Source organism: Schistocerca gregaria, chromosome 5 (assembly GCF_023897955.1).
Source record: "Schistocerca gregaria isolate iqSchGreg1 chromosome 5, iqSchGreg1.2, whole genome shotgun sequence".
NCBI classification, from domain to species: Eukaryota; Metazoa; Arthropoda; class Insecta; order Orthoptera; family Acrididae; genus Schistocerca; species Schistocerca gregaria.
This window is the reverse complement of record NC_064924.1, coordinates 402,409,009-403,439,807: the sequence shown is the minus strand read 5'-3', so window position 1 is coordinate 403,439,807 and position 1,030,799 is coordinate 402,409,009. Positions and strand designations below refer to the sequence as shown.

General features: G+C 42.8%; 1 protein-coding gene, 1 long non-coding RNA gene, 1 other non-coding gene and 2 pseudogenes across 4 annotated transcripts; 2 read left to right on the top strand and 3 right to left on the bottom strand.

Annotated features, from left to right (window-relative positions):
• Positions 1–92,238: 92,238 nt before the first annotated feature.
• On the top strand, positions 92,239–971,622 carry LOC126273015 (C-Maf-inducing protein-like). The gene is made up of 14 exons (XM_049976389.1): positions 92,239–93,467; positions 518,024–518,152; positions 823,842–823,892; positions 876,718–876,789; positions 901,014–901,103; positions 916,946–917,137; positions 929,447–929,550; positions 953,095–953,259; positions 953,993–954,085; positions 956,549–956,705; positions 956,853–957,107; positions 957,508–957,702; positions 957,963–958,068; positions 970,846–971,622. Exons 1-14 carry the CDS (start codon positions 92,817–92,819, stop codon positions 970,968–970,970), a joined length of 2,385 nt encoding a protein of 794 aa, XP_049832346.1. The 5' UTR covers positions 92,239–92,816; the 3' UTR covers positions 970,971–971,622.
• On the bottom strand, positions 282,915–282,991 carry Trnas-uga (transfer RNA serine (anticodon UGA)). Its single transcript has one exon. It is a non-coding gene; the product is annotated as a tRNA-Ser (tRNA).
• Positions 616,525–616,642, top strand: LOC126274362 (5S ribosomal RNA; annotated as a pseudogene).
• Positions 727,101–727,217, bottom strand: LOC126274504 (5S ribosomal RNA; annotated as a pseudogene).
• LOC126273016 (uncharacterized) lies at positions 959,700–985,096 on the bottom strand. Of its 2 annotated transcripts, none has more exons than XR_007549294.1 (3): positions 984,994–985,096; positions 966,378–966,422; positions 959,700–960,009 (listed from the first exon to the last, which is right to left on the bottom strand). It is a non-coding gene; the product is annotated as an uncharacterized LOC126273016 (long non-coding RNA). The 2 variants fall into 2 exon arrangements; XR_007549295.1 differs by lacking the exon at positions 984,994–985,096 and adding an exon at positions 981,498–981,583.
• Positions 985,097–1,030,799: the final 45,703 nt, after the last annotated feature.

Genomic DNA, 1,030,799 nt, shown 5'->3' with positions numbered 1-1,030,799 from the left:
CCATGATGCCGGGTCTTGGCCCTGTGTGCCTCGGTCGTATGCAGTCCTGATTGTGGCGCTCACCTGCACGGCGCCAAACACGCATACGACCATCATTGGCACCAAGGCAGAAGCGACTCTCAGTGCTGAAGACGACACGTCTCCATTCGTCCCTCCATTCACGCCTGTCGCGACACCTCTGGAGGCGGGCTGCACGATGTTGGGGCGTGAGCGGAAGACGGCCTAACAGTGTGCGGAACCGTAGGACAGCTTCATGGAGACGGTTGCGAATGGTCCTCGCCGATACCCCAGGAGCAACAGTGTCCCTAATTTGCTGGGAAGTGGCGGTGCGGTCCCCTACGGCACTGTGTAGGATCCTACGGTCTTGGCGTGCATCCGTGCGTCGCTGCGGTCCGGTCCCAGGTCGACGGGCACGTGCACCTTCCGCCGACCACTGGCGACAACATCGATGTACTGTGCAGACCTCACGCCCCACGTGTTGAGCAATTCGGCGGTACGTCCACCCGGCCTCCCGCATGCCCACTATACGCCCTCGCTCAAAGTCCGTCAACTGCACATACGGTTCACGTCCACGCTGTCGCGGCATGCTACCAGTGTTAAAGACTGCGATGGAGCTCCGTATGCCATGGCAAACTGGCTGACACTGACGGCGCCGGTGCACAAATGCTGCGCAGCTAGCGTCATTCGACAGCCAACACCGCGGTTCCTGGTGTGTCCGCTGTGCCATGCGTGTGATCATTGCTTGTACAGCCCTCTCGCAGTGTCCGGAGCAAGTATGGTGGGTCTGACACACCGGTGTCAATGTGTTCTTTTTTCCATTTCCAGGAGTGTATATCAGTGGATGAAATATCTCTAATGGCAAATTTAACATATGACAGCATTTCTGACAATGTCATTGGCTTCAAGGACTTGTGGTTTACACGCACTGAATATTTCTTCCATTATTTGGCAGCTGCTTGTCCCATTTCGAATAATGTATAGATGAACCTCATACTAATGCCAACAGGTGATGATAATTAAAACACAGCAGGCCTACAGAACGACAAATGAGGCGTCGATCCCTTTTCCATGTAGCGTTATATGTCTGCGCTTCTTATGTGTGAATCTGTGTGTCTATATTCCTTTGGTATCAACATGGTAAGTTGCAGTTCTATCAAACGACTCAAGTGTTTCTTCACGAATGTGTCTTCACAAATGAATTTCACCTGATAATCAGTCTGATTCTACTGACAATACTTTTTTCATTTCATGTTGGAGCCACAATGGAATGTATTTCATAGTAAGATATTAAACACCATACCAGAATGAATATAAATCCACTTTACAAATGTAGTAGTGGGAAAGTAATTTAGCACACTCATGTTGAACAATTGAGACTGCTGTCTCACTGTTTTATTTAACCTTTCATCATTTGCTACACACTTCTATTGTTTTTTAATATGAATTGGTTATTAAAAAGAAATTTCGTAAGTGAATATACGTATTGCAAAGGTACTGTGTATGTCCCAAGTTTCTTAAATAAATGTCTGCAAGGTGATCTTGAATGGGCTCCAACCGTTATTCTGATAACATGGTTTTGTGCAATGAATACATTTTCCATTAATGATGAATTACCCCAAAATATGATTCCATATTAACACAGTGAAGGAAATAGGCATAGTAGGCCTATTTAATAATATGTTTAAAAAATTTGCAGTAACCCTAATAGCATAAGTAGGTGAACCTAACCATTTCAGCAGATCATAAATTCATTTCTTCCAGTTCAATTTCTCATCGACGCAACAACCAGAAATGTTGAATATTGTGCATTAGTAACAGACTTCTGCTCAAGTCTATATTTATCAATGGTGTTATGATAATAAATGTAAGAAAATTTATATACTCTGTTTTCTCAAAATTTAGTGAGAGTCCATTTTGCAAAGAACAAATTAATAATATTCTGAAAGGCATTATTTAAAATTTCCTCAGCTAATTCTTGTTTGTTGGCTGTGATTACTATACTCGTATCATCAGCAAAAAGAACTAGCTTTGCATCTTCACCAATACATAGCGGCAAGTCATTAATGTGTATTAAGAACAATAAGTGATCCAAGACAGACCCGTGTGGGACATCATTCTTGATACATCCTGAGTTAGATGACTCTGGTGATCTTTGTAGACTATCTGTACTGTTAATTTCAACCTAAACATTTGCATGCTGTTCCACACATACCACAATACTTAAGCTTATCTAGAATCCTTTAAGAGAACACGAAATATAGGGTGTATGAAAAAGATTCATCCGATTTGGCATGCATATATTTCTGAAACTAATAAACATATACAATGAATTAAGTTTTTGAACAGGAGACTCGAAAAGGTTTTTCACACCTTACCATAGTTGCTCAATATGCCCTCCTTGAGGTACATGACATATGTGAATGTGGTATTCAAATTGTTCCCACACTGCAGCGAGCATGTCTTGAATTACAGCTCAGAGGCACATAAACAGTGTCTTTTGTAAACCCCACAAGAAATAATCACATACAGTCAGGTCCTCTGACCTTGGAGGCAGTAATGTAAGGCTGAATCATTTGGTCTAGTGCAAAGAATCCAGTGTTTACTAGTCCTTTGATTTAAAAATTCCTGCACTTCCAGATGCCAGTGCGGCATTGCCCCATCCTCTTGGTAAATGAAGTCATTCGAATCAGCCTCCAACTGTAGGAAAAGTAAGTTCTCAAGCATATCGAAATAGTGCTTCCTGTAACAATGTTCTCGCCAAAAAAAATTAACCATACACTATTTCATGTGAAACTGCACAAAACACACTAAATTTTCGAGAGTCTCTCAAGTTTTACAACTTCATGTTGTTGTTCTGTACTCCATATTCGCACATTATGACAGTTCGCCTTTCCATTTAAATGCAATGTTGCCTCGTCACTAAACACGAAGCATGGAAGGAAACTGTCATCCTCCATCTTGCCAAGAACAAAATTATGGAACTCCACATACTGTTTTTATCACCTTCACAAAGAGCTTGCAGCAGACGAATTTTGTGTAGTTTCATGAGAAAACGCCGACGCAACACATGCCAGAGGACACTGGGGGCATATTGAGCTGCTGAGGTAGACAGAGAATTTCTGCGGTCTCCTTGTGAAGGTAAAGCAGATGCGCCCGACATCTCTGTGAGATACTTGGGGACGTCTTGGCGATTTGCCTTTCCTGTTGCCAACCTGTTTCTCGGAATTGTTCATGTCATCATCTAATGCTCTGTCCTATAGGAGGATCCATAACATACCTGGTACGAAAGTCACGCTGAACAGTTATTACTGACCCACACCTCGCAAAAGATAGAATAAAAACGCTTTCTGTTGTCCCGACTCCATTTTTACTAGAACTGAAGTGGGTGCACACTACTGCTATCTAGCAGGAATCATGTCTAACTAGAGAGTTTGCTCTTTCCAACAGTATATTGTTCACACACTTATCTCAAATACCATAATAGTTATGATTTTTTAAACCACGTGATTCTTTTTGATACATCCTGTATTCTAACGGGTGATGTTCTGTTATTTAGAGCATTTAATATTTGATCAGTGGAAGGATAATAGGTTTTTCTGTTGAAAAGCCTTTCTGAAAATCAAACTAACATTTTGTTAGTATTTAATTTTTACAAATATGTGAAACCACTCTTAAATACATTACTTTTTCAAGAATTTTTGGTAGAGCTGACAGAAGTTGCGATTGGGCAGTAGTTGTTACCATCAGACCTATTCAGTCTATCTGGAAAAATGTGCTGTTTCAGTGAGCTACGACATAGGTGGCTGACCAAGCTTTTAGTACTCCACTTGAAAAGCCATCATTTCCATGCAAGCTTTTACTTTTGTGTGAATTTATTATTTTCATAATTTCAGTAGAGGGGGTGTATTGAATTTCAGTTGTATCAGATTGCATAGGAATTGCCTCTTCTATATACAGCCTTGCATTTTCTAATGAGCAGCCGGACCCTACTTTCTCTGCAACACTTAAAAATTATTATTAAAAATATTTTCTACTTCTGACTTTTTATTAACAAACTTTTCATTGAGTTTGATAGAAATACAGTGTTCCTGTGCTCTCAGTTGCTCTGTTTCCCTTTCAACAATTTTTCAAATTGTTTTAATTTCATTATCAGAGTTGCTAATCTCAGACATAATGCACATACTAATGGACATTTTAATAACTTTTCTTAATACAGTACAATTGTTTTTGAAATGTTTCATTGTTTCTGGATCATTAGTCCTTGTGGCTATAAGATATATTTCCCTTTCTCTTCACAAGTAAGCCATTGATTTTAGATGGTTTCTTACAATTATACAGCGTGTCCAAAATGTCTCTCTGCAGTGCTGTATAATTGTTAGCCTTGTGTGCCATATGCCACATTGAATATACCGAAATGAAATTCCGCGAAATACAAGTTATTAATTTACTGGATATTCAATTTTACTTACTAATTTTCACATTAAATGTTGAAAGTGTTCCCCCTGTTGCTGAATACACAATTCAATTCGTCAAATCATGTTTCCCAACATCAGCTGTAACATTTCTAATGTAAAAGAAGCAGTGAAAATAGATATTGCAGTTTTCAACTCATCGATGGATTTTGGATTGTTTTTATAGACAGTTGCTTTCGCTGCACCCCTGAAGAAAAAGTCATATGGTGTTAGGTCAGGCGATTGTGGAGGCCAAAGTCCCTGTGAAATTATGTGATCACCAAATATCAGCAAGCAGTGACACTGTAACGCAAGCTTTATGCGCGGTTGCACCGTCTTGTGAAAATAACAATTCAGTATTTCGCTTAACCCAAGTTCCTCTATGAATGGGTACAGAATATCAGTGAAGTATCGTTGTAAGTTTATTGTTTCATTGAAAAAATACGGGACCCACAATCCAACATCTAGAAATTGCAATCCAAACTCCTATTTTCACAGAATGAAGTGGTTCCTGATGAATACACAATGGATTTTCAGTACTCCACATACGAGCATTTTGCGAGTTCATGTACTCGGATAAATGAAACCATGCCTCATCAGTGAAAAACTTTTCATTTAGAATATCCCTTCCATTTTGTTGAACGAAATTTTGAACCATAATGCAGTCTCTTGCCATGATTAGAATCTTTCGGTTTTTGCATGACTGTCACTTTGTATGGGAAAAGTTCTAATTTTTTCCTTACAGCTTGTGTGGGCCGTTACGACTCTAACATCGATATCCTGGGCGAGTTTTCTTATTGACTTGTTCCGACTCATGGACATTTTATCGGAAATCTCGAGTAGTTATCCTCAGACAAAATGCTAGGACGAACACTTCTCGGTGCATCTGTCACTGAATCCGTACTTCGAAATTTGTCAATCAAATCTCGCACAGTATCGCGATGCGGGATGTTGTCTCCAGAAAAACTGAATTAAATGTTTGACAAACTGAAACTGTGTATTTACTGCCAGCTTTGAACACTTGTTCGACTAAAAACACACGTTCTACAATGGTTAGCATTTTAGCAGTGACAGAAACGAAACAAATGAACAAAGAAACTAAACTTAAATGTTCACGTCAACACGTAGCAACACACACCAACGATAATACTGATGCTGGCTGAGATAAATGAAACAGTGGAATGTTGGGAGAGTCCATTTGAAGAGAAGTAACCCAGGCAGGCAAACAATCATACGGCATGCACGGCTAACAATCGTACAGAACTGCGGAGAGACTTTTTGAACATCCCGTATTTCACTGTTTTCTTAGGGAAACTGCTTTCAAATATACGCACAAAGGTATCATGAAATAGGATAAATTTTAAATTAGCTTCAGGTTCCCTGTGCACCTCATCCCAGGTCTAATGGTTGCAAACTTTCCCTAAAATTGCAACTGTTAAATCGTTAATTGTACACAGTATTTTGAAGGAATGTTTTGCATTACTGTGTGGAGCTATGTCATATACTGTAACTAGCTGTGTGTAAAAATCAGACAAACTATTCTTTACAGGAAAAGTTTTTATTTGACTGAATTTATCTTGGTCTATAAAAACATTATCTTTCAGTGTGCTGCTTTCCTGTACCACCCAAGTAGGAAAATCAGTAACTGATATCAAATAGAAAGCACCAAGTAATACTTTAAGGTCGAGCTTTCTATCGGACTCTTTCAGGAAATCTACATTGACATCCTCACAAACAAGAATTTTCTTCCCTCTGTCGGACAGGCAGCACTACAAAGAATCCAAGTTGTTCAAAAATCGCTAAAAATTCTCCAGTAGGGACATATACACAGCTACAATTATAAAAGTACCTCTCTTTAGTTTAAGCCCTCATGCACATGCTTCTATCTATTGCTCTATACAAAATTTTTTAGTTTCTAAATTTTTCACACTATGATAAATATGAACATACATGACAACTCCATCTCTCTGCATAGTGTCTCTACTTATATGTGCTGAAAGCTTATATCCACCTACATTTACCTTTTCCATATCATTGACTACATGAAGTTCAGGCAGGCATAGTACATCTATTTCACCCTCAGTTTCCTAGTCTTCTAACCAAACAAGAAGCTCATCTACTTTGTTTTTTAATCCTTTAATATTCTGATACAATATACTAACATTATTTTTCACCGTACTTTATGAGAATCTGATGACATACTAACATTATTTTTTATTGTACTTTTATGAGAAGCTTGTTATATTCTAAGATCTCAAGTACCTACCTTCCCGAGCTTCTCATGAAGCTTAATTTCATTAGTTTTGAATCATTGGACGACACTGGTCTTACCCTTAAAAAACAAAAAAAAAAAACAAAAAAAGAAACAGGTACTCCCCTGAGTTTCAGTGCACCCCTTGAAGATTTTGCTATCATCTCAGGCAGTTTATCTTTCCCTTTTCTATTGAGAGGCAGGCCATGCCTCGCGAAGTCGCATCTACCAATAGCATAAATAGGAACCAAACCTATACCTGAAAAGTAGCTGCCTGAAGCAGCTGATCTAGTTCCATATTGACTCTCCTGGCAGAGCCATTGAGTTGGGGCTGACCATACCACAAGAAAGCCGGAATCAAGCCAACATTTGTATGGTTCATTGCAGATGATATTTTTACCAGATCAGTATTGTAGCTCTAATCCCATTCAATACTGGTTCCTGCTCTAGCCATTATCACAATATGAACCTGGTTTGTAAAAACCTTGCACAATGACCCTACATCCTCTATCAGTTGGCCAAGACATACACTGGGCTTGAAAAAACTTGTCACCTAGTACCTGTCATCTTAGTATTAACTACACTTCATCTACCTGCGCCTCTTCCTTAGTTCAAAAATGGTTCAAATGGCTCTGAGCACTATGGGACTTAACATCTCTGGTCATCAGTCCCCTATTGCTATTTTTAGGTCGACAGATACTATGAACGTGTCTTGATTTTTTCTGTACTCTTGCTTCCATTGTCAGTTTCAACATCAGAACCGCCTCTCTGGTGCCTTTACCTTTCCTAAAGCCAAGCTGATTATAATCTAACAGATCATCAATTTTCTTTTCCATTCTTCTGTATAACATTCTTGTCAGTAATTTGAATGCATGAGCTATAAAGCTGATAATGCGATAATTCTCGCACTTGCTCTTCCGGCTATCTTTGGAATTGTGTGGATGATGTTTTTCTGTAAGTCTGATGGTGTATCTCCTGTGTTATATATGTACAAATCAAAGTGAATATTCCTTTAGTTACCAATTCCCCCAACGATTTTATAAAATTCGATGGTATGTTATGTACCCCTTCTGTCTTATTTGATCTTAAATCTTCTAGAGCTCTTTAAATTCTAATTCTAATGCTGGATTACTTAAATCTTCTCTGTCGTCTTCTGTTTCTTCTTCTGTAATATCATCAGACAAGTCCTTCCCCTGGTAGAGGCCTCCAGTGTACACTTTTTACCTACACACTCTCTCCTCTGCATTCAACAATCAAATTTCGATTGCACTATAAATGTTACTGTCTGGGAATTTAATTTCACCAGTGGCTGTTTTGACTTTTCTGTAAGCTGAGTCAGTTCTTCTGACAACCATTTTTCTTTTGCTCTCTTGACATTTTTCATGCAGCCATTTCGTCTTAGCTTCCCTGCATTTCCTATTTATGTCATTACTAAGCTACTTGTATTTCTGTATTGCTGAATTTCCCAGGACATTTTATATTTCCTTCATACATCTCTCATCTGAAGTGTATCTATTGTTACCTGTGGTTCCTTTGTAGTTACCTTCCTTGTACCTAAGTTTATCTTTCCAACTTCTGTGATCGCCATTTTTAAAGCTGTTCATTCCTCTTCAGCAAAACTGCCTACTGAGCTATTCATTATCACAGTATCTATAGCATCATAGAACTTGAATTGTATCTCTTCATTCTGTAATACTTACATAGTCTACCCACTTGTTTGCGAACTGATTCTTTTCGACTAGTCTCTTAAAATTCAACCTACCCTTCACCATTACTAAATTGTCATCAGAATCTATATCTGTTCCTGGAGATGTGTTACAATCCAACATTTGATTTCAGAATCTCTACCTGGCCATGATATAATATAACTGGATTCATCATGTATCTCCTGGCCTTTTCAAAGTGTACCATCTCCTCTTGAGATTCTTGAACAGAGTGTTTACTATTACCACTTGAAATTTATTGTAGAACACAACTAGGTTTTCTCCTCTCTCATTCCCGCAAGCAAGCCCTTGCTCTCCCATGACCATTATGCGAGGTGTCTGTGTTGAGAAGTGGACATGCCACCGAAATTCATTAAAGAAATCTGCCTTAGTTATTCTAATACTCCAGATCCCAACCACTTTAACTACTATAGCTCCTTAGTTCCTATCACACAACAGACAATTAATGGAGGAAACTTGTTATGGGCCTGTTTGTCGTCGGTTTAAGACTTGCGCCTTCGACATAGTTCTACTTAATTTAATAGCAGATCACTCATATCTGGGAAAGGGCCCTGATAATAAAAGTGAAATTCAACTACTAAATAATACAAAGATTTTCGTATCACAAAGTGATATATTGCGAGAATTCCAAAATATTACAAGACTCAAATATTGAATTAAATACAAATAATAACAATGTAACTTGGATAATGATATGTTGACTGAATTTTCAGGCATCAACTGTCATGTTATAGAGCTCTACGTGCTTTGCGATACATTACCCCTGACAATTACAAACAATGTTAATTGGGAATGAGAGCCCTTGATACAGATCACACATGCAAGCTGTGGCTGTGTACGCTCAAAAGGCGACAAAGTAAGCTAGGAGGGGTAAAATTAATTAGCCTATTGCACCAGTGCAGTGAATACATTACCACCTGAAACAGTGACTGCATGCCGACAGCTTGGAGCACAGGAATGATGTTGCAGCTGTCCGCAGTGGCGGTCTGTGCCTGTGGATAAAGCCCCGACTGAAGTAGTGCAAGTTCTAAATGACAGACAACACCAATTGCTGTCAACAAGTGGTAACAGAGAGTCTTTGTACAGACTGCAATGGCACTAATACTTCTGACTCTTGCAATCACCTCTACTTAGGCTGACCAGAAGTGAAGAACTCAAATGTTCAGTCTGACCATCCAGAAGCTAAACATGATCCAGCTCTCTGCCCATCCAGAAGTGAATCCTCTCAACTCTTCACTTCGCCTTCACACCGGGTAGCGCCTTGTCTCAGCCGTGCAGGAAAATTGGAAGAAAATTGGGAGGACACAGAAACAGCTACCAATCAGACTCTTAGACTGTGCCACAACTTACCCCTCCAATCCATTACAACAAATTTTCCTCCTATCGCATGTCGTCCTGCCAAATTCGGTGTGTGCTCTTTTGTGTCAGTACACGACATACTGGTCCACCAGTCACAAAGCGTTTTTCGGTCTTTGTGCAGACATTAAAATTCTCCATATTAACACAGGCAATGCAACCGTCAGGCGTCATCTGATAGGCGAGCGGCGGGACCCATTGTACTAAACTGATTTGTGAGGCGCCGGCCCCTACGCCGCCCACGTTCTGGACAGCCTGCTTGCCTCACTACAAAGGGCGAACACTAAGGTCACTCCATTTGATGCGACTCTGTTCTTGTCGCTCAGGGAGATGTGCCACCACACAGTATCCCTCACCTAATAAAGTGTGCCAGCCCTGTCATCCAGTTCCTATCTCAAGAAAAACAATGCTCTCAATCCTGATTTCGTTACTCCAATGGCCTAAACTGACTGTCACCACTCGGGAACTCAACGAGAAAAAGTTGAACCAAGGCAAAAAATAAATAAATAAATAAATAAGTAAATGGAACCAGACAAGCTGTGAAAGCTTGACGTCATCCAAAGCCCCACAAGCCAAAAGATTTTGTTTTATAGTGACTCGCTCACTTAGGGTATTGTGTCATTTACATAAAACAATCTGAGAAGTAGGAACTTACATTGCGCCTTAAACAAATCAGAGAAAATCAGCAGGGACATGAAGGTAGGTGGAAGAGTTAACAATGCTGCCAACTTCTCACTCAACATAGACTTATGCTCAGGGATACCACACAAACCAACGAGCAAGTCATCCACACAGACAAAAGTTCGGCACTTGCCAGTTGGACATGCTGTTAATTATAGGACCATTGGTATCTGCAACTCCACTGACATTCTTAAACAATTTAAAAGCCACTTTTTGTGTACCTAACACAAACACATTCCTCAACCTCCAAGAAGGCAAATATCCTGATTACAATAGTTTAACATTCAGAGTTGTTCTGTTGACACACACATAAATACAGTATCCCTTACCAAATGAGGACTGTACACTGAATGCATGTGAACAATGGTCCTTTCAACTGACAGTCAACACTTGAGACAGAAAATTTGCAACAAATATTCAGCGCTGGTAGTCCCGGCAGCACAATGAAACATTATCAGTGTTTGTATGATATCTACATAGAGTGACATTTTGTATGCAGTGATAGACAATGATATATCGCATTATATGAGACAATTCAAAAAATCAAAACGACAACATCACAACAAAATACCCAACAGTATTAAACATGTTGTCACAGTGACATCAAAAATATGTAAAAATTTTACACTCCCTGAGTGAAACACAAGAAAGAAATATCATTTTACAGTAACTAAGTTATTGACAGCGAGTGTTGTACGAAATTCTCTGACGGAGGCTACAAACTGAAAGAATCCCTCTTAACTGAATTAAAGTTAAAAATAGAATTAACTTGACGAATTATTTAAGTAAACATGATAAACTAACAAATTAAAAAGTAGTATTTAGATGTTTGAGAGGCACAGAAAGTTATCGTGTATCCATTGCCTCTACTCGTATTACGTAGAAACTAAACAAGAAAAAAATAATAAGACATTGAAAGGTTAGCAATACCAAAACAGTCAAACATTACAACACACTGTTCGTAAGGTCTCAAGACTAGGGAATGAATAACTTGTCTTGACAAGGGGGGGAGGGGGGGAGGGGCGGATACGTTTTGCAGCACTATGGTCTGCCATTGGTAGTATCAAAATAAAGAACACATAACACACTTACTTTACCCTTCCAATCACTTCACAAGGGTCGTCTTCTTCCGTGACAGTGACCTAGGGATGTGGGTTGGCGTCGGTACGATCACACTCTCAGGAGAAGGTGCGGATAGTGACAATGGCTATCAGCCAGATGTCCCTCGGAAGACGCAGCCAGTACTGGAACCTACCAGTCGTCAGCACCAACCATCCTTCCATATCAACAAAAGTACCAGCAGCCAGACCAGGTGGCTTACATCACGGCAAGGCAGCTCATCACAGACAGACTGTTCTATGGGAGACTGTGTCTGACATCACAGGAAGCCTCCACAGGTATCTCAGTCGTGACTGAAACATGGCATCTGCCTCATTCCCTCTGTGGATCTCACTTCATATGGGCTAATGACAGAAAATCAGACAGCTGTCTGTAGAGAGGAAAGAAGATGGTTAGTACAGGACTAAGAAGGAACAGGTGGCCTGAACAGGGTGATAACACTGATTTGTTAGTCAGCAACAAAGACCTAAAAGCGGGTTCACCGATCGAGTCATTTGTCGTCAGTCGCTCTATTTTAGCCTCTCTAGGAAAAGAGAAATTGAATTAGGATAGAACTGTCCACACCCCTTGGCATGAGCTGCATTAAGCTGGCAGTGTGGCCAACTGCATGAGAGACTGAAGCATGAGGAGAGTGTAGTGTTGTCAGTGCATGTCATCAGTGTGCACTGGAGATACTGATTCTATAGGGCGATGCTGTTGTCATCAAACAGGTGTGTCTGCTACTAGTCGTTTTCTCTTACTGTGAAGGAGAGTCTTAGAGAAACCTTCTTCTGCAGCCTGCTGACAGCTGACACGGGCCCAGGTATAACACTGCCGTCCAGTTAGACCTCTTGCCTTGTTCTTCCATGTGCCACTAAGCCACTCTGGAATTTGGAAGGGCCTCGATGTTCACTCAGTGGGATGTCTTTCAGCACACTGACCCTGCCCCAGCTTTTCCCTTGAGCCTGGTGACTCCAGAGTTAGGATTCAGCATGTGACGTGCAGCTTGCCTCACTTCATCTGTACAATGCTGATGGGTTCCCTGTCAGTCATTGTCCTCGATATTGTCACAATACAACTTTACAGGTACATTACACAGAAACAAAACAAAAGACAGTCTTTACTCTGGCAATATTAATCGCTAATGTTCAACTGAATCTGTAGTGTTGCCATTATCATGATTGAAAAATTTATGACTAAATTGCTAACACTAAACTATACTTATTTACAAGACTTTGGCCATCTTACATACTAACATTAACGTTGCGCAACATAATCCTGTAGGGCCCAACCAACCTAAAGTAGTGGAACAAAAATCGAGCTCTCTTATGGCCTAAAAAAACTTCAATCAAACCAATAAGCAGATGCAAGCTCAAGACAGAAAAAAGGTACTTGTGCCATGATTAACGCTGTTCCCAGTATACATTATTCTAATAGTACACTGAAATCCAGCTTTTGTCCACCATATGACTGTCCGTCCTGATAGCTGAGTGGTCAGCGTGACGGATTGCCGTCCTACGGGCCCGGGTGTGTCGGGGATTTTCTCCGCTCAGGGATTCGGTGTTGTGTTGTTTCATCATCATTTCATCCCCATCCGGCCCGCAGGTCGCCGAATGTGGCGTCGAATGTAATAAGACCTGCACCAAGGCGGCCAGACCTGCCCCGTAAGGAGCCTCCCGGCCAATGACGCAAACACTCATTTCATTTCACCATATGACTAATTGTCCATTATACTAACTATGGCTTGACTACCTAAGACGCTATGCCTTGCTGGTGATACCATCCTCGATGAAGACTCCTGTCACGTCTGAAAACCATATGTGAAGTCACGGTATAGTACATACCACAAAAAAGAACACAAGTAATCATCCTTAGATAATAAAGATCTTAGTGATCATAATGCGGCACTTAGAAGTAGTAATAATGAAACATTTTGAAAAATACCAACATACTAGGCAAATCGATATAGTTACCAAATGGCTCAAATGGCTCTGAGCACCATGGGAATTAACATCTGAGGTCATCAGTCCCCTAGAACTTAAAACTACTTAAACCTAACTAACCTAAGGACATCACACACATCTATGACCGAGGCAGGATTCGAACCTGCGACCATAGCGGCCGCGGGGTTCCAGACTGTAGCGCCTAGAACCGCTCGGCCACCGCAGCCGGCTGATATAGTTACCACTACCATGACTGTTGCACTTGTGATCAGCTGGGAGGTGAGTTTCCCCCACTGGCTCTTTCCTCCGCCGCCCCCACATATTGTACACTGTAACTGAGTGACATGCTTTTAAGGAAGACAAAAGTTCTTGATCTATCACACCCCACACATTCTCCTTCACCTTCTCTTGTGCGCCACATGTGCATTATGTTAGTTTCTTTATTACGTGTGTGGTCGTGACTTCACCTACTCATAGACAAGATTTGGTCGAAAAGTTGCTGCTTACGCCCCTTGCACTGACTGCTCAGTGCTGGCGTGTCGAGTTCACACGTCCACCGAGATGACATTATTGCTAGAAACTCGCTACTCCCAAGAGGACGTACCCAACACTACAGTGGCATGGGCGGGCTCGGTAGCCAACATAGCATTATATTCCAGTGAAACTCCATGTAAGAGTGGTGCAACGCAATCAGTGGCGTGCCCATACTCCAACGAAAAGCTCCTAAAAAAAATGGTACAATGCAACCAATGGCGCGTCTATACTCCAACGAAAAATAAGGTGAGCCGCTTCCCATCCGCATCCATGGTACAAAATCGTCCAGGTTTCGACACCCACAATTAACTACTCTCACAACACGAGTCTCGGATGGAAGGTACTGCGCCCCTCCCCCCCCCCCCCCCCCCACACACACACAACAGCAGTGACTTGCTTGTTGTTAAAGAAAAGGAAATCAGTTACATTTCATTCACACTCAGTTAGGTCGCACAAGATAACATCGCCTGTCTGGTTTACTTTATCAGTCTACACAACAACAAATAACTTGGTCAAAAATTATTCTACACGTTCCTACATTTACTTTATGTACACTTCTGTCATAAACAATGTAACCTAAACTTACTCCACAGGCGTTCGCTACCAAAACTAACCTGCAAAAGGTTCGGTATGTTGCAGTTCGCCTCGCTAGCCTAGCACGGTTATTCGTCGCTCCTTTGGTGACTGTCGGTTCTACCCTAACTAAACCAGCCTCCCTCTTTGCTGCTAACGAATTCTGCTTAGCCTCGGCTACTAATCTACCCCGTCATTGTCAGGCGGTCATCGATTTTCTCAAGTTGATTCGCCCCCTTTTTTCTACCTCCTGACGCCTCTTTTCCGTCTCCTCGTGTTTCCTCTCTAATTCTTGCAATTTCTCTTTTCTAGTTCTTCCTGCTTCTTTCATTTCTTCCAAAATCTGGAACAGCAAATTCGGTTATTGCTGGCGCTAAGGTCCACCCATTGGTGACACGACACTCTATTCTTGTGCACTGTTACCTCGTCCTGGCAAGATTGGCGTTTTGATGCTTCCGTCTTTTTCATTTCCCACACTATCACATTCACTGCTACGCTCGCGACAAGTCAGAGTGTCTATCATCCTGTTCCGTGGGAACGTGAACCATCTCATCCGCTGGCCCGTTTTCGTTCATAGCTTCCGCTCTGTCCATCACTCCACACCCTTCGGACTGACTCCCGTTACGTCTCAAGCTAGCCTTACTTTGTGTTAACATTCAGGCGAATAGACAACAAACCAAAACATGTACTGCACGGCATTTAGTAAAACTTTAAAATTAACCCTACACTTCCTAGTCTCCTGACAAAATCTGTCACATCGATTTTCATTTCCATTATTATCTGCTCCAAAACTGATCCACAACGTTGTTAGCAATACCGGAATAGTGAGACAAAGTTTGTTTCAGAACAGTTCGTTAGTGCGGCTAGCCTACATTAGGGGCAAGTATGCATTCAGGGGTAAACCTATTGTCCTCTTTTGATTGATAGGTCCTTAACCTATTGTACTTCTAACAGGATTATGACACCCTGGGGATATTCTTTCCTTTCGATTGACAGGTCCTTAACGTAGTGTTCCCGCACCTCCCCTCCCCCAACACCTCCACCTCCCACATCCCTCTTGAAATGCCTTCGCCATTACAAGCACCCTTTTGATATCAATTTGATTGAATAATTAATTAAATCGATAAATTAACTAACACCCCTCTGGGAAACCTCCCAGCCCTTCCTCTCCCTTCCCCCACCTGGAAATTGGCACAGTTTGATGGAAAATCGATTGCAGTGTATGAAATATTGCTTCAACAATTAAGACAAGGTATAGAATATTGTTTATTTAATTACGGCAGTGTACAGATATACAGAATATAGTTCATTTATTTATTTAAAGAATTTGTTGGGAATCGATTACAGTGTATAGAATACTGTTTAAACATTTCAGACAATATGTGGAATATTGTTTATTTAAACAATTTATGGGATATAAGGCAGTGTTTGTAATATAGTTTATTTATGTAGCTAAAGAATTTGTTGGGAAATTGACTGCATTGTATGGAATACTGTGTATTTAAACAGTTTGTGGTGACAAGGAAGTATGAAATATTTAAACAATTACGGCGCTTTTTTATTCTGACAGCGCATGCAAACGCTGAACGGGCTTAGTTTAAATTTGCAGCCAGAATCAGGGAGATTAAGGCTCTTACTTTTTATTTTCCTCACTTTTCGAAGCACACTGGTGTCTGCTGAGCACATAAGGGAAAATCAGAACAAATACGTATCTAACCGTTCGTGACATGTTTCGAAACCCGCCGCCACTTCCTGTAGACGGAAAAATTTCGAAAATTTCAGAGGCGAACTATTTAGAACAGATCGAGAAACATACATGCATATTGCACTGACAGTTAAACCTTGCAAAAGTGGTCTACAGATCATGAATGGAAGGAAGTGCAGTATAGTGGCCACCGTTCGAGAACTCCCGCGCGCGCGCGCGGGTGTGTGTGTGTGTGTGTGTGTGTGTGTGTGTGTGTCTGTAGTCAGGGCGCCGCCACAAAGGTCAAAACAGCCCAATGTTCTAATTACAGATCACGGTACTAAATACCACCGACAACGGATCGAATATCGGCTTCCTTTGATCTCGCGCCCACGAAACAAAGCATCAAGTGTTTGCTTTCTGTTGATCGACAAATTTCAGACTCGCTTCATGTCTCTGTCTCTCTGAAGAGGACACTCCCTGCTTGTCTGTGTGAAGCAACGTCTCCAAACACGAAGAAGAAGGTTTTTGTCTCTCCTCAGAATACTGTGTTCTTATTGCCTAATGCTGGGGACAAAGGGAAAGCTGATGCAATTTCGACATAAAAAATATAGTGAAATAATCTATCTGCACTACCCTGTCGCATTAATTGTTTAACAGTTTATACGAGTCAAATAGATCGCTTAAATCACCCATCTCCACCTTGCGATGATCCTTCTTCATAGTAAAACATATTTTCAATGTTTGAGTATCACATGCAAGCTTAAGGCAAATCAAGTAATGAAACTTCTGTCACAAACAGATCGTAGTGCTAAATTAATCTGAAGTCTTGGTCGTACAGGCGTTACAGAAAACATACACCATCCTCCGCCACGACGTTTCCACTAAGCATATCGGGCGAAGAAAAAAAATATCCTGCCGATCACTGAAATTTGCGATCACGAAGCGTGCTGTCTGCTGACTGTAGTGTAGTTCTGTTGCCCTGGCCCGGAGAGGCAGACCCCACACCTGCGCCGGCCATGCCCGTACGTACCAAAAGCAAGCGTCCGCGCAGTAGGTTTTTAAAAGTAGTATAGATTTCCTAAACTGAGTCTCTCCGGTACATTCGGAAGGAGGGAGGAAGGTTCTTACTGCGTGTCAGAATAGAGACAACAACAATTACAACTGCAAGACAAAGCCCATTGCAATATGTGGAGAAGCCCTAAACACGACACACACTTAAACCGAAGTCCAGTCGGTAGTAATAAGCCATTTGTAGCTTTATGTCAGACACTGCAATTAGTCGGGAATCTGACGTCGCGATTGGGTTTTAAAGAAATATATAGCTCCTAAGCTGCTTGTGTCTGCTACATTCGGAAGAAGGAGGAGGAGAAAGACCTGCTGCATGATAGGATAGAGACAACAGCAAATACCAATGCGAGACAGAGTCCACTGCAGGGTATAGAGCAGTGCCAATCACGACACACTTAAACCGTGGCCCAGTCTGTAGAAGTAGTTGCCGTGGGTAGATGTCGGAGACCCCTGAAACACTCGCACATCCCTCACACTCACGTCCCAGACATCCACACACAGCGCGCCAAACCTCTCAAATGCTGCCGGCACCAACATTCGGGGATCGGAGGAAACTACAGCGACGGCCACAGCCGCAGTCGCGGACACACGTGTACGCCAGAGTGCGCCAGCCCTAGCCATGGAGGGCATCCGGGGATGATTGAAGTGGTAGGAATTCAGATGATATCAATAGGTCCAGCGCAAATATACATCATTTTGGATCTTCTCTCACGCAACACACACTCGTCCACTTCTGTCGCACTCACCCAGCACACTGGTCACTTCGCCAGCGCTCGCTGCCGCGGGCAAGCTCAGACAGGTCGGCGCATTCTTTGTACCAGGCCCAGGCTTAGCTAATCGTCGTTTCCAGTTCACGACCCCTCGTGACTGCCGATGCAGCCAGCCTCAGCGCACAGCGAAATAAGCAGCTGCAGCTTGGACATACACAGTGGTTCTAAACAGTTCCACCGTAAGAAAACCTACTTTACCCAATCCGAGGTAGAGATGTTGTTGACCATACACCTCGAATTTCTCACACGAAATATAGATTCCGCCCGTTTATATGAGTTATTTTCGAACATAGAAGAAATCGGACAATACACACATTTTCACATCTCTTAAGTATCGTTACTTGTTGTAAAACTCCTATTCAGGACTGTATTCCCTCTAAGTATTTATCAGGTAGAAAAATATCTTTTATTATCTGACACGTCTTGCATCACAGGACTAGAATATTAAACTCACTTTTGGCTCATGTTGGGGTGCTAAGAGTGCCGGAAAAACCTGAGTTCTACGGCAAAGTACAGTTATCCAATATGGCGGCGATGACGACATCGAAAATGGCGGCAGTGACGTCAATCAATATGGAGGATTTTGGCGGGAAGTTTGAATTTTGACAGGAAAGTGCAACGCTCCTCTCGCCCACAAAAAGGGTGCGAAGTTCAGTTTCCAACATGGCAATGCCTCACACCGCAGTTATCTCTACTAAGCAAAGAAAATGGCGGGAAAAAGTACTTGACTTTATTATTTAACCAATTTTAAGCACATGTATTCTCCACTGGGTCCGGACTCCAACTGGCTTAGTTCATATCGGTCCCACCAGAGTGCGCCACCATGATGTCAGATCATGCCTCAAGTACCGTCATTCAATATGGCCGCACCTGGTATATCCACCACGAGCTCCAGAGCCCAAGTGGCTTAGTTCATATCAGTGCCACCAGAGGGAGCTCTCCTGAAATCAGATGACGCAAGTACCAGTATTCAAGATGACGGCACCCAATGTGTTCACCACGAGCTCCGGAGCCCAACTGACTTAGTTCATATTGTGGCCACCAGAGGGCGCTGCTGTGAAGTTGCTTGATGACACAAGATCCTCTGCTTTCTCTCGCATTGTGCCCCTGGCCTGTGGGCGTCCGACCGTTTGAGTCACACTCCCTCGGCGGCCACCTCCATACTCGTGGTGGACATAGTCTTCTGTAAGTATGCTAACTAAAGTAACACCCACATCACTCATCTAACCTATCAATTACCTAAGTACTTAATTCCATTTCAATTTTAATCATATTCAATAAGTCAATTTACAATTTCAATATTCAATGATCAAATGAGAATTTTCACATTTTCCCATTATCAGCGTGGTGTTCACTCATGACCTAGCACACCCCACCCCTAGAATGCTGCACTCCTGTTGCCTACTGCATTACAGCTATAAGTGTTTGTTTAAATGAAATGTCTATGTGCTGTTGGAGGGAGGGTATGGATTTGACTTGTAGAACTGTGATAGCGAAGGGAAGAGTATGTCTAGTCATAAGGAAGATACAGGTAGTTCCAGGGCTTAAGCGGTCAACAGAGTGTATTACCGATACTTTGCTCATTACCGAATACCGCTCAGTTGAGACCACAATCGTAACATTTAATAGTAAGTATGATGGTAGAAGATATATGTGAGGGATTTTCTATAATATGTTCGTGTATGCAATATCTGTGGTGGTATTGATTCGCGTTCCCATGTTAACGGAAGCAGTCTTCCGAATACAGAGGCCTGTTGGACTGTAGGAATGTATCAGAGTTAACTTTACCATCTTCTAGACGGCCGAATAGCTAACTAATACTTAGTACGTGTTGGGCGGCTTTCGTGATCAAGTGTAACTTTGAGAAGATGGTGCGTTTGCGATGGAGCGTTATTCCCTCCCATGAAAATTGTTTGGTCGACTGCTTCTGCACATTTGGCGCCTTTATTTGGTTGAGGGACTGTCGATTGTGGTGTGTTGGACACATGTTTGCCTGTTCTCTAGACATGGGAAAGACCTTAGTTGGCTTGCAAACAATATTGATCATCTGCAATCTGTTACATCACCGACTTTGGTATTCGAGAGTGGAATTATCAGTTTACTCTATATGTTTCTAATTGCTCAGTGGTCTACAGGGCTCTCCACATAACTAAAGTTTCGGCTTTGTACAGAAATAATTTCGAGTCTATATCTTGTGAATTATGTTGCGTGAGCGATCGGGAGGATGCTGCTGTGTGCTTGGTATCGCGAAGTACGGCGATAATGAAATAATATTATCGTGAAAATAAGTGTGTTCTTGTAATCGACGAGTCTGCAGATGGGTGTAGAAATGCAAGCAAGCAGACAGGTCTGAGCTAGAAACAGTAGGGCGTTTGTATCGATGGGGAAAGGAGCATGTCTCTGCACATCAGTTCTGAGAGTGACTTCAGTTTGCTGATGTAAAAGGGATGATTTTGTATAGTGGCGGATATGAATTGCATGTTTACTAGATAGAGACGGTACTCGGTGATATATTGCCGGGATGGAGAGCGGTTTCACGGTCCAATATCCTTACGAGTCTCGTATGTATTTGGTGCTCTGTTGACAACTTTGCGAGGTTTAGTTTTCGGTGCTATATGGTGATCAGTGTTAAATAGTTTATTACTGCTGAGTGTTGTGTCTGTAGAATGACAGAAAAGAACTTTAATTGTAATATTTAATTGTAGTTATACTGGTAAATATCTTCCTGGCTTCGAATATTCTTGTGAGTCTAGTATGTATTTTATGATCTGTAGATAGCTTTGCGGGTTTAACTGTCGGTGTAAAATAGTGATCAGTGTAAAACAGTTTATTACCGCTGAGTGTGGCGTCTGTAGAAAGAAAGAACAGGTTGGTGGCGTGTAGACTGAGGGAACTGTCGGTGCAATTTAGCAATCTGTGCAAAATAGCCATAGAAAGCCCCAGAAAGAAAAGGTGGACGGTGCTTTGATACCGGCGGAGTTAGCAATTCGGCTGATAAATTCGAAAAGAGCGAATGAGAATGCTAGATTGATTGTGGTGGGATATAGGAGAGGTGAGAACATTTGTGTATGTTGTGAGCGGGGAGGTTACCATGTTATGTCCAGGAGGAAGACTGAATTCGGCGATATTTTCATAACAGGTTCTGTTAGGGCAGGGATTTTCGCACATACAAGCTGAGACGACAAGGAAGCGAGTGTTAGCTATTTCTGGCGCATTATAAAATTATGAAGAGCTGGACTTGGCTGATATATATATATATATATAAAACAGAAAGAAACTTCCACATGGGAAAAATATATTAAAAACAAAGATTCCAAGACTTACCAAGCGGGAAAGCGCCGGCAGACAGGCACATGAACAAAACACACAAACACACACACAGAATTACGAGCTTTCGCAACTGGCAGTTGCTTCGTCAGGAAAGAGGTAAGGAGAGGGAAAAATGAAAGGATGTGGGTTTTAAGGGAGAGGGTAAGGAGTCATTCCAATCCTGGGAGCGGAAAGACTTCCCTTATGGGAAAAAAAGGACAAGTGTACACTCGCACACACACACACATATCCATCCGCACATACACAGACACAAGCAGACATATTTAAAGGCAAAGAGTTAAGGGCAGAGATGTCAGTCGAGGCGGAAGTACAGAGGCAAAGAAGTTGTTGAAAGACAGGTGAGGTATGAGCGGCGGCAACTTGAAATTAGCGGAGGTTGAGGCCTGGCGGATATCGAGAAGAGAGGATATACTGAAGGGCGAGTTCCCATCTCCGGAGTTCGGATAGGTTGGTGTTGGTGGGAAGTATCCAGATAACTCGGACGGTGTAACACTGTGCCAAGATGTGCTGGCCGTGCATCAAGGCATGTTTAGCCACAGGGTGATCCTCATTACCAACAAACACTGTCTGCCTGTGTCCATTCATGCGAATGGACAGTTTGTTGCTGGTCATTTCCACATAGAAAGCATCACAGTGCAGGCAGGTCAGTTGGTAAATCACGTGGGTGCTTTCACATGTGGCTCTCCCTTTGATCGTGTACACCTTCCGGGTTACAGGACTGGAGTAGGTGGTGGTGGGAGGGTGCATAGGACAGGTTTTACACCGGGGGCGGTTGCAAGGGTAGGAGCCAGAGGGTAGGGGAGGTGGTTTGGGGATTTCATAGGGATGAACCAAGAGGTTACGAAGGTTAGGCGGACGGCGGAAAGACACTCTTGGTGGAGTGGGGAGGATTTCATGAATAATGGATCTCATTTCGGGGCAGGATTTTAGGAAGTCGTATCCCTGCTGGAGAGCCACATTCAAGGTCTGATCCAGTCCCGTGAAGTATTCTGTTACAAGTGGGGCACTTTTGGGGTTCTTCTGTGAGAGGTTCTGGGTTTGAGGGGATGAGGAAGTGGCTCTGGTTATCTGCTTCTGTACCAGGTTGGGAGGGTAGTTGCGGGATGCGAAAGCTGTTTTCAGGTTGTTGGTGTAATGGTCGAGGGATTCAGGACTGGAGCAGATTCGTTTGCCACGAAGGCCTAGGCTGTAGGGAAGGGACCGTTTGATATGGAATGGGTGGCAGCTGTCATAATGGAGGTACTGTTGCTTGTTGGTGGGTTTGTTGTGGACGGATGTGTGCAGCTGGCCATTGGACAGATGGAGGTCAACATCTAGGAAAGTGGCATGGGATTTGGAGTAGGACCAGGTGAATCTGATGGAACCAAAGGAGTTGAGGTTGGAGAGGAAATTCTGGAGTTGTTCTTCACTGTGAGTCCAGATCATGAAGATGTCATCAATAAATCTGTACCAAACTTTGGGTTGGCAGGCTTGGGTAACCAAGAAGGCTTCCTCTAAGCGACCCATAAATAGGTTGGCATACGAGGGGGCCATCCTGGTACCCATGGCTGTCCCCTTTAATTGTTGGTATGTCTGGCCTTCAAAAGTGAAGAAGTTGTGGGTTAGGATGAAGCTGGCTAAGGTGACGAGGAAAGAGGTTTTAGGTAGGGTGGCAGGTGATCAGCGTGAAAGGAAGTGCTCCATTGCAGCGAGGCCCTGGACGTGCGGGATATTTGTGTATAGGGAAGTGGCATCAATGGTTACCAGGATGGTTTCTGGGGGTAACAGACTGGGTACGGATTCCAGGCGTTCGAGAAAGTGGTTGGTGTCTTTGATGAAGGATGGGAGACTGCATGTAATGGGTTGAAGGTGTTGATCTACGTAGGCAGAGATACGTTCTGTGGGGGCTTGGTAACCAGCTACAATGGGGCGGCCAGGATGTTTGGGTTTGTGAATTTTAGGAAGTAGGTAGAAGGTAGGAGTGCGAGGTGACGGTGGGGTGAGGAGTTTGATGGAGTCAGGTGAAAGGTTTTGTAGGGGGCCTAAGGTTCTGAGGATTCCTTGAAGCTCCGCCTGGACATCAGGAATGGGATTACTTCGGCAAACTTTGTATGTAGAGTTGTCTGAAAGCTGACGCAGTCCCTCAGCCACATACTCCCGACGATCAAGTACCACAGTCGTGGAACCCTTGTCAGCCGGAAGAATGATGATGGATCGGTCAGCTTTCAGATCACGGATAGCCTGGGATTCGGCTGTGGTGATGTTGGGAGAAGGATTAAGGTTTTTCAAGAAAGATTGAGAGGCAAGGCTGGAAGTGAGAAATTCCTGGAAGGTTTGGAGAGGGTGATTTTGAGGAAGAGGAGGTGGGTCCCGCTGTGATGGAGGACAGAACTGTTGCAGGCAGGGTTCAATTTGGATAGTGTCTTGGGGAGTTGGATCATTAGGAGTGGGATCAGGATTGTTTTTCTTCGTGGCAAAGTGATATTTCCAGCAGAGACTACGAGTGTAGGACAGTAAATCCTTGACAAGGGCAGTTTGGTTGAACCTGGGAGTGGGGCTGAAGGTGAGTCCTTTGGATAGGACAGAGGTTTCGGATTGGGAGAGGGGTTTGGAGGAAAGGTTAACTACTGAATTGGGGTGTTGTGGTTCCAGATTGTGTTGACTAGAATTTTGAGGTGTTGGGGGGAGTGGAGCTGGAAGTGGGAGATTGAGTAGATGGGAGAGACTGGGTCTGTGTGCAATGAGAGGAGGTTGAGGTTTGTTGGGAAGGTTGTGGAGGGTGAGTGAGTTGCCTTTCCGGAGGTGGGAAACCAGGAGATTGGATAGTTTTTTGAGGTGGAGGGTGGCATGTTGTTCTAATTTGCGGTTGGCCTGTAGGAGGATGCTATGTACAGCCGGTGTGGATGTGGGAGAGGAAAGATTGAGGACTTTGATTTGGGATAGGAGTTGACGGGTGTGTTCATTGGCCGAGTCGATGTATAGGTGAAGGATTAGGCGGGTGAGGGCTATGGATTGTGCTGTTTGGAACTGGTGTAAGGACTGATGGAAAGAAGGATTGCAGCCAGAGATGGGAACTTTAAGTGTGAGGCCTTTGGGAGTAATGCCAAATGTCAGACAAGCCTGAGTAAATAAAATATGGGAGCGTAATCTGGCTAGGGTGAAGGCATGTTTGCGGAGGGAATGTAAATAAAATTTAATGGGGTCGTTGTAGGGATGTTGTGAGGTTGACATGGTATTGGTAGGTGGAATGGGTAATATGAGGTTAAAGTGAAAGTAAAGAGAGATTTATATAGGGAGAGATAAAGGTGTGAAAAAAGTCGAAAAAGTGTTGGTTTGAGATGTGCTATGTTGATCATGTGCTGAACTTAGGTTGGTGAACAACAATGGGTGCAAAGGTTGGGTAGTTATGTTGTCTCCAGATCACGTTAAAGGGTGGGGAAATTCAAGAAAATTTCGAGAAATTCAAGAAAATTTCGACAAAAAAAAATTTTCGAAAAAAGTTTCGAAAAAATAATTTGCGAAAAAATAAAATTCGAAAAAAATTTTCGAATAAAATCTCGAAGAATATGTGTGTAAATGTATTCAAAGGACTGGTTATGTACTGGCAGGTTATGATAATGAGGCTAACAATTGTTTGATGAAGAAATAATAACGTGTAAACCTGTGGGAAGCTGCTAAAAAATGATCGGTTTTGTGGGAAAAACGTGAATGGAAATAAAACGAAAGTTGTTGGAAAAAAAACTGAGATGGTTGTGTAATGGGTGAAAGGAACTGAAGCTGTGAAATAGTATTCACGAGTTTACACGAAATGTTTGTAAACTAGGAACAATGGATTTTATAGCAGCCGTTATGTTGAAAGCGTTGAAAATTTTAGGTTATGGTTTGGAAGTAAATTACGTATTATTGAGTATAATTAGGCAGGATAAAATGTATGGTAGATTACGGAAAAATGGAAGATGAATACAAAGTGGAACTTCTTGTACAAACGAAAAGAGAAAGTAAGACGATAGAGAAGATTTCGAAATGCAACAGAGACAATAACAAACGTAATTGTTGGGTTCAAATTAATGACGATGTAAATAAAACAGAAAGAAACTTCCACATGGGAAAAATATATTAAAAACAAAGATTCCAAGACTTACCAAGCGGGAAAGCGCCGGCAGACAGGCACATGAACAAAACACACAAACACACACACAGAATTACGAGCTTTCGCAACTGGCAGTTGCTTCGTCAGGAAAGAGGTAAGGAGAGGGAAAAATGAAAGGATGTGGGTTTTAAGGGAGAGGGTAAGGAGTCATTCCAATCCCGGGAGCGGAAAGACTTCCCTTATGGGAAAAAAAGGGCAAGTGTACACTCGCACACACACACACATATCCATCCGCACATACACAGACACAAGCAGACATATTTAAAGGCAAAGAGTTAAGGGCAGAGATGTCAGTCGAGGCGGAAGTACAGAGGCAAAGAAGTTGTTGAAAGACAGGTGAGGTATGAGCGGCGGCAACTTGAAATTAGCGGAGGTTGAGGCCTGGCGGATATCGAGAAGAGAGGATATACTGAAGGGCGAGTTCCCATCTCCGGAGTTCGGATAGGTTGGTGTTGGTGGGAAGTATCCAGATAACTCGGACGGTGTAACACTGTGCCAATCTCCCACTTCCAGCTCCACTCCCCCCAACACCTCAAAATTCTAGTCAACACAATCTGGAACCACAACACCCCAATTCAGTAGTTAACCTTTCCTCCAAACCCCTCTCCCAATCCGAAACCTCTGTCCTATCCAAAGGGCTCACCTTCAGCCCCACTCCCAGGTTCAACCAAACTGCCCTTGTCAAGGATTTACTGTCCTACACTCGTAGTCTCTGCTGGAAATATCACTTTGCCACGAAGAAAAACAATCCTGATCCCACTCCTAATGATCCAACTCCCCAAGACACTATCCAAATTGAACCCTGCCTGCAACAGTTCCGTCCTCCATCACAGCGGGACCCACCTCCTCTTCCTCAAAATCACCCTCTCCAAACCTTCCAGGAATTTCTCACTTCCAGCCTTGCCTCTCAATCTTTCTTGAAAAACCTTAATCCTTCTCCCAACATCACCACAGCCGAATCCCAGGCTATCCGTGATCTGAAAGCTGACCGATCCATCATCATTCTTCCGGCTGACAAGGGTTTCACGACTGTGGTACTTGATCGTCGGGAGTATGTGGCTGAGGGACTGCGTCAGCTTTCAGACAACTCTACATACAAAGTTTGCCGAAGTAATCCCATTCCTGATGTCCAGGCGGAGCTTCAAGGAATCCTCAGAACCTTAGGCCCCCTACAAAACCTTTCACCTGACTCCATCAAACTCCTCACCCCACCGTCACCTCGCACTCCTACCTTCTACCTACTTCCTAAAATTCACAAACCCAAACATCCTGGCCGCCCCATTGTAGCTGGTTACCAAGCCCTCACAGAACGTATCTCTGCCTACATAGATCAACACCTTCAACCCATTACATGCAGTCTCCCATCCTTCATCAAAGACACCAACCACTTTCTCGAACGCCTGGAATCCGTACCCAGTCTGTTACTCCCAGAAACCATCCTGGTAACCATTGATGCCACTTCCCTATACACAAATATCCCGCACGTCCAGGGCCTCGCTGCAATGGAGCACTTCCTTTCACGCCGATCACCTGCCACCGTACCTAAAACCTCTTTCCTCGTCACCTTAGCCAGCTTCATCCTAACCCACAACTTCTTCACTTTTGAAGGCCAGACATACCAACAATTAAAGGGAACAGCCATGGGTACCAGGATGGCCCCCTCGTATGCCAACCTATTTATGGGTCGCTTAGAGGAAGCCTTCTTGGTTACCCAAGCCTGCCAACCCAAAGTTTGGTACAGATTTATTGATGACATCTTCATGATCTGGACTCACAGTGAAGAACAACTCCAGAATTTCCTCTCCAACCTCAACTTCTTTGGTTCCATCAGATTCACCTGGTCCTACTCCAAATCCCATGCCACTTTCCTAGATGTTGACCTCCATCTGTCCAATGGCCAGCTGCACACATCCGTCCACATCAAACCCACCAACAAGCAACAGTACCTCCATTATGACAGCTGCCACCCATTCCATATCAAACGGTCCCTTCCCTACAGCCTAGGCCTTCGTGGCAAACGAATCTGCTCCAGTCCTGAATCCCTCGACCATTACACCAACAACCTGAAAACAGCTTTCGCATCCCGCAACTACCCTCCCAACCTGGTACAGAAGCAGATAACCAGAGCCACTTCCTCATCCCCTCAAACCCAGAACCTCTCACAGAAGAACCCCAAAAGTGCCCCACTTGTAACAGAATACTTCCCGGGACTGGATCAGACCTTGAATGTGGCTCTCCAGCAGGGACACGACTTCCTAAAATCCTGCCCCGAAATGAGATCCATCCTTCATGAAATCCTCCCCACTCCACCAAGAGTGTCTTTCCGCCGTCCACCTAACCTTCGTAACCTCTTGGTTCATCCCTATGAAATCCCCAAACCACCTCCCCTACCCTCTGGCTCCTACCCTTGCAACCGCCCCCGGTGTAAAACCTGTCCTATGCACCCTCCCACCACCACCTACTCCAGTCCTGTAACCCGGAAGGTGTACACGATCAAAGGGAGAGCCACATGTGAAAGCACCCACTTGATTTACCAACTGACCTGCCTGCACTGTGATGCTTTCTATGTGGGAATGACCAGCAACAAACTGTCCATTCGCATGAATGGACACAGGCAGACAGTGTTTGTTGGTAGTGAGGATCACCCTGTGGCTAAACATGCCTTGATGCACGGCCAGCACATCTTGGCACAGTGTTACACCGTCCGAGTTATCTGGATACTTCCCACCAACACCAACCTATCCGAACTCCGGAGATGGGAACTCGCCCTTCAGTATATCCTCTCTTCTCGATATCCGCCAGGCCTCAACCTCCGCTAATTTCAAGTTGCCGCCGCTCATACCTCACCTGTCTTTCAACAACTTCTTTGCCTCTGTACTTCCGCCTCGACTGACATCTCTGCCCTTAACTCTTTGCCTTTAAATATGTCTGCTTGTGTCTGTGTATGTGCGGATGGATATGTGTGTGTGTGTGCGAGTGTACACTTGTCCTTTTTTTCCCATAAGGGAAGTCTTTCCGCTCCCGGGATTGGAATGACTCCTTACCCTCTCCCTTAAAACCCACATCCTTTCATTTTTCCCTCTCCTTCCCTCTTTCCTGACGAAGCAACTGCCAGTTGCGAAAGCTCGTAATTCTGTGTGTGTGTTTGTGTGTTTTGTTCATGTGCCTGTCTGCCGACGCTTTCCCGCTTGGTAAGTCTTGGAATCTTTGTATATATATATATATATATATATATATATATATATATATATATATATATATATTCACAAAGCCATGTGACATAAGAGTAATATTGAGAATGTTTTAGATGTCGAGGTGTCAGTCACGCTGGGGGCGGGTACACCCCGTAGTAGTGTCAACACGCTCTGTGCTATTCTGCCTTCAATGATAAAGACAAGTGACGCCTGAGGATGCCTCGAATATGAGACTTGTGTGAACGCGCTTTGGAACGCTGTGACGTCAGTATAACAGTGACTGTATGGAGGTATGCAGCTCTCACCGGTGTTCGACGACGCCAGCTCGGGGACTGTGACGGAGTGCAAGGGACCCGAGCTGGGGCCGCCTCACTTCGCGCGGCCCTAAATGGACGCCACTGTGTGCTTTGACGGCTGACGGCCGCGTCGGCTGCATATGTGCGCGAACGAGATTCTAGCGTTTGCACTCTGTAACTATGTCTTTCCTCCCACCTGATCGCTTCATCATATGCGTCTAGGTGAACACGTATTTGGATAGGAATTTCTCAGGAATGAAGTATGAATGAGATACCGCCGCTTGCACGACCCGGGCTGGTGCCTGTGCGTGGTTTGCCAGCTGAGAGCCACGACACGTCCTTGCGGGCTTGTCTGTGCACTCTACTGGACAGTGGTTGGCGGAGGGTGCTTGCGGGCGTTGATTGAATTATTTTGAGAAAAAGTTTACGAGTACTGATCGTGTCCAGACATACCTCAGCCAAATTATTTAGGAGGATTAGCGAATATCTGTAATTAAATTATTTGCGTAAACTAGGAGTTGTTTGCATGTCTGCAGACTGTGTATTGTGGGCGCAAGCATCAGATGGAGAGTGTATTCGTTCAAAAATGGTTCAAATGGCTCTGAGCACTATGGGACTTAACATCTGATTTCATCAGTTCCCTAGAACTTAAAACTACTTAAAAGCTAACTAACCCATGGACATCACAGACATCCATGCCCGAGGCAGGATTCGAATCTGTGACCGTAGCGGTCACGCGGTTCCAGACGGTAGCGATTAGAGTGTTTTGCCTGAGTGTGATAAATATATTCATCTCTAAATAAAATGGTCGAAAGTAAATAGAGTGGACTCCTGCCTTTCTCTCCCCAGCAGATTAGCGCAGCCTGAGTAATTGTAGCATAATTCTCGCCCATAGAGACCACCACCTGGGATTAGGTCATAGGAAGGATGACAGTACGATCTGATGGCAGCAACGTGTACCATGCCAGTTGGAAAGTAAACCTTGTGGTGGAGACACTGCCTACCAAATAAAGACTTGTGTTCAGATCTGTTTTCTTCTCTCCCCTACAGACCACCATCTGGAATTAGGTCATAGGAGGGATGACAATACGACCTGACGGCAGTAGTGTGTACTATGTCGGTTGGACAGTAAACCTCATGGTGGAGACACCGCCTGCAAAATAAAGACTTGTGTTCAGACCTGTTTTCCCGTCATTTCGCCCCCACCATCTTGGATGACGTCATGTGCTGTGCACACACATTAGTACAGGATAGTGCACGTTAGCGCAGGTTAGTACAGGTTAGTGTCCGTTAGTGCAAGTTAGTGTACGTTAGCCCATCAACATGGGTCATTAAGGGGGCATGGTGCTCGGTTGAGGATCGTGGTGAAGACTTTAAATATTTGATTCCTAGTCCAGTTGGGTGTGGCATTAGTGAAAATTGATTCCAAGTCCTAGGTTCTATGAAGTCGAATCACATGACTACTGCAGTAGCCAATAGGGGTGCAGAATTCTAGAGGTGGGGTGTGCTAGGCCATTAATGAACACCGTGCTGATAGTGGGAAAATGTGGAACTTCTCATTTTATCATTGAATATTGAAATTGTAAATTGATTTATTGAATATGATTAAAATTGAAATGGACTTAAGTACTTAGGTAATCAATAGGTTAGATGTGTGATGTGAGTGTTACTTTAGTTAGCGCATTTAAAGAAGACTATGTCCGGCACGAGTATGAAGGTGGCGGCCGAGGGTGTGTGACGTAAGCGGTCGGACGCCTGCGGGCCGGTGGTGCAGTGCGAGAGAGAGCAGAGGATCTTGTGTCATCATGCAACTTCACGGTAGTGCCCTCTGGTGGTCACAATATGAACTAAGTCAGTTGAGCTCTGAAGCTCGTGGTGAACACAGTGTGTGTCGTCATCTTGAATACCGTTACTGGCGTCATGATCTGACGTCAGGAGAGCGCCTTCTGGTGGCACCAATATGAACTAAGCCAGTTGGGCTCTGGAGCTCGTGGTGGATATACCGGGTGCAGCCATACTGAATGACGTCACGGTGGCACTCTCTGGTGGCACCGATATGAACTATGCCTGTTGGAGTCCAGACCCAGTGGAGAACACATATGCTTGAAATTGATTAAATAATAAAGACAAGTACTTTTTCCCACCATTTTCTTTGCTTAGTAGAGGTAACCAGGGTGTGAAGCATCATCATGTTGGAAATTGAACTTCGAGCCATTTTTCCAGACGAGAGGGACGTGCACATTCCCGCCAAAATTCAAACTTCCCGCCAACATCCGCCATCTTGACTGGCGTCACCGCCGCCATATTGTATACGTCATCGCCGCCATCTTGGATAACTGTACTTCGGGGTAGAATGCAAGTTGTTCCAATACTGCTAAGATCTACCACTGTCACAGGATGCCTACTCACTTTTGGACTCTCCCTTAAGGTAACAGCACAGAGATGTTTTAAATATAAGGTTTATACTACGTATCACTTTATGAATTCGGTAATATATCTGATTTTATTACGATGGCCGTCTCTCCCTGTGTAGTAGGGAGATTCAAATTTCGTTGACAGATATCGTCGCAAGGAAAAAAAAAAAGAAAAGCGCCAAGTCAAGAATCATATCCTTGGTGCCCCAGCCACCCCGGTCACCTGCCAGGTGATATAATTCATAGGCTAATTAAATAAATTGATCATGAGAGTCACTTTGCATGGCGAGTATTTGTTAGCCGGTTTACACTCACAGCAAAACTCCAACTTGGCTTTAGACAGTACCTCTGCATTTTGTAACTGTTCCTCAGTCTTTGCCCCTCCCTTCCTGCGGCTTCGTCTACGTGACCATCCCAGTTCAAGTTGAAACTGAACACAAGTCGGAGAGCGTTATATGTACTACATTCTGGACCCAGTGGAGAAACAGGCTGAGCTGAGCTAATGCGACAGGACCTTTTTTTTTTTACCACTCCGTGGAAATGGGGAGATTTTGTCGTAGGCCCGCCAATGGTGTACGATTTGTAAGGCCAGCGTCAAAAAGAAGCTTTCTTCTGCAACACGACGTAGTATAAAAGACAGAACGGGAACAAAGAAGGATGAGGATTTTGCTACTGAATCGCTGTGCATCTCCAAACTACTTACAGGTACTACAGTGCGAAGGAGATCTGCATCCCTCCAGGAGCATTCACGTCCGTCACCTGAACATTCTCTGTATCGTCGTTATTTTGTTCCATCCACTAGAAAAAAAACCACGAACTATAAAAACTCCGCTAACTTCATCCGACAGAGAACTCGATAAGATATACCAAAAATAAATACTGTCTGTGTGCTGGCATCGAGGATATGTGGCGATCCTGTTCAATACACTCAGTGATCGAAGTCGCTTGCTCATTCCAGTGCAAAGTTTCATTGCCTGTGCTGTAAGAGGGCCATACCCCATAGACTACCAGTCACAAGAGAGGGTCGCTATGTTGTTGTTTGATACTTTCTTTTTTTCTGTTGTAACACATCCAAGCAGAGTATGACACAGTTCTTACACTACTATAAATCTTCTTTTTTCCACTTCGAGACCTGTGTCAAGTTCTAAACTGACATTAAAGCGTTCTGATCCATTGGCTCTGACTTAAAGCTGGACACTGCACAGTGTAAATTACGCTGCTGTTCCCACAACATGTACACATACACATACACACCCACAGTAGACCCTAGTTAGTGTTTGAGTGTGGATCCACCACACGTTATATCCAGAGCGATGTTGGGATGCGGATCCACAAAATGTCAAGTCTGGGATAGGGTTTGAAGGTGGGTCCGCTGTGCATTATATCCACAGCGACGTTCAGAGGCTGATCCACAACACGTGACATCTGGGACTGGGCTGGAAGGTGGACCAACTACGCATTACGTACAGAGATGTGTTCCATGTTCAAAGTTGGATCCAGCAGCGGGGGCACTGGTTCATGGGAACCGTCTGCGACACATGCACAGACACATTCATACAGAAAACAAAGCAAATGCACTGCAACTGTAGAATATGCGGCTGGATGACATTCGAGTACAGTGCTGTACTATGCTGTCCGACCAGAAAACTGTACATTTGCGCTAGGTTTTGGCAATTGTACGACATTTACAAGCAATTTTAGAATACGGAACGAGAAGTGAAGTCATGATCGCGTGGGTAGAAGTGAGATGAAATCTATAAAATTACGGAAAATACGTATAAATTGAGGGAAAATACGCTGAAATGTGGGGAAATTCAGGGAGTAATTGCATGTCTTCTGCTGGGTGTGGGGTAATTCTAATACTTGGGAATGAGTATACGACAGCAAGAGGAGTACGAGAAAATGTTGACATGGAAGCACATGGAACCAGGGAAACAGTCATTTTTCGTCAGCAGTGATAAGACGATTGAAACAGAATCTTTAACGTGGATAATCACCAAATGTAGATAATTAATTTGTATATGTCGGACCACAACCCAGGTGTGGCCCAAAAGCTGTCGGCAAGCGCCTTGTAAATTTTTATGAAGTGTCCTTTGCTGAAGAGCTTTGTATTACCGGTTTGGGTGACTGCAGTACAGAATGGATCGCGTGTTTGAGCCTGTGAAAGACTGTTTAGATGTTTTAAACCATAACAAACAGTATTTGCATTCTGCTTCTCTGTACTCTCCGTCAACTACTATTTTGCCGAGTCAGCTAACAAACAGTTACTGTATGGCAACATTCTACTGTACGTACTTTGAGGTAATAGTGATACATGTGAGTTGACTGCTGTCTTTGATGCTTCCCTGGAAGAAAGAGAACCACCTGCCTCTAAACTTTCATGGACCTGAGTTAAAGAACAACAGGAGGAAGACGGAATGATCAGTTGACAGGAAGAGAGGGAGATGTTGCTGCAGGCCGTTTATCACGCATTTCACCATTTTTTCTGTTGTTCTCTTGGGGTGCATCAGTTAGGTGGTATAACCTGCGATCGACTAGTATACTAGTGCGTGTTCTGTGTGCGACTTAGAGCACTATCTGCATGTGGTCGTTAACAGCAAGCCTCTCCAAACCACAGTCATCAGAGGACTTCCAGTTCATGTCTGATGAAACATGTACATCGATGGAGAACCTGTTTTGGTACCCTCCTCTAGACGAACGAAGATGTATGCAAAGTTGGCCACTTCTCTGCCACATCTTGGACGTAAAACAAGTCTTCAGTTTCATATAGGTACGAAACGAATGTTACTAGACTTTTCATGTTCGTCCTGTCCTAAAGGCGTGCAAGTATATCATCGGGGAGAGGGAAAGGCAAACTGATTTTTTTAGTAGGGTGCTGTATAAGAAGCGCAGATATTATCATAGAAAATTAAACAGCACATGGGTATGTCAGCAACATGAGCATATGCATCCAAAAACTGTGGAAAAACGTGGAGAATGACATAAAATGGGTAAAATTCGAAGAAAACCTATTAAAATCACTAAAAATTGATTAGAGATAAGTAATAATTGAGGGAAGTAACTTGAAATACGTAACATCGCGAAAACACAGTAAAATGATGGAAATTGCTTGAGAATACATAAAACTGGAGACAAGTACCATGAAAAGAGCACTGAGCAAAATCAATAAATATGTGTGTTCTGGAGAAGGAGAGTGATACCACATATACACATCTTAATAGTGGAGAGAGGAGGCATTCCAGAGACGTTACGTCAAGGGGAAACTGCAGTATTATCCCGCACATGAGCAATATAACCAAACATCGAACCATGACCTCTGTGTGCAACAGGGATGTTACCAGGGTCGGTGGCAAACTGTGGTGAGAGTGTTTCATCTCTTCTGGCTACTGATCATAGTGTTTATTTCCTACTAAAAATAACTGATGATGGTCGAAGAAGAGAGCATATAAAATGTAGACTGGCAATGGCAAGGAAAGCGTTTCTGAAGAAGAAAAATTTGTTAACATCGAGTATAGCTTTAGGTGTCAGGAAGTCGTTTCTGAAAGTATTTGTATGGAGTGTAGCCATGTATGGAAGTGAAACATGGACGATAAATAGTTTAGACAAGAAGAAAATAGAAGCTTTTGAAATGTGGTGCTACAGAATAATGCTGAAGATTAGATGGGTAGACCACATAACTAATGAGGAGGTATTGAATAGAACTGAGGAGTTTCTGGCACAACTTGACAAGAAGAAGGGATCGGTTGGTAGGACATGTTCTGAGGCATCAAGGGATCACCAATTTAGTATTAGAGGGCAGCGTGTAGGGTAAAAATCGAAGGGGGAGACCAAGAGATGAATACACCAAGCAGATTCAGAAGGATGTAGGTTGCAGTAGGTACTGGGAGATGAAGAATCTTGCACAAGATAGAGTAGCACGGAGAGCTGCATCAAACCAGTCTCAGGACTGAAGACCATAACAACAACACAACAACATGTCACTGTTTCTTCGTATGCATTATCGGCTGTCGGCAATCATTTTATAGGACTGTTCTGCATAGTTTCCGAACCGTAATCGGGCATGAACTGCGTAAACAGCAGGCGTCATACCCGTCTGGAAATCCATGTAGTGTTTGTGCTACACAGAATCGATGTCTTCTTTGGTGTGCAGTGCAGTAGTTTTATCATTTTACAATATTTCACCATAGTTATTTTAGAGAAACATACATGGAGAATGTATGTCTTGCACTGGGGCTACATTTCTTACATTGGAAAATTAGCAACGGTGCTTCCGCACGACTAATAGGTCGGAAGCCGCACGGCTCTAGCGCTATAGCGTGTTTTAAGTGCAGAACCGTGTAGCCTTAGGAATATGTTTATGTTCTCTCTCACCAATACCTTCTTGGTACTGACCCCAGACATTAGAACAATGCTTTCATCTACATCTACATGGAAACTCTGCAAATAACATTTAAGTGCCTGGCAGAGGGTTCATCGAACCATCTTCACAATTCTCTAATATTTTCCAATCTCGTATAGCGCGCGTAAAAGAATATGAACACCTCTATCGTTCCTTACGAGCTCTGATTTCCCTTATTTTATCTTGGTGATCATTCCTCCCTATGTAGGTCGATGTCAACAAAATATTTTCCCATTCGCAGGAGAAAGTTGGTGCATGGAATTGCGTGGAAAGATTCCGTCGCAACGAAAAACGGCTTCCTTTTAATGATGTCCAGTCCAAATCCTGTATCATTTCTGTGACACTTTCTCCCATATTTCTCGATAATACAAAACGTGCTGCCTTTCTTTGAAATTTTTCGATGTACTCCGTCAGTCGCATCTGGTAAGGACCCCACACCGCGCAGCAGTATTCTAAAAGAGGACGGAGGAGCGTAGTGTAGGCAGTCTCCTTAGTAGGTCTGTTACATTTTCTAAGTGTTCTGCCAATAACACGCACTTTTGTTTAGCCTTCCTCACAGCATTTTCTATGTGTTCCTTCCAATTTAAGTTGTTCCTTATTGTAATACCTAGGTATTTAGTTGAGTTTACTGCTTTTAGATTAGACTGATTTATTGTGTAACCGAAATTTAACGAGTTCCATTTAGCACTCATGTGGATGACCTCACACGTTTCGTTATTTAGGGTCAACTGCCACTTTCGCACCATTCAGATGTCTTTTCTAATTCGTTTTGCACCTGGTTTTGGTCTTCTGAAGACTTTATTAGTCGATAAACGACAGTGTCATCTGCAAACAACCGAAGACGGCTGCTCAGATTGTCTCCAAAATAGTTTATATAGATAAGGAACAGCAAAGGGCCTATAGCACTGCCTTGGGAAACGCCAGAAATCACTTCTGTTTTACTCGATGACTTTCCGTCATTTACTACGAACTGTGACCTATCTGACAGGAAATCACACATCCAGTCACATAACTGAGACGATATTCCATAATCACGCAATTTCACTACGAGCCGCTTGTGTGGTACAGTGTCAAAAGCCTTCTGGAAATCCAGAAATACGGAATCGATCTTAAATTCCTTGTCAATAGCACTCAACACTTCATGTGAACAAAGAGCTAGTTGTGTTTCACAGGAACGAAGTTTTATAAACCCATGTTGACTGTATGTCAATAGACGGTTTTCTTCGAGGTGGCCGAGAGTTTCTAGGCGCTACAGTCTGGAACCGCGCGACCGCTACGGTCGCAGGCTCGAATCCTGCCTCGGGCATGGTTAGTTGGGTTTAAGTAGTTCTAAGTTCTAGGGGACTGATGACCGCAGAAGGTAAGTCCCATAGTGCTCAGAGCCTTCTGAACAACTTTTTTCGTTTTCTTCGAGGTAATTCATAATTTTCGAACACAATAAATGTTCCAAAATCCTGCTGCATATCAACATTAACGATATGGGCCTGTAGTTTAGAGGATTACTCCTATTACCTTTCTTGAATATTGATGTGACCTGTGCAACTTTGCAGTCTTTGGGTGCGGATCTTTCATCGAGCGAACGATTGTATATGACTGTTAAGTATGGAGGTCATGCAACACTGTACTCCGAAAGGAATCTAATTGGTATACAGTCTGGACCAGAAGACTTGCTTTTATTAAGTGATTTCAGTTGCTTCACTACTCCAAGGATATTTACTTCTACGTTACTCACGTTGGCAGCTGTTCTATATATGCGAATTCTGGAATATTTACTTCGTCCTCTTTTGTGAAGACATTTCGGAAGGCTGCGTTTAGTAACTCTGATTTGGCAGCACTGTCTTGGATAGTATCTCCATTGCTATCGCGCAGAGGAGGCCTTGATTGTTTCTTGCCGCTAACATACTTCACATACGACCAGAATCTCTTTGGATTTTCTGCCAGGTTTCGAGAGAAAGTTTCGTTGTGGAAATTGTTATAAGCATCTCGCATTGAAGTCCGCGCTAAATTTCGAGCTTCTGTAAAAGATAGCCAATCTTGGGGATTTTGCGTCTGTTTAAATTTCACAAGTTCCTTTCGTTGTTTCTGCAACAGTGTCTAAGTGTACTGTCAAATCGCTTGTTTAGTTGTGGAGTATCTTTGCGGGCAGCCGCATCTAGAGAGTCGTGAACGGGACACGGAACTGTTATGTTGTGTAGTGTGTAGCTCTGCATGTAAGAAGCATTGTTAGTATTCAGGTTGAAGTGTTGCTACAAGTGTTATTAGAGTAAAATGATTAAATATGGAAGTAATTCAGAGGAAAGTGCGTCAAGATGTAATTGAAAATGAGCAGTGCCGCCGATAACGTATTTGTGTATCCTCTCGTTGCATGTTGCACAGTATCAATCATCCGCGCCGTGTTCGGTCTCCCAGAATGAACTGATGCTAATCAGTAGAAATTAGATGCCATAAAAGAGCGCAGTCAAGTGCCAGTGTCTAGTAGCGAGCGTGAGGACGTGCGTTAGATCATCGCGTTTCCGCATTATCAACAATCAGCCGCGCCACGACGGTTACGTGTACGCTCGTATGAATGATCTTTTGGACTGTTAATCATCAAGATTGTTAATTGTGATAAACATTTACGATTTGGAGAGTAAACACTGCAATCTGTGGTTTCCATATCGTTTCAGAATATAGATGTTCAACCAGACATAGGACAGTGCTGTGTTTTAACGTTGAGTGGCTCCCTTAAACCCGCTTGCATATTTCGATAGATAATTTCAGGCAAGCCACCAGCAGTGTGGAGCTGGACAATACGATCGCCGCGGGATTATCAGGTACGTGGTGTGGACAGGGAGCACGGCCAAGGAACGACAACCAGCTTAAGGGTCCCCCACCGGCAGTTGTACTCCCGGGCGTGTTACAAGTGTTCTAACCCGTTTTGTGTACCAAGGAGGATCAGCTCCGTCGTTTGTTAATTTATTTGGTATAAATCTCTCACCTGCTGCCGACACTATTTCTTTGAATTTAAGCCACATCTGGTCTACACTTATATTATTGATTTGGAATGAGTAGAGATTGTATCTCAGGAAGGCCTCAAGTGATTTTTTATCTGCTTTTTTGAATAGCTATATTTTCGCTTATTTTTCGAGGATTTGGGTATTACAATATTCAATCTCGTTACGACAACCCTGTGTTCACTAATCCCTGAATCGGTTTTGATGGTCTTTATTAACTCAGGATTATTTGTTGCTAAGAGGTCAAGTGCGAAATGCGGCAGTAGTGAGATGTATAAACACAAGCTCATTGCACGTAAGTTGTAAATAGATTATCTTGCTATTTTAGTCCACTTTTGTAGTGTGTTTTAGTCTTTGTGTGTGTGTGTGTGTGGGGGGGGGGGGGGGGAGGGGGCTCCTCTGGTGTCAATACGTGTATGTTTCAGATTCATGTTATTCTTTTTATGTTTCATTTATCATTGTGATTAGTGTGTCCTTGTACACACACGAATTTTAATGACCTTCTTTGTAGGCCCATGTTGTGTAATGATCATTGTCTACTGGATATTAGTACTAGTTTTCGACTGTGGCAGACATGAGTTTGGAGAGGCCAGTCACGAGACTAATCAGCAATTTTGGTACCCCAAAAAGGTAAAACATCATATATCGTTCCATTCTCAATTTTAGAATTGTGTTTACTTTTAATTGCGTGCCTTATCTTTGTGGGTATGTATGTCAGATCCTAAACTGTCTGGCTGTTATGGTTTATTGCGAATACGCGGGATTTATTTGCTATAGCAGACAGAGGATCTATGCCATGTTTCAGTGAAAGTGAGAGGAGACAATGCACCAGGTGGAACTTTGTCGTCGGGAGAATGTTTTGAGGCCTTTTCGTATTGTTGCGCATGTAATTTCTGCCTTCCATCTGTAATGAGTTTTGTACTTCGTCTGGGAAGAGGCTATTCCTTAGGAGATTTTACACCGAAGAGCAAAGAAACTGGTACACTTGCCTAATATCGTGTAGGGTCCCCCTGACCACACAGAAGTGCCGCAACACGACGTGGCATGGACTCGACTATAGTCTGAAGTAGTGCTGGTAAGGGAATTGGCACCATTAATCTTGCAGGGCTGTCCATAAATCCGTAAGAGTACGAGGGAGTGGAGATCTCTTCTGAACAGCAGATCGCAAAGCATCCCAAATATGCTCAATAATGTTCATGTCTGGGGAGTTTGGCGGCCAGCGGAAGTGTTTAAACTCAGTATTGTGTTCCTGGAACCAATCTGTAGAAATTCTGGAAGTGTGGGGTGTCGCAATGTCCTGCTGGAATTAGCCAAGTCCGACGGAATGTACAATGGAAATGAATGGATGCAGGTGATCATACAGTACGCTTATATATGTGTCACCTGTCAGAGACGGATCTAGACATATCTAGGGTCCCATATCACTCCAACTGCACACACCCCACACAATTACAAGCTCAAATAGCTTAAACAGTCCTCTGCTGAGATGCAGTATTCGTGGATTCATAAGGTTGTCTCCATACTCGAACATGTCCATCCGCTCGATACAGTTTGAAACGAGGCTCGTCCGACCAGGCAACATGTTTCCAGTCGTGAACATACAACGTCAGTGTTGACGGGCTCAGGCGAGGCGTAGACTTCTGCGTCGCGCAGTCATCAAGTGTATAAGAGTGAGCTTTCGGACTCGAAAGCCCATATCGATGATGTTTCAGTGAATGGTTCGCAAACTGACACTTGCTGATGCCCCAGCACTGAAATCTGCAGCAATTTGCGGGACGGTCGCAATTCTGTCACGATGAACGACTTTCTTCAGTCATCGTTGGGCCCGTTCTTGCAGGATCTTTTTCCAGCCGCAGTGATGGCGGAGATTTGATGTTTTACCGGATTCCTGACATTCACAGTACACTCGTGAATTCAGAAGGTCAGATATAGCGCTCTCCGACTTCCGTACAGGTCAGACTTAAACTGGGACGATCACATGGACTAAGCTGCAGGTAGGGCGGGGCAGAGATTTACGAGCAGTTACAAGATGCAGAGGGACTGTCTACAAGCAGCGCTGGAGTTCTTGGTGTGTGGGACCCTTTGCAGATAGGTTCGAAAAAAAAGGGTGACTCATTTTGAGATACGAGAGTGGCACGAATATGATTCACCAGTGGCTGTAATCATTAAAAGACGTCTCCACGCGATCCAACGCAAATATATGGTTGAACTGATAGACTTGATTCCCAACTGCGGACAGAATTTCTGCCTGAAAGCGCAACATTATCAGCGGCCGTGTGTGCCTGGAAACTCAAGACCACTTTTTATGCAGAGTGATGGTAACATAGGCGTTATGAGCGTGTTTTTTAATTGCAAGGTCCTTCAGCGAAATGTCTGTTGTGGGTTGTAGAATTCCTCTATGGTCAGCTTCAGATGTCATTTCTCAATAGCGTTCCTCGAAAAGAACGTAGTGTCCTCTCCATGGATTCCGAGTTGTCCTGCTTGGCGTGTGTAGTCCGCCTGCTGAAAAAAAAAAAATTCTCCATACAAAGTGATTCTCATGATCAATTTAATTAATTAGCGTATCAAATTGATATCAATGACGTGCCGCCTGGCAGGTGGAAGAGATGGCTAGGGCACCACGGAGTGATACTTGACAAGCGTTTCTGTTTTTTTTTTTTTTTTTTTTTCGTTGCGGCGATATCTCTTAATGAAATTTCAGTCTCACACCCACACAGGGTGAGATACGCTCTGACGATTTGTTTCATTGGTGAAAGAGGACCTGTCATAGTGCACAAAACTGCTACGTTCTCTTGAATTATAGCTTCTTGTTGTCAAACGTTAAATGTATGTGTTTTCTTCCGATGTGTCATGCCAATGGCATGATAGATTGTGTGAAATGTTTGTAATACGCACGTGCATGAGAGTTTATTTGCAGACACTGAACATGAGAGACGCTCTCAGATCGTGTAATTTGTTCAACAAGCTGGAAGAAATTCCTTAATACAGATTTTTTTCCTTTGGAGTTTAAATTCTCGCTTTTTCTTTACTCTGATGACAGTTTCGAAATAACGAGGATCGGTAGTCCTCACATCATAATAGTCGAACCTTTTTTTCCTGATTTTACGCAGGATGGGGAGGTCTCTGCTGATCATTTGTGATTGGTGGCGGTACAGTTCGCTGGACGTCACGAAATAATGAGATGCGAGTGCAGTCGAACATAAAAACAATACCGATTTTGCTCATAACACTAAAAGAAAATGGACTTTACGTATTTTCGTGGAAAGAGGACATTTATTATTGTTGGAAATGTGTTTTGCTTTTTTTAAAATAGAGGCTTGGTTACAGATGCGTTGACGTCAAATGCAATTATTCTCCATCGCCGAATGGCGGGCTGCTGCAGGGGAGGGGGTGGGGGAGGGGGGCGTGTCTGCTGTGGTGGTCGCCGGACACAGTCGCTCTCTGTCTGAGGGGGCGGTGTGTATGGTCTCTGTCGCTATATTTTAGATGAACAAGCTGCACTTAAGCGGTCGTCCTTTTATCTCCTATTGCTTAGTTGACTATACACGCTACTGTGCTGGCGCAGGAGCCGCCCCAAGGTGGCGGACAGATGGTGGAAAGCCGAGTGCGGGCAGCGGCCTTAGAGGGTGGTAGTGGGGACACAAGACGCTCGGCGGAGCATCTGACCGTTCCCCGGATGGGCGAGACTATGCTACTTAATTTCCCTGAAGGCATGCCGCATATCGTGAGTGACTGCGGAGGCCCTGCAGCCATACGTGGGTTGTCAGAAAATCAGAAAAGGGCGGGCAGTGGGGGCGCGAGACGCTCGGCAGAACATCTGGCCGCGTGAAGAAGCGTGTGTCCTTTGTGGATGGATGGAGGGAAGGGGGGAGGTGGAGGTGTGAGGGGAAGTGAGAAGGCCTTGGTTTTCGGCAGATTGTAATTGTACGTCGAGAATAACGCACGTTAAACTGTCACCCCCTTTGCAGTCCTTTAGGACGACGATTTTCCCCAGTACTTGTGCTGCATTATGCCCCTTCCAATACGAGTGCTGTTTGTTTTTTTCATGACAATTTCGAAGTGTAATTAGAACTGTGACGATTTTTTTCCCCATCAGTTGTGGTAGCGTGTATTGGCTTCCATTACCTGGGCTGGAGGATGGTTTTTGAGCAGGCATCTGTAGCGAACTCTGACGTCAAACAGCGATAGATACTGTAGGGTTACAGGTAATACACTTTTTAAACTCCTCTCTTTCCAACACGAGCATCTCGTCAGGTGAGCATTGTTCCTGCCAAAAAGAATAAAGATAGTACCTTACACCCCTGTCTTTTCCCCTCGAGCTTGTAGATGTAGGGTAAAGTCTGGGTGTGTCTGTCACTAGTTTTGAGGGGTACTGCGAAATTTTTTCCCAGCAGGATAATATCAGTTGTATGGCATCGTCAGTTTTTGAGCTATATTGCGCCTTTATGCCGTCCTTGTGTAGCGCTATGCATATAGTTGTGTATTTAGGACCGATCTTTGTGATTAATTGCGTAATTAGGATCGATCTTTGCATCAATTTCCCAACCAACATAAATAAAGTACACAAACCCAACCTTCCTCTTCCGCATCTGGACAGTTTCCACGTGTTGGGGGGGGGGGGGGGGGAGGAGGAGCACTTGGGCTTTCAATACAGTAGAATCAGGGTTCGAGTCCCGGAAAGGGCACAGCCATTTTTAAATCCCATCAATTTCAAACGCCTCTGGTAGTTTAATTGTGTTAGAGGAGGTACACTTGGGCTTTCCACCCAGGAGGACCAGGGTTCGAGCCCCAGAAAGAGTACTGCCAATTTGAATTTCCTATCAACTCCCAGGTGGAGGTAGGGGTGGGATGTCAGCACAGCCCTGGGACAAAGAAATTCCCGCCAAAATTCGAAATTCCCGACAAAATTCAAAATTTGGGCGAGGGGAGGGGTTAGGGAGGGGAAGGAGGGGGCTGGGGCACACATGCAGCTGAGAAAAACAGCTGAGCTCACCTGCGGCCAGGGGTGGGAGCGGTCGGGGGCAGGGGTGGGCTGGGGCGGGCATGGTTAATTGATCAGTTTCATCAATTTGATATCAAAAGTGTGTTACATACGTCTTTAGACTTCTACTGACCGCTACGTCTTATTCTGCCTGTTTACATACCTTTTCATTTGAATACGCATGCCTGTGCCAATTTCTTTCGCGCTTTAGTGTATTACACAGTGCAGTTAATGCGTGTAGCATTTCTATCCGTCGTTCAAATGGTTTTGTTGCATCAAGGCAAGGTTTCAGTGTGTTTCCCTCAGCAACTCTGAATTGCGGAAGTAGTTCCTCATGTTCACTGCCAAGCACTACGTTGACATAAAATGACGATACCAAATGTATCTGTTAAACATATGTTTTATGGGGATATTAGTCTTTATACTTTACCTTTTCGCATGCTGTGTATTAACCAAATTTCTAATTTGGTTGTTGTTTAATTCATTATTAAGAAGTTTATTAATGCAGTGCCTTTGCTTACCATTTTACTTTAAAAATTTTACTTTGCGCGTGGTTCTAAACAGCGAGACCAGTAACTACACTACTGGCTATTAAAATTGCTACACCACGAAAATGGTGTGCTACAGACGCGAAGTTTAACCGACAGAAAGAAGATGCTGTGATATGCAAATGATTAGCTTTTCGGTGTTGTCGCCGGTGGCGAGGCCTACAATGTGTTGACATGAGGAAAGTTTCCAACCGATTTCTCATACACAAACAGCAGTTGACCGGCGTTGCCTGGTGGAACGTTGTTGTGATGCCTGGTGTAAGGAGGAGAAATGCGTACCATCACGTTTGCGACTTTGATAAAGGTCGGATTGTAGCCTATCGCGATTGCGACATTGCTGCTCGCGTTGGTCGAGATCCAATGACTGTTAGCAGAATATGGAATCGGTGGGTTCACGAGTGTAATACGGAACGCCGTGCTGGATCCCAACGGCCTCGTATCACTAGCAGTCGAGATGACAGGCATCTTATAGGCCTAGCTGTAACGGATCGTGCAGCCACGTCTCGATCCCTGAGTCAACAGATTGGGACATTTGCAAGACAACAACCATCTGCACGAACAGTTCGACGACGTATGCAACAGAATGGACTATTAGCTCGGAGACCATGGCTGTGGTTACCCTTGACGCTGCATCACAGACAGGAGCGCCTGCGATGGTGTACTCAACGACGAACGTGGGTGCACGAATGCTAAAACATCATTTTTTCGGATGAATCCAGGTTCTGTTTACAGCATCATGATGGTCGCATCCGTGTTTGGAGACATCGCGGTGAATTCACATTTGAAGCGTGTATTCGTCATCGTCATACAGGCGTATCACCCGACGTGATTGTATGGGGTGCCATTGGTTACACGTCTTGGTCACCTCTTGTTCACATTGACGGCACTTTGAACAGTGGACGTTACATTTAAAATGTGTTACGACCCGTGGCTCTACCCTTCATTCGATCCCTGCGAAACCTTACATTTCTGCAGGATAATACACGACCGCATGTTACAGAACCTGCACGGGCCTTTCTGCATACAGAAAATGTTCGACTGCTGCTCTGGTCAGCACATTCTCCAGATCTCTCAACAATTGAAAACGTCTGGCCAATGGTGGCCGAGCAACTGGCTCGTCACAGTACGCCAGTCACTACTCTCGATGATCTGTGGTATCATGTTGAAGCTGCATGGGAGCTATACCTGTACACGCCATCCAAGCTCTGTTTGACTCAATGCCCAGGCGTATCAAGGTCGTTATTACGTCTAGAGGTGGTTGTTCCGGGTACTGATTTCTCAGGATCTATGCACCCAAACTGAGTGAAAATGTAATCACATGTCAGTTCTAGTATAATATATTTGTCCAATGAATACCAGTTTATCATCTCTTCTTGGTGTAGCAATTTTAATGGCCAGTAGTATAGAAAGATATCAGGGTTGTAGAAAGTTGAGAGAAGTTGTACTTTACTTGTTCGAGTTTGTGTTTACAGGCTTAAGAGACTGTAGTCTGAGGTAGGCTGAGTGAAGTGGCCCCACATCTGATGAGGGCGCCGACACGAGCAGCTGAGGGCAAGCGCCTGTGTACATGTAGTTAATCCTCCGCCGGAACCAGCCGCGGAGCAGGTGTTTGATACTCACCTTTAGGCCTGTAAGCCTATTAGCCATCGTTACCAGAATTATGGGTCTGACGGCGGTCCAATGCTCTCGCCGGTTTGATGCACAGAGTCGCCATGTGGCGCTGCGCTCGCTGAAGTGGATTCTTTTTTTGTTTTGTTTTTTGTTTATCACACTTGTACATATACACAATTTGATTAATTAGGCATTCCCTTTCGTCTTTAACAACAATATACACTGTGATGCCAAATTATTCACAAATTTAATCTTAGGATATTCTTGTTTCTAAAGAGCCAATAGGGCTCATGTTAAATGATTTAGTTTTAGTTTTCTTTTTGTTTTATTAGCTTCCTCATTATTATGTTTTGTCAAATGAGGTAAACGTGTCTTTGTGTTATGCACACAATTTTATATCACAATTTTCTTTATTACATTGCAGTATCTTTTTTATTCATGATCGTAGAAGCAATGATCTTAAATGTTACTTATAGTTTGCAGGTTGTTCTTTCTTGCACAAAACTGGTCCAAGCAACATTAACTCCTAGGAGAGCTCATCCAGTTTACTAAAGAAATTTTATTTTTTTATGTGAAATTACGTTTGAAACTTTGCTAATGAAAGTAGAATCTGTGACTATAGCACTATTTTTGTTATTTTCGCTCATAGTACTTGGAGAAAGTTCTATATCCTTTTTAATGAAACACATGGACTGAGTTCCATATTTTTAGTGTGAAACATGAACAAATATCGATTGTTTTTATTACGATTCATGGACTGAGTTCCATATATTTCCTTATTAAGTTCCTGTTGGAAGAGTGTTTGTTCATTTTATTAGGGTCTATTTTTGATATTAAATCTGTTGCAATGCCACTAAGCAGTGACAATTGAGGGCTTAGCGACATGTGACATGTGACGAACCAGTGTGCTCACATCGATCTTTCCTTCTTTCCTCTCCCAATATTGAAGGAGAGAAGCTCCCTTGATACGTGTACTCAATTGTCAATGGCGTTCTACAGATCCGAGCGTGGAATGTCAGATCCCTTAATCGGGCAGGTAGGTTAGAAAATTTAAAAAGGGAAATCGATAGCTTAAAGTTAGATATAGTGGTAATTAGTGAAGTTTGGTGGCACGAGGACTTCTGGTCAGGTTAACACATGGTTATAAACACAAAATCAAATAGGGGTAATGCAGGAGTTGGTTTAATAATGAATAAAAAACAGGAGCGCGGAAAAGCTACTACAAATAGCATAGACAACGCATTATTGTAGCCAAGACAGACACGAAGCCCACGCCTACCACAGTAGTACAAGTTTATATTCCAACCAAAATTGTTCAAATGGCTCTGAGCACTATGGGACTTAACATCTGTGGTCATCAATCCCCTAGAACTTAAACCTAACTAACCTAAGGACATCACACACATCCATGCCCGAGGCAGGATTCGAACCTGCGACCGTAGCAGTCGCGCGGTTCCGGACTGAGCGCTTGAATATTCCAGCCAGATTGAAGGAATGTATGATGCGATAAAAGACCTTATTCAGATAGTTAATGCAGAAGAAAATTTAATAATCGTGGGGGATTGCAATCCGATAGTAGGAAAAGGAAGAGAAGGAAAAGAAGTAGATGAATATGGACTGGGGTAAGGAATGACAGAGGAAGCCGTCTGGTAGAATTCTGCGCAGAGCATAACTTAATCATAGCTAACACTTGGTTCAAGAATCATGAAAGAAGGTTGTATACATGGAAGAAGCCCGGAGACACTGGAAGGTTTCAGATAGATTATATAATGGTAAGACAGAGATTCAGGAACCAGGTTTTAAATTGTAAGACATTTTCAGGGGCAGATGCGGAATCCGACCACAATTTATTAGTTACGAACTACATATTAAAACTGTAGAAACTGCGAGAGGGTGGTAATTTAAGAATACGGTACCTGGATAAACTGAAAAAACCAGAGGTTGTAGAGTGTTTCAGAGAGCATTAGGGAACGACCGACAACTGACAAGAACAGGGGAAAGAAATACAGTAGAAGAAGAATGGGTAGCTTTGAGAGATGAAATAGTGAAAGTAGCAGTGGATCAAGCAGTTAAAGAAACGAGGACTAGTAGAAACTCTAAGGTGACATAAGAGATACTGAATTTAATCAATGAAAGGAGAAAATATAAAAATTCAGTAAATGAAGTAAGCGTAAAAGAATACAAACATCTCGGAAATTAGATCGACAGCAAGTATAAAATGGCCAAGCAAGAATGGCTAGAGGACAAATGTAAGGATGTTGAGGCATATATCGCAAAGGGTAAGATAGATATTTCCCACAGGAAAATGAAAGAGGCCTTTGGAGAAAAGAGAATCACCTGATGAATATCAAAAGCTCAGATGGAAAGGAAGTTCTAAGCAAAGAAGGTATAGCAGAGACGTAGGAGTATATAGAGGGTCTGTACAAGGATGATGTAGTTGAAGGCAATATTATGGAAAGTGAACAGGATGTAGATGAAGATGAAATGGGAAGTATGATACAATGTGAAAAATTTGACAGAGCACTGAAAGACCTATGTCGAAACAATACACGTGGAAATAGACAACATTAGATTACAACTGCTGATAGTCTTGGGAGAGCCAGCCATGACAAAATTCTACCGTCTGGTGAGCACTATGTATAAGGCAGTTTAATCAGTCACGGTTGAAAAATGCTAACACGAATTATTTACACACGAATTAAAAAACTGGTAGAAGCCGACCTCGGGGAAGATCAGTTTGGATTCCGTAGAAACGTTGGAACACACGAGGCAATACTGACCCTACGACTTGTATTGGAAGATAGCTTAAGCAAAGGCAAACCTACGTTTCTAGCATTTGGAGACTTAGAGAAAGCTTTTCACATCGTTGACTGGAATACTCTTTTTCAAATTATTCAGGTGGCAGGGGTAAAATACAGTTAGCGAAAGGTTGTTTACAATTTTTATAGAAACCAGACTGCACTTAAAAGAGTCGAGGGGCATGAAAGGGAAGCACTGGTTGAGAAGGGAGTAAGACAGGGTTGTAGCCTATCCCCGATGTTATTCAACTTGTATATTGAGCAACCAGTAAAGGAAACAAAAGAAAAATTAGGAGTAGGAATTGAAATCCATGGAAAAGAAATAAAAACTTTCAGGTTTGCCGTTGACACAGTAATTCTGTCAGACACTGCAATGGACATGGAAGAGCAGTTGAACGGAGTGGACAGTATCTTGAAAGGAGAATATAAGATGAACACCAACAACAGTAAAACAAGGATAATGGATTGTAGTTGAGCTAAATCATGTAATTCTGAGGGAATTAGATTAGGAAATGAGAGACTTAAAGTAGTAAATGAGTTTTGCTATTTAGGGAGCAAAATAAATGATGATGGTCGGCGTAGGGAGGATATAAAATGTAGACTGGCTATGGCAAGAAAAGTGTTTCTGAAGAAGAGAAATCTGTTAACCTCGAGTATAGCTTTAGGTGTCAGGAAGTCTTTTCTGTAAGTATTTGTATGGATTGTAACCATGAATGGAAGTGAAACATGGGCGACAAATAGTTCAGACAAGAAGAGAATAGAACCTTACGAAATGAGGTGCTACCGAAGAACGCTGAAGATAAGATGGGTAGATCACGTAACAAATGACGAGGTACTGAACCGAATAAGGGAGAAGAGGAATTTGTGCCCCAACTTGATTAGAAGAAGGGATTGGTTGATAGGCCACATTCTGAGGCATCAAGGCATTACCAATTTAGAACTGGAGGGAAGCGTGGAAAACAAAAACCGTACTGTAGACCAAGAGATGAACACACTAAGCAGATTCAGAAGGATGTAGGTTGCAGTAGTTACTGGGAGATGAAGAAGCTTGCACAGGATAGAGTTGCATGGAGAGCTACAGCAAATGTCTCTTGACTGAAGACCACAACGATACAACAATAAGTACACATTTCGCGTATGTCCGAAAGAACAAGCATCACACATATACACTATGTGATCAAAAGTATCCGGACACCTGGCTGAAAGTGACTTACAAGTTCGTGGCTCCCTCCACTGGAAATGCCCGAATTCAGTACGGTGTTGGACCACCCTTAGCCTTGATGACAGCTTCCACTCTCGCAGGCATACGTTCAATCAGGTTCTGGAAGGTTTCTTGGGGAACGGCAGCCCATTCTTCACGGAGTGCTGCACTGAAGAGAGGTATCGAAGTCGGTCGGTGAGGCCTGGCACCAAGTCGGCGTTCCAAAACATCGGAACATAGGATTCGGGTCAAGACTCTGTCCAGACCAGTCCATTACAGGGGTGTTATTGTCACGCAACCGCTGCGCCACAGGCCGTTCATTATTAACAGGTCCTTGATCGTTTTGAAAGATGCAATCGCCATCCCCGAATTGCTCTTCGACAGCTGGAAGCAAGGAGGCCCGTACAGTGATAGTGGCACGCAAAACCACAAGGGGTGCAAGCCCCCTCCATGAAAAACAGGACCACACTATAACACCACCGCCTCAGAATTTTACTGTTGGCGCTACATACGCTGGCAGATGACGTTCACCGGGCATTCGCCATGCCCACAACCTGTCATCGGATCGCCACATTGTGTACCGAGATTCGTGGCACCACACAACGTTTTTCCACTGTTCAGTAGTCCAATGTTTAAGCTCCTTAGATCAATCGAGGCGTCATTTGGCATTTACCGGCGTGATGTGTGGCTTATGAGCAGCTGATCCACCACGAAAACCAAGTTTTCTCACCTACAGCCTAACTGTCACAGTACTTGCACTGGATCCTGATACAGTTTGGAATTCCTGTGTGATGGCCTGGACAGATGTCTGCCTATTACATGTTACGACCGTCTTCAACTGTCGGCGGTCTGCGTGAGTCAACAGACGAGGGCGGCATGAGCGTTTTTTGCTGTACGTGTCCCTTCTTGTTTCCACTTCACTATCACATCTGAAACAGTGGACCTAAGGATGTTGAGGAGTGTGGAGATCTCGTGTACAGACGTACGACACCATTGACAGCGAGTCACCTGACCACGTTCGAAGTCCGTGAATTTCGCGGAGCACCCAATTCCGCTCTCCCACGACGTCTAATGACTACTGAGGTCGCTGATATGGAGTACCTGGCAGTCGGTGGCAACACGATGGACTTAATATGAAAAACATATGTTTTTGGGGATGTCCGGATACTTCTGATCACACAGTATACAGGGTGATTAGGAGGAAAGGTGCATGCTTTGAGGGGTGATAGTATTACTGATTCTGAACAAAAAAAATTCATATGAACGTATGCCCTATTCCGAATGCTTTCCGAGATAGAACATATTTAATATCACTTTTGTACGGTTTTCTTGAATAACTCGAAACCGACCCTCCATCGAGAACGTGTATAAGAACAAAATTAAACTAGATTAAATTTACTACAGAAAAGATCAAATTCATTTTTTTTCTCTGGAACTAATGGTTTGTGCGAAAAGAGCGCAGGAATGTGGAAAAACTCGTTCGACCCGCCTGAGCTGTAGCTTACGCAGTTTTTGTAGGCCAGTTTGAGGTAGCATGTTGAGGCAGGCATTTGAGACGAACAGTTTGATACGGGTCACTTGTCGTCTATTAAGTTAGGAAACTGAATGAAAAAAAGTCCGTTGGAATAGGTTAATTCATTGCAGTACGTAATTTTAAGGGCCATTGCAGCGTGAGTTCAGTGAATTTAAATGCAGCCTAGGAATGCTTGGTTTAAATTACAGATTTGTCGATATTAAAATGTCCATTATGAAAATAATTTTGTGAATATTCTATGTACGCTGTTTGTAATGTGTAAGGGCGACTTAAAGAAAGAAGGTACATAATGAATTAACGTCCCGACAGCGACGAAGTCATCACAGATGAAGTACAAGCTCGGAATGGAAAGGATGGGACTGGAAATCTCCCATGTTCTTTTCAAAGTAATCATCCCAGGAGCTGCCTATATATGTTAGGGAAACAGCAGAAAAACTATATCTGGGTGACCGGGCGGGGATTTGAATTCCTGTTCTCTAGAGCAAAGCTTTCCAAACTTTTTCTCATGGCGATTCGCTCCTAACACATAAAGTTTCTCGAGACACCGTTTCACTAATACTAATAAAAGAGATTTTTTGCAACAAATAGTATTTTAAAGAAATATTAATTTTCATATTTCATTTTTAAATAAATATAATTATACATTCAAGATCTTTTCGCAGATATAAAACTTGTCTACGGTATTATGAATTCAGTGACTCACGTGGGCTTAACGAGCATTAAAAATCTGCCTTACACTAGCTCGGATGTGTGAAAAATTGATACGCAGTTTCTCAACTGACTTCCTCAAACCTCCACATTTAAGTGTTCTGATATTAGTGGTAACAGAAAATGCGCTTTCACTCGAATTTGTTGTAGAAAACTGCAGCAAAACGATGTTGCTCTTTTACCCAGGGGATGGTAATCTTGCTGAATAGTTTGGAAGGTAGGAGACGAGGTGCTGGCAGAAATAAAGCTGTGAGGACGGGGCGTGAGTCGTTCTCAGATGGTAGAGCACTTGCCCGCAGGAGGCAAAGGTCCCGAGTTCGAGTCTCGGTCTGGCACACAGTTTTAAGGTGCCAGAAAGTTTCAGAAATCCAGAAGTTGCATGGATTTGACTCTTGGTACTTTAGTTTTAAAGTGCTGTTGTCCTTCAGGTCTGCCAGTTTCTCCTCTTCTACAAAGTGAATTTCACAAAACAATGGAAAGGAAGAAATGACTTCTTATCCAGTCATACTGGTTTATGCCTAGCGTCGGGAAATACCAATCCATACTCTCTTTCAGTTACACTACATGACTGTATTATGTTAATAAAGTCAATGGAAACATTCTAAAATTTATTTTGTTGAGTATTTCACATAAATTTTAGTTTCGTGCTTCAGAGTTCGTCTTTTAATGCATCCATAAACACGGTTTTGTTCTGTGTTTTTTTTTTTTTTTTTTTCAAATAACGTCAGCATTCCGTTCTTAAGTTCATAAACACCAATAAGTATTCATACTCTGGATAGCCAGCAGCATTCTGTATGAAACGTCAGCATTCCGTTCTTAAGTTCACAAACACCAATAAGTATTCATACTCTGGATAGCCAGCAGCATTCTGTATGAAACGTCCCCTTAGAACAATTTATACACGACTGTGCTTAAACTGACACACAATATTTTTTAGCGCAACGCAATCTGACTTTCAATAATCCCTACAAGAGAATGGCCCTGACTAACATTAACCTATACCTTTCACAAATCACTTACCTCACAAAAAATCTTCGTTACTCGAACTACTGCAATGCAGCGAGCACCACTACAGCCAGCTAAATAAAAGATTCAAACTACGGAAGGCACTAACTACTGATAGGTATAGTTAGCAAATGAAAGATTTTAATAGAGAACAAACAGTGTATTTACCTTAATAGTCAAAATATATATGATAGTTCATGACATCCAGTCTTACAAATTACAAAACTCCGCCATCTCTCTCCCCACGTCCACCACTGCTGGCGGCTCACCTCCAACTGCGCAATGCTACGCGCTGTTAGCATCCAGCTGCCGCTGCCCAGCACTACAATGGCAGACAACAATGCAAACCAGCCACAGACTGCACACGGCACAGCCAGTGATTTTTCATACAGAGCGCTACGTGGTGTTGGCGTTACCAATAAAAATACTTAAACAGCCTACTTACATGTATGAAGGAGGAGAATGAAATGCCATCTCTCTAGGTCATCGCTTATTTGAGCAAAAAATTCTTGAACTGAGAGGCTTGCTCTTAATGTAATTTATCATTTGAACAATCTTGTCCAAAACTGATTTCAAATCCTTTCCAATGGTCTTTGCTACGTACACTTCTCTAAGCCAGAAAGCGGTGTTTAATAAATGAGTTTCCATTTCGTTGTTTCGCCGTTGTGATGAATCTTTTTTATGGAACCTGTCATTAAAGGGGAGCCCTCTGCACATTTACCGACACAATTCTTGCAAAAGAAAGTCTTTGCCCTCATTTATCCGTTTATTACTTCTAAAATGTCTTTGTTTTTGGTAGTTGAGAGGACTACCTTGCAACGGTCAAACTTTTCTGCTATGTTTCCTTCATGAATGAAACAAAGAAAAGAAAGAAGCAAACAATAAATCTGTTTCACCAGCTCGAGTTTTAACAGAATTTTCAATATATTCAGACATATCCCGAATGCATCTTCCAACTGTATTATCAGTCAAGGAATTTTATTCACGTCACGTTCATACTCAGAGCCAAACATTGTGTTCACTGCAGCACAGAAAGCTGGAATGTACCTACATGAGGTGACGTGTTTTTTGCAATAATCCCAGCTACATGATAATTAGCGTCTTGAGAATTATTAGAGGTTTTAAACCTATTGGAAAACAAAAAACTCTGCCGATTTGAAACAGTCAAAACTTTTTCGTTGTAAATGTTTGTGTTTCTTTGAAATATGGCGCAGCAAATTATTCTGTATCATGCTTGCGTTGGTAAACTTTCTCCACATATCACACACTCCAGTATAAGACATCCTTCATGTGCATACCACCTTAACCCCATTTCTAAGTATTCTTCACTGTACAGCCTCACTTTTTTGTTCCTGCTACTGCACGGTAGTGCGGTACAAACAAAGGTTTGAGACACACTATTTTATTATCATTCTGTACCTACAGAAGTTTCAGACACATACATTGTCTGCTGGCTCTGCATCTGGTGTTTCGTAAACTGTCAAAGGTCTCATCCGAGTATCAAATTTATCCGTTCCTTATAACCTCTGTAAATTAAATCATTTTGAAAGAAGTAAAATAATGACACATCTCACTAAAGAAACAAATAAACAGACTGAAGAGAAAGTGTGCAATCTCCTTCTATCGCCACACGAAGAGCTTGCTAATCCATGTGGAGATAGAAAGCACCTATGTACAGCAGGTGGAAAGAGGCATCTAGCGACATGCCGATCACTCGCTTAAAACATTATCTGCGGTTACTCTGAATGGAGAGAATGATGTTTTGTATTACTTTTGTCATAAGGTAATCATTTGTTTTAAATTCTGAATTTACTAGTCTCGCGACGCCGTTGATGCTACTACTCGACAGTCCACGAAAGGGTGACTGCATGGTACAAAATTACTGTAGTGACACACTTCTGCCACCGAATGTAACAGCAACACCAAATGTAGCGGAAAGAGGGAGAAGGCACCGTATTAAGACTCATCCGAGCTTTCCAAGTGATTTATTGTTTCCAACTACAGTGCCCCCATTCCTCTCAATCTACGTCACTGGGTCCCGCAGTGCTGAGGACACCACTTTGCTGCGTGCGAAACGGCTTGGCGCAGAGTGGCTGCCTCAGTGACCTGTGCATGGACTGCTGTGTGTCGGCCTTATATGGCAGCAGAGTTGCTGCATCGTCAGGGTGCCGGCAGTGGACTCAGCGGTCTGTGTCCCTATCGACTCACAATGGGAAGGCGTCAGATACGGCCAACCGATTCGGCTCAGATTTGGCAGGCCGCTAGTGAACAACCTAAAACGACGGAATCTAAGATATTTTGGGTCAACACCCCCTCGTTTTTGAGAAAATCACCCCTAAAGGTTATGACGAGCAATCAGCTCAGAATTGGCGGGATCGATAGATAATTGTAAGTAGAGCATTTTTCATCATCAGGTATGGGGTCAGAAAACGCATACTTTTCCAGAAGTGGGGGTAAGAAACTTTTACAACTGCCACTTCTGTACCGACATGCAAAACGCTTTTCGCCGGCAGCGCCGACAGCCATCGGCACGGTAGCTCAGCATGTTCCGTCAGAGGGTCAGCTGCCCTCTGTAACAAAACAAAAAAAAAAAAAACTGAGTTAATCGATCAACAACGAACTTATAGGGATGTCTTACGACGTCCGCCCCGAGCAGATGCAACGAACAAAGCCGAGCATAATGAGATTTAAAAAAAAAATTGAAAAAAGTAGCGCAATGGCCAAGGTAACTGGCTCGGAATGGGAGAACCCAGGTTCGAATCTCGAAGAAACCTAGCAGATGTTATTCTTTTCGTTTGTATTTTTCCATATCTCAATTGATAGGGATAGGAGGGTTAATAAGGTAAGTAAATCAATAAGGAATGATAACAATGAGGTAGGCAAACTAATTTCCCAAACGCCGTGAGTTAGTAAAGTATTAAACTTTTAAGCCTAGTCACATGAAAACAACTCCGAGTAAGATTGATGCGAATTCCTCACAAGGGATCACAGATAGCCTACCGCGCGACGCTTGTTTACAGCAAGGAACGGGACAGAATGCACACTCGGAGAGTTAAGTTGTCCCGGTTGCCTCTTCGTCATATCATAGTTGTCAACCTGGAAGAGTGAAGGTGTCCAGCACGAGCCTGATACAAGTCAATCGGAAAGAGTTGTTTTCCATCATTAGGGTGCCGCGAACCTCGCGGATACATGTAGTGATTTTTCCATCGTAAATGCACCGAATGAAATACGTTTTGTGAATGAATACATGTCCTTCCGTAAGTAACATATGACGAGTACTGTATGCAGTTTGTAGTAATTAGCTCGTTTTTTATGCTATAGTAACTAGTGATTGTTTGTTGTGTCATATCTTTCGAGATATCTTTCTTCGAGTCCCAGCCAGTTACCTTGCCTGGTGCGCTATCAGCGCGGTGGCCGAGTAGCGTGTGCCATGTGGGTACAGAAGTGGCAGTTATGTAAGTTTCTGCCCTCGATTTCTGGAAAAGTTTGCGTTTGCGGACCCCATACCCGATGATGAAAAATGCTCTATTTACAATTATCTATCGATCCCTCCAATTTAGAGTCGATTGTACTTCCCAACTTTTAGGGGAGATTTTCTCAAAAACCCGGGGGTGTTAACCCAAAATAACTTAGATTCTTTCGTTTTATGCTGTACCCAAGCGACCTGCCAAATTTGAGCCGAATCCGTTGGCCGTGTCTGACGCCTTCCCCTTGTCAGTGCCGATCGGTGTGAGCTGCAGGCGGCCAGCTGCGTCCTTCTCGCTGGCGTGGCTGAGATCGCGGAGACAACAAGCGCCCGCGATCTGGCATCCGAATCTGCGACCCTCGCCTCGGGATGCCTCCGGTGTGTGTTGGAAGCCAGGACGACTGCCCGCGGTAGCGAGCCGTGGAGTGACTCGCCGCTGGCTCGCTACGGACCCCATGTCGTAATCAGAGGGTCGAACCAGAGACCTGCCGTGGACTGGAACGCTGCGCTCTATCTGCTGCCTCGGGATGCCTCCGGTGTGTGTTGGAAGCCAGGACGACTGCCCGCGGTAGCGAGCCGTGGAGTGACTCGCCGCTGGCTCGCTACGGACCCCATGTCGTACTCAGAGGGTCGAACCAGAGACCTGCCGTGGACTGGAACGCTGCGCTCTATCTGCTGCCTCGGGATGCCTCCGGTGTGTGTTGGAAGCCAGGACGACTGCCCGCGGTAGCGAGCCGTGGATTGACTCGCCGCTGGCTCGCTACGGACCCCATGTCGTACTCAGAGGGTCGAACCAGAGACCTGCCGTGGACTGGAACGCTGCGCTCTATCTGCTGCCTCGGGATGCCTCCGGTGTGTGTTGGAAGCCAGGACGACTGCCCGCGGTAGCGAGCCGTGGAGTGACTCGCCGCTGGCTCGCTACGGACCCCATGTCGTGCTCAGAGGGTCGAACCAGAGACCTGCCGTGGACTGGAACGCTGCGCTCTATCTGCTGCTGCCTGTAGCTGGTGGTGTGACACGCCCCGCCGTCCAGGAGAGCTGCCACATTTGAATGAATCTCATTAGAAGCCCGCACCTATTGAAAGGGTTGGTTCTGTACTTCTTCCTCTTGCATCAACGAATCCACCACTGAATCATACATGAGTCTTTTTAGGAATTTCCCTTGTGAATTCGAACTTTCTGTAGGATAAGCTTCGACTGCTACTTCTCTCTCTTTTATTTCCTCTTCTCTATTTCTTCCTTCATTTACGCTTTCTTCTACATCCTCTACTTTTTCCTCATCCTCGTCTATCTTCTCCTTCTTCGTCGCTACTTCCACATAATCGCATCTAAATGCTCTAATTATCGCTTCATAACTTCCTTCATTATATACGTTGGGTTGTGTGCCCACTTGTAGTAACTGATTTTCAACTTCTGTCGACTGCGCATTATCCTCATTGAATTCGCTTTCCCTGGTTTCCATCTCAAATAGCTCTACAATAATCATTACTTCGTTCTTTCCTCCTACATTCGTTGTGCATGCCTCTGGTAATTCATCTTCCTCGTCAGTATTCTCCCAATTAATTTGGTCCCAACACGATATTGTCATTTTCTTGTCTTCGTTTTCATCTGGTCCCTGCGGATTTGTTTCTTCCTTCTTCTCTTCTCGTGATAAGATGTTTACTTCTCTGATCAAGGTGCTGCAATTGTCCTGGGTCGGTGCGTCATTCTCTTTGGCATGGGAGCTTAGCTGTCAATTCGAACGTTATCAGGGTTTGGTGGTCTTACCTCCACCTCTTCTATCTGTATTCGCTTTTCTTGTTCAGCTTGTTGATAGTGGTTTCTTTGTTGATAATTTGTCGGTCTATTGGTCCCCCAGTACCCGTTCCGGTTGTCGTTATTCCCTCTGTAATAGTTGTTGCCGTTCCTGGGTGAATTATAGTTATTGCCATATTCTCTTCTAAATCCATAACCGATTCTTTGTTGAAATCTATTGTCGTTTCTTGGTGCGAAGTTATCACGTCGTTCGTAATTATTGTTTCTTCGTACTGTGTCTTGTGGATTCCACTGCTTTTTGCTTTCGTTTTCATGCGCGCTTCGTCTTTTTCTTGCGTCATCTTCCGAAAATATGAACTCTAGTTCCCTTAGAATACCTTTAAATGCTTCGACGTCATTGCCTCCGCGACCTACTAATGGCCGGCCGCAGTGGTTAGCGGTTCCAGGCGCGCAGTCCGGAACCGCGCGACTGCTACGGTCGCAGGTTCGAATCCTGCCTCGGGCATGTGTGTGTGTGTGTGTGTGTGTGTGTGGTGTCCTTAGGTTAGTTAGGTTTAATTAGTTCTAAGTTCTAGGCGACTGATGACCTCAGATGTTAAGTCGCATAGTGCTCAGAGCCATTTGAACCTACTAATGATTGCTGGTATTTCAATGGTAGCTTCATCGCGCATGATTTAATCAACTCTCCGTCACCGTATGGTACATCTAAGCATTGATTTTTGTTTGCCATTACTTCGAAAAATTTCACGGGACTCTTCTCTCCTGAAGTTTCAAAATATGGGTTCTGTAATAATTCGTACTTCACTCTGTTCTGTGCTTCGCTGGACCAATATCCTGAAACTTCTCTCTGAAATCTTCGTACAATCGGCATGTCGCTGCAACATTCTGCATGGCTTCTGCTACTGTTCCTGAGATGTGTGCACATATAAAGTCTAATTTGTGTGCTAGCGTCCAGTATTCTGGTAATCCTACACGGAATTGATCAATAAAAGTTCGTGGATTTAATGAGTTTCCTTCTCGAAAGTGTTGAAATTTTCTGACTGTGAGGAAATGATCGTTGTCGTACTTCGTCATAGTTCCATATGAAATACGCGATTCTTCGCCACTTTTGTTTCTGACCATTTCTCCCGTCGTTCTTTCCGGTTGTGGTAGATCCATTGGATATTGTCCACTGTAACTTTCGCCTACCCTTGCGTAGTATCGTTGGAGTGTGTAAGTAGGCTGTTTAGGTTTTCTTATTAGTAACGCCACGTAGCGCACTGTATGAAAAATCACTGGCTGTACTGTGCGCAGCCTGTGGCTAGTTTGCATTGTTGTCTGCCATTGTAGTGTTGGGCAGATGGATGTTAACAGCGCGTAGCGTTACGCAGTTGGAGGTGGGCCGCTAGCAGTGGTGGATGTGGGGAGAGAGATGGCGGAGTTTTGAAATTTGTTAAGTCTGGATGTCATGAACTGCTATATATATTATGACTTTTGAACACTATTGAGGTAAATACATTGTTTGTCCTCTATTAAAATCTTTCATTTGCTAACTGCGCCTATCAGTAGTTAGTGCCTTCAGTAGTTGGAATCTTTTATTTAGCTGGCAGTATTGGTGCTCGCTGGTTAGCAGTAGTTAGAGTAACGAAGATTTTTGTGAGGTAAGTGATTTGTGAAAGGTATAGGGCTATTCTTTTGTAGGGATTATTGATAGTCAGATTGCGTTGCGCTAAAAAAATATTGTGTGTCAGCTTAAGCACAGTCTTGTACAATTTTTCTAAGGGGACGTTTCAAGTGGTACGCAATAATTTTCTTCCATCGGTTGTGAACGTGTAGCTGAATGCATTGCAATGTACTCTTCGCGACCTGGCTTTCCATTGTCACGTATTGGTTGGGTACCTTGTCTGGCTAATCTTGCTGCTTCATTGCACGATCCAAACTGTCTTGAAACATACGTTTGTGGTTCCGCATGTGTTTGTGATGACGTTTGTTTATCAAGAATTTCAAAACGTGTTTTTTGTTGTGCAGGCTGTCTGATTTCACTTATGTTACTTTCCACCTGTGATTGGAATCGCAAATGCGTAATATCTTCGTTAATTGCTTGTTTTTCCGGTGCTGTTACAGATACGGATGTGGTTGCAGACTCTGTGCTTGTTCGATCCTGTTCACTACGCTCTTCAGTGGTTTGCAACAACTCTGTTCGCAATTTCTGAAATTGTCGCTTCGTTTGCGCTTCTATTTTGACTATGCGGTTATCATATCTTTTCAGCGCTGCTTTTGTGATACGTTTGTGAAACACACTGTTTTCAACAATTTCACGCGCTGTACCTGCTGCTTGTCTAGTAATTACGTTTATATGTTTCTTTAGTTTCTTGACTTCTCCCTGGGTGTTGTTACGTAATGTTTTGATCTCGTGCTGAGTGTCATTACGCAATGTTTGTACGTCCACTTGTACCTTGTCAATGTCTGTTGTCAATATAATGTGACCTGTTATTAAGTTTCCTATCACTTCTCGAGATTCTTTTGCGTCGTCTTCAATACGACTTAGGCGTAACTGAAATTTTTTTGTTTTGTTCTTTAATCTCACGCATTTGTCTCGTGGTTTCTGCATTCTGAATTTGAATTTGGTTCGCTATGTCTTTATTTTGCTTTGTCATCGTTTCCGTAATTTGTTGTAATAATTCTGCCAGATTGGTGGGTCCTATTGTGTTTTCTTCCGACGACCTACATTCTGTGTTTTCGGCCAAGTGTTGGTTCGCAACCGATTGCATTGACCTCTGCTGTGACACGTTTCTGCTCGCATTCCTTGTACTCTGTGGTGAGGGAGCTCTGATTACTTGTACTATGGGTTCTACGTATTCAAAACGCAAGTTAGAATCCTCATCGACTGTCTCACTACTTTCCTGCTCCTCTGTCGTATGCTGACCTAGGTTTTCTGTACCTTGGCGACATTATCCTCGTTATGGTGCGTTATCTGTCCTATTTCTGGCGATACTGCATCGTCTGTTGTACTGTTCTCTATTCTCTGTCCATTTTCATGCTGGGTCTCTACCTCAATTCGGTCAAGGTTTCGATCTGCCATTGGTAATCTCTCCGAATCCCTTATTTTCTGTTTTAAAAGCACTTCACGCGCCCTACTTCGCGGCAACATGCGCTCATACGATCTCAAGCGTTTCATTAACTTTTTGTTCACACGACTTGACACTACCAAGACTGACAATCCATTCACTTACTTGTTGGGTCAGAACCAACTTGTCAACGATGTATCCGTCACCTGTGTGCTTGCAATGGAGAGAAAACTTAATTCTAACAATTTTTAAAATTCATAACTTAATTATGCTATTGTCTTTGCTAGAATGTCTCTATTGAATACTTTCTTACTATCTATCACTGCAGCTACTGTTTTCGACTATGTATAACTTTAAGAAAAAAAATTTTTACTACAAAAATTTTTCAGCAGGATATTTTTCTGACGTAGTTAGGCATGTGGTCGACCTTCAATCATGGTATTTTACCATCCTGGCAGGGTCGCCATTTTCTAAAGTTCTGGGTGGTGTCTGTTCTATATCGTGTCTCCCTACCACTTTCGCGCAACGACGCTCTGAGCGTGTTTTTTAGGCAATTGACTAGTTTGAACCTGGGACCTGTTGCTGGTAAGGAGACGCCAGACCACACATGACATGTAGAATTCAGAAGAGTTCAGTGAGACTAGCGATGATATAACCATATACTTAACGATTTTAGCGTCAGCTCCACTGCACTCTCTGTAAAAGAATCTTAATACTAACTAAATTTAGTGGAAGGGTTTCAAGGCTTTCCTATTTTTAGTTAGCTGGTAAAATAACGTCCAAAAAGCAGTTAAGTTTACCATTGGAAATTTTATTCTACTCACAAAACATTGTTTATAAATTGCACTATTGATAAAAGGAAGTGTTTTAATACAGGATGGTAAAAACCAACTGCCTTCAACAAAAATGTGAACGAATATTCCCTGAATGGGTTTCCAAGTTCTACAATGGATCGAAGGATGACCTATGCCATATCACATCTGTAATCTAGGTTTAAATTAAGTTCCACAAGAGAGAAAATTATCAAAATGATCTACAGTGACCCTCAGTTATCTTTAATTACTTATCTAACTTGTCGTAAATTACAGTGGCTGATGTGGCTTCTCAATAATTATATAACAGAGAAATCATCGCGTTTCAGATTTTTACTTCAAGTGGCAAATGTGAACACCATGAGCTTTAACTTACGATCGACACTAGTATTACGCAAAAAGGGGGTGTAACAGATGAGACTTCTGCAGTTCTGAGTGAAGCTTTATACGGAGTTATGCGGCATCGCGTGCGTTCATTACCTTGTCGTTGGTTAGGCAGCTTCAGGGGGGCAGCGGCCGGCGCAGCAGCCATCCAGCTCGCCGTCTCGGAACTAACTCCTTGTCCTAACTTCTCCTTACTACAATTTACCGAAGTTGGTTTTAAAAAAAAAAACTATCTGGCTGTGTTTTCATCTGACCAATCAGGGTCTCAATGTTAACCTTAAGCTCCGCCTACAAAAATACTGTCTATCCAATGAGAAACGCTATACTTTTCGTGGTGGGGCAACGTTTTTAAAGTTTGCAACGTAACAGAGACGCGAAAAAGTCTTACGCTAAAACTTGCAGCTGGTGTGGTCCTTTTAGCGTTATCGTAAGATCTATACTGTTCTTCTGGAGGGCTCTATCTTTTAACATGGGCTGGGGGGTGGTCCTTGACGTACCTGAGACGCGAAAAAGTCTCATGCTAAAACTTGCGGGTAGTGTGTCCTAGTGGTTAGCTGGCGACGTGGGTGTCCAGTCCATCCCTTATCGTAGGGCCTTCTAGCTTAACACGGTTCTGCTCTCGGCTTCTGTTCTCGTTTCTCCCCTCGGAACTGCGTCTGTCTCACGGTGGGAAGGTATGACATGCATTTGGGCATTCTTGTGTTAGTCTGTGGTATTCCATTTGCTCACTCGTTACTCGTATTACTTTGATTAATTTAATGTCACGATTTATTCAGAGCTATGTGACATACTACTGGATTTGCTTATCATGTCAGGGTTTTCATGGAAGGTGTTGGATTTGCCTGACACCTTACACTATTTATATGCAGCTGTGAGCCTCTGTTTTGCCATACACGCCGCTTCGTGTCATGTACTCATAACACGCTAGGTTGGTCAGTGGGCCTCTTCTGCCTGTGATTTGTGACATGCAAAACCACTGCGTATACTCTTTCAGCAATTTGATGGCCCTGTGGCCTCTATTCTACTTTGCAGCTGTTGGTATATGTAACTCACTGCAATCTGCCCCGCACCTGGCTGTAACTTGTGCTCAGAATACTACACAAAACTAACTTTCCCTATCCTAAATGGTGGTGCCGTTACATTACAAATGAAATAAATTAAAAAATCCTTACAGTCAGTTACAGCCACATATAAGCGTAAACAGCAATGTATCTGTTACTGTACAAGTAAGATGATTGGTTATCATACTTTTACAGTAACACCGTGATGGTAAACCTTACATTTCACCAGTTAATTCTAGGATTTACCATTTATCTTACTTTTACAGTAATATATCCATCCAGAACCCAGTTCGAGTCTGTACACCAACCGCCACTGCGGCGACTGGGGCTTCGTTCCCTCGGCTCACTCGTGTTGACAGATATTAAGACAGTCTATCTGACTTGACGTATCCTAAAAAGAAAAGGGTGTTCGAGACTATTAGCGAAAAACTTGTCTGCCAGAAGTGGTTCCGACATTCACCCAAATCATTGGCTTCTTCAGAAGTCGCGTAAATGCTGTTCGGCATGACATTTCTCACTGGCCAGCCCAGCGCACTTTACACGAACTCTGCTTCTGCGTATGTTGCATCTGTTATTCACAATTTTTTGAGTTAACACTTGATGAGCAAATGTTGGTCCCAATGTACACCGAAGCAGCAAAGAAACTGATATAGGCATGTATATTCAAATACGGAGATAGGTAAAGAGGCACAATGAGGCGCTTCGCTCGACAATGTTAGATTGGCTACTGCTACTACAATGGCAGGTTATCAAGATCTAAGTGAGTTTGAACGTAGTGTTATAGTCGGCGCACGAGCAATGGGACACACTGACATCACTGCGGCCGGAAAAAGATCCTGCTAGAATGGGACCAACGACGACTGAAGAGAATCGTTCAACATGACAGAAGGACAACCCTTCCGCAAATAGCTGCAGGTTTTAGTGCTGGACCATCAACAAGTGTCAGCGTGCAAACTACTCATCTTCGATATAGGCTTTCGGAGCCGAAGGCCCACTCATGTACCCTTGATGACTGCACGTCACAAGGCTTTACGTCAGACCTGGGTCCGTCATCATCGACATTGGACTGTTGATGACTGGAAACGTGTTGCCTGGTCGTAAGAGTCTCGTTTCAAATTTTATCGAGCGGATGTACGTGTATGGATACGGAGAAAACATCATGAATCCATGGACCTTGCATCTCAGCTGAGGACTGTTCAAGCTGATGGAGGCTCTGTAATGATGTGGGGCATGTGCAGTTGGACTGATATGGGGACCCTTGTACGTCTAGAAACGACTCTGAAAGGTGACACGTAAGTAAGCATCCTGTATGATCACCTGCATTCCGACGGACTTGAGTAATTCCAGGATGACAATGCGACATCTCACACCTCCAGAATTGCTACAGATTGGTTTCAGTAACATTCTCCTGTGTTTAAACACTTCCGCTGGCCACCATACTCCCCAGACACGAACATTATTGGGCATATCTGAAATGCCTTGCAACGTGCTGTTCAGAAGAGAACTCTATCGCCTCGTACTCTTACGGATTTACGGACAACCCTGCAGGTTTCATCGCGTCACTTCCCATCAGCACTACTTCAGACATTAGTCGAGTCCATGACACGTCGTGTTGCGGAACTTCCGTGTGCTCGCGTGAGGCCTACTCGATATAAGGCAGGTGTACCAGTTTCTTTGGCTCTTCAGCATATTACGTAGCATATTGTGGTTTCTTAAAGTTATTAGAACAAGTAAATCGACTCATTTTTCTAACTAGTACCCGAAAATACTGCGCATTGTTTTTGAACAAACACTGGATCTACTTGATGCAAGTGTTTTGGAACAAATGGTTCAAATGGCTCTGAGCACTATGGGACTCAACTGCTGTGGTCATTAGGCCCCTAGAACTTAGAACTACTTAAACCTAACTAACCTAAGAACATCACACACATCCATGCCCGAGGCAGGATTCGAACCTGCGACCGTAGCCGTTGCACGGTTTCGGACTGCGCGCCTAGAACCGCGAGACCACCGCGGCCGGCTTTTGGAACTATATAATCAGTAAGTGTAACTGCATGTAGTCTCACATTAAAGTACTTGGATGTCTTGAAGCAAGTGATACTAAGACTCTTAATGCACGATGACAAAGTTTCAACTGCTCCACCTCCAGCAGAAAGAAAAACGAAGAGTAGAGTTTAACGCCTCTTTGACAACGAGACTATTGAAGACTATACACAAGTTCGGATATGGAAAAGACCGTGAGACAAACTCGATCCTGCCCTTTTTCAGAGCAACCAGAGCCGTGCTGGCCCCAGGTTATGCGTTGGTTTAAACCTTGACTGTTACTCTGCGTTTGGTTTCCCGCGGTTATTGCAGTTATGCCATGGTTCTTCCTCTTTCTACGTGTGGCAGCACCTTCTACTATCTTTGCTCTGGTGATTATAGTTTTCGGGTAGCCGGTGTGCGGCAGTCGGTCGGTTGGTGTGGATCAGCCAGGAAACCTCCGAGGGCCCAGTGGACCGGGCCTGCTGGCGGTCTTTACGCAGTGTCGCAGTGTGTGGGAGCTGTGCCGATTGGTACGAGGTTTGTGGCTCACCGCCCCAGGACATCAAAGTTGAGTGGTGATTTAATTGCCGAAGCCATTCTGTTCACATTGTGCCGATGGTTTTCATGGTGGCAGATGGGGGTATTCGCGTGAGCAACAGCGATTGTTCGAGTCGGCGAAAGTTTGGCCACCATCCGGTGGAGTTTAACTGTATCTTGGTTATTTGAAGTCCAAGTGCACCAGCGGGATTTTCTGCCTTGTGGCCGTTAGCGTTCCGGTTACCTGCACTGGCCGCTGACGTAAAATTCAGGCAGTGTCCTTTCCTCACCATGTTGTCGCTGACCAACACGTGTGTGTAGTTTAGACAGCCTATGCACACTTGGTTGTGGGCGGATACGCCTTTTACGTTTTAGCTTTGGAGTTCTTGTGTACTGGTCGGATGGAAAGCAAGTCGTCTTGTCGGTGGATCCGTTGAGTGTCTCTGGTTGGGTTTGCCGGCGGATCGGATATAGTTGGGCCGACTACCTGTCTCCCCTAAGCGAACATTAATATTTCAAGTGCAGACCGAACCCCGGAAAATTCTGAGCGCCGCTGGCTGTACTGCGTTTTCTTATTGGTGTTTGATTGCGTATTTTAGTGGCTCATAGACGATAGTTTGAATTTGTATGCTTTTAGGTGGGTTTTAAATAATGGGCCTTCAGCCGTTTTAAAATTGAAAGTTCCTTACTTGTCAAGTCTTGCATGGTTGGGGCCTTCAGCATCATTTAAAATATTTTTTATGATAAAGCTTTGGGCATTCTGTCTTTGGATAATTCATTGTAGTTGTGTTTTTCAGTCATGGGCTTTCAGTTGTCTTAAAATTAATATTCCTTACTTGTCAATTTGGAAGTAGGCTGTTTAGGTTTTCTTATTGGTAACGCCACGTAGCGCTCTGTATGAAAATCACTGGCTGTGCTGTGTACAGTCTGTGGCTGGTTTGCATTATTGTCTGCCATTGTAGTGTTGGGCAGCGGCAGCTGTATGTGAACAGCGCGTAGCGTTGCGCAGTTGGAGGTGAGCCGCCAGCAGTGGTGGATGTGGGGAGAGAAATGGCGGAGTTTTGAAATTTGTAAGACTGGATGTCATGAACTGCTATATCTATTATGACTTTTGATGACTATTAAGGTAAATACATTGTTTGTTCTCTATAAAAATCTTTCATTTGCTAACTATGCCTATCAGTAGTTAGTGCCTTCCGTAGTTTGAATCTTTTATTTAGCTGGCAGTAGTGGCGCTCGCTGTATTGCAGTAGTTCGAGTAACCAAGATTTTTGTGAGGTAAGTGATTTGTGAAACGTTAGGTTAATGATAGTCAGTGCCATTCTTTTGTAGTGAATTTTGAAAGTCAGATTGCGTTGCGCTAAAAATATTGAGTGTCAGTTTAAGCACAGTCTTGTATAATTTTTCTAAGGAGACGTTTCATATGTCGACGCTTAGCCGAGGATACTTCACTGGAATCTTCTGATTTTTTCTTGTAGTTTGTGTAATTAGTGTAGCTTTTGTTTATTGCTAGCGCGTAATTGTAGAGAGAATCTCCTTTGTAGTTGCAGTCTTTCATTGTTGTACAGTAAAACAGTTGTGGCATGCATGTAGATTTGCACCAAGTATTTCGCAGCTGCGCTTGCAATTAACTAGATATTATTTTCAGTGCTATGTTAATGTGTTCTCTTATTTTTGTTCTTCAAATTGTGCTTTTCTGTGCTGTCGTGTGAAATATTGTGACAATAATGGCGTGTGAAAAACGTAATACTAGGCTCCAAAGTAAACTGAGAAATGACAGTGAAGACGAAAGCAGTGTCTTAGCGCCACCGTGTAATGAATTAACTAATGTTCAAAGTAGTAATTTGGTAATAGCGCATAGGGAAATGGAGCGGGCTGCAAATAATGGTGTAGGCAGTGAAACAATTACTGAACAGGGAAGCATTATCGATCGATCGGTCGGCAACAGCTCGCTTCAGGAATCCGAAATGACAGGACACAATCTTGCAAATACTGTACATTTAGATTTTGCGTCCTCACCGTTTTCTCAAATAAGTCCAGACACATTTTCTGCTTGTCAAAATGTGAATGTTGCCGGTGCAAATGCATTCCCGAAAAGCATAGAGGAACAGATTCTAATACATTATTATTGCAATTAATGCAAGAAATGAAACAAATCAGAGACAAACACAGCAAAAGCTTCAAAAGTTATACACAATGGAACATCACCAGAGACAAACACAGCAACAGTTAGACGCAATGAAACAAAATCAAAAACAGTCACAGCAACAGCTTCAAAAGTTAGACACCGCGCTTGAACAAACACGTGAAGATTTAACTACTGAGTTACATAAAATCGAATCGAAATGTCAAAAAGCCTGTAATGACGTAAAAACACAAATTTTTGAGCATTTTCAACCTATTTTTTCGCGTCATGAAAATGCATTACAGAATCACGAAGCAGCCATAAAAGAACTGCAAACTAGTGTTCGTGTAAATCACCACATCTTGCAAGCTAAAATGGACTCAGTTGCGCATCCACCGATTGGCTACGCAACTTGCAAAAACTCAGGAAAACTTAAAGGACACAGTGGATTCGATTTCAACACAAATGGACACTCTGAAACTTGGTTCAGAAAAACACACTGACGAAATGTGTTCACTATCAGAGAAAGTAGCCGAACTTTCGGATCAGTTCACTAACTTATCTTCAAAGGTAGATGATAATCTGAATGACACAAGACCCGTAGCCTTCACTGACTCAGAAGAGTATGAACAAATTAGAAAATTGAAACAAAATCAAAATCAAATCAATACACAGTACAAAAGAGAAATCCGGGATGTACAAGATCAGTTGACGCAGGTAATACAAAAATTACATATTTCAGAGCACACTCGCGCTCCAACACGGGAAGAGGGACTTAGAAATACGGAAAAGCCACAAAATAATAACACAGGGGATTTCGGAAATTATGAAAGAAATTGGCAAGGTGCACCGAATTTTGAGATGGAACCACCGACACGACGTAACAATGACCGATATGCGACTCGCCGACACGATGATTTTGACTATAAGCTGTTCATTACTATACGTAAATTCAAAACATTTAAGAATTCTGACAACGACATTCATCCACAAGCATGGCTTCATCAATTCTCTCATTGTTTTCCTCCCAACTGGTCATTGGAGCACAGGTTAGAATTTATGGTGGCTACTTGGAGAATGAACCAGCTGTAAGAATGCGATCGGTCATTCACGATTGTCACAGTGAAGGAGAATTTTATCATGCCTTCCTCTCAGCGTATTGGTCTCAAGCTACACAAGACCGAGTAAAACATAGCATCATAATGATGAAACATTTCGAAAAATCTGAATTTTCTAAACTTGTGAAATATTTTGAAGACATGTTGCACAAGAATCAGTACTTGTCAAACCCATACAGCCCCTCAGAACTCATCCGTATTTGCTTAATCAAATTACCTGAACATTTACGACATATTATTTTGGCAGAACGTTGAAAAGACGACATTGAAGCTTTTCAGGGACTGTTACAAGAACTGGAAATTGACACTGACAATCGCGGAACGCGAAAACAGAAGCACAACAATTACAGGTCACATCTGTCACAATTCCGCGATGACAGAAATAATACACCACAAGGCTATTCTTACAACGCAAATCGTGACCAAAACAGACACCACCCATATGACAACCGTTGGCAGAGTAGTAATAATTACAGGGAAAGGTCACCTCTCCGCGGTAATAACTATCACAGAGACAATCAGGGAAACAGACAATATGGAAACCAAAATAATTATTATCAAGGGAGACAGAATAACTTCAGACGCAACGGTCCAGCGCGCAGTTACGATTCAGGGAGAAATTCTCCATCACGTGACCGACAAGAAAGAAACTATGGAATCTACCGACATGACGACAGACGATATGATCATAACGACAGACCTGAATTGCATCAGAACTGGCGGGATTCAAACACAGCAGGGCCCTGTCGACAAGGTGAATTTGTAGAAGTTAGGTCTCCAAATCCCAATAATGACGCACGCCAACAAAGAGACAATAGGCAATGACTCATACCGCTGGCAGCCACAAAACGTACGTATGAAACTGACAATGCAGCTGCCGTAGCTAGTAATTACGTAAAAATGGAAGACATTAGGGACATCTTATTCCAGGAACACGACGTAAAACATAACAACATTGCATATCCTGTGATTCACATTACTGTAAATGACGTAAAATTTACGGCAGTACTTGACCCTGGCAGTCCCATTTCAGTAATTAGTGTAACAGCTTTTAGCAAATGCAACAAATCGAACGACTGACCCACACTTCCGTTACGATTAAATTACAAGGTGCAATCGTTGGAAAAAGTGTAGATGTACGCCAACAAACCAACTTAGAATTCTTTTGTCAAAGCCACAGCTTCTCTATGAACTTTCTTATTGTTCCATTATTGTCGACGGAAATTATACTGGGGGTAGACTTTTTGAATGAATACAAAGCAATCTTAAACTTTCACGATGCTGAAATAAGTTTAGAGAAAGAAGGTAAGTCAATAGCTTTGAAATTTGAAGATTGGCTCTCAAACCATGACGAAGAAATTAATCGGCTTTACCTCCTGTTAGACAACAGTTCAGAATTTTCGACGGAACTTGACTCTAACAATCACTCTGCCAGTACTGACAGGGATGATATCGACGGCGCATTTGATACTAATGAGTTAATTCAGGATAAAATTCAAACAACTGAGAATTGTAATGACACTGATAGTCATGATCTTTTTGAGATTTTACAAACACATTCCACAGTTTTTACTCACAAAACAGGAACAATGAAGGGATTTCAATACCAATTTCGTGTTCGTGAGCATACTAAATTTTGTGTTAGACCATACGTAATTCCGGCACATGATAGGGACCGTGTTAGAACAGAAATACAATCTATGCTTGACGAGGGAATTATTGAGCCTGCAGTAAGCTCATACAACAATCCATTACATGTTGTTGAGAAGCAAACTGGATCGATCAGGCGTGTCTTAGATTCGAGACAAATCAATACTATCATCATTCCTGAAACAGACAGGCCGCAAACGTTAGAAGAGCTTCTTCAAAATTTTAATGGTGTAAAAGTGTTGTCTTCCATTGATCTCAGATCGAGCTTTTATCAGATCGAACTTCATCCAGAATGTAGAAAATACACAGCTTTCCTTTGTTTCGGCGTTTGTTATCAGTTTCGGAAACTTCCTTTTGGTTTGAACATTTCTTCGGCAGCATTCATTCGCGGGTTAAATTCCATATTACCTGAGTTCTTAAAACGATATTCTGATAGCAGAAGCCTCATGAGAACAACATAATCGCATCCTCAACAGCGTGTTACATATTTTTGCAGAATCTGGAGTTGCAGTTAACTTGGAAAAGTCTGAATTCGGTAGGACAAAGGTGAAGTTTTTGGGACATATTATTTCTTGTGAAGGCATTCATCCGGATCCTGATAAGTTAGAAGCAATCAGAGCCATTCCAGTTCCATCCACAAAAAAACAAATCCGCAGTTTTCTAGGTCTCGTAAATTTTTACCGTCTTTTTCTGAATATGCAAATTCTAGTTACACCAAAACTTTGTTCTCTCACTGGAAAAAATACTATTTGGAACTGGGACGAACAAGCACAGTTGGAATTCAATTCTTTGAAAGAAGCGTTACTTAACGCGCCATACTAGCTCATCCAGATCTGTCTGCCTTAGTACGGATTCTTCTAAAGTCGGTCTTGGTGCCCATTTATTTCAAGAAGCCACAGAAAATGACACCACTGTTCAGAAAACCATTGCTTTTGCTAGCCGAGTGCTAACAAAATCTGAAAAAAATTATTCCGTTACTGAATTAGAAGCTTTATCTATCGTTTGGGCATTTAACAAATTCCGTTTTATACTTTCTGGTAAGCACGTAAAAGTATACAGTGATCATCGTGCAATACAATTTCTTATGTCTTCAAAATTAAATAATGACAGGTTAAAACGTTGGGCATTGTTTCTGCAAGAATTCCACTTCACAATAGTCTACATTCCCGGTAAGGAAAACATTGTTGCGGACGCAGTGTCACGCGGACCGGCTGGGCTTGAGAAAAGTAACACAGAAGGCAACCTCGAGAAAAATTTCAGTATTCTTTACACTCAGAAAATCGCCTTTGAAAACTTCATCACCACATCTTTAAAGGACATTGCTCATGAACAAGATAAAGATCCGATTTGGAAAGACATCAAAAGTAAATGGCATGAAAAGACACACACGCAGATTCGGCATTATTATCTGGTTAGAAACAACATACTGTTCAAACGCTGCACTGTTGATGACAAGCTATGGTTATTTTGCATTCCTGACGATTTTGTTAATAAGCTCATTTGGTACATTCATTTCAGCTATGCACATTTTGGTCCACCAAAATGTTATCATATTCTTCGAACGACTTGTTATTTTAACAATATGGAAAAGAGAATTCGAAGAGTCTTGTCTATTTGTAAACTCTGTCAAAAGGCGAAACCATCTACTATCTCACATCGTGCTCTGTTGTTTCCTATCAGGCTGTTTAGGTTTTCTTTTTGGTAACGCCACGTAGTGCTCTGTATGAAAATCACTGGCTGTGCTGTGTGCAGTCTGTGGCTGGTTTGCATTGTTGTCTGTCATTGTAGTGTTGGGCAGCGGCAGCTGGATGTGAACAGCGCGTAGCGTTGCGCAGTTGGAGGTGAGTCGCCAGCAGTGGTGGATGTGGGGAGAGAGATGGCGGAGTTTTGAAATTTGTAAGACTGGATGTCATGAACTGCTATATCTATTATGACTTTTGATGACTATTAAGGTAAATACATTGTTTGTTCTCTATAAAAATCTTTCATTTGCTAACTATGCCTATCAATAGTTAGTGCCTTCTGTAGTTTGAATCTTTTATTAGCTGGCAGTAGTGGCACTCGCTGTATTGCAGTAATTCGAGTAACCAAGATTTTTGTGATGTAAGTGATTTGTGAAACGTATAGGTTAATGTTAGTCAGGGCCATTCTTTTGTAGGGATTTTTGAAAGTCAGATTGCGTTGCGCTAAAAATATTGTGTGTCAGTTTAAGCACAGTCTTGTATAATTTTTCTAAGGGGACGTTTCAAACTCTTAGATTGTTTGGGCATTCAGCCTCTTTTTAAATATTTTTGGATAAAGCTTTGGACCTTCTGCCTTCCGAAAATTTATTGTAGTTGTGTTTTTGAATCATGGGCCTTCAGCCGTCTTAAAATTAAAATTCCTTACTTGCTAAGTTTGGGCCTTCAGGCTCCATTTTTAAAATTATTTAAGAATAAAGCTTTGGGTCTTCTGCCTTTTGAAAATTTATTGTAGGTGTTTTAAATCATGGGCCTTGAGCTGTTTAAAAAAAAGAGGTAGTGCCCTTAAGCCATGTGTGATACATTCAGTCGATGGTTAAGCTCGGAAATTTGCGCTGTAATGTTTGGGCAACTAAACAAAGTTATATGGGTTCGAGTGTGACTAACAGCCGCTCATTTTTGGCCCCTTTCCATAATTCCAACTACCTGCTCTGTCCTGCGGATTTAACCAGGCATTTCACAACCATCCAAATGCTGGCATTCACCTATTAAGCGACAGTATGGTAAATCTAATTCTATTGGGCAAAGTGGAGGGGGGTAGGATGGAATTAACCCTTTGAGTGATAGAATGTTCTGCTCATCGTAACAATGAAATACACTGACGAAAAAAGGAACGAGAAAAAATAATTAATGTAGTGCTATGACATTTCCGGAATAAGTTTTTGTCGATAGCATATTTAAGTGATCAACGTTGCAAGGTCACAGGTTAATGCATATATGAAATAACAATCAGTGTAATCGCCTGAGTGTCGAGTGCAAGAGTCCAAACGTGCGTGCATTGTGTTTTACAGGTGGCGGATGTCAATTTGTGGAATGGAGTTCCATGCCCATTGCACTTGGCCTGTCAATGTGGGATCGGTAAATATTGTTTGTGCATGATGTTCCATGTGTGGCCGATTGGAGACAGATCTAGTGATCGAGGAGGGCAAGTCGACATGTCGACACACTGTAAAGCATGTAGGGTTCAAACAGGGATAAGTGGACGTGCGTTGTCCTCTTGGAAATACCCCCTGGAATGCTGCTCATGAATGGCAGCACAGTACGTCAAATCACCAGGCTGACGTACAATTCTGGAATCAGGGTACGCGGGATAACCACGAGAGAGCGCTCCTGCTGCGGCTCGTCACAATACGCCAGTCACTACTCCTGATGAACTGTGGTATCGTGTTGAAGCTGAAAGGGCAGCTGTACCTGTACACGCCATCCAAGCTCTGTTTGACTCAATGCCCAGCAGTGTCAAGGCCGTTATTACGGCCAGAGGTGGTTGTTCTGGGTACTGATTTCTCAGGATCTATGCACCCAAATTGCGTGAAAATGTAATCACACGTCAGTTCTAGTATAATATATTTGTCTAATGAATACCCGTTTATCATCTGCATTTCTTCTTGGTGTAGAAATTTTAATGGTCAGTAGTGTATTTGCTTACATCTACGGGGTGGAAGAAAACTAGTCGCAAATATGCTTACAAACGATTTATATGCCGATTTTGAAACGAAGGAAATTTTGCTGTGAAGTGTAATTATCGTCGTTTAATAGGTTACTCTGAACTTACATTTACAAACTCTTGAGACTTGTAGAGGGGACTGAGTAGATACTATTTTTATTTGGAAACAAAATCCGGAAATGTACCGGTTCCACGTTAGAATCACTTCAAAACCTATTGGTAAGACGAGCACTTCCACAAATAATTCATTAGACGTGACCCAGTACACCATTAGTTTTCCAATTCCACTCATTAATAACCAAAGAAGCAAATAGGAAACATAATCAAGTGTTTACAAACGACTGTTGTATTCAGCTTAATCTGCAATTAGGGTGTGTGACGTCTCCTTGGAACATCACAGTCACGACTGTTGACGGTGAAGGTACCCCTTTCTCGAAGTCATTGCGTAATTGTGGCTGGAAAGATATGCGATAGAGTCGGACGCTGTGTGTGACGATCTTGATAGAAGCGACGAACAGCTCCTCCATTACCGTGAGCTTCGCCGTACAGGACCATGTCGGTGTATTCTGCAAACATGTACTCAGCCATGCTGCTCTAACACTCACAGACACGTAAAGAGGTTCGAACCGGGTCAAAAGCCGTTAGCCAATCCTAAGTAATCACCCTCCATTATGACTACACTGTTGCATGTCTACCTGTTGTTGTTGTGGTCTTCAGTCCTAAGACTGGTTTGATGCAGCTCTCCATGCTAAGCTTCTTCATCTCCCAGTACCTACTGCAACCTACATCCTTCTGGATCTGCTTAGTGTATTCATCTCTTGGTCTCCCTCTACGATTTTTGCCCTCCACTCTACCCTCCAATACTAAATTGGTGATCCCTTGATGCCTCAGAACATGTCCTACCAACCGATCCCTTCTTCTGGTCAAGTTGTGCCACAAACTTCTCTTCTCCCCAATCCTATTCAATACTTCCTCATTAGTTATGTGATCTACCCATCTAATCTTCAGCATTCTTCTGTAGCCAGGGTAACAATACAGCAAGCACAGTGTCGTGAAATAGAGCTAAAATACAAGAGACGGTCCGTTCGACCTCTTCTGATCCAACTGGTGTCAAACCTCACGACAGCATTAGAAACCAGAAATTTTAAATTCCGCTCTTAGAAGCGCATTCACGTTACAGGGTGTTATGTACCAATGTTTGAATGCCACAATGACTCGCAAACGAGGTGTATTAACTTAAACCGAACAAGCAAGCTTCTATTCTCTTCTTGTCAAAACTATTTATCGTCCATGTTTCACTTCCATACATGGCTACACTCCATACAAATACTTTCAGAAATGACTTCCTGACACTTAAATCTATACTCGATGTTAACAATTTTCTCTTCTTCAGAAACGCTTTCCTTTCCATTGCCAGTCTACATTTTATATCCTCTCTACTTCGACTATCATCAGTGATTTTGCTCCCCAAATAGCAAAATTCCTTTACTACTTACTGTAAGTGTCTCATTTCCTAATCTAATTCCCTCAGCATCACCCAACTTAATTAGACTACATTCCATTATCCTCATTTTGCTTTTGTTGATGTTCATCTTATATCCTCCTTTCAAGACACTGTCTACTCCGTTCAATTCCTTTTCCAAGTCCTTTGCTGTCTCTGACAGAATTACAATGTCATCGGCGAACCTCAAAGTTTTTATTTCTTCTCCATGGATTTTAATACCTACTCCGAACTTTTCGTTTGTTTCCTTTACTGCTTGCTCAATATACAGATTGAATAGCATCGGGGAGAGGCTACAACCCTGTCTTACTCCCTTCCCAACCACTGCTTCCCTTTCATGTCCCTCGACTCTTATAACTGCCATCTAGTTTCTGTACAAATTGTAAATAGCCTTTCGCTCCCTGTATTTTACTCCTGCCACCTTTAGAATTTGAAAGCAAGTATTCCAGTCAACATTGTCAAAAGCTTTCTCTAAGTCTACAAATGCTAGAAACGTAGGTTTGCCTTTCCTTAATCTTTCTTCTAGGATAAGTCATAAGGTCAGTATTGCCTCACGTGTTCCAATATTTCTATGGAATCCAAACTGATCTTCCCCAAGATCCACTTCTACCAGTTTTTCCATTCGTTTGTAAAGAATTCACGTTAGTATTTTGCAGCTATGGCTTATTAAACTGATTGTTTGGTAATTTTCACATCTGTCAACACCTTCTTTCTTTGGGATTGGAATTACTACATTCTTCTTGAAGTCTGAGGGTATTTCGCCCGTTTCATACATCTTGCTCACCAGATGGTATAGTTTCGTCAGGACTGGCTCTCCCAAGGCAGTCAGTAGTTCCAATGGAATGTTGTCTACTCCGGGGGCCTTGTTTCAACTCAGGTTTTTCAGTGCTGTGTCAAACTCTTCACGCAGTATCGTATCTCCCATTTCATCTTCATCTACATCCTCTTCCATTTCCATAATATTGTCCTCAAGTACATCGCCCTTGTATAGACCCTCTATATACTCCTTCCACCTTTCTGCTTTCCCTTCTTTGCTTAGAACTGGGTTTCCCTCTGAGTTCTTGATGTTCATACAAGTGGTTCTCTTATCTCCAAAGGTCTCTTTAATTTTCCTGTAGGCAGTATCTATCTTACCCCTAGTGAGATAAGCCTCTACATCCTTACATTTGTCCTCTAGTTATCCCTACTTAGCTATTTTGCAATTCCTGTCGATCTCATTTTTGAGACGTTTGTATTCCTTTTTGCCTGCTTCATTTACTGCATTTTTATATTTTCTCCTTTCATCAATTAAATTCAATATTTCTTCTGTTACCCAAGGATTTCTACTAGCCCTCGTCTTTTCACCTACTTGATCCTCTGCTGCCTTTACTACTTCATCCCTCAAAGTTACCCATTCTTCTTCTACTGTATTTCTTTCCCCCATTCCTGTCAATTGTTTCCTTATGCTCTCCCTGAAACTCGTACAACCTCTGGTTCTTTCAGTTTATCCAGGTCCCATCTCCTTAAATTCCCACTTTTTTACAGTTTCTTCAGTTTAGTGAACATGTTTTCTTAGGGTTGTAGCACAGAAACGGTAAGTTTCCGGACATGGGTTCCAAATACTGTGTACTCAGTCTCCTGTAAAAGTCCTAGAGGTTTCTAATGGGAATTTTAGAGCAACATGTAAGTAGGTTGTTTAGGTTTTTATGTTGGTAACGCCACGTAGCACTCTGTATGAAAATCACTGACTGTGCTGTGTGCAGTCTGTGGCTGGCTGGCATTGTTGGAATATCTGCAATTGTAGTGTTGCGCAGTTGGATGTGAACAGCGCTCAGCATTGCCAACCATACGATAAATTAATGCGATATACGATAATTACAACGTGAACACGATATACGATAATACATTGCTGATAATTGCGGAATCTACGATAATTTTTGTGAAGATTTGAAATGAAAATAAAGTGATACTTGTAGTAGTTTCACACGTTAATAATCTGTTTTCATATATTTAAGTCCATACTCCATTCAGTATAAGCAATTTCCTCTTTTTCTCTCGTCCACTCCCTGCAACAGTCCAACGACTCTTTAACACTGCATATTCGCTTCCGGGGAATACCCTTACCGCCTAACAAATATTGGTTCACAACAATGTGGGCTATTAGGGTTAGGCCATCGTCATCAGTTGCTGGTGAAATTGGGACTTGAATGCACAGGTAGTTGTCTTTGTGCTCTTAAAGGAATATTAACTTTTTGTTCTTAAGGGAAATTAAAGTTTGGTGTTCTTTAAATAAATAGTGTAGTAGTGTATTCAAATATAAATAATGAAAAGTGACAACAGTGATGTAGATTCTCTGCGGACCCCACAGAAGAAATTGAGACTGCGTGGTGAGTTGAAATTAAAACGTTTGAAACAAAAGTTCAGAAAGGAATGGTTGATTGATTTATCTATTACGGATTGGCTACAACCTGTTAGTGATGATGCATATAAAGCTCAATGTAAAGTTTGTAGATGTGAATTCAGTGCTGAGTTGACTGTGAAAAATCACGCTAAAGGGAAAAAAACACTTAAGTGCCGTAAAATGTGTCGGGCCTCTACAAAAGAAACTTGACTTTTCATCACAATCAGAATCGTCTGATACATATGATAAGCAGGGCAAAAGGGCAGAAATATTGCCATGTGGATTTTTGGCAGAACATAACATCTCTATTAACACAGCCAATCACTCAACAGATGTAATTAAAAGTGCCTTTCCCGATTCTAAAATAGTTGAGAACTTGCAGTTGGGTAGAACAAAAGCCACTGGGGTGATAAAGAATGTCATAGGTAAATGTCATTTGGATGAACTGAATGAAGTTTTACGGAGACAAAAGTTCAGTTTCATAATGATGAATCTACCAACAATTCCGCTACGAAAAATTTGTGTATTTGTGTGCGGTATTTTGAAGAAGATAGCTCCAAAATACATACTAAATTTTGGTAGTTTTTACAGCTGTTTGACGAGAAGAATGCAGAGGCCGCTTATGAAGGTGCCACTGCTAATCGTTTGTACGATCTCGTACGTAAATCCTTGTCAGTACATAATATTCCTCCTGATAATTTAGTAGGATTTGCTTCGGATGGGTGCAACACAATGATGGGGAAAGATAATTGTGTTGCTAGTCGAATAATTAGAGATTTTCCAGGTATTTTTATACAGAAATGTATATGTCATTCATCGCACCTATGTGCAAGTGAGACTTGCAAACAATTAACAAGACTATGTGAAGATACAGCAAGGGATACATATTCATCCTTTAAGCATAGTTCAAAAAGAATAGCCCAGTTTGTGGAATTTCAACAGTTTTGTAATATCGAACCTCACAAGATACTGCATCCGTCTCCAACAAGATTGTTATCTGTGTTAACTGTTGTTTCACGTATTCTAGAACAATGGAGTGCATTGCAATTATTTTTCACTTGCAAGTGGGAAGAAGAAAGACTGTATGCAGCTGAACAGTTAGCAAAGGCATTCAGGGACAACTTTGTACGTGTCTTTTTTATATTTCTCGAGTGGATTCTACCGAAATTTGTGTCTCTGAATCAATATTTTCAAAGCGATAAATTAGTAATTTGCTCTTTGCATGATAGAATGTGCAAAACGTACAAAGAAATCCTTCTGTGCTATATGTCTCCTGTTTATATCAATAAAACTGATTTGACAGACATAGATCCAGCAAACCCAGCCCAACTTGTGCCTTATACGTAAATGTATTTAGGTGTAGGTGTGATGGATTTCGTGAGCCAATCTGAAAACATCTCACAAAAATTTAAAGTGACTGATTTCTACTACAGAGTGCAACAGTTTCTTATAGTATCTTGTTGTGAGATAAAAAAGCGGTATGATTTCAACAATTCTGTTCTAAAAATGTTGAGTAGGTTAACACCAGAAATAGCATTGTCAGAAAGTGCTGCAAGGCCTTCAACGCTTGTTCCACTTTTAAAGTCGGTTCAGAGGATTTCTCCAAAAGACAAAAGGCTTATGCAAATGATTGATGATCAGTGGAGAGCATTGCCACATGTAGAATTTCCCTAAAATCTACAGTCTAAAGAGGTGGACGAATTTTGGGTGTTCATAAAGAACGCTAGGGACCTTCATGATCTCCAGCCATCCTGATTTAGGTTTTCCGTGATTTCCCTAAATCGTTTCAGGCAAATGCCGGCAGGGTTCCTTTGAAAGGGCACGGCCGATTTCCTTCCCAACCCTTCCCAAACCTGAGCTTGCGCTCCGTCTCTAATGACCTCGTTGTCGACGGGACGTTAAACACTAACCACCACCACCACCACCACCACCTTCATGGTAACCAAGAGCTCCTCCAAATAGGAATCTTTGTGCTAGATATATTAGCTTTGCCACATTCTAGTGCTGACTGTGAGCGGCTCTTTTCTAAAATGAATCTAGTGAAGACACCATTGAGAAATAAGTTACATTCAGGTACAGTCAGCGCAGTAATGCTCACTTCCCAGCGTGTGAAGAATTGTGTACAGTTGGAACCAACCAGTGCAATGATTGCATCAATGAACACGTCGAACATTTATGCTAAGAAGAAGGAATCTCATCGGGATGGTGACACCGATTTCGCCGATGTGGAGTTCGACAACGATGCTTATTAGGGTGAGTTTCATTATATTATTATTTTTAATTATATTACGTACACAGTGCTACTTTTCTATCGGGGTTAGCGAATTTTCCTTGCATAAAATCTGTGATGCTTTGGACACTTCAGAGTTTACCTGATTCTGAACGTATTTTTAGTACTTAGCATCGCGATTAGAGACGTTTTGGTTCGTAATTAGGAGGTTTTATGGATAAAAATTTTAATAGATGAGAAGACTTTGCCATTCGCGATTGAAAACAAATATTGTGTACGTCATATTATCAGCATTACTTTTTTTAAGATTATCAATATACGATAATTTTAGATAAGAAACGATAATTTTAAATACAAAATGCCATATTTTATCTTCTGGGGTTGGCAACGCTGTCAGCGCGTAGCTTTGCGCAGTTGGAGGTGAGCCGCCAGCAGTGGTGGATGTAGGGAGAGAAATGGCAGAATTTTGAGAGCGGACGATCTGGATGTGTGTCCATCAGAAAGAGTAAATTTGTAATACTGTATATTATGATTTTTGAACGCTTTCATTTGCTAACTATGCCTATCAGTAGTTAGTGCCTACAGTAGTTTGAATCTTTAGCTGGCAGTAGTGGCGCTCTCTGTATTGCAGTAGTTCGAGTAACGAAGATTTTTGGTGAGGCAAGTGATTTGTGAAAGGTATAGGTTAATGTTAGTCAGGGCCATTCTTTTGTAGGCATTATTGAAAGTCAAATAGCGTTGCGCGAAAAATATTGTGTGTCAGTTTAGTGTTGATCAGAATAAGTAAAGAGAGAAATGTCTGAGTACGTTCAGTTCTGCTCAGCTGTTTGAAAATCAAATAACGTAAGGGGTTTATCAGCACAGTAATTCATAATTTTTTCTAAGGGGACGTTACACGCACTGAACAGGAGATATCAGAAGAGTAAATGCACATATGACAACTGCTACCTGAACACAAAACCAGCTTCGAAGGAGGGTGCCTCAAAGGCCATCGGTAAATATGCACGCCGTAGCTCACTTGTTCGCTGATATCTCAGCTCTACCGACTTAGAAACATAAAAATGGTATTCATGTTTATCATAGAAACTGTAGTGAATATACACCCATGTTCAGAAAAAAATTACAGAACACAATGAATGACTAGAGATAAGACGTTCACAGGACATCTGCCTTAGCATGTTTTGCAGAAATGATTAGCATTTGAACCATGTCGGCCCAGGGGTTCAAGGTCAACATCGACATGGCGGCGCAACGCCACCTACAGGTAAAATGTGGCAACTCCACCTACCGGTAAAATGGGCCTGCAGATCTCGTTGTCGCTATGGAGGCGCGCAGGTTGCCTCGCAGACGCATGCGCCAACCGTCAAATCAGTGAGTTTGCAAGAGGGCGCATTGTTGGCATGAGATAACTGATGCATCCATCTTGGAAATTGCTACTCGTGTGGGACGTAGCGTTTTGGCTGTGCAACAGGTGTGTGCAGAATGGTTCACAGAAGGCCGTAGAACACGGCAAGATGGGTGAGGGAGCACCACCCAGACCTCCCGTCCCCCGAGATGATCAATAACCCATCCGAACGGCATTGCAGGACAGATCTGCCTCCTCCTAGCCTCTGGTGTTACAGTGTAACACAAAATGGTTCAAATGGCTCTGAGCACTATGGGAGGTCATGAGTCCCCTAGAACCTAGAACTACTTAAACCTAACTAACCTAAAAGGATATCAAACACACCCATGCCCGAGGCAGGATTCGGACCTGCGACCGTAGTGGTCACGCGGTTCCACACTGTAGCGCCTAGAACCGCTCGGCCACTTCGGCCGGCTACAGTGTAACACATCGTACACTAATAGGGGTGACAGCCCGAAGCCGTTTATTACGGAATGGGTTAGGTGCGTGTCGTCCACTTCTCCGCTTATCTTTGACGAATTTGCAGTCACATGCTAGCTGGTAGTGATGTATGGAACGACGTCACTGGGGACAGGAATGGTATCACATAGTGTTTTCGGACGAACCCAGATTCTGTTTGTCCGAAACGATGGCCGCATTTTGTGTCACCACAGACAGGGGAGCGGCATTACAGTGACTGCATTCGCACAAGACATATAGCGCCAACTCGACGCCTTATGGTGTGGGGTGCTATTGGGTACGACCACAAATCACAGCTGGTGCGTGTCCAGGGCACTGTGACCTACGTGAATGACACCCATAGCCATACCATTCCTGTGCAACACTCCGTACGCCATTTTTCAGCAACACAATGAGCGACCACATGTTGCTGCACGAACACCTGCCTTCTTGACGTCACAGACAGTCAAAATTTTGCCGTGGCCCGCCAGATCACCAGGCTTATCGCCAATCACAAATGTGTGGTATACAGTGAAACGACGGGTGTAGTACTGTGACACAATGACAAGTATACAAACTAACTTTGGAACCAGGTGAGTGTAGTACTGTGACCCAATGCCAACCATACAAACGAACTTTGGAACCAGGTGAATGTAGCATGCATGGCTATACCGCACAACGCCATTCGCGCCTTACATGCGTCGATGCCATTACGCGTGGAAAAAGTTATCAGGGGCCACTGCGCATTGTGTGCCTACTAGGCAACAGGACACATGCTGAACCGGCGTCACTGAAATGATGCAGAACATACACCACTGGCCAGTAAAATTGCTAAACCACGAAAGATGACGTACTACAGACACGAAATTTAACCGACAGGAAGAAGATGCTCTGATACGCAAATGATTAACTTTTCACAGCATTAACATCAGGTTGGCGCCGGTGGCGACACCTACAACGTGCTGACATGAGAAAGGTTTCCAACCGATTTCTCATACACAAACAGCAGTTACCCGGCGTTGCCTGGTGAAACGTCATTGTGATGCCTCGTGTAAGGAGGACAAATGCGTACCATCACGTTTGCGACTTTGATAAAGGTCGGATTGTAACCTATCGCGATTGCGGTTTATCGTATCGCGACATTGCTGCTCGCTTTGGTCGAGATCCAATGACTGATAGCAGAATATGGAATCGTTGGGTTCAGGAGAGTAATACGGAACGTCTTGTTGGATCCCAACGGCCTCGTATCACTAGCAGTCGAGATGACAGACATCTTATCCGCATGGCTCTAACGGATCGTCCAGCCACGACTCGATTCCTGAGTCAACAGAAGGGGACGTTTGCAAGACAACAACCACCTGCACAAACAGTTCGACGACGTTTGCAGCAGAATGGACTATCAGCTCGGAGACCATGGTTGCGGTTACCGCTGATGCTGCATCACAGACAGGAGCGCCTGCGATTGTGTACTCAACGACGAACCTGGGTGCTCGAATGGCAAAACGTCATTTTTTTCGGATGAATCCATGTTCTGTTTACAGCATCATGATGGTCGCATCCGTGTCTGGCGACATCGCGGTGCACACATATTGGAAGCGTGTATTCGTCATCGCCATACAAGCGTATCACCCGTCGTGATGGTATGTGATGCCATTGCTTACACGTCTCGGTCACCTCTTGTTTGCACTGACAGCCCTTTCAACAGTGGACGTTACATTTCATATGTGTTACGACCCGTGGCTCTACCCTTCCCTCGTTGGGTTCAGGAGAGTAATACGGAACGTCTTGTTGGATCCCAACGGCCTCGTATCACTAGCAGTCGAGATGACAGACATCTTATCCGCATGGCTCTAACGGATCGTCCAGCCACGACTCGATTCCTGAGTCAACAGAAGGGGACGTTTGCAAGACAACAACCACCTGCACAAACAGTTCGACGACGTTTGCAGCAGAATGGACTATCAGCTCGGAGACCATGGCTGCGGTTACCGCTAATGCTGCATCACAGACAGGAGCGCCTGCGATTGTGTACTCAACGACGAACCTGGGTGCTCGAATGGCAAAACGTCATTTTTTTCGGATGAATCCATATTCTGTTTACAGCATCATGATGGTCGCATCCGTGTCTGGCGACATCGCGGTGCACACATATTGGAAGCGTGTATTCGTCATCGCCATACAAGCGTATCACCCGGCGTGATGATATGGGATGCCATTGCTTACACGTCTCGGTCACCTCTTGTTCGCACTGACGGCCCTTTGTGCAGTGGACGTTACGTTTCAGATGTGTTACGACCCGTGGCTCTACCCTTCCCTCGATCCCTGCGAAACCCTACATTACAGCAGGATAATGCACGACCGCATGTTGCAGGTCCTTTACGGGCCTTTCCGGATACAGAAAATGTTCCACTGCTGCCCCGGGCCAGCACATTCTCCAGATCTCTCACCAACTGAAAACGTCTGGTCAACGGTGGTCGAGCAACTGGCTCGTCACAATAGGCCAGTCACTACTCTTGATGAACTGTGGTATCGTGTTGAAGCTGCATGGGCAGCATCCAAGCTCTGTTTGTCTCAATGCCCATGCGTATCAAGGCCGTTATTACGGCCAGAGGTAGTTGTTCTGGGTACTGATTTCTCCGGACCTTTGGACCCAAATTGCGTGAAAATGTAATCACATGTAAGTTCTAGTATAATATATTTGTCCAATGAACACCCATTTATCGTCTGCATTTCTTCTTGGTGTAGCAATTTTAATGGCCAGTAGTGTATTAATGGACATGTCCTGTGAATAAGAAGGTCCTATCTCTACTCGTTCAAAGTGTTCTATTTTTTTCTGAACATAATTGTGTTAATACCAATTCAATCCGTTGTTTGTAGTAAATAAAGTACTAAACATCGTTTAACACTAGTGATAATTATAGTACTTATTTTGTGTGATGTCCTTAGGTTAGTTAGATTTAAGTAGTTCTAAGTTCTAGGGGACTGATGACCATAGATGTTAAGTCCCACAGTGCTCAGAGCCATTTGAACCATTTTTTATAGGACTTGTGTCACTTACAAAGTTAAACCTCGCTTCACCCAAATACGTGTGAAGCGACTTAACCACTGCACTACTCAACTTTGCTGCCGTAGATGTAACTGCTGTCCATTATACTCAACGTTCTGCAATGTGGAAAAGTAAAAATGTGTCTACATTCACGAAAAGTGCCATAACCTAATTTCCCTGAAAAATCGCTCACTGGAAGAGGGCTCAAAATAAACGAAAACGTGTCTTGACCTATCCGTAGATACAGGAACGGTTTATGACCTAACCAACAAGAGCCACCGCGTGTGGAGCCAAGCTGAGGGGCGGCAGGGGCGTCCAAGAGAAAAATTTGTTTACAGTGCGTGTCACAATTGGCAGCAACAACTGACACGGGTGAAAGTGTACGGCGGAAAATGGGATGGGTGGGGGCGCCAAAGGATAAGTCGATTGTGTGGAAAAATTTTCTCGTACCGGTCCTTTGTAGATATTCGATTGTTTCTAAGAAAAGGACGGTCAAAGTTTTGGGGGTACTTTATATGCTTTTTATCAAGTAAACGGTGCACCCGAAGAGGTGGCACAGTGGCAAACATTGCCGCTTCACACTCCTGCCCCCTGTATTCGATACCCGATCATTTATTGTTATTATTTTATTTTTGTGTTTATTTATCTACACATGCCAGTAGAAGATTACTACACAGACGTTTATATATATATATACATATGCTGAAGTAACGTTGTCGTTATTCTTCTGCTAATTGTACAGTGTGTTTATACAGGGTGTTTCAAAACTGACCGGTATATTTGAAACGGCAATAAAAACTAAACGAGCAGCGATAGAAATACACCGTTTGTTGCAATATGCTTGGGACAAACTTTCGAAATTACAGTAGTTACAATTTTCAACAACAGATGGCGCTGCAAGTGATGTGAAAGATATAGAAGACAACGCAGTCTGTGGATGCGCCATTCTGTACGTCGCCTTTCTGCTGTAGGCGTGTGCTGCTCACAACGTGCAAGTGTGCTGTGGACAACATGGTTTATTCCTTAGAACAGAGGATTTTTCTGGTGTTGGAATTCCACCGCCTAAAACACAGTGTTGTTGCAACAAGACGAAGTTTTCAACAGAGGTTTAATGTAACCAAAGGACCGAAAAGCGATACAATAAAGGATCTGTTTGAAAAATTTCAACGGACTGGGTACGTGACGGATGAACGTGCTGGAAAGGTAGGGCGACCGCGTACGGCAACCACAGAGGGCAACGCGCAGCTAGTGCAGCAGGTGATCCAACAGTGGCCTCGGGTTTCCGTTCGCCATATTGCAGCTGCGGTCCAAATGACGCCAACGTCCACGTATCGTCTCATGCGCCAGAGTTTACACCTCTATCCATACAAAATTCAAATGCGGCAACCCCTCAGCGCCGCTACCATTGCTGCATGAGAGACATTCGCTAACGATATAGTGCACAGGATTGATGACGGCGATATGCATGTGGGCAGCATTTGGTTTACTGACGAAGCTTATTTTTACCTGGACGGCTTCGTCAATAAACAGAACTGGCGCATATGGGGAACCGAAAAGCCCCATGTTGCAGTCCCATCGTTCCTGCATCCTCAAAAAGTACTGGTCTGGGCCGCCATTTCTTCCAAAGGAATCATTGGCCCATTTTTCAGATCCGAAACGATTGCTGCATCACGCTGTTTGGACATTCTTCGTAAATTTGTGGCGGTACAAACTGCCTTAGGCGACACTGCGAACACCTCGTGGTTTATTCAAGATGGTGCCTGTATTCACCAGATATACAGGATGTTTATAATTGAATATCGGCGTTTTAACGCTTTATAATATTTACTACATTAAACTTACAGTTAGAAATGGTATGTCAAATAAAAGAGCAACTCAAACAGTTTCACCAAGAACCATTTGTCACACGGCACACATCAAGTCTATAACCGAGTTCTTCACAAACGTTGATAAGTGCGTAGCAACACCTGCTTGAATCCGGTTTCTTAATTCAGGCAGGTCTGCTTGTAGCGGAGGAACGTACACACGATCCTTCATGAAGCCTCAAAGGAAAAAATCGCATGGCGCTGGTTCGGGAGAATGTGGAGGCCGTGCAAAGCAAGCCCTGTCATTGGGCCCCTTGCGGCCTATACAGCGCTCGGCTATAGACTTGATGTGTGCCGTGGGACAAATGGTGCTCACTAAGAACATTTATAAGGTTCTTGGTAAAACTGTTTGAGTTGCTCTTTTATTTGACATACCATTTCTAACTGTAAGTTTAATGTAGTGAATATTATAAAGCGTTAAAACGCCGATATTCAATTATAAACGTCCTGTATATCTGGTGAATGGTTTTAAAAAACAACAAATTAATGAAAAATTACTTGAAACTGTTTTCGGTGAAATTCCTTAGCGTGTCGTAATTAATAATCAATTGCAAGGACCAGTTTTTGGAAAAGCAATCCATTGATCGTAGTCTGTCGCGATATTACTGCCACTGCATGAAATCTTCTGGAATGTTAACGACGATTCTTTTCCTAGTAAGATTATTACGAAGAAATGTCACTGTGGCAAACCTGTGCTTGTGTGTTCGGGATTTCTATTTTTCGAAAGTTTCTACGATCGATACCACCCAAAGAAATGCACCAAACCTTCCTGAACAATGGATATTAGAACAAAATATAAGAATTGAGTCTTGACGTAAGAATCAAATATAAAAATATGATAATTTAAAAAGATTGTAACCCCTTGAAAATAACGCACACACATATATCATAATTTTACAATTAACATAACGCCCCTGTATCCCGTAACTAGATAAGAAAGACTCGTGTAGCAACGTTCTACGCAGATGGTAGATGAACGAAAAAATAAAATAAAATAAAAACATTTATCGGGTTTCCAACACGGGACGCAAAAGTGAAAGGCACCAGTTGGATTGAGCTCGTCGTCCGCTGAAAGACATTTTAATTACATTAAGATCTTTGACAGTCATTTCCTCAGAAACAGTCGAATTTCTACGGATAAGCCGAGACACATGTTCTTTTATTTTGGCTCTTCTTCCACTAAGTTTCTGGGTAATCAGGTTATGGCACGTGCCGTGTTCTCCTAGTTAGAGATCTGAATACAACTTTCCTGCCCAGGACCATTATATAAACCGAAACTATGTTCAGCAACAGCTTTTCTTCAGGTGCGTTGAAAAATGGACAGTAAAACATGTTCCGAGAGCTTGAATTTACTGAGCTGTTCTGCAGTGACTTTGAGAGCTAGCTAAGAGAAAAATGAGAGCCGTCCTTGTAGCGTTTCCGCCGTTCTCTGTGAGGGATTGTACTTAACCCTAGGATGCTTATACAGGGCCTCCGACACCCTTGTATGTCTTCATTTTTTTAAAAAACCTCTGTAATTTTTTGTATGATTTCAAACTTCTTTCCAGTACTCTTTCACTAACACTGTGACATTCCTCCTATCATGTCTGAACGAGATACCTTTTTAAGTTTTTTGTATAATTCGATACGTTTACTCACACTCTGTGAATGCATAAGCACGGCTTCAGAGGCCCTCACACATTTATAAATGTTCTTTAGCCTATATTGTCTTCAACATTTGTGTGGGAGCAGTTATTAATTCAACAATAACTGCAATGGTATTTCCAGCAACAGGAGTGCCAACAGCAACAGCAGCAGTAGCTGTAGTAGTAATAGTATAACTAAAAAATAATACACACTACTTTGACATATTGGCGATGTCGGTGTATTATTGATCTTTTTGCTACCAAATGTTTTATTATTGCATAGTACTGTTATCCTGTGCTGCTCTTGTTAGCCTCATTGTTACTGTAGTTTGCTTGTTGCTACAAGGCCCATATTGTTACGAGTATGACTCGTTTTGTGCTGCACAAGCTGTTATTCGAGAGACACGCCTTTTGCTGTGGCTTCGACACACATAGCAAGAGCGCCAATATGTGCAAATACAGCTAATTTTGAAAGTGTTGTGGCTCGGTGGTTTGAAGATGATTCTTACGAGGAAGGGAATATTTTTGAAGATACAAGTAGTGAAGAATCAGCCAATGAACCTGCAGATGGATAATATTACTTAATCAGAGCCTGAAAATGAAGAACCACCACAAAAAGGTATAGACGACCACACATACATTAGTCGGAATGTAACGATTTGGAAATTAGATACTTCTGCAACTTTTCGTACTCATGTCCACAATACCGTAAAAAAGGCACCTCGTCCAGCCCGTGGTTTGAAAACCTGTAACCTAAGGATGCCTGGGACTATTTCATCTCCAAGGAAATACTAGAGGAAATCATCAACTGAACAAATATTGGAGGCAGAAGAGTGGCTGCTTTACGTGGTAAAACGTGGAAAGACGTTTCACTTGCTGAATTGGAGGCTTTTCTTGGTCTTTTACTGCTTTCTGTTGTTGAGAAGAGTTGGGATGTTCCTATTAGAGAATTATTCTTGGATGAGAAGGCAAATCCTACATATAAGGACACAATGTCAGTAAATTGATTATAAGATATAAAGAGAATGATTAGATTTGATGACAGGCGTACCTGTGAAGCTCGATCTGCAGATGACAAACTTGCAGCTGTTCGCTGTGTATGGGAACTATTTCTTGACGAGTGTAGAAATAGAATGATTCCCTATGATTCGCTCACAGTTGACGAACAGCTAGTCCCATTCCGTGGAAGATGCAGATTCACCCATTATATGCCCTCTAAACCAGCCAAGTATGGCATAAAAATATTTTGGTTATGTGATGCTACATCTGCATATGCTTTAGACGGAATTGTTTACACGGAAAGGAAGCCCTATGAACCTATTCAGAAAAATCTTGGATTGAATGTGGTGAAAGATCTTGCTAAAAGCATTGACGGATCATCAAAAAATATTACTGTTGACGACTTCTTTACTAGCGTGCAGCTGGCAGAAGAGATGCTTCAGAAGCAAATTACAGTGGTGGAAACAATCAAACAAAATAAACGAGAAATTCCTAATGAGATGAAACCATCCGCCTCAAGAACGATTCATTCCTCTTTGTTTGCATTTAGAGGTGACATTACAATGGTGAGTTATGTTCCCAAAAAGAAAAAGCCTGTAGTTCTAATTAGCATAATGCATCACGAACGAAACGTTGATGAAACTCATGCAAAAAAGAAACCAGATATAATAAAGTTCTATAACTTTGCGAAGCGTGGAGTAGCTGAAATGGACCAGAAAATTCGTTATTACACTTGCAAGAGACAAACGAGAAGATGGTCATTTGCACTATGGATGAATCTCATGGACGTCGCAGCAAAGAACTGTGAAATTTTATTTTCCACCCAACATCTGACATACCATAGTGGAAGAAGTGATAAAAGGCGTTTGTTCCTAAGAGATATAGCAGAGGAAATGGTAAGACCACTAATGGAACTTTGTATTCAGATCCCTAATCTTCGTAAGAAAATCGTTGATGCCATGCAAAGATGTGGCGTTCAAAAAGATGACATATTGCCGAACCAACTACCTGTTTCAGGAAAAGGTAGATGCAATTATTGTCCATAGAATGAACAAAGGAAAAGTGCTATGACATGCATTAAGTGTAAAACCAACATTTGTAAGGAACATAGTGGCGTTCTTTGTGCTTCTTGTTTGTCACATGTTGAAAACTAAGAAAAATGCAATTTTATGTGAACAACGAATAATAACTTTTTGTCAAAATATTGCCTATACACGTAATATTGTGACTAATAAGTAGGTTTTAATTGAAGAAATTGGTTGTAATAAATGTTATAAAATGTAAACTGCAACTTATAAGTGAATCAATAAAATTATTTGTATATGTTGTACGTAAATGGATGTAACTAATAAAAGTTCACTCTTAGAGTTTTTTTTTTTTGAAAAAAATTAATAAAATGTTAATCAGGCTCACCAGATCCTGTTACTGTATCTTAGGAATCTTTCAATATGACAAAAAATTTGGCAGAAATAAATTTAACTCGAAAGAATGATTGTAGGGAAAGAGGTAAATTTTAAATTAGGCAGGGCCTTGGAGGCCCTGCATATGCATTCATGTATGTTTTCGGCACCATGCATCCTAGGATTAAAGTGCTAGATGATCACTATTATCTATGAAACAGTGAAATGACAGTCGCTTCGGTCGGAAATGCGAAGTCCCCCCAGCGCTGCCGCAACTGCAATGCTACTGCCAGAGCGCGTCGCTCCGCACGGCTGTTTCAACAAGAAGTGCGCCCGGCCACCGCTAGATGTCCGCGCTGTCACAGGCGCCGAGCGTATAACAATCGAAAGGCGCAGTACGAAGAGAGCATGCGCGCCGCTGGGCCCCGCCGTGTTTGTTGTCAGAAGTCGGCGCCAAGCCGAGCAGTGCGGTCGGCGGTGGTACCGCGCGCGATATACGCACCCCGACTCGCGAGCGTGCGATGTCGAGTGTGGTGGCCACGCGCGCTGCGTACTAGCCGGCTGGCGTGCTCACCGCGCGATTTTCGTTGGTAATGTGCCACGCGGGAATGTCTGCTGCGGCAGGATACGAGGACCGATTGGCGTGACAGTCGTTTTGTAAACAGTGGGTTCAACGGCCGTCGATGATCGGACTTGAGCTTGTGGTGTTACCGCCGTAGTGACAGTGTTCTTGACACCTTGAGCGAAGAGGACTTTAGGCAGTTTGACGCCGATTTAGACAGTTGTGATCGGGTGACTTGACAGGGGAAAGGTGTTGCGTCGTGTGGGGAGGGTTGACAGTAACGGGCAGAACGGCGCTATCGCGTAGTAGCAAGGAGGCGGAGCGGCGCTGGTGGATACTGAGGAAGGGCGGCGGGCACTGCTCGTGCCGGCAGCCATGCGTCGAGCCTAAGGCAAAGGGCGAGCGCACGCAGCGTCGCGTTTGCATGTGCGCCAAGTCTGCGCAGCCGGTCGCCTCGGCGGGCCCGCGATCCGTGCTGGGCAGGGTGTCGCGCTGCGTCGTCGCTCTCATGTTCTGCTTCTCCAACACGTTCCGCCGCGGCGCCGCCGCCGGCGGGCTGGACGGGGGCGGCGACCGGCGCGGGGGCGGCAGCCAGCGCGAGTCGCAGGCGGCGCTGACGGAGGCGGAGGAGCGGCCCCCCAGCTGCGGGGGCGGCGACTCCCCGCGCAGCGACGCCAGCGGCCGCAGCGCCCCGCCGTCGACGCCGCCCCCGCGGGCGTCGTCCTCGGCTTGCGGCGGCGACGACGGCGACGACGACGAAGGCGACGACGCTGGGGCGTCCCCGTCGTGCTCGTCGTCCGATTCGCGGTCTCCGTCGCCGCCGCTGTCGCCGGTCGCACAGACGACGCTGCCGCCGCCCCTTATGAAGGTGGCGTCGAGCCCGGCGTTGGCCGGAGCCACGCCGAGCGCTGCGGCCGCCGGTCCGCGCTTCAAGTTGGTGCGCGAGGGCGACTTGCAGGTGTGCTACCTAAACCACACGCGCACCGTCATCAGCAAGATCCTCAGCTCCAAGTTCCTGCGTCGCTGGGAGACGCACCACCTGTACCTCAACGACTCGTGCATCACTTCCAAAACGGTAAGTGCATCTTTGCTAACACATTCTCTGAAGGTATTTCAAAACTTCACAGTTCATCGTCAAGAGCATAAAAAAGCTTCCTCGTTATAATCGGTTTGTCTTCAAACCATTATCCGGTATCTTAAGATATTTAAAACAGGATAAATGGGGATATAAAAACAGTCAACATGGGTTTAGAAAATATCGTTCCTGTGAAACCCAATTAGCTCTTTATTCACATGAAGTGCTCAGTGCTATTTTCGTTGGCTCTCTTTGTTTTATTATTGATAGCGTAGCAACTAATATAGGAGATAAAATATGTTACTACGAAAAGGGTCCTGAAATACTTATTAGGGATGCTGTGCTGTGACTTTCTTTGGATCATTAACTTTCAACAAAACTAATTATATTATGTTCTTACTATTCTGGATCTGGCTTTCTATTAAAGGAGCATTTTTCGTTACTGTAGCTCACCACAAAGTTCAACATATATTCCTTACTCTACAGTTGTTGAAAAAGTTACTGAAAATTATTTCGTTAGCAGTGCTGATGTTACAGTACACAATGTTTGTTCAACATCAAAATTTTGCAGTGGATTTTTGTTAACAGTAAATAAGTACCACGACTAACACGAGAACATGAGACTATTATTAGAGAAAAAGATGTTTTTACTATGTTTGCCAGACCAGAACTACACACAGCAAGATTCCATTTGTTATGAATGTAAATTATCATCCGCAGCCCATGTCCACCTGTAAATCACATCATAACATCTGCTGCTCTGCCCTGCAATTCCGAAGCTGAAAGAAATAATTTTAGTTTACTATTACCTGTCCGCTTGTTAGCGGTATGACTGGTTTCATTTAATGCAGTTTCAATGCGCCGCGGCAGCGGCTCGTTCGTAGAGCAGCTCTGCGCCACGAATAATATTTAAATAGCTGAAAATGTCTTAAAGGGATGGGATAAAATACCAGGCAAGCTTATTACAAATCATATTGCAAGTTTTTACTAAGAAACTCTATTCAAACTATTTAAACAGATCAAGTTATTACACACCTTCACAAATCAGCACCTAATGGCGCACGTATCTCAGTCTTGACAAAAGAATGTTACACATGCGTACAATATAACGTCACATGCTCTTCCTAATCACGTAACTCCAAGAAGACTACAGAGAAATTAAAGTTCGGTCACTACTATTTATACTCGTTGTGACTTATTCTCATCTTTGCTTGATATTTAATAATTATCGTCTGTGGCGGTTTCAGTACTCGCCGACGATATTATTTTTTTTTTTTAAAAAAACGGTACATAATTCTATACAAGTACGAAACATGACATAATGGTTTGTCTTAATTACATAAAGTTCCTACAATCATTGCCCACGCAATTACAATCATCCAGTTCAATTATTCTTTTCTCCTTTTCTTCCACATATGTGTGTTTTGCCAGGAGACGTTACATATTGATAGGGGATTTCAGATCGATTCCGTATTTCTGGATTTCCAGAAGGCTTTCGACACTGTACCACACACGCGGCTCGTAGTGAAATTGCGTGCTTATGGAATATCGTCTCAGTTATGTGACTGGATGTGTAATTTCCTGTCAGAGAGGTCACAGCTCGTAGTAACTGACGGAAAGTCATCGAGTAAAACAGAAGTGATTTCTGGCATTCCCCAAGGTAGTGTTATAGGCCCTTTGCTGTTCCTCATCTATTTAAACGATTTTGGAGACAATCTGAGCAGCCGTCTTCGGTTGTTTGCAGTTGACGCTGTCGTTTATCGACTAATAAAGTAATCACAAGATCAAAACAAACTGCAATACGATTTAGAAAAGATATCTAAATGGTGCGAAAAGTGCAGTTGATCTTAAGTAACGAAAAGTGAGAGGTCATCCACATGAGTGCTAAAAGGAACGCGTTAAACTTCGGTTACACGATAAATCAGTCTAATCCAAAAGCCGTAAATTAAACTAAATACCTAGGTATTACAATTACGAACAATTTAAATTGGAAGGAACACACAGAAAATGTTGTGGGGAAGGCTAAACGAAGAGTGCGTTTTATTCGCAGGACACTTAGAAAATGTAACAGACCTACTAAGGAGACTGCCTACACTATGCTTGTCCGTCCACTGGGGTGTGGGATCCTTACCAGATAGAACTTGCTGAGTACATCGAAAAAGTTCAAAGAAAGGCAGCACGTTTTGTATTATCGCGAAATATGGGAGAGAGTGTCACAGAAATGACGCAGGATTTTGGATGGATATCATTAAAAGAAAGGAGTTTTCTGTTGGGACGGAATCTTCTCACGAAATTCCAATTACCAACTTTCTGCTCTGAAAGTGAAAATATTTTGTTGGCACCGACTTACATAAGGAGGTACGATCACCAAGATAAAATAAGGGAAATCAGAGCTCGTACGGAAAGATATAGGTTTTCATTCTTCCCGCGCGCTATACGAGATTGGAATAATAGAGTATTGTGTAGGTGGTTCGATGAACCCTCTGGCAGGCACTTAAATGTGATTTGCAGAGCATCCATGTAGCTGTAGAGTATCAAATAAAGAATGGAAATGGAAAAAATTCGAACAAGCGAACGTTCCCGTCAGTAAACCATATTAGTGAAACCTGGCCGGAGTGTAGAGGGGGGAAAATAGTACCGTACCTATTTTTCTGTTTGTGCCCGATTTTACTTTTAAGAGATAGGTCACACCCCGAAAGGTAAACTGACTTTTCGTCTTTAGAGAGAATATGTAAGAAACGCTGACACACAAAAAAGGTTTTTCATGTAACAGTTAATATGCGGTCAACGTTCTTGAAAAGCGTGTGATCAACGTTTGTAATAATTTGAAATTTTGCAAAATACCCAGCCACCATTAATTTATGTCTTTACAAAAGTTTTCATTTTTCCAAAGTAATTATGGTGGTGGGGCATTTTGCAAAATTTCAAATTATAACAAAATTTGATTATAGTTTTCAAGAACATTGGTTCCGTATCAACCTTTATGTGCAAAATATTTTTTACATATCGTTAAGAAGAAATTCACCCTAAACCTAAATGCCGTCTTAAATTTCGAGGTCTGTTTCAGCCCTTAAAAGTGAAATTGGAGTCAAACAAAAAGGTGCGTGTTGCACTGTTTTTCCCCCTATACACACCAGTCAATTTGTATTAATATACTCGATTGACACTTGAGGATGATCACTGGCGAGTTTAATTAATTAATTTATTTTTCTTCAGGTAACGCGTTTTCAGTGCTGTTGCATTCTCGGCTCTCTGTTGCGTATTGCTAGACTTGATCCAGGTGTCATAACATGGACATAGTCTTTCAAACATGTGTTAACAGACGGGGAATGTTCTTTGTGCCAAGCTGTGCTTCCCTCTGGAGTTCCAAAATGTAAAAGATGTGGGAACAGGTTCTATTAGTTAACAATTAAATGCTGTGTATACTTGTATTATCACAAATACAGCGCCCTGCCCCAGTAGCGGTGACACTAGCAACCACAACTTTCTTCTTCCTATTTTATCGACAACTGACGTTTCTGAGATCGCGACTGTATACAGAATACAAAATGATTCTTGCAAAGAAGAAAATAAGCAACCAGCCATAGTTAATAGCGCTATTCATTAACACAAATAGCGCGGTTACCAGTATCGAACCGGTTGGCTAATTAATCTTCAGCGGACGGACGTTTATTTACGTCGTTGCTTACATTAGTTGTTGCAGAAAAACGGCCAACAATTAACGTAAACAACAACAAATGTAATATAAACCCTATCAGCCGTCTGAAGATTATCCTTTCGGTTCGAAACCGGCAACGGTGATATCTGTGTAAATAAATAGTTCTGTTGACAGTGGTTGATTGCTGTTTTCTTCTTTGCAAGAATCAGCTTGTGTAACTGTCTTATTGACGCTCAGAACCAGTGAGTTTGTTGGTATGGCACTTGATACGTTACTGAGAAAGTATTTTTCTTCCAATGTGTCTGATTGTTTTGCAGTGATGTGTTGAACAGCATAATTCTTTGGTATCAGAACACCTTCTCAATTTTTCGGTTGCAAATCAGTTACGTGTAAACAGGTTTTTCATTCTCCTGACAAATTCAGTTTGGCACTCAAAATATTTTCCATTGCCACTCTTCAAATGGTACAAAATCCATCGTAAGTCCCTGTTGTCATGTAATGTGTATAAATACACTCCTGGAAATGGAAAAAAGAACACATTGACACCGGTGTGTAAGACCCACCATACTTGCTCCGGACACTGCGAGAGGGCTGTACAAGAAATGATCACACGCACGGCACAGCGGACACACCAGGAACCGCGGTGTTGACCGTCGAATGGCGCTAGCTGCGCAGCATTTGTGCACCGCCGCCGTCAGTGTCAGCCAGTTCGCCGTGGCATACGGAGCTCATCGCAGTCTTTAACACTGGTAGCATGCCGCGACAGCGTGGACGTGAACCGTATGTGCAGTTGACGGACTTTGAGCGAGGGCGTATAGTGGGCATGCGGGAGGCCGGGTGGACGTACCGCCGAATTGCTCAACACGTGGGGCGTGAGGTCTCCACAGTACATCGATGTTGTCGCCAGTGGTCGGCGGAAGGTGCAACTGCCCGTCGACCTGGGACCGGACCGCAGCGACGCACGGATGCACGCCAAGACCGTAGAATCCTACGCAGTGCCGTAGGGGACCGCACCGCCACTTCCCAGCAAATTAGGGACACTGTTGCTCCTGGGGTATCGGCGAGGACCATTCGCAACAGTCTCCATGAAGCTGGGCTACGGTCCCGCACACCGTTAGGCCGTCTTCCGCTCACGCCCCAACATCGTGCAGCCCGCCTCCAGTGGTGTCGCGACAGGCGTGAATGGAGGGACGAATGGAGACGTGTCGTCTTCAGCGATGAGAGTCGCTTCTGCCTTCGTGCCAATGATGGTCGTATGCGTGTTTGGCGCCGTGCAGGTGAGCGCCACAATCAGGACTGCATACGACCGAGGCACACAGGGCCAACACCCGGCATCATGGTGTGGGGAGCGATCTCCTACACTGGCCGTACACCTCTGGTGATCGTCGAGGGGACACTGAATAGTGCACGGTACATCCAAACGGTCATCGAACCCATCGTTCTACCATTCCTAGACCGGCAAGGGAACTTGCTGTTCCAAAAGGACAATGCACGTCCGCATGTATCCCGTGCCACCCAACGTGCTCTAGAAGGTGTACGTCAACTACCCTGGCCAGCAAAATCTCCGGATCTGTCCCCCATTGAGCATGTTTGGGACTGGATGAAGCGTCGTCTCACGCGGTCTGCACGTCCAGCACGAACGCTGGTCCAACTGAGCCGCTAGGTGGAAATGGCATGGCAAGCCGTTCCACAGGACTACATCCAGCATCTCTACGATCGTCTCCATGGGAGAATATCAGCCTGCATTGCTGCGAAAGGTGGATATACACTGTACTAGTGCCGACATTGTGCATGCTCTGTTGCCTGTGTCTATGTGCCTGTGGTTCTGTCAGTGTGATCATGTGATGTATCTGACCCCAGGAATATGTCAATAAAGTTTCCCCTTCCTGGGACAATGAATTCAGTGTTCTTATTTCAATTTCCAAGAGTGTATATTTTACTGCATCACAACAGTGACTTACGAGAGCACAGGTTGAATATCACTGTGTAAACTTATTTAAATGTTTTATGAAATCTGATGATAGCATGAAGACTGAAGCTGGTTGTAGTAGAGAAATATTTTTAGGAGGTTTGAAACATGGTTCAAATGGCTCTGAGCACTACGTGACTTAGTGCGACTGCTATGGTCGCAGGTTCGAATCCTGCCTCGGGCATGGGTGTGTGTGATGTCCTTAGGTTAGTTAGGTTTAAGTAGTTCTACGTTCTAGGGGACTAATGACCACAGCAGTTGAGTCCCATAGTGCTCAGAGCCACTACGCGACTTAATTTCTGAGGTCGTCAGTCTTTGAAACATGTTACGGACATATGAATCAAGGTTAAACCTCGGTTAATCGAAGTTCAAGAGGCTTAAAAAAATCTTTGAACAACTAGCGTTCGATTTAATACTTGTTAGTGTGACAAAGATGCAACCTGGAAAAAGTCGAAATAAGAATACAATAGTACTGTAATGTCAATAACATACGCATGTCCTCACATGGGTAAGCAGAAGGTAACAACTAGAACACGAAATAAAAATGTTTTTACTCGTTTTATTATTTTTAAATTTGCATTAATATTTCAACCGGAAGGCGCACAAATATTCACGAAAATACACGAAAAGCTTTGATTTCATTCATTTTTCCGTACTTAAAACTATGCTATCTACAGACTTTCTTCATAAACCTTCTTAAAAACGAAACAGTTTTTTACTTAGTGAGCCTTTTCTCACATGTGGCTTTTCCTTGAATGTCCAGGCTAACAGGGAATTATTTAAGCTTTTTTCCTTACCTATAACGTCTTACAGGTATGTTCATTACAATGAGCTAGCCATTTCAGTAAGCTTTCTTTAATAAGCGGAAACTCATCTTGATGGTCCCGCTACCTCCTTCCTTAACATACTTTTCTAGAAATCTTATGTTTCAGCAGAAGCGAGAAATCTTTCGTTACAACCTTCTGTTTCACTCCACATTCCACGGGCCCAGTAATTTGCTTCTTTTCCATGAAAGTCGAACATTCGTTCTTCTTCGAAGTCATTTTTTAAACTGGTTTATATATTGTGGTTAGTTATGCATTGTTGAGAAAACGAAGAAATGTGGCGAAGAGAAGAATGACCAAACGATTATCTGAACAAACGGCGAAACGACTCTGAGTAAGGAGAGTTAGTTAGCCACCGACTTTTGATTAATGGAGTGCTTGTGGTGCCATGTGTCATCACAATAGCTTAGATTTATCGAGTCTACCAAAACACAAAAGGATTCTTAGAGTCATAGATGTTTCCGTAGGCGACATGGCAACAAATTATATTTATCGAGAAATTCGTTTTATCGGCCCTCCAATTTGCAGAAGTCGATTGTAGTATTCGTTCGACAGATCTGTCAGAAAGAAAATGCGCGAGGAAAGGCGAATATGCCCTGGGCGGAGTTAGGGATTAAAGAAGGGAACTAACCTTTCGACTTATCTGGGACCTTCAAACGTTATGACACATGCCACCGTGGCATCCAACATGACATTTGTTATGTCGTGCAGTATGACACAATGTGTTATTAAAGTTTAGGATTCACGCGTTCTGGGATACTTTCTATCGTAAATGCACCACCCCCATTCTCGGATATTTCCTACTGTAGACTCATCCCACTCTCCAGAAGCACATAAATTTGTGGTTGTCTGTTCTTACATCCCTCACCATACATGCAACAGGGGTTCGCTTTGAAAGAAAATCAATATCCAGAAACAAAAAAAAAAAAATGTTTTAATGCTCCCACACCCTCAGAAATTTTATCCCACTCCCCCCCCCCCCCCCCAAAAAAAAGATTTTTTAGCTATTATACGTATGCTCTTCAGCCATACTATACTGTTTGCTAAGGCTGGCGAATTTACCGGATTTTGAGCACAGAATTGGGGACATTACTTTTCCTTTTAGATTTTATTAATATACGTTTGAGACTGTAATACAGTGCATTAAAATAGCAAACATAAATACGGTACCGAGCGAAATATTAAATACTGTGCGAAGTTCAAGATAACAATGTATGCAAATACGTAGATAAACTTACTTAATAGCTTATTTTGCAAGCGAACGATTTTCGTAACAAATTGTATATCTTTCTATTATTTCTTACCTTGAAATTCTTGTCATTGTTTATTGAAAGTATCCAATAATAAATACTAAAAATTAAAAAATCGCCGTTAGAAATGAAATGAGCGTGAGTCCCCATTCGGGGAAGTTCGGCCGCCGAGTGCATGCCATTTCAGTCGATGCCACATTGGGCGACTTGCGTGCCTGTGATGAGGATGAAATTACGAGGACAACACAATACCAAGTCCACGAGCGGAAAAAATCCCCAACCCGGCCGGGAATCGAACCTGGGTTCGCTGCATGGGAGGGTGGCACCTAACCACTTTTTTCTTTTATTTCTGATCTCATTTAGTTCGTTATTGTTCGTTGCATATGTTCGGGCCGGACGTCCCACGACACCTGTTATAGTTCACCGTTGATCCTGTTCACCCGGTTTTTTTATTACAGAGGGCAGCCAACCCTTTGACCCAACATCCTGAGCTACTGTGCCACTGAGCTAAGCAGGTCGACGTCGCCATAAAGAGAACAAATTTGACACGAAATGTTGCAATAGCCAATCCGAATTAAGTATGAGTATGATTGGCTGAAATAAGCAGGACAACTGCGAAAAAATGCACGCGCGACTAAATACTAGCAACTTTTCAACCCTATACGAAAACCACCGAACTTAAGCTTGTTTTGACCGAAAATAAATTGTCCACAAGATACCATAGTAGTGTCTCAAGAAAACGCAGGAATGCATTTTTTATCGGTTAGAAATAAGTGACCTCCTTCTGGCAATTATTTTTATAGCATTTTTAAGAGTTCAGTTTTCTGCTTGCTTATCGATAAAGCTTTAAAGGCTCGGTCAAACAGGAGGCTGGGCATAAGTCAGGTTTGGTACATACATTGTTTTTCACGATCAAAGATTTTTCGATGATTTTTAAGCCACTGGTGAATAAAATCTTTAACGTATAAACAACGAAATGATAATCAACTGTAATAAGCAGTTCTTTTTAAATTATATCCAAATGCAGTGCTTAAAATGCAACGTATTTCTACGAACCAAAGTTTCACTTGCAAATGCGTAATTTTTCGCGTGCAAGGACCCGAACTAGGAAAGATTTTTGCAAACGCTTCTTATAGTTACCGTAGGGATATATATTTTTACTATCGTCTGTATCATTTTCAAAAGTCTCAGCACGTGAGATTCGCGCAAAAACGGATTTTAAATGCATTTTATGTACAATTTTAGACCAATGTATGGTGGCAATCGATAAAGCTTTCACAAAACAACCGACTACCGTGAATCACATGTAACTGTCTACCTTCTTACAAAATTTGAACCGATTCACCTAAGTTTGAAATATAGAACTTGCGCGCGTAAGAAAACCTGACTAAACACGGTTTTTCTTTTTTTTTTTTTTTTTTTTTTTTTTTTTTTTTTTTTTTTTTTTTGCACGTAAAAACCGAAGAAGGTAAATTTTTGAAAGCGAGTTTTCGATTTCATCGTAAAAATGCATTTTCAGTTATTTGATTCACTCTAATCCGTTTTCGTGCGTTCAGTTCAAGATAAAGATTACTGGATAAAAAGTTTCACTTTGGCTATATTATATCCATTTAGTTGCCTTCGTGCAAAGTTCGAGACATAGAAGTGGCTCGCTTCGAAAACCTCCCAGACTTTTTTTTTACACTTAAAATCCAAACGGAGCGAGGTTTTTTTAAAACTATTAAATCTTGTCTTACACAACGTCCATTACACCGGTGGACCAAATTTGAACCATCAGTCTCGCTCCAGAGCGGATTTATTTAAGGTTGACTTGTTTTTGCACGAATTCCGACGATGGTGATTGTGTTTGCACGTAAAATATGAATGGTGTACATGCAAATGGTACCAATAGCTGATTAATTTCAGCCCAATTAAAATCTTTTGTAAAAGGAACTAATAGATGCACACAAATTGCCTCGACGCCAGCTCCGGTTCGCCGTTCAAATCCGTACTGAAGCGCCTAGAACCGCTCGGTCACCGCGGCTGGCCATACATAAGCGAAACGCTCCTCGTGTAAGTGGAGTAAGTCAACGAAAGGTAGGTATGTTACCCTTCCAAAGGTGATAATAAACTTTGACAAAACATATAAATATACAGTACACTGAGATGCTTATTATAAATGCTAGGCTGCTGTAACCACAGATCATCAAACAGAAAATCGGTTTAGAGCACTTGATTCACATTACTGCAGTGAACATCTGCAGAAAACACATTTCACGTGTCAGTTATCGCTATTTGATATTACTAATAATATGCAGGCTCAAACATCTAAAACTTACACCCCTACGAATGATTCGAGATATGAAAACAAGGTTTCTTGCAAATTACAGTAAGCAGAGGGGCACTTATTTACTTTATCCCAACTCTCATATCATACTAAATATTGAAGTAAATGTGTAAGTGTTGTTTAGATGGAACGGTGCACTTTTTTTAGCAGCGTTCGAAAGCTCTTGTAATCTCGAGTGTAATTACACAACGCTTGTTACTGATGAAGTTGAACTTTTTCACAAATATTTATGAGAAATGTGCTAAATTGGAAACACAGGGCGTCTACAATCTGCTATTGTGGTGTAATAAACTCAAAGTGGTCGCTCGTGGCAAAATGTTCAAATGTGTGTGAAATCTTATGGGACTTAACTGCTACGGTCTTCAGTCGCTAAGCTTACACACTACTTAACCTAAACTATCCTAAGGACCAACACGCAGACCCATGCCCAAGGGAGGACTCGAACCTCCGCCGGGATCAGTCGCACAGGCTCGTGGCAAACTCCGCCGTTATAGCCTACGAAGCTTTTCGACTATTTACTTGTTTCCACAAAAGCTAGTTACTTAAACACGAATACACCGTCTCAGTTCTTGGATGATACCTTTCTGGAGAGGTGGATCGATGGGGACGGTCCAACATCATTGCCACCACGTTCGTTAGACATAACCCGCTCTAGACGTTTTTTGTTTTAATTTACGTTAACGGTAAAGAGTTCAGTTAGTCAGTTCGTTATGTGAAAACTCTTACGGCACGAATCGAGATGCTGTAAACGTGGTGATGGAAGAGATGTTGGCAAAGACGTGGAGAGAAGTTGAGTGTAGCAAAGACGTTCTACGGGCAACGAAGGGGGGATATGCGGAAATGTGTCCATAAAAACTTTGAGTTACGCCTCCCTTTTTAAACAAAATGCATCTGTATGTAGCACAGTTTCTCAGGAAAAATTCTTGTAATCAGGGGAAGACTTGATGACAGGCCTGTACCTTTATCTTAGTAGCCTATGTCTGTCTTCTTCTTCTCCTCCTCATGTGATCCCGGAACCTGGCACGGGATGCCCAGTTGGTGATGTTTACGCTCCAGTTTGGCCGCTTTCGGACTCTGAAAATTTTAGTTTCGTTTGGTGAGTCACCTCAGAAATTCTACTACTCTCTTAACACGGCTTTTTAGCATTCAAGTATACGATAAAACGCGCCAGTTTTGGCCAGTATGGCGAGTGTCACGTCATACAATCACGCGTATTTTAACTATCGAAGTACCGGGACCCCGCAGGAATGTGGGGTTTTAGGCGCCATTTTAACGTATTAAAAGCTTGTAAACATAAAGACCACATTAGGCAGACAGCGATTTTCATCGGTGACGAAAGTGTAACTACGATATGCGTAATATATATTACGATACGGTCTTTGGCTTAGCCAACGCGCAGCCGGCCGAAGTGGCCGAGCGGTTCGAGGCGCTACAGTCTGGAACCGCGTGACCGCTACGGTCGCAGGTTCGAATCCTGCCTGGGCCATGGATGTGTGTGATGTCCTTAGGTTAGTTAGGTTTAATTAGTTCTAAGTTCTAGGCGACTCATGACCTCAGAAATTAAGTCGCATAGTGCTCAGAGCCATTTATTTAGCCAACGCGCAGACTGTCACGCTCCAATATAAGCTAGACTTCTATCTACAATAGAGATCAACTCTGTGACCGAAATACCGGTAAAATGAGCGCCGCTGACGCTATCGCTGGTTAAATGAGAAACGTCAGTTACCAGTAATTTTGATGAAAATATAAATTCTTAGTCTCCAATTTTAGAGTTCAAAACTCGAGAGAATGTTATAATTTTACACTATATTTCGAAAATTTCATTAGCTATCGAAGCATCGTATAAAAGTATGATCTTATCTTGTCAGCATACTAAATAATCTGCACATTATCACTTTCGCTGAAAAGCATTGACATTCGAATCTCGCTTTTTAAACTGCGTTTGAAAAGTAAATTTGGGTTTGACATCTATTTGATAAAGACACGAAATATTTTTTCCACAGACATGCTTTTGTACCGATGTACAAGGGCACCCATAAGGTAGTTTTTTTTGGAGGGGGGGGGGGGACTAAAACTCGGTGTTTGGATTGTTTTAACATTTTGGAAGACGAATGGCGACTCGTAAGTGGCCATAAAGAGTTCCAGGTCCGAACGCGTTAAGAACCTGTGTAATATACTGGCTTTTAAATCATGTTTTTTGAAAGAAAAACACCTGTATACACTATTTTTTCCTTTCCCTGAGTGCTAGAATGGGGGGGGGGGGGCGTTGGCGACATCCCCCCCCCTCCCCTTGCCATCGGTTATGGGTGCCCTTGCCTTTCTGTGTACAGTCTTCAGTGGGCGTCATTTTATTTCTTAACCTTTGATGTAACATAGTTTGGCATACTTCGGTAACTAAAAACGTGTGATGTTTGACATTTTATGCTTCCTTCTTGCGGAATTTTAAGTTAGTTTAGAATTTTTCTCACATTTGTGACCACAGTACTGTTTACTTATTTCATAAGTATATAGTAAGAAACGAGAGAAGAAAACATCGCGATCTAACAAGTAGGAATCAATAGAAGAAAAACAGCTCATTTTCACTGTCTCACATATTGCTTGCTTGCTTGTTAGTGTTTAACGTCCCGTCGACAACGAGGTCATTAGAGACGGAGCACAAGCTCGGGTTAGGGAAGGATTGGGAAGGAAATCGGCCGTGCCCTTTTTAAAGGAACCATCCCGGCATTTGCCTGAAACGATTTAGGGAAATCACGGAAAACCTAAATCAGGATGGCCGGAGACGGGATTGAACCGTCGTCCTCCCGAATGCGAGTCCAGTGTGCTAACCACTGCGCCATCACATATTGCTTTCTTCTTTGTTATTACACAGCATGAGTCAGTAGTCCAGCTGATAACGCTAGTAATATTTCATAATCGTTCAGGTATTACTTTGAGGCATTTGGCAAATAGTGGTACGCTAAAGAAGGATCATTCTGCTTTATGGTTAATTTTCGAAACTTTATCTTCCGAAATGGTTCAAATGGCTCTGAGCACTATGTGACTTAACATCTGAGGTCATCAGTCCCATAGAACTTAGAACTACTTAAACCTACCTAAGGACCTCACACACTTCCATGCCCGAGGCAGGATTCGAACCTGCGACCGTAGCGGTCGCGCGGTTCCAGACTGAAGCGCCTAGAACCGCTCGGTCACCCCGGCCGGCTTACCTTCCGAGATACGGTAACAAATTAGATTTTTAATGAGAATAAGGCTTGCAACAGCATTCGATAAGTTACGAAAACAGTACAGTAATATAGCGCACGCCTCAGCGTACACTGAAACTTATAAAAAACCGCTGCTAAATGTGAAACCGACAAATGCTGGCACGTCGCACTTTCTGCCATGTTCGGCTGTGGTCACTGGGAAGTGGAACCGCGAAACTGCCTGCGATAAAGAACTTTGCTCTGATATTTATCACGGTTTCTACTATATTTACAGATTCTCACCTTAAAAAATTTGCATATGCTTCATCAAGGCGCTCCTGTTTTCACGAAGTACAGCATTGCATTAAAACACATCGATTAAAAATAACTTTAATTTTACTATGCCTCGATTAAAAAATTTCCTGAATTAACCGTATAGCAAGACAAATGACCTCATTTTCATATTATTATGCGCCGAAGATCTAAGTACAATATTACGAAACGTACCGAATATGAAATATTAGGACGACGGTTCAATCTCGCGTCCGGGAATCCCGATTTAGGTTTTCCGTGATTTTCCTAAATCGCTCCAGGCAAATGCCGGGATGGTTCCTTTAAAGGGCACGGCCGACTTCCTCTTCCTTGCTTAATCTGATGAGACCGGTGACCTCGCTGTCTGGTCTCATCCCCCCCCCCCCCCAAAAAAAAAAGAAAACGAAAAGAAATGATATATTGGGGGGGGGGGGGGGGTGCTTGCATCGTCACAGGTGACTCTGGCTGTGTTAATAATGAACGAACAGAAGATAACATACAAGAAACTCAAAGAGGACTGCTTTGTTAATCCCGGTAACGTGATTTTTACCTCGTGGTGTCATCGTTGATTCATTCGTTTATTATTTAATAAACATGAGGTGAGTAAAAGTACAGTCACTAAAAATCTGGAAACAAGTGGTAAAAGCATTGAGTGACACATCAAAACAGCCCAGAACAATGGGAAACAAATTTTTAGTCTATGAAGCATACTGGAAAGTGCCACCTTGTCAAGCTGATGGGTGAATGAGGAAATAAAATGAAACTCAAGGAAGATAGTGACACGCAGGTGGTGAAACATGTTTGGGTAAATAGGATAGATGAAAACTCTCTTTATTTGCAGCAGGCGGGCTACAAAAGAAAAAAATCCCACTAGCATTCTAATGGTGATGTCACTGAAGTTGACAGCACTCTGTCGACGAGCTCGAATCGAAATGCGGACAGACACTTGGCGCAGCGGTCAACGCACTGGCGGAGTGGTGGCGATCCATATTTGAAGTTTCCAGTGGTTTCTCTGAATTCGGTTAAAGTAAATGTCATAAACAACTACACTCCTTTCTTTCGTACTTCTTTTAATTAACCGACGCTCTTAACCGAATTAGTCTATAAAAAAAGTCGTTCCCTGTTTCATATCTCTTCCCGCGTTCGATAACACGTTAACTGCTGTAGTATGTTGGTTTCCTTGTACAACACGTTTAATTACAAAATGTGCTGCACTCAGTACGAGCCAATGATACTTACAGATCGAAATGAAATCTAATTTAACGGTTACTTATCCAGTTAAGTTTCTGATTCCACTCTCCTTACAAACAATAGACAAATAGCAAGAAATTTCTGGAACTGCTATTCTTGATTTATTAAAATACAACCATTTAACCACACGAGTAAATAAAGCATCTATTCAGCGAATGTTGGAGGAAGAAGAAGAAGAAGATGATGATGAAGAAGAAGAAGAGTATTCCCAAAGACTGGAAAATAGCTAGAGTGATGTCCATTTTTTAAAAAGAAGATAAAAGCCTATGAAATAATTACAGAGGAATAAGTTTACTGGACTTAGCTTACAAGATATATGCTAAGATTATAAATAAAGCGTTAAAAACATAGCAGAAGCAGTACTGCGTGAGGAGCAAATGGGTTTTAGGAAAGGACGCTCCACAACAGATGCAGTTTTTATTCTACAGCAAATAATAGAAAAACGGAGAGAGCATAATAAACAAACACACATTGCTTTTATTGACTTCAAAAAAGCTTTTGACATTGTCAATAGACAAAAAGTTGGGGAAATAATGACGAATTGCGGATATCCAAAGCATCAAGTAAATGCGATAAAAAGTTTATATCAAGACACAGATATCACTCTATATCTCAATGGTAAAACTACTAATGAGATATCAACAAACAAATGGGTACGACAATACCACTGCATCTCTCCAACTTTGTTCAGCATCTACATTAATGAAATAATACATATATGGAAAACAGAATTTCAGAAAGGCATCTGCCTAGACAGGAACATTCTTTTAAATAATTTAGTATGTGTTGATGATGAAGTGATCCTAGAAGATAAGGAAGATGACCTTCAGAAAGGATTCTACTTGCTAAAACAAATAAGTGCAAAATTTAACATGGAAATTTCAAAAGGAAAAACTCAGACAATGGCCTTCATGGGGAAAGAACCAATAAGAACAAAAGTAGTGATAGATCAGAAGATTTTAGAGCAAGTAAACCATTTCAGTTACCTCGGATGCAAAATGACATATGGCTACAACAGAGATATTGAAATTAAGCTTAGTAAATTCAGCCGGGTATGTGGAAGAAACAACAGGAACCTAAAAAACAAAGCCAAGAAAAACATTCAAATTAAATTTTACAAAACTGTTTCAGTTCCCACACTGCTCTTTGGAAGTGAGACGTGAGTGATTACCAAGGAGCAAGGAAGCCGGATTGAGGCACAAGAAATGAAATTCCTTAAAGGTGTTAAAGGTTGCACAAGAGACGACAGGCTAAGAAATCAAGATATTAGAGAAGAACTGCAATTATTTAGTCTCAGTGACAAAATTCGAGATAACAGAAGGAAATGGAACGAACATCTACAGAAAATGGAAAGTGAGAGACTTCCTTTAAAGGCAAGAAATTATAAGTGCCATGGGAGAAGGGACTGGGGAAGACCGCGATAGAGATAGGTACCTTAACAGGCATTTCCTGCCTAATACCTGAAGAGAAGATGAGTAAAAACAATTCAACAACATAATAGGTACCATACTTTACACAGATACTGGGCTAGTCCGAAATTGCACCGAGGCTCTATCAGAAGTTACTCAGGATTCAGTATGTGAGACAGCTGGTCTCCAGTGTGTCATTAATTATCAGAGCATGTCGTTTGGGTCTGTTCTACAAGTAACGTTTTGACGGCATCCCTTCAAAACCAGTGGATACTTTAAAAAAATGGTTCAAATGGCTCTGAGCACTATGGGACTTAACATCTGTGGTCATCAGTCCCCTAGAACTTAGAACTACATAAACCTAACTAACCTAAGGACATCACACACATCCATGCCCGAGGCAGAATTCGAACCTGCGACCGTAGCGGTCGCTCGGTTCCAGACTGTAGCGCCTAGAACCGCCCGGTCACTCCGGCCGGCGTTGGCAGGACAAGACAATGCGACAATGGGCAGTTTCTGGGCACTAGATTGTGCGCCGGCGTTCTGTCTTAAATCTTCCATCTCTCAGCGATGTCAGTAATAAGGTAGGTGGAGTTACGAACGATGGCGGTCGAGTTTAGGCTCGTTCTGAGTACCTACGTCGCGTATTCTCCGACACCCAATGAGCTTTCAGTATTCTGAGCGCTCTGCTGTAAATGCTGTAGCTAATGCGCACGTTAACGTGATCGTAGCGAGTTGTTCAGTGAATTTCGATTCCATTTGTTGCGAGTTGTCATCGCTGATTGTGGCGGTAAGTGACGAAATCTGCATAAGCAAGCGAGAGACATATTTTACAGGATATACGCACACTTGAAGCGGAAAGCGCGCACATGCGCGTACCACAACTGTCGCGTGCAATCGTCAACATGTGCAAACAGGCATCGTTCGCGGATCGGACTATAGTCCTCATAAACCATCTACAGTGCACATGCACTATGAAGCCTAACCTCTCTGGATATACAGTGTGGACCATTGATCGTGACCGGGGCAAATATCTCACGAAATAAGCGTCAAAGGAAAAAAAAAAAAAACTACAAAGAACGAAACTTGTCTAACTTGATGGGGGAAATCAGACGGCGCTATGGTTGGCCCGCTAGATGGCGCTGTCATTGGGCAAACGGATATCAACTGCGTTTTTTAAATAGGAACCCCCATTTTCATTACTTATTCGTGTAATAGGTAAATAAATATGAATGTTTTAGTTGGACCACTTGTTTCGCTTTGTGATAGATGGCCCTGTAATAGTCACAAACATATGGCTCACAATTTTAGACGAACAGTTGGTAACAGGTAGGTTTTTTAAAATTAAAATACAGAACGTAGGTACGTTTGAACATTTTATTTCGGTTGTTCCAATGTGATACACGTACCTTTGTGAACTTATCATTTGTGAGAACGCATGCCGTTACAGCGCCATTGCCTGTAAATACCACATTAATGCAATAAACGCTCAAAATGATGACCGTCAACCTCATTCCTCTCAACAGCGAGTAGTTCGCCTTCCGTAATGTTCGCACATGTATTGACAATGCGCTGACGCATGTTGTCAGTGTCTGGTTCCAGTTTTATGTATTTACATGCTGCTCAGAAGGTCTCCTAAATCTTCTCCTAAATCTTTTCTGTATATAAGTAATAACAGGGGGCTTGTAACACTTCCTTGAGGAACAACAGATTTCAGTCCTGTTTTACTCCATGCCTTCCGTCAGTTATTACGAACTGTGACCTTTCTGACAGGAAATCACGAATGCTGCCACACAACTGACAAAATACTCCACAGGCGCACAACCTGATTAGAACCCGCTTGTGAGAAACTGTGCCAAAAGCCTTCAGGAAATTTGAAAATATAGAATCAATCTGACGCCCCTGTTAATAGCACTCATTACTTCGCGAGACTAAAGAGCTAAAAGTGTTGCAAAAGAACGATATTTTCTAAATACATGTACACTATTTGTCAATAATTCGTTTTTTCCGAGGTAATTCATAATGTTTGAGCATAGTATATGTTCCAAAATACTAGTGGAAATCGACGATAGTGATACGGGTCCGTAATTCAGCGGATTACTCATATTTCCTTCCTTGGGTACTGGCGCGGCTTGTGCAAGTTTCCAGTCCTTGCGTACGGATCTTTCGACGAGCAAGCGGTAGTATATGATTGCCAAGTATGGAGCTATTGTGTCGGCATACCCTGAAAGGAACCTGACAAATAAACAATCTGGACCGGAGACCTCGCCTTTTTCAAATGGTTTAAGCTGTTTCGCTACATCTACTACTAAGTTACGCATGTCGGCAGTCGTTTTAGATTCGAATTGGGGAATATTTACTACTTCTTTGGTGAAGAAGTTTCGGAAAACCATGTTTAGAAACTCTGCTCTAGTGGCCCTGTCGTCAGTATCATCATCATCATCATCATCATCATCATCCTCATCATCATCGTTATCGCGCGACGATCGTATTGTGTCCTCCCGCTGGTGTACTTTGCATACGACAAGAATCTCTTTGGCTTTTCTACCAGATTTGGAGATAAGAGATTCGTTATGAAAACTACTGAAAACATTTCGCATTGAAGTACGCGCTAAATTTCGAGATTCTGTTAAACTTCGCCAATTTGGGGAATTTGCTGTCTTTTAAATTTAGCATGCATTTTTCATTCCCTGCAACAGTGTTCTGACCTATTTTGTGTACATAGGGGTCAGTAACACATCTTATTAGTTTGGTACATATCTCCCAGTTGCCATCGATACTATTTCTTTGAATTTATACCACTTCTGGACTACGCTCACATAGTCATGTCGGAAGTTATGGTGACTGTTTCTTAGCAAGGTGACAAGAGAATTTTTATCTGATTTTTCTAAACAGATGAATTCTGCGTTTATTTTTGTTTTGACTAATAACGAGTGGTGCCTGCTCTTGTGACATTCCAAAACATAATCTGAGGCCTTCGCCTAAAGTTCTCGCACACCGAATGTCGAATTTCTTTCCATTCTTTTTTACAGATGTCGAACCGTAGTTACAGTGTGTTGTAGCCAATGGATCTGGCACGCAGCAGACACCGGGATATTCGATAGCGTTCTGGTCGGTACTTTGACCAAGACTTTGGATTGGGGTTGTTTGGGGAAGACCAGACAGCGAGGTCATCGGTCTCATCGGATTAGGCAAGGACGGGGAAGGAAGTCGGCCGTACCCTTTCAAAGGAACCATCCCGGCAATTTCCTGGAGTGATTTAGGGAAATCACGGAAAACCTAAATCAGGATGGCTGGAGACGGGATTGAACCGTCGTCCCCCCAAATGCGAGCCTAGTGTGCTAACCACTGCACCACCTCGCTCGGTTTGACCAAGACAGACAGTAAGAAAAGATATGTACAATAACACACTTTTAGCACAATTCGGAGAGTACACTATTGTTCAAAATGCTTTCATAGACGCTTGCACCGACTTTGCGATCCACCAGCATAAACAAGGGAAAACAGTCGCAGACTGTTGCATAGCATTATTCCGTAGCCGCCACAACACACGCAAATAAATACCATCATCCAGTTCCACATCTTTTCATTTAGTTATCAGGCCACGAGTTACTGATTTGTGAGGTAAAAGTGACAGATGAATAGTGTCAGCATCTTTCACAGGCAAATAAGTTTAACTGCCACCAGGAAAGTAGCTTTCGTGTCCTACTGGACGAGGTGGCGAAGTGGTTTAGGAACTAGATTTGCTTTCGGAAATTGAATGCTGAAATTTCAGTCCAGATTTAGATTTCGCAAGTTTCCGTAGATCTAAGATCTCGAAGAAAATGACAGATTTCCATCTTTGTTATATTCGAGCTTTTTCTCAACCTCTGGTGACCTCGTGAAGCATTACTGAAAAAACCTTTCGTCACACTGCTCCACAGCGTTGCCTGTACCCAAATGCTATGCATTCGCTCTGATGACTAGCAGTTCCTGGACCTCTGATGACGAGCAGTTCCTGGACAGCAGTGGAGTCACTCAAGCGAGGCTTACCGCCTCTCGTCAAATCGTTCTGTCACGGCCGTCTGAGCTCCCTTGTAAGTCCTCTGCGGCCGTGGTTGACAAGGATGTCCGACTTTTCGTTTGTGCGCTACGAATTGCAGATTAATGGTTCCTATCTTAATGTATTAGCCTTACCATAGCAATTATTGAGGTTAAATGAATTTTATCCATAGTGGATGCTGTCGAACTCCGTGACTGTTCCTTTACAGGGTATAGATAAATATCCGCTACCAGTCACAATAAAGTGTTATTTATTTGTCAGGTGTTTATACATTCATGTACATGTTTATACTGTTGGAGTTCACTGTATAAATACAAAAAAATATTTGCTGGTGACTACAAAGATACAAGAGGGACAATTGTAAGTGGTAAGGCAGCATTTGAAGAAGATATATCTGTACGTACATAGAGATGAAGCACCATTATTACAGTTATGCTGTGCTGATAGTTTTGGCACTATCGCCACGGCATAACTTCATCTTTATGTAAGCACAGATGTATTTTCGTCAAATGCTGCCTTATCACTTACAATTGTCCCACTTGTATCTGTGTAGTCACCAGCAAATAATTTTGATCTCCAACAGTATAAACATGTACATGAATGTATAAACACCTGAGGATGGGTGCAAGCCCGAAACCGGTCGTGTGACAAATAAATAACCCTTTATTGTGACTGGTAGGAGACATTTTTCTACAACCTTATTATTGAGGTTAGTGCTTCCCAGTGACCAGTGCACAAGTAAATCTTTCCTGAAATCTTTCTCTGGCATTAAAAAAAATGGCTCTGAGCACTATGGGACTTAACATCTATGGTCATCAGTCGCCTAGAACTTAGAACTACTTAAACCTAACTAACCTAAGGACATCACACTCATCCATGCCCGAGGCAGGATTCGAACCTGCGACCGTAGCAGTCGCGCGGCTCCGGACTGAGCGCCTAGAACCGCTAGACCATCGCGGCCGGCTCTCTGGAATTCACTTTTTTCTGACAGCAAGTACACGGGTTGGACGCAATTGCAGAAACACGGCGAGAAATGGGTGCTTGAACATAAATGCAGATGATAGCCACGCCTGTAGGTTGCGCTGTTGTATTTGATAACGAACAGCAGGTGTGCAATGCCCTCAGCACGTTGCAAGTCGTGATCAGAACCGGGTTCTATCCAGTTGCGGTTGCATGTCGTCGGAGGTAAATGAATCTGAAGGTGGATAGATTGTTGGTGCTCATGTTGTGGAATCTTCCGTAACCAATGGAGCCGAAGTGTTTAGCGCTTCAAGAGGCACCGTATCGAAGATTTACACCACTTACAAGAAAAGCGGGAAAACATTATCTGCTAAGTAACAACGCGGACGAAAGTGCCTGTCGAGTGGTCAAAACGGACGAGAATGTGGCACCGGAATATGACTTTGTAAACGATGTATGTCTGTGTAAGACCGCAGACGCAGAGATAATGCTAGTATTGGTGTAAGAGAGCGTTTGGCGCACAGTTGTAAGGTAGTTGCCTGTGAGAGAAAGACTATGGAGTAGGCAGTTTTTGTGGTGTGCTGTGTGAAGCCACCAAGTGTTAGATTAATGTAGGTAGATCAATATTGTTGAACTTGGAACAAAGTGTAACGTTCTTCAAAAATGTGATATAATAAACTTCAGGATTACGTATGGGCCTGTGTTTATGGATCAAGCTCATGTAAGGTCCGTAAAATACGGACGGCTTACAATTGTATTAACCCGCACTGCAGTACTTGGAACACCTTCAGTTTAATTAACACCATCCGATATTTTCTTTACGTTAAAATATAGCTGTACGCGTAATTCTGATATAGCTAGTATTTCGTTCACAGTTGAAGATATCATAATTAGATTTCAGGAAAGCGTAATGGTCAGTGCCTCAGTATTTACTTTGTGGTAATAGACAATGGTAGCTATCCATCTTTTTCTAAAATGTAGTCGGAAAATGCGCAAATTTTGAGGCCCGCCCGAACAAAAAATAAATAAAAATAAAAATAAATGAGGCGAGCGGTGTATCTCATTATATGACGTTTATGTGGCATTGCAGGTGAGACTGCCTAACCAACAACCTTGCTGTTCACATTTAGCCATTTTTTGTAAACACGTTAATTAAGAATACAGACAAGGGTTGCATTACTGTTCTGATGTACTCATAACCTATTCCGAGACCCATTTTCAATAGAACAGTTTTAAATGTCGTAGTAGACATTAGTTTGTTAATTAATCGTACAGGTACTTACCATCTGGGTTAATACCACTTGCTAAAAATTCTTATATCTTGAATATTATGTAAAATATTAATTGTATTTGAGTTAATACACACTAAATACATCCTTCCGAAATGCCTTCACAAAAGAAGACGAAGTAAATATTCCAGAATTCGGATCGAGAACAGCTTCCAACATGAGTAACGTAGAAGTATCCTCTGAGTAGTAAAGCAGCTTAAATCCCTTAATAAAAGCAAGTTTTCTGGTCCAGACTGTATACCAATTAGGTTCCTTTCGGAGTATACTGCTGCATTAGCTCCATACTTAACAATAATATACCACCGTTCGCTCGATGAAAGATCCGTACCCGAAGACTGGAAAGATGTACAGGTCACACCAATATTCAAGAAAGGTAGTAGGAGTAATCCACTAAATTACAGGCCCATATCGTTGACGTCGATATGCAGCAGGATTTTAGAACATACATTGTGTTCGAACATTATCAATTACCTCGAAGAAAACGGCCTATTGACACACAATCAAAATGGGTTTAGAAAACATCGTTCCTGTGAAATACAACTAGCTCTTTATTCACATGAAGTGTTGAGTGCTACTGACAAAGGATTTCTGACTGATTCCGTATTTCTGGATTTCCGGAAGGCTTTTGACACTGTACCACACAAGCGGCTCGTAGTGAAATTGCGTGCTTATGGAATATCGTCTGTCATGTGACTGGATTTGTGATTTCCTGACAGAGAGGTCACAGTTCGTAATAGAGGGAAAGTCATCCAGTGAAACACAAGTGATTTCTGGCTTTCCCCAAGGTAATGTTAAAGGCCCTTTGCTGTTCCTTATCTATATAAACTATTTTGGAGACAATCTGAGCAGCCGTCTTCAGTTGTTTAATCTGAGCAGCCGTCTTCAGTTGTTTAATCTGAGCAGCCGTCTTCAGTTGTTTGCAGATGACACTGTTGTTTATCGACTAATAGTCATCAGAAGATCAAAACAAACTGCAAAACGATTTAAAAAAGATATCTGAATGGTGCGAAAAGTGGCAGTTGACCCTAAATAACGAAAAGTGTGAGGTCATCCACATGAGTGCTAAAAGGAACGCGTTAAACTTCGGTTACACGATAAATCAGTCTAATCCAAAAGCCGTAAATTCAACTAAATACCTAGGTATTACAATTACGAACAATTTAAATTGGAAGGAACACACAGAAAATGTTGTGGGGAAGGCTAAACGAAGAGTGCGTTTTATTGGCAGGACACTTAGAAAATGTGACAGATCTCTTAAGAAGACTGCCTACACTACGCTTGTCCGTCCTCGTTTAGAATACTGCTGAGCGGTGTGGGATCCTTACTGCCTGAGTATATCGAAAAAGTTCAAAGAAAGGCAGCACGTTTTGTACTATCGCAAAATATGGGAGAGAGTGTTACAGAAATGATACAGGATTTGGACTGGAAGTCATTAAAAGAAAGGCGTTTTTCGTTGCGACGGAATCTTCTCACGAAATTACAGTCACCGACTTTCTCCTCCAATTTTGTTGACATAGACCTACATAGGGAGGAACGATCACCACGGTAAAATAAAGGGAAATCAGAGCTCGTACGGCAAGATATAGGTGTTCATTCTTTCCGTGTGCTATACGAGATTGGTATAATAGAGAACTGTGAAGGTGGTTCGATGAACCCTCTACCAGGCACTTGAGTGTGGTTTGCAGAGTATCTATGTAGATGTAGATTTAATCACATTTGAATTTTATAAATCAATATGCATATCAATTACTTAACTAAAGCATTGCTACTATGAATTGTCGGGTGGTAATAGCATGAACTGTTATTAATGAGAGTATATAAGACATGTCATAATTTCTGAACCTGATTCAGAGGTGCAGTTCGGTTTTTATAATCGTTCACATGTCACGAAAAGTCATTGTAGTTGTTATCGCCACACATGATTAATATTTTTTAAAAATACAGACTTAAATACTTAAACCACTTTGAGAAACTTGCTTTTCTATGGCTTCTACACTATCTGTTTTAAAAACGCGCGTTTCTGTTGCTCGTTCTGTTTCAGGTTTCAGGCTGCAATAAATACCTGTTTCTTTCGAAGTCGCAGCTCGCTTGGAACACGTTCAGCCTTGACACTGATAAGATGACGTCGTTTACAACGTCGCTGCTGATTTACAACCAGCTGTGTTATGTTGTTGGCTAGGACAAGTTTTTCTTTTCTTCATACAGAACTGCTCATTTGTTGGCGTCTAGTATCTCTCCCGTAACATGATAATGGCGGCTGTTAATACCGTTCATCGGTGACGCTTCACTAATTGGAAGTGCTATGCTAATATTTTAGGGTAAGTGCAAGCTTGGAGAAAACGCGTGACGTGCTGAGAAAGTGACTGTCCTTAGTAGCAGTGTTGAGGCATACTACGGTTACATAGAGGTTTCATGTATAGCTACCTGCCGCCCATTTTAGTACATGCACTTGACTTTTAAACACTCACGCGACGAGGGAGATACAAAGTGGTTCTCAGTTCTGATATACCGGGATCGAACCTTGGTCATGAAAGACGCTTTATTCACTAGTATCTGGACAGCGAGCGGAGAAAATGGCGTTCAGATCGATGTTACAAGTTTTAGCACCAGTGATCTGCATTAAATTCCTTTTCTCGTGGAGATACGTTGTGTCAAACTCCGGTGATGATCCGTCGGTAGAATGAGAGCGCCAAAGTGTTCAATTGGTGCTATTTGAGGCGAGTAGGCTGTGTACTAGCACCACATACTGCCCTCTCGTTTCTTCCTCCGCCACCAAAATCACAAACCCTGTGTTCTACACGAAAACGTTTACATGTAATATACCTTACACGCAGGCCGTTACAATAGCGCCTAGTAGAAAGTGCCAGTTCGTCATTCACTAGAAGTGATGTTGTTGTGGTCTTCAGTCCTGAGACTGGTTTGATGCAACTCTCCATGCTACTCTGTCCTGTGCAATCTTCTTCATCTCCCAGTACCTACTGCAACCTACATCCTTCTGAATCTGCTTAGTGTATTCATCTCTTGGTCTCCCTCTGGATTTTTACCCTCCACGCTGCCCTCCAGTACTAAATTGGTGGTCCCTTGATGTTTCAGAACATGTCCTACCAACCGATCCCTTCTTCCAGTCAAGTTGTACCACAGACTCCTCCCCAATTCTATTCAATACCTCCTCATTAGTTATGTGATCTACCCATCTAATCTTCAGCATTCTTCTGTAGCACCACATTTCGAAAGCTTCTGTTCTCTTCTTGTCTAAACTATTTATCGTCCATGTTTCACTTCCATACATGGCTACACTCCATACGAATACTTTCTTAAATCTATACTCGATGTTAACAAATTTCTCTTCTTCAGAAACGCTTTCCTTGCCATTGCCAGTCTACATTTTATATCCTCCCTACTTCGACCATCGTCAGTTATTTTGCTCCCCAAATAGCAAAACTCCTTTACTACTTTAAGTGTCTCGTTTCCTAATCTAATTCCCTCAGCATTACCCGACTTAATTCGACTACATTCCATTATCCTCGTTTTGATTTTGTTGATTTTCATCTTATATCCTCCTTTCAAGAAACTATCCATTCCATTCAACTGCTCTTCCAAGTCCTTTGCTGTTTCTGACAGAATTACAATGTCATCGGCGAACCTCAAAGTTTTTATTTCTTCTCCATGGATTTTAATAGCTACTCCGAATTTTTCTTTCGTTTCCTTTACTGCTTGCTCAATATACAGATTGAATAACATCGGGGAGAGGCTACAACCCTGTCTCACTCCTTTCCCAACCACTGCTTCCCTTTCATGCCCCTCGACTCTTATAACTGCCATCTGGTTTCTGTACAAATTGTAAATAGCCTTTCGCTCCCTGTATTTTACCCCTGCCACCTTCAGAATTTGAAAGAGAGTACTCCAGTCAACATTGTCAAAAGCTTTCTCTAAGTCTACAAATGCTAGAAACATAGGTTTGCCTTTCCTTAATCTTTCTTCTAAGATAAGTCAGTATTGCCTCACGTGTTCCAACATTTCTACGGAATCCAAACTGATCTTCCCCGAGGTCGGCTTCTACCAGTTTGTCCATTCGTCTTCAAAGAATTGGCGTTAATATTTTGCAGGCTGGCTCTCCCAAGGCAGTCAGTAGTTCTAATGGAATGTTGTCTACTCCCGGGGCCATGTTTCGACTCAGGTCTTTCAGTGCTCTGTCAAACTCTTCACGCAGTATCATATCTCCCATTTCATCTTCATCTACCCCCTCTTCACAAAAAATAGTAACACCATTAATAAAAATAATAATGGAATTCTTATACAGGAATTCATTTATAGCACATGTCGTCTTTTTTTAAAATTCTTATCCTATTCTTTATATATTCCTGATTTGTAACAATAAAAACTCATCTTTTAAAGCCGCGGGAAATTAGCCGAGCGGTCTGGGGCGCTGCAGTCATGGACTGTGCGGCTGGTCCCGGCGGAGGTTAGAGTCTTCCCTGGGGCATGAGTGTGTGTTTTTGTCCTTAAGATAATTTAGGTTAAATAGTGTGTAAGCTTAGGGACTGATGACCGTAGCAGTTAAGCCCCATAAGATTTCACACACATTTGAACATTTTCATCTTTTAAAATCAATTCAGTTTTTAAGTTTTAAATCACATTGCTTTTTCCTTTTGGCAAGAATTCTTTAAAACTTTCGTGTACTTTGTCATTTGTTTGGCTACTTGCAGTGTCTTGAGATATTTGGAATGCGACATTACGAAATCAGATGTGGCGCGCATTTGTGACTAAATAAGGACATCGTGACTGCAAATTGAATGAAATGCATATTTATAAGTAGCATTATCTGACCAAAATCATTTACAATAAAATGAAATTATATGGATTTAGAGCGAATTTGACACATTACGTAATCAGTGCATACAGAGAGGCTTAAATGACGAAGTTTTCAACTTCGAAGTCAGTAATTTCAGCTACACACAACGCCAGATGATAGCTGAAACTCGGTACACATCGTAATTTGGTTTCAAGAAAACCGTTATTGCTTGTGTTATTAAAAAAAAAACTTTTCTGTCGTAACAACATAGAGCTACCAGTCTTTTGCTATGTCAGACTTACTTTATTTACTGCAAATAATTCATGGCTGCTGGTGCATCAGCTTCACCAGTAAAACTCGGTGGTTGGTGAACCATTCCCCATTCCGAGAAAGACAAGAGCATTGTTAACAGTAAGAACACCAATCGTATCTGTTGTGTGCTTGCTTATATTTGTTACAGTAGGGCGACCTCATCTCCCGACAGCGAGACGTTGGCCTGCGCCGCTGTTATCATACACTGGTGGAAAACGAAACACCAAGGAGGAGTCGTGCGACATAAACGAAAGTTAGTAGGTGTTTCTACGACTCTAAGATGGTGTCTATTCAAATTCCGCGCCAGTCGTATAAGAACGGCGCTAGTTACGCCGCTACGAGGATGCTATTCAGGTTTGCTTTAACTACACGCCGTAACGGTCATGAGTATTGGTTACCTTTGAGACTGGATGTGGTGAGTTGAAGTTATTCGAGAATGGTATGAGGTGACAAAGACGCCAATATTATGAACAAGGTCGCGCAACAGGGCTACGACAAGCTGGTACTCCTTCAGCGGTATTGCAGGAAGACTTGGCAGGAACGTAGCTACTATACATGATTGCTGACAGAAGTAGCCACGAGAACGTAAGGTCGCAAGAAGACCGGGTTCCGAACAGCTTAGTAGCACTACCCCCTTGGGGTCTTAAACGAAATGCTTTAGTGTATTTCATTTTACAATATACACGAGTGACCTGCCAAATATGAGCCGAATTGGTTGTCCGGGTCTGAGACTTTCTTCTGGTGAGCCAGTAAAGAGGACAACAAAGACAATTACAAAACATAGTTCAGATTTATAGGTGAGGCGATGTTACTTATTCTCCGTGAACGGTAGCTGATTATCGAATTAGCGCCTGTCATGAAGGTGGTGCACTTACAATTCAGCACACTATGCCTCTTTGAACATCATTTTATGTAAAGGAGTAATTTGCATCTTCTGAAAAACACAAAGACTTGATACAATAGTGATTCAAACGGCTCTGAGCACTATGGGACTTACCTACTGAGGTGATCAGTCCCGTAGAACTTAGAACTACTTAAACCTAACTAACCAAAGGACATCACACACATCCATGCCCGAGGCAGGATTCGAACCTGCGACCGTAGCGGTCGCGCGGTTCCGGAGTGAGCGCCTAGAACCGCGAGACCACCGCGGCCGGCGATACAGTAGTGGTACTGACTTTCTGCACGAAGCAGTTAATACAAGTTTAGCATACTGTAATACGTACTTGCAATGCGCCAAGGTTAGCAACTACCCTATGCTACTTCTCGTCTATTCTCTGTTAGTTAAAAAGTGTGAAATGAAAACACCGAAGAGTAGTGTAATTAAACGGATTACAGTACTTTTAACCGAAAGCAACCAGGAGTTGATAAAATCGCTATACTATCCGTAATGAGACAGTCAACAAACAAAAGCAATGTAGTGATAGCACAATCTCATCCATTCGTTTAATACGTTCTAAGCTAAATCAACAACCACGCTCCTTCAGCTTCGGAGGATGTGGTGAGTAAAGTAGAAATAATTGCAACTTGCTTGTGGCTGCTAATGCGGTCAGAGCCCGGGAAACTCGTGGTTGCTTGCCTGCTGTTCAGCGAACTTTGTTGATCAAGTTTTAATTGTACTGAATTTGATTAACGCACTCCGAAAAGGCTGCTTGTAACAAGACAATCCACGTCCAGGAAAAGATCGATAACGTCGTATTACTGTGCAAGTTAACCGTCCTGTTTGTAAAAAGTGCCAGACCACAGCAAACATTTTTCGTGTGTTGGTAGCGATTCACTAAATCAACGGAAAAATCTCGAGTCAACAATGGGTTTCATAAGAGCTCGAGTAAGAAATAGTTCAAGAACGGCTGTCGTCTGGTTTACATGAAACGGTAACATCATTGTACATAGTGTTTCAGGAAGGACATTAAATATCTTAGGAGCTGGTAGTACAGATAAAGTCGAATAAACCATTCTCTTACCATGTTTCCATTTTATTGATTGCAGAAATACATTTGGTTACAGAGAGAACTTTTTATTCCACGCGTTGTTGTTACAGCTTCTGCAGTTTATTTATAGATTTGAAAATTTCTTTTAAAGTCAAGCTGCGTGGCTTTGCTTGACTTCACATAATTGAATCTTTGAACTCTTTTTGTGTATTGTGATAGTGACTCTATGGCCAATACTGCTGTATCGTCTAAACATGCCCAACGTGATGACACATGATGAGTGTGCCGAAATGGGATTTGTATACGGGTTTTGTAACGGAAACGCTGTTCCTCGAATCCTGTCTCGGGCGTGGCTGTGTGTGATGTCCTTAGGTTAGTTGGGTTTAAGTAGTTCTAAGTTCTAGGGGACTGATGACCATAGATGTTAAGTCCCATAGTGCTCAGAGCCAGAGCTGTTGCTGATTGTAAAGAATACGGTAAACAATTTCCTAGTAGCAGAGTCCCAGAGTGAAGAGTGTTAGTTCGCTTTTTCGCTAAACTACAGGTGACTGTTGTAGTGCCGAGAAAAATGACATCACATCAGAAAAGTTCAAATGAACAGTGTATTTGATGTAGAAGGTATCATTCGTTTTGTAGAAAGTAGTCCTTCAACAAGCACACTCAGAATTCCCACAGATATCGGCGTTCCACTTAGCCTGCTAGAATATGGCAGGCATTATGTATGAACAGCCCCTATCCTTATCATTAACAATGGGTTCAACAGCTTCGAGAAGAGGATAAAGATAGAAGATTGCCGGATAATCCTATTAAAACTGTTTACTCATTAAGTCAGTTTCACTCGTGACATTGCCAATAACACTGCTAACTCACATCGGTCGTCCGACAAAAACTCCCAATTCTTTCTGGAGACACATATTCATGGAATTCCTCGTGTGGTATGATATACACAGCTGTCTGGGGCTGTTGTGTTATCGCATCGTGTTCGTGGCCCAATTATCTAAATTTTCTCTAAAACGTGCTTCCAGCATTATTGGAAATGGGTCATTTGGCTATAGGGATGCATGTTCTTCCAGCATTACGGGGAGATTCTGCACATTCTGTTCGTCGGGTGACAGGTCATCTAAACTTAACATTTTCGGTAAGGTGGATCGGTACAGATGGTCATATTTGATGGTTCCAAAATGAAGTCTACAAAAAAAGTTAACCCAAGAGTTGATAAGATTGTGATTAATACGACCTCCATAAAAGAACGAAAAGACGATCTCAGAAGAGCTGCTCATGTTGTCAAAAGAATTCGAAATTTCGCTGAAGTAGTGCACCTCCTAAAATATTTGTTGCTCCTGAAACACCCTGTATAAACAGGAAGGACGATATTTGTTGTCATATCCCTTTTGATGTTTGGCTGCGTAAAGGATGACGTCTGTTATCGTGGTTCACGATGACATGTACCATTTAGCGAGATTGTTCATACTTCACGGACCTGATTACTGTTGTGAGATCAGTCGAGACGGAGATATGGCGCAGTTGGAATGTCAGAGGACACATTTTCGGGAGGAACGGGTTCAAATCACCGTGATCACTTGTTTCACTGAATATGTTAAGGCAAATGCCCGGGATGGGTCCTTCAGCATCATCACGTCTGTTTTTTATCCAACCCCCCCCCCCCCCCCCCCCCAATTTCTTCTTGCTCACCAGAGGTAATACATCACCTCTAAGGAACAAGATGCACCGCCTTTGAGCCCCTTCCTTTCACTTCACAAGAGAGTATATGTCTTAGCAACTAGACATTGTCTTTAAGATACTATATTTTCAGGAACTTATCTGTGATCGGTCTATACAAAAGTGGGAATGGTTCTTTTGCAAATGTATGTCCAATCAGTGAATGTAAAAGCGCGTGCTCCATCAAGTACTGTGACCACAGAATGGAATGACCCGAACTTGTACTCAGGCTCCTAACTAACCGTACACAACTTGGTCCACAGTGTTTATTTCACTCTGGAACACTACAGCGGCTGTGGACCTGTCTGCGCCGAAGTATCAACGTCGTCTGATACGGCCTCGACAGGTCGTAAGCTTGCCATTGCGTTAGCTTCCAGTAAGCACAAACCACAAATACTTTAATGCATTGGAACAGTATGCCATAACAGACGTGTCAAGTGGCAAAATTGCAGTGTGCTCGGAAGCATACTGCCCGAAGGCATCGTACAGTGGAGGTCCTATATATGGTGCACACTTCTCCAATGATCAGTAGCATTATAGACAAACTCAGAGTCTGATGGTTTAGGGTGCCACCGAAGAAAGATACGATCTTGATACCCACATATCGAGAGCAATGCCAACTGCAGCCCAAAAGATGTCTTCTTCAAAGAATGACCATTGCAACTGCTGTTAGCTTCACGTCTCCCATCGAACATGTCTGCCACATGGTCGATACATAACTTGTATGTAACGGTGCTCCGGAAACAGCTGTTAGTGCTTTGTGGACTGAAGTGGCATACCCTTGCACATATCCAAGCCGTCTTTTATTCAACGTCTCGACGTTTAGAGGCCTTGATAGCAGCACAAGGGGGCTTCACGCAGAATTGAATTTGGGAAAATGTCACATCACTGCCTTGAGCCGCTGGTAACGTACAATCAGTTTGTCGTCCGACCATCATCAGGTTCATAAAAGTAGTCACGGCATCATGTTAAGATAAATATAAAATCGTTATCGCCAAGGGATAAAATCATGAGTAATAAAATGTTATCACATCGTAACATAAATTACGTCACTCTATAAGAACTGTGCTAGAAAGTGTACTCAAAGCCACAGTTTCAACATGGGTACACTCCCTAGCACAGTTTCTATAGACTGACGGCGTAATTTATGTTATGATATGATAACATCGTATTGCTCATGATTTTACTCCTGACGGTAGTGATTTTATATATTGTGAAGACTTTTATGAACCTGATGATGGCCAGATGACTGATACTGGTTGTATAAATAAAGTATTTTACTGACAGCTCAAGGCGCAGAGGTAATATTTTTCAAATATGTAAGAGCTCTGGGGCACTGAGTTGTCGAAGTCGGACACTATGTCCAGTTCTGTAATCGTACTAATTAGTGTATTCTCTTTGATTTAATTTCCGATAAACTTTCAAATCTGTCTCTCTTAGTTTCTGACATGCAATTTTCTCAGATGTTGAAGTGTTGTAGGGGGGCACGATCATTCTGCAGTTTACGATTTATGAAATGTAGTCATTTGATTTCTCTATCGACCTGTGATTGCGGGAGTGAAAGTGTCATATTTTTTAGATTAGAGACAAGTGAAAAACACAGTACTGAAAGATTACAGCAGTAGAGGACCATAATACCGGGTGGTTGTAATTAAACTTTCCCAATTTAAGACGTTATAACATGGAAAATAATTACCGTACGAGGACCAAATTTGGTGGCATTAATTTCAAGGACATGGGAAAGAGAAATAATGCGGAATCAGTTCAATTGAAACACTTTTAATGTGCTGTACATCATACCTTTACATACCTGTGCCATTACTGAGGCTCAATATGGCGCTCATCAGAGTCCAGAAGAGTCTGAAAGCGCAGGATTGTATTTTGTATTCTATACAGTAGAATGAAGCATGTCCGTGGCTACCTCTCTTGATATGCTGCGCTCCAGACCATCACATGTCGGAATGTCCGCTGGTAAACCCTGTCCTTCAGGTAGCTCCACAATCAGGAATCACAGGGAGTGAGATCGGGTGATCGTTACTAAAACATCGCTGGTTGGTATTTTTTGTGATCTTTCCAAGGCGTTGGGTTTTGTAGACTGTATATCATGTTACAGTCTTAGAAAAACATATGTTTCATCGACCTTTACACGCAACTGGTTTGAATCATAATAAAACAGAATGCAGAAAGTTGTGCTGGATAATTCAAACAGTGTTGGAAGGCCAGAAAAGTTTACTGACTAAGGAGAAATCACAGAGTTCAATTTTGTGTTCGCTGCTATTTCCTATAAATGTGAATGACCACTTAACGTTCAAAAGCTACTTGGTGCTTCTTGCAGACGACGCTAATTTTATAACAAATCCCATTGCAGAGAAAGTTCAAATGTTCAAATGTGTGTGAAATAACTGCTAAGGTCATCAGTCCCTAAGCTTACACACTAATTGAACCTAGATTATCCTAAGGACACACACACACACACACACACACACACACACACACACACACACACACACGCACGCACGCACGCGCGCCCGAGGGACGACTCGAACCTCCGCCGGTACCAGCCGCATAGTCCATGACTGCAGCGCCTTAGACCGCAGAGAAAGTTATAGGAGAGATTATTAGTGACGTTTCTCAAAAAATTGTTTACCCTTTCTCTGAAAATGGACTCTCCATGAATTTTGAGAGAGTCAGTAAATAGAATAGAATGCTTCAAATTTTGTGGTGTACATATTGATGAAAACTTAGTGAAAGGAGCATATTCGTATGATTGCTAGTGTTGGAAGCAAATGAATCAATCTCTTGACATATTTCGCTCATTTCCACTCAATAATGCATTAGCGAATAATTTTTTTTTGGGATGGCTCATCACTTATATAGAAAGTATTGCTTGCACAAAAGAAAGTAGTAAGAATAATATTTAGAGTTCACCCGAGGTCATGTAGATACCTTTTCAAGGAGTTAGGAATTTTAACTGCGCCGGCACTATGCATGTATTCACCAACCAAATTCATCATAAATAATTCATCACAGTTTGAGAAGAACAGCGATGTCCATACCTAACATAACATAGGAAAGAAATGACCTTTTTACCCATTGCAAAAGCTGTCAGTGGCTCAGAAAGGAGTTCAGTACGTAGCAACACAATTTTTTAATCATGTAACCAGTATAATAAAATATCTGACAAGTTTTAAATCTAACATGAAATCATTTCTCCTGAATAACTCCTTCTTTGCGTGGACGAATTTCTATTTAAAGGTAATGTGTTCACTAATGTTAACACTAATCATGTATACGTATTCTGTAAACTGACGTGTTCCACATGTTTTCGATGAAACATTCGTTCAGATGTTCTATAGAACATGTAAGTAACTAATTACATATATACTCTGCAACCCACCTTAAGCCGTCGGGCGGAGTGTACTTCTTGCACTACGGTAACTTCCCCCTCTCCTGTTCCAGCTGTGGAAGTTGCTTGTGAAGAACGACTGTTGATAAGCAGTCGTATGTGATGGAGTCTCTCTAATTTTACTGTCAGTCTTTTCGCAAGGTATTTGTATGAGTATTCAATATGTTGGTTGACTAGTCTATGAACGTACAGCCGGCCGGAGTGGCCGAGCGGTTCTAGGCGCTACAGTCTGGAACCGCGCGACCCCTATGATCGCAGGTTCGCATCATGCCTCGGGCATGGATGTGTGTGATGTCCTTAGGTTAGTTAGGTTTAAGTAGTTCTAAGTTGGGGGGGGGGGGGGACTGATTACCTCAGCAGTTAAGTCCCATAGTGCTCAGAGCCATTGGAACCATTTTGAACGCACATCGTCGGAATTTTAACAAAAAAAATCGCACCTTAGGGTTTGCCTCCGAAGTTGGGATGGTCATCTCAGTAAAGCTTTCTCTTTTAATAAGGAAACCAGTTACGAAACGTGTAGCTCTTCTTTTGATTCTCTCTATTGCCTCCCTAAATTCTGCCTGGTAATGCCCAGAGACTGAGGAGGAAACTCAAATATCGTTCGAAAAAGATCTTTGTAAGCTACTTCTTCCTATTTGGACTACACTTTCCGAGAATTCGTCTGGCATCTGTCAACCGGCGTAAAGTTTTGTGTGGTCCTCCCAACTCTAAGTGCTCTGTAGTTATAGTGGCAGATCGTTACTGGATGTGACTGTTGCCAGAGACCGTTCGGCATGTTCATGCGCACTGCATTACATTTGTATGTTACCGAGCACGACGGTAGTCCGAGGCTCAAATAATACTGGAAAAATTTGAAGCATCAAACATCAATAGCTACACCACGTGATTAAAAGTATCCGGACACCTGGCTTGAAATGACTTAAAAGTTCGTGGCGCTCTCCATTGGTTAAAAACAAAAAAAATGTTCAAATGTGTTTGAAATCTTATGGGACTTAACTGCTAAGGTCATCAGTCCCTAAGCTTACACACAACTTAACCTAAATTATCCTAAGGACAAACACACACACCCATGCCCGAGGGAGGACTCGAACCTCCGCCGGGACCAGCCGTACAGTCCATGAGTGCAGCACCTGAGACCGCTCGCCTAATCCTGCGCGGCACTCCCCATTAGTACTGTTGGCATTCAATATGGTGTTGGCCCACCCTTAGCCTTGTTGACAGCTTCCACTGTCGAATGCATACGTTCAGTCAGGTGCTGGAAGGTTTCTTGGGGAATGGCAGCCCGTTCTTCACGAAGTGCTGCGCTGGGGAGAGGTTTCGATGTCGGTCGGTGAGGCCTGGCACGAAGTCGGCGTTCCAAAACATCCCAGAGGTGTTCTATCGGATTCAGGCCAGGACTCTGTGCAGGCCAGTCCAATACAGTTATCTTATGTCATGTAACCACTCCGCCACAGGCCGTGTATTATGAACAAATTGCTTGGTCGTATTGAAAGATGCAATCACCATCCTCGAATTGCTCTTCAACGGTAGGAAGCAAGAAGGTGCTTGAAACGTCAATGTAGGCCTGTGCTGTGATAGTGACACGCAAAACAAGAAGGGGTGCAAGACCCCTCCATGAAAAACACGAACACAACATAACACTACCGACTCAGAATTTTACTGTGGGCACTACACACGCTGGCAGATGACGTTCAGCAGGAATTCGCCATACCCACACCCTGACATCGGATCGCCACGTTGCATACCGTGAATCGTCACTCCACACAACGTTTTTCCACTGTTCAATCGTCCAATGTTTGCGCTCCTTACACCAAGCGGAGCGTCGTTTGGCATTTATCGGCGTGATGTGTGGCTTATGAGCAGCCGCTCGACCATGAAATCCAAGATTTCTCACTTCCCGCCTAACTGTCATAGTACTTGCAGTAGATACTGATGCAGTTTGGAACTCCTGTGTGATGGTTTGGATAGATGTCTGCCTATTACACATTACGACCCTCTTCAGTTGTCGGCGGTTTGCCAGTCAACAGACGAGGTCGGTCTGACGCTTTTGTGCTGTACGTGTCCCTTCACGTCTCCACTTCATTATCACATCGGAAGTAGTGGACCTAGGGATGTTCAGGAGTGTGGAAATCTCGCGCACAGACGTATGACACAAGTGACACCCATCACCTGACCCCGTTCGAAGTCTGTGAGTTCCACGCAGCTCCCATTTCTGCTCTCTCACGATGTCTAATGATTACTGAGGTCGCTGATATGGAGTACCTGGCAGTAGGTGTGAGCACAATGCACCTAATATGAAAAATGTGTGTTTTTGGGGGTGTCCGGATACTTTTGATCACATAGTGTATCCATCCGCGCGTGGGTCCTCGGAAACACTGTCGTGAAGCCCTTCTAACATTCGTTCAAAGACCGCAGCAGCTGCAGGAAAACAATGGTGTGTCTGCCAACTATATTGAATTGTTCAAAACATTAGCTTAGTGCGTTCTTTAATTTGCTCTTTTTTAATGACAGCTTTTAACTGAATAAAAAGTATTTGTTTTGTGTCAGATAATGGGATGACCGGGAACACGCTCCAATTCACGGTGATCGACAAGACGCAGATACACACGTGGCACTGCTTTACAGATCGGAGAAAGGCAACGGAAGACCATCTGCGTTATGGCATTGTAAACCAATGCGGAATCTCTGTGTTCCAAGCGCTCATTGTCTGAGCACAGATAGGACCTAGACTGTGGAAAAGGACTTGACAGTGCTAACATGGCGAAAATAAGTGTGGTTCAGTTCCAGATAGAAAGCATCGTTCTGCAATGCAGTAAGGAGAGAGGGAGAAAGGTCGACGGACTAATGTTTATGCAGCGTACAACCCAAGATAAGCACACGAAGGTGAATCCATTCACATCGGCGGAGCCTTCAGAAAATGTAGTTCCAGATGTTAGCTTCAAGGTCGACCGGTTGTCAACTACCGGTTTTCGCAAGTGCTGCCTAACGAATGAGCAAAAGTAACTAAAGCTATTACAGAGGAAAAATACCAGTGAATCTTTGTACAGTCCGGAGTAAGAAACGTGAAAGAAACTACATGAATGAATAATAACCTGTTTCGAACCAATCGTGCAATTAAATGTAGCTTTCTGAAAGACTTGAACAATTTGTCATAAGTGATACAAATTCCTTTTCTTGTTCTTAACAACATCCCGTTCATATTGATGAATATTGTCGTCTTTTTTTATTGGCTGGGAGTAAAATTCAGGAAACGAGTACTGGTTCATCCACGCCAGAGTGATACGTAATCGTCGGCAGAAAACCAGTGTGGCACAGATGTCTTTCCACTAACATGTGCTCATTATTCTTTTGTAATTCTTTTAATCTGTATGTAAAAAAAAGTGAGTGGTGATTTTGAAGGTTGGAGACACACTATTTAATACTGTTCTCATATACTTTCTGTGGACTAAAAGTGATCATTTCTGCATTTGAACTATCATTTGTTAGGGTTCTGTGCCTCAGTATGTAAAAACGGAATCCTTATATTATCGATTTGTTGTTTGTCTGTCAGACTGTTAAGAACCCTTTTTCACAGAAACGGGAAGATGTGTGAAGTTCAAATCTGCCACATACGAGGTCTACGGTCCATCAGAGGTGTAAAATTTTTAAGCTCATGAGTCGCTTCAATCAAAAGATACGGTCATTTCTTATATATTTTGATACTCGAAAACCCGCTCGTCCAAACATATAGGGTACTTTCCGTTGACCATGAAATTCGGCAAGAAGCAAGGTTCCACAGAACAAGTACAGTAAAAAATCTGAAACTTGTTAAGCTGTAATTATAACACACAAAAATATTTTTGTCCATTTGGACATATGTTCGTGCATAATTCCTCAGAAGCGTTATAGGCGAACATTACAGCATGCAAAACGAAAAATGTAAGTTTTATTAGATCATCTGCTCGCTTCTGTTTGTATGTCCGGTCTAGTCTGAGGAACTACTGTAGATTATATATATATGAAAAATTGTGTGTGTTTTCATCCATACTGGTCCCGGGAATTCCAAAACCGTATCAAAATCTCTACAGTAGTTCCTCAGACTAGACCGGACATACAAACAGAAGCGAGCAGATGATCTAATATATAGAAACCTCAGCGCGCGAATACTACTCGCAGTTGGCCATTTTGTTTTTTAGTGGCCCTCATGTCGCGGCATTAACACTATGGCTAACTAGCTAACTAGTAAGCGATAGGCAATTATGGTCAGTATTCCAAGTAACATATAAGTACACTCTAGCTTTTGAGACTCGGCTGCGTTCGTGACGTGTGGTCTGAGACATTGAAATTTTAAAGGTGGAACACAATTACCGCAACAAATAATTCTATAATACAGTGATGTTGACTTAGGAAGGTTTTCAGTAGTATTGTTAGATGAGAAATAAAATAAAATTTATTAATGTTTTAAAAACCCCATTTCAACTATTACTACTTTGTAGACTTTAAATCCGCCAACTGTCCAAGATCTGCATTAATCCGTTCACGACTGGAGAGTCAGGGCGTTCCGGTGCAATGCACTGCACGGCGCTTTGCCTAGACAGCGGGTTCAGTTTTTAAGCCCTCTACACAGGTGGCTGCACGTAGCGATCACCTGCGGCCAAAAGAGTCCTGAAAAAGAAATTTACATAAAAACCCGGTGCAAGTCATGATGATGGTGCATCGCAGTTTACTTGAACGGCAACAAAGCAGCCTCGCTACAGATCCGTGGTTTGTGGGTTTCGTTTGACAAATCGGCGTTTGTAATGCCACACGTATTCGACGGCCTTGGGACTGAATGATACTGTCAACTATTAATAGACCGTGACAATCCTTCATGGGTCGACGATGCAGAGCTGTTGATCAATGCATAGCTCGCCACACTTAATAGTTGTTGTATTAGAATTATCTATTACAAGGAGACATTACTAATTCGACCTCATATTTTAAGGAGGAAAAAAAAGCAGACTTGCACTATATTAGCCCCAGAAATCGATCCGTCGCGAATATTTAAGTCATAATTCTCATATTACGCAGTTACAACCTTCGGAATGTACAATTTCGAAATTTCGCACTCACTGGCTGTTAGTCACTCGCCTGCCCCACTGCAGCCGCTTAATGCACGAGCGCGAAGTACTGTACAGCGTAATGAGAATCAGAGCCCTTCTATTCGCGGGACGTTGAAGGGGAGGGAAGAGGAGGCGTGAGGTGGACTCATCTACCCAACGTATTATGACATATTGTTTGAGAACGCGTGTTTTTCTACGCAAAGAAAAGGTAAGTGACGTGAGTAAATAATGTTATCTCGTTCCCATATAAATACACTATTATTTAACAATACTAATCAGTTTATATTCTGCTGCAGTATGTACACCCCAAAAGCAAAGTGAGCAAACCTAAGCAACTGAAGAATTATGATGAACTGATGTTGATGATATTCGATTTACAATTTAATCATGCCAGCCACGTTGAAGAATAACGGAGGCTTCTGCAAACGGATTTCATTTTAACATTGTCAGCTATGAAATCCAAAGAATGCAACAGTACTGTTAATAAAGATACATCGCTCCGCTACTAGTTTTTATTATTTATTTATTTGGCCTTTAGAGAATCTTCTCTATTTATCTACGGAATGCACGATTTTTATAAAAGAATGTAACAATCCGACAGTTTGTTTGTAGGGGTATGAATGTATGTGGCAATAGGGGTCATGTAAGTCGCGTAAATAAAGGGTCGCTGATTTGCGTACGCGATGATGTTGCCCGATAGCAACGTGCACAGGTTTACACTACTGGCCATTAAAATTGCTGCTGTGCGGGATTAGCTGAGCGGTCTTAGGCGCTGCAGTCAAGGACCGTGCGACTGGTCCCGGCGAAGGTTCGGGTCCTCCCTCTGGCATGAGTGTGTGTGTCCGTTGGGGTGGTTTTCCTGTAGCGATTTAGGGAAATCACGGAAAACCTAAATCAGGATGACCGGACTCGGGATTGAACCGACGTCCTCCCGAATGCGAGTCCAGTGTGCTAGCCACTGCGCCACCTCGCTCGGTCCGTGTGTGTTTGTCCTTAGGATAATTTAGGGTAAGTAGTGTGTAAGCTTAGGGACTGATGATCTTAGCAGTTAAGTTCCATAACATTTCACACGCATTTGAACAATTAAAATTGCTACACCACGAAGATGACGTGCTACAGACGCGAAATTTAACAGACAGGAAGATATGCAAATGATTAGCTTTTCAGAGCATTCACACAAGGTTGGCGCCGGTGGTGACTCCTACAACGTGCTGACATGAGAAAAGTTTCCAACCGATTTCTCATACACAAACAGCAGTTGACCGGCGTTGCCTAGTGAAACGTTGTTGTGATGCCTCGTGTAAGGAGGAGAAATGCGTACTATCACGTTTCCGACACTGATAAAGGTCGAATCGCGATTGCGCTTTATCGTATCGTGACATTGGTGCTCTCGTTGGTCGAGATCCAATGGCTGTTAGTAGAATATGGAATCGGTGGGTTCAGGAGGGTAATACGGAACGCCGTGCTGGATCCTAACGGCCTCGTATCACTGGCAGTCCAGATGACAGGCATCTTATCCACATGGCTGTAACGGATCGTGCAGCCACGTCTCGATCCCTGAGTCATCAGATGGAGACGTTTGCAAGACAACAACCATCTGCACGAACAGTTCGACGACGTTTGCAGCAGCATGAACCATCAGCTCTGAGGCCATGGCTGCGGCTGCCCTTAACGCTGCATCACAGACAGGAGCGCCTGCGATGGTGTACTCAACGACGAACCTGGTTGCACGAATGGCAAAACGTCATTTTTTCGGATGAATCCAGGTTCTGTTTCCAGCAACATGAGGGTCGCATCCGTGTTCGGCGACATGGCGGTGAACGCACATTGCAAGCGTGTATTCGTCATCGCCGTACTGGCATATCACCCGTTGTGATGGTATGGGGTGAAATTGGTTATACGTCTCGGTCACCCCTTGTTCGCATTGACGGCACTTTGAACAGTGGACGTTACATTTCGGATGTGTTACGACCCGTGGCTCTACCCTTCATTAGATTCCTGCGAAACCCTACATTTCAGAAGGATAATGCACGACCGCATGTTGCAGGTCCTGTACGGGCCTTTATGGATACAGAAAATGTTCGACTGCTGCCCTGGCCAGCACATTCTCCAGATCTCCCACCAATTGTAGCTTCTGGTCAATGGTGGCCGAGCAACTGGCTCGTCGCAATACCCCAGTCACTACTGTCGATGAACTGTGGTATCGTGTTGAAGCTGCATGGGCAGCTGTACTTGTACACGCCACCCAAGCTCTGTTTGACTCAATACCCAGGCGTATCAAGGCTGTTATTACGGCCAGAGGTGGTTGTTCTGGGTACTGATTTGTCAGGATCTATGCATCCAAATTGCGTGAAAATGTAACACACGTCAGTTCTAGTATAATATGTCCAATGAACACCCTTTTATGATCTGCATTTCTTCTTGGTGTAGCAATTTTAATGGTCAGTAGTGTACTTTAGGCGAATTTATCCGCCGAGATATCACTGTGAGTTCACTATCACGCTCCTCAAACCACAATTCCATGGTTCTGGCTTCGAGACACGGACAATTATACTCCTGAAAGACGACATCGCCGTCAGGGATGACATCAAGCTCGAAGGGATGCAAGTGGTACGCACCTGTCAGCGTTTCTTTGATTGCTACTACAGGTCCGACGAACACGCAGGGGAATATCTCCCAGTACATAAAACTGCTCCCACCCGCCTGCGTCGATGGCGCGCTGCACGTTTAGAGCCGCCGTTCGCCTCGATAACGGCGTTTGTGGAGACGACCATCGACCTGGTGTACCAAAAATGTGGTGGCACCCGAAGAACCCACTGTAATCATAATTGAACATGTCGTTGGGTTAATATGTGAACACGTAGGGGTGGTCTGCTGCGGAGCTCCACGTTCAAGAATGTACGATGAACGGTGTGCTTTGAAAGACTTGTGCGTGCACCAGCAGTGTGCTCCTTCGGCAGAGATGCCACAGATCACCAGCTTTCCTACTTTACAGACCCGACAAGCCGCCGAACCTCACGTTCTGTGGAGAGGCGTGGACGGCTCAACCATTTAGCGCCTAATGTAGTTTCACTGTCCTTCTTTCCGCAGATGCTCACGGCAATAACATTGGAACATTCGATCATGTTCGCCGTTTTTGAGATACTCGTTCACAGGCCCTGCATAATAATAATCTCCCCCTTTGTAGAAGTCGCTTACCTGAATGGATTTCCACATTTACATCGCCTATCTTCGCTAGGGTGATCTCCCGTCCATGTCTGCTCCGCTTGCGTGGTTCGTTACCCCGTCACGTACCCGCAATGACATCAGGTGGCATCAGCGTCGCCGTGGACAGTCAGTGTAATATGAAGTAACGTTCACTTCAACCTATACCTGCCCCATAGATTTATTTCAATCTTATTGATGAAACTGCCGGTTAGTTTGTATAGATGAATGTCCTTGAAGGATAACAGATGAGTAGCTACTGTAGAAAGTTGATAACCCATGACTGGGTCGATTTAATAAAATCTTTGTCATGTTTTGAACAAGAAAAAAAGATGTGATTTACATCAACGGATGTTTCGGAATTACACTCATAGGCAGGAGAACTATACATGTTATTTCGATATAACGCGGTTGAATCGAAGACGAATTCGATGTGAAAAAGTTCGGTTGAGCGTTCTTACGTGGTGTGGAGATGATTTGAGAATGTACTTCTGTCGTACGGCATTGGAAGTGAATCATCGTCTGTGGGAAAACCAAAACAAAAAAGAAATGAAGCGTTTGAGATGTTGTGCTGTAGAAGGTTGTTGGAAATTTTAAGTGGCTTGATAAGGTAGGAAAGTAGGAGTTTGTCCGCAAAATTGACGAAAGGAACAGGGAAAACACTGACAAGAGGGAGGGACAAGGTGATACGAAATGTGTTAAGACATCGTGGGATCAGTTCCATGGTACTTCAGGCAGCTGTAGAGGTTGGAATACATGCATATATACACAGGATACCTCAGGTGCCTCTACCGATGACATTTTATGCTGCCTAGAATGTTCTATCTGGCCTTACAAAACCACATACGAGAGTTTCATATTCTCTCCGTCGTTACGCGCAGACTTAGTCCTAGAGAAAAAAAAAATGAACAGGACCTTTTTGTATGAAATCTAATGTAGTGAAACTTTGTACTGGTCTAAGTTTTCGCTAGAAGCAAATGTGACCTTCAAACGCGGTCCCATTCCCATGCTCAGACAACACCAAGTCAGGATTTCTAGTGTGTTGTTCATGGCACTCCCTTCTACCACTGTACAAAAACTTGCGACTGCACGAATTATTTCCCACATTCGACGTTTTCGGTCTTCACTGACAGCCCTAATTAGGCCACCGTCTTAATCGAGCACTTCTAAATTGTAAAACTGACGTTTGTGTAAATTTCACCCAACAGATTTGTGTATTTTAAAAGAACAAAAAGACAATTACACAGTTGTATTTGTCAGGCCCACTGACTGTGAAACTATAATGCTTGCAGGGGCTAAATTGGCATCGAATTGTTAACGTAATTAGTTTTAGCGTAACGTTTATAAAAGTGGTTTTTCTTTCATTACCCTCACGGGCACATTTAAATTAATAATGTTAACGGAATAACCGACTATGCTGGTGGCGTAATAGCCCAGTTAACAGAGACGAAAGAGATCGAAAATCGAGAATAGTTCCTGTAGTCGGAAATTGTTGTACAGCAGTATGAAGGAGTGCCACGAATAGCATACTAGAAACCTGACTGGTGAGGGATGTGTGTTTTTGTGTGTGTGTTTTTGTGTGTGTGTTTTTGTGTGTGTGTTTTTGTGTGTGTGTTTTTGTGTGTGTGTTTTTGTGTGTGTGTTTTTGTGTGTGTGTTTTTGTGTGTGTGTTTTTGTGTGTGTGTTTTTGTGTGTGTGTTTTTGTGTGTGTGTTTTTGTGTGTGTGTTTTTGTGTGTGTGTTTTTGTTTTTTGTGTGTGTTTTTGTTTTTGTGTGTGTGTTTTTGTTTTTTGTGTGTGGTTTTGTTTTTTGTGTGTGTGGTTTTGTTTTTTGTGTGTGGTTTTGTTTTTTGTGTGTGTGGTTTTGTTTTTTGTGTGTGTGGTTTTGTTTTTTGTGTGTGTGGTTTTGTTTTTTGTGTGTGTGGTTTTGTTTTTTGTGTGTGTGGTTTTGTTTTTTGTGTGTGTGGTTTTGTTTTTTGTGTGTGTGGTTTTGTTTTTTGTGTGTGTGGTTTTGTTTTTTGTGTGTGTGGTTTTGTTTTTTGTGTGTGTGGTTTTGTTTTTTGTGTGTGTGTTTTTGTTTTTTGTGTGTGTGTGTGTTTTTGTTTTTTGTGTGTGTGTGTGTTTTTGTTTTTTGTGTGTGTGTGTGTTTTTGTTTTTTGTGTGTGTGTGTGTTTTTGTTTTTTGTGTGTGTGTGTGTTTTTGTTTTTTGTGTGTGTGTGTGTTTTTGTTTTTTGTGTGTGTGTGTGTTTTTGTTTTTTGTGTGTGTGTGTGTTTTTGTTTTTTGTGTGTGTGTGTGTGTGTGTGTTTTTGTTTTTTGTGTGTGTGTGTGTGTGTGTGTTTTTGTTTTTTGTGTGTGTGTGTGTGTGTGTGTTTTTGTTTTTTGTGTGTGTGTGTGTGTGTGTGTGTGTGTTTTTGTTTTTTGTGTGTGTGTGTGTGTGTGTGTGTGTGTTTTTGTTTTTTGTGTGTGTGTGTGTGTGTGTGTGTGTGTGTTTTTGTTTTTTGTGTGTGTGTGTGTGTGTGTGTGTGTGTGTTTTTGTTTTTTGTGTGTGTGTGTGTGTGTGTGTGTGTGTGTTTTTGTTTTTTGTGTGTGTGTGTGTGTGTGTGTGTGTGTTTTTGTTTTTTGTGTGTGTGTGTGTGTGTGTGTGTGTGTTTTTGTTTTGTGTGTGTGTGTGTGTGTGTGTGTGTGTGTGTTTTTGTTTTTTGTGTGTGTGTGTGTGTGTGTGTGTGTGTTTTTGTTTTTTGTGTGTGTGTGTGTGTGTGTGTGTGTGTGTTTTTGTTTTTTGTGTGTCTGTGTGTGTGTGTGTTTTTGTTTGTTGTGTGTCTGTGTGTGTTTGTTGTGTGTGTGTGTTTGTTGTGTGTGTGTGTTTGTGTGTGTGTTTGTGTGTTTGTGTGTGTGTGTGTGTTTGTGTGTGTTTGTGTGTGTTTGTGTGTGTTTGTGTGTGTGTGTGTGTGTGTTTGTGTTTGTGTTTGTGTGTGTTTGTGTGTGTGTTTGTGTGTGTGTTTGTGTGTGTGTGTGTGTGTTTGTGTGTGTGTGTTTGTGTGTGTGTTGAGGGGCTGTGGGGGTGAAGGTGTTTTAGGTCACTATATTAAATTTCTCACGAAAACGTTCTGTTTTCTGTACGACTAATAGTTGTCACGTCGCGAGTGACAGGATATGAAAATACCGCGAGTGGTTTTTGAAGGCCAGATGCGGGTTACATAAAACGACATCGGCGGGGTCAGTTGAATCACCATACGTGTGTGTATCGTATGCAGTCATTCTTGCCTAAAAAAATTAAGAATGGGTCAGTAATACAAAATTGTTTTGTCATCATATACGTAAGAAACTAATTTCTTTTACAATTCCAATCATTGTTTCCGAAAACCTCGAAAGAACGTTAATAATGTGTTTTGAAGTGTCTCGCAAGATCGATGATATACCCAATGTGGGAGAATGGTATTGTGTGATCAGTGTTGCTGAATTCGAGGCATTTTTTACGCTGGAAGTATGAGTTTAAAAAAATGCCTTCAGCCACAAATCTTCGTGTATTGAACGCAATCACGTCTGCTGCCGGAAAATGAGGATAAAATTAAATGAAATACTTCTTGATTTATGATTTCCATAAAGCCAAAAATAACGTTAGAAGGCGTGAATAGCTTGTACAGCAAGTTATAAATTGCTTTCCAGTGATCGTATTATAGGCTCATTGTAGATAAAAGTGGGTCGTACTAAATAGCTACAGATTTTTTAGGGAAAACAGACAAAAGCGATTCACAGGTAGTCTGTGTAGATTCTTGACATACCCGCTGTCGACTACAAGACAACGGGACTTCCTGCATATGATGCTCTTGTGCATGGTTTACTGGGTGCCTCTGTGTTCGTACCGTTACGACGCACTGACGTCACGAGAGATGCTTATCTCTAACTCACAATACCGCCTATCAGTTGTCTGCGGGACGCCGATGACGTTATCTGGCCCTATCTTGGAAGTACCGCAGCTGTACCGTAATTAAACGAACTTCATAGCGGAAGCGCCACCGATATTTAGTTTAGGCACTTAGGCTATAATAAGCGTTGCAAAACAACTTTCGTAGTTTTGAAGTATTTATATGTCTGTAGTTTATCATAGACTGATTGGCTAAAATCAATTATTTTATCTTTAATTTTTATACCTGACAGAATTCGATTTTCCTTGTCAGCTGAGTAATTTACTTTTGTCGTTATTGCAACCGTGACAGTTGCCGCTCTTGAAAACTTTGTCACACATCCCAGCAGAGTAAAAGGCATCGAGTAATGTAGGCATATGCAAAGACCTTACGTAACGTGTGTCAATTTTTTTTCGCAAAACTGTTTAACACCGTATTACAAACAGGAGGATCTGTATGAGTATCATGTGAGACACTCGAATTTGGCAGTAATGGTAAAGAACTTGTCATCTGAATAATCCACCGGCGTGTCAAATTTTTGTACTTACAAATGCGATCCAAGTGCTTTTCTGAAAATAATAACCAGATATTAATGTCGATCATACAAATAATGGAGATGAAAAGTTAAAGGCAATGAACTTGAAAGGAAGGCGACACCACTGTCAAATGGTGGAATGTTCACACTAGAGGACCGTCGTTTAGCTCATTTCCAAACTGTGAAAGTGAGGTTCACAGATACCATCTGGGATATAAAAATGAGAGTATTGTATAATAATTAAGGTACAATAAGTAGTAGGATTCATTAACGGCCAAATCGAACTTAATAACGGATGTTCTCGACAAAGTTTATATCGGAAACTAGTAAGAAATGACACAATAGGAAGAGTATCGTCCAGATATTTCAAAACGTCGATCTTTAATTATTTGCTAGAGAAAACATAGACGTATAAACCCATTAAACAATATTAATAAGACGATAAATCTCTAATTTCTTAACCTTTCATCATTGTTTCTTCCCTCTAAGTACAAAACAACGTCAAAAGGAACTATACTTTTTTCCTGCAATAGAGCTGATATTTCCACAATTAAAAATTTAATTAAAATGTTTCATGGGGTTATGTTGTCATTTGAACACAGTTCAGACTCTCTCTTTGTCCAGGTATTGTAACACTTAAGTATCTGCTGTCAGATGTGTGGCCCCTTTAGTGGGTGAACATTCGTCGGAATACTATCCAAGCCAGTAAGGAACATTTGCAATAGGTAATGGAAACAAAGCAAACAATAAAACAGAGATGTCGAAGAATAAAAACATGAAAAGCACTACAGCAATATCAGCGAGAGCGGCTAGAGTAACGTAATTCCGATGTTAGCAGACGACGCCACCGTCTCCCCACCGACGTGAAAGTCAAAACTTTTCTTCCTGAGAAACCTTGAGTTGATCTCCCGTTCAGTTCTGTTCCGTCCCGTTGACGGCCCAGGTGAATGCCAACGTTCTGACATTCCGTGTTTCGCCCCGTTCGTTTCGTTCCGTCAAATGGAAATCGATCATTATTTGGCCTGACCGAGCGAGGTGGCGCAGTGGTTAGCACACTGGACTCGCATTCGGGAGGACGACGGCTCAATCCCGTCTCCGGCCATCCTGATTTAGGTTTTCCGTGATTTCCCTAAATCGTTTCAGGCAAATGCCGGGATGGTTCCTTTGAAAGGGCACGGCCGATTTCCTTCCTTAACCCGAGTTTGCGCTCCGTCTCTTAATGACCTCGTTGTCGACGGGACGTTAAACACTAACAACCACCACCACCATTATTTGGCCACATACAATTTTGCTAAAATAACTGCAGACAGATTACAGGCAACAGATGTTGTCAAACTCACACTCATATTTGTTCCATTTCGCAGTTAAACACGTTCGAAAATAGAGTATGATGTTGGCGTTGTTCTTTAGTCGTGTTGCGCGTCAAACTTAAGTCTCTCTCGTGGATTCAATCTGCTCCTGTATTTATAATGACTGTTGTGAATCCACGATGAAGATTGTTAAAATTTACTCCAGCGTTTTATACTAGGGAGCTTAATTCCCATGATCAGTTAAATCTATTTTTTTCTCATTTAAAACTTTTTACATTATCTGGGTGTGGGTTACCGAATCAGTGATAACTCTCATTGCTTAAAAGCATAGAACACTCTCGTTTTATAAGCCGACGACGCAGTGTCTACTGTCGTTTAAGTGAAGTGAAATAAACTGAAACGTGTCCTGGAAACGTGGCGAATACACCGGGAACGTACGTGCTGTGATAATCTACGTATCCTAAGCATAGCACTGGAAACAAAGCTGAAAGAAAATGAAGTGATGTGCAGTCTTTTGCAAGATCATCACCTGTCTAAGGAATAGTGTTTCTCTCCAGTATTAACTTTAGTTTATTGTTGAACGTAAGTGCTTAAAAATATTTCGCTTCGATAAAGCTGCGCAGATTCGACTTCGCCTCCATGAATTCATTAATGCTATTCAAAAGAAGAGATTATATTCTGTGATTCTTATTTCGTCTACCGGTTTTATTTTCGTTCGACCATTTGCAGTACCCACAAAATCTGTAGCATTCATTCGCTTCCTCTCATACTGGATGTAGCTATGTGCGCTGCTTTTTCTTGTGCCCTATCTTTCAAAATACCGTTGCTGAATTGTGACGAATATTTTATCAGCAGATAATAATCTGCGTTATATAAAAGGTCAACACATCTGTGGTTCGTCATTAGCGTGTTCTCGTAAGACCTTGCAAAAATGTAACAGGACATAGAGAATGCGCTACTGAGCTATTTTAGGTAGGGAACCTGGGGAAGGAGAAGCCAACTTACGGGTATATGGAAGTAAACTTGTATACCACTTTGTTAACAAAGAAATTAACAAATCAAAAATAAAATATTTTATGGACTTAATATTCTTAGGGGCAATAGCGAGTTCCATTTCGTTACGTCTTTATTAGACCTCAGACGTGTTATCGTACTTAGAATCGAATGCTGCTCTGAGTCCTCTGGGGAGACTTCTGTCAGCTGAATTCTTGTTTTTTAACATGGTACCAAGGTCGGGTATTATCATGATCCGTCTCAAGGTTAGATTATACGTGGGTAATGAAGTTCGTAATTTCGTCGGGTCATCACGATTTAGGTTTTGCATTGTCTGCATAAACAATACGAGACGAATCCGACACAAACCTAAATACCGTGGCCGAAATCTTTCATTGTCGTTGCATCAGAAATTTTGCTTATTCTCTAATGTTCTTTCTACGTCAATCGTCGTTTGGATGAGATACGTTGTTTATGCTGCAGATCTAGATAAAGAAATTCCTTGCAGATGGGGAACTTGTGAGAAAAACAAGATACAGAATACATGTTTTACATAGGAAAGATATGCTTAGATTTAAAGTTCATACCACAGATTGTGGTTTTCAAGACTGTGGAACACTTCAGTTCATATTTTCTGTCCAGCACAAAATTTTAACCTGTCATAAATGAACATTTTCATTTTCTTTGTATTGCTCTCCGTCCATGAAAACCACTTCAGTTAGGATCTGTGGAATGAACATTGAATTGAATCATGTATATTCACCTGTAAAATATTTCCTATGCCCTGTGTTTTGTTTTTCATTCGATGAGCAGTGAGAGCACTTTGTCAGGCGTGTGATTTAACTAACTAGTGAACTTAAGCAATAAGGTAACGCAACTGGTTTCAGGTGGAAGAATGAAACGCCCAATTCGTGGAATGCTGCAACGTTCAGTTATACGTCGTTAAAGAATGGTTTGGTTTCCATTAGTCTGTACTAAATCTCAGTGACTTAGTTTAACACGTGATGATTTGTGAAGCCTCTTTAAAGTTCGCTTCAATTTTATTATTGCAACGACATCGTGGCCACTGAATATGGGGAGCTATATCATTAATCGTAATTTTTTGCATTTCGAGAGTCTGTTCGCTGAGTGGGTTAGCAAGTTAGTAATTTTCTTAGTTCCGCGTTCCATGGATATTTGTTCTATTTGTTTATTGAAACGATGTGGAACGAGTCAGTTTGCATGATATGCATACATGATTAGTTTTCAGTGCATGGCTACATGCTGGCCACCTACAACTTCCTAAATGGCACGCTGGCCTAAATTCAGAAATAACGGACATATTTTTCAGTTCTGCTCTACACTTAAACCTAGGATATTTTACAGGATAACAGTTGTTAAACAAAAATTAGTCTGTGTAGTAGAAGGAATTGTTGAGAAAAAATAATTTTAGGTAAATCGAAAACTTGCATTACTGTCTGCCAGACACATTGTCTTATTGGGGTGATCGCCATTTTTTTATGCGTATTGAATTCCATTCCGAGACACTGACAGTAATAAAGATAAATTTTCTTTCAGCGTTGAAGGTCTGGACACCACAGTTCTCAAAGTGTTACGGATCATTTATAACGAATTTCAGTGGCGAATATGTATGTTTTCAAGGCGTACCTACAAGATGACTGCGGATAATGCCACACATTATTCTTACTGCTCGCTTTTGTGCAATCAATACTCTTTCCAACTGATGAATTAACTCACGGCTAGTCCCGGCGGAGGTTAGTCCTTCCTCGGGCATGGGTGTGTGTGTTTGTCCTTAGGATAACTTAGGTTAAGTAGTGTGTAAGCTTAGGGAATGATGACCTTAGCAGTAAAGTCCCATAAGATTTCACACACATTTGAACATGAATTATCTCAAAAAATTATTAAGTAAGACAGTATTAAGTGTAAATAAACAAAATGTTTCAGGAGACTGGTTCGTCTTTAAGACTAGGAATTATACAAAGCACGAAAGTAGTTGAATTTGATTTTTTGAGCAGCACAGTAATATTTTCCTTCCAGTTTAAATTTTCGTCACTGTCTTGTACACGGAAAAATTCGGAACAAACTCTCCTGCATGCCGACTCCTGTTCTTGTGCTGCGTCAGTTGTTGGTGTGACATTTTGTTGTACAGAACTGAATACTGTGCATTTTCTCGAAATCAGGAAAGAGTCCATTTACAGAAAGCCACCCAATAATTCTTAGAATAATGTCATTAACAGTTTCTTCTGTTGCGTTCTACGTAATGGAATTTTTTATCACACTGCTATCGTCTGCAAAAATTACCCTGTTAAGTGCAAGGTCATTTACTTATACAGTATAAGCAATAAGAATAGGCCCAAAACAGAACCTTGTGGGCCTCCTTCGTGATTTCTCCCCAGTCACTCAGTTGCTTTCTCCTTCCAACATTGTTTGAATATTCGATATAACTTCTTGAATTCTCTTTTTTAAGTGTGATTCAAACCAGATAGAGCACGTTGATGCCTTTTTCTAAAACTTATACGAATAGATAAAAAAAGAGCCAAAAAAGGAGCGCAAAAACTGAGTGTAAATAATAAAAAAAGCTCGTGGACTGTGCCAAATGTCCTGCAGCATGTCCTTTTTCGCCTCCATCAATTGAGGCAATACGCTCCGTGTCTGTGGGGAAAGCAGTCGGAGCTGAGCGGAACCCCGGCGCCTGGCCCCGTTCGGCGGCAGCCGCCTGCGGCCAGCAGGAAATAAGTTTGGCCTGGCGTCGCACCTGCCGACCGGAAGTGACGTGGGATAAGCTCGCGCGCCGGAAATTAGCGCTGTCCGCTGCCTCTGCCACTCGGCCGGCCCACGCTGATGAGAGGACTGCGTGTTAGCCAGCACAGGCCAGATTCTGTAATATAACTCGAGATTTCATATCGCAAATTTTCTTCGAAGCAGCCATGTTGTGAACAGATTTAGTACGTTGCAGGAATCGATCTTTCACTCAACACACATGATGCGTGTCAGCTGGTTTTGAATCTGTAAATACATGGTTTCCACATGTTCCAAGCGATCATATATTGTAGATTAGAATCAGTTTTTGTAAGGCAAAGATTTTAAGGTGGCCAGGAGCATTATGCCTACAGTGTGTGGATATTAATTTACAATGAAAACATCCACCGGTAAAATTGTACAACAAGAGAAGCAGAAATTGTGGGATGTGGGGTCCGCCAGTTTGGCAATACACAGTTTTTCTCAGTAACCGAACATGTTTCGGCACCATTGTGTCATCATCAGTGGGTTTTCGTTTTTATTTATTTTCCAATGTGAACATTTATGTTAAATGATAATAAAATTATGTGCATTTTTTTCTTCAAACAACTGGTCATTTCTTTTTGTAAATACCTTTACATTTGGTGTGCATGTATTTTCTGGATCACTTGTGTGTTAATTTTCTTTCTGGTAGTTAACCTATCTTCTAAAATGTAATTCCAACAATTTTAACTGCAAACACGGCCAACACAAGGAGCTGCAAATCAAAATTATAGAAGCAGAAACTTTCAAGTAAGTATAGGTCGGCAAAAAGTTAGTTTGCGAGAAAGCTGCGAATGTGTCCTACTTAGTATAAACATATTTGAAACGTAAACTTTTCGATCAGGTCCCCATGCAATTTGGCTTAATTTTACTCATGGTCTACCTTAACAAGAAATAAAATAGTGCTTGACGACATTTCATGTTACAATTTACTGAAAAAAAGTTATCCCACTATCGTCGCATTTCTATCCAATACCGCAATCATCTCTGCACTGAGTAGGGAAGTGTTCCAAACACCCCAGGGTCATCTCTGGAATCTTGACAACACTGTATAATTCGCTCCTCTAGATCTTTAACTGTATCAACGGGAGTACTGTACGTTTGGCATGTGTAATGACCTCAGGAAAAAAAGATGCAGAGGTTCGAGGTCAGATGATTCTGGACGCTGAGGTACAGACCGTATTCGACCGATCCATCCTGGACCATAATGATGTGGTGGATGTCTTGGATCAGCAGCAATATATATGCCACTGTGCCATCACCCACATACTACATTCCCCAGCCATCAGCCATGGGTGAAATTTAAGCCCAATAGTCTACGTTTCAAATACAATTGTACAAACTGGGAGAATATTTCAAACTGAAGTCAGTGGTAGCGTTCGCAAATACGCTGACGGGAAAAAAAATCTAATCACCAAGGAGAAGACGTGCGACATAAATGAAAGTTGGTAGGCGCGTTTCTACGTGCGAAAGGTGATGTCTCTTCAAATTTCGCGCCAGTCGCATGAGAGTGACAATAGTGGCGCTACTATGAGGATGCAAATCACGACCCGTTCTCACAGCTTTATTTCCGCCAATAACTCGTCTCCTAGCCTCCAATCGTCACAGAAGCTCTGCTGCGAAACTACCAAGACTCGCTCTCCTGGAAGAAAGAATATTGCGGGGAAATGGCTTATTCACAGGCTGGGGGACGTTTCCAGAATGAAACTTTCTCTCTGCATCGTAGTGTGCGCTGATATGAAATCTCGGTAGAGCATTTGTCCGAGAAAGTCAAAGGTCCCGAATTCGAGTCTCGGTCCGGCACACGGTTTTAATCTGCAGGAAGTTTCACATCAGCGCACACTTCGGGGCAGAGTGAAAATTTCATTTATGCCGGGTGATCAAAAAGTCAGTATAAATTTGAAAACTGAATAAATCACGGAATAATGTAGATAGAGAGGTACAAATTGACACACATGCTTCGAATGATAGGGGTTTTATTACAACCAAAAAAATACAAAAGTTCAAAAAATTTCCGACAGACGGTGCTTCATCTGATCAGAATAGCAATAATTAGCATAACAAAGTGAGACAAAGCAAAGATGATGTTGTTTACAGGATATGCTCAGTATGTACATCATTCCTCAACAATAGTTGTAGTCGAGGAGTAATGTTGTGAACAGCACTGTAAAGCATGTCCGGAGTTATGGTGAGGCATTGGCGTCGGATGTTGTCTTTCAGCATCCCTAGAGATGTCGGTCGATCACGATACACTTGTGACTTCAGGTAACCCCAAAGCCAATAATCGCACGGACTGAGGTCTGGGGACCTGGGAGGCCAAGCATGACGCTAGTGGTGGCTGAGCACACCAACATCACGACGCGCGCCAAGAGATCTTTCACGCGTCTAGCAATATGGGGTGGAGCGCCATCCTGCATGAACATCGTACGTTCCAGTAGGTGTTTATCAGCCAGGCTGGGGTTGATGCGATTCTTAACATATCGGCGTACCTATCACCCGTCACGCTAGCAGTTTTGCTGTCCAGCGCCATCTGTCGGACACATTGTGAACTTCGTGTTCTTTTTCCCCTAGTAAAACCCCATGTCATTCCAAGCATGTGTGTCAATATTTACCTTTCTATCTACATTATTCCGTGGTTTATTAAGATTTCAAATTTATACTGACTTTTTGATCACCGGGTATTTATACAGGGTGATTCAAAAAGAATACCACAACTTTAAAAATGTTTATTTAATGAAAGAAACATAATATAACCTTCTGTTATACATCATTACAAAGAGTATTTAAAAAGTTTTTTTTTACTCAAAAACAAGTTGAGATGTTAAATATGCCCCCCTCCAGACACTCGAGCAATATCAACCCGATACTCCAACTCGTTCCACACTCTCTGTAGCATATCAGGCGTAACAGTTTGGATAGCTGCTGTTATTTCTCGTTTCAAATCATCAATGGTGGCTGGGAGAGGTGGCCGAAACACCATATCCTTAACATACCCCCATAAGAAAAATTCGCAGGGGGTAAGATCAGTGATGAAGTGCTCTGTCACGGGCTGCCTGGCGGCCGATGCATCGCCTCGGGTAGTTGATGTTCTCTGTAAACTGTTAATACCAACGTTTAATACACCACCTATCAGGAGGTTTAACACCATACTTCGTTCGAAATGCACGCTGAAGAACTGTCGTAGATTCACTTCTACCGTACTCAATAACACAAAAAGCTTTCTGTTGAGCGGTCGCCGTCTTAGCATCAACTGACGCTGACGCCTAGTCAACAGCGCCTCAAGCGAACAAATGTACAACTAAATGAAACTTTATAGCTCCCTTAATTCGCCGACAGATAGTGCTTAGCTCTGCCTTTTGTCGTTGCAGAGTCTTAAATTCCTAAAGTTGTGGTATTCTTTTTGAATCACCCTGTATTTTACGTAATTTTTCTCCAATAACAGTTGCAGTGGGCGAAATACAGTTCAATATTTGTCTACTTTGAAAGTACCATAATGCATCGCTTAATGTGTGGAATGTACGATAAATCAAAATATCAGCTATTGTCAAAAATGGTTCAAATGACTCTAAGCACTATGGGACTTAACATCTGAGGTCATTACGCCCCTAGAACTTAGAACTACTTAAACCTAACTAACCTAAGGGCACCACACACATCCATGCCCGAGGCAGGATTCGAACCTGCTACCGTAGCACCAGAGCGGAGCTATTGTCCTCCACAGCACAAATTTCCAAAGTTTTCCTCTGATAGAACAGTTTCAAAATTCTTACACATTGATTGAACGTCTTGTTGTTCTTTTTTTTAAGATAATAATTTTTTTAAAAATCTGAAAAACTTGCTTTATTCAGCGATTGCTTCAGTTTTCAGTTGTAATTAACCTTCATGCGCTCGCGCTACAGATAGTCACACGAGAGCTCGCGCGGGCGGTCTTCCGACCGCCCGAGAGTTTTCATCAACCTCTTGAGGTTTTCCGTTTTTAAAGGCCATATTTCCATAAAATATCGACATAGGATATCTCACACAATATTGCAAACACATTTGTAATCTAAATTATTTATTTAACAATAAAATATACAATGGAATACAAAAAGGAAGCCAAATACCCAAATAAAATATAAGAACATTTTTTTCTTAATTGTAATGTTTTGTGACTATATAATGTAATACTTAAGACTAGAATTATTCACGGTCTTAACTCGTCACAAGCAAAGCTAATTTTGCTTTGAAAAAATAATTTTTGATTGACAACGTCACAAACATTTGTCAGATGAAAAATGCTGATCAGTCGGTATCCATTTCATTTCAGTTTTGAGACTGACAATTACTGCACGTAACTGTCGTGGTTGAATGTCGTAGACAGACGTTTCTTCCGCATTCTCGCTTTGTTTTTATATTCTTTTTTGAGCCACACAAATAACATATTCCTCTCCTTGTAGGGGTTGATACAGCTGGATAAACTACGTCACTCTCTCTGTAATTTTCCAAAAATACTAACAAATCTTTTAGTAAATGCTTCAATTTAGCTCTTTCTTTCAGGTTTTCGCTCATCAGTTCCAAAGATAACGCGTGAAAGAATTATCTTCTCGTTTTTTCTTTCATGTTACCTGTGTTGAATTGGAAAACGCGTAAGGAAATTATTCCTGTCAAGTCAAGTAAGCGGAAAAATATTCATGCAGGCCAACGTTGTGTTCTTCTTGATGTTCAAATTCTGGAGCACATGCACATCCACTAGAGAATTGGAAGAGTCTATAAAGTAGAGGAATTATAGGGAATTATAAAAAATACTTACATTCCGAAGCAGACTAGTAGAACAAAGTCTCGTAAGCGCTCGCTAGGCGGTAAACTGACCGCCGAACGTGTTCGGACCTATTTGAACTTGTCCTGAGAGGCATAGAGGTGCGACTTGGACGAAATTTGAGCAGCATCTGTCGGAAAAAGGTGCCAGTAGAGAATACATGTCCCTCCCGCCGCCTCGTTACCTTTGTGGAGTAAGTATGGCGCAAAATTGCAAAAAGGCGGTCACTTCACCGCCCGCGCGAGCGTGTGAAGGTAAATAACATGGCATCATAGTACAGCCTTTCTTAAATAATTTCGTCAAAATGTTAGAAAAGAAACTATATGATGTTAATAGATTTTCGCGGAGTACTTATTCCTTTTTGCGGGAACAATTTTGGAAGCGCTGCTCTGCAGCCGTGAATGACGATGTTGATTCGTTACGGGATGACAAATGCAAAACCTTAGATGGTATTCCGCTCGGGGTCTAAAGTTCCAATAGCGCCAATCGTTGGCGACGTTATCTTGATCACGACTCGCTGACGCACGTCTCCTCGTGACGCACTCGGCCGCGAATGTGTTGCTCGCTAGCGCCGCAGATGCGGCGTGCGAATACAGCCGCCAGGCTGACTGTCAATGGAGTGGAGGCCGGGCGCACGGGCGCTGTTTACCAGCCCAGCCAGCCAGCCAGCCAGCCAGCCAGCCAGCCAGTCTGCCTGTGCTTACTACGAGCCACGCCGCGCGCCTGGTTTTTCTCACCTTCCCCGCCGAGTGTAAATTAACCGTGCCCGAACGTTTTTGCTGCGTATGTTCGGACGTCACACAGCACTTTACGTCATGGGGAAAGTTCGCCGTCTCATTTGCTAGAATGTCCTCTCTGCGAGGCTTCAGAAACCAGTTTTCACTGATTCGTGAAAAAAAGACTGCTTAAATCTGAGACAGTATAAAACAGATGATAGAGATACCTTCGTCAAATGAAAAACTTTTTGTACTAGCTGCACGCGGCCACACTTTGCTGTGTAAGTCGGCTTAAATGGAAAAGAAAGTTGAGAGAAAGCACACGCTTTTAATATGTATGTATGTGGAGTGGATAGACGTCCTAATCGCTTTCTCTCCCCTATCTCTGTCCATCTTTCCTTCCCGTTCCCCTGCTCATCTCCCCGTCCTTCTTCACCCTTTCTCTGTCCATGTCCTCCTCCTCGTTTTGTGTCCATTTCGTTGGCCAGAGCGGCCGAGCGGTTCTAGGCGCGATCGCAGGTTCGAATCCTTCCTCGGGCATGGATGTGTGTGATATCCCTAGGTTAGTTACGTTTAAGTAGTTCAAAGTTCTAGGGGACTGATGGCCTTAGAAGTCAAGTTCCATAGTTCTCAGAGCCATTTTTGTGTCAATTTCCTTCCACCCCTCCGTCCATAGCCCCCCCCCCCTCCACCATACCCCCCTCTGACCTTGAGCCTTGTTTATTGTTGTTGCAAGTTAAGTTTCTGTGTGGTATTCTAATCGTAAACCAATGAGTCATAAAAAACTTTCCTGTTTGCTAATAACATTTCACTATTGTATATTTCATAACGTTTCCGTGTTATTAAATTTATACAAATTTATGTACAACACACTAAAAAATTACGTAAGCAAAAACGAGCCAGTGTATCAGTGTAACGTTGTCAAAATTTCAAAGCAATCGGTTAGGAACTTTGAGTTACACGATTCTGAACAAATTAACAATTACATTTTTGGTTATATAGATACACTTCTAAAATTGGATCTCGTACAAGACTTACAATAAACATAGAATTTCTGTAATTCTGCGTTATATACACTACTAGCCATTAAAATTGCTACACCACGAAGATGACGTACTACAGACGCGAAATTTAACCGACAGGAAGAAGATGCTGTGATAAGCAAATGATTAGCTTTTCAGAGTATTCATACAAGGCTGGCGCCGGTGGCGACATCTACAACTTGATGACATGAGGAAAGTTTCCAACCGATTTCTCATAAACAGCAGTTGACCGGCGCTGCCTGGTGAAACGTTGTTGTGATGTCTCGTGTAAGGAGGGTACATGCGTACCATCACGTATCCGACTTTGATAAAGGTCGGATTGTAGCCTATCGCGATTGCGGTTTATCGTACCGCGACGTTGCTGCTCGCGTTGGTTGAGATCCAATGACTGTTAGCAGAATATGGAATCGGTGGGTTCAGGAGGGTAATAGGGAACGCCGTACTGGATCGCAACGGCCTCGTATCACGAGCAGTCGAGATGACAGGCATGTTATCCGCATGGCCGTAACGGATCGTGCAGTCACGTCTCGATCCCTGAGTCAATAGATGGGGACGTTTGCAAGACAACCATCTGCACGAACAGTTCGACGACGTTTGCAGCAGCATCGACTATCAACTCTGAGACCATGGCTGCGGTTACCTTGACGCTGCATCACAGACAGGAGCGCCTGTGATAGTGTACTCAACGACGAACCTGGGTGCACTATTATAATTTTTACAAATAGCGCCGTTACCGGTTTGGCATAGACAGGGTCTTCCTCAGACGCAGACGGCTGTTCACGTTTATATTACATTGTTATTTACATTAGTTCCTGAAAAAGAGTCCAATATCTAATGTACGCAACAACAAATGTAATAAAAACGTGAACAGCAGTCTGAAGATGAACCTTTAGGTTAGAAACTGATAACGCTACTATTGACGTAAATAAATAGCATTATTGCTACTCGCTATTCTGTCGAAAATTGGCGAATTGAAGATATGGCTATGTTCAAAACACAGGTTGATTTTTCAAAGAAGGAAACGGCAACCAACCACTATCGATAATGCTACTTACTTGCGTAAATCGCGCCGTTACCTCTTTCGGACCGGCAGGTTCATTTTCAAACTGCTGTTCACGTCTAGATTTATATATTTGTTGATGTTCACGTTAGTGTGACCTACGATGTTGAGAACTACCTATTTAAACGTGACTGACCCTAATAACAGAATGAGATTTTCACTCTGCAGCGGAGTGTGCGCTGATATGAACTTTCCTGGCAGATTAAAACTGTGTGCCGAACCGAGACTCGAACTCGGGACCTTTGCGTTCGCAGGCAAGTGCTCTACTAACTGAACTACTCAAGCAAGACTCACTCCCCGTCCTCACAGCTTTACTTCTGACCCTAATAACGTTTGAATACGATGTAGATAAATCTTTAAGGCTGAACTGTTGTAGTTTAGTTGCGTCGAAAATCGCGCGTCGTCTGTTGCAAGGTTTGTTTGTCTGTGTCCACGGAATACTGTAGTGTATACAGCGTGATTCAAATGTAAATCCACGCACTTCTTCAGTGTAACCTATGCATCAAAATAAGACTACAACGTTAAATAATGTTTTATCTGAAATTGCTTCATTTCTGATTTACGCAGTCGAGTAGAGAACACCAAATTAGTTCTTCTCATAAAGCCACGACGCGAAGAAACCCAAAATTCAACACAGCTATGTACTGTTCGTTTAGTCCAGGACATGTTCAAATTAGTGAGCGCACGTAGACGAAGACAGTGAGCCTTAGCGCTCTCGGAATGTTGCAGGCTGCTCTCATCTCATTCTGCACAACTGACGATACCGAAGTCAAGTAAACAAAGTCGATTCTTGCCAGATTCGATCGATCAGTGTAAAGGGGTGTACAAACAAACATTAGTCGACATGCAGGCGAATACGACACGACAAAAGCCTGTACTGGTCCATGATGTTATGTCTACTACAAATGACATTACACATCGTAACTCAGAAATAAAACAGTTTGAAATAAAACATTATTTAAGATTTTACTTTTATTTTGATCCATACATTACGCCCACGAAGTGTGTACAGTTACTTTTGAATCGCTCGTGATTGATATACAGTGATAAGCGAAAACGTTTTGGACCACTGCCCATCGCGAGGCTGTATGCTGCTTGGTGGCTCTCAGGATACCTGACGTGACGAGTGAAGTACATGAGCGTAGCAAACGAATGAAAAATCATTCTAGCGACGATAGGTGTTACATGTGCAGAAATCCGACGGCTTAAGCGATTTTAACAAAAGCCATACTGTTCTGGTCTAGTGCGTGGGAGCGAGCAACTCGGAAACAGCGCTGCTGGTCAGCTGTTCGTGTGTCGCTGTCGTGAGCGTCTACGGAAAGTGGTTGAAGAATGCTGAAAGGCGACAAGAGCTTGGAAGTCTACACATCGTCAAAGAACACGGGTTCGGTGGCTTGCCCGCTCTCTAAAGCAGGATAGGCGGCGCTCTGAGGCATATTTGATACTGTGATGGCGCAGGCACAAGTGTTATCCAGCACAGCGTTCGGCGCAACAACATCGTCAGTTATGGTTACAGAGTGCACGGGATCATCGAGATTGGACCGCCGGTCAGGGAAATCGTGTCACCTGGTCGCGAGAATCCCGTTCACTGTTAAACAAGATTGATGATCGTGTCCACATACGCCGTCATCTACGCGAACGGCGGTACAAAACATGCAGCGCGCCACGGGCTTATGCCGGTTGGAGCTGTATTATGTTATGGGGGACACTTACCTGGGCTTCCATGGAAGTAGTAATCGAAGGCACCAGAACAGCTGTGGACTAAGTGAACATTAATAGGGACCACATGTAAGCTCTTCGTGCTTGACGTCTTCCCCAACAGCGATAGCATCTTCCGGTAGGATAGCTGTTCGTCACAAGGTCAGAATCGTGCTGCAATGGTTTGAGGAGCGTGATAGTTAACTCGCGTTCATGTCTTGGCCACCATATTCGCCTTATCTGGATGCGATGAAACCCAACTGGGACGCTATCGGGAGCCAGCTCCGGGCCCACAAACCGACCGTCCATAAATTACGGAAACAGTGTGACCTCTGTGTATGCATCTGGTGCAACAAACCTCTGGAAACCTATGAAGTACCCGTCGAATCCATAGTTCGCAGAATCACTGCAGAACTGCCTTCCAGAATTGGAACAACACGTTTTCAAATAGGTGGTAACAGTGTTTTGGCTCATCAGTGTACAAGCATATTCACATAGCGTAAAGCACCACACACGTACCAGGAAGTTTTTGCCACACAGGAAAATGTATTACAATTGCTATAGCAATTCCTCAGATACGCCGTCATAGACAGACAGACAGACACAGACAGAAAACCTCTGCGGGGGTCTTTATACTGGTGTTGATATAACCTCTCCGGAAAGCGAACAAGAAACAAGCTACAACTGTTAGATTTAGAACAGTCTACCATATTTGCACATAAGGGAAGCAAATCTTTTAGATGAGCAATTGACCATCATTTTGAGTGATGAATTTCAAACAGTGAAATATTAAAATCTCACTCGCTTCGTAGATTCTATCAAAGGTGCTGAAAACAGTTAGCATATTCCTTAGTCTGATGCTATTTGCTGAGTAGAAAAGCATAAGTTTTTCAGTTTACTACGTTGTATACACACTAGTACCACCTTAGACCGCTCGGCTAATCCCGCGCGCACCAGTTTAATGAAGCTTTGTTATAATCTATGTGAGTTAATACGTCGCTTCTTCTATAGTATTGTTACTGTCGGTTTGGTTAGTTTATTAACTTACGTAGTATATTTGTCATGAAACTGAATATTTACGTGCCGGCCGTTGTGGCCGAGCGGTTCTAGGCGCTTCAGTCCGGAACCGCGCGACTGTTACGGTCGCAGGTTCGAATCCTGCCTCGGGCATGGATGTGTGTGATGTCCTTATGTTAGTTAGGTTTAAGTAGTTCTAAGTTCTAGGGGACTGGTGACCTCAGATGTTACGTCTCACAGTGTTCAGAGCCTTTTTTTTTTTTTTTTTTTAATATTTACGTGGGGGTGCTAATGGTAGTGTTACCGTGTGCTGTTAATTTAACAACAAAAAACCGTATTCCCCACAATAACAGTAGTGAATGACGAATGTTGAGAAACGCCGGAGGGATGTAGGTAGATGGCCGAAACATTTCAAGTTGAAACCAAGGCCGACAAATATTCTATGATAACGTTCCCCACTTTAGAATCGGTAGAAAAGAGAAGAGAGACAAGAATGAGTAAAAATAACGAATGTTGAGAAATTTACAACTGATGCATAGGCCTACACAATAGTTTCTTAATCAGTCGATTATGTGACAGCACATGTAACTTTGTGGGATTGTATAAGGTGTATATGTTGTTGAGACGATGTACTAGCTTTTCATAGAAATCACTTCTCTTACATTGAATGTCATTCTCTGGAATGTGTGGTAACATGGTAATTGACTAGATGAAAAAAGGTGTTGAACATGTTCCTGCATAATTAACGAAAATGATAAAACTACTTACATGCGTGGTTTACAGTAACAGTCTTTCTTCGCGTGATATCGAACACTTCCATTTTATTTCACTAGTATGTATGTGTGCACCAAAATTTTCCACTTAATAATCTCTCGCTGATTATGGGATTATCATAGAATTTCTTTTTCCGTTCTCTGCTCTGTGATGCGCATCAACCACAAGTGAATGCCTTTCGTTAATCATTGTGTTGGTTACCTCAGGCATACAGAGCACGCAGACAAACAGCTGTTAGGCCGTCTGTAAGGCAGGTTATCGATTATTTGCGCACCTTTAATAGCTAAATTATTAGGGTGTACTAAAATTACGGGACTTGTCGATTTTCGCTCAATAGTTCGGCTAATAATCGACTGTATGGCCTTTTTGGGAGTGCAGCTACACACAGTTCTGGTTCTTTTGTGTACACAGAGCTGGAACGTGTCGTGAAAACAACTTGGCGGCCCGTAAGTGGGCGTGTGCCCCAGAAGACGAGGCAGGAAGGACGGACGGCTAGGCAGGCGGGCGGACGTTGTCAAAACAAACACAGCCCCTCCCCCACCCCTCCACAACATCGCGCCGATCCCAGCTGCCGGCGCAAGCTAAGGCCATACGGTGCTGTTCCTTCAAAAACTGTACCCACGGCCCGCGGATGCCGAAAATGGTTCAGGGTCTCGCTGGATTTTTCTCTCTCCTCACTTCTTTTTCGTTCTTTCACTCATAAACCCACGATTGCCTCATTTCTTTTTCGTTCTTTTCCTTGTCAGCCCACGACTGCCTAAGTAAATAACGAAGCCTCGAGGTATCGCCAAAACAGCAAACTTTTCGTGACTACGGAAGCCAAATACAGTACCATATGTAGCTAAATGGGCTGTGAAAGTCTGCTTGTCGCATGTATCCACTGGCTTTCTTCATATCAAGGAGCTGAGAAAAAGAAATAACGTAGATATATCATTTTATTTCCGACATTTTTTTGCACATTATTGTCGTACTTACTTATTCACTTCTGCATGAGTTACCGCAGAAGTACGGCAAACGAAACCGATAGATCAGTATTACATAGGGCGTCTCAAGAAAGTGAACTCTCCAGATATTTAGTAAACAATTTTTATGGAGTGTAGCTACGTATGTAAGTGAAACATAGGCGATAAATAGTTTGGACAGGAAGAGAATAGAAGCTTTCGAAACGTCGTGCTACAGAAGAATGCTGAAGATTAGATGGGTCGATCACATAACTAATGAGGTATTGAATAGAAGTGGGGAGAAGAGGAGTTTGTGGCACAACTTGACTAGAAGAAGGGATCGGTTGGTAGGACATGTTCTGAGGCATCAAGGGATCACCAGTTTAGTGTTAGAGGACAGCGTGGAGGGTAAAAATCGTGGAGAGAGACCAAGAGATGAATACACTAAAGAGATTCAGAAGGATGTAGGCTGCAGTACGTACTGGGAGATGAAGCAGCTTGCACATGATAGAGTAACATGGAGGGCTGCATCAAACCAGTCTCAGGACTGAAGACTACAACAACAACATGCAACATTTAGCACAAACGATAGTAATAACAATAAGAATATAATTTTAATGTTCAGTATTCTATTAACACTGATGTAACATTTGTGTTACGGATTTCGAATGTCTCCACTCGTGGACAGTGAATAGGAAAAACAGAATGGATGAATGAAACTTCCTGGCGGATTAAAACAGTGTGCCGGAGCGACACTCGAACATTGGACGTTTGCTTTTCGCTGGCAAGTGCTCTTTCGACTGAGATACCCAAATGCGACTCACGTTCCCTCTTCAGTTTCAGTTGTGGCAGTATCTCGTCTCCTACTGTCCACATTTCACAGAAGCTCTCCTGCGAACCTCCTAGCACTCCTGGCAGAAAAGAATTTCATTTTGGAAACATCCCCCAGGCTTTGGCTAAACCATGTCAACGCAATGTCCTTTCTTCCAGGAGTGCTAGTTCTGTAAGGCTCACAGGAGAGCTTCTGTGAAGTGTGGAAGGTAGGAAACGAGGTACTGGCAGAGTAAAAACTTTGAGGACGGGGCGTGAGTCGTGCTTGAGTATCTCTATCCGTGCGTGGGCGGTCAGAGGGTTAGCGGCCCTCTGTAATAAAAAACCACCTTAGTGAATGGATCAACTATGAACTGTCTTGGGACATCCGCCCTGAACAAACACAACTAACAATACCGAACAAAATAAGATTTAAAAAAAAGTCTGTAGAGCACTCGCTCGCGAAAGGTGAAGGTCCCGAGTTCAAGTCTCGGTCCGGCACACCGTTTTAATCTGCCAGGAAGTTTCAGATCGGCGCACACTTAGCTGCTGAGTGGAAATTTCATTCTGGGATGGACGAATGAACTTTACATCACTGTCTCAGAATATTAAAAATGCTGTATGTGGTTTACTTTTCATTTCTAAACAAGACTGCTGAATGATAGATCGAATATTATTTCTTTCGCTTTATACAAGCGCCTTTAATTGGGAGGACGCATACTATCTTATACAACGAAGTGTGAGAGTGAAATTACGCAACAACTGAAAACTTAATCACACACACACACACACACACACACACACACACACACACACACACACACACACACACACACACACGGTGAAATTATGACGGTGTATGGCTTCCGGTCGTGGTGAAATGGTACCAACAATTTTTCCAAGTCTTTGACGGTCGCCGGCCAGAGTGGCCGAGCGGTTCTAGGCGCTACAGTCTGGAGCCGCGCGACCGCTACGGTCGCAGGTTCGAATCATGCCTCGTGCATGCATGGATGTATGTGATGTCCTTAGGTTAGTTAGGTTTAAGTAGTTCTAAGTTCTAGGGGACTGGTGACCTCAGAAGTTATATCCCATAGTGCTCAGAGCCATTTGAACCTCTTTTGATGGTCACAATCTCTGTATTTATACATTGTCTGTATCTTCACAATACGGTGTCCACCAGACAGGCATGAACGTGGGCGTCGACTTGCTTCGGGCATGTGGTGCACGCCTGGGTAGAATCGTGGCTCCATAGTCGAAGTGATTAAGCCGACCGCTCGCGGAAAGTGGGAAATCTGGATTCGTCCCGGTCTGGCATAAATTTTCATGTGTCACAAATAGCTGCTGTCAATACACAGTCGCAAAATGTGAAAGTACTTCGTAAAATTTGGCCAATACCACACAGAAGTGGGCAGTACCGACCGGGAAGAGACCATCGGCATGGGCCACAGACGGGAAAATATAAAGGCAATCAGCAAGCTGAAAACACCTGACAGGAGAGATGAGGACGTTCTCACAGCGGTTCTTAAGCGGTTCCGCAACCGTGGAGCGGATTTCTGTCGTCTAGGAGCTGACAACAGACTGGTAGGACCCTCCGACCGTTATTAGCAGAGTCTCGCTGACTGTGTTGAAATGCACATGGATCGACGATAGCTGGGCGACTTTCCCTTGCGTTCTTTTTGGAGCATTCATTAGGTTATCATTTATTTAGCAAGAAGGAGGTGTTTAACAAACTTGGGGAGACTTCTTCAGTGTAGGACATCAATCAGCTAACAAAGTTTCTTTAATCCTTTGTACCCAATAACATAAAAAAATAATAATTTTAAAAGTTTTCGCAAAATTGTCCTCTACCGTCATAGGAAGCAAAAAGTAAAAAACTAATTATTTTAAGAAAGTGGTTTCACTTTTTGAACATGATTTTAAATTTTTTTCGCAAAATTAACCTTTATAATCGTAGTTAAGCACAGGAATACTAGAAGAAATTGGCAAAAAACAATCAATCAATAACTGTTTTTAAATTTGTGATCTCGCTTTGGAAACAATTGGACATACGGTTTTCAACCACCCATCATTTCATGAGATATATGTGAAAGCAAATTCGCATTTTTGCTTGACAGAATCCCAGAAACAAATTATAGCCCTAAACCTAAAAAAAAAGCAAAAATGAACATAAAACTGAATAAATTCATATCAAACGTCAGTATCTCCAGTGGATTCATTTCGAAACCACTCATAACCGCAGTACTACAAACTCAGATTCATGTTATCTTAACTTTTAGATATACTTGCTTCCAGTGTAAATGACCACCTCGGTATAATCACTATAAAAAAGGTCACAATCTCCTACAATCATAGAGCAGTGTCTCCGTGCCGACTGCTGCTTTGAACGCCGTAGGTAACTGCTACGATGCACTATTTTCGTAGAAGCGCCTCAGTGTGCCACTAGATGTTTGTCTTGCAAAAGAATCGTCGCTTTCTTGCGAAAGCCAGCAGTACTTAAAATTTGGTGGTTTCAGGCAACATCATCGTTGGTTTCATGCTAAAAGCAGTAGTACCTTCAGAAAAAATAGTAAAATGCTTGTTTCAGGCAGAAACCAATGACACGCAAAAGGTGAAGTATTTGAGTTTCTACGTACCTGGGATGGCAAGTTGTTTCTTTCTTATTTGGCACAAAGTTATTGTTATTTTGCTTCTGACAGCCTTCTGTATAACTCGGTTCCTATATTTATCCAGATTAGAGTCTTAGTTCTGAATTACAGAGACAAAGCAAACTTCTTTTCAAATCGCATTTCTCGCAATCTTGTTGATAGTGAAAGTGTTTCTAGAAATGGCTCTTTAGATGCTTTGACTGAAAGGAATTTTTACCTCGTTTCTGCGGGAGAGCAGTGTTGCAACGCTACAGGAACCTCAGACAGAAAAACAATCTCTCTTCCCCGAAGTTGCTTTACTGCCGTTAGATTTCCGCCGCTGCTGCAGATAATTAACCTCCCTCGGGCAGACCCTCAGGCAGAAGTAAGTGGTTTGACGTCAGAGACTCCATTCCTTTGTCTGGAGCCCAATGAACGGCTGAAACGCAGCCTGACCCCTCACCGAAGCAGTCCGCTATCTGCGTGCTTCCCGAGAAGTCGTCGTGATCGGTCTGGAACGTGACACTTAAATGAAGGGACAGGACTGGATTCGTGACACGACTGCTCCCTAGTCCGAGAAACACGGCCGTCAAATAATTAGATGTAGTGCTTATAAAGAAATAATGAGCGCCTCATAATGACCGCTGTCACGATTTCAGTTTGGGAAGAGAGAAAACGACGTCGTCATAGCGACTGACAGGGTTTTGGAGTTTTTAAAATTCCAGTTCAGCAATTATTCAAATTGACGTAACATACCTGTCCAGTCGCTAGCTAATGGAACCCTTCAGAAGTATGTACAGAGCTCAGCAGGAACGAAGCAAGTTTTTCTGCATATATTAACAAATGAAAAAATTAATAACTAAAGCCATCTGTTGTCTTATAAGTAATTTCATATCGATGTCAACTCATGAAAACTATTTTCTTCGAAAGTAAAGAATGATATAAGCCAAACTGATGCTAGAGCTTATAGAAGATTTTAAAATTTATCAGTTAGCTGCGGAATAGCTGCTTTCTTGCATATAAAACCAAACACTATCCGAACAAGCTTCGAAGACTCTACGGTACCGACCGGCCGCCGTGTCATCCTCAGCCCTTAGGCGTCATCGGATGCATATATGGAGAGGCATGTGGTCAGTACACCGCTCTCCTGACCATCGTGTTTTCGTGACCAGTGTCGCTACCTCTCAATCGAGTGGCTCTTCAATTTGCCTTACATGGGCTGAGTTCACCCCACTTGCCAACAGCACTCTGCAGACCTGGACGGTGATCCATCCAAGCGCTAGCCAAGCCTAACAGTGCTTAACTTTGGTGACCTGACAGAACCGATGTTACTACTGCGGCAAGGCCGTTGGCCTTGCTTACAGCAGCAGGTCCCAGCGGAGGTTAGAGTCCTGCCTCGGGCATGTGTGTGTGTGTGTGTGTGTGTGTGTGTGTGTGTGTGTGTGTGTGTGTGTGTCCTTACGCTAATTTAGGTTAAGTAGTGGATGTGAAGAACAATAAGAAAATGTTCTATAAATGATAAAAAATAAAAGGAAGGCTTCTGAAGTACCAGTAAAGATGGAAACAGAGGATGGTACCATTATTGAAGATCCAGGGAATATAAAAGATCTCTAGAAAGAATATTTTAAGAAGCTGTTAATCGCCGAGGAGCAAGTACATGAGGAAACAACAAATAATGGAGAAATTGAGAGAAGTTGGGAAGCAGAATTAGGACAAATTACACGGCAAGAAATGGAAAAAGCTGTGAAGAAGATGAATGGGGGGAAAGCCCCCGGACCTGATGAAGCATCAGTGGGCATAAGAGCAGCAGGTCCAGTGGGAATGCAGAGGCTGTATAGAGTACTATCAAGCGTGTGGAGAAACAGTAAAATACCTGACGCCTGGAGAATAGGAGATACCGTTCCCATCTTCAAGCAAGGCAATAAAAGACTTTGTAAAAACTACAGAGGAATAACCCTAATGAGTCATACAGCCAAGATTTTTGAAAGAATTTTACTAAATCGAATAAGTGAAAAGATAGAAAAGGAGCAGAGTAAAGAACAGCATGGGTTTAGGAAAGGAAGGAGCACGATCGACCTGATATTTTCTATCCGTCAACTGATGGAAAAAAGTCGGGAGTATAACAAAAGGGTGATAATGGTTTTTATAGACATACAAAAGGCATATGACTCAGTTGACTGGGGAAGACTCTGGGAAGTACTGAAGAAGATAGATATAGAAGATGGATACATTAATGTTATAAAGACAATGTACAGAGGCCACAATTGTAGAATTAGAACACCATTGGGGAACTCTGAATACTTCGAAATAAGGCAAGGACTTAAGCAAGGAAGTATTCTATCTCCTGCGCTTTTTAATGTTGTGATGGAGGGAATGAACAGGGCAGTTAAAGATATAGTAAAAGAAAAAGACAAAAAGATGATTTTTGCAGATGATATGGTAATATGGGGTGATAAAGAGGTAAATGTACAGTTACAGCTTGATGCGTGGAAGGAAATAATGAAAAGGTATGGATTAAAAATAAATAAAGAAAAGAGTGAAGTAATGGTATTTGGAAGAGAGAAAGGAATCAATGGAAATATTACCTTGAATGGAGAACCCCTCAAAGTGGTAGAAAGTTTCACTTATTTAGGGAGTGAAATATCTAGGGATGGAAGAATAACTAACGAAATTAATAGGAGGTTACAGAAGGGAGGCAATTTCTACCAAACAATAAAACATCTGATTTGGAATAATGAGGTTTCAAAAAGAGCAAAACTCCTTATGTATAAGAATCATTACATCCCTATTGTCACCTATGGTGGAGAAACATGGACAATGACAGAAAGGGACTGGAGCAGACTGCAAGCAGGGGAAATGAAATTTCTCAGAGCAGTTAAGGGAAAAACAAGAATGGACAGTGTAAGGAATGCAGAGATTAGAAAGGACCTCAAACAAGAAAGTATGAGAGAAGACATTGAAAGAGAGATTAAGATGGTATGGGCATGTTAAGAGGATGCATGGTCAGAGACTCCCCAAAAATATGGAAGAACTAAAGATGGATGGGAAATGACCTAGAGGGCGTCCAAGAACACGGTGGAAAATGGGAGTGAGAATATCTGTGGAAAGTGGAGGAAGAAAAGTGGTGGGAGGACCGAGCCAAATGGAGAGGACTCGTCAGCACCCAGACCCGGCAGTAGCTGGAGCGGGATTCGGATATAGTGTGTAAGCTTAGGGACTGATGACCTTAGCAGTTAAGTCCCATAAGATTACACTCACACACACACACACACACACACACACACACACACACGCACACACACACACCTTGCTTACAAATCCCTGTGTTGTTTTCCCCTGTATTACGTACACTGCAAATGGGCTGGTTTGAGCACTTAGCTTTCGAAGCTGCCACTACATTTTCAAGTAAATTGCAGTTCCCCTAGACGTTCCTGTTATTCAAAGATAGCAACATAATTTTCATATTAGGCATTACTCGACGTGTTTATGAAAAGAGGTTACAGCTGAGTTCATACTTGGGTATTTAGTAGTATTTGCTAAAAAATTCACGCATATTATTAAAAAAAACCATGGTTTCAAATTACGTAAATAGGTTAAGGTCAGCTGAATCGAGTCAAAATTTGTTAAAGTCTAAAGAAAAGTCTTATTTTCACATTAATATCTTTTCATTGTAAATAAGAATTACTTCCTTTCACATGCAAAATCTAAAACATAACACTACATAATTGTTGTTGATAGTTCCACAAAATTAATCTAAAGAATGAGATGCATGACCCTATTCGCATTTTTCAAGTAAGACGAATTGGGTCGTAAGCCCAGGGTATAGGATCAGTCCAAAAATGTATATCGGGACATACAATTAAAACAGCAACACATTTTCCATAAACAAAACTCTTCTTCCCCACTGTAGCAACACAATTCTCGTGGTACCATCCTCTGGCATTGCCTTGACACTGAATCCAGTCACTAACTTTCGCCGGTATTGGATCGCCGTACTTAATCTTGCAGAGATCACAAGATGTGTCTTCATTTTCGTCTGTTTCTTCGAGGATTCTGATGTACCTGACTCTGATGACTCGTACTGTAGGTGTTGTCTATTCTTAACCTGATGTTTCTTCAAACAGTCGGGCTGGAAACACATTTTTCTTTTGTTTTCCAATCTGTTCTTTTTTTGTCGTATTTATATTTTCTCGGAATTTAAAAAGTGCTTTCTGTTTCCAGGCTGGAATGTTTTCTTGGATCCATGATGTACTAGCCGGTAAAAACTCATGTTCAGCCACATGGTTTGACCCAACGGAAAAACGCAAATTGAATGAAATTCATTTTCTGCAATCGCAGATGTTGTCGCTCTCATCCATGTTTCTTCCAAAATATTTCAAAGCGTGAGTTCGTTGTTCTTCCTTGCTCCTTTCGTGTTACGAATGAAGTTCGTACATTCATTGTCGAAATATGATTTTAGTGGCTTAAAAATGACATGTCTAAAGTTTGTAGGTGTTGAGTTGTGTGGCTTAGTAGACATATTACACTGTTATATTTTTTTCGCAAACTTGGAGCGTTTGTAAAGTTATGTGAGAAGAATTACCATCCACAAATAAGAAGTAATGAACAGGAACTCGGTGAGATTGAAAATAGTTCATCCATTTGAGGAATGCTTCTCCATTAATCCATGTTATCAGCAAACCTATTTGGAAAACCGGCACGAAATTCAGGTGAAACATGTGTACCTCCTAATATAGTCAAATGCGGGGGGGGGGGGGGGGGGGGGAGATAAAGTTCCCTGTGGAATATGCACAAGCTGAGATGGTGACAAGTTCTCCTCTTTCTACAGAAGTCTGTGCATAAACAGCTTTGCTTCCTTTTTCAGTAAAAACGTTTCATGTGGGCCTGTTCTTTTAGTAACCTTAGTCACCTGTATTATAAATCAGCTGAGGTTTGTCCATTCAATCAGTCCTCAACAAGGAAAAGAAGTCAGCCACATCATCTTTATTAAAACCATTGCATATGGCTGGGGAAAGCCGTTCCGCCTTTCTCAAAGACAAATTTGGGTTTTGTTCCCTGAACTCTTCTATCCGCTCTTTGCCTGCAGTTTTGCTGACTTCTGAAAAGGTATGCTTCATTTTTACGGCTTCTGCGAACTTGAAAGCAGCACTTCTTATGTTATTTGAATCCACCAGGAGGCCTCAGGCATATAACTTCAGAATCTTACAACACGTTCTTTTTCTTGCCACTTACGCTTGACCACCTTCTACTTTGCTGGGGAAACTTTTTCCAGTTTGTAGTCGTCTTTGTAAATATGAATGCCATATCCCAAACAATTCCGCTACGCGACACTGACTCCTGCCTTCCCAGTAACTTTCATTGCATTTTGCATGTCATCCTCGGTCCGTAGATAAAAATGTTGTATATACGGAACAAATTACTACACGATTTATCAGAGGTATATTAATTTGAATCCAAGGCTATTCTACTAACAAGAGTATTTACAGCAGTTACCGCAAATAGCACAACCTTCCCAAAACTTTTAACACAATATCGAACACACCAGATAATCTTTCCCCCGTTCCAGCCTATACACAGAGTTCCAACAGTCACGGCTATGTGACAGCACTTCCTATATCACTTCGTATGTGACTGTCACGACGAAATTTTTAAAATAGACCCGATTCATCTCCGGATCAGATTCAGCTGACCTTACGTTATTGAACGGCTAATCCAATGCACAGTTGCAGGTTGCCTATCCGACGGATTGCAGGGTCGACAAAAAGTTTTCAGTATTTCATATAATTATTGATCAAATGTAGAAATTTAAAATGCTGACTTAATCTACTCATTAAGAGATGTAATCTTACGTTGAAGGCTAACACAGTAAGAAAAGGATTACAGTTAGAAACTGTGTACACGTCCTGAGGCAGAGTAACTCATGGTGCGCACTTAGCCAGGCCGTATTCCTCCAGTACCGGAGAATGACAGCACCTGCGGCTTTCTACAAACTGTAAGTATGAGGTTCATTCAAATGAAACTTGCTCAGTGCGTCCACTTTTGTCTAGCACGTAATGTGGCACCACGTAACGGGTGGTATGGTGGCGCCATCTATTGGTAGAGAAACTGACGCATGCGCACCGTTCGATGTTGCATAGCGCCAATGTGGTTTCACCACGCCGAAGAGAAGATGGTCACACAAGTTATCGCCCACTACTGAATATGCAGGCGAGTAAGCAGGAACTGGGAACCACCATCAATTTCCAGTGTTATCAAGCCACTTCACAGAACCTTAGGAGTCATAAAGTCGAAACGCCGAGGCGTGTTGTTCAATGGCGCTATCCTCCTGCATAATGCCCGCCCAAACACGGCCAGTGCGGTGAAGAAGACGTTGCAATAGTTTCGGTGGGAAACGCTGGAACATCCACCGTACACTCCCGACCTTTCACAGAGTGACTTTCATGTGTTGGGACGTCTGAAAGAAGATTCTCGCGAACATCGATTCACAACGGACGACGAAGTGGGTGACTGGGTCCAGGCCTGGATCCGACAGCAGCGTACTATCTTCTTGAATGATGGAACCGACCGGCTAGTGTCGCAATGGGGTGAATGTGCCAACAGTTTTGGCGACTATTTTTGAGTATATGTATTATGTATAACTACATTTTTGAGTTAATAAAATCGTTACCGTTGAAACGTCCCCTTAGAAAAATTAATGAATTACTGTGCTGAGAAACCTCTTACATTATTTGCTTTACAAACAGCTGAGCAGAACTGAACGTACTCAGACATTTCGCTCTTTGCCTATTCTGATCAACACTAAACTGACACACAACATTTTTAGCGCAACGCAATCTGACTTTCAATAATCCCTACAAAAGAATGGCCCTGACTAACAATAATCTATACCTTTCCTCAATCACTTACCTCACAAAAATCTTCGTTACTCGAACTACTACAATACAGCTAGCGCCACTACTGCCAGCTAAATAAGATTCTAACAACTGATCATCCGTTCTCAAAACTCCGCCATCTCTCTCCCCACATCCACCACTGCTGGCGGTTCACCTCCAACTGCGCAACGCTACGCGATGTTAACAGCCAACTGCCCAACACTACAATAGCAAACAATAATGCAAACCAGCCACAGACTGCACGCAGCACAGCCAGTGATTTTCATACAGACCGCTACGTGGCGTTACCAATATAAAAATCTAAACAGCCTACTTACACCATTACTTTACACTAGTGACCGGGTTTCATTTCAATGCCCCTTATACAAATTTCTTCCCCTGAATCGCCCCCATAATGTGATGAAAGGAAAAGATGTTATCATTTACTAATTTTCGCTGTTCATGCAGTAAAGTTTCAGCATCTGATAGGACGTTTTAATTTACTGCTTTTTACTACTAAGTTTATTTGCAACACAGTTTGCAAACAGTGTCCACATATACCACTGAATGTACATGCAAAATTATATTGTTGGTTGACATGTGGTTCAGAAGATATGACTTCATAAATATAGAATTGCGTGAGAAAATAGCGTTTGCATAAAATGGACCGCAAACTACGCGCATTATACCTGTCTGTTGATTGATAGAGCGCGCATGGTGATTTTCATCAAACTTTAAACCTAATGTCAAACTACTTCTAACTTTTTTCTCGCTTACATGCTTAACGTAAGATATTTAACACATTAACTCATATGTAAAATAAACATTTATAGCTGTTTATACATGTGTGATAGGGGTTTATTGGCCTTACACTTACATGTTACCTAAAAATACAATGCAGTACGTAGTAGTAGAACATACTTTCAGGAGAGAAGCAAACAAGGGAGAGTGCAAAGGAAGGAGAGCAGTACAAAAAAGTGGTTCAGTGAATGTTTTTAGGCTTCCATTGAATTAATTTTTAATTTTCATAATGGTATTCTGGCATTATCTCACGCCATCGGGAATGTAGGGCCTCTGTCCGCTACTGCATCTTGCAGTGACATAACACAAATACCACGTAATAAATGCAACTATTATGAGGAACCAAATAACGTTTATTTCACATAAATTCTCGACGACCTAGAAATTTATGGGGACTTAACTTTCATCCACAACATACAAAACGTAAATTCAATTTTTCCATTTTCTTTCTCGTAGTGAACCTAAGATGCAACTGTTTTTTTATATTGCGACAGTTTTGAAGTTACAGCAAAATTTGTATTACCCGTCTGTGGCCCTGAACGGTCGGCCAATGCCCTTGTAGGCCCTAAGATGGTTAAAACAGAAACTGCTACTTTTCTCTGCTAATATAGAGAAAATTTTACTTACTTTTCGGTGCACGTCGCAACAGATGTTGAACGAAATCCATCTTCTGCAATTGCTATTGCTGTCTCTTTCACCTTCACATCCTTGAAAATGTTTCTAAACGTGAGTTTATTGATATTCTTTGCTCCTTTGTGTTACGAGTGACTTTCGTACATTCATAGTAGTAATATGATTTTAGTGGTTTAAAAAATGATCTTTCTCATGCCTGTAGACGATGACTTTGTGGCTTCGTATACATGCCGCTATGGATGTTTCTATAATACGTAAACTGCAACTGACAAAATTAAGACAGTAATGAAAATTTTCTCTCCATTCTCAACGCGTTTTTAATGTCAGTGCTATCACAGACACATTCTTGAATATCAAGCACTTGTCGGTGGTTGGTATTCAGGGACTCATTTACATCCTTTATTAATAGAATGCTGAAACCTCTGCTGAATGTGTGCCCGAAGGCGTAAAAGTATCGACTAAATTTTGTGTCGTTTATACAAGGTATAATACAGATGCATACCCTTTACGATGCATTAGTTACGCGTTATTTTCGTTGCCGAACGTCGTTCCGCGTAATGCCACTAAAAGATACATAATCAAGTTATGCATGCGAGAAATGAGCATAATGGATAATAGACGCTTCATGTGTAGTGTGTGACGAGTTGAGTATGTGGGCCTATGTGGGCCAAAAACGTGCTCGGGAACGCTCGTGTAAAGCGGGAAATACAGGTTCGCGTCCCGGTGCGCCACAATTTTCATTTGTTGCTATTGGATTTATTTCAGTGCGCGACTGCCAGGGAAGCCTGAATTTCTCCCACATCACTAAAACATGCCATTACTGCCGAGCGATGAGCGCGCGCTGTTGTTCGTTGACAAATGAATGGTGCCATCGATGGCGGAGCGGGGGATGTGTATACACTGCCTGACAAAAAACTTCGTACACATGTACACCAACAGCGAGGATGTAAATAATCACAATTTCAATTTTCTGTGACTGGGAGAACGGCTACCAGAGAACATTAGTGTAGTTCTCTTGTTCAGTATTATTGGCAGGTCTGGTATGCTATACACTGAAGCATAAAAAAAACTGGTATAGGCATGCGTATTCAAATAGAGGTATGTAAACAGGCAGAATACGGCGCCGTGGCAAGCAACGTCTATATAAGACAACAAGTCTGGCACAGTTGTTAGATCGGTTACTGCTGTTAAAATGGCCGGTTATCAAGATTTAAATTGGTTTGAACATGGTGTTATAGCCTGCGCACGAGGTAGCGACGAAATAGGGATTTTCCCGTACGACCATTTCATGAGTGTGCCGTGAATATCAGGAATCCGGTGGAACATAAAATGTCCGACATCACTGCGGCCAGAGAAAGATCCTGCAAGAACGGGACCAACGACTACTGAAGAGACTCGTTCAACGTGCCATAAGCGCAACCCTTCCGCAAATTTCTGCAGATTTCAATGCCGGGCATTCAAAAAGTTTCAGCGTGCTAATCATTCAACAAAACATCATTATTCAACAAAATTCGTGTACCCCTTACGACTGCACGACACAACTTTACACCTTGCCTAGGCCCATCACTGGACTCTTAATGGCTGAAAACATGTTGACTGGTCTCATTTCAAATTGTATCGAGCGGATGGACGTGTATGGGTATGGAGACAACCTCATGAATCCATGGACCCTGTATATCAGCAGAGGACTGTTAAAGATGGTGGAGGCTCTGTAATGATGTGGGCTTGTGCAATTGGATTGAGATGGGACGACTCCGACATGTAAATCGTACGTAAGCATCCTGCACCCATTCATGTCCATTGTGCATTCCGACGGACTTACACTTCCAACTTGACAGTGCAACACCGTGCGGTAGCGTTCTCGCTTCCCGCGCCCGGGTTCCTGGTTTCGATTCCCGGCGGGGTCAGGGATTTTCTCTGCCTCGTGATGATTAGGTGTTGTGTGATGTCCTTCGGTTAGTTAGGTTTAAGTAGTTCTAAGTTCTAGGGGACTGATGATCATAGTTGTTAAGTCCCATAGTGCTCAGAGCCATTTGAACCATTTTTAGTACGACACCCCACACGTTCAGAATTGCTACATAGTGGGTCCAGGAACAGTTTTCTGAGTTTAAACGGTTCCGCTGACCATCAAACTCCCCAGATATGGAGACTATTGAGCACAGCTGCGCTGCCTTGCAACTTGCTCTTCAGAAGAGAGATCCGCCACATCGTAGTCTGACGGATTTATGGAAAGCTCTGCAGGGTTCATGGTGTCAAGTCCCTATAGCACTACTGCCGACATTAGTGGAGTCCATGCCACGTCGTGCTACGGCACTTTGGCGCGCTCGCGTGGGCTCTACGCGATATTAGGCAGATGTATAAGTTTCTTTTGTTCTTTTGTTCTTTTGTTCTTCAGTGTATAAAGGACGTGATCAGCGTCAGATATTGATTCATCATTGTGAAGGACTCGGAGACTCCTTTGGGACAGCACCTGATAGTCTGAGAGGAGTCGGTTTCATTGATGGTCCCCATTTGGCCGGTTGGTCCAATCGTTCAATGTCCAGAGTCGTAGGGAATTCGGACAATGGCCCGATGTTGGATTGCATGAAAACGTGAGGGCAGGCTTACTTGTCAAGGCTCTGGTCAACCATGACAAGGGAGGATCGCCTATTGTGCGGGAATCACACTGTAATCCTTTCATAAGTAACAAGTAATGAACTCCTTGCACCATTGGTCGGAGAGTAGCACCAGCCAGAATAGGGAATTATGGTGTCATGCGTAAGGTGCTGTTAACACCACAACACAAACGGTTGCGTTTGGAGCCCTTTTGTGATCGATGAACGGCATCACATTGCGATCAGCAGCTAATCGCGGTTGCGAATTTCCCCAGACGCCTAGCGTCGACGGGTATGGCGTCTCCCTGTTGAGACGTCCCATTCCCCCAACGTTTTGGACATTTACAACAGTGTTACTCCCGGCGTCATACTGCGGGGAGCGACTTGGTGTTCCCACAGGCCACTGCTGGTTGTGACTGAGGAAACTCCGTGTCATCGACGAATTGCTCCGTAGAGCATAAGGCACTGGAGGAATACGGAGTCGGCACGAAGTGCGAGCGAAGGCAGGTGATTAACGAAACAGTTTTTCGAGTCACGTGAAACGCTCGATACTCACAAGGGAACCTCCCCATCGCACCCCCCTCAGATTTAGTTATAAGTTGGCACAGTGGATAGGCCTTGAAAAACTGAACACAGATCAATCGAGAAAACAGGAAGAAGTTGTGTGGAACTATGAAAAAAATAAGCAAAATATACAGAGTAGTTATGTGCAAGATAAGCAACATCAAGGTTAGTATTAGCTCAGGAGCGCCGTGGTCCCGTGGGTAGCGTGAGCAGCTGCGGAACGAGAGGTCCTTGGTTGAAGTCCTCCTTCGAGTGAAAAGTTCAGTTTTTTTATTTTCAGACAATTATCAAAGTTCAGGCACTCACACATAATCAACTTCGCTCTCCAAATTTCCACCACATGTTCAGATTTGCTTGGACATATGCAGGATTTGACGGTCTACACACGGAAAAATTTGAAAACGTTAAAACATGTTTTGACAGAGCACAGGGAAAACTGGGCGACTGTGAAACTGTTGCATTCATTTGTTGCACTTTATGTGACAAACTCTTATGTTTTCATCATTTCTTTAGGAGTGATTATCACATCCACAAGAAAACCTAAATCGGGCAAGGTAGAAGAATCTTTTTACCCATTCGCTAAGTGTACCAGTTATGTGGGTGGACAACATATTCCTGTCATAAGACGCACATGCCGTCATCATTGTCGTATAAAATATATCAGACGTGTTTTTCTGTGGAGGAATCGGTTGACCTATGACCTTGCGATCAAATGTTTTCGATTCTCATTGGAGAGGCACGTCCTTTCGTCTAATAATCGCACGGTTTTGCGGTGCGGTCGCAACACACGCACTAAACTAATTACAGTGAAGAGAGACGTCAATGAAAGAACGGACAGATCATAACTTTGCGAAAATAAAGAAAGTAAACTTTTCACTCGAGGGAAGACTTGAACCAAGGACCCCTCGTTCTGCAGCTACTCACGCTAACCAAGGGACCAGGGCGCACTTGAGCTCACATTGTCTTTGATGTTACCTATCTTGCGCATGGACTACTCAGCTTGTATATTTTGCTTATTTTCTTCATAGTTCCACACAACTTCTTCCTGTTTTCTCGATTGATCTGTGTTCAGTTTTTCAAGGCCTATCCACAGTGCCAACTTAAAACTAAATCTGAGGGGGGTGCGATGAGGAGGTTCCCTTGCCAGTAACGAATACATCCGATACGTAACAGCCTTGGTGTGTCCTGTAGCAGCGTCTAAGTTTCCCTAGAATAGAACATGGCAGTAACATTGCTGCTACTATGTGTAATGGCCTCCGAAAGCCCCCTTTCAACGCCTGTTTCGTGTCGTACCGTGTGCATTATACGGCCTGTGTGGCGACACGGTCGGCCGCGCCTCGTCACACGGGGCACTCGCGTTTGCGTTGGCTGGGCGTGGTCGCCGGTGGCCATTTGGGGCTGCCACTCAGGTGGCGCGGCGCTGATGAGAGAGGCTCCGGCCCGTCGACTCCGTTTATGTCCCATAAACACCGACCCCTGTACGACTGGACCAGACGTCGTCTCCATAACCTAACTAGCTGTCACCTATGTCGATCGACCAACATCTACACTACTGGCCATTAAAATTGCTACACCAAGAAGAAATGAAGATGATAAACGGGTATTGATTGGACAAATACATCGTACTAGAACCGACATGTGATTGCATTTTCACGCAGTTTGGGTGCATACATCCGTAGAAATCAGTACCCAGAACAACCACCTCTGGCCGTAATAAAGGCCTTGATACGGCTGGGCATTGAGTCAAACAGAGCTTGGATGGCCTGTACAGGTACAGCTGCCCAAGCAGCTTCAACACGATACCACAGTTCATCAAGATTAGTGACTGGCGTATTGTGACGAGCCACTTGCTCGGCCGCCATTGACCAAACGTTTTCAATTGGTCATAGATCTGGAGAATGTGCTGGCCAGGGCAACAGTCGAACATTTTCTGTATCCAGAAAGACCCATACACGACCTGCAACATGCGGTCGTGCATTATCCTGTTGAAATATAGGGTTTCGCAGGGATAGAATGAAGGATAGAGCCACGGGTCGTAACACATTTGAAATGTAACGTGCACTGTTCAAAGTGCCGTCAATGCGAACAATAGGTGACAGAGACGTGTAACCAATGGCACCCCATACCATCACGCCGGGTGATGCGCCAGTATGGTGATGACGAATACACGCTTCCAATGTTTGTTTACCGCGATGTCGCCAAACACGGATGCGACCATCGTGATGCTGCAAACAGAACCTGGATTCATCCGAAAGAATGACGTTTTCCCATTCGTGCACCCAGGTTCGTCGTTGAGTACACCAACGTAGGCGCTCCTGTCTGTGATGCAGCGTCAAGGGTAGCCGCAGCCATGGTCTCCGAGCTGATAGTTCATGCTGCTGCAAACGTTGTCGAACTGTTCGTACAGATGGTTGTTGTCTTGCAAATGTCCCCATCTGTTCACTCAGCGATAGAGACGTGGCTGCACGATCCGTTACAGCTATACCGATAAGATGCCTGTCATCTCGACTGCTAGTGATACGAAGCCGTTGGGATCCAGCACGGCGTTCCGTATTACTCTCCTGAACCCACCGATTCCATGTTCTGCTAACGGCCATTGGATCTCGACCAACGCTAGCAGCAATGTCGCGATACGATAAACCGCAATCGCGATAGGCTACAATCCGACCTTTATCAAAGTCGGAAACGTGATGATACGCATTTCTCTTTACACGAGGCACCACAACAACGTTTCACCAGGCAACGCCGTCCAACTGCTGTTTGTGTATGAGAAACCGGTTGGAAACTTTCCTCATGTCATCACGTTGTAGATGTCGCCACCGGCGCCAGCCTTGTATGAATGCTCTGAAAAGCTAATCATCTGCCTATCACAGCATCTTCCTCCTGTCGGTTTAATTTCTCGTCTGTAGCACGTCATCTTCGTGGTGTAGCAATTTTAATGGCTCAAATGGCTCTGAGCACTATGGGACTTAACATCTGTGGTCCTCAGTCCACTAGAACTTAGAACTACTTAAACCTAACTAACCTAAGGACATCACACACATCCATGCCGGAGGCAGGATTCTAATCTGCGACCGTAGCAGTCCCGCGGTTCCGGACTGAGCGCATTGAACCACTAGACCACCGCGGCCGGCAATTTTAATGGCCAGTAGGGTAGATCTACATAAAGACTTGGCAAGCCATCTCACAGTGCGCGACGGAGGGCACATTTGGTACCAGTAACCGCTGCCCCATTCCGTGTTACATTCGCGAACGGCGCCTGGAAAGAACTGCCATCGGTCAGCGTCTGTATGAGCTCTAATGTCCCGAATTTTCGCCTTGTGGTCATTCCGTTAGATGCGTGTTGGAGGAAATATTATGTTGTCTCACTTTTCGCGGATGGTACTCTCCCGAAATTTCAATACTAATGCTCTAGGTGATGCACAACGCCTCTCTTGGAGTTCGTTGACCATTTCAAAACGCGCCGCACCACGTTGCGTATTCTCTATCTCTTCCATGAGCCCTAACTGGTATGGCTCCCACATTAATAAACAATACTCAAGAATCAGTCGAACGAGCGTCTGGTAAGACACTTCTTTCGTGGATGAGTTACATTTCCTGAAGATTCTTCCTATGAATCTGTCTCGCATCTGCTTTTCCTAGTATTTGTTGTATGTGGGACTGTCGTTGTGGCCGAGTGGTTCTAGGCGTTTCAGTCCGGAACCATGCTGCTGCTACGGTCGAGGGTTCGAATCCTGCCTCGGGCATGGATGTGTGTGATGTCATTAGGTTAGTTAGGTTTAAGTGGTTCTAAGTCTAAGGTGCTGATGACCTTAGATGTTAAGTCCCATAGTGCTCAGAGCCATTTGAACCAAGCCAATAAACATTTGCACTACGAATCTCTTAATCGCATAATGTAATTTCAACAATCGATATCGTAGGTGTTAATATTGCACTATGCTATCATCGCTGAATGCTATGTAGTACTTGTCTATATTTTATTTATTGCTTTACGACATCTTTTATATCTTTTTCGTTCTGCAATTGTTTGTCAGTACGTCATATACTCCACAATTACGCAGCAAATAAACACAAGTTGTATGATCTAAACCCATCTCGTCTTGTTCTATGGCGTTCCGTGAACCATACTGCAGACTCCCGTTGCATTGTTGAAACACTTCGACCCACATGAGCAGCAGTTTCCCACATGGATGCATCTCATTCTTTCATGTCAATAATGCGCCCTCTGTCACACACACTGATTTGACGGTACTATTCGCACAAAACAAGTCTCCAAGGTATTCTGCACGTCTACTCAACTCATACTCATGGTGACTAAGATGATCGAATTGAATGTACTACAGAAAAGAATTCCGTTTTATTTTCACATAATTACAGGTCGATTTCTGTGTGAAACATTTCATTAAATTATTGTGGAGGGAAGAGTGGAACTTCACATTCTGCAAAGTACCAATAATGTCTCTTTTGAAGGCCGTGAACACGAATTTTTGAAAAAAAGTTGAATATTTTGTTATCAGCTTCTTATCACACCAATTTTTTTAAGCGGCCATAAAATATAATCATCCATTTTGTCGTGGTATCTGTTATACTTTCAATTTTTTTTTCGAACTAGTCCTTGTTACTTCTGCTGCTGCTCCATTGTGGAATCCGATTTCCATATCTCGCACTCAAAATTTTTCGAATTATTCTTTTCTTTCTAAATTATCGGTACTACTACTACTATTATTATAATTATAATTATAATTATAATTATAATTATTATTATTATTATTAGGTAGTAGTAGTAGTAGTAGTTTAGGTTGATGCAAAAGTTTGTATCATTTTCGTTTTGCATATTTGTATTCCAATTGTTTTGGGTTTATATATCGATTGTCATTTTTATTTGTAATTCACTGTAGTTATTTGCGTGTACATAAAATCGGAAGAATTCCGACATATTCTTCTGTCTGAGTTCAGTAGAGGGTTGACAGCAGCGGTCGCAGCCCGAAACATTTGTCGTGTATGGGGATAATGCCATTGGACAGAGCAAGGCAACAAAATGGTTTTCTCGTTTTGAGGGGGATCGTTCTGACGTTAGTGAGTCACCATGTTCAACAAGAACTTCAGGGTTTGTGGATTAATGAGTTCAACAGATTTTCATCAATGATCCACGTAATGTACTCGAAAACTGGCAAGTGTGAAGAACTGTGTCATTCCACCATCGTGCTACGTTTACATGCAGTAAGAAAGATTCAAACGTCGAATGTGTGGGTACCGCATGCTGTAAGGCAAAACCACAAAAATCAGCGGGTGGCCGTATGTGCACCTCTGCTTGTTCGTCGTCAATTGACTCGGGAATAACACCGACCATTCCTACCCTGTAGCGTTACTGGCGACGAGAAATTGTGCCTTTATGCTAACAGAAGGAAGGAAAAGGAATGGTTGAACTCAAACGAAGCATCCCCCTCCCGCCGTAGCATGTGCTTCACGCATCCACAAAAAGATATGTCACGCACCTGGTGGAACAGCGACGGTGTGGTGTACTATGAATTGTTTACCCGAGGTGTAACCATCAGTGCTGACATTTAGTGTCAACAACGGATACGCCTCGCAGACGCAATCCAAGAACATCGGCCAGGAACATCGCGCGAAGTGATGCTACTCCACGATCACGCTCGCCCGCATTTTACTAGACTGACAAAAAACCCTATACAGCAGCAGGTTGGAAAACCGTTTCTCACCCACTCGATCTTGCACCCCTAGATTTTCACCCATTCCGCTCTCCATCGAACAACCTTCCAGAAACACCCTTTGCTAATGCACCGGCGCTTCGAAAATGGCTCGACGGATTCTTCGCCTCAGAACCACGTGATTTCTACAGTTGCGGAATTGGAAAGTTACCCAAGGGTTGGAAGACTATTGTAAATAGATGGAAAATATACAATTGATGACTAAAGCCTTTTTTATTGGGTATGAACTTTGAAACGCTACGAACTTATGCAACAACCTATTATTATTGTTGTTGTTGTTGTTGTTGTCGTTGTTAACAACATTATTAAAGGAGTACACTGGGTCACACTTGTATGTGGCACCAGAATAAGATTAAAATGAAAGTAGGATGCTGTTAACGATGAATGTCTCTGATAGGCTCGATAATGTGGATCGCTGACTGCGCGACCGCAGAGCCAAGATACTGCTTTGTTGGAGTAAGAGAGAACTTGGCGCACAGTCTTAGGTAGCAGTGTGTGACGAAAAGAAGATGGACTGGGCAGTTTCTGTGGTGTGCTTTGTGAAGCCACCAAGAGTTAGATTAATGTAGGTATGTCAATATTATAGAACTACTTAAACCTAAGGACATCACATACATACATGCCCGAGGCAGGATTCGAACCAGTGACCGTAGCGGTCGAACGGTTCCAAACTGAAGCGCGTAGAATCGCTCGGCCACCCCGAAATGTTTATTCATAGTGAAATTTTAACTTCTGTACTTTTGAAGATATTGAAGTATTTCTGTGTCACTGGATGCGCCTTGTTCTTCTGGGATCGCCAGTGTATTCAGATTTGCTATAGTATGTAACTGTGATTTATTGTCGAATTTCAGAGAACTGTAGCTTAGTCATCTTTAAGATTGTCTGACACTCCGCCATTTCTTGGAACATTGTCTCCCGCACAAAGGTTATGCGAGCGACAGCTGTCAAAAATGGGATTTTTTCCTATTTCCAGCGACGTTGCTAGTCTCTGTACCTCGACTCGCCCGTACCGGTCACCTAGCGGGAAGCCGTAACTGCATCAGCGCACCGTGAGACCTGGGGCAGCTAGCGCTCCGCCGTGCAACAAATTCATCTTGCCTCGTACTAATACTGGGCGGCCGATTAGTTCGCCTAAATACGCATAACGCTACAATCTTGCACTTCGACGCCCCTGGTACCTCCTCTCAATTTGGCATCCGATTCCACCACTACTAATTGTGGTGTGTACTGTATACAAATGGCTCTGAGCACTATGCGACCTAACTTCTGAGGTCATCAGTCGCCTAGAACTTAGAACTAATTAAACCTAACTAACCTAAGGACATCACACACATCCATGCCCGAGGCAGGATTCGAACCTGCGACCGTAGCGGTCGCTCGGCTCTAGACTGTAGCGCCTAGAACCGCACGGCCACTACAGCCGGCTATTGTATACAAATCTTACACTTGTGACGCCTTTCTCAGCTTGGCGTCCCTAGCGATGACTTGGTCGCCTGAAACCAACCGTAGTACCGTTCATACAAAGCAACCAGACAACACAGTAATCCCAAGGGCCGAGAGAACAGCCTCCTGCCGTCCGACGATATCACATTATGTCCTCCGAACAATTGCCCTCCCACGGGCCGCGCCGACAAACTACCCCAATGCACCAGGCGCATTCAAAGGTCCTGTTTTCCAGAGAACGCCATACGGAAACACTCAGCTGCAAATTTGCCTTGGCGTGGCATTTAAACTGCCGCGGAATTTTGACGTCTCATGACGGCAGACGTAAACTGACACCAACAAAGAATATTTTTAATGAGTGTGCAAGGCACGTGGTGCAATTGCGCCAGCCGGCACTAAGGGAAATCACCCGCTGAGGCAGATCAGAGCGCACCAAAAGTACCCATTAAGGGGTTAGTAGAAGGGGCTTTTCAACAAGGAATGCAAAACTTTTTTTTTCGGCCAATTTCGGTTGAAAAAAAGTGGAATTTGTTGTGTAACAGCGTGGAATATTCCTGCTTTAGCCCAGACAGTTTCATGAAGTTCCGATAGGTTGTGGCGCTATACGTAGCCTTAAAAATGGTGTCTGTAACAGAGGTGCGTTCCAAGCAGGGTGCTGTCATTAAATTACTTTTGGCGGAAAACCAGAGTATCGCAGATATTTATAGGTGCTTGCAGAATGTCTACGCAGAGCTGGTGGTGAACAAAAGCACGGTGTGTTGTTGGGCGAGGCGTCTGCCATAATCACAAGGTTGGGCAAACTTGTCCGATCTCTCGAGTGCCGGCCGCCCGCGCACAGTTGTGACTCCTGCAATGTTGGAACGTGCGGACACTCTCATTCGAGGTGATGGATGAACCACGAATAGACACCTCAACTGGACGTCTCTGCTGGTAGTGCTGACACACTCGCCCACAAACTGGGCTGCCCGAGGTTTGTGCCAAGCTGGATTTCTCGCAGACTAGCAGAAAACTATCAAGAGTTACCGAGGATGATCTGTGGGGAAGTGGGGAAGTGCGTCCTCGTTACAGGGCTGAACGTGACAATATTTATAGAAGATAGTCACAGGAAATGAAACATGGGTTCATGACTTCGAACAGGAAACAAAACAGCAGTGAAAGGAGTGGCGCCACACCACCTCTCCTCCTCCTCCGAAGAAGAAGAAGAAAAACGTTCAAAGACGCATCCACATCCGGTAAAGTCGACGTCGCCGTAAACGAAACTGTACGTATTGCCACAGGATGCCTCAAACCAAGGCTCACAGACATCATTTATCCCATCATAGGCATAGCACCACCCACTATCCGCAGACAAGTAGCCGCCGACATCGAAACAAATGAATGATCCTCGACACCCGATGCATATACACCGAAAACAACGTGTCCGGCTGAATCCCGCAGGAGTTTCATTGAAACTACTGAAGAGCTCGCCACCAAGCCCATCGCAAGACGGCTATCTCTTTGGGAAGAAATGGTGCCACACTCCACAATGGAACTACTTGAGGAGGAATCTGCAGGATTTCAACTATCTTTTACAACTTGGAGGTCATTAAACCGGCTGCGTACTGGAGTAACTGGGTGCAAATCAAACCTATTTAAATGGGGTTACAGTGATAGCGATAGGTGTGAATGCGGAGCAATACAGGACTTGGACCACCTACTGATTTGCCCAGATATGTCTATAACATGCACTAAAGATGATATTTTGAAAGTCAATGACAAAGCAAACTACGTTGCTAATTACTGGGAAGGGAAGATATAATTGGTGCATCCGGAGGCGGAAGAAGAAGAAGAAGAATCCGGTAAAGTCATGGCGATGGTCTTCTGGGACTCTGAAGTTATTCTGTTTGATGTCCTCCCTCATGGTGCAACGATGAACCCTGAAGTCTACTGTGGTACCTCAGGAAATTGAAGAAACGTCTTCAACGTGTTCGTCGCCGCAAAAATGCAAACGAACTTCTCCTTCTCCATGATAACGTAAGGGCTCACCCAAGACGGCGCATCCGAGAGGAGCTCACAAAACTTCACTGGACTGTTCTAACCTCATCCACCGTACAGCCCGAATCTCATACCTTCGGACTTCCATCTGTTTGGCCAAATGAAGGATGCACTCCGCAGGAAGCAGTACGTGGATGATGGGGAGGTTATTGATGCAGCAAGGCGTTGGATCCGACGTCGAGCAGTAGAATGATGTGTTCAGCTACGCGAGCAGCGGCGTCCATCGTCTAAACAGGGTTCCTCAGCCACGACAATCGTGTTTGTTTACCAACTGGCGAGCACAGCGCAGCGTACGCACGTGGTCGAGCGCGGCACGCTGCGGTGCAGCCTGGAGGCCGTATCCGTCTGGGCCTTGGCACGCCACTCCTAATGGCCGCCGCTTCCCGAGACTGACGGCCAGCTAATGGCCCTGTTTTGCCGGAGGCGCTCATTTCTTTTGGCGAAATTGTTTTTGCGCGCCTCTGCTTCCTGCCGGTCCCGCGCGTTTGCTTCCGAACTGTCGGCGGCTGGCCTCGTAAAAACAGTCGGAGCGCGGAAGTATTTGTTTCCCCCGGTGCTGATGCTCCTCCTTCTGGCTGGAAAAAAGACACAAATCTGAACGGTGCGGAACACGATTGCGGCTCTCCTAAATTACTGCCCTACTGCAGAAATGTAGGTTCCTACGTGCAGTGCTACTGGCTGTACAGTCCTCCTTTAGTTGTGTTTTTTTACGTTTTTCCACGGGTATAAAATAACAAAGATTAGCTCTGTAATCAACTGGAAGTATATGGTTTCAGAGACCTTTTCAGAGCCGGCCGCGGTGGTCGAGCGGTTCTAGGCGCTTCAGTCCGGAACCGCGCGACTGCTACGGTCGCAGGTTCGAATCCTGCCTCGGGCTTGGATGTGTGTGATGTCCTTTATGTTAGTTAGGTTTAAGTAGTTCTAAGTTCTAGGGAACTGATGACCTCAGATGTTAGGTCCCACAGTGCTCAGTCATTTGAACCATTTTTTGAACCTTTTCAGGACTCAGATATCTGTGACGTCTATTGGCAGACTGAAGCGACGAATGAAAATGTGCCAAGGCCTGGATTCCAACCCAGGTTTCATGCTCAATAGACAGATGCGCTGACCACTGCGCCAACCTGGCACAGTAGCTATACAAAAGTGCACGGACTAATCTACCACGTCTCCGTCCTAAACCAAAGTTCTCATTCAGCATAGCAGAGGCTCTCCAACTGTATTGGAATAGCACCTCAACATCGAACTACACGTGGAATCCTGCCCGAAATCCAAGCATGGGTGCTTTTATCAAATTAAACCACATGGTTCCAGACACTTGCAATCCGTGCAGTTGTGCACAGCCACTGTACCAAGGTGTCGTAGTGGTTAGCGCATCTGCTTAGTGAGCATGAGATCCGGGTTCGAATCCCGGTCTTGATACAAATTTTCGTTCGTCGCTCCAGGCTACACATGTACATCAAAGTTTAGGGCGACTAAACAGGCACATACGCAGTCATTTTCCCATCGCTCAGTAAATGAAAGGCATCAAAAATATTGGCACGTTTCAACGTTTGCCACGCAGTGTATAGTGGCTTAAGAGTATATCACTGATGATCCAGAACAATGACCACATGCTTAAGAGCGTGTTGGTCCACCTCTGGAACTCGTCGGGTTGACAGAGGAGATAGAGAAGATCCAAAGAAGAGCGGCGCGTTTCGTCACAGGGTTATTTGGTAATCGTGATAGCGTGACGGAGATGTTTAGCAAACCCAAGTGGCAGACTGCGAGAGAGGCGCTCTGCATAGCGGTGTAGCTTGCTCGCCAGGTTTCGAGAGGGTGCGTTTCTGGATGAGGTATCGAATATACTGCTTCCCCCTACTTATACCTCCTGTGGAGGTCACGAATGTAAAATTAGAGAGATTCGAGCGTGCACGGAGGCTTTCAGACAATCGTTCTTCCCGCGAACCATACGCGACTGGAGCAGAAAAGGGAGGTAATGACAGTGGCACGTGAAGTGCCCTCCGCCACACACCGTTGGGTGCCTTTCGGAGTATAAATGTAGAGATGTAGATGTAAAATGCAGCAGTGGTTCTGTATTTCATGGACTTTATAAATCCTTGGAAAGGTTCCAGAAGTTTGTGGCACTTGATGCCTATGCATAAGTTAAGTGTTTTCAGTAAATTACAGGTAGATGGTTAGTGAGCAAGAAGTTGGCACCCGACAGCATCACGGATGTGATCCGTAGAGTTCATATCAGACATGAAAGTGAGTTCATTACTGTCATCATCAGACTATGATTCTGGACGTGTGAGGGGGGACAGTTATCCTGTTGGGAGTTGCCATCGCCATCGGGGAAGAGATCAGTCATGAAGGGATGCAGGTGGTTCGCAACAATATTCGTGTAGTTGATAGGTTCCATGGAAGCCCAGACGAATACAGCTGCAGGAACATTACTGTCAAATGAGACACTAAATATAATACAGGAATTTCGCTATTTGGGCCAAAACATGGGCGAAATAGAAAGAATATTAAATGCAGAGTGTCGGTAAGAAGAAGAGAAATGTGTTTACTTCGAATATAAATTTGTTAGGAAATCTTTCCTGAAAGTCTTTTTGGAAGTGAAAAGTGGACGATAACAAGTGCAGACAAGGAGAGAATAGACGCTTTTGGAATAAACTGCTACAGAATAATGGTGAAGGTTTTGTGGATCGATCTAGTAACTAATGAAGAGGTGCTGAACACGGAATTGGGGAGAACCTTGTGGTATATATGGACAAAAAAGAGCAGTAGAGTGATACGTCACTGCGCATGTTAGGTCCTTAGACACATTGTTTTCTTCACTCTCTCCAGATGGTCTCACCTCCTCGCAGGAAGGCTTCGGTCAGTCATTCACTGATTACCGGCTCTAGTAGTGAAGGTGGCAATTTGTAGCTACGATGGCCAGTTTCGCGTCACAAACCGCAGAGCGTCACCTCCAGCGTATAAGGCCTGCGCGTCGTTATTCCAGTAATGGAGCGCAGTTGGGGACACCAGCTTTGGACCAGTTCCTCAGATGGGAGTGGGCAAATCCGTCACCGGCGCAGTGACAGCGGCTGCTACAGGGCCGGAGCAATTTGCAGGCCGAGAACAGAGGTCGCGTCCGTCGCTGGCACCGCCGCCACAGCCGCTGGGTCGGAACTTGTTTTGCCTTTTACTCCTCCGCGTCGTGACACACTTTCCGCTTCCTGGTGTCCTCAGACAGTCAAAAGATCTCTTCTCCACTCGCATGCACCGGCCTCTCGCCACATTCTAACTACGCCCTATTTTCTCTGACAGGCTGTTTCTTGTTCACCCGTTTCCGACACTCTTTTAAATGCTAATTCAAGGAGGCGAGTGCATCTCTAGCATCGTAAGTGCGCAGAGTTCAGCGTTCAACAACATGGCAACGTCCGCTCTATTCCAACTGCGGTACACTTCTACATGCTGCAGATCTTTTTCATTATTATTATTTCTTCGTTTCTCTTCGTACTTGACGAATAGTAAGTTTTTTCAGTGCTCGGCGTTTGAAACAAGAGTTAAATGAATTCAACAAATCAGAAGTTCTTTAAACGGAAGACCATTAAAAAAGTGTTTCTTCCATATTTGGCATTTCACGCGTTTAACCGATGCTTTTTCTCTGTAAGCAATTTCTACCAGACATAGTATTGTCAATGGTAAGCCTAGTTCAGAGCTACGCAGAAAATGTCCTCCACGTGCAGATGGTGCGGGCAGGCTTGCGAGTATCGAGTACTGTACCCCCTCCATCATCACAGGGCCCGGGCGGGGCCAACGAAATGTACGGCCTCTGTAATGAACTTGTGACGTCACACTAATCATCTTCTCCGCCACATTTCGCGTACGATCGGCTCACGGCCCACGAGGAATCAATATTTAATTGAAAAGGTACCCTTTAAAGGTCTTAGTTTTGTCGTATGCTATCAAGGACTTGCATGCATGTAAACACGCTCCCCGCTCGAACGGCTGCTGGCATTAGTAAGACGCGCTGTGTCACGTGCTGTGGCGTAAGCGTGGCGGCCTATCTTTCCCGTGGGCCTTGACACAAGGTGAGGAACCATAACTGAGGAAACTGATTCTGAACGAAATACGTGGCCAATGGCCTTGCCGCTGTGGTAACAGTGGTTCCTGTCAGACCACCGAAGTTCAGCACTGTCGGGCTTGACTAGCACTTGGGTAGCTGACCGTCCAGGTGTGCCGGGCGCTGTCAGCGAGCGGAATGCACTCATCCCTTGTAAGATAAACTGAGGAGCTACTTGACTGAGAAGTAGCGGCTCCGGTCACGAAAACATACAATGGCCGGGGGAGCGGTGTAATGACCACTTGCCCCTCCATATCGGCGTCTAGTGATGTCTATCGATTGAAGATGACACGGCGGTCGTCGGGACCGTTGGCCTTCCGAGACCTGTTAATAGAGAAGGGAGAGAGAGAGAGAGAGAGAGAGAGAGAGAGAGAGAGAGAGACAGAGAGAGAGAGACGAAATACTTGGAGATAAGTAGACTGTCTTTATATTCCTTTCGCAGCGTAGGTCAGTTATTTCAAGGTGCAGGTCAGCGCTAGTTGTGTACTGGAAGCTTTTCCATTTTCCCATTCAATAAAACCACTGATTTATTTCGAGACACGACTATCACGTCTCCTGTAGATACACAAATTAATAAATTCCATGACAAGCCTACATTTCCTACACTTTCTTCAACGTTGCTGTCCGCCCCCGGTAGCTGAGCGGTCAGCGACATAAGGTCAATCCCAAGGGTCCGGGTTCGATTCCCGGCTGGGCCGGATATTTTCTCCGCTCAGGAACCGGGTGTTGTGTTTTGTCCTAATCATCATCATTTCATCCTCAACGACGCGCAAGTCGCCGAAGTGGCGTCAAATCGAAAGACTTGCACCAGGCGAACTGTCTACCCGACGCGAGGCCCTTGTCACGACATTTATTTATTTATTTCAGCGTTGTTAAGGAGGTCACATCCAGTTGTGCCCTTGCAACATATGCACTTCCATACAGTGTTAAACTGTCGCAACAAACTCTTTATAACGATCTTGCAAGCTGGCTCTGAATCTCGTCTGCCATAACCTATATGGGACGTTTGACTGGCGTGTTTGATAACGCCACCATGCGTAACTATTCGACCTGAAGAGGATATAAATGTTCAACTGCAACTACCAAATAATCCTTTATTAGATCACCATCCGTGAAAAGACGCAAGCATTTTACTAAAAGCGGTACAATTTTGTAGCTCATCTGAACGGTACACTCAATTTTTCTTCCTCTCCATCCGGGAGCTTCCTTTGAAGTTTTAAAATCTCTTGTACACGCTTAGGTCCTTCACATTTTTTCGTTTCCATATTCTTTGACATGGCAAACCATGTAGTACCTCTGTAAACCGAATTTCCTGAAAGAATCCAGTGTCTTATCATACAATAAACATTTTGAGAACTAATTCTTTGTGTGTAAAGTTTGTGCAAAAAGTTCGTGTAAAAAGTTTCGTGAGAAAAGTTCCCTCCAACTTCGGATTGGAATGCGAAGACATCGTTGGTGTTACACAATGCCCACTCGCCACTGCATTTGCTAGAAAGCGGCACTGTCAAAACGGCCCCATTTCACATTTGACGCTTCTCCCGAGTTGTTGTGACCACATAGTGGATGTGCACTTCCCTCGCTCCCCAACATGCCTCAACTACTCTGGTCTCGCGAGCAAAAGCGTGAGCAGGGGCGAATGCTCATGTTTTCAGAATCACCAGTTAAGTTCTGGTCTAGCTGTCTTTGATCAATACAAGATTTTAGAGTCTTCAGACGTGAGAAAAAGATACCCTTTTCTTCATCTGGCAAATATATCACAGGTGCACCTTTTCCCTGCTAGGGGCCCATGAAGATTTTGATGCTAGTAGTGTTCACAGAAGGTGTAAACTGCCATGTGATGAATATTGTTTTAGATATGATGATGAAAATTCCATCCGTTTACTCTAATGTACCACTGAAATCTTCGTGCTAATGATTCTCACAGGAACAAAGCAACCAGGTGTTTCACGAATAATGGCTGCAGCTTCGGGCAAACGGGCAACCAGTAACCAACTCTTTACGGCTGTCTATCGGCGTCCCGTACACCAAATGCTTCATCCCTTCTCATTCAAAATAAATAAATAAATAAATGCAGGGGCGAATGCTCATGTTTTCAGAATCACCAGTTAAGTTCTGGTCTAGCTGTCTTTGATCAATACAAGATTTTAGAGTCTTCAGACGTGAGAAAAAGATACCCTTTTCTTCATCTGGCAAATATATCACAGGTGCACCTTTTCCCTGCTAGGGGCCCATGAAGATTTTGATGCTAGTAATGTTCACAGAAGGTGTAAACTGCCATGTGATGAATATTGTTTTAGATATGATGATGAAAATTCCATCCGTTTACTCTAATGTACCACTGAAATCTTCGTGCTAATGATTCTCACAGGAACAAAGCAACCAGGTGTTTCACGAATAATGGCTGCAGCTTCGGGCAAACGGGCAACCAGTAACCAACTCTTTACGGCTGTCTATCGGCGTCCCGTACACCAAATGCTTCATCCCTTCTCATTCAAAATAAATAAATAAATAAATGCAGGGGCGAATGCTCATGTTTTCAGAATCACCAGTTAAGTTCTGGTCTAGCTGTCTTTGATCAATACAAGATTTTAGAGTCTTCAGACGTGAGAAAAAGATACCCTTTTCTTCATCTGGCAAATATATCACAGGTGCACCTTTTCCCTGCTAGGGGCCCATGAAGATTTTGATGCTAGTAATGTTCACAGAAGGTGTAAACTGCCATGTGATGAATATTGTTTTAGATATGATGATGAAAATTCCATCCGTTTACTCTAATGTACCACTGAAATCTTCGTGCTAATGATTCTCACAGGAACAAAGCAACCAGGTGTTCCACGAATAATGGCTGCAGCTTCGGGCAAACGGGCAACCAGTAACCAACTCTTTACGGCTGTCTATCGGCGTCCCGTACACCAAATGCTTCATCCCTTCTCATTCAAAATAAATAAATAAATAAATAAATAAAAATAAAATAAACAAAAGGAATCCATAGGAGTGGGACTGTGGGAAAGTGGTTGCCAAAATCCTGGCCCAACCTCTCCCAATCGAACAGAGGTTAAAAACATTGTCTAAATGCTTTCTGACGTCAACGGCAAATGGTGTGGGGCCCCGTCATTCTGTAACCATAATCGTTGTCTGGCTGCTAGAGGGACATTCTCCAACGTTTCCAACAATACTCCATGGCGAAGGATACGGTAATTGCCTCTAATGTGAGCTTCAGACAGGTGATGTGGCCCAGTTAGATGGTCGTTAACAGTACTGGCGCAAATATTTATGGCAATTTATGGCAAATGTCTCTTAATGGTGGAACACACGAGCTGTCTTAGGATTTTTCCAACTCCCAACCATGGCTATTGTGGGTGTTGAATATTCCTTCCCTTGTGAAGCCACCTCCGTCAGCACTCAAAAAAAGAAAGCCGTTTGGAAGTCAAGGATGTTTACAACTGGGTGCAGATACCATTGACACAATTCTACGTGTTGGGGAAAGTCGTGAGCTGACATGTTTTGTGCCTTCTGATACTTCAATGGAGGCGTGGCCGTCTCGTGTAGGACGATCCACAAATCGTCGTTGGAAGTATTTAGGTCCTCTCTCATGTGTTGCGCTTGTCTTCATTTCACTGTAACACAGCTTCCTCAAACTGAACAGTTGGCACAGTGCGAGGTCTGCCAGGTTCATGTCAATCTGGTCTAAGGAATTCTATTTTACGAAGACGGCCACCAGGTCTTTGAATGTGACATTTGGTACCATCTTCCCTGGAAATCGGTTTTGATACAGGTGCATTGCTGCTCGACTGCCTTCCAGCAAATGAGATACATGTCAGCTAACTTGGTAAGAGTGCAAATAGCGATCCAAAACATGTAAACATAAACAGAAACTTTCATGTAAACACAACATAATATAGACAATGGTAATGTAATTGTTTATCCACCCATGTGGGCACTGCTAGCTGCAATTAAAACTTACCCTTCCTGGCAGTAAGATGGATATGTGTTGCAAATCAGATTCTACTTTTAATATGTTGCACACAAAGCAATCAAAAAATATGTGAACCTTGGGCTAAGAGAAGTCCAGTATCAAACTCTTCAGAGCTAAGGGAAATGCAGTGTCAAACCCTTCAAAAATCCCTATCAGGCATACAGTCGCCTGTAACATTTCTCTCTTTTACCTCATTTAGTGACTACATATTTGTATTTTCTTACACCCTGTATATATTTTTCTTTGTGGCTCTGGACCAAAGAACTCTCCCACAATAAAGGCTTGTTTAACACCACACCACCGCCTGAGGTTTGACACGAATCCAAGACATCCACTTCCGGGCATCAACGCTACAGAGATGCCGCGGAGTCCAGTTTAGTCTATGCTTAAATAGATCATTATCAGTGACCTTGAATCTGTGAAAATCCCAGTTATTGCCCGCACCGAGTGAGAGATTCCCTAAAACTACTCAGATGTCGTCTGTAAATTACTGTTCTAATGTTAATTATTGCTTTGTGTTTTATGCGTTACCACACCTCGATTCACCACAATCCTATATTATTATGAGTAATGAATGCCCTGTTCCTATTTACCTCGAAAGATGCACTAATAGGACAGACACGTACAGTGGTACTACATCCAGATATTTAAACTGTAGGTACTGAGTATAATACGCGAACGTTTCGAGCAATACACGATAGAGGTGAGCTTTTATTACAGCAGTGATATTTGCGCCCTTATATCTTCTTCTTCTGCATTTGTTGTCTGTCGCTACTACTCAGAGCCGCTTGTCCATTATTGGTTCTGTGGTAGAATACACTTCCTGTGGTCCCAGTAGTATTACCCTACAGACGAGAAAGTCCAGTGCACCATTTGTCTGTTAATTGTCGATTCATTGCTACGTTTTTCTATGTAAATATTCGACAGTTGTGTTTCTATCTAAACAATCCGACGTGTGCCTAGACAGTTGGCGGTAGCCTCGTAAAGACCACACTCGAAGTGATCAGAGTTACAGCCCAACGGTCGTTAATCTGTCAGAGTGAAACAGATTGTGGCCTCATTGATGATCTCCCTGAACCATAAAGTAAGTGCCCGTTAAGTTATACGAGGACGTCTCTGGCATTAGTTACATCCTCGCTTGGTCTCGTGTTCTTATTCTGCTTGCTGCCCTTCATTTTTCAGCTGTATCATGTCGCCGTCCTGTAGTTCTTATTTAAACATGGTGTGTGTCACACTCTTCCTAGTTAATAGCCGGCCGGTGTGGCCGTGCGGTTCTAAGCGCTTCAGTTTGGAACCGCGTGACCGCTACGGTCGCAGGTTCGAATCCTGCCTCGGGCATGGATGTGTGTGATATCCTTAGGTTAGTTAGGTTTAAGTAGTCCTAAGTTCTAGGGGACTGATGACCCCAGGTGTTAAGTCCCATAGTGCTCAGAGCCATTTGAACCTAGTTAATAACTGCGCTATTCCACACTGAACTTCTGTTACATCTTGTGTTAAAAAAGTCTAAGCTAACTTTAACTGATTTTGTAATCCGTAAAGATACATGCCGTTATTACTTGAATACATAACGTTCGCTGGAGCATATGTTAGAGATTGTGGAGCTGGTCGAATGTTGAAGTGTAAAGGTGAAAAGTGCAAACAAGCTAAGAACGGCCAGCTCGACTTAAAAGTGCAAGTGCGCGCTTAAAGCACACCAGCTTCGATAAACAACATAGCATCTCTCTACACGACCTGTAATTTGTATATAAGTTCATGTTCCTAAAGTGTGGAATAGTTTATACACACATACTACGTGCATGTATTGATAATTTTTCGGTTTAGTCACCATCGTGATATCGCGATAGTTAAATTTATCGTAACGGTGAACCAGTTCTCTTGTCCCAACTGTAAAAATGTGAAACGTCGTCTGTACCATGACTTCATTCATAGGGTGATTCCGTAATCGTGGTAAAAACCTCCGACAGGCGGTTAGAGGCACCATGCCGCGGTTTACGCGGCCCCTCCCGCCGGATGTTAAAGATCTCCCCCGTGTGTGTGTGTGTGTGTGTGTGTGTGTGTGTGTGTGTGTGTGTGTGTGTGTGTGTGTGTGTGTGTGAGGGGGGGGGGGGTGTTTTGTTCTTTGCATACGTCAGTTCAAGTAGTGTTGGAACGTCCCCTTTGAAAATTAAGAATGACTGTGCTGGTAAACTTTTACGTTATTTGATTTTGCAAACAGCTGAGCAAAACTGAAGGTACTTACTCTGATCATCACTGAACTGACATACAATATTTTTTTTAGCGCAACGCAATCTGGCTTTCAATAATACCCACAAAATAATGGCCCTGACTAACAATAACCTATACCTTTCATGAATCACTTACCTCACAAAACTCTTCGTTACTCGAACTACTGCAATACAGCGAACGCCAATTACTGCCACCTAAATAAAAGATTCTAAATACTGAAGGCACTAACTACTGATAGGCATAGTTCCAAATGAAAGATTTTGATAGAGAACAAACAATGTATTTACCTTGGTTATGTTCAAAAGTCATCATATATATGACATCCATCTTTACAAATTTCCTTTTTCTGGTGGACACACTTTGAGATCGTTCGCTCATAATAACCTCTCAAAACTCTGGCATCTCTCTCTCTCTCTCTCTCTCTCTCTCTCTCTCTCTCTCTCTCTCTCTCACTCCACATCTACCACTGCTGGCGGCTCTCCCCCAACTGCCCAACGCCCAACACTGACGGAACATGTACAAATGATTTTCGTGCAAGCTAATGGAAGCAGCAGAGAAACGGCAAGAGTGTACAAAGATGGACAAGTACTCGTAGATCTCAGAGTATGCACTCGAGAACCCACATTTTCTGGACAATTTTTTCTTGTTTTGGTCCACAATGCCTCCTCCCGTTATATGGAAAACAATGAACTTGCATTTGTGGTTTCAACTTTTAACTTTTACTACTCCTTTTGTATCAGCAAAAAATCATTTTTAAACACCTGAATGCAGGAATTGTTTATTAATATCAGGATACTCGGTTTTGGCAGCGCTGAGGTGTGAAGACCCTGATAGATTCGTCATCAGGATAGAAAATATGGTTCCGGAAACGGATTTATAATGTTGTGGTTATTTTTAAAACACCACACACATTAACTGGTCCACGCCCATATACGGTAATGTATGACGTTAGTGAAGCAGTGGCGAAGATTGGTGGCAAGCGACATGGCAGCTAACTGTACTTAACGGCTCTTGATGTTCGATTGCTCTATAAAATCTCTTCTTGGCGTCGGATTTTCAACATAGTAGAGCTATTCCTTTTTGCCGAGAATACCAAATAATAGCCAGCTCCACATCCGAGGCAAATCTTCCGTAAAGCAGCTTTAAATTGCGTCTCTTACCACCGTTGAAGTGTACCGTGCTACTGCTAGTCACATACTGCGTACCGTTCACACCAAGGAGCCGCTCAGTTCCACCGCCAAAACCACCTTTTGCATCCGCCATTCCACTTCCGTTGTGGGGGTGGAGGGGGGAGGGCGGGGCGAGCCTTCCGTACAGCTTTTACATGTTAAAAATGCAAGCGCCCTAAGCATGAACCAGGTTTCAATAAACATTTTCTTTTTATGAACATATACGTATTATAGTAATTTATCATTTTTACCATATCATTCCACTTTTTTCATATACACATTACAAAACTCTAATTTTCTTCGCATAGCTCAAGGACTTTCAATAACAAAGAACACACACTTCATAGTTGCACATGCACAATTACATAATATAAACTTACTTCTAATCGATATAAGGGTGACAAGTTTTTTTTTGATACTTTGTAAGCCGGCCGCAGTGGCCGAGCGGTTCTAGACGCTACAGTCTGGAACCGCGTGCCGCTAAGGTCGCAGGTTCGAATCCTGCCTCGGGCATGGATGTGTATGATGTCCTTAGGTTAGTTAGGTTTAAGTAGTTCTAAGTTCTAGGGGACTGATGACCTCAGATGTTAAGTCCCATAGAGCTCAGAGACATCCATCTGGTACTTTGTAAGTAGGTCTTCACGAGATAATTAGTGTGTAATTTCAAGTCTGTCAATTCAGGTTCTAGCACAACCGTGACGCTCTCCCCTTAGTGAAACTAATCTCTGTCCACGCTGCCCTCTTTCGGTTGCTTTCAGTATCCTCTGCTGGACCTGTTTGGTATGGGTATCACACGCGAACAACATTCTAAGATATGAGAAAGCATTGTGTTGTAAGCAGTCTACTTAATAGAGTATCTCGTCAGTGAAGAGGAGTGTGGCACCAGCTCTGCCTGTCGCTGTGTGCACACGACTGCGCAGTGGTTGGCGTGGGGCGGGAGCTCTGGAGGTGAGTGAGTCGCGAGCTGTCGCCGCAGGCAGCGGCTGTCGTCCCAGCCGCGTCACGTCACGCCACAGCCGCAGAGGCCGCCGTGCTGTCGGAGCCGTGCTTTATTTATGAGGCCACCAAACGGCGTCTCGCGGAGCACCTGTTGGCGGCGGGGGGCGCCACTTGCGCGCTCTGCGGGGACAACTCCACGCCGCAACTGGAGCGGGTCGGCTCGCCTGTGTGCGCACCGTCTGCTCCAAAGTACTGGACTCAAAAATGGGATGCTTCCCAACAGCATTTTTCTTTTTTGTTGACAAATGGTGTGCAAGCACGTGAGTTAAGTGTCAATCAGATCATCGGAATACGTTCGTTTATATGGCTTTTTACAACATGTCGTGCTGAAAGGAATCTACTTTACACTGATACACTATCGCAATACAAAGTGTGCGACGTAAATGAAACTTAGCAGCCGTGCCCGTACAAGGGTCGTTTGAAAAGTCCGTGCAAAAATAAAAACTACTTACGTGTTTGGTGTAAACCTTTTTTTGTTTTTCGACATAGTCTCCTTTTAGACTTAGACACTTCGTCCAACGCTGTTCTAATATGCTGATCCCTTCCGAATAATCGGGACTGTCCGAGTCTGCAAAATAGCTCTTACTTGCTACAATTACCTCCTCGTTTACATAAAATCTTCGTCCCGCCAGCCATTGGGGAACAAACAGTAGTTACATAGTAATGTTGTAAGTAGGCTGTTTATGTTGGTAACGCCACGTAGCGCTCTATATGAAAATCACCGAGTGTGCTGTGTGCAGTCTGTGGCTGATTTGCATTGTTGGAATTTGCTATTATAGTGTTGAGCAGTTGGCTGTTGACAGCACGTAGCGTTGCGCAGTTGGAAGTGAGCCGCCAGCAGTGGTGGATGTGGGGAGAGAGATGGCAGAATTTTAAGAGCGGACGATCTGGACATGAGTCCGCCAGAAAGAGTAAATTTGTAATACTGGATGTCAAACTGATATGTTTGTGGGGAGAGAGATGGAGTTTTGAGAGCGGATGATCTGGACGTGTGTCCATCAGAGACACTAAATTTGTAAGACTGTTTGTCATGAACTGACTATATATAATGACTTTTGAACGCTATTAAGGTAAATACATTGTTTGTTCTTTATCAATATCTTTCATTTACTAACTATGCCTATCAGTAGTTAGTGACTTCAGTAGTTAGAATCTTTTATTTAGCTGGCAGTATTGGCGCCCGCTGTATTGCAGTAGTTAGAGTAATGAAATTTTTTTTGAGTAAGTGATTCATGAAAGGTATAGGTTATTGCTAGAAGGGAGACCAAAATTTAATAGTCATGGGTGACTGGAATTCGTCAGTAGGAAAAGGGAGACAAGGAAACATAGTGGGTGAATATGGATTGGGGCTAAGAAATGAAAAAGGAAGCCGTCTATAGAATTCTGCACAGAGCATAACTTAATCATAGCTAACACTTGGTTCAAGAATCATAAAAGAAGGTTGTATACATGGAAGAATCCTGGAGATACTAAAAGGTATCAGATAGATTATTTAATGGTAAGACAGAGATTTAAGAACCAGGTTTTAAATTGTAAGACACTTCCAGGTGCAGATGTGGACTCTGACCACAATCTATTGGTTATGAACTGTAGATTAAAACTGAAGAAACTGCAAAAAGGTGGGAATTTAAGGAGATGGGACCTGGATAAACTGAAAGAACCAGAGGTTGTACAGAGTTTCAGGGAGAGCATAAGGGAACAATTGACAGGAATAGGGGAAAGAAATACAGTAGAAGAAGAATGGGTAGCTCTGAGGGATGAAGTAGTGAAGGCAGCAGAGGATAAAGTAGGTAAAAAGACGAGGGCTGCTAGAAATCCTTGGGTAACAGAAGAAATATTGAATTTAATTGATGAAAGGAGAAAATATAAAAATGCAGTAAATGAAGCAGGCAAAAAGGAATACCAACGTCTCAAAAATGAGATCGACAGGAAGTGCAAAATGGCTAAGCAGGAATGGCTAGAGGACGAATGTTAGCATGTAGAGGCTTATCTCACTAGGGGTAAGATAGATACTGCCTACAGGAAAATTAAAGAGACCTTAGGAGAGAAGAGAAACACTTGTATAAATATCAAGAGCTCATATGGCAACCCAGTTCTAAGCAAAGAAGGGAAAACAGAAGGGTGGAAGGATTATATAGAGGGTCTATACAAGGGCGATGTACCTGAGGACAATATTATTGAAAGGGAAGAGGATGTAGATGAAGACGAAATGGGAGATAAGATACTGCGTGAAGAGTTTGACAGAGCACTGAAAGACCTGAGTCGAAACAAGGCCCCGGGAGTAGACAACATTCCGTTAGAACTACTGACGGCCTTGGGAGAGCCAGTCATGACAAAACTCTACCAGCTGGTGAGCAAGATGTATGAGACAGGCAAAATACCCTCAGACTTAAAGAAGAATATAATAATTCCAATCCCAAAGAAAGCAGGTGCTGACAGATGTGAAAATTACCGAACTATCAGTTTAATAAGTCACAGCTGCAAAATACTAACGCGAATTCTTTACAGACGAATGGAAAAACTGGTAGAAGCCGACCTCGGGGAAGATCAGTTTGGATTCCGTAGAAATGTTGGAACACGTGAGGCAATACTGACCCTTCGACTTATCTTAGAAGCTAGATTAAGGAAGGGCAAACGCACGTTTCTAGCATTTGTAGACTTAGAGAAAGCTTTTGACAATGTTAACTGGAATACTCCCTTTCAAATTCTAAAGGTGGCAGGGGAGCGAAAGGCTATTTACAATTTCTACAGAAACCAGATGGCAGTCATAAGAGTCGAGGGGCATGAAAGGGAAGCAGTGGTTGGGAAGGGAGTGAGACATGGTTGTAGCCTCTCCCCGATGTTATTCAATCTGTATATTGAGCAAGCAGTAAAGGAAACAAAAGAAAAATTCGGAGTAGGTATTAAAATTCATGGAGAAGAAATAAAAACATTGAGGTTCGCCCAAGACATTGTAATTCTGTCAGAGACAGCCATGGACCTGGAACAGCAGTTGAACGGAATGGACAGTGTCTTAAAAGGAGGATATAAGATGAACATCAACAAAAGCAAAACAAGGATAATGGAATGTAGTCAAATTAAATCGGGTGATGCTCAGGGAATTAGATTAGGAAATGAGACACTTAAAGTAGTAAAGGAGTTTTGCTATTTAGGAAGTAAAATAACTGATGGTCGAAGTAGAGAGGATATGAAATGTAGACTGGCAATGGCAAGGAAAGCGTTTCTAAAGAAGAAAAATTTGTTAACATCGAGTATTGATTTAAGTGTCGGGAAGTCGTTTCTGAAAGTATTTATGTGGAGTGTAGCCATGTATGGAAGTGAAACATGGACGATAACTAGTTTGGACAAGAAGAGAATAGAAGCTTTCGAAATGTGGTGTTACAGAAGAATGCTGAAGATAAGGTGGATAGATCACGTAACTAATGAGGAGGCATTGAATAGGATTGAGGGAAGAGAAGTTTGTGGCACAACTTGACTAGAAGAAGGGATCGGTTGGTAGGACATGGTTTGAGGCATCAAGGGATCACAAATTTAGCATTGGAGGGCAGCGTGGAGGGTAAAATCGTAGAGGGAGACCAAGAGATGAATACACTAAGCAGATTCAGAAGGATGTAGGTTGCAGTAGGTACTGGGAGATGAAGAAGATTGCACAGGATAGAGTAGCATGGAGAGGTGCATCAAACCAGTCTCAGGACTGAAGACAACAACAACAGTCAGGGCCATTCTTTCGTAGGGATTATTGGAAGTCAGATTGCGTTGCGCTAAAAGTATTGTGTGTCAGTTTAGTGTTGATCAGAATAGGTAAAGAGCGGAATGTCTAAGTACGTTCAGTTTTGCTCAGCTGTTTGAAATTACAATAGCGTAAGAGTTTTATCAGCACGGTAATTCATAAATTTTTCTAAGGGGACATTTCATAATGTATACATGTTTCATCCACAGTGACGAAACGACGCTTAAAGTCCTGCGGATTCTTCCTGAACAGCTGCAAACCATCGTTGCAACACTTCACACGATTCCATTTGTGGTCAAACGTGACCAGTCGCGGAACCCATCTTGCGGGTAGCTTTCTCATCTCCAAATGTTTATGCAAAATATTATGTACCCGTTCACTCGAGGTGCCAGCGGTACTAGCAGTCTGAGGCACCGTAACTCTTCTGTCATCCATCACCACATCATGGATTTTATCAATGATTTCTGGAGTCGTAACCTCCACTGGGTGTCCAGAACGTTCGGCATCAGTTGTGCCACTCCCAAAATTTTGAAACCACTTATAAACTGTTCTAATCGAAGGTGCAGAGTCACCATAATGTTTATCAAGTTTCTCTTTAGTCTCCTGAGGCGTTTTGCCTCTCATAAAGATAAAGTAATGTTTAATCCCGACACGAAATTTTTTTCGTCTTTTGACAGTCACTCGACTTGCTTGATTCACACGAATACCAAATACCAAACACAAAGATATAGACCAATATGGCTGAAACTTGGTGTGCGTTCTTTCCAAAGATGCTACTAACTAAAAACTAACTAAAAATGACCTCTATAGGCGCCGGTGCTGCCATCTCAGGGACGTTTCAAACACCCTTCGTACATCTGAAACATGACTTCGTCAGATTTCGCACCAGCCGCATAATAGTGGCGCTAGTAGTTCCACTATGAGGATGCAAATCGGGTTTGCTTTAAATACACGCTAGAAGAGTCGTGAGCATTAGTAAGCTTTGAGATCGGACGTAGTGGGCTGATGTTCGTCAACAATGTCCTTAAGGCGACAAAGACGCCATTATCGACACTCACTGGGTTTGTACGAAGTCATGTAATAGGTCTACGAGAAGCGTGATGATGATTCCGCGATACTGCAGACAGTCCTGGCAGTAATGTAGCCACTGTAACTGATAGTGGCAGCGGTGGTCATGAGAATGTACGGACGCAAGAAGACCGGGCTTCGGACGGCCACGTGGCACTACCGAGAGGGTGTAACCTGGCTATAATTTCGCACCTTACAAGCACTCATCCACAAAATTTACTGTGTTCTAAAAACACAATTAGGTATTATGTGATAAGTTGCACATCGTATATATTAAGACTGACATTGTCACGTACGCCTTGTAAATAATTGTTAACGCTTATTGCATGAAAGGTGACGGAGTGTCTTTATTAACAGAATGGCGTAATAAATGATTGCCTATACTAGTAGAGGTTGGAACGCCAGTGGAGGTGAAACGGCAGGTACAACTCAAGCTCTGGGTGGAAGGCCCGCACAGGTGTTGGTCCTGCTTAAAAACAGGAAGTAGCTAGATGGACGTCGTGGCACCTGAGCTCTGGAGCACAATAGGGTGACGGCCGGCCGCTACTGTAGCAGGACAGGGAGGATAACCGGGAACTTAGCAAATCTGGAACGTAGGTGATAGGAACGAAGAAGTGGCACCTTGGAAACCACGCAGGCTGGGTTATTTCCAAGGATTTTTACTCAGAAGCGTACCATTATACGAGTATAGGTTTTTCCTCGCAATCTTTTCGCACTGGACGACAAGTCTAAAATATGGTTGGTCGGCGTTGGGAAGAATCTGTAGAGAGGGAGAATATTCCGTGGTTTCCGGAATATTATTCGTTTTCGGAATTACGTGGGTAGGGAGCCGAGCCTTGCTGGGAACCCAGCTGTGGAGAGACAATCTTCAGTTCTGAGCGCCTGTGTGTGACGGTCACTCGGTATCAGCTTTGTTGGCGCAGACGGATTTGCAGTCTATGCTCTCAGGAGAATTTATTGTTAGAACAGTTAGGCACTGCACTGTTGCGAACATATACGATTCTGGACTTCACCTCCGGGTTGTAAGTCGTCGTTGAGTATGCAGAGTTCAGTTATTGAGAGCACTTCTTCTGCCTATGCTTACGTTGAGACGTTATCTGAACTCCGTCCTTGTGGCTGGGAGTTGGCGTTTCTCGTGTGTAGAACACAGAAAAGAAAAGACAGTATTAGAGTATGTAGTTAGAGGACCGCCTTCTGCCGACCTAGTGTTTGAAAGAGTTTATTTGCCGCTGAAGTGCTTCCATCGTCGCAGATGAGTACGAGATCCATCATTTCGACGCAGCGGACACAGTACATACGGTGATATCGCATATTTCTTCGGCTTCTTAGGATTATAAAGCTAAAGAGCTGTGGTCTCGTTAGTTTATTTCCACTAAGGTTCCGCACCACCGTAAATCATCTTTGAAACTAGTGTCTTCTAGTGTTTGGTATGTAGATGATGTCAATCATTTCGCGTTACTGATATTAGATCGCTCAGTCATAATAAGGGACAGAGTTGGGCAATTGATTGATAATTTTAGTTAGTAAATATCGACAACTGTACTTAAATGATTGATTTTAATCGGTAATAAATATATATTGAACAACAACGTTAATCATTAGTAGTATTAGTTGCCTTCATTATACATTTATGTTTAGATTGTAATTTATTTATATAAAGAGAATGAAGAGATCCTAAGATCTGCTTTAGGGGGTAGTCAGACAGGGCCAAATCATTATTTTAGCATTTATTATTTTCCGTTGCGCATATTCATTTTACACCCGCCTGGAGTAGCATCTTGGAAGGGAAGACCATAGTGTTTGGCGTATAGCTCCGGTGCATCGTATTGCATCTACAGCAGCAATTAGAGTGGCAATTGTCAGCACAGTGACACAGCGAACAGTTATAAATCAGTTGCTTCTAGGACAGCACCGAGCCATACGCCCTGGATCTCGATTTCCACTGACCCCAAACCACGGCCTTTTACGATTTCAGGGGACAGGGTGGAGGTCTGTTGTTTTGTTTCTGCCTCGGTGCCAGTGAGGCCGAGTGTTGTTTAAGAAGAGGCCAGCTGAGGGCCTGCAACCAACCTGTCTGCATGCTGCACACACTGGACCTACACTTGGAGTTACAGTCTGGGGTGCGACTTTGTATGACAGCAGGAGCACCCTGACAACAAATTTGTAAGTCGGTCTTGAGTTTCGACTTGTTGTGCTACCATTGATGAACAGCATTCCAGGGATTGTTTTCCAACACGATAATGCTCGCCCACATACCACTTTAGTAACCCAACATGCTCTACACACTGTCGACCTGTTTCCTTGCCCTGCTCAATCACCAGATCCGTCTCCAATCGAGTGCATAAGGGACCCCACAAACGACAACTCCAGCGTCATCCACAAACAGCATTAATCTTCCTTGTATTGACCGACACCAAGTGCAACAGGCATCGAACTCCATCCCACAAACTGACATCCGGCACATGTACAACACAATGCATGCACGTTTGCGTCCTTGTGTTCAACATTCTGACGGTTACACCTGCTATTAATGTACCAGCATTTCACATTGGAAGGGCATATATCGAGCCTACATTAAGCTGTGATCTTGCAATGCTAATCACTTAAATATGTTACCTAGATAAATGTATTCCCGAAATTTCAGTACTCTACATTAATTACTTTTTGGTGATGCGATGTTTTTCCATTAGTGTATATCCTCCCTTCCATGACGCATGAGTTGAGGCTCGTTGAATTTCTGCATCTCCAAGCTTCTGGGAAGTACCGCTACACGAGGTTTTCTGATGAGAGAGCCGTTCCCGGTTCTCTCTGCCCTTCGTCGGCAGCAGCCGCCACGTAGAGGAGCAGACTGCTGTGGAGTGGCAAGTATCCTGCAGAAAGCTTATTGTGTACTATTGGCCATGTTGCAATAAAATGTTAATTCAGATGAACTCCTTACAATTTATCGAACCAAACAACCAGCCTATATAGTTTACTGAATTGGGCAAGATCACGGCCACATGCTGTTAAGACAGCGAGAAATGTGTGTGTCCTGGGCTTGACTTAAGGATTAATCTACTCATGCCTTCTGAGTAATTTAGAAGCAGTAGCTGTACCGTAAGATTTATAATTTGTGCTGATGCATTTTAAACATTACATTGCAGGCACTACATGCATTTTTTGTTTCTGGTTGTGACCACGTGGGCCACACGTTGAACTTGGACGTAATACAACCAACGTACTTACAAAGTATTTGTTAGTCTCATTTGTAACAACTGAATATGCTTTTCGTATTTTCCAGCTGTCCACAGCTAAAGACTTACTGTACACATCTGATCTGTCATCTTGTACAAAGTTCAGGGCACTAAAGTCTACGAATGCATAATAGCCTAAAATAATTACAAACATAGTGAGGAGTGAACGTCCTACTTTCTGTGAAAAAACTCGGGTACCGTGTAGGCGTAACTCCACGGCGTACAGATTCTAACTGACGTAATACGCTTGAACTCGCTGTCTGAACTGGCCCTCCGGTCCGCGGCGGCGATCATAAATATTGGTGGCAGAGGGGGCTAGACCTCTATTGATGGCGCATGGTGTGCTGGCGCCAGCACACGTCCACTTGTTACTCATATACGTGAATATTTGACAGCGAGAAACTCGTGCTTATATGGACAAAGTGTGTACGTTTCGATACCGCAGTATCTCAGGTCTGTGCATATCGCCTGCTTATTCCATTTATCAGCCGTACATATCGTCCTTATTTTCGTGTTAAAAGAAATTATGTGGGAAGCGTAGAAACTGCTTTAACGTGCTGCCTACCACTGGATGAACACTGATGTTCCCGTTATGGCTGTACAGAGAACGCTAAGCGGCAGTTGACTGATCGCGACGTTGTTAATCGCCTCATAAATCAATGATAAACGCGGGATATAAAACAGCTTATAACAGAATCCTTGACCGGATCCTGTGATGTAAAACAGATCGCATCTACTCGAAAATATTCACATCGCGAGAACTGGTGTGAAGACAGGTGCCTTTTTAACGAAGAATATCTGTAGCTCGTAATCCGTGGCCCTTATTCTCCCTTGAAAAAAAGGCAATCGTTCCAGTGCAGCATCACTAAATTGCGGACCGCAGAATCAATGGCAATCGTCATTTTTAAAGACAGGAAATTGGGAGTCCGATAGAATAACAGATGCTGCTTTGACAAGCTGATGCAATGAGTCATCGTCTCCGAACTGTTCTTCTAATGTACGCAGTGAACAATTCAGTAAAACGTGTTCATTTCCTTCCGCATTAGCGTTTTCTTAAGCGCACTAAGGGTACCACACCACAACCACGAAAAACATCCCCGTAACATCACTTCATTCGTACACTGGCCCTGTACATGGAGGCAGGTAACGTTTCTTCCGGCATATGGCAAACTCGTATCCTTAGATCGAATTACCACAGTATATGACGTGATTCATTACTACAAACGACTCGTTTTCTGTGACCCCTTGTCGATTGTCGTACTCCAGGGTGTTTACAAATTTCCGTCACAAAACTTCCACGACTTGTAGAGGCGTATCAGCGCATTTTGAACAGGAACCTATCTCATGAAACTTAACGTTTCTGTTCTACGAAGTTTACAGCTCAGATCTTTGACTCGTCCACTTCTGCTCGAGGAACTGAATTAGGCGTGACGCAGTACAATAGCTGCGTAACGACTCTAAATGAATCTCAACGAAACACCCATTTATCATTGAAGCACCGCGCGGGGTGGGTGCCCGGTTTGAGGCGCCATGTAACGGTTTGCGCGGCCTCTCTAGCCGGAGGTTAGAGTCGTCCTTCAGGCATGGATGTGAATGTTGTTCTTAGCATAAGTTAGTTTAAGCAGTGTATAAGTCTATGGACCGATGATGTTTCAAATGGCTCTGAGCACTATGGGACTTAATATCTGAGGTCATCAGTCCCCTAGAACTTAGAACTACTTAAACCTAACTAACCTAAGGACATCACACACATCCATGCCCGAGGCAGGATTCGAACCTGCGACCGTGGCGGTCACGCGGTTCCAGACTGAAGCGCCTAGAACCACTTGACCACCGCGGCCGGCAGGGACCGATGAACTCAGCAGTTTGATCCCTTAGGAATTCACACACATTTAAACATTTTTTCATTTAAGCGCATTTCTTTGTACTAAAGGTTAAATATTACGTGCTTATATTACTCAGTGCACAGCCCCTAGTACACTTTCATTCATATGTGACCATAACTCGACGTGGAAGCAGGGGTGTGTCGATGCAGCAGAGCAGGAAACTCCGTGTAGTAGGCGACGTGTTGTGGAAAATCAGCTGGATCCTTTGTAAGTGATACGGATGTAACTGTTGCTCACACAGAGGGTCGCAGACGACACTGTGAATAACACTCACTGTACGCGTACTCGGTGACGGGTTCTCCTCAGCGCGATGCAGTACATCCTCTTCAAATTCGGGCGTGCGGTGTTGCCGTGGAGCATCAGTCTTGCCTCCTCACGGTGGAGGTACCTGCTTTTGGAGCTGCTGCGTTGCGAAAACCGTTCGAGATACAGTCAACTAGCAGCTCTTCCGTTACCTCAATCTTCGTCGTACACAAGTATCACGTCTTTGTATTCCGATAGTGTGTAACGAACCATGTTTACTGTATCGGAGACGCACGGGCATTGAATAGGCAGACATGGAAATAGTTCAAAGAAATGTAGCACGTTATGTATGGGGCAGAGTGTCACAGAAATGATACAGGATTTGGGATGGACATCATTAAAAGAAAGGCGTTTTTCGTTGCGACGGAATCTTCTCACGAAATTGCAATCAGCAACTTTATCCTCCGAATGCGAAAATATTTTGTTGACACCGACCTACATAGAGAGGAACGATCACCACTATGAAATAAGGAAATCAGAGCTCGTACGGAAAGATATAAGTGTTCATTCTTTCCGTGCGCTATACGAGATTGGAATAACAGAGAATCGTGAAGGTGGTTCTATGAACCCTCTTCCAGGTACTTAAATGTGTTTTTCAGAGAATCCATGTAGATGTAGACGTTGATATCAAGTGACCGTCTGACGTGGCACTCGTGATCCTGTCTGTCGTACTGTACACCAGGGCAAGTAACTCGGAGACATTTCTCTTTTCCTCGGCAGATGTGGATGCGTTACACATCTGAGCTGAAACCGTCTTAGAACGGAAATGGTTCGCTTCCGAACATGAGTTCCTACTCATATTATTATGCGTTACTCGCCTCTACACGTCCTGGAAATTTGTAATGGTGCCGCGAGGGATAGCTGCGCAGTCTCAGGCCCCATGTCACGATTCGCGCGGCTCCCCCCTCCCCGTCGGAGTTTAGAGACCTCCGTCGGGCATGGGTGTGTTTGTGGTCCTTAGCGTAAGTTAGTTTAAGTTAGATTTAGTAGTGTGTAACCCTTGGGACCGATTACCTCAGCAGTTTGGTCCCATAGGAACTTCCAAATTTTGTAACGGGAATTTCCAAACACTCTGTATGCCTGACCTCAAGCATCGCTTAGCAGTACCTACAGAAATGTGAGGCTCGGCCATTGGACCTCATACTTTTTAATTCCTCACGCACTGGGCTCGCTGAACTGCTGGTAGGACTTGCCAATTCACAAGTGATTCATTCCGCTGATTTCATGCAGTTTTTTGCAATCACCCTCCCCAGTGCTCGACAATCCCTACCTGTCACTACATGAGGTGTGCCTGGCCTAATTTAGTTGTGGCTACAGTCTGGAACCGCGCGACCGCGGCGGTCGCAGGTTCGAATCCTGCCTCGGACATGGATGTGCGTGATGTCCTTAGGTTAGTTTGGTTTAAGTAGTTCTAAGTTCTAGGGCACTGATGACCTCAGATGTTAAGTCCCATAGTGCTCAAAGCCATTTGAACCATTTAGCTGTGAGTGTTCCTTCGCGTTTCCGCTACAGTCACATCACCAACTGTCGACTTGGGAAGTTTTAGAAAGGCTGAAATGTCCCTATTGGATCTGTTACATAGGTGGCATTAAGCGACAAACCCGCGTTAGAAGTCACTGAGCTCTCCAAACTCACCATTGTGCTGTTACTGTTTACTGAACATAATACTCTCCACCCTCTATTACACTAGCGGGTCCGCCTCTCGTATCGAGCGAGGTGGCGCAGTGGTTAGCATGCTGGACTTGCATATTGGAGGACGACGGTTCAAACGAGCGACCGACCACCCTGATTTTGGTTTTCCGTGATTTTTCGTAAGTCGCTTCAAGGAAACCTCCGGATGGTTCCTTTGAAACAGCATGGCCGTTTCCTTCCCCATCCTTTGCTAGTCCGATGGGACCGTTGATCTCGCTGTTTGGTCCCCTCTCCCAAATCAATCAATCAACCAACCAACCGACCACCTCTCGTGACATCTAGTGGTGAATTCCGCATTACGTAGGGGTTTGCGGATACTTTTGATCAGACAGCATATCTAGGGAACAGTTAATCAATTTTTCGACTCCCATATTGTCTTGGAAAGCAATGGCAAGCCACCTCCGCTAGGTTAGTTCAAATGGCTCTGAGCACTATGGGACTTAACATCTGTGGTCATCAGTCCCCTAGAGCTTAAAACTACTTAAACCTAACTAACCTAAGGACATCACACACATCCATGCCCGAGGCAGGATTCGAACCTGCGACTGTAGCAGTCACGCGGTTCCGGACTGAGCGCCTTAACCGCGAGACCACCGCGGCCGGCACCTCCACTAGGACCTTGCCTAGTACAGCGGTGCGGGTCTCCAGCATCGTCCTCTACGCTCTGTCAAGGATTATGGGACTTCCACTACTACTATTGTCTTTACAGCGTTTATATGTTTTAACAATCATGTGTAGTTAAGCTCTTGTCAAATTAGAAGATCACCGAATAGAGAAGCAGAACTCTTTTGCTCTTTCACCATGCCGTAATCTGCCGAGCTATAGAGAGGTGTTAACAAATAAGATACTTTGCGTTTTACACAGGCTGGGAATACCCACAGGATGTAGAAGAAGGACATCGTTGGTTCAAGGATTAGAGTATATGACGCTTCAGTTTGACAATGAATATTTTTTATGTTATCGCTGGGCGCCTTATCTTCCACTGTACTGAACACTACGCGCCGAGTTTGGCGATAAGACTGATATGCATCTATACTTTGTATCACCAGTGGCGCCGGCAGAGGCGAGTCTGCTGCTGCATATACGGGTGGCACAGCCGCACGAATTTCAGCAACTTAAAAACTGAAACATGAGACAGCTCAGACGCCATCTCTGCCTCCTATTCTTGGTTGTCACTGTCAAGAAGCTATCGCTGCTTATTCTCTGTTTTATAGCTATTTCTACATGTACATCTATATGGATGCTCTGCAACTAACATTTAAGTGGCTGGTTTATCGAGCCACCTTCACAATTCGTCATTCTTGCCGTGCGCTGTACGAGATTGGAATAATAAACACCTATATTTTTCCGTAAGAGCTCTGATTTCCCTCATTTTATCGTGGTGATCGTTCCTTCCTATGCAGGTCAGTGACAACAAAATATTTTCCCATTTGGAGGAGAAAGTTGGTGATTGGAATTTCGTGAGAAGATTCTGTCGCAACGAAAAATGCCTTTCTCTTAATAATGTCCAGCCCAAATCCTGTATCATCTCTGTGACACTCCCTCCCATATTTCGCGATAATACAAACGTGGTGCCTTTCTTTGAACTTTTTAGATGTACTCCGTCAGTCATATCTGGTAAGGATCCCACACTGCGCAACAGTATTCTAAAAGAGGACGGACTAGTGTAGTGTAGACAGTCTGTTAAATTTTCCAAGTGTCCTGCCAATAAAACGCAGTCTTTGGTTAGCTTTCTCCACAACATTTTCTGTGTGTTCCTTCCAGTTTAAATTATTCATAATTGTAATACCCAGGTATTTAGTTCAATTTACGGCTTTTAGATTAGACACTGATTTATCGTGTAACCGAAAGTTTGAGTTCCTTTAAGCACTCATGTGGATGATTTCGTTATATAGGGTCAACTGCCACTTTTCGCACCATTCAGATATCTTTTCTAAATTGTTTTGCAGTTCGTTTTGATCTTCTGATGGCTTTATTAGTCGATAAACGACAGAGTCATTTGCAAATAACGTAAGATGGCTGCTCAGATTGTCTCCCAAATCGTTTATATAGGTAAGGAACAGCAAAGGGCCTATTACACTCCTTGGGGAACGCCAGAAATCACTTCTGTTTTACTCAATGACTTTGCGTCAGTTACAACGAGCTGTGACCTCTCTGACAGGAAAGCACAAATCCAGTCACATGACTGAGACGATATTCCATAAGCACGCAATTTCACTACGAGCCGCTTGTGTGATACAGTGTCAAAAGCATTCCGGAAATCCAGAAATACGGAATCAGTCAGAAATCCTTTGTCAGTAGCACTCAACACTTCATGTGAATAAAGAGCTAATTGCGTTTCACAGGAACGATGTTTCCTAAACCCATGTTTTCTGTGTGTCTATAGACCGTTTTCTTAGAGGTAATTCATAATGTTCGATCACAATGTATGTTCCAAAGTCCTGCTGCATATTGACGTTAACGATATGGGCCTGTCATTAAGTGGAATACTCCTACTACCTTTTTTGAACACTGGTGTGACCTGTGCAACTTTCCAGGCTTTGGGTACGGTTGTATATGATTGTGAAGTATGTAGCTAATGCATCAGCATTCTCCGAAAGGAACCTAATTGGTATACAGTCTGGACCAGAAGACTTGCTTTTATTAAGTGATTTAAGTTGCTTCACTACTCACAGGATATTTACTTCTACGTTACCCATGTTGGCATCTGTTCCCGTTTAGAATTCTGGAATATTTACTTTGTCGTCTTTTGTGAAGGCATTTCGGAAGGCCGCGTTTAGTAACTCCGGTTTGGCAGCACTGTCTTCGATAGTATCTCCATTGGTATCGCGCAGAGAAGGCATTGATTGTTTCTTGCCGCTAACATACTTCACATACGACCAGAATCTCTTTGGATTTGCTGACAGGTGTCGTGACAAAGTTTCGTTGTGGAAACTGTTATAAGCATCTCGCATTGAAGTCCGCCCTTAATTTCCAGCTTCTCAAAGATCGAGAACCTTGTGGATTTTGCGTCTGTTTAAATTTGGCATGTTTGTTTCGTTGTTTCTGTAACAGTGTTCTAACCCGTTCTGTGTACCAAGGAAGATCAGTTCCGCCATTAGTTAATTTATTTTGTATGTATCTCTCAGTTGCCACTGATCTATTTTTTCGAATTCAAGCCACATCTGGTCTACACTTACACTATTAATTTGGAATGCGTGGAGATTGTCTCTCAGAAAGGCGTCAAGTGAATTTCAATCTGCTTTTTTGAATAGGTATATTTTCGCTTATTTTTCGAAGATTTGGGGATTACAGTATTCAATCTCGCTACGACAACCCTGTGTTCCGAAATCCCTGAATCGGTTTCGATGCTCGTTAGTAACTCAGGATTATTTATTGCTAAGAGGTCAAGTGTATTTTCACAACCGTTTACTATTCGCGTAGGATCATGAACTAACTGCTCGAAATAATTTTCGGAGAATGCGTTTAGCACAATTTCGGATGATATTTTATGCGTACCTCCGGAATTGAACATGTATTTTCGCCAACATATCGAGGGTAAATTAAAGTCACCACCAACTATTGTCGTATGAGTCGGGTACGTGTTTGAAATAGAATTGGGAGGTCGGTAAAAGTATCCAATTATTATTTTATTCCGGTTGCCAAGAATGACCTCTGCCCATACTAACTCACAGAAAGTATCTACTTCAATTTCGCGACATGTTAAACTACTTCTGACAGCAATGAACACGCCACCGCCAACCGTGTTTAGCCTTGCCTTTCGGAACACCGTTAGGTTCTTCGCAAAAAATTCGGCTGAGCTTTTATCCGGCTTTATTCAGCTTTCGGTGCCTGTAACGATTTGAGCGTCAGTGCTTTCTATCAGTGCTTCGGAGCTCTGCTAATTTCCCAACACAGGATACTACAGAACCCGATCCTCCAGATCTAGTGTACGCACATCCCGCCGCCTTCCTGCACGTTCATCTGTCTGGAAGGATCAATGATCGCCCATAAAGGGCGTGAAATGTTGTCTAAAGTGGTTGGTGCCTGTGTGGCTACTGGCTGTGATATAGCCGTGCTGCTTCTCATGCGCTTCAGTGTGCTTGGGCTTACGCGAAAACCATCTCGACATGAATACCAGACCATTCTGTTCCTTACAGTACGCTGAGTCAATCACAAAGGCCTGTACACACAAGGAGCACACGGGGCACGTGGTCAGAGGAACTTTCATTTGTCAGCACCATCTACCGGGGCAACAACGCATTTCTGGACAATGTCCATAGGACTTTTTTCCTCCATTTGCAATCAGGAGTTCGTCCCTGAAATTTTTCGGTTTTATTAATATTCATCATTTGCAGCTGTGACAGATTTGTAATAAACTCTTCATGAAATAAAAGTTTGCTGGCTCTACATCAAAAAAATATTGAAATTGCTTAAGGATGCATCTCGTTGTCTCTTTAGTTCGAAAACACAGCCTGTGTGAGGTCCATGGAGTCAGTTACGTATCAGTTGCGTTGGTGCATTATGTGTGTGATAAATTTTGAATAGATGAGCCGTTCATTTACGATTTCAGCGTTCCAGAGCTTCATTCGCATTGTTTTTTCCTTGTGCAGTAGTGGTGTTCTCGGATAATGTTACACTGTAGTGCCGAACAGTATGGCGTTGACTTGAATGCAGTGTTGAGAGATACTCGTACGTTTAACAAATTTTTAGCTGTAGTATTGCTGTGTTGATTTACGTTATTTAACGACGAAATGTGTTAGTCTGTATGTATACACGCCTGAACATCAGCAGAACACGAAACTTCCTGACAGATTAAAACTGTGTGCCGGGCCGAGACACTTGCCCTCGAAACGCAAAGATCCCGAGTTCGAGTCTCGGTCTGGCACACACTTTTAATCTGTCAGGAAGTTTCGTATCAGCTCACTCTCCGCTGCAGAGTGAAAATCTCATTCTGGATCAGCAGAACCTGCTCTAAACATGTAGTTCATATTAAGTGTGTGTAGTTCATATTAAGTGTCAATCTGTGTTACATTTCTCCATGTTGCTTTTATTAGGGACACTTTACATGTGGTAGGAACATAAAGAAGAAAAAAGAGGCAAACGTGTTTTAGCAGCGGTCAAAAATAAATTAGAAATTATAGGTAATTTATAAAAGAGTATATCTAAAGCAAAAGTTTCTCAAGAGTATGAGAGAGGCATACAAAAAATGTGACATAAAGAAAAATAAAGAAATATTGTTTAATTTTGCAATTAAAGTTCACAGTCCGATCCGTAACCACCACTAAACTTGAAGTTACATGGAATTAAATAGAGTACTGCTCTTATGATTATTGTTGTCTTTAGGCTGTCCGTGCAATGTCAGGTCCGCATTAACCAAGATATCGGAAGCCCGCTTTATTTCGGTTTTGAGCATCATTGTCTCAATAAGTGAGTAAACGTTCCCTCTCTTGCCAGTTCAGTGGAAATGGTTCGTGGGAAATTAAAGTAACGGAGGAGGTGGGTGGACTCTCCTGTTACGAAATGCGATCGTTAGTTTGACCTGCACTAGGAATAAAATGTGTGTTCTGGAGACAGTCAGCCCTATCACGCATCCCCCGGGAGCCCTTCTCTGCAGCCTTCTATTTCTCTTCAGAGAATCCACGCAGCGTTTTCTTTGCTGCAGTAATTACATTTGTGCCGCTGACTCCATTAGCAGATTGCCACTCATCGAATTTTTGAGGCACAAGCAGCTAATGGCAATTACGCTGAAGCGAAGTGCCTCCTCTGTTGCAACTGCTACCAGATGACGAAACGTCTGACCGGTCTTAGAGATCAAGTAGACTCGGCATTACCGTGGTCTGCTCTGCCAATATCCACTGTCACTTAACTAATCGAAATGTGTGGTAGGAAATAATCGCGTCGTAATTTTTTCACTGTTTGAAGTACAGTGTTCTTTCAACACAGACTGCTCAGCTGCTACTTACAACGCCTGCCGCAGTGGAGGGTCGGTGTTCGTGTCCCGGTCCGACACACGATATAGGTCTGTCAAGGTGGTTTGTCTTCCACATCAACATTTAAGCTATCAATTAATCTTCCAAACACTTCTTATAGATGGTAATACTTAACTCGAAAGAAATATTCGTTTGTCCATTCGTTTGTGGGACCAAAATCGGAGCACATCTTTCTCCATGCGCGCCGTCTATCACCATGTACGTAATCTCCTTGATGCTGCCTATTTAACGCTCGTATAATGTAAGGAAGATTTGCGTAATGTACGAAAACTATTTTATCGAAAGCTTCTGTCTGTCTGTCTGTCTGTCTGTGTGTGTGTGTGGGGGGGGGGGGCTTTATAATGATTAAGTAGTATAACATGACACATGCCATCGTGATATCGTGCAATGTACACGACTTGAAGTTTAGGATGCATGTATCCCCACTGTAGGATACTTCCTCTTACAGATGGACCCACCCTCTGTAGATGCGTCATACTCTGTAGCAGCACGTAAATTTGTGCCTGTTTGTTCTTACACCCCTCACCATACATGTAACAAGGATGTAGCAAGGGGTGGGTTTGGGGGAGAAACGGTTCTCTCGTGGGGGAAAAAATCAACCACCCCACCCACCCAGAAATCAAAGAAACCCCAAACACCCCGTCCCCTCCCGTCCACCTAACTTTTATCTCCCCAGGAAACCTTTAATAGCTATTGCATGTATGCTCTACAACCACATGATATAAAACAGTGTACTTGGTTACTTTGACCTCTTATCCTCGGCCACGGAGGCTTGTTTCCAGTTACTCATTATGTGTAAAAATTTTTATACAGCGTGTAACGGGTATAAGTGCAGATTTTTGTACTGATGACTTAGGATGGTGTACTGAACAGCACTGCATCAGTATTTACGCAATTTGCAGACTAGTAATTACAGCTATTAAAAGTCTTGTTTTTAGATTGTTTAGTACCCCGAAGAATACTTGGCGAGAGCGAGTCATCAATACTTTTCGCCTGTGCAACAGATCGAATGTTGATGCGTGGACAGAAAATGGTTAATCTATACTGACAGGTTTATTACACTTAGCGGTGCAGTTACGCCCATGCAGAGAACATAAAGTTGCAAAATTCGTGTCGTGACATATTTGTGGGTACTCCGTTCGACGCAGAGAAAAAACAACGAACTCACTAACGTATGTACATACTAGGATACAACATATAAAAATATTTGCGCTTATAGTCGCTACACTCTGTATGTAGTGCTCTAGAGAGCGTGAGAAATTAAATTATAAAGATCTAAGGAATAAGTGGACAAAGCAGATCGTATGGAATCATCTAAATTTCAGTACTCTAAATCGTAACATTATGGACTGAAATCCCCACCGTCAGATAACTGATTAGCTGTCATTGCGCCAGCGGAAAAACAATGAAAGCAGAGATCACGGGACACTGTATATTTTGTGCTTAAGAATATTGCGCACGCAGTAACTTAGACCAGCCATAAAACTGGGTGTGAGAGAGCTGCTGATGGCGTAGGCCTCTGCAGAGACCTTGGTGGTGTCGTTCTCCACGAACCGAGTAACTCGCCCATCTCGTCCGATCTGGACGTTCTGCACTCGGTGACCTGTCACGTACGAAAAATTTGACAACTGGACTATCATTATAAGGAGTGGGAGTGTTGTCCACCAAGTACGTGACCGTCCTCCACAAAAACTACCATGTGTCGCTGGTCGCTCTGACAGTAGAGATGCAAAATCATGCCACATTAACGAGTTATTATTTGGAGCCACTACAGCATTTTACGATAAGAGCTTTAGAAATTTGATCATGTTGAGCACCATAGCTTACAAATTTTAGTGATAAATGAAAACCACCTCAGTTGTTTTTGTACACTGATTATGCTGCGACCGGTTTCATTCTATGCTCTAAGAACGAAACCGGCCATAGCACAATAAACGAGTAATCATACAGCTCAGGTGATTTCCAACAATAGTTAAACATTACAGGTTTTTGAGCTTGCGAGTCAGTTTTCAAATAACACCACAACAGGAGACAGCTTTTCGTGCGTTACGTTTTAAGCTGACAAAAATCTGTCAATAGTGAAGTATTAGCCCCTGTGTGATTCAGTACAAAAGCGATCAACTGTAATTAGATGCCGACCGGTGTGGCCGAGCGGTTGTAGGCGCTACAGTGGGGAACCACGCGACCGCTACGGTTGCAGGTTTGAATCCTGCCTCGAGCATGGATGTGTGTGATGTCCTTAGGTTAGTTAGGTTTAAGTAGTTCTAAGTCTAGGGGACTGATGACATCAGAAGTTCGATAGTGCTCAGAACCATTTGAACCATTTTTGTAATTAGGCAGGTAGATGGCATCTATGGTTTGTAGCAATTTCTTGCACTTGCGAATGAAGAACTGCTGATCATTTGCGTGTACCTGCTAAAAATGTGGAAATATGGAAGAAAAGATATTACCCTCATTGTCAAATATAAGTTTAACAACGAATAAGTTAATGGGTGTCCTCCACATTTCCACACATGGACCTTAGGACTTGTAAATCGTGTTGTACCTCAGCTGCGAGGCTAACAATCCTTCGCCATCATGTTCACAACTTCTTGCAGTGAGCGATGACTCATGCAATGCTATTCATTGCATCGGACATGCTACGAAGCACAGTAAAAGCATTTGATTACTGTGTGAGGTTGTGTTTTGTCATCCAGATCTCGTATTCAAGGACTGTGTTTTTTTTTCATACGTAACGGGAACAAAACAGATGGGAATAGCATGTACCTCTATCGCCGTTCATGCACCTTTCGCAGAGACTGCTGTGCAACGTAAATATGGGTTGTCTGTTGGTAATGGGAGCTCGGAACAGTCGGGCACAACTTCGTCTTCATTTCAGAGAAAATTTGGTCCAACAGTTCCAAACAGCACTTCGGACTGTGATTATGTTGTCTATAGGACGATCATAGAGTGATTGATTAGGGAGTCTGAAAAGTGGAAAACATTGGTTATTGCAATAGGTTTGTTTATAAATAAAAGTAAGTAAAGAGAATCGTAACTGGTAGCAGGAGAATCTTTTATAAACATACCTATTGCTTCCACAGTCGCAGGTTTTCACAACCATTTATAATCGATCAAATGAGATGGTTATTGCAAACTGGGTGGAATTCTATCATTACCATAGAAAATCATCAGTGACATAAAAGCGTTGTGCAAACGGCTTTGCCGCAGTCGTAATACTGGTTACAATCTGATCATCGAAGTTAAGTGCTGCCGGACTTGGCTAGCACTTGGATGGGTCACAGTACGGCTGTGCTAAGTGCTGTTGGAAAGTGGGGGGTACTCTACCCTTGTGATGCCACTTGAGAAACTATATGATTAAGAAGTAGCGGTCCGCAGCTCGTGGTCGTGCGGTAGCATTCTCGCTTCCCGCGCCCGGGTTCCCGGGTTCGATTCCCGGGGGGGGGATCAGGGATTTTCGCTGACTCGTGATGACTGGGTGTTCTGTGATGTCCTTAGGTTAGTTAGGTTTAAGTAGTTATAAGTTGTAGGGGATTGATGACCATAGATGTTAAGTCCCATAGTGCTCAGAGCCATTTTTGAAGAAGTAGCGGCACCGGTCAAGAAAACACAACGGCCGGGAGAGCGGTGTGCTGACCACGTTACCCTCCGTATCCGCAACCGTTGACGCCTAAGGGCTTAGGATGACACGGCGGCCGGCCGCTACCGTTGGGCCTTCAAAGCCTGTTCGGGCGGTGTTTTTTTATTAAAGAAAAAATAAATGTGTCATGACTGATAGCTCTGTAAACATTTGTTAGGTTAGTAGTTGAAATATATCGCTTTCCTACTAGAAGCTGCTTGCTTGTAGTACTGTAACAAAAAAGTGCGTAAAGAATCAGTACTAATGTAGCAAAATTTCACTTTCTTTCTAGCATAGCATTCTCAATTTCTCAGTTTTTTGATTGATTTTACTGAGTGCTTGCATAATCACCAACAGCACATTTACGAAGAACGCTTCGTAAGCTTGTTCAATCATTTGCGACTAGATTTATTATGGCGTCTTTTATTTGCTGTAACCTTCTAACTTTTCATGTGAAGTCATTGTTACAGTATTTTACGGTCACGCTGTTCTGTTGCAGGTGAGTGCCCTGTGGATCCCACTACGTTCGATCGTACAGTTGGCGACCCTGCTTAGCGTAATGCTGTGAACGGTAAGTTTTACCAGCATGCTATTTATAGGAACAAAAAACTGTGGCTCGTGTGGCACAAAAGTCAATCATGAGCTGTGGAGTCTCTTTTTTCAAGTGCGTTTTCTAAGGTCCGTGCTGCATTAGAGCGGAAGTCGGTAACTGTCTCTCGCAGCTTGTTCTACAATACTTTCTTAAATCAGCGTTAGTATCGAAAGAATGAAAACCTGTTCCTAGAAGACTAATCGGACTACAACGTATGCCGATAGTATCTGAAATGATTTTATTCACAAATAAAAATATCACTACGTCGTATGGAGGCTAATCCTGTAAAAGAATGCAAAAACGGATAAAAAAAACGTATACTGAATATTTTGGGATAAGGGTCGTGACCTTTGCGCTATTGCTAAAACAGTTTGGGTTCCAAATAGTGTTTCGTTTAGTTACTACTTTTAATTTCTAACATTTTGTGCATCGACTTGCACCACCTACATATCTTGGTATGCTTGTAATTACTTACAGGCGTTACTATTTTCTTTACAGTAGTCGGAATGGTACTCACCGATAGTAAAGCAAATTCAAGGCGTTAGATACACTTCCTCAGCTATTCAAATATCCGCCATGTACGTCGAATACCAATGCAGACGGCTACAGTATTGGACACTGTTTACATTACGGTAGAGGGATTACTCTGTTAATGTTTGCTGCATAGTTTACACAAAGATAGAGGCGAGAATACTTGGTAAGATAGCTTAGGTCATCATACGAGAACAACACTGATGTTTCAAGAAAAGATAGTTTCATAGAAAATACAAGTACCAAGTAACAGAGAAACGTCGTGAATATAGAAAAAAAAATTAATTTTTACTGCAAGATAACGTAAAACCATTACAGAGTGAAACTTTTAAGTACACCGGAAAATACAGGATTTCCGCCTTTAATAGCAGCGATTATAAGTATGTTTACTGCATACCAATAACTGATGATACCGACAACAAAGCGGTAATTACTTAGTTACTAATTTGGCCTTTAAGACAGGGGTGCTGTATACTAACATGACATTTTAACGAATATGAGATATAAAGCGTTTTTTCATCGAATATATTTTTCCAAAGAACGGTTATAATTTAAACAACGAAGAGAGAAAAGCAAGATTACGGTTTGACGCTCAAGAGATGTAACGAAAAATAAAAAGTACAGGGAAAAAAATGAGAAACTAAAATTTTATATAGGGGGCCCTGGGGGAACGAGATATGGATATTAGCAAAATGAAACATGTGTGTACAAAGTGCCGAAATATGCTTTCTGAGACGTGTCGTTAAATATAAACGTCAAGAATCGAAGATAACGATAGAATAAAAACTAATTTAGGAATATCTGTAACAGAGGAATAAGTAGAGAACTTTCGCCGTAGCAACGAAGAACATGTAATCTGGATAGAGAATTGCAGATTGCTGAGGGTGCTCTACGAATAAAGGCTACGAGAAAGAAGGAACTTAGGTCGATCGATAACAAGCTGGAAAGATTTATGAAGGGCTTTACACTTCTTCGTCCAGCAGGCAATAAGCTATCACGTGCTATGGTGACGATGTGGTGGTGGTGGTGGTGGTGGTGGTGGTGGTGGTGAGGCAGGAGGAGAAAGACGTTGATTTCGGCAGCCACTGGGATTTCATAAACTACGAGTAATTAATTTATATGATCCCAGCGAAGATTGAAGGCTGTAGGCTCAAGTATAGAAGATCTTCATCCAACTTACTTCCGGAAAACCTAGTACCGAGATGATTATGAACATCCAAATGCAACCGTGGTGTGGCTTCTTCTGTGTGGAAACAGATCTCAAGGACGACACGTCCTCCAGCAACTCAAGAAAAACAGTCGGGTGATTCATAGCATGTTGTGCTTCGTGACAGTTACCTTCTACCGTGTGTGCTCGAGAGGTCAAGACGAAAACTGAGTAAATTCTTCATTTGTGTGGCCATAGTGTCCGTCATTGCTTTATAATTATGAGGGTATTTTTGATCCAATTACAGACCACTGATAATGCTTTACCGCAATAAAGCGAAACGCATCTGGCGAAAAAATCACGTATTTTTGTAGTGGCAAAGACGAATCAAAAATACCCTCATGAAAACAGAATAGGTTACCCAATATGCTTAACGGCGCATAGACGTAGGCATGGTAAGCCCGTATATCCACAATTTGTTTCCTCAGATACTACGTCCTCTATCTTAAAACATGCAGAACAGTGTTCCCTACACCTTTCTAATTTCTTCATATCTTCACAGAATTTCAGTAACAGTGTCAAATACATGAATTCACCTAGCTCTTTGATTTGTGAGGGAAAGGAGGGGGGGGGGGGGTGAGGGACTGGAAGTGTGGCCTATTATCCATCGACGCCTGCTTTCCTTTTTTAATTCTAAAATATCCTCGAAGTGAGATGACACACTACTTTTGTGAAAATTCCAACGTTAAGAATAAACCATGTAATTACAATGAAATTTAACAGAATAGGAACATGACAGCACACAAATGATTAGAAATACTCAACTGTTCAAGCGCTTCGACTCAAGATTTCAGTACGGCTTGAAACCGCCACGTACTGGAATCAGACCCTCTAGAGGTCGTGACGCGGAATGAAAGAGGGCCTGGTATGCTCTTTGGGATCACGCTGCCATGCGGTTCGTAGGCGCTGAGGTCACAGGAGGATCGAAATGTACAAACTGCCAACTGGCCATATCCCAGATATAATCATTGGGCGACAAGTCAGGATAACATGCAGGCTAGGGAAACATTGGTACCTGTCTTCCTGCTGAAATATGGAACGTGGGGGCTACATGCAGGAGGGGTGGTGCCTCGGGTTCTAAAACCTCCCTAATGTTGAGGTTGCTGTTCATAGTGCTCTCAGTTGGTAGGAGGAGAGATCACATGCTACAGGCAGTGGCGCCCCAAAACAACACTCGGGTCTTGCTCTCTGTGCCTCTGAACAATGTAGTCTGTTCACTGCGGTAGCATGTAACACGTACACATCCGCCCCAGAAGAAGGAGCTGAAGTGGGACTCGTCCAGATGTACTACACTTCGCCACTCAAACAGCCAGTGACGGCGTTTTCGTGTCCGTTGGAACCTGAGGCATTGGTGGTTTGTGGTGAGCTGAAGTCGACGCAATGGTATGCATGCCACTAACCCAGTCTAGACACGTTCACATCAATATCGTCACGTCCAGTACCAACTCATCACTGTGTATGCCCACTTAAGCCGCCGTTCAAAGCAATCATCGCTACCACAGCGGCGTATTCCGTACGTGCTGCTGCGTCGCGGTACAACAAACCTGTTTCTTGGAGACCAGTCATTCTGGCAAGTTCAAACTCACATGCTGATATTGCGTCCTTTGACATCGACGAAACATACCAGCCCTTACGTGGATGTTTACACTTCATTTGACACCTCTGTGCCGACTGAACTTGACTTAACGCTGACTGTCCGGTCTTACAAGAGAGCGCTGTTGGGCCTACATGCACGCAATCTCTCTGCAGTCGTTATCACTTACTATGGTTACACTTTCGTACACATCCTCCAGTTTTGGAGTGACTCAGACCTTTTCTTTCAGGTGTTCCAATTTTCACAAACAGTTGTTCAGATGGAAAGAGTCATTTCACTATTTGAAATGAGTGTTTCTCCGGTAGACATAAGGCATTGCTATAGGGTGATTTACGTAACACGGTCACCCCTAAAGTTTTATCAACCGCTCAATACATCGGAATACATCGGTAAGTGGTAGTAATCAAAAGGGAAAGTACGTCGTTACGTATTCAATATTCATATTTTTGTCTGCGAAATACTAAAGCAAATGGGGTCCTTAACAGAGCACTTTTGAAAATTCAAGTATAGTAATATGAGTCTTGTTTAGCTCTACCTTTTTCAATACTAAATATGAAGGCTACAGCGGTCGACACACCAAAGTATCAGCCACGTTACACGTTATGTAACGTTTACACGGTAGCGGATGTGAAATTGCTGACATGCCATTCCTTTTGGTGCATGTACATCGCCCCCTCCCATCTTCCCTCCCTCCATATCCCTTGCTTTACGTAAGGCTTCACTACTACCATTTTTAGGTTTTGTTTGTCGGTGTATAATAAACGAGTACAAAACTGGTATCAAACGAAGAAGTAAGAGCCATTCCTGATGCCACATTTCAATAAACATTTATTCTCGGCAAGTCAATGACTATGTACTTTCTCAAAAGAGCCAAAGTTTTGGGTTAAATGTGGGGATTTCCTTGTTGCAGCGTGTGGAATCATTTTGTCGAGTACGCGCGAAAGCGGTGGTTCAGGCGAAGGTCCAAACCTGCAAATCGGTAGCTTTTCTGCCTTTTGCTGGGAGCATTTCCTCGAAGATAGGAAGGATTCTGAAAAGATATCACATCAGAAGTATTTTTCGGCCGCCAGCTAAGATTAGAGCGCTCCTTGGCTCTGTTAAGGATGACTTGGGTCTGAGGAAGCCCGGTGTGTACAAGATCCCTTGCCACTGTGGAAAGACTTATATTGGTCAGACAATCCGGACCATTCAGGAGCGGTGTGTTGAGCATCAGCGGCACACAAGGCTGCTTCAACCTGAGAAGTCTGCAGTGGCGGAACACTGTCTCACCGAGGGACACAGAATACTATATGACGAGACACAAATGGTTGCCCCTGCATCTCGCTATTGGGACTGTATTTTAAAAGAATCCATAGAGATTCGGTTATCTGACAATCTTATTAATAGAGACAAGGGTTTTCTTTTAAGTAAGACTTGGGACCCAGTGTTGTCTGACATTAAAAAACAACGGTCTGTGGTTCTATCGTCGGAATAACATTTTAATTTATTTTTATTATTTTTTTTTTTTAATTTCTGACAGCGATATCTCGATTTCGCCTCTTTCCATCACTGGCGGCGGGGTATGTCTACTGCGATAGAGGGCGGTTACGGCACCTTCTCGCGCACGCGTTGTGGGTCTTCTGCGGCCTATATAGAGGCCGCCGCTTGCGCTGGGAAGTCAGTTCTGGCGAGATCGTGCACCAGCACTCTCACCTGAAGATGGCGGCCAGTTGGACCGCGGAAATATTGTGTCTTGAAGACGTTACGATCCGGCTGCATACCCGAGAAGAATATTATCAGGTTTTAAGCATTTTGCATAGTGTCGTTAGATTAATACTTCAGTTCAGCAAAAAGTGCGATCTGTTGTCTATAGAACGAGTAACAGCTAGCCAACGTAATAAGCGATAAACTTAGCCAAATTTAACACTCGAGACCGTTGATTTATCCCTTGCTAATAGTGATAGCTACGAAACATATTACACATGAATAGAAAATGAAATCTTGCGACTAATGAAGGTAAACGTATATTATTACTAACGTATTTCTATGCAGTTTGACAGTAAATTATCTGCAGGTATTGTGGAAGTATTTTTTTTCCATTTGGCTTTCGGGACATGACCATACAGCCATCTCAGTAGGGGGATGACAATTATGTCAGTACGAACTTAAACACAACACAACACCCAGTCCCCGAGCGGAGAAAATCTCCGACTCTGCCAGGAATCGAATCCGGGCCCCACTGATTAGTAACCTGCCTCGCTCACGGCGCAGCTACCGACGCGGACGGAGTAGGGATTCGGACTATATGTAAGTCAGCAGCTGACGTACAGTACGAAGGTCTGGACAACATCAAGCAGGTGATCTGGCCGTCGAGAGATCGGAATCGAGCTACTGGCCGCGATGTTTACTCGGCGGCTATTCTGGTGTGTATTGTGCTTGTGGGACATGCCAGACGACACGCGTGCCGCGGCGGCAGCGGCAGCGACAGTGGAGTAAACGCCTTGTCAGGGGTCTCCGGAATTAGAGACTCTGCGACGAGCCCGGGCATGCTTCGCGTCTCGCCGCTACCCGCAGACAACTTGCTTCCGTGTCTACTCCACCTCAGAGGCGACCGAGCAGGTGCTGTACTGAAGAAGCTGCGGTACCAGCCCTTCAATATGCTAGTCACGGTTATACACTAATCGCCACTTACTTCGGTGTCCAGTATTGTGCTAGTTGGTAAACCTGAGTTTGAAATATAAGCTTTCCTACTAGGTCCTCACCTAATTGGCCTCAAATTGCGTCATTACCTACCTTAACAAGAAATGCAATACTACTGTAGGACTGTACATAGTACAGTCTTCTGTACACATTATAAATTAAAGTCCTCTGCCGAGTTTTCTGCGTGTATGTGAAGGCTAATCTACTGTAGGGATCTTGATACTGTCTTCACTTACACATCGACTGATCCACTAGGAAGGTTTGTGTTTGTAATTTATAACTGTAGTAATGATGAGCTTGCACTATTACAGGGATCGGACAAAAATATGGAAACGACGCGAAAAATACATCATTGAACATAAATGCAGACGCTAGCCAAGCTGCAGATTCCGCTGACTTATTTGGCCACGGCGTGGCACTGTGCATTGTCCTCAATATGTTGCAAATGTCAGTAGTGGGCAGAACAGTGTTCTTCATAGTTATGCTATGTTAACCGGCGATCTAGAAAAGACGGAGAGGCTCGTCCCCGCCGCAGCCGCAGTGGTCCGCAACCCCACGACGAGTACCGCAGTCCACTTCACTCCTCCGCCGCCCCCACACCGAACCCAGGGTTATTGTGCGGTTCAGCCCGCGGTGGAACCCCCAGGGAACGTCTCACACCAGACGATTGTAACCCCTATGTTTGCGCGGTAAAGTAATGGTGGTGAACGCGTACGTGGAGAACTTGCTTGCGCAGCAATCGCCGACATAGTGTAGCTGAGACGGAATAAAGGGGAACCAGGCCGCATTTGCCGAGGCAGATGAAAAACCGCCTAAAAACCATCCACAGACGGACCTCGACACTAATCCGCCGGGCAGATTCGTGCCGGGTACCGGCGCTCCTTCCCTCCCGGAAAGCCGTGCGTTAGACCGCATGGCCATCCGGGTGGGCGTCTTTGTAGCTGCAGTGCATTATGTTTGAGCTAAGACAACTGGAATGAGAGCAAATTGTTAGTGCTTTCATAACTGGGGTAGCCAAAGTGTTCAGTTTTTCAAGGGGCACCGTGTCGAAGATAAAACACCGCATACAGGAAAAGCGGGAAAACATGATCCTCTAAGTTATAAGGCAACGAAAGTGAGAATTAAGTGGTCGTGACGGACGGTCATTGAAGTGGATTGTGACGAAAAATAACAGAACGACAGCTGCATAAGTCACTGCAGAGATGAATATGACACTCGCAAAGCCTTTCAGCTCCAAAACAACACGAAGCAAGCTCGAGCATAGGGAATGGCAGGGGGAGATGGAATTCCAAAACCGCTCATCACTGATGGAAAACGTCTTATAGGGAAACGTTGTGCAGAACTAATAAAATCTGGGGTAAAGAGCAATGGAACAATGCCATTTGGTCGGATGAGTCTTGTTTCACACTGTTTCCAACTTCTGGATGAGCTACGTCATAAGAGTGAAACATGACGGGGGTTCGGTAATGATTTGGACAGCCATATCGTGGTCCAGGATTCGTTTCACGAGCACGAGGACTAATTTCGCATCTTCGCTGGCCACGACAGTCGCCGTATGTCAATGTTATTGAGCATTCGTGGTCTTCTTTGGAGAGAACGGTGCGTGATCCTATCCAGCTCCATCATCGTTCCCTGAACTTGCCACTATATTGCAGTGATAATGGTATTAGATTCCCTTGAAACCCATACATAATCTCTATTTATCCATTCAGAGACGACTGGAAGATGTGTTGAATTACAGCTGTTTTTCTACACCATATAAGGCGGGATAATGTGTTGTATATTATTTTTGTTCTCATATTTGTCTTACCCCTGTGTGTATTGTTACGTGTTCTATATTTATTTGGCATTTGGAGTGGCATCTCGTGGCAACGGTGGGTGCTACGAGTTGGTCTGCTACAGCGGTGGTGGTATCTGTTGGGAAAAGCGGTAAAGTGAACAGCCGCCTCTACTCCAGAAAGCAGCTAAGCTTAACCAGAATCTGTACGTATTATTGTGGCATCGATCTCATGAAGACCATAGCAGCCAGCCATGGGAACCATCCACCCGTGTAATTTCGCAGTTGGACGGTGCAAAAATGCTGCAGTTGCAATCTGCAACCCAGCGGTCTACTGTGGGTCGGATTGCTATATGCTGCAACATAGGCAAACGCTTCAGAGTTACGTGACGGGAACTGACTCACTGTCGCAACACACCTGGCTAGGGGAAGCATATATTTCCCCAGTTGAACTGGTAGCTTCAATCAGTCGGCGCCGTTCATTCAGCTGGCGCGGCCTGTGAGCCAGGCATCGCTCGAATGTGTGCTATTGCCTCGTTGAGTATCGTCATCTAGGCGAAGCCGATGGTCTACGAGTTATCAGTTAGCTCCGATGGTTCCAGGCTTCAAACCGGACCCGTTGAGGCGAGTCAACCACTGGGTGCCACTATCTAAGTCTAGCCAGTCTTAGACGTCTTGGGTTCAACTAGGGTGTCTGCGCGTTCCAGTCAATAAACTTGAGGCATCCGCAGTGCACGCTGGCCCCGCTGTCTAACCACGTTGACTCCCGACGTGGATCGACAAGGACGCCGTCGCCACCAGCCGCTGTTCTGCTGCTACCGTATGCTGCTGTCACAGCGTACTCACTGTCCACTAGCCATGACCACCTGCTGGAAAGTAGACATCAACCTCATGTACAGGAGCAACTCTTAATAACGAATTTATTTGTTGAGTAAGCGCTCTGCGCCCGCCACGGTAGTGGAAGTCCCATCCTACAGTTCCCTGCACGCGCCATTTTGGAGACGAGAGTCGCCTGTCGCGTCTTTCTGTCTCTGTGTGAAGGCTTATCTCCGGAACAATAGGTAGACTGAGCGACGAGGAAGCTTCGTGTATATAATTTATTACCATTACGCCTGACGCGTCTTCCGGTCGTAGGTACTTTGTGCCACCCGTGCGAAGACGAGAAAGCCCGCTAGTCTTGTTACTCGTACCCTTTAAACGAGGCGTTCCACGTGTCTTTCTCGTATTTGCTTGCAATACTGCACTCGACCCTATAGTGAGTTAGGAGTTACGAACTTAGAGCATGCGGGATTAAGTGCAGGCAGCAGGTTGAGTTAATCAACAAGGCGGAAAACAGCCAAAACTCACAAATTTTCAGTTTTATTTACTTGATGACTATTTTTGCGTCTAGAACTATTTCCAGACCATCCTGTAGGACAGAATACCAAAATTACAACCATGCACAGTACAGCTGTTGCCACATCTTTAAGGAAACGTCAAAAATACAGAACGTATTGTTTGTTTTCCAAAAGTATAAGAACCATGTCAAGATAACAAACAGATACGTATAACAAAGTGCAAATAAACAGTTACAGCGCAGTCAGGTAACTGGCAGTCTACTCCTCCCGCTGCCGTCAGGAAATCTCGGGAGGGGTTGCCCTGTTAGGACATAGGAAATATCTTTTTTTATTTATTACAGTACTCTCCAAACATAAAAAAATACAACTCTTTATAAAATAACAGTACAAGTCAACAGTAATATTAATACTTTTAATTTTTCGCAGCCCTCCATGCCAAGCCCTAACCCTCCCTTTACCTCTTCCAAGCACGTCCCGACCATGACATGCCCGCCAGTGTGGTTCTTCTATACCTTATGTATGACCTTTTATTTACATTGCGTATCTGGTAATCCTTTCTTGTTGTTTGACTAAACGGGTACCTGTGATTTTAGTACCGGTAGTGGTCCTAATTGTTGGTGTTTTGTGAAAGACAACTTTCAGGTTTAATGTTTGTTTTTTACCTGGGAAATGTCAATATTGTTTTAGCTTCATATAATTTTGTAATGTTTTTATTGAAACGTTTTTACGCTTGTAAATGATTATTTTTTTAATCCTGTTATTTGTTTTCTTGTAACAGTAATGTTGTGCTTTACGTTTAATGATTTTTGCGTGCCATCATGGTATTCAACTTCGTCATATGCGTTGTTTGTGACGCTGCTGTGCTTTACTGCTCGATGCCTAAGTATTTTAATAGTTTTGGTAAAAAAAATTAAAAATATTAATTTCGTTGTTGACTTTTGCTGTTATTATATTGTTAAATTTTTAATTTTTAGGAAATATTGTAATAAATAAAAAAAGTTTTTTTCTATATCCTGCTAGGGTGGCCCCTTCACGAGGCTTTCTTAAAGGCAGCAGCAGGAGTGTGTGTGTGTGTGTGTGTGTGTGTGTGTGTGTGTGTGTGTGTAATCTTATGGGACTTAACTGCTAAGGCCATCAGTCCCTAAGCTTACACGCTACTTAACCTAAATTATGCTAAGGACACACACACACACACACACACCCACACACACACACACACACACACACACACACACACGCCCGAGGGGGGACTCGAACCTTCGCCGAGACCAGCCGCACAGTCCATGGCTGCAGCGCCCAGACCGCTCGGTTAATCCCGCGGAGTACAGCAGGAGCAGTAGACTGGCAGTTACCTATATGCTCTATAACTGTTTATTTGCACTTTGTTATACGTATGTTATCTTAACATGGTTCTTATATTTTTGGAAATATTAATTTGGCTCTCTGATACGTACATCTTGAAACGATCCGTTCTATGTTTTTGACTTGAGCTTAATAATTTGGTTATAGCTAAATTATGAATGCAATTTTGTTTTTTCTGTGCTGTAGGATGATCGAAAATGAGTTCCTACCTAAAATCAGTCATCAAGTAAATGAAAGTGAAATTTGCAACTTTGGCTGTTTTTCCGTTGTACTGAGTTAGTAATTGTCTGAAACACCCTAGGACCTTTTCATAAATCTTCATAAGACTATGCAATTTGCTGCTCCAGTTCTGTAACTGTATCAGTGGGAGTGCTCGATACTTCATTTTTGAGATGACAAAGACGAAAAGGATCCAGAGGATTTAGGCCACGGTAAAGGCCCTTCTCAGTCCGACAATCTTGGACCCTATCTGCAGTTACATTTCGTCTTACAACAGCAGCAAAACACACCCACTGCCCCTTCACACTTGCGCCATAACTCACAACCATGGGCCATGGCTGAATTTCGAGGCGAACTGCATGGGGACTTGACTGAAAAGCTTACGTTTCGAATGTACACGGTGCAGTCACTTTACTGTGACACCGCCTGTGTTCGACGTCAGCGTACAATAACCACTCACAGAGGTCAGGAAGCAGCAGCAGAGTGGAAAGGGGTACAAAGCGTGTCGGGCGGACGCGGGCAATAGCGGAGTCGTTGCCGTAGTGCGGAAACGAAACGGTATATCTGACATACAAAAGGCTGAGTTTGTAAACTGTTCGCGTGCCGCAGTGGTTGAAGAATGCCGTGCGTGGCAAAAAGGCGCTATCCAAAACTGGCGCCGGATGCAACTGTGGTGCCTCACGTGCCATAGATGACACAGATCTCACTACAGAGATATCTACGGATAAACAAACTTGCAACAGTTGAGCAGCTGACTACCCAGATGAACCAAGGGTCTCCTCTTCGACGGTTCAGTTAACGTTGCTTCTTGTTGGCCTCTGCAGCAGGCGCCTAGTTTACTCCTCCACGCTGAGTACTGTTCATCGGCGGCTAAGCCTGGAATTTGCACTCCAGTACCGCTACTAGACGTCCACTGAGTGCTCATAGGTGGCCTTTTCAGTTGAATCACGTTTTACATTCCGCCGGACACAGAGCCATTTGCGTATGCCTCGTGGAATGCCTGAGGGCAAACACCCTGCAACCAGGAGGCAGCGTTATGGTCTGGGGATGTTTTCATGACACTCACTCAGAATGAGCTACCGTACTCCTTTGGCCACCAAGATTCCCGGATTTAAGCCCAATCGAGAATCTTTGAGACTAATTCGATCGAGCTGGTCACGCCATGGATCCTCAGCTCGAGAAACCTAGCACAGCTGGCCACATCCCTCTACGTACCTTTCAGAACCTCAGTGACACTTCCTGCACGACTCTCGGCGGTCCATGCTGCAAAAGGTAATTATTCAGGATTCTGACAGGTGGTCACATTAACGTGACTCGACAGTGTATCTCCACTGCATATGATATTATTTGGTAGTGCATTTGATGGTGCCCCGTAAGCACACGTTCGCAATTATTCGCAAACGCTTCATTTGAGGACTTAAGTTCAATGCTGCTGCAGTCATATACTTTCACACGTGAAAATTTCCGGTATTAACTACATAATGGTGTATGAGTAAGGTGGATCAAAACATCCCCGATGAAACTACGGTGTTCTTCAGATGTATTTTCTGAAAATTTTGTTACTAGTTTTGACGGAGGAGGGTGTACGGTTCTTGATCATCAGATTTTGCCCCAATGTTCTACTTTACATCTGGAGCGTTTGGACAGTGTGTGGTGGAGTAAGGATTTGTAGCAGATGGGGTCATTAAATTCGGCGGCTGGGTTAGTGCCACTGTCTGCCACTGTGAGGAAAGGAAAGGGGCCTTTTTTCACTACTTCGCCCAATGGTAAATACCTACCAATACCTGCCAACGGGCGGCAAGTGTGGCCGTACGGTTCTAGGCGCTTCGGTCTGGAACAGCGTGACCGCTACGGTCGCAGGTTCGAATCCTGCCTCGGGCATGCATGTGTGTGCTGTCCTTAGGTTAGTTAGGTTTAAGTAGTTCTAAGTTCTAGGGGACTGATGACCTCAGATGTTAAGTCCCATAGTGCTCAGAGCCATTTGAACCTACCTACGTTTGCGTACGTACAGTGATCAGGTGCCCATAGTTGCATCATCACTTGGATTATCCGAGAACTCCTCGCTGATATGCGGATTCCATTCATGGCCCTAATGAAATACTCTATCATTTTAATATTTACATAGCCATCCTCCGTTGCATGTACTTTCCCATTTTGCATCTTTTGTTACTATTTTCGGAACCTCATTGTAGAAAGTATTAAGAGAATGTGACTCTTTTCTTCAGCATGAGTAAGGTATGCTTTATGAAATTGTTTTCTTCTCTCCAGCGACTTCCCGTGCTTCAGCAGACTCCAAGGGGGGTTAAGTGTCTATTCGTGTTGCGCTCGTACAAATATTTTTTCTTTAAGAAAGTGTAGGAGGAATCGTATCGTCACATTACAGTAGAAACTGCGGTATTAAACTTTTCTGTCGAAAAATGTTACGAATACTGCTGTAGGTCAGCAGTTAGAAAAAGGCTTATCACTCCTCGCTGCAGAGGTATTTTGTAAGCTAAATATACACCTAAATATACACCTACCGAACTATCAGTTTAATAAGCCACAACTGCAAAATACTAACAGGAATTCTTTACAGACGAATGGAAAAACTAGTAGAAGCCGATCTCGGGGAAGATCAGTTTGGATTCCGTAGAAACACTGGAACACGTGAGGCAATACTGACCTTACGACTTACCTTAGAAGAAAGATTAAGGAAAGGCAAACCTACGTTTCTAGCATTTGTAGACTCAGAGAAAGCTTTTGACAATGTTGACGGGAATACTCTCTCTCAAATTCTTAAGGTGGCAGGGGTAAAATACAGGGGCGAAAGGCTATTTACAATTTGTACAGAAACCAGATGGCAGTCATAAGAGTAGAGGCGCATGAAAGGAAAGCAGTGGTTAGGAAGGGAGTGAGACAGGGTTGTAGCCTCTCCCCGATGTTATTCAATCTGTATATTGAGCAAGCAGTAAAGGAAACAAAAGAAAAATTCGGAGTAGGTATTAAAATCCATGGAGAAGAAATAAAAACGTTGAGGTTCGCCGATGACATTGTAATTCTGTCAGAGACAGCAAAGGACTTGGAAGAGCAGTTGAACGGAATAGATAGTGGCTTGAAAGGAGGATATAAGATGAACATCAACAAAAGCAAAACGAGGATAATGGAATGTAGTCGAATAAAGTCGGGTGATGCTGAGGGAATTAGATTAGGAAACGAGACACTTAAAGTAGTAAAGGAGTTTTGCTATTTGGGGAGCAAAGTAACTGATGATGGTCGAAGTAGAGAGGATATAAAATGTAGACTGGCAATGGCAAGGAAATAGTTTCTGAAGAAGAGAAATTTGTTAACATCGAGTATAGATTTAAGTGGCAGGAAGCCATTTCTGAAAGTATTTGTACGGAGTGTAGCCATGTATGGAAGTGAAACATGGACGATAAATAGTTTGGACAAGAAGAGAATAGAAGCTTTCGAAATGTGGTGCTACAGAAGAATGCTGAAGATTAGATGGGTAGATCACGTAACTAATTGAAGAAGTATTGAATAGGATTGGGGAGAAGAGAAGTTCGTGGCACATCTTGACTAGAAGAAGGGATCGGTTGGTAGGACATGTTCTAAGGCATCAAGGGATCACCAATTTAGTATTGGAGGGCAGCGTGGAGGGTAAAAATCGTAGAGGGAGACCAAGAGATGAATACACTAAGCAGATTCGGAAGGATGTAGGTTGCAGTAGGTACTGGGAGATGAAGAAGCTTGCACAGGATAGAGTAGCATGGAGAGCTGCATCAAACCAGTCTCAGGACTGAAGACCACAACAACAACAAAAAATATACACCTATAAAAAGCAACAGTTTCCACTCTCCACCCTGTTTCGGAGAAGCAGAAGGATACTCGAGCTTTTGTTAAATATGTAACAGTGACTTTTTAGGTCGACTACCACTTAATTTTTAAAATGGATGGAATAATAAATCATCGATAGTACCCTCAGCAATGAATGTAACTTTTGAATGTATAGGAAGGTTAAGACCAACCGTCAAGTTCTACGGACAACAGAGGACAGGTTACATTATAACCAAAGCACACTGGTCGTAAAATTCTTATATCACCGGGCGAATAACTCTGTCGATAAAACTTTGTTCTCGCGAGGAGTGTAGGGCTGTCGTGAGTCCATTCCTCGAGAGCTCTGCACTGACTATATGTTTTCTCAGCGACGCTGTGTGTGTGTGGGGTGAAGAGGAAGGGGGACGGGGGGAGACAGACAGCGTAACAGGGGTGTTAACGTCCTCAAGAATGCAGCAGTGCTTGCGACTGTCAACAGCGGTGATGGCCGTGGCCTAGAAAGGAAGAGCCAGACACTTCTGAGAATAAGATGTGAACACACAGCTCTGCGTCGAGGGACACAGTTCCTCTGAGGCGACTGCTGCTTGCTGACTGCTTATTGTTAGCTGTACATGTCAGTAGACGAACCTCATGAATTTTTTGACATTTAAGACTCTGTACACAGGTCAGTGTGTCTCTTACGTATCACGTCACTTTATACGGTCGGAAAGAACACTGAGCAGAGTGAACAAAGTTGGCAGATTATTACCGAAGAAGAGGTTCAGTCATTCAGTTGTGGTGAGCTTATTTTCGAAAATTTTCTGCCTTAGGTTAGTAAATAAGTAAAGTTATAAAATATGGTTAAGGATGCACCATGCGCCCATTAGTTACTCATATATTCGACTGCATGTGCCCCTACTCCAAAACTTTTTAGACTGCATTAATAAAAAAATAGAGAAACGTTAAGATGATCGTTTTCATGCTTCAGATGTTCTGTTCTACGTAGTGTCTCTATCTCTCTCTCTCTCTCCCTCCCTCCCTCCCTCCCTCCCTCCCTCTCTCCCCTTCTCAGCGTCATCCTAGATTACAACGACCAGATCGTTCATAAAACTATGTGAAACTGTCTACAAACATTTTCTTTGGTATTCTGTACCATTCAGTCGTCACATTCGCTCCATTTTCCGTCTTGAAAAACCATCAGAGATTCATTCTGCACTTGGTCATTTTGTGGTACATTTGTATTTGTAGCACCAATTATCGTCATCTATTATGATTTTAAAGAACTGTCCGCATTTTTCGTTTCAACCCAGTCGCGGCAGTCGTCCATGCCCGGTTGTTTTAGTTCTGAAGTCAAGGTTTGAAGGACAAACTTTGCACAAACTTTTTCCTATCTTCAGAACGTTCTGGAAAATGTCTTCAGTACTTTATTTGGAGATGTTGCTCCATTGCGATTTGTGACACAGCAACGTCGACGTCCTGTGGCAGAAAGTCCATTACTCAACACCAGTGACTAGTCGATTCCACATTCTTGTTTACTGTTGTTACTTCAAACTTCCACCATAGTTACATCACTGACATTGCTTGTATACCAGTAATAAGCGCTGTCTCTGAGCTTGCTGGATGGACGGAGCACGTAGGGAACAATAGCAATTGTATGAACATACACACTTCGAAAACCGTTGTAAAGTACACGGCGCAACACACTTCGAATCAGTGCTAGACTGGTCCTGTTGTACTGCTATTCTTCTACCTCTATGCGAAATACACGATGCAAACAGCAGAATACGTGTACAGTCTACCTTTAATACTGACGATCTAAATTAACCATATTGGGTTTCCCGGCAACAGTGTTGCAGTTCCCATTCGTTCATTGATCACGTCACTTACAATGATGTGTAGGGTATATCGATATAATTTGATCCTAGGAGCGTGTCTCCGAACACCTCTGACACCAGACTGATGTGTTATTGGAGTCAGTCTCAGAATTCTTTCGACATTAATGGGTTGGTGGAATCACTACAAAGGTTTAATTGGTGGTTAATATTAATATAGAGGTGATAGACAGAGCGAGGGGGAGTGGGAAACGGACAGAGAAAGGGCAGGAGGGGAGGTTGCATGAGGCAGGTGCAAGGTGAAGACGGTTACTGGGCAGGAACAGGAGGTGGCAGAAATGAAAAGAGAGAGGGGAGGAAGATATGGTCAGAGAGACCAAGAGAGGAGGGAAAATGAGATGAAGAGAGAAAGTGGAGAGGATGAGGTAGACAGACAGACAGACAGACAGACAGAAGAGGAGGTAGACACAAGAGAGGGGGAGGAGGAAGAGGGGTGTTCAATGTGTGTGTCTAACGCATTCATGGGAAAATCCAGACGGAAATTTCAGAATATGTGAACAATGAGAAAGTCTATGAAGGGCATAAATAAGAATTTAAATAGACACCAGAAATAATTTTTTTGTGTGAAAATTGTTGGAACAGTGAAACGAAGAATTCCATTGAAGAAGAAAAATTGCTTTTAACGTTATTTCAGGATTAGAAAGGAAGCGCACACCCAGAGACAAAGGAAAGGCGTGATTAATGCAGTCTTCTATATACTTGTATTGTGGCAAATAAATGTTGATGTTTAGACATTTTATAATTATTGTAGGTATGTCCTCGTTCTTCAGTTCACTGCAGTCTATAGAATCCGCCAAGAGTTCTGACAAGAGCGTCCGTTATTAACTTTCCTCCGGGCGCTAATAAAAGTAGCTGCTATCATTGGTAGTTCCTTGATGCTGGGATTATATTCTGACCATTAAAAGGCGGGCAGCGCCTCACTGTCACTTCTCGACAGCTAGTGTGTGTGTGTGTGTGTGTGTGTGTGTGTGTGTGTGTGACCTGCTCCTACAATTCCACGCACAGCGCACTAGCTTGGAGATAGGGAGGTCTGCCACACCTGAGTCGAAGTCGCGCGGCGGATTAATGACCGTGGGCCTGAGTGTGGTTTTTGGCCGTTTCTTTTGAGTCATTCAGGAAAATGCTGGGCTGATCATCAAATTCCGCCTCAGAGGATGCGGTACAGAAACAGTTAAAATACGATAACGCACAGAACACGGTTCGCAGGCTGATAGCGCGCACACACACACCTTCCGTCTCTTAGGTTACCTTCACGACTGTGGCGTCCGGAAGGTCATTCTACCACAGAGTTAATTAATGAAATAAAATTTGCCAAATTCTGAAAAATCGGACCCCGCACTAGACGGGATAAACGCCAAGGAAAGGAAACAGGAGAGTGTACATGTACAGTGACGTGCTGAGTAAAAAACGAACACTGTATCTCTCATCTTCCTGAATTACAAAAGAAATTCGTTGCAAGAATGCAAAAGCGAAAACTCAATTCACCTGCCTCAGGTTTTCCGTGATTTCCTGAAGTTACTTCAGCCAAATGCTTGGACCGTTACTGTCACAAGACAAAGGCCGTGTATGAGTACCATCCGTTTCAAACTAGACCGGTAGGTACGTAAATACCAATGAAACGTCCCCTTAGAAATGTTAGTGAATTACTGTGCTGGTAAATCCCTTACGTTATTTGATTTTCAAACAGCTGAGCAAAACTGAACGTACTCAAACATTTCTCTCTTTACTTATTCTGATCATCGCTAAACTGACACACAATATTTTTAACGCAACGCAGTCTGACTTTCAATAATCTCTATAAAAGAATGGGCCTGACTAACAATAATCTATACCTTTCATGAATCACTTACCACACAAAAATCTTTGTTACTCGAACTACTGCAATACAGCGAGCGCCAATACTGCCAGCTAAATAAAAGATTCTAACTACTGAAGGCACTAACTGCTGCTAGGCATAGTTAGCAAATGAAAGATTTTGATAGAGAACAAACAATGTATTTACCTTAATAGTGTTCAAAAGTCATAATGTGTGTGTGTGCACACAGCACACTCAGTGGCTGGTTTCCATTGTTGGAATTCGCTATTGTAGTGTTGGGCAGTTGGCTGTTAACAGCGCGTAGCGTTGCGCAGTTGGAGGTGAGCCGCCAGCAGTGCTGGATGTGGGAAGAGAGATGGCAGAATTTTAAGAGCGGACGATCTGGACATGTGTCCGCCAGAAAGAGTAAATTTGTAATACTGGATGTCAAACTTATATATATTTATATACACACACACACACACACACACACACACACACACACACACACACACACACACACGCCACAGTCGTGAAGGTAACCTAAGAGAGGGAAGGTGTGTGCGCTATCAGCCTGCGAACCGTGTAAACCGTGTTCTGTGCGTTATCGTATTTTAACTGTTTCTGTACCACATCCTCTGAGGCGGAATTTGATGATCAGCCCAGCATTTTCCTAAATGACTCAAAAGAAACGGCCAAAAACCACACTCAGGCCCACGGTCATTAATCCGCCGCGCTACTTCGACTCAGGTGTGGCAGACCTCCCTATCTCCAAGCTAGTGCGCTGTGCGTGGAATTGTAGGAGCAGGTCACACACACACACACACACACACACACACACACACACACACACACACACACACTAGCTGTCGAGAAGTGACAGTGAGGCGCTGCCCGCCTTTTAATGGTCAGAATATAATCCCAGCATCAAGGAACTACCAATGATAGCAGCTACTTTTATTAGCGCCCGGAGGAAAGTTAATAACGGACGCTCTTGTCAGAACTCTTGGCGGATTCTATAGACTGCAGTGAACTGAAGAACGAGGACATACCTACAATAATTATAAAATGTCTAAACATCAACATTTATTTGCCACAATACAAGTATATAGAAGACTGCATTAATCACGCCTTTCCTCTGTCTCTGGGTGTGCGCTTCCTTTCTAATCCTGAAATAACGTTAAAAGCAATTTTTCTTCTTCAATGGAATTCTTCGTTTCACTGTTCCAACAATTTTCACACAAAAAAATTATTTCTGGTGTCTATTTAAATTCTTATTTATGCCCTTCATAGACTTTCTCATTGTTCACATATTCTGAAATTTCCGTCTGGATTTTCCCATGAATGCGTTAGACACACACATTGAACACCCCTCTTCCTCCTCCCCCTCTCTTGTGTCTACCTCCTCTTCTGTCTGTCTGTCTGTCTGTCTGTCTGTCTGTCTGTCTACCTCATCCTCTCCACTTTCTCTCTTCATCTCATTTTCCCTCCTCTCTTGGTCTCTCTGACCATATCTTCCTCCCCTCTCTCTTTTCATTTCTGCCACCTCCTGTTCCTGCCCAGTAACCGTCTTCACCTTGCACCTGCCTCATGCAACCTCCCCTCCTGCCCTTTCTCTGTCCGTTTCCCACTCCCCCTCGCTCTGTCTATCACCTCTATATTAATATTAACCACCAATTAAACCTTTGTAGTGATTCCACCAACCCATTAATGTCGAAAGAATTCTGAGACTGACTCCAATAACACATCAGTCTGGTGTCAGAGGTGTTCGGAGACACGCTCCTAGGATCAAATTATATCGATATACCCTACACATCATTGTAAGTGACGTGATCAATGAACGAATGGGAACTGCAACACTATTGCTGGGAAATACTGTATGGTTAATTTAGATCGTCGGTATTAAAGGTAGACTGTACACGTATTCTGCTGTTTGCATCGTGTATTTCGCATAGAGGTAGAAGAATAGCAGTACAACAGGACCAGTCTAGCACTGATTCGAAGTGTGTTGCGCCGTGTACTTTACAATGGTTTTCGGAGTGTGTATGTTCATACAATTGCTATTGTTCCCTACGTGCTCCGTTCATCCAGCAAGCTCAGACACAGCGCTTATTACTGGCATTTGTGTGGTCTTGGTGTTAGACTGCAAAGCGGGAGATTAGTGTTAAAATCTACCCCATGACCCATTTTTTTCACAAAACTATGAACTTTCCATCCGTTCACTGACGTGTCTATTCTCTTTATGTAGTTTTGGCAATTGTCATATTAGACATTGATTATAGAATATGAGTCATGTGGTAAGAATATATTACCGTCGCAAGTAAATGTGATGAATAGTGAGAGCAGGCGAGGTGCCGCATAGACCTTCCACAGAGCCGACCGCGGTGGTCTCGCGGTTCTAGGCGCGCAGTCCGGAACCGTGCGACTGCTACGGTCGCAGGTTCGAATCCTGCCTCGGGCATGGATGTGTGTGATGTCCTTAGGTTAGTTAGGTTTAAGTAGTTCTAAGTTCTAGGGGACTGATAACCACAGCAGTTTAGTCCCATAGTGCTCAGAGCCATTTGATCCATTTTGATCCTTCCACAGAAATGAAAACAACAATTAAATGGGCGTGAACTATATTATAACGAGGGAATTCAACAGGCAAAACTTCCAACACGGCAGCCAAGAGTTATAACATGTTTTACTTGAGCAGAACAAATAGGAGGCACGTACGTCCGGAGGTCCTTTCCTTGCTCCTCGGTGTTGCAGGTGGAACGTTACAGCGCTACACAGGCACAAATTTGAATACAGCAAAGAGCACGTCTACCGCTGGACGGACAGTTCAAAATTTTCTGTCTCAAGCAACTTTATTATATTTGAACCGAGAATACGTACAAAAATCGGGCAGCAAACTGATGCTAATGAACTTTTGCGGGTTCGTTCTTTTATCCTTCGTGTGTATAGGAGTCACCTAATTTTTCCAGTCGCTCGGAAAAATTCACTGGGCGAGAGATTCGCAATAAATGCGAAATAACAAGGGGACCAATGGAATTTCCCCTCACCGATTTGATTCATAATGACAAGATCAGTACGGAACGCGTTAAGCGTTTACTTCCACGAGCGCGAGTTCCATTGATCGAATATCCCTGCAAGAACTTCCTTTTTTCCCTTCTCGCGTAATTATTATGAGTGTGCAGTCCCTCATTCCTGAATGATTCATTTATTATTTTTATAATTTTTATCCTGTAAAAAAGGAAAAAAAATCGTAATGAGATTGGAAAGAATCAATCAAATCAGCACATATTTTATTTATATTACTTCATCTGCATGTGTGGCAAGTATAATGTGCACTGTACGAACCACGATGATACTGATCATAGAAACATGGGAAATAATAATAATAATAATAATTGCGACACAGAACGCTTATAATGAACGCCTAAGGCATGGATTTTTAAATGTGTGTGTGGCAAAACGAATTTGTGATACAGTCGTAAGTAGTGCTCGCCACCACACAATTTCGCGGCATGCCACGCATATCTGTTGTTGGAATTACGTGTGAATGAAATTAAAAAAAAAAGTACCGGAAGCGAGATTCGATCCACAGGCCTTGCACTTCCGAAACTGAGCGCTTACTTGCTTGACTGCGGAATCCTTTATTACTAGCGATCACACGAAGCGTGTAAGCACACATAAAATGTTCAAAATCAATTTTGTCGAAAACAGATGGGAGCTGCGTCTTGCTATTTGCATATTTGTATGTTGTAGACCTAGTCGTGCTCTGGAGCCTGTCAATATGAGCAAAATTGGTAAACGGACGTTCGTACGGTCCTGTTTTGAGCAAGGGGACAGTGCCGTATTGAGTACTCTCTGTAAAATCGATATGAGCTTCCTTGCACCCCTGGCGACTGGTTTGTTTTCAAGTCTTCCACTTACTTCTCTGCGCTAGGAACGCCTATTACTACGTTCTCGATGCGGGAATGTGTGCGGCAGTCAAACCACCGTTTCCAGAGTGAGATGTTCACTCTGCAGCCGAGTGTGCGCTGATGTGAAACTTCCTGGCAGATTAAATCTGTGTGCCGGACCGAGACTCGAACTCGGAACCTTTGCCTTTCGCGGGCATGTGCTCTACAATCTGAGCTATCCAAGCACGACTCACGCCCCGTCCTCACAGCTTTACTTCCTCCAGAACCTCGCCTCGACTCTCCAAAATTCACTGAAGCTCTCCTGCCCCCAGGCAAAGGTCCCGAGTTCGAGTCTCGGTCCGGCACACAGTTTTAATCTACCAGGAAGTTTCAGACCACCGTTTATTTGTACGATGCTTCTGCGTGAATGATTTCTTAAACGTGAAATTTAAAACTTCAGATTTCCTTTTGCTGTGAGTTATTGCCACGCTACGCCGGTCACGGAGTGATTTGATGGAAGCTTGGCAATTTTACGTGGGACACGGCAACCCCCCCCATGAACCATGGACCTTGCCGCTGGTGGGGAGGCTTGCGTGCCTCAGCGATACAGATAGCCGTACCGTAGGTGCAACCACAACGGAGGGGTATCTGTTGAGAGGCCAGACAAACGTGTGGTTCCTGAAGAGGGGCAGCAGCCTTTTCAGTAGTTGCAGGGGCAACAGTCTGGATGATGGACTGATCTGGCCTTGTAACAATAACAAAAACAGCCTTGCTGTGCTGGTACTGCGAACGGCTGAAAGCAAGGGGAAACTACAGCCGTAATTTTTCCCGAGGGCATGCAGCTTTACTGTATGATTAAATGATGATGGCATCCTCTTGGGTAAAATATTCCGGAGGTAAAATAGTCCCCCATTCGGATCTCCGGGCGGGGACTACTCAAGAGGATGTCGTTATCAGGAAAAAGAAAACTGGCGTTCTACGGGTCGGAGCGTGGAATGTCAGATCCCTTAATCGGGCAGGTAGGTTAGAAAATTTAAAAAGGGAAATGGATAGGTTAAAGTTAGATATAGTGGGAATTAGTGAAGTTCGGTGGCAAGAGGAACAAGACTTCTGGTCAGGTGACTACAGGGTTATAAACACAAAATCAAATAGGGGTAATGCAGGAGTAGGTTTAATAATGAATAGGAAAATAGGAATGCGGGTAAGCTACTACAAACAGCATAGTGAACGCATTATTGTGGCCAAGATAGATACGAAGCCCACACCTACTACAGTAGTACAAGTTTATATGCCAACTAGCTCTGCAGACGACGAAGAAATTGAAGAAATGTATGATCAAATAAAAGAAATTATTCAGATAGTGAAGGGTGACGAAAATTTAATAGTCATGGGTGACTGGAATTCGGTAGTAGGAAAAGGGAGAGAAGGAAACGTAGTAGGTCAATATGGACTGGGGCAAAGAAATGAAAGAGGAAGCCGCCTGGTAGAATTTTGCACAGAGCACAACTTAATCATAGGTAACACTTGGTTCAAGAATCATAAAAGAAGGCTGTATACATGGAAGAAGCCTGGAGATACTGACAGGTTTCAGATAGATTATATAATGGTACGACAGAGATTTAGGAACCAGGTTTTAAATTGTAAGACATTTCCACGGGCAGATGTGGACTCTGACCACAATCTATTGGTTATGACATGTAGATTAAAACTGAAGAAACTGCAAAAAGGTGGGAATTTAAGGAGATGGTACCTGGATAAACTAAAAGAACCAGAGGTTGTACGGAGTTTCAAGGAGAGCATAAGGGAGCAATTGACAGGAATGGGGGAAAGAAATACAATAGAAGAAGAATGGGTAGCTTTGAGGGATGAAGTAGTGAAGGCAGCAGAGGATCAAGTAGGTAAAAAGACTAGGGCTAGCAGAAATCCTTGGGTAACAGAAGAAATATTGAATTTAATTGATGAAAGGAGAAAATATAAAAATGCAGTAAATGAAGCAGGCAAAAAGGAACACAAACGTCTCAAAAATGAGATCGACAGGAAGTGCAAAATGGCTAAGCAGGGATGGTTAGAGGACAAATGTAAGGATGTAGAGGCTTATCTCACTAGAGGTAAGATAGATACTGCCTACAGGAAAATTAAAGAGAACTTTGGAGAAAAGAGGACCACTTGTATGAATATTAAGAGCTCAGATGGAAACCCAGTTCTAACCAAAGAAGGGAAAGCAGAAAGGTGGAAGGAGTATATAGAGGGTCTGTACAAGGGCGATGTACTTGAGGACAATATTATGGAAATGGAAGAGGATGTAGATGAAGATGAAATGGGAGATAATATACTGCGTGAAGAGTTTGACAGAGCACTGAAAGACCTGAGCCGAAACAAGGCCCCCGGAGTCGACAACATTCCATTGGAACTACTGACGGCCTTGGGAGAGCCAGTCCTGACAAAACTCTACCATCTGGTGAGAAAGATGTATGAGACAGGCGAAATACCCTCAGACTTCAGGAAGAATGTAATAATTCCAATCCCAAAGAAAGCAGGTGTTGACAGATGTGAAAATTACCGAACTATCAGTTTAATAAGTCACAGCTGTAAAATACTAACGCGAGTTCTTTACAGACGAATGGAAAAACTGGTAGAAGCCGACCTCGGGGAAGATCAGTTTGGATTCCGTAGAAATGTTGGAACACGTGAGGCAATACTGACCCTACGGCTTATCTTAGAAGCTAGATTAAGAAAAGGCAAACCTACGTTTCTAGCATTTGTAGACTTAGAGAAAGCTTTTGACAATGTTGACTGGAATACTCTCTCTCAAATTCTGAAGGTGGCAGGGGTAAAATACAGGGAGCGAAAGGCTATTTACAATTTGTACAGAAACCAGATGGCAGTTATAAGAGTCGAGGGACATGAAAGGGAAGCAGTGGTGGGGAAGGGAGTAAGACAGGGTTGTAGCCTATCCCCGATGTTATTCAATCTGTATATTGAGCAAGCAGTAAAGGAAACAAAAGAAAAATTCGGAGTAGGTATTAAAATCCATGGAGTAGAAATAAAAACTTTGAGGTTCGCCGATGACATCGTAATTCTGTCAGAGACAGCAAAGGACTTGGAAGAGCAGTTGAACGGAATGGATAGTGTCTTGAAAGGAGGATATAAGATGAACATCAAAAAAAGCAAAACGAGGATAATGGAATGTAGTCGAATAAAGTCGGGTGATGCTGAGGGAGTTAGATTAGGAAGTGAGACACTTAAAGTTGTAAAGGAGTTTTGCTATTTGGGGAGCAAAATAACTGATGATGGTCGAAGTAGAGAGGATATAAAATGTAGACTGGCAATGGCAAGGAAAGCGTTTCTGAAGAAGAGAAGTTTAACATCGAGTATAGATTTAAGTGTCAGGAAGTCATTTCTGAAAGTATTTGTATGGAGTGTAGCCATGTATGGAAGTGAATCATAGACGATAAATAGTTTGGACAAGAAGAGAATAGAAGCTTTCGAAATGTGGTGCTACAGAAGAATGCTGAAGATTAGATGGGTAGATCACATAACTAATGAGGAAGTATTGAATCGGATTGGGGAGAAGAGAAGTTTGTGGCACAACTTGACCAGAAGAAGGGATCGGTTGGTAGGACATGTTCTGAGGCATCAAGGGATCACCAATTTAGTATTGGAGGGCAGCGTGGAGGGTAAAAATCGTAGAGGGAGACCAAGAGATGACTACACTAAGCAGATTCAGAAGGACGTAGGTTGCAGTAGATACTGGGAGATGAAGAAGCTTGCACAGGATAGAGTAGCATGGAGAGCTGCATGAAACCAGTTTCAGGACTGAAGACCACAACAACAACAACACGGCAAGAAAAAAAAGGAACAAAAGTGAGATAGTGTTAATACTTTCATCTTTCTTAACCTCGTCTGCATTACTGCAGATGTTGTGTCACTGAGCACGTTTGTACTGTGCATGCAGTAGACATCAGGTGCCTAGTTTCCACTGCCCCGTGTGGGATACATAACTTATTGTACACTTCACTAACCTGCTGTCTTCATGATGATGATGTCTCCAGCGCAGAAAACAGCACGCAGGTCGTGGATTCTTTTTCTTGAGGTTGAAATTAACTTCGCAAGGAACTGCTGCTACGAATAAACTATAACTCATTTCGGATGTTACTCGCGTTTTTACTGATATAGACACGAGAAACTATTCTTGATCACAACGTATTGAACATATCTTTCCACAGTCATATCTGGCTAAAATAACATGAAATACATCCTGCTACAGACGACATGTCTGTCTACTGGAACGGTCAGAACTGGAGAGCCGGATTGCCCGAGACACTTCGCGCGCCAAGCCAGCTAGGCGTGAGCCGAACGCCACCGAAGTGCATCGGCAGTAATTCGTCAGTCTTTTTTTTTAGTAATACTTTGATTTTAATAATTTTGAAATGACTGATTGATAGCTGGCTGTTGAGGGATGTTTATTTTAAAAAAATGAAGTAATTTGGGTGACAGGTTTAATTAATAATAGCAACTGAAGTTCAACGTTTTGGCGCCCTACCACCGAACACAGCAGCCAATTACAGAGCAGCACATCATGCAGGCGGTCTTTCTATCGGGAATGGTACCGAATCCAACATTTATCACCGGTACCTCATCCCACATCGCGTCATATCTATGCTTCTTGCGTCTCCACTGCCCTGGGAATAGCTGCCTAGAGCCTAATATGATGGCTGAATAAGCCAGAAATATTACAAGGACCAGCATTTTCTCGGGTTCTCGGTAAGATCGTTTGCTGAAGTATGACGGTGGAAGCCGTTGCATGCCTCGCGTGTCGATGTTTCCACAGCGCTATATACTTTGTCGAGCGAGCTTACAAGTTATACTTACTTACACCGGTCAGTACTGCTTAGTGTGAGGTGTTGACTTGACAATTAGTAGGAAACGACCGAATTTTGACGGGAAGTTGCAGCACCTTTGGCTTCGCATGTGAGGAGAGCCTTGTTGGAGTGTTAGCGCTCCCGGCGTACGGCCGGCCTTTGCGCCGGCGCGCAGCTGCAGGCGCGCTGGACGGGTCTGCGAGGAGCGCCTCTGGCTGCGCCTCGCCTGCGGCTGCGGCTGCCGCGTCCTCGACTCGCCTGGGCGGGCCGGCACGCACGCGCGCTGCAAATAGGCTCTTTATGCCCGATAAAAAGGAAACGGCGACGCGCCGGCCGGCGGCCAGCTTTATTTAGCCGCCGGGACGAGCGAGCGGCGGCAGTGGAGGCGCGCCCACTGTAAACACGCCGCTGCCTCGGCCGACCGCGGCGCGCGAACTTGTCTTCAGCGGCCGCAGCACCAGCTGCCGGCGCCAAGGTCGCAGCCGACGCCTCCGGAGTTCCCTGCCGCGCCGGCGGGCGCGGGAAGCTGCTCGTCGGCTGTTTCAGGGAAGGCTGCAGCACTCGTAATGCAATGACGTAGTGAAATCTTACCTTGCACCATACTGCTTTCCCGTACCTCAGTACGTGATGTATTAGTCAGCTATCTGATCTTGATTTAAAATCTGTTGCTTTTTACGACTATTAACCCAGGAAAATTAGAGAGACCTTTGGAGAAAAGAGAACCACTTGCATGAATATCAAGAGCTCAAATGGAAACACAGTTCTAAGCAAGGAAGGGAAAGCAGAAAGCTGGAAGGAGTATATAGAGTGTCTATACAAGAGCGATGTACTTCAGGGCAATATTATGGAAATGGGAGAGGATGTAGATAAAGATGAAATGGGAGATACGATACTGCGTGAAGAGTTTGACAGAGCACTGAAAGACCTGAGTCGAAACAAGGCCCCGAGTGTAGACAACATTCCATTGGAACTACTGACGGCCTTGGGAGAGCCACTCCTGACAAAATTATCTGGTGAGCAAAATGTATGAAACAGGCGAAATACCCTCATTCTTCAAGAAGAATATAATAATTCCAATCCCAAAGAAAGCAGGTGTTGACACATGTGACAATTACCGAACTATCAGTTTAATAAGTCATAGCTGCAAAATACTAACGCGAATCCTTTAGACGAATGGAAAAACTGGTAGAAGCCGAGCTCGGGGAAGATCAGTTTGGATTCTGTAGAACTGTTGGAACACATGAGGAAATACTGACCTTACGACGTATTTTAGAAGAGTCCGCAGCTCGTGGTCTTGTGGTAGTGTTCTCGCTTCCCGCGCACGGGTTCGATTCCCGGCAGGGTCAGGGATTTTCTCTGCCTCTTGATGGCTGGGTGTTGTGTGTGTTTCATCATCATTCAGTAGCAAGTCGCCGAAGTGGCGTCAACTAAAAAGGACTTGTAATACGGCGGCCGAATTTCCCCGCATGGGGCTCCCGGCCAACAATGCCACGGTCATTTCATCTTAGAAGAAAGATTAAGGAAATGCAAACCTACGTTTCTAGCATTTGTAGACTTAGAGAAAGCTTTTGACAATATTAACTGTGATACTCCCTTTCAAATTCTGAAGGTGGCAGGGGTAAAATACAGAGAGCGAAATGCTATTTACAATTTGTGCAGAAACCAGATGGCAGTCATAAGAGTCGAGGGGCATGAAAGGGAAGCAGTGGTTGGGATAGGAGTGAGATAGGGTTGTAGCCTATCCCCAATGTTACTCAATCTGTATATTGAACAAGCATTAATGGAAACAAAAGAAAAATTCGGAGTAGGTATTAAAATCACTGGATAAAAATTTTGTCAGAGACAGCACACGATTTGGAAGAGCAGTTGAACGGAATGGACAGTGTCTTGAAACGAGGATATAAGATGAGCATCAACAAAAGCAAAACGAGGATAATGGAATGTAGTCGAATTAAATCGGGTGATGGTGACGGAATTAGATTAGGAAATAAGACTCTTAAAGTAGTAAAGGAGTTTTGCTATTTGGGGAACAAAATAAATGATGATGGTGGAAGTAGAGAGGATGTAAAATGTAGACTGGCAATGGCAAGGAAATCGTTTCTGAAGAAGAGAAATGTGTTAACATGGAGTATGGATTTAAGTGTCAGGAAGTCGTTTCTGAAAGTATTTGTATGGAGTGTAGCCATGATGTTGTTGTTGTTGTCGTCTTCAGTCCTGAGTCTGGTTTGATGCAGCTCTCCATGCTACTCTATCTTGTGCAAGCTGCTTCATCTCCCAGTACCTACTGCAACCTACATCCTTCTGAATCTGCTTAGTGTAGTCATCTCTTGGTCTCCCTCTACGATTTTTACCCTCCACACTGCCCTCCAATACGAAATTGGTGATCCCTTGATGCCTCAGAACATGTCCTACCAACCGGTCCCTTCTTTTCGTCAAGTTGTGCCACAAACTCCTCTTCTCCCCAATTCTATTCAATACCTCCTCATTGGTTATGTGATCTACCCATCTAATATTCAGCATTCTTCTGTAGCACAACATTTCGAAAGCTCCTATTCTGTTCTTGTCCAAACTAGTTATCGTCCATGTTTCACTTCCATACATGGCTACACTGCATACAAATACTTTCAGAATCGACTTCCTGACATTTAAATCTATATTCGATGTTAACAAAATATTCTTCTTCAGAAACGCTTTCCTTGCCATTGCCAGTCTAAATTTTATATCCTCTCTACTTCGACCATCATCAGTTATTTTGCTCCCCAAATATTAAAACTCCTTTACTACTTTGTCTCATTTCCTAATCTAATTCCCTCAGCATTACCCGACTTAATTCGACTACATTCCATTATCCTCGTTTTGCTTTTGTTGATATTCATCTTATATCCTTCTTTCAAGACACTATCCATTCCGTTCAACTGCTCTTCCAAGTCCTTTGCTGTTTCTGACAGAATTACGATGGAATTGAAACATGGACGATAAATAGTTTGGACGAGAAGAGAATAGAAGCTTTCGAAATGTGGTGTTACAGAAGAATGCTGAAGATTAGATGGGTAGATTACTTAACTAATGAGGAGGAATTGAATAGAATTCGGGAGGAGTTTGTGGCACAACTTGACTAGAAGAAGGGATCGGTTGGTAGGGCATATTATGAGGCATCAATGGATCACCAATTTAATATTGGAGGGCAGTGTGGAGGGTAAAAACCGTAGAGGGAGACCTAGAGATGAATACACTAAGCAGATTCAGAAGGATGTAGGTTGCAGTACGTACTGGGAGATGAAGCAGCTTGCACAGGATAGAGTAGCATGGAGAGATGCATCAAACCAGTCTGAGGACTGAAGATCACGACAACAACGACCCAGGAGAAGAACCCTTGAGATACCCGTCGGTCGATCGGTAACTTCCACAGCATTAATTTACTCACACACATTGCTGAACATTTTAGCGCGAGTTTACGAAATAGTTTTTGGTGATTCAGTCACTTTTTTGTTATATATACACTGACGGAAGAAAATGGCAACACCAAAAAGTAGTTAATGTAGAGTACTGAAATTTCAGCAACAAACATGTCTAGGTAAGTTGTTTAAGTGATTAAAATTGCAAGATCACAGCTTAATGTAAGCGCGATATAGGCCATTGCAAATGTGGGAAGCTGATACATTAGTAACAAGTCTTACCGTCAGAATGTTGAATGCAGGCATGCCTGCTTTTTGTTGTACAGGTGACGGACGTCAGTTTCTGGGATGGAGTTCCATACCTGTTGCACGTGATCAGCCAACAGAGGGACGGTTAATGTTGTTTGTGGATGAAGCTGGAGATGTCGTCCGATTAGGTTCCGTATGTGCTTAATTGAAGACAGATCTGGTGATCGATCAGGCCAAGTCATGTCGACGCTCTGTAGTGTATATTGGGTTACAACAGCGGTATGTGGGCGAGCGTTATGCTGTTGGAAAACTCCCATTGGAATGCTATTCATAAATGGCAGCACAAGAAGTCGACTCACCAGACTGACGTACGAATCTGCAGTCAGCGTGCTTGGGATAACCACGGAAGTGCTCCTACAGTCATAAGAAATCAAACGCCAGACCATAACTCCAGGTGTAGGCCCAATGCATCGGCACTCTGACGGGTTGGTTGCAGACCCTCAACTGGCCTCCTGCTAACCAACACACGGCAATCACTGGCACCGAAGTCAGAAACAGAAAATACAACAGACCTCCTCCCTGCTCTCCAACGAGCTCTCGCTTGACACCACTGAAGTCGCAGATTGTAGTGGTTCGGGGTCAGTGGAATGTATGATACAGGGCATGTAGCTCGGAGCTATCCTTTAAGTAACCGAAAAAATGGCTCTGAGCGCTATGGGCTTAACATCTGAGGTCATCAGTCCCCTAGAACTACTTAAACCTAACTAACCTAAAGACATCACACGCATCCATGCCCGAGGCAGGATTCGAACCTGGGACTGAAGCCCGTAGAAGCGCTTCGCCACCGCGGCCGGCGAAGTAACCGATTTGCAAAACTTCGTTGTCACTGAGTTACCAACTGCTGCTCATACTGCTGTTGCAGATGCAGTATCATGTGCCAAAGCCATAGGTCAAACGCGATGGCCTTCCCTCTCGGTAGTCCCAGGTGGCGGTCTGGAGCTCGATCATCTTGCCACCGTACATTCTCCTGACCGTCGCTGCCAGCAGTCATGTACAGTGGCTACATTCCTGCCAAGTCTTTCTGCAGCATCGCAGAAGGAACATCCAGCTTCCCGTAGCAATGTTCCACGATCTCGTTCGAACTCAGTGAGGTGTTGGTACTGAGGCCTTTGTCGCCTTAAAGGCATTCTTGACTAACATCAACTCACCGCGTCCAATCTCAAAGGAAACTGATGCTGACAACCGTTACAGTGTATATTTTAAGAAAACCTGATTTGTATCTGTATAGCAGCTCTGGTAGCCCCATTTTTATGCCACTGTCGTGAAATTTTGAACAGAAATCATGTTTCAGATGTAGAAACACGCTTACAAACTTTCGTTTGCGTTGTGATTTTTTTTCCGTGAGTGTACACAGGTATTAGCCTGACGCATGCTTCTATCCTCAGGTGAATAACGGCCACATGCACGTTAATCCGAAGCCTGATGATGATTATTTGCTGCATATGCTAGTAAGGCTATGCACGGAAATGTAACCTGTGCAGAATAATTTGTTTTAGGGTATACCTTATGTGAGGTGTCTGTTTAAATCATTTCATTGATGTCCTCACTTACTATTTTACTGGAAGACATCAACGAAATGGTTGAAACATAAAATTCACTCAATGTACACCCATACAGCAGGTAATCTTCATAAGGCTACGGATTAATGTAACTTGCTTGTAACTGCAGCGCAGTTGATGATGGCAGCATGCTGCCGAAACGCGTCGTGCTGATAAATATTGATAAGTGACACACATTTATGTGCTGTTGAAAATAATTGTTTCGCACATTTACACATTTATGATACAGTCGCCAACCTAAACCAGTTCCATAAAATACGAACAAATTAAAATTTTACTGTGAACTCAAAAATTGGACTAAATGGTTGCAGATCCTTGCCTAAAAAGGAGTGCTGGCATGTGTCGTAGAAAGCGGGGAGCGTGGTGTTTCAGTGGAGTGCTGGTAATAATTTTTATGTAGTTTCGCTTTTAGGAAAGTTGTATACCATACTTATGCCCTGGTTTCGTAGTTCTAGAAGCAGTCATATGAAAAAAAGACAGATGACAACTGAGCTATTCATGAATCCAAAAGTAAGCGCCATGGCTGTTTAATACATTTGTCCCACTGTAAGGCAAGACTGTCAGTGCTTCCATGGAAAAAATGTTTGCGGTTTCCTACAGAACCATGATTGTACTCAGGCGTACAACTCGTCGTCCGGAGCAATGTGACGGGCTCCAAAAATTTTGAAATCAGATCTCATGAGGGCAGACCAAGATTGTATGGAGGACGTGTAATGGGTAAGGGCTTCCCAGCGAAACTTCTGCCGCATACACGAAACAACTTTGCCAGCATGTTTTTCCCTATGGAAATTAGTTTTTATTTAATTCGTGTGTTACATTCAGAAAGTGGTTGTTAAGTACTGTGCATATATCTGACTTACAAGTAAAAAAAATATTTTACTACGTTTTGACCTTATGGCCACGATCTTGTGCTTTTGGCCGACACTTCCTTCGCGACGGATCATATGGTTTTAATTTTATCCTGAGAATTAGCTATTTTATGAGCGAATCACACGCTTTTTGCCTTCCTAATGATATCTGGAGCATCTTACAGTACTGTTTGTAAGTGTCCTCTGCAGTTCGATTGCGAGTATTTCTAACGTTTTGATATAATACCCACTTCGTTCCATATGATGTCCGTATCCCATTAGCCAGCCATCCTGGTTTGCCTGTTACTGCTAATACCTCGTTTTAAATGTTCTAATGGAAACCGACTCTATGTTATCTGCACTGTAAAAATCTTGCGATTGTTGTTCCTTAATGAGACTTAGGAAAGCCGCTGTTACCACTGAATTAACATTTCTAAATGGTTTGTAATTTTATTTAACGCGTGTGCGTGTAATCCCTTCATGCATATTTCTATCCCGTGACCTGTGATATCCGTATAAATAATTGATTTCATCATTATTTTAGTCCTAATTGTATAATATACATTAACATATTTAGCTGTGGGAAGGTTTATAGGGATGACGTCAGAGATGTGTGCTTTTCCACATGAATTGGCTATCAGTGATAACAAACCTTGTGCAGTGCTATACGCCACGCTGTAGACATATTCGAAAAGTACTTTTGTGGACTGCTGTTAAAAAAGAGATATGGTTCCATAGACTCTCATGTTGTAATTGTACGTTAAGAATTTGAAATTTGGTATATGTTTAGAACAAGAACATAAAGTAGAGAGACAAACATTACGATTTCTTTTACTTGTTGCTTCTCGCTCATTTGCAACTCCAGTAGTGTATGTAATAAGTTGCCTGTAAAAAATTAAAAATTATAAGAGAAGTTTAACGATCTAAGAGAGTAGGATATGCTATTTCTCTGACAAAATAATGTAGGAAAAAAGGTGTTTTAGTTGTTCTCATTATTTTTAAAGGAGATATAGTCTTTCAGATCTGGATATATAAAATACTCAAGAATTTATGTTAATGAAACCATGACTAAGATAAAGATTTACACAGAGTCAGTATTCGCATGCAGCCACTAACGTGGAGTGGAGGCAGCTCAATCGTTGAGCGAGTTGATAAAGCACTTGACACTTCGTAGTGCGTCAAGTATTTCGGACCCGCTGTAAAGCGAACTCCAGCGTATAAACAACTTTTATGCCTGAGCAAGATACCCAAGTGGTCCTTTTTTGTTCTTCATATTTTTAATGATGTTTACAGGGAGCCATACGTTTGTTTGTTTTTAAAAAGCCAAAATCGTAACTTGGTGTTGTGCTTATTTTTCAGAGGAAAGAGAAAACTCAATCCCAGTGGTAGTTTCAAACGCGAAGAAAAACGGGCCCTCGAAACATAAGACTATGTTAATGAGAAGAATTTGCTTTTTGTATAGTGGTCTCGCGCCTCTGAAATGTAGTGACAGGAAATACCGTAAATCTTCCGGCGAAGGGCGCGAGGAAGATGTCTTTCTGAAATGAGGTAAAATTCGTAGAGGAAATACAATTTTCCTCGTGTATGTCTATCCATGAGGAGCAGAGAACAATCGACCCTATAGGGTCCAACGTCGGCAAGATGAACCATACTGTAGGTCACGAGCCAAAGTAAAGAAAAATATTTTCCAGTTATATTTCGCGTGTATCTTAGAGTATACTTGGGATTATACGAAACTCCGCCGCTTATATTAATGCAACAGAGGAATAACGTGTTGTTTCCAGAATCACTCATAAAATCAGACCAAGCGGTGAGCAAATATTTAATATTCAGTACACTGCTTCACGCTTGTCAAATCGCGCGACGACGTGTTCAGTCGCACTCCCCCCGTCCGTGAGAGCGAGAGAGATTGCCAGTAAAAATGTTGGAAATATAAATTATTGAGGGACAAAAGCATTAAAATTGTTTTTCTCTAAACACGTTAAGAAAAGTTATTTAGTTGATGTAAGTTTCTTCTTTTTTAAGTTATTTTAAGGCCTGGAGTAACTGTAAATACGCAGTTAAAGGAAATCTCGCTCCCATGTAACGTGTATTTAGTCACGCTGAAGTTCTGTTTTTCTGTGAACTTGGAAAACTTGACGACTTCCAATAAAATGATTCAGATAGTCTCTTAGTGATGACTTACCTAGTGATCACATCTGTAGCTGCAGCGTAAAACTATTGTTCCTTGGGGTCGTGAGTGTTAAATCACATGGAAGCTACGGTTGTGAGCCCATGAGCAACTGAGAAACATTTATTGACAGAAAATCCGAGAAGTCTTTTTGATTTTAAGCACGAAAGTAATTTCAAAGACGTTGATGTCTACTGGTTTCCAGCTGCGTAGCTTCCCGCCATCAAGAAAGTAAATTCTCAGCCACGGTGTGCGAGGAACGCAAGCAACAGCCGGAAAGGTCGCAGTTCGTAGTAATAGACGGCAAATCATCGAGTAAAACTGAAGTGATATCAGGTGTTCCCCAGGGAAGCGTCCTGGGACATATGTTGTTCCTGATATATACAAATGACCTTGGTGACAATCTGAGCAGTTCACTTAGGTTGTTCGCAGATGATGCTGTAATTTACCGTCTAGTAAGGTCATCCGAAGACCAGTATCAGTTGCAAAGCGATTCAGAAAGGATTGCTGTATGGTGTGGTAGGTGGCAGTTGACGCTAAATAACGAAAAGTGTGAGGTGATCCACATGAGTTCCAAAAGAAATCCGTTGGAATTTGATTACTCGATAAATAGTACAATTCTCAAGGCTGTCTATTCAACTAAGTACCTGGGTGTTAAAATTACGAACAACTTCAGTTGGAAAGACCACATAGATAATATTGTGGAGAAGGCGAGCCAAAGGTTGCATTTCATTGGCAGGACACTTAGAAGATGCAACAAGTCCACTAAAGAGACAGCTTACACTACACTCGTTTGTCCTCTGTTAGAATATTGCTGCGCGGTGTGGGATCCTTACCAGGTGGGATTGACGGAGGACATCGAAAGGGTGCAAAACAGGGCAGCTCGTTTTGTATTATCACGTAATAGGGGAGAGAGTGTGGCAGATATGATACGCGAATTGGGATGGAAGTCATTACAGCAAAGACGTTTTTCGTCGCGGCGAGATCTTTTTACGAAATTTGTCACCAACTTTCTCTTCCGAATGCAAAAATATTTTGTTAAGCCCTACCTACATAGGTAGGAATGATCATCAAAATAAAATACGAGAAATCAGAGTTCGAACAGAAAGGCTTAGGTGTTCGTTTTTCCCGTGCGCTGTTAGGGAGTGGAATGGTAGAGAGATAGTATGATTGTGGTTCGATGAACCCTCTGCCAAGCACTTAAATGTGAATTGCATAGTAGTCATGTAGATGTAGATGTAGTTGAAATTCACCTCTGCGGTCTGAGATTAATATTTTGATTAGCTTTCCCAGTCCTTTTCTCTGCCTGTTTGCTACATAGACAATGACGATGTGCTATTAACAGTAGCCGAAAAACTGCAGCCTAGTAACTTGATTTCTTCACAACAAGCGCAGGAAACTGCTTTTGATAAGTAGAAGTGACAATATCCTGAAGAAGATTCCAACAGAGGGGACGAAACATAGATTGTGTAAGAAGAAACTGAAGAGGAACATTATGTGGTCTAAAACCTAGAGTATTTTACATTCAATAACAATGGCTACGAAATCCTGAAGACTGACATTGTGAAACTGTCAGCACACTAACCTAAAAAACTACGTAAAGATGCAGGGCTCAGAACGAAAGTAAATGTTTATACAAGGGCAGATACGGCAAAGCGACTGAAGAGAATTCCGCCCTCATAATCAGTCGACGGCAAGTGATGACGAGTTCGTTAACCCACTTGCCTGGCGCGTGGAAAGGCCGGGGCGACGGGAAGAGGAAAAGGAAGAGGAGATTATGCAATACGCGCTCGCTCCGGCGACCTGCCTGAGGACGTGCGTCTGTTTCCGGAATGTGCTAATCAGTGGGGTTAGGTGTATTGTATACTGCTCATCAAAAGTGCTTAGGCATCCATAGCCAGACGGTTAAAGTAAAATTTTTCTCTGTTTTGTACCGCATAATATTGTAAAATAACTGTTTCTGTTAAACCGACATTTCTGCCACGTTTTCAGTGACGTTCTTCTGGGTCGGTTTGGCTCTATTAGTACATGGTCGAGGGTCCAGGGTGGTTACAATTAAACTTTCGCTACATGAGTCAGTTTGGACGGGAAACTACTACCTTATTGATAGCCAGTTTATAGGAATGATGTTCAGACTGAGCATCAGGGTTTGCGTAGTTAGTAGTGTTAAGTTTCAGGACTTGCCGCCAGGCGCCAGTACTGGTACGGCGACGTAGGGTTGAAACACAAACATTAGTCTGCATTACAGTTGCAGACAGCCAGTATGGGCCTGGACGAGGTGAGCAGGTCTTTACTCTTAAAGTACTTCTATAAAAAGAAAAAAGAAAAACAATAGTGTTGCTGCTCTTTGCGAGTCTGGACGCATATAAAGGAGTACCGAGGAGTTTCATTCCGCAACGTGATTGAATAACGTGATACGGAAGTTCAGATTAACTGGCGCTTTGGGAACTGCCCCAAGGAGCGGCCGACAGCCAGTGGAGCCGCAAATTGCTGGAGTCGTTGCTGCCATGGCTGAGAGTGCTGGACACGGCGTGCGAAACTCGGCACACAGGTTGTCACGACAGCTGAACATTACGTGGTCTACCGCTGTTTCAGCAGCCGTAGCGCAATCTCGGTGCCAGGCTGTCGTGGATGCAGCTGCATTGAACAACGTAATCATGGTGCAAAATTAAGAAATGTTACCCTATCATGCGAAAATTAAAATGTCTCTATTAATAGTTTATTCGTTATTTCTTTTCCACATGTCCTTACAAATGTTTCCACACAGTTACATCGTTTGTCGTGGGGACCCTGTCAAATAGTGAAAGTTTAATTGTGTTGTTGTTGTTACGGTCTTCAGTCCTGAGACTGGTTTGATGCAGCTCTCCATGCTACTCTATCCTGTGCAAGCTTCACCATCTCCCATTACCTACTGCAACCTACATCCTTCTGAATCTGCTTAGTGTAGTCATCTCTTGGTCTCCCTCTACGATTTTTACCCTCCACGCTGCCCTCCAATACTAAATTGGTGATCCCCTGATGCCTCAGAACATGTCCTACCAACCGATCCCTTCTTCTGGTCAAGTTGTGCCACAAACTTCTCTTCTCCCCAATCCTGTTCAATACTTCATTAGTTATGTGATCTACCCACCTAATCTTCAGCATTCTTCTGTAGCACCACATTTCGAAAGCTTCTATTCTCTTCTTGTCCAAACTATTTATCGTCCATGTTTCACTTCCATACATGGCTACACTCCATATAAATATTTTCAGAAACGACTTCCTAACACTTAAATCTATACTCGATGTTAACAAATTTCTCATCTTCAGAAACGCTTTCCTTGCCATTGCCAGTCTACATTTTATATTCTCTCTCCTTCGACCATCATCAGCTATTTTGCTCCCCAAATAGCAAAACTCCTTTACTACATTGTCTCATTTCCTAATCTAACTCCCTCAGCATCACCCGACTTAATTGGACTACATTCCATTATCCTCGTTTTGCTTTTGTTGTTCATCTTATATCATCCTTTCAAGACATTATCCATTCCGTTAAACTGCTCTTCGAAGTCCTTTGCTGTCTCTGACAGAATTACAATGTCATCGGCGAACCTCAACATTTTTATTTCTTCTCCATCGATTTTAATACCTACTCCGAATTTTTCTTGTTTCCTTTACTGCTTGCTCAGTATACAGATTGAATAACATTCGGGATATGGGGATAGGCTACAACCCTGTCTCACTCCCTTCCCAACCACTGCTTCCCTTTCATGTCCCTCGACTCTTATAACTGCCATCTGCTTTCTGTTCAAATTGTAAATAGCCTTTCGCTCCCTGTATTTCACCCCTGCTACCTTCAGAATTTGAAAGAGAGTATTCCATTCAACATTGTCAAAAGCTTTCTCTAAGTCTACAAATGCTAGAAACGTAGGTTTGCCCTTCCTTAATCTAGCTTCTAAGATAAGTCGTAGGGTCATTATTGCCTCACGTGTTCCAACATTTCTACGTAATCCAAACTGATCTTCCCCGAGGTCCGCTTCTACTAGTTTTTCCATTCGTCCGTAAAGAATTCGCGTTATTATTTTGCAGCTATGGCTTATTAAACTGATAGTTCAGTAATTTTCACATCTGTCAACACCTGCTTTCTTTGGGATTGGAATTATTATATTCTTCTTGAAGTCTAATGGTATTTCACCTGTCTCATACATCTTGCTCACCAGATGGTAGAGTTTTGTCAGGACTGGCTCTCCCAACGCCGTCAGTAGTTCCAATGGAATGTTGTCTACTCCGGGGGCCTTGTTTCGACTCAGGTATTTCAGTGCTCTGTCAAACTCTTCACGCAGTATCGTATCTCCCATTTCATCTTCATCTACATCCTCTTCCATTTCCATAATATTGTCCTCAAGTACATCGCCCTTGTATAGACCCTCTATATACTCCTTCCACCTTTTCGCTTTCCTTTCTTTCCTTAGAACTGGGTTTCCATCTGAGCCCTTGATATTCATACGAGTGCTTCTCTTATCTCCAAAGGTCTCTCTAATTTTCCTGTAGGCAGTATCTACCTTGTAACCACCCTGAATTACGGAATTCCTCTCTACTGAGTAAGACATTACATCACAGTTTTAGAGAAGAGAGGTATGGTGTGTTGTTCGCTGATTCACTGTCATCCAAGCTGTCACGAAAAAAATAGCATACATAAAAAACGACTTAAGTCAGATGTACGTCTCGAAGGTACGTCTAAGGTGCAACTAATAGTACTAAACAAAGACAGCACATGGCAGCAACGATATTACAAGTAATGACACCTGAAGATGACAACATGCCGAATGAGCTCAGCGTGGCCACGTCACTAATCGTGCGGCCCCTGCCGCCGGAGGTTCGAGTCCTCCCTCGGACATGGGTGTGAGTGTTGTCTTTAGCGTTAAGTTGGTTTACGTAGTGTGTAAGTCTAGGGACCGATGACCTCAGCAGTTTGGTCCCTTAGGCATTTACACACATTTGAACATTTGGGCTCATCGTGAGAGATTTATAAAATAAAAACCATTCAAAGAGCGGTGTAGCTGGCTGATTTTCATAATAATCGTTTCATCAGAAGACATATTTTCCCCTGCGGGTCCCAAAGACATCAGAAATACGTTCACCTATCGTGCGCTCGTGGAGTATGCTGAAAAAATAATAGTCCCACTTTCAGGCACTAGGTGCAATTATGGCGCTGTAAGCAATCAGAACTCGAAATGTTTTCTGTTTTGACGCCAGCATGTTATTCGTCGCTTGGTGACCCATTCCCATGGCACTTGGTCATGGAAGTTATTGTGGCTGTAGCCGAGCGTGCAGCACACGCCTCGAATTGCCTTCCAGGGAATTGCCTCTCCCGTGGTCAACAGTTCTCAAGATTTTTGCGGCACATTTTACGCAGACATCCGTAAGAGATTTAGAATGTGCACCAAATCAAGTCCCAAGATAGGCTACAAGGCTGTGACTTTGCCCTTCTTTTCTTCGAGGAGATGACACCTCGTGGGCCTGTTAGGTGTGTAGTGACATCAACATGACACAAGGACCTCCTTGTTCAAGACATGATTCCAATTTTGCAAGAACACCATCGTGTCCATACCATTGTTTTCAGGAAAGATAGTGACATCACATTTCGTTAGCAGGTGTAAGATGGAAGATTTGCTTCGAGAAACCTTTGACAATGACCATATCAACTGTAGGCAATGTCAAGATGTGTGGCCTTCCAGATCCCCTGACATACATAGATTTCACTTCGATTGTGGCTGTATCTGAAACTTGGTGTCTGTCAAGATAAACGGAGTCTTTCTGATGTAAAGATGAGCATACGATGACATACTGCCCTGATTACACCGGATATGCTGCGAGCAGCTGTCGGCCATGTCATGTTACAGATGCAGCATGTTGCTGAGTCGGGAGGCCATATTAAATACTTGATGTAACTTGCGACCATATACTAACAAACGTACCAGAACCATCGATATCATGTGTTTGATCGTTCCTCACTTTTTCCTGCACCCCCCCCCCCCCCCCATATACCTCAAACCCCCGCCCCCCACGTTCTGACTGCTTACAGCACTTTATTTTCACCTTGTGGCCGGAAATGGAACTATTAATTTTTCACCATACCCTCCGAGTGCACCGATTAATGAACATACCTACGATGTGTGGCCGAGCGGTTCTAGCCGCTACAGTCTGGAACCACGCGACCGCTACGGTCACAGGTTCGAATCCTGCCTCGGGCATGGATGTTTGTGATAGGTTAGTTAGGTTTAAGTAGTTCTAAGTTCTAGGGGACAGATGAACTCGCAAGTTAAGTCCCTTAGTGCTCAGTCATTTTCCTATAATGTGTACAGCCAACACTGCAGCACTCTGAACACCGTCAGTTTAATTAAAATAATCCAATAGTTTCCCACTACTTCTACTACTGTCTTAAGTAGTGACGTAATGTCTTACTCCTTAGAGGATAACAGAATACACCAGTATATGCAGAGGGAGGCCACTGAGCCCGGGCCAAAACGTTTATTCTCTGCGGTGACAGTTATTTCACAGCACGTCGCGCTACCATGCCCAGAAAACTTAAGCGAGTAGTATCAATCTTTTATTGAGCATTTGACTTGAGTAGTTTGTTTATTGGTCGGTAACTAGTTTCCCAATAGGCACACTGTTTTGACCGCAGGAAATCACTATGTAGAAACACTTCCGTAATGATAATAAAGGAGGAAGAAAAGAAGGAACATTAAGGTTTGACGTCCTGTCGATGACAAGATCGTCAGTGAGGACGCAAAAACTCTAAGAGCGGAACGATCTACAGTGTCCTTTCCAAACAAATCATCCCGAGTTTTGATAGAAATGCTTTGGGGAAACAGGGGGAAACCTATAAAGGGCAGTCAAATGAAAACGAGACAGACTATGCAAAGAGCGTGGCGCGTACGTTGGCAACGCAGGTAGGTATGCGTACAAAAGTGCCCTCTATTGGGAATCAGCAAGGAATAACGGGGACGCAAACCGCTGTTTCATTCCTCTATTACTCGCGCTCGACGTGAGGTCAGCGAATAGCCTGTGCGTCGGCCTTCAAGGGCCGGGAAAGAGGAGCAGCGAAGGACAGCCAGCAAGTGAAATTCGTCCCATCATGTCTGCTGTGTGTGGGTACCACAGTATGACACATGCGCGCGTATTTGCGTGGTGTCAATGAAAGGCAGCAGTCGGCCAGGACAGGTTCATCGTGTCATTGCACCTTGCATCATTGCTGCGGTGGATGGTGCAGTCAGAAATGGCCGACGGCGGTCAGTTGTAGACATTCGGCTCACGTTGGTCATCAGTCACGGTACCGCGCACACCATCCATGGCACAACATCTGAAGTTCCCGAAAATGTGTGCTCACTGGGTTCCCCACAGCATGACGGAGGAGCGGAAGTGACATGGGATGTCGACATTACTGCGGCACCTGGAACGGAATCACGATGAAGAATTACGTTTCCTGTTCCGTATTGTCGCCGGAGATGAAACATGGTGTCGTCCTTTTCAGCCGGAGAGAAAGCCGGAAAAATGCAATGCGGTGCACGTCAGCTCCGGGAAAGTCACAAAGCTCCTTTTCTTTGACTGCAAGAGCCCGCTGCTCATTGACTTTCTGGTACACGGCGCCAAATTAACGCAAAGAGGTATCTGGACATTCCCAAAAATTGAACCGGGCCATAAAGTGCAAACGCCTAGGAATGTTGACGGAAGGTATCTTTCTGTTGCAACATCATGCTCGCTAACATCTTGCTAAGGTTGTTTGGACTACGTTCTACATCTACATCCATACTCCGCAAGCCACCTGACGGTGTGTGGCGTAGGGTATCCTGAGTACCAGTTTCAGAAGTTTCGCTGCGAAGCCCTTACAAATGGTTCAAATTGCTCTGAGCACTATGGGACTTAACTTCTAATGCTATCAGTCTCCTAGAACTTAGAACTACTTAAACTTAACTATCCTAAGGACAGTACACACATCCATGCCCGAGGGAGGATTCGAACCTGCGACCGTAGCGGTCGCGCGGTTCCAGACTCTAGCGCCTAGAACCGCTCGGCCACTTCGGCCGGCAAAGCCCTTACACATCCTCCATACATTCCCGACCTCTCTCCACGAGATTTCCATATCGTTGAAGCTCCGAAGAACGACCTTCGTGGCCTTCGATTTCCTCCGGACGAAGAGATGTACGTCTGAGTACAATCATTATTCCGTAGCATAATGCCCTTCCTTACGTATTTGGCTATACACAACGTAGCAGAAATTACTAAGTTGTACTTATAATTTTATAGTATGCACAACCTTTAAATAATATAGTAAAAGGAGAAACATTATATTTCGAGATAAATGGTATTTATCTTGCAAAGTCGGTCTCAGTGTGTGGGTTGGCATCCTTGTCCCTACGAAACCTATTACAAGATTTTTTCCAGGGTTTTTGAAATGACAAGGACCTAGAACATTATGTCGCTTTTAACTATTTTCTTAATTTATTTATATGTTCTTGACACACATTTCATAACAACACTTTTCATGTGTGTATTGTGGGACAAAAAAAATGTAGAGAACATCATGTACCACACTGAGCAGCTACTGAAACACTCGGACGCCCCTTACGCAAAAAAAAAAAGAAAAAAAAAATCTGTTACGAACACAGCTTCCAATACCCTCTAGAACATGATACAGTGCAAATTGGTATGAATATGACTGCCTTACTTGAAATTTTTTCAGTTTTAATTTATATAATGTTTCCTGGAAATAATTATTTACTTGAAGATCTATAGGCCTAACGGGTAATAACAAAGGTTGCAAATTTTGACAATATGAAGGATAGCAGCTTCCTGTTATTTTATAAGATCGTCTTAATTATCAGAAGTTGCAGCAGCAAAGTGCCAATAAATATCTCAATTACGTCTCATGTTATTTCATTTTATATAATTATATTGCGAGGCGCTGGCTATGTTTTTGTGTGTCGTAGTATGGAGTGATCTAACAGTAAACCAGTGATGTTAATCTGTGATTCTGGTTAAGAATACGCAAAAATGTGGCTTGAACATATTAACTACTAATCCCTATTGCTTTTTTATAGCATCTACTGATGCCGGTGTGTCGTCCCAGGCTCTCACTGTGGTGAAACCTTCGTCTCCTCTATACCTCTTTTGTTAATGATAACCTTCCCTTTTACAATAACCTATGTAACCTTTCCTTAGGATTTCTATGTCTTGCTTAATAATACAAATGAAATCTTCCCTTTGAACTTTATTCTCTTTCTCAATCTTCGCATACAAATTTAATTGCTGCTTATTAAAAGTGATTTTCTGATTATTTCGACGAAACATAGAATGTGCCGTCGTCGTGGCCCTCAGTCGTTAATTGCAATAACCCCAAACTGTTCCTTACCTTTCTTTTTACTGTTACTGGATCGCCATCTGGCTGCTACATCAAACTGCGACATGAATACACTTACTCCGGTTTAATAGTTAAGCTGACGTCTCTGTACATCCGTTTATAATCTCTTGTAAATCATAGCTGGTGGCTGGCACGCATACCGCTTCTCTAACCTCTCGCTTCAGACCTGCTACCAACTTGCTTCACATCTCACTTTCTACTGACTTCCTACGAACGCTAAAGTGCGGTCTCTCCTGCCAAGAATACTTTCTGGTGCAGAAAAACCCTGCTACCATTACATAGAGTATCAATGCGCGGTCTTTCCTGCCAACAGTACTTCGGTGCAGACATTCCCTGCTGCCACAATCATTTCCAACATGACAAATATTAATTATTCCTACTTAATCGTATTAATAAAATATAAACATCTTTCATAAATTGTGATTTGACAATAGAAATATACACGTCTTACAGTGGTTAATTAAAGTAAGAGGAATTTCTGCCCTCAAAGCCTGTACAAGAATTTCTTTAACCTGATGCAATCCTTATGGGAACGAAACGAGATTAAGCAGTACCTCATATAATTCTTAATCCATTGTCTCACGTACCTGAAAATGACCTCGGAGGCTTGAAGTGAAAGATTTAGTTTAAACCTTGCGATTTATTAGGGTTACTTGAACATAAATGAAATTTAATTGTGAAACAAATATGGTGCTGTCCCTTGCGAGATGCAGACTTGATAAAGTGATCAGCATTAGGGGGGGGAGGGGGGGGGGGGAGGGGGGGGGGGGACTTCGTGAGAACAAGAAAATAGATTTCATAACATTGTGCGTGATCTGACATGCTGCTGCAGAGATAAGCATTGCTAGGGCAGAGGACAAGAGAAGTTATTAGTCATTCGCAGAAATTCGAGATATGATAACTTTAAAACTTCATTAACTGATCTGCACGGAACAAGAGCAGGGCGACAGAAGAAAAATGATGCTAATTACAGTTTCTGAAACAAGAGAACGAAAGCACTGGTTCGACATAAAACAGGCTTGTGTAAAGAATTTATCTTCGACCTGGGTGGCAAAGACTTCAGCAATTCGGAAAGAGTTTGATACAAGAATTTATTGTGGCTACTAACAGGCTCTGATCGCGACATAAACGGTACGCCAGCAAGCATTTGCATTGCATCTCACTAATATTGCCTCGTTGTACAGTTGCACAGCGTATCCCCATCAGCCAGTTCTGCAATGCCCGTTCGCTGCCGTGCCTCCAATGGCCGTGGGAGGATCCACTTTTTGGCGCATCCTCCTGCCAAACACAGCTCTAGCTTCCGGGTGCAACACGAAGCCCAATCAGCTCGTGTACAAAGCGCGCGTCGTGCTCCTGTTTTGACGGACAGACTTTCTCGGAACATATCGAAACTTCTACCGCTATTTTCCAGCAACCAGTGGAAACGCACGCCCACAAATGCAGTGATAAATGTCATTTCATCTACGCGCCCCAAGTCACGTACGCAAAGACGGAGAGGGCAGGTGCCCTCTGCCACCATCTCTCCCCTAGTTTTCGACTACTCCTCCTGCCACTGTCCTATGAAATCGAATGGTGCAGCCTGTAACGCCGGAAACGCATATCCTCCTATTTCCATCAATTGTACTATAATTTTTTTCCTTATTTTGTTACCTGAAGATAACATTTCTGTGTCTTTATATATTGTAGTTGTTGTATGCATTTATGTCGATGTATAATAGGTTTGTTTTGTAAATACTATTTGTATTTTTACTCTGGGTCTTGTCTAGGGAAAAAATATGCTATCGAACGATTACATCGATAGGTCGTGTGGAGAACCAAAGTGTGTAGGATCTTTGGTAGTGTCAACTCTGCCGCGTGGAGCGCGGGCAGGGAGAGCCTGGCTGGAGTGAGGCGGTGGAGCAGGTGTGTTGAGTGACGCTCCCGCGCTTTCGGGGTTTGGCAGCATGTAATTGCGCTGAACTCGGTATCATAGTTTCTGACACGGTGTCGCGGACGGGAAGCATTAGCTGGCGCACATCAAGAGCCCGTTTTTCCTGGTGACAGTGTCGGGAAGAAGGCGCGCCAACATCCAGCTTCTGCAACAGCGATTGCCAACAATGAATGACTGTCGCCACCTCCTCGATCGACGAGTTCTACCCTTCAATCAACCAGCAAGGAGGACTGAAAGCACGTAAAGTTTTAGAACTGTATGACAGACCTCAGCTTTTAAAATTTGCCTCAAAATTACAGCAACTTAGCATGAACCTTTGTTGCTCATTGTCCCAATTGCATTACCAAGTAGGGTCCCTTCCTCTTCCGAAATGATCCCGAGTGTCGTTGAAATTCAAACGCCAGCATTAAAGTAATATCATTCCATTTCACTACTTTGATTTCAAAGTTCAGTTAAGGTATTCATAGCTGGCTACAATATTTAGATAACACGAGCACAAATTAAGAGTGCGAGTTTTGTTACCATATTTTAGCTTACCTGTGACTGCTGCTAAGCTTGGTACGTACTAAATTTTACTATTTTTAATTGTTCAGCATCATTTAATTCAACTTCAAAGTTAAATATCTTATTTCTAAATTGTGTAGATTCAAGTAGCTTTTGAAATGATTGTTGAGGTAGCCCAAGACTAACCTTATTTTATTGAATTTCGTAGTGCTTCAGAAACAAAGTTCACTATTAATTTCAGTCACTAATTAACTTTCAATTTTCCGGTTTTATTAATTCTTTTGCCGGTTTTATTAATTCTTTTGCTAAGTTAAGTCAGAGTGTAGCGAAATTTATTACTTCTGACAAATATTCAGTTTTCACACAACACGTGTCAACCTTCAGTTGCCACGCTTTTAGTGCTAATTGTATGTGCATTAATCTTCTATTTCCAGTTACGTTCGGGAAGAGCAGAAAATTCTGCCTTAGCCCCCAGCTAGACTAAGAGAATGGATTTCATGGAAGACTGGGCGTGTTCATGAAACGGCGGCTGCTGCTGAGCATAACGAAATAGTCAGTATTAAATATAACTTACATCCCAGTACAACGCCTGTAGACATGGGTCCGAGTAGAAACTGATAAAGATGGTGCAGGAAAATGATAAAATAGAGTTGATACGCTAGACTCTAATGAAAGATGCACTCAAATAAATTGACGTCTTTCATGTTTAACCAAAACCTTCTGTTCCTTCCTCTTGAACCTGCACACTGTAGTCCTGCCGTTTTCCCTTCTACATTTTCTGCATCCTCTTCACCAACTTCCCTGGCGTTTCCCAGTTAAGTCCCTAATGTGTTGCGTGTGCAGCACACAGACGTCGATGTAAACAGTGTCCCGCATTGCTGCACGATCTGCTGCAGTGCTGCTGAGGACGGTAAAAGTGGTTTATCTGAAGCTGGGATCTGACAGAAGCTCAGTGCGATTTTCTACATTTCAAACAAAGTATGTCGGAATACAAATACACGGGATGAGACTGCGTTTTCGTAACTCTTTTTCATATTGTGTCATTTATTTTCTAGACGTTGGCAAAGTTCCATCACGTTTGACAGACAACTAACTAACTGACTGAGTTTCGGTAGTGACTTTTTCCTTTGCTCGGGGAAACCAGTGTAGCTTAGGACGTGGCACGGTGTTGGCTTTGTGCGGTGCGTTTTCGGCAGCCGACGCCAGCGACGGCCCCCGTAGCTTATCGGCTCGTTATTGCGCACGCCATACGGCCGCGATTAGGCTAATCCGCTTATCTGGTGGCCGTTCGCCTGCCACTAGGTCTTGCGGGCACGCAGCCAAGTGCACCCGCCAGTGTTTACCACCTCACTTTCCTTGCGAAATGTAAAAGGCACAACAGAGGCCTTTATTACAATGAAATACGCGAATTTTCATTTACACGGAACATTAATTCATATTTCCTTGTGGTGTTTGTTGTTGTTGTTGTTGTGGCCTTCAGTCCTGAGACTGGTTTGATGTAGCTCTCCATGCTACTCTATCCTGGGCAAGCTTCTTCATCTCCCAGTACCTACTGCAGCCTACATCCTTCTGAATCTGTTTAGTGTATTCATCTCTTGGTCTCCCTCTACGATTTTTACCCTCCACGCTGCCATCCAATACTAAATTAGTGATCCCTTGATGCCTCAGACCATGTCCCACCAACCGATCCCTTCTTCTAGTCAAGTTACACCACAAATTCCTCTTCTCCCCAGCTCTATTCACTACCTCCTAACTAGTTATGTGATTCGCCCACCTAATCTTCAACATTCTTCTGTAGCACCACATTTTGAAACTTCTATTCTCTTCTTGTCGAAAGTATTTATCGTCCATGTTTCACTTCCATACATGGCTACCTCCTATACAAATACTTTCAGAAACGACTTCCTGACATTTAAATCTATACTCGATGTTAACAAATTTCTCTTCTTCAGAAACGCTTTCCTTGCCATAGCCAGTCTACATTTTATATCCTCTCTACTCCGACCATTATCAGTTATTTTGGTCCCCAAATAGCAAAACTCATTTGCTATTTGAAGCATCTCATTTGCTAATCTAATTCCCGCAGCATCACCCTATTTAATTGGACTACATTCCATTATCCTCGTTTTACTTTTGTTAATGGCGGGGAAATTAATAGATATAATTTCTTTAATACTCAATGTTATGTAAATATAATTGAGTTGTTTGGCAGGAGTAAGTTTCTTCTATTTGGCGAATTGTTATAAGCTTATGTCGTCACTGACCTGGACGTGTATCTTTCCTTCTTGTCTCATTACATGTTTATGGATACTGAAGTTTTTATTTATGTATATCACAGACAGAGCAACACGGCTGGGATATGAACAAGGGAAGAAAAGTGCGTTTTAATTTTACACACGTCCAATTTCGTGAACAGAGCAAGCCAAATAAATCCAACAACTCCGCTATAGAGCGCTGAGAGCGCAAAGTGACATTAACTATAGTTGGAGTCACGAACGATGGCTGTGATGTTGAGGCTTGTTGTGCGCGCCTACGTCACGTGTACTCCGACAGCCAATGGGCGTCGTGTAGCGTTCTGAGCGCTCTCCTGTAGCTAATGCGAGCGCTAAACGTGATCGTAGCGAGTTGTTTAGTGAATTTAGATTCCATTTGTTGCGAGTTGTCATCGCTGATTGTGGTGGTAAGTGATAAATTTTGCACAAGCAAGCGAGAGACGGAATTTGCCTAGGGGCGTACCGCAACTGTTGGTTGGAATCGTCAACAATGCCATCCCCGTCAGTGCCTCGACACGCGCGATCCGCCATCATTTATGGATCGCACTATAGCTCCTCTCCTGTATCGTAGGCGCTGTGTCTCGCGCCGCTGGACAACCTTTCTGCATGCATGTCGACGGTAGCTTCTTCATCCCGTGGTGCTGACGGTTTTAATATAGTGTGTGATCACTATGGACGGCAATGCATGCTCTACAATGTGCTCCCACGAAGAGGACAAGGCGGGTAGGAAGTTCTTGTGATAGAGCGTTTCATACCTACACAAGTGCGCCTGACAACTGTTCAGTGATGGTGCACGTGGAAGTGCTGTAATACATCTCCCCATTCCATCCCATACGTACTCGATGGGATTTAACTCAGGGGAACTAACAGTCCACTCCATTTGTCTAGTTTTCTCTCGTTCTGAGCGGTGTTCCACGAGAGCAATTCGATGCGGTCACGTACTGTTATCCAAGAAAATTGTCGTGTCGAATGCACCCCTGAAAATACGCAAATGAGGAGGGAGTGCAGTGCCTCAAGAACGTTAATCGACGAGCGTACCGTATTTAAGGATTTGCGACAGTTCCAAGAGCATAGAGGCTGGAACGACATGAAGTGGGTCACGTGGTCTTCTCAGACAAGATTCTGTCTCTTCAGTGATTCTGGACAGACCCGCATATGACGAAAGGTGTGAACAGGTATCGTAGACAGTAACTGGCTAACAATATACACTCCTGTAAATTGAAATAAGAACACCGTGAATTCATTGTCCCAGGAAGGGGAAACTTTATTCACACATTCCTGGGGTCAGATACATCACATGATCACACTGACAGAACCACAGGCACATAGACACAGGCAACAGAACATGCACAATGTCGGCACTAGTACAGTGTATATCCACCTTTCACAGCAATGCAGGCTGCTATTCTCCCATGGAGACGATCGTAGAGATGCTGGATGTAGTCCTGTGGAACGGCTTGCCATGCCATTTCCACCTGGCGCCTCAGTTGGACCAGCGTTCGTGCTGGACGTGCAGACCGCGTGAGACGACGCTTCATCCAGTCCCAACATGCTCAATGGGGGACAGATCCGGAGATCTTGCTGGCCAGGGTAGTTGACTTACACCTTCTAGAGCACGTTGGGTGGCACGGGATACATGCGGACGTGCATTGTCCTGTTGGAACAGCAAGTTCCCTTGCCGGTCTAGGAATGGTAGAACGATGGGTTTGATGACAGTTTGGATGTACCGTGCACTGTTCAGTGTCCCCTCGATGATCACCAGAGGTGTACGACCAGTGTAGGAGATCGCTCCCCACACCATGATGCCGGGTGTTGGCCCTGTGTGCCTCGGTCGTATGCAGTCCTGATTGTGGCGCTCACCTGCACGGCGCCAAACACGCATACGACCATCATTGGCACCAAGGCAGAAGCGACTCTCATCGCTGAAGACGACACGTCTCCATTCGTCCCTCCATTCACGCCTGTCGCGACACCACTGGAGGCGGGCTGCACGATGTTGGGGCGTGAGCGGAAGACGGCCTAACGGTGTGCGGGACCGTAGCCCAGCTTCATGGAGACGGTTGCGAATGGTCCTCGCCGATACCCCAGGAGCAACAGTGTCCCTAATTTGCTGGGAAGTGGCGGTGCGGTCCCCTACGGCACTGCGTAGGATCCTACGGTCTTGGCGTGCATCCGTGCGTCGCTGCGGTCCGGTCCCAGGTCGACGGGCACGTGCAGCTTCCGCCGACCACTGGCGACAACATCGATGTACTGTGGAGACCTTAAGCCCCACGTGTTGAGCAATTCGGCGGTACGACCACCCGGCCTCCCGCATGTCCACTATACGCCCTCGCTCAAAGTCCGTCAACTGCACATACGGTTCACGTCCACGCTGTCGCGGCATGCTACCAGTGTTAAAGACTGCGATGGAGCTCCGTATGCCACGGCAAATTGGCTGACACTGACGGCGGCGGTGCACAAATGCTGCGCAGCTAGCGCCATTCGACGGCCAACACCGCGGTTCCTGGTGTGTCCGCTGTGCCGTGCGTGTGATCATTGCTTGTACAGCCCTCTCGCAGTGTCCGGAGCAAGTATGGTGGATCTGACACACCGGTGTCAATGTGTTCTTTTTTCCATTTCCAGGAGTGTAGCATTGGTGGTCCACGTATTGTGATATGTGTTTTGGTGGGTAGGGGTGGGGGGGGCATAATGTTGCATGGGCGCACTGAAACTCAAATTTTCGAACACGATTCACTCACTGGTCAACATTATTGTGCTAATGTACTCCTTTCTCATGAGCGTATTTCTGGGATGCATTTGGCCCAGGCTTTTTATTGAAGGAAATGGGCGACCACATCCAACTGCGCAGTTGGATGAGCTCTTAAATGGACTGGCCTGCCCTTTCGCCTCACTTAAATCCTGCCGTGCATGTGAGGGGTGCGTCGAAGGACCGCATTACAGCACATCCACATCCACAAGCGACCATTCAGTATTCGTCAGCCTCACTGTTTGAGGAACGGTGCACCCTACGGATACAACTTACCGACCCTGCGGCCAGCATGGGAGCAAGTTGCAAAGCATGCAATGCCGCCTGTGGTGATCACATACCATGTTTCGCCTTTTTTAATGCCCAGGGGAACATTACGAATCGTGGTGAATGCAGTGCGTATCGTTTCTTTCACCTCACTACGTATTCCTTCTGGTTACGTTGTGCACTGAACAGCAGCTACGTATGATCCATCGGGCTATGTTACTTGGCAGTAATATGTCATGCAAAAGTCACTAAAGACCTTAAATTCTGTACATCGGTATTTTTTCAGCTTAAGGTCACACAAATGGTATTACTCTTGGTTTACACTCCTTAGCAAGTCACCATCACATGAGACGCCTAAAGAGGAAGAAACAGAGGAATTGTACAATACTAGGAAACCAAACTGCAAATTCTATACACAAGTCATCTACCTGAAGTGCACAGTAACTCGTAAAGTATGAGAGTCACTGCAATATAAATGCACGACGTTCTTTTTTAAAAATGCAGTTTATTTCCTATGCTTTTGGTATGTTTACATTATGTTGACATTCATCGGAGACGAAGTGTCACGTTTCCACATAATCTCCTTCCATTTCAGCTGCCTTATGCCACCATGGAACTAAGACCTCTATACTTACGTGAACGGTAGAACTTACGACCGACATGTCTGAGCCAGTATTTAACAGCCTTGACAAGTAAGTCATCACTCCAAAACTAGTTCCGTGAAGGGATTCATTGACTTTACCGAAGAGGTGCTAATCGGACAGTGCCAGCTCTGGGGTGTAGGGTGGAGGTTTCAGTATTGTCTACCCAATATTTGACACACTGCAAGTTTCTTCTCCATCTCTGATGAGCTCGACGTCGAAGTTAAACCCTGATCTTTCTTCTTTTTCATATTTATCATTCACACTATGTGTCCATTTATTTACGCATTTCTCCACGAAATCAACAGCACTTGTTTCGTATAATTGTCAAGCATAAAAGACATCTTTTGTTATATCTCTAAGCGCTCGTCTCTTTAGTACTGAATCGGCGGAAATTTGTGTGATTCAGACTCCGGGCGTTGCCAACCTTAGCGACCGAACAATAGTGTATACAATAGCACCATCGTCAGTGGAACCAAATCAGCCTTTTTAGAGCTAGCTCAGGCTTCTTTTTAATACCATTTAGCTGCGCAAATGAGTGGTTTAACTGGGGTCCGGAAATACGACCTTTTCAACAATCATTTGACTTTTTATCTAGCTTCTTTCCCCTTAACAACACGAAAGCGTTAAAATCTATGATGATTAAAGGAAAATTATTTTTACCGAACTAAGGTATCAAAACTCGCTTCAGTATGCCATGAGAATGTGTTGTTAGACCGAATTAAAAAACACAACAAACCAGACGAAACCTGTGCTGGTGTGTGTTTCGGACTCGTCAGCGTACACGTACACATACCATATTTCTACTCTATGCAAAAACATAACGACGATAAATCAACAGTTGAAAATCTGATTAGAAAAGCTGTACCATCATAGCATAGTATCGCAGCTTCACAATAATGAAGGAAACTGTTTTAAGCAAAACAGACTTTTATTTATCCAGGATGAACCAGAAGTCATAAGCTTTACAATTGCAATAAACAATGTACTAGCGACTGAACTAGAGAGAGGAACGGCGAACCTCTATTCAGTGCAGCAGTTCGTTAAATATTACAAATTATGCAGTATTACAACGCAGATATTGTGCAGTTTGCCCTGTACGTACCTAGCAGAAACATTATTTGTGTTTTTATTGTGAGGAAAAGGAAGTTCTCTGAAAGAAACTGTATGAATATATTTTCGCGTCAAACTATCAGGTTTCTAAAAATGGGCTAAAGTTTTATATGCATATCACGGAAATAAGATGTCAAATAGTTACAGCTGCATTAGAAGTATTAGTGCATCCAGAAATCATTTGTCTAACGAGGTGCACAAGACACGCCTCTAAATTTTTATTCTTTTGTGCTTTTCTCTCCGGCTAAAATGAAACGTCGTACACGCATGTAAGATGCGATAAAAAATTCTGTAGACCAGTTACTTCAAGGAGTTGTTTTAAATTGAATTAAATACCTGAGATGAGCAAATTATTGTTGAAGATCTTGATTCCAAAGTAAAATAAAAATCATCAAAATAAAACCAGCGTTCATCACATTTTGGCTGGTCTGTGTCTAAAATTTGATCAAATTGTTCCTCATAGTCTTGGAGTTACCTAACCATATCTGCCTTATTGGATTTTCGTATACGTCCCTCCCCCACTTACCTCACACAGGATAATTATAGATAAAAATAAAACAGCTTGTTCCCGACTTTTTTCATAGACACTTAGTTCATTTCGTTTGGGAGAGTTAACAACATTGGTCATAATCACTGTTTATGATTGAATCACTGATGGAGCAATTAGTGGTTCGTGGCAAGCGCTGCTTTAGACTACTCCTCGGAAAGAGAAAGTTACTGTTATTGCTTTTGTAGATGTACACTTGTATAGCGACTGCCCTGCGTGAAGGAGCTAGTGCCCTCCGTACCTCTCCTCCAATCACAGTGGTCTACGTCCGGGGCCGAGCTTATTTGCTCCACCCCTCTCCCCTTCACAAGCGCTGTAGAAAAAGTGAACGCTGTACGTGGTATTTGTAAACAAAAACAAACTGAGCTAGTGGACGTGAAGGACTTTGACACAGTAGCGTTGTTCTGTGAAATATGTTGGCCAAATTGCCAACCTTGACCACATGTTAAAGCTCAAAAGAGATGAAAATTTGAAATCTGACTGAACAATTCGATGAATTAGAGTGAAAAAATTGCAATAAACTGCGTAGTTTCGAAACTTGTTCGCGGTATGGTGTTACCACACTGCATGGGAAGATTGCTTCTGTGGTCAGCCATCTAAATTTAGAATTTTGGTTTGGTCATCTTCTCCCCACAGCGTCCTGAATTTTGTTCAGGCTTTTATGAGACTGACACCTCACCCGTCACAAAGAACTGCGCACACAAAATATCTGTAAAACGAAATTGCGAACTCGTGCAACTGAGAGAAAAGTTCACAGTTTTAATTGGTTCGTTGTTTGCTACATATTTTGGGATTTCAGAGCTGTAACAATATAATTAAAATTTTTAAAAAAAATGTTGTGTGCTGAGGAATTTGCTGAACCACGTTTATGATTGATGTTTGAAATTTATTCTGAAATTTATCAAATGCAGATGAGATCTAAAACTTTCGCGTTTTTGCCGAAAAGTCGTATGGAAGTATGCTAACTGGAGTAGTGTGTTCAACTGAATACATGTCGCAAGTTGTTGTTTTCCACCGGTTTCCTTTTTGTCGTGCATTATAAATAATCATATCATCTAAGAATAAAATATTTCTGTTTAGTTTGTTTTTGCCGGAAAACGACATTTTTTTTCCTAATAAAAACTTTCCACATGGTAGCAGAATCATTGCACATGTCCTTTGTTTCGGGAACACTTAAGTTACATGAAAAACTGAGGGCAGGAGGTTTTGTATAACCTGGATTTTAGTATTCTGTTAATGTAAAATACTCGTTCTTAAAATAAAGCTTACAAACATCCATTAATTCCTTTACCTGTCTTCGTTTGTAGTAACACAAAAGACTGAAACCCTAGTCCCAAGAAGACAATATCGTGCTTCTGGTGAAAATTCTTTGTAATTCCCGTAAGTAAGACAACAGCACTCAGCTAGGAAACATACAGTATAAGTCTGTGTTGTAAATGAGTAACAATCTATGTGATTAATAGCTGCACAAAGTGGACACAGTAGAGCGTGGCACGAACACGCGGCATGCGTACGGTGCCGGAGATCTCGCTTTCGTCCGGAATGCCTGAATGTGAATACAGAGAAGCGGAGGTCAACAAGCAACGACTCTCTGACGTCAATGGCACAGCACACAGCATACATCTCCATACATTTGTGATTTATGCAGGCGACTGGTGGCATTGGACTCTGTGTACAAAACTCTCGACGCCCTCTCTTCGTAACTACTTGTGATCTGCTGTTGACAGTAAAAGTCTTTCATAGTCTTAGGTTTACACATTTTCTATCCATTATTTGCTCTGAAACGTTTGCTCTTTTTGTGTACTGAATAACCAATATCCACTTCCCAAACCACGATAATCACATGCTGTGTCGCGTAGCGTCTAGTCAGTGTGAGCGATTTTGGCGTCGTGATTCTGGTGTCATCAGCTACTATACGGCTAGGTTTCTTCTCTTGTGGATCTAATAGGGGTCACTTCTGTCACTCTGAAGGGAAGCAGAAGTTCAGGGTGGACACTCAAAGACCCATACACTAGCTGCAAGTGAAGATTCCAGGGTGGTACGCCAACGGAAATACACTGCGGTGCTTACGACTCTGTAAAGGGCAAGTCTAAGAGGAAGAGCAACCAGTAGCAGTTTATCCCCTAAAACTATTTACTTTAACACAAGAAGCAAATGTGCAGCTCTCGGTATGTTCATCCTGTCAGCAGCATATATTTACAGCAGACTGCGTAATAAACAACCTTGATTATGATCTGTACCTTGTTTATAATGCACTCTGTTGTAATTGTATTCAAGAGAATGAGCATGCTAAGGTTTGTTAGATACCTCATGGAAAAGAAACATGTCCAAGGAAAAAGCTCTCGACTAAGTGCTGTTCCTCCTAGAATTATCCTCTACTTATTTTATAGTCACGACTTCAGTGACAGCCGCAGCAGACAGAGTAAATGTGAAACGTCCCCTTAGAAAAATTATACATGACTGTGCTTAAACTGACACACAATAGTTTTTTAGCGCAACGCAATCTGACTTTCAGTAATCCCTACAAGAGAATGGCCCTGACTAACATTAATCTATATGTTTCACAAATCACTTACCTCACAAAAATCTTCGTTACTCGAACTACTGCAATACAGCGAGCGCCACTACTGCTAGCTAAATAAAAGATTCAAACTAAGGAAGTCACTAACTACTGATAGGCATAGTTAGCGAATGAAAGATTTTAATAGAGAACAAACAATGTATTTACCTTAATAGTCATAATATATATAACAGTTCATGACATCAATTCTTACAAATTTCAAAACTCCGCCATCTCTTTCCCCTCGTCCACCACTGCTGGTGGCTCACCTCCAACTGCGCAACGCTACGCGCTGTTAGCATCCAGCTGCCGCTGCCCAACACTACAATGGCAGACAACAATGAAAACTAGCCACAGACTGCGCACAGCACAGCCAGTGATTTTTCATACAGAGCGCTATGTGGCGTTACCAATAAGAAAACCTAAACAGCCTACTTACAAATGGTATGGATCTAATTTGGAGAAAACCAGAGAAGCTCGAAGGCTTCCATTAGTTTGATAGTTTAGTCGCTCGTTATCAATGCCGCCATTGCGGATGTAGAATAAATTGACACACAGATATAGAACAGACTTTATGTTCTCCTGTGGAGCACACAGAATTAACAGAAATTTTACTTAGGGAAAGCACCCACGTCTTCGTTTTAAAATGCTGCCGTATTTAGGAATTTCATTGGTCTCTCTGAATAAACGAATGCCTGTCAGAATGCTTGTCTGACTGATATGCCCAACATGGGTATCCATACATACCCTTTCCGCAGGTATAAAGAAGGTAATACACTTGCGATGTCACACCTTTTTGCCGTACAACCAGTATGCTCCGTTGTTATGCAGTTAAATTTTGGTTGTATTGCCGTAATTTTCAGTGATTATTCCTGTTAACGTACGAGTACACGAAAGGAAACCTTTTTCTATGTAGATCCATTCTGCGTTTCTCTGTGTGCAGTTCGAGCTCTCACCTTATTAATTGCTTTCACATAATATCAGTTGTCACTGAGAATGTAGGTAATGAGTTGTAAATCATCTTTAGGATGTTCAAACTTGTAATTCCTCTTTCTGGATCAGGCGATTATTTACATAGTTTTACTATCACAGTTTGTGTGTGTTTGCACATGCGCTCTTGTGTTGAAATATTCATTCTCGAAGTCTGCCGTAAACTGGTTATTAAAATTGATAGTGATTAGATGATTGCAGAGGTGACTGAGTTATCCTGTGCCATGGCTCCAGTCAATGAACATATAGTCTACACCCCTGTACAACGCCATGAGTTAGAAGTAGGTCGTAGTTAGTTTCATTAATATGAATTGTCGCATGACAGACTAAAAGCTAACAGTCACCGGAATCTCTGAACGTCAAAGTTTTCCTGCAGTAATAAATTCGGCAACTGCAAAACGCTGAGTAATGTCATCAGATTTTATTGAGCTGCATACCACATAGATATTCAAACCAAAAATAGCCATAGAGTATGAATATGAAACCAGGATTCATCAGACCTTTATAGATTATCGAAAAGCAGTAGACTCCGTGGGGATTTGGCAGTCGCGAAGGTCCTTGAAAATGCCAGGATAACTTAAAGGTATATAAAGTTTCTGAGCTTTGTCTATGAGCGGTTAACAGTGACAGAGTGCATGATGAGCTTATCACCAGCAAGATCCCAATCGGCAAAGAGTTCGCCAAGACATCAGTCCGAAGCTGTACACACTTGCATTAGAAGACGTTTTCAGAAAATCAGAACGGAATGACAAAGGCTCATGTCGATAACATATGCATTTAGGCAATGATGATGTGCTCATAAGTGAAGATCTGGAATAGCTATAACATGAGTTAAGAACTAAAACTTGCCTCCACAATGATTGGCTTGCAAATAACCGTCACTAAAACAAAAATACTAAGTCCAGGCAACGAATCACTAACAGAGTTTGTAAGTGCCAATGTGTCGGACTCGTAGCTCGACAAGATTATAGGCTGCGGACCCCTAACTTGTTCACTGGAAACCGTGGGACCACAAGAGAGACATTGGAATACCCCCAAAAGGAAATGGCTTGATGACATGAAGTTCGTGGCTGGAACACGATGGTACTAAGTGACTCAAAATTGAGGACAGTGGAAGCAATCGACAAGTCCTATATCCAGCAGCGGAGTAAGATACGCTGAAGAAGGAGAAGAAGACGAAGACGAGTATGATTACTCCAGGAATACCTGGACGTTAGAATCGAATGCTTAGAGACGAATTTTTGTTGGGTGTAATACTAAATTTTTACACTCTCTAAGGAAGGGGATGTAGGAAATAGTGGACAACTTCTTCTTCTTCTTCTTCTTCTTCTTCTTCTTCTTCTTCCATCGTGGTCTAGACCATAGGCCTGTTCCGTCTTCTTAGTATCAAGCCATATTTTTCCTTGGCTTTCCTATGGATCTTGTACCTGAGGGTCTGAAATTTATGGCCTGTTTTGATAGTCTTAAATCTGGCTTTCTTTGTGGATGTTCTAGCCAGTGTTCTCGATTAGACTTGATCTTCTTATTCATCGCATATATCACAAGCTGTGCTCTTGTGTCTTCGTTTCTTAGTCTATCTAATCTTGTACACTTCTTAATTACTCTTAGAAATTTCATTTCTGCGTCTTGGATACTGCTTCCTTGCTTTTTAATAACTGTCCAAATTTCATTTCCAAATAGCAATGTGGGGGTGGCCATCACCTTATAAAACATGATTTTTGCGTCTTTTCTCACTTTATTCCTAAATGTTCTGTTGACTGTTCCGCATATAATTTGATACTGCTGCAGTTTTTTGTAAATTTCGAGTCCATTCCATTAGCTTATAATATTTCCCACTTAACTGAAGTGATGAACTTGTTAAATTGTTTTGTTTCCTATTTTGATCTTGGCTCTCATCAGTTTTATTCCTTTGAAAGCCATAACTTTTGTTTTTTGGAATGGATATTTTCATATTATATTCTTTAAAAATTTGGTTCAGTCTATAGATGGATCTTCGTGCCGAGGTCTCGGTATGTTGTGCAACTGTAAGATCGTCTGAAAAAAACATCATATTAAAAAACATGTCATGTGATAATCTCAAGCCCGCATCAGTTTGTTGTTTCCACGTTCCAATCATATCGTCAATGTAAATGCGAGTGATAAGCTACGCCGTTGTCGAGTCCCTTGGTTGATTGTGATGCTCTCTGACGATACTGATGTCTGCAAGAAAACAGCCTCATCGGAATCCAAAATTCTCTAGATAAAGTGAATTATACGTAATAGGCATCAATACGAGGAACGATACAGCGACATTAAATTAATTAGCAGTAATTAACCTATGGACTGTGTCGTAGATTTAAGATCGTCTTAAACTGATCAGCCAGAACAACGACGTTGTGACCACCAACTTACTACAGATATAAATCCGTCTAGGCGATAGCAGCGTCACCTGGCCATTAATGATTGCTGGTCAGACACACGCAGAGTGCATGTAGTATCACTGAGCGTTCTGTCAGTGGGTAGACTGGGGAAGGCGCGCAACCTATCTGAGTTTGTCCGAGGGAAGATTTAGATGGCCCGGAGACTCGGCACGGGTATTTCGGAAACTGCACGATTTGTCAGGTGCTCAAGGAGTGGCAAAACCAAGGTGAAACCACGTTCAGACGTTGTGGGCAGCCAAACCACCCCCTCATTACAGATGTCAGACGTCGTAGGATGAGCAGACTGGTAAAGAGAACAACTGTGGCGGAACTAACATCAGACTTGAACGCTGGGCAGAATAGGCCCACATGTGTGACTGAACACACAGAGCACCGAACACTTCGAACGATGGACCTCCGACTGAAATGGCCACCTGGCCATCGCCACTAGACGCTGGCGCAGTGGCATGGCATGGCGTGCCGTGATCTGATGAATCCCGACACCACCTTGATCATGCCCATGGGAGGGCGCAAATCCGTCGTCTTCCAGGGGAACAGCTCCTTGACACCTCTACTGCGGGACGGAGACAAGCTGGCGGCTCCATTATACTCTGGGGAACATTCACATGGGCGTCTATGAGTCCAGTGGAACTCTTGCGAGACATCACGACGGGCAAGAATTGTCGTACACTGGTTGCAGACCACCACGTACGCCACCTCATGACGATCATGTCTCCCAATGACAGTGGCATTTTTCAACACGATAATGCGTCATGTCACAAAGCCAGGAGTGTTAAGGAGTGGTTCGAGGAACACAGCGGCGAGTTCCAATTGATGTTAACGGCCCTCCAGCTCGCCAGATCTGAATCCGATCGAACAGATCTGGGAAGATGGCGTCAGAGTTCATCGCCCCCCTCCCCTCCCCGGAATTTATGGGAATTACGTGACTTGTGTGTGCAGATGTTAGGCCAAGTCCAACCAAGGCCTCATTACTTCCATGTTTCGACGCATCGCCGCTGTTACCTGTGCCAAAGGTGGACATTCGGGCTATTAGATAGGTGTTCATAATATTCTGGTTGACCTGTGTTTAATCGCGAGAGGATATACGAATTAGGGAAAAACCGCAATAAATCAATTTCAGTGAATCAGACGGACTTAAACATCATTTAAATATTTCGACACGATATGAAATCGGATGTGTATGTGACATCAGGAAATGGGAAAGCTAATGAGATACTTACATGGTTTGGTGGTGTTATGGAAGTGTGCAGTCCCTCTGCATAGGATAACACTAAGGCGGCCAATTTTAGATTGCCGCTCTAGCGTTTGGAATCCGTATCAAGTAGGCGCAGAAGGAGACATCAGTAGAATTCTAAAGCGCTCTGATTCGGTAGTTAAAGATAAGAAATGGACAGAGAACTGGAGTGGGAATCTTTGCAAGAATGGCGGTGCTCTTCTCGCGAAAGCGCTGTAGCATAAAATTAGAGAATTAGTATTCGAGGAGGGGAGTATAACAATTCTACTTTTTCCATCGTATATCTTGCCTATGAGTTACGAAAACACGAGAAGAGACTTATTGACAACTTTTTCTCGCTTCATGAGTGATGTGATATGGAAAGGGAGTCGCTGATATTGGTACGAACTATCCTTCGTCGTGATCTGTGTGTTTACATGCGGAGAATAAATGATATATATAGCTGAAGACTATTGCTTGTAGGAGGTTTTTATGCAGCAACAGCCAATCACTTATGATGACGATAATGAAGATGATTGTTGTTTCTTCAGGTATCTTCAGTAGGTAAGTATAATTCTAAGAAAGTGTAGCGCATCTACCACATAGGAAATAAGAACAATTTTGTACATCATATCTTGAATATCGTCAAGTGTGTCGGGAATTGATGCCATCAGTGTAAAGGAAAATACACACGGCATACAGAAGAGCGTTACGATGGATGTAATCACCCGTTTAGTTAGCACAACATGTTACGGAGATGCTGAGGGCTTGGAAGATGATACTGGTCTCATGAAAAAAAGACTGAGGCATCTGTCAGGAGAATCTGTATAGAACGTGAACCGTGAAACGATTCAACTCGTTCCTTCACCTTCACTGTCAATTTCCCATATGCCCTAGTGAAAAGATTGAAGGAGTGACATAAAAAATACGAAGAGACCTTCACCAAGCGTTATACTCTAAAAAACGGGAGTATATGTAGTTGGCAGATGTTTCAGAAATAAATGTCGTTCCACTATTTCTTAAGTTTCAATCATAACTTTTATGCTCAGAGTTATTATTAAGCAAAGGGGTTTAAAGATAAAAGAATAACTTTTATCGGTCATTTTACCTTAATTTACTTATCATATTCTTCATAAAGGTCTTCGTATGTGAGACCGAGACATCGTATGTGAGACCGAGACATTAGATAGCATCTACTTTAAGCTGCTTTAAAATGCGAAAATGTTCTATTGCTCTTGAAAATAAATGGTGTCCCTCGAGCTAGAGGCTTATGAACATTCAACCTAAGAAAGTATCAACCTTCGCTGGTAAACATGATCATAAAAAAGATCTGTACATGAAACTTGTTTATTTGTCAGCTTCCATAGGAACTATTGTTAAATATGTTAATGACAGATTTTAAAAATGCTTAAATAAGAAACTGGACTGTCTTCTAAGTAATAGATTTTTTTACTTCCACAGCACCTGCCAGTAGAAAAAAAGGCCACGCTTTAACTACCACATTTTCCACATTCACGGTGTATACTTGGCATTCATTATATGGTTTACTACTGTAGACAATGACAGCTGTTTGCCACTAGCAGTGTCGATGAATGTGGCAGAAAAATATTTCCAACAAGCCATGGCAACTGCGATGTGCACGTCGCACTGCTGAATGCCAGGAGGTACTCTTTACAAAGCAAACAGTCTTTGTAACAGACAAGTGTTCTGTAATGTTGCTGAGTCAGTCTCTGCTAGGACAGAAGGTGACTCTTACTGACAACCTCCAGCTTTTTTTTCTGTCTTAGGCAGGATATTCCTGCACATGACAGTCACAAATGTTTGAATACTTCTGTCAATATGGCTTCACAAGCAAACGAAGGAGTTTCGCAAGGAACCATAGTCACTGCTATAGATGCTCTCCAAAGATTAAATTTATGCATGTTTTCATGTAGCCTCCACAAGAGCTCAGTGCAGAGCAAGGTGTTTTCTCGTTTTTGAAGTTTTTGGACGCTGTCAGGTTTTCGGGATATTATACTAAATATTACTGGCCATACTCTTAAAACATAACTGTTAAAATCTGTGGTTAGGGAGTAAATAATATTTGTACAGATCCCCGCAAGACCTTCAACACTAAAATTTAACAGTATGAATTATGTGTCAAAAAATGGTTCAAATGGCTCTGAGCACTATGGGACTCAACTGCTGTGGTTATCAGTCCCCTAGAACTTAGAACTACTTAAACCTAACTAACCTAAGGACATCACACACATCCATGCCCGGGGCAGGATTCGAACCTGCGACCGTAGCAGTCGCACGGTTCCGGACTGCGCGCCTAGAACCGCGAGACCACCGCGGCCGGCAATTATGTGTCAATTTGCAACATGACTTCATGTGACTTCCCAGTGTTGGTGAACCATAACAGTAATATTACAAAACATCTGTTTCAGTAATTACGAGAAAAAAAGATTGTAACTTATCGCAATTATCTTTTCAATTTTATCCATATTTTGCAGCTTCAAACGTGACAGTGTTCAGTACACTGGAGGTATGAATTAAAAAACGCCTTCAGTCACAACTTTTCGTGTTTTATTAAATGCACGATGCATTTCGGACTCTTCCGGGATCATCGTGAAGTGTAATTTGTCTTGTATTTTTTCTTTCGAATGAGGTGAAATGCATATTCCTGCCAAGAAAAGGTTTAATGTTAGGTTATTAATGTCGTAAGTCAAACACGAAAAATATGTGCAAAATAGTGGAAAAAATGAGCATTGTATCATTAATATGACAGGCTAAGTTGTCATCACTGGCCTGTTGTTTCGTAGCCTATGGAATGTAAATCACGATGCCGGACAATAGCACCCGTGAAATCCAGGTCAGTTGCAAACTTACCGTTAGAGCTCCAGCGTACTGAATGTGTTAAAGTAGTTTGTAAAATGTAAATACCCGCAGATGGAGATACAAGACTTGCGGCTGCGGATAAAAAACTAGCGGAACGCGCATACTTCAAATGCGTGTGACTAGATAAAAAAAAGATGAAGTTTGGCAATACGATCGGCGGCGGGCAGTTTCTTCAGTAACGATCCTTAAAGCACTTGAACATTTAGCTGTTCTTGTCTGGAGCGATTTAAGGTGCCGTCTGGAGATTAAATGTCAGATTGTGGTTTGTCGAAAGAGTATTAAGCGAAGTTAATTCAACACCAAAAAAGATCGCCTTCAAAACCCTCGTTCGAGCAATTCGCGGCGATTGTTGTTCGAACGATGGTAGGGCTCACAAAGTTGGATTGACGGAAGTCATTGAGGAGATTTAAAGGTGAAGTTTGCGCTTCGTCCCAAGTTTCTTCAATCGGCAAGAGAGCAACAGAAATACAGTGTTTCAAAAATATTCATACGCTTTTGCAAGACCGTGTCTTCTACATAAATGGGGACAGAAATCTGAAGAGAATTTTAATTGACGCTTGGGATGGTGTCTGATCATCACAAGAGAGGATGACCGTATTCTACACCGAGAACATCGGAACCTCTCGACCTTTGCACTTGATATCAGAAAATAAGTGAAGACCCCCGAAACAATCTGTCACCGTCATTGGCTGGAGCAGCTGGACTAAGGAATTAGTTTCCCACACTTAAGCTGCTGTTAACGTCACGACACGAATGGTTGCATTTGGAGTGATGGCGTAGCGCGGGAAGCAAGGAGTGCTAATGAATGGCATCGCACATCATGAATCGAGGTTCTGGACTACCCTGGATCACCACCGTCAGCGAGTATGGCGGCGACCTGGAGAGTTGTTTCGCTGTTTTGGAGACGCACAGCCGCTGTCACACTCTGCGTCATGGTCTGGCGAGCCAGCTTGTCTGACTTCGGGTCACAACTGATAGTGACCGAGGGAACTCTGGCGCCACAACAGTACGCTATAGATGTAGTACGACTTCATGTCACGGGTAGTAGTGACTGAGGGAACTGTGTTGTCACAATGGCTCGTTACACACATCTGCGTCGTCACGTTTGCCTCTCGTGCGACAGTGACATAGTGCTGTCTGCGTAATGTTAGAGTACTCCGGTTGTTACCAAAATCCCGAGCTCTTTCCCGACAGTAAATGTGTTGGAGCAGCTCGGACGTCAACTCCGTCCCAGTGTCAGTATGCTATGTATCAAGGATCAGTTACAGCAGTTGTGGGCCAGCTTGCCTCAGTAAAGGCTAAAAGGCCTCATGACACTCTTCCCAACCAAAGCAGTACATTCTTCCAGACCAGAGGGCACTAAATATACTCCGAGACGGGAAAAAAGCTTCTAACTTCGAAGAAATCATCGGAATGGAGCGGAGATCGAGATGAGATGAACATGTACACACAAAATATGATTAGAATCTCAGAAAAAATGACTGATTTGTTCATTTTACACATTGAGCAAGTCAATTACCCGTTGGTCCTCTTCTGGCCCTTCTCCATGCAATTATTAAAAAAAAAAAAAAAAGAAATTTCCTGACAGATTAAAACTGCGTGCCAGGCCGAGACTCGAACTCGGGACCTTTGCCGTTCACGGGCAAGTGCTCTACCAACTGAGCTACCCAAGCACGACTCACGCCACGTCCTCACTGCTTTACTTCTGCCAGTACCCCGTCTCCTGCCTTCCAAACTTTACGGAAGCTCTCCTGCCTGGCATGCAGTTTTAATCTGTCAGGAAGTTTCATATCAGCGCACACTCCGCCGCAGAGTGAAAATCTCATTCTGGATTCAAAAAAATGTTTAAATGTGTGTGAAATCTTATGGGAATTAACTGCTAAGGTCATCAGTCCCTAAGCTTACACACTACTTAACCTAAAGTATCGTTAGGACAAAAACACACACACGCATGCCCGAGGGAGGACTCGAACCACCGCCTGGATCAGCCGCACAGTCTATGACTGCAGCGCCCAAGACCGCTCGGCTAATCTCACGCGGCAAAAAAAAGAAAGGACACCCTAGACCATCACACCTGGCTGTCGGGCCGTATGGTGGGTGGGCTACGGTCTGGCTGGTATCTGACGGCTGACCAGGGCATATCCCGACACGTCTGCGACCTGGGATCTAATTGACTATACTAGAATAGTCCAGTGATGAGTCGCGTTTCGAACTGAGCCCTAACGAGCAGCAAAGTCACGTCTCGAGACACCCCATCCACCGATGGGATACCAACCTGACTGTTGCCAGCAATAAGGCCCGACAACCAGGAGTGATGGTCTGGGGTATTATTTCTTTTCTTAGCAGGACCCCTTTGGTTGTAAACGGCATACCTTTACAACACAGTGGTACGTTGAAGATATTCTACGGCCCGTGTTGTTGCCCTTCACGGTGCTGAGCTTACATTTCAGTAAGATTTTGCCTACCCGCACACAGTAAGAGTTTCTGCTGCTTGTTTCGTACTTGGAAAATCCTACATTGGCCAGCTAGATCGCCAGATCTCTCCCCTATTGAGAATGTTTGGAGCATTACGCGCAGGAACTAGGGATTTTGACCGTCTAACTGTCCAATTGGGTAGAATTTTGTACGACATTCCTCACGAGGGCATCGAAGTACTGTATGAAGCAGTGCCAAGCTTAATAACTGCCGAAGGGGTGGGGAAGAGGTAGGCAACGCGTTATTAACTTGCTCAATTTGTGAAGCTCTTTCTCTTGAATAAATTATCGGAATTTTTCAATTGTTGCGAAATTGTAATTGTTTGTTTGTCTGTGCACATACATCATATCTACTAATTTCCGTCCCATTGAGATAAGTCCTTTGCGATACTTAGTTTTTTTCTTTTTTTACTTCCTTGTCTTCCAGTGTGTAATCAAGAGAAGCATATAAAAAAAACCACGTAAATTGCTGCTGCGCTCTTGGAAGGGAAAGCGATTATTGGGGTTCTTGTGACGGTAGCTGCAGCCTTCTTCCTGACAGTCAGGTATCCCAACCACCACACACAGAACCTTGGCGGCCAACCTTTTTATGCAAGATTTTGAGGAGAGAGCACTTGATCAGCAGCCCTCAAACCAACTGTTTTTTGGAGGTACGTGGATGATACTTTCGTAGTGTGGCCTCATGGAGAAGACAAATTTATGGAGATTTTAGACCACCTAAGCTCCATTCATGAGTACATTCGGTTTACTATGGAATTAGAGAAAAATGGTTACCTCCCTTTCTTGGACATGCTAGTTAGACGGAAGAGTGATGGCTCTCTGGGGCATTCAGTTTATCGGAAGCCCACACATACTGGTTTATATTTAAATTCGTCCTGCTGCCATCACTCATCGCAAACAATAAGTGTACTTAAAACACTTGTACACAGAGCTCATGTCGTGTCAAATGTAGATAGTTAGCCTGAAGAACTTGCCCACCTAAGAGGGTTTTCAAAGAAAATGGATGTTCTACCCGGCAAATTAGCAAGGCACTTCCAATTAAGCCAACGAATCAGGGAGTGGAGAAAGAATACAGTAAGCCTACTAAATCTTTAGCTTTTCTTCCCTTTGTTGGCAACATTTCCTTCAAAGTTGCAAGAACCCCCACGGTTTCGAAGTGAAAGTGATTTTCCGTCCACCATCGAAGATTTCCGAGCTGCTGGGATCAATGAAAGACGATCTGGTATTGCGGAAGGCGGGAATTTATAAAATACCTTGTCAGTTTGGCATGTCATATATAGGACAAACATTGCGAATAGTGTAAGAACGTTGCACTGAACATCAGCGCTGTACTCGCCTTTCCCAACCTAGCAAGTCTGCAATTGCTGAGCATTGCATTTCCACTGGACACTCCATGGAGTATGGCAAGACAACAATTTTGGCTACAGCAACATCCTTTTGGGACTCCGTCATAAAAGAACCAGTGGAAATTCGCATGACGGACAATCTTATGAAACGTGACAATGGCTACCAGCTAGATAATGCGTGGAACCCCGTCACCTCTAATATCTGCTCCATACCAAGACGTCAGAGTGCTCCGATGGCAGCGCCAATTGACAACGCCGAAGGCAGCTGAATTCTGCAGTTCCACCAGCGGGGACGCTGCAGGCGAGCGGTGTGGTTCGTCTGTCAATATGATTTTGACGCATGCGCGGAATACTCACTGCACGCTATACAGGGGGTTACAAAAAGCTACGGCCAAACTTTCAGGAAACATTCCTCACACACAAAGGAAGAAAATATGTCATGTGGACATGTGTCCGGAAACGTTTACTTTCCATGTTAGAGCTCATTTTATTACTTCTCTTCAAATCACATTAATCATGGAATCGAAACACACAGCAACAGAACGTACCAGCGTGACTTCAAACACTTTGTTACAGCAAATGTTCAAAATGTCCTCCGTTAGCGAGGATAAATGCATCCACCCTCCGTCGCATGGAATCCCTGATGCGCTGATGCAGCCCTGGAGAATGGCGTCCACAATACGAGCACGAAGAGTCTCTACATTTGGCACCGGGGTTGTGTAGACAAGAGCTTTCAAATGCCCCCATAAATGAAAGTCAAGTGGGTTGGGGTCAGGAGAGCGTGGAGGCCAGGGAATTGGTCCGCCTCTACCAATCCATCGGTCACCGAATCTGTTGTTGAGAAGCGAACGAACACTTCGACTGAAATGTGCAGGAGCTCCATCGTGCATGAACCACATGTTGTGTCGTACTTGTAAAGGCACATGTTCTAGCAGCACAGGTAGAGTATCCCGTGTGAAATCATGATAACATGCTCCATTGAGCGTAGATGGAAGAACATGGGGCCCAATCAAGACATCACCAATAATGCCTGCCCAAACGTTCACAGAAAATCTGTGTTGATGACGTGATTGCACAATTGCGTGCAGCCCACACATGTTGATTGTGAAAATTTACAATTTGATCACGTTGGAATGAAGCCTCATCCGTAGAGGACATTTGCACTGAAATGAGGATTGACACATTGTTGGATGAACCATTCGCAGAAGTGTACCCGTGGAGGCCAATCAGCTGCTGATAGTGCCTGCACACGCTGTACTTGGTACGGAAACAACTGGTTCTCCCGTAGTACTCTCCATACAGTGACGTGGTCAGCGTTACCTTTTACAGCAGCTCTTCTCTGACTGACATTAGGGTTATCGTCAACTGCACGAAGAATTGCCTCGTCCATTCCAGGTGTCCTCGTGCTAATCCATACATCAAATCCGCATTTGTAAACATTGCACTGACTGCAAAACCACGTTCGTGATGAAAACTAACATGTTGATGCTACGTACTGATGTGCTTGATGCTAGTACTGTAGAGCAATGAGTCGCATGTCAACACAAGCACCGACGCCAACATTACCTTCCTTCAATTGGGCCAACTGGCGGTGAATAGAGGAAGTACAGTACATACTCACGAAACTAAAATGAGCTCTAACATGGAAATTAAGCATTTCCGGGCACATGTCCCCTTAACATCTTTTCTTTCTTAGTGTGTGAGGAATGTTTCCTGAAAGTTTGGCCGTACCTTTTTGTAACACCCTGTATATTGCGGAACGGAGGGAGTCTTCGTCAGTCTTCGATGGCTCACCGAAGGATGGCTGGCAGTTGTCCAGTCGAAATATCGTGGATGGAAGCTAACGACGACCGGCTGCAAGCTCGAAATCTTTTTGAACACAACACACAGACTGCACGCCGTACGCTGCCTCGTAGGTTACAGATTGGGTAGTTAAGCCTGTACGTGCGTCACTTGGTGTACAGCGAGCTGCTATTGAGGCGACGCTACGCGCCGCCGCCAGTAAGAGGCCGCTGCTTGTGGCAGCGAGTCCAGCAGCAGCTGGCTTCCTTTGAGGCGGGCCGCGAAGCGCGCGACGCAGGCACGCACCGTCGGGCCCGAATGCGAGTGCGTCAGCCGCGGCCTTCCTCCGCGCGAAAGCCAGCCACAGCCGCAGCCGCTCTCAAAGGGCCCTTTCATTCGCCCGGCTCCGTTTCTTGCCTCGGCCGGCCGCCGCCGCCTTGCTGGCCGTCTAGAGCCCCTGCTGCCACACTCCACCCCACTGTCTTCTCCAGACTGTGCCAACCCGGCGCAATTACAGACCGCGATGCCTTCTGGGCACGGTATTCGCAATTTCTAACAACCCGTGTCGTCAACCGACGCATTTTTAAGTAGTGAATTTCGTGTGACCAGTTATTCACGTCTGTCAGTTAACCGAGTTTGAAACTTTTATCAGTGCCAGGTCAAAAGAGAACCATCAGAAGAACCTCCGCTGCAAAGTACGTTAATTATTTAACGCCGGTGATGGCCTCACGTGGTGCTGGCGACAGCCTCGTGCGGTGTGGATTAGGCGAGCCAGCAAAGAAGCGAGCTCAACAGAACAGAGCATGGAGAGACGTCTACAGACGTTAAACGTTAAAGTAACCTCTGGTGTGCCACAGCGGAGTGTTATGGGACCATTGATTTTCACAATATATACAGGGTGAGAAGTATTTAAACCGACAAACTCTGGAAGGTTGTAGGGGACATCAAAACAATTATTTTTCCCTAATGTCATTTTTTCCTATGAGGATCATTTAAACCGGTGGAGGCCATATTACGCTCTTTAGTTGTAGGCAGCTGATGTCCACCAGTGTAGTAGTGCATTGTCTCTGTTTCCTAATGGAGCGATACACTTGGAGTGAGTACACTGATGTGGTTGGTGCGTACTACGTAGCGCACCACAACGGACGAGCTGCACAGCGGGTTTATCAACAATAATATCCTAATCGCCTTATCCCGCATCATACGACCTTTGCTGCTGTGTACCAACGTCTGCGTGAGACCGGGTCATTTAGCAGATTACCAGGATAGAGACGCCGTCGGACGGTAAGAACTCTGCAATTTGAGGAAGCTGTCTTGCACATGTGGAGCGGGAGACTTCAATCAGCATTCGTAAAATTGCACGTAAGATGGAGATGAACAAGACGAACGTAAGAACAGTCCTTCGAGAGCAATTGTTACTGTCCATTACACTTACAGCGTGCCCACAACCTGGAACCAGTTGATTACCCACCGCCGATGATGCTGTAGTATACAAAGAAGTTACAGCATTAGAAAATTGCAGCGAAATGCAGGAAGATCTGCAGCGGATAGGCACTTGGTGCTGGGAATGGCAACTGACCCTTAAAATAGACAAATGTAATGTATTGCTAATACATAGAAAGAAGGATCCTTTACTGTATGATTATATGATGGCGGAACAAACACTGGTAGCAATTACTTCTGTAAAATATCTGGGAGTATGCGTACGGAACGATTTGAAGTGGAATGATCATATAAAAGTAATTGTTGGTAAGGCGGGTGCCAGGTTGAGATTCATTGGGAGAGTCCTTAGAAAATGTAGTCCATCAACAAAGAAGGTGGCTTACAAAACACTCGTTCGATCTATACTTGTGTATTCCTCATCAGTGTGAGATCCGTACCAGGTTGGGTTGACAGAGGAATAGAGAAGATCCAAAGCAGAGCGGCGCGTTTCGCCACACAGTTATTTGGTAAGCGCGATAGCGTTACGGTGATGTTTAACAAACTCAAGTGGCAGACTCTGCAAGAGAGGCGCTCTGCATAGCGATGTAGCTTGCTGTTCAGGTTTCGAGAGGGTGCGTTTCTGGATGAGGTATCGAATATATTGCTTCCCCCTACTTATACCCCCCGAGGAGATCACGAATGTAAAATTAGAGAGATTCGAGCGCGCACGGAGGCTTTCCGGCAGTCGTTCTTCCCGCGAACCATATGCGACTGGAACAGGAAAGGGAGGTAATGACAGTGGCACGTGAAGTGCCCTCCTTCACACACCATTGGGTGGCTTTCGGAGTATAAATGTATATGTAGAACTGTACAAGGAAATTATGTATGAGTTTACGGACACAAGACTAAACGCAGCTTATTTTGGATCCGACATTTGGACCGGCATTGGCAAAACTAGAAATAAGCATTTGTTAACACTATCAGTCACGTTAATGTGACCACCTGTCAAAAGCCTGAATACCCACCGTTTGCGGTACGGACCGCTGCGTGACGTGCAAGTAGACAGCCAGTGACGTTCTAGAAGGTGGGGCCATGCCGACTCCAGTGACATGGCGAGCTGCGAGAGATTTCTCGGTTGAGGACGCATCGCGCAAACACCCCGATCGAGGTGGTCCCGAAGATTCTCGATTGGATTCAAAATACTGGGAGTCTCGTGGGCCTGTAGTGAGGTCAGACTTTAAATTGTCCATCCTATGCCTGTAGCGACAGCACATTTACATTTCTCCATCATATGTTGAGCTGCATCAAACCAGTCTCAGGACTGAAGACAACAACAACAACAACAATAACAACAACAACATGTTGTGCCTGTAGTGAAGCCATACTTTCATTGCTCTGTCATGTAACGGGCGCCATAGTGAGGCGACGTCTCATTTCCCTTTCACATATCATGCAAATAGTGAGGGCACAAGTCCGTTGGGGCACACTTTCGTTCATCTGTGATATCTTGTTTTTCATAGTGAAAGCACGTTTTTACTGGTCAGTCATACGATAGGCCCCGTAGTCAGTGCACGCTTGCATTGGTCCATGATGTCATAGGTCTCATGTGTAAAGGTCTAATAAGCAGTTGAATCAGAGATTTGACATGACATCTCTTCCGAGGGCTTTATTTGATCTGTTACCCTTCCCGTATTTTCTCTTGGGGTTTTGTCGCCTATTCAGAAAACCGGACATTTAAGGCGCTAGTAACAACTTACATTTTCTCCGTCTGCTACCTATCAAAAGATTTTCGGTGGCCGAGCAGATGCATGTTGTGCTGTAATAGACATGGTGTAAAATTAGTCGCGAGTGACGCTATGCAGTCACAGAAACGCCCTCAAAACGTAATTTCCCCTACCCTATGCTAAATGTATTCCAATTGTTGAAACTATATCTACGTCGAATAAGTGAGAGATCCGAGATAAGACGACAAGACTGTTAACTGCTAGTTTGGCTCCCTGAAGTGATGGAAGTTTTACGAAGACATGGCGATTTGTACGCACGCCAAACGAGCACAGTGGGACTCAGATACTGTGTCTTCGAGTTGCCAGAAAAGTACATAGACTGTTTGCCGAAACATACTGACAAAATTCAGAGCAATGAGATCATGTTATTCCGAACGTTCGGAATTCAGACATAGCGTGGTACTTCATGAAAAGGATGTACAATATGTGATCAAAAGTATCCGGACACCTGGCTGAAAATGACTTACACGTTCGTAGCGCTCTCCATCGGTATTGCTGGAATTCAACGTGGTGCTGGCCCACCCTCAGCCTTGATGACAGCTTCCATCCTAGCAGGCATGCGTTCAGTTAGGTGTTGCACTGGCGAGACCTACCGATGTCGCTCGGCGAGGCCTAGCACGAAGTCTGTGTTCCAAAACATCCAAGAGGTGTTCTGTAGGATTCAGGTCAGGTCTCTGTGCATGATTTTAAGTCGTGTAACCACTCCGCCACAGGCCGTGCATTATGAACAGGTCATCGATCGTGTTGAAAGATGCAATCGCCATACCAGAATTGCTCTAAAACAGTGAGAAGCAAGAAGGTGCTTAAAACATCAATGTAGGCCTGTGCTGTGATAGTGCCAAGCAAAACAAGGTGTGCAAGCCCTCTCCATGAAAAACGCGACCACACCGTAACACCACCGCCTCTGAATTTTACTGTTGGTACTATAGAATCTGGCACATGACGTTCACCGGCCATTAGCCATACCCGCACCCTGCCATCGGATCGACAAATTGTGTACCGTGATTCCTCACTCAAAACAACGTTTAACTGTTCAATCGTCCAATGTTTACGCTCCTTACACCAAGCGAGGCGTCGTTTGGCATTTACCATCGTTATGTGTGGATTAAGAGCAGCCGCTCGACCATGGAATACAGGTTTTCTCACCTCCCGGCTAACTTTCATAGTACTTGCAGTGGTTCCTGATGCAGTGTGGAATTCCTGTGTGATGGTATGGGTCTCCCTATTACGTATTACGAACCTCTTTAACTGTCGGCAGTCTCTGTCTGTCAACAGACGAGGTGGGCCTGTTCGCTTTTGTGCTGTACATGTCCCTTGACGTTTCCACTTCACTATCACATCGCAAACAGTGGATCCAGGGATGTTCACGAGTGTGGAGATCTCGTGTACAAAGTAGGACCCAAGTGAGCCGGTCGTTGTGGCCGAGCGGTTCTAGGAGCTTCTGTCTGAACCGCGCGACCGTTATGGTCGCAGGTTCGAATCCTTCCTCGGGCACAGATGTGTGTGATGTTCTTGGGTTAGTTAGGTTTAAGTAGTTCTAAGTTCTAGGGGACTGATGACCTCAAACGTTATGTCCCATAGTGCTCAGAGCTATTTTTTGATGCAAGTGACACCCAATCACGTGACCACATTCGAAGTCCGTGAGTCCCACGGAGCGCCCCAGTCTGCTCTCTGACGATGTCTACTGAGTACCGAGGTTGCTGATATGGAGTACCTGGTGGTAGATGGCATCACAAGGCACTTAGTATGAAAATCTTACGTTTTTGGTGGTGTCCGGATACTTTTGATCAAATAGTGTATATAATCCACTGGTATATTTGTTTATAATTGCTCGTTAAAAGTATCATTACTGATATGCGCTGACATGCAGGGTGTCGTTTTTGAGTGAAAGACCACAGCATGTGAACCAGTAGCCGTGTTTCGCCCATTCATCATATGGATTACTTCTACCAGGTTGAATTGCTTTCTGTTCATGAAGAGGAATTCAGCACTTATTTGTCACGTTTCCTTTTATCTTAGTAAACCGAATGAGGTGGCGCAGTGGTTAGCAGCCTGTATATTTCGTAGTGCACACTGCATTGAGCATGTTGGCATTTCAGACTGCCTTCCACCCTTCTACATTTATGCTGTCCGTGGTTTCCCTACATCTGTTAAGGCAAATGAAGGAACGAGGCTTGGTTAGGACACTGTCGACTCCCCGTTTCAACAAAAACCTGACCTTCGTCTCCAAGGGCCACATCTTTCCTTCGGTCTTACTTTTGTCGTCTAAAAATCAGTACCGTTACTCGTCAATACCGTCCGATAGTAGTATTCTGAACAGGTTAAATAAATAAATAAATATTCCAAAACACATGATAACCTCGAGGCATCGTCGAAACAAGTCCTCGTCGCTGTCACGATCGCAGTGACCTTCATTTTCTCATCGCCATTTCATCATTATATCTTGAGTTCCCTGTCCAAAATGAAAGACTCAAAAATGCTATCGATTGCTAAACGTTACAGGGATGATACACTTGTATCAAAGTTATTTAATTAGCAGTAACAGTCCTTTTGTCTTGATTTGGATATCGAAATTTTTGCTTCGAGAGGCTAGGTACCTACTTAAAATCTTTTGATATGTATCGGTAAACGTTCTGTTCCAATCACAACTGTACTGATACCCTTAAAAACGTTCAGCAGTGTTTTAACTTAAAACAGTGCTCTTTTTTTGTATCAGTGTCGTTCTGAACAAATAGCTTCTCCGTAGAGTCTTGAGTACAGCTCGAGGACAATAACAGGCGAGGCGATATTTCACTGGGATTCAGTAGGAGGAGCATTCAAAAATCCTAGACCAACCATTCTAATTTCCTCTTTCCGTGATTTCCCTAAATTACATCGTGCCAATCTCGTGCGAGTGCTAAGGTTTCATCAATTTCGACGTCGACGAGATACCTCACAGTGCTATTCCTTCCTTTCTTCGAGTCCACGTTTGAAGTCACTGAGCTCTCCTGATCGATCCATTCTGCTGTGACTGTTTATCTGGTGACAATAAAGTACAGTACAGTACAGTACACGCCACATTCTTTTATATTGACCGGTTCGCCTCTCGCGACGTCTAGCAATCAGTTCCGCAGAGGGTTGTCCGGATACCTTTGATCAGATAGAGTATGATACATTCCTCCTCCGTCACGTGTTTTCAATACAAACCAGGAAGTCTCTCGCCACCTGCTTTTTCCAATTCTCGCGTGGCTACCTGTTCGGTTACAGGCAGCGTCTCTCCGCTCGGTAATACAAACAAACGTCTTAGAAGTTAATTATCGACTGTACCGTCGCACATTCTGTGCTTTCTGCAGATGACAGTTTGGTACATATCGAAAAGTCAACCTGTATAGTGCACTTGTGAACATGGATAGAAACTTTCAACATCCTGAAAGAACCTTAAGTATTCATTCCTAACAGTCATAAGCAAGATAATATTCTTAATTATCAAACAGAAACATCAAAAGGATTTTTTTATGCATTACAGAGACATTTCCTTACTCCCTTATGTTACTCGCTATAATAATACACGAGTGCTGTTAATTTAATATAATATAGAACGAATACATTTATATCTTTGTTTCAACGTTGGATGCCCAATATAAGAATAATCACTTGTGGTATATGTACATAGACTTAGATTTATAACTAGAACATCTACACAATTCGTGTTCTTCGGCACTTTCCTTGAAAACATCTACATATGTAAATGAGAGCATTGTGATTTTTGTGAGGCAGATTTATTTGTTCAGAAGTGGCCAATCTGCATAACGTCTGTGTATCAGTTATGTGTTTAGTAAGGCCAAGTGAAACACGTAATTTCCTAATGTTTCGATACATCTCTTAATTGAAGGCCAATCTTAAGATAACTTCTTCGGTCATAATTTCATTTCCTTTTGATTTACTACAGTAAAGAAACTGAATAATTCCACACACTATTCATTACAGGATTTTACGTTGATTGTATACAAAAATATGGAAATAAACCAGAACATTATACATACTCTTACATTTCTGCATCAAATATATCGCCACGGAGCGATAGCTAAGGCAGCTAGCATCCATTCCTGTCACTTTTTTCCATTCCTTTCTTTACTTTTTTGTTTCTGTATTAGTTTTTGTTTCCTTCTGATACATTATCATCTTATCCAGTAAAGCACAGCCGACCACACTTCTAAGAAATGTCTTTCCTGCACTGACTGATGATTTGGACGGTTGCTTCTTTAGCGTATACCATTTACTTCCATAAAACAAAATATGCATTGCCTGTTCAAGGTGGAACTGCAGAAGTCTCGTCTGCTATTGCGGAAGTTTCTTTGGATTGCCATATATAAAGTGAAATTTGGTTGACTTTGAAGTGATACCGTGATGTGATGCACAGGTCGTGCCGGAAACAGATAGAACTAGCTGGACTTTCCTAATAATTACTTCATTTGAATGCCATCCTTTTTGTTCCAGTAGTTTGTTAAACTGTTTCAACAACAGTGTGGTGTGAGCGTGCACTTGGGTGATGAAACAAAGCAGGGAAGAGACGGAAAAAGCTGAAGGCCGCTTGCTGCGCATACACAGCAACAACCGCAGTGGCAGCTATTGTACAACCTCACCGGTTTCGCCCCGTAAAACCCATTGTGTGTGCGTGACTCGAGATGTGAGACGTCAGAGACGGCCGCAGGCACGCAGTCTCTTCAACGGGGGTAGTTCGTCGTTCCGAACCTGTGTGGTGGTAGCAGTTTCGGAAGAAGCACGTTACAAAATCGTCTGTGTAGTCAGTCCTATTGAATGTTCCCGTTCGGAAATCAGAATCAGTCCTATACTGCGACTGTGAACGATGGGAATAAATCAATAAACATGAGAAAGGTTCTTGTGAATATAGTCTTACATTAATCATCATCCTTCTCTAGACTTTCCATGCATTGCGGTTACGACGTACCTTGCTGTCCGCAGTATTCAGTTTCCCACTGCTCAGTGTTCAGTTAAAGCTTGTTGCATACAGCTTGTACATGAAGGTTCCAATAAAGAACGCCGTTATTTTATTATTTCTTTTATCATCCAGCCTTTCCCGAAGATTTACAATGACTGCTAACATTAGACTAAACGACCTTAGGTAGAAGAGACTAAAGCAGATTGTCACAATTATGATCTTTAATTTTTAAAGAGGCAGTGATAACGGTATCCCTTTCTAACATTAGGGTTTATCCTAATATAATATAACATTTTCCCTCGAGTTTGAAGCCACAGCAGCATTTGGCACTTCGCCACAGTAAATTTTTGTGACAACCTGTCATGACTCCAGGTTGGTTGTCACGGGTTTTTTAGATGGGGAAAAGGAAATTATTAAAAAGGTTGTATTACAAACAGGAAAAAATCAAAGAATGATACTGATACAGAACTGGTAAATGTTTCAGATCAGTTTGGACAGTAAATATTAATTTACGTAACTGTTTAAGTAAATATCTTACGTCAGCGTAGTCACTTTTGAGAGCATTCACAATTTTAAAAATATGGTTGAAATGGCTCTAAGCACTATGGGACTTAACATATGAGGACATCAGTACCCTAGAATTAGTACCACTTAAACCTAACTAACCTAAGGACATCACACACATCCATGCCCGAGGCAGGATTCGAACCTGCGACCGTAGCAGCAGCGCGGTTCCGGACTGAAGCGCCTAAAACCGCTCGGCCACAGCGGCCGGCCACAATTTTCACACATAGAAAAGTTATTTGGCCCTGGAGCACATGACTCGTGAGGTTACTTCTTAGATTCTGTGCACTGGGAGCATTTTCGCTTAGATTCACTGCTTACTATTCTATCTGGCCTCTACACTGAAGTAACAAACATTTCGTCTGCGTTATCACTTTCATGAGATTGAAAATTGTCTACCGAGATCGGTTGTCAAATAAATGAAAAAAGATTCCACATTTGTCTGACTGGAGCTAGAAGCTCGTGCTAAGTTTCTCGCTTCTAGTTTTTGTATCGATAGAAGTGGATGTCTTTCAAAAATCAGCAAAACAATTATCTTTGGCACATCCATTATCGTGCCAAGATTTAGGACATTTTATAGAATTTAACACAGAAAATTCCGATGTCTTTTGGCGTTAAACCGTAGTAAACATTGGTTGCTTGAAGAACATATTGCTTTCTTTCTCGTCATCATGCAAAATCTTTTCCTGTTTGGAATATAACCAGCAGTTATGGCAGGACGAACATCTTTTCACTCTCAATTTCGTCGTGGAATTTTCTTAAAATATCTTCGTAAAGTAATCAGCTGCAGCTTTTTTGTCTTAATTGCTGCTTCAACAATGATGTCTGGAGCAACGTCTCCTTTGTTTGTCTTTTATTATGATTTGTCAACATCTTTACCTGAAACAAGCGAACAAACTGCTAGAAAAAACCTGGTGGGATACGTTGTGAAATGTGACGACCATCCCTGAAACTTTTGTGATAACACATCCCGAAAAGACATTAAAGACAAAAACCCATCTCCAAAAACTGACCTTGAAGTTACCCTCAGTGCTGATGAACAGCATTCTGCAACAGATTTCGACATAATAGTTTTTTTGTCCTATTAGATAGGTGAGCTTTGGCCACGTAAGCTTGAGTCACGTAAGACTGACGGGTAGTCAGTTTTCCCTGGAAGGTACTGACCGTGATTCAGTAGGCACGTTCATCTGGAGAAGTGACGGAGGCACCATCTCGGCCACTAAAAGACAGACCCTGACTGCCGGCGACCATACATGGTTCTGACAAGCGCAGCCGCATATTTCAGTGCCTCTGACGCACATCACCAACATCAGTACCAGTTTTTGCTACACGCCTACTAAAAGACCGCAGTCGTGCAATACCTTCGCTCTCCGGGGCTGACACCGCTAAATTACCCCTCTGAGTGTATGGTCTTGTATCATGTGTTACAGTGAGAGACTTTGAGTACCTTTTTCTCATCAGTCTTCACGGAATATGGTGGTAGAGATAATATTTTTATGTATTTGTATCGTAACATTCACCAATGTTAAAAGATGTGGTATCCACGAACAAATACTTTTCAAATACTAAGGTTCGCCTGTAATACAAAACATTTTTTTTTCATGTAAACCAAAACATATTTCAGCATCTATGTGCCATCATCAATGGGGTTCCTTTATTTAGACCTCAATTTTACGTTATAGGGCTACGCAGTACGCTCTACACGTTATTATGTACTGGTAGCTTGCATCGCTTATTTAGTCCTCGCAAATCTTTTATTTATTAATTTTTATCATCTGCAATATCTTGTGTTGTGAAACACACACAAACGCTATACATACTCATATTTTGTAGAGTTTCGTTTGTAAACAACACCGATCAGATTTCGCCAAAACTCAGTGTAGATGTTGTTGTGTTGTTTAGGTCTGTATCACAAAACATATCTTGCATAAAAGGCAGACGTTATATTCAGTAATTCTTATCTCCAAACACGGCCAATCCAACAACAGCGAAAGCTAATGATGAATATACACTCCTGGAAATTGAAATAAGAACACCGTGAATTCATTGTCCCAGGAAGGGGAAACTTTATTGACACAATCCTGGGGTCAGATACATCACATGATCACACTGACAGAACCACAGGCACATAGACACAGGCAACAGAGCATGCACAATGTCGGCACTAGTACAGTGTATATACACCTTTCGCAGCAATGCAGGCTGCTATTCTCCCATGGAGACGATCGTAGAGATGCTGGATGTAGTCCTGTGGAACGGCTTGCCATGCCATTTCCACCTGGCGCCTCAGTTGGACCAGCGTTCGTGCTGGACGTGCAGACCGCGTGAGACGACGCTTCATCCAGTCCCAAACATGCTCAATGGGGGACAGATCCGGAGATCTTGCTGGCCAGGGTAGTTGACTTACACCTTCTAGAGCACGTTGGGTGGCACGGGATACATGCGGACGTGCATTGTCCTGTTGGAACAGCAAGTTCCCTTGCCGTTCTAGGAATGGTAGAACGATGGGTTCGATGACGGTTTGGATGTACCGTGCACTATTCAGTGTCCCCTCGACGATCACCAGAGGTGTACGGCCAGTGTAGGAGATCGCTCCCCACACCATGATGCCGGGTGTTGGCCCTGTGTGCCTCGGTCGTATGCAGTCCTGATTGTGGCGCTCACCTGCACGGCGCCAAACACGCATACGACCATCATTGGCACCAAGGCAGAAGCGAATCTCATCGCTGAAGACGACACGTCTCCATTCGTCCCTCCATTCACCCCTGTCGCGACACCACTGGAGGCGGGCTGCACGATGTTGGGGCGTGAGCGGAAGACGGCCTAACGGTGTGCGGGACCGTAGCCCAGCTTCATGGAGACGGTTGCGAATGGTCCTCGCCGATACCCCAGGAGCAACAGTGTCCCTAATTTGCTGGGAAGTGGCGGTGCGGTCCCCTACGGCACTGCGTAGGATCCTACGGTCTTGGCGTGCATCCGTGCGTCGCTGCGGTCCGGTCCCAGGTCGACGGGCACTTGCACCTTCCGCCGACCACTGGCGACAACAGCGATGTACTGTGGAGACCTCACGCCCCACGTGTTGAGCAATTCGGCGGTACGTCCACCCGGCCTCCCGCATGTCCACTATACGCCCTCGCTCAAAGTCCGTCAACTGCACATACGGTTCACGTCCACGCTGTCGCGGCATGCTACCAGTGTTAAAGACTGCGATGGAGCTCCGTATGTCACGGCAAACTGGCTGACACTGACGGCGGCGGTGCACAAATGCTGCGCAGCTAGCGCCATTCGACGGCCAACACCGCGGTTCCTGGTGTGTCCGCTGTGCCGTGCGTGTGATCATTGCTTGTACAGCCCTCTCGCAGTGTCCGGAGCAAGTATGGTGGGTCTGACACACCGGTGTCAATGTGTTCTTTTTTTCATTTCCAGGAGTGTATTTAAATTTAGTGCGTGAATTTGATTTTATCGTACATGCTCTTTAGTTTTGAGTGCACAGTGACTGTGGATTCTTCTGTGCCATTTAATAACATTAATATGACATCAGCGTAAAGTTTATTATAAACTTTTGTAAATATCAAGCTGTCAAACCAGCGAGACAGCATTTATGAACCAAAACAAAAACAAAAAACACACATTTAAAGACACTGTCGTTTCAACACGCTAGGCACCTATTCTGTACAGAACCACAAAATCACTCTAGAAGGTCTAGAAGGCTGAAACTATTTGTGAGAAAATAAAATAAATACAGCGAAAGTGGAAGATATCATTTCTTTTAATGATTCGCCATTTCGTAAGGTAACTATTTAATGTAGTTAAACATGTTGACCAAATTTCATGTAGCTGCAGTTTGGTCCCATCGGCAGGCAGACAGGAACGAAGATTCGACAAAAATATGTGCAGCTGACAGCACCAAATTCCTCCATTTACGTATGTGTTGTTTTTTCGTTGGTGTCTAGCGCGTTTCTCAAGTAAGAGAGATTGATAAGGTTTTCCATATAGCAGTAGCTTATATTCCGCTTTTTTAGTGGTGACGAGGGGAGGGAAAGATCCATCACCAGTCCTTAAAGAAGCAACCGTCAATTCCTCCAAGCGACACAGAATGCAGCAGTTACTCTCTCGCAGAGAAACATTACGAGTTTGTATTGTTGTTGTCCTTGACGTTCCTTTTCCGCGAGGTGGAGATTTATTTCTTCAAAAGTAGAAGCACGTTCCCACGTTTGTATTGCCTAATGAGAAGTACCGTACCTTCCTGCATCCTACAAATGCTGCGTATTGCGTTTCGTGAGCTTATGAAGATTGCATGCAGCAGCAGCTAATTTCCTCAAAAACGTTACATTGATGGTTACAGTGCACATGTTCAATGCCCATATACAGTACCTCGTAACTACTTTAGAATGGTTTTCATTTGATGACAGTCCGACTCGACAGAGTTTTTGCAAAAAGGACGGTAGATAATTGTGAAGACGACTGTGTGTTACAGTGAGAAATCTCAACAGCTACGTGAATATTGTTCGCTGGAGAAAGACATTGAAAACTATTTTTCCAGGCGGTCATCTCACGTAAGTTGTACTGCCACACGAGTTCTGAAATTCTGTAGCTTGATCACCATTCTCACATTTTTGAAACCGTCAATTTGTGTGCATCCTGTGGCAATACATATGCAAATCATGGTACAACGTGTTTTTGATAAAATTGTGGAAGCTGCCTGATGACGAATTTGTAAATTCGAAACGAGGAATGTTTCCTTTTAAATAAAGATACCCAAAACCAAATTATGACTGCTTTTGCTGTATGTTATAATTACTCCATATCACATTACAGCATTGGTTCTCCAAGAATGTTATTATTTGGCAAAATTGGTTACAAATGTTGATTTATCCCGACCGGATTGGATTTTATACGCTCTTGGACTGGGTGTTGTTCGTATCGTCCTAGCTGACATGGAAGTCGTCTCCAGTGCACTGTCGTATCGTCTGTTCATTACTGAGGTGGTTGAATGGGCGCCACCCGAAAGCCAATAAACTGAAATTAAAAAGAAATTTGATTTACATAGGAGTGTTCACATCGCACGCCTGTCTTTACTCGTCGTTTAGTTGCCGAGTCCGAGTGAAATAGCCAGTGGAGCAGGATTCAAACATGGATCCGGCCTTACGGATTCAGGTTTGGTTTCTTTTAAATGACAGATCTCGTATACTTCCGTCACTCACGCGCTGAATTTGAGTTCAAGTTTGTGACTTTCCGAGTACGGGACGTTCGTAGCTAAGTTTCCTTACGCCGTCGTGATGAGTTTAATTATTGTAGTCATCCCTTAAAACGATAAATCGGCCACAGATATTATTTCTCAGAGTTTAATCCAGTAACATGCTTGCTCAGTGGTAAGGCTGTAAGGGCAGTACTATGTCTTGTTGTGCTCTGGAAGGAAGGTGGTGTCTTTCAGCGTACTCGAGACACGTGAATACTGGAGCAGCGCGTACAGCTATTTTACAGTCAGTATAGTTCAGCTCTGCATAGAATAAATAAAGTAGAATGGAAGGTACACCGGGTTCATAGTTCAAGTAGATAGATCGGTGTTTACATACGGGACTAAGACTTGGTTTTCTGCTAGGAATCGTTTTCTTAACTGTTCTGCTTGTCTCGAGGTTCGTAAAATGGACGGCACTTTACATATGAGCTGATAGTTTACATTTTATAGTAACAGAGATTATGTTAACCGGGGACCTAGAAACGACGGAGAGTCTCCGTCCCCGCTGCAGCCGCAGTGGTCCGCAACCCCACGACGACTACCGCGGCCTACTTCACCCCCCCCCTCCCCCCCTCTCCCCCGCCGCTCCACACCGAACCTAGAGTTATTGTGCGGTTGGGCCCCCGGTGGACCCCCAGGTAACGTCTCACACCAGACTAGTGTCACCCCTAAGTTTGCTGCTAGAGTAATGGTGGTGTACGCGTACGTGGACAACTTGTTTGCGCAGCAATCGCAGACAGAGTGTAGCTGAGGCGGAATAAGGGGAATCTGTCCACATTCGCCGAGGCAGATGGAAAAGCACCTGAAAATCATCCGCAGACTGGCCGGCTCACCGGACCTCGACACTAATCCGTCGGGCGGATTCGTGCCGGGGACAGGCGCTCCTTCCCCTCCGGAAAGCCGTGCGTTAGATTGCACGGCCAACAGGGCGGGCGTAACAGAGATTACGAGATCAACGCTTAGTACAAACAATAGGTATAAAGTTTCATTCCATCTAAATATGTGTTGGCTCCGTGTTCTGTTGCTCTACAGTAAACCAAGTGAAATAAGTTGTGTGTCTGAAGTCAGGTTCAATTTTAAGAATATAGCTTTCCCTGCTATTATTGAATTATAAATTGTAAGACATTTCCAGGGGCATATGTTGACTCTGACCACAATATTGGTTATGAACTGTAGATTAAAACTGAAGAAACTACAAAAAGGTGCTAATTTAAGGAGATGGGGCCTGGATAAACTGACTAAACCAGAGCTTGTAGAGAGTTTCAGGGAGAGCATAAGGGAACAATTGACAGGAATGGGGGAAAGAAATGCAGTAGAGGAAGAATGGGTAGCTTTGAGGGATGAAGTAGTGAAGGCAGCAAACGATAAAGTAGGTAAAAAGAGGAGGGCTAATAGAAATCCTTGGGTAACAGAAGAAATATTGAATTTAATTGGTGAAAGGAGAAAATATAAAAATGCATTAAATGAAGCAGGCAAAAAGGAATACAAACGTCTCAAAAATGAGATCGACAGGAAGTGCAAAATGGCTAAGCAGGGATGGCTAGAGGACAAATGTAAGGATGTAGAGGCTTACCTCACTAGGGGTAAGATAGATACTGCCCACAGGAAAATTAAAGAGACCTTTGGAGAAAAGAGAACCACTTGTATGAATATCAAGAGCTCAGATGGAAACCCAGTTCTAAGCAAAGAAGGGAAAGGAGAAAGGTGGAAGGCGTATATAGAGGGTCTATATAAGGGCGATGTTCTTGAGGACAATATTATCGAAATGGGAGAGAATGTAGATAAAGATGAAATGGGAAATACGATATTGCGTGAAGAGTTTGACAGAGCACTGAAATACCTGAGTCGAAACAAGACCCCCGGAGTAGACAACATTACGTTAGAACTACTGACGGCCTTGGGAGAGCCAGCCCTGACTAAACTCTACCATCTGGTGAGCAAGTATAAGACAGGCGAAATACCCTCACACTTCAAGAAGAATATAATAATTCCAATCCCAAAGAACAGATGTGAAAATTACCGAACTATCAGTCTAATAAGTCACAGCTGCAAAATACTGACGCGAATTCTTTACAAACGAATGGAAAAACTGGTAGAAGCGGACCTCGGGGAAGATCAGTTTGGCTTCTGTAGAAATGTTGGAACACGGGAGGCAATACTAGTCTTACGACTTATCTTAAAAGAAAGATTAAGGAAAGGCAAACCTACGTTTCTAGCATTTGTAAACTAAGAGAAAGCTTTTGACAATGTTGACTGGAATACTCTCTTTCAAATTCTGAAGGCGGCAGGGGTAAAATACAGGGAGCGAAAGGCTATTTACAATTTGTACAGAAACCAGATGGTAGTTATTAGAGGGGCATGAAAGGAAAGCAGTGGTTGGGAAGGGAGTGAGACAGGGTTGTAGCCTCTCCCCGGTGTTATTCAATCTGCATATTGAGAAAGCAGAAAAGGAAACAAAAGAAAAATTCGGAGTAGGTATTAAAATTCATGGAGAAGAAATAAAAACTTTGAGGTTCGCCGATGACATTGTAATTCTGTCAGAGACAGCAAGGGACTTGGAAGAGCAGTTGAATGGAATGGACAGTGTCTTGAAAGGATATAAGATGAACATCAACAAAAGCAAAACGAGGATAATGGAATGTTGTCGAATTGAGTCGGGTGATGCCGCGGGAATTAGATTAGGAAATGAGACACTTTAAAGTAGTAAAGGAGTTTTGCTATTTGGGGAGCAAAATAGCTGATGATGGTCGAAGTAGAGAGTACATAAAATGTTGACTGGCAATGGCAAGGAAAGCGTTTCTGAAAAAGAGAAATTTGTTAACATCGAGTAAAGATTTAAGTGTCAGGAAGTCGTTTCTGAAAGTATTTATGTGGAGTGTAGCCATGTATGTAAGTGAAACATGGACGATAAATAGTTTGGACAAGAAGAGAATAGAAGCTTTCGAAATGTGGTGCTACAGAAGAATGCTGAAGATTAGATGGGTAAATCACATAACCAATGAGGAGGTATTGAATAGAATTGGGGAGAAGAGGAGTCTGTGGCACAACGTGCCTAGAAGAACGGATCTGTTGGTAGGACATGTTCTGAGGCATGAAGGGATCAACAATTTAGTATTGGAGGGCAGCGTGGAGGGTAAAAATCGTAGAGGGAGACCAAGAGATGAATACACTAAGCAGATTCAGAAGGATGTAGGTTGTAGTAAGTGCTGGGAGATGAAGAAGCTTGCACAGGATAGAGTAGCATGGAGAGCTGCATCAAACCAGTCTCAGGACTGAAGACAACAACAACAGATTGAAATTACTTTGTCCAGTAGCTTTAAAAGCTTCATTGGGAGATGAGACAATTTTTTGATATTCATTTCGTTAAATTGTTTATTTGAACTTAAAAAGGTTACCACTTGGTAAAACAGTAATATTGGCCACTGTCAGTCTACCACATTTTTTATGTTGCCCATTTTTTTAAAAAGAATTTTACAACTCTTAATAATTGTCAACGTGATTTTTCGCATACAGATGTCCGTTAATACCTCTTCGTTTGTGCAATTCAAACTGTTCTAACAGAACTAACTGCAGATACAAACGTGCAAAACTATGTTGATCTTATTGCTTCCCCAGATATCTCAGATGTTACAATGAGGACAGTAAGTTATTAGAGTCCTCTGTCTCTTGTGAACATTCACCTTCCTAAGAGGAGATACTGGACGGCTAAAACGGCGTCTTATTTTAGAAGAGAAACGTACGATTCCTCATTGTGTCACTGCGTAAGGAAAGGAAAACCGGCGACTACGACGCAGCCGAGCGTGCAAAATCGATGGCCTGGAAAGGATCACGGGCGTGACTGGGTTACAGTCTCTCCGCCGCTACCTGCCAACCTAGGCGGAGACCTGGGGAAACAGAAACGTCGAAATCTGACGTCACGTAACAACCGTTATGGTTCTTCGGAGGAATAACTTCCCAAAACATAATCTACCACGGAATAATTCTCAGCGAGTGGTCACGGTTACGTTACTTCTCCGACTGATCAGCGTTTATTTTCAAGGACGGAGGCTGTAACAGCTCAAACCTCCTGCAGCACAGGATTTCACGACTTGTCATTCAGAGGAAAATCTGAGATGTAGCCAACCAGTCTGTATCTTTCTATACGCAGTTTTCCCTAAACGCTCAAGTGGTCGCGGTCTGATTCGACTTTTGTACGAAGTGTGTAATGTATCACATACTAATACGGAAAAATTATAATACAGCTGTGCAGAAATTCTCAATATATACCATTACTGCACCCCTCCATTGTGATCAGTGATGTTCAGTTAATCGTATCTGAAGTGTTTTGCTCAGAAATTGTAATCTGCTAAAGAAAGAAATGTTAAAAGGATACTGAAAGTAAAATGTTTACACGATGTCAGGTAAGACGTACAATATTAACATTACATGGCCGACTAAAGATAAAAAAAACGAAGCGATATCACAATAAATGATACAACGCAAAGAGTGCGAGTATTTTGGTTTTTGTTCAATGTTAATAACTTTATCTTTAGAGCTACTTAATCAACAAAGACGTTCTTTTTCAAGAATCGAAGAATTTAAGCAGCATTGTAAAGAGGTTTATGCAATAGAAAGCTTATTAGACTCATAAGAAGAAGATAGGCTGCTAATGTGCTAAATATAAATGCAAAATTGGCAGCACAGAGAAGTTTAATCCCCTTTGCCACATGTGGCGTTCGAACTGTGGTGAGACGTCAACAATTAACTTTGTTTATCACCTTTTACGGCTATTTTTGTAGAAAGTGCGACTGTGTACGTTACCGTGTTTTTATAACTACAAGGTGCGTTTGAAAAGTTTTGTGAATGGTCCTAGAAAATAAAGGAAAAAGATTTACAAACGAAATACCTTTACTGGCCTTGAAACTAATCACCATCACCTACAACACACTTCTGACATCGGTTGTAAAGCTGTTGGAAACTGTCAAGCCTGAAGGCCAGTAAAGATAGTAAAGATATCTTGTTTGTAACTGTTGTTTCCTTTAGTTTCTGAGTTCATTCACCGAATTTTAAAGGCGCACTTGTATGTTCCATATTACGAAGAGTCATAAATACCGAAACAAAAATCCGTAATTCCACTTTAAAACCATAGTCTCTTCAACGTTTTTGTACTTGAACGTTACTAGCAGTAACCACCATAAAAGAAAATATGCGCTTCTTTGCGTACTACGATATGTGACAAACATTGTTTCCGTACCTTCAATTATGATAGAGTATTGAGTAGACAGTCAAAATACGAAATGATGAGGTACTAAAAAAGAATAGGCGAGGAAAGTGCCAAATTGGTGGAACTTTTGCTACGGAATACAGAACTAGTTTCCTTAGGGCTAGAATCCAAAGAGGTTGGGAAACATTTTGTGGGCAAACAAAGATGGTGCAAAACAGAATGGGGAATACTGCGGCAGTGGTTCCGATAGGGAGAGATGGGACGGTACCAAACTATTCGAAAAATTGATGTGTTAAAAAGGTTTGAGACAAACTGTATTAGCATGCCAGTAAGACAAAATTTTCTTGACTGACATCATGAAAAACTTCATTTAGCTGCACGAATACTTAATTGATCAGTATCTGGACATGTTCGGGAATCTCTGTGTTGATTGGCACGTGTTCTAACATGCACTTCTCTTGAAGTGTGAGTTACTTACATTTATTAGTTGTTAAATATGTGACAAATAGTCTGGTTTTTCAGTGTGCAACAGTTACATTATTAAATATTTATACTGTAACATTTGTATGTAACCACGACCGATTTTACATATTTTAATCTGTGATTCGTTAATGGATGTCTCCCGAAACAAATCCAAATATTAATTAATGGAAAAAAGGTCAGCTGTATGGTGTTCGTGAACCTGGAGTTATTCAAGAAATGTTTGCTGCTCCTAGGCAATGTGCTCAGGAAACGTAAAAGTGTAATACTGGGGAGTTCGTGTGCTGAAACGACAGATAAATCTGCCCTAGAGTATTGATGTTGTTTATTTTACATGCTATTCAGTATTCGTTTTGTCGTCACATTGTCACTGCAGGGGTCACTTCTCGTTCCCATCAGTTAACTGTGTCTCTGGGATTGTTTTCTGTGGTAGGATCTTTTTCCTGATGCTGTGTCACTTTTGTCTACAAAGTATCTGGTAGAATCACTCATGTATTACGTGGTTTTTGAAGTGCTTGCTGCGTTTCTAAGACGGAAGTGGTTAGGCGCACCACATTCACGTAGACGTTAGTGCGACATTGCTTACAAAACATACTTAAAGCTAGGAGGTATCTATAATATAAGTGGATTCGTCGTTAGTCTATAATGGGTATGAAGAGTGCAAACCATCCCCGGTTCAAGACATTTGGGTTTCCCTCAACTGCTACCAATTCCCTTCCCAGGTTCTATCCATCTCATTGGCCATTCTCCATTGACCCTAACGTGATCTTCTTTCCCTCATTACTTTTTTAAGTGACCATGGGAGATACTCGAGATTTTTAATAGGTTAAGCTGCGCGGAACATTTCTGTTACAACCGTTACGTAAAGAGTGAGGAAGAAAGATAAGAGTTTAGCATTCTTTCGACGTAGACATCATTCTAGACATAATGTAAGCTATGATTGGGGAAGAATGAGGAGTAAAATTGGCAAAGTTCTTACGAATTATTTGAAGTGGAGAACCTAAGTCGTTGGAGCCGGACGGGAATTTGAACCTCCATCTTCCCTAGAGTGAGTCCAGTGTGACAACCTGTCTCTCGGTACTCAAAACGTTGCTGCGAGGACTGTATGGGCGGTTCTGATGAGGATGAATTTGGACGTTCTCCGTGATGCCCATCAGTTCCAGACTCTGAGTTTTGGTGCAGAGATGGCTGGTGCGGGTGTTGCTTGTTGGTTTGGTGCTTACACTACTGTTGTGAATTCTGTTGCCATGACTGCTGCTGCTGTTTGGGGTAACCTAGAGTTGCCGCTGGGATTGCTCCTGGATGCGGCGCTGTTACTCCTGGACTACTCGACGTTCTGCTTCCCTATCTCCACCGGCCACCTCAGGCAATCTAGACATTCTGTCTTCAAGGTCCAGTTTTATAGACGCATCGAGTGTTTTCCTATGCTTCTCGGAATTGAACCATGAGCCAACACATTTGAGTAAACCTGGTTTCTTCTTCAATCCAGCACCACCTACAGTGTTACTAATTTCTAATTCTTGGAAGACTATCGAGGGCCTCCACGAGAAACGTCGCAATCAGAGTACCCCAGGCCGTGCCCAGCTGGCACGTCCTGCACCGCAACTGAGGGCACGACCAATTTCCATATCCAATCACGACCAATTTCCATATCCAATACCCGAGCGTCAGCCGAGGGTGCTTCATGACTGCGATAGACTGCTGCGTGGAAGCCTTCATTATTCAGTTACTCGGCTGACTTAAGAACTACAGGGATGAGCAAGAGCGACAGAAGGCAGCTGAATGGTGAGAGTCACCGTGCGGTTTATTACAGCAACCACTTAGTCAGCCTGAAGTGAAGTGACGGCAATTTAACCCTACAACGCTGACTCACGGTGATTTGAGAATGTAGGCGGGGAACGTTCTACCACAGCTGCGACAAGTGGCGCATGCGTGCCACGTGATCTTCATCCAGCAAGTGCTACATCCTTCTATTTTGCCTAAAGTAGGTCGAGAACTCGAATGACGAGAGATTGTTTTTATAGCGACCCTTTATTTGTTGACACGCGTCTAAGCTGTGACAGCCGGGTACAATGGCAGGACCAGAGTAAAACTAAGTAAACAAACAGCATGGTCTCTCTTCGCTCCGGCAGATGAGCAAACGTGACACACTCGCCTCTTAGCGCCCGCCGTTCAGTGGCCACATGAAGACATGCGCCAGCTGACAGCGCTGATCTCAAGCGGCCTCGGTAGCATAGCTGTTTTAATCAGCCAAAAGTTTTTCAAGCGTATCACCGGCCACACTGGAAATTTCTGACACAATGTTTCTTTTTTTGTTTTTTTACATGAAGTGCGAACAGCAGTAAATACTATAAGTTAAAAACTCGAAAGTTCGCGCAACAGAGTTTCACGTTTTCCAGACAGTCGGAATTGACAATCTCGTTCGACATTGAGATGAGGTGGTTGCGGAAGTGAGGACAGTCGAATTCAGGGATAGCTGCAAGATAACCAGCAATGGCAAGACACGTACCTTGTTGGTCCTTCCATAAAAGCGGAGTAGCCCTCGGAGAAACAAGAACAATCAAAGTAGTTAGCATCTGAATTTCAACGTTCCCTACCGCTACGGTCGCAGGTTTGAATCCTGCCTCGGGCATGGATGTGTTGTAAGTAGGCTGTTTAAGTTTTTTTATTGGAAACGCCACATAGCGCTCTATATGAAAATCACTGACTGTACTGTGTGCGGTCTGTGGCTGGTTTGCATTGTTGGAATATTTGCCATTGTAGCGTTGCGCATTTGGAGGTCAGCCGCCGGCTGTGGTGGATGTGTGGAGAGAGATGGCGGAGTTTTGAGAGCGGATGATCTGGACGTGTGTCCGTCAGAGCCAGTATATTTGTAATACTGGATGTAATGACTTTTGAACACTATTAAGGTAAATACATTGTTTGTTCTCTATCAAAATCTTTCATTTGCTAACTATGCCTGTCAGTAGTTAGTGCCTTCAGTAGTGAGAACCTTTTATTTAGCTGGCAGTATTGGCGCTCGCTGTATTGCAGTAGTTCGAGTAACGAAGATTTTTGTGAGGTAAGAATTCATGAAAGGTATAGGTTATTGTTAGTCAGGGCCATTCTTTTGTACGGATTACTGAAAGTCAGGTTGCGTTTGCGCTAAAAGTATTGTGTGTCAGTTTAGTGACTGTCTGAGTACTTTCAGTTTTGCTCAGCTGTTTGAAAATCGAATAACGTAAGATGTTTATCAGCAGAATCATTCATTAATTTTTCTAAGGGGACGTTACAGAGTGTGATGTCCTTCGGTTAGTTAGGTTTAAGCAGTTCTAAGTTCTAGGGGACTGATGACCTCAGATGTTAAGTCCCATAGTGCTCAGAGCCATTTGAGCCAACGTTCCCAGTCAATGGAGATCATTTGGGGTTGCCCCGAAGAAGTCATTTCAGTGAGAGCGTTATGCTGACACACTATATTTGACAATAATGGAGCGAATTGTTTGGTATCGTCGCATCGTGGAGCCTCATGTCCTCGCACGTGGACAAGAAAGTAGCATGCATTGTCATTATTACAGGTTCCAAAATTTAAAAGTGAGACACCTTGTTCTCTCAAGCGCCGAATAGAGACTAACATGAGGAATGTTCTGTCTAAACTGGCTTTCCAGATAGCGATTGTTTTCACAGTCATTGTGGAGGCATGATATCGTTCAGTACTGGCACAACTTCTGCGGAAGTTGGTTTAATTAGTCCAGTGATCATTGCCATTGCATAGCAAACTGCACGGGGACACGTCGGATATCGAACCTAAATCCACAGAGGAGCATTCGTGTTTCACAGCATAAGTTCTTCATGTTCCAAAGCGCTTCTGAATCGTGCTACTGCAGCTGTCTTATTGTACAGTCCACAACTCGTAGTGTAGTGGTTTGCGTTGCTGCCTCTCGAACACAGGGTCCCGGGTTCGATTCCCGGCCGGGACGACGATTTTATCCGTCCGGGGGCTGGGTGTTTGTGTTGCCCTCATTATTTTGTCATTATTCGGGAAAATTATAAGTGTCGGAGTGAGAAGATTGGGAATTTGAACGGGCGTTGATAACCACGCCGTTGATGGCCCCATAGACGAAAATCATTATCATATTATTGTACAAGCTTCTCTCTCTCTCTCTCTCTCTCTCTCTCTCTCTCTCTCTCTCACACACACACACACACACACACACACACACACACACACACACACACACACACACACACAATTTTTGTATGTTCTCATACAACCACTATGCAACGCAGACAGCGTTTACCGTTACGTGAACGAAGCACGTTCCGTACTCTAATATACGTACTTGTTGTAATTAAAAGTATCTGGACATTTCGATTTAATGCGGAATTGACGACCAGTGTTGGACCAGCCAGTATTAAATGAGGCGGTGGGTACCGAGTTGTCGCTGCAGAATGGATCGGTCAGGAAAATTCAGTGACTTCGAATGAATACTAGTCACTGGATGTCACCGAATAAATCCACCAGCGGCATTTCACCCCTTCTAAAACTGACAAAGTCGACTGTTGGTGGTGTGACTGTGAAGTGGCCACTTGAAGGAACAACCACAGATAAACCAAGATATGCGGACTCTGCCGACCGGGGTGGCCGAGCGGTTCTAGGCGCTACAGTCTGGAACCGCGCGACTCGGGCATGGATGTGTGTCATGTCCTTAGGTTAGTTAGGTTTAAGTAGTTCTTAGTTCTAGGGGACTGATGACCTCAGCAATTAAAAGTCCCATAGTGCTCAGAACTACTTAAACATTTTATTTATTTATTTATTTATTTTTTTATTTATTTATTTATTTTTTTTTTTTTTCAGACTCCACGTACTGACATACAGACACCATCGAGTAATGCGGAGGGTGGTTGTAAAAAGTAGCTTGAATTTAGCTACCACCAGTCCAGATAAAACAGTGTGCGCGCTTAGGAAGCGAAAAGGGATGGAGTACAATGGTCGAGCAATGCCTCATAAGCCATATATTTGTGCAGTCAGTAGAAAGCGCTGTTCGAGCTGGTGTATTGACCGGCGGCACTGGACAGTGAATGACTGGATTCAAGCGATTTTGAGTGGTGAACCACGTGTCCGTGTGGCAATCCGATGTGAGGGTTTGCGTTTGGCGAACGGCTGAAGACATTACCTGCCCATTATGTGAAGTGCCAACAGTGTAGTATGGAGCAGGCGGTGTGACGGTACGTGATTATCGTTGTGTTGGTGCGCCACCCTTATTGTGATTAAGAAAATCGCCAAATGTGAAAAGATAAGCATTGTCTAATGTTTACAGCAGAGGAACAGTTCGGAGACGACGACTGTTTGTATCAACATGACAATGCACTGTCATACGACAGCATATGTGAGGCAATGGTTTGTGGACAGTAGTACTCCTGAAATGGACTGGCGTGCCCAGAGCCCCGAAATGAAGCCAATGGAACATCTTTCGGTTGAGTTACGAAGGCGTCCTGAAAACTTTATATGCGAAAAGTCTAAAAGGATTTTAAACGTAACGAAGTTTATTAAAATTTGACATACTTATTGCTCATGTCCAGATGTTTACAGTTCCCTGCCGCTAGAGAGCTCTGAATTGTAGCGCGTACGTGGCCCTATGTAAGGCAGCTATGTCAGTGCAAAAGAAACAGCAGTGGTTCGACACTGGACTCGCATTCGGGAGGACGTCAATCCCGCGTCCGGCCATCCTGATTTAGGTTTTCCGTGATTTCCCTAAATCACTCCAGGGGAAATGCCGGGATGGTTCCTCTGAAAGGGCACGGCCGACTTCCTTCCCCATTCTTCCCTAATCCGATGAGACCGATGACCACGCTGTCTGGTCTCCTTCCCCAAGCAACAAACCAACCAAATAAACAGCGTGCTGTAATTGGTTTTCGAATACGGAGAGTTCGTCCACACACGGAACACCTTCTACATCTGCATGTACATAGACACTCCGCAGACTACCTAGTGCAGGGAACTCTGCACCGTTACTAGCCATTTCCTTTCCTGTTCCACTCGCAAACAGAGCGAGAGCAAACCGACTGCCTATATGCCACCGTATGAACCCTAATTTCTCGTATCTTATCTTTTGTGGTCCCTACGCGCTGTATATATCGACGTCAATAGAATCGTTCTGCAGTCAGTTTCAAATGCTAGTTCTCTAATTTTTTTTTTTAGTAGTGTTTCTCATTTGAATTCCCGAAACATCTTCGTAACAGTAGCGTGTTGTTCGAACCTACCGGTAAAATCTAGCAGTCCCCCTCTGAATTGCTTCGATGTCTTCCTTTAATCCGACCTGGTACGGTTCCCAAACACTCCAGCAGTTATCAAGGACAAGTCGCACCAGCGTCCTTTGTGCGGTCACCTTTACAGATGAATCACACTTCGCCAAAATTCTACCAACCAACCGAAGTCGACCATTCGCCTTCCCTACCACAATTCTCATATGCTTGTTTCGTTCCATTTCATATCGCTTTGCAGCATTACGCGCAGGTATTTAAACGACGTGACTGTGTCAGGAAGGACACTACTAATGCGGTATCCGATCATTGGGGGTTTGTTTTTCCCACTTATTCGCTTTAACTTACATTTATCTACATTCAGAGCTAGTTGCCATTCATCACACCAATTTTGTGTAAGTCATCTTGTATGACCCTACAGTTAGTCAGTCACCTTCGACACCTTACTGTACACCACAGCATCTTCAACAAAGAGCCGCAGATTGCTGCTCACCCTGTCCGCCAAATCACTTAGGTATATAGAGACCAACAGCGGTCCTTCTCCTTGACCATGCCAATCCCAGACCATACAGAAGCGCTGCGACGTCTGCAACAATCCGACGCCTTGGGTTCACTGTCAGCGATCATCCTCCATACAATTCCGACTTGGTCCCATCCGACTTTCATCTGTTTCCAAAACTTTAACAACACCTTCGAGAATTTCACTTTGATTGTGATGAAGCGGTGCAAGCAGGGGTAAGGCTGTGGCTCTGTCAACGATGTTAAACATTCTACAGTGACGATACCAACAAACTGGTCTCTTGTTTGTAGAAGTGTGTCTGAAATCATTACTTCGTCTAGTGTCGACTCATGAGGAAAATGGGCTCCCGTTCCTCCATAGACAAGTGTATACAGGTATCTGTCAGCGAACGATATATCACTTCCAATATGACTTTCTCCAGAATCCAGTGCGGACCATTCTACATCATCTCAGGTGTGCCTCTGTACTCTTTCCGTTATGGGGTAACTTAGTTGATCAGTGTTCGTCAATTGTAGGAGTTACGAATAGAATGGGAAAAATCTTCCAATGCTGGGTATTCCAATAATGTTAGGCTGCGATCATGTCGGTTACTGACATTTTTTGCCAACCCTTTTCCAAGTTCTTGAGTAATGGAGGTACTTGTTGACAACAACGGAACGCATTCGAAGTGGGCTCAGAACTAGGACGCTTTTCAGGTTGTAGTCTTTCCACGTGCTGCGAAAGTCACTTCCTCCGCTACAGTGTCGGATTCCTCCAGCACTGATCGTCATCTCGAGTCCTCCTCGCCTCCACAGCTGGCTTATCCACCACGGCATATTCCTAAGAACACGCTATGACTACAGACGCACACAATGACGACACGTCTCGACTTCCAGCAGACGAGTCCACAGCTGCTGCCACTTCACGGCCCACTGGCCTTTAATTAAACGCTCTTCGGGTGCCTCTGCGAGTGCAAACGAACGCAGTGTCTTTCTGGCATTAGATGTGGGTCACAACGCACTTCTTCCTGTATTTATATATTTGGACCTCTCTTTTGGATGGTTCAAATGGCTCTGAGCATTATGGGACTTAACTTCTGAGGTCATAAGTTCCCTAAAACTTAGTACTTAATCCTAACTAACCTAAGGACCGTAATTAACCTAAGGACATCACACACATCCGTGCCCGAGGCAGGTTCGAACCTGTGACCGTAGCGGTCGCGCAGTTCCAGACTGCAGCGCCTAGAACCGCTCGACCATTCTCTTTTGGATGACCGTGGCGTTTAGCATCGCAAATTTTTACCTTTTCTAAAGGCTTCTTTAGTGTAATTAGGCAGACACTAGAACTATGTTACTACATTACGAATCTGGATCTTGTAACAATGGAGTGAAATGTTGAGCACTGCAATGAAATAAAGTTGACGAATTGGTAAATATTTTGTGAACTCGCCCTTTTATTTGCTTTTTCCCTCATTATATAAGCATTATACAAATTCTTACAAATGCTTCAGAGTTCTTGGCAGGGACAATTCTAACCACAAAGCGATTTGCTCAGTGTGTTTACATCACTTTCACATGTCTCCTACTTTCTATTTCGATGCCAAATGAAACTGAGGTGACAGGAGAGATATAAATAATCGAGTGACTTTGCAAGCGGTAGCAAAACAGCGAGTGGTTATACTCATAATTAAAGAGCAGTTGCTCACGGAATCCGGTATGGACTCTAATTATCATTTGGTAGCGAAACTTGATCGATATGGTAATGTATTAATGCAGAACCAATTTACGCCGGGAGAAACTGGTTGCAAATCTGGCGCTGTATAGCACCTCGTCGTCGTCTCCGGCGCTTATTACTGAACAAACTGTGTTAGCGGTGGTTAGTAATAAAATCAAATTTATGCCTTTCTCACTTGTATGACCTTTTCTTCCCCCTCCCCTTCTCAATCCGTTACGTATGGAGATATTTCTACACGTCCTTCTTGCATTCACAGCGCCAGAAATTTGCATCTGGTGGCTAGAATTGCAACTACTTTTTTCCACACACAAATCGGTTCCGCATTAACGCATTAGAATATCTATCAAGTTTTGCTTCCATACAGTAATTACATTGCTTCCATACAGTAATTACAGCCCGCGGTCGACCTCTGTGAGTGGCTGCGCTCTAATTGTACCTACCTGATACGTCAAGGCGAAGAAATACAGGGTGAGTGTACATTCTATCCCAGATTATATTAATTTCTTTATAGCGAGCTGCGCCGGATACGGCCATGCGGACTTTCTCACATGGCAAATTAACTCATGAACTTTCTATGGTCGTGCTCTGACAACATCATTTACAGGAACTACAGGTAGTATTTCAACAACATGGTGCATCACCACTCTGTTGTTGTTTGTTGGACAGTTCTTGGATGATGCCTTTACGGACAGCTTTATCGATAGACACGGTCCTACTCCATAGCCGCCACATTCACCAAACGTAGTCCCTGTTTTCTTTTTTTTGTGGAGTTACGTCGAGGATAAAGTGTTCAGTTCACCAGTTCCTGATGTAAAAGATTTTTCGGTACGAATACGAGATGCTATAGAGACGGTGACGGAAGAGATGTTGGCAGAGACAAGGAGAGAAATTGCGTATCACCTACACGTCGCCGGCCTGTGTGATCGAGCGGTTCTAGGCGTTCCAGTCTGGAACCGCGCAACCGCTACAGTCGCAGGTTCGAATCCTGCCTCGGGCATGGATGTGTGTGATGTCTTTAGGTTAGTTAGGTTTAAGTAGCTCTAAGTTCTAGGGGACAGATGACCTCAGATGTTAAGTCCAATAGTGCTCAGAGCCATTTGAACCTAGACGTCCTACTGGTGAGAAACGGAGCACATTTGGAAGCGTACACACAAAAAAAAACTAAGAGTTAAGGTAGCATTTGCAACAACACACATATCTGTATCTAGAATAGTTCCTTAGAAATAAATATCTCTAATCAGAGGAAGGTTATATACACACGCTGCCTAATCGTTATTGTAAATAACAAAATCGGGGGAATCAATTTACGGCACAGTCGCGGAAAGTGTAACACGACTCTTGTGGCCTAGAGCGTGCCCAGGATCTAAGATTGGTGGAGGGTGGGGAGTAATTCATGTTGTTTTCACTGCGAATGGCCGAAAAAGATTTGACATTTCGCGACGAATGCTTCTGCGTACACCTGCAACCAATCAGTATCCATTACTCCTTCCACCTTTCTTCAAACTGATACTGGATTCATATGTCTTTCATAAATTGTAATAATCTTGATAGCCGAGCGGTTTGAGACGCCATGTCACGGATTGCGCGGCCCCTCCCGCCGGAGGTTAGAGTCCTCCCTCGGGCATAGATGTGTGTGTGTTGTTCTTAGCGTAAGTTAGATTAAGTTAGTTTAAGTAGTGTGTAAGTTTAAGGATCGATGACCTCAGAAGTTTCGTCCCTTAGGAAATCACACACATTTGAACATTTTTTAATGAAACTATTTTCATAAATTGTAATAATCTTGATAGCCGAGCGGTTTGAGACGCCATGTCACGGATTGCGCGGCCCCTCCCGCCGGAGGTTAGAGTCCTCCCTCGGGCATAGATGTGTGTGTGTTGTTCTTAGCGTAAGTTAGATTAAGTTAGTTTAAGTAGTGTGTAAGTTTAAGGATCGATGACCTCAGAAGTTTCGTCCCTTAGGAAATCACACACATTTGAACATTTTTTAATGAAATTACAATTAAATCAACAACATTAGTTGCTGAACGGGCGTTGATATACATCAACGGGGACAGTTGAAAATCTGTTCCCCGGTCGGGACTCGAAGCTGGGATCTCTGCTTACATGGCAGAGGCTTACATGTCCGAAAGAACAGATGCTATCTTCATATAGTTTAAGGGTAACCGGCTGATGACCTCCTTCAGTGCGGATGCACACGCATTGCCTGGACTCTTACGGGTCTCGGTGGATTGTCTGCCGCGAGTAATGGGTATAATGGCAGGGACACCACGAATGTAGTGTGTGGACAATAAGTTGAGAATGTGGGTCCCACGGGGAGCGTACCGGCGATAAGACCCTGCAGTCGCCCTCGGTGGCTCAGATGGATAGAGCGTCTGCCATGTAAGTAGGAGATCCCGGGTGCGAGTCCCGGTTGGCGCACACATTTTCAACTGTCCCCGTCGATGTATATCAGCCTGTCAGTAGTTAATGGTATTTATCTACTTGTAGTTTTATTCTAGAGAACTGCACGGTCACCAATGGCATCTGTTCTTTCGGACATGCCATCTTAATTTTTTTTATAAGTCTTGATGGCAATATAATGCAGGAACACCATGTTGCGATCACTGTATAGTGTAACAGTGTACTGCGCTCAAGACTGTAGACATTTATAATAATTTGAGCAGATCACTGTATCTCCCTTACTTGACGATTTGAAGTGTTAATCATGATACGTTTGTCTTTGTGGCGCGGCAGGATTAGAGTTATGTTTGTGAAGATTACTTTTCTAGCTCAGCGCCTCCCCATCCCGCCTGGTACACTCACGCTTGCTGTGTCGTCCGAAGAACGATTACCATGACAAAGTTGGTACCTCACGATCGAACCACAAACAAGCACAGTCGCTGCCACACGCAGCGACGAATTAAAGACTTTGGGGTAGACAAGCCATCAAGAGTTTCCATACGCCGCCGCTGCTGAAGACCGAAGCCCACAAGATAGACCGTGGCGGCTACGTCGCAGCACGTCACACTGCAGGTCTTAAGAGTGTCAGCAGCCGGCTCCCGCGGGTAGCGAATAACTATTTCAGACAGAATTTAATAATTCTGTACTGCGCGTTTAAATGCATATACAAGTTCTCGATAGCACACAACAAAATTAAGACCTTTAGTCGGTGCTTTTTCAATTGAATATTGATTCCCCGTGGGCTCTGCACGGAGCCGAGCATTCTCGAATTGTGGCGGACAAGCTTACTAGTGTGACGTCGCAAGTTCGATGCAGGGCCCGTATATCTCGTTGGCCTCGCTGAAGACTGACTGACGTCAGAGCAGAGTGTCGCTCAGCCTATTTGCAGTCATCGTGCCGAAGACGACAGTATCGTCTCACTACAGGGCCCGCGGAGGGAGAGTTCAATTAGACACAGTTATTTAGCGTAGTATATAGTCAATTGAACACTCAGAGAGGAGACAGTTATTCTATACTGCATCAAGTGATACGTAGTGATTAGTGTCAGTAACAGGTATGCATCGACAGTCCTGTGGTCATGGATTGTTTCAAAGTAAAGTATTTCGTCTTCCTTGAGGAGCGCTGGCTCTGCAAGGTTCGCAGGAGAGCTTCTGTAAAGTTTGGAAGGTAGGAGACGAGGTAGTGGCAGAAGTGAAGCTGTGAGGACGGGCTGTGAGTGGGGCTTGGGTAGCTCAGTTGCCCGCGAAAGGCAAAGGTCCCGAGTTCCAGTCTCGGTCCGTCACACAGTTTTAATCTGCCAGGCAGTTTCAACTGATACCTTCTTTTGAGCTCTTTCCAGTCACCATTCGCTTTAGTGTCTCTTCTGAGCCAATGTTCAAGTCAATTTCTTTTCAACGGCTTCACTGTTTCCAGTGTTTGTTTTTCTGTCTTTCGCCCTTTGTAACACAGCTTTATTCCTCGTTTTATCTTTCCATTTCATGCCAAAAGCCTGTAAGCATTTCTCCTCTCTCCACCACAATGTCCATGTTTCGGCACCGTACCATATTTAATGAACCACAGAAAATATTCCTCCATGTATAAACATTACTATCCAATAGCTGTCTTTGTTTTTATTTCTTGATTGCATCTCGGTAATTTTGCACACTATGTGTCTAAAGTTGTTAACTTCTTCCAGTAGGTCATCAAATTTTTCACCTTTTCTTTCTTGAGTGCTCAGTGCAAATTTTTGCCGTAGTCCTCTTCATTCCATGTTCCTAAATGTTGCTGGTGAGTTCTTTTGATATATTGTTAATTTTTTCCATCTTTACTCGGCAATACCATGTCATCAGGAAGTCTTACTGCTTTCATTACCCTTCTTCCTACTGTCACACCATATGTATGTTAGAAGCAGCTTTTAACTGTGTTATCTAAATGGATATTAAATAGAATAGCTGAAAGGTAACAGCCTTGTCTAACCTCTTCCCCCAATTTTCGGTTTTAATTTCTTGTCATCTCCCTCTATTCTTTTTTATTCTTCGCATGACGTGCAAATTGCTTGTTAGCCTCCATTCGTGTAAGTCCGTTCCAATTTTCTTCACAATATTCAGAAGTTTGACTGATTATCAAAGGGCAACAAAATCTATACAGACATATATTAGTCTGCTGGAATTACATTTCCCTGGAGACAAACTGAGTCTCGACCAATTTCAAAGGAAGCTGCTGCTTTGAATTAAAATTTGTGCGAAGGCTGGGCCTTGAACGCAGGTCTCATGATTACTAGGCAGATGTGGTAGGTAGTACACCACCCCGTCATTGTGGCTGCACGGAATACTCCAGTACAATGTCCTCCATAATACAAACTTCAATTCACGTCTCAGACCGTCCTAATTTTCCCGTTCTGAAATCGTCAGTGTTTCGAAAGCTCTTCGATATTGGAATAGCTTTCTACCTAAAGAGGAAATCTTGCCTGTACCTTACGTGTAGGTGATCTATTAATGTGGCGGAATTAAATTTTCCTTGAACCATATTGATTCTTAACTTTATCTTCGTTAAGGATAGTTAAAATTTGTGCCAAGTCTGGATCTCAAACACGGGTCTCCTTATTAGGCAGATTTGCTACCCACATTACTTCAGCTTCTATCATTATCGAAGATAAAGTTAAGAATCACTATTTATCCAGGAAAATATAATTCCATCAGATCAATAGATTAAGTGGGTTCAAATGGCTCTGAGCACTATGGGGCTTCACGTCGGAGGTCATCAGTCCACTAGAACTTAATACTACTTAAATCTAAATAACCTAAGGACATACCACACATCCATTCCCGAGGCCGGATTCGAACCTGCGACCGTAGCGGTCGCGGACTGAAGCGCCTAGAACCCCTCGGCCACCACGGCCGGCCCAATAGATTACTCATGACTGAGGTACAGGCAGGATTTACCCATTACGTACAAAGCTGGACTGCTATTCCAATACTAGAGAGCGTCGGTAAGACCGAGTTAAGGAGGGGAAAACAGGTTGAAGCCGTGAACTGAAATTTATGTTAGGGAGGACATTGGACTCGGGTAGTAGTGCAGCTGTGTCAACAACAAAGCCACAGTGGTGCAGTGGGTAGCTCATTTGCCTAGTAAGCAAGAGGCCCGAGGTTCAAGTCCCACCCTTGGCACGAATTTCAATTCATTACTTCAGCTTCTATCCTCTTACAAACTTCCTTACCTTTTTCTAGGTATCTTTGCACAATTACTCTCAACAGTCAGGTTGCTTCTCTTTACTTTTGTCCCTCTGAAAACTAACTGTTCTTTGTCCAATTTTCTCGTTTATTGATTGCAGCAGTCTATTCAATATTCTAAGTGTTATTATTTTAATTTTTTGTGAGAATTAAGAGTAGGACCTACCTTGGGATGACTGAAGAGTAGCGCCTGTGGTGACTTTTGTTCACGGGTGCGTGGGGCGCTTTCACGGAAGAGGACGGGGCGGGCTTGCAGGCGCGAAGCGGCGGCAGCTGATAGCGGCGTGGCGCGCTGCCCCCTGACCTTTGTGGGCGTTAAGTGCGCGCCCCGCGCCGCCCATATCGACCACGGGCCCGCCAATGCGGCCGCTGCTGCAATCCGCAGCGGCCGCACGCAGTCTGTACACACTGCCCCCTGCGCCTGCCTCTGCCCTCACCGCTAATAAGGCGAGTGCGTGCTTCCGCGGTCCCAACTTGTCGCCTCTTTTTACCCTCACTGCCACAACTGCTCCTATCCACCTGCTGGGCTGAGAGTCAAACGTGTGCGGAATAACTCTAACTGACTGACGACGAGAGATTTGCGAAGAATGCATCCGTAGCCCCGCTTCGCATCTTAAACACGTTCTAAGAAGCGATATGAAATGGGACGACCACGTAAGATCAGTTGCTGAGAAGGTGAACGGAAGGCTTAAATTTGTTGGAAGGGTTTTGAGAAAATGCAATGTATATCGCACCCCGTATTCCTTTGTATTTGTATACAAACGTCTCAAAAATGATATCGACAGGAAGTGCAAAATGACTAAGCAGGGATGGCTAGAGGACAAATGTAAGGATGTAGAGGCTTATCTCACTAGGTGTAAGATAGATACTGCCCACAGGAAAATTAGAGAGACCTTTGGAGAAAAGAGAACCACTTGTATGAATATCAAGAGCTCAGATGGAAACCCAGTTCTAAGCAAAGAAGGGAAAGGAGAAAGGTGGAAGGCGTATATAAAGGGTCTATATAAGGGCGATGTTCTTGAGGACAATATTATGGAAATGGAAGAGAATGTAGATGAAGATGAAATGGGAAATACGATATTGCGTGAAGAGTTTGGCAGAGCACTGAAATACCTGAGTCGAAACAAGGCCCCCGCAGTAGACAACATTACATTAGAACTACTGACGGCCTTGGGAGAGCCAGCCCTGACTAAACTCTAACCATCTGGTGAGCAAGATGTATGAGACAGGCGAAATACACTCAGACTTCAAGAAGAATATAATAATTCCAATCCCAAAGAACAGATGTGAAAATTACCGAACTATCAGTTTAATAAGTCACAGCTGCAAAATACTAACACGAATTCTTTACAGACGAATGGAAAAACTGGTAGAAGCCGACCTCGGGGAAGATGAATTTGGATTACGTAGAAATGTTGGAACACGTGAGGCAATACTGACCCTACGACTTATATTAGAAGAAAAATTAAGGAAAGGCAAACTTAAGTTTCTAGCATTTGTACACTTAGAGAAGGCTTTTGACAATGTTGAGTGGAATACTCTCTCTCAAATTCTAAAGGTGGCAGGGGTAAAATACAAGGAGCGAAAGGCTGTTAACAATTTGTACAGAAACCAGATGACAGTTGTAAGAGTCGAGGGACATGAAAGGGAAGCAGTGGTTCGGAAGGAGGTAAGACAAGGTTGTAGTCTCCCCCGATGTTATTCAATCTGTATATTGAGCAAGCAGTAAAGGAAACAAAAGAAAAATTCGGAGTAGGTATTACAATCGACGGAGAAGAAATAAAAACTTCGAGGTTCGCCGATGACATTGTAATTGTCAGAGACAGCAAAGGACTTGGAAGAGCAGTTGAACGGAATGGACAGTGTCTTGAAAGAAGGATGCAAGACGAACATCAACAAAAGCAAAACGAGGATAATGGAATGTAGTTAAATTAAATTGGCTGATGCTGAGGGAATTAGATCAGGAAATGAGACGCTTAATGTAGTAAATGCGTTTTGGTATTTGGGGAGCAAAATAACTGATGATGGTCGAAGTAGAGAGGATATAAAATGTAGACTTGTAATGGCAAGGAAAGCGTTTCTAAAGAAGAGAAATTTGTTAACATCGAGTTAAGATTTAAGTATCAGGAAGTCATTTCTGAAAGTATTTGTATGGAGTGTAGCCATGTATGGAAGTGAAACATGGACGATAAATGGTTTGGACAGGATGAGAACAGAAGCTTTAGAAATGCGGTGCTACAGAAGAATGCTGAAGATTAGATGGGTAGATCACATAACTGATGAGGAGGTATTGAATAGAATTGGGGAGAAGAGGAGTTTGTGGCACAACTTGACTAGAAGAACGGATCTGTTGGTAGGACATGTTCTGAGGCATGAAGGGATCACCAATTTAGCATTGGAGGGCAGCGTGGAGGGTAAAAATCGTAGAGGGAGACCAAGAGATGAATACACTAAGCTGATTCAGAAGGATGTAGGTTGCAGTAGGTACTGGGAGATGAAGAAATTTGCACATGATATGGTAGCATGGAGAGTTGCATCAAACCAGTCTCAGGACTGAAGACCACAACGACAACAGCAACATCGCACCCCGGGAGCAACAGTGATTCAACTAAAAAATTCAATACTTGAGAAAAAAACGATTTAAAGATATCACTGTATTTATGTCGAAATACACTGGCGGGAAAGTAATCGTAACACTAAGAAGTAGTTTTGCGGCATAAACGAACGTTGCTAGGCATGTTTCTACATCCGAAAGATGAAGTCTATTGAAATTTGGCACCAATACGATGAGGAGGCAAAACAAGTTTACTTTAAAACAGCGTCGTAACGGTCATGAACGTAGTTACCTTGGAGATCGCACATGGTGAGTTGTTAGTGAAGAATGCCTTTAAGTCGCCATTATTAACACCTCCCAGAGTTTGAACGATATCTTGTAATAGGGCTACGATAAGCTGGATGTTCCTTCTGCGATACTGCAGAAAGACTAGGCAGGAATATAGCGATTGTACATGATTGCTGGCAGTGGTGGCCACGGTAAGACGTGGCAGCAAGAAGACCGGGCTCTAGACGTCCACGTGGCACTACCGAGACGGAAGACCAGCGTGTTGGGCGTAGGGCTCTGGCGCTTCGTCCCAGAACCAACGCCATTTGTGACCTCAGTGATGCCGAGTGAGAGCTCATCGGAGGACAGGGTAGAGGTCTGTTGTATTTTCTGATGAAAACTGGTTCTGCCTCGTTGCCATTGATGGCTGTTTTTCGAACAGTAACAGATCATATGAGCGCCTGCAACCAATCTGTCTGCGGCCTAGACACATTAGACCAGCACCTGGGGTTATGGTCTAGAGTGCGATTTCGTATGCAGCAGGAGAACTCGCGCGATTATCCCACACCAAGCCAAGAACCCAAAAGAAATTTTTCTCTAACACAATGCACGCCCACACCCTAGTACTGGAGCCCATGAACACATGGGCATATTTGCTTGAACGCATGTGCCTCATCTACCGTGTAGCTCAGACCTGGTGTCCTCGGACTTCCGCCTGTTTGAGCCGCTTAAGGATTCTCATCGTGGGACACACTTTGAAGATGATGAAATCGGAATTCAAGCAATGAAAATAGGGCCATGAGCGAAGGACAAGAGCTTTAACCAAGAGCTCTTGAGTAACTCGAGCATAAGGGTACAGAACATTTAGACAAATTTGAAAAAGTACATTAAAAGAAATGTAAAAATATTGTCACTAAACCCTTCAGAATTAATTTGTATGTGTTGATCAGGAGCACCGGGTTATTCCTGCAGTTCAGTTTTTCATAAGTGGCGACGGATTATTTCAGAATGAAAAAAAGCATATTCTGAGCAGGGATGCTACAAAATTAATTGTTCTTAATCGTAAGTGTATGTTCTTGTTCGGCTATATCACAAGACCACCATCGACAATGTCACGTCGAAACCACAAACAAGTCCAAATCCGAAGGCACTGTTGTCAATGAAGCACAACACTTAGAACTGAAAGCTCATTTATTACTGACACAAACGTAAAACCAGAACATAACTGACTTCTTGAGCAATGTGTGCAACTACATACAAACATCGAATACTCCGCAATACTGGAATTATTTACACAAGCATCGAAGATTCTAGAATATACAAAGATAAGATACCTGCAGAACCTTCCAGAAATGATAAATACGAAGTAGCAAATGATTGCTGGCAGTCAGATATGAATTGATGACTTGCAGCACGGCAACCAGCGACGCTAACTACCACGCCACTCGGCATGCACCATGATTCACGACAGTATCACTTTATTACTGCCAGGTCACTTCACTGCTATACCGGAAACAGAACAAGCGAGTCCGAGGTGGTAGATGAGTGGTTAGGATTCAGTGACAGCGGATCGTATGCCTACATATGCTGTAGGGACATGCGATTAGTTGATGAGAACATACCCAACTCGTGACCCAGTCGTTCAGATATTGAACTCCTATTCTGAAGCAGCGAGGTTCATACTATTCCAGTATACAGTTTCAGGTTTTGACCCGGTTCTATAAACCTGCCAACAAGATGAAAAAACACAGCTTTCATCATCTTCGTTCACCTGACCTTTTCTTCTATCGTAATTATATTGCTGCTTACCAGACGTTAAAATCTGATTTTGCTTTTCTTCATTAAAGAAAAATGCAATCAAATAATATTTATAAAAATAAACGTCCGAAGACGCGGTTACAGGAAACACAAATCGGCGTCGCTTTATGTTTATAAGGATCATTTGAGTCTGCAGTATCAGGATCTGCTGTCATTGTCTTTTTTGCTATGAAGTGCGAGCTCTGAAGAATGTATTTACTTTGGACCGTTTTTCACTCTGTCGTGTACTTCACCATGACCACCAGATGCATCGCCGGCCGGAGTGGCTGAGTGGTTCTAGGCGCTACATTCTGGTATCAAGCGACCGCTACGGTCGCAGGTTCGAATCCTTCCATGGGCATGGATGTGTGTGATGTCCTTAGATTAGTTAGATTTAAGTAGTTCTAAGTTCTACGGGACTGATGACCTCAAAAATTAAGTCCCATAGTGCTTAGAGCCATTTTTGAACTAGATGCATCCACGGTTCTAATACAGTTACAGACCAAGGAATTGGGCAGCATCTGACAGTCAAATATAAACTATTAGAGAAGGCTACTGCAAGCTTAGCGAACGGAAATAACAATAGCTCTTCCTGTATGCCAACAGCGTGAGATCTCCCTTACTTTCTGGCTTTTTATCGAGTATATCCATTAGTAGATACCCAATTGTACACTACCGCAAATATACTTCAGTTGGTTGTCGTATATTCCAGTGCTTCGGATCCACGATTTGTGAAGAAATCGCTTCTCAGAGATCTGCGTTGCGTAATTTTGATCGTAAATTTCGTTTATTTACATTCAAAAGCAACCCACTTTACTTTTCAAGCTTAAGAAAAATAGCCACTTCAGAGTTTGGTAGGAAACACCAGAAGAACATATAACACGAAAACCGCTGCAAACAAATTTTGCGAATAATTAAGGAAACGACTATAATTTTGTTCAGTTATACACTCCTGGAAACGGAAAAAAGAACACATTGACACCGGTGTGTCAGACCCACCATACTTGCTCCGGACACTGCGAGAAGGCTGTACAAGCAATGATCACACGCACGGCACAGCGGACACACCAGGAACCACGGTGTTGGCCGTCGAATGGCGCTAGCTGCGCAGCATTTGTGCACCGCCGCCGTCAGTGTCAGCCAGTTTGCCGTGGCATACGGAGCTCCATCGCAGTCTTTAACACTGGTAGCATGCCGCGACAGCGTGGACGTTAACCGTATGTGCAGTTGACGGACTTTGAGCGAGGGCGTATAGTGGGCATGCGGGAGGCCGGGTGGACGTAGCGCCGAATTGCTCAACACGTGGGGGCGTGAGGTCTCGACAGTACATCGATGTTGTCGCCAGTGGTCGGCGGAAGGTGCACGTGCCCGTCGACCTGGGACCGGACCGCAGCGACGCGCGGATGCACGCAAAGACCGTAGGATCCTACTCAGTGCCGTAGGGGACCGCACCGTCACTTCCCAGCAAATTAGGGACACTGTTGCTCCTGGGGTATCCACGAGGATCATTCGCAACCGTCTCCATGAAGCTGGGCTACGGTCCCGCACACCGTTAGGCCGTCTTCCGCTCACGCCCCAACATCGTGCAGCCCGCCCCCAGTGGTGTCGTGACAGGCGTGAATGGAGGGACGAATGGAGACGTGTCGTCTTCAGCGATGAGAGTCGCTTCTGCCTTGGTGCCAATGATGGTCGTATGCGTGTTTGGCGCCGTGCAGGTGAGCGCCACAATCAGGACTGCATACGACCGAGGCACGCAGGGCCAACACCCGGCATCATGGTGTGGGGAGCGATCTCCTACACTGGCCGTACACCTCTGGTGATCGTCGAGGGGACACTGAATAGTGCACGGTACATCCAAACCGTCATCAAACCCATCGTTCTACCATTCCTAGAACGGCAAGGGAACTTGCTGTTCCAACAGGACAATGCACGTCCGCATGTATCCCGTGCCACCCAACGTGCTCTAGAAGGTGTAAGTCAACTACCCTGGCCAGCAAGATCTCCGGATCTGTCCCGCATTGAGCATGTTTGGGACTGGATGAAGCGTCGTCTCACGCGGTCTGCACGTCCAGCACGAACGCTGGTCCAACTGAGGCGCCAGGTGGAAATGGCATGGCAAGCCGTTCCACAGGACTACATCCAGCATCTCTACGATCGTCTCCATGGGAGAATAGCAGCCTGCATTGCTGCGAAAGGTGGATATACACTGTACTAGTGCCGACATTGTGCATGCTCTGTTGCCTGTGTCTATGTGCCTGTGGTTCTGTCAGTGTGATCATGTGATGTATCTGACCCCAGGAATGTGTCAATAAAGTTTCCCCTTCCTGGGACAATGAATTCACGGTGTTCTTATTTCAATTTGCAGGAGTGTAATTGAAAGAGCTAAATAAATTTGCCTTTCGCAATGACAACACAGCAATATGACTCATTATTGAATATAAACTTAGTTTACGTGGCTTACAACCGTCAAAATCAAACTTTCCTCCGGTAGCGTGCTTTGCACCAATGGCGAGCGAGCAGCTCTGCTATGAGTGGTCGGCGCTCGGAATTTAATGGCGGACGCGGACTGACACACACCACACCACACCACAACACAAACATGTAAATGCGCCTGATAAAACGGTGTCCACGTACAGGAGCTACACCCTGCAATTGAATACGTAAAACAAGTGCAGTAACAACTACAACAAAACAAATAAATAAGACAGAGAAAACAAATTGTAATAAAAACCGTTAAGGGTGTTGTCAACATCATTGATTTACGAACATGCTTTACGGAAACTATATTTTTGAGGAGAGCAAATACTGAGGAAAGTTAGTAAAGAAGGAAAAGAAAAAAAATTAGAACTCAAACAGCCTGAAATGCTTTGAGTCTTTATAGAGGAAGAGCTCTTGGTGCCGCACGTTATCTGTTTGTAGACGGTGCGTCGTGACGCCAGCGGTAGTTTGTTGGTGCTTCGGCGTAATTAGTGTAGCTTCTCATCAGTCAAGGAATTGCCATGGAAACATCCTCTTGCTTAGCAAATAATTATCCAGGCGGCTCATAATTCATTTGGTTATAGGCCGGTTAGACTTAGCTGTTGCGCATATACAAGTACGTATGTGCGCGTCAGTGACTTTTCTTACACTCACGGCTCCTTTATCGACTAGTCGTACACAGTTTCAAAATAGTATAAAGTTCACTTTGACTCGCCCATGGCGAATTCAGTCTGTCCACATTTAGCAATCACGACCGCGGTCTCTCACTTCTGGCGAAAACAGTGCCACATATCACCTGCAGTTTAAATGTGTACACGGCGACAGTTAATGTTTTAGCGAGCGCAGCAGTTCGTTAAAATGCAAACGAGATAGTAACTCCAACGTATATTAGTTTTTACAGTTCTGTTAGCTACTAACAGTTCAGCTCTCACAACGGCAATCGCAGTCCTTTCGCACAAGCATTGTCGCAGCTGTTCATAGTGCTTCACAAAACTCACAGCACTCGCACAGTCAAACTTTAGTTGCGTAATGTCCACGTTGAAGTTTAGTTTAAGCCGTAACCAAAAAAATGAGGAAGCGGCCATGAAGTTTTGTGTGATTCTGTCTAGAACGATTACACAATACAAGCCGTGCCTACGCCTCGACACAGCACCCCTCGTGTCTCCACTGTCCGACAGCAACTGTCGATATCGCTCTCGTAGCGCAGTTCGTACAGTAGTTTTGCATATTGCATTTGATTTTACACAGCACGTTACACAAAAGCATTGCAAGGAAAATGAAACATGTATTGAAACTTTTGCATACTCACGTAACAGAGACTCTTGTAGCAGTATCAATAAAGCAAAACATAGTGACGTTTCATATTACATAATAAAACAAAAAGTGCTCTAGACCATGATATATATAAAATTGGCTACGTCGAAATCGCGTACTCTCTTAAAGAGATTTGTATCGAACTTTCGACTCTCGCGATGTTGAAGAGAGAGACGATAATAGATGAACGTATTGAAAACGAAAAGTCATTAAAACGAGATGGTTAACAGCACTTTTTCACTCACAGGTGTTCGTTGCAGAAATGAATAACATCACTTACATTCCAGAATGAGATTTTCACTCTGCAGCGGAGCATTTGCCCGCGAAAGGAAAAGGTCCCGAGTTCGAGTCTCGGTCGGGCACACGGTTTTAATCTGCCAGGAAGTTTCATCACTTACATTACTCACCAGGATTATCGTCGTCGTGGACAGTACAGTGTCTGGTGTAGGCACCATTCCTTTTTCCCCGTACCCAGGATTTCACACATCTTTTAAGAAAATTGGGAGAGTCTCACAGAAGATAGATTTACAAAATAGTAGTAAGTTGTGAAAATATAAAAATTGAAACGCTTACTCTCGTGCGTGTTCCGTTGTCAAATCACAAGGCCGCGACTTCGATGTGCGCAGTTTCTTGGAAATTACCAGCAAATGAGGAAGCAGACGAAGAAGAAAGGAAAGGAAAAAAAGATTATATCTCTTCATCAGCAATATCTCCACATAATTTCAATAACGCAGGTTTATTACCAACAACCACCATCGATCGATACAAACATGTATCTGACGCACTCCGATACGGCTGCCATCAGCGTTGCTACCATACTATTAGTCAAAACCGAAAATAAGTTCCGTCCCGTCTGAAGGGCTACACAACTCTAGCTGTCACACCAACCACTACCTTATGACTCCCGTCTATAAACAGACGGCAGAGTTGCGAGGGGAGTGCGGGGAGGGAAGGAAGCAAGCATTGGATGCTGATGGGAGAGGAGCCGTTGGGGGGGGGGGGGGGGGAGAGAGAGAGAGAGAGAGAGAGAGAGAGAGAGAGAGAGAGAGAGAGAGAGAGAGAGAGAGAGACAAGACACGCCTACCAGTTGCAGTGGTGGCCCTACAAATTGCGCGTCATGCTTACACGAAAGCAGACGAAAGGCTTGGACGTAAAACTCGCTTTAAATGTTGTTCATAAACGAAACAAATCGTCATATGTCTACTATGCGCTCACAAACCATGAAACGAGATCGCCAGTGCACAATGTCTGGACGTTCTGTCAACACATTCATTTTGTTTTCCACCTTACGCCATATGAATCCCGTAGACAAAAGTACTTTTCTCAGCGAGACAATACTCCACTTCCAGCCTATTTTGTCGTGCAAAACTGGAAGCAGTGTTCGCAGGCTCGGCACATCTTCCGCACTGAATAAAATTCCGCTATTGTGTCGCGAATGATCACGCTGATTGAAATCATCGATCATTACTTCGATTCCTCGACTTCTTTTCCTAAGTTAAAAGAGAGAGAGAGAGATTTATAAGAAAATGCCTTCTGCATTGCATGTATTTTGTTGAATTTGAAAATGTAATTTAATATGAATGTGTTTCGAAATAATACAGTAACCAGTGGTGTTTTCATACAAAGCAATACGGTAGCAAGGAAAAATGAAGTATAAGGTAATTCGGACGAAATAGGGGGCTCCTTCAAAGTGATCGAGCACAAAATGTCTGAAATGAAAACTCACCTTTTCTTGCCAGGCGTTTGTGGTGATACGTCAGGATGAATCTTGGAAAACTGTTAGAATCCTCGAATGCTACACATGCTTTGTCCTGTGTAAGCAGCAGCTCTCACTGAAGATTAGTAATGCTGCTCCCTTTCCCTTTCGCAGCATTCATTCACACGCAACATAATTTTGCGAGCATTGCTACGTAATACTGGTTTCCTGCTAACAGTAGACCTACCGGTAGGGGTTGTTGGCGACTCCCGAGATGAGCCAGCAACTGCCTCTTCACTCGTTTTGATAATGTTTAGCACAACTGCACAATAAAAACACCCAAAACATTACAGCGCAAAACAATAACGGAACAGACGACAATGGCTACCTTGTACAACACAGTCAGCTACGTAATGTTGGCAGCAGCGAAACTGCGAGCTTCCCGACGTTTACCGATTCAGGACTAGGGAGAGGCCTGCCATCTGAAAGTTTACACACTGTACTGATAATCTCGATACTCTGCCTACCTCTAGCTGAGGTAGCTTACTTGGTAATGTTTTCTAGTGGCGTCGTTGTTGTGACGTCACCCAAGCTGTACTTCACAATAATGAAATGTCTTTTAATTTAAATTATCTTTTCAACAAAGCCAAATTAAGCTAACGGCTAATTTTATGGAACATTGAACACACAAAAATACGAATCGAAATTCCTCACACATTTCCGATTATATAATGAAATTTTCACTTTGCAGTGAAGCATGCGCTGATATGAAACTTCCTTTCTTCCAGGAGAGCTAGTTCTGCAAGGTTCGCAGAAGAGCTTCTGTAGTGTTTGAAAGGAAGGAGACGTGGTACTGGCATAATTGAAGCTGTGAGGTCGGGGCGTGAGTCGTGCTTGGGTAACTCAGTGGTATAGCACGTGCCCGCGAAATGTGAAGATCCCGAGTTCGAGTCTTGGTCCGGCACACAGTTTTAATCTCCCAGGAAGTTTAATTTGCGGTTCTATTTGCACCAAAATCATGTTTATAAGATGACTGAATCGGATTGGTGTGAGGTTAGAGTAGCTACAAACAATCGAAAATAATCACTAGGAAAATGAAAAAATAAAAATTGGAGATTGCTAATCTGACGTATTTCGTCCAGGCACGGTTTTGCAAACCATTGCTGTTGTAGTTTTAATGCTACTAAACGTCGCTTTTAGATGAAACTAGTCCACTAAATGTATTTATTCTGACCTCTTACTTCGACTGAGATATTTTAAAGGCTGTATCAGAGAGTAAGTAGAGCAGCACGATTGTATTAGTCTTGGGGGGGGGGGGGGGGGGCATTACTTAATAGAAGCTGCCTTCCACAAAACTTATTACGTCACAGGAAATAAGAGCTGGTTCTAACTGTCAACAAATGCTGGTGACACGGAGAATAATTTCTAAAAATGAAGCGAAAACTGGAAGTCCTCTATGAAAACTAATTGAGCAATTTCAAATAAAGTGACAAATAGAGCAATTACAAATAAAGTGACTGGTATGAAAGAGACGAATAATTTAAAGCATTTTTACGTTATAGCAGAAAGTGTCCGTTATGTTTTATCAAAACCAGCTTGTATTACGTGAAAGCTACGTTATGGTGAACAAAGAGCCTTTCGCGTGAAGCAGTGGGTTAGATATAGATCGCTTACATGCAGTCGAGCATAGATTGACAAAAGGAGAGGTTGAGTCAAAAGGTTTATATTCCTAGAGCTTACATACATCTGCGAGATGAACAGATATATTAGACGAGGCAGAGCGGGTAAAATCCACGCTTTTGTCTGCGCGTCTGAGCGAGCCGCAGATAATAGAGCCCCAAGAAGCCGTGCAGTCTCGACGAGACTAGAGAGTTGAGCTTTACTTGTCCGCGTGTCTTACCGTAAACGGATTACGTCTGGCAGACATCTCCATTCAACAGGCTCTGCACGGCCGAGGAGCACTGTCAAGGCAATACGACAACTGCAGAAGACCGTCGGGACAGCGGTCACCTGGATAACCCTTGTGATTTGCTGTGTCATGACGTTGTCAAGGGGGATATGTATATATATACACACTGCGGTGTAGCTCGCTGGTTGCTTCTTATCTGAGCAGTGCCCATCCGTTTGTGATGTCGGCCTACAGGTAGAGTTCCATAATAAGTGATGTCTGCAAGTTCAGCTAAACCTAATGTTTATATTATTTCGGTCATCGGTAAGCTTGAGGCGCAAGGAATTCAGGCAATAAAACTGTGCTGCCCTTTTAATGCGCAACCGAAGCTGCCGGCAGGAGTGAATACAGATATTTCTCCCAAGATTTTAATCGCACCTACAATATTTCTACGTACACTATTGATCAAAAGTATTCGGACACCTGGCCGAAAATGACTTATAAGTTCGTGGCGCCCTCCATCGATAATGCTAGAATTCAATAAGGTGTTGGCTCACCCTTAGCCTTGATGACAGCTTCCACTCTCGCCAGGTGCTGGAAGGTTTCTTGAGGGAATGGCAGCCCATTTTTCACGGGGTGCTGCCCACAGGAGAGGTACCGATGTCGGTCGATGAGGCCTGGCACGAAGTCACTGATCCAAAACATCCCAAAGGTGTTCTATAGGATTCAGGTCAGGATTCTGTGCAAGCCAGTCCATTATAGGGATATTATTGTAGTGTAACCACTCCGTCACAGGCCGTGCATTATGAACAGGTGCACGGTCGTGTTGAAAGATGCAGTCGCCATCCCCGAACTGTTCAACAGAGGGAAGCAAGAAGGTGCTTAAAACATAAATGTAGGCCTGCGCTGTGATAGTGCCACGCAAAACAAGGGGTGCAAGCCGCCTCCATGAGAAACACGACAACACCATAGCACCACCGCCTCCGAATTTTACTGTTGGCACTACACGCAATGGTAGATGACGTTCGCCGGGCATTCGCCATCGAATAGCCACATTGTTGACCAAGATTCGCCCCCCACACAACGTTTTTCCATTGTTCAATCGTCCAGTGTTTACGCTCCTTACACCAAGCGAGGCGTTGTTTGGCATTTACCGGCTTGATGTGTGGCTTATGAGCAGCCGTTCGACCAAGAAATCCTAGTTCTCTCATCTCCCACTTAACTGTCATAGTACTTGCAGTGGATCCTAATTGCAGTTTGGAATTCCTGTGTGATGGTCTGGATAGATGTCTGCCTATTACACATTACGACCATTTTCAACTGTCGGCGGTCTCCATCAGTCCACAAACGAGGTGAGCCTGCACCCTTTTGTGCTGTACGTGTCCCTTCACGTTTCCTGTTTACTATCACATCAGTAACAGTGGACCCAGGGATGTTTAGGAGTGTGGAAATCTCACGTACAGACGTATGACACAGGCGACACCCAATCACCTGACCACGTTCGAAGTCCGGGAGGTCCGTGGAGCGCCCCACTCTGCCCCCTCGCGATATCTCATGACTACTGAGATCGCTGATATGGAGTACCTGGCAGTAGGTGGCAGCATAATGCACCTAATACGAAAAACATAAGTTTTTGAGGGTGTCGGGATACCTTTGATCACATAGTGAATATATTCTGCAAGTCATCTTACGGTGTGTGTGTGTGTGTGTAGGAGGGGGGGGGGGGGCATTATCGCTCCACGTGCGCAATGAGAGTCCGAAATTCCTTGATAACCAGTCTAGATAAGCATTAACCTGAATGTATTATGCTGCCGAAATCATTAACAATGATGTATTAAAGCGCATCACTGTTAGTCAAGGGAACTAGAGCGTCCCACACGCAAAGGAATATAGCTGAAGTTGATCTCTTGCAAATTTCAGTTCTCTGCGCAATGATCCTCACTAATGATAGTTTTGACGACTGGATTTACTAACCTGAAAGACATCTTTGAGAACAGAGTTTGATTGAAGATATTGTATCCTCTTATCATTCATGCTTACCTGAATTCAGCCAATTCTGCTCTGCTATTGCAGTTCTCCGACGAAGCTCTCGGACGATGTGCGGTTTCCATGGTTGCCTACTTATCTCTTGCACTACCCGCTTAACGAACCTATGTTAAACCGGATTCCCGTCCGTATTACTCCAAGGACTTCCTTGGACTTTTAAAAAACAAAGGCAGCTATAAGTTTTTCCTTTAGAGCTGTACTCGGATGCTTACCCTGTTCCTGCCCAGGAATCGCACCAACCTCACCGAATTTCCGTTACGTCTCTTAATTGCTTACTTAACTGGTACTTGTACCGGTATATCTCTCCTGCACTACCGCTGTTCTGCTGACTGTCTCATCTCCATTATAGCGGCAATCAGAGCGCTGTCAGAAACAACTACCGTTTTGCATGCACTTATGAAATACAAAAAGATGCATAAATGATGGTGGTAATCTCAAGTATCTGGAATTCCTTTCCCGTGGTGGACGTGGTAGTGATGTGTTTCTACAACACTCTTTCCTCAGGCCGTTCACCACTCATCATCCACGCTGATTCGCTGTTTCTCTTGCTGCCGATTTTGCAGTGGCGGGCATATCAGAACAACGTGCTAGCACAGTTTTTGTCGAACGCCACTATACGCGACGAAACAAGATTTTATTGGTGTCCACTAGAAAATAAATAACTGAAAATAAGTAACAATCAAACCAGTGGAAAGCTGTTTTCTCATCGCGACTGCAAAAAGCAGTACAGGCGAGAGCTAAGACGAAAGTAACCATGGTTTGATTCTTCGGTATGAAGGGAATAGTCCATCATGAATTCTTTCTCAACACATCACTGTTAATTAGCATCACGGTAAAGTGTGGGATTCCGGGAAAAAATGCAGCTTGCATTTGATAATCAGAGATTCAGCCACAATAACGCTCTTCGTCACACTCAATAGTGTTAGTTTTGAGTCAAACTCAGAGAGACAAAGGTTTCGTCCCGATCCTGCTGATGTGGCACCAAATAAATTCTTGGTATTCCTTAGAATGAAAACATATATAAACGGGCAGGCGTTTCAGGACACAGCAGAGGTGAAACAAAAATCACCGAACACATGAAATGACGTTTATGAAAATGGACGCTCTGGCCGGATTGACACTCCCACACGAATGATATTTGCTAACGTGATTCATAACAGTGCCCAGTAAAGGAAACGAACAGCACAACTTCACTACTGATCCTGTGTCCACAGGAAGTATTTATCCTTATTTCAACGTATCTCCCCGCCCCGCCCCTCCCCCATTTCCCCCTACCTCCGCAATACTTTTAAAACTGTGTGGTCAATGCTACATTGTACCAGTGATAGAATGTTTGTAAGCTGTTACACATGGTTCACATGGCTCTGAGCACTATGAGACTTAACTTCTGAGGTCATCAGTCCCCTAGAACTTAGAAATACTTAAACCTAACTAACCTAAGGACATCACACACATCCATGCCCTATGCAGGATTCGAACTTGCGAGCGTAGAGGTCGTGCGGTTCCAGACTGTAGCGCCTAGAACCGCTCAGCGACACAGGCCGGCTAAGCTGTTACAAGTAGAGATATATTTTGAATCAATATGTACTTTAATCATAATAGACGTTGCATCAAACTTTAAACTTACTTGATTTTTTAACTTAGAGAACTGTCAGGTTAGTTCTTAGCTATGAAGAGGGAAGATGGCTTTGTATAGAACGAAAATGCCCGAAGAAGCGAATGTATTGCTCGGAATCGAAATGGTGACGTGATTAATAGTCAGACAGGTTAGTTATAGAGCGCAGGTTTTTCTCATCTGTGTTAGAACTCCAGCACAGCTCACAGGTAAATTATATAACGAAGGAAATTAATGCAATTATTTAAGGATTTTTTCAATAGGACATCTTTGTCAGTACATAGTACTAATCATGGCGTACACAGAGCATCATGAAAGAAAAGAAAACATAATAATGAAACATGGTACTATGAAACATTCCTTTATACATGTTGTACTGCAATACTAGCAAGGAACTCACCACGAAGAAATTATCCGAATGGTGCGAAAACGGTAGATGTGATGTGCATACACAGACAAACAAATGATTGTAATTTCTGAAAATTTGGATTATTTATTCAAGAGAAAGAGTTTCGCAAGTTGAACAAGTCACTAACATGCTGGTCCACCTCTGGCCCTTACGCAAGCAATTATCCGGCTTGGTATTGATTGATCGAATTGTTGGATGTCCTCCTCAGACGTATCGTGCCGAATTCTGTCCAATTGGCGTGTCAGATCTTTCAAATCCCGACATTGTTGGAGAGCCCTGCCAATAATGCTCCAAACGTTCTCAGTTGCGGAGAGATTCGACGACAAGGTGGGGTTTGGCAGGCAGTGTGACAGGGAGTAGAAAAGTTCTCACCGTTTGCGGGCCGGCGTTATCTCGCTGAAATGTGATTCCAGGATGGCTTGCCACCAAGGGGCGGGGGGGGGGGGGGGTGGGGGGGCGGGGGGGGGGGGGGGGGACGACAGCGCGTAGAGTGTCGTCGACGTACTGCAGCGCTGTAACGGTGCCGCGGACGACAACCAAAAGTGTCCTGCTGTGAAAAGAAATGCCACCCCTAGACCACATCACTCTTGACTATCGGACCTTATGGCAGGTGACAGTCACGTTGATATCCCATAGCTGTCCGCGGAGTTTCCAGACACGTCTTAGCTGGTTAGAAGCGTAACTCATTACTGAAGATGATTCTACAGCAATGAATGAGATTCCTGTCCGAAGACATGTCAGGCGAAGCTCAAGACAACAGTGGGAGACCAACCTGACTGTCGCCGGCCTTACGGGCTTACAACCTGGATTGGTGGTATGGGGTGCCATTCTGTTAATAGGAGGACCCCTTTGGTTGTCATACGCGGCATCTTTGAAGCACAACGGTACGGCCGAGCGGTTCTAGGCGCTTCAGTCCGGAACCGCGCTACCGCTACGGTCGCAGGTTCGAATCCTGCCTCGGGCATGGATATGTGTGATGTCCTTAGGTTAGTTAGGTTTAAGTAGTTCTAAGCTCTAGGGGACTGAGGACCACAGATGTTAAGTCCCATAGTGCTCAGAGCCATTTGAACCATCTGACACGCCAATTGGACAGAATTCGGCACGATATGTCTAGGAGGACATCCAACAACTCTGTCACTCAATGGCAAGTCGTAAAACTACTTGCATAATGGCCAGAAGAGCAACACGTTATCGGCTTCCTCAGTTTGTGAAGCCCTTTCTCATGAAGAAGTCATTTTATTTTTCTGAAACTCCAAACATTTGTTTCTCTGTACATGTACACCACGTCTAACGATTTCCGCCCCATTCTATTATTCCTTCGTGGTGCATCGTTTTCTTCTTTGCCTCAGAGTGTACATACGTGTGTGTGTGTGTGTGTGTGTGTGTGTGTGTGTGTGTGTGTGTGTGTGTTTGTGTGTGTGTGTGTGTGTGTTGAAACGTAGCGTACTGTTCTGTCTAGAATAGACGCAATTCCGTGCTCAAACATGGCGTAAAGAAATCCGCATGCGGCAAGTACAGATGGCTCGCTGCCACGAAACAGGAAAGCGCGTTCTAGAGCGGTGCCTTATAAGAGGGATGTCACTACCGAAAGCACGTGCATCACAGCCTAACAGTTTGCTTCGGCAAATGCTGCGACCGACGTTTCCGCTGCGTAGCACAGTCGCCTCCTGCGACGCGAGGACGGCAACGGAACTGTTAGCGCACGCTTCGGTCCAATCATAGAAACATTTGAATAATCATCGCGAAACTTGTTCTTTCCTTCTTCATCCGCGTTTGCAGAATAAACAGTTCGCACGGATCTGCCTTGTGACATGAATTGAGAAAAGAGCGGTGGAACGTCGCAAGTAGCAGGGAAGGACAAGGACTAACGCACCACACTGAAGGGGTTTGTTGCAGAAAAAATCGATGCAGTTCTACACTTCATGATTCTCCTCAAAAAAGGAAACGAAGTTGGAATTTGTGTCCTTTCGACATTTTCATTAGAAACGAAGCTATACCTCATTCAGAGCAGGAGTGCAATCGGTTATGGTCTTGTTCGTGGAAACATCCCAGCTTTCGCTCTGGCTGATTTCGAGTAAGCACTGAAAGTAAATATCGATATGGCCAGACGGAAATGTCAGCCTCGTTCCTCCGGTGTATTAGTTCATTTTCAGAAGGTGAGTGAGGTGGCGTAGTGGTTAAAGGTATTTCATTTCATCTTATTACGAGACCTCATATGTATAGGTGCAGCAGCTAACGTTTTTAGTATCTGAATGGTTGTAAATGACTTGAGATAAAAAGAATACATGAAAAAACGATCCTGACTGTGACATAACTTGTAACATTTTCCAGCAGCAGTACATTTTTTAAATGTCAGCTACTTTTGTTAACTCTTTAATGACAGACTTTTATCCTATTTTTGAGACCAACTGCTGAATGTTCGGGTTTTGGTATGCGTAACAGTTATTCTGAAAATTGGCATTAACTGATCGAAACTAAACACTTTTAATCGACGCTAATGAATTGCAACTATCAGTGATGTTTCATTGGCAGACGTTCATCAATAGTTTACGTTCTTGTTCGTAAAATATTGTAAAGTGCGCTCTTATCACGGAGTTTATTTTCACTTCCTTCCTCCCACCCTCCTTGATAGCAGCCGGCCATGGTGGCCGACCGGTTCTAGGCGCCACAGTCTGGAACCGCGCGACCCCTACGGTCGCAGGTTCGAATCCTGCCTCGGGCATGGCTGTGTGTGATGTCCTTAGGTTAGTTAGGTTTGAGTAGTTCTACGTTATAGGGGACTGATGACCTCAGAAGTTGAGTCCCATAGTGCTCAGAGCCATTTGAACCTTGATAGCACCCTTGAAGTAAGTGGCAACATGCCTCACGCACTTTGAAAAACTTCTCTTGCCATTGGGGTCATGCATACCTTTTAGGTTCTTCGTATGAAGAGGTCACATCTGACTCCTAGCATCTTCAGCTTCTGGCACCTGTATACCTAAAAGCTTACCAACTGTCTCTTCGTTGCCTTTTTGTAATTCATATTCATTCCCAGAAAGAGAGGAAAGATGCTAGAAGATAGTCTATTATTCCTAGTGATTTATTTTCAACGAAAAACGTACTGTTTACACGTCAGTTGTTCGTCCAATAGAAGTAAAAAAATGTACCATAATACTGTCCTATAGAAAGTTTTGACACTTGGTGTATAGTGAAGATAAAAACGTAATTTGGTAATGCAGGCCAATGTCGTGAATAACGAAGAAAAATAAATTAAAAAGAAAGCAAATAAGGCGTGACGTTTTCGCAAGCGGGAGGTGTATACAGGGTGTTTCAAAAATGACCGGTATATTTGAAACGGCAATACAAACTAAACGAGTAGCGATAGAAATACACTGTTTGTTGCAATATGCTTGGGACAACAGTACATTTTCAGGCAGACAAACTTTCGAAATTACATTAGTTACAATTGTCAACAACAGATGGCGCTGCGGTCTGGGAAACTCTATAGTACAATATTTTCCACATATCCACCATGCGTAGCAATAATATGGCGTAGTCTCTGAATGGAATTACCCGAAACCTTTGACAACGTGTCTGGCGGAATGGCTTCACGTGCAGGTGAGATGTACTGCTTCAGCTATTCAATTGTTTCTGGATTCTGGCGGTACACCTGGTCTTTCAAGTGTCCCCACAGAAAGAAGTCACAGGGGTTCATGTCTGGCGAATAGGGAGGCCAATCCACGCCGCCTCCTGTATGTTTCGGATAGCCCAAAGCAATCACACGATCATCGAAATATTCATTCAGGAAATTAAAGACGTCGGCCGTGCGATGTGGCCGGGCACCATCTTGCATAAACCACGAGGTGTTCGCAGTGTCGTCTAAGCCAGTTTGTACCGCCACAAATTCACGAAGAATGTCCAGATAGCGTGATGCAGTAATCGTTTCGGATCTGAAAAATGGGCCAATGATTCCTTTGGAAGAAATGGCGGCCCAGACCAGTACTTTTTGAGGATGCAGGGACGATGGGACTGCAACATGGGGCTTTTCGGTTCCCCATATGCCAGTTCTGTTTATTGACGAAGCAGTCCAGGTAAAAATAAGGTTCGTCAGTAAACCAAATGCTGCCCACATGCATATCGCCGTCATCAATCCTGTGCACTATATCGTTAGCGAATGTCTCTCATGCAGCAATGGTAGCGGCGCTGAGGGGTTGCCGCGTTTGAATTTTGTATGGATAGAGGTGTAAATTCTGGCGCATGAGACGATACGTGGACGTTGGCGTCATTTGGACCGCAGCTGCAACACGGTGAACGGAAACCCGAAGCCGCTGTTGGATCACCTGCTGCACTAGCTGCGCGTTGCCTTCTGTGGTTGCCGTACGCAGTCGCCCTACCTTTCCAGCACGTTCATCCGTCACGTTCCCAGTCCGTTGAAATTTTTCAAACAGATCCTTTATTGTATCGCTTTTCGGTCCTTTGGTCACATTAAACCTCCGTTGAAAACTTCGCCTTGTTGCAACAACACTGTGTTCTAGGCGGTGGAATTCCAACACCAGAAAGATCTTCTGTTCTAAGGAATAAACTATGTTTTCCACAGCACACTTGCACGTTGTGAACAGCACACGCTTACAGCAGAAAGATGACGTACAGAATGGCGCACCCACAGACTGCGTTGTCTTCTATATCTTTCACATCACTTGCAGCGCCATCTGTTGTTGAAAATTGTAACTACTGTAATTTCGAAAGTTTGTCCGCCTGAAAATGTACTGTTGTCCCAAGCATATTGCAACTAACGGTTTATTTCTATCGCTGCTCGTTTAGTTTTTATTGCCGTTTCAAATATACCGGTCATTTTTGAAACACCCTGTAAATTTGTTTAATAAACAGTCTGCTGTCTGTCCTCACGCTCCCAATCCTGAGCGCCCAAAGAGAGACTGTGTCAGATGAGACTATCTGCAATAGGGGCCTAATATTTAAAACCCCAGAATGTGAGTTACGGATTATTAAAATGAATTGTGAATATCAAAATCAAATGGCGCCAAGCACTATGGGACTTCCTTCTGAAGTCATCAGTCCCCTAGATTTAGAACAGCTTAAACCTAACTAACCTAAGGACAGCACACACTTCCCTGCCCGAGGCAGGATTCGAACCTGCGACCGTAACAGCAGCGCGGTTCCGGACTGAAGCGCCTAGAACAGCTCGGCCACAGCGGCCGGATGTGAATATCACTGGGCTAGGTATTTGCGCGTGCACGCACGCGCGCACACACACACACACACACACACACACACACACACACACACACACACACACACACACACACACACACACACATGTCCGAGGGAGGACTCGAACCTCCGCCGGAACCAGCCGCACAGTTAAAAAGTGGTGCTGGCGAAAGATAAAAGCTATAAGGAATCTAAGATGTCATACTGGTTGTACAATTCTGAATCATATTAGCACAAAACTACTATCATGTTTGTCACCGCTGTACTCAAATGAACTTACCTCTAGTAAGTCTTCATGTTTAAACTGTTCTAAAATCACTTACTTAGCACGGCTTAGCTGACATGCTCATCTGAATCACGCCGTGGTGTGACTGCGGGAAGCCATTATTCCAGTTCGCAAGTCACGCGTCGGCCTTCTCTCTAATTGTCTTCTCGTCAGCAAAGGAGCGCGCAGGTGAGAATGAAACCGAGCTGGCCTGCTGTGAAGGCAAGTTTTTCGCCGCCCGTTCCAAAGCAGGCGTTGCGGTCGCGTTAACACCTCGCCACTCAATCCACCTCTGCCGGCTCATTCGAGCCATCCGGGAGCTAGCCGGTTTTATCCGTCCACTTCCAACTACCTTGCAGTGCGCGTGAAAGAGACGCCACAGTCTCTCTCTACTTCTACTTCTCTCGCTCAGTCATTGATTACGCCATGGAAGTCCTTCCTCGGGCATGGGTGTGTGTGTTGTCCTTAGCGTAACTTAGTTTAAGTTAGAGGAAGTAGTTTACAAGCCTAGGACCGATGACATCAGCAGTTTGGGACCCCCCCCCCCCAACCACCACCACCACCACCACCACCACCACCACCACTTGTCCTCAATACGTTGCAAGTGTCAGTCGTGGTCAGAACAATTTTCTGTGTAATTTTGAGTGCGTTATGTGGCAGCTAAGTGAATTCGAATGTGGGCAAATTGTTGGTGCTCGATGTTGGGTGCTTCCGTAACCGATGTAGCCGAAGTGTTTGGGGTTTCAAAAGGCACTGCACCGCAAATTTGTACAGCGTGCAGGGAAAGCTGAAAACCATCATTCGCTGAGTCACAACGCGAGCGAAAGTGTGTGTCGAGTGATTGTGACAGTCGCTCATTTCAGAGGATTGTGACAAAAAATACGAGGACGACAGCTGCAAAAGTCAATGCAGAAGTGAATATCGCACTCGCGAACACTGCCTGCTCCAAAACAACATGAACTGCATGAGCATGGAATTGCATGGAGAGTTGCAATTCCAATAATCACACCTATCCGTGATGAAAGTACCCGTAACGAGAAAACGTGGTACCGAAGCCACAAAACCTACACTATGGAGAAATGAAAGGAGGTCATTGGGTAGGATGAGTCTTGTTGCACGCTGTTTCCATCTTCTAGCCGAGTTTACGTCCCACGAGTGGAACATGGTGGGGGTTAGGCAACGACTTCTGAGACAAATTGTTGTATGCCCTGAGCCTCATGGGTAGCCTGGAAGGTCCCATTACTGCCAAAGATTGTGTAACCGTTTTGGCTGATCAGATCTATCCCGTGGTAGAATGTTCGTTCCGTAATGGTGACGCTACGTTCCAAGGTAAGAGGACCCATGTTCACACAAATCGCATCGTCCAGCACTGGTTTTGTGACCACGAGGATGAATTCTTGACTATCTCCTGTCCACCACAGTCTCCAGATCTAAATACAGTAGTAACCGTAGTATTGAGACTCTGTGATATGTTTAGGAGAGAGGGGTGCGTGATGCTGGCCACCTCAATCACCGTTAGGTGACCTTGCCACTATTTCAAAGGAGTAGTGAAAGAAGATTTCCTTGAAAACCATACGGCATCTTTATTTATCCAATCCGAGACGACTGGAAGCTGTTTTGAACGCCAACGGTTTTCTGAAATTGTAAGAGGCTTTGTAATGCTTTGTGATTCTTCTGCTTCCATATTTTTGTCCACCCGTCGTACATTAGGACGGTTGTGAGTACGGTAGGAAAATTCGATATCAACTCTGTGAAGTCTTGCTATTGCTAAATAGTTTCTTTAATTATGAGGTGATTATTGTCCGCATGTCAGCTGAGAGCAGGGTTTCACAAACTGCGTTCCGCAGTACACTGGTGTTCTACGGAAGTGAATAAGTGCTCCGCGAAAAACTATTAATAACATTACTTCTTTTCTTCGACAATTCGACGATACTTCTTATTTTTTATATTTCATTATGATATTTGTTATTACACTACTGGCCATTGATACACCACGAAGATGACGTGGTACAGACGAGAAATTTAACCGATAGCAAGAAGGTGCTGTGGTGTGCAATGATTAGCTTTTCAAATCATTCACACAAGGTTGGTGCCGGTGGCAACACCTGCAACGTGCTGACATGATGAAAGTTTCCATCCGATTTCTCACACACAAACAGCAGTTGACCGGCGTTGCTTGGTGAAGCGTTGTTGTGATGCCTCGTGGGGGTAAGGAGGAGAAATGCGTACCATCACGTTTTCGACTTTGGCAAAGGTCGGATTGTAGCCTATCGCGATTGCGGTTTATCGTATCGCGACATTGCTGCTGGCGTTGGTCGAGATCCAATGACTGTTAGCAGAATATGGAATCGGTGGGTTCAGAAGGGTAATACGGAACGCCGTGCTGATCACTAGCAGTCGAGATGACACGCATCTTATCCGCATGGCTGTAACGTATCGTGCAGCCACGTCTCGATCCCTGAGTCAACAAATGGGGACGTTTGCAAGAAAACAATCATCTGCACGAACAGTTCGACGACGTTTGCTGTAGCATGGACTATCATCTCGGAGACCATGACTGCGGTTTCGCTTGACGTTGCATCACAGACAGGAGCGCCTGCGATGGTGTACTCAACGGCGAACCTGGGTACACGAATGGCAAAACGCCATTTTTCGGATGTATCGAGGTTCTGTTTACAGCATCATGATGGTCGCATCCGTGTTTGGCGACATCGCGGTGAACGCACATAGGAAGCGTGTATTCGTCATCGCTGTACTGACGTATCACCAGGCGTGATGGTATGGAGTGCCATTGGTTACACGTCTCGGTCATCTCTTGTTCGCATTGACGGCAGTTTGGACAGTGGACGTTACATGTCAGATGGCTCTACCCTTCATTCGATCCCTGCGAAACCCTACATTTCAGGAGCATAACGCACGACCGCAGGTCCTGTACGGGCCTTTCTGGATACAGAAAATGTTCGACTGCTGCCTTGGCCAGCACATTCTCCAGATCTCTCACCAATTGAAAACGTCTGGTCAATGGTGGCCGAGCATCTGGCTCGTCACAATACGCCAGTCACTGCTCCTGATGAACTGTGGTATCGTGTTGGAGGTGCATAGGCAGCTGTACCTGTACACGTCATCCAAGCTCTGTTTGACTCAATGCCCAGGCGTATCAAGGTCGTTATTACGGCCAGAGGTACTGGGTACTGGGTACTGATTTCTCAGGATCTATGCACCCAAACTGCGTGAAAATGTAATCACATGTCAGTTTTAGTATAATATATTTGTCCAATGAATACTTGTTTATCATTTGCATTTCTTCTTGTTGTAGCAATTTTAATGGCCTGTAGTGTAGTTAGATTTTAAAATTGAAGTAATCACTGAATAAAATAAGTTTTCCTCAATTTTATGACATTATTAACCTTCAAAATAAACAAAGTTTTCCATCAGTGTACCAGAATTCTCTATGTTCCGCCAGAGTAAAAGTTTGTGAATCTTGCTAGAGAGTAAAGAACAAACTGCGACGTGATGCAGTCCTCAACAATAGAGGAGTCCACGCTGCGGCGCGCACTGTTGCCTAGCATCAGTCTGAGACGAGACGGTTTGCGAGCAGCACGGGCGAGTCCATCCACAGGCAGAAAAGTCTCAAGAATGCTCTCAAACGTAGTACGAGCACTACGCAAAGCTAGTTGTCAGAAGGTAAGTCTTAAATAACATCCGAGTTGTGATAATCTGTGACACTCAAAAACAGGCGTAAAATTGATCACTTCTTTCTGAGGACATAGAACATAATTTATCACAGGCGTATAATATGAAATGAATACGCATATTTTCGCCAGGGCAGTAATATTTATGATCCACTAGCCTTCGAAGTTTCCGTGTCAATCGCATTTACGCGTTCGATCATACCAGACGCGTCGAGTGTATCATCAAGGTATCTTGAAACACGTTCCCAATGCACATATCATAACAAATATGTTGTTATTAACATTTCTAAGGCATTTTAATGCATTTCATGCATTTAGCTTTACTTTTCTCAGAAAACTAATTTCCCTTTTAAATCATGCACGTCTTGAAGACTTCGGCTATTGGTGGAATGAAATGCGATTTGAATCTGTTGCTTCTGTTGATAAATAATTAAATTTATCCTAATTTTGTCGGCTCAGTTCGTATTGTCAATCTTAGTGCAGTGGATCCATGTTTTCTTGTCTTCTCATCTCCCTAGTTCTAACTCCGTAGAGGTAACTGGCATTCGAGCTGCTGATATAGTGAATTGTCTCGCTGTCAACTTTCTACGTATTCATCTACGTTTATAGTCTGCAAGTCGTTTTTCGGTGTGTGGCGGAGGGTACTGTATGTACCATTATAACTTCCCCATTTTCCTGTTCCAGTCGCGTAAGGTTCAGGTGAAGAACGATTGCTGGTAAGTCTCCGTGTGGACTCGAATTTCTCTTCATTTTATCTTCAAGCCCTTTTCACGAGGTACACATAGAAGAAAGCAATATATTGGTTGAGTCTTGTAGCCCCGTACGCTCTTTGAACTTAACAGTAGACAACAACGTGGTGCAGAACGTCTCTCTTGCAGCGTTTGCAGCTCGAGTTGGCTAATCATCCGTTACGCTTTCGCGCTTACTAAATGCTGCTAAAAAATTCTGTGCACAATAGCCCTGACACTACAGGCGTCATTGACTAACGGTGTGTTTCATTTCGGTGGAAAGTAATTTATAGCGGTAACTACCATTTGTGCATAACCTTTTAAGCCATTGCGTTCCCCTTGGCCTGTCCCATCAACGAGTACGGTCCATGATCAGCTAATTGAGGACCTGACACACAAGCGATACACCGCTGGCAATCTCGACACCAATATCGCGTCCCACTATTCGCTGTCGTCGACACCGACAACACGAACGATTTTCCAGGCAATTTGAAGCAGTTCTTCGAGCGACTCTTAGGTCAGTAAGTTCTGTCTTGTCTGGCAGTAGTGGCACTGGACACATGTATGTCGTCTAATATTAGAAAAGGAGAAAATCCAGGAGTCACTTGACTTAATGATTTTAATAAGTTTTCAAATTATTTGCATTTGAGTTTTTATTTTTTCGTTTCTTTTCTTCTGGCGGTAGGAAATCTGTTGCTCTCGGTGGCCCAGGGACATTGGCCCGGTCGTGCCAGCCTAGTTATATCGCAAGATGTTCGTCGACTGTCACTCCACTTGCGAAAGAGAGCTATAACAATTTCGAGAGGAAGCAACTTATTTACACGCTACCTGATCAACTGTAATTGGACACGATTATGTGGTGTGGGATCGACCAATAGATCAGCCAGTATATATAAAAAAAAATCGTCAGGAGGAAAGCAGTACACCAGAACTGTTTAATCAGGAGAGCTCAGCGATTTCGAATGTGAATTAGTCGTCGGATGTTACCTAAGGAATAAACCCATCAGAAATATTTGAACCCCTTTGAAGTTGCGGTATCCGACTGTTGGTAATGTGACAGTGAAGCGGTAACGATGAGGAACAGCCATGGCTAAATTAAGACCAGACGGACCTCATGGTCTGACGGACAGCGACGGCCGAAAATTGCCGAGGGTGATTGTGAAAAATAGAAAGAAATCAGCGAAAGTGTCACTCATGTGTTCCAAAGGGCTACCAGCAGTCAATGACTGTGCTTACGGAGTTACAAAGAATGGGGTACAATGCTCGAGCAGCTCCTCATTAGCCACACATTTAGTAGTCAATGCTAAGCGACGCTCGAGATAACTTCTGGAGAATGGACAACTGGAGAAGAGTGATTTGGAGTGATGTATGATGTTGTACTCTGTGCCAATCCGATGGAATGGTTTGGATTCTGGCGAATATCTGGAGAACGCCTGCCATCATGTGTCGGGCCACCAGTGAAGTACGGACGAGTGTTTTTCGTGTGCACCCAGTGGTCCTCTTAATGCTCATAAGAAAGCGCTAAATACGGAGAGATATGAACCCATTTTATAACACTCTGCACTACTTATAGTAGAGAAACAGTTCGGAAACTAAGACTGTTTGTCAATGGCATGACAATGTGACCTGTCACAAATCAACATCCGTGAGGTTTGTGGACGGTAACATTCCTGAGATGGATTGACTTGCGAAAGAGTAAAGACATGAACCCAGTGGAACAGTTTTAGAACGTCGACTTCCCTCCAGACCTTAGCATTGAACGTCACTACCTCCTCTGTTTTCGGCTCCTGGTGAAGACTGGGTTGCCATTCCTCAACAAACATTCAGAGACCTTACTGAAAATGTTCTCAGCAGAGTTCAATCCGTGATAAATGTGATGGGTGGGCACACCTCATATTAATGTCCACTAACAGTTGTCCAGATACTTTTGATCAGATAATTCGTTTTGTCTTGCAATGGCTGGATACTAAGTCGTGCTTCACAACACTATCGCCCTTGTTGAGGCTGCAATCTGCTTTTTAAATTAGTGCACCATTTTTATGACGCGATATTAACAGCTGGTTTTCTGACTAACTACCATGATACAACACAATATAATACATTTTCCTTTGCAGAAATTTTAATTCATTACTTCAGCTTCCATCCTTATCGAAGATAAAGTTGAGAGTATGTCTCCAGGAAAATGTAATTACATCAGATCAACAGATCACCTACAACTGAGGTATGGGCAGGATTTACCTACTATGTACAAAGCTGGGTTATATTCCAGTGCCGGCCGAGGTGGCCGAGCGGTTCTAGGCGCTTCAGTCTGGAACCGCGCGACTGCTACGGTCGCAGGATCGAATCCTGCCACGGGTATGGATGGTGTGATGTCCTTAGGTTAGTTAAGTTTAATTAGTTCTAAGTTCCAGGGACTGATGACCTCAGATGTTAAGTCCCATAGTGCTCAGAGCCATTTTTTGCTATTCCAGTATCGGAGAGCCTCGGCAATACTGACGATTTACAAAGGGGAAAATCAAGATAGGTTGAGGTGTCAATTGTAATGCGCTGGGGAGGGCATTGGACTAGGGTCTTCTGTGCAGATGTGTTAGCCACAGTGATGGTGTAGTGGTTGGCACATCAGCCTAGTAAGTGGGAGCCCCAGCCGTGGCATAAATTTTAATTCATTACTTCAACTACCGTCCTTGCCACAGAACAGCACATTACAATATTCATTTCCAATGCGTGTTTTACTGTTGCTACTTCGTCGTGTTGGCGTAATCTCAAATGCCCCTTAAATTTCTTCCAACGTTTCTGTATAGTGAGTTGAATGTCTGTTCTATAGCAGCGATGTATAGGGACAGTGCCGAAGAATGCACTGCACTCAGAAGTTATTACCTAATAATCACCACGCCGGCCTCGAAGAAAGAATGGAAGATTACTGTTTAAAGGTAGCTTTCGTGACGAGATCGTTGCAGACTAATCATAATATCGAAATGGACGACGACTGCGAAGCATAACCCGACATCCCCTTCAGTGAGGAACCAATGTGAGATTTGCGTTAATCGATTTAGGGAAACACTGTAATTTACTAATTTGCTTGCCAGACGGGTCTTTGCACCCTGTTCGTCCAGAATACGAGGCTACTGCCTCAGGCACACGCTACAGCGACTGGCGTCGACCTAGGGGACGTGCAGTGGGAAACGTCTGTGGCAGCCGGAACTTCTGGCAAATCATCTCTCGAGGGGAGTGCGCATTCGCACAAGGTCCACGTACTTATTTCACAAAACGAATTGCTGATCAAGTTTGTGTTTTTGTGAAGAAAGTGCTACGAGTCTATTTTCACCCTGAAAGCTTTTTAACGGTTGTCCTAATCCAGCTTTCGAACGACAGGCTGTTTCAGAAACACAGGACTATTTCCTTCCATTTGAATGAAGATATTAAGTCGGGGCATAACTTCATAGCGTTTCCCCGTAAGTTTAATAAGCACAACGGATACACGTAATAGAGCCTTTAATCATCAATAATATAGTCTCCTTCACTATTTGACACAGTCTAACACGGATGGGGTAACTTTACAATTCCGCAACTGTAGAAATCGCGTGGTTTCCAGGCAAACGACTCATCAAACCATGTTCGGAGCGCATTTTCATCCTAAAAGGAAATTCTTTGAAGGATGTTAGATAGAGAGCGGAAAAGGTGAAAATCTGAGGGCGCAAGATCAGGTGAGTAAGGTGGGTGCGGAGTGGCTTCCCAACCCAACTCCTTCATAGTGTTTTTTGTCAGACTAGCAGAATGAGGGTTGGCGTTATCGAGGGGTCATGCAGTCTTCTTGGTCATTGGTTTCGTATTGCGTCAGCAAGAGGTCTCAGTTGCTGACAGTAAATGTCAGCAGTAATGGTTACACCTCGGGAAAGCAACAGATGCATAACATTATCTTTTGTGGTGTGGAGGGGGGGGGGGGGGGGAGGAGAGGGAATTGCTGCCTTAAATTTCTTTTCTTTATGTTAGCATAAAGACACCATTTCTTGCCACCAGTAACGAGACAGGATGGAAATAGTCAGTATTCTTCACGTTCCACTTGATGACGACCAAGTAGAGATGCAATTATGGTCACCCGCTGACTTTGGTGATTCTGGGTTAGAACATGCGGAACCCACACACCCGATTTTGTAACCTTCCCCATTGCACGCCACTGATGGAACGATAACAGTTCATCACATTTGCCAGGTCTCGAGTACGCTGACATAGATCATTGAGGACTGATGCGTTTCAACGAACTTCATCAAACACCGAACGTCTTCCTGAACGTACAAACCCACTAAAGTCAAAACGATCCTCCTTAAAACGAAAAAACCATTTTCTTGCCGTGCTCTGTTCAGTGGCATCATCGCCATATACGGCCCAAATGTTTTTGGCTGCTTGCACTGCTGTCACCCCTTTAACCGCAAACAGGAGAATACGTCGGAAATGTTCCGATTTCTCCACTTCGCACTTCATTTTCTAGCGTCCCCAGCTCCACTCACCATCTCCAGATGACAAAATGACAATATGTAAACTCAAATAGCAACAGTGAACTAAAAGTAAAAACTGACAATAGATAAATAAAACCTTAACAACAGGGATACCAACATCCAAACTTTGCGAACTCACTCACCAGCCTACTAGAAACTTCACGTGAGTTCGTCGTGCGAACGGGACAACAATTTCTATTTTTATTATTTTTATTGTTTTAAACCATGCAATTTAAAAAAACTGTATCTTTTACGTGAACGCACATACAACCGTGGGATTGGATCGTGATGTTCATTTGTCTGCAACAAACGAACATCCAGACGACAATGAATACCGTCCAACAGTTTTTCCAGTACCTTTGGAGTCACTGTATTCACTGCTGTTCCTACAGTGTATGTGGCGTCGCAGTTCACCTTAAGCTGCTGGAAGAGCAGACACGTAGACGAAGTCTTTCACGAACACTAGAAAAAAGAAAATCACTTGGATTGATATCAGACGATCTTGGAGGCCATTTTTGCAATGCGAGGTCGCTACGCGTCTTACCCACGATACATCACTGAGGCAGCTCATTGTTAAGATTTGCAAAAACAGACATAACGTCTGATGGGATAGCAGCAATCAGTGATTGTATAATGTTACTTATAATCCGTTTTGATTGCAAATTTTTTTTTATTCATATGACCGGTTTCGGTTCGTTCAGAACCATCTTCAGATCTGATATTCCAGTGTTAAGAAATGGTCTCACATTCAGGTGCCAGCGTGGTGGTGCCCAGTTCTGTAGAAAGAAAAAAAACCAGATCCTCACCATATCCAGCCACTCGTTTCTGATAACTCGTCAAAATCCAGCAACTTTCACTTGCTGTGTCACAGCACACGCTGTGTCACAGCACACGCTGTGTCACAGCACACGCTGTGTCACAGCACACGCTGTGTCACAGCACACGCTGTGTCACAGCACACGCTGTGTCACAGCACACGATGTGTCACAGCATGTGAAAGTTGCTGGATTTGGACGGGTTACTCCTGTAACTGAAATATCAGATCTGAAGATGGTTCTGATCCAACCGAAACCGGTCATATGAATAAAAAAAATTGCAATCAAGATGGATTATAAGTAACATCATTGTTAAGAAATGGTCTCACATTCAGGTGCCAGCGTGGTGGTGCTCAGTTCTGTAGAAAGAAAAAAAACTAGTACCTCACCATATCCAGCCACTCGTTTCTGGTAACCGTCTTTTCCACAAAAGAAAGACTGTAAATCTGTTCTCGGGAAACAGCACAAAACCCACAACCCCTTCGAGAGTCTCTTGCTAGGCTATGATACGTGGATGGGGGGTTCCCAATATTCTTCGTTGTGGCGGTTCACTTTTTCATTTATATGGTACGTAGCCTCATCACTGCATTCTAAACGTAAAAAGAAATTATCTTCAATTTCCACGCCCCAGAATGAAGATAAAAAACTACAAATTGTTCTTCGTCACCGTCTTGGACTTACAGCAACTCAATTCTGAGTAATTTTTAAAAACAAAGCACGCTGTTTGGACGGTGTGTAGACTGTTGTGGAGTAGGAGCAGAACTGTTGGTTGATTGATTTGGAGGTGGGGCCAAACAGCGAGGTCATCGGTTCCATCGGATTAGGGAAGCATGGGGATTGAAGTCGGCCGTGCCCATTCAGAGGAACCATCCCGGCATTTGCTTGCAGTGATTTAGGAAAACCACGGGAAACCTCAATCGGGGTATCCGGATGCGGCTTGAACCTTCATAATTCCCGAATGCGAGTCCAGTGTGCGTTCCACTTCGCCACCTCGCTCTATGAAAACCGTCGGATGCTTTTCATATAACAAGAAGCACATGGTGTTGAACTGTAGAGTGCCCCCTGTGTGAAAATTAATACCATCAAACTGCTCGTGTCATCATGTTGTTACGGAGGAGTAATGAATCTGGGAGCGAGATAGCCTAGTTAACGGTACCAGCAGACCACTACCGGTAACTACATAAACATGCAGTTTAGAGACGGCACCAACGTAAGCATTCTGTTTCGATGCGCAAGTTAAAATTCACCTCATGCTTCTATGTTCATTCATATAATAGTCTTGTGAAATTGTATGAATCTTTTGGGGATACCCTGTACTTTTCGGTTATTCGAAATTATTTCATCCAATAGCAGCTACAGTACTTCAGAACCACGTGTTAACAGTTCCGAACCCAAAACTTCATCCGTTGGAAAGAAATATACTACGTCCGTAATGACATCTGTGCCAGGGAACGTTAACCAGCAACTCCCGGCAGCCGTAGGTGCCAATTCTGTGGGTGTCGTCGCTCAAGAAGTCACCCGTTATGAGCAATCAGCACCGCGGCTGGCGCGCGCTACCTGTTACAACCGTAGAGTTGCACTCTCCATCAGCGAAAATTCCGCGTTGCAGCCTTAAAAGTCGCCCACATTTCAGCAACGCAGAGTGTTAAATCCACCCGAGATGGTTTCAACAACTTTACCGCCGGATATGTGACACACTTCCAAAATTAAATTTAAGAAACTAAGGCAGTTCAGATGTCTGAAATGGCTCTGAGCACTATGGGACTTAACATCTGAGGTCATCAGTCCTCTAGAACTTAGAACTACTTCAACCTGACTATCCTAAGGACATCACACACATCCATGCCCGAGGCAGGATTCGAACCTGCGATCGTGGCAGTCGTATGGTTCCAGACTGAAGCGCATGGACCGCTTGGCCACATCGGCCGGCCTAAGGCAGTTAAACAACCAATAAAAATGTAAAGTAAGATTATTTAAAATGTTGAACAGCTATTTTGTTTGTTTCACCATGACTTTCGGGAAATTCTGTACCACATGTCTAATACAGAAATTTCTGGAAGAAGCTTGCGTTTTACTGCCATTGATGCTACGATCAAGCTACTGGCCAGTCCTGTCACATAATACTCCCTATTAATAATGTAATGGCAGTTCGATATTCCGATGCCTGACATTTCAAATAATTTGCCGTTGCTTCGTGATTTGATGATGCCTGTCATTTTCTGCTTTCGTACTGATAAAATTCTTCTGCGTTATTTCTTTCTGTCTCAGTAAAAAAAAAAAAAAAAAAAAAAAACTCAAGACATCTCAGTAAATATGAGACTTAAAACAGCTAGACTTAACTGAATGATCGTACACTCGCGTTCCGCTGTGGGTCGGAATTTAATCTGTACGTTATTCGTCTGTTGGAAGCCATGCATTTTACTAGTAGTTTGCTGGCAGGTATACGCTATATTCACTGTTTATCACAGGCATCCGTAGTAGTGCCATTGTGTGAAGCCCCTTGGTAATGATCAGACTCAGTAAATAATCGATTTCTAGCGTCATCCACTTTCGTAGCGTCAGCGACTTAAGAGATCTGCATGAGCGGGCGCACACGCACACGCACACACAAAACAATCTTTCTGTTATAAAATTTTGACAACAGGAAGTACACTATAGCGTTTCAAACAGCTTGAACACTGCAAAGTACAAAACTCTACCCAGTTGCCAGTACGCCACAGTCTTCCAGCCAACAATTATCTCTTATCCGTTAGTGGTTCTATACATATTGCCTGTTTTCAAATGACTTGACATGTCATCGAGATTGTATAATGAGTTATTTAGTTTATCTTAACGAAAACACACGGTTCTCCTAACAGTCAGCTAACGACGGTGCTCCCGTTTACATTGTGTAAAGTCGACTTACCCAACTGTCTCTGTTCATTCTCATTAACAGCTGTTTCACTCGGCATATTCCTGAGAACGGTTGTGCTTTATCCTCTGATGTGAGAAGTTCTGGCAAAGCTTTGGAAACGTTCTATCCTGTAAAACATATTTTTGTTCAATATATATTTTGGTGGCGCAGGTAAACATATGCTTTCAAAAAAAAAAAAAAAAAAAAAGGTTCAAATGGCTCTGAGCACTATGGGACTTAACATCTGTGGTCATCAGTTCCCTAGAACTTAGAACTACTTGAACATACCTAACCTAAGGACATAAAACACATCCATGCCCGAGGCAGGATTCGAACCTGCGACCGTAGCAGTCGCGCGGTTCCGGACTGCGCGCCTAGAACCGCTAGACCACCGCGGCCGGCTATGCTTTCTTGTAATGTTGGATAATTAACTTAAGGTTACATTCCAGTCTGTCATATATGACACACCAAAGTTAAATGTAATTACATTTACTGTTCTGACATTAAACTGAGAAACTTTGAAACTGGTGAGTTTGGTGACAGTGCATTCATCCTCAGTGCTTAGTTCTGATTTGTAATCACAACATATTTGACAGAAAAGTGAATGTCCTTTGCTTGTGATTATGACTTTTGTTACTGACTATACAAAGTTCTGAAGTTGAACTTGTAGCCATTAGTTGGCCAGTTTGGCGAGATTGTCCACAGTTCAAAAAATGGTTCAAATGGCTCTGAGCACTATGGGACGTAACATATGTGGTCATCAATCCCCTAGAACTTAAAACTACTTAAACCTAACTAACCTAAGGACATCACGCACATCCATGCCCGAGGCAGGATTCGAACCTGCGACCGTAGCAGCAGCGAGGTTGCGGACTGAAGGGCCTAGAACCGCTCGGCCACAGCGACCGGCTTTGTGTAGGCATTTAAAAGTTTTAGTCTAACGTAGCCTAGTACAATGTACAGAGAATTCTCGTGCTCCGTGTTGTGGCAGATTGCGAAACTATGCGTAATACTCCAGGGATATGTCAGAGTATCCGGAATTGAATGCGCCGATGAGTTGAAACACGTTTCATTGCTAGTAGTTTAATGCGGTATGTAGGTATGTTTTAATCCTTTCTTCCTCATGAGTAATCAATTAAGAGGAATTTTATAAGCTGGTTTCTGATACGTATTTATCGACTTTCCGGGCCAATGGTCAAATATTTTCCTCTTCTAAGTATGACGAATTGTCATGAAAGTTTGCCATAGTTTTTTTATTATTTTTTTATTATTATCATCATCATCATCATATAGGCTCGCTACTATATCAAAGCTTATTCCGACTGGTTGTACATTTGTGCCATTATACCCCATTTTGAGACCTCAGACAGTAAATAAATAAGTGACAGCATGTGCAGCGTTTTCTTGTGGCCAGACCTGTTTGTAGAGTACTTATTTCTCAAACGTTCGTTCATTTGAACACGATATCCAAAGAACAGGCATGATACCTGCACACCGCCTGGTGGGTGTCCCGGGCTGTTATCTTTATCGGCATGTAAAATGAGAACCGCAAGTCTCCGTAGCCAATCGCGCAACTCTTTCACATACTACGGACACGTAGTTTCCTCTAGGATCACTTGCCCATTTGATGTTAACGGTGGCAGCCTGGAACGCTCTCCTCGCTAGTGAACATGTAGATGTAAAGTATCACTAGTCTTCTTGGAAATAACGGCACGTTTAGGCCGTCGGAATGTTCATGAATGAATGGATGAATGCAGAAGTTCCACAAAGTAGCGCCACTTCTTTGCCAACATTTCATGGTCTGGCTACTTAATTGGCTTGATTACGGAAAGGGTCAAGACAAGTGAGTCGCCTGTTACGGCTGGCAGCCCTGATGCAGAGGCCAAAGCAGCCAGCCACTGGCAGACCGGTCGCGGAATAAAGCAGCCAGACTGGTATGCCGCGCCGTGCAAAAAGGGCCGCGCTCGGGGAACGTGAGTGATGGGTTGGCGGTGGCCTCTTCTTCCCACTGCTCTTCAGTAGCTGTGAGCACACAAATAGTGGGGAATCTTCAGAGGTACATCTAAGACCAACAGGGCGTGACTACTGCATGAATCACTGGGCCCAAGTTCTGTTGTAATTCCAGGAATTCATCACCGTCAGCGACTTACAGATACTTATAATATTTTAGACACCTATCGAGACGGAACCTTCTAATAGTTCTGCACTGCATAGTGTGTGTCTAAACCTTGAAAAAAAAAACTTGTGGGTAGGAACCAGCTTTTAACTGTTGTTTTTAAAGCTATACTTGATTTTGCTATTTTTTCAATGCTTGCGTCATCTGCAAACAAAACTGTCTGGGCTTGTTCTGATGGTACCGATGAAACGCCATTAACATTCACAACAAAATGTAAGTATTCTAAGATGGAACTCTGTTGCAATCTACATGTAATTAGTTCCCACTTTGATAACATCTCGCCAGAAGATTCTCTTCTATTAACACTCTTTGTTCGTGTCTGAGATAGGCCGATTCTGTCAAAATTATCTACTGACTCCGAGGTCAAACTTATCAGATAGGTATCGAAACGGCATTAGTTAAAATTCTGACAACTGAGACGGTTTTTAATCCTATTCTGCGTCTTTGACTCTAACATCTAAATGTACACGGTACTGAAACCTTGTTGAAGATTAAAATTGTGCGCAACATCATAATTCGAACACGGACACTTGACTTTCGCCGACAACAATCTTATCGACTTCTTCAAAAGGTTTATTTCATTGTAATTTCACATCCCTTGTACAAAACGTTCAAAGACAAGAAAGATATTGAAAAGATTTACACATGCTGAAAAGTGTAGTACCATTTCAATTTACATTCGATAAAGTATCATGCAATTTGAGGTGTCACCGCCAGACACCACACTTGCTAGGTGGTAGCCTTTAAATTTGCCGCGGTCCGGTAGTATACGTCGGACCCGCATGTTGCCACTATCGATGATTGCAGACCGAGCGCCGCCACACGGAAGGTCTAGAGAGACTTCCTAGCACTCGCCCCAATTGTACAGCCGACTTTGCTAGCGATGATTCACGGACTTCTACGCTCTCATTTGCCGAGACGATAGTTAGCATGGCCTTTAGCTACGTTATTTGCTGCGACCTAGCAAGGCGCCATGATCAGTTTCTATTGATATTGTAAATCATGTACCGTCAAGAGCGACGTTCGTCATTAATGGATTAAAGTTAAGTATTCCACCAGCCACGTCCGTTTTTCTCAATTCTAATTCCCTTGCCATGTTCCAGACCTCACGCCAGCCTGCGTGAGCTAAAACGCGTGCATTTCAGCCTCCTTTAGTACCAAGGTGTTGGCTCTCCTGCCAACCACAACACAATTTCTCTACACAGCAAGTGAAGCAGGAGGTAGTGAAGAGAAATCACTCAAATTAGTGTAATTAAAGACACACGAATGAGGTGTGCCGCATGACATACACACCTTACTGGCGCCTCACCTGCCGTTTTTCCCAACAATACATTATGCCTAAATGCGAGTCAAACGGTGTTTTAGCACGTGAACTATTCCACACAATTCCTGCTATATGCTGCCTGTCGTTTGTTATCAAACTTATTAACTACACTATACCAGGTGCAGCTTACCAGAGCCGGACTATGAATGTATGCCTTGCAGCTTGAGCTAAAGACTTTGTCTGCCAGTACTTATCTTCTACTTTCCAAACACTGCAGAGGCTCCTCTGATCACCTTGTTAGACTTTCACCCACGGCAGAAAGGATGTGATGAAGAATATTTCATCCACAGCCTAAGTGCTGTTTCTACTCCACTGCGCAATGTGCTTTGTTGGAAAATGAGGTATACAGTCGGTGAGAACAATGTCCATTAAAGACGAGGGTTAGAGTACCAGTGCGTTACAAAATTTTTATCTCACCTTACATTCCTAACACTATAATATCTGAGCCGTCTGTGGCTTCACAGCACGTTTCATTAACGACCATCTCCCGTAGTAATTTCAACTTGGCGTACAACAGCCAGTAACAAATATCCTGTGTCTGTCCTTCTAGGAAAACTTCTTTACGAAGTTAGGGTAGTTGTCTACTGATATTTTCTTCCGTCCTGCTGAAATATGCGACCAGTGGTGTGATGTTTGGTTGCGGTGAGGTCTAGTTATCAGGCAACGTTGCACGAGTAACTCATCCCAGAGATAATCACTTACGTTGAGATGAGGGCATTCCTTCCGAAGAAAGAGTCGTATGTCTGTGTTGGCTGCTAGAAATAAATGTCTTGTTCGTCGATTTAGTTGTGAAGAATTTCCTTTCGTTTTTGCATGGCTTACCACTGGCAGTAACAAAACTATTGACAAGCTTTCGATAGCCAGGTACTAGGGAAATGCATGCCCGAATGCGCACCTATTTTCCGTGAGCAGCTGCGTGGAGAATATACCCTGCAGGATGATGTAAACGGTACAGTAATTGGCCAAACTTTCTGTCTAAGCTAATCGGCTTTCCATCACCTATTCCAAACCGTAGACAGTAATAATTTTTCAATGACCTTAACTTTCCTGCTCGAGGTTGGCGTTTCGTACCATTGCAGAGTCTTTATTTCATTACTACGTCACTCACTTCTGAGTTTTCTCGAAATGCCGGCCTGGATGGCCGAGCGGCTCTATGCGCTACAGTCTGGAACCACGAGTCAGCTACGGTCGCAGGTTCGAATCCTGGCTCGGGCGTGGATGTGTGTGATGTCCTTAGATTAGTTTGGTTTAAGTAGTTCTAAGTTCTAGGGGACTGATGACCTTAGAAGTTAAGTCCCATAGTGCTCAGAGCCATTTCAGCCATTTGAGCCATTTTTTTCTCGAAAGCTCATACATCGAAAGCCAGAATAAGTGGGTGTCGATAGATCTCTACGTTAAAAAGAAATTTAGACCATTACGACAACTCTAGTTTAGTAACGATTTATACAGAGAGCGCACGAATCTGTGTTCACAGACTTCTGGAATGATTTAGAATACTTTTCTTTTCCATGACGTTCACGGCCGCCAACAGCAGTTTATCGTCAGAAGTTATATTTTCCCAAATGCTGTTCTGCCGCTACATACGTACAAACAAGACAGTATCACTAGTCCAGGGTTTCCCAAACCTTTCCTCCGACGGAACACTTGTGCTCTGATGGAACACCTTGTTTATTTTGAAGGTTAATAAAATCTTTAAAAATGAGAAAAACTTAGCTTATTCAGTGATTACTTCAATTTTAAATCATCACTATTAACACAAAAATCTAATAACGTCTAAAAAAATTAGGTTCTTCAGACGTCGAAAGAAATGTCATGTTATTAATAGTTTCTCGCGGAACACTTTTTCACTTCCCGTGGAACAGCGGTGTTTCGCGGAACACATTTTGCGAATTCCTGCTGTAGCCACGAGTTAAAATAAACAAGTTCGGTTGTTCCAGCCCAAATCGACCGCACTGATCACGGAAACGGCCGTAACTATTACCGATTAACTGTATTGTTTAAAATATTGCCATCACCTGCTAAACGAACGTCGTCATAAGATACTTATTTCTAGTGTCATGAGGAACATACATCCGAACATAAAATAACACAGTGGGAGTTGAATGACCTTGTATGAGATCTATAAGAATTACCCAAATATAGAGCAGAAACTGTGGAATCAAGAAAAAATTGGCCCTCTGTTTCGAAGGCGCCATATTCAATGACTACTGATCATCGCAGATAACTTTCAGTTTGATGTAAATGGTATTTTCGCAGCGCTGGAAATGAACTACCAAATCGATAACTAAATATCTTCCTACGATCATCTTGGTCTAATGGCTGGTTTTTAAAGCCAGTTCGTTCCCATCATTTCCAAAACCATTATTCACTTCATATAAGGCAAAACCTTTCACAAAATGAATCAACTGCTGTTCCAAGTCAATTACTGCAAGTCAAAATAGTCGATTCAGTGATCTTAAAACCTTTGTTACATTAATTGTCACGCAGCGGAGTAGCTGAAAATTCTGATTGTTTATGTTCCTATTGGACAGCTATGTCAAGGCACGCCACTATACACACACTGACCTAAGCGCCGACCACTTCAACATGGGACGCCAACGTAACTGATGGACCAGTTGTACAACATAGTACAGCCATGCTTTCAGTTCATGTGACATTGTGACTCACGAAACGTTTTTTGTAAAAGCCTTGGATAGAATACGTAACAGTTTTGTATCTGCATTAAGATGCATTAGTCTTTTTAAAGTCAAAATAAAGAAGGAAGGTTTCGCTGCTCCAGGATGAACATCTCAAAAATATTCTCACAGGTGACAAGAAGTTAGCGAGGAATTTTTTTCCCACGAATGGCTACTAACTTTATTGAACCTGCAAGCGCAGGAAGCTTGTTTAGAGATCTACTGGAGTGTCTGCTGCAGTGAAACAAGGAACTGGGATATAATACGCGCATATCCATAAAGTTAAGCCCGTTTCATCCGCAGTTGGACTTCGCGACAAGTGAGGTGCTCTTATCGACGTACATAGCGAAAACCTGAACCGAGAAATTTCGCAAATAAGGTAGCACGAATAATGGATTGAACCGATGTCGATTACTGCTAAACTCTGGTCAGAGATTCACCAGTAACTGTGTACTAATGACAAGTGAGGCCATTTCTTCCTTGGCGACTTTCCTTCGAGGGCAAACAATGAGTTACATATGTGCATGCATTTCTACCTGTAATCCTGAAAAGATTGAATGTTTCGAAATCTAGAACTGTAGCTGCATCCTCAATAGCATTTTTGTGTTCAGCACCACAAAAAACACAAAAATTATTTTCATCAAAGTTACAGATAAAAGGTTATATTTTGTTGAATTATGGGACAGTTGACTGACTACTTTCAGACACTAGTTATCTTTAACGTCGAGGCATGCAAAACATCATCCCTTGCTCGTTGCGTACAGCGACAGAGAGAGAATTGGACGTGCGCGGAGTATTTTTCTGTGCCATTTATCTTCAGTAACCAGTATCAATACATTGTACTTTATTATAGCAAGCAATAATTCTGCGTACGGTTACCGACACTGAGACAGTGCCAGGTAATCCACATTCTTGCTGCAAATAAAGGATTTGTCCAGTACGATAATCGTAACGACATATAATTTCAATCATACATTCGTAACGCTTATAGCGATCGATACCGTAAGTATCATGTCTCTCAGGGATTGTATAGACACACACGTACAAGCACGCGGAGGGGAGAGGGGGAGGGGGGGAGAGAGAGAGAGATTGTATATTACGTGCGTTGTTAGGTTGTGAGTGAGTTAAAAGGCATTAACGTTGTTCCTGTGCAACAGCGTATGCTAAGCGTATTTTCAGTAGACCAATAAGCAGGTTATGTGAAGGAGACGGAAGTTCTCGTGTAGCAGCTACAAAGGAAGAGGATGTCGGGCACCGAGGACGCGATAGGGTCTCGTGAGTGCCTACAAGAACATCATATCAATATTTATCAAGTAAACATGTGAGCATGCTCGGACATGAGCGGTGTCGTATTTCAGACTGAGAGCGCAGCTTTGTGTGCGAGAGGCTGAATGCTGCCAGGAATAGAATCTATTTGTGATGCTTTTGTCCTCTCCGCAATGGTCATCAATACGAGTATAACGCAAATCACTGCACGTAACAGAACAGGCACAGAAGACAAATTTGGACCATACAGTCTAGCGGACTAAGTGTTGGGCAGTGACTACTGGAGCCGTTACAGGCCTTGTTGCCTGTTCTTCTAGATCGCTGACGTACCCATGAATGTTGGGGAACCATTACTGGTTATAAAGCTAGCGACTGAATATAATTTTTATATATCCCTCGTCTAAGCACTGTTTTAACTCCGTGTTAATTCTGCATTTTTATACCTCCTTCCTATGTAGAAATCGCCAACGACCACGTTTTCAGTATTGTAAAATGTTGTTTAGGATACTAGTTTCTCAAAGAGAGTTAAGCGTGGGGAATTCCCTATACTGGAATTTTCCAACCAATTCTGTTCCATTAAAGTGGAACCGCTAGGGTGCCCATAAGTTAAATGCAGTACAGAAATGTCATCGTTTTTCTGAAGAGCACGAAAGATTTGTGGAACATAATTAAACCTTAATCAAAAGAGTTCCGCAAATTAGTGTCCAAAATATGCTATTGCAAACATCTCTGAAATCGAACACACACAACTAAATAATAGGAAAACTCGAAAATTTCTTCCGAATCATCAAAATAAATAGTAAGAGATGTGTTTATTCTTCACTGCCACCACACACGGTTGGCACAAAGTTGTATGCTTTCTGTGAGGTCCTTTTAGCGTTCCTCTGCTAGTACATCCTATTCCTGAGAAAAAACTACATAATCCGCAATCGTCAGTGGCCATGAGTGTATGAAACCATTTAAGAAACCACACGCAAAGTAGCCGCGTTACCAGATTCTTATTCAATCCCGTTCTCACGAGCTAGTATCTTGCGCTTCTATACATGAAATGTAAAGTCCCCTGACACATTTTTCTGTCTGTGTGAAGGATAATCTCAGGAATTACTGTAGGGATTTTGATACGGTTTTTACGAATAGATATACTGATTCACGGGGAAAGTTTGTGTACATAACTTATTACTGGGACGCCAGACAAGTCGTTGGGCCATAGCTACTTAGTGCTGCCTGTGCGGGACGGGGGTGGGTCATTAATTAAGCTAAAAGAGCAGGTCGCAATAAGTTATAGCGATATGAAAAGTCAATTCTTGATTGTCGGAGGGTTACTAGACTTGAGACAGCACTCCTAAACTGAAATAGTGATTCTTGTCCGGAATTCTTGTGTGCGACGTGTTGTCATCTCCTTCTGTTTGGATAGCCGTGTCAATTCACGGAAACCAAGGACAAAATGATCGGTTTCTAGTTCTACAAATATCACCCCTTGCAGCTTTCTTGTTTTGACGAATTTATTTCATTCTCACTTGTGGCCCCATACCATATCTACCGTCACAGCAGTCAGTTATCTGGAGGGCAGAAAGACATGAGCGCCATCTATGTTTTCTGAGGTGGGGATATAGGATATGGCCCACTAGTTACGATATACTGGATATTACAGTGCCTGTATTATTCTCAATTACGATGCAAAGTTGCTTTGGACATCCGTACATATCCAAGGAACTTTGCATCGTAATTGTGAATAACACAGGCGTTGCAGTGTAGTATTTATCCGCCGAAACCGGGCAAGCGACTTTCAAATAAAATGTCCCACTTGTACGGGAATATACATAATGAATGTACAAGTGGAGGTTGTAGCCGCATGGTTGAGGACGGGTAGAAGTTTGGGTTTGGCCGTGAGTCGTGCACGGACAGCCAAATGGTAAGGCGATAAGTGGGAAATCCGGGTTCGAGCCCAGTTAGACACATTTTCATTGACGTCATTCCATTCTACAGCAGATAGTTGTCCATATACTCAATTGCGAATACATTAAATGGTCCACTATTTGCCTGAACGAGTACGGAAAGCGAGGCCAGCAGTCGTCAACTTGCAGATTTTTTGTCCAAGTGACGAAAAACTTTTTGTGTAACGAAATCAAAGATTCATCACCGGATCTTCTGTGTTACACGCCGGTGCTACTCCTGACGTCATGCTGGGTGGAGTCGTGGGTATGAGCAGGCCACGGCTGGTAGTCACTGAGAGAATTACGACGGTACAGCGGTACGTCACGGACATCCTCCGCCCTCGTGTCTTACCTCCCACATGGCAGTATCGTGGTCCCATTTTTCAACAGGACAAGGCTCCTATACAAATGTCACGTCTCCCTACGAACTGTCTGAGTGAGTGATGTTGAGGTACTCAAGAACCCCACATAAGTCCCCCATAAAGCGTGTGCTTGATTAGCTCGGAGGCCAACTCCGTCCCAGCGCCAGTTGCTTAGCGTACTGTCATAGCGCTGGCATAGTTGTGGAGTTATCTTTGTGGGCAGCCGCGTCTGCAGGGTCGAGCATGGGACACGGAACTGTTACGTTATGTAGTGTTGTGAGTGGCTCTGCATGTGAGAGGCATAGTTAAAGTGTTGCTACAAGTATTATTACAGTGATGTACTGAGATATAGAAAATGGATTCAGAGGAAAGTACGTAAAATAGTAATGAAATTGAGTAGTGCGGCCGATAACGTGTTTGAGTGTTCGCACGTTGTTTGTCGTACAGTGCAGTATCCATCATCCGCGCCCTGTTCGGTCTCCCAGAATGAACTAATATGAATCAATAAAAATTAATTACCACAGAAGAGTGCAACCAAGTGCCAGTGTCTTGTAGCGAGCGAGAGAACATGCGTTCGGTCATCGCGTTTCCGCATCATCAACAATCAGCCGCGCCGCGACGGTTACACGCACGCTCGTACAATTGTGAGAACTGAGAGATTTATGAAGTGTTATATTATTACAAGTGTCAAGGGGGACTGGTACCAAATATCTGTGTATGCGTGATGAGCGTAAGAACTTTCGTTCGATCATTCGCCTTCCGCATAATTAACAATCACTCGCGTCGCGTCGGATACGCGTACGCTCGTCCAAGTGATATTGTGGACAGATAATCAACAAGAATGCTAATTGAGATAAGCAGTTATGAGTTAGAATGTACACAGTGCAACCTATGATTCCTTATCGTCTCAGAGTATAGTTGTTTATACCAGACTTAGGACAGTGTTGTGCTTGACGTTGAGTGGCTCCCCTTAGCTCGCTTGCGTATTAGAATTCATAATTTCAGGCAAGCCAGCAGCGGTGTGGAGCAGAACAGTACGACCGCCGCGGAATTATCAGGTACGTGGTGTGGACGGGGCGCACGGTCCGAAGTGAGAAAACAGTATAAGGGACCTCCACCATTTGTACCCCCGGGCGTGTAACAGTATCCAGGATATCAAGGACCAGTTACAACAAAAACGGGCGTACTTGTCTCAGGAGGGGATGCAGCGGGTTTATGAAGCCCTTCTCAGACGAACCAGTGCATCCATCAAAGACAGAGGGAGGGCAACCTCAGACTGGTGATTGGGCTCATACTGCCAAGTTATTTCTAAATTTGAATTACCCAAGTCCGTCGGAATGCACAGTGGACTCGAATGGATGCAGCTGATCAGACAGGATGCTTACGGACGTGTCACCCGTCAGACTCGTATCTAGATGTATGAGCCCCACACCATTACAGAGCCTCCACCAGCTTGAACAGTCCCCTGCTGGCATGCAGAATACATGGATTCATGAAGCTGTCTCCATATCCATACACATCCATCCGCTCTTCCGACTAGGCAACATGTTTCCAGACATCAATGTCGGTGTTAATGGCCCAGGCTAGGGGTAAAACTTTGTGTCGTGCAGTCACCAAGGGCTTCGTTGAATGGTTCACACGTTGACACTTGTTTATGGCCCTGCTTTGAAACCTGCAGAAATTTGCGGAAGGTTCCACTTCTGTCACAATGTACGATTCTCTGCAGTCATCTTTTGTCCCGTTCCTCATGATCTTTTCCGGTCGCAGCGATGTAGATTTGATGTCTTACCAGATTCCTGATGTTCACGGTACTCCCGTAAAATGGTCGAACGGGGAAATCCCCACTTCATCGCTATCTCAGATATGCTGTGTCCCATGGTTCGTACGCCGACTGTAACACCACGTTCAAACTCACTTAAATCTTGTTAACCTGCCATTGTAGCAGCAGTAACAAATCTAACAACTGCGCCAGACATTCGTTGTCTTATATAGGCGTTGCCGACTGCAGCACCGTATTCTGCCTGTTTATCTATCTCTGTATTTGAAGACGCATGCCTATACCAGTTTCTTTGGCGATTCAGAGTATATACCTGCATGCAATTGCAAATTCCTTTTTAAGCTGTTGTTTATTGTCTGTGATGCCTTTGACTTTAGAAAGTGCTAACTGGTCAGTGCAGCAGACTACGGAGACGATATTGCTCGTCCTGCGTTCGATGAACTTATGGTACTAGGTAAAATGATTCGCAGTTCTGTCTTGTCGGTAACAGGTTTGAGCACTGTGGCTGTAGTGCAATCATAAAGCTTCAAGTTTGAAGCAGCAGCAACCAGTCATTAACTATGATACACGAAAATGTTTTTTGCTGTGTGAAGCTGGGACACGTTACGTAAATGTTGACTCCGTGTACAGCCACAAAACGTAGGACAGTGCGTATTCATCTAAGTTTACGGTAATTTAAAAGCGTTCACATAATGCATAATTTTAAATTGTGTAGCAGCAATACAAAACGAATACGTCGCACAGAAATATAGGCTGAACAAAACCAGTAATGACTACAAAACGAGGTCGGTGCAAGAAAGCAAGAACGACTGTAAGAGTTGTCTGAAGACTGATTTGTAAGAAAATCTCTACCGACAACTATGCTTGTCGCTGGTAGCTGTTGCAAATTATAAACCTTGTAAGAGTTCTAATTATCTATCTAAAACAGATTGTAGCTATTATTATTGGTCGTTTCAGTGGATCGTATTGATCTCCGGCGGCAATTTCGTTTATGACACTGCTGTTTTCCCAGAATGTGTTGAGCACCTCCTTGTGACGCTGTTTCAAGACCGGTCAGACAGGCTTGTAGATGCTCCGGTGGTGTTTCGCAAATCCGCTGGGCGTCCTTCTTCGACGACGGAGGCATTAACCGCCACAAGTTCATCCCAGATTGTTTGCCGGACGGTCAGCCCAGTACTTGGTACACTCTTAGACAGGAAAAAAAGAAAGGGTAAGTTGCAGCACGAAGGCACTGCCACAATGTGATGGAAATTAGAAGATATGGTGTACTTGTATAGACAAACAAATGATTACAATTTCAGAAAAAATAGACGATTTCTTCATGAGATAGCGCTTTACAAATTGAGCAAGTCAGCAACGAGTTGGTCCACCTCTGGCCCTTATGCAAGAAGTTATTCGGGTTGACATTGCTTGACAGAGTTGTTAGTTGTCCTCCTAAGGGATATCGTGCCGAATTCTGTGGAGTTGGCGCGTTAGATCGTCAAAATTCCTGGATGGTTGGAGGGCTCTGCCCATAATGCTCCAAACGTTCTCTAACGAATAGAGATCCGGCGACCTTGCTCGCCAAGGTAGGGTTTGGCAAGCAGTAGAAACTCTCGGCTTGTGCGGGCGGGCGTTATCTTGCTGAAATACTAGCCCAGGATGGCATGACATGAAGAGCAAGAAAACGGGCACAGAATGTCGACTGGAAGAGTGCCGAGGATGAGCTCGGAAGGTGTCCTGCTATGAAAACAAATGGTACCCCAGACCATCACTCCTTGTTACCGTGCCGTCAATCAGGTTGGCATCCACCGCGAGTAGCCGCGCGGTCTTAGGCGCCTCGTCACGATTCGCGCGGCTCCCCACGACTGAGGTTAGAGTCCTCCCTCGGGCATGGGTGTGTGTTGTCCTTAGTGTAAGTTAGGTTAAATATTGTGTAAGCCTAGGGACCGAGGACCTCAGCAGTTTGGACCCGTAGGAACTTCCCCAAAATTTTTCAAATTTTCAAATTGGCATCACACTGCTGACTGGGCCTCTCCAGACTAGTCTTCATTTTGGAGTAGGATGTCTTAAGTGATGAGTCCCGCTTCGAGTTAAGTCCCAGTGTGCAGCGAAGACGTGGCTGGAGACGAACCGGACAGCGATAATACCAACCTTACTGCCGGTCGCCATACAGCTCGTCATCCAAGAGTATTTGCAAGTCCCTGTGAAGAGGAGTGTTTTCTATGTACAGTGGAACCGCACTTATCCACCTCCCATTAATCCATATCCCTGGTTCATCCGGAACTTATTTTTACTACAGCAACTATACAATACTTCACACTCTAGAAATAATAACGGCAAAAATCCACAACGAAAATCACACAGTTTACATTCAGCCAGCCGCCAACAGTGAAACATAGTGAACTGTATTCCCGCCGGTTGTTGCGGGTGGGAAATATGATCAAAGAGAAAGAAGGTGGTAGTGTCCATGGACAAAAAGATGAACTGCATAGGCTGGGTAAAGAAGATTAGTTGGAAATACATTGCTCCTGATTTTGCTATTGAATCTTCAACGAAATCACATTCGAAGAATGATCCGTAACCATTACTAAGTGTACTGACGCAGTTTGCACCTTAATTAAAGCAACTAGCGGCGATATGTCGACCCATCGGAGTTTGTAGAAGTATTTGCAAAATTTCAGGATGCTCAGAAATATGTGTTAACGATGTAAATAATTGGCGGAGAAATGCAACGACATCCGCTACTGTATGATTTGCGACGCCGAAATTATCGTCGTCCGTTCGTCTGCGGGCACCGATACTGATGTTGAATTGGCTGACGAATTGGGCTCTAGACATAAGGACGCTGTGACATGTACAGAGGCAACAGTGTAGCTGTACAAAGTATTTATATATTTGGAACGGTATGGCAAACAACTTGGGCCAAACTGCTGCTGGCAAAACGACTGAGTGATCGTGCTGCTCGTAAACGACGTCGACATACGAATCGGCCTCAAAACAAACTTACTGATTATTTCTGCGCATAATACCCGCTGTTTTTTTTTCTAATTTCTGCTCTCAGTTTATGTGAAAGTAATGTATAGTTCCTTTCCTGTGTTTACGCAAAAAAAATTTTCACTTTCATCTTTCTAGCTTTTACCCAATGTATTACTAATTTTTTTTTACTGAATCAGCAGATTATCCAGATTTTTAATAATCCGTACGACGTACGGTCCTATTTTTTCGGCATAAATGAGATTGCTTTTGACAATGTTGATTGGAATACTCTTTCATATTTTTAACCCTTTCAGACCCGAATTTTTTCTGAAGGAAGAAAAATTTTTCTTTGTGTGATAGTGGTCTTAGGTGATTTTTCAACGATTTTGGGAGCAAGATTTATACAAAAATATGTACCCGTTTCCCTAACGTACTTTGTTCACTTGGCTTCACTTTAAGGGCTAAAATAACTAATTATGAAATATTCTCTATTGTAATAAATAGTAAAATGATCATTCAACAATTTCCATGGAAAATAATAACAACAATATTCAGTTATACACTGGAATATAGCGAACCATGTATTCTGGTGGTTACGAGTTGCTGCGCACTCCTACATTGACTTGCTGATACTTTTACAGTGATGCCCAACGGTTGGCAGCATTTGAGCGTGATGAAAAGGTTGAACATTTACAAGTGTGTAGCTCAGGTTCGCTTAGGGAAGAAATACTTTTGTTGCAGCTAACAGACTGTAAGTGTTACTGTACACAATTGTAGCCAGAGGGTCTGAAAGGGTTAAGGTGGAAGGGGTAAAATACAGGGAGCGAAAGGCTGTTTACAATTTGTACAAAACCAGATGACAGTTACAAGAGTCGAGGGGCATGAAAGGGAAGCAGGGTTGGGAAGGGAGTGAGACAGTGTAGTAGCCTATCCCCGATGTTATTCAATCTGTATATTGAGCAAGCAGTAAAGGAAGCAAAAGAAAAATTCGGAGTAGGAATTAAAATCCATGGAGAAAAAATAAAAACTTTGAGGTTCGCCGATGACATTGTAATTCTGTCAGAGACAGCAAAGGACTTGGCAGAGCAGCTGAACGGAATGGGCAGTCTCTTGAAAGGAGGGTATAAGATGAACATCAACAAAAGCAAAACGAGGATAATGGAATGTAGTTGAATTAAACTGGCTGATGCTGAGGGAATTAGATCAGGAAATGAGACGCTTAAAGTAGTAAATGCGTTTTGCTATTTGGGGAGCAAAATAACTGATGATGGTCGAAGTAGAGGGGACACAAAATGTAGACTGGCAATGGCAAGGAAAGCGTTTCTGAAGACGAGAAATTTAACATAGTGTTGATTTAAGTGTCAGGAAGTCTTTTCTGAAAGTATTTGTATGGAGTGTAGCCATGTATGGAAGTGAAACGAGGACGATAAATAGCTTAGACAAAAATAGAATAGAAGCTTTCTAAATGTGGTGCTACAGAAGAATGCTGAAAATTAGATGGGTAAATCACATAACTAATGAGGGGGTATTGAACAGAATTGGGGAGAAGAGAAATTTGTGGCACAACTTGACTAGAAGTAGTGAGCGGTTGGCGGACCTATTCTGAGGCATCAAGGGATGACCAATTTAGTATTGGAGGGCAACGTGGAGGGTAAAAATCGTAGAGGGAGACCAAGAGATGAATACACTAAACAGATTCAGAAGGATGTAGGCTGCAGTAGGTACTGGGGGATGAAGAAGTTTGCACAGGATAGAGTAGCATGGAGAGCTGCATCAAACCAGTCTCTGGACTGAAGACCGCAACAACAACAACATCACAACGAAATGAGATTCCATTATGCCACGACGGTACTGCGGAGGGATCGCAGCGCGGTCGTAAGGTGTCCATTGCTACGAGCCAGCTCTCTGTGCGGCGCTCCATTTGACTCCGTGAGCCACAGAGGGTCCACGCGTGGCGCGTGCGACTCGCCTGCGTCGCCCACGAGGCCACTGGGTCGCCCGTACGACGTGGGCGGAGCGGAAGTGTGCCCCGGAAGCAGTGGGGACCTGCCGCCGTGCTCTGTTTCACGTGCCGCTTAGCTGTGCGCTGCCGTCCGTTGCGTGTCGAGTGCGCCGGCGACTTTCATCACCAAACAAGAATGTCCTGACCGACTTAAAATTTCGAACGGTCCTTTATTTGACGCAGTATTCGGTAAATGCATACACGGTGTCCCGTCACGGACCTATGGTCTTTATAGACAGGTCGAAAATGAAACAGCAACACAATAGCAGACGACATAAGCCTGTAGTTGACCAATATATCTCACCCATTCGTCATAGAGAGACGATTAAGGTTCTTAATAGCCGGTACCATCCTCCACTCTCCAGAATAAACTAAGTGCTCCAAAAGTCACCGGAAGAGTTGTAGGCCTACCATTTGATGACATTAAATGTATTCGCAATTGCGAATATGGACAACCAGCAGCTGTAGAATGGAATGACAATGAAAATTTGTTGCCGAACCAGTAGTCGAACCTGGATTTCTCGCTTATCGCCTTACCATTTGTCTATCCGTGCATGACTCACAGCCCATATCTCGATAAGTAGCTAATCATGCCTCTGCAACCTTTACTCGTACATCCACTATTTACACTACTGGCCATTAAAATTGCGACACCACGAAGATGGCGTGCTGCAGACACGAAATTTAACCGACAGGAAGAGGATTGCGGTTTATCGTATCGCGACATTGCTGCTCACGCTGATCGAGATCCAATGACTGTTAGCAGAATATGGAATCGGTGGTTTCAGGAGGGTAATACGGAACACCGTGCTGGATCCCAACGGCCTCGTATCACTAGCAGTCGAGATGACAGGCATCTTATCCGCATGGCTGTAACGGATCCTGCAGCCACGTCTCGATCCCCGAGTCAACAGATGCGGACGTTTGCAAGACAACAAGCATCTTTACGAACAGTTAGTCCATGCTGCTGCAAACGTCGTCTATCAGCTCGGAGACCATGGCTGCGGTTACCCTTCACGCTGCATAAAGGACAGGAGCGCCTGCGATGGTGTACTCGACGACGAACCTAGGTGCACGAATGGCAAAACGTCATTTTTTCGGATGAATCCAGGTTCTGTTTGCCGGTCGGTGCGGCCAAGCGGTTCTAGGTGCTTCAGTCTGGAACTGCGAGACCACTACGGTCGCAGGTTCGAATCCTGCCGTGGGCATGGATATGTGTGATGTCCTTAGGTTAGTTAGGTTTAAGTATTTCTAAGTTCAAGGGACTGATGATCCCAGATGTTAAGTCCCATAGTGCTCAGAGCCATTTGATCCATTTTGAACGAGGTTCTGTTTACAGTATCATGATGGTCACATCCGTGTTTGCCGACATCGCGGAGAACGCACATTGGAAACGTGTATTCGTCATCGCCATACCGGCATATCACCCGGCCTGATGGTATGGGGTGCCATTGGTCACACGTCTCGGTCACCTCTTGTTCGCACTGACGGCACATTGAACAGTGGACGTTACTTTTCAGGTGTGTTACGACCCGAGGCTGTACCCGTCATTCGATCCCTGCGAAACCCTACATTTCAGCAGGATAATGCACGACCGCATGTTGCAGGTCCTGTACGGGCCTTTTTGGATACAGAAATTGTTCGACTGCTGCCCTGACCAGCACATTCTCCAGATCTCTCACCAATTGAAAACGTCTCGTGAGTGGTGGCCGAGCAACTGGCTCGTCACAATACGCCAGTCACTACTCTTGATGAACTGTGGTATCGTGTTGAAGCTGCATGGGCAGCTGTACCTGCACACGCCATCCAAGCTCTGTTTGACTCAATGCCCAGGCGTATCAAGGCCGTTATTACGGCCAGATGTGGTTGTTCTGGGTACTGATTTCTCAGGATCTATGCACCAAAATTCTGTGAAAATTTAATCACATGTCAGTTGTAGTGTAATATATTTGTCGAATGAATACTCATTTATCATCTGCATTTTTTCTTGGTGTAGGAATTTTAATGGCCAGTGGTGTATATTCCCGTATAGATGAGATATTGTACTGCAAAGTAGCTTGCCTAGAGTCGGCGTATAAATTCGATATTGCAATGTCTATACTATTCGTCTTACGATGCATAGTTCTTTTCGTCATGTATATATGTCGAAGGAACTTTGCATCGTAATTCGGAATAAATAAAGGAAGGAAGGAAGGAAGACTGTCCCGTCGACATCGAGGCTGTTAAAGACGGAGCACCAGATCGGATTGTCTCAAGTATGGGGTAGGAAATCGGCCATGCTCTTTCAAAGGAACGACCCCGGCATCGGCCCGGAGCGATTTAGGTAAATCATGGAAAACCTGAATCAGGATGGCCGGAAGAGAGTTTGAACCGTTGTTCTCCCGAATGCGAGGCCACTGCGCCACCTCTCTCGTTGTAATTCGGTGTAATACTGACACTACAATATCGTATACCTTTTATAGAGTACTGTTGTGGATGGATATTGTGAATGGAGAGTGTAGAGAAGATATCTGACAGTTACAGACAGTTGTGCGATGAAAGAGGCAGCATGTCTCGAGATAACCGACATTGAATGTGGAATGATAAGCGGTGCAACGCGCTTGGGTCGTAGTATATCGGAGATTACACAACGATATGGGTCTCAGACGTCAACAGCATCGCAGGGACAATGTTTCCACACCCGAATACTGCCACACATGATGACCTAAAGTGTTTGACGAAAGGACGTCGCGTCACCCCCAAAGAAACATACGGAGGCTCTGCTCCAATCCGAGAAGAGTATCACAAGGCAGAGGACGCAAGGTGGAATCCTACTGACACCTGTTTGTTACTGCACGATCAAATCTATCGCTGCCATTAGTTGGTATTCATTGCTTCGGAGGGGAATCTCATTATATTGGTATTTAGAGGAAGTGAAGGATGTAACACTAATGCGGATAGAGCATGCATAATAGTAAGAATTGAAGTCGCATTGGTCGTACATCACCTCTGTAAGTTCTGAAATATACCATGCAAACGCGTGGTCTATCCGAACCGCATTTTTATTGTTTCTAGCATCTACGAAAAGAGCATGATTACTCTGGGCATTCACTTTTTGACGCGTTTGGTATGTGCTAGAACAATGACCAGCTCAGCGTCGACAACGGCGCTCACCCTGGGTGCCCCACACAAGCTGTTGAGGTAAGAACGGTGGAATGCTCCTTCGTGGGAACCTGCTGGAACGTATCGCTGCCTGCGTTGCAAGGAGAGAGAGCCTAAAAAACTCACACGTGCCCAGATTGCACTTCAAGAATTCGGTCTCGCAAAGTGAGCCACTTTAAGCTGGACTGGTACTGGAGGAGCGATCAGAAGTGAAAATCTGAACTGTTCATTCTGACTTAACTTTAGCTGCATATTTCATCACTTAAAGCTGACCGTTGTGTGATTACTTCAACAATACCACCACGATTCAGTCCGCCATCGCTCTACAACTGAGCCTATGCTCGTTCTTTAAGCGACCACGATGTCAGTGTAATACCACAAAATTAGCCTTTATTTTTATTCATTTGCTCTTGCTCACTGTGCCTTGACGCAGCCAACATTCCTTATTAATTTATTGCGTTTCCTCACTGCTATTGAGTACGGTCCCGATATTTGGACGACAGGTGGTTCTTGGGAATGCAGTAGTTAATTCTGTGGCTATGTTATTCCGTGCAGATAAAACTGCGCTGATCTCCCATAGTGAGAATGCTTTTACTTGTTGTGTTTAGGGTAAGAGCAACAACTTTAAACCTCTCCATTCACATAAAGTAAAATAAATTCGTGTGGCACGAATGTCTGTCAGACCGTCAAGAGAGATGTTCGGATTGTTTATTTGCAGGTTCTTTCTGTTGGAAGCCACTTCGGCGACTTGCACCCCATTGACCCACCCCACCAATCCTTTTCGGGAAGGGGACATTGAATTTAATGTGGGATTCGAACCAAGTGTCGTTCGTGGGAAACCTTCAGAAAATTTTGAGTTGAAGGCTTGCGTAGAGGCAGACTGAAAAATTCCCGTGGTTCGACCGGGTTGAGATCTTGTGACCTCTCTTTCCACGCACGCGCTTTAGCAATACATTATCTACCGCATAAAACGTACCGTCTATCTTGTTCAAGAAGTAACGTGGGCGATCGGTGGCGACGTAGGAACATCGCACATGTTGTAAAGCCATCCGCATTACTCTGTATGCACGTATACGACCAAAATGTCATAAACCCTAGGCTTTTATTTTCTTTTGCCAGAAACATGTTGTAACAGAATTAAATTAAAAATATTTTCCATACCTCGGTTCTGGAAAAAGGTTTTGGGAAGGTAACCTTGGTTGAGACAACTGCCAGGACTGGAAATGCCGGCTGAAGTTGCCGTGCGGTTCTAGGCGCTGCAGTCTAGAACCGCGAGACCGCTACGGTCGTAGGTTCGAATCCTGCCTCGGGCATGGCTGTGTGTTATGTCCTTAGGTTAGTTAGGTTTAACTAGTTCTAAGTTCTAGGAGACTAATGACCTCAGAAGTTGAGTCCCATAGTGCTCAGAGTCATTTGAACCATTTTGAACTTTTTTTAAACTGGAAATCCTCTCCCAAATATCCCAAATTTGTAACTTTGCTGAAAAGACCATGGCTCTAGAATGGGTCATTAGTCGAACTGCCGGCATTCCTAGAAATTGCAATGTATACAGTAAAATCTGTATTACTGGACGGTCAACTCTGGAATTGTTTCAGTTGCATGTTGCCTACCTAACGGCTTACAGGGACAACAAAAATTCGATTTTTAGTACATATTTACAGCTATAATCTTAAGCTAAAGGCTTAACATAACCAAGACAAGTATTAGTTAGTATTTGTGTACATACCTTCAGGCAGCGCAACTCATCGTACGCAAACACCCATACTGTATTCATACAGTGTTTGAGAATGAGCGCACTTAGCAACTTAAAACAAACTTTGCACGCAATTGAAAACCTTTTCGAAGCTATTTCTCGCTAACACGTCGCCCCCTCTCCCCACCCACAAGATTCAAAACCAATACAATGAGGGTAAAATGTTTGTCTTAATTTCAGTCATCATAATCAATATTTTTAGAAACCTGCAACTGTGTCATTCATTACTTAAATCAAATAAAGTTTATTGCTTCAATTTTTGCATCGCTTTTCAATTTCGTACTTCTTCACTACTAAGTCTATTCAGAACTTACTTAGTTTATAGTATCCACATACGCCACTGAATGTACCTACCAAATCATATCATTGTACGACACAAATATCAGAAGAGGCGTCACAAATATTTAAATGCATGTAGAACTACCTTTTGCTTTAAACGAAGCTCAAATTATCCGGACTATACTCATCCAGTGTTGGGTAATGAGAGCACTTAGCGACTACCAACAAACTTGAAACAAAATTTCAAACCTCTTCTGAAAATTTCCTTTCTTACATGCTTATTCCCTGTTAAACTCATTGGTAAATTAATCAGACGTTTATACGTACACACATTCATAAACAGTCTTCGGAATAAGTCTTCGAGACTGATGTCGTGCCGGTACTCTGGTCATTATTAGTGGAACACTAGCTCAGCTGTAGGAGAAAGGGGGTTAGAAAGCTTCGGTAGCCTGTTTAAAGCAAACACCACGGAATGCGCCTGTAGGTATTTGAGGAAATCGCGGAAACGCCACAAGTGGGTGAGTAGACTATTGAATGCCAATCACTGCGACAGTTCGGTCGGCACGGTGACAACAAAGTGGGCCAAAAGACACTGACGTCAAGCGAAACGGGTAACAGGAAACTGTTTCTCTGGAACAGGACTGCTGACGCAAGTCCTCTGGCTGGGTTACCCTGCTGGGTAAATTTAGAGAACCCGTATTCCAGGAAGAATGTGCAACAATTCCCTGCCTCCACTGTATACCTCGCTCCAGAAGTCTTCGCTGGAGCCGGCCGGGGTGGCCGAGCGGTTCTAGGCGCTACAGTCTGGAATCGCGCGACCGCTACTGTAGTAGGTTCGAACCCTGCCTCGGGCATGGATGTGAGTGATGTCCTTTGGTTAGTTACATTTATGTAGTTCTAAGTTCTAGGGGACTGATGATCTCCGATGTTAAGTCCCATAGTGCTCAGAGCCATTTGAGCCATTTCTTCGCTGGACGCCAAGCTGATGGCGGTCAGGATGGAGTCGGTGGTTGTTTCATGGATGATTAGGAGTCATAAAAGCAAACAAAGAAGTCTGCGTTTTTTGAAGTGACACGGTTTACCGGCGAGTCTCCGGGAAAGACGGAGTCATACCGGCTACCAGAGTTGTTGGCAACACAGGTGGGTGGCAAAAGATAAACATATTCGACAGGAACAGTGATTTTCCCAGAGCGAATGGAGAATAATGCACAGAGTGACAGGCACCTTAAGGTCACCTGCGCCATAGCCAGGGTTGTGGTTGTTGTTGTTGTTGTTGTTGTTGTTGTGGTCTTCAGTCCTGAGACTGGTTTGATGCAGCTCTCCATGCTACTCTATCCTATGTAAGCTTCTTCATCTCCCAGAACCCACTGAAACCCACATCCTTCTGAATCTGCTTAGTGTAGTCATCTATTGGTCTCCCTGTACGATTTTTACTCTCTACGCTGCCCTCCAGTACTAAATTGGTGATCCCTTGATGCCTCAGAACATGTCCTACCTACCGATCCCTTCTTCTGGTCAATTTGTGCCACAAACTTCTCTTCTACCAATCCTATTCAATACTTCCTCATTACTTATGTGTTCTACCCATCTAATCTTCAGCATTCTTCTGTAGCCAGGGTAACAATTCAGAAAGCACAGTGTCGTGAAATAGAGCTAAAATACAAGAGACAGTGCGTTCGACCTCTTCTGGTCCAACTGGTGTCAAACCTCACGACAGCATTAGAAACCAGAAATTTTAAATTCCGCTTTTAGAAGCGCATTCAAGTTACAGGGTGTTATGTACGAATGTTTGAATGCCACAATGACTCACAAACGAGGTGTATTAACTTAAACCGAACAAGCCACCAGGTCGGAACTCAGTTGGATGGTATTCGCCGCTGAATTAGCTCCTTTCCTAACTCGCGCTGACGGAGTATCGACTGCGCGGCGGATAGTCCCATGCGAATGAGAAAGAGCACAGTTCACCTCTGTTTATAAAACGTGCAATAGACCAGGTGCACAGAATTAGATTAATTCGCTAATGGCCGTCTTTTGTAGGATCATAAAGCATATTCTAAGCTCGAACATTGCCATATTCCTGGTGGAAAAGGAGCGTGTGTCAATGAAAAAAATGGTTCAAATAGCTCCGAACACTATGGGACTTAACAGCTGAGGTCATCAGTCCCCTAGAACTTATAACAACTTAAACCTAACTAACCTAAGGATATCACACACATCCATGCCCAAGGGAGGATTCGAACCTGCGACCGTAGCGGTCGGGCGGTACAAGATTGAAGTGGCTAGAACCGCTCGGCCACTGCGGGCGGCTGTCAACGAAACAACACAGATTCAGGAAAAAACCACTCCTGTGAAACACAGCTTTTTTTTATTCATGCATCTTGCAAAGTACAGATGTTGGTGAAAAGGTTGATTCTGTCTGCCTACATTTTCGTAAGACGTTCAGCACTGTACCATATCGAAAAATACTGACCAAGACGAGATCATATGGAATACCTTCAGAAATAAGAGGTTGGCTCTGTGAATATTTGAGTAACAGAACCCAGTACGTTATACTGGACGTCGAATGTTTTACATAAACGGAAGGAACGTGGGATGTGTCCCAGGGAAGCATAATGAGGCCTGTGGTGTTTTCAGTGTGCATAAAATATTGTTACTGACCTTAACGATATGAGCAGAGAAGTATGTCATTGGACGGCCTTAAGAAGCTGCAGAAAGACCTGTACAAAGCTTTCACTTGGTTTGATGGATAGTAGCTCTCTTTAAATTGGATAAATCGGAGATAAAATCTATACCAAAGAAAAAGAACGCGATAGAGTTTTCCATTACGAGACTAAAGGTGAAAAATCTTAAGCACGTCAAACGGTGTAAATAAGAAGCGCACGTTGGCTATTGGTGAAGGGAAATGGATGACTTAGGTATGTCGTAAGCGTTCTGGGAAAATGCGATGCATCTGTAATGCAAGTAGAAAACAAGACATTGGTGCAATCAATTCTAGCGTATCGTTCGAGTGCTTGTAGTCCAAATCAAGTGGGCGTGACACTAGCAGACGCACGAATTCAGAGACGCGCTGCCACGATTTTTTAGTAGGCGTGGAAAGACGAATTCGATTTTGATCCGACGATGACATATGCCAGCTGGGGGATAGCAGATGTACTGGTATTGGTTTCAACGTCGTCCGCCAACTGATACCATAGTGACTTGCTACCAGAGCGCCACCTGGTCCATCCTTTAACAGGGAATGCTCACCGCCAGAAGGCTCAGTGCGATGCGAACGTGTGAGGCAAGCAGGCAACCACGTCACGGAGACGCACTCGTGCTTCCTGCACCCAACTGAGCGAGTTTGAAAGGGATCAAATTGTGGCCTTCAGAGTGGCGGGATAGTCCTTTCGGAGAATTGCCAGACAAGTTGGACGTGCTGCGTCACTTGTATAACGATAACGGTATCTGTGCTTACTTGTATAACGATGATGGTATGAGTGATCACGTGAACATTCTGGGCATCCACGCAGCACAGACGCCCGCCAGGATCGTCATGTTGTAAGGCCAGTAGTGGCAGACCGTACAGCTACCGCAGCACAGATAAGAGGGCCTGCGACGCCAGACGTGTCAACACGAACTGTAGTGAACCGGTCATCAGCAGCGCAGCTACGGTCACGCACCCCTCTAGCCCGTCTTTTACTCACACCACAGCATCGACGTGCACGGTTCGACCGGTGCCGTCAGAGGATCACTTGGAAGATGGAATGACGTGCCATGATCTTCAGCGATGAAAGCCGATTCTGCCTGCATGCAAGTGATGGTCATTTGTCCAAACGACGTAGAGTTGGTGAGCGCTATCTTGGTAAGAGTCCATTCCTCCAAGACACAGTGGCCCCACCCCAGGCCTTGTGGTCTGGGGTGCGATAGCTACAGCTCTCGTTCATCTTTGATGCTTTTAGCCGGCCGATGTGACCGAGCGGTTCAAGTTGCCACGTCTGGAAGCGCGTGACAGCTACGGTTGCAGGTTCGAACCTTGTCACTGACATGGATGTGTGTGACGTCCTGAAGTTAGTTTGGTTTAAGTAGTTCTACGTTCTAGGGGACTGATGACCTCAGAAGTTAAGTCCCATAGTGCTAAGAGCCATTTGAACCATTTGATACTCCAGTATGGCGATGACGAATGCATGCTTCCAATGTGCGTTCACCGCGATGTCGCCAAACACGGATGCGACCATCATGATGCTGTAACAAGAACCTGGATTCATCCGAAAAAATGACATTTTGCCATTCATGCATCCTGGTTCGTCGTACACCATCGCAGCCGCTCCTGTCTGTGATGCAGCGTCAAGGGTAACCGCAGCCATGGTCTCAGAGCTTATAGTCAATGCTGCTGCGAACGTCGTGGAACTGTTCGTACAGATGGTTGTTGTCTTGCAAACGTCCCCTTCTGTTGACTCAGGAATCGAGTCGTGGCTGTACGATCCGTTAGAGCCATGCGGATAAGATGCCTGTCATCTCGACTGCTAGTGATACGAGGCCGTTGGGATCCAGCACGGCGTCCCGTATTACCCTCCTGAACCCACCAATTCCATATTCTGCTAACAGTCATTGGATCTCGACCAACGCGAGCAGCAATGTCGCGATACGATAAACCGCAATCGAGATAGGCTACAATACGACCTTTATCAGAGTCGGAAACGTGATGGCACGCGTTTCTCCTCCTTACACAAGGCATCACAACAACGTTTCACTAGGCAACGCTGGTCAACTGCTGCTTGTGTATGAGAAATCGGTTGGAAACTTCCCTCATGCCAGCACGTTATAGGTGTCGCTGCCGGCGCCAACCTTGTGTGAATGCCCTGAAAAGCTGATCATGTGCGTATCACAGCATCATCTTCTCGTCGGTTAAATTTCGCGTCTGTAGCATGTCATCTTCGTGGTGTAGCAATTTTAATGTTCAGTAGTGTAGCTCCAAGTTCTAGGGGACTGATTACGTCAGATGTTCAGTCCCATAGTACTCAGTCATTTTTTTGATACAGTAGGAATGGACACTAATCAGCTCTCGGCACGTGAAGAATGTTATTAGACCCGTTCTTTTTATGTTCTTGGGGCAGGGAATTGTTGTTCCAACAGGGTATGCTCGCCCCACACTGCCCATAAAACTCAACGTGCTCTTCAAGAAGTGCAGCGACTTCCCTGGCCAACACGATCTCCAGAATTGCCCCAGATCGAGCGCGTGTGGGATATGATGGTACGAGAAATGACTCGTGTGACTCGTTAGCCGACAGCTGTATCTAAACTAAGTGAACAGATCGAGCACGCGTGGAATGACGTATCCCAGGACACTATTCTCCTTCTGTACGATTGACTGGTTGCCAGAGTCAGCACCTGCATTGACGCCCGTAGAGGTTACACCATCGATGTTTCAGCATGGGTCGTTACCTGATTTCTCTGAACCTATTGCGCCATTGATCTGCACAAGTTATCACTTCACGTACTCCATATGCACAGTAGCAGCAACAAATCTTGAGTGAATTGGACACCTCTAAAAGGGTATACTATTCTTTTCTGGCTGTGTGTGTTAGGTTGGTGTAACCCATACGAAAGCCTAAAAGAAATGCACGCATAATTTAAATGCGAATCCTTAGAAGAAAGATGATGTAGTTCTCTTGAAACACTATTGGATTAATTTAGTGTAACTGTATTCGGAAAAAGACTGTGCAACCGTCAACATCTTTTATCTTGCTTAGATATCTTGAAAATAAGGTGAGAGAGATAAAGACGGCTATAGTAATTTTCCCTCATTCGTTACATGAACGCAATAGGCATTAATATCGATCATTTTGATACAATGTACTCTTCGGCTTGAACCGAATGCCTGGCGGAGTGTATGTGTATACGTAAATAGTTGGCCTAAGACACTGTCGGCCACGGCTTACAAAACGGCATGTGCTGCACACGTTTGGGCCGGGGCTCGGCCTGTCTCGACTTCGTTCGTTCCTTCTCCTAAGTCCCTGCTACAGCGCTACATTTCATTTTGCACTGGGCTGCAGCATTTTGGGGTACGACATCCTTCAGTTAGGCAGAATCGTGGTGTCAGCGCTGTTTACTCTTTGCTGTTTATTTGTTGTATAAAAGAAAATACATGCCCAGTAGCTGTTTCTACAAGCTGAAATGACAGAAGGGAAGATTGATACGTCTCGGTATCTTTCTTTTGCTTGTGCGTTTTTCCCGCAATGTCGCAGGGTCGGCATGGTTAATCTGATTTGACAAGGTTAATCTCTAGTGTAATCCATGGAATAGTGCGAGTGTGTTCAGATGTCTGCAAGCAGTGTAACTGAGGTGGGACGTGGGGACCAGCTCGGCATTCATCTACGGGATGAGGAAAACCACCTAAAAACCACATCCAGGCTGCCGTCGTTAAGCCGCCGGGCAGATTCGATCCGGGGCCGGCGCGCCTACCCGAGTCCAGGAAGCAGCGCATTAGCGCTCTCGGCTAACCTGACGGGTTAAGATACGGCTCGGTATCTGTTACGCACTATATACAGTCACATAGTCGACGGGCACTGTAAATTTGCTATGGAATGAAATTACAACACCATGCAGAAAGACTTTAAAGATGTAGTTGACAGTGAAAGAGAAAGAAATGCGACGATTGACAGACGGGATTCATTGATCTGTACATTAAGAATCACTTCATGCTAAATTTCCAGAAATGGAGCACGTGATGGAATTGGTGGAACGAATAGTAAATTTTATTAGGTCCCACGCATTATTGCAGTATCACTTGCAACTGAATGAAGAGGAAGGAGAGTTTTATATGATACTGCAAAATACGTTGGTTAAATCAAATGGCGCGCCTGGAACGATTTTTCAATTTAATATTCGCTGTTGTTCAATTTATGAAAGAAAAGGTAAACGGGAGCAAAAATTTGAACATCCGAAATGTAATGCAGACGTCGTATTTTAAATGAATTTAACTCTGCGCATTGCCCATAGTAAGACACTGGAAGTTGAGATGGGAATGCATTTAAGAAGAAAATTGCGTTGTAGAAGGAACAATTTCTGACAGGAAAACACTGCCCATTTCCTTAAGTTCTATGGCATTAAAGAAAACGCGAGTTTTGAAAAACTCAGTTCGGCCTTGAAAGAGTGTGTGTGTGTGTGTGTGTGTGTGTGTGTGTGTGTGTGTGTGTGTGTGTTAACAGTTTGTAAAATATACAAATTATAATACCTCTTCAGCAGGCCAATATAATTAAATAATGTTGAAAATTTAAGTTCCTTTTTCAGTTCTGCAGAGTACATGCTCATTTCTTATTTTAGCACTCTTGACTACTTTTAAACACCATTGTATAGAATATCTCAAGCTCTTAGATTCCCTTCGTGTTTAGTTTTTGTACAGTGCATGTTTCACTTCTGCACAATGCTGTACTCCAAACGTACATTCTCAAAAATTTCGTTTTCATATTAAAGGCAATGTTTTGAAGCCATTTTGACTATTTTTCGACCGTGACTGTCTCAAGAAATATGCAAAGGTTTTTTTTAAATTACCGCTACCGGTCATAAACTTTGTCAACTATTGTTTCGAGGGAATACCTCACCTTCAGGATAAACGGCATTACAAAAACAACTTTACAATAAGATCATTTCGTAAATGCTGTGGTCATCCAGTGGAAGAAGAGAAAACTTAGTATTAGGCGATGTCACTTTGGAAGCTGGACTGATGTTTGCACGAAAATGTTTTGTAACGACCACTCACTTTGTTCTTCTGGCGTGGCAGTCTCGTTGTGATGCGCTGATGTGTTTCCATTTTTTTGGCTCTCTTGGTCACTGTTCACAAATTGTCAATAACATAGTAGTAACTTGGAAATACGAACACAGTTCTGTAGTGCAGTGGTCAAGATGGCGTTCGAAATACAGCTGGTTTCGATTTGATTATCGATTTGTCGATCTACGTGGTGTCATATGTTTTATGGCCGCCAATGCCTTCTTTGCCTATGAATATCTTTTTTTCCGTGTCACTTCTGTTCGTCTGCCATGTCTTATTTTGCTTACACTTTGCAGAGTAATAATGGAATAGGATTATTCTTTTTGACAATATCTGCACAACAGTGTAAAAGCCTGTAAATTGTATCATCAAAACATACAACACAAACTAATGTAACAACCCTAAGGCGAAGGACATCCAAGTTCATCACATTGTGTGCAGTCAACTGCGTCAGTCTACAGTACAATACGTAATTGATTCAGAACTGTTACCTTTCTGGTTAAAATACAGGGAGCGAAAGGCTATTTACAATTTGTACAGAAACCAGATGGCAGTTGTAAGAGTCGAGGGACATGAAAGGGAAGCAGTGGTTGGGAAGGGAGTGAGGCAGGGTTGTAGTCTCTCCCCATGTTATTCAATCTGTATATTGAGCAAGCAGTAAAGGAAACAAAAGAAAAATTCGGAGTAGGTATTAAAATTCATAGAGAAGAAGTAAAAACTTTGAGGTTCGCCGATGACATTGTAATTCTGTCAGAGACAGCAAAGGACTTGGAAGAGCAGTTGAACGGAATAGACAGTGTCTTGAAGGGAGGATATAAGATGAACATCAACAAAAGCAAAACTAGGATAATGGAATGTAGTCGAAACTAATTCGGGTGATGCTGAGTGAATTAGATTAGGAAATGAGACACTTAAAGTAGTAAAGGAGTTATGCTATTTGGGGAGCAAAATAACTGATGATGGTCGAAGTAGAGAGGATATAAAATGTAGACTGGCAATAGCAAGGAAAGCGTTTGTGAAGAAGAGAAATTTGTTAACATCGAATATAGATTTTTGTATCAGGAAGTCATTTCTGAAAGTATTTGTATGGAGTGTAGCCATGTATGGAAGTGAAACAGGGACGATAAATAGTTTGGACAAGAAGAGAATAGAAGCTTTCGAAATGTGGTGCTACAGAAGGATGCTGAAGATTAGATGGGTAGATCACGTAACTAATGCGGAAGTATTTAATAGAATTGCGGAGAAGAGGAGTTTGTGGCACAACTTGACAAGAAGAAGGGACCGGTTGGTAGGACATGTTCTGAGGCATCAAGGGATTACCAATTTAGTGATGGTGAGAAGCGTGGAGAGTAAAAATCGTAGAGGGAAACCAAGAGATGAATACACTAAGCAGATTCAGGAGGAGGCAGGTTGCAGTAGGTACTGGGAGATGAAGAAGCTTGCACAGAATACAGTAGCATGGAGAGCTGCATCAAATCAGTCTCAGGACTGAAGACGACAACAACAACCACCTTCCTGGTATCGTTCAAAATGTCGTCCACCATTACCGCAGCAGATTGTCCTGCGAACGGCCGATCAACTGTCTTAAGCGATCAAGAATCTCAGCTGTTGGCGTACCATTTCCGCAGCTGTGGAAAATCTAGCAACTAGGCTCATCTGAGTATCGACCGGACTCTCCTACACATCGCTCTTCACATGCTCTCAGAAGGAGTAGCCCAATAGTGTCATGTTTTATGTTTGAGCTCTTCATGAAACAGCATCACCGAAACCAATTCATTGCTGCCCACACAAAATAATGACTAAGTGGAGAACAGGGGTTCATTATACAGAGATACTCAGAAGATATACCTGAACAATCTACAAAACTCGAAACTTCGTCGGTGCAGTTCGTGTTCATCCTATGTATGCAGAGTGCGAGTCCATTAAGAACTGCTTGCCGTCTTGAGCTGTTGCTGCCTAATGTGACGCACGCACGTCCGAGTTCTTGCTTTCGCCTTGCTGCTCTGGCTTTAAGGCAGTGGACGACTCGACGCGCTGTGGCACGACAGGAGTGGGGGATCTGCGTCTCGCGCGCCCTCTCGTTAATTAGCCGACAGCAGCTGACACGTGCTACGTGACGCGCATGCGCGCTGCTCTCTCCGGCTGCTGTGGCGTCCCAAGAAGGGCATTTGCGGTTCTCTACGTCGTGGCAGAAATAGCTGCGCTCGCGTTCCAACAGCGTACAGAGATAGGGCAAAGTAATGTAGGCATCTGCAGAATTACACGCATTTATGTATTTATATGGCAGAGAACAACATTTCAGTGTGATTGCAATTCGCATTCTTCTCAGAATTGACTCGTACGTCTGCACATCTAAATTTGTGCTCAGTAGGCCGCCTTAGAAGATACGTTATGAGGGTACACAGCGAACTAGTTTTAATTTTTGCTTTTCTTACACTATGCCTCGGTGGTCCCCGACAAAGACAGTTTTCGGTATCTCTCTCTGTAATACAGACATTTTTTCTTGTAATTTTATCATTGCGAGCTTCGAGCCGGACGTATATTGAAGTAACATTTCTCTTACAGCCATGTGAGCGGGGCTCCCCACATTTTGAAAGGATGACTGCTAAAGAGTTGGTGCAATAGTAACACATACCACTCGCATTTGGTAGGACGATGCTTCAAAACGACGTCCGGCCATTCAAGTTTAGGTCTTGCGCAGGTAGCATGACGCAAATTCCGGGTTGGTTCATTTAGAAAGTACATGTCAATTTCCATCATCTCCGTCCTTTCGCAGTCCCAGTTTGTGCTCCCTAACAAAAGACCACGTCATCGACGGGACGTTACCCGCTAAACATTGTTTAAAAATTATTATTAGAAAGACACTGCGCGATTTCTGACTGAAGCATCTCCAGCTGGTGTCTCCAGTGCTGCTACCGTCCTCACTACACCCGTGAGGGAACGTGCATCTCTTCTTTGTTAACAGAACTAAGTGAGAGCCCCAGATCGACGAACAGTGCTCGATGGCTAGCCAAATGTACTCGTATTTTTTTTTTCTAAGCAAATATTACAGTCGTAGGAATTTCCCTTTCGGAGATGCGATAGGATTAGTCACATCAGTAGAATGAAACGAAAAGTGTTTTACGGGCATTGTAAGATTGTCAACAGAAGTAAAATGTGGCTAGTGAAGTGTGTTAGAGTTAAATCAAGTGGCGCTGAGGGAAATAATTAAGACTACCGAACGAGACCCTAAAAAGCAGGATCGAAGTCAACTAATTGGGCAGCAAAATATCTACAATGACAGACGAAGAGAAGACATAAAATGTGACTGGCAATAGATAGAAATGATTTAGATAATAATAGAACTGTGTTAATATCGAATATAAATTTAAACCTTAGGAAGAAGTTTCTGAAAGTACACAACTTTTGTTTGGTGTGTCAGTTAAAAGTAACGTAACTCCATGAAACTTGGGCCATACATAAAAAGAAGGACTGCAGTACAGTGCAGAAGGTAACTCAAAGAAAACGCCAAGAGACGAACAGAAATTACACTTCCATTCAGAGGCAGTAATTACACCGAAGTCATCGCGATTTATAATGGTAATTTCAATTTTAAATTAACAACATCCTCACCTGCAGTGATTACCTAGATTTACCTAGGTTTCAGTTGGGATAAACCAACCTTCTTCAGAATAAAAGGAACTACGATTTGTCTACAATTGACAACGTTAAAAACTATAATGCAGTAATACATCGTCGTATTGCAATAACTTATCTGGGAAACAGCCTCGGCCCCACTTCGCGACCGCAGTATGGCAACAACGGATGTTTTACTGCAACTGGCTGTAGCCTCGAGAGCGCATGCGCGATAGTGTCTCATGCGTACTTAACACTGGTATCAACATGTACTCCGGAGTTTACAAGATTACATGTGGCAATTGCCCGAAATTTTACATCGTCCAAACAGGAAGAGCCGTACTAACAAGATACAAGGAACATATCCCTACTAAAGTTGGAGATAGCACGCGTGGTTCGACATTCGCTGAACACTTAATGCAAAAGGCTCACGCAGCCAATCCTCCGGATAGCACTCAGCTCTTGCATTGCGAAGTGAAGGGTGCGAGATTGGATATTGTGGAAGAAATGCACACTTTTAAACACTTACTATATGACAAAAATAACCTTCTTAACGACCAGCTGCAGCTGCGAGACAAAAACTTTTTTGAAGGTTTCCAACCGTTATTCCATCCGCCATAATTTTAGGGAGTAATCATTATACCCTTGCCAACACGTTTTTAGCCCTCGCGTTTGCTGAATACCTGGGATTATCTGGTATTTCAAACACGTAGTTATCCTCATGCGGTCAAGTTCGATGATTAGCTCGAATATGCTAGGTTGGCTTGAAGTAGTAAATGCATCGCTTGCTTCACTTTCGACGCCCAAGAAACTCTTACAAATGTTAAGACAGTCGATATATCTTTGTTCCTTACAGGATAGCGTATAGGTCAATTTCATTAGTCGCACCTGGTTATTCATAAAATTTGAAGTTTAGGAGTAATGTTGGTACCAGTGTTAACAAGTACGCATGTCACACCATCGCGCATGCGTTCTCGACGCTATAGCCAGTTGCAGTGAAACATCCGTTGCTGCCGTATTGCGGTCGCGAAGTGGGGCCGAGGCTGTTTCCCAGATAAGTTACTGCAATACGACGATGTATTACTGCATTACAGTTTTTAGTGTTTAACGGTGTCCATTATGGACAAATCGTAGTTCCCTTTATTCTGAAGAAGGTGGGGTTATTGCAACTGAAACCTAGGTAAATCTAGGTAAACACTGCAGCTGAGGATGTTATTAACTTAAAATTAATATTTATACAGTTGCTGACAGGGCCGCGAAATGCTGAAAACTTTTAAATTTATGATGGTCCCCTGGACATTACAAAAGGCGGGCCTTGGTTCTCTATAGGGTGTCTGATCACCATGAATAGATATGCAGCCGGCCGGAGTGGCCGTGCGGTTCTAGGCGCTACAGTCTGGAGCCGAGCGACCGCTACGGTCGCAGGTTCGAATCCTGCCTCGGGCATGGATGTGTGTGCTGTCTTTAGGTTAGTTAGGTTTAACTAGTTCTAAGTTCTAGGCGACTGATGACCTCAGATGTTAAGTCGCATAGTTCTCAGAGCCAATAGAAATGCATGCCCTGCAACGTGCTCCTATGCTGGCCCCAAGTCTGGTACTGTATTCTTACGGCGCGACATTCCATTCCTTCACCAGCGCGTTTGGTAACTGCTGGGTGGCCGATGGTGCATGCGGACGGGCTCGACGGCATTTAAGCTGGGAAGCGGGCAGGACAGTCCGTTCACTGAATATTGTCTCGTTCCAAGAGATCCTCTAACTCCACTGTTCGATGTGGTCACGTAGTGTCGTCAATAAAAATGAAGTCAAGGCCGAATGCACCCCTGAATAGAGGCACAGGGTGATGAAGTGCAACGTGACAATGACTCTTGCCGGTGAGTGTACCGTGCTCAGTGATTCTGAGATCAATACGTCCATACATTATGCCTCCCCACAACGCAGCACCTGGACCACCAAAACGACCGTGTTCGACAGTGCTCTCGGATGCATTAAGTGTTCCTGCGTCTCAAAATATGAGAGTACATCCAGAATCACTACTGAGGTTGAATCTTCTTCTCATTCGAGAACAACACGCGTCCCTACTCATCGCTGGTCCAGCCCCTATGCTCTTGGCACCATCCCAAACGGTGCCGTCGTTCTACGGGTGTCAACAGAACACAACATACAGGTCGTCGGGCAGAGACCAAGTCCGTATCACTGTGGAGCGAGAGACTACGTGCCCTGCAGTCCTGTTGAATGTGGTTTCAATTGTACTCTCTATTTCACGTGGATCCCGCCTTGCCTGTTGTAGAAGGCAGCAATCATCTGCCGTTGAAGCTGGCCGATGTCGATCACCTCTTCTCCTTCGGCCAGCAGTGCCTGTATGTCGGGATGCTCCCCATGCACTTCAAACAATGTTGTGAATAATACCAAAGCCCCGGGCTACATTCGTCACATTTCGTCCTATCCGGCCGTTATGGCCGAGCTGTTCTAGGCGCTTCAGTCCGGAACCGCGCTGCTGCTACGGTTGCAGGTTCGAATCCTGCCTCGGTCATGGATGTGTGTGATGACCGTAGGTTAGTTACGTTTAAGTAGTTCTAAGTTCTAGGGGACTGATGACCTCAGATGTTAAGTCTGAGTGCTCAGAGCCATTTGAACCATTTCGTCCTTCTTACAGTTTCCAAATGGTGCTTCCTCTTGTAAAGTCTCGGGCTCATGTTGTAATCAGCACCACCACCCCACAGTACAATAATTGCTCGCTCATTGAAGCACACGATCTTTTTCCCGTTCTTTCAACTGCGTCGTGTTGCTGGGCCAGCGCCACTACACACTTTAGTCACGCTTTCACGTTACGTGACGTCAAGCTTTAGTGAATAACCGTAATATTCGGACACCTTAATATTCGGAGATTTTTAATTTGCTGCATCATAACTGTATTCTGAATAAAAGAAAAATATAATACGAGAGTAATCCCAAAACTAAGGTCTATTTTGCCGCGAGGGATTAGCCGAGCGGTCTAGGGGGCTGCAGTCATGGACTGTGCGGCTGGTCCCGGCGGAGGTTCGAGTCCTCCTTCGGGCATGGGTGTATGTGTTTGTTCTTAGTATAATTTAGGTTAAGTAGCGTGTAAGCTTAGGGACTGATGACCTTAGCAGTTAAGTCCCGTAAGATTTCACACACATTTGAACATTTTTTAAGGTCTATTTTTTATAAGTACACAGACCTGTTTATTTCTACAATGGTTTACATCTTGAACATTTAGCTATTTTTCGACATAATCATCATTTCTGTCGATGCATTTTTCTAGACGCTGTGGCAATTTTTTGTATGCCCATGTCATACCAGCTCGCCGCCATGCTCTTCAGAAAGTTATGAACCTCTTCTTTCACCTCGTCGTCGGAGCTGAGTCGCTTTCCGGCCAAATGCTGTTTCAACCTAGGGAACAGGTGATAGTGTGGGTGAGCGTTGTCATGGAGAACGTGTACGCCCTTGCTCAACATTCCTCCTATTCGGTTCTGAATTGCCAGTTTGAGTTTTTTTCAGAGTCTCACAGTACCTGTCAGCGTTAATTGAGATCCCAGCGATTCAGCTCCGATGACGAGGTGAAAGAGGAGGTTCATAACTTTCTCAACAGAATGGCGGCTAGCTGGTATGACATAGGCATACAAAAACTGCCACGGCGTCTGAAAAAACGCATCGACAGAAATGGTGATTATGTCGAAAAATAGCTAAATGTTCTAGCTGTATATCCACGTATTACATTAAGGTAGATATCTAGTAAATAATAGTATGAACTATGTTTACACAACGTATACCATTTGTTAAATAATACGATTGAAATAAAGCACTCTTCGATAGTGACGCTACTTTAATATTCAGACAGTGGCAGTGCCACACTTGTTTCCACACCTGTGTAAATACCTGTAGTCAGAAGGCAAGCGTGTGTTTACAATCGCGGTAGACTGTCCAGGCGGTACGGCGCCACGCAAAGCTAATACTAGTATTGCGATAGGACAGCTTGTGATATTTCACAACGTGAAAGGTAAATTATTTAGGCAACTTGCTTCCATGCTCAACACAAGCAAGAGTACTGTGGCAGATATCGTCAGATGATTCAAGAATGAGGACCGTATCGACTCTATACCGCGAAAGGGCCAGCCACTGAAGCTGGATGCACGTGGCAAGAGGCGACTAACACGGAAAATAAAGGAGGATCCTATACTCAATGCACCCAGAATAGCACGTGAGCTGCTAAATGAGACTGGCAAGTAGGTACATCCTCGAACGATTCGCAGAGCATTGAATGTAAGTGTCTGCATGGAAGAGTGGCCAGGGAGAAACCGTATGTGAATGACCAGAATCGAAAGAAGAGATTGTACTTTGCCAGGGAGTTTATTACGAAGGATGTAATATGGTGGAACGACGTCATTTTTGCCGATGAAAGTAAATTTAACGTTTTTGAGTCGGTTGGACCCAAAAACGTTAAATTTACTTTCATCGGCAAAAATGACGTCGTTCCACCATATTACATCCTTCGTAATAAACTCCCTGGCAAAGTACAAAGTGGAAGAAGAACAAAGAATTTACAGTCACAAATATTAAACCGACTGTTAAGCATGGAGATGGTAGCGTTCTTGTCTGGGGCTGTATATCTATATTTGGACCGAGCGAATTGGTGTTCATCGACAATATTTTTGACAAGTATGTCTATCTGAACATACAAAAGACAAGTTTGCGGAAAAGTGCTGTAACTATAGCGATATCAACACGTTCAAGTTTTACCGGGACAATGACCCGAAACATAAGGCTCGTATTGAGCAGGAATATTTGTTGTACAATTGCCCCAAAGTCTTACAACGTCGACCTCATTAACCAGATCTCAACTCCATTGACAATGTGTGGGGAGAACTGGAGCGACGTATTAGGAAAACACCAATAACGTCCAGGAAACTCTGAAGAGTCGATTAAAAGAAGAATGGGACAGTCCACATGCGGACTATTTATAAAAGATAATTTGCAGTATGACGCAGCGTTTGAAAGAAATGATGAAACAGAATGGCTACCCGACAAGATATTGAAACAATTAATGTTCCACAAAATCTTCTGTTGAAACGATTAATTCTGCAAAGGGTTCGAATATTAAAGTAACATGAATATAGGGTCTGGTTGTATTTAAATAAAATTATATCAGAACTTACGTACATTATCTTAATACAGTTTATGCTATTATTTAAAGACACATCACAGAGTATAATACTTGGTTATACGTTTTGTTTGTTTTGATACGAATAAAGCTATGATGCTACAAGTTTAACATATCATAGTGCCCGAATATTAAAGTGATTCACTGTATCTGTGGACAACGGGAGATTTCTGGCGACACGCTTCTATACTATCATTCCTTTCCACCGCGAAGTTAATACGTTATGTTACGTTATCTATCTCGTTCGTAAGTTTTGCAAAGCAAAGTATTTGTCCGGAATGTAGCTTTGTACGGAACTGAAACGTGTGCGTTATACGGTTCAGACGAGAAGAGAATAGAAACTTTTGGAAAGTAGTGCTACAGAAGAATGCGGAAAAGTAATATTTAATATGGTAAGGAAGGAAAGAGTGGCGGGGCGAACTTTATAGAAAACAATCTTGACTGTATTAAGCAGGTTCATGTGGATGTAGGTGGCAGCAGTTACGTAGATATGAAGAGACAGGACAGCCTTGCGTTGGAAACTGCATCCAACTAGTCTTCGTACTAAAAATAAAAACAATAAAACAGTGTTTTTCCTTACAATTCTGTCCGTCTCTATCATGGTTACAGTTTCGTTATCATTTCACCTAAAATCTTCCGAATGAATGGTGACTGCTCGCCGATCGTTTTGGCAACCTACAAGTATATCTGCGATTTTTGTCTGCTCACGCGAATTCTATTCCACTTACGTACATCGAGTGCCCGCTATCTATCTCTGTGCGAAGCGTTGATCATCTGTTTCTCTTCCCCGATTTAGTGACTGTTTTTCAAAGACGTGACATCTCTGCACGCGCTTGCGTCACGTGCAATTGTCTCAGAAAGCTACTACGTTATCTTCAAGGTCACTTGCATGCCTTATCTTGAACGTCATTTCAAATCCTTCTTGTCAAGGTTCGATTATCTCTAGAATGATGTAGAAAACTGCTGCACCTAATCGCACTCCGTAATGTGGACCACAGTAGTGAACGGATATACGAGTAAACAGCGTAATTGACTTATACGGTGTAAATCATTAACGTCATCGTAGCGGTATGCAGGTGGAGAGGTAAGTTCGATCTTCTTAAGTTCCCGGAAAGTATTCCACATCTTCCTACTCTGAACACAGTTTTATGTCTACATTTACAATCTGCGAAACCGTATCAAGGATACGACTGGTGGTTACTTTTTGTTATAGCACACGTTTCAGCTTCTTTCCATTACATTCGCGGATGGAGCTTGGGAGGAAAGATCGATTCTATGCATATTGGTCTCATTTTATGTTCGTGGTCTCCGCCCTACAAGAACACTGAAAGCTGAAGAATATTTGTAGGCCTCACGCTAAAAAGCTAGCCTTGGACGTTTCTGCGCGAGATATTCGACGCCTTTCCGCCAGTTGAGTTTTCTGAGCACTTCTCTACACTAGCCCGTGAGGCAAAAAGGCCTGTAACGATTACTCGATCCTTTTTTAGTATAGCTGGGATGTCCCTTCCTAGACCGAAAGGGAACGCATCCAATTTAGTAGTACACCATTGTGATCAGCGCAAGTGTTTTGAAAGCAATGTTTGGTTGGACTAAGATTCTTAGTATATTACCCATTATTAAAAGCCAGCCAATTGTTTTGATATGCCGGCCGGGGTGGCCGAGCGGTTCCAAGCGCTTCAGTCTGGAACCGCGCGACCGCTACGGTCGCAGGTTAGAATCCTGCCTCGGGCATGGACGTGTGTGTTGTCCTTAGGTTAGTTAGGTTTATGTAGTTCTATGTTCTAGGGGACTGATGACCTCTGCTGTTAAATCCGAGAGTGCTCAGAGCCATTTGAAGCATTTGTTTTGATGTACTACTGAACCTATAGATGATACGGACGCAAGGAAGAACGGAATGTTCATATCAACTTCTAACCGCACCGTGAACAAGGATGGAGAACAAAATCCAATTAACATCGTTGACGCCATACCGCCCGTGAGTTACTAAAATCACCAATAACTGTATAACAGGACGACAGGACCGGAAACGGAGCTGCGCCTCATTCCAAGGTGGGCGAAACGTCAAACGTCAAATATTGCGATCCTGCCCTCAAATATCTATTCGTCGCGGACAACTCTACTTCCACAGAATCCTGCCCATTATTTTGGACGGTTAAAGTAATATCGGAAGCTAAGTAATATTGGACCTATATGAAAGTACTGTGATTGAACGCTTCTTTTACTCACCGTATATAAACAATGTATCGGATAAAGCCATTTGCGCTCACGTTTTTTTGCTCGTGTTGCGGTTTGCCACGAGAAAGCTTTAGTGCTGACTCGCTTTAAGGAAATTCTTGGGGAACCAGACAAAGTTTCCTACAGATGATGTGAAAGGCAAGAAGGAAAAAAAAAAAAAAAAAAAAAACAAGAGCTCCGCTTTGCCGAGCAGTCAAATCGCGCGCAGATTTAGCGTGTGTGTTGTCGGTCGACTAGAGACGTGTTTTGGGAAATGATCGAACTCAGTTACATTAAAGGTGATGGCCATGGCCACTGGACAGGTGCACGAAATTCGACGCGCGGCTTGTTTTTCCACGCCCGGCGCATCGGAGTCGTACTTCTAGATTCACGCGAGATTTCTGTTTGAAGTCCGATGGAGTTTCTGTGATCCTCAACCAACTCATCTGAAGAAAGATTGTGAAGGGACTGAGGAGCACACTGGTAGAGTACACTCGTGCTCATAAATTAAGGGTAATTGCAGAATGTAGTGCACTACACAAAACTGGCGCTAATAGCGTAGGCGCCTAGGGATTACGCGCGACACTGATGTGTAAGTCCACGTTGTCGGTGATAAGTTGAGAAAACCGTCCCGAAACCCGTGCTACAAAACGCCACTGTTTCCTGCCCATGTAACCCGACATCAATATGGGATATGTTCACCATGCACACGTACACAAGCCGCAATATGGGTTGGCATACTCTGGATCTATTGGTCGAGCAGCTGCTGGGGTATAGCCTCTCATTCTTCCACCAGTGCCTGTTGGAGCTACTGAAGTGTCGTATGGGTTTGAAGACGTGCAGCGATACGTCGACCGAGAGCATCCCAGACGTGCTCGATGGGGTTTAGGTCTGGAGAACAGACAGGCCACTTCATTCACCCGATACCTTCTGTTTCAAGGTACTCCTCCACGATGGCAGCTCGGTGGGGCCCTGCTTTATCATCCATCAGGGGGAAGGTAGGACCACTGAACCTCTGAGAAGGAAGACATACTGATGCAAAATGACGTCCCGATACACCTAACCTGTTACAGTTCCTCCGTCAAAGACACGCAGGGGTGTACGTGCACCAATCATAATCCCACCCCACACTGTCAAACCACAACTTCCATACAGGTCCCTTTCAAGGACATTAAGGGGTTGGTTCCTGGTTCACGCAAGATGAAAACCCGGCGAGAATCACTGTTCAGACTATACCTGGACTCGTCCGTGAACATAACCTGGGACCACTGTTCCAATGACCATGTACTGTGTTCTTGATACCAGGCTTTACAGGCTCTCCTGTGACCAGGGGTCGGTGGAATGCACCTTGTAGGTCTCCGGGCAAATAAACCATGTCTGTTCAGTCGTCTGTAGACTGTGTGTCTGGAGACAACTGTTCCAGTGTCTGCGATAAGGTCCCGAGCAAGGCTACCTGCAGTACTCTGCAAGCCGTCTGCAGGCACTGATGGTCTTCTTGTGGTGTTGTACGCTGTTGACGTCCCGTGCTGTAGTGCCTGGACACGTTTTCTGTCTGCTGGAATCGTTGCCATAATCTTGAATCACACTTTGTGGCACACGGAGGGCTCGTGCTATGACCTGCTGTGTTTGACCAGCCCCCAGTTGCCCTAGTATTCTACCTCTCATAACGTCATCAATACATGTTTCTTGAGCCTTTTCAACACAAAGTCACCATTAGCACGTCTGAAAACGTTTGCACACTTAATCGCTGCACCGTACTCTGACATGCACCAACACACCTCTGCGTATGTGGACTGCTGCCAGCGCCACTCTGTGACGACCGCAGGTCAAATGCACCGCATGGTCTTACCCAGAGGTGATTTAAACCCGCAAACCGCCCACCAGAGCATTGTTTCAACATTTATCGGCATTATCCTTAAGTTATGAGCATGAGTGTAGTACACGGCCGCTTTTGTTTTTCAGCGTTGGAGAGGCCGACAACTGTGGACTCGCGGCAGCGGAGATCGCGAGTTGAAAATAAAATGTGCCTAACTGGATTGCAGCACGCAGCACTCGTCTGATGGCTTTAAAAGATAAAGCCACTTTAAGTATAAGAGTGAAAGCTGTGTGCGGGGGCGGGGGGTAGGGGGGGGGGTGGGTGGTGGGTGGTCCAAGACCTGAAATAACTACCATTGGGAGGAAGGCTTTTCAGTAAATCTGTAGAACAAATAGGATGTCATTTCTATGTAACAACAATAAGGTTGAATTGGCTACTGAACGGTGTATTCCGTTTGTGACGTGGCGACAACTGAAACATGGTACATCTTAGAGTTTTTGCCTAGCGTTGAAATATGATAACTTCTATTTTTTTTTTTTTTTGTGATGAGTTGCTCTTTTGGTAGCGACACCAACTTCGACCCTGAATAGCATTACACGTAAACTAACGTGTCCCATTTTCCTTCCTACTGGAATTTGATTTCTTCAGATAACTTCAGTCCTTTCGTGAGTTGCAGAATACATTCTGTTGGAGAAATTCGAGTGATAATACGAGCGATATACACTCCTGGAAATTGAAATAAGAACACCGTGAATTCATTGTCCCAGGAAGGGGAGACTTTATTCACACATTCCTGGGGTCAGATACATCACATGATCACACTGACAGAACCACAGGCACATAGACACAGGCAACAGAGCATGCACAATGTCGGCACTAGTACAGTGTATATCCACCTTTCGCAGCAATGCAGGCTGCTATTCTCCCATGGAGACGATCGTAGAGATGCTGGATGTAGTCCTGTGGAACGGCTTGCCATGCCATTTCCACCTGGCGCCTCAGTTGGACCAGTTTTCGTGCTGGACGTGCAGACCGCGTGAGACGACGCTTCATCCAGTCCCAAACATGCTCAATGGGGGACAGATCCGGAGATCTTGCTGGCCAGGGTAGTTGACTTACACCTTCTAGAGCACGTTGGGTGGCACGGGATACATGCGGACGTGCATTGTCCTGTTGGAACAGCAAGTTCCCTTGCCGGTCTAGGAATGGTAGAACGATGGGTTCGATGACGGTTTGGATGTACCGTGCACTATTCAGTGTCCCTTCGACGACCACCAGAGGTGTACGGCCAGTGTAGGAGATCGCTCCCCACACCATGATGCCGGGTGTTGGCCCTGTGTGCCTCGGTCGTATGCAGTCCTGATTGTGGCACTCACCTGCACGGCGCCAAACACGCAAACGACCATCATTGGCACCAAGGCAGAAGCGACTCTCATCGCTGAAGACGACACGTCTCCATTCGTCCCTCCATTCACGCCAGTCGCGACACCACTGGAGGCGGGCTGAACGATGTTGGGGCGTGAGCGGAAGACGGCCTAACGGTGTGGAGCCCAGCTTCATGGAGACGGTTGCGAATGATCCTCGCCGATACCCCAGGAGCAACAGTGTCCCTAATTCGCTGGGAAGTGGCGGTGCGGTCCCCTATGGCACTGCGTAGGATCCTACGGTCTTGGCGTGCATCCGTGCGTCGCTGCGGTCCCAGGTCGACGGGCACGTGCACCTTCCGCCGACCACTGGCGACAACATCGATCTACTGTGGAGACCTCACGCCCCACGTGTTGAGCAATTCGGCGGTACGTCCACCCGGCCTCCCGCATGCCCACTATACGCCCTCGCTCAAAGTCCGTCAACTGCACATACAGTTCACGTCCACGCTGTCGCGGCATGCTACCAGTGTTAAAGACTGCGATGGAGCTCCGTATGCCACGGCAAACTGGCTGACACTGACGGCGGCGGTGCACAAATGCTGCGCAGCTACCGCCATTCGACGGCCAACACCGCGGTTCCTGGTGTGTCCGCTGTGCCGTGCGTGTGATCATTGCTTGTACAGCCCTCTCGCAGTGTCCGGAGCAAGTATGGTGGGTCTGATACACCGGTGTCATTGTGTTCTTTTTTTCCATTTCCAGGAGTATATATATAATCGGAACTCTCATCATGGTAGAGATGGTCAGATTTATCTGAGAGAGAGAGAGAGAGAGAGAGAGAGAGAGAGAGAGAGAGAGAGAGAGAGAGAGAGAGAGAGAGAGAGTGAGTGATAGTGGTGACCAGGATGTAGCTAACAGTGTACGATTTATGCAGGCGCACTTCAGAGGCTACTTGTGTACGACGAAAACTCCACTCCACTCCGGAGTTAGGCCTGCGATTGTATATCCAACGCTATCTCTCTACGGCGTGTGTTGTTCGTTTTGAAGCAGTTTCTTTGATGAAATCCTCACTTTTCTTCTCTCTTGACCACGGCTACTGCCTTTACACGTTCGCTGTTTTTATCCGACGTAAGCAAACCGAGTGTTGAAAGCAATTTCAAAAGCTACCAAGGGAAGTCTCTTATTGTCTATCGCCCCTATCGAGTAAAGTGCGCTGTGGAAAACAGTGAGCTCGGTATGTAGGAGTAGTTTCGTCCAGATTCCTACACAGGCACACTCGTTTACATTTTCTTCTGGTTCTCTAAGGGGTCCTGACATATTTTTAGTCACGGTCCCTTCAGCATACAGATGGCTCTTTGCTTAAAATTCGCAAGCAATGGGTAGTACACTGTCTTCAACATAGTTGCCAGCAAAACGTTAATCATGTAATAAAGAAGAAAGGCGAATTATGTAAAGCGGAGTTACAAAACAGGAAATAAGACAAAGGAAGAACAAAGGAGATGTTTAATTCTCATGTTTGTCACACATCGCCAAGGGCAGAGGAACGGCAGTTTCGTAGCTGCATTGTCCTAAGTAAGAAGTTTATAGGCCGTTCTTGCGTCGGATTGTTGAATATAAACAAGGTCCTTGGTAAGGCTTCATCGTGAGCAATCTGAGTACTTCGAATTAAGAGGGGGAAATCTATCACCATCTGATTAAGAAGTATATCGTGAGTAATAGATACTTCTAAACAGAGTACATGAAGAGGAAACTCCAGTATAACAAGTGCGTTCACGCAGATGTACGTCCTAAATATACAGCAAAATCTCTATTCGGAATCGGTATTTTAGCTGTACTTTAGCTATAGAGAAATGAAACTACCAGAATTCAGGATGAAAATAAAAATCCACAGCTGCTGTGGATAGCCACTTACTTGCCGTCTGAAGAAGTGTCACTGCCTCTCACACAAGATGACGACGGATTGCTGCATTCCTTCTTGTTCTTTGTGTTAGGTTGTCACAAGTCTGATATGCAATATGAAAGAACCTAGCAGACAGTGAATTTGCACAGTGTAAATGCTGTCAAGAGATTTTATATTGGCTTCAAATTTTGCATGCTGATCAAAACTTTCCAACACTTTGCTTTTAGTATTACTGCTAGTTTCGCAAATAAACAAATTATTTATTTATTATTTATTTATGCATTTATTTTACCTGGCAAGATTAGGGCCTTCAGGCCCTCTCTTACACCTAACCAGGCATACTCAGGTTGAACGAGTTACAGTTTCTACTTAACATTAAGGACATATAGCCTATTATGCAGTATTGATGTTAAAGAAAAAAATAGATATTATAACAGTAGTATAATGATAATTATAACAATAAAAAATAATTATAACAATCAATAATAATAATAATAATAATAATAATAATAATAATAATAATAGTAATAATAGTAATAATAATAATAATAATAATAATAATAATAATAATAATAATAATAGTAATAATAATAATAATAATGACTATGTATATGAAAGTAAACATACTTTTCTTTTCTGAATGTCAGTCCCATTGTTAGTTGGGAATTTTCTCGTTATGTTCTTGCAGCTTGTGAGTTATTCTCATCGAGCAGAGACATAAGACGATAGAATGGGGTGAAAGAGATATATAAGAGGTAGATAGGTTAGAGGAAGAGAAATAGAACGGTAAAATTCGAAGCTGTGATGGAGAGGAGAAAGAAAGAGATGGGAGGGGCACAAGAATGGTGGTTATACCGTCCCTAATATGTAAGCTTTGAGTTCCCTCTTGAATGTTGAGTAGTTCTGGATAAGACGCAGATCACAGGGGAGCGCGTTCCATAGTCGTATGGCTGAGATGGAGAATGACACGGAGAAAGATTTTGTGTTATGTAAAGGTACAGCCAAGATGATAGACGTATCCGATCTAGTGTTGCGATTGTGGAATGACGATAGGTGTTTAATGTGAGAAGATAAGTATTGGGGGCACCAGTGGCTAAGAAATCGATGAAGTAAGCACATCGTGTGGAGATCGCGTGCCGTATGTGGGCGTATCCAACCTAGCTGGGAGTATGAAGGACTGATATGATCATACAACCGAATATTGCACACGTATCTAACGCAAGCATTCATCACTAGCTCGAGGCATCTAGAATTTTCACTATTTGTGCCGTGTTGAACTACATCGCAGTAGTAAAGATTAGGCAAGACTAGTGTTTGGACTAATCTTTGTTTAACATGGGTTGGAAATATTTTTCTAAACTTTTGAATTGCATGTAGGGAGGAGAGCGATTTCCGGCAAGCTGTGACTGTTTGTTCTTCCCAGTTTAGGTGTTCATCCAAGATTATTCCAAGGTCTTTTACTGTTTTTTGGTATGGTAGTTGGGTACCATTGAGGAGTATTTTAGGGACTGTTTCGCGAAAGTACCGGCTGATTAACTTTGGATGAGATATAAGTATGACCTGGGATTTCTTGGGGTTTAGTTTCAGACCTAGGTTCTGTGCCCATCGAGAAACAGAACAAAGATCTGCGTTCATACTCGCTACTGCGCCAGCAATGTTTTTGGGGCTTGCACTTATGTACAGTTGGATGTCGTCGGCATAAAGATGGTAGTTGCAGGAGTGAATCACTGAAGAAATATCATTAATGTACAGTGAGAAGAGTAGTGGACCAAGGACGGAGCCTTGGGGAACTCCAGAGCGCACGCTTTTCCATGATGACTTTTCCGACCCACAAATGACTTGTTGACTTCTGTTTTTGAGGTAGCTGTCGAACCATTGTATTGCGCTGTTTGAGAAATTCAGCTGTTTCATTTTAATTAGTAATATATCGAAGTCAACTGTGTCAAAAGCCTTGCTAAAGTCAAGCAGTGTTAGGATAGTAGCTTCACGTCTGTCCATAGCATGTTTAATGTCATCAGTTACTTTGATTAATGCGGTTGCTGTACTATGGTGCTTTCGAAAGCCTGACTGATACAAAGAAACATACTTCGCAAATTTACGTCCATTACTGTATCATTGTAGTTTTTTAAATGACTCGTCACTTTGAAAGGAATATTGACTGCAGAAAAGCGAACAATGAGATTAATTGGTGTTTACCAGTGTTCAGGCATTTTACCCGTTCCTTCGCAATATGTGTATTCTATAATGAAATCCGTCGTAAACTATTGCAATTTGAGAATAGATATGCTCACAACCACGGCGCCAGAAGCAACAATGGCCTTTATAGCTCTTACGCTGTTAATGGCAAATAAAGTAGTTCAGTATACTGAAATAAATAGCTATCAACATTTCTCCAGTAGCATATACTGTTTGATAGGTAGGAGAAAAATATTGAAACGTAGCCTAAAATTATTTCTCCTTGACGAATCTTTCTATTCCACAGACACACATGCTTATTGGAAACTGGTATTATGTATAACTAAAAAAGAAGTAAAGTGTGTACTAACTGCATTTACATCTACATTGTGCAAACCACTGTGAAGTGCTCGGCAGAACGTACATCCCGCTGGTTCCAGTTATTAGGGCTGCTACTCGTTCCTTCGCGTAGGGAACGCGGGAAGAATGACTGCTTAAATGCTCCTGTGCACGCTGTAATTAGTCTGATCTTCGCTTCACGGTCTCTGCGGAAGCGATACGTAGTGTTGTAATAAATTCCTAGATTCCTCACCTGAAACAGGTTCCTGAAATTTTCTAAGCGAGGTTTCACGGGGTAGATTGTTTCTGTCAGACCAGGTTTTCCAGCATCCCCATGATGCCCTCCAGTGGGTTACACAAACCTGTGACCACTCGTGCTGCCCTTTTTTGTACACTTTCAATTTCTGCTGTTAGTTCTATTTTGCATGAATGCCACGCGACTGAGCATTATTCTGGAATGGTTTGTAAGTAGCCTCCTTTGTAAACTGATTGTATTTCATTAGTATTCTACCACTGAAATGAAACCTGCACAATGCTGTACCTACGACTGAGACTGTTTGATCGTTGCATTTCATATCCCAGTTAGTTGTTACACTGAAGTAGTTGTAAGAGTTTACTGATTCTAATTATGACTTATTAATATTTTGGTTGTAGGATACAAAGGTTTTACGTATTATGAAGTGCATGGTTTTACATTGCTCATCAATTAAATCAAATTGCCAATTTTTGCACCTCCTTGAAATCTTATCAAGATCTGAATGAATATTTGTACCGCTTTTTTCAGATAATGCTACGTTATATATAACTACCTCATCAGCAAATAGTCTGAGAATACTTTTAATTTTTTCTGCAAGGTCAGCATTATACAACCTGAACAGGAAGGCTCCAAACACACTTCCCTGCGGCCGCTTGAATGGCTCTGCATCCAAGATTCGATGAATAGTATTAAATACTCATGTGATCATAGTAATTAAACTAAAGTCAGTGTGCTATTTCGTAACCTGTGAAAGGCGTTCATGTAGCTACACTAATATGTCAAATACACGTTGCCGATAAACTGGCTCGTTCACTTCATTTTGATAAAAATGATACAAATGAACGATTGAATCAACTAACCAAATATCACTTAATATATCGGCATTAAGAGCGGTTAGTTTCACCCTGATATCGCATTACGTGACCAGTGTAAGTTACAAATTTTCAGTGTGACCACAAAACCTAGCCTCCTAGCTAGCCTATGTGAGCTAGTGTACGACAACTCTACTTTATAAACCAGAATAGGGCTCAGCAACGTGATCTCTCCATGCATCCATGCAGTAAAATCATATAGCTGGTACCTCCGGCATTACTACGAAGACGGGGAAGCTGAAACAGATTCGGACATGAACTGAAGAGCCTCATGCAAACATAGTAGTTGAAGCCTACGGCTCAAAATAAATTAAGATTTTACCGAAGGCCAACGAGATGGTGAGTAGAGGACAGGAAAAAAGACTCCACTCTCAAGAAAAGCACAAAATGCCATAAACAGTAATGTCATTGCAGCCGCGGCGGAACATGAAATGGAGTGTGTGCTGATATCGTTACCCACAGTTAGTTAGCTTTGTCTTTGACCTACGCATCACTTCTGCGTTGGACAAGGAAATATCTTGGAACACTCACCTACGTCGCCAACCCGAGTCCAAGGTACGGTAAATAAGCATAAACAACGAACGTCGCTGCGCCTGTGAACCTCATGGTTTTTCCTCCGCAAGTTGTTTTCTTCTTATTCTTCGCGGAAACCAGCGGTCGGCCAGTAAACAGAGAGACCACAAACGTGGACAATTCGCTGATCTCCGGCTATGTCAGTCGTTTCTTCCTTTTTTCGTACTGGTGTCGAGACGACGTGCGGTTTTTCGACTCTCCTGTATTGACGTCATCGAAGAGGAGCAAATTGTCCTGTCATTCTTGGAAGAGCTACAGGCTAAATTACACAATGAAATGATTCTGATGGATTTCCTTCTGCAACTGTGAGAAAGAAATGCTTTGAATCTGCTGTAGTAGAAATTTAATGTTGGTGTGTAGCTGAGCGAGGTGTGCTGCTAAAATCTTTCAGTTTCTTCTGAAGAAAGACATCGCTTCACTAGGCTATTTTTTAAAATTGTGCTTTTCCAAGTACCACTAGTGTTGAAATGGTTCATTTTCAAGTGCATTTGTAACAGGTGTGGATACATTATCCTCCTCAAATAGTGCACATCACGCTTGTCAAAGATGCTGTTCCCGGCAGAGGAGTATATGCCTTACAAATTTTTGCACGGACGTTCGGAATGATGACGACTTGATAAATACACTACTGGCCATTAAAATTGCTACACCACGAAGATGACGTGCTGCAGACGCGAAATTCAACCGACAGGAAGAGAATGTTGTGATATGCAAATGATCAGCTTTTCAGAGCATTCACACAAGGTTGGAGCCGGTGGCGACACCTAAAACGTGCGGACATAGGGAAAGTTTCCAACCGATTTCTCATAGACAAACAGCAATTGACCGGCGGTGCCTGGTGAAAAGTTCTTGTGATGCCTCAAGTAAAGGAGGAGAAATGCGTACCATCACGTTTTCGACTTTGGCAAAGGTCGGATTGTAGCCTATCGCGATTGCGGTTTATCGTATCGCGACATTGCTGCTCGCGTTGGTCGAGATCCAATGACTGTTAGCGGAATATGGAATCGGTGGGTTCAGGAGGGTAATACGGAACGCCGTGCTGGATCCCAACGGCCTTGTATCACTAGCAGCCGAGATGACAGGCATCTTATCCGCATGGCTGTAACGGATCGTGCAGCCACGTCTCGATCCCCGAGTCAACAGATTGGAACGTTTGCAAGACAACAATCATCTGCGCGAACAGTTCGACGACGTTTGCAGCAGCATGGACTATCAGCTCGGATACCCTTGGCGCTGCATCATGACAGGAGCCCTTGCGATGGTGTACTCAACGACGAACCTGAGTGCATGAGTGGCAAAACGTCATTTTTTCCGATGAATGCATGTTCTGTTTACAGCGTCATGATGGTCGCATCCGTGTTTGGCGACATCGCGGTGAACCTACATTGGAAGCGTGTATTCGTCATCGCCATACTGGCGTATCACCCGGCGTGATGGTATGGGGTGCCATTGGTTACACGTCTCGTTCGCCTCTTATTCGCACTGACGGCACTTTGAACAGTGGACGTTACTTTTCAGATGTGTTACGACCCGTGGCTCCACCCTTAATTCGATCCCTCGGAAACCGTACATTTCAGTAGGATAATGCACGACCGCATGTTGCCGAACCTGTACGGGCGTTTCTGGATACAGAAAATGTTCGACTGCTGCACTGCCAGCACATTCTCCAAATCTCTCACCAACTGAAAACGTCTGGTCAGTGTTGGTCGAGAAACTGGCTCGTCACAATACGCCAGTCACTACTCTTGATGAACCATGGTATCGTGTTGAAGCTGCATGGGCAGCTGTACCTGTACATGCCATCCAAGCTCTGTTTGACTCAATGTCCAGGCGTATCAAGGCCGCTATTACGGCCAGAGGTGGTTCTTCTGGATACTGATTTCTCCGGACGTATGCACCTAAATTGCGTGAAAATGTAATCACATGGCAGTTCTAGTATAATATTTTTGTCCAATGAATATCCTTTTATCATCTGCATTTCTTCTTGGTGTAATAATTTTAATGGTGAGTAGTGTATTTTATAAGAGAAAACTTAAGAAATGGTGAAACTATGTATTTTGCAAATTTTTTACCTGCCACTTGCTACTGTTTTAAATATTAGAGGCATAAATTACTTCTATAGACACCTCAACCCGACCAGATGTTGGATAGAGGGGAAACTAAGATGATGAATATGTAATTACTTCGATGATTTCGTCGAATAAATAGAACTTCCCTCCAGTTCCTGAAAAGTTATTTTGTTTTTATGTAAATCACTGTAAGCGTACTTGTGTTTCTGTTATAACAGCGAACCAACAAATGCTGTGTGACGTGGAACACATCCCTGATTCGTGACGAAATGTAAACATAAAGGTCTGCCTGGCAGTCGTGTCCCTCGTGTATAGTATGTAACTACCAACTGCTTGTAGCATTGCCATTAACACTGCACGGAGGCGCTTATTACTAGTGCTGTGACTATTCTTCATTCTTTGCGTTTGCAAAACGTGTTCCGAATAGATTTCTGTGACAAGTGCGAGGTCAGGACTTTACGAAGACAGGCATCTCCTTTAGGCCAACAAAGCCCACCAGGTTGTTTGGTAGCCAAACTGCCTGTTTCATATGACGATCAAGGAGGTACTGTAATGCTAATGTATTTCCTAACTGAATGAATTTCCGATGAACATTCACGCACATTCAATTCAAAACTATAAATTTAGATTAGGCAATCGATTTTATTTCTACGTGGTTTTCAGGTAATGTTTCTACCGTTAACTAAATTGCATGACATTTAGAACTTCCCCATGGAACATCAATGAAATCTATTCTGCGTCAACTATACTTTTACATCTCCCCGTACTGTATTGAATATTCTGTTACGAAAATATTCTCGCTGGGTGCTATCTCACAACATACACTCCTGGAAATTGAAATAAGAACACCGTGAATTCATTGTCCCAGGAAGGGGAAACTTTGACACATTCCTGGGGTCAGATACATCATATGATCACACTGACAGAACCACAGGCACATAGACACAGGCAACAGAGCATGCACAATGTCGGCACTAGTACAGTGTACACTCCTGGAAATGGAAAAAAGAACACATTGACACCGGTGTGTCAGACCCACCATACTTGCCCCGGACACTGCGAGAGGGCTGTACAATCAATGATCACATGCACGGCACAGCGGACATACCAGGAACCGCGGTGTTGGCCGTAGAATGGCGCTAGCTGCGCAGCATTTGTGCACCGCCGCCGTCAGTGTCAGCCAGTTTGCCGTGGCATACGGAGCTCCATCGCAGTGCTTAACACTGGTAGCATGCTGCGACAGCGTGGACGTGAACCGTATGCGTATTTGACGGACTTTGAGAGAGGGCGTATAGTGGGCATGCGGGAGGCCGGATGGACGTACCGCCGAATTGCTCAACACGTGGGGCGTGAGATCTCCACAGTACATCGATGTTGTCGCCAGTGGTCGGCGGAAGGTGCACGTGCCCGTCGACTTGGGACCGGACCGCAGCGACGCACGGATGCACGCCAAAACCGTAGGATCCTACGGAGTGTCGTAGGGGTCCGCACCGCCACTTCCCAGCAAATTAGGGACACTGTTGCTCCTGGGGTATCAGCGAGGACCATTCGCAACCGTCTCCATGAAGCTGGGCTACGGTCCCGCACACCGTTAGGACGTCTTCCGCTCACGCCCCAACATCGTGCAACCCGCCTCCAGTGGTGTCGCGACAGGCGTGAATGGAGGGACGAATGGAGACGTGTCGTCTTCAGCGATGAGAGTCGCTTCTGCCTTGGTGACAATGATGGTCGAATGCGTGTTTGCCGCCGTGCAGGTGAGCGCCACAATCAGGACTGCATACGACCATGGCACACAGGGCAAACACCCGGCATCATGGTGTGGGGAGCGATCTTCTACACTGGCCGCACACCTCTGGTGATCGTCGAGGGGACACTGAATAGTGCACGGTACATCCAAACCGTCATCGAACCCATCGTTCTACCATTCCTAGACCGGCAAGGGAACTTGCTGTTCCAACAGGACAATGTAAGTCCGCAGGTATCCCGTGCCACCTAACGTGCTCTAGAAGGTGTAAGTCAACTAACCTGGCCAGCAAGATCTCCAGATCCGTCCCCCATTCAGCGTGTTTGGGACTGGATGAAGCGTCGTCTCACGCGGTCTGCACATCCAGCACGAACGCTGGTCCAACTGAAGCGCCAGGTGGAGATGGCATGGCAAGCCGTTCCACAGGACTACATACAGCATCTCTACGATCGTCTCCATTGGAGAATAGCAGCGTGCATTGCTGCGAAAGGTGGATATACACTGTACTAGTGCCGACATTGTGCATGCTCTGTTGCCTGTGTGTATGTGCCTATGGTTCTGTCAGTGTGATCATGTGATGTATCTGACCCCAGGAATGTGTCAATAAAGTTTCCCCTTCCTGGGACAATGAATTCACGGTGTTCTTATTTCAGTTTCCAGAAGTGTATATCCACCTTTCGCAGCAATGCAGGCTGCTATTCTCCCATAGAGACGATCGTAGAGATGCTGGATGTAGTCCTGTGGAACGGCTTTCCATGCCATTTCCACCTGGCGCCTCAGTTGGGCCAGCGTTCGTGCTGGACGTGCAGACCGCGTGAGACGACACTTCATCCAGTCCCAAACATGCTCAATGGGGGACAGATCCGGAGATCTTGCTGGCCAGGGTAGTTGACTTACACCTTGTAGAGCACGTTGGGTGGCACGGAATACATGCGGACGTGCATTGTCCTGTTGGAGCAGCAAGTTCCCTTGCCGGTCTAGGAATGGTAGAACGATAGGTTCGATGACGGTTTGGATGTACCGTGCACTATTCAGTGTCCCCTCGACGATCACCAGAGGTGTACGGCCAGTGTAGGAGATCGCTCCCCACACCATGATGCCGGGTGTTGGCCCTGTGTGCCTCGGTCGTATGCAGTCCTGATTGTGGCGCTCACCTGCACGGCGCCAAACACGCATATGAACATCATTGGCACCAAGGCAGAAGCGACTCTCATCGCTGAAGACGACACGTCTCCATTCGTCCCTCCATTCACGCCTGTCGCGACACCACTGGAGGCGGGCTGCACGATGTTGGGGCGTTAGCGGAAGACGGCCTAACGGTGTGCGGGACCGTAGCCCAGCTTCATGGAGACGGTTGCGAATGGTCCTCGCCGATGCCCCAGGAGAAACAGTGTCCCTAATTCGCTGGGAAGTGGCGGTGCGGTCCCCTACGGCACTGCGTAGGATCCTACGGTCTTGGCGTGCATCCGTGCGTCGCTGCGGTCCGGTCCCAGGTCGACGGGCACGTGCACCTTCCGTCGACCACTGGCGACAACATCGATGTACTGTAGAGACCTCACGCCCCACGTGTTGAGCAATTCGGCGGTACGTCCACCCGGCCTCCAGCATGCCCACTATACGCCCTCGCTCAAAGTCCGTCAACTGCACATACGGTTCACGTCCACGCTGTCGCGGCATGCTACCAGTGTTAAAGACTGCGATGAGCTCCGTATGCCACGGCGAACTGGCTGACACTGACGGCGGCGGTGCACAAATGCTGCGCAGCTAGCGCCATTCGACGGTCAACACCGCGGTTCCTGGTGTGTCCGCTGTGCCGTGCGTGTGATCATTGCTTGTAGAGCCCTCTCGCAGTGTCCGGAGCAAGTATGGTGGGTCTGACACACCGGTGTCAATTTGTTCTTTTTTCCATTTCCAGGAGTGTAGTTATAGGCTGTAAAGCTTATTCAATTAATATTAATCAGAAGCACCACAGCTGTATTAGTGTACGTTTATTGCGTCAAAACCGGTTTAGTTCAAGGAACATCATCATGCGGCCAGTTTTAATCTTGTACACCTGAAGGTCTTCGAACGAAACCGGTTGTAGCGTAATAAAAGTACATAAATACAGTTGTGATAGTTCTCATTTACACAAATCACGCGGATGCGTTCTTTAAGGAAACAGAATTGTAGCAAGAACTCATTTACATGAAATCATATTTTGCACATTTGCCTGCGGTAATAACCAAGTTGGAAGCCACAGGTAATTTCTGGAATCTCTGACAGTTATGGAATAGCTTGAAAAATATTTGCAATCATCTTATGGAAAAGTGGATGCGGCCGCAAAAGTTAAAATGGACAAAGTTTTCGGGATTATATCCTGATTCTGAGTTGTGAGCTTAACCAAAAAATATTTTGTTGCGAAAACTTTCAACTTGATCTGGCCTTGTCCCAAATTTCTTCATACCAGTATGCATCTCCCACTTCTTGTGACATACAAAGGTCGTTTTATGTGAACAAAAACGTAATATCCGACAAACACATGAGCCTTACCGAAGAAAATTTGGAGAACCGGTAGTTGCATCCTGTTTTAGAAGAAAATAAAAATAAATATCTAAGTGACTTTTGATACCACATATTTATTGTCTCATGGTGCTTGTTTAATGATAAGGTACTGCATGAATGCATGTATGTTTTACAATTTGATAGTGCGCCATGGTACGGGTTATATTTATTGCCTTCGTAGACGACACCGAATTAATTAAAAATACTGATATTTGCTACACTCTTATTGTATTTGAAACGAATTATTTCGTGTGACGAGGCCATGTTAGATATAAGAAAAGGTCCCATCGTCCTTATCAAGCCAAACAAAATAGATAAACTGAACTGTACATAGTCGTCCGACCGTCGTGTCTTCCTCTCCACATAGGCTTCAACAGATGCGGATACGCAAGGGCTTGTGGTCAGCACACCGCTCTCCCGGCCGTTCTCAGTTTACATGGCCGGAACCGCTACTTCTCGGTCATGTAGCTATTCTTTTGTCGTCACAAGGGCTGAGTGCACCCCGCTTGCCAACAGCACTCGGCGCATCCGGACGGTCACCCATCCAAGTGCCAGCCAAGCCCGACAGCGCTTAATTTTGTTGATCTGACGTGGACCGGTGTGATGACTGCAGCAAGGCCTTTCAGAAACTTCATATCGCCGATTCATTGTTCTTATAAAGTAGCGTTTTGGTTATATTTTTTTCTAGATATCCGCTGAACATTTTGAGACAAGGACAGTAATGGAATGTGTTAATTTAGTCACAACTTGTAAGTAGTTTACATCTACATCATACTCCGCAAGCCACCTAATGGTGTGTGGTGGAGGGTACTTTTGGTCCACTGTCTAATCCCTCCAACCCTGTTGCACTTCCGAATACTGCGTGGGAAGACTGAGTGTCGGTAAGCCTCTGCATTGGCTCTAATTTCTCGAATTTTCTCCTTGTGGTCAATACACGATATGTGTATGGGGGCAACTAATACGCAGTCAGACTTCTCCTGAAAAGTGCTGTCCCGAAATTTCAATTATTAATCTCTCCGTGATGGACAACGTCACTATTGTAACGTCTGCCAGTGGTGTTTCTTTAGCAGCTTTAACGCTCTCTCGCCAGCTAAACGATCCCGTGACGAAACGTGCCTCTCTTCGTTGGTTCTTGTCTATCAGTTCTACCTGATATGGATCCCAGACAGACGAACAATACTCAAGAATCGGGTGAAGAAGATTCTTATAAGCCACTTCTTTCGTGGATGAGTTATATTTCCTTAAGATTCTTCCGATGAATCTGAGCTTGGTGTCTTCAAGTAGTGTGTAAGCTTAGGGACTGATGGCCTTAGCAGTTAAGTCCCATAAGATTTGACACGCAATTGAACATATTTTCTTTTCCTATGTATGCGCAATATGTTACATTTATTTATTTCAGGGTCAACTGCCAGAGCCTGCACCAGTCATCGATTCTCCGCGGGTCGTTCTGCGAATTCTTACCATCTTCTCGAGTTGCTTCTTCGCTATAGACAGCTGCGTCATCTGCGAATAGACTTATAGAGCATCCGACTCTTTCTACTAGATCATTTATATACACTACTGGCCATTAAAATTGCTACAACCCGAAGATGACTTGCTACAGAAATTTAACCGACAGGAAGAAGATGCTGTGATTGCAAATGATAAGCTTTTCAGAGAATTCACACAAGGTTGGCGCCGGTGGCGACACCTACAACGTGCTGACATGAGGAAAGTTTCCAACCGATTTTTCATGCACAAACAGCAGTTGACCGGCGTTGCCTGGTGAAACGTTGTTGTGATGCCTCGTGTAAGGAGGAGAAATGGGTAACATCACGTTTCCGACTTTGATAAAGGTCGGATTGTAGCCTATCGCGATTGCGCTTTATCGTATCGCGACATTGCTGCTCTCGTTTGTCGAAATCCAATAACTGTTACCAGAATATGGAATTTGTGGGTTCAGGAGGGTAATACGGAACGCCGTGCTGGATCCCAACGGCCTCGTATCACTAGGAGTCGAGATGACAGGTATCTTATCCGCATGGCTGTAACGGATCGTGCAGCCACGGCTCGATCCCTGAGTCAACAGATGGGGACGTTTGAAAGACAACAACCATCTGCACAAATATTTCGACGACGTTTGCAGCAGCATGGACTATCAGCTTAGAGACCATGGCTGCGGTTACCATAGACGCTGTATCACAGACACGAGCGCCTGCGATGGTGTACTCGACGACGAACCTGGCAGCACGAATGGCAAAACGTCATTTTTTTTCGGATGAATCCATGTTCTGTTTACAGCATCATGATGGTCGCATCCGTGTTTGGCGACATTGCGGTGAACGCACATAGGCAGCGTGTATTCGTCGTAGCCATACTGGCGTATCACCCGGCGTGATGGTATGGGGTGCCATTGGTTACACGTCTCGGTCACCTCTTGTTCGCATTGACGGCACTTTGGACAGTGGACGTTACATTTCATATGTGTTACGAAAGTGGCTCTACCCTTAACTCGATCCCTGCGAAACCCTACATTTCAGCAGAATAATGCACGACCGCATGTTACAGGTCCTGTACGGGCCTTTCTGAATACAGAAAATGATCGACTGCTGCCCTGGACAGCACATTCTCGAGATCTCTCACCAATTGAAAACGTCTGGTGAATGGTGGTCGAGCAACTGGCTCGTCACAATACTCCAGTCGCCGGCCGGAGTGACCGTGCAGTTTTAGGCGCTACAGTCTTGAACCGAGCGACCGCTACGGTCGCAGGTTCGAATCCTGCGTCGGGCATGGATGTGTGTGATGTCCTTCGGTTAGTTAGGTTTAATTAGTTCTAAGTTGTAGCCGACTGATGGCCTCAGAAGTTAAGTCGCATATTGCTCAGAGCTATACTCCAGTCACTATTCTTGATGAACTGTGGTATCGTGTTGCAGCTGCATGGGCAGCTGTACCTATGCACGTCATCCGAATTCTGTTTGACTCAGTGCTCAGGAGTATGAAGGCTGTTATTACGGCCAGAGGTGGTTGTTCTGGGTGCTAATTTCTCAAGATCTATGCACCCAAATTGCGTGAAAATGTGATCACATGTCAGTTCTAGTATAATGTATTTATCCAGTGAATACCCGTTTATCATTTGCATTTCTTCTTGGTGTGGCAATTTTAATGGCCAGTAGTGTAGAAAACGTGCTAGTTACATAAATAATTCAGTGACTTAAAGTAATTTATACATACTAAAATCAGAGAGTCGTTACCCAAGAGCTGAAGTTGACGGTGTCTAGAACAGTTAGCAGACCTCAGAAGTCGAACTGCTGCTATTGGCTAGGCAACGTTGCAGCATATGTATCTTGTGAGGGCGTGTTTCTGCTGTGTGACGTTAGCGTCAGCCAATGAGGAACGATGTACATATATGATGTATCATTTGAAGATATAGTTTATCTGAAACCTGAATAATTATAAAAAAGTCGTTCTTATAGGCCAGAACATTATGTTAAAAATAGTGAGTACCGTAATGAGATTATTTAAAAATTATTTATCTTATTTCTTGTAGTGCCATCTGCGGGTAATCATTTAACTAGCATAAAATATCCATAGCATCGGTTATTTAATCAGTAGAATGTGTGTATAGAATAAATAAATGAAAAAATAAATATTATCTATAGTAATTATAGTGTAGTTAAATAGTGTTTCGAATAATATTAAATTTAGTGTCAGCTGGCCAGCCAACAGCAGTATTTCAGCGACTGACGTCTACTGACTGTTCCAGACAGCGTCAGCTTCAGCTGATGGGTAACGACTCTTCGATTTTACTGCGTGTAAATTACTTTGTCACTGACTTCTTTATGTAACTACACGTTTTGTATCTTTCGCAGTGGTTGCCTGAAGATGGCCTAAGACTATGCCGAAACTGGTCATTTTAATAAAATAATAATCGCGAACTAGACTATTGATTCACTGATTTCACATAGTTTACAAAATTGCTGTTTCCTAGAAATGTTATCAAATATTTGAATGTTTGAAGTAGCCGCTCCCTTGGATGGCAGCGCATCCGTCTACGATCATCGACTTGAAACGTGATTCCTTCGACCAGGCGAAGCGTTCCCATTGATCCACGGTCCAATCTTGAACCAGTACGCACTGCAACCGTAACTGAAGTCGTTGTTAGGTCAGTATGGGTGCGTGAACGGATCGTCTACTGCAGAACCCTGTGTTCAACAATGTGTTCTGAAAACCATTGTTTCCATTTTTGGGGCAGGACTCTTCCATTACGTGTGGTTTAGGCATATTCTATTTTGAATGGGATTTTGGGAATCGTAGGATGAAATCGAAATTAATGTTGTAACCCTATTATTTATATCAGGGACTCCTCCATGTATTACTTTACTCTGTGATTCTACCGATCTGTTAACGGGGATTCCCTCAAGCTCTTATTGAATACAATGCTTTTAATTTTGCTTGCTATATTAATTATGCTGTTGCCGTTGTTATGTGTGACATCGGAATTTAACCGTATTATACCAATAGTAGTCGCCCGAAAAGCTGAGCGATTACACTGGCTGTTTACAAATGTAACCCCCAACTAGCATGAAATCTGGAGAAACTGTCTGAGAAGGATATATTTAGCCATTTTAATTTTTTGTGACAAAAAGCAACGTAAAAAAAACAGACACAGATGTAGACATCGGGCTCTTACCGAAACCAAGCATTTTTGGGTTGAATTTGATGAAGAAATAAAAAAAAATTGGCAGCTGAAGTTTGTTGGGATAATGTACTAAGCTTGAAAGATCAACGTGGCAATATAATTTACGAAAATCTGGAAGTGGTCATTTCACTTTTACTAGCAGTGCCATCTTGAAATAAAGAGGCAGAAAGATTGAACGGTCTGAAAAATATAAAAGCAGACAAAAGAAATATACGTAACAAGGAAACCGTTAACGGGTAGCTTCAGACAAAATGCCAAACGCAGCGAAAAGGGGCAGAAGTAATGCTGGAGCTTCTGATAATGTGAATATATGATTGCTTTGTAGAGTGTGTTATAAATGTTACTAAATATGTTAAACAATATGTTGCTCTTTATTATAATTAAACCCCATAAATCTACGAATTTTCGAGGTGGTTTAGCGTATTTTTGAGACAGTTCCGAAACAGTGAAGGGAAAAACCAAAATCGTAAGTAGAAACAGCGTCTAAAACATCTGTGCCTGCTATATACAGGGTGTTACAAAAAGGTATGGCCAAACTTTCAGGAAACATTCCTCACACACAAAGAAAGTAAATATGTTATGTGGACATGTGTCCGGAAACGCTTACTTTCCATGTTAGAGCTCATTTTATTACTTCTCTTCAAATCACATTAATCATGGAATGGAAACACACAGCAACAGAACGTACCAGCGTGACTTCAAACACTTTGTTACAGGAAATGTTCAAAATGTCCTTCGTTAACGAGGATACATGCATCCACTCTCCGTCGCATGGAATCCCTGATGCGCCGATGCAGCCCTGGAGAATGGCGTATTGTATCACAGCCGTCCACAATACGAGCACGAAGAGTCTCTACATTTGGTACCGGGGTTACGTAGACAAGAGCTTTCAAATGCCCCCATGAATGAAAGTCAAGAGGGTTGAGGTCAGGAGAGCGTGGAGGCCATGGAATTGGTCCGCCTCTACCAATCCATCGGTCACCGAATCTGTTGTTGAGAAGCGTACGAACACTTCGACTGAAATGTGCAGGAGCTCCATCGTGCAGGAACCACATGTTGTGTGGTACTTGTAAAGGCACATGTTCTAGTAGTACACGTAGAGTATCCCGTATGAAATCATGATAACGTGCTCCATTGATTAGTACATATGACGAAACTAAAATGAGCTCTAACACCGAAATCAAGCGTTTCCGGACACATGTCCACATAACATCTTTTCTTTATTTGTGTGTGGGGAATGTTTCCTGAAAGTTTGGCCGTACCTTTTTGTAACACCCTGTATTATGCTCTGTCGTCATATCTGCTACAGATCGTCGGCTCCCCTGCTTTACGGAGCGAGCAAGCACCCAAACACCCATGTTCTGTGATGAAGCGAGGACGTCGAATACCTTCTGACGTACGCATGGTTTCGTCGCCCTTCAGCTTCTTCCCCTAGGTGCTCACGACAGTGTCACTTGGACAGCAGACCGTTTTCGCCGTTTTCGTGATGCTCGATGCTCGATGCCAGGTGCCAGAGCCATATCAATCTGTCCCATGTCAAAGTCGCTTGTGTCAGTGTTTTTCCCCATCTGCGGCTTTACCGTCGCGAGATTCATTCCCCATTTGCCTCTGTTCTGCTTAGATTCTTTCCCCACCTTCGCATGCCCACCTGGCGGCATTCAGTCTCGCGGTGGGCAGTGGTCACACAGTGTTTTGCACAGGAAAAGCTTCCTGCAAAGGAGACCGACAAATAAATTCCGTATCGCGATATCTCATTCTGCGGTTATTTCCGCTTAGATTACTTCCCAGCGGCGGTCTCTTATTTGCGGTCGGCTGACCTCCGTTCGGCAGGGTCGTACTGAGGCTCCTTCTGGTTTGTAAGTGACGAAACCACTGCTCTGCTGCCTTCGTGAGGAAAGAAATACGCACCACGCCGAATGAATCGGCAGGATTTCCCTCCTCTAGATAGACTCTGGACTTGAACGAATGATTACCACAGGCTCCGTTACGATAGACTACACTGAAGAGCCAAAGAAACTGTTACACCTGCCTAATACCGTGTAGGGCCTCGGTGAGCACGCAGAAGTACCGCGACACGACGTGGCATGGACTCGACTAATGGTTCAAATGGCTCTGAGCACTATGGGACTTCACATCTGTGGTCATCAGTCCCCTAGAACTTACAACTACTTAAACTAACTAACCTAAGGACATCACACAGATCCATGCCCGAGGCAGGATTCGAACCTGCGAACGTAGCGGTCACGCGGTTTCAGACTGAAGCACCTACAACCGCACGGCCACACCGGCCAGCCGACTCGACTAATGTCTGAAGTAGTGCTGGAGGGAACAGACAACATCAGTACTGTAGGGATGTCCAGAAATCCGTAAGAGTACGAGGGGGTGGAGATCTCTTCCGAACAGCACGTTGCAAGGCATCCCATATATGCTCAATAATGTTCATGTCTGGGGAGTTTGGTGGCCAGCGGATGTGTTTGTCAGAAGTGTTATTGGAGCCACTCTGTAGAAATTCGTCGGAAAGCACCACGTTATCTGTCAGAATCGTATCTAGACGTATAAGGGGTTTCCATGTCACTCCAGCTGCACACGCCCCACGCCATTGCAGAACCTCCACCAGCTTGAACAGTGCCCCACCCCCTCCCCTAACATGCAAGGTCCATGGATTCATGAGGTTGTCTCCATACCCGTTCACGTCCATCCGCCTGATACAAATTGAAACGAGACTCGCCCTACCAGGCAACATATTTCTTGTCATCAACAGCCCAATGTCGGTATTGACGGGCCCGGGCGAAGCGTAAAGCTTTGTGCCGTGCAGTCATCAAGGGTACAGGAATGGGCGTTCGACTCCGAAAGCCTATATCGATAATGTTTCGTTGAATGGTTCGCACGCTGATACTTGCTGGTGGCATAACATTGAAATCTGTAGCAATTTGCGGAAGGGTGGCATTTCTGCCACGCTGAACGATTCTCTTTAGTCGTCGTGCCCGTTCTTGCAAGATCTTCTTCCAGCTGCAGCGATGTCGCAGATTTGATGTTTTACCGGATTCCTGATGTTCACGGTACGATCGTGAACTAGTCGTATGGGAAAATTCCCTCTTCATCTCTACCTCGGAGATGCTGTGTCCCATCGCTCGTGTGCCAACTACACTCCTGGAAATTGAAATAAGAACACCGTGAATTCATTGTTCCAGGAAGGGGAAACTTTATTGACACATTCCTGGGGTCAGATACACCACATGATCACACTGACAGGACCACAGGCACATAGACACAGGCAACAGAGCATCACAATGTCGGCACTAGTACAGTGTATATCCACCTTTCGCAGCAATGCAGGCTGCTATTCTCCCATGGAGACGATCGTAGAGATGCTGGATGTAGTCCTGTGGAACGGCTTGCCAGGCCATTTCCACCTGGCGCCTCAGTTGGACCAGTGTTCGTGCTGGACGTGCAGACCGCGTGAGACGACGCTTCATCCAGTTCCAAACATGCTCAATGGGGGACAGATCCGGAGATCTTGCTGGCCAGGGTAGTTGACTTACACCTTCTAGAGCACGTTGGGTGGCACGGGATACATGCGGACGTGCATTGTCCTGTTGGAACAGCAAGTTCCCTTGCCGGTCTAGGAATGGTAGAACGATGGGTTCGATGACGGTTTGGATGTACCGTGCACTATTCAGTGTCCCCTCGACGATCACCAGAGGTGTACGGCCAGTGTAGGAGATCGCTCCCCACACCATGATGCCGGGTGTTGGCCCTGTGTGCCTCGGTCGTATGCAGTCCTGATTGTGGCGCTCACCTGCACGGCGCCAAACACGCATACGACCATCATTGGCACCAAGGCAGAAGCGACTCTCATCGCTGAAGACGACACGTCTCCATTCGTCCCTCCATTCACGCCTGTCGCGACAGCACTGGAGGCGGGCTGCACGATGTTGGGGCGTGAGCGGAAGACGGCCTAACGGTGTGCGGGACCGTAGTCCAGCTTCATGGAGACGGCTGCGAATGGTCCTCGCCGATACCCCAGGAGCAACAGTGTCCCTAATTTGCTGGGAAGTGGCGGTGCGGTCCCCAACGGCACTGCGTAGGATCCTACGGTCTTGGCGTGCATCCGTGCGTCGCTGCGGTCCGGTCCCAGGTCGACGGGCACGTGCATCTTCCGCCGACCACTGGCGACAACATCGGTGTACTGTGGAGACCTCACGCCCCACGTGTTGAGCAATTCGGCGGTACGTCCACCCGGCCTCCCGCATGCCCACTATACGCCCTCGCTCAAAGTCCGTCAACTGCACATACGGTTAACGTCCACGCTGTCGCGGCATGCTACCAGTGTTAAAGACTGCGATGGAGCTCCGTATGCCACGGCAAACTGGCTGACACTGACGGCGGCGGTGCACAAATGCTGCGCAGCTAGCGCCATTCTACGGCCAACACCGCGGTTCCTGGTGTGTCCGCTGTGCCGTGCGTGTGATCATTGCTTGTAGAGCCCTCTCGCAGTGTCCGGAGCAAGTATGGTGGGTCTGACACACCGGAGTCAATGTGTTCTTTTTTCCATTTCCAGGAGTGTATAATACCACGTTCGAAGTCACTTAGAGCTTGATAACCTAGCATTGTAGCAGGAGTAACCGATCTAATCACTACGCAAAACACTTACGAGTATATAGACATTGCAACCACAGCATGGTATGATGCCTGTTTACATAGCTCTGTATTTGAATACGTATGCCTATATCAGTTTCGTTGGCGCTTCAGAGTAAAAGAAGGAAGGAGATTAGGGTGTTAACAAGATAGTTAATGACGGAGAATAAGCTCGAAGAGAACATGGGTAAACATGGAAATCGGCAACATTCTTTTCAAAGGCACCATCTTTGTACTCACTTAATCACTTCATGGGAATCACGGGAAACCTAAATTTCAGTGCAGGGATGGAAATATGAACCTTATTCCTCCAGACGGAAGATCCAGAGCTGTCAGCACTGCATCTCTTGCAGGGTACTCTGATGAAGAGTAATTAATGCTTCTACAAAAACTAAGGACACGTTGGTGAAAATGCAAATGAACCCCGTGAGATGCTAGAAAGAGTTATTATTACATTAAAGCTTTATAATCCATTCTTCAGAAAAAAGCTCGGATACTAGAGCAGTATAAACAGGAGATCGGAAACAATCACATCTTTCAGGTATGTCATCTATTGACTACATTTACAGTGGAGGTACGTGAAACATAGTTCTTATTGGTTTCCTAGTTGACGACTGGTTGCTTTTGGTGACAGATTAAATTTATGCAGCACAGCATTGGATTACGGAAAAGCCCGTTCCTCTAGGTGGAGGGAAGGGCTGGTTTGTGATTCAACAGAACAAGGCTATGATTTCAGATCTTATGAATGCGGTTCGTATTTCCACGGACATCTTATCACAAATAGACTCGAAGACTATAACAGTCCCCAATTTTTGGTCAAATGTTTGAGAAAGCGAAAACAAGACTCTCGATAAATTACAGAATGAGTCTGACAGAATTTTCATAACCAAACAAGAGTGGAAAATGGGCAAATGAGGTCTCAAATTGGCCAGCATGAGGCCCAGTTTTGCAAAAAAGGATTTAATTGGATGAAAGTAAACAGTGTGCTTAAGAAAAAAATTAGTAATTTGAGTGATAATATTTGATTGAATTTCAAGTGAACCCATGGGATATCAAAATGACCAGCGCGAGGTCTACTTTGAAGCAATTAATTTTTTTTTTCAGAACTAATCACAGCAATGACGGAATACTTACCTACTTGACGGACAACTTAAATATTTTTCGTACACTGGTGCTAAATGCATAAGTGAAGTGTGTAAAAGTTCAGGTATTCAGGACCAAGCTATTTTGCGCATAAAAAGCTACATTAATGTGTTGCCTATCTGTCGAAGTGGTTTCCTTCATATCAAGTCCTAATTCAGCACATTTCGAGAACAGAAGACGCTAGGAAAGCAAATGAGGTATCGATAAGTTCATGCTTTCTGAAAAACATTGAAAATAAAAAATAAAAAATTGAAAAATCGGTCAAATGTTGTGTGAAATTTTTTTCCTAAGAGTAAGAAATAAAATAGATTGGAGAAACATTTGACGTGCCTTTGAATGATGTTCGAAATCGCGTACAATAAATGAAGTTCGGCAAATGTTCCTCTAATCAGTTTTATTCTTACGTTTAGACAAAACCTTTCACAAAAGATTCGACCGGTTTTTCTAATTTTTTTTATTTTATTGATCACACTGCTACAATAAGGGCTGTATTTACGATTTATACGTCGACCTACGTTGCATATTTAAAATACATTAGAGACAGGAGGAGTTAACGTAAGTAGTGATTCATATGTTCAGAGAACAGTGCTGACCGCTGATACTCCCTCGCACAATGAATTAATCCAGTTTTAGAAGCCTCATCTCATTCAGTCTGTTTTCCGTCAAATGGTAACTATACGTTAGGACTTCCCACACGTATTGTGCAGAGAATGGGCAATTAGTTTCTCATCAAACATCAACTCAAAGAAATGCTGTGCGTTTCAGACGCACAGCCCGCCATAGATATTACATTGAGCAACCTATTTATTCTCTATCATTCATATGCGAAATTTCATCAACAGCAGTATGGTACATTTGTTCCTGGAACAAAAGTTAAATAGCTGCCCACTGTGTTGTTAGCTAATATAATGCCATACGCTGTGGTTACTAGGCAGTTACCTATTCCAACCAGTAGCGGGAAAAGCTTTCCGCTTGTTTGTGTTGATTCCCAGTAACATACCGTATCTGCTCCTGTATTTCGAAAACCGTAAAAAAAAGTATGAGTAGTGAAAATGTCTGTCACTCAACTAGATGAGTAATTTCGAATGGCGCATTTGGTGGCTGTGCAGTCTGCCGGAGACAAGTGTCAACAATTGTCTTGCAGTTTAGGGTGTCAACCTTCTGACGCAATTGTGCTCTATCAAAAGCTACGAGAGAACTAACGTAATTGGATTATTTTTACCCCGCTAAGCAAAACCGTTCTACAGACGGTATCTGACAGAAGAGCAATTCATCACTTGACAGTATGTTTGCAGAACTAATAGCAGGCGCTTGTATTTTCACAAAGACCCAGCTATGTTATGGCTGTTTGCTTTGTTCAACAATAGCTCTTTGTGATAGTTTACAGACAAATGCTGTATTTTTTTTTCTATTCTATTACCGCTGTCGGGTGTGTGGAATTAGGTAATGTTCGTAAGAAGGTAATTCACATAACTGCTTGTGGTTTTTTTTTCTATTCCATTTACGATGAAGGTCCCTGAATTACTCAGCTCAGCTCAGTACTGGCTGTTACCAGTATCGGTACAACGGGCTGAAAGACAAGAAATGTCAGGCACAGGAGCCGGGAAAGGAACAGTTAAAAACTGTGTGCAGTTACTAGTAAGCTCTCTTTCTCTTATTCCCCAAACACTTATTTCAAAATTTGGCGTTATCCTTCTTGGATTACTTCCACATGTTCTACTAATATTTCTCCGTCTCCCTCTCCGCGTGTGTGTAATGTAATGTGCGCGACCCAAATCCCAAATGTAACATTTTTTGGGGACACTCATCCACTTTTGAAGATCCTACTATGGCTGATAAAGTTAGAAAGCTACGAGGGATGATCAATAAATATTGCAAAAATTTTTGCTGAAAGCAGGTTAGTTTCAGCCAAGATTCCAATACACCATATTATTATTCACACTTTTTGCTATAAAATCCTATTTTTTAATATAACGCGACGACCTTACGCCACGTCACTGCCGGCCGCGGTGGCCGAGCGGTTCTAGGCGCTTCAGTCCGGAACCGCGCGACTGCTACGGTCGCAGATTCGAATCTTGCCTCGGGCAAGGATGTGTGTGATGTCCTTAGGTTAGTTAGGTTTAAGTAGTTCTAAGTTCTAGGGTACTGATGACCTCAGATGTTAAGTCCCATAGTGCTCAGAGCCATTTGAAGCCACGTTAGTGGGTAGGTCTGTATGCCCGCATGGTACCACTCTACTAGTCGGCGTCGAAACCAATGTCTTGATGCACCAATAACCTCCACAACATCCCGCGGAGTTCATCTTTCATTGAGCCAAACAGATGGAAGACGGAAGGTGCGAGATACCGGCAGTCCAATGAAGTTTTGTGAGGTCCTCTCTGAAGCTCAGACTTGTGTGAGACCTTCAGTTGTCTTGAAGAAAAAGTTCTTTTGCATTTTTGTGGCGACGAACACTATGAACTCGTTTCTTCAGTTTCCTGGGGATAGTACAACACACTTCAGAGTTGATCTTTACACTGTCAGGGAGGACACAAAACAGAATAACGCCTTCAGAGTTCCAGATGACTTCTCGGCTGAATGTGCGGCTTTGAAATTTTCTTTGGAGGAGAGATGGTATGCCACCACTCCATGGATTGCCGTTTTGTTTCCAGTTCGGAGTGGTGAACCCATGTTTCATCGCTTGTAACGATGTTCGACAAAACACTTGTCACGATTAGCCTCGTAACGCGCAAGACTTCCCTCATAGCGGCGAGGAACTCAGCCGTTAAAAACTTTGGAGTACCCCAACTGATGGACGTGTGCGTCAGCACTACCAACAAAGGGTCCCATTTGAGCAGCGAAGTGTTTGATGGTGATCCATCGATGATCTTGAATGTGTCCACACGTTCCAACAAAGCAGGTGTCACAGCTGTGCATGGCCGGCCGACACGCTGGAATGATAGCTTTGTGCGACCTCTTTGGGATGGTGACAGACGCCTCGTCCAACGACTCAATGTGCTTTTGTTCAGTGCCAGGTCTCCGTAGACATTCTGCAAGCGCCTATGAAAATCTGTGACGCTGTGGTTTTCCTCCAAAAGAAACACAATGACAGCTCTCTGCTTGGAGCACACTTCCGGTATAGACGCCGTTTTGAAGGCAACGTTTAGCGCCGCCACCCATCGTAACTTTATGAAACTACAGGGGCTGAAGCCGGAATACTCCACGAAGTACCACAACAAAAATCCGCATTTTTTCAATTGACTTATTGAACGCCCCCTCGTACTTCTGTCACAAATTAGTTATTATTTATTTATTAGATATCAATAGCTGTCATATGTAAAATATTTTTCTATGTAGTAGTTCAGCAAGATAATGGTTGTATGGATCGAGGGATTACCGAAAGCCGGCCGCTTTGGCCGTGCGGTTCTAGGCGCTTCAGTTTGGAACCGCGTGACCGCTGCGGTCACAGGTTCGAATCCTGCCTTGAGCATGGTTGTGTGTGATATCATTAGGTTAGTTAGGTTTAAGTAGTTGTAAGTTATAGGGGACTGATGACCATAGATGTTAAGTCCCATAGTGCCCAGAACCATTTGATTACCGAAATGTCCGATTCCGCTCGTCTACTTTTACGAATGACGTCATCAATATGGCGGTAATGGCTGTTCTAAGCGTCTCCAATATGGCGTCTTTGATGTCACTACATACACACGGCAAAAAACACGAAAATACGTACAAATAAGACAATAACATCTGCCTCCACAAATACAATCAAACTAACGGGGCAGCCGCAGGAAATTTTGGGTTTTTGTGAGGGGACAAGGTAAATATAACAGTAAAAAAGAGACACACCACGATCCCAAAACAAAACATGACGGACAAAAGAATTACAAAACGTACAGGAATCAGACTCTTACCTTTACCTATATAGGTCAACTATAACTATTGATGCGAAAAAACTACCACCTGCAGCTACGAAAAACAAAACCAAAACCACTACACCTCAAAAATTCAAAAGCCAAACATCCCTACCTAAATTAAAACACATTAAATACACAATAAATGCACAAAAACACAACAAGACGACATCTACGAACACAACCAATTCATAAACTCCGCCTTGTAATGACGTCATACACCACAATACCCTTACGCCAATGGTTAAAGCAGACTGATAGAATCGGACGCTTCCGTTGACCCATGGATGGATACCAGTTGCAAAAATAAACTCTCTTGCGATGCAAGATTGTTTTAAATTCTAAAAATTAAACATTAGGTTACTGTGTCTTTCAGTGTTATTGCCACATTAAGTCTTCCACAATCTGAAAACGGTTCATAGATTCCTGGAAGCCTTTGGATTTAAACTGATCAGCCATACTTCAACAGAGCGGCTCTCACGTGTCGTATGTAGCACCCGAATGTTGCGGCTAGATGCGAGGGTGGCGCGCGTATACACACACACTTTATCTGAGCTATGTATATGTCAAAGGCAGATGCGTGGTGATCATGGGGTGCTTCGATGATCGGTGCAAGACGCATGGGAGATTGCTTAAGAACTCCGGCGGTCAACAGCATCTAGATTAGATCTACTGTGTCGCAGAGACACTTTCCACACGCCTTAACGGTCAGTACAGGACGACCACAAGTGTTTAACGAACTGACTTAACGCTGCCTCCGCAGAGGCGCATGAGGCGGTGGATTATCTGCATGGAATCAGGCCGCCGCCGATTTGAAAGTGAAGCGTCAAGAGCGTAATATTACCAGCATTGAACGGCGGCTAATGCACCATATAAACGTTAGCAGCCGACGGCCGTAATCGCGTTCATTGCCTCCTGAGTACTTTTGGCCACTTCCTCTGTAATAATCATGGCGACGTATGGTTAAAGAATCAGCTGTCTGAAGAGTTTACATAGAATGCGCCTTCTTCGACACTTATTCGGGTCAGAAATTCGTTTTCGTATATCTTGAATCATCCTCTTTGGAAAATTATAATTTACTGTGCTGGTAAACCTCTTACGTTATTTGATTGTCAAACAGCTGAGCAGAACTGAACGTACTCAGACATTTCCCTCTTTTCTTTTTCTGATCAACACAACTGACACACAATATTTTTAGCGCAACACAATCTGACTTTCAATAATCCCTACAAAAGAATGGCCCTGACTAGCAATAACCTATACCTTTCATGAATCACTTACCTCACAAAAATCTTCGTTACTCGAACTACTGCAATACAGCGAGCACCAATACTGCCAGCTAAATAAAAGATTCAAACTACTGAAGACACTAACTACTGATCGGCATAGTTAGCAAATGAAAGATTTTGATAGAGAATAAACAATTTATTTGCCTTAATAATATTCAAAAGTCATCATATTTACATATATATCAGTTCATGATATACAGTATTACATATTTACTTTTTCTGATGGCCGCACGTCCAGATCGTCCGCTCTCAAAATTCTGCCATCTCTCTCCCCACATCCACCACTGCTGGCGGCTCACCTCCAACTGCGCAACGCTACGCGCTGTTCACATCCAACTGCCCAACACTACAATAGCGAATATTCCAACAATACCAACCAGCCACAGACTGCACAGAGCACAGTCAATGATTTTCATACAGGGCGCTATGAGGCGATACCAACATAAAAACCTAAACAGCCTACTTACAACTTCTCGACTCTGGGATATCTTGTTTCTCTGGTGGTAGCACAAAAATACACTGTCACAATCACATTAATGTGACCACCTGTCAGAAGCCTGAGTAACCACCTTTTGCAGCGCGGATCGCTGCGAAATGTGCAGGAAGAGTTGTCACTGAGGTTCTGCAAGGTACCGATAGAGACTTGGAGCCATGCTGACTCCAGTGCCGTGAGAAAAAAAGAGGTTCAAATGGCCCTGAACACTATGGGTCTTAACTTCTGAGGCCATCAGTCCCCTAGAACTTAGAACTACTTAAACCTAAGGACATCACACACATCCATGCCCGAGGCAGGATTCGAACCTGCAACCGTAGCGGTCGCGCGGTTCCAGACTGTAGCGCCTAGAACCGCTCGGCCACCCCCGGCCGGCACCGTGTCAAGGTGCGCCAGGTTTCTCGGTTGAAGCCCGATTGAGGTGGTCCCACATATTCTCAATTGATTTTAAATCCTGGGAGTTTGGTGGTCAGAGCAGTATGGTAAAATCATCCTGGTGCTCTTCGAACCACGCGCGGTACACTGCGAGGTGCGTGACACGTTGTGTTGTCCTACTGGTAGATGCCATCGTGTCGAGGAGAAACAAACTGCATGTAAGTGTGGACTTCGTCCCCGAGAGTGGATGCATACTTCCATTGCGCCTTCCAGAATGACGAGATCACCCAGGGAATGCCATCCGGCCTGGGTCATTACGACGGTTGTTGCAAGGTGTTTGCTTTCAGATGTTTCAGGCTGTACACGCCAACGGCCATCTGTCCAACGGAGAATAAAAAGTGATTCGTCTGAAGCGGCCACTTTTAGCTACTCAGTGGACGTCCGGTTATGGTACTGGCGTGCAAATTGCACCCTTCTTCGTCGGTGAACAAAAGTCAGCGTGAGTGTACGAATTATGCGCTTGCTGCGGAGGCCCATACGCAACAACGTTCGTTAAACAGTCGGTGAGGAGATACTGTTGATAGCGCCTTCATCTGGTTTGCACGTCTTTCCTCCCGTACACCTATCCGCAGCCGTTCATCTGTGGCCCGTGACGCACTACAATTGCCTTGGCGCTGATCTTGTATAGCGCCATTTTGCCATCCACGGTATACTTTAACCACGGCGGCATTCGTCAGATTACAAACTTAGTCGTTTCGAAAATGCTTCCATCCTTGGCTCGAAAACCAATGATCATGATCTTTTGGACATCAGATAAAGCGCTCCGTTTCTGCATTACGACATTACGACAACGAATGCATTGTTTCCCGCTTTTTTTTTAAGTGTAGGATGGGGTAATTCCACGTCCACACCGACATGTTGAGCAAACCAAAAGTTCTACTGTCACCTCTGTATGTATAACATGTTAGTTTTCGGATCAGAAGTGACAGGATGCGGGCTGTGATGTTGTCCGTGCGTCTGGGTAGGATTACTCATTGACATGGTCCATCAGGCGACAGAAAGTGGACGAAAGCGATCGAATGGTAGAGGTTTGTAAAGGCAGAGGGGGGAAAAAGTGCCAAGGCAAGCGGCAAGGGAAAAAAAAACCTCTGCGACAGTAGGATGGGTAATAGCGGCTTGCTAGCTGCGACAGTGCATGCAAGGTGAGGTTACGTTAGTGCGAAGCACCGTGCATCCTTACCTTGTCGCTGCGGGTGCTCGTTGTAGATAGGTCAGTCCGGGCGCTGCAGCTGGGCTCCTGTGAATTCTCCTGGGCCTACTGCAGCGGCTGTGCCCCTGTAACAGTCCAAGATAGTCATACATTAGTTGGCGATCGGCCATAGATTAGCTCACAGTGTAGGGTGTGTGTGTGGCTGGTTTGCGTGTTGTGTACAGTACAGCTTCCCTGTGGTTGCCTGTTTTTCGGCGGGTCGAGCACCTGGGGTTGCCTGTAGTAGCTGTGTTGCAGGGGCTCACCAGTACTGTTGTGTTAGCATGCTATGAAACATAGATGTTTAGCTCCTTGCTAATAATGTCTTTGGTCTATTATGTTACCATCTATGGTTGTGGTCGTAGTTCCCCAGAGAAAGAATAACCGTGTTACGCGAGTGTCTCGTGTTTCTATACAGTCGTGTGGAGAGTTTTTGGAATACCTGTAAGATGGTATCTAGCTGATATTCCCGGTGAAGATTCGCGGTGCGTGTGTAACGCGGAGCGTTGCTTATGATTCCAAGTACTTTGTTCCCTATGAGCTGCAGTCGGCGCAGGCGTGTGGGCGCAGCGTATCCCCAGACGGGAGCAGCATACGTCATCAGAGGTCTAATAAGTGTGGTGTAATGGACCTGGACACCCTCTTATTCAGTGTGCTACGCCTGTTAAGCAGAGGATAGAGTTGTTTGAGCCTCGTGTTAGCTTTGTTGTTCACGTGTTGAATGTGGTCCCCCCAGAGTAGTTTCCGGTACAGCCAGACACCGAGGTATCTGACCTTCTCACGGAAACGTATTGGGCGTGCATGTAGTGTTATTGGGTCGCAGTGTTGATGTTAGCGCAGTAGTTTCGGTCTCCTAGTGAACAGAACGGCTTCGCAATTGTCGACGTTTACTTTAACACACCATTTCACCAACCAAGGCTCTGCCGCTCCGAGTGCAGTCTGTAGTCGTGAGTTAATGTTAGACGATTTCCAGTCTTGGGCGAGGATGGCAGTGCCATCCGCGTAGATTGCCACTATCGTCTTGCGTGTAGCTGGCAGGTCATTAATGTAGAGGTTAAACAGTATGGGCCCAAGTACCTTGGGGTACTCCAGCCTATATACCAAGCCGTGTTGATGTTTGCCCTGCACGTCGGTGTTGAAACTCCTGTCCCTGAGATCTGAGTGTATGAGACGTACGAGCCCGTCGGGGAACCCCGCGTCGCCGAGTTTGCGTATGAAGCCGTTGTGCCGAAGGCGCCCGCGTAACCCCGACGGGCTTTATATACCCTCCACTGCCAATGCTGCCATCTGTCATCTACAAGTAGGTTATTGCATTTGTCATGCCTTTATCTAGCTTTACCTCCTCTTCCACAGTTTTCCTGTATTCAGCACTATCTGTAGAGAGACGTCTTACGGTAGCAGCGAACATTTCCTAAGACGTTAGTAGGAATGTTTTCATCATATAATTGTCTTCGAGCATTGAGGCTGACACAGCTGATTTTTATTTCCAGAAGAGCACAAGCTGGAAATGTCATGCCTTCACACGCACTATTTTTCTGACTCTTTTGTAAACGTGCCATTGCGTCAACTTCATTTGCTTTGACGTTGTGTGCGTTTTTCTAAGCAGTTGTAACTAATTATGTTGTCAACTTTTTTCATTATTTGTTGCTCTTAGTAAAACAAAAATCGGTAGAATTGTAAACCGCAGTTTGTTCGTAAGTGGTAAGCACAAGGAATATGAAATGTTGTAAGTTTGCTTTTTACCAATTAACGTGTACTTAACTTTTGTTTCCGTTTGTTTCAGGTAAGCCTCTCCCATCGATACTCGCAGTGAAATCCTACTACAACAACGTTAAGTAACTGAATTCCTCTACAAACACGGAGCAGGGAATGTAAGTACTATGTTCCGACGACGTCAAAATATCCTGTAAACGCAACATTCACGTAGATGGTTTTCAGTCACAAACAATGGAAACAGATTAGTAACTGGTGAGCTCATCCAGCATCACAGAAACACCACACTGAGCAACATTTTGGTGAAAACAGGTATGATAAAAAGATTTGTGTTAATCCATTGGAATCCAGAGGCAATGCTCAATCATTTCAGGGAGATGAAGCAAATTAGACGTTTGTGTGTGATCATCTTCTTGAGTGCTTCTGCGGCTACTGTACGCAATATTTTCATCGAATTGTAACAATACTAGTATCTCTTGTCGGCTAATAGGCCCTTTGGCGGTATTATGTCAGTTTGTTAGAGTCAAAATGAATAGGAAACACTGCCAACAATCTATACTGTGCTATAAATGAAAAATGTTGCCGCATTATCTATGACGAGAAAACACTGAAAACACTTGTTAGATAACAAGGAATTCAACATTAAATGTTACTACTGCCCGGAACCACTACCAGCAATATTACCCGTGCCTCTGTGTTGCGCTAACGGAGTGAACTCTCTCCACCTGTAAATGTATGCACTTGATAGCCGAACGTTGCAGGAATGAGGAAATTATTCTCGCCTCACTTACAGAAGTTCAGCTGTGGTTTCCTAAGCGATAAAGGTTTCACAGCACAATACTGCTCTTTATGGCGAAATTTAAGAAAAAGAGGGAAAACGTGATAGTAAAGTTGTCCAAAATTAATAAATATCATAATAACATCCAAATATGTATCACTTGCTTAAAGAAATCTGTCATCATCCCTTGATTTTCTGTTTTTTTGTATTTTGAATGTATTTTTAAAGCTCAGGTGACTTGTCAAAAATTGACTGGTCATTAAGCTTTGAAAAGTAAGGCAAGTCTATGAACTGATTCAGTAATGGACACTTGAACTAATTCGTCTTTATTTTCACATGTATATTTGTTCGACATATCGAAATACGTACAACGCATTGAGTTCTCCAGTCTGTGTACAAATAATTGGGCATTTAACTTATCCAAATTCGCAATGGTGCGAAAAGGGAGATAAATTTTAAATAACTTTGGAGGTATATTCAGTGTTCCCTTCCATTTTCTAGAAATCACTATCTCTTATAGGGGTGACAAGACAGATGGCTTCAAAGAGCTTAGAAGATGGCAAATGACTCCTACTTCATTGTTGTTGGTGATGGAGATAATACTAGCAGCTTGTTCTCCGTTTAGAGATTTATCTTTACCTAATTATGTCTTTCATAAATATTAGGAACACTGACTGCCTCGCGATTGATTAGAATATTACCTATATTAATGTCAATACATCGCCCGTTATAATTACCTAGAAATAGAAAGAAATATTTATTTCGTGGAAAAAACACGAAACCCTAAGATCCATATTATTGTCACACATAAAACCCATTTAAATGAGCCATAGTGTTTAACAATAAAGATGATAAGAAGAAAGGTGTAATGGTAACATATTGAGACAGAATGCAGTTAGTGTCTCTGTTGTTAAATCCTATAAAAATCAAAAAGATTCGGAAGATCATGATACTGTTAACGTTAATTTACCCCTGATCATCGAGTGTTTATAAATCTAAACCGACACAAACATTTTACAGCAATAAGACAGCACTGGAGCCAAGTTACATGGAAACTATAGTACGGAATAGATATTGCACTCTGCAGCGAAGGGTTAGCTGTTTCGAAACTTTGTCACTGTGTGCCAGCCTGGGACTCGAACCCGGTACTATGCCTTTCGCAGATAGTATTCTTGTGTGCTCAGCTATCCGTGCACGATTCCCGACCCGGCCTCACAGATCAATTGTTCCCAATGAGTTTGTGTGACAAGAGAGAGGTAATACACTACTGAAGGACTCATCGTGACTTGTGCCTAGATAACTCAGTTGGCTACAGCATTGATCCCGAACGGCAAGGTTCTGGATTCGAGGGGTAATCTGGCATACGGTATTAATCTTCTAGTAAGCTGCACTATAGTACGATTATCAAACTCAAACGACATACCGGTATGCTTTGACTATGAGCACAGTGGGGCCTTAAAGCCAATTGGTAAAATTGAGAAAAATTTTGGGCAAACGATGTGTTGATGGAAAGGTTCGATTCAGAGGTAATGTTTCATACTAAATGATGGACTCAAGAGTATCATTAATTAGAAAGAGAAAACCGATACGTGTGGCACATGTCCAGATCAGAAAACGATCGGCTGACTAAGTGGGTCTATAATTATATAATTCCAAAGAAAATATAAGCAAGACCGTTACAATACGCACAGAAGATCTGCAACAAGCTGGTATTCTAGAAAAGATAACCTGGAACAGGAATATATTCAGTCAAGTCGTACATCACTATCAGAGATTCAGTATGAAACAAGATTCTAAAAGACTGATAGGGCCTCTTTTGTAGCAAAGGAAGAGGACTTTCTTAAGGAATGAGGGGGGGGGGGGGGGGCGGCGGCAGGGAGGGGTGGCTCAAGAATTAGTGGCAGGATTTCAAAGTCAGCTGTACGACTTGAGTGAAGCGTGGAAAATTATTTTGATCATTAAAATGTAATGCACGGAGCCTCAATTTGAATGTAAAAAATACGAATTAATGGACAGAGTAGCTGTTTTGTCAAAGTCATTAACCGAATCTATTTACTCATTGAAGAGTACCTTCCATCTGAAGTCGTTTCCTTACACCGCATCTAACTCGTGACGCAACTTTCCCGTGGTGCTCACTATTTACATTCAGGGAACTATACTTCCATTATTCGTCATGTATCCGTGTGCATTAACTACCTTTACGAATTTATTTGGTGAATCACCTAAAACTTGCACCGCAAATATTTCGGAAACCGAAAGTGCTATTGATGGGCTGTTTTGACAGCTTGGTTTGGTAGTCATTGGATCGTATTTTTAGCCAATTAACAGATTGTAATAATACTTAGAAAGTCTATTTTTTATGCAGGCTTATACTCTTTTAAATGCAACAATGCCTATTGACATTAACAAAGTAAAAGCAGAGAAAATTAAAATTTCAGTGGTGTTTGTTGCAGGATTGAAGTGCAAGTCTGTTACGAGATATCTTATATTGAAAAGTTCTCACACCGACACTTGACAATACCTGTGGCAGCACACACTAAACAACAGTACAAGTGCGTACACAAGTTATTTGGATACTGACCAGTAACGAGACAACTGACCATCACCGGTAGTATTCGAAGTAACCACTGGCAGCGGCAATACACGTTTCCAGTCTGGTGTGGTACGACTGCTGAACACCTGCGGTCCGAGCAGGCCGGTCGATGTGGCCACACGGTTCTAGGCGCTTCAGTCTGGAACCGCACGACCGCAGGTTCGAATCCTGCCTCGGGCATGGATGTGTGTGATGTGCTTAGGTTAGTTAGGTTTAAGTAGTTCTAAGTTCTAGGGGACTGATGACCTCAGATGTTAGGTCCTATAGTGCTCAGAGCCATTTGAACCATTTTTTTTGTCCGAACAGGCAGTAATATGTCGTTGCGTATCACCAGGTGCAGTTGGTTCGCCCTTGTAGATAGCGCCTTTCAGCTTTCTCGACAGTGTCTACACACGTCAAATCCGGGGAACGGGCCAGCCAAGATACAGGTTTCCTGTGCGCATCCGACGATTTGGAGACAATTCGTGAAGACATGCTGTAGTACCTCGGGCACTATTTGCTGGACAGCCATAATATTGGTACCACGAATTTCTCCTAGTGTACAAAGGAACGTCTTCTGGCATTCGTGGAAGATGGCCTGTAAGGAGGCTGCAATACTTGAGCGCGTTCAATCCTCCGCCTATGAAAAATATGCCTATGAGCTGATGGTTTGCTATCCCACAGCACACCTTTACACTCCATGGAGGCTGACGGTCCACCTGAGGAAGCCAGCGGGGACTGTCAACAGACCAATAGCGCATATTTCGGGTGTTTAGCTGGCTCTGACTGGTACATGTAGCTTAATCACTAAACAAGACACATAACACACATGGAGTAGCCTGTCTTAATGTCTACGTATGATTTTCATAATCGTTTTCATGCAACTCTTGATAAAGAGAGATGTGGTAGAGATGGAACCTATGTTGATGAAGAATTCATAGGACACTTGCATGACTCAAGCCACTTTCTAGTGCGATTGTTTGGGAGCTAACGTGCGGACCAACTGCAACAGCAGAAAGAAAATTAATTTCTCCTCTTCTTTCGTCAATTGTTTCGTTATGTTACGTTGTGTTACGTTGTCTAGGTGTTACACTATAATTTCCTTGTAACTGGTTGAAGAGGATTATAAACAATTGCCGAGATGGTTGATTTCTGTTGGGATATCGTGTCGCATACTCCGTACACCTTGAGCATGCCGGCTTTTTCTGCATTGGTAAATCCCGTGGTCCACTCACGACCTACTGCTTGGATTGTCGCACAATCACTGACAAGGAATACCCAAGTACACTGTAAGCAAACACAACATCGTACCCCGCAACCACGCAGGCTGAATGCTACAATAAATTGTCGATGTGGGGAACCTTTCAAAATACGATATCTCGTAAGCCAATCGCACTAGAATCCAGCAACAGACACTACTGCCATTCTAATTTACCCTACCTTTAGTCTGTTGATGACAATAGGCATTGTTTCATTTAAAAAGTGTATGTTTGCTCAAAAATATCCTTTATGAGTATTGTTACAGTCTGTTGACTGGCTAACAGTAAGAGCCCCTCACTATCTATCCATTGTGCGAAAACTGCACATCAATGGATCTTCCCATTTCAGTAAAACTTGCGGTGAAAGGAAAGTTCAACGGGTGGAAGGAAAAAAACTTATCTCTGAAGATATGTGAATTTTTCAGGCTTTCTGCAGTAAGAATTTGTGAATCAGGTCACTTTTTCACAAGTTTAATAAGTAAAGATTTTTGTTTTGTTCCGTACAGTACATTTATATAAATTACAAACTACGAGTAGTTTTTAATCTACAGGAATGAGTAATGTAGTCTCATGGTCACCCTGGTCTCCCCCGCATGGAGAAGATTGTAGTAAAAAATGCGTGACGTTCCATATAGTTTTAATTTTTGTAATTATACAATATTTGTTCTGATCGCGTGGCACGTCTGCATATCATAAGAAGGTCCACAACTATTTTTCAGGTTTTAACAAGCGCGCGCCGAATAGGAACCTCCTTTTTTGATTTTTGCTTATCGATGTTCTTTTGATGCGTACAGCTGGAACGTATTTGTAAGCTTGAGAGCTGTTCTGTCACATTGTCGCACTCATATTTGCCCGTTTCCTAACGAGGCGAACCTATCTTCTGTTTCCCGATACGTCGAAAACTTTGTGGAAGAGCTGCCTCATTCCAGTGCCAGAGAGTATGGAGATCAGAGCTGTAGACAGACTTTAGTGAAGTCTACAATACGAGAGTGTGATCAGGACACTCGTCAGAAGCTGCAGCCGAAGTTCATTCATACATACGGGTGCACCTCGTGCTCTAGCTTCTGGCGTGGAGTTCATGTCGTCCTTTGTGGTTATGAAATGAGCGTTTGGCGTCATTGGCCGGGAGGTCCCTTGCGGGGCAGGTCCGGCCGCCTTGGTGCAGGTCTTATCACATTCGACGCCACATTGGGCGACCTGCGCGCCGGATGGGGGTGAAATGATGATGAAGACAGCACAACACCCAGTCCCTGAGCGGAGAAAATCCCCAGCCGGGAATCGAACCCGGACCCTTAGGACGGCAATCCGTCACGCTGACCACTCAGCTATCGGGCCGGACCTTTGTGGTTATGATCAATATCTATGCGTCAGTGCAGTGCAGTCCGCTCTCTCTCTCTCTCTCTCTCTCTCTCTCTCTCTCTCTCTCTCTCTCTCTCTCTCTCTCCCCTATTTACACCTTCCTCACATTGTCATAATATCTGCTCTCTTTTAAAACTTAATATCACTTTCACTTGAAAGGCTTATTCTTCTCGAAAAGTAAATCCAGTGTCACAATACTTTGGTGGGTTCAAGTACGGCCACACAATTTTCTACTCTTCGGTGTACCCCGCTTGTGTCACCGTCTATTATGCGCAGCATCATCTGGTCTTACGGGAACTGGAGAAATGGCTCTGAGCACCATAGGACTTAACATCTATCGTCATCAGTCCCTATGGGACTTAACTTCGGAGGTCATCAGTCGCACACATCCAGGCCCGAGGCAGGATTCGAACCTGCGACTGTAGCGGTCGCGCGGTTCCAGACTGTCGCGCCTGGAACCGATCGGCCACCCCGGCCGGCCGGAAAATAGGAAATTAGGACAACGAAGTGGTGGCTGCAGCAGCCAAGGCGGATTGCAGCCGCCCCGCAATGACTTACTTCGCAGTCCCGCTACATACAGTTTCATCGCTGTGTTGAGGCATAGCGTCTTGACCCCGGATGGACGAATGGCCGGAAGCGACAGATAACAAACTTTGGTCGGTAAATTCTACTATCTGGCTGTTGGCGTGGCTTCTCTCCCAGTCACTGAAGGCAGGGATAATGCTGCTAACGCGCCTCTGGATTGGGTACCTAGCGTCTTATCATGCATTCTTCTAACGGTGACGGCACCCAGCAGTTAGCAATGTTTCTTAAACCAAATCCATACATTTACACACTACATTTTGTCGGAACGTGCATTCTTTTTGTCATGAGGACACCCGCTCTATTTTGTTCGATAATGCAGTAGGTGTGAAATACGTTTAATTTAGCTTTGTGTATCAGCACCTGCTTCTTAAACAAAGTGATAGAGAGGAACAGTTGGTATGCTCATCAAGCTAGCTGTAACAGGAAATCCTGCAATTCTTACGTTTTATGTCTGTTTATTCATTTTTGACCACCTTTTGATGGCCACACCCCTCTTAAAGTTGTTGGTCCTTTGACATGCCTATTGTGTTTGTCATAAATTTAAATTTTGTATTTCCTACAACGTATAAATGGTGGTATGAAAAAAACGTTGGTAAGGAAGAGTTCCTAAACTTTAGAGAATGGGCGCAGCCCATACGGATAGGATAATGTAAACGTAAGTTAGATAAGAAGAGAGGGAGTCCTTCTAAGGAGCCGTTCTTATGTACGCCAGCAATACTGAAAGTAGCATCCTGTCTGGAACCCCATGTTGTTGTAACTGGATACATAAAAGCGCAAACTTGATGACAGCACGAGCAACCATAACTGGTGCTCAAATACTTGAACTTGTCTCCATTCACTGTTCATCCTATTAATGGAAAAAGAACCCAAAGGATGCTACTAGTCATGACTCAATTACATTGCTGCCTCTGATCGTTCTAGTGACCATTTTCCTTTATCTAAATATATCACTATGCTGAAAGCCTCGAAGATACTAGAAGAAATACCATCTCCTATTCCTTAACTTATGGCTGTCAATTGCTTTTGTACTATTGTTAAGGGAACACAAAATCCTTTACTTTTACAAGCTTCAAACGGGAGCGACTTATTTTCAGTTATCTGTGTAGTTACTAGTTTATTTTTGTAATTTCTTGCGTCTTCGAGTGCTTACTAGGCATAACATTTTATTTTAATAACAGTGCAGTGTAAGGTACCGACGTTGCTATCGACTGTTGTATCGGCCCTCGTATCGTACAGGCTTTCGTTTGTTTGGTTAGAACAGCTAAGTATCCGTTAGACCGTTAGCGAGAGCGCATGATAGTTCCTGCTTGTAATAAGGCGAGTGCACCGTTCGCTTGTTACATATTTTTACGAGCTTCAAACAGGAGCGGCTTATTTTAAGTTATCTGTGTAGTTACTAGTTTATTTTTGTTATTTCTTGCATGTTCCAGTGCTTACTAGGCACAACTATTTATTTCAATAACAGTGTAGTGTCTACAGTACTGCTGTTGCTATCGACTGTTGTATCGACCTTAGTGTTGTACAGGCTTTTTTTTGTTTGGTTAGAACAGCTCAGCGTCGGTTAGACCGTCAGTGAGAGAGCACATAGATTTCCCACTGCTAATAAGGCGAGTACACGAGCTTAAAACAGCAGATATTGCAGTAATGGATAGGAACTGTGATTGTTGTGTACAGATGCGAGCTGAGTTGGGCACCCTTCACTCGCAGCTCCAGGCTGCGTTGGCTTCAGTCACACCTCTTGAGGCTGCTGTCAAGGGGCGTCACTGTGGGGGATCGAACGCGGGGATGCGAGGGACGTCGAGCACGTCTCACGTTTCCTCCGATCAGACCACTGCTGTTGCCGCCCTGGGTACTGCCTGCACTGAGGTTGTATGGGAGATCATTCCAAAGTCTGGCAGGCAGCGAAAAACTTTGTGCGGGGCCGATGATAGGGCCTCCCTGGTTCGTTTGACGAACAGGATTCGGGCGTTATCTGTGGCTGACGATGTCTCTGAGCCAGATGCAGTCGTCCTCCCTGTTACAGAGGAAGCTTCTCGGGCCGCAAAGTCTGGACATTCACAGAGGGTGAGTTTGCTGATAGCTAGGAGCTCCAACGTTAGGTGCGTGATGGGGCCCCTTAAGAACATGACTGCCAAGGAGGGGAAGGAAGGCAGTGTGCACTCCGTGTGCATTCTGGGGGGAGTCACTCCGGATGAGGAAAGGGTGCTTCCAGATGCCATGAAGAGTACAGGGTGCAGCCAACTGCAGGTGGCGGCTCATGTCGGTATCAGTGACGTGTGTCGCTTTGGATCGGAGCAGATTCTGTCTGGTTTCGGGAGGCTAGCGGAAGTGGTAAAGACTGCAAGTCATACTTCCGAGATTAAGGCGGAGCTCACCATCTGCAGCATCGACGATAGAACCGACTGTGGTTCTTTGGTGCTGAGCCGAGTGGAGTGTCTGGAACAGAGGCTCAGGCGGTTCTGTGAGGTTCGAATCCTCCCTCGGGCATATGTGTGTGTGTGTGTGTGTGTGTGTGTGTGTGTAAGCTTAGGGACTGATGACCTTAGCAGTTAAGTCCCATAAGATTTCACACACACATTTGAACATTTTTTGGTTCTGCGACCGTGTAGGCTGCAGATTCCTTGACTTGTGCCATCGGGTGGTGGGTTTCTGGGTTCCGCTTAATAGGTCAGGAGTCCACTGCACACAGTAGGCGGCTACACGGGTAGCGGGGGCTGTGTGGAAGGGACTGGTCGTTTTTTTAGGTTAGAGGGTCTCAGGGAACCACAGAAGGGGCGTCCATCTAAAAGTGGGAAGGTAAAACACAGTAAGGTAGTTGTAGAAACGATTGGTATTGTAGTTGTAAATTGTCGTAGCTGTGTTGGGAAAGAACCAGAGCTCGAAGTCCTAATAGAAAGCTCTGAAGCTCAAATAGTTGTAGGTACAGAACACAAAGCTGGAAATAAGTTCAGCCGAATTTTTTCAAACGACCTAACAGTGTTCAGAAAGAGTACATTAAATACAGTTGGTGGTGGAGTATTTATTGCTGTCAGAGGTAGTTTGCCTTGTAGCGAAATTGAAGTAAATAGTTCGTATGAAATAGTATGGGTAGAGGTTATACCTGACAATCGGACTAAACTATTAATTGGATCGTTTTACCGATCCCCCGACTCAGAAGATATAGTTGCTGAACAGTTCAAAGAAAACTTGAGTCTCATTCCAAATAAGTACTCTGCTCATACAATTACAGTCGGTGGTGACTTCAATCTACCCTCGATATGCTGGAAAAACTATACGTTTAACTCCGGCGGCAGGCATAAAGCGTCATCCGAAATTGTACTGTATGCTTTCTCAGAAAATTATTTTGAACATTTAGTTAATGAGCCCACTCGAAGCGTAAATGGTTGCGAAAGCATACTTGACCTCTTAGCAACAAATAACCCTGAACAAATAGTGAGTATTGTGACGAATACATGGATTAGCGACCACAAGGCAGTTGCTGCTAGGCTGAATACCGTAACACCTACAACCATCAGAAAGAAACGCAAAGTATATCTATTTCAGAAAGCTGACAAAAATGCTCTTAACGCTTTTTTTAGAGACAGTCTTCAGTCGTTCCGATCTGATCATGTAAGTGTTGTAAAGTTGTGGAATGTTTTCAGAGAGATAGTATCGACAGCAGTTGAAAGATATATACCACATAAATTAAGTAGTGGTAGTGATCCCCCATAGTACACAAAACGGGTCAGACCGTTGTTGCAGAAGCAACCAAAAAAGCATGCCAAATTTAAAAGAACTCAAAATCCCCCAGATTGGCAAAGCTTTGCAGAATTCGAAATATAGCGCATACGTAAATGCGAGGTGCTTTTAATAATTTCCACAACGAAATTTTGTCTCGAAATCTGGCAGAAAACCCAAAAAAATTCTGGTCGTACATAAAGCACACCAGTGGCAAGACGCAATCAATACCTTCACTGCGCGATAACAACGGTGAAGTCACTGATGACAGTGCCACTAAAGCAGAGTTATTAAATACGATTTCCCGAAACTCCTTCATCAAAGAAGACGAAGTAAATATTCCTGAATGCCAATCAAGAATAACTGCCAAGATGAGAAACATAGAAGTAGATATCCTCGGTGTAACAAAGCAGCTTAAATCGCTTAATAGAGGAAAGGCCTCCGGTCCATATTGTATACCACTCAGGTTCCTCTCGGAGTATTCTGATAAAATAACTCCATATTTAGCAATTATACACAACCACTCGCTCGCAGAAAGATCCGTACATAAAGACTGGAAAATTTCTCAAGTCACACCAATACCCAAAAAGGGAAGTAGGAGTAATCCGCTTAATTACAGGCCTATATCACTAACGTCGATTTACAGTAGGGTTTTGGAACATATACTGTATTCGAAAATTATGAAGTACCTCGAAGAAAACGATTTATTGACACACAGTCAGCACGGATTCAGAAAATATCGTTCATGTGAAACACAACTAGCTCTTTATACTCATGAAGAAACAAGTGCTATCGACAGGTGATGTCAAATTGATTGCATATTTCTAGGTTTCTAGAAGGCTTTCGACACCGTTCCTTACAAGCGTCTCCTAACCTAACTGCGTGCCTACGGAGTATCGCCTCAGTTGTGCGACTGGATTCGTGATTTCTTGTCAGAAAGGTCACAGTTCGTAGTAATATACGGAGTCATCGAGTAAAACAGAAGTAATATCCGGCGTGCCCCAGGAAGTGTTATAGGCCCTCTGTTGTTCCTGATCTATGTTAATGACATAGAAGACAATCTGAGTAGCCGTCTTAGATTGTTTGCATATCATGCTGTCATTTACCGTCTTTTAAAGTCATCAGGTGATCAAAACGACGTGCAAAATGATTTAGATAAGATATCGGTATGGTGCGAAAAGTGGCAATTGACCCTGAATAAAGAAAAGTGTGAAGTTATTCACATGAGTACTAAAAGAAATCAGCTAAATTTCTATTACGTAATAAGTCACACACATCTGATGGCTGAAAATTCAGCTAAATACTTAGGGATTACAATTACAAATAACCTAAATTGGAACGATCACATAGATAATATTATGGGTAGAGCAAACCAAAGACTGCGATTCATTGGCAGAACACTTAGAAGGTGCAACAGGTCTACTAAAGAGACTGCTTACACTAAGCTTGTCCGCCCTATTCTGGAGTATTGCTGTGCGGAGTGGGATCCGCATCAGGCGGGACTGACGGATGACTTCGTAAAAGTACAAAGAAGGGCAGCTCGTTTTGAATTATCGCGAAATAGGGGAGATAGTGTCACAGCCATGATACGTGAATTGTAGTGGCAATCATTAAAATAATGGCGATTTCGTTGTGACGGGATCTCCTCATGACATTTCAATCACCAGTTTTCTCCTCCGATTGCGACAACATTCTGTTGCCACCCACCTGCATAGGGATCAAATGAGAAAAATCAGGGCTCGCACAGAAAAATTTAAGTGTTCGTTTCTCCCGCGTGCCGTTCGAGAGTGGAACGGTAGAGAGACAGCTTGAATGTGGTTCATTGAAATCTCTGCCAGGCCCTTTATTGTGAATAGCAGAGTAATCACGTAGATGTGGATGTAATTAGTGGATCCACGGTTCTGAAGCACAGTATCAATCAATAAACGTAATTAAATAGATATAGACACTCCGCACTCTACGATACATTTATAAACACAAGTTACAACAAGCCAAAGAATTTCAGATCGAAAGATGCTGCAATTCTACAATTACACAGGTATTATTATTTCAAAGAAGATACAAACCTATTGCATTATTAATTATGCAGAGATAACGTTTATAAAACAAATATTTGTGAATGTCAGATGTAGCTGGATGCTATCAAATGGTTACGCTATTAAATGTTGTTTCTTTAGGAAAAACCAAACTTACAAAATTACTGAAAAAACAGTGTCTACTAGACTCCTTATCATCTTCTTTGAAATAATAATACCTGTGTAATTGTAGAAATGCAGCGTCTTTACACATGAAATTCTTAGTCTTGGTGTAACTTGTGTTCAAAAATGTACTGTAGAGTAGAAAGTGTGTAAATGTACAGAAATATTATTACTCATGCTGTACTTCAAAACCACTTATCCACTACTGAAAACAGTAAGTTATTTTTCGATCTGTATTACTTTTGTAAATTTATATTCATAATGTGCCATTTTGTAATGCATCAGGACCAGAATTAAACTCAATCTGAAAAAAATTGATGTAGACTCTGAAACTAACTGAAGATCAGCCGCCACGGTTCGAAACGCACAGTAATAAAATCACGATTGAAGGCTGCTTTTCTTTAAGAAGGAAGGAAGGAAGGAAGGAAGGAAGAATGACTATCACTGTACGCCCCGCCAACAAAGAGGTCATTACAGGAGGCGCCCTGCCACAGTTTGCGCGGCTCCCCGCGTCGGAAGTTCGAGTCCTACCTCGCGCATGGATGTGCGTATTGTCCTTAACGCAAGTCAGTTTAAGTTGGATTAAGTACTGTATAAGCCTACGGACCGATGACCTCAGCAGTTTGCTCCCATAGGAACTTACCACTACCACAGGAGGAGCACAAGCTCGCATTGGGGAAGGATGGGTAAGTAAATCGGCCATTCCCTTTCAAAGGCACCATCCCAGCATTCACTGTAAGCGCCATGGTGAAATCACTGTAAATTTAAACCTGGATGGCTGGAGGCTGGAATGGGATTTGAACTACCGCCCACCAGAATACTAATCCAGTGTCTTACCACTGAGGCATCTCGCTTGGTAATAAAGCACTCCGTCTTCAGGCCACAAGTGGCCCATCGGGACCATCTGACCGCCGTGTCATCCGCAGATGAGGATGCGGATAGGAGGGGCGTGTGGTCAGCAAACCGCTCTCCCGGTCGTTATGATGGTTTTCTTTGACCGGAAGCGCTACTATTCGGTCGAGTAGCTCCTCAACGGGCATCACGAGGCTGAGTGCGCCCCGAAAAATGGCAACAGTGCATGGCGGCTGGATGGTTACCCATCCAAGTGCCGGCCACGCCCGACAGCGCTTAATTTCGGTGATCTTACGGGAACCGGTGTATCCACTGTGGCAAGACCGATACCTCGCATGGTAATGGCGAAAGAAAAATATTTAAAAAAATAGTTTTCTCACATGCCACTGTTACACTTATATTGTCAAGGGTACAGACCTGGAAAAACTTTTACAGAAAACGCTCGGAAGCAAGCAAAGAAAAAAAAATAGAGTTCTATTGAATAAACGTGGGGAATAAAATAAGCGATCCACTTATCTACAGAAATACTGAGGCATTGACGTAGAGTTACTTAGGAAAACTATAGAAAACAGAAATTTTAATTTCTTGGTGGGATTGAAACCCAGTCCATGATGAAGATGAATCCAGTGATCTAACCATTGCTCCATCTCGCTCATTATGAAGCTTGATGTTGACAAAGTAACATCGTGAATTCCGTGATCCCCATTCTGCAAAGTTCCATTGATGGAAAGGCACATGTATCAGCAACTGGCTTGTTACCAGCGACGTAACGCTGGATACAAGTTTAGAAATCCAGTTTGGCCGCTGACGTTCGCAAACACTTGGGAACGGCAGCCACAACTTTCAGTAAGTGCTTTACCGCGCCGCGTTACAAACCGAGGAGGATGTAGGAGGGACACGTCTTTTGAACTTTCTGCACTGCTGTATGCACATAACGATTGCGGCCGAGAATCGTACACACGTGGCGAACTGTCGCACACGTGTTTCCCCTTCGTCTCTGCTGGCACTCTTCCCGGGCCATTCGTCCTCTTCCACACACAAGTATGAAGCACTGACACCGGAGCAGGACCGATATAGCGTGCGAGAACGGGTCTCCCTGTTGCTAAGCCAGCCAATTCACGCGAGTCCGTCGAAAACGTGATATAGTGGCATCAAACTTTTGTCTCGAATTTGCTATCGATAACCAGTTTGTAATTCAGTCTCACGAGTCACGACATAGTCGCATCGAAAAATCACAGTAAACCAGGAAAAGTTTTTTTTAAATTTCGATTAATTACAAACATCAGCTGTGTTCGGGACGTTGATAGAAATCAATGGCGAGAGTTGAAAGTATGTGCCCGACCTGGATTTGAACCCGGGATCTCCTGCTTCGGGAGGACGACGGTTCAATCCCGCGTCCGGCCATCCTGATTTAGGTTTTCCGTGATTTCCCTAAATCGCTCCAGGCAAATGCCGGGATGGTTCCTTGCAAAGGGCACGGCCGACTTCCCTCCCCGTCCTTCCCTAATCCGATGAGACCGGTGACCCCGCTGTCTGGTCTCCTTCCCCAAACAAACCAACCAACCAGATCTCCTGCTTACTAGGCAGGCGCTCTAACCCCTAAGTCAGTGAGGACACAGGAATTAATGCGAGCGCGCGGTCTTATCCCAAGCTCGCCCTCCTACAGAGCCTCATCTCAAATTACTCCACACACTACGAAAATAGTGCTCCCTGCCCATTAATCTCAATGCCTGTGGCAAGGCCGATTCCCGCATGAATTCGAGCGTGTGTGTGCATCCGCACAGAAACGATCCTTGGCTTGTGAGCGCCGTATTCGTATGTGTATGGTGTCTGTTCTTTCGGACATGTCCGAGATAACAAACACCATACACATCTAAAGTTTTTTTTTTAGGTACAGGGCGGTCATAATTAAACATTCGCTACTTGAGAGGGCCCACACAAAAAACGAGTGATCGTAGGACAATGAAACTTCGTGGAAAAATTTGTAAAGACACGCGGAAAAGAAATAACAACCCTTCACACAATGTTCCAAGGCAACATGTCACCTTCATCCTTGCAAGAAACGTGAAAGCAAAGTCTACTCGAATATCTGCGTCAGGTGGCTAAAGTTGATCAATAATGTGATGTTTGTACGGATACCATTCCACAGTTGTTAGCAGCATTTTTCGAACGCTGGGCCATGAAATGTTCGGCTGCCGTGACACAGCTCGAAGATCCCCCACTGCGTCCAGGATTCTCAGTCGTGGCAGCAGTAACTTCTGCAATAAACAGTGGCGCTGTTGACTGTCGATCTCTCCCAGGAGCAATTCCCAAATCGTCCGTTACTTCGAAGTTCCGAATCGCATCCTTCAACTCTAGTGCGGAAAGGCGGACCTCTCCGTATTCCTGTAATGCACCGATAGTCGCGAAGAAGAGCAGCACTATTGCTGCTGTTCTTATAAAATATTCGTAGGTTTACGAGCCAAGCCCTGTTCACCTTGTACAGACCCATTCTGACTGTGGAACTATAATGTACACTGGAGTTCCATACCTGTTGCACTTGGTCAGTCAGTACAGGACGGTGAATGCTGTTTGTGGATGACTTTGGAGTTGTTCGATTATGTCCAGTATGTGCTCAATTGGAAACAGATCTGGTGTTCAAGCAGGCCAAGGCAACATGTCGACACACTGTACAGCATGTTGGGCTACAATAGTGGTTTGTGTGCGAGCGTCATCCAGTTGGGAAACACCCCCTGGAATGTTGTCCATGAACGGCAGGACAACAGGTCGAACCACCAGACCGACGTGCAGATTTGCAGTCGGGGTGCGTGGGATAACCACGAGAGTACTCCTGCTGTCATACGAAATCACACCACAGATCATAACCTCAGGTGCGCGTTCAGTGTGTCTAGCACGCAGACAGGTTGGTGGCAGGCCCTCAGCTGGCCTCTCTCTGACCACCACGACCGTCACTTGCACCGAGGCAGAACCGGCATTCATCTTAAAACACAACAGATCTCCGCGCTTCCCTCCAGTGAGGTCTCGCTTAATACCATTGAAGTCGCAAATGGCGGTGCTTTGGGATCAATGGAATGCACGCTACACGGCGTCTGGCTCGTAGCTGTCCTTGAAGTAACCGTTTTGTAACAATTCGTTGTGTCACTTTCGTGCCTCACCTGCCTCGAGATGACTGGATGTTTGTGTTGTCATCATCATTTTATCATAATTCCTGAAAGTGGCGAGTGTGGACTGAGCAAAGATTGGGAATATGTGCGGGCGCTGATAATCGCGCAGTTCAGCGCTCCACAAACCGAACATCATCATCAACATCGTCATGATCATCATCATCAACATCATTATGATCATCATCATCAACATCGTCATCATCATCATCATCAACGTCGTCATGATCATCATCATTATCATCATCATCATCATCATCAACGTCGTCATGATCATCATCATCATCATCAACGTCGTCATGATCATCATCATCATCATCAACGTCGTCATGATCATCATCATCATCATCATCATCATCATCATCAACGTCGTCATGATCATCATCATCATCATCAACGTCGTCATGATCATCATCATCATCATCAACGTCGTCATGATCATCATCATCATCAACGTCGTCATGATCGTCGTCGTCGTCGTCATGATCGTCGTCGTCGTCGTCATGATCGTCGTCGTCGTCGTCATGATCGTCGTCGTCGTCGTCGTCATCATGATCGTCGTCGTCGTCGTCGTCATGATCGTCGTCGTCGTCATGATCGTCGTCGTCGTCACTTTGGTGCCAACTGCTGCTCAAATTGCTGCTACAGATGCAGTACAATGCGCCAGAACCATACACCGAACACGATGATCTTTCCTCTCGGTAGAGCCAAGTGCCCGTCCGGGGTCAGGTCTTCCTGATACCGTACGTTCCCGTGACGATCGCTGCCAGCAATTATGTACGGTGACTATATTCCTGCCAAGTAGTTTTGCAGTATCGTAGTTGTAACATTCAGCTTCCGCAGCCCTATTACACAACCTCGTTCGAACTCAGTGAAGTGTTGATAACGGTGTCTTCGTCGCTTTAAAGGCATTCTTGGCTAACATAAATCCCCAACGTCAAATCTCATAGGTAACTAATGCTCACGACCGTTACAGAGTGTTTGTAAAGCAAACTCGATTTGCACCTGCGTTAATAGCCATCATCTTTTAGATGTAGAAACACGTCTACCATCTTCCGTTTATGTCGCACAACTTCTTGGTGTTGCTATTTTTTTCCGGCAGCGTGTGGTATATTAACACAACGTCACCTATCTAGGATCGTTCCCTGATAACTGACGTATCAATGTACTAATACCTGTCCACTAACTGAAACGCTACACGAAGCTGAACTGGACAGTTACATCATGCTTAGCTCAGCTTCGCCAAGTCCGTAATACTGGCGCAGTAATGTTCATAGGGTAACATATTGGGCTTGAAATGCCTTGTAAACTGATTTTTAACTGATGTGTGTTCGGATGCCTAAGTAAGAATATTGTGTACTACAAGTAATGATGATGACTAGCGTCCCGTGTCGGAACAGAGTTTTGATCTGTAATGAAGCCAATTTCGCTTTCGTGCACGCAGTACAATAACACACTGTAATTGTAATTTCAAAGACGCGATACAGTTATCTAATATAGGCAAAAGAAATTAATCTACGTAGCTACGATAAGTATCTATGCTACAAACCGATTTCATAGCATTATAGCTTCCTTTTTAAAGGAAGGAATTCCTCTGAGATTGCACAAGGAACGTAAGCACTGAGTCTGTTCAATTTCTCATCGGCAGTAAGGAGAAAAATTACAAGCGCCCTTCAAGAATCACAAAGGATGATTTCATACACGTATGTGGAAAGTTACTGATGGCCAACCACTGTCTTCTGAAGTGAAAGAAACTGCATGAAAACACGTGGACATTAAACGGCTACCACGTATTTTACACCCTATTGATACAGGATACATGGTTATCAGCTTGCGCTCCTTACGCACTCATACACGATTTTTTAGAAAGAAATTTATTAACGCTAAATTTATTACATGGTAAAGTTTAGATATGTAATATTGTGAGGACTTGACATTATGTGGAAGGAAGACCTCTGAAGTAATTCTAAAACAAAGTTAAAACCACTGAAACCTATATAAGATTATGCTGAATTTACCAAGTTTTAATAGGAATAACGAATTCTATGTTAGACCTTTCCTTACTTACAGCTAGGAGGAGCGGACCTACTTGCGAGACAGACACGGGTGTGGCTTTTAAGAAGCTTCCCATATTTCTAAGAAAATGCTGAGCTGATTTCATCCTAGGAGAAAAAACGCAATATGGAAAACAACTGAAATTAATGTACACACAGTCCAAATTTTACATGCTTTACACGAAATCACTGTTGGCTGTAATGACGGACGATAAAAGATGATAAAACTTTAAATAAATAAAACGATAGTTTTAGTAGTTTGTGGGCAATTATTTTGTTACTCATTCTGCCTTCGCTACTGAATGTACGTGAAAATGTCCAGGTATCATTCTCTCGCTATCGTTTTAGCCAGGTAATATCACCTTGTTTAGGAAAAAAACTCCCTGTAGTTAAAGATCTTGGTTTGACGAAGGTGTGCTTCGGAAGTCGGGGAAAAGTCCGTCAGAGCCCCAACGAAATACATTGTCTTACTTTTCTCATTTGCATACCGCCTGATAAATGGATTAGCGAAACCTGTTAATAGTGATAACGTTGCGCCCTATTTGCTAAAACTGTTAAAACTACACCATGTTGGACAAGTATAACAGATATAATGTCCACGTCCAGAGAGCCTTGGCTTGACTGGTCTGCCATTCAGAAGAGATTTTGTATCGTTGTTTCTGGAAACTTGGAAGTGACTAGGTAATAACCTCGAGAGGATATCTGCACTGCAACTGTCATATGTTTACGCTGCACAGGACAACGGACAAATCCTTGCCTACAAAACGGCAGGTTTATGGTGTGGGTGATTTTCGTCGGCAATACAGACAAAAAACGCGTTTGTTTTGACTTAAGACATGATTACACGTGATCAGCAAGCGTACTGGTCCCGTTGATCCAAGGCTCTGAAATTTAGAGGCACTCAGGCTATGACTCTGCCTCAGCAATATCTTTGGCCCCTGCCAGACTAGTATACCATAGATAGGGTTGTCGGAAGTCCTGCTGCCAATTGAGTTTTCCTAGGACGTCGGCATCGCTTCTCGCGTGAACAATATTGAGAGTAGCGAAATCGGAAAGCATAGAAAATAGGTTCATGCTATGGTGACCACCCAGATACTCCCACTTCCACACCTTATAACACGAATTTTGGCTAAACATACTATCACATGGGCCCTAAAAATCCAACTTCTGTTATTACTTTTTTGTTTAGGATCAATAAATTCCAGAATCTTAGGATCCGAAGATAGGTTAGTGGATATGGGAGAGGAGCTGAATAATATCAGATGGGGTCTAGTAGGGTTATGAGAACTGCAGTCGCCAAACGAAACGAAATGGTATTAAAAGGAGGGCACGTGTTCTACACCAGAGAAGAAGAACGGAGTGGAAATTCAGGCGTCGGTTGTATTGTAAACAAGAAAAATTAAAGCAATATTACAGATGTAAAAAGTATATACAGAGTGGCAAGACTTTAAAAAAAATCAGGAAACGAAATTCCATTAAAATTTTGCAATGATATACAGCAGTGTTCTCACAACCGTCGAAGAAATTGACCACTAGCAAAATTTACCATAGCCACGACAGTAAATGCTAGTAGAAGATGGTAATGCTGGGCTATTACGAAAAAGGTGAATAAAAACTAAAGTATAATTTTACCTTGGAATTTGGGGTATGATACTAGAAACGACAGGGGTAAGACATTAGTAGAATTTGCCAAGAGAAATGTAACGGTTTTTCCTGACACGTTCTTACGAAGAAAGGAAACTGGAAATTGACTTGGTTGTGAGTAAATAGAATTAAAATTAAATCAATTCTAATTGAAGAAAACGAAAGTATAAACTTATGTTTCATACACGCTTCATTTTTCTAGTTAAAAAGGCAGACATGTAGCAAGTAACAACATAGAAACTGTGCAAGTGGTTCTTCAAGCGTTCAAGAGAAGGATCCGACGAAAGATAGTTCATAACTGAATTAATAACATTCCGAGAATAGTGCCGGCTGATGTGTGTTGCAAAGAAAGGACAGAGCTCTGTAGATATCGATGTTTCACTAGAAACGATTAAGCCGCAGATGAGAAATTCAGAAAGGGGTTTCTGAAAATAAGTCGCTCCTGTTTGAAGCTTGTAAGAATACATATCAAGCGAACGGTGTACTCGCCTTATTAGTAGCAGGAAACAGCGGTGCGCTCTCGCCGACGGTCTAACCGACACTGTTATTCTGTTTTACCGAAAAAATGATAAGTGTACTTTCCGCCGGAGATTTGAGTCCTCCCTCGGACATGGGTGTGTGTGTTCTTAGTTTAAGTAGTGTGTAAGTCTAGGGACCGATGACCTCAGCAGTTTCCTTAGGAATTCACAAATATTTGAACATTTGATAAGTGTAATAATAGGGCAACGAACTTTCTTGGCGTTTGACATGAACCTTGGAAAAACTGCTACTGACACGTATTTGTTACTAAGAGTAATGTGTGGTGGAGATTGTTTATCACATACGCGAGTTTTTGAGTGGTTCAAGGATTTCCGAGGTGGCCGCGAAGTTGTCGAAGATGGCTCACGCTCGGAACGCTCTTCCACATCAAAAACATATGAAAATATCGCAAAAGTAGGTAGTCTAATTCGATTTCACTGCCTGCTGAGTATTCGATCGATTGCAGAATTGACAAAAAATGGCTAAGGCAAATTTTACGTAACAAATTTAACATGAGAAAAGCTTGTGCGATAATTCTCACGATCGAGTAAAAAGAAGCTCCTGATAATGTTGGTATTGGTACCGACACTTCAAATACCATTGAAAATGAATCTGATTTCTTGGAAAGAGTGATAACATGTGACGAATCTTGGTTTAGCATTTATGATACGGAAACAAAGCGCGAATCCGTGCACTGGAAGAGCCCAACTTCAACTAGAGCGAAAAAGGGTGAAATGAGCAAATCAAGATTCAAAGCGTTGATTTTTTTTCGATGTTTATGGAACTGTGTATCTTCACATGGTTCCTGAAGGTCAAACTATTAAGCAGCATTGCTACCTTAAGGTCCTTGTTCAACTCCGTGAGAAAATAAGAAAAAAAAAACGATCCGAATTGTGGTAGAATAACTCAAGGGTTCTGCATGAAGAAACCGCACTGGCTGATACAGCATTGGGTGTTAAAAGGTTTCTAGCGAAGTACAACACCACACTGTTAGACAATCTCCTTATTCGAAATGGCTCTAAGCACTATGGGACTTAACATCTCAGGTCATCAGTCCTCTAGAACTTAGAACTACTTAAACCTAACTAACCTAAGAACATCACACACATCCATGCCCGAGGCAGGATTCGAACCTGCGACCGTAGCGGTCTCGCCGTTCCAGACTGAAGCGCCTAGAACCGCTCGGCCACCAACGGCCGGCACTCCTTATTCGCCTGACGTCGCAGGATGTGACTTATCGGTTCCCCAAGGTCAAATTTGGATTAAGAGGAACAAGATGTCAGTCCGTTGAAGCAGTGAAGGAATATGCAGCACGCACCATAAAGGAACTGACAGAGCAATACTCCTAGCATTTTCTGCGTCAATGGAAAATTCGCGTGGAGGGTTGTATGCAAAGAGGGGAGGGAGTATATAATAACTACATACGTATGTTTTTGAAATAAAATAATTTTCACCAGCAGTCCCGTCATTTTTTAGCCACACCTCATTTTAAGGTAAGTTTTATCACAGTGAATTTTTCTTTACGCTTTCATACCATTTACTCGAGTAGTGTGTGTGTGTGTTTTCTTTAACTGCCGCGGAGAGGTAATACGGCGTTGATTCCACGGAGCGCCATGCGCTGAACTGTATGCACGCGGGCCGCTGCCGGAGCGTACCTGCGCGCTTTCAGTGGCGCTGCAAATGAGCCAGTGACGTCAAGGCTGGCCTACATCCCGTCCCGCCACGCCCCACTCTCTCTCTCTCCCCCTCTTTCCCTTCCTTCCCGACTTCCTACCAGTAGCAAACTTCACTCCTTTCGGCGTTTCACGCAATCTTTGTGTCGTCGTTTCACCGTCCTTGCAACGCAGTTATCGAAAATCGTATAGCTTTAATAATTCGCTCGGTTTCATTTGTTGTTCTCGCGAAATTTAACGCGTTATGGATCACTAGTATTGAACTTACCGGGTGATCAAAAAGTCAGTATAAATCTGAAAACTAAATAAACCACGGAATAATGTAGGTAGAGGGGTAAAAATTGACACACAAGCTTGCAATGACATGGGATTTTATTACAACAACAACAAAAAAAAATAAACAAAGTATTGCTAGACGAGTGAAAGATCTCTTGCGCCCATAGTTTGGTGATGACCGTCTGCTCAGCCGCCACTTTCGTCATGCTTGGCCTTCCAAGTCCCCAGACCTCAGTCCTTGCGATTATTGGCTTTGGGGTTACCTGAAGTCGCAAGTGTATCGTGATCGACCGACATCTCTAGGGATGCTGAAAGACAACATCCGACGCCAATGCCTCACCATCCCTCCGGACATGATTTACAGAGCTGTTCACAACATTATACCTCGACTACAGCTATTGTTGAGGAATGATGGTGGACATATTGAGCATTTCCTGTAAAGAACATCATCTTTGAAACTTCCTGGCAGATTAAAACTGTGTGCCGGACCAAGACTCGAACTCGGGACCTTTGCATTTCGCGGGCAAATGCTCTACCAGGAGAGCTTCTGTAAAGTTTGGAAGGTAGGAGACGAGGTACTGGCAGAAGTAAAGCTGTGAGGAGGGGGCGTGAGTCGTGCTTGGGTAGCTCAGTTGGTAGAGCACTTGCCCACAGTTTTAACCTGTCAGGAAGTTTCATATCAGCGCACACTCCGCTGCAGAGTAAATATCTCATTCTGGAAACATCATCTTTGCTTTATCTTACTTTTTTATGCTAATTATTGCTATTCTGATCAGATGAAGCGCCATCTGTAGGACATTTTTTGAACGCTTGTATTTTTTTGGTTCTAATAAAACCCCAGGTCATTCAAAGCATGTGTGTCAATTTGTACCTCTCTATTTGCATTATTCCGTGATTTATTCAGTTTTCAAATCTATACTGACATTTTGATCACCTCGTACACACATTTCAGCAAGCACACCGACCGTTGTGAATAATACACAGATAAAACAGCTACAAGTCGTACACAACTTTATTTTATTGCTTGTTTCGCACGTCGGGCCCGCGCATCATCGGATCTGTAATAATAATAGTATTTGGCAATTACGTTAGTTAATCACAGAAAGTCAGCTTACGGCATAGTAGCTTACAGTTGTTAACCGTGGTGGCAACACTCTAGGCAAGTATTTCCAAACGGTGGTAGGCGCACCATTGGTGGAACGCAAGGGCATTTCTGGTCGTACACGCACGAGTAAGCAGAATACATAACGATACAAGCAAAATTCTCTTACGATGCTTTATTTTTAACATAAAGCGACAGAAAACTGACCGATAGAAGTAGCATTTGTATAATCTTAACGGCAATGTTTCTCAGTGACAAAAACAATGACATGAAGAATGTTGCGCTATAGATCAGTCTTAATGAAGACTGTCCTATTTAGTTTATGTCTTTGACGGGCTTCACATTTTGAAAATGGGTCTACAAGGACGAGGCAGTACAGCTTTCTTAGCAGATAACAAAATATCGTCTTTCAAAAAAAGGTTGACTCCTTTTAGTTCACAAGTACTGAAAAATAACTTCTTCGCATTCCCTACTCCTACGTTATTTTTGGAAGGCAATTCAGTTAGAGATATTATTTCATATTTGGAGGTCCTTCGAAATAGTTTTTAAACGTACTTTCCCGAAGATTACACAAAATATGACTGGGTAAGAAATCTATCTGCATAAAACTACTAGAAACTTCCTTCGACATGTATAGCGACAGTTCAGTGGAAGGTGCTTCAAAAAGGAAACTGCTTTGTTTTGGGTGGGAACGAAGACAAATACCGTTCTCTTTTCAAAGAAGCAATCCAATTTTTGGTGCCGTTTGTTACTACTTATACGTGTAAAGTCATTTTTTCAGAGTTATTGTACATGAAAAAAAATCGTGTGGCTGACTGAACTGCTGCAAGTCTATCAGCTGGACGCCACTTCGGTGACTTGCGTGTCCTTAACCTACCCGAGTTATCCAACCGGGGAAAACATTAAAAATAAATACGGGAACAGTCTTAATGTTGAAGACGACTTGAGAGTAAAGTTAAGTTCAGTCGTGCCAGACTTTCAAGCTGGATAATGTAAGATATAGATAAACAGCAACGTGCTCCAACTGAAACATATAGGTGTTATTTCATCAGAATCTAAATTTCAGAACTGATAACTTACCGATTTTGAAGTTTAATTTACCGATAAGTCATGATCTGATTATGAATGTTTTGCTTTTGGGATCTAACTTTTTATACTCCATGTTCATTTTGTTACTCTCTTGCACGAGTGATTTATAATAGTTGTGATGTAAAAGTTTAATAAATATTTTACGTGTCATTACACTTTTATTCATTGAATTTTTGTATAAGAACTGGCCTAATTTAAGTAAATATTATTGTTTACACATAAGTACCACATGTGAACATGAACTGCTCTGTGAAAGAAGTGCTTCCTTTGCATTTAAATGGTCACCTAATGTCTTACCATAATTTCCGTTACAATGTTATTTCCGATGTACATGAAACGGTCTCACTATCCGGCCAATATACATCTCCCTCCACGAAGTTCCGAGATTGACTTTATTTTTAAAGTATAAGTGGCGCGGCGCAGCAGCCACGGTGGCAGCGTGAACTAAGTGTAAGCAACTGACGGGCGGTTCGACCAGGTCAGTTACGAGCACGCAGTGGACCCGCGGCCGATGTGTGTCAAAGTTGTTGTCACAAATTTCAGTGTAGCAACGAACAGAACATATTTAAATCAGGTGTTCAAGACATTCTCCAGAATACTTCGAAGAAGAGATAAGTGTGTGCAAAGTTTGCTGCGCACACCTTGACTGCCGAACAAAAACAAAGATGCGTGGACGCCTGCGGCAAGTTGATTTCTTTTTCCGGAAAAAATCGATACTTCTGACGAAATTTAGAGTTATCAATACGACCCACCACGAAACGACAACGTGCAGAATGAGTCTCTGATGGTTCGCCAAGACCGAAGAAGGTGGGAATGTGACGCGCGAGTTGGACTACATCCCAAAGATGATCTTTTCTGGCAGTTTCACACGATATGAAAGTACTGTGTTGTACTCAAAACAGGACAGAATATATGGAAGAACTAAAGCGTTGACACCATTACGTTTTCTCCCTTTTATGTATTAAAAACCTCTCTCTAAGCTGTGTGGACTGATGGGATAGATGCTTGCACCAACTCAGCAACTGATTTTTACCCTTCCGAATCACTGTATTAATTCCTAAATTCTCTCTGAGTTTCAAAGTGTGTCCACGAAAACTCTAAAGAGTGTTCTAATACAGTTTCTAATAATTCGGCATTTGGCGAACATTTAAACGCAACGAAATATACCATGGTGAAGTTTAGGTGCGCAGTCCACATAGCAGATAAAGGCTCGTTGTCAAATGGGTTATAAGAATTGGGGACATCTACGGAAAATTCAAGAAACCCGCAAGATTTATTAATGAACAGAGTGGGCCCAGTTTTAAAGGATTTTTTCGCTTATTTAATGAAGTATTGCAGAATATGGTGCTGCTACATTTCTACATATCAGTATGACTTACATTCCCAATCAAGGTGGTAACTTGCATAGCTGTGCTTTGTTCATACACTCAAGCGTGCAATAAACATAAGAGACCCAATGCACAAAACTTTGTCGGACCGAATAGCACTTTTGACCATTTCAGCCTGTTGCCACCTCGGTCACGATTTGTAAGCCCAGTCAACGAAGACCAAGAAAAGTCTGTTGGGAGAAAACATTCACGTGGTCACGAAATTTTGTATAGTTCTGGGACTGAATGCCACGAACAACGCACTAAAACTCCTGACCGATGGGGTTAAGCACTGAGATGGGAGTGTTAAAGGTTACTTTTTTAACATTTTTCTTCAATAACAAAAAACCGTGGCTTCTAGCAAAAATATTTCGCAGTACAAAAATAAACTACATTAAATTTACTACAAGAAAGGTCATATGCATTTTTTTTCGAGGGCTAACAGTTTGAGCGTTGTAGAAGATGGAAGAACTGCAGATTATTAAAAATATTGTCTGATTTTAAATGAAGTGTGTCAAAAACAAATATTAAATGTGTGTACCACGCCTAAGTTCAGCTGAGCTGTGTTAAGGGATGAATCGTGAACCGGGAGTGTAGCAGGGTGGAGGGAATGGATTTGTAGAGCAAAAGCGCGATGGGTCGTAGGTAGCCAAAATGTGTTCATGCACATCCCTCCTTCGTAAGTCTGCAGACTGAATATCAAGTATCTTCCTAATCTGCTTAATCCACTACGTCACAAGGAGAGACTACACAGTATTTCACAAAGTTTAACCAACGCTACACAGTACCAAAGAAACTGGTACACCTGCCTAATACCGGGCAGAGCCCCCTCGAGCACACACAAGTATGCCACAACACGACGTGGCATGGACTCGACTAATGTGTGAAGTAGTGCTGGAGGGAACTGACACCATGGATCCTGAAGGGCTGTCCATAAATCCGTAGGAGTACGAGGGAGTGAAGATCTCTTCTGAACAGCACGTTGCAACGCGTTCCTGATATGTTCAATAATCTTCATGTCTCGGGAGCTTGGTGGCCAGCGGAAGTGTTTAAACTCAGAAGAGTGCTTCTGTAGCTACTCTGTAGTAACTCAAGACGTGTGGGCTGTCGCATTGCCCTACTGAAATTGTCAAAGTCCGTCGGAATGCACAGTGGACACCAATGGATGCAGGTGATCACACACGATACTTCCATACGTGTCACCTGTCAGAGTCGTGTCTAGACGTATCAAGGGTCCCATATCACTCCAACTGCACACACCCCACACCATTACAGAGCCTCCGCCAGCTTAAACAGTCTCTTGCAGACATGCAGGTTCCATAGATTCATGAGGTTGTCTCCATACCCGTACACATCCATCCGCTCGATACAGTTTGAAACGAGACTCGTCCGACGAGGCAACATGTTTACAGTCATTAACAGTGAAATGTCGGTGTTGACTGGCCCAGGCGAGGCGTAAAGCTTTGTGTCGTGCAGTTGTCAATGGTAAACGAGTGGGCTTTCGGCTCTGTTGATTGGTTCGCATGCTGACACTTGGTGATGGCTCAGCATTAAAATCTGCAGCAATTTGTGGAAGGGGTGCACTACTGTCACGCTGAACGGTTCTCTTCAGTCGTCGTTGGCCCCGTTGTTGCAGAATCTTCTTCCAGCCGAAGCGATGTCATAGATTTGCCGTTTTATCGGATTCCTGGTATTCACGGTTCACTCGTGAAATGGTCGTACGGGTAAATCCCCAGATCATCGCTATCTCGGAGATGCTGTGTCCCATCGATCGTGAGCAGACTGTAACACCACTTTCAAACTCACTTAAATCTTGATAACCTGCCATTGTAGCAGCAATAACCGATCTAACAACTGCGCCAGACACTTGTTGTGTTACATAGACGTTGCCGACGCAGCGCCGTCGTATGCCTGTGTGCATATCTCAGTATTTGAATACGCATGCCTATACCAGTTTATTTGGCGCTTCATTGTAAGTCAGTGGCGACGTAGTGTGCGGATATGGCCGGGAGCTGTTTTATTTTTCTCAAAGTGTGTTAACATTACATGCAATGCAGATACGAGATACTAATAAGACTGTCACTAAGGGAAGTGACGCATATGGACAGAATCTACATAAATCTCTGAAGGTTTTCTACGCTGCTAGAGGGGAAATTAATTCTTGGTTATCCTATACGGCAGCTATATTTTATTCCAGGAAAGTCAACTTGCTGCACTAAGAGCCCTGCTCGATTTTCTATTTACAGGCGGACTACACTTCCCCAGCATTTCCTGTCCAGTTCTCTTACGTGGGTGGACAAAATAATTTCACTGAGCACTTCTTTGCCTAGTATAGTTACTTGTAATTTATTAAATGATCACCTATTTACAGTTGCAAAGTGCGCTTAAGTGAAAAATACTCTTCTGTAAAGAATCGCTAAGAAGTTTTTAATTTGTAAGCGTGATGTTGTCATTGACTCATGTAGTGTTGGTGGAAAAGGCATTGGATTGGTAAATGTGGCACTCTGCTGCTGTCTATCGTTGACAGCGTATTGTAAAGCCGTTTCATTGCATTTTACTCATTTCGTGCTGAATTAATGAATGGGCAGAACGTTTGCTGCACTTCCCTCGCTATTAATTGTGTTACTTGTAGACTGCATAAACCTTATCAGTTCAGGAATTGCTGACACAAGTAGAGTGGAACTGCTCTGAATGGAACCACGTACCTTACATCCACAGCATATCTTCCGAAATGAGTGTGAATATGTCTAATGCAATGGGGCTATCATGTTCAGACTAAGACAGTAATCTGCTTTATGAACTGCTTGACTTGCGTCGAAATATCTCAAGTTCTATAACACTTACGTGACACCTATGTTGCAGAAGGAGACAACTTTTACCCTCTGGGCTTCTTCATATGTTGGGAGAAATGATGAGTTTGATTCCGCTCTTGCTGTGAAAGCTATTCGAGACACTTATAGTCCAGTGCAGATTGACAGCATGTTACACTTGGGACAGGCTCTTCACTGTGGTAGACAGCTGACAACTCCAGGTGTTTTTTTTTTAATTTTAAGTGCTCAGTAAGCTGAAAATGACTACACCATATAAACACCTGTTCAGTGAAGTTATGTTGTCTACCCACATAAGAGAACTGGACAGGAAATAGTGCGGAGGTATAGGATGCCTGTAAACTGAAAATCAAGCAGCCAAGAAAACTATAGCTGCCGTAGAGCATCACAAATTGTTTTTCCCTCGAATTGGTTTTAATAAAAAGTGGACTATCAATGCCCTCACTCCCCACCCCTACCCTAAGGTTCCCACGCCACGGGTCAGGAGTTTTAGTAGGTTCTTGATGACACCCCTCGGTACGACTGTACAAAATTTGCGACTGTACGAATTTTTTCTCCTATTGTTGCTTCGATGAGTGGACAGTATGTCGTAAGCTGACCTCTAGTGATTAACGTTATCTGATGTGATTGCTTACACACTCTAAGTCTTAAAGACCTAATGACATGCGAAACTGGTACACGAATCAAAATGTGGGAAACTTCTTGCTGTTTTATCTGTATATTATAGATATAGCAGTGTTCATGTAACACAGCAGTAGATTTCAAGATTCGACACTGTTACGTTCAAACAACGTTGTGGGGCTGCCAACAGCTCATAAAGAAGACGCAGACCGGTATAGCATAAGTACGAGTTGTGGCGGGACTGGCACGGGGGACAGATATGGACGAACGTAAAGACGATGACGTTTGTGCAACGTATTTCATATTATGAAGGGTGCTAAGCCTGATTCAGCAGTTTTGGTGACGTGATTTTTAACACTGGTGAGGACTCTGAACCTCGCAAAAAATTTACTTTAAGTGAACTTTCCTGTAAAGCGTGTTGAGTGCTAGTTAGTAAGCTTGAGCTATTGAGCTATTGCATATAAAAATAGCTGTCTCTCATTGTAAAAATAAATAATACACGTTCTTTTATCACCATGTGACCACACGAGTCGACAGAGCCCAACTTATTAAACAGACGTCTGCAATGTGAATATGGGTGATCACCATATATTAATTTTGCAGCACGTTTCCGAGCAATGAGGACTTTATTTCTCAACCATAAATTACCCCAGAATATTACTCCATGTGACATTACTGAATGAAAATATGCGAAATGTCAGGTTTCTGATTTCTCTCTCTCGATGATTTGCAATGGTTCTAAAAGCAAATGTAAAAATGAGTTTTTCCAGTTTAAAGTCTCATCAGTATGGACACATAAGAATTTGACGTTCCGACCCTTTTTGTTGCTTCTTCTCCATGTGTTAGACTTACCATTGGTGTACTACCTCTATATGTGCAGAACTGCATACGTTGTATCTTCTTTATTTACCTTTTCTCTTGTTGCTGTTTGTATACTTGTATTAATCAGAATATCATCGTCTTCCATAAAAAACTAATCATGCTTTTTGTACATTAGATAGAATATCGTTTACGTATATAAGTAACAATAGAAAACCTAAGATTGAACCTTGACAGTCCCCTAAAGTGATTTCTCCCAACTCAAATGACTTTCCTCCGATTACGTTGGTTGAATTACTAAGTACAACTTTCTGAATTCTTTTGGTTAGGTAAGACGTTAACCACTGGTTGGCTTTACCATGAATCCCATAAAATACTGCGATGAGCCAAAACATTATGACCACCTGGTTAATAGCGTGTTTGTTCCATTTTCAAACAGAGTACAGCAGCTATTCTACCTGGCATGGGCACTACAAGTCCTTGATAGGTTTCCAGAAGTATGTAGCATCAGGTCACTAAATTCCTGGAAATTAGGAGACTGTGGTTTGTGAGCTTGCAGCTGGCGCCCGATGTGTGTTCCGTGTGGTACAGATCAGGGGCTTCTGCTGGCTACGACTCCTCAGACCACTGCAACAAGATTCTGGCCTTGTTCCGCGGAGAGCCATGATGCTGGAAGATTTCATCACCATCGGAGAAGACATCAGTTATGAAGGGATGCAGGTGGTCCGCAGTAATGTTCGCATAGTTCACTGCTGTCGTGGTGTCTTCAAGTACTACCATAGGTCCCATAGAAGCCCAACTCAATGCACCACACAGCATAATTCTGTTCTCACCGGCCTGCATGTCTGGCGCGCTGCACGTTTCTAGCAGCCATTCGCCTGGATGACGGCGTGTAAGGACCCAGCTATCGACCTGGTGTATCAAGAAATGTGATTCATTCGACAGGTTTTTATTGATCCTCGGGTAAAACTCATTGATGCTGTGCCCACTGAAATCGTAACTTACGATGTCGTTGGTTCAACACAGGAACAGGTAGGGGTCATGTGATGTGGAGCTTCATGTTTAACTATGGCCTTTGGACGATGTGATTCGAAACACTTCTGCCTGCACCAGTGTTATACTCTGTCGTCATAAGTGCCACAGATCGCTGCCTGTCCGGCCTGGATTACAGAGCGGGTGATTCTGCGACCGCTACGTTTTGTGATGAGTCGTGGACGTCAATACCATATGGCCTTCTCGTTATTTCGTCATCCTTCAACCTCCTCATGCAAAGAGCGACCAGCTTCGTCGTTTCAGAGATTTCCGTTTCCAGCCGCAGCGCCGCAGCAATATGCCCTTTGTCAAACCGCTTATATCAGTTGACTTCCGAATTTGCGGCCCATATATTCGCTATAATGACTGCCCATTCGTCTCTCTTCCTCTTCCTCTTACTTTTTACCTTACTGTGTGTCGAGCCCGCAACACAAGGAGGCATGCAACCTCGCGGTGGGCACTAGTTGTAATGTTTTGGCTCATCAATGTATTGTCATTCACACACCGAAATTCCTCTTCTGAAATCCAAAATACGAAGAATTATTGAGAAACTCACTGTTCCTTGTGTTGGATACTACGAGTGTGGTTTGAAAAGTTCTCGGAACCGATTAGAAAAAAGTACATCATTGTGACACTCTTTATTTTTCAACGTTGTCTCCTTGTGGGTTAATGAACTTGACCCAACGATGTTCCAGTGCCTTGATCCCACCACGGAAATGAGTTTCCTCCATGCCTGCAAAATTGTTGTCAACTTTGGTAATCAATTCCTCGTTTGAAGTGAATCTTCGTCCACTAAGAAAAAATTTTCAGTTTTGGGAAGAAATGGAAGTCTGACGGAGCCACATCAGGTGAATAAGGCGGGTGTGGCAACAATTCATACCTTAGTTCGTGTAATTTTGCCATGGCGATGGTAAATGTACGCGGGAGTGCATCATGTTGATGGGCGATAACTTGCTTCCCTTCTGAACCTCGCCTTTTCTCGCGTATCTTTTATTGCAATTTGTCCAGGAGGTTAGCATAGTATGCTCCAGTAATTGTTTACTCCTCAGGAGATAATTTATAAACAGAATCCCCTTCACATCCCAGAACACTGACGCCCAGACCTTTTCCACCGAAGGAATAGTCTTTGCAGTCTTTGCTTTCTTTGGTGGCGAGGATCTTTCCACTGCTTTCACTACTGTTTCGTCACTGACGTTTAGTAGTGCACCCAAGTTTCATCTAAAACGGTGCAAAAAATATTGTTCGTTTCTCTTAAAAAGGGCCAAACATTGTTCCGATGTGTCCATTCTTATGCGTTTTTGATCCACCGTCAAGATTCAAGGCACCCATCTTGCTGATAATTTTCTCAATTCTATTTCTTCAGTTAAAATGTGATATAACGTTTCAGATGACATCTGGCAAGCGTGAACAATTTCATGAACTTTCAATCGGCAATCCTCCATGACCATTTTGTGCACCTTTGCAGTGATTCTGGAGTAGTTACACATCTTGGCCGACCACTGCACGGATCACCATCTAATCTCTCCCGAGCAAACTTAAATTCATTTGTCCACTTGGCAACAGTTGAATATGAAGGAACACAGTCCCCTAGCGCTTTCTGGAAATTGGCATGAATGTCCTTTGCTTTCATACCTTTCTTTACGATGTAATTAATCACTCTACGAATCTAACGGTTTAGGGGCTAAGTTGGAACAGTTTTACACTCAGACTTGTATGTACGAAGTATCAGCCTGTAGAAGATTCTCTAGCATCCAGCTTGCGTTTCATAGAATTGTAGAATAAAGGGACCGGTAACACGTTCCAAATATGTAGTGCACCGTTCATTGGTAAAAGCTCACATTTAGTTCACTCTCGTTGCAGCCTTATAGACTCCTTTTTAATGAAGCATTTCGTGATTGTGGGGTTCATTGACGAGTCGTTGTCGACGTTCATGATTTGCAGAACGCAGTGCCTTGCAGTCTGGTTTGCAGGCTGTGAATCATGCGAGATGGTCATGTTTGACTGCAAATATATCCATCATCTGTTTAAAAAAGTGCATTCAAAACTAAAACTAGTAACTTCCGTAAAAGTATTTTCGCGCAACCAAGCAAGATGACGCACTAACAAGGGCGCTTCATTTCGTCGTAACCTGTGGGGTGAATGTAAATGTGAATGAAATAGCGGGACGCCAGCAGCTATAAACTCAGTAAAGCGTGTACCTGGGCAGCCTTTGGAAAGCCGCTTCGCACTATCTTTATGTATTCACGCTGCGTACGACTTCTGAGTACAGATGGAGGCCATTTTCCACTGTCGCACAGACACTCTACATACCACCACGGATAAAAACGCAGCCGTGGCTGCATAGCATGGAAGGCCTTGCTGCATGCTATAGAAGGCAATGCAGTGCGGCGGTGAGGTAAACCTAGGATTCTTCTGCATTGCTTTGCACTGCAGTATCTCACGACACTGAACAGGTTAAGAATATAACCAGCGCAGGAGCTACAGACTGCCTGTTTAGGCAGTACATTGCTTGCGACATACTTCAGCGACACCGATGTGCTCTTCGGGAGCAACTTTTCTCGCAAGTTAATGGACATTGTTGGTCAATATTAATCGCTTTAGAGTAGAGCACCATTCGTCTGTGCCGGGGTCAGTTGTTCATTGTGGACGCCAGTTTTGGTATGTTATTAACAACAGTATAGTTGGGCAGTAATATGTAAATAGATTGAGAGAACAACGAAAAGCCGCAAAGTGATTTAGAGAAGATATCTGCTCCATGCTAAAAGTGATAATCGATCATAACAATAAAACTTATGTCCTCCTTTAGAATGCTTAAAAAAACTCCGCTGAAGTTTCGTTACACTATAAATTATAAATTTAAAACATGTCAACTAAATACCTAGGTATTACAAGCACGAATAACCTAAATTTGAACGATCACGTAGAAAATCTTGTGAGGAAGCCGAACGAAAGACAGAGTTTTATTGGCAGAACACTTAGAATAAATGTGCTAAAGACATTACACTGTCTGCCGTTTTCCATAGTATTACTGTGTGGCTTGGGATGCGTACCAGATAGGATTGACGGAGGACATGAAAAAAGCTAAGAGAAGGGCAGCTCTTTTTGTATATCTCGAAACTGGAGAGTGTCACGGAAATGATAAGCAAGTTAGGGTGACAATTATTGAAACAAAGGCATTTTAATTCTCGGCAACATCTTTTCACGGAATTTACATCACCAGCTTTCTCCTTCAGATGTCATTTTTTTACTCCCCCTACGCAGGGAAAAATGATCTTAACAAAATAAGATGCATAAGAACTCAAGCGGAAAGATTTATAGGTACATGTACATCGGTACATTAGATTTATAGGTACATTGATTTATGGGTTAGTTTTCCCCACTTGCTATTCGAGAGCGGAACGGCAGAGAGAGCGTTAAATTGGATCTATGATCCCTTTGTCAAATACTTAGGTGTGAATTGCAGACTAACCATGTGGACACAGGACGTTACTAACCAATCGAAGAACGAAAGAAGACAATTTAAAATTTTACGTCCCGTTGTCGTCGAGGCACTCAGTGATGTAGCTGTTAGAGTAAAGGACAAGGACAGTGTTGTGATTATGGGTGATTTCAACGCCAGGATTGGAAATCGAACAGAAGGAAATGGAAAGGTTATGGGTAAATTTTGAGAGGATATGGAGGCCAACAGGAACGGGAAACAACTCTTGGATTTTTGTGCCAGTATGGGCTTAGTAATCACAAACTCCTTTTTTAAACATAAGAACATTCACCAGTATACTTGGGAAGGCTGGGGAACCAGATCTGTCATTGACTATATAATAACAGATCAGGAATTCAGGAAGGCTGTGAGGGACACACGTGTATTCAGGGGATTCTTTGATGACACTGATCATTATTTAATCTGCAGTGAAATTGGGATTGTGAGGCCGAAAGTGCAGGAGGTCAGGTCCATATGTAGGAGGATGAGAGTGGAGAAACTTCAGGATAAGGAAATCAATCACAAGTACATAACAGTGATCTCAGAAAGGTACCAGTTAGTTGAATGTAGTCAATTACAGTCATTGGAAAAGGAATGGACAAGGTACAGGGACACAGTACTAGAAGTGGCTAAAGAATGTCTTGGAACAGTAGTGTGTAAAAGTAGGATGAAGCAAACAGCTTGGTGGAATGACACAGTCAAGGCAGCCTTTAAAAGGAAAAAGAAGGCGTATCAAAAATGACTACATACTAGAACTGAGGTAGGCAGAGAAAGTTATGTTGAAGAAAGAAACAAAGCCAAACAGATAATTGCAGCATCCAAGAAGAAACCTTGGGAAGACTTTGGAAACAGGTTGGAGACTATGGGTCAAGCTGCTGGAAAACCATTCTGGAGTGTAATTAGCAGTCTTCGAAAGGGAGGTAAGAAGGAAATGACAAGTATTTTGGACAGATCAGGAAAGATGCTGGTGAATCCTGTGGATGCCTTGGGCAGATGGAGGGAATATTTTGAAGAGTTGCTCAATGTAGGTGAAAATACGATCAGAAATGTTTCAGATTTCGAGGTAGGATGGGATAGGAATGATGATGGAAATAGCATCGCATTTGAGGAAGTGGAGAAAATGGTAAATAGATTGCAGTGCAATAAAGCAACTGGGGTGGATGAAATTAAGTCGGAACTCATCAAATACAGTGGAATGTCAGGTCTTCAATGGCTACACAGGATAATTGAAATGGCCTGGGAGTCGGGACAGGTTCCATCAGACTGGACAAAAGCAGTAATCACACCAATCTTTAAACACGGAAACCGAAAAGATTGTAACAACTACAGAGGTATCTCTTTAATCAGCGTCGTGGGTAAAATCTTTTCAGGTATTGTTGAAAGGAAAGTGCGAGTATTAGTTGAGGACCAATTGGATGAAAATCAGTGTGGGTTTAGGCCTCTTAGAGGTTGTCAGGACCAGATCTTTAGCTTACGGCAAATAATGGAGAAGTGTTATGAGTGGAACAGGGAACTGTATCTATGCTTTATAGATCTAGAAAAGGCATATGACCGGTTTCCTAGGAGGAAGTTATTGTCTGTTCTACGAGATTATGGAATAGGAGGCAAACTTTTGCAAGCAATTAAAGGTCTTTACATGGATAGTCAGGCAGCAGTTAGAGTTGATGGTAAATTGAGTTCATGGTTCAGAGTAGTTTCAGGGGTAAGACAAGGCTGCAACCTGTCTCCACTGTTGTTCATATTATTTATGGATCATATGTTGAAAACAATAGACTGGCGGGGTGAGATTAAGATATGTGAACACAAAATAAGCAGTCTTGCATATGCGGATGACTTAGTTGTGACGGCAGATTCGATTGAAAGTTTGCAAAGTAATATTTCAGAGGTAGATCAGAAATGTAAGGACTATGGTATGAAGGTTGGCATCTCCAAAACGAAAGTAATGTCGGTGGGAAAGAAATATAAACGGATTGAGTGCCAAATAGGAGGAACAAAGTTAGAACAGGTGGACGGTTTCAAGTACTTAGGTTGCGTATTCTCACAGGATGGCAACATAGTGAAAGAAGTGGAAGCGAGGTGTAGCAAAGCTAATGTAGTGAGCGCTCAGCTACGATCTACTCTCTCCTGCAAGAAGGAAGTCAGTACCAAGACTAAGTTATCTGTGCACCGTTCAATCTTTCGACCAACTTTGTTGTATGGGAGCGAAAGCTGGGTGGATTCAAGTTACCTTATCAACAAGGTTGAGGTTACGGACATGAAAGTAGCTAGGATGATTGCAGGTACTAGTAGATGGGAACAATGGCAGGAGGGTGTCCAAAATGAGGAAATCAAAGAAAAACTGGGAATGAACTCTATAGATGTAGCAACCAGGGTGAACAGGCTTAGATGGTGGGGTCATGTTACACGCATGGGAGAAGAAAGGTTACCCAAGAGACTCATGGGTTCAGCAGCAGAGGGTAGGAGGAGTCGGGGCAGACCAAGGAGAAGGTACCTGGATTCGGTTAAGAATGATTTTGAAGTAATAGGTTTAACATCAGAAGAGGCACCAATGTTAGCAATGAGTAGGGGATCATGGAGGAATTTTATAAGGGGGCTATGCTCCAGACTGAACGCTGAAAGGCATAATCAGTCTTAAATGATGATGATGATGATGATGATGTCGAGATCATTAGAGTTGCAACATTAACTCAGCGTCAAGGGATTTGCAGAAACAACGGAAAGCCTAAATCAGGAGAACTGTATGCACATTTGAACTCTTATTGTCTTCATTTAGAATTCAGTCTCACTATCACTGCGGCATCTATCTCGTTAAAACCATTTAATTCCAGTTGTTCAGATCGATTCTAAGATGCCTACAGTATGGTGAATGTCAACGACACTAAAATGATCTGGGAGATCTGCATCGAACAAGTCTTCAGATAGAATACCACAACAACAAGCAGCCCGATTTAGAAAGTAGTTGGTTTCTGATAATTAGCTAGCGGGCTGTACTGCTCCCACTAGCAATACATCAGTTGGAGTCTGGTATTGCCGGTTTCCACTGTGTTGCCACTTCCGCTGAACTAAGCATTGTGTCCGTCAGTTCTCTACGTAGCAACTTTTCCAAATGATAAAATGTCGCCTATTTCAAGGATAAACGTAATTCTTGCCCTAACTAAAATTAAGAACTGATTTTTGGCAAGTTTGAAGATACTATAGTGCTATATATATATAATTATATATTTATAATCTCAGAATGTTTACATGTGTTTCTGTAGTGGTACAAGCTTTAAGTTTCGTACTAGCAGTGAATGAAGTATTAACATAATAGCAAAAAACAAAATCTCTGTGCCTAATTAAAATTTAGAAATGGTTTGTGAATTGCTCAGTATGTCGCAAAATGATATTGCACCTTAGAGCCCGTACTTTATTCTAATTTCCTGTTAGTGCTTATACTGACACACTCTAATTCGATGTCTCCAGTTAGTTTCCCAAACAAGAGTTCAACACCGAAATCCAAAATTTCACAAGACAGCATACACAAACTGACTCCAGCAAACCTATACAAACTGACACAAATGCACTGTAAGAACTACTACGACGCTCTTCAGATTATTGGTATTTGACAGTGAGTGTACTGGGTTACACCCGCCAGTAAAACTCCATTAGGTGCCTGCAACAGTTGACTCCCACTGTATTGCCACTTCCGCGGCGTAAAACAATGTTCTTGTCACTTGTTAAGCAATAAACTTTCCCTAATGTGAATATTTCATGAAAAAACGTACTCCGGCCAAGACATTAAACGCACTTTTTATGAATAACATACTGATAAAAATCATTTTAAAAACCGAAAGAAATACACACTTTTACGAACCTTGTCTGCAACACATGCAAAGCGATACGAAATTTTGGAAAGATCTGCGGTCGAACCAGGTTTTGAGGTAACCAACGAAAAGCAAAACATATTTAAACGAGTTCAATAGTTTTCAAGCTATGGTGTGACAAGTTTGAAATTGATTCCCTAGCGGGAAAATTTCAGTCTTTTTCTCCTAAATCCTAATCACTCATTTTATGATTGAAATGCTTGTGTCGGTGGGCCAAAATAAGATTAAAATATTAAATTAAAAAAATCCGGTGGGATTGACCAAAAATTTTCAAAGTGAGCACTATTGACTTTACACGAATCTTAGAAATTTTACTTAACTTTTGTAGGAGATAGATTTCAGAGCGATTTTCTATCTCCGCGGAGAGCAGATTGCGGTGGTACAGAAGACACGTGTATATGTTGTAGGTCAACTTGAGTAACTTTCCACATATTTTTGTAATGAACCTAACCAATATGAAATTTACTATTTCTTTACGTCACTTTCAAAGTGACTGCTGTGCTTGCTGTAAATGTGTCTCGAATGTTACCTTGAATTATTACAAAAGTAACGTAAATAAAAGAATCAATGTTCTTTACGTTGTATCACTAACTCCCCACTGTAGCATCTTAATTCCAATGAAAACGTTTTTTTTGGTAAGCGAGTCCATGTAAGATTACTGAACGACTCATTCGAATTTGAGTCTGACTATGCAGACACTTCTTCAGTAATTCAGGATTTGCCAGGTCTGTGTAATATCCTTTACTGCTGCTGGGATGGAATATTTATGGCTGTATGAACTGTTTGAGTACTAGGCAGTGCGGTAATTGCACCGTGAATCAGGTCCAGGAGGGCAATGGTGGTGTACTGGTTTTTCATTAGCTGACAGTTTGTGGAAGAAGGTGGCCCATACCGCCTGCTTCATTTTCAGCAAATCCTCAGTATTAATTCTATTGTCCATCACATAATACTGCTGTAGTTAATCAAACATTTTGTCTGTCAGCCTGCATCATACGGTTTTACCATCAGACGGTTACTTGTTTCTCAAACTTAGTTTCAACATTCCCAATCTGGTGCCCATCCTCTTCTGGATATGATCTGTATAACACAATAATCCACAGCCTTCTATATAAAAATTTACCGATTTTACCAGATCTTGAAGTAATGCACGTAAAAATTTTAACATTTTCAACCGATGTAGATTATATTTAAAAAAGAAAGATACTTCACCTGTGAGTGTATATATATAATATATATATAATTCCTAAAATTGCAAACTTCAAACTTTATAATGAGATAAAAATCCGAGAATCTGAAACAAAACTTTCCTTTCTAACTCTCCTTAAAGATAAGAAACTGAAGGTGAAATTGATGCGCTGTCCGAAAACTATATCGGCAACTGCAGAATCATACTACACTACAATATACTATGCTACACTACACTGTATTACACAAACTGTAACTTAATATAATTTAACATTTTGCATTCGCTACACTCTGAGAGTTAGGCGAGCTGGCTATGTTTAGGCACTTACTTAAAGTTCAGCCTTGGTCGGAAACGGGGTTTAGAATAATTCTAATTTATATTTAGCACAATAAACTTTTTCAACGGCATTAGCTACTAATAGTAATTGAGCAAATGATCGCGAATTGTGTTACTACGAACTTTTTTTAAATTATACTACATATTTTCTTAAGGAGCTGTAAAATCATTTGCAAAGAAATATCATAAAATTCTTTATTTCACTTTTTTTTGAGCGAAGTTGAAGTTGATAATCATTTACCTCAGTCTGTAACAGTATAAGCGCTGTGACCTACGATATTTGAAATTATGTCCAGTGTCGTCCGTACAGATAACAAATTATGGGTTCTAGAATTTTAATGTCGTTTGGTTTATCATCGTAAGTATTTTATAGGTGTAGATGCTTCCAGATGTTACAGGAATAAAAAAAAATCTGGAATATAAAATGACTCGAAAAGTTCACGCGTTTCGATAAAAGGCGAAATTATAATATTTTGCAACACACATTTTCGAGGTTTTAGCAGTAGGGCACGTTGCACTCTTTCGTACGCGACGTCATTTTATGTGCAAGACGTAAAATAATAAGTTTTGCCCTTGCAAAATTTCTGTTATCGTACAGGTCTCACCTGTTTCCTTTGATAACTCTTAATGCAAAATGCAGCGTAGTTTTAACAATTCAGTTTAAACACACAAATTTCACTTCAGACCATAATTATAATCGTCAGCCTATGAATGTCCGCATTCAGTAAACACGTCCTCATAATTTAGTTGCTTTCCGCAGTATCACACAAAAAAGTCTCCTTTTCATAGTGCTTTCATTTGTCTCTCACAGATAATGATTCAACGCTAATAACGGATAATTGAGTATCACTTCTTACAATAAATTGGCACTTAAAGCTAAATACTAATTTAAGTTACACTTTACTTCGGGTAATGCAAACGGAGAGAAAAAAATTGAAGGACTGCCCATGCAGAGCTTTTACGTCTTAACCGCAATCAGTAAGCACTAGAAGTCGCTGATACATTGTAACTGCACATTGTCAATTCTGATATTGGGATTTAGTCCCATCAGAAAGTGTGCAGAAATTTCTGCTTTCGTTTTATTATTTCCAGGTAACAACCGTGTTTGTAACAGATGTTACTCAGTTGCACACTGAGGGCATTGATGAATATGACTGTTGATAAGATTTAATTTCGTCCAAAGTGCCTGTTTAGTTTGACAAGTTCTATTAAATTAATTTATCTCTTAATCTGTTACAATATTTTAATCTTTATTTTTATACGTTCTTCTTCTCTATTTATTGTTTTATTTTTTCGATGTATGTCCACAGTAGAGCTGCAAAAGTAACGACTAAATGTTGGATATTGTATTGTGTTGTATTGTACTGTATTGAATTTGGGACTTAGAAACGATGGAGAGGCTTTGTCCCCGTCATAGCCCTCAGTGGTTCACAGCCCAACAACAGGCTAGAGCAGCCCACTCACTTCGTCGCCGCCCCACACCGAACCCACGGTTATTGTGCGATTAGGCCCCCAGCGGTACGGTAGAAAACGTACCGACTGACAGGAAGGAATTGAAGGATTACGGACACTACCGATCCCGCCCAATTCGAACACGAATTGCATACTGGAAAGAAAACTTGACGACTGACAAAATGTATGCGGTACTCCGTGTCGCATACGACGTACTCCGCTGATAATAAGATACAACTCAAGCTCCAAATCGTGCTGAGAAGGAAACGTGCGAGTAAAGGAACTTTTTGTGTAGTAACGAAGTGGTACATAGTCAAGTGGAACACTCGGTACCCAACAACGAATACGTAAGATAAGCAACAGCCCTAGTGTACATCTGGAATCCGTAAGCCGTACGGCCAAGGGTTTATAGTGTGCCAGTATCATTGCTGGTCTCTTTCCTACTCCGTTCTCGGATAGTAGGTGGATAAGTGTTTTATCGATACCCTTCTGTAAACGCACGAGTTTATCGCCTTATTACGTCGTGCTAATTAAGCTAGATACGTGTTCGAGGAAGTTCTGTTCCTCGACTCACTTTGAGAGTTGAACTCCTGGAACTTCATGAGTAAAAACCTCCGCGATGAATAGTGTCTGCCTTGTAAATGTCCCCAATTACAGTTCGTTGAGCATTTCTGGGACACGCTCACACTGACTAAACAATCTCGTGACGTATCATGCAGTTCTTCTTTGAAACTGTCCCGTCTATTCCGTAAGTTGCAGACAAACCGTGACACTGTCGTCATAAATTTCTGCTGTAACTGTTAAAGGAGTATATCCTGTAGATAGTATCATGTACACACAGAAAATTCAGTCATAATTATCATTGGCCTTTTTAAAAACTTTAGCGTTCTATGAAGAAGTTGAGTAGCTTGGATGTCACGCTAATCTTTAGTAACGTAGTCTCGCAAATGTTACGAGAGGAAAACAGTTCCGAACTGAAAAGCCATACAGGGAACAGTTATCTGTGTATTTGTAACAGCTTAATCGTTGACTTACCTTCTTTCTGACAAGTAAAGTGTGTAGCTGTTTAGTGTTAGGATGAATACGTGTAGGGAGTACTGTCTCGTATGTCATACTGACGACGAAGACGACTATAAAAACCTGTGTCAGTGTGTATCCTTCTTTTGTCTTGCATCACCAAGAGGGCAACCAAACTAAACGTTCCGAGCTGACGGACTGATTCTCACGAACAGTGTTGCCCATAACATACTGTACGTCGGTATTTACACTGAAGAGCCAAAGAAGCTGGTACACCTGCCTAATATCGTGTATAGCGATATTTACATAAGCAGATGGCGGTAATATCACGTACACAAGGCAGTGCATTGGCGGAGCTTTCATTCCTATTCAGATTATGGACGCATGACGAGAATTAACAAGGTTTCAACGCGGAATGTTAGTTGGAGCTAGATGCATGGCACGTTACATTTCAGAAATCGTTAGGGAGCTCAATATTTTGAGATCCACAGTGTCGAAGATTGTGTCGAGAGAACCAAATTTCAGCCATTGCCTCTCACCACGGGCAAGGCAGTGGACGGACGGCCTTCACTTCACGACAGAGAGCGGCGGAGTTTGGGTAGGGTTGTAAGCGTCAGCGCTAACAGATATGCAACATTGCGTTAAATAACCGCTGAAATTAAAGTGCGAAGTACGACGAACGTATCCGTTAGGGCAGCATGGCGAAATTTGGCGTTACTAGGCTATGGCAGCAGACGACGAAGCGAGTGTCTTTGCTAACAGCACGACATCGCCTTAAAAGCCTCTCCTGGGCTCGTGGCTGTATCGGTTGGTCCCTAGATGACTGGGAAACCCTGGCCTGGTTAAATGAGTGTGATTTGAGTTCGTAAGAACTGATGACAGGGTTCGAGTATGGTGCAGATCCCTCGAAGCCATAGACCCAAGTTGCCAACAAGGCATTGTGCAATCTGGTGGTGGCTTCATAATGATGTGAGCTACATGCATATAGATATTCTGCAATCCGCCAAGCGGTGCTTGGCGTAGGGAACCCTGTGCCAGTACTAGTTACACTATGTGATCAAAAGTACCCGGACACCCCCAAAAACACACATTTTTCATATTAGGTGCATTCTGCTGCCACCTACTGCCAGGTGCTGCATATCAGTGATCTCAGTGGTCATTATCGTGAGAGAGCAGAATGGGGCGCTCCGCGGAACTCACGGACTTAGAACGTGGTCAAGTGGTTGGGTGTCATTTGTGTCATACGTCTTGTCTGTACGCGAGATTTCCACACTCCTAAACATCCCTAGGTTCAGTGTTATGTAATAGTGAAGTGAAAACGTGAAGGGACATGTACAGCACAAAAGCGTACAGGCCAACCTCTTCTGTTGACTGACAGAGACCGTCGACAGTTGAGGAGGGTCGTAATGCGTAATACGCAGACATCTATCCAGACCATCACACGAGAGTTCCAAACTACATCAGGATCCACAGCAAGAACTATGACAGTTAGGCGGGAGGTGAGAAAACTTGGATTTCATGGTCGAGCGGCTGCTCATAAGCGACCCATCACGCCGGTGAATGCCAAACGACGCCTCGTTTGGTGTAAGGAGCGTAAACATTGGACATTTGAACAGTGGAAAAACGTTGTGTGGCGTGACTAATCACGGTATACAATGTGGAGATCCGATGGCGGGGTGCGGGTATGGCGAACGCCCGGTGAACGTCATCTGCTAGCGTGTGAAATGCCAACAGTAAAATTCGGAGGCGGTGGTGTTGTGGTGTGTAGTATCATTGCCACAGATATTACTACAACGCCGCGCCAACACAAGGTTGGCAGCCCTTCGTCTGCCGAGCACAGCGCACACTAGCGGGCTGTGCAGCTCGACGGAACTGGAGTGTGCCTCGTTCACTTTGTTAGCAAGATTTCAACCTAGGCGGACGCAGTTTCATAATCGGCCCTCAGCCAGTTCTATAATGTTTGCATTGATTCTCTGAGGAGGGCCCATCAGGCTTAGTCCCCTGAGAATATGTTGTATTAGTTCATGGTATTCCATGTTACGAGATTGTCAGTTCATAGCCGCAGCTGCAGTCCTACAAACTACTGAAGCTAAGTAATATCATTGTACTATGTGTTTCTTGAATAATAATCCTTGTCTCTAACAGTGTGCCGTTCCGCATATTATTGCAACCTGGACTCCTTGAGCTCCTATCAACTCCGCCTCCTACTTATTTGTATTTAGTAACGAGCTGAAAATACCCTCGCGTTTTGTGCCTCGAAACAGTGAGACACAATATGTTGTAGTGTTTTTCATGGAGGCAGCTAGCACCCCTTGCTGTTTCGCGTGACACTATCACATCACAGGCCTACACTGATGTTTTAAGCACCTTCTTGCTTCTCACTGTTGAAGAGCAATTCTGGTATGGCGATTGCATCTTTCAACACGATTGAGCACCTGTTCATAATGCCCTTCTGTGGAGTGGTCACACTATGTTTCGGAACGCCGATTTCGTGCTAGGTCTCACCGACCGAAATCGATACCTCTGCTCAGTGCAGCACTCTCCATCTACATTTATACTCCGCAAGCCACCCAACGGTGTGTGGCGGAGGGCACTTTACGTGCCACTGTCATTACCTCCCTTTCCTGTTTCAGTCGCGTATGGTTCGCGGGATGAACGACTGCCGGAAAGCCTCCGTGCGCGCTCGAATCTCTCTAATTTTACATTCGTGATCTCCTCGGGAGGTATAAGTAGGGGGAAGCAATATATTCGATACCTCATCCAGAAACGCACCCTCTCGAAACCTGGACAGCAAGCTACACCGCGATGCAGAGCGCCTCTCTTGCAGAGTTTGCCACTTGAGTTTGTTAAACATCTCCGTAACGATATCGCGCTTTCCAAATAACCCTGTGACGAAACGCGCCGCTCTTCTTTAGATCTTCTCTATCTCCTCTGTCAACCCGACCTGGTACAGATCCCACACTGATGAGCATAACTCAAGTATAGATCGAAAGAGTGTTTTGTAAGCCACCTCCTTTTTTGATGGACTACATTTTCTAAGGACTATCCCAATGACTCTCAACCTGGCACCCGCCTTACCAACAATTACTTTTATATGATCATTTCACTTCAAATCGTTCCGCTCCGTGAAGAATGAGTTGCCATTCTCCAAGAAACCTTCCAGCACCTGATTGAACGTATGCCCACGAGAGTGAAAGCTGTCATCAAGGCTAAGGGATCGGCCAATACCATGTTGAATTCCAGCATTATCGCTGGAGGGCGCCACGAACTTGTAAGTTATTTTCAGCCAGGTGTCAGGATACTTTTGATCACATAGTGTATTTCCTTTCCTGTTGCACTAAAAGATACAGCTAGGGAAAATCGACTGTCTATATGACTCTATAAGAGCCCTAATTTCTCATATCTTCGTGGTGTATGTTGGCGGCAGTAGAAGCATTCTCAATATTGCTCCTAGAAAAAAACGTAGCCTTCCCGCCAGTGATTCCTACTTGAGTTCCCGAAGCATCTCCCTAACACTTCCGTGTTACTCGAACCTACTGGTAACAAATCTAGCAGCCCACCTCTGAATTTATTCGATGTCATCCTGTAATCCGATCTGATACGGATCCCAGACGCTTGAGCAGTATTCAAGAATGCTTCACACCAGCGTCATACACGCTTTCTCCCCTATAGATGTACTGTACTTCCCTAAAATTCTCCCAGTAAACGGAATACAATCATTCGCCTTCCTTAACGCAGTCCTCACAAGCTCGCTCCATTGCATATCGCTTTGCAACATCATACCCCTGATATTTAAATGACGTGACTGTATGAAGCAGTACACGACCAATGGGCTGTGCTTATATGGAATGGGCTGGATCCTTTGGTCTTACTGAACCGGTCACTGACTGTGAATCGTACCATTTGCAGCTATTCATAGACTTCGTGTTCCCAAATAACGATGGAAGTTTTATGGATGACAATGCATAATGCCACTGTGCCACAATTGTTCGTCTGTTTTCCATTCGTAACGAAACCATAAGCACATAAAGTTACAGTTGATGCACAGTCTTATTTTACTTGACTACACAGACAGCATTCTTCCTCAGAGATCATCTGTGCACAAACAAATGTAACAATAACATACACATTTACGGTTTCTGTTATGTTTGTCATGTAGTCAAGAAAATTCCTTCCTTTACAACTGATTACTTTTTTTGTTTTCAACCAAACCCATTTCGCCTATTTATACTAGGTATCGTCAGTGACGTATCATAAGAAGAAAATTATTTAATATGTGCATATTTTTTAGAAGCTGTGTAATTTAAATTGCCATGTTCCTATTATTTTCATGACTCCACCGCTTCGTGTATAGGTACCAGCAAAAACAGAAACAAATAATAAACCTATTACATCAAAGGAGGTATAATAACACCTGTCATCAAAACAAAATCTTGACCAAAAATTATCACCCGATTGTGAATAATAAAATAAACGAAAAGAACAAGACACAGTTAAACCTGTAGGGGAAAAAAATAAATAAAGAAGTCAAACAATTAATTCATCTTTAGCAAACCTTCTCAAGAATTAAATCCTTCGAATAATTTCAGCTTAAAAAAAGGTATGCCACACAAAGACAAACTACCAACATTAAAACAAACAGGTGTTAAAGGCATAAAATCCGCAATGGAACCTAAAAACGAATATCCTGAGAATCTTTTAAATTATGAATTATTGAGCCCGCACACACAAAATACAATGCCTTAAATGAAGCATGAGCTTATAAATGGATAAAGGCAAATTTTGGATTACCCTTCGCCAAAATTCTCATTACACACAGTACAAGTAGCCAATTTCTAGTGCGTCATTTATAATTACACAACGCACAACCTTTTTTGTTGCGCACCTATTGTAGGATTGACTGAGCGAATTACCTACAAGTTAAACATAATTAAAGTAGCTACTCAGGAACAGTGATTCAAAAAAACACAATTATTTCTATTTACAAAACAAAACATAGGACTCCAGATTTTAATGATAAAACACACACAGCAATACGTGTATAAAACAATCAGTTACGCCGAAAATTAACACACAAACATCTATTGGTCTTGTTGGCTTCCTCTGAAATTTGAATTAACGTAAAGCTATCTGGTTTTCAGTCGAATGAGCACGTTGAATTGGCGCGACCTTTCGATATACGTCCATCCCGATATCTTCTGTAGAAATGTAGGGACGGTGTCTCGGTTGATTTTAATACACAATGTGTGGTGGACCGCCTGCTACCCTAACCACAGACTCATGTCTATAAAATTAGCTGTCTTGTGGATTACATGTAAGCGCAGGTTTTATTTCAATAATAATAGGGTCAACCTCAAAATTAAATTTTGGGTGACTATTGCTCCAATGAAACAGTCTGCTCGGGTCTCAAAGCAGATAAAAAATCCTGGATTTCGAAAGTTAACTTTAAAGCACCAATTTTAAAAAAATTTCTGCGATTTAAAAATAGTTCTTATTTCTCAAATTTAATTGTTGATTGAGAGAAGAAAAGTTAAATTCCCGTACTGGTAAAGAAGATATTACCGGAACATAAACTGTACATTTTGCAAAAGACAGTTTGAAAAAAAAAAGTTTTTATTCAACAGTCACTAAATATTTTTAAAGAAAAGAAAATAAGAGGAGAACACTCCATTTTCGTGTTGATGGCGCAGTTACAGCAGGTTCTCAATTTATTACAGCTGCGTTACCAAAAGGAAAAAGTCAATAAGTTACGCACTTCGTGTAACAACACAACCACCTTGAATGATATTTATTGGTATCTTTTTCGGACGTGTGTTACCTGTCTCCCTTTCCCACGCCAGGTGAACGTATTGACGTCAGCAAGCGACCCTGGCACAGGTCGTTTCGAAATAATTTTATGGACAACGAGTTACCTCACATGTCTTGGACTAAATTCGTAGTCAATGCATTTTGCAAAAAGTTAGGACAGACATGTCCTACTCGATAAAGGTATTTCCTACTTCGTAAATTATGTCTGGCGTAGGCATCACTCATGTCGTTACCATTATTATTTGGTGTGTGTTGTTTCGGACATGTCCTTAAGAACGGAGACCATTTTGATCGTGCAGCCACTATGAATCAAGACACAAACGAATGAAACACATTAGCTACCAATGGGCATTGAGTTATATCACTGGGTCAATTTGAAAATATGTGCCAAACCGGGTTTCGAACCCAGCTTTTTTGTTTAATGGGCAGATGCGCTGACCGTTCCACTCTCCGACACAGTGGGCACCACAATCGCACGGGCTACCCTAACACGCCTCCATTTAGATCCGAATTCTCAATTTATAACAAACACTACTGATCTATTGACCCTGCAGCTTAGCCTCACTACTCGGAGCATCTCGCCGATACCCATAATAGTTCGAGCATGGTGTGCATCTGCACTGAAGGGACCACTGGCCGACATCGTCCCACTCATACAGATCAATACCCGCCGGCAGCTAATGTCTTTAATTCCTTTGTATCTTTACCATTACTTTAATTTCTGCGCAATCTATTATAGAAGTGATAACACCTGAAAGTAAGAAATAACTACTACTGTTACGAAGGGTGATAGGCAAAGTTTGGGCTTATAGCCGTTCTTTAACTTCTGGATAACAGAAGATATAAATAAGGTGAAAGAAGACTTCATAATCTCAATAAAATCGTAGGTGGAACAGCTTTAAATGGAAAAGTGAATGGTGTTGTTAGAACGTGGTAAAAGGTGTTAAAAGAGTGATGGAAACGGAAATACCGTCTTGCTCAATGTCAGATTTAGAGAATATGAAGCAGAATAAATGATTAATGGTGGTGTCTGGGGAGCGAAGAAACACAAAAAGGTCGAACCAAGAGAAACCCCAGACGCAGGTGGGTATAGAGGAGGACCTGATACCAAACAAAGAATTTTATGGAATTTTGCAAAAAAAGAAACATGGACCGAACGAAAACTGAAGTAGGAACTGTACGTTTGAAATGGTATTTTAGAGAGACTTAATAGATAATCTGGACAGAGAGAGTCCGAAATGAAGCGGTAATAAAAGGATACAACTTTTACCAGAAGAAGGTGAAAGCAGTGTCTCTGGGTCTGCGGTCTTACACAAATGTGCCCCAGTATACACCTATCACATGTGAAAGGTGTATGCTGGGGCACATTTGTGTAAGACCGCAGACCCAGAGACACTGCTTTCAAAGGGGGAGGGTGATAGAATGCGTTAAGGCACCAAGAATAATTTTTATGCATTTATACATTCGTTAGTTGAAAGCACTGTTTTGATTCGCTCACTAAACATCACTGGAGCCAGGATTTTTATGTAACGACATTTTCTTTACCTTCGTTCCTATGTACTTGAAAAGGAAACTGTTCACGAATTATGTTTCCAGAGTTGTATAATTCGTTTTACGCTTACATAGTTTTACATACTTCGTTAAAATTACTCGTTCTTGCATATTTCAACTTTATGCTACATGAAATTACATATAATTATTTCTTCACCCTTCTTCACATTTGTCCTTAACCTCAGTAAGATAGTCTTTTGCAAAAAATATCGGAATGTGACGTACGATAAAAGTTGAATACAGGAAATAAATTATCTATAAAAATCACTTTCTAGAGCAATAAACGTGGTTAATTGCATGTGAGGTGTATTGGGAACGATGTGATACTGCTTAATTTTCTAAGATTCGAAATTCCAGTTCTCAAAAGCAAAGCAGGTCCAACGACCCAAACGTTTCCGTCTAATAGCAACTTCTACCGATTCGGATCCAGGGAGGGCGTGCAAAAATGCTGTGACCTGAGGGAAACCAAGAAAAAAAAGTTCTTGTTACGTTCTCGGATGTTGCGGCCTACATGCTGAAGGCGGCAACTGCACTATGCAAATTCCATTCGCATTTGATCCACATCACTTATATTACCTTTGCAGTGCAACGTATTGCCGAAGAAGTGCGCGGTAGCAACCCAGAACGAAATAAATATCATACAGCAAGAAAGATGTTTCTTAAAATTCTGCATCGTGCTTCACTCAATGGAAATTTGCGCCGCAACTTACCACTGCCGCCGGATTCTGTCCAAACGAAGTGTGATATGTGGACTGCAGCTGTCTGTTTTTATGATTGTTTTCTAGACGTGAAATCTGTGACTGATTCATCTCCAGAAGAATCTTCACTTTCAGTACGGGAGGCAGATAATACTTTCATTGAATCTAAAATCGAAAATGCTCTGCCGAACATCCACAGCAACTCCGGCCGCCTTACCAGAAGCATTAAAGAAATACTCTACCATGGTTCCTTTGCAGAAACCATTAGAAGTTGTTGAGATTGTCAAAATGCAAGTTGACTAGTTTTACAGTTGATACTGGGCAGAGAACGGTGACTAAGCTTGAAACTGTTTCCATATCAAATCCAGGCTAGTTGACTTCGTTTACTGTCTGCAATATGTGGAAAAAAAAGAAGTTTCAAAGGACATCTCTCCATGAATATTTCATCCCGTAAAATTCGCACCATCAACACCCTTTGATATCGAGAGATAATTTTCCTCCTACAAAACGTCCATTCTGATCGGGCAGAGTATTTGGAGAAGCATCTAGTTGTTCACTGTGCTTCAGAATTAAAGGTAAGTATTATGACACAAAAGCTGCGCCAACTCTACTTACAGACACACGAGCACCCGCCCTGTGGTTCTGATCTTTTGCAATGCGATTATCATGTCTTCCATGCTTTAAAAGAAGGCATGGAAAGGTCAACATTTCTGTCGGACGAGGATGTGCACCAGGCAGTAACTGACGTCTTCAGGCAACAGGACACAGTATTTTATCAAATGGGTGTCTTCAGCCTTTGGCGTCGGTGGGATGGTTGCCTCAGTGCCTTCGGCGATTTTAGCTCATTAGCATACCAATAGCAGACGGTACGTCCTTAGAGCGAAAACCTTTTCGATTGGCCCTTTATTATTCTTTTATTGCCGCAGTACAGCCAATCAAAAAAATTAAACAACATATAATATACCTTCGTAAAGCACTTTTCATGTTTCTGTCATATTTAAGGGTATGTTAAGATCACATAGTAGGCTATGGCGTAATTCAGAAGTTGATTTCAGTAGAATTTGTTTTATTTTTAAATATTTAATAATATATTTTGTCATATTAGACATTTTCTTATTATTTTACCAATTGTCCTTACGTTATTGTGTATGTATGTTGATATTACATAAAAATCGAGGCTCTAAATATGACTTGTTTCAGTTTCCATACCATTCTGCTGAAAAAATACTGGACCACTGTATATGAAATTCGTAGGGATAATATCGACAACAAGTAGCAAGTGTCGTAATTTTTTTTAGAATTGGCCACTAGAACTGCAGACCGAAGTTGGATACACATAACTTTATGCGCGCGCCCGATTTTAGCAATATCACCTCAGTGTAAGGCAATTTCTTTGTTGTGTTTATTCCTTATTCTGCACGAAAAACTGTGGAAAGTAGGAAATTATATACTAATGATTGAATTTATCGGAACATAGAAAACAGAAGTAATAAGAAAAAGAAGACTCGTATTTTTTTAGGCATTTATATCGAATGCAAAACGGTAGATTAACCGAAAAGATCTTCAGATATATTTGAGATGAGAAGTCAACAAGAAGACTGAATTAATGAACTAATAAAGGATTTAGAAAAAAGTGATGTAAAAGCTGAAGAAACAAATGAGAGAGGAGTCATGTTCGGTTGCGCTGGAAGATTGCCCTTCGACTGTGTTCTAACAGAGAAGTGTTTAGGGAAAAATTACTGAATATGGGGCGATTTCAAGGCAGGAGATTGAAAAAAAAAAACTGGTCTGAAGTAATCAGAAGACAGGAAGAAAAAATACAGCGAACAGATGATATAGTAATGGAAGAAAAGAAGAGAATATTGAATAAGGAATTGAAGTTGGTTCGAGTTCTTCAGCTGGCCTATCCGAGAAGAAAAAAGTGTTGCAGTAGTTGCAAAGGATTCCAGTCCACGAAGATTCAACTGATAATCATTGTTAGGGCTTGCTGCTTGCTGACTGTGTAATGTGCTATCAGTCAGCACACAGAGCGTGTCCCAAAGAAGAAAAACAAACTTGAGGGACGGGTTGCTTGTACAGAAATAAATAAAAATTTTTTAATAAACATGGGCTCTAAAATGCATACCTTGGTCATCAAGACTACGAAACGGTCCTATGGCATCGTCTTTGATTACCACATTTTTGGAGGATGAAGTAATGATCAAAAAAGGAAAAAACTGCTAGTAAAGATTGGATCTAAAATGCATACCTCAAGAGTTACGAGCACTCGTTCATCTTCGCTAGCATGAAACACAGTTCTTCTATTGTAAAAGTGCTCATATCTCTTAAGGTATGCGCTTTGGAACCCTTGTTTATTGGAATTTTTTCTTGTTTTGGTATAAGGGACCTGTGTCTGATGATAGACGACGTTGTTCTACTTTTTTGGGGGGAGGAGGGGGGGGGGGGGGGGCGGCTCTCTGCGTCCTTGTTACTGTAACCAACGGAAGAATGTGTTCTCCTTTTTCACGAATTAGTAGACAGTATGAGCGAAATTAACTTGCTACTAAAGAAATATTGTAAGTGACACCTCTCAGGTCAGGAGGTCAGTGCGCGTCGAGGTTGGATACTTGAGACGGTGACATTACACATGTTGGAGGCCAAGCTCCGAGGGCTAGTGAGTGTTCCAGTCCTATGCCAGAAGGCGTCAGTGGTTCAAATGGTTCTGAGCACTATGGGACTTAACTTCTGAGCTCATCAGAACCCTTTAACTTAGAACTACTTAAGCCTAACTAACATAAGGACATCACACAGATCCATGCCCGAGGCAAGATTCCAACCTGCGACCGTAGCGGTCGCGCGGTTCCAGACTGTAGCGCCTAGAACCGCTCGGCTTTAATGTCAGTCAAATAGCGGTATCTGTAATAACATTTTATTAACATGAGGTCTACAGTGAATATTGTTTTCTCCAGCGCGCAGGAAATGGGGCCGCGCTACTCGCTAAGGCGTCGGCGAGGGGTGCTGGCCACGGTATTCTGGCAACTAGCGTAGCTTGGTCTTGCTTTTCACGGACGGGGATTGGTTCCTTAGTTGTTTTGCGTGGCACTATCACAGCACAGGCCTACATTGATGTTTTAAGGATCTTCTTGCTTCCCACTGTTGGCGAGGAATTCGAGGATGGCGATTGCATCTTTCAACACGTACGAGCACCTGTTCATAATGGACGGCCTGTGGCGGAGTGGTTACTCGATGTTTTGGAACGCCGACTTCGTGTCGGGTCTCACCGCCCGACATCGATACCTCTCATCAGTGCAGTACTCCCTGTAGAATGGGCTGCCATTCCCCAGGAAACCTTCCAGCACCTGATTGAACGTATGCCTACGAGAGTGGAACCTGTCATCAAGGCTAAGGGATCGGCCAACATCGTACTGAATTCCAGCATACCGCTGAAGGACGCCACGAACTTGTAAGCCTTTTTCTGCCAGGTGTCTGAATACTTTTAATCACATAGTGTATGTAGGTTTATGCCTTTTCGTCAACATGTAAGTCAGAGTGATTCCATTCACTCCTATGTTGACATTGGACGCTTCTACTGTAAGGCGCACAGTTGTAAAGGTGCCGTAACAGCGAGGCGGTGCGGCATGTGGTGCCGTAGTAGGGACCAGCGGGGAAACTGCAGACGCGCCTCTGTGGATATAAAGCACCTCAACACCCACGGGGAGGGCCGGGTGCTTAGACTGTATTCACATCATCTTCTGGATGGTGGTTGTCGTGAAGGCGGAAGCCCAGGACTCCCTCAGCACACGCAGCGGACAACCAGGAAAAATGTATAAGTGCAGCCTAGGAAGCGGCACTTGGGCGGAAGACGGTAGCCTACAGTTAGTCGGTTTAGGCCTTCGCCAGAGGAAGGCCCAGTAGGTTCGCATCTTCCACCAACCACGGGTGTGACCCGCTGTAGCGGCAGCGTGGTGCAATGAAGTCCATCCACAGCTTGCAGGCTGCTTTCTTGTAGATGAAGTCTTCAAAAAGTCAGCGAGCAGCACATCGTGGTTCACCAGCAGAGTTAAGCTGTAACTAGTGAGACCGTCATTCCGTTGGAATCTGTGATACAGGCTGAATGACCAGGCAGTGAGGACGAGGTGTCCAAAACGGGGGTTATTTAAGGCCAGATACCGCGTTACTGTACTTGAGGACAATATTATGGAAATGGAAGAGGATGTAGATGAAGATGAAATAGGAGATACGATACTGCGTGAAGAGTTTGACAGAGCACTGAAAGACCTGAGTCGAAACCAGGCCCCGGGAGTAGACAACATTCCATTAGAACTACTGACGGTCTTGGGAGAGCCAGTCCTGACATAACTCTGCCATCTGGTGAGCAAGATGTATGAGACAGGCGAAATTCCCTCGGACTTCAAGAAGAATGTAATAATTCCAATCCCAAAGAAAGCAGGTGTTGACAGATGTAAGAATTATCGAACTATCAGTTTAATAGGTCACAGCTGCAAAATACTAACACGAATTATTTGCAGACGAATGGAAAAACTGGTAGAAGCCGACCTCGGGGAAGATCAGTTTGGATTCCGTAGAAATGTTGGAACACGTGAGGCAATACTGACCTTACGACTTATTTTAGAAGAAAGATTAAGAAAAGGCAAACCTACGTTTCTAGCATTTGTAGACTTAGAAAGCTTTTGACAATGTTGACTGGAGTACTCTTTTTCAAATTCTAAATGTGGCAGGGGTAAAATAAAGGAAGCGAAAGGCTATTTACAACTTGTACAGAAACCAGATGGCAGTTATATGTATCGGGGGCATGAAAGGGAAGCAGTGGTAGGGAAGGGAATGAGACAGGGTTGTTGCCTCTCCCCGATGCTATTCAATCTGTGTATTGAGCAAGCAGTAAAGGAGACAAAAGAAAAAAAATTGGAGTAGGTATTAAAATCCAGGGAGAAGAAATAAAAGCTTTGAGGTTCGCCGATGACATTGTAATTCTTTCAGAGACAGCAAAGAACTTGGAAGAGCAGTTGAACGGAACGGATAGTGTCTTGAAAGGACGGTATAAAGATGAACATCAACAAACGCAAAACGAGGATAATGGAATGTAGTCGAATAAAGTCGGGTGATGCTGCGGGAATTAGATTAGGAAGTGAGACACTTAAAGTAGTAAAGGAGTTTTGCTATTTGGGGAGCAAAATAACTGATGATGATCGAAGTAGAGAGGATATAAAATGTAGACTGGCAATGGCAAGGAAAGCGTTTCTGAAGAAGAAAAATTTGTTAACATCGAGTATAGATTTAAGTGTCAGGAAGTCATTTCTGAAAGTATTTGTACGGAGTGTAGCCATGTATGGAAGTGAAACATGGGCAATAAATAGTTTGGACAAGAAGAGAATAGAAGCTTTCGAAATGTGGTGCTACAGAAGAATGCTGAAGATTAGATGGGTAGATCACATAACTAATGAGGAGGTATTGAATGGCATTGAGGAGAAGGGGAGCTTGTGGCACAACTTGACTAGAAGAAGGGATCGGTTGGTAGGACATGTTCTGAGGCATCAAGGGATCACAAATTTCGTATTGGAGGGCAGGGTGGAGGGAAAAAATCGTAGAGGGAGACCAAGAAATAAATACACTAAGCAGATTCAGAAGGATGTAGGTTGCAGTAGGTACTGGGAGATGAAGGAGCTTGCACAGAATAGATTAGCATGGAGAGCTGCATCAAACCAGTCTCAGGACTGAAGACCACAACAACAACCACCACGTTACTGTAGCGGGTTAAGCGGTCGCCGTTTAACCAGAAGTGTCGGCGTTCCTGTCCACACCGGGGCGTCTGAACTACGGACGGTTTTCCCTGGCTCTGCATCTACCATCGGTGCTAGAACACCTTGGAGCGGCGGAGTTCGGATGTTGCGTGTTACTACTCCGTATTGTCGAACTTACAGGACGACGTTCTGGGTGCTGTCATACTGCACCGTTTGCGCTCCTTAGTATAGCTCTGCTCGCCGGGTTGCAATCAGTTATGACCGTTCCCCTGCCTTTGCAATACTGACACTCATCGCGTGCTGTAGATTATAATTGTGACACGGGGTATAGGCCGGCCGTGGTTATTTTACCGTCTGTGTCAAACTAAAGCTTCGAATATTTTTAGTGCATCTGGGTACGAGATTTCTGGAGAACAATATGATCAGTTTCTTCAGAAATACGAAATGTTTTTCTGTATTTAGTACTACTCGATATAAACGTGAACGTATTCTTTTTCTCGATTTTCGAAAGACGTTCTGCACAATGTTATATTGTCAGCTGTTAACCAAAATAAAACCTCATGGTAAATCTTTACAAATATGCGACTGACTCGAATAACTTTTGACTAATACAGGCCAGTACGTTTAACAGAGCTGCAGATGCTTAAAATATGAATAGCATTGAGTGTGGTTCAAATGTCTCTGAGCACTATGGGACTCAACTGCTGTGGTCATTAGTCCCCTAGAACTTAGAACTACTTAATACCAGCTAACCTAAGGACATCACACACATCCATGCCCGAGGCAGGATTCGAGCCTGCGACCGTAGTAGTCGCGCGGTTGCGGACTGAGCGCCTTATTTCCTTCATTTTCTGAACGATGTGTGCCACCCATTACCGCTTGGTAATTTCGTCATTGGTCACATGATCATGAAGCATCAGGCTAGGTGTCCACTGAAGCAGTTTTGTTTCCACTAGGCCTACAGCAAGTAGCTGTTCTGCTTATTTTGTTGTGAGCCAACATTCTGCATCACACAAGACAACTGGGCGGGTTGCAGAGGGCTATATTTATGTCTTAAGTCGGTTCTGGATCTTATCCTCTAAAAGCAGACCAGTCATTGTCCGTCATTTAAGGCATGTGTTCCTAACGCAGTTTGTGGATTAGGGAACGAGTGAGCCGTTGGCAGCGATTTTTGCGCCAAGAGTCTTGAAGATAGAAATACACCGTTTGTTGCAATATGCTTGGGACAACTGTACATTTTCAGGCAGACAAACTTTCGAAATTACAGTAGTTACAATTGTCAACAGATGGCGCTGCGGTCTGGGAAACTCTATAGTACGATATTTTCCACATATCCACCATGCGGAGCAATAATATGGCGTAGTCTCTGAATGAAATTACCCGAAACCTTTGACAACGTGTCTGGCGGAATGGCTTCACGTGCAGATGAGATGTACTGCTTCAGCTGTTCAATTGTTTCGGGATTCTGGCGGTACACCTGGTCTTTCAAGTGTCACCACAGAAAGAAGTCACAGGGGTTCATGTCTGGCGAATAGGGAGGCCAATCCACGCCGCCTCCTGTATGTTTCGGATAGCCCAAAGCAATCACACGATCATCGAAATATTCATTCAGGAAATTAAAGACGTCGGCCGTGCGATGTGGCCGGGCATCATCTTGCATAAACCACGAGGTGTTCGCAGTGTCGTCTAAGGCAGTTTGTACCACCACAAATTCACGAAGAATGTCCACATAGCGTGATGCAGTAATCTTTTCGGATCTGAAAAATTAGCCAATGATTCCTTTGGAAGAAATGGCGGCCCAGACCAGTACGTTTTGAGGATGCAGGGACGATGGGACTGCAACATGGGGCTTTTCGGTTCCCCATATGAGCCAGTTCTGTTTATTGACGAAGCAGTCGAGGTAAAAATAAGCTTCGTCAGTAAACCAAATGCTGCCCACATACATATCGCCGTCATCAATCCTGTGCACTATATCGTTAGCGAATGTCTCTCGTGCAGCAATGGTAGCGGCGCTGAGGGGTTGACGCGTTTGAATTTTGTATGGATAGAGGTGTAAACTCTGGCGCATGAGACGATATATGGACGTTGGCGTCATTTGGACCGCAGCTGCAACACGGCGAACGGAAACCCGAGGCCGCTGTTGTATCACCTTCTGCACTAGCTGCACGTTGCCCTCTGTGGTTGCCGTACGCAGTCGCCCTACCTTTCCAGCACGTTCATCCGTCACGTTCCCAGTCCGTTGAAATTTTTCAAACAGATCCTTTATTGTATCGCTTTTCGGTCCTTTGGTTACATTAAACCTCCGTTGAAAACTTCGCCTTGTTGCAACAACACTGTGTTCTAGGCGGTGGAATTCCAACACCAGAAAAATCCTCTGTTCTAAGGAATAAACCGTGTTGTCCACAGCACACTTGCACGTTGTGAACAGCACACGCTTACAGCAGAAAGACGACGTACAGAATGGCGCACCCACAGACTGCGTTGTCTTCTATATCTTTCACATCACTTGCAGCGCCATCTGTTGTTGAAAATTGTAACTACTGTAATTTCGAAAGTTTGTCCGCCTGAAAATGTACTGTTGTCCCAAGCATATTGCAACAAACGGTGTATTTCTATCGCTGCTGGTTTAGTTTTTATTGCCGTTTCAAATATACCGGTCATTTTTGAAACGCCCTGTACATACTGTCGATATTGATGGTGTCCGTATTACTTTCATTCATTTAGTCTTCTTTATATTGAGGCGCAGTCAGGTCTGCTCACGGCGGTCCTTCAGTGCTTCAACGTATCGTTTAAGGGTGTTCATGTCCGCAGCAGCCAATGCATAAACAGCAATGCCCAAGATGCTAATTTATGAATATCTCTGGCGACCGTGGCCGTTATTATAATGAAGAGAAGGAGAATAAAACAGGCTCCTGATGAACACCACTAGAAACAAGAAAGTCACCTGACACCCCAGCAGAAGACAGAACTCGACTTTTAGGATCGTAATAGAGCAGCCGCACGGATTCAATTGTTTCTCCAGGAACTTCACGCTCTCGGAGGATAAACATTGTGTCCATAATTTTGAAAGCAACTTTCTAAATGATGTACTTAAAATAGAGTTGCTGTATGCCATTTGCGAATTTTAACTTGTAAGACATTAACAACACATCAGAAACTTCGCAAAAAGGTAGAAGAATTCTACGTCAGTAACGCTTTTGAAAGCAAGAACACGCAAACCTCCTTCGAAGGAGCTGGTCTCACGTCATCGGAGGTGAGAGCCTGCGAAGTTTGTAAGGAGTAGAGAGCAATCTGTGGCAGGCTGAAACTTTTAACTCAGTCTGCGAGACGTGGCCTGGTCGTCAAAGTAGGGATCCTTCTCGGCTGCCGGCTCAGCAGCAGTTTCAACTCGTCATGTACGATCAACACATTGTGAATATCCCAAAAGGAGGAGAGCAACTCAGTATCTAGTGTTTAACTTTATTAGAATGTGTCGTACATGTTGTGTAGAGCTACTTTTAAAATTCTTGACTCATAAATGGATTAAAGTAAAAGAAATTCTGACAGATAGTGAAACATAGTAGCAGTACTACTTTATACGCGACTTCCTGGAATGAAAAAGGTGGGAAAGAGCTATAAATGTCAGTGTCTTAGTCGCATGGTAATTTTTTAAAACTGATTACAGGTTTCGATTTTTCAGGCATCATCCGATAAAAAAAATGTGGAAATGTGAACAAAAACACATCAACAGATTTATAAAACAAGAAAATTGCCTTATGAAATGTGCGAATAAGTGAACAGATTGCCTAATGATTATACAATGACACGTAGGCGCGCATTCAACACATTTAGCAACAAGGGCAGGGAGCCCATGTTTATTGATAAAGTGAAAGCTTTGTAGTACACTTAGTGGCACTAGTGAAATACCATTTACAGGCAATTGAAAGTTTATCAATACACATACATATATCCATTCATATATCAAAAGATGTAGAGTGGAGTAAATTTTATACATTTCCAAAATACAGCTAGCTCCGAATTTTTTAAAAAATAATAAAATTGGTACTTGTAAAAGCGGAACTCAGCTCGTTTCACGCGTGATAAAAGAACGTAACATACCCGGTGTCCCAGGAGGAGTGCTCAGTTTTTAGGGATATGACAGGAACGATGATCTGAAACCAAAAAGTCATTTAACTTATGCCCGAGTCCGAAAGGATTTAGAGATAGAACGTATTTTATGTACATTGTTATTTATTTTCTGTACGATTCAAAACATCGTCAGTTTTACACATGTACAGTAGTTAGTAAACAGTACATCTTGCATTGTACAAAGTATCAATTGAAAAATACGTATTTTTAACACAAGTGTCCGGAAGTCACCATGTGTTGGCAATAGGACTAGAGTGCACCATTTCAAAAACTTGTTGCTGTTGCTGCACAGGGAATTGAACTAAACGTTCAGAAGAAAAACGGGGAACTTTGAAAGATACCTGTATCTCGCAGTCTGCTGAAAACTCTGGTAAACACCATAAGATTAGGAATTAGACTTATCTTCGACAGCAGCAGGAGCAATACCGTCACAGCACCCAGTCGCAGGGATATGCAGGTCATGTCTTTGCCACATGGAGGTGGCATGCGAGCAGGGTACGTGCATTCCTGTCCAGCTGTTTCCGTGTAGAGCGAATGTGCTTCCTCACTATGGCAATGCCTGCTCATCCTAAAATTCGGTCGGTCTTCTTCAATTTCAGTGGTTTCGGTAGTTCGGCAAACCGTGGCAGCAAGTTCCCATCTCGGAATCGCTGAAGAAAGCCAGTGTGCTGAGAATCTTGACTTTCTTGGTGCGTTCTTTCTGCAGTTATTTGAATCTGCTGAGCATCTAATCACCGTAGAGGTGCCGTATATGTGAATGTAGACTTTCCCGATGTGTACAGTTGATGATAAGTCGTCGGGTTTCCAGCCAGGTGACAGTATTATACAACCGCACCTTTTCGACGAGTGACTGGTCAAGTGTCGACATTTTTTGGATGCTGTCCTATTTATATCTGCGGTGTGCGTCCTCCACCTGGCTACGGGAGGCTGAATACAGAGAGACCAACGGGCAGGATGGAGGGTGAAGAAGCGGTGGTGGGGGTAGCCGGAGCGCCGTTCGCATCTCTGTCGGACCATCCCGGCTCTGTCTCGCTGGGAGGGCTGTGGTGGGCGTGCTCTCAATGAATTGCCGGTATCGCAGAATTCCTTGTCGCACTTCGCCAGGGAGTGATGAGTACGTCACTCCTCGAAATGTAGCGTTTTTACAGTTCTGCCTCGTGGAAACCACAGAGTTTTTGATCAACTGTGAACACTAGGAAAGTCTAAATTCACAGATACTTTTGTCTTAATAACTTAAGCAAACAGTCACATTTAACAGAATCTGAGAAGTAGTATCACATTCGTCTCATCGTCTCCTGAAATTGAGATCAGATCAGCTGGTAAAGTAGCCTCTACCCGCTTGTGGGTACACAACATATATTCTGTTAAAAATTGCCATCCTAAAATCGATGCAGCATCAACACAGCAAACTGGAGAGTCCTCTTGTCACAGCAGAAAGCCTTGCGTCTTAATATTGGTTCAAATGGCTCTGAGCACTATGGGACTAACCATCTGAGGACTTCAGCCCCCTAGAACGTAGAACTACTTAAACCTAACTAACCTAAGGACATCACACACATCCATGCTCGAGGCAGGATTCGAACGTGCGACCGTAGCGGTCGCGCGGTTCCAGACTGAAGCGCCTAGAACCGCTCGGCCACAGCAGCCGCCGCCGCCTTAATATTCCGTGTAAGCTTGGCCGTGCTACAAGATGCATGTATGCACAGAGGAACAGAGCGCATGCCAGAAAATTGCCTTTCTCGGTGGCAGAAATGCTATACTCACTATCATGCAGAACTACGAACAATTGTAGTTGATGGGGCATCACCCACTAAGGTCATGCTCATCCGGCCGTATGACAGCCACGGGATTCTGAAGTGTCTCCCTGTAAGGGACGGCCACACCATTACTGCCCAGTACTACCACAACTTCCTGCTGTATCATCTGCGATATAGCAGTCATACTCCGTGATAACACTACATCCCACAGCGCAGGCGTCATCAAGAATTGTGTAAACCGGTGGGGGTGGGAAATCCTCCCCCAAGCAATCAAATCACCAGACCTCAGTCCCTGGAACTTCGACCTCATTCCACACGTGAAGAAACCATTGTGTGGGAGGCGCTTTGCAAGCAGGGCGGAAATCCTCACAGCAATTCGGCGACAGGTGGAACACATTGATGGCAATGCCAATGGCATTGAACGCCTTCCCTGTCGTTTACAATGTTGTGTCGATGCAAGGGGGGGGGGGGGGGGATATTTTGAAGTACAGTAGTTGATTCTGATTCATTTTTGTTCCCTTTGTACTCTGCGCAATAAATTTATAGCGTTCCAATGCGTGTGTTTCATTTCAACTTTACCGTGACCTGCTGAGCTGGAACCCTATTTAATTTTGGCATTCAAGTACAAACTGTCGTACCGGTTCAGTGCAGATTGTCGAATTCCCACATTGTCGCAAAAAAACGCAACATGACTTACGGGATGACCATCGTGAGGCAGATTTTCTGTTGAGTTTTGAGAACACCACCGCACGATAATGCACGACTATTTAGAGGTGCCGATTATGCTTTAAACAGTGGGCCTCAGGGAACCCACGGCGTTACTTTAACCCTCTCTGGGCCCCAAGGCTGACGAATATGGCGCACAATACGCTGCTCAAGTGACGCGCAGTGGATTCCATCTGTTGACGTAGCGATGGGTGCTGATGTCCAAGGTCAGTCAAAGTGCCCAGAATAGATGAACTCGCTTTCTTAGCAGTGTAGCTCCTTTTATCTTTATTTACGCACTACGTTAAATAAAAGTAGCTTTCGCGAGTTAACATCCAAGTCATGTCATGTTCTTTTGTTTTCTCCCATTTCAATACAACTGACAACAGTTAAACTTAGTTTTTAATTCAAGTTTTTGAAACGATTTTAATTTATGATTTCTCTTTTTTGTGCTTTGACAAAATACAGTAACAGTCTCTAGCGGTAGCTACAACTTATCAGTACAGCTTCTTGAAAAACGAGATCCCTATTAAGATTCACAGCTGTCCTATTAGTCTAGCCATTAGCTCTAACACAAAAATTGTGACTCGTTTTCATGCGTGTTTTCAAGAACATGCTGTTGCTACAAGATAATAGACATCGTTCTTACTCACTGATTACCTGACACGTCAACGACTGTCATGAATGCTTCCGTCGTGTAATTTTGTTTTTGTTGTTATAAGTGATTATGAAAATGAAAGGGATTGGAGAAGTCAACACCATTCCTATCACACAGTCCGTTAATCTCAAACTGCACTAAATAACTTTAGAGTTAAATGACCTTATTAAAGGATTTGAACGCTGAAACACTCCTCGAGCCATTGTGAAGACGTCTTGGGTCTATACAGAACACTGGCGCAATGTGTGGTGAATCGTGCTGGAAAACTTCTGTTACGTGATGGAGGTAATAACTAAACCAAAATAATCTGAGCGATGGTTTAATTAATTTGGAGAATTCATTCGTTATCAAGAAACCGACGACTATCTTCTAAAATAGCAGACATTTCCATGTATGAGCTGGAACATTCGGTGATCTATGTAGATATGTGCTCGGGTAAGTTTTGAAATTTACCCGAGGATATTGGCGAACAAGTTGGTAGACCAGACTGTAAATAGCAGCTTTTCTCATCCTGATGCTCAAACAACACTAATACAACAATTTAGTTTATTAGCAAGATTTGAACCATCACACCATAATGGGCGCAAGTGCTAGCGCTACGAATCAACAGGGATAATTTTCCTATAGACAGCGATGGTAGCTTTTTAATGCACCTATATCATTTTTTAAATTTCTTTAGAAACTAATGCAGAAAACCAATGATTTTTTGAAATGTATGTAGCGAAAAGAATAAGTAAGAGAACTACTACTGCCACACGCCCACAATGATAGCAACACGATGCACTGATTAGCATTGAACCATTCCTTTATTTTACGAATGATACACTTTCACAGTACCTACACAGTACGTTGCGACACCTACAGTACAGGGATTCAGCATAAGGGGAGGCTTATATATTGCAACAAGATACAAAAGGAAATCTCTAGTCCGACCTGCCGCAGTGAAATGGGGATGTTATGTAACAAGAGGTGTTGTAGTGGCTACGTTTCTCACCCGACATTGAAAACACCCTTTGAGAAACTAATTTCTTAAGCTATATTTTATAGTGGAACATAATATCAACACTTCTTTATTGCACAATGTTAACATCCTTCGACTACTGTAAAATGTTGTGGTCTAGAGAAATTTCGTCCCCATCCTTCTACTAGTTTCCCAAGAGAACTTTCTGCGATTCATAATCTCATTAAATTATATCATAGCTACATCTTCAGGACTCTGCAACTCACACAGAAGTCTTCAGTTGAAACTTTCGGGCTGAGAGGCCTTGGTCGACGTATAAAATTTGCACCTAATGTTTCGTCTCCATCTGCGGGAGACATCTTCTGAGGTCGTCCGGCTACTGCCACTGAGGCACCAGGTACTTTCGCATTTATACAGCGCATAGAGGGCACCACCATTCGTCACGTGATGCCGGCGGTATGCCTGTCTTCGGAAGGCGTCATTCTCGATGAAGAGTAATAGATTGTCATTCTGTAGGCGCAACGTCAACATCCATAGTTTGTCTAACTTTAAAACGTCCTCTTTTCTATTAAAATTGTTATGGTGTTTGTGAATCTCTATTGCGTCTCTATACATGCGCGCATGATAATGGAATGTTCGTGCTAGAACGCTTGTCACATTAAATTTAATTTCGTGGTTCCCATCTCGAAAATCATGCCTAGCTACGGCCGATTTTTCGATGTGTCCTAAGCGACAGTTTCTTTTATGTTCGGCTAAGCGGGTGTTTACACTTCTTTTAGTTGTTCCAGTATATACTTGCCCACAACTGCATCGAATTTTGTGTACCCCAGGTGTTGCTAGGGGGTATATGGCGTCTTCTGCAGTTCTTAAATATTCCTTAATCTTCTTGGTGGGTCTAAAGATACTTGGCCAGAACTTTCCCGATACGGTCCGTGACTTAATTAATGGACGGTAGGAAAACTTTTCCAGTAGGTGACCTTTGTTGCTGTGGACTTCTGGCTTCTTTTTTTTTCTTTGATGGAGGGCTCTCGCAGATAGAGACGAAACGTTAGGTGGAAATTATATACATCGACCACAGTCTCTCAGCCCGGAAGTTTCAACTGAAGACAACACTGGCCGTGAAACCCTACATTGTATGATCACACATAAGTGTTTGACAGAGAATTCTTACGACGACTCTTACGCTATTCTCGCACTGTCATACTCTCCAGTAGCAGATGGGGAAAATGAACACCTTAATATTTGCATGCGTGCTCTGATTTCTCTTATTTTATTATGATGTTAATTTTTTCCTATGTAGATGGTAATCAACATAATATTTTAACAATCGAAGCAAAAAGTTGGTGGTTGAAATTTATTGAAGAGATCTAGCAGCAACGAACAACATCTTTGCTTTATTGATTACCACCCTAACTCTTTTATCGCATCAGTGACACTCTCTTCCTTATTTCGCCCTAATACGAATTTACCTTCCCTACTTTGAACCAATAACGATCCCATTTCGCTCAGCACTACTCCAGAAGCGCAGGGACATGCGTAGTGTAGGAAGTATCTGTAGTAGGTCTGTTCCGTCTTCTAAGTGTTCCTCCAATAAAACGCAGTCTTTAGTTCGCTTTCCCCACAACATTATATGTTACTTCCAATTTCGTAGCTATATTCCCTACACGATCAACTATCTTTACACATATGTAACCGGAATTTAATATCTTTTTAATACTCATATGACGAACACATGTGCTCTGATGTGAAACTTATTGGCAGATTAAAATGAAGTGGTGTGCCGGGCCTCGAACCAGGGACCTTTTTGTTTCGCGGGAAGTGCTTTGCCAGCTGCGCTCCCCGAACAACGAATGACAGCCCGTCCTCACAGCTTCACTTCCGCCAGCACCTCTCCTCCTACCTTCCAAACTTCACAGAAGTTGTTCTGCGCAACTTGCGGAACTAGCTATCCTGGAAGAAATGATACTGCGAGAACATCGTTTAGCTTTAGCGCACACTCCGCTACAGAGTGAAAATTAATTCTAGAAAATTTCTCAATCTGTGGCTAAGCCATGTATGTGCAATGTCCTCTGCCCCCTGAGAGCTAGTTCCACAAGTTACGCACGAGAACTTCTATGACGTTATGAAGACAAGAGACGAGGTGCTGGCGGGAGTGAAGCTGTGAGGATTGGTCATGAGTCCTGCTTGAGTAGTTGGTAGAAGACTCGCCCGCAAAGACGAAAGTCCCTGGCTCTTGTCCCAGTCCAACACAAAATTTCATGCTGCCAGTAAGTTTTAGCAGACCGTACAGATATCTCGTCTCAATTATTTCGTAATTAAAAAAATGGTTCAAATGGCTCTGAGCACTATGGAACTTAACATCTGAGGTCATCAATCCCCTAGAACTTAGAACTACTTAAACCTAACTAATCCAAGGACATCACACACATCCATGCCCGAGGCAGGATTCGAACCTGCGACCGTAACGGTCGCGCGGTTCCAGACTGTAGCTCCTAGGACCGCTCGGCCACAGCGGCCGGCTGAAAAAAATCACATATCTAGTCGTCCAGCTGAGAAGATACTCCATAGGCCCGCAATTTGATTAGGAACCATTTGTTAGGTACAGCATTCTGGAAATCTTGAGGTTAGGAATCAACTTTAGACAAAAATCTGAGATACCAACTTGAAATCAGTATGTGTTTCGAAATGCTTACAAATCGATGTGAGTGATATGGGATTACTTTCAATTCGTTTGTGCTGTCCGTATTTCAGTCTTTAGGTACGGATCTTTCGTCAAGCGAGCGTTTGTGAATGATTGTTAAAAATGCAGCTGTTTCATCAACATACTCCAAAAGGAATCTCATTAGTATAGAATCAGGAACAAATGACTTTTCTTTATTAAATGATTTACGCCCTGATTAGCCGAAACATAAAGACCATTCCCCACCGCGACCTTGGATGCCGCATGGTGGCGTTACGGGCACGTGACGTGGTAACATAAGTATGTAAGCGGAGGATCACCCTAGCGAAGGTAAGGGCTGCATATGGAGAAATTCACTGAGATAACTGACTTTGACAAAGGGTGGATTGTTAATACGCGGAGCCTGTGAACGAATATATCGAAAACGGCGAAGCTGGTCGAATGTTCACGTGATCTTGTCGTGAGTATCTACGGAAAGAGGTAGAAGAAGAGTCAAACTACCACTGGACGCTAAATGGCTGGACGTCCACTACTATTCACGAACATGGGGTTCCGAGAATTGTCTGCTGTGCAAAGCAGGATAGATAGTAACCTGTGACCTCTCTGCCGAAAGGACACAATGCTGGCCCACGCACGAGTGTTACGGGGCACACCGTTCATAGTACATTTCTGAACATGGAGCTGCGCAGCAAATCACTCCTACGTGTTCACATGTTGACCCAACGACATCGTGAATTAGGAATACAGCCGGCACGGGACCTTCGAGATTCGACCTTCGATCAATGGAAACGGTTCGGCTCTTCGGTTGCTCAGCCTTTTTGCTACACTAGGTCGATGGCCATCTACGCAAAAGCCATCATCGAGGGAACGACGGCTCTAAACGTGCAGCGCGCCACGGACGCAGGCTGGAGTAAGCAGTATTATGTTATAGGAGTCATTGCATGGGACCTGCGGCTGTAATCGAAGAAGCGCTGAGCTGCGACCCATCTGCATCCCTTCATGTTTGATGTCTTCCCCGTCTGCGATGTGATCTTATAGGAGTATAACTGTCTGTGTCTCGTAGCCAGAACATTCTACAGTGGTTTGAGGAGCATTATAGCGAACTCACGTTAATGTTTCGGCGACAAAATTCGGCTGAGGTAAATCGTGTGGCACCTATATGGGTCGCTATCGGGCGCCGTCAGCTTTACGGAGATTAGCGGCCCGTTATTTATCCAAATTACATGACCTGTATGAAGACATTTAATGCCACATACCGCCACAAACCTACTAACAAACTGTTGGATCCCTGATACCCAGAATCATTGATGTATTTCTTCCCAAAGACGTACATACAAGCTATTAAGCACGTGGTAATAATGTTTTGGCTCCTCAGTGTGAGTTGCTTCACTGCACCGAGAGTATCTATTTCGAAATTACGTTGGCAGCTACTCTCGATTCGAATTCTGGGATATTTACTGCATCTTCTTTGGTGAAAGAATTTAGTAAATCCGTGTATAGTAATTCCACTTTAGTAACATTACCATTGCTGACGTGAAGGGAAGGTGTCTTCCCGCTGGAGTACTCTAAACACGACCAGTACCTCTTTAGATTTACTGCCTGATTTCGAGAACGATTTCCTTTGTGAGAACTATTAAAAGAATCTGGTATTGTTGACCCGTTTTGTGTACCTTGGAGGATCGTTTTAGACTATTATTGATTTGATTGTGATAACACTACTACTTCGTATTTGAGCCATATGTGGTAGACGCTTACATAATACGGAAGGAAGATGTCAATCGATTTTTTTTAATAGGTATACTAATATTGTGTTTTTGTTTGTCGGTGGATTTGGCTATTGTGGTATTCAGTCTCACTACAACGACCTTTTGGGTACTTAATCCTGTATCTGTAATGATCGCTCTTGATTTTTGGTCGCTATGAACTCTAATATGTTATGGCAACCTTTGGTCTGCTGAACGAATTGCACAAAATAATTTTCGGAGAAAGCATTTAGTATTGTTTCGGACGAAGTTTTATCACTACCGACTTTCTTATATTATTAACAAACCAAAGATAGTCTGAAGCCATCACATATCATAATTGTATGATAAGAGTACCTACTGAATTGAAAACATTTTTTCTTGGGCCTTTTAATAACTACGAGGGCGTGTTGAATTTTTGTCTGAAAACTATCAAAACGAACTTATTAACGTTGTCTCTCTTTACTCATCATACCTACATGCTTGCAGCCCACTGCTGTTACAGGGCTCCGAATTGTAGCTTGTAACATGATGGTCTGTAACGTACGAGTATCTATAGAAATGGTTGAGAAACAGCATGCTGTAGTAGAGTTTCGTTTTCGAAGAGTTCATCCACACATGGAACAACCTCTCCTTCAGCATAGCAAGGAGACCACTCACGAGTGCTGCGATATCTGCAACAATCCGATGCCCTGGATTCACTGTCATCGATCATTTTCCATACAGACGTCACTTGGCCCCATCTTCATCTATTTCCAAAACTTAAAGAACGTCTCTGAGGGCTTCACTTTGATAGTGATGAAGCGGTGCAGGCAGAGATGAGGTTGTGGTTCCGTCAACACACTCAGATGTTCTATAGCGACGGTATCAACAAACTGGTCTCTCGTTGGGAGAAATGCGTTCGTCGCCAGGGTGACTATGTTAAGAAATAAATATGTAGACATTAAGAATAAAGATGTTGAATGTTAATAATGTTGGTTTTACTTAAAAAGCTGTACGAATTGACATATAAAAATTTGGAGGCATTGCATCAGAGTCGGGAGGGAGGGACAGAGGGAGGGAGGGAGGGAGGGAGGGAGGGAGGGAGGGAGGGAGGGAGGGAGGGAGGGAGGGGGGGGGCGGGCGGGCGTTGGGGGTAGGAAGCAATTATTCGTTTATTTCAGCTCTCGAGCATAACTCCTACCCAATGAAACTCACAGCAATTATTTACTTAAATATCAGTACAAGATAAATTATTTCTGACAGAAACAAAAATGCTACCACCATCTGAAAATCGCCTATCCTTTCTTCATGTTATTAGGTACTTGATAAAAACGTCGATTCAGGGTATCTCTGGCTTTGGCCAGCTTTCAGTACCTATAAAGATTTCTGCTTCAGTGGGGGCTGCTTGTACTAACGCCTGGAACTATGACGACTTACAACTGAAATATTGTTTTCTAGGTTTACTCTCGTCCTGTGTCCCAACTACTCCCTTCGTGACTGCATCCATTTTGAACCGTTCCGGGGCAATCTAACCTAAAGAAAACCACCCAGTGCCCTGACCAAAGCCCCTTGCTACCGATTTGCTACGGTGCAAGTTATTACATAGCCTTCTAGCACACTATCTCCTGTTCGCCTCGTAAATGTTTCATGTCGCCATCATACTAATAAAGAATGTTTCAGGATGCATTTACAACAGTACATGCTTTTCGGTCAATTTATCGAATTGGCCTCTCTTCTCGCGTACAGATACGCAGACAATATCGAGGTAATTCTTTTCACTATTAACTGTGCCGTCAGTTTTCAAACAACGTGCCACATTGTCATAGTATAACAGATGACCATTTCTCACTTTCGTTAATTACATTTCTCAGAAAGCAAAGTTTTTTTTTTAGTGTGATGGTACTACGCAATTTTTCGAGCCGATAATCTGTTTTACTTTTCAGTTCTATATTCATCATGTACCTAAGGCAGCTCAGATAGGATGATATTGTTTCGCAAGAAAAGTGTACTACTCAGTTCTTAAGAAGATTTGCAGAACTAATATCTTTCAGTAATGATTAATAGAGGAATTATTTTCGGAGAACCTTTCGGTCTCCCCTACTTACAGAAGACTTGTTGTTTGTTGTTGTCTTCAGTCCTGAGACTGGTTTGATGCAGCTCTCCATGCTACTCTATCCTGTGCAAGCTGCTTCATTCCCCAGTACCTACTGCAACCTACATCCTTCTGAATCTGCTTAGTGTACTCATCTCTCGGTCTCCCTCTACGATTTTTACCCTCCACGCTGCCCTCCAATGCTAAATTTGTGATCCCTTGATGCCTCAAAACATGTCCTACCAACCGATCCCTTCTTCTAGTCAAGTTGTGCCACAAACTTCTCTTCTCCCCAATCCTATTCAATACCTCCTCATTAGTTACGTGATCTATCCACCTTATCTTCAGTATTCTTCTGTAGCACCACATTTCGAAAGCTTCTATTCTCTTCTTGTCCAAACTAGTTATCGTCCATGTTTCACTTCCATACATGGCTACACTCCATACAAATACTTTCAGAAACGACTTCCTGATACATAAATCTATATTCGATGTTAACAAATTTCTCTTCTTCAGAAACGCTTTCCTTGCCATTGCCAGTCTACATTTTATATCCTCTCTACTTCGACCATCATCAGTTATTTTACTTCCTAAATAGCAAAACTCCTTTACTACTTTAAGTGTCTCATTTCCTAATCTAATTCCCTCAGCATCACCCGATTTAATTTGACTACATTCCATTATCCTCGTTTTGCTTTTGTTAATGTTCATCTTATATCCTCCATTCAAGACACTGTCTATTCCGTTCAACTGCTCTTCCAAGTCCTTTGCCGTCTCTGACAGAATTACAATGTCATCGCCGAACCTCAAGGTTTTTACTTCGTCTCCATGAATTTTAATACCTACTCCAAATTTTTCTTTTGTTTCCTTTACTGCTTGCTCAATATACAGATTGAATAACATCGGGGAGAGGCTACAACCCTGTCTCACTCCTTTCCCAACCACTGCTTCCCTTTCATGCCCCTCGACTCTTATTACTGCCATCTGGTTTCTGTACAAATTATAAATAGCCTTTCGCTCCCTGTATTTTACCCCTGCCACCTTTAGTATTTGAAAGAGAGTATTCCAGTCAACATTGTCAAAAGCTTTCTCTAAGTCTACAAATGCTAGAAACGTAGGTTTGCCTTTTCTTAATCTTTCTTCTAAGATAAGTCGTAGGGTCAGTATTGCCTCACGTGTTCCAACATTTCGACGGAATCCAAACTGATCCTCCCCGAGGTCTGCATCTACCAGTTTTTCCATTCGTCTGTAAAGAATTCGCGTTAGTATTTTGCAGCCGTGGCTTATTAAACTGAGTTTGTGTTATTTTACTGATTTTCCTTCAGATGACCGTCCACCTGTGCGTCGGTTTGCAAATGGCGGCTAAGCTAACATGAAAACTGCCCGGTAACTGTTGCCATGACTACAGAATGACGGTACGACCACGCCCCTCCTCCTCAGAATAGGCACCATAACTGTGAGATTTTTCACGTGCGTCATATAAAACGAAAATGAAGTGCCGCGGATCTGCGGTAGGTTATCGCGAGCAACGTAAGTGGTGAACATCAGCCGTTACTCTCGGGCATTATCGTTTTTAAGTTAGAATAATAGTGATCTCCGTCACTCCTGCTGCATCTTGGATTAAATCTATTTATAATAACTGAACGAAAAATAATTTAAAGTTCTCCGGTTTCCAGCCCTTGAGATCGCTAAAAAGGCGCGATGCTTGAATACGATTCGCTTTCGTCCGGCTGGAAGAGGATGAATTTTATTAGAATGTAATCAGTTGGAAATTTAAGAGCCTTAAATTAACTCGTCTCAGCAGAAAGACAACGTGATCGTACCAGAAGTGATGTTCACAGTCCCCTTGTTGCTTTATAAAGTTTCTAAACGATCAGCCTTACTTAATTCAGCATTTGCGGTTAATTCCAATTAGTAACCAAAATATACAAAAAATTTCCCATATGAATCTATTATTTATTCAATGTTGTAAACGCATTACTGTTTCTAGGAAGCCTGTGATAAACTTTCTATTAGCGCTTCATCGTTGACTGGCTATAACTCTTGCTACAAGATTAATCATATACACAGTCGTCAGGCAGTTAATTTTTTCAAAGTTAAATACATAGCGAAGCAAGTTTGTTGGCTATTACAAAAGCCTAGGGAAGAACGTTTCAGCTTCTGGAGTGGAAACTCAGCAAACCTCGAAGTAAAAGTTTACAAAACTTTTTGGGGTAAACGAAGGCAATTTTTGACCAGCAATACGTCTCAAAAAGCCGCTTACTTGAAAATAAAAGGGCTCTCCATAAAGAAATGATTAAACAATAGTGAAGGTGCATTTCAGAGCAATGAATATATTCACCCGGCTATTTCCCTACGGCTCTGGTGTTCTACTGTACGGGTGAAAACTACCTACAGCTACGTCACTACTCTACAACTCACAATTAAGTGCCTATCAAAGTGTTCATCGAAACACCATCAAGATATTTCTCTACCGTTCCACTCTCGAATAATGTGCGGGAAAACGAACACTTACATCTTTCCGTGCGAACTCTGACTTCTATCATTTTATTACAATGGGCGTTTCTGCCTAGTCGATAGACACCATTAACATTCGGAGGAGAAAGTCGGTGATTGAAATTTCGTAAAAATAACCTTCCACATCGAAAAAGCCTTTGTTTTAATGACTGCCATCTCAAATCATTATCATGTCCGTGACGCTCCCTCTCATGTTTCGTGATAATACGAAACGAGCTTCCCTTCTTTGATCTTTCTCAAAGTTCTCCGTCAGTCTTGTCTGACGCGGATCCTATGCCGCACAGTAGGACTCTAGATTAAGACGGACAAGCGTTGTGTAAGCAGTCTCTTTAGGAGACCTGTTGCATCTTCTAAGTACTGTCAGTAGATCGCAGTCTTCGGTCAGTTTTCTCCATAACATTATCCACGAGATCATTCTGGTTTAGGTTATTCGTAATTGTAATCCTTACGTATCTATTTGAATTCACATCCTTCGTATCTTTGTGCTTTAACGCATAACAGAAATTTAGCGGACTGCTTTTGTATCTATTTGAATTCACATCCTTCGTATCTTTGTGCTTTAACGCATAACAGAAATTTAGCGGACTGCTTTTAGCGCTCATGTGGATGACTTCACACATTTCATTATTTAGCATCAGTTGCCACTTTTCGTACCATCCAAATACCTTGCCTAAATGATTTTGCAATCGTTTTTGATCATCTGATAACCTTCTGAGACTCTAAATGACAGCATCATCTCAAACTATTTAAGAGGGCTGCCACTCGATAACTTTCCGACAGTTTCTACAAACCGTGACCTTCCTGACAGGAAATCAGAAATCCAATCGCACAACTGTGACCATATTCCGTAGGCACGCAGTTTGATTAGAAATCGCTCGTGAGGAACGACGTCAAACACCTTCTTGAAATATAGAAATATGGAACCAATTAGAGATCCCCTGTCATTAACATTCTTTACTTCACGTGAGTAAAGACATAGTTGTTTCTCACAAGAACGATAGTTCCTGAATCCGCGCTATTTCACAATAAATCGTTTTCTTCGAGGTTATTAACAATGGTCGAACACAGTGTATGTTCCAAAAACCTACTGGAATGGATCTTTCGTCAAGCGAGTGGTCGCATGTGATTGCTAAGTATAGAGGTATTGTATCACCGTACTCTGAAAGGAATCTGACGGATATGTCATCTGGACCTTTCCTTTCTTAGGTGATTTAAGCTGCTTCGCTACACCCAGGATATTACTTCCAATTTACTCATTTTGGCTGCTGTTCTTGATGTGATTTCTGCAACATTAATTTCGTCTTCTTTAGTGGAGAAATTTCGGAAAACCGTGTTTATAAACTCGCTTTAGTGGAACTGTCATCGGTGGCATTACCAATACTATCGTTCAGCGAAAATATTAATTGTATCTTGCTGCTGGTGTACTTTACATACGACCAGAATCTCTTTGGATTTTCTGCCAGATTTAGAGACAGAGTTTCGTTATGGAAACTATCAAAAGCTCTCGCATTGAAGTCCACACTGAATTTTGAGCTTTATTAAAACATCGGGAATCTTGGAGATTTTACGTTCTCTGAAATTTGGCATGCCTTTCTCGTTGCTTTCGTAACAGTATTCTCGCCTGTTTCGTTTACCATGGGGGATTAGTATCATCTATTATTAATCTATTTGGTTTATATATCTCAACTGCCGACGATACTATTTAGTTGAATTTAAGCCACATCTGGTCTACGCTTGTATTGTTGATTTGGAAGGAGTGAAGACGGTCTTAGGAAGACGTTAAGCAAATTTTTATCAGCGTTTTAGATGGATACATATTGCGTTTTTGTTTGATCGATTTGTGTGTTACGGTTTTCAGTCTTGCTATAACGATTTTCTGGTCACCAATCCATGTATCCGTCATGATGGTGACTGTTTACTTAGGAATTTTTTTGCCAAGAAGTTCAGTATTGTTTACCAACCATTTACACTTCGTGTGGGTCCTTCAACTAACTGCTCAAAATAACTTTTTGAAACAATACTCCGCCATCTGACTGAGTGTTAATGTATTTTTCTTCTGTACAATCTAGATTTCGGGTTTTACGCCGTAGTTGAGTACAATGTTAAAATTTTTTAGCATTGTACTGGATAACAGCTAAAAAGCCGAAATCTAAGATTGTATAGAAAAAATACACCAATATACAGTCAAATGGCGGTGTATTCTTTCAAAAATACTGTATGACTGTTGCTCAGCAGTATCGAAAACGTTTTTCTAAAAATAATTTTCTGAAAATAACTCAGTACGATTTCGGACGCCGTTTTATGCCTACCACCGACTTCTAACACGTATTTTCGCCAACATGTCAACGGTAGATTGAAGTCATCACCAACTATCATAGTATGAGAGCGATACCTATTTAAAATGAACCTCAAGTTTTCTTTGAATTGTTCAGAAACTGTACTATCTGAGTTCGCCGGTCGATAAAAGGAACCAATTATTAATTTATACCGGTTTTCTAGTATAACCTTGACATATAAGAAATCACAGGAGGTATCTACATCAATTTCGCTGCAAGGTATACTACCTCTGACACCAATACGCACTCCACCATTATCTGTATTTAATCCAGCTTTCTGACATCGTTAGGCCCTTCATAAAAATTTCGGATGAATTCATCTCCAGCTTTAGCTAGTTTTCAGCACCTATACCTTTTTTGATTTCAGTGTTTCCTATTAGCTCTTGGAACTCTGGTTCTTTCCCAACACAAATACGACAGTTTACAACTACAGTAGCGATTTTGTTACGTCTACCCTCGTCCTGTATTTGCCCTCCATCATTTTAGACTGATGCTCTTTCTGAAATTTCCCGTGACCCTCCAACAAAAAAACTGCCCAGTCCCTTCCACACAGCGCGCGCTACACGTGTAGCCGCCTTCTTTGTATAGTGGACCTTTGTCCTATTAAGAAGAACCCGAAACCCCACGACTCTATGGCGCCTTTAGAAGGCTGTCTAGAATTTACGATTCTGTGTTGGTAACACCTTTCACAGGTTCTCTCATCGTGAAGCTATATCCTTGCTTTTTAATTAAACATCGAGCTCAAAGATATGTCAATGTATAGATAGGAATTTCCACCCCGGTGATTGTAAACCTCAGAAACGGGTTTAGAGATTAAGAACTTGTCTTTGTGTGCCAGCCGGTGTGGGTGAGCGGTTCTTTGCGCTTCAGTCTGGAATCGCGCGACCACTTCGGTCGCAGGTTCGAATCCTGCCTCGGGCATGGATGTGTGTGATGTCCTTAGATTAGGTAGGTTTAAGTAGTTCTAAGTTCTAGGGGACTGATGACCCCAGACGTTAAGACCCATAGTGCTCAGAGCCATTTGTCATTATGCCGCAATGACAGGCTGCTCCCTTCACTCTGTTGGAAACATAAACATCACGTAGCTTTAGTCCAAAAAAATAGTTTAACTGTGTTCAGGTGGACCATGGCAGTAACGTTAATGCATTACAAAAATCAAAAATTCCTTTTCGACGACGTGTCCGGCTGATATTGACATACGTCGCGGGATTTCTCTTCTGTGTCAAAGCGATCTCCAGGGCGTGCGCTTTATAATGCTGCACAATTAGCGTTTTTGAAAGATGCTTTTGATATTGGCGTCGGAGTTAGGAACATGGTGGGATATAATCTGAACTGCTTTATGTTGTATGTTGTTGCAAGTTGTAGACATTTGCCGACTTCAAGATAGACACCGCACGCGAATTCATCCATCATCGCCGGTAAGGCAAGTCTCATAACAAAACAACTTTGCAGTGTCGCGATTTCGCTGTACAATCGGAGGCTGGTTGCACTGTAGTAAAACATGTGAGGAAGCCTGACGCGTGGACCATTGCTCATTGTCCAACTTCCAGCGAACTCGGATCCCCTAACAACAGAGCACACTCGCAGAAAGTAAAATACTGTTCTGAGCACACGATACTAGATGAAGTTCTAGTTTCAGTCATAGTTATCGTTGTTATCGTATCAGACATAAAAAATAATTAGAAGCACAAATTTCTGAGAACACTTGTCTGGAGAGCAGCATTCTATGGCAGGGAATCAAGTACTGTAGTAAAACCGGAAAATCCGATGAAAGTCGAAGCGTTTGAGATGTAGTGTTATAGACGGATGTTGGAAACTAGTTGGACTGATAAGTTGAGGAATGATGAGGTTCTCCACAGAATCGGCGAAGAAAGGAACACATGGGAAACATTCGCAAGAAGAAGGCACAGGATGATAGGAAACGTAGTAAGATATCTGGGAACAACTTGCGTGGTGTTAGAGGCAGCCGTAGAGAGTAAACATTGTAGGTCCAGTCTTCAGCGCTTGCAAGCCGCTGCCTCGCCTACCGTATCCGGCGCCTCTGGCGAAACAAGCGCTGCCTCTTGACTTTGGGTCCACTACAGATAGTCGGAGACGGCACATAAAAGGCCCAGGACTACCCAGAAACACGTGGCAACCCTGCTCCGCGCAGATGTATCGCTGGTTGCCGTTTTGGCCGTCCGCAGGAAATGTGAAGCGCAATGTGTTGCACATCCGAGTTGCTCTATTGATCTACGCGTGTAAGATTGCCCATAATTTGTCAACAATGGGCTCGATTACTGAACTACTAATTAACTTATGAGCATGACCTTTACCACCAGCTATTTCACATAAAAGAATGTAATATTCCGCGGTTACGCTTGCGATAGGGCTTGTACGATTTGCAGGTACATTCTTACGGTTTTTTTTTTTTTTCAAAATCCATCCAAACACGTTACGACACAGTATTAGCTGTCATTCCTAATCTTTATTTCTAAAGATACTGATACGTCGTAATATTTGTTCTTGAATTTATAACTGTGTGGCATTTATGCTTCTCTGTGAAGTAGCATTAATGCGTAATGTTTCGATTATTAAAGTAATTCAGTCTTTAGACTGCAGCTTATGTGGAATGACATATGCTGAAACGGTCTAAAATACAGTGTGACAATACAAGTCTCTCAACGCAACGTGTAAGTCTTATTCAAACGCTGTGCGCTAAATGTAAGTGGAGTGATAACATGGTACCTCTAGCTTCTTCAAATGAAATCTTATTAATGCTTGCTATTCATGTGCTGTAATATATAAAATTCATACATTGAAACTAGTACTGCGTAATTTAGTAACTGTTTGGCTTTTCTGTGAAACTTGATTACATTGAACTGAAAACGATAAGTTGCAATCTATTCCCTGGCTTTACTAATTAATGACTTAAACGCGAGAAGTAATTATCTGTAAACACATTACTTAACAAATTGTCCATCAACAAGACTTGTAAGGTTCACTATCGTCTAGAACAACCATGTGCAGTAATTGATGCTACTTTGAAGTTACACGGAAAAAGACAAATCATCACTGGTTCCTAAACACACCAGACAATACTTCGTTATGGCCTTGGGATTGAGTCTTAATTACGCGACGATGATCTACTCTGTCCTGAGACATTAGCTGTAATGAATCACTCTGTGGTGTGTCGACCTAAAATAAATCACTCCGGTTTTGTAGCGCGCAGCTATCAAATGTCATGCATGCTGATTGCAATACGTGTGTGAAGCTTTAACAAAAGAAAAAAAATTACGCGACTGCGCAGTGCGTGTCAGAATTTTCATGGTAAGTATACTTGCTGTCACTAAGAGGAAATATGAATGTTCCGGATCAAGTGAATATACAACCTGTTTGTTTACTTCCTATATTTTAAATAAGAAAATCATGAATAGTCAAAAGTTAATATTTGAAAGTGGCTATATGTCTCAGTTAAACAATGTTGACACTAACAATCAAACTCAAGCATGGAAACAAGAAACTGAACTGATGCAATAAAAAATTTTGACAGAACGCTATCTCTACATCAGTTGCATCTAAAAGGTGAAAAGTTATAAACCATTTCCTGACCATAATGCATGATGATCCTGAAAAAGCTACCATGATTTGATCTCAACGTATAGGTAAAATTACATTTACTATTCCCATCGTTATTTAGCGGTAATAAATTGTATACGCGAACCTTCTTCGTGAATCAGTCTATTGGTGAAAACCGTCAAAAGCCCTAAAGTTGCTCCTGAGATTAGCCTTCACATACGCACAGAAAAAATGCAGCGAGGTACATTAATTCATAATATGAACTGACAGACACATCACTCGTCTTTCACTATCGCTTAGCCTTATTTTACTGAGCATTTTGAACATCTTGCACGATTATACATAGTCATGCACTTTTTCTGGGTCTATGAACTTGTCTTGATTACATTTCCGAATGTCAAACTGATTATCTAACATAACCTTAATCTTCTTTTTATTCTTCTGTTTATATTTCTTGCCAGCAACTTGGAAGCACGAATTATTAAGCTGGTTGTGTAATAGTTATCGCACTGTTTTGCTTTTGCTGTATTCGGGATTGTGTGGATGATATTTTCTCGAAAGGCTGATGCTATCGCTCTATATTCGTCGATTCTGCCCTCCAACTTTCGTAGTCACTTGGATGTCACCTCCCCCAATGATTTTAGAAATTTTATTTATTGCTTCCCCCTTATTTGGTCATAAGCGTTACAAAGCTCTTTTATACTTTGACTCCAGTACCGAATCCCCTGTAGTTTCCATAAGCTGTTAGAATATGTGTTGACTGAACAGCCTTGTATTTTTGGCACCCTCTTACCCTCTGCCATGCTCCCGCCCTCGGAAGAAAAAAAAAAAAAAATCCCTAAGCAGTCTAAAGCGTCATGATCTCCCCTGTCACTATCTACATTTCTCCATCAGTATAAATGCTTTACAACGTGTGTCTTCAAAACATTACGTGTCTGGCCTCAATGCTTTGCTGCGTTTCTGTTACGTCCAACACATTCCACCGAGCGAGGTAGCACAGTGTTTAGCACACTGGACTCGCATTCAGGAGGACGACATTTCAAACCCACGTCCGGTCATACAGATTTAGAGTTTCGCTGATTTCCGTAAATCGCTTCATGCAAATGCCGCGATGGCTCATTTGAAAGGGTACGGCCGATTTCCCTCCCCATCCTTCCCTAATGCGAGCTTGCGCTCTGTCTCTTATGACCTCGGTGTCTACGGGACGTTAAACACTAACCTCCTCCTCCACAACTTCTGAATTGATGATTTGAAAGATCTAAATAGTATTCGAGGATTTTAGCCTGCCCCGTCCCGTCTGCCAGTTCCCAGACGGCGCCCTACGTCACGAAGCAGCAACACCGCGAGGCGCGAACATAAACAGAATAACAAACGGTCGCCAACAACTGCCGGGCAGCGCTAATGATGGACACAGCGAAAACACAGCACGCAGCAGTTGGCGGCCGATTCGCTGCAAGCCGCCAACCATCGATATAATAAAATTAGGCAATACTCGCCTCTGCCACTCTACCCTTCGGACACAAACAACAATCAAGTATTTCTTCACGTAATCACTACCAGATTTAGCTGTGAGACACAACTTACGGAAGAGCATTTAAGCAAGAATCAACAACGTAAGTCATTGTGTCTTGGAAGAAGAAAGTTTCCACGTCTTTCGAAACATGGTTTCTTTTATTTCGTACTGTTCTATACCCACGCTCAATGAATTCATGTGAATTGGTCACAAAATTGGTAATCTTGAAGTGTTCCTATGCAGATGAGTCGCTTAATGTCCCTGATAAGCCAAATCATTGTGATCACTGCCCACCGCGAGGTTGAATGCCGCCTGGTGGCATTGCGTACACGTGAGGCGGTCACAAAAGTATGTAAGCGGAGCACACACGGTCGGCAGTCACCTTAACGAAGATAATGGCTGAAAATGGGGAAATCCATTGAGATAAGCTACTCTGACAAGGGGCAGAATGTTGTTATGCAGAGCCTGTGAACGAGTACCTCGAAACGGAGAAGCTGGTCGAATGTTGACGAGCCATTGTCGTGAGCATCTACGGAAATATGTAAGAAGGACAGTGAAACTATCACTGAGCACTAAACGGTTGGATGTCCACGGCTCTTCACAGAACGTGAGGTTCAGAGCCTTACCTGCTCTGAGAAGTAGGATAGATAGATCTGTGCTATCTCTGCCGAAAGACCACAGTGCTGATGCACGCACAAGTGTTTTGGAGCACACTGTTCATTGTACATTGTTGAACATGGAGGTCCGCAGCAAACAACCCCTAAGCGTTCAGCAATAAAATTGTTAGTTATGATTGCAGTGGCCATGGGACCATCGAGGGTAGACCGTCGATCAGTGGGAACGTTTCAGGAGGTGGAGACGGGGAAGGTCCAGAAGAGACTGGAGGTATGATACTGTGAAAAGAATTTGACAGAGCACTGAAAGACATAAGCAGAAACATGGCCCCTGGAGTAGACTACATTCTCATAGAGTTATTGACATCATCGGGAGAGCCAGCCGTCTCACAACTGTTTCATATGGTGCGCAACTTTTGAAGCAGAAGAAATAGCCCCAGACTATCAAGGAGAATGTAATAATTACAGTTCTAAAGAAGGCAGGTGCTAACAGGTGTAAATACGGGAGAACCGTTAGTTTAATAAGAGATAGATGCAAAATATTGACACGAATTATTTAGAGAAGAAAGGAAAAATTGGCAAAAGCCAACATCAGGGAAGATCAGTTTGGGTTCTGGAGAAATTTAGGAACATGCGAGGAATTTCTAACGCTAGGACTGACTTTAGAATATAGCTTGAGGAAAGGCAAACTTGTATTTATAGCATTTGTAAAGTTAGAGAAAGCTTTTGGCAACATTGGCTGGAGTCATCGGTGGGTTTTATTGTATTTCTGAAACGCCGTTAATATTAAGATTGAAACGAGACCTATTGAAGAAGATAGATTCGCGTCGAAACATAGTTTTTCTAATGATTAAAAATGTGTAAAAACATTGTTGTGTGCAAGAGGAACAATTAAAAAAGAAATAATTCACAAAGCAGGAAAAGTGGCAAGAGTAGATTCCCACAGTAGCTTCTATTTTGCTGAAGATATCACTTTCGAATGACTGACTCGTTTTAAACTATCAGTAACTTGCGACACAAGGTCAGGCAGGAGTGCTGGGCACGGCCTTAACGCTGCTTCAGATCGTTAACTTACAAGAATCCACCTCTTATAAATACTCTACTGACGGCTTTCGAGTATAGCCCATCATAATAACTATTTTAGTAGAGTTATCACTTGACACGATACATTATATCAAGTTTGTTTTTGATTTTTGATGGTGCGCTATTGCCCGAAACGCGACAATAAAGTATTTATAGCAAATGGATTCTCGCTATTTAGCGATTTGAAGTAGTGTTTAGGAGTGTTCAGTCAATCGTTCACGAATGTCCGTTCAAACTTCTAACGCCAATTCGTTTAAAAATAGTAACTGTTGTTAGTTTCAATGGAGAACGGTAATTTAGTGACTAGTATTGACTATGTTGAGACACCGCTTCACTGCCATTTTCTTCCCTCGAGGAAAGAGCTGAGCTTGCGTCTGTGGTAAAGAAAGGTCTTTGGGCAGCTGAGTGTTGACGTTTCATCGCAGAGGAACGGACGAGATAGGATGTGCATCTGCGGTGGGGGAAAGCAGCCGAGATTAACTTCAGTGTTGGTTTGGCTCGTGGACGGCGGGCTGGGGATGGGGGACTTGGTTTACGCAGCGCGGCCCGGCGTCGGCGCGGCCTACAGCGATCGATTCGCTATCATCTCGTGGCCAGACAGAGCCCGCGTCATAGGCGCCGGTGCTGGAGGCGTGCGGCCGCCAAAATTCGGCGAGGTCGGCGCTGCCTGCGGGGGAATAAAACTCCGAGAAACGGGGTCGCCTGCTTCGCAGCCACCGTCAACACTTCCACTCAGGGACCGTACCGTACCGCACCCTCCCCTCTCATACTTGGCCGACAGGCGGAGAACATAGGCCGGCGGATGAACAGCCCAGTCCCGGGACGCAAAGTCGTGGCGTCTTACTTCTCTTGCTGGGTCGTTCTCTGTAAGTTTCGTGATTTTTAGCGCGAACGACCAAGGATCTTACCATCTGCTAAGATTACACACCGTGTCTTCTATGTGTACGAAGGCTATTCGGAAAGTAAGGTCCGATCGGTCGCGAAATGGAAACCACTGTAAAAATGGAAAACGTTTTATTTGCAGCAGGGAGCTATACCTTCAAGCTATTTCTCTATGTAATCGCCGCTCCGGCTTAGACATTTGTCGTAGCGTTATACCAACTTTCCAATACCCTCGTCAAAGAAGACAGCCGACTATGCTTTCCGCCAATTCTCTACGATGGTTTGCAGCTAGTTGTCTGAGCCAAAAGTTGACTTCGTAGCCAGCGGTTCATGTAAGCAGAGATCAAACTCAGGGGGAGTCAATTACGGACTATATTCTGTGTGACCAAAGTCTTCTGATGGAAAACGCTGCAGGAGCATCCTCATTGCCCCAGCAGTGCGAGCGAGAATTGTCACGAAGGAGGAAAAGCGTAACAGTTAAGCTACATGGGTTGCATGACATCCGGCGAAATCTCTCTTCAGGCTCTCATACCTGGCGGGAGATTATATTCTTCCAGGCATCTTTACGTGTTCACTGTGCGTTCAGAATTAAAAAAAGCGAGCCGGGTCGTTGTGGCCGAGCGGTTCTAGGCGCTGCAGTCCGGAACTGCGCCGGTGCTACGGTCGCAGGTTCGAATCCTGCCTTGGGCATGGATGTGTGTGATGTCCTTAGGTTCGTTAGGTTTAAGTAGCTCTAAGTCTAGGGGACTGGTGACCTCAGATGTTAAGTCCCATAGTGCTCAGAGCCATTTTGCCGCACGGGATTAGCCGAGCAGTCTGAGGTGCTGCAGTCATGGACTGTGCGGCTGGTTCAAAAATGGCTCTGAGCACTACGGGACTTAACGTCTGTGGTCATCAGTCCCCTAGAACTTAGAACTGCTTAAACCTAATTAACCTAAATACATCACACAACACCCAGTCATCACGAGGCAGAGAAAATCCCTGACCCCGCCGGGAATCGAACCCGGGCGCGGGAAGCGAGAACGCTACCGCACGACCTGTTCGGCAGGTCCCGGCGGAGGTTCGAGTCTTCCCTATGGCATGGGTGTGTTTGTCCTTAGGGTAATTTAGGTTAAGTAGTGTGTAAGCTTAGGGACTGATGACCTTAGCAGTTAAGTCCCATAAGATTTCACACACCTTTGAACATTTCTTAAAAGAGCGACGTGACGCTATCGAGGGTCATAGTAGAGATACTGCCCAACACATCTGTGCCAGGCTTCGTGAGATTTTCACTGTGTTTTCCATTCGCACCCGATCGGACCTTTCTTTCTGAACAGCCCTCGTATTACAAATTGAAGCCCCCAGCGTCGTTTTCTGTCAGTACATATCTTTAAGTTACTACATCCGTTTGCACTTTAAAAAGTTCACTGCCGCATTATTCTGTCTGCATGTGATGGAACTTCTGTAGGGATTCTGATAAGGTTTTCAGTAACAGATAGACTGATTACGGGGAAGGTTTCTGTGTATAACGAATCACCGCTAAGCAAGACCAGGCGTCTGGCCGTAAGTATTCGTGCTACCCGTGCGAAGCCGGAGCGGGTGGCCAGTCCTGAAGAAATTTTCACCATAGTCCGATAAAAATTACTTGATGGTCGACGGCTGTCACTTGCCGCCACAGTGTTACCATATCGGCTGCCGGTTGCCGCTCGGCTATAGACGACACAAAATCACGGCGAGTCACTTCGCAAATTCTGTTAACGTGCAATACGGAGCAATGTTGGAAGTGGACGCCGCGAGGTATGTCAGAAATGCGAGAGGCTCTGTCGACCGCCGATTTTATGTGACAAGTGACCAAACTGCGACAGACGACGTGTTTTGTGGCTCTCCCTTTCTACTCGTATCCTTTTCCTAAGCTAACGACGACCTCGTGAAATGCGACGTATCCGAAAAGCGGTCAACAGTCTGTAGTAGAAGTAAAATCACGATCGCTCTGTTCACGGCAATTAAAGCTAACCTCTACGAGCAAACTAAAATAATTCAGTCTCAGCGTTATAAGCAAACTGTAATTTTCTGCTATCATTGGTTACCTGAAAATATCCTCACACTGACTACACGAGCTTCTGAGTTACCAAAATATGAGCAGTCCTCGTTGGCATTTGGTTGCAGATTATAGGTGGCTCAAGTAGATTCCAAACGAAAAAAGAATGATAGGATAAAAAATTAAAGCAAATAAAGCCAATACGATAAGGATATAACTCAACATAGTATTAGATATAAAGTAGTTACATTTAAGCAATTTAATTGAATAAAAATAATAACCAGACACTTTTGATTAGATACAAAAAAATCATTACATTTGACAGGTTTCGAACCTACGGCCTTCACACGTCAGGCTTCTACACTTACCATTGTGCTGGGCCATAACTATTAGTAGTTAGTAATAACTAAAGTGACTCAGTCGCAATGATGAATTGCACCCTTCGAAAATTCGTGTGTGTTTGTGTTTTTGATGTGGTTATTATATGTGGATACACGAAGTAACAGAGCCAGACCCATAACGGCGGACAAATCGGACGTGACGTTGAGAACTCTGTCGATGAAAGAGGAGGCAGCATCAAAAATCTTAATGTTTTTGTGGTTTGTCCCTCGTCGTGTATACGGAAACACATTGTTAACTGTCCTCTTTACAACTGACCTAACTGGAAGTGGGACCCTTTAAATATTATCTAACGTTACGATAAACACGAAGAACGTAGCAGCTCCTTTGCATTTTACTACTACATTATCTGCCTTTGTGGACCTTCTCCGTGTAGTCAACTTCGTCTCAAAATTACGACCAGTTTGTCGGTTAAATTGCTCTAAAGTAGTACCGAAGCCGTCCTATCCACACCGTACAGCCAGAGGAATATTGACTATATTGCTGTCAAGGTGGTCTGTTGTGAAGTACGGTGCAACAACAAACCTTCCTCATACACTCAAAACATCGTCTCAAAATTACGACCAGTTTGTCGGTTAAATTGCTGTTAAGTCCTACCTAAGCCATCCTATCTACACCCTACAGCCAGAGGAATATTGACTATATTGCTGCCAAAGTGGTTTCTTGTGAAGTACGCTGCAACAACAATTGAATGCACCTGGAATGTCAGTACTCCTCCAACAGGGACATCAGCGCTAAGTGTGTAATTTTTAAGCTACCCTCTGCATTTAGATATGCAAATATCTTCTTAATACTCAATCCCAGCCTTCACTGTTCTGTTAGAGAGCACAGAACGCACTGAAGTTGTTTGAAAGCAAGCACAAATCGACAAAAAGTGGAAAGCTATGTACGTTTCCCCTCTGAATTATATTGACGGTATAGCGTGATCAGTGTCAGTTTTTTTTTTCATTATTTGCTTTACACTTTTCCTTCTCTACTCTTAAAATAAGATTGGGCTATCAGACTTTGGACCCACTGTAAAATCAGGGTCTTTGCAGATAATTACAGGGCGAGTTAGCGGTGAGGCCGAGGGAGCCCCGATCGGGGAACATTGCGACGCTATTTCCACTTACTTCATTACAACCAATGGAAGTCTCTTAAAAACATTGTTCAGAATCAGAGGGTGGGGATTATATTTACTTATACCAATGGATAATATGTTCCAGTTCAAAGTCGATGAGTTGCATGACATGTCCAGTGTGGCCATGCAGCTGTCGATGCGATCGATGGCGAGTGTTTTTTGTCAGTGACAGCAGATTGTTTCTAAACATAAATCAAAAGCGAAACAAATGTGTGCAGGAGCAGCTTGTTGACCATGTCTCAAGTTCCAGCCTCATTCGATGACGTACTGATTGTTCTCTGCTTCTGTCTGTTCCAGCCGACGGGCTTCATGGAGACGTCCGTGCCGTACTCCAGCATGGAGGAGGTGTACGTGGTGGCTCGCTGGGACGCCGGCCACAAGTTCTGCATCCGCATCGTGGTCGCCGACGGCTCTTTGCTATTGCAGGTCAGTCGCAAAGCTATGTATTTAAACGCGCCACGATCACAGTAACTCTCGAAACTGACTACATCTAAATGTGATTATTCCACAAGCTTATGTAATTATTCACCATGAATCCAGACCATTCCAGTTTCCAAGAAGGGTTGTGGTGCAGACGAGCAAAATTGTAGATTTATATCAGTGGCCATCGATATGTTGCAGAGTTGTGAAACATGTTTTATGCTCACGCTTTATGACATTCTTGGGGGGCGAAAAATCTCCTATATGATAGTCAACTAGGATTCCACAAACACAGAGCTTGTGAAATACAGCTGGCTCTGTTCCTTCACGAGCACCATGGACAATTGCACTCAGGTTGATGCCGTGGTCGTTCCGGAAGGCATTCGACACAGTTCCACAGTTATAGGGTACAGCACTTCTTTGCAGATAGGACACAACTCGTCTCTCTTAAAAAATCGTCAAGTGTACAGGTAATTTCAGGAGAAACTCAAGAGAGTGTCATATACTAATGATCTACTTGATGACATTGGAGGTTGCGTGAGTCTACTCCGGACGATGTCATTTTCTGCAGAGAGGTTGCAACGGCAGGAGACGGTAGCGAAATCTAGGAAGAGCTGCAGGGGAGCAATGAGTAGTGTAGGGAATGGCACTTGGCACTGAAATTAAATAAATGTAATGTACTGCGCGTACAGAGACGAAGAGATCAGCTACTGACCGATTATACTATTGGCTACAAGTCACTGGAAGCTACCGTAAAATACGTATCGGTACACATCCAGAGCAACCTGAGGAGGACCGATCACATAAAACAAGGAGCAGGAAAAGTAGATCAAAGACTAACAATCATTGGGAGAATCTTAAGCAAATATAATTCAGTTTCAGTCACGAAAGGAGTAGCTTTCAAAACACTCGTATAACCACTTCTTGACTACTGTACATCAGTCTGGGACCCTTACCAACAAGGAGTAATAAAAGATTATAACATCCCAGCTCCTCCACCAAATTATAACATTTCAGCTCCTCAACACCAAATTAAAACGTTCCACTTCAATTTGTTTGCACTTATAGCGATCCCAGCTTCCTCAACCAAATTAAAACATTGCATTAGGAGGTGTCTGCTTCGTGCAAAAGGTCTTGAGTTCATATTGACGACAACAAGTAATTCTTCATTACAGACGTTTATTTACAAACAGAACTGACAGACTTCACAGACTCAACAACTAACTCTCCGAGCTAACCGCACTGCATATCCGAACTGGCAACTGACAACTCCTAGGTGTATTAATATCTTTCCAAACAATGAGAGTCTTTAACAATGTTTTGTTTACAATACGATGGCAATTCACGACTTAAAACTAAATTAGACATTACAGAATTTTAGTACATATTAAAGTAAGTAAAAGGATCAGTACATATAAATTCTTACAAGCATAATTTCCAAATAGATTTTATAACATTTTTCTACCAGATTCTGGATAACCTTCACCAGATTTGTACCGATGTTTCCAGAAATATCTTGATATTTGATTCTGGATATTTCTTGAGTGATTTAGAACAACTATTTATATGTAAAATGATTTAAATCGTGTTTGAAAACGTAAATAAATCTTTTTAGCAATATTTCTTGATACAAATCGTCTTTCGAAATTAGGTTATGAAACAGTTTTCACAAGTTTTCGTATTTTTGCGATCATAATATAGAATTTCTCCATAGAAAGTTCCAGAAGTGTGCATTAAACTTTCATTTACAGACTTTCTCTTTAGCTGGTGAGTTTTTAAAAGTATCTTGTCCATATTATATGAAATAATTTAGCTCAAAACTGATAATTTATACAATTAATCAGAGCTACAGCAAACAGTGAGTCTTTCTTTTACAAAATGAAATATAATTACAAAATTGAATGAAAATAGGTTACTAACACTAATATATATTTACATTAATTCTATTTTTGTTCTTTCTGTGCAAAATGTCCTAATATTGACACAGTACAATATTTAAACATCACCAAAGTTTCCCTTTACATTTTGCATATCTGTATCGACATCCCCTAAAAGTCTACAGTATCGAATACTTCAATATGTCCCAATATGTCCTGTAATGTTACAAGATACAGAGAAGATCCAACGAAGAGCGGAGCGTTTTGTCACGGGAAGATTTATTCGGCGCGAGGATGTCACAGAGATGCTTGACAAACTCCACTGGGAGACGCTACAAGAGAGGCTTTGCGCATCACAGAGACGTTTAAGGTTAAAATTTCGAGAAAATACTTTCCAAGAATGGTCGTGGAAGACATTACCTCCTCCCGCGTATGTCTTAAAAATGATCACGACGAGAAAATCGGAGAAATGAGATGTCATACGGAGGTTTGTTGGCAGCCAATCTTCCCACGCGCCATTCACAAATAGAACGGAAAAGGTAGAAAAAACTGCCGTACTGTACTGTACTGTAGAAATAACGAGTGCTCAGCGGAACATTTTGGGGTTGAAAATACAGCGTGAAAGATGTACACATCTGACAGAACCAAAGTACTGACAGCAAATAATCGAAAAGATTTTACATCAAATCTGATTACTACCTTAAAGTAATTCGTTAAAGCTCCTTACTGATGTCGACTCGATTTCATACCGTAACAATAGGAATGTTACTGCAGCTTTCCTTAGCTTGACTGCAGTATTCACCATCAGCCCTGATCATAATTTTTCTTTTTTGATGTTACCACCCACGAGTACACACTGTCCATTAAAAAGCTTGAATAAGCACCTTCTGAAGCGCGGACCGTTGCGAGACGTGCAGCAATGGAGTCAGTCAGTTCCGGAAGGAACAGGTATGTTGAGTCATGATGACTCCGGTGCCGTAGCAGCTGCGCTATGTTCATCGGTTGAGGGTCCATGACGCGTACAGTCCGATCGAGGGGGCCCAACAGATTCTCTAATGGGTTTAAATCCGGGGATTTTTGTGACCAGGGGGTACGGTAAACTCATACTAGTGCTCTTCGAACAACGCACGTACATAGTGAGTTGTCACATTTTGCACTGTCCTACCGAGGAAAGCCAAACTGAATGTAGGGGTGGACATGGTTCTCGAGGATAGAAGCATACTTATGCTGATCCATTGGGCCTTCCATAATGACGAGTCACCTGTGGAATGCCCCGAAAACATTCCCCAGACGTTATCTCCTACGGCCTGGACCCTTCCGACGATTGTTGAAGAGTGTCTGCTTTCTGATTTTTCACGCGAATGGCCATCTCTCCTGTGGAGCATAAAACGTGATTCATCTGAAAACGCCACTGGTTGCCACACAGTAGATATCCAGTTTCGCAACTCGGTTGCAAATTCCAGCCTCCGCCGCCGAGGAACATTAGCATGAGTGCATGAATCTGGCACCTGTAGAGGATGCAGGAGGGTCTTGATGGGACACTGTTGGTAGCCCCCTGGTTCTTCTGGATGGTCAGGTGGTCAACAGTTGCACGTGTATTCGCCAGTAGACATCTCTTCAACCGTCGTTAACCCCTATCATCTATGCACCGTAATGTACCACCGTTTGTTCGGCGCCGGTTTTGGATAGCGCCATTTTGCCATGCGCCGTAGATTTTAACCACGTGAGCAGTTTGCAAAATAATCTGTCTAGGAAATGCTTCCATCCTTGGCCCGAAAGCCAATGATTATGCCCTTTTGGACGTCAGATAAATCGCTCCGTTTCCGTATTACAACATGTACTGTTTTCGGTGTTCGCCCGACACGCTTTATGTACCTTCCACTGCTAGAGCTTCCACCAGCCATCTGTGAGTGGTTATTGCACACTGACGTCGAACATAGGCAATGGTCACATTAATATGACGACCATCTCTATACATAGGCGTGCTGAAAAGTAATGCCTCCGAATTTTTCTCGTCGAAACGCTTAAGGTTTTTTATATAAAGCGAAGTCGTCTCTAATTATTCGATTCTGAACATAGTCACCCTGACGAAGAACATTCTTCCCAAAGAGAGACCAGTTTTTTGATACCGCCACTGTAGAATGTTAAACTACCTCCCCTCTGCTTGCACCGCTTCATCACCATCAAAATGTTCTAGAAGGTGGTCTTTAGGTTGAGGAAACATATGAAAATCGGATGGGGCCAAGTCGGGACTGTATTATGGTGGTTGATCGATGACAGAGAAACCGAAGCGTCGGATTGTTGCATATGTCGCAGCGCTCATGTTCGGTGTGGCATTGCCTGCTGAAGGAGAGGGTGCTTCGTGTGGGGAAGAGCTCTTCGAACTCTCACTTTGTTTTCTGTGGCTCTCGCAGTACCTTCCAGAGTATATGGTGGTGCCTTTACGGATGAATTCAAAGTACATCACACCATGAACATCCTTGAACATTATGAGCATGACTTTGCTTGCTGGTGACATGGTCTTGAACTTTTGTGGCGTTGGCGATCCTTTGCGGCAGAACTCCATTGATGATATCTTGTTTCGGAGTCAAAATGGTGAACACGGCTTTCATCATCTTCACAGCGTTGTTAAAGAACATCACCTTCACCTCCAAACGCAAAAGAAATTGTTGACAGACGTCCAATCTCCTCTGTTTCATTACAGAAATGAGCATTCGAGGACCCACCGTGCACAGAGTTTCGCAGTGATGGCCTGGACACGCTCTCGTGATACTTAACACTCATGAGAGTAATGTTTGTGTGTTATCTGATAATTTTCTCTGATGGGCTCGCCTCGTCGGTTGCCGTACGCGGCCGTCCACCCGATCTCTGGCACCACCGTTTCCTTCATTATGAGAACGAAAATGCCAACGTGTCCAATTACTGATACCGATACAATCATCACCGTACTCAGCTTTCATTCTGCTAGGGATTTCAATTGGAGGCACGTTTTCTTCGGAACAAACTCTGTTTCTTACGTACCAGCATAACACCACCGTGTTCAGTGCTACAATTCGGGGTCATCTAGCGACAGAGGGTTGCAGCTTGCGTCAGCGAAGCGGGAAAGTCGACCAAACAATATGCATGACATGTAATATTAGAGCCGATACTGAGAACAGAATAAAAAATTCCGGGCCATTACTTTTTAGCGCGCCTTTGTAGATGTATATTCGTTTGTGGTCACCGCGTAATAAAGTGCGAATTCTACAAAGACAACTTTTATTACAGAATGAGATTCTCACTCTGCAGCGGAGTGTGCGCTGATATGAAACTCCCTGGCAGATTAAAACTGTGTGCTGGACCGAGACTCGAACTCGGGACCTTTGCCTTTCGCGGGCAAGTGCTCTACCAACTGAGCTACCCGAGCACGAGTCGCGCCCCGTCCCCACAGCTCTACTTCTACCAGTACCTCCTACCTTTCAGACGTAACAGAAACTCTCCTGCTCTCCTTTCTTTCAGGAGTGCTAGTTCTGCATGGCTCGAAGGAGAGCTTCTGTTAAGTTTGGAAGGTAGGAGACGAGGTATTGGTAGAAATAAAGCTGTGGGGACGGGGCGTGACTCGTGCTCGGGAAGCTCAGTTGGTAGAGCACTTTCCCGCGAAAGGCAAAGGTCCCGAGTTCGAGTCTCGGTCTGGCACACAGTTTTAATCTGCCAGGAAGTTACAACTTTTATTCTTTACTTTCTTCAGTTTATTGCTAGAATGTCAGTGAATCAAAATAAATTATTTCCTTTTGTCTGAGATTTGCACTGACAAAGAAACATCATCAACTTAACCTCATACTTTGAGGTGAGAAAAGCACACTTGCAAGATATCAAAACCAGGACTCGAGATCGCAGAGAAATTTGGGCCTTATTTCTGACAGCACGCAGTTACGATCTTTTGAAAGTACTGCTTTTAAACATGCTCACGCACCGGTTGCTTCTCACTCCGCACCACTGCAGCCGCTTTATATCCGAGCGCGAAGTACTGTACATTACTTCGTCCACTGCGGCGAAGTGCACAGTCTCTAACCTGTAGTTGGTCCCTGATATTTCTTTGTTTCGAAAATTTTTGAATTGCGTGTCACAAATACAGCTTACATGAATGAGTGTGTCATTAAAGAAGTAGCGTAGCGGTACTTAATAATATCTTCTCTGTCGTGAGTTATTTGATTTGGATTGTGAAATTGACACTGTTGAAGAGAAGTAGATTAGGAGGAGTTGAGGTGTTCTTATTTCTTCGTTTTGTGAAGTGTAAAATTTTACATTTCTGAACATTTAGAGCAAGTTTCCAATGTCTTCACCATGTTGAAACCTAATCAAGATTTGACTCAATATTTATGCAGCTTCTCTCTGTTAATACTTCATTATAGATAACTGCATCATCTGGAAAAAGCCTGATTTTACTATTAATATTGTCTGCAAGATCATTAATATACAACACGTACAGCAAGGGTCCCAACACACTTTCCTGGGGCGCACTCGAAGTTACTTCTTCATCTGATGACGACTCTCCATCCAAAATAACACACTGTGTCCTCTCTACCAAAAGATCCTAGTCCAGGCCCAAATTTCACTTGATATCCCATATGATCGTACTTTTGACAACAAGCGTAGGGTGCGGTATAGACTCAAATGCTTTTCGGAAATCGAGAAATACTGCATTTACAAGGTTGCCTTGATCCAAGTCATGTGCGAGTTGTGTTTCACATGATCGATGTTTTCGTTAACCATTTTGGTTTACATTGAGGTGGTCATTATGTTAGAGAAAACTCATTAAGCTTGAGCACAGAATACGTTCTAAGATTCTACAACAAATCGATGTCAAGGTTATTGGACGGTAGTTTTGTGAGTCACTTCTACCCTTCTTGTAGAAGGGGGTGATCTGTGCCTTTTTTCAGCAACTGCACACGGTTGTTTGTTCCAGAGGTCTACGATAGATTATGGTTATAAGAGGGGCAAACTCCGGCGCAAATTCAGCATAGAATCTGACAGGGACTCCATCGGGCCCTGGAGCTTTGTTCAGTTTTAACGATTTCGGCTGTTTCTCAACACCACTGACAATAATACTCTTTTCATTCATTTTTTCAGTGGCAGGAGGATTAAATTGGGGCATTTGTCCTGGATTTTACTTCGTAAAGGAATATTTGAAAACGGGATTAAAGATTGCAACTTCTGCTTTGGTACCCTCAATTCCAGTTTCTGTCTCATTCACTATGGACTGGACACTAACTTTGGTGCCACTAACAGCATTTACATATGGCGAGAATTCCGTGTGAAAGGTAACGTGACAATATTCTGCTGTGGAAGTCATTGAAGGCATCATGCATTGCTCACTTGACAGCCAAAATCGTTTCATTCATCACCCCTCTATCTATAGCCGTACGCTTTGTTTTACACCTATTATGCAGTAATCTCTGTTTCTTTAGTAGTTTCTTTATAGCGACTGTATGCCATGAAGGTTACCTCCTATTATGAACTGTTCTACTGGGTGCATATCTGTCCAAAGCGTGGTCAGATATTCTACCCGTGTAGAGATGTTTGTGCCGGCGCCGTGTTATCCCTAAGGCTTTTCTCGGCAGAGTTCTAACTAGGAGAGTTGCGAGTGGAGTGCCTGTATGCCCAGGCGGTGCGTGGGCCGGCGTTCCGCCGCTCCGCCTGGAAGCCTCCCGCAGGGCCCGGCGAAGTCTCGAGAGCGCGTCTGGACTGACTGACTGGCTGACGTCTTCGAGTGGGCGCGCATGAGCCATCCTGCGGGAATCGCTCCCCCCTTCCTGTCTTCCCACCCGACAGCCGTATCGCCTTCTTGGACGGCGGCTGAGCAGGCGTAACCGCGAGGCTGCTGCCTTTCACACGCTCGCTTACGTTTTGACTCGATTGTGTGTGTGTTTCTTGGCGTCTCTACAGCTAATGACTAAACCTTTCTATTAGGGAGCTCTAATAAAATATTATTATTCATGTGTTGGCCATACTGGACCACGCGATGTACAAGAAGGGGCATTTTCATAGTTTTGTTTTAGCTTCCCTTTGTGTCTTTACTCCTTTCATGCTCTGAGAAACGACTTTTTCCCGTTCTTCAGATCGAACTCATCCGGTCGTCTTGGCTTTTTTTCTCTCTGAGCAACTGTTCAGTCGTGACTTTCTTGATTAAGACGGCCGGAGTGGCCGAGCGGTTCTATGCGCTACAATCTGGAACCGCGCGACCGCTATGGTCGTAGGTTCGAATCCTGCCTCTGGCATGGATGTGTGTGATGTCCTTAGGTTAGTTAGGTTTAAGTAGTTGTAAGTTCTAGGGAACTGATGACCTTCGATGTTAAGTCCCATAGTGCTCAGAGCCATTTGAACCTTTTTTTTCCTGATTAAAAATTTGTCTGGCTGATATTTTAGGTTGCGTCATACCTGCGACCACCAGCTGTTCTTTAACTGTGTACGTTTTATAAAGACACTTTTAATCATTGCTGGGTACTCTGGTCTAACCTTTCATCTGTAAAGTGTAAGTGTTTGCGGTGTGCGTACTGTAAGACCTTCGGTACACACACACACCATCAGATAATTTGACTTGTCGCTCTAACGAAGTAGGCGAGTGTCAGCAATATGTATCGTGGTCTTATAGTGGCGTATTTATCTTCTGCCCTTAGGTCAGACGATAGAAATGCCACTTACACGCTTAGAGTAGCAGATTGACAGTGACCCACTTTAAACAGAACTTGATTAATTTTCACACACATTTATTAAAATATTAAAAAGCATCGGCATTACGTAACTTGATTCTGGATGCTGTTTACAATTGACAATCTGAAGTTCCTATGGTCTTGGTACGTTAATCTTATTCTCACATATCTCTGATACTTGACAAAGTGTCTATTCATTTATCTTCATGGCTATGTACAGGAATACGGTAATCTTATTAGGCGCAGACTGAAACTTGACTATAGACAGATGCAGACTAATGCAGACTGACTGATCGAAGGTCTGTACACTCGTTATAATACCTCGCGCGTTCAGGTATCACTGGACGAGTGTGATCCGTGAGGAGAAAAGGTTCTATGTTAGCAGCAATCTCTTTGGCTGCGTTACGTATTAATACGCGGATCGGCGGAAGGAGAATTCGGTCCGTCTCTAAGGCAGCGCCATCTCGTAGTGCGGAGACAGACAAGCGCTGCCTTGCGCTGTTCTGCTTAGCGGGGCGCGCTCTAGTGGGAAAATTGTGTATGCACTGACTATGCGGAACTATGTACATAACAGTGTTTAAGTTAATTTTTTTAGGAGAAAGTTGTTATTTTACATTTCAATGTGCACGTTAGACTTTACTCTGTGTGTGTAATGTAACATTATGCTCAGTGATGGTTGTACGTAACCTTTACTTATAGTGCAAATGAAACTTGTGTGTTCAAAGTACCAAATTGCATTTTACGAACTGTACATCCAATCTTCATGAACAAAACGCACCTGACGAATGACATGGGCCGGCCGTAGTGGTCGAGCGGTTCTAGGCACTTCAGTCTGGAACCGCGTGACTGCTATGGTCGTTGGTTAGAATCCTGCCTCGGGCATGGATGTGTGTGATGTCCTTAGGTTAGTTAGGTTTAACTAGTTCCAAGTTCTAGGGGACTGATGGCCTCAGCTGTTAAGTCCCATAGTGCTCAGTGCCATTTGAACCATTTTTGAATGACATGGTGCAATCTCAATACTTAGATTTGTAGTGCAAAACACTTATATGGGCACTGAAGTAAATAACATCAGAAAGTTAATATAATCTGTTCTCTAAGTGCCTAACACAAAAAAAATGGTTCAAATGGCTCTGAGCACTATGGGACTCAACTGCTGTGGTCATTAGTCCCCTAGAACTTAGAACTACTTAAACCTAACTAACCTAAGGACATCACACACATCCATGCCCGAGGCAGGATTCGAACCTGCGACCGTAGCAATCGCACGACTCCGAACTGCGCGCCTAGAACCGCGAGACCACCGCGGCCGGCGCCTAACACAATATTTAATTCTATCCCCAATAACAACGTTTGCTTATCAGTGCGACAACAGACAACATCTTTGCTTTGCAACTCCTTGTCTGAAAAGAATCAGGCTGCACGCTGCTTTGTTATTATTTAAATAATCTTGCCATGTGCAAAGCAAGATGTTACACCTGCTCAATAGACAGTTAACAGTCGGATCTTGCGAACTGAAATGCGAATGTAAAATATCATTCTTTTAAAATTTTTCTTGAATAGCAAGTGGGATGTGGAGGCTTTATCTCATCTAATTTAGAATTTAAAAGAAAGTTCTTGCACTTCAGCGAAATTAAAAAGTGTGAACAGGACTTCACTACTGATCATTGTTGCTGCAATGTGAACATCAAACACAGTGATCTTCCAATTGATTGTGTAGGTGAAACGTCTAACGTTAATAGAATTTACATTCAGTATTTAATGATGAAACTGAGTAAAGAATGATGTATTCCTTTACTGAGTTCATGCATTTACGAGCTGATGAAACAATAGTACAGTAATGGTCAAATAATGCGAGTTACAAAAATTTACAAACCAAAACTGAAAATGTTTCCGAAACGTGACATCCCACTTTCTGCGAAGTTAGTGCACGTGGTTGCATATTATCTTCTTTAATAAATTCCAGGTTACAGCGGCAGCATACCGAAATTAGATCTACGCACCAGTAAAAACGACTGCTTCCACCCATTCTCGACAACCAAGCGACTGTCTCATTATCGGACAGACTACGCAAACTTTGCAACACAGTGTGTCTCCTTTATACTTGTGCTCAGGAAAAGTGTTTAGTGTGGACAATATCACAATTACAGCTGCCACTTGTCATACTATAACAACCTTTCAACTGCAATGGTCCACTTTATTGTTCCAGTTCTAGCTTTACTACGAACTTCGTAGAATTCCTCATCCTGATTGATTCTATTCTTTTAATGTGTCCACAGAATTGCAGCCTGCGTTTCTTCATATCCTTATAATTGTTAGCGTGCTTTTCAATTTCTTTGTTTGTTCTTAGTCTATATGTTCTTTCTACGATATCATTTGGACCTAAAATTTTCGTGATTACTTTTAGTTTTCTCCCTCTTCCCGCTTAAAATGATGATTTCAGTCGCGCAAGGACATCCTGTTTTTCTGACTGCGTTTTAGCATCTCAGTTTGGTGTATCTGAGATGCGTAATTTGTTATAGCTGTCTTTTGTAAGCTTGTGAGCCTCATTCCATTTAGTGAGAACTAATTTCTTAACTAACCTTTCCCAGGACACTTTCCTCAATGGTTTCACCTAAATATTTCACTTCACCCATCTCGATTTCTCCATATTTAGTTTTTAGAATTTTGCGTGCCGGGTAGTTGTTAGATATGTATTTTATTTTTTCAAATAATAATTGGAGCTTTACTCTTCCTGCTATTTCTTCAAGAATTTATACATTTTTGAGCTGTTTCTACATCGTGACATAGAATCGCCAAGTCATATATAAAAGGTAAACAGCCTGTCTGAATGCTGGTTCTTCCTAATTTGATCGACCACCATCAGTTATTTAGCTGCCCTATCGACTGTGCTTAGTGTCTCGTTTCCTAATCTAATTCGCTTAGAATATCCTGATCTAATTCGACTGCATTCCTTTATCCTTGTTTTACTTTCGTCAGTATTTATGTTCTAACCTCTTTGCATTACTGCATCTTTTCCATTCAACTGTCTTGCCGTCTCTGACAGAATTACATCATCGGCAAACCTCAATGTTTTTGTTTCTTCTCTGTGAACGTTAATCACCTTTCCAATTTTTTCCTTAGTTTCTTAGTGCAGTGTACTGATTGACAAACATCGGGGATAGCTGCATCCATGTCTCACTCCCTTTTCAACTACTACCTCCCTTTCGCGCCCTTCACCTCTTAAATCTGTACTCAGACTTCTGTACAGGTTTTAGTATTCCTTTCATACTCTGTGTTTTATCCCTGTTACCTTCAGAATTACGAAGAATATATTACACTAAGCATGATCGAAAACGACTCTCAGCCTACAGATTCCATAAATGTAGATTTCCTCTTCTCAGATAAATCATAGGATCAGTATGCCATTGCATGATACTGAATTTCTCCAGAACCCAAAGTGATCTTCTACAATGCCGGCTTCTAACAGATTTTCCATTCTTTGTAAATTATTCATGACTCGATTTTGCAATCATGAACTATTAAACTAATGGCTCGGTAATATCCATACCTGTCAGCGTTCACATTCTTCGGATTAAGAAATGTTACATTTCTTTTGACATCTAATTTAAGCTATTGGGGAAGATTTTAGCAGATTTGAAACATCCCCAGCGCCTAAACTTCTAGCGAGCATCTACGAAGGTGGTTAACTGGTACAAAGTGTGTTTCAGCTACCCCTAATGCTTGGTTTTATGCAACCTGCACCACCTTCAAAAACCAGGAACGAGATTTTCATAGTCTTGTCGCTCGCTGCCCACACACTATACTCATACAGGAAAAAAGAACATCACCTGTTTTTATGAAATTTAATATAGTTAAATTTTGTACTTGGATACGTTTTTCAGGAAGCCACAGTTTTCGAGTTAGTCTAGAAAAATCTGCGAAAGTGACCTTCAAACGCTGGCCCCTGTGGCCGAGCGGTTCTAGGCACTTCAGTCTGGGACCGCCCGCCTGCTACGGTCGCAGGTTCGAGTCACACACACACACACACACACACATACACACACACACACTCACACACTCACACACACACAGTTCAGTGGTGACTAGAGAAAATTTGTGCCAGAGCGGAACTGAACCCTGGGTTTTCCGTTTTTCGTGTTGTTTCGTTTCGTTCACCTTCTCCCTAATCACTGTCCATGTCCTCCTCCCCCTACTCTGTCCATCTCCTTTTCATCCGTCAAGTCGCCTGAAATAGTTGGGCAAATCGGTTGGGATCTTGGGTATACGTGGTAAGGGGGAGACATCTCCAGGTGCTGAGACCGTGGATAAAGTAGGGCGAACGACAGAATTTCACATAGATTTAACCTGAGAATGGATAGGATTACAAAGCTTTAGAGGGTTGAGATTACGGTGAAGTATCCTATTATTCAAAAAAAATGGCTCTGAGCACTATGGGACTCAACTGTGTGGTCATTAGTCCCCTAGAACTTAGAACTACTTAAACCTAACTAACCTAAGGACACCACACACATCCATGCCCGAGGCAGGATTCGAACCTGCGTCCGTAGCAGTCGCACGGTTCCGGACTGCGCGCCTAGAACCGCGAGACCACCGTATCCTATTATTATCCTGATAAATAATAAATACGGCTTCCCTATTCTCGACTGCGTGAAATAGAATGAAACAGCACATTGTTGTATATGCAAATTTTATTTGAAAATTAATTTAAAATTATATATGAGGAGAGAGAATTGTAGGAGGAACAATTTGTCTAATGGTTCAAATGGTCAAAATAGTTGAAATAGACTGCGATTAAGGAAACTAATCCACACATACTAAGTGATCAAAAGTAGTAGGATGAACCCAAAAACTTACGTTTTTCATAGTAGGTGCATTTTACTGCCAGGTACTGCATATCAGCGGCCTCAATAGTCATTAGACATCGTGAGAGAGCAGAATGGAGCGCTCCGCGGAACTCACGGACTTCGAACGTGGTCAGGTGATTGCGTGTCACTTGTGTCATACGTCTGTACACGAGATTTCCACATTCCTGAACATCCCTAGGTCCACTGTTTCCGATGTGATACTGAAGTGGAAACGTCAAGGGACACGTACAGCACAAAAGCGTACAGACCGACCTCGTCTGTTGACTGGCAGACCGCCGACAGTTGAAGAAGGTCGTATTGTGTAATAGGCAGACATCTATCCAGACCGTCACACAGGAATCCCAAACTGTAGCCACTGTAAGTACTATGACAGTTAGGCGGGAGGCGAGAAAACTTGGATTTCATGGTCAAGCAGCTCCTCATAAGCCACACATCACGCCGGTATTTGCCAAACGTCGCCTCGTTTGAGCAGCGTAAACATTGGACGATTGAACAGTGGAAAAACGTTGTGTGGAGTGACGAATCACGATACACAATGTGCCGATCTGATGACAGGGTGTGGGTGTGGCGAATGCCCGGTGAACGTCATATGCCAGCGTGTGTAGTGCCAACAGTAAAATTCGGAGGGGTTGGGTTTTTGTGGGGGAGGAGACCAGACAACGAGGTCATCGGTCTCATTGGATTAGGGAAGGACGGGGAAGGAAGTCAGCCGTGCCCTTTCAAAGGAACCATCCCGGCATTTGCATGGAGCGATTTAGGGAAATCGCGAGAAACCTAAATCAGGAAGCCCGGACGCGGGATTGAACCGTCTTCCTCCCGAATGCGAAAAATTCTTAGGCAGTGGTTGTCTTATGTGGTCGTGTTTTTCATGCAGGGGGGTTTGCACCCCTTGTTGTTTTGCATGTAACTATCACAGCACAGGCCTACACTGATGTTTTAAGCACCTTCTGGCTTTCCACTGTTGAAGAGCAATTCGGGAATGGCGATTGCATCTTTCAACAAAATCAAGCACCTGTTCGTAATGTGCGGCCTGTGGCGGAGTGCTTACACGACAGTAACAACCTTGTAATGTAGTGGCCTGCACATAGTCCTGACTCGCATCCTATAGAACACCTCTGGGATGTTTTGGACCGCCGACTTCGTGCCAGGCCTCACCGACATCGATACCTCTCCTCAGTGCAGCACTCCGTGAAGAAAGGGCTGCCATACCCCAAGAAACATTCCAGCACCTGATAGAATGTGTGTCTGCGAGAGTGTAAGCTGCCATCAAGGCTAAGGGTAGGCCATCACCATATTGAATTCCAACATTACCGACGGAGGGCGCTACGAACTTGTAAATCGTTTTCAGCCAGGTGTCCGGATACTTTTGATCACGTAGTGTATATAATAGCGATTGTCCGTCTGAATCTTCATAAGAATTCTGTGCAAAAATTTGAAGCAAGTCGATCAAGAAGTTTTCGAGATTTTTTCCAACAATTTTTGCCTGTTGTATCTTGTACATTTATATACTGCACATATTTAAAAAAAAATGATGTCTATGGTGGTCCAAATTTTGTTAGAGTATCATGTGAAAATGTGAAGTAAATAGGTATAGAACTAGTCGATGTTTCTGACAACTTCATTTCCTCCTCATTTATTACATGTATATTTGTGTAGAATATATAATTAAAAATTATCTGTCTGCCCGAACGTTTAGTAATTTGTCGTGTAAAATTTTGATGTAAATCAGTCATGAGCTGTTAGAGATTTTCGGTGACAACGTTGAACAACGCCTTGTCTCCATATAGAAGTACAGATATACATACATATCATATTAAAGATACGTAGCCTATGTCCGTCCAAATGTTTATTATAATAATTGTAAAATTTCAAGTAAATCGCTCAAGAACTTTCCAAGATTTTTGCTAAAAGCCTTTCTCCTTTTTATAATTCAGTGGTGACAAGCAAAAATTTTTGCCATGTTGGAACCTGGATTTCCCGCATTATACGAGCGGTCCCCTTAAGCGCTGAGGCTATCCGGACACACTTCCCCTCCAATCCAAATTCTCAACTTATCGCACACTACGCATGTAGCGACGGCCGTACATTATCCTCATCGCTCGAAACTTTAGCTAAGTATATATATATACAATTAAAAAACTGTTTACACTATGTCCGCCTAAACATTTATGAGCATAACGAGTAAAAATTTGAAATAAAGCGATCCGTAACTTTTCTACATGTTTAGCAATAAAGTAAAACTATGTCTATAGTAGTATGTATGGGGACTCCCTAAGTTCTTTTCAACGCCACGTTACTTTCGGCTTTGTCAGAGGAACATATTACTTGACTTCGATTGTTTCCTGTTCGCTTTGACGGTCGCCGGTGCCGTCTGCATAGCCTGTTTCCAATCGATGACAGCTTCCCGGACAACGGTGGCGTTCTGTCGACAGCCTATATCTCTCCCCCCCCCCCCCCCCGCCCCCCCCTCTCGCCCCACTCACTCTGTCACCGCAGGTCGTAATTTCCGGGATGCAGCCACGCTGTTATTGAGAAGCCGCTTTGATGCTTCCGTGAAGTTGCTAAGACCGTCCGTTGTTGAATAAAATGACGAGCAGAAGTGCGCATTCCTCGCTCTTTTAGCAGCCACGAAATGCGACATATTAGGAAAGGAGAAAATTCGGGGGGCACTGATTGCACTCATATCAACGACATTTTGTTCTTGCTATATTCTCGTATAATATGTCTAAACATGTAAAGTGTCAACTTGAACGGAACAAAAATTAGATTTAAATGGCTATCTGAAGGGGATAATGTGAGCATTTCGTCCACATCGGAAAACTGGAATACGATACCATCAAAAATATGCTGGCCTATTTGTCATTAAGAAAAATTAATCTAAGTTTGATGAAAGGTGTGTAACGAGACACACAATTTTCTACAGCTACACACAAATATTTTCTCTTAAGTAGGACTTACATCATCTTATATACAGTATTTTGTAATCCTTTTGATACATCTTTGCTGGGTTTGCCTACCCTCAGGCGTTACTGCAACCGCGAGGCACCACTCAACTGAATGGCTGGCGAAGTCTCTGACAGGCATATTTTTAACGTGCTCAGCAAGAGTGCGTGGGAGACACCAAGGGCGTTGGCGAATTGGGAGTCTTAGAGGGAGCATGTGCCGTATTATTCATGCATATGCCATTGTTGCATTCCTGTGATCACGCACAGGAGGGAGCCAAACAGGATGATAGAAAGAGCATAAACAACCTTGGCTGCTTCGGATCAAGTCAAATTTCCTCAAGTGCTTTTGAATGGTCCCTATTGGTTCCACTCTTTATACCAGAGCAAAGAATTGCGGACGCACTACACACCAAAGGAGTCAGATTACATTCAATAGGTTTCCAGCCCCACGTTGTTCTTAAAGTATGGTTGAATCGTCTGGGGGACGTCAGCAGTGTCAAACGATCTCAAGATCATACTGTTGCTTACGGCACTGAGAACTGTCGTTTCCGACCGCGAAGGGTGTGGGATTTAGCGCTCCAAGGGGTGGTTACATCGAAGTCCTTCATGCCGATTTTCTCGCGGATTCTGAGCGGTGGTGTGTCTGAAATGTTTTCCTCTGACACCCACGCTGGATGTCGTGGTTCTGACCTTCATAGCAGAAACATCAATAGAAGAAGTGAAGTGGGTAAGAGGAGATGTGACGACCTTCCAATAGTGTGACAGATCTACGATGGCGTTGGGCAAAATTATCGTGAAATTTGGAGACAATGTGACATCTTCAACCCACCTTACAACTCATATGAACTTTTGAGCTGTGGCTCTGTTTTGTGCACGCTTCGACACTTTTCTGTTTGAAGTGTTGCCGGCCGTGGGTGACGTTGCAGGGACCCACCCACGCCTTCGTAATATTGAAAACTTTAAACTTATGCTTCACAATGGGGGACAATTGCAGAATTTCGTAAAAATTAAAATTTTTTGGGTAGTTTATTTTATTAAACGTGTGTGGTTTCTGTTCTGTCGGACATGTTCTTTTGCATCTGACGAGACACCCCACGTGAAGGTAATGGGGCAACTACAGCAACCTCGCAATAAACGTTGATTTTATTGCAGCTAACCGTTATCGGCCATACTGTTCACATTCAGTGGTTAACAAAGTTTCGTCGTGATTCGATCAAAGTACAATAATAAATCGGTATATGGGTAGTTCAGAAACATAATACTGGACGTCACTTAAAACTATTCTGCATGTTGGCTCATGCTTCAAAACGAGCAAGAATCTGCTCGAGGAAAACCATATGTGTAACCTATTCCGGCCCTTTTGCTTGCTGCACTGAAAAGAACAATGTCTGTTAAAAGTGTTCATAAATTCATCTGTCAACTGCAGTACCTTGTGGAATGCAACGCGTTTACGTTAAACCTTCACTGGCATGTAACATTACGACAGTCCTTCCGATCGTTCCACTGTTGAATCATAGCGCCTTGAAGAAAGATTTGATGAGAGCGCCCCTTGACAAATGCTTTTCGTATCCTTTGAAGTGATTCACCAGTGTAGTGTTCACTACATACTTGTTGAATGGGTGAAATTTGCTAATGAGAGCACAGTCCAAAGTTTGGATGTTGATTTTCTCTTCATTTTGGCGTCGATTCAAAATGTATCAAGAACCTTACAAACTCTGCTCGTATTCTCATCTGATTCTTAGAATTTGTCGTGTTGATCACCCACGGTGGCGTACGGAATGATAAACAAAAGTCAGTTAGGTGTTAGGCGCTAAAGGGACAAAGCTTCTACCGACAAACTTTTATTTCCCTAGTGGTTCTCGATTTCGACTTGCAAGGTACTGTGCATTACCTTTGACGAACTTCCGTTTGTTTAAAACACACGCATCTGTGACAGCAATTATAAAATATTATACATAAAATATAAATAAACTATTCAGAAATACGTCCGTCAGATGCTGTAGGCAGCAACTTAAATGTGTTAGAGTAAAATAGAAAAAATGCATCAATAGACAAGTTATTGTTGGTTAGAAAATTAAGTACGATTGTGAAACACTCTTTTAAGTTGCCAATGATGAAATGAATTCACCGCTCGCTCGAACCGGAGGTAGCAGTCGAAACAGAAGGTAACCGTGCAGCTGTAGATAAACAGAAAGTGCTGACAAAGTGTGAATTACTGAATTCATTAGTCGTCATCCATTAGAATGATTAGTATTGTCAAACATGGGACGTTTAATAAGTCAATGTGAACTCATTCAAAGGTTGTGATCACGTAACTGGGAGGCTACGAGAAGTTGTAAATTCAGTGTTGTAGCGCTCTACTTTGCGATAAGCCTCAACAAGATTTGTGAAGTGCCTGGTTCCATTTCGTTATACTGAATTATTGATTTCAGTATAAATAATTCTATCGCCTGTTCCTTGCTCTATTCCTTAGTCAATAAGAAACTAATAATTGATGATAATGTTCAGTTTTAAGTTTTATTCCATACATTCCTACTTCCAGCAATTATTTCAAGCCATCAAATCACTAATCAGGTCTGTCTTGAAACCATTTATTTGATAGTATTTTCAACTTTTATTCCTTAGAGTGTGTGTCCTCACCAAACTGTGGTTGTTCGTTGGTCTGAACGCTTGTGTATCGGTGTGTTTTCTAGCGACTGCTTGTTTCTGATGTGCGGCGTTACTTACTCCTTGCAAAATTAGCTCTGATGCATTAAAGTATTTGAAGGAGTTATTAGCCGTAATTCTGGATACCTCCAATTAAAGTCCTTCTGGTATATTTAACCCTAAAACCGAATTAACGAAGGATGCTGTTGTAGTGAAGCATGATTCTGTGGCACCATACGGCCACGACAGTATATTGTTACATTCTAGTAACTCGCTCAGAGCCCGCATCTCGTGGTCGTGCTGTAGCGTTCTTGCTTCCCGCGCCCGGGTTCCCGGGTTCGATTTCCGGCGGGGGTCAGGGATTTTCTCTGCCTCGTGATGGCTGGGTGTTGTGTGTTGTCCTTAGGTTAGTTAGGTTTAAGTAGTTCTAAGTTCTAGGGGACTGATGACAATAGATGTTAAGTCCCATAGTGCTCAGCGCCATTTGAACCCGCTCAGAATCATTTATTTCGTTCTTCCATTTGGCAGACGGGTTCCAGTCATTGCGTTCTGATGTAACGACGAATGCCAAAACCTGTTTTACTTGAGGTGCCTCAAATAGGCCGCCGCGCGGGATTAGCCGAGCGGTCTTAGACGCTGCAGTCATGGACTGTGCTGCGTGTCCCGGCGTAGGGTCGAGTCCTCCCTCGGGCATGGGTGGGTGTGTTTTGTTCTTAGGATGATGCGTAAACTTAGGGATTGATGGCCTTAGCAATTAGGTCGCATAAGATTCCACACACATTTGAACATCAGAATAGCCCGAAAGTTTGCTTCTTCATAGTAATCCTTGATACGAGAAAACTGAATCAGTTCGAATCGCCTTAGTTAGGAATTGAAAGAGTCCGATAGGAGCTTGTAGAAGGAGACCTTCCATCGTTCGCCTGGAATGTTGTAATGAAGACGCAGAAGATGTAAATCACGGTAGGAAGATGAAGGTTAAATCGTGAATTGGCTTGCCTACAGCTCCAGTCGTTTGTTCTATCGAGATGGAAATTTAATTCAGTTTTATAAGCGTTACACTAGGTACCTAGCGTGACTGTTTCAGCAAACAGGGCGGTATTCGATTGAACTGATGTAGGGAACAGTGAGGAACTTAAAAATATTTGTTAGCGCATTTCCAGGTGCATAATGTTATTACTAAAATAAATAACTAATTTTGGTGTTTGAATGGAAGTAAGTTTTGATGGAAATCGTATTTGAAAATTTCTGAAGTAGTTTTGTTGCTGTGTCTTCCTTATTTTCCTACTCTTCTTATTTACCCCCGTCCTTCCCCCAATGTTACTGCGCTGCTGTACCCCTGGTGCTTCAGAAGGAAATGGAAGTCACAATGGAGCGAAATTTGATTTATCCTATGCGTACCTCCGAGAAATGTTTTCCCTCCCTTCACTTCTTTCCATTTCATTTTCCTGCTGAGTAATAGTTTCCAGACGTCTGCCAATAGCCTGCGAGGAAAGACGATTAACTGCGAGCAGTATATGGAACTACTTGCGGGAAGGTTTCTGCGTAGCGACTTTATACGTCGGGCCCTTGCGTGAGTGAATCTCCGCAACAATAAACCAGCCACGCACGTAAACCGAGTCATAAAACATTTATGTGGGTCGGCCGCCATCATCCTGTCGGATCTCACAGCGGACCTCCTACGTATTTCAAGGGGCCGCGTAAACGCGGAAGGTTTCTTACAGGCGTCGGCATTGCTTCTGGCCATAGCACTGAATGTAACGTCGTGCTGTAGGGACCTGAAATGCTTCCACTAACTATGTGGTCAGTTTGGAAGGTGAACGGGACTGTAGCAAAAACTGTTTCGAAACAATGTAGACGCCGTAAAGCCGGATGCGGGCAGTAGCCGGTGCTGTGCAGCTTCTGAGAGAACACACACACTGCTAAGGCCAGCACTGTCAGTGCTGGTCTCTGAAGATCACGTCGTCAACGGGACGTTAAACTGTTACGTCCGTTCCTCCCTGTAAACTGGCAGACAGTCATAAAACTTTGTTTATATAAAAACCAAGAAATTAACCAGTAAAATATTTTTCTCAAAGGTCTTAAAATTTGTTAGTGACATTATTACACAAAAAATCGTATTTTTCTAGCGATTGACAATTACCGGCCATTAAAATTGCTACACCGAGAAGAAATGCGGATGATAAACGGGTATTCATTGGACAAATATATTATACTAGAACTGACATGTGATTACATTTTCACGCAATTTGGGTACATAGATCCTGAGAAATCAGCACCCAGAACAACCACCTCTGGCCGTAATAACGGCCTTAATACGTCTGGGCATTGAGTCAAACAGAGCTTGGATGGCGTGTACAGGTACAGCTGCCCGTGCAGCTTCAACACGATACCACAGTTCATCAAGAGTAGTGACTGGCGTATTGTGACGAGCCAGTTTCTCGACCACCATTGTCCAGACGTTTTCAGTTGGTGAGAGATCTGGAGAATGTGCTGGCCAGGGCAGCATTCGAACATTTTCTGTATCCAGAAACGCCCGTACAGGACCTGCAACATGCGGTCGTGCATTATTCTGCTGAAATGTAGGGATCGAATGAAGGATAGAGCCACGGGTCGTAACACATCTGAAATGTAACGTCCACTGTTCAATGTGCCGTCAGTACGAACAAGAGGTGACCGAGACGTGTAACCAATGGCACCCCATACCATCACGCCGGGTGATACGCCCGTATGGCGATGACGAATACACGCTTCCAATGTGCGTTCACCCCGATGTCGCCAAACAGGGATGCCACCTTCATGTTGCTGTAAACAGATTTGGATTCATCCGAAAAAATGACGTTTTGGAATTCGTGCATCCAGGTTCGTCGTTGAGTACACCATCACAGGCGCTCATGTATGTAATGCAGCGTCAAGGGTAACCGCAGCCATGGTCTCTGAGCTGATAGTCCATGCTGCTCCAAACGTCGTCGAACTGTTGACTCAGGGATCGAGACGTGGCTGCACGATCCGTTACAGTCATCTCGACTGTTAGTGACACGAGGCTGTTGGTATCCAGCACAGCGTTCCGTATTTCCCTCCTGAACCCACCGATTCCATATTCTGCTAACAGTCATTGGATCTCGACCAACGCGAGCAGCAATGTCGCGTTACGATAAACAGCAATCGCGGTAGGCTACAATCCGACCTTTATCAAAAGTCGGAAACGTGATGGTACGCATTTCTCCTCCTTACACGAGTCATCACAACAACGTTTCACCAGGCAACGCCGGTCAACTGCTGTTTGTGTATGAGGAATCGGTTGGAAACTTTCCTCATGTCAGCACGTTGGTGTCGCCACCTGCGCCAACCTTGTGTGAATGCTCTGAAAAGCTAATCATGCGCATATCACAGCATCTTCTTCCTGTCTGTTAAATGTCGCTTCTGTAGCACGTCATCCTCGTGGTGTAGCAATTTTAATGGCCAGTAGTGTATATATCTAACCTGGCAACCACTGCTTCGCTGGCCTAGACTGTATGGTCTGCACGGATTTAAATTTTTATGTTGTTCACAAATTGCAACATTTTATAAACTTATCATGCTAATTAAGGACATAGAAGCATGGTGTTTTCCAGGTGTAGTTCTGACCTAAAAGTGATTCTGATGGCTGGAGTCGAAGGTCTTTGGTAATCCGGCCTTTTGAGTTCTTACGCTGATTTTTCTATAAAACTTTCATCTCCAACACATATTTCTGTAGAAGTCAAATACCGGTTTTCATACATTTAGCTTTAAATATGTATATATGTAAAGAAATATTGTCATAAAAACTTTCATCCCCTGTTTCACGCTCTTAGGGGTTGAATTTACAAAGAAACACGGAAAATCACGCATTTTTTAAATTTCTAACCCCGAAACCAAATACAAATTTTCGGAGATTTAGTTTCAAAAATGCTTTCGTAATGAAATATTTCCATAAAAATTTAATTCTTTACCTTACCCGCTTAAGGGTTGAATTTTCAAACACACTCAAATACGAATTTTTTTAATTCCTAACCGAGAAGTTAGATGTAGCTTCAAAATTATTTAGAAGTCCTTTAATAATGATTTATTTTCAAAATAAACTTTCACGCACTATTTTATCCCACTGGTGGTTGGATTTCCAAAAATGCTGAAGAATGTGACAAAATCAAATACCAATTCTCGTAATTCTAGTTTCAAAATGGCCTGAATAGCGATATATATATATAATCTTCATCCCCTGCTTCATCCCTTAGGAATGGAATTTCAAGCAATCCCTTACTAAGCGATGTGTACACTGTACGATTAACAGCCTCTCCAAATTTCAAGTTTTTATCCTTAGCGATTTTAGTTGGGCGATGATGAGTGAGTCCATCAGTGAAGCCTTATTTCACCCCCTTAGGTGTTGCATTTACAAAAACACGTAATTTTTTATTTTTAACCGAGAAGACAAGTTCAAACTTTTCTTATACAAAAATAATATAATGAATTTAAATGTAATAAATATAATAAATTAAAAATGCTTTCATACTGAAATATCTTCATAACATATTTAATCTCCTATTTACCCCGTTATGGGCTGCATTTCCAAAATCAATGAAACATCGATTTCTTTAATTTTTAATTAAGAAGCCAGATACCTGTTCTCATAGTTGTGGCTTTAAAAATGCTTTAGTAGTTCTATAATAATTTATTTTCAACAGAGCTTTCATCCACTATTAACTCCCATAGGGGTTAAATGTCCAAAAATTCCGAAACACGTATTTGTTTATTTCTGACAGAGAAACCAAATACCAGTTTTAGCAGTACTAGCTTCATAATTGCCTTAAAAGCGAAATATTTTCAAAAATTTTTATCCCGCGGTGCAACCCCTTAGAGATGAAATTTTCAAAAATCTCTTCTTAAACGATGCCTGCAGCATAAGGTTAGTACACTCACTGAATTTCATGTTTTTTATCCTTAGCTCAAACAGCTGGGCGATGATGAGTCAGACAGCCAGGACATTGCCTTTTGTAGCTCAACGAAATAATGTGGTATTTGAGAAGTAGAAGATTCCTTTTTCGTGACCTTCCCTATTACTTTTCAGGGAGAATTATAAGGTTGTTCCGTAGTTGATAAAGCATCTGCTCTGGAAATAGAAGTTTCACAACTACGCCGTTTATTTTATTTATTTGTCTTCCATTCTTATTACAACTTTCTGGGTCGTAGTCCTATTTTCAAACAGTCATGTAGTTGAAGTCTCCAGATTGAAAAATGTGCTACATGGCATCGTTATTGGTCAACGTCGAGACAAATGACTGTTTCGAAAACAAACACAAACATATTCTATTGTCCTTACGAATGTATGAATTAAATGACAATCTTCAATATCTTAAACCAAAAGGTTTAAAAAAAGATCACATATTTTTTGAAACAGTTCGTCTAAAAGTAAGGAATAAAACAGAGTAGAGAAACATTTGACGCGGTTTCAATGACGCTCGAAATCGTGTACGTCGATTGAGATGCCGACTGAGAATTGAGAGTTCAGTGTTTAACTCAGGATTTTAAAATGCTTCTTCTTAAGGTACCTTCTCGCGACGGTGGTTAGAGGTCTTTGTAGCGAGCACTCGTCGTAATACCATCTCTGAATGTCCTTCAGCCACTAAATCCTTTGCCTTCCAACAGACATTTTGCCTTGTACTTTCTCCTTAACGATGAGTTGCAGCAACTAGTATCCTTCGCCTCTTATAATGTGGAGTTCTCCTTTGTTTCATATGGAGCAATAGTTCTTTATTGCCTTTTCATTCCACTGAGCACTTCACCATTTGAAATTATCCATACAAGGTACACGAAAGAGATGGCGATGTAGATACATTTCAAAAGCGTCAGTTTTCTTCTCTAATTATTGGTCAAGTGTCCAGCTTTCGCATACGTAGAGGAAAATAGAGAACACGTAGCGACGCCTCATCTGCAGTCCCAGATGCCAACTAGGATCCGATCTTACATAACGTTTTTTCATATTAATAATTGTCCTCTGGCGAGTTCTGTTCTATATATGATCTCTTTCCTGCAGTCGCACTAATCGTCCACGAGAGTGCCAAAGTAGGAAATGTGACATTACTGGTTTCGTATATATTTATGAGTCGCACTAGATATCCCGTTGAGCACGCGGCAGCTGTAGCAGCAGAGCTTGGAAAAACAACTGATTACGAAATGACATCTAGTTCACAGTACCGTAGCTAGATGAGTACCGTTAACAACATGGTCGACAACGGACGACTAACAACGCAGCAACAATCGACTGTTATTTTTTCTCAAAACGTTAAGTCCTGTTTTGACTCGGAGGCGGTTTCAACAACAGTTTTACACACGATGGGCCCATCGCTCTACATGATTTTATGCAGCTAAGACGCCTCACACTTCAAGCTTGCACTGAAATCACGGAAGACATTTATTGCTAACATCAGTGTTCGTGTGAAGGAAGTCAGGAAGCAAAGTGGCAGACATATTGAACACGTGCTGAGTTAGAACAATTCTCGACAGAATGTTTTCCATGGTAGGTGTTTGTTTGTCTTTACAATGAAGTGATTATTGAAAAACAAAACGGTGAAATTGCATGCGCCACACTGTACTTCAAGGACGATACCTGTTTTAGAGTGTTGCCTTTTACTGACAAGTTTGATTAGATTCTTGGTCTTGGACATGTTGATAAATAGGCCAAACTCTTCACTGCACAGGACTAAACTAACTAGTATGTGTTAGAGCGCAAGTAGATCATTTGCTATGGCAGCAGTGTCTTCGGCTTATCTAATAATGTTAATTATCTTTCCGCTTACAACGAATCCGTCAGTTTCATTCGCCAACACTTCCCTGAAATTTACTTGGGACAAAATGTTAAACAAAAGAAGCGGTAGTATACAGATCTGACGGATGCCTGTACTAATTGTAGTCGTTTCTTGCGTTCCTTGGCCAGCTTTTACGTCTGCGGTCTCACCCTAATGCAGCGCGCTGATGGTGTGTAAATCGGTTTGGCCAGTACCAGCTGGCCACAGAATCCGCACCATCTTTTTGTGTCTCACGCAGAGCACAAGAGGATATTTGGAGGATTATGGACACCGCGCAGAGTGCTGCAGTCTGGCCTTAGTTCCTGTGTGAAGTCAAACTGAATTTCTATTTGTATACAAATCATTAAATTCTCAATCGTCACCCCTTTTGCTGTAGGCCTCCGTGATTTCGAGCGTCATTCAAACCGCACATGATATGTTTCTCTAATCTATTTTATTTCTTACTTTTGGACAAATCATTTCATAAAACATTTGACACCTTTTTTTCTTCACAGCTTAAATTTATTTTCAAGTTTTGTTCATAAAGCAGTTCTTCGTGAAATTTTTCAATTTTCCCTCAATTCAGTAATTGAGTTTTTCTTAATTACCCTGATTGCTTTCAAGCAAATAAACGAGACCTAATGCTGCTCAACTTGATTCCACATTTGTCTATCCTCACACTTCGACTGGTTGTAAAAATTGGGACAAGTATCTGGTTGGTCGTTTATAGGGAACCTTGTTTTCGCCCTGCTCAAACATTTGATCAAAAACTCTTGTTTAGTTAATTTTGTTACTAAAAATAGGGATATTTAAAGTTTTTGAAAGACATGTATATCGCGTTTAAATTTTTTCACTCGGCTTTTCCTTCTCGCCATTTAAGAATAAATAATTAAAATTTCCTCTTTAGAGACTGCTGGCGCGAACCGAACTTGTTCCACACGAAATCGCAAATGAACTCAAAGAATTTCATGAGCAGATACTGGGTATGTGACAATTTAATTTCGCTTGAAAAAGGTAATTAACACGCAACCTATTTTAATTGATTCGTATTATTCATATTGTGTCGTTTTATCTTTCATGACATTCAGAATTTGCCTTTCGCTGCTTACACGTTCCGTTCCCTTTAGAAGGTTCAGATGACTACAATGAAGCATCGTTCGGTGCGCATAATGTTTTTTCTTTTTTTAAAGTTGTATTCTCTCGTATCACGAGATTAGAGCGACATTTCTAATTATAGGAAAATCTGACTGGTTCGTGAGCTTAGGCAGTCCCAAATGTATGTTAATATGACAATGAACAAACAATGTTGGCACATACTCGTTATGCTATCGGGGAGTTATTGGAAGGGTAAACATTGAAACAAGAGGTTGAAAAAAAATGAAAAAAAGAGAGAAATATGTGGTGACAGGTTGTACCGATGAAACACTATCAAATGTACAGTATATTTTTCTTATTACCTTTGTAAACATTCATTTATCTGGATCACACGATGTGAAAAAATTAGTATTGTACAGTCAGGGAATAATTAAAAGTAACATCGGAAGCACAAATAATGTCAGTAACGAAAATTCTTTTTACATCTGTGTGATATAGATCCGAAGGAAATTTACAGTTTCATCGTATGTTACTAATAAATTAACCTTACGACATCTCGAAGTCCACAGACCAACCACTCGCATTGGCTCTGTCCCTATGGGAATACTGAGATGCTTAAAGGGTACCCTTAACTCTCCTAGGGATCGGATGAAGCGGAGCTCAAATTTCAGGAGTCTTGGTTGTCAGCGTTTCCCAAGAAAAGAATCTTATCGTCACTGAGTTGTGGACTGTCGTTTCCTTTCCTTTCATAATGTACGTATTTCAAGACTATTGATAAAGCCAGTGCAAGGATTGTTGTTAAGCTCGTCTACATTACAACTGGACGGAGGAAAATTTATTTCATGTCACAGATGTGGTGATGAGATCAACAAAGTTCGTTTTTTATTCTGTTGATGCACGTAGCATAGTAACATAAGACAAGAACAAACACCAATTACTTTATAAAAGTATTCATCTCTTTCCTACGGACAGAACAGAATTGCGTGCTTAAACGTCATTGTCCTGAACACCTTAACCTCCACGGATATCGATCCGAACTGGTGAAGATTGAGAGTCTGTCTTTCAGTCTCCAACAATTGATAAATGCAAAGTCGTATTCAAACGTGGCAGTTACGTACATTGAAGATTATCCACTTGAAGTAGCTTCGAAAACTGCATCCACAGAGGACAACATCGAGAAGGTGCCCAGTGTCATAGTGGGTGATTGGTGGTCAAACTTGTACGAAATGACGGAAACCGTAAGCATCTCAGTAAAAAAGGGAACGGTTCATTTCACACGTTTAATTAACTAAGAGGACATTTTACTGAGAAAAAGGGTTTAAACAGTCAAGTAGACAGACAGACAGACTGGCAGGCAACAAAGTAATCATACTAGGGATCCGTTTTTATCGACTGGGATATGGAACCAAAAAAAAAAAAAACATTTAATTGTTTGAAAATAATCAGGGGAATTACCCTTAGTATTTTTTTGGCATCCCGTTTCATTCCCTTCTTGAGTGTGCCAATATTGATTGTTAGTATCGCTTTGCATGGCATGTTATCAGTCTAGTTGGGTCGACAGCGGGGATACATGAGGGTGCTAAAAATATTTGTGGACCCTCACCTCAAAACACGTTTTCAGAATCTGGACGTGTGTCAGGTGAGATTTCTGGCCGTTTTCGTTACTCTCTGCTATGAGACAGACACGAGTGTGACCACTCGCTCCGAGCGCCTGTGTATGCGCTTGATGTCCGTTATAAACCGTACCTGATATGGATGCATGCATTTGAGCAGAAGGGGAAAGTGGGGTAAGACGGGTAGTAGGGTACCGTGTTTCTGATGACGTTATTTATTCCCTTTGGTAGAGAGATACAGAATTACCTCCATTCGTCAAGAAGAAAGAACGACCATCCTGGCGTGTAATTGCTGTTCGACTCACCGCGTCTGTGAAGGTAGGTTTGTTTTACGATATCAGCTGACTAATGTTCTTTTATTTTTAACTACATCTATTTCACAGTCATTAACTTACAAAAAATCTATTTAGTTAGGAATATTAGATGATTAGTAAGTATTTGTACATTAGCAAACAACAGAAATTTGCTTCAACAATCGTGGGCTTTTGTTTCGTTTTTATAACTTCTGCACTCTGTGTACGACTGGGTATGCTGAGTGCGGTAAGATCGAACAGTATTAGTAGAATACAAACATTTTTTTTCCTTTTTGCGGTGTAAAATATGCTGAAAACTAACCAGACAGCAAACAGACAATTATTGATCAAAGAGAGCATGGAAGGGGCAATAGTAGAAGTGTCGCGGGATAGGATGGAGTAATTGAAAGCTGCAAGAAACTTCACTGTTCCTCAAAGTATCTTAGAAGGTAGGTCTGAAAAGGCTAGGATACAGAAAGCAGAAGACACATTCAAAGCAAATCAATCAAAAAGAGACATGTGAAGAACCAACATAAAAAATGGTGTGTCATCAAAAAATTCTCAGTCCTTCGACAATGATTCTATGAATGAAAACGATAAAAACCCATCAGATGTCAATTTCCTGTATTGTGACGTATTTTCAAGCTCGCAAGAAGGAGAAGATTGTGTTAAATGAGGAAAATTTCTTCGCTGGGCTCACAAAACCTTCAGTAGAGCATATGATGGGGATTATTATTTTGCATGTGAATTTCGTAAATGTATCAAGTTACATTTCAATGTAAACTCTTGCCGCTTTTCCACTGAAAAGGTTGTTTTTCTATATTCTCATTAAGTTAGTTAGTTGGTTGCGTGTTCCATTGATCAGTCGCATGGTACGGTAGCCGTTATGATGTGGAACGTGTCAAGTGCACAAGCGATGCACGTATGAAAGAAGATTATTACATTAAACATTAACATTTCTATTATTTACCCCATTTCCTTAAATGGCACAAAATACATATACTATATTTATAGACTTATTTATTCCTGTTCAAGAATTCATCAATGGTATAGAAGCAGCTGTCAAGGAGACACGATTTCAATTTATTTTCTAAGCTATTACTGCTGTCTGTCAGACATTTTATTTCATCTATTGATTTGTCGAAAATTTTTGTGGCAACATATTTTACCCCTCTCTGTGCCAAAGGTAGATTGAGTAAAGGATAGTGTAAGTCTTTCTTTTTTCTGGTATTATAATCGTGAATGTCACGGTTGTTTTTAAACTGGTTCGTGTTGTTGATAACAAATTTCATTAGTGTCTAAATGCACTGTGAGTAAACTCATCCTGGAGATCTTCGAACCACTCACGTACACTGCGACCTGTGTGACGCATTGCATTTTCCTGACGGTAGATTCCATCGTGCTGAGGAAGAACAAACATCATGCAGTGATGAGCATAGTCGCGAATGTTAGGATCATCCTTTTTTTTTGATACACTGCACCCCGTAGAATGACGAGATGACCCATGGAATGCCACAAAAACACTTCCCACACCACAACCTTCTCGCCTCCGGTCTGGACTCATCTGATACTTGCTGGGGAGGCGGTTTGCCGTCTGAGGTTTGAAGCTGTGCATGCCAACGCTCATCTGTCCGATAGGGTGTAAAACGTGATTCATTTGAAAAGGCCACCTGTGACCACTCAGTGGACGTCCAGGATTCGAACCTGCTATCGTAGCAGTCCCGCGGTTACCGACTGAAGCGCCTAGAACCGCTCGGCCACCGCGGCCGGCAATGAACAGCAGTGAGCGTGGGAGCATCAACCAGACACCTGCTGCGCAGGTCCGTACTCCGAGCGGCAGTTGAAGAGATACTACTGGTAGCCCATTGATTCATCTGGGGGGTCAGTTGCTCAACAGTCTATTCGATCGTACACATCTCTAGTTCACCCCTGTCTCTATGGTCCGTGGTACACCACTTGCTCGGCGTCTGTTTCGGATAGCGCCATTTTGCCTTTCACGGTCAAAAAGGATCATTAGATTTTTAAAAAATCTTAAATATTATGTTATTTGAGATATGTGCGTGAACAACGTACTCTTGGAAAGAGCAAACTCTCGAGTTTTACATGGTTCCCGCTAGGTAGCAGCAGCGTGCGGCCACTTCAGTTCTAGTGAAAATGGTGTCGGGATAACAGAAAACGTTTTGTGTTATACGTTTTGCACAATGCGGGTCAGTAATAACTGTTCAGCGTGACTTTCGTACTAGGTATGGTGTGGATGCGCCTACATGACAGCATTGGACGATGACCTGAACAATTCCGAGAAACAGGTTTTTTCTGTACAGGCAAATCGCCGGGCCGTCCCCGAGCGTCTGACAGTCGTCGAACGCATCCGCCATAGTGTCACAAGGAGTCAGCAGAAATCCGTTCGCCGTGCATCTCAGCAGCTCAGCATGCCACCGATGTCCGTATGGCGTTCGTTGCGTCGACGGTCAGACATGAAACCATACAAAATTCACCTTCTGCAAACTCTTCGTGGTGACAAACAATAACATGTCGAGGTCTGTAATTTCTTGGCAAGATGGAGGATGGCAGTTTTCTTCCGCGATTAATTTTTAGTCATGAGGCAACATTCCATTTAAATGGAATGGTGAACCGTTATAATGTGAGAATATGGGGTACGGAACAACCACATAACTTTGTACAACTTGAGGGACTCCGAAAATTTTGTGTGCTTTGTGGAGCTTCGAGGGAAAAGGTGTATGATCCATTTTTCTTTGCCGAGAACACTGTTACAAAAATGGGTCAAATGGCTCTGAGCACTAAGAGACTTAACACCTGTGTTCATCAGTCCCCTAGAACTTAAAACTAGTTAAACCTAACTAACCTAAGGACATCACACACATCTAGCCCGAGGCAGGATTCGAACCTCCGACCGTAGAGGTCACGCGGCTCCAGACTGAAGCGCCTAGAACCGCACGGCCGCACCGGCCGGCAAACAACACTGTTACGGGAAGCACATATCTCGGTATGCTTTGGAACCTTCTTTTCCCAATGTTGGAGACTGATTCGAACGACTTCGTTTACCAACAGGATGGGGCACCATCACACTGGCATCTGGAAGTGGGGAAGTTTTAAATCAAAGGATTAGATCGGTCGCACTGGACCAAATGATTCAGCCTTATATCACCGGCCTCCAAGGTTACCGGACCTGACTATGTGGTTATTTTGTGTGGAGGTTTACAAAAGCCTCCGTTTATGTGCTTCCCTTACCAACAACAATGAATGAACTGAGACATCGCATAACAGCATCTGTGGAAGCTGTAACTCAAGACACGCCGACCGTTGTGGCCGAGCGCTTCAGTCTGGAACCGCGCTGCTGCTACGGTCGTAGGTTCGAATCCTTCCGCGGGCATGGATGTGTGTGATGTCCTTAGGTTAGTTAGGTTTAAGTAGTTCTAACTCTAGGGAAATGAAGACATCAGATGTTAAGTCCCATACTGCTCAAAGCCATTTGCACCATTGGAACTCAAGACACGCCCGCTACAGTGTGAGAATAACTTGAATACCGCATTGACATGTGGCGTGTATCTCAAGAGCAGCATATTGAACACCTATGAAAAGACATGGAAAAGAAACTTTTTGAATTTCCCGATTATCAAGAAACAAAATTCATCGTATATGTTTATTAGTTTTAGAAATATAAACGTGCTAAATCGGATGATTCCTTTTGATACACCTTGTATTTTAAACACGCGAACAGTTTACAAACGTAGCTGTTTCGGAAATGCTTCTACCCCTGATCTGAAAGCTAATGATTATGCTCTTTTGGACGCCAGGTAAATCGCTCTGTTTCCGCATGACAACATCTACTTAATTGTTTTCAGTGTTCCCCCGATACGGTTTACATGCCCTCCATTGCTAGAGCTGCCACCTGCAGTCTGTGACTGGTCGTTGAACGTTGACGTCGAACATAAGCGATGGCCACATTAATGTCACTGGTTCGTGTAGGCATGCCAATGCGAAACACTGGCCGTATACTTGCGTAGCGCTTATTATTCACAGCTTTCGCGTTTCGCCTGTAATGCCGCCGTTTGCCCTGAGCCAGTTAATTCTAATGCCAGCGTAATGGAACGCAGTGAATGCCTTGTGGCCGGGTCGTACGCTTACGCGGCCTGCAGTGTTCCGTGCGCCGTGTTCTGGGAAGCGCGGCACCGCAGGTGGTCGAGTTAGCCTGCAGCCATCACTCGCGTCGCAACCGGGAACTTAATTAGCCGCCCGCTCACCTGCTGGCTGCTCATTGTGTGCGTCTTGAAGCCATCCGCCGCTCCCGTATCCGTCACATCCAGTCCTAACCCTGTGACATCATTACCACTTGGTTCCAAGCGCCTGACCTTTTAATTAAAGCATTTCCCCGAAAAAAATGGCTGCTGTTAGCCAATAGAGTTCTCCTACGTCTGTGACGGCATTGCCATTCTGTAAAAACAGAAAGAAACAAAGAAAGAAGTTCCTGAGGAAAGCCACTTGTGATAGTGGCCGGATCGCAGGAAGTTCTACACCTTGATGGCGCGGTCACAGACAGAAGAATTTTATTGACTTTGATAATGGCCACCGAAGCCTACGCTTACAAATGACAGCTCTAATTTACTCGTTTCTTTGTGAAAATAAGTTTTCGTTGACTTATATTCTATATGAGAAACAAGATAGAACACGACAAACAGGTCAACCAACGCTCTTCAGAACTTCGATAACTTACGAAACTGATAAAAATTGGCATAAGTTAATAATAAATAACTATCATTCTACAGTGCACAGACAAAATACAATGCACGTTAATGTGAAAGCTTGTTTCCAAGATCACTGACAGATAAAATATTAACATTGTAACTTATTACTATCTTTACGACGCTTCTCATCAAGCCATATACGTTATCTCGCATTTCTAGCTGCTTCTCTCACACACATAATGATAACAATTCAGGAATTCGGGGTCGTCACCAGCCCAAGCCCTTCCTAAACATTTAGAAAACAACGGAGCTGGAAAATTATTAGTTTAATTACTTTAATAATTTCATCAGAAGTAAACAAATTTAAGTACCCACATAAATAGCACTCCATGTCGTATATGAAGCAAATTGATTACTTCAGGATTGGAAATCGGAGTAAGTGGGTAAGATCAACACACAATTTATCTTTCACGTAGGTTATTTGGTTCAAATGGCTCTGAGCACTGTGGGACTTAACTGCTGTGGTTATCAGTCTCCTAGAACTTAGAACTACGTAAACCTAACTAACCTAAGGACATCACACACATCCATGCCCGAGGCAGGATTCGAATCTGCGACCGTAGTGGTCGCGCAGTTCCAGACTGTAGCGCCTAGAACCGCTCGGCCACCTCGGCCGGCCACGTAGGTTATTTATTGTATCTAAGTATATGGTTGTACATCCTAACTACACATAACTGGTGCCTGACTAGAAATATTTAAGTACGAATTACTCGAGAATGTAACAGAGCACAATTTAACTACAGCAAGAAGAAACACAGAAAACGGGGGTGGGATACAATGGTGCTATCATCACCTTTGCATTCATACCTTAAAAATATCTCAGTGAGATTCGCATTACGATTCTAGGCATGCACTATTCTGGACATAGGTTTAACCAATGCACGAGGCTGTGTGATAATTATTCAACATACTAACTGCGTCTGCTGCTTGCAAACGGCTAAACTAGAGCACGTGGTGCATTCCGAATCAAACTGTTGTGCTGCTTGTAGAAAGCGCACGAAAAAACAGATATTTTTGCAGAAATTATAGCTCATTAAACAAGCAAACTGTTAAAATAAAGCCTATTGAGGTGACGTGGTGGACCAGAAGGGTCATTGATTACCAAACACGTGGCACAAAATCGACACACAAAGACAAAAGCAACTTCCAACAAATATAAGATTAAAAATCATATTCGCTTCAACACAGTATTACACTCACGTACGGTTGAAGTGATCCTAACCAGCTTTTCCTGATGAGATTTACCGTTTGAAATTTTACTTCATCTTTGTTCAAAATGAACAAAATAACTTCCACACTTCTAACTCAAACACCCCAAAATCGCCTATTTAAAGCAATATAATTATGGAACATCCGGAAAAATAACTTGCTTCACACGCTTCAGTTAAGCTGAAGTTCTTAAGTATTACAACAGTTAAACATAACGAAGTCCTAACTCAACCTGATCCTATCCTCTGAAAACCCCCTTAAGAGCTACGATCCGTACTCACCAAGCCTTCACCGAAGAGTGCCCTTTCTCCTTCGAGATTACCTGGCTCCCCGTGCAGCGGAAGCTGCCAGAGGGGTATCCCTCCGTCACCAACCTCACGCACAAAAACAGCCTTCGACGCAGCCTTCGACTAAGATGGGTAAACCTTTCTGTTCAGATACTGGAAACCTATGTTAATCATCCTGTGCTCTCCTTCGAACGAGAAGCAACATCGTCTGCTCCCAGCAGACGATGACCAACTCAGCGTTTCCCACAAAACAAAACCGAAACTCCACATTAAAGGCCGGCCGGAGTGGCCGTGCGGTTCTAGGCGCTACAGTCTGGAACCGAGCGACCGCTACGGTCCCAGGTTCGAATCCTGCCTCGGGCATGGATGTGTGTGATGTCCTTAGGTTAGTTTGGTTTAATTATTTCTAAGTTCTAGGCGACTGATGACCTCAGAAGTTAAGTCGCATAGTGCTCAGAGCCATTTTTTAACCCCACATTAAAACACGCATATGATATTCAATAGGCCTTATTTGAGTGCTCAGTCTTTCTGGAAAAGTTCATTAATTGAGCTAAAACCAGGTAGTAAAGTGAATAAGTTGTACGGAATTCGACAAGCGTCTTACGAAACGACTTCACAGAGACGTTTCAACCTCCTTGCATCTTCCTGAGCTGTACATCTCATCCGAATGTAGAGGGATGCTCAGTCCTTTATGCTTTTAGACCAATGAATGGGAAAAGACGAAGAAGACATCAAGGACGCGTAAGTATTGGTATGGCCATGTTGATAGACGAAAGTGAGTGTGTGTGTGTGTGTGTGTGTGTGTGTGTGTGTGTGTGTGTGTGTGTGTAGACCAGTCTATTATAGTGTAGAGAAGACCTGAAGTGTTGGAATTAACGGTCAACATTTTTATGTATATTTGTAATTTAAGTGTGTTCGATAAAAGCGTTGTGCACAGCACACAAATCCTTTGAAAACTAGACCTGTCTATGATCATTTGCTGTTTGTACAAACTAAATATGGTTTTATTTAGTATCTCTTGTTGTTAATATAGCACGTCAAATATCATTATGTAAATAATTCGTGGAAGAATGAAATAAATAATACTGAATCCGAAGCAGTAGGTAAAGAAATCTTTGGTGTTCAATGTTTTTCTCATTCACATCAGCATTTTACACTCTCTTAGACACCCAGTCGTATATTACGGATGTTACTTAGTGTTGTGCTACGGCCTCTTTTAGTTTGCGGTTGAAAACTTTGTCTTGTTAACAGAAAATGTCACGACGGGCTGAGGCAAAAAACCTTAGAGAGATGGAACGAGAGAAGACGGCAAGGCGTCCTTATGCAAAAACTACCGAGTGGGTTCTGCTGAAAGAGCAAAAATATTGCCCAGTCCTTACAGTGGGACAACTAAAACATACCTAATTTCTATGAACACTGTCAGGGCTGTAACATCGCGGATACAGCAGAAGAATGGAAACGGACTCTTAGCAACGGCAACCTGCATTGCCACACGTACTGGCACTGTATTACTTCCTTGGTCTACGTCACAAGGAGTTATGGCTTGGTGAAACACTGGTCAGTCGAACCACCATAAATTCTGCCCGTTTCAGCTATGCAGAGTCTGTCACCGCGTGCAGACAGCTACGAGAGGTACCCCACGCCATTCGTCGACCCGAAGTTGGTCATCTGGCTGCTGCTGCTAGATGCTGCCATCGCTACCTGCAGAACTACTGGCTGCGGCTAGACCTGATGCCTCTGGGAGTGGAACTGGTCTCATCTAGCCTGGGTACCACCCGATGGTCGACTTCTTCCGACTGTAGGACATCTACCTGTGGGTCCGTGGTACACACCTGATCCGGGCTAGCTGTCGAGCCACAGCCTGCCCTGTGCAGGCACACTACTGCAACAGGCTTGCCCTTAAGGGCCAGTGATGCTGCACTCTGCGGCAGGTTCCAACTCTCCTAGCTCAAGGGGGTTCCGCACCGAGTCACCCGCATCTGTACCAACCAACGTGACCGACTTCTGCGGAAACTGTCACGACAGCAGCTAAAACACCTACTTGGGCATTATCATTTGTTGCACGTCGTGGTTGACGTTCCACATGTGGCTGAGCAGTTCCTGTTTCCTTAAATAACTTAACTATCCGGCGAACGGTCCGGACACTTGGATGATGTCGTCCAGGATACCGAGCAGCATACGTAGCACACACCAGTTGGGCATTTTTATCACAATAGTCATATATCAACATGATACCGATCTTTTCCACAATTGGTAAACGGTCCATTTTAACACGGGTAATGTATCACGAAGCAAATACAGTCCGCACTGGCGGAATGTTACGTGATACCACGTACTTAACGTTTGTGACTATTACAGCGCCATCTAGCACAAAGCGAAAAAAAGTGGTCCAACTAAAACATTCTAATTTCTTTACGTACTACACGAATATATAATCTAAAATGGCGGTTCCTAATTTTAAAAACATAGTTGCTATCCCTTTGACCTTCGGCAGCGCCATCTACCGGGCCAACCGTAGCGTCATTTGGTTTCCCCCTTCAAACTAGGCGAGTTTCGTTCTTTGTAGTTTTTTTTCTTTTGATGCTTATTTCATGAGATATTTGACCCAGTCACTGTCAATGGACCACTATATATATATATATATATATATATATATATATATATATATATATATATATATATATATAGGATGTTACAAAAAGGTACGGCCAAACTTTCAGGAAACATTCCTCACACACAAATAAAGAAAAGACGTTATGTGGACATGTGTCCGGAAACGCCTAGTTTCCATGTTAGAGCTCATTTTAGTTTCTTCAGTATGTTCTTCCACCTACGCTCAATGGAGCATGATTTCATACGGATACTCTACGTGTGCTGCTAGAACATGTGCCTTTACAAGTACGACACAACATGTGGTTCATGCACGATGGAGCTCCTGCACATTTCAGTCGAAGTGTTCGTACGCTTCTCAACAACAGATTCGGTGACCGATGGATTGGTAAAGGCGGAACTATTCCATGGCCTCCACGATCTCCTGACCTCAACCCTCTTGACTTTCGTTTATAGGGGCATTTGAAAGCTCTTGCCTACGCAACCCCGGTAACAAATGTAGAGACTCTTCGTGCTCGTATTGTGGACGGCTGTGATACAATACTCCATTCTCCAGGGCTGCATCAGCGCATCAGGGATTCCATGCGACGGAGGGTGGATGCATGTATCCTCGCTAACGGAAGACATTTTGAACATTTCCTGTAACAAAGTGTTTGAAGTCACGCTGGAACGTTCTGTTGCTGTGTGTTTCCATTCCATGATTAATGTGATTTGAAGAGACGCAATGAAATGAGCTCTAACATGGAAAGTAAGCGTTTCCGGACACATGTCCACATAACATATTTTCTTTCTTTCTTTGTTTGTGAGGAGTGTTTCCTGATTCCTGAAAGTTTGTCCGTACCTTTTTGTAACACCATATATATATGGGCTCAGAAAACCACGAATCAGAGTAACTAAACGAAAATCAGTGCGCGTGGCAAACTTACCTGAGTACTTGGCAGTAATATTTCTTGTCGGTATACCAGTTTGTAGGGAGTAGTACCTCTTATAGATTCCAGTATTTGCCTGCTCTTCTAATTTTATTTTTGTCTCTCCACTGCGAAGACCGAAAGAAGTGACGAGTATGGTTAACATACTGGTCTAGCATTCGGAAGGACTGGATTTCAAATTCTTGTTCGGCTATGGTTTTCATAAATTGCTTTAGCCAAATCCCAGTAGGGTTTCATCTAAAATGTCACGGTCGATTACCTCCCAACCCTTGTTGTCTCTGAACTTGTAATCCTTCTGCAATGACCTCTTTGTCGAGGGGACATTAAACTGTATTTCCGTCTTTCCTTCCTTCTATACTGCGAAGAACAAGGCACGTGACGCATTAAGAGACTGGGCACTAGAGAATGGGTTTCAAATCCACGTCAGTCCCAGATGTAGTTTTTCATAAATTATCTTGATCACCGATGCCTTTAAGAGCGCCATGTCCTAATACTAGCTTCAGCCATGGCTGCCCGAGTTACAGTGTGTCCCTGATAACGATATATATTAATAGTGCGTCATCTTTCCCACTGAGAAGATACCTTCTGCTACGTAATTTTTCACCATGTATTACTTTTTCTTTGGACTGCTGCCCTCAGCAGTTTCTAAGCCGCTTTCATTTCGTCCAGTGTTTGATATGCTGGTGTTGCAATATTTCCCAAATGTTTCCCGCATATTGAGACGTTTATTGAATGAATACATTCTCTAAAATTAATTTTTTCATCGTCATCACTCGAAGGCACCTATGTATTTTTACAAGTCAAATTAATAAGGAAACGGGCGAGCATAATTTTCTAAGTTCAAACAGCCTGCGTTTCTCAATCACGCCAGCCGGAGTGGCCGAGCGGTTCTAGGCGCTACAGTCTGGAACCGCGCGACCGCTACGGTCGCAGGCTCGAATCCTGCCTCGTGCATGGATGTGTGTGATGCCCTTAGGTTAGTTAGGTTTAAGTAGTAAATATAGGGGACTGATGACCTCAGAAGTTAAGTCCCATAGTGCTCAGAACGATTTGAACCATTTTTTTTCTCAATCACGCAGAAGTATCAACAACCGCCAACCAGGAAGCGTAGACATTTCAACACCTTTACTCGGTCAGGACGACAGCAACGTCGAGCTCTTGCTTGCGAGTGCGATGGTTAGAAGAGCACAGACTGCCTTCGTTACTCCTGTAACGTTATGTAAGACACACTAGGTAGGACGGAACATCGCCTAGCAGGAGTTTGACCAAGAACTACAGACACTGTAACAAATTCGTTAAGCAAATGTATCGGAATGGAAGACCGCAGACAGCTCCAGAAGAGCGGAGCCGGTTCGGTCAGTATGAAAGACGTTGCAGAGCGGATCCTCTCTTCGACGACATAAATACTTCCCCCTCCCCTCCTCCTCCCCTCCCCGCCCCGCCCCTAGCTTAGAGCAATCGATAAGTAGGATCGATGGCGTTCATGTCACACGCACTCGATTCTTTGCTTATGATGTGCTAACATCTAGTCTGTGAGATTTTTCTAATGTTAGCATTGTACTAGTTGCCACACGGGAAATCAGCGATAATGAAGCCCAGCATCCAGTACTGAAGTCAGCACAGTAGCCAGCACTGATGGGTAGTCCAAGGCCCTACCAACAAGGCTTCGGTCTAGGGCAGAAGCTGCACAATGCACGAGCTCCTACAATGCACGAGTCTCACGGCCTACCGACCTGTTGGGCCCGGTTCAACATTCAGCACGACTTCACTGTACACGACATAGCGGTCCGCCAACTGGATAAGACGGGCAGTGGTTGGGGAGAGACTAACTACTCTCAGAAAGGACGTGTGAAAAATACACACGCCGGGATCACCGCGCGAGGGTGACGTCCTCAGCAGCCTGGAGTCCGCTGTTGGATTCAGCGATTCTTCTCCGTGTTACATAGACACCAACCGTAGTAGAAGACAGGACTACCACTTGCGTTCTGAGCAATATATGGAATAATCTCGAATACTGTTTTATTGCGTCTAGCGACACAGGTCCTCGGTCTGCATCCTGACAAAGCATTAGAGGCCCCCAGCCTGGCAGTGGGCGACGCCTCCAATCATCATGAACAGCAGTGTAACGTATTCTGAAAAAGAAAAATGTCCACCTGGACTATCGCAATTATCATGACGACTATTAGCCATTTTGCTTTCGCAGACAGATAGCCTTTTCTGAGATTACACACGTGTTACGATTTATACACTACTGGCCATTAAAATGGCTACACCAAGAAGAGATGCGGATGATAAACGGTATTCATTGGACAAATATATTAAACTAGAACTGACATGTGATTACATTTTCACGCAATTTGGGTGCATAGATCCTGAGAAATCAGTACCCAGAACAACCACCTCTGGCCGTAATAACGGCTTTGATACGCCTGCGCATTGAGTCAAACCGAGCTTGGATGGCGTGTACAGGTAAAGCTGCCCATGCACCTTCACGATACCACAGTTCATCAAGTGTAGTGACTGACGTATTGTGACAAGCCAGTTGCTCGGTCACCATTGACCAGATGTTTTCAATTGGTGAGACATCTGGAGAATGTGCTGGCCAGGGCAGCAGTCCAACATTTTCTGCATCCAGAAAGGCTCGTACAGGACCCGCAACATGCGGTCGGTCATTATCCTGCTGAAATATATGGTTTCGTAGGGATCGAATGAAGCGTAGAGCCACAGGTCGTAACAGAACTGAAATGTAACGTCCACTGTTCAAAGTACCGTCAATGCGAACAAGAGGTGACAGAGACGTGTAACCAATGGCAACCCATACCATTACGCCGGGTGACACGCCAGTATGGCGATGACGAATACCCGCATCCAATGTGCGTTCACCGCGATGTCACACGGATGTGATTATCATGATGCTACAAACAGAACCTGGATATTCTTCCGAAAAAATGACGTTTTGCCATTCGTTACACCCAGGTTCGTCGTTGAGTACACCATCACAGGCGCTCATGTCTGTAATGCAGCGTCAAGGGTAACCGCAGCCATGGTCTCCGAGGTGATAGTCCATGCAGCTGCAAACGTCGGCAAAGTGTTCGTGCAGATGGTTGTTGTCTTGTAAACGTCCCCATCTGTTGACTCAGGGATCGAGACGTGGCTGCACGATCAGTTACAGCCATGCTGATCACATGCCTGTCATCTCGATTGCTAGTGATACGAGGCCGTTGGGATCCAGCACGGCTTTCCGTATTACCCTTCTGAACCCACCGATTCCATATTCTGCTAACAGTCATTGGATCTCGAGCAACGCGAGCAACAATGTCGCGATACGATATACCGCAATGGCGATAGGCTACAATCCAACCTTTATCAAAAGTCGGAAACATGATGGTACGCATTTCTCCTCCTTACACCAGGCATCACAACGTTTCACCAGGCAACGCCGGTCAACTGTTGTTTGTATATGAGAAATCGGTTGGAAACTTTCCTCATGTCAGCTCGTTGTAGGTGTCGCCACCGGCGCCAAACTTGTGTGAATGCTTTGTAAAGCTAATCATTTGCATATGACAGCATTTTCTTTCTGTCGGTCAAATTTCGCGTCTGTAGCATGTCACCTTCGTGGTGGAGCGTTTTTTTATGGCGGGTAGTGTATATTCACCCTTCCACGTATCTTCCACGTCACACTCTCGTATAGGCAGACGCCTTTTCGGTTTCTTATGCGAGATACACAAATTTCTTGGTGTACAAAAAAGGGGAACGAAGTGACCAATATAGCCTGTAATCATTTTCTAGTAGTGTTATTGACGGCTGTATTTTTCAAGACATCCGGTTGAAGTGAAGGTCTGTCTCGTTTCCGGAACTCTGAACAACAAGCCTTTACCGAGCTAAGTGGCGCAGTGGCTAGCACACTGGACTCGCATTCGGGAGGTCGACGGTTCAATCCCTCGTCCGGCCATCCTGATTTAGGTTTTCCGTGATTTCCCTAAATCGCTGTAGGCAATGACAGGATGGTTCCTCTGAAAGGGAACGGCCGCCTTCCTTCCCTAATGCGATGATACCGATGACCTCTCCGTTTAGTCTCTTCCCCCAAGCAATCCAACCCAACAAGTCTTTGTGCTTATGGATAGGTCATTTACAAAGGCGTAATACGAACTTTGAAATGCAGCGGCGTTCTGCTACGGTTTCTTCTCCACTGAGCGGCGTCGCTTGGTGCCTACTCTTATCTCTTCTGCCGAACGCATCACTCCTGGTTTTTCATGGATGCCGTAAAAATTTGTTTTTCAAACATTGTGACCAGCCCCGCTGATGTAAAAGAGGCAAACTGCAGCTTTCTGCGAAGAAAATGCTCATCTAGTGGGCAGTAAACTTTCCTCTGACGTGTATAACGTTCCGCGTCAAAGCGCCGTTATAACTTCAGCGGAAAGTCATTTGCAGTCCACTAAATCACTTTTCCAAGATACTATCAACATTTGATGTGAGCGGAATTTTGTGTACATCTTACAGTTTACTTCCTTTCATTTCCTTTCGCTTTTGCGAAACAGAAGTTGCGGCTTGTTTGCTGGCACTGACAGGAATGTTTCTATACGAATCTGATGCAGTTAGTGGACAATACTGTTTCATCGTAATAAATGTTATAGGCAGAAGACGGGTCCAGAAACAGTGCGTGCTGTGGTTTTTATCAAGAAATAAATTTATTATGACGCAGTAAGAACATTTTATTTCGATAACAGCCCAGAACCTTCGATCATTTGAAACGCTACGCAAAGAAACTTGCTCTCAGAGATGCTATTCTTTTAGCAAGAGAGATGGCCTCCGTGGAGTTCGGAAATGTAGCGAGGAAACAGTGGCACAGGCTCCCTCAGACCTCTGAAGATGTATCAGCTGGAAAAATTATCTCCACAACAAATTACCCGCTGTTCAAATGGCTCTTGGCATTATGGGACTTAACTTCTGAGATCATCAGTCGCCTAGAACTTAGAACTACTTGAACCTAACTAACCTAAGGACATCACACACATCCATGCCTGAGGCAGGACTCGAACCCGCGACCGTAGCGGTCGCGCGGTTCCAGACTGTAGCGCCTAGAACCGCTTGGCCACGCCGGCCTGCTTACCCGCTGTGAAGCCCGTATTGGGCACAGCTGTTTGGAGACAGTACACCGAAATTGTGCTTGCTGATTGGTCTATGACAGCCGCATACTCTCTTGTGAGAAGTTGTATGGGATGAAACTATGCGACAGGTGGTAATTCGTAACAGTGAAAGAAACTGAACATTTCACATCAACAAACAGTCGCAGTTTGCTGACCCCCCCCCCCCCCCTATCCGTGAGCTCGTTGATGTCCAAAGAGAACAAGAGTGGTCCTGTCGCACATCCCTGCGGAACTCCTGACTTTTGTGTCTCACAATCACTCGCCACCCATGATGGAGAGCTGGGTACTGTTAATTACAAAGTCCTCTACCTACTTACATATCTGAGAATCTATTCCATATAACCGGACTCCCCCAGAGAAAGTCTCACACCAGACGAGTGTAACCCCTATGTTTGCATGGTGGAGTAATGGTGGTGTACACGTACGTGGAGAACTTGTTTGCGCAGCAATCGTCGACATCGCGTAGCTGAGGCGGAACCAGCCCGCTTTCGCCGAGGCAGATGGAAAACCGTCTAGAAACCATCCACAGACTGGCCGGCTCACCGGAACTCAACACAATTCCGCCGGGCGGATTCGTGCCGGGGACCAGGCGCTCTTTCCCAATCTGGAAAGCCGTGCGTTAGACCGAACGGCTAACCAGGTTGGCTATGTTAGACCTTACATTACGCTTAAGAAATCTGCCAGGAACCGACGTTACGGATAGCGGTCTGTAATTTTTCAGGTCCGTTTTTTACCCTTTCCGTTCACCTGAGTCACTTGCACGTTTTCCTAATCGCTTGACACTCTGCTCTTGATGACAGATACACGATAAATGAGAGCTGAGTAGGGACTAGTGCTAAGAGTGCGCTCTGTAAAACGGAATTGCGATTCCACCCAGTCCTGGAGCCTTATTTGTCTTTAACTTTCTCAGCTGCTTTTCAACGCCTGGAATACCCATTTCCATGTCTTCCATACGGGAATTTGTGCGGAAGTGGAACGATATCATATCCGTGCGATCCTCTTGTGGAAAATTTAAATCTTCAGGTTCCTTTTTTCTCTCCTACTACCAGACCAAATTGGTCAACGAATGACTGAATACAATCGTGCGAAACGCTTAATGAGTTCACATAGGAACATAATTTTCTCGGCAAGGCGTTCGCTGACGTGTGACGGTGGAAGTTTTTAGACTTTTGAGCATTGATCTTTTTGTAGACGCAAGAATTTCTACGCCGGCCGGGGTGGCCGAGCGGTTCTAGGCGCTACAGTCTGGAGCCGAACGACTGCTACGGTCGCAGGTTCGAATCCTGCCTCGGGCATGGATGTGTGTGATGTCCTTAGGTTAGTTAGGTTTAAGTAGTTCTAAGTTCTAGGGGACTGATGACCTCAGAAGTTAAGTCCCACAGTGCTCAGAGCCATTTGAGCCAAGAATTTCTACTAACATTCATCTGTTGACGTCACGACGTTCTTTTTTGAACCTGAAGGGCAACTCTGTGGTGTCTCGCCCTGTTCCGACTTTTGTTATTAAACCACTGCGGGTCTTATCCGTTCTTATTCTACGAGGGTTGGAACTTTAACAATGACAACTATTTATTTACAGCTCCTACAAAATAGATACATGTTTCAAAGTTTTACTGACCTGTTCATTTTTGGAACACAATCTACGACCAGCTTAGAGACAGAAGTGGTGACACTTTCTGCACGACCTGACTATCATTTTGCAGGACAAGGCTCAAGCATGTACAGTGCAAGCTGTTACTGATTTGTTTGACTGATGAGGCTGCTAATTGCTATTCCATCTTCTGCACTCCCCGACTGAAGCCCTCTTAAGTTCAACTCGATTTCTAAACTAAAGGAAACACTTCACGGCATTCGCTTCAGAACTGCTACAAATTCTTCGGGTAATAGACCGCGCCGCTCGAACTGTCAACACAACTGGCACTGCTAACAGTATCCTACGACTGCCACATCGCTGGCTACGGATTATACACAATGCTGGGGACTACTATGAAAGTCAGTAAGACTTTGAAACACGTATCTATTGTGTACGAGCTGTAAATAAACAATTGCCACTGTTAAAGTTCCAGCCCTCGCACTTATTAGTACATACTTTTCCAGAGCAAGATTCAAGATTTACGATTTACATTCAGTTTAAGTTTTGTCCATAGTTCCACCCCATCCAACATAAAAAATCATGTCGATAGTTTGTTTGTCGTAATTATGCGTGATCGCTAATTCCTCTCTTTTTACTGACACTGTCAGTGTGGCCATGCCTGTTCGGCTAAATATTTCCCTTGCGAACGGGTTGTGGAACTAATGAATCTGGACATTGAGGAAACGCTCGACAAATTATTACAGAATAAGGTCGTTGTTAATCCCTCAAAGAAGAACAGGCAATTTCGAATTTATGTTTTCTCGTTTACATTTGACACTGAATCGCCTTACGCGCCTTGAAGTAGACATAATTTTTACTGTTTTTGAGTTACAGCAAATAAACTGAGAACAAGAGTTCGATGCTGGAATCCTGCTAATGACGACTTCAGAGCTTCACACTTCGTTTCTCGTTTTTGTTTTTCACTGTCCTGCCGAGTTGCTGAACCGGCTCTTGTCGCGCAACTTGTCAGCGCTGATCTGTTGCAGTGGTTTTTTCTTTATTGAAGAGGAAATGGCCCGTAGCAATGTCTGCGTCGTGTACTTGTTGCCTTGAGTAACTAATCTCCATTAATTACGTTTCTGAAGAAGTGTTGGAGCACGCGTCTGCTTTGTGTTCCCCTTCCAAACAGCAATCACCGAAGCGCTCGTCTTGTGTCTCTGTGTACTCTTCGGAAATATTTGAAAAGTGCTGGTAATACACTGTACAACATTTCCGTTGAAACTTTGCAAACTAATTATATCTAGGATTCCTGACATAATATCATGAAAAATAGCTATTAAAAGAAATACTTAGCTCTAGCTTTAGATGCTTGCATCCTGTTTTATACATGAATATAAATTAATTTATTAACACTTTGCTGACCGGCGACACCACAGTGGTGTCGTGTGTTAGTATCGCGCAGTGGCCGGCGACAGCACTTTACTAGCTTTTGCATTCTGTTGGTGTTTTGTTTTGGTAACAATAAGTTAAACACGTCAACAAGTTTTTTTATAAGTACTTGTACACTTTGATCATGGCAAACGAAAGAGACGATACGATTGCTTACGATGAGTGAGCGGACGTTTTGTCTGACGTTCCGGACGACTTGGCCAATTGCGAAGAAGACATTGGATATCAAAAAAATGAAAGTATAGCAGAATCGTCAGAAGTTAGTGAAATACGTCCAAGAACAATTCGGCGAACGCTACGGTTGCCAACTTATTCGGATGAATCAGACGTAGAAGACAGACAGACTATGACTTACTGATGACCAATCATAAATTTGAAGGATCTCCGGGTCCATACATTTTCCCCAAAGATACACAGAGAGCCGGGGATATCGTAGAATTATATATTGGGAACGATCTATTTGAGTATGTTAGCAACGAAACCAACAAATATGACAGTCAAAATTGCAGTAGAAGGAAACTGCATTTTTTAAAAAATGCCAAATTTGTCGTCGTTCCGGGACCGGAAATTAGAAAACGGTTGATGATTACTGGTCGACGAATCTGTTGATAGGCACACCGATATTTCGTAAGCCGTTGTTGCGCAACCGATTCAGACAAATATTATCATTTTTACGTTTTGTCGTCAACAACAATAAACCAGATAATTCCGACCGGCTTTTCAAAGTGCAATTCGTAACTGATTATTTTTCCAAAAAGTTTAAAGAAACGTATAATCCAAGTCAAAATATCTCAACTGAAGAAGGAATGATAACGTAGCGTGAACAGTTAAATTTTGAAGTTTCCTTTCCGCCGAAAATTACCAAATATGACATACTAATTCGCATGCTGTTTGATTCGAGTACGGGATACATTTCCTCATTCAAGATATATTCCGGCTCTGGACAACCTTTAGCAAAAACAACGGTGGAACTACTGACACCTTCTTACGGGAAGTGGTTCAAATGGCTCTGAGCACTATGGAACGTGATATCTGAGTTCATAAATCCCCTAGAACTTAGAACTACTTAAACCTAACTAACCTAAGGGCATCACACACATCCATACCCGAGACAGGATTCGAACCTGCGACCGTAGCGGTCGCGCGGTTCGAGACTGTAGCGCCTAGAACCGCTCGGCCACACGTGCCGGCTATGGAAAGTGATTCAACTCTACATTGATAATTATTATAACAGTGTAGAATTTGCAGAGAAGTTACTTGAAAAGAAAATTAGAGTGTGTGGAAAGGTAAGGCAAAATAGAGGATTTCCCGAAAAATTAAAGCGCGCAAAAGTCCATGTGTTTGAAGCTTGTCATCAACGGAAAGGCGACAAGTAGCCGGCGACAAGCCGAGTAATCAGAATTGGCGCTGCCGGCACCAAGCGAATAAATTTGTACGAGACGTGAGGACGGCAAAGTGTTAAACTACTAATGTACGCCAGAGGTGTTCAGTATACGATATTTGATAATAACTGTGAATACCAGCACTGAATAATCAGTCTAATAATGCGAAACACCTGCACTGATGAAATTCGATAAATATCAACAGACGGAATTACTAAATTAAATCAAAAGAAACCAGTTCTTTTCGTGTTCTTAAAATTTTTCGTGTTAGAATAATTATCAGAAATACGCGAACAATACATTGATTTTTAATTAAGGAAGAAACGAAGAGTAGGAACCATTAGAGTACATAATATCAGTTACTGTCAATACTTCTTCTGTCATCAATGCTCTGACCCGACGTTTTGAAGAATGTTTAATCAAGTTACAAATTGGCAGCGCTATTCCACTTGGTTTATTGCTTAAATGTTACGTTTGCGGCATCTCTAGTAATAGTCTAGTAGCAGTATGCCAAACTGTTTCTGTAAGGAATGGGAGACAAAAATTCAAATGGCTCTGAGCACTATGGGACTTAACATCTATGGTCATCAGTCCCCTAGAACTTAGAACTACTTAAACCTAACTAACATAAGGACATCACACAACACCCAGGCATCACGAGGCAGAGAAAATCCCTGACCCCGGCGGGAACCCGGGCGTGGGAAGCGAGAACGCTACCGCACGACCACGAGATGCGGGCGGAATGGGAGACACTACTACTAAGTTACATGAATAGGAATATTTAAATAATCTGGTAAATAATGTTGGTAGTTCCCTGGTGCTGGAAGGGGGTTGCATCCTCAGAAAGTTGTTTGAATATGCAGTGAGGAATACAGTCAGTCAGCGCAAAAATTTGCCGCCAATCCTTAACTTTTTCTTTCCATTAGCGGTCATCCTGCCTGAACGGGCTCCACTCTACTGAACTCTTGGCAATGTTATTTTTATTTAACTTTGCGTCTGGACGCCCTTCCTGTCACAGCAGCCGTCAGTTACCTGAGTCGTGTGCGGTTCCGGTCCGTGAACTGTGTAAACCGTGTCCTGTGTGTGTGAGATCGCATTTTTGCGTTTTGAGTATGACATTTTATGAGGTGGAAGGTGGGCACCAGCCCATCATTTGACAAAACGAGATTGGTAAACGCATTAAAAACCACACTCTGACTGGTCGGTGTACCAGCCATGCTGTTCGATCCTCGTCTGTCTCACCTCCTTTCTCGCGTTCTCGTGCTCTGCGCTCTATGCTAGACTAGTCAATCACAGCTCATTCTCAACATAAGCCACTATAACGTAACGTCGTGAAATAACGACAGTGTCACATTGTGTTTCATTACACCATCGGTAGTAATCATGGTAATTACACTACTGGCCATTAAAATTGTTACACCAAGAATAAATGCAGATGATAAACGGTATTCATTGGACAAATATACTATACTAGAACTGCCATGTGATTACATTTGCACGCAATTTGGGTGTATAGATCCTGAGAAATCAGTACCCAGAACAACCACCTCTGGCCGTAATAACGGCCTTGATACGCCTGGGCATTGAGTCAAACCGAGGTTGGATGGCATGTACAGGTAAAGCTACCCGTGCAGCTTCAACACGATACCACAGTCCATCAAGAGTAGTGACTGTCGTATTGTGACGAGCCAGTTTCTCGGCCACCATTGACCAGACCTTTTCAATTGGTGAGTGATCTGGAGAATGTGCTGGCCAGGGCAGCAGTCGAACATTTTCTGTATCCAGAAAGGCCCGTATAGGACCTGCAACATGCGGTCGTGCATTATCCTACTGAAATGTAGGGTTTCGCAGGGATATAATGAAGGGTAGAGCCACGGGTCGTAACAGAACTGAAATGTAACGTCCACTGTTCAAAGTAGTGTCAATGCGAACAAGAGGTGACAGAGACGTGTATTCAATGGCACCCCATACCGACACGCTGGATGATACACCAGTATGGTGATGACGAATACACGCTTCCAATGTGCGTTCACCGCGATGTCGCCAAACACAGATGCGACCATCATGCTGCTGAAAACAGAACCTGGATTCATCCGCAAAAATGACGTTTTGCCATTCGTTGCACCCATGTTCGTCGTTGAGTACACCACCGCAGGCGTTCATATCTGTAATGCAGCGTCAAGGGTAACCGCAGCCATGGTCTCCGAGCTGATAGTCTATGCTGCTGCAAACGTCGTCCAACTGTTCGTGCAGATGGTTGTTGTCTTGCAAACGTCCCCATCTGTTGACTCAGGGATCGAGACATGGCTGCATGATCCGTTACAGCAATGCGGTTACGATGCCTGTCATCTCGACTGCTAGTGGTACAAGGCCGTTGGGATCCATCACGGCGTTCCGTATTACGTATTACCCTCCCGAACCCACCGATTCTATAGTCTGCTAACAGTCATTGCATCTCGACCAACGCGAGGGGCAATGTCGCGATACGATAAACCGCAATCGCGATAGGCTAAAATCCGACCTTTATCAAAGTCGGAAAAGTGATGGTACGCATTTCTCCTCCTTACACGAGGCATCACAACAACGTTTCACCAGGCAACGCCGGTCAACTGCTGTTTGTGTATGAGAAATCGGTTGGAAACTTTCCTCATGTCAACACGTTGTAGGTGTCGCCACCAGCGCCAACCTCGTGTGAATGCTCTGAAAAGCTAATCATTTGCGTAATACAGCTTCTTCTTCCTGTCGGTTAAATTTCGCGTCTGTAGGACGTCATCTTCGTGGTTTAGCAATTTTAATGCCCAGTAGTATATTTTTGAAAGTACATATGTCAGAACTAGTAATGCAGAATGATTTAAGATGAAACAACTACATAAATCAAGTTACGCTAGACCAAGCATTTACCTACCGTGGGGACAGGAGAATAGCTGCCCCTCTTCGACCCTCCCCCCTTCCATCCCACCTGCCCCCAGAATAACATTATCTTCACAAGGTTGAACTCTAATTTTACCCCGCCATCAGAACACACGAATTAGGTCAGTAAACGTTAGAAAAAAGGCGGTACTTATGATGGATACTAATAACATGTTTACCTAGAACCATTTTTCACCGATAGAGGTGGCGCAGTGTTTGGCACACTGGACTCGCATTCGGCAGGACGACAGTTCAAACCCGCGCCCAGCCATCCAGACATAGGTTTTCCGTGATTTCCCGAAATAGGTCCATCAAGTTCCGAGATGGTTTCTTTGAAAGGACTTCGATGTCGGTTGGAAGTTAAAACCAATCTTCCTTCCCTCCTTCCAGAACTATTCGTACTGAAATCTCAAAAATTAGTTCGCCATTCACCACTTAAGTAATAAGAGTTCACCCCTCCCCCCCCCCTCCTTTCTCCGTTTCCCTCCTCCACACAGCTCATATCCTGCATGTTCTGTAGCGCTAGAGCAAGATTTACTGAAGGACTTCTAAGGAGAAGGTAACAGTTTCCAGACGAGTACTATTAAAGGGAAAAAAGGATACCCAATGAAACTGCCCGCATTTGAATGAAAGACCGATCTTCCTGCACGTCATGCTTGATTGGTTACAAGGTCTACATCTACATCTACGTTATTACTCTGCTATTCACAATCAAGTGTCTGGCAGAGGGTTCAAAGAACGAGCACTTAAATTTTTCTGTGCGAGCCCTGATTTCTCTTATCGTGATGATCATTTCTCCCTATGTAGGTGGGTGCCAACAGAATGTTTTCGCAATCGGAGGAGAAAACTGGTGATTGAAATTTCATGAGAAGAGCCCTTCGAAACGAAAAACGCCTTTGTTTTAATGATTGCCACTCCAATTCACGTATCATGTCCGTGACGCTATCTCCCCTATTTCACGATAATACAAAACGAGCTGTCCTTGTTTGTACTTTTTCGATGTCATCCGACAGTCCCATCTGATGCGGATCCCACACTGCACAGCAATACTCCAGAATAGGGTGGACAAACATAGTGTAAGCTGTCACTTTAGTAGACCTGTTGCACCTTCTAAGTGTTCTGCCAATAAATCGCCGTCTTTGGTTTCCTCTACCCACAATATTATCTATGTGATCGTTGCAATTTAGGTTATTTGTAATTGTAATCCATAAGTATTCAGTTGAATTACAGCCCTCAGATTTGTGTGACTTATCGCGTAATCGAAATTTAGCTGATTTCTTTTAGTTACATGTGAATAACTTCAGACTTGTCAAGTGCCATTTTTCGCACCACAGATCTCAGTGTTTACGCAACATTAGCATTTTTTTGGAGCTCGCTACTTGTGGGAGTCAGCCGGCATACCTACTGGATGTATGAGCCAGGGCCTGAGTACGCGCTGGAGCGGGCATGATGATCAACTCCGTAGTTAGTGGTCTACAGTGATAAATGCATTCTGCAATGCGAAAAGCTTAAAAATTTCGAAGTGCGTTCCCTAACGGGAGCGTGCAATTCGATATGTTGTTTTTATTTTTGTTATTATTATTATTACTTTGTTTTTACTAGTGTTACTGTTAAGGGAAAACGGATTTAGCAGGTTAGGGAGAGGCATCGTGTTAGGTCTTCCAGCTGTTTCATAACTAAAGCTGCTAATCGGTGGAACAAACAAACCTGACGACGATTAATTAAAATGATTAAACTGCCTTTTTCTGTGGAAACATGAAGTCATATTCTGCTAGGACTATCGACTACGCAGCTTAGAACAGCTACCAGTTCAGGTCTAGGAAGCATTGGTAGCAAAGTATTGATTGATGGAATCGCACATTTTCCAATCCAATGGTCGGACGTTGGAATGTTTTTGAATCGAGTCAGGGTACTACACGGAATTTCTATTTGGTTTTGGAACAGTGTCAGTTACAACTTTGTCTCGCGTGTCAGAGAGAGGAAGGTGGCTCTTATTAAGACGTTTTCACAAATGTAACGGCGCTGAGAATTGATCCGTCTCCACTGATTAACGATTCCGCGCTGACGAGGTGCAATACGTTGCATAATTTCTCGTGCGCATTTAAACAACAAGCTGTAGAATGTTTGTGGCAGATGCTTGTGAGACTTCGCGATTCTATGGCATCTCCAAAGGCTAGACGAGGGAAAGCGTCAGTTTCCTACGGACTTCCTTACTTAGTGCGATAGGGTCACAGAAAAGGTCAATAAATTCCAGTGCTAAGCACTACGCTTAAGTTTAACATTTCACACGCGACTTAGTATTTCTTCCGACATACTGAATGCCTAAGGTAATTGACGTATTGTGTATAGGCTCTCGTGACTGGGATCAGTTTTTAGTGAACTTGCTCTACTTGTGATGTAAAATTGTTGAACAACCGGTGTTTCTGCTACTTTTGCGTACCTTCATCGAGTGACTACTTGATGGCCTTTATTGCAACTATCTCTGTACGACTGGGAATCTATCACGCAAATTGTCATGTGAAAAGTGTCTGATGGCCTTAACATAATGTAATTAACAAGATAGAGGAGAAGGTTTGGCAAGTATTTTAGTGATGGAATTCCAGTTGACTTTGAACACTAAATGAAGTGGAAGTTGGTGCTGTGATATCGGGCTACTTGCATATTGTAGAGTGAAACCAGGAACCTGTCGGTGCTTCCTGTCCCTTGTAATCGCGTGTTTACTATCAGCGTCCGTTGCAGCAGGTCTGTGAGCATAGAGTCCATTGGCCGGCAACCGTTGCCAGCCGAGGCGGCTGGAGTTAGTAAACAAACGTCCTTGTGGTTGATACTGGTGGACTGTTCTTTGAGAAGCACACCGTGTGGAGTACAACTGAAAAAGTAAATCTGTGTACAGCAGACCTCCCTTTGATGTGTACGGTGCCAAGAAACGGTTTCATTTACCTGCCATCAGATTCCATTCAGGAACGAAACGTAGAAGCTATGATTGTGCGTGCGCCTCTATGTATATCCACTTTTTTATAACTTTGTTATTTTCATCCCTTAACGGTATATAATTTTGACAGATGGGCTGCAATGATCTATTACGTTATTAAACTCATCACTGAAATAAGATTTAAATGTTAGTACTACATTCATGGGCCCTTGTTACATTCTGAAACATTTCTTTACGGTTTTGTGTTCTCATCGTCACTTTTTTTTTGTATAGAATGAAGTTTTCTCTCTACAGCGGAATGTGCGGTGTAACGAACTGTTTTTCGATCTGCAAAGCAGGCCAAATTCTAGGTACCTTTGATAATAGGGCATTGATGATGTTTTATTTCAACTAAAGGAAAAGTGCTTAGTCACAAAAACACGCGTTTTCTTATACGAGGCGTGTTTCTTAAGTACCCTTTTGAAATTTAAAAAGGACGTACTAAGATATCTCACTAATTTTATTTTTCCATGAAAACCTGTACTTTAATATACTTTTCTACATAATTTCCGTCAATATTGAGGCACTTGTCATAACGGTGTACCAGTTTTTGAATACCCTCCTCATAGAAGTCTGCCGCCTGTTTTGTTAACCACTGCATCATCACTGTTTTGACTTCGTCATGAAGACGCTGACCGCCAGATGTTTCCTCAAGTGCAGTAACAGTTGGTAGTCACTGGGCGCAAGATCGGGGCTGTACGGAGGATGATCTAGAGTTTCCCATCGAATAGATGTGATGAGATCGTTGGTCTGATTCGCCACAAGCGGACGGGCATTGTCTTGCAGCAAAACGATGCCCTTGCTCAACTTGCCACGTCTTGTGTTCTGAGTTGAACGGCGCAGATTGCACAATGTCTTACAGTAAGCTGCTGCATTGATTGTCTCATTACGAGGCAGGAACTCCACAAGCAATATTCCTTTTCTGTCCCAAAAAAACTGTGCACATGATTTTCCGGGCAGAAATTGTTTGCTTAAACTTCACTTTTCTGAGTGAATGTAAATGCCGCCATTCCATGGACTGTTGCGTTGATTCTGGTGTGACGTAGGCCACCCATGTTTCATCTTGAAGAAACACCTGGGCCTTCAGCGTCTTCAAGACGATGACGAAGGCAAATCAGTGGTGATGCAGTGGTTAACAAGTCAGGCGCAGACTTCTATGAGGAGGGTATTCAAAAACAAGTGCCTGAATATTGACCGAAATTATGTAGAAAAGTGGTTTAAGCTACAGGTTTTCATGTAAAAATAAAATTATTGAGATCTTAACACGTCTTTTTAAAATTTCAAACGGTACTTACTTAAAAAACACGCCTCGTAGTTGCAAAGACAGATTTAAAGTATGTTCAGTGATTTTAAAACTACTATGAACAACATGGCACACAGATGAATAACATTTACTGTTTTTCTGTGCCGTGTGTACCCGAATAGATCGGAAGGTTTTCCAACGCATGAACTTGCCCTGTACAGCTGTCCACGTGAGAAGTATGGATTTGCCAAATTTAGTTCAGACAATTGTAGCGATTACTTTGTGTTTTCTTTATGACCACTGCAAGTGCGGGTCGCACCGGAGACTGTAAAGGCTTGAATTCGAATTGCATATCAGCCGGGATCACTGGGATGCGTAGCAACAGTATATCTTCCACTGTGTAAAAATTGTAGCTTCAATTATATTGTTAGTCTGTTTTCATTGAAATCCTAATACCTTCTCAAAGTTGTGGTGGATTTATATTTCAGAGAAGAATGGCAGAGTATGTCAAATTTCAATGTTAAGAAGTGTATCGGGATGTCTGGCAAATCAAATAATTGTAAGAGCTCTCTTGGATAAATGATAACGTCATCTTGTGTCTTTAAAACGTCGATAGACTGCTACGCCATCGCTTCACTTCGTAATCATAATTAGCCTCGTAATAGAATGCGCAAAGATGTAAGTCAGCTTGCAGTGTTCATCTGGATCGAGTAGTACGTATTCCAACTGTTTCCAGTCTTACATCCCGTTGCTCGTCTGTATCTGAAGCTCGTGATCCTTTTTTTTTTTTTTCTTTTCATGCTTGAGGTGTGGGTTTACCAACCGCTCGTTGTTTATCTATTATCTAACGTTGACCAGCAAGTGGAATTTTACAATCAACTCAACTCTTTGTGTCACATGCGAACTGAAATATCGCTTTTTGTATTTGATTCAGTTCAGTTATGTCATGCGTGTCCACTAATACACAAAAAATACGCGAACTGCCGCTAAAATACAAGTACATAAAATAAATAATTGTAGTGACTCACGCGCTACCTATTGAAACATGGTTTTGCTAAGTCAGAAACCTTCGCGGGCGCGCGCACAACATCTCACCAAACATTCATCTGAATCTGATAAATTAGACAGGAAAGCACACGGGACATTTACATATATATGATGAGCCCAAACATTATGTCATGTCCTTAGGTTGGTTAGGTTTAAGTAGTTCTAAGTTCTAGGGGACTGACGACCATAGATGTTAAGTCCCATAGTACTCAGAGCTATTTGAACCCAAACATTATGACCACCTGCTAAACAACTTGTTTGTCCGTCTTTGGAACGTAATACACCACTGATTCTGCGTATCAGGGATCCTACATTTTGTTGGTAGGTTTTTGGAGGTATGTGGCATTATATATCTACGCACAGATCACCATCTGTCCTAAATGACAGAGCAGACAAGCCTCCGAACGCCACTTTCTGTGAAGAATAGTGGACATCCAACCATTTAACGCCTAGTTGTTGTTTCACTGTCCTTCCCACCTCTTTCCGTAGAAGCTTGCGGCAGTAGCATATGAACATTCGATCAAATTTGCTGTTTTCGGGATACTCGTCCACAGGCTCTGCGTAATAATAATCTGCTCTTTGTCAAAATCGCTTACGTCAATGGATTTTCCCATTTGTTGCCAATATCTTCGCTAGGATGACTCCTTGTCCGTGTCCGCTGCGCTTACGTACTTTCGCTACCGCGTCGCGTACCAGCAAAGCCAACAGGCGGCATCCAAGGTCGCGGTGGGTAGTGGCAGTAGTCATAATTTGTTATCATATCTCTGGTTTCCTACGCAGAAGGTAAGGGAAACTGAACAACTGCTACTACAGTTGTATAGGCCGGCCGTTGTGGTCGTGCGGTTCTAGGCGCTTCAGTCTGGAACCGTGTGGTCGCTACGGCCGCAGTTTAGAATTTCGCCTCGGGCAAGGATGTGTGTGATGTCCTTAGGTTAGTTAGGGTTAAGTAGTTCTAAGTTCTAGGAGACTGATGGCCACAGATGTTAAGTCCCGTAGTGCTCAGAGCCATTTGAACCATTTTTGAACAGTTGTGTAAAGGAGACAAAGTTCCGCGTTCTGGCCCCAGACAGACCAATTGGGCCCGACCGACAGCCGTGCCATCCTCTGCTAATGACGTCATCTGATGCGATATGGAGGAGTGTGTGTCCATCATACCGTTCTCCCTGTCGTTGTCGGGTTTCTCGACGTGTATAAGGATGATAAAGAGAGAATAAATTACATAAGTTACCAAACAAGATAATGATATTGAAGAAAATTGATTATCATACAGAAAATTCAAATTAAATCTATTTTTAATGAAACCTATTATTTGAATCAGAGTATCAGCCCACAGTATGTTCGTTTCACCATAGTATTTTGCTGGTTCTCAGATGCTCTACGTCATTGTAGGAGACTTATTTTTGCTCTTCATAGTCACTTTCTTATATTTATCCTTAGCTCTCTAAATTCAATGAAAAAAAATAGGAACAGTAATCACAAATAAAAAGTTACCATATGTATATACAACATTCATCACATAATATATATACTTCCAAAACGACAATTATAGGATACGTCAGATCACGACAACTCTATCTACATGAATGCTAAATTAGAAAGTGCATCAAAACCACAGCATGCAGGAAAGCGTACATTGCACACATGAGACATGTTGGTGGTGCTAGGCTCATGGACAGACTGAAGCGGAATACGGTTTTCTCTCACATAAAGAGTATCAAAGACAACAGACACCATTCTGGAGATGTTCTCTACGGATAAGTGACTAGTCATACAAAGTGTATCTCTGGTTCAAACTAATGGTTCAAAATTATTACCGGTGCCTTGACACTTAATAACTACTCTTCCACACTATTAACTAAAGACTTAATTATTTAACCTATTAAAATTATCAGCACATTGTAAAATAGGCATGAGGTCGTCATACAATGAAAACACAATGAACTGCTATTGCGGATTTGGCTTTTCACTCAGTTTAACATAGACTAATTTATCTTTTGTGATTTTAATTTCTGTGATTGTCCTTCGCATTACGGAAAAGTACTTTTTGTAGCTGTGGGTGTCAGAGTTATGATGTTATTTGTAATACAATAATTATTAATGTGTGTCATACTACCACACAAAAAATGATGAGCACGCCAACTTCTCCGAACGTTAACAATTCAGTGAAAAACCATTGCAAAAGTCTTAGCCTCATTAAACATTACAGTGTATCCACAACGCTTCTACTTAAGTACAACAGTTTATGCCTTGTTATTTTACCATTAGTTAATGTGAACTCTTTAACTAGTGAGTAGTCACAACATACTAAGTGGCCATTAGTAAATTCTAAACCTTTCATTTGAAGCAGAGATTTACTTTGTGTGACTAGTAATTAATCCGTATACGTAAACTATCTACGGAATGGAGTTTACAATATTTGACGCTGTTTATGTGACAAAGCTACATGCCGCTTCCGTCTCTTATTGTTTTCCGTCCTATCAACTTACTACCGGATATGAGAGTTGGGTACTTTCGTGCATGTTATGCTTTTGATGCATTTGGTCTTGGGCAATGATGTACCTAAAATTTGTCATGATCTAGTACATCTCCTGTAACTGATGTTTTGTAAGTATTTATTAAGTGACAAATGTTGTATAGACATATGATGACAGATTTTGTTAGTTATCACTTTGCCTAATTATGGTCTCTTCCATAGTATATACGCCTCTGGATCACGGGGTCCCGGGTTCGATTCCCGGTCGGGTTGGGGATTTTCTCTGACCGGGGACTGGGTGTTTGTGTTGCCCTCATCATTACATCAGCATCATCATTCTTGACCGTGGCTACATTGGAATGTGAAAAAAGTTGGACTGCGTAAAAATTGGGACTTTGTAGGAGCGCTGATGACTGCGCAGTTGAGCTCCCCCAAACCAATTATCATCACCTTTTATAGTATATAGATGCATGTGTATGGTCTTGCGTCTGAACGGAAACTGGTTGTTATTACTAACAGTGACGGACAGCTATTCAGGAAATTATGATTTTCAAAATTCCTGATTTATGTTTTTAAGACATTACCAGGGAATCCTGGAACGACTCCTTCAACACGGCCAATGTCGATATCCTTTCATCATTCTTCTGAACTAGAACTTCTTTACTGATGACATGTATGTTTCAATTTTATTGATTTGTAAAAAAAAAGGTCGTGTATCGCGGTTGGCTGGGAGGCTACCCTAGACAACCTCAGCCGCTAAATAGGAAAGTTGTTTCCATTTTATCACTTCATGTGACTCCGCAGAGAAGTTAGGAATTTAATCCAGAACATTGACGCAAAAACTGTTGATCAGGGGCTTTACGCCAGCGCCCTCCTGTTCCGTTTGGCGTAAAGGCAAAGGGAAAATTGATAACAGCAAGCAGCGTACACGGGTGATCTCTTATCTAACGAGGAGAACACATCAAGTACCATACCCGATTTCCCAGAAACTTCCCTCAGTGAAAAAGGGGTTAAATGAGCGAACACGGTCTGGGCTTATCCATAAATACTCGACCGTTTCTGAAAACACGGAGGACGAAACTTCCTAGCAGATTGAAACTGTGTGCCCGACCGAGACTCGAACTCGGGACCTTTGCCTTTCGCGGGCAAGTGCTCTACCAACTGAGCTACCGAAGCACGACTCACGCCCGGTAATCACAGCTTTACTTCTGCCAGTACCACAGTTTTAATCTGCTAGGAAGTTTCATATCCGCGCACACTCCGCTGCAGAGTGAAAATCTCATTCTGGACGGAGGACGAAGTTTTCGAGGTACTTTACATTCTTGTTAGCGAGCGAATAATACAACAATGCAACGGCGCAGTGGCTAGCATCGCGGCTTCACATTCTGCGTCCAGTGTTCGAATCCAGATTATTCCTTTTATTTTAGTTTTTCAGTTATCTACGCGTGTCGGTAGAGGATTACTCAACGAATGTTTCCTAATTTAAAATGAAATTACGATGTCTTTATTCGTCCACTAACTGTACCTCTGGGGAATGAATTAAAAAACTCGAATAAAAAATAATAAATGAATGAGAAAATTATTTGAAATTGTCATCGGTAAGATTCCTGTAATGAATCTCGATTCATAATCAGCTGCAAGCGGCGGTTTGTGGTAAAGTGATCCGTCATGCTTGGTTTGTCGCGAAATTATGGCCGATGCGTGAAATCCTCAGCAGTGTTAACGTCTTTTCGCTCCCGGATGAGATTCGTACCAAGTAATGTCACTGTGGAAAAACCTGCCTTTGCGCGATGCTCGTGGCGTTTTTAATTTTTCCTATGGTCGGTATCAACCAAGGGAATGCAGCAAATTTTCCTGAAGAATGAACATAACAATAAAGTATTAGAATTAATATAAGTATTCAGTGTAAGAATATGAGAATTTAAAAATAAAAGATTGTAACCCTTTAAAATACCATACACACTTAATTCAATAAATGTATGACGCTTATTGTGAAGCTCAGTTGTAATTTTGCAGTTAATATAAAGCCCTTGTATCCACTAATTTGATAAAGAAATTCCTGTAGTAACCTACTACGAACATCGATAGAAATATGGAAAAAAAATTAAAATAATAATCGGATTTCGGACACGGGACGCGGAATTGAGAGGCAGCGACGCTAGCCAATGCCCCACTGTTTCCGCTGACATCATTATCGCTGTAAGGCATCTAAGTTACGTCAAAAACTTTGACCGTCGTTTTCTCAGAAACGGTGGAATATTTACGATTAACCCGAGACACATGTTGCTATTTTGACTTCTCTTGCACCGAGAGAAGTTTCTCCGAAGTGGGGTTATGGCACTTGCAGTGTTCTCCTCGTTAGTGCTGGTCGTGACCGGCATTACATAACTGCGCCAATCACACAGAAGAAGGACAATGCTTTGCAAAGACTTGGAAAATAAAAATAAAAAAATTCTTGGTTGTGAATGAATGATCTGCTACAGTGAGCAATATGAACGTCACTTTATATAAGTTAATTCGGATGACCACAAAAGCCGGCCTGTGTGGCCGAGCGGTTCTAGGCGCTTCAGTCTGGAACCGTGCGACCGCTACGGTCGCAGGTTCGAATCCTGCCTCGAGGCATGGATGTGTGTGATGTCCTTAGGTTAGTTAGGTTTAAGTAGTTCTAAGTTCTAGGGGACTGATGACCTCAGATGTTAAGTCCCATAGTGAACAGGGCCATTTGAACCATTTTTTTGCCACAAAACGTGTATAAACAAGGCTGTTTGTGCATACGGATCCATAGTCGATTGCAGGTCATCGATCAATGGCGTCGGGTACTGAGAAGAGCGCCGACAGTGTCAGAACGAGAAGCGCGCTGTGCCCTTCAGTTTGGCCGTCCTTGCATACGTGTTTGTGTTGTGTTGTCAGAACGGTGTAATTACAGCTTCCGTGACGCCTGTGGGAAGTGTGTCAAGTACATCGCGCTGCGATAATGCGACCCGCGGCAGAGCGCCGTACCGGTTAGCTGGCGGCTGGCATCGCCGATTAGCAGCTCACGAGTGCGTGCTTCACGCAGAGAAACGTGCTCGGGACAAGTGTGGGTGACTCGCTATAATGATGAGTTTTGTTGCAGAAGTCGGACGCAGAATTGCAAAAACCACTCACGTTGCAACAACCAACAAGTCAAGAAGCAAACAAGCGTTTTCTTGTTTGTCCTGCACCATCTAGGAACGATCGATCGCAGCTGAATAGTGGGACTAGTACACGGATGGAAATGGGAAGTGTTGAACCAGGTAGCACCAATCCGGTAGTTACCACATTTTGTGGTAGTGTCCCTCACTATTTGAAACTGATCTTCATCATCAACGTTAGTATGAGTTGTGTTACCCACGTGCACGAATACTCTTGTATTCTCAATTTCGCAATGTCATCTTGAGGGATTTCCTGTCACACCTGAATCACTTGTGGCAGTTCGTGAAAATAAAAGGCTGGAGGCTGTTACGAAAGTGCATAATTTACATTCACATCCCAGAATGCTATGTGGGTAACAAATCAGAGGCCGGGGAGTGCAATGAAGGACTCTTAAGTTGGAATATGCAGTTTGGAACCCTGGTCCAGAAGGGTATGACACTGGGTTTTAAAATTCTTGCCACATATCAGTGAAGATTCAAGCTCTTTTCAACCATTACCAAAGGTTTCCCTCATCACGATTCCAGGAGTGGGAAGCGTTTAAGTCTGGATAATCGCTGCTTACAGTGACCTTCCACCACAGGGTCTGCAGAGATGTTGCCGTAAATCTGACACCCATAAATAAGAGCCAGGTTCAATGATGAAGGCAACCGAATGCTACTTGATGTACCAATTTGACTCAACACCGTGCATGTTGAGAGGCACCCAAATGCCTTGCTCATACTGTGGCATCAAGCAGACAGGCCTGCAAAATGAGTGGTCTGCCAAGCGAGTGGATTTATTCTTATTTCAAGGACTAACATCAATGACTGATTATGAGCTCTAGTACCCACAATTAAGCTACAAATTATTATTCTCCTGTTTGAATATTACGCAACGGAAACGGATAACGCACATCTGCCTATTAGTAATTTACACAACTCTGATTGTTCACTACGCACGGGCAACACCACATTTTCTTTCTTACCAAACGGCTTTGATCAACACGTGGCCATCGCACTGAATATGAATGACGCACAGATTATAAATTCTGGATACCATGACTACACACTATTCGAAGAACAAGGCCACCAATCTTTTTCTTTTTACTATCTTTTTTTTATTCTGATAAATTCTGTTACGATTCAAAGATAACCTAAACACACCATTACATTTTATACAACAATTACACATGAGAAACCCCTCCCAGTTGGCCTGGCTTTACATTTTTGAGTCTCTATCTTATGGTCTCGTAATTATCTAACGCTACAGTGCACTTTCTGGATAGGATGGTGGATCTTTTGCTATATCTCACACTTCGATTCTCTCACCCATCATCACGAAAGTTTCCTCCAGACCGAGCGGTACAAAAATGAACGTGCATAACCCACTGCCTCTGAACCTATCTTACTACTCTCCCATGCAAACCACACATACTTAAATTACATGGAATGCATCACGCTGGCGACATACAATACATCACAAAGAATAGTCACAACGTTAGAATCACTTCACTTTCAGATTTCCCACTTCAATTAGTATTCATCCCAGTTTCACAAAACACTGCCCCACTTCGTAACTTTTCTTTCCTACTACGAACTCTGGAGGATATATGCACGTCTTCCTGTGCAATGCAAGCCAAGTGGCGTTGCTGGATAGACGGCTGACTCACCTTACTTCTCTCTGAGTATTGGAGTTTGAATCAAGCGTCACACGGAAACATAACACGCAAAGTAATATTAAGAACATATTCGTCACACACGCGAGTCCTCAACTGATACCATGGACGGGTACTTCTCTTTATCCATTGTCTCATACACAGATTGAGACTCACACAGTACTCACCACGTGGAAGTACTCGTCTCTAATTTCAAGTCCTGCACACGCCATTTCTTAAATATTTCCAACTTATAGTACACACGTCAGTAATTCAGCTTAACTTTAGCACTCGAAAGTATTTCAACTTAGTACTAGCACTCGCAAGTATTTCAACATATTGCTACATGTGGTTTCATTGTGACCATTGGTCACTTCCAAAGATTACTACGATCCACTTAATATTACCTGCCTGTCATTTAATTCTCCCCCCAAAACTTCCTGAAATAGAGAAATAATTATTCCAAACTACTCTTAAGTATTCCACATGCATCCCATTCTCTCTGTCCGGATTTCAGCTGTTGTCATCGGCCTATTCGTCAGTCAGTGGAACAGTCGTACTGTCTTCTCGTGGTATAGTCTTTCTAGAAAGACTCTCACCGACTCTTCTGTTGTCCTAAATCCATTTCGTCAACATTCGCTCTGCAGCCATTGCAGTACAGACGACTGTCTGCGATTTGTCGAAGCGGTTTGCCATGAACGTAATGCCAGTGATTCGCCCTCTATCAGAGTTCGAAATATCGCTTTAACATCCACGTACACGACATTTGCGCATGCTGTGTTGGAAACTGGAATCTCAGCCCGAAAACTTCCTGCAGTTACACACACCCAATAGCCATCGTGAACGCTGACCATTGTTCATCTGTAAAAATGGCTTTTTTCTGTATGGAAAATGTTGAAAATAAACTCGAAAAGGAAAGAAATTTTGATCAACATCTACCACATGCGTGGAAACACTGGACTTCAGTGTGGTAGGATTCTGTCAACGTGCTCATGATCTAACACTGTCCAACTTTGTCATTCCGTACATCTGACCTTTTCCTTCACATTAATTAATGTTTAGTCTATAAATAAGATTCTATTCTGTCTTATGATAAAGTACACGTCTTCCTTAATTTTTGATATTGCTTCATATTTGCCATAAGCGCTCCACCAGGCTTTTCAAAGAACTATACTATACTACTATACAAAAAAATCTTTCTAAAGTCAGTATCGCATAAATTGGTTTTTATCTTCAGCAACCAGTATTGACAGACTTCGTCGTTATCTTCAGGTATTAACATAGTGCACATAGACGAAATATATTTTGTGTCACGGATTACAAACTAATATTTGAGGAAAAGTTTTTGTTTGGCGTTACAAGAAACTGAAAACGAACTGAACATTTACATACCTTCAAACTTTTTGTCAAAAACATGTTCATTGCGAGTTGAAACCTCATACCAAATTGTCATGTAAATGGATAAAAGTGCAGAAACTCATATAAAGGCTTGCCAGTAATCAAACATTTACAATCAAAAAGCACCTTGTGTACATGGCAATTTTTTCACCAAGCAAAATAGATCGTTTCCTCTGCTTCTCGACATGAGAAAATTCAATCATACACGAAACAAGGTGCCTTTCTTTGCACCCTTTCGATGTCCTCCATCAGTCCTACCTGGTAAGGAACCCACACCGCACAGCAATATTCCAGCAGAGGACGGGCAAGTGTAATGTAAGCTGTCTCTTTAGTGGGTTTGTCGCATCTTCTAAGAGTTCTGCCAACAAAGCGCAGTCTTTGTTTCCCGTTCCCCACAATATTATCTATGTGGTCTTTCTAATTTACGAGCAACTTAAACTGGAAAGACCACATAGATAATACTGTGAGGAAGGCGAAACAAAGACTGCTCTTTGTTGGCAGAACATTTAAAAGATGCGACAAACCCACTAAAGAGACAGCTTACATTACTCTTGTCCGTCCTCTGCTGGAATATTGGTGCGCGGTGTGCGATCCTTACCAGGTAGGATTGATGGAGGACATCGAAAGGGTGCAAAGAAGGGCAGCTTGTATCGTGTCATCGCGCAACAGGGGTGAGAGTGTGACTGATATGATACGCGAGTTGGGGTGGCAATCACTGGAACAAAGGCGGTTTTCTGTGCTGCGAGATCTATTTACGAAATTTCAATCACCAGCTTTCTCTTCCGAATGCGAAAATATTTTTTGACCAACCTACGCAGGGAAGAATGGTCACCATAATAAAATAAGAGAAATCTGAGCTCGAACGGAAAGATTTACGTTCCCCTTTTCCCACGCGCCATTAGAGAGTGGAATGGTAGAGAAGTAGTATGAAAATGGTTCGATGAACCCTCTACTAGGCAGTTAAGTGTGAATTGCAGAGTAACCAAGTAGATGTAGATGTTCTATAAATCTTAAGTTTTAGTGATTGTAGAAAAGTTTTCCTGTTTTACCATAGCCTAAGTTTTTCCTGTGTGCATGTAGGGAAATTACTCTCGGTCTATTGACCCAGTGCTTCTATTTGCCAAAACCAGATATTTTCAGAATAACTTGACTTTCCTTCTTCCCTCTCTTTCAGGTCCCGTACACTGACTATATCAAAGTTCTCCGATGCGTTGTAGTTTGGCCACTGTGCGCTAGTGCTGCTCTTGTTGCAGGCGCATTATGACGTCACTCGTGTTTAGACATCTGTAATGCTGCTTGTCTTTGTGATTCTCATTTTGTTTCGCCTATTTCCTGTATATAAAACTGATTTTTTTTCTCCAAGATACATGAATTCTTGACCTTATTTTTCCATCTGCAGCTGTCAATTTTTGTGATCCATAAACCTTTCACAAATTAGTCTATATCCATACGCTCAGGTGTCGCCTTTTTACAGAGCTTGCTTATCAGCACTGTCATTGACACCATGTACTGAGCGTGCACATTTAACCTAATTGTAAAGGGAAAGTCACGCTGTACTGTGATTGTGAGAATAGCTACATACTGTTTTGCAAGTCAGATACTTCATGAATTAGTTATTTACCTGTCTTAATCAAAGCATTACGTGGAATGTTTCATTTTGACACATGGTAGTGATAAATGGTACTGAAATTTATCACATTCCATAAAAGTTCGGAAATTACTGCGTCATTCATAGACGCTAGGTTCATTGTCTATACGGAGTATCCCAGAAAACTTACAGTGCCATCCGCGGTGGTCTCGCGGTTCTAGGCGCTCAGCCCGGAGCCGCGCGACTGCTACGGTCGCGGGTTCGAATCCTGCCTCGGGCATGGATGTGTGTGATGTCCTTAGGTTAGTTAGGTTTAAGTAGTTCTACGTTCTAGGGGACTGATGACCTCAGAAGTTAAGTCCCATAGTGCTCAGAGCCATTTGGACCATTTGAAAACTTAGTGGTGTCCCCATCACCTGAGTCTTGTAAAACCCAAACCACACTCACAGATGCAATACTGTCGCCATCTGAGACTCGAAGCCTGACAGTCGACCACTGCGTGATCCTATTCTTATACCTTTCTCCGTAAAGCGCCACGCACTCCAGCGACGGGTCACAGCAGTTCGTTACCAGGTCTACGGACAGATACCGCGGACTAACAACTGGCAAATCGCAGTGATCAATCGCTGATCAGCAGCAATAGTATTACTTTTTCGGAATAAAATTCAGTAATCAGTTGCAAATAAATTTTATTACGCAAATTAATGTGTCATCTTGAGTTGCCTACATGATTAGGGATATTATAAACCTTTAGACCTCGGCTATACATTTACCTAAAGTATAAAAAGTCTACTACATAAATTTTCTTACTATTGGTTCAATAGATATCTGTATCTTCTCCATAGAAGCATAACGCCAGGGTATGTCCCGAAATGTACACATTGTGTGTGATTATTTTAAACACTGGTTGACAGTTTACAGTAACTGAGTCACATCTATGTAATTGTTTTGTTTACAGCAAGTAACATAAATAAAAGCATGTAAAACAGGTAACCAAGATATAAAAAGAAGTTACATATAATACATTTGAAAAAAACATGACACAGTTCGTAAACAAAATAGTGTCTGTTTTTAATTGAAGTTGATCATTGAACAAATCTTTTGAATTTAGGTGAGAATGTTTATGTATTTCAAAATCTTCTGAAGGATTCATTTTGTGGCTCTCGTCAACGGTACGCAAAATTCCCATGTTAAGCAGGGATGGAGGTGGAAGTGTGTGTTTCTCTCTTTCGAAATGTTCTGGAAAAGTTGATTTATATGAATTCTCGCCATTTTAGTTGAGCAGGTACTCACTAAAGCGGGTTTTAAATGCATTCCCTGTCTCTCCTAAACAAAAGGTTGGACGTATATTACATTGTGTCTTGTATACTCCAAATTTGAAATCTGTCAGTTGGAGCTATCTCATTACGTATAAAGAGCAACTTAGTGGTGTTATTGGTGGTATAGAACGTAGTGATGTCATATAATTATATAAATTGGCTGCACAATATGAAATGTCACCTAGAAGTGAGATTATAGTGTGTTTCTTAACAGTAAGGACATTTTTAAATGAAGACGTATTTATATATACTCTTCATGGTTTTTATGATATACATTCTTGTTGGTTCCGTTTTTCACCGCTATATAACCACACATAATATCTAGATTAGTGGACGTATCATGGCATTATGCTTCTATGAAGAAGATATTGATATCTGCTAGACCAATTCTCAGTAAGTTTCTGTAATATACCTTTTCTACTTCACATAAATGTATATTGTCGAAATCAGTAAAGCATTATAAAATTTATTTGCAATTGATGACTGAATATCATCCCAAAAAACTTATCTTCCTTCCTTTTTTGTGATTCTAGATATCGTATAAAGCAAGTGAAACTGTCTGCTCTACGTGATCCACTAGACGAGCGTTATTTACTACTTTTATAAAATTCTAAGTTTAAAAATCAAACACAGAACTTCAAATTCTCAGTAGGCGCCACATTTGCCGCATGTGATTTCGAGCATCATTCAAAGACGCGTCAAACGTTTCTCTAACAGATTTTATTTGTTGCACTCAGAAAAATCATTTTACAAAATATCTGACTCTTTCTTTTTCAAATTTTTCATTTAAGTCTTTTCATTGACTGTTAAATGTCATATAAATGTAACTTTTAATACGGAAAATAGCCAGGTCATGAGGAGATGAACTTTTTAATACTTCATTTAGCAGCTGTTCCTGAAATACTACAACTTTTCCTAACCACTAATTAAGTTTTTCGTAATTACTCTGATTTCCTTCACGCCATTAAATCTCTTTTTGCAGACTTACGCCTCGCACTGGATAGTTTGATACCGCAGTTTACCATTTCGCACTTTTCGTCTGGCTATCGAAATTCGAACAAAAATTCATCCTGCAATTTCTAGGGAGTTTTATTTTCTCCCCGCTCAAACATTTGACCAAAACGAAATTGAGGACTTTTAGATGCGCTTGCGAAGACAGCTGGAAAGGTGCACACGGCATAAATTAAAAAAATAATATATCCTGTTACAAAGCTCACAGTTTCCCATAAAAGCGTTCAACAAGAAATTGAATAATTATACCAAATTCATTAAATTTCAACTGACATATTTTTATTTACGTTTTTACTAGTACTGGGCGACATAAAGGAGACCAAGTGCTGCTGTTCCTACACATGATTCATTCTCCACAGCAGAACTTCACGACAAAGTGGCGTTCGAAATACTGGCTGGAATTCTCTGGTAAATGCGTGGCTATGTCAACGTGAGCGATCGACTGCAGGCGACCGCGCTGGCGACATGGTCAGCTATTTATCGCCCAAGTGTGTAGGACTCCTAACGCTTTGTTGAACAGAAGTATTGGAAAGACGTGTGGTGACAATTCCTCTGTCTGGAACGCTAACGCCCCTTTCGAAACCGCAGCCAACTGGTTTTCGTTTTCCTATTGACGCTGGGAGCCAGTGACCGCGGCGGCCCACTGACGTCAGTTCCTCGGCGTGTGGGATGCAGACGTGCTGACTCCCTGATGCTGCCAATCTCCATTTTACACCCTCGCTTCTTCTGACGTCGTCAGTTACTCTGGTCCCAGAATACAAAAACTGATTTAATTCAACTACTTTCCATCAATTTTTTGTTATTTTCTTCTCTGTCCATCGTAAATCTCTTTTCAAGAAAGTCCTTTGCTAACTTTGATAGAATTACAAAATCATCAACAAACGTCAAAGTTACACAGGCAGTATGCCAGGCAGCAAAGGCATATGCTATTTTTTTAAATCCACAAATACTTCAAATGTGGGTGTATCTCTCTTCGATACGTATTCTCTAAGTCGTAGGGTGAGTATTTGTTCGGAAGTTCCTACAGTTCTGCGGAACCCAACCTGATCTCACCCACGTAGCGTTCTAAAAGTCGTTCCAGATTTATGTAGATAATTTGTTATACTGTTTCACAACTGTGATTAATTAAAGTGATGATTCGCTAACAGATTTGTCTGCACCTGTCTTCGTTGTTATTGTGATTATATGTTCGTCTTGAAGTCCGAAGGTATTCCTCTTGTCTCGCATAATGATACATACTGTGTGGAACAGTTTTGTTAAAGTTAGTTCTCGATCTTAATAATTCTGAGGGAATTTCATTTACTTCAGCTGCCTTGTTTTGACGTCGGTCAGGGCTCTGTCAATGTCTTCTCACTGTACCATCTCATGTTAACCCAGTTCCTCCAACATTTTTGTAGTACTGACATCGAGTCTCTCTCTTTTATAGAGTACTTTTATGTATATTAGTCCATGCTGCCTTTCGTTCCCCCAGAATTATTTTTAATTTTGCTATACGCAGCACATCATCTTTTTTTCCCTATAGATACGTGCTTCTATAGCTCTACTTTTCTTCTCTAGTCATTTATGATTTGCCATTTTACGCCCTTAGTCAATGTCATTATTTAGACATGTTTATTCCTTTTTGCCTACTTCAGTTACTGCATTTTTATATTTTCTCTATTCATTAGTTAAATTTAACATGTCGATTGTTATCCAAGGATTTCTACTCGGTTTTTAAGTGTTTGCGTAGTTCATAATCTGATGTCCTCACTCTTTCGTCTCTCAGTGGTATGGCTTCATCTTCAATCGTATTTCATTAGCATAGTTCAATCAGACGTTGACTAACTCTCACTTTGCAACTATCGATAACCTCTGTTTGTTTCAACTTATACTGACACCGTAATTTCTGTGTCTGTTTAAAACGTAAATAAAAAGCACAACTTACCCATCCACTAAAAGCTACGTATTTTTTTCATGAAAAGTTTCGGAGTCATTACTGTATAATCAGTTGGTAGATAAAACGTTTACTTGTAGTTCAATTGTATTGTTACCGGGACACCAAAATTCTGAAATACAGAATCCTGAAGCATGCACATTGCGTTCTTGTCTCGAGAGCTTTGGAGTCAACATCATTTTTCAAAATCTCAGTTACCATCATATGAACTACATGAAGCCTTTTAATATCTCCGGTTATGTTCCAGATATATCTTCTTAATTCGTTTTTTATGGTTAAGTACGCTTCGCACAAAATTTTGTTACATGTATTTCCCCTTTCACTCCTTTAACCTAGCCCATGTTCTGTTGTTATTATTCTTAGCCTCCACCCCTTTCGCTGCTGTCGAATTTCATTTCCCCACTACAATTAAATTTTCGTCTCCCTAAACATTCTGCATAACCTATTTTGAATGTCATCATGATCTGCGGGGCGTATAGGCAAATACTCTGGTTCCCCTTGGTGGATCGCATCTTAGCGTCCATGTTGGGTAACGCTACGGTAATCCTTTTCCTATACTATTCATAGTAGTTTACTCACATTCCTATTTTGTTGTTTATAACTACATGCGCTATCCCTGTTTGACTTTGTGGTGAAAATGTTCCCATCTGACCAGAAATCCAATTGCTCCTGCTACCGCACTTCTATAATTCCTACTATATTTAACTTCAACCTATCCATTTCCCTTTTCAAGTTTTCACATCTAACTATGCTATTAAGGGATCTAACTTCACGTTCCGACCCTAGTTGGTACTTTTTCTGATCCACTTGGGAATACCCACCCTTCCCCTCCCCCATCCTTCCCACCAAGGAGACCAGAATCGAAGAGTGATGTACCAAGGAGGATTCCACCACCATTAAACCACACAAAATAGCTGAATGATGCACACGGGATATATGTCTACTGTACCTTCTCGTTGCCTCCAGCCATGTATAACCAGGTTGGCTAATGTTACAAGACAAGCCACGAACCCAGACTGTTGCCCTGTTGCTGCTACTTCCCTTCAGGAACCATCTTTTAGTCTTCTATCTCCCTATTACCCTCCTATATGGTTTTACTAACTTTACAACCATTTGTACTGCTTGAGAAAAAAAGTGAAGCACCCGAAATGGAATGAGGAAATAAAACGAAACTTCACGAGTTTGGAGGGTATGTGATGGTATTCTAGGATTACAAAATCGAGTGAAATTTTGAAAGAACTTGCCAGTGTGAGTGCACATATCAGTATGGCGTTGCACACGCTCCATCCTGAATACATGCACTGTTTAGGTTGGAAGGATGTCATAAAGCGGTTGTATCCTCTCCTGAGACTGTCTGGCCCACAACTGTTGTAACTGGTCAATGATATCCTGGATCTTGGATGCAGGAACTGGAGCTGAGTTGATGTCCGAGCTCGTCTCATACATGTTCTGTGGGGAACAGATAGATCTTCCTGGTCAGGGGAGTACCTCATCATCACATGGACAATTCATAAAGCCACGTCTCATGTGTGGAAGAGCATTTTCCTGTTGAAAAACGGCGTCACGGCACTGTCACATAAGAGGTAACACATCAGGACGCAGGATGTCCGCGACGTATCGTTCTGCCGTCAGTGTTTCCTCAATCACTGTCAGCAGTGACCTGAAGTCATATCCGATGGCTGTCCACATCATGATGCCAGGAGTAAAACAAATGTGCCTCTCCAGACCAACGGAAGAATGAGACGTCTCCCCAGTCACCGCCGTACTCGCCAGCGACCGTAATCTGGGGTAAAGCAGAACCACGATTCATCGCTAAATTAGAATTTTATATCAACGGCCGTCAGCAGCTGATGGTATTAATATATCAACGGGGACAGGTGAAAATGTGTGCTCCGACTGGGAGTCGTACCTGGGATCTCCTGCTTAGATGGCACACGCTCTATCCATCTGAGCCACCGAAGACACACAGGATAGTGCGACTGCAGGGACTATCACACGCACGACTCCCGCGAGAACCACATTCTCACCTTGTATGTCCTCACACTACATTCGTAGTGTCACATAGCACACATATATGTCCGAAAGAACAGACGCCATATCCATATAAGGGATATTCATCGGTAAAGTCAGTGTAACGCCATCCGTCAGCAGCCATATTTCCCGTCCACTCTACCACTCCATACTTAATCGTTTGCGTTGTGCAGTTTGTCTGCCGCTTGTCTCCAGCCAATGGTGTGGTATGACACCCAATGTTATTGAATGACAGAATGTTGCAGGAAGTTGGTTGGTTGATTGGTTGGTTGGTTGGTTGGAGGGAACCAAACAGCGAAGTCATCTGTCGCAGTGGATTAGGGAGGAGTGGAAAAGGATGTCGGCCGTGCCCTTTTAAAGGAACCATCCCGGCATTTGCCTGAAGCGATTTAGGGAAATCGCGGAAAACTAAATCAGGATGGCCGGACGCGGCTCTGAACCGTCGTCTTCCCGAATGAGAGTCCAGTTTTCTAACAACTGCGCCCACCTCGTTCGGTTCGTAGGGAGTCCATTAATTGGTCTGATACAGCAGGCGCAGATGTGAAGGAGATACTATGTGCTTGGTGCACACTACAGGGCTCTACCTTTCCTTGGTCAGATCTGCTCGACTTGAACCTTGACGACGATTATGCCTGGCGTTACGTTGCCATGCAATCCAACATGGCGCTATAGTCACATCCGAACGCCCAAGAAATCTAGGTATTTCGCGATTCGACCAGCCAGTCAAATGAAGATCCTCAATCAGGCTCCTTTCAGAGTTTGTGGTATGTTGAAGCTGTCTTACACTTGTACGTAACATCTCCGTGCCCTTAGCATTGAACACTCAACATCTGTCGCTGTTCATGCCTCTTATATACCCTATCAGGCCGGGCAACAACACTAAACACAAACAACACTAACGCCATCTGGTCGCTATTCTACCGCCCACAAGGAGTTGCAGGTCTAATCATTTACATCCCTACCCGGTGGTGTATATGTGTATGAAATTACACTGACATCCACAATGTCTTCTTGGCGTTTCACTTTTTTAGGCAGTGTACCTCACTGAGGTATCCCAATAATAAGTAATAACAACTTATAATAACTGTCTAATTTCATTAAGATATCTGTAGCAGTTTAAAAAAAAAGAAAATGAAAAACGTAGACGCGAGGAAAGAGTAGTATGAAACAAGGAGGTAAACGTATCTTAGACGTTGAGTAACAATATTGAGAGGTCTATCAATATTTAAAGGGAAACAATTTGTATAATTATTACACTAGGCCAGTTTGTAAAGGCAGACATCCTCCAGTGTTCGTTGTTACCAGTAACGTCACGGCATAAACAGCTGATGAAGAATAAAGACAAACTTTTTACTTTACCTCACAATCCTGCTCAGATATTAGTGCCACTGTGATGAAATCAGAGGGTGTAAGGTAGGGTGCCTAATGCATGTAAAAAAAAAAAAAAAAAACTGCGAAACATGGAGAGAGAGAGAGAGAGAGAGAGAGAGAGAGAGAGAGAGAGACTTACCTACATCATGCGGATCATGAGAATCTCAAGAACAACACTGAAGAGAAGATGCAGCTTATGGTTACATTGCGTATCTGATATCACAGAGTTTTATGTCGCCCGTGAGTACATAATGATTGCTCTCTCTCTCTCTCTCTCTCTCTCTCTCTCTCTCTCTCTCTCTCTCTCTCTCTCCATTTAGCAACTCCTTTTGCGCAGTATATGACCCAGTGGTATCAGTCGCGTTCATCTTACGGGAAACAAACAGATGAATCAGGAAAAGACTGGAATGGAAGACATAATTCCGACTGTAATTGATGTGATATGGGCGAGACATTCTACCAGGTGAGTGAGTAGTAAGTGGAACAAGGAAAGTCTCTGCCGAATTCCGTGCGATAAGGAAAGATCTAGACGACGACGACTACTTAACGGAAAGTGGTTAGCTGACGTTACAAAACATACATGAACAGCCGGATGAGTATCGCTGAAGAGCGTAGCACACGGAAAAGTCTGGAGGTCGCCTTTATACAGTAGTGAATATCAAGTGGCCAACAATGATGATGAAATGTAAACAGTATACATTTATGCTGTGGTCTGTGTGTTTCATTAAATCCTGATGACACTTCTGATACCGTTGTGTTAAGAAACTCAAATAATAAAGCAGTCATGGAGTGCTATTTATGGAAGAAGTATCTCGATCATCTAATACGTAAACAAGAATATTTGCTTGTTCGTCTCTTGTGCGTTCTTGTATCGTTCATCCGATTACGAAGAAACTTTAATGAGTACTTGTACACACGCCCGCGAAGTTTTTTGTGGGGGTAAGAACTACCTATCACCCATAGGGGTGGGGATGAAAAGGGAGTAATATATAAGATGAACGCAGGATCGTCTGGAGTAATTTGAATCAATTTTGAATACGCATGACTCATTATTTGTGTAAAGATATCGTGGATGTAATGCATCCCAGGCACTACTAAGGATAGCGGTGGGGCCAAGAAGACGTGACATGCAAAAATATTCGAGAACAACACATATTAGTAAGAAATCAATAGCTTTCGGGGTCGCTAGATTTGTTGTTGACAGTCACGATGGCGTTCCATCCGTAGAGATGGGTGGTGGTGGGGATCGGCTTGCAATACAATGATATTTCAACATCTCTCTGGAACGCAGAAGGAATTTTTTACCAAAATTGTCTCGCATATCATTTATTATCTCGAAAATTTACTGTCACAATAAGTCACTCCCAGCACCACTATGACTGGGAGCGAAAAGCGGCGACTTAAAGCGTAACTCAGGAACACTTGGTGCAGCTCCAACCAAATCTGCTATAAATACGCCTCATAATTTGTGTAAGATGAGAGGAGTAGGGGTGAAGATCAGAAAGGGTGACATGCAGAAACGTCCGAAAACGGCATGTTTGTGTTTCTTTTCTCTAATTAGTTGCTAGACTCTGTTCCACATTTTAAAGCATTACGTCTCTTACTTGCGTTGTTCAATACTTCAATCAGATCGAGGAAATGAGTATAGCAGCAATCCAGTGCTTTTCACAGCGTGTATGGAGGTCAAACATCATGCCACACGGCACGGTGCCACGTCCTCTCCAGAACCGCATGGGCGCAGAATCGGACAGTTACCACTGACCGTTCTCTATCTCGAAACAACAGTTAGTTACTGGCATTACTACAAGTTGTCCCAGAATTCAGGTGTTGCTGCAGTGCTAACTTCGCTACAGATACGGATGAAATATATGTAGAACTACGTATGAAATACATTAAATGTATGTGAATTTACTATTATTAACTTTTATTCTCCTTAAGCAGAGCGCTGAAACACAATTTCCATGGCATTTTTTCTGTCCCTTGCCTCTTTATTTCCAAAAATCTCTCGTACATTCACTGCGTTTCTTCTTCCTGTCTTCTGTCCACTTCCTTCCTGTTTTCTTCTCCATGGGACTTTGCTAAATGTCTGTTTTCTGATTTTTTCTGTATTTTTCAGTGTCTGTCATATCTTCTGCGGAGACATTCAGTTTCTTGAGGTCTTCCATGGTTTCCTTTACCCAGTTAGTTTTCACTATATAAGTAGTCAACCGGCTAAAAATTTCCTGGGTCCACCTATTTTCGTTCATCCTTTGTATATGTCCGTAGAGCTTAGAGCTTTGTCTTTCTTTTCCTGATGTTGTTTGTAATCGTCTCTGTCTGTTTGTACATTTCATTTATAAAACTCTGTATTCGATCCCCTCTTTCTGAACTGGCCCGTAGATCTCTCTCAGTATTTTGCACTCTTGCTTTTCCATCTTCTTTATTTTCACTCTTCCCGTGATTACTGTTGTTTCTGAGGCATACAAGGCTTCTTGTAAGACTACTGTACTGTAGTGTCTTAATTTGTCATTGATGGAAATGTTTCTTTAGTTGTAATGGTTCCATGTCAGTTTGTATACTTTTTGTAGTTCTGTGATCCTTTCTTCATGGGATGCCAAGTTCAGTCCTGTTTTTCGTGTAATCTCTCATAGGTATTTGAACTTTCTGTTTGTCTTATCTTTCCATATTTTGACACCAGTGGGTGTCTCTCTGTTTATTCTGTTTCCATTTATCCGTATTTTCATATGAGACTTGTAGTGTCGTTATGGCTGAGATTTGTTTAGTATCTCTAGAGCTTCCTTGACTTCATTTCTGTATTTGTTGTGATAGCTATATCATCGGCAAACTCTAGACATTTTATGTTGATGGCTCTAGCATTCAGTCCCCCCCCCCCCCTTCCGCCTTTACCCCATACATTTACCCCATTTTTCAATTGGGTAATTGTATGTGAAATATGGAGACCATGGACCTTGCCGTTGGTGTGGTGGATTGCGTGCCTCATCGATTCAGATAGCCCTAATTAGGTGCAACCACAACGGAGGAGTACGTTTAATAAAGCATTAAAAAATAGGAGCGCGGGTAAGCCACTACGAATAGCCTAATTGTAGCCAAGAGATATACGAATCCCACGCCTACCACAGTAGTACAAGTGTGTATGCCAACTAACTCCGCAGATGACGAAGAGATTAAAGAAATCTATGATGCAATAAAATAAATTATTCAGATACTGAAAGGAGACGAAAATTTAATAGTCATGGGTGACTGGAATTCGGTAGTAGGAAGAGGAAGAGAAGAAAAAGTAGTAGGTGAATATGGAATAGGGGTAAGGAATGAAAGAAGTAGTCGCCTGGTAGAATTTTGCACAGATCATAACTTAATTATAATTAACACTTGGTTCAAGAATCATGACAGAAGGTTGTATACGTCTCACAAATGAGATCTACAGAATGTGCAAAATGGCTAAGCAGGTATGGCTAAGAGGACAAATCTAAGGATGTAGAGGCATATATCACTAGGGGTAAGATAGATACAGCCTACAGGAAAATTAAAGAGACCTTTGGAGAAAAGAGGCCTACCTGTATGAATTTCAAGAGCTCAGATGGAAACCCAGTTCTAAGCAAAGAAGGGAAAGCAGAAAGGGGGAAGGAGTATATTGAAGGTCTATACAAGGGCGATGTACATAAAGACAATATTATGGAAATGGAAGAGAATGTAGATGAAGATGAAATGAGAGAGATTATATTGCGTGAAGAGTTTGACAGAGCACTGAAAGACCTGAGTCGAAACAAGGCCCCGTGAGTAGACAACATTCCATTAGAACTACTGACAGCCTTGGGAGAGCTGGCCCTGACAAAACTCTACCATCTGGTGAGCAAGATGTATGAGACAGGGGAAATACCCTCAGACTTCAAGAAGAATATAAAGATTCCAATCCCAAAGAAAGCAGGTGTTGACAGAGGTGAAAAGTACCGAACTATCAGTTTAAGAAGTGACGGCTGCAATAAACTGACACGAATTCTATACAGACCAATGGAAAAACTGCTAGAAGCCGACCTCGAGGAAGATCAAAATGGCTCTGAGCACTATGGGACTTAACATCTGTGGTCATCTGTCCCGTAGAACTTAGAACTACTTAAATCTGACTAACATAAGGACATCACACACATCCAAGCCTGAGGCAGGATTCGAACCTGCGACCGTAGCGGTCATGTGGTTCCAGACTGAAGCGCCTAGAACCGTACGGCGACATTGGCCGGCTCGAGGAAGATCAGTTTGGATTCCCTCGAAATGCTGGAACAAGTGAGGCAATACTGACCCTACGGCTTATCTTAGAAAATCGATTAAGGAAAGGCAAACCTACGTTTCTATCATTTGTAGACTTAGAGGAAGCTTTTTACATTGTTGACTGGAATACTCTTTCAAATTCTGAAGCTGGCAGTGGTCGAAAACAGGGAGTGAAAGGCTATTTACAATTTGTACAGAAACTAGATGGCAGTTATAAGAGTCGAGGGACATGAAAGGGAAGCAGTGGTTGGGAAGGGAGTGAGACAGGGTTGTAGCCTATCCCCGATGTTGTTCAATCTGTATATTAAGCAAGCAGTAAAGGAAACAAAAGAAAAATTCGGAGTAGGTATTAAAATACATGGAGAAAAAATAAAAACTTTGAGGTTCTCCGATGACATTGTAATTCTGTCAAAGACTGCAAAGGACCTGGAAGAACAGTTGAACGAAATGGACAATGTCTTGAAAGGAGGGTATAAGATGACCACCAACAAAAGCAAAAGGAGGATAATGGAATGTAGTCGAATTACATCGGATGATGCTGAGGGAATTGGATTAGGAAACGAGACACTTGAAGTAGTAAAGGAGTTATGCTATTTGGGGAGAAAAATAACTGATGATGGTCGAAGTAGAGAAAATATAAAATGTATACCGGCAATGGCAAGGAAAGCGTTTCTGAAGAAGAGAAATTTGTTAATATCGAGTATAGATTTAAGTGTCAGGAAGTCTTTTCTGAAAGTATTTGTATGGAGTGTAGCCGTGTATGGAAGTGAAACATGACGATAAATAGTTTGGGCAAGAAGAGAATAGAAGCTTTCGAAATGTGGTGTTGCAGAAGAATGCTGAAACTTAGATGGGTAGAACACGTAGCTAATGAGGAGGTACTGAACAGAACCAGGGAGAAGAGAAATTTGTGGCACAACTTGACTAGAAGAAGGGATCGGTTGGTTGGACACCTTCTGAGGCACTAAGGGATCACCAATGTAGTATTGCAGGGAAGCGTGGAGGGAAAAAATCAAAGAGGGAGACCAAGCGATGAATACAGTAAGTAGATTCAGAAGGATGTAGGTTGCAGTAGTTTCTCAGAGATGAAGAACCTTGCACAGGATAGGGTAGCATGGAGAGCTGCATCAAACCAGTCTCTCGACTGAAGGCCATAATAACAAACATGTGAATGTATATATATATTTGCCTATGGTTTCATCTGCTTACGCATATATCACATACATTTCACACACACTATACATTGTATGTAAGAGCATATGGTCTGACCATAAAAAATCTGAAAGTAGAATTAAGTATCTCGAAAATAAACTAAAACATTATACCACAGTGGCAAGACGAGAATGTTTATACGCACGTGAATGCACAACGATGAATTATAAGCTGAGCACAATAGAGATACCTGAAAGACAGACAAACTATTACAAAAATAATAAATCCAATACAATAATTAATGCAAATTGAAAAGAAACAAAGAGCTCTAGGAAAATATACGAAAAACATCAGAAATAACGGTAAAGCGAACAGTAATGTTCTGTTGACAGCTATACCAAACTATTTACAACTGACTAACAAAACTAGAAAAAGAAATGTACAGTAGCATCTCTTTCAGAAATAAGAAAACTACGAGAAAGAGGCAACATCAGAAAATTGTAAATTAAAGAACGAAACCTTTTTAAGGTTAAAGTACTACAATTAGAATACTTTCAAGGCAGTAAAAATAAGAGGTGGAGAACAAGATGGGAAGACGAATAGAAAAGACAGCATGGGGAAAGATGGAGTAGTGAAAATATTGGAAACAACTAAGAACAACAAATTCTTACGAGTTACTAGTTGGTCAATACAAAGATAAAAATAAAGATCTTAAGTAACTGGATGCCAAGTTTGAGAAGTAATAAAAGCAAAACCAATAAAGATCTTTTGGAAGCAAATATAATCCCAAGACAAGATAAGGGCTGGGGAAAATTCTTGTGAAGGCGTCTGTAAACATCGCATTTAATCACGCTTGAGTGTCTGTTAAGTGCCCAAAGCTATCTTCTCAAACGAATTCGCGCAAATAAACTTTTTTAATTGTTTTCAAAAATGCTTTTATTATACAAATGTTTACGTATTTATGCGCGACGTAGCCTACGCACCTGCTTTGTTTGTATTCATGGATGAAAGTTTAAAAATGGGATACGGAACAGCGGCGCCGTCTCTGTAGACGTCCTACGCAATTTTTGATTGCGTCACTTTTTACATTTATGCTGTTACCTTTGATGTACTTGGAGGTCAGAGGTTAGTTCCTGCCAACGAGCGAATATTAGCGTTATTTAAAGCACAAGCAGAATCAGCACCAGTGAGTAGTGACGTGCTTCTGCAACAGTATCTTACGACGGTACTCACTTGGTACCTGATTGTATTAGATGGGAGGTGACTGAAGGAGAGAAAAGACACAGTTCTCGACAACTGCAACACAACAGTGACATTACTTTGCCTGTGTGCTGGGAGTAAAAAAAGAAAGAAAACGTACTAGTATTTCCTAGCTGTTTATCTTAATTGAGCAGTGAAGTATGAAACATCTCTAACGCTATGACGGATAACCCTTATCTGTTCAGAGACTGCCGCTAGAAAACAACGTCCGACTTCAACTCAGCTACGTTATATAAATTTCTGGGAATCACGTTTCTGCCTGCCCGAGTCCGAGGGAACAAAAATCGAGGGAGATCCTACAATGGGATTAGGTACTGCAGTTGTGTTCAGAGCTAGCTCAGTTTAAATCTCAATTTTTCTGTGCTGATCAAAGTTTCTTGTGGTTTTCCTAAACCACCACAGACGAATCCTGCGTTGACTTCTTAAACAAAGCTATGACCGATTTTCGTTCCCATCTTTGCTGAAGCTCGTATTCCGTTCGCAGTGACCTCGACGTGGACTCTAATCATCCAAATGTCTTCTTAAATTCGATAACGCGGTGGTCCGTCTAATAATACAATACTTATTTATCGTATTTGGTGAAGGACAGGCATTTCCACGTGGTAAATACAGCATTTTCTGCCTGTTACAGAACGTTCGACCTGTTGCTAATGTGTAGACCCTGAAGGTCATCCAACAGAAAAACGTAATGAGAAAAACATGAGAGATCGGAGGAAACAGGTGCTGTCAAGGCAGACCATGAAAGAGAGATTTGACTATAGAGAGCAAAATGGCTCTGAGCACTATGCGATTTAACTTCTGAGGTCATCAGTCGCCTAGAACTTACAGCTAATTAAACCTAACTAACCTAAGGACATCACACACATCCATGCCCGAGGCAGGATTCGAACCTGCGACCGTAGCGGTCGCACGGTTCCAGAATGCAGCGCCTAGAACCGCACGGCCACTCCGGCCAGCTATAGAGAGCAATAGGTTATTACTGGCAGCAGGAGCAATTGACTGGATGAATCGTTAAAAATGCACTGTAAAACACTTCGTGATGGGAAGGAAAAGTTGCTCACCAAATTAAAGGGCAGACACAACGAACTGTATTTAGTAGTAAAAATTATTTTCACAATATACAGGAAAATTAAGTGAAGTGTCTCTCTCTCTCTCTCTCTCTCTCTCGCTTTCGCTCTCTCTCTCTCTCTCTCTCTCTCTCTCTCTCTCTCTCTCTCCTCTCTCTCTCGCTTTCGCTCTCTCTCTCTCGCTTTCGCTCTCTCTCTCGCTCTCTCTCTCTCGCTCTCGCTCTCTCTCTCTCTCTCTCTCTCTCGCTCTCTCTCTCTCTCTCTCTCTCTCTCTCTCTCTCTCTCTCTCTCTCTCTCTCTCTCTCTCTCTCTCTCTGTCTAACAGCGCAGGCATGTGGATTGCACCCTCCAAGATAACTGTGTCTAAGCGGGCAGTTATAAATATTATAAAACAGTATGACAATCTGAATCCCTCAGAATTCGCGGAAGTCAATATTAACGATCCCTTTTGAATTGTCTTGGTGCAAAAAAACGTTTATTTGTGATGAAAGATATAAAATGATGTTTCTTATAGTTTCGAGTTTATATACATCGATCACTAAGAATTCAGGCAGGTCTGGAAGCTAAACTTTCTTTGCTGCTCCTTTCTCCAGTGCACTGCATCAGAATGCATCTATAACTAAAACTGCGGACAACGAATTGTGCCTGCCGAAGTGGCCGGCGGGTTCTAGGCGCTACAGTGTGGAACCGCGGGACCGCTACGGTCGCAGGTTCAAATCCTGCCTTGGGCATGAATGTGTGTGATGTTCTTAGGTTAGTTAGGTTTAAGTAGTTCTATGTTCTAGGGGATTGATGACCACAGCAGTTAAGTCCCATAGTGCTCAGAGCCATTTGAACAACGAATCGTCATAACGGTTTGGTCAAACACACTTTTTCCCACCCGCAATAAATAGCGCTCATTCGTCGTAGTGGATCGCGTCACTTCGTCGTAGTGGATCGAGCCACTTCGTCATGTCGATGTATGCAATCATAGCTGTGAGATGTGAATAAGCGTCGTAAAAAACAGCCTTTTCTACTTCCGTGGAGTGTTCTCTCGTGCTTTCCCTATTGGTTTGTCATGCGTGTATGGACGTTATCTTCAGATTGTGCAATGGTTTTAACCAGCATTAAAAAACAAGTGGTTAATGATTCGAAGTTGTCATAATGTCAGATATCTATGGAAATTACGTTTTCGTTTTGCAAGCAAGCACTATAGGAAGTCTACGTATCTGACAGGGTGCCACTACTTCGTTCGTCTTATCTGACAGCTATACAGGGTGTTACAAAAAGGTACGGCCAAACTTTCAGGAAACATTCCTCACACACAAATAAAGAAAAGATGTTATGGGGACATCTGCCAGGAAACGCTTAATTTCCATGTTAGAGCTCATTTTAGTTTCGTCAGTATGTACTGTATTTCCTCGATTCACCGCCAGTTGGCTCAATTGAAGGAAGGTAATGTTGACTTCGGTGCTTGTGTTGACATGCGACTCATTGCTCTACAGTACTAGCATCAAGCACATCAGTACGTAGCATCAACAGGTTAGTGTTCATCACGAACGTGGTTTTGCAGTCAGTGCATGTTTACAAATGCGGAGTTGGCAGATGCCCATTCGATGTATGGATTAGCACGGGGCAATAGCCGTGTATCGAGACAGATTTCCAGAACGAAGGTGTCCCGACAGAAAGATGTTCGAAGCAATTGATCGCCGTCTTAGGGAGCACGGAACATTCCAGCCTATGACTCGTGACTGGGGAAGACCTAGAACGACGAGGACACCTGCAATGGACGAGGCAGTTCTTCATGCAGTTGACGATAACCCTAATGTCAGCGTCAGAGAAGTTGCTGCTGTACGAGGTAACGTTGACCACTTCACTGTATGGAGAGTGCTACGGGAGAACCAGTTGTTTCCATACCATGTACAGTGTGTGCAGGCACTCTCAGCAGCTGATTGGCCTCCACGGGTACACTTCTGCGAATGGTTAATCCAACAATGAATCAATCCTCATTTCAGTGCAAATGTTCTCTTTACGGATGAGGCTCCACTCCAACGTGATCAAATTGTAAATTTTCACCATCAACATGTGTGGGCTGACGAGAATCCGCACGCAATTGTGCAATCACGTCATCAACACAGATTTTCTGTGAACGTTTGGGCAGGCATTGTTGGTGATGTCTTGATTGGACCCCATGTCCTTCCACCTACGCTCAATGGAGCACGTTATCATGATTTCATACGGGATACTCTACCTGTGCTGCTAGAACATGTGCCTTTACAAGTACGACACAACATGTGGTTCATGCACGATGGAGCTCCTGCACATTTCAGTCGAAGTGTTCGTACGCTTCTCAACAACAGATTCGGTGACCGATGGATTGGTAAAGGCGGACCTATTCCATGGCCTCCACGCTCTCCTGACCTCAACCCTCTTGACTTTCGTTTATGGGGGCATTTGAAAGCTCTTGCCTATGCAACCCCGGTAACAAATGTAGAGACTCTTCGTGCTCGTATTGTGGACGGCTGTGATACAATACGCCATTCTCCAGGGCTGCATCAGCGCATCAGGGATTCCATGCTACGGAGGGTGGATGCATGTATCCTCGCTAACGGAGGCCATTTTGAACATTTCCTCCAACAAAGTGTTTGAAGTCACGCTGGTACGTTCTGTTGCTGTGTGTTTCCATTCCATGATTAATGTGATTTGAAGAGAAGTAATAAAATGAGCTCTAACATGGAGAGTAAGCGTTTCCGGACACATGTCCCCATAACATCTTTTCTTTCTTTGTGTGTGAGGAATGTTTCCTGAAAGTCTGGCCGTACCTTTTTGTAACACCCTGTATACCAGGAAGGCATTCCTGCGCTACCTGGCGTCATTCTTCAAACTGAAGAGCGTCTCTTATATTCACCGTAATTTTGGTGACCATCAGTAACTACAGTTTGTAAGCGTTGCTTTAAAACTACTGCTTTACGGAGGGAATGATGAAATGTAATTTCCATTTCACACACGTCTCGGACACATACACAACTCGGAGACAAAGTTTTGTATTTAAATTTATAACTTTTATAACATTTATAACTTTCTACGAGGGTGAGCTGAGAAGCATTCCTGCGAATTTTTTATGTGAAAATTCTTCTCGCTTCTTAAATCAGAGAAACGTTATTAGCAATCCACTTCTTTATTCTTCATGTCTACATACGTATCTCCCAACATTGTCAACGTGGCGACGAACACATTTCTCCCAACGAATGGTCAGTTTGTTGATACAGTAACAGTAGAATATTTAGCTTTCTTGGTGGTGGCACAACCTCATCTCTGCATGCACCACTTCATCACTATCAGAGTGAAGGCCTCGATGATGATCTTTAAGTTTTGGAAACAGACGAAAATCGGATGGGGCCAAGTGGAACTGTAAGGAGTGCAATACACTACTGCCCATTAAAATTGCTACACCACGAAGATGACGTGCTACAGACGCGAAATTTAACCCACAGGAAGGAGATGCTGTGATATGCAAATGATTAGCTTTTGAAAACATTCACACAAGCTTGGCGCCGGTGGCGGCACATACAACGTGCTGACATGAGGAAAGTTACCAACCGATTTCTCATACACAAACAGCAGTTGACCGGCGTTGCCTGGTGTAACGTTGTTGTGATGCCTCGTGTAAGGAGAGAAATGCGTGCCATCACGTTTCAGACTTTGATAAAGGTCGGATTGTAGCCTATCGCGATTGCGGTTTATCGTATCGCGATATTGCTGCTCGCGTTGGTCGAGATCCAATAACTGTTAGCAGAATATGGAATCGGTGGGTTCAGGAGGATAATACGGAACGCCGTGCTGGATCCCAGCGGTCTCGTATCACTAGCAGTCGAGATGACAGGCATCTTATCCGCATGGCTGTAACGGATCGTGAAGGCACGTCTCGATCCCTGAGTCAACAGATGGGGACGTTTGCAAGGCAACAACTATCTGCACGAACAGTTCGACGACGTTTGCAGCAGCATGGATTATCTCAGCGTGGAGACCATGGCTGTGGTTAGCCTTGACACAGCATCACAGACAGGAGAGACAGCGATGGTGTACTCAACGACGAACCTGGGTGCACGAATGGCAAAACGTCATTTTTTCGGATGAATCCAGGTTCTGTTTACAGCAGCATGATGATCGCATTTGTGTTTGGCGACAACGCCGTGAACGCACATTGGAAGCGTGTATTCGTTATAGCCATACTGGTGTATCATCCAGCGTGTCGGTATGGGGTGCCATTGAATACACGCCTCCGTCACCTCTTGTTCCCATTGACAGTACTTTGAACAGTGGACGTTACATTTCAGGTGTGTTACGACCCGTGGCTCTACCCTTCATTCGATCCCTGCGATACCCTACATTTCAGCAGGATAATGCACGACCGCATGTTGCAGGTCCTGTACAGGCCTTTCTGGATACAGAAAACGTTAGACTGCTGCTCTGGCCAGCACATTCTCCAGATCTCTCAACAACTGAAACCGTATGGTCAATGGTGGCCAAGGAACTGGCTCGTCACAATACGCCAGTCACTACTCTTGATGAACTGTGGTATCGTGTTGAAGCTGCATGGGCAGCTGTACCTGTACACACCGTCCAAGCTCTGTTTGACTCAATGCCCAGGCGTATCAAGGCCGTTATTATGGCCAGAGGTGGTTGTTCTGGGTACTGATTTCTCAGGATCTATGCACCCAAACTGCGTTAAAATGTAATCACATGTAAGTTCTAGTATAGTATATTTGTCCAATGAATACCCGTTTATCATCTGCATTTCTTTTTAGTATATCAAAGATCTAGAATGCTAATAATGGTTGCTTTATCTAAAAATCTCTAAGAGTTTTCAAGTAAAATAATGGGAGGCAGTACTTCTTCGTCACTCTGTCGTATTCGTAATATCACAGATTGAATGGCTCTCTCCGAGACTGTAACAGAGATCTCGGCTCTGAAGACGGCTGGAATGGAAGCTACGAAACCAAATAGGAGGGGGCCCGAGAACGGTGTATATCGTTTGTCCTAAACTGTTATCACGTTTCCAAAAAGGCACCGTGACATCGCTGTGTTGAAGCAATAGTTGGAGAGAGGTTTTTTTCTGGAAATGGGGAAACGGAGATAAAAGGAAGCTACCGTCAGGAGGGCTAAGTAAAGAGCCCAGTAAGTGCCTTGTGCGTCCGCCACGCGATAGCAGGGTGACAAGAAGGTGCTACAGGCTATCGGGGACCCACTATCGCTCCGCCAACGTCACGCGGTTCGCACTCGCCGACCTGACACTCCACAAAGTTGTGCCCCGCAGATATTTATAAACACGCCGCCCTTATCTCAGACCGGCTCTTCCAGTTAACTCTTCCAAACTTGGACGGCGTTCTACGTGGACGCACGACTCGGGACAATGCGTAAGTGGAAGGTGTTCGAGTAGGGACGGTCGTCGAAGGAAGAAAGGTAACTGTTAGACGAACCACCGGCACAATGTCAAGAGAAACGGAGCGCGACCTCAAGTACCGCTAGAGTAACATACCCACATTCGCTTTAACTCTTTGCCGTCCGCACGTCTCGTACAAATTCGCTTGGCGCCGGCAGCGCTACTTCGGATTACTTGCCTTGCTTTGTCGCCGGCCGCTTGTTACAAGCTTCAAACACATTGACTTTTGCACGCTTTAATTTGTCCAGGAATCCACTATTTTGCCGTATCTTTACACAAACTCGAATTTTCTTTTCAAGTTACTCCTCTGCAAGTTCTACACTGTTATAACAATTATCCATGAAGAAGGTGATGTCACTTTCCATAAGAAGGTGTCAGTAGTTCCATTACAGTGTTTGCTAAAGGCTCTCCAGCGCCGAAATATATCTTGAATGAGGAAATGTATCCCGTATTCGTATCACACAGAATCCAAATGAGTACGCCGTATTTCGTAATTTTCGACGGATTGTAAACATTACACCCCGGCCGAGCGGTTCTAGGCGCTACAGTCTGGAACCGCGCGACCGCTACGGCCGCAGGTTCGAATCCTGCCTCGAGCATGAATGTGTGTGATATTCCTTAGGTTAGTTAGGTTTAAGTAGTTCTAGGTTCTAGAGGACTGATGACCTCAGTAGTTAAGTCCCATTGTACTCAGAGCCATTGTGTAAACATTAAAATTTAACCGTCCACTCACACGCTATCATTCCTTCATCAGTTGAGATATTTTGACTTAGATTAAAAGTTTCTTTAAACTTTTTGGAAAAATAATCACTTACGAATTGTATTTTGAAAACCCGGTCGGCATTATCCGGTTTATTGTCGTTGTAAAAATGATATTTGTGTTAATCGGTTGCGGGACATCGTTTTCCGAATTATCGATGTGTATATCAACGGATCCGTTGACCAATAATCATCGATCCTTGCTTTTTTTACAGTTCCAATAAGGATAGCAAGCCCAAACCATTTTCTAAGTTCAGGTCCCGTAACGTCGACAGATTTGCCAATTTTTAAACCAGTTTCCTTCTATTGCAATTTTGACTGTAATACTTGTTGGTTTCGTTGCTAACATGTTCAGATAGAGCGTTCCCGATATATAATTCTACGATATTCTCGATGTTCTGTGTACCTTTGGGAAATATATTTGCACCCTGAGGGCCTTCAAATTTATTATTGGTGCTCGGTAAATAAAAATCTGACCTCTGTGCACTGTGTTTCTTTGTATGATTTATCCGAATCAGTCGGCAACCGTAGCGTTTGCCGAATTGTTCTTGGGCGTATTTCACGAACTTCCGACGGTTCTGCTATACTTTCATTTTTTTGATATCCAATGTCTTCTTCGCAATTGGCCAAGTCGTCCGGAACGTCAGACAAAACGTCCACTCACTCATCGTAAGCAATCGTATCGTCTCTTTCGTCTGCCATGATGAAAGTGCACAAGTACTTATAAAAAAAAACTTGTTGGCGTGTTTAACTTATTGTTACCAAAACAAAACACCAACAGAATGCAAAAGCTAGTAAAGTGCTGTCACCGTCCACTGCGCGATACTAAGCACACGACACCACTGTGGTGTCGCCGAACGGAAGAGTGTTAACCTACACTAACGGAAAAAATCGCAGCACCCAAAATTAATTAATGTAGAGCAATGAAATTTCGGGAGTACATGTATGTAAGCAATATATTTAAGTGATTAGCATTGCAAGATAATAGGTTGATGTAAGCGCGAGATAAGCCATTGCAAATGTGAAATAATGGCACGTTAATAACGACTGTAACCTCCAGAATGTTAACTGCTAGCACGCAAACGTGCATGCGTTATGTTATGCAGGTGCCGGACGTCGGTTTGTGGGATCTGTTGTAGTTGGTCGGTCAATGCAGGGACGGTTAATGGTGGTTGCGCGCGACGCTGGAATTGTCGTGCGATGATTCCCAGATTTGCTCGATTGGAGACAGATCTGGTGATCGAGCAGGCCAAAACAACGTGCATACACTCTGTAGTGTATGATGGGTTACAACAGCGGTATGTGGCCAAGAGTAGCCGAACGGTGTGGCCGTGCGGTTCTAGGCGCTTCAGTCTGGAGCCGCGTGACCGCTACGGTCCCAGGTTCGAATCCTACCTCGGGCATGGATGTGTGTAATGTGCCTTAGGTTAGTTAGGTTTAAGTAGTTCAAATGGTTCTGAGCACTATGGGACTTAACATCTATGGTCATCAGTCCCCTAGACTTAGAACTACTTAAACCTAACTAACCTAAGGACATCACACACATCCATGCCCAAGGCAGGATTCGAACTTGCGACCGTAGCCGCAGCGCGGTTCCGGGCTGAAGAGCCTAGAACCGCTCGGCCACAACGGCCGGCCGTCTTTGTCGTCTTGCAGGCATTTTTGACTAGCTTCAACTCACTACGTCTGATCTCAAAGGTAACTAATGCTCACTACCTTTAAAGCAAACCTGATTTGCTGTGTCACAGTGGAGCTACTAGCGTCACTTTTTTGTCACTGGCGCGAAATCTGAATAGACGTCATCTTTCAGTTGTAGAAACACGGCTACCAACTTTTGTTTATATAGCACAATCTCTTCTTGGTTCTGTGATTATGCCGGCCGGAGTGGCCGTGCATTTCTAGGCGCTACAGTCAGGAGCCGAGCGACCGCCACGCTCACAGGTTCGAATCCTGCCTCGGGCATGGGTGTGCGTGATATTCCTCACGTTAGTTAGGTTTAATTCTTTCTAAGATCTAGGCGACTGATGACCTCAGAAGTTAAGTTGCATAGTGCTCAGAGCCATTTGAACCATTTTTTTGCTGTGATGAGTCACCTAGCTAACTAAACGGACCGTTTCTGACGGTACGTTTTGAAACATGCTCTATAAAAAAAAAAAAAAAGAAAACATATATTTGTACGAGGGTGAGTCAAATGAAAATCTTAAATATTTTTTAAATATTATTTATTGTATAGAAGCGATACAAAGCTATATCACTTTTCAACATATCTCCCTCACGTTCAGTGGAAGTCCTCCAGCGCTTACAAAGTGCATAAACTCCTTTAGAAAAAAATTCTTTTGGTAGTCCGCGCAACCACTCATGCACTGCGTGGTGTACCTCTTCATCAGAACTGAACTTCTTTCCTCTCATTGCGTCTTTGAGTGGTCCAAGTATATGGAAGTCACTTGGTAATGAGGAATGGCATCATTCCTTGCTCGCTGTGATCGTTTGCTATTACAGAAAGTGAACCCATGTTTCGTCCCCGGTAACGATTCTTGCGAGGAAGCCATCACGTCGTTCTCTCATTTCAGAAGTCAGCTGCCGTGGCACCCATCTTGCAGACACTTTGTGAAACTGGAGCAAATCATGCACAATGTGGTGTGCTGACCCATGACTAGTCTGCAAACATGCTGTAATGTTATTCAGTGTCTCTCGGCGAGTTTCCTTCACTATGGCTTCAACTGCTGCAATGTTCTGTGGAGTCACAACTCGTGTGCCTGACCCCGACGAGGAGAATCTTCCACTGAAGTCACACCATTTGCGGACTTCCTACTCCATTCGTAGACTTGCTGCTGGGACAAACATGCATCACTATACTGAACCTTCATTCGTCGATGAATTCAGTATGTTTCACACCTTCACTACGCAAAAACCGAATAACAGAACGCTGTTCTTCCCTGGTGCAAGTCGCAAGTTAGGCGGCCATCTTTACACTGATACTGCAACGGCATGTGTGCATCTGCACTATGCTGCCATCTACAGGCCATTCTGCACGCTGTTTGTAGCAAGCTTACCAACTTACAGGATAACAGCGCGAAATTTCGATTTCTTATTACAAATTTAAGATTCTCATTTGACTCATCCTCGTATATTACAAATGTCGCCCATTATGCAAGAAGAGTAGGGTATTGTCAGAAGTTCTTGTATACAATTTGTTTCAAAATTACACCGACAATTTCGAGACGATTTAGAACCTGTTTTGAGGAAAAAAGTGAGGATGGGAACCAGAGTCCGGAAACACCATCCAACGACGCTACAGAGCGTCGAAGTTATTGGCACCGGCGTGACTTAGTAAAAACGTTACAAACTTTCAGGGATGATTAGAAGGATAAATGTGTCAATTTAAGGTATGGGACCCTGGTCCGGAAACGAAGGACTCGAAAGTTACGAGCTACAATCGTTCTGATATCTTTGACAGTGGAATACTCGCACCGGTGCCGTTGTTGCTGTAATTTTAGGGTAGGCAACTTTCAAACGTGGTAGCATGGACCAAAACAAGAAATAAATGTCGTGTAAACAGGGCTCTAAAATGCATACCTTAACAGCTAGGAACACTTGGTCAATGGAAGAGATGTTTTTCACACGAGAGAAGATGAAGAAGTGCTCATAGCTCCGCAGGTATGCAGTTCGGAGCCATTTGTGCTAGATATTTATTTTGTCGTTTTTGTCTATTAGTACCCATATTGAAAGATGTCTACCCTAAAATATCAGCAGCAAAAGTACCGGTACATTCATTACATTATAAGAGGTATCAGAATGATTTTCGTCTATAATTTAAGACTCCGTCGTTTGTGGACCGGGGTCCCTTACCTCAAATTAATACATTTATCCTTCTCCATCATACCTGTAGGTTTTAACATCGTCACTGAATCATCTTGTGGACCGTATGTTTCCATAAGAGTGTGTATAAAAATACGCGATGTAGAGAAAGTTCCACTTAACAATTTGAGATAGTGTACCTGGTGTCGGAGAAGCCAACTTCAGGAGATATGATAATGGACTTGTCTACGGCTTTATGTAGCATTACTGTTTTTCAGCTTGCTTACAACTAACATACGTACAAGTTCACATGTACTGTGCTGTTTGTTTATATGTACTTTCTTTGTTGCCTGCAAGGAAACAGCGAGGAAGAGTCTGATTACCGGGCAGACGTGACGCAGGTTTTGTTTACTTTACTTTACTTGTCCGTAACGTGGCTCTGTTGCATCGTATTTACACTTCTGGAAATGGAAAAAAGAACACATTGACACTGGTGTGTCAGACCCACCATACTTGCTCCGGGCAGTGCGAGAGGGCTGTACAAGCAATGATCACACGCACGGCACAGCGGACACACCAGGAACCGCGGTGTTGGCCGTCGAATGGCGCTAGCTGCGCAGCATTTGTGCACCGCCGCCGTCAGTGTCAGCCAGTTTGCCGTGGCATACGGAGCTCCATCGCAGTCTTTAACTCTGGTAGCATGCCGCGACAGCGTGGACGTGAACCGTATGTGCAGTTGACGGACTTTGAGCGAGGGCGTATAGTGGGCATGCGGGAGGCCGGGTGGACGTACTGCCGAATTGCTCAACACGTGGGGCGTGAGGTCTCCACAGTACATCGATGTTGCCGCCAGTGGTCGGCGGAAGGTGCACGTGCCCGTCGACCTGGGACCGGACCGCAGCGACGCACGGATGCACGCCAAGACCGTAGGATCCTACGCAGTGCCGTAGGGGACCACACCGCCATTTCCCAGCAAATTAGGGACACTGTTGCTCCTGGGGTATCGGCGAGGACCATTCGCAACCGTCTCCATGAAGCTGGGCTACGGTCCCGCACACTGTTAGGCCGTCTTCCGCTCACGCCCCAATATCGTGCAGCCCGCCTGCAGTGGTGTCGCGACAGGCGTGAATGGAGGGACGAATGGAGACGTGTCGTCTTCAGCGATGAGAGTCGCTTCTGCCTTGGTGCCAATGATGGTCGTATGCGTGTTTGGCGCCGTGCAGGTGAGCGCCACAATCAGGACTGCATACGACCGAGGCACACAGGGCCAACACCCGGAATCATGGTGTGGGGAGCGATCTCCTACGCTGGCCGTACACCTCTGGCGATCGTCGAGGGGACACTGAATAGTGCACGGTACATCCAAACCGTCATCGAACCCATCGTTCTACCATTCCTAGACCGGCAAGGGAACTTGCTGTTCCAACAGGACAATGCACGTCCGCATGTATCCCGTGCCACCCAACGTGCTCTAGAAGGTGTAAGTCAACTACCCTGGCCAGCAAGATCTCCGGATCTGTCCCCCATTGAGCATGTTTGGGACTGGATGAAGCGTCGTCTCACGCGGTCTGCACGTCCAGCACGAACGCTGGTCCAACTGAGGCGCCAGGTGGAAATGGCATGGCAAGCCGTACCACAGGACTACATCCAGCATCTCTACGATGGTCTCCATGGGAGAATAGCAGCCTGCATTGCTGCGAAAGGTGGATATACACTGTACTAGTGCCGACATTGTGCATGCTCTGTTGCCTGTGTCTATGTGCCTGTGGTTCTGTCAGTGTGATCATGTGATGAATCTGACCCCAGGAATGTGTCAATAAAGTTTCCCCTTCCTGGGACAATGAATTCACGGTGTTCTTATTTCAATTTCCAGGAGTGTACATTGCCCCAAGACAGAAAGTGCTTTGAATCAATGACTGACCCATTCATTACTCACTGTCATTCAGAGACGTGCAGTGTAATATATGGAGCAGTACCGGTGCAGTGTTTCCTGGAAGCTCGCTTGGAGGGGTGGGTCCTATTCGATGGCCTGCGAGGTCGCCTGACCCGAATCCCCTTGATTATTTCTTGTAGGGATATCTAAAGGCTCCTGTGTTTTAGACCCAAGTGGATACGAAGATGGAATTATTTGCCAGAATTGTAGTTGCCTGTGATGTGATTCGAAACACTCCAGGGATATTTGTCAGGGTGCGTCAGAATCTTGTTGGCCAATTTCGTGCTTGCATTGAGGTTGATGGCCGTCAATTTCAGCACATTTTGTAAGATACACTACAAATGGTATGTTCTTTGTGTCAATGATGGTATTTGCAGTTAATTAACGTAAACAAAAAGTACACCGTAACGTGATTTTATTCCTTATTATCACCACCTTAAACCGGCTTCTCCTTCCCAAGGTTCCCTACCAGAGTCGCATCCTATTTTTTCCTGTTAAATCTGTGCACTCTCTTACGGAAATACCCTATAAACACATGCAGACATCGGCGCCTGTATCTTCACCGAGCGAGGTGGAGCAGTGGCTACCACAATGGACTCGCATTCGGGAGGACGACGGTTCAAACCCTCGTCCAGCCATCCTGATTAGGTTTTCTGTGATTTCCATAAATCGCTTCAGGCAAATTCTGGGATGGTTCCTTTGAAAGGGCACGGCCGACTTGCTTCCTCTTCCTTCCCTTATGCAATGGGTCCGATGACGTCGCTGTTTTGTTCAAAAACATGTTCAAATGTGTGTGAAATCTTATGGGACTTAACTGCTAAGGTCATCAGTCCCTAAGCTTGAACACTACGTAACCTAAATTATCCTAAAGACAAACACACACACCAATGCCCGAGGGAGGACTCGAACCTCCGCCGGGACCAGCCGCACAGCGCTGTTTCGTCCACTTCGCTCAATCAGTCAGTCAACCAACCAAGCCTGTATCTTTGACGCTGTGTACCGTCGTTTAATGACGTTTACGGACACTGATTCCTATTCTAAATTTGTTCCCCAAGTCGCCTAACATATCCCATCTAAATTTTTCTGTGTAATTTTGAAATTCTCTGTAGGTAAAGTGAGGTTTCCGATACGGCGATGCGACAGTTGCCGCGATTTTTCGCTGTTTGTTTTTTGTACTATGAGCAAAACACAGAAGAAGAGAATCGAAGCTTTTGAGATATGGTGCTGTGGGAAGACGCTGCGAATTAGGTGGACTGACAAGATAACGAACGAATAGGTTTCCCGCAGAGCAGACGAGGGTAGAAATGTGTAGAAAACAGTGACAGAAAGAAGGGACAGGATGACAGGAAGTGTGTTAAGACATCAAGAAATAGTTCCTATGGTACTAGAGGGAGGTGGTGCGGGTAAAAACAGTTGAGGAAGGCAGTAATTGGAATATACCCAACAAATCAGCCATATTCTAAGATGATGAGGTTCAAATGGTTTAAATGGCTCTGGGCACTATGGGACTTAACTGCTGTGGTAATTAGTCCCCTAGAACTTAGAACTACTTAAACCTAACTAACCTAAGAACATCACAGACATCCATGCCCGAGGCAGGATTCGAACCTGCGACCGTAACTGTAGATGGTGAGGTTGGTACAGCAGAGGAAGTGCTGGCGGGCTTATCAAATCTGTCAGATGGCTGATGACTCAAAGAATATGAAGTCACTTTCTGTAGATACATACATGTGATATTATGAACAACTGTTATAGTCGGTCCGCATCATTGTATCTAATGCCAATTATAGTAGCTTGTTTTCAAGTCTTTTGTATATTTAAATATTTTCTTAATATACTCTAAGACAAAAAACAACGACGCACAATGAACTAATTACACGAGTGGGACGCAAAAAGGTAGATGTGAAGGTCATGTGCAGCAAACAAATGATTATACTTTCGTAAAAACTGGATTATTTATTAAAGAGAAGCAGCTTGAGTAAGTCAGTAATGCGCTGGTCTACCTCTGGCTCTTATGCAAGCAGTTATTTGGCTTGGCATTCACTGATACAGCTGTTAGCTGTCCTCCTGAGGGATATCGTGCCAATACTGTCCGACTGGCGCTTTAGATAGTCAAAATTCTAAGAAGGTTGGAGGGTCCTGTACATAGTGCTCCAAATGTTCTCAATTGAGGAGAGATCCTGTGATCTTCTGGGCAAGATAGAATTTGCGAAGCAAGAAGAAAAGCTGTAGACATTCCCGCCATGTGCGGGTGGGCATTATCTCGGTGAAATATAAGCTCAGGATGGCTTGCCATGAAGACCAACAAAACGGAACATATGGAATAGACGTACCTCTGTGCCTTGGATGACAAGCAAAGGGGCCATGCCTTGAGAAGAAATGACACCACAGACCATTAACCCTGGTTGTTGGAGCGTATGGAGGGGGGGACAGTCAGGTTGGTATCCCACCACTGTCTGGAGTGTCTCTAGACACGTCTCCGGCCTAGAGTATCACTGACTGGGAAAGAACAGTCTCCAGTGATGCGTTCCGGTTGGAACTCAGCTCCGCTGGCCGGGGTGGCCGAGCGATTCTCGGCCCTACACTCTGGAACCGTGCTACCGCTACAGTCGTAGGTTCGAATCCTGCCTTGGGCATGGATGTGTATGATGTCCTTAGGTTTGTTAGGTTTAAGTAGTTCTAAGTTCTAGGGGACTGATGACCTCTGATGTTCAGTCCCATAGTTCTCAGAGCCATTTCAACCGTTTGAACTAAGCTCCGATGACCAGCGGAGACGTGTCTGGAGACGTTCCAGACAGCGGTGGGATACCAACCTTACTGTCGCCCGTCATAAGGCCTGAAAACCAGGAGTGAGGGCCTGAGGTGCCATTTCTTTTCATAGCAGGACTCCTTTGGTTGTTACCCGCGGCATCCTTACAGCACAGCGGTACGTAGACGGTATTCTACGATCCGTCTGGTTGCGCTTCATGACAAGAGACCCTGGGCTTACATTTCAGCAAGATAACGCCTACGCGCACACGCCGAGTGTGTCTACTGCTTGTCTTCGTACTTGCCAATCCCTATATTGGACAGCAACGTCGCCGTACTTTTCGCACCTGTGAACGTTTATTGCATTATGGGCAGGGCTCTCCAACCATTTCAGGATTTTGAAGATCCAACGTGTCTGTTGGACAGAATTTGGGACGATATCCCTCAGGGGAACATCCAACAACTCTATCAATCAATGCCAAGCCTAATAACAGCTTGCATAATGGTGGCCAGAGGTGGTTCAACGAGTTCTGGACTTGCTCAGTTTCTGAAGCTCTTTCACCTGAATAAATCCAGTTTTTCTGAAATAATATTCACCTGCTTGTCTTTACATGTACACCACATCTACTGACTCTGTCCCCTTCGGATAATTCCTGCGTAGTGCTTTTTCTCCGTAGAGTTTGTTTTAGTTGTGGTTTTACCTTGTCCCTTCCCCAAATTCCTTTCGGTTTATTATTAATAACTTGTACGATTCAGCTATTGACGTTTATATTTTCGAGTATTGGGGACGGGTGATGCCACTGTCGCCATTTTGAAATAATATTTGTGTTGAATTTTGGGTCTGTGATGACGTCTTTGTGCAAAGTCCAAGGCTCTGGATTATCCGAAAGTTTCGTGAACATCTCACACAGGGATGGGAATGCTGGAGGCTCAGTTTGGCAGGGTTCGTACAGGCCAGTTCCGTCATACTTCAAACACCAGCAACGCCTGTGAGTCCTACAGAGGAGAGCCGGGACCAGCAGGAGGCGTTTCCCGACTCAAGTCGCGCGAGACTGCCTGAGTGCGGCGGCGAGCCCCCGGTGAGGGCGCTCTATTCTGGGCGCCGCAGAGCGCACACCCATCACTTGGCGGCGCAGAAATAACAGCCGGAGCGGAACGAGCGCCGAGCCGAGCCGAGCCGCGGCGCGGAGCGCTGATTCAGCGGCGCCTGTCGCGCGACCGCCGCCAGCGGGCACGTGTGTGTGTGTGTGTGTGTGTGTGTGTGTGTGCGTGTGTGTGTGTGCGCGTGTGCGTGCGTGTGCGTGCGTGTGCGTGCGTGTGCGTGCGTGTGCGTGCGTGTGTGTGTGTGTGTGTGCGTGTGCGTGCGTGCGTGTGCGTGTGTGTGGGGGGCCGATGCGGTGGCCCTGCCAGGAAACCCCGGCAGTTAGGGCCGCCAACTACAGGGTGCAGCAGTTCGCACGTCTCCTCCAATCACATATTTTACTCTTTCCCTTTCTTTCCGATACAGAGTTACTAAGTAAGGGTTTCAAGTTTATTAGGGTGAATACATCGTCTTATTAGAATTCCGTAGCTCAGTCGGTAAAAACGGAAACCTTATAGGATCACTTTGTCTATCTGTCTGTCTGTTTGTCCGACTGTGTACAACCTTTATCCTCGGGAACGGGTAGACGTATCAAGCTGAAATATTTGTCACTTATTAAGGCTACGTGGCAATGGCCTTGCCGCAGTGGATACACCGGTTCCCGTGAGATCACCGAAGTTAAGCGCTGTCGGGCGTGGTCGGCACTTGGATGGGTGACCATCCAGGCCGCCATGTGCTGTTGCCATTTTTCGGGGTGCCCTCAGCCTCGTGATGCCAATTGAGGGGCTAGTCGACCGATAGTAACAGCTTTGGTCATGAATACCATCATAACGACCGGGAGAGCGGTGTGCTGACCCCACACCCCTCCTATCCGCATCCTCCTATGAGGATGACACGGCGGTAGGATGGTACCAGTAGGAGTGCTTTTTTTATTAAGATCTACGTTCCCTCTGCGATGTAAAAAAGTGAAGTGTCTACGTCAATACGTTGACCATTTATGCCATGTAATACTCGCAAACTCGGTGATCTAAACCTATAGGAAACTTACTTTGGTCTAGAATCATGAAATTTTCCAAAGAGCACAGTTTCACACTACAAGCAAAGGAAAAAATCCGGAAATTATTATATGGTAGTTATATCACACTGTGAGTGTGTGGATTTTATTTTGGAAAGTTGCACAATGGATTGATCCAACAAGTACCCTTTGACTCGTGCAAGAAACAATTTCCACCTCCCACTACTACGCAAGTCAGACAGACGCTCCTAATGTACCAACAAGAACTGCTTGAAAAACATTCAGCAACAAATATCTTCTGGAGTTGTCCACTGTAAGGAAAAGGAAAATATTCCATATATTCTTACATAACTACTGGGATACTTGGGTATGGGAGTATTGCTAGTTAGTGTAAGAAAAACATTAAACGAACGAGAAATATTGTTTATTGCAAAAAAATTCTGAGAAATCAAGTGAAAGTTTTTCTTATAAAAAAAATTAATAAATTTACGGGTTCTTTTCGGAACAATAGATTGCCTCTTATGGATAGGAATGCTATTATTTTACGAAGTATGGAAAGGTTCTTTTCTCCCTTTTCTTTAAGAATGTTATTTACTCGTAAGAATGGCTGAGAGCCGCGCCTACACAACTTGAATAACTTTACGGTCAAGGCTGTTACGTGAGAAATGTAGTAGAGTGTACTGTTAGGGAGGACAGATGGGGCTCGCATATGCTGTAGCATACAATACCGTGAGCTGCGACGACTGCTGCCTGTGTCACTTGCTGCTGACAAATAATACAACTATCTCTTTCTATCTGGATTGACCTTCGCCAGTCAAACTCTCCCTACGCCTTGATGAAGTCAAGGACTTCTATCCGCCCCTAATCTAACTATTGGCATTGTACACCGGTCAGATAACCAGTCCACTGCGGTGCCACTCAATACTCGCTGACAGGCGTTTAACTAATGCTCTGTCCGTGTTCACACCGCACAATAAGTGTGGCGGCCAACACAGTGAACAATGCTTAATTGTGAGCGACTCAAGATACAATGTCACTCCGAATCGCTAACGACAGAGGTGCTCTCCCAGTGAAGTACTGAGGAGAGACTTTATTCCTCGCTCTTTGCGTACACGTACGAGCACACTCGCTCTTGTTATGTGTTCCCGCTCCAAGACCGACAACCAAACGGCCACGTTTTTCTGAAAAAGTTGCAAGGGTATATCAGTCGCTGCCTTCCCTCACTCGTATGACTCTTTGCGTCAGAAATATTCCGCCAATCAGCGTTGCTCTTTTAAACGGGAGAATGGCGTTTCGTTTAAGTCGACCAATGCGGAAATCTGTAGCATCTCCGTTAGCCGTATACTGTCCTCCTGTGAGAACTCCGTAACTAATCAGTCGGTCGGTGAAAAAAATGCGTCTTCTGGGCGCTCCTACACAATGTAGCGGAATTTGTTTTTAAGTCGAACACGGGGGGCGTTATCCCTTTGCTCCAGAAAAAGCTGTCTTCTCTCTGGGCGGTCGCTTCAGCCGAAGTAGGTATGTTGTTGACCCAGCCCTCTGAAAGGACGGTCTTCCCAGCGGGCTGGTTTCCTCTTTATAACGAAAATTCCTGTGGCCGTAAGGTTGTGTACGCCAATCTGGACTTTTTTCAACCTTGGTGCGCACTTGCGATTTGCTTATTAGATTTGCATATTGCTTACATGTGTTCATACAAAACTGACCCTACCTTATCGAGTTTGGTTTCGAATGAAGCGTCTTGATGTGCAGAATATGATTGTGACGACGGAATATGTAAGAAATGAAGGTCAGGAGACCACGCCACCTTACAACACAAAATAAAAATTGTTGTCATTTCTGATTAGATTCTCTGCCTGTCGGTCCGTCTGTTAGGATCTGTTTCTCTCAGGAACAGGCTGACGTATCAGATCGAAATTTCTCACATACTAGGGTCTACCGCTACTGCCCAATGTAATGAATGTAAGCTTCTAAGTGAATGATACTAGAAGGTACGACCATTTATGTCACATATTTTGATACTCGCAAACTCACTCATCAAAACCTATAGGGTGCTTCCTGTTCACCTAGAATCATAAAATTTGTCAAGAAGCAAGGTTTCACAATTCAAGCAAAGGAAAGAATCCTAAAATTAATTTGTAATCATACGAGATGGAAAGAAAAATGTTTGTAATTTGTTGTCCGACTGTCTGTCTGTCTGTCTGTCCATCCATCCACCTGCTCATCCATCCGTCCGTCTGTTAAGAACCTCTTTTCTCGTGAACGGGTAGCCGTATCAATTCGAAATTTGTCACATACTGGAGACTGTTCTCCTTTGGCGGTGTAGAAATACACTCCTGGAAATTGAAATAAGAACTTTGCAAAAACAGACATAATGTCTTTTGGGACAACAGCAATCAGTGAAATTATAATGTTACTTAAAAACCGTCTTGATTGCAAATATTTTTATTGACCGGTCAATAAAAATATTTGCAATCAAGACGGTTTTTAAGTAACATTATGAAATAAGAACACCGTGAATTCATTGTCCCAGGAAGGGGAAACTTTATTGACACATTCCTGGGGTCAGATACATCACATGATCACACTGACAGAACCACAGGCACATAGACACAGGCAACAGAGCATGCACAATGTCGGCACTGGTACAGTGTATATCCACCTTTCGCAGCAATGCAGGCTGCTATTCTCCCATGGAGACCATCGTAGAGATGCTGGATGTAGTCCTGTGGAACGGCTTGCCATGCCATTTCCACCTGGCGCCTCAGTTGGACCAGCGTTCGTGCTGGACGTGCAGACCGCGTGAGACGACGCTTCATCCAGTCCCAAACATGCTCAATGGGGGACAGATCCGGAGATCTTGCTGGCCAGGGTAGTTGACTTACACCTTCTAGAGCACGTTGGGTGGCACGGGATACATGCGGACGTGCATTGTCCTGTTGGAACAGCAAGTTCCCTTGCCGGTCTAGGAATGGTAGAAGGATGGGTTCTATGACGGTTTGGATGTACCGTGCACTATTCAGTGTCCCCTCGACGATCACCAGAGGTGTACGGCCAGTGTAGGAGATCGCTCCCCACACCATGATTCCGGGTGTTGGTCCTGTGTGCCTCGGTCGTATGCAGTCCTGATTGTGGCGCTCACCTGCACGGCGCCAAACACGCATACGACCATCATTGGCACCAAGGCAGAAGCGACTCTCATCGCTGAAGACGACACGTCTCCATTCGTCCCTCCATTCACGCCTGTCGCGACACCACTGCAGGCGGGCTGCACGATGTTGGGGCGTGAGCGGAAGACGGCCTAACGGTGCGCGGGACCGTAACCCAGCTTCATGGAGACGGTTGCGAATGGTCCTCGCCGATACCCCAGGAGCAACAGTGTCCCTAATTTGCTGGGAAGTGGCGGTGCGGTCCCCTACGGCACTACGTAGGATCCTACGGTCTTTGCGTGCATCCGGGCGTCGCTGCGGTCCGGTCCCAGGTCGACGGGCACGTGCACCTTCCGCCGACCACTGGCGACAACATCGATGTACTGTGGAGACCTCACGCCCCACGTGTTGAGCAATTCGGCGGTACGTCCACCCGGCCTCCCGCATGCCCACTATACGCCCTCGCTCAAAGTCCGTCAACTGCACAACGATTCACGTCCACGCTGTCGCGGCATGCTACCAGAGTTAAAGACTGCAATGGAGCTCCGTATGCCACGGCAAACTGGCTGACACTGACGGCGGCGGTGCACAAATGCTGCGCAGCTAGCGCCATTCGACGGCCAACACCGCGGTTCCTGGTGTGTCCGCTGTGCCGTGCGTGTGATCATTGCTTGTACAGCCCTCTCGCACTGCCCGGAGCAAGTATGGTGGGTCTGACACACCGGTGTCAATGTGTTCTTTTTTCCATTTCCAGCAGTGTATTAAGCTTTTAAGTGAATGAAATCAGAACATACGGCCATTTATGTCACATATTTTGAAACTCGCAAACTCCCTCTTAAACAATGTAGGGTACTTCCCGTTGAAGTGGAATCGTGAAATTTGGCAAGAAGAAACATTTCACGGCACAAGTGAAGGAAAAAATCAGAAAACTATAAATTAATAATTATGTCACATGAAAAAATATTTCTTTTGTCATTTATTATCGGAATCTAAACTTCAAGTTAAAACGCTCTCGAAAGCCTTGGAATTCCCAGGACTAATATTCTAACAGTATGGATGTCGATAAAAGGTGAAAAATCGTAGAGATTCTCAATTCCCAGGTTGGATGAACCGTCTATTCATGTAATTAAACTTGTACGGAATGTCAATGCACGAGTCCTATCGCACCTGGCCACTTTTAAAGTGTTCCTTTTTATAAAAACATCTCCTGGAGAGTTATGTGATGCCTTCTGTTCCATGATAATACTCCCGCTCCTTCACCACGCTCACATTAATCGGTCGGCTACTCCATTTTACGAAACGCGTCACTGCGTAGCACCTAGGACGTTTTTTACAGAAGGCATGCAACACATTTTTTTTACAAAAGTGTTAATAAAAGAAACTTCGTGGCAGATAAAAACTGCGACAGGATCAGGACTCGAAATCGGGACCTTTGCCTTTCGCGGGCAAGTGCTCCACCAACTTAGCTCCCCAAGAACGACTCACATCCCGTCCTCACAGCTTTACTTCCACTAGTATCTCACCTCCTCCCTTCCAAACTTCGAAGTAGTTCTTCATCAAAACTTGGGCTAGTAGCACTCCTGGAAGAAAGTATAACGTGGAGATATGGCATAGCAACATCCTGGGGATGTTTCCAAATTGAATTTCCACTCTGCAGCGGAATGTGTGCTGGTATGAAATGTCTTGCAGATTAAAACAGAAAGGCAAAGGCCCAAGTTCGAGTTTCGGTGCGGCACGATGTTTTAATGTGCCAGGAAGTTTCATATCAGGGCACACTCCGTTACAGAATAAAAATTCGTTAAGTTAGTAAAAGTTTTTGTTTTTCCATTTATCACACCTCCCTCATCGATCAGTAACTGCTTAACAGTCTTCATATCCTTAAATTCGTATAACTAAAGATGAAAGTGGTTGGCTAAGGACGAGACGTGGACTCATTACAATGTACCTGTAGATTCATCTTTGATCAGTTTCGCCAAAACTCTTAGGAATCGAATGAAAGAAACAACAGATATATCACATTTAACGACAGCCGTACGGCTACTATTTTGTTACAATCGTGCACTGTTAGAGTACCGCGATCAACAAACACCCTGCATGCTAGAAGTTAAGTTAACCACTGATCCAGGCTTTGGCAGCCGAGACGATAGTGCTCAAAAGCTAATGCGTTTATGTGGAGACAGTTGGTTGGTTGGTTGGTTTGGGGGAAGCGACCAAATAGTGATGTCATCGGTCCCGTCGGATTAAGGGAGGATGAGGAAGGAAGTCGGGCGTGCACTTTTAAAGGAACTGTCCCCACATCTCCTGAAGCGGTTTATGAAAATCACGGAAAACTTAACTCAGGATGGCCGGACGCGGGTTAGTCCTATGCGAGCCTGTGCTAACCATTGCGCCACCTCTCTCTCTCTCTCTCTCTCTCTCTCTCTCTCTCTCTCTCTCTCTCTCTCACACACACACACACACACACACACACACACACACACACACATACACACGGGATGGCGTGACTCGTACTTGCCGCCTGACGCCTACCGGAAGGCACCTTCGCGCTGCGCCGCCTCTGACGTCAGCGGCTGCAGATTAGATGAAACTCGACGCGCGCTCATATGGCCGTGCCTCTTCTAGTCTAGCTGGCCAGTTCCACGTCGTTCTAGCATCTTCGCGGCTCCCTCTCGGCGCTAAAATGTTACACGTTTAGCTCCAAACCAAATTGTTTTGTGTAAGGTTCTTATATAATAATATTACACATCCACACGAATAATGTGCAATTATACACTTAACTGTCTACCAGAGAGTTTATACAACCATTTTCAGACTACAGCGATGAGACAAAGAAATTATGACCACCTGCTTAATAGCTTGCTTGTCGGACTTTTGAACGAAATACATCACTGGTTGTGCGTATCAGGGATCCTACAGTTTGCTGGTCGGTTTGTGGAGGTATATGGCCCTAGATATCCACGCATCGGTCATGTAATTCGCATAAATAACATGCCGCTGATTTTCCCATGTGGTGATGCCGTCCAGATAGGTTCTTTAGGGTTTGCATCAGGCGAATCTCGTCGCCGAGACACCACCGTGAGTTTACTATAATGCTCCACTGTAGCACGGTCCTGGCTCAGAGACATGGACAATTGTGCTGCTGAAAGATAACATCTCCATCGGGGAAGACATCAAGCGTGATGCGATGCAGGTGGTTCGCAGCTGTGAGCGTGTCTTCGATTGCTACCACAGGTCCTGTGCCAGAGCAGGAGAATGTCTCCCGCAGCATAATACCGCTCCCACCAGCCTGCGTCCGTGGCGCGCTGCACGTTCACCTCGATGACGGCGTTTGTGAAGACTACCATCGACCTAGTGTATCAAAAGTGTGGTTCACCCAAAGGGCCGACACGTTTCTATTGATCGACGGTCGAATTGCGATGGGTGTGTGCCCACTGAAATCGTAACTGACGATGTCGTTGGGTCAACATGTGAACAAGTAGGGGTGCTCTGCTCCACAGTTCCATGTTCAACAATGTACTATGAACGATTTGCTCCGAAGAGTCGCGTACATCCAACCATATCACGTAGTAGTTGATTCTCTGTCATTCTACCTCTTTCTGTAGATATTCACGATAGTAGCACGTGAAATTTCGACCAGCTTTGCCGTTTCCGAGATACTACACTACTGGCCGTTAAAACCGGTACACCAAGAAGAAATGCAGATGATAAACGGGCATTCATTGGACAAATACATTATACTAGAACTGACATGTGATTACATTTTCACGCAATCTGGGTGCATAGATCCTGAGAAATCAGTACCCAGAACAACCACCTCTGGCCGTAATAACGGCCTTGATACGCCTGGGCGTTGAGGCAAACAGAGCTAGGATGGCGTGTACAGGTACAGCTGCCCATGTCGCTTCAACACGATACCACAGTTCATCAAGAGTAGTGACAGGCGTACAGTGACGAGCGAGTTGCTCGGCCACCATTGACCAGACGTTTCCAGTTGGTGAGAGATCTGGAGGACGTGCTGGCCAGGACAGCAGTCAAACATTTTCTGTATCCAAAAGGCCCGTACAGGACATGCAACATGCGGTCGTGCATTATCCTGCTGAAATGGGTTTCGCAGGGATCGAATGAAGGGTGGAGCCACGGTGTCGTAACACATCTGAAATGTAGCGTCCACTGTCCAGAGTGCCGTCAATGCGAACAAGAGGTGATGGAGGCGTTTAACCAATGCCACCCCATACCATCACGCCGGGTGATACGCTAGTATGGCGATGACGAATATTCGCTTCCAATGTGCGTTCACCGCGATGTCGCCAAACACGGATGCGACCATCATGATGCTGTAAACAGAACCTGGATACATTCGAAAAAATGACGTTTTGGAATTCGTACACCTTGGTTCATCGTTGAGTACACCATCGCAGGCGCTCCTGCCTGTGATGCAGCATCTAGAGTAACCGCAGCTATGGTCTTCGAGCTGATAGTCCATGCTGCTGCAAACGTCGTCGAACTGTTCGTGTAGATGGTTGTTGTCTTGCAAACGTCCCCATCTGTTGACTCAGGGACCGAGACGTGGCTGCACGATCAGTTACAGCCATGAGGATAAGATGATTGTCATCTCGACTGCTAGTGATACGAGGCCGTTTGGATCCAGCACGGCGTTCCGTATTACCCTCCTGAACCCACCGTTTCCATATTCTGCTAACAGTTATTGGATCTCGACCAACGCGAGAAGCAATGTCGCGATACGATAAACCACAATCGCGATAGGCTACAATCCGACCTTTATCAAAGTCAGAAACGTGATGGTACGCATTTCTCCTCCTTACACGAGGCATCACAACGTTTCACCAGGAAACGCCGGTCAATTGCTGTTTGTGTATGAAAAATCGGTTGGAAACTTTCCTCATGTCAGCACGTTGAAGGTTTCGCCACCGGCGCGAACCTAGTGTGAATTCTCTGAAAAGCTAATCATTTGCATATCACAGCATGTTCTTCCTGTCGATTAAATTTCGCGTCCGTAGCACGTCATCTTCGTGGTGTAGCAATTTTAATGGCCAGTAGTGTATTTCACAAGCTCTGCCCTTCGCCAAAGTGTCTTATCGGAATGGACTTACCCATTTGTAGCCCTTATATTCGCCAGAGATATTCCCTGTCCGTGTCTGCTTACATATTTTTGTTACCGCGTGACGTGCTCACAACGCCACCAGGCGGCATCCAGCTTCGCGGAGGGCAGTGGTCATAATGTAATGTTTTGAGTAATCGGTGTGTTTCTCTACCGTTCCGCTCTCGAATAACACGTGGGAGAATTGAACATCTAAATCTTTCCGTGCGACCTCTAATTTTATTTACTTTATTACGATAGTCGTTTCTCGCAGGTGCGAGTTGTCAAAATGTTTTGGCATTCGGAGGAGAAAGTTGGAGATTGGAATGTCGTGAAAAGATCTCGTCGCAACAAAAATAGACCTTTGTTTTAACGACTGCCACGCCAACTCATATCCGAAAGGTACTCGTAAATGTTCCATAACTTGCAACATTAGGCTCTATTCCAAACGATGACGGGCAGCTATGGTGTAGGCAATCTCTTCAGTAGGTTTGTTGCATCTTGGATGTGCTCTGTAGACAGAGCCCAGTCTCTGGTTCTCCATCTCCGCAACGTTTTCTGTGCCATGTTTCCACCTTAAATTATTCTTAATTGTAATCCATAGTTACTTAGTTGCATCGACGGTCATAAAGTTGTACGATTTATCGGACTTTTTGTACTACTTCTGTAGAGGACCTCCCACTTCTTACTGTTTATGGTCAGTTGCCACATTACATACCATGCAGACGTCTTATCTAAATTATTTTGTAATTCGTTTTGATCTAATAATTTTAATAAGTAAAGGAAACGAAAGACAAATTTGGAGTAGGTATTAAAATCCATGGAGAAGAAATAAAAACTTTGAGGTTCGCCGATGACATTGTATTTCTGTCAGAGACAGCAAAGGACTTGGAAGAGCAGTTGAACGGAATGGACAATGTCTTGAAAGGAGGATATAAGATGAACATCAACAAAAGCAAAACAAGGATAATGGAATGTAGTCGAATTAAGTCAAGTGGTGCTGAGGGAATTAGATTAGGAAATGAGACACTTAAAGTAGTAAAGGAGTTTTGCTATTTGGGGAACAAAATAACTGAGAATGGTCGAAGTAGAGAGGATATAAAATGTTGACTGACAATGGCAAGGAAACGGTTTCTGAAGAAGAGAAATTTGTTAACATCGAGTATAGATTTAAGTGTTAGGAAGTCGTTTCTGAAAGTATTTGTATGCAGTGTAGCCATGTATGGAAATGAAACATGGACAATAAATTGTTTGGACAAGAAGAGAATAGAAGCTTTCGAAATGTGGTGCTACAGAAGAATGCTGCAGATTAGACGGGTAGATCACATAACTAATGAGGAGGCATTGAATAGAATTGGGGAGACGAGGAGTTAGTTTGTCGCACAACTTAACTGCAAGAAGGGATCGGTTGTTAGGACATGTTCTGAAGCATCAAGGGATTACCGATTTAGCTTTGGAGGGCAGCGTGGAGGGTAAAAATTGTTGAGGGAGACCAAGAGATGAATACACTAAGCAGATTCAGAAGGATGGATGTTGCAGTAGGTACTGGGAGATGATGAAGCTTGCACAAGATAGTGTAGCATGGAGAGCTGCGTCAAACTAGCCACAGGACTGAAGATCACAGCAACAACAACAATTTTAATAAAAAGCAAACTCCAGTATCATTTGCTAACAATCTCAGAGGACAACTCAGATTGTTTCCTAATTCTTTTATATAGATTAAGAACAGCAACTGTCCTATTGCATGCCATCCTCGGAATAGGAATTATTAAATTTTTCTTGAAACCTTGGATGTTTCGCCTGCCTCGTGTTAATTGCGTGCCAGATGGAATAGTTTTGTCGTCTACTCCAGCTGCCTCTTTTTCACTTATTTATTTCAGTGCTCCGTCAAATTCTTGTCGCAGATCTGATACAATGCATATGTTATTCCCTTTTCTACCTACACTAGCTATGCGAATATAGCGCATAAAAGATTCTCCGGCTGTGTGGGCGGGGCTCATCTTACCTGCCTTATCTGCAAGCAATTGTTTTACTTAGAGATACGATAAGAATTGCGTAGTGACTGCGGAACTCCCATCACGTAAGGCTTTCAGAAATTACAGTAGGTGCGTTCAATTTTGAAAGCGTGGTGTGCTGCTGACAGACAAATCGGAACGCAAAAATTCTATGCATGAGCTGGTGCACCATCACGGACCTAATGTCAATCAAAAAAATGTGTGTGTGTTGTGTGCTAGATCTGTAAGTAATTAGACGCCCTATGAACCCCACATACCTCTTCGGTTTGACTCGACGACTTCTCATCAATTACCTTGAAGTTCTTTAGCAGTTAAGCACGCCGACATAACTCATATTCATTCATCATAGGCTATGAATCTTGAATTTATCTCCAAGAATACTTATTTGAAATCTTAAACATACTGTTTGTCCACGATAAATTGACGAATGGCGCGGTGGTCGTCGGGAACGGCCGTAGCCCCGCATTATGGCTACGGAGATGAGAGGAGCCCTGAAGGGAAGACATCTTCATCAGTTTGCAGCAGTGCCGAGACGAATAGCCGCGTTTTCCGCTTAGCACGAAATCCATGACGGCACTCGCGGAAGTATTGCCCGCTTAAGTGACACTTCCGTCCGATCGGAAATGATCTAATTTGTTGAGTATTCATGCCCGAGAGTTTTACTGTAACTTACGAATTCTTTATGGATCGAAAACATGAAAAATGAAAGTAGATGAATGTACAACTTTCGAGATTATGAATCGACAGCAAAAAATCTAATTTTTTAAAAATCTGTTTGCACACTGCATTTATTACACTCAGCGCAGCAGTTATGTTAACAAACTGTAAATAATTGTGCCTGAAAGAATTGTCAAAATGATATTCACTAAATATCACTTCATTAGTTTTTGATTCGAGATAGTCGTCGTCATCATATTCGTCATCGTCGTCAGCATCATCATCATCATCATCATCATCATCGCCGCTTGAGAACATGACATTGATGATAACTTCATCGATGGTCATTTCCATTTATCCATCTCGTGTCCAATACTTTTTCCCCATATGCTGCACATTCCTGGAGTAACCTTGCCAGTCATCTGCAGTAACTGGAAGGAAACCAGCAGTAAAAAGATTCTACAGTTTATCTTTCGACACGTCATCAGCGACATTGTTATTCCAGAAATTGTGTTTTATTTTGCCCTATGCCAATTCTACCGAATTTAGATCGCAGTTGTAGGGCACTAAATGCACTGCTATGTGCCCTCTGCTCTCAGGGATTTTATCAACGTCGTCCACTTTCACGACTGGTTAGTTTTCCTTCATTGTAGATAACATTTCAGCCTTCCTCACTGAGTCAAAAAATGTTCAAATGCGTGTGAATTCCTAAGGGACCAAACTGCTGAGGTCATCGGTTCTTAGACTTAAACACTTCTTAAACTAACATATGCTAAGAACAACACACACACACACCTGTGGCCGAGAGAGAACTCGATCCTCCGGAAGGAGCTGATTGAGCCATTGAAGTTCATTTGCCCGTCTTGTAACCAGTCTAACATCGTGATCTTGACATCGTATTTATTAGGCATTCCGTCGAAATTCCTGCTGTGTTATAGCGCATTATCCATGCGATCAAAGAATTCGGTGGAATATTACGAACGACCATATCTCCAAACCCGCCCTTCCCCCCTTCCATCCCCACCCCTCCGTTGACGTCCACTAGTTTCATCAAATTCAAATAGTTCAGAAGTTCGCAAGTTAGCGGAAACAGTTTCTTTCACGAAACTCCCGGACAAATTAAAACTGTGTGCCAGATCGGGTTCCCAGGTTCGAGTCTCGGTCCGGTACACAGTTTTAATTTGTAAGGAAGTGCCAAATCAGCGCACACTCCGCTGCAGGGTGAAAATTAGTTGTAGTTTCTTGCATCTTGCTGCAAGTACTTGCCGAATTTGAGTTTTCGTGGAAGTTTTCTCGAAGTTACAGAAGTTGTGTTTGCTCAGTACCGCTGCGAAATAATCATTGTCGGGAAGGAGAATGGCACAAAGACAGATGGGCCGATACAAATGTACCATTGGATCCCCTAAAGACACATAATTAGCACCACCAGTCGAGGAACTGAGGAATGATTTTACCAATCAGTTTTTTCCACCAGAAGGGAATGTAGAATAGCAGTACATACGTCTTTAAAATTTAGCTGATTTTTTAAATGTTACCATAAACATAAATGCAACACATTTGTGAAAAAAGTAGTAAATACTGATTGCAAAATCCGAAGAGTAATTCAAAGGCAGTCTCTTGCTGAGATATCGGACGGCCTTTTTGTTTTCTGCTATCGAATATTCGATTATACAATAGAGAAGAGACATTCGAAATTTGCATATGACATGCTCAAAGTTTTTAATCTAAGTGATGTCATCTGATTTTAGTTAAATGAGTAATTTTTCTTAGTAACATCAATATGTACTACTATAAAATGTTTATATTTTTTCTTTTTGGGTTTTTGTTCGTTAATAATATTTACCATCATTATAACGCAACAACAGTGGCGACTGCTCCGGTTTCTAAGAATAACTGCACTTCCTAACAAGTACTTGCGGCGAGTTCCTGAAATAAACGTGCCCCAGTGACTTGAAGAACTAAACTCGAGTAACTTTTTGTTCTAATGTAAACACCTCAGCAAGTGCTTATAGAAGTTACCGGCTAGCGGACATAAGCTTCTTGTAATTCTTTGCATCTAGGGGCAACTTGAGGCTCGGTGACAAATGAATATCTTTCAAGAAGTGCCGATTTTCTCCGCTTCTGATAGCACTATCGAGGTGGTCAAGTTATCTTGGCCATGAAGTACACAGCCTCTCTCTCAGACCTGTGGAACTAAAATACGAAAATTTTTGTTGTTTTAAATTCTGAAAGGTTGGCCCTTATGAGCACTTTGTAGGTAAAGATTTCGGGTGGAACAGTCTTATAAAACTATTTTTCGTTTACGCATACAACAAACTGACATTGAATACAGGGGGAATAGAAAACATGCAATTCCATGACTACTTGGATTACACTTTTATTATAGCATAACTTGTTTCAACGTTACATGTCTCATTTTCAAACAAGTGTCACTAAATGTTTCACACTCTCAAACTCGTGATACGCAGTTGAAAACAAGACCTGTTGCGGTGATAAAGGGCGGTAAAGGTGTAATTCAAGTATCTTAAAAAAGCAGTATATGATATTGATCAACCGCAGTTGTGAAGCTCACATGGTATTACTGAAAAAGAAGAAAATTTTGAAATACTATCCATGAAGGAGATCGTCTACGGAAGATTTATCTGATTATATTCCTAACATTCTTGAAGATCGTTCATCTGTCACTGAATTAAGTGAACTGGAGAGAGAGAGCTAGAGGGAGAGGCAGAAGATTTAAGAGAGTAGTGCAGTTTGTCGCACTTATTTTGTCAGTTGCATAACGTCAAATACAGATTTAAATTTTCACTTAAAATTGTCACTTACAACGATCGCAATGTTTTCTCCACAATGAGTGAGATAATTCTTCTTGGTAATAATCTTGATGCTGTTTGAAGCTGAAAACCTCGGCCACTAATACTAATTCTATGTTTTCATTTCTTTTTCAGGTGAGTCGTGCTGTAGTGGTTCTTTCGTCGAGCTGTAAGTTCAGAATTATACCAAGATTCTATACCACTTTTCATATTGAAAGATATATTGCCTAGCGCTTTATTCTCATTCGAGTTTAAGTTCGGATCTGTACGATTTAGATACCCCGCCAGTGTTGAAAGAACATGTACATACAGTGTTCTGCTACCTATTACTATTTATTATAACTTTGCATAGTAAAACTGTCGACTGTTGGATTTAAAATATTAATAAAGACAGTGTCATGTGAAAGGAGCATTTGTCAAGAAGCCATGTACCAAAGTGTTTCACCCCTACTGTCAAAACGTGGGTCGGATTCGGGAGGACGACGGTTCAAACCCGCGTCGGGCCATCCTGATTCAGGTTTTCCATGATTTCCCTAAATCGCCTCAGGCAAATGCCGGGATGGTTCCTTTGAAAGGACAGGGCCGACTTCCTTCCCCATCCTTCCCTAAACCTACGGGACTGAGATCGGCTTTTGGTCCCTTCCCCCTAATCAGTCAACCAACCAATTAAAAAATGGGTAACTGATCAAAGATAGAGGGAGAAGACAAAAATTTGGTACACCACAAACAAAACAACCACGCCTGATTTCGTGTAGGAAAACCGTTGGCATTGTAAACATCTTCCAGTCGTCTCGGAATGGGTAAATGAAGGTCCTGTAATGTTTTCAACAGGAGTCCTGTCGTCTTAGAACATAGCATCACCACTAGGGAAAAAGCATTATACCATAGGATTGACGCAATCAGCCTAAATGGCCACTCAGTCCTGGCCACTTAATTATGGTCATATAATACTTGGCAGTAATGTCTCCTGCAAGGAGTAACATTGGGCCCCCTTTCAGTACCACGACATGGCTGCCTAATTCATTACCGAACCACCAGTATATGTTTCCCTCTTGGGATGTGAACTCGGCCAGAAGTTCAGAAAAAGTGTGAACAAAGACTAATCCAACCAAATGTCTCTCTTCCACTGCTCCATAGTTGAGGGCATATGCGTCACTGATGAGTGGTTTTGCAACTCCAATTCGCCTGCATTTTCCTGCTTCCAAACTTCACTTCGAATTGTTTTGGTGCTGACAGGGTTCGCGATGGCGACATTCAGTTCTTTAGAGACTTCTGCAGCCGTCGTTCTCTTATTTTTCGGTACAGTCCTCTTCAAAAACTGGTTCAAATGGGTCTGAGCACTATGGGACTCGACTGCTGTGGTCATCAGTCCCCTAGAACTTAGAACTACTTAAACCTAACTAACCTAAGAACATCACAAACATCCATGCCCCAGGCAGGATTCGAACCTGCGACCGTAGCGTAGCCCGTCCTCTTCAGTGACCTTCTGCCAAAAACTTTCGACACATGCTTTCGTCCCGGTTGTGACATAGCGGATGATCTTTTTCCGCATTTTTATATTGTGTACAAATGTTCGGTGCAGTGTCTCTTGAAACACCAAAAACTCGGTTATCTTGGTTATTCAAACACCCACCATACGATTACTAACCACTTTGCCCTCGTTCGAGCTTACTTAGCTCCGACATAATGCACTTAAAACTAAGCTCATCGGACAGTAAATTTGTCACCCCAGTGCGCATGCGCAGATCAATCGTTAAGCGTTGACAAATGGCGTTGCGATTGAGTCACGTACCCAGCCGCTCACGCACTGCCTCTACGTGAGCAAAATGCAGTAGCGATCAATGAGACAGTTACATTTCAAGCAGACATTATAAGCAAGCATGGGTAAATACAAGGATATGAAAGAGTGCCAAAAAGGGGCACTTGTGTTTGGTCGTGCCCAAGGCCATATGGTGTGAAGTTGGTGGATTTGTCACTCATTCGCAGCGGACTGTTCAACGTGTCTACAGGCAGTGGTGTAACACAGGTGGCCACGACACACGACGTTATCACTGTCGTTGCAAAAAGATCCTGACTAAAAGAGATCGGAGACGCATTCATGGCTTGTGGACCAAAATCGCTTCCAAACCCGAAAGTAAAAGCTGCAGGCAGTGAATGAAAGTCCATCCCAACCTGTTAGCGAGAGAACACTGCGGCGGTAACTGTATGGAATGGACATTTGGTATCGGTCACCTCACAAGACTACAGCAAAGTTCACAGAAGACGGAAGAAAACATGACCGTTAAATGAAACAACAAGTTTACTGTTACCAGTCACTGTGTATTTATCTCCACGACGGGTTTCAAAAGTTTAAACCTCCATCAGGTGGATTACATTTTTTAGTATGACATTTGTGTGTGCGTTGTGTTAAGATTTTTTTTTTGGGGGGGGGGGGGGGGAACTTGTGTCACTGTATCCAGTGGTCACAGGTTTTTTTTCGCTGTCGTAACACATCACAATGTTCGCATTTAAATACATGACGAGTTTTCTTAACACTCTCCCATCATATTACATCTCGATTGACCTGCAAAATCACCTGACTTGAATCCCACAGAAAACCTGTGGGATACTTTGGAACAGCGGGAAAAACGCCGACATCAGCATCCTTGCAGTTTGGTGGAATTGTGCTGTCAAATCGTCAGCGAGTGCCTTCACCTATACTGCAACATTCTGCAGAGCCTTGCGGACTCACCTCCTAACCGGATCCAAGTGGTAGGGCAGAATTACCCGGTATTAAATGATGCGTGTAATCATGAGGTGTGACTGATTTGTTGTGTGGCGAGCTTACACAGAGCACTGTTACGAGTACGTATTGGGGACATTGCACAGGTGCCGTTCGTGTCAAATACGACAGCATAACCTGCAGGCTTGGCTACCACCTGCATTTTTCGCGATGTTTCCGTGTTTTTGTCCGGCCCCTGTATTGTCGCCTTGAAAGTGCTGTGGCACCCGTGGACGCGTACACAAACTTAGCTGTATGTGTGTTTATTTGTTTCGATTTATATATGAAATGGTTGTGCCTGTCTTGTTATTTACTTATTGTAATTTGTGTTGTAATCTTAGTATAATAAGGGTATTTCTTTATTAACTGACAAATAAAATTACAATAACTCTCAGAGCACGATTATGGCAATATCACGTGCAGTGAGTTGCAATCTCGCTGTTGATTCGTGCATTGTTATGAAAGCCGTTGGATATTTGTTTCATTAGTTTTCCAGCTGATAGGGTCTAGTGGCGACAATTCTGTGCAATAAATGCTTTGTTTGTGCTATTCTAGCATTACCCGTTGCCTCGTACCATGGCCAAATAAACTCGCACACTGAATGATCGTGCGGAAATGTGCGAGGGAAGCAAAGGAGTTCGGGGAAAGCCTAATAATAGGCAACGCTAAGCAGGCGGTAACCGTACACACAACGGCTTCTAGCGGGAGAAAAGCGGGCGCACATCGGTATGTATGATATTGCATTCCCTATATTGTCCTGAATTACGATTAAAAGTTCCTTCGGACATGCTTGCATGTGTGTCAAAAGGAACTGGCCATTTCAGAATAACACAGGCACTGCAATATCGAATTTATACGCCGACACCGGGCAAGCAACTTTAAAGTAAAATTCTACGGGGAATATACGTAATGGATGTACGAGTACAGGTTGTAGACGCATGAAAGTTTGAGTGTGGACGTGAGTCTAAGCATAGCCAAACGGTAAGAGGACCGCTTGCGATAAGCGGGAAATTCGGGTTCGGGTCCCGGTCGGGCATAAATTTTCACTGTCGTTATTCCATTCTACAGCTGATGAGTGCTCATATTCACAATTGTGAATACATTTAATGTACATCGGTATATTCCCATCAAGCCACTCTGCAGCACATGGTGGGTAGTATCTCACATGAGACTCAGCCTTTCTCTGCATCATCAGTCGAATCGATAACCTTTAAATGTATATGCTTTATCGTGTAATCGTATGATAGTACTGTTTGACTCATCTGATAAGTTACCTGGAGCGAGGGAAGAATGTCTGAGTATGCGCCCTAATCTCCATTATTCTCATGACCACTATGCGAGATAAACTATAGAGTTAGTAAAATCGTTTCACAGTGTTCTTCATATTCTAGCTCTCTCTACTCATCCGCCAGAGTTCCTGTATAAAAACGTAGCCTTTTCCTTCAAAGATTGGATCTAAATTCCCTGAGCGTCACTGTTACAGCTGCTTGTAGGTTACAGCTACCTGTTACGATCCTAACACCGTGTTTATGAATTCATTCGATTTTTACTGTCATGCTTCCTTGATAAAACTCAAGATAGTGTAAGGAAATCCGCCGTAGCCGTTAATAAGAATCATTCTGCCATTCGTCTTTTTTTTTTTTATAGCAAATACCACGGAAACCTAAAGCTGGACGGCTGGATAGGACTCAGAAGCGCCATCCTCCCGGGTACGAGTCCAGTGTCAACACAGCACCGCCCCCATCTTTCGATCCCAAACAGTGGAACAGAGCTCTAGAAGTGGTCACACTATTGCTATGTGTACTGTTGTTTTCTTTACAGGTGTGCGTCAGTTTCCCAGAAGCAGACCGACAAGCTTAAATCTGCAATTTGCCTTTGTTATTATTGATTTCTTTTCTATTTCATATCACTTCGTATTGTTATCTTGAAAATTAGTTGCCGTGTCATAGGAACAAAAACGTACGACGACTTGTAATTAACTGCTTTGATGGCTAAGGAAATGAAATACAAAATATGGAAAATGTTCTACATGGAACGCATGGTACAGTTAATACAAATAGCGACAATTGCCATAACTCTAAAAGACTGAAACAGGATTCAATATGTCGAACACCAACTACTCCTACTGTTTGAAACCTGTTTGCTTTTGACACTCGTCACCACGTCTGCCTCCCTTGTATCTTTAAAAATAATGGTTGGCCACTGCACACAACAGAACCTCGTCAAAGTGAAGCAAATATCCCATAAATGCAGCTGGTATTTATTGAGGGTCGAATGGGCATAGTGAAGTTGTAGGACATACGAGATGCCGAAATGAAATCAATTGAGAACACACAACTTTTACCCAATCTAATGAAGTAACAATTGAAAATCAATAACAGAGAGCAATGGTCTGAAAATTGTTGCAAACTAAAATAAAATGTCTCTGAACTCTGTGTGACTCATCATTACTTTGCTTCCTGCAGTCTTCCAATTAAACATACTTCCTCATCCAAGCAGCTCACGAAAACAAGATAAATGAGATAAAAACTTAATATAGAATTAAGTATTCGAGTTGCATAATCGAAAGTGTCAATAATACAAGCTGCTCGTAAGTAGAGAGTACTGCCTCAGCGAAACTTCCTTTCTTCAAGTACAACGAGAGGGCACGTTAGCACCAGACGAGATAAGGGAGCAAAGAAGATCTTTATAACCAGGTTCTCTCCAGTACCACCACGATTTCCAAGTTCCACTTGGAGGGGCATCTGAATTCTGCTGACAAATTGACGTGTTCCTTTTCCATGTAAAAATAGGGGAAAGCAACAAAAACTTCAAACACAATTCCTGCAAAAAAACATCATTAGGATTCAGGAGACTGGTAGTAGTGTCAAACAATCTCTTCCTTAGGGTCAGCACCGAAAGCGTCTGGTGGCTGGGGCGTCCCTTTGTTTTGAACAGTGCAATTTTGGAGGGAGGCAACGAACTTCGTTATGCCAGGGATGCACCAGTAGGCGGCTTCCTCTTTCATCGCCCTCAAGCACCCTCAATATGAAGCTGTGGCTATTTTCGGCCTCCGTGCCTGCAGCAAGTGGATCCACGCCTGGAACTACCCGCAATAAGCACTTCGGGAAACAAGACCAGTTTCTGCAAAACAAAACAAGGTTGCCGCCCAAGAAGTGCTCGTTCTCTGTTATTGAGACTCCGTGAAAAGCCTTCTACGGACCTCATGAGACTGCTGTGCTCTCGGGACCCAATATCTTCTTGCGAGAAATCGAATACTTGCCACTCCCGGCACAATGTACCATGCTCACATAGTTAACTATCGCGTAATCGTGACAGAGCGGAGCCCGCATCTCGTGGTCGTGCGGTAGCGTTCTCGCTTCCCACGCCCGGGTTACCGGGTTCGATTCCCGGCGGGGTCAGGGATTTTCTCTGCCTCGTGATGGCTGGGTGTTGTGTGATGTCCTTAGGTTAGTTAGGTTTAAGTAGTTCTAAGTTCTGGGGACTGTTGACCTAAGATGTTAAGTCCCATAGTGCTCAGAGCCATTTGAACCATTTTGACAGAGCGGAAACTAAATCGCAGAGCGATTGGCCACACTCATGCCACAACTCCCAACATGTTTAAATTACATAACAGACAACAGAAGTCTTAATGTGATGATGAAACTGGATATCTCTGGTTCTTTCTCTTTATTATAGGTGTTAGTTAGCTCGCGCTTATGTACATTTGAAGTGTCGCAGTAGTATACACCTCCAGGAAACCCTGTCTGTCATTCCTGATTCTGTGATCCTGTGGCTATTTCTTCCTGCAGACAAAAACATCAACGGCGAACACTGTCTACAGTTACATTATTTCTCTGCACTTCACACTTAAGTGCTTAGTAGATGGTGCATAGAACGATTTTACAGACTATATATCCACCACATCACTATCTAATAACACACACACACACAAGACATGAACACATCCTTCCGTAAGAGTTCTGACCACGTATTCTTTTATGACTGTCATTTCTGCTTAAATAACGTAGTCAGTAAACTATTGTCTCATTGACGTATGTAAGCTGACTATTGAAATTCCGTGAAAAGATCTCCCAGTTACGAAAACCGCATTTGTCGCAAATATTGCCATATTAACTCGCTTATCAAACCCGTATATGATAATACTGGTGACCCTATCTCATAAATCGTTTATATGCAGGACGTTAGCAGTCCTGTTATGTTTGTATTGCTCTCGGACGTCCAACCTAACATATTTCGACAGCGTACACCTGTTCCCCCTCCCCCATCGTCTTCATTATGATTATCTTTGTTTCATCGCGCCTCCTTCATGGTCTTGTCTAGGGGTCTGATTCGTGAAGCTGAAGATCTAACAGCAGGTCCTGAACTAAATAAATTTGAAGATTGTAGTTGCAGAATTTTTTTATGTAAATATATTTTACACTGATTTTCTCACATTTTCGTATATCATATTTTTTTTTAATTTTCCACATTAACAAAACTGAAATTACATTGTTCGTACAACAATACGTCTGATCACCTCGGAGGCAAACTTACGACTTCGACACTCTGCGGAAATAAGAGTACTCCAAAGGATTTACAATTTTCCTTAACAAATGAATTCCTACTAGTTTTCATACATTATTAATTTCGATTATTATTCCGTAAATGAATCCGGAAATAAACCTAGTGAACAGTAGAGGATTGCTACTTAATAATACAAATTTTAAGTGTGCAGCAAATATTTCCAAATTTCAAATGTTTCTAAAAAAACAAAAAAGTTAACTGTTGATTCAGAACTAGTATTTATCGATTATAACATCCAAACTAAAATGTTTATAAAGGTAATTCCTTTTCTGCATCAAACCAGTCTCAGAACTGAAGAGCCAGCCGGAGTGGCCGAGCGGTTCTAGGCGCTTCAGTCTGGAACCGTGCGACCGCTACGGTCGCAGGTTCGAATCCTTGCCTCGGGCATGGGTGTATGTGTGATGTCCCTTAGGTTAGTTAGGTTTAAGCAGTTATAAGTTCTAGGGGACTGCTGACCTCAGAAGTTAAGTCTCATAGTGCTCAGAGCCATTTGAAACATTTCAGGACTGAAGACCACAACAACAACAACAATTCCTTTTCATAAATTCTAGCTTGAAATATAACATACTGTATATAAAATTATATGAAAGTTTTCAGGGAAGCAAATGAGATAATACTGACCAATCCAAAATTCGAAAAATAATACATATACTTGCTTCACACTGAGAGAAAGAGTGGACGTTATGGAAGCTGAAAAAAGTAGTAAGACTCCTTTCCACAGTGAGAATATTATTATGTTCTACGACAGTTTCAAAAGAACAGCTTCAAATATTTACCGAAAATTGCGAAAAAATATAATATGAAATAAAATAAAAATATCGGCTCTCGATATTGCTGATTCGATGCGTCACAGCTGGATATCACTTTTCTATATAATAACGGTAAATCGATAAATCGACATTTCTTTAAAGTCAGTACCGCCATTAGACTTTTTTTGTTTTTGTTTTTTTGTAGCGCTACAAGAAAGATGGTATACTCAGTGATAAAACAAAGCAGTAGGCATTTACCAGAAATATTGACCCTTAGACAATGTGTCTAATAGTGTATTTTAAATACGACAGTATGCCATATTAGGCACTGTAAAACATTAAAATACTTGATAATGGCACTTTAAAGCCGAAATCATGATCATGTTACAGTGCAAATAAAATACAGTCTAATAACGGTGCTGACTTTAAAGAAATATATAATGGCTGTGGCCCCACAAAATGAAAAAAATAAAAAAAGTGATACATCAATAGTTTTTTCAGTAGGTCTACTGTGCATCATCCGCCCCACAATACCAGAGCAGGTCGCAGCAGTACGGGGAGAGCCGGCGAGGCGGCGCCGTGCTGACGCTAGCCCGCTTACCAACAAGCGGCTCGCGACCCGTCAGCCCGTCAGCCCGCTAGGCTCGGCTCGGCTAGTCCAAGCCTAGGCCCGCTATTTGCGGCCGTCACGCTTCCAACCGAAATAAACGTCCGCGCTGACGGCCGCGCGCTGCAGCCGCCCGCGAGGTATTTTTGGTTCTGGGATACGAGATGCGTCCGGCCACCAGCTGTCCTCCGGCGGCGCCTGTGGGGCGGCCGTCGCCCGCCCTCCGCTGCACGAGGCGCCGCGCCGCCCAGCCGGCTGTTGCTCTCACCAGCCACACCCTACTCGCAGGAGGCGTGCTAGGCTGCCACAGGCGATCAGTCCCTCATTACGTTACCGCACCGGACTCTTAATACACTACTGGCCATTAAAATTTCCACACCAAAAAGAAATGCAGATGATAAACGGGTATTCATTAGACAAATATATTGTACGAGAACTGACATGTGAGTCCATTTTCACGCAATTTGGGCGCATACATCCTGAGAAATCAGTACCCAGAACAGCCACCTCTGGCCGTAATATCGGCCTTGATACGCCTGGGCATTGAGTCAGACAGATCTTGGATAGCGTGTACAGGTACAGCTGCCCATGCAGCTTCAACACGATACCACAGTCCATCAAGAGTAGTGACTGACGTATTGTGACGAGCCAGTTGTTCGGCCACCATTGACTAGACGTTTTCAGTTGGTGAGAGATGTGGAGAATGTGCTGGTCAGGGCAGCAGTCGAACATTTTCTGTATCCAGAAAGGTCCGAACAGGATCTGCAACATGCGGTCGTGCATTATCCTGCTGAAATGTAGGGATTCACAAGTACCGAATGAAGGGTTGAGCCACGGGTCGTACCACACTGTTCAGAGTGCCGTCAGTGCGAACAAGACGTGACCGAGACGTGTAAGCACTGGCACCCCATACCATCACGCCGGGTGACACGCCGGTATGGCGATGACGAATATACGCTTCCAATGTGCGTTCACCACGATGTCCCCAAACATGGTTGCGACCATCTTGATCCTATAAACAGAACCTGGATTAACCCGAAAAAATGACGTTTTGCCTTTCGTGCACCCAGGTTCGTTGTTGAGTACACCATCACAGCCGCTCCTGTCTTTGATGCAGCGTCAGGGGTAACCGCAGCCATGATCTCCGAGCTGATAGTCCGTGCTGGTGCAAACGTCGTCGAACTGTTCGTGCAGATGGTTGTTGTCTTGCAAACGTCCCCATCTGTTGACTGAGGGATCGAGTCGTGGCTGCATGATCCGTTAAGCCACGCGGATAAGATGGCTGTCATCTCGACTCCTAGTGATACGAGGCCGATGGGATCCAGCACGGCGTTCCGTGTTACCCTCCCGAACCCACCGATTACATATTCTGCCTACAGTCACTGGATATCGACCAACGCGAGCAGCAGTGTCGCGATACGATAAACCGCAATCGCGATAGGCTACAATGCGACCTTTATCAATGTCGGAAACATGATGGTACGCATTTCTCCTCCTCACACGAGGCATCACAACAACGTTTCACCAGGCAATGCCGATCAACTGCTATTTGTATATGAGAAATCAATTGGAAACTTTTCTCATGTCCGCACGTTGTAGGTGTCGCCACCGGCGTCAACGTTGTGTGAATGGTCTGAAAAGCTAAGCATTTGTATACCACAGAATCTTCTTCCTGTGGGTTAAATTTCGCGTCTGTGGCACGTCATCTTCGTGGTGTAGAAATTTTAATGGCCAGTAGTGTAATTAGTCATCCACAAGAGGTGTCACTCTAGTGCTCTGTAACAGCGCCTCTAGCCTTGACAATGGTCTTCATTCAGCGAGGACAATTGATTTCACAAGTTTCTTCAGATACGTCGTATCCAACTGAAGCCTTTCAGTGACGATTCGATCTTGTGATATTGTCAAGTTGCGGAGATGTTCATTGTTACGTTTCATACTCTGTTCCAAATTGGCCCAGATCATTACAGCGATATGAACGTATTAATTTAGCGCACAGGTCCAAGTGCTGTAGGCTGCCCCAGCGTTCACCAAACCAGGGCCGTTTGTGTGCAGCCTTTTGAAGCGTCTGTGGTCATCTTGCAGTAATGGAGTGTCCACAGATGTAAAAGAAAGGGCGCCACTTGATTATCGACATCCTAGGTCATTACGAAGATAACCTTGGTCAAGCTTGATTTTTTTACGTTGTCGACGTGAACGTGAGAGAGAGAGAGAGAGAGAGAGAGAGAGAGAGAGAGAGAGAGAGAGAGAGAGAGAGAGAGAGAATGTTATGTTACTGCTAAACAATCTTTGGTCTTCTTGCGGCAGAGTATTTGTCTCTGCATATTCAGTTCAATTAGGTTCTGTTTAGTCAAAGTTTAACAAAAACATAATTCAAATGGCTCGAAGCACTAAGGGACTTAACATCTCAGGTCATCAGTCCCCTAGACTTAGAACTACTTATACCTAACCTAAGGACATCACACACATTCATGCTTGAGGCATTCGGAGAGATTCCAGCCGAAAAATTGGAGATGGGATTAGGCTGGACTTATTGTGTGGGCAGAAGGCAGAACTTCGGTGTGTGCTTGCCACGGGCTTGATTGGAGTGTACGCATAACTGTTTGAAAGCTGCTTATCTAACTTTATGCGGATCCATGCTGAGCATTGTCCTTCAGCCCGGACCTTTGCCCTGCCGTGCGAGGGCTTTCCGGCAGACCTAGGAATTGAGACTATCTTCTGCATTATGCCGTGTACTAGGTCTGCACTATTTCAACCTAATTCAACCTCTGTTATTCAACTTTTATGGACTCATATTCGGTATCTATCTGAAGATGGGACACAGGTCCTGAAACCGGAATGTGCTTTCCTTTTAGGAAATAAAAAACTTAACAACTGTAGAGATTTCTCATTGGTGATGACCTCTACATCTTTAGTTATTGAAATCGCGTTATCACTGGCGGAACACTTATGTTGAAGTACTTGTAAGCCGTAATTATGAAGTGTTGACTCGCAATGAGATTTCGCTGCAGCAGACGGGAAGAGGCAGAGAGCGCGTCTACAGCTGTATGAGCTTAGCATGTTAGCGGGCACGACTCGACCCGCGAGCATGTAGAGCGGGCCTCTCGCGCAGCGGTGTCGTGTTAAGGCGCGGTTACGGTTTCGCGACTGCACCGCCGAATGACGCCCGCAGCACGCCACCGTGACGTCAGCAGACTCCAGCGGTGGAGCATGCGGTAGCAAGCGCCACCCCAAGCGCTCCTATACTTCTCGAGGACAATGGCGCACTGTCATTCTCAGAAGTATCCGAACGACCTGAAATGCGTTGCTCCGGAGTTGCATGCAGCCCACATAACGCAACTTTCTTGCAGGTCCGCTATTCTCATTTTAGTACTGTCCCTGGACTATACAAAATGGTTACTACCGACGACCTATAAAGAACGCTCCTATTTATAGTAATCAATCTAGATGCAAATTAAAACCACTATGCTGCAGGTAACACGTTGCTGGGCATGAGACAGTCTTTGACGCTTTTAATCTCTTTTTTTTTCACTAGGTGACATTTCAGGAAGCAAGTCTTAAGTTACACGACGTAAATTTTTGTGCTGGTCCGGAACGTGGGGGTCTTATACAGCAACTACTGTACCTGGGTAAGATCCTCACTGTGTGTTTCTGTATGAAATTTGGCCCAAATTTACCTACCACTATGTAAAAAGTTTACGTATTACCAAAACTATGCATCCGTAACCTGTTATCCAACTTAAACTCGTATGCTAACCTTTGCTTAAACAGAACCTAATTTGGACTGTAGCTGCTCTGAATACAAGTTGTATTTATATTAAATGCACAACTGAAGTAAAACTAGCCCGAATCAAAAATTTTCACTTACGTCGCGTCATAACAATATTGTTGCAGATTTATCGAAAGCGCAATAGCAAAGAGCAAGCAGGGAGCGGCTAAGCTAGATTTCTATTTTTAAATAAAATTTCCACACAATAGTCAGACTGTTGCATAGCAAATGGTGCAAGGTTGTAACGCTTAATGGTAAACCTACATTAAACTGTGCGATGAGGAGGAAAAAAAGGGTTCAAATGGCTCTGAGCACTATAAGACTTAACTTCTGAGGTCATCAGTCGCCTAGAATTTAGAACTACTTAAACCTAACTAACCTAAGGACATCACACACATCCAAGCACGAGGCAGGATTCCAACCTGCGACCGTAGCGATCGCGCGGTTCCAGACTGTAGCGCCTAGAACCGCTCGACCACCCCGGCCGGCGGTGTGAGGAGAGCAACTACTCCTATGAAATGTTATTCCAAGACAACGATATTCGAACGAAGTATGTATTCAAAAATACAGAGTAGAACTTCGCGTGATCTTTGCACATAACATTGTTGTGAACAATACTATGCTTAACAAAGTGAACAATGATTTAAAAAGCGTACAGTGTTAACAGAGAATTTTTAGAAACACCAACAGCTTAATCAGCTAATATGTTAATCGAGGGCTCTGAGAAGTAGGGTGGTCTCTCTCTCAGCTCTGAGCAAGTGAACGAAGTTAACTAGCTGACAATAATCATTCCAACAAACTAGCTGCCCATCTTTCTCCAGCTAACAGATACAATCTCAAGTCAACACAGCACATCCCTCAGCTATCGCACTTCAGCCGTACATAATTCGCGTCGGTAATTTTAAAACGGGACTTACTAAACTGATGGTTTGACAATAGTAGCACCTGTCCGCATCTGCCGTTCGTAAGGAAATACGAATTATTATATTCTTCTTCACTTCGGTGGGTAGATCGCCTGAGATATTTTGGGTACAAATTGAAATAGTCTTGTCATGGCTGGCTTTCCAAAGGATCTCACAAAACTGGGAGGCGGTGCCGTCATTCCAAGTGATTAGTTTCGGCTTAGGTCTATCGGAACTCTATCGTATTAGACATTTTGTGAGGTAACTGTTTACAGCGGTCAAATATTTGAAGAAACACATCCCTAAGCCATCATCTATACAAACACACCTTTAATATCTACCGGTTTCGGTTAAACAATCATCTTCAAAAGAGAAAAAGTTGTGCAGTGATGAGTCACGAATGCTTTATCATCAAATAACCTCCAATCATTTGTCCATACAATTACGCCATAACCCAGATCAACTAAAATTATTTTATCTGATACAAAAACCTACAGTTTTTCCTCCTGCGAAGATGGTTATTTAACCGAAACCAGTAGAGAGTAAAGGTGTATTTGTACAGCTGACGGCTCAGAGACAGTTGTATTTTCTCAGTATTATTTCTTTCGTTTCCTCTTCATTTACTTCCTCTTCTCTTTCTGTTATATTGTCTTGAAGCTTGTTTCCCTTGTGCATACCACATACGTATTGCTTATAACCTTCACCCTTCCAGTTTTTGCTTAGTGTGGGCTTGTCATCTGAGCTCTTAACAGCTGTTCCTTTTCTACAAAGGTATCTTTAACTTTTCTTTACGCTGCATCTACGTTTCCTATAGCCATGCTGATCCCACAGCCTTGCATTTCTCTTCTAGCCATTCCTGTTTTCCCAGTTCACATATCTTGTCAGTCTCATTTTTTAGGCGTCTGCAATCCCTTCCACCTGCTTCATTTCCTGCATTATTTTTTCTCCTTTCAGCAGTGTGCTTTAGTATCCTGTGGTTTAGTCAAGGGTTTCTACTGGATCTTTCCTTATAGCCTAAGTGATCCTCCCTGCCTTCAATATTTCATCTCTCAAGGCTACTATTTAGTTATTATTAATTAATGTCTTGGTCCTTCTCTAACTGCGTTTTACTTCAAAGTAGATACTGCCAGTTGTGTGGCCTCCGGCACTAGCATAATGTCTCCGAAATCCGGAAGACTATGACCTGACTAAATTATGCAAACCTCGTAACTTCTGCAGTTCCTTAAAGGTGTCCACTGATTTTCAGTATGTACAGCGCCTTACGTCCTCCCGTCCTCCGGTTCTGAATTTGACTCTGTGACTAGAGTGAGCACATACACAGTAACAACGGCGAGTGTCCGGTCTTCTCGTTTCTTTCGAGTCGGTACTGAAACATGGTGCAGGCAATAACCCTAGGGTCCACAGAAGTTGTAAATGCTGGCATTCCCCAGTCTTCATGCTGCTCAACGCACATCTATCCCGTTATCATCACTTCCTTTTATTTCTTTATGGTGAGTCACTTTTCCTCTACCTCTCTTGGATACGTTTTTGGATGCTCTATTTAACTAGTGCCTTTTTCGATTCTTCCTGTATGGTGTTGTGTACTGTTCCATCTCGTATTTCAGCGGCATGTATGGAACGAATACAGTTCATTCCAATTTCCTCGCAGTTTCCATTATCGTTAACTCGACGTTCTGTTGTGTACAGAACCGTGGAGTATGGCCCCTAAGAGAATTGATCATACACGTCAAGAGTAGAATGTATTTATTTCATGTTAAGTCTTTCGGTAACGCTGTGGAAGAACTCGTGAACACGTCTTAGTAGTACAGAATTTGCGCCGCCCCCCCCCCTCTCTCTCTCTTTCTCTCTCTCTTTCTCTCTCTCTCTCTCTCTCTCATATTTTTAATGCTGTGATGACCAAGTCAGACGGTAACAAAGGCTTCCGCCGCCAATATGAGTGCTGGCCGGGCGTTTTACGGCCAGCCCGGGGGTCGGCGCGTGGCCAATATAGGCCGCACAACCCGGCAGGTATCTCGGCCGCCCTTATCGCGTCACCATGGCAGCGTGAGAGCTCTGCGCAGATAGCAGGCAGTCGACAGGATGAGGAAAAACACTTCGCCTCCCAGACTACATTTAGGACAGACAAAGACCAACTGGTTAGTTAAATCGCCACCGTCGTACTAGTTTCCGTGAGAGGATATTAACACTCCTTCTCAGAATAACACCGAAAAATGCACGAACCTGCAGAATCCGCCATTTGCTGAAACATCTGTTATTTGGCAGCGCTGGCTTCCTGAGGGGCAGTTGCAGTACTTTTCTTATCAGATTCAATTTCTACAATTTAGCCTTTGACCTTCTGCATCTAACAAAGGCTTTGGTGTATCTTGATACTTCTGAACATAGTACTACTATTGTTAATGACGAAGCTCATCTTTCCTCATCGTCTTCTGGAACTGGACACGTGCAAGGGCCGTTCAGTAAGTAATGTAACAATTTTTTCTCTGCCAATTTCAGTTAAAGAATTGCAGAATTTGTTGTCGGGCAACGTGGAATATTGCTGCTTCAGTCACTATAGTTTCATGAAGTTCGGATAGGTGGCGGCGCTGTACGTAGCATTCAAAATGATGTCTGCAACGGTGGTGTGTACCAAGCACAGGACTGTCATTGACTTTCTTCTCGCGGAAAAGCAGAGCAACACTTATATTCATGGGCACTTACAGAGTGTCTACGGGGGTCTGGCAATGAACAAGAGAACGGTTAGTCAAGCGTTGGGCGAGGCGTCTGTCATCATCGCAACAAGGTCTCACAAAGCTGTTCGATCTCCCATGTACCGGCCAGCCGCACTCAGCTATGACTCTTGCAATGTTGGAACGTGCGGACACTCTCATTCGAGGTGACTGACGGATCACAGACACCTCGCTGTATAACTGGACGTCTCCATTGGTAGTGCTGACACAATCGTCCACCAGTTGGGATAATCCAAGGTGTGTGCGCCCACTCTGTTCCTCGTAGTCTGGCAGAAGACCAACGAAGGGCCATGTGGGCGGAATTGCTTGCCCTTTAAGAGGCTGATAGTGAAAATTTTTGTCGAACACTGTTACAGACGACGAGACTGCATTTATCACTTCGAACCGGAAACAGAACGGCAACCCATAGAGTGGCGCGACACCATCTCTCCTCCGAAGAGAAAGTTCGAAGCCGTACCCTCAGTAATGCCGACAGTCTGTTGGGACTCTGAAGGGGTTATTCTGTGTGATATCCTCCCTCGTGAGGCAACGGTCAGCCCTGAAGTGAGCTGTGCTAGCCTCAGGAAATGGAAGGAACGATTGCTGCGTGTTTGTCGCCACAAAATGCAAACGAACGTCTCCTTCTCCATGGCCTCTCACAAGTTTGTGCACCTGCGAGAAACTCACAAAACTCCATTGGACTGTTCTTCTCATCCACCCTGCACAACGGATCTCTCACGTTACGACTTCCATCTGTTTGAGACAGTTAAGATGTGCTCCGCAGTAAGCAGTACGTGGATGATGGGGAGGTTACTGCTGCAGCAAGGCGTTGGCTCCGACGTTGACAGGTAGTGTGTTGCCATGCAGGCTTACAGACCCTCCCAGAAAGGTGACGGAAGGCTGTCGCATTTAACGAACATTATGTTGAATAATAAAAAATGGTTCAAATGGCTCTGAGCAGTATGGGACTTAACTTCGGAGCCCATGATTCCCCTAGAACTTAGAACTACTTAAATCTAACTAACCTAAAGACATCACACACATCAATGCGCAAGGCAAGATTCGAACCTGCGACCGTAGCGGTCGCGCGGATCCAGAGTGTAGTGGCTAGAACCGCTCGGCCACTCCGACCGGTTCGAAAATAAAGTTTTTGTGGCCAAAAGAGTTGGGAATAACATGTGGGATTGGTGTGCTGAATAAAACCAACATGCTTTCAGAAAAAAAAATGCGTTGCGTTATTTATTGTACGCCCCTCCTAGCTTTCTAACGTTATCAGTGGACGAGTGTGCCATAGGTAAATTTTTGGATATATCAAAGGCCTTTGATAGCATTAATCATAAGATTCTGTTAAAAAAGCTAGAATCATTAGGAAGAAGAGGGATTGTCAAACTGTGGCGTAGGATTTGTGTGGGAGTGGAGTTTCGTGGTGGTTACACAAGCGTAGAATTTTATTCAAGCTTATATTTAATAAGTACCAATTTACAATACCAGAGCGCAGACATAAATGTGGCAAACTCTTGCGCCCAGCTTCTTAAGAAAATAAAGTTCAAATAAACAATTTTATCACAAACCAAAATATTACTCTCCCCAGAATAATGCCAGTAAAATAATAAATTTCCAAAAGGGCGGTACTAAAGTTTCAAAAGTACCATAGCCTATTGTAGACTATCGTAAGCAAGCGTGGACTAGGATAGTTTTCCTATTAGCTTCGGTGAGTTAAGATCGTAATCACTTTACCTTATTGTTGGGTGTGTTGCCTACCTATCGAGCGTTAGCTCATCTCGATCGTTTTGTCTGCGCATGCTATTAGTGCCTTATTGGATTTCCCCAGAGACAGGAAGCTGTGAACTGTCTAGAAACTGAGTACGGAACCTACGGAACATTTTTGTTATGCATAGCTATCTTGCTGTCTATTACTTGAAAATAAAATTGCCATTGTTTAGTTAAGGTTTTATTTTAAATTTGTTGATCTGTAACATCAAGCAGAGTGATGTTGTAGTAAAAACAAAACAAAAGAATGCAGATTTATCAAATAGTGCTAGAAAACACAATTTTTCAAAAAAAGTAGTGTTTGAAAAAATGCAAAACAAAAACATATCGAATATCGCTTCAACACTTCGTTGAGCTTAGATAAAACAAGTTTCTCTACTTGATAAATTTCGCACTTATCAATAATAACAAAAAACTCTTGTCTTTGATTATGATGAATAAATTCTATTGAGTACAAAATAACAATAATTATATAATTTTTTGTTGGTACACGAAAACTGTAGTTGGATCGAGAGTAATTGTTTTGGCTACAAAAAAGCGCAGAAGGTACGGGAATACCTAATTTTTTTACCTGTTGAACGCAGTTTATATTTTATAAGAATATAAAAAACACACTGGACTAATAGTGAGTATATGCCGTTTTGATTATATACAAAACAAACAAAAAACGAAGAGAAGTCATCAGCTCTCAATTCCTCGCTCAAACATTCATTGCTTTTCTTTCCTAACCAATGCTACAGAGAGTATTGGTAATCCTACCATTTATTACGTTATTTACTATGTACTTTACGAAAACTACCGAAGCGTAGTCTTGGTAGAGCGCAGTTCTAGGCAACATGAAACTCCGAAAATGCGTATGTACCTCATACATGTAAAACAATATTGCTTTTGCTCACCAATTTACTTTACACTGTGACACAGAGGTAATGAAGTAACAATAAATATTATTACTATAGATCGCATGATATGCACACAGACGAAAATCGTAATACTGAAGTCGTTCTTTATCATTTAATCAGAAATTAATTGTTACTGAAGGCATTCATTCTCATAGCCGCAGGCTTTCATCCACGAAATAGATATTACTACGAATATCAGCATCTGAGCCGAACTCTAACCAAAGAACACAAGCAGAATACATTTTGTTTTTTGTTAAGAAACATACAATTTCAACCTCAACAATTACTTATGGGGATGAGTAAGTCGCATTGGTCATAGACTGCAGCGCACCGTAACCATCTAGTAGTTTTTTATTGTTCTGCTTTCCAGGCCTGCAGCTCTGGTTTTGATTAAACGCAGACAGTGAATTTTTTTAGATCTCAGAGCCAAGTAACAGTTACGATGGTTTGAGCAGTATTAGAAGAAACACATTTCGTACCGTACCTACAAGACTGAATTTCTAACAGGAGACACCAACGACATAGTATCTACATTGTACTTTGCCGACACTTTGGAGGAAGGGTATTTTCGCCCTGATTGTGGCATTCTGGGGTTTTCGCGGCAGAGCGGTCAAGTAACAGAAAAAAAAGTGTGTGTGTGAAATCCTATGGGTCTTAACTGGTAAGGTCATCAGTCCCTAAGCTTACACAATACTTAACCTAAATTTTCTTAAGGTCAAACACACACACCTATGCCCGAGGGAGGACTCGAACCTCCGCCGGGACCAGCCGCACATAAGTAACGCACCTCTAACAATTATGTTCACTCGTTCGTGCTATAGACTCAAGTCATGTTACCCTTTGGAGTTCGAAAAAAAAAAAAAAACATTCTGCCTGTGCACAACCTGCAGAAGATAAAGGCAGTAAGACAAACGGATTTCGCACGTTCTTCCAATTTTTGGGGTGGACTCACAGAAAAGAATCTTCCTAGAAAGTTTAAACTGTGTGCTGGACCGAGACTCGAACTCGGGAACTTTGAGTTCGAGTCTCGGTCCGGCACACAGTTTCAATCTGCCAGGAATTTCATATCAGCGCATACTCCGCTGCAGAGTGAAAATCTCATTCTCGTCACAGAAAAGACTTACATTACGAGTGTCAGTTGCTTCAGCTGTAGGAGAAGCTACACGTGATACTGTTAAATCTCAGCAACAAAACTTTTGCTCCGACAGTTTTGCTCCAATTGTTCGAAGCCAACATATAGTACCTGCACTTCTAGCTGTAGGGTTAAATGGAGCTGTTTACCATCTGTTTCTTCCTACCACATCTTATAGAAACCGTAAGGGCGGAATAGCTTGCTGTTTGTAACACGCTGTGGTTGCCGCGTGATTTCTCCTCCAACACATTTTAGCACAGCTGAGTGCCAACTCAGGAGAACATTACATTGGTGAAGCAGAAAATTTTTCGAGGATAGCGGGTTCGCACCTTGATGTCTTTTTGGGAGGAGGAGGGGGGGGGGGGGCGGGGAGTGAAAAGTGAGCTGTATCTTACTGTATCACTACCAGACCTGGGAGTATGGGTTCCACGACACGCCAGCAATTCGGGAGAACAACCTGCGACTCTGCTACCCAGACTTTTTAGCTACAGCACAGGCTGCAAAACTCTTTATAATCTTTACTCGCTGTAGCAGCGTGGGCGCCGGATGCTCTAGAAATTCTAACCGAACGACCACTTAAAATAGGATAGTTGTAATTGTTTGTTTTACCTCTTCTCTATATTTGTTGCTTTTCAACTAGCGCTACAGGTTCACTGCCACTATTCATCAAACTTCAAGAACCACGGGGTTCTTTCTATAGAACTCGGCTCATTTTATGTCATTATTTGGCCGATTATGACTGTGTTCTGAGCTCTAACACAAAAAAGACCGAAACAAAAAAGGTAGGAAAAACCAGAGCTGAGGCAATTGCTGGATTTACTTACGCCTTTTACGATAGCCATGCATGCTCGTCGTAGTTCGACTGTCATTGCTGCGAAGGTATGAAGCATGCAGTGAGGATCTGGTCAGGCTGTTTGAAATACTGTTGTGAATTTATTCCAACTTCCCTTTAGTAAAATAGAATTTGTACACAACTGTAAGTATTCGATTTTACAACTCTTGGAGTGCCTCAGGTCATAAATCGTAAACGATGAATTGAAAAACAGTAAGTTACTGAACACAAAACTGGTCGGCAGCGTGTCCTTCGGACAATTCTTTAAGGTTCGTCCGTGATATCCTGAAACATCTTCTGAACTCTGTGATGGGCAACCAGTAAATACTTTTGAAATCACACCTTAATTCCGCGCTTGGACCTGAAAAAAATTACTTACCACGTAAACATGTTTAAGATTAGCTCCCATTCTACATAAGCAGATCTGTCATAGAGAAAACAAATTTTACAAAACGTGTAATATTACCATGTAGGAAAGTCTTCTTAAGCAAGGTTAGCGTCAGCAGCTCTTGGTCTCGCATTGCTGATTCTCGATTACGGGTTCCCGGTTCGATTCCAGGCCACATCAGGGTTTTTTTCGATCAGGACTGTGTGAAATGAAATTTTTTCGCAGATAGCGAATACTATTAGACATAATCTTTACAATTTATTCGTGACACATGAACATTTGTGCCGGACTAGGAATCGAGCACGGATTTCCAGCTTAAGGCGAGCGGTCGTCTCAAACACTTCAGCTAAACGTGTACTCCTCCCGTACCGATCCATACATCCATGTCTGAAGAAACAGACATTATAAAATAAAAAGTAAGTATTACGAACCTCGGCGGCCAAAAGCTACGACAGTAATATTAGTCTTGGTTGCTTGTAGTCTCATTATCCCCGTTACGGGAATACGGGAATCACGCAGTGTGTGTGCGTGGAACATTGGGGGGGGGGGGGGGGAGGAGATGTCGACAGTGTGCCACATGGAGGTCTGGACAGTTCCGGGAGGCGTGTACTGATATCTGAAGAGACTGAGCGGGAAATCCAGAACTTCCGTTATCTAGCGAACAAATAAAAAACAAACATCGCTATATTATTAACACATACCGTACCTTACAATGTGTTCATTTCCAGCAGTCCGTACTGTAATGGATGCAAAGTACATGTTACATAATAAACTTATTCGTTTAATTGTTGTGATTAATTAAAGCAAAGTAATCAGTTGCCAGGAGGAAATCTGTTTGATAACAACCTACAACAAGTATACTCGCAGCGATCTAAAGAATACTTTGAGATTTTCACACTTAACCTCAGACTATGTATCGAAAAATAATCATTGTGTGTAAGCTACTTTAGGCCATTCATACGACTTGTGTAATACTGCACCTTTTCCATCCTTCACTGTCTTTAGATGATTAGCTAACTACTACAACTACCTGAGCTTTTGGCCTCCGACACCTGCATAGAGGCAATGGATTCGATTCCCGGTACTGTGAAGAAATTTATAACTGTGCGAGGAATGAAATAGGGTTACTAAGTCATGTGAACGCCACTGAGGAACTACACGAAGGAGGTGTAGCACCTTCTGTGTAGAAGTTTGACATTAACTTCAGTGATATCGATGTGATACCTACATGTCCGTCCAGTTATGCTGTCGGAAGACACATGTAAGGGAGGCAATGAAGCAGCGTTCGGTCAAGAGGCATATGTGCTGTAAGATCAGAGCGACCGGAGATATGATTATCGGATTTCCAGCTTCACTGTAGTTTAACTGTTTTCCCAATTGTGAGTCATGTTGCCTGTTAATTCCGCTTAAAAGCTACTCTAAACCTTTGTTAATTCCAGTTAGAAGGGCAGTCCCACCTGCAAACTTTATTGTTGACTGCGCGCTTCCTTTATAGCTTTACTCTCGCTGCCAACTTCACCTTCAACCTTTGCACCGACCCTTCCACAAAAAAAGCTGATCTTCAGTGCTGTTCATCGGCAATTAATTTACCCACTCTTTACTACACTAACCTTTCATTGCTTTTTAGTGTTTACCTAACAAGATTTTTTGTCGGCGTTGTTAATAACTCATTTCCGTATATGATTCACCTGTAAAGTAAAATCCTTTCCCAGTTCAAGACTGTGATCAACCTCTAGCGCCAATAGAACGAGGTATCGTAGTTTTCTTTCCCTTAATTAGAACTCTTTAGTCAAAATTTCGGGAAGTCCTTTCTCCGTTTGAGTGAATGGTAGGCCTTCTTTATCTTATTGTATTAAATAGGTATTGTAACTCCTCGCTTCCCTCAAAGAAATTTCTCCTCATGTTACGTGAAAGAAATAACGATCTGCTCGGTGTATAGATTAAATAACACTGGAGACAGACTACAGTCCCCTCTCACTCCATTCTCAACCACTGCTTCCTTTTCATGTCCTTCGACTATGATAACGCCATTCTGCTTTCTGTACAAGTTGTAAATAACCTTTCGCTCCTTGTATTTTATCCATACTTCCTTCGGAATTACAAAGAATGTATTCCAGTTGTCATTGTCAAAAGGTTCCTCTAAATCTACAAATGCTCTAACATAAGAGTACATTTTTAGCCTCTCCTCTAAGATATGTAACGTGTACCTACGTTTTTGAGGAAGGCATACTGATCTTCCCTGACATATGCTTCTTCTAGTTTTTACACAACGTAATTTCACGTAGAAATCTACCTGTAGGCTCTCTTTTTGTGCAGGATGTCTCAGGAGGATTGATCAGTATTCCGGGAGATAAGAGGAACGATCGTTCGAAGCAAGGAAGTCTAGTAAACATGGACTCTGAAGAGTATACATTACGAGCTACGAGCACTTCTTTATCTTCGATACTGTGAAACAAATCTCTTCTACTGCAAGCTCTTTGCTTTCTGTATTTTGAGAGATGGTAATATGGACCAAAACATCGGGCATCTTGCACGGTACAGCTTTGTTGTTGTTGGCATGCACACGTCACAACTACACAGAAATAAACTCCAGCAGAGTAAATACCAAAACTTACCTATCAAGCATATAATAACGTGTAAAGACATTGTGAGAATGTAAAAAAGTTTCGTGTACCAATACAGTACAATTTTGTAATCGTTGCAATGTTTAAAGACCACTTTAAGAGTGATCTGGTGGCTGTAAGACGCTTTACACCTGTTACCCTAGCAACAATGCCCTCCAGTTGACCCATATATTCCGTCTATCGTGGACCATCATTGAGTGGAATATGTCAAGCTAACGTAAATGGATGTGCTACTGTATATTGTACTGTATATTGTGATTTAAGACCTAACAATCATCTTCGAATGCTACCTATACGTACATGGCCACGTTCACAAGCTACTTTTCGATTATAAATGTTGTATTTCTGACAAATCATTGCATTACGTGCTAAACTTCATCCACTAATAAGACAACTTGGCATGAGGTTCCTACTCGCAATGAAAAAGTCTTGCCACAAAAATTTTTGAAGGTACATAAATGTTCAGATTCCTGTTTCCGTTTCTTATGATAGCAAACAAAAAACTTTCTGAAACTTCCTGGCAGATTAAAACTGTGTGCCGGACCGAGACTCGAACTCGGGACCTTTGCGTTTCGCGGGCAAGTGCTAGAGTTCGAGTCTCGGTTTGGCACACAGTTTTAATCTGCCAGGAAGTTTCATATCAGCGCACACTCCGCTGCAGAGTGAATATCTCATTCTGGAAAAAACTATCTTCTTAAATGTTACTTTATAAATCAGGATAAGAAATATATTCCATGTACATGCACTATGTTACAAAACCAGAAGACGACAGAACAGCCTGTCGAAACCGGTTGTCGCTGATGAAGTATTTATGCTATCTTGGCTATGGAAGGTTTTTTGTCAAGTAAAAAAGATAGCTTATTCTCATGAGAAAATTCAATCAAAAAAAAGTCCTGTAAGCATAGGTTCTAAGGTGTGTACCTAAAGAGTAAAGAGCGCTTTTGCATCTCCGCTACTGTGAAGCACATTTCTTCTACTGAACAAGTGTTCATAGCTCTTAAAGTATGCGTTTTAGGTCCATTGTCCATTAGACAACTTTGTCTTGTTTTTTTTTTTTCATACTGTCTCCTTCCATAACATCCACAGCAAAGACCTTACAATTGAGATGGTTTGTTTCACAGTATAGAAAATGAAAAAGCGCTTATTGCTCTGAAGGTATGCGTCTTACAGCAGATGTTCGCTAGACTTTTTTGGTTCGAATAGACTTTCCCGTCGTATCCCTGAATATCATTCCTCCTGGGACACTGTATAGATTACAGTGATCGCTAAATAACACTGCTGACTTCTGGCAGGCAGCGACTAGTGGCCGCTGATGCGTGTTGAGGGCGGCACTGCGTATCGGAGTGTTTAGGGCAATGAGCGTGAGTGACGGCGAAGTGACGCAGTCCGGCTGGCGCGTGCGTAGTTGCGCTGGCGGCGATAATCAGCCAGTCCCGCCGGGGGTGACGGCAGCTGGCGCCAGCTCGCCACTGGCGCCGATTATTCTCCCCTCTGCTCACGTGCCGTCCTCCTGTCAAAGAGTCAAACCTTCCGAATGCGTATTAATCGCTCCGTCGGTTTGCGAGCTGACACTCGCTGCCGCTCGCTTCGTAATCACCCAGCGAGTGTGACAGCACCTCACACGTTGGATTCGGGTGCTGGGGATGGCAGCCGAGATCTCGGTTAACAAATGATGTCCCAGAGCTGTCGCGGAGGTGTTTATCGAAGCTACTCACGGTGCGTTGAGAGGAAGAAGGGACAGAAGTGTCTACAGTTAGATTATAACAAGGAAAAGAGGGCAAGGGAAAGAGAAAGCGTGAGCTGTTGCTTTAAATGATCGTAAAGCTTTCCCTACCAAGTACATTCGGCCTTTTTGACTCCAACTTTTATGAACTTTCGCAGTAAACATAGAGTAGCGCTTTAAGGAAGTGCGCACATAATGCCACCGAGATGTTACAATATTTGGTCCACTTTTCCAGGATCCTCTATCGTCCTCCGATTTTCCAGGATCCTCTATCGTCCTCCGATTTCAAGATGTGGTTACGGAAAGTGGGCTGTGGGAAATGGGCAAAGGATTAGAGCATTACACTACCACACTACACGGTGATTCAAGACAGAATTAGGAAATTTCCTTGGTTTTGAAAATTTCAGGGGATCTAGAAGTTAAACTCCCTTAAAGCGGTTATTAACGATTCTTCCAAAAGTTGCAGTATAAATATTAACGTTTCTGTCAACAATTACCGTTTAAATACTCCAGCTGTTGACAAAAAAAGGTTCAAATGGCTCTGAGCACTATGAGACTTAACTTCTAAGATCATCAGTTCCCTAGAACTTGGAACTACTTAAACCTAACCAACCTAAGGACACCACACACATCCATGCCCCAGGCAGGATTCGAACCTGCGACCATAGCGGTCGCGCGGTTCCAGACTGTAGCGCCTAGAACCGCTCGGCCGCTGTTGACAGAATCGTTAGCAGTTCCCTGTCAACAAAATGCTCAAACTGAAGAAGCTAGTAATTACCCTGGTAGCAATGAGTACCAGCCATAGTTTTACTTCTTCTCATGTACACCGAAAAGGTGCGAATGTCAGAAGTATGGGGTAGGAGATGTAAACCGCTTCCTGCTTTACAGCTGGTTCTTTGAAGCACAGAAACACTTCTACTCCAAAATCCCAACAAGACAGCCACCCCTACTGTACCTTAAAAATAGGTAAGTATATAAAGGTAGAAAAACCACAGGAAACGACCGCTGAGAAATTTAGCAGCAAAAGATTGGAATTCGGATATATGTTAGGAAATGTTTTCCAAGGGAGATACACACACTTTCTCCCTCGTCCGCCTTCAATTTAAGTAAGAGATACACGATTTTTGACAGTGACTCCGGTATCAGCACCAGACAGATGGCTCTCAAGCATGGGGTAAGCCAGACGACAGTGTGGAAAACCCTGCACAAATGCCACTATCCGTACAGCTTAGAACGAGACGATTTTGTCGCAGGTTCGCCAACAGGCACTACAGTACTGCGAATTCTGACAGCTATATGTACACAGATGAGGTTATCTGTTACATGTGCGAAGGGTGGCGTCGCCAACCTTCACAACTTCCCTGTGGGCTAAGGAAAATCCCCATGGTATGGTGGCGGGGAACCATTAGCGCCATTTCAGCCTCAATGTGTGGGTGGGGATTAATGACGACCGCCCGGTGAGATTAGCCATCCTTCCACAATGTCTCACTGCATTAAGGTTAGTGATCTTTCAATGAAGGTCGTACTGTTTCTTACCATGTATCACGCAATAAAATAGGTCTGCAGTTAAACTTTATAAACGGCGTGGCTGGAAGCAAGCAGTGTTAGAAAAAAGTTCTGTTAGTATCGTAGTCATTAGAAACAGGATGCAATCTCAATTTGGGAAGAAATGACAGAAATTGGTTGTGGCCTACTTGAAAAAGTCATGTTACAATTATAGCTAACTTTGGCGACAGTAGCTATTTATATGTATCGCGAACGTTATGAATAATTTATTAGCTTTGCGGTATTATCAATCATTAAGTACTAAAATAAAACAAATAGCCGGCCGGTGTGGCCGAGAGGTTCTAGCCGCTTCAGTCTGGAACCGTGCGACCGCTGCGGTCGCAGGTTCGAATCCTGCCTCGGGCATGGATGTGTGTACTGTCCTTAGGGTAGTTAGGTTTAAGTAGTTCTAAGTTCTAGGGGACTGATGACCTCAGATGTTAAGTCCCGTAGTGCTCAGAGCCATTTGTACCATTTTAAAACAAATAAAAAACCTGTAACAGTACAAAACACATAATGTGATTAAGTCTCGATAAAATTCTCCGGAAGTAACTCAGGAAAGCTAGGATAACGTCAACCAAAATCATTTCTTACTTTAAATGGGGGTGGGGTGGAGGGGTGGGGGAGCGGTCAGATGGGGTGATGTAGTGGGACAGTCGGCGTGCAGTAGGGTCTTCAGTGTTAGTCGAAACAGGAACGTAAGGGTATAGAGCTGTGACCATGGGTTTTGTGATTTTCGAAAACGAGTGTGTCCAGAACATACTCATAATTAAATCGCAGAAGTGGCAACACATGGGCACCGAGAATGTTGAAAGAAACAACTAGATTCATGTTCAGAGTAACATGAACGAGTGGGCTCAAGTTGTGGCATCAAAAACTTGTCCAAAATACCACAGAAGCCGACGCGAGTTCCTCTGTAACACTGCAACATCGCCTGCAGCGCCTTTCTTACGCCCGCGACCATAGCAGTTGGGCCCTAGACTGTTGGAAAACCGTAGCCTAGTCAAACGAGTCCCGTTTGCAGTTAGTGAGAGCCGATGGTAGGGTTCGAGCGTGGCGCCGACCCCAGACAGCCAAGGATGCAAGTTGTCAACCCGACACTGTGGAAGCTAGTGATGACTCCATAATGGGTTGGACTGTATTAACATGGATCATTGACTGAAAATAATAATGCACGGCTACTTGGAGATCATTTGCAGCCATTCATGGCGTTCATTTTCCCAAAAAACGACGGAATGTTTATGGGTGGTTCAAATGGTTCTAAGCACTAAGGGACTTAACGTCTGAGGTCATCAGTCCCCTAGAACTTAGAACTACTTAAACCTAACTAACCCAAGGACATCACAGACATCCATGCTCGAGGCAGGATTCGAACCAGCGACCGTTATGGTCGCGGGGTTCGAGACTGAAGTGCCTAGAACCGCTCGACCACACCGGCCGGCGTTTATGGATGCCAATGCGCCTTGTTACCGGTCCATAATTGTTCGCAACTGGTTTGCAGAGCACTCTGGACAGTTCGAGCGAATGATTTGGCCACCCTGATGGCCCCCTGTGAAACCCATCGAACATTTATGGCACATAATCGGGACGTCATTTCGTGCACAAAATCTTGCATCGGAAACACTTCCACAATTATGAACGGACACAGAGGGAGCATGACACATTATTGCCGCAGGAGACTTCCAGCGACATGTTGAGTCCACGTCACATCGAGTTGCTGCGCTACGCAAGCAAAAGGAGATCCGATACGATATTAGGAGGTATCCCATTACTTTTATCACTTCAGTTTATGGGCCGCTTTGAGCAACGGCCTTATGCACCAGTGCACCAAGTTACCTTTGTTACGTTCACTCGGCAATTGACTGAGATGGGTCTGCATTCAGTTGCAGGAATAATAACTCTGGGATTTGAAACCGACTGTCAAAGCACTGATCGTAGAAAGATCCTAACCGTGTTACGTGACGGCGAGTGGTACATCGGACCTGACGAGGGACAGCGCCGACGGCCCACGGAACGAGCTGGTTAACGTGATTTGCGCTCTCAGCGTTCTCCGTTGGCCATCGGCTCGCAGACCACACAGCTTTTACAGAAGACGGGATGCTGCGCTAACTGTATTAGCGATTATCGAAGAAGACTCTGGACTCGTCGATTCCTTGACCAGCGAATTTCTGGCAGAGGAACACTACATAAGGCTAAACAACGATCTGAGATACAGGGTAGGGCAAATAAAAGTGGCGCGGCGAACATAGTTTCTGGGTACGAAGATACGCAGCAGAGTAATGTAAATATAGTACTAACCTGACTATAGCCATGTTAAAAGTGATCACCGTTTATTTCTTGGCACTTTTAGGCTTTGGTCAGCAAGCAAGATGCTGAAGGCCGATCGAAGCTGGACTGCTGTAATTGCAGCAGTCTCATCTGAAACGTTTTGCTGCAGTTCTTGAACACTGAGGGTTGTTGCTTTACATCTTGGACTTGAGGGTTCCCACAAAAAGTAATCGCGAAGTGACAGATCAGGTGACCTGGGTGGCCAGCGAGGGCCGCAACGAGACTGACCTCCGCTAACAACTCCGTCAGGAGTGAAGATTGTGTAAATGTGCTCAAAGGTTCAGCCGGCTGTATGGGCAGTTGCTCGTTCCATCTTGTTGGAAGGAAATGTACGTCTTTTCCTCCTCTGTTATTGCTGCCACTGGTCTGGGCCATTTTCATTTGCTCCACCTTGTACATACAAGTAGATTTATTCATTACCTTGAAAGCATCCAACCAAAATTATATCCTTTTATTCTGTGAAAGTATCAGTGATAAGATTGTTCTAAATTAATTATTCAGCAAACCTGCATCTGACTGTGTCTGTGATCTTGTTTCTTGCACACCTCCATTTTGCCAGAAGTGCACCATGTATTTCACTCAGCAGTCAAGTCTAAGAAAATAATGCCGTTTGTGCACTGGCATTAATATGGTACTAGAAAAATAACTTTTGGCCCTGATGTTTACTTGGCTCTTTCATTGGTGAGTAACTTTAGTTTACTACTCATTTTCATATTCAACACAAGCACAGGATGTGTATTATGATTGAGACTGTTAGATTTAAACACAATGTTGATCTCAATATATATATTGTTAAATTCTTAAGTCATACACAAAACCTACTATTTCAAACATTTTCGTAGAACGAATCACTCTTACAAAATTTTTTACAAAAACCTTACAACGTCAAACCTTGGACATACAAATCCTAACTCTGAACATTATCTAACAAAATCCAATTTGAAATGATTATATATCTTCTCTCATTTGCGTGCTAAAGTTTGGTCAGAGGCAGAGACATACCTTAACGCTGTCACCACACGGCTGCTTCCTCCGGGCACCTAGCTGCGACTCCTACCTTAAAGCTGTCTGCACACGTCTGCTTCCTCCGGTCACCTACCTGCGACTCTCCGGTTTTTTATTACGCGCGTCCGGCTCTCTTAACCATCAAAGATCCTCCTACTCAAAGATATTATACTCGTTCCACCTTGTGGGTGTCAACTACCGACCATTTTCTGAAGCTACCTTGATCACACCTTAGCACATCCCTTCCATAACCCCCTGGTCCACTGGACCAGAATTTTGTGCGGGGATCTGTGCAGTTAACACAGATTTCCCCACGAAATTCGAAAAAAAATACGATGTAAGATACAATACAAAGCATACACAGTATTCTAATTAAAAGAGTATTACACAGCAATAAAATTCACCAATAGAAACATAGAATGTGAAGTAAAATGCATAATATTAGTAGATTGTCAAATTGCAGTGAATCAAAGAACATCACAAAACAGAAACACACAAATTTAGGGCAAAGACATCAGACATTCCGTTATTAAGAGAAGTGTATCAAATACCATCAAAAGTTATAATACAAAAATGTAGAATGTGGGGTTAAATGCAGAATATACTTCAATTTCTAAAGAGAAGTTTATCAAATAGTATTAAAAGTTACAAAATAGTATAAAAGACATAAAGACTCTATATAGAAATATAGTAATGTGGGATAAAATACCTCAAATAACATAAACTTTATCAAACAGAAATGTAGAATGTGAGGTAAAATTATGAAACGTCCCCTTAGAAAAATTATACACGACTGTGCTTAAACTGAAACACAATATCTTTAGCGCAACGCAATCTGACTTCCAAAAATCCCTACGAAAGAATGGCCCTGACTAGCATTAACCTATACGTTTCACAAATCACTTACCTCACAAAAATCTTCGTTACTCAAGCTACTGCAATACAGCGAGCGCCACTACTGCCAGCTAAATAAAAGATTCAAACTACTGAAGGCACTAACTACTGATAGGCATAGTTAGCAAATGAAAGATTTTAATACAGAACAAACAATGTATTTACCTTAATAGTCATATATATATATATCAGTTCGTGACACCAATTCTTACAAATTTCAAAACTCCGCCATCTCTCTCCCCACGTCCACCACTGCTAGCGGCTCACCTCCAACTGCGCAACGCTACGCGCTGTTAACAGCCCACTGCCCAACACTACAATGGCGAGTATTACAACAATGCCAACCAGCCACTGACTGCACACAGCACAGCCAGTGATTTTTCATACAGAGCGCTATGTGGCGTTACCAATAAAAATACCTACACAGCCTAGTTACAAAATAAATAGCTAAATATCCACTAGACGTTAACAGCAAATGTGCATAAATGTCTCGTAGAGAACTCTTGATGCCAGTGAAATAATGTAATAAAATATTTAAGTAATAGCAGCATTAAATATGAAATATGAGTCACATCAGGTGACAGCAGATATTGACTTTCAGTTACAATCATAGTAGACCTAGAGTACATGGCAAGTTTCATTGACAATAGTAAATGAAGAAGACATGTCACATTAGGTGACAGCGGTAGCGTTCTCGCTTCCCACGCTCGGGTTCCCGGGTTCGATTCCCGGCGGGGTCAGGGATTTTCTCTGCCTCGTGATGACTGGGTGTTGTGTGATGTCCTTAGGTTAGTTAGGTTTAAGTAGTTCTAAGTTCTAGGGGACTGATGACCATAGATGTTAAGTCCCATAGTGCTCAGAGCCATTTGAACCAACATTAGGTGACAGTTTACACTGAGTATAATTGTAAACCGCAGTAAAATGTGGGGCCTCAGGTGAAGAACCACACTGAGCCACAAATGTCGATTGTACAATAGATGTCATATCAGGTGGTAGGACACACTGACTTTAATCTATCTCAGGCATGTTCGATAGGGTTCATGTCTGGAGAACATGCTGGCCACCTCTAGTTGAGCGATATCTCTATTCTGAAGGAAGTCATTCACAAGATGTGCATGATGGGGGCGCAAATTGTCGTCCATGAAGACGAATGCCTTGCCAATATGCTGCGGATTGGCTGCACTATCGGCCGGAGGACGGCATTCACTTACGTACAGCCGTTACGGCCCCTTCCATGACCACCACCAGCGGCGTACGTCGGCCCCACATAATACCCATCCAAAACATCTGGGAACCTGTACCTTGCTGCACTTGTAATCTAAGGTGTTCAGCCTGACCGAGTTGCCTCCAAACACGTCTCCGACGAGTATCTGCTTGAAGGCATATGCGACTCTCATCGGTGAAGAGAACGTGATGCCAATCCTGAGGGGTCCATGCGGCATGCTGTTGGGCTCATCTGTACCGCGCTGCATGGTGTCGTGGTTGCAAAGATGGGCCTCGGCATGGACGTCGAGAGTGAAGTTGCGCATCATGCAGCTTATTACGCACAGTTTGAGTCGTAACACGACGTCCTATGGCTGCACGAAAGGCATTATTCAACATGGTGGCGTTGCTGTCAGGGTTCCTAATAATCCGTAGGTAGTGGTCATCCACTGCAGTAGTAGCCCTTGGGCGGCCTGAGTGAAGCATGTCATCGACAGTTTCTGTCTCTCAGTATCTCCTCCATGACCGAACAACATCGCTTTACTTCACTCAGAGACGCCTGACGCTTCCCTTGTTGAGAGCCCTTCCTGGCACAAAGTAACAAAGCGGACCCTATCGAACGGCTGTATTCACTGTTTAGGCAGGGTTCAACTATAGACAACACGAGCCGTGTGGAATGACTGTAACTGATCGGCTGTCGGACCCCCTCCTTCTAATAGGCGCTGCTCATGCATGGTTGTTTACTTCTTTGGGAGGATTTAGTGGCGTCGCTGAACGGTCAAAGGGACTGTGTCTATGATACAATATCCACAGTCAACGCTTATCTTCACCAGATCTGGGAACCGGGATGCTGCAAAACTTTTTTTGATGTGTGTATGAAGACTGTATCTATGGACGTCGTTATTTGACAATCACTACGTAAACTGCACCAAAAAGACGCGCTTTTGGTGAACCATCATTGTGTCGTAGCACTGAAAAGGTATACTTTTGTAGCGTACAAGTTAAAACACTAAAAACGTCAAGCACAGGAATCCTTTACCTATCTATAAGTGGTTTCACGTCATTTTATTGTAAGAAACTGTAGCTAAAATGAAATAGTTTAGAGAGATCCTCAATTTGCTAATGCAATGAACAGACCGCGTATTCTATGAGAAAGAAACCCCGCCAAATATGACGTTTAACGTCAAACAATACAGAGGCTCCTATCTTCTGCTTGTGACTTGAAACGATCTCGCATCTCATTGGCCACGTTCCTCTCCATGAGGCCAAAATTTGACATGCCGGAATCTTCATTTCATACTTCGCAGTGCGGAGGACATGTGACGTCATAAGTTCCTCGTCCTTGTGCAGTTTCACGTCCCATGAGAGGGTGATTTGACGCAACGTCGCTCCAAAGTGACAAGTGTGCATCTCACAGGTTGTAACTAACTTTTTGACCGGTAAGGTTACATTACACTCGTCACCAAAGTTCCTAAAACCATAAACATTGTAGTATCCAGAAGCGAGAATTATTTAAACAAATATAGCAATACAAACAGTCGTCTCCAAACAACAAAAATGCCCCACCTCGTTAAGTCTCTCTTCCTTCATACACACCGGTATCTTACGCGCCATCATTAATGGCTGTGTCTAGGCATTAAAAATATCTTGTTCGTAGACTTTTCGTTCACATGCATATGCAGTTTTGCGTATTGTGACGACAGCGTGACCTTAGAGGATGAGTCAAGTTGTAAAAGTAACCGTACCAACGCTGCACAAACAGTACTTGTGACTCATACTTTTCTGTAAACTGCAAAACCTAGTTACCGTCTGCGTAAAGAACTATGCAGGTTGATGCCTTATAAGAGGAGGCAGGCTGGTTATAAAGCTTTACTTTTGCCCCCTTTTTCTGTCAGTAAGGCAATTTCAAGTGAATCAAATGATATGCAGAATATATCTGCATATACTACTGAGAAGAAATGTGACTGGCAGAATTAAGATGGTGACCAGTCTGTTGACCTACGCTTGCATTGGATAACGCCTGATACTGCAGTAGCAGTGACGCGTATGCTGTATTTGACCTATAACCAGAGAATGCCCTTTCAGAGAGCACCGGATAACTGTATCTAGCTCCCAACATAGAAGACGGTTTACCATTCGAGTCAGGATGGGGAGAAACATTTTTTTTCCTCTCAGGGGAAAAACGGGAGGACTAATATTTTTCTTATTTTTTTTTATTTGTTTTTGGACTTTGCGTTCATCTATCTACAACTACACTTCACAAGCCACCTTACGATGTAAGGCAGAGGAACGCTCGCTGTCAGAATTTCAACAGAAAATCTCTCCGTGGTACACGACGCATCTCTTATAGTGTCTGACAGTGAATCTGTAACGCCTTCGAGGTTATTAAACGGTCCCGTGCTTTTCATTGTATCTTGTCCATACCTTTTATAAATCCAATCTGATAAGGGCTCCAGACTGATGAACAATATTCAAAAATCGATCGAATGGTTATTCTGTAAACCAATTCTTTCGTGGATGAATTGCATTTCTTTGAGACTCTTCGTACAACTCTCAACCTGGCATCTGTTTTTCCTATGGTTTGTATTATGTGGTCATCACCTCTTAAGCTGCTACAAACGGCTACTCCGAAATATTTCGCTAGAGTCTTCTGACGACGCAAGCGTCTTATGCAGTGAGGTGACAAAAGTCATGGGATGCCTTCTAGTATCGTGTAGGACCTCATCCTTTTCCGGTGTAGCGTAGCAACTCGACGTCACAATGACTCATGAATTCCCTTGAAGGCCCCCCGATTATGTCCTGTAAATGTTTGGTGGAATTTATGTCGGCCAAATAGGGTGGCCAAATCATCCTCTCGACCTGTCTGTTCTTCATATCAATCATGATCAACTCTGGTCTGGCACATAGTGTATTGTCATCCATAAAAATTTCATGGTTGTTTGCGAACAAGAAGTGCATGAAAGGGTGCAAATAAACTCCAGGTAGTCGGAAATAACAATTTCCTGTCAATGATTCATTTAAACACAGCCCACACCATTGTGGAGCCACTACCAGCTTGCAGAGTGCCTTGTTGACAACTTGGGGTCCGTGGCAATGTTGAGTCTGCGCCACACTCGAACCCTACCATCAGTTCTTCCAAGCTAAAGTCGGGACTCATTTGATCAGACCACGGTTTTCCAATCGTCTAGGGTCCAAACGATATGGTAACGAGCCCAGGAGATGCACTGCAGGTGATGTGCTGTTAGCAAAGGCATCCCCATCAGTTGTCTGCTGCCACATCGCATTAACCACTAATTTCACCGCGCTGTACCCCCGGATACGTTTGCCGTACGTACCACATTGATTTCTGCGGTTATTTCACGCAGTGCTGCTTTTCTGTGAGCACTGACAGCTCTAAGCAAACGCCGCTGCTCTCGGGAGTTAAGCGAAGGCTGTCGGCCACTGCGTTGTCCGTGATGAGAAGTAATCTCTAAAATGTGATATTTTCGATACACTCTTGGCACTTTAGGTCTCGGAATACTGAATTCCCTAACAGTTTTCTAAATGGAATGTCCCTATCTCCAACTACAATTCCATGTTCAAAGTCTGTTGATTCACGTCGTTCGGTCATAATCACTTCGGAAACTTTTCATGTGAATCACCTGACTACAAATCACAGCTCTGCCAATGCACTGCCTTTTATATCTCGCGTATGCGATACTACCGCCATATGTACACGTATATGTGCACAACGCTATGCAATGACTTCTGTTACTTCAGTGTAGATCACAGTATTGTATGCGAATAGCCTCATGGAGCTACTAATGTTACGTACTAGATTATATATCGTATATCGATCCTGCCACACTCCCTTTCGATACTTTGGAAATTACCTTTACACCTGTTGATTTTTGTCCCACTATGAACGAGGGATTGATTTCTACTTGCAGGTAAGTCCTGAATCCAATCGCATATCTGGTTATATTCACGGTAAACTCTTACTTTTCCCACTAAATAACAGTTCTCATCAGTATCGAATGTCTTCCGGAAATCAAGAAACAACCCATCTACTTGTGAGCCCTTGTCTACAGCATTCTGCATCTCGTGAACGAACAGACCGAAACGAGTTTCGCTAGATCTCTTTTTGTCGTCAGCAAAGTCATTAGAGACGAAACACTGCTCCATTTAAACAGGTGTAGCTACCTGACCAGTCATTAGTGCGAACAGGTTCACTGGTTTTCTTTTGGCGGAAAACCAGAACATGGCAAAAATACATAGGCGCTTGCAGAATTTTTGCGGAGACCTGGCAGAGAACAAAAGCACGATGAGCCGGTGGCTGTAACTTAAACGAAGAAAATGAAAAATGAAAAATGAGTTTTCGATAAGTTCTTTTTATCAGAAACTAAGGTTACTAATGACATGATAAGCAGCCAATACTTCCAGGTCTGCGTGGGTGAAAATAGTCTCAATAAGGAAACTAGGTAACGGCCTGTCACAAGGCTCAGTTTTCTCATCTCTCCTGTTGAGCATTTATATTTCTGATCTTCCCAAAACGTCTACAGAGAAATTCTGCTGTGCAGACGATGTCACTCTAGCTTTTCAATCAAAAGAGCTCGGTCAGTCAGAGGAAATACTAACAGAGGATAGGCAACCATACACTTATATTTTAAAAAAATGAAGACTGAATCTCAGCATCAGTAAGAGCGAGGTTTGTGTGTTTAACCTCAACAACAAACGAGCTAACATTGAGTTCAAGATGCAATTTGATGGCAATATTCTCCGTCACATAAAGTATCCCAAGTATCTTGGCATCTCACCTGACCACACTCTGTCTTATAAAAAATATCGGGAAATCGCATCAGTCAAGATAAAAACTCGCAGCAAGTTCATTCAGAGGCCGTGTGGCATAACCTGGGTGGCTTCAGTGGAGACTTTACATACATCGGCTCTCGCACTGATTTTTTGGCCACAGAGTATTGTACTTCCGTGTGGTGTAATACACTCATGCCCATAAATTAAGAACAATTGGCACTACACAAACCTGAAGCAAATAGCTTAGGCACATAGGGAACACACACGACACAGATCTGTAAGCCCACGGTATTAGTGATAAGTTGAGAAAACCGTCCCGAAACACATGTGCTACAAGACGCCGCTGTTTCCTGCGCATGTACCCCGACATCAATATGGGATATGATCACCATACACACGTACACAGGTCATAAAACGGGTTGGCATATTCTGGATCAGTTGGTCGAGGAGCTGCTGGGGTATAGCATCCCATTCTTGCACCAGTGCCTGTCGAAGCTCCTGAAGTACCCTAGCGGTTTGAAAACGTGCACCCATACGTCGACCGAGAGCATCCCAGACGTGCTTGATGGGGTTTAGGACTGGAGAACAGCAGGCCACTCCATTCGCCTGACATCTTCTGTTTCAAGGTACTCCTCCACGATGGCAGCTCGGTGGGGCCCTGCGTTATCATCCATCAAGGAGGAAGGTAAGAGCCACTGCACCCCTGAAAAGGCGGACATACTGATGCAAAATGATGTCCCGATACACCTAACCTGTTACAGTTTCTCTGTCAAAGACATGCAGGGGTGCACGTGCACCAATCGTAATCCCACCCCACACTGTCAAACCACAACTTCTATACAGGTCCCTTTCAAGGATATTAAGGGGTTGGTATCTGGTTCCTCGTTCACGCCAGATGAAAACACGGCGAGAATCACTGTTCTGACTATACCTGGACTCGTTCGTGAACATAACCTGGGACCATTGTTCCAATGACCATGTATTGTGTTCTTGGCATCAGGCTTTACGGGCTTTCCTGTGACCAGGGGTCAGTGGAATGCACCTTGCAGGTCACCAGGCGAATAAACCATGCCTGGTCAGTCGTCTGTACACTGTGTGTCTGGAGACAACTGTTCCAGTGGTTGCGGTAAGGTCCCGAGCAAGGCTACCTGCAGTACTCGGTGGCCGTCTGCGGGCACTGATAGAGAGATATCGGTCTTCTTGTGGTGTTGTACACTGTGGACGTCCCGTACTGTAGCTCCTGGACGTGTTTCGTGTCTGCTGGAATCGTTGCCATAATCTTGAGATGACACTTTGTGGCACACGGAGTGCCCGTTCTACGACTTCCTGTGTTTGACCAGCCTCCAGTCGTGCTGGTATTCTACTCCTCATAACGCCATCAACATGAGTTCTCTGAGGCATTTTTATCACACAGTCACCATTAGCACGTCTGAAAACGTCTGCACACTTATTCGCTGCACGGTACTCTGACATGCACCAACACACGTCTGCGTGTGTGGACTGCTGCCAGGTGCCACCGTGCGTCGACCTCGGGTCAAATGCACCACATGGTCATACCCCGAGGTGATTTAAAAACCGCCCATGTTTCACCATGTATGAGCATTATCCTTAATTTATGAGCATGAGTGTAGCTGTCATACCAACCTCATCGCAGCTCAACAACACGATGCGCATGATTACTGGTACAATCAGACCGACTCCTGTTTAATGACTGCCCCTGATAAGCAATATCGACCCAGCACAGATTCGCAGAACTGACACCTTGCTGAGAGATTACCACGATCTGCAACACAATCAGGAGCTACCCATTAATCACGATATACGTGTCTTACGAAGAAATAGGCTCCATTCGAAACACTCGCTGTTACTGTACACTGAACAGCTAGTTACAAGTAAGATCAAAGTGATAGACCTGTCGAATATGATCTGTCAAAACATCGGAAATTACGAAGAACGGAAATGGTTCTTGAAATATAACATCATATGGTGAGTGTCGAACCTGACGGAAAACTGGGAGGTAAGTTAAATAGATTCCGCATTGAATGTGGTCGGTACTCTGACTTACTCCATAAATGGGGTATTGTGCAGTCTGCGTGTTGTGAGTTGGTGCAGTGAAACAATCTATCAGACATACACTACTGGCCATTAAAATTGCTACACCACAAAGATGACGTGCTACAGACGCGAAATTTAACCGATAGGAAGGAGATCCTGTGACATGCAAATGATTAGCTTTTCAGAGCATTCACACGAGGTTGGCGCCGGTGGCGACACCTACAACGTGCTGACACGAGGAAAATTTCCAACCGATTTCTCATACACATACAGCAGTCGACCAACGTTGCCTGGTGAAACGTTGTTGTGAGGCCTCGTCTAAGGAGGAGAAATGCGTACCTCCCCCCCCCCCCCCCCCCCCATTTCCGACGTTGATAAAGGTCGGATTGTGGCCTATCGCGATTGTGGTTTATCGTATCGCGCATTGGCCGAGGTCCAATGACTGTTAGCAGAATATGGAATCGGTGGGTTCAGGAGGGTAATACGGAACGTTGCTGGATCCCAACGGCCTCGTATCACTAGCAGTCGAGATGACAGGCATCTCATCCGCATGGCTGTAACGCAGCGTGCGGCCACGTCTCGATCCCTGAGTCAACAGACTGGGGCGTTTGCAAAACAACCACAATCTGCACGAACAGTTCGACGACGTTTGCAGCAGCATGGGCTATCAGCTCGGATACCACGGCTGCGGTTACCCTTGCGCTGCATCACAGACAGGAGCGCCAGCGATTGTGTACTCAACGACGAACCTGGGTGCACGAATGGCAAAACGTCATTTCTTCTGATGAATCCAGGTTCTGTTTGCAGCATCATGATGGTCGCAACCGTGTTTGGCGATATCGCGGTGAACCTACATTGGAAGCGTGTATTCGTCCTCGCCATACTGGTGTATCACCCGGCATGATGGTATAGGGTGCCATTGGTTACACGTCTCGGTCAACTCTTATTCGCACTGACGGCAGTTTGAACAGTGGACGTTACATTTAAGATGTTTTACGACCCGTGGCTCTGCCCTTCATTCGATCCCTGCGAAACCCTACATTTCAGCAGGATACTGCACGACCGCATGTTGCCGATCCTGCACGGGCGTTTCTGGATACAGAAAATGTTCGACTGCTGCACTGCCAGCACATTCTCCAGATCTCTCACCATCTGAAAACGTCTGGTCAATGGTTGTCGAGAAACTGGCTCGTCACAATACGCCAGTTGAGGCTGCATGGGCAGCTGTACCTGTACACGCCATCCAAGCTCTATTTGACTTAATGCCCAGGCGTATCAAGGCCACTATTACGGCCAGAGGTGGTTGTTCTGGGTACTGATTTCTCAGGTTTTATGCACCCAAATGGCGTGAAAATGTGATGACATCTCAGTTCTGGTATAATATATTTATCCAAACACTACCCGTTTATCATCTGCATTTCTCCTTGGTGTAGCAATTTTAATGGCTAGTAGAGCATAAAAGAGTAGTACGTTGTATAAAGCTGTAAGTTTACATGGATTGATTAAATGAATGCCAATACCACGGCGGTAGAATGGATTAGAAACCTAGATATTAATATTACATATTATAAATGTACCGAATATGTGTGCCATTGGAATGATGGCGATGATACGTTTATTTGGAACGAAGTGTCATTAACCTTTTCTTTTTTTATTTTGAGCACATCTTCTCACAAAGTGCCATCAGTGAACTGCACTTATTTCTTACAAGCGCAGAAGGCAGTAAAGTTACATCATCTGCTGCAGAGTTACGGCTCATCAGGCCGTCGGATCGCAGACACAGGGTTATCTCTTGTCGTGACCGCGGCTCCATATTCTACTTTACTGTCGGCGGTTGCCATTTCTCTGTAAACGCTCGCAAGATCTCCACTATTGACGTCAGAGGCGGCAGGTCACGACCAGGATGTAGCTGCTAAAATGCCCTTAAACATTTCCATTGAATGACGTCAAACGCGTTAAAAGAACTTTGTGATTCCTTTGGTACCATAGTTACCTATTCAGATCTTGGTGTGAACGAGAACCTATGTAGTTCTCTATCTATAGCGACTTCCGGTACTTCAGAGCAAGGGTACTGTGCAGCTTTGATGTATGTGATCGTTGTTTTTGACATTAAAGTGCCGACAAAAGCAGCTTGTGTTAATTTTCTCTGCTGTGGCCGTAGATGGGTCTTATTGCTCGAAACTGGTCTGACAAAATAGCTTGAATAAATAAAAATATTAATACGAACAGCTTTTGCTGAAAAGTGCCGAAAATCACTATCATAGATGCCAGCAACTACATTCTCCGGCTAGAGGCCCCAAATCGAGGAACTACGTTAAGGACACGTGGGCCTCTTACCAAACTATATTAGCGGAGGAGACACAGAAGCTTCAAAGAAGTGCTGAACTCGTTTCGACAGCGCAAATCAGAGTAATGCTCAGTAGATGAATGTGGGAGATGCTACAACGGAAGCGTTGTCAAACGCAGAAAGCCTTACAAATGAAATTCCGAGAATTCAGGTTCCAGAACAAGTTAATAAAATACTATTTCCTCCACCGTGCTTCTTGCGTAATTTCCAGGACTCTGAAATTAAAGAAGTTTGTACTCATACGGAGGGGTACATCAGTCTTTCTTATCGCCCACCACACAAAAATGGAAAAGACTAAAGGGAGACGGATTTAAAGTGCAGTCGACCAAGTGGTCATTAGCAACGGAGCACAAGCACCGATTAGGGGGCTTTATTGGGGACGTCATCGACAGTGTGATTTTTAAAGAAATTATCTCGACATTTTCCTGAAACGATTTGGGGAAATCGCGAAAAATCTAAATCTGGATGGCCGGGCAGGGAAACGAACCGCTATCCTCCCGAAAGCGAGTCCATTGTGCTACTGACCGAAGTAGCACCGTGGTTAACACACTGGACTTGAATTCGGGAGGACAGCGGTTTGTTTCCCTGCCCGACCATCAGCATTTAGGTTTTCCGTGATTTCCGTAAATCGCTCCAGATAAATGTCGGGATGTTTCCTTTGAGGGGAGAAAAAGTCAAGGCCAGTTTCCTCCCCACCTCCCTCCCCTTTTTCGTTATACGATCTTGTGCTCCGTCTATAATGTACTCGCTGTCATCTTTCGACTCTGATCTTCATTCCTTCCAGCGTGATAATCACTGCCCCATCTCGCTATGTGCTGATGGAATAAGTAACAGAAGAAAATAAATGTAGTACTATATGTACCGTCCACCAGGAACCGTACGGCAACATGCGAAGTACATGTATATATGTACGAGAGGCAATTAGTAAGTAATGCAACACTTTTTTGTTTTGAAAGCGGGATGGTTTCATTCAGGTTTCCAGTGCACCATATTATTCGCCGTTATTCGCCATTCTTGGCCGCCTTTCTTTCTTCTTCTTCTTCATTAAGGTCTTCCTTCCTATGGATCCTTACCGTAGACTAGATGAAGCTTCTGTCAAACTGACAGTTGGTGTGGCCATTACAGTATTTTAACTTGCTTTCGTCCAAATTCTGAACTGACTTAGCCATGGTTTGACGTCGGCTCCGAACCAAGATGCAACTCGAAATTTTGCGTATTAGGAAATCGTTGTTGGAGTGGAAAGAATCCGTAAGTGAATAGAAAAACAACAAGCCTGTAATCTGACGCTTACACATAATTCACCCATAAATACAGCCACAGAGACATACATCCGCTTACTGCGACTTAATACGGTAAACATAAATGCAGTGTGTGTTTTTTCTTAAGCTCCTCCTCAGTAATTCAATGGATGGCGCTGTTGCACTGAACGTTCATTATCCTTGTCACTTTTACCACTTCATACAGAGTGAGGCCCAACACCAGCGATTAAATTTGGGAGCTTATTCAGGAATACTTCTGCGTAATTATGTATTTAATCTGTTTCGTAAGGTTGCAGTGTAGTACTTAAGAAATGCAGACATTTCCCTTACAGATATTGTTGAAAGTGCCGTCTTCCATCATCACGGCAGAGAGTACAGTGAGGTACCACCGAATGTCTTACGAACTCGACAACGAGAAGAGTATCGCGTACTGTTTCCACGGCTGCGAGAATCCTAGCAACTATGACCATGTGCGTATCTAGCAGAGTCGTCTTGTGAACTAGATTCTTCCAACGCTCCAAGACGTGTTGTTCAGAGGAAATGTAATCACACACTGTAGTAAGCCACTGGAGGCCAAAATGCTCAGAAAAAATATCTCGTAATAAGCTCCGAAATTTTACCCTGTATGTTGAGTACGAAGTCTTGCAGCTCTCCTGAAATTGCTCCCTTCTTATAGCCCCTCTTCCGTGGTATACTATGAGTTGGACGGCTCTCCCTTCCTCCCCTCCCTAAAACCTCAAAAGGGTAAAGAAAGAGTGCGCGCACTGTAAACAATACAGTGGTCGACTTGTGCCGGACATTAGCGCACGAGTACCCAAAGTTCAACGTACAATTGTTTCTTCCCATTTGTGAAACAAAGTTAAAATGGCTGTGAAAATAATAAATGTAACTTGCCTTTATGGTAAATAGTATAAAGTGCCTAGCACTAAGTACGAGCTCAGTGACCTCTGTGTGTAGCCAACACAGAGTGGAAAAAAAATGCATTGGCATTTTGTTGAACACCTTATTGAGCAAATGGGTGAAAACAATACCAGAAATTTGCTTTCCCACAATTAGTCTCGCGCTATAAAATTTCCACAGGTGTTCCAGGAAATCACATTTCGAACTGTACACAGTTTCCAATAATTTAGTTACTCAGTAACAAGACGGTTGTTGAAAACGTTGACGAATATTCATAAAAAACCAACACTGTCGTTCTTCAGTCTATTTTTGGATCTACCGTATATTAGATGGGAACCATTTTTCTTTCACTTTGCAAACGCTAGCGAAACATGGATTCCATGCGTTAACGTGTAACCCTAACACCAGTGCGTCCTGCAACGACACTCATATACACTACAGTGAAGCGGCTCAAACAAACACACTGTGCACATAAAACCGCGAAAAACGTGTTTTGGAAGAAAAAGGTGTACTGTTGGTGCACGAAGTCAGGAATGTTATTAACAGCTTAGGATTTCTGACAAACATTTTCAGAACTGAGGAGAATCATTTTTTTCAGCGACGACGTGAAAAGTCCATATCTGAAATTGTTTTGATTCATGACATTATACACCTACAAATTATGATTTGCCTTGTCCATACAAACGGAGCCTGAAGTGGAAACCTGAGGAATAGCCATCACTTGTCACCTCTCATTACAGCTCGGGAACTAACGAATTTCAGTGTATGATATGGAGACTTAATTTCTGGAGCGATCGAAACCACAAGTCCCAGAATTATGTGCAAGAAGTTTACGAAGCCTCTTCTATGAAATCGAAGTGATCTGATAAATAATCCTGACAATCCAGAAATAAAGGAGTGGACAGTTTCTGTCTAAATGCCATAAAAAATTTTATTTGCGCCTGTTGTGACTGAAATTCGGTCCTTAAATTTATTTAGTTTGATACTCGGCTGCCAGTTTTTGAAGTAACCGCTGACCACCCGCTAGTCTTCCTGTAGATCGTAGCAATTTTCTTAACAGAATATCACCCTGTATACAATTGCGTCATATCTGTAAAACGTCTCCAGTCACTATACATTCGTTCTTCCTAAAGTGGTACTATATAAATTCCTTTTTCAGCTTCAGTTCTTGTTTGCTGTTTTAAGCCTTTTTGATTATTTAGGGCGATTGTGTAATTTCTTCAATATGTTTAACTGTTAAACGCATCTGGCATTTTAAAAACAATCATCGAATGATGAGATATTTGACGTTTTACTAATTATCGTATTGTAAAAGTAGTTAAAGTCCACGAAAAGTGCAGCAGAAAATGTGGAGTGTCTTATTTCTCACATTTTACCTATCTCAGTCATAATATATCTTCAGCATTGTTTTGAATCTGTTCTAAACCTACTCGTGAACTGAATAGACGATCGTTTTTCTCACAATGGAAATAAATGATTTTGCACCTTCTTTCTTTCGATAATTGGAATTTTTGTTTTTTGTTCCAGGTGAGTCGTGCTCCAGTGCTTGGGTCATTGAGCTGTAAGTTCGTAAGTTCATAATTCTTAGTATTTTCCCAAAATCCTTACACTTCACCCTGTCTTCAGTTTGACTTGCCATAATTGGATATTACAACGTCTGCCACCACATGGCGTCTTTAGCGCACGCACACTTCCTCCCTCCCCATCCCCCCCCCCTTCCTCGACACACACACACACACACACACACACACACACACACACACACACATACATACATACATACAGTAAGATTCAGCAGCGCTCCTACCTACGCGTTTAATGCAACCCACACTTCCTTCAAAATCCACACGCAAGGTTTACCTATTCCCTCACTCACTACGCACAAACTATTAGTCCTACATAAAAAATGAACAGAACATATCTGTAGGAAATTTAATGTAGTTAAATTTTGTACTGGGTACATGACCACAGTTTCAGAATTATTCAAGAGAAGCGCATTTGAAGTTCAGTTTTATACGTTTTTCTTGAATTCGAAAAAAATTGTCTGTAGTGTAAATGCACAAACGAATATGCAGGGCAGCCGTATCACCCTGCCTGAACCAAGAAACAGTATGACCGCTGGCTAATGTAATGTTGGTCCCACCATGGAACTCATTACATCAGTAATTCTGCGTTTCGACTTGACATGGATTCGACAAGACATTGGTAGGTTTTTGGTGGTATGTCTACAAGTCTGTGACTCGTCAGCCTGGAGCTGATACCCAGTAGTAAACCAGATGTCTCCCATTTGGTTCACATCAGGGGAATCTGTGGCCGTGGCATCAGTTCTGCATTCAGTGTTATGTCCTCAGACCACTGTAGCATGATTCTGACCTTTTGACAAGGACAGTTATCCAGTTGGAAGATGCCAACACTGTTGGAGAAGATATCGAGCACAAAGGGTTGCAGGTGGTCCGTTTCAGTATTACCTAGTCTACAACTGGTAAGGTCCCACAGAATCCCAGGTAAATGTCCTCCACAGCATAATACTGCCCCCAACGGCCCATGTCCGTGGCGCACTGTATGTTCGAGCAATCGTTCCACTAAACCACGGTCTAAATTCGGTGATCCCATGCGCACTTAAATTGCAATTGACGATAACGTTGGAACAACATGAGAACACGTAGAGAACAAGTTTAAAAATGTGCACTGAGCAGTGTGCTCCGAAACCGTTATGCCTGCACTAACATTGTACTCAGTTGTCAGATCTGATGCAGATCGTCGATGAACATTAATATCGAAATGGGAACCATACGTGACCAGAACATTTGTATTGAGAAACTTTCGCTTTCAAATAGGAACAATAGCTATATGAAAATGCCTGCACATCGTAATTGAATTATCACAGAAAGTTTAATCAGGATGCGTGTTAATGTGTGCAGTATAAATATCACATTCTCTGTTTGCTCAGGGAATCAACAAATAAACCGCTTCTTTTCTCCCCTCACAGTGACTTTACGTGAGCGTGTGAGGATATAATGAACACCTTAAACATAGCCTATCGCCACATTACGAAGATATGAGGTCCTCGAAAACGTGTCGAGGACGAAGTTACTGTATGATCGTGTTGTGCATTATCTACTTTATCTCCAGGTAATGGTGTTGTCTCATAGCAGAAAGCTGGTGGAATCACTATGAACAACACATTTACAGAACTTAAAAGAACAACTTATCGTTACTGTGACATTCGAATTGACTGTGTTCTAATACACATTGGTTCAACGTATCATTCCCCAAATGTCGTGCTACCTATTCCACAATTAAATTTTTTAGTATTTAATTTGGCGAAGCACGCTTTAATAATTTGGAGGGTGACATGAAGAATTCTCGTGTTTAGAACTATATGGCGTACTAGTCGGTCTTCAGAATCTGTGCCGCTCCAGTGATTTCCCTTCTTGACCCTGGAGCGTCTCCAGGATGAACTTGCCTCACTTAATGAGACCGTCACCTACTTCACGTCACAAACGGTTCCCTGTAGCATCTGCACATACGTTTAGCCTATACATGAACACGGAGACATAAAGTAAATTCCTCTTAGAATATTCCCTGTGACTGTTGATAAACATAAATAACAGTGTTTCCTGCATCAGTCACTTATTTTGACAATAGGCGTTTCGATGGTTCACACCACCAACTTCAGGTAGAAGTTTGTTAAGTTACATAGCTCATGCTAGTGAAGGGCGCAGACCGAGGGAAATGTGGGTTATGTTGCGTCTTTTCTGAGGAAAGAAACTGTTTCTAGAAGAGGCATCTTTAAAGTTAAAAAACGGCGTGTTTGTGTGCGTAAATTGTATTTAGAGGGGAAGTAAGTACAATTTACTCTCACAAATTCACAAGCGTAATTTGTATTTACTTTGCCTGTACGTACACTTAACTCTCTGACTAATTGTAATTTAAAAGTGCCTCTTCTAAAAAAGTTTCTTTCATCAGCAAAAGACGCAACATAAGCTGCACTGCCCTTGGTCTGCTGCTGTGGAAAGGCGTCTGTGCTCTTCATTAACATCAGCTATCTAACTAAAAAATGCTCCACGTGAAGATGGTGATGCGGACCATCGAAACGCTTAACTGAAAATAAATGACTGGTGCAGAAAAAAATTTCATTTATAAATTCCTATTCGTTAAGACCGCATTTCCGTACACAAACTATAGCTAGCAATTAACATCTTGAAAAATAGACATTCTTTATTTCGATACTGCAGTTACTAACTAAAAGACATCCATAAGCTTTTTTTCTCCTACATGTAATCGGGATGACAGTGTCAACCAACTCATCATGTATGTAGCTTAGAACGAAGCTGTAGGACGACCTGGACTAAATAAAAGACAAGAACATCTTATATGAAAAAACTTTGTGTTTCTGTGAATTTTTGTAGAAAGTGAAGCCCTATTCACGATGCATAGTATGTACGGGGTGAGAAACAACTGAACTGTGCACTATAAATGTATCAACCAATATTTGGAAAACTCATGTATTGCGTCCAGTGATATGTGCTTGGAGAGCTCTTATCTTGGAGCGTAGAATATATGCGTGTCTATGGATTCCTATCTCCTGCGTCATTCGCCATGTTGTAGATAGTCAACAGCTTTTCGATCAATCTGTACGTCGTTAAGATTGATTTATGTATTTCTTGTTATAAACGTTACATTATTGACCGTAATGAGCCTGAATCAGGAAACTATAAGGTAAATGGAAGATTTCAGTTCTTCCGCCTTGCAAGCTACGAACTTTAAAATCTCTCTTACTGTTTTATTCGTGCTAAGGCTAACGGAAAATTTTTGCGGGGAGAAATACTTTGTGTGCTTCGTATTTTGACTATATCCTTTAGAATATCAAGAAGCATTCACAACAACAGTCCAGAAATCAATCAACTGTAACCATGTACATGTGTATTTGTTGTCAAAACAGACCACATGTGCCCATAAGTGCAGATAATGTTTCTGAAAACTCAAACTTTAATATCCCCTTTCTAAAAATACGTTAACCCATTTGCAGTACGTCTTTCTGTGACACTGAGTGACTGCATAAATGCTAGTAAACAATGCATCACAGCAGATACGGTGTGTGGAAAAATACATTTAGCATCAGATTGCGAAGTACGAATCCTTGCACATTTTAATGTTAGTTTGTACTTAATGAGTACACTGTCACTTAATTTGTTATTATTATCATCAGTTGTGGCAAATTTGAATGAACGATGTCAGCTTTGTTCAAGAGGTATCTGTATTATGTGCGGCAGTAAATTTTACAGATTACACGTAGTTACATTTCACCAAAATGTATTACCAAGTAGCGAAAACAGTCACCACGTCCCTGCGCCCATCTGATGGCTTCCAGGGGCAGCAAAAATTTACTTTGCTGTATTTCATATAACTATTGACCGAACTTAAAAATTTAAAATGCTGTCATCTGCTCATTAAGAGAGACAATATTACATTAAATAAGTGCTAAAGTTAGAAACTAAATTTATATCTCGAAGGAGCGTAACCCATGGCGTGCAGATTAGGTAGACTGTATTTATCTAGTATTTGAGACAAGGTACTCAGCGACGTCCAACATAATTTCAAACATTTTCGAAAGTACTTCTCGCTGCCACCCCTAACAGAATAACGAAAGGATAAAACTTTATCGCTTACTACATTTTTGATCATCATGCAGCAAAACTGCAGCGTCAGTCACAGCGTTTGAATTTATTACTTCTTTGCTACTAACTGTATTCGAAACGCATTTTACAGTAATCGCATATACCACTGAAAATACTTACAAAATTATATCTTTGCACGGCACAGTTCGGCAGATACGACGTTTTGTCGGTGGCAGTTCGATTCTTCAAAGAATCGGCTCAGACCGAGGTTAAGCACTCACTTCGATTCTGGGCGGTTCTAGGCGCTTCAATCTGGAACCGCGCGACTGCTACGGTCGCAGGTTCGAATCCTGCCTCGGGCATGGATGTGTGTGATGTCCTTAGGTTAGTTAGGTTTAAGTAGTTCTAAGATCTAGGGGAATGATGACCTCAGATGTTAGGTCCCATAGTGCTCAAAGCCATTTGAACCATTTCTTCCATTGTATGAGCGAGAAGGCCAGAGTAGCTCCGAGCTCTGTCGGTGAGGGGCTCCCGTAACAAGGGGAAACGCGGGACCGGTATACTCCGACCAAGAGTGATACGTACTCATGAGGTAAAGTGGTCAGAACCGTGTAGGATCTAGTGACGAATGGGTACTGGATGGCACGCGCGCCTTACCTGGGTTCCTAAACCCAGTTTTCTGTAAACGGTTTTCCGATTTCCGTTTGTGGTTGGTCATGTAAAGACACCAACACAGATTCTGGAAACTCTCTTCTGGCTGCCGGATTATAGTTGCCACAGTTGGTATTCGGCTTCATTTAAACTCGAACGGCGGCGCGCCGATATTGTACTGTCAGATTTCTAATTAGTTTTTAACAAGTCCACGCCGGCGCTGAGAACTGTGTTTCTGGCTGTGGGGCGGCGCGCGCACAAACGCTACCCTTCATCTGCCGGCGTGGCGGTGGTCTTACACAAACATCCTATGTTACTGTTTTAATATTCTGAATTTTTTTCAAAATGGCGTAAGTCCAATATTTAGAAAGAAATGAGAGATCACATAACGTAATTTTACATTAGATTAATCACAAATTATGTGATATCTCACTTGTTGAGAAAGCCCTCTCGCTGAAGTTGCATCCAAAATTGTTTTCACCGCTCTTCGTTGCACCTGCTGCTAGGTAATACATCGTACGTTAATATATTGCTGGTCGAGCGTAAGCCACCAGTGGCACACAGCACCCAATAGGAGGATATAGCATGAGACACTGGTGGTACACGCCACCCGAAGGGAAGATCTGGAGTGATATACCCCACCTGATGGGAGGGTGTGGCATTGATTGTACACACCAGCTGATGGGAGGATCTTGCGCTAGTCACTGGTAGTACTTGCCGCTCGATGGCAGGATCTAGTGTGAGCCACCGGTGTTACTCGCCGCTAGCTTAGAGTGCCTAGCTTGAGACACCGTTGGTACTCGCCGCCAGATGGGAGGATGTAGCTTGAGCCACTGGTAAGTAGAACACGCAATCAGATGGGAGGATCTAACGAGAGCCACCAGTAGTACACGTCGGCCGAGGGGGTGATTTAGCATGAGCCACCGATGGTAAACGCCTCCCAATGGGAGGATGTAGTGTGATCCACCGATGGTACAGGCTGCACCCGTGGTTGATGGTGACGAAGCGATTTTATGTAAAGTTAAGGAAAATACGTACTGGACAGACCAGGGAGTTATAAATTTCCTTTATTCAGTTTTTAATTTTTTCCTCATAAGGCGGAAATCAGCATGAATTGTCCTTTTCTCCCGGACAGAAAGTATTCATTAGATACAAAGCTATCGTCAAAAGTGCCCCGGTGAAGTGTCACAGAACCATTTTTGCTCTATACATGCATAAACAACCTGTCAGACAGAATGGTCAGCAATCTGCTACTGTTTGCTGATATTGCTGTAGTGCCCGACACAATCACATTGGTTAAATGCCTAGGCGTAGCCTGACAGAGTGGCCGAGCGGTTCTAGGCGCTACAGTCTGGAACGGCGCGACCACCGCGGTCGCAGGTTCGAATCCTGCCTCGGGCATGGATGTGTGTGATGTCCTTAGGTTAGTTAGGTTTAAGCAGTTCTAAGTTTTACGGGACTGATGACCTCAGAAGTTAAGTCCTATGGCGCTCAGAACCATTTGAACCTAGGCGTAACACTGCAAAGCGACATGAAATGGAACGAGCACGTGAAGTTGTTTATACGAAAGGCGACTGCGCTTTATTGGGAGAATTCAGTGAAGCATATCGTGTGCAGAATACTTTGGGGGATCATTCTTGAGTATTTCTCGAAAAAAATGTGTGTGAAATCCTAAGGGACCTAACTGCTGAGGTCATCGGTTCCTAGCATCACACACTACTTAAACGAACTTAATTTAACTTAAGATGCTAAGAATACACACACACACACACACACACACACACACACACACACACACGCGCGCGCGCCTGAAGGACGACTCGAACCTCCGGCGGGAGGAGCCGCGCAGTCCGTGACATGGCGCCTCAAACCTCTTGACCACTCCCCGCAGCTACTGCTCGAGTGTTTCGGATCCCCATCAAATCATACTGAAGGAAGACATCGAAGAAATTCAGAAGCGCTTTCGATCAGCCGCTCCCCGCCCACCTAGTGTTACAGAAGTAAACTCAAATGAGAATCTCTGGAGGGAAGAAGTTATTTCCGGAAAGACTACAGGGGAAGTTCAGAGAACCTGCGTTTGCAACAGACTGCCACAAACGTACACCTAGCATAAAGACAATAAAAAAAGAGAGAAAGTAGGGCTCGCACGGAAGCATATAGACGGTGGTTTTTTTATCGGACCATTTGCGAGTGGAACAGGAAAGCAGGAAAGGGAATGAACAGTAGCGGCACCCTCCCCATGCACCGTACCGTGGAATGCAGATTATGTATGTAGGTGTGTACGTAGAAATAAATAAATGGAAACGGATATATTCAGTAAATTAGCGAAGTTGGCCTGTCTCACAACAATTCAGTTTTCTGAGTCTCGGACCAAACTGCTGCACCTGCTGTCGTTTTCAGTGGCAAAGACTTACGTACGAAGTCAATGGTTCGTGGCAAAATATTACTAATTCTGTGTATAGGTCTAAGAATCTGCGAATATCTGGACTAATTACAACTTTTTCTAACCATTCTAACTACCTAAATAGTTGGAGTGCATTAATGTTCGGCCAGTTATCGCTTCCTGTGCTTTCTACAGTGCGCTTGCTCTAGGTGGATATTGTTAATGGTTTCGCACGCATTAATTGGCGTGGTTAATATTTTAAACAGTTTTTCCTGAAGACTTTAAAACATGTTTTGTTGAACAATTTGCCATCCCTATTCTTCCTCTTTAAGTGTTTGTTGACATACATAATGAAATATTTTCTTTATTAACAATATTAGGAAGGTTTTGGTAGCCTCACTTTGTTGTGCTATCAAAAGTGGAACATCTAACGTACAAACATTACTCGTGCGAAACAAGTGACGCTCGGAAAACAGATGTTTGATCACAATCAATTCTAGCCTCACATGTAAACGGGGCAACGAAAATCAATTTCCTAGTTCCGGTTTTCGTCTTCGTCAAGTGGTGTTGATTCAGAAGGTCGGGATTGTGGTTGCAGTACGAGATGACCGCTACAATGTCCGTATGACAATAACGGAACGTACAGCCCCGCCGACAAAGTTCGCTCTATGCCGTGGCCTTGAAGCGAATGTGGACCTGCCTCCGTTGACAGTTCGATACTGTAAGTTGTGGTCTTAATGAAGGTCCATATGCTACTAACGCCTCAGTCTTCAACGGGCGCCGGAACCTCGTCGCTGAGTTACTAAACGGCAAAATGAAGTGTTTTCGGACGCGTCCAACTACAGCTTCTCGCTTAATGGCAGTTAAAAGTATTAAACCGCATTCTGGCAGCTAGTAGTGCTGAGCGACACGATAGGTAAACCCATAGTGTGTCGGTCTGAGTATCATTCTATGAAACAAACGATTTTGACTTTCATAGATTGACGGTAGTCTGAAAAACCGTTACCTCGACGAAGTTTCAGAGCCCGAAGAGCTTTCGTCCAGTTGGGTATGTTTCAGTACGAAAGCGCTTGGCTACATGCGACGAGGAATGTCCAGACATTCTTCGAAGGACGGCGGTTGCCACTGAATCTCCGGTGTACACAATCGCCTGCCTGACCTTCTCCTCATCGAACGTGTCTGTCTGTGGGTAACGTGTTCATCACGGACCTCCAGCAAATAGTGTTGGCTTGTTGTGGACTCGCATACGAACGTAGCGAAAGGAGATACCCCAGGGACGTTTACAGGACCCCTTTGATTCAATACAAATATGTTTAGATTTATTGCACCTCATGGGTAATTCGCATTGCATTGTCTTCTCTTAGTCATGATCAAGTACAGTCATGAATCACTAATCATTCGTTCAGAGTCTAATTACAATTTCCGCATGTGTTACTGTACAGAATGCAAAGGAAGATACATGCTCTGCTATAAGTATATATGTTCATTTGATTACACGCACCTAAATTATTTATATAAATAAAGACAGAACATGGGATAGATTTAAACTTATGCATAGGACTACAGAGTTTTTATTTCCATAAGAAGCGACCGATTTTACGAGAGCATACCTTATATGTGCATGAAAGTACAACAGTGGAATAAAGTCTAAAGTAAGATTCCACCAGTCAGCTTTAACAATCGCTATCATAATGGACCCAAAGATTGAACGCACACAAAATATCAATATGTTGATCAGTACACGTAAACGTTTTTATGGCGCGGAAATGTAGCCACAAATTATAGAATCGCGGAAATTCTTGATAATAAATGTGTAAACTAAGTGGGAAAACTGCAGGAAAATGGAATCCTGGTTGAGGAGAAACAAACATCTGCCGTAGGAACCTCATAATCACACTAATAGTAAAATAAAAATACAGGAAACGCAACAAATAGGAAAAAGTCATTACTAAAAATCACTAAAAATTAGGAAACATGGAATCGACAACTAGAATTGAGGTATACGGCTCAAGTACACAGAGCAATACAAAACAAAGGTCGCACTGCCTGCACACACAATGAAAAGTCACTTAAAGTCGAATCTACAACTAGAATTATGACTCCTACTCGTTTCACTTGCAGCAATTTCAGCCATGCTCTCAGATTCCGGCCCAGCCACGCCCTCGGAATTCGCGACGTATTCTGAATAAACATCTTAATTTACACCAGTCACTAAGGCAACCACAGATAGAATTTAATAACAGGCCGCTTACGTCCTTCGCATCACAAACTCATCACGTCACAAATGACGTCGTTGCTCAAAGTCGAAAACTGGAATCGGACACTATAATTGACCCCAACATTGGAGTACTTTTAACAATTACGTTTAGCACCAAAGTTCTTATTTACTTCTGACAAATGTTCAATGTGTTCTCTGCCAGTCTCACCACAAACATCCACCCGTAAGTCCCGTCCGATAATTTTGCTAGCATGTTTGCTGTTACCGAATTCTCTTCTTCTTCTTCTTCTTCTTCTTCTTCTTCTTCTTCGTGGTGGTGCCGCACTTGTTTCAGCAAAGCTATTAACAGAGAAGGCACATAGACAGAGTCTTCGAAGCGAACCCCCCCCCCCCCCCCCCCCCCCCACAATACGAAAAGAAAAATACCGTCAAATCAGGCGACGCTGGAAGACATTGATGCAATTGCAGGATTTGTTCGCCACTTACAGACATTTCATCGTAGAAGGAGCTCATTGCTAAGAAATTCGGTGCTCCGTCCTGCTGAAAAATGAAATTTGTGGCATGAGGTAATGAAAGCGTAAGCAAACGAGCCAGCTGCTCTAGGGAAACCCCAAGTAGCAACTAAAAACTGGTACCACTGTAAATTTTAGTTTCGATGCCTAAATTAAATTCACCCTAATGTTTCTATCTTTATTCATACGGAAGATAGGGAGTTGTAAAATCGGATGATTGTTATATAAAAAATTCTTTACTTTAAATTCGTAATGACTTTGTTAGCGATGCTTTTAAGTGCTGGGATTTGCGCCTTCAGATACGGCGTATACACACACATTTCATTTCAAACATTTACTTGATTTTGTGATTAAATACACCTTATCCTTCCAAACCGAAACCTGAAAACATGGCTATTTAATGAAGTAATAAGTCTATAATTTATGAAAACTCGCGCCTGTCACTGAACTTAGAGTTGCAGTGAAAAACAAGTGTGTTTAATATACTATTGGCAACTATTCTCCAGAAACGATCTAAAGACACTAGAACTCGGGCTTCAGTCGCTGCGACGAACTTAAGTGACCATGTTTTATTCCGATATCTGGAAATCTCTCTTCGTAAACCATTTCACACAATGGCTTCACATAACTGGTCCCATTGTAATGTCAGATCAGATATCGTGACGACTACTTTCGAAGGCAAGCCGTTCCGTGCAGACGCGAAGGTTAAGGCGCCAAAACAATAGTGGCATAGCCAGTCGAGTAGTGTACGTGTGGGGGACGTGAGTAACGTGGTGGACATTGTCTCGCATACTGGAAGACGCCTACGCGCGAATATGATCTCCGCTGACGTTGTCTGCTTCAGTCCTCAACAGTTGCTGCTAGCGTTCTATCAGCTCAGTTACGCTGTTGTTCACTAAACACACACACACACACACACGCGCACACACACACACACACACACACACACACACACACACACACACACTCATGAAGAGCTCTGATAGAAACTACGGTGCACAACAAATATTAATGTGATTTATCCATATCACAGGTAGCTGTGCGCGGGTAAGGAACATCAAATTACACTCTGACAAAAAAAAGGCACTCCTCGAAAGAATTATCCAAATGGACGGAAATAAATAGATATGATATACATGTAAAGAAAAAAATTATTACAAATTTTTTTCTGAAATAGTATGATTGTTACAAGAAAAAGAGCTTTGCAAACTGAGCGATTCCATAACGCATTGGTTCGAGTCTGGCACTTATGCAAGCAGTTATTCGGCTTGGCATTGACTCATAGAACTATTGGGTGTCCTCCTGAAAGATGTCGTGCCAAATTCTGTTAAAGTGGCACGTCGTGTTGAGCTCCACTGACCAGCGAAGACGTGTATGAAGATGGCCCAGACAGCTGTGGGACACCAACCTCACTGTCGCCCACCATACGGCCATTTCATTTCATTTCATTTCATAGAGGAACCCCTTGGGTTGTCATCTGCAGCACACTTACAGCACAGCAGTACGACAACGATATTCTACGCTCCGTCTTGTTGCCCTTCATGTCAAACGATCCCGAGTTTATATTTCAGCAAGACAATGCCAGGCCGCACGGTGAGAGTTTCTATTGTTTGTTTTCGTGCCTGCCAAACCCTGTCTTGGCCAGCAAGGTCGTCAGATCTCCCCCCAGTTTGTTTGCCCCAGTTTGTTTGGTGCAGTACGTGCAGGTCCCTCCAACCAACTCGGGATTTTGAGGATCTAACGCGCGAGTTGAACAGATTTTACCACGATATTCCTCGGGAGGACATCCAACAACTATGTCAAAGAATGTCAAGCCTAATAATGCTTGCATAATGGCTAGAGGTTGACCAACGCTTTATTGACTTGCTCAGTTTATAAAACTAACTCTCTCTCTCTCTCTCTCTCTCTCTCTCTCTCTCTCTCGAAAAAATTGTCAAATTTTGATCAAATTGTAATCATTTGTTGAAATTGTAATCTTTTTTGTCTGTATATGAACATCACATCTACCGATTTTCGCCCCATTCGGATAATTCCTCAGTGCTGCGTTCTTTATATATCTATAAGAATTTGGAATTTCTATGGCAGACTATTTATGCATCAGAAAAATAATTTAGTATTCGACGTTGTTCCCTTTCAGATTCATTCCGTCATTGGACTTTTTACCTGTGAACCGGGAGCACCTCTGAAGTGTGGTTCTGGAAGGTCTGCCAAAGACCTACCTACATTTGTCAAATCTTCTTCATTCGACTTCAAGTGATTTCCAGCTATTTTTTTCTTTATATGAGGGAATAGGCGTAATTTGCCGACCGAGGTGGCCGAGGGGTTCTAGGCGCTACAGTCTGGAACCACGCGACCGCAACGGTCGCAGGTTCGAATCCTGCCTCTGAAATGGATATGTGTGATGTTCTTAGATTACTTAGGGTTAAGTAGTTCTAAGTCCTAGGGGACTGATGACCTCAGAAGTTAAGTCCCATAGTGCTCAGAGCCATTTGAACCATTTTGAACCGTAGGCGTAATTTAACGGGTGCCGAATGTGGCAAAAATTCAAGATGTTCCGACATTTCGTGATTCAAAAACTCAGTTATCTCATTGTCAAAATAGCTTCGCAGATAGGATTATTATACTAATGAAAGATTAGTCTTCCTTGTTTTGCAGTCCAAGTCCCTTCTGATTTACTAGTAAATCAATCTTATATAGAAGACTTGCATAATATTCGTCAGTTATTGATTTACCCTTTCACAGGATCCATTTTGCAGTCAAGAAAACATTGACCACACTCATACAATTGCGATCTGTCGAGTATCGATGTCCACGTGCACCTTCATACGAAGCTAACGACTCAAAGACTCAACTTAAAAAATATAATTGAAAATATCAATTTAGATTGGATAATTGAATAAACCATTAATTAAAGTTTATATTTTTGTGGAATTCCGCTCATGAAATAAAATAGTTCTGTACTAGTCAGGAAGCAGACAGTTCATTTCTGAAACCAACTGCTCATTGTCAGGCTTAGGTTCACGTAACCATCAGTTACAATCTATTGATTACTTCAATCATTACTTGCGCAGGAGTAAACTCTCGTAGTGAGGTCATCAAAAATAAAAACTAATTAAGTTCATACTCAAAATTTTGGAATTGCATAAAGAAGAATTAAAATGATGATTTAATGGCTCTCAATAGTACGAGATGCGATAATAATGATGTATCGTAAACTCACTATATTCTTTGTTACCACAGACGAAGTTTTCCAGATACTTAAAATTTACTCCCTATTTCAAGTCATTTGAATGTTAATCGCTTCAAAGAAACAGTAGAAACCCGCGCCAACCTTGAAGGACGACAGCCAAGACATCAACGTAGAAAATTACAAAAATCGGTAACAGTCACTAAATAATAATTAATAAAAGGACAATTTACTATGATTTGATGAATTCAAAACTTAGTCGGATTAATTAGCGTCTTTACTAACTTTCAAACCCAAGAAAAAGCTACTTTTACTTTCTAGCAGTGTCATTGTCCTCATTATTAATTACATTTAGCATTCGTAATGCGACTGTTGGAATATATAACAACAGGATATTCATTCGGTTCCAGTTTGTAATGGCTTCGGATAATGACGACTGTGATATAATTTTCGCACAAAAATTACATTGTGCAAACCACTCAAAACACTGGCAAGCGTTTTGAAAAGCTAAAAGTCGGAAATGATTCGAGTTAACGCTTTAGGATGCTGCAGGCGTGATGTAGAAGTTAGGCGGTCTTCCATACTTCAAAATTAAAATATCTGATCTCCAAATGCAAATATTCCATATACGTCTGTGGCTGAACAGTGTTCTTCCTTTTATTGCTCTTGAAGTATCATTGTAAGCCATCAACGTATTGTGGTCCTCGTAGCTTGCAGTATCTCTCAGAACCAGAAGAAATTGCTGCACACATGATTGCTTGAGCAGACCCGTTCATATTTGCGTCCTTACTCGCAGCTACTCCACTTTTCTCTTACGGCCTTTTGTTGTCAAAGACTGTATATATTACAAATGCTTCGTTTTAACTACTCAGTTTTGGTGACTCAGTACAATGCAAAGTCCCTGACATTGCAAGAGTGTCTGCTGTACAGATAATAAAAAGTTATTTTAACCACTTCAGATAATAGTTCATTTATAGCAAATGCGTTTCACATATTTAGTTAATAATGGTTACACAATAATGAAGCTGATCATACACAATAAAGAAATAAAGAAATTCATTAGTGAAAAATAATAAAATCAAATACTTCAGTAGTAACGCTGCGTTGTAGTGTTACAATCTGATGGGCAGTGCCATCACAGCGGTTCTTGTACGTTCTCACATTTTAAAAGTGTTACAACGTAGTTTTTTGCGGCAACAGTCTTGAATAAATACTTCACGGAGTTCTTTGCATTCAGTCTCAAACTTTCGACGACTTCCTCCTTCGTCGTCGTCAGGCCGTTAGGTACTTTGTTTCTTTGCTCCGTGAAACATTTATTCATTTTAATAACCTATTACGACAATGAGTTCTGATGGAGTTGCTTATCAAGACAATTCTTGCCTGCAAATTACACGTATGTGGAACGGTTACACGCAGTACGTTGAGATACGTCGGACGGTGAATAAATTTGGGATCAACTCAGACGTCAATATCGAGCAAGGAATGAAGGAAATTAGCAGCCAAACGTCCCGCCGACGCTGCGACATTAAAGGCGGATTTGTTAAGCGGTTGTTAACTGGCGTTCGGTGCGTCATACACATACACACACACACACGTCTTTTTATGGGACTGGTTTATTTCTAAGAGAAAAGTTCTATTTATTTGTGTATTTAATCTGTAGCACTGAGTATGCTAGAGCCGAGGAGGGCAGCGGTGTAGCGATTCCTGGCATCCGCGGGGCCACGATGGTCAGCGTGTAGGCAAGCAATGCCTCTGCTATTAGAGCCATTTCTTCTTCTTCTTCTTCTTCTTCTCCTCCTCTGCGGCCTGATTATTGGTGTCTACGCTCCACGAGGTTATGACGCGAGAGTTTGATGCAAGGAGGATAACCCACCGTTTCCCGAACTATAAGTACCATCTCCAGAATCTTCATTTTGTAACACTAACATGGCGAGAGCTGAAGAGGTCAGAAAAAGCGTCAACAGCCGTTGAATGGTGAGGGTCACTTTGCAGAGGGACAATTGTAAAAGCTACTACCGAATTTGCGAACTCTTTTAGGTTCATATGGAAATCTCCTCTATGGATCTTTACAGAAAGCTACTACAAAGCATAACAAGGTTATAAAACAAGGAAAGTAATCATTGTCCGACAGAAATAAAGTGGGAATTAAATGCCCGCTTTTTACATAGTAACAGAGAAATTGTAATGAGCATTTGGCTGTAATTCTACTTCCATCAATAAAGTTAAATTATCAGTAGAAAACGTCATCAGGGCCACCTGGGGTTAAATATAGAGTAAGACTTAAAATTCTGTTTCAAGAGGTTACAAAATAGAATAAATTTAGCAGGACAATTGAAGGATCATCATGCTAAAGGCACTAAGTAACAAAATGTACATAGCAGATTATTCAAAATAAACATCATTCGAATAAAGTGAACATAAATATGCACTAATTTCATATTAACACTTGATCGCAGACTTCAGTAACGCAAGTTCTCTTAGCATGATCAGAAAATAACAAACACTCACTTTTCTAAAGAAATTCATACTGAACTGCAAAAGCGCTGAGTCCGACAAACAAGTTTTGTAATATTTGTACCCCTATTAATCATTTTACTGTTAAATCCTGGCACAGTTCACTGTACAACTGGTCCACAGCTAGTGGTCTAATGCTGCCACTCGATCACGGGGTCCCAGGTTCGAGTACCGGCCGGGTTGGGGATTTTCTCTGCCCGGGAACTGGGTGTTTGTGTTGTCCTTGTCATTTCATCGTCATCATTTGTGACATTGAATACATTGGATTGTGAAAAAAATGGACTGTGTGAAAAGTGGGTCTCTGTACGGGCGCTGATGATGGCGCAACCGAGCGCCCCACAAACCAAACATCGTCATCACTGTGCAGCTGTTTGAGTACATCAGGTAAGTATTCCACCTCACTTCTGAGGTATCTTTTCTTCTATGGGTCCTATCCTTTTACACCAGTAATCTCAGTGAATGTGATCATTTTGAAATCTTCACTTCGCCACCCTTCTTTTCCACGCTCTCACCATTTCCCATCCCTCTATTCCACCAAATGTCTTTTTTCTCCGAATTATCCAATGAGGTGGAACTTATACTAACCTTAGTTGTGTTAACCATCAAGTTAGCTGCTTGGTGGAAGTCCATAAAAATAACTTCCTTTTATCTGAACAACTTAAAATGCTTGCTTGTTGCGAGCTGATGCGGTGGTGTTTGTTACATCATCAGCAACAAAACGTTTGTTCACCTTTGCTCTGTTTTTCAATATTTACAAACACACGGTCACAATCTAAAAATCTATGGCCGGAAACCTAATATTAGTTTTCTGTTGACTCATAGGACCACAGCCAATCAGGAACAATGAAGACGCGCAAGAGACAGGCTACAAAACGACAGGAGCAAGCAGAAGTGTATAATCTGTATGTCCAGTATAGCTAACACCTGGGAAATATTCTGCATTTACTCTGTTTAGCATGAACAAATCATAGGAGTTACTTCCTATGTCTTTTAATCACCTATATCGACCATCATTGGAGACAGCGCGGCGCGTTTATTAGGTAAAAGTCCTGTTCACCTACCACTCATCTTCAGTTAATAACAAAGACGTTTATGTTAATAAATCGCTTATTGTAATGAGAGATACTGCAACTGCACATTTTTTTAAAATTTTTTCCACACAAATGATTACTAGTTTCGATCAGTTGTTAATCATCTTCAGATCTATATAATAAAAATAAACATAATAGGGAGAATGTTGCAACTGGAGGGTAGTGTACCTAGGCACACATGGTGTTTTTTGATCGGTATTTCAGTCAAGTGACTGATCTTAGAACCACATGATGGAACGCGCACTAGAGACAGACATACGCAGTTTCCGCCATTTTCCACAGTTTTTGTTTTGTTACACTTGAGGCAGTGTTTGTGCAAAATTTGTAAATATTTATCGTTCTACGCATTTAAACGCTGTTTAATATATTAGAGCTATTTGGAATATATTGCCAATTCTTCTGTTACAGAATAGCGTGTTCAGTAAAATGCAATATATTTTTAGCACTATTCATACAACATATGGACAGTTAAGCAATACTTTCTCGGTCGACTACTCTGAAACAGGAGGAGGTCTTTTAACGTGGAAAATGACACTTGCAAATGAACTAATATTATTTTATGTTTTAACGATTTTACCTGGCTGGAAAATGGCAGTTTCCGCCGGCCGGGATGGCCTAGTGGTTCTAGGCGCTTCAGTCTGGAACCGCGCGAACGCTACGGTCGCAGGTTCGAATCCTGCCTCGGGCATGGATGTGTGTGATGTCCGTAGGTTAGTTAGGTGTAAGTAGTTCTAAGTTCTAGGGGACTGATGACCTCAGATGTTAAGTCTCATAGCGCTCAAAGCCATTTGAACCATTTGTTAGTTTCCTATAGCTTCTGTTTCAAAATATATTTGACTTGTAGCTGGCGTTTTATAATAATACTTCTTCTTAATTTGATTTCACTTTCTGACTACTGATCATGTAATACAGTAGTAGTATAACAAACAGATAATTAAATAAAGTATTTACAAGGTTTTTTGGATTCAGTGGTTTGAAATTTCGTTAGAATATTTATTCAGAGGTACATGACCTTGTCGTAGCTTAAAATATGTATGCACATTTGGAAAAATGTTAATTTTCCCGAGTAATTTTTGTAATTTTAGAAAATGAGTGCAGTACATAGAAGGTGAATGCCAGAATTTAAAAATGGAATAAGAAAATATATTAAACTTCTATTACAGGGTTGGCTGGAGACAAAAGTCGGAGAAGTGTACCCAGATACAATTTCCCCCTGTGTGATATAGGCTGAAAATATTTTAAAAATTTAACATCTCTAAAAATTACACCTCGTTAGCCACGCGTAACGAAAAAAAATTTGCCTTTTGACTACTCAGGATTAATGACATTTTTTTTTAAATTTAAAATTTTATACATTTTCATTTTACGTTAACTACTCAGTTAGGTACTTACGAAGCTTTTATTTTGTTTGGTCATTAATTGGTTGAGTCAACTAATCAATTGTGACAATTTTCAACTGAGAGTGTTATATTAAAATTCAATGAACATGTAAATTTAGTTATAAAATTGGTAAGGAACAGTTAGAAGTAACATGCCTGGAACACTGTAATGATCATTTTTACAAGACAATTTCGCACTAAATATTTACACTAGTGAAACTTCCTGGCAGATTAAAACTGTGTGCCAGACCGAGACTCGAACACGGGACCTTTGCCTTTCGCGGGCAATTGCTCTACCAACTTAGCTACCCAAGCACGACTCACGCCCCGTCCTCACAGCTTTACTTCTGCCAGTATCTCGTCTCCTACCTTCCAAACTTCACGGAAGCTCTCTTGCGAAACTTGCAGAACTAGCACTCCTGGAAGAACGGATATTGCGGAGACATGACTTAGCCACAGCCTGAGGGATGTTTCCAGAATGAGATTTTCCCTCTGCAGCTGAGTTTACATTAGTATTTACACATGTCTTCCGATACTACTTATGGTATATTTCCAAATTTTGTTAAGTACCTCTGCTATGAGATTTTACCACCAAGAAAGTAGCTTATACCCATCCATGCAGGGAACGGGTTTTTTTTCTTTATTAGGTTTTGTGTTGGACTTTTTGCTGTTGGATTTTTAATAGAAATCCAACAAAGACGGATTGGTAACCATTGAACTTTCCAACTAACAATAAGGTGTACCGCGAATTTCAAAACTATGCATATGGCTTGGAAAGTTACTTGGTCCCCATTAAGGTCGAAGCATTTATGTATCCTGTAAAAGGTACCGGGAAACAAGTTGGAGATTGTATCTTTTCTCGAATTCCTGCGAGACCATTTCTTTCAATTGTCGTGTTGTGTGCCAGTATTTTTGCCAAAATATAGATGTGATTTTAAACAAACTACAAAAGTTCGTGGTACCCTTATATTCTGCGGGGTCTCTGTTAATATCGCGTCCTTCGGATTATTTGTTTGTGTCCACAGACGTTAGGGTCGAAGCACAAATTCAGTTAGACAAGGTTGGATCAGTAAATCAGGAACGTTTTGTTTAAAGAAACCTTCCCTGAAATCACCTTAAGTTATATAGAATTAAGGTGGACTAACTATGTTGGGAAGACCAGCAAGGCATTTAAACTCTTCTCTCGCTTGATACAAATTCTGCGTCTTAATCGCTGTGCTACAGAGCCTAGGTGCAGGTTGTCAACGAACACTAGGTAAATCTGCGAGACCGTGTACCAGACAACATATGTATGCCTTTGTTTTATTGCGAACTCCATGAAAGCATCTTTTCATTCTTGAGCCAATGCTCCATCCTTTAGAGACCCAGTAATTTGTCGCTGGTGGCGATTCCGGTGACTATTTCGTGCCATTTTGCAGTCATGATAGTACGGAAACATAAAGTCTCAATATGTTCGATATTAATTGTATCCTTTACTTAATTTTTAAAAATTTGTTTAGAAGATTAATTTTATATGGTCAGCTAGAATTTATTGCTGACACAGAACAGCAGACTCTAACCCGTCGACTGCGCATATCACAGTAGGGTACAGCTGTTGATGTGTGTCATACGTGTTCTGGGAGATAGACATTTCGTGCGTGTGAGTGATGTATGACCGCAGACGGTACGATAAGGGCTCCGTGTGTCAGCCCTAATCTTAAACTGTCTCCATGGCAGCTGTTGGACAACCCACGAGGTCTGCACGCGCGGAATCAGTTGATACCAAGTCAGCAAATTCATTTCAGAAGGACGACAGTGACGTTAGCATGTTATCTGACAGCAAAATTCCTGGTCGATGTAGAAAAATGCTTGTTTTTGGTCGTTTCTTTGACGTCCAGTAGTTGTTGATTGCAGTTGGCAAAGCATATCTTCACAAAAAGCAGTGACCTGAGCGAAGAACGTTGCGTTATCTTTGCGTGGCAACAGAGATTGAGTGATATAGTGCCGATATCGTGGCCTTTACTTTCAACACATTTTCCGGTTTTTGAAACTCCAGGGAGTGTCACTTTCTACATGCCCATGGGACGCTATTGGCGAAGCTTAACTCATTCCATTAAAAAAAAAATTGCGCCAATATTATGTTGTAATAAACTTTTAACGTGTGTGTGGGGGTGAGAGAGAGAGAGAGAGAGAGAGAGAGAGAGAGAGAGAGAGAGAGAGAGAGAGAGGGGGGGGGGGGGGGGACAGGCACAGACAGACACTGTTTCAACTATGAAAAGTTGTAGGCAACTGAAGTACTGACGTTCATCAATCACGTTCCGTTGAACACTGGTAACACGGATGAACAACAGTGGGAATGTCTCTCAAAAAATAGTGGACTACTCGGCAAACGAGGTGGTGTCGCTGCATTAGTAGGTAGTAGTTAAATGAACGACGTGATGGAAGGCTACTTTAGACAATGGCTTGAAGAGCTAGCAAGTTTAAATAGGTCGCTTCGCCAGACAGAAGGTGGTAAGTGAGTCATTTCGAAGAATTAATTGTCACTCGGTGCTCCGACTATATTGTGTCATTGCGCTTGGAGCTGAGAGAACTTCACGGAACATAACACTGCATATTCCCGGGAGACTTCCATACGAAGAATTAGTCTCATCGTTGTGTATTTTACCAGTTCTACAGTACACGTTGGATGCTCGTAAATTATCGTGATAATCGTTATATATTTGTATTCGTGGCGAAAAAATAAGTGACCTGTAGCCAATCTCTGCCCGCCATCGTCCCTGCATTTCCTCCACGTTTTCACAATTCTGGTAACACTTTAAAAATCCACTTTCCTTGCAGCAGGGACAAGTTTCCAGCCATCTTGTTATTTGTGTGCAGTTACTGGCAACTGAAAATGCACAAAAGAAAATGAATTGCTACGCTCACTAGTCATGAGAACACCATATGACCAGAAATGGATCGGATTATCACGAATACCTCCGCAGTTATTAAAATTCAAACAGTGCAAACCCCTTTGCGGCACACCCTGTATTTATGCATGCGCAATTTATGCTACATTTACTTACGTTCAGTCTCAGCTGCCAATCCCTGCAGAAATTCTTGCAATCTGCTGCAATTTTCTGGTGTTGTGGACTTCACTGTATAAAACAGTATTAACCACGGAAAACGTCACGGAACTTCCGATAAGCATTGGGTCATTTACATGATAATATACTGCATAAGTTACTTTAAAATTTGATGATTTCTATCCTCAAGGAATGGCATGCTGTATTCTGCTTGGTAGGAATTCACCAATAAAGCTGGTCTGATATTTCGACGCCTTCTGGAAGTAAAGGAGAACCGCATATTTCGTTCTACGGCCTGCCCTCAACCTATTTAAGACCGATAATTGCAACAGTCTCGGTACGCCCACGTGATAGGACCTAGTTATGTTGATGGTCATAACATGACATATCAGTCTGTTTAAGGCACTGAAGTCGCATTCCAGAGAAATGGTGTTTAGATTTAGGTTCTCCGTGGTCCCCCAAATCTGTTTAGGTCTGTTCCGGGACGGTTCAATTACCAGTATCATAGCTGACTCCTCCTCCCAAATTTGAGAGGCAAGTGCTTGTGGTCCATCCCCAAAAACGTAGATTTACCAGACGTCCTTCTCCATTCTGCATACCAGTTCACACTCCATTTACGAAATCTGAAAACTTTAATTACCGCGAAATCTTAACCACGATTTCACTCGGCGAAGTACTCCCAAAGATGGAAGTAATGTAAAATGCTGTAAAAAATTCTTTAGTCATCCAATCACAAACCATTGCATTCCCAGTCTTGCGTACATGCAACCCTCCGTGTAAGTCAACTGGTTGAAAATATCGAATTCTGGCCGCGCTTTGACTTATACAGGGTGTTACAAAGAGGTACGGCCAAACTTTCCGGAAACATTCCTCACATACAAATAAAGAAAAGATGTTATGTGGACATGTGTCCGGAAACGCTTAATTTCCATGTTAGAACTCATTTTAGCTTCGTCAGTATGTACTGTACTTCCTCGATTCACCGCCAGTTGGCCCATTTGAAGGAAGGTAATGTTGACTTCGGTGCTTGTGTTGACATACGACTCATTGGTCTACAGTACTAGTGTCAAGCACATCAGTACGTAGCATCAACAGGTTAGTGTTCATCACGAACGTGGTTTTACAGTAAGTGCAATGTTTACAAATGCGGAGTTGGCAGATGCATGGATTAGCACGGGGCAATAGCCGTGGCGCGGTGCGTTTGTATCGAGACAGATTTCCAGAACGAAGGTGTCCCGACAGGAAGACGTTCGAAGCAATTGATTGGCGTCTTAGGGAGCACGGAACATTCCAGCCTATGACTCGCGACTGGGGAAGACCTAGAACGACGAGGACACCTGGAATGGACGAGGCAATTCTTCGTGCAGTTGACGATAACCCTAATGTCAGCGTCAGAGAAGTTCCTGCTGTAAAAGGTAACGTTGATCACGTCACTGTATGGAGAGTGATACGGGAGAACCAGTTGTTTCCATACCATGTACAGTGTGTGCAGGCACTCTCAGCAGCTGATTTTCCTCCACGGGTACACTTCTGCGATTGGTTAATCCAACAATGAATCAATCCTCATTGCAGTGCAAATGTTCTCTTTACGGATGCGGCTTCATTCCGACGTGATCAAATTGTAAATTTTCACAATCAACATGTGTGGGCTGACGAGAATCCGCACACAATTGTGCAATCACGTCATCAACACAGATTTTCTGTGAACGTTTGGGCAGGCACTGTTGGTGATGTCTTGATTGGACCCCATGTCCTTCCACCTACGCTCAATGGAGCACGTTATCATGATTTCGTACGGGATACTCTACGTGTGCTGCTAGAACATGTACCTTTACAAGTACGACACAACATGTGGTTCATGCACGATGGAGCTACTCCACATTTCAGTCGAAGTGTTCGTACGCTTCTCAACAACGGATTCGGTGACCGATGGATTGGTAAAGGCGGACCTATTCCATGGCCTCCACGCTCTCCTGACCTCAACCCTCTTGACTTTCATTTATGGGGGCATTTGAAAGCTCTTGTCTACGCAACCCCGGTACCAAATGTAGAGACTCTTCGTGCTCGTATTGTGGACGGCTGTGATACAATACGCCATTCTCCAGGGCTGCATCAGCGCATCAGGGATTCCATGCGACGGAGGGTGGATGCATGTATCGTCGCTAACGGAGGACATTTTGAACATTTCCTCTAACAAAGTGTTTGAAGTCACGCTAATACGTTCTGTTGCTGTGCGTTTCCATTCCATGATTAATGTGATTTGAAGAGAAGTAATAAAATGAGCTCTCACATCGAAAGTAAGCGTTTCCGGACACATGTCTACATAACATATTTTCTTTCTTTGTGTGTGAGTAATGTTTCCTGAAAGTTTGGCCGTACCTTTTTGTAACACCCTGTATATGAGTAACGAAGTGCAAGCCAGTTTCCAAAAGCCGTCGTCTGCCTTGACCTGTTTCATTTCTTGACCTTATACTTAGCATATCAGTAAATTAATCAGTAGTGAAGGACAGTACTGTAGACTTTCACCGAGACCGATAAAGTTTCGGTAGCAAATAAGGGTACAAATAATTGTCTCATTGTCTACGAGCGCCTGACAGCCCGTAATGCTGTTATCGCAGAAAAGATACGTGACCGATTATAGCAGCGAATGCGCGATTTGACATGTATCCATCAATCAGTCAGATTAGTACTTACATGTCTGCATGAAAATGGATGCATAATGCCGAGATTTGCTAGAAGCCGGTGTCAATGAGAAGCTAAAATGTTCGCCAGATATGACAAATATGGACCAAATGAACGTTGCTTCGTCGTTACACAGATACTGATAGTGAGTCTGGGATGATGGAAAGGATAATGAAAGTGCCATCATAAGGAGGCTACGGCAGATACACATAGGATACAATATAAGAGAACTCAAGTCATCAGACCTCGGCTATGAGTCATTATTCTTACCTGACACTGATTCAATTTAAATTAATTGCTAGTCATTAGTTCGAGTCCTAGCAACGTAACCCATATTTGCGAGATTTCTTGATCATCACTGTAACATTGCACTGCTGGCCCATCGTGAAGTTTGCTTCTGTGACGTGTGTATGATACAGATGGTTAATTGGTGACAAATCACTTACTTAAAACGTTCTTAACTCAGTGTTATAGACTGTGGTGTCAGACCCGTCAGAGTGTTTCTTTTGTAAAGATGAAACTAAAACACCTACCTACTATTAAACACATTATTTTTACTTGAGATGCAGAGCATATTTCAAGCTCCCTACAAAAGTATCTTCTGATGCATGGCACCAAAGGTGGTAAGCAGCTGTTTTCACTAGTTCTGTTACATGTATAATCGTAAGTTGCAAACTAACATGATTACTACAATAGTTTCTACTAAAAGCTACTTACTGGGTCTGATAGTTTATATGAAGAATGTTCAAAAGAAAAGGTTCGAAACAACACTGTGGGTATAGTTGAAGTCTTTATTTAGAAGTAATTACCAGATGCCTGAGACAGCTATCCCACTGTTTCACGAGCTGAAGTACTCAGTGTTCTAAGAATTCCTGTGACTGGAACAGAAGCCAGTCCTGCACTATGTCCTGCAGTTTGTCGTCCAAGTTGAAGCACTTCCCTTTGATATGTTTTTTTCGCGGGCAAGAGACAAGGAATCTGAAAAAAGCATATTTGTGCCATCAGCTGTACAATTTTATGTTCATTCTATACCGCTTTCGATTTTAACAATCATCTTCAAGGAGAGAAACGTTGTACCTCAATGTACAACAAGTGTACAAATATAAAATTGTACAGCTGATGGCACAAATATGCTTTTCCAAATTATTTAACAGCTGTAGCGTCACGTACTAAAAGCTCTATAAACAAAGGGAAGTCGCAGCGCGACTCATACCGGCTTAGGGCGGATGCGCAAGCCGTTCTCACTTGAAGATGGCCATTGCACTTTGTGTGACCTTGGAGACCCGTGGACGCGTGATATCTGGAGCAGAATCACCTCCTCCGTGAGCAGCCCAGACCGCTTGTTCTTGGTAGACTTGCGAGGCTACGGAGTGTCTCACAGTACACGTCACTATTAGTGGTTATTTTGGATTGAGCAATTTGATGACTATCGGACACCGGAAGCTGAAAAAGATGGTGAACCTCACCTTATCTGCCGAGGGCCCCGTTTGAATTTTTTAGGGGGTGTTGACAACACTATATTCGCGTCCCTAGGTGTCTCACTACATTATGTCAAAGCGGCATACGCTATTTTCAATCGGAATGGTTGTTACGATGTTTCGTACCTTATCATTTGAACATATCTCTAATGTTGTTATAGTGTTGGGGCACAGATAATTTACATCGCACAACCATGTTGTCGTACATGACTGTGGTTTCCTCACGCATTTTGATATTTTCATTACGTGTAAGTATTGTAAAAGGGGAGCATGTCAGAGAAGAAGTCTTTACAAGGCATTACATTCTCTTCTATACCAAAAAACGGAAGGCCGCAGGACGGTCAACAGATTTCGCTCATATCTGGCAGGTCACTTGTGTGTAGCCTAAAATGAAGATATTTTGGGCCAATATGTACCACTTGCCCTCCCCCTTGTTTTGAGAAAACCACACCGAAGTTCATGACGCGCGATCGACTCAAAATTCACGAGGTCGGTAGATGATTGATAATTAAGCATTAAATTGCCACATAGTGCATGACGTTTTAATGTATTACTTTTTACTGCTAACTGTATTCGTGACACATTTTGCAGACAGTATTCACATACACCACTGAATGTACCAGAAACATTACAACATTTTGCCAATGCTTAGTTCAGGATGTACGACATCATAGACACAGAATGCATGAGAAGCTACCACATCATGCAAGGCGATTAAATTTGCTACTTTCGCAAAAAGTATCCATATTTCCCGCTGAGTGTACCTACAAAAATATATCATTGTACGAACACACGGTTTAGGAGATGCGACGTCATAAACATTAGGCTGCGTGAAAATGAACTGCAGGGCGAAATTCGCTCGACATAAAAGTGAAACATGTGTAAAAATACGCGTGAAATACTTTAAATATGTGAATAATATATTCGACTGGTGCGTATGCGAGCAAAATCACGAGTAAAACCCTCATCTTAAACTGCTAGAAAGACTTGTGTCATATTTGGTACACACATTAGTTACAGTCTGAAATGAATTACTGTACCACCAGCCTCCTATTGGGGTGAATGTTACGACGTGGAGAGAGAAGGGAGGACGAGGAGATGGACAGACAGCGAGGAGGAAGGAGGAGATAGGTAAGAGCAGGAGGAAATGGACAAGTAGGGGAAAGAAGGAGATAGAAAGAGGAGCTGGACAGAGACATGAGCAAGAAGATACGGGAAGAGAGAAGGGGGAGGAGGAGATGAGCAGACGGGGGGGGAGGAGGAAACCAACTGAGGTGGAGAAGATGAGGAGATGGACAGGAAAGGGAGGAGATGAACTGGGAGAGGGGAGGAGGAGATGGATATAGAGAAAGGGTAGAAGCAGATGGACAGAGACGTGGCTGAGGAGGAGATGGACAGAGTGAGGGGAAGGAGGAGATGGACAGAGTGAGGGGAAGGAGGAGATGGACAGAGTGAGGGGAAGGAGGAGATGGACAGAGTGAGGGGAAGGAGGAGATGGACAGAGTGAGGGGAAGGAGGAGATGGACAGAGTGAGGGGAAGGAGGAGATGGACAGAGTGAGGGGAAGGAGGAGATGGACAGAGTGAGGGGAAGGAGGAGATGGACAGAGTGAGGGGAAGGAGGAGATGGACAGAGTGAGGGGAAGGAGGAGATGGACAGAGTGAGGGGAAGGAGGAGATGGACAGAGTGAGGGGAAGGAGGAGATGGACAGAGTGAGGGGAAGGAGGAGATGGACAGAGTGAGGGGAAGGAGGAGGTGGACAGAGTGAGGGGAAGGAGGAGGTGGACAGAGTGAGGGGAAGGAGGAGATGGACAGAGTGAGGGGAAGGAGGAGATGGACAGAGTGAGGGGAAGGAGGAGATGGACAGAGTGAGGGGAAGGAGGAGGTGGACAGAGTGAGGGGAAGGAGGAGGTGGACAGAGTGAGGGGAAGGAGGAGATTGACAGAGTGAGGGGAAGGAGGAGATTGACAGAGTGAGGGGAAGGAGGAGATGGACAGAGTGAGGGGAAGGAGGAGATTGCCAGAGTGAGGGGAAGGAGGAGATGGACTCAGATTGGGGGGTGGAAGAGGTGGACAGAGATAGTGGTGGAGATAGGCAAAGAGAGGGAGGGGTGGAAGTGATTGACAGGCAAAGGGGGGGGGGGGTGGATAGGAAGAGGTGGAAGGAGAGGTGGATAAAGAGAGAGGGATGGGTAGAGAGAGGAGGAAGGAAGAGGTGGCTAGAAGGAAAGGGGATTGGTAGAGAGAGGGGGAAGGAGGAGGTGGATAGAGAGAGAGGGGGAACAGGAGACGGACAGAGAGAGGAGATGGACTAAAGAAGATCAGAATAAATAAGTAGCAGGACAACACCAGGTTACTCAGATAGTAAAGATATAAAACAGGACACGTATTTCTGAAACTGAAGCTAAGTATTTCCTGTGATTGCTGTTTTTGATTATATGACGTCGAAACAAAAGTACAGATCCTAAATTGAAGTAATTTAATAGATTTTCAATTAAAATTTGCCGCACAGTGTAAGGGACAGCGATGGAGTTCGTTTACACATCCTTGATTCATCCGAGCTCGTGTCCAGTCTGTAATGACCTTCCTCCTTCATTTCAGTGTCGACGTGCTCTCTAGTGAGGAACCGTGTACTCAAATAGCTCGTCGTTTCATGGTCGCCAGCAAAGTAAAGTTAAGCGACAACTAATGTGCTAGGCCAGTTCGGTCTTCTCGTTTACTCCGCTTTACTGTTGTGAAGACCCCACATCCACCTCAAATAGCACGCCAGATTGGCACAATGCGACCCCAGGCGCCAGACAGGTCGCGTATGGTCAGTGGTAGCCGGCTGGCGAGACGTGGCAGCCTCAAGGGCGCGAGAGTCATGTGCACTCGGGTGTCCGTGGTTTCCATTACCCGCTGCGGACTGCGGTTGCGCTTTGCTCTCGGCTGTTGTTTCAGGATGCAGCTCTCGACGCGTGCCCTGCAACTTTCCTCCTCACCTTTCTCCATCCCAGTCTCATGTGGAGTGCGGCGTTGCGTTGCAGACACAGTTTCGTCGCTTGTTAGCTGACGCGTATTTTTTTCTCTTAGAATCGCTCCAACCATTTTCAGTGGTCGTGATGGCTATAGACGATGTACAACTTTAGATTTTCAGTAGGGTAGTGAAAGGGATCGGCCATAAATTTTTTTAGAAGAAACCATCCGAATTAGACTTAGGTGTCACAAGGAAATCTCGAAAAAGCAAATGTCTGGCAGAAACGGATATGAACAACCGTCGTTCGCAATAACTTATTCGTAAGTACCTCTAACGTATCAAAAGATGACACAGAAAACAGACACATCAGTGGATAGAGCATCTCTCCAAGATTTTTGCTCACAATAGAGTTGCTCAATATGGGCGCTGATCTTGGCGCAGTAAACATCAGTAAGTGTGTGCATTTAATAGACACGACCTGTTCGGGGAGGCGCGACAGCGGCCCTGCTTTGCAAATCGGTTGATTGTGTTGCCTACCTGCAGGCGCGAACCAACTCGATACGACAGCACGGAGTGGAGCGGTAACGAGGATTAAAAATGAAGACTGAAGAAAATACAACCTGCAGTTGCAAGCTGTAATTATGAGAAGTGTGCAAACCATCATCAGGTTTCCCTTCGCCAGTGGCACATTGTGCTGCGTGTAATTGTTGTATACCAGCCTCGCTGGTTTTCCGACAGCTATCGTAGGACACTCAAGTCCAAGTGGCAGATTATAACTGTGTGCTGGACTGGGATTCGAACCTGAGACCTTTGCCTTCCGTAGACAGATTCTCAGTCGACTAAACAATCCAAACACGACTATTTACTAGAAAGTTTCAGATCTGCGCATATTCCGCTGCAGAGCGAAAACTCATTCTGGATACAGTCCACTAGGTTGGGGCTAAGACACATCTCCGCAGTATCCTTTGTTCCAGAAGTGATAGTCGCGCAAAGTACGCGAGACATCTTCGGTGAATTTTGGAAGTTAGGAGATAAGGTACTGGCGGTAGTGAAGCTGTGGAGACGGGTCGTGGGACGTGTTTGGAAAATTTAGTCGGTAGAGCACTTTCCAGTAAGACCAAAATTCTCAAGATCGAGTCCCGGTCCGCCACGTAATTTCAGTCTACCAGATGTAGCAATAAGCCTGTTTCAACCATCATTTTAAAGCTGATCCGTTGTGAAGTGTATCATTTAAATTCATTACATGTTAAATGTACTTATAGTTACAAAATGATATTTTTACAATTGAAATATTGATTTTAGTATGGACATGAATCTCAGCTTTATTTTAATGTAGATGTTTATAGCGATGTTAATAAGTCGAACAAATTCCATAATGACTTTACTTCTAATTCATTTAAAAAAAACTACACGATTCAATATGTAATGAACTCGATAGTAAAACCTTACACAGTTAAATAATAAATTCTGTATTATAGCTTTATAGTTCGAAAAATACAGGGTGATTCAAAAAGAATACCACAACTTTAGGAATTTAAAACCCTGCAACGACAAAAGGCAGAGCTATGCACTATCTGTAGGCGAATTAAGGGAGCTATAAAGTTTCATTTAGTTGTACATTTGTTCGCTTGAGGCGCTGTTGACTAGGCGTCAGCGTCAGTTGATGCTGAGATGGCGACCGCTCAACAGAAAGATTTTTGTGTTATTGAGTATGGCAGAAGTGAATCGACGACAGTTGTTCAGCGTGCATTTCGAACGAAGTATGGTGTTAAACCTCCTGATAGGTGGTGTATTAAACGTTGGTATAAACAGTTTACAGAGAATGGGTGTTTGTGCAAAGGGAAAAGTTCTGGACGGCCTCCAAGAAGCCCTGATCTTACCCCCTGCGATTTTTTCTTATGGGGGTATGTTAAGGATATGGTGTTTCGGCCACCTCTCTCAGCCACCATTGATGATTTGAAACGAGAAATAACAGCAGATATCCAAACTGTTACACCTGATATGCTACAGAGAGTGTGGAACGAGTTGGAGTATCGGGTTGATATTGCTCGAGTGTCTGGAGGAGGCCATATTGAAAATCTCTGAACTTGTTTTTGAGTGAAAAAAAAACCTTTTTAAATACTCTTTGTAATGATGTATAACAGAAGGTTATATTATGTTTCTTTCATTAAATACACATTTTTAAAGTTGTGGTATTCTTTTTGAATCAGCCTGTATTATGAAATGCTTTTTTGTCGTTTAATTACTACAAAATTTACCCCGTAGAGCCGGCCGTGGTGGCCGAGCGGTTCTAGGCGCTTCAGTCCGGAGTTGCACTGCTGCTACGGCCGCAGGTTCGAATCCTGCCTCGGGCTGGATGTGTGTGATGTCCTTAGGTTAGTTAGGTTTGAGTAGTTCTAAGTTATAGGGGACTGATGACCTCAGATTGTTATGTCCCATAGTGCTCAGAGCCATTTGAACCATTTAGCCCCGTAGAGGTCACACAACAGATTCAGCAAAGGAGTCTATAGATCCTAAAGACGGCGCTGGACACAGCACCAACGTTGGCGAGCTGAGACGGACGTGGCGTATAGATTTTCATTATTTCGCATATGCCTATTACGGCAGTTGAAAACAACAACAAAGATCCTTCATCCGTGAATGGCACGGACTGTATGAAGTTACCTCGCTGGACAATTCACTGACAAAACTGAGCTCTGGATTCATTATTGATTCGGGCCAATTACGTACCCGCTTTGTTTATGACGATAATTGCCACTCCACCAGTACTGTCTTCACTGTATGCTTCCAAACATGCAATTCATTGGTAAGCTGACGGATACTGGTAAATTTTCGTTTGCACTATCAAACACCACATCCTCAAAGGCTATGTGTGAACAATTCTTCGTCGAAAGGTCGATTAGTTCTCTATGCTGTGAATGGCGCAGCTTCTGCTAAGTTTGTATCTACAGTGGTAAATTTCTTCCAATTAGGAAGCCTGTTACGACACTTTCCTCAGCACATTCATCCTGTTGCGTCATGCATTAAGTGGATGTCTCCAAACTCTTGCAATTGCAGCTTTTCCTACGTCCTCAACCACTGGTGGGCTGTAAACAGCCCGTCTGGTGTTTGTGCGTTGTTTTAGGTTCCTGTACCTCAGTTGACGAAAACAGAACCCTTATAGGATCACTTTGTCGCCCTCCCTCCCGTCTGTCTGCCTGTCTGTCTGTCTGACTGACTTTAAGTCAAATTTTTTTCTGAGGAACAGGTAGAGGTCTCAAAATTTGTCACATACTAAGGTGTACTGTCCCTTGTCGGTGCAAATAACTGAAGCTTCTAAGTCAATACTGTCAGGAGATAAGGCTATTTACCTATGTCGCGAACTTCGATACTCGCACTTTCACTCATCAAAACCTGTACCGGGCTCGCGGGTCTAGCGGTATAGAGCAGCCTAGGAAACAAAAGGTTACGGGGATTGAATCGCGGTGGGACCACGGGTTTTTCACCCTTCGTTCTAACCTTGCCTTCGCCTTTCAACAATGCCATTCAACCAGACGCGGTTCGGATACCACGTTGAACTGTAGTCCCCTTTCTTCGGTTGGATATCTGGGGTAAGTTGCGGACACGCAAATCGCCGAAGTGGCACCCAATACAACGACTTATACCGGGCCATTTAGCCACAGGAAATTATTATTATTATTGTCCATAAACGTAATCAAGTTGTACGGAACCCTCAGAGCGCGATTCCTAACCGCACGTGTCCGGTTTTTTTTTTTAAGGACTGATGGCCTTTGTACTCTGGTTACTGCAACCCCCACAAACCAACTAACCATCACAAGCTGTAACCTCCACCACCACGGCTGAGGATGGAAAGAATAAGTTGGATGGACAAAGTAAAATATGAAGAGGTACTGAGAAGAGAGGGAGAGAAAACCTAGTTACTAGATGTAATAAAAAGAAGAAAAAGAAATTGGATTGGGAATATATTAAGAAAGAATGACGGACTGATAGAAACAGTACTAGAAGGTTATGTAGAAGGAAAAAGGGAGCGAGGAAGGAAAAGATTACAGATACTGAATGACATGATGGACGGTACAACATACAACAGCCATAAGTAGGAAGCAATGGACCGCAGAAAATGGAGAGGTAAAGGACCTGCGAATATAGCAGAAAACATGATGATGATGATGATCCTCCACCACACTGTGTCATCCTTTAATGCCAGAAATTGAAAACAGTGTGGTTATTTGTTACTTACTTAATCAGTATTACGATCTTACGAGAAAGTAACAGTAGTAATGACCTTATAAAAGTAATTCAGTTTCTTCACCGAAACAAAATCGATTCCTTTCGTTTTTACCCTTCCGAAAATTTAAATTTATCCCTCAGGGGATAATAATCCTCTGCACGAGCACCGCTGTGCTAGGATAGTGAAGTACTCGTTGGAATTTGCTCCAATAAAACACTACTAATTGGCTGGTGTAGCGGAAGCGAGAGGGGATTATCCCCTTGTCTACGAGCCAACCGGCTTATCCTCATTTATTAATAGTAACTTAATTAATCTCCAGATGTATTCCAAAATAGCATGGGAGACTCTCACTGTACTATAGTATTATCACGTATTTAGACCATAATTTTGCAGTGAATTTTAGATGAACGACTGATTTACAAATGGGACATGAATCACTTCGTACGTCATCGTCAATATAACGGATAACTGCGATATTGTGGAAGTAATATTTGTAATAAAAATAGCTGTCATCCGTTTAAACTAACGACTTTGCTACAAAAGCCTTGGCCAGTCTCATTGTAATTCGACAACGCCTATCAACAAAAGTAAACGACTGAAGACCTACGTGACAATTGTTTGGTGCAACAAAGACGTCGCGTAGTGATGTGTTCAAATGGCTCTGAGCACTATGGGACTCAACATCTGAGGTCATCAGTCCCCTAGAACTTAGAACTAGTTAAACATAGCATAAGAATATCACACACATCCATGCCCGAGGCAGGATTCGAACCTGCGACCACAGCGGTCGCGTGGTTCCAGACTGAAATGCCTAGAACCGCTCGGCCACACCGGCCTACATGTGTTCATCTCGTCTTGTCCTTTTTGGGGTGGACATTTTAATGTGTTGCCGAGTTACTGGCTCATCCTCTTTTTATTTTGTGATCAGACAGACCAGACCATATGCTCTATAGTTTTAATACCTTCTACAATGTGGGGTAGAACATACTTTTCCTTCTGGTGTATGGTTTCCCCGTTTTTTGTTCGTTCCGTTCGTTTTCTTTTTAGGTGTGGTGGCGTGTGTTTTTGTACCTTGAGACTTGCTTGCGTCAGGAAACAAGGACTGATGACCCTGTAGTTTGGTCCTTTTTACTCCAAACCAACCAACCAACCAACTGTGGTCACTACCAATAAAAAGTTTCTTGTGCTATTTGCATTACTGTATTACTCGTAACTGTGTTACGTCCATTATTTTACAGATATTCCGAATTATTGTACTTCACAAAGGATCAAGAACGGCCCCTTTCACTGTCAGAGAAATGGCCGCGACCGCCCATACTAAGTTCCTGTCGGAGATATATAAAATTCAAAAATGTATTACAATAAAGTAGTGCCTTCAATCACACCGCACTGTACAACGTAGTTTTGGTGAGAGACGGTCGAAACTGCTGAAATCTGTGGAGCATTCACAGCAATCCTGGATCCGCCAATACATCACGAAAATTGGCTGATTTCCGCCACACGCGAAATTACCCGACCTCCGAAGAGATCTGAGGGGACTAGATCAGACGGGCGGCGTCTGCAAGTTAGTAGGAAATCTATCAAAAATATCCGCGGAACTGGCCCGCAGTTCAGGCCCGTTGCAGAAATCCGCTCGTGTTGGGTCAGCTATTAAGTTTTTGGCAGGGTTTAGCGGCAACTGACTTGCTTAATTGTATCACCAGTGTGTGAAATCCGTAATGCAGGCATTGGACCTGCTCTGTTATAATTGTTTGGCCCACGTATAGCGTACCAAATTGATTTGGTACTTTTTAAAGATCCTGCTAATGTTCTAAGAGACCGATCCTGCGCTACTGTCTTTGCCATCCCGACCTCAAGATACTCAGCTCTGGATCTTCTTCCATCTGTTTTATTTTGATTCTAGTGTTTCGTGATTCCTTGTAGATGTCTAACAAATTGAAAATCCACCGACACACCGGTTATGCGCCAGTTTCCGATTACCGGATTCACAATGTCTGTGACTTATTCGGCAACTCCGTACAGAGTTTGTAACATAATCGTGTTACGTGACTGCTTGTCAGTACGTGAGAGTCGTGTCGTGTGGGCTGCTGTACTCCGGACACTGTGCCTCGCGGCCCAGCTGTTGACAGGGACTTATTGCCTTTGCCCAGCGAGCTCGCGGCCAACTGTCGCACGTGTCGACGCCGTTCTGAGCTGTTTGTCCAGCGGGCTCTGTGTCCCCACCCCCCTCACAACTAGGTTATACCAACAGCGTGACGCCATGCGACGGGATGCGACGTTGGTAGTCTCTGCCAGTGCGATCGATGCGGCGCTGTGTGCGATATCCGACCCGTGCACCTGCTCGCGTCAACCCACATCATACGATAGACGACTCAAGTCGAATTAGTTCCACCAGAGGCGACCAGCTCGCTACTTATCTGAATATCTCTCCCAGAATTCCTCTGTACTGCATGGCAGTTGTTAAGGAACGGAGACGTTGTTGAACAGGAATGATCACAGACGGTGCTGGACGATACAGTACGTTAAGTAATAGAGGTGGAGCGGTATATTTATAACAAAAAAATATTACCGTGTTCACCACTTAGGAAAGCAGGATAACAGACAAAAATAATATTCATGCTTGACACAGATCAGACTCCCAACATTAATGTCGATATCGGATTCTCAGTAAGGAACAGTCCTTCCTCGGGCACTAACGCTTACTTTACACCGTTACTCATGCTGACTACCAAACTGTTCAAAAAATGGTTCAGGGGTCTAGAGCATTCCATCTTCCTGTCATGTATCTCGCGCAATATTCTAGCAGAGTGCAGTCTGACAAAATGGCGTGCCCATTTCACAACGTGTCGCTTTGACGATGTTCACGACCGGGGAATGGTTCCCTAGCGTAAGTTCTTTATTGGATCCCTAAAGTGATCATTGTGTTGTTTGGTCAAATCTTATCCCAAAAATTTCTCTGCTCACTTCATTTTCGCAGACAGAGTTGTAGCTTTTCTCTCTTGGTCACTCCCCATGTTTCAGTTCCATACAGCACTATTGGCCTGGTGACTGTGTTGCAGAGTTTGTGATACGTGTTCCTGGTCAGGAGTACGGAGGGTAGAAGCAATTGGAGAAAAAATTAAACTTTGTTTACGTTCAGTAGCTTAATTTGATATGAGAGTTGTCTTCTCTTGCAGTGATTTATATTTAGAACAAGGTATTTGATACTGGGAGCGTTCTTACTGTAACGTTGATATCATTTTGTTTGTTAAATAGCTTTCTAATTTCAACGCAGCTATATTACTTTGAAACCATGGCCTCTGCATAGGACAGCATATTTGGCTGGTTATCTGAAGTGTGGAAATCTGTTCCTTGTTCAGTTTCTCTTTCTACTTTTCCATGATAAGGTTGAAGATAAAGTGGGGACAGTCCATCACCTTGCTGCAATCCAGTTTTGTTCTCGAAACAATGCCCTAACGAGCGGCAGTAAGTCATCCTGCTTCGGCCTTATCCATACACATTTTGACGAGGCTGAAGAGTTTCTTAGGTATTCCGTATTCTGCCATGATTTCCCGTATCGTTTCTCCGTGCGTCGAATCGTAGGTTTTCAAGTCAGTGTGCAGGTAATGGACGTTCTTGTTGTATTGCCACACTTCTCTATTGACTGTCTCTATGCAAAATATGCTGCCTATTGTTTATCTGCTTTTCCGAAAAACAATTCTGGTAGTCCCATATTATGTCTTTGGAGAGCGGTGAATCTTTGCCAGTGGTTTTTATGCATCCTACTAGCAGGTACATTCCTCAGTAATTCATCCGGTGATTTGTATCTCGCCAAATTTTAAGATGATACTATTTCTCATGAAGTTTCTGACTGCCATATTTCACCAGTTCCACTGGTATTCCGTCAGTTTATGGTTTTCAGTTTTTTCAGACTGCTGATTACCTCTTCGCATTTCGGGTCATTTATAAAAGAGTCAACTGTTGAAGTGCAAGATTTCTCCAGTTTCTTTCCCGGTTCTGGGCAGTTCAATACGTCGTCAAAATTTTCTTTCCAAATCTGTAATATTACCATTGCCCCCGTGAAGACATGCTGTCCGCTCAAAACAAGAAATATTTATGACAGAATAAGGAATAAAAGGAGTTTAAAGCCTTTTCTAGTGAGATCATTCTTGGAATTGGTCTACCAGACCCCTATTAAATAGAACAACATATTGGAGCATTAACACACTTCAGTAGAATCACATTTCAAGTGCTTCTACTCATTTTCTCCTCCAGATGATCAGTGATAGCCCTTTCACCTTCCATACATTACTATGCAGACGTGCAATATTCTTCCTCAATACCGTACCAACATATCAAATCAGAAGCAGCCTTCTTCTCGAATCTTCATTTAAAATTTCCTTACTTCTTCCATCATATGCAATGCTGCTTCGTTAAGCAAGCTACTGTTCTGGTTTCATCTACTCATCTTCGATCTTTAAGCCACGTCCTGCGTAATATATGCTCTCCATTCTGTAGAGATAGTGCGTCGTACACAAACCTTAGCATTGGTATCTGTTCTTCTTAAACTTCTGTTCTGATTTTTTTTTTCAGTTTCCTTCAGTGCTTCCACTGGTGGATGAAATTAAGTCAGAACTCATCAAATACAGTGGAACGTCAGGTCTGAAATGGCTACACAAGATAATTTAAATGGCCTGGGAGTCGGGACAGGTTCCATCAGACTGGACAAAAGCAGTAATCACACCAATCTTTAAACACGGAAACAGAAAAGATTTAAGAACTACAGAGGTATCTATTTAATCAGCGTTGTGGGTAAAATCTTCTCAGGTATTGTTGAAAGGAAAGTGCGAGTGTTAGTTGAGGACCAATTGGATGAAAATCAGTGTGGGTTTAGGCCTCTTAGAGGTTGTCAGGACCAGATCTTTAGCTTACGGCAAATAATGGAGAAGTGTTATGAGTGGAACAGGGAATTGTATTTATGCTTTATAGATCTAGAAAAGGCATATGACTGGGTTCCTAGGAGGAAGTTATTGTCTCTTCTACGAGATTATGGAATAGGAGGCAAACTTTTGCAAGCAATTAAAGGTCTTTACATGGATAGTCAGGCAGCAGTTAGCGTTGATGGTAAATTGAGTTCATGGTTCAGAGTAGTTTCAGGGGTAAGACAAGGCTGCAACCTGTCTACACTGTTGTTCGTATTATTTATGGATCATATGTTGAAAACAATAGACTGGCTGGGTGAGATCAAGATATGTTAACACAAAATAAGCAGTCGTGCATATGCGGATGACTTAGTTGTGATGGCAGATTCGGTTGAAAGTTTGCAAAGTAATATTTCAGAGCTAGAGCAGAAATGTAAGGACTATGGTATGAAGGTTGGCATCTCCAAAACTAAAGTAATGTCGGTGGGAAAGAAATATATACGGATTGAGTGCTAAATAGGAGGAACAATTTTAGTACAGGTGGACGGTTTCAAGTACTTAGGATGCATATTCTCACAGGATGGTAACATAGTGAAAGAACTGGAAGCGAGGTGTAGCAAAGCTAATGCAGTGAGCGCTCAGCTACGATCTACTCTCTTCTCCAAGAAGGAAGTCAGTACCAAGACTAAGTTATCTGTGCACCGTTCAATCTTTCGGCCAACTTTGTTGTATGGGAGCGAAATCTGGGTGGATTCAGGTTACCTTATCAACAAGGTTGGGTTACGGATATGAAAGTAGCTAGGATGATTGCAGGTACTAGTAGATGGGAACAATGGCAGGAGGGTGTCCACAATGAGGAAATCAAAGAAAAACTGGGAATGAACTCTATAGATATAGCAGTCAGGATGAACAGGCTTAGATGGTGGGGCCATGTTACACGTATTGGAGAAGCAAGGCTACCCAAGAGACTTATGGGTTCAGCAGCAGAGGGTAGGAGGAGTCGGGGCAGACCAAGGAGAAGGTGCCTGGATTCGGTTAAGAATGATTTTGAAGTAACAGGTTTAACATCAGAAGACGTACCAATGTTAGCACTGAATAGGGGATCATGGAGGAATTTTATAAGGGGGCTATGCTCCAGACTGAACGCTGAAAGGCATAATCAGTCTTAAATGATGATGATGATGATTCAGTGCTTCCACTTTTTTTCTGCCCACTTGGTTTTAGTAAACGACGTAGATTGTCTGTCACCTTACTCTACGCGCTTCAGGATTCCATCATACGTACATGGCGAAGATTTGTTTCTTTGGAACATTTTTGATTTTCGTCTTCCCTCTCAATTTCGCCCAACATCTTTCTATCCTCCCGTTCGTTCTTCTCATGAGCATACTGACTGATTTGTTGGCTTGTTGGTTTGGGGGAGGGATCCAAACAGCGAGCTCATCGGTCATATCAGATTAGGGAAGTAGGGCGAAGGAAATCGGCCGTGTCCTTTCAAAGGAACCATCCCAACACTTATATGAAGCGATTTAGGGACATCACGGAAAATCTAAACCAAGATGGCCGGCCGCTGGTTTGAACCCTTCGTCCTCTCGAATTCGAGTCCAGTGTGCTAACCACTGCACCACCTCGCTCGGTGAGCATACTGATACAGTATATTGAATATGTATGCTGGTTGCTGGGCAAGGTTACATATTTACCGCCTCGTGCCTTCCTCAGAAATATCATGGCAACGATATTCTGGATATCCGATAGAAGCAAAATATTAGTACAGAGAAAGACGAACAAGTTGTGAAAATGTAGGTTCGAATCGTGCCTCGGGCATGGATGTGTGTGACGTCCTTAGATTAGTTAGGTTTTATTAGTTATAAGTCTAGGGGACTGATGACCTCACATGTTAAGTTCAAAAATGGTTCAAATGGCTCTGAGCACTATGGGACTTAACATCTATAGTCATCAGTCCTCCTAGATCTTAGAACTACTTAAACCTAACTAACCTAATGACAGCAAACGACACCCAGCCATCACGAGGCAGAGAAAATCCCTGACCGCGCCGGGAATCGAACCCGGGAACCCGGGCGTGGGAAGCGAGAACGCTACCGCACGACCACGAGATGCGGGCACATGTTAAGTCCCATAGTACTCAGAGCCATTTGTATGTTTGATGCTTGCTTATTATTTTTGGCTATACGTAACGGCATGTTAATTTTATGAACGTGATAGTCGGATCATGTCTTCTGAAAACATGCTGTGTTAAATAAACCAGACTTTTGGACAAGTGGTGCTTCTTTCTCTGTCGTGATATTACGATACAGTTGTACTACGGCACCACAAGAGCAACATTATTATTGATATTTTATCTCCTGTTCAGATAAGCTCCTGCTTTTTATATCTGCCAAAGATTTTAATAACGCCGAAGGTACAGTATTGACTCGTTTCTGTCTTTTGTTCAGATAATTCAGTTATGTCAAACTCTGGGCGCATAATAGCTTCACACATTTCTTCCACATCAATATGCTACTCCTTCCACTGTTTGCCATAATTATTCGCCATACAGGCCTTCGCGCTACTGTTGCCATACATGAGCTCAATTTATTCCACTTACGTTTCCAATCTGCGCCATGCACATTAACACCTTTACTTCTTATTTACCCGATGTTACGTTTAGTCTTTCTGCACGCGATATAGGTGTTTCCTACGATACAAACTCTCTCTCTCTCTCTCTCTCTCTCTCTCTCTCTCTCTCTCTCTCTCTCGTTGGACATCTCTTACAGTAGAATCCGAAAATGAGAAAACGTTTTTCCTTGAGCGTATCACTACCTTGAACTACAACCGGTATCCCCTCACATGTAATTTAGTACATTTTCTAATATTTCGTTGTGCAGTGTCTCGGCCGTTTGCAATCATAAATGATAAAGTGGCGGTACTTTCTTTCCGTGATCTGTAATGTAGAATCAACAATTTTCTACCGTGTAAGGAAAATAGTTTCACTTGTATAGACTTGCGCAGCGTTGTTAGCTAGCGGCGTGGCAGTCCATAAACAACGTGCAGCAGGTAGGTAAACAGAGAGGCTTACGGTGGCGTGCTCGCTAGTGGAAGAAGAGCCCGCCGCGGATAATTAAACCGGGCAGCCCTCGGCTTTGTTTGGGCTCTAATAATTAATTAGTTCAACACTGCGCTCTGGGCCTGCAGTCCAGCAGCGCGAAACTGACTCGTACCTCCAGCAGAAGTTCCCACTGTTTGCCCAAACCACACACACGCCAACCTGTACTGAGCTAATGACGGGCACACGTCGGCGGGCCGTACACAGGAGGGACAGAGTCACTAGAAGCGCAGTTTAGCAAGAGAGTGATAATTTATATATTGTGGCGCAGCCTTTAGTTAACGTTCACCTGAAAGTAATTTTTACGGAGTAGGTAGCGTTTTAATTGTTTGTGAACGTACATTTATAACATCTTCATAGAATGACAGTGCCACGCGCGAAGCAGGGTATTACTTGGGTCTAAGCTTGATCGAAAACTCATTTGTATGATACGCGTAAAAGACAACTTTTCTATTTGCTGTATTTATTAATGCGCGGATATTATATGCGATTGTCGCAGCTGATCTGGTGCTTAGCGTCGCTGTCTACAGAACGCGGCGCCCCGAGTTCGATTCCCAGTTGCCTCGGAGAATTTATTCGCTCAGAAACTGCCCTAACCATTTTATCTCATATTCATCGCAAAGACGCACAAGTCACGAAGTGGCGTCAAATAGAGTGACTTGTACCAGGCGGCCAAACGACCGCTGACAGGGTTCAAAAAATGGTTCAAATGGCTCTGAGCACGATGCGACTTAACTGCTGAGGTCATCAGTCGCCTAGAACTTAGAACTAAGTAAACCTAACTAACCTAAGAACATCACACACATCCATGGCCGAAGCAGGATTCGAACCTGCGACCGTAGCGGTCGCTCGGTTCCAGACTGTAGCGCCTAGAACCGCACGGCCACTACGGCCGGTCCCTGACAGTGTTCACAGACCCTTAAGATCATTATATGCGACCGATTTCTAAGCGAATACTCTTCAGATTTCCATCTATATCGATAAATATTGTCTATAACATAAAGAAAAAAATTTTTGTTTTCCGTTGTGCATACAACATTTCGATTACGATTGTGTAAATACGCTCCAAGGCAAAAAAAAAAAAAAAAAAAAAAAAGAAAAAAGTAAACGATCCATTGTGAAGGAATTATCCGAATGGAACGGAAACTAGTAGACGCGATGTATATTTACTGGCTAACGAATTAGTAAAACTTCAGAAAAATTGGATGACTTATTCAAAATTTATTCATGTACAAAATTTTAAACTTTATTCAAGAGAAGAGCTTCACGAGTTGAGCAAGTGAGTAACACGTTTTAGCTTATCTGAAGCCTGTTAGCTTAGAAATCGGTCGTATACAATGATCTTAATGGCCTGGGAACACTGTCAGGGGTCGTTTGGCCGCCTGGTTCAAGTCTGCTCCATCTGTACCCTTTATGCAAGTAATCATTAGACCTGGGACTGGCTGACAGCGTTGTAGGATGTCCTCCTGAGAGACTTCGTGACAAATTCTGTCAAGCTGGCGCATTAGGTCCACAAAATGACGAGCTGGTTGGACCGTCCTGCCCGTAATGTTCCAAACATTCTGAATTTGAGGAGAGATCTCGACCTTTCTGGCCAAGGTATGGTTTGGCGTGCACGAAGATAAGCTGCTACGGTCACAGGTTCGAATCCTGCCTCGGGCATGGTTGTGTGTGATGTCCTTAGGTTAGTTAGGTTTAAGTGGTTCTAAGTTCTAGGGGACTGATGACCTCAGAAGTAAAGTCCCATAGTGCTCAGAGCCATTTGAACAATTTTTTGAGCCAAGCAGTAAAAAGTCTGCAAAAACAGACATAATGTCTGATAGGATACCGCAATGGTTCAAATGGCTCTGAGCGCTATGGGATTTAACTTAGAAGTACTTAAACCTAACTAACGTAAGGACATAACACACATACATGCCCGAGGCTGGATTCGAACCTGCGACTGTAGCGGTCTCGCGGTTCCAGACTGAAGCGCCTAGAACCGCTCGGCCACCAAAGGCCGGCGATACCGCAATCACTGGTTATACAATTCTAACATTCTGCGTTGTGTCTGTTTGTTCTGTATGGTGTCTCCCTAGCACTTTCGCGCAACGACGCTCTGAGCGTGTTTTTTAGGGAATCGACTAGTTTGAACCTGGGACCTGTTGCTGGTAAGGAGACGCCAGACCATACATGACATGTAGAATTCAGAAGAGTTCAGAGAGACTAGCGATGATATAACCAAATGATTTCAGCGTCAGCTCCACTGCACTCCCTGTAAAAGAATCTTAATACTAACTAAATTTTAGTGGAAGGGGTTCAAGGCTTTCCTATTTTTAGTTAGCTGGTGAAATAACGTCAAAAATCAAGTTAAGTTTACCATTGGAAATTTTATTCTACTAACAAAACATTGTTTATAAATTGCACTATTGATAAAAGGAAATGTTTTAATACAGAATGGTAAATACCAACTGCCTTCAACAAAGATGTGAAGGAATATTCCCTGAATGGGTTTCCAAGTTCTACAATGGATCGAAGGATGACCTATGCCATCTCACACCTATAATTTAGGTTTAAATTACGTTTCACAAGAGAGAAAACTATCAAAATGGTCTACAGTGACCCTCAATTATCTTTAATTATTTATATAACTTGTCGTTAAATTACAGTGGCTGATGTGGCTTCCCAATAACTATATAACAGAAAAATCATCGCGTTTCAGATTTTTACTTCAAGTGTCAAATGTGAACACCATGAGCTTTAATTGATGATCGACACTAGTATTATGCAAAAAAAGGGGGGTAACAGATGTGACTTCTGCAGTTCTGAGTGAATCTGTATGCGCTGTTTTGCGGCATTGCGTGCGTTCATTACGTTGTCTGTGTTCGTCAGCGGGCGGCGAGCAGCACAGCTCTGCTCACCTCGCCATCTCAGAAGCAACTCCCCTCATAACTTCTCCTTACTACAATTTACCTAAGTTGGTTTAAAAAAAACTGTCTGGCTGTGTTTTCATCTGACCAATCAGGGTCTCAATGTTAACCTTAAGCTCCACCTACAAAAATTCTGTCTTTCCAATGAGAAACGTTATACTTCTCGTGGTGGGGCAATGTTTTTAAAGTTTGCAACGTAACAGAGACGCGAAAAAGTCTGATGCTAAAACTTGCAGCTGGTGTGGTCCTTTTAGCGTTATTGTAAGATCTATACTGTTCTTCTGGAGGGCTCTATCTTTTAACATGGGCTGGGGGTTGGTCCTAACGGTTAGCTGGCGACGTGGGTGTCCGTCCCTTATCGTAGGGCCTTCAGCTTAACACGGTTCTGCTCTCGGCTTTTGTTCTCGTTTCTCCCCTCGGAACTGCGTCTGTCTCTCGGTGGGAAAGTATGACATGCATTTAGGCATTCTTGTGTTAGTCTGTGGTATTCCATTTGCTCACTCGTTACTCGTATTACTTTGGTTAATTTAATGTCACGATTTATTCGGAGCTATGTGGCATACTACTGGATTTGCTTATCATGTCAGGGTTTTCATGGAAGGTGTTGGATTTGCCTGACATCTTTCACAATGTTACTTATAATACGTCTTGATTGTAAAAATGTTTTTTTCACATGACCGGTTTCGGTTCCTCTAGAACCATCTTCAAATCTGAAACGATAATGATATCAATTTACTATTTCACAAATGAAAACCTTTTTCATCCTATCCGATCAACATCAAATGTACCATAACGTACCTGCAATTTCAGTTACAGGAGTGACCCCTTCCACACACAGAAACCTTCACATGCTGCGTCACCTACAATTGGTTGGCTGAATGCACGTCATTTATATTAATTATAAAACTATTACCGACAGGTGGCGTCTGGTTCATTGGTTACATTATATATGCGCATACTGTATTAACTAGATTTTTGAAATTTACTTTTGTCTCTAAAAATATTTAATTAAAATCTGTACATGTCAAGGTCAAAATCTGTACGTGTAAAAATTAAAATACACAATAAAATTATCATTTTTGTGTGATCTAAAGCAAAGGGTGATTTCTATACCCATGGCGCTGGTGTAGACTTGTTTTCCTTCATGGTCTGCTTCCGTGGTTCGCGCTATTTCGGTGTTGTGCTGCGAGCCGTTCAGACGTCTGATGGCTCAAATGGCTCTGAGCACTATAGGACTTAACATCTGAGGTCATCAGACCCCTAGAACTTAGAACTAGTAAAACCTAACTAACCTAAGGACATCACACACATCGATGACCGAGGCAGGATTCGAACCTGTGACCGTAGCAGTCGCATGGTTCCGGACTGAAGCGCCTAGAACCGCTCGTCTACCGCAGCCGGCAGACGTCTGATGTCCATCGCAGTGGGTAAGAGGGCCGTGCAGGACGTAGGCGCCGCACGCATCTTCCAGCTGTTTCACCGTGCACCATCTCTCATCCTTCGGCTTTGACTTCTATACGCAACAGTGATCGCCTCAGTAAGTCGCCATCAATACTAAAATAGTCGTTATGATTGAACTCGCTTTGCTCGTTGCGGATTAAATCCAGATCTTTCTTTATGTGGATGTATATTTCAACTTCTTCCAAAATGTTAAGAAACCGTCCTTTATGAGCTCTATGTAGGATTTGTAAATTTTGTTCAATGTTCGTGAGTGAGTGATTTAAGGCAGCCGTATGCACCCCAAACGCTGTTTTGTTTTGAGAGCAGGTGTACTTCCTGAATCTGGTTTCAAAGTTCCGACCAGTCTGCCCTGTATATCAGCACCATGGGTATAGAAACCGCCCTTTGTTTTAGATCGCACGAAAATGATAATTTTATTGTGTATGTTAATTTTGACAAGAACAGATTTTAACCTTGACATCTACATATTTTAAATATTTTTAGAGATAAAAGTAAATTACAAAATATACTTAATACAGTCTGTGCATATGTTATGTAACAAATGTACCTGGCGCCACCTGTCGGTAATAGTTTTATAATTAATATAAATGACGTGCGTTCTGCCAGCCAATTGTAGGTGACGCAGCATGTGAAGGTTACTGTGTGTGGACGGGTTACTCCTGTAACTGAAATTGCAGGTACGTTCTGGTACATTTGATGTTGATGGGATAGGAAGAAAAAGGTTTTCATTTGTGAAATAGTAAATTGATATCATTACCGTTTCAGATCTGACGATGGTTCTAGAGGAACCGAAACCGGCCGTATGAATAAACATTTCTGCAATCAAGACGGATTATAAGTAACATAGTATAAAGTCTCACCTTGTGATCGCGGGCATTATTGTGCTAAAATATAAGTGCAGAATATCTTGCCATGACGTTCAGCAAAACGGAGCGTAGAATATCATCGACGTACCGCAGTGCTGTAAGGGCGCCGCGGTTGACAATCAAAGGGGTCCTGCTGTGAAAAGAAACGCGTTTTCCCAGTATCAAGAGGACCTGCAAGAATTGTATCTGTGCTAAGCCGAGGAGGATCTCAGTATTATTGACTTGCTCAGTTTGTGAACCTCTTCCTCCTAAATAATTGATACAATTTTTTTGTAATTAGAACCATTTGTTTGCCTGTGTATTACGGCAAGGAAAAAAAAAAGAATAAAAGTGAGATAGTGTTAATATTTTCATCCTCCTTTACCTCATCTGCATTACTGCAGATGACGTGTCACTGAGCACATTTGTAGTGTGCATGCAGTACACGTGAGGTGCGTAGTTGTTTCCACTGCCCTGTGTGGAATACATAAGTTCTTGTACACTTCACTAACCTGCTGTCTTCATGATGATGATGATGACCCCAGCGCAGAAAACAGCACGTAGGTCGTGGATTATTTTTCTTGAGGCTGAAATTAACTTCGCAAGGAACTGCTGCTACGAATAAACTATAGCTCATTTGGGATGCCACTCGCGTTTTTATTGATATAGACACGAGAAACTATTCTTGCTCACAACGTATTGAACATATCTTTCCACAGTCATTATATCTGGCGAAAATAACATGAAATACATCCTGCCACAGACGACATGTCTGTCTACTGGAACCGTCAGAACTGGAGAATACAATTACATGAAACAAATACTGCTATAACAGTCAACATGTCTCTCTACTGGAACGGTCACAACTGGAGAGCCGGACTGTGCCCGAAACACTTCGCGCCCCAAGCCAGCAAGGCGCGACCCGAACGCCACCGAAGTGCATCGGCAGTAATATCGTCAGTCTTTTGTTTTAGTAATACTTTGATTTTAATAATTTTGAAATGAGTGATTGATAGCTGGCTGTTGAGGGGTGTATATTTTTTTAAAAAAAACGAAGTAATTTGGATGACAGGTTTAATTAATAAAAGCAACTAAAGTTTAACGTTTTGGCGCCCAACCGCGCCGAACACAGCAGCCAATCACAGAGCAGCAGCATCATGGAGGCGGTCTTTCTCACGGGAATGGTACCGAATCTAACATCTGTCACCGGTACCTCGTCCCACATTGCGTCATCTCTATGCTTCTTGCATCTCCACTGCCCTGGAAATAGCTTCCTAGAGCCTAATATGATGGCTGACTAAGCCAGAAATATTACAACATGTACATCGCATCTACCGATTTCTGTCCCATTCGGATAACTCCTTCGTGGTGCCTCGTTTTGTGTGTGTGTGTGTGTGTGTGTGTGTGTGTGTGTGTGCGCGCGCAAACGTTAAGCTGTGATCTACAATTTTTCTATGGTTGTCACCATCATGTGACGCTGATAATTTGGGCTGAAATGCCATAAGAAGGTGTTGAAGTCAATGAAACGTCAACGCGAAGGGGGGTAAAAATGAAACTGAGTGAAGGTCGTATAATGAAACACGTGACGGGCGCCCTTTTTAACGCCGTTAGTAGTTGTCAGGAATGCCAGGTAGTGCCTCCGGAGGCACGAGGAGGAGCGCGTTGTTGGCGCAGCTGCCGCCCGTCGCCTCCGCCGGACAGAATTTACGTGGCGCGCTGAGGTTGCGCGAGTTCGCGACCCCGGGCTGCTGACGTCATGGCGCGAGGCGCTGCGCCGTAGGGTGGGGGCCCGCGACGCGCACGCGACTCGCACGTGGCCAGCGCTCAGCCGCCTCCTACCCACACCCACACCCAAACCTCCAGATGTCGGACTCTTAGATCGGCACCAAACGTTGTATGTCGATAGAGTATGAACCAAAACACCGATGTAGTTCGTGCCGTGTGCTGTCGTCCAGCTGAACATGCATAAACGATAAATTCGAAGTGCCACCAGTATAGCTACAGAGCAAAGATAAAGCGTATATGTGATTAAATACAGGGTGTTTACAAATGAATTTCGGGGTTTTAACGCTTTATAATGTTTATTACATTAAACTTACAGTTATAAATTATACGTCAAACGAAAGAACAACTCAGTTATACCAAGAACCTTATAAATGTTCAATCCGAGCACCATTTGCCACACGGCACACATCAAGTCTATAGCCGAGTTATTCCCAAACGTTGATTTGTCTTCAGTGATTGTAGCAACAGCTGCTTCAATCCGGTTTCTTAATTCAGGGAGGTCTGCTGGTAGCTGAGGCACGTACACACGATCCTTGATGAAGCCCCAAAGGAAAAAATCGCATGGCGTTAGAACGGGTGAACGTGGAGGCCATGCAAAGCAAGCCCTGTCATGGGCCCCTGCGCTTGGGCCACTGAGATGGCGCACCACCTAGCCGCTGTCTAGCGGATTACGGCGAAAACATTGAGCGCTGCGCATGCGCACTGGTGCCAAACACAACTGTTTGATTTGCTCTTTCATTTGACATATCATTTATAGCTCTAAGTTTAATGTAATAAATATTATAAAGCGTTAAAACCCCGAAATTCATTAATAAACACCCTGTCTACTGTAGTTCACGCATGGGTCGTCGTATAAAAGGCCACACGTTCAAATCTCGCTGACAACTCTTTTTAACTGTTTACACGTGAAACTTATATGATAGGACATTTTCCTGACATGTAAAATGACTTTTCGCAGTTTGTAGCAATATTCTTATGGCAGTGTGCTTTCGCTTCGTTAGTTGAACATTATATACTTTTTACTGATACTACTCTTTAGTTTATTACAGTTGTTACTATTTTTCCGCATGTGTGGTACAATTGTTTCTTTATTTTTCTGTTCTCATTGTATAGTCTGAGAAACTACAAACGTACTCTATAGGTTTACTACTTTCAAACAAACGAAACGAAGGCAAACTGACAAGAGAACATTGCTGTAAACTCCAAACATCCGTTTCACAAGTCATTAACACTTTGATCCATACAACGCTTTGACGCATAAGACAGTAAAAAGAATTTGTCGTTCTTGGGATTCAAACACGTGACCCTTGGAACGTAGATCTAATGCGCTACCAACTTTCCGACGGAAGTGATCTATGTTAGTTTGCTCGCAGTTGTGCTTTTGATGTGCTCCGTAATTCTGGTGTTGCTTTTAATTAACGTTTACGCCGGTTCTGCTAAAAAAAAGAAAAAAAAGCAGCAGCAGCACCGTGCGAGATGGCGCAGTGGCTAGCAAGCTGGACTCGCATTCAGGAGGACGACGGTTCAATTCCGCGTCAGGCCATCCTGATTTAGGTTTTCCGTGATTTCCCTAAATCACTCTAGGCAAATGCCGGGATGGTTCCTCTGAAAAAGCACGGCCAACTTCCTTCCCCATGCTTCCCTAATCCGATGAGACCAATGACCTCGCTGTCTGGTCTCCTTCCTCAAAACAACCCAACCCCAACATCGGAGTTTTGGTTGATTCTCCACCGACGTATAATGTTCGGTGCCGATCTGGGCGTCTGAAATCTGGAGGTTTGGGTGTCAACACACCCAGCTGACACCACCCTCCCAGGTATGTCATCGACGTTAACCAAGCAGCGTGCACTATTGCAATAATGCGGTAAATTCGAAGCATTCATACATAATTAATTTTTCTTTCTCTCAAGGGGAGGCCATGGCGTTGAGATCAGGGATTGTTTAAATTATGACATTTGAGAGGTTTTATAAGGAAAAAAACATGTGTATTTGCATGAAGTATTTGTACGAAGTTTCATCTTATGCTTCCCATGCCTGTATGCAAACACCATCCTGCGACGTGTGATTTCGACAAAACATTCGACGAGTAATTGTACATCATTAATGTAGTTAGGCACATTGTGACTTACTATATTACTGATTGTGAATAACGTCATTCGCATCATTATTTATCGAGGTTTGACGTGAGATTTCCAAACCTGCCCCTCGTCCTTGAAAATTCAACTACAAATAGAAATTAATCAACCTATCAAATTCACTCCAACTTTATAAAAATGCAAGTGGTTTTTTCCATTATATTACCTCTCGAATATCATATAAATTAAGTAAAGTGACCAATGATGAGGAAAATATAGATCTTAAAAAAAATAAGTGTTCGCGGGAATCCGAACCGTCGCGTCGACAACAGCCTTTTTCCCACAAAAACAGTAACAAAAATGACTAGCTTACAACGAAATGACATAAATAACGAAAATATAGTATCGAAGCCATAAAGGCAGAACTATGCACCAGTGGAAGAATGGTACTTGGTCGGATGAGTCTTGTTTCAGACTGTCCCCAACTTCTAGCGGGGTTTACGTCCCAGGACTGAAATTCGGCGTGAATTCGGTCACGATTTGGGCAGCCATGTCGTGGTATTCCATGGGCCCACGGGTACTCTGCAAGGTCGCATTGTTATCCAGGATTATTTGGCATTTTAGCTGGTCAGGCACGTCCCATAGTAGAGTGCTTGTGGGCCAGTGGTGATGCCATATCGTGGTATTCGATAGGCCCCATGGTTATTCTGCAGCGTGCATTACTGACAAGGGTTATGTGATCATTAGGAATGATCAGGTCGAACCCGTGGTACAACGCTTCTTCCCCAGTGGTGATGTGTGTCTAGGCGCCAGGGCTCCTGTACACACAGTTCGCATCGTCCAGGACCGGTTTAGTGAGTACGACAATGAACTGTCGCCTCTCCACTGCCCATCACAGTCACCAGATTTCAATATTATTGAGTCTTTGTGCTCCACTTGGGAGAGAAGGACGCGTGGACTCTGTCCCGCTCAATCATCGTTACCTGAGTTTTCAGCAAGAATGTTGTAAGATTCCCTTCTAAACCTTACAGGAGCCGAACGCTGTGACCTAGCGGTTCTAGGCGCTTCAGTCCGGAACCGCGCTGCAGCTGCGGTCGCAGGTTCGATTCCTACCTCGGGAATGGATGTGTGTGATTTCCTTAGGTTAGTTAGGTTTAAGTAGCTCTAAGTCTAAGGACTGATGACCTCAGATGTTAAGTCCCTAGCAATTTGGAAACCTTACAGGACCTGTATTTATCCATTCCCAAACGACCAGAAGTTGTTTTGAATGCCAGCGGATTTCCTAGACCGTATTAGCCATTGTAATTTAATGTGCTGTGTTTTTGTTTTTCCACACTTTTGTTCATCGCCTGTGCATCTGCCACGTATTTCCTGATGTGGAGAATTTGTAAAAGCGTGGAAAGCGTGGAGTTTCCTAACGAAAGGAGGTGATGCTTTATCGTACCACTCACTCGATCTCAGGCGAAAAAGGAAGCAAGATTAGTATGTTTACGTCGCGTCGATAACGCGGCCATTAGAGACGTACAAAAAAAAAAAGCACTCCGTCTTCAGGCCACGAGTGGCCTACCGGGAGGGGCGTGGGGTCAGCACACCGCTCTCCCGGTCATTATGATGGTATTCTTGACCGAAGCCGCTACTATTTGGTCGAGTAGCTCCTCAGTTGGCATCACGAGGCTATGTGCACCCCGAAGAATGGCAACGGCGCATGGTGGCTGGATGGTCACCCATCTAAGTGCCGGCCACGCCCGACAGCGCTTAACTTCGGTGATCTCACGGGAACCGGTGTATTCACTGCGGCAAGGCCGTTGCCTAGAGACGTGCAAAAAAGCGAATCGCTTCTACTAACCGCTCGCTCGATCGATCTATCTCAGGTGAGTCTTACTTGAAGATTTCAACGCAGCTTTTCGGAAACAGAGTAAACGAGCAGGAAGTTATCGAATTCTGCACGCCGCACGCCTTCTCGTAGAGATACGTTAAGGGCAGGAGTAACGCTACGGAACTGTAACAACTTTGAGTATGCACTCGGAACGCGAAAGGTTTGGGCAACAGTTTTCAAGAAATGTTGCTCAGGGGCTGAAAAAAAGTAACGACAAACCATGCCTATACGTCACGGAAGATTCCCGCGTAGAAATCTGTTAACGTGTTGTACTGCTCGCGTGTTCCGTAAATTGACCGTGTCTCTTTGTTTCAAATGGCTCTGAGCAGTATGGGACATAACATCACTCCCCTAGAACTTAGAACTACTTAAACCTAACTAACCTAAGGACATCACACACATCCATGCCCGAGGCAGGATTCGAACCTGTGACCGTAGCGGTCGCGCGGTTCCAGACTTAGGGACTGATGACCTTAGCAGTTAAGTCCCATAAGATTTCACACACATTTGAACATTTTTTCGTTCCAGACTGAAGCGCCTAGAACCGCTCGCCCACACCGGCCAGCCGATCGTATCTCTTTACGTAGTACATTACAATTAGGGCATTTCAATGCAGGCGCCCTGTATTTTATAACAGAAATAGTTTCTTTTATTTCACTTTTGAGAGCATGATATTTTCTTACTTCAGACATTGACTTTCCGTGTTTACTGGCGTCAAAAAGTAGCTGATGAATCGTATGGCCGAACATAAACCGTCGCTACAATGACCTCTTCCTGTAGCGATCCATCCTCCATCCACCTAGAATCCTTTCTATAGAAAGGCTTGCGGGGTCGTTGTCGCTTAGGATCCACTTCTAATCTGGAACCTTCGCTTCGTGACAGATCCGTTAAGTGGATTTTCTTTCTTGTTTACTCGCCTCCGCGTCCGAACAAGCCGATCTTATCGAGGGTCGCTGGTATCCTCTACAAGGGTCGACAAACTGCGTGGGCGCGTGGAAGAAAAATAAATGAAACTTGGTTCACCTCGGGAAGTGCTTGCGTCACTGTACCCAGGGTGCCAACGTCCGCCTTCGGTGGCGCTGTGGCGGGCGGAAGATCCCCGTCTCCGGCGCACTTCTGTGTTTCCTGAGCAGAGGAAACTTTTTTCTCTAGATGCTAAGGTTCATGTGATGCTAAGGTTCGTGTGATGCTAAGGCTCGTGTGATGTTAATAATCTGCAGATTGGTAAAACTGGGATGCTTTTTCATTCTATAAACAATCAAAGAGCGTTTTTGACGGGTTAGTCCCACAGTCTGCACCAAACAATACACGTCGGTAGAGTATCAACAAAAAAAAGGCTCTGAGCACTATGGGACTTAACATCGGAGGTCATCAGTCCCCTAGAACTTAGAACTACTTAAACCTAACTAACCTAAGGACATGACACACTTCCATGACCGAGGCAGGATACGAACCTGCGACCGTAGCGGTCGCGCGGTTCCAGACTGTAGCGCCTAGAACCGCTCGGCCACTGCAGCCTGCTGACACGACTGTAGAAGTGCCTTAATAGTAAAGAACAAATGTATTAAAACTTGATGCATGATGCGGCATCTTTCGACGCAGCTCAGTGTTTACGACGTCATATCTCTTTAAGTATGTATCTTACCATGATGTATTTGCGTAGGTACATTCAGCAGCATATGTGGATAGCGTCTGCGAAGTACGTTGCGAATAGAGTTATTAGCAAAGAAGTAATAAATTTAGGCCTAAACTTAATGTATGGTTCTGCAGTTTTTCACGCATCTCTGTTTTTATGACGTATCTGTTGATATGTGTGTGTCATAGAATGAAATTATTTTGTAAGTACATTTAGCTGCATATGTGAATCCAGACTGCAAAAATTGTTGCGAATAGAATTAGTAGCTAAGAAGTAATAAATGTAAGCACCATGTACAATGCAGCAGTTTTCCGTGCAACTGATTGTTTATGACGTTGTATCTCCCGAAATGTTATAGGTAGGTGGGTCTTAACCCAAAGCGATTGTTACCTGACAGTAAGGGATATGTCGCGCACGCGCGCGCGCGCGCGCGCACACACACACACACACACACACACACACACACACACACACACGCGCGCGCGCGCAGCAAGCAAAATCAAATTTATGTGAATTCCTAAGAGACCAAACTGCTGAGGTCATCGGTCCCTGGACTTACACACTACTTAAATTAACTTATACTAAGAACAACACACACACCCATGCCCGAGGGAGGACTCGAACCTCCGGCGTGAGGGGCTGGGCAAATGGTGACATGGCGCCTCTAACCGCGCGGCCGCGGCAAACACACGTTCTTATAATCTGTATGGATTTCTGTCGAAATATTAATATTAAATAAAGTTAGTCTGAGGGAATTAGATTAGAAAATGAGACACTTACGGCAGTAGAACTGAGATGAGTTGTTAGGGGGAAGAGACCAAACAGCGAGGTTATCAGTCTCGTCGGGTTAGGGAAGGACGGAAAAGGAAGTCAGCCGTACCCTTTCAAAGGAACCATCCCGGAATTTGCCTGGAGCGATTTAGGGAAATACGGAAAACCTAAATCAGAATGGCCGGACGCGGGATTGGTCCGTCGTCCTCCCGAATGCGAGTCCAGTGTGCTAACTACTGCGCCACCTCGCTCGGTACGGCAGTAGACAAATTTTGCTATTTGGGTGGAAAAATAATTGATGTTGGCCGAACTAGAGAGGAAATGGGAAATGAAGCCACGCGCAGTGGTTTGAGGCGCCATGTCACGGATTGCGCGGCCCCTCCCGCCGGAGGTTCGAGTCCTCCCTCGTATATGGACATGGACATGGACATGGAAGAGTGTGTGTGTGTGTGTGTGTGTGTGTGTGTGTGTGTGTGTGTGTTGTTCAGAGCATAAGTTAGTTTAAGTAGTGTGTAAGTCTAAGGACGGATGACCTCAGCAGTTTCGTCCCTTAAGAATTTACGCGCATTTGAACATTTGAGGGTATAAAATATACACTGGCAGTATTAAGAAAAGCGTTTCTGAAGAAGAGAAATTTGTTAACATTTAATTTAGATTTAGGTGTGCAGAAGTCTCTTCCGAAACTATTTTTATGGAGTGTAGCAATGCATGGAAGTGAAATAGGGACGATGAAGAGTCTACACAAGAATGAATAGAAGCTTTTGAAATGTGGTGCTACAGAGGAATGCTGAAGATTAGTTGGGCAGATCACGTAACTAATAAGGAGTTAGTGAATAAAATTGACGAGAAAAGAAATTTGTAGCACAACTTCACCAGAAGAAGAGATCGGTTGATGGGACACATTCTGGGACATCAAGGGACCACGAATTTTGTACTGGACAGAAGTGTGGCGGTTAAAAATCGTAGGGGGAGACCAAGAGAAGAAAACGGTAAGGAAATTAACAAGGATGTTGTTGCAGTAGTTACTCGAAGATGAAGAGGCTTGCACAACATAGAGTAGAACGGAGAGCTGCAATAAACCAGTCTTCAGACTGAAGACCACAACAGCAGCACTGATTAATGCGTACCAGATGACATGGTGTAAGCTGAAAACTGCCACGATGTGACTCGATGAAAATTTGCGGCAAGAGTGTGGTCCAGCGCGTGCTGCTAATGAAGACTGTTTGGCGGCTTTTTGTTTCGCTGCGGGCGCTAACCACACCCCAAAGGCGCCGGCGCGCGTAACTCGCGGACTGTCGCTAATGGCGGGGAATGAGCCGCACAGATTTCGCCGTGGCGCCGGCGGCCGCCTCCAGGGCCGAGACACGACCAGCGCCCAGCGCCCAGCGTCACAGGTCCGGCGGGCCGCTAAGTGCCGGGCGCAAACAACTCCCCTCTCCACCTTCTCATGACCTGGCCTGGTCCGGCTCCACAGAGTCGAGACAGTTACGTTCTGCCTGTAACTATACCGTCTGACAGAAGAGAGTTAACCACACAGAAGATGGTGTCCGATGTCAATGTAATTACGCACCATCGGTGCTATGTACAGGGTGACAATTACTGAACTGTTTGAAATAAAATCGTCATAACTTCTGAACGGTTTGCGTTTAGGACGTTCAAACTGCACTGTTGGTTGCGGTGGATGATGGGAATTACATTACTGGCCATTAAAATTGCTACACCCAGAAGAAACGCAGATGATAAACGGGTATTCATTGGACAGATATATTATACTAGAACTGACATGTGATTACATTTTCAAGATATTTGGGTGCATAGATCCTGAGAAATCGGTACCCAGAACAACCACCTCTGGCCGTAATAACGGCCTTGATACGCCTGAGCATTCAGTCAGAGCTTGGATGGCGTGTACAGGTACAGCTGCCCATGTCGCTTCAACGTGATATCACAGTTCATCAAGAGTAGTGACAGGCGTATAGTGACGAGCCAGTTGCTCGGCCACCATTGACCAGACGTTTCCAGTTGGTGAGAGATCTGGAGAACGTGCTGGGCAGGGTAGCAGTCGAACATTTTCTGTATCCAGAAAGGCCCGTACAGGACCTGCAACATGAGGTCGTGCATTATCCTGCTGAAATGTAGGGTTTCGCAGGGATCGAATGAAGGGTAGAGCCACGGGTCGTAACACATCTTAAGTGTAACGTCCACTGTTCAAAGTATTCAAAGTACCGTCAATGCGAACAAGAGGTGACCGAGACGTGTAACCAATGGCACCCCATACCATCACGCCGGGTGATACGCCAGTATGGCGATGCCGAATACGCGCTTCCAATGTGCATTCACCGCGATGTCGCCAAACACGGATGCGACCATCATGATACTGTAAACAGAACCTGGATTCATCCGAAAAAATGGCATTTGCCATTCATCTACTCAGGGTCGTCGCAGGCGCTCCTGCCTGTGATGCAACGTCAAGGGTAACCGTAGCCACGGTCTCCGAGCTGATAGTCCGTGCTGGTGCAAACGTCGTCGAACTGTTCGTGCAGATGGTTGTTGTCTTGCAAACATGCCCATCTGTTGACTCAGGGATCGAGACGTGGCTGCACTATCGGTTACAGCAATGCGGATAAGATGCCTGTCATCTCGACTGGTAGTGATACGAGACCGTTGGGATCCAGCAGAGCGTTCCGTGTTACCATCCTGAACCCACCGATTCCATATTCTGCTAACTGTCATTGGGTCTTGACCAATGCGGGCAGCAATGTAGCGATACGATAAATCGTAATCGCTATAGGCTACAATCCGACCTTTATCAAAGTCGGAAAGGTGATGGTAGGCATTTCTCCTCCTTACACGAGGCATCACAACAACGTTTCACCAGGCAACACCGGTCAACTGGTGTTTGTGTATGAGAAATCGGTTGGAAACTTTCCTCCTGTCAGCACGTTGTAGGTGTCGCCAACGGCGCCAACCTAGTGTGAATGCTCTGAAAAGCTAATGATGTCCATAACACACCATCTTCTTCATGTCGGTTACATTTCGTGTCTGTAGCACGTCATCTTTGTGGTGTAGCAATTTTAATGGCCAGTAGTGTAGCATGCGCATGCGCACGCACCTCTTTACTGTCGGCGTCTTTCATCTGGATGGATTCGTCGGCAAGCAAAATCGGCGCATTTGGGAAACTGAGAATACTCACTTCACCATCGAGGAGTCTCTTCAACGTCAACGGGTGACTGTGTGATGTACAATGTCCAGTCACGGAATAATCGCTAAGATATTCCTTGTTGGCGCTACGACTACCGAATGGTACGTGAAGGTTTTCAAAGAAGATTTCATCCCCATTATCCAAACTGACCTTGATTTCGACAAGATGTAGTTCGTGGAAGACGGAGTTCGACCCCATCGAAACAGGAGAGTGTTTAATGTTCTGGAGGGTAACGCATTCTGGGTCTGGGGTACCCAGAGGCCACTAGCATGGGCGTCGATTGGCCGTCATATTCTCCGAATCTGAACACATACGGCGACTCTTTGTGGGGCTGTATTAAAGACAAGGTGCACAGCAATAACCCCGAAACCACTGCTGAGCTGAAAACAGCCATTCAGGAAATCATCGACAGCATCGATGTTCCGATGGCCGCGAGGAGTATCCGTGTGGTTTGAGGCGCCATATGACGGATTGCGCGGCCCCTCCCGCCGGAGGTTCGAGTCCTCCCTAGGTCGTGTGTGTGTGTGTGTGTGTGTGTGTGTGTGTGTGTGTGTGTGTGGAAGTGACATGGCAATAAGCTGTCAGTCGACGATTCATACCGGCACCTTTCCCTTGCCTGGCTTGAGCGGGGGCAACTGTTGGTTGGTTGGTCGTCCGATGAGACGACCGACTAACCAATCAACCAACGGTCGTCCCGGATCAAGCAGGCAAGGGAAACGTGCCAGTATGAATCGTCGTCGACTGACAGCTTATTGCCATGAGGTCACTTCCACACACGCCGAGGCCAACACTTTCCTTGAATCTACTTTGGACTTACTTGCCTTATCATTATGCATTTTCTCAAAATTGTTAATGAGTATCCTGTTGGCACAGACAGAAACATATTCCAGTTTGCTTAACAATGTGTTGTGAAGCAAGCGCACACATTCAGCATTATCCACTGCTTTCGCAACTTTTGACATGCATATCTTCTGAGAAATGGTAAGCTGTTTGCCACGTGACATAAATTGCTGAAGAAAGTCATTCACAAACAGAGAGACTGTATGCCACACTATTCCAACTGTGATCACTACTGTCTCTGTAGGCAAAGTCAGTTTACCCCGGTCCAGTTCCTTTACAAAGTTGTAAGAAGAATCTACCTCAACTTCTTTATCAGCTGCAACCATTCAGTACATTTGTCACACTTAGATTTCTGAAGGGCTTTCCTAGCTGCATAACCTCCTGTGTATGTCAAAAAAGGTAACATGTTAGGTGGAACATCATTCATACCAAAGGTGATGTCCATAATATCAGAAAAAATGCTGATGTCAATATTACAGTCTAGCTGCTGTTGGGCAGGAATTATGTGTTTCAAGTGTACATTATCATTTTGAGCTGCAAACAGTACATCATTTTTGAATCTTAATTTTCTTTCATTTTCTAGGACTTGGATGTAACTAATGTAGTAATTTGCCCCACTCAACTGTCGGTAGCACCCAAAGCGGCCCTCTAAATCATCACTTTGAAATTTTCCTAGCAATATGTAGTCAATGTCATATTTCTCAAATAAGTATAGAATTATCTGCAAAAAAGATTCAGTTGTTAATATTAAAGACTGGAAAGTCTATGATATTAAAGCATCACTTATTGGTACAGATACTCTCCAAACTTTTAGCCAATAACACAGATTACTTAGAAATGTCACCTGATTGTCTGATGTCTTCCCGATGGCTTCTCTGTAAGGATCATTGACTCTTTGTCCTTCAAATACACTTCTAACATTCACAATCTTCCACCAGTTCTCAATCACCTCAAGGAAAGTTACTGTCTGATTTATGTGCTCAGTAACATTAGGCATATCCTTTGTTGCATGTTTCAAAGCTACTATGTTATTATCATGGAAAATTTTCAAAGCTAATTTCACATTTTGTTTTTGAATAGACGATGGATATAGTACTCTAGCTGACAGTGTGTGGCCATATTTGACTAAAGAGTTTCTTTCTTTCTCATATACCAGCTCCAAATGCTTATACTGTGCTGTCAATATTACTGAATGATCAGTCATGTCAGGAAACTGTAACACTTTATTAACATTTCTTTTTGTCTGCCAATTGTTCCTGATACATTTCAGAATGTGTACAGTGTCAAACATAAAAAAAAGTTTCCTGGAAGGATCTAGAGGGTGTTCAATACTGGGTTGGAGAATTCTACTGGGGGTGAATAGTTCATATGCCTTCCTGTTTACACTGTTGTTATCTGCTATCAGACTAACAACTTTGAAGCCCACTCATTCAACCATGCACAGAACATTACTGATGAAAGATTTCAGCTCTTCACTTGTCATATTAGCTACTGGTATAATTGCTACAACATCAACATATTTAGACAAAAGAGAAGAGACCATAAAAACCTGTGCTGTTTTGGCACACGTCTCAGGATCAAAAAAGCTACTCCCATGTATTGATCCAGATTTAAATTAAAGTTGTGGTTGCACAAAAATCTCATCTAACAACAGAGACACTAACAACTCATGTTTTTCTAAATATTTCACACTGTTTTCTAAGTAAGGACTCGTTTGAACTGATGAAGTGACTAGCTGGTAATTACAAATTAGTTTCTGCAGGATTCGTGGGTGGGGTAACAACATTAAATCACACTTCCTCAAGGCACTGACAGAATGTACATACAAGCAGCATGTCACTATCATGGTGTTGTTGCCATATGCCATAGTGTCTGTTGTTTTTTGAGATTTGTGATACATGGAGTTGCTCTACAATAAATTTCAGTTGTGCATTTTCATCATAATTTGGGATAGTCTGCAAGCAATTGACAGCACAGTTTAATTTATCTGTAACACTAGGCAAAATTTCCCCTTTCTCAACCATTGACATTACATTTTCTAAAACGTTTATGGAAATTAATTTCTTCACATCATTGATGGCTGTATTAATTGCAAAATGAATACCTTCATTAATATTTACTCTAAAGCTCAAATCACTATTAACAGTTATGAATGCTATAACACAAGGTATTCCCCTGTCTAATACCAAAAGACAGATATGCAATTTTCCATCATCTCTAATCACAGACCACTTGTTGCTGCAAATTTTCTGGCCTTCTAGAAATACGGAAATATCATTGAGACACGAAAGTGAATTTTGTTGGAGGTGTAAGTTGTTTGACTCAGTACTGTCTTGAATAGCTTTTTTAAGATTGTCTTCCACAACAGCAAGACGTCTCACTTTTGTAGTTGATTTAGAACAGTATGAGGGAGTGTTGGGAAAAATGGTTGGCACAGCATTTTCGCTGAGTTTTGGGATTATTCTGGGAAATTCTTTTGAGTTGTCCTCTGTCCATAATTATGTCCACTCGAATTACACACGATTCATCGAAGTGTTTTACACAAATATTTGGCCGTTTTAATTTGGTTAAGTCTGTTGGGATATTTCGAAGCCACAGTGCACGTCGACTCTCTTCAGATGGAAAAGAAAATGTAGTCGTTTCGGAATCATAATTCGACCGACATCCGAACACACTACATCGACGTGGCATTTCAGGAGTTCCAGATCTAGAAATAAAATGAAACCGTATTTCAATACATTACCTCGAAGTTACAGTGAGGTGTAAGATCTCGAAATCACGTCAGGATAAACACACACAGACGGTTAGAATCTTCTAAAGTAGTAAACGAAGATGCATTTGAGGTTAACATACCTCGCTTACAATTAACAATGTTTCGCACACAACACCGTAATTATAACAAATTGTGGATGCATCACCACCACACATACACATATACACACGTATTCTGTTGATGCACTTAGTTAAACTCCACTTTTGTAGTTCGAAAAACAACGCAGCAAATTGCAATGCTCTTTCACACACGTTGCTTCCACTAGCGAATCAAGACGCCGAGTGTGACGTCACGTTCACGCGCCGGGGCCTGTATTTCTCATTGGCCTCGCACACACACACACACACACACACACACGCACACGCACACGCACACGCACACACACACACACACACACACAAAAGTGAAGGTTGCACTACTCGAATATAGCTTGTTTGTGTCGACTTGCGTTTCATGCTTGTTGTTCCACAGTGACTCGTTTTGGTATTGAGTTGCTGATGGAATTGTTTTCTCAGGTCCGTGTGTATCTATTGTGTTTGAATGAGCAATTATTTTAACGCTGTCTGAGTACTGCATTTGTGAAGTGGTTCCTTCTGCCTTTCGGTGTTTTAAGAGCCGGATACTGCAGACGCAGAGCTGTCTGTCACTTCGTCCTCACCATAATTATTCCTTCGTTGTACCGGTTATCAGATGTTAGGTGGATTTGGTAAGAAGGTTGGTCATCGTTTAAGCTGTCCCTAGTTTGAGTTGCCACCCTGTTACGTGAGCATAACGCTTGGCTGCCTGTCTCACCGCTTACGCAGCTGTAGGGACATTTTTCAGGTCGATCCTGGGAGCACTGTCTGTGGACCACCACCTTTATTATTTGGTCTGATTGTGTCAATTGTTTAAAAATATTTTGTTTAAATTATTCCTTTTGCTTGTGGCTTTCAGCCTACAAATAATTTTGAATTCTTTCTTATTAAGTCCTTCAGCCGTCAGTGTAACTTGTGTTACAGTCAAAATTTTTAATGATTGTTTTAGAAATTATTTTGCTATTTTTAACGTGTAATTATCTTCCTCGTTTGTGATTCAGGCCTTCAGCCATTAATTGCTCTGAAGTATTGCTTGTGGCCTTCAGCTGATAAACAATTTAGAATTGTCTCTTAATAAGGCCTTCAGCCGTCAGTGTACCTTGTGTCACAGTCATTTTTTTTTAAAATGATAATTTTAAAAAAATATTTCCTTAAATAAAGTGTATGTGTTTACTGTGCAACCAACGGTAACTGATTACGCCCCGTCCACACCTTTTCCTGGCCGGCCGATGTGGTCGAGCGGCTCTAGGCGCTTCAATCCGGAACCGCGCTGCTGCTACGGTCGCAGGTTCGAATCCTGCCTCAGACATGGATGTGTGTGATGTCCTTACGTTAGTTAGGTTTAAGTAGTTCTAAGTCTCGGGGACTGATGACCTCAGATGATAAGTCGCATAGCGCATAGAGCCAGTTTTTGAACCTTTTCCTGCTACCCCTAAGTTCCATGTTTAAGCTATCTCCTTGGTGAGTGACGGCTCGAGTCTGCCGATCGCTGTTGCCAGCGGGGTGCACTCAGCTCTTGTGAGGCCAATAGAGGAGGTACGTTACTAAGGAGTAGCGGTTGCGGTCACGGTCAGGAGAACCGAGAACGACTGAGAAAGCGGTGTGCTGATCACAAGCCCCTCCATATCCGCATTCAGTGACGCCTATCGTCTGAGGATGAGATGGCGGTCAGTCAGTACCGCTGGGCTTCAGAGGCCTGTTGGAACGGAGAAGTGTTAACTTTCCTTAGCGCGTCACGTTCCAGCAACACCGGCAGTTGGCATTCGGTTTAGCGGCGGGTAGCGGCCATAATGTTAGGCTCACTAGCGTATAAGGACATCCCTGAGATTGTAAAGCAGCTGAATGGGTTGAAAATAAATAAATCGCCAGGTCCTGATGGGATTCCAATTCGGTTTTACAGGGAGTACTCTACTGCATTGGCTTCTTACTTTGCTTGCATTTATCACGAATATCTTGCCAAACGTAAAGTCCCGAGCGACTGGAAAAAAGCGCATGTGACGCCTGTATATAAGAAGGGTAGAAGGACGGATCCTGAAAATTACAGATCAAGGTCCTTAACATCGGTTTGTTGTTGCAGGATTCTCGAACATATTCTCAGTTGGAATATAATGAATTTCCTTGGGACAGAGAAGTTGCTGCCCATGCATCAGCACGGCTTTAGAAAGCATCGCTCCTGCGAAACGCAACTTGGCCTTTTTTCACATATCATCTTGCGAACCATGGATGAAGGGTATCAGACGGATGCCATATTCCTTGACTTCCGTAAAGCGTTTGACTCGGTGCCCAACTGCGACTCTACGAGCATATGGGATTGATTCCCAAGTATGTGAGTGGCTCGAAGACTTCTTAAGTAATAGAACCCAGTACGTTGTCCTCGATGGTGAGTGTTCATCGGAGGTGAGGGTATCATCTGGAGTGCCCCAGGGCAGTGTGGTAGGTCCGCTGTTGCTTTCTATCTACATAAACGATCTTTTGGATAGGGTGGATAGCAATGTGCGGCTGTTTCCTGATGATGCTGTGATGTGCGGCAAGGTGTCGTCGTTGAGTGACTGTAAGAGGATACAAGATGACTTGGACAGGATTTGTGATTGGTGTAAAGAATGGCAGCTAACTCTAAATATAGATAAATGTAAATTAATGCAGATGAATAGGAAAAAGAATCCTGTAATGTTTGAATATTCCATTAGTGGTGTAGCGCTTGACACAGTCACGTCGATTAAATATTTGGGCGTAACATTGCAGAGCGATATGAAGTGGGACAAGCTGTAATGGCAGTTGTGGGGAAGGCGGATAGTCGTCTTCAGTTCATTGGTAGAATTTTGGGAAGATGTGGTTCATCTGTGAAGGAGACCGCTTATAAAACACTAATACGACCTATTCTTGAGTACTGCTCGAGCGTTTGGGATTTCTATCAGGTCGTATTGAGGGAGGACATAGAAGCAATTCAGAGACGGGCTGCTAGATTTGTTACTGGTGGGTTTGATCATCACGCGAGTGTTACGGAAATGCTTCAGGAAGTCGGGTGGGAGTCTTTAGAGGAAAGGAGTCGATCTTTTAGTGAATCGCTACTGAGGAAATTTAGAGAACCAGCATTTGAGGCTGACTGCAGTACAATTTTACTGCCGCCAACTTACATTTCGCGGAAAGACCACAAAGATAAGAGAGATTAGGGCATATAGGCAGTCATTTTTCTCTCGTTCTGTTTGGGAGTGGAACAGGGAGAAAAGATGCTGGTTGTGGTACAAGGTACCCTCCACCACGCACCGTATGGTGGATTGCGGAATATGTATGTAGATGGAGATGTATAAGCCTCATTTTACAAAGGTCTACGCCTAATGCTTAGCTTTTGAACGCTACCTTCCACAATAAACAGATCCCTTTTGTCAACCAGTGCATTTTTTTTTACCGTTGCTTGATATATATATATATATATATATATATATATATATATATATATATATATATATATATATATATATAATGATTTACCTGAATTCAAAGCCTTCCGTATCAGCTAGTTTTCTTAATGTTCCTCGCCTTGTCTGTGAAAGCACTGCGCCGAGAGCTGTCGCCGGCACGTAAGACGATCCGCCCTGGGCCGTGTACCATGCACCGTGTCTGTGCTCGACACCGGAATGACGCCAGCACAAGTGCGAGACCGGAGTCGCTGGCAACATCCCAACCTCCTGCCTCATTCCAGATAAGCGAGCGGTGTGCATTGCACGCTGCAGGCACTAAACAAACACCAGACAAAAACTCTCTCTTGTAGATTTGGGTCCAAGAACAGAGCAAACACTTTGAAAGAGAAGGCACAGGCTGAATTCTTTAGTCGTAATCACCCCTATCTACAGTTAGCTAATTATAACTTTGTTGGTCCCTATCACACACACATCGAGAAAAATAATTTTGCATATTGCTTCATAAATGCAGGCGCTATTTATGATACTGCTTTCGTAGTGTATTCAGGTGAATGCACCATTAGAGATCCCTTGCGCTCTCTTTCACGATCCTCCTCTTACGTTTAGCTCTGTTTCCCGGGTTACTGATCTCTTACATTTTTATTTACTTACTCCACCGATTTGTTTTAATTTCTGTATCTTACTATGACATTACTGGGCCACTATATTATTTTTCTTAATTTACGACGCTCTTTGCTTTTCATCAAATAATCTCACCCTGGTGCTATTTTAATTGGATGACAAAGTATATGTCAAAATGAGTTTAATTTTTAGTGTCATTCATTTCACAACACACCAAAGATTGGTTTCCATAGACTCATAAGTTCTCAGATGCTTTATTTATTTTATAATCAGATATACTTTCCCTTATACAGGCTAATAACCTTTGCCGATGCAAGACAATAGCGGTTTGTAGCGTTGCAGGATAAAATAATTTTGATGAGTAATCTTATTCATACATACTGTAAACGTAGCGTTAATGTACTAAGTCGCTGAACGGAGGAGGAAGGGGAGATTGCGCCTTTGATGCCTCAACAAGACGAGTCAGTTGGAGTTGTAGCTGAGACACTGGAACCGTAATCAAGAGGATGGTGTTTGAATCTGCCGACCACTTGTCGCCTATATCTACGCCGTCCCAGCACTCGGTAGCCAGATTTTTTCCTTGTTTAGTTTCCTCGAAATTGTCAAACATCACTTATGCCAGACCTTGTCCGCAATTCCATTCTTAATATTGTAACATTAGGAAAAAAAGATTTCTGTAGTACTGTGGCGAATTAAGTAGTTAACGTGTAAGGTTACGAAAAAGTTCATTATAATAATCAAAGTGTTCTTAATTCTTGTTTTGTCAATACTGTGGTTTTTTTTTATACTAATGAGGAGTAAGGAAAACATATTCGGGAATGTATTACAATATTTCGCTGTCAGAAGCAAAGAGAAAGACTTCTGTTTTACGAAATCATGTAAGCTGTACGACTACCTCAAGTTAAAGATATTTCCAAACAATACTTCTTTATGGTATTCATTTTTTTAAGTATCAGTACAAATTGCTAGGCTTGTTCTGCTCTCATTAGGCTGCGGTTAAGAACATAACTCGCGAAGTTAAAAAAAATTGTTGCGCTTTACAAAATTCGGAATGTTAATGCTCCTTCATCTCGGCCACCGTTAAACAGTCGACATAGACACTACTTCCACCGAGCCGAGCGATTCTAGGCGCTTCAGCCCGGAACCGCGCGAGTGCTACGGTCGCAGGTTGGAATCCTGCCTTGGGCATGGATGTGTATGATGTCCTTAGGTTAGTTACGTTTAAGTAGTTCTAAGTTGTAGGGGACTGAGACCTCAGATGTTAAGTACCATAGTGCTCAGAGCTATTTGAACCATTTTGGACTACTTCCACCGTGGTACGACGACGTAGTGAGCTTGAGATTTCTGCAACAGCTCTTCCCCATTCGTGAAGTAGATCACGTTCTAGTACAAAACAAGTGCCGAAAGCGACAAACACCTGAAAAATTATTCCCATTGCTTCTGGTTTCGCTCATGGTCACCAGACTGAATAAAAGTTTTGAAAACGACTCTGCTAACTATACAATTACGTCTCTTACAACGCAGAGGTCGAGCTGCTTTTAAACGGAAGAAAGCCCCCTTTCCTCACAGCTTTGACTCATTTTCTCCCGTTGTCATCTTTTATTTTCCTCTTATTATTAGTTTTACTAGATAACTCCTTAGTAAATGCTCAGAGCAAGAGTTTTTTATTCTCTTGTTTTTTATTGCCTTTGTAATGCGAGAGCTATCCTTCTGAAGAGAGTGATCACATTTGTACAAACCTGTATTTCGTTACGAATTCCATACGTTAATGAATATTCCTTGGCTGGAGACCACAGTTATAATAAACCTTTCAAATGATATGACTAACACTATTTGACTAACTTTTACTGTTTGTTTATTTCGCTAACGCGGTTCAGCTTTAGCGCCAACTTCAGCTACAAGATGAAAACTGAAACCAAATAATGGATAAGTGCAAATCATAATGTGAAAACGCTACATGAACACATGGGTAGTATTACTGACAAAGTCAGTGAGTATGAGATGTCCGAATGACACGTCGCTGTCGACATATTACAAAACATACGCGGAGATAATATGTACCAATCGTCTCATCATTAAGATCTGAGTGCCAGTTAATAACAAGGATTACAGCTAAAACTATGTTCGCAGACTAATGTAATTTGCTGTGATAATGGTGGCCAAAACAGTGTTGTGATAAGCGGGAACCATGTAGGAACATGAACTGACATTGGTATTCGTCTGTACAAATAAAGCCGGCCGCAGTGGTCTCGCGGTTAAGGCGCTCAGTCCGGAACCGCGTGACTGCTACGGTCGCAGGTTCGAATACTGCCTCGGGCATGGATGTGTGTGATGTCCGTAGGTTAGTTAGGTTTAAGTAGTTCTAAGTTCTAGGGGACTGATGACCACAGATGTTAAGTCCCATAGTGCTCAGAGCCATTTTTTTTTGTACAAATAAAAATGTTATTATTCAGGTAACAACTCTGGCCTGTTGGCACCATATTAATGGAGGTTGCTTATCCCGCTTGGTGCTTAAATTCATAATGATACCAGCATCTCGCAAAAACTCAGCTCGTTAAAGGTGTCCTTAATCTCTAAACATAACCTCTCCGAAATAAATGAATCGTCGTCCCTAAACAATGTGCATACATATCATGGTACAAAATCCCGATCCGTTCTGCTCTAGTTGACATATATAGGAGGGAGGTCACACGTGTGGTGAAAACAATAAACACACAGAGGCTGTACAGTCACCTCCAATCAGCATCAGTGGCGACATTAAGACATATTAAAATAAGCAGCCTATGTAGCAATAAAGGTAAGTGAGATACATACGTATTAACTGGTCTGAAAGGGGTTGGGGAGAAATGGGGGGGGGGGGGGGGGAGGGAGGGAGGAGGAAAACAGGACGGCAAACCATAAAAGTATTTGGCAACTTGTCATTATTTGCACCATTCCTACTGCATATACAGGGTATATCTGAAATGAATTAAGAAAATGAGAGGGCTGGTAGATTGGCCCATAACAAGCATTTTTCACACGGCAACCCACATCCGTATCCCCTTAGCGTATGGCGCTGGACGTCGTTGAACAGCGTCGCGAGGCGTCAAGATGTTAGGCACAAAAGATGCTATGGTAGCAGGTCTGCAGGGCAACGATTTCAATGTTCTTGTGACATCAAGGTGAAAGAGACGTCGGGTTGAAGTTTTATGACCCTTATTTGCAAACGCTGTAGTCGACATAGTTGCGGATATTCCAGGTGGGACAACACTACGGGTTTTCCACCTCTTACTGGGACGTGAACGCGTTGCTTGTGGCTGTGCAAATGACTATTCGATAAGTGTTGCATAGACGGGGGGCATCACCTGTCCACACTGCGGAGTCTGGTTCGCCCTGTTCAACTCATCATCAAACGGTAACGTTAATGTGTTTGTTACTGTGTGGAGAGAGCAGGAAATGGAAAGCTATTCTTGGGAGGAAAGGGCAGACATGCACTTTGCTTACGGGGCGGCGTATGGAAATGTTCACGCTGCCAAACGTTGGTACGTACGGCGGTTTCCGAATCGTCGAATGCCAGATCCACGCACATTTACTACCTTCCACAGCCCCTACGAAAGTAGGGTTCATTTGAGGTACGTTTTGCATTGGTACGTTCTCGTAATGGCACATGTGCATTTAAAGCCTACTTCGAAACCCAGTGTATTCATTTTGTACGCGAAGACCTGGCGGAGGCGGTCGTCGTCATACAGTGCGTACACCAGGGCTTGAAGAGGAGGCGTTAGCAGTGCTGGAAGCCACATCCTCAATAAACTCGTGGCGTGTTGCACTGGAAATGGTTATAACCCTTTACCCCTTTTGGAGTGTGTGGCATGAAGTTGATTTGCACCACTACCGCCTTCAGAAGGTTCACGCCCTTAACCCAGAAGATTTACCACGTAGAAATGAATTCTGCAAGTGGTTTTTGCAAAGGTGTGCCATTCAGCCGGACTTTCCGAACCGTTCACTCCTTATGGTTGAGGCATCGTTTACACGAGAGAATATGTTCAACAGCCACACCAACACGTGTGGGCACAAGGAAATCTGCACGCCGCTTTTGTCCGTGGTCACCAAGATCGCTTCGGCTTTATAGGCAATAATCTAATCGGTCCATAGATGTTCTCCCGGCGATTGAACTAAAACAGGTACTTAATCTTTTTACGTGAAATTCTGCCAGAGTTGTTGGGACAGGTCCACTCAATGTGCGACAGCGAATGTCGTACCAACACAATGGTGCAGCTGCGCACTTGGCACATGCAGGGCGAATGCATTTGGATGAAACCTTTGGTGAGGACTGTACAGGGAGCGGTGGGCCGGTGGCACAGGCTGCACGATGTTCCGCCGACCTGGCGCCCAATGATTGTTTTCTTCTGGGTCCACCTGGAACCACGCATTGGAACTGATGAAGAGCTGATAGCCCTCACGATGTCAGCCACCGATGCAATTTCCACTTTGCCATCAGTGTTTGAAAGACTATGACTGCCACTCCGGCTTCGTTGCAAGGCGTGCATTCACGCAGGAGGGTGTAATTTCGAGCACTTTTTGCAGCTGGTTTCAAATAAAGGTTACAAGGCTTTACACTAAAAATGTTACCCTGAAGTTCTGCTACTGTGACGGCTCGGATGGCATGTTGTGTGCCTACCGTCTTGGCGCCTCGACACGCTATTCGACGACTCCTAGCGCCGTACGTTGTGGGATGCGGACATGGGCTGCTATGTGAAATATGTTTGTTATGAAAAGCGTCGTAAATATGTATATACCAAGTACATCTACATCTATATGGATACTCTGAAATCACATTTAACTGGCTGGCAGAGGGTTCATCGCATCACCTTCACTATTCTCTATTATTCCAGTCTCGTACAGCGCGCGGAAAGAATGAACACGTATATCTTTCCGTACGAGCTCTGATTTCCCTTATTTTATCGTGGTGATCGTTTCTCTCTATGTAGGTCGGTGTCAACAAAATATTTTCGCATTCGGAGGAGAAAGTTGTTGATTGGAATTTCGTGAGAAGATTCCGTCGCAAAGGAAAACGCCTTTCTTTTAATAATGTCCAGCCCAAATCCTGCATCATTTCTGTGACACTCTCTCTCATATTTCGCGATAATACAAAACGTGCTGCCCTTCTTTGAACTTTTTGGATGTACTCTGTCAGTCCCACCTGGTGAGGATCCCACGCTGCGCAGCAGTATTCTAAAAGAGGACGGACGAGCGTAGTGTATGCAGTCTCGTTAGTAGATCTTTTACATTTTTTTAAGTGTCCTGCCAATAAAACGCAGTCTTTGGTTAGCCTTCCCCACAACATTTTCTATGTGTTCCTTCCAATTTAGACGCCCGGTGTGGCCGTGCGGTTCTAGGCGCTTCAGCCTGGGACCGCGTGACCGTTACGGTCGCAAGTTCGAATCCTGCCTCGGGCATGGATGTGTGTGATGTCCTTAGGTTAGTTAGGTTTAAGTAGTTCTAAGTTCTAGGAGACTTACAACCACAGATGGTAAGTCCCATAGTGCTCAGAACCAAGCCTTCCAATTTAAGTTGTTCGTAATTGAAATACCTAGGTAATTAATTTAATTAACGAGTTTTAGATTAAACTGATTTATCATGTAACTGAAGTTTAACGAATTTCTTTTAGCACTCATATGGATGACCTCAAACTTTTCGTTATTTAGGGTCAACTGCCAATTTTCGCATCATTCACAAACCTCTTAAAAAAAAAAAAATGTTCTAATGGCTCTGAGCACTATGGGTTTTAACATCTGAGGTCATCAGTCCCCCTAAATGTAGAACTACTTAAGCCTAACTAACCTAGGGACATCACACATATCCGTGCCCGAGGCAGGATTCGAACCTGCGACCGTAGCGGTTGCGAGGTTCCTGACTGACGCGGCTAGAACCGCTCGGTCACATCGGCCGGCAGATCTTAACACACCACATGGCACACTACACTAACAAAAGTGCTGTTAACACGTACACAACGAATAAAAAAAATAGTATTTCCTGGAAACTTACATAACCACGCAAGTGCATGCCATCACGGAACAGGCCTACAAAGGGTGCTCTAAAATTCCTATTACAAAGTTCTGGGGCTTGTAGAGGGGACTGACTAGACATTATTTTGAACTAGAACCCATTATCGCAAACTTACCGTTTCTGTGGTACAACCATTTGAAAACATCTTGTCAACGCAACCACTTTTACATTTATTAGGGGTGACCTAGTATACATTTTTTGCCGCGCGGGATTAGCCGAGCGGTCTCAGGCGCTGTAGCCATGGACTGTGCGGCTGGTCCCGGCGGAGGTGCGAGTCCTCCCTTGGGCATGAATGTGTGTGTTTATCCTTAGGATAATGTAGGTTAAGTAGTGTGTAAGCTTAGGGACTGATGACCTTATCAGTTAAGTCCCATAAGATTTCACACACATTTGAACATTTTATACATTTTTTACAATTCGACCCGACTTATTAGCAACCAAAGAAACAAAAAGAGAGCTTAATGATAAGCGCCGTTGTTCACAGTTAAACTTAACCACTTTTGTTCCTTTCGAAGGAGGTTTAGCATTCTGAGCCACTACAAGTAAGGTCAGATGCGGTGACCACCAAGTTCGGTGGACACATTATACCTACGAGTGACGTTGTGGTACAAGCGCTCTTTCACTGCTGGTCTCTCTGCAGTCATTCTGCAGCGACCACAACTTGTGCCAACACATCTTTTGTCTCTACAGGTGTCTCACAAACCAAACTCTTCACACATCTGAATGAAGCTCGAACCAGGTCAGGGGGATAGACATCAAATGACATCAGCCACACTAGTTCCGGTGTTTCACCCCCCCCCCCCCCACACACACCAACCACCACCATCACCACCCCCACAATGATTACCCCTGTTGCATACCTACCTAGCAAACACGTTTCTGCCGCGAGGGGTAGCCGAGAGGTGTCGGGCGCATTGTTACGGTCCGCGAGGCTCCCCCCCCCCCCCCCCGCCCTGTCGGAGGTTCGAGTCCTCCCCCGGGCTTGGCTATGTGTGTTGTCCTTAGCGTAAGTTAAAGTTAGATTAAGTAGTATGTAAGCTTAGGGACAGATGACCTCAGCACTTTGGTCCCATAAGACGTTACCACAAATTTCTAAAAGACGTTTCCAAACGGCTGTAGCACGGAAACGATACGTTTTCAGACATGCTTTCCAATTCAAAATATTGACTACTGAGTCCCCTCTACAAATCCTAGAACTTTGCAAGGGGAATTTTAGAGCAACCTGCATAAACACATACAGATTAGTGCGACTTAGGTTTCAGGTTTTTTTATGGGGATAGGAGCAAAAACCATAGATTAATTTTTTTTATTACAAGCTGAGGAGAGCTCAAACACCGAAGATTTTGTAGTTTGCACTTGGTATCTTCCTACGTAATTGGATTCCAAGTTGTTTCAGTGTTGTTCTTCTGAGATGCTATACTTGGAAGGCATTTGGCTTCCGCTTCTATTGCTGAAGCCTTTGAAGTTTCACTCCGTTGCCGTCAACCTGCCAGGAATATACACTGAAGCGTTATCTGCCGACGGGGAAGTCGAAGGCCTGAATCGACAGCCGCGGGTCGCTGCCCCCGGCCGCGGCGCGCCTTGAAATTGACTGAGACGGAACAGAGCGGCCGCCGCCTCTTCCGAACTCGACGCCCCATTTAGCAGAGCAGTTGGCCGCTAGGGGAACGACGCGTTCTGAGCAAACTGCGCAGCGCGCTGGCTCTCCGCGGAGCTATCTCCGGAGAGTGTGCCGATTTAAAATGACGAACGATTTCGACATTGCTACCACTGAGACATACCATCAGACTTATGGAAAAATATCATCCATGCAATGCAGAAGAGATAGCAACGGCAGATAAGGACGACAACTGCCACGCAATCAGCTTGGCAGCTCAAGTATCCAAGTTGCTCACAAGGATGATACACAGAAGATTGGAAAACGAAATGTACGATCTGTTGGATGGTGATCAGTTTGGCTTTAGGAAAGGGAAGGGCACTTCTGACTTTGCGCGTGCTAATGGAAGCAGGACTTAAGAAAAATCAAGAAACGTTCATCGGATTTGCTGATTTAGAAAAAGCATCCAACAATGTAAAATGGGGCAGGATGTTCGAAACTCACAGTAAAATGTATGCAAGCTGTAAGGAAAGACTGCAAATGTACAAGTTGTGCAAGACCCAAGAATCAAAACTAATAATAGTCGACCGAGGACTAAACCTTCATAAAGTGTGAGACAGGGGTATAATCTTTCGTTCTGCCGTTCAATATTTACACTGATGAAGTAAAAGGAAGGTTCAACAGTGGGATCAAAATTCATGGTGGAAGGACATCGATCATAAGACCCGCTGACGTCGTTCCTCTACCTAGTGAGTGGTGTTGAAAAGTAGGTGGATCAATAACAAATGAGGACGTTCGTCAGTGAATCGGAGAGATGCGCAACACGTGGAAATCGTTGACAAGAGGAAGAGACGGGATAATTGCACGTGAGTTAAGACGTCAGCGAATAACTTACATGACACTAGAGGGAGATGTAAGAAAGTAAAAACTGTAGGAGAAGACAGATAGTGGAACATATCCAGAAAGAAATAGTGAACGTTCGGTACAGGTGCTACTGCGGGATGAAGAGTTTAGAAAAAATACCACAATATTTTATGCGGATATTGCCAACGGATTTAGGCGTACGAATATGAAACGTGTCATTTACAGTACTACACTGGTGTGCAAAACTGAGCCAATAATCTCGCCACAGCTCGGCAGCTGCCCACTTTAACCTGAGGTATCCTCTTTTATCCTACTGGTTTGTGACGTCATCCTCTTTGCGTTAATCAAGCCTCACGTGAGAATTATGATGTGTCTTGCGAACCAGATTAAAGTTTCATGTAATTTTAAGTTATGGAGGTGACCAATTATACAGATGTTTCATTGCATCCAAATGTCATTTGGGGTCCCTTCACACACTGATTTGCACTTTTCGCTTGCAAATCGACATTACATTAATTTGAAAGGGGTTGAAAGCGTCAAGACATACAAAAAGCAGAATCACCAGAAAAATGCCAGATATAAAAATCAGGCAGAATATTATTTTAATGTGTACCAGACGAAACTTCCTGGCAGATTAAAACTGTGTGCCGGACCGAGACTCGAACTCGAAACCTTTGCCTTTCGCGGGATAGTGCTCTCCCAGGTTGTGGCTAGGCCACGTCTCCGTAATATCCTTTCTTCCAAGAGTGCTAGTTGTGCAAGGCTCGTAGAAGAGCTTATTTGAAGTTTGGAAGGTAGGAGACGAGGTACTGGCAGAATTGAAGCTGTGAGGAGGGGTAGTGGGCCTTGCTTGGGTAGCTCAGTTGGTAGAGCACTTGCCCACGAAAGGCAAAGGTCCCGAGTTCGAGTCTCGGTCCGGCACACAGTTTTAATCTGCCAGGAAGTTTCAAAACAGCGGACACTCCGCTGACGAGTGAAAATTTCATTCTGTAACAGACGATTCCGTTTGATCAAAAAATTATGAAACTGCAACGGAATGTCGTCTACGAAAAATATTAAAAGAGTTATCATTATACATTTCTTGATATTTTAGTTTATTAACTGTATATAACACATCGATTTTAAGTAAAACTAACTATCGAAAATTGGGTATTTTAATCTCCCGCTTCGACTGAATGCATCACTTTCTTCAAAAGAAGTACCTAAAAAAATAAAAGTGTCGAAGTTAATATGAGCACTGTTCCCATATCAGAGTTTGCAAGATTAAGTGAAAGAAGCTGAACCCCACAAAATCTATTATGTCTCTGCGAATAATATGTCGTTCTGACTTCCAGAGCATGTTAGTAAATTTGCGAGTAATTTATAAAAGACAAAGTACGAAATCCCGACGTGATGATTGGGTGTTGTGTGATGTCCTTAGGTTAGTTAGGTTTAAGTAGTTCTAAGTTATAGGGGACTGATGACCTCAGAAGGTAAGTCGCATACTCTCAGAGCCATTTGAACCACTGAGCTGACATTAGGTTCAAAAATAGGGTTGTGTAGCCAAAAGAGTGGGGTAATATGGTGTACTGGAATCCTGAATAAAACAAATCGCCGACCGTGGTGGCCGTGCGGTTCTAGGCACTTCAGTCCGGAACCGCGTGACTGCTGCGGTCGCAGGTTCGAATCCTGCCTCGGGCATGGATGTGTGCGATGTCCTTAGGTTAGTTAGGTTTAAGTAGTTCTAAGTTCTAGGGGACTGACGACCTCAAAAGTTGAGTCCCATGGTGCTCAGAGCCATTTTAAAACCAATCTGCTTTCAAGAAAAAAAAGCTGTGTTACATTGCTTGTTGAACGCGCCTCGATCGATCGCGAATTTATGGCAAAAGCAGCGTGTTCAGTAGAATTATATTAGAACTGAACACCTTTGACTTACGATGACGGCGATGACTTATCGCTATACTTGTTGACTAACTCTCTCGGTTTGTTTCCAAGTTAGGGAAATCTGTGACGTGTCAAGTGTGTGTGACAAATGTGTGGACGCGCCTCCCTAGCGCACCAGCTGCGGTGAGCGCGAGCCCGGCACGCGACGCGAGTCTGCGAGACAGTGATCCGGCTGCCGACGCGTCGTGAATAATTCACGGCGGGGTGCCGTGGGATGGGGTGGCGTGGGGTTCCTCCGCGTAAGCGACTCACTGCGCTCCTCTGCTGTGCAACCAATAAGCGGCCCGCCGTGATTCATTACGATAAAAAGAGCAGCCCACTGCCGGTCGATGTTTAGGATTTACTGCGGTAATAACGGCCGATACGGGACCAGGAGACAGCGGCGGTGCGACACACCGCAACACCCACCCAAATGTGGCCTCAGCGTAGCGCGAGCCTGGGCGAAACTAACGTTTTTCGCATTACAGTTGCTGTGTATCGTCACACAGTACATGTTATGGCTTGGTTCAAATGGCTCTGAGCACTATGGGACTTAACATCTATGGTCATCAGTCCCCTAGAACTTACAACTACTTAACTAACTAACCTAAGGACGTCACACAACAGAAAGTCATCAGGAGGCAGAGAAAATCCCTGACCCCGCCGGGAATCGAACTTGTGAACCTGGGCGCGGGAAACGAGAACGCTACCGAACGACCACGAGCTGCGGACAGTACCTGTTATACAAGTTAGAGCAAAGCAGCAGGGAAGCGATGTAGCAATCAAAGTGTTTACAAGAATCTATATTATTGTGATTCTTCAATTTCTCCAGGCGTATTTTATGACGTAATAAATCTCGGGTAAACAGCCTGGTATGAGTGTGCGCTGGGGCCCATGTGACACCATCAACCCAATCCCACGTCCAGGTGTTGAACCGGTTGGCCAGTTATAGATGTAACTGTAGGAGTTCTTTGTTGGTAGCGTCCAAGCACCACCGCGTAAAGCGAACTGCCTCTCGTACCAAAGCTAGGCTGGCAATTTTCTTGATTCTTCTGGCCGTCGCTGAGTCGATGTGATGCTTGACCTTAGCAAAATTCGATACCACACGTTCTTCTCTGCACTTCTTAGGAAAAACAAAATAACTCAGTAGACGACTTCTCCGATGACGCACCTTGTCGATCCTTTTCATGCTGCGATACATCTCCTCCCCGTAAAGGTATGTGATGTGATTCTTCAATTTCTCCAGGCGTATTTTATAACGAAATACATCCAGGCTGTTCAGCCGAGATTTATTTCGTCATCTATATTATTAAAAGGTTACCCTGAGGCACAAACACTTGGTCGAGTTGCCTATCTATCGGGTTCCAGGATCAACAAGAATTTTGTTTTTAATGTTTTATGCAGTTATTCACTCAATTAAAAAATCTGAAATGCTTTCATAAGCTCCAGGCATTACAGTTATAAACTGTCTATGTCTTGAGGCACCATACCTCACTGTGCGTAAATTACCCAGATTATATTCGTCCAGTGTTTGAGAATGAGAGCATTAGGCTTCCAGAAAACTTCACGCACGATTTAAAACTTTTAAGGAACTTTTTCCCGGTGACACCACTTCCCCTCCAACAAAATGATGAAAGGAGAAAAGTTTATAGCTTACTGCATTTGCGCTGTTTGTGCAGTAAAACTGTAGCATCAGGCACGAGCCTCTATTACTTCTGTACTACCAACTCTATTCGCAATACGTTTTGCAAACTGTATCCACATATACCACTGTATGTATCTACAAAATTATATAATTATTCGAGACATAGCTCGGATGATGTGACTTTATATTAATGAGAGTTTGGTTTTTTCAAGAATCAAGGGCGAGGGTCAACGGGTTTTAGTATGTTTGCGTAGATCTCTTTTCAGATTCATGTACATATAATTTCGCCAGAAAACATAATTTTTCTTCAGCTAACTTCTCCCTTTTCCCCCTCTCCTCCCCCCCCCCCCCCCCCCCCCCCTCTCTGACAATCTCTTTCTCCCCTGTCTCTCTCCGTCTTCTCTTATGATTTTAAATGCGCGGCTCCCACCGTCGGAGGTTCGAATCCTCTCTCGGGCATGGGTGTGTGTGTTGTCTTTAGCGTAAGTTAGTTTAAGTTAGATTAAATAGTGCGTAAGCTTAGGGACCGATGACCTCAGCAGTTTGGTCCGAAAAAGCTTACCACAAATTTCCAAATTTTATAATTTTAAGTTTTGTAACGATTAGTTAGTGGTGTTCTTTTCTCCGTCATGTATACGAATACGGAAAGGAACTTAATTCGTTCTGATATCAGCATGGTCATTACATTCGTTTGAACAATAACGCGAAGTGTGAACTTGAAGTAAATTTTTACTATTACATGGCTAGTGTTCGGGAAGAGTTCCCGGAAGGAACCTCGAGGTGACAGCAACGGACGAGGAGGAGATGAGGTACGGATTGTGATGGAGTACCAGAGGGAGCAGAAAAAATGATAAAATGCTGCTAGGATAACAGTCCTCACGCTTAGTAGCATGACGAGACGCAGAAAGTGCTTGTATTCCAATAGACGCTTCCACGTGCCAGCACAATATTTTAATAAATTGCTCAACAATAATGTTTAAAGAGAGCAGAGTAGCACAGCAGTGAAATACTGGACTCCCTTCAAAATTAATGGGGCTCTAATCCTCAGCTGCCCTTTCTAATTTAAATTTTCCGTGTTTCCCCTTCAACAGTTCCTGCAAAAACCTAGATAATTCCTTGAACATGGCACGAAAAATTCGTCCCTTCGTCCTTTTCCATGTGAGCAAGTGCTGCTTCTGATGACTGTAACGCCGTATTCAACGATTCTTTCCTTGCTTTGAAATGGGTATTTGAGTGTCCTGTACCGCACACTTACTGCTACTCGTATCATTTCGTATGAATTCTTAATTCATCCTGAAAAAAGATTTTATACTGCTTCTATGTAATTGTAATGGGAATGTCCTTCACTCAAGCTGTTTTCATAAGTAAATAAGAAAAATTACAATCATAATCATGTTTCCTTGTCTAGTGCAACGTTCATCGACTTCTTATAACTGTCACGCCGTCCACGTTCGCCATTTATCCGTCGTTGTTGTACATCTGGTTGTCTACCTACAGGCGCCAGTAGAGCTTCGGGAGCAGCAGCAATTACGCTTAGTCCGTATTTGTAGCACTCAAGTAAGCTAATCATATATGCCCTTTCTTCCTTTCTTAAGATTTAACATTCCATTGACAGAAATGTTGTTATTGAGTTATGGAAACCGAGTATCGTCACGTAACAAGAGAACGTTTATCTTCTCTTCGTTTACAAAATGCTTGTTTACGATGGTTTGCAAGAGCACTATAGCAGAAAGATGACCGATGCTTTCGACAACATATCGAATGAGAATTTTCCCTTAGCTGTTGATTTCTAAACGAGACTGTGTGAGGATGCAACATTTTCTTAGGCTTTACTGGACTCTGTTAAAATTATCCACACGGAAGACAAAAGAAAGCGAATGTTGCTTAGAAATGTTGGTAACAGTAAGTGCAGCTTGTCTGAAAGCGGCTACAAACGACTGCTTTAATGAAGGAGGAATGGAAGATCTTTCAACAGGCCTCACTGCCACGCTTTCATATTTAGGAACGTTACTCAAAAAGTGTTTTTCGCTATGGGCATACGGTGCTAACTGATAGAAAACTCTTCCCTAAACAGAATTTATTGTTGCCAGCATCAAAAAACCCGCATGATAATACTTGCCACTGATCTTCGATTCAATCAAGTACATGTCTCCAAATTCAGTGATTCAATACCTGTTGAGCCAACGTACTTTCATTATAGTAAATTTTCTTTACGAGTGCCACATTCAAATCTTACAGTCCCGTATAGCAGCGAAACACAAAAATGAACCGTGGAGTGTCTTCTATTTACTCTCGGAAAAATTATTTCGTAATTTTGAAGCAAAACAAGTTGCAGGGTTGAGCTTATTGGTTGTATAATAATAATAATAATAATAATAATAATAATAATAATAATAAATTACTTTCTGCAGTCATTTTCGAGGGATGCTGTCGTAACTAAATAAAAGTGAAAACTGCCAAAGGAACTAAAAAGCAGCGTCCGTTTCATTATTAATACTGTTGTTTCCAAACTATAAGTCGAGCCGCTATCGTCATAGTATCTACACTTGTTGGACTTATCAAGTACTTTTCTAAAGTTGTTAGTGCGCATTTTCATCGTAAATGCAGATTTTTCCTTGTTCACGCTTCCAGGAACTGACTTTAACACAGCGTCATTCGCTAGTAAGGGCTCTAATTACCTCGCTAATGAGAACTCTAAACCTACAGACAACAACATTTCGTGCACTTGTTTCTTTCAAGCATGACCTACCTTATCCTCCATTTACTACTGCTACTACGCCTCTTCATCGCTGCTCTGTTTTCTGTCTGCCATCCCTTGGTTTCCTTTCGTTTGAACAGCGCGCCACGTATCACCCAGATAAATTGAAAAATAACTGGAGAGCATTTGGTATCTTGACTGTTACCTTCAATACACTAGTAAAACGAATTTAAATCCTCGAATACAAGGCAAGTGACCACTATTCCTCATCATGCACAATGGGGGTGGCGGATGCTTCCCGGAATTCACTGCCCCTTGGATTTTGGAAGGCTTGATATCAAAGAATAAGATGGCGAGTTTTGCTGGCGGCATCCGGTGTGGCTTCACTGAACTTCGTGACGGTTCTTCCTACAATTTTCATTGCGGATGTGCATTTCCAATAGTTAGACTGTACGGTCGGCGCGCCTTAATTGGTTGTGAACTGATAATCAGAGGTACTTAAAGTCTCGCCTCCCCCTCCCCCCTCTTCCAAGCAACATCATCCTTCGCAGCAGGAGTTGGTGTCAGTGAATGCAGGTTCACCTCTACTAGTTAGCGAGCGGATATTGGGAAAGGAGCGGCATGAAGTGGACATGCGCAGTCGTGAACCTCGTAAAAGGTCATTTCTCACAGCGGCACAACGCGTCGAGTGCACCTACAACAGTATGTGGAGGGCTGCGATGTTACTGTAGAGGGTGGGAGGGGTTAGCGTGTGTCCATTCATTCAAGTTACAATTTACCATGAGCATAAATCACGATGTTTGTCCCAACATTTTCGGTGACAGATTGTTTCCCTTTCATATCTTCATCATTAGTACGCAGTCTTCCCAGGTGACAACAGTCGTGTTTACAGATCCGCACGAGCGGGATAGCGCAGTGGTTGGCACGCTGGACTCGCCCTGCTTAAGTGGGGCACCTGAGTGTGTGGTTGGTTGTAGCAACTCAGCAGGTCACATGTCAGTTGACAGAGAGAGGTCGCGAAAGTTCTGATAGCTAATATAGCGTCTTCTAAAGTTCAGCATCCTCCACCGTCGTGGCTCCGACGATGAGTTGGCTCTGTGAATCTGTTCTACGAATGTGCAACTCTACTTGCCAGTCACGTTTACGTAAAAATTTAAGGGGTTCTAGGAATTTTTTCTTCAGTTGTAATGTTTAAAGCAACATTTTTCGAAATTACTGATACTATAAGTGTCACCTTCTGCAAGACACTTCCAAATTATTGAACAGTGTTGTAACTTCACATATATGACTGCCTCGTTCGACGTGAACGCGCGCCACAAACTTATCGAACTGAATATAGAGTTGAATCACAAAGTACTAAAATAAACCACCTGAGCGTAAACACACTTCCGCAGCCGCCACGAACATTGAGGCACAATTCGTGAGCACTTTCGGATACTGTCACCACCCAACTCCCTGTCAAATATCTGTGGGGTCTCTGCCCTTTAATTCTGGTCAACCAGAGGCCAAGAAAATCTATGAACAGACAATGACATGTAAGGATACTGTCTTTACGTGAGCAACCACGCCTTAGCTCGTGGCCACACTGCGGTTCACACCAGACCAACAAGCCATTAATGGCGCAAGGTACTAATTTTTCATCTGGTGTACTTATGGTTATATGAATAGCATAAAATTTATTTATTTATACTAAATTATATACTTATTTATATTAAACTCCAACAGAGGAAGCGCTTTTCATCTGAAACATTCGCATATCTTAATAATTTCCTTATGATCTCACGTCAGGTAACTCAACTGCGTCGGGTGAAAATGGCTCTGATAGCTAAAAATGTATATATACACATCGTATCAAGTAGTCGTCCTAATACGTTTGGCATAGGCCGAACGTTACCCTCGCTTCCGAAAGACATACTGTCTGTAAGAGTATATAGGCCTTCGTGCTCGTTGTCATTGATGATAAAATCTGAGCCATTAGGCAGTGTCATATTCCTCTTCAAACTACCTCATTACTCGACGTTTCGATCTCTCTGCTAGAATACAGAATAATATTCCAGTATAACAATAGAAACGTCGAGAATTGTAGAAATTTGATGAGAAAAATGAAACAGCCTAATAACTCAGAAGGTTTTACCAGCAGTTCTGAGGCCTTCAGTTAATCGACGAAAGGAGCAAGTCCAAAAATGTTCAGGTAAAGAAAGGAATACAGAAACACAAATCACTTGGAAATTAAATGAATACAAAGTGCAGGGTATCCAAGGTGAAATGGCTGCACGAAAAAAGAAAAGAAATCAAAAGAAATTATCTTTGGAAGGACTGAGCGTGAATACAGAAAAGTCAAAACAACCTTTCGTGAGTACACTGAAGGTTTCTGTAGAAGGCAGCAAAAAGGAAGCCTAAGATTTAAATTTCGCGTTTAAGAAATCGTTCACGCAGGAGAATCGTACGTACATACCGTTGTTTGACCATCGAACAGACTCCCGTGTGGACGATATAGTAATAGGGATCACTGGCGTAGAGAAACAACTGAAAGAGTTGTAAACAAACACATCTCAGTTCGATTTTACAAAGAATTCTCTGTCTCATTGGCCCCTTACGTAGTCTGCATTTATCACGAGTGTCTCTGATAAAAGGTCAGGTGACTCCTGTGTATAAGAAGGCTAAAATAACGGACCTCCACAATTACAGACCAATATCCTTAACATCAGTTTGCTGCCGAATTCTTGTACATATTTTGAGTTCGAATATAATAAATTTCCTTCTGTCCACCAATCGGCACGGTTTCAGAAACCCTCTCTCGTGCAAATCTCAGCTTGCCCTTATCTCACGTGATATGTTACGAACTATGGACGACGGACAGCCGGCAGGTTCCATATTTCTAGATTTCCGAAAATCATTTGACACGTTGCTCCACTGCAGACTATTAACAAAGGCACCAGCATGTGGAAAAGGTTCGGAGGTATGAGCGGCTGGAAGGAGTAATAAAACCAAGTATGCTGTCCTCGACAGCAAGTATTCATCAAACACTAGAGCATCGTCAGGATTGTCCCAGGGAAATGTGAGAGGACCGTTACTATTTTCTACACACACAAATGATCTGGCGGGCATAGAGGGCAGTATTCTACGGTTGTTTTCTGATGATGCTTCGGTCCACGGGAAGGTGTCGTCGTTGAGTGATTGCAGTAGGATAGAAGATGACTCACACAAAATTTCTAGCTGGTATGACGAATGGCAGCCGGCTCCGAATGTAGAAGCACGTAAATTAGTGCAGATGAGTACGGAAAACAAACCCTTATTGTTTGAATACAGCATTAGCAGTGTCCTGCTTTACACAGTCAAGACGTTAAATATCTGGGCGTAACGCTGCAAACCGATATGAAATGGAACGAGCATGTGAGGATTGCCGGCCGGAATGGCCGAGAGGTTCTAGACGCTACAGTCTGGAACCGCGCGACCGCTACGGTCGCAGGTTCGAATCCTGCCTTGGGCATGGATGTGTGTGATGTCCTTAGGTTAGTTAGGTTGAAGTAATCCTAAGTCTAGGCGACTGATGACCTCAGATGTTAAGTCCCATAGTACTCAGAGCAAATGGAACCATGTGAGGATAGTGGTAGGGAGGGCGAATGGTCGACCTTCGTTTATTGGGAGAATTTTGGGATTCTGCGGTTCATCTGTAAAGAAAACCGCACATAGCACGCTAGGGCTACTTATTCTTGAGTACTGTTCGAGTATTTGTGATTCACATGACGTCGGATTATAGAAAAACATCGAAGCAGTGCAGATTTGTTACTGGTTGGTTCGAGCAACTAGCAAGTATTACGGAGATGCTTCGGGAACTCAAATGGCAATCCGTGGAGGGAAAGCAACATCCTTTTTGCGAGGTAAACTACTGAGAAAACTTCGCGCAAGGACCATGAAGATAAGATACGAGAAATCAGACTCATACGGAGCTATATAGACAATCGTTTTTCTCTCGCATTATTTGCGAGTGGAACAGGAAACGAAATGACCAACAGCGGTACAGGGTACTCTCCGCAATGCACCGCACGCTGGCTTGGTGACTACATATGTAGATGAAGATGAAATATTGTGGAGTAGGCACCGACTGGGATACATTCAGCAAATAATTGAGGACATAAGATGCAAGTACTATTCTGAAATGAAGAGTTTGGCACAGGACAGGAATTCAATCTACACTATTGGCCATTAAAATTGGTGCACCAAGGAGAAATGCGGATGATAAACGGGTATTCATTGGACAAATATATTATACTGCAACTAACATGTGATCACATTTTCACGCAATTTGGGTGCATAGATCCTGAGAAATCAGTACCCAGAACAACCATCTCTGCTGTAATAACGGCCTTGATACGCCTGGGCATTGAGTCAATCAGAGCTTGGATGGTACAGCCGATGCAGCATCAACACGATACCACGGTTCATCAAGAGTAATGACTGGCGTATTGTGACGAGCCAGTTGCTCGGCGACCATTGACTAGACGTTTTCAGTTGGTGAGAGACCTGGAGAATGTGATGGCCAGGGCAGCAAGCGAACATTTTCTGTATCCAGAAAGGCCCGTACAGGACCTGCAACATGCAGTCGTGCATTATCCTGCTGAAATGCAGGGTTTCGCAGGGATCGAATGAACGGTAGAGCCACGGGTCGTAACGTATCTGAAATGTAGCGTTCACTGTTCAAAGTGCCGTCAATGCGAACAAGAAGTGACCGAGACGTGTAACCAATGGCATACTGATGCTCTAAACAGAACCTGCATTCATCCGAAAAAATGACGTTTTGTCATTCGTGCACTCAGGTTCGTCGTTGAGTACACCATCGCAGGCGTTCCTGTCTGTGATTCAGCGTCGAGGGTAACCGCAGCCATGGTCTCCGAGCTGATAGTCCACGCTGCTGTAAACTTCGTCGAACTGTTCGTGCAGATGGTTGTTATCTTGCAAACGTCCCCATCTGTTGACTGAGGGATCAAGACGTGGCTGCACGTTCCGTTACAGCCATGCGGATGAAATGCCTGTCATCTCGACTGCCAGTGATACGAGGCCGTTGGGATCCAGCACGGCTTTCCGTATTACCCTCCTGAACCCACCGATTCCATATTCTGCTAACAGTCATTGGATCTCGACCACCGCGAGCAGCAATGTCGCGAAACGATAAACCTCAATTGCGATAGGCTACAATCCGACCTTTATCAAAGTCGGAAACGTGATGGTACGCATTTCTCGTCCTTACACGAGGCATCATAACAACGTTTCACCAGGCAACGCCGGTCAACTGGTGTTTGTGTATGAGAAGTCGGTTGGAAACTTTTCTCATGTCAGCTCGTTGTAGGTGTCGCCAACGGCGCCAACCTTGTGTGAATGCTCTGAAAAGCTAATCATTTGCATATCAGAGCATCTTCTTCATGTCGGTTAAATTTCGCGTCTGTAGCACGTCGTCTTCGTGGTGTAGCAATTTTAATGGCCGGTAGTGTAGTTAGAAGACTGATAACTAAAAGAAAAAAAAAACACTAAGTCTGTTTGCCAGGAAGCATGTACTCCAGTTGCATTTATGAAAATGAAGGAATTCTCTGCTCCAGAATTTTGTGGGTCCGACAGATCAACTGCGAGCGTAGCACCCAGGACTGTGCGACCGCGGATGTGCTCGCAGAGGTGGGCAGCTGTAGGCGACCACCCCCCCCCCCCCCCTCCCGACCACATCAGCACCGGCTTTAGGGGTGAGGCGAGTAGTGGAAGAGGCGGAGCGCCGCCGAGAGCGCTCTGACGTCACACGAGCACCAGTGCCGCCGGCGGTGCTCAGCAAAGAAAACAGCCAGCCAGCGGTCGGCGCGAGCACATGGATGCGCGCGGAGTACCACAACACCTGAGCCAAACGTGACGTCGTTTTGACGTCTCCACTACGCCGTTGCTCTGTCGAATAAGGCATGGGCTATCCTTGTGAGACACGATATTGGATTTCATACTTCTTCACCGAGGCTCATATTTGGCTGGTTTTATAGAACAACTTAAGCAGGGCGAGTCCAGTGTGCCAACCACTGCGCTATCCCGCTCGATGGTTTTGTAGATTGTCTGTTTAGAACGGCGTACTGCCGTACAGGAGATACCGTCGCCGTTCTAAACAGACGATCTACAAAACCATCGAGAACATCGAATTTGCTACGACATCTGGAGACAAGAAGAATCGTATACCAGTCAAATCTGTTGCTGCCCAAGCTTTGCTGGACGGACCGTCTGTTTTTTATGGTTGTCGTCTTAATTTTAGTTTAGATATTAACGTTTCTTTTGGTCATGGTAACGGATGGTTTACAGCAGCTATTGTACGTGGAGGTACAAGAGTACCTAATGTCAGTGGACTTGAAAGTTTTGTTGATAGAGACATTATTGCCTTTCGAACCTCTCCCGTCGGTAAGACCGTTCGCCGGGTGCAAGTTTTCCGATTTGACGCCAAAATGGCTCTGAGCACTATGGGACTTAAGAGCTGAGGTCATCAGTCCCCTAGAACTTAGAACTACTTAAACCTAACCTACCTAAGGACATCACACACATCCATACCCAAGGCAGGATTCGAACCTGCGACCGTAGCGGTCGCGCGATTCCAGACTGAAGCGACTAGAATCGCTCAGCCACAACGGCCGGCATTTGACGCCACTTCGGCGCGTCGAAATGGAGGCACTGAGCTATGAAAGCTATTTCAGCTTGTTTGAGTCCTGCTATTTCCAAACATTTTAATTGATTTTCACGTTTCTAAGAGATTCTGGAACATTGTTATTAATTTGATAGAACTATGTCCCGTAATATTTGCTGTTATGTACATACAAGAACGATCTCTCTCTCTCTCTCTCTCTCTCTCTCTCTCTCTCTCTCTCTCTCTGAAATGATTTCTCATTGTCAGTAATTTGTGAGTTAAGCATTAAACGTGGCATTGCAGTTAAATATTCAAAATATGGTGTAAGGAAAGGTAGTGGCTGGGGGAGAGTGTTATAACATGGACCGTTATAAGACTGTCGCCTGTAGCCGGCCGCGGTGGTCTCGCGGTTCTAGGCGCGCAGTCCGGAACCGTGCGACTGCTACGGTCGCAGATTCGAATCCTGCCTCGGGCATGGATGTGTGTGATGTCCTTAGGTTAGTTAGGTTTAAGTAGTTCTAAGTTCTAGGGGTCTAATGACCACAGCAGTTGAGTCCCATTGTGCTCAGAGCCATTTGAACCATTTGTCGCCTGTAGCCATCTCTGCAGTAGAAGTTTCATATACTTTCTTATTCCATTTTGTAATAATAATGTTTACTTAGTGTGTGATGCAGTATTTTTCTGAAATTACAAAAATTATCCCAGAAGAATTCTTTTTTTCCAGATGCGCTAAATTATACCAAGGTACAATATGGTAATATACCTAGGAAAAATATTCGATTCAGATTTAAATTGTTGCCGTCGAGAAAATCTTGTCATTACTGTGTTTTATAATGTACCTGCTACCTTGATTTCTGAAAATTTCCTGGATTAAAGAGTATTCCATGAAGTTTCAGGATTGCAACCGGATTACGGCGACTTCTTCCCACGATATTTCAGCTGACAACCACCCAGCCATCTTCAGGTGGGTGTATTGCGCAGTTCACAGTGCAAAACACTCATCTGAAGATGGCTGAATGTTTGTCAACCGAAATATGGTGGCAAGAAGTCGACGTTATACGGCTGCAGTCTCGAAAGTTCATGGAAAATCTATTAGACTGTTACTCTGCTACATATCAATATTGCGTAAGTGGAATCAAATTAAGAACGACTATTATCAAAATTCATTTCGAAATAGAAGCTATTGACAACTAACACAAATTTCCAATTTAGAGACAGGGAAAATTGTTGAGACATTAAAGAAACTAAGCTTGTTTGTAAATATCAAGTATTCCATGGTAGAAGACCACCTTCAGTTTCAAGATAAAAGATCGTGCATGGTCGACGAAGTATGGGTTAAACATCCACACGTCACATAACTATTTTTAGAAGTATACAGTATTTTACTCAGCATAAAACTCTGTAACTGAAGAATAACACTATCTTCAAAATAATTTTAATAAATTACGCGTCACTTGACTATTTAAAGCTCGCAATACTTAGGAACACTGAACGAAACCCAACCTCATATCTTACCAAAAAAAAAAAAAAATTAGAAAATGACAGAAAATGTTTATAATCGTCTCTAGTGCCGTTCCTAATGTGATTGTAGAAATAGATCACAGGACTGAAACAGCGAACGGGAAACGTCAAATGGTCCTACGTATACTATCCTCCAGGTACAACACTCTCCCCTACAACATCAACTTTCAGAAATGTTCTCGCAAACACTTTAATCTCGCGAAACTTCCTGGCACATTAAAACTGTGTGCCGGACCGAGACTCGAACTCGGGACCTTTCTTCCAGGAGTGCTAGATCTGCAAGGTTCGCAAGAGAGCTTCTGTGAAGTTCGGAAAGTAAGAGACGAGGTACTGTGCGGAAGTAAAGCTGTGAGGAAGGGGCGTGAGTCGTGCCTGGATAGCTCAGATGGTAGAGCACTTGTCCGCGAAAGGCAAAGGTCCCGAGTTCGAGTCTCGGTCCGGCACACAGTTTTAATCTGCGAGGAAGTTTCCTATCAGCGCACACTCCGCTGCAAAGTGAAAAATTTCATTCTGACTTTAATCTCTCTCTTGTCGACGTTTATAAAGAACTTAGTTTCGAGGTTAACGTACCCCGCAGTAAAGAAGCAGTGTTACCTCCGATTCACTCTAACTCAGTCGAATGCTGCCGTTTCGAACGGCACGTTCGCCTGACGCTTTGTGAACCGAAAGAACGCGAAAGTCTATAGACAGCTCTTGCCGTTTTTGATACAGCGTGTGACGTCAAAGTGGCGTCACGTTTGCTTCAGGCATTGTAAACTTAATGTTAGCGACGAGTGTGTTGTGTGCCGCACTTCTTACCGCACGATCTGCTCCGCCCGTCGAATGAACGCCCGCTGCCATTGTCCACGTCACTCAGAAGCTGATGACGTACGAAGCGCGTTTCCGATAAGTGACGTAATTACCCCACGGTCGGTAAATAAAACAGTTCATTGGCCTGCTTTAACCAACCTTCTACACTTTCGAAATTGTAAAGGGGTCGCCAGCGTCGTTTTGGATCACGTGACTACAGTTAGTCGCTAACTTTGCATAGCTAATGCGAACCGTGTAGCTACCTGTGTGCACTCCGTGGCACCCTAGATACAATCACTGGAAGGGAAATTATTTGGAGCCAGTACTCTCTACTTTATATCGCAGGCGGTTGCAACGTTCCTTTCGTCCGATGCTTCCGTGGTGTCGCCCGAAATCGTTCGCTGCTTTTGCTTGACTCCAAGAACCTCTGGCTACGTGTGGCGCGCGAGACTAATTCTGTGACGTATTGTTTCACGGATCTAATCTGAAACGCATATTGGCGGACCTGGATTAATCGTCTTCGATGATACGTCACCAAATCGATATAAGTAAGAGTCGCCAGCCTCGCTTTGATCCCCAAGACAAGGTTCAACTTCAAGCAAATAATTAAAAGCTCTGTAGATGTATAACTACTCTCAGGGAAGATTATGAGATACGACAGCTAGACTAGAATATGTCCGGTGCTAGCATGACATTACACCACCTTCAACTTGCCTATTAGCAACTACCGTCAATAATTACAAAAAAACAGGAACACAGTTCAAAGTCAACATGGAAAAAGGACACTCGAAAACACCACTCCCAAATTTCCACGGAACAAGTGAAATTTACAGGTATCAGTTAACCCCAGCCACATCCATGACGTTTATCCGACACCATCTCCAACTAACGGATAGCCCAACTCTCAGCTCTAAAACCTCTCTTTAGCGAATATGCCGTCGCCCACTAATTCACAGGACTCGCTGTACAGAATTCAACGCCCATGTAGCGAAAAGCATTTTCGAATGCTTTGTAAGCTTTCCGTGCTGGAAATTATCTTCGCTGATCACTAACTCCAAACTTCCACAAGAATACACTAACCCCGGCCCAGAAGGCCACGACTTGCCACCTCAGCCCACCGACTTCCCGAATTGGCTAGGTCAGAACCGCTTCACGAAACTGCTTACGTGTTCACGCCGACGTGTACCACCATTGGCTACGTTATCTTCCCAAGGAGCGGCGTGTCACACCGCTGTCTCATTCTCGGCTCTATCAATTATGCTACCAGCAACACAACAACGTATGACGTATTGTCTATCAGGTAGGGGCAACGAACTGCTATAAACACAATTTTACGTGATCCTTTTATGAGACAGCTTTCTGAATAAACAAGGTAGCTCACGATTTGTTACTAATTTAGTGTAAAATTATTTTATGCTGTTCAATTGGATGGTATATGTCCGGAGTTCATTAAACAAGCAGGAAGAACAGCACAACAGTGGCGACTGCAATTTTATAATGAAATAATGGACAGCAGAAAAACCCCTCAGCAATTTAAAACTGCAAAATTATTGCTATACATAAGTCAGGAAAACCTAAAAGACCCACTGAGTTATCGTCCAATTGCACTACTCAGCGTCTGTTAGAAGACTTCTGTATAACCAGACACATCCAATAATTGATGCCAAAAAACCCCCTACAACAAACAGATATTCGTGCGAATCGAAATTGCAGCGAGCAAGTTTTCATCCTGACATCATTCACAGAAACAGGCTTCCAAAAAAAAATCTCATTGGCATTTAATGACCTCACAGCATCATATGATGACGTATGGCTGGATGCATTAACGTATGAGCTAAATCATACCGTTCCAAGGTCAAAGATCAAAAATAGAAATCATGTTTAAAAACTTTCAAACTTAATATTCGTGAAACCACAAGTATATCCTATACCGTGCAGAACGGTCTGCCATACGGTTCGCTTCTTCCTCCACTTTTATTTAACTTGTACGCCAGCGGCCGGCCGGAGTGGCCGTGCGGTTCTAGGCGCTACAGTCTGGAGCCGAGCGACCGCCACGTCGCAGGTTCGAATCCTACCTCGGGCATAGATGTGTTTGATTTCCTTAGGTTAGTTAGGTTTAATTAGTTCTAAGTTCTAGGCGACTGATGACCTCAGAAATTAAGTCGCATAGTGATCAGAGCCATTTGAACCATTTTTTTGTACGCCAGCGACATAATCACCGCTGATTCTGTAATCTACATCTGCGTCGATGACCTATCGATAGCAACTAAAAGCGACACATTCGAAGGAGGTGACTAAACTCTTACAAATGTTCTACAAAAGCTCGACCAGCGTTACAAACAGTGGAGACTTAGCCCGAATCCTAATACATACATCAAAAAAAGTTTAGCATCACCTTGGTTCCGAGAGTTCCGGAATCTGTACAGAAAATTGGAATAGAGATCAACATAAACATCAGTTACGCCCTTTTTATTGCTCATGAAAATCACACATTGAATGTTGTACCACCATACAGCGAGACCTTCAGAAGTGGTGGTTCAGATTACTGCACACACCAGTAGTTCTGGTACTCAGTAGCATGTCCTCTTGCATTGATACATGCCTGTGTTCGTCGTAGCATAATATCCACAAGTTCATCAAGGCACTGTTGGTGCAGATTCAACGGCGATTCGGCGTAAATCCCCCAGAGTGGTTGGTGGATCACGTCGGCCATAAAGAGCGCTTTTCATTCTATCGCAGGCATGTTCGATAGGGTTCATGTCTTGAGAGCAAGCTGGCCACTATAGTAGAGCGATGTCGTTACCCTGAAGGAAGTCATTCACAAGATGTGCTCGATGGAGGCGCGAATTGTCATCCATGAAAACGAATGCCTCGCCAATATGCTGTCGATATGGTTGCACTATTGGTCGGAGGATGGCATTAACGTACCGTACATCCATTACGGCTCCTTCCATGACCACCAGTGGCGTACGTCGGCCCCACATAATGCCACCCCAAAACAGCAGGGAACCTCCACCTTGCTGCACTCGCTGGACAGTGAGTCTAAGGTGTTGAGCCTGACCGGGTTGCCTCCAAACGCGTCTCCGACGATAGTCTGGTTGAAGCCATATGCGACACTCATCGGTGAAGAGAACGTGATGCCAATCCTGAGCGGTCCATTAGGCATGTTGTTGGGCTCATCTGTACCGCGCTGCATGGTGTCGTAGTTGCAAAGGTGGACCTCGCCATAGACGTCGGGAGTGAAGTTGCGCATCATGCAGCGTATTGCGCACTGTTTGAGTCGTAACACGACGTCCTGTGGCTGCACGAAAAGCGTTATTCAACATGGTGGCGTTGCTGTCAGGGTTCCTCGAGCCATAATCCGTAGGTAGTAGTCATCCACTGCAGTAGTAGCCCTTGGGCGGCCTGAGCGAGACATGTCATCGACAGATCCTGTCTCTCTCTATCTTCTCCATGTCCAAACAACATCGATTTGGTTCACTCCGAGACGCCTGGACACTTCTCTTGCTGAGAGCCCTTCCTGGCACAAAGTAACAATGCGGGCGCGATCGAACCACGGTATTGACCGTCTAGGCATCGTTTAACTGCAGACAACACGAGCCGTGTACCTCCTTCCTGGTGGAATGACTGGAACTGACCGGCTGTCGGACACCTTCCGTCTAATAGGCGCTGCTCATGCATGGTTGTTTACATCTTTGGGCGCGTTTAGTGACATCTCTGAATAGTCAAAGGGACTGCGTCTGTGATACAATATATCCAAAATCAACGTCTATCTTCAAGAGATCTGGGAACCGGGGTGATGCAAAACTTTTTTTGATGTGTGTAAAACAGAAGTCAGCTCATTCCAGCTAATCAACAGAATGGCAAACAGGGAACTGAATGTAATCTTCCGTAATAAACAATTACGACCTTGTCGACACTACTGTTATTTGTGTGTGACTCTTGGCAGATGACTGACATTTAGGAATCACCAAGAACTAACAGGACAGAAGCTGAAATCGAGAAGTAACATATTAAGGAAAGTGGCTGGTGCTAGCTGGGTATCTAACGCAAAACCCTTAAGAACTACAGCAAAAGCACTTGCGTGTCTTGTCGCCGAATACTATTCTCCTGTTTGAAGCAGAAGTAGTCATGCCAACAAAATAGAAATCCATGTAAATGATCCGATGAGGATCGTGACAGAACCTCTTAAACCCACACCAACACCATGGCTGACAGTACTCTCCAATAATGCACCTTCAAATTTCCGACGAGAATAAGTGTTAACATATAAATAGATGAATCTCAAAAGATCCAGAGACTTACCAATTTATGGAAGTTGAACAACTTAGTACGCACCCGATTAAAATCTAGAGACGCAGTCTGGTAAACACGATACAATTCGTCCCAGAAAGCTATAATGTAAGAGAAATCGGTGGACATCCTTCCATGGTCAAAAGAAGCTAGACAGTGCACATCCAACCATCCAACTCCCGGATGTGAACCAACCTAGAAAGATATGGAGTACACTCATCCGAATTAGAGCTGCTGCTGCTGCTGCTGCTGATGATGATGATGATGTTTGGTTTGTGGGGCGCTCAACTGCGCGGTTATCAGCGCCCATACAAATTCCCAACCTTTGCTCAGCCCAATCTCGCCACTTCCATGAATGATGATGAAATGATAAGGACAACACAAACACCCAGTCATCTCGAGGCAGGTGAAAATCCCCGACCCCGCCGGGAATCGAACCCGGGACTCCGTGTTCGGGAAGCGTATTAGAACTGGCCACACCGTGACTAAGGCAACTCTACACAAGTGGGGAATTAACATCGATGGCTAATGCGGTTGCGGAACAAACAACAGAGCACATTTTCAACGACTGTCAAAATAAAATCCTTGGGTACCTGGAGAGACTTCGTAGACGCAACGCCTGTAGCAACTAACTGGCTGGACTCTTTGGACACCCACCTCTGACCTATGATGGAAAATGGATATGTCAACATTTTTATCTACTGCCACTTCTCCAGCTTTCGTTATTGTTTCATTTTATCTCATTCAACTTAACTGTGTCTGCTTTAAAAATATAATTCTGTGAACCTTACGCTAAACAAGTAAATAAATTATTTTATGTGATCTCTCTTTGTTGTAAACGAATGGACGTACGCTATTTTCAAAATAAAAGGTCAGTATGATAAAATAGCGAGCAAGGTGTTTGAATACGACCACTGCCACAAGGCGAGAAAAGGGAAAAGCAGCTCCGCCAAAGGAAGGGGGGCATGAGTACGCTCACCGTCCCGTAGAGAGAAACACAATTCTCAGCGCCCGCGTGTCCATTATAGCCTGAAGGCCTTTGAGCCACTCTGGGTCTGGAGCAGAATGTAGGTGTTCTTATTGGCCATTTCTTGCTCCAGCTTAGAGCGTCTCTGTGAGGTGGGTGTTCTTATTGGCCATTTCTTGCTCCAGCTTAGAGCGTCTCTGTGAGGTGGTACCTCACAACATTTTCTGCAGCGGACGTTGCAAACTCCACCCGTCCGGGGAAAATTACTTTCCCTAGAACTCGCCCGTATGGTCCAACCCCAGTCCCTTTCGGGGAATTAGGAAAAACCAGCCCATAATCTCCAGGTGGAGGAAAAAACCTCTTTCCCTGGCGTACAAAAACCAACGAAACAGCAAACAGGTGCGGTCCAGAAATGATATTTACTTGTTTCATTACAAAGTATTCATCAACTCATAAAAATTTTTGGGGGTGATAAATTTCAAGTGTGTGACTTTTTTTCTTGTCTTTTGATCTTGAAAAATGCAACTTTTTTGTCTTTTAGTGGATATTCAGGTGCTTGGGTTCTCATGTTGTATCACTGCTGATGAAAATTGTTGCTTTTTGTATTACAAAACTGCATTCACCTTTGATTAGGTAATAGTTACTGTGCGAAAACTTGTTTCTTTCGCATTTGCTATTAGCGAGTTTAACGTGTAACCAACTTCACATTAGAAAACAGAGCCAGAGAGAGAGAGAGAGAGAGAGAGAGAGAGAGAGAGAGAGAGAGAGAGCGAGTGAGTTATTTAAAGGGTATATAACGTTTTATGGAAAGGTCATCCATATTCTGCAGTCTATTTTTGTTTAGTGGTGATTGGCAACAAGTTTGTGAGAATCAGGTGCATAGAATGTTCTCTTAGACACTTTACTTGTTAGATTAAAGTTATCAAGTTGTGGAAATAATTTCATATTTTTCTTTTGTGACAACTCTGGAAACAGTGTTTCATTTCATCTTTGCTGGCGAACTGTGCAAGGCTTATCTTTAAACTGTTTCATTTTAATAATATGTAGGTATGTAACAGTAAACTTTTTACCCTGGCCCCTTCCTAGCTTTCAAATCACTTTCCACAAAATTCCAAACTTTCGCCTTTAATCTGAATTGTGCAGAACAAGAAATAATTCTTGCAAATGAATAATTATTTAAAAAAATACACTTCTTGCACAGAATCTGAACCTACCAAATTCGTTGTATGAATTATTTTGAACGAGCAATAAGTACTACCCAAAGTGTAAATATGAATGAAGATAACCAAAAAGTTACAGTTTCTGTTTTTTCTCTACATTGTTACAGAACTGGTACAAAGTTCAAATTTAAAGTTTTTCTGTTGCTCACTGTAACGAAATTATTAATTGCAGCTCCATTGTTCTCTTCAACTGACGAAATACTCAGAAATTTTACTACATCATGCCATTCACCGACAAAATTCAGATTTTCTCGAAGTGCTGTAAGTACTCTGTGTATATGATGAAACATGTGGAACGTATACATCATATACACACCTAACATTGTCCACTCATTGGTTGCCGCCTGTATAATTTTACGTCTGTGGTGTTGACAAAATATGCAGCTTACAATGTTCAGGTACTTTCGCACATCCAAACTGCTTTACTAAACCCGTAACTTAAGTTGCGACAAGTGAACGTTGTAATATCCTGATTGATAAAGAATAAAGCTTTTTTGTCATTTCGCGAAATGTGTATCATCTTGTGTTCAGTCACTTTCCCACAACCTAACAACACTACTAATTTCGCATCGTTAGCTGTTTACTTACAGTATCTGAAGATTACATAGCACACTTGATCGATATGGATGAAAAAAGTATTGCAGGCAGCGTAGAACACATGGGCTAATGGAAAGACCCTATCAATGGCAGATACAAGGTAATTTACGCGGCTTCGCAAACCCTTTTGCTACACAACTATAAGACGTTGGCTCGAGGGAGTCCAGGTAGATGCACTGCGTATTTGCGTAACTGGAGAATAACAACAGGAGACTCGAACCTCTACTAGTTTGTGCAAGTGTATCGAATGCCGCCCCTGTGCTGAGAATATTAAAAGAAATGGTATGTAGTGGGATGACAGCGAATACTGTGTAAAGCAAGGCGTTTGAGGCAAGAATAATAGAGGGACGAAAATTAGTTCTGTCAAACTTTAGTGAGGTTGTCACATGAAATTGGAGAGTTAACGCAGCGTTTGTGATGCTTTTGGGTGCGGTAACTGGGTTCTGGCATTTTTTTGTTAAAATGAAGTCCTAAGCAGTCTACATCGCTACCTGATGGTGGTTTCTGCACCATAAAATAGGACACAGTCAGTCAGAAATCATTGAATGGAAATGTGCAATATGTGTCCGAAGATTGATTCGTTTCTTTCCAAGACTGGAAATTGTAGGAAAAGAAAAAGTAAGTGAACTTCATTGTTTGAGCAACTAAATAATATATTTCTTCCATTTCAAGTCTCCAACAGTATTTATACACCCAAAAATCTGGAGCTTTCTATACTATTAATTGCTCAATTGCGCTGCACCAACTGATCTCTCCTTGCAGCGTTGCTTGAATTATTCAGAAAAATTTTTCTTCTTTAGGGGCAGCAGCATAATATGTCAGATAATAACATGCTTGTTAGAAAGATGCACCAGGATAGCTGCTTATATTAAATAATTAATCTTTATTAATGACAGAGTGTTTCGGCATTTATCGTCATTGTCAAGTACCTACGAATATGATTTTTGTGAGACCATATATAACGGTGAACGTCATTTGTATTAAAGTGAGTATATTGTACTCACGTCTAGTTAGGTCACGCCCACATAACGTCGATATTGAACTGTCTTTTAACTGTCAAGGCTTTGATTAGATAGTAAATTAAGTAAATATATTAAAAATAATACCTTAATTATCGTTTGAAAGTAGTATGACAGTTCTACGACGTTATACGTTAACAAAGATTATACAGAAGAACAACGATATGTCTCATGAAATAAATTTTATCACGATTAGCTTTGGTTGTTGCATATGTTATTTCCGATTGATCCTTTTCCGTGTTCTAAAAGGTCAGTAATGTATTTGAGGTAGTATTTGTATCTAAATTCTGTACGCTGATTTAATATTTCTTATGGGTATTTACTTGTGTGTATATAGATTTCCAATTCTTGAAGATTGTTCATCGCAACACCTTTCGGTATTATGCACAGGATTTGGAGTGTATTTTCGATTGTATGAGCAGTGGTTTTGGCTTTTTAATTGCACAAAGAAGCTCGACTGATCATTTTCGCTATTTCTAATGTGTTCCTTATATCTCACGTTGACATTTCTTAGCTGGGCGCGGTGGCCGTGCGGTTCTAGGCGCTTCAGTGCGGAACCGCGGGAGTGCTACGGTCGCAGGTTCGAATCCAGCCTCGGGCATGGATGTGTGTGATGTCCTTAGGTTAGTTAGGTTTAATTAGTTCTAAGTTCTAGGCGACTGATGATCTCAGAAGTTAAGTCGCATAGTGTTCAGAGCCATTTGAACTATTTTGAAATTTCTTCCTGATAGGCCGATGTGAAAGTTACTACAAGTGCTACATGTGATATATCCCTGGGTTATCGTATTCGGATGTTGTAGTGGTGTCGAGACGTAAGTTTATTGTAAGGTTATTATCGTTTCGAAAGGATAGTTGAACATTCGTGACTTTAAAAACGCACTAGGAGGGAGGAGGGGATAGGTGTTTAACGTCCCGTCGACGACGAGGTCATAAGAGAAGGAGCGCAAGCTTGAATTAAGGAAGGATACAGAAAGAAAGCGGCTGTGTCCTCACGAAGGAACGATTTAGGGAAATTATGGAAATCCTAAATCAGGATGGCCAGACGCGTGTTTGAATCGTCGCCGTGCCAATTATGAATCCAGAGTGCTAACCACTGCGCTTCCCACCCGCTGATAAAACAAAAAGGGCAATTATTTTGTTGGAGTTTCTACGTTTTTATCAAGGCAGATTGTGGGTACGTGTCTTATTTTTTATTTAGGTGACGTTTCTCGAATTAGGCGTATCTCGTTGTCTATTGTGTTCTGCTTTGTTGTATAATTAAATAATAAGCAACCAGTAGCATAAAATAAATTTAATTTCTTTACTGGTATCGGGCATTTAGCTGCCTTGTTCAGCAATAGAAGGGTGTCATTAACCACATGACCTGGGCATTTTGCTGTATGCATTTTATTGTTGCTAGCATTCGCAAATAATGCGATAGGAATAACATTCTGCGGAATGGCACTAATTGCCCGAAACCGGTAAAGAAATTAAGTTTCTTTTATACAACTGGTTATTTGTTATTTTGTTATATACAACTACAGTTGCTGAGGATGGATAAAATACTATAATTTTAAGATCATGTTGAGGTCAAAGTCATTCGTATAGGTTACACAACGAAGTCTGCCAAGTTGTTCTTGAAATGCTGAAGATAGGTTATTTAATCCATTAATCACTGAACGGAAAACTCAGCAAAATTGTATTCGTATGTACTTGACAATGGCGATAAATTCCGAACAATCTGTCGTCAATAATAATTATTATAAGCAGCTATACTGGTGCATCTTTCTAATAATATTCAGCACAACTTTTTTCGCATTGTTAAGTGTGAAGAAAATCATTTGTTTGTAAACCCACGAACTCTACAAAACTCTCTAATAGAATGACGTGAGCTAAACAGTCAAACGCCTTGGAAAGATCACAAAAAAATCCAAGTGGCGATATATCATTATTTAACGCTTGTATTACTTGGTGAGGATTCTCAGTCTAGAATCTTTGCAAAATCCAAACTGTGTCGTGGTAAGGAAACTGTTCCTACTTAAATGTGAAACTGAAGTCGAGTTTATTACTTTTTGGAATACTTTGGAAAAAGACATAAGTAAACATTGTAACCAATACAAAAACGGAGGTGGTAGTGGTAGAAAATCGGCTAAGCGGACTACAAGACGAGCACGGACGTAGGCGACGAGAGCGTGGGAGGACTGTAACGTAGCCGGCGCGCGTGTGCAGAGGGCGGAAACGAGGGCGCAGGCGCGGCTGATGGATGGCCGCGGCTCGCGCCCCGCCGACAAACACCGGCCTGCCCTCCGTGCCTTCCTGCCCGCGCGTCTTCCTGCTCCCAGCCGCTCGCTCGGATTGCTGACAAACAACCACTCCGCTCCCTGGGTTCACCGGCAATCTCTGCAGAGTACCTCCCTCCGGTGTCGCCAAGTCTACGGGGGTAACAAAGTTCTGTCAATAGCGATCCGATGGCCCACCTCCACAACGCAGCTATAATCAACAAGGTATTTTGGGATGTGCCGTAAATACACGAGATCACACCCTCGAAGAATAAATGTCGTACTCTCATACGTCTTCTGAACTGTTGGTATTGTGTTCCCGCTACTTGAACTTTTAACGTGTGGTTATAATTAAACTTTCCCTATTTAATTGTAAAATGTAAACTTTCACGGCCGGAACTGTCATGATTAATAAAATTCTTTTCCGGGCTATTATGCCGTGGTCTGATGGATTTCGCATTGTAATCCGACGTTTCGTCCCCATCTGCGGAGGACATCTTCAAGGGGGTTCGTGGCTTCTGTTAACTTCCAAAACACACACTGTCTCACTACTGACTGCAGCAAATTTTTGTTTTCGCGTGCTCCCGCGCATAGGCGTGACGTCACATGTTTTGAATACGCGAGCGCAATTGGCCGTTGTCGGTTGCCGCCGTCCGCTGTTGCTATCATCCCATGGCGGAAGACTGGTACACATCTTCTTCAGCACCGGCATCCAGATGTCATTCAATTTCACGCCCTCCTCCTTCCTATTAAAATTCCTGGGGTGTTTCATAATCTCTATAGCCTCTCTGTAAAGCCTTTCATGATATCCGCTTGTGGCTGCCAGTACTTGAGTTCTATCAAAATAAATGTGGTGGTCTCCTTACTGCAAAGCGTGTTCCGCAACAGCTGATCTATCAATCTCTCCCCTTCTGCAATTGCCCTTGTGCTCTTCTAGTCGTTTTTTGACCGTTCTTTTTGTGGTACCCACATATACCTCCCCACAACTACACGGCATCCTGTAAATTCCTGCTTTTTCCAGCGGTTTACGAGCATCCTTAGCCAATCTCAGGTGTTCTTGTATCTTCCGGGTAGGTTTGTAAATCACCGCGATATTCCGTTTTTTCAATATTTTCCCTATGCGGTCAGTGACGTCCTTAATAAAAGGCAGGAAAACTTTCGATTTTGCAAGCGCTTGTGCATTGCTATGATTTTCACGCGGCGGTCTTAACGCTCTTTTTATCTCAGCAGCCGAGTAACCATTCCTGAGTAATGCATCAGTGAGGTGTTCCAGTTCCGTATCCAGTAGCCCAGGTTCACAGATGTTCCTCGCTCTATCCGCCAACGTTTTTATTATGCCTCGCTTTTTGCTGTGGGTGGTGGTTCGAATCCCGGTGTAGATAACGATCCGTGTGCGTGGGTTTCCGGTAAACTGCATGGCCTAAGCTACCATCCTGTTTCTTGTAAACTAGCACATCCAGAAAATTTAGTCTCCCTTCTGCCTCCTCCTCCATGGTAAACTGAATCTTCGGATTAATACCGTTTAGATGTTTGTGAAAACGGCCTAGTTCCTCTCTGCCATGCCTCCACAACACAAACGTATCATCTACGTAGCGGAACCAGATATTCGGTTTTTTGTTGGCAGTTTCTAGAGCCTGCGCCTCGAATTTTTCCATGAAAAAGTTAGCTATAACCGGGCTTAAGGGGCTCCCCATTGCCACGCCATCAGTCTGTTCGTAGAACTCATCGTTCCATTTCCCTATTTAGCACGTTATAACACGGAAACTAATTATCGTACGAGTGCCAAACTTGATAACATTAATTTCCAGAGTATGGGGTGCGTAAATTCCATGCGTCACAGCGCCACTGTCTAGTTCCAACTATGGCCACCAGGTACCGTGATCAGTCATTGTAAATCATAGTCTCACTCACTTGACCAGTTGCAGGGCATTTGTTGACGTGTCAACATGAGCTTGGACAAAAGGAGCACGGCATTATTCATGAAGCTCTGTTGGTAAAAAAAATAGTAATGCTGCAGCTGCACTTCAAGATATCGCCGGCTGAAAGGATTACGGAAGGTTCTGGGACCTCTTCTGTTCCTGATCTATATAAATGACCTTGGTGACAATCTGAACAGTTCTCTTAGGTTGTTCGCAGATGTTGCTGTGATTTACTGTCTAGTAAGGTCATCCGAAGACCAGTATCAGTTGCAAAGCGATTTAGAAAAGATTGCTGTACGGTGAGGCAGGTGGCAGTTGGCGCTAAATAACGAAAAGTGCGAGGTGATCCGCATGAGTTACAAAAGAAATCCGTTGGAATTTGATTACTCGATAAATAGTACAATTCTCAAGGCTGTCTATTCAACTAAGTATCTGAAAATTACGAACAACTTCACTTGGAAAGACCACATAGATAATATTGTGGGGAAGGCGAGCAAAGGTTGCGTTTCATTGGCAGGACACTTAGAAGATGCAACAAGTCCACTAAAGAGACAGCTTACACTACTCTCGTTCGTCCTCTGTTGGAGTATTGGTGCGCGGTGTGGGATCCTTACCAAGTGGGATTGACGGAGGACATCGGAAGGGTGCAAAAATAGGCAGCTCGTTTTATATTATCACGTAATAGGGGAGTGAGTGTAGCAGATATGATGCGCGAGTTGGGATGGAAGTCATTAAAGTAAAGACGTTTTTCGTCGAGGCAAGATCTATTTACGAAATTTCAGTCACCAACTTTCTCTTCCGAATGCGAAAATATTTTGTTGAGCCCAACCTACATAGGTAGGAATGATCATCAAAATAAAATAAGAGAAATCAGAGCTCGAACAGAAAGGTTTAGGTGTTCGTTTTTCCCTCGCGCTGTTCGGGAGTGGAATGGTAGAGAGACAGTATGAGTGTGGTTCGATGAACCCTCTGCCAAGCACTTAAATGTGAATTGCAGAGTAATGATGTAGATGTAGAGAGGGTCCCCTTTTCCCACCTGCTGTGCGGAGCATGATGAAAATCGGATCAACTGGAGAACAGGGCGTCGCTCCAGGAAGAGGCCTACGACCGGTTGCACCGCAGGTGGTTGATAAAATCGCTTTTGCTATGGCAGACAACGATGCTCGCAATTCCCGATCGTCAGGCAGTGCGCGTGCTGTGTCGTGACAGCTGAACATTCCGTAGTCCACTGTACGGAAGGAGCTTCGAACCGTTCTCAAATGGTATCCGTACAAGATCCATATCGTACATCAGCTTACACTACAGGACGCACAACTACGATTTGACTTCGCTCTCCACTTTCTCGCAAGGATCGAAGTTGACGAGGCCTGGCCCTGGACCTTGTTATGGACAGACGAAACTCAATTTTCTCTGATGCGTGAGGTGAACACACAGAATTCCCCAGTGTGGGGATCTTCACCTCCAGTTACTGTAGCCTACAAGAAGTTCCTCTGTTTGGTGAACGTGTCGCCGTATGGTGTGGCTTGACGACTTTGTTCATCATTGGCTCGTTCTTTTTGAACAGCTTGGCGCTCAAAGACCAAGGACATGCAGTGTGACTGGCCAACTTTACGGCGATCTCGCCGGGAGGTTGAACTCGCCAGTTTTTATGGAAGTTGCGGACCCACCGCACATCGCTCGTGAAGTTCACCTTCTTCTCTGAAACTCATTTGGAAACGATCGAACTATCAGCCGGTCGTTTCCAAATGCTTGGGCGGCACGATCGCCTGATCACACTCCCTATGATTTCTGATTGTGAGGCTATCTGAAGGACAAAATTTTGAAAAACACAGCCCTCAGTCGCGAACACAATTAATTTGTGACCTAGACTTCTGTGTCACAAGGGACACCTTCTTCGGACAAAATTAAAACTAAATGTTACAGCATAACGTACCAAAAAATACGAAAGCTGCGGTCATACCTGACAGTGCCAGATAGTCGGAATTAATTCCTGCAGTCAAACCTGACAGTCAGATAGTCGGACTAGCGATGGGACACAGTATCTCCGAGGTAGCGATGAAATGGGAATTTTCCCGTACGACCATTTCACGAGTGTACGGTTGAACATCAGAATCCGGTAAAACATCAGATGTCCAACATCAGAAAACGATCCTGCAAGGATGGGCCCAACAACGACTGAAGAGAATCGTTCAATGTGACAGAAGTGCAGCGCTTCCGCAAGTTTCTGCAGATGTCAGTGCTGGGCCATAAACAAGTGTGAGCGTGCGAACCATTCAGTGAAATATCATCGATATGGGTTTTCGGAGCCGAACGCCCACTGGTTTATCCATGATGACAGCACGACATAAAGCTTTACACCTCGTCTGGACCCATCCCCACCGGCACTGGAGTATTGATGACTGTAAACATGTTGCCTGGTCAGAAGACTCTCGTTTCAAGTTGTATCGAGCGGATGGACGTGTATGGGTATGAAGACAAAAACATGGGGCTCTGCATGTTAGCAGGAGTGTGTTCAAGCTGGTGGAGACTCGGTAATGGTGTGGGGCGTGTGCAGTTGGAGTGATGTGGGACCCCTGATACGTCTAGATATGACTCTGACCCTGACAGGTGACACATACATAAGCATCCTCTCCGATTACCTGCATCCATTCATGTCCATTGTACATTCCGACAGACTTGCGCAATTCCAACAGGACAATGCCACACCCCAGATGTCCTGAATTGCTACAGAGTGGCTCCAGGAACACTCTTCCGAGTTTAAAAACATTCGCTATTCGACAAGTTCCCCAGCATATCTGGGATGCCTTACAACGTGCCGTTGAGAAGAGATCACCCATCGTACTCTTACTTATTTATGGACAACACTGCAGGATTCGTGGTGTCAATTCCATCCAGCACTACTTCAGATATTAGTCGAGTTCATGCCACGTCGTGTTGCCTCACTTCTACGTATAGCAGGGCCTTACACGATGTGGTTGGTGCGTACTACGTAGCGCAACAAAAGGGACGAGCTGCACAGCGGGTTTATCAACAACAATATCCTAATCGCCGTATCCCGCATCATACGACCTTTGCTGCTGTGTACCAACGCATGCGTGAGACCGGGTCATTTAGCAGATTACCTGGACAGCGACGCCGTCGTACGGTAAGAACGCTACAATTTGAGGAAGCTGTCTTGCAGCATGTGGAGCGGAATCCTTCAATCAGCACTCGTGCAATTGCACATAATATGGAGACGAATCAGACGAATGTAAGAACAGTCCTTCGAGAGCAGTTGTTACGTCCATTTCACTTAGAACGTGTCCACAACCTGGAACCAGTTGATTATCCACCCAGAGCACTGTTTTTGCAGTGGTACCTGGAACAGTGTGAAATGCATCCTACATTTGCAGCCTCTGTGTTGTTTATCGATGAAGCAACGTTCAAACGTGATGGAGTCTGCAACATGCACATTTCGCATATTTGGAGTGAGGATAACTCATATGCCACAGTTACTATCGCTCAGCAAGTGCGGTTCTTCGTTAATGTGTGGATCGGTGTTGTTGGGGACTGTTTAATTGGGCCGTATCTGTACCTAGGCCATTAAATGGCAGACAATATTACAATTTTCTCGCCAGAGCATTGCCAGAATTGCTGGAAGACGTCTCGCTCCCTACAAGACAACGCATGTGGTTCCAAAATGACGGGGCGCCGGCACATTTCAGTCGTTCAGTTCCTGGACCGACTCTTCCCAGAAACATGGATTGGCAGAGGTGGTCCTGTACCATGGCCTGCTCAATCCCCAGATATGTCCCCTCTGGACTGTTTTGTATGGAGAGAGATGGGCAACCTTGTTTAAGCAACTCCTGTTGCATCAGAAGAGGATCTGGTTGCCCGGATAGTAGTAGTAGTAGCAGTAGCAGCAGGAAGAATTCAGGATAGTCCTGCGGTTTTTGCCCGTGTCAGACAGAACATGATCCGACGGTGTAACCTTTGTTTACGTGTCAATGGAGGCATTTTTGAGAATCTACTGTAATTGAAATTGGGTTGTGTTAATGTGTCGTCTCTTGGTTATAAAATAATGGAAAAGTGTTTATTGGTTTAATTAATTTGCCGACAGAGAAATCTTCCTCTACCAGTTTAAATACTCCTCATAGGAAAAAATGACATTAGGGAAAAATATTTGTTTTGATGTCCCCTACAACCTCCCAGAGTTTGTCGGTTTAAATACTTTTCAACCTGTACACACAGAATAAGTAAAGTTCCTTTAGTCGCTACCATTCTGGGTGTAGAAGTTGTGATGGCCAGCTATGTACTGTGTTCTACGAAGTGGAATTTTGCTGTTAGGTTTGCAGTAGTAACTTGTGCTATTCTTCGTGCCTCTGTAACAACGTGTCGCTTTGTTGCAATGTCTTTCACTGCGCACTGGGGCACATTAAATGATACTTCTGATTAGAGCTGAAATACTGCCGGGTACTGGTTGAGAGATCGACTAGCAGACGGCGACAGACCCAGCCAGGAGACAATACCGGCAGCAGGTGTGTGTGACTGGCCGGCCTTTGGTGTGAACGCGTCAGCAGCCAGCGGGCGCGCGTCGGTCGATGGCGAGGCAGAGGGGCGACGCCGACGCCGGCGCTGGCGCCAGCGCCGTCGGCCAATTACGGCACCGCGGGTCCTAATTAAGCCCTCTGCAGACCGGCGCCGCAACAGGCTTTCGGCGAAGCGGCACCGGCGGGCACGTGGGGTGGCGGCGAACGTCGCAAGGAACTCCCCACGGAGGGTCGCATGCGAAGACAAGTTTAACTTCCCACTGCATCAGCTCTAGAGGGCCCGAGAGACCTGTAAGCCACTCACAAGTTTCAGATGCGTATTTATACGGGATTTCCGATAAAACAGCTACAAACAATTTGCAAATAGTTCTAACTTTGGTCTCGTTGTTAAATTGATATTAAGACGACAGTTAGCTTTCAACTGGCGACCCTGCCGGTGTTAGCTTTCGATTAGCCGGTGGTCACGCGGTTCTAGACGCCCAGTCGGAAAACGCGTGACTGCTACGGTCGCAGATTCGAATCCTGCCTCGGGCATGGATGTGTGTGATGTCCTTCTGTTAGTTAGGGTTAAGTAGTTCTAAGTTCTAGGGGACTGATGACCACAGATGTTAAGTCCCATAGTGCTCAGAGCCATTTGAACCATTTCTTTCGATTGGCTTACCGTCTCAAGAGCAGCAGTCAAATGGCAAGGCACTTTCTAGGCTAGAGTACACCGCTAGGCAAAGGAGTCATGAAGCCACTACAATGATACCACAAATGCCTAAACTGCCTCTGGATCATGGGGTCCCAGGTTAGATTCCCGGCCAGCTTTGGGATTTTCTCTGAGCTGGGACTGGTGTTTGTGTCGTCCTCTTCATTTCATCATCATTTGTGACAGTGCCTTGATTGGACTGTGTAAAAAAATTGGACTGTGTAAAAAAATTGGACTGTGTAAAAAAATTGGACTGTGTAAAAAAATTGGACTGTGTAAAAAAATTGGACTGTGTAAAAAAATTGGACTGTGTAAAAAAATTGGACTGTGTAAAAAAATTGGACTGTGTAAAAAAATTGGACTGTGTAAAAAAATTGGACTGGACTGTGTAAAAAAATTGGACTGGACTGTGTACAAAAATTGGACTGGACTGTGTACAAAAATTGGACTGGACTGTGTACAAAAATTGGACTGGACTGTGTAAAAAAATTGGACTGTGTTAAAAAAATTGGGACTTTCTACGGGCGCTGATGACCGCTCAGTTGAGCACCTCACAAACCAAACATCATCATCACAAATGCCTAACATTGTGCCAGAGTAAACGATATTTTTTTTTAATTTCATAGGGTGCTTAGAAGATGCGTCACATGTTCCTGCAAGGGGGCAGCATTGGTCAAAACTGGAAGAAAAGTTCCTATAATCATTGTATGTCCAGAAACCAACATGTGTTGAGATATGGGCCGTTTTACGTGTGGCGAGTAAAAAATGTTTTCTCATTGCAGTTTCATCACGAGTTCAAAAAAATTGGGGAGGAGCCAGAGGTAACGGGGGTTGTATGTAGTGGGGTTGCGTTCTGCCACCTTAAATTTTAGAAGTAGTAGTACCACGCTGTCACACAAATGTTTAATTAGCAAACGTGCTATCAGCTGCCTTTAAGGAAATATAGCAGAGAAACACTGCTCTGCTACCACGGATGTTTGGGCTGAATTAACAGTAGGATTCCGTTGCTACATCCACAACAGTTTGATGTCTGCTCGTTGACAGCTAATCTCTTGATACGACCACTTGACGTGACTGCAATCCCGTGAAAATCTTATTCTTCAGAATATATCAAGCGAGAGTATTTGGGCGTATCACTGCAGAGCGATATGAAGTCGGACAAGCATGAAGTGGCGGTTATGGGGAGGCGGATGGTTGTCTTCGGTTTATTGGTAAAATTTTGGGAAGATGTGGGTCATCTGTAAAGGCGACCGCTTATAAAACACTAATACGACCTATTCTTGAGTACTGCTCGAGCGTTTGGGATCCCTATCAGGTCGGATTGAGGGAGGTCATAGAAGCAATTCAGAGGTGGGCTGCTAGATTTGTTACTGGTAGGTTTGATCATCACGCGAGTATTACGGAAATGCTTCAGGAGTTCGGGTGGGAGTGTGTAGAGAAAGGAGGCGTTCTTTTCGTGAATCGCTACTGAGGAAATGTAGAGAACCAACATTTGAGGCTGACTGCAGTACAGTTTTACTGCCGCCAACTTATATTTCACGGAAAGACATCAAAGATAAGATAAGAGAGATTAGGGCTCGTACAGAGGCATAGAGGCAGTCATTTTTCCCTCGTTGTGTTTCGGAGTGGAACAGGGAGAGGAGATGCTAGTTGTGGTACGAGGTAACCTCCGCCACGCACCGTATGGTGGATTGCGGAGTATGTATGTAGACGTAGATGTATGACATACCACGCGAGTTGCCGTCTACAGCAACTCTTTAGTTCATGATTTTTGTAACATTTCACAATACAAGCACATGAAGATGACAACCTTTGCCAGTTATTTCTGTAATATATAAACGACTGCCGAACATTTTCATTCTTATTTCGTCCAAGGGTTTCGGTGGTACACCTGCCTAAACTGTAAATTGAACTATGACCATCGACCTAGTGTTACGCCCGCTTGCCATGTTCGCAAATGAACAAGTAGATATCATTGGAACATACATGGCTGCAGCGAGGTGCAAGCCACATTACCCGTGACCACTGGAGGCGGACGTGACCCTGCACGCTGATCCTAGTGTTCCAGCCTGGACGTGCCTCGGGCTCCCCTGTTTACAGCGGGCGCCGCTAGAGCGCGCGGGCGGCGCTGTGTTGAGTCTGCCGCATTGTTTACCGGCGGTCTTCTGGCGGCGACTCGGCGCTGTCACGACACCCCCGCTGCATTCGCCGTGTTTTGTTTACTAGACGGGGGAAGAGCATTCGCTTTGGCGCATTGCCTGAATTCAGTTTTGTTCTCTGCATACTGGCAACAGAAACGTATTATTCAGTCTACTTGACGCGAATGGTCCCGAGGAGCGTAAGATGAAAATTGCGGAAGTGGTTGCTCTTACAGAAACTTCCAGTAACAAATAAAGTGAATCAGTAGACTATTCTGTGAACCGTTTGTCATGCTAGCTGGAATTCTGGGTTGCCATTTCAAATGCTGGTGCCGAGGCGTCAATAAATCTCGAAACAATCTTGGTGCTTTTCCACGCTTCTAGGCCAGCTCTAACGCTTCTTTTGAGCTTCACGTAAGCAACTTGTTTAATTAATTATCAACTACTGTTGTTAGAATTGTTATTGATTGATTTAATGGCTTACAGTGGCACTGTCAGTTGATGCATGCGTAAAGAAAATGGAAAATAAATTGATTCGTACCATTTTACAATCAAAAAGAAAGAAACGAGGGAAAACTTGAATTCTAAAAATAGGAGGTAAAGTAAGAAGTATTATTAAAATATAAATGTTGTGAGATCTGTGGAATTGATAATATAATCACCGTCCGAGCAATTTCAAAAGAGTGCCAGATTGTGCCCAAAAATAATAAATTTCCACGTTTCCCTTCATTACTTAAAATAGAGCCCAAATTTGAAACTAGGTGATCAATAATCGTGCTGAAGCCATTTCTCAATACTTGGATGACTTGAGGAATGGTTTAATTGTTGATTTATCCTTTCCCAGTTTGTTACGTCGTATGCCCATCTTTTTTTCCTTTGTTTTTCTTTTACGCAACACTTAAGATAACAGGCCCATTAGTATAACACGTAGCAGTACTTAGTTGCTCTTACAAGCGTCTCCTTACATCGTGTCAAAGTGCGTACCTCCTTGGATTCTCACGTGACCTGACGTCATGCTGGATGACGTTACTTAGCCTTGGCGTTGTCGTATGTGATTAACGTCTTAAACGTTCTACGCCGCTTTCCCGGTTGGAGACATTTGACGAAAAGTCTGAGCAGGCATTAAGGAAACGAGAGCAAGTGAGAACTTTCTTGAAACTTCCTGGCAGATTAAAACTGTGTAGAGCACTAGCTCGCGAAAGGCAAATGTCCTGAGTTCTAGTCTCTCTCCCCAAATGTTCAAATGTGTGTGAATTCTTAAGAGGCCAAACTGCTGAGGTCATCGGTACCTAAACTTACACACTAGTTAAGCTAACTGTAACTTTGGTAAGAACAACACACATACCCAGGCACGAGGGAGGACTCGAACCTCCGGCGGGAGGTATCGTTCCGCAACACAGTTTTAATCTGCCAGGAAGTTTCATATCAGCGCACACTCCACTGCAGAGTGAAAATTTCATTCGGGGAACTTTCTTGTATCAGTCACCAAAATCGGACTAAGAATCTCATATTCCCTTGAATAGACACACATTTTGGGTCCATTTATAACGTCAGTGTTGCATAGGGGATTAATTAAATTTAATGCAAATAATTTTAATTTTAGTCGCTGTTTGTGCGGTTACGCAGTCTCGTAACCGGTTGGCCCTGAATAATATTAGTATTGCTCCGAAATCTGACTGCCTAGAATAACAACAAAGATTGAAAGGAAATTTCCGTTAACACAATTAATTACGTCCCCAGCAACTATAAAAGCTACGAAACAACAAAGGACAAGTGTAACTGTTCTGTGTGTGGAAGTGTGATTCAACGTACACATCTGGCACGGTTCTACCTCAATAAGACAAGATATTTTAAACACGATTTACACTGAAGTAATTAAAAAAACTAGAAATACTATAATTGCATACAGAAACCAGAATTACAGTCTAATACAAAAGCACGAGCCAGATGGTTTGTTGACTGAACCTGTGACCAAGAGGCTTTGTTACATAGGACATTAAAAACAAAAACTTTTCTTTACCTTCATACATATTGACCAAAAAAAATGCACTCTGATCATTACAACATCCCCGATCGAATAACATATGGTGTCTTGCCCAACAGAACAACTAGTACTCTATCGACGTCTCAACAAGCACAGATCACGCCTACCTCAGAACTACTACTGCCCTCAGCCACTTCTCAGCGGCAACTGCCAGTGGAGGCGGCTGAATAATAATCGTTGGCGCAATCTCCTGCGCTGCGACTCAGTGTAGCCACATTTCAGTGTATAGCTCTACCACTACTATTGTAGTTTAGGATGCTTTTATTTAAATAACAGAAAACGGTGTCTCTATGTTGCCATGTATAATCCTCTTACTAAATTTAGTTCAGTTTCGTGTGTTGTCAATTAATAACTAAATCAGACTGTTACATTCTTTTCTTAAGATGGTACCCAGCGATTAGAAGGAAACGCAGTATGAATACTATTATACTGAAGCTAGGACAACTAAGTTCAGAGTTCATTTAGTGGTTTAAAATATGTACTAACGGTCGCCAGCCTATCACGGCAATGAAACAATGAAGTATTGGAAAAGTAGAAGTATGTATTTTGCCTACTTTCTTGCTACTGTTTAAGTTACTTTATCAAACAAATATTACTCCGCATAAATAATGTTGGTGCAGACACTGGAATTGTTTGACTACTACACCCTTATACAGTACATCTTTAAAAGAAAAAAAAAAACAGTAGATAACTTCAAGGAAGCCAAAAAAATTTGGCCAGGGAGCACCTTTAGTAAAGCGCCTTTAATAACCAAGAAACTTAAATATTAAAATACTAAATATTAAAATACTAAAGCACACATTTTTTATACTGAACTTTTCACTTCAAGAAACTAGTAACTTTGCTTTACTCGGACTGAATTTTATGTAAGCAAACTTTTACTATAACATTTACCATTAGTTAAGAAAACTTTTGAACAAGAATAGTTTTACTTTATTTCTCTTAATGTACTAAAGTATCATCCCATAAAATCCGAAGACACAATGTCCACACACAACCTCTGTGTAATCCACCTGACCCGAATCTTCTACTCATTATGAATTATAAAATACATTTTGGTTACCTTGTCCATCATTAAATAAAAGAAATGCATACATGACCTCTAACAGCCTTTAGTTTGAATAACATTCAGTAAGTGAGTACGAGTACGGAGTGTGAATGATCGTAATATTTCACAGTGTGTACACCACTTCAAGAATCATGGCAAAACAGAAGCAAACATGTGGAGTATTTCTTGTGTCAAGTGTCACTTGCTACTTCAATTGCTCACGAAGAATGCAGTGTAATGACAGTCCATGGTCTAAACCTAGTGTTGGTATGTCATATCGTTAGCTTCCTTCCTATTAGCATAAATTTATACAGCTTCCATAAAACCTCCAGCTCATGTGACTTCAATGAAGTTTCTTGTATCAATGTCGTCCGTACAATTACAGTTCATTTTCTTATCTTAAAATATAAGGCACTGAGCGTAAGCAGAATATGCCATAGCGAGTAAATACACCAGTAGAGAACAGAATGTCAACAAGTGGCTGTAGCACAATCCCTATAACGAGGCTCTGCCAAGCGAATAATCTATAATTAATACCATAGTGTAACCCAAGCTCCACGTTCGTACACCATATATCAGCACTTTTATATACCAAATTAAAGAGTAGTTATGACAACAAAACAGAAATGTGTAAATATGCAATCCATACGCAAAGCAGCAAATATATATCTTACATAATAAACAGGTCATTAGCATCATATCAGCATAAGCAAATAAATGATCATATGTAATCTTAAAAAGAAAACATGAAGGCGCAAGCAGATAAATCACAAAGCATAACTTACATACATAACCATACCAGCACGATTAATCAGGTGACAATTATAATTTAAATAAATAAGTACAGCAGGCACATAATAAAAATAATATGACAATAGTGAAAAAGCAGTGCAGCAAAGCGATGCATAATATACATAATTATCAACGCTGTTCATTAATCAATCATTGTCAAAATCAGTTAACACAAAGTATAAATCACATAATCGCGAGCAGCAAATTACGTCGAAAGTACGTACCTAAGTGGAAATATGTTACCTGAAAAATAAACTCAATTAATAGTTACCGTTTTAGTTTATTACTTTCTTCTTCGAAATTACATTCTTCCTGAAATTTTCTCAATAGCAAGTTCTCTTAACGTCGGACACACAGAATTTACCTGTTGTTCTTACATATTTTATACAACTGTATACAGAAAAATACTGAACGTTAATAACATAATTTATCAAGTCACTATAGCTTATACTAAATTTAATCAGAGAAATTAGACTCTGTATTTGTTTACGGCTGTCAGTGCATTCGCACTGAGCGCTCGATCAGCTGTAGGTACGCGTGACGTAGGAAGGAATTGTTTGCGGTCAACGACTGCCTTGTGCGGCGCGCAGACTTGACTGTTGCTTTGTGTATGTGACGCCGCCAGAACACAGCGCAGTATTCTTGTACCGATTCTAATGACAATAAAGTCGACACAATTTATTGATTTCCTTCATCCATCTCTCTGAAGCGTAAGATTGAGGGTGAAAAAGTGAAATGAAAATTGGTTTAATCTTACGACGCCGTAGGGTAAGAAGCCAAATTTTAGAACGAAACTGTGATCCATTATCTGATATAACCTTATCAACATGACCCACTTCTTTAAGAAAATGTTTGATGAAGGCATTAGATACTGAACGAGCTGTTGTTTTGCGTAAAGGTGTAAAACACATTTTGATGTCAATTCCACTGCTACCAAAATGTACGCAAAACCATTAGTAGAACGAACCACTGGACCGAACAAATCGACTGCAGCCATATCCTTTAATTTCGCTGGAATGATAGGAAACAACGGTGCTCTATGAGAAATAGTTGGCGGCTTAGCCTTTTGACATAATTTGCATTTGGCAAGAACAGATCGAATACGTTTTTCCATATTACTGAAGTAGCAATTCTCTCGTAATTTATGAAAGCATTTTCTGGGAGCAAAGTGTGCGTAACTGAAATGTGTATACCAAATCAATTTATTAACCCACTCATCAGGAATGCAAACTAACAAAACAGAGTTGTCTACCGATTTTCGTTTAAAAAGAATATCATTGCGAACTAAATAATACTGTCTAATCGCTACGCTTTCTATCCTCCTCCTCTTCTCCTTAATGTCCTTCCAGATTGGATCCTTGTTTTGCTCTTTAGCGATGTCCTGGAGCGAAGACGAAATAAAATTTTCAAACGCAACACCTTGAATATACACTCCTGGAAATTGAAATAAGAACACCGTGAATTCATTGTCCCAGGAAGGGGAAACTTTATTGACACATTCCTGGGGTCAGATACGTCACATGATTACACTGACAGAACCACAGGCGCATAGACACAGGCAACAGAGCATGCACTAGTACAGTGTATATCCACCTTTCGCAGGAATGCAGGCTGCTATTCTCCCATGGAGACGATCGTAGAGATGCTGGATGTAGTCCTGTGGAACGGCTTGCCATGCCATTTCCACCTGGCGCCCCAGTTGGACCAGCGTTCGTGCTGGACGTGCAGACCGCGTGAGACGACGCTTCATCCAGTCCCAAACATGCTCAATGGGGGACAGATCCGGAGATCTTGCTGGCCAGGGTAGTTGACTTACACCTTCTAGAGCACGTTGGGTGGCACGGGATACATGCGGACGTGCATTGTCCTGTTGGAACAGAAAGTTCCCTTGCCGGTCTAGGAATGGTAGAACGATGGGTTCGATGACGGTTTGGATGTACCGTGCACTATTCAGTGTCCCCTCGACGATCACCAGAGGTGTACGGCTAGTGTAGGAGATCGCTCCCCACACCATGATGCCGGGTGTTGGCCCTGTGTGCCTCGGTCGTATGCAGTCCTGATTGTGGCGATCACCTGCACGGCGCCAAACACGCATACGACCATCATTGGCACCAAGGCACAAGCGACTCTCATCGCTGAAGACGACACGTCTCCATTCGTCCCTCCATTCACGCCTGTCGCGACATCACTGGAGGCGGGCTGCACGATATTGGGGCGTGAGCGGAAGACGGCCTAACGGTGTGCGGGACCGTAGCCCAGCTTCATGGAGACGGTTGCGAATGGTCCTCGCCGATACCCCAGGAGCAACAGTGTCCCTAATTTGCTGGGAAGTGGCGGTGCGGTCCCCTACGGCACTGCGTAGGATCTTACGGTCTTGGCGTGCATCCGTGCGTCGCTGCGGTCCGGTCCCAGGTCGACGGGCACGTGCACCTTCCGCCGACCACTGGTGACAACATCTATGTACTGTGGAGACCTCACGCCCCGCGTGTTGAGCAATTAATTCTGCGGTACGTCCACCCGGCCTCCCGCATGCCCACTATACGGCCTCGCTCAAAGTCCGTCAACTGCACATACGGTTCACGTCCACGCTGTCGCGGCATGCTACCAATGTTAAAGACTGCGATGGAGCTCCGTATGCCACGGCAAACTGGCTGACACTGACGGCGGCGGTGCACAAATGCTGCGCAGCTAGCGCCATTCGACGGCCAACACCGCGGTTCATGGTGTGTCCGCTGTGCCGTGCGTGTGATCATTGCTTGTACAGCCCTCTCGCAGTGTCCGGAGCAAGTATGGTGGGTCTGACACACAGGTGTCAATGTGTTCTTTTTTCCATTTCCAGGAGTGTACATCAAACAGTAATTGTTTTCTTTGCAGTCCTCCACAGCACTTTGTTTCAAACCGATAGGTGCACGTGATAAAGCATCAGCAATAATATTTGAAGAACCGTGTATGTAAACAATACTAAAATCAAATTCCTGTAGATACAGCGCCCATCGTGACAATCTTCCATGTGTTAATTTTACTGACATAAGAAATTCCAGAGCTCGATGATCGGTGTAAACCTTAGTATGTCTGCCATACAAAAAGATGCGCAATTTTGTGAAAGCCCAAACAACAGCCAAGGCTTCAAGTTCCGTAATCGAATAATTCTTTTTTGATTTAGAGAGAACACGACTTACAAATGCAGTAGTTTTCTGTACTACAACGCCGTTTCCTTCTATCTCTTGAAATAAGTGTGCACCTAGGCCTTTGTATGATGAGTCCATCGCCAAACAAAAATCTTTAAATAAATCCGGATGTGAAATAATTGGAGCAACAACTAAAGCATAACGAAGTTCTTCAAATTCTGATTGAGCTTCCTCATCCCAACACCATTTAGAATTCTTTCCAGATAGTTCACATAAACGAGGTGTGGCCAAATTGTCCAATCTAAAAAAGCGTCTAAGAAAATTACAGACACCAAGGAAACTACGAACATCACGTTTTGTGGTAGGAACAGCATAATTACGAATAGCGTCTAGTTTCTCTGGATCAGGAAGAATACCTTCTGTAGAAATAATATGACCAAGAAATTTCACTTGAGAACGACCAAATTCAGATTTTTCCAAGTTCACTGTAATGCCAACTCTTGCAAAAATACGTAATAATGAATCCAAAATTTTGTTGTGCTCACTCTAAGAACGTTTAGCAATAAGAATATCGTCAACGTATGAAGTAATATTGTCACGAAGATAAACAGGTAAAATTTCGTTTAAGCTACGAATGAATGCTGCTGAAGATACAGTAAGCCCAAACGGTAATTTCCGAAATTGGTAACAGTTACCAAAGGCTAAAAAGGCAGTGTATTTTCTACAATCAGGGTGAAGTTCTATTTGCCAAAAACTTGCGCGCATATCAATCGTGGATAAAACTTTAATTCCATGGAAATGTTGAAGCTCACCTAGATTTTGTGGACGGTCAGTTTCAGGAATGATGATATTATTTATCTGTCTGGAATCCAGAACCAAACGAATTGACCCATCCTTTTTAAGAACGACGTGTAATAGGCTGGTATAAGGACTGACTGCTGGCTCAATAATGCCTTGATCTAACATGCATTGAAGTTTACTCTTAACCTTGTCTCTATAAACCAAAGGAATAGCGTACGTTTTTCCTCGAAATGGTGTGTGTTCTTTTACTTTAAGTAAGTATTGAAAGCCTTGTATAGTTCCTGTGTGATGACTAAATACTGTAGCATGTGACGTCAAAATTTGGTGCAGTTCTTCTCTTGCAGCATCATCTAGCACTTCAGCTTTCTTAACCTTCAGCTTTCTTAACTCGTCCCTATACGAAAATTACACGCAGTATGACACTTTATCTCCAGCAATACCATTCACACGAAATGCTTCCCGACAAACACGATTAACGAACAATTGAAATGTTCATAATTGCACAAAATTGTCAAATCAGTATATAAGACATCAAAAATTAATCCTGCAAAAATACCATTAGAAGAAAGACAAGACAACTACAAATGTTCATTACCAAATCGACACATGCAATATAGACTACAGTTACTCAACTACAAATAATCACAACAATACTACTGTCTGCTATTTTTACTATCAAAAGAATTCCAATGGACGATCCGAAGCAGCGGTCGCCACGTGCATGGGGGCTTAATTAAATTTAATGCAAATAATTTTAATTTTAGTCGCTGTTTGTGCGGTTACGCAGTCTCGTAACCGGTTGGCCCTGAATAATGTTAGTATTGTTCCGCAATCTGACTGCATAGAATAACAGCAAAGAATGAAAGGAAATTTCCGTTAACACAATTAATTACGTCCCCAGCAACTATAAAAGCTACGAAACAACAAAGGACAAGTGTAACTGTTCTGTGTGTGGAAGTGTGATTCAACGTACACATCTGGCACGGTTCTACCTCAATAAGACAAGATATTTTAAACACGATTTACACTGAAGTAATTAAAAAAACTAGAAATACTATAATTGCATACAGAAACCAGAATTACAGTCTAATACAAAAGCACGAGCCAGATGGTTTGTTGACTGAACCTGTGACCAAGAGGCTTTGTTACATAGGACATTAAAAACAAAAACTTTTCTTTACCTTCATACATATTGACCAAAAAAAATGCACTCTGATCATTACAACATCCCCGATCGAATAACATATGGTGTCTTGCCCAACAGAACAACTAGTACTCTATCGACGTCTCAACAAGCACAGATCACGCCTACCTCAGAACTACTACTGCCCTCAGCCACTTCTCAGCGGCAACTGCCAGTGGAGGCGGCTGAATAATAATCGTTGGCGCAATCTCCTGCGCTGCGACTCAGTGTAGCCACATTTCAGTGTATAGCTCTACCACTACTATTGTAGTTTAGGATGCTTTTATTTAAATAACAGAAAACGGTGTCTCTATGTTGCCATGTATAATCCTCTTACTAAATTTAGTTCAGTTTCGTGTGTTGTCAATTAATAACTAAATCAGACTGTTACATTCTTTTCTTAAGATGGTACCCAGCGATTAGAAGGAAACGCAGTATGAATACTATTATACTGAAGCTAGGACAACTAAGTTCAGAGTTCATTTAGTGGTTTAAAATATGTACTAACGGTCGCCAGCCTATCACGGCAATGAAACAATGAAGTATTGGAAAAGTAGAAGTATGTATTTTGCCTACTTTCTTGCTACTGTTTAAGTTACTTTATCAAACAAATATTACTCCGCATAAATAATGTTAGTGCAGACACTGGAATTGTTTGACTACTACACCCTTATACAGTACATCTTTAAAAGAAAAAAAAACAGTAGATAACTTCAAGGAAGCCAAAAAAATTTGGCCAGGGAGCACCTTTAGTAAAGCGCCTTTAATAACCAAGAAACTTAAATATTAAAATACTAAATATTAAAATACTAAAGCACACATTTTTTATACTGAACTTTTCACTTCAAGAAACTAGTAATTTTGCTTTACTCGGACTGAATTTTATGTAAGCAAACTTTTACTATAACATTTACCATTAGTTAAGAAAACTTTTGAACAAGAATAGTTTTACTTTATTTCTCTTAATGTACTAAAGTATGGACGTGTTATTACTCTAGCTAAACTTTTCATTACGCCTTTCACTGAAACAACCAAGACAACTGTTCTTTAACTATTGCTCAAGATGAAAATATGTATGGACTCTTTAACTTTATGATACAAAATTACATTTAAATTCACTCTATTCAATTTACACTCTTCCACTACTGAGACCGGATTTAGTCCCTCTCACATATATCTCACTATTTACACAAAAACAATTTAAATGGTGCCTCTTTGTTAACTTGGCACTTCATAAATCTGTAAAGCATGATACTCGGATTAATCAAACACAGGGAAGGAACTCTTTATAAGAGTATGGTTAGGATGAAATAACAGGATGAACCACTTTCTTTGAAGTTCAAGAATGATTATCCACTAATAAAACACAGTTTAAATTAATGGTTCACGCTGTACAAAAGTAAAATTCCAAAAAATCTTATCTGGTGGCTGTAGGCTTGAGTGTGGCGAACAGTTATGACGGTTACACTATCCACAGTACGGCCTGCAAGTATCTTGCTGTATGGGCTCAGTTTCTCTTCTTGGCGTCGTTCGATTTTACATACAGTAATACAGCAACTCGCAGCTATGTAGTAAGCCATTTGCAGCGTTCTTCCGAGGCATTTTTGTGAAAATTTGCAGGAAAAGCTTCTCCTGCTCCACCAGGGTGTGGCCTCAATCCCTGCTGCCTACAGACTGTGTGACTTACTTCCCGCGCTTCCTCTAGGTAGCTCGCCAGTTTGCCTTTGCCACCTTTTCCACTCCCCAGAGCCACTTTCCTTTAAAGCAAAAGCACACTGGCTTTTAAATAACACCTGTTTCTTTCATTGTTTATAAGCGTGAACATTTCATACAGTCGTCAAATGTATATGAACATGAACACGAACACTTCATACACACAAATATTTTTAAATACAGTATTTCATCAGAAAATTATTTAACGTAATAAACAATTTACACAGTATTTTACACACATTACTCACATACGATACAAACAACTTCAACTCCTAGTATAGCACACTTTACATATACAGGAAATATAGTATCAATATGCGAAGATTTTAAAGCAAAAAATTATAAAAATTTAGATGAACCATAAACAAATAGTGTTATAAGTGGTAACAAGCAGGGGATATCATCATCATCATCATCATCATCATCATCCATTTCACTGGCACTTCTGGATATGAGTCTCCAGTTGTGTGGGTAACTAAGTACACTTGAATCAGCGTATCCCTTCGCTGCCGGGGTCCATTTGAACATGATTTTTTTAGGTGTGTTATGTCACGTCATTGTCTTGTAAAATAAAAACGTTGCGGTTACCGTCGGAGGCAGTCTCTGTCTGTCAGTCTGACGAAGGGTGCCTGCAATAATAGCCAAAAGGTTGGTAGTTTCATCACATAATTACGCGGTCACACATTCAGAAGAATCTTACTGATATGTAAGAATTCTGCAAAACGAAAAAAAAATCATCAAACCATAAATCATTTAAGTCAAGCAGCTGCTTAAAAATATTGTTTCATTATCGCCTAGTCCGCCCCCGGTAGCTGAGTAGTCAGCGCGACAGACTGGCAATCCTAAGGGCCCGGATTCGATTCCCGGCTGGGTCGGAGATTTTCTCCGCTCAGGGACTGGGTATTGCGTTGTCTTAATCATCATCATTTCATCCGCATCGACGCGCAAGTCGCCGAAGTGGCGTCAAATCGAAAGACTTGCACCAGGCGAACGGTCTACCCGACGGGAGGCCCTCGTCACACGACATTATAATATTATACTATCGCCTAGTACCGGGCGAGATTGCCTTTTGGTTAAGGCATTGGATTCACGTGTTCAGATTTTCCGAGGTTCCCATCCCTACACAGACTGCGAGAAACTTCGCAATGGTTCCACTAAAGACGACATCTACGGGAGGCTAAACCGTAATCCACCATCCTCACTTTCGACATATGAGCAATACCACTTTTGTCCTTTCAGATCTTGTGTGAATCTGTCCTAAATCAATTCGAAAGGAAAATCATTCTTCAGTCTATCGAACTCGAGTGTGCGAGGTGAAGGTCTGGACAAGGCAATGGTCTCGTGCCGCAAGAGCAGCATTTTCATTTTTTCTGATTATGCTGCTTTAAGTTTTTCTCTAAATCGATTAAGGCTACAGACTGATTTCCTGCGCCATATTTGATCGATTCGAGCTTGTTCTCCGTCTCAGGCGTCTTCCGGCAGGGCATTAAATCCTAAATCGACGCTGTCGAGACATGATCTCTAGCCATCCTTCTTCCTGCAGCTGTTCAAACACTAGAAGTTCTGCAGCCCTCAGTACAAGACGCGACACGAATGTGGAAATGCGATAGAAATTAATCAATTTTTTCGAAGAACCAAGTGGTTAACTCCCCGTTAGAAGGTGGATCCTATACCACCAACACGCAGGCGGGGTGCAGTACACCCCAATGTCACCAACTATGCTACATCATTGATTTTACGTGTAAGACCCCTTAACACTTTGCTATTTTACGTTTCGTTTCTGTTTCACACTTTATTACAGACTTAGAACATTTTACAATGAAAAACTTATTTATCTTTATAACATATGACAGTGAACACATTAGTGCTTACATAGAATAAACATCCAGATTCTACATCTGCACACGTGTTTGCCCCTCACAACGGCCTGGTAGTCAGTTGGAGGTGCTTCAATTTTAGGGACGCAGTCGAGACAAAGGAAGGTCGCATGTACTGGCCGCTGCCTTTGGACACGTAGTTCGTCTTTCCACCCTCCTTGCAGCTGCACGGCCCACACCTTGAATTCTTCTTCATCTTTTTTGGCGCAGGAGGTGTCACGGCTTGGCTACTGGAACTAGGAACGAAGTCCTTGAGGCGCTGCTGCAACGGTTTAGGGTGACGCCTGTATGGCTGCTGGCGTTTGTAAACCTGGCCTCGAAGAAGGGCGAGGACTAGGGCGAGGGTTTAAAAGATTTGTGAATATGTAAGGGTTGTCCGAGGCGAGTTGACGTGGATCACTTGCGCCTTGATTCCAGCGATGTTGAGTAGTGAAAAGATGATCCTGAGTCGCCATATTCTGCACGTTCAGCTCACGTCGACAGTTCCGCACAAGTGATCGACGGTATGGATACCGACCTTGGTCTTCATGTAGTAGGGTAGTCACCTCATGCTCCTTCTTGTCCCCAGTCTATTCGTCTATATGACCATAGCGGTGAAAGGTGGAGAGAAGAATCACAACCGTCTTTTTTGGAACTTAGGACGCCAAGGCAATCTGGTTACCGAATCCGAACATGCTGCTGCAGACTACGTGGTCAGTGGTCGCAGTGAAAGCCTTAGGAATTTCGTTTTTCCTAACCATTCCAACAAGCGTCATCTTGTGCTTGTGTAGGGGTGTAGTGGCCAGTGGAACGCCAGTGTACCAGTTGTCTATCGTTAGATTTCTTCCCGAGCCAGATATCTTGGCCATGAGGCATTCAGTCACGTCAGATGGGGAGCTGCTCTTGTGGAAAGCTCCGTCAGGTTGCTTTGCGACGTACACCTCCATGCAGGAGGTTAGAATACCTCCGACTCGCACATGGGGAAGACCTTCATGCCATAATTGGCCAGCTTTGTAGGAATGTACTGAATAAAAGAGCATCAGACACGGAAATTCTCCAGTTTCTCGTCTATTGTAACGTTACTACTGAGGATGAAACTGTCCTGGCAGTTCTTTTTGTAGTGGTCGAAGACTTCACGGATAGGATAAAGTTTATCTAGCGCACTCTGAGCCTGCCGGGTACTGAGATCGTCAAACCTGAGCCACTGCAGGAGGAATCTGACTAGGGTAATGATCATTGTCAGTGGGAAGATCTCAACACCAGTTCCATCGGTTGCCCAGAACTTTGCCAGGTTCGTTCGTCCAGCCTTGAATCCCCCCATTAGATAAAGCCCGAGGAGAGTCATGACCTCAGGTTTGTCCGTCTTCCCGTACAGGCTATCTGTCTTGTCTTGTAGTTTTCGGTACACATCTCTATCTTCTCGTTGGCGCAGTCGACGATGATCTGGATAATCTCTGATCTCATGAAAAGTCTAAGGGCTTCCCCTGGAGTCTTTGCATTCCTTGCGTTTCCCGTTAGTCCACGAGCTTCTTTGATGATGATTCAAGATCTGGTCCTAACCTTCTGTGGGCCTAGAAAATTCATCAGTTTGGTGACACCATCCTTTCCGCGGTAGAAGTTGTCACATATGACCGTCAATTCCATCCTCGCATCCTCATTTGAGTCAGTGTCGTGTTTACACTCTGCAGTTTGACCATCAGTCTTCTGACCCTCATCAACAACAGGTAGCGATTCGTGCAGTTGGTGAGCCTCCACATTCTCGGCTTCCTCCTCCTCGTCCTCCGGTAGCTTCTTCAGCCCAGCACTTTCCCATCTGTATGACGATATCTAAAAGATAATATAATATGCATAATTGTAATGCATTGTAATTAAATAATTATAATTTAATACAACAGATGAGTACCAGTGGCCCAGTTATAAAACAATTGTTATTTACATCGGAAAATACAAGACTGTTGTAGTACTGTATAGTGATAACGTATCCCTGGTCTACAAAGTATCTGCCACTTAAATCCGGGGCAGCAGTGTTGAAAATCCAGGCAACAAGCACGGAAAGGTGGAGTGCAGTAAACCCCAAGGGAGAGAACGAAGACGTTTATTCGTCAAGTTCTAGAGTACGAATGAGGGAAATGCGTGGAGCGTACTTGGGTAAATTCCATTAACAGCTATGCAGAACCTCAAGAGTGCCCGTACCTCCAGCTCGGCGTTAGACACGAAAGTACGGCCCGTGAATCTACTGCACACCGGCTTTCTGCCGGAGGGTAAGCCGGCCGCGGTGGTCTCGCTGTTCTAGGCACGCAATCCGGAACCGTGCGACTGCTACGGTCGCAGGTTCGAATCCTGCCTCGGGCATGGATGTGTGTGATGTCCTTAGGTTAGTTAGGCTTAAGTAGTTCTAATTTCTAGGAGACTGATGACCACAGCAGTTGAGTCCCATAGTGATCAGAGCCATTTGAACCGGAGGGTAAAATATCCACGAGCTTTCGGAGGACTGCTCCGTGGTAGAGCTGCGCTCTACCTAAACTGTTGTTCGGTAGTTTTGGTACACTACATAAATGATGCAGTATCACTATCACCAGCAGAGACCTAGTAGTGTATATGAGCAGTGAGCCAATACTGCCAAATGTTTTTTATTCCAGTGTTTGATCACAATATCAGTTCTTTTGATGATCGTCAAAAGAATTGATGTTGTGATCAAAGACCGGAAAAAACATTCGATTGATGCAGTAAATGGTAAGATTACCGGTAGTATTGGTAAAATTAGTGAGGAAAGAAACATGGATCAGTGTGTAAGAGAAATGGGAGCAGACGACTTCCTGTTTTCTTTCTTCTTCTTCTTCTTCTTTTCACGTAGTTGGAACCACACGTCACTCAGTGTTAGTTCATAGTATATTTTATATCCTTACAGGATATAAATTGCATTTTATAAGTATTTAAAATTAGTTGATCGCGCAACTTCGGCTGTATTATATAACCAACGCAATTACTTTTTATGCAAGTACAGTTTACATGCACAGACACAAAAAATGTAAATAATTCTTGCTGTTATTTTGTACTCAGTGCAAAGTTCTTCATCATTATTGGAGGGAAGAGTTTCCTTTTATTATAGATAAATACAAAAGTTGTTTATGAAAAACAGTAACAATTTTTATGTAAGTTCGACAATGTATGGAAACGAGTTTGATAGTTTGATGTCTCATTGTTTTGCAGTTTTTAATTTTACCTTTTTGTTGACAAACTGCGTTTCCTAGCACTCTAGCACTATATGATAAATCTGTATTGTTTTCCTTATTTTTACAACGTTCCTCTGTTTAACATCACAAATCAACAGTTTTCGAGTAAAGCCTGAATTAAACACGAACAATATCAGTTCTGTTGTAAATCCTTTTTATTCTTAAGTAACAGACAGGAGGATAACTCTGTCGGACAAAAATATTCCGTAGGTAACCTGGCCATTTATATATTCTCACTCAGTTTCTAGAGCCGGCCGGTGTGGCCGAGCGGTTCTAGGGTCTACAGTCTGGAACCGCGCGACTGCTGTCGCAGGTTCGAATCCCGCCTGGGGCATGGATGTGTGTTATGTCCTTAGGTTAGATAGGTTTAAGTAGTTCTAAGTTATAGGGGACATGACCTCAGATGTTAAGTCCCATAGTGCTCAGAGCCATTTTTCAGTTTCTAGACAGTTCACTGCTTCCGATTTAAGGGGAATCCAGTAAGACAGTGATCGCATATGCGAAGAAAGCTATCATTATGAGGTAGCGCCCAATAGACATGCAACACACTAAACGTACAAGTAATGCGGGTACGACCTTAACTGATCAAGGCTACTACGGAAACTACCGCACTATACCCTTATTTGTGGTAGTCAACTGAAGCCTATGGCTGTTTTACAACTCTACCCCTGGGCCTTTTCAAGCGGTAACTGTTAAGTGGTTGCAGCGTCAGTCATTATATAACCATTCTACCCTTTGATGTCACTGGTGCTCAGTTCAGAAAGAGGCCTTCGTGGAAAAAGGCCTGCGACAGCCTCTAGTGGCGTTACAGCCTTAATCCTACGTGCATGCTCAGGAGAGATGGCACTCGCTGTTCCTGGTGCGGTCTAGAATATGAAATGTTGGTGTGAACGTATAAACTGTCATGTATTGTACTGTTCATGCAGAGTATGTTAAGCGGTAAAGGGATTGAGAAGGGGAAGAAACACTACAAACACCCCTCAGCAATAAAACTTAAAGCACACCTTACCTTCAAGGAAATCACTTACTTGATTTTCGTGCTTTTGTGAACTGTGCAAGTTTGGAACTTCAGGTAGCATCAAAAATACAGTTTGTTTCACTTTTTACATAAAAACAAGCATTTAGGAGGGGAAAAACTAGTACGGAAAAACGCAACTCTACACAAAATCAGAATTTATTTTGAAAATATAAGTAACATCAAGTTCTGTTATTCCCATGTTGCTTGTACCTTATTTTAGAATAATTGTTAGAGATACTATTTCCCAATGATAAGTTCTCCATTTCGCATCTGTGCATCTTTATCAAGTTTTGAAAAGAGAATATAGTGAACTATCGTTGCCAGAAACTTTTTAAACACTTCATGATTTGCGCTATTTAGGAGCAAGCTTTCTATCATTAGATGTAAGTGTCTAAAACAATTAGTATCCTTCAACGATAATTTTAAATAATAATCAGATGGTTGCTTTAAGGCGCTTCCGCACAGACTGAGTAAATGCGAGTTAGTGTCAGTGTTTATCCCACTTGGCCGGCCAGTGTGGCCGAGCGGTTCTAGGCGCAACAGTCTGGAACCGCGAGACCGCTACGGTGGCAGGTTCGAATCCTGCCTCGGGCATGGATGTGTGTGATGTCCTTAGGTTACTTAGGTTAAATTAGTTCTAAGTTCTAGGGGACTGATGACCTCAGATGTTAAGTCCCATAGTGCTCACAGCCTTTTGAACCATTTTTTTATGCCGCTTGCAGTGAACTCACCTCCTGCAACAAGTACTTACATTTATCGCATCTGTTTATGATTTATAATAAACAATGCCATTCTTAATCTCCTCTATAGAACAATACTCGTAAGTCACTCTACCGTGGAGCAGTGGTTAGCACACTGGACTCGCATTCGGGAGGACAACGGTTCAAATCCGCGTCCGGCCATCCTGGTTTAAGTTTCCGTGATTTCCCTAAACCGCTTTGGGGAAATGCCGGGATGGTTCCGTAGAAAGGGCAGGCCCGATTTCATTCCCTAGCCTCTGTCTTTATTGAGTAAATGCCATTTGGTCGCCGTTTTCGAAAGCACGTACATCTGCTTCAGTACTCTGCAAGCTATCATAAGAGTGTATGGGACCGGTGACAACCCTGTTTCATCTTGTCCCCCAAATCAACAAACCACCCAATCTTAATTATTCTGAAAGTTTTCTGTTTTAGTTCCACGTTCATGAACGAGTTCTAAATGTCTAACAAACTTCTGCGAAATTCAGTGTCAGATCCTTAACTTAGAAGCCTCCAAATGCGACGGATCTCATTTTTAACACACACTTTATTCTCGGTTTCTTTTCACAATCTAAGACCTGTGTAATACATACGCGATAGTTTACCTATCACTTCCCTCAGTTTGTGAACGGTTTTCTGACACATATATAAACAGCCCTAGAGATAAATTCAATTCCGACAAAGCTCAAATACAGCCGATGGTTCTCGCACAACTGTTCAGTGCTGAATGCTTGGAGCACACATGCCTAGTCTATGGGATTATTATTCAGCCGTTACCTTCCAGACTTCCAATATTACGACGGGATTTCACATACTACTCACATGGAGCGGCACCGACTTCGTGACGTCACGCAGACAACTCGTCAATTGGCGCTCTACCTTATGTCCCATAGGATACGGTCCAGGCCACATAACGTAACGTTTCCGTTGCCGCGTCCGTCACGCCCTCATTAATCTTCCGATAGCCGGTCCCCCAGGCAATGCTTAGCTCCAAGCCGCTGTCTTTATTGAGTAAATGCCATTTGGTCGCCGTTTTCGAAAGCACGTACATCTGCTTCAGTACTCTGCAAGCTGTCATAAAAGTGTATGGCGGAGGGTACCTTTTACCACGGCTAGTCGTCCCCTTTCCCTTTCCCATTCCATTTTCAAATGGAGCGAGTTTCCGTATCTGCTGTGAATTTTATTTTCTTATTTCCCCTGTCCACCCGCCCGGGTAGCAGCGCGAGTTAAGCCTTTCCTGGTTGGTGGGATGCTTACGTCTCACTAAAGTAATATGTAGTCTCATAATTATCTAGTAGTAGCATGCAGCGTAGGTTTTGGACTAGAAGAAAAAATACTACGGACCATGAGGTGGACATATAGAAGGCTGTGAGCGACCAAATATCGCAGCGTTTCTTATAGGTGGCACAGTGGGTTTGTTTCACGAAAATCAGATCGGATCACCATATTCTCTACTCCAAAAATGTGTGAAGTAACTGTGTTTTTTAACATATCAGAGGCATTGTTTTGAAAAATTATTGTTCACATTAGTAATTCTGCTGGTTTGTACATAATTTGTATATAGTCAGACATATATGCCCCAGAAAACTTCATAGAACCTATAACAGATTGGTGTGTGTTATGTCAAAGCCATCTGCAAACGATATGTTGAGAACTTGTGTCCGATATTTCGTGTTTTTCGTTTTCAGGAGAATAAATTTGTATTGGTAGTCATTTATTACACTTTTTTCCAGAGTTGCCATTCTGATAAACTCGCCCTAAAATCAAAATTTCGACCCCGAAAATCGTAGCTTCACATGAAAATATGGATCTGGTTAGATCTGTGGGACACTTGCGTCCCACTTAACCGATTTTCAAAATCAGTCAGCTTAAAATTGTTTTGGAAGTGAAGGTGTATTATTTATCACAAAGGAAGATAGCTTTTGACCTTCAGATAATTGCAAAATAAATTTAAGCATGGAAAGGTTAACGCGACCGCTTCCGGGAAGGGGAGGTATGCCGGCCACAGATCGAATCAGATCGGCTGATTGAATACGTCGTCTCGGCGTCCCAGTCAGCCTGGAAGTGGTTTTCAGGCGGTTTCCCACTTCGCAATATGTGGAGATTGGCCTGGTTCCCATGTTCCTCCTTAGGTACACGCTACGCAAACGTGTAGAATACTTCCACAATCTGCTCTATACAGAGACAGATTGGGTGCACCACTTCTCTCTTAGGGGGTGAATAGGAGACCGACGTCTTAGCTGTTTGGTTTCCTCAAACACGTAATCAGAATCAGAATCTTCGCTCTCCTTACACCGCACCGCTGGTTTCTCTGGATATCGTACGAGGGAAGAAGCTTTTATGGTCTTTAACAGAGCGCACTGTCTTTGCGACCGAATGTTGTTGATACTCATGCCGTGTTTTCTATATTCCGGGCGTTCTGAAGCCTATATCGTCTTTAACTCGCCTCATGTGTAACGGATTTATGATATGTGTTTGTTTAGCTGGGCTGACGTAACATTTGGTGCTGCCAACCCGTGACATCAGTCCATTGCCATCTGCGCCTAAGGTATGCGCTTTAGAAAACACAAATATTGACCGATTTGCATGGCTCTTTTTCTCTCGCTCGTAATCTGCATTGCAAATTACTCAGAGCAAACAGCCGGTATTTGCGCGCAGGCCCGTAGCGGTCGGCTGACGCACGGAAGTTACATCTGCCCGCCTGGCTAACCCCCCCCCCCCCCCCCCCCCCCTACTGGCGTGCTATCGGCCACGCTTCATCTCCTGCCACGGGGCGAGCCGCGCGCCAGAATCAATTATGCCCGCCGGCCTATATTGTGCGATAACCGGCGCCCCTATCTGGGAATAATGTCCGCCCAGCACATGCGGCGCCGGTCTTTCGTCAGCCGCTCCTGGTGCGATGGAATTGGCGTCGAGGTACAGTGACCTCGGCGAAACCTTGTCTCTTTGATTCTCTCCTTATACGTTGCACCTAACCCCGATGACAGAACCGATGTAAGTTATAGAATCATCAAGAGGCTTGACGGATGAACTTCGAAATGAAAGTTCGCATTTAATACGCTCTTCTTCTTCTTCTTCTTTCTGGGAACCTGTGTCCCGCTTCAACGTGGGGTCGGCCTTGCTACTATTTATTTGGTAGTGTTAGTTGCAGAGGGTGGCCGGATGCCCTCCCTGCTGCCACCCCGAACACCCTGGGACAGAATGAGTGTACACCAGCTGTTTGCATTTAGTGTAAGCCATGTAAGAGTGCGAACGTTTTCAAATGACTGCAAGTCGTGTAACTGATGCGGGACGTGGGGACCAGCCCGGTATTCACCTAGCGGCATGTGGAAAACCGCCTAAAAACTACACCCTCGTCGTTACGGGCTACCGTGGCGGGTATTTAATACGCTGTCACTGGCAATAAGAGATCATACATCTACGTTCTTACAACGTATCTTTGTTCAGCCTGACAACGAGTTACACACTAACTGATCAAAAATAGCCGGACATCCTTGTGTAATTCAGAATTTATTACTAGATTCACCTGAGTCGGACCTACAGATTAGATGGAGGCAGGGAGCATCGTCAGAAGAGAAGCAATAATAACAGAATAGGTCGGACAGGAGAGATCAGTGTATTCAAACGTGGACTAGTCATCGTCTGTCACATTGCAAAGCTGCCCAAATCGACCGTTTCTTCCGCCGCCAGAAGTTTGGAAGGTAGAAGACGAGGTACTGGCAGAATTGAAGCTGTGAGGAGGGGTCGTGGGCCTTGCTTGGGTAGCTCAGTCAGTAGAGCACTTGCCCACGAAAGGCAAAGGTCCCGAGTTCGAGTCTCGGTCCGGCACACAGTTTTAATATAGAAGGAAGTTTCATGTTGAAGATGTGATTGTCAAATAGAAACGCGAAGAATCAACCAGAGCTAAACTATGACAAGGCATGTAATGAAGGATAGGGTTCGTCTAGTGTTGCGGAGGAGAAGGAGGAGGAAATTAGTGTCTAAAGTCCCATCGACATCAAGGCGGCGGCGGTCTGAGGCGTCTTGTCACGGTTTTGCGCGGCTCCACTCGTCGGAGGTTCGAGTCGTCCCTCGGGTGTGGGTGTGTTATTACCGTAAGTTAGTTTAAGTTAGATTCAGTAGTGTGTAAGCTCAGGGACCGATGACCTGAGCAGTTTGGCCCCATATTAACACAAATTTCCAATTTCCAAACATCAAGGTCATCAGAGACGGAGCACAAGCTCGGATTAGGGCAGAATGGGGATGGAAATCGGCCGTGCCGTTTCAAAGGAACCATCCCTGTACTTAACTTAAACGATTTAGGGAAGTCATGGAAGACCTAAATGAGAATAGCCGGACGAGGGTTTGAACCGTCGTCCTCCCGAATGAAAGTCCATTGTGATAACCACTGCGCCACCTTGCAAGGAGCATTGCGGAGAGTGGTTATAAAAAATCACATTAAATCAGAGGAAGGAATCACTTGTTGGTGGGAGCAGCAGCGCACCTACCACAATGCCTGCGAAGGGAGATGAAAGAATATGGTACAGTGGTCGAGGAGCTCCACATAAACCACGCGTTTCTGTAGTCTGTGCTGAGGGACGCTGGAGGTGGTGCAGCGAATAACGGTACTGGATTGTGGATGACTGGAAACGAGTGACGAATCGGGCCGTACCCTGTACAATGCGACGGAGCAGTTTAGCTTTAGTGAGTGTCGGAAGAAAGTTACCTGCCGTGATGCGTAGTGCCAACAGCACAGGACGGAGGATGTGGTGTTACGATATGGGAGTGTTTTTCGTGACTGGGGCGTGGTCTACTTACTGCGCTTGACAAAACGCTAAATGCGGAAGGATATAAACACATTTTAGAGCTTTCTGTACTGTTTACAGTAGAGGAACAGATCGAGGAAAGCGACTGATGGTATCGACGTGACAGTATATCCTCTCATAAAGAAACATGGGAGACTCAATGGTTTGTGGAAAATCGCATTCGCTAAATATTTGAAGAAAAGCATTTTGAGTCGCCAGCTGTACTTACACACCTTTATTCTCCTGGTTAAAGGTGTATATGTACGCTTGATGGGTCCGCACCTCGCCTCGAGATGACTGGGTGTTTGTGTCGTCCTCATTATTTCATCGTCATTCATGAAAGTGGCGATATTGGACTGAGCAAAGGTTAGCAACTTGTACGGGAGTTAATAACAGCGCAGTTGACCGCCCCAAATATCATCATCATCAAACGCTTGATGGCTCAGAATGCTTTTCTTCAAATATTTGAAGGGTTGTAATCCCTAAAAATAGATTGGCCTGCACAGAGTCGCGACCTGAACCCAGTGGAACACCTTTGGTATGCGTTAGAACGTTGATTTGGCTCCAGACCGCATCGTCCAAACTCACCACCTTCTCTGGATTCTGCTCTTGAGAAAGAATGGGCTGCCATTCCTCCATAAACAATCATATAACTTCACTCAAAGTGGAGCCAATAGAGTTCAAGCCGACATATAGGCGATGGATGGACAGTAGATACACCGAACATTAATATTTACTAACAGGTGTCTAGATACTTTTGATAAGCGAGTGTATTCGAGCACACCTAAAAAAAAAATTATCCCCTGCTGGTGAGATCACATTTGCAACGTGTGATATCGCCGCTAACTTTGATAATGGCCTCAATTCGTCGAGGAAGGCAGTCCACAAATTTCCTTAGGTGTGCCATACCCATCTGAACCTCCTCATTGATGATTAGCTCCTGCAGAGATATAAAATAACGAGAATGTTGATTGCTATGTCATCTTGGAAGACGGGACTGCCCACTGCATCCTAACTGTGAAGATGTAGAAGAAATGCAGTACTTAGCACTTGATCACCGAGAGTGTCGCAAAAAGGAAACCATCCTAGTTTGTCTTCACAAAATCTAAAAAAGTGCGCCCAAGTCGTGGTACACAAACACCCCCAATACGTCACAACCTGATTTACACCCTCCACCACCTGGTACGATTTCTAGCAAAAAATGGTTCAAATGGCTCTGAGCACTTTGGGACTCAACTGCTGTGGTCATTAGTCCCCTAGAACTTAGAACTACTTAAACCTAACTAACCTAAGGACATCACACACATCCATGCCCGAGGCAGGATTCGAACCTGCGACCGTAGCAGTCGCACGGTTCCGGGCTGCGCGCCTAGAACCGCGAGACCACCGCGGCCGGCGATTTCTAGCAAGTCTCTTCACTTCACTCCAGGTGTTCCCATCCACTGCAGCTTTTCTCTCGATCGTCCTTTTCCACGTCTGTTTGTTTTCTAACTCCTTGAGGGTTCCAATCTAAAGCCATTCTTTCAATAGCTCCGTCTGTTTTCCTCAATGTATGCCTAATTCAGTTCAATTTTCTTTCTTTGGTTTGTATATTGATTGGTTGCTGGTTTGTCTCCCTCGAAATCTTCATTTGACATTATATCTGGCCATCTCACATTTAAAATACGCCAGAGAAAGCGGTTGATGAAAACTTGGAGCTGGTTTTTGATGTGCTTAGTCACCTTCCAAGTTTGGCAGCCATACAATAGAACAGCCTTCACATTGCTATTGAAAAGCCGGAGTTTGGTCTTCTTTGAGATGTTCCCATTTCTCCAAACAGGGTACAGTTGTACAAACGCACCATTTGCTTTGTGGATGCGACTACGGACGTCCTTCTCAGCGCCTCCTGTAGTCGTGACTATACCTCCCAGACAGAGGAAAGATTGGACCTGTTCTACGTCCTCTCCATTAATGGTCAGCCTATTCGTGATGGTCAAATTTACTCGCATTTCTTTAGTTTTGCGAACATTTATCTTGAGGCCTGCATCTTCCGCCTCTCTCTGTAACCTGGCCAGTTTCTCTTCGATGTCTCAATACCGTTGTGCCATTAAGTAAATGTCGTCTGTGAAATCTAGATCTTCGAGCCTATCCCGCATCCCTCATTGTACGCTTCTCTTCCGTCCCCCCATCACTCTCTTCATCACATGGTCCAACACCAAAAGAAATAGTGTTGGCGAAAGAATACACTCTCGTCGTACTCCCGAATTAACTTGGAAAGGCTCGATTAGTTATCCATTATGTAGTACTCGGCATTCATAGTCTTCATACATTTCGTTGATGATGTTAAGGGGGGTAGGACGTCAAACGGACCAACTTGGAGCAGGAGAGGCAACACATGACATTTTAATTTCCACTGTCTATACTTTTACAAAAAAATTCATAAAACTTTGTCAGCATGGCCAGGAAGTATTCAGAATTCACACTCATAGCAGTGGAAGTTCGAAAACATAACGAAATATTTTTTTTACATGTGAAATTTCATAATTTTTTCACTTACTAATGGCAGTATTTGTTGCTATAGGTATCCTTTTCTTCATAAGTAAGAGAAACTCTTCAGTGAATTGTGCTCAGCATACAAACCATACTTAAAGGTGTATGAAACTATAGAATTTTCGAAATCTATTAAAAACTGTGGTAAAAATTGAGATAATTAAATATAAAATTTGTGTTTTTCCTAAACATTAACTTTAAAATATAACACTTCATACGTTTTTCATAAATTAAATTATTTCTAGAGTTTCATGCACATGTAAGTATGGTATGTATGATGTGCAAAATTCATCGAAGAATCTCTCTAATTTATGAAGAAAAGTGTACCTATAGCAACAAATGCAGCCAGTAGTAAGTGAAAATATGATGAAATTTCACACGTAAAAAAATTTATTTTGTTATGTTTTCGAACTTCCACTGCAATGAATGTGAATTCTGAATCCTTCCTGGTCATGCTGACAAAGTTTTTATGAATTTATTTATAAAAGTATAGAGACTGGAAATTAAAATGTCCTGTGATGCCTCTCCTGCTGCAAGTCGGCCCGTCTGACGTCCTACCCCCCTTAATAATCCCCACATACTGCTTTTTATACGCCTTATTGGCCCTTCTCCTTGGCAAAATGGCGATTCGTCAGACCATAGCTTCTGTCTAGTTTCTGCGTAGTTCGCCGACTGAAGAAATGCCGCAGTGAGCAATGGGATTTTGGCCCTGCCTGACTACGAGATGCCCATTGCCTGTACGTCTTCTCGCAATGTTCGCTCGGAAACTGGTTGAGATGGACCTCATTCATGGGCACAAGCAATTTGTATTGCGTTTCAAACCGATTGTCATTGTCAGCTCGTGACGTTCGTCCCAGGTCTCTGTAGTCGTTATCTTTTTACGACCACTGTTCTCACGCCATGTTACGTGGCTGCGAGTGATAGTTCGCTTCAGATAGTCTGCGTCGACACACCAACAAACAGGATAACTTCGTTCCCGGTGCTCTAATTTGCACGTCCAAACACGATAGGTCCTCTCTGTCATTCTGTCATGTTTCCACGCAGACCTACGTTACTACTACGCTGACTGCGTACAACCAACTGTCACGTACGCAAAACGTTAAAGTAACACTTTGCACATCATTCCGAAATGTCGTATTCATGATCTGTGGAACAAGGATTACTACCCTGACTTAGATCAGTCGTAATGGATCATGTAAACACATGCTACCACTGCTACACCACTTTGTTCTGTGAACTTACTCCAAACACAGAAATTGCTCTTCGCTTCCCACAACAATGCCTTTCGAGAGTGTAAGTTCTCACCATCATTTATTTGTCGAAGAAACTACAGCATTAAAACCCTCCTATTATCTTACTCTGAAATTCGTGCGTGGTACTCCCACTGCATGCGCCATGTGTCCGTCTTGCGTATCAAAACAAATTCTTCCACCGGCTCCCCACGGAGACGATAGTTTCCTCATACTCCGCCCAAGCGTTGTGTCATTCACTGCGGCGTAACACTTGGGTACGAGTCTGCACAGCGTATGGACTATTTCAACCGAGCAGAAAACTATCTTGTCTAGTCTAAAACTCTCTTTACAAAGTTACCATTCACCACTAATCGGAGCATCGTAGTGCATCGGTAAAGTTTAAGAATCTCATGCCATCGTTCGTCACTTGTTTATTGAGAACGGTGTCGAACTTCCGCTTGTGGTTCGTAATCTCTAATCCCTCAAGTAAAACTAGCGTTCTTCCCTTATCTCCCACGCATAAAACTATTAGATCTTCGATTGCTTGGAAAGGTACGTTAACGTTTACATATTAGTAGCGAAAGATAATCACCGACCCAAAACGTGTCATTACCCTCGATGCATCTCTTCAAAACGATTCTTCCAAATTGTTCAGTACACTTACTGTGGCGTGCTATGCATTTTTATTATGGAACCCGAATTTATTAAATTTTTTGTCTCCTATACCTACACTACGACGTGAAACAAATTATACCTAAGGAAATATTTTTTTAACTTTATACGGTTCAGAAGTGTCAACAATATTATCCGACACTCTCCCGTAGGACGGCACCGTAAGTAATTTCTTTTTATCACATTACTGTGCTTTCTTTCCTTTATTTTCCGTCTTGCGCACCAGCTGGTCTGTAAAAGTCTCCCTGTGACCACACGATGTCACTGCATTCATGTTCATATACATTTCTGTTTATTTGTCTTCAACGCTCAATGGTATACTTCCATCGCTACGTAATAAGCGACATTCAGATTCCCTAAGATAATGATACTATAAATTAAGTAGGGCATATCAGCTTTCTTTAACTGATGTTACACGAGAAACTTTGTCGGAGAGTGCGTATTCTCAACTTCTCACAAAGGTTAAGTTCTGCTCCATTGTAATTATAATATTGCTCACAGCGTACGTCATTGTAGTTCTGAAACTCTTTATATACGTTCATTCCTTGTCATATTTAATAGCATCTTGGAACAGCTCACTTCAGGCGGAAAGAGTATTATTAGTCAAATAGCAATCCAGTCGAACAATATGTTGTCTTATTGTTGATCCAGGAAGACTATCTAGACCTATTTTATCAAGCTGGACGTCCTTAAACTGGCATAATAGTACCTCTATTCATTTATGAAATTTGTAATCGATAACTTTAAACTGTTAAAAGCAAAGGAACAGACCTCGACCTACTTGCTGCGGGAACATCCTTAACTAATGGCTGTTACAGTTTGCGCCACTCTATACTATATGATTCAAATCCACAAGAACTGACATCTGTCAATGACAAACCAAAAGTTTTCAAAGTCAAATTCAAGGGTCTGCTGCTGGAATATTTCATCCATTCACTGAAGTAATACTACGAACAGATTTACTTATGTCCATTTCACACACTTCATTGCACAGAAAAGTTGAGTGCTTCACGGCCACTTGATTGTTTTATAGAAATTGCAACGAATTGAAATAAATTCAAAAGCAGAGCGAGACTTAATGTAAAGAACATACGGACTAGTTTACTCGATCCAGTTAACGTGATGTGCTATTTCAGTGATCAATAAGCTCGTTCCAGGCGAATGCCAGGATAGCTAGTAGGAGCAGTCTCCAACACCTACCCTTTTTTCCTCATTATTTGCTTTGTAAAATGAAGCAACATTATCATTCAAGACACATTAGCTTTGTAAAATGAAGCATCATTATTATTCAAGACACAATGGAATTAATGACATTGGGTGCCAGTGGTTATCGATTTAAATCAATGGACAAGTTGAATGTTTCTGCCACAGCGGAATTAGAACCCGGGACTCATACTTTCTAGACAGCTGCGCTGACCACTGCGATATGTGGACACAGTGGTCATCGAAACTGCAAGGACTACCCCTAGCACGCCTCCCGACAGACCCAAATCTCAACTTACCCACACCCTAGTCATGTCCCTTGCCTACTATCCCCATTAGTACCGGCATTTTGCCGATTCCCGTAAGAGTTCGACTGGGGCGCACTGAATTGATCATTGGCGATCCTCGCCTTAATTATACGTGTGGCGTTTTCTTCCAGGCATGTCCGAAACAACAGATATAACATTATTATTATTCCAGAATGAGATTTTCACTCTGCAGTGGAGTGTGCGCTGATATGAAACTTCCTGGCAGATTAAAACTGTGTGCCCGACCGAGACTCGAACTCGGGACCTTTGCCTGTCGCGGGCAAGTGCTCCACCATCTGAGCTACCGAAGCACGACTCACGCCCGATACTCACAGCTTTACTTCTGCCAGTATCTCGTCTCCTACCTTCCAAACTTTACAGAAGCTCTCCTGCGAACCTTGCAGAACTAGCACCCCTGAAAGAAAGGATATTGCGGAGACATGGCTTAGCCACAGCCTGAGGGATGTTTCCAGAATGAGATTTTCACTCTGCAGGGGAGTGTGCGCTGATATGAAACTTTATTATTATTATTATTATTATTATTATTGTTCTTGTTATTTTGGCATTTCTTACTTCAGTAGCCTGTTATTCTGCTCTTTTTCATTTGCCAATTTCTGATACTCTGTGATAAAATGTCATTGATACAGACATACAAGAGGAGAAAAATCAGTAAATACTCCATCAGATGTCTTGAGCCAGTTTCTACCTTCTGTGACAATGGCGTAAGCAGCAATGTTCGCTGAATAAAAACCATACTTTGGTATTCATTTGGCATCTAGTATTCGAAACACTTTTTCTCGTTCTCAGACGATGTTTATGTTCACAAGGTTTTCAGTAAGACTGTAGCTGTAAATCATGGGTCCGTCTGATGAGCAGCTGAATAAAAGGTTTCCATTTTGCCGCATACTTTTCACTTCACTTCCGTTGAAACGCCGTCAGTGGTTGAAACACCGCTCCTGTCCTGCATTTGAGATCCTGTCTTTAGTATTGATGTTGCATTTCGTCATATGCACTACTTACTACATCAGATCGGACGGAAGGTTAACTACTAATCATACCACATCAATTTTTTTTGGTCAATTAATTCCTCAAAGTGCGATATAAACACACGCACATATATATTCCTAAGACTATCGCAAGAAGATTCTACTGTTTTAATTAGATTTTTTTAATGAAATAGTTTGAATTCTACATTTTGTATCTCACTCGGGTGCAGTTATACACCATTACTACTACTGAAAATGTCTTGAATGTCTTGAAAGGAGGGTGTAAGATGAACATCAACAAAAGCAAAACGAGGATAATAGAGTATCGTCAGATTACGTCGGGCGATGCTGAGGGATTTAGGTTAGGAAACGAGACACTGAAAGTAGTAACGGAGCTTTGCTATTTGGGGAGCAAAATAACTGTTGACGGTCGAAGTAGAGAGGATATAAAATGTAGACTGGCAATGGCAAGGAAAGCGTTTCTGAAGAAGAGAAATTTGTTAACATCGAGTATAGATTTAAGTGTCGGGAAGTCATTTCTGAAAGTATTTGTATGGAGTGTAGCCATGTATGGAAGTGAAACATGGATGATAAATAGTTTGGAAAAGAAGAGAATAGAAGCTTTCGAAATGTGGTGCTACAGATGTAGATCACATAACTAATGAGGAGGTATTGAATAGAATTGGGGAGAAGAGGAGTTTGTGGCACAACTTGACAAAAAGAAGGGACTGGTTGGTAGGACATGTTTTGAGGCATCAAGGGATCACAAATTTAGCATTGAAGGGCAGCGTGGGGGGTAAAAATCGTAGAGGGAGACCAAGAGATGAATACACTAAGCAGATTCAGAAGGATGTAGGTTGCAGTAAGTACTGGGAGATGAAGAAGCTTGCACAGGATAGAGTAGCATGGAGAGCTGCATCAAACCAGTCTCAGGACTGAAGACCACAACGACAACAACGACTGAATTCTTTCATTTTTCTGCTTATGATGAAAAAGTTTCGTATGTCTCCTGTCCTCGTGGAAGCCATTTGATTTGTCACCATCCTTGTGACTTGAATGTAAATTTCGTTATTTATTTACTCATAGAGCTACCCATCGATCTAACGGAATTCATAAAGCTAGAAAAAGCCTTTGTGGTTACAAGAGGTTGAGCCATAGACCGCCACGTCTAAATCCAACTACAGTAACTAGCATACCTCAGCGACGTCATACACTGCCTGAAAAAAAATTGGTACACCCTTTGACAGGCTTCCAATTCACTTATGATTTATTGTTGCAACAGTACATATGGAGCACATGAAATCATTACATTTACGAATCAGTAGCACAAGCGGTTCTGAGGTACCAGGTATCGACCCATGCTGCAACACCCGTATTACTAGGTGGTGTAGCCTCCACAAGCGGCAATGCAGCTGCTGACTCTCGCATCCAATCGATAGTACAGATGGCGAATACTGTCCAGGGATACTTTCTGCCACGTCTGCTCGACCTGTTCACTTAGTTCTTAAGAGCTGCCAGTGGACGAGTTGCTCACGTCAGTTCTCGTTCCATCATATCCCAATAGTTTTCGACTGGAGACTGGAGAGACCGTGCTGGCCAGGGACGTTGCTGCACGTCTAGCAGAGCGCGTTGAGCTGTAGCTCGTCGCAACCCAGACCACAAGGCCTGCGGTGGGGCCAGTGTGTCTGCGAGACAGTGCTCACCAGGTCTACGTTGCACGCGCAAACGATCATCACTTGCGTGCAGGCATAATCAGCTGTCATCGCTGAAGACCACGACGCGCCATTCCATCTTCCAAGTGATCCTCCGATGGTAGATGTTGGGACGTGCACGTCGATGCCGTGGCGTGAGTGCAAGACGCGCTACAGGTGTGCGTGCCCGTACTTCTGATAACCGGTTCGCTACAGTTTGTGTTGACACGTATGGGCTCATAAGCCCTCTTATCCGAACTGTGGTACCTCTACAGTCTGCCAGTGCTGGTCTTACAGTACGACAATCCTGACGGCCATTTGTGCTGCGTCGATGTCCAGAAACTCGTCGACGGATGTGACAATGTTCATTTGATCACTGATATCAGCGGCGTTGTACAACTAACGCAGTACATCCAACTTGGGTGGCAATTCTCCGAAAGGACCATCCCGCCACTCGGAAGGCCGCATTCTAACCCGTTTCAAACTCTCCCAATTGGCTGTAGGAAGCACGAGTGCGTCTCTCCTTGGCGTGATTGCTTGCTTGCTTCCTTCTCACGTTTGTATCACACTGAGCCTTCTGGCTGTGAGCATTCCTTTTTAAAAGATGGGCACAGATAGGGCTATAGTAGCTGTGCCACTAAGCCATCTGTTGGCGGACGACGTTGCAACCATTATCAGTACAGCGACCTTACCTCAGGTGGCTTATGCCCTCATTAGATCAAAATCGACGTCGTCCGGTAGTATATTAGCTCTTAGCCAATGTCGTATGATAACGACACACATGTGGCCCAAATCGTTCTCCATAGTGATACTTGTAATTGACCTCTCACCCTCAACACAGCCAACGGTCACTGTTAAGCAAAGAGATTCTTAATAACGAACTCCTGGTCTCAGTTCGCTTGTTCAGTAAGTGCAGATTATTGCTCGATACGCATCCAACATTTCTCTGTTTCTAATGCATTCGCTAGAGGTCTGGGACGTTCTTATCCAACCCAGCAGGATATCTGTAGCTGGTTGAGGAATTCAGTCAGTTGTGAGCAACACGAACTACGTTGTGTAGTAAAAGAAAAAAAGAAAGTACTCCGTCTTCAGGCCACGAGTGACCTACCAGGACCATCCGACCGCCGTGTCATCCTCATGGAGGATCTACATCTACATCCATACTCCGCATGCCACCTGACGGTGTGTGGCGGAGGGTACCCTGAGTACCTCTATCGGTTCTCCCTTCTATTCCAGTCTCGTATTGTTCATGGAAAGGATTGTCGGGATGCTTCTGTGTGGGCTCTAATCTCTCTGATTTTATCCTCATGGTCTCTTCGCGAGATATACGTAGGAGGGAGCAATATACTGCTTGACTCCTCGGTGAAGCTATGTTCTCGAAACTTTAACAAAAGCCCGTACCGAGCTACTGAGTGTCTCTCCTGCAGAGTCTTCCACTGGAGTTTATCTATCATCTCCGTAACGCTTTCGCGATTACTAAATGATCCTGTAATGAAGCTCGCTGCTCTCCGTTGGATCTTCTCTATCTCTTCTATCAACCCTATCTGGTACGGATCCCACACGGCTGAGCAGTATTCAAGCAGTGGGCGAAGAAGCGTACTGTAACCTACTTCTTTTGTTTTCGGATTGCATTTCATTAGGATTCTTCCAATGAATCTCAGTCTGGCATCTGCTTTACCGACGATCAACTTTATATGATCATTCCATTTTAAATCACTCCTAATGCGTACTCCCAGATAATTTATGGAATTAACTGCTTCCAGTTGCTGACCTGCTATTTTGTAGCTAAATGATAAGGGATCTATCTTTCCATGTATTCACTGCACATTACACTTGTCTACATTGAGATTCAATTGCCATTCCCTGTGTTTTTTTCTCAAATTTCCACAAATCATATTACTGCTCTTAATTCCACATTTGTCCTATTGTAATCATTGTCTTCATTTGAGTCTTGGCAATGTTTACATTTACTTGATTACTGTGATAACTAATAACATTGTTGTTAATTCCAAAACTGTGTCTGTCAGTACAATATTTCTCTTGTCTCTCTGTATTTCAGAATACTAACCAAGTTAAGTAAATTTGTACAGAATATGTTAAAAGAATGCAAAATATTACATGAGATAAAATGGAGATGGCATCAACTCTACAGATACATTAAAATTATACTTCCCTGTCCCCTACTCACATAATTGAGGACAGCAGAATGCCATTCCATTCTGCAGTCAACCCTTTGAAGGCAACAGAGTAGCCATGCTTAGTGGTGTCATGGTATCGGTAGCAGTCTGCCCAGGGGCATACATGACCTTAATCCTGCTGCAAGCAGCTGGTTCCCACATGGTCTCTGATGACACAATAGGGGGAATGTGTGCCCAGATTTTGTCCCTCAAGGACAAGCATGCGGATTGGAGCGCCGTGGGATCAGCAAAACGCTCTCCCGGTCGTTATGATGGGATTCTTGACCGAAGCCGCTACTATTCGGTCGAATAACTCCTCAATTGGCATCACAAGGCTGAGTGCACCCCGAAAAAATGGCAACAGCGCATGGTGGCCTGGATGGTCACCCATTCAAGTGCCGACCACCCACGACAGCGCATCTCAGGACATTTTAATTTCCACTGTCTATACTTTTACAAAAAAAAAAATCGTAAAACTTTGTCAGCATGGCCAGGAAGGATACAGAATTCACACTCATAGCAGTGGAAGTTCGAAAACATAACGAAATAATTTTTTTTACATGTGAAATTTCATAATTTTTTCACTTACTAATGGCAGTATTTGTTACTATATGTACACTTTTCTTCATAAGTAAGAGAGATTCTTCAGTGAATTCTGCACAGCATACAAACCATACTTAAAGGTGTATGAAACTATAGAATTTTCGAAATCTATGAAATTAACTATAAAATTGGTGTTTTTCCTAAACATTAAGTTTAAAATATAACAGTTTATACGTTTTTCATAAATTAAATAATTTCTAGAGTTTCATGCACCTGTAAGTATGGTATGCAAGATGCGCAAAATTCATCGAAGAATCTCTCTAATTTATGAAGAAAAGTGTACCTATAGCAACAAATGCAGCCAGTATGAAGCGAAAAAATGATGAAATTTCACACGTAAAAAAATTTATTTTGTTATGTTTTCGAACTTCCACTGCAATGAACGTGAATTCTGAATCCTTCCTGGTCATGCTGACAAAGTTTTTATGAATTTATTTGTAAAAGTATAGAGACTGGAAATTAAAATGTTCTGTGATGCCTCTCCTGCTCCAAGTCGGCCCGTTTGACGTCCTATCCCCCTTAATAATCTCCACGTACTGCTTTTTATACGCCTTATTGGCTCGTCTCCTTGGCAAAATGGCGATTCGTCAGACCATAGCTTCTGTCTAGTTTCTGCGTAGTTTGGCCGACTGAAGAAATGCCGCAGTGAGCAATGGCATTTTGTCCCTGCCTGACTACGAGATGCCCATTGCATGTAGGTCTTCTCGCAATGTTCGCTCGGAAACTGGTTGAGATGGACCTCATTCGTGGGCACAAGCAATTTGTATTGCGTTTCAAACGGATTGTCATTGTCAGCTCGTGACGTCCGTCCCAGGTCTCTGTAGTCGTTATCTTTTTACGACCACTGTTCTCACGCCATGTTACGTGGCTGCGAGTGATTGTTCGCTTCAGATAGTCTGCGTCGACACACCAACAAACAGGATAACTTCGTTCCCGGTGCTCTAATTTGCACGTCCAAACACGATAGGTCCTCTCTGTCATTTTGTCATGCTTCCACGCACACCTACCTTACTACTACGCTGACTGCGTACAACCAACTGTCACGAACGCAACACGTTAAAGTGACACTTTGCACGTCATTCCGAAATGTCGTATTCATGATCTGTGGAACAAGGATTACTACCCTGACTTAGATCAGTCGTAATGGATCATGAAAACACCTGCTACCACTGCTACACCACTTTGTTCTGTGAACTTACTCCAAACACAGAAATTGCTCTTCGCTACCCACAACAGTGCGTTTCGAAAGTGTAAGCTCTCGCCATCATTTACTTGTCGAAGATACTACAGCATTAAAACCCTCCTATTATCTTACTCTGAAATTCCCGCGTGGTACTCCCACTGCATGCGCCATGTGTCCGTCTTGCGTATCAAAACAAATTCTTCCACCAGCTCCCCACGGAGACGATAGTTTCCTCATACTCCGCCCCAGCGTTGTGTCATTCACTCCGTCTTCAGGCCACGAGTGGCCTACCGGGAACATCCGACCGCCGTGTCACCCTTAGTGAAGCATGCGGATAGGAGGGACAGCAAACCGCTCTCCCGGTCGTTATGATGGGATTCTTGACCGAAGCCGCTACTATTCGGTCGAATAACTTCTCAAGTGGCATCACGAGGCTGAGTGCACCCCGAAAAATGGCAACAGCGCATGGTGGCCCGGATGGTCACCCATCGAAATGCCGAACACCCCCGACAGCGCTTAGCTTTGGTGATCTCACGGGAACCGGTGTATCCTCTGCGGCATGGCCGTTGCCACGTTGTGTGGTAAGAACAACAAATAATTTTTTGAATATGTTGCTTTGTCTAAAAGGAGCTACCCTATTTCATAACAAACTCACTGCTTATACGGTAAGTCGGTTCTTAAATTCAGAGACACAAAAAATTTCACCTAATGTTTGCTCAGGTTACTGCTGTTACTTACACACTCTTTTCGGAACTACGCCCACAGTAATACACACAAAAAGTGTAAACTATCCATCCAGAAACTCAGAGGGAGATGTTTACTCGTTCATACGAGGGTCAGTCAAAAAGTAATGCCTCCTTTTTTTTTTCTACGTTTAATTGTCAGGAAATTTAAATGCAATTACATAGGTTGAAAACCACAACATTGAGGATCATTTTGTCATTTTTCAATGTAATCTCCGCCCATCTCTACAGTTTTGGTCCATCTTTGAACAAGGGCATGTATCCCAGCACGGTAAAAATCACAGCTCTGCTTCCTAAGCCATTGACGCACGGATGTTTTGACGGCCTCCTCATCTTCAAAATGAATCCCACGATGAGCTTCTTTTAGTGGCCCGAACAGATGGAAGTCTGATGGTGCCAGGGCAGGGCTGTATGGGGGATGAGGCAAAACTTCCCATCAAATTCTGACAATCTCGTCAGAGGTGTGACGACTGGTGTGTGGTCTTGCATTGTCATGCAAAAGAAGAACATCTGCCATTGATTTTGTTGGGCGAACTCGCTGAAGACGTGCTTTAAGATTTTTGAGGGTTGTGACGTATTGAACAGAATTTATTATGCATCCCTGCTCCAAAAAATCAACCAGAATCACACCCTCTGTATCCCAGAAAACTGTTGCCATAACTTTCCCTGCCGATCGCACAGTTTTGAATTTTTTCTTCCTCGGCGAGCTTGTGTGACGTCACTCCATTGACTGCCTCTTTGATTCGGGTTCAAAAAAATGCACCCATGTTTCGTCCCCGGTCACAATTTTTTTCAGAAACTCATCTCCCTCCAAACGGAAGCGCTGCAAGTGTTGGGAGGCTATTGTTTTCCTTGCCTCTTTATTCTGATCGGTTAACATTCTTGGAACCCACCGTGCACAAACTTTTGAGTACCCCAATTGTTTAATAATCGTGATCACACTGCCTTTACTAAGAGAAATAATGCGACACACTTCATCTGCAGTCACCCGACGGTCACCACGAATGATGTCATCAACTTGCTGAATGTTGTGTGGAGTCACTGCACTCACCGGCCTGCCGCTCCGCTTTTCGTCAGTCAACGGTGTTTGCCCTTCAGCTTCCTTACAACGACGAACCCATCGTCTAACAGTGCTGACATCCACTGTCACAACACCATACACCTTCTTCAGTCTTTCATGAATGCGTATGGGCGTTTCACCTTCTGCATTCAAGAATTCAATCACACAACGCTGTCTCAAACGAACATCGATGTCGGCCATCTTACAAACTTCTGCTGTGCTGCCACCTGTTGACACAGAAAGTTACTACTGCAGTGGATTGCAGAAGAAGGTTTGAGGAATGGCGCCAAATTCAAATTTTTCACTTAACTTAATTTTTTTAAGTAGAAAAAAAATGGGAGGCATTACTTTTTGACCGACCCTCGTATTACCAGTCACATAACGCATTTTTAACTGAAGAATTAAAATGGTATGTGCGCAGCAGGGAATCAAGAGAGAAAATCATTAATTACGTGCTTGATAGTGAATCCATTAATATTATTCAATCATTGTTCTTGTAAATAATAACTCTAACTTGTAACCGGATTATTCAAATTGTCAATCGACGTAGTATAATCAGGAACAGATTTTTTTCTCAACTACTCACATTTATAATATCTCGGCCTACGCCACACCAAGAGTCTTAGAATAATTTCAGTACGGCGATACGTAAAAAATTTAATTTGGCTGTAAGTTTCGGTCCGTTCAGCGTTTCGTCAATCAGACTAGCACAGACGACCATAGTAAATGGAAAGTCAAACGCTGTATTCGCCACAACTATACCCTAAATATTGGGGAAGTTCCATCTTATGTTCAACTGTGATCAAGGCAGTATTTCATCGTGAACCTATTAAGGTTGGCCACCATAGTTCAATCAAGTCAATTAATTTTACCTAGACCAGTTCATTTACGCCAAACTGCATTGTATCCATCAATCCTCGCATATATTAAAGCCACGCACTTCAAACAATGTAACGCGCCAACACACAAGAATACCGAAATACACTCCTGGAAATTGAAATAAGAACACCGTGAATTCATTGTCCCAGGAAGGGGAAACTTTATTGACACATTCCTGGGGTCAGATACATCACATGATCACACTGACAGAACCACAGGCACCTAGACACAGGCAACAGAGCATGCACAATGTCGGCACTAGTACAGTGTATATCCACCTTTCGCAGCAATGCAGGCTGCTATTCTCTCATGGAGACGATCGTAGAGATGTAGTCCTGTGGAACGGCTTGCCATGCCATTTCCACCTGGCGCCTCAGTTGGACCAGCGTTCGTGCTGGACGTGCAGACCGCGTGAGACGACGCTTCATCCAGTCCCAAACATGCTCAATGGGGGACAGATCCGGAGATCTTGTTGGCCAGGGTAGTTGACTTACACCTTCTAGAGCACGTTGGGTGGCACGGGATACATGCGGTTCGATGACGGTTTGGATGTACCGTGCACTATTCAGTGTCGCCTCGACGATCACCAGAGGTGTACGGCCAGTGTAGGAGATCGCTCCCCACACCATGATGCCGGGTGTTGGCCCTGTGTGCCTCGGTCGTATGCAGTCCTGATTGTGGCGCTCACCTGCACGGCGCCAAACACACATATGACCATCATTGGCACCAAGGCAGAAGCGACTCTCATCGCTGAAGACGACACGTCTCCATTCGTCCCTCCATTCACGCCTGTCGCGACACCACTGGAGGCGGGCTGCACGATGTTGGGGCGTGAGCGGAAGACGGCCTAACGGTGTGCGGGACCGTAACCCAGCTTCATGGAGACGGTTGCGAATGGTCCTCGCCGATACCCCAGGAGCAACAGTGTCCCTAATTTGCTGGGAAGTGGCGGTGCGGTCCCCTACGGCACTGCGTAGGATCCTACGGTCTTGGCGTGCATCCGTGCGTCGCTGCGGTCCGGTCCCAGGTCGACGGGCACGTGCACCTTCCGCCGACCACTGGCGACAACATCGATGTACTGTGGAGACCTCAGGCCCCACGTGTTGAGCAATTCGGCGGTACGTCCACCCGGCCTCCCGCATGCCCACTATACGCCCTCGCTCAAAGTCCGTCAACTGCACATACGGTTCACGTCCACGCTGTCGCGGCATGCTACCAGTGTTAAAGACTGCGATGGAGCTCCGTATGCCACGGCAAACTGGCTGACACTGACGGCGGCGGTGCACAAATGCTGCGCAGCTAGCGCCATTCGACGGCCAACACCGCGGTTCCTGGTGTGTCCGCTGTGCCGTGCGTGTGATCATTGCTTGTACAGCCCTCTCGCAGTGTCCGGAGCAAGTATGGTGGGTCTGACACACCGGTGTCAATGTGTTCTTTTTTCCATTTCCAGGAGTGTATATTAAATTCACACAATTTTCGTCTATAAAGCAACGCTACTCGGCATCCTAATCAGTAAAAACTTCAGTAACAGCTTCAGTAACTAGTAACATGTTATGGAAAAATAAGAACAAATAATATACCTAATGTCGTTGCAAGATGTTGCAGTGTGGTGATATGCAACGGCACAGCAGAAATAGGAACTTACCTAAATACGCTGTGCCTCGTAGAGTAACTGCTCTTCAACCACCAAGGAACTCATAATACTCATATTTTGTGTTGTATTTGTCTTGTCAAAGCATTGTGAGTAATGTGATGTATGTGTACAATGTTTTGTTTGCAGAGGAAATCACAAGACTTCCATGTAGATGTAAAATAAGATACCGCTCCAATTACGAAAAAATTATTTTTAATATTGATACTTAAGTAATTTTTTCGATTGCAATCGAAATATGAAGGAAGACTGCCTTAAGACGCAGAGCGGTACACTGGAAATTTCAAGTAAATATAAATTCAACTAGACTTGACAACACGAGTAAATTCCTGCTATGTGCTCTGCTTGAGCAGTAATTCAGTTCTTTTTCTTCTGTATTTGCAACACAGCTGTATAATTGCAAAAACATAATTACAAAAGTTAAAAAATAAGTTAGTAGGCATGTAATTTTAATAGATTCCAGAAAAAAACTAAGAAAACACTGTTAAGTATAGCCATGAGTGCACGAATACTTCTACAAGAATGTGAAGATGGTAGTAGAGATATTGAAGTTATGTGGGTAGTTATGAGTCGTAATTTTGCATGTGCAGATCTTCTGAAGTTGAACACCGTAACTGAAATGCTCTTTTGTTCCAGGCGAACAACGCGTACACTCGTGACCAGTGGCTGCATTCCATACTGTGGAAGGTAAGGCACGCATGGTACTGACCAATAAATACTTGGATGATATTGTTTGGTGTGTTAGTGGCTAAAGCGCTGATGAATTATGGCTCCTTTGTTACTTCTTTTTTTAAAAAAAATAATAAAAATGAAAGAAAAGTACGCTGTGTCTGTTCCGACGTCAGTGACAATTCAAATACCTATCATTCACTTCGTCCAGAGGCCTTCGTAGCATATATCCTGTACTGATTTATTCAGTTATACTTTGCATGCGAACTAGTTACAATACTTTCCCCACAAGGTTACAGCCTTCTATTCATTGCTGTGTGTACATTTTCACTTCTGACGTAAAGTCAATTTGAACCTTTCTAGAACGGTCCAAACATCTCTGAGAAATTCTTTATCATGTTTTCCACAAATGTAGCACCCATTTTTCGTCAAGATTTATCGTATTTAATTACGCATGTGTACTGTCTGGTACTCTTTCTTTCGATATGTGCACGGCGTTAGTTATTTCATTGAAATTGATCGTCATTCTGTCGATCTCCAATACCATATTGAGCACTTCCTGTTTACATTTACAGTTTCCACAGGCTTTTACCGTCGATAATCTTCACAAGGGAAATACTTCTAATCTTACTGTCTTATTCAGCTACAAATTTTAACGATTAGACTCCTTACAAAACTTCAACATCTTTTAATGAGATTCCGCTGGCGTTAAACTGTCCAAATTAAATTATTTTAAGGCGGAATTGTAGTCTGGATTATCCATTTGAACGAAACACACAAACACTTCAAACCTCTATATAAACAAAACTGCTACTCAGATCATGCCAATACCTGATCTACGTTGTTGTCATCATATACCAGCAACACAAAAGCAAAATGTAAGTATTATTAACGTCGTCTCAGTACCCAGTGTAGCTATTTTCTTTCTGATCTATTAACCGTTTAAATTCGAAAATATAATTGCACTACTCATGAAAACTCCATATCAGTTCACTTTTAAAAATGATCTCCCTCGGTAATGATGATAATCTTTTTAGAAATCAATCTTGGGAAGTTTGAAAATCCAAGAATGATGAAAAGTGAAGTTGGCACGTAAGGTCACAGTCAATTCTTATTCGATCACGACTTCCATGTTTCTGCATAAGGTATTGGTACGTTCCGCAGTATCTGCAGTGGCATTTCTTCGCTAAGTGTAGAATATTATTCTTGTTTCGGACAGAGTGAGGTGGTGCAGTGGTTAAGAAATGGGTAATATGGGACCAAATTTCCGACTGACCACTTCGATTTAGGTTTCCCTTGATATTCTTATATTATAAGGTGAATGCCATGGTGATCACTTAAGCAGATGTAGTAGATGCGCGATCGACGCGGCGGAATGTTAACCGAAGCAGATTCTCCGCCTGGTCTGAGATTCTCTCCGCTCGGGGATTGGATGTTGTGCTGTCCTTACAGGCGTATCGTCAGAAATGACTTTCCACTTTTGAGATGACTGCATGCGCGAGTCCCGAAGGCTAACTAAAGAAAAAAACACTCTTCAACTTGAGTAGTGTATTCTAACGACAAAAAACTTGTCATGGGCCAAGTGTTTAACTGTTACCCTCACTCCGTCTTTGAATTGCCTTCTTATATTTTCAATACTGTTAATGAACAGGACGTAATTTATTGCTTACTTTCTAGAATCGGCAACATAGTAGCAGAGAGGGCTATCGGAATTACAGGTTGAAAAACGCGTCACATGCTGCCATTGTCCCCACATTTAACACACATTAGAAAGGAAATTGAGACAGGAACCCTGGGCATTTATCAGAGAAATTTTAGGATATTCTTTGGCAATGACACGTCGCAAGGAACTCTGGTACACAATGGAAACTTCAGTTTCCATTGTGCACTCATTGTCACTCTTTTGAGTGTCGGGACTTTAACTTTTCGTCGAAGAATACACAACACTCAAATCACAGAATTTTTTCATCAAAAACTAGATTGCTCAACACAATTAAAGGTTCACTTCTTCGAAACATCCCAGTTGGCTCCCGTGGCGACGCAGAGGCTTGAAATTTGGCTCAAAGGTGCCTATAACCTTCCTTTGTAACTGTGCAAATGCTTGGCGCGCTGTGACGTCACTCTCGGGCTCGGCTACGCTTCACACAGCAAGGTGTTGACGCATGACAAACAAAGGCCAGAGTTCAGAAGTTGATTTGACCTGTAAGTTGGGTTAGTGGCACACTGGCACCAAATTTCCCAGAAATTCTGCCCAACGCTACCGTGGAAGTGTGACACAACGGTACGGCCGTTTCACACCTTCTTATCCACATTCCACCCATTCTTTTGGCGCCTCTGTTTGGAGGTCATAATCACAACGCCCAGCGTTGAAATTACATGGTTTTATTATATGTGGCCATGGAAAACATTCAGTCACACCGCCCGTCAGAATCGACACGAAAAGATCTTAGGGGTGGCATAAAGGGTTTCATTGAAACTACCCCATTTCTTGCTGTCAGCAACCCCATTGAACGTGATCACACCGCTTTGGAGAGTAGTACTACCTTTTTTCTCTGGTGTACAGGGTGGAGCTACTAGGGACCAGACAAAACCATTTGACGAAGTCTGAACGTGATCTGAAAAATGGTTCAAATGGCTCTGAGCACTATGGGACTCAACTGCTGTGGTCATTAGTCCCCTAGAACTTAGAACTACTTAAACCTAACTAACCTAAGGACATCACACACATCCATGCCCGAGGCAGGATTCGAACCTGCGACCGTAGCAGTCGCACCGTGATCTGAAGCAGCAAAGAAGGCGTATGCTTGTTCAGGTCTGCTGCTAAGCGCCCTCCTGTGGCATGATCACAAAAGGGTGCGACATCAACACGTGCGTGAGTAAAACGGCATAGGGACTCTCCAAGAGTCCCAGTTGCGGCGACACCCTTGGTGCTACCTGCTCATCTTTGTTGAGCTCTTTAAAAATATACCTGTGCAGAGACAAACGGGAATAGACTCCTAGGTGCCTGCAGGCAAGCTTGCTGCTCTTGCGACTCCTAGTAGGCATCTGGGTTCACAGGGGTGTCAAGGGATTGCCTGCTTGCAGGCGCCTAGCACTGTCATCGCAGTTTTGTCTCTGTACAGGTAAAGTGTTCAGCAAAGGCGGCTCGGTGGCACCGAGGGTATTGCCTAACTGGGGGTCTTAGAGGGACTCTTCGCCATTTTAATCACGAATGTGTCAATGTTGCACCCCTCCATGATCGCGCTACAGGAGCGCGCGAAACAGGAGGGATGAAAAAGTGTAAACACCCTTTGCTGCTGCAGGTGAAGTTCAAATTTCGTTGGATGATTTTTAATGGTCCCTGGCAGTTCCACTCTATACACTAGGGTAAAATCTGCACCCTTTGAAGTGCAATGTGACTGCATTTCTATGCAATGAGTTTTCTAAAGCATGATGTACTTAGGAAAGGGTTGAATCGTCCTCAGGGAGGTCAACATTGCAAAGAACTTCGTCTCGATGCTCATCACACTGCGAATTGTCGATTTCGACCGCGAAATGTGTGGTATCAACACCCCAAGGAAGAGGTTGGTTTCACTGACACCCTTTATGCCATCCTCTAAGGTTTTTCCTTGTTGATTCTCGTTGGTGTGTCTGAAACGTTTTCTTCGGCCATCTACAAGGAAACCGCGCGAATTCAGCTTTGGGCATCACGATTCGGCCCTCCATCGCAGAAGTGTCATAAGACATGAACTTCTAAGCTCTGCCGCTTGTTTGTGTGTCGACGCCTTGCTGATTGAAACGTCTGCGAGACGGAGGATCAGGTCCCAGGGCGCCACGCGTCTGCACCATTCCAGAGGAAGGTTGTAAGCATCGCGAACTAAATTTCTAACTTCAAAGTCGCAATGGGAGATAATTACAGGGTTTCGAAAAAGTGTCCTTGTAATTGTTTCCCAGCGTGTAAACAGGTTGCATCTTTTCACATAAAGACTCAACAAATTTAGAATAAGATTGTAAACGTGGTTTTTCGTCTGCTGGTTTCTAAGCCCTTGTTGGTTGTGGAAAACGTGTTCTTGGAGCTCTCTTTACTGTCACATTGTTAATAACTGTATTTTACCGCAACGGTTATGAACTTTGTCATAGAGGCATTCAAAGGAGACACTTGTGCTACTGTCATATGCATGTAGAGATCTATTAAAGATTGTCCTCTCACTCAGTTGAAATTTACTGGGCATCTACAAAAAGCATAATATCTGAAGTGATGCTAGTAATAAAAGAAATAAAAAACAAGGGGCAACAATTTCTTCGAATGTAAGTATTAAATGGAGGCGACGATAGTATATGCCTTTGTCGAAGTCATCTAAAATTTTGACTCCATTTTGAGCTGCAGCACTCAGCTTCATCCTTATGATGATGGTTAGCAGGGAAGCTAGATGTAGGTGATAAGTGTTAAGAGTTTCTCAGTGGTATTTATTCGTGTCGCCGAGTGATCATCAGTTGATCTGCGAGCGGCAAGTTGAGGTGAAATATTCTTTGTGAGCGATGGCATTAACACTGGCCCATGCTGTTTCCATTTCCTCCAATGTAAATCTCAGCAACAGACGCCAGTTTCAGTGTGTGTTGATGTTGTCCGCCGTTAAATTTGTTGATGTTCAGTCCGAACGTGGAACAGCACTAACAGTTACTTTCGTACCGGATGCTTTTGAATCAAAAGTAAATACATGCATTATTAAATTTATCTTGGTTTCAGAATGCTTAAGCCGACATAGCATCCGGTTCCATTTTTCACAGTTCGCAACAAAACACGAAGACGCGGATCTCAGTTACTGTCTGACTTGCCAGCAGACCAATTTGCTTCTTCTTAATGTGTTCGGTAGCACTTGGCGCTTTCGTAAATGTGTGCGAGCACTTCCGAATATTTTTGCACACATTGCCACAAACATAATTGTCGGTTCATCGAAAATTTTATATACAGCTTGAGAATTTTCATACTAGACACTAGAACTGCAACTATTGCTTTCCTCATTATTTTAACGTTTTGTTACCTCTAGTAGATCTACTGTTTTCTTTGCTGGCTTCCACTTGCTTTTCTTCTCGCAATTTAACCTTGCAATATTTTTATTCAAAACTTATTGTGTTCTCGTAAATGTCCAATAAGTTTAGTTTTCCTTTTCGCAGCGTTCTATGGGGGTTTCATCTTTCTTTCATTTATATCGGAAAACCTTTAGTGCATTCCGATTCTGCATAGGTGCTTCTCGTTGGCCTTTTCCAATGACACATTACCGCCATTTCTCAATGCTTTAAACATTGTCCAGCTTTTACAACCATACCGGAACACATTTCATATGAATATCTTGACTTTATTTTTTATTTTCTAAACTGAATAACCTTAACAGTAATTATTGTCGTCTTTAATTTAAAGAAATGCTTAATTTTGCATGTATATTTTCATACTCTGTCTGTCGTCTCCTGTAATTACGGGGCGTAAATAATAAATTTTAGCAACGTTTTATATCTTTGTTCTTTCACTCCAGATGACAGCTGTCGTCCTCGTCTGATTTGCTTACTGCAATAATGCAATAATTTTGGTCTTTTTACTACTAATCTTAAGTTTAGATTTCTTGAGAAATGTTAAAAATCTTGAATGTGTATTGTGCACATGTTTTTCAATGCATTCGCAAACCTCGTGCAGTAAATGTTAGCTCCATTCACCTTAACTCCAGTTTATTTTTCCTTTGAAGATATTAACAGCTTTTTCGAGTAAAAGCTTAAAGTAATATATTGATAACGAGCGATATTCTCTTCCTCATTTCTAATTTTTGCATTACATTGCTCTCCAGTAATATTTTACTAGAGACAGTAAATTGAAATCTCTGTAAATCGCATTTTTATTGCGTGTACATCCCGCTTTTATTGGCATTATCAAATGACCATAACGCTGACACTATCTTTCATATACCGTATGTACCGGCTGTCAGCTCCGTGGGAAGCACATTCTCACCTGTCATGTCTTATTGCAGTTTGGCATGCAGAATGGATAGAGCACGTGTGTTGAGGGAGACCATCTGCCAGAGACTAAAGTAAATTACGTAATAGGATCTGGACAGCTACCTGTCAAGGTCTGGAAGGCGGACGTAACAGGGGGAGCCGATAATTCCGAGGAGGTCATCCGCAGCCCATCTAGGGTCGCACGGCTGCTCTCTGACCCCCTCCCCCCTCCTCCACTCCTCCCCCAACCGGCGGTAGTCCCTCACGCTGAAGTCCCCCCTCGGGAAATCATCGATAATGACGTGGACAGAAGGGCGGCGGCGAGGTTTCCATTCCATTAGGGCCGCAGCATCAGCATCAGTCACACGGACAGGCGCGGCCGCGGGCGATCGACCCGCCGTCGGGGCGCCCAGGGCGTGGTTCGTGTCCCGGCTCAGGCAGGGGCAGCCGCACTGGGCTGTACAATACACCACTGCGGTTCAAGGCAACGATACAGATCCATCCACGTTTATATTTTAGTAGTAGGCAAGCCCCACATCAACAGTTTCTCAAATCCACAACTCCTATTCATATACGTACCTCGTGGTCGCTGACTTTTCCAAGGGTGTAGGGCCATAGTTTGTAAGGGCTACAACGTTGGTAATAGTAACAATACAACGGGTCCATGCAAAATGAACTTCGTCCGTGAAGCGAACGAAGCACAGCTCTAAAGCAAGTTCGCTGTTGGAAAGTTAATGATGAGACCAAAAAAATGGTTCAAACGGCTCTGAGCACTATGGGACTCAACTGCTGTGGTCATTAGTCCCCTAGAACTTAGAACTACTTAAACCTAACTAACCTAAGGACATCACACACATCCATGCCCGAGGCAGGATTCGAACCTGCGACCGTAGCAGTCGCACGGTTCCGGACTGCGCGCCTAGAACCGCGAGACCACCGCGGCCGGCAATGATGAGACAATCTGGTATATTTCGCTACTCGCGTCTCACAAGAAATACCCTTCTTGTTTTGTATTACTGATGTGGTGGCATTACAGTCTGCAGATTGCAAAAAAAAAACACTATTTGCCATTAAAATAGCTACACCACAAAGATGACGTGCTACAGACACGAAATTTAACCGACATGAAGAAGATGGTGTGTTATGCACATCATTAGCTTCTCAGAGCATTCACACAAGGTTGGCGCCGTTGGCGACACCTACAACGTGCTGACAAGAGGAAAGTTTCCAACCGATTTCTCATACACAAACACCAGCTGACCGGCGTTGCCTGGTGAAACGTTGTTGTTATGCCTCGTGTAAGGAGAGAAATGCGTACCATCACGTTTCCGACTTTGATAAAGGTAGCCTATCGCGATTGCGGTTTATCGTATCGCGACATTGCTGCTCTCGTTGGTCGAGATCCGATGACTGTTAGCAGAATATGGAATCGGTGGGTTCAGGAGGGTAATAGGGAACGCCGTACTGGATCCCAACGGCCTCGTATCACTGGTTGTCGAGATGGCAGGCATCTCATCCGCATAGCTGTAACGGAACGTGCAGCCACGTCTCGATCCCTCAGTCAACAGATGGGGACGTTTGCAAGATAACAACCATCTGCACGAACAGTTCGACGAAGTTTACAGCAGCGTGGACTGTCAGCTCGGAGACCATGGCTGCGGTTACCCTTGACGCTGCATCACAGACAGGAACGCCTGCGATGGTGTACTCAACGACGAACCTGAGTGCACGAATGACAAAACGTAATTTTTTCGGATGAATCCAGGTTCTGTTTAGAGCATCAGGATGGTCGCATCCGTGTTGGACGACATCGCGGTGAACGCACATTGGAATCGTGTATTCGTCATCGCCATACTGGCGTATCACCCGGCTTGATGGTATGAGGTGCCATTGGTTACACGTCTCGGTCACCTCTTGTTCGCATTGACGCCACTTTGAACAGTGGATGTTACATTTCAGATGTTACCACCCGTGGCTCTACCCTTCATTCGATCCCTGCGAAACCCTACATTTCAGCAGAATAATACACGGCCGCATGTTGCAGGTCCTGTACGGGCCTTTCTGGATACAGAAAATGTTCGAATGCTGCCCTGGCCTACACATTCTCCAGATCTCTCACCAACTGAAAACTTCTGGGCAATGGTGGCCGAGCAACTGGCTCGTCACTATATCCCAGTCACTCCTTGTGATTAACTGTGGTATAGTGTTGAAGCGACATGGGCAGCTGTACCTGTACACGCCATCCAAGCTCTGTTTGACTCAATGCCCAAGCATATCAAGGCCGTTATTACGGCCAGAGGTGGTTGTTCTGGGTACTGATTTCTCAGGATCTATGCACCCAAATTGCGTGAAAATGTAATCGCATGTCAGTTCCAGTATAATATATTTGTCCAATGAATGCCCGTTTATAATCTGCATTTCTTCTTGGTGTAGCAATTTTAATGGCCAGAAGTGTATAGCATAGTTATAGATGTTAATGCATCTCCCACGCCACACGCCACGAGGCCATCATTACCACAAATATAGAATAGCATGCACATATCTGCCTGACAGAAAAGCGTCCATCTAACACACCGTATCCACCGTATTTTATGAGGACCATCTAGTGATAGTGGGTGGGGGCGAGAAACAGTTTGGACAGGGATGGGGCATATGACATAGGTGGTGACCTGGACAAGATAGTTTTCCTGACTCATGGCACCAACCTACACTTTGTTGAGCTGTTCTTGCGTCATGATCGACCACACCTTGATGGAGCTATGAGGCGTGTCAATGTGGGGCTGGGGATGGCTCTGAGGACGGCCAACTTTGCTCATGTTTCTCTGGTGCCCGTGGGACTATCAACAGATGGGGTTTCACTAGGCATGGCCTACACCTAAACAGGACTGGGAAAGGAAGATTGGTACAGCTGATTCATGAAAGTATAGGGGGTGGATCTCAGGCCACACATGGTCAAATACCTGTAGCCATAGGTAGGAAGAGTAGGTCTTTTTTAGGATAAATCCAGACAACGGGTTCCTCTGTCTAAAGAGTATCTCCAGCAGTTTAAAAAATACTGAAACAATCACTCACAAGACAGATTTTAACACTTTAAATTTCACACATACCAAATGTCACAAATAAAAACTAACCGTTGGAAAGAGTAACATGGGGCATTTCACAGCCTTAACAATCCTCCATCAACACATGCAATCAATAAAAAAATATAACACAACTATTAGAAGTTGAGCTCCAATCTTTGAACTGCACATTAGTTTGTATTACTGAACGCTGGTGTAGAGACACAGAAATCCAACATGTAGTAATATCATTGTATGAAAGGGCAAATTCTTGCTGCAGAACTACTTCAAGGGGTGGAGGATCATGCATTTATATCAGAAAAGGAACACAGTTCAAATCAGGTCATGACCTCAGTACAGTAAGTGAAGACAAACACTTTGAAATATCAGCTATTGAATTAACAGGGCTTGATATCACCAAGAAATTAATCATTTTGTGTGTGTTTAGGTCTCCCAGTGATAATGGGGAACCTTTTTTCAATAAATTAACAGAAGTTCTAGATAAAGTCTCAAGTAGAAATGTCAACACAATTGTGTGTTGGGACATCAACATTAACACTAATATCATAAATGAATCCAGCAGCACCTTCATAAACATCCTTCAAAGTTTTGACATGTTCCTATTGGTCAATAGTGCAACAAGGGTTACTACAATGACTGCATCAGTAATTGACCATATGGGCACAAATGTGGACAGGGAAAATGTGATTTAGCTGTAAAACATCTCTGACTATCAGATCATCTGTCAAATAACAACAGTAAAATCAGGCATCGAATCATTTCCTAAACTACAATCCTACAAACGACATCTATCAGATATCAAAGTAGAAGATTTTTTAAGACAACTATGAAAATAAAACTAGGATGAAGTGTATAAGGAAACCAATGTGAATATGAAATTCTCTAAATTCTCCACATTGTTTAAACTGAACTTTGAAAACGCATTTCCAAAAGTATGCATGTCTGTATCAACATCCCACAAAACCAGATAGATAACCGATAGATAAGAAGTCCTCCCAAACACTTAAACAACTCAGTTCCACGAAAAAGATTCGCGGTGATCCAGAATTCTTAAATTTCTGTCATAGATACAAAAAGATCTATAGTAAGGTGCTGATTGCTGCAAAGAAAGTCATTAAATGACAAAATAATACATAATGCAGAGAATAACAGCAAAGCTGTCTGGGATGTTATAAAAAAGTAAATGGGGAGAGGCAAACATACACAGAATAACATACTGCTAAGGGAGGGGGATAAGGTCCACAACACAAGCGAAAATTCCCCAAAACAAATATAACACCTGTAAATAATGTTGCACTAAATACAATGAAGGTACTTCCAACTACAGAGAATGAAGTCAATAAAACTGTTAAAAACTGAAAATAAAAAGTCAGTAGGCTTAGATGAAGTACCAAAGTGTATACTGAAACAATGCATGGGGATTATACATTTCCAGAGCAGTTAAAACAGGCAAGAGTTGTACCTTAGCTTAAGAAAGTCAATGCAGAAGACATATAAAATTACCAGCCCATTTCCCTGCTGTCAGTATTCTCAAAAATAATAGAAGCAATTATAAAAGACAGATTAATGAATTGTCTGAAAAATAAAATCTTTAAAACGAATCACAGCTTGGTTTCTGAAGTGGCAAAAATACAGAGTCAGCCATAGTAGAATTAACAAAAGTTGTACCTGGTGCTCCTGATAAAGATGAGTGTGTCACAGGCATAGTTTTGGATCTTTCTGAGGCGTTTGATACAGTCATCCACAAGATTCTATTAAATAAATTAGAAGCATTAGGAATAAGAGGGGTAGCTAACGAATGGTTTCGATCATACCTACTAGGAGTAGAGATAACACATACTTCAAATAGATCTAAACATTAGTAAAACACTTATAAGAACGAAAATACATTAATATAGAGGTTCTGCAAGGTAGCATATTAGGACTAATACTATTCCTGATGTACATCAATGACTTTCCCAGTAGTGCTACTCACGGTGAAAAAAATTCTCTTCACTGATGATAGCAAAATTATAGTCACTGAGAAAACAAGAGAACTCCTTGCTAAGAAAGCAAATGGAACTCTCAAGGAAGTTTATGATTGGTCAGTAAGCAATAAAGTGACATTGAACATAAAGAAAACTAACGCCATAAATTTCAGTTTGAAGAGGAAAAATGACAATGTTAAATTAAATGTAGATGGCACCTCTATAGACTGTGTAACAAATGCAAAATTTCTTGGAATGAATATTGATTCTCAGTTGAAGTGGTTTGACCACTCAAAGGTCCTTGCAAACAGAATGTCATCAGCATGTTATGCCCTTAGAATCCCATCATCAGCGTGTAACATGCAGTGTCTTTTAGTTACATATTATTCATATGTACACTCAATTCTTAGCTATGGTACTCTTTTTTTGGGGAACAAACGCACAAAATATGAACTTAATGTGGTCGCTGTCCGTCCATTGCGAGTTTTCTTGACCGGAGACGCTACTTCCCAACGAAGTAAATTCTCAATTGGCGTCACAGTAATAAGTAGCCTCTCAGACCATGACATGCAGTTCCTTTTGTTAAACGTTAATACTGATCAATCTGAAATCAAAAAGGAAGTCTGTAAGACAAAAATTAATTCTTTTAGGGAACTCATCAGAGGCATGAATTGGAGTAGTGGGTACAGTGCTCATAGAATGAATGAGAAATACAACATTTTTACTAATAAATCTCTTTAACTTATTTGAAAACTGTTTCTCCCCACCTCCTCCTCCAAACTAATCCAGATCAGACTAATTGCTGTCAAAAGGCTATGGATTACCGAAGGAATGGAGGTATCCTGTAAGTTAGAAAAGAAACTGTATCTATCAGCTGGAAAGAGTTCTGACGTAAATGCTATACATCATCACAAAAAATACTGCAAGATATTGAAAATAGTAATAAGGGCATCAAAGCAAATGCATCATCAGAAAAGGATGGTCGCATCAAGTAAAGAAATAATGACAGTATGGGATATCGTATTTTGGTGGGACATGGCGAGGCTGCTGTTAGAATTGACAAATTTAAAGCAGGGCTTTACCTGTGGAATTCTATTTCACGGAGATGTTTTCTCCTGATTGGTGCTGCTTTTCCTAGTGTCGTTGCTATAGGATGACATTTTGTTAATGTGTCCCTTCGTAATTGTTACTGAAAAGTAAGTAGATGCAGTCTTAGAATACCTCAAACCAGTCATTACAATAACTACAATAATTTGAGTATGGCCCTTACAACATCGATAGAACTAATGTCCACAATAAAATCCTTAAAATCTAAACATTCTAGTGGCCATGAAAATATATCAACAAAGTTGATTAAACAGGGAGCCTCTAAAGTTTAGTGACATTTTAAGGTATTTATTTATAAGCAGTCTTATCAGTGGAACGTATACTGAGTGGTTAAAATATGCTGAATTTAAGCCTTTGTATAAGAGAGGAGAAATACTAGCAAACTTTCGTTCAATTTCACTTTTTCCGGCATTGTCAAACTTTAGAAAAGATAATATACAGTCGTCTTCTTAACCATCTGTCCACAAATAAAATATTTTCCAAATTACAATTCGGATACCTAAAGAGTTCTGATATTGAGAAGGCTACTTACAGATACAGTGAGAATGTACTTAATTCATTAGACAATAAATTATAGGCTACTGGTACATTTTGTGATATGTCAAAGACAGTTTACTGTGTAAATCACTATATCCTTTTAAGTAAATTAAAATATTACAGTGTAACAGGAAATCCTGCAGAATGATTCAAAGCCTATATCTCTGACAGAAGAAAGAGGGTTTCAATAGGAAAGAGACGTGTATGAAGTTATCAGACATTGTCTAACTGGGAACCAATAACATGTGGTGTCCCCCAAGGTTCCATTTTAGGCCCCCTTAATTTTTCTTGTGTATATGAATGACTTTTCATCAGTAACATTGCTAGAAGCCAATTTCGTTTTTTGTTTTTTGGCACACATTGCAATAAGTAGTAAATCTAGTATAGCCTTAGAAAGATCGATTAATGAAATTTTCATGGACATTAATAAGTGGTTCCTTGCCAATTCAGTCACTAAAACTTGAAAATACTGTATGCAGTTCAGAAGTAGTAAAAATTTTCCTGACAGTATATGCCTAAAATATGACACAAGCAGATAGAATAAGTTGACAATGTTAAATTTTTTGGATTACAGCTTGACAATAAATTTAACGGGGAGGAGCATTCCCCAGAACTGCCGAAACCGCTGAACAAATCTATATTTGCTATGCGAATGTTGTCAGACATAAGTGATACAAAAATAAAAAAAGCTAACGTACTATGCTCACTTTCATTCCATAATGCCAGAAGGGATTATTTTCTGGTGTAACTCATCAAACCAATCAAAAGTTTTCCGAGCCCAAAATCATGCAATGCGAATAACTTGCGGTGTGAATTCAAGTGTGCACTGCAAAAGGCTGACGAAGGAACTGGGGATAACTATTGCTTCACAATACATTTATTCCTTAATTAAATTTGTCATTAAAATATTTTTTTTCAAACCATGGAATCAGTACTAGAAATAAGAATTACTTTCACTTGCTTTGGTTCAAAAAGGCGTCCTCTATTCAGCACTACACATTTTCAGTGGCATACCAGCAGTCATAAAAAGTTTAACTAATAATAAAGTTCAGTTTGAGAGGAGTCTAAAGGATTTGTTAGTGGCCAATTCCTTCTCGTCCACAGATGAGTTTCTTAGCAGAACCGGTTGATGCCTGTATGTTATTAAGATGTTGATATTGCGTACAGTCTGACTTCTGTACAAATGTTGTGCAGTAATGTGATCATTGTAAATAAGTGCTCTAAGACGTTTATATTTTATTTGATGATGTGTGGCTACAATAGATAAAGAATTATCATATCTACCTAAAGTTATTGAACATTTAGTGTTTGGTGACAAGTTTTATATACTTTTAATTGAAAATACGCTTAAAATTTTTTTGGCCGATTCCACATCCACGAGGGCAATTACACTTGGGATCTATGGAAGGTGCATTAGCATTTTTGTTCTTATTTTGTAAACATTTACTGTATATTATTGTTTTCTGGCATGTTCCACATCCCAGATGATATCCTCATTCTGGGCCAGTGAAAGGAAAAGTAAATCTAACTTAACAAGGGCTGAGTGCATCCCGCTTACCAACAGTACTCGGCAGACCTGGTCGTTGACCCATCCAAGTGCTAACCAAGCTCGACAGTGCTTAACTTTGGTGATAGGACGGGAACCGATGTTAGCACTGCGGCAACGCCGTTGGCTGATTTATTGTATGGCTGATATACATTAATAACATTAATTTACTTTTGGTTAAACAAATTAGCCAAATTCGACTCTCGCATTATCTTGACCACATCAAAATAAATTGTATTTAATTCAAAAAGGGTTTGTGGCTGCGATCATCCTTATTACTAAGTGACTAACCTGGAACCTCATCCTAGTCACAGGCTGCCTACGTAACAGATTTGAGGGGCAACAAAAATTTGATTTTCAATATTTCACGTAAGTATTGAACGAACTCAAAAATTTAAAGTATTATCATAATCTATTTATTATAAGACCCAATCTTACATAAAAAGTTTAGCACAGTAAGAAAAGTATTACTGTCAGAAATTTCGTGCTGAGGCATCGTAACTGACGGCATGCGCTTACCCAAACTTTACTCATCCAGTATATAGCATACATCGAAAATAGTGTGCTGCGTTCATCTGTATAATAATTATTAATGGTACTTCGTCATGTGCGAGTCAGAGAATATGTTTAAGCAAGATGTTAGCGGCGCCTCACATATAGGAACCATTGCTCCGTCGCACTATTTCCATTAGCCTGATGCTAGAAGAATGAAGATATGCTACCTCTGTTCTTCTTTGTCCTCTGCCGATACAAGGTGTAATTAAATGGATGCAGGACAAGCATTTTATGTCGAGTGCACTGCAACTGTTGTATATCAAAGTAAACACTGAAACTAATATAGATACAGCCACTCTGGTGAGAATATGTCAGTCTTTTATAAATTAATTTTGTAATTAGAAATTTTCTGATTCCTCACCGCCTACGTTTTCTTTTCCTGAGCATTTGTGAATGAATATCTAATGGTATCGTTTTCGGCTCATAGTTTGGGCCAGCGCAGCCTGCAACTTGGATCAGGATTAGATTCTATTACTGGCGTAAAGAGACATTTAATTGAAAATTCCTAGCAGATTAAAACTGTGTGTGGACCGAGACTCGAACTCGGGACCTTTACCTTTCGCGGGCAAGTGCTCTACCATCTGAGCTACCCAAGCACGACTCACGCCCCGTCCGAAGGTTCGCAGGAGAGCTTCTGTAAAGTTTGGAAGGTAGGATACGAGGTACTGGCAGAAGTAAAGCTGTGAGGACGGGGCGTGAGTCGTGCTTGGGTAGCTCAGATGGTAGAGCACTTGCCCGCGAAAGGTAAAGGTCCCGAGTTCGAGTCTCGGTCCGGCACACAGTTTTAATCTGCCAGGAAGTTTCACATCGACAAGGAATATTAACTGAAAGCTATCCGCACCGTTCGCACTACCGCGTACATTGCAGCAACAGATACTTTGTTGAGAATCACCACTTGCATCGCAATATTTAACTTCATGTAATATGAGTATTTTTCTTTTAAAAAATTCTCACGCATTTCAGTCAAAGGGGCCGTTTCATCAGAAGAATTTGAGAATGAAGGTATTTAGCAGCCTCCAATAAACTTTGCGTATGGTTTAAAACCTTCACGAAACATTTTCTCGCTGACACCCTCCGCAAAATAACGAAAGGAAAGGAAATTATCGCTTACTAGATTTTCGCTGTTCATGTAATTAAAAGTTCAGCATCATGCCTGACTTTTTACTTGGTACTTCCGTATATCCACAAATATCACTCAATGTACCTGCAAAATTGTATCATTTTACGACACCTAGTTCAGAAGATATGGCGTCATAAACATTGGGATGAGCGGAAAACTAACTTTTGCTTGAAATGGAGCGCCAATTTCTTTAAGCGTAAATTCAAACCTTTTATCAACTTTTTCTCTCTTCCATGCTTAACGTCAAATTTTTAACACGGTAACTAAATTGTAAAGTAATCAGACGTTTGAAGCTGTTTTATACATGGGAGTTCGGTTGCTACACAAACCGCCAGGTGTATCAGAGTTGCAGTTCGTCATCTACAGTGGATATAATGAGCGGAACAACAGTTTTCCTCCAGTGTCAACGTCCAGCATTTTATTACGTCCCCGGCGGTGTGAGGTGCGAGATGGGACACTGGAGAATTGTCAGCGCGCTGCGTTCCGCTGGAATCCAGGGCGCCCCGCAGGCGATGCGCCCAGCGCTGAACGCGCACCGAGGGGAATCCCCTGGCGGCCGCGGCGCTCGTAAAGCCGGCCGTTACAGTCGGCGCCCGTGCGCTGGGGCCGACGGTTACCACCGACGCCGACTTTGCAGTATCGATAGCGACCGGCCGCTCTGCGGACGCGTCACCCGTTGGCTACCAGGTTCCCCACTCGTGCCCCCCAGGGCCATACCGCCAGCCAGCTAACTACGCTGGTGCACAAAGTTAGGGACTAAAGTAACTTTCGGATGATGGGTGACTGCCAAATGACGTAATATAGCCATATGAAACTTGGACCATACGTAGAAATTGAGCCTCGCGGGATTAGCCGAGTAGTGTGTAAGCTTAGGGACTGATGACCTTAGCAGTTAAGTCCCATAAGATTTCACACACATTTGGATATGTCCAAAAGATCAGACGCCACACATTCGTATTGCTGGTTCACGTAGACGGGGAATGGTTCCACCTTCTTCAGCGTAGATCCACAAATACGTCCGACCTCCTGCGGGAATCTCAGGGTAGCGAGCTTGGAGGAAATGGACAGGGACTACACGTAGGTGGCGCGCGGTGGCAGTGTGCATCCGCTGTGAGGCGTGCCGAGATAGTGCGCGCAGCTGTAGTACCACTGTGTCTCGAATGGCGCACTGGTTAAAGCACCTGCCTAGTAAGCAGGAGACCCCAGGTTCGAAACCTGATTCCGCGCAAGGTCCCAATGCAGCTGACGTCAGTAATCCCTTCCCATTCCTTGCCGTTCTCCCCCGTTCACCTTCAATTTACCTGTAATACACAGAACTAACTGCTACAGTGTAGTACAGAAGGTAACTTAAAGAAATACGCATTGAGTCGAACAGAAATGACACTCTTACTCAAAGACAACAATTACATTGAAGTCGTCGTGATTTTTGATAGCCCCATGGACATTTCATAAGGTGGGACATTTGATAAGGTGGGACATGGTTCTTAATAGGGTGCTTGCTCTGCAACATGTTTCCATGCTGGCCACCCGTTTTATGAGGAGTTCCTGTTATGAAGCGTTCCATTCGCTTCACAGCGGGATCCGACTCGCCACTGGAGCTTTCCGAACAAGCCCTGTCAACAGGATACTTGTGGAGGCAGGTTCCGGCACCATCGATTACTGGCCGCTTATGCTACACAAGTTTGTAGCTTGCCTGGGCATCCAAATTATCGTCTCCTGTTCCCTCAGTCGGTCGTCCATCTCTCGGAATGGCGGCTCCGGTCAGGGTGTACGATGGCGGTTCGTGTCAGAGCTCTTCTCTCTGGGCTTGAGGTTTTCCGTCTTCTACCTCTTTTTCCGTGTCCCTCTGCGTTTACCCCCGTGGTGTGTGCCCCGCCCGTGCCTTCGGCTCGATTTGACACAGGGCCCGAAAGACTGTGTCCCTCCTGAGACTCTCCGCCGCCGCTTCCTTTCAATCCCCGCCGCGTTTCAAGGCTCTGACGTTGCCTATACTGACGGTTCGATGGTTGTTGGCCGTGTTGGTTATGCTCTTACTCTAGGGTACCATTGTGAACAACACCCGTTGCCGGCTCGCTGCCGAGCTGGTCGCCATCTCTCGCGCTGTAGAATATATCCCGCTCCTGCTCAGGTGAGTCCTTCGTTATCTGTAGTGACTCCCTGAGCAGTTTACGAGCTGTCGACCAGTGTTTCCCTCGCTCTCGTCTGGCGATGGCTATCCAGAAGTCCCTCCCTACTCTTGCCCGTTGCGGCCACTCTGTGGTCTTTGTGTGGAGCCCGGGTCATGTTGACATCCCGGGAAATGAACGTGTTGACACACTGGCCAAACAGGCTGTCGGTGCACCAGTCTTGGAGATTAGCCTTTCGGAGAGTGACCTCAGGTCAGTTTTGCGACAGAAAGTACTTCGCACCTGGGTTGAAGAACGGCGCACCCTGCCTTCAACAATCAAGGAGGCTACCGGTGCGTGGCCCTCCTCCTTGCGGGTCTCTCACAAGGAGTCTGTTGTTCTCTGTCGGCTGCGCATTGACCACACCCGACTGACGCACAGCTACTTACTGCGTCGTGAGGACCCACCTTTATGTCTCTGCGGGTCAGCTTTGACGGTAGTCCACATTTTGTTGGCCTGTCCTCTTTTAACTGCGCTCAGGCGGACGTTTGCGCTGCCTGATACGCTCCCTGCGCTTTTAACAGATGACGCTGCCATGGCAGGCTTAGTTTTGCGTTTTATTCGGGGAGGGGCTTTTATCACATGATCTAAGTGCTTCTCTTTTTTTTGTGTTGAGTCTGGCCTTTGGCCTACGATTTTAGACTGGGTCTTTTAGTGCATTTCTTGGTGGTTGGCTTTTCCTTTTTTTGTCTTTGTGGTCGGCCAACCACTGTCCCACTCTGTGTGATTTTAATTCCTTTTGTCTGCTCTCCGCCTGAGTCTTTCTTGTCCTATGTTGTCTCTTTTTGTGGGTGTTTCACGTTCGTGGTAAAAGAGACTGATGGCCCTAGTAGTCTGGTCCCTTCAATCCCACAAACCAAACCAAACGTTTCATTCCTCTACTAGTGCGGTCAACAACTGCTGGATGGTGGTTGATGCATCTGGATGTGCTGCAACACGTCGCTCCACAGCATCCCACACGTTCTTAGTGGGATTTAAGCTTGGGGAACGGACAGGCCATTCCATTCGCCGAATATCCTCTTCTCCCAAGAGCTGCTAAACCGGGGCTATTCGATGTGATCGTGCATTGTCATCCATAAAAATAAAATCTGGGCCGAATTCACCCCTGAAAAGGTGCATACGGCGAAGGAGTACAGCGATATAATAACGGTGACCGGCGACTGTGCCGTGTTCAAACATTTGGAAGTCAATACACAAGTGCAACATTATGCTTCCCCACCACATACCACGTGCACCTCCAAAACCATCATTTTCGACAGTGTTCCTCCGTGCATTACGTGTTCCCACCTCTCGCCATATGAGGGTACGTCTAAAATCACTACTCAGACCGAAAATGCTCTCATCCGAGAATAACACGCCACCCCACTCCTCGTCAGACCAGTCTGCACTTGACATCATTGCAGACGGTGCCGCCAACTTGCGGGTGTCAACGGGACACAGCATGTTTATCATCAGGCAAGGAGGCCACCCAATTGCAATCACTTTACCGCTATAGAGCGTGAGGTTGCGTGCGTTCCAGTCGTGTTAAATGTGGTTGCAATTGCACCTGCGTTTGGTGTGGGATCTTCTTGTCGGCCGCACAATTTAGCGATCATCTGTTGCTGTACTTGATCATGGTCAACCAACTTCTCTCCTTTGGGTAGCTGTGCCTATGGTTTGGAACGCTCCCCATGCACTGAAACAATACTGTGAGCAAGACCAAACTGCTTGGCTACATTTATCACACCTCGTCCTTGTTCCAGTTTCCGTATTGTAGCGACACCACCGTTTAGGATAGGGAAAGTTAGTTTTGTGCAATATGCTGAGCATAAGTTACAGCCAGGTGCGGGCCGGATTGCAGTGAATTGCACGTACCAACAGTTGCGAAGTAGAAAAGAGGCCACAGGGCCGTCAAATTACTGAAAGAGTATACGCAGCGGTATCGCATGTCACAAAGGCAGAAGGGGCACACTGGCCAACCTAGTGTGTTGAGAGTACCTGACGCAAAGCAGCGCGTATGGCAAAACAGAGGTGCACAGCTGCGTATAAATAGGCCCGAGTTTCTAACGAAATTCATTCAAGTTTGGCAGCTCCCCTGGACGGCGGCGCGTGTCGCACCACCAGCAGCAGATGGGACGCCAGCGTTCCAGTCCACGGCGGGTCGCTGTTTCCACCCTCTGAGGATGAGCGGGGCCCGTAGCCAGCCAGTGGCGGGCCATTCCACAGCTCGCTACCGCGGGCAGTCGTCCTGCCTTCCAACACATGCCGGAGGCATCCCAAGGCGAGAGCCGCAGATTCGGACTCCGGATTGTGGGCGCTTGTTGTCACTGCGATGTCAGCCACGCCGGCGAGAAGCAAGCAGCCGGCCGCCTGCGGCTTACACAGAGTGGCGCTGAGTCAGCAGCGACGCAGACTGCTGAGTCGACTGCCGGCATCCTCACGACGACGCACTCCGCTTGCATACAAGGCCGACACATAGTGTGTGCACTGGTTGCTGAGGCAGCCATTCCGCGCCAAGCCGTTTCGCAGATAGCGAAGTGGTGTCTTCAGCATTGCAGGACCCGGTGTCACGGACAGAGGGGAACATGGCACTGTCGTTGGAACAATAAATCACTCGGAAAGATCGGACGAGTCTTAATACGGTGCCTTCTACATCTTCCCGCTACATTTTGTGATCCTGATACATTCAGCGGCAGAAGTTGGCCACTAAACTATGACTCTTCCCTGTGTGAAGTCATCCAGATGTTGTCTCCGGGACGTGTTGTAATGTAGAACACCACCACAGTGCACCGTATCCGCTAACTGATTGACACGCACTTACTTTTCCCGTTCCTTCAACTGCCTTGTGTTGCGGACCAACCCCATTTCTCTCTCTAGTCACACTGATGTCACGCCGTGTGACGTCCAGCGTTCTGTGCACGACCAGGAGGCCTCTGGTAACACGCTCCCGCTCTTTCATTAGTCTCCACAGAGTTGTTAATATGTTACGTCACTTTATCTACCTCGTCCTTAAGTTTTGCAGCGCAGTGTACATATACCGGAAGAAGCCAGTTCCACCCGAAGCTTACTATGAAGTATCGTCAAATTGATGTGTCCTCCTACAGCATATTTGTCGACTGCTATCGAGTTTTCCAGAAGGAAGGTCAGTGGAGGGGAGCTCCTTTCATTCGGTAGTAATGAACTGTGGTCTGATGTCTCCCCTTAAACGATACGGCGCCGTGATCGCCTTCATGCAACGCCAGCAACTAGCGACCGTTTTTTAATAGCAGTTCTATTTAGTCCCACCGTAGTGTGAAAGAAATGTTGCGTCTGTAATACTTGCTGCATTGTGATTGGAAGTAATGTACCGGTTGCTATTAATAATGATTGAATTTAGATAGTGGACTTCGCTTGCATAAATATGATAATGCAGGGCCTGTTTCGTTCTGAATTGCGATGCAACGTTCCTTCGAAAGATGCTTGACGACATACGGAACTGTGGGTGTGGCCGTGACTCGTGCTCGGATAGCCTGAACGGTAAGACGGCCGCTCGCAGTAAACGGGAAATCCGGGTGCGAGTCCCGGTCCGGCACAAATTTTCACTACCGTCATTCCATTATACAGCTGACAGTTGCCCACATCCGCCACGGCAAATACGCTACGTGCCTCCCTTGCATAAGTCTGTCACCTCAACCAACATTTCACGCTCTAGCGAAGCAATGGAAACGTATTTATAGGGTATTTACCAGTTAATCTGTCATATCATTTGTATTTTAATCTGACTGTTACAACAAACTGCCTAGTTTATTTTTCCGCCAAAGCAATTACACGCGTTTCTTTATAAATCGGTTCAGAAAGAAAAATCATATGGTGTTCCGTTATCGTGAAGCAGTTAATTATACTGTACCTGTTGATTCACTCGTGGTACATCTCCCATTCTATCTAAGTGTTCCATCACGTGCCCTCCATGCCTGAGTAATAAAACACAGTATTAGTACACGAGCTTCAGAAACAGTGCATCTAGCTTCTTAAAGTGCGTGTAATTGCGTCGACAGAAAAAGAAACAAGGCAGTTTGTGGCAGCATTTCAGTCTGATTTCGAAAGTTGTCACACAACTCTAGTATGTTCCCTATCTATTCTAGTCAATATATGAAACCACTTGCATCAGCTCGTCATCTCTAAATCCGGCCCTGTGGCCGAGCGGTTCTAGGCGCTTCAGTCCGGAACTGCACTGATGCTACGGTCACAGGTTCGAATCCTGCGTCGGGGCGTGGATGTGTGTGATGTCCTTAGGTTAGTTAGGTTTAAGTAGTTCTAAGTTTATGGGAATGATGACCTCAGATGTTAAGTCCCATAGTGCTTAGCGCCATTTGAACGTCATCTATAACATTTATTATCAGCGCAATGTTTTCATTATTTGTGGATGTGTCTTCAGACTGCCATTCTTACAATTTGTTCGTCCATATTGCTTGCATGCCCACAAAATCCAACAAACGCCTACCTGAGAGAGAGCGCTCTTAAATGTATATAACATCGAATATTACGAAACATACTTCTGTCAGCCGGCCAGGGTGGCCAAGCGATTCTAGGCGCTACAGTCTGGAAGCGCGAGACCGCTACGGTCGCAGGTTCGAATACTGCCTCGGGCATGGATATGTGTGATGTCCTTAGCTTAGTCAGGTTTAAGTAGTTCTAAGTCATAGGGGACTGATGACCTCAGAAGTTAAGTCCCATAGTACTGAGAGCCATACTTCTGTCAAATTAATAAGAAAATTTCAGAATGTTACACAACCGTGAAGGGGTGTGAAAATATTTGAATATAGCAGAATGCGAAATTACTCCTTTTGTCTTTGTAACTCCGGTACATTACGGCGAAATCATTCAGATTCTGACAGCTTGTTTCATGTTAGAGACTCCGGCGAGCTTTTACCACCGATATGTTATTAACTGACATTTAATTATAACATATCGAACCAAGAGTGGGGTGAAGGCAGTCTTTGTTCTTTAGAACACTGATATCCGACACATCCTCGTCAACATCATCCAGGTGTCTTACTATTTTATACTTAACTGTATGTCCCTTGGACAGCATATCCCATCCTGGCTACGAAACTATGCCAACCGTCTTAAAGCAACCTTCCTGCTTGGCTTTTTCACGCCTGATTTTTGCTTCTTGAATACTTTATTGTTCTGAGTTGGTTGTTGCAAATATTTGATACATAGTATTCTCTTTACCTCGACTACCTCTCCTTTTTCTTTTTCTTTTTCTTTTCTTTTGCATTTTTCCCCTTTCCTTTGGTTTCTTTTTACCTAATACCTCATTAGATCCTATTCAGATTATGTTCTTAATTTGATCCCATTCATGTTCAGTACTGTCTGCCTGTAGCCGTGTGTTCGTTATTTGGTCCATCCGTCTTTGGTATAGATTCCTGATAGACTCGTGTGCTAGTAAGTATATTTTATAGTTTTTTCTTGGTCGCTAGGAGTTGTTTTTGTGTAATTTATACCGTCTCTTGCTTCAGGAAACTTTTCCTCGAAGTAGTAAGATCTGTATTTATGTCACATATACATGCACACCTTTCTTAGACCGTTACTCCTAAGTGCAATCTGACATTAACTAGTATCTCCCCCCCCCCCCCCCCCCTGCTGTCTGTCCCCCTCGTCCCCCCGTCCACCACTTCATCATCAACTTTAGCACCTATTTAAAGTGTAGAAAGAAAGACTTTTCTTGGAACACTTTTATTTTTAAAATGAATGCGGCTCTTCTTGACATGCAAACTGCAGCCCCACTTAAATTCAAACACGTTTGCTGTTCACGAACCACTTAATTGCTGGACCCCTTACTTCCGAACTGACATAAATTGGACTACTTCAGACTGTTAATGCTATTTGTCCAACCAATCTAATAATAATAATAATAATAATAATAATAATAATGTGCACAGCTTTTTGTAGTTACTGCTGTATCGTGCTGTCAATTTATTCATTTATCTGCAACTTGGAGAAGACTTTTTTTTTAGATATTTAGCATTTGTTACGTTTATATCTCACTTTTAACATCAGCAGTGTACGGGACAAAACACAACATATGTGTGTAGTGGATGGACTATGTGAGGAACCTGTAACATCCACCTGATTAATGCTACTAACTTAGAAAAAGTAATTATTCATAGTTTATATAAACAATATTAGAATCTTACAAAATAGGGATAATAGTAATGATCTTTTGCAAGTCATTCAGTTTCGTGACTGAAAAAAAATCCAATCTTTTAGTTGTTATCCCTCAGAAAACTTCGTTTCACTCAGGGGGCAATTATGCCCAGGTTGCCAACGACTGTTCTATATCGTCTGGCGGAATATGTGTAGTTATGAATAACTTAGTGTTTGTATAAGGGGCAGTCAAATGAAAAGGAGACGGATCGAAAAAACTATGAAAACTGTTCGTAATTTCAAAAGTAAATGCCATAACTGTTAACAAATTCGCCCTTCCTTTTCTTGCGTTGTTGTCTCCACTAACTACAATACAGCCGTTCTTATTTATTTTGTCCAGTATTTTCTGTAGGCCTTCATAAAACATCTCACAATGTAAAATAAAAAATCAAATCGCTTGAGGTTCACACTATATATAATGGTTGTCATTCTGTCATAATAAATAAGAATATGCTAGGAAATCAAGGAATAAAAATAAAATATATAAAAATGTGTCCAAAAGATGTGTCCTTTTTTTCATTTTCGTCTGTTTTGTTTCACCTGTTGCCTCACTGGCTGAAATTTAAAAAAAGGAATAGTTTCTATTCTACTATGCTTGCAGTTAAACATATTATAAATATGCAAAGATGTGACATTAGTCGTTCGAACATTATATACACAAAACAGCGTGGACTGTTCCTTCTCCTATTGTAGAATCTGAAGGTTGACAACGTATGGCTGGAACGTAGTAATGACTGCTATTATACTACAAATATGATCCTGCCTAAAATATAAAGAGTAACATGCAACAAAGAAAATATGATACTAGTAACATAGAAACTGAAGCTGCGCTATAAAATTAGCCATTATGTGGACTCTCAACTAACACTAACAAGACTACTCTGTGATCTAAGCGTAAGACGATCAAACAGCCGCCTTCAAGACAATCCACATGAACCTGTAATGTTTTGCGAGAGGCAATGAAACAGATTTCATCTTGCAGAGGAGTATACAACAAATCTAAGCGTTTGCAAATAACTAATTGTGTTCTTGTTTTCGCATGCGTAATATTAAACTCTCGGAGAAGTTTACTAGAAGCAGATAGCCTTATAATGTGATCTACATATTTCGCAGCAGGCGCTGAATGCTACTATCTTCGTAGATTCCAGTGCGTTCTGTTCCTTCTGATCCCTATACGTCCGCAGCTCGTGGTCGTGCGGTAGCGTTCTCGCTTCCCGCGCCCGGGTTCCCGGTTTCGATTCCCGCCGGTGTCAGGGATTTTCTCTGCCTCGTGATGACTGGGTGTTGTGTGATGTCCTTAGGTTAGTTAGGTTTAAGTAGTTCTAAGTTCTAGGGAACTGTTGACCATAGATGTTAAGTCCCATAGTGCTCAGAGCAATTTTTTTTAAAAATCCCTATACAATCTAGCTTCTGTCTCAAGCATACTTAGAGCAACGAATCTCGCCCAGTAGCCGGACAAATAGACCACCCGCTCACTTGCGAAGTTCAGCGGGCTGCCTGCATGTCCAAGCTAAGGTTGTCGCGAAATGAAATAAACACACTAGATGAGAAAATAAATTTTGTTCTGTTAGGGCAGTATTCGTAGTCATGAAACACTGGCATTAAATTAAAATTATGCACAACACCTTCTTTCGAATGCAGATATCTCCGCCTTCCGCGGGCTATGCGTCACCTTCTTGGCCTGATTAAAGTTTTATATCTGAGCTTTCTGTGGTGCCATCTTTTGTGTCTTTGATTGCAGCATATTATCGCTTCACATCAGGTATGAATTCTTAAAATCAGAGATCGTGTGCTGTTTTGTAATCTCAATTATTTGTGCATCGATATAAGCCTCATCTATGATATAAGGTCAATTCCAATCACACGTCATCTTCTTGGTGTTGGAAGTTTTAATAACGCTAGTGAGAAGCAATAGAAATTACATAGATCGGACTGTTACTACAAAATAAGTTGAAAGATAAAGTACAAATGAATAGAAAGAGACGAGGAACGAAGACTATAGACTGCACTTACCAAACGGACGGAAAAATTAGTGAAAACTAGAAATAGAAAACTTCATTTGAGGGAAGAAAGCTATGGCGACAAACGGAGACCAGAATTCATTATGGATAATACCAAGATTGTTCGAAGCATAAGTAAATATAAGATGCAGCACAAAACAAAAACAGATGGAAGGAAGCATCAAACAAAGCAAAACACTGCACTTTAATAACGAAAGAAACAAAGAAATAGGGAAACGTAAGACTGCAAAGTGTTACCGAGACGGTACCTAAAGTACATAATGGCTCAACCCCGTCCCGTCTGTAAGTGCGAATTCTTGACTTAATACGCCAAAAAGACAGGACTATACAGATAAAACCATACTTCTGTCACAGAGTGTAGAATGAGCGAACAAAGCAGGAGACCAGCTGCTGTGGAAGAATTGCTAGCAACACTGGATTAAGTGTCCCTCTCCCCCCTCTCCCCCTTATCCCCTCCCCCGTCCCCCCTCTCCCCCTTTTCCCCTCCCCCGTCCCCTCGCTCTCTTCCTCTCTCCCATCAAGCACACATGAAAAATTTTCCCACTTTCACCTCATCAAAAAATTTAAAAATGCAATATTTTATTATTCACGGGTGCGTTATTGCCTGAATTCGTGCTTTAAAAATTTTAGTACAATCCACACTTCGCAGCCAGACAACTTAAACAAAATTACTATTTGCAGTGTCCGTATTTTTCGGTGTACTATTTAATGTCCTTCAGACATGCATGCATGTATGCACGCATGCAGGCACAGAAAATAGCACTACAGGCCGCGGCAGTAATAAAAAAAAAGTCTCTCCCTGTTCGGGAATCACAGCAGTTGTGCGAATATGGGACGTGGACACTCGGTGATGCAATTATGGATATTTGGGTCGGTCCTGGAGGTGTGCTCGTATAACCGAAGTTGTTAAGTTGACAAGTCGCGTAAAGCGGGAAATCCAGTTTGAATCCCGGTACAGCACGAAATTTCATTTTGTCTCTAATAAATTATGCAGCAGCAGTCTGCTCCTATTCGCAGTTCCGAATACGTTACTATCACTACCCTCGTGCATAAGCCACTAGGTGAACATAGTGCAGATGAATAATTAAATAGAGCAACATTCATTTTAAACTTTTAAGCAGCTGAAGGTTCCGACATGGTTGTAACCTTCATAAATTTCGTCTACTCTGAACGTCTGATAACACTCCGCGTGCTGATCCCGACAGATCTTAATTCCCTCCGCAAAGTTTCAGAAAATGGCGAGCTCTCGTACTGTTATGAAGCTTTCCATTATCCAGAAAGCTCCACCAGCGTCGTGGGAGTGCCATGGACAAACAAGTCAGACTTACTAACCTCCGTAAAGGCATTGTTATGGTACTAGGTCACTGCCTCAAGCTATTTATGGCCAATTTACGAAAACACAAGCTCGTAAGCTTATTACACTGCTGCTCATTAAAACTGCAACGTCGGAAACGGTAGCAAGTCACGCAAATTTATTTATTATCAATAGCCAGTAGTAGTGGTTTGAAAGGCGCACAGGAGGAGTAATTTAATACACAGACCTGCCATCACTATGAACAACAGATCTAATACGGCTGTGTGTCGAACTGAACTGAAACTGTATGGCAGAGATGGGTCGTTATTACAATCTACTTTAACTCTGTGCTAGAATTCATGAACGATGGCAGCTGGCGAGTGATGGAATGCCAGTCTTCAGTCAGTCAGTAGGTGAGAGATCTGGAGAACGTGCTAATCAGGGTAACACCCTCTGTATCGAGGTACCTCAGGACAGAACGGGTAATATGCGGTCTTCTGTTATCTTGTTGAAAAATAAGGTCACAGGAGGTACGAAGATAGTCCGCGGCCACCAAACGTAAGAGAATTGTTACCTCTGGCATCCAAATTACCGGCTGTAGCCTACGAATCAGGAGTATCGTCTTGTGTACCCAATGGAATCCTAAACCGCCACGGCACGTGATGGACCCATGTGATGATGATGAATTCAATCTGATAACACTAATTCTTCTCGGAGACTCCACACACCGATACGACAATCGTGATTCTGTAAATATAAACGGGACTCGTGTAAAAAGACGACATGGTCAGTCATGTGTCCAATGCTGTCGTTGGCACACCACTGACGGCGCACCACTCTCTGTAGCTACGTCAAGGGAAGCCACAACAATGGTCGCCGTTGGTCCATGAAATTCCAGACGTCGCTAAAAAGTCCAGATGGACGTAGCGGCAGAGAGACGTGCGCCGACAGTGGAGCGGCAGCACTAGACACATCCGGAAATACTCTCCCAAGAATCTATATTGCGTTGGTGCAAGTGATCATGGAAGTGTGGACTTAAAGAAGTGACAGTGATGGGTGGAATCACTCGCTACAGTGGAAACGCTGCTTACGTGCTGCTCCACGCCCAAGGAATCCAACAGGCTATGGTGGTTGACCGAGGTACCGTGCGTACGGATACAGCAGCGGAAACAGCCAACTAGAAGTCAAATGCACCAAAATAAATGAACAAAATGGTTCAAATAGCTCTAAGCACTATGGGACTTGTACTTGAGTCATCAGTCCTCTAGCTTTAGAACTACTTTAACCTAGCCAACCTAAGGACATCACACACATCCATGCCATAAGCAGGATTCGAACCTGCGACCGTAGCAGCAGCGCGGTTCCGGACTGAAGCGCCTAGAACCGCTCGGCCACAGCGGCTGACCAATAAATGAACAAAAAGAGAACAAATTCTGTAGTCTTTGTAGTAAATTGGTAGCTGGGTAATTGGTTAAGTGTTTTAATGTAGTTTTGTAGTAGTAGAACCAGTTGTATTTTTAAAACCTCTTTTTAAAATTAAGTATCAGAAATATATAATTAACACATAACTTATAATTATCCAAGGAAATGTTATTTGTATGGCCTATTTCAGCCTTTTAGCTAATGGGCTGTAATTTTGAAGAATAAAGAAATAAATGTTCGAGTGGATAAAGGCTCAGCAGATCTTTCCCATCCTTTCGTAATCCGAGTTTGTGTTCCGACTCTAATGACCTCGCTGTCAACGCGACGCTGTAATCTTCCTATCCGGATGGACAGTTACCTTTCAGCAAACAAACCGATTTCAAAAAATGTTCAAATGTGTGTAAAATCTTATCAGACTTAACTGCCAAGGTCATCAGTCCCTATGCTTACATACTATACAACCTAAATGATCCTAAGGACAAACACACACCATTGCCCGAGGGAGGACTCGAATCTCCGCCGGGACCGGCCGCACAGTCCGTGACTGCAGCGTAAAGCCGATTTTCTGACTCAAGATATGTGACGTGATTGTGGGATCTTGCACGGCCGAGTAAACAATGTCTTTCTTCTCGGGCGCTAGTCGCTTGGGGCCATTGAAACGCTGCGTGGCGTTGAGTATGGTTCTGCTGAACCCATAGATTTCGTATTAGCGCGACAATCGCGGGACCTCGGCCGACGTGAGTGGCGATATCGCTAAACGATGAGCCACATTCGCGAAATGCCGTTATTGTGGAGCTGACGAATTCCGACACAAGCCGGTAGACGTATCCCTCTTCAAACGAAGCAAAACGTGATCTTCTCAAAAAAAAAAAAAAAAAAAAAGAGAAAGAAAGAAAAGAAAAAATGCTAATGCAACCTCTGAATGAAAAACCCGCTGCGTGATCTTTCCTCAGACGGTGTTGCGTGCGGTTGAGACGCAAGAGAACGCCAGACTTGCACCCAGAGCGGCTGATACTGGCTGCAAGCAACGGAGTCTCCGCGGCGCCGGCTCCAGTTTGTAGCGTCTGCTGGCGGCCTGGCCGCCTGGAGACCTGGAAGTTCTCCAGCAGCGCTCCCCAGACGCGTCGCAGGGGCTGCTCCCCTCGCTATTTGTCCAGCCGAGCGCCTCGCCTCTCGGCATTGATCCGGCGCACGCGGGCACGCTCTCACGGCCCGGCTGCTGGCACGCCGCTCAGACGCACCGCCTCCCGCCGCCACTGTCCGCTTTGATTTATTCTTCACTCGTTATCGTCGTTGCTACCCACGTTCGTACTGCGATCTTGTGTATAAAGTGCGTTCTCGCCGATATCTAACCTGGAATGCGACTTATTTAAAGATTTCTCAGCAAATACAGCTGAGTACCCTGTTCTAATTGTGCATATTGACAGAACCCAAAATAGCAAAGTGTCTCCTTCAGTCACACTGACATAAATATAGACTATTAATATTGGCAGTTACTAACAGACGCTGCACAGTCTTGTAACGTGTAACCCCAAACCGTTCTCACAACTGGAGACGTAATTACTCTGCAATGAAACGAAAATCGTTGTAAAAAAGTTCTGAAAGCGAGCTACAACATAAACAATGACCTGAGGGAACCGTAAGGGGTAAAGAACAAACTGCCAACAAGAAGTTGTAACAGACCCGTGGGTTTAAACGGACAATTTATCACTGCTGCTCAGCACAATGATTCGTAATACACAGGCGCATTGACAGGATATTTAATGAAACTTCCTGGCAGATTTAAACTGTGTGCCGGACCGAGACTCGAACTCGGGGCTTTGCCATTCGCGGGCAAGTGCTCTACCCACTGAGCTACCCAAGCACGACTCACGCCCCGTCCTCACAGCTTTAATTCCGCCAGTACCTCGTCTCCTACCTTCCAAACTTCGCAGAAGCTCTCCTGCATGCCTTGTAGAACTAGCACTCCTGGAAGAAAGGATATTGCGGAGATATGGCTTAGCCAGAGCCTAGGGGATGTTTCCAGAATGAAATTTTCACTCTGCATCGGAGTGTGCGCTGATATGAGTTTTCGAGTCTCGGTCCGGCACACAGTTTTAATCTGCCAGGAAGTTTCATATCAACGCACACTCCGCTGCAGAGTGAAAATTTCATTCAGGATATTTAATGATTGTGTGCCTAGGTCACACGTACTTGGTTCCCCTCGGCAGTTGTTCTCTTGATTCTGCCACCGCCAACTATGGTTAATTCTATCATGTTCATTAATTAGTTGCAGGTTAGGGGAGCATTCACGCAATGAGGGCGGCATACATCGGGTAAGATACAATTATATTCTACCAGTAAGATACTGTGGCTGCACTGCTTGCAACTGATCTCAACACACAATGGACGCAAATACACTGACAGAACGAAAATCGCAACACCAAGAAAGAACTGTGCAACTTAAATGAAAGTTGGTAGGCGTGTTTATACACTGGGAGATGAGGTCTATTCAGATTTCGCTCTAGTCGCATAAGAGCGAGTCTAGAGTCCCGCTATGAGGAAGCAAATCAGGTTTGCTTTAAATACACGCTGCAACGATCGTGAGCGTTGGTTACCTATCAGAATAGACGAGATGAGTTGACATTAATCAAGAACGCCTTTAAGGTGATGAAGACGCCATTAACAGCAGCTGACTGAGTTTGAAGGAGGCCGTGTAATAGGCCTGCAAGAAGCTGGAGGTTCCTTGTGCGATATTGCATAAAGACTTGACAGGAATGTAGCCGCTGTACATAATTGGTGGCAACAGTGGTCACGAGAATGTACGACCGCAAGGAGATCGTGCTCCGGAAGGTCATGTTGTACTACTGAGAGGGAAGACTATTGTGTTCGGTGTATGGATCTGTCGCGTCGTACTGCATCTGCAGCAGCAATTTGAGCAGCAGTTGGCACCACTTGACACACAGAACTGTTACAAGTCGTTTACTTCAAGCACATCTCCGAGCCAGGCGCCCTACCACAGACAGTGCATTCCACTGACTCCAAAGCACTGCCATTTGCGACTTCAGTGGTGTCAAGAAACAGTTCATTGTATGGCAGGATGGAGGTCTGTTGTGTTTCCCGATGAAAGCTGGCTCTGCCTCGATGCCAGTCATGGCCGTGTATTGGTTAGAAGCAGGCCAGTTGAGGGTCTGACCCGCCAGGGTAGCGGAGAGCGCTAGTTCGCTGCTTCCTGGACTCCGGTAGGTGCGCCGGCCCCAGATCGAATACGCCCGGCGGATTAACGACTGGGGCCGGTATGCCGGCCATCCTGGATGTGGTTTTTTGGCGTTTTCCAAATCTTGCTAGGCGAATACCGGGCTGGTCCCAAAGTTCCGTCTCAGTTACACGACTCTCAGACATTTGAAAACGTTCGCACTATTTCATGACTTAAACTAGACGCAGACAGCTGGGGTACACTACTTCCGTCCCGCAGGGTTCGGGGTGGCGGCAGGAAGGGCATCCGGCCACCCTCTGTCATTAACACTGCCAAATACGTCTTAACAAAGCCTACCCCGCGTTGGAGCGGGGCACAGGCCCGAGAAAAAGAGAAGAAAGAAAGGCTAGTTGAGGGCCTGCAGCCAACCTGTCTGCGTGCTAGACACACTGGATCTACACCTGCAGTTATGGTCTGGGGTGCGATTTCGTATGACAGCAGGAGCCCTCTATGGTTATCCCACGCACCCTGACTGCAAATTTGTACGTCAATTTGGCGAGTAGACCTGTTGTGCTGCCATTCATGAACAGCATTCCAGGGAGTGTTTTCCAGCGGATAATGCTTGCCCACATACCGTTGTTGTAACCCAACATGCTCTACAGATTGTCTACATGTTGCCTTGGCCTTCTCGACTGTCAGATCTGTCTCCAGTAGAGCGCATATGGGACATCATCAGACAACAGGGCCAGCGTCATCCACAAACATCATTAACCCTGCCTGTATTGACCGACAAAGTGCCACAGACATGGAACTCCAACACAAAAATTGACATCCGGCACCCGTACAGCACAGTGCGTGCTTGAATTCAACATTCTGGCGGTTATGCCGGTTATTAATGTACCATGGCTTGTCTCGCACCTACACTTACTTGTGTAGTGTTAATCACTTAAATATGTTACCTAGACAAATCTGTTCCAAAAATTTCATTACTGTGCGTTAATAATTTTTCGGTGTTACGACATTTTTTCCGTGAGGGTATTAATTGGTACTTCAGTCTCGTTGCTCTGTTTGAAGTATAATACCATCTATTGCCGTGCTGTTTAGTCACTCATTTCGAATACTACTTCCCCATTCACGAAAAATTATCTTTTGGGGTGGTTTGTTCTAGTTTTGATAGTCGCCAAAGTTCTCGCAATTAACATTTATTCACACTAGTGCTGCCACCAATAACTTTCACAAGTGCACGCTTGGCCATTCCCGACGCGAATGACTCGTGATCACTTGACATAATATGGGAACAATTGTATCTCCCCTCACGAATTTCCGGCCGGAGTGGCCATGCGGCTCTAGGCGCTACAGTCTGGAACCGGGCGACCGCTACGGTCGCAGGTTCGAATCCTGCATCGGGCATGGATGTGTGTGATGTCCTTAGGTTAGTTAGGTTTAATTATTTCTAAGTTCTAGGCGACTGATGACCTCAGAAGTTTAAGTCGCATAGTGCTCAGAGCCATTTGAACCACTTTGAACCTAATGAATTTTAGTCACAGAGATTACACAGGGATTGGACAAAAGCAAAAGTATGAGAGTATCGTGAGACATGCGTCCTAGATAAGAAATGCAGATATTAATCAAGATTACAAGTAGCAGCTGTTGTATTTGACCACGAGGACACTTGTGCAATGTCCTCAGTATACGTCCCAAGTGTCAGTGGTGAATAGAACAGAGTTTGCGTAGTCGTGAGTGCGTTACGTCGGAACTAAGTTAATTCTAACGTCGTCAGATTGTTGTTGCTCGTATCGTGAGCGCTTCTGTAGTCAAGGTAGCCGAAGTGTTTATTGGCACCATATCGAAGATTTACACCACATACAGGGAAAGCGGAGTCATAGCGCGAATGAAATGGTTTGTTATGTGATGGTGACAGACTGTCATTGATGAGGATAGTGGCGAAAAATAAAAATATGACAGCTGTAGAAGTTATTCTAGAACGGAATATGGAGCTTGCGATCCCTGTCAGCACTAAACAACACGTTGGGAATTCCTTAAAGAGAGAATTCCAGGCCAATTGGAATTCAGAAACCACTCGTCAGTGGTACAAAGCTCCGTAACAGTCTCCAAGCATTATGGAACTTAACATCTGCGGTCTTCAGTCCCCTAAACTTACAACTACTTAAACCTAAATAACCTAAGGACATCACACACATCCGTGTCCGAGGCAGGATTCGGACCTGCGACCGTTGCAGCAGCGCGGTTCCGGACTGAAGCGCCTAGAACCGCTTGGCCATCCGTAACAGGAAGACGTGTTCATAAAATTTGGACTGCGGAGCTGTGGATGAAACGCATTTGGTCGGATGATTCTTGTTTCACATTGTTTCTAACTTCTGGACGAGTTTACGTTCCAAGAATGAAACATAGAGCGGGTTCGGAGGTAATTTGGGCAGCCATATAGTGGTACTGCGTGGACCCCATGGCTACTCTCTGCATGGTAACTTTACTGCCAAGGATTACGGTATAATGTTTTTTCACCAGTGATGATGCTGTGTCCCGAGACGAAGGGATACCTTTTCCCAAAGCTCGCATCGTCCAGTATTGGTTTCATGAGCACGAGGATGAATTAGCGCATCTCCCTGGCCGCTACAGTCACCGGATTTCACTACTATTGAGGCTTAGTTGTCTACTTCGGAGAGAAAAGTGCGTGACCACTGTTCATCCCCGTCATCGGTACGTGAACTTACTACTATTGGGCATGAATAACGGTGAAAGAGTTTCTTGAAAATCATACGGAACCTGTATTTATCCATTCCGAGACTGCTGGAAGCTATTATGAATGCCAACGATTTTCCTACACCGTATTAGACCTCGTAATGTGTTGCGTTTTTTGATGTTTTTATCCGCCATCTGTGTGTCTCTCCCAACCGGAATGGTAACTGAATTACGATGAAGCCCGCGTTTGTTGGTACCGTAACCATAGCGACGCTGCTAAACTTGATCTCTCGACACGACACGGGGATGCGGAATTTCACTCATTAAATCACTGGTAACGAAACTGTTGCAAGACAGAATTTGAGGCACGGCAATTTGCGATTTTATAGGTCACTACTGCCAGGAAAGCTAATGCACGACTGTCTAACAACAACGCTCTGTGCTCTTGATAGAGGCAACTATCGATACTGCCGCGGGATAGGAAGCGGTATAGCAGTATGCTTACAAAAGAAAACGGGTTGATCGGTCGCATGCTGGAAGTCTTTCTGTTTGACGCCTCTCAGACGACTTGGGCGTCACTGAAGATAACATGACATGACGAGGACAACACAAACACCCAGTCCCCAGCAAAGAAAATCTCCTACCCGCTCGGGAATCTAACGCGGGACCCTCCGATCTAGAGGCAGTGACATTAACCAACAAATCACGAGCTGCGGACAGTATGCTTAAATTAACTGAGATTCCGCAGAGATGGACACATATGGGCCTTACATCGTTTTCTTTTGTTATGCCACGCTCGTTCAGCGAAGGACCTTCAAATGAAGTAAAAATGAGAAAACTAGCGCCCGCAGGCCTCATAGAGATGAATTCGAATGGGGCAGAATAAACGGCGTTAGAGACATGGGTTTTTCGTACCGTAACATTTAGTTTCCTGTAGGATATGCAGCTATGCATATTAAACGTCTGTGATTTTAGTAGATACAAGAAAGTCGTTCACAGCATGTACGACAAAATGTGACCGCACGACAGATTGCCCCCTCCCCCTTCCCCCATTTCCACTGCTTGACTGTCATTGACCGCACTATGCCTCTGTCCAATCTGGAGTACTGCAGTGTGTCGACTTCTGTAGGTAAAGTTCATAGGTACGACACCGCCATGGTGAAGGAAGCTGTGATTCTCAACAGTCTCAGCTCTTCAACTCTTGGAATAGTGTTATGGGAGAGCTATTGGATGTGACAACTGGACTGATTTAGTTATAGTTGAAGGAAAACTGGTAAACTCTGTTGTCACACTTTTCATGACCAGGGTACCATATGACGTATTGCAGGACGATAACTCAAGACCCCACATTGCAGATCATACCACAGACACCTTGTCGGCCGCGGTGGTCTCGCGGTTCTAGGCGCGCAGTCCGGAACCGTGCGACTGCTACGGTCGCAGGTTCGAATCCTGCCTCGGGCATGGATGTGTGTGATGTCCTTAGGTTAGTTAGGTTTAAGTAGTTCTCAGTTCTAGGGGACTAATGACCACAGCAATTGGGTCCCATAGTGCTCAGAGCCATTTGAACCATTTTGAGCCACAGACACCTTGATGAATGTACGGGTTCTTGAATGACCGGCCTATTCCCCTGATTTGTCACCCATAGAGCATGCTATATAACGAGCTATACTTATCCGAACAGGCAGACGCGTGAAGATAGCTGACTTCAGTTGGAAGGACCACATAGATAATATTGTCGGAAAGGCGAGCCAAAGGTTGCGTTTCATTGGCAGGACACTTAGCAGATGCAACAAGTCCACTAAAGAGACAGCTTACACTACACTCGTTCGTCCTCTGTTAGAATATTGCTGCGCGGTGTGGGATCCTTACCAGGTGGGATTGACGGAGGACATCGAAAGGGTGCAAAAAAGGGCAGCTCGTTTTGTATTATCGCGTTATAGGGGAGAGAGTGTGGCAGATATGATACACGAGTTGGGATGGAAGTCATTACAGCATAGACGTTTTTCGTCGCGGCGAGACCTTTTTACGAAATTTCAGTCACCAACTTTCTCTTCCGAATGCGAAAATATTTTGTTGAGCCCAACCTACATAGGTAGGAATGATCATCAAAATAAAATAAGAGAAATCAGAGCTCGAACAGAAAGGTTTAGGTGTTCGTTTTTCCCGCTCGCTGTTCGGGAGTGGAATAGTAGAGAGATAGTATGATTGTGGTTCGATGAACCCTCTGGCAAGCACTTAAATGTGAATTGCAGAGTAGTCATGTAGATGTAGATATTGCACGTACAATAGTTTACTTCCGATATCATTATGAAACTACTGACTTGCGAGCGTTGCTGCGGTTAACAGCTAGTTATGCTTAAGGACGGTCTATTCCATTGGTCTTACGTCCGCCCACGGTAGCTGAGTAGTCATCGCGTCGGACTGTCAATCCAAAGGGCCCGGGTTCGATTCCCGGCTGGGTCGGAGATTTTCTCCGCTCAGGGACTGGGTGTTGTGTTGTCCTAATCATCATCATTTCATCCCCATCGACGCGCAAGTCGCCGAAGTGGCGTCAAATCGAAAGACTTGCACCAGGCGAACGGTCTACCCGACGGGAGGCCCTCGTCACACGTTAAAAAAAAAAAATTGGTCTTACGACACCAGGTGCATGAACAATGTAGCTGATGGCCAGTGGCAAAACATACGTTTGTTTTCACAAAGATTCAACTCCGATAAGCAACCCTTTTTATAGGCACTACGACTAACAACTGAACTGCCATGATATTATTAATGACCCACAGAAGACTTATTCTGTTTTGCTGACACAACAGATAGTATAAACGTGAACTTGGGAGCAACAATAGTACTGGGTGGAATGGGGGGGAGTAAATTCTGTATCATCCTACTTTTTTACTTCCTCCACCGTCTTGTCCCGCTCCTGTTCTCTGTCTATATAAGACGATACATATGGTCGAATAGCATTTTCACTTCAGCACCCGCTCTCAGGCCTTTGAGATCCTACAATACAGTAGCGACGTAGCAGCAAGAATTTCGTTATAATTTCTTAGACTTTGCTATCGATTCGTTGTCATCCCGTAGAATCAGTCGCACTGTCGGTGGTCCGCATCTTCCCAACAAAACATTTCGACATCGTAACTCGGCATTTTCATCAGATGTTTCCTCAGACTGGGCCCTTTCGTGACCGGGGCCCTTATACAGAACGACAGTGACATCGCCAGAAAATACAGGGTGTACTTAAAGTCCAGGACCATTTTCAGTTATTTATTGCACAAGAATCAAACATTGTACAGATATCATACATGTCATATTGAAGAGAAACCCGAAAGTTTTTTCTCACGTATACCGGCACATCGTAGTTTGGTAATTTGCCGATAGTCCGCGCTAGTTGCAAACATAGCGAGTTCAGGTGCGGAGCGAGATTTCTGCGTGTTGGAGTTCGACAAAAACTAGCGTGCTAGAGCTGTTCAACGGATGTTTAGATCCAAGTGCGGCAAGAAGCTACCAACAAGAAAGGCCATTTAGCACTGGCACTACAAATTCGTTACGGCGCGTTGCTTGTGCCCGGCAAAGAGAAGCGGACGTCCCAGTGTGAGTGAAGTGAATATAAGCTCGTACGAGAGACAGTCATAAGGAGCCCAAAGAAATCGATGCGTCGTGCATCCCGTGAAGTCGAAATGGCTCCGATGGCAGTGTGGAAAGTCTTACAACAGAAGCAGCCTATGGAACCATTCAACTCGCAACTAGTGCGGAAGTTCAGTGACAACGACAAAGGCAAGCGTTTTGAGTTTTGTTCGCAGTTGCAACAATTGAATGAGGATGGGAATGGCATTGTTGATCGCTTAATTATTAGCGAGGAAGCCACTTTTCACACTAATGGGAAAGTGAACAGGCATATCTGTCGAATCTGGGGTACAACTCACCCACACGAATGCTTTGAATTTGAGCGTGATTCCCCAAAGGTAAACGTTTTTTGTGCCTTGTCACATCTAAAAATGTACAGGCCGTTCTTCTTCGCCGAGAGCACTGTCACTGGATATTCCTACTTGGATATGTTACAGCAATGGCTGATGCCTCAAATGCAGTCGGACTCTCCGTTCGTCTTTCAGCAGGATGGGACTCCACCCCATTTTCATCGTGAAGTTCGTGGATACATGAACAAGGGGCGGGGAGGGGGGGGGGGGGGTTGTTTGGGGGAGGAGACCAGACGGCGAGGTCATCGGTCCCATCAGATTAGGGAACGACGGGGAAGGAAGTCAGCCGTGCCCTTTCAAAGGAACCATCGCGACAATTGCCTGGAGCAATTTACGGAAATCACGGAAAACCTAAATCAGGATGGCCGGACGCGGGGGTTGAACCGTCGTCCTCCCGAATGCGAGTCCAGTGTGCCTGAACATGGAGCTGCCGCATCGATGGATCGACTTTGCTTCAGGAGAGGACAGCTGTTTCGTGAGATGGCCTCTCCGATCACCAGATCTCACTCCATGTGACCTTTTTCTGTGGGGGACACGTTAAAGATCTGATGTATGTACCGCCTCTAGCACGTGATGTAGCAGAGCTCCGGAAGAGAGTACGGGAAGCGACTGCCACAGTCGACGATGCCTTGCTGGGAAGGGTATGACAAGAATCCGAATACCATATTGACGTCTGCTGGGTCACTCGTGGTTCTCGTATCGAATGTTTTTTTTAAAAAAAAAAAAACAGTTGCTCTTCAAAATGCAGTATGTATGACGTCTGTGTAATTTTTAGTTCTTGTGCAATAAATAATTGAAAGTGTTCCCAAACTTTGTGTACACCCTGTACGTAATCCCGATGATTGGATCACAATAAATAGCGTAGCCGATATTGTATCGAACACAGTGCACGAAGAATACAAACGCCAAAACCCATATGGAAGGAGGCGTAGACAAGCATAAACAACACGACTACATGGGAGGACACAAGCACGCCCAGAGTTTCCGAAACCGAGGAAGGAACCAACGCACTAAGTGAACAGGACCCAGAAGGGATCAACACGTAAGTGACCCAAACCAATAACTCATGACACTGGAAGCCATAACATATCCACAAACAACACAATAGGCGTTAACAATCATAAAACAGACAAAGCACCGCCACAAGCAATGACACCACATATTAAGACTCCAGTAATAAGGTAACATCTCTTGGGAAGAGAAGGCTCAAAGAACTTTTACTCCGAGGCTCCTCTTCCCCAACGGCACGTTGTGTATTGTGTATAGTATACTGTACACAAGCACTAATGTTACTCATCTTCTTTGTGTAAACTACACTCAATTTATTTTATATATCAAATGTATTTTCTGTATAAATTATGTATAAAACAAAAAACAATGTGAAGTATTAAGTTATTTAAGGAATACTGCACTCAAGTACCAATGAACTAAATTCTATGTCTACTAGTAAATTTACAGCCATAAGTGTATTCTTCATCCAAAGTTAAAATTCCTGTATGCCATTTATCAAATGCTCAATCAGTACCGGTATATAATCCGTGTAACACCATGTGTGTATGTATCTAAAGTATCGCATAAAATATACCACAGCTAACAACAATTAAACAAACAACCACTGAAATCATGTAGTGTCCTGACATGCAGCACTCCAAGTAATGTATCAATACACACAAACACAACATACATAAACACGCCGTTTTAGGTGAGAAAAGCTCGAAGTTCTACCGAGACCCTCCCACCTGACATGTAGGAATAGGCTATTCTCAACCAACAAGCTACTTACACTATATTACACATTCAAATATAGTACATCACTTCCCTGTACGTATTCCAACTTATTTTCACCACTCTTACTGAGTTCTTTTTTTTACATTTGCGTTATATAACTGCACTAGGCGGAAACAAATTATATAGAACCACTTTAACAATTGTAAAGCATTAAATTCTCTATAACCTCAAAGAAATTTTATGTAATATGTTATTTAAAATAGTTATAACAACAAGAAGTCTTTGCTTTTAGATTTAGACGCAACCGACCCCACATTACTTTTCAAGGCAAATGGTTATTCTGTACTATTAATGAAATAAATAATAAATAAATGTTGCGAACATTTGCATATATATGCCTGAAACAGGTCAGCAAACCGACCAGTCTCAGCAAACACCTGATGAAGAGGCTGCTCTATAGTGTCAAAATATCGTGTTGCGAAGATGACAGGAACTCCGTTGTTGAACACGAGCAAGCTGTGTAGACAGCAGCAGTGTTAACCAAGCGCCTATTCTGTGACATACACCATGTCAACGATAGACGTCTGTTCAATAGTAGTAATTTGTTTGTTATGCTATTTGGACAAGAAAACGCTGTAGAAATGAGCCCATGACGACAGTATGTGTTTACAGTCGCTGAATGTAGGCTTCTTTTCGTTGGTAGAGTATACGAAAACGAAAAGTCTCGTACGAACCGTGTAAGTACAGTTTTGAAATAAAATAAAACAAGTAGACTTTTCTTAGCAGTTTTATTTTTATATGAGAGCCTGCTGTACTTTCATCAACTTTTCTACATAATTCTCACCAATACACGGCGAGTTTACGTGCAATCGGACTGTGAGCTATGACATCACGGTGAACTCTCTCGCCATGGTACACTACATTGAAGCTTACAGGCACAGGACACACACATGTTTAAATCATACTCAGATATGAATGTAATAAAGCTTTTTCGATTTGATTATTATTAAGCTTTATACTAGTCAGACTATTTTCTTTCTATGGTCGGTGAAATGCTAGTGTAAAACCTCGGAAAGACATCAACCTGTTTCACCATATCGAACGACACCGCTTTTTTCTTCTGGTGGAAGTGGCTCACACAGGGTTAGACCACATAAATCTAATACGGACACACCTCCTATAATACCATTTTAGAGTCCGTAACTATATTAACAGATTTTCTTTTTCCATTCTGCAATGGTGTGTAAGAACTTTTTTTCATTTTTTCATTTTTTCAGTTTTTGTGTTCACTCTCAGTTCACTTGCCGCCTTTCTACTTTATTTTTCTTGTTGATAGCTTTCATTCTGTTGAAACTTCATGTCCTTACCAAACACATCACATCACAGCAAAGTTCTGACAAAGGATAACGCTTTTTAACATAGACAACGTGAAGTCACAGTCTTCGCAATATCTAAAGATGACCAGTTAGTATACAGTCCTTCCAAAATTACTTGTCGTTGATAGACAGAAAAAGAGCCCAGAATCACTTTTTGAACATATTTTAACTTCAGCAGCGCAGCACTGTATCGAGAGAGAGACTGTATATCTTCATTGTTTTTCCTAAAGCATTTTATTTCTGTTTCCATAAATTCAATTTTTTTTCAACTGCAAACTTATCTGTGCGTTTACAATCATTTATTAATTTTAGTTTCGCCATATTGTTTTTAGGGAGTATATCAAACTTAATTCCTAAATTACTTACTTTTTCTGGAGATCGCGTAGCAAACCATTACTTTTCTCATAAAAATCTACCCTAAAAATCCCTCACTACAGCGATAGTCACGATATAACTCTGTACTCAGTCGCCAGTCAGTAATAAAAATTCACACTGCAGCAAACAACGTTGTTTTCGTTCGTAAGCACAATTATAGCACAATACGTTATGATAATTGCGGGCTACTGAGTACAGGATGGGTTCACTCACGCCAGTGGTGCGACTTGCTGCTGCGGATACAAACGGTGATCTCTTCAGTGTTTGTGAGTATTTGAAACACCACATCCGACTGAGAATCCCTGATTGTGAAATACGCACCGTGATGCGTTTTCTTAGTGCTGAAGGCGTGAAAGCGGATGAAATTCATCGTCAGATCAGTGAAGTGTATTATGAGCGACGGGATGCTACGGAAATGAGTGAGAGGTTTGAAATACGGCAGTAGATAGTGCATGATAAGTAACGAAGTGGGTGACTTTCAATCGTTACTGACCGTCTGGTGCAGTAAGTTGATGAACAAGTGAGGGAGAAGAGACGCTTTACTATTTCTACGATATGCGATGAGTTTCATCAAGTATCAAGACGTGTGCTTCATGCAGTGTTACCTAATGAGCCGGCAGATCTCTATGAGAATAGTATTCAGAAACTGATTGCGCGATACGAACCGTGCCTCAATGTTGTTGGAAATTATGTAGAAAAATACTCGCTTTTGTGTAAAAATAGAATTGCTAAGAAAAGTCTACCGGTTTAGTTTTTATTTCAAAAAGGTACTTACTTTAAAAAAACACGCCTCGTATCTCTCGGTTAATGCTTAAACCATCTTTCTTTTTTCTTGTTGACTAACTCGCCGCCCCATCGGTTTGGCCTTGAAAAGCAACGTCATTGTATACGGTAACCAGAGGAACTGTGCATCACCAAAAATTTGTTGAAAAATTACTTTCTTTTTACCGTACTAGAAACTGTGCCAGAAATCGAACCACGATGCACCTCCCCTATAGCAGGAAGACGTGGAGCAAGGCGGTCTCTCCTAACGTTACCTGATGAAATTCAGCATCTTGTTTCACATGCGATGTGAGCCTCTCCCACTGCCGTGGGCGTGGAAGCACAGGTGGAGAGATACGTACAAACACGCCGCCCACGTCAGACAAGGCTCCAGTGGTGCGATCACTCCAGCGTCCCTTCTCAGAAGCAAAGGGCAAATATATCCGAATATTGCTGCTCTCGAATCGGGAATTGACCGCCTCCGTATGTGACACACAACTTCCCCGGCGATTCAGACTGGTGACGCAAGCTGCGTCGTGGGTGTAAAAGTTCACTCACCTCGATAGAATACTGTTACTCTATTTTTTTTAACAGACAGTCACAAAAAGGCAGTCTATAATTATGCTGCAGCATATCGGTCTTATCGATTACCTTCAATTAAAACAATTGCTGAAACAAGCGCGCGTTATATCATTGAATAGGAGTACGACGTACTTGGCCACGTTGCTGACATGTAAGACCGGTGTTGCGCCCATCTGTTGCTGGAAGACCTGCAGTATTATCTGTGCTTGTGATGGTATGGCCCTTCGGGCACCGACCGATATCACATACTCGTGAGTCTGAAAGCTGAGGCGGCGTGGTCCCCCTGCGCACACTGGGCAGTGCCCAAGCGTCAGACGTCAGACATCAGAAGCGGAGACTTCTTCGGCCTACATCTGACGATATGTGTCAGGTGCCTGTCCAAAGCAATTTGCTGACAGCCGTGAATTGAGAAAGTGGGAGGGAAAGAGGTAGCCTTGTTTGATCGGAAACACGGGGTGCGGTGCGCGGTCATTTGTGACCGCTGTGAAAGCATGCGGCCGCTGAGAGGCAATCTTAAAACCACAGTCACAACAGAAAGTGCATCAAGCGCGATAGCTCTGAAAAAGTCAACCATAAGAGATTAAAGGCCTCACCGAGACGAAACAGATAAGTCTGCGCTTAATCTCGTAGCACAGTTAGTTAAGATGCTACAGAGCATAAAGAGCTACAGTTTGTCGTAAACTAAGAAAATTAATACCTTCTGTTGTAATCACCATACAGAGCTGGGCGACTGTTGACTGGAATACTCTCTTTCAAATTCTGAAGGTGGCAGGGGTAAAATACCTGGAGCCAAAGAGTATTTACAATTTGTACAGAAACCAGATGGCAGTTATAAAAGTCGATGGGCATGAAAGGGAAGCAGTGGTTGGCAAGAGACTGAGACAGGGTTGTAGACTCTCCCCGATGTTATTCAATCTCTATATTGAGCAAGCAGTAAAGGAAACAATAGAAAAATTCGGAGTAGGTATTAAAATCCAGGGAGAAGAAATAAAAACTTTGAGGTTAGCCGATGACATTGTAATTCTGTCAGAGACAGCAAAGGACTTGGAAGAGCAGTTGAACGGAATGGACAGTGTCTTGAAAGGAGGATATAGTTTGAACTTCAACAAAAGCAAATGGAATGTAGTCGAATTAAATCGGGTGATACTGAGGGAATTAGATTAGGAAATGAGACGCTTAAAGTAGTAAAGGAGTTTTGCTTTTTTTGGGAGCAAAATAACTGATGATGGTCGAAGTAGAGAAGATATAAAATGTAGACTGGAAACGGCAAGGAAAGCGTATCTGAAGAAGAGAAATTTGTTAACATCGAGCATAGATTCAAGTGTCAGGAAGTCGTTTCTGAAAGTATTTGTATGGAATGTAGCCATGTGTGGAAGTGAAAGATGGACGATAAATAGTTTAGACAAGAAGAGAATAGAAGCTTTTGAAATGTGGTGCTACAGAAGAATGCTGAAGATTAGATGGGTAGATCACATAACTAATGAGGAGGTATTGAATAGAATTGAGGAGTTTCTGGCACAACTTGACAAGAAGAAGGAATCGGTTGGTAAGACATGTTCTGAGGCATCAAGGGATCACCAATTTAGCATTGGAGGGCAGAGTGGAGGATAAAAATAGTAGAGGGAGACCAAGAGATGAATAGACTAAGCAGATTCAGAAGGATGTAGGTTGCAGTAAGTACTGGGAGATGAAGAAGCTTGCACAGGATAGGGTAGCATGGAGAGCTGCATCAAACCAGTCTCAGAACTGAAGACAACAACAACAACAACAACAACAACAACAACCATGCGTGGAAAATACTCCTGTGACATGTAAGGCGTTAGGTCTCAATAAAACAAAAAAACATTTTTACGTGGACAACAGCCATCCAAATTCTTCATTGTAGCTAATAAAAATTACACGCTTTGTAATTTTGTCTCATAACTGAGCTTCGATTAAATAGAGAAAACCAACAAGACCACAACCACTGTGCTCAAGTGCTCATAAACGCAAGACAGCCAACTTGCTTACGTTAGCCACACCAGGTAAACTAGGGTTCACAGCCGCAAACACGTGATCGTTAGCCCAGTGATCACTCTGTGGTACCCGCCCTCGTTGACTATACAGGAAAAAAGGTCCAGGGCTCCAGCGGGGTGGACTCCACCGATGGTCACTATGCAGGTTCAAAGCTGGTGGCGGAAGAGAACTTTCGTTGTCACAGCCCAGCAGACGACAGGCAGCTTTGTTCAGGAGGCGCCATAACTGCCCACAGCGCCGCCAAACTCACACCTTGGAACTTCAGCGTACCTGCATATTATTGACATTTGCACAGTCTGCCATGTTGTAGTTAGGTAAAAAAAATCTATCGTCTCTACGTGATGAATAATTCTTTGCGTATTTCTGGCCTTGAACTTTATATCAATATGCGATGTAGTAGGCTAAAGAAGGAGCGGAATCGAAAAGTATTTTCAGTTTGCGTTCTCGTGGCATTTAGTGGTAACCATTTTGTAATTAGGCAAGAAACTAAATACGAGCATCTTTGGCTGGCGCGTTCAGACAGCTGGAGCTCGACATCCAGGTAGTGTAGAGATCACAGGTTCGAATTGATCGCTACAAGGCGTCTTTGAGTCGGCAGAATTTTAGTAAAAATATTGTTAAGGTTATGTTGTTGTTGTTGTGGTGGTCTTCAGTTCTGAAACTGGTTTGATGCAGCTCTCCATGCTACTCTATCCTGTGCAAGCTTCTTCATCTCCCAGTACCTACTGCAACCTACATCCTTCTGAATCTGCTTAGTGTAGTCATCTCTTGGTCTCCCCCTACGATTTTTACCCTCCACGCTGCCCTCCAATACTAAATTGGTGATCCCTTGATGCCTCAGAACATGTCCTACCAACCGATCCCTTCTTCTGGTCAAGTTGTGCCACAAACTTCTCTTCTCCCCAATCCGATTCAATACTTCCTCATTAGTTATGTGATCTAATTAGAATTAAAAACGCCGATGCAGCATGATAAGGCAGAAAGAAATACGAGACGACTGAGGTGCACAACCTATGAAATATCCAGTCTGACTGGAGAAAATCAACATTAAACCGTACCGAAAACCGCAGTACCCCAAGACAGCAGCTAAAAATGGTAGGCGCTCTCAGTAACATCCACCTCATAAAAACTGGTGATTTACCCTTCCTCAAAGTGTGGTAAAGTAGACAAAATAATAACTTCATATTATTTTTAAGCAACCTGCCTGTGTAAACGTATATACTGCAGAAAGCAATTTCAACACTGTACATATTATAAGAGAAATACTCATGCCAAAAAAATTGATTAAAACATCATCAGATGCGCAATGGAAAGACGTGTAAACTGACTTGTAATATCTATGCAACCTGAAAGACCTTTAAACGGCGAAGCAACATGTAATTTGAATTGCACTGTGAAACAGTCACCTAGACTATACGCACTTGTGCTGGCAGCCCTTCGCTGCCCAAGGTTGCGAACTGTCGTATTAGCGAAAGCCAGGCGATGAGCGGTGGAAGAACTGGTGATACACTCTGAGACATTTTCAACTGTCGGAGAAATTCTGACAGTTTCCATGGCATGAGACCTATAAATGTTCCGCCTGTAATTGGACTTAAATATATCGCCGCGAGCTGTGCCGCATTCCTTGTAGCTAGCGTCGCTGGCTGCCGTGTTGTGGGTCACCGGTTCCACCGTGATCAACAGAGAATACCTGTTACTTAGCATATATCATTTCTGCAAGGTTCTCGAATGTTTTTTGTTTTGTTTTGTTTTGTTTGCAACGTTTGTATTTTCTGGAATACTCGATGTATGTATAAACAGCATCACACACTGTCAAGGAGTTGAGTTCTGTCTGTTCGCTGGTGTCTGTAATAAACGGGCTTTCACTTCTACATGTTGTACGAGTACTTCATTCACGACCCTGTTTCCGGATTTGGACTTGTTTGCGGCAGTGACGTGCCACTATTTGTTGGCGGCTGGCTGCAGTTGGCGAACAGCTGAAGAGGCTGTTCGCTGCAGTCAGCCGTCTGCCAGGCTGCTGCCTCGGGGCGTAGCGGCGGCGGAGAAACTGGCGCGTCGCATGGGACACCTCAAGCGTCACTTCTCTCGTTTCTTTCAGTGTACACTCTTGAAATTTCAGCAGTAACCTACTCCATGCGACACAACCTCTCTCTTAGGGAGTTTGTTCAGCATCTGCACAACGCGCTGGTGCTTACGAAACGATCCCGTGACGAAACACGCCGCTCTTCGTTGGATCTTCTGTATCTCTTCAGTTAATTCTGCTTGGTAAGGGTCCGAGACTGACGAGCAATAATAAAGAACCAGCCGAACGAATGTTTGGTAAGCCACTTCTTTCATGGATGAATTAGGTTTCCTTAATATTCGCCGAATGCGTCTCACTCAGCCTGCTATCTGCTTTTCCTATACTTCGTTTTATGTGGTGATTCTACTCAAGTAGCTCCAACATTTGTAGACTTATTACTGTTTTCTGTGCTTTTTCTCCAATAACGTTCTCAAATAGTAGTTGACCACCTCTCTATTTACAGGCAAACTGTTAGACTTACTTACGTTCAGCGTCAAGTGCCAATACAGGCACCAGTCATCGATCCTCTGCAGATCTTCTTGCATTTCGCTACAGCCTTCTGACGTTTCTATAGGCAACAGCATCGTGTGCAAAAGCGACAAAGAAACTGGTATAGGCATGCATATTCAGATACAGAGATACGTAAAAACGTAGAATATAGCTCTGCGGTAGGCAACGCCTATACAAGACAACAAGTGTCTGGCACAGTTGTTAGATCGGTTACTGCTGCTACAATGGCAGGTTATCAAGATTTTAGTGAGTTTGAACGTGGTGTTGTAGTCGGCGAACGAGTGAAGGAAAACAGCATCTCCGAGGTAGCGATGAAATGGGGATTTCCCCGTACGACCATTTCACGAGTGTACCGTGAATATCAGGAATCCGGTGAAACATCAAATCTCCGACATCGCTACGACCGGAAAAAGATCCTACAAGAACGAGAGCAAGAACGATTGAAGAGAATCGTTCAAGGTGACAAAAGTGCAACCCTTCCGGAAATTGCTGCATATTTCAGTGCTGGGCTATCATCAAGTGTCAGCGTGCTAACTATTCAACTAAACATCACCAATATGGGTTTCCGGAGCCGAAGGCCATCTCATATACCCTTGATGACTGTACGACACAAAGCTTTACGCCTCGCCTGGACCCGTCAGCACCAACATTGGACTGTTGATGACTAGAAACATGTTGTCTGATCGGACGAGTCTCGTTTCAAATTGTCTCAAGCTGATGTACGTGTACTGGTATGGAGATGACCTCATGAATCTATGGACCCTGCATGTCAGCAGGGGACTGTTCAAGCTGGTGGCAGGGAACTGTTCAAGCTGGTGGAGGCTCAGTGATTGTGTGGGGCGTGTGCAATTGGATTGATATGTGACCCGTGATATGTCTAGATATGACTCTGACAGGTGCCACGTACGTAAGCATCCTGTCTGATCAACTGCATCCATTCATATCCGTTGTGCATTCCGACGGACTTGGGCAATTCCTGCAGGACAGTGCGACACCCCGCGCTTCCAGAATTGCTACAAAGTGGCTGCAGGAAAACTCTTCTGAATTTAGACACTTCCGCTAGTCACCAAACTCTCCAGACATGAATATTATTGAGCATATCTGGGACTCTTGCAACGTGCTGTTCAGGTGAGATCTCCAACCGGCCGTACTCTTACGGATTTATGCACGGTTCTGCAGGTATCATGGAGTCCATTTCCTCCAGCACTTCTTCAGCCATAGAGGCGTCCATGCCACACAATGCCACATCGTGCTGCGCCAGTTCTGCGTGCTCGCCGGGGCTCTACAAGATATTAGGCAGGTGTACCAGTGCCTTTGGATCTTCAGTGGATGTTGTAAACAATAATGGCCTTACAACATTCCCGTAGGATACTTCATAGATCATCTTTACATATGACGATTTCATTAGGTTGCGAATAAAATATTTAAGTCTCTCTCTTGTAAACTGCCGGTACCTGTGGCCGAGCGGTTCTAGGCGCTTCAGTCCGGAACCGCGCTGCTTCTACGGTCGCAGTTTCGTATCCTGCCTCGGGCATGGATGTGTGTGATGTCCTTAGGTTAGTTAGGTTTAAGCAGTTTCCAAGTCTAGGGGATTGATGACCTCCGATGTTAAGTCCCATGGTGCTTAGAGCCATTTGAACCATTTTATCTTGGTCCGATACCCGGTAAGCTCGTATTTTGTTACGGCACTCTAGATTTCACATATGAACACACAAAACAGTTTTTGGTAAGACTTGTATTTGCGGAATTCATGTTAGTTTTTGTAAAGCAGATTTTCGTTCTCCAGAATCGTTACAGTGTGTGAGTAAAGAACATGTTCCTTAATTCTACAGCAGATCGACGCCAGCGGGTTTGGCCTATAATTATGTGTATCAGCTGTACAAGCCTTCTCGAAAACAGTAATCACCTGTGCTGCTTTTTTCAATCGCTTGGTATCGTTCGTTGTTCCAGCAAACTACGGTATACTACTGCTAGAAGCGGCTCCAGTTCTTTCTCAAATCTCTATAGTATATCGCAGATATCTCACCGGGTTCACAAGCCTTTATCTCAATACCTGCCATTTCAGCGTTTATGCGATTGCTGAATGGAAGAATCGTATCACGGTCTCCGCCATGAAACAACTACGGAGTACTGAACTCAGCACTTAGGCCTTTTCTCCGTCATCTTACATTTTAGCGCCATTACGATCACTGAGCAATTGAATAGATGATTTCGATCCACTTACTAACTTAAGGTAATACCGAAACTCCTTATGGTTTTAATGGTTTTGTTGCCCTTAATGAACACACCTGGAAAATAGCCATACCTGTATGTATACAAAATGTTGAACACCCCTCCAAAATGCTCCCGACCGACAGATGCAGTCGACAAAATGTGACGCTTTTGGCCAGTGCATATTATGGTTGTCTGCCCTATTGCTGGACATCTCCTCATCAGTCGTCTTTTCAGCTGCGCAGGACTCTACTCAGGAGACGCAGACCTAATTTTTTCCTTCCCTTACTTTTCCTTTTTTTCCTTGCTTTCAGCCTGTTCCAGTTTTAGCGAGTGACCACACGTCAAGGGAATCTAATGATCCACGGTTTAGGAATTATTGTATTTCTGTTAACAGATGTCACTCTTGTCGCCACTTCTCACATAAATCTGAAATGTGACTGCCTCTGCTGTTTAGCAGCTAACGCCAAAGTTTCAGGTTTTATTCCTGGTGGACAGGTCCGGTACGGGGCCAACATAGCTTCGTGAGACCAAATGAGAAGCTGCTTGAATGAAATGCGATAATGACACACAAGCCGCTGAAGTGGATGCAAAGCTGTGCCAGTTGTCCAAATGTGTGATTCGTTTAGTCTAATGTCGGGCCTGGGGACCTGATGGTAAGTCGCATGGCTAGACACGGAGACGTCGCGGGATCGAATATCGGTCGGACCACGGATTTTTCAGTTTTCATTTTAACCTAGCCCTAAGTTCTTACAGATACGAGGAGGTGACATAAATAACACATGGTTCGGATTCCACTTTAAAATTGAAGTCCCCAGTTGGATAACTGGAGTAGGTTGAGGATACAGGAGTCGCCGAAGTGGCGTATGTTCGAAAGAATTTGCACCAGGCCATCGAGACACACGAAATTATTTTTATTTCATTCAAAAACCTGACATGTTTTGTGAAGATATCATTCCATTGTCGAGTTCTGTTAACAAGAAAACACAAACCATTATTCACATACTAACATACATGTAATGGAAATCTGTATTGTCCACATCCCTTGATAAGTGAGCAACAAACAAGCATCGTTAAGCATGTGAGACTCTCCATTGCACAGGGTGATTCCGTGACGATGTCACAAACTTTCAAGGGTGAGGAGAAGGGAAAAGTGTATCAATCTGAGATAAGCGACTTGGTTCGGAAACGACTGTGTCGTAAATTATAAGCGAAAATCGTTCTGATACCTCTGACTGGAATACATACGCCGGTATTGTTGTTACGATTGTAGGGTAGGTAACTTTCAGAAGCAGTAGTGTGGACAAAAATGAGAAAAACTGTCTGGTAAACAAGTGCTGTAAAATATATACCTTCAGAGCTATGAGCACTTGTCCATCTTCCATACTGTGAAACACATCTCTTCTACAGCAAGGTATTCGGTTTCGTATTTTTGGAGGAGATAGTATGGACCAAAACAAGAAAAAAAGTCGAGTAACTATGGGCTCTAAAATGTGTGCCTTAAGAGCTGTGGACACTTGTGCAGTAGAAGAGAAGTATTTCAGAGTAGCAGTACTATTCACCTATCAGAGATGGTTATACGTGTACATCAGTGACAGCCAACAACGAGTCTGGATGTCTATGTCATAGCAAAACCTAAAACTATCTTATACCGATATTGCAATGTTTGCATCTATTGGGGTTTGGTAGAACATAATATTCACTGGTGCGCCATAATGTCCGTACTGATATCGTAACTGTTCTATGGCTTCACAACAGGTAATTTGCACCAAACTGGTTACCAAATATACTTATTTCTTTATTTGTCTAAGCTGTGAAATAAGCCGTACATCCCTCTGTAAGACAACCAAGTAAATTTCATGTTTCTGTGTTCGTGTTTTTATTGTTACGGAACAAGATGGCATAGTGCGACATTTGTGTAGATAGAAACGGAAAACCACCAAAGAACCACATCCAGGCAGGCGACTGCGCAAGACAAGAAGTGCGAATTCTATCCAGGTGCGGTTCACTACTCAGATCTCCCATTTCGTTTTGTTAACTATAGTTAATCGAAACGAACTTATCTTCTTACAAAAACGGGTCTTTTGGGAAGATGAGAAAAATTTACCAATTAGAATAACTGCATCGAATTTTGTGTCTCGTCAGCAACCGCTATAGCCGAAATGAAACTGGCATAAGCTCTTCATTACCAGGCAATTATTTTCAGTGGTTGAGATGATACGTGATATCATCACCTCCTTTAATTGGAATCTCTCGACTTTTACCTGTGTCGCGTAATAAGAAAGAGTTCATTCGTGAAATTCTTTGTTAAAGTAAATATTCTCGCAAGCTATTTAACTGTGATTCCAGATAATTCTTTTGGTCCTGTGCACGGAGCTAAAAATTATGCTTTCACACCATAACTTACACGTTGTTTCTCTCATTTTCAGAAAAACATGTTCAAATATCGGAACATTCTGAAGAAATCCACGCGACCCGAAGTTATCCTCAAGGAGCTGAAGGTAAGTTGATCATAAACATTGGTCTCTTTATTGAACTCGGTTCCAATATTATTGTTTTGCTACTTCAAAAATCACTATTCCGATGAATTTTGCAACTCCATATTAACTTATATATAATGTTCAATATCAATGATATATATATTACCCAGTATCTTGAAGTAAAGGAAAATCATGTGCGATATAAGGACCACACAACTGAGCTGTCCTCGTTTAAATTGCCATTGACCTCATGAATTCGCGAGAAGAAGCAAGAACTATATATTTTTTTCCTTTTCTAGGACAAAAATTGCTTCAAATAATTCGATGGGCTACTTAGACGCGTTTGACGAAGGGAACGACTTTTCATTTCTTGTGGCATATTCCTAATGCAAATCTTACCACATATTTTTTTATATTATTTTAAAGCTACTATATTAAACGACGAAACGTCGTAACTGCTGCTCATAGTTATCGAAAAGATCATTAAACAAATTTCAATGCAGTGTTTATGTCGTAAGTATTGATTGATTGCACTGTAGGCTACGCAGAACTCTGGCAGCTGCCATCACATTGTCGTTCTGCACGGATAAGACACACCATTATTTGTATTCTGTTGGGAACACAAGAATAGCTACGCACATGCATCTCTTTACATGCTTCCAAAATACCGACTTTTGTCTGAGTCATAGCAATAATCCATTATGTAATGAAATGGAATTTGATTCACTTTCTTCTCTAATTATCTGAACTCAGACATTAACATCACTTGATTACTAACACAAACAAAAATTTATTCCGTGACCTGAGCATAACTTTAACAGCTACCTCTCATGAATGAAATAAATCTGAGACACACAGTCAGTGGCGTGGCCAACGATAAACACAGGCTTGAGCGCGCCTCTGTGAGACGTCAGCAATGCAGTGCTACTGCTGCCCGACACAAACCCATGAAGCCTGAAGCCGGTATTATACTTTAGAAGATGTTTGTCATAGATTTCGTCAAATTTATATGACCAAACTACTTCACTGGAGCTATTCATAGACTAGAAATATTAGTCTATGGATCTATTACGCGAGTGTAAAATTTTTCGTCATTGTTGTTAGGGGATGGCAGCCGAACAGTTAATCGCTTGTACAACAGCATATGATGGTGGCGAGCACATTGCTTGAAAATAAAGAGAAATAGAAGTGATTGTGGGTGAAATTGTGGACAGCAAGGAGAAACTCGAAGTGTTCACCAGAATTTGCTTCGTGAACTATAAGGCGAGGACATACGGAACAACGAAAATGATTTGATACTGGTCGAACTAATATTTCAGTTTGTTCTCATGCAAGCCGTCCCTCATCTTTGCATATACGGGACTTCTTTACGAAATGCCACTTCTTAATTTCATTCATAATAATCGATATTTTTGGGAAGCCTGCAAGTGTGCCATTCACGATTTAAATAAGGAAATACTGCACTACTTACGAATTTTTCATGTTTAATATGACACGTTCGCGACTTTATTCCCATTATCAAGAGGAAATATTTACATAGACTGTATTTTGTGTGAGCTGTTCTGCCTCTTTTGCCCTGCAGTTGTGTTTTTCTGGTTTACTGCAACCGGACAGATTTCTTTTGTCCGATTTTAAGAAAGGTCTTATAAAATGCCAATGTAAATATTTGAAATTGATCATGAGAATATATTCTCGTGCAAATCGTGAGAAAATATGTAACTAGTGCAGTGTTGGATTATTTAAATCTTGAATGCTATATCTGCTAAAGATCTTGTCATGGGTAGGTTAATATTTTTAACAACAGGCGAAGGATATACCACTTTTAACATAGTATTCAAGTCCCGCAGTGTACCATTTTACGTGTTTTCCGGAAACATGTGAACCTATACATAAATAACCTAAGGAGAAATTTATGAAAGTTGTTATTTTATTTATATCACAAATAAATACATTTGTTTCACTTATGTGTTGTTGTTGTGGTCTTCAGTCCTGAGACTGGTTTGATGCAGTTCTCCATGCTACTCTATCCCGTGCAAGCTTCTTCATCTCCCAGTACCTACCGCAACCTACATCCTTCTGAATCTGCTTAGTGTACTCATCTCTTGGTATCCCTCTACGATTTTTACCCTCCACGCTACCCTCCAAAGCTAAATTGGTGATCCCTTGATGCCTCAGAACATGTCCTACCAACCGATCCCTTCTTCTGGTCAAGTTGGGCCACAAACTTCTCTTCTCCCCAATTCTATTCAATGCTTCCTCATTAGTTATGTGATCTACCCATCTAATCTTCAGTATTCTTCTGTAGCACCACATTTCGAAAGCTTCTATTCTCTTCTTGTCCAAACTATTTATCGTCCATGTTTCACTTCCATACATAGCTACACTCCATACAAATACTTTCAGGAACAACTTCCTGACACTTAAATCTACATTCGATGTTAACAAATTCCTCTTCTTCAGACACGCTTTCCTTACCATTGCCACTCTACATTTTATATCCTCTCGACCATCATCAGTTATTTTGCTCCCCAAATAGCAAAACTCCTTTGCTACTTTAAGTGTCTGTTTTCCTAATCTAATTCCCTCAGCATCACCCGACTTAATTCGACTACATTCCACTATCCTCGTTTTGCTTTTGTTGATGTTCATCTTATATCATCCTATCAAGATACTATACAATCCGTTCAACTGCTCTTCCAAGTCCTTTGCTGTCTCTGACAGAATTACAATGTCATCGGTGGACCTCAAAGTTTTTATTTCTTCTCCATGGATTTTAATACCTACTCCGAATTTTTCTTTTGTTTCCTTCACTGCTTGCTCAATTTACAGATTGAATAACATCGGGGAGAGTCTACAACCCTGTCTCACTCCTTCCCAACCACTGCTTCCCTTTCATGTTCCTCGACTCTTACAGCTGCCATCTGGTTTCTGTACAAATTGTAAATAGCCTTTCGCTCCCTGTATTTTACCCCTGCCACCTTCAGAATTTGAAAGAGAGTATTCCAGTCAACATTTTCAAAAGCTTTCTCCAAGTCTACAAATGCTAGAAACGTAGGTTTGCCCTTCCGTAATCTTTCTTCTAAGATAAGTCGTAAGGTTAGTATTGCCTCACGTGTTCCAACATTTCTACGGAATCCAACCTGATCTTCCCCGAGGTCGGCTTCTATCAGTTTTTCCATTCGTCTGTAAAGAATTCGCATTAGTATTTTTCAGCTGTGACTTATTAAACTGATAGTTCGGTAATTTTCACATCTGTCAACACCTCCTTTCTTTGGGATTGGAATTATATTCTTATTGAAGTCCGAGGGTATTTCGCCTGTTTCATACATCTTGCTCACCAGATGTGGCCGTCAGTAGTTCTAATGGAATGTTGTCTACACGGGGCGGCCTTGTTTCGTCTCAGGTCTTTCAGTGCTCTGTCAAACTCTTCACGCAGTATCGTATCTCCCATTTCATCTTCATCTACATCCACTTCCATTTCCATAATATTGTCCTCAAGTACATCGCCCTTGTATAGACCCTCTATATACTCCTTCTACCTTTCTGCTTCTACATCCTTACATTTGTCCTCTAGCCATCCCTGCTTAGCTATTTTGCACTTCCTGTCGATCTCATTTTTGAGGCGTTTGTATTCCTTTTTGCCTGCTTCATTTACTACATTTTTATATTTTCTCCTTTCATCAGTTAAATTCATTATTTCTTCTGTTACCAAAGGACTTCTACTAGCCCTCGTCTTTTTACCAGCTCTCGTCTTTTTACCTACTTGATCCTCTGCTGCCTTCACTACTACCCATTCAGAGCTACCCATTCGTCTTCTACTGTATTTCTTTCCCCCATTCCTGTCAATTGTTCCCTTATGCTCTCCCTGAAACTCTGTACAACCTCTGGTTTAGTCAGTTTATCCAGGTCCCATCTCCTTAAATTCCCACCTTTTTGCAGTTTCTTCAGTTTTTATCTACAGATCATAACCAATAGATTGTGGTCAGAGTCCACATCTGCTCCTGGAAATGTCTTACAATTTAAAACCTGGTTTCTAAATCTCGGTCTCACCATTATATAATCTATCTGATACCTTTTAGTATCTCCAGGATTCTTCCATGTATACAACCTTCTTTTATGATTCTTGAACCAAGTGTTAGCTATGATTAACTTATGCTCTGTGCAAAATTCTACCAGACGGCTTCCTCTTTCATTTCTCAGCCCCAATCCATAATCAAAATGGTTCAAATGGCTCTGAGCGCTATGGGACTCAACTGCTGTGGTCATTAGTCCCCTAGAACTTAGAACTACTTAAACCTAACTAACCTAAGGACATCACACACATCCATGCCCGAGGCAGGATTCGAATCTGCGACCGTAGCAGTCGCACGGTTCCGGACTGCGCGCCTAGAACCGCGAGACCACCGCGGCCGGCAATCCATAATCACCTACTATGTTTCCTTCTCTCCCTTTTCCTACTACCGAATTCCAGTCACCCATGACTATTAAATTTTCGTCACCCTTCACTATCTGAATAATTTCTTTTATTTCATCATACATTTCTTCAATTTCTTCGTCATCTGCAGAGCTAGTTGGCATATAAACTTGTACTACTGCAGTAGGCGTGGGCTTCGTATCTGTCTTTGCCACAGTAATGCGTTCACTATGCTGTTTGTAGTAGCTTACCCGCATTCCTATCTTCCTATTCATTATTAAACCTACTCCTGCATTACCCCTATTTGATTTTGTGTTTATGACCCTGTAGTCACCTGCAATCGAACTTCGCTAATTGCCACTATATCTAACTTTAGCCTATCCATTTCCCTTTTTAAACTTTCTAACCTACCTGCCCGTTTAAGGGATCTGACATTCCACGCTCCGATCCGTAGAACGCCAGTTTTCTTTCTCCTGATAACGACGTCCTCTTGAATAGTCCCCGCCCGGAGATCCGAATGGAGGACTATTTTACCTCCGGAATATTTTACCCAAGAGGACGCCATCATCATTTAACCATACAGCTGCATGCCCTCGGGAAAAATTACGGCCGTAATTTCCCCTTGTTTTCAACCGTTCGCAGTACCAGCACAGCAAGGCCGTTTTGGTTAGTGTTACAAGGCCAGATCAGTCAATCATCCAGACTGTTGCCCTTGCAACTACTGAAAAGGCTGCTGCCCCTCTTCAGGAACCACACGTTTGTCTGGTCTCTCAACAGATACCCCTCCATTGTGGTTGAACCTACGGTACGGCTATCTGTATCGCTGAGGCACGCAAGCCTCCCCACCAATGGCAAGGTCAATGGTTCATGTATACTTTGAAAACTCTCAACTTCTGACATCTCAGTCTCCTTTCACATACTTCCTTTCTATACGTAAGCTTAACATCATCCACAGTGCACCTTCTTCGAATGCAGCTGATTGCTCTTCCAATTTCTTTGTAAGATTCCAACCGTTTATTACGGATTTTGTAGTCAGCATGCTTTGTGTTCCGAAGAGTTTCGTACTCTTCATGCTTGGCAGTGATCGCTGTGGTGGTACCCACGCACCAAATATACTTTTCAATGATCAATGAGTTGATACCCAGCTACCAAATGTACTTCTTCATTTTACAGCTTAAGTGCACTAAATCAAGCGAAGTGACATGTATACAATGGCAAACTGTGATCGAAATTAGACCCTCGCTCATACTGTTATCAAACATCTTTGCTGAAAGCTTTCCAGCTACACAGTCAAAAAAATTAACCAAAAGGCTTTGATAAATATTTATAGGTGGCCACGAACACTACAACGCTGTCGTCACACAGACGTGCGCTCAGGCCTGGATGTATCGTACGCCAGGAGTCAGTTCTGTATGACGTCCTGGTTACGCACACCACCGATAGTTTCTGTCTGTTCCTTCTTAGTCGTCTCATTTCTGTGTGGCTACTACATACAACACGTGTTAAGAACTTTTGCCTTCGAATAAAAACAGATTGTACTCCTACGTCCTCTTTCACAGTACTCAGCCAAAACAACATGACTACATGATTAATAGCATGTTGGTCCACCTTTGGAACGCAATAAAACAGCGAAGTCCTTGGAACGCTTCCGGAGGGACACGAAGCTGACGCCCGATGGCTTCACAGAAGCGTTCCACAGGGTTAGATCAAGCGAATTTTGTAACCAAGACAGGAAACTGACTTCACTAAGATGCTATTCAAATCACTGTAGCACGCTTCTGCCCTTGCGACACGGACAGTTATACTGGTGAAAGGTCCATCATCGTCAGGGAAAATATCAGTCATGAAGGGATACAGATGATCTGCAAATTTGTTAAGAACAAATCTAAAATGCTTGAGAATCAGCCAAAACCACCTACCTTTGTTGAAGAGACAATGAACAGTGTCTCATCGCAAAAAATATTGTAAATCGTAAAATGAAACTTAAATTTTTTATGAACTGACTACCAATTTTTATTTTGGGCCAAAGAATACGTATCGCAGTCTCTGAGCAAAACCAGGATGAAGGTCCAGACGTAACCTTTCAAGCGATACGAGTAGTCAAGAGTTACGAGAAGATCAGTGAGGAAGCTACTACTGATCGGAGACTCTCGGGAAGACTTCAGAGGCGAGGTGAAGCGTTGAGTGCCGAGTTCTCCCGGGGTGTTCCAGGAGAAAGGTAAGTGGTTCCTGATGATTCCAGTGAGGGTGTAGAGTGAGACTTTCCCACAGCGCCACTCTGAGGCTGTACAGCCTCCGACGTGGTACCAGGAAAACTTTCCTGATTACACCGTGATCACACCAAATTCAGTGAAAGGAAGCTATTTCGTTTCTGAAAGACTTACAGCGAAGTCGGTAATGTAACAAAGGCAGAGTTTACTATCCTTGGCCCGAAAAAAGCATGTTATTAGATAATGTTTTTCTCGGGATGTGTTATAGATATCAATGTCAAATTTGGTCAAAATGTTCATTGATATTTTCTTGACAAACTGGAATTTTTTCGACCGGAAATGTCGAGGTAGTGCCGTCGGAACGAAACAAAATTTCGACGTAGACCTCCACGCGCGGTATGTCACAGGTCAGCGGCTCGTTTGAAATCAAAATTTAGTTGACGTTAGCGAAATACATAAGATTCTTTAGGAGTTGTACCTCGCTTAAGTTATTGGGACCATAGGAAACAAAATGGCGGCCATTTGGAAAAAAAAATGGTTTTCTTCATCGATTTTTCGACTTCGTTGGCCAAGTAAAAATATTTATAGTTGATGGATCGGAATAAAAGTGGTACAACTTCTAGACAAGAATCTTGCCAATCGGTTCAGTAAATTTGAAGTTACATACCGCGCGATAAAAAAAAAGTCATTTCGAGAAAAACGCGTTTGAAGTTTTGACTACGTACAAATGCAATATTGTCCAACTTACGTTCAATCTGCTATTCCGGTTCCATAAACTAGTCCTTCCGCTTTCTCATAGAGGGCATTCTGCTCGATCTGGGCCATCCTGAATTGCTCCAGAGCCGCTCGTGCGACCGGTGACAAGCGGTTTCCGGCGGCTTGAATCCGGTGGTCGTCCGAATGCTTGGCGAACTACGTCGAATAGAGTCCCAGGGTGACGTCCAGCGTTGTCTTGGTCTTCAGAATTGTTGAATACCCTTCGTTGAAGCCTCTCAGTGCCAGGGAAGACGCAATCGCCACAGTCTTCGCACCAAGACGCAAATGCTTGGGGGCTAACTTCCAAACACACGCGTTCAAACTTTCATTTGAATTTTGTGTGTTTCCTCCCAAGCACCGGTACAATAACTCGTTCTCTGAAACAAAAAAAACTGGTGCGTGAAAAGGCCGATTTCAGGCAGGTGCACTTTTTTGTTCAACCACGATAACAAATATTTCCGTTCCTTATTCGGAAAAACCGTTTCAGGAGTGGATTCTAACACTTTTATGGTTCCAAAAATGCAATTTAAAAAAATCAATTTTTTGAACCAAAAGATAGAAAACCTGCTCTTAACATACGGCAGAGCAAATTATTAACATTCTGATTGCATTACTTTAGTGTAGAATGTGACGGTAGAGGAAATGGTGGTGTTGGGTTCGAGAGATGTGCTTTACAAGATCCCATAAACAACACTTCTTACTAAACACCACAAAAACTCAAGCATTAAAGTGAATGCCCCATAAGAGGGTGAACCACAGAATTACAATTTTAAAGTGAGAGTGTACAATGACACCCAAAAGCACAGCGATTCCACATAGCACAATTAGATTCCCTTAGGAATTTCATGAAAACTTTGCATAATGACGCCGAAATGTACAATAATTTTAACAATACAAAATAACATTGCCTAGGAAGTAACGTAGCATTTAAAAAAATTATTAAATGAAATGAAGGCAACAACCATATTAAAGAAATAACCTGACGCGCACACTCCCTTAAGACAACAACAGTACATAACACTCTCATACAGCTTAAATATCAATTTAACAGTAACACCAAACACTTCAAATCGGCCCCCACGTTAAACATGAGGGAACCCCAGTTTAAAGAAAACCACCCAGCAAGATATATAGCGATCAAAATGGATCTCAGAAGCAAGTGACACCCCTGAATGTTCCTGAATCCACGCACAGTGGACAGCCGTCCAATAGGCAATACAAGACAGCTCGAGGCTCTCTAACATAGGCTACTAATAAATTCCTACAATCTGTAATATACACTTTCACCTTGTGCGATGAAACGCCAGAGTCGGTAACGCATTGCATCTTGCCGCTGTACAGCTTTCTAGCAATTCGAATATAGACAAGAAAAACGGAACAGGCTCATGTTCTGATATAATATTCTGGGTAGAAGCTCCGCTAACGATTCCAGTTTGCGTCAGGTCGGCACATTCAGCAAGATGTGCCCCATTCTGTCCCATGTTGTCTGTGCAATGTTCATTCACTTGCTGGCCGCCACACACACACACACATTGAGAGCACAAGAGAAGGCTGCAGGCGGAGCGCTCTCTTCACACTTGGGGCGTGCGCTGGGCGCAGCGTGCTGCTGGGCGGGCAGTTGAACAGTCACAGGGTAGCGTCAGTGAATAGTGCTTGAATGGTCGAATATGGATTCTGAGTGCTGGAGTACCAGGTCACAATCCCAATATAAAATGACACATCTACTCAAAGTAATACAATCCTAGTATTTAAAAAGTTGTCACACAGTGGTGTGGTGATACAGCAACCAGTACTTAGAATGGAGAGAAGAAAACAATCTTGATTGCGATGTTGAAATTATTTATTTATTCATCACTGGCGCACGTTTCTCTTAATTGAAGACGTCTTCATATCGGTCTACATCAAAATACAATCAAATTGGAAAGGCTTGACCCTACCTTGGGATTGGACGATACTAGGAAAATTAAAAATTGGACTTACCAATAAATGTTGATAAGGAAATTATGTATATGGATGAGAAAACGTCCGCAAAAATAATTTGCCCTCGTCATGTGCAAGAAAAATTGTCGAGGCAAATATATGCTCCCGCCACGTATTCAAAGCACAACATCCGATAACCTTGAAATACACGAAATTGATTATAAAGCAACCGGTCATTTTCATGAGATTTTCAAATAAAATCATTCCGCTTTTGGTGGTTAAAACATTATTTATTGCGACTGCAGTTTAGACACGTTGTTATTTTCAAACATTGTGTGGTGTTGTAACCCACGCAATAATATAAAGTTGTGCCAAGCTATATAAGAGCAGTTACATGTGGTGTTGTGAATTTATCAGCTGTTTCATATACCTTGTACGTTATAGAGCTTGTGTAATAATGATATAAATACTCAGCCCTATATCGTATATAGTCTACGGAACAGCTGATAAATTCACAGCACCTCATGTAACTGCTCTGACGCAAACATGGCACAACTTTATATTACTGGGTGGGTTACATCATCACAAAATGCATGGAAATGAAAATATTTCGAAAATGCAATTGCAATAGATACTGTTCTACGGGCAAAAATTGGAATGATTTCATTTAAAAAATTCGCAAGGGCTGTGTATCCAGTTGTCGACAAACTTATATTTTCATGAGGGATATAGTTCGCAAAGTGAAGGAGGAAAGAACGGAAAAGGATGTGAAGTAGTTACATTGACGGGACTCGTAATGGAGTCCAGTGAATACAAGGAAAGATCAGGCCTGTACAGTTTGTCAAATGGTAAACATACGACCCCTTACACGATACTGAACGCCTAGGCACATCAGGCCTGTGACAAGTGTGCATTGACCACAGTAGATGGCGTCAGTTCAGAGTAAGTATGGAGCGTTTTCTTTAAATATTGGCTAATGGTTCAAATGGCTGTGAGCAGTATGGGACTTAACTTCTGAGGTCATCAGTCCCCTAGAACTTAGAACTACTTAAACCTAACTAACTTAAGGACAGCACACACATCCATGCCCGAGGCAGGATTCGAACCTGCGACCGTAGTGGTCGCGCGGTTACAGACTGTAGCGCCTAGAACCGCTCCGCCACCCCGGCCGGCCCTTTAAATATTATTTAGAAAGTTTTGTAAATAACTAACCACAACGTGTTTAAACAATCAGTTGGAAAACGTACGCACTTTAGAGTAGAAATATGTCAATGCTAACAAACAATAAGTTAAAATTATGTGAAGGTAACTGAAGACGTAAACTCACAGGGAGTTTTTTTTATCGAAAAACAGAAAATATATGAAAACAGAAGATAAATGCTACATGCAAATGGTCACATAAAGTAGAAACAGGTCCGTAGGTCATATGATAGTGCTGATACAAGGATATATAAACTAAAATCCTCAGTAAAGTTATGCTAAAAACTAACTACTGTAAAATAAATTATTTAAAGTACTCGACGTGATTTAGGGACATTTGTCTCTTAGATGCTTTTTCTGTCAAAATAGCAAAATAATAGATACAAATTACGGTTGGAATTGTGTACGGAAGGGGACGCCAAGCCGCTGGGACGCTCGACCCTGTTCGAACCAGTAGGTTTCTGAATACATCAAAATAAGCACTCAGGTTAAACTCCTTTTGTTCATTCAGCAGAAATTACGGTTGCCGTTTTCTGTGTACATGAATGTCAATTTCCTCGAGCAGGTTCAGTACCTGCCCTTTGGCGCCCTATGCAACGCTTTCATATTATTTTCTATGTTTCCTGCCTAATGTTTGTCTCTGTCCATATGTGTACCGAAAGCGATCTTATTTTGGTTATACGTATGCTCTCTAAAACGAGTCTTGAAATTTCTTCCTGTCTGACCGATATAAAATTTTTCAGTCTTGGCAGTTGATCTTATAGACACCAGATTCCAAATATTTGTTGCTGTTGTTGCCAAATTTACGGCGTAGCCTACAACCAGTTGTACTTTTCGTTTGAAATCCAATTTATACTTTCTTTTTCTGAGACCCTGTGCAATTCTGTCGGAAAATGCACAGTTGTACGACACGACAGCGAACTTCTTGCCCTCTGGTTCTATTCTCTCCTTCTTGTCACATATATTTGGCTTCAGTTTATTATAAAGGTTCAGTACATCACGGCCCTTATATCTGTTGTTCTCGGCTGCTTGTCTAATCACATTTAATTCTTCCACCTCCCATTAGGTGTGAGTAGTAGTTTCAGCATTCTGTTGATCATGGCTCTGAAGTATACCCATTTATGCCTCTTACGGTGACAGGACTTAACGTTTATAATGGTGTCAGTAGCCGTCGTCTTCCTAAATATGTTAATCTTAAGCCTTCCATCTATTTTAGTTGACCTAAGATCCAAAAAACTTTGTCATCAATTAATGTTCCTTGGACTTCTTTCAGTCTGATCCGAAAACTGAATAAGTGCATTACTGACATTTGGAATAATCGGGTCTACTGCCTGATGTTGTGTCTCTCTGGTACAATATTTCGGCCACGTAACTCGTTGCCTTCTTCAGGTTGTAATGGTACTTGAATTACGTAACCATTACGGCACCTCATCTGAACCTCTCGATACCAGTAATATTCTACTGTGTTTCTGTTAACTACTTAATATATTTCTGACACAACATTCAGATTTGATTTCATCTGTGATACATCGATATGTTTATATTGCAATGATATTATTCTTATGTGTATTATTTCTTTTGTCACTATGATCTTTCACGTACTTGTAACTCTGATTTTTGGGCGCGTAAGCGATTATTAGTTAGTTGTTGAGTTGTTAGAGAGTCGGACGTCTTAGACGTCATGTTGGAAAGACGCGTATTGTAGTCCGCTTAAAAAATGTGAAATTTAACAGTGACTGTGAGTAAGATCTTTTCAAGTATGTTTTGTATTGTGAAGTTATGTTTTGTGTTTTATGTGATATTGCAATAAAAGCAATTAAAAGGAAGTGTAACTTAAATTCGGAGTGCTGATTATTTTTGTTTACTTCACCAATGTGCTAACTTTGAAAGGTTTAATCTTGAAGAATGTTTTGTGAAGCGCATCTATAAAACTTTTGAATATAGCGGAATAAAACATAGGCCTTTTTGCATCCGAGCTTGGAATCATAACCACCTAGATTTTCAACGATTGAGTCATGATGTTACGACGAGACCAGCGTGAGAAACACAAAACATGAGTGCCTAGTTTTTTGATTATTACATGAAATGACTATTAACTGTGCTCTAATGACACCTGTCACATAATATGACTGTTGTTGCCCGAAAATGCAGTATTTAGCAGCGTGAGCAACACCACAATCGATATAAAATTTTGACCTTTATTGTGGTATGGTTATTAGAAGATGCTACCTCAGACTGCCGTGTTGGAGGATGTTGTCCAGTATTTATGCCCGCAGGAGCAGCAGCAGGCCGGCGGGGACCGCGAACGGAACGCCCGACACAGGACGGGCTTCAGACAGCTGCCACAGATGGCCACTAAGTACGGCGCCGACGTCCGAGGGAACACCGGGGAAGAGACAACGCATTACAAGCAGCGCCAAGCGGGCGCGGACGGCAAACACAGCGCCCAGCGCCCTCTGGGCATAAATACTGGACACGATCCTCCAATACGGCAGTCTCAGGTAGCACCTGAAGAACGCAACGAGTTACGTGGTCGAAATGTTGCGCCAGAGCGACACAAACATCCGGCAGTTGACCCGATTATTCCACATGTCAAGATCTCGCCGGGAAAGCCTGAAGAATTACATCAGTGCATTACCCTTTAGAAAAACCATTGAAAAACAGCTGCGTAGATTCACTGAATAGTAGTGACGTCTCAGTAATATGTAACGTGTCGTTGTTGTCGTTGTGGTCTTCAGTTCTGAGACTGGTTTGATGCAGCTCTCCATGCTACTCTATCCCGTGCAAGCTTCATCATCTCCCAGTACCTACTGCAGCCTACATCCTTCTGAATCTGCTTGGTGTATTCATCTCTTGGTCTCCCTCTTCGATTTTTACCATCCACGCTGCCCTCCAATACTAAATTGGTGATACCTCGATGTCTCAGAACATGTCCTACCAACCGATCCCTTCTTCTACTCAAGTTGTGCCACAAGCTCCTCTTCTCCCCAATTCTACTCCATACCTCCTCATTAGTTATTTGATCAACCCATCTAATCTTCAGCATTCTTCTGTAGCACCACATTTCGAAAGCTTCTATTCTCTTCGTGTCCAAACTATTTATCGTCATGTTTCACTTCCATACGTGGCTACATTCCATACAAATACTTTCAGAAACGACTTCCTGACACTTAAATCTATACTCCATGTTAACAAATTTTTCTTCTTCAGACACGCTTTCCTTGCCATTGCCACTCTACATTTTATATCCTCTCTACTTCGACAATCGTCAGTTATTTTGCTCCCCAAATAGAAAAACTCCTTTACTACTTTCAGTGTCTCATTTCCTAATCTAATTCCCTCAGCATCATCCGACTTAATTCGACTACATTCCATTATCGTCGTTTTGCTTTTGTTGATGTTCATCTTATACCCTCCTTTCAAGACACTATCCATTCCGTTCAACTGCTCTTCCAAGTCCTTTGCTGTCTCGGACAGAATTACAGTGTCATCGGCGAGCCTTAAAGTTTTTATTTCTTCTCCATGGATTTTAATACCTACTCCGAACTTCTCTTTCGCTTCTTTTACTGCTTGCTCAATATACATATTGAATAACATCGGGTACCGGCTACAACCCTGTCTCACTCCCTTCCCAACCACTGCTTCCCTTTCATGCCCCTCGACTCTTATAACTGCCATCTGGTTTCTGTACAAATTGTAAATAGCCTTTCGCTCCCTGTATTTTACCCATGCCACCTTTAGAATTTGAAAGAGTGTATTCCAGTCAACATTGTCAAAAGCTTTCTCTAAGTCTACAAATGCTAGAAACGTAGGTTTGCCTTTTCTTAATCTTTCTTCTAAGATAAGTCGTAAGGTTACTATTGCCTCACGTGTTCCAACATTTCTACGGAATCCAAACTGATCTTGCCCGAGGTCGGCTTCTACCAGTTTTTCCATTCGTCTGTAAAGAATTCGCGTTAATATTTTGCAGCTGTGACTTATTAAACTGATAGTTCGATCAGCGCAGCTGTTTTTTAATGGTTTTTCTGAAGAGTAATCAGTGGATTACTCTTTAGAAAAACCATTGAAAAAAACAGCTGCGAAGATTCACTGAATAGCAGTGACGTCTCAGTAATATGTAACGTGTTATGTAAAACTTTTCTGAACGTACGTCAGTGTTTGAGGACTGGAGAACCCTCAGTAGCATAGAATATTTGAAAGGAGCGTCGTCGGCTGAATCCCGTAGTGTCCCCGTGGAAGTGGGGCGCCTCGTGACGTCACGGTGCCGTAGTGGCCGCCGGAGTAGGGTGTGGTGTGGGCGGCGCGTACTCGCGGAAAGCCATCGATCTCTAACCCACTTGGCGCGGCGCGGCGCGGCGCCTCTCGTTTGCTTAAAGGGGGCGGCGCCGGCCGCGACCCAGGGGCGCCGACCTATCACTCTGGCCGGCTCCACAGCACTGCCGCTTCCCTGGGCTGCCACACGCAAAACTGCCGCTAAGGGATAGCGTAGAGTAAATATCTCTGGAGTGAGCATTGCGTTCTGCGCATGTTGTCAACATTAAACCAGGACTGTCACGTGATTTCGGGACATCGCTGTGCCTGTGTGCTTTCCGCAGCGTTTGAAGTTTATGAAATCAAGAGTTTTTGTTGTGTTTCGCCGTTTGTTGATAGTGTAATAGCGATGATGAATTACTGTTGTTGCTACGGATGCAAAGAAAAATATGTGAAAGGAGGGATAGTAACTTTTCAAAAATATTCAAATGTGTGTGAAATCTTATGGCACTTAACTGCTAAGGTCATCAGTCCCGAAGCTTACACACTGCTTAACCTAAATTATCCTAAGGACAAACACAAACACAAACACCCATGCCCAAGGGAGGACTCGAACCTCCGCCGGGACCAGCCGCACAGTCTATGACTGCAGCGCCTTAGACCGCTCGGCTAATCGCGCGCGGCTAGTAACTTTTCATGGGTACATACCATATAGCTCTAATTATAGTTACCATATTAGTAAGAGACACTGTGTATGTTTATAAGTTTAAAAATTTCGAGACGCATTATAATTAAGGCTTGATTCTGTAGACCTATTTTTCTACGATTTTATGACTATGTAATAGATATTACGGCTCGTACAAAAGTTTACAAACAATCGCTTCCTCTCGTAAATTTGCTAGTGGAACAGGAAACGGAATGGTTAGTTGTTTCAGCAAATACTATCCTCCATACATTTATGAGTGACTTGTCGATTATGTATATAGATTACTTAGTCTAGTATTTATTTAATAAACTGGGAGGAAGTACGTAAAATGCTTTAAATAAATACAGTAGGGCGTCGATTATCCAAAGTAATTGGGGTAATAGGGGGACATGGGTGTTCAGAAAACTGGTTTGTTCGGATAATAGAACTGTACATGTTTATTTGCCAAAAAGAAGTACTGTACAGTAAGTTTATTCATAAAAACAGGCATCTCTTTTATTATTACAAAGTTACATACAAAGGCAACTTCAGTAGCAATATATAGTATGTGGCACAGTTTATTAAACAAAAATATGTACATATTACATTTCCTTAATACGTCCCTTCGTTTGACTTTGAAAGAATCAGTTGCTGAAGAATCAGCCGACAGTTTTCCTTCCTGTATTGTAAGCTCACGAATGCCGTGTCTTGACTTGAAGCGTTTTAATCAGCCCGTGCTCACTTTTTAAAGTTCGAAGGCCCTCCAAGTTTTTCGTTGAACTGCTTTGCTTTCTCACACAGAATGGGACCTGAGATAGGTTCTCCTCCCGATCTCGTTTGTGTAAACCACTTGTAAACAGCATCATCTAGATCTGTGTTAGTGGCGAGCTTCATAGTTTTACGGCTTGCTGATCCAGCAATAGAATCAAACATAGCTATAAAATTTGCTATGCTCGTCTTTTGTTGTTTTTTTTATATCCGTAATTGTCGACTTCCTCACCTTGTACTCATTGGATAAAGTGGTTGCAGATTCACCTTCTTCTAACCTTTTAATAATCTCGTACTTGTCCCTCATAGAAAGGACAGTTGCTGCGAACTGCTTTGATACTGCCGCTACTTCTACTGCCAGTGCCAATCCGACAGAACTGTGTTCATTGTTGAAACACAGCGACTGGCGGCTTCGCCGGTCAGCAGCGCTTTGTGAAGGCCCCATTAGAAGCAATGTTCGGCCAGCGACTACTGTGGGAAAATTGGTTTTGGAGTGAGGGGGATGGTGGACGGTAGGGTGGGCGAGTAACAGGTGCGAGCGAGTACACAGTTCGGTTAGGCGGTCGTGCGGTTGACCGACGTTCAAATAATCGATGCTCTACTGTACTTCAAAGTCTCACCAATAAGAAAAATTTTGCTTTAGATCGCAAAAACGAGAAAATAAATAAGCAGAAATAGTAGAAAAAAGGACGAATTAGCAGGGATATAATCGCTAATGTGTGGCAAATTCGGTGTTTTTTAGGACTCTTGCAAAAGTACTAGAGTACTGTCGTTTTGCAAGACAATCACTGCAAAAATGTACGTCAGGCTCTGTAATACTACACTCCTGGAAATTGAAATAAGAACACCGTGAATTCATTGTCCCAGGAAGGGGAAACTTTATTGACACATTCCTGGGGTCAGATACATCACATGATCACACTGACAGAACCACAGGCACATAGACACAGGCAACAGAGCATGCACAATGTCGGCACTAGTACAGTGTATATCCACCTTTCGCAGCAATGCAGGCTGCTATTCTCCCATGGAGACGATCGTAGAGATGCTGGATGTAGTCCTGTGGAACGGCTTGCCATGCCATTTCCACCTGGCGCCTCAGTTGGCCCAGCGTTCGAGCGTTCGTGCTGGACGTGCAGACCGCGTGAGACGACGCTTCATCCAGTCCCAAACAGGCTCAATGGGGGACAGATCCGGAGATCTTGCTGGCCAGGGTAGTTGACTTACACCTTCTAGAGCACGTTGGGTGGCACGGGATACATGCGGACGTGCATTGTCCTGTTGGAACAGCAAGTTCCCTTGCCGGTCTAGGAATGGTAGAACGATGGGTTCGATGACGGTTTGGATGTACCGTGCACTATTCAGTGTCCCCTCGACGATCACCAGAGGTGTACGGCCAGTGTCGGAGATCGCTCCCCACACCATGATGCCGGGTGTTGGCCCTGTGTGCCTCGGTCGTATGCAGTCCTGATTGTGGCGCTCACCTGCACGGCGCCAAACACGCATACGACCATCATTGGCACCAAGGCAGAAGCGACTCTCATCGCTGAAGATGACACGTCTCCATTCGTTCTTCCATTCACGCCTGTCGCGACACCACTGGAGGCGGGCTGCACGATGTTGGGGCGTGAGCGGAAGACGGCCTAACGGTGTGCGGGACCGTAGCCCAGTTTCATGGAGACGGTTGCGAATGGTCCTCGCCGATACCCCAGGAGCAACAGTGTCCCTAATTTGCTGGGAAGTGGCGGTGCGGTCCCCTACGGCACTGCGTAGGATCCTACGGTCTTGGCGTGCATCCGTGCATCCGTGCGTCGCTGCGGTCCGGTCTCAGGTCGACGGGCACGTGCACCTTCCGCCGACCACTGGCGACAACATCGATGTACTGTGGAGACCTCACGCCCCACGTGTTGAGCAATTCGGCGGTACGTCCACCCGGCCTCCCGCATGCCCACTATACGCCCTCGCTCAAAGTCCGTCAGCTGCACATACGGTTCACGTCCACGCTGTCGCGGCATGCTACCAGTGTTAAAGACTGCGATGGAGCTCCGTATGCTACGGCAAACTGGCTGACACTGACGGCGGCGGTGCACAAATGCTGCGCAGCTAGCGCCATTCGACGGCCAACACCGCGGTTCCTGGTGTGTCCGCTGTGCCGTGCGTGTGATCATTGCTTGTACAGCCCTCTCGCAGTGTCCGGAGCAAGTATGGTGGGTCTGACACACCGGTGTCAATGTGTTCTTTTTTCCATTTCCAGGAGTGTATTAAGTGCCGTATCATACCGAAAACTACCAAAAATCGAGTGCATCTGAGCTGTGACACCTATCGCAAAGAAGGAGAATGCAATATCACTTGCCCTTAAAAGTTACGTAGCTAGTTTATTCCCGTTATCAGATGGATACTGTTAAAATGTCTGCGCAACATATATAAATAATCCTCGACACGTACGAAATGAATCCGTCTGTATTAGGGATGTAGTGACATTCTAAATATACAGGGCGCTATATGGACAAACACACGACGTCCCGAGATCACGTGACCAGGCCGGCAATGTATGTTGACAACACGAAATCTGTTCTGCGCATGTGAATGCTCACTCCAGAGATATTTGCTCTATGAGGGATAGGCGCGTATTACACAACGTGCACTAGAACCGAGAGGGCGCAGTGACGGTGAAAGATCAGGAGAGAAGTGCTCGAATTAAGAAGAAAGCAAGACAGAGACGCAGTCTTTTTTTTTTCTCCACTGTACTTTGAACAAGCAGTGTAAGAAAAACTCAGATTTAGGCGTGGGAAAATATCAGGCTCGTAGATCGATACCACCTTCACTGGCGTCTCACAGTTAACAACGCGAACATACGTTTCTGATAGATGCCGACAGTGGTCGCAAGGGGATTCGTCACGTGCAATGATGTGTGTCTGGTGAGCCACTCCTTCGGGTGCGAAAACTTGTGTGACACCTTGTGTTGACATGGAGAAGCACAAGTTCGTTTGCGTTTCTGTGGCGAAGGACACGCTGAAGCCGTTTTTTTAACTACCCGAGGGTAGCAGAATACACTTCAGAGATGATCGTTGTACCATGAGAGCGGACATCAAACAGAATAAACCATTCAGAATCCCAGTTGTCCGTCACTCTGACTTTACCGGCTGAGACCTCGGCTTTCAACTTTTTCTTCGGAGGAGAAGTGGTGTGGCACCACTCCATGGATTGCCGTTTGTTTCTGTTTCGAAGCGATGAACCCATGTTTCATCGCCTGTGACAGTGTTCCATAAAAAAAATTGTCACTATCAGCTTCGTAAAGCGCAAGCAATTCCGCCCAGAGGGTCTTTTGTTGCACTTTATGGTCTTCCGTTAGTAGGCGAAGAATCCAGTCGGAAATCCCATTTGAGTGCCCCTACTGGTGGAGGAGTGTGTGAGAACTGCTGTCGCGTCGCGGCACAGCCTCACTATACCAGAATGAAGTAAGTGCGAACTGAGTTAACGATAGTGGGTTAGTTATAAATTGCTGTCAACCTTTATCTCGGAGGGAGAGAATCTCCTTGGTTTGAAGCAAATAAGTTTTCTGAAAATAGGTTACAGAATTGCAGTAGGCAGAAAAGATTGGTTAGTTTCCATCAAGTTTATTCTCACATATACTTAGGTGAGGTGTTGGACCATAATCCCCTTAGTAAGGTTCAGTCTATTTCTTCGGACTTGCTTCTTCAAAGCTAATTGCCGATACATATAAGAAACAAGTACAAAGCAATCACTTTTTCTTGGTTAGCACTGAAATCTCTCAAAGTAATTGAGACAAAGACTGACAGCCTCTGTTCAACACTATTCCAATGAAACTCTAAAAATCCTACTTGATCTGCAGTTCCTGAGTGTCCACCAGAGTCTATCACCGTCTTCTCGTAGTTGAAGTCTTTATCAGCTGTATCGGCTGCTATGGACCTACTCGGCCCCACTGGCGTCTCACTGCGGAATCTCCAAACTGCCGGCACTGGCTCTGAATCAGCATCTGAATCTCTGCTTCTAGCTATTCCGCTTCCTGGCCTTTTATTTCGTTTCTCATGTACGTGGGTGCACACGAGTTAAATTGTTCCACACCACCCTTTCATTTCTAACTGATTGGATTGTACAAGAATGCCTATGGTTCCACACGACACTCTCGTTTCTAATTGGTCGGCTTACGCAAGAAAGCCTTCGGGTCCACACCACACTTTCGTTTCTAGCTACACACAACTTAATTTGGTTCCACAGGAGTCATGCTGTTTCCTCTGGCAGGAAGTCAAACACTAAGTTATTTGATCAACAAGCCATACTTGGCAGCCTCCGCCGCTTATCTTGTCTTTAAGTCCTGGTGGACTATTTCTTAATGTTGGCTGGGTCTTTACATATGGAGCCTGGACTCTTATTATGGTAACAAAAGCAAGGATAGAAATTTAAATTTTCGACAGTCACAACGCTACGATCAGAGACGTCCAGTTGAGCAGCGAGATAGTGATAAGTCGAGTACCTCGCTCCAACACTGCAGGAGTCACAGATGTTTGCGGCCCGCCAGCACATGGGAGAACGCAAAGTTTTGTGCGAGCTTGTTATAATGATGACAGGCATCTCACCCAACGACTCACCGTGCTTTTGTTCATCGCCAGGTCTCCGTAGACATTGTCCAAGTGCCTATGAATATCTGCGATGCTCTGGTTTTCTCCCAAAGAAGAAACTCAATGACAGCTCTCTGCTTGGAACGGCACCTACGCTAAGGACGCCGTTTTGAAGGTTACATATATCGCCGCCACCTATCGGAACTTCAGGAAACTATAAGGGCTGAAACCAGAATATTCCTCGATGCCCCGCAACAAATTCCGCATTTTTTTTTTCAGACGAAATTGGCCGAGAAAAAAAGTGTTGTATTACTTACTGAACGCCCCTCGTAAAGTTCCTAGACAAGAAATTTAAAAAAGTTGATGTTTGTTGATAACGTATAATTGGGCAACGGTCTTGCCGCAGTGGATACACCAGTTCCCGTGAGATCTCCGGAGTTAAGCGCTGTCGGACGTGGTCGGCACTTGGATGGATGACCATCCAGGCCGCCAAGTGCTGTTGCCATTTTTCAGGGTGCACTCAGCCTCGTGATGCCAATTGAGGAGCTACTCGACCGAATAGTAGCGGCTTCGGTCAAGGCTCTGAGCACTACTGGACTTAACATCTATGGTCATCAGTCCCCTAGAACTTAGAACTACTTAAACCTAACTAACCTAAGGACACTACACACATCCATGCCCGAGGCAGGATTCTAACCTGCGACCGTAGCAATCGTGCGGTTCCGGACTGAGCGCCTAGAGGCTTCGGTCAAAAATGCCATCATAACGACTGGAAGAGCGGTGTGCTGACCCCACGCCCCTCCTATCCACATCATCCCCTGAGGGTGACAGGGCGGTCGGATGGTCCCGGTAGGCCACTCGTAGCCTGAAGACGGAGTGATAACGTATAATAATGGCAGAGACGGAAAAGAATTTGCAAGGTCAGTTGACTAGAACTGACACTGTTTTGAAAAGAGGTTATGAGATTAATATCACTAAAAGTAACACAAAGGTGATGGAGTGTAGCGATTGAAATCTGGTAAAGCTGGGGGAATTACATCCGAAAAAGAGACATTAAACCCAGTAGATGACTTTTGTAATTTTGGTAGCAAAATAATCGACTACAGCAGAAATAGAGAAGATATAAAATGCATACTAGTAATAGCAAGGAAAGCTTTTTTTGGAAAAGAGAAATATGTTAAAATACAAATTCAAGTGTTAGGAAGTCTTTTTGTGAAAGTATTCGTTTGAATTGTAGTCTTATATGAAAGCAAAACATGGTCGATAAACAGTACAGACGTAAAAGAATGTAGAACTTTTTTTTTTAATATGGTGTTAATGGATAATGCTGAAGATACGATGAGTAGATGGAATAACCAATGAAGAGGAGCTGAGTCGATTAAGGGAACACAGAAATTTTTGGCACCACTTGGCTAAAAGAAGGGATTTGTTGATAGAGCACATCATGAAGTGTCATTGATTTGTGGATTTGGTAATACATGGAAGTGTGAATGGTAAAAATAGCAGAGGCACGCCAAGACTCGATAAGAGGGTGCAAGTAGATATTGCAGCAGTTGTTATGCGGGGACGGATAACGTTGCACAGAAAAAAAACTAGTGTGGGGAGTTCCATTAAACCAGTCTTTTGACTTGGGTCTTACAAGAGTATGCCTTCTACTTCCATGGTCGTCCATCCTAACACGAACACCTCGCTACACGTCAGAGTTAACCTCCGATACAGATAGACACGGAATGCTCTACTGTAAAGAAAGAGGACGAACAGTACCTAGGATTGACAGCTATCCTGTATTTCCCAAGAAATCCCATATTTCGGCTACTGTTTTTTTTTATCAGATACCTTGTTCCTTTTTATTTCGAATTAATTCCTTATTTTTATAACTTTTGCAATTGGAGTTAAAATAATTTATTTCGACCGATACACCACGGTTTTCCCTACAACCTCTGGTATTGTGGTGAACAAGTGAAACTGCAACAGCTTTTCCGTTAAGAGTGTTCTCCAGACCGGCGGCCCGGAAACTGGAGGAAGGACCATATTACGCTAATTCTTGTTTTAATATGACTAGCGATGAAGATGGGGTGGAATCACCCCTAAGTAAAATCAAAAACATTTGTATTTACCGTTCATTTTGGGAAGAAACACACACAGTAACTGGATTCGTCCTGTGTAAGCTAATTATTTAAAAGCCTTCTGTTCTTTCTACAAACGGGAATTTAGTTTGGCACATGGAGACAATCCCGAGTATTCTCAGCATGCAAAAATTGCAGGTGGGCCGTCATTTAACTTTTTAAACAACTATTTTATTTTGGTTGGTGCAATTTAAAATTATGTAAATATGAAATAAATATTTTACTATCATTTGCTTATACAAAAAAAGGAGAAGGACGTAAAAGAGCCTTCCAAGATTTGCATTGAAGAGAGTTAACTTTGGATTTTTATTTAGACTTTTTTGCCTTGTTGTTGCAGTTGTGTTACGTTGTTGTAAATTTTAGAGTTCTCTTATCTTAGTATCATGGAAACTTTCGAGGCAGCCAAGACTCTGATTAGTAAAACTGAGCAAATAATAAGTGACAGATATTTTGGTGGTGTCACAAATAAAGTTTTTAATGTGTTATCTTGTTTCAGAACCATAAAACGTATTAAGGATCATCTTTTGGAACTATTTGTGTCATTGGAAACATTTAGTTACGAATTTCAAGTTTGAAGATAAATTGCCAATGGCAGTAGAAACTTGGATGCCTCTTGTCTGAGGTTCCAAACTAAAATTTTAGCGTCTTCAAGAAGTAATGGTCTGAGTTCAGACAGATGATGTAGGCGATTGTTTTTATAGTGGGTTTTGTAATGCAAAGGATATTTTGAAGCAAGGTATAGGCATGGAAGGCAATGCAAGCAGAAGGCGTCTTAATGTTTTCTGTACGTTGAGAGCCAAAAATGTTCAGGTCTCCAATTCGGTAAAAGTAGCTGGTTTTGTAGTAATCATTCCTGGTTCAAATGCCAAGGCAGAAAGAATTATTTTATATAATGCCAAGAAATGCGCAACAAATGTGCATCTGAGTTTATAAAAGCATATCTGCAAGCAACGGTGAATTTTAATTGTAGAGAATTCTTTATATATGTAAAATCTAATGAATCTTTGCAAAAAGAAGTAAAGTCTGAAATAAATACATGCAATAATGTAAAATAGGACAAGTATACGCATTTTAAATATATTCCTACTCTTCTCTGTAGAAAACACTAGTTGAAATATTTATTTTGTAGGCCTGTTCCTTGATCAATTAGTAACAAGTAGGTAACGCTACCCTTACTCCAGTGCTTCACAATGTTCCGAGAGTAGCCATAGGTATGTGTTCAAACGTTCAGCATCTGTCGCATGATTGCGCACATAGTTGTGGGCATTTAATCTCGGTTACCAAGAAATAAATAGCAAGTAAAGAGAGTGAGCATAGCATTTGGTGTTGTTGCAGGCCCTGGTGGACTTCACGATCAACACTCCGCTACAGGACGAATGTGTCACCGGCGTGCCTATCGAAATCGCGTCCCGCCTCATCGAACAGGTAAGTCCAGCCCAGCACCATAGCAGTCCTCCTAGCTTCTCCGAAATAAGCCAGGGCAATTAGGGACCTACGTAGATTTAAGTGGTCCGTTGTAACTTGTTACTACTGTGCACGTACCATCGCATACGTGTGAAGCACATGTTTGTCGATAACTTTATAAAAGTTCGAAAAGTTCAGCAAGCACAGTAATTCTAAGACAGCTACCAAAACGCAGAATTTACGTATTACAGTGTGTGACACACCAGTAGAACACTCGACATTCGTTACAAAGAGCATATCAGCAATTTGGGACAAGCCACTCAACGTTTGCAAATCATTTAAGCGAAATAATTATGGGCCATCTATAAATGAGAGAGAGAGAGAGAGAGAGAGAGAGAGAGAGAGAGAGAGAGACGAAAATGATTAGCGTAAATAACGAAGTCCGCCTCCTAACTTTACAAGGAAACTGTCATATACATACAAAACAAATGCGGTAAAGAAACGACTGTTAAAAGACCTCGTGAATATCACAGGTCACTATTTAGAGTAATGGATAACGCAGTACACAAACACTCCAATTGGCAGTCATAAGTCATATTACTCTCCTTAACCTCTCACCCAAAAAGATCCAGTCAGCCATTTATCTCTTACTACCCATTTGCCATCAAAATGTACATTATACGCCTCATGACCATATCTGAAATTTTAATCCACGACCACTCACCTCTGTTCTGTGAACAGAGAAACATAGAAATAAAACTCTCGCACGCACGCATGCACACACACTCAGAGGGATAGAGAAACTTTAAACACACAAATATGTGACATACCAAACACCAAGAATAACGCGTTAACTTGTTTTTACTCTTAGAATGACAGTTATCTACCATGGATAAATAATATAAATCATAGCACTCGTATATACAAAGAATTTAGTGAAACACAGAAATTTTTACTTAAACATTTTCATAATACACAGGGAAACGGAAAATGTGTGACTTTTAACATGTCACCACATGAGTAAGCGACAATAGTATAGTTGTCAAGGAATGTGATACTTAACTGTGGTCTTGCATATTACGTAAAAATTTATAGGTGTATTGTTTTGAATTTGAAATCAATATCTGTAAAACAGTTGCAGTATGCAAAAGGCATTTTAACTCATACAAATTATGTAGTTGCTGGCGAAAATGGCCACTCCAAGACACATGATTGAGTATCTATCTGATTTACCTGTACTCCTGTAGTTCTAGTTGAAATACGTTCATCTCGGTCCAGTGTTGAAACCCAAGGTTCCAACTGCATACATTTTCTATTTAACACTTATTCACTTTATCGTACATCGTTTGCACAAAATTCATTACATAATCGTCTATAAGTAGGATGTCATAAAATCAGTTCAAACTATTTTTTGTTTACTTCGCTTCATGAGCTCTCACTTAGAGATTCTCACATTGAGTTCTACATAGAAACTACTTTAATAGATGTGCACCTGAAAGTGCTGGCGCCGAAACAAACAAAATGAATCAAAATTCTGACTAATATAATAGTAATTATTGTTACTTACAGAATTTCATCGTAGTTGTCGTTGGTTTTGATTAAAAACAATAAATTTTCCATTCGTAATACTCCTCTCTTTTATGTTTTATAGTTTCGATTATTTTTACGTAATTTCAATTCGGCTAACCTCATAACTTATTACCCAGAATTTAGTATAATAATTTCACATGTTCCGATCAAATGTTGCGTGTTACCAGAGATTAATACATAACGAAAATAACATGATTTACACTGCATTTCTTTACTGAATATTATTTCACAAACGAGGAAGTGTTCGTGTAAATTTCCTGCCAGAATAAGTTAAACTCATTAACGTATGGTGGAGTTATGCTTTAGGGCCGAAGGTTTGTATATAAGTCACAGTTCCACAGTTACGAATCTCCCGTTACGTCGTCATAACATCGACACCCTCTAGCGACTTATACGATCGGCTGCATCTCGATAATGTTCAGTATACTACCCGGCACACTTATTTACGAGTATCTTACATCATTTAGCACATTATTCGGGTTCATCTCTATGGTTACGACGTCCAGCCACATTTAAGTGACAGGAAATCACGATAAAGAGGCTAACGACATACAGACTTGGAGCTAGGTAAAATGGATAAGGATAATAAAATGAATCGCCCGTAGTCTTTATAGTACCATCTTGTCATTTCCCTCAAGTGGTGAAGTGAAGTGCGGAAACCTAAAGAACGTTGGCAAGACGATGGTACAAAACTGGGCTGCTTAACAGCGCCATCTTGCCCTTTGTGAGTCTCCTGGTGAGGTCAAATAAGTGTTGGTGTCAACTGTTCTGTTTCCGCTAAGGAATCGTTCGAAAATGAAATTCATACACAGAAAAATTACACTAGACAGTAAAATTGTTAACAAAAAGGTAGGTCAAAGATGCTACAAATGGCGATAAAATTTATAAGGCACAGTTTTCCGACGTCAGACTCGCGTAGCTGGAACAAGAATTGGTAAAAAGAGTCAAATATCTATCACCTCTCGAAGATTCAGCTTCCTCGTAGCTTCCAGTAGCTTGGTTAAATAAAGATTAATAATCGTCGTCGGTTGATACTTTTACTGTAACTATTATTTCCATCTTTTTCTATACCATATATTATTGTCATTTTTAAACAGTTAAGTGTGAAACATTTAAAAAATTTTCGCAAACGTTTAAACATTTATTTCAGAGACAGAATTTATTTTTAGCACGCATTACAAAGGAAACGTAAAAAATCGTTTAATGTTATACAGAATTATCCCAAATGAGTTGAAATATCCCCGCTGTTTGCCCAGAATTTGAAGTTAACCGGTGAAAGGCTGACTGCCGAATGCAATGAAAAGTAACGTTAAATGTATTCATTTTACAACTTCGCAAACTGCTGGCGAAACGAATGTAAAAATCTAACCTGCTAGTACACCACTTGTACCATTACTAAGATCTCATTTTAACTACGGAACACGTTACTCATGATTTACTAGATAACACTTAGAATTTGCCGAAACGGTTGCACTCAGCCAACATTTAAAAATATTTGTGTTTTTATTTTTAATAACAAAGTTTCAACAACTATCAACAGTTATTTTTCGATTTTGTTTGCATTCAGTAATAAAATTTGTTAAGTTATTTTTCAGAGGTTCATTTTCGAAATCGTTCGTGAAGTGATGCAAAAAGTCTATGTTGTTTGACATTTTCTGATCACATCACGTTTCGCAATTGTCTGTGGGATAACAATTCGTACACCCATAACACATGCGTTTCTGAAACATTAATGAATAGCATAAAGTCCACATTTAGGTTCCCGGAAAATCCTGATCTACTAATTAAGTTTTTTCATGGCAAAATTCAAAACCCAATTAAGTAGCTGGAGTCTCCTATCTCAAAACGTTGCCCCAAGACACCATTTTTAACACTGCCGGCTGAAAAATTGCAATATGATGCTGTAATTGTGTTTAGTGATAGAGATGTAGGAAGAGGGAAACTGTTACAGCTTTTGGGCTTTTAGAGCTGATGCACTCACTGCACCTGTTATTGTTGAAATTTACCACCATCGTGTGCCTAGAATTGAAATGTCTATTCAGGACCCACCAAAGAAACAGGAGAAAGGAGATAAGTTACGGGACAAGTTTTGACGACAAATAAAATGCTGAATACAGTCTTGGAGCATCCTGAGAAGGTGTAAGTGAATAAAATATAACTTTAATCATTAAATTCATTTTGCTGAAACTACATTTTGTGACAACTATGTATCTCTTTCTCATGACATCTGTGATATAATACCTTGATATTTGGCCCATAAATTTCTCACAGTGCAACAAATAAATACACAGAGCTAAATTTTCAGATGTTTTGTTTAACCTATATGGATTCCTACTAAAAAGACGTAAAATATTCTAAAATCTTTTTATGAAATATTTCCAAAATTTGTTACGTTCAACTATTTATATGGATATAGATATAACATAGGTCAACTTTGGCAGTGACTGGTTTAATAGGTTATGAGGAGAAAGAATGTTAATAAAAATTAATTAAAGTTGATAATTCTGTAATGATTTCTAAATTTGAATAAATATTTTGAAAACTTGATTTAAAGTTGCAGCATACTATTACTAACCACCACATAACATTTTATTTACTCATCTTTAGTATCTTGGGCGCACTGTTACATAATATGAGAGTATGAGTCTTACGCACGTTCATCTTTAAGCAGCGATACAAATTTCTGAACGGTAACTCTATCGTCAAAGTGCAGAGATTCTTCATCGTGCATGGTGATACAGTCGCACTGGGATTCTTATGCAGTGCTCATGATGAAATTGTTCTACCCCTTTCAGCTTTCAAACAAACATTTGGTCTCATGAACATTGTATCTAAGTTTGTTGTGAGGACATGAACGTCCTAAAAATCAATCAATATAGTGCAGATCAATCATAGTTTCGCTCTGAAATACGTAAAACTACAATTGAAAGATAAATAAATAAATGAAGTAATTAAATTTAAAGAAATTTTTATTAATAAGAGGCATATACTCGACTGCCTATATTTGGAAATAATGGCCTGTATGGTTTCGGAGAAAAAGTTAATATTGAACTTTAAATTTTAATCAGCAATTTATTAAACTTCTTATATGACAATTTATAAAAATGGAGTTTTAGCCAGCTTAAGGGTAATTGTGACCACTGAACAATGGGGGTGTTCGAAGTTGTGACTGAAAAGTTCTGCTGAACAACAAAGGCGTTACATTTTCCGTGTCATAGTTGCGCCATGTAAAAAGCAATGTTTCAGAAGTAGCATTATTGATATTGCACTCAGCAAATATCTTAAGCGGTTAGAAAAAATGCTTGAGATCCAGGATCAGCATTCCAAAAGACTTGGAGATGCGTGCAGAATCTCAGTCGAGTGAACGAGTGTTCCCTTTGACCCAGCTGCCCCTATACACGTTGTCGGCCCTTCGGCTCAGTGTCATTATGCTGGCCATAGTTGAGACTACACAGAGACGCCGACGCGACTTGAATAGCGGCACAGATTGCGTTATCCGCCTGAGAGAGCTTCAATCGTGCGATAAACGCTATACAGTTAACGTGTGCATTGACGGCACAATTTGCCAATTCAAGCGCTTCCGTAGCGCCTGCTAGGCGAGTGTCCCGCAAGACAGCAGCAGCACAGCGGTTACGCGGCCCTACGCTCGACGGTAAGAGTAACTGCCAACACAGCGTGAAATGCAACGGCTGAACTCAGCTATCCGTTCAAGGTTGTTGTTGTACTGTCAGTGTTGTCAGACATTATACATTGAAGAGCCAAAGAAAGTGGTACACCTGTCTAATATCGAGTAGGGCCCCCGCGAGCACGCAGAATTGTCGCAACATAACGTGGCATGGACGAGACTAATGTCTGAAGTAGTGACGGAGGGAACTTACACCATGAATTCTGCAGCACGAGGGAGTGACGATCTCTTCTGACAGCACGTTGCAAGCCATCCCAGATATGCTCAACGATGTTCATGTCTGGGGAGTTTGGTGGCCACCGGAAGTGTTTAAACTCTGGAGACTGTTCCTGGAGGCACTTGTAGCGATTCTTGGCGTGTGGAGTGTCGAATTGTTCTGCTGGAATTGCCAAAGTCCGTCGGAAATCACAATGGACATGAATGGATGCAGGTGATAAGACAGGATCTTAAGTACGTGTGACCTGTCAGAGTCGTATCTAGGCGTATCAGGAGTCCCAAATCACTCCAACTGCACAAGCTTGAACAGTCCACTGCTGAGATGCTGGGTCCATGGACTCATGAGATTGTCTCCACACTTGTGCACGTCCATCCTCTCGATACAATTTGAAACAAGACTCGTCCGACCAGGCAACATGTTTGGTTGGTGGTGGTTAGTGTTTAACGTGCCGTCGACAACGATTTCATTAGAGACGCAGCGCAAGCTCGGGTGAGGGAAGGATTGGGAAAGAAATCGGCCGTGCCCTTTCAAAGGAACCATCCCAGCATTTGCCTGAAACGATTTAGGGAAATCACGGAAAACCTAAATCAGGATGGCTGGAGACGGGATTGAACCGTCGTCCTCCCGAATGCGAGTCCAGTGTGCTAACCACTGCGCCACCTCGTTCGGTAGGCAACATGTTTCCAATCATCAACAGTCCAATGTCGGTGTTGACGGCGCCCTGAATTACAGTACGTGAAAGACGAAGTTAAATAAGAAACCGGACAAGTGTGAGTGCAAATAGCACTCTAAGCGTTCCGTACAAGCTGAATTACGAATGTAGATATTACTAATAATTTCGTATGGCTCAATGGCTTTGTGCAAATCTTTCTATTGGAGGCTGCTTTGGCGACTTGCGTGTTCCTAACCAACCCCATGTATCTAACATGGAAAGGGGACCTACATTTTAACGCAGGATTCGAATCGCGAGTTGTTTAGGGCGACTCACCACACCGCAGAGAACTGACAGCTAAGTCGAAACGAAGACTGAAAGATTCGGATTCAGGCCTACTCAATCCCGCGACCTCTCTTTTTCCAGGTTCACGCTTTATCGCCAGACCTCCAGGCTGGACATGCTCATCTATAGATTTTGATGAATGGGTTTGCGAATAGTAACCTTTTGATTGCACTGATTATGAAGCTTACATTTTTTACACCACCAAGGGACAGAAGACCTAAACATTTGACATAAATTACAACTTGATAGCCGGCCACGGTGGCCGAGCGGTTCTAGGCGCTGCAGTCCGGAACCGTGCGACTGCTTCGGTCGCAGGTTCGAATCCTGCCTCGGGCATGGATGTGTGTGATGTCCTTAGGGTAGTTAGGTTTAAGTAGTTCTGAGTTCTAGGGGACTGATGACCTCAGATGTTAAGTGCCATAGTGCTCAGAGCCATTTGAACCATTTTGAACAACTTGATACCTCTCCCTGTCCATGAGAGAAAGGGATATGCGAAGACGACTGTGTCTTTTGACTGCACTGATTTAGAAGCTTAAATTTCTTACACCGCCAAGGTATCATAGACCATAGTATTTGACGCAAATTTGAACGTCATCTCGCGTTCCTGGGAAAAAGGAGTCGTTACGGGCAGGTGGACAAGGCAATTAACGACAAAAAAGTCATTTTATGTGACATAATCACAAATTAACGATTTTCAAATTTTTGTCCTGTACTTGCAGAGTAAAATCTTCTTTTGTGCCAAATTTTATGATTCTAGGTCAATGCGAAGTGATTTTCCATGTATCAAAATCTTTGACACATAAGGCCGTATCTTTTGATTGTAAGCTTAAATTTTGTCCCACACCAGGGCAGAGTAGATTTTAGTATGTGACATAAATTTCAAGGTGATGCCTCTACCCGTTCCATACCTTAACAGTCTGACAAAAAGACATACAGACAGACAGAGAACAGATAACATCAACTGATGTACGGTACCCTAAAAACGGCTGTCGCCAGAAAAAATAATTGTTTTATCAGGGCGAACCTAAAAGGAGGAAATCGACACCATTTAAAACAGCGCAATTGGACGCTTATTTAGGGGCTGGTGTGTGGTGTTCGGTTTCTCTTTACACACCAACAACCAAGGCAAAGGAAAAGAGCCTGAAATTACAAGTCTCGTAATATATTTTTCTATTCCTATATGTTCTTCACTTGATCGAAGGAGACCGTTAAAACGTGAAATTACAACGCAACTGATAAGGGGAAGGCCTCAGACACGGCCAATCGATTCGGCTCAAAATTGGCAGCTCGTATGTACAACGTAAAACGAATGAATGTAAGTTATTTTGGGTCAACACCCCCGCGTTTTTTAGAAATCACCCCTAAGTGTTATGACGACCAATCGACTCAAAATTGGAGGGATCGATAGATAATTGTAAATAGAGCATTTTTCATCACAAGGTATGGTGTCCGAAAACGCATACTTTTCGAGAAATCGAGGCAAGAAACTTTTACAACTGCCGCTTCTGTACCCACATGGTAAACGCTTTTCGCAGGCGGCACCGATAGCGCAAAGGCGAAGGTAACTGACTGGGAATGGGAGAACCTGGGTTAAAATCTCGAAGAAACCTAGCGGATGTTATTACGTGTTTTCGTTTGTATTTTTCCATATCGCAATTGATAGGGATAAGAGCGTCGATAAGATAAGTAAATAAACTAGGAATGATAATAATAAGGTAGGAAAACTAATTTCCCAAACGCCGTGAGTTAGTACTCAAACTTTTAAGCCTTGTCACATGAAAACAACTCCGACTAAAAGTGCTACGAATTCCGCACGAGGGATTACTGAAAGCCAACCGCGCGACGCTTGTTTACAGATGAGGTACGGGATAGAATGCACGCTGGGAGAGTTATGTTGTTCCGGTTGCCTCTTCGTCATACCATAGTTGTGAGCCTGGAAGACTGACGGTGTCCAGCACGAGCCTTATAGAAGCCAAACGGAAAGAGTTGTTTTCCGTCAGCGCGGGATTAGCCGAGCCGCCTTGGGCGCTGCAGTCATGGACTGTGTGGCTGATGCCGGCGGATGTTCGAGTTCTCCCTCGAGCATGGGTTTGTCCTTAGGATAATTTAGGTTAAGTAGTGTGTAAGCTTAGGGACTGATAACCTTAGCAGTTAAGTCCCATAGGATTTCACACACATTTGAACACTTTTGTTTTCCGTCATTAGGCTGCCGCGAACCTCGTGGATACATGTAGTGATTTTTCCATCGTTAATGCGCCGAATGAAATACGTTTTGTGAATGAATACAGTGTTCTTCCATAAGTAACATATGACAAGTACTGTATGTAGTTTGTAGTAATTAGCTGGTCTGTTTATGCCGTACTAACGAGTTATTGTTTGTTGCGTCATACCTTCAGGTGCATAATCTGAATAATGGAGGATGTACACCCTTCAACTAGCGCTGTAATATATATTATTATTATAATTATTATTATATTATTAATAATATTATATTATATATATATAATATATATTATATTATATTATATATTATATATTATAATATATATTATTATTAATATATATTATTACCCTGTCACAGAAGATGGCAAGCGAGAAGTTACCGACGCTGTGTTTTGATTTGTAAAAGTGTTGCAAGACAGATGCATTATCAATGCACTACCGAAAGCAGGCAGATTTGTTCCTTTCAGATCTATAGGAGAGGCTATCGTCGAGCGATTTTTGAAGCAGACGAACGAAATGAGTTTTGTTGATACTGAAGTGCTATACCATAAAGATGAAGCAGAAGGTGATTCAGTGGAAGATATTCCGACTAGTGAATCACAAAATGGTCATAACACTTTAGAAATCACCACGTCACTGGGAATATGTGCTTCATCTGTTCTCGATGAGTATTACCAACCGGTTACTAAACGATTGAACTACGGCGCTATACCCCTTGAAGTAAAAGTACAGGCGGTAGCGCTAGCCAGGAATCATCCAAACTGGAACTTAGAAATACTGCAAAAGAATGGAGCAATAACACCCCTGAAAAGGAAGAAGGACTTGAAATTATGGGAAAGTGATATAGTTAAAGGAGGGACAAGATACGACAAATACCAGGTGATAAATAAATATACATACGACCAATTTGTCGAATCGCGTTGTCGTAACGAGAATGTAACAACGAGAATACTTCAGGAGTGGGCTGCAGGTGCAGGGCTTAATACACGGCCAATAAGAATTTTACGTTTGCAGCATCATTATCTTGGGCAAAAAATTTCAAATCGGTGTATAAAATTCGTCAACGGCACATCACTAAATACGTCTCTCAGAAGGAGGTACAAAATATAAAAAATATACAAAAAGTGGCGGCTCTTTTCAGCGCGCAAACGGCGTCACTTATGACCGGTTTTAATGGTGATTACGTAATCAACACCGATCAAACAGGATGCAAGTATCGGGTGAACATTCGAAGAACGTTATCGCATAAGGGAGAAAATCGAACCCTTGTCTCAGCTGGTAGTAAAAACAAACTAACGCCTTCGTACACGGCGCAATATGCCATCACAGCCTCTGGAAAAGTGTTGCCTAAGGTTTTCCTGTGTTTACAAGAAACGAATGTAACATTTGGTCCTCGGGTTATAGAAGAGGGCCGACCGGAGTGGCCGTGCGGTCCTAGGCGCTACAGTCTGGAACCGAGCGACCGCTACGATCGCAGGTTCGAATCCTGCCTCGGGCACGGATGTGTGTGATGTCCTTAGGTTAGTTAGGTTTAATTAGTTCTAAGTTCTAGGCGACTGATGATCTCAAAAGTTAAGTCGCATAGTGCTCAGAGCCATTTGAACCATTTTTATACAAGAGGTCAATCGTTTAACCGACTCGTTGAAAAATGTTTACATTACCTGCTTCAAATCCGGTGAACTGACGAATGCGATTTACAGAACATTTATTGAGAATGTTTTGAAACCATACGTTTCTGATAACAAGTTTTGACTAATATTGGATTCCTGGAGTGGACATTTTAATACTAGAGTGTATGAGACAAGGTTTATAGATGGTGAAGGTCAGCCGACGCGCACAGTAAAAGTAATACCGCCTAACTGTAGACCTGCGTACCAACCCTGTGATGTTCATTTCTATCGCCAGGTTAAAAACTTTATTTCCAGGCTTCAGAATTGCATTGTGCTTCTGGAAACACAGCGGGAATTGCACAACCGTTCAAAAAATGGTTCAAATGGCTCTGAGCACTATGGGACCTAACATCTATGGTCATCAGTCCCCTAGAACTTAGAACTACTTAAACCTAACTAACCTAAGGACAACATAAAACACCCAGCCACGACGAGGCAGAGAAAATCCTTGTACCCGCCGGGAATCGAACCCTGGAACCCGGACGCGGGAAGCGAGAACGCTACCGCACGACCACGAGATGCGGGCTTGCACAACCGCATGGATGCAATAACTATTCACAGCATAATTCATAACCAAATTTCAGTACTGATTTTTCAGGCAATGATATCGTATGCTTGGTATGCATCAAAATTAATTCCCGAAAAAGACTTTTTTTTAAAATGTAAACCAAGTTTTTCCGCCGCTTCTTCGGAAGGAACAGTGTAGCTGTCGAAAGATTGCTTTCATTAGATGTTCTTGGTGCTGTGAGTATATTTGTTTCGAATGTTTATATGACAAGTACCATCCACCTAGTTCTTCGAAGGAAAGTGAGGACACGTAACAGTCACTGGAAGAGCCATTGTACAGTGACCTGGAGTAACATTTTAGTTGTTTACTATCCCAAGAGGTTTGAGGAATTTATTTGCCTACTTTATTATTACCATTCCTTATTGATTTACTTACCTTATTAAGCCTCCTATCCCTATCAATTGAGATATAAATTAATACAAATCAAAAGAACAACTTCCGCTAGGTTTCTTCGAGATTCTAACCCGGGTACTCCAAGCCCCAGCCTGTTATCTTAGCCGTTGCGCTATCGGTGCTGCCAACGAAAAGGGTTTAACATGTGGGTACAGAAGCGGCAGTTGTAAAAGTTCCTTACCTCGATTTCTCGAAAAGTATGCCTTTTCGGACCCCATACCTGATGATGAAAAATGCTCTATTTAGAATTATCTATAGATCCCTCCAATTTTGAGTAATTGCTTGTCATAAACTTTAGGGGTGATTTTCCCAAAAACGCGGGGGTGTTGACCCTAAATATCTTAGATTCCTTCATTTTAGGTTGTACACAAGCGACCTGTCAAATTTGAACTGAATCGGTTGGCCGTGTCTGAGGCCTTCCCCTTGTGAGATCTACAGATGCACTGACAGACCAGCAACACATGAACAGGATCAAGACGAAAAGTTGGATGGATGATCGATTGGAAGAATTTTCTCGCGGTTGTACTGTATAGCTCGCTTCGAAGTATATGGTACACGGAAATAAGTATGTGATACCAAGTGATTCAAAACTGAAAGGTATAAGCTTACGTAACACCAATAAATACTCAGACTGTCAAAATTAGAACACGATAGAACATACATTCACTTGAAGTGCACCATCAGAAATTGGGAATTAGACTACAACCACAATTACAGTAATTAACTGAGCAAACGTTAACAACATAGGAATAGAGTTGCTCACCGCACCGGATATGTGACAGTAAAATGAGGCTGAAGGAATGTGTACCAACTGGCTCCTTGTTGATTTTGTACAGTACACACTCAAAGAAAAACGCAGTCCACTCTTCGACTTCAAAAGGAATTTACAAGTAAACTTCGACAATTACAAGAGGATAAATAATACAGGCCAACGATGGAAAAACAGTTTCCTGAAAAGTACCTTATTCTTATGGTTTTTAGGTTGAGAAATCCAAATATGATACTTAAAAAACTGTATCATCCACCATTTCTTCACATTTTACAGTTAAATGTATTAAATTAATCGTTTTTTTAAAGAATTTAACAGCTTTTATATAGTTAAAATAATTTAAAAAGGAGATGTAATGAATGTAAATGACGTAGGTAGCTCTGCTGAAAAACATTTGCTGGCAAAAAAAGGTTGATTCTATTTTTGTGTTAACAGATGGTGTTTTGTTTACTGTCAACCTAACCTCACTTTCCCGTTTCCCGTACATGTGCCCAGTACAATGTCTAATAGTGCCTGTAAAAACTCTGCTGACAGTTTTGTTATATTTGTGGCAACTTTGTGATTCAAAAACACCAAAGAAACATTAGAGACTTCGTGAAAAAGGTTTATCTATAACACTTTGGATCTAAACTTGGAGAGCAAGATAAATCTTGGGTGCCACTTAATGTATGTTATGTGTGTGCTGAAGATCTGAGAAAATGGTCCAGAAAGTAGAAAAAAAAGCCTTTAGATTTGCTGTTCCCATGATATGGAGGGAGCCAATAAATCATTCCAATGATTGCTACGTTTGCAATGTTGATTTACTGGTCATAATTCGAAAAACAAGAAGGTAATAAGCTACCCTAACCTTCCATCCGCCATCCGACCAGTAGGGCATGGTGTAGATTTGCCGGTTCGTGAACCACAGATGATTTAAATTCTATCCAACAGAAGTATTTTCAGATGTACAATCTGCTTTACATAAACCAGATGATGATGAATTCCATGGTAGTACAAAAAGTCTAAAGCCCAAATTGTTTACCAGACCGAGCTTAACGATTTGTTAGGGATCTGGGCTTAACGAAAGAAAAAACTGAATTGCTTGGCTCTAGATTAAAAGAAAAGAACTAATTGGCAGTTGGAACCAGCATATACCTGTATAGAAAGGGAGAGCTACAGTTTCCAATTTTTTTTCAACAAGAAGGTGATCTAGTTTACTGCTCAGACATTCCCAGTCTGATGAATGAGTTTGGTACTGAATACAAAAAGGAAGACTGGAGGCTGTTTATTGATTCATCCAAAACTAGTTTAAAGGCTGTTTTATTACACAATGGTAACATATATGCATCTATACATGTTGGACATTCTGTACATATGAAAGAAAGCTATGAAAACCTAGACATAGTTATAATTAAAATAAAATTGGCTATTCAGCTCATGGTTGGATGATATGTGGCGATCTAAAAGTAACGTGCATGCTCCTTGATCAGCAATGTGGCTTTACCAAATTTCTATGTTTCTTGTGTGAATGGCACAGTAGGGCTAGAGATCAACACTGGTGCAGAAAGAACTGGTCTGTGATTGAGTCTTTAACTCCTGGTGAGAACATTCTAAGCAAAAACCTTGTAGATCCAAAAAACGTACTTCTACCACCTCTACACATGAAGCTAGGCTTAATGAAACAGTTTGTAAAGGCTTTGCCTAAAGATGGACCATGTTTTAAGTATCTCTGCCAAAAGTTTCCACACCTTTCAGAAACTAAACTAAACGAGGGCGTCTTTGTCGGACCTGACATTAGAAAATTGATGTTTGATATTAACTTTGAATCCACAATGACCTTAAATGAGAAAGAAGCATGGGTATCATTCAAGCAAGTCGTTACAAAGTTCTTAGGACATCAAAAAGACCCAGAATATGTTTGTATTATAGCTACAACGTTAAGGAAGTTTAAAACTATAGCATGTTTAATGAACCTGAAAGTTCACTTTTTGAACAGTCATCTTGATGAAAGATGTTAGTGAGGAGCAAGGAGAGCGATTTCAGCAGGATATTAAAGTGATGGAAAAACGCTACCAAGGCCGCTGGAACACCAACATGATGGGGGGACTATGGTTGGTCACTTCACCGAGAAGTTCAGCAAGCGACTCATCGTAGAAAAAGCTACACAAGAAGCTTGAAAGAGAAAAAAGGGAAAGAAAATACAAACCAATTCCAACTGACAAGTGAAACCTCTATTAACACACACCATTGTTTTAAGTAGCTTACTGTAAATACAAACCATGCTTATGTTGTAACAAAGCGTTTCAATAGTTTCCCCATTTACCATACAGCATAGGACTTTTACACTACATAGTAAAGAGCATGTTGCTCGAAAACTATGGGTGAATCAAAATAACTAAGGCTAGATTTGGAATCAGCTCATAGAAATCTATAAAGATCAGCTACCAAAATAAAAAAGATTATCAAAAAAATTTTCGATGGCCTTTGTAATTCAAAAAACCCAATGCAATACTTCTCTGCAACAATATACCGCAATGAATTACGCTGTAAAAGGAAACAGACACAGAAATATTATGTGCTGATAGGTGAAACTTCATATTTCTATTCAGTTTCACTGCATTATCTTTGAATTTGTTTGTTACAGTGTCAGAACTGTTTTACTAGGAAAATGATGAAAAATAAATAAAATATGATGCTAAAAATTAATAGGAAATTCGATTCATACGACACTACAGATTGAAGTAGTTAATGAAGACATGAGAGAAAATTTCTGTTTGAGACTTTTCTTCTTGTCGGACTTTTTCCTTCTAGTCTGACTTTTTCCTTCTAGTCTGACTTTTTCCTTCTAGTCTGACTTTTTCCTTCTAGTCTGACTTTTTCCTTCTAGTCTGACTTTTTCCTTCTAGTCTGACTTTTTCCTTCTAGTCTGACTTTTTCCTTCTAGTCTGACTTTTTCCTTCTAGTCTGACTTTTTCCTTCTAGTCTGACTTTTTCCTTCTAGTCTGACTTTTTCCTTCTAGTCTGACTTTTTCCTTCTAGTCTGACTTTTTCCTTCTAGTCTGACTTTTCTCTTTCTGTCGGGCTTTTCTCTTTCTGTCGGGCTTTTCTTCTTGTCGGACTTTCCTGTACAGACGTTATATGAGAAGCATCAACCACAGAATGATAAATAATGGGATCGGATACTCAGGAAGAGGAATCTCAATACGCGGAAGAAGAAAAAGGAGGTACAGGAATGCCCACACATAGTTACCTCCTCCATCGTGAGGACCCACCTCAGTGTCGCTGTGTTTATTTCGCGCAGTGTTTGTGTGTTACCATACGCCTCTGCTCTCGGTCGTTAAGTGGGGGCCGTCAACCACTGTGTTGACCTTGGTGAGAGGTAATGCCACAAATTTGGTATTCTCGCCTAACTCTTGACACTGTGAATCTCGGAATATTGATTTCCCTAAGGATTTCCGAAATGCTTGTAGCTGCAACTACCATTCCCCGACCAAAGTCTGTTAATTCCAGTTATGCGGCCATAATCACGTCGGAAACCTTTTCACCTGAAACAAAGTGATAGCTCCGCCAATGCATTGCCCTTTTCTACTTTATGTAGGCTATACTATCACCATCTGTATGTGTGCATAGCGCTGTCTCACGACTTTTGACACCTAAGTGTAGTGTACTTGTAACCAACGCTCAGAAGAAAACAAAATAGTTGGGCAGACTTAGAGTGTAAGGTACTTCGTAATATGCTACGTGATCGGTATGTGTGTGTGTGTGTGTGCAGGACGAAGAGTCGTGGCAGTCGCGGTCGGGCCGCGAGGCGCTGCTGTCGACGCTGTCGCCTCTGCTGGAGAACGCGCCGCCGCCGGCGCAGCTGTGCCGCTTCTTCTCGCAGCACTGCGACCTGCACCCCCGCTCGCCCGCCGTCTCCGACCACCTCACGCCCGTCGTCCGCCGCATCCTCAAACACAACGTGGTCTGTCTCTCCGTTCTGATGCCGCGCCGCGCCGCATCGCGCTGCTACTGCGCTTGCGCCCGCGTCTGTCTAGCCCGAAGTTGAGTCGGCGTAAGTTACCTCCAGACACTTGCTGCGAGCTGGACGCAGCAGTTTCGAGGGACTGTATCAACCAATAAGACAAAGTCAAATTGTAAACGTCTCTATGCCAACGCCTCGGTGTTGTCGCAGCACTGTAAATGGCTACTACACTCCAGGAAATTGAAATAAGAACACCGTGAATTCATTGTCCCAGGAAGGGGAAACTTTGACACATTCCTGGGGTCAGATACATCACATGATCACACTGACAGAACCACAGGCACATAGACACAGGCAACAGAGCATGCACAATGTCGGCACTAGTACAGTGTATATCCACCTTTCGCAGCAATGCAGGCTGCTATTCTCCCATGGAGACGATCGTAGAGATGCTGGATGTAGTCCTGTGGAACGGCTTGCCATGCCATTTCTACCTGGCGCCTCAGTTGGACCAGCGTTCGTGCTGGACGTGCAGATCGCGTGAGACGACGCTTCATCCAGTCCCAAACATGCTCAATGGGGGACAGATCCGGAGATCTTGCTGGCCAGGGTAGTTGACTTACACCTTCTAGAGCACGTTGGGTGGCACGGGATACATGCGGATGTGCATTGTCCTGTTGGAACAGCAAGTTCCCTTGCCGGTCTAGGAATGGTAGAATGATGGGTTCGATGACGGTTTGGATGTACCGTGCACTATTCAGTGTCCCCTCGACGATCACCAGAAGTTTACGGCCAGTGTAGGAGATCGCTCCCCACACCATGATGCCGGGTGTTGTCCCTGTGTGCCTCGGTCGTATGCAGTCCTGATTGTGGCGCTCGCCTGCACGGCGCCAAACACGCATACGACCATCATTGGCACCAAGGCAGAAGCGACTCTCATCGCTGAAGACGACACGTCTCCATTCGTCCCTCCATTCACGCCTGTTGCGACACCACTGGAGGCGGGCTGCACGATGTTGGGGCGTGAGCGGAAGACGGCCTAACGGTGTGCGGGACCGTAGCCCAGCTTCATGGAGACGATTGCGAATGGTCCTCGCTGATACCACAGGAGCAACAGTGTCCCTAATTTGCTGGGAAGTGGCGGTGCGGTCCCCTACGGCACTGCGTAGGATCCTACGGTCTTGGCGTGCATCCGTGCGTCGCTGCGGTCCGGTCCCAGGTCGACGGGCACGTGCACCTTCCGCCGACCACTGGCAACAACATCGATGTACTGTGGAGACCTCACGCCCCACGTGTTGAGCAATTCGGCGGTACGTCCACCCGGCCTCCCGCATGCCCACTATACGCCCTCGATCAAAGTCCGTCAACTGCACATACGGTTCATGTCCACGCTGTCGCGGCATGCTACCAGTGTTAAAGACTGCGATGGAGCTCCGTATGCCACGGCAAACTAGCTGACACTGACGGCGGCGGTGCACAAATGCTGCGCAGCTAGCGCCATTCGACGGCCAACACCGCGGTTCCTGGTGTGTCCGCTGTACCGTGCGTGTGATCATTGCTTGTACAGCCCTCTCGCAGTGTCCGGAGCAAGTATGGTGGGTCTGACACACCGGTGTCAATGTGTTCTTTTTCCATTTCCAGGAGTGTATTTTCGTGTGCAGCCATTAGCGCTTCGCACGTGAAACCTGGCAACAGCACTACGAGCTGTCAGGGATCTACTTACGCAGTCTCCACTACAGTAGGGGCTAGCTGTTACACATGGTTCACTATACGCTGAGTGAGATAGGTTCAAAGTGAAAAATGTCGAAATTTAAGAAGATAGGAAAAAAGCCGTGATATATTCACACTACAAATCATTTTCTTGATGCAATAATTTACCAACAGCCGTATGATTTGTAGAAATTTATTTTATTTTATGAACTTCTATGTGCTGCCACCAGTTTCGGCATTACATTGATGCGATCTTCAGGCCCCACTCGTCATAGCTGTAAAATCGCTACACACGGAAGGAGCCATATAACTGGATCCGTGAATCAATTCGCCCTGCAACAGCTCTTGGTGGCCAGGCGACACAGAATGAGCCGTCTCATACGGCTGTTGGTAAATTATTGCATCAAGAAGTTCATGCCAGCCGTCGTCCCACGATCCATAATGGATCAACGAAGACATCATTTTATTCGAAGGAATGCAAATTACACACATCAACGAAAGTTTTGCATCACCCCTTCATTTCGACAGTCGTGATACAGAGAACGAAAATTGGCTCTGAGCCATGCATATATATTCATTTACAACGTGTACAGACCACCAAATCAAAAGAAACAAACATTTGTGTAACTACAAAGTTGTCTGTTTCCCATGGGGGAATGGGGGCGGGGGGGGGGGGGGAGGAGGTTCGCAGCACTTCTGGGCAACGTCAGTTTGTGATGAAGCGTTCTCTAGCTCACATACAGGCTTGAATCCGTTGTGGTATACCATCGATGAAATCGTCAAGCCAGTTGTCCCTTTCTCCAGCGACGATTCTGCGTAAGTCGCACAGAGTTGTTGTTCGTTATTTACGTCCAAAAATAGCTCGTTTCAATCGATTCCATACATGCTCGACTGGGTTCAAGCTCGGGGAACAAGCAAGCCGTTCCATTCTTGTGATTCTTCCACGCTGAAGCAGCGTGTTCACAAGATAAAATTGTCACCAAGATGTGGGCGACACGGTCCCACTATTGGTTGCAGAATCTCGTTCCTGTAACATAGATCAGTGAAATTGCCCACAGCCACCACCCCAGAACATCACTCCATCACCACTTGTGTACATATTTGAGAGACAGTGTTGGAGGCGTTCCATATTCTGGATTGTCTCCAGACAAGCTGTCTGCGATCAGTGTAAAGTCTGGAAGAGTTGGACGCCTTTTATACTTCAGCATGAAATTTTTGTATTTTTACCGTTTTTTATTTATCGCAGCATGTTCGCATAGGTGTGTCATACAAAGTTCAGTGCAATAAATTATTGAGACCCTGCCACTTACAGTACAAGAGAAACGATAAAATGAAATATACACGAGTGGCCCACCTCACCCTTAGGTGCATACATTGAGAAAAAAAGTCAATTAAAATTTCATATTTTTGTTTGTAATATATTGTAATGAATAAAGAATCATACTATTAAATATTTTAATCCAAAACAATTTTATCAGTTTATTATAAATCGTAACTCAACATTGGTCATTCTAATCAGTTGTTGGTATTGTTTAAGTCTTTCTCTCATCACAGTAGTTATTATCAAATGTTGGCCATCGCGAAGAAGCAACACTCTGAATCCAATCGTAATTTTTATTAGTTTCGCAATAGATTTCACCACAATGAACACATTCTGCCTCATCTTATTCATCAAAGTCATTTTCGTAATCGTCTACAATGTCTGCACATGACGAACACGATGAGTTCTTTGCCGTATTTTTTTTTTTAAATTGAGGTTCTTCATGTGGTTTCTCTCTCCACTAGTATTTCCTGTAAGTGAGCTTTTTGTGCCTTTTTTCTGTTACCTTTATTTTCTTATCCCTCTTTTTCTTTACAGTATCAAAATTTTCAGCATAGTTTAGTCCTTTGGATACACTTGCTGCCTTGCTCTTAAAATTCATAATTTCATCAGTAGGAACAGATTGATATTCCTTCCAAACGTTTTGTCTCTTCTGTCTTAGGAATAGTCAATTTTGAGGTGGCAGTCTTGAAAGTTTTAGGTTTACTAGGGGTGGAGGCCGAAGTTGCCAGTGAAGGAATTTGACTTGTGTAAATAATTCTGCTCTTTTGGTGTGCTTGGGATCAGTACGTCTTTTGATGGAGTTAGAAGTGACTGTTTGGCCAGTGTAGAAAATTCTGCTCTACCTTTTTCTAGCACAAACGTATCTTCCGCCAAATAAGTATAGTCTGAGACTGCGACCATCTTCACTGGGATTATTACACGTGCTTTGAAGGTGAATTTAAGAGTGCTCCATCTTTCTCGCATTAAAACAAGTGGTCCGTCTCTCCCAAGTAACACAAGTCCATCTCTCCCGATCCTCTGAGAGAGATGGGCCACCCCGACTTATGCGTCTGTAGACAGCGAATACGGTGGCCATTTTAGGTTAATTTCATGCCCACACATCTGTCAATCTCGCAGTAAAAAAAGAAAAAAAAACTGCACCAATACTGTTCAAACTAAGCCAGAATACTAAAATTATGTAACTACACGGTAAAACTTCTCGGCTTGCCGCACGGGATTAGCCGAGAGATCTTAGGCGCTGCAGTTATGCACTGTGCGGCTGGTCCCGGCGGGGGTTCGAGTCCTCCCTCGGGCATGGGTGTGTGTGTGTGTGTGTGTTTGTCCTTAGGATAATTTAGGTTAAGTAGTGTGGAAGCTTAGGGACTGATAACCTTAGCAGTAAAGTCCCATAAGATTCCACACACATTTTTTGAACTCCTCGGCTTACCAGAACAGAGAATGTGATTTTTCTCCAGAACTAACACGGAAATGACAGCAGTACATCTGCACCACGTTTCTTCTAAAAAGAGCAAAGTAGCGGGAGTTGCTCTCCAGCTGCGCATTTGTGAAATATGCCACTGATCCGTCTCACCCAGTGGTCCAACTGTCCCGAGCTTACCCTACCAGGGCACAAACAGATCCGAATTGCGTCCGTAAACACCACAATACGCCAATCCTGGCGCGTTCATTCTGCATGATTTGTTGCTCTTCTGTAACGGTATTGTGGTGTAAAATGTGGTGCTCGCCATGCTCGTCGGGAATGGAGAGTCTCATGATGCAATCGTCTGCCAACAGTCTGATACGATACATGGCGACCTATAGCCTCTTCGAACGCCGAATTCCGTTATAGAGCACTGAGACCACTGTTCCTTTGACTAAAACGTCGTAGATATCGATTACCCTGTACACCTGTCGAAAGTGGGCGGCCTTTACAGTGCACGTCCTCGGCAATACCTGTCAATTGGCGCCTATTCCACGTTCGCACCAGCTCACTTTGACTCCAGTGCACACGTCGAGGAACTTCCCTGGTTGACAAGCCTTCTGCGTGCACCGTGAGATGCGGACCGCATCACTGGACGGGACTGCCCTTCGTGGTATGATGGATGTTCACTCTGTGCCTCAGACGTCCCTATTAATGCATTACTTTCAACTGAAAAGCAACCCATTCGACAGCTGCGTTCTACCCACAGGTAACGTTCATGATAAGTTTGTGTAGGTTTACGAACAAGTCCAACGATGTCCTTCCGATCGGCTTAGGAACATCAGAATAGCAACGCACCTGGACGACATATCGGGGTGATGCGGAACTTTTGTTGATGGGTGACTGATAGTTTCACATTATTTTCACCGTCTGGCGGGGAAAGTGTTGCAAATAAGTTATATGTTTCGGATATAAAAAAATTATAAAAATGAAAGTTTACGTAAAGATGTAACTGCCACGTTTCACCTCCAAAGGACTCACTGAATGTGCACAGCATCATCTCTCTTATTTCTGCAGTAACAAGTAACACAGTATTGGCATAACTGGCAGAATGACAAATACCATTCCCACTATTTCAACAAAACCGAGTATGGCAATATGACCTTTTTTCAACACTTAATTTGTAGGCCAATGTGAGGCGACGAATATTTCCTAGCAAGGGAAGTTCATGCAATTAGACTCCAAAACTATACGATATTTTGTTTTATTCCTTGTGCTACTCAATATACAGTTAAATTCTAATGACTTTGCATACTTCCAGCATGCTGGATGCTATGGGACAGCAGCTCTTATTGAATAATGACGCAAAAAGACAGCTAGAGTTGCGAAACAAACCAGATGCTTATTCAGTAGGTGACGGATTTCGGGTTAAGAACCATTTTCGAACCAAGCGGGGAAACATCTGCTTAATTCACAACTCTAGCTGTCTTTTCGCATTCGATGATTTAAACTTACATTGGGTTGTGCTGGTTATTCCTGAACGAGAGCTGTCCCGTTGTTAGTTACATACGGCTTTTATTGAATTCTTAGCTCAGTATTCTTCATGTTTCTAATCTCGCCTTTACTTTTCCACCGTTAAGCACTGGACACAAAAGACTCAAGCCGAAAATAACTGAAATGAAGTAAAATATGCTTTTGCTTTTTTTTTAAGGGAAGAGAGCGAGAAACAGGTAATAACATGTTTTCCATAATAGGCAGGCAAACTGGCAAATTCAGAGTTCGTCATGTCATGAACAAAGGAACTTATCTACTATGAAATGTAGGGAAGGTACCAGGAGGTCTCTCTGGTACATCAAACCTGTCCCAAGTTATTAGCCATGTCACATCCAGTGGTTTACAGGAAAAAAAAAGCAAAATATCATATTTTGGCACTGTCAGCATTTTCCATTTCCAGTCTTCAGTTGTTACTTTCGAATTTTTAATTTACTACTGGTAGAGTGCGCACAAAGTAACTTGTCGCCCACTTGTTGAGATGGTGCAGTAAGGGAGGCGACAACGGCAGTGTTGGGGGATGCAATGAGAGTGGCCACCGCGCAGCAGGGGAGAGGCAGCTGGGCAGCTGAAGCCTATGCACGAACGTGTACTTCGGCATTACTACGTAGCTGCATCTAGCCAGTCTACAAACTGTTGTCTTAACAGATTAAGTCAGTACGACCAATAATTCGATAAATATAGCTAGTGGTTTTTCACTGGGGTAGCGAGAAAGAAATATTTTCATAAACAGAGGATCAACAATGCAAGACAATTCAGACTGTGCATTGGGAGAAGGAAGTTCCATTAAAAACAAGATATAAAAATCCAATGTAGTAGACAACATCACTTAATACGTTAGTGACTGTAAAATACAGAATTCTGTGTCACTTGCAAATTATGTGATGACCTGTTTGGTAATACTACCTAAAAATAAAATTTTCTTCTCCTTCTTTAGCGTGTTTCCGACGTACTGAACTGAGAAGAACTTGTAGCTATGCATTACTCTTCTTATTGTTCCTACAACCATCTCAAGTGCGATTTTTAATGAAATTTTTGCTTCCTCATTTACCTCTTTCAATAAAAATTTAATGGTATTGCATATACTCACACTTGCCTGATTAAGGGCTCGACGTTAATGGTGTCAGTGAAGTGTGACTTCTTGTGAAAAAGGGGGAGGGGGTATTGGGGAGGGGGTGTCATAATGTTCATGACGTCACATGCACAAATTCAAAGTATTCCAACTGTAAATTTCAACTCTAATGATAAGCTTTAAAATATTACCAACTCTATCAATATTATTAAATAACGTCTACTTCTGTATGTTTCATTTTTTGGCGCCGCGCGGGATTAGCAGAGCGGTCTTGGGCGCTGCAATCATGGACTGTGCTGCTGGTCCCGGCGGAGGCTCGAGTCCTCCCTCGGGCGTGGGTGTGTGTGTGTTTGTCCTTGGGATAATTTAGGTTAAGTAGTGTGTAAGCTTAGGGACTGATGACCTTTGCAGTTAAGTCCCATAAGATTTCACACGCATTTGAACATCACTTTTTGGCACTTGGCTGCAGTGCGAGTTCACACTTGCTGTACCTACGGTGTCACACGTCGACTGCCTTTGAAATACGCCGAAAGACAAATACCGTCTTTGAGGTTTTGACAAAAACTGCCGCCGCCCCGATTTCGTCTATGTTTAATTGTTTAAACCATTCAGTCAGCACTTGACTTTCCCTTAGTGATGGACTGTCTTTCTTAGCTCTACTAATTTTCTTAGTTCTACTATTGTCAGCTTATGTAACAACTTTAAAATTAGTAAAACAATTGATTTAGGTATTCTTTCTGCGAGTTTAATGGTAAAAATAAACTGATAAAAATAAACAAAATATACAAGACGAAATTAACACGATATGGCGATGTTTGAGTTGTAATGACAATGTGGAAGGCGAAGTAGACTCGAAAAATCAAAGAACAACCCATTAGTTAAGTTCAATTGTTATTCACTACTTACTATACAGCAAACTCGGAAATCACCTCTTTCTTTCTGTCTGTCTGTTCGAGGTAATGTCGAAAGGTACAGTGTCTATTTCAGTGCGGTTTTCACTATCGTGTAACTGGATTCTTCAGGGAGATATAGCGTACATATTGTGTGAAATGCCCATATTCAGCATTTGCATGCTTACTTTTAATAGCAGGAAGAAAGAAAACAGGACATGTCGGAAGACACTCAAGATATTAATATACAGTCGAGTGGAAGCCAGTTACCTCAAACAGTACCTAAATCAACACCTAGTAAGAACACTTCTAGGAATAAAATTGTAACACTAGAATCTGAGCTCAACAGCTTACTATTAGCACGCACAAATAAAAGCAGTGTTAAGGAAAGACATTCAACAGCAAGAAAGCATACTGAAGAGAAAGATAAGCACAGAGGTACGACAAAAACGTAATGATTCTAAAAAACAAAAGGTTCTATAAATTTATGAAGGTAATTCCGACTTAGCAACAACTCATAAAATTCGAAATACTGTTGGCGGGTCTAGAGTAGAAGAAAATCACTCCGGTTTAATTGAAATCATAAAGCAGATTGCAGTTTTTAGTGGCGCGGTTGACGATCGACGTCGCACTGAAATTATGTGCTGCAAAAAAATGGATGACTGACAATCCAAACTATGTAAACAAGACTGTATCATCAATCTATCAGGGTTATGCTTAAGAAGCCTTCCCAGGCGAATCACTGCAGAGGAAGGGAAAAAAATGGTAACCCTTCCTGTTAAATTGTGCTAACCAAACTCTACGCTACATGTAATGCATAAACATGACAAATTCTGTACGGCTATGATAAGAAACATTGAATGTTTAGCTTCAATTTAGGCCCTGAGCGAAATTGTGGGAGACTTACTAGACCTGTTCAGTACGGTGAACAGCATACATCGCACAGAGTATGGGTTCACAATAAACAAAGCTAGGATGAAGTTGTTGTTAAGCAATAGAAACAAGAAAAGCAAGTTGCTGAACATCACACCTGCGAATAACACAATAGTGAAAGTGAAAGCCGGCCGGGGTGGCCGAGCGGTTCTAGGCGCTACAGTCTGGAACCGCAAGACCGCTACGGTCGCTGGTTCGAATCGTGCCTCGGGAATGGATGTGTGTGATGTCCTTAGGTTAGTTAGGTTTAAGTAGTTCTAAGTTCTCGGGGACTGATGACCTCAGCAGTTAGTCCCATAGTGCTCAGAGCCATTTGAACCATTTTTTTGAAAGTGAAAACACATCCTGTCTAGTACGAAAGGTTACGAAGAGTGTCCGAAATAAATAAGGTATCAGGAGTAGATCTGTTCAAGTGAAGAAAGCTTACTTAAAAAGGAACGCATAAATATAGCCTAGAAATGTATATATGGAAACTGAGGGAGGAGTTCCTGAAAGTGTACTTACGGAGCACAGCATTGCACAGCTCCTGCATGCAGTGTGGCGTAGCGGTTAACATCACTAGTTTGCTTGCTAGGGGTCGCCAGTTCAGACACGCCCACTTGTTACTTAGTATTTATCATTTCTGGGAGGTTCTCGAAATTTCGTATATTTGTATATTCTGTAACATTCGACGTTCTCGTAAATAGCAGAATTCTGGAATATTCTATGTATGTATAAATAGCAGCATTCTACGTCCAGGAGTTGAGTTCCGCTCTGGTTCTACTTTGGAGGTCGTAATAAAGATACTTTAAGTGCTAAGTCTTGTTTCGTTGATCACCTGCTTTCGGACTTGGACTTGATTGTGAATACTGTGTGACAATATGAAACAGGGTCCATGTGAAATCCGAAGAAGAAGAAACTGGAAATACTTGAAATATCGTTCTGTCGAAGAATGCCGAGCAGGATAGCCACGTGGTCTAGGGCGCCTTGCATGGTGAGCGCTGCTTCCCCTCCCCCTTCCCCCTTCCCTCCGCTCCATTACCCGTCAGAACTTCAAGAGTCGTCCCTCGGCCGTGTGTGTGTGTGTGTGTGTGTGTGGGTGTGGGTGTGTGTGTGTGTGTGTGTGTGTGTGTGTTGTCATTAGCGTAAGTTAAAGTAATGTATAAGCCTAGGGACCGATGACCTCAGCAGTTTGGTCCCATAGGAACTTACCACAAACTTCTGTCGAAGAATGTTGAAAATTAAGTGGATATGTATGACATGGAACGAAAAGGTGTCAGGAAGAAGCAGCTAGGAATGAAGTCCATGGCAGAGCCTCACCGTATCCTGGAGGAAATTAGAAACTGTCGTTGATTTCAAACATGCCAGGTGGCTCGGAGATTTCGGCCGCGTAGTGTACCTTCGATCATTTTTCAGTGACGCTTGTTCTGGATATAAATACAGTGGTCAAAATGAATGTTGCATTTTGCTGAAGCTTCAATACTGTAAGTCTAGCGAGAACAGTCCATGGTTCTACAGTGAGAAGGCAGTATCTGCAGTCTATAACAACCGTGTCACCTGTAAACATTGCAGTGCCTGTGCTGTGTGTCATTACGAGGGTTGTGTTGCTTCCAGTTGGTTCGGGCAGCGACAACGTACAATCAGAAGTTCCATGTAGTCACTTCAAGGAAGCTGGGAATGAGACAGGTAGACGTCGCAGCGGATGTCGCTGTGAATCAAAATGATGTCTCTGGAATGTGGAACTAGTTCCCAGCGACAGGATCAGTTTGGGATCGTCACAGAAGTGGCCATGGAAGAGCAACAACGGGTGTGGAGGACCGATATCTGCGTATAACAGCAAGCAGAAACCCTCCACACAACGCTACATGTCTACAGCGGCAGTTCCAAACCGTTGCAGGAGTGCAGGCGTAAACACCAACGAGACGAAATACGGTCCATGAGCTGGGATTACGTTTCAGAAGACCTCGGAAGGCTGGTCCTCTAAATCGGTTTCTGTGAGTCTCCCGTCACAATGGCAAGAAACCAGTCTTCGTGGACTAGGCAGCAGTGGAACACAATACTTTTTTGTGATGAGGTCCATATCAGTCTCCGTCCTGACAATACTGATATTCGTGTGTGGAGGCAACGAGGACAACGATTACAAATGGTTCAAATGGCTCTGAGCACTATGGGACTTAACATCTGAGGTCATCAGTCCCATATACTTAGAACTACTTAAACCTAACTAACCTAAGGACATCACAGACATCCATGCCCGAGGTAGGATTCGAACCTACGACCGTAGCGGTCGCGCGGTTCCAGACTGAAGCACCTAGAACCGCTCGGCCACACGGACCGGCGACAACGATTACACTCTAACTCTTTCGTAGACAGCCACCCTTGTCAAGGCGATTCAGTCGTGTTTTGGGATGGAATCATGTATGGCCGCAAGACACCTCTTGTGCCAATACATAGGGAAGGAGTAGGATGACTGTTTTGAAGTATCGGAACCATATTCTTGCACGCATTGTGGCTCCATTTGGTGAACATATTGGAGCGGGATTCACGTTGATGGACTACAGTGCACTCTCACATCGTCACAACGTTGTAACATCTTCCTAGTGGAGCACAGAATCAGTTGAATAAATGGCCTCCATATTCTCCAGAGCCGGCCGCGGTGGTCTCGCGGTTCTAGGCGCGCAGTCCGGAACCGTGCGATTGCTACGGTCGCAGGTTCGAATCCTGCCTCGGGCATGGATGTGTGTGATGTCCTTAGGTTAGTTAGGTTTAAGTAGTCCTAAGTTCTAGGGGACTGATGACCACAGTAATTGAGTCCCATAGTACTCAGAGCCATTTGAACCATATTCTCCAGATCTCAACCACATTGAGAACACATGGGGCATAGTAAAACTTGGCCGAACCGCACAATAACCCTGGGTTCGGTGTGGGGCGGCGGAAGGGTGAAGTGGACTGAGGTAATCGTCGTGGGGTTGTGGATCACTGCGGCTGCGGCGGGGACGGAGCCTTTCCGTAGTTTCTAGATCCCCGGTTAACATACAGTACAATACAAGGAGTATGCCTAACCTGATTCAAAAGTTTCTCCAATTACGAGGAGCGCCAATTGGTTAATAAACAATGTGTTATGCAAGTTGACTGAAATATTTTATAAGGTTTTGTTTTTGTTTTTTGTTTGTGTTTACCGCGTGGAAATGTGTTCACCTTACTTAATTTTTTTTAATGATTATCTCTGACAGAACAAAATCAGTTTTGTTTGCTGGCATGTTCAGTATTGACAACAAAGCAATAAGCAACCTTTATTTTGACCGCTGTAATTAACTTTTCATTGTTTTCAGCAAGAGTGGACTACCAACCACTTCACTCGAATATTCTCAGCGTCAGTTATACAAAATGTTCATAATACAATGTGTCGTTGAAATGTACGCTCATTAATATATATTTTGTCGTATTACAGGATTTCGGTAAATCTCCACATATGAGGAAGCTCGTACAGGACTACCTCCGCGCGCTGTATTCGCAGAACGCCTGTGAAGATGCCATCAACAGGTTTGTTGCCAGGTAAGTTCTGCACAGACACTTTCCCGGTTCCTGTATTTACTCATGCTGCCCTATCGTGCTACCACGTCCGTGAATTTGCCATGACAAGCGCAATCTACTCAAATTAGTGGACAGAATCGGCTATGGTGTCTCCAGTTTACGAAAATGCGAGAACTTAGCTTACCTTCGCAGCTCCCTAAGACCATTTAAACACATTATTTCCGCAAAGTGTTACTTCAGCTTCTCTATGGTGTTTTTAAAGAGCGAACACTGAGTATTGGAAGTGGTTTCAACAATTTTTGAAGAAAAACATTTTGTATGATGATGTATCAAGTAATTTGAATATATGAAATTGTAGATGTCCAAAGATGGCAGTTGGAAAACATATACGAGGGAGAGATAGGGAGACAGACAGAAGTCTGTCGGTCGGTAGTTGATAAACATCGATTAATTTCGGTAACAACGTTCACTGATGAAATTATGAGTACAAAGGTCGTTAACTTTAATACATGATCTGAACAAAACACAAATGCCACTTAAGAGATAAATTTTCTTCTTCAGCTCTGTAAAGCCGGTTTGCTGTATGACTCTGAGCTAATTATTTCTCACTGAATCGTCTTCAAAAGAATAATGCACGTAAACTTTCTGGAAGTTCAGCTTCTACTGTCATATTCACTGAGGTGGCAAAAGTCATAGACAGCATGGCGATCACGTACATTGAAGGCGGTAGTATCGCGTACTCAATGTACAGAAAAACAGTGCGTCGGCATAGCTGTCATTTGTACTCAGGCGATTCATGTGGCAACGTTTATGACGTGATTATGGCCGCACAAAGGGAATTAACAGACTTTTGAAGGGGAATGGCAGTTGGAGCAACACGCATGGGACCTTCCATTTCGAAAATCGTTAGGGAGGTCAATATTCCGAGATCCGCAATGTCAGTAGAGGGCCGGAAAAAAAAAAAAAAAAAAAACAGTCATTACCTCCCATCACGGACAACTCAGTGGCTGACTGCTTTCACTGAACGACCGAGAACAGTGGAGTTTGCGGAGACACAAACAACACTGTGTGAACTAATGACAGAAATCAATGTGGGGCTTACGACGAACGCATTCGTTAGGACAGCGCGGCGAAATTTGGCGTTAACGGCCTATGGCGGTGTGCTAACAGCACATCATCGCCTGCAGCACCTCTTCTGGGCTCGTGGTGGGATCGGTTGCATCCCAGACGAGTGAAAAACTGTGGCTTCATCAGATGAGCCCCCATTTCAGTTGGTAAAAGCTGATGGTACGGTTGGAGTGTGGCGCAGACTACGCGAAGCCCTGGACCCCAGCTGTCAACAAGCCACGGTGCAAGCCGGTAGTGGGTCCGTAATAGTGAGGGCTGTGTTTACCTAGAATTGACTGAGTCCTGTGGTCCAACTGAACAGATGACTCACTGGAAGTGGTTATGTTCGGCTACTTGGAGACCATCTGCAGCCATTCTTGGACGTCATATTTCCAGACAACGGTGTAATTTTTATGTATTACTGTGCGCCATATCACCGGGCCACAAATGTTTGCGATTGGTTTGAAGAACATTCTCGACAATTCGAGCGAATGATCTGTCCACCGAGATCTCCCGACGTGAATCCCATCGAACATTTGTGGGACATGGCTCAATATTTCTGCGGCATTTGTTGAGTCTACATCACGTCGGGTTGCTGCACTACAACGGACGAAACGAGGTCCGACACGATATTTGGAGGTATCCCGTGACTTTTGTCACCTCAATGTGATGGCGATTGCCGGCCGGGGTGGCCGAGCGGTTCTAGGCGCTTCAGTGTGGAACGGCGCAACCGCTACGGTCGCAGGTTCGAATCGTGCCTCGGGAATGGATGTGTGTGACGTCCTTAGGTTAGTTTAACAGTCTTCTCAGTGTACCATTGATGCCATGTCACATTGTCGGTGATGATCTGTCCGTCAGAAGGGGGCGTTAAGCTCAGCGATCCACTTGGCTCTATTCTAGTGCAGTAGATTACGTACCGATAACTGTTTCATCCCACTTCTTCTCTCATTATCATATAACACGAATATGACACCACATTACATGGGTCCAACGTAGCCATCTGCATGAAAAAGTACACTTACGAAATAGCTCTCTCACACCTCGATAAAGAGCCGTTGCGAGCGGAGGTTCAAATGGTTCAAATGGCTCTGAGCACTATGGGACTGTAACTTATGAGGTCATCAGTCCCCTAGAACTACTTAAACCTAACTAACCTAAGGACATCACACACATCCGCGCCCGAGGCAGGATTCGAACATGCGACCGTAGCGGTCGCGCAGTTCCAGACTGTAGTGCCTAGAACCGCTCAGCCACTCCGGCCGGCTGCGAATGGAGGTCTCCCCGCCTAAAACACCATACGACTCTTTTCGTTTTGCAAATGTGCTGCACAAATCAGTCGATAAGTGCGAGGGTTTGTATAGGAGTGAAATCCCGCAGTTGGCAGAGATATGGTCTGATCGATGTATGCTGTCTTCTTGGAGGATATATGCCTGACATTACAGTGCAGCACGCATCACCGAAACGCAAAAGTCAGGTAATCATATAGGGAGGCGCTAGATGAATCAGGCAGATACGATAAAGGACATCCTGTTGTACACCATGACCTATAATTCAAAAGTATTTATTTAGTCCAGGCAACAAGAAAAATTAGAGGAAAAATACATGCAGTCGCAAATTTTTGTAAAATGATAAGAGGGAGTGCCATGAATAAGGTACCAAAAATTCTGGTACATGGTATGTGAGCATGTTGGTGAAAGGGCGTTTGAAGTACACGTTTTTTAAAATTTTTGAAAACATTATCAGCGATCATTAAAATTAAAATTTAAAAATTTGTCTGTAAACTGAAAAAGAGCAGCGCTCGTGGTGGAGAAAGCCGTCTTTTCCTGAAGAACTCTACGACTGCCATTCAGAACGACTAACAGTCAGTTTTCCCTCTAGAAATGTAGAATTATGTGTAGAGATTTACGTAGAACCCGTCCATACGCGTCTGTTGCCTTAGTGTTATGAATTACTAATATCTGTAGCCTATGTAGTGTTAACGAAATCTGTGGAAAATAAATCATCCACTCCACTCCGCTGGGCATGGCTGTGCACTGCGTCATCAGTCATTCATCAGACGAGCTGTAGAACAGCCTGAATAAATTTGTGAAACGCTCTCTAGTCGCTTCTTGTGATATAGTGGGGTAGATAGATTAGGAGGGAGTCATGGCCTGTCTTTCCTTACGGGCCCACCACCACCACCACCATTCTCCATTCTCCTCCAGACAACCACACCCGCAGCAACTTTGAACACATTTTATGTTCCACTGCACTTAGATAAGATACGCACATTTAATATTTGTTCATAACTCACTTCATTTGAGAATTATCATTGATTTTATACTATTAAGCACTGTTTTTCATGGTCTACAATGTTTCCATCCTCGGCATGTGGGAACTTTTAGTCGTAGAGAAAAAGTGAATAGCTCTTCTTTGTAGGAAATGAAATGCTCGTAGGCCATATTTGGCCGGAAGGCCCCATCTGCAGTTCGTTCGGTAGCCTAGTGCAAGTATTTTTATTTGACATCACTTCGGCGACATGTGCGTCGATGAAGATGAAATCATGAGGAGGGCAACGCAGCACCCGGTCCCCGAGGACATAAAATCTCCAACCGTGCAGGGAACCAAACCCGGACCCTCTCCATCGCACTCAGCTACACTGACCACTCAGCTACGCAGGTGGATTTCGTAGGACATGTTATGTGTTTAATATTGTACTGAGAGACATTTTCGCTAGAAGCAGCGATTTCAGTGTTATTCAAGAATAACAGAAATACTTGACCTTTAAATGCGCCCCCTAGTCCTCCGCCCCCTCACCTGTAGGCCCACACCCACCCGTCAGGATATTTAGTACGTTATTCAATGCACTCCCTCCTATCACTGTATAATAATCTGCGACTACACGAAATTTTCTCCCTACTCGAACCGAGCGAGGTAACGCAGTGGTTAGCAAACTGAACTCGCATTGGGGAGGACTACGCTTCAAGCCCGCGTCCGGCCATCCTGATTTCGGTTGTCCGTGATTTCCATCAAAAAGCTTAAGGCAAATGCCTAGATGCTTCCTTTGAAAGGGCACGGCCGATTTTCTTTGCCCTTCGTTCCCTCATCCGAGCTTGTGCTCCGTCTCTAATGTCGACGGGGCGTCAAACACTAATCTCCTCCTCGTCTCCTCCTCCCCCCCCCCCCCCCCTGTCTATTCGACTTTATCTGGTCTTCGTCGACTGGGCTAATTTGTCAGAACGGTATTCGAGCATGCAGCCCGTCATCTGTGGTATGTAAGTTACATGCACGTCTACATCAAACGACGTGTATCTGGTGCAAAATCTTTATGACGGTTGTAAGTGATGTCGATCTCTGTGATGCACGACCCGCTGCGTGTGCGTAATCGACAAGACCCGGAAAAGTGGCTGACACGTGAGACAAGTGACATTGCACTTTACACGCAGCTGATATAAATGTCTGGTTGGCTCTGAGCACTATGGGACTTAACTTCTGAGGTCATCAGTCCCCTAGAACATAGAACTACTTAAACTTAAGGACATCACACACATCCATGCCCGAGGCAGGATTCGAACCCGCGACCGTAGCGGTCGCGCGGTTCCAGACTGTAGCGCCTAGAACCGCTCGGCCACCTCGGCCGGCAGTTGTCTGGTGATGGCGTTTACATGTATTTTAAAGAGATGATCATACTTATTCCATTTAGCGTTTTACAGATTTATAAGACGAACACACAAGATCAGTGTATTACAGAGATCGACATCATTTATAACTATGAAAAAGATTTTACATCTGACGGGCACGTCGTTTTATGTAGACGTGTACAGTATACAGGGTATGCCACTGCTGAAGAGTTACTCGTATATGCCCTAATATGGTATGGCAAATAAATGCTTTTGAAGTGCAGCTCATGGTGTGCAGTAAGGTGTCCTTAACAAAAACGTATTAAAAAAATGTTGAATACTGGTTAGACTAACGGCAAACTAGACTGTACGCAAGATAGGCAACTTTCCAAGGATTCGAGTGACCAATGTAGATAACTCCTACTCCATTTAATGTTGTACCACCGATGTTTCCTCGCCTAAGAATGTATCGTAAATGCTTAACCTAAATTTACAAACATATGAAGTATTTTCCCTATACCATATTCAGGCTCAGTCTGCAAAATTTGAGGAACAAGGTTTTATTGATGAACAAACAAGTAGATCACAATAATCCATTTACCAGTGAAGTTGGGACGGTAAGAAAATGTTCAATGTCTATGACAGAGCATAACAACAATAATATTTCCACTCCTTTGCTCAAAGGGGCGTTGTTTTGAATCATGGGCTTCGCATTTACTTCGTAAAAAAGTACACGTAGTTCTCATCCTGACTAGACGCTAATAGGAGCGATTCTCCAGAACATGTTTGCTACCTCTAATTTCTCATTTTATCACAGGATGGAAGCGAGGTCACGACACTAATTTAACAATTTAAGAGAATATTTCTTCTCATTCATGCTTACTAGTGGAGGTCTTTGTTATCTTTGCGAGGTCATGGCTGGATGGGAACCACGAGAGTACTGGTAGTGTCCCCTTTCAAGTCAACATTTTAACGGCACTTATGCGGCCCCCAGTAAGTTGTTTTTGCTTTGTGTTCATGGCATACGCTAAGAAAATACAGCACGCTCCTTATTAGCCAAGTTAACGTATGCACGACACTCAGTGGATAACTGAACAACACGGACAATACAAAAGACACGTTTTCACCGGAAACCGCTATATACTGAATTTACAAAGTGTGCTACCAGTACATGTCACATTTGAAATATCACTGTATTCTGCATTACTAACCAGAAACTGACTACTGATTTTCAAAGTCACTCTTGAAACACACTGTACTTCGAATCACTTGCTTTCAGTTCACTTTCAGGAAATACTCGACCATTTTTTCTGTTTCTGTTTTTCATTCTTTTTTTTATCGGCAACGGTTCCCATTCTCTGGAGAGTCTAAACATCGATATAGTCAAATGAATATTGTCACAGTTTCTTTTATAACAAACCAACCCATGTCAGTGCCTCGGTGTTCACTGTAACAAGTCTTTCGATCGCCTCGCCGTATCTCCCGTCCTCTGCCGAACATCCTTTGTTCTTTACATCTGCATCCCTTAGCTCAGAGAGGCACCCAAGATTTCGGCTCAGGGACCGTGCCCAGGCTTTAGTGCCAAAGCACTCAGCCTCGTCGTACATTTCCCCACTGCCATGCCACACTATCTGAGCACAAGGACTGCGAACGTGCCGCATTTAAATGTCAGTGCAGTCGCACTGCATACGACTTCGTATTAGCTACAATTCACATTTCTGAACAGAACAGTTCACAAACGAAACAAATTTTCGATAGTATAATTGTATCGGCATATGGACAGACGCAGACAATTTCAGAGTTTCGCACACAAGTCTCCACGTAATAGTGACTTACTTAGTTTCATAGGCTGAAACAGCTCTTTCACATTAATATATCGATAGAAATATTGTAGCACTTTTGCAGCTTCATTATGGACACTTGGAAATACTACCTGAGGAAAGCAACGTTGGCGCCTTGGACAGTTTTAACGTAAAAAAATTTGTCATTAAAATTGAAATTACCTTGCAGGTCAGTCAGTTATATCTGCATATGCACAGTGGGGCTTTCAACTGAACTGGCAAACGGTCTCTGAAACAGACGTAAGATTGACACTGCCCTCGAAACCTTTATAAAACTACATTTGTAATTCTTTTATGGCCCCATTGAATTCTTCAAACCTCATTTTTTCTTTAATGCCAGTGAGCCTAGATAACTGGACTGTCTTTTTCAGAATGTGTCTCTTCTACAAAGCAATTTTTCTTTTCGAATGCATTCTCATCAAATAGGAAAGATGTTGCCTTGCAATGTCTCACTGTGGGCAGTGTGTAATGACGCAGATTGTGCAATCCATTCCAGATGTTCTAATATTCGTTACGGCCCTTCTTTTTCCTTTATAAATTTAACAACAAGTTCGAGGCATGCCACTTGAATTAACCAACATACTCTGCAGTACCATATGAATTCTCCAAACCATTCGTTCAGTTCCGTTGAAAACTTTTGCAACTGACAACGGAATAATCCATGCAAAAAAATTACTGTTTACCATTCATACCACAATTCCAGAAAGAGATTTTCACTCTGCAGCGAAGTGTGCGCTGATATGAAACTTCCTAGCAGACTAAAACTGTGTGCTGGACGGGGACTCGGTATCGGGACCTTTGTCTTTCGCGGGCAAGCGCTCTACCATCCGAGCTATCCAAGCTAATCTGCCAGGAAGTTCATATCAGCGCACACTCCGCTGAAGAGTCAAAATCTCATTCTGGAAACATCCCCCAGGCTGTGGCTAAGCCACATGTCCGCAATATCCTTTCTTCCAGGAGCGATAGTTCTGCAAGTTCACAGAAGAGTTTCTGTGAAGTTTGGAAGGTAGGAGACGAGGTAATGGCAGAATTGAAGCTGTGAGGACGGGTCGTGAATCGTACTTGGATAGCTCATATGGTAGAGCACACAATTTAAATCTTCCAGGAAGTTTCATGCCACAATTTCTTCACATGCTCCATGCCTGCAAATTTAGCGCAAAGTGCTGCTTGATGTTACAGAGCAGTGAATCCCAACAGTCGATTGTTGTTAATTTGTTGTTCTCCCTGTCAACTATCTTTAAATTGTTTCTGAATGGTACTGTAATGTCGTTTCTTAGCAAATATGCAGTACCAATCGCTTATGAGAATTCTGAATTCTCATTCCTCACTTCTGTCATTCCCATTCATTTTAAAATATTGTGACAATAGATGACTGGACTGCCTCTTTTTGCGCAAACAGCCACTGGGAGCAGTAAACGTACTTCGTACCACAAAAGAATATCTAAGGGCAAACAGCGCTCTTTTTTTTGCTGAAACAGCCAGAAATATGCAATGATTCGGCAAGCCAGATAATTTGCACCCTGGATAATTGGCAGCTTACTGTGTCATGATCCTGTAACGTGGATTCTGCATTAAAAAGGGGATCATTGCTGTAGAATAATGACGCATACCTTAATGCTCTTGATAAAGATGAGTGTGTCACAGGCATATTTTTGGATCTTTCTAAGGCTTTTGATACAGTCGACCACAAGATTCTATTAAATAAATTAGAAGCATTAGGAATAAGAGGGGTAGCTAATGACTGGTTTCGATCATACCTAACAGATAGGGTACAAAGAGTAGAGATAACACATACCTCAAATAGATCTAAACATTTAGTAAAATACTTATCAGAACCAAAACATATTAATATAGGGGTTCCACAAGGTAGCATATTAGGACCAATACTATTCCTGATATACATCAATGACTTTCCCAGTAGTGTTACTCATGGTGAGAAAATTCTCTTCGCTGATGACAGCAATATTATAGTCACTGAGAGAAAAAGAGAACTCCTTACCGAGAAAGCAAATGAAACTCTCAAGGAAGTTTACGATTGGTCAATAAGCAACAAATTGACATTAAACATAAAGAAAACTAATGCCATGAACTTCAGTTTGAAGAGGAAAAATGACAATGTTAAATTAAATGTAGATGGCACCTCTATAAACTGTGTAACAAATGCAAAATTTCTAGGAATGAATATTGACTCTCAGCTGAAGTGGTGCGAACACACAAAGGTACTTGCAAACAGAATGTCACCAGCATGTTATGCCCTTAGAATTCTATCATCTGTGTGTAACATGCAGTGTCTTTTAGTTACATATTATTCATATGTACACTCAATTCTTAGCTATGGCATTCTTTTTTGGGGAACAAATCCACAAAATATGAACACAATTTTCAAACTCCAGAAAAGAGCCATGAGAATAATAACCAGAAATAGTAGTCGAGCTCATTGTAAAGATCTGTTCAAAACACTGGGAATTTTAACTGCTCCATGTGAACACATTTACCAGTCAGTTGTACACATCAAAAGTAACATTGGCAATTACTGCACAAACAGCTCTGTCCATGACCATGCAACAAGAGATAGACTCAACTTACATTTACCAAGAAAAAATAAACATAAAACTCAAAACAGCATTTTCTACCAAGGAACAAAACTGTACAATAAATTACCAAAAGAGATTAAAGAAATTTCAAAAATACACTTATTTAAGAAGGCAGCTAAAAAGTACCTGTTATGCAATACATTTTATACATTGAAGGATTACTTAGATAAAGCAGAGTAGGGGTTTGATAAAAAAATTTTATACCAACAAATAATAATAATAATGATGATTATAAAACATCCAATATTCCACATAACACCTTCACTTTATTATTTTTCTTCTTTTTTCCTTTCTAGAGACACTCTCCCCTCAAGCTATGCATAGCACAATACTAACACCTCTTCCTCTTTCTGAGCTCAACATCTCACTCATTATGAAGGGATGCTGACTCAGTTTTTCAGGATAGCAAATGGGAACTTGCAGTACAGAAAATGGCCCAAGGATCACCTGTGTGTGTGTGTGTGTGTGTGTGTGTGTGTGTGTGTGTGTGTGTGTGTGTGTGTGTGTGTAGTGAGTGAAGTGTTATGAAACAATGTGTGTATAGTGTGTGCAGTGACTGATAGTGAAATATGAGTGAATAGTGTGGCATTACATTATTTAATGAGTTATTTGTAAATAAATTATTGTATACCAGGAGTAAAATCTAATGATTGTCTCTAACTAGAAGTCTGTAAATATATGTGTATACGAATTAGCTTATTGTAAATTGATCTAAGCTTGTAAATACTTTGACATGTCCTATATCCTTGTAGAAAGAGATCTACGGATGAATAAAACTACTACTACTACTACTACTACTACAGCCCCCCCCCCCCCTCCCTAAAAGCATTTTATCCGTCTAACCCGTACCTTGCTTTAAATATACAGAAAAGTAAAATTATACTCTTTGCAAAACGAAAAAACGTACAGGTTGATTCTTAAAAAGAAGAAAACAGCAACCAGCCCCTTATAATAATGCTACTTATTCACATAAACAAGGCACTTAACCAGTTTTGAACCGACAGATTCATCATCAGACGTCTGTTCACGTTGAGATACACATTTGTTGGTGTTTGCATTAGTTTACACTTTTTATTTCCACTTGGGGTGAAAATTCCTTTTAACAATTTGCACGAAAATGAAGTGGAATGATCACGCTGCTGCAGTTTTTATTTGGTTGCCTGCTGCTTGTGGCTTTCTTCTGGTGAATTTTGTGCGTGTGACCTTGCTAGTAGGCACACACTACGTACAAAGACAAGCTTTGAAGGAAAACAAATGAAGCGTCTGAAATGGACGACACAGCTGAGATAGCCACTTTTCTAAGTTTTACCGCATAGCCAGCGGCATTGATTGTTTTGAACATGCATTCACTGACAGTGGAAAGTGGGCAAGCGACCATGTTTTTCAACATTACACTCTGACAGTGTAAAGTGGGCAAGCGACCATGTTTTTCAACATTACACTCTAAACCCAGAAAAACGAGGAGAGATTGCGGAGGAAGAAACTGATGACGCCAGCGCAGCAGGCCATTGAAGCAGCTTTCATCTTGGCTGATGGCACTGAAGAAACAAAATGAGATGACGATGAAACTGCTGGTAGCGATACTCCTGTAGCTCCAGCCTCTAAAAGTAAAAGTAAATGTCAATTACTGTGGTAACAGAATGTGAAACTCGTACAGGGTGTCTCTACTAACGGTCGTCAGGAACATTTTCTCTGGTGTTTCGGCAGACATTTGAAATTTCATTCTTACAAAATGTAGCTGGAGTCACCTCAAACAAATGCTGATCATCGTGTCCGTCATGCGACGCCCAGAGTCAATGGAAAATGTCGGTTTGTTTCCCGTTACAGACAAAAAATGATTTTTAAAGTGGAATATTACATGTCCTTTCGACAGAGCGGTCTCTGATTAGTGTAGTGCGATATTCCTTCAACGCTGTGCATTATCGTAAATAGTAAGTGTGTTACCGGAAATGCTCCAACATCGACAACAGCGCCGTGGGCCGCACTGACGGCTTCTGAAGAAGCACGGCTCGGTCGCTGATTATTTTTGGTGTTTTCCTGTTCCTGTTGATACACATCCAGAAAAGCAATATCGCACTAGACTAATTTGGGGCCGCTCTATCGAATGGGCACATAAAAATCCATTGCAAAATTCATTTTGTTTGCCATCGGAAACAAGCAGACTCTGTCGGAGCTGAGCGTCGTATGAAAGACTTGATGAATAGGATCTGTTTGGGCTTGACTCCAATTACACGTTGCAAAAACGAAATTACAAATATCTGGCGACCCACAGAAGAGAGACCTGGTAAAATGTGCCGATAGCAATAGGCATTTTTGTGTGCTGCTTGATGTGAATGCGTCTGATTATGTTGCAAAAATTTGATTTGTTGTAGAATTATGGAACATATTTTGTGTTCAGACATAATGACCTTTCTAGACTCTGAGAAGCTCATCTGCAGAAACCAGCACGGTTTTAGGAAATAGTGGTCATGCGAGACACAGCTGGCCCTCTTTGTGCATGATATTACAACAGACTCTAGATACCGGCTCCCAGGTTGATGTCATATTTCTCGCTTTCGAAAGGCGTTCGACTTAGTTCCGCACTGTCGCTTGCTACAAAAAGTGCGCGCTTACGGTCTATCCAATGACATATGCGGTTGGATAGAAAGTTTTCTGAGCACTTTTTAGCAGTATGTCGTCCCGAACTGGGTAACTTCAACAGAAACAAAAGTAACAAAAGTTTTTTTTACGATTTAATAAACGATCTGGTTGATGGTATTGACGGCGGCCTTAGACTGTTTGCTGATGATGCTGTAGCCTACAGGAAAGTAGTATCACAAGAAAGTTGTGAGCAAATGAATGAGAATTTGCAGAAAATAAATGCGTGGTGTAATGACTGGCAGTTATCTCTCAATATTGGTAGGTGTAACCTAGTGCGTATTACAAGGCGAAAATCCCCATTAATTATGAGTACAAAATAAATGATCAGTCTTTGGAAGCGGTAACATCAGTCGAGTATCTGGGTGTGACTATTCGAAATGATCTCAAATGGAATGATCAGATTACACAAGTAACGGGTAAGGCGAACTCTAGATTGCGGTTATTGGTAGAATCCTGAAGCGATGTAGTACTTCAACAAAGGAAATAGCGTACAATGCGTTAGTTCGTCCAGTCTTAGAGTACTGTTCGTCTGTGTGGGACCCTTACCAGTTGGGTCTGATTCAAGAGATTGAGAAGGTCCAAAGAAGAGCGGCAAGATTCGTGACTGGTACATTTAGCCATCGCGAGAGCGTTACAAATCTCATAGAAAGTTTGAAGTGGGACACACTTGCAGATAGATGACGCGCTAAACGGAAGGGGCTGCTCACTAAATTCCGAAATCCAATTTTCACCGAGGATGTAGAGCACATATTATCACCACAAACTTTCAAATCGCGTAATGACCATCATTCAAAGATAAGGGAAATAAGAGCTCGTACTGAGACGTTCAGGCAGTCGTTTTTCCCTCGCGCAATCCGCGAGTGGAACAGGGTGGGGGGGGGGGGGGAGAATATGACTTTGGCGCGAATTGGGCCCTCAGCCACACACCACTTGGTTGGTAGCGGAGTATATATATATGGATGTAGATGAAAAATTATACAGTCACTATTGATAAATAATTTTTGAGAGAAAAAAAAGAAGAAAAGTATCGTAGGTAAGGCAGGTGGCAAGCTTCGGTTCATTTATAAGATACTGGGAAAATGCAGTCACTGTAGAAAGGAAACTGCTTAAAATACACTCGTATGACCTGCATTACAATACTGCTCGAGTGTGTGCGACCCATACCAGATAAGACTAACAGGAGATTTTGAGCGTATTCAAAGAAGCGCAGTACGAATGGCCACAGGTTCGAAAAACAAAGTCCTGCTTTCGTGTCTAGGTCCGGCACACAGTTCTGATCTGACAGGAAGTTTCACATCAGAGCACACTCCGCAACAGAGTGCAAAATCCGGTCAGACCACTGGTTTGCATAACTCGTGGGAGTGTGTCACAAAGATTCTGAAGAGACTGAACTAGCAGATGCTTGAAGACAGATGCAAACTATCCCGAGAAAGCATACCTACAAAGTTTCAAGAACCAGCTTTAAATGAGGAATCTAGGAATACCCTACAACCCCATTCATTCCGCTCCCGAAGAGACCGTAAAGACAAAATTAGACTAAATGTAGCACGCACAGGGGCATTTAGCAGTCGTTATTCCCGCGCTCCGTAAGGGATTGGAACGGGAGGAAACCTTAACATTTGGTGCCACGGTTAATACCCTTTGCCGTGCACTTAAGTGGTTTGCAGACCGTACATGCAGATGTAAAGGAAGTCTTCCGTGGTCTCTTACAGCTACTGGATACTATAATTACTTTTTGCGTTCTTCATGACTGGCTGTAGAGCCGAAATCTATGCTAAATATTTTTATTCAAAGCGAAGACTATAGGAAACATAGCATCAGCCTGGCATATAGCTTCTACATAATTATGTTTGAATTATGATGTGATCTAAGCTAACGGGGACAGAAACGCTCACATACGTAGCGACCCCAAGTGGCGCTTTGTGGTATCCACCACGCTCCGTTTCGGCAGTGAGTTGGCTTCCGCCTGATAGTTGCCTGCAGGCACTGAAGGCTGGGAGGCACTGAGGCGTTGAGGAAAGAGGAAAACCTGCCCGCTTCTTGTCGACTGGCGTCTTCGCTTCGGTGGCCGTGCGCACAGAACACATCTAAGAGCAAACTAGTGTCTGACGCCTACGTTTGAGATAGCCGGGGACGACTTACTCGAGGAAGTCTCTTTCGGCACACAGCGGCTGCCCTTCCGAGATTGCCCAATTCGAGAGTCGGATTTGACTCGTATGAAGTATACGTTTCTCGTCCAAACCTGAACTGATACTTCCTTCAATAACCTGGCATACACAAGGATTGTCAGCCTCTGGGGCAGAACAGTAGCAGAGGATCACGTAATCTTAGGGAAGAAACTTTACAATTTCGTAGAAACCCAACCGAAAACATTCAATAGGCATTACCATTAAATTTCTCCTCTGGAAAAGTTTGAAGCTGTAATAAACGAAATTAAGCATATCGTGAAGAAATTTGTTCAGACGAAATTTTATTTAAAAAACTCTTATCTGCTTCAGATTAAAAGGGAAAGCGCTTATCTTAACCATGATGGTAACACCTGCAGCGGGGATCTAGCTGTGAAATCCATGTCCGATGATTTTTCACGGACTGTAATAAAATATTTTTCTCGTTTTACATATAATGAACCCTTTGAGTGCAAGGTCGCAAACGGACAATGATGTTTACGGCATTCGACGACCCACATATTGTCTGCCATGCAACCAAAATACTGGTTGCTAATGGCAACAGGGGGCTGTACTGCAGGTACCCAATGGTGAGCACAGCATGAGGCTACAGAGAGCAGTTGAACTGCTTAGTCGACGATTAACACTCAATAGTGCTAGAGTGCTCGTAGTTTTGATACAGTGCAGAGCAATCGCAACGATAAACAAAGCAAACATTGCATTATATCTACAACAGTTGCCGGAGTTGACATTTGGTCAGAAAAGGGCCCAAGGAATTTCGCAGAGTGCGAAAGATGTGTCAGATCAAATATTAGAGTTTCTGCAAGATGAGTCAGTGGAATATATAGTGTCGTATAAACTCGAGTGTGCGGACATTGTGCATGAAGAGTACAATGATGACGATACGTGCTTAACAAGTGGAAGTCATACTGAAACAGGTCACTATCATAGTGACCTATTAGGTAATGCACATCAAACTGCGCACGTCCTACACTGTGTGATCAAAAGTATCCGGACACCTGGCTGAAAATGACTTACAAGTTCGTGACGCCCTCAATCGGCAATGCTGGAATTCAGTACGGTGTTGGCTCAACCTTAGCCTTGATGACAACTTCCATTCTCGCAGGCATACGCTCAAGCAGGTGCTGGAAGGTTTCTTGGGAAATGGCAGCACATTCTTCACGGAGTGCTGCACTGAGGAGAGATATCGATGTCGGTCGATGAGGCCTGGCACGAAGACGGCGCTCCAATACATCCCAAAGACGTTCTATAGGATTCAGGTCAGGATTCTGTGCAGGCCATTCCATTACAGGGTTGCTATTGTCGTGTAACCACTCCGCCACAGGCCGTGCATTATGAACAGGTGCTCGATCATGTTGAAAGATGCAATCGCCATCTTCGAATTTCTCTTCAACATTGGGAAGCAAGAAGGTGCTTAAAACATCAATGTAGGCTTGTGCTCTGATAGTGCCACGCAAAACAACAAGGGGTGCAAGCGCCCCTCCATGAAAAGCACGACCATACCGTAACACCACCGCCTCCGACTTTTACTGTTGGCACTACACACGCTGGCAGATGACGTTCACCGGGCGTTCACCACACCCACACTCTGTCATCGGATCGCCACATTGTGTACCATGATTCGTCACTCCACACAACGGTTTTCCACTGTTCAATTGTCCAATGTTTATGCTCATACACCTAGCGAGGCATCTTTTGGCATTTACCAGCGCAATGTGTGGTTTATGAACAGCCGCTCGACCATGAAATCCAAGTTTTGTCACATCCCGCCTAACTATCATAGTAGTTGCAGTGGATCCTGATGCATATTGGTTCCTGTGTGATGGTCTGGATAGATGCATGCCTATTACACGTTATGACCCTCTTCGACTGTCAGCGGTCTCTGTCAGTCAACAGTCGAGGTCGGCCTGTACGCTTTTGTGCTGTCCGTCTCCCTTCACGTCTCCTCTTCACTATCACATCGCAAACAGTGGACCCAGGGATGTTCAGGAGTGTGGAAATCGCGCGTACAGACGTATGACACAAGTGACACCCAATCACCTGACCACGTTCGAAGGTTGTGAGATCCGCAGAACACCCCATTCTGATCTCTCACGATGTCTAATGACTACTGAGGTCGCTGATATGGGGTACCTGGCAGTAGGTGGCAGCACAATGCACCTAACATGAAAAACGTATGTTTTGGGGGGTGTCCGGATACTTTTGATCACATAGTGTAGATTACAGTGGTTACAAGGGAAGCAGTAGTCGTTTGCGCAGCTTCAAACAGTGCTACAGAATTGGAAGACATAAGATAACGAAATTTCAAATAAAGCATCAACTTGCTGCTGCACAGTGACCTGAGGAATCGGCCCCGAAAATTTGTAGATGAGATAATAAAACTTATCCCATCGTTCAGTAAGAAATATCGTTTCAATTCCGACCAAAGTGGATTTGAAGAGGACGTGCATGTGAAAGAAACCCTGTAAATTAGAGGTACCAAGAGAGTTGTATCAAGATCAACTAACATCAGTGCCTTAACGCATTGGTATACTATTATGCCGACAGTTAACCTGGATGGTAAATTGACTAGAAAGTTTTTTACTTTTCTGTAAGAAGTTGGAGATACTCTGCCACCTACGATTCTTTCTCGTGTGCGTGATGTTGCAAGGGCAGTAGGGAATATTTCCTCACAGCAAGCAAAAGTGGGAAAATGGGTGTAAGAGAACTACAACCATGGTTTGGGCACTGCTTTTGGCCAGTACCTGGTCAAAATAACGTGCTTGTTCTTGATTTCTGGTCTGCATATAAAAATAATTCTCCTTTAGAGCAAACTATACATCCTGAAATGTGTGTAACATTGTAGTTACACTGGATCACTGGACAAATTCAGCCACATGGTGTTCGATTGTTCCACGCCAATATAACATATTATAGCATTATCTGCAGCAACACCTTGAAGGATAGCCAGTTTCAGATAAGCTCCACGGCAAACTTTCGTGTGTGGTTGCATTCTATCTGTTCTCACCAGCCTGTTACACTTGTATGATTCTATCAGCATTTTTTAATAGTGAATACCTAGCTGGAGGTCCCCCATAGTTTGTAACTTGTAAGAAGTTCGCCTTGGATCCTGATGGTGAGAACCATCGTGATCATGTAGCGCGCCAATTTTCATTCGATGTTCATTGTGCAAGGTCATGGTTTGTTTTGATCATTTCCTGAACGCCGACTACGTCCATTTCGTAAAGTGTGCAGGATTTTCGCAGAAAATTATTTCTAAGAATTACGGGCGTAAAATTTATGGAGGCAACCTGGCAATTCAGAACGTTAGATGCTTCTGTAATTCTGCTATGCGAACACCGTCCACCCGGGAAGTTTCGGACTGACTTTATTCCCGGCATGTAAGCAATATCAGCCCAGCAACTGCGGTGGCAGCTTGAACTAACAACTGTAAACAACATTATGTGCATTCGATCAGTCAATTGTAAGCAGTGGACGAGCGATCGTAGTGTGTCAACTTGTTGTCACAAATCACAATAGAATAATATTTCTAGACTGACGATCCAAAGAAACTGGTACACTTGTCTAATATCGTGTAGGGCCTCTACGAGAACGCAGAAGTGCGGCACGACGTGGCATAGACTCGACTAATGTATGAAGTAATACTGAAAGGAACTGACTCCATGAATCCTGTAGGGTTGTCCATAATTCGGCAAGAATACGAGGGGATGGAGATCTCTTCTGAACAGTACGTTGCAAGATATGCTCAATAATATTCATGTCTGGGGAGTTTGGGGGCTGACGGAAGTGTTAACATCAGAAGAGAGTTCCTGGAGCCACTCTGTAGCAATTCTGGGCGTGTGGGGTGTTGCACTGTCCTACTGGAATTGTCGGAATGTACAATGGACATGAATGAATACAGGTGATCAGACAGGATGCTTATGTACGTGTCCTCTGTCAGAGCCGTAACTAGATGTGTCAGGAGCCCCATATCACTCGAACGGCACATGCCCCACACCACTACAGAACCTCCACCATCTTAAACAGTCCCTTACTGCCATGCGGGGTACACGGATTCATGAGGTTGTGTCTACACCCGTACACGGCCATCCACTCGATACAGTTTGAAACGATACTTGTCCGACAAGGCAACATGTTTCCAGTCATCAACAGTCCAGTGTCAGTGTTGACGGGTCCAGGCGAGGCGTAAAGCTTTGTGTCGTGCAGTCAACAGTACACGAGTGGGCCTTCAGCTCCGAAAGCCCATGACGATGTGTTTTGTTGAATGGTTCGCCCACCGACACTTGTTGATGGCTCAGCATTGAAATTGCAGCAATTTGCGGAAGGGTAGCACTTCTGTCACATTGAATGATTCTCTTCACACGTTGTTGGTCCATTACTTTCAGAATATTTTTCCGGCCGCAACGATGTCGAGATTTGATGTTTTACGGTATTCCTGATATTCAGGGTACACTCGTGAAATGGTCGTACAGGAGAATACCCAACTTCATCGCTACCTCGATGCCCGTGTACCGGCTATACCACCACGTTCAAATTCACTGAAATCTTGTAGCAGGAGTAATCGATCTAACAACTGCGCGACATACTTATTGTATTGTATAGGCGTTGCGGACCTCAGTGCCGTATTCTGCCTGTTTACGTATCTCTATATTTGAATACGCATACCTATACCAGTTTCTTTAGCGCTTCAGTGTAAATCAAGCGTTCGAGAAAACTGTGTGCATAGTTTCTCCCGTACACCTTGACTCCTGAACAAAAACGACAAGGTAATGAAAGTGCAAAATGAGGACACTTTGTTTCTGGAAAAACAATCATAATGAGTGATTAGACTTGGTGTTATCAGTGCGAACCAACCACGAAATGGAAAAGTGCAGAAATTTACGCGAAGGGTCAACACTTTGATTACCTAACAGCAAGTTGAACAACATCCGAAAAAAGGTCTTTTCTGATAGTTTCACATGGTTGTGAACGTTCTGTGCATTGTTCTCAAATGGCAGGGAGATAATGCTGAACACCTAAAACTTTAAAACCGTCGTCTTAACGTTACTCAACTTTTTTTATTAATTCACTCTCCAAACTTTTTCGCCTGTCTTTTTTTTTCTTTCTTTTTTTTTCTACGAGGGTTGAATATTTTGCTTTATACGAGACTGGTTGCGACCCAACCATTTGCACAGAATTCAGTGCAACATATATGTTTACATGCCAAGTCTTCCATAGAAAAGTTGCACTGTGCAAAGAAATGAAAACCTTCCATTTGTTTTGACTAGAACCAAATTTACATGTGCTCCAATTCATTTTGCCGCTTATTGTTCATTACAGATACACTGTGTGACCTGTTACAATAGTAATACCTAATGAGGGCTTCGATAAGTGAAAGAAAGCAGATGTCACACCCATATACAAGACTGGTGATGGAAATGATCCACAGAACAATGAACTAATCTCATAGATGCCAATCTGTTCTAGAAACCTGAAATGTACTCTATGCCCAATGCCTACCACCGTGAATTCCGGAAACATCCCTCCTGCGAAACCCAATTGAAGCTTTTCTCACATGGCACTGTGAAGGCCATAGGTCAAGGCAGCCTTGTGGATGCAACATTTCTTGATTTTGACTTGGTGCCATACCAATGTTGATCAATAAAAATCTGATCATATGGGGCAGCAAACAAAATTTCTGACTAGATTGAGGGAAGATGCAGAATGTCACCGTGGATGGAGAGTCATTATCAAATGTGTTCTCTCTGAAAATGTAGTGGAACTCTTGCTGTTTGCTTTGTATTTTAACGGCAACATCACACTTTCTGCAGGTGATACAATTATCTATCTGAAAAAAATCTGTATAAATATCTAGTCAGACATTTATTTATTTAATAATTTTACTTTTGTATGTAGCCACAGTAATATATATTTCTTTTTTTGAAAGATATATATCTGCCATTTGACTATAGAACAGGTTTATTTCACAATCTAGATTTCGACCTTAACCTATTATCAAGTGTTACAACTACAACAGATTAAAGCACAATAAAAGCACGAGTAGCAAGTATCAGAAAATTAGCAGGACAAACAGTTAGGTTTTTAAACTTTGCTACACTGTGTCTAAGCAGCCACTGGCATTAACAGTCCAATGACAGGTAGATCTTTCAAAAAATTATTGATTTATTAATTATTGATTTGTATACTGTTGGTCCAGTTCACATGAAGATTGCAAGGGTATGGAACGAGTCATAATTATACATGAGGGCAGGAGACTCACATATGCTAATAGATAAAAATTGTAATATGTGTATAGGAACAAAATATGCTAACAATTATAAGCTTAGGTTCCAAAAAGGATCAGATATGTAAAACAATAAATATTAAATTATAATAATTGCACATTACAAGCTACAAATTTGATAGAACTGAAGTATATCATTGGCCTGATGCAAATTTCTGTGCCAAAGTAGGTTATCGTGTTCCGTTACAAAGTGATAATAGCAGATATTACAAGTACAATGTGTTGTATGTAACTTACAACGTAGAAATGTTTACATTAAAGAATTCATTAAGGGAATACTGCTAATATACTCTAAGATGGAAAAAATGATGCACCACAAAGGAAATCTGTAGATTCATGTGCATGTAAAGGTAAACAAAAGATTACAATTTCAGAAAAATGTCATGGATTATTCAAGAGAAACTGATTCACAAATTGAGCAAGTCAGTGATGCACTAGTCCATCTCTGGCCCTTATGCAAGCCATTACACAGCTTGGCATTAATTGATGTATTTGTTGTATGTCCTTCTGAGGAATATCATGCCTAATTCTGTCCAACTGGCGCATTAGATTGTCAAAAACCAAAGCTAGTTGGAGGTTCCTGCCCAAAATGCTCCGAGCCTCTATTGAGGAGAGATCCGGTGACTCTGCTGGCCAAGTTGGGGTTTGACATGCACGAAGACAAGCAGTAGAAACTCTTGCTGTGTGCAAGCTGGCTTTATCTTGCTGAAATGTAATCTCTGGTTGAGTTGCCCTTACAGGCATCAAACTGGGGCACAGAAAATCTTCTGTATACTGCTATGCTGTAAGCGAGCTGTGGATGACAACTAAAGGGGTCCTGCTATGAAATGATATGGCGTTCCAGACCTTCACCCCTCTTTGTCAGCACATTTGGTGGATGACAGCTTTGTATCCCATAGCTGTGCAGGGCATCCCCAAACACATCTTTGGCCTTGAATCTCATTGACTGGAGTAAAAGTGTCTTCAATGATGAGTCCTGCTTCGAACTGAGTCTCAATGACCAGCAAAGACGTGTCTGGAGGTGCCACGCGCAATGGTGTGATACCAGTCAGACTGTTGACCACTGTAAGGGGTGACATCCAGGAGTGACGGTCTGGGGTGCCATTTCATTTCATGGCAGGACACATTTGGTAATCATTCGCGGCACTCTTACAGCAGAGCAGTATGTTGACAATATTCTATGTTTCAATTTGTTGCCCGTCATCCCAAGCCATCCTGAGCTTAAATTTCAGCAATATAATGTCTGCCCCCATGCAGCAAGAGTTCTACTGCTTATCTTAGTGCTTGTCAAACCCAGCCTTCGCTAGCAAGGTTGTCGGAACTCTCCCCAGTTGAGAAGGTTTGGAGCATTATGGGCAGGACCCTCTAACAAGCTCAATATTTTGATGATCTAATGCGCTAATTGGACAGAATTTGGAGGACTTCTGACAAATCTGTCAATCAATAATAAACATAAGGCCCAGAGGCGCACCAATGCATTACTGACTGGTTCAATTTGTGAATCGCTTTCTCTCAAACAAATCATTGAATTTCTCCCTAATTATAATCATTTGTTTCTCTGTATATTTATATCACACGTAATGTTTCCCATTCCATCAGGATAATTTTTTAATGGTGCATCATTTTTTGTTTCTCAGTGTATTTCAATGTTGTGCAAAAATAGACAAATTACCTTAAATATACATATATGTAAAAATATGCATTTTACAAACTAAATATTCTATGACTACAACCTCAGAGAATCACAGTTGGAATCTGCCAACTCAAGCAAATGCCTGGATGTAACAATTTGTATGATCCTGAAAAAGGATGACCACATAGATTTAGTCAAGGGTAAAGCAGGTTGTAGGCTTTGGTTCCTTGGGAAAATACAGTCAGTCTACAAAGGAGATTTCCTTAAGATTTACTTAAGCTCCCCATTATTGAGAGAATTAGAGCAAAGTGTAGTTCATTGTGAGGATATTGTGCCTAGGATGCTAGTGTGGCCTATTCTTGAGAACTGCCTGAGTGTTTGGGATCCATACCATGTCAGATTAAAGGAAGACATTGAAACAGTTCAGAGGCAGCTGCTAGATTTATTACCGATAGGTTTGAACAACATGCAAATGTTATGGATGTGCTTCGGAAACTCTAATGGAAATCCCGGGAGGGAAGGTGATGTACCTTTTGCGGAATACTATTCAGAAAATTTAGAGAACTGTCATTTGAAGCTGACTGCAGAGCAAATCTACTGCCTCCAACATACAATGCACATAAGGAGCACTAAGACAATATATGAGGAATTTTGGCTCATAAGGAGGTGTATTATATACAGTTGTTTTTTCCTCACTCTATTTGCAAGTGAAATAGGAAACGAAATCACTAATAGCGGTATGGGGTATCCCCTGCCATGCACTGTATTGTGGATTACAGAGTATCTATGTATATATAGATCTTAAGATATTGGTAAGTATGTGGGACCTGTACCAAATATGACTATCAAGATACCAAACATATTCAAGGACAGGCAGCACAGCTGATTACAGGTTTGTTTTGACTCGTGAGAGAGCATCATGGAGCTGCTGTAAAACCTGAATTGGCTGTTGTTTGTAGATACTATGTCAATTATCCTGCAAAAGCCTACTTAGATGGTGTCAAGAACCAGTATATAATGAAGAATCTGGATGTACAATTCAACCTCTTGTATATTGTTTCCATATTGACCATGAAGACAATATAAACTAATTACAAAATGCACAGAGCATTTAAGCAGTCATTCTTTCCATGCTCCATATGCAAATGCAGCCAGAAGAAACATTAACACATTGTAAAATGGGAAGTGCTCTCTGCCATGCATTTTGCAGTAGTTTGTAATGTATGTAGAAGTAGAAAGACACCACACTCAAATTCTGTATTTCATTTTTTCCTCTGATGTTGGCATTTCAAATACATGTAGCACATGTGACATCTGGAGAAGTAGTGCTTCTTTGAAATTCATTGTGATTATATAGCAAGTAATGGTTACTGCCTGACAGGACACAATGTGGGAGATAATCAGCAAAATTTACAGTATTGTGCTATGTGACAGCCATTTGAAAGTTATTTAATAAAAATATGCCAGTGGTATGGGAAGAAGCAAGGATGACTAGAACCTGGATAATTAATAATTAATATTCACTGTACAGAAAAAATGTATTTAAAAGAAACATTCATTCACTGATGCCACAAACCAATCCTTCTGTAGTTTCCTTCATGCTACTCTGTAGGATTCATTTCATGCAAAACAGTATCAACTGTTGCTATAAAATTTTGAGTTCCATAATGGATGTGTTGCAGTGTACATGGGGCAAATTCTGGCTGTCCACATCCTCGTGTGCTGCCTAATCTTGTATCCGTGTGCCTGGCTGCAGTTTTTGCCCACTTTGAGGCTCGCCGTAATGGCGTACCACAACCAGCTGATGATCAACAACTTACCTGCTGCCTTGCCATCTTTCTCGCTGTGTAAGTATTTGTAAGTCTTGCTGTGTAATTATCTGTGAGTCTGTGTGATTAATGAAAAAAAATGGGAATGAAAAAAGTAAGTGTGTACTTTGAATGTTTTTGCAATTTAGAAATTTTGTTAAACTAGTCTCCTCCTCTAAATTTCCTGCCACTTATCTTGTTCCTTTTGCAACTGTCCACAAATATTTTCTATACTTGAGGCTGCCGATATGATGCCAGTCTGTGAATCCAGAAAATTAAGGCCAAAAAAAATGCTTCTATTCTTTGGGATGCTATTACTTTCAGTACTCTGCATGATAAACACACCTGGATACATTGCTTCCACTGTCCCCACACTGCTTACTCAAGAAACTCCTGCTTACTCAGGAGTGTTGGTCATCAGATAGCCATTGCTCAAGACCTAAGTGCTGATTTTTAGTTCAAAATTTTTGGCATAAATGTACTCCTCCTCATGTACTTGATTGTCTCTTATTATCTGGGTGGTCCTTCTTTACTGTCCACCCAAATTCTCCGTTAGCTGAAGTAAGGTTGAAAAACTTACAGTTCTACTGTTGTGTCATATACTTACATCCCCCCTCCAACTAGCACATGAAAACATCCTTTCTCCGCCATCTGTTTCCACATTTAACTATAAATTTTACTGTTGGGTGGAAGATTTAATGTATTTTTAAGTACTTTAGCTAAAATACATTTTCCATGCAAGCACTAATTTCCGGTTCTGATTGTTTAACAGCTCTGAATATGACGACTGGAGGCCTGGTCTGGCACAACTATTGCAGCCCATCCCTTTCCCTGAAGATGCCTTGAGATGTGAACCATTCACCAGGTAAGGTAAATAATATCTGTGTCAGAAAAGTACTTCAAATGGGAGCAAATTATTATCTTTTGATAATTTTCTACAATGGTACAAAACAAGTTGTGTTATGAAGAGGTATACAATCTAGCATGCAGCATGGAAATAATCACACACAGAAACAAATGAGTATTACTTTCACAATTATAATGCTGACAGTGCAATGCTCAACTGCAAATATTTCAAACTTCATTAGGTAATTAGAGAGAGTACTCATAGACTTGGTAAAATAACTGGGAAGTCAGTGTGTTGATATCAGTTTCATTTTGAGGAGTACTGATCAAGAGCATCAAGACCTTCAGTGTGTTCACCACAATATCATCCCAACAAGAGTAGGACACAGCAAGACAGTGAAAAAGAATTTACTTTTAAATCCAGCTGTCTTTCATCACGTATATGTGAGCCCCTAATGAATTGTAGCAATAAATAGCAACAATAAATCATCTCCATCAGCCAGGCTTAGCTAAGAAGAGAAAAACAGACTTTCATGCAATCATAACTGCTGACTCATTCAAATACCCAGAGTGAATTTACAGGACTTGTGAGATTAATTTTACCAAGGGCACAGAGTATATGAGAAATGTAATTCTTTCCTAAAAGTATTTTTTACAACACGATCAATGCAGTTTTTCTTTACAACAGGTCAGTGGCAATCAGAGTGGAAGCTGAGAGAAAAGGAGGTCAATAACTAAGTTCAAAGTATCTAATATCAGGAAGAAAGAGTTAACATTCAATGCAGATGACTAGCTGTAATGATGAGTTAAAGGTACACTATAAAGGATGGTATGAAATTCAACACCATGTCATTAAAAATTGAAAAACTATGCTCTGTGCATAAAATATTCAAAACTCTAAGAATAAACCAAAAACAATTTTGATCATTATTAGTGATGAAATGAATTACCTCTTCAATGCAAATGAACTTAAAGACCCAGATGGTAGTAGCTGTAAACCAGATGATATTAGCTTCAAATGATCAGACATTAAATTCAATAAATCCTATCTAACATCAGCTGAACACACTGTAACAAAAGTTGACCATCAAAAGTGGATACATTAAATTTGCATTAAGCTCTTTTGAACAGTCCAGTAAGATCTGTGCAATTTGTTTTGTAAGATAAAAACTAGACCAATAAATACACAATTCATTAAACAGTTCATGGTGCATTGTTTCATTGATCCTCATGTTTTAATAATTCTTAGGCATAAGTGAAGGTTTCTCCTTCCTTAAAACATGATAAAACTCCTTCCTTGTCTTTCTCTTCACCATTCCAGTTTGAACATGTTTTTAGAATTTATCCTTCATACAGCCTTTTTCACACCCAATCAACTTGTTACTTACTGCACTGTTTAAAAAAATTGACACCATCTCATTCTGTTTGTCTTTCTTGTTCTTCTGCTGATTTCCTACAAATAATTTTTCTCCCCCACTCCCCCTTCCATGCTCTTCTCTCTTGCATTTCTTTCTCTTCCTCTTCTCAGCTTTTGTTGATAACTGATATGACAATGCTGAATATTAATTAAAGGAGTGTAGTTATTTATGTGTATATGCTAGCACTTCTCAGCTATTACATAATAATTATTCTCTTTTACCAACTTAGTGTGCTGACTGTAACTTTTTGTCATCTTCTAAAATGAAAGGAGTGATGCAGAATAGTACAACAGAAGAAAATTTTAAGTTAACGGAAACAGATGATGCAATACATTACTCAAAATCACTTACTTACTACTTCTCATAAAACACTCACATAAACAGTGGAGATACTCACCACATATGGGAGGTATTGATTTGCAGACAGGTGCAATGAAAATGACTGCCAAAATGTTTAAGCCTTCAAACAAAGTTCTCCTTCTGAGGTAAAAAATGCACACACATTCACACATCAGCACAATACTGCCTGTTGTGTAGAACTATATAGTTCTCAGTAACAAACAGAAGGCAAATGTGTGTGCACTTATATGGTAGTTCCTTCCTGATAAACCATGATGTATGCAGTCACTTCACTTCACTCTGCCTCACCTCATGGAGGTGAGTCAGCAGCTTCAGTTGTTGCCCATGTCTTTCACAGCGAACACTGTCATGTGCAAAAGAATTTCCTTTAAAAATTGCTTTGTAACTTCACTTACCAAAAATAACCACATTACATCATGTAGATTTTCAGATGCATAATGCATCACTGTGTTCACAATATGGGAACCTAACTAAACACCACGGACAAGAACGCTGAACATACTTTTCTTATTATATCTTCGATGCAGTATGTTGATAGGTCCTACGCAAGCGTCATGTTTCCTGCTTGACTTCTAATTTCTCACTCATTCTACTAGTTGATATTTACACCTTTGGCAGAAATATTCAGAATTGTTTTAATTTTATATCTGTTCTTAGGTGCATGCTGATATTCCAGAATTATAAATGTTTCAAACCAATTGCAGGAATTTCATGCCGGTCATCAAGAGGATTGGAACAGATACCCGATGTGAAGTTCATCAAATGGTTCTTGGAATTCGAGAGGGGAAAGAGGGCTGGTTTCATATCTATTGCCCTTCAAACACAGTCTGTACTGATGAAGGCGAGCTATGGTGCCTCATGGTATGTGGTAAAAGTGAAATAAAATCTCTCTTTCTTCTCCTGCACTATGTCTTGTACTCCTTTCAATATGTTAATACTCTTTGATTTCTAATTTATTATACAAATAATAACTCTATTTGCATCTGAATAGCCTCTGTGTTACTGCAGTTGCAGACATTGCTCCAGTGCTGCTGCCGTCGAAAAAGGTTTATTTCACAATTAGCGAAGCAACTGGAAGCATGCCTGCTTTTGGCCTTGCGTGATCAGGGCCCTGCCCAGGAGGCACTTTGCCTTATGCTTGAGTGGCAGTTGTTGGAAACTGAAGACCAAAGGATGCAAGCCGTCACAACTTTGCAGAGTACTGCCTCAGGTCGACAGCACTATGCTGCTCTTTGTCAGCGCCAAAAACATTTGAGAGAATTGGTAAGTCATATTACTTTTAATATTACTTTTAATAGGGTCAGAATGTTGGAAACAGAATGCCATCTTGTCTGAGATTGTTAATGGATGCTTCAAGTAATAAGACAAATTAGCAGTATTATTTTGTCACAGTTCATTTAGTTTACAGGATCAGTCTCAGCATGATACAAGCCGCAGCAAGAAAAAGTCATTCATGTCCTATGTATCTATTCAGATGGTTTCACTGCTTCCAAAGCTTTTGTTTGCCAGGTGTTTGAATATACATTGTTGTTGACAACAGTAACTGTTTCATCTGAAGATTAGGATTTATTGTTGTTGATCAATTTTAGTAAGAAGTATGATGTTGTCGTATAGTAGATAAATTTATACTAATGAAGTATTGAGAGAATGTGAATATTTACAGCAACAAAAAGGTGGACCAAGGAAGTTAACATTACCAAGCAGGTCAACGGATGCTGACATTGCTCAGCTGTTGAGCTGTGGCTCATTCGGAAACCTTGAATGCCTAAGTTTGGCATTTACACATGTGACAAGTGCCTGTGCTGAACAGCTAATCAAGCTGCCAGCTCTCAGATACCTCAACCTCTGGGCCACACAGGTGAGTTTTGTACAACAGTCATAATAAATAAATAGTGTGTCTTGCCTTTACTCATGACGGGATGATTCCAAGTATCAGAAATTTCTCACATTCAATGGAAAAAGCACTGCAATAGCAAGATGGTAAATTAATACATTCTGGCTTAGAGGAATATTCAAAATCAGCCAGAATACTAGGTTTATTTCTGTTTCAGACAAAATACAGTTAAATACTATATAATGCTATCAAATTATTAAATGACTGTTTTTATTCCCAAACAGTTTGGTGACTCAGGTCTGCTGATGATATCAGAACATTTACACAAATTACAAGTACTAAACCTCTGTGAGACCCAAGTATCAGACAAAGGAATATCTGCTCTTTGCTGTAAGTAATTACTCTTTAAAGGTTCTGAGTTTATTACATCACTAACAGACATTAAATTTTGATACTAACACTATAATTGTAATGCAAAGCCCTAGTGGAATGTAAATAATTTAAGGAATAAAGATGACAACTCAGTGAAAAGTAGATGTGTTGGCACATGTGCATTCTCCCCCCCTCCCTCCCCCACACACACCTACACCCACACCCACACCCACACCCACCAGCATGTGTGTATGTCTGTGTGTGTGTGTGGGGGGGGGGGGGGGGGGGAGTGTGCACATGCACATGTATGCATGTATGTGTGTGTAAAATCTCAGTCTGGTTTATGTAGCTTTTGACAATACATTGCCTCTATTATCAGTGAGTTGTTACCTTTGCTCCTTAAGTTACTAATTTAATATCACCTCATACAGGCAGCTTTAGGTGCTGTATGAGAGAGTAAAACTAAGCACATTCAACAAGTAGTCTTATGTGAGCAATTGGAGATCCTGTGGATAGACATTGTCCTGCCAAAATGTAGCATGTGGATTTTCTGAAGGAAAGGCAGTGTCAAGTGCTATGAAACCTTCCCAAAATATTGGTTCCTATTGAGATTTCCCTTAGTATATGGTACCTGAGATCATTGTTGTGTCTAATGGCACCTCAAGGCAGTGGATTTAGCATTAGTCTGCTACATCATCCAGCAGTTGTAGGTTGTCAGAATGTGCTCACCACATTACTATCTAACACGTATATTGCCATCAATGTAGGGCAGCCTGAAGTGATTCTTGGCTCAAAGTACTACATAGCTTCACTTATCATGCCATTCGTGTAGTTCACATGCTGAATATTGTCAAAGATATTTGTGGTTTCTGAACAAAGGGTGGTAATGCAATGACATGAGCTTCAGCAGTCCAGTCCACAGCAGACATTGAACATGTCTCAACACAAAGAGGACCACATCCATCACAGAGTTGCTGCATTGAATCAACATTAAAGAAAAGGCTGTGTGACCCATTATAGTCATGCATACAACATAACTATCACCTCACGCTGTATTCGTATTTTCTGGTATAATACGTGTTTGCATAGCATACACACCATTGTCATAGCAGCAACCCCAGAACGAGTAAAAATGCTGTAACATTAAAAACCTAATTTTTCAGAAGCTGATCATCCCACTGTATTTGAACACACTTGATGTGTGCAGATGTAGGAGCGGCTGGCCATGATCTATAAGCTAAAGGTGATGTTGGTCATGATCATCTAACTCCAGGTGCCATCATTGGGGGGTGTAGCAGCAGCAGAGAAACAGATGTACCCGTGGAATAGTACCAACAGTAAAGAAACAGGTGCACCCCTGGAACACCTCAAGTATTGCGTACTTTACTCATGAACACTGCTGTGGAGGCACATTACATTGTAACTGATGCATGGTTTCACATACTTGCTTCAGGGCAAGTGATTGTTTGTTACTGGTCATTTAAGGCCAGATCAAATGGGGAAACCAGCCATTTGTCTACCAAGTGAACATGTGGCCATTCTCAATAGCTCTAACAGGACAGCTCTGATGGCTTTGAGTGGCCTAGGATTCTCTGCCAAGGAAGGATGTTGTGTAGTGGAAGAAGGATTGTTGATGCTTACAATGACTTCTTTATTTAGGCTTGTTTACAATCATTACTGGTTGGAGAGTGAATGTGATGGAGTTTCCCTCATGTGGCAGCCTCCAGCTGTTGACTGCATGCCTCCATTTCAACAGTAGCTTTTGTGTCGCCATACTCAATGTGATGGTGTGGACATCTGTTATTGTTGCGAGGATGTCAGGCAACATCCTGATCCAAGGCTCAGAGAGCATTGTCTTCTGTTGGTACACAGGCGAGGGCACAGCAGGCTGGATCCTCTTGTCATATTCTCAGGTCAGTGGCCAAATGAGGACTGCCCCTTGCTCTCTGCTGGTTACAACTGTTGAGCATATATTTACAGGCCGTTTGTGTCATCAGTGTTAACACAACAATAATAATAAAATAATAATAATATAAACTTCGACGTGAGCTCCCTGCTGCTGTTGGATAAGCAACAGCCAGCACCAAGTCGCACTCTTAGTTCACGTATATGTTTTATAATTTAATTCTTAATTTATTTGCATGTTTTTGGGTACTTGCATAGCTTAATTCACAAATTTTCGGCACATTATAGTACTAGAGAGATGTAGCATCACGTTTTAGTATCCGTATAGTGTAAATTCACATAGCCATCAGTCATCTGTTTGTTTTTAACGACTTGTGAGATAAAAGAGAGCAAAAAAATTGTTAGGGATAGATAGGGACTGCGCCTGTTGTGTACAGATTAAGGGGAATTGGCCACCATCCGTTAACAGCTGGAAGCTGTGTTGGCCTTGGTCGAAAAGCTCCAGGCTGTTGCCCTGGGCGGTGACATTGGGACACCCAAGGCGAGCACTTTGGTGCCTCTATAGCCTGTAGCATTGCCTGGGATCTCTTTTTTGCCACTGAGCCCTTGGATTCGGATGTCCCTGTCGGTCATCACTTGCCTGATGGTGATTGGTGAACCATGGCAGGGTCGTGAATCCCTTGGCGGAAGGCAAAAGTTGGTGCTGGCCACAGTGCTGTATCCTTACACCTCCGTAACAGGTTTGAGGTACTGCCCACTGCTGAAAGTACTTCTGAACCTGCGAGGGCAGCCTTGCCTGTTGTGACAGTGGTAGGTCTTCCTGAGAGGTCCAGACAAGTGCAGATGGTGGGATTGCTTGTCATTGGAGCTCTCAATGTTAGGCAGGTGTTGGAGCCCCTTATGGATATGGCAGCTAAGGACAGGAGGAAAGCCAATATGCACTCTGTGTGCATACCAGGGGGTGGGGGTGTGGGGGAGGAGTCATCCAAGATGTGGAAAGGGTCCTTCTGGAGTTAGTTAGTTACGTGTTCCATGGATCAATAGCAGGGAAAGACCATAATGATGTGGAACGTGTCAATGAACGGTACAGGGTGCAGCCAACTGCAAGCGGTGGCTCATGTCAGCACTAATGATGTTTGTCACTATGGATCAGAAGAGATTCTCTCTGGTTTCCGGTGGCTATCTGAGTTGGTGAAGACTGCCAGTCTTGCTAGAGAGATGAAGGCAGAACTCACCATCTTTAGCATCATTGACAGTACTGATTGTGGACCTTTGGTACAGAGCCAAGTGGAGGGTCTGAATCAGAGGCTCAGACAGTTCTGTGACTGTGTAGGCTGCAGATTCCTTGACTTGGGTTTCAGGTTCTGCTAAATAGGTCAGGTGTCCACTACACACAGGAGGTGACTATATGGGTAGCAGGGGCTGTGTGGCATGGACTGGTACTGCCTTCCGCCAAGGGATTCACGACCCCGCCATGGTTCACCTATCACCATCAGGCAAGTGATGACCGACAGGGACGTCTGAATCCAAGGGTTCAGTGGCAAAAAAGAGATCCCAGGCAATGCTACAGGCTCTAGAGGCACCAAAGTGCTCGCCTCGGGTGTCCCAATGTCACTGCCCAGGGCAACAGACTGGAGCCTGTTGACCAAGGCCAACACAGCTTCCAGCTGTTAACAGACGGTGGCCAATTCCCCTTAATCCATACATAACAGTATTTAGGTTAGACAGTCTCGGGAAAAATCAAAAAGGGCTCCAGTCTCAAAGGGTACAGGGCAAAGAAACGACAAGAATCGACCATGCAACAGTTAGTATTGTAGTTGTAAATTGTCCTAGCTGTGTTGGAAAAGTACCAGAGCTTCAAGCACTGAAGTTGAAATCATTATAGGGAAGAGAGCTTGCTAAAGCTGGAGATAAATTCTGCCGAAATTTTTACAGAGGTGCAAACCATATTCAGAAAGGATAGATTAAATAAATGTGGTGGTGGTGGTGGTGGTGGTGGTGGTGTGGTGGTGGTGGTGTGTGTGTGTGTGTGTGTGTGTGTGTGTGTGTGTGTGTGTGTGTGTGTGTGTGTAGTAGTTTATCTTGTAGTAAAGTGCAAATTACTATGGGTAGAGGTGTACTCAACAGCCGTACCAAAATAATAATTGGTTACTCCTATTGACCCCCCAACTCAGATGATATAATAGCTGAATCTCATTACAAATAAGTACCCCACTCATACAGTTATAATTGGTGGAAACTTCAATCTACCCTCGATTTGTTGGCGAAAATACACGTTCAAAGCCAGTGGAAGACAGAAAACATCTTCCAAAATTGTACTAAATGCTTTCTCTGAGAACTACTTTGAACAATTAGTTCATGAGCCCACATGATTGTAAATGGTTGCAAAAATGCACTTGACCTCTTAGCCACAAATAATCCTGATGTAATAGAGAGTGTCATGAGGAATACAGGTATTAGTGAACACAAGGTTATTTTAGCAAGGCTTAAAACTATATCAACCAAACCTACTAAAAATAAGTGCAAAATATATCTATTTAAAACAGCAGATAAAAATTTGCTTGATGCCTTCCTAAGAGAGAGTTACCATTCCTTCCAGGCTAATTATGTACATGTAGACCAGATATGGTTCAAATTCAAAGGTACAGTATCGACAACGGTAGATAGATTCATACTGCATACGTTAATAAGAGACAGGACTGATCCACCAATGTACACAAAATACATCAGAACTCTGTTGCAGAAGCAACAAAAAAGCATACCAAATTCAGAAGTACGCAAAATCCCCAAGACTTGCTAAGTTTCATGGAAGCTCGAAATTTAGTGTGGACGTCAATGCCAGATGCTTTTAATATTTTCCACAATGAAACATTGTCTCAAAATATGTAGAAAACCCACAGAGAATCTGGTCATATGTAAAGTACACCAGTGGCAAAAAAACAGTCAATACCGTCACTGCACAATAGCGATGGAAATGTTACCAATGATGGTGCCACTAAAGCGGAATTACTAAATACAGTTTTCCATAATTCCTTCATGAAAGTAGATGAAGTAAATATTCCAGAATTCAAAACCAGAACAGCTGTTAGCATGAGCGACATAAAAGTAGATACCTTAGTTGTTGTGAAACATCTCAAATCACTTAAGAAAGGCAAGTCTTCCAGTCCAGATGGTATACCAATCAGGTTCCTTTCAGAGTATGCAGACATAATAGTGCAATCATATACAACTGCTCACTTCACAAAAGGTCTGTTCCTAAAGACTGGAAAGTAGCACAGGTCACACCAATATTCAAGAAAGGAAATAGGAGTAACCCATTGAATTACAGACCCATATCAATGACCTCAGTTTGTAGTAGGATTTTGGAGAATATACTGTACTCGAACATTATGAATCACCTTGAAAAAAAATGACTTATTGATACATAGCCAAGACGGATTCAGAAAATATCATTCTCGTGTAACACATCTAGCTCTTTATTCCCATGAACTAATGAGTGCTGTTGACAAGGGATCTCAGATTGATTCCATATTCCTAGATTTCTAGAAGGCTTTTGATACCGTTCCTCACAAGCGACGATTAATCAAATTTCATGCATATGGAGTATTGTCTCAGTTGTGTGACTGGATTTGTGATTTTCTCTCAGAGAGGTCACAGTTCGTAGTGACAGATGGTAAATCATCGAGTAGAACAGAACTGATATCTGGCATTCTGCAAGGTAGTGTCATAGGCCCTCTGCTGTTCCTGATTCACATAAATGATATAGGTGATAATTTGAGCAGCCCCCTTAGATTGTTTGCAGATAACACTGCAATTTACCATCTAGTAAAATCATCAGATGATCAATTCTAATTACAAAATGATCTAGAGAGAATTTCTGTATGGTGCGAAAAGTGGCAACTGGCAATTGGCACTAAACAAAGAAAAGTGTGAGGTCATCCACATGGGTACTAAAAGAAATCTGATAAATTTTGGATATAAGATAAACAACACAAATCTAAGTGCTGTTAATTCGACTAAATACCTAGGAATTACCATTACTTGCAACTTAAATTGGAAAGATCACATAGATAATATTGTGGGGAAGGTGAAACAAAGACTGTGCTTTGTTGGCAGAACACTTAAAAGATGCGACAAACCCACTAAAGAGACAGCCTGCATTACACTTGTCTGTTGTCTGCTGGAATATTGCTGTGTGGTGTGGAATCCTCACCAGGTAGGATTGACAGAGGACATCAAAACAGTGCAAAGAAGGGCAGCTCATTTCATGTTATCGTGCAATAGGGGTGAGAGTGTCACTGATACGATACATGAGTTGCAGTGGCAGTCACTGAAACAGAGGCAGTTTTCTTTGTGGTGAGATCTATTTATGAAATTTCAATCATCAACTTTCTCTTCCGAATGCGAAAATGCTTTGTCGACACCCATCTACGTAGGGAGAAATGACCATTGTAAAAAAATAAGAGAAATCAGAGCTTGAATGGAAAAATTTAGGTGTTCCTTTTTCCCCATACACCATTTAAGAGTGGAATGGTAGAGAAGTAGTATGAAACTGGTTTAATGAACCATCTGCCAGGTACTTAAGTTGAATTGCAGAGTAACCATGTAGATGTAGATGACAAATGTTATTAACTACGATATAGTGGAGATGCTGAGTCATGATAGGCACAACCAAAAGATTCACACAATTAGAGATTTCGGCCATTAAGACCTTTGCCAATGATACACACACACACACACACACACACACACACACACACACACACACACACACACTCTCATGCAAAGCAGCACCAGTGCACCTCTGGAGGAGGAGGAGGAGGAGGAAGAGGAGAGTTTAGCATATTCCACATAAAATGAGAGCTCTATACATTCACTGGTAGTGGAATGGGTAGGTGGTCTTCCAACATAGTCCTGAATACTTTTTCCTAAAACTGTCTTGAGCAACGAGTTCAACATAGAGATATAGCAGAAACATTTTAGAACTCATGGCTAAAAACAGACCTGACCCTGTCATTTTTAGTAAAGTATCAAGGATTAGCAACCACATTGTTATTACAGCCATGATGGGTACTACATTCAGTAAATCCATCAAGATGACTTGGAGTGTTTTTATGCTCAGAAGAGCAGAACAGCAGACATTCCTTACAAAATGAATTCCTCTCTTTATGATTGATGCAGAAGAACTGTGGAGAAAGTTTATATGTATTCTTCATTGCACTCTGGATAAGTATCTTCTGTGTATGTTGATTAAGGATAAGAAAAAGCAACCATGGTTTATAAAAGTGAAGAATACTGAGGAAATGGAGATTAGTGCAGTCTCAGTTCAGCAAAGAACATAGGAGTTCCAACAGGTCAAAGTTGGTAGAAATCTATGCATCTAAAAAGAACATTATGTGCAACATATTTAACAACTTCCACAGTAAGGTTTACATGTTAAATCTGCTTGATAATCTGATAAAATTCTTCTTATTGATCAAGGCAGACAGTGGCAGACACACTGTCTTGCATTTAGGAGGATGGTGAATCAAATCCTCATCTGACAACTAAGTTGCTTACCCTTCCTACCCCAATCCAAGCTTATGCTCCATTTCTCATGATCTCATCATCCACAGAATATTAAAGCCTTATCTTCCTTTTTTTTTAAAAAAAAAATTCAGGTCCTAAGTAAAGTCACAAAGGTGGCTGAAAGCTATCCAATGTGATAGCAAAAGAAAAACTACTGTCTTGAATCCAGAATTTAAAAAAAACCATTTACACAAGTGGATGACACAAACTTACCACCATTCAGCTGCTACAAAAACATTGAAATGGATGGAATAGAAATACGCATCTCTCATGTTCGAAAGCAACTGAAATAGTTTAAATCAAATAAGGCAATAGCTGATAATATTCCAGTAGTTTGTAACATTGGCCTCATTCTTACATGATATTTATCATGAATCTCTGCCACAGTGAACAGTTACAAGCAACCAAAAAAACTGCAGACCATAGCTGTGTATAAGAACAACAAAAGGATGAACAAAATTATAGATCAGTATCCTTAATATCCACTGCAGAATCCATTAACAGTAAGCTCAAATATAAGAAATTTCTAAAAATAATAAAGCTTCTGTCCATAAAGGAGATGGAAAGTGTTGCTCGTTTGAAATGAGGCAGGGAGCAAATTTTATCTGAACTACCACTACATAAATCATTAGATCCAATCAGGCCATCTCCTTGCATGCAGTCATCATACTCGCTTCCAAGCAGATGCGTCAAATATTCATCCCCTGGCATGCAGTCATCACACCTGCTTGGGAAGTGAGCATAATGACTGCATGTCAGGGGATGACCCGAGGATGGTACTGTATACCAAAACTAGTAGCCAGTACACAAAATAAAAAAATAAAAATGTAATTACAGACTTAAAGATGTATTACCTCTACTGATCCATTCCCCACAAACTGGCTCGAGCATCTTAAACACTGAAAAACATTATATGCAAAGAATTAGATACTACATATACTATACAGAGCAGAATCATAACCAGTGACAAAGAGAAAGAAAAATTAATAACATTTAGGGAAAAGAAGCAATTATCCTGCAAAAAATGGGGCATGAAAATTGATGAGCTGTGACACTCAGGAAAAAGGTCTACCAACAGTTTTGGGCTGTGTGGCACAATCAGGATGTTGATGACAATGTGGGCAGAGATTTATTAAGTTATCTTTAATGGAGTGAGAAGGAGAAATTATCCTAGAATACTTAGTAAAGGTGATTTTTGAATGAAGAGGGGAAGTTGCTGGCTCTGAAGGGAGTAAAAATGGGTGCAAACACTTACGGATAAAATTTAAGAACAAATTATTTTCTAATACTTAAACCTTATTCAGAGAGGTATCTTATAGTGGCTTTATACCCTTACACATCAAAGATTACATCCTACCACTCTATACATTACCATAGTTCTTTCCAGCAACTCCCAGTTCCTAAGTTCTACTTCTCACTATCAGAGCCAAGCATTCTCCCTGTAACTCAATTTGACAATACACACTCAAAAACTTTAACCACAATATGAGACAAGTTTGATAAAACACTTGTGCCTCTCTATATTCTGACTCACACAAAATAATAAGAATCACTTGTTGCAGCTCATGCAGTTAGATACCTTATTCACACTAGCAGACAATTAGAGACAGCCCTTGTTCTTCTATATATTCTGACTTACAGAAAATACTAATACTCATTGCTACTGTTAGAGACAAATTCTACAGAGCTTGTTCTTTTCTAACAGGCAAAAACTCAATATAATAAGTATTACTGGATACCTGTCAGGAACTCCGTTGTCCACCCTCAAATGTGTACAGACTTCTCAGAGTTTTTACCACATAAGTGTCAAAGTGTCACTCTATAGTGACTGCTCCTGATGACTCATCTGTTATACTAGCTGCTTCCTGGTAATCGCTCCTATTTGGTACTGACTCTGACTGCAAATGACTTGGTCCTGTACACAAGTCACTTATGTGAATTTCCCTAGCAGTGTTGTTTTCCCCTCATGATAGAAAAGGTCTTCCTAATTTCTCGAGACATCCAACCTCCACTGAAAATGATTCTCGAACATTTCTGTGTTTGCCTCCACCTCCTGATTGTGGTTAGTGCTATATCATACAGATGTGTTATCGCCCTGGTAGTAACCGTGGCTGTGACACACCATTTCATTTCTGTATGTTGACAGTTAAGCTACTACTTCCACCAGCCATATGCATATGAATCTCCTTACATTACAAGAATTTGACTCCGTTACACTTCTTACATTACTAAAATTTGATAGCCATGACACCTATTACATTAGTAAAATTTGATAACATGACAGAGTAATAAGACAAACAATTTTAATTTGAAAAAATTCAGAATTTTGCCCTTTTGTAGGTATCACTTTAGCTTGCATCATCTTTTGGCATTTTATTTCTAGTTCTGTCCTCATCTTGAAACTATTTATTGCTTTAGAGACAAAATTTTTGAATTTGAATAAAAGTAGGTAATCTCCCATCTTCCTGTACCTTGCTCTCATTTTAGTCCAAGATTTTGCGTAAATTTTTCTTCCTTAGAGTACTTATGCATGTTCCCATCCTGATCCTTTCTTGTTCTAAAAGTTCTTTAGACTCATTTCTTTTGCATTTGTTTTTATTTTGTATATATGTCAGGTTTCCTTCCTGTTTTGCAGACGATAAATGGATGATCCGTTTCAGACACAAATATTGTTAAGATCCACTTGATTTGAAATGAAGACAGTAAAACTGGCTGAGGGCTGCTATTTTTGGCACATGTAATAAATATGATGGCTGTGACATCTCTCTCTCTCTCTCCCTCTCCCTCTTTCTCTAGTGTTTTAATTGAAGACATAAAACTCTTTCTGGCTACGAATTTCTTTTGGAATCCAGACCTCTTCTCATGCATTTCTTCATCCAGAAGACTTGCACAGGATAGACCAGTTATTGTTTTACCCTTTGCAAGGTAATCAATAAGAAGAATCACATTCTGAATGTGCAGCGCTACTAGCTGCCACCCACTGTTTTGATTGCATTTTGTTTCTGGTAAAAAATGTTAAACCTCAACAATACCTGCCATAAGGAATTAGCACATATAGCCAGTTGAATTCGTTTTACAAACAGGCCAAACATTGCTGAGAAATTTGTTTCAGGTCAGCATTCTTCATAAATCATTCTCGTAGTTAAAATTTTAAATGCCTTTGACATTCAAAAGAATATACAAGGGGCATTAAATAAGTAAGGTGACACATTTTTTCTCAGACAGTTTCAGTTGAAGAAAATATGGAATTTGTAGTGGGGCATAATGGAATATTCCCTTTCCAGTCCCTATAGTTTCATGATGTTTCGATAGATGGTGGCACTATGCAAAGCCTTCAAATTGGCATCTGTAATGGAAGTGCATACCAAGCAGGGAGGTGTCATTGATTTTCTTTTGGTGGAAAAACCAGAGCATCACAGATATTCATAGGCACTTGCAGAATACCCATGGAGACCTACCAGAGAACAAAAGCACAGTAATTTGTTGGGCAAGGTGTCTATCATCATCGCAACAAGGTTGCGCAAACATGTCTGATCTCCCACTTCCTGGCTGGTATCACACGGCTATGACTAAAAAATTTTGAAACATGCAGATACATCCATTTGAGGTGATTAATGGATCACAAACAATCACCTCACTACACAACTGGATGTCTCTGTTGGTAGTGCTGACACACTTGTCCACCAGTTGGGGTACTCAAAGATATATACTGGTTGGGTTCCTTCTTTCCTACCAGAAGACCATTAAGAGTACTGGAGGATCATCTGTGCAAAATTTCTTGAAGAAAGCTGATCATGACAATTTTTTGTAGAGTTTTGTCACAGGTGGCGAAACACGGGTTTATCCATGGAGTGGCACCACACCGCCTCCCCTCTGAATAACATGTTCAGAGCCACTCATTCAGCCATTAAAGTCATGATGATGATCTTCTGTGACTCTGAAGGGCTTGCTCTATTTGTTATCCTTCCTCACGGTGCAAGGATCAACTCTGAGGTATATTGAGCTACTCTCAGAAATTGATGATACAACTTCAGCGTGTCAGTTGCTACCAAAATGCAAATGAACTTCTCCTTCTCCTTGAAATGCAAGGTCTTTTGTAAGTCTATGCACCCAAGAGGAGCTCACAAAACTTCACTGGACTGTTCTTCCTCATCCATCCTAAAGCCCAGATCTCCCATCTTCCAACTTCTATCTGTTTAGAGCAATGAAGGATGCACTCCTTGGTAAGCAGTATGTGGATGATAGGATTATTGAGGCAACAAGATGTTGGCTCCAACATCGGCCATAAGAGTGGTACCTTGCAGGCATACAGGCCCTCCCAGTAATGTGGCATAAGGCTATCACACTGAATGAAGATTATGTTGAAAAATAGAATTCTGTAGCAAAAAGTGTGGGGAATGATATGATGTACTGGAATTCTGAATAAAACCAACCGGCTTTCAGAGAAAAAAATGTGATGCATTACTCATTGAATGCCCCTTGTAGTCATATTTGAACTGACTAGTCCATTTGTTAACTACAGAAAACATATTAAAATGCTGTTTGTATCAGTGTGCAATCTTGCTTGAGTGTAATGTCTTTACAGCAGCATTGATACAATAGTGGAGTAGGTAGGCCTCTGTATGACAGAGGTTTACCATTAACTCATGATTTTGTTATTGGTGAAGACATATAAATGTTTTACAAAATCATGGTAGCTAATCATTTGCACACTGAAAAGCCTTCCATAGCTCTCTTGTGCAGTCAAGAAGTAAATAAAGGCTCTTAAGAAGCCTAGTTTTGTTATTAATTCTTGAATCTTTTCTTTTATGACACAAACTTTGTTTCAAACAAAAATCTTTAATAACATTTAGTTTCCCCTGCGTAGTGGGTACTTTCACCTCAGTTATTCTTTATACTGAAGACATCCTTTAATATTTTCTTATAGTCATCATTACTGAATTTTCAGCTGATAAAGGACTCCTTAGCAAAATGCCTATTATTGTCATACACTTCAAGAGAGCTTTCTTCAAACTGCTTAATATGTCACTCCTGCTGGTTCTATTCCTTTGTAATTCTCAATTACTTAATCTGTGACTTTGCTCAGTTACCAGTAACTTCACGGATGTCTATCATTGTACAATCAATAACTTACATGCGCTAAGCATCCTTTTAGAATTGTAAATTGAAATAGTATTTCTTGTAGCCATTGAAATAGTAGAATTTGTGGAATGATAATGGTAAAGTCTAATGTACTGCATGAAAGAATACAGTTTATTGGTCATATGTCATATGTATGGTAATAATGTGCTGTCATAATGAAATCAATTTTGTTTATTGCAGCCATGACAAATCTTCGTAAACTAAATCTGAACAGCACCAAGCTCAGTGCACAGACTTTTGAGAGATTAAAACAAAAGCTACCAGCTTTGCAAGAATTTGATGTGCGTTACACAGAAGCTTGGTAATGGAGTGATTGCCTTAAGAGACTGTATAAATTTGTAAAAACAAACATAAAATAAAAAGCCAAAGTTAAATATAGATTAAAATTAGAGATGGTGAACGAAGAACTGTGTTCATTCTTTTTATCGTGAATTAGGTTTTGATACTTTAATAATCTATGTGACATGTACATTGCATTCGTAAGCAAATATATAGGCCAAAAAGTAATGTCTGCAGTTAGAGAGTGATATAACATGCTCTATATGAAGAATTTTTGGATAAGAGGAGCAGTGAGCACTTAGTTTAGCTACAAATGGATCGGAAACCACATTTATTTAAATGAGTGTATAAATTCATAAAATAATTTATTTAATTATTATCACATATTTATACTGAGTTCAAAAATTGCAACAGTACTAGAGGCCTAGGGAAATACGATTCTAGCTTGACTGTCAGTTTGATAAGCCTGAGTAGTTTATAAATGAAGTGTTTTGTACACAGAGAATTTTGTTACATAAGAAATTATGAAAACTTTATTGTTCTGTCTTAAATATCTGTGATGTTTAAGCCCTACTCTACAAACAGCACGACAACAGAGTAAGAGATTTTTATTTATTTTTGTATGTTTTGTACTTCCCAGTTCAGATAAAATAAACCAAACAAATACTGAGAAAGGAATTTAAGTCTATAACATATTTAGCATTTATGCAGCTTAATGTGGAACCCCTGAATGAGCATGTAAATTAGAAATGTATCCTAATGTATTTACAATTTTAATCATTTTTTAAGTTTACACAGATCAAAATCTTGCATAGCAAAAGCTGCTCAATTCCACAGTCAACAGGTAATCTGTTAGCAGATATCGGCAGGCAGTGGAAAGAAGAATTATGCTCAGTATTACATATTGTAACCACCTGGTAGAATTGTATGAAATGACATGTGCAAATCATCCTGAACCTTTCCCTATGTCAAAAGCAATACACAGCATCTGCAGGTGGCATTTTAACTTGATGTGGATTATCTCTTCAGAATAGTTAATTATAATATGCAACTACTACAACTGTAAGCTCCCCTCTACCAGTTGATTGTGGATTGTCTTATGAAATTGTGAAATAGATGCTGGGAAAAATATCAGGAAACAGCACAGCCTTTGCGCTAAAAGATGTATGAAATTATTCAAAAATCACATTTACTACAATTTGTTTTGCTACCTTAAAAGGTTAAGCACATGTTCCTGGTACTATAAATCATTATCTTATGTTAACTAAGATTGTTGACAGCTGGGATGTACCACAACTGTTTTTTAAACTATGTATTCCATGAAAATTTTCATTCAAGTGATTAGCCAAATGCTTAAAAATTTAGCAACATTTTTCGTTTCTTGTCAGAAATAACTGCTATATTCCTCCCCTGTCAAAGAGATATAACCGTTATGTGATTGGCAGTAATTACTGAAATCTAGAACTCTCTGATCTAGTGTATTATTTGATATTAGAAGTGGCTTGGACAGATTAATTGCTGCAGTTGTTTCATGTGAGTAACCAAATGATTTTGTTTAACTTCTTTTTACATTTTCATAATGTTTGAAAATAACTGAAATGAAAGCATCACACACACACACACACACACACACACACACACACACACACACACACACACACACACACCTACCTGTGTGTGTGTGTGTTTGAGGGGAGGGGGGTGGGGGGAGGTGCGCATGCTCGCTCGCACATTTTGCATTGTAGCTGTCCACTTCAACAAATGAGCCTGTGATAAGATTTTCAACATAACAACAACGACTTGTATAACAAAACACACATGGGACTTTTTCTAGGTCTTTTATTAGGCATCTTTCCAGCTTCAATTTGCCGTATAGTGTTATATAAAATGTCTGAAGTAAAAAATAGAGAACTGCATTGTAATTTGTGAGCAGCCTATCATGCTTTTATAATTCACCAGCACAAAATATAATCAGTCTCTTGCATATTACTTTCTTATGCTGAATATCCATTCTTATATCTTTTAAGTTAGCTTTCAGAATGGACCAGTGGAAGAAGAATATTTTGAATTCTATTTTATTTTATGTATGAAAGAAGACTATAATGGCTTAAGAATCTTGAGCAGACACTACCAAGATGGTAATGAATTAATGCTTTGCACCTGTTCCAGTTAGACAATTCATAGTCAAAAAGTTACTAAAGTGTACTTTTGAACATGATGAGCAGCTCTAGAATTTCATAAGAAATAATGTTGGCTCAGGTTATCACAAACAGTGTTTGTGACATGACAAGTTAAAATCGTTTGCCACACTGGGACTTCAACCATGGTGTCCCTTCCTCCATGCAATGTGCTACCAAGTCAAACATTCACTTTATACCTTGTTTCCCTCAAAACACAGTCATTTTATCATCAGCAAAAGTTTTATAACAACATTAAGAGTTGTATTGCAACAGTTAACACAGTAAAATACTTTGAATCAGACTGAAGAATCTTCAATATAAGATATTCAGTTATTGACATAAAAACATTTGACAAAAACGTAGAAAGGGACAGTATGGCACTTGTTCCATCCCAGGCACATAAAAGAAAATAGCAGTAGAGTTATGTATACATATATATGTTACTGACACCAATATCATGAGTACTTTTTCCCCAAGCACATAACTTGTTTCCCATTCCTTTAGTGACTCAATATGTGATGACCATTAACAAAAGGTATTGCAACTATCGTAGATAAGCAAGAATCTCTAGGTTATTATTTTGAGAAAGAAAAGTTAGAGCCGCATGTTATGTTGGTGAAGTAGTTATTAAAGATGAAGCTCTTGCTTAAGGTTGTGAAAGAAATTGACCATGTCATACCCAAAGTAACCATCCTAAAAACTGACTGTAGTTATTTAGGGAAACTACAGAAAATTTCAGTCTGGGTTGCCAAATGCTATAAGACTACTCTCCACTATACTTTTTAATGTCATAAGTTGTTTAAATCGACATATCACAGCTAATTCTGAATATCTGCTAGAACTGATTCATTAAACTTGCGTATATAACAGTCTGAATGCAAATTGTTCATCTACTTTGGCTGTTACCTTTCTTGATCAATGTTATTTACATCATCTGTAACTACCATGGTTTCTTTATGTAGCTGCAGATAATTTATTAATATAAGTGCCTAGAACAAGATGAATTATGCAGAAACACATGAGACAATAATACAAAAAAACATATGACTATCTCAAGAATATTTTACTGTTCATATATGACCAACTGTCTTACTGATTGCAAAGCACAATAGCTCTTAGCTACATTTGCTGTCTCTCAATCATTTTTAAGGAGCATTCTGTGATATATAACAAACAGTGCAGGAGGTAATTACAGTTAAAAACCAGATTTCATTTTAATACATTACAATGTAAATGAATTTGTACTTGTAGAGTAATGTAACACTTTATGACAATGAATAACTGCCACAGTCTCCATATCAGACTTGGAACAAACAGAAAGAGGAAAAATAAAACAACTGCATAGGTGTTGGCAACAGATTGACAAATACACATCCATTATATCTTTTCCTTCACAGGTTTCTCCTCCAACTCGAGAAGAACAAGACAGGGTAGCCTCTCAGCATCACAGAAGATATGATAGTGTATTGAAACTTCCTGCCAGATTAAAACTGTGTGCCAAACCAGGGCTTGAACCTGGAACCTTTGCCTTTTGCAGACAAGTGCTCTCCAGGAGTTCAATTCCTGCAAGGTATGCAGGAGAACTTCTGTGAAGTTGGGAAGGTAAGAGAAGAGGTACTGGTGGAAGTAAAATGTTAAGGGTGAGTCATGATATGCTTTATAGCTTAGCCAGAGAGCACTTGCCCATGAAAGGCAAAGGTCCCAGGTTTGAGTCCCAGTCCAGCATACAGTTATAATCTTCCAGGAAGTTTCAGATCAGCCCACTCTTCACTGCAGAATGAGAATGCACTCTTGTTTGTTTGCATCTATCTCATATTCCTTTTGTCTGCTTTATTCATGGTGTAGCTAATTTTCTTAGGATCTGCAGCACTTGCATACATTTTCATATATTTTGTAAGCAGATTTATTGAGAGACCAAAATCTGATGGCTCTGATAAGTGCGCTCTCCTATTTTTTCAAGAGCACTGTGAGCCATTGCTAGATTATTCTTTGAAACAATTTGTTTCCAAACAGATAAAAATTATATTACTACAAATTTTCATTATCTCCTTTCACATTTTTCTGTATTATGATTTGTTCTCCCTTGTTCAAAAAGCTTTTATAATGAAACGGCCTATCTTATAGTGCCTCTTGGAGAACAAGTGTTCACTGTACATCCTCTTTTACAACATACTTACAGCAAAACCTGAACAGATGATTTGAAGACATTGCTATCAGGGAACTAAAATGGAAGCAGTGCAATGGTCAATTTGTGTAACAAGTATATGGAAACTGAAACTCCATTGCACAGTGATGGAAAAAATGCTAATTCCATCAGCAGTAATGGAATACCCTGTATAGAAAAGGTATAGTTGTAAAAAAATTATTGTAATTCTCATGCTAACAAACAGCTCACTTAATGATAAAAAAAGAACCATCTCTATTACAGTAAGGAAGAGAGTTATCTCATTTTTACCGATTTGATCATTTTATATCAGAAGGCTACATTAGGATGCTGACACAGGATACAATGGACAAAAATTAGATTATGGTATGTATATTTCCGTACAACTGATCTTCCACTGACAGGTTCCACTATGTGCTGCTAATTATTACTTTTTAAAGTTTTTCATGTGCTGCAGGCTTATGCCTATGGTAATCCACCCATACACAAAGTGTACTTTGCTCCAGTTCCTTCCACCAAACGAAATTTCAACAGTTTTCTAAACAGTGTACATATTACCTACATGTATGGTTAATACCTCAGTAATTTGCATTTCCTTTTAATATTCATTTTATTAGCAAATATAATTTAGGAGAATAAGGTAATAGCTAATTCAGTAATAGATTTGTTGAGTCATCAAAAAGTACACAGAAAATAATAAAAACTTCTGTGCTTGTCAATGATTCAATGCTTCTACTATTTGGTGAGCTTTTTATCTTTTGTCTCAAATTATTTACACTCTGATAGAACTTTCCATACCTTATACAACTCTTGTATCCACTGTCAGCTTTCTTGTAAAGAGCTAGTCCTCGAGGACCAATAAACATTTTGTTTGCAGTGTCAAGGTATTTGCTTGTAAAAAGCAATATAAAATAAGATCATAAAGTCATTTATGGAGGAAGTTAAAAGTTTCATACACTATCAATGATGAGATTCCTATATACACAGCACACACTTGGAATGGATAAGATGGGGACTCAAAACTAGCTGTGGTCTTCATCAAACAAACCATCACAGCATTAACTTTCAATGATTTAGTGAAACCAAAGAAGACTTAACTCAGAAAGGTTGAATGGGAATATGAACCTCACTACACCCACATGAGATTCTAATGTCTTAATCACAGTGCTCCTTTGCTTGAAGCCACAGTGCACAGGAGCAGAAATTTAAACATCCAAAGTTTGATTTGATTAGTATTCACCATTACATATGGTCATTTTGATTTTTGAGAAAGACAGTTTACTGGTTAGTCATAATGTCATTCAGCGCAGAGTAATTCTAAAAAAAAATGGCCAGTGTCAAGAGCACCTTAACCCTAATTTTGGTTTAATCTGGCAAATTTTTCCTATTTCCTTCCCTTTGGATTCTGCAATCAAAGTAAGCTTATTAATGTGGAACAGCCATTTTAATAATACACACAATGAAAATAAAAATATAAATACATTTTACTGGGAAAAATGGGTTCACACCAGCTGTCAACACATCAAGTTTCATAAGATATGGAATAGTTATCAGATGGTCCAATTAGAATGTGAAACATATGGTTCTGTTATTAGAGCCCAACTTACCATTACAATAGTTGGCACATGAACTTAACTTCCCAGTGCTTGCTTTGGCTTCCAACTTCTCTCTTTTCTCAGCTCAGTTTTACTTCCATCAAAAACAAAATTACTGAAATAGTTCTAGACTACTCTTCCATTAAATAATAAGTCAATTCCAATTTTAATATTTTGTTTTACCTCATGAAAGTTTTTAAAATGGAAATGGAAATGTGTATTTCAATTATTTTGTATAAGAATTTCAGTGATGTAACTGATGCTTGAAAATTACTTGAAACTTTTTTTTTTTTTTTTATATGATAACAATAATTAAACTGTTATTTTTATCGCAAGGAAAAATTTAAGGAATCCTACCTGCAACTGATGAAATAAAAGTACTATTTATTAAATTTATTTATTTATTTACTGTATATTCATGTATAACATTTATTAAAATGTTATAGGGCTTCTGGCCTTAAATAAAGACTGGTGTCTTATTGGAAATTACTTCGCATGAATTAATACAGCTTGCACCTGACTTAAAAAGTCAATGTTATATACTAACTAGATTACCATCTCTTAAAAACTAACGAACTGTTTTGCAACACAGCATTTAAGGCCAATGTACATAACAAAGAGAACTTCAAGATAACTGCACCCATTACAGTTTAAACTGAAAACAATTTTAAGGCTCAGCTAACTCTAAAGATGGGATTTAAAGCTTTTGCATACTGTTGGATATATCAAAAACACAGAAATGATGCTCAACATACAGAGTATCATTTGTTATATGTTAAACAGCATAGTGAACGCATTATTGTGGCCAAGATAGATACGAAGCCCACACCTACTACAGTAGTACAAGTTTATATGCCAACTAGCTCTGCAGATGACGAAGAAATTGAAGAAATGTACGATGAAATAAAAGAAATTATTCAGATAGTGAAGGGAGACGAAAATTTAATAGTAATGGGTGACTGGAATTCGAGTGTAGGAAAAGGGAGAGAAGGAAACATAGTAGGTGAATATGGATTGGGGCTAAGAAATGAAAGAGGAAGCCGCCTAGTAGAATTTTGTACAGAGCACAACTTAATCATAGGTAACACTTGGTTTAAGAATCATGAAAGAAGGTTGTATACGTGGAAGAACCCTGGAGATACTAAAAGGTATCAGATAGATTATATAATGGTAAGACAGAGATTTAGGAACCAGGTTTTAAGTTGTAAGACATTTCCAGGGGCAGATGTAGACTCTGATCACAATCTATTGGTTATGACCTGTAGATTAAAACTGAAGAAACTGCAAAAATGTGGGAAATTAAGGAGATGGGACCTGGATAAACTGAAAGAACCAGAGGTTGTACAGAGCTTCAGGGAGAGCATAAGGGAACAATTGACAGGAATAGGGGAAAGAAATACAGCAGAAGAAGAATGGGTAGCTCTGAGGGATGAAGTAGTGAAGGCAGCAGAGGATCAAGTAGGTAAAAAGACGAGGGCTGCTAGAAATCCTTGGGTAACAGAAGAAATATTGAATTTAATTGATGAAAGGAGAAAATATAAAAATGCAGTAAATGAAGCAGGCAAAAAGGAATACAAACGTCTCAAAAATGAGATCGACAGGAAGTGCAAAATGGCTAAACCGGGATGGCTAGAGGACAAATGTAAGGATGGAGAAGTTTATCTCACAAGGGGTAAGATAGATACTGCCTACAGGAAAATTAAAGAGACCTTTGGAGAGAAGAGAACCACGTGTATGAATATCAAGAGCTCAGATGGCAACCCAGTTCTAAGCAAAGAAGGGAAGGCAGAAAGGTGGAAGGAGTATATAGAAGGTTTATACAAGGGTGATGTACTTGAGGACAATATTATGGAAATGGAAGAGGATGTAGATGAAGACCAAATGGGAGATACGATACTGCGTGAAGAGTTTGACAGAGCACTGAAAGACCTGAGTCAAAACAAGGCCCCCGGAGTAGACAACATTCCATTAGAACTACTGACGGCCTTGGGAGAGATAATTCCAATCCCAAAGAAAGCAGGTGCTGACAGATGTGAAAATTGCCGAACTATCAGTTTATTAAGTCACAGCTGCAAAATACTAACACGAATTCTTTACAGACGAATGGAAAAACTGGTAGATGCAGACGTCGGGGAGGATCAGTTTGGATTCCGTCGAAATGTTGGAACACGTGTGGCAATACTGACCTTACGACTTATCTTAGAAGAAAGATTAAGAAAAGGCAAACCTACGTTTCTAGCATTTGTAGACTTAGAGAAAGCTTTTGACAATGTTGACTGGAATACTCTTTTTCAAATTCTAAAGGTGGCAGGGGTAAAATACAGGGAGCGAAAGGCTATTTACAATTTGTACAGAAACCAGATGGCAGTCATAAGAGTCGAGGGGCATGAAAGGGAAGCAGTGGTTGGGAAAGGAGTGAGACAGGGTTGTAGCCTCTCCCCGATGTTATTCAATCTATATATTGAGCAAGAAGTAAAGGAAACAAAAGAAAAATTTGGAGTAGGTATTAAAATTCATGGAGACGAAGTGAAAGCTTTGAGGTTCGCCGATGACATTGTAATTCTGTCAGAGACGGCAAAGGACTTGGAAGAGCAGTTGAACGGAATGGACAGTGTCTTGAAAGGAGGATATAAGATGAACATCAACAAAAGCAAAACGAGGGTAATGGAATGTAGTCAAATTAAATCGGGTGATGCTGAGGGAATTAGATTAGGAAATGAGACACTTAAAGTAGTAAAGGAGTTTTGCTATTTAGGAAGTAAAATAACTGATGATGGTCGAAGTAGAGAGGATATAAAATGTAGACTGGCAATGGCAAGGAAAGCATTTCTGAAGAAGAGAAATTTGTTAACATCGAATATAGATTTAAGTGTCAGGAAGTCATTTCTGAAAATATTTGTTTGGAGTGTAGCCATGTATGGAAGTGAAACATGGACGATAACTAGTTTGGACAAGAAGAGAATAGAATCTTTCGAAATGTGGTGCTACAGAAGAATACTGAAGATAAGGTGGATAGATCACGTAACTAATGAGGAGGTATTGAATAGGATTGGGGAGAAGAGAAGTTTGTGGCACAACTTGACTAGAAGAAGGGATCTGTTGGTAGGACATGTTTTGAGGCATCAAGGGATCACAAATTTAGCATTGGAGGGCAGTGTGGAGGGTAAAAATCGTAGAGGGAGACCGAGAGATGAGTACACTAAGCAGATTCAGAAGGATGTAGGTTGTAGTAGGTACTGGGAGATGAAGCAGCTTGCACAGGATAGAGTAGCATGGAGAGCTGCATCAAACCAGTCTCAGGACTGAAGACAACAACAACAACAACAACATAAAAAGGAATTCTAGCACCCACTGTGCAATCCACAGTAATATCAAACAAATGTCCAGAAATAAATCAAAGTGTGTTTTTTTAAGTGCTTATGTGTTTAGTTATCCATTCTATGATTGGTAGACAGCACATCTGGATGTTCAGCTGGGTTAATGGTTCCATTGTCACTAATTATCCTTTTCAGGTGCTTTGAGTAGAACTGCCCCAAACTCTCAGTGAGTACACACAGATATTCTATGTTATGTTATGATAAGTAGGTGTGTAATCATCAAGAATCTATAATACATTACATTTTACAGGATCCCAAAAACCTCAAAGAAAACCATAGCATCAAAATGATGGAGTTATGCAGCTGGCAAACCAAGAAGATTTCATCAGTATTTACTGTTCTCTGTTTCATAAAGAGACTCTCATTACATTATTAAATGTCTTTCTTCACACCAATCACCAGAAAACTATACAGGGTGTCCCAGGAGGAATGTCCAGTATTCATGAACATTACAGGAATGTCCATCTGACACAAAAAGTGCAGAAAACCTGGGCTCTAACACACACATCTTAAAGGTTATGAGCACTTGTTCAGTAAATGTGTTTTACAGCAGCAAAGATGAACAAGTGCTCATACCTCTTGAGGTACACACTTTAAAACCCATATTTCCTGGGCTTTTTTTATTGTTTTCATCAATATTACCATCTCTCAGAATATGGAAAGCAAAGAGCCTACAGTAGAAAAGATTTGTTCCACAGTACTGAAGATGAAATAATACTCATAGATCTTTAAGTATCATCCTAGAGCCCATGTTTACTAGACTTTTCAGCTTTGAATTATTATTCCTGTCACATCACAGAATACTGACAATTCCGTAAGGCTCACACTCTGGGATGGAGAGTGCATAAGGTAGATTATACCTTCCAAGCATCAGTTTTTACCACTCAGGATTTAAAATAATCAGTTTTGACAAGATGTGAAAGTAATGAAAATTCCTGGATGGAGTAACACAAACACACACACACACACACACACACACACACACATGGCCACAGCAAGACTGAGTCTTGCCATGGGCATGGCAGTGTGTGTTTCGGTGTCTCTGTCTGTCTGTCTGTCTGTCTGTGTGAATGAGTGTATTTCTGATAGAAAAAGAGCTAGCACTTGAAAGCCAATATGAATGCTGTTTTCTGTCATGTGTTTATGTTCTCCACACATTGATTCACTATTGGTGAGTGGTTGCCCTTCCCTTACTTTATATACAGTTTCAATAAGACATCTTCATAGATCTGCTTACCAATGGAGCAGAACTGCTTAACACATTGATCGCCACAAGGCATGTGGCCAGTGCAGAAGAGCTGCCTGCTGAGGCTGCTAGTGGCTATGTGGCAGTCAACATGTTAAATGATAATTTCATATTCAGTGGATGGAATGTATTAAGAAGGCCCAGAGGTCACCAAAACGTAAGATAAGGCCATAGAAATAAAAAAAAGATTAGCTTATTAGCTTATAGTGGCACAGCCTTTATAAGAATCTGGAAAGCTTTAATTGGCCTAAGAATTAAGCCCAGCTTTGATCTCCTGCAAAAATGTGATATTACAGTCAAGTTTTCTTCACACTTATACGGATTAAAGTTCAGTGCCTAAACATCATATTCATAAAGCAGTATGATGAAATATTAAAAAAAAGTTAAAACTTTGCCTTTGGAGATATTCAAGCACTTTTAAGTAAAACTTTTGTTACAAAATTAAAACAGTTGCTCATAGCTTAGCATGTAGCATGAATGTTTGGTAAATGTTAAGGCAATCTGTCTCGCAGAATGTGTAAGTCAGTTTACTCATAACTAATTTCTGGCCTGCTGCTCTTGAAGTTAATTAATTGTGTGCTTCTGCTATGCAGTGTCACAAGACTGTTCTCCTTGGCTTCATCACTTAGCTGTGATCCATAGGTGCTGGAAGAGAGCTGTAATCTATCCAAACTACTAAGTGATGTAAACAGCGTAGTGGTAATTCTTCTGTATTTTATGTGCACTTGTTTTGGTATACAGCTTCAATTACAATGATGAGTTCTTGTAGTTTATGACAGTCTACATATTTCTTGCTTGGACTTTGCATTGCTAAAGAGTCTGACTAAGTGGCAGTTCTTAAAATGATTTATCGTTTGTTTCTAATTGTTTACATTCTTGAACTCCAAGGCACAACCAAGCTGTGACATCCAAAGAAAAGGTGCTCTGCCACAGCAAGTGGAGAGATTTATTCACTATTGTACCTTGCTGATGGCACTGGCCTACAAAGAAAACATCTTTTCCAATTATAAAAGCAAAACACACTATTTCTGAAAGGTAATTCAGCCCTGAATCTAGATCTAAGTTCAGAATTTCTATATCAGCCTCAGTTTCCATATAATACTGGTTTCTGTAAATGCTAATGTCAGCCTACCTATTATAGCATTACAATTTCTGGCAAGAGAAGAACAAAAAAATCTGTTTCAGTATTTATTCAAAGAAATGAACAACATAAGAGTACAGAAAAGTGAATAAATATGCCTAACAATGTTTCTGTCCTGATACCTGTGATACTTTCTCTCAGGAACGTCTCTTTGTAAGGTCCAACAGAAGTCGAACAATACTGCATTACTCCAGTTGCCTTGATAACACATTTTCATTTAAGAAATGTGCTGATAGAAATGTTCTCCATGTTAGTCACTAATGGCACCAAGGTTGTTCAAGAAATCTGACTTAAGTAACATGATACATCACATATGACAGTATGATTTCACTAGTTCTTGTACAATATCACAATAGTATTCAGCCTTATGGTTGCCTGAAAGGCTCTTACAAACACTGAAGAAGGCAGCCTGCCATTTTTTCATCATCAAACAACAAATCAAGGAAATGTTCATTAGCCATTAATTCCTTTATTTTCGGCCCTAAAAATATTCCCTCCTTAATTTTTGCTTCACTGAACCTTGGAAATAGCTTTCATGATTTTTTTCCTCACTCACATGCAAAGCAACAGTACTTTGTGTACTGGAGCTACAACCGTGCAGAACTGCAGTAACTGTGAGACCTCCACATATATTTAATTTTTATTTCTCATATTGGATATGTGTGAACAGCATCTTAAAGTTCTCATATGTCTCTTTCATGTTAACTGCATGAGCAATCAGAAAAGAAGGAAATTTTTTCCCATTGTGGAGGAGTACTACTTTCAGACTAAGTTTGCAAGAATCTATGAACAAACGTCAATCGCTTACACTGAAATCATGGCCAAGAGTCTTCATGATTTGTTCAATGTCATTACAAAAAACCCATGTCACCTCCCCTCACGAAATATTCAGAAAACTGTGCACAGCAACCATAAACACTCACTTTCATATCAGGAAGAAGAAGAAGAAGATTACTTTCTTTTAATCATGAAGCTAGAAGCTAAGTCTGCTGCTTTGACAAATTTAAATCATGAATAAAATCATAGAGATCCCCTTCAGAAAACAAATTGAGGCTCATTTGATTCACAGGGGACATGAAATGTTGGGTCGGCATCCATATCTGTTTCTGTGTCTTCTAGTCCCTAAATTCATCGTCACTCACTATTACATTTTAAGGAAGTACTGGTACTGAAAATTCTTCACTGTGACTTGCAGGTCTTACATCAGATGGCAAATTAGGATATTGCAGAGTTTTACTTGTTTTAGAGCTGATTTAATCTATTTTTGTTGCACAGAAATAACAGTCTGTTGTGTGATCCATTGGTTCCTTCCTAATCATGGGCACACCAAAGGACATGTGTTGTGATCTTCTTATCAGCTTGTCCGCAGTGCAACACATATGTGGTGGATCTGTTTCTTTGTCTTGGTCACTAACTTTGCAACCAAACTAAAGTTAATAACATTTTTTTTACTACAGAATTTTTTGCTTTTGCAATTTCAGAGTTAACTCACTACAGAGATAACAAAAAGAATTTGGGTTATTTATACAGGTGCAAGGCATTTCCTCTTCTGAAATCACACAAAACCCAAACCTTCATGTAGATACAGGAAAACACTTCATGAGGTCAGAGCTCTTTTGCTACAGAGAGTAACGCAGCAAACAATGTGATACAAGAGAGTGATGCAGCAAACAATGTGATACGATGCAATGTGAGCATGATTCAGTGTTGTTAGGAAGTCACTGCAAATGGATCGTACAATCCACTACAAAAATATCACACAATCACTGAAAATGTCAAGCATTTTTGTTTTACAATCTCTGCTCACTTACTACCATCCCTGCCCTCACTGATACTAATAATTGGCCTATGTTCCGTAGTTTTTAAAAAGGTACAACTATTTAACAAAATAAAAATAAACAGTGTCACTGCTGGAACTGTATGCACTGGTCTGGATGAGTGTATTCTCTGTCACTGACTTCAGTGTAATAATCTGATATAGTGGGAAATTTATCAATTTCATCTACATCCTTTGATGGGTAAAAAGATGATCAGTGGTCATCTTTCAATCATAGACTTCCTTGGTTTTGACTAGAATTTAGTGCAGCAGCCACCAGATCATTTGGCACACTGTGATGCCAGGAGAGTTCCCTTCATTGTGGGCATTCATTCTAAATATATTGTTGAAAACAAATATTTAAGAAGGAAAGTAATTTATAAAAAGTAATATTGAAAATTTTGAAATTGGGATGTCTCATCTCTCATTCTTCCTTGTTCATTATGTTATCTCACTAGTTGCTAACAAGGATGGTAACAGTGAGAACCAAAAAGCTTCCAGTCTTCTGGCAACAATGAGTTTTATCTTACCTGAATACTCCCTCGCATTCTGCTGTGGAATGCAGCAGTGAAAATACTGCCAGCGTAAAGTCTGCTAAAGCACCATCCAAATGCACACTGCCATCTGATGAGATTTGTCCAACCTAAAAAATATGTACATTGTCCTTTAATTACATATGTATTTATATACATTTAAATCATGGTATAACACATTTCTATTCATACATGGATTCAAACTAAAATTATTTTAAAAGTGCATACATGGCATATTATAATGAAAAGCAAATCGTACTTTGCACCAAAATCTATCACGTTCAGGTTCTGAGAGAACATCTACTTAAAGCACATCCAAGGGCAAAGAGCACTATTCATCATCCACTTTTGCCATTCAAGTGGTCTAACTCGTGGTCCAGTATCTCCCAGTGCTGTTAAAGCAGGTGTAACTTCTTTCTCTGTATGAGACAAGGCTCTTATTGAAGATGATACAAATAAATGTCCTAACAGAGGATCATCAAATTTAAATTACAGCTGAATTCCTTTACATCCATGATTTAAGAAGTTGTGGCGTCTCTCCCTGAATTCCATTATAAGATGAAGCCTGGCCAAAACATCCTTCAACCTCATTGCTTATAAACATTCTAGACATGTGGAATAGCAAAAGTCTTTAAAAGATTTTTCCATTTATTTCTTTCAGCTGCTACAGCTTTTGAAGATTGAGGGCGCTTTTGAAGATTGAGGGCAAGCGTTCATTGCCTTAAACTAGGCCAGAATCCACTTTAGAAGTTGGAAATACAGTTTAAGAAATAGATCATAGAGCAAGTTTAGGATCTCCTTGGACTTATCAATAAAAAAACAAAATTATTGTATCCCACTGCTCCAAGATCCATTTAGCAACAGAAAAAAGTGAAAACCAATGGGCAGCACTGAATATAGTATTTTAAGCACTTCAAGCTGCATATATTTTTGATATTAAGCTAGCTGACATTGTTCTTTGCACCTGTGTTTCAAGTAATTCTGTATACCTCTTGCAAGTTCCTCACAACCTCTAGGAAGTGCCTTGCAACCATCATTAGCACGTAAGTGACATGGATGACAAATTCATTTTGTTAAAATGATTCCAGGAAGAAACACATACAGAATAGTGCATCCCCACCATAGCACTTGCACCATCTGACCCAAAATCAATGATGTTATCTAATGGAATATTATGCTGTGCAAAGGCTTGAGTGAGTTTCTCATACAAATCAGCCCCAGTTAGAGACACTGTGAAATTGAAGAGTTTGCTCAGAATTTGGCCTCCCATTCTGTCATAATAGCACACAACAATGTAAGCAGAATTGACTGAAGCAATATCAGTACTTTCATCTATCAAAGTGGAGAATTTTATTTTTTGAAGATAGGAAATAAAGTAGCAGTTCTTACAACAGCTGTGCTTTTGTTCCTTTTCACAACAATTTTTTGTGCTATCTTAGAATCAGGAAATGCACTTTTTAAAACAGCTGTCAAATGGGTAGTTGTATTAAAAGGAATATTATGAGCTACTAGGAATGTGGCAATTTTAAGCTTGGCTTCCTTAGTTTATTCGTCAAGATTGTTGTACCTTTAGGCAAGCACTTTGCACAAATTGTGCATGATTTTTCAGTGATATCACACATTTTATTACTGTCATTTTTTTATTGCTGTTGTTCTGTAATAAAGTTAGAGTAACTTCTACCAAATCATAGCAGTGTTTCCATTTCGCCTTATACCAATTATTAGGGCCCTTTGCTATCAATAAACAAAATGCTGGATCCTCCTCACATGAAGTGTGATTTTGCTGAAGCCTGTGCTTTTTGGCTACTCATCTCTTTGCATTTCTTTTTTCTTTGGTGTAGAAGCACTGCAGATCTCTACATCACTACTTGACATTACATCCGCTTAATAAATTACACAAATTAATAAAAATGTTAAGATTATATATTGTGTAACAAGGTGTCCTATGTACTGTACTACAGCAGATGAGTTGCAAATGATTGTTAAACAGCTCACAGCATAGCTGCCAGTGAAACCATGTGTAATGAAGAATCCTACACTGTAGGAAGCACCTAGCCAAAATCCATTGTCAATTAAATATTTAAGTATTAAGCTGAACTGTAATGACACACAGTGCTAAAATATACTTTACTGCACAACAAGGTCCTCTACAGGGAGCGTGTAACATATTGGAAGACATTCTTAAAATCAACTACAGAATCTTAATGTAAGTGTAGTTCATTGTCATGCAAGTGTTTTGTAATCACTTGATAGTAATCTGTAATGTGCGCAAAATTGATTTGTTTCACAAAAGTTACTCACTCAGAAAGTAAAAATCCCAATATTATCATATCTTTGCGTATAATCCTTCAAAAAGTATCACACATCATACAGAACTTGAAATTATGGAGTGCGTATGATCTTTATCATACACTTAACAACTCTGGCATTAGTGTTTTTAGGAAGTCACTGCAAATGGGTTATACAACCCACTACAAAAACACCATATTACCACTGAAAATATCATACATTTTTATTTTTCAATCTCTGCTCACCTACTACTATCTTGGCTTGCACTTATAGTATGAATTGGTCTAAGGACCTCTACAACATTGAAACTATTTAACAAATTAAATTGGTGGTAAACAATGTTGCTGCTACAACTGTTTGTACTTGTCTGGATGAATCTATTCACTGTCACTGACTTCAGTATAATCGTCTGATATAGTTGGAAACTTATCAACTTCATCTGCATCCTTTGATGGGTACAGATGATCAGTGGTCATTCTTTCAATCAAAAACTTGGTTGCTTTGGCTAGAATGTAGAGCAGCAACTGCTGGACCATTTGATGCACAGTGATGTCAGGAGAGTTGTATTCATGAGAGATACAGAGATTTAGTTTCTCAACTTCATTTTCATTCTGAATATCTTGCTGAAAATAAAAATTTAAAAAGGAAATTATTTTAAAAAAGTAATATTGAAAATTTTGAAATTGGGATATCTCATCTCTCACTCTTCCTCATTCATTAAATAATCTCAATAGTTGATGATAAGGGTGGCAACAGTAACAATCAAACAGCTGATAATCTTCTGGCAGAATGATTTTTACCTTACCTGAATACTCTCTCATCATATGAGATTTGACTACATGAAAGATATATACATTGCAATTTAATAAAGACTATATTTATTTGCTTTTAGAGCATGGCATAACACTTTTCCCTTCATATATAGTTTAAAGTAAAATTATTTTAAAAGTTCATATACAGCCTATTATGTGAAAAGCTAAATGTACCTTGTGCCAAAATCTATCAGGTTCAGATTCTGAAGAAATATATACTCGAGCCACATCCAAGGGCAGAGAGCACCATTCCTCACCCGTTTTTGCATTTCAGATGGCTTAGCTTCTGGTATAAGATTTGCGAGTGTTGTTAAAATAGGCATACCTTCTCTCTCTGCAGGAGACAAAGCTCTTTTTGGAGACAACACAGATAAAAATGTTCTAGCAGAGGGTTGTTAAATTTAAAACACTTCAGAATTTCTTTACATTCACAAATTAAGAAGTTGTGGCATCTCTCCCTAAATTCCTTTATGAAATTAAGCATGGCCAAAACATCCTTTGACTTCATTGCTTGCAGAAGTTCTACATCTAAATACATGCTGTTAATGTCCAAAACATGCCTCTCATCTGCAGCCTCTACAAGATCCACCATAATTGTGTCCAAAGATTTTTTGGGAACACACTCCTGTTCCATACAGGTTAGCAAAATGTATTTAAAAGATTTTTCCACTTGTTTCCTTAAGTTTAGCACAACAGCTTTTTGAGACCGGAAGTAAGCATTCATTGTATTAAATTTGGGCAAAATACACTTTATAAAATGGAAATACATTTTAATAAATGGACCACAGAGAAAGTTTAGAATCTCTTTGGGTTTATTAACCTTTTCTGTTGCCCACTGACTAATAAAAAATAAAATTAATGCGTCATTGCTCCAACAAGAAAGCCATTGCGTTTGCACTGGATGTAGTATTTTATATACTTTAAGATGCATAAATTTTTCGTAATTGAGCTAGCTGACATTGCCATTTGCAACTTAGTTTTAAGTAATTATGTACAAATTCCTCACATCAACTAGGAAGTGACTTGCAGTCATCATCAGCCCACAACTGAACTGAATGACAAATACATTTTGTTAATATGATTCCAGGAAGAAACTCTTTTAGTAATTGGGTACTGGATTGTGCTTCTCTACGGCAGCATTTGCACCATCTGAGCCAAAACCAACGATGTTTTCTAATGGAACACAATGTTGTATTAAGGACTGAGGGAGTTTGTCATGCAAGTTAGCCTCTGTAGCCCCAACTACAGACACTGTCATTATTTTGGTCAAATAAAAGAGTTTGCTCAATATTTGGCCTTCCATTCTGTCATAAGAGCACACAAAAATGCAAGCAGAACTGATTGGAGCAATGTTGGTGCTTTCATCTGTCAAAACGGGAATTTTACTTTTTTGGAGCTTGAAATAAGATTATTTTTATGAGAAGGTACAATAGCTTTTCTTATAACAGCCATGATTTTGTTTCTTATCATAACATTTTGTGCTATCTTAGAATCAGCAAATGCACTTCTTAACATAGCTTTCAAATGGTCAGCTGTATTAAAAGGAATATCATAGCAGCTAGAAAAGTGGCAATTTTAAGTTTGGCTTCCATGGTTTGTTTGTGCAGCATTGTCGTGCCTATAGACAAAAGTTTCACAAAAGTTGCACATGATTTTTCAATGATACCACTCATTTTATTAATGTGCTTTTTTGACTGGCCGTGTTTCTTTAATACAGTTAGAGTAGCTGCTGTAGAATCATCACAGTGTTTGCTTTTTGCCTTATAGCAATTACTAGGGTCCTTTGATATCCATGACTGAAATGTCAGACCCTCTTCCCATGCTGTGCAATGCCGATGAAGCCTGTCTTGTGGTTTCTCATTTTTTGTCTACTCACCTCTTGGCATCTCCCTTTTCTTTGTCATTGAAACACCACACATCTCTTCATCACTAATTGACATTACACCCGCTTAATAACTTACACAAATTAGCAAAAAATGGTAATGTTTTATGTTGTTTAACTTAGCTTTTGCTCACCAAACTAGAGCATGAAGAGCCAAGACTGATTGTTACACAACTCACAACACAGCTGCTGGTATAGCCACATGTAATGAGAAATTATATGTTACAGGAAGCACCTAGCCGATATCCATTGTTAGTTAAATATTCAAGTATTTAGCCAAATTGTAATGACACGCAGTGCTAAAATGTACCTTACAGCAGAACAAGGTCCCTGCATGGAGCATGTGTCAGAAGATGTTCTTACACTTAATTAAAGAATATTAACATGAGCATACATCATTGTTGAGCACGTGCTTCATAATTGGTTGACAGTACCTAATAATATATGCAGAGTAGATTTTTTTTTCACATTGATTTCTCACTCAGAGAGTAAAAATTCCACAATTATCATTTTTTCACATATAATCCTTCACTTAGGATCATACATCATACATGGCTTGAAATTATGGTATGCATATGATCTTGATCATAGGCCTAACAACCCTGCCTGACACAACTCATTGGCCTACTTCATGCTCCGGTGGTGAATGTCGGACCTGAGGATCATGTATGGAACTCCTTGTATAGATTTTGATTGTTTGCAAACAATTACATCTGAAATAAATAAATAAAAACAAAGTAATTAAGCAATACCAGAGTAAATAATATGCAGAATTTTCAAGTTTTTTTTATAGATGGAAGGTACTGTACATGAAAACTGAGCCCACTTGTCCAAAACACATTTCATTTTCAAATTCAGTAGCCACAATTTAGCTAAGAACATCATTCACATTCTTTGCAACAAAAATGTTGTTGACCTGAGTGTCTGGAGCTGACATGACTTCCAATTTATTTGCACAGACACAAAAATAAGAATGTGCAGAGTGGGATATTTTACCCTTAACGACCATTTAAACTACGTTTTCAGCTTTCATAAACATCTTTCACCAGCTTATGAGGATAAGAATTAAATTAGTTACTCTGAAGAATCCAATGTTACAGTACAGATCCTCCCACTTACATGAAAGATGTCATATAGATCAACATATTTAAACAATAACAACATTGCATAACACCAGAATATTACTTAAAAATAATAGGTTATCTTCATTTCTATTATCATGATTTTCCATGCCTAAAGTCTCTTAAGCCTTTCCAATCTAGTTTTTCTATACACTGCATTCTCCCCAACTTTTATTTATTTTATGTGGCAAAGGATGTAAGCCCTCCCAAAAACCATGGACCTTGCCTTTGGTGGGGTGGCTTGTGTGTCTCAGTGATACAGATAGCTGTGCCGTAAGTACAACAGCAGTGGAATGGTGTCTGTTGAGAGGTCAGAATATGGGTGGTTCCTGAAGAGAGATAGCAGTCTTTTCAGTAGTTGCAGGGACAACAGTGTGGATGATTGCCTGATCTGGTCTTATAACACGAACCAAAACGGCCTTGCTGTGCTGGTACTGTGAACGACTGGAAGCAAGGGGAAACTACAGCCATAATTTTTCCAGAGGACATGCAGCTCTACTGTATGGTTAAATGATGTTGGTGTACTCTTGGGTAAAATATTCCAGAGGTAAAATAGTCCCCCATGTGGATCTCTAGGCAGGGACTACTCAGGAGGATATAGTCATCAGGAGAACCAGAACTGGCATTCTATGGAGCAGAGTGTAGAAAGTTAGATCCCTTAATTGAGCAGGTAGGTTAGAAAATTTGAAAAGGCAAATGGATAGGTTGAAATTAGATACAGTGGAGATTAGTGAAGTTTGGTGGCAGGACTTCTGGTCATGTGATTAAAAGGTTATAAATACAAAGTGAAACAGGGGTATGCAGGAGCGGGTTTAATAATGAATAAGAAAACAGGAATGTGGATAAGCTACAATGGACAGCATAGTAAATGAAGTACCATAGCCAAGATAGACATGAATCCCACGCCCACCACAACAGTACAAGTTTACGTGCCAACTAGCTCTGCAGAGGATGAAGATATTGAAGAAATATGTACTCAGGTAAAAAAAAAATATTCAGACAGTTAAACAAGATGAAAATTTAATTGTGACAATGGACTGAAATTTGATAGTAGGAAAAGGAAGAGAAGGAAAACCTATAGGTGAATGTGGACTGGGGGAAAGGAATCAAAGAGGATGCCACCTGGTAGAACTTTGTACAGAGCATAATTTAATCATCACTAACACTTGGTTTGAAAATCATAAAAGGAGGCTGTACATTTGGAAGAGACCTGGAAACACCAGGAGGTTTCAGACTCCTTACATAATTGTTAGACAGAGATTTAGGAGACAGTTTTTAATTTGTAAGGCATTCCCAGGGGCAGATGTGGACTCTGACCACAATTTATTGGTTATCAGCTGTGAATTAAAACTGCAGAAACTGGAAAAAGTTAGGAAGTTCAGGGGGTGGGATCTGGATAAGTTGAAAGAACCAGAGGTTGTTGAGAGATTCAGAGGGAGCATCAGGCAAAGGTTGACTAGAACAGGGTAAATGAATACAGTAGAAGACAAATGGATAGCTTTAAGAGACAAAATAGGGAAGATAGCAGAGGATCAAATATGTAAAAAGACAAGGAAAAATGGGAACTCTTAGGTAACACAAGAGATGTTGAATAATTGACGAAAGGAGAAAATTTAAGAATGAAGCAGGGAAAAGTGAATATAAACATCTAAAAAATGAGACTGTCAGGAAGTGCAAAATTTCTAAACATGAATGGCTAAGGGACAAATGTAAGGATTTTGAAGCATATCTCACTAGGAGAAAGACAGATACTATATGAATGCGTGGTGTCTGTCCTAATGGACATGTCAGAAGGAACAGACACAATCCATTCATATACTTGATAAGCCTAGCTGGGCAATAATCCACTTTCTCCAGTGCAAATGCACAGGTACATCCAACCTCCTGTGGGAATCTCTTAGTAGCAAATGGGAGTATAATGGAAAGGGACTGCAGATAGGTGGTGCTTGGTGGGAGTGCGGATTGATTGGCCATGAGGCATGCCGAGATAGTCCATGTAGCTGCGATAAAGCTGTGTCCCAGATGGAGCAAATGTTAGCACACCTGCCTAGTAAGTTGGAGATCCTGAGATCAAATCCCAGGTCCAGTACACATTTTCGCTCATTGCAACTGATTTCACCTAATGTCCCACTGCAGCTGACAGCAGTGATGCCCCTTCAAGTAACATATAAAGATAGATACTGCCTACACGAAAATTAAAGTGGCCTTTGGGGAAAAGAGAAACAGCTGTATGAATATCAAGAAATCAAATGGTAAACCAGTCCTAAGCAAAGAAGGGAAAGCTGAAATGTGGAAGGAATATAGAGTGAGTCTAGGGAGATGAAACTGAAAGCAATATTATAGAAAGAGAAGTAGATGTAGATGAAGGTGAGATAGGAGATATGACACTGTGAGAAGAATATGACAAAACTCTGAAATTACAATGAAATGAACAACCTTAGCTGCTTACAGGCATTGACATATGTCAGTGGGGACAGATGAAAATGTGTGCCCCGACATGGACCCGAACCCGAACCCGGGATCTCCTGCTTACATGGCAGACACTGAGCCACTGAGGACACAGAGGATGGTGCGACTGTAGGAATTTATTTCTGGCATGCCTCCCGTGAAACCCACATTCTCAACGTATTGTCCCACACTACATTAGTAGTGCCCCTGCCCATTATACTAATTACTCGCGGCGTGTTACTGATTCCCGCAAGAGTTCGGGCACTGTTTGTGCTTTCGCACAGAAGAAAAAGATGGTCAAGTGGCTGGTGATCCTTAACTACATATATACTATGATGGTATCTGAAAGATCTAAGTTGATAAGTTGAAACAAGGCCCCAGAAGTTGATGACATTTTGTCAGGACTACTGTTAGCCTTGGAAGAGCCAGCCATGACACAACCTTCCATATGATGTGCCAGATATATGACACAGGAAAAATATCTTTAGACATCAAGAAGAATGTGGTAATTCCAATTCCAAAGAAAGCAGTTGCAGACAGATGTGAAAATTACCAAACTATCAGTTTAAGCAGTCATGGTTACAAAATACTTACACAAATTCTTTACAGAAGAATGGAAAAACTTGTAGACCTTGTGGAGGATCAGTTTAGATTATGGAGAAATGTAGGAAAACGTGAGGCAATACTGACCCTACAACTTGTCTTAGGAGATAGAGTAAGGAAAGGGAAACCTACATTTATAGTATTTGTAGACTTAGAGAAAGTTTTGACATTGTTGACTGGAATACTCTCTTTGAAATTCTGAAGGTATCAGGGATAAATATAGGGCACGAAAGAATATTTACAATTTGTACAGAAACCAGATGGCAGTTATAAGAGTTGAGGGACATGGAAGGGAAGTAGTGGTTGAGAAGAAAGTGAGACGATGTTGTAGCCTATCCCCAGTGTTATTCAATCTGTGCATTGAGCAAGCAATAAAGAAAACCAAAGAAAAATTTGGAGTAGGAATTAAAATTCAGGAAGAAAAAAATAAAAACTTTGAGGTTTGCTGATCTGTCAGAGACAGCACAGGACTCGAAAGAATGGTTGAATGGAATTGACAGTGTTTTGAAAAGAGGATATAAAATCAACAGCAACAAAAGCAAAAGGAGGATAATAGAATGTACCTGAATTAATCAGGTGATGCTAAATGAATCAGATTAGGAAATACACACTTAAAGTAGTAGAGGAGTTTTGATATTTGGGCAGCAAAATAACTAATTATGGCTGATGTAGATAGGATATAAAATGTAGATTGGTAATGGCAAGAAAATCATTTCTACACAAGAGAAACCTGTTAACATCAAACATAGATTTAAGTGTTAGGAAATCTTTTCTGAAGGTATTTGTCTGGAGTGTAGCCATGTGTCAAAGTGAAACATGAACAATAAATACTTTAGATAAAAAGAGAATAGAAGCTTCTGGAATGTGGGCCTACAGAAGAATGCTGAAGATTAGATGGGTTGATCATGTAACTTACAAGGTAGTCCTGAACAGAATTGGGGAGACACGAGATTTGTAACACAACATGACCAAAAGATGGGATTGGTTGACAGGACACATTCTGAGACATCAAGGTTTTACCTGTTTAGTATCGGAAGGAACTGCTTAAGAGTCTGTTTTAAAAATGTAGGTAACCTCATTGTCTATTCGTGGATAATGGAGTGCAGTTTACAAGCAATAACCTTAAAGAGTTTTTAGCAAAGGAATGAGTGAAACTTGTGGCCATTTCAAAACATCATCCTCAATCTCACACTTGTGAATGGGTAATGAAAGAGATTGGACATCTGTGTAGAATGCACTGTTTCAACAGGCATGCAATACAGGCTCGAATGATTCCTGGGCTTCAAACTATTTTGAATGAATTACCACCATATGTTTACAGGTTTACCACAAGTGGAGATTATGAGTAAAACTTTTATTAGTGAACCACTCTTACAGTTATTCAAGTGGCCACCTTCAGTAACAAAGAAGAAAAAATTCATGATACTGTACAGCCAAATCTCCAAGAACAAGCCTAATTTAGGATAACGGACTATAATGAAAAAGCATGTACACCTACCTTCCACTTTGATGACTTAGTATTGGTTAAGAATTTTCATCCTAGCTCAAATTTAAGAAAAGGAACAATCAAGCTTTTTCCACATTACAGGGAACCCTTCCGAGTACTAGGTCTCCCTCATCCAACAGCAGCACATCTAATAAATCCAGACACTGGTCAAGAAAAGGGATTGTACAATATTGATGTGAGAAAAAAATACAAACCCTCCAGAGACTTGCTATCTTTGCAGATTAGATTGTTAACCGCTTCAGTGTTTCACATTTTGTTCTCCTTGAAGCAGTTTCTCCTACTCTTGCTGTCCTGTGATCTTTAACTTAAATGTGTCTTCCACTGTCCTATCCTTACTTTAGTCACAGAATGACATTAAAATTACCACTGTCCTATTATGAGGGATTTAACATAATTCTCTAGTAAATGAATGAAATGAAAACAATGGTATAGTGGGTGTTTACATACCACAAGCCAATAGTAGTGTGCGGATATGATGACAGTAGACTGTCTTGCTTGTAATGATGACTGTTTTATGAATTACAAACATATTATTACCCCATACCATCACGCATGCATTAGGGATTTGTGAAGATCAATTTTTGGGGCCTGTATGGGTAAAAGGCCAAGACAAGTTTTTTCTTTAGGGTATGCTGACAAGAATTCATCCTCTGCCATCTTAATGAAGAACCCGTCAGGGAAGGGATCCTGGGGGTGGGAGATGGTATGGGATTCTGCCTTTGGGGCTCCTATCTTCTTTCTTCCTTCAGTTCTGACAAACTCTTTCTTAATTTTCTTTTTCTTACTTCTCCAGCTGGAGTACCTATCTTATAATTCCCCTTTCCACATTCATACCTTTCTATCTCAGAAACCCTTCATTTTTACCAACCGCATTGTTGTACATACAACCCACCAATGCAGAATAGCATGGGGCAATAACACGTATGTAACAAGAAACACAGACACTTAACTGACTCAGACAATGTATTTGGAAGTGACACACATGTTAGCCACATCACAAAAACAGGGTGGAGAATGGAAATCATTCCCTAAGTGAAGACAGATGTGAAGGACTAACATATAAATAAAGGTGAAGACTCAGTCAAGAGAAAAACTGCCTGGCAGCTGTATTTGAGCTTGTAATTACCTCTATAGCACCACAGGAATGTTATCAATAACAAATAAAGTAACAAACTTAGGAAGAATACCTAAAGAGGTAAAGACTTTCCTTCTCATCCTGTGCAGTAAGTCCCTCTGACCCGCAGTTCTGGGTAACTTTCCCAAAATCTACCCCTTTCCCTAGACCTCTCTATTACATTTCTTTACAACTCTTCCATCTCCTTCAACCTTCAGCCAGAAGGAAGAGCCACTGGCTTCAAAAGCTTGCCAATTGCAACTCTCTTTTATGCGTTCTGCCACTGCTTAGTGAGTAGATTTTTATCTGCCCAATTAAATTATTTTGTCAATAATTGCTTGTTTTTGTTGTTAGATTTCCTTTATTGTACTTTCTGTCTGCGTGTAGTGGTTCCACCTGCTGACATAAGCGCAGTTGCATTGCACAGTCTTTTACTTTCACTGTTTACACAACCCCTCAATAATACACAGTTATATATGTATGGCCTGTGCACTATTGTTTAAACTTTCCATAAGCCTCATTACTAGTTTGCAGGTGAACCTTCACATACTGCTACAATAGTTTGCTGTTGAACGTCGACGAGCAGTAAAATCATAACCGCAAAGTTCACAGTTCTTGAAGAATAATCAGGTACGTATGGAGCAGACACTGTCACTGTCTTAACATACAGCTTAATTGTTTAACACTTATTACATTGTTAACTTGAAGCACTGTTGTTGTTCCAACCAGCACAAGTACTTGTCTGAAACTCGGCCGTGGACTGACTGACTCACGACCAAAAATCGTCCCCTTATATATTACCACAATAATAGGTACAGAGACTAGACATTGTTTAAAGTTAAATTTACAGAAATTACAATTAAAACTTAACTCTTTAAATTACATTACTGGCCATTAAAATTGCTGCACCATGAAGATGACATGCTACAGATGCAAAATTTAACCAACAGGAGGAAGATGCGGTGATATGCAAATGATTAGCTTTTCAGAGCATTCGTACAAGGTTGGAGCCGGTTGTGACACCTACAACGTGCTGACATGAGGAAAGTTTCCAACCGATTTCTCATAAACAAGCAACAGTCGACCATCATTGCCTAGTGAAATGTTGTTGTGATGCCTCATGTAAGGAGGAGAGTTGCGTACCATCACGTTTCCTGATTGTAGCCTATAGCGATTGCGGTTTATCGTATCGCGACATTGCTGCTCACATTGGTTGAGATCCAATGACTGTAAGCAGAATATGGAATCGATGGGTTCAGGAGGGTAATACAGAATGCCGTGCTGATCCCAATGGCCTCGTATCACTAGCAGTCGAGATGACAGGCATCTTTTCCACATGGCTGTAACGAATCGTGCAGACACGTCTCGATCCCTGAGTCAACAGATGGGGACGTTTGCAAGACAACAACCATCTGCATGAACAGTTCGACAACATTTGCAGCAGCATGGACTATTAGCTCTGAGACCATGGCTGCAGTTACCCTTAAGGCTGCATCACAGACAGGAACACTTGTGATGATGTACTCAATGACGAACCTGGGAGCACGAATAGCAAAATGTCATTTTTTCATATGAATCCAGGTTCTGTTTATGGCATCATGATAGTCACATCCATGTTTGGCAACATCGCAGTGAATGCGCATTGGAAGCGTGTATATCACCTGGCTTGATGGTATGGAGTGCCATTGGTTACACGTCTCAGTCACCTCTTGTTCAAATTGACGGCACTTTGAACAGTGGACATTACATTTCAGATGTGTTATGACCCAAGGCTCTACCCTTCATTCGATCCCTGCGAAACCCTACATTTCAGCAGGATAATGCACGACCGCAAGTTGCAGGTCCTGTACAGGCCTTTCTGAATACAGAAAATGTCCGACTGCTGCTCTGGCCAGCACATTCTCCAGATCTCTCACCAATTGAAAATGTCTGGTCAATAGTGGTCAAGCAACTGGCTTCTCACAATATGCCAGTCACTACTCTTGATGAACTGTGGTATCATGTTGAAGCTACATGGGCAGCTGTACCTGTACGCGCCATCCAAGCTCTGTTTGACTCAATGCCCATGCGTATCAAGGCTGTTATTACAGCCAGAGGTGGTTGTTGGGTATTGATTTCTCAGGATCTATGCACCCAAATTGCATGAAAGTGTAATCATATGTCAGTTCTAGTATAATATATTTGTCCAATGAATACCCGTTTATCATTGCATTTCTTCTTGGTGTAGCAATTTTAATGACCAGTAGTGTAACTGCATACATCATGGTTCTTTTTAACAGTTTCTGCTACTGCAAAAGTTAGGCCGAATTATCTGTTTAAATCATGAAATTAACAAATATGGTTACATATACAATACATTTGACAAAACTGTTAATTACTTCGGAATTAATTCAGGGCTGGTTTTGCTAACATGTTTTTGAATAGAGCCAAATAGATACTTTAAGACTACTAGTATTTCGTCTTCCAAATGTATATAATTAGTATAGAGTTTATATTTGTTTATAAGTCAACAACCGAATTTCAGTTATGAAACAGTTACTGATTTCACCCTATAGCAAAAGATACTAACTAGGAATGATTGAAATAAATTAGGAAATCAGTTACATACCTAAAAATCAAGCACAAAATTAGATATGGTGTTATATTCTTTAAGACTGATGGTCAACCTTTCTCTTTTATGAAAATGCAGATTATATTCACATATGTTAATGGTGATTAGTTAAAATTAATAAAGCGAATTTACGGAGGTAGATGGGAAAACAAGAGGGGAATTAAATTTGTCCCAGCTTGCTTTGTCACATGCTCCATTGTTGAATTTCACTAGGCGCATGGCAGCACTTAGTATAAAGATCTGACAACTCAAAGCATGTTGCATTCACATGTTTCTAGTACAATAATGGCCAGCAGAAAATTTTAAGTGATGACAATACTGCCAGATGGCTTCTTCAAGGTATTCAGGTTGAAGAATTTAGTGATGAAAATGATTGGGAAGAAACTTCTGCCATGTGAAATGGTATAAGTTTGTGTGAATGAGAATCTACTGATGGAGTGAAAAGTGATGAAGAGACACAAACTATAGCAAAAACCTGTAAGATTTATCATGATGGTGATGTTGATCTCATGAAGTTTCCTTTTTCTGTGATTCAACAAGGTTTCACCATTCCTCATGGTGTTTGACTAAAAGCCAAATTCCTTTTTCCAACTCTTCGACACAGACAATCTTGTTAGTGGTTGGTTGGTTGGTTGTTTTGGGGAAGGAGACCAGACAGCGAGGTCATTGGTCTCATCGGATTAGGTAAGGACGGGGAAGGAAGTCGGCCGTGCCCTCTGAAAGGAACCATACCAGCATTTGCCTGGAACGATTTAGGGAAATCACGGAAAACCTAAATCAGGATGGCCGGATGCGGGATTGAACCGTCGTCCTCCTGAATGCGAGTCCAGTGTTCTTGTTAGTGAAATTGCAATATGCATGCTAATTAAAATATACAGAAAGCCACTCCTCTTGCAAAACCTAAAATGTGGCACTCATGGAAGGATGTTTTGCACATGGCCTTGAATTTGAAGGCAGAATTAGCTAAATATTTTACAGAAGACTGGTTAGAATGAACTCCATTTTTTGTAAACTTGTCTTTCCTATAGAATAATCCTAATCAGACAGATAGTAAGCCAAGTGAGAAATACAAATTCAAAGAAGAAAGGAAGATCATCTTTGCCTGATGCTGAATAGAGGCTAAATGGGGAGATGGATTTTATAATGCAAAAAGAAAAAAAATTAACAAAGGACTGCATGGTCTGCAGCAAATGCAAAAAGAAAGGAGGAAAAAGAGAAACAATGTTCTACTGTGGAACATGCAAGAGAGAGCCTGGAATTCACGTTTCATACACAAAAAAAGTTACAAATAACCATAAACAAAAACACCATATGTAGTTTCAAAAACTAATGTAAAAGAAAACAAAGCTATCAAGTGACCTTATACAGCATTTTATTTTTTTAAAACAGTAATGTAATAACCTATAATTCCTTACACCTTTGTTGTTGTTATGGTCTTCAGTTCAAAGACTGGTTTGATGCTACTCTGCCCTGTATGAGCCTTTTCATCTCTGAATAACTACTGCAACCTACATCTTACTGAATCTGATTACTGTATTCATCTCTTGATCTCGCTCTATGATTTTTACCCAAGCAGTCATCTGTATATCTGCAGATGGATATGCGTGTGTGTGCGCGAATGTATACCTGTCGTTTTCTCTCCATAAGGTAAGTCTTTCCACTCCCAGGATTGGAATGACTCCTTACCCTCTCCCTTAAAACCCACATCCTTGCCGTCTTTCCCTCTCCTTCCCCCTTTCCTGATGAAGCAATCTTACGTTGTTGTGAAAGCTCGAAGTGTGTGTGTGTGTGTGTGTGTGTGTGTGTGTGTGTGTGTGTGTGTGTGTGTGTGTGTGTGTGTGTCTGTCAACATACTAACACTTTCGTTTGGTAAGTTACATCATCTTTGTTTTTAGATATATTTATCCCATGTGGAATGGTTCCCTCTATTATGGTTATCTAAATATTTTGATTGGGTTAAATCCCACTCATTGTACTTTTTGTAACTTTACCAGGAGCAATTATAATATCTTGGGTTCATCAATTCTAGAGTCAACTTCTCTTGTGAGCTGAATGACAGTGTTTTCTCTTAAACTTTTCCTTCCTCTGAATGAGCAGTTCCTCACTCTGCTGCATCCCTCACCAAATAACTGAGCTCAAAATCTGTTTTCCTACAATCTTCCCATTTGGTGGGTAGTGACCTGGAGAATACCTGCAAGAAATAAGTGGTCTGAACTTACAAAACTGTTTTAATAAATTTATGCCATCTCCTAATTTGAGATCTTCCATTAAATCACTTGACAGCCCAGTGTTAATGATCGCTCCCCTTTTACTAAGTTCCTTTTGTGTGTTTTCTAAGACTTGACATAACTTTTAAATTTACTTCCAGTGTTCGACAGTATCACCCAAAGACTTAGTTGTAGCACTGGTGGATTCAACATTCTCTTGTACATTTTATTTGAGTAAATCCCTATCCTACAGACTAGTCAAACCAGTTGGGGCACTAATTACTTCACCAAAATTTTTACTTTGTGTGTGTGTACTGTCTTCTTTTGTGTATTTCAAAAAGAGTATTTCCAACTACCAATGAGTTTTCCTTATCATTCTTACACATCATCAATTTCTGTTTCCCAACCCAAACTTTCCCATCACCTCTCCACATTTCAGCCTGCTATTCAGAACATTCCACTCATCTATCACTATGATGTACACCTTTTTCTTCTCTGTCTCCACAAGTGATTCAGTACTGCTGTAGCACTCTTCAATCTCATTGTCATGTATACCTGTATTAGAACTTCATATTTTTGTTACTTTTCAATATCAGCATTGTCAATCTGCTACTTGTGTATTCCACCTTCATTATTGTGCTCTTTTATTTTCTTCCCTACTATGACACATACTCCATTCCTTCTGTTTTCTCTTGCCTGAATAGAATAGTTTGTGTGTGTCACTTTGTAGCTCACTGCTGCTTCCCCATCCCACCTCTTACATTCCAAGAATACCTACGGTGTTGCGCTCCATTTCCTTTTTTTTGTGTTTTCAAGTTTGCCAGTTAGTAACAGGATGCAGCTTAATAAATGCATCTAAAATAACAGCTGTGGTGGTATTCTTAATATTCATATCAGTCACCTGTGCAAGCTGACACACACAGATTTTTCATGGAAAACTAAAACTCTTGTCCAATTTTCCAACCTCTTGCTCATCAAATGTAGACATGGAATTTCTGTCAGATGAGGAACAAAATATTCCAAAATTATCCCCATAATACAGTGCATCATGCTGGCCTCTGAAGCACTGGCGTAATGCTTCTAATGGTAAAACAAATATGGTGACACAGGGGAAACTCCCTTCAAGACACCATTCTCCTGTTTTAAGTGGTCAGACAGTACTTCCTACACTTGGTGCGTGCAGTAACAAAGATAGGTAAATGTCCTTTGCAGCCCTGTTCATGGAGCTGACTTTTTTGTAAAAAAAACTCTATTATATTGTGCCTATGTAAGAAAGAAAGGACAAGATGATAACTTCTTGGACTGGCAGAGAAAGACTGTTTTTAGTTAGAAATATCCTTGTGTTTTGGCACAATCCTTCTCACATTATCCATTTTGTTCAGTGCTTTTCCAGTAGGTCTATTCCACATGCATACACAGAAAGATTTTTTTTTTAATTTCCATAAAAAAAATTCAATAAGTGTACCCAAGAAATCAAACTGATTACTTAGAAATTAATTTTTCTACTTACAACAATATAATGTCAAAGACACTCTCAAGAAGCCCATTTTAAGTTCCAAACTGTTCTCAAGCAAGCTAAGCAGTATAAAGTTATCAATAAATAAGCAGTTCGTTGTTACCTATCTCATCCCGAGTATGTCATGAATACAGAGCACAGAACAAGGATTCTGGAGTTTGGCTGGAAATCAGAGTAGCTTCTGGAAAAAGTGTTGTTATTCTGTACCATTTTAAAGTGTAAAATATTGAGTCACTCTTCATTTATTTATTTCATGGCAAAGAAACACAACTCACGGCAAATGAATATTTTCATAGCAGAAACAATAGTGATGTTTTGTAAGAAAGCACTGCACATTCAGAAGTTTGCAGTTTCCAAATTAAATTGACTCTGGGGTGATGTTGTTATACACGGCTGGGCCCCCAACTAGGCCCACACATCATTATCATCATCTCAAGTAGCATGGAGATAAGTCAACCAATTGCAACACAAACTCTGATTGGTTGCAGAAATTACAGTCACTGTACATACAAAAGCAAAGCTGCAGCTGGTGCCTCAAGCAGTTTATTAACACAAATATCCAATATTGTGAAACATTTTTTAAAAAATTTTTAGGCTCACAATTTACCAGTTTCAAATTCAGTACCAGTAGATGAAGAGCACCAATGACAAACACTTCAGTGCCATTGCTGCTCTTTGCATTTTCTACATGTTCAAGCAACACATGGATGAAAATACTTGTTCTGAAGAACAGAATTACAATGTCTGGCGAGAAAACAGTATATTAGCTTAGGACAATGGTGCAGACTTCTTCCACAACATTTCTTTCTATAAGAACACATTCTGAAGTATTAAATTCATTACAAATTCTCACCAGTCTTCTGTCAACACTGTAAGCAAAATGTGATAACCCCAGTCCAATCCAAGTGTTCTGAACCAGTGGTAAAAGAAAAAAGAATATCCTGAGATGGTGTTCCATTGCGGTTCATTCCATGTAACATGTAAGCAGACAGAAACAGGTTCAAATTCTGATGGTACTGATGCCTAGACTTTCATTAACTGTAGAACAGTAGCAAGCATTCGTAAAAGCGTATGAAACGGTGTGAGTCCAGCTTTGCTCTGAAGATATCTTGCCAGTTTTCTTCCAGACAGTAAAAAGTTTCTGTGTTCTTAAAAACAGCTTTACTAAAACTTCAGTCACTTGGCACTTCTGAGCCCAAGTTTTTAGTTTTAGTTTCAGATAGGCCTACTTATCTCCTCATCTCATTTTTGTACATATAGTTGTCAGTCTGCTGTTTCTGCATTCTGAATCATCCATATTTCCTCAGTCAGCAAAACGGTTCACTGGCAATCTCACACTCATCAGTAGATGTATAAGGCGATTACAATTAAAATTCCAGTTTCAAAACACTACTAAAAAAATAAAATAAAAGAAACAGCTGCACACATTATTGAAGAATGGGAAATGTTGTGGAAACAAAAAGATTGAATGAAAACTTTACCACTAGATGGCACTGTAAGCACGATACTGTAAATGGGTTTAGCTACAAATTACAGATGCATTGCAGTATGATGGCTATGGTATGTGTTGCACATTAAATCAACCATAGTGTCCAGTGTGGATGACTGCACAAGTTTGGCATTAAATGCTGTGGCACTCTTACGGAAGCCCATCAACCACAGCAAGATTGTACCACATCAGATGGAAAAAATCAGTTTTGAACTGTCCTGAGGCCAAAAACAACATAAGGGGCAACAATGAAATCAATTTTTAATTGTCATGATATTGGCACAAAAAATGTTCAGTATTGTGTCCACCATTTTCTGCCACAAGTTGAAAGCAGAGAATGTCACGTTTCCCAAATAATCAGAGTGTTTCAGGGTCACATTAAGAGTGCATTGCACAATGTGTCCCTTCAGTTTAGCTATGTTTGTAATCTGAGCACAGCATCTTTCAGATAAACCCACAACTACACTCCTGGAAATGGAAAAAAGAACACATTGACACCGGTGTGTCAGACCCACCATACTTGCTCCGGACACTGCGAGAGGGCTGTACAAGCAATGATCACAAGCACGGCACAGCGGACACACCAGAAACCGCGGTGTTGGCCGTCGAATGGCGCTAGCTGCGCAGCATTTGTGCACCGCCGCCGTCAGTGTCAGCCAGTTTGCCGTGGCATACGGAGCTCCATCGCAGTCTTTAACACTGGTAGCATGCCGCGACAGCGTGGACGTGAACCGTATGTGCAGTTGACGGACTTTGAGCGAGGGCGTATAGTGGGCATGCGGGAGGCCGGGTGGACGTACCGCCGAATTGCTCAACACGTGGGGTGTGAGGTCTCCACAGTACATCGATGTTGTCGCCAGTGGTCGGCGGAAGGTGCACGTGCCCGTCGACCTGGGACCGGACCGCAGCGACGCACGGATGCACGCCAAGACCGTAGGATCCTACTCAGTGCCGTAGGGGACCGCACCGCCACTTCCCAGCAAATTAGGGACACTGTTGCTCCTGTGGTATCGGCGAGGACCATTTGCAACTGTCTCCATGAAGCTCGGCTACGGTCCCGCACACCGTTAGGCTGTCTTCCGCTCACGCCCCAACATCGTGCAGCCCGCCTCCAGTGGTGTCGCGACAGTCGTGAATGGAGGGACGAATGGAGACGTGTCGTCTTCAGCGATGAGAGTCGCTTCTGCCTTGGTGCCAATGATGGTCGTATGCGTGTTTGGCGCCGTGCAGGTGAGCGCCACAATCAGGATTGCATATGACCGAGGCACACAGGGCCAACACCCGGCATCATGGTGTGGGGAGCGATCTCCTACACTGGCCGTACACCTCTGGTGATCGTCGAGGGGACACTGAATAGTGCACGGTACATCCAAACCATCATCGAACCCATCGTTCTACCATTCCTAGACCGGCAAGGGAACTTGCTGTTCCAACAGGACAATGCATGTCCGCATGTATCCCGTGCCACCCAACGTGCTCTAGAAGGTGTAAGTCAACTACCCTGGCCAGCAAGACCTCCGGATCTGTCCCCCATTGAGCATGTTTGGGCCTGGATGAAGCGTCGTATCACGCGGTCTGCACGTCCAGCACGAACGCTGGTCCAACTGAGGCACCAGGTGGAAATGGCATGGCAAGCTGTTCCACAGAACTACATCCAGCATCTCTACGATCGTCTCCATGGGAGAATAGCAGCCTGCATTGCTGCGAAAGGTGGATATACACTGTACTAGTGCCGACATTGTGCATGCTCTGTTGCCTGTGTCTATGTGCCTGTGGTTCTGTCAGTGTGATCATATGATGTATCTGACCCCAGGAATGTGTCAATAAAGTTCCCCTTCCTGGGACAATGAATTCACGGTGTCCTTATTTCAATTTCCAGGAGTGTAGAAGTCACACAGGTCAGGTGATCTGGAAAGCCAGGATCTACAGAAATGATGGCAGATAATTCTAGCATTTCCAAAATGCCTCTGCTGCATATGCTTCTCAACACACAAGTTGCTAAAGTGGTGTCAAATCAAAAGACTTGCACACAGTGAATGGTCTACCCGACAGAGGCCCCTGTCACATGACATTTACATTTTAGCATATGCTTCACTGTCTGGGCTATTGCACAGGAGCGTCATCTTGCACAAGAATTACCCTCCCCCACATGTCCATGCTGTTTGGGCGTTGGAATGCCATTTGTGCGCGAAAGACTTTCATAGGGTTTACCAGTGACGGTACAGGTAATAGGGCCCATCACCTTACAAAAAAAAAAAAAAAAAGCCCTGTGATAAATTATGCCATCAACCCACACCAAATAGTTACTTTTGCAGAATGAAGTAGTACTGATTGATGTGTAGGCAGATTTCCTATTGCTCATTTCTGTGTATTGACATGGAGTTGGAAATGGGCTTCCTCTGCCCACATAACGCCCCTTGGCCATTCATTGTCCACTGAAATTCTGGAGCAAACATTTCTCTTACTGGCAGGCCAGCCCAAATCAGTTCCTGAACATGGGTAACACTGTATTGATAGCAATGCATGATGTTATGTACAATTTTACACACACCATGCTCACAAGCCATGGTCACATCTCATACTGACATCAGATCAATTGTTTACCTCCCTCTGCAACTTGGCACTTCAAAAGAACCAGTCTTGTAGGTAGGTAGGTAGGTAGGTAGGTAGGTAGGTAGGTAGGTAGCTAGCTAGGTAGGTTGGGAGTGAAAGGGACAAAACTGCAAGGTCATCAGTCCCTTCATCAATTAAGTCCAGCTTTTCTGAATTTTGTAATCATTTTCTCCAGATCCTTGACAGCCATCTGATCAATGCCTTTTTTTCACACCCCCTGCATGTCCAAAACTTCTTCAAAGCACAGTCACTGTTCTTGTAAAATAGCTTTAACAGCAGCACGTGAACCTATCAGTCATGGCAATAGCAAGCAACTCAGGTACAAACTGAGGAATAGTTGTATATCCCGTGTCTTTCATTTTGCATATTCTCCCACTTATAGTACCATCTAGTGGTAAAATTCTCGTTTTTTTTTCCCCATAATGTTTCTCCCTTCTTCAATGTTATATTCAAATTTGACTTAATTCTGAGCCATGTGTGAGGTTTTTCTCCTTCCAGTGTTTTGAAACTGTAAGTTTAATTAAGGTCACCCTGTACTTTCCCCTCTTTCTGTATTTTTAAGAAACAAATTAACCTGCTGTTGAAGTACAGTTCTTTTTTCCTTCTACATATGAAGCTTGCTTGCTCTATTCTGAAGTAACTACAATAGAAACTGCAACTGAGACGTAGCAAGTTGGAATTACCCATTCTGTTATGATTTCAACTCTTGATGATAATTTTTTTCTCTGGTCTTTATCCTACATGGATACAGTTACTTATGCAATTTACAAATGGCATATACATAAATATTTCAAAATGTTATTTCACTTAGATTCATTGCGCATTTTATTAATTTCAAAGAGCTGATTCTTCTAACATTTGTAGTTTTCACAGACGTGTTACTAATCAAAAGATGGATAACTGAACTTGCTACAGCAGTATGCAGATTTTGTTGAGCTAATACATATTTATTGGCTTAGTGATGCCACTCATTATTAAGACTGGCATTCTGAGTTTTCAATAACTTAGTTCAAAGTCTATGAAATTAAGTAACTTACAAGAGAATTCACAGCAAAATTCAGGAGTAGTTACAGTTTCCAGTGTAGATTTTTCCTCTGTGCTTATAAGATTCATATCTTTGCTGTTATGCATTTGTTGATCTAAGATGACATAGTTCATTAATTAAGCCATTAATGAACATTTTTTTTGTATTTTCAGTAGGGCATTTGCACTTGTAGACAGGATGTTTTTATACGACCACAAAATTCATAAATAAATTTATTGCTAATACTTATAGTCCATCCTGAGTAGCAAAATCTAACCTACCAGTTTTCAAATAATTGTGAAGTTTCACAAAATAATGATCTGATCATATGCCACTCAGTCTTTAAATAGACCGTCTGCAACCAGCAAGCAACCACGTATCATCTGCATGAAAGTCATCACTTGCATGTGAACATGCTAACATCTTTGAGAGTCTCGGTCAGATGAGTAACTAAGATACACGTACGTCAAGTCTGCTCCTGGTAACCACTCTCGCAACATCCATGTGGAGCCTGTCCACAAAAATTCAATAATGTTGGTGCCTAAGAGCTTACAAGTGATTTCTTTAATTCAGGTGTACGTATATTTTCACTACATGGTGATGTGGATGATAGGAAGGCCAGACCATAACTGTTATTGGAACAATTGGTTGTTGCACATGGTGACTTTTGTTAAGAACTGGACTAACTGAAATATAGTTGCGTAGCTTTCCTGGGTGGATTATTGCAAGATTGCATATGAACTGCAATGTATAGTGTACAGTCTCTGGCCAGTTTATTACACGCACTACAGTTTCTGTGCAAATTTTGATTTATATCTAACAAAATTTGTGTTTTTTTTAATACAAAAAATGTGATAAAATGGTTATGTGTAATCCACTTCATAGGCGATAAAACAAATAAATAAAAAAGTGGCATTTGTTGAAAATATTTTATTTCAATAATTACAAGAAAAATTAAAATATTGTAAAAGTGAAACATTAGTTTTAATACTTTGTTGAGCCACGTTTTGCAGCTACAAGAGCCTTAATACAATGTGGCATGCCGTCAATGCGGGACTGTACAGTGTCCTGCATTTGTGGATGATGATACCACACATGGATAATCTTTTCTAGGAGCTTTGTTTTTGTTGTGTTGACATCTTTAGCCCTCTTCATTAGTTCCCATACATTTTCTATATGGTTCATGTTGGGACTGTTACCTGGCCAGTCTAACAGCAATATTTTGCTCCTTCGGAAAGGATTTAACTGACCTGGCAGTGTGACGGAGCTCCATCCTGCCTAAAAATAAATGGTTCCCCATTCAGGAACCATTCTCTGAGCTGTGGTATTAACCGTTTTTGTAGGGCTTCCCTGTAATGGTCCTGCCTCATTATGCCTTTAACCACATAATGACGTCCTGTACCCTTGCCACAGATGACAGACCAAATCATCACCTTAGTTGCATGTTTTCGGGTCTGAATAATGCAATTTGGATTAAATTTCTCTCCTGTTTGAAACCACACATACTGAGATTTGTTAGTTAAAATTTCAAATGTGATTTCATCGCTAGAGCATACCTGTAAAAATCAGGAAACATAATTAATGTTCTATGAATAAATGTACATAAACTACAGCAAATCGTAAATAATAATTTTAAAGTTAAATTACCAATCTCCAGAAGCCTCCATCATTATTACACCACTGCTTAGACCACTTCAGATACTTAGCTTTCATTGTGGCTGTTAACTTTGGCTTTTTAGTGGGTCGACAGGCCTTGAAATCAATATCCTTCAACTTTCTGTGAACAGTGCATTCAGATGTATTCACATTAGCCTCTTCCAGTTGAGATTGTAACTGTTTTGTTGTTGCAAATCTGTTTTCTAGGGATATTCTTTTGAGAAGTCTCTCTGACCTCGGGGTGAAAATTGGTTTTCTTCCACATTTATTCTTCCTTCTATGGCTCAGTTCTTCACCTCAATCAATTTTCTTCTTTATGCGCCTCATGCTTCAAACCTTCGTGAAATTTCCCGACTGGAATACATTTTTGTATTAATGAGGGCTTTGACCCCAGCTTTTTTATGTGGTGAAATGTCCCCTCCTTTACCCATTTTTAAAGGTCACAATTAGTAATATCTGGCTGTTAAACAATCAGTTGTGATGTCAATATTACGAAACTGATAATCAAAGCGAAAAAGTATTACACCAGTTACACGCGAGAATGCCACTGAAAAGGCCTTTCCTGTACGCTGTACTCTGCACATTGATACCTGCAATAAGTCAACAATCCAATGTCATGTAGCAACAATAGACACAAAATTCAACACCGTAATATGTGCCCTGAATAACTGTCATAAATTTTCGGATTAATCGCATTAGATATAGAACTCAACACAATTATTACAAATAACATTAAAAATGTTCAGTGTGTATAATAATTTGTCTAGGGACTATGAATATGAACTGTGTTGTGTTCCATATTTAACTATTTTGTCTTAGGGAATCGTTAGAAGTATTATTGATTCTGGACAGATTTTCCAAAAGCTGCATTTTTATTACAAATTCATATGATGAATTCTGAAAATGGACTCTTATTCATTTGCGACAGCTAATCAGATTCAGGCACAGTTTATCTTACAAAGTTAGGAAGCTGGTCATCATTCCAACAATAGGACATTAAATATAACAAATATGTGAAAAAGTGAATTGAAAAACTGTAGTGTTGTGTACATAATTAAGCAAACACCATCTGCATCTCATTAAGATTTTCAGTTTCAGAGCTACTGCTTGACATGCTGCCAAATGGCAAAAAAGATATGATGAAAATAGGCCTAGCCATCTTACACAATGACTACACTTATCATTAACGAAAAGGGGAACCTATTTACACTAGACACTGCATCTGGATTAAGCATTCCACCCCCCCCCCCCCCCCCCCCCTCCTCATGATAGATTCTACCATTGGGTACATAGATGACAAACAGTTTCTGGATGGGAAATGTTATGAAACTTGGTGGATGCTGACAGTGATCTTTTTTTGTGGCACATTGTAATAGACACACTTGCTGCAGTTGAATGTCTTTAAGGAGTTTGTGACGTTCACCTGCTTTATTTCATCGTTGCTTGGGGGTGAAGTTCAATACTGACTACTTTAAGTGATGAAGCTGACAGCTGCAAGGTTGCAATTCACAGTTCTTTCACTGTTCACAACACCCAATAATACACATTTATAGCGCCTGTGCACTACTGTTTAACTTTCAACAAGCCTCATTAATAGTTTGCAGGCAAACATCCATATACTACTACAACAGTTTACTGTTGAACATCTACAAGCAGTAACAACCTAACCATACAGTTCACTGTCTTTCAAATACATTTAACAGACACTGTCATTGTTTTAACACAGGACCTATTTTTGTTACACTTATTTCACTGTTACGTTGATGCATTATTGTTGTTCTAACCAACACAGGTTTCTTGTGTGAAACTCAGCCGTGGACTGACTGTTTTGTGACCATAAACCAGGCCTTTATAGTAGGCACTGAAACTACGCATTGTTTGATGTTTACTTTACAGGAATTACAATTAAAACTTAACTCATTACATTAACTGAAAACATCAAAATATTGCACCTTTTTAACAGTTTCTTCTACAACAACAGTTGGGTTGAATTATTCATTTAATGATGAAATTAACAGATATCATAAGGCAAACAATACTTTTCACAAAACTGTTAATTACTTTGGAATTAATTAAGGTCTGGCTTTGCTAACATGTTTTCAAACAGAGTCAAATAGTTCCTTTAAGAATACTTTTAGTTGTTCCTCCAAATGTTTATAATAATTATAGAATTTATATTTGTTTATAAGTCAACAATAAAATTTAAGTTATGAAACAATTACTGATTTCACCCTATAACGAAAGATATTAACTAGGAATAGTCAAAATAAATTAGAAAATCAATTAAATACCTAAAACTAAGCACAAAATTAGATCTGGTGTTGTATTCTTTAAAACTGAGGGCCAACCTTCCTGCTTCATGAAAATACAGATTATATTCACATATGTTAATGGTAACTAGTTCAAAAAAATTAATTTTAAGGAGGCAGATGGCAAAACAAGGGGAGATGTAAAAATATCCCAGCTTCCTTCATCACAAGTGTATGGGAGTTGAGAAGGGAGTGAGAGAGAGTTGGAGCCTATCCCCAGTGTTATTCAGACTGTACGTCAAGCTGGCACTAAGGCAAACCAAGGAATAAATTGGAAAGAGAATTAAAGTCCAGGGAGAAGAAATAAAAAGTTAAAGGTTTGCCGATAATACTGTAATTCTGTCAGACTCAGCAAAGAACTTGGAAGATCAGCTGAGCTGAATGGACAATGCCTTGAAAAGAGGTTGTAAGATAATAATCAACAAAAGTAAGAAAAAAGTAATGGAATACAGTGCAATTAAATCAGGCAAAGCTGAATAAATTAGATTATGAAGTGAGATACTGGAAGCAGTTGATGAGTTTTGTTATTTGGGCAGAAAAATAGCTGATGATGTCTGAAGTACAAAGGACATAAAATCCAGACTGACAACAATAATAGAAGTGTTTCTGAATAAAACACATTTGCTAACACTAAACATAAGTTCAAGTCTCAGAAAATCTTTTCAGAAAGCATTTGTCTGGAGTGTAACCTTGTACAGAAATGAAACATGAACAATAAACAGTTCATAAGAGAAGAGAATGGGAGATTCTGAAATTCTGAAGATCAGATAACTGATGAAGAGGTACTAAACTGATTTCAGGAGAAAAGAAATTTATGGAACGACTTGATTAAAAGATAGGATTAGTTGACAGGAAACATCTGGATGCATCAAGGCATATCAATCTGATAGTGGAAGGAAGTGTGGGAAGCAAAAATTGCATGTTTAACTACAATAAGTAGGTTCAAGTGAATGGAGATTGCAACAGTTATGCTGAGATGAAAAGGCTTGAACAGAATGGATTAGCCTAGAGAGCTACGCCACAACAACAATGGCACTGTGTTGAAGCACACGAGGTCACTTCACAAAAAACCTCCAATGAACGTCATAGTAACAACAGAACTACTCTAAATCATTGTGTAGGCATCGGGATGTGACCCCTATGGTGATGGGTGAATTGGGCTGTGGGTAAGTCAGGGTGGAGTGCCATTTCCCCACCTGGATATTGGTGTACTGGTGGTGGAGTTGAATGGTGACTTATCACTAAAACATTCCTGGTTATGACTGTCCTTCATTCATGACAGTTACAGAAACATAATCATAGCTGGAGAGGAGGTCGGTGCCTTCTATGATGTAGTCAACCATGACCACTACAGCATGCCACTAATCACACTGGTAGTCTGCCCAGAAGTCAGCGTGTGATGGTGGTGGAGTGTACCGATGACAGTGTCAAAGTGGAGAACTGATGTAAGGCGGCATGTTGTTGGCGACAGAGAATAGCCTTGGCCACTTGACCACTCCTGTACTGGGAGCAAACAACACACTCGATCAGGAAGTGCTAACCTGCCGTTTCTGTCATGATGGAAGACAGTGGTGTGCACTGGTTGTGGATGTTGGATAGCAATAACATTGGCTGGTGGTCAGTGCCTGAGCAGCTAGGATGCCCAGACTCAAACCAACAGCTCACAAAGGAAATGGTCATCAGCAGGAAATAACTACCCACCAGGTGACTTGATGATATGATGGCCGATACAGACTTTAGCTTAAGCAGAGGCCTATTGTCGACTGCAGTGAAGTCTATTGATGGTGGCTGAGTGCTTCTTAAATTGCAAGCATATTTTTTTGTAGTTTGTGGGTGGTACGGACTGCATGCCTCAGCTTATCATTATTATTATTATTATTATTATTATTATTATTGTTGTTGTTGTGGTCTTCAGTCCTGAGACTGGTTTGATGCAGCTCTCCATGCTTATCTATCCTGTACAAACTGCTTCATTTCTCAGTACCTACTGCAACTTACAGCCTTCTGAATCTGTGTAGCGTATTCATCTCTTGATCTCTCTGTGATTTTTACCCTCCACGCTGCCCTCCAATACTAAATTGGTGATCCCCTGATGCCTCAGAACATGTCCTACCAACCGATCCCTTCTTCCAGTCAAGTTGTGCCACAAACTTCTCTTCTCCCCAATCCTATTCAATACCTTCTCATTAGTTATGTGATCTACCCATCTAATCCTCAGCATTCTTCTGTAGCACCACATTTTGAAAGCTTTTATTCTCTTCTTGTCTAAACTATTCATCGTCCACATTTCATTTCCATACATGGCTACAATCCATACAAATACTTTCACAAACAACTTCCTGACACTTAAATCTATACTTGATGTTAACAAATTTCTCTTATACTCTTCTTAATTCTACTGAACACAGTCTGAGGACTAGGGTCAATTTGGGTGGCATATAAGTCAGCCAGCTGGCCAGTGTCTGCAGTCCCACCCCAGAAACTACACCAGGCTGGAGTGGCCAGATGGAATCACTGGCAAAAAAAAAAAAAAAAAAAAAAAAAAAAAAAAAAAAAAAAAAAAAAAACCTTCATTTTCCCCAGTTTTCCTGTTTAGTCAGTTTCTTCACAAACCCTGCCAGAGCTGTAAGATTTTGCAAATTCACTTTTCAGGAGCATTCGCTGGCATATTAGGCATTGTCAGTGATGGGAATGAGCATTCTTGCATATGAATGTTCTTGCACACTGAACATGCACTGTTGCACCAAAATGAGAAGTCATTGGGCTGATGGGCATTGTTCTCCTATGATACTGTTCTTCTGAGTGACATAGAATCAGTCTACTGACATCAGTGAGCCATTGTGTAACATGATACTGCACATACCATTTGGGCTTTCTGTAAATCTGGGTATTGTTGTCCTACAATGAACATCTCCATCTACATTGACACTCCACAATACACTGTGAAGTACATGGCAGAGGGTACTTACTGTTGTACCACATATTAAGGTATCTTCCCATGCCATTAGCATATGGAATGCAGGAAGACTAACTGATTAAATACCCATGAGCATGCTTTAACTGGTTTCATCTTGTCACTGCAGTCCTTACAGGAGTGATATGTAGGATGTTATCTCATATTCCTACATTCCTCACTTAACACTGTTTACTGAAACTTTGCATGTAGGCTTGTCCAGAACAGTTGGCATCTATCTTTGAGCATCTGCCAGTTCACATTTCTGTGGCTGTCTTCCATGGGTCAAACAAACCTGCTACCACTCATGCTGTCTTTTGTATACTTTCAATTTCTCTGTTAAGATATATTTGGTATGAGTCCCACATGTGGTTTGTAAGCTATCTGTATAGCAGACAAACTATTTTCTCAATGAACGTAAGTCTGCTACCTGCCTTACATACAACACATTTCATTCACAAATTGTTACACCCAGGTACTTGCAAGCTACTTGATTAGAATCGTGACTGATTGATATTGCAGTCATCTGGTACTACATTTGTGGATTTTGTGGAATGCACAGTTTTACATTTAAAGCAAGTTACCAGTCTTGCATCACGTTGGAATTATATTGAGATGTACCTGAATATTTGTCTCCAAAAAGTCTTTGCTCGCAATCAATATTTTTTCCAGGGTGCTAATACATAAAATGAAAAGTAAGAGTCCCAACATCCTTCTCTGGGGCATGCCTGAAATTACCTCTACATGTGTTGTTGACTCTCCATATAAGATAACATTTTGCACCCTATCAAGAAAGCCTCAATCCACTCATAAATTTTGTTTCCAACACCATAGAAATTACTTTCATTACTAAGTGTTGGTACAGTAGTGAGAAATTCTTTTCAGAAGTCTAACGCTTTAGATGACAAGAAGTGCTGTGGAGCTGGTTTGCAAACTTCTCACATCAGTTGACTTACTTGGTACGCACAGCCAATTTTCTTCTCTGGATAGTAGGCCACATCAATCTCCAAACACTTCTTCTCTGAAGAATAAAGCTGGTTAAGGGAATTTATCAGACTCTCTCTCTCTCTCTCTCTCTCTCTCCTCAGTACTCACATAAATATTCGAAAGTTTGCAAGTCAACCGATCTGTCTACATTTACAATAGCATTGGTTTAATAACCACATAATTTATGAACATGTCTTGCTTCTAAGTAGTCCCACACATGAATTACTAATCTAATTTCTTCATTTGTCCTTAACAATCATCACAGTCACTAAACCAGCAAAGAATAGCACAGGCTATTCTCTACACACACCCCCACCCCCCATGAACCATGAACCATGGACCTTGCCGTTGGTGGGGAGGCTTGTGTGCCTCAGCGAGTCAGATGGCCGTATCGTAGGTGCAACCACAACGGAGGGGTATTTGTTGAGAGGCCAGACAAACGTGTGGTTCCTGAAGAGGGGCAGCAGCCTTTTCAGTAGTTGCAGGGGCAACAGTTTGGATGATTGACTGATCTGACCTTGTAACATGAACCAAAACGGCCTTGCTGTGCTGGTACTGTGAACGGCTGAAAGCAAGGGGAAACTACAGCTGTAATTTTTCCCGAGGGCATGCAGCTTTACTGTATGGTTAAATGATGATGGCGTCCTCTTGGGTAAAATATTCCGGAGGTAAAATAGTCCCCCATTCGGATCTCCGGGCGGAGACTACTCCAGAGGACGTCGTTATCAGGAAAAAGAAAACTGGCGTTCTACGGATCGGAGCGTGGAATGTCAGATCCCTTAATCGGGCAGGTAGGTTAGAAAATTTAAAAAGGGAAATGGATAGCTTAAAGTTAGATATAGTGGGATTTAGTGAAGTTCGGTGGCAGGAGGAACAAGACTTCTGGTCAGGTGACTACAGGGTTATAAACACAAAATCAAATAGGGGTAATGCAGGAGTAGGTTTAATAATAAATAGGAAAGTAAGAGTGCGGGTAAGCTACTACAAGCAGCATAGTCAACGCATTATTGTGGCAAAGATAGACACAAAGCCCATGCCTACTGCAGTAGTACAAGTTTATATGCCAACTAGCTCTGCACATGATGAAAAAATTGAGGAAAAGTATGATGAGATAAAAGAAATTATTCAGGTAGTGAAAGGAGAAGAAAATTTAATAGTCATGGGTGACGGGAATTCATCAGTAGGAAATGGGAGAGAAGGAAACGTAGTAGGTGAATACGGATTGGGGGGAAGAAATGAAAGAGGAAGCCGTCTGGTAGAATTTTGCACAGAGTATAACTTAATCACAGCTAATACTTGATTCAAGAATCATAAAAGAAGGTTGTGTACATGGAAGAATTCTGGAGATACTACAAGGTATCAGATAGATTATTTAATGGTAAGACAGAGTTTTAGGAATCAGGTTTTTCCAGGGGCAGATGTGGACTCTGACCCTAATCTATTGGTTATGATCTGTAGATTAAAACTGAAGAAACTGCAAAAAGGTGGGACATTAAGGAGATGGGACCTGGATAAACTGACTAAACCAGAGGTTGTACAGAGTTTCAGGGAGAAGATAAGGGAACAATTGACAGGAATGTGGGAAAGAAATACAGTAGAAGAAGAATGGGTAGCTCTGAGGGATGAAGTAGTTAAGGCAGCAGAAGATCAAGTAGGTAAAAAGACGAGGGCTAATAGACATCGTTGGGTAACAAGAAATAGTGAATTTAACTGATGAAAGGAGAAAATATAAAAATGCAGTAAATGAAGCAGGCAAAAAGGAATACAAATGTCTCAAAAATGAGATCGACAGGAAGTGCAAAATGGCTAAGCATGGATGGCTAGAGGACAAATGTAAGGATGTAGAGGCTTATCTCACAAGGGGTACGATAGATACTGCCCACAGGAAAATTAAAGAGACCTTTGGAGAAAAGAGAGCCACTTGTATGAATATCAAGAGCTCAGATGGAAACCCAGTTCTAAGCAAAGAAGGGAAGGCGGAAAGTTGGAAGGAGTATATAGAGGGTCTATACAACGGCGATGTACTTCAGGACAATATTATGGAAATGGAAGAGGATGTAGATGAAGATGAAATGGGAGATACGATACTGCGTGAAGAGTTTGAAAGCACTGAAAGATTTGAGTCGAAAGAAGGCCCCCGGAGTAGACAACATTCAATTGGAACTACTGACGGCCTTGGGAGAGCCAGTCCTGACAAAACTCTACCATCTGGTGAGCAAGATGTATGAGACAGGCGAAATACCCTCAGACTTCAAGAAGAATAAGTCACAGCTGCAAAATACTAACGTGAATTCTTTACAGACGAATGGAAAAACTGGTAGAAGTGGACCTTGGGGAAGATCAGTTTGGATTCTGCAAAAATGTTGGAACCTGTGAGGCAATACTAACCTTACGACTTATCTTAGAAGAAAGATTAAGGAAAGGCAAACCTACGTTTCTAGCATTTGTAGATTTAGAGAAAGCTTTTGACAATGTTAACTGGAATATTCTCTTTCAAATTCTGAAGGTGGCAGGAGTAAAACACAGGGAGCATAAGGTTATTTACAAATTGTACAGAAACCAGATGGCAGTTATAAGAGTCGAGGGGCATGAAAGGGAAGCAATGGTTGGGAAGGGAGTGAGACAGGGTTGTAGTCTCTCCCCGATGTTATTCAATCTGTATATGGAGCAAGCAGTAAAGGAAACAAAAGAAAAATTCGGAGTATGTATTAAAATTCATGGAGAAGAAATAAAAATTTTGAGGTTCGCCGTTGACATTGTAATTCTGTCAGAGACAGCAAAGGACTTGGAAGAGCAGTTGAACGGAATGGACAGTGTCTTGAAAGGAGGGTATAAGATGAACATCAACAAAAGCAAAACGACGATAATGGAATGTAGTCAAATTAAGTCGGATGATGCTGAGGGAATTAGATAAGGAAATGAGACACTTAAAGTTGTAAAGGAGTTTTGCTATTTGGGGAGCAAAATAACTGATAATGGTCGAAGTAGAGAAGATATAAAATGTAGACTGGCAATGGCAAGGAAAGCGTTTCTGAAGAAGAGAAATTTGTTAACATCGAGTATAGATTTAAGTGTCAGGAAGTCATTTCTGAAAGTGTTTGTATGGAGTGTAGCCATGTATGGAAGTGAAACATGGATGATAAATAGTTTGGACAAGAAGAGAATAGAAGCTTGCGAAATGTGGTGCTACAGAAGAATGCTGAAGATTAGATGGGTAGATCACATAACAAATGAGGAGGTATTGAATAGGATTGGGGAGAAGAGGAGTTTGTAGCACAGCTTGACTAAAAGAAGGGATCGGTTGGTAGGACATGTTTTGGGGCATCAAGGGATCACAAATTTAGCATTGTAGGTCAGCGTGGTGGGTAAAAATCGTAGAGGGAGACCAAAAGATGAATACACTAAGCAGATTCAGAAGGATGTAGGTTGCAGTAAGTACTGGGAGATGAAGAAGCTTGCACAGGATAGAGTAGCATGGAGAGCTGCATGAAACCCATTTCAGGACTGAAGACCACAACAACACAACATTCTCTACACATACACTGAAACTCTATGGAGCATACAGCAGGTACATGTTGGCCACCACTTCCACATTTTGCTCGTGACTGTTTTTAGACCTGCACACACAAACGTGCACTGCGCAGTAGGTCGGCTTTGTCTCTCACACACTTCTATTTAAAATATCATGGGTTCGAGATGGAGGAAGTCCAAGTGGTTTTAGAATTTATGCGGAAATTCTCGAAGCACTACAGAAGGAAGGAAACAATGCATCTATCTGACTGCACTGATCAGCAGCACTGATGACATAACGTGAGGAAAAAAGCAAAAGTTGAGACCACATGACATGCTTTTGGAACCTATGCTGATTGGTACGATGGAGGTCACTTAGTTCGAGATACCTCATTATGTTTGAGCTCACAATATATTCTCAAGTTCCACACCACATGTAGGTCAATGATATTAGGTGACTGTTTTGTGAATCACTTCAGCTACCCTTCTTACAGGTGAGTGTGACATTTGCTTTCTTCCAGCCAGTGTAAATAGTTTTTTATTGGAGTAATCTGTTGTGTATCCCAGTTAAAATGGAAGCTGATCCATTTCAAATTCTCTACAGAATCTAATAGGGATTTTATCAGGTCCTGGACGCTTGTTTGATTTTAGAGGGTTGGTTGGTTGGTTGATTGGGCAGCAATTCTCAACCTACGATGATGATGACGACGTTTGGTTTGTGGGGTACCCAACTGTGTGGTTATCAGTGCCTGTACCAATTCCCAATATTTCCACAGTCCAATCTTGCCACTTTCACGAATGGTGAGGACAACACAAACACCCAGTTCCTGGGCAGAGATCATCCCTCTGTGATCCAGTGGTAGCAACACTAGCCACTAGACCAGGAGCTGTGGACAATTTTCATTCTAGGGAGGTATGATAACACTAAATGCGGGATGCGAGCTTACTGAAAAGAAAAAATATGAATTCAAAAATTGATCAGTTTGGTGAGAGAAAAGCAAAGCAAAACATATTCTGACGAAATAAAAAATTAAAATTCCCATTTGCACTGATGTATTAGACTTATAAATGAGGCTGTATCATTAGTGATATCAGCCAGAAGTTTGAATAGATTATGAAAGCATATAGGATTGATGAAACAGAGGCAGCGAAAGCAATATTGATGCCAGGGCTAAGACCAAAATGTCCATGAGTTCTCAAAAACAAAATTCCCTGAGTTTTCCGGTCCAATTTTTTTAATTTTTCCACAGTCATATTGTGCATAGTCTCTAAACCATTTTGATTGATTTTGTGACAAAATCTACAAATTTTGTTGATATAGAGGAACATAATAAAAGAAGGCAGATTTGAGTACCAGAAGAATGTAAGTGCATCTTCACTACACCTCCATTTTTCTGCTGGTTTTATTGTTTTACAAATTCCCAATGGAGAACCAAAACTATATTTTTAGGTGGTTCGGGACATGGTCATTCTGATGAAAATTGCTAAAAAGACTTTGCAAAAAATTCTTTTACACAAAAGTGGGCTAAAAACGCCCATTTTTGGATTTTTTATGAAAACTGTCAACTGTGCCCATGATTTTAAACTATTGAAAGAAGTAGGAGACTGAGATTTTATACTCACGACCTCGTGTTGGCAAGTTATTACATGTAAAGTTTCAGTTTGTTACCTTTTGATTGGTTATTGCTTCAAATTAAACAGTGGAAAGTCCAGGATGAATAACAATATGGATGGGATAGATCGCTACTCAAGACAGAGAAGGCACTGAGTCACAGACAGACACAATGAAAAGGCTGTTAAAAAAATTAACCTTTCAGAAAAAGTCCTTCTCCAAAAACAGACCACACACACACACACACACACACACACACACACACCTTGGGGCCCAATTGTGTTTGACATGAGCAGCAATCTTCTGGCATGGGTAGTAGAGCTAAGGAAGAGGAATGGGACAGTGAGGGAGAAGGACAGTACAGTAAGAGTCGAGGAGAAACATGTTTGGAACAGGACAGGGCCATGGGGGTTGGGGAGGGGGCGGGGAGAGAAGAGAGAATGAGGACAGGAGAGAAGGATAAAGGACTAACAGTTGCTTTGGTGAGATAGAAGGTGTGGCTAGTGCTGCAGTGGAGCAGGGAAGGGAGTAGGTAGGTGGAGGACAGGGACTACCAAAGGTTGAGATCAGCACTGTTAGGGGAAAGAAGTAATGTTGCATGCTGTATGGAGAATTCCCACCAATGCTATTAAAATAAGGTGCTGCTGGTATGAAGAAACACGATGGTGCAGGCAGTGAATCAGTCATTAAAGAGAAGGCCATCCTGTTGTGCAATTGGCTGCAATTTGGAAGTGACCATTCATGGGGACAGACAGATTGTTAGTTGCCAAGCCCTTGCAGAAAATGGAGCAGTGGTTGCAGCTTAATTTGTACATCACATGGTTTCTTTCACAGGTAGCTTTGTCTTTGACTGCACCCCAGTGCCCGGAGACAGTGGCATGCGCGAGAGGCAGTCAAATGTAAACCTAACACTTGCCACAACAAGATCATGGAATGGTTCCATTCAAATGTTCTAGAGATTTATCTCACAGGGGGACGAGATATTCAATTCCTATTTCACAAAGTACAGTCAGCCACTAACAGAGCCACAACCGCACCCACTCATGCACTTGCACATCTGACAAACTGACATCCATGCACGTCTTTCTTCAGGTGATTTTTTTGTATCTTTGGTGGTTTTAAGAAATGTTTCAATCAAACAAGGAAGAGCAAGAGTGGGTGTGGCCGACAGCATTCTACAAAACATTGAGTGTCATTTCCCAGTAAGATAGGTGTGACACTTGGGGTGATTACTTTTGAATGGAACCATTCCACAGTCTGATTTGTCAGGTATTCAGTTTTCATTTGATTGCTGCTTCTATGGGAGGGTATTGCTTATGTGTGTGTGTTCTATTTTCTTCAGATTATCTATATGAAAACTACTACTTTATTGTTTCTTCTTTCTTTATTGTTCCAATTATAAGAGCACAAAATGTTGTACAAGATGGCCTTCAAGAAAATATTGCAGGGGATATGTTTCAAAGTTGCAGAGTACTCAATGGGTACACTGTTGAAAGCTGCACATGAGATCAAACAAATGACTGTCTACCCAGGTATTGATTTGGTTATCATAAAACGTCTCCAATGAGTAGTAAACATCTCTGAGTCTTTAAAAAAAATTTCACCACAGCCCATTATTTTCACATGGGAACCTCTAGACCATTTCACATGGAATGACTTATATGCTAAGCTATCATGTGCATAGGCCACGAACTACTCCTTTCTCATCACAATGTGGTAACACAGGGCTGTAGAGTGTTGACACTACAAAGTGGCAGTCAACCATTAGTGTAAACAAATTCTAATTATGACTGCCAGAGGGGAGAGGATCATTGTGGTAAAACAAACACCACCTATTGTTTCGGCTGCACCTCCTGTAATGTTTTGTGGGTCCTGGATGGATAAGGAGTGTTATGATAAATGAGTAGCCGGTTTCCTCTCACAAAACACAAAATGCAAGTGTGGTTAAAATATGCTTTATTACAGGAACCAACTGAGTACTTAACTTCAATGATGTCCAATCTGAAGTCCTCTGAGTAACAGCAAGAAGGTACTAATTACTGAATCTTGTCTGTGTCCATATCACAATAACATACAATGACAGACGTTACCTCATAGCTAGCTAAGGTGTGAGGTGAGAACTATCACTGTGAAACACTCGAGCACAGTGCAAGGTATTGAAGTGCAGTGCGAACTGACTCCCGATGCGCCATATTGAGGTACTGAGACTGACTGACTGAGGCAGCTCGGTTGGTGGAAGTGGCCTATATGCACGCTGCCCAGGGGGCATAATCAGCGCATAGCTTGGGAGTGTGTCTTTGTCTTCTTGTGTCATAGGTGTGTTTAGTTCAGTGCTTGCTATATAATGTTTCCTAGTGCCGACCAGTGTGCTGGCGACAGCGTATGTCAGCACATCTCCCTCTCACCTGAGAGGGAGGTTGCTGATTCATTCTAGTGTTAAAGGTCATAAGATAACTGTGATAGGCCAGGATTAGTCTCACTGGCTTTTTAGGAAACAATGTCAAAAATTACCAGTTTTCCAGAAAAAAAATATTTCCCAAGTTTTCCACGACACTGGACACCCTGAAGAAATAATTTAAAGAAAACTATATGGATGGCCCAATACATAGGTCAAAGAGCAGATTGAAGGCTCACCAATGGGTAATCAATGTCAAGAGATACCACATTTACATCTGACCCCACCGGCCCGATTCTGAACAAAGACAGTTACAGAAAAAAGGATGCCTTCGGGCTGGAAGACCCAGAATTTTAAAAATGTAAAAGACATCAGCTTGACAGATAATAGTAAAATAAGGTGAGAGAAAAATGAAGGAAAATACAAGGATGTGGCCAGGTGTGCATCCCCCGAGGCTCTGCATCCCACAGCTGTTCCATTCTGATCCATTTTAGTCAAGGTGTTAAAAGATGAGGACAGCACCCCACCACCTAAATGGAAGAAAGTGTGCAGCAGAAAAAAGGTTAACTGTATCTAAATGCAACTAAACAGAGTAAAAGTAGGATGACCATGGAAAAGGGCAAATGAGATAGGGGCAAGGGCCTCTGACACTCAGAATATGGCAGGAGACACCCAACCACAACCACCCTGCCTCTGCCCCAAAAGTACTTTTTAAAGTTATATTTGAGAATAAATTTCACTTTTATGGAAAAAACTCAATCAGTTCAAGTACCCACAAGCCATCCACTAAGACTAAGAAAAGATCATGTTTAGCATGGAGAACCAGAAGGAGGGGGCATTCCATTAGGATGTGAAGTACTATCTGTAAGGCTCTGAAACAATGTGAGGATAGCTCCTCACATAGGATAAAACTGTGGGTTAATCCAATTCAACAGTGCCAGCCACATAGTATAACAGATTCCTTCCAAGAGGAATGAAGTAAGTGTCATGCAACATTAGTCTTCTTGATAATGCGGAATTTATAAGAGGGGGCAACAGACAACCAGATACTGTTTGTCTCCAAGTCAGGAGAGATCTTATTTGCACTTTCAAATCTGTACTTGGGACTGTCAAGGCAAATGTGAGGTGAGTAATTGCTTCTTGCTAAACCATCAGCCCATTAGTTTCCTGGGATACCCATGAGAATTGGAATGCAGAGAAAGACAACTTAGCAGTTATGGCCAAAGAGAAGAGCATCAATAGAAGGTATCACAGTGTGACTAAGTAATATCAATCAACTCACTGAGTTACTACAAATTAAAATGTGGTCAAGGGAGGTTTGTTTAGTAAAAAATAGGGTTTCATCATGTATATCAGCTGCACTGTAAATATGACACATATTCCTGGCAATGAACAAAGAGTATAAATGTCAAACGTTCTACATGCCATCTCTCTGCAGAGTGCATTTTCAGTACTATTGTGTTCTCAGTACTCTGTTGCATTATCCTACAAATGTTTGAAGTGCTAAAGCATTCACACATTCATTATTAGATGGCAAAGTGCAATGCATCCAAGATTTTACTTGTATCAATAAAATGTCTTGATAATGGAAGTAGGTACTTTGGGTATGAAAAATAATAAACAAATTGGAGAATAATGGCAAACTAGGCTTTTGTTCACCAAGTTTACACAAGATTGTCGAGTTAGCTTAGGCTATGGACCTACTCCATGAAATTCCAATGCATGCAACTGAGTTATTTGATTTTAAAGATGCCACTGGAACCTTGTTGTCACTGCAGATGTGTAGTATCTCCCAATATAGTATGATAAAAGTCTCTGATACTCACTCATCTTAAACAGTTATCAAAAATTCTTAAACAGAAGAAAGCACAAATATCTGTGTATTCAAAAGAGGAAGAACCATGGCTGATGAATACCAAGGCATACTTCATCTGAAATAGCAGCCACTTTTATCCGTTGCAAACCGGAAAGACCCCATTGACAATGTTGCCATGTCTTCTCAACAGCACAGGCTAAGCCACAGTAAACTTTGCAACAACTGGCCCCAAAAATGGAGTTGTGTAAAAAAACAGAAGTCAATATGAGGAAATATGCAGAATACCATAACCTAATTTCCCAGAAACTCTGCTCAGTGAAAGAGGAATCAAAATAAACAAACACATGTCTTGGCTTATCCACGGATACTTTAACATTTCTGAGGAAATGACAGTCAAACTTTTCAATTTAATTTAGATGACTTTTAGGGCACATTAAACTGTGTGTCAGTTTTGAGCCCCATGTTCAAAACCCAATTATTACTTTGTTCTTGTTTCTCATTTATCCACCAGTGTCCATAGAATATTACAAAGCAAATGTTTTCCAATCTATACTGAAATAACACTGTCATTACTCATCTAATCGAATGCTGGTGAATGAATAAACTAAAAGAAAAAAATGAATGAATCTGAAAATTTTTTGAAATTATTTTCGGTGAAACTCCTGTAGGGTTTGTTGATCCATAATTAACTGCAAGTTCCAGTTTTCAGTAGATTGATCCGTTATATGTGGTTTGCCAAGAAATTATTCCCGACACAAGAAATCTTCAACAATGTTAACCATATTTGTTTCTTGAGTGAGATTTATTCAAAGAAATATCACTGTGGTAAACCTGCCTTCATGCGATGCTCCTGTAGTTTGGAATTTGTCTGTTTCCATCCATGGGGGAGTATCAAATCTTACTGAAGAATAAAATATATGAATTAATATAATAATGACATAACACTATGAGAATTTAAAGAGATTGTAATCCCTGAAAATACCATACACACATGTATTATACACTGACCAGCCAGACCATTGTGACCACCTAGCTAATAGCCGGTATGTCCACCTCTGGCATGGATAACAGCAGCGATGCATCATGGCATGAAAGCAATGAGGCCTTGATAGGTCGCTACAGGGACTGGCATCACATCAGCACACGAGTCACATATTTCCCATAAATTCTAGGGAGGGGTGGTGATGAGCTCCTACTCCATGTTCAACCACATTCCAAATGTGTTCAATTGGGTTCAGGTATGGCAAGCTGGGGGCTAACACATCAATTGGAACTCATCACTGTGTTCCACTCTATCGCACTCCTGCTCTTGTGACATGGTACAAAAACGCCATTGTCCTCAGGAAACATGATTGTTATGAAGTGGTGTACATGGTTCGCAACGAATGTAAGATACATGTTGGCCATCATGGTGCCTTGCACAAGCTCCACTGCATCCGTAGATACCCTCCACTGCATAATGGAGACACACACCGCCAGCTTCTCTCCATCCCACAGTACAGGTGTCAAAGTGTTGTCCTCGAAGACAATAGATTCGCACACTCCCATTGGCATGATGAAGGTATTCATGACACCATGCAGTGATCTGCCATGGGGCCAATGTCCAGTGCCAATGATCACATATCCATTTCAGTTGTAGTTGCAGATGTTTACATTGGCACATACAAGGATCATCAGCTGCAGAGGCCCATCATTGGGAGTTTTCAGTGCACTGTGTGTTTGCACACACTTGTCCTCTGGCCAACATTAGTTTGATGTTAGTTCTGCCATAGTTCACTGCCTGTCCGGTTTTACCAGTCTGCCCAGCCTACGACGTCCAACAAATGTAATGAGGTGTGGCCACCCAATCCCATGATGCCTGGATGTAGTTTTGCCTTGGTTTTGCCATGTTCTGAAGAAACTCACCACAGCATTCCTCGAATCATCACAAGTCGAGCAGTGTCCAACAAGCTCATGCCGAGCCTTCAGGCCATCAATAAAACTAAGATAAATTGTGTGCCTTCCCCATTCTACACATGGACAGCACACTCACTGATACCACATGCACCATAATATAAATCAGTACTATACAGTAAATATACATCAGTACTATTTTACATGTCATTCTTTTTTTTAAGGTGCTGAGAAAGATAACAGAAAAATAATATGAGCCCTAAAGTACGTACCATGAAGCAACATGAGAGGAGAGGAAGGAACAACACAGCACATAGTTAAGTGATGTAACGATAAGTTCACAACTTATGGAAATTCTGAACACAAAGCAAATGCTTAGATAGTGTGTATAGTATAGTGTCAAGAATGACTAAGTATTACTAGTGGTACACAACAAAGGGTTGGCATACATAAAATTAGGTGTACATAAACACATAAAAAGATGTTAATGAATGGTGCAAAAATTATATTTTGAACAATGGTGTAATACTAAGGAACAATGACAAAGGTATAAAGTTATAAAAGGGCTGTTCCATTCACCCAACATAATTTGTCCCCTTGCTCATTTACTACACCAATGGCAACAGGTGTCCGCTACAGGTGTACGTAAGAGCACTTGTACAGTGAAGTCAGGAAATAACAACCATCATCTGGACTCATCACCTCATGTGGACTCTTCATGTTCCGCCTGTCAATTAATACCATTCCTGCACCAATTCAGACTGCAACAATGATAATGTTTGCCTGTATTATCTGAGTGCGACTCACAAAAACATTTTTGTTCTTGGTTGACCGTCCACCCTGAATCACTTTACTAGGTGTACAAGAATGAAGTGTGGACTTTTTGTCTAAAAACATGTTAAATTCAGAAGAATGATAAATAGTGTTTTATTCAACTTATGTTCAATCATTTGTTATACATATTTCCCATCTTTTGGGCAGTTTGTGAATACCACACCAGTAAAAGTTTTCCCCTTTTGCTACGAACCATTCACCGAGCCATTTTTTCACATCTTTGTATGAACCAAAGCACTGCTCAGCAAGTGTGTAACCTATTGATGCAAACAAGTGGTAATTGGAAGGCGACAATCCTGGTGAGAAAGCAGCATGGGTAGAGCTTCCCAGCCGAGTGCTTCCAACATGTCGCAAACCGGCTTTGCCGCATGTCAAAGAGCATTGCCATGAAGAAAATTGGCGTTGTGTTGCCTCTTTCGGTATTACGACTTTTTTTGAAGGAGTAAATGGTGCAACTGGTCAACTGTTGTTGGTAATGTTTAGTATAAACCATTTTCCCATGTTTAACGGCTCACAACAGATCACACCTCTCTTTCTGCCAAAGCAATTCAGTCTTCCAGTCAATGGGGATGGTGTTGCTGTGTCTATCCATGATTTTTTTGCACTTTGGATTCTCAAAATAAATCCACTTTTCAGTCATGTGGCAGCCACCTACCAGACCTCAGAATCTTTCGCACCTCTCGTAACTGATTCGAAACAGCCTGTTGACTAATGTCCAATTGCTCAGGGAATTGTTTTCGTGTTTGTGAATCTGCTTTGTTCGACACTGCTGCCTATTCCACATCTTTGTATTTTTTGACAGTTTTCCACGTTCCCTGTTTGCAACGTGAAAGTCACCATTTATCAAATGCAGAAACCATATCTTGTGATCGAGCATGTTCAGTGCCAGGTTCTTAAAAGTAATTTTTATGATTCAACAGCAGTTTTCTTCGAATCAAAACAAAAAAAATTAATGCTGTCCATAAATGCTCTTGGTTCAGTATAAATTTCGATGTATTGAACACAACAGCACAATGCTATGCCCACACTTTTCCAATTTATAACTCATGCACATCTGTCACTAGTCGACACAAAGTGGTGCGGTGCTAAATCTTTATAGCACAAACTGCACTGATTTGTATTTGTTCTCTGATATCTGCATTTCATACTTCTACACCTGGTATGTTCTCAGCATTTGCCCTGGATGCAGGAGGCACTGGCTGCCATCCTGGAGTTTGCTTTGTTTAATCTACGGAACACTCTGCTACTCTAGGATTTCAGGCACAGTTACTGCTTGTTGCTGCACAATTTTTTTTTAAGAATAGAGTTTAGCACACAAAGCACATTTAATGAAAGCACAAATAAGTTGCCTCACATTTACTTTCAGATGATTCAGAAAAAAATTTAAGTTGATCAATGGTGATGTAGTAAGTATTTAATGAATTTTATCTGTAACTGTCTATTTATTTGATATGAGTTTTACACAACTTACTGGCTGCTAACACTGATGTCAAAAAATTTACACACAGGAATTGTAAAGCTGGTTATGTTCATGCTGTGAGGAACATGAGGAATACTGAAGCATTAAAATACATGATTCAACACCGTGCTGGAAATTTTCCTGCAAATATAAAAGAATTACATATTTATCATGATTAGCTTGTTGTTGCTGTTGTTGTGGTTTTCAGTCCTGATACTGGTTTGATGCAGCTCTCCATGCTACTATATCCTGTGCAAGCTGCTTCATCTCCCAGTACCTACTGCAACCTACATCCTTCTGAAACTGCTTAGTGTATTCATCTCTTGGTCTCCCTCTACGATTTTTACCCTCCACACTGCCCTCCAATACTAAACTGGTGATCCATTGATGCCTCAGAACATGTCCTATCAACCGATCCCTTCTTCTAGTCAAGCTGTGACACAAACTTCTCTTCTCCCAAATCCTATTCAATACTTACTCATTAGTTATGTGATCTACCCATCTAATCTTCAGCATTCTTCTGTAGCACCACATTTCGAAAGCTTCTTTTCTCTTCTTGTCCAAACTATTTATCGTCCATGTTTCACTTCCATACACGGCTACACTCCATACAAATATTTTCAGAAACGACTTCCTGACACTTAAACCTATACTCGATGTTAACAAATTTCTCTTCTTCAGAAATGCTTTCCTTGCCATTGCCAGTCTACATTTTATATCCTCTCTACTTCGACCATCATCAGTTATTTTGCTCCCTAAATAGCAAAACTCCTTTACTACTTTAAGTGTCATTTCCTAATCTAATTCCCTCAGCATCACCCGACTTAATTCGACTACATTCCATTATTCTTGTTTAGCTTTTGTTGATGTTCATCTTATATCCTCCTTTCAACTGCTCTTCCAAGTCCTTTGCTGTCTCTGACAGAATTACAATATCATCGGCGAACCTCAAAGTTTTATTTCTTCTCCCTGGATTTTAACACCTACTCCGAATTTCTTTTGTTTCCATTACTGCTTGCTCAATATAGAGATTGAATAACATGGGGAGAGGCTACAACCCTGTCTCACTCCCTTTCCAACCACTGCTTCCCTTTCATGTCCCTCGACTCTTATAACTGCCATCTGGTTTCTGTGCAAATTGTA

What these genes read in the sequence shown, in the direction of transcription:
- LOC126273015 (XM_049976389.1), top strand. Translation starts at nt 92,817, where the DNA reads ATGTGCGCCAAGTCTGCGCAGCCGGTCGCCTCGGCGGGCCCGCGATCC. An exon ending in TGCATTCCATACTGTGGAAG is followed by an intron (nt 823,893 to 876,717) that starts GTAAGGCACGCA and finishes TCTCATTTTCAG; the next exon opens with AAAAACATGTTCAAATATCG. An exon ending in AGGAATATCTGCTCTTTGCT is followed by an intron (nt 958,069 to 970,845) that starts GTAAGTAATTAC and finishes TGTTTATTGCAG; the next exon opens with CCATGACAAATCTTCGTAAA.